We start from the raw sequence: 1,112,821 nt of genomic DNA, 5'->3' as shown, positions 1-1,112,821 counted from the left end.
AGTGACATGCGCTGCCTGATTTCAGTCGGGGTTAAATATAGAAATAAATTTCCATAGTGCTGGAAATGGCATGCGCTGGTGGTGGAATTATTGCTGGGCTGCCCTTCGGTACTTCAGGATTGGTGCACAACCCTTTTGCCGTGCACCAACCCTTTAGTAAAAGAGCTCCTTTGTGATTTTCATTTACTGGGAAAGCACGAGATGTGCACTGAACTGTTTACACTACATTATTTTCACGCTTCACAGTAGTTCTCCATGGAGGGAGCCATTCAACAAACTATTGAACAGTTCATCGTGCCATGGACTGAACAGGCCACGGAGATTACTAACAAGGATGGGTGTGCTGAAAGACTGGGATTTAGCTAATGGAAATGAAATGCTAGGGAAGTAATGACTGTTTCAGAAAAATGCAGTATATAAAAGAGAAATTTCATGTTTGAATGAACATAATATGTCATAGGCTGAGCCATGCCAGAAAACTCTTTATATGGCCTACTGCAGTGCATGGTCAGTGCAAAGTACATGACAATTCATCGCTGGCACAGAAGAAAAGAACCTGACAAGATAAGGTAACTGCATCCTGCCCTCACTCCAACTGTCACAGGACAACATCATTCATTTGAGTCCAAGGGCCCCAGTTATTAAGTGCCTACAATCTAAGGTGCCTTTTCATAAACTACAGTAAGCACTAACATATGCTTACCGCCAGGGGCATAGCTACATGGGGCCACGGGAGCATGGGCCCCCATAGATTTGGCCCTGCCTCCCCACTGCCAACCGCTTCGACCCCCCCTCCCATCGCCAACCCTCCCCCGCCACCATCGGGTACCTTTGCTGGCGGGGGTCCCCAAACCCCGCCAGCCGAAGTCCTCTTCTCCAGCGCGGCCGTGTTGCTGATCTGCAAGGGCAGGCTCCTGTTTCTAGAAGATGTCAGACTCACAGAAACAGAAGCCTGCCCTTGCAGATCCGCAATGCGGCCGCGCCGGAGAAGAGGACTTCAGCTGGAGGGGTTTGGGGACCCCCACCAGCTAGGGTACCCAGCAGCAGGGGAGGGTTGGCGGCGGCGGGAAGAGGGGGTCGAAAGGATTGGTGCTGGGTAGGGTCAAAGGTGGTGGTGGTGGCAGCAGGGAGGTCAAAAATGGCGGGGGGGATCGGTGGCGCTGGGGGAAGGGGCTAAAATATGCCCCCTCACCTCGGGCTCTAGACCCCCCTCCCACTGAAGTCTGGCTACGCTTCTGCTTACCGCAGTTTAAAATGGCATACCACGGGGTGTGCTGAGGCATCCCATGGTACTTTTGACATGTGCACACACTACTAACATGATCTAGGGGCGGATAGTAGCCTACAAAATAGGTGGCGGTAAGAACTCACACGCTAATTTTTATTAATGGCTGTGCGCGATTGGCCATACATTAGACCATTAAATCAGAAAATGGAAAATCGGCCATTTTCCGGCCGCAGCAAAATGCGGCTTTAGTGTGTGGAAAAGATCTGCGTAAAGGCACGCTAAGGTCACTGTTTTGCCACAACTCAGTAAAAGGACCCCTGAGAGATGAAAAAACTGGTTCAAAGTCTCAGTACAAGTGGTGGAAAGAGAAACCACCAAAAGAAACCACCAAACTCCAGATCCTGGAATTACAACATTGCAGGCATCTCTTGTCTTACCTTTGGATGTGATATTCGCTCTTCCCTCCCCTCTCTAGGCCAATGCCTGTGTAACTTAAATGTGGTATTCCTCCCAATCTTCTGGTCAAAACAGTACTAATGATGGCTCCACCCCCAACAGCTCCTTCCAATGGTGTCCACTATACCCTCCTTTCCCTCCAGTCAGGCCTCCATCACCACTAGAATTCCTGCTTAGCTCCTGAAATGTATCCTGGGCAGTCACATAGGTAACTGAATGAGAGCACTGTGGATCACTGCATGCTCACCGTCCCTGCAATGACAGGACCCTGCTCCCTTCTCTTACTTTGAGAGTATGTCCAAGAGGGGAAGGAGGCAACACAGATATTGTGAGCATGACATAGTCCACAGCTTGATCCATGGCTGTCCAGGATGGCCGTGCACATCAGTGAGGCACTAGTGAGTGCCACAGAAGGTAGATCAGGAAAGAGGAGGGTCAGCAGAAGGAGATTTTACCACTTCTTGTTGCCTGCCACCTGGGTTGGGCTAGCCCTCAGAAGAAACTCCAAGGCATAGCCTGGATTGTGAACTTCTATAAGACAAAGGTTGGGTTCGGGGTGGGGGGAAGAAGAAGAGAGACTGCATTATTGTGCACATCACCTCCCCCCCCCCCCAACCAAAATTACAGAACAGAGAAGTAACATCATCACCACTGTCAGGTAGTACATTTAGAATGTTTAAAATCTATATAATTGTAGAACTTTTTAATAATCAGGTATTTATCTTGGAAAAAAATATTACCCTCTCCCCCCACGATTGTACTGTTCTCTCTATCCTCTGTTTTCATCTTCTCCCTGTTTTTCCCTCTATGACTTTCTTCCTTTCTCCAGCTTTCTCTCCCCCTTCCTTGTCACTTCTCCCCATCTCTCATCTCTCTTCTCCGTTTCTTCTGTCTCCCCCAGCGTTTGTCATCACTCATATTTTTGTATCTCATCTCTTTCTTTCCGCACTCCTTAGTCTCATCTTATTCCTCCATCATGCCACACCAGTTTTCCATTTCTGATATCTCACTCCCTATCTAGCTGTCTTTCTCTTAGGCTCCTCTCCCCCACCTAGTTTTCTACTCCCTTTCCTTTATGTCCTCCCAGATTCCCATCTCATGTCCTCTCTCCCCCGCATCCATGTTCATGTCACCTTTGTCATTCCCTCTCTTCTGTTCCTCTCCCCCATTCGTTTCCTCCATGCTGCTTGCCTCTTCCATCCCTCTGCCTTTTTCTTCCCCCTAGTAGACATCTTCTGGCCTTTTCCTCTTTCTTCCTCTCCTCTGCTTCCATTCCTCTGCCCCTCACTTTTCCCATACCTTCCCCGTGTGACTTCCAGCCTTCTCTTGTATCCCTCTGTCTCTCAGCAGCAGCAAGCAATGTTGTTTTACAAAGCTAACAGGAAAGAGCAACACTATTAAATGCACCAAATCTCTTGGGAATGTTGCAAACTAGAGTTTGATATGGTTATTGAAGCAGACAGGACAGGCTTAATAGGAGCAGAGATCAAGTTTACTAAAATACTCTCATCTCCAATGATTGTAGCTGGCAGAGGAAAGGGAGCCCATGGCAGTTATAACTTTTCTTTACAATTTCTTTCCAGGACTACCTTTTCCTGGCTCCCTAAGTCAGGGGTCCTCAAATCCAGTCATCAAGGTCCACAACCCAGCGTGGTTTTCAGGATTTTTGCAATAAATATGTATGAAATCTATTTGCATGCTTTGTGCCTGAATTTTTTGGGGGTTTTTTTTGGGGGGGTGCTTTTATTGCTGGGGAATGTCAGGCAGGAGAAGTTGATTTCTGAGAGGAGATGGATCAAGGACATGGAGGCTAGAATAGGAGAGGAGTAAATAATGAGGAGGAGGGAGGAAGGTTGGAAAGTGTTCTTGGATCTGGATAAAGGGGAGCTGTTCATCCCCACCTTGATCTCTCTACCCTCCCAGCCCCAAGTTTTACCATCTCCCCTCTAGTCAACCAATCCCCAGTCCTCTTTAGGGCCCTTTCTCGTCCCACCCCATCCTTGTTATGTCTCTTCCTGTCCTTACCCCAGGTACCTATTCGCCCACATCTCCTGATCCCCTGGTGCCTCTATTCATATCCCCCATTCTTGCATTTCATTCTCCAGTCCTCTCTATTCACATGGTGGCCCATCCTTCAAACTTTCTATTCACATCCTACTTCCTCCATATTCCAGCAGCACCCCAATGCCTCTGTTCATCCCCCCACCCCCAGCCCTTGGCCCATCGCCAATTTATCAGGAGCACCAATTTGCCTGAATGCTGCTTTGAATCATGGACAAGGTGCTACTGCACTGTTGGGGGCAGGGGTCTGGATCCAGGTGAAGGGGGGGGGGGGGAGACATGGCCTAACCTTCTTCCATTCTATTCCTTCTCCTAATTTTCCTGCATTTGGATCAGCATGGGAGTGGGATCAGCCACAGGACAGCGTCTGTGTCTCTACTTCCCTAACTCAACTCTATTCTGCCCCCCTGCCTCCAATTTCCGGATAAATATAAGATTCATCCATACAGTTGTCATGCAGACATGATAAATATGAGACAAGTTGATTTTAGTTTTGAAGGCCGTACCTTGCTAAGGATGTAAAAAGATCTGAATCAGTCCAGAGGAAGATGACAAAAACAGTATGGGGTTTGCATCAAAAGACGTACGAGAAGAGAATGGACGATCTGAATATGTATACCCTAGAGAAGAAGATAGAGAGGGGAGACATCATGCAGACATTTAAATATTTGAAAGGTATTACTATAGAAACAAATATTTTCCAGAGAAGGGGAAAATGATAAAGGACATGAATTGACATGAATTGCAGGATGGTAGACTTAGGAATAATGTCAGGAAATTCTTTTTCAGAGAGAGGTGGTTGATGCCTGGAATGTCTTCCTGAGGTAGGTGGTGGAGACAAAAATGGTGATGGAATTCAAAAAGGTATGGGATGAACACAGAGTATCTCTAATTAGAAAATGAATGGTATAAAAAACAAAACTTAAATGGCTGCACGTGTGTTTGATGTGTTGAGTGGTGCTTAGATGGTGACTTTGACTGTGAAGAGCTAAAGCCGGTGCTAGGCAGACTTGTACAGTCTGTGTCCCATATATGGATAGGCTATAGAGGGCTTCAACAGAAACTCCAGTAATTAGAAAGTGAGGTCAGTTTGGGCAGACTTTTACGGTCTGTATCCCACAAATGACAAAATGGATTCAGATAGGCTGGAGTAGTCTTCGACGGCAACTCCTGTAGTTGGAACCCAAGGACAGTGCCAGGTGGATTTCTATGGTCTATGTTCCAGAAATACCAAAGAAAAACAATGATCAAGTATTTTATATCACATTTGTTGTTGGTTTAATCACGAGTTGATAATAAGTGTGACTGTTGACCAGACTGGATGGATTGTTCAGGTCTTTATCTGCCATCATTAACTATGTTACTATATTACTATGTTGAGTTTTTATGACTGTAAGGACCATTTAGCTGTGAAATGCAATATTTAGCTGTTCCTCAGATGCTACTGCAGTGAGTTGATGTACAGTATGCATGGTCCTTGGACACTCAACAAGGTTAACTGGTTATACAGGTGTAGCAGGTTGCCAATATGAGATTCCCTACGTAGAGTCTTACTTATTCAACCTTTGCTTATCTGATATTCTGAATTGTCCGACATACCTAGATGACTCACAGCATGGTCAGTTAGATGAGCCCAGTTTTTCTCCCTTTCCTGGCATCACATTCAGTTAAAAGGCAGCAGTGCTAGGTAAGATTTTTTGGCCACAATAACGAGCCCTTTTACCAAACAGCAGTAAAAACTGGCCATAGCATGTTCTTATGTGGGTCATTCTTGTGCGCTAAGGCCATTTAATTTTTCTATTTGGCCACACACTAATTTTTCCATTAGCGCGTAAGCCCCTACCACCGCCCATTAAATAAGCAGTATGAGCTCACGCACTAATCATGGTAATGTACCTGCACTAACTGATTAACGTAGAGCACACCCACTCTCCACCTCAGACCTGTTCCAGTGCTAAAAAAATGTATTTGTTAGCGCGTGAGTAGCATGTACTGATCCCTAAATTACCACGGGAGGCGTTTCCTGCTGCAGTAAACATGCATTAGTGCTTATTGCAGCTTAGAAAAAGGCGCCCTAAGTTTGTAAACTCTTGTTTCTGCTTCTTCTTTTGAACACACACATGTAGTATACCTTTCTTTTATCCCTCATCCACTTTTTCTGTATTAGCCTAGTGGTTAGTGCAGCGGACTTTGATCCCGGAGAACTGGGCTTGATTCCCACTGCAGCTCCTTGTGACTCTGGGCAAGTCACTTAACCCTCCATTGCCCCAGGTACACATAAGTACCTGAGTATAATATGTAAACCACTTTGAACGTAGTTGCAAAAACCATGGAAAGGCGGTATATCAAGTCCCATTCCCACTTTTCAATTATCTGACCACCTGACAGTCCCAATTATGTTGGATAATCAAGATTCTACTGTAGTTGCAGACAGAATATTCTCTGCTCAAGAAGCTAAAGGAGATAGAGAAAAGCACAGAGGCTGTCAGTCTGGTCCACAGTCGACCTCTGGTGTGTATGGAAAGGAGAGAGGCCTGTTCCCGAAAAGACTGAACTAATCAGGGGTTGTCAGTCTGATCCACAGCTGTTTCCTGAAGCACAGAATGTCACGCTTAAAACAAAAGGACCAGTGTCACCCATGCACACTAATAGAAATGCATCAATACACTCTCTTCTGAATTCTCTTCCCCCGTATTTTCTCCACACTTAAAAATCTACCCACAGATAAAATTGTTATACCCTAATGTTCTCTTGCCATTGTTCGATCGCCCTATCATTTCCCCACTGTTACATTCCATAGTTTCTATGCCCCAAATGATGTTTTGACTTGACTTTGTCTTCCCATAACTCTTCACAATGTAACCTATAATCGTACTGTAACAAATTGTATTTCCATCATTCACAATGTATTGTAAGCCACACTGAGCCCGCAAATAGGTGGGAAAATGTGGGATACAAATGCAATAAATAAATCAGGGAGATCTGAGTCTGATCCTCCAAGCTGCTGCCAAAATGTAGTCCTTACAGGAAAAGGATCTTAACTCTGGGAGCAGTGGCGCTGGAGAGTGCTGTTACCTTAAAAACACAGGAGGTAGGCAGGGTCACCGAGGGGGGGGGGCAAGATTCCCTGGGCCTGGCCTCCAAGGGGGGCCTGGCACCAGGGTCTGTCTCTCTCCTGCTCCTGATAAGACTGCAGATGCTATTTGTGAGTTGTTTTTTTTATTATAACGTGCAAGTTTTTTTGTTATTTAGTCTGACTAATTCAGTGTTTGTCTTCTTTTAGTGGAGCTCTACCCTAAAGAAGATTGCGAAATTGGCCATGTTGACAGAGGCTCCATTCCTTTTCTAAGCTAAGTAGCTTTTGAATTTTTGATATAAAAAATTCAAGATAAAATGAAGGACCAATGCAGTGCTACTCAAGAAAGTGATCGTTGATAGCACTTGCATTGTGATACCTGAGGATCCCCTTAGTCATCACAATTCTTTAGTGTGAAGATGAATACACTTGCAAGTTTGATGGTGTTTAAAAATTGATACTTTAAGAATGTTTGCTGGGAAAATTGATTTTGTTACCAATATTTTCCTGGAGAAAATAAGAGAATGGCTCTTAACCTGAGAACTAATATTAGTAAAATACATTCATTAGCCCTTGTCATCCAAATGAGTTTGCAACTTTGTGTAGTAATGCACTTAACTTGTTCTGTCACAGCAGTAGACACTGGGAATGAGGCTCTCATTTGCCTTGGGAGCTCACTCTTGCACTTAAAATATCAATAAATATTTTAAATAAATACAAGCACAAATGTTTCTTTCCTTGAGTAGACATGAATAAGTAATGGACTGAATTAGTGGTTCAATTGCTCGGAGAGTAAATAGACTTACAGTGCTGCCACTGAAATCCTGGCCTAGTGGAATGTGACAATGGGGCTCATTTTCAAAAGAGAAAAACATCAGAAAAAACGGCATAAAGAAGCATTTGGACAATTTTTCTCACAGAAATGTCCAAATCAGTATTTTTGAAACCTGTTTCTCAAATGTTTTTCTGTGCTGTTCGTCTGCTGTGCGTCCAAATCTTAAGGGGGCGTGTCAGGGGTGTGCTAAGGGCGGGATAAGGTCGACTTTACACTTCCCCCAAATATTAGACTCCTAGGCATTCAAATTGATTCCGCCTTTTCCCTGGAGGTACAAGTCAACACCTTAGCCAGAAATTGTGTTTTCCTAATGAGAAAACTATTTACCATCCGGAAGTTCTTTGAAACTAGTCAATACGAATGGTTGGTACATGTGCTAGTATTATCATCCCTGGATTACTGCAACTTGATATACCTGGGCTGCACAAAGACCCTATCAAAAGGATGCAAACAATACAAAACACGACCATCAGATTAATCTTCAGATTATCGAAATTGAGAGTGTCTCCCCTTACTTTATCAGACTTCACTGGCTGCCCATTGAGGCAAGAAGTTTCTTCAAACTAGCATGCCTCTTCTTCAAAACACTTCTAAATCACAATTAAGTGGTAGTGGGGTTCTCTCAATAAATATAATACTTAAATTGCATCTCCACTGTCTAGTAAGAAGAGATATGTAGTTTTCTTTTAATTAATGGAGGAAAAAAGCCTCAAAGTACCAAGGTCTATAGATAACACTTTCGGTACTGAATCAATCCCATTCGCCAATTTCTCGGTCTTTAAGGGGATTTGGTATTTATCATAGGCTAAAAAACCTCCTTGATCATGTGTGTATGCAATGCTTATCAGGTTTGTAGGGCGTCTAATCTTTTATTCTCTTAGATCTCGCTCCTATCTGCTATCATTTGCATATTGTACTGATTTGCCACAATGGACTTAGCTTGTGTTGTGCTCTCAAATGGAGTCCATGGTTGCTCAGACTCCATTTGAGAGCACAACACAAGCTAAGTCCATTGTGGCAAATCAGTACAGTATGCAAATGAGAGCAGGTAGGAGTGAGATCTAAGAGAATAAAAGATTAGATGCCCTACAATCCTGATAAGCATTGCATACACACATGATCAAGGAGATTTTTTAGCCTATGATAAATACCAAATCCCCTTAAAGACCGAGAAATTGGCGAACGGGATTGATTCAGTACCGAAAGTGTTATCTATAGACCTTGGTACTTTGAGGCTTTTTTCCTCCATTAATTAAAAGAAAACTACATATCTCTTCTTACTAGACAGTGGAGATGCAATTTAAGTCTTCTTCAAAACACTACATGGCCTGATCCCTAGCTACATGCTAACTCATTTCTGCTTCACTTCCTCTACCAGAACTAGGAGACAGGAAGCGGTCAATTATTTCACCTTTCTCTCATCTAAGGGTAAGAAAAGACTAGCACTCTTCAACAAATCACTCGTCATTCGAGTAGCCAGATTCTGGAAAGATATTGCCAGAATGTTTTCCCCTTCACAATCATACCTCTTGTTCCAAAAGAAGATAAAAATTCTCTTATTTAAGAAACGCGTGTTATAATTAATCTCTTACTGTTCCACAAGCAATCTATGTAATTCTCAGAGAAATATTCTGATTTCTCTTTAATATGTCTGTAAACCGCTTAGAACTGAAAAGGTAACAGCGGGATATAAGCCCCTAATGTAATGTTACGTTTTTCAGCCATAATGGAACAAAAGACTTGGATATTTTTCAGCCATAATGGAACATAGCATGTGCATCTCAGTCTAAAATATGGAAAGTGCAACAGCTTCCAATTTGAAAATGGACTGGGCTGAATATGACCTTGCAAGTTCTGATTGATACATTGGAAGGAGACGTGAAAACTGGGAGAAAGCTAGTCATTTGAATTATATCCTGTTTTCATCTGATTACCTACTTTGCCATGTGTTGAAAGAGGAGGTGGTATGGAGAACCTAGTGGGTTGATGTAATACACTGAGCTATCTCTTGGCATGTTGCTTACTCTTGGTTTTTCTGTGGAAGCCTTACTCATGATGTAGTCTTTTTTTGGTGTGGAAAAATCAGCAGTAAAAAAAAACCCACTGTGCTAAAAGGTAGCATGGTGGGCATGGAAAAAAAAAAGCAGAATTCTTAACTATTCCCAAAGTGAAAAAGCATGCTAAATTTTGGCATTTTTTTAAATACTTGCCTTGTAATGCAGAATTTTTACTCCAGCAGGGGATCAAAGGGTCTTCAGCGGTGAATGCAGTTCTTTACCTCAGATGATCCTTTGTGGCAGAGATTCATGGGGAGCTTAGTGAGCCTTGAAGGCTCCTTCCTCCATCCTCCCCCCCCCCCCCCACACACACAAAGAGGTTCCTGGTGGCCCAGTGGGCCCCATATGCTCTCCACTTTCTCGAAGCCCTCCCCACTCATCCTGGGTTGGAAGGGAGGACTGATGCCCACTCGCTGCCATATTGAAAAATATCAGTGCCTCACCACTAGTGGTATGTTGAAATGCACTACTAGAGGGGCCAGCTTGTTGAATAAGACTGACCAGTAGTAATATAGCACTCCTTTATGTGGTAGGTTGATGCCTAGAGGTATGACCCAGCAAATCACTAGGGATCTTATCAATTTTCAGTTGGCCACAGGAGGAAAAGGACAGCTCTGGACTTGCCCACAGGACCAGGTGAATTGAACTGTCCATGGGGAGAGGGGTGCCACACCATCGGAGGCTCTCTGCTCAATGGCTTCCCTGTGCCAGGGGTCAAGGGTAACTGGACCAGATAGCCTCAGGGAAAAGCCTTTGATGTTTATTCTCTTCCTGTCAGTACATGAACAAGTCCTGTTCTGTACTGAATACTGAATGGGACTAGCTCACATTGGCAGGAGAGGAGAAAGGAGAAAAAAAATCTGCCAGAAAATGACGGCATGTTATTTGCGGTAGTGTGTGCTGTCTTTTCTGTCAGCACATGATTTTAAATACTGTGGGAATTTGCATGTCATTATGTTTATTGCCTCAGGAGTAAAAGGTTTATTTTTCCCTTTCAGTCCTTGTGTTAGATGACTGTGAGTTGAAGCTTGACGCACTGCTCTAGCAGCTTTATTACATAAAGAGGGTCAGCTCAGTGCCCCTTGAGCTGCTGTGCAGAGAGGGAGAGACAGAGTTACAGGAATGACAAGAGGGCATTGGGACAGAGTGAGAGAAGAATGACTGGGATAGTGAGGTGGTTTAGGAGGGTCTTTGTGAGGAACAATGGTAAGGGGGATAGAAGGGAGTAACTAAAGTTACTGAAAGGACTAATAGGTTAAAAGGAGAGAAAAACTGAAGTAATAAATAAGTCTATACACGATAGGGCTAATCTTATGTGTATTTCCCCAATGTAAAACATGGTCTTCTAAAACTGCAATGGGGTATATGTGCTTTAAAAAAAATTGGTGCCATGAAACATGGAGGGGCATAATCGAACGGGGCCGGCCATCTCTAAGGCCGGCCCCGTACAGCGGCATACCTGACCGTATTATCGAAACAAGATGGCCGGCCATCTTTCGTTTCGATAATACGGTCGGGGCCGGCCAAATCTCAACATTTGGGCCGGCGTTAAAGATGGCTGGCGTTAGAGATCGACGCCATTGGTTTCCCGCCGATAATGGAAACTAATGGCGGCCGTCTCAAACCCGGCCAAATCCAAGCCATTTGGTCTTGGGAGGAGTCAGCATTTATAGTGAAGTGGTCTCCCTCACATCCCAGGACAACAAACAGGCACCCTAGGGGGCACTGCAGTGGACTTCACAAATTGCTCCTAGGTGCATAGCTCCCTTACCTTGGGTGCTGAGCCCCCCCCCCAAAACCCCCCAAACCCACTATCCACAACTGTACAACACTACCATAGCCCTTATGGGTGAAGGGGGGCACCTACATGTGGGTACAGTGGGTTTTGGGTGGGTTTTGGAGGGCTCACATTTATCAACACAAGTGTAACAGGTAGGGGGGGATGGGCCTGCGTCCGCCTGCCTGAAGTCCACTGCAGTACCCACTAAAAACTGCTCCAGGGACCTGCACAGTGCTGTGATGGAGCTGGGTATGACATTTGAGGCTGGCATAGAAGCGGACATAAAAATGTTTAAAAAAATCTTTTTTGGGTGGGAAGGGGTTGGTGACCACTGGGGGAGTAAGGGGAGGTGATCCCCGATTCCCTCCGGTGGTCATCTGGTCAGTTGGGGCACTTTTTTGAGGCTTGGTCCTAAAAATAAATGGACCAAGTGAAGACGGCCAAGTGCTTGTCAGAGCCGGCCATCTTTTTTCCATTAATCGGCCGAAGCCGGCCATCTCGTAATCACGCCCCCATCCCGCCTTCCGTACCCTGCCGAAACGCCCCCTTTAACTTTGGCTGGCCCTGCGACGGAAAGCAGTTGAAGCTGGCCAAAATCGGCTTTCGATTATACCAATTTAGCCGACATTAGGAGAAGGACGGCCATCTCTCGATTTGTGTCAGAAGCTGTACGTGAACTGCACATAGATGTTCTAGGGGAGCATATTTTGTACACAGTTACATTGTATATGCATATTTTGTGCAGTAAATATGTACATGCATAGAGGACAGGCATAAATGTACACCTTATTTGGAGCAAATATACATTTCCCCCAGATTCTGTATAAGTCGCCCCAATTTGGGCACGTAGAGCAGAGGGGTATGCAAATTAATTAGGGGCCCTTTTACAAAGCGGCGATAAGCCCAACGCAGGCTTACTGCACACTATTCTGGAGCTACTGCCAGCCCAACATGGGCACCGGCGGTAGTTCCAGCCCCAGCACGCACCATTTCCCACATCGGGGAAAATACTGCTATTTTTTTAGTGCAGCACTAACCTGGCAGTAATCAGGCATCACCGCACACTATCTGGTGACAGCCTAATTGGGTGACAGTAAGTGCTCCTCCTGACATGGCCATGTGGTAAGAGCAATCTTACGACATGGCCATGGCTAATTTCAGTCTTTTTTACCCTCGGCAGTAAAAAGGGCCACAGCGCATGGCAAAATCGGAAATTCAATGCCAGGCCTTATCTAGCGACCGGCAATGAATTTCCTTTTTTTTGGCCACTATGCACATAGTCGATGAATATTGGCTTAACCAACTAACTGGTAAGTTATAGCGGCCAAAGATAGACCTGCTATTTATGCAAGTCTAGCTGGCTGATAAACTTAGCCAGTCAGCCAATGAATATTGGCGCTAAGCAACTATGTCAGTGGAGGAGTGGTTAGAACACTGGTCTTGCAATCCAGAGGTGGCTGGTTCAAATCCTGCTGCTGCTCCTTGTGATCTTGGGCAAGTCACTTAACCCTCCATTGCCTCAGGTGCAAACTTAGGTTGTGAACCCTCCTGGGACAGAGAAATATCCAGTGTGCATGAATGTTAACTCACCTTGAGCTACTACTGAAAAAGGTGTGAGCAAAATCTAAATAAATAAATGTAGCCGGTGACTGGGCTAGCTTCTAAGCGCCAAGATAGCTGGCTATCTTATGCTGAGTATTAGCGCCTAGCCAGCTTAAGGCTATTTAACTGGCCAGGAGCCATTCCTTGCCAGTTAAATAGTGCTGAATATCAGGTGGAATGTTATAGAATAATGTCACATCCGCACCTCAGTTGGGCACTGGCTTTACACCAAGTTTCAGCAGGTGTAAATCCAGCACCCAACATTAGTTGTGAGATCCACATTGAGCTAGTATTTGTATTCTGCAATGGTCAAGTGTCTTTTGCAGAATGCTATCATCATAGATCTTTTCACTGCATAACTTTGGGTGCCATTTACTGAATCCATAAGTACATAAGTACATAAGTAGTGCCATACTGGGAAAGACCAAAGGTCCATCTAGCCCAGCATCCTGTCACCGACAGTGGCCAATCCAGGTCAAGGGCACCTGGCACGCTCCCCAAACGTAAAAACATTCCAGACAAGTTGTACCTAAAAATGAGGAATTTTTCCAGTCCATTTAATAGCGGTCTATGGACTTGTCCTTTAGGAATCTATCTAACCCCTTTTTAAACTCCGTCAAGCTAACCGCCCGTACCACGTTCTCCGGCAATGAATTCCAGAGTCTAATTACACGTTGGGTGAAGAAAAATTTTCTCCGATTCGTTTTAAATTTACCACACTGTAGCTTCAACTCATGCCCTCTAGTCCTAGTATTTTTGGATAGCGTGAACAGTCGCTTCACATCCACCCGATCCATTCCACTCATTATTTTATACACTTCTATCATATCTCCCCTCAGCCGTCTCTTCTCCAAGCTGAAAAGCCCTAGCCTTCTCAGCCTCTCTTCATAGGAAAGTCGTCCCATCCCCACTATCATTTTCGTCGCCCTTCGCTGTACCTTTTCCAATTCTACTATATCTTTTTTGAGATACGGAGACCAGTACTGAACACAATACTCCAGGTGCGGTCGCACCATGGAGCGATACAACGGCATTATAACATCCGCACACCTGGACTCCATACCCTTCTTAATAACACCCAACATTCTATTCGCTTTCCTAGCCGCAGCAGCACACTGAGCAGAAGGTTTCAGCGTATCATCGACGACGACACCCAGATCCCTTTCTTGATCCGTAACTCCTAACGCGGAACCTTGCAAGACGTAGCTATAATTCGGGTTCCTCTTACCCACATGCATCACTTTGCACTTGTCAACATTGAACTTCATCTGCCACTTGCACGCCCATTCTCCCAGTCTCGCAAGGTCCTCCTGTAATCGTTCACATTCCTCCTGCGACTTGACGACCCTGAATAATTTTGTGTCATCGGCGAATTTAATTACCTCACTAGTTATTCCCATCTCTAGGTCATTTATAAATACATTAAAAAGCAACGGACCCAGCACAGACCCCTGCGGGACCCCACTAACTACCCTCCTCCACTGAGAATACTGGCCACGCAATCCTACTCTCTGCTTCCTATCTTTCAACCAGTTCTTAATCCATAATAATACCCTACCTCCGATTCCATGACTCTGCAATTTCTTCAGGAGTCTTTCGTGCGGCACTTTGTCAAACGCCTTCTGAAAATCCAGATATACAATATCAACCGGCTCCCCATTGTCCACATGTTTGCTTACCCCCTCAAAAAAATGCATTAGATTGGTGAGGCAAGACTTCCCTTCACTAAATCCGTGCTGACTTTGTCTCATCAGTCCATGTTTTTGTATATGCTCTGCAATTTTATTCTTAATAATAGCCTCCACCATCTTGCCCGGCACCGACGTCAGACTCACCGGTCTATAATTTCCCGGATCTCCTCTGGAACCCTTCTTAAAAATCGGAGTAACATTGGCTACCCTCCAGTCTTCCGGTATTACACTCGATTTTAGGGACAGATTGCATATTTCTAACAGTAGCTCCGCAAGTTCATTTTTTAGTTCTATTAATACTCTGGGATGAATACCATCAGGTCCCGGTGATTTACTACTCTTCAGCTTGCTGAACTGACCCATTACATCCTCCAAGGTTACAGAGAATTTGTTTAGTTTCTCCGATTCCCCCGCTTCAAATATTCTTTCCGGCACCGGTGTCCCCCCCAAATCCTCCTCGGTGAAGACCGAAGCAAAGAATTCGTTTAATTTCTCCGCTACGGCTTTGTCCTCCTTGATCGCCCCTTTAACACCATTTTCGTCCAGCGGCCCAACCGACTCTTTGGCCGGTTTCCTGCTTTTAATGTATCTAAAAAAGTTTTTACTATGTATTTTTGCTTCCAACGCTAATTTCTTCTCAAAGTCCTTTTTTGCCCTCCTTATCTCCGCTTTGCATTTGGCTTGGCATTCCTTATGATCTATCCTGTTACTTTCAGTTGGTTCTCTTCTCCACTTTCTGAAGGATTGTTTTTTGGCTCTAATGATTTCCTTTATCTTACTGTTTAGCCACGCCGGCTGACGTTTAGTCTTTTTTCCCTTTTTTCTAATACGTGGAATATATTTGTCCTGAACCTCCAGGATGGCGTTTTTAAACAGCATCCACGCCTGATGCAAGTTTTTTACTCTTTGTACACGAGAATTTGAGTGCTATTGGGACTGGATCAGAGAGTTTATTAAAGGCACTTATTTGCCTTTATAAAACAGGCTTCTTTTCCCAATTAGGCCCCCTGTTGTACAATTACTCCCAAAATGTGTGTGCCTATGTGTGACATGGGAAAATGATTTGTGCATTATAAGCTCTGAGGGGCTGGGCAAGTTAATGTTCTCCTGCATGCCTGCGAATTCACCATTACAGTGGCTTCACCTTTACACAAGACTTGGGAATCAGGTTCTTCCTTTATTTAATTCTTTCCCTTCTTGGCTATACAGACTGCAGATTAACCATACGCCCATCACTCCTGATTGTGTACTGCTATATAAGATCTGAGTTCAAGTCCTGAGCCCTGTTTTTGTATCCCAGGCTGACTTGGGATGCTGTGTTTGCAAATAGCTGCTAAAGGGTGTCTCTCATATTGGGTGACTGCATGCGGTCTTTGAAAAGTTCACATGACTAGGGTGCAAACTGCCTTATTAAGTTATGTAAGAAATTGGTAGGATGAACATCAAATCATTTCTCACCGATTAGGCTACTGTGTTGAAATGCTTCACAGCACTGAAGACTCTAATTATCTGTTCAAGACATGAACATCCTAAAAGAAAACCTGAAATTCTACAAAGAGTACATTCATCATGCAAATTGTGTCCAATGTCAAGTTACTTTGATGTTTTGATGGGAGGAAGAAAGAGGAGAGAGAAAATCTCCCTGTTCTACGTCTATCATTTAGATGTTTATTAGAAACATTCCTCAGAAACAGCTGTTGATTTCTTTTCATTCTTTCAAACTTTTTTTTTTTTTTTTAAATAATTGATGAGATTTTATTATTCAATTAAGTGTGCAAGAGCTGGCCGCACAACTCATCATTTGAGAGTGGCAAAGATATACTCCTCTGTTATAACCATTCATCAATGATATATATGGGTGGTGTTCTGAGTTGTGATACCTTTTTTTAGAAGATCAACAGAAAACATTGTAGTACGTGTGTTTTTGAGAGCACATAGGTCCCCTCTTCAGAGATCCATATTTCCAAATATCGTATACTTAACAGTGTCTTCTATTGGTCCTTTTATTTTTTTTTCTCCTATAAAGAAGCAAGGGAAAATACATCAGTGGTGCAGAAAAAGATATCCAGAAAAGCAAACGCATATGGTGTGGAGGGGTAGCCTAATGATTAGTGCAATGGACTGAGAGTATGGGGAACCAGGTTTGATTTCCACTGCAGCTCCTTGTGACCCTAGGCAAGTAACTTAACCCTACGTTGCCCCAGGTGCAAAACGTAAGATTCTGAGCTCACTAGGGACAGAAAAAGTACATACATATATATGGAAACTGCTTTGGTTGTACCACAGAAAGGTGGTATGTCAAATCTATGACCCTTTAGATGATAATCATAGGATGGAAAAGAATGCCATAAAAGCAACTGGTCCATCAACTAGGGAAGGAGGAGAGGCGGAAGGGGAACCTGGTATAAACTAAACAGATTTTTAAAGACTAAGAGCAAATTAAGCCATGCTCTAACTGAGACTACTGGTGGTTTCCCATCAAGCATGAGTTTCTAGCAACTCTCATTGACTACATTTTGAGGCAGAGTCCAATGAAACACCCATGCTTTATTTATATATGACATGGAGGGGCATAATTGAATGAAAACGTCTATCTCCATGGGCGTTTATCTCCGAGAACGGGTCCGTGAAGGGGCGGACCGAACCGTATTTTCGAAAAAAAAATAGACGTCCATGTTTTATTCGACAATTTGTGAGCTGGGCGTTTTTGTTTTTCAGTGATAATGGAAAATGAAAGCGCCCAGCTCAAAAACGAATAAATGCAAGGCATTTGTTCGTGGGAGGGGCCAGGAGTCGTAGTGCACTGGTCCCCCTCACATACCAGGACACCAACCAGGCACCCTAGGGGGCACTTTTACAAAAACAAAAAAAAGGTAAAAGAGCTCCCAGGTGCATTGCACCCTTCCCTTGTGTGTTGAGCCCCTCAAATCCCCCTCAAAACCCACTGCCCACAAGTCTACACCATTACTATAGCCCTAAGGGGTGAAGAGGGGCACCTACATGTGGGTACAGTGGGTTTGGGGGGGTTGGACGACTAAGCATTAAGCAGCACAATTGTAACAGGTAGGGGGGGATGGGCCTGGGTCCACCTGCCTGAAGTCCACTGCACCCCCTAACAACTGCTCCAGGGACCTGCATACTGCTGCCAGGGAGGTGGGTATGACATTTGAGGGTGAAAATAAAAAGTTGTGAAACATCATTTTTTGTGGTGGGAGGGGGTTAGTGACCACTGGGGGAGTCAGGGGAGGTCATCCCCAATTCCCTCTGGGGGTAATCTGGTCATTTAGGACACTTTTTGGGTCCTTATTCGTGAAAAAACAGGGTCCAGGAAAAGTGCCCTAAATTCTAGCTACAAACGCATACTTTTTTTCCATTATCGGCGAAAGGCACCCATCTCTGTTCGGGTGATAACCACGCCCCAGTCCCGCCTTCACCACGCCTCCGACATGCCCCCGTCAACTTTGTACGCTTCCGCGATGGAGTGCAGTAGAAAACGTCCAAGTTCGGCTTTCGATTATACCGCGTTATTCGTTTTTGGGAGATAAACGTCTATCTCCCGATTTGGGTCGCAATATAGGCGTTTTTGTCTTTCAATTATAAGCTGGATAGTATCCCACATTATCCCAAACAGGACCGGATTCAATGTGGCTTACATACAAGAAAAATTACAAGTTGAAATACAATCAGGATAATTTTAACATTTCAAAAAAGCTTAGTTCAAACAGGTATTAATATGAGGCAACTTTAGTTTATTGCCTATTGATGAGATGAGTACTAAATGAGCTTTGACTTCAGACTAGCATTTGAAAGTGACCTCATTAAAAGCCAAACCTAGAAGACTCTGAGGGAACAAAGAATTGCAAACCCTACATTTGTCCAGTTTTCAAATAATCAGTTCAGTCTCATATTATGGCCCCTAAGCAGTTGCTAACTAGAATCATCCAATTGGCACATTCAGACTAAAGACAGCAGGATTTGGATGCATAACACTCAACCCAAGGGCCCTGATTGGAACTCCAAATGTTGGAGGCGTAAGTGGCAACAATAGCGGTCTAGTACAGGGGTTCTCAACTCAGTCTTCAGGATACACCTGAATACAATGGAAGTAGTGTATGCAAATTTCTCTTATGCATATTCATTGTGGATATCCCTAAAACCTGACTGGCTAAGTACAGGGCCAGTGCTAGGGTCTCTGGCGCCCCCCTGAAAACTATCGGTGCCCCCCCCCCAGTCCAGCATCTCCTTTCTCTTTTCTCCCTCTCCCCTTCTCCCACCTCACCCTCTTTTTTAGCCGTGTCTTAAAAGGTGAAGAACAAAAGGGTTTTTTTTTAACTCAACAGCTTTTTAATTTAATTGAAAGCTTCCCATATGTATTTATTTTATTATTTATTTATTTATTTAGATTTTGCTCACACCTTTTGTCCCTGGAGATCTCATAATCTAAGTTTGTACCTGAGGCAATGGAGGGTTAAGTGACTTGACATAATCTGCCATGTTTGAAAAATGGCTGCTGAGACTGCCACTGGAAGCCTTGCAGCCATTTTTAAACACAGTGGTGCCACCCGTGGTGCAAAAGAGCGAAGCAGAGACAGAGTAGTGGCAGCAGGTAAGAAAGAGTGGGATTCTTTCCTGCCTCCATAGCCAGAGAGGCCATTACTCCACTAGGGCAGGTTCTGGCCTTCAAGGTAGGCCTTGGGAGGGCTGTAGTGTGCAGCGGAAGTGGCCAGTGGAGTGCAGCACAACAGGTATGCATGGTAGTTTCTGGTGCCCCTTGAATGTTGTACATACCCTGCTTACCGCATTTCTTCGGCCCTGGCTAAGTGTGTCCTGAGGACTGGGTTGAGAACCACTGATCTAAGGTAAAATAACAAAGGTCTTCTGAACAGAAATAAGTGAAACCACTGGGTCATAATTCCATTTATCGCCAGTTCTTTGAAACAGAAGACTGGAGAACTTGCTGCAATTGGTATCCATGCCATCTCCTCACTGGTCTAACATCAAAGAACAGTGTTTTGTCTTACCAGTTCTTCTAAAGATTTTTAATTTTTTTTCAGCCAAGTCCTACCTGATATTGGAGTCTTTAAATGAGTGGTTCTAGAGACAACTGAGGTGACAGCATCCATGAATATAGACTCATAGAAGTGATTTCCCCCTGCCCCAATTTCCATATGACCCTAGAGGAAAAGGAAGGAAGCAGAGACTCTTTTAGCCAAACTGTGCCCTGGATCCCACGAAAAGAAGGTATAAAGGTGATACAGTGAACTTACACACGGACCAGTTTAATCATAGGTTCCAGTGTGTCATGTATCAAAATGACTTTCTTAAGATATATTTTCAATTGCAGCAAAGAAAACTAAAAGTGTGCGTTTCATACAAGGGTAAGCATACATTCAGTTTTAGTCCTATACTTAAAAGTATGGTACAATGGCACAACCACAACAGCAGAAAATAGAAATGTATAGTTATTCAGAAGAACAAAAGGTTCACGGGAGGTTGCCTAGTTTTCTGACAGCTGAGAAAAATGCTCATGAGAAAAGTGCTCTCTTTGAAATCTTGAAACTTTGAAAAATTAAAATTTATATGGTATAAGGGCTGAAAAGAAAAAGAAAGAGAAAGAGAGAAAAAAGAAGAAAATATATGGATCTGTGTAGAAGTATGTTGACAGCTTGAGGGTACAGATTTTCATGTAAACACACCTTCTGAAGATCTGGTTGGCACGCGCAAAATGCCAAAGATGCCCTTAGGAACATATGCACAGCAGTAATAAGTCCAGCTCCAAGGAATATTTTTCATCAGTAAACACTTTACATATAAAGTTATTATTGGATCTGTCAAATATACATGCTTCCATCCATCAAGCTAATTCAAATGAGCCTAGCATAAAAAAAAGATGAGCATATAATCACCATCAATCCATGGCATATTTTCCATTTTCTTAATTTTTAATTTTTTTTATAATTATAATATATAACAAGTACTTAGTTCAATTTCTTCTTATTCCTCCATCAGAAGATGCATGTAAAATCATAACAGATTATGGCTGAGCTGGAGAACACCTTCCACATCTTGAAAACAACCCTGTGCTCCAAGCCATTCTTCATAAGTCCCAACTTTAAACAGCCATTCTTTGCCCGGACTGATGCCTAAGAGGTGAGCCTAGATGCAGTGTTGGCCTAAGAAGTAGGTGGGGTGGACCCCCCAGTTGCCTTCATCAGTCAAAATTGCTTTCCTGAAAGAATTATGCAGTGATTGAAAAGGAGGAACTACCTATGAAGTGGGCTTTGGAGACATTCCAGTATTACCCACTGGGACCACAGTTCACCCTGGTCACAAACCATAAGCCTCTCACGTGGCTAGCCAGAATCAAGAAAACTAATCACTGAATTATGCAGTAGCTACTAAGCCTATAGCCTTTCTGATTTGATGTGTGGTACCAGGCTGGAAAGGAGCATCAGAATTGAGGAGGACAGTTGAATTGAGGAGGCGGGTATATGTGTATATGTATGGGAAGATAAAGGTGAGCCGGTGGTTGTGGTGTATCTAGATTTTCAGAAAACTGTTGACCAAGTTCCTATGAGAAACTCCTGAGAAAATTAGAGTCATGGGATAAGAGGCAATGGAATAGGAATTGGTTATTGGACAGAAAACAAAGGGTAGGGTTAAATGGCAATTTCTCTCAGTGGAGGAGGGTGAATAGTGGAATACCACAGGGATCTGTACTGGGACTGGTGCTATTTAACATAGTTATAAATGATCTGGAAATTGGAAGGACAAGTGAGGTGATTAAATTTGCAGATGACGTAAACTATTCAAGGTTGTTAAAACACATGCAGACTGTGAAAAATTGCAGGAAGACCTAAGGAAACTGGGCATCCAAATGGCAGATGAAATTTAATGTGGACAAATGCAAAGTGATGCACATTAGGAAGAATAATCCAAATCATAGTTACCTGACGCTGGGATCCACCTTGGGGGTCAGCACCCAAGAAAAAGATCTAGGTGGTGTTGTAGACATTTTGTTCAGTGTGCAGCAGCAGCCAAAAAAGGGGGAAAGGGAAATGATATACCGCCTTTCTGACGTTTTTGCAACTACATTCAAAGCGGTTTACATATATTCAGGTACTTATTTTGTATCAGGGTTAAGTGACTTGCCCAGAGTCACAAGGAGCTACAGTGGGAATTGCACTCAGTTCCCCAGGATTGAAGTCCACTGCACTAACCATTAGGCTACTCCTCCAAAGCAAGCAGGATGGTAGAAATTATTAGGAAAGGGATGGTAAATAACACCAACCAGCTTATAATCGAACGAGAAAAACGCCCAAGTTCCGACCTAAATCGGGAGATGGGCGTTTATCTCACAAAAACGAATAAAGCGGTATAATCGAAAGCCGATTTTGGACGTTTTCAACTGCACTCCGTCGCGGATGCGGACAAAGTTGATGGGGGCGTGTCAGAGGTGTGGCGAAGGCGGAACTGGGGCATGGTTATCTGCCGAACAGAGATGGGCGCATTTCACAGATAATGGGACAAAAGTATGCGTTTTTAGCTAGAATTTAGGGCACTTTTCCTGGACCCTGTTTTTTCACGAATAAGGCCCCAAAAAGTGCCCTAAATGACCAGATGACCACTGGAGGGAATCGGGGATGACCTCCCCTGACTCCCCCAGTGGTCATAAACCCCCTCCCACCTCAAAAAATGATGTTTCACAACTTTTTATTTTGACCCTCAAATGTCATACCCACCTCCCTGGCAGCAGTATGCAGGTCCCTGGAGCAGTTGTTAGGGGGTGCAGTGGACTTCAGGCAGGTGGACTCAGGCCCATCCCCCCCCTACCTGTTACAATTGTGCTGCTTAATGCTTAGTCGTCCAACCCCCCCCCCCGAACCCACTGTACCCACATGTAGGTGCCCCCCTTCACTCCTTAGGGCTATAGTAATGGTGTAGACTTGTGGGCAGTGGGTTTTGAGGGGGATTTGGGGGGCTCTACACACAAGGGAAGGGTGCTATGCACCTGGGAGCTCTTTTACCTTTTGTTCTGTTTTTGTAAAAGTGCCCCCTAGGGTGCCTGGTTGGTGTCCTGGCATGTTAGGGGGACCAGTGCACTACGACTCCTGGCCCTCCCACGAACAAATGCCTTGGATTTATTCGTTTTTGAGCTGGGCGATTTCATTGTCCATTATCGCTGAAAAGCAAAAACGCCCAGCTCACAACTTGGCGAATAAAACATGGACGTCTAATTTTTTCGAAAATACGCTTGGGTCCGCCCCTTCATGGACCCGTTCTCGGAGATAAACGCCCATGGAGATAGGCGTTTCTGTTCGATTATGCCCCTCCAAGAATACTATAATGCCTCTATATTGCTCCATGGTGCAACCTCACCTTGAGTATTGCATTCAGTTCTGGTTGCTGTATCTCAAAACAAAAAGACATAGAAGACAGGCCCGTGCCAAGGGTCTGTGCCGCCCCCCCCCCCCCCGCAGATGAACAGTTGGCGCGTGCGCGCCCCCCTCCCCCCCCCCCCCCCCGTGAAGATGATCACAGCACGCCCTGGGGGCCTTTACATCTTTTACTTGCAGTCGCAGCAGCGTCTGTGAAAGCGGAGCGCTGCCGACGTCTCCCTTCCCTTCGCGCTGTTGGTTCCCTCAGTGTCCCGCCTTCTTCTGACGTCAGAAGAAGGCGGGACACTGAGGGAACCAACAGCGCGAAGGGAAGGGAAACGTCGGCAGTGCTCCGCTTTCACAGACGCTGCTGCGACTGCAAGTAAAAGATTTAAAGGCTTCGGCGGCGCGGGGCGAGGGTAAGCACCGCGGCGGCGCCCTCCAGAGGTGGGCGCCCTCCTGCGGTGCTTACCCCGCTTACCGCATCGGCACGGCCCTGATAGAAGAATAAGAAAAGGTTCAAAGAAGTGCAACCAAAATGATAAAGTAGATGGAACTCCTCTCATATGAGGAAAGGCTAAAGAGATTAGGGCTCTTCAGCTTGGAAAGGAGATGGCTCAGGGGATGTCTACAAAATCCTGAGTGGTGTAAAATGGGTAGAGATGAATCAATTTTTTACGCTTTCAAAAAGTACAAAGACTAGGGGGACACTCAATGAAGTTACATGGGAATACTTTTAAAACAAATAGGAAGAAATATTTTTTCACTCAAAAAATAGTTAAGCTCTAGAACTCATTGCCAAAGGATGTGGTAACAGCGGTTAGCATATCTGGGTTTAAAAAAAGGTTTGGACAAATTCCTGGAGAAAAAGTCTATAGTCTGCTATTGAGACAGACATGGGGAAGCCATTGCTTGCCTTGGGATTGGTAGTATGGAATGATGCTATTATTTTGGTTTCTGCCAGGTTCTTGTGACCTGAATTGGCCACTGTTGGAAACAGGATACTGGGATAGATGGACCATTAGTCTGACCCAGTATGGCTATTCTTATGTTCTTATACCAGCCTCCCTTAAGCATACTCCCTCCCAGGGCCACCTTAAGAGACCTAGGCTTAGGAACCTCAGTCAGAAGGGCATGTTTGAGCAAGAGGAAATAACAGCTTATGGCTTGGTAAAGTCAGCGATGTCCAGAGCAGAAAGAAGCAGACCTCCAGTGTACACCCACAAGATATATATATACGTGGTGGGAAAAGTTTTTACCTTGCAAACTCCGTGCACACTGTGACTCTTCCATAGTCTAGTAGGAACCAGACCTCTTTTTGCTTGCTATTGAAATCCACAGTGCTTTATGTATAATCCTCAGTTAACAACCTGTGATAGGAACAGGTTTCTGCGTGTTTTTCCTTTTTTAAAAACCACTTAATTAAAAGAGTTTTGTTCACTTTTAAACCATAGTCTAGCTGTGCTTGTAAAGGCTCCTTGCCCTTTGCCTCCTCACTCTGTCACAAACTTCTCCTATTAAACGCAAGATGTTACAGATAATTTGAGGACATTTTGTCTGTTTGTCCCCAGGAGAATTGCATTATGTAGATGAGGTTCCTCAACAAAAGGCAATTAAAATTAACCATTGCTTTCTGCTCCAGATACAGAATGCAAATGACAATGTTTTCAGAAGACTATGACTTTACTGGCTGTGACCAGCTTTTATAAAAATGGAGCTTCATAAACACCCTTACAGATTACGAGAGCCCAGGGGCGGACTGACCATATGGGCAATCAGGCAGTGCCCAAGGGCCCAGAGGCTCTCTCTCCCCTTCCCCCGACAAACTACAGCCCCCCCCCCCCGGTCCCCTCCTTAAAAGGTCCTGGTGGTCTAGTGGCCCCTTCGGGGGCAGGAAAGATCCTCACTCTTTCCTGCCCACTGCCAGTACTCTGCCCTGCACCGCTGCATTTTCAAAATGGCTGCTGAGACTTCCCTAAGACCCACAAGACTACCACAGGCAAAACAGCTGCAGTGGACAGGAAAGAGTGTAGATCTTTCCTGACCCCAAGAGACCACTAGACCACCAAGATCCTTCAAAGTAGGAACAAGGAGGGCACACTAGTGTGGAGGGTGCAGCGGTGTGTGGATGGGGGGTGCAGGCAGTACCCAGGGGGCTCAATGACCCTTACTGCCTGGGGAGCCAGAGCACTGTCAGTCCACCCCTGTGAGAGCCCCGGTGGCTCACCTGATTGTGCTATCATTAAACTGAAAATCTACACCAAATCTATGAATATGCTCCTTAGAAAATAGGATGTGCAGCATTCTCTACTTTAACAGTATTGGGGAAGCATAAGTGAGAAGTTAAAATCCACCCAGAGGTCAGTGTTTTAGTGCTGGTTGTAGGTCTGATTACTACTACTAAACATTTCTATAGCGCTACTAGATTTACGCAGCGCTGTACAAATGAGCATGAAGAGACAGTCCCTGCTCAACAGAGCTTACAATCTAAATTGGACAGACGAACAGACAGCTAGGGGTGGGGAAATTGCAGTGCGCTGAAAAATGATTCTGTGCGTGCCCAAAACATGCGTCTACACTACCGTAAGCCATTTCATTTGTGCCCAGAGGAAGGAAGGGCAACTCCTTGGGGCAAGGAAATGATTGGAGCAGTTCTGACTGGCACCTTGAGATCAATAACACTCACAGCTTTGAGAAGGAGTGACTCTGATGCAGCTGTGTAGGAGATGGGTCCTGAGGGTGAAAGGAAGGCTGCAATTGAGGAGTCTGGAATGTTTGCCAGGGTGGAGTAGTTAAACCTGTCCCCTTTCCTGAAATGACTGCTTGAGGCATTATCATATGCCCCACTACCACCTCAGGAAATTATACATCTTCACTTATGGAGCATTATGGCAAAAATGGAAGATACTCTGTCAGGCTGCCTCTCTGTTATGTGGTTTGTTTGTTTTTTCCAGGAGAGGTGGCTTTAAAATTGCAGGAGCTTGATGGTGGGACTCAGGTGACTGCATTGGTGCTCTTGGAAATTCAAGAGAAGTTAGATGTAGTGGAATCCACTAATGTTCCCTAATTAAAGATGATAAGATGCTTCACAGCAAGGTGAAAACAGCAAAAGCTTTGTGCTAGAATAATTTGCTATATATATATATATTTCTTTTGCATTTACTTTATAAGAATGTGCAATTTTTAAACTTTCCAAAGAGCAAACTTATTTCTCTAAATAAGAGAACCTATAACCTCACTAATCCACTTCACCAACCCACCCAGCTATGAAAGTTCACCTTCTATACTTAACCCTATCACTTCCTTCTTTCTTCCCTTACTTAATCTCTGCACATCACTAATTGTATCTGATACCCTGTAATGACAATGTCATAGCAAAACTATGTAAGCCACATTGAGCCTGCAAATAGGTGGGGAAATGTGGGATACAAATGCAATAAATAAATAAATAAATAAAATGCTAGGGAAATATCTGCTTGAAGTGTTTCATCATGGATTTCAGCCTGTGCCTTTGGCTTTCTTTTTTTCTCAGTTGTAGCTGAAGGTACTTCCATGTCCTGGGAGGACTTACAGGCTAAGGGGTCCTTTTATTAAGCTGTGGTAAAAAGTGTCTTTAGTGTACCCTTATGCAGGTTTTTCCCTCGTGCTACTGACATTTTTACTGTAGCTGTAAAATGGCCAATTTTCTATTTTTTTGTATTAATGGCCATGCGCTCATGTTTCTATTAGTGTGTGGTCATTAAAAATTAATTTCCATGTGAGCACTTACTGACACCCATTTTGTAGGTGGTAAGGTCTCACGTGCTATCCGTGCACCAACCAGTTATTGCATGCTAATGTACATGCGCCGTTTAGTGCGGGAATACCCACTCTCTACCCCTGACATGCCCCTGCAAAAAAATATTTTTTTGCATGCAGATAGCATATGCACATTTGGCAGTTACCTCAGGATACCTGAGTGCATCACATATCATACACCATTTTAAGCTGCATTAGGTGTGCATTAGTGCCTAACGCAGTTTAGTAAAAGGGCCCCTAAGCTTCTAACTGAAACAATGAAGGGTTAAAGGACTTGTTCAAAATCACAAGGAGACACAGTGGGATTTGAAGAGGCCTTCACTGGTTCTCAGCCTACTACTTATCCATTAGGCTACTCCTCTATTCTATTTTCTGTGCTGGGCACTAGTTACAAATGGGATTAACTAGATGGGGTCTTGGATCCTATGGGGCCGATATTCAGACTGCGGAAGGTAGCCGGGCTGCCTCCCATGGTTGGTGCTGATCCCGAATATTCAATTCTGGGCCATTTCCAGTGACTGGCATTGAATATCTGGTTTAAATTTGGCCAGTTTCAACGTAACTAGCCAAGCTGATGTTCAGCACTGGCCAGTTAAGTTGGAACTAGACAAAGTTATTCCACTTATTGAAGCATCCAAAGATGACTATAAAACTTAGCTGGCTTCACGCTGAAAATCAGGGATAGCCAGTTATATCGCGCGATATAACTGGCTATCTGCTAGGCGCTAACCCATGATATTCAGCCGGGGATAGCTGGCTATCCCCGGCTGAGTATCACCAGATAGCCGGCTAAGTGCCATTTAGGTGGCTAAATTGTTCTGAATATCTGGCGCATAAGTTCTCCAAACAGTTTAAATTTAACAGTGATTTTAGAAACAATTAAAAAGGAAACAGTGAAGAGTGACCCTGGTAGCCTCCTTTGATCAAGACTTTGAAAGATTTGGTACTGAGATTGTTTTTATTATAATAGGTTTTTACTGTTGTGGCCAATCCAGTTTACGAGTACCTGGCAAGATCCCACTGTCTCAGTATCAGGGCCACTGTTTCTTCTTTTCCTTTTTGTAGAATTGGTTTATTGCAAGTTTGGGTGAGACTTTTCTGTCTCTTTTTCAATTTTTTAAAATTTATATTGCCTTATGAGCTCTGTAATAAGATTTCTTTTGTACTTTGTTTTGAATAATATTCTGAAAATAAAAAATTCTAAAAACAACCCCCCCCCCCCCCCCCCCCCCCCCCCCCCCCCCCCCCCCCCCCCACAAAGAGATGTGTCTGGAAAACTGTTTGGAGGTAATCCTATGGTGTGATCAAATAGATTGGCTCAAATTTTGTTTAGAACTTACAATCAAAGAAACCTGTAATACTGTCCACTAATCAATGCAGTTCTGAATAAAAGAGGTTATAAGCTATGCTCCACTTAAAGAGTACCTCTGTTGCCTAAGATCATTAACCATTAATGAGATAAGCTGCAAAGATTTGATCTGCTATCTCCTGCAGTGCCCAGCCATATCACAAGAACTGCATTTACTCAGATAATTGAGAACTGGCTTTTCTTGTTAAAATAATTATACAAATTTTATTTTATCTTGGAAGCAAAAAGGAGTTCTGACCTACTGCTTCCTCATTCGATTTTCCATACAGAAGATATATATTTTTTTTAAGTATCTCCTGCTAAAATGAGCTTTCAGTTATACTTTAACTTGGTAACACAAGGGTATTGTGCCTCACATTCCTGGGATGACGCATAAGACTAGATTCTATATATGTCGCCGAAAAAAATCGATGTGGAGAAAAACGCATTTAGCGCTATTCTATAAACTGTGCCATCATCTACTTGATCAAATACACTGAGGGGCCCTTTCACTAAGTTGTGATAAAAAAGGGGGGGGGCCTGTGCTAGCACCAGCATGTCTTTCTGATGTGCTCTGAGGCCCCCTTATACTGTGGCAGCTAAAAGGCTGTCTTTTGTTTTTTAAAGAAATAGCCATGTGGTAAGTGAAACACTTACTGCACAGCCATTTCGAGGGATCCCTTACCACCACCCATTGAGATGGCGGTAAGGGCACCCATGCTAAACCAGCGGTAACCGAGCAGCACATGTTACGTTCCAGAGCTAAAAAAATAAATCATATTTTTGTAGTGCCAAAATTGGCACATGCTAGGGGTGAGAAATACTGCCGAGCTCCTGTGGTAGTTCCGGATTGGCACACAGTAAGCCCACAGTGGGCTTACCACTGTTTAGTAAAAGGGCCCCTGAGTTAGATCCTTTACAAAGAAGCACAGTGCATGAAACACCAACATGTACTGCTCTAGCAAAGCACTATGGGGTCCTTTTACAAAACTGCGGCAAAAAGGGGCCTGCGTTGGCATCAGCGCATGCTTTTGATGCGCATCGAGGCCACCCATTTACCGCAGTGGGTAAAAGGCAGGGTTTTTAAAAAAATTTATGGAGTATTTATTGAAAAAATGAGAATGCAATGAACAAAGGATATTGCATAATATGATAACAAGACACAATTATACAAGAAAATACAGTCCCAATGTCTCCAACATCACTCACATGAAGATACCTTTTTAAAGAAATGGACATGCGGCAAGTGAAGCCCATTGAGGTGGTGGTAAGGGCTGCTGCGATACCCTGGCGGTAACCGGGCAGTGCGTGGCACTGCCCGATTACCACCGGGTACACCGGCACTACAAAAGTGTAAATATTTTTGTAGCACCGGAAATGGCGCGCACTGGGGGGTGGGAACTACTGCTGGGTTACCGCCACTTTGTAAAAGGGCCCCCATATAAGCATGCAGACACGGCAATAATATTCACCACTTTACAAAATATGATTAGAAAGTTGCATGCGTAAATTCTTCTTTTTATATATACATTTTTTTTTGAGTTTTTCAAAAATACAGCAAACAAAAGAAAAAAAACAAAAACTTATACTATACAAGACAATGTTATACATTAAGCTGAGATCAAACATTAGGCAATACAGTTAGACAGCTGATAAAAGAAAGAGGTCGAAAGTTTTCCATTTCTGAGAACCATAATTAGACCCAGGGATATAAGACCCAATTCCACCAAAGAATTAGTGCCAATAATTGTTCGTTAATAACCAACTATCGGTGCTGATTTGTCTATATTCTTTAAAAATCTATGCTTGTATAGCTGATGTATGAGTTTTTTAAAGCATTTTTCTCACCATTCTTTTTGTTACTGTACACTGTATGAAACATTTGCACGTACTGTTGAGTCAAGCTTTGAACATGGAAGTGTCATTACACAAGCATGTGAATATTTAACATTTTATGTTTACGCTAATGCATATTGATTTATTAAGTTCCTATGTACGATTTATTATTTTTATTTATTATTTATTATGTTATGATTTGCTTTTATTTTATTTATTATCCCCCGATATTCAAAACCATTTAATCAGCCAGAAACGGCACCTGTCCGGTTACATGGCACTTAACCAGCTATTCGACGATATTCAGCGGGGCTGAGCTGGTTACTCCCCACTAAATATTTCCGGTTAGTGCCTAGGAAATAACAGGCTTTATCAGGCAATATAGCCAACTATCTCCAAACAATCAATCTGTAACTGACTATTGTAAGCGGCTACATTGGGTCACTTAAATAGTTGGTATATCTTTAGCTGGTTTAACATTAACTGGCTATCTTTGGATATGAACTTAGCTGGTTACTTTTAAACCGCCTATAAATAAGCCGGATATTCAATGCCCGTCAGCGGAAATGGCCCGGCATTGAATATCCGGGCTGACTACCTACTGCGGGAGTTAGCTGGGTTCCCTCCCTTGGTCAGAATATCGGCCCCTATGTATGCATGTATTGATGTTTATCTTTATGTTTAACAGCTGCCCTTGACAGCTGTATAGGTGAAAAACATGGCCATGTTGGGCTCTAGTTACATTTGTGCACTAAAGATTTGGAATTTACCTGCACTACATCTAGGTCGTCTAATTGTTGATCTATGCATCTCTAATAACTCTATAGATCCCTGCCTTCCATTGGTCCCTGTAGATAGATATGGTGCATAGAGAGAGGAATGGCTAGTAGGAAAAAGGAAGTGATGATGCCTCCTGCATAAGACTCTAGTGAGACTTCATTTAGAATATTGTGTACAGTTCTGGAGACTGCACATTTAAAAAGATATAAACAGGGTGGAGTCGCTCCAGAGTGAGGCTACTAAATGGCTAGTGGTTTTCATCATAAAGTGCATGGGGACAGACTTAAAAAACTTAATATGTATGCTTTGGAAGAAAGACAGGAGGGGGAGATATGATAGAGATGTTTAAATACCTCCATGGCATAAATGCACAGGAAGCAAGTCTCTTTCAATTGACAGGTAGCTCTGGAATGAGGAGGCATAGGAAGAAGGTGAAAGGGGATAGACTCAGAAGTAACCTGAGGAAATACTTGTTCGTGGAAAGGGTGGTGAATTTGTGAAATGGCCTTCTGGTGGAGGTAGTGGAGAAGAAAACCATATCTGAATTCAGGAAAGCCTGGGTCAAGTACATAGGATCTGTAAGGGAGTGGAAGGGATAGTAGATGGCATGGATGGAAAGACTGGATAGGTCACATGGGGGTCGATATTCAGACCATGGTGACTGGCATTGAATATCCAGTTTATATTCGAGCAGTTAGAAGATAACCAGTTATGTTGATATCTGGCCTTAGCCAGTTATCTTCTAACTGGCCAAAGATATCCCACATAATTATGTAACCAAATATAGCTGCTAAAGTGAGGCTGAAAATGTGCTGATAGCCAGTTATGTTGGCCAACATACCCACCTATCTGCTAGCCGCTATCCAACGATATTGAGTGGGAGATAGCCGGCTTCCCCTCACCCCCCCCCCCCCCCCCACTTAAATATCACTGGATAGCTGGTTATGGGGCACTTAACCAGCCAGGTGCCAATCCTAGCCAGTTAATAAATGCTTTGAATATCGGTGGGATGGTCTTTGCCTTCATTTTTCTCTGTTTCTATATAAAAATGGTTACGCTGCCAAGTGGATTTTGAGATAAGTAAAAATTTGTTTTAAAGTAAAAAAAAATAGACTGATATGTGCAACACTACTTAAATCAAAATATGGGGAAGGTTTTGTGGTGATGATAGATTTTGATCTGTTCTTGACATATGTTGTTTGAGCTTGCTAAGGCTTTTTCCTCCCATATTTTGAAATAGCAGTGTTTGCTTTGATGTATGACAAAATTATATCTACAACTATTTTTGAAAGTGGAGTTTCAGATATTTGTTAAATCAGGTACATATCCACCTTCATTCAATGCCTGTTTTTAGTCTACTTTTCACAGGGGAAAAAAGCTTTGAGATTGCTCTATGTGAGTGCATATGCACGTCTGTGTATGTGTGCAATAATTTTGTTATTTGATGACCTATCCACATCAGATTTCTGGATGGGGGGGGAGCGGGTCAGAGGGGAACATGAAGGTTCTAGTAAGGTTCCCCCTCCCCCTCATATCTACTTTGTGGAAGATGGATGAGCAGGTGTGTGTATCATGAATTTTGTGTTGGGTGAAACTTGTTCATTCCCAAGGAGATAAAGAAATGTTAAAATGGTTCATTTGCCTAAAGGAATGCCCAGAATGTCACTGTAGCAGTAACTCAAAGAATCCTGCAAAAGCATGCTGGCACCCTAAAAACAGTCTATGGTCCTGAGACAACACTTATCATTTCTAAAGCAAATGCATAATAGATTATACTGAGGTTCTCAGTCAGGGCATCAAATGCTAGCTGTGGTTACTTTTCACACAGAGAAAACAGGAGTTTCCTTTATTTGTGCAGACTTGTCTGTTTGGATTTAGCTGCCCAGAGTTCATTATTGCACCGTCCGGTGACATTTGGCACTTTGACCTTGCCATGCCTCTAATCATTCCCATTTTGTCCACACAGCAGTTTTGTGTGGAAAAAGGCAAGCTGATTATAAACAGGAAAATTTATACAGCTAAAAACTAATTTTAGCCACATAAATTTAATAAGGGCCCTTTTACAAAGCATGCCCTTACATAACATAACATAGTAACAAAGTAGATGATGGCAGAAAAAGACCTGCACGGTCCATCCAGTCTGCCCAACAAGACAAACTCATATGTGCTACTTTTTGTGTATATCTTACCTTGATTTGTAGCTGTTATTTTCAGGGCACAGACCGTACAAGTCTGCCCAGCACTATCCCCCTGCCTCCCACCACCTTACTTACACAGGTCTTTCCTGTATGGTAAGGCAATTTTTAGCAAAGCAGTAAAATGGCCTATTTTTGAATTTTTTTATTTTGCGTCATGCACTGTTTGCCATTGAAAAGGGATTAGCACGCAAGCCCTTTCTGTCACCCATTTTGTAAGCAGTAAGGGATCATGAGCAGTAATGTAACTCACCTAAATGATTACTGCAGGCATCCACTCTCTGCCCCCCAGACACAACCCCTCAATGGTAAAAATAAAATTTTTTACTGCATGGTGTTCACATGCTACCCTGAAACATACCATAGGACACTTGAGCACACCCTTCTATAAGCCCTTTTAAGTTGTGGTAAGGATATCCATGAAAATGGTATCATGATATTATGAAATTACCTCCTGGGTGTCCTTCTGGATGTACATTTTGAAGTGGATGTCCTTCTTGGAAAAGTCCAACCCATTCAGAGATAGAGTGTTGTCCCTTCTGATAAAGTGTTGTCATACCCATTGGAAATGGCTTTTAAAATGTGAATGCTGTGTTCAGAAGTAATCTTAAGCAGAAGGGTTTTGTTTTGTTTTTTGCTTTTAGTTTAATTTCTTTTATTGATTTTCAATACAAATACAATCAAGAGCTCACAACATAACAACAAGTAACATTTTACAAAGTAAGGCAATACCTGAGCTCCCTGTAGGGGAGTTAACCAATGCAATCCTCTGACTAGTTTTCCTGCCCTTTAGATAGGTTGCAAGTAATTTACCAGCTTTATTTGCTTCAGAATAATATACAGCACTCTGTTTAAAGGTAGAAACCTAGAAAGCTAAGTACGGTCTCCAATATTGCTTGGGTGCCTAGACTGAAACAGAAAAGCTGAACCAATAAGCTAGAACGCTAAGTACTCTTTATAGAATAGGTTTTTACTTTTGAAAAAAACTTACTGATAAATCTACGTGCGGGGATTTACGTTTTCTTTGGTATAAATGGAGGCTTGTAGTTTTAGGCACTAGGATATCAATTAAGTGTATTCTATATACCACACCTAAATATAGGCAACCCTTATAGAATACGCTTAGGTGGAAATGTTTTCTGCGTGGATTTTCTAGGCACCATATATAGAATTTCCCCCAATTTGATAACATACAAGGGCATACCCTGATCTCTTTAACAAGCATGTGAATAGAAGTGCCTGTTGAAAGCCGTATGCATCAGGAGATTGGAAATACAGTGCACTCCATTTAAGTGCACTTAGGATAAGCGCATGCTCTGTTTAACTGCATGCCATACTTCGGTCCTGTTTTTGGCGCCATCAATTTCTATGGGGACAAACTTCGGTTTAGCGCACCACTGAAAAGTGCAAGATTCGCTTATATGCATGGTTTAAGACCACTCCGCTGCAGGAAAGACTCCGCATAAGTGCACGCACAGAATATGGAAGCCGATTGGCACGTGACAAAGGAGCGATAAATTTGAAATCTCATTGGTTAACTGCCACAGGTAGAATAAGCGAAAGATGTTAGAGTATACACTGGAGTCGTTGTCATTGTCGTCATCACGCAACTGTAAGACTTTAACACTGGCTTAACGAATAGAAGTTCTTAAAAAATTAGAAAACAAAATCAAGCATCTACTGCTAAAGAATATGGTGTCAATCCCAGTCAAATTTCACGTATCTTGAAGCAGAAAGATCAGCTTACATAAGTACATAAGTACATAAGTAGTGCCATACTGGGAAAGACCAAAGGTCCATCTAGCCCAGCATCCTGTCACCGACAGTGGCCAATCCAGGTCAAGGGCACCTGGCACGCTCCCCAAACGTAAAAACATTCCAGACAAGTTATACCTAAAAATGCGGAATTTTTCCAAGTCCATTTAATAGCGGTCTATGGACTTGTCCTTTAGGAATCTATCTAACCCCTTTTTAAACTCCGTCAAGCTAACCGCCCGTACCACGTTCTCCGGCAACGAATTCCAGAGTCTAATTACACGTTGGGTGAAGAAAAATTTTCTCTGATTCGTTTTAAATTTACCACACTGTAGCTTCAACTCATGCCCTCTAGTCCTAGTATTTTTGGATAGCGTGAACAGTCGCTTCACATCCACCCGATCCATTCCACTCATTATTTTATACACTTCTATCATATCTCCCCTCAGCCGTCTCTTCTCCAAGACTGGCAAAACAATACAAATCCACACAGGAAACGTAAACGGGCAAGCAAAGCTGAGGATGTAGAAGATGCTCTTCTTCGGTGGTTTTCTCAAGTCAGGAGCAGACAGTTTCCTGTCAGTGGTCCATTGCTTATGGAAGCAGTGGCTAAAGAAGTTAGACACTAGAGTAGTGGCACAAAAGCGTCAGATTTTGTTGCTTTGTGATAATTGCGCTGCACACAGTGATGATGTCAGGCTGTCTAACGTCAAGGTGGTCTTTCTGCCACCAAACACTACCTCTCTGATCCAACCTATGGAGCCAATTTCAAACAACATTATCAGGCTCTTGTGCTACATCGTCTGATGAGCATTATGGATGACCAGACTGGCAAGGATAAACATGCTGTTGAACTGGCTTGTAATTTATCACTGTTGGATTCCCTACATATGCAGAAAGAAGCCTGGAATCATGTTACACAGGCAACCATTGTGAACTGCTACAAGCGGGCAAGCTTTGTTAGGGATGTGGAGACGGACGAAACAGGTGCAGCTGTTGCAAACGCGTGAGATGAACAGGCTATTGACATCCCAGCTGGTGTTACTGAAGAAGAGTTTCATCACTACATAGCTGTTGATTATGATCTACAAACAGCTGACGACAGCACTGATGTCGAGATATGTGCCTACACGCAGGCAACGGTTGATGATGAAACAGATGATGAAATGAGCAGCGAGGCACATGCTGACGAAATTCAACAACCTCCTGTCACTTTTGCAAGAGCGTTGGAGAGTCAACACCGTGCAGGCCACTGGATGTCAGTGCTATGACAGTTTTTACCGTCTGGCAGATGTAGTCTGTGGAACTCACAGACACAATGGTGTACAGAGGACTATAACTGATTACTTCAAGTAAGCCTAATGTCAGTTAATGGAGACTGTATAACATCAGTTAAAGGAGACTGTATACTGTATGTATAATAAACAGTACTGTACATGTTTATCAGATGCCAAGCTTCTTTGGGTCACAACGGTTAAGTGCACGCTCCGGTTAACTGCATGTATTTCTTTGGTCCCAGACCCTTGCACTTAAGCGGATTGCGCTGTATTTGGAACAATCTGTGTAAAAAGGAAGCAGAGCACGGGCAGTAAGAGCTACGTTTGAATGGGAAGGGTTATTCATTTTGTTAAATAATTAAATATTGGGTCATTCACCATCCTTCGAGCAGCAGTCTCTCTAATTCAAGATGAACGCAAATGTCAGCTCAATGTAATTTACTGGGATTTTGTTTTATCTCTGAAAATGCAGGTGCATGCTAGGTTAACACTGGATATTCAGAACAAATTATAAACTAGCTGATATCCAGAATTTACCAGCCTTCAAAAGGTCAGGACACTTGTACAATCACCTATAACTGGTCTGGAACCTCCAGGTTTTTTCAGAACGATGGATTTTCTCCAATGTGGCTATTGACCCTTGCAGTTCTCTTTGAAAACAGCCTAATTCCCCCAGTTATTATATCAGTTAGTTAGCTTTTGTTGTCACCCTAAGGCACGGGTAGGAATGTACAGTAAAAGCATTGAATTTGACATCTGAGGATTCTCCCCTCCCCCTTCCCAACCCCTCCAGTTTATTAAATTGCAGATCTTGCATGCCTCAGGCAAACACTTGAGACCTGGCCAGGAATGAAAAATAAAAAGGGAATAGAAAATCTACCCTGATGGGCTGTGAATAGGAAATCATATAAACCTTTCTGCAAATTAGCACAAGCAGATATCAATACTTAATGCAATGAGGAGATTTAGCTGTGCATCATATAAAGACCTGTTCTCACTGGGACAATTATAGCACCGCAATCCTGTCACAGCTTGTCCCATCAAGTGTGCCACTGCTAGAAATGATTTGACTGTTTGAATACAGAATTATTGTTTGAAGGGATCTGGAATCCTAGGTCAGTGACCCAGAGTAATGGAGTGGGGGGGGGGGGGGGAGACCTTCCAATAGCCATTTGAAGGTTGCTGATGTGACTTTTCGACTACAGGGTTTAGAAAAATCATAAAATGAATTGGAATTAACTTATACATGTTACAGTAATGTGGCCTTTGAGACTTGGCCTGTTGTATTGGAGGCTCTTGAGGTGATACATATGGTAATGTATTAAAGTAGCCTTTAATACTTGGCCTGTTATATTAGGGGCTCTTGAAGTGATAGGCATGAATTATTACTCATGTCATTTAAGTTTGGGTTCTATGACTTATAGTAGTGTCTCAAGCTGGAGTCGCACTCTGTGCAACACGCTCCTTTGTGCCTCTGCCCCACCCAGTGTACCGAGGCTACTGCAAGGAGACAATGGGGATTAATGTGTCCCTATCACTCTTGAACCCTATGCACAGACCTGCCAAGTATCTAACATTCAGCGGTTGGGTCATCTCCTGTAATCCCACTGGGGAACCAAGATCTCCCTCTGAGCAATCGGGGCCTCCATCGTAGACAAGAGAGGTGTTAGGACATCATCTCCTGCTGCCACAGGACCAGTTTCGCGATAAGACCTGAAAAATCTCCCAGCCTTTATTGCGAGACTGGTTCCGCAGTAGCAGGTCTTTCCCATGACCAAAAGCCATTTTTACAGCAGCTGTAAAAATGTCTTTTTTTTTCTATTTTCTGCATTAATGGCCATGTGCTAATGTTTCCATTTAGCATGCAGCCATTTTTTTTAAATTACCACATGAGAACTTACCACCTCCCATTTTGTAGGTGGTAAAGACTCACATAGTATCTGTGGGCTAACCAATTTGCACACAGTATTGTAGATGTGCTAACTAGGAAGGGGTCTTCCAAACTAGTAGGTCATGCAAGAAAGAAAATCAGATAAAGATAAAAGTATTACCATACATCTAGGAAATATGTCAAGAACAACAACAGAGATAACTGGTGAGGAAAGGAACCCTTGTTTCATTTATTTTTGTTTCATTATTATTCATTGAGTTTAGTTGAAAAATGCAAAACAAAATGAAAATAAATTTAAGTGCGCACTCTTAGCTCTAATATATCCCCCTTCTAAGCAGAGCGCTCTGCTCATCTCCAGCCCTCAGCAAGAGGACCGGTCCTGGAGGAGATTACTTTGCCAGTATCTTGAACCACGATCTGCGAGTTGGCCATACCTGGGAAATGGCATGTCTGATGAACCCTTCACCAGAAGTAGCACACTGCTGGAGCTAACTACATGAGCTGGACATCACTGGAATAATTTTTGGCCCAAACAAAATATATCTGCTGTATCCTGGAACCCAATATCCAAACCTCAACTAAATCCAATGGATGGACTGTTACTTGTGGCTTGGGGAGGAGGAAAGGAGAAAACTCCTGTTCAACACTACCAGACATACAGACTGCAAACAAACTGGCTTCCTAAATCTGCTGTGTGCATCTATCTTGGGGGACTAAGCCATAAGTCCTTAGTGTGTGGAGGAGTAGTCTAGTAGTAAGTGCAGTGGAATTTGATGCTGGGGAACTGGGTTCAAGTCCCACTGCAGTTCCTTGTGACTCTGGGCAAATCACTTAACCCTCCATTGCCCCAGGTACAAATAATATAAACTGCTTTGAATGTAGTTGCAAAAAAAAAAAAAAAAAGAAACCCACAGAAAGGTGGTACATGAAGTCCCATTTCCAAATATGAATGAGGAGTCTCATCTGTGTTACAAGAGGTAAAAAGAAGATCAGCCCAAATTCCATGATCTTGTATATAAGGTCTAGACTAAAAGAGTGGAGGAGTGGCCGACTGATAACCAGGGAAGCCTGGTTCAAACCCTGCTGTTGCTGCTCCTTGTGATGTTGGGTGAGTCACTTAACCCTCCATTGCTTCAGAATGTAACTCATCTTGAGTTACTATTGAAAAAGGTGTGAGCTAAATCCAAATAAATGTGACAATCTCTGGGAAAACAAGGCTAAAGTTGCAGATACATTCGGAACTTTAGCACTCAATTTCTCAAACATTACTAGGCAGTCACGTTTGAACTTCTGTACCTTGTTAATTTTTTCATATAAAGGAATGGAAAGTGGACTGTTATATTACATTGTTTGCTCTAACAGAATTTATTAAAACCTCATTATTTCTGGTAAATTAATTATGTTTTTCCAGAAATGGTCACAAATAAATGCAGTCCATTTCTGCAATAAATTATATGAAGTGAAGCAAGACTCCTTGTGAATCTGTAAGTAGAAAATGCACCTCAGTTAATCATTATATGAAAACAAAACAAAGAAAACATTTCAGTAGTGTCACATTCTAAATCAGATGGGGTTTTTATTCCCCAGCATTAGCCATGCTAAGAAAAGGCTGGGGTGGGTGGGGGGTTGAGTAGAGATGAACCAGTCCCCTTCTAAAATGTGGTAAGCATGCAACTAGCACTTACTGTAGCTTAATAAAAGGATCCCTAAAGGAATTTATTTATTTATTTTTTGCTCACATGTTTTTCAGTAGTAGCTCAAGATGAGTTATATTCAGGCACACTGAGGGGTCCTTTTATAAAGGCGTGCTGAAAATGGCTTGTGGTAGTGTAGGCGCGGGTTTTGGGCACGTGCCGATCCATTTTTTTAGCATGCCTGTAAAAAAGGCCTTTTTTTGTTGTTGAAAATGGACGTGTGGCAAAATGACCTAGCGGTAAAGACTCATGCGGTAACCGGGGGGGGGGGGGGGGGGGGTAATGACTACTACTATTTAACATTTCTATAGCGCTACAAGGCGTACGCAGCGCTGCACAAACATAGAAGAAAGACAGTCCCTGCTCAAAGAGCTTACAATCTAATAGACAAAAAAAATGACCTATGCGCGCCAAATGCTGCTTGGCACGCGTCCGTTACACACGCCCCCCCCCAAAAATGACCTACGCGCGCCAAATGCTGCTTGGCACGTGTCCGTTACACACACCCAAAAATAAAAAATATTTTCCAGATGCACGTCAAAAATGAAATTACCGCAAGAGCCATGTGGTAGTTGGGCGGTAACTCTATTTTGGCACGCATTGGGTGTGTGTAGATACTTACACAACTTAGTGAAAGGGCCCCTGACTATTTCCCTGTGGGGCTCACAATCTAAGTTTGTACCTGAGGCAATTGAGAGTTAAGTAGCTTGCCCAAGATCACAAGGAGCAGCAGTGGGATTTGAACCAGCCACCTCTGGATATTAAGACCAGTGCCCTAACCACTAGGTCACCTCTCCATTCTATGTGATTCTCTGGTAATTTTTTTAAGGCTGTATATTGCATAACTTCTCTACGAGAGCATTTATCATCAGCAAGCTCCAAGGAGGACAGTTTTGGATCACTACTCTCACACTCCTTGGGACTGCTTGGTTAAATAGAGTGAGATTTGGCTACTAGCCAGATGGGGGGAATTAAGGAATATCAGCCAGCCAGGGAAACCAGTGATCCATAAAGCCAAGCCTCAGAGTCAGATGGCTGAATTCCAAATACTATTCATACAGCAGCTTATTTTAGTGTGTGTGTGTTATGATGGTATTGGATTATGTGGGGGGACATGGGGGAAAGATTTGTAGTATAATTTGTGATATTTTTATTTCCTCCTTATTTACTGGATTGCCCTTACTGTTTAAGAGGCACATATTGAGATTTTTTTTATGTATATATTATTTTGTGTGTGAATTTTTATGCACTTGTGAATAGCTTTTAGCCATTGTTGGAAAAAGGATTAGTAGAGATGAAGTAAAAATAAATACACTCTCTTATTTTACATCAATGAATGATAATGAAAGCCACATATTAAATCCAACTCATGCATATGCAGCTTTGGCTGTACCAAAACTATAACATAAAGAAAACACACCAAATGCCGAGCCCATCCAGCACAAGGATGCCAACAAACTGGTAGCAAGCATTGAGCAAGGTATGAAAAACTGTTTCTAGGAGCAGCAGTCAACATGTTACGAGTGTCCAGAGAAAGACATATTGCCTTGGGATAAACAGAACTAGAAAGCACAACATTTTAATGAGAACACAACAGATGCTCATTTATTAAGTGCCAGTAGGAAAAAAAAAAAACAACAACAAAAATACCACACACACACAAAACGAAACCCAGAGCACCAGTCAAGTTCAACTAGGCATTTTGCTTCCTCAAATCCAAAAAAAAAAAAAGTGATTGAAAACAAGGCAAATTACATTAACAAGCAAGCATGGTGAAATTTATCTACCACCTCAAAACAGAGCAGTATACATTAAGATTATCTGGAGACACATCAATGAGTTTATGGAAGAGAGTTGAATTCAGACCATAGTATGAGTTGGCTTAGAAGTTGTAAGGTTTTTGTTGAATATTTAATTTTGTGAGATAATTATGTTTCCTTTTATACTGAATTGCCACAGTTTCTAGGCATGTTTCACTACAGTGAGAGCCCTTATCGTTAAGGGTGTATTCATCTGCCTATCCATCTGTATGAATGAAGTTTCAGCTTCAGGAACGTAGATGCTTTGATACTGAAACACATACGTGTAGTTTTCCTGCTTACTTTCAGGAGTGCAAAAGGTAAGAAAGTCATATTGGCAGTGGGAGGATGGGGACAAATTCAGCTTTAACACCAGCACTACTGGGGGGGCACCACCCCCTATGCCCACCCCAAACCACATCTATGCTTAATTATCATTTCTACTGAAGGTCTATCTTCAATATGAAATGAGAGCTAGCTGGATGAGCATGTGCTACCGCTCTTATTGGTGTCCTCCATTTCTGACAACCTCCTGAGGGTCTCTATGAACAGTACAGAGGGGGGGCAGTGGTTTCAGAATTTTTTTAAATTAATTTTTAACCAATATATCCCAAAAAAGAATGAGATAAAACAGAAATTGAAAATTAATATAGAAAATAAAAGGAGATACACTTTTGTTCACTATATGCTTTGTAGGATCCAAGAATTTAAGAAAAAATAAGAATAAAAATATAAAAAGTATATTACTCGATTATCGCATACCCATAAAGCACTCCTCAGCCTGTCACTACAGTGTGCACATGAGACTATACATTGACATTTATTCCTTCTTTAGCTACAAGAAAATCCTCTAGTTGCCTGGGTTCAAAAAATTGAAACTGTTTACCCTGAAACATAACACAAAATATAAGCAAGGAAATTTCAACACCATTTCATGGTGGAGCCTTTATCGCCTCCTATTTAGGAGGCGGTAAGGGTTCCCGTGCTAACCTGGCAGTAACCGGGCAGCACATGGCGCTGCTTGATTACCACTGAGTAAGTCGTGTTGCTAAAATTTTTTTTAATCTGAACACAGGAAATGCACGTGGCATGCACCAGAACTACCGCCAGGCTCCAGTGGTAACCCAGAAGTACGGCTGATTTGCCGTACACCATTGCTGCGGTAGCCCTACTGTGGCCTTGTAAAGGGCCCCTCAGTGCACTGCCTGGATTACTATTTAGGCAAGTAGGACCACATACATTGCAGCCAAAATTGCCCAGATATCTATATGGGTACCAGCTCAGAATATCAGCGATACCCAGATAACTTCCAGTGACTGGTCAAGACCTACTTATTTAGAACCAGTAGCTGGTTAGAGATGGACACTAAGGGCCAGATTTTATAAATGGGGTTCAAATTTGGGCACTGCAAAAAAATGAGCGTTAAGCACTATGCTATAAACGTTTATAGAATGGTGCGTAGGGCAGGATCTGTTCCCAACTTTTGGTGCAAACATTTACACCAACTGAAATCTGGTGTAAATCCTCATGTTTAAATTAGACGCAGATCCCCCAAATTCTATAATACTGCACACAAATTCTAGAAATGCCTCAGGCCCATCCATGCTCCTCTCATGGCCATGTCCCCCTTTCCAGGTGCGCACTAAGAGGCTGTTGTAAAAGTGGCGGTAAGCCCAATACAGGTTTACTGCACTCTAATCTGGAGCTTTGCTGGTGGTAGTTCCGGCCCCAGCGAGCACAATTACCCTCATTGGAAAATAGGGATGTAATTTTTAGCTTGGTACTAACCCAGTGGGAGCCATTACTGTCACCTTAATGAGCGGCAATAAGTGCTCTCCCTCGCGTGGTCATGTGGTAAGAGCAATCTTACCGCATGGCCATGGCTAGTTTCAGCCCTTTTTTAACCACTGGGGTAAAAAGGGCCGCCGCATGTGGCAAAAATGGACCCTGCTGCTAGCACAGAGCCCTTTTTATTGCAGCTTGGCAAAAGGACCCCTAAGAGATTTAGGTGCACATCTTCATAGAATAGTGCTTAGCAAGATAAACGCGTAAATCCAAATTGCTGCCAATTAACGCCAATAATTGATTTTTAGCACCTAAGTATAGATGCTAATTGGCTCGTTACTCAATTAAAAATTGTATGTGCAAATTGAGCGCACACCCAAATTTGCATGCACAATTTTGAGTGTCATATATAGAATCCTGGGGTGAATATCTAGCTTTAAATCAGCTTACAGAAACCAGTATTTAAAAAAAAAAAAAAAAAGACTCACAGGCTGAATATTGACCCCTTATATTATGCAACTTCCTCTTACCATCCTCCACCAGTCCTTCCCTGCCCTTCCAGCACTGGGTGTTCTCCTCCTCCATCCAGGCCATCACGTATAGAAGGGCATCATTAGCTAAGCCATGTGTTTATAGTAGAATGATTATAGAGTTTCCAGTTCATTACACTGCGTGTTATCAAATAAAAACAGGAGATTATGCTGACTTAAGTTGGATTTCCTGTTTACGAGTTCTAATGATCATCCCCTTGAATGATTTTGTATGATTATGGGCAAGTTTTAATTGTAATAGCTAGCTCTGCCCCATCAATGCTCAGGTCCCAGGGAACAAGAGGGAAAGACCATCGCTCTGTTCATAAATGCAAATACATTGTTTTAACTATGCAGAAAGAAGGCATCTGTAAGCAGGTCTCACTACTTCTAACAGGAAAAGGTTAATTGGAATCTATAATTCCAGAAAAAATAAAAAACAGAAATCCCCTCAGTTTGTTGATGTCAGTACAATGATAAAAATGTCAGAAGGTTACAACATATATCAAAGGTTCTCAACTCAGCCAGGCAAGCTTTCAGGATATCCATACTGAATACGAATGAAACAAATTTGCATGCACTACCTCCATTCTATGCAAATCTATCTTATGCATATTCATTGTAGGCATCCTGAAAACCTGACTGGCTGTGTCCTGAGGACTGGGTTGAGAACTAATGTAGAACCGGTCTTAGCAAGTGCGGGGCCCTATGTAGACCAATTTGATGGGGCCCCACCCTAGCTCCAGGGCCGGCCGCGGCTCCCTCCGAGCCGCTCCCTCCCAGCTCCAAGGCCCCCTCCCCCCTAGGGCCCCCAGCTCCAGGACTTCCCCCCCCCCCAGGGCCCCCAGCTCCAAGGCCCCCCAGCTCCAAAGCCCCCCTCCGTGCTCCAAGGCCTCCCTCTCCCTCCCTCTCTCCCAGCTCCAAAGGCCCCCCTCCCAGCTCCAAAGGCCCCCCTCCTCCCCTCCCAGTTCCCAGCTCCAAAGGCCCCCCTCCATCCCACCCACCCAACTCCCTCCCTCCTCCCTCTTAATTTTAAAAGTTACCTCGTCAACGTCGGGACTGGTTACAGCGCCGGCAGGTAGCAGCAGCAGCAGCAGTCAGTGGAAAGCGTGCGAGCTGCTCGGTGCTTCCTTTCCCTCACTCAGCTCTGGTCCCGCCCTCATGGAAACAGGAAATGAGGGCGGGACCAGAGCTGAGCGAGGGAAAGGAAGCGCCGAGCAGCTCACACGCTTTTCACTGACTGCTGCTGCTGCTGCTACCTGCCGGCGCTGTAGCCCGTCCCGACGTCAACGCGAGGTAACTTTTAAAATCCAAAGGGAGGGAGGACTGGAGCTCGGGTGGTCAGGGCGGGGCGACTTCAGGCGCGCCGCGCGAGGCCCCCTTGAGCGCGAGGCCCTATGCGGTTGCCTCGGTCGCCTCGCCCTAAGACCGGCCCTTTCATCATTTCAAAGTCCAGAGCAGTGTTGCCAGGTGGGCGGTTTTACCGCCCAATTGGGCGGTTTTCCGCGACCCGCCGCGGGAAATTTTTGCCCGCGCCGGGTTGCGGTTTTTTGGGCTGTTTTTGGCCTTCAGGGCGGTTTTTTCGGCCGCGGGGGGGCGGGGTTAGTGACGTTTTTGGGTGGGGGTTAATGACGTTTTGGGCGGGGTTAGTGACGTAGGAGGCGGGGCCGATGACGTGGGAGGCGGGGCCGATGACGGGGAGGCGGGGCCGATGACGTGGGAGGCGGGGCCGATGACGGGGAGGCGGGGCCGGTGACGTGGGAGGCGGGGCCTGTGACGGCGGGGGCGGGGTTGATGACGGCGGGGGCGGGGGTGATGACGCGGGGGTGGGGGTGTCAGGGGCGGGGTTTGTGTTTGGGCGGGTTTTGGGCTGTTTTTTGGGCTCGATTGGGCTGGGAAAAAGTTTTCCACCTGGCAACCCTGGTCCAGAGGTATGTACCTCTGATTCTTCCTTCTCGATCCCAGAGTTTTCCAACTGGTACTACATTCATATCATTTTTCTGTTTTCTACCGCCACCATTCAGCTCTGTGTATGTCTAAGTTGCACATTGCCCAAACTCCTTCACTATTCTCAAAAGACTGACAGTAGGGTAGGAGATTGGGTGTGGAGGCACTCAAACTTGCTGAGAGTCATGTAGTGCCAGAAGAAAACAGCCAACAAGCCTGTGGAGCAAATATAGAGAGATTTTTAAAAAACTGGGGGGGGGGGGGGGGATGGAGCTAGCTTGAAGGGATTGGAAGTGGAGACAGGATAGTGATGGCTGACTGGGAAGAATGGATGAAGATGGGGATTGGGACTAGCTGGAACAGAGTTTGAGGAGAATGTGATGGGGAGAGGAGCTGGGGGACGTGGAAAGAGAAAACATGTGGGGGAAGATGAACTTTAAAAAATGTGTTGGGGGAAGACTTTATTTTAGATAACATAAAGTACTCAGAAGGTGCCTGAGCAGCCAGGCTGACCATATCAGAAAAGGAACTCTTCAGGACAACTGTGTCAGTGGAGGCGGACTGCCCCCCCCCCCCCCCCCCCCAGTAAGAAAATTTTCACTAAAGATATACCAGAGAAAGCCAAAAGCTACATCGCCGCATGCTAACCAATTAGCACATGGTTAGTGTATGAGCCCTTACCGCCTACAAAATAGGTGGCGGTAAGGGCTCACACGCTAATGGCCATGTGTTAATGGGGAAATTAGCATTTGACTATTAATAGAAAACATGGAAAATGTGACCATTTTACTGCCGCACTAAGGGGCCCTTTTATAGAGCGGTGGTAAGCCCAACGCGGGCTTACCACTCGCTCTTCCAGGACTACCGCCGGCCCAACATGGCCACCGGCAGTTGTCCCACCCCCAAGTGCATGCCATTTCCGGGGGATAAAGGAAAACCCTGGAAATGGCTTGCGCGGCGATAAGCAGTAATCAGGCGTGCTGCACACTGCCCGGTTACTGCCGGGTTAGCACAGGAGTTCTAATTGCCACCTCAATGGGTGGCAGTAAGGGCTCCCCACTGCATGGCAATGCAGCAAGAGTTTTCTTACTGCATGGTCGTGTGTGACTGGGGGCTTTTTTACCGGCTGCGCTAAAAAGGGCCCTGATGCTTGAGAAAAGCAGCCTCTGCTGCTAGTGCATGGCCCTTTTTCCCACAGCTTGGTAAAAGGACCCCTAAAAAGTGGCTTCAGCACACTGTGGATAGCCCTGGCCACATTTTAGCACTGGTTATTAAAAGCGACCCTAAGAAAAGTGAGTCTTCCGTTGGACATTGGGTTTTATCTAGCTGTTTAGTAATGCACGGATATGTGTGTTGTACTTAAAAGCTTTTTATGTATATTCTTTTGCTATTAAATTAAATGCAAATTTTAAAAAATATATTTGCTGGAATGTGCATTTAAACTGTCTCATCTTTGTTAAAACAGAAGTTATCTAAAGGAACAGGAATGAAAGCCACTAGTAGAGACATGATTAACAAAATTGTTTTTGTTTTAATCTTGGTGCTTTTTTAAGCACACTGTGTGATATTATGCATCACAGCTTAAAGCCCAGCATGATGAAGAACACAACAGGAACCTACAACTACATCATTGCTTCCCAAACGTTTCGTGGAGAGCCCATGGCCACTTAACCCTCCATTGCCCCAGGTACAAAAACCTAGATTGTGATCCCATTAGGGAAAGAGTAAGTACCCGCACATAATATAAGCAAACCGTATTGGTTGTACCACAGAACTACAGAAAGGTGGTATATTAAATCCATGACCTATTTATATATACAATACAGTCTCGATTATCTGACTTGAACGGGACTGACTCATTGTTGAAAAACTGAAAAGTCCGATAATACAGAAAACACTGCATAAACCCCTCAAACAATGCATAAACAAAAGCATAGAGTTCATGATTTTCAAAAATTGTTTTAAAACAAAGATTTTTAATAGAAACAAAAAGTGATGACATCACTGGGAAGGGGGGGGGTCTGTCGGATATGCCGGATGGTCGGATTACTGAAGGTCGGATAATCAAGACTGTACTGTACAATGGTTATATTGAATGTAAATGGTTATTTTATGTGTTAATTATGGGACCCTTTTACTAAGCTGCATTAGGCACTAAAGCACTTGATCACACTTCATGCAGTAAAAATGGCTTAACACAGGATGTGCTAAAGCTTTCTGCATTAATTTTGCCATCTGCACGCACTGACCACATAGCAATAATTTTGTAACATTTTTTGGGGGGGAAGGGGCATATCAGGGATAGAGAATAGATGTAAATGAGATATTCAGCTAGGGGCCCTTTTGCTAAGTGGCGGTAAGCCCACCATAGGCTTACTGCATGCCAACCTGGAGCTACCGCCGGCCTAACGCGATTCCATCCCTAGCACACAGCATTTCCAGCGCTAGCGCAAATATTTTTTAAACATTCCGCAGAGGGTTACCTGGCAATAATCGGGCAGCAGCAAGCACTACCCTTACTACTACCTCAGTGGGTGGTGGAACGTGCTCCCCCCACATGGCCACGCAACAAGAGCAATCTTACTACATGGCCATGTCTTTTTTTGACGTTTTTACCTGCTGCAGTTAAAATGGCCTCAGTGCATGGCAAAAACAGCCTCTGTTGCTACCGCAGGGCCCTTTTTACTGCAGCTTAGTGAAAGGGCCCCCTAGAGCTTTAACATTAACACGCACTAACTGAATATCAGTGACCTAAACTGGGAGCACTTTCTACCTCCTATTTAGGAGGCAGTAAGGGCTCCCATTTTAGGTTAATTTTTTAAAATGGCCGTGCATTTATATATACAAATCAGTGGCGTACCAAGGGGGAGTGGGGGTGGTCTGCCCTGGGTGCACACTGTAAGGGGGTGCAGGGAGCAGCTGAGTGGCTGTCGGCTCCGCCAGTTCCCTGCTCTCTCTGACATTAGTTCCTGTTCCGGGGCAGAGAACCGGTGGAACTGACAACCACGTGGCTGCTTCCTGCACCCACCCAGGAGGTGATGCGCCAGAGGGGTGGAGGTGATATGCCAGGGGTGCGCAGCTGCGATCTGCTCCAGGTGATAGCCGACATAGGAACGCCACTGATGCAAATGCAGAAAAACAACAATGTTTTCCTTTGATGGAATAGTTGAAGTTTCCTCATCTTCTTGGGTATTTCTCATAAAAAGAACTACAAGGTGAATGTTGAGTCTCTTGTCTGAACTGGGAATCCCATTGGCAACCTCTTCTTTCAGCATCTCTACATAAATCAAGGTCAGGTATACATATAAAGTAGCACATATGAGTTTATCTTGTTGGGCAGACTGGATGGACCGTACAGGTCTTTTTCTGCCGTCACCTACTATGTTATGTATGCTACTTCATACCAGAAATCCCCAATTTCCTTTCTTCACATGTGCATTGCTACACCAAAGCTGAAAGTTTTGGACTAGACCATATATAATAACTAGGCACAGTTTACTATCAACACAGTGTTCTAGCTTAATGCAACCATGAAGTGTATTCTATAAGCTGTGTTTAAAGTTAGGCATGGTTTTAGAATGGTGCTTAAGTCCCGGGGGTCATGCGTAAATTTAGGCGTGTCCATTTGCACCAATGAAACCATGGGGCAAATGCCCCTGCCTAAATTTACACTTGGAATCCCCTTATTCTATAATTACACATGTAGGCAAAAACACACCCACGATCACCCCGAACCATCCACAACCTTCCCATTTCCGCACCAACTAATTGCCTCATTATTCAATCAAATTGCACGTGCAAATTAGGCCCACACCCACATTTGCACACACAGTGTTTGGCAACTTTTAAAGAATTAGGGAGTCAGTGCATAAATGTTAACTCCAACTCTACAGGATTACCCCCAATGTGACCTCACTTCCCTACAAGTACAGATCTGGACTTAAATGTGGCTTTTGCTTCTACCTAGGAGTGGACAAACAGCCTAATGGTTACAGCAGCAGGGTGAGTTCCAAGGAATTATAAGGAAATTACCCACTGTTCCATCTCATTTCTGCTGGTATATGCTCCCCTACTTAATCCTTTCTAAGTTCATCCCTCTTCCAACCCCCCACTTTACATTCTTCCTTAATTAACAACATGTGATCCTACACACACCCTCCTCCCACTCCTCAACCTCTACCATCCTCCTCCCTTACCCATCTTACTTACCCACATCTAATTGACCACCTCTTTATTCACTATATTACAGTTGTATCCATTCTATATTACTTTGTAAACCTGTTAAACTATGTAAGCCGCATTGAACCTGATAATGAGTTGGAAAGTGCGGGGTATAAGTGTTACAAATAAATAAATTAATAAAATAATTAGCTCTAAGTTTCTGCAAAACATTTTTTGAACAAATGTTAAATTTCAAAGAACAATGCTGGATTTATTTTTTAAATTCTGTGCATCCACATGGTTTAAATCCAGAACTGGAGTGGTGGTCATTGATTTAATATTCTCTGATGATATTCAAGCGCTAGCCAATCATGGTGATCCTATGCTGGTCATATGGTTTATGAACACTGTCACTGTATTGGCTACTTGTAAGAAGAATTGCTATGTTATATCTTTGAGTAATGAAGATTGCTTGATAGATTAGTCGCTTATTTTGCTTTCTATTGATTTTTGAATTACCGTTTTTGCTTTAGTGGACTCCTACCCTGATAAGAAACCAAAATCTGGCCTCGTTGGCAGCAGGTCCAATTTCAGTGTTTACTGGTTCAGCAGCAGCTTGAAAAAAGCAGTTTCAAGATAAGTAATTGGAAAAGTGTGTTTTGGCAAAAGTTATTTATAAGCAGTTGTTTTTGTATAAAAATCCGGACCAGTGAAGAAGGGCTACTGTAGCACTAAGAGAAATAGTTTGTGCTTTGAGTATGCCAGTTATTCTGAGGATCCCTTAAAAATACACATTTTAAGAATATGTAGTTGAATGATTAAGCAACATAGGGATCCTCTTACTAAGCCATGTAAGGCTCTACGCACACCCAACGCATGCCAAAATGGAGTTACTGCCCGGTTACCAAGTGGTTCTTGCAGTAATTTCATTTTTTGCGCATGTCTGATACATGGGGCAAAAAAGTATTTTTATTTTCAGACGCGCGTATCGGATGCGCCAAGTGGCACTTGGCACGCATAGGTCATTGTCACCTAGTTACCACATGAGATTTTACCGCTAGGTCAATGGCTGGCGGTAAGGTCGCAGACCCAAAATGGAGCCGCGGCAATTTTGATTTTTGCCACACGTCCATTTTCGGCAAACGGTAAGGTCGCAGACCCAAAATGGAGCCACGGCAATTTTGATTTTTGCTGCACGTCCATTTTCGGCAAAAAATGTTTTAAAGGGCCTTTTATACAGACGCGCTGAAAATTGGATCGGCGAGCACCCAAAAACCCACGCCTACACTACCACATGCCATTTTTCAGCGCACCTTAGTACAAGGACCCCATAGTTTATCATATGCTATTGCTCTAGGACTGCTGGGTTATATTTCTAGTTAAAACTTAATGTTCAACATTTTCATTTTGTGGGGGTGGGGAAGGCGTTAATGAGTCATTTGAATTGTTGCAGTCTTTTACAGGGCCTCAAGCTGAACAGTTGGACAATCATACGCTAGAAGTAAGACAATGAACGGCATCTGTTCTATTGTATTTGATAGTGAAATTTTAACAATAAAAGGCCTCCTACAGAGGGGCTGATTCAAAAACTGTGCTCCGTACACTGAGTGGTGATTCATAGTTTTACTAAAATTCTTGTGTGCCTCATTCAACAAAATCATTGAGCACTGTGACTGGTCCAATGTCTAGAGAAATTACTCCAGGGGATAATTATTTGTACACCTCTGAATTTTACTATATGAAGTCTTTGAAAAATTTATTTAAAGTGGAAAAAGTGGAGGCCACACCAGGGTTCAAAATCCTACCACATCTTGCCTTTTTTTCCAGTAGCATTTTGGTTCCTCAGGACATGCAAACCAGTCTATTCTATTTTAATTTAGCTTAGTTCAGTTAGGGCCACTTTTACTAAACCACATTACTAATCTGGGCTTACTGCCAGGGGTGTAGCCAGCCCTCTGATTATGGGGGGCCCAAAGGTGGACTGAGGGGGGCAATATATTTCCTCCCCTCATTAAGCCCGTTCTACTGCATCCATAAAATAGAGCCTTTTCGATTTTCTTATTTGCACATGCTGCATCCTATTTACGAGGTGCTAAGGGCTCCTGCATTATTCAGTTAGCCCATTCTCTGCCCCTGATATGCCCCCTCCAAAATAAAAAAAAAATTACTACACGGTTAGACGCGGGTTAGAGCGTGCAAAAGGGAAAATTACAGCAAATGCTTTAAAGTGAATTGCGGTAAGTAGTGGTGTAGCCAGGGGGGGAGGCCTTGGCGGCCTGGGCTCCCCCTCCCACTTTGGGCTCAGGTCCCCTCCAAACCTGCACTGCCAAAGCCCCGCCAGCCAAAGAAATTTTGCTGCTATGCCTCTTCCCTCCTCCTCACGCTGCTGCAGTAACCTGGAAGTTGGCGAGGTGCCTCCGGTCGCCGACACTGGGACCCCTCGCACATACTCATTTCGTTCACTAGAAATGGCCTTAATGAGGGGAAAGTCCCTCATTAGGATGCACTAAGCCCATTTTGTAGCGCATCTTAGTAAAAAGGACCCCTTAGTTTATTAAAATCTGATATTTATTTATGACATTCATGTCCCACATTAGCCCAAACAAGATCAAATTCAATGTGTCTCACTAGTAACAATTATTGATACAATGAAACAATCTAATAATTTACACAATATGAAATTATTTAGTACAGGCAGAATTCTAATGGTGCATAGAAACAAAAACATAAGTGTAGCCATACTGGGTTAGACCAATGGTCCATCTAGCCCAGTATCCTGTTTTCCAAACAGTGGCCGAGCCAGGTCACAAGTACCTGGCAGAAACCCAATTCATGGCAACACTCCATAGTACGAATCCCAGGGAAAGCAGTTGCTTCCCATGTCTGTCTCAATAGCAGACTATGGACTTTTCCTCCAGAAATTTGTCCAAACCTTTTAAAACCCAGATACGCTAACAGCTGTTACCACATCCTCCGGCAAAGGATTCCAGAGCTTAACTATTCATTGAGTGAAAAAATATTTTCTCCTATTTGTTTTAAAAGTATTTCCATGTAACTTCCTCGAGTGTCCCCTAGTCTTTGTAATTTTGGAACAAGTTAAAAAAATCAATTTACTTCTACTCGTTCTACACCACTCAGGATTTTGTATACCTCAATCATATCCCCCCCCCCCCCCCACCTCATCCATCTCTTTCCCAAGCTGACAAAATTGGAGAATAACTCCTCTTTATCACAACCCTACTGTCCAGCCCGGTGGACAACTCCTTACTTACTTACTCCTTTCAGCAAGCCCTGCACTTCCCTGGCCAGCAGGTTTCAATTCTTGAACTTTGGCCCTTTAATAGTTAATACCCTCGGTGCTTAAGGGTCAGGGGCCACGTTTTGCTGCATCAGGGCTATCTTTACATCCTGAGAGCTATAAGGAATCCTAGTCATGAACTTCATAGAAATTGCAAAATTGTCCTAAAAAAAAAAACTACAAAACTATTTTTGTTCTCTGTAAATTCTCCCCTCTCCCAACAAACTAACCTGGTTCTTCTTCCCAAATATACGCAAATATATTTATTTATTTGCTACATTTGTACCCCACATTTTCCCACCTATTTGCAGGCTCAATGTGGCTTACATTATATTGCAAAAGATATAGTTATGAACAGAGTATGAGGTTTGTTCTAAATTAACATATTACTATGTAAGAATTAAGGAAGATATGTCTGTGGAATAATTTACATAACACATAATGCAAAAGAAAAAGAAAATGATAATATGGCTAATATAATCAGTTTAGAGGGATGACAGTCACGATATACTGCTTTCATAGCCATACCACGGCAGTTTACACAGCTAAAGGTTCTTTCAGTAGAAGAGCTCAGACTTTTAACCATTCAAGAAAGAACACTGACTAGCAAAACCCGAGCTATCCCCATAATTGGCACTCGATCACCGGCCTGAACTCCTGCGCTACCCTCAGTTGCCTGCTCTTCACCTACCGCTCCCACGGTGCTCGGGAATTTGGAAGACGTTGCCTGCTTGCGCCCTGGTCACCTCGCGGTGCGCTCCGACTGCTGTCTCGCGTGCTGAGCGCCGTTTACTTCGCCCCATGCGCTTTGTCACGCTGCCGCCTACAGCCTGCCGGACGATGCGGTAAGGTAAGACAACAGCGTTGCTTACACCTGGCAGTCTGGGTTTCCGAGGGCGGTTTCCCTTTCTTCCTCTCCTTTTATTCTCCTTCCTCCCGCCCCTCCCCCCTGCCTTAACCCTTTGTCCGCCTGGTTCCCCCCCCCCTTCCCTGTGCCCTCCTCTCCTCTCCCCTTCCCCCCGACCCTCCCTAACGTCGCAGGCCATCGGCCCGGTTGTGCCCAGCCTCCCTTTAGGAGGTGGCTGGGTTCTTTCCTATAAAAACTTTCCACATGAGCTTACAATTAAGCATATAGATAACAGTGTTTAAACACAATGAGCTACAGGACCACTGGGGTCTGAAATAAGGATCTGAGGAAGGATGGAGTAATACAGATGTATTTTGATTTCTCTTTACATATTTCTTGGAGGAACTGAGGCTTATAGACAGATTTCTATGATCTGTGTCCCGCAAATAGCAAAAGACAGGTGAAGCTTTAGCAGCTACACTGCTGTAGATCACTTTTTTGTCACTTGCTGTGAGTGAGGATGCTGTGTAGCTCAGAGGGAGGAGAAGAAGACATCTTGACTGGTAAGTCGAATACTGTTAGCAATACCTGGAGTCTTGGTTATAATCACATACCATTCCTATCATGTTTGCCTGCCTATATGGATGGCATGGTGGAGACTTGACATTCAGCATTTAAGCATGAGAGACTGAGGCCTACGCAGAGTAGCTCTGGTCACCTTGTTGGGCAGACTGGATGGACCATGTGGGTCTTTATCTGCCGTCATTTTCTGTGTTACTATGCTAAATATCGTTTTGATTTATTTCAGTATATGCTTAGTGCATGATTGATAAAGTGATCTTTAAAAAAAACTGGAGGAAAACTCCTGTATGAGCTTCTTCGGATAATAACAGGGCACAGAAATTTCGGGAAATATGCTCCAGGTGCATAAAGATCTAACTATACCACTCTGAGGGGTTGAAGCTGTCCCGCTCGCAGATACATTGCACACACCATTAATTCATATAGACAGTACTGACCATCCTCATCTCTTCAACAACAACCCAGTTCCTAGATTTCTCTCAATATAGTTGAATAATGTCATACACTCCTAGTCCAACTAAGTTTTCCACCTAGAAGGAAGCCTCAGGGCAGCCAGCAATTGGCACTTGCAGATCTCTGGCACTGCCCTGAGTGAACATTCAATCTACCAGCTTTGTGGAAAGCACAGTGATAGCACATGAGTGGTGCACAGAGACATGCAGTATTAAAAAGATATATACATGCATAGACACACATTGGTCTCTTTTATGTTTCTAGAATAATGGATAAACTCCAGTGTATATCATATTATTGTTTAAAATAAAGCATCCAAGAGTCCAATAAGTACTGTGAAGAAGTTTGCAGAGTATAGGCCTGAGGCAGAACGCAATTGTTTTTGTGAGGAATTCCAGATTTCCTCAAATTAGCAGCACAAGCCCTAAGATAGAAACATAGAATGTGATGGCAGATAAGAACAATTCTAAAGCAATGCTATAAACTGGATGGTGACATTTACATGCCCATTGCGTGCATAAATGTTTAGAATGCTAGCAAGGAGTCTAAATGCTATTCTGCAAATACCCGCTTACTACTACTCAGGGGCGTATCTGAACTACGGCAGTAGGGGGGGCCAGGGCCAGAGTGAGGGGGCACATTAAACCTCCCCCCCCCACCGCCGCTGCCGCCATTGCTGATCCCCCTCCCCCAGCCGCTGCCATTGCCAACCTCCCCCTGCCGTTGCTGTCGCCTACCTTTGCCTACCCCGCCAGCCAAGGTCGGGGTCCCCCGCCAGCAAAGGTAGGCGACAGCAACGGTGGGGGAGGGTTGGCGGCGGTAGGGGGGTCCAGGGCGAAATCTGCGGGGGCCTAGGCCCCTGTGGCCCCAAGCAGATACGCCCCTGCTACTACTACTACTACTACTACTACTACTAGCTTAACTTCCAAAGTGGGTATTTGCAAGGGGGACATGCAGGTGAGTGGAGCAGGGGCAGGTTTCCAATTACATGCATAACTTAACAGAATACAGGAAGTTATGCATGTCTCTGCTGCATTCAGCGTCCTGCAGTTACACAAGCTCTATGGCTGGTAGAAATGCAGGTATCTAAATGCTAGGTATGCCGATACCAGGAAACACTTGTATTCTATATTGGAATCTAACCCCCAAATTCTATTTATGGTGCCTATAAGTTGTGTGAGCTCATTTGGCCGCATGGCCAAATTGCATACAAAACTTAATTGATTAACAAGCCAATCAATGCTGATACTTGTACTTAACAACCAATTAGCGGCATTAATTGGCTTTAATTAGAATTTATGCACACAAATTTTCTAGGTATATTTTGCAATGTGGTGCTCGTAAATTCTAATGCGCTCATTTGAAAAGGGGGCATGGCAATGGGCGTGGAATGGATGGGTTGTGGACGCTTCAAAAAAATTATGCGCCCTATTATAGAATACACCCAATCTGTGCCTTAGGTGCAGGTGTTTAGGCTTAGTTCTAGGTGGCCAAAATGGGTGCATCTAAATTTTAGTCACAAGAATGGTACATGTGGATATTCTATAAACTAAAGCTGAATATTGGGGGGGGGGGGTAGTACCCAGGTTCCTTTATAGAACAGGTACCTTCCACATAGCCTTGGGGAGCTTTAAATGGAGGCACCCAATTATAGAATTAGCCCCTTAAGGTTTAATTCAGGAGTAGCCTAGTGGTTAGTGCAGTGAGCTTTGATCCTGGGGAACTGGGTTCAATTCCCACTGCAGCTCCTTGTATCTCTGGGCAAGTCACTTAACCCTCCATTGCCCCTGGTACAAAATAAGTACCTGAATATAGGTAAACCGCTTTGAATGTAGTTGCAATAACCTCAGAAAGGTGGTATATCAAGTCCCATTTCCCTCCCCGCCTTCCCTTTTATGAAGGGCCCGGTGGTACTTGCTAAAAAGGAAGTACCACCAGGCTACTGCAGCAGCCTGGTGGTAGTTCTCTCCCCCAGCATGTGCCATTTCTGGCGCTGCAAAAATATTTCAATTTTCGTAGTTCTGATGTGTACCCAACAGTAATCAGACAGTGTCACGGACTGTCCGGTTACCACTGAGTTAGTGCAGGAGCCCTTACCACTACCTCAATGGGTGGTGGTAAGTGCTCCTCCCCGAAATGGCCACACGGCAAGAGGTTCACTTGCTGCACGACCATTTTTTTAAGAAAAAAGAAACCTGCCTTTTACCCACTGCGGTAAAAGGGGGCCTCGGCTCATGTCACAAACACGCATTGATGCCAGCACAGGCCCCCTTTTTGCTGCAGCTTTGTAAAAGGATCCCTTTATATTTTTTGAAATGTATACAGTATCAAAAGCAACCACTTGCTACAGAAAAGAAGTTCGAAGTAAGAATAAAATAAACAAAGTAATTATCTAGAAAACAACAACAACAATTGTCCAAAACTTCACCAGTCCACAATTATGAGGGAGAACCAATAGAAAAAAAAAGAGAAGAAAAAGATAATAAAGCAATTGATATGAGATTTAAAAAGCAGCAGAAAAAAATTCAAACATGGTTTGAATCGACGAACATCCAGGGTCCCAGCTACTATATCTTCAAAGGTAGCTGAAACTCCTTGAGACTGGAGGGACTTAAGAGCAACAAAAGCTGACAACTATTGAGGAACAAAAAAATATATATCATGCACCCTGGTATTTATATATATCACCAATTGTATCTGTACTCTGAAATGGCATAAGTCATGGCGGAAAATTTTAAGCCACATTGAGGTGGGAAAATTTGGGATACAAATGCAACAAATAAATAAATAAACTAAACATTTACACAGATAGCGCAAAAAGAATAATGCCCCCAATTTCAACACAGCAGGTTTTAACAATAAAAATTGTTGTCTTCTTGAGTATCCTTGGATACATCTGGAAATAACTGAACTTTAGCATTCATAAAAGTTGTATCCTTTGTGTGAAAAGAACATCCTGAGAAGCCAGGGTCATGGGCGTTTCTAAAACCTATGCGTGTTGTTATAGAATACACCTGCTCCATGCATAATTTAGGTGTTGGGATTTACACCAAGTTTTACTTGGTGTAATTGGCCGTGACTAAACCTAGTCGTGTGGACCGGCACGCGGCGTATTCAATAAACCGTGTGGAAATTTAGGCATATTCTATAAAGTACGCTAAATTAAATCCCTTATGTATAAAGATGCTCATTGAACAAATTAATGTATTATTTATTTATTAGGACTTATTTATTGCCTTTTTGAAAGAATTCACTCAAGGCAGTGTACAGTAAGAATAAATCAAACATAAGTGATAGACAATTATAGCAGCAAAAATATTCAAATAATACAAAGTATGGCATGGTACACTACTTACAATGTCAACACAGTATGTAATAGAATATTTTAATAAATGTTTTTTTTTTAATTTATCCATGACAATAGATAATGGCTTTAAGATTCATCCAGTTGTCAGATATGATGGCTCTTAGGCAAGACATGAGTTGTTTAATGTTACAGGAAAATCAGCCTTTAAAAATTGTGCTTCCTTCTGAGTCTGAAAACCTCTGTCTGTGCCTATATCAACAATATCTGCAATTCGTTTTGTACAATATGAGTGGGATCTCTTGTCAATTTTTTATAAAAACAAGTATTATCATCCAATTCTCTCAGAATTTCTCTTTTGCAATTATTCCTATCAAATAGAACAATAGCTCTGCCTTTGGCTGGAGGTTTGATCACTCTGTTGTCATCCTCCTGTAACCTTCGAATAGCAGCATTTTCTTCCTTTGTAAAATTATATTTTGTTTTGGGGGGGGGGGGTCTGTCTTTATTTTCAAGCTCACTGATTTCCTTCAGGGTGGTTTTCTTATAAGAAGCAATTAATAGATTGGATGGTCCTGTTGTAATCCATCTTTAATCCCTCTTGTCTACAGACACCCTAAGGGCCCCTTTTACTAAGCCGCGTAAGCGTCTATGCATGCCCAACGTGTGCCAAAATGAACTTACCGCCTGACTACGGTGTGGCTCTTGTGGTAATTTCATTTCTGGCGTGCGTCCGCTACGCGCATCTGAAAAATCTTTTTTGTTTTCTGGCGCGCATAGCAGACACGCGCCAAGTGGCATCTGATGCGTGTAGGTCATTACTGCACAAATTCTTTACCGCTAGGTCTATGGCTGGCAGTAAGGCCAGAGACCCAAAATGGACGTGCGGCAATTTTGATTTTGCCGCACATCCATTTTCAGGGGAAAAAAGAGGGCTTTTTAACAGGCGTGCTGAAAAATAATTCTGCACGCACCCAAAACCCGTGCCTACACTACCGCAGGCCACTTTTTACTGCGGCTTACTAAAAGGACCCTTAAATGTGGTTGCCTAAATGCAGCAAAGATGTGCATAACTTACATTATTTTGTAAATTATATGTGTTAACTGGGAGCCCTGGCTATGTCCTGCCCATATTCTACCCCTGTTTATACCTCTCTTGCAAATGCATGCTATATAAATTAAGATGGCATTTGCAGAATAACGTTTGGGTGCCATGCTAGTCCTTACACAAGTACTTGTGCACATACACACTTAAATGCTAGGATTCTAAACATTTACACATATAGGAGGAAATTCTATATATGGCACCTAAAAAAATTGGCCCTGAAATCAGTGCCGACTAAGCATATTCTATAATCGGCATCTAGATTTAGGAGCCAATTATAGAATACGCTTAGTTGATATCTCAGCACCTAAATCTACGTGCATCCATTTACACCAATGAAAATGTGGCGTAAATCCCAGCATGTAGATTTACGCGCACTGGGCCATATTCTATACACACGTCAATTTTGGAACTCCCACAAAATGCCCATTTCCCTGCCCATAACCATGCCCCTTTTTGCCTGTGCGTGTTAGAAGTTCAGTGCCAATTAGTGCTCATTATTGCTTGGTAAGTGTTGCTATCAACACTCATTAGCAGTGGCGTACCAAGGGGGGGCAGTGGGAGCGGTCCGCCCCGGGTGCACGCCGCTGGGGTGGTGCCACGCCGGTCAGTGTCGTTGGTTTCCATGCTCCCTCTGCCCCGGAACAGGTTACTTCCTGTTCCGGGGCAGAGGGAGCATGGAAACCAACGACGCTGACCAGCACGCGGCACCCCCCCCCAGCGGCGTGCACCCGGGGGGTTCTTTCGCCGGGGTGGCGGGTGTACCTTCGCCGGGGGGGGGTCGCGCTGCACGGAGGGGGGCACTGCACCCGGGGGGGGCGGGGCGCATCGGCGATACGCCCCGGGTGTCAGTGCCCCTCGGAACGCCACTGCTCATTAGCTTGTTTAGTTAAGCCTATTAAGCTGAACGTATTGTTATGGAATCCATGCCGATTTTGACACAGATCTCTAAGTATACTATATTGAATCTGGGAGATGGGGGGATTCTATATATGGTGCCTAAAAAGTCCATGTGTATTCTATAATTTATGCCTAAATTTAGGTGTGGTATATGACGAGTGGCCTAGTGGTTAGGGTGGTGGCCTCTGGTCCTGGGGAACTGAGGAACTGAGTTCAATTCCCACTTCAGGCACAGGCAGCTCCTTGTGACTCTGGGCAAGTCACTTAACCCTCCATTGCCCCAGGTACAAATAAGTACCTGTATATAATATGTAATCTGCATTGAGCCTGCCATGAGTGGGAAAGCGCAGGGTACAAATGTAATAAAAATAATAAAAAATAAATATGCTTAGCCGGCAATTATAACACCTAAATCTAAGTACTTCTATTTACACCCATGAAAACATGGCGTACATTTTGGTGTGTAGATTTAGGCACAGAGGGACATATTCTATAACCGCACGCATAAATTTCATAATGCCTATGAAATGCCCATATCCCCACCTATAACCACGCCCCTTTCTGTCTGCACACGTTAGAAGTTAGGTGCAGTGCATTACAGAATATGCTTAGCGAGTTGTTCATGCAAATTCTAATTATTGCCAATTAGTGCTCATTATTGCTTGTTAAGTGCTGTTGGCACTCTTCTGAGATGCGTGCAGAAATTAATAGGCCATAGCCCTGTTTCAAGGCACTCCCCTTTCACCATGCTCCACACTGGTTAAGAGATTCCCCTGCATTGAAACAGCATTATGACAACACATGTGTCAGCACCTGTCGACTGCTCAGATAATTGACTTTATAATTTTATACAAAAAGAAAATCAACTACATAAAAATTGTGTTACATGAATAAATTGAATGAAGAAATATGTGATTGATGGGACTGATGAAGATTGTGATGCAAAATTCAATTTGAATTCCCTTGAATAGTTTAGAAGCAGCTTTGCTGAGGAACCATACCTAACATTTAAATGTTATGTTTATGATCTTTTTTTGGTTTGTGTGGGAAGTACTTTTAAAACAAATAGGAGGAAACATTTTTTCACTCAACAAATAGTTAAGCTCTGGAATTCTTTGCCGGAAGATATGGTAACAGCTTATTTGGGATTTTAAAAAGTTTGGACAAGTTTCTGGAGGAAAGGTCCAGACATGGGGAAGATATTGGGAAGTCACTGCTTGCCCTGGGATTTGTAGCATGGAATGTTGCCATGATTTGGGTTTCTGCCATGTAATTGTGATCTGGATTAGCCACAGTTGGAAACAGGATACTGGGCTAGATGGATCATTGGTCTGACCCAGTATGGCTATTCTTATGGTTTTCTACAATTCATGCACTAATGTTGCCATTAGCATGTGGCCATTAAAAAAGATTAGCACATGAGCAATTACCCCCACTTATTTTGTACGCGGTAAGGGCTCATGCGCTAATCGTATACTAATCAGAACATGGCAATGTAACTGGACAGAAAACCGCAGACACACCCTCTCCACAGTAAAAATTACATTAATTTTTTTACTGCATGGTGTGTGCGTGCTACCCCAAAACTTACCACAGGACACCTGCACGTGCCCCACAGTAAGGGGCCCTTTTACCAAGCCACCTAGGCACTACATGCGCCTACATGCACCTAACATGCACCAATTCAGAACTACCACCCAGCTACCATGTGGCCCATTAATTGGCATTGTATGCGCATTGATGATTACCGCCTGGTTAATGCATGAGACCTTACCGCTAAGTCAATGGGTGGCGGTAAGGTCTTGGGTCCAAAATGGACTCGCGCCAATTTTCATTTTGCCACACATCCATTTTCAGCAAAAAAAAAGGCCTTTTTTATAGACATGCTGAAAAATGGATCTGCACACGTCCAAAACTCGCAACTACACTAGCACAGGCCATTTTTCAGCACTAGTGCTTACCGCAGCTTGGTAAAAAGATCCCCAAGTGTTTTTAAACTGAGTATTATATATCTTTTATTAAGCTGTATTTATATATTTTATTAAGTTGTATTTATAAGGGTTTCTATTTATTTTATATCTGTGCTATCAGTGTTGTTTTTTTAATATATTTACCTGGTTGTGTGTTTCCCTTTTTATGAATTATATTTTAATATTTATGAGTTTTTGTAATCTGTGCTATCAATGTTGTTTTTGAATATGTTTATCTGGCCCTGTGCTTTCCTTTTTATGAATTATGTTTTAATATTTATGTTCTACAAATAAATGTTGTACTAATCGCTGAAGCAGCCTGTTGGCGAAACATGTCAGGCCGTATATTACACAATAAAGACTTTTTAAGACAGAAACACAGAGCTCTATCTGTCTGTTTTTGTTGTGTGCATTATTTTTACTTTTTAAATTACTTTTCTCAAGCTTAAAATTCCCAGAGCTGAAGTCACTGCCCAGAAGTTCTATTTACGTGATGGAGCAGCTTCCACATAGCTGAGTGCCCAAGCAAAGAACCCTGCTCTTATGGGTGTACTAGAGAATGAAAGAAGGGACTCAGCAACTTGCCGTTCAGCTAGACTTTAAAACGTACTGCAAATTCATAAAAGAAAATTACTGCTGCATGAAAAAGCTTTTTATGGGTAATAGGGCTGTTTATCCTCCCAGTCTGACAGCTCAAATATGAGAATGTGCACCGACTTTCCAGCATTATCTGCCTTAGCTTGGTCCAAACCAACTATGAATTCTCTCAGCCATCATGAAAGAGTAACATTAGAGGACAAAATGCTATCACACAGCATTAAAATATATTTGTCAATTATTGCAAAATAATCTTACAAACTTCTCTGTCTCTATTATATATGTCTCCTTCATAACTTCTAAGCCTCTAACACCTTAATCTTTCTTAATCTTATTTGAATATACACATCCACATATATAGATATTTCAGTTTGTCTCTAACTCCTTAATCTCTCCTAATCTTATTTGAATATACACAACCACATAGTTAAATATATATATAGAGAGAGTGAGATTTCAGTTTGTCTCTCTATATCCTTCATTATCAGTAGTATTGTACATCGAAGCAATGAAGCATTTCAATATATAGGATGTGTGTATGAATATATACAGTGCAGTAGGCAGCACATCAGTCTCATAATCTGAAGGTCCTGAGTTCAATCCTCAGAGAAAGGCATCTGCTGCCCCTCAGGGTAGGTGTTTATTTTGGGTAGCTTGCCAGGTGCCCTTGACCTGGACTGGTCGCTGACAGGGACAGGATGTTAGGCTCGATGGACCTTTGGTCTTTTCCCAGTATGGCATTACTTATGTACTTATGAAAATTATCTCCCCTGATATTTAGCCGGCAGCAGGCAGCACAGTCAGCTGCTGCCGCCGGCACTGAATCCAGATATTCAATGCTGGGCCATATCTGGTGACTGGCATTGAATATCGGGGGGGGGGGGGGTCGGCTGGCTATAACTTAATCGGCTATGCCAATATTCAACGCTGGCCAGTTAAGTTAATAGCGGGCAAAGATAGGACTGCTATATATGCAGTCTGATTTGCCAACTAAATTTAGCCAGCCAGCACTTGAATATTCACGGATAATTGGCTGTATTGCATAATATAGCTGGTTAGCCACGATCCCCCTAATTCTGTAAAAGTCGCCAAAAATATGTACACGCAAATTTGGCTGTCTTCCAGGAAAGAGTTTAGGGCTCATTTAGGAGCTGCTGTGAGGGGACAGCTGAGAAAGAATTAAAATATTCTTGCTGTTATTAAAAATGATATAACTGGCCAGAAACGGCTGCTGACCAGTTAAATCACTTGTTTGGAGCTATCTGCTAATTTTCAGTAGCATCTAACCAGTTTATCACCACTGAAAATTAGCGGTTAGTGCCTAAGTGAAAGCTGGCTGTTTTGAGAGTGTTCTGGGAGTGGAGTCAGCACTTGGCCGGTTAAGTGCCGATAGTCGGTACTTAACCGGCCAAGGTAACCACATAAATGGGATTGCATAAAGCAAAGTCCTATCTTTATGCAACAACCCTTGGCTGCTTAAGTTCTGAATATTGGCTTAAGCCACCTTGTGTTAGCCAGCGCTGCAAAAAACAGATATTCAAGGCCAAAGAGCAGATATGGCCCTGACATTGAATATCTAAGAATAACGCCAGTGGGAGTCAGCAAACACTCACCATCAGCAGCTGATGATTTACCCCACTGATTCCAAATATCGAAAGAATTCCCTATATTTGCTGCTTCTAGAGGAGCAGTCACACCTTAGGGGAGGGGGGATGGACCTTATTGGGGTTGTTTTCCCTTTAAATACTAATCTGCACCAGCTATTAGTATTTCAGATGAATTACAGATTCTATCAACAAGCATAAGGACAAATATATATATATATATATATATATATATATATATATATATATATATATATACTAGCCGTTAAGCCCGTTAAAAAGGGCAAGTATTGGTATGGGGGTTTTCCAAGGCCCCCTCCCCCTCCGCTGCAAGGCCCCCTGCCCCCACCTCATCGCTGCAAGGCCCCCTGCCCTCCCTCCTTCCCTGCCAGTTCCAAGGCCCCCCTCCATCCCTCCCTCCCAGCTCCAAGGCCCCCTGCCCTCCCTCCCAGTTCCAAAGCCCCATTCCCTCCCAGCTCCAAGGCTCCCTGCCTGCCCTCTCAGTTGCAAGGCCCCATTCCCTCCCAGCTCCAAGGGCCCCCCTCCGTCCCTCCCTCCCAGCCAGCTCAAAAGCCCCCTTCTGTCCCTCCCTCCCAGCTGCAAGGCCCCCTCCTACTGACCTCCCATGTCCAGCATCGTCCCTCCTTCCCTGCCAGCTGCAAGGCCCTCTATCCCTCCCTCCCAGCTCCAAGGTCCCTCTGTCCCTCCCCCTCCCAGCTCCAAGGGCTCCCTCCGTTCCTCCATTCCAGCTCCAAGGCCCCCCTCCTTCTGATACTTCCCATGTCCAGCATTTCTCCTGCCTTCCCCCCCCAAGGTCACCGCCGCCCCTCCCCCCGGAGTCGCCGCAGCTGCCACCCCTGTTCACCACTGAACTTACAGTGCTGAAACCACTGCAGGCAGATCAGCTGAGCTCCCGTTGGCCTTCCTTCTCTGCCTGTGTCCCGCCCTCGTGTGACATAACGTCAGCGAGGGTGAGTCACAGGCAGGGAAGGAAGGCCGACGGGAGCTCAGCTGATCTGCCTGCTGTGTTTTCGGCGCTGTAAGTTCAATAACGAAGATAGGGGCCGGGCCGGGTGGAGGGGGGGCGGCGGCGAGTCCGGGTGGGGGAGCGGTAGCGACCTCGGCGGTTCCCTCCCTCCCCTTCGCGCAGTTTCCCTCTCTGTTCCACCCCCCGTCATCACGTATTGACACGGGGGCGAGACAGAGAGGGAAGTCTCTACTGTGCATGTGCGGGTGAGTACGGTCACTTGCAATTTATATGTTTGATATATATATATATATATATATATATATATATATATATATATATATATATATATACAGAGCTATGTGGCTTCATGTTATACTGCAACTGCAAAATGATGGATGTTCTATGGCCAGGAATATTTTAATTTTGCCATTATGAGCGCAGGTTCCGATATTCAGCCAGCAGTGATCAGGCATTATCCCCAGAAATTCAATGCCTGACCATGTCCGGGCTCCAGAACTGAATTTCCGGGTATGTGGAGCCAGCAAAAATATAGCTTATTTATTTGGCTATGGTGAACCGCATAAAGGTAAGATAAATAGCAGAAGAGAAATAGAGGAAAGAGGATGAATCGAATCAGCCTAGCTATGATAGACAGGGCAGTAGAAGATGTTCCAACTTAAGAAATAACAGATAATAAAAAAAAAAGTTCCAAAAAGCCTCCAGTGACACAGGGCAGGGGAAACTGAGGATATCATATCATCATTAGTCATGGCTCAGGCAACCTCAGTGTTCGGAGAGAAAACAGCAAAGCACTCTCCATTGTAAACCTGCTCTTCTTATTCACAAATCATTTTGGATTTCTGAGAACATTTCTATCCTAATTAGAAACTTAACATGCTATAAGATGACTTTTGAAGCAAGGTGAAGAAGTTTCTAGAAATGAAAAAGAAACAATTCTCCCTTGACTCACAGCTTTCTCTTCTTACATGAGGTAGGAATACCTTTTTGCAATTATGGTTACGCACATGAAATATATCCCAGTCTAACTACTGCCCTTATGAGTCATTAAATCGCCTGGAAAGGAAAAGAGGATGCTATCCTAAATTTCTCTTCTTGGTAAATTCTTACACTAAGTGGCGATCTGGGTAGCAGGTAGGCCATGTTGTTGTTGTCGATTGAAGGGTTACTGCAGACTTCCAAACTCTATCCTCATGATACTATATGATGCCAGGGCTGTGCATGTTTAGATAGGAAGCAATGACATGATCCGTGGCTTTTCATAGCAATCTACCTCTCAATTACATGAAGTGGCAGAGGCCTACAGAACGTGACCATTTTATACAGAAAAACATTAGCTTAGTAAAGCCATTGTGTTTTCTTTTTATATAGCATTACTGCTTCAGTCAATGTGATGCCTATAAATTTTATTCAGGAAATCAATTTCCATCATCACTGTAGTACTTTAACTACTGGATACACTACACATTCCTGCCTACTTTGAGCAATAGTGCAGGCATGTGTTTGGGGTGGTGGCAGGGGTTCTGGATACATAAAATGCACTTTTATTTTTAATAAGGTGTTATTATGAATTTCAAGAATGTCCATGGCCCCTGGAATGTTGAAGACTGTTGCAATAGAATCTTGGGATATATTAAAATATGATAAGATTTAAACCCATGAGGTAACCACGATGGTGCAAACATGCTAATTGGAGAAGAAAGAAGGAGGGTAGGTAAAGGGGAGAGACCGTCTAAGCCCACTGGCCTGTAGTTTGGACATAAGGACAGTGACAGTGGACTTCTATGGACTGTGTCCCAAAAATGGCAAAGTTCAGGATCAAGTATATGTACTTTATACCACATTCATTGTTGATTTAATAATAAATTTATTTTTATTAGCGTATAACCTGAAAACCCAACCAGTACAAAAAACTATGGTGAAGTGGTACTCTAAAAATAACTAGTTACAGAACAGAACAATTTGAAACAAACATGCATCATATTCAAAATATTGTCCCCCCTCCTTCCCTTTCCCAAACTGCTCACATTATATCCCATCCCTCCCTGTTCCCAAAATCCCTATCCCACAGTAAACCCTCCATGCACCAGGAACAACTGTATCTCCAGAATTAGCATAAACTGAGCAAGTGACTTCTCGCTTGCGGGGGTAATCAGCACGCACATTCCTAAATCTTCACTTCCCCAGCTGTAAAGGACTAAAATACAGCGTCCAGCTTTTCCTACTCGAGCACGCAGCTATGGAATGCATTGCCACTTGATTTGAAAACAATTTACGACCTAATCAACTTTCATAAATCGCTGAAGACTTATCTCTTCAACAAGGCATACCACAACGATCCATAATAGGAACTGTAACGCACCACCACTTACCTAATATTTTGAATGTTTTCTCGCTGTACCTGATTGCTTAATTCTATTATGTTATCCATGTTTTTATGTAATACCAATTGTATCTTTTACTTTAATGATGAATGTCATGACGAAACCTTGTAAGCCACATTGAGCCTGCAAATAGGTGGGAAAATGCGGGATACAAATGCAACAAATAAATAAATAATAATGAATTTATAATTGATGATGATGTTGGGCAGGCTGGATGGAAATGCAGGTCTTCATCTGTCAACAGGTACTATGAAACAGAGAAATGATACAGCAAGATAGGAACAAAGGGTTCCTTTTTCTCAACATGCCCATCTTTCTTATTCTTGCCTCTTATAATGGTCCTGATAGAACTGGCATTTAAAACGGCCTCTGTGACTTTTGGTACAACATATTAGAAGCAGGTTTCAGATCTGCCCAGGAAATCAATAAAGATTGCATAGGTCTTTGTTCTTGTATCTTTGACACATCTTGGAACCAGTGGGGGTGGGGGGGGGGGGGGTGGAGAGATAGATTCTCAAAGATACTGAGAATATGGAGTACAGCAATGAGCACTCCATGCTGCTTGTAGTACAGATGAGCTTATCTGCAGTTTAAGCATATGCCACAGCGATTTAAAGTCCCCCAGGGAAGAAGAAAAAGATGCAATCCTGCAACCTCTGAGGCTTTGCAGGCACAAGCAGTGTTACCTTTGATCATGTTTTGAAGTTTGGAAAATTTTACATAGGAACATAAGAATAGCCATACTGAGTCAGAGCAATGGTCCATCTAGCCCACTATCCTGTTTCCAAAAGTGGTCAAGCCAGTTTTCAGTAACAGATATGAGTAGGAAATTGATTCATCTATCCCAAAGCAGGAAAGGAGGGCCAGGTGAACAGATTTTTAGGAAGGCTGGTAAATTTATTTGGATTTGTTTACCGCCTTTTTGAAGGAATTCACTTAAGGCGGTGTACAGGAAGGCTGGTAAATACAAATAACTGCTATTATAACTGGAGAAGATTACATAAGAGGTCAAACAAGCCCAAAAAAGAGGGTAAATTGAGTGAAACATTTAGAACATGTCCAGCTCAAAGCCACAGAATGATTGCTTGTTCTTTTTCCCTATGTTTGAGTAGCCATTGAGTAACAATATTATCATACCCAGCCTCCTGCTCATTCACCAACCAATCAACACAAATATAACTGAGACCCACCAATAAGATCTTAACTCTCTGGAGTATCAATTATTATTATTATTATTATTTATTGCATTTGTATCCCACATTTTCCAACCTCTTTGCAGGCTCAATGTGGCTTACAATTCATCATGAGTAGTGAAAAGTATATAAGAAGATTGACATATGATCAAACCTACCCTCTTACCCATTCACTGACTGAATACCACAAGATATGTAGTAACTGAGATCTACCAGAATTAGAAAAGGTACAGAGAAGGGCAATGAAAATGGTAAAGAGGATGGGACGACTTCCCTATGAGGAAAGGCTAAACTGTCTAGGGCTCTTCAGCTTGGAGAAAAGATGACTGAGGGGAGATATGATAGAAGTCTATAAAATACTGAGTGGAGTGGAACAGGTAGACATGAATCACTTGTTTACTCTTTCCAAAAATACCATGCAATGAAGCTACACAATAGCAAATTTAAAACAAACTGGAGAAAATATTTCTTCACTCAATGTATAATTAAACTCTGGAATCCATTGCAAGAGAATGTGGTAAATGCAGTTAGCTTATCAAAGTTTAAAAAAGGTTTGGATAATTTCCTAAAAGAAAAGTCCATAAGCCTTTATTAAGATGGACTTGAGAAAATGCACTTCTTATTTCTAGGATAAGCAGCATAAGATCTGTTTTACTGTTTTGGAATTTTGCCAGGTACTTTTGACCTGGATTGACCACTGTTGGAAACAGAATACTGGGCTTGATGGACCTTTAGTCTGTCTCAGTATGGCAATGCTCATGTTCTTATGAATAGCAATATTATCAAATCCAGCCTCCTGCTCATTCACCAACCACACACCATGAGATATGTAGTAACTGAGATCCACCAGTAACATCTAAACTATCTGGAGTAGTAATATTATCAAACCCGGTTCACTAACCGAACTCCATGAGATATGTAGTAGCCGAGGTAAAGCGTTAGTAATATTCAGAACCTTCTTGAAGTACCTAACCCTTAAGATATCAGCAGACAGGAAAATTTGAAAAGCAAAGATTCTTAACACTAGAAACACTAGATTGGTATTGTTCACATTGTCCTTCTGTTCTAGAATAATTTCCCATATGTCTAACTAGGAAATATCTTAAGAAGGAGAAGAAAAACATTCTTCAGAAAAACTGTCCCCTAATGGAGACACTGGCTCAGGAATAGTGATATTTAGAGATAGTGGAGTTTACAGCAACAACTGAGACTAAACATCATCAAATCACTATGATAAAGTTAAAGTATCAGGTTCAGGAGGAGGGGTTTGGCGATGGGGTCTTAAAGACATCCCAGTCTCGGAGAACAGCATACAGTGGGGGAAATAAGTATTTGATCCCTTGCTGATTTTGTAAGTTTGCCCACTGACAAAGACATGAGCAGCCCATAATTGAAGGGTAGGTTATTGGTAACAGTGAGAGATAGCACATCACAAATTAAATCCGGAAAATCACATTGTGGAAAGTATATGAATTTATTTGCATTCTGTAGAGGGAAATAAGTATTTGATCCCTCTGGCAAACAAGACCTAATACTTGGTGGCAAAACCCTTGTTGGCAAGCACAGCGGTCAGACGTCTTCTCTAGTTGATGATGAGGTTTGCACACATGTCAGGAGGAATTTTGGTCCACTCCTCTTTGCAGATCATCTCTAAATCATTAAGAGTTCTGGGCTGTCGCTTGGCAACTCGCAGCTTCAGCTCCCTCCATAAGTTTTCAATGGGATTAAGGTCTGGTGACTGGCTAGGCCACTCCATGACCCTAATGTGCTTCTTCCTGAGCCACTCCTTTGTTGCCTTGGCTGTATGTTTTGGGTCATTGTCGTGCTGGAAGACCCAGCCACGACCCATTTTTAAGGCCCTGGCGGAGGGAAGGAGGTTGTCACTCAGAATTGTACGGTACATGGCCCCATCCATTCTCCCATTGATGCGGTGAAGTAGTCCTGTGCCCTTAGCAGAGAAACACCCCCAAAACATAACATTTCCACCTCCATGCTTGACAGTGGGGACGGTGTTCTTTGGGTCATAGGCAGCATTTCTCTTCCTCCAAACACGGCGAGTTGAGTTCATGCCAAAGAGCTCAATTTTTGTCTCATCTGACCACAGCACCTTCTCCCAATCACTCTCGGCATCATCCAGGTGTTCACTGGCAAACTTCAGACGGGCCGTCACATGTGCCTTCCGGAGCAGGGGGACCTTGCGGGCACTGCAGGATTGCAATCCGTTATGTCGTAATGTGTTACCAATGGTTTTCGTGGTGACAGTGGTCCCAGCTGCCTTGAGATCATTGACAAGTTCCCCCCTTGTAGTTGTAGGCTGATTTCTAACCTTCCTCATGATCAAGGATACCCCACGAGGTGAGATTTTGCGTGGAGCCCCAGATCTTTCTCGATTGACAGTCATTTTGTACTTCTTCCATTTTCTTACTATGGCACCAACAGTTGTCTCCTTCTCGCCCAGCGTCTTACTGATGGTTTTGTAGCCCATTCCAGCCTTGTGCAGGTGTATGATCTTGTCCCTGACATCCTTAGACAGCTCCTTGCTCTTGGCCATTTTGTAGAGGTTAGAGTCTGACTGATTCACTGAGTCTGTGGACAGGTGGCTTTCATACAGGTGACCATTGCCGACAGCTGTCTGTCATGCAGGTAACGAGTTGATTTGGAGCATCTACCTGGTCTGTAGGGGCCAGATCTCTTACTGGTTGGTGGGGGATCAAATACTTATTTCCCTCTGCAGAATGCAAATAAATTCATATACTTTCCACAATGTGATTTTCCGGATTTAATTTGTGATGTGCTATCTCTCACTGTTACCAATAACCTACCCTTCAATTATGGGCTGCTCATGTCTTTGTCAGTGGGCAAACTTACAAAATCAGCAAGGGATCAAATACTTATTTCCCCCACTGTATATTCCCACTCACCTGCCAGAGTAGGTCACATGATGATCAATAGATCCACTCATCTGGGCAGCTACTGTTTTATTCCTCCTCGTCCCTATAATAAGCAAAGATAAATTACTGTACTGCCACTACTCAAAGGCGTTCTCCAAAGGGGCACAGCAGCATTTGCAGTTTAAAGGGGGCTCCCTCATGTCATGTGATTTAACAGTGCTAAGCAGCCCCAAACAGCAGGAAGTAGGCAGAGTTCAACCCCTTAAGCACAGATGAATTGCTTTCCATCAGTGTGACATAGAAACAGAGAAAAATGAAGACAGATAAAGACCATATGGCCTATCTAGTCTGCTCATCCATGCCATTCACTATCCCTTCCTCTGCCTTAGAGATCCAATAGACTTGTCCCAAGCTTGCTTGAATTCAGATACAGTTTTTGTCTCCTCCGTTCCAGATACAGTTTTTGTCTCCTCCGTTCCATGAATTCACCACCCTTTCCATAAAAAAGTATTTCCTGAGTCTATCCCCTTTCACCTTCATTCCCTGCCCCCTCATTCCAGAATTTCCTCACCTCCTGTGCGTTTATGCCATGTAGGTATTTAAATGTCTCTATCATATTTTCCCCTCCTTCCTTTCCTCCAAAGTACACATATTGAGATCTTGAAGTCTGTCCTCGTATGTTTTCCCCTAGATTCTATATAGTGCTCCTAGAGATCCGCACTGAAATCCAGGCGTTTTCTATAACAATGTGTTTAACTTAATTGGCTTAACAAGCCAATCAGCATTGACAACAGCACTTAGCAAGCAATAATGAGCACTAATTGGCAATAATTAGAATTTACAAGCACAACTCACAAAGCATATTCTGTAATGCAGTGCACCTAACTTCTAACTTGGGCATTTCGTGGGCATTCCAAAATTTGCACACATAGTTATAGAATATGGTCCTCTGCACCTAAATCTATGCGCCGGGACTTACGCCACATTTTTGTTGGTGTAAATGGAGGCATGTAGTTTTAGGGCTGGGATATCAATTAAGCGTATTCTATATACCATGCCTGAATCTAGGTGCTGCTTATAGAATACACTTAGGCAGAAATGTTTTCCACACAGATTTTTTAAGCACCATATATAGAATCTGGCCCTTTATAATGAAGACCACTGACCATTTTAGTAGCCATCCTCTGGGCTGACTCCATCCTCTTTATATCTTTTGAAGGTGAAATGTCCAGAATTGTACACAATATTCTAAATGAGGTCTCACCAGAGTCTTATACAGGGACATCATTACCTCCTTATTAGCCATTCTTCCTATACACCCATACACCCTTTGAATTTTCATCTTCGCTGTTCTACCTATTTAGCCACCTTAAGATTATCACATACAATCACACCAAAGTCACACTCCTCTTTTGTACACAATCGTTCTTCACCCTCTAAACTGTAATGTCAGAAACGTTTCCCTTGTGCCTTCTAACATAAGGTAATAAAGAGCCAAAAACTTTTTCCCAGGAAAAAAAAGAAGAAAGTAATTTCCAAAAAACCTGTTCCATAACCAAAAAGTCTTTGTTTCAGTCCCATAGTCAAGCTAGAGAGTCCTTTTTTCCATTAGTGTGAGCGGTTCTCTAAACAACGCTTTGGTCCTCTTTTCTGGTCAGTGATAAAGGGGCTCTTACTTTTCTAGTTTGCATCCTTTCTTTCTCCCTATGAGAAGCAAAGGAAAAACAGCCCTGCCCTTCATTAAAGAGTGGGGAAAAATCATATGCAAATTAGTTCAGGTTCCTGCATTCACTTCTCTCCTCCCCCACCAAGGTCAGTCTAACTTTCCTCACCTGTTTCTTGGCAGGATTTTTTTTTTAACAGTCATTCAACAGTTTTGTTTGAAACAAAAAGAAAACTCTTCTTGTGTTTTCCCCAATGTATTTACTACAGTTCAGTCTTTCACACACAAAAATTTTTTTTTTTAATTAGGTAGCAAGCCTTCTCATCCTTTTCTTAATTTTAACAAACAAAATTATTCACAAGAAAATGAGTTTGAACCCTCTATCTTAGTAAGCCTAGGGCTCAAACTCTGGCAGACCCAAAACCCTCTTTGAAACAAAAACTTGAAAAAACAAAGGTGTAACATTTCTTCATAGGTTATTCACTCAGTTCCTTTCTTTGAAGCACTGCTTAAAACTTCTAATGCTACCTTTATAGGAAATTAAATATATTGAACTTCCATCGCCAGTTTTGGGCATCTGGTACACCTTCCTCATAGCTCTGAACCTTCTCTGTTTTAGGATACTCCTGGACCTCCATGGGCTCACTCATCCCCCTCTCTTCTGCTTCATCGTGAGTCTTTATATGCTTCTGCTTTTCACTAGGAAGCCTCTTCCCCAATGGACAGTACCACCAGGTTTTTTCTGGATTATTCCACCCCCTTCTGTCATCCCTCCCTCCTCCTGGCAAAAGTGAGTCCCATTGCCCTCTGCTGGGGGAACCCTTCATTTCACTGAATTTTCTTGCTGACCTTTTTCCCTTGAAATAAGAAGGAATGTGTGTGGGCCTAGGGAGGTTTCTCCTTTTGCTCCAGTTTCCCTCTTACAGTATATTATTAATGTATAGACCACTAGATAGTTGGATTAATATACAATCTCAATTGTTTGAACTGATATTACAAACAATACAATTCCCACAACTATTGTTTTTAGGTGATGATAATTTACATCTACAGAAACATAGAGATACCAATGTATTAGATTTTTTTGGATAATTTGCAATTATCTATATAAGATGGGAAGGGGATGGAGTTTGATATGCTGCCTGTGGTTACAATCAAAGTGGTTTACATATTACATACAGGTACTTATTTTATAACTGGGGCAATGTAGGGTTAAGGACTTCCTTTACAAAACCATGCTGGCAATTCCTGCGTGACAAATGAGAGGAAGCCCATAGGAATTGAATGGGTGTCCTCTCATTTACCACACAGGAATCAACAGTGTGGCTTTGTAAAAGAAACACTAAGGGTTACTTTCCCAGAGTCACAGGGAGCTGTAGTGAGAATCAAGCCCAGTTCTGCAGGCTGTCAAGCCACTGTATTAACCATTAAGCAACTCCTCCACTCCAGTTCCTACACATGAGAAGGGACATACTTTGGATTTGATAGTCTCTTGTCCAACGAAATTAGTAACATTTTGTAATTGGGTTCCAATCCCATGGTCTGATCATTTCTTGCCAATTTTACTTTAAATCACATTTTAGGGGAAACTTTACCCCACTTACAGAAAAAAATATTTCCTCTTTAGAGGGAGAACTTGCAAAAATTCATTTTGGAAATTGGTGGCTTCTGAATTGAAAAATGAAATTATGGAGCCTAGCTTGCTATTATCTGACTGTTAGAAAAGTTTTTAACTCAATAGTCCGCTTAACTACTAAGGACTAAGGGAGGAGGTTCATCAAGGTGCAGTAAAACTTCACTTTTTACTGCACCTTGATTTCCCATTGGATTCAGTAACTTGCGAGATCTCAGTACTGCAGATTGATGAATCCTGCCTTAGAGGAATAATGCTGCTTGTGAGCCCCTCGCATGCAGGGTTATTCCAGCGGTCTGGCAGCATTGGGACGCAAAACAGCAGCCTGATGCTCCCGGACCACTAACTGAGGGTCCCCCCACTCAAGCAACCCCCCCAGAGTTGATATCCCTACTCCCCCTCCCCCACCTGAAAGGTTGATGGTCCAGGATGGAGGGCTTCCAGGGCCCAAAGGCTATTTGAGCAGGAGCGATGCCCAGTCATTCCTGCCCTGTCCAGCGTGGCCTTCAAAATGGTGCCACTAGCAGTAGTCTCATGGTATTACTGCTAGGGGTCATATTCCATAGAAGAATCGCTCCTGCACAAAGACCCCCCCATATCCTGGAAGACCCCAACCCTGGACCACCAAACATTCAGGTGGGGGTGGGGGAGGGGGAGTGGGGGGCTTCAACTCTGGAGGATGTTCTTGAGTGGGGGGCTGGAAGTCTGGGGGAACCCTCAGCTAGTGACCTGGGGCATTGTGTCGCTGTTTGGCAGCCCGATGCTCTCAGATGGTAAAATAACCCCAGGAAAAAGCTAAGGCATGTTCTGGTAGATAAAACAGCAAAATACACTGATTAAAAAAATTTTGTTCATGAAGGGTCACTGCAAAATAATCTTGTTAGTTACTAAATACCATCAGTATTCAAGGCAAAACAGCCATAGCATGGCAAGGACTCTTTCCAAAAGAGCTTACATTTGCACACTTTGGAGGGAAGTAAGATTGCCTCAAGGACGGAGGGCTTCAGCTCAAAATAGTGGTGAAATAACTTTGCACTGAATAAGGCAATGGGGGGGGGGGGGGGGTAACCTGCATGAAGCAGCAGTAACAGCCATAACCATCTTACTGGACAGACTGGATGAGCCTATTTATTATTTATTTATTTATTCATTTTATTTAAAATATTTGTAGCCCACTCCACTGTACTAGTGGAGAATAGGAATAAAATATATTCAATAAAACAATAATAAAGCATAAAACAGATAAACTACTATGTATTGATGAGCATGAAGTCAACTGTACCACAACTCAAGAGGTCCAGAAGAACTGTACTAGAACTCAAGAGGCATCAGAAGGAATACAATGTTACCAGAAAAGTCATTAGTTATCACAGGGAACAAAACTTGATGATGAGCATCATCTTTCATCTTGCAAATATTTTTCAGACATTGACTTGCTTCCCTCTGTGTCTATTTTCCCTAATCATATTTCATACCTCCTTCATGCCATGCAGCTTCTTGCAGAATGCTTGACTGATCTGCAGTTGTGACACCGGGTATTGCTTTCCAATCACCCATGATGTATTGGATCATAACTCATAATGAGGCCTTTTACTAAAGTGTGTTAGGCAACTAATGCATGCTATTACTGCACGAGCACAGTAAATGTTAACTATGATGGCACGACAGTGTGCATTGATGCATGTCATAGTTGTGAAATGTGGGTTAGCAGCATTCAACAACTGGAGACCTACAGATGTGCATAGCATTTAAGAGCACCCTACGTCACCATAAAATCTGCTGTAAATTATTTAAAAAATATAAAGCAGAGTAGAAAAGCAGCGGGAGGGTCATAAATTTATGCAGTCACACAATCCAGATTGCTCCAATTTGGACATTTTATAATGCCAAGTCACCTTTTCATGACTATTTTCTAGGAATATAAACTAAAATGGGGATATTTTACATAAAAAGATGATTCAATGCACTGAATAAAATATTTCTAACCTTCAGAATATTAGTGTGGATGCCTTTAGTTTGAAGAACTCACACAAGCAAAAAAAAAAACCTGAGAAAGAAAATAAAATGTATTTATTTTGATTTTGCTCACACCTTTTTCAGTAGTAGCTCAAGGTGAGTTACATTCAGGTCCCAGGAGGGCTCACAATCTAAGTCTGTACCTGAGGCAATGGAGGGTTAAGTGACTTGCCCAAGATCACAAGGAGCAGCAGTGGGATTTGAACCGATTGCAAGACCGGTGCTCTAACCACTAGGCCACTCCTCCACTCCATAATGGCAGATACTCCAATTATTTTTTATTTTTTATTTTCGAAAGCAATTGTGAATCATATAGCTGTTTTTTGTCTGTATGTAACTTCTAGCTCTGCCCTGATTCTGCCCTGAACTAGCTCAGAATTGCCCAGATATTGCCACAGAAGTCACAGCTGATACTTGGCAGCACCTGGCCCAATCAGCTCTAATTGACCAGGTAAGAATCTCTCCTACCACCCAGTCAAATAGCACTGAATATTAACCCGTAAGATTTTAAAGATTAAATACTCTGAAGCGCTGATTATGTTCTCCATTCCCCCTCCCTTTCATTTGTTATATGACTAATAATTTAAAGTGCTAGCGATTCCCCAGGAAATGAGCTCGCCCTTCAGCTTTCTGAGAAAACAGTAGGCTAATCTCTCAAAATTTAATTGAAGATACATTATCCCTTTTGACAGCCTTAATTTTAAAACTCAATATATTAAAAATAATGTTTGCATTATATACTGGATAGACAGTGTCTCTTCCTCCAAGTTTATGAATTCAAATCATGATGAACTTATCAAGGCTTTATATATTTGTCTCTGCAAAAAGATGATTTTAAAAAATGGAAATCTGAAACCAAAGTAATTATTTGATAATGTCCAAATGTTAAGTCACTGTTCCGAGCTTTCTCAAGATAAGATATCTGTATCTGGTGGGTATCTGGAGAAGGGACAGCTTAGATGCATTTCCAAAAAGTAACACCAGTTTCTTTGGCTGCTGCCAATCAGGTAAGCAAAATAAAAATGAAGGGGCCAATATTCCGAACAGAATTCAAAAATGCATGGGATAAACACAAAGGAATCCTGTTTAGAAAGAATGGATCCACAGAAGCTTAGAAGAGATTAGGTGGCAATACCAGTAATTGGGAAGCAAAACCAGTACTGCGCAGACCTCTACAGTCTGTGCCCTGATCATGGCTGAATAGATTTGAGTGGGCTGGAGTGTAGCTTTCAGAGGCTTCGATGTTAACTTCAGAAATTTTAGAACAAGGACAGTGTTGGGCAGACTTATAGTCTATGCCCTGAAAATGGCAAGGACAAACCAAGATCAGGTATACATATGAAATGTCACATACCAAATGTAATGTATTTATCTTGTTGGGCAGACTGGATGGACCGTACAGGTCTTTATCTGCCGTCATCTACTATGTTACTATATGTTATGTTACTATGTTCAGCAGACAGTGCTCAGTGTTTTGCCGACCATCACCAGCATTAAGATTGAAAATTCAATGCCATGCCATGTCTGGGCACTGGCATTGAATTTCTGGGTATAGAGAGCTAGCAAAAAACATACCCAGGTAAGTGTTATGTTTGGCACTTAACTGGCTATAAAGAACCTTATAAAGGACTGCCTTTCATATGGCCCTATTTATATGGCCAGCACTTAACCAGCTATTGGGCTCATTTTTGAAAGAGAAGGGCGCCCATCTTTTGACACAAATCGGGAGATGGGCGTCCTTCTCCCAGGGTCGCCCCAAATTGGCATAATCGAAAGCCAATTTTGGGCGCCCTCAACTGCTTTCTGTCGCGGGGATGACCAAAGTTCCCGGGGGCGTGTCGGAAGCATAGCGAAGGCGGAACTGGGGCGTGCTTAACACATGGGCGTCCTCGACCCATAATGAGGGCGTCCTCGACCCATCCCTGATGAGCACTTGGCTGACTTTACTTGGTCTATTTTTTCTTGCGACCAAGCCTCAAAAAGGTGCCCGAACTGACCAGATGACCACCAGAGGGAATCAGGGATGACCTCCCATTACTCCCCCAGTGGTCACTAACACCCTCCCACCCAAAAATAACTTTAAAAATATTTTTTCCCAGCCTCAAATGTCATACTCAGCTCCATGACAGCAGTATGTAGGTCTCTGGAGTAGTTTTAGTGGGTGCAGTGCACTTCAGGCAGGCGGACCCAGGCCCACCCCCCACCCCCACCTGTTACACTTGTGGTGGTAAATGTGAGCCCTTCAAAACCCACCAGAAACCCACTGTACCCACATCTAGGTGCCCCCCTTCACCCGTAAGGGCTATGGTAGTTTTGTACAGTTGTGGGGAGTGGGTTTTGGGGGGCTCAGCAAACAAGGTAAGGGAGCTATGCACCTGGGAGCAATTCCTGAAGTCCACTGCAGTGCCCCCTAGGGTGCCCGGTTGGTGTCCTTGCATGTAAGGGGAGACCAGTGCACTACGAATGCTGGCTCCTCCCATGACCAAATGGCTTGGATTTGGTCGTTTCTGAGATGGGCGTCCTCGGTTTCCATTATCGCCGAAAACCGGGGACGACCATCTCTAAGGTCAACCTAAATGTTGAGATTTGGGCGTCCCTGACTGTATTATCGAAATGAAAGATGGTCGCCCATCTTGTTTCGATAATACGGGTTTCCCCGCCCCTTTGCCGGGACGTCCTGCGAGGACATCCTCAGGAAAACGTGGGTGTCCTGTTCGATTATGCCCCTCCACGTGTTAATTCCACCCCTGGAATGCCCCCAAAATAACTGGCTTCAGCATGGGCACTAACTGGGCATTTTTAGCAGCACTATCCAGTTAAGTGCCACTCAAAATCCCGGTTAGCCTCGGACAGGTGATTTAAACGACCAAGAGCCAAAATTGGCTGTTAGTGCCAATTAGCAACTTAATTATCAAATTAAGTTATGTGCACAACTGACACTCTTCTATAACTTGCATGTGCAACTTTGCACACAAATGGCCTAATCCTATAAAAAGCACGAAAAATTGTGCACGCAGATTTGGATTTAATTAAATAACAAGCTAATTAGCACAGACAATTGGCTTTTTAACAAGCAATTATTGGCACTAATTTGAATTAATTAAAATATATGTGTATAAATTCCATACAGTTGCATTTCATTAATGAACAAATAAGAGCACAAAAAAACATGACATTTTGTGTATTTTTCATTTGCTGATAATTTTAAAAGAGTGTGCACTATTTGCCAAAAGGGCACACTGTTTCGGAACAAACATTAGAGAAAGAACAAACTTTAAAGTCCACATAATGATTTACAGGATATTACACGGAGAAGCCCCCACCTACATGAATCACCTTATTGACCTCCCAACCAGGAACAGTTTGATGTCTTCCCATACTTACCTCAATCTACACCTCCCCAACTGCAAAGGTATTAAGTACAAATCCTTCCACGCATCTAATTTTTCCTTTTTAGGTAGCCAGCATTGGAACGCTCTACCAAGATCTATCCATACCATTAACGGCCTTCTGCCCTTCAGAAAAGCACTGAAGACCCATCTCTTCAAGATAGCCTACCCTAACGATCCAACCTAACCAAAACTTGCCCATATGATTCTTATTGACAATAGTTATATTCTGACCATGTTCCCCATTATCCTTTCTGCTACCCCATATACTTTCCTTTCCATCTTTCTAAGCCTACCTCCCAACGCTCATTTCCTTCTGAACCCAATTCCTCCTATGTTTAACTTACTTTCTGTTAACCCCATTAGTCTTGCGTTTACCACAAACTGTATATTCTTCCTACGACTTTGTAATTATTTTATATTGTTACTATGTAAGCCGCATTGAGCCTGCCATGTGTGGGAAAGCGCGGGGTACAAATGTAATAAATAAATAAACAAGTGTCCACTCTTTTCTTAATAGTGCACCCATTCAAACCATTGTATATGAATGAACCATCATGAATGCGCACACTATAGGGAGAAGGGTGTACTGTCCTTCCAAAAGAATGCGCCTATTTGGCAAACAGTGCAAAAAACAAACAAAAATAAACAAAATGAACATTCTGGGAAACAACACGGGAAATGAGATGAAACTTAACATTTTCTAGCTACCCATCTCTACTAATAAACAATCAGCAGATGATGTAAATGGTGAGAGTAAAAAATTGAAAAATTGTATAGCTCTGAAATAGTCTTCTAAGCTACGCTAGTCTCCTTCTGTCCCTACTCTGGAAGAAAATTAGGATTTGTGAAGTTTTATGATATATGGAAGTGTCATATATAAATTACTGCATAATGTGAAATCATTTTTGGAAGGAAAATGGGATCCCAATAGATCTACATTAGCAAAATTATAAAAGCAGAGAACAATGCAAAGTGGACGATTATTCATGAGAAGGACATAATAATATCATTAGTGTATTTCCTGCCAATGATGAATTTTAAAGTCTGCAGAATATGCCTGCCTTTGCATAGCCTTTTACATCATCTGTATGGTTAAGGCAAGACAAATGTACTTAACATTTCACATTCCATTCTTAGAACATTAGACAAGACTGCTATTTTTTTCTAATTGTTTAAAAATAGACTGTACATGTTATGCAGGAATTCATGATTAATTAAGAATATTATAGCAATATTAAAAAAAAAAAGAACTTTAGCTCATAAAAAGCAAATAAGGATATCATTCTATGGTGAATGCTCCCCCCTCCCTCTCCCCCTCCCTCCTTGTCCCTCTCCCCCTTTCCTGTCCCTCCTCCCTCATCCCCTCTCCACCTCCCTCCGAGTTCCAGGCCCCCCTCCCTCCCTCCCAGTCCCTCCCAGTTCCAGGGTCCCCCCTCCTTCCCTCCCTCCCATCTCCAGGGTCCTCCCTCCCTCCCAGTTCCAGGGTCCCCCCTCCCAGCTTCAGGGTCCTCCCTCCCCCCTCCTTCCTTCCCTCCCTGTTCCAGGGTTCCCCCTCCAACCCAGTTCCAGGGTACCCCTCCCAGTTCCAGGGTCCCCCCTCCCTCCTTCCCTCCCTCCCCCCTTCGCATTCAAGGCCCCCTCCCTCCAAATTTTAAAAGTCATCTATCTTGCTCGACTCGGTGCTTAGTTCAGTTTTCCCTTCGCTCTCTCTCAGCTCTGTTCCCTGCAGTAGATAGGGATTGGCTGCTTTATCTATATTTTAGTCATCGTACTGCTTCCTTTCTGAATTTTATAATAAGAATTGATATTTCTTGAGATACTCAAAAAAGGAGGAAGCAGTTTCTTTTGTTTCCTCCAGCACTTTTGCAAATGGGTGTGTTGCTCTATTTGGAGTTTCCCTATAATTGTATAATTAAGTTTTAAAGTTTTAAAGATAAGAAATATATTTTCTTTGATCCTTCCCATCTATCTACTTTTGTAATTGCTAACAGGCCAATTGGGACCCTGTAGAAAGCTCCCCTAATGTTTCATCTTGACTGCTATTTGGATATCCATATTAGGTAATGCTGATATTGTCTTTTGTAACTGAAAAATAATTTTTGTTCTTTTCACCCTTGGATTTCCTCACATTTTGTGGACTGGAATGTGAGCTTTGCTCTTTATTTCTGTACAAGTTTTTGCTTGACTAACCCTCCTGTTTACAAAGCCACATGGGAATGCCAACACAGCCCATTCAAAGTGAATGGGCTGTGTCAGCATTATCGCACTGGCAGCCACTAGTGTGGCATTGTAAACGGGGGGGGGGGGGGGGGGGGTTTGTAAATGTTTTTTTTTTTTTAAAAAGGTATCTCCAAAGTGACAATTATGATGCTAATAATGTCCCATCCTTGTCTGCAAATGATACCAATTCAATCATGTTTGAATTTGTGATAACAGAAAGGGGACCCACCCTTCTTTTTCCATTGTGTTATAATATTAATTATCTTGGTACTACCAATTAAAACCATTCAATTTATTAAGGGGGTCTTTTACTAAGCGGCGGTAAGCTGAACGTGGGCTTACCGCTCGCTAATCTATTATTATTATTAGCATTTGTATAGTGCTACCAGACGCACGCAGCGCTGAACACCTGATACAAAGAGACAGTCCCTGCTCAAAAGAGCTTACAATCCAAGTAATACAGACAACCAAGACAGTTACAGGTGAGGGATGTAATGGGTGAGAAGGGAGGAAGGGACAAGGGGAGGGCAATTGTGGCTAGGAGCTAAAAGCAGCAGATCTACTGCTGGCCCAACGCGGCCAACAGTGGTAGTTCCAGCTGGAGTGTGCACCATTTCCAGTGCTCTGGGAATTTTTTTCCCTAGTGCGGTGCTAATCCAGCAGTAATTGGGCATCACCATGTGCTGCCCGGTTACTGTGGGAGCCCTTACTGCCACCTCAATGGGTGGTGGTAAGTGCTCTCCACCGCAAGGCCATGCGGTATGGGTTATCTTACCACATGGCCATTTTTGGGGGCTTTTAAACTGCTGTGGTAAACATGGCCTGGTGCATGGGGAAAATGGCCCCTGCCGCTACTGCAGGGCTCTTTTTCCTGCAGCTTAGTAAAAGTACCCCTTAATAAATACTACCTGAATGCTGGAGCCATTCTTACCTTATATTTGTCATTTTCTCTTGACTTGAGTAGGCCAACACGTGAAATGACCCAGGAATAATACACAGGGTGCACTTTAATTAGAAATATACTCCCCAGAAGCTAGTGTTCAAAAAACACTGTTCATATTAATTCAGTTTAATGTTTATTTAATTACTAAAAAGGCCCGTTTCTGACACAAATGAAACGGGCGCTAGCAAGGTTTTCCTCGGAGTGTGTATGTTTGAGAGAGTGCATGTGAGAGTGACTGTGTGTGTGAGAGAGAGTGAGTGTGTGTGTGTGTGAGAGAGAGAGAGAGAGTCTGGGTGCGAGTGTGTCTGTGAGAGAGAGAGTGTGTGTGCAAGAATGAGAGTGTGTGCAAGTGCATATGTGAGACACAGTGTGAAAGAGAGAGTGTGTTTCACACAGATACAGTGTGTGCGAGAGAGAGAGAGTGTGTGTGAGACACAGACTCTCTGTGAGACTGAGTGTATGAGACCAAGAGAGTGTGTGAGTGACTGTGTGACACATAGAGAGTGAATGTGATACAGTGTGAGACATAGAGTGTTGGAGAGACAGTGTGTGAGAGTGAGAGTGAGAGAGAGAGAAAGAGAAAGACATTGACTGTGAGAGAGAGTGTGTGAGAGAGAGAGAGTGTGTGTGACAGAGATACATCCCCCCCTCTCTGGTGTCAGGCCCCCCCTCCCTCCCTCCCTCTCTCTGGTGTCAGGCCTCCCCTCTCTCTCTGCCTGGTGTCTGAGCGTTACTGTGCAGGATGCTGAGCTCTGGCTGTGCTTCAAGGAACTGACCAATCCTATTTAATAGAATGCACCTCCAACATTCTGAAGCCGAGAAACCTCGTGTGGTTGGTCACTTCTGCTTGTGACGAACCCGGAAGTACATGATGTCAATTCAGGAGATGGATACAGAGAGCAGGAATGCCTCAGCCATGCAGTCAGCTTCAGAATGTTGGAGGTGCGTTTTATTATATAGGATGCCTTTTTGATTTCAGTGGAAATCACTCTATCTGAAAATCCAAGCTTGTAGAGAAGAAAGTTGTGCCGTAGGACTGTAGTGATGTAATAGTCAATGCTACCAGCGACAGCTGTGCAAGACATGAGCACAAGAGTTCATGTGCTTATGTAAAACAATGCTTTGGAATTTTCCACAAAGTTGAGTTTTTATTTATTTATTTATTTTATTTATTTATTTATTGTGAACATTTATATCCCACATAATCCCACCAAGGCAGGCTCTATGTGGCTTACAACGTTAGAGTAAGAGTACAATACAATAAGTCATATGCAAGATGAAGTAGAGAGTAGAGGAGGGGAGGTGGGGACAACAGGGGGGGGGGAACGAGGCAATGCAGGGGATCAAGCAGGAGTGGAGTAGGAACGACTACACAGGTAAGTCTTCAGAGATTTCTTGAATAGGCTGTGGTCGGCTGTCTCTCTTAACGTTGATGGCAGAGCGTTCCAAAAACGGGGGCAAGTGTAGCTGAACGACGAGGCGAAGAGCAGCTTATATCTCAAGTTCCTGCAGTTAGGAAAGTGGAGAGTCAAGTAGGTACGGGAGGACTGTACGGAATTCCTGGGCGGGAGGTCGATGAGGCTAAACATATAGGTTGGGGCCTCCCCGTAGACAATCTTGTGAGCGAGAACACAAACTTTGAATTCAATCCTGACTTTGATCGGAAGCCAGTGGAGCTTTTCACGGAGGGGCTTCGCTGCCTCAAACCGCGATTTGCCAAATAGCAGTTGCGCCGCTGTGTTCTGTGCAGACTGTAGTTTCTTAAGGACGTGCTCCTTGCAATACATGTGTTCAAGACAATAGGGTTACATAGAAATCAAATCTTATTTATTTATTTATTCTATTATTTAGCCCGTCTTCTCAATAACATCCAGAAGGGTTACAAAGAGGGCATAATCGAACAGCGCTGGCCATCTATATGGCCGGCGCCAACCGTATTATCAAAAAAGATGGCCGGCCATCTTTTCTTTCGATAATATGGTTGGCGCCAGCCAAATCTCAACATTTAGGTCAAATGTTGAGATTGCCGGGTTTAGGGATCACCGGATTTATAGATGGCCGGCTTTGGTTTTCGGCCATAATGGAAACCGGGCCCGGCCATCTCAAACCCGGCGAAATGCAAGCCTTTTTGTCATAGGAGGAGCCAACATTTGTAGTGCACTGTCCCCCCTGACATGCCAGGACACCAACCGGGCACCCTAGGGAGCACTGCAGTGGACTTCAAAAATTACTCCCAGGTGCATAGCTCCCTTACCTTGTGTGCTGAGCCCCCCACCCAAATCCCCCCAAAACCCACTCCCCTCAACTCTATACCACTACCATAGCCCTAAGGGATGAAGGGGGGCACCTACATGTGGGTACAGTGGGTTTTGGGGGTTTTTGTAAGGCTCAACATTTACCACCACAAGTGTAACAGGTAGGGGGGGATGGACCTGGGTCCACCTGCCTGAAGTGCACTGCAACCACTAAATACTGCTCCAGGGACCTGCATACTGCTGTCAGGGAGCTGGGTATGACATTGCAGGCTGGCATAGAGGCTGGCAAAAAAAGGTTTTAGGGGGTGGGAGGGGGTTGGTGACCACTGGGAGAGTAAGGGGAGGTGATCCCCGATTCCCTCCAGTGGCCATCTGGTCAATTGGGGCACTTTTTTGAGACTTGGTCCTAAAAATAAATGGACCAAGTGAAGCCGGCGAAATGCTTGTCAGGGCCGGCTTTCTTTTTTTCCATTATCGGGCAAAGTCAGCCATCTCGTAACCACGCCCCTGTCCTGCCCCCATCCCGCCTTCGCTACCCTACTGAAACACCCCCTTGAAGTTTGGCCGGCTCCGTGACGGAAAGCAGATTGCGCCGGCCAAAATCGGCTTTTGATTATACCGATTTGGCCGGGTTCAGGAGATCGCCGGCCATCTTCCGACACAAATTGGGAGATGGCCGGAGATCTCCTTCAAAAATAAGCTGGAAAGTGTATTTAGAGACTCCAACTAATCTGACCTCCTATAAGTAAAATATACCCAAGTCTATATAAGTGTAAACAGTGTCCACCACTGGTACAAAATAAACTGTATTTATAAATTACTGAAAGAAGGAGAGTCAGAAGGCTGTTAATATGAGAAGAAGCATTTTATTATAACTTACCAATTAACTTACAGGCATATGATAATTCCAGTTTAGGCCATACATCAGATCAGATATAATCAAGACAGTTCTCAAAGCTTTCCTCATAGAGAGTGGTAAACTGGACGCGAAGTGCGATTCCACAATATTACTTCTCTAAATTTCATAGATGACAGCTGGCAATTATATACCCTAAAAATCACATGCACTTTACGTCATTCATATTTCTGTTAATTAATTATTTCACTTAGCTATCAGCATTATAAAAATACTTTCTCAGCATTTGTGATTTTCCCTATTATCAGCACTTATTTACTGTAAGCTTACTTACTTTTACATTTACAATAATTCTTGCTTAACATCTACCATAATTAAGGTCATTCTCATTTGCAACATTATATGCCAGTAATCATAGTTCTGTTTTTTTCTTTCCAACTGTTTAGTGACCCCTTACATCAGCAAAAGCTATAAATCAGTTTTCAGTAAATCATATCTCTGTTTCTCAGCATTCTGCAGTTAGTTTCTCTTCCCACTTGCTGTGCAAGCACTTATGGGAACCATAGGCGCCGACTCCGTGGGTGCTGTGGGTGCTCGAGCACCCCCAATATTGCACCCACCGGAAGTTTGTTCCCTCCCTCCCTCCTCCCTTTGAGTTCCAGGTCCCCTCCCTCCAAATTTTAAAAGTCATCTATTTTACTTTGTCGGGGTTAGGGCAGCAGCAGCGGTAAAAAGCATTCAGGCTCGGCTCGGTGCTTAGTTCAGTTTTCCCTTCGCTCTGTCTCAGCTCTGGTCCAGCGCTCAAGCCCTTTGGTCCTGGGAGGAGCCAGTATTCATAGTGCACTGGTCCCCATCACATGCCAGGACACCAACCGAGCACCCTAGGGGGCACTGCAGTGGACTTCATAAATTGCTCCCAGGTGCATAGCTCCCTTACCTTGTGTGCTCAGCCACCCCACCCCCCCAAAACCCACTCCCCACAACTGTACACCACTACCATAGACCTTACGGGTGAAGGGGGGCACCTAGATGTGGGTACAGTGGGTTTCTGGTGGGTTTTGAAGGGCTCACATTTACCACCACAAGTGTAACAGGTAGGGGGGGATGGGTCTGGGTCTGCCTGCCTGAAGTGCACTACACCCACTAAAACTGTTCCAGGGACCTGCATACTGCTGTCATGGAGCTGGGTATGATATTTGAGGCTGGCATAGAGGCTGGAAAAATATTTTTTTTAATTTTTTTGAGGGTGGGAGGGGGTTAGTGACCACTGGGGGAGTAAGGGGAGGTCATCCCCGATTCCCTCCGGTGGTCATCTGGACATTTAGGGCACATTTTTGAGGCTTGGTCGTAAGAAAAAAAGGACCAGGTAAAGTTGTCCAAGTGTTCGTCAGGGACGCCCTATTTTTTTCCATTATCAGTCGAGGACGCCCATGTGTTAAGCACACCCCAGTCCCGCCTTTGCTACCCCTCCGACACGGCCCCGGGAACTTTGGTCGTCCCCGTGATGGAAAGCAGTTGGGGATGCCCAAAATCAGCTTTCCATTATACCGATTTGGGCGACCCTGTGAGAAGGACGCCCATCTTCCGATTTGTGTCAAAAGATGGGCGTCCTTCTCTTTCGAAAATAAGCCTGATAGTAACATAGTAAATCACGGCAGATAAAGACCTGTATGGTCCATCCAGTCTGTTGAGCATCTATGTGTAGTATGATGTCTTATACAATTTTTTCTTTTCATAAATTGTGTATCAAAATATTTTTACATGTTAAAACAAATTTTGATAATGTTTTATGTCAAAATGTGCTTATTTATATTTTAGATATGACAGCATGCTCCTGATACAGGTGTATGTTGAAACGTGGCCACATTGGACAGCACATGAATAGGGAAAGGGACATGGGACTTGATATACTGTCTGAGGTTTTTACAACTACATTCAAAGCAGTTTACATATATTCAGGTACTTATTTTGTATCAGGGGCAATGGAGGGTTAGGTGACTTGCCCAGAGTCACAAGGAGCTGCAGTGGGAATTGAACTCAGTTCCCCAGGATCAAAGTCCACTGCACTAACCATTAGGCTACTCCTCCACTAGCCATACTAGAACTACATGTTTCTGGTGTCCAATTCCCAGTGTTGTTGCTCAGTAATTTGGACCTTGATATGTCTCCATTTTCAGATATTGCAAGATAAATACCTTTACACGGTACATAAATCTCCATTTTTTTCTATTACAGTCTTCTTTTCAAGATATTGGCTAGTAGCCTGATTTCTCTCTTTTAATAGCCAATTGTGGGCAGAGATTAGATAGTTGTTTTCTAATTCATTGGTAGCAGCCAGTACAAATTCATGCAAGCAGTTTGTCTCCTCACCTTTCTCTTTGTCTACTATCCACACACAACTGGGGGGAAATGACAGGATGGGGAGGATTGAAATCACATTGCTAGGTAACAGATTGCTACAGATGTGCTGGAAGAGTGGTGAGTGGCGAGAATTTTAGATTTTTTAAAGAAAGCATATGTCAGGTGTTTTTTGATAGAGGCAAGGAAATAGCTACCAGACACTACAGAGAGAAAAGCAGCAGTGGCGTACCAAGGGGGGGCGGTGGGGGCGGTCCGCACGCTGCTGGGGGGTGCCGCGGCGCACGCCTGCTCTGAGTTCGCTGACTGCGCGTTCGCTGCAGCTCCCTCTGCTCTGCCTTGGAACAGGTTACTTCCTGTTCCGGGTCAGAGGGAGCTGCAGCGAACGCGCGAAGTCAGGGAACTCTGAGCAGGCGCGCGCTGTGGCACCGCCCCCAGCGGTGTGCACCCGTGGGGGGTCCGTGCTGCATCGGGGGGGGGGTGCTGCACCCGGGGGGGGGGATCCGCGCTGCATTGGGGGGGGTGCTGCACCCGGGGGGGCGGGGCGCCGCCCGGGTGTCCGCCCCCCCTAGGAACGCCACTGAAAAGCAGACCAAGATGTCTAACTAAAAACAAAAAGTAAGGAGGAGCTCAGAGAGAAAGAGAGAGACAGAGAGCGACAGAGAGTATTACAGTAAGGATCACAAGATAAAGATCATTTCGCCCACCCACGCTGCCTGTTTCTAATCTAATCTAATCCTGTATTTATAGACTGCTTTCTCCCCCAAAGGGTCCAGAGTAGTTTACAATAAAATGCTGAAATAAAATTACATTAAGAAAAATATAAAAATTTACCCTAATTCAAAAACTGTTGGAAAAAGATAAGTTTTAAGACTTCTGCAAAAAGCATAATAAGAGGTCTATTTCTTCACTGGTGATGGAAACTTGTACCAGATTGAGACTGCTATATATGAAAAGGATGATGCCAATATCCTTTTATGCTGAACTCTCTTACAAGATAAAAAATATTAACGGGTAAGAATCCTTTGACCCAGAAACTTTTCTGACTGAAGAAAATACCACTAAGGGAGTCAAACTTTCTGGAGCCAAACCATGTAAAATTTGAAACACAAAGCAAGCTAATTTAAACAAGATTCATGCTTTAATAGGAAGCCAGTGAACAGAAACCAACAATGGAGAAACATAATCAAGCCTTTTCTTTTAAAAAAAATCAATCTAACAGCTATATTCTGCAAACGTTGTAATCTTTTTCATGAGAATATCTGAAAATCCAGAATATAAAAATAGGCCAATTGAGATGTTCTCCCTCTGATTGATTTTGTTGATGGTCAGTAGCTAGCCCAGCACCATGGTCTCACTCCTCATTTCTTCTGCCTAGTATTTCTCTCAACCTACACATACCACCGTATTACGTCATGCAAGGTTCCACGTTAGGAGTTATGGACCAAGAAAGGGATCTGGGTGTCGTTATCGATAATACACTGAAACCTTCTGCTCAGTGTGCTGCTGCGGCTAGGAAAGCGAATAGAATGTTGGATATTATTAGAAAAGGTATGGAAAACAGGTGTGAAGATGCTATAATGCCGTTGTATCGCTCCATGGTGCGACCGCACCTTAAGTATTGTGTTCAATTCTGGTCGCCGCATCTCAAGAAAGATATAGTAGAATTGGAAAAGGTGCAGCGAAGGGCGACTAAAATGATAGCGGGGATCGGACGAGTTATCTATGAAGAAAGACTAAGGAGGCTAGGGCTTTTCAGCTTGGAGAAGAGACAGCTGAGGGGAGACATGATAGAGGTATATAAAATAATGAGCGGAGTGGAACAGGTGGATGTGAAGCATCTGTTCACGCTTTCCAAAAATACTAGGACTAGGGGGCATGCGATGAAACTACAGAGTAGTAAACTTAAAACAAATGAGAGAAAATGTTTCTTCACCCAATGCATAATTAAACTCTGGAATTCGTTGCCGGAGAACGTGGTGAAGGCGATTAGCTTGGCAGAGTTTAAAAAGGGGTTAGATGGTTTCCTAAAGGACAAGTCCATAAACCACTACTAAATGGACTTGGGAAAAATCCACAATTCCAGGAATAACATGTATAGAATGTTTGTACGTTTGGGAAGCTTACCAGGTGCCCTTGGCCTGGATTGGCCGCTGTTGTGGACAGGATGCTGGGCTCGATGGACCTTTGGTCTTTTCCTATTGTGGCATTACTTATGTACTTATTTTGTACTAGTCCAAAGGAATGAGAATAAGAGGAATATCAAAAGAGCTTTAAAGAGGAAAAGTATAAACCACCCCTGAGCCTCCCATGCTCTGCCCATGTGAACGCTCTTTTGCATTCACACACTATCCCCCAGATTCTATATAGCGTGCCTAGAGAGCCACGTTGAAATCCAAGTGGATTCTATAACAGCACATGTAACTTAATTGGCTTAAGATAATTAGCATTTGTAACAGCTCTTAACAAGCAATAATAAGCACTAATTGACAGTAATTAGAATTTACAAGCATTACTTGCTAAGCGCATTCTGTAATGCAGTGTGCATAACTACTAATGTGCGCAGACAAAAAGGGGCACGGTTATGGGTGGGGAAATGGGTGTTTCGTGATTGTTCCAAAATTTACGTGCGTAGTTATAGAATATGGCCCAGTTCACCTAAATCTACACGCCAGGATTTACGCCACATTTTTGTTGGTATAAATGGAGGAGTGTAGTTGTAGGCACTGAGATATCAACTAAGCGCATTCTCTATACCGCACCTAAATCTAGGCACCGCTTATAGAATATGCTTAGTTAGCATTGATTTCCATGCCAATTTTTTAGGCGTCATATATAGAATCTCCCCCTTTGGGCCTTATTCTATAAAGGTTATGCTCCTAAATTTATGCTCCTAAATTACGAGCATATGCTGTGCTCCAAAATAGATTATGCTTGTAATTTAGGAGCATAAATTATGCTCCTAAATTAGGAGCATAAGGACCTATGATGCTTATATGCACCTTTACATAATAGCCCTCAGTCACTTTCTTGCCACTTCTATGCATAAAAGTACACTTACCTGCAAAGATGCTGGTATTCTGTACATTTACTTGGGAAAGTAGCACATTAAAGGGTCCTTTTACTAATCTGTGGTAAACGCTAGCAGTCCACCATTCCCTCTAAGCTGAGCAGGAGTCCTCCATCTACAGTCCTGCCAGTAGGGGGTGATGTTTCACTATTACATTTTCAATAGTGAGGGACATGCAAACTCTGCAGGACTTCAGGGAACCTCTGTGCCTAGCGACAGAAAGCCCAGTATTGAAGTACCAACCCCCCTCCTCCACTGGCAGCAATGAGTTTGGAGGACTCCCTCTCAGCTTAGAGGGAACAATGGCTAGCACATGCTTACCACAATTTGAAAGGGTCCAACTTACCATGGGATGCATTGAGGTGTCTCATGGTAATTTTGCACTCTGCATAAGCACACCACATGCTAAAAACATATTTTTTATTTTTTTTCGTAGAGGGGTGTGTGTCTGATGGTGGAGACTGGGCTTTTCTATGCTAATCAGTTAGGGGCCCTTTTACTAAGCTGCAATAAAAAGATCCCTGTGCTAGCGCTAGGGGCAATTTTGCCACATGCTGAGGCCCTTTTTACCGCAGCAAGTAAAAAAGGCCAAAAAAAGACATGGCAATATGGTAAGATTGCTCTTACTTAGGGGGAGCACTTACTGCCACTCACTGAAGTAGTGGTAAGGAATGCAGTGCTGCCCAATTACTGCCAAGTAACCACCTGTGTAAACATTTTTTTTATATTTCCGCTAGCGCCAAAAGTGCCTCATGCAGGGGGGTGAAACTACTGCCAGCACCCACGTTGGTCCGGCAGTAGCGCCAGATTGGCATGTGATAAGCCTGTGGTGGGCTTACCACTGCTTAGTAAAAGGGCCCCTTAGTGTATCGTCAATGTTGATGCACTGACTGATTAACACGTGATTAGCGTGTGAGCTCTTATCGCCTACAAAACAGATGGCAGTAAGGGTTCGCATGTTAATTTTTTTAATGACCATTCTTTATTGGCAAACATTAGCGAGTAGCTATTAATGCCAGAAATTAGAGATCAGCCATTTTCTGGCTATGGGAAGAAATGGTCTTAGCGTGCAGGGAAGACATGTAAGGGCACTCTAAGGTCACTTTTTCCCACACCTTTGTAAAAGTATCCCTAAGGCAGGCACCCAGTTATAGAATTGTTTTTTTTAGTGGCAGGGCAAGGATCAAGTCAAGAATCACTGAAAGCCTAAGATATATTTCCATAGCCAATCTGACTGATGTAATACACCAGTTAAAAAAATTGGTGCAAACTAAAAGCAAAAATTGTTAATAGAAAATTATTGTCTTTAATTGAGGTGCCATCTTGGCTTGGGAAATGTTTTTAATTGGACAATACCCTAGTACAAGAACTGCCAGGATAGTATGGGGAGGGAGTGAGATTTCAGAGCTACCAAGTTGTCCAGATCCTAGAGGGAGATTTTGGGCTAGCCCTGCAGTTGACAACCCTAACCTGATGTATTATTATGAGACCTGCCACACTGATTTCAATGGGTAAAATCTGGGACTACAAATCTCACACTGCTTTCAGGATGTAAATTCAAAACCAGGACTGGGCAAAAAGTGTCCCTCTTGAAACTGAGTAACTTGGCTCCTCCGAGATTAAAAACTCTGATTTGGAATGATTTGGTTCTCTGGTGCATTCCACAGCTGTGACATTCTGGAGTGGATCCCATACAGAAACAAAAAAAGGTTAAGAGCCAGTATTCCAGGAAACTAATTAATATTAATTACTTACTAGGAGGGATTAGTAAGGACCACTGGCATCTTGACCCATAGCTTCTAGTAACACAATATAAATTTTCCATATTTCCCTTAGGCAGGTAAGATTTCTAACGACTTCATATGCTACAGTGCTGTCGGCATGCTCTTCTGCTCATATAAAGGGTTGGTAGAATGTCACCAGTTTTTTTAAATGATGAATAGAACAAACTGAGTTAATGAGGCATGCACAGTATGCACTGAAGCTCATAACAGACAGACCACCATGTATTTTATCATCAGTCTCGTATGAAAAAAATCATCATTAGTTACAAACTTTAAAAATCCCCTCTGCAATGACAAGCAGATAAAGTCATAACTGATACTGGTTTATTGGGCAAAAATATTTCATCTTTGGTATAAAGGATATGCCATCTTACTTAATTTTCATGAATAGTGTATGTTCCAGAAACCATATCTTTCATGCAGCTGTGATAACACCAAGGATAAGTGCAAAAGAGGCTTTGTTCAAGAAATACAAAAGAACGCAACGAGAGGATCACGGAAAAAATTATCGACCTTTATCAGATATATTAGAGAAAGGAGAAAAGATAGGGATGGAATTGCAAGACTGAAAGATAATGAGAATGGCTATGTGGCAAGAGATGAAGATAAAGCGAACATGCTAAACAATTACTTCTCTTCAGTGTTCACGGAGGAAAATCCTGGAGGACTGCGGACAGCTGCTGAGGGAACATCTGGGAACGGAGTGGATACTGCACCGTTTATAGAAGAAAGAGTTTATAAACAGCTGGCGAATCTGAAGGTGGGCAAAGCTATGGGGCCGGATGGAATACATCCCAGGATAGATACTGAGGGAGCTCAGATAGGTCCTGGCGGGACCTCTTAAAGATTTATTTAATAGATCTTTAGAGATGGGAGAGGTTCTGCGGGATTGGAGACAAGCAGATGTGGTCCCTCTTCACAAAAGTGGTGACAGGGAAGAAGTGGGAAACTACAGACCGGTAAGTCTCACATCAGTGGGAGGAAAAATAATGGAAGAAAGGATAGTAAACTTTCTAGAAGCCAGCGGGTTACAGGACCCAGGGCAACATGGCTTTACCAAAGGAAAATCCTGCCAAATGAATCTTATTGACTTCTTTGACTGGGTGACCAAAGAACTGGATGAAGGACATGTACTAGATGTAACCTACTTGGATTTCAGCAAAGCCTTTGATACAGTCCCCCACAGAAGACTCGTGAATAAGCTGAAAGGGCTGAACTTAGGACTGAAAGTGGTGTACTGGATAGGAAACTGGTTGACCGACAGGTGGCAGAGGGTAGTGGTAAATGGAATCTGCTCGGAGGAAAGGAAGGTGAGCAGTGGAGTTTCTCAGGTGTCACTGCTGGGGCCTATTCTGTTTAATATATTTGTGGGAGATATTGCTGAAGGGTTGGAAGGAAAGGGTTGCCTTTTTGCGGATGACATGAAAATAGCCAATAAAGTTGATACCCTGGGGGGAGTACAAATGATGAGAAGGGATCTCCAAACATTAGAAGAATGGTCGAGGGTCTGGCAGTTAAAATTTAATGTTAACAATGAATATAAATCTGGAAGAATATCAATTAAATACTGCTAAGTCAATTACTTACATATTATATTTCACCTTAGCTTGCAATCATTACAGATATATTTTTTTACAATATTTAATGTGCTCAGTTCTATCCCTTCTTACCATGATCTCCCATGAGGGATAAGTGGTAGAATCAATGGAACCATCATCGCACATTAGGTGTTCCTTAAATGTCCACAAAGCATGTATATACTTATCCAGTGTATGAAGCTTCTATAATGAGATCTCGTATGCGCTGATAGTCACACACGTATCAAACATAACAGTAATCATACATGATATTGGGACATCTAAGCATTGCATAAATAAGTACTCTTATTCTACTTCTTCTAAGAGATCTTCTATTCTAAGTCAAGCAATCATCCTGTGCCTGTTCATTACATATGTAGGTTCACTGATTCACACTTCCCTTATTGGAGTCCCCCATACTACAGTGATTAAACATAAAAGTGATAACATAAACTGTAAGTATAAATTTAAACCACTTTATACTTTATACCACTGTGTATTAATCACTTTCCCACTTTTCATTCTCCCCTTGAGAACATTTAAGGAATGCCTAATGTGCGATGATGGTTCCATTGATTCTACCATTTATCCCTCATGGGAGATCATGGTAAGAAGGGGTAGAACTGAGTACATTACATATTGTAAAAAAATATATTTGTAATGATTGCAAGCTAAAGTGATATATAATACATAGTTAAAATTTAATGCCAAGAAGTGTAGAGTGATGCATATGGGGTGCAGAAACCCAAAAGAGAGATACCGGATAGGAGGAAAGAATTTAGTAAGCTCAACTCAAGAAAGAGACCTTAGGGTGTTGGTGTCCGAGGATCTGAAGGTGAAAAAACAATGTGACAAGGATGCTAGGCTGCATAGAGAGGGGTATAACCAGCAGAAGAAAGGAGGTGTTGATGCCCCTCTACAAGTCATTGGTGAGGCCCCACTTGGAGTATTGTGTTCAGTTTTGGACGCCGTATCTTGCTAAAGATGTAAAAAGATTGGAAGCGGTGCAAAGAAAACCTACAAAAAATGATATGGGATTTACATTGCAAACCGTAGAAGGAAAGACTTGCCAACCTGAACCTGTATACCTTGGAGAAAAGGAGAAACAGGGGTGACATGATACAGACATTCAAATATTTGAAAGGTATTAATCCGCAAATGAAACTTTTTCAGAGGCAGGAAGGCGGTAGAACTAGAGGACATGAATTGAGGTTGAAGGGGGGCAGACTCAGGAGTAATGTCAGGAAGTATTTTTTCTCAAAGAGGGTGGTGGATACGTGGAATGCCTCCTGGAGGAGGTGGTGAAGATGAAAACAGTAATGGAATTCACTCATGAGTGGGATAAACACCAAAGAATACTTTCAGAAGGAATGGATCCATGGAATCTTAGTGAAGATCAGGTGGCAACACCGGTAATTGGGAAGTAAAACCAGTGCTTGGCAGGCTTCTATAGTCTGTGCCCTGAGAATGGCAAGGACAAATCAAACTCGGGTATATATATAAAGTATCGCATACCATGTAAAATGAGTTTATCTTGTTGGGCAGACTGGATGGACCGTACAGGTCTTTATCTGCCATCATTTACTATGTTACTACACACTAGCAATAATCAACACTCATATCCTCAGGAAAAGTAACATTTTACCCACAGATGGTGGGGACTTGATTATTGTGACATATCTTTACCTGCTGAGTGTAGACAGGGCCAGCCTTAAACAGGGGTGATAGGGGTGGCCGCACAACTCCCTGTGCTCCTAGGGGCCCCCATGTGCATGGGAACGGAGGGAGGGAGGGGGCATTTTTCCCTTCTTGGATTTCTTGTTCACTGCTGCTATTCTCCTCCACCCTGAAGCATCTCTCCTCCTGCTCCCCACCCCCACTCACATAGTTTGGCATCTTCCCCACCCCCACCCCAACTCTCACTCCCCTCAATCCTTCAGAATGGGGAGATAGCAGATTGCAGGGTAAGGTTACTGAAGGGGAGGTGAGAAGCTGGCCAACTGGGAGAAGGTTAGAGGGGAAGAGGAGATGTTGGCCACCTGCAGGGATGGGTGGGGAAGGGGACATGTGTAACTATGAAGAAGGAACAACACAGCTGAAGGTTCATCTAGGGTGTCTGATACCCTTGGGCTGGCCCTGGATGGATGGATGGAGGGAATGTAGTGGTGGGATAGGGTTGGGAATTGGGTGGAAGACATAAAGGAAGCCGACATAAAGGGGACTGTGCATACCTGAGAAAACAGAGAGAAAGAATCTTGACTAGAATGACCAGAAGAGGCAATTGAAGAGGCAAATTTGAAAACCTGGTAAGTACATTTAAAAAAAAGAAATGAGTTCATACTGGAAACAGACTGCCTTCAATGAAGTCCATAAGATGTATATCTTTACACTAAAAGGCATTTATGCATAAGGTATATAATATTCAGTGAAAAAAAATAGAATTCTTAAAAATAAAAACTTGCATTTCTCCAGTGAGCAGCTTTTCATAATTAACAGGTTTTGGAACTCACCTCTTCATTTGGTCTTTATCTGTGACATATTCTGTGTTACTACATTAAGCTCCTTCTTAAAGAGGATATGCTGTAACTCCACACCCATTCTCTAGGCAATGGACTGAAACTTCCAAATGATTTCAAATAACTTCTTGCCACAGGCAGACCATGAATAGGTTTCAACCTTGATTCAAGCATCATCTCATCCTTGTGCCAACCCACTATTCCTCAGATTGTATATAGGTCACCCAAATTTTGGGCACCCAGAGCAGATGTGCACACAAAGTAATTAGTTAATGAGGTGTCAACAATCAATAATTCACTTTAATTGTCAAAAATTTGTACACGTGTCTCTGCTCTAGGTGTTATTTATAACATCCATGCCTAGGTTTAATAGTGCACAACTCCAAGGGGTTGCGGCTATGAAAGGAACATGGGCAGATCAGGGGGCATTTCCGGAAGTTAGGCATGATGTTATAGAATACTAAAAAATGTGCATCCAACTGTCGTAAATTGGGCACCTGCATGTCAGGGGCATAGCCAGACACCCAATTTTGGGTGGGCCTGGGCCTAAGATGGGTGGGCAGAAGAACTCTGCCTTGTCCCACAAGTGATTTGGTCTCTCCCTCTCTTGCCTGCATGTCATATGGTCTCTCTAACATCCTCCCCTCCCCTGCATACCTTTTAAATAGCAGATTTTCATCGACAGCGAGCAGTAACTAATACACACTGCTCATGTTGGCCCCACAGCTTCCCTTCTGATGAAACTTCCTGTTTTCGCAAAGGTGGGAATACATCAGAGGGAAGGCTGTGGGGCCGGTGCGAGCTGTATGTATCAGTCGCTGCTCACTGCAGGCGAAGATCTGCTATTTACAAGGTATGCAGGCAGTTGTTGGGAGTTTTCAGCTGCTGGGGTTTGGGAATCCCTGCCATCCACATCATAGGTGTGCTGCTACTGGGTGGGCCAGAGCCCAAAGTGGGTGAGCCTGGGCCCACCCAGGCCCACCCTTGGCTGCGACACTGCCTGCATTTATATCAGGTTTTGGCAAGCATAAATGCTAGTACCCAAAGGGGTCCTTTTACCAAGCTGCAGTAAAAGTGGGCCTGCGCTGGCATCAGCACGTACTTTTGATGCACATTGAGGCACCCTTGTGCCCCAAAGGGTAAAAGGCTGTCTTTTTTTTTTAAAGAAAACAAATAGGCAGGCGATTCTCAAGATCCAGCACAGAACAGAAAAAAAGATGTGAATCGCCAATGGCAATGTTGAGAAAAATAATTTAATCACCATATTATTTAAAATAAGCCCTGCAAACATAAGTACATAAGTATTGCCATACTGGGAAAGACCAAAGGTCCATCGAGCCCAGCATCCTGTTTCCAACAGTGGCCAATCCAAGCCACAAATACCCGGCAAGATCCCAAAAATGTACAAAACATTTTATACTGCTTATCCCAGAAATAATGGATTTTCCCCAAGTCCATTTAATAACGGTCTATGGACTTTTCCTTTAGGAAGCCGTCCAAACCTTTTTTAAACTCAGCTAAGCTAACCGCCTTTACCACATTCTCTGGCAACAAATTCCAGAGTTTAATTACACATTGAGTGAAGAAAATGGTCTTAGAAATTTATCTGTGAATATCGATAGCATTTGAGACACTAGTGTTACAAGACAGTGATAAACTGGAAGTAAATAAAAAGTTTTTCAGCAATATAAGTAGGGAAGAAAAGGTAGCCATTGAAACCTTAAAATCAGATAGTAAAATCATAATAAAGCCTGCAGATAAGGGTGGCACTGTGGTAGTAATGGACACAGTTAATTACATATCTGAAATCAAGAGACAGCTTTCTGACCCAACACCTATGATAAAAAGCAAAATCAGTTCCCTTCTAAATATAGTTAAGGAAGGACACTTCCTGACAAACGCAATCACATTCCTAGACATCATGCATCCTGTAACCCCAACTATTTATATTTTACCTGAAAATACATAAATCTCTTACAACACCGCCTGGAAGACTCATACTTTCAGCAATTGGTTCTCTACTTGAACCACTATCGGTATTCACAGATACATTTCTAAGACCATTTGTTTGCAGGGCCTATTTTAAATAATGTGGTGAATAAATTATTTTTCTCAACATTGCTATTGACGATTGGCATCTTTTTTCTATTCCGTGCTGTCTTTTTTTAAAGAAATGGCCATGCGGCAAGTGAACCACTTGCTGCACAGCCATTTCGGGGGGGGGGAGCACTTACTGCCACTCATTGAGGTGGTGGTAAGAGCTCTCGCGTTAACCAGGCTGCAGCCACATTACTGCCCGATAAACACCGGTGCTACAACAATAAAAATATTTTTGTTGCGCCAGAAGTGGCGCTCGCTAGGGGTGGGAACTACCGCTGGGCTGCTGCAGTAGCCTGGCAGTAGTTATGGATTAACGAGTGGTAAACCCACATTGGGCTTACTGACGCTTCTTAAAAGACCCCCAAAGTTAGGTGTTAAACTAGTATTCTATGATGGCTGCTCTGTGCAGAGCATCCTTTATAGAATACCTACTTAGCGTGGATCTACCCGACACCAAACTGTGGGCGCCGTTTAATTCTACCCTATGCCATCTATCCTGCAAAGCATGTACTCCTACTGCGCTAACACCATCTTGGCAACAGAGCAAAACTTGTTTCAATAATTTATAAACTGCGAGCTTAAAATGCTCCCACAGGTATATGTATGCAGCTCAAGGATTCCTCAGATGTGACAGGCTGAGAAATGCAATGGGGTTATCATTGGCATATCAAGTAAACACTTCACTTATCAATATGATGCATGGAGACAATCAATAGGAGCTTGGAGACAGTAGACAAAGTATTTAGCAACATAAGGAATCTGCCTAAGCATTTATTATGTTCATTTTGAAGCTCTTTGTAGGAATAAATATGCTGTGAGTGGCCTGCTGGAAGGCCATTGATTGTATTTCCAAGAAAAGTGGGCAGTGGAGGTAATTTTCTCTTGAAAGCTCCTGAAAGATTGCACCTGTAAGCTTACAGTAAAGCACAGAGAAAAAAAATATCATGTCTCAAGTGTGTTTTTTAAGTATAAATTATTTTTATCCACCATTTAATTACAATCTTTGATTGAATGCATAATCAGGTTTTCTTTTCAGCAATAATAAGGCAGCTGACAGGAAATAGTGTATATTATTTAACTTAGTGTGCTCTGCACATTGTAAATTGTCTTTACTTATTAATTTTCCAATATTTGATATACCCGCCTCATCAAGTAGCTCAAGGACAGTTACAATGAGAAAAGAAAAACACATCTTCTGTAGGCTGAGTTGTGTGAAATGCAGAAGAGCAACTATCAGAAAGAGAGGCATTCAAGAGATGCTGGATTAAAACAGAACCAAACATTTGTCATGACCAGAAAAGTAATATTTGGAACACTCAGAAGAAAAACCTCCACAGATGCTTCATAAATGCTCTCCTCTGTGTACCACATGCTCACACCTTCTCATCCCCTCTGACTTTTATTCACTGCCAGCAGCCTTCACGCCCAAATATATTTTCCCCTGCTCAAGGAACCATAGGAAAACCAACTAGAAGAAACACTGAGTTAATCGGGTAAGAGAGGCTCTACTCCAGGTAATTCATGCTGTCCGGGATGCATGGGAATTGAGCAGTAATTATCCGGATAGTGCTGTTGAATATCCCCTCTAACCGCTACAGCTAAAACCAACTATTGTATGAGAGGTCCAGGGGTGGCGTCAGGGCTGAGTCTGCACTTAACTGGATAAATGTCAATGTTCAGCCCTTAATCAGATAAGTTATCTGGGCCATAACAGTCCAATTTGACTTATCTGGCTAAGGGCTGAATATTACAATTTATCCTTTTAAGGGGCCATTTTACTAAGGTGCTCTAAAAAATGGACTGTGCCAGTGTAGACATGTGCATTGAATGCGTGCAGGTCCATTTTTCAATGTGCCTGCAGAAAAGGCCTTTTTTTTTTTGCCGAAAATGCAAAATAAAAATCAGTGCGTATCCATTTTGGGCCTTAAACCTTAACGCCACCCATTGACTTAGAAGTAAGGTCTCACATGTTAACTGGACGGTAATCATCAGCACATGTACACTGCCGATTACTGCCCGGTTAGCGCCATGCAGTAGAAAATAGAAATTATTTTCTGCCGCACGTTTTGGACAAACGTAGAAGTTAGAATTATCGCCCGGGGCACGCAGTAGCCAGGCAGTAGTTCTAATTTGACATGCATTGTACTCCTGTAGGCGCCTATGTGTCTTAGTAAAAGGACCCCTAAGTGCTGACCAACCACACCTACCTGGATATTTAATACCAGTCCCCGGACATGACCCGGCATTGAAAATCTGGGCATAATTTTGGTGGTGGTGGTCAGCATTTTAAAAAATGCTGAGTGCCCTCAGCTGAACATTACCCCCACTTTTCTGTATCAATTAACAACGGCAGAAAGCATCTTAATATTTACAAATGTCTCCTTTAAAAAAAAAAAAACTAAGGGGTCATTTTACTAAGCTGCAGTAAGCACTAACATGTGCTTACCACAGCTTAAAATGCCTTATTGCGGGGTGCACTCAGGCGTCCCATGGTAATTTGCGGCATCTGTGCATGCATCCCATGTGCTAAAATATGTATTTTATTTTTTAGCACTGGGGTGGGACGGAGCAGAGCTACATTAGTCAGTTAGCGCAGCTACATCATTCTGTGCTAACCAATTAGCATGTGGTTAGCGTGTGAGCACTTACCGCCTAAAAATAAGTGGCAGTAGGGACTCACGCACTAATGGTCATGTGCTAATGGGGAAATTAGCACATGGCCATTATCAGAAAAAAGAAAAAGCTGCCTTTCACTGCCGGCACTAAAAGTACATAAGTACATAAGTACATAAGTAGTGCCATACTGGGAAAGACCAAAGGTCCATCTAGCCCAGCATCCTGTCACCGACAGTGGCCAATCCAGGTCAAGGGCACCTGGCACGCTCCCCAAACGTAAAAACATTCCAGACAAGTTATACCTAAAAATGCGGAATTTTTCCAAGTCCATTTAATAGCGGTCTATGGACTTGTCCTTTAGGAATCTATCTAACCCCTTTTTAAACTCCGTCAAGCTAACCGCCCGTACCACGTTCTCCGGCAACGAATTCCAGAGTCTAATTACACGTTGGGTGAAGAAAAATTTTCTCCGATTCGTTTTAAATTTACCACACTGTAGCTTCAACTCATGCCCTCTAGTCCTAGTATTTTTGGATAGCGTGAACAGTCGCTTCACATCCACCCGATCCATTCCACTCATTATTTTATACACTTCTATCATATCTCCCCTCAGCCGTCTCTTCTCCAAGCTGAAAAGCCCTAGCCTTCTCAGCCTCTCTTCATAGGAAAGTCGTCCCATCCCCACTATCATTTTCGTCGCCCTTCGCTGTACCTTTTCCAATTCTACTGTATCTTTTTTGAGATAAGGAGACCAGTACTGAACACAATACTCCAGGTGCGGTCGCACCATGGAGCGATACAACGGCATTATAACATCCGCACACCTGGACTCCATACCCTTCCTAATAACACCCAACATTCTATTCGCTTTCCTAGCCGCAGCAGCACACTGAGCAGAAGGTTTCAGCGTATCATCGACGACGACACCCAGATCCCTTTCTTGATCCGTAACTCCTAACGCGGAACCTTGCAAGACGTAGCTATAATTCGGGTTCCTCTTACCCACATGCATCACTTTGCACTTGTCAACATTGAACTTCATCTGCCACTTGCACGCCCATTCTCCCAGTCTCGCAAGGTCCTCCTGTAATCGTTCACATTCCTCCTGCGACTTGACGACCCTGAATAATTTTGTGTCATCGGCGAATTTAATTACCTCACTAGTTATTCCCATCTCTAGGTCATTTATAAATACATTAAAAAGCAACGGACCCAGCACAGACCCCTGCGGGACCCCACTAACTACCCTCCTCCACTGAGAATACTGGCCACGCAATCCTACTCTCTGCTTCCTATCTTTCAACCAGTTCTTAATCCATAATAATACCCTACCTCCGATTCCATGACTCTGCAATTTCTTCAGGAGTCTTTCGTGCGGCACTTTGTCAAACGCCTTCTGAAAATCCAGATATACAATATCAACCGGCTCCCCATTGTCCACATGTTTGCTTACCCCCTCAAAAAAATGCATTAGATTGGTGAGGCAAGACTTCCCTTCACTAAATCCGTGCTGACTTTGTCTCATCAGTCCATGTTTTTGTATATGCTCTGCAATGGCCTCAGCACATGGGAAAGACCCGCATTGGGGCCACTGCAGGCCACTTTCTAGAGCTGCTTGGTAAAAAGGTCCCTAAGTTTCCTATCTAAAAGTCATTTTTAAAGGTCAGGTTTGCCACCTGTAATTATGACACCTACCTTTTAAAACCAGTTATAGCCCATCCTCAAGCCTATATTAATAGGACCATGTACTAAAGACTTTTTCCCACTTTATATTTATGCTTGGTGGCAGTTTTCAAAAGGATTCTCCAGAGGCAAATGGGCCTTTAGTCTCCACAGGGGGAATGAAAATTGTCCTCTGATAATTTGGAGCCCTATTGTATTCTTTCCTGAATAGGCTTTTCTCCTCTGTCCTTCTTACCTCCTTTCCTTTCTCACTCATTCTGTCACACTTTACTCATCTGAGTATTCCTCACACATATGCGAGCTAGAAAGGTGAAACATCAGCTTTGGATAATTCCTGCATTAATTAACCCAATAAAAAAATATAGCAGTCTACAACAAATCCAGTTCTCTCTAGAATTGATGTAAAGACCAGAACCCTATATTAACTCTACAAATGGGCAACATGTAAAACATTACTTAATTACACTCTCTAAACAATGATGGAATAACAAATAACCAGTCTCAATAAATCTACTCTTTCTATTCTATTTTATAAAAGAATTGTATATCACTTGCATCCCAAGCAAGGGTTCACTGCGGTTAACATCTTAAGAACCTCCGCAATACAGGAATGTACAAAGCTCAAGTCTCTGGCATAATCATACATACATTTATACTTAAACATTACAATCCAACTTAAGCAGGTATGTTTTTTTAGCGCTTTCCTAAAACAAAAATAAGAGGATAAATACTTAGGACCCCGTTTACTAAGCCACACTGTAGGTGCACTAACTTTTTATATTCCTATGGGTGTCTCTAGCGTTAGCATGTGCTAAAAAGTTAGTTCGCCTACAGCGCGGCTTAGTAAACAGGGCCCTCAGTCTCCCATGGCAGCCCATTCCAAACTCTTGCACCCTGAAAGGAAAAGGAGCAATCATAAACAGATTTGAAGCGAATATTCCTAAAAGAGGGAAACCAATTTGTAATATCCGAGAAAAAGAAATAGTACGTCATAATGTAGGGATCTGAAGCAACTCTGTAAGTCTTTCTAAGTTCTGACCAAAAAAAGACTTATAGACCAAGCAAGCTAATTTGAAGCTAATACACTTCTGATTTAGTAGCCAATGGAGAATCCTCATATACAGGGTAACACTGTAGCACTATTGTTGCATCCCTACCTTATTCTTCTGGCAGCGGCCATATTGGCAGGATCATCTGAGCAGCAACCATTTTGGGAAGATCATCTGAGGCAGTGGCGTAGCCAGAAGGCAATTTTTGGGTGGGCCAACAGGTTGGATGGGTGGGCACTAGAGTTGTCAACTTTTTTGAAAGAGAAAAAACAGCAACCTGATGCACCCATGCTCTGTCCCTACCCCACTCCCCATAACTTCAATGAGGGTTGCAGTGCAGGCTTCAGTGGCTGCAGGCCAATTGAGAGCTAAGGGAAGAACAATAGACTGCACTATTCAGCCCCATTGAGCCACACATTCTGCATCCAGAGAACCTCCTGGCTCTCCACCAACAATGGATACAGAGCACAGCAAGGACAATTCTCCATAAAACTCATCATACAAAGAAATTTTGTTTTCTAGTATAATCTCAATTACAGACATATTATAAATTAACTTTAAAAAAATCTATAAAACAAAAGTCACTCAGAACCTAGAGCAAATCTACCATGCCAACACTAACTTCCAAAAACAAAGATCCTAACTATGAAAAAGAAGTGCCTTAAATATTATAGTAGGGCCCTAAAATACAAATACATTTATCAGGAAAGCTGAACAAGCTAAATTACTACAGAATGCTACATGGAAACTTCATGCTAACAGAATACCTTGGTCACACACACAAGACACAAATGCCAAATACAGACACAAATGCCACAAACTCTAGAAATATAAATTAAACGGAAACCCCACGAAACTAGACCTTGCATGTAGTACAACACCAGAGAAACAAGAAAGAAAGGCATTTGCTCCTGTGCAAAATATAAAGATGGCACATGCCAGGGATGGTGTTAGGGGATGGAACTAGGGCAATTGTGCTTGGTTCCTTGGCCAGAGAAAGCCTGCATGCTGGAAGCTGAAGGCGCAGCCTGGTAATGGACTTTGGGGTCCTTTCCTAGATTTCTGTCCTGGACCCCAGCCATGTTTAACATCAACTTTGGCAAGATGTACATTTCAAATCCAACATGTTATATTCACAACATTGAAAATAAAATATTTTTTATACCTTTTTGTTGTCTGGTCATTTTTTCTCAAATCATATTGATCCCAGGCTCTGGTTTCTGCTTCCCTCTGTCTTCTCTTAACTCACTTGCCAGTGTCTCCTATTTGACATTTCTTCTTTCTTCATGTCCATCATCCATCTCCCATCTCTGTTTTCCTATATTTCCTTGTCCAGTATCTCCCCTGTGTTCATATCCCCTCATCCATCATCATTCCTCTGTGCACCTATGCACCCCATGCCCAGCATATCCCTTCTGCGTTCCTATTCTCTCCCTTGTCTGGTATCTCTCCCCCCCGTGTCCATATACCCCCCTCTCCAGTGTCCAGCATTTTATCTCTATTCCATATCCCCGTTCCCCCCCCCCTTGGTCAGGCATTACCCCTCTGTGCCCATGTGCCATCCCCATATAGCATCTCACATTTGTGTCCCTGTCCCCATGCTCCCACCTAATGCCCATCATCTCCCTTCTGTATCTGTATACTTCCCTATGTCCCCTTTCTCCCTCCTCCACACCAATGTGTCCCTCTCCTCTCTGATCCCACCCCCCAACCAGCTTCTATTCCTCTCTTTCCTTCCCCTTATGCATCTGGCTCTTTCTCCCTGCACCTCTCTCCCTTCCCTCTAACCCCTCCCATAGGTCCAGCACCTTTCTCCCTTCGCTCCAGCCCTCCTTGCAGGTCCACATCTGTCTGCTTTCCTTTCAGCCATCATCTGCATATCCAGCACCTCTCCTTCAGCCCCCCCACCACATGTCCAGCATAGCTCTCCCTTTCATCCAGCCCCCCCTATGTGTTCAGCACCTCTTTCCCTTTCATCCAGCCCCCCTACATGTCCAGCACCTCTCCCCTTCACTTCAACCTTCTGCGTATCCAGCACAACTCCCCTTTCCCTCCACCCCCCCCCCTGCATATCCAGCACCTCTCCCCTTCCCTCCAACCTCCCCTCTGCAAATCCCAAACCTCTGCCCTTCCCTCCAACCTCCCCTCTGCAAATCCCAAACCTCTCCCATTCCTTCCAACCTCCCCTCTGCAAATCTCAACCCTCTCCCCTTCCCTCCAACCTCCCCTCTGCAAATCCCAACCCTCTCCCATTCCTTCCAACCTCCCCTCTGCAAATCCCAAACCTCTCCCCTTCCTTCCAACCTCCCCTCTGCAAATACCAAACCTCTATCCCTTCCCTCCAACCCTCTGCCCCTGGCAAGTCCAGCACCCTTCACCCTTCTGTTCCCTCCCCTCCCCTTCCTGGGCCAGCACCCTGACTTCCTCACCCTCTCCCACCCCCGCTGTCGGCTGCTGTGCACAGTCTCCCACCCCCGCGGTGGCGCTTACACTTCCCTATGGCACTGCCTGCCTGCCTGCCTGCCTGCCAGCAACTCTACAGATGCGTCACCGACGTCCTGCTCCGGGACTTTCCCTCTGCCGTGCTGATGTAATTTCCTGTTTACGGAGGCTGGACGTGGAAGGCCCCAGAGCAGGATGTCAGACGTCGGTGACGCATCTGTAGAGTTGCTGGCAGGCAGCGCCATAGCGAAATGTAAGCGCCGACAGCATTAAAAGAAGCGCCTCAGCAGGGGTGGGAGAGGGTAAGGATCTTCTTTTGAGCGGGCCTGAGGCAAAACTGGGTGGGCCTGGGCCCACCCAGGCCCACCCGTAGCTGCGCCCCTGATCTGAGGGGCAGCCATCTTGGAAGGATCATTTGAGGAGCAGCCATCTTAGGTAGCTCATCAAGGAGGCAGCCATCTTGAATGTCTTTTGGGCATGCCCTATGAGATCTCTTGCCTCTCAGCTGAGACCAGGATCCTCCGATTGGAGGCCTATTTAAGAGCTGGCCTGGGACACCATCTTTGCTTTGGCTTCTATCTTGTTAGAGGTTTGGTGCTTGTATCGTGTGCTTCACTACTACTCATCTGCTTTACCTGCTTTGACCTTTGGACCGTTCCTGACTACCCACTGTTTTGCTGCCTGCCTTGACCTTTGGACCGAACCTGACTACCCGCTGTATCGCTGCCTGCCTTGACCTTTGGACCGGACCTGATTACCCGCTGTGTTGCTGCCTGCCTCGACCTTTGGACCATACCTGATCACCCACTGTAGTGCTGCCTGCCTTGATCTCTGGATTGTACCTGCCTACCCGCCAAGTTACGCCCACTCTTACCACTAGCCAGGTCAGTGGCTGCCCAACCCCATCCGGTTCCTGAAGTCCTGGTGGCCACCTGCACCTGGGGGGCTCAACTCCTGGGGAACGGTGGTCGCTTCCCAGGTGAAGCTAGGGGTTGTCCGGCTGCCTGACCGAGTGCTGCGCTCCTGTTCATCCACCATGCTCAGTCGTGGCACAATGGCTCACTACCCAGTCCTAACAACTATCTAATCTCCCCTTACAAAGATCAGTCTAACATGTTCTGTAGTAACTGTAACTTTCTTGGCAGCTTAGATGAAAATTTTGATACAGCGCATTACAATAGTTCAATTGCCGTAAAAGAATTGCCTGCACTAACATTTTTAAATTTTGTGGCTGCAATGAGAAACTAATTGCACGAAGCTGCTTCAATCTAAAGAGAAACTTTCTATTCAGTGAATTAATTCGGTGAACAAAATTCAACCTAGAGTCTAATATAATTCCAAGAACCTTTGAACGGTCTTCAGTTAAAAGGTGTTCTCCTGATGCTAATGGAAACTTCTTACAGGGGATATTATCAAAGTCTCCAAACAACAACACGCTTATCTTCTGTTTATTAAGCTTCAAAAAATGTTTAGTTGCCAACTGATCTATAAGTGAAATATGATGTTTTCTTCAAAAGTTTGACAAAGCAGGGCAAAGTAAAAAGATGTTGTCCGCATAAGAAAAAACTATAATCCCTAAGTTCCCCCCCCCCCCCAAAAGGAACCCATTGAACTAAGGTACACATTGAACAGAGAGGAGACAGCAGTGAACCTTTTCTTGATTAGCTATTGCTGTCTAATGTGTTTTGTTGTTGTTGTTGTTGTTGTTGTTGTTGTTGTTGCAGTTATTTTTACATGACAGGAAACAAAATTCTGATAAATAAAAAACAGTCAAGATCAATAAAACAGAAATTCAAAAATCTCAGAAGATAGTATCTTTACATTCCAATGTTTTTTCTCTTGACACCTGTTTCCAAAAATACTAGGACTAGAGGGCATGCGATGAAACTACAGTGTAGTAAATTTAAAACAAATCAGAGAAACTTTTTCTTCACCCAACGCATAATTAAACTCTGGAATTCGTTGTCAGAGAGTGTGGCAGGGGCGTATCTGGAATCCGGCGGTAGGGGGGGCCAGAGCCAGAGAGGGGGGGCACATTTTTGCCTCCCTCCCCCCCCCCCCCGCCGCCGCCGCCGCCGCCGCCTCTCTCCACCCCCTCCCCGCCGTCAACCCTCCCCCGCTGCTTACTTTTGCTGGCGCCGAGGTCCCGACCCGCAGTCTCCGTTTTTCGTCTTCCTCCGTGGCCATGCTTCCAGGAAGTAACGCTGCAGTGCTGATTCGTTGACCCCAGTTCGACGTCTGACGTCAGACGCCGAACTGGATTCAACGAATCAGCACTGCAGCGTTACTTCCTGGAAGCATGGCCACGGAGGAAGACGAAAAACGGAGATTGCGGGTCGGACCTCGGCGCCAGCAAAAGTAAGCAGCGGGGGAGGGTTGACGGCGGGGAGGGGGGCCAGGGCGAAATCTGCGGGGGCCCAGGCCCCTGTGGCCCCACGCAGATACGCCCCTGGAGTGTGGTGAAGGCAGTTAGCTTGACAGAGTTTAAAAAGGGGTTAGACGGTTTACTAAAGGACAAGTCCATAAACCACTACTAAATGGACTTGGGAAATATCCACAATTCCAGGAATAACATGTATAAAATGTTTGTACGTTTGGGAAGCTTGCCAGGTGCCCTTGGCCTGGATTGGCCGCTGTCATGGACAGGATGCTGGGCTCGATAGACCCTTGGTCTTTTCCCAGTGTGGCATTACTTATGTACTTATGTAATCTGCCAATAAAAATTTGGAAGCTGATGGTCAACACAGAGAAAAATTAAAATGGGAAGACACAGAAACTAAAGAGAAAAGGGATTGTATCAGTTGGATGGGCCAATCCTATTGCCTTCTCTGCTGCACAATGGTCAGTAATTTCTGAACTCGTATAATTACCAACCCTGTCATTGTTCTGGTAAACTACTGGGCCATAAGAATGATGTAGTGGTAATGATGGCTGGTCATAGTGCCTTTATGTGTAGTGAGTATTACACAGACTGTGGAGTAACCATAGTAGCATAAGAAATACCAGTTTCTTGCTGCTTTGTTTCATGAAAAGGCTCTTTTCAGCTTCCAGGTCCTTACAGTAGCAGATGAGTGTATTCAAATTAATCATTATCAACCTATTCAACGATAATGGACACACACTTAGTTATATAGACAGTATTTCTTCATTTTAGCCTTCATCACTAAGTGTAGATCCTTCCTTCGCTCTTCAGCACACCTGTAATTGGTTGCTAAGCAACCAGTTGTCTTCTTTAAGTGCCTGGGCAGGAAGCACCAACAAATTCAGTTTTATGTTTTGGTTCTGGTTAAGAATGATAAAAAAATTAAATTTTAAACCTGTTTTATGCCTTTTCTTTCTTGAAGGTTCTTTCTTGAAGGTCCATACATGCATAAAAGACAGTATGAATTTACATTTCATGGCATTCATTGAACTCTGTTACCTAGAGACAACTGTCAAGTAAAGTGTCATGTAAAAGTGTTTTAAACTGGTATTGGCTGTTCAAGTGTCATGAAGTGTCTCCAAAATGTAGCTAGTGAAAATTCTGACCAGACATGATTTGAATGTAGCTACCTCTAGTGACTTATTGAAAAATGGACCTACATTGAAGCTGTTGGACTTTTGGAAGAACACATTTAAGTTGAAAATTTGATGTGAACTGCCAATAAAATAAGTATTGAGCGTTATACCCAATACACATTTGATGTAGGGGCAATAATGGACATATTTTATGTGATGATAGATAACAGTGGCCACATTCTTATATTTTCATATATAGACACAATTTGTTTTCTTGGCACATTATACAATTTAATAAACTTTATTATTTTCAGTGATATTTGTATTGTTTTATATAGATTTTTCAAAAGAAATTATTTTCACATGGGAAAGTGAGTGATGTAGACATAGGTTGACCACATGGTCTCTAGCTAACAATATAAACACAAAGGTTTTCTTCACAAGCCTTAAGACCTTTGGGGTACACAAGGAGACTTCCTTGCCAGCAATCATCACCTAGTTCACTCTCAGTTGATGTAGTGTTGTGGTTGTAGGCATAACAGTTTTCAAGCCCCACAAGGAACTTGAAGTCAGTGCATACTTTGTATATCAAAGCCTCACTTGTATGGTACCACTGAATTATGCTTGGGAGTCAGTGGTGGCAGTTGGCTCAACTTCATAACTCTAACAATGAGGAGTTTTTTAATGCATTTATGATGGGGACAAGACTGGATTTATGTGGCAAATCCTCCCAAATGACATAGAGGGGCATAATCAAATGGGGGCACCCATCTATAAGGGCGGCCATCTCTAATGACGGCCCCGTTAAGCGGCATATCCGACTGTATTATCAAAACAAGATGGCCGGCCATCTTTCGTTTCGATAATATGGTCGGGGCCAGCCAAATCTCAACATTTGGCCTGCCCTTAGAGATCACCAGCGTTAGAGATGGCCACCATTGGTTTTCGCCGATAATGGAAACTAATGGCGGCCATCTCAATCCCGGCCAAATCCAAGCCATTTGGTCGTGGGAGGAGCCAGCATTTGTAGTGCACTGGTCCCCCTCACATGCCAGGACACCAACCGGACACCCTAGGGGGCACTACAGTGGACTTCACAAAATGATCCCAGGTGCATAGCTCCCTTACCTTGGGTGCTGAGCCCCCAAAACCCACTACCCACAACTGTACAACACTACCATAGCCCTTAAAGGATAATGGGGGGCACCTACATGTGGGTACAGTGGGGTTCGGGTGAGTTTTGGAGGGCTCCCATTTACCACCACAAGTGTAACAGGTAGGGGGAGATGGGCCTGGGTCCGCCTGCCTGAAGTGCACTGCAGTATCCACTAAAAACTGCTCCAGGGACCTGCATACTGTTGTCAAGGAGTGGGGTATGACATTTGAGGCTGGCATAGAGGCTGGCAAAAAAATGTTAAAAAAAAAACTTTTTGGGGTGGGAGGGGGTTGGTGACCACTGGTGGAGTAAGGGGAGGTGATCCTCGATTCCCTCCGGTGCTCACAGGGGAGTATCTGGGGTTCAGTGGTAGGGGGGGCCAGACCCAGAGTGGGGGGCACATTATAGTCCGCCTGCCGCCTTTGCCACCCCCCTGCCGCCATTGCCACCCCCCCCCCCCGCCGCCGCCATCACCACCACCCCCTACGTGCAGGACGACGTACAACGTGCTGCGACATCAGACAGACTCCGAAACTAGATTCCACAGAGTTTGAACAGCAGCACGGAGGAGTGGGAGTGAGGACAAACAACTTAAAAGACCTCAGCTCAAGGAATATTTTTAGAGGAAGCGGACCTCGGCTGGCGGGAATTGGGGTCCCCCGCCAGCAAAGGTAGGTGTTGGCGGCGGTAGGGGGGTCCAGGGTGAAATCTGCGGGGGCCCAGGCCCCTGTGGCCCCATGCAGATACGCCCCTGGGTGGTCATCTTGTCAGTTCGGGCACCTTTTCAAGGCTTTGTCATGAACAAAAAGGGACCAAGTAAAGTCGGCCAAGTGCTCGTCAGGGCCGGCTTTCTTTTTTTCCATTATCGGCCAAGGCCAGCCATCTCTTAACCACGCCCTCGTCCCACCTTTGGTACACTGCTGACACGCCCCCTTGAACTTTGACCGGCCCTGCAACAGAAAGCAGTTGAACCTGGCCAAAATTGGCTTTCGATTATATCGATTTGGCCGGCCTTAGGAGAAGGCCAGCCATCTCCCGATTTGTGTCGGAAGATGGCCGCCCTTCTTCTTTGAAAATAAGCAGGATAGTGGCCATGGAAGTACCACAGTGAAAGAGATAACTTTTCTCCTCCATGGGGTTGACCTGTCTTTCAGGTGCCACTTAATCAGGCAGTGCTGCAAGCTGCCCAGTTACCGCCAGGTTAGCATGAGAACCCCCCTTACTGCCAAAATGTGCAAGTGCCAAAATGTCCTGGTGCCAAAATATCCTGTGGTGAAGTGTCCTGGAGCCAAAATTTCCCATGCCAAAATGTCACCAAGCTGAAATGTACCAGAGCCAAAATATCCTGGTGCCCAAGTGTCCCGTGCTGAAATGTCTCGATGCCAAAATGTCAAGGAGTCAAAATGTCCCAGTGCCACAATGTCCCCGTGCTGAAATGTGCTGGTGCCGGAATGCACTGGTGCAAAAATGTCCCATAGTGAAGTGTCCTGGTTTCAAAATGTCCATGCTGAAAAGTTCTGGTGTCAAAATATCCTGCATTGAATTATCCCAGAGCCAAAATATCCCATGCCAAAATGTTCCAGTCGCAAATTGTCTTGGTGCTGAAATGGTCCAGAGCCAAAATGTCCCGGTGCCAAAATGCCCTTTGGTGAAGTATCTCATTGGCAAAATGTCCCATTGCCAAAGTGTCCAAAAGTCAAATGTCCTGTGGTGAATTGTCCAAAATGTCCCGGTGTCGAAATGTACCAGCGCGACAATGTCCCATGGAGAAGTGTCCTAGTGCCAAAATGTCCCAGAGCCAAAATGTCCCAGTACCAAAATGTCCCTTGCTGAAGTGTCTCAGCACAAAAATGTCCTTTGCTAAAGTGTCCCATTGATGAAATGTTCTGGTGTCAAAATGTTCCACTGCCAAAATGTAACTTCCTTAAGTGTCCCAGTTCTGAAATGTCCTGTAGATGATATCTCCTGGTGCTGAAATGTCCCGGATCCAAAATGTACCATGGTGAATTGTCGCAATGTCGAAATGTCCCATGAGGAAGTGTCCTGTGCCAAAATGTCCCAGTGCCAAAATGTCCTGGTGTCAAAATGTCCCATTGCCAATATGTACCATGTTGAAATGACCCAGAGTGAAGTGTCTAGGTGCCAAAATGACCCAGAGTTGAAATGTCCTAGATCCAAAATGTCCTGGATCCAAAATATCCCATGGTGAAGTGTCCCATGCTGAAATGTCCCAGTGCTAAAATGTCCAATGGTGAAATGTCCTGATGCTAAAATGTCCCGGTGCTAAATGTCCCATGGTGAAGTGTCCCAGTGCCAAAATGTCTCATGGTGAATTTTCCCAGTACCAGAATCTCCTGCAGTGAAGTGTCCCAGAGCCAAAATGTCTTGTGCCAAAATGTTCTAGTGCAAAAATGTCCTGGTGCCAAAATGTCCCATGGTGAAGTGCCTGATGCCAAAATGCCACATGTTGAAGTGTCCCACTGCCAAAATGTCCCAGAGCTGAAATGTTCCGGTGCCAAAATGTCTCTTGGTGAAGTGTCCCAGTGCCAAAATGTCCTGTGGTAAAGTGTTCTGATGCCAATATGTCTCATGGTGAAATGTCTTGTGGTGAATTGTTCCATTGCCAAAATGTTCCGGTGCCAAAATATCCTATGGTGAAGAGTCCTGGTGCCAAAATGTCCTGTGGTGAAATGTTACATCTGATGTCTGGGGTCATTTATCAATAAAATACTCCTGTTGTCTCAGTCTTGAAGGCCCAGTGTTGCTTTTATTTGTCTGTGGTGAAATGTCCCAGTGCCTAAATGTCCCGGTGCCAAAATGTACCAAAATGTCCTATGTTGAAGTGTCCCGATGCCAAAATGTCCCAGTGTCAAAATGTTCTGCTGCCAAAATATCTTGTGTTAATGTGTCCTGGTGCCAGAGTGTCCCAGAGCTAAAATGTCATGGTGCCAAAATGTCCCATGGCGAAGTGTCCGAGCGCCAAAATGTCCCGGTGCCAAAATGTCCCATGATGAAATGTCCCAATGCCGGAATGTTCCATGGTGAAACTGATTCACTTTTACCCATTCTACACCATTCTTGATTTTGTAGACCTCAGTCATAACCCCCCCCCCCTCCCCCCGACATTTCTTTTCTATGCTGAATAGCCCTAACATCTTTAGCTTTTCCTCATATGAGAGGGGTTCCATCCCCTTTAACCTTTTTAGTCGTTTTTCTTTGAACCTTTTCTAATTACACTATATATCTTTTTTGAGATACAGCAACCATAATTGAAAGATGAGGTCGCACCATGGAGTGATACAGAGGCAATATAATATTATTGGTCTTATTTACCTTCCATTTCCTAATAATTCCTAGTATCCTGTTTGCTTTTTTGGCTGCTGCTGCACACTGAGCACAACATTTCAGCGTATTCTCTAGAATGACTTCCCTTGGCTGATCACATGCTGACTCTGTCCCATTAAACCATGTTTGTCTATGTGTTCCATAATTTTATACTTTATAATACTGAGTTACTGTTGCAATGCTTATGAACAAAATGTTTCCTAGTACCTATCATTTGTAAACAGTCATGTTATTCAACAACATTATGTACAATTTATGTAACAGTATAGCTTTTAAGTGTGACATCTTCAGTGTACTGTAATTTTAGCAACATGTTAGCAGTTAGCACTGTCAGCAGATTACAGTTAGTGGCATATGTCAGTAGGAAGGGAGTATGAGGGTCTCATTGATCAGTTAAATGGGTGCAGGAGCCAAAAGCAGGTTAAGAACCCATGCATTAAGCAATGCTAAACACAGGAAGACAGTTCTCCTATGACCATGACAGGAAAAAAAAAACAAAGCTCCTCCAAGTGGAGCAGTGGGAAATATCCAGGAGCAGCCAACCAAGCTGATTGGCTGCCTGTTATAGTATACACCTGCTTCCTGCAGCCGCCTTATTTTCTAATAGCTAAGCAAGCCTTGTAAGAACTAGCATCCCATGGTCAGTTGCACAGCCCCAGCCCAGCGCTGAGCCTCCACTATCAACAGAAAGTGAAAATACATTTTCCCATGAATGAATTAAAGAAATGAAAACATGACCCCTAGTGGTAGTAGCATAAGATTACTGCTAGGGGCACCATTTTGAAGATGGCACCGTCAGGGCAGGAGTGACTAGGGATTGCTCTTGCCCTTGGACCACTGGACCACCAAGTACAAAGCCCTTAAGGGATCCTTTGGGGGATGGCGGTCTTGATCAGTAGGTGGGGCTTCTGTTCCAGTGGAGGGGTAATTGTTGGGTGGGAGGTCATTCTCAGGTGGGGGTGATCAGAGGTGGGGGGGTCATGATTGGGGGGGGGCTCTGATCAGCTTCATGGCCCCTTTAAGGTCAGGTCCAGGAGCATCAGGCTACGGCTTTCAGGCTTGGTATTCCTGGCATGGTTAAATAACCACAGCTTTGGATGAGGTCATTCTACCCATCCCCATTCCTCCTAAGCGCATCCCGTCTTCGTCGCCTTCGTCGCCCTACCTCCCCCACCCTCCTCCGCACTCTCTTGCTCCTCCTCCTGCTATCCGCAGGAGACATCAATCCCAATCCAGGTCCCCCACACCTGTCCTCGTCCTATCCATGCAAACGTTTCCGGGATGTCTCCAATCTCATATCTATTCCCCTCCTCCCCCCCCTCTTCCCTCCCCTTCTCATGTGCACTGTGGAATGCCCACTCGGTCTGCAACAAACTTCCCTTCACCCACGATCTCTTCATCTCTCATTCCCTTCACCTGCTTGCCCTAACTGAAACCTGGCTCTCCCCTGACGACTCTGCCTCAGTTGCGGCTCTATGCCATGGAGGCTATCTCTTCTCCCATACTCCCCGCCTAGTTGGCCGTGGAGGAGGCGTCGGGTTACTACTCTCGCCCTCCTGTAGCTTCCAACCCCTCCTCCTACCACAGTCTCACTGCTTCTCATCCTTTGAAGTCCACTCCATCCGTCTATTCTACCCGTTGCCACTCAGAGTGGCAGTCATTTACCGCCCCCCTGATAAATCCCTCCCTTCCTTCCTCACCGACTTTGATGCCTGGCTTTCTGTTTTTCTTGAACCCTCATCTCCATCCCTCATTCTCGGAGACTTCAACATACACGTTGATGACCTGTCCAACTCTCACGCTTCTCAGTTCCTCACTCTAACATCCTCCTTCAACCTCCAGCTATGTTCCACCACCCCTACTCACCGTGATGGCCATTGCCTTGACCTCGTCCTCTCCTCTTCCAGCTCACCCTCCAATTTCCACACCTCAGCTCTTCCTGTCTCTGATCATCACCTGATCACCTTCACACTTCTTCACCCTCCCCCTCAGCCCCGCCCAACATTAACCACTACTTCCAGGAATCTCCAGATTATTGACCCTCCCACCTTATCATCTAGTATTTCTAATCTCCTCCCCTCCATCATGTCCTCCGAGTCTGTTGACGAGGCTGTCTCCGCTTACAATGCCACTCTCTCCTCTGCTCTGGACACCCTTGCACCATCCACCTCCCGTCCCACAAGGCGTACTAATCCCCAGCCCTGGCTGACCCCTTGCATCCGTTACCTTCGCTCCTGCGCCCGATCTGCTGAACGCCTCTGGAGGAAATCTCGCACCCATTCAGATTTCCTTCACTACAAATTCATGCTATCCTCCTTCCAGTCCTCACTATTCCTTGCCAAACAGGACTATTACACCCAATTGACTAATTCTCTCAGCTCTAACCCTCGTCGTCTCTTCGCCACCCTTAACTCCCTCCTCAAAGTGCCCTCCGCTCCCACCCCCCCGTCACTCTCTCCTCAATCACTGGCTGACTACTTCCGCGACAAGGTGCAAAAGATCAACCTTGAGTTCACTACCAAGCCACCTCCTCCTCTTCACCCTTCAACCCTCTCCCTCAACCAACCAACCCAGACCTCCTTCTCCTCCTTTACTGATATCTCCGAGGAGGAAACCGCCCGCCTTCTTTCCTCCTCAAAATGCACCACTTGTTCCTCTGATCCCATCCCCACCAACTTACTTAACACCATCTCTCCTACTATCACCCCCTCCATCTGTCATATCCTCAACCTCTCTCTCTCCACTGCAACTGTCCCCGACACCTTCAAGCATGCTGTAGTCACGCCACTCCTCAAAAAACCATCACTAGACCCTACCTGTCCCTCCAACTACCGCCCCATCTCCCTCCTACCCTTCCTCTCCAAGACACTTGAGCGCGCAGTCCACAGCCGCTGCCTTGATTTTCTCTCCTCTCATGCCATCCTTGATCCGCTTCAATCCGGTTTTCGCCCTCTTCACTCGACAGAAACAGCACTTTCTAAAGTCTGTAATGACCTGTTCCTTGCCAAATCCAGAGGCCACTACTCCATCCTCATCCTCCTGGATCTATCCGCCGCTTTTGACACTGTCAATCATGACTTACTTCTTGCCACACTGTCCTCATTTGGGTTCCAGGGCTCTGTCCTCTCCTGGTTCTCCTCCTATCTCTCCCACCGCACCTTCAAAGTTCACTCTCATGAATCTTCCTCCACCCCCATCCCCTTATCTGTTGGTGTTCCCCAGGGATCGGTCCTTGGACCCCTTCTCTTCTCAATCTACACCTCTTCCCTGGGCTCCCTGATCTCATCTCATGGTTTCCAGTATCATCTCTATGCTGATGACACCCAACTGTATCTCTCCACACCAGACATCACCGCGGAGACCCAGGCAAAGGTATCGGCCTGCTTATCCGACATTGCTGCCTGGATGTCCAACCGCCACCTGAAACTGAACATGTCCAAGACCGAGCTTATCGTCTTTCCACCAAAACCCGCTTCTCCTCTTCCTCCACTTTCTATCTCAGTTGATAACACCCTCATCCTCCTCGTCTCATCTGCCCGCAACCTCGGAGTCATCTTTGACTCCTCTCTCTCCTTCTCTGCGCATATCCAGCAGATAGCCAAGACCTGTCGCTTCTTCCTCTTTAACATCAGCAAAATTCGCCCTTTCCTCTCTGAACACACCACCCGAACTCTCGTCCACGCTCTCATTACCTCTCGCCTGGACTACTGCAACTTACTCCTCACCGGCCTCCCACTTAGCCATCTATCCCCCCTTCAGTCTGTTCAGAACTCTGCTGCACGTCTCATATTCCACCAGAACCGATATACTCATATCACCCCTCTCCTCAGGTCACTTCACTGGCTTCCGATCAGATACCGCATTCAATTCAAGCTTCTCCTTCTTACCTACAAATGCACTCAGTCTGCTGCCCCTCACTACCTCTCTACCCTCATCTCCCCTTACGTTCCCGCCCGTAACCTCCGTTCACAGGATAAATCCCTCCTCTCAGTACCCTTCTCCACCACCGCCAACTCCAGGCTCCGCTCATTCTGCCTCGCCTCACCCTATGCTTGGAACAACCTTCCTGAACCCTTACGCCAAGCCCCCTCCCTGCCCGTCTTCAAGTCTTTGCTTAAAGCCCACCTCTTCAATGCTGCGTTCGGCACCTAACCCTTACCGTTCAGTGAATCCAGACTGCCCCAATTTGACTGCCCCTATCGGACCGACCGTTCACTTGTCTATTAGATTGTAAGCTCTTTGAGCAGGGACTGTCTCTCTTTGTTAAATTGTACAGCGCTGCGTAACCCTAGTAGCGCTCTAGAAATGTTAAGTAGTAGTAGTAGTAGTAGTATTATATGGCCATAATGCAACTTGCAGAGTGCATATTGCAAGTCACATTATGGTTTTTACATAGTAATGAGCCGCCCTACATGCATTTGCCTGTTTTGCATCTAATATATGTTACCTGCAGCTACCTATATATCACTGCATTTGGACATGACAAGCTGCATTACTACTACTACTATAAATCATTTCTATAGCGCTACCAGTCGAGCCTTTTAAGTTGTGTTATAGGTAAAAGATCATGGATTTGATATACCACCTTTCTGTGGTAGAACCAGAGCAGTTTACATATATTATACACAGGTTAAGGGACAATTTGTTTTTAAACTTTACCTCTTTTATTTTATTTTAGGTGACTGTATGCTTACTATATTTAAAGGAGTTCTTTTCCTGTTTTATCTGACATTTTATTCTACATCGCTTTGATTTGGCTAGTCCAAAATTTATGGCAATTTGTCAAATATTTTAAATAAGCATAAACATACACTTAAGGCCCTAATGCAGCTTGATAACTACCCCCCTAAGTTTCCAAAACGACAGACATACATGTCTAAGTGGCCCTTTTACTAAGCTGCAGTAAGAACTATCACGTGATTACCGCAGGTTAAAAACCACTATCACGGGGCAGGCTCAGGCATTCTGCAGTAGTTTGGGCGTCTGCATGCGCATCCCATGCACTAAAAAAAATACTTTATATTTTTTAGCACTGGGGGTGTGTTTGGGGCAGACAGTAGGCATGCCAAGCACTAATCGGTTATTACAGCTATATCACCACGTGCTAACCAATTAGCGCATGAGTCCATACGCTATGGATATGTTTTAAGGGCTCACATGATGATGGGAAAACTTTTTTAATTTTTATTAAATTTTACAATTTAAATTAAGATAATCTTGAAAAGAAAACAGCCTATGCCAATATTCTTTAAAGCACTCTTACAAAAAAAAAAGGCCAAATCTATATAAATAATTCTCACCTTCAATTCTGAAGCTCACTGTGTGGCAGGGAAACACTGAAGCCCTGCACTGTTGTAGCCTCTCAGCACCACTCAATCTCACTCTCACTCATACACCCGCCCTCAGCCATGCCCCATCCGGACATAATTCGCAACCCCAATGTTCTAATGAAGCCCCAAGCACCACCCACTTCCATGAAGGGTTCGTTACTTCTTGGTGGTGAAGCCTCTCCACTGACCATGTCTCTCTGTCACATCCTCGTGTCGAACGTGATGACGTCGAGGGCTGAACAATTTCGGTGAATGAAAGGAACGCAACGGAAAGGGAGGAGTAGGGAAACACGCAGAGCGTGTTTCCCTACTCCTCCCCCTGCCTCACAATCAGCTGCCAGTGCGCCGACGAAACCAAAATGGCACCGAAAACAAGCGTACAAAAACGGGACAAAACCATTTCGGGGGGGAGGCAGGCAGCCAGAGACACTCAATGTCGGAGGGTGCGAGGGAGGGACTTACACTCATGCCGTCCCCCCAACACCTCAACGACAACGTGGATGCAGCACCTCACAGGTTTGCTTTCTTTTGAGTGTATGGCGATGTCGGCTGCACGGGGCAGAGGAAACAGAGATTAACCAAATTGCCTTCCTTGCTTATACTGCACTACATAGCCTTATGTCCACTCCTGTCTACAAACAGAGGGGAGGGAGGACCGCATGCAACTCGGAGGGGACACAGGGAGAGACCGGGGGAGGGGGGAACCTTGCTAGCGCCCGTTTCATTTCATACAGAAACGGACTTTTTTTTACTAGTATATACTGTATATAAGAAAGCAATTAAATATTTAGGTTAAACTAGACCATGCCAACAAGGGGATCCAATTCAAATTACCAAGGGACTTGGTTTTAACAAAAAAAAAAAAAGAAACTAGCAGATTACATTAAATGACCTAAGAGGAAAAAGGGACAGACAAAGAAATCCCTCTACCTTCTAAGAAAAATCGCAATTGAGCAGGTTCATAAAACACATAAGTATGTTGATCAAGAAAAATTATACATTTACAAGGATATCTTAATTAGAACCTGGCTCTTAAAGAAATAACTTAGGATTTAAGTACTAGAAACTTCTTTCTATGTTGTTGTGTCCATTTAGAAATACCAGGAAAAATAGATACTTTCCCTCCATGAAAAGTATAGTCTGAGAGCCTAAAGAAAAGATATAGAAAGGCCTCCCTATCTTGCTGAAATACAAATGCCACCAATAAAGTTGATCTTGCAACCACTTCTTCAATAGAACACTCCAAAATGTGTGTAATATTCAAGCTTTCAGAGGAAACATCCACAACCGAGGCAGCATCTGGAGAACTTTAACATTGCCTAGGCATAGGCAAATAATAAATCTTGTGCACAAATGGAAAACCAGTCTCAGAGGCATAGTTAAAAGTTTAGGAAAGTTCAATATACATAAATTTAAATGTCTAGTGTAATTATCAAGGTTTTCCAATCAATGATGGACCAAAAACTTATCTTAAACCAAACTAGAATGTAAGACTTGGGATTGCTGAACCTTATTTTCCAATTCATTAATCTTCTCAGCATGTTCATTCAAGACCACATTTGCCAACTCTTTGAATGTGTTGATTTAATAAAGCTTGCCAGGTACCCTTGGCCTGGATTGGCCGCTGTCGTGGACAGGAAGCTGGGCTCGATGGACCCTTGGTCTTTTCCCAGTATGGCATTACTTATGTACTTATGTACAGTACAGACCCTATAGAGAAAGTCCAAGCTGTTCAAATGCTCTCAAGGATCACTTCTGCTGGCCTTTCTAAGGGAGGAACAGATGGAACTTGAAAGGATATACCTCCAAAATCACTCCGTTGCTGCTCCACAACACCAGGTCTCTGATCCAGCTTACTATCCACTGGGTCCTGCCAGAAAGATTCTGGTGGCTGCTGCATGCCCTTGGATCCTCTGACTGATGCCACTTCCATCAGTGGTTGTGATCTTGCTTGAGCCTAATCTTGCAATGGTTGTGGAGGCACTGGCCCTCATGGACTGAGTTAAACATCACTCCTAGGACACAAGCTGTCCCTAATGCTATGACCTGTCGGTTCACCTTAAGAGGTCGATATGAAGCCGGTGATGGCAGCTTGCCACATATCCTAGGAGTCAAAAACTGTCGGGCAGCTGCAGTGATTTTCCCCTTTTGTTTAGGCATCATCAAGGTAAGAAAAAGGTGAAAAACTTGCCTTTAAGAGAATAAATGTGGAGCTGGAATCACAGGTTTCTACTGCTATGCCATCTTGGATCCCAGCTAATGAGAAATTTAGCGCATGGCCATTATTGCAAAGATGGAAAATGTGACCATTGGACAGTCACACTAAAAGTGACCTCAGTGCATAGGAAACCCACACGCTAGTTAACCTCACCCACACACACAAGTGATACTGGCTGCACATTCTGCAGCAGGACATGTTTATCCACTCCTACCCTAGCTGAGATAATATGTAACCATCTCTCTGACCTCATGTGCACCTTTCTTTAAATTAGTCACCTTATTTTCTAACTCCTATTACCTATCTATATGTTTCATCTTTGCCTATGCCCTACGCTGTCTATTAAAATGTTCTATTACGTATTGTGTTGACATTGTAAGTAGTATATTATCCAGCTTATTTTCGAAAGAGATCGCAGGCCATCTTCCAACACAAATCGGGAGATGGCCGGCGATCTCCTGAAGCCAGCTAAATTGGTATAATTGAAAGCCGATTTTGGCCGGCTTCAACTGCTTTCCGTCACGGAGGCGGCCAAACTTCAAGGGGGCGTGTTGGTAACATAGCGAAGGCGGGCCAGGGGCAGAATGAGGGCGTGCTTTGAGATGACCAGCTTCGCCTGATAATGAAAAAAAGAAGGGCATCCCTGGTGAGAATTTGGTCCGCTTTATTTGGTCCCTTTTTTTCAGGTCCAAGTCCCAAAAAAGTGCCCGAACTGCCCAGATGACCACCGGAGGGAATCAGGGATCACCTCCCCTGACTCCCCCTGTGGTCACTAACCCCCTCCCACCCTCAAAAAACAACTTTAAAAACTTTTTTTGCCAGCCTCAATGCCAGCCTCAAATGTCATACTCAGGTCCATCGCAGCAGTATACAGGTCCTTGGAGCAGTTTTAGTGGTAGACTTCAGGCACGCGGACCCAGGCCCATCCCCCCCTACCTGTTACACTTGTGGTGATAAATGGGAGCCCTCCAACCCCCCCCCCCAAACCCACTGTACCCACATGTAGGTGCCCCCCTTCACGCATAAGGGCTATGGTAATGGTGTAGAGTTGTGGGGAGTGGATTTGGGGGGGGGGATTTGGGGGGCTCAGCACCCAAGGTAAGGGAGCTATGCACCTGGGAGCTATTTTTATTTTTTAATTTTTAGAAGTGCCCCTAGAGTGCCTGGTTGGTTTCCTGACATGTCAGGGAGCCAGTGCACTACAAATGCTGGCCCCTCCCATGACCAAACGCCTTGGATTTGGCCGGGTTTGAGATGGCCGGCCTCGGTTTCCATTATGGGTAAAAACCCAAGTCAGCCATCTCAAACCCGGCCATCTCTGACATTTGGGCGGCCCCAACCATATTATCGAAAAAAAAGATGGCCGCCCATCCTTTTAGAAAATACGGTTGGCCCCGGCCCTTTGCGGCGCTGTTCTCGGAGATGGCCGCCCTTAGAGATGGGCATCCCCATTCGAAAATGCCCCCCCACGCCATACTTTGCATTATTTGAATATTTTTACTGCTGTAATTGTCTATTGCTCTTGTTTGATTTATTCTTACTGTTCACTGCCTTGAGTGAATTCCTTCTAAAAGGCGGTAAATAAATCTTAATCAATAAATAAATAGCACAGGCCACTTTTTAGTGCAGCTTAATAAAAGGGCCCCTAAGTGTGGCACTTATACATGAATGTTACACATGTGACTGCCAACACTTTGACATGCATGTTGCCTTGTTGCCTCCGCTACACACACATAGCCAGCACACACACAACCATTCCTGCATGTATTTTGAAAAAGGCTCTATGTTGACAGACCCTTTACTAAAATATTATCAGAATTTGACACATCCCAAACTGGACGTCTCAATTCCAATTTGTATGTTCTATCTCAAATCTGCCTGCACAATTGCTTCAGTGATATTATCCTAAATGCATTTTCCACTGAGTAATCTGACAGCTGGTGTGTGCATAACTATCCAATTATAGCAAACACCATGGCATAGCTCCCATTACTTCCCTCACCCATAACTGTCGTGTCTGTCTGTATTATTTAGATTGTAAGCTCTTTTGAGCAGGGACTGTCTCTTTGTATCAGGTGTTCAGCGCTGCGTGCGTCTGGTAGTGCTATACAAATGCTAATAATAATAATAATAACACTCAGTTGGTTTTAAAGGCAAATTCTTACTAAGTCTCGAGATACATAAAAACTTGTCATGTAGAGCATACCTCATGACCACTGTGATTTTCAACAAATTGGGGGAAGAAGAACACGCATACAGACTCCTTGATACCTTGAGTCTCAACTGTGATGCGACTAATTAACTCATTGTGGGCTCCTTTTACTAAGCAACGGTAAGCCCAATGCAGGCTTACCACTCGCTATAACGGAAGTACAGCCAGGTTCCGCAGCAGCCTGGCGGTACTTCCCACCCCTACCGCGCCGTCATTTCCGGTGCTACAAAAATGTATTTATTTTTGTAGCACCGGACTGTACCCGGCGGTAATCGGGCAGTGTCGCACACTGCCTGGTTGCTGCTGGGTTAGCCCAAGAGCCCTTACCACTACCTCAACGGGTGGCAGAAAGGGCTCCCCGGAAATGGCCACGTGGCAAGTGCTTTACTTGCTGCCTGGCCATATCCTGTAGGAAAGCAAGACCTTCTTCGGCACGCATGTAAAACATGTGCCGATGGCAGCGCCGGCCCCCTTTTGCCGTAGCTTTTTAAAAGGGGCCCTAAGAAACTACATATTAGATTCTTTTCCCCACTATCCCCCAGATTCTATATAGCTCACCTAGAAATCTGCGCCGAAATCCAAGTGGATTCTATAACAATGCACATAACTTAACAAGCTAATGAGTGCTGATAACAGCACTTAACAAGCAATAATAAGCATTATTTGGCACTAATTAGAATTTGCGTGCATAACTCGCTAAACTTATTCTGTAATGAAGTGCATCAAACTTCTAATGCATGCTGGCAAAAAAGGGGCGTGGTTATGTGTGGGCAAATGGGTGATTCATGGGTATTCTGAAATTTATACATATAGTTATAGAATATGGCCCTCTGTGCCTTATTCCATGCACTGAGATTTACACCACATTTTCGTTGGTGTAAATGGATGTATGTAGTTTTAGGCACTGAGATATCAACTAAGCGTATTCTATATACCGTGCCTAAATAACTGGCTATCTGCTATCCCCTAACTGGTGATATTCAGTGGGAGATAGACATCTATCCCCCGCTGAATATCGCTGGATAGCCAGTTATGGGGCATTTAACCGGCTAGCTGCCACTCCTGGCCGGTTAAATGCTTTTGAATATGGGGGGGGGGGGGGTAAATTTATAAAAGGGCAAGTATATATGAGAGAAATGTGACCAAAATCCACACAGATTACAGCTTTTTTATGAAGGCAATGTTTATGTCTATGTGTCTTTACCAAATGTGCTCCTTGAATAATCCTAAATAGCACCCAGAAGTTCACACACAAAGTTACACCTGCTCAGAGGCAGCAGTAACCATTGCATGTAATTATGTGCAGGTACATTGCATACACTGTAAGGTGCACAGGTATCCTGTAACACTCCCCAGCACCACCCCCAGAAATGCCTACACACAATTTGTGTGAAAGCATGAGCGGTGTTATCACCGCCTGTACATTTACCTGCATATTCCCCTGTACAATTTATGAGTCATTTTAAACATGGAAAATGGTTTAGAAACAGCAAAATCCAAGAATAATAGAGTGTGAGCAAATACTTCATGCTAATCAAATTTAAACAAAAGTCATCTGCGTTATTTAAGTCCATCAATTAGAGTACCTCACCCCCCCCCTCCAAAAACACCACCCCCAGCCCAAGGAGATGTTTGGGCTCATTTTCGAAAGAGAAGGACGCCCATCTTTCGACATAAATTGGAAGATGGACGTCCTTCTCCCAGGGTCATCCAAATCGGTATAATCGAAAGCCGATTTTGGACGTCCTCAACTGCTTTCCATCGCAGGGACGGCCAAAGTTCCTGGGGGCGTGTCAGAGGTGTAACCTGGGCGTGCCTAACACTTGGACGTCCTCGACCCATAATCGAAAGAAACAAGGACGTCCCTGACAAACACTTGGACGACTTTATCTGGTCCTGTTTTTCTTATGACCAAGGCACAAAAAGGTGCCCGAAATGACCAGATGACCACCGGAGAGAATCAGAGATGACCTCCTCTTACTCTTCCAGTGGTCACTAACCCCCTCCCACCCTCAAAAGATATCTTTCAAAATATTTTGTGCCAGCCTCTGATGTCATACTCAGCTCCATCACAGCAGTATGGAGGTCCCTGGAGCAGTTTTAGTGGGTGCAGTGCATTTCAGGCAGGCGGACCCAGGCCCATCCCCCCTACCTGTAACATTTGAGGAGTAAACAGCGAGCCCTCCAAAACCCACCACAAACCCACTTTACCCACATCTAGGTGACCCCGTTCACCCGTAAGGGCTATGGTAGTGGTGTACAGTTGTGGGTAGTGGGTTTTATGGGGCTCAGCACACAAGGTAAGGGAGCTATGTACCTGGGAGCAATTTATGAAGTCCACTGCAGTGCCCCCTAGGGTGCCCGGTTGGTGTCCTGGCATGTCAGGGGGACCAGTGCACTACAAATGCTGGCTCCTCCCACGACCAAATGGCTTGCATTTGGTTGTTTCTGAGATGGATGTCCTTGGTTTCCATTATCGCAGAAAATCAGAAATGATCAAGTCTAGGGATGACCAAATTTCAGGATTTGGACGTCCCTGACCGTATTATCAAAACGAAAGATGGATGTGTTGGATTATTATGGTAAATACTTATCAGAGTATTTTGCAGATTTACACACACACAGCTTCAGCGTTAGCAAAATAAGAATAAGTTCCCTTCTATGGTAACAGCAATTAATATTAACTTCTTATCTTCATCTCTCTCTCTCTTACACACCCCAGAATAACCACAGCTCAGTCTCTTTTAAAGATGAAGTAAAAACATCTCTTTACTCACAGTTTGTGGTTAGAAAGAGAAAATACATCTTGCATGTATATGCAGGCAGGCTTAGATGAACATATAACAGTATATTTAGTTTATCAACTTTTTACATGTGCTCAGATGACAATGGATTCTATCAAGCATGTCCTCTCAGGTTATGAAAAAGAAAAAAACAAGGGAGAGCTCATGTGTGGCTAAACAGCATTATACAATCCTTAACCACACCCACAGGAAATACATGGTTGTGACTTCACCAGGCAAGTGACATTAGAGGTTACAGGGTAATCATAGAGAAATTGCTGGACAGATAATGCATGAAAAATACAAAACATATTCTAACAGGATGTCCATCTTGTTTCGAAAATACAGGTTTCCCCACCCCTGGATCTGGAAGTTTTGCGAGGACGTCCTCATCAAAACTTGAACGTCCCTTTCAAAAATGCCCCTAATCCCCTCAATTACAGCTGCAACTCCTTTTCACAGCTCTGCCATAGTAAAGCGGCAAAAATTGTGCAGGTTGATAAGGTAAACAGACTGCAGAGGTGTTTTAATTCGCTCTTAAAATGCCTTGGTGGAGGAAGGAAACCTTTGAGAAGGGATCAACCTGATAAATGACCTAGTTTCTCATTTCTACAAGCAAGAGGTAATCTACCACCTGAAGAGAAAAACTACACCACACTGCACCATTCCATAGAGCTAAGGACTGAAACTCGGAACCTCAACTTCCAGAGGAATGTAGGCCTTATTCTTTCTTTCAACAGATTCACTACAATTCTCTGCCATCCAAGATCTTAGTACTCTCACAAATTAGATGTATTTATCAGCACAGTGCCGGGCTTGTCAGAATCACTGCAAGCATCACCCATCCAGCAATGATTGTTTTAAAATTCCTCAGTGAAATATCATAACCTGCACAACAGCAGTCAATAACTCAAACTACTCGTTAGAACCGCAGTGAATGAAGGTGCTGCATTACAAATTATGCCCAGATCAGTTCTGATACTTGATGCTTTGTTTAAAAGTTCTGGGGAATTATTGCAAGGGTAGCTTGAGGTGAAGAAAGGCCAAACCGGTGATCTTGGTTTTTATACAGTTTCAAAACTAGCCAAGCAATATGGGTTTGATAGTAATAAAGATGGCAACGGAGATTTATTTTTCCAGATTTATGCTGGGAAATGTATTCATAGTACATCTTAAATGGCACAGTGATAGGTCATTGTAATATGTCTCTTGGAACAGAAGTCGCGTTGAAGAATGAAGACTTTTGAGTTCAATAGTTTTTGTGACTTCCGTCATCGATCCAATGATTATAATAAGACAGTCTGTAATAAATAGGTATAAAAAATAACTAGCACCCTATATTAAACCAATGATGTAGTTCAGGCATTTCAAGTGGTTGCATCCTGCTCAAACCAAAGGGTTTTCTGTGCTGGAATCTAGTCAATCGCTTTTCTGCTAAACTGTTCAGTGTAGCATCTCTTACAAGGTAACAGAAAAATATATACAGTATGTGTGTATTAGACACAGAGTAACAGAAACTAAATGGAGATAAGTTAACACAAATGTGAAATTTCTGAGCAACAACACCAGGTATCTAGATTTCAGCTGTACTGTAAGTAAATGTGAGAGAAGTCCCCGACTGAGAAAACAATTCTGAAATCAATTAAAAAAAAAAAAGAGGACTTCACTTCAAAAAATTTAAAAAATTAAAAAAAAAGTTGAATACTTAGGAGACCCAGGTTGTATGAAATGTGTTCCCAACACAAGAGATATCTCCTCCAGCTCCCACGAACTTAAAGCACTTGTAAAACTGAAGACTTTAAAAAAATTACTGGGCCCTTTGTCTAAGCCGCGTAGGCATCTACGTGCGCCCAATGTACGCCAATTTGGAGTTACTGCCCAGCCACTGTGTGGCCCTTGCGGTAATTTCATTTTTGATGCACGTACACTCCATGCATCCAAAAAAATAATTTTTCTGATGCACGTAGCGGATGCGTGTCAAGTGGCATTCTATGTGCGTAGGACATTACTGCCCAGTTAACGCGTGACACCTTACCGCTAAGTCAATGGGTGGCAGTAAGGTCTCAGATCCAAAATGGATGCGCACCAATTTTTATTTTGATGCACGTCCATTTTCGTCAAAACTTTTAAAAAGGTATTTTTTACAGGCACGCTGAAAAATGGATCTGCACACGCCAAAGTCCTTGCCTACACTACCGAAGACCATTTTTCAGCGCACCTTAGTAAAAGGACCCCTACATTTCCAGTACAATTAAATTAAGGAGTTGATATTCAAAGTGATTTAACCGGGCAGGAGAGGCTACTGTCTGATTAAATCGCCTTGAGTATTGCGTTCAGTTCTAGACACTGTATCTCTAGAATTAGAAAAGGTCCAAAGAAGAGCAACCAAAATGATAAAAGGGATTTAACTCCTCCAATATGAGGAAAGGCTAAAGAGGTTAGGGTTCTTCAACTTGGAAAAGAGACGGATGGGGGGTGGGGGATATGATTGAGGTCTACAAAGTCCTGAGTGGTGTGGAGCAAGTGGAGGTGAATAGATTTTTCACCCATTCAAAAAGCACAAAGACCAGGGGCACGTAATGAAATTACATAGAAATACTTTTAAATCAAATATGTGGAAATATTTTTTCACTCAAAGAATAGTTAAGCTCTGAAACTCATTGCTGAAGGATGTGGTAATAACAGTGTATCTGGATTTAAAAAAGGTTTGGACATGTTCCTGGAGGAAAAGTCCATAGTCTGCTATTGAAATAGACATGGGGGAAGCCACTGCTTGCCCTGGGATTGGTAATATGGAATTTTGCTTCTATATGGGTTTCTGCCATGTACTTGTGACCTGGATTGGCCACTATTGGAAGCAGCATACTGGGCTAGATGGACCATTGGTCTGACCTAGTATGGCTGGTCTGACCTAGTATGGCTATTCTGATGTTCTTATGAATATTTACCTCCAATTAATTAAGGATCCCCTATTTTCACCTCTCTCTCTCTCTCTCTCTCTCTCTCTCTCTCTCTCTCTCTCTCTCAATATAGATATAATTTCATTCATGAGGAGGTAACAGTGTTTCAGATATGGAGGCACTATTTTTATTTGTGTTTGTATTTTGGTTGTCTTTATTCTGGTTTCCAAAGGAATAATTATTCATCTTATATACCTTACACTGTTTATTTTGTATTCTCTACCAAATGCATTTTTCTGATTTGCCCTAACAAGCCTCTCAGTGTATCAGCGTATTCCTGCTTGATTTAAGGTCATATCATATGTGCTTGACTTGATTATGTATTCTAATATGTTGGTAACACGCCTTGAGCTCTCTTGATTGAAAAGCACAGAATAAATAAAAGATGGTGATGACAATAAATAATCATCACCTTTTTCTTTCTGCTGGTAATACCTCTCCCTATGCACCTTAGCATTGTTCTTTGTCTCACCACTGACTCCGTTAGTTTCGCAACCTTGAAATCATCAGAGATAATCACCCTAAAGCTCTCTCGCATTTTGTGAGCATCCTTAGCTCATCATTGCCCCTTGCAGCTCTCACTGATTGCTGTGACCCTTAAGACACTTTGCCTCAATCGCTTTAATTTTCCCAACTGTTGACCATGTCTCAAGCTTTCTCAGTCCACACCTTATTTTTTTCAGCTCCATGGGCATTCTCTTTTAGGAGACCCTTAAGCGGAATCTCCCATTAAAAAGCCAAACATCATATTGATTTGTCCATGTGAATTGCTGAAAATATGAAGAAAGGTTAATGTGCATGAGCTTAAGGGGCTCATTTTCAAAACAAAAATTTAAAAAGTCCAAAAGAATCATAACGTGGTGGAAGGACAATTTTCTCTCAAAATTGTCCAAGTTGTGAATTTCAACACCCCAAGTTCAGACATCTTGCTCCACAGTTCATCCAACTTTCAAGGGGGCATGTTGGAGGCATGTTTTGGGCAGGACATGAGTGGCACCAAAATATAGACTTTTTCTGCAATAATGGAACAAAATGAAAATGTCTAGAGGTAAAATTAATTCTTTTTGGCTAGACCAGTTTCAGTCACAACTAAGTGACCAAACGTTGCCCCAAATACTACTGGAGGAATTAAGACATAACACCCATTATTTCCCCAGTGGTCACTGATCACCCCCCCCCCCCCCAAAGATTTAGAAGACACCAGGCAGATGTTATGGCCATTCCTATTAAAGCAGCAAGCACATCATTGGAGTAGCCTAATGGTCAGTGCAGTGGACTGTAGAGGAGGCCCAGGCCCATATCCCACTCTAACTGGTACACTTGTAGTGAAAAGTGTGAGCCCTCCAAAACCCACCAAACACCTACTGTGCCTACATATAGGCAGCACTTGCAGGCATAAGAGCTATTTAGTGGTGTATAATTGGGTACAGTAGGTGTTTGGTGAGTTTTGGAGTGCTGCCCATACAATATAAGGGAGTAACGATGAGATGTGTAACTGGGAGTTTTTATGTGGTGTACTGCAATGCCACCTAGGGTACCCTACTGCTCTGCTGGGATGTCTGGCCAGTCTACTAAGAATACTGGCTCCTCCTACATCTTAATGGTTTGTTTGTGTGCATTTTCCCATTGGACCTTTTTTTTCCCCAAAAAATGGTCCTAAAAGATAAGACACACTGAGCATGAAAACATCTAGCAAATAACTATTTTCAAATCAAAAAATTGGACATTTTTCTGGTTTGAAAATGGCCTTGTTGGCTACTGGATTTTTGGACATTTTGCAAAAAAAAATGTCCAAAATCAGATTTAGATGTCACATTGAAAATGCCTCTCCATATGTACTAGAGTGCCATTAAACATGATACCATGATGCCTAATGGTTAGTGCAGTGGCCTGTGAACCAGGGGAACTGGGTTCAATTCCCGCTACTGCTCCTTGTGACTCTGGGCAGGTCACTTAACCCTCCATTGCCCCAGGTACAAAATAAGTACTTGTAGATAATATGTAAACCACTCTTTGACTGTAACCACAGAAAGGCAGAATATCAAATCCCATCCCATGGGGTAATTTCTTGACTGTGTTATTTAATATATAAGTGAATCCTCAAAGCCCCCATTATAATATATATCTCATTAAGCCTAGAAATTAGATTTTGCCCAACGGAGTTGGAAGAAATAGTTTAAGTATTTTCACTCTGCACCACTGATGATAGAAAGTTCAATTAAAAAGAGCAAAAAATGTAAATAGAAATATGCCAAACTCTCAGAGTAAAGCTGGGCTGTATTTCACCCAACAGCTCACAGCTTCATTTTCAAATTCTACATAGAAATATGTAAAATGAAGATTTGGAAGTGAGGGATTAGAGGAAGTGAATGACTGGATGTGGCATCCTGAATGATAAAAGGATTTACACTGGGGAATGAAATAATCTTATCATCATCTGCACAAGAACTGGGCATGAGCAGTATAACTTTCTGCCATTGTACATATATCACAAAATAGTTTATTTCCCAGGAGATGTATAAGTTTTCAAAAATGGAAAATATCACATAGGAATTCTATCTCCAATTTCCAAGTCCTTCAGACTAAATGGGCCAAAGTACCTATGTTTGTGTTTATTGACATTTGATGAGCTAGCTCTTAATTACAAAGCAAATCAGAGTGATTTACAATAAAAAAAACTTAATCGGAAAAGAACTCCATAAAATAAAGGATTGGTACCAACCATTCCAGACAAACATTCAAATAATAAGCCAACATTGGCTGTGGCATTCTTAAGAGCAGAACTCCCTGTCATTGCTTCTCCTGCCTCAGTAAGTCCCCATAATTAAGGGTAAAAAACACAGTTTTATTTCAGCCTTAAATTTACTAGAGGACAACTCAGAAAGAAGGGCCAAAGGAAGTGCATTCCATAAAAATAGAGCTAAAAAGTAAAAAGTGCTGCCCCTGGTTTAATTTCCTAATATGCCCTCGACGAGCTAGTGAGGACCAAATGGTGGTCATTCAAAGATCTTAATAACCAAGTTGGAACATAAGGGATTGTCATGGAAGCTAGGTAATCTGGGATTCTAGTAGTAAGTACGTTGTGAGTAAACATAAGAACCTCAAATTAAATTGTATTCGGTATTCAACAGGTAACCATTGTAACTTCATAAGCAATCTAATCATTGATGCCTCTAAGGTCCTCTCAATGAACATTCCCAACTGTACCCTCGTCAAAGAAAATTACACAACAACCACCAGCAAGCCTTCTCAGGAGTGGTCCCCTCTTCCAGAGCAGTTACACTTAACCCAAGACTGCCTGTACTTCAGGAAGCAGGCAAAAGCCTGATTCTTCTCCCAAGTCTTTAATGGCAATTATAAGTGATTATTGAGTTGATGTCAGGTAGTGCCAATAGCAAATTGCAAGGTCTGCCACGGGGGTGGGAGATAGAGACTGTGAGGTGCAGGAGGAGACAGCGCCGATAGCATTGAATACGAGCGCTGCAGTGGGGGGTGGGAGAGGGTGAGGAAGACAGTGGTCTCTGCTGGCCCTGCAAGGGGAGGGGGCTGAAGGGAAGGGAGAGGTTCTGGACATGTGTGGGAGGGGGGGGTGAGGAAGACAATGGGGTGCTGGGCCTGCAAGGGGAGTGGGTTGAAGGGAAGGGTGCTGGACTTGTGGGAGGGGTGAGGAAGACAATGGGGTGCTGACTCTGCAAGGGGAGTGGGCTGAAGGGAAGGGAGAGGTGCTAGACTTGTGAGGGGCAGGGGGTTGGAGAGAACGGAAGGGAGAGAGGTACTGGACTTGCAGGGGGAAGGTTGGAGGGAAGGGGAGAGGTGCTGGATTTGCAGGGGGAAGGTTGCAGGGGAGGGGAGAGGAGCTGGATATGGGGGGGTTGGAGGGAAAGGGGAGATGTGCTGGATATGCAGAGGGTTGAAATGAAGGGGAGAGGTGCTGGACATGTAGGGGGGCTGGATGAAAGCAAGAGAGGTGCTGAACATGTAGTGGGGGGCTGGATGAAAGCAAGAGAGGTGCTGAACATGTAGTGGGGGGCTGGATGAAAGGAAGAGAGGTGCTGGATATGTAGGGAGGGGGCTGGAGGAGAGGTGCTGGATATGCAGGGGATGGCTGAAGGGAGAGAGATGTGGACCTGCAAGGAGGGCTGGAGCAAAGAGAGAAAGGTGCTAGACCTATGGGAGGGGTTAGAGGGAAGGGAGAGAGATGCTGGACAAGGGGATAAAGGAAGAGGAAGTCAAATGCTGAACCCACAGTAGGAGAAAGAGCCAGATGTATCACGGGAAGGAAAGAGAGAGGAAGAGAAGCTGGTTGGGGTGAGATCAGAGAGGAGAGGGACACATTGGTGTGGAGGAGGGAAAAAGGGGACATAGGAGGTGTACAGATACAGAAGGAATATGCTGGGCATAGGGTGCATAGGTGCACAGAGGAATGATGATGGATGAGGGGATATGAACACAGGGGAGATACTGGACAAGGAAATATAGGAAAACAGAGATGGGAGATTTTTAATGTTGTGAATATAATATGTTGGATTTGGAATGAACATCTTTCAAGAGTTAATTTTAAACATAGCTGGGGTCCAGGACAGAAATCTAGGAAAGGACCCCAAAGTCCATTACCAGGCTGTGCCTTCAGCTTCCAGCAGGCGGGCTTTCTCTGGCCAGGGAACCAGGCACAATTGCCCTAGTTGCAACCCCTAACATCATCCCTGGCATGTGCTGTCTTTATATTTTGCACAGGAGGAAATGCCTTTCTTTCATGTTTCTCTGGTGTTGTACTACATGCAAGGTCTGGTTTCTTGAGGTTTCTGTTTAATTTATATTTCTAGAGTTTGTGGTCACTTATTCTGTATTTTACATTTGTGTTCTCTGTGTGTGAGTGAGGTATTCTGTTAGCATGAAGTTTCTATGTAGCATTCTGTAGTAATTTGGCTTGTTCAGCTTTCCTGACAAATGTATTTGTATTTTAGGGCCCCACTATAATATTTAAGGCACTTCCTTTTCATAGGTAGGATCCTTGTTTTTGGAAGTTAATGTTGGCATTGTAGATTTGCTGTGGGTTCTGAGTGACTTTTGATTTATAGATTTTTTTTTAATTAATTTATATGTCTGTTATTGAGATTACACTAGAAACCAAAATTTCTTTGTATGATGAGTTTTATGGGGAAACGTCCTTGCTGTGCTCTGTATCCATTGTTGGTGGAGGGCCAGAAGGTTCTCTGGATACAGAATGTGTTTGGCTTCAATACCATATGTGTGTTGGAGGACCATGGCTCAATGGTGCTGACGTGCAGTCTATTGTACTGCCCTTAACTCTCAATTGGCCTGCAGCCACTGAAGCCTTCACTGCTACCCTCATTGAAGTTATGGGGAGCATGGTAGGGACAGAGCATGGGTGCATCAGGTTGCTGTTTTTTCTCTTTCAAAAAAGTTGTAGTGCCCACCCATCCAACCTGTTGGCCCACCCAAAAATTGCCTTCTGGCTACACCACTGCAATCACCCACAATGTATCTGGACTAGCTTACTGCATACCTTCTAGCTGAGACTGGTTCCACATACCGTATTCAACTGTACATATAATTTTTTTGCAACTCATTGTCCTACTATATGCTGTATCTTTCAGAGGTAATCTTGCGGCTTTGTGATAAAATGAAAGAAGTGGAGTTTTCTTCTGACTGATGATTAAAAGGAACCCTCTATATTTATGAACGTTTACTTTTCAAACAGAGGTGCTTCTGATATATACTGAGGTCTTATTTCTCCACTATATTTTCATTGAAGAACACGAGGTATACCTGTGGATATGGACACTAAACTGGTAGAAGTCCTTTTTGTGTTGGTGATTTCAATTACCCCAATATTGACTGGATAAATGTTACATCAGGGAGTGCCAGGGAGGTAAAATTCTTAGATGGAATAAATGGCAGCTTCTTGAAGCAACTGGTCCAAGAACCGACAAGAGGGGAAGTTATTTTAGAAGTAGTCCTAGGTGGAATGCAGGGCATGGTACGAGAGATAACAGTGTTGGATACTCTGGGAAACAGTGATCATAACATGATCAAATTTTACCTGGTATCTGGAGTGAAGTCACTAAGGAAATCTACTGTAGCAGCTTTAATTTTCAAAAGGGCAACTATGACAAAATGAGGAAAATGGTTAAAAAGCTAATAATGTCAGCTGCAAAGGTTAGGACATTTAATCAGGCATGGACATTGTTCAAAAATACCATTGTGGAAGACCAGACCAAATGTATTCCACGTATTAACAAAGGTGGAAAGAAGAGCAAACAACAGCCAGCATGGTTAAAAGGTGAAGTAAAAGAGGCTATCAGAACCAAAAGAGCATCTTTCAAAGAGTGGAAAAGGAATCCAAATGAAGAAAATAAGAAGCAACATAAGCACCGTCAAGCTAGATGTAAAGCATTGATAAAGCAGGCTAAAAGAGAATATGAAGAAATGACATGGAAATGCTTTTAAAACAAATAGGAGAAATTAGTTTTTCACTCAAAGAATAGTTAAGCTCTGGAACTCGCTGCCAGAGGATTTGGTAACAGCAGTTAGTGTATCTAGGTTGAAAATGGACGCTCGCTGGTTTCAATTTTTAGTGCATGTTCATTTTCCGGTCCCTTAAAAAAAGGTCCTTTTTTCTAGACGTAATAAAAAATGTCCCAGCACATGCTGAAAAGACACACTCGCACTACCGCAGCTTAGTAAAAGGACCCCTTAATAATTAAGAACATTTTCTTTACTGTAATATTATATATGCAGGATGTTCCAAAAGGCTATTGAAAAGATTACAAACCCTAGAAAATACTGCAGCATGTCTTGTTTGTAGGGTGGACAAATATGACGGAGTGACTCCACCCTTGTCTAAATTGCATTGGCTGCCAATTGAATCTTGATTATTGTTTAAACTGTGCACATTTGTGTTTTGGGATATTAACGGATCAGCTCCAGTTTACTTGTTTTCACTTTTTTCATTTCTGCCCAGAAATAAGTACTTTTGTCAACACAGTTATTTGACCCCCTTGACTTCCATCATTTCTATACATGTTAAATCACATGCTCAGGTGTCCTGCAGTAAGTTTGAAATCAGCATGCGCTAATCGTGCATAAAAAATATTTTAAAAAATTTGCACTGAGGGGGCATGTCTGGGTGAAAAGAGGGGGCATTTCTGTGTACATTACTCTGTGAGCCGTTATCCCATACAAAATATGTGTTGGCAAGTGCTAATGCAGTAATGTTTTTTAATGGCCATATGCTAATAAATACATACAACTAAAATGTTTTTTCTTTTTTTTAATGCTTATTATAGATCAACACAAACCTCTGGATTCTATATATGGCACCCATGTTTGGGCACCAAAATTTGCACATGCAAATTAATTCGCTAGAAAGCCATCAATCAATTAACGCAGTTAATTGGCATTATTTAGATTTTGCATGTGCATCTTCCTGTGCACTATTCTATAACCCCGTGGGCCTAAATCACCTAGCGCAAACTGAAGGGGATATGGCCAGGGGCGTGGAAGGGATGTTCCAAAAATTTGCATGCAGAGTAATAGAATATTGCCATTCCTGTTCCCAAATGCCAGGGCCTAAATCACCTAGCGTAAACTGAAAGGGGGATATGGCCAGGGGCGTGGAAGGGATGTTCCAAAAATTTGCATGCAGAGTAATAGAATATTGCCATTCCTGTTCCCAAATGCCATGAGTTGGGCCCCAGAATTTCAGCTGGCGTAAATACCAGCGCCCAAATTTGGAAGTGGGAATGGACTCTAAGAGCTAGTCTATTAAGAGCACTCAACTTAGAATGTTCTTTATAAGGGCTACAGTCATGAAGCCCTGGTTTGATTTCTCTTGGAAACTGGAAGAGTGAGACTTACCTTGTATAGTTCTACATGCACTGATTTTACCACACAGACCTAGATTCCCACCCCTTCAAAATTGTCACAGTAATACCTTAATCCTTTCCCAGAGAGCTTTTGACATGGCTTCCTCATACCAAAATGATCCACATACCTGAACCCCTGGGTTCTCCACATTTAACATTCAAGTTTTTATTGATATTTACTATCCCGCCATACAGACAAGCCATCTAGGCAGCTTACAATCTATATAAAGGAGAGTAAAAAAAAAAAAACAAGATTCTACCTAAGACAGATAGTAAAAGGGGAAGGGGGGCTGAACTCCATTAGTGATAGGAAAGAGGGGATGAACAGAAGTTGAGCTCAATTGTCTTGCATTGGGGGCCAGTGTGGAACCCATTAGCACATAAAAGGGGGATTAGCAAAAAGCATACTTAAAAAAGAAGGTTTTAAGGTCTACCTTAAATTGGGTGAGAGATGTTTGTAGACAGAGGTTTAAGGGCAGTGAATGCCAAAGATGAGGCCCTTGCATCGAAAATATGGATGCTCAAGTGTGTTCATGGATGATATCTTTATAACTGGGTACGGACAACCGATTCTGAGTGAGAGATCAGAGGGTGCGAGAGGGGAATACTGGATTAGGTGACGTAAAAGATAAGCAGGTTCATCTGATAAACGAGAAGACAATGGGCTGATTTTAGCTGGAGGGTAAAGTGATCGAGTTTGCTGGTTCGAGTGACAATACATATTGCTGTATTCTGAACTGAGAAAATGATTTAGGTCCTCAGCAAAATTTGAATGGTGAAAAGGAATCAAGTATTTTTCAGTTTGTAAATGTGGAGTCTCTTACATGCACTCTCAGTAAAAATAAATAAATAATACATGAAAAATTTGAATTTTAAAGCAGAATCTCATTTTCACCTTCATTCCATCTGTAGTCTGAACTGAAACTCTTCTATCTCAGATGTGAGAGCTTCTTGTTCTGCAGTGTGAAAGTAGCTCAGATACCAGTTACTAACGAGAGAGAGCTGAGTAAACAAGATCGGTCAACCAAAATTCCATAGAACATGCAGGACAGTACTGTAAAGATTCCTTCAGAATTCCCCCTCCCTCCATTCGCCCCCACCCCCATCTCATTTCCTTCACTCTAGCCAGTCTTGGCAACCGCAGTTCTGAATGATTTATTTCACCGTTCATGCAGGGACGACAGAGACAAAGCATATGCCTCAGGAAGGATTTGTTCAATAGAGAAACAATGTGATATTTCAGTTCCAGCAGGAAATATTCTTTCAAACAAGGTATCATCAAAGTGCATCTGAAGGAGCTATCCAGAAAACTCCTGTAAGATGAATATCCTCTGTGGTATTGCACACATGAGGCAGTTAATTAATTTAAGACTCCAGGTTTTCATTCATCATGGCAGCCAATGAATTCACACCAGGAAATAATTTCACAGACTAGCATGCAGCAGCAAGCTGCTAAAGGGATGGATAAAGGGCCAACGGACAAAGTACTTGCAAATCTTGTAGCAAATTTTCTTCCGGGGTAATTTCTTTTCGGATATGTGCTACAAGTTCTGCATAAATTACACACTAGAAAATAGATGCTTAATAGGGAAATGGGACTTGATATACTGCCTTTCTGAGGTTTTTTGCAACTACATTCAAAGCGGTTTACATATATTCAGGTACTTATTTTGTACCAGGGGCAATGGAGGGTTAAGTGGCTTGCCCAGAGTCACAAGGAGCTGCAGTGGAAATCGAACTCAGTGCCCCAGGATCAAAGTCCACTGCACTAACCACTAGGCTACTCCTCCACTAGCAATATTCCATGTAGAAGCCTGCCCTTCCAGATCAGCAATGCGGCCGCGCAGGCTTCTGTTTCTGTGAGTCTGACGTCCTGCACATACGTGCTGATCTGCAAGGGCAGGCTTCTACATAGAATGTTGCTAGTGGAATAGCAACATTCCATGTAGAATCTCAGATAGTAGCAACAGAATCTCAATAGTAGCAACATTCCATCTAGAATCTCCAATAGTTGCAACATTCCATCTAGAATCTCAGATAGGGAAAGGGAAATGGGACTTGATATACTGCCTTTCTGAGGTTCTTGCAACTACATTCAAAGCAGTTTACATATATTCAGGTACTTATTTTGTACCAGGGGCAATGGAGGGTTAAGTGACTTGCCCAGAGTCACAAGGAGCTGCAGTGGGAATCAAACTCAGTTCCCCAGGATCAAAGTCCACTGCACTAACCACTAGGCTACTCCTCCAATCCAGGGATGAGTATTTACCTCTCCAGTTTTGAGGAATTTTGTTGTAACTACTTGCAGATAAGAGCAGAATTCTTGCTGTTTACACGTTTATGTGTTCAGATACACATACAAATGACTAGAATACTGGCATTTATGTGCAAACATGCTGCCAAAGTCTACATAGCTCCTTAAAGAATGACCTCCTATGTACATATATTTACCTACATATAGGGTGGGTAATTTTATAGAAGTCCATTTCTGCAGGTAAAGCACTGTTTCACCCATGGGAATGGCTTTTTAGGAGCTTCTGCTTTTAGGTCTAGACCTGCCTAGATTTATCAGCCTAATTTAAGTGCCCATTGCTAAAAATCAGTGCAGAGATCTTAACCTTTTCCCTGCCCGTAATATGCCCCTGTTGTCACCTACTTTTTAAACTCCTAAATTTAGGCTTTTAGTGAAATTTTGAGCTCCCAGCCCTAGTAAATTTTCAAAGAGGCCAATTAAGGAGCCTGGCTGTCAAAATTAGGAGCATATATCCTCCCAATGTCAGCCTCTAACCCCCCCCCCCCCCCCCCCGGATTCTATATATAGTGCTTTGAGTTGCGCATGCAAATTTGGATGTTCCTAAAATGTATGTGCGTTGTTAGAGAATTAGGGGGATCCACGCCTAACTTATGCATGGGAATTTACACCAGGTTTTCATTGGTGTAAATGGTCGTGCCTAAATGTAGTCACAGTAGTTTCTGGTACTAAGCACTATTCTATAAACCGCACCTGTGGGGCCCTGTTACAGAGTGGCAGTAAGCCCAATGCAGGCCTACCGTTTGCTCTTCCGGGCCTACCGCCGGAAGCAGTCCCACCTCAAGCGCATTCCATTTAAGAAAACCCCACAAATGGCTTGCGCAGCCATAATCCGGCAGTAATCGGGCATTGCCGCCCACTGCCCGGTTAGCGCCGGGTTAGAGCGGGAGCTCTTATTGCCACCTCAGTGAGTGGCAGTAAGGGCTCCCCACTGCATGGCCATGTGGTAAGAGTTGTCTTACCTCATGGCCATGTGTGTCTGGAGGCTTTTTTTACCCACTGTGTTAAAAAGGGCCCTGGCACACGGAAAACCCACTGCGTTAAAAAGGGCCCTTTTCCCCCGCAGCTTGGTAAAAGGACCCCTTTATAGAATAGTTCTAAGCACTATGGGGCCAATATTCAGACTGCGGGAATTAGACCGGCTAACTTCCATGGTCGGCGTTGAGTCCGGATATTCAATGCCAGGCCACTTCCGGTGACCAACACTGAATATCCGGATTATTTTTAGCCAGTTTAAAGATAACTGGCTAAGTCAATATTCAGACTTAGCCAGTTATCTTTAAACCAGCCAAATATGGTCGCTAAACCTGCTTTAAAAATCGGCGGATAGCCAATTATATCGGGTGATCTATCCAGCTATCTGCTAGCCACTAACCAGGGATATTTTATTTATTTATTTATTTATTTATTTGTAGCATTTGTATCCCACATTTTCCCACCAATTTGCAGGCTCAATGTGGCTTACATTTGCCGTAGTGGCAGTTGCCATTTCCGGTTAACAGAATTACAAATGGTATTACATTAAGGTGCATACATACATGGTAAAGAATAATACATTATGGTATTGCATATAGGTTCCTGAGTGATAGATTAGATTGTAACACATGTTAGGTCATCAAGTATAGAGGGATCGTTTGTTGATTGTCAATCTCTCTCTTATTTGGGTAGTTTTTGTATTTTGTGTTCTGTTAATTTTATATACTAGTACAGTGGTTCCCAAACCTGGTCCTGGAGGCACCCCAGCCAATCAGGTTTTCAAGATATCTACACTGAATATTCACGAGAGAGATCTGAATGCACTGCCTCCACTGCATACAAATCTCTCTCATGAATATTCATTGTGGATATCCTAAAAACCTGACTGGCTGGGGTGCCTCCAGGAACAGGTTTGGGAACCACTGTACTATTGTAAACCACCTTGATATCTTAGGATCATTCTGGGGCATAATAAATGCTCAAAATAATAAGTCAATTAAGTACCTAATTTGGCCACTTTATAAACTGGTGAGGGCTGAGAGCCTACATGTAAATGACTAAGATTAAATACTAAGGGGGCAAAGTTAAGGCAGGGGGGAAAAACACCAACTTTTCCTAACTAGGAAAAGGAATTACAGGCCAAAATTTATTGTTCTAGTTTTTTTGGTGGATAATTTTATGAGATTTTTCAGCTGAAAGACTCTTTTCTTAGGATACACTCCTCCTACATTTACATTCCTGAAATATAAAGACCAAATTAGGCCCTGAGCATTATTTGAAATTTGACCCTCATTTAAATCCAAATTATTTTTTCACCAAATCAACATTTTATGAAAATTGTAAATAAATATTAGATAAAAACAAATAGTGGAAAATAAGGGGATATGATTTTATTGCACTAACTTAACACATGCTTCGACTAACTTTCAGAAGCCAAAGCCTCCTTCCTCAGGGCAGGAAGTTGTGTCACTACCATATTCTGGTAATAACAGGTCACTGCTATGGTGAAAGTATGGACTGTGTCTGGTTTATGAAATTCAGAATTGTTAATTAGGACTCTGCTTTTCTGATACTAAAGATGGGCACAGGCAAAAAACGTTGGCTCCTTTTTAGAAAATTTGGCTTTTTTTCCCCTGATTTTCTTTGATTAGTTTCTTGCAGACATTCGTAATAAATATTTTACTCCCACATTCTATATATGGTGCCTAAAATGTGCATACAAATTATGGGGCCCTTATACTAAGCTGTGGCAAAAAGAGGCCTGTGGTAGTGTGGGCACGTGTATTAGGCACGCACCGGCCAGCTTTTACCACGTCTGGAAAGAAGAGATTATTTGTAATGTGACGGGAAAAGGGCATGCAGTAAAACTGAATCTAGTGCATGCCTAAAACTGGCCTGAGCCCTTAATGCCACCCATTGGTCTAGTGGTAAGGGCTCACGCGCTACGTGTGGTGACTGGTCAGCATGCGCCAACTGCCGATTACAACTGGAAACGCTGTGCGTGGGAGAAAATAAATAAATAAATAATCCAGGCATTATGGGCACATGGCAAACCTGAAATTACCACCAGAGGGCGCAATAGCCTGGCAGTAGTGTCATTTTGGCACACGCTGCACGCACATAGAGCCTAATGCGCCTTTGTAAAAATGAGCCCTAATTGACTAATGATCCATTAACAAGCAATAACTGGACACTAACAACCTGTTATTGCCATTAATTGACACCGATTAAGATTTGCACAGCATCTGACTGCATGCTATTCTATAATGCTGGGTGCCCAGATCACATAGCACAGAACTCAAAGGGGGTGTGGCCATGGGAGGAGCATAGGCATGTCAGAGGCATTTCGAAAAGTTGCGTGTGTTGTTACAGAATTATGGGTCTCCATGCCCAACCTTGGGACCAGTGTTTACACCAGATTTCAGTAGGCCCAAGTCTGGCACCTGATCTTTTCCGGTGCCCATTTTTCAGTGCCATTTACAGAATCCGGCCCTTAATATGCACAAAATGATTGTATGCACATTAAATCAATGTTGCCTGCACTAAACGTTTTAAGGCACAGTAAAGGACGCGAATGCATGCTGATAAATGTACTTCTCTATCTGGAGCTGTTATCAGCACAGACACATAGGATACGGTCACCAATGAACAGCACAAAGTTTATCTATGCGGACTATTCATTGAGGTGCATGTTCCCCGCCTTTCTGAATTCTGTTATCATTTTTCCCCCATCATCTCCATTGGGAGACCAACTTTGCTTCTAGTATGGGTATTAGGGGAAGGTTATTTTAATATTTTAAAGGTTCTGTACACAAAGTCCCTATTAACATTAAATACCAAGGACCTTAAACAATTTTGAAAAATGTTCATATGAACGTATGTTCAGGTTTTCATGTGACGAAATGCCAAAAAGCATATATATCCCTGCTGGCAAATTGCTAAAATTTCATTTATATGACACCCACTCAAGGTTAGCATATAAGTTCATATCCACTTTTACAAGTCACATTTATTACATGTGCCTAGACCTGCTCCTGGTGTCCGTGTTGATATGAAGTAGTCACTACAAGGCATCTCAATGCAGAAAAGAAGTTTTGTAATTTTGTATGCTGGACTTCATACTGTGTGGCACTAGCCGGGTCCATGACAATCCAGAAAACATAAATATGGAGCTTTTATACCCTCCTTGATTAGATACTTAAAATGGGCCATAGATGCATAGTGCTAAGATGGCTTCATAAGGAACCATGGCCTGGTGTTTGAACCTCTCCTTCCTCCTCTGTACTACTGAATGACAAATCATTGCCTTCTAACAAGCTGACAATACTATCCTTTTGATTTCTAATTGCTAACTGAAGGGGAGTGCAGCCACACGTGTCCTCGATATCCAGTCTGGCATGAGCCCGAAGAAGTGTCTTTATAACAGATGAATTATTGTTCAGAACTGCTAGGTGCAAGGGTGTCCATCCAGACTTGTTTCTGGCATTGACATCTGCTTTGTGCTCAATCAGATTAATGATGCTACAGAAGGAGCTTTGCTGAACGGCAAGATGCAGTGGGGTCCACCCTGATGCTTCCGCAACATTGGGGTCTGCCTCAGCACTCAAGAGCTCAGACACCACCATCTCGTCAGTATATCGGACTGACACATGAAGAGGTGTCCAATCCATATCACCTTTAGCATTCAGATTTGCATAGCTGTCCTTTAGCAACTTAATGATTTCCATGTGTCCTTTGTACACAGCAAGGTGAAGAGGTGTCCAGCCTTGGGAAGTCTTTAGGTTGACATTGGCCTGATGTTTAATCAGGTGCTTGCAAATTAAGCTGTTGCCTTTGAGAGCTGCCATATGCAATGGGCTATAATAATTCTGATCACAGCAGGTGACAGTAGCTCCCATTTTTACCAGCTGATGGATGACCCTGAAATAACCTCGGCTGGCTGCAATGTGTAATGGGGTCCTACCATTTTTCTGCCTGCTATCTAGGTGTGCTCCTTGACTGATCAGAAGTTTCACAAGATTGTAATGATTAAAGTAAGATGCCACATGAAGTGGTGTTTTTCCATCATTCTCCTGGGAGTTTGGATCACTGTGGCGGGTGAGCAGAACACGAACCACATTTTCAAAGCCGTTTTGGGAAGCAAGGTGAAGGGGCGTCCATCCATCGTGTTCTCGGGCATCAACATCAGCTTGGTGATCCAGGAGAAGTCTCACAATTCGATCATCTCCAATCTGAGCTGCAAAATGGAGAGGAGACCAGTTGTCCTCATCCGGAAGGTTCACAGAAGCACCATGCTTAATTAGAATTGAACAGATTTCTGGAAACTTGTTTTGTACAGCCAAAGTGAGAGCTGTGTGCCCACTGACAGTCTGACTGTTGACATTCACTCCCTGCTTCAAAACAAACTTCACTTTCTCTATGTTGCCCTGAGCCACGGTGAAATGCAGCAAAGTTAAATTATTCTCATATACTTCGGAGACTTTTTGTGGTGTCATAACGCTTTCAAAGCTGTCCAGGTTACTGCCTTGTGATTGCAAAAACTCCTTCAGCATATCTTTAATGTCTAGAAAATACAAGGCACACAATAGATTACTCTTAAAACAATCGCATTAGGGTATGCCTACTAAAGCGCATTTCTAGTGCACCCAGGAAATATGCGCATTTCCATTATTTCTCTTTCAGGTCTTATACTAAAGTTTGCATTAGCACATGTAACCTGAAAAAACTGGCAGGAAAGTTCTTGCCACTTCCTGTTTAACAGGTGCCAAGAGTTCCTGTATTATGGATGCGCTAACTAGGTAGCACACGGTATTTGGAATGCACTAGCAGGATAGCGTATCCATGCCCATTCTCAGCCCCCTGAAACATCCCCTCCAGAAAGGTAACACAGAAGAATGAATACTGCACACTTAGGGCTAGATTCTAGATATGGCGCCTAAAAAATCAGCACCGAAAAAAGCGCTATTCTATAAACCATGCTTAAAGTTAGATGCAGTTTATAGAATAGCTCTTATGCCTGGTCATTTGCACCAACTAAAATGTGGTACAAATCCTCACACCTAAATTAGGCACAGATCCCCCTTATTCTATAATTACACACCTAAATTCAAGGAATGCCCTCAATCCACCCATTTCTGCACCCCCTTTTTAGACTCGCACGTAAAGTTTAGGTGCAGATCCGGTGCCTACATTTATGCGTGTACATTTTCATTAAATCTAATTAGTGCCAATAATTGTTTGTTAACACGGTAATTATTGGTGCTAATTAGCTTGTTATTCAATTAAATTGCATGGGCAAATTGGGTGCACACCCACATTTGTGCATGCAATGTTTAGTGATTTTTATAGAATTTGGGGGTTAGCGCACACAAATAGCTTACTTACTTCAAAAGAACACTTTAACGTATTTAGCAGTAAGCATCTTTGCACACACTAATCATACATTAAGCCTTAACGCCCTTTAGTAGACATTATCCTTTGTGTCAATTCAGTCATGTTCCTTTTATGGCGTGCACACACCATAACCCTGACCACCCAGCCCCATACCGTTCTGATGCCATTACTCACAGTGACCAAACAGAAGGCAAGGTGAAAGTCTGTCCATCAACTGCCAATGGTTCTACACTGTCTGTGCTGGAATCAAGAGCATCTTCAAAACTCATTAGCTGGTCCTTTTTGGCAACTGATCATCTGCCTTTTACCATCAGCTTCCAAAAAGCGTCAGCCTGTAAGTTTGATGGTGCTGGGACAGACTGTGAACGGTAGTAAACAGTGGTGGGACATACTTCCTCTGCTCAGTGAAATTAGCTGAGAAAGGCAGGAGGCAGATACAGGTGAGATGCAGAAGAAAGGAAGGGAAATGTTAATGCAAAAGGACTAAGTGGGGGAAGAGGCAGATGCTGAGGAAGGGAAGGAACAGGAAAGGAACAGAAGAAGCTGGGGAAGGGTGTGGGAGGGGGAGATGCAAGGCAAGATGGTGGGGAGAGATAAAGAAGAGAAAAAGGGACACTGGCCCCTGGTAGTGGCCCTAAGGTGGAAAGAGTGCACAGGGATAAGAGAGATAGAAACAGTCAACAATGATGTCCTCTCCCCAACACACAAACATACTTAGATGAGAAAAAAGGATAGGGGGAAATTCAATAAATGGAGTCCAAAGTAATGCGCCAGGATCATCCGTGCTAAGCAAGTATTCTGTAAAGTACGCTCTGCATGGAATGACCTTTATAGAATACTAGCTTTAGTGCACATTTCATGCCTAACTTTAGGGTATAACATTGTGCCTAATTTCTGGGAATACCCCTGACCTGACCTGCCCATACCCTTCCTATGGCCATGCCCTCATTGGAGTTATGCGCTATGAAATTTAGGCACATATGTTATAGAATAGATAGGACAAAGGGCAGATCCATACATAACTCCTAATTACTGCCAATTAAGTGCTTGTTAATGTCAACAATTGATTGTTATCACCTAATTAGCTCATTACTTTTGTGCACAGATCTGTGATATTCACCTAAAATTGTGTACCCGACTTTGAGTGGCCTATACAGAATTCAGGAGATAATGTCCTAACAACAATGCAATTTCCATCAGAGTCTGTGTCGAGGAAACACCAAAGAATCAGCTTTCAATAGGACATCAAGAGGGTAACTCCACAAGTACTTATGCCAGCTATAGTGCTATTGTAAATGCTCATGAACAGTTTGGAAAAAGTATGTGCATAAATTCTAGTAGTCTATAATTTATGTGTATAAGTGTGCTGTCCACCATGCTCCACCCAAACTCTTCCCATGAGAACATCCTCTAGTGGTGTAGCTAGACCAAGTATTTTGGATGGGCCCAGAGTTAACTTGGATTGGCCCTTCCATGCTGCCCCATCCCCCATCTTCCCGGAGAAGTTTTTTTTTTCACCTACCTTGCATCCAACATCTCTCCCCTCTCTCCTCCGCTGCATCCCACCATCTGCCCTCATCTCTGGACCCTGTCCATCCCTGATATACCTTACAGGCATCCACAGCACCTGACGCAATTCATTTTTACTGCCTCTACCGGCCCCACAGGATTCCATCTGCTGAGTCCTGCCAGATAGGAAACAGGCAATGACATCAGCAAGGGTGGGACATGACAGATGAAAGCCTGTGGGACTGGAACAGGCAGCAAAATGAAACACTACAGGCGCTGGAGATGCCTGCAAGGTACTCTGGGGAGGGACGGGGTTCAGAGACAGGAAGGCAGATGCTGGGATGCTGTAGAGGACAGAGCAGTGTGGTGCCGCTGCTGGGTGGGTCTGTGCCCACCCAGGCCCACCTGTAGCTACGCCACTGACACCCACTTGCAAATCACATGCCATGAAAGACTGGTGCATACTTACAAAATAGAACATAGACTATTGTCATTTATGTGTGTAAGTGTTCACATGTGCACACAAATAACTAGAACACTGGCATTTAGCTATGTATTTGCTACCTAAGGACCTCTTTTATCAAGCTGCACTAGCAGTTTCCACACAGCAATGCCGACGGAGCCCATTCAGAGTGAATGGTCTTTGTTGGCATTACCGCACCAGGAGCAACTAGCATGGCTTGGTAAAAGAAGTCCTAAATCTAAGTGACGCCTTATAGAATTACCCCCCAAGTGCCCAAATTTTAACTAGCTAACTTAAGTTGGTTTCTGCTGAACCTGTAAAGCATCTTAAACCCAGTCAACTAAAAACACTTAACCAGCTACACATAGGCCTCTAACTATAACCAGCCTGCAAATAAAATCAGATCTAGCCAGCTAAGACTTCCGAAGGAGCAGTTCCCCACCCATTCCCCCAAACCAGCCATCTTTCTTCTCTCTGGCCTGGTATCATCAAAAGAAATATACCGCAAAACCCCAAGCTCCCTTCAATGGTCCCAGCAGCTTTGGAACAGAGAAGAGGTTACATACCTCCACCTATCTCAAAGGGACTATTTCCCTGATGGATCCATCTTAAGTAGAGAGGTTTGGTAGCCGTGTTAGTCCACTCTTAAAGGTTATCAATAGAAATCAAACAAAATAAAACATGCAAAAGAAAATAAGATGATACCTTTTTTATTGGACATAACTTAATACATTTCTTGATTAGCTTTCGAAGGTTGCCCTTCTTCGTCAGATCTGACGAAGAAGGGCAACCTTCGAAAGCTAATCAAGAAATGTATTAAGTTATGTACAATAAAAAAGGTATCATCTTATTTTCTTTTCCATGTTTTATTTTGTTTGATTTCTATTGATAACCTGATGGATCCAAATGCCAGGAGGAAGGGAAGGAGATCAGTTCTTTTAGAAGCATTTCTTTTGATAGGTAGGAAAGATGAAGATTGCAACCTTGGAGGGCATTTTTTTTTAAGGTGCCAGGTGGAAGGGAGGAAAGATTGAGGTTTCAAGGGGAAGGTTCTTCATTGTTCCTGATGCTGGATCATTAGGACCATACAGATCTGGACATGGCTGACTAACTCTTGTCAGTTTTCCACCTAGAGACAGTCACTGGAAAGTTGCATCATGGACGTGATTACCCTACCCCATACTCAAGCCAAATATTGTAGCCTTTCCTCATGGGAATCATTTTCCTTCGGAGCCAGTTACTATTATGCTGCATCCTGGGAGTCATTTTGAGTAAAGCTGCTAAGTCCTGTTCCTCCCTCCCACCCCAACCCATTTTTTGACCAGTAAAATTTAGCCACTCTGCCCTGACAAATTTTCAAAGCATTGAACTATTTGACTAAGTCCTTACTTGGCCAGCTGCTAACCTTCAAAAACTGACCCTTCAGAAACAAATGTAACTAGCGAGAGAATTTGGGGGGGTTTATCAATTTTTCAGGCACTCACCGTTGGTTGTTTCACAGAAGTTTAATGGATTTTCTACACTCTTTAGAACAAAATACACCACAAAGAAAGAGAGAGAGAGAAAGGAACATTACATTACAGCACAATTACAGAAATAAAGCTATTGCAAAGAAGCCTGCATCTCTGTACATTGTACACTTCTACCATTTGGCTGTGGCAATGAATTTCTCCAGTAGACACTATGTAGTCACTAGCATTGTGAAACATTATTAGGAGGGCACTGATGTCTGCATATACATTTTATACTGTCATACAGATCTCCCGGATAATAACATTAATTCCTCATGACTGCTTAAGGGTCCTTTTACTAAGCTGTAGCAAAGAGTGGCCTTAGCAAACCCTTTCATGGGTGTTTCCCATGCGCTAAGGGCATTTTTACCACAACTTTATCAATAGAAATCAAACAAAATAAAACATGGAAAAGAAAATAAGATGATACCTTTTTTATTGGATTTAACTTAATACATTTCTTGATTAGCTTTCGAAGGTTGCCCTTCTTCGTCAGATCGGAAATAAGCAAATGTGCTAGCTGACAGTGTATATAAGTGAAAACATTCAAGCATTACTATGACAGTCTGACAGGGTGGGAGGATGGGGGTGGGTCGGAGGTATGCATGGGGACATCAAAGCATATCATTGATATTCTAACAGGATGGGTGTGGATAGGTGAGGGGTGGGGTGATCAACAGAGACATACAGCTTTATGGTTTATAATGGGCTAGGAACCCCAGATCCTTGTTAAGTCCTTTCTGTTGGGTGTTAAAATATTCAATCATTCTGACTTCAAAGGTCTTACGTTCTTGTATGGTTTTAAAGTTACCTTTCAGGATTCTCACTGTGAAGTCACTGGTACAGTGTCCTAGTCCTGTAAAATGCTGACCAACAGGGGTGGGAACCCTACTGGCACCAGTATTGTTCATGTGATGTCTATGTAAATTGAATCTTGTCTTAAGCATCTGGCCTGTTTCTCCAATATCGCATCCTTCGTTACATTTTTTACACTGAATGATATATACCACATTGGAAGATGAGCAAGTGAAAGATCCTTTTATGTTGAATATCTTTCCTTTGTGGATGACTTTGGGGTCCTGTGAAATATTTTGGCATAGTTTGCAACTGGATAAATTACAGGGAAGTGTGCCCTTCTGTTCCTTTTCAGTCTGTGATGGAAGTTTACTTCTGATTAGCTTGTGTTTTAAGTTGGGTGGCTGTCGGAAGGCCAGTACTGGTGGGGATGGGAATATCTCTTTCAGTAATTCATCCTCCTGGAGTATAGGTTGTAGATCTCTTATGATTTTTCTCAGTTTTTCCAGCTCTGGATTGTATGTCACTACAAGGGGGATTCTGTCTGTGGATTTTTTCTCCTTGTACTGTAGCAGATTATCCCTGGGTGTTTTGAGGGAGGAGGCAATATTCTTGGAGATTATTTTGGGGTTGTAGCCTTTCTGTTTGAAGGATGCAGTCAGGCTTTTAATTGAATATTTTAACACCCAACAGAAAGGACTTAACAAGAATCTGGGGTTCCTAGCCCATTATAAACCATAAAGCTGTATGTCTCTGTTGATCACCCCACCCCTCACCTATCCACACCCATCCTGTTAGAATATCAATGATATGCTTTGATGTCCCCATGCATACCTACGACCCACCCCCACCCTGTCAGACTGTTATAGTAATGCTTGAATGTTTTCACTTATATACACTATCAGCTAGCACATTTGCTTATTTCCGATCTGACGAAGAAGGGCAACCTTCGAAAGCTAATCAAGAAATGTATTAAGTTATGTCCAATAAAAAAGGTATCATCTTATTTTCTTTTCCATGTTTTATTTTGTTTGATTTCTATTGATAACCTTAAGAGTGGACTAACACGGCTACCACACTCCTCTACCACAACTTTAAAAATGGTCTTTTTTTTACATTTTTTGCATTAATGGTCATGCACTAATGTTAAATACCAAATCATATATTTAGGAAAACTCCATATGTAGTAAGCAAACCCAATATAGGAGGAGGAAAGATTTCTACTAAAGGAGAAAAAAGCCTCAAGAAGCTCCTTTCCATACACAACTGTGTTAAGGGAGCTGGGACTGCTTCATCATAGGCAAAAAAAAAAAAAAAAAAACCTCCTGTTTCGTGATATACAGGCCTACAAAAAGCTAGTATCAAAAGTTCAAGTGAAACAAATTTCAAAAGTTTTAAATAATCACTTAGCTTAGGCTGTTGAATCTTGCCGTTCTTCTTTCTCTTCTTTCTGATTATCTCAAACTATTCAATGACCGTGCCATTAGCGCACGGCCTTTAAAGCTTTTTACCATGTCAGCACTTACCACCACCCGTTTTGTAGGCGGTAAGGGCTTAGGCAGTATTCCTGCACTAACCAGATAGTACACGGTAATGTAGCTGAGCTCATTCATGCAGGAACACCCACTCTCTGCCCCCTGACATGCCCCCTCAAAACAAAATGTAAAATATTTTTTAGCATGCAGTTAGGGCATGCTGACTTAGCAGTTACCGCAGGATGCCTGAGCGTGTCCTGTGGTACGCCATTTTAAGATGCATTAGGAATGTGTTAGGCCAGGGCATTAGTAAAAGGGCCCTGCACTGGTGAACTCTCAGGTGGAGGCTGTTTCTGATGGATTCACATTTACTCTGACTAGCAGTCATGTCCACAAGAGAAACCTGGACTTTTAATGAATACAGGAGAAAGAAGAATTTACATTTTTTTTTTAAAGAATTAACCTTGTGTTTTTAACATGCAGGGGAAGAAGATTATTTTCCAGGGCTCCTTTAGCGAGGAGTTGAAGAAAGGGCCAGTGGCGTAGCCATGGATGGGCCTGGGTGGGCTGGGGCCCACCCACAATTGTAGCACCCTTGTTGTGGCTGGTGGGGATCCCTAATCCCCACCAGTTGAAGAAAGAAAGGGCCAGTGGCGTAGCCATGGGTGGGCCTGGGTGGGCTGGGGCTCACCCAAAATTGTAGCACTCTTGTTGTGGCTGGTGGGGATCCCTAAACCCCACCAGCTGAAGATTTCTTCCTCCTCGGGCAGCCAACGCTCTTCCAAACAGCAGCTGCACATGCTCAATTTTTACTCATGCACAAGCAGTGAGCATGTACAGCCTGCCGGCATCAGCATCGTCAGCTCGAGGCAAGTGCTGTCAGCTGCTGTATGGAAGAGCGCTGGTTGCCTGAGAAGGAGGAAATCTTCAGCAGGCGGGGTTTGGGGATCCCTGCCAGCTCAGGTATTTAATATTTTTGGTTAGTAAGTGGGAAGGGGCAGAAGTGGAGCTGGGGGGGGGGGGGGGACAAAATCCATGCCCACCCACTTTGTCCTCAGGCCCAACCAAAATTGGCCATCTGGCTCACCCCATCATTTCTTTGGCATTTTGATCATTTATGATGCTCAGACATCCTAGGGTTTTACCTTAAACTCTCTTTTCACATGCTGCAAAGAGAATATAAGGTGAGAATGCTGATGTAATAAAATTAAATCTTTTTGTTTCACTTGCCAGCACTGTTTGTCTCACGTGGGGCGACTGTCACTTTATTTTAATGCAGATATCCATGCCGTAGGCAAATTTCTCTCACTGTACAAGAGGTGATATCTACATAATGGCTAGGTGAAATGTCCGTAATGTGCTGCAGAGCAAACCTATCCTGCAGATTTGCTTTGAGCGCTGAGTCTTAGTTACTTTTTTGAAATACAGATGATTACTTTTCACACTGAGCCTGGAATTTTCTGTGCTGCCTCTGTGCGTTAAAGTACAATTTTACAGTACTCAGCCAGTCCAGTGATTTAATTGAACACCCCAGAGTGCTTTACGATTTAGAAGAGTTGATTGCTCAAAAATTAATGACTAATGCTGTTTGTATTTTGGCAGAAATGCCTTGATTACAAACCAAAATGTATTCATAAAAGCTAAACATTCCCCTTTGCTGTCCCAAAGCATAGAAATTGGAATACTTGCCTGATACACTTACACAGCACAAGACAAGCACAGAAAGGAGATTAGTGCTGTCCTGGAACCTGTCAGGACTCCTTACCTGTGTACTGCCGGCAGCTGAGATTCTGCTGGACTCTTTCCTGTTTAAGGGCTCGGGTTCATTTTCCCTGGCTCCCAAAGCCTCTGACATGGGACTTGTTAATAAATACAGCAACATGTCGGTTTCAATGGGTATGTCTGTCACGTGAAGAAATGACAAAGACAGGATCAGGCAGGGAACTCTTTATCTGTCCAGAAGGGTCTCCTTAGACTGAGGAAGATAAGACTCCCAGACAGATTGAATCAGAAACAATGGTGCTGGGATCAGCTTCCCCAGGAGGTGTTGGAGACAAAAATGATAACAGCAGTCAGGACAAACACAGAGGATTTTTGATTAAGAGAAAGATCAACTGAGGTCTATGATAATGCAAGACTGAGGAACCAGCATGTTCAATGCCATCACATTCCGTCTTTCTTTGACCTGTTCTGGCCAAGTGATATCTATTGCTGTGGGAAATAACATTTTTGAACTTACATCACAGGGGTGCCATCCAAATATGTGAAGTTTCCTCAGAAGCTTGCTATTGTTTGATGTTTCTGGAGGAAAAGGCAAAAGCTTTGACCTCCAGACTCCCACGGGAATAATTCAGTTTGTCTACCCTCTACTCTGCAGAAAATCCCATTGTCACAGATGTTGCGAGTGTTTCATCCTTTAGGGGTCCTTTTACTAAGAACTCTGCAGTATGACTAGTGCATGGGTTTCCCACTTTTAACGTGGCAGTAAATGGCCAAGTGCTAAATTCTCAATTAGAGAGTGGCAATTGATGGGGGAGCCCTTACTGCCACCTATTTTATTTATTTATTTGGATTTTGCTCACACCTTTTTCAGTTGTAGCTCAAGGTGAGTTACATTCAGGTACACTGGATATTTCTCTGTCCCAGGATGGCTCACAATCTAAGTTTGTACCTGAGGCAATGGAGGGTTAAGTGACTTGCCCAAGATCACAAGGAGCAGCGGTGGGGTTTGAACTGGCCAGCTCTGGATTTCAAGACTGGTGCTCTAACCACTAGGCCACTCCTCTTACTCAGCGGTAAGGGCTCATGCACTAATCAGTTAGTGCACAGTGATGCAGCTGTGTTAACCGATTAGCGCTGAGCAAACCTACTTCTCTGCCCCTGAACACGCCCCAGTGCTAAAACATATTTTCTATTTTTTAGTGCCTGGGTAGCGCACATGTCGAATGAGCAAGATCCACGGTAGTGGATGTTAACCTGCCACAAGAATGCATTAGTGCTTACCAGAGTGAGGAGGGTGAGCTCACTACTTCTCAGTTCCAGAAGTCCAGAGCCAGGTGATTTTACAAGGAAAATATTTTTAACTTTTTTTTTAATCGTTTTGAAGTAATTAACTGGACATGGGATCTGTAAAGTGTACAGTATGGACTAGATTCTGTATTTCGGCGCCAAAAAAAAAATGCACACTGAACGCTATTCTAAATATTTTTTTAATGTGTATCTATAAAAGTACTTAGTTTATTTCAAGAAGTTGGCTTTCAAATTAAATCAAAGCAGACTTTGCTGCACAGATTGGGTTTTTATTCTAGCATAAATCACTGAAAATTTATTTATTTATTTATTCATTTACTTATTTCAAAAAGACTGATGAAAAGGATACCAAAACTTCAGTGAGTTCCCTAGCTTCCTGTAGTTTAGTGTGCAACAATGATGATGAGGCAGAGCCCAGATATTACCTTGACAACTTTCTGATTAGTGGACCTGAGCTTAATTGATTGGCTGCCAAAGAATTCAAGCTGCAGATTTATGATATAAGACATAAGCATCTCCATGCTGGGACAGACCAAGGGTCCATCGAGCCCAGCACCCTGTCTCCAACAGCAGCCAAAAGAACAAGCATTTCATCCCGCCTATCCCAGAAATAGTGGATTACTCCTACGTCCGTTCAATAACATTCTATGTCCTTTTCCTCCAGAAAGCCATCTAACCTTTTTTTAAACTCCGCTACGCCAACCGCCCCAACTACCTTATCCGGCAACGAATTCCAGAGTCTAACCACGCGTTGAGTGAAGAAAAACTTCCTCCAATTCGTTTTAAATTTACTACACTGCAGCTTCATCACATGCCCCCTTGTCCTAGTATTTTTGGAAAGCATAAGCAGACGCTCCACATCAACCCATTCCATTCCACTCATTATCTTATAGACCTCTATCGTATCTCCCCTCAGCCGCCTTTTCTCCAAGCTGAAGAGCCCCAGCCTCTTCAGCCTTTCCTCATAGGCAAGTCGTCCCATTCCCTGAATCATCTTTGTTGCCCTTCTCTGCACAAGTTGTAATATAATATGTTCCTGTTTTTTCTTGCATTGTAAACTGCTTTGTATTAAGCAGTATATCAGATCAATAAATCAAATCCAGGTACTGGCACTAAATACTGGCCATAGCCGCATAAGTTCCAGCTCCACCCCTGGACTGGTCTTTACTTTCGGTTTTGGAGCAATAGCACCAGCAAAGCTGGATCATGACTACATTGTGCTTTGATTAACTACAAGATATCCTACAGTACTTGACATAGGAAGCTTTGCATTGTAAGAGACTGATATATGACCCCTGATGCAGGCAATCCACTGAAACACGGGCCAAAACATGGGCTGAAACACAAATAAATATCACTTCCTACCTTAAGAATGCAAAATATTTTTGTCTTCTTTGTTCCACTATTAGCCAACTACACTTGCCTTTGTGAATCTTTGATTTGTTGCTGATTCCCTTTGTTCTTTCAGCAACATTAGCTACCAGCATCGCTTTGAATATCGGACTGACCATTGTCTACCCAGATCTCTCCCACAAGGACCTTCAGAGTTTATCAAACTAACCACATTCCTCTTCTGACCTTTCTTTCTCTTTTGGTTTTTAAATCAGCTCCTTTGCCTGGGCATTTTGACTTGATTCTCTGCATGCTACAACAATCATAGGACTCCATGACTAGCTGTAAACCAGTTAAGGATCCTACCTTGAAATCGTGGCCTCTTCTTCGGGTCTTGGCTCCAACATCTCTGCATCAAGTCAATCATCTGCTGGCATTCTGAGGGGCGCTCTTCAGTAATGTCTTCCAACAAGGGCCGATTGCCTGCTGCTACTTTTATTATGATGGTCATCATGCTGGCACCTGGGCATAGGTCATTGGGGGTGATTAGCGTGGTCTCTGCTAACATACATTGTACATAAAAAAATAACACATTTTTGGATTCTTAGCCTACCTTTCCAAATGATGGTGAAGGTGGCTTGTAGTATTTTAGAATTCTGCATCGGCATCCCTCCCCCACATTGATACATCTTTGCCCTAAAGAGCTTACTATATAAATGGAGGAGGCAACAAGAATTAAAGTGGCTTGCTCTAGATCACAAAGGAGTGCAAGTGGAGGAAGTGGGAGCTGAACTATGGGTTCCCTGGTTCTCATTCCATTGCTCCAATCATAAGACCATCACTTCTCCAGGGCTGGCTTAATCTATGGACCAGGTGTATCACTGCTGCTGCCAGCAACCTCTAGGAGTAGACAAGTTTGAAAGTAAATGGGGGGGGGGGGCTCGAGAGAGAGAGGGGAGATACTGGCTCATTGGCAGGAAAGAGTGGAGGGAGAGATACCATACTTCAGGCAAGGGGCTGCCGATGTGGGGAGGAGAAACCAACTGGGGGGGGGGGGGGGAATGCAAATGTTGGCTCAAGGCACCAGTCCCTTGAACCAGCCCTGCCTTTCTCCTTCCAAATAGGGATGTTGGGAATGTTGGGCAAACAAAACAGCTTTGAGGTTGCAGGGAGTATCCTAGACGGGGAGAAAAGGACACAGAGCCCAGTAAGCCTACTAAGTGGTAGACTGTGCCATTTCAGTCCCCAAGTATTGATTCATTTTTTGAACTTAAGATGTCATGGTTCAGTGCAAGTTTGTACAGCAAGGGAGTTCCATAAGTGAGGGCCTAGATAAGAGAAGGCCGAATCCCTCAAAGTGTCCAAATACATAAGTGCAGGTATTGGAAGGAAAAGCAATCCTGCTTGAGAGCAGCAACGAGAATGACTGGGTGTGTAAGGAAGGAGGAAATTAGTTAAATAACTTGGGATGAGTACGATAAACTCTGTGCACCAAAACAAGAATTTTATCCTTAACATGTATGAAAATGGGGGGGCACTGTTCTTCCTTGAAAACGAGGGAAACATGATCACAGAAGCGAGTGTTGTGTAGTAGCTTTACTGCCAGTTTGTCAAGCATCTCCAATGTCCATGGCTGCACAGAACATGGCTAACCTCTGTCCCATCATAGCAGCCTGGCTTTACAGCTGAGCAAGCAGCTATAAATAAGCTGATGCTTCCAGATTTCAGTATACTTTGGTGTGCAAAATAATCCCCAGAGATGTGCCCAGCTCTCAGGCAAACAGACAAATGAAAATTCATGGAAGTGTTGCAGGTTATTGTGCTCTTTTTCAAAGCATATAGATGTCTCAAGATGGCCAAAAAACATCCATGTGCCAAAAATATCTAAATTGTGATTTTTTTTTGACATGCAAAATTAGGACGTGTTTCACTGCAGTTCATCCAAACAGTAAGGGGGCATGGGCAGGACTAGGGCAGGAACAAAATTGGGCTGTATTTCAGCAATAAAGGAAGAGTAAGAAACATTCAAGGTAAAAAAAAGAAGGTCATGTTTATCTAGACCTATTTCAATCTTATCTAAATTACAAAAAGATGCTCTGACTGACCAGCTGACCACTGGAGGGATTAAGGCTTGACCCCTTATTAATCCCCCAGTGGATGCTGTCCCTCTAGTACTCCATAAGAAGTGAAACTGAAAGGAGATACTAAGCTGTATGACAGCTACAGGTATTATGGGCATACCCAACAGAGCAGCAAGCAGGTCCCAAGAGCCAAGAGTAGCCTAGTGGTCAGTGCCGTGGACTGTGATCAAGTGGACTACTCCACCTAGTACAATTGTGGTTGAAATTGTAAGCCCTCCTGAACTACCAAATTACCTACTGCACATAAATATAGGAGTCACCTGCAGGATGGAGGGCTATTGTAATGGTGTACAGTTAGGTAAGTAGATTTTATGCTGCTCCTGGAGGGCTCACAAGACAAAATAAAGGAGTTATGGTAGGAATTGTACCTGGGTGTCATTGCTTAACGTCCACTGCACTGACCACTAGGCTGCCCCTCAGATCTGCAAGGATGTTTGTGTGATCATTTCTTTCAAAATGATGCCCGACTCTGGGGCCCCTGGTTGGCTGGCAGGGGTCCGCAACCCTGGCCAGGTGAAGCATTTGTGTCACGCTGGTCTCATCACATTGCCTACCCTGCTCTTCTCAGTCGCACCACGCACGCTCGTTTTAGTGAAACTGAGCATGCATCATGAATGCTCAGTTTCATTAAAACGAGCATGCACGGTGCAACTGAGAACAGAGCAGGGTAGACAATGCGAGACCAGCACAGTACAAACTCTTCAGCTGGCGGGGGTTGGGGACCCCCGCCAGCCAAGGTACTGTCATGCATTGGCGGCAGCAGGGCGGCATTTGTCAACGGGGAGGCAGGCCAAAATGTGCCCCCCCCCCCTCATCGAGGTCTGGCTACGCCCCTGCTTGTGCTCGTTTTTTGGCATTTATTAGTTTGGAAAATGGTTCTTTTTAGATGCCTTCTGTGCGGAAACATCCATCTTTGAGCTATTTTGGAAAGGGAAACCCAGATGCTTTTCCTGTTCAAAAACGGCTCTAGGATGGACCTTTTTTGTTTTATTTTGTTCGTAATGAGCTAAATTCCCAACTCAGACTTGGACCTTTTTTTTTTTTTAAATGCTCCTCTATATGTGATAAAAGAACCGGATGTCCATCTCTAATCAGTACTGGTAATATTACAACTTCCTGTCACTCAGGGACTATAAGCCACACATTGTACCCCATCTCCAGTGGTGTGCTGGAGCAGGCTCTCGAGAGCCGTTTGTTAAGTTTTTAAGAATTTTGGGAGCCGGTTCTCCATGGCTACTTTAACAAATGGATCCCAAAACGTGGGTTTGGGCCTCTCCTGAATTCTCTTTTACTTTGCTGGCGAGAGAGAGCCCCCTGTTAACAATTTACCAGCACACCCCTGCATCATCTCCCCTTTTTCTCAACTTCATCTCACACCAACAGGCTCTTGTGTAGTCAGGCTAATATCACTTGTATCTACCAAGGATGCTTCATGCCTTGTGCCTACCACCTGTTCTGCAAAAATTTAATAGGACGTTGAAGCTGGACTGCCCTCTCAAACTAGAATGAGACACATCGGAAGGCCAAATGGAGGAATTTTGTGTTAATGTTTTTGCCCATTATTTGTCATGCCAGGAGGTGACATTATACTTTGCCAATTCGTACCTGCTAGCTGAAGAAGGGTGCTCTTTTTCTCTTAAGCATGTGTACCTGGGCAAGCAGCAGGTACAGGCCTTAGTTCCTAATATAGCTGTGTTAAATATACCTTCCATCTCACCCTCATTCACTCTGCACCAAGCTGCTCTTTATGGAGAAATGGATAACTGTAATCTCCAACACAACTGATTGGCACTTCTAAAGACCCTGAACAATTCATGAAATATATTTAAAAAGAAAATACAGAGCTTGCCTAAGGTCTGAGGTGGTAAGTGCTGTGCATTGCATTGCAGAGGGTCTTCTCTCAGCTGGAATTGAGGATCCCATTCCCACAGAAGCAGCTTTCACTGTTCCCTCACAAAAGAGTCATAGTCATTGCTAAAGGGTGACACCTAGTGGCCAGATTTAGAGCCCACACTTGCAGAGTTTCAGAAAGAGCTCTGGTGTGACCCTTGACCAAGAACTGTCACCTTTCTGTGGTTCAAAGCAGTTCTGTACAGGTACTTATTTTGTACCTGGAGCAATGGAGGGTTAAATGACTTGCCCAGAGTCACAAGGAGCTGCAGTGGGAATCAGACCCTGTTCCCCTGGCTCTTAAGCCACTGCGCAAACTGTTAGCCTGCTTCTCTACTTGTAACTCCTAATCCAGTAGGAAACCAGTGCTATTAATCCCACCTGAACCTCAAATACTCACCTGAATATGGCTTCTTCTGAGTTAAAATCTCCCAGATAACAATCCCAAAGCTGCCAAAAAAAAAAAAAGAAAAGAAAAAAAATGCACAGCATTGTTTATTAATTCCACTTAAAGATAATTTGGGAATCTTTTCAAGTAAAAGTACTATTTTCTCATCTGTTAGAGCAGGATTGTACTCAGGAAATCTCTGTATACAGAACCTAATTCTATGAAATAAGACAAGAGGAAAGAATTTTAAAAATCACTTTTTTTTTTTTTTAAATCCCTGCACCTGACTGTTCAGCAAGCAATAGTGATAGTCACCCAGAAAGCAGATGTTAGACAGGTGATGTGTTAACAGCTTATCATTAGTCCAGTTTTTTTCTGCCTTGGCAGATCTATAAAACCCAATTTTGCATCGGACATATAGGTGGGAAATGGGATGTCCAAATCAGGATAGGCACCCTTCCTATGTATTTTACCAAAGGCTCTGCTACATGTATATTGACATGCATGAATATACATGCAAATATTGGCCTATGCAGTTGGAATAGCCATTTCAGTAGGAAATGCGTTCAAAAATGAGCAATATCACTGAGGATTTTGAACGTATAAATGCCAGCATATGTAGGTACCAATTTTGCACCTATGCACATATCAAGACTTAGTCATCTACCCCCAATATTCAGCTGGCGGCAGGCAGCGTTTTTTTAATCGCTGATCATCGACGGCTAAAGTATCTCCCGATACTCAATGCTGGGCCATGTCCGGGCATCGGCACTGAATATCGGGGGATAATTTTGGGCAGGCTGGGCACCCAGCACTTATGCGACCCCGGCTGAATATCGGGCCAGATGGCCAACATAATTGTTTTTCTTTATTTAAAGCCCCTGAGCCACCTCAAGCACACCACCTCCTGGAGCCAATGTCTCCTCTTTCCCTCCTCATCCCAGCCTGTGTCAAGACACCTTCCCAGAAGACTCCCCCCAGCCATGTAAGCAGGCCCTCCCCCTGGGCCTACCTGTATCCTTGGTGGTCCAGCGGGGGTCATTGGGGGAAGGAGCACAGCCCCCTTGTTCCTGCAATGCCAGTCTGAAATAGCTACTGTGGCCTCTTGCGGCAGCTTGCGGTACTTCATGTAGTACCACAAGCTGCCACGAGATGTCATGGCAGCCATTTTAGAGAAGCACCGCAAGGAGCAGCAAGGGTAGTAGACAGATTGAGGGTGCAGGGGGAGTGGAGAACGGACTGCCAACAGTGCTGGTGCGTATTTTAAATGCAACAGATTGCATGAAAAATAGGTGCCAGCACCATCAGAAGTCAATTTGGGACAGCGGCCGCTCCCCTGGCAACCCATCTAGCTATACCTCTGAGCAAGGGAGCTGTGCTCCTGCACCCCAATGACCCCGTTGGACCACCAGGGATACAAGTAGGCCTACACAGCTGGGGGGGGGGGGTTCTGGAGCGGTGTCTTGACACAGGCTGGGAAGGGGAATATTGCTAGCACCCACATAACCTGGGGCTCCTCCCCAGTATCACCCCCAGCACCGCCCACTTTTTGTTTGGGCGGTCTGAGGGGATATCCAGCGGCACTCTCTGGTTAAGTGCTGCTGAATATCCCGTTAGGAGCCTCTCCTGCCCACGTAAATCACTTTGAATATAGGCCTGCTAAGAACTAGATTTTACCAAACTGGATACCCAGGAATAGCTAATTAAGGAATCAAGCAAATTGTCAGGTCTATAAAATAATGAGTGGAGTGGAACGGGTAGACGTGAATCGCTTGTTTACTCTTTCCAAAAACACTAGGATTAGGGGGCACGCAATGAAACTACAAAACAGTAAATTTAAAAACGAATTGAAGAAAATATTTCTTCACTCAATGTGTAATAAAATTCTGGAATTCTTTGCCAGAGAATGAGGTAAAAGTAGTTACCTTATAGCGGAGTATATACAGCAGTCCTAAGTTGTCCGGATAGATATATAGTACTGGATACTGGCACTGCATATTGGCAGTACATGGATTGCTTTCCAGATACTTATATCCGGATACCCAGATATGTGCCAGCACTGAATATCAGATCTGAAATCTGCCTGCAGTGGTCTTTCAAAAAACGCTGACCACCATGAGCTGAACATCAACCAGAATAATTTTTAAAGTAAACATATTTTACTTGATAACATTGGATATACATGTAAACCTTTCAGGCCTCTTGTAAACTCCATGCTGTGCTTTTTATGTGGTAAACAGTGCCTTTCTAAAATCACTATTTTCACGTGTAAAGCATTTGCATGTTGTGTAAATGCTGCTGGTTACATGTGTAAAAGCTGCACAAGTTTTCTAAAACAGCCTCTATAATCTATTCTGGACTAGCTTGTTACACACTCTGTACCTCAGACCAGTTGCCTTGAATTTAGTCATCCATCTTTTATCCCAACTGACTCTGCACCATCCATCTTGTCCCCAGCTATATAACTGCATTTGGCCCCTCAGCTACATAATAAGCTGTACTGTAGAAAGTATTAGTATCATATCTATTTTATTTGAATATTCTAACACATGCTTATTAGATGTTTCATTGGCATTAAGTTGAAAATATCACCAAAATTACAAGAGTAAAGAACAAAATTTAACACTAAGAAAATCCAAAAAGTATTTTGTTCTGAACATTGAAGGAAACGACTGCTGTCTGAGTATCAGTTTTAAACAAATTGTAAACCCCCCACTATGATGTCATAAGTGCGCTCACTTGAAGGGACAGGCTCTGGAAAATGTCACAGTGCTTCCCCACAGAAATAATAGTCAGAGCATTTGCCAAATCAAGGAAACTGTTACAAATCAAAATTTATTTAAAAAACTAACATAAATTATTCTAACATTCTAATTTTCAAGTACAGCTTTTCACTTTAGTATTGCTCTGCCCTGGCCCAATGTCCATGTAAAAATGCCACCAATACTGACATTTGCATTTAAAAATGAAACTGAGTGTGCACACACAAAATATATATATATATATATATATATTAAAAACAACTTCACCAGCTCCGTCGCTTTCTTGCGGTGGGTACCTTAGGTTCTCAGCACCCTCCTTGGATCTTTAGTGTGTCTTCAGAACCTACTAACCTTCTCAAAGAAATCAAAGAAGGAAAACCCTGACTCCCTGTGTGTGCAGCTGAATCAGTGTCTTCTTTGGCAGAAAAGCTGTGTATACTAACTAATTCTGAAAACAAAATACAATTATTTGTCCCTGTGCTAATATCCCAAAAAAACCCATAAAATTTTTTAATGCATGCTAAACAGTTCACTTTCAACAATGCTCCACACAACAATGCAGCACACAAACCTTTTTCACTTAAGAAACCATAAATTCTACTAAATAGCATGGTTCAGGTTTTGTCAGTCTCTAAGCAGCTTCCAAGCTGCCTCTTTAGTTTCAATGCAGCACTGAAGGTTCTATGCTGCTTCCAGGACTGCAGACCCCCAACATTCTAAAGCTGCCTCAAGCTTTAGGTCACTTCAGCTTTAGTGCAGCACTGGGCATTCTAAACTGTTTTTCAGCTCTGCTTTTCCCTTTCTCCCAAGAAACTCAGGAAAGTTATCAGAAAATCACTTTTTTTTTAAACACAGTTTTCCCTAAAGTAACTCTTCCTTGAATCAGGTCTTTAAAAGGCTCTCTTTTCTCTAAAACCAACCTCTCAAAACACCAGCTTCTTTTAAAAATGAAATCATGAAATTAATGACTTTCTTTAATAATCCCCTGTCATATCCTTCAAGAGAATGTTGTTTCTCTGAAATCCCAAGCTCTTCAAACTCTTTTCAGAGCTCTGACATCAACTGAAATAAATTTCTAGTTCACAACGTTTTTCTCACTCCTACAAACACTTTCTCACTGGAACAATACCCTTGGAGGGGCATAATCGAACGCGAATGCCTATTTCCATGGGCGTCTATGTCCGAAAACGAGTACATGAAGAGGTGGGACAGACCGTATTTTCGAAAAAATGGACGTTTTTCAGATGGGCGTTTGTTTTTTTTTAGCAATAATGGAAACTAAAAACGCCCAGCTCAAAAATGTCCTAATCCGAGCCATTTGGTCGTGAGAGGGGCCACGATTCGTAGTGCACTCACCCCCCTGACATGCCAGGACACCAACTGGGCACCCTAGAGGGCAGTGCGGTGGACTTCAGACAACGCTCCCACATGCATAGCTCCCTTACCACGGGTGCTGAGCAACCAACCCCCCTCAACCAAAACCCACTACCCACAAATGTACAACACTACCATAGCTCTTAGGGGTGAAGGGGGCAGTGGCGTTCCTGGGGGGGCTGGCACCCGGGGCGGATCGCCGACGTGCCCCCCCCCGGGTGCAGCGCCCCCTCCTGATGCAGCGAAGGACCCCCCCCCCCCCCCCCCCCGCCGGGTGCACGCCGCTGGGGGGGTGCCGCGCGTGCCTGTCCTCCGTTGTTCCATGCTTCTTCTCTGCCCCGGAACAGGAAGTAACCTGTTCCGGGGCAGAGAAGAAGCATGGAACAATGGAGGACAGGCGCGTGCAGCACCCCCCCAGCGGCATGCACCCGGGGCGGACCGCACCCACCGCCCCCCCCTAGGAATGCCACTGGAAGGGGGCACCTACATGTGGGTACAGTGGGTTTTGGAGGCCTCCCATTTACCAGCACAAGTGTTACAGGTAGGGGGGGGATGGGCCTGGGTCCACCTGACTGAAGTGCACGGCGGTACCCACTAAAAGTGCTCCAGGGACCTGCATACACGCAGGCCTCTAGGACTTGTTGCTGCTATATAACATTGGCACACCAGTTGACACCTGAAGACTAATCTCTCCGAAAACGTCCTTTATTGGAATAAGCACGCTTACTCACAGTTAACTGCAGATCAGAGGTTGTGCCCCACTGGCAACGAGTCTCCCTGGTACTGAGATGAGCAGTAAGTCAGAGCTGGCAGAATGGTGTACAATGCCCTCTTTCAGCCACATTCAATGTAAGAACTAAGTTCTGTAACGTGGGTAACACATGAAAGGGATCTAAAACTGGCTTACAAAAATGGCCACTACCTCATGGACTACCGGAAACAAAACAGGGCACACTCTGACCCAGTAAGCAGGGGGAAAAGCACCATGGGAGTAGAGCCTACCAACTACCAACATCGTGAGCATTTGCCACAAGCTAGTGGAATCACGGAGCCCAATACCCTACACCCACCACAATGCATTGCTGATGTGACTTTGCAGTGTGCATAACAGAAAAGGTGTCACACTCACCCGAGAGCCACATCAGAACCAGGGAAAGGCTGTCACAGGATAGAACACATCCTGCTGTCATAGAGGTGGGTACGGCATTTGAGGCTGGCATACAGGCTGGCAAAAAAGGTTTTTAGTTTTATTGTTTTAGTGTGGGAGGGGGTTGGTGACCACTGGGGGAGTCCGGGGAGGTCATCCCCGATTCCCTCCAGTGGTCATCTGGTCAGTTGGGGCACTTTTTTGGGACTTGTTCGTGAAAAAAAAAAGGGTCCAAAAAAAGTGACCCAAAATCGCGGTAAAAACGCCTTTTTTTCCGATTATCAGCTATAGACGCCCATCTCTCCTTGGCTGATAACCACGCCCCAGTTCCGTCTTCACCACGCCTCCAACACGACCCCATCAACTTTACCCGTTTCCGCGACGGATTGCAGTTGGAAACGCCCAAAATCGGCTTTCGATTATACCGATTTGGGCGCCCACGGGAGAAAGACGCCCATCTCCCGATTTGGGTCGCAATATAGGCGTTTTTCTCTTTCGATTATAAGCTGCTTAGTCTCCCAGACTACTAAAAATCCTGAAATTAGAAATCCTGAAATTAGAGACCTATAACCTTTTTTCCTCTTAATTTAACCTAAAACTCAGACTGCAGCCACACTTGCCTCTGTCTCTCTTCAGGTTTTCAACTGACTCATACAACTGAACTTTTCTGATGACATCACTCATTCTACCAGGCTCATGCATGTGATAGTTCTAAACCCTGCACATGCCACAACTTCAAACATTGCAGAAATAAACTCTATCTCCTCTTAAAGACACAGTTTCCTAGTCCTTTCTCCAAACCACAGCAGTCACTCTGCATAGCAGTATTTATTTATTTATTTATTCTATTTTTCCTCATTTACAAAATGAAACCTCAACTGCCATAGAAGGTCTATATAGATGACCATTCACAATGGCTCTAATCACTGATTTCCAATTAAAGCACCAAAAAAGCAACAGAGGAAACAACTCCCCAATCTGACAAAAAAACACTGTAGCTAAAAAAGATGCTGCTATACTCTCAAAATACTGCAGTCATTTCATTATCATTGTTCATTTTAGCTGAGAAATATAAATATACTAGGAAAAAAGGCTTGTTTCTGACACAAATGAAACGGGCACTAGCAAGGGTTTCCTCGGAGTGTGTATGTTTGAGAGAGTGTGTGTGAGAGTGACTGTGTGTGAGAGAGAGAGAGAGAGAGAGAGTGAATGTGCGAGTGTGTGTGTGTGTGACAGAGAGACAGTGAGACTGGGTGTGAGTGTATCTGTGAGAGAGATAGTGTGTGTGTGTCAGGGCCCCCCTCCCTCCCAGTTCCAGGGTCGCCCCTCCTCCCTCCCTCCCAGTTCCAGGGTTTTTCTCCCCCTCCCTCCCTCCCTCCCAGGGTCCTCCTCCCCTCCCTCCCTCCCTCCCTCCCAGGGCCGTCGTCCCCCTCCCTCCCTCGTACTCCTTTCAACTTGTAGCAAGCACGAACTATTTTATCATCTTGTAGTTCGTATCCATCCTGCCGCTAGTCGATTCCCCCTCCTTCCATTGCTTCCCAAAGAATCGCATGGAAGGATGCGGGTGAGCGCGTGGCGAGGTGGAGCTTGGGCGGAGAAGCGTGTGTGGAAGAAGGAGAAAGGAGTAGGTGGAGAAGAGGGGGAAGTAATGCGGCTGCAGCAGCGATTGATGTTCGGAGGCTGTTACTTTTTGGTGTTTTGGACGGACGGCGCCACGCTCTCCAGCAGTAGCAGCTTCAGCTGTGGCTGCTAGAAAAGGCGGGGCACAAGGGAGGGGGCAGGGCATGGTCAAGCTCCTGTAGCGGAGCGGAAAGCAGCAGGAAAAGAAATCATATTTTGTCTTTGTTCTAGTTCTGTTTCAGAGAAATTGATTTCACAGCATATAGCACTCGAGGGTGGGGCGATTACGAACCCTCGTGTGGTTGGTCACTGCTGCTGGTGACGAACCCAGAAGTACATGATGTCAATTCAGGAGATGGCTACAGAGAGCACAAATGCTTCAAGGCTTCACTTTCTCAGCTTCAGAACGTTGGAGGTGCGTTTTATTATATAGGATAGAACCTCACTGTGCACATCAAAAAAACCCAAATCAGTTAGCTTAAAATGAAGTGCTTCGCATAAACATTCTAAAATTTCAGCTCAATTAGTCCCGTTCTATTCAATAACAAAATGCTGTAGCACAGGGTCCAATATCCTTGACAAAGGTCCCCCTTGTTTCATTTTCTTCTTCAGAAGGAATAGCACACAAATAATCAGCCTTGCTTCAAGATGGCGATTACCGGCTTAAGAATGCTCTCATAAAGCGGACTTCCTCCTTTCTAACGTCAACATTACAGGCAACATTGATTCCTTAAAGAGACATCCTTTAAAAGAAAGTTACCCACGCTAAAGGTCCATTAAGGCCTAGGGGTGCTACAGTTTGCAAATGAAAAATTCACTTTTGTTCTCTTTGATGCAATTTACGTGACATGTCCCCTCTCCTACCATTATCCCTAATCTGATCAATTGTAAAACAACGTAATTGCTCAATGGTGTAATTCTTGACAATATTTCACTAAAGGTACTTCCAATGTACCTGCTCTGATATTATGTTTGTGTTCAAGCAACCTGGTTTTAAGCATCCTTTTTGGTTTGACCGATATATTGCAATCCATGGGGGCAAATGATCATATAGATCACTGCTTTAGAAGAGCAAGATGTAGAGCATTAAGGGGCATGTTTACTGAGGTGCGTTAGCGTTTCTAACGCACCCTTAAATTTAAGGCACAATAAACACTAATGCGCCTATACATTTCTATGGGCGCATTAGCATTTAACGCCCGCAAACCATTTACGTGTGTTGAAAACGCTAACGCACCGTTAGCGTGCCTTAGTAAACATTTTCATTCTATCCATCCCACAACATTGATGACTCCTAGGTAACATCACAGATTGTACATTTACCACATTTAACATGTCCAAAATTAGTGTTCTGTTTCACGGTCCATACATCCGAATGACATAAAAGATCTGATAAATTGGTGCCCCTGAAATACGATATTAAACATTCTGTCTGTGAGAACACCTCATGAACTGATAAATATAGGTTCTATATATTTAAAATTTTCAGCTATAATGAACAATGATAGTGAAATGACTGCAGTATTTTGAGAGCTTCTCTGTTTGCAACAGTGTTGTTTCTCCGATTGCAGAGTTGTTTTCACTGTTGCTTTTTTGATGCTTTAATTGGAAACCAGTGATTAGAGTCATTGTGAATGGTCATCTATGTAGACCTTCTATGGCAGTTGAGATTTCGTTTGTTTAAAATTGATACTCAGATGGCAGTCGTTCCTTCAATGTTGAGAACAAAATACTTTTTGGATTTTCTTATTGGCATTATGTTGACATTGTATTATATTTATGTTATTTGAATGTTCTTCCATGCTGTCTCTTATAGTATTGTATTGACATCTTATCATATTTCTGTTATATGATTGTTCTGCAGTGCTGTTAAATGTTTCTGTCTCTGATACTGTTTCATGTTTTTTTTTGTTACATTTGTACCCTGTGCTTTCCCACTCATGGCAGGCTCAATGCAGCTTACATGGGGCAATAGAGGGTTAAGTGACTTGCCCAAGTCACAAGGAGCTAGTTGCTTGTGCCTGAAGTGGGAATCAAACTCAGTTCCTCAGGACCAAAGTCCACCACCCTAACCACTAGGCCAATCCTCTTGTCAGTTCCAAGTTTACCTCATTAGGGGTCCTTTGACACTAATGATTAGCATGCACTAAATGATAAGACACCCATTATAATCCTATGGGTGTCTTATTTATTTATTTATTTATTTGTTTGTTTGTTTGTTTGTTTATTTATTGGGATTTATTAACCGCCTTTATGAAGAGATTCAACAGATTCACCCAAGGCAGTGCATAGCAGTTACTTATCATTTAGCGAGAACTAATCATCAGTGCATGCTAAATTTGTTAGCATACCTAATTAAAAGTACCCGTTGTATTTATATTTATATTTGGTCATTTTATTATTGCTATTCTGTTAACAAAACTGAATGTTTTATGTTAAACTATGCCTGCTGTACACCGCCTTGGATGAATCTCTTTATAAAGGCGGTTAATAAATCCTAATAAATAAATAAAACAAACATTCCATATAGATAGATAGCTGTCCACATAGGATTTGATCATGCTTTGCAATTATAAAATTAAATTACTCAAAAAGTATGCATGCAGACACACCCTGAAATAGAAAGTCTTCCAGTGCTAATTCCTGATCTACAATCGCTATATAGAAGTTTCCAGGAATGAAGGAACAATCATTTTTATAATTAAGTATCCAATTATATTTAGGCACAATGACACACAGGGTGATATTGAATCAACTAGAATCACATCAAGAGTGAGTGGCAGAGCCAGGATTAGAACCAGGGCACAGGGAGATGGTTGTTCAGCTAAAAGCCAGAAATAATACTATCCACAGTCATATGCAATATTACCAGAGATCATTCTAACTACTATAAATTGTTCTTCCATGATTTTTCTTGTGCCCTTCCAGTCTTTGCCTCCTGATTTTAGTTTTAACTAATAAACACTGATAAAACACCCCCAAAACAAAATAAATTGAAATAGGTGCTTATTGGGTAAACACTGGAAAATCCCCATTGCCCCTAGTATTCTCAAACCCCTCCCTCAGCTTGTCGTGTATCCGCCACTCAGGTTTTGAGCCTTTTCTGCTCTGACAACTCCTAAGTGACACGAATATACATATTTGATTCCACTAGAAAGATACCCAGCAGTACTTGTGGTATGAAAACAATGATAAAATTGTTTTGGTTTTTTTGGTACCATCAAAGAACCCCTGATTAGCTAGAAAGTAAACACCTAAATTTACAACTTAAAAACACCTAAGAACTCAAAGCCAAGCCCTAATCATAATATATCCTTTACCTATACACATCATGTTTTGTACTGGGAACCCTGGTGTTTTGCAGGAACATTTCAGGGGGAATGTAGCTCAAGGTGCCCCTTATGGCCGATCGTTCAATATATTCCATTCGGGTGGAATGCTCCATCCATTTGGACAGTCCAAAGTCAGAAATCTGAAACAGGGTCAAAAGAGAGCACAGATTAAGTTACCGTACTTCTTAAAATAATTCCGTTTTTGCAAAGCCGGCCACTTTGCCACATCATTGTACTGGCTGCAATGAGGAAAAGAAGCAAGTTCAAAAAAACTTAAAAATTAAAAGTTCCCTGGCACATGAAACATCTACTTGACCAAACCCATTTCTGCATTATAGTACAGGCTATGGTTCTTATAGGACTTGACTACTGCAATACAGTTTATTTAGGACTACCAAACAAATCACTGAAACGTCTGCAAATAGTTGAAAATGCAGCAGCTAAATTGATAGGAGGAGGTCGCTGGTCTGATCATGCTACACCATTTCTCATCAAGCAACACTGGCTACCTATTAAAGCAAGAATAGTATTCAAGCTACCAACAATGATCTTTAAAGTTATGGCCTCACACCATCCTACATTCGGCATCTTGTCCAACTACATCAACCCAAAAGAACCCTAAGGTCTATAAAGGAAATCAAACTGTTTTACCAGCTGCAAAGGACTTAAATATACAGCTGTGTTCTTTCTATGATACTTTGTAACCCGTACTATGTAAGACGCACTGAACCTGCTATCGAGAGGTAAAGAGCGGGGTATAAATGTAACAAATAAATAAATAAGTACATAAGCACCGCCATACTGGGAAAGACCAAGGGTCCATCAAGCCCAGCATCCTGTCTCCGACAGCGGCCAACCTATGCATCCAGCTTCTCCTTTATAAGCACGCAACTATGGAACGCACTACCAAACGCCTTGAAAACAACTCACAACCTATCAAACTTTTGGAAATCACTAAAAACTAATTTATTCAAAAAGGCATACCCTAATGACCCAACTTAAATGCCTCGATCCTGCAACACAACAAAACTAATACCCGTTCAGGTCACACCTCAACCCTTCCTCCATATTCCCTGATGTGTCTATCATACACAAACTTTCTACAATGTCACTCTGTATCTGTTATACCGTAACTGGCGATTGCCATCACGGTTACTATGTAAGCCACATTGAGCCTGCAAATAGGTGGGAAAATGTGGGATACAAATGCAATAAATAAATAAAATAAATAAATAAACTTCACAAGAATGCTGAAGAAAGAAAACTCACAACATGACAATTACAGGCAAAGGAACGGAACTGTGGAACTTACTGCTGCGAGACGTAAGATTAATAACTACCTATCAGCATTTCAGACGCTCAGTTAAAACTTGGCTATTCCAGAAACACTTTGGCTCAACCTCAGGAAAACTAGCCCTACATCTACACAAGGTATGGAAGATGAAAAATGAAGCCACCTGCTACACCTAGCAGAACACTCATACAGAACCTAAATTTGTCCCGATAAAAATGGTGAAGGGTCTACACTATAGACCACGAATTCCAAAGACTATCAAGTTTCATATTAAATATGATCTTACATAAACAATTATGCTCAACCGTGTTTAGCTAGTTAATGTACTATTGTTTACTGTAAATTAAACAGTTCCATTGTAAGTTAGTACTAATTAATGTTAGCTAATCTTTTGATAAAATACTGTTAAATGCAAACTGCTTAGAACTTGTTGGTAAAGCGGTTTATAAATGCCAAATTAAATTAAATAAAAAAAGGTTTGGTGACCTGGCATTTATGGGCACAGTAGTCAATATAATTCAATGCTGCTGCTTCATTTTCTTTCTACTCTGCTTCTCTTCCTCTGCAAGCCCTTATGCCTAAGCCTCTTCTGGGACATCCGCTGTGCTTTGCCAAAAAAAACATTTTACAGCCATGTACCCCAGCACTGTAGCTAAGAATTTTAGCATTTCAGTCTGGCAATCATTTGATAATTTAGAATCGTATTCTTCTTCTGTCTTTTTTTTTTCCAGAATGGGTTTTGTATTGCTTTTGATCCTAGAAAGCTCAGGCAGGTGAAACAACACTAACAACATCACATGAACTGGGGCTCATCCCACAACAGACACCATTTTGGATTAAAAAAAAAAAAAAAAGATTTTCAACATCAAATCCACAGCACAGTAGGAGAAGAGAAAAAGAAATTCAGGAGCAGCACCTTCTTCCACTGCCACAGTCAGCCCAGTCTCATAGGTATCATTTTTCCCTCAGAGAAGGTCACTATAACACTGTACTAGGGCGTCATAATTCATTTCCCCACAGAGCCAGACACCGGAACACTGCATCCAGGGAGCCATTTTGCCAAGAGTCATTCCGTGTAAGGCAACTAGTCACCAGAACGGCACCCAAGTATACGCACCATTTTTTATGTTATGCTATATCATCCAGCTTATAATCGAACGAGAATAACGCCCAAGTTCCGACCTAAATCGGGAGATGGGCGTTCTTCTCACAAAAACAAATAAAGCGGTATAATCGAAAGCCGAACTTTGGACGCTTTCAACTGCACTCCGTCGCGGATGCGGACAAAGTTGACGGGGGCGTATCGAAGGCGTGTCGAAGGCGGAACTGGGGCGTGGTTATCGGGCGAACAGAGATGGGCGCCCTTCGCCGATAATGGAACAGTTTTGAGCTAGAATTTAGGACACTTTTCCTGGACCCTGTTTTTTGACGAATAAGGCCCCCAAAAGTGCCCTAAATGACCAGATGACCCCCAGAGGGAGTCGGGGATGACCTCCCCTGACTCCCCCAGTGGTCACTAACCCCCTCCCACCACAACAAATGATGTTTCACAACTTTTTACTTTCACCCTCAAATGTCATACCCTCCTCCCAAGCAGCAGTATGCAGGTCCCTGGAGCAGTTGTTAGGGGGTGCAGTGGACGTCAGGCAGGTGGACCCAGGCCCATCCCCCCCCCTACCTGTTACAATTGTGCTGCTTAATGCTACTAGTCGTCCAACCCCCCCAAACCCACTGTACCCACATGTAGGTGCCCCCCTTCACCTCTTAGGGCTATAGTAATGATGTAGACTTGTGGGCAGTGGGTTTTGAGGGGGATTTGGGGGGCTCAACACCCAAGGGAAGGGTGCTATGCACCTGGGAGCTCTTTTACCTTTTATTTGGTTTTTGTAAAAGTGCCCCCTAGGGTGCCCGGTTGGTGTCCTGGCATGTGAGGGGGACCAGTGCACTACGAATCCTGGCCCCTCCCACGAACAAATGCCTTGGATTTATTCGTTTTTGAGCTGGGCGATTTCATATTCCATTATCGCTGAAAAGCAAAAACGCCCAGCTCACACCTTGACGAATAAAACATGGGCGTCTTTTTCTTTTAAAAAATACGATCCGCCCCGCCCCTTCACGGACCCGTTCTCGGAGATAAACGCCCATGGAGATAGGCGTTTCTGTTCCATTATGCCCCTCTATGTCTTCTATTCTGTCACTACCCTGAGTTCAGGGTGGATTACATCATCAAGAAGCTGAACCATTACGACCAGTAATTACATCACATAATTACACAATAGAACAGCTACACTAAGGTACAATAAGATAGAAAATACATAGTAATCAAATTAATTAAGATTCAATTTCGAGAGACCAAATTTGTGAAAAAACAAAGCCTTCAGATTTTTCCTGAAACCAGTGGCATATCTTGCTTGTTCGCTACCCGGGGTGGGTAGCCACTCTGTCCCCCCCCCCCCCCGATGCATCACCCCCTCAAGGCATGTCACCCCCCACCCCGAAGTGCATCACCCCACCACCTTTCTTCCTAGCAAGAGGGTGCGCAGAGCAGGTGCACAGCTGTTGGCTCTGCTGGTCCCCTACCCCCAGAACTGGAAATAACATCAGAGGGGTCAGGGGACCGACAGAGCCAACAGTCATGAGTCTTCTCCACGCACCCCCTTGCTGCCTGCACCTGGGGTGGACCAGGCCTATCACCCCGCCCTTGGTATGCTACTGCCTGAAACTTAATGTGTGCATGCCCTGAGAAATAGAGGTAATGAAAACGGTAACGGAATTCAAACATGCGTGGGATAAACATAAAGGAATCCTGTGCAGAAGAAAGGGATCCTCAGGAGCTTAGCCTAGAATGGGTGGCAGAGCTGGTGGTTGGGAGGTGGAGCTAGTGTGGGCAGACATATACGGTCTGTGCTGGAGCTGGTGGTTGGGAGGGGGGACTAGTGCTGGGCAGACTTATACGGTCTGTGCCGGGGCTGGTGGTTGGGCGGCGGGGATAGTGCTGGGCAGACTTATACGGTCTGTGCCAGAGCTGGTGGTTGGGAGGCGGGGATAGTGCTGGGCAGACTTATATGGTCTGTGCCAGAGCCGGTGGTGGGTGGCAGGGATAGTGCTGGGCAGACTTATACGGTCTGTGCCAGAGCTGGTGGTTGGGAGGCAGGGTTGGTGGTTGGGAGGCGGGGATAGGGCTGGCCAGACTTATACGGTCTGTGCACTGAAGAGGACAGTACAAATAAAAAAAGTAGCACATATGAATTTATCTTCTTGGGCAGACTGGATGGACCGTGCAGGTCTTTTTCTGCCGTCATCTACTATGTTACTATGTAATTCCAAATTTCTGCCATTTAGTATTGTAATCATGCCGACTGAGGGCACCTAAATGTATGGTGTGCTGATCAGGACCCCCGAGAGGGGGGCGGAGAGGGCAAAATTCCCCGGGCCCAGCCTCCAAGGGGGGCACTTCTGCTTCCGGGTCTGTTCTCCCCTGCTCCTGCATGCCACCCAGGATCCAGATGATTGCATTAGTGCGATATCGCATTAATGCAATCATCCAGGTCCTGACTCCCAGCACGGACAGGAGCAGGAGAGAACAGACTGTTGGGGGAAACGGGAAAGGCACGCGGGAAGCGGTTTGCTGGCGTGGGCTCCCCCCCCCCCCCCCCCCCAGAGGCAAAGACAAAAAGTGTGGGAGTGGTGGTGTGAGTGGGGGCAGGCGATGGTGCGAGTTGGGGGGGGTGGCCTGCAGCAGTTCAGTTTTGCCCCAGGCCCGGCCATGTCTCTTGGCGGCCCTGGTGCTGATATAAGGTTACACTACTATTATATAATGGATTCTGAGTACCCAGAAAGAAGGTAGAGCTCACTTATGGGATTACCCCCACCTCCACCCCGACCCAGCTGGCTCCTTTTGCTGCAGGGTGCAAGTCCAGGATTATTCAGGTGTCTCTACTCCCCTAATGCCTCACCTTTACATGCAAGTGATCATCGAGCAGAATATTCCCAGGTTTTAAGTCCAAGTGGAGTAAAGGAGGCTTCATACAGTGCAGGAAATTCATACCCAAGGAAATCTCGTGGATAATCCGAAATTTCAGCTGCCAGCTAATACTGTGAGTATGCAACAACTTCTCCAAAGATCCGTTTTCCATGTATTCCATGACAATGCCCAAGTGGTTATCACAAATGCCGTAGATGGGAACAATGTACCGGAACTTAATTTTCTCCATTTTGGCAGCTTCATCAATAAGACTTTTGGCACTCGAGCTAAAAGAAACAAGAAATAATGAAAACACATCAAAGCCCTGACCAATTAGGCCCTGTCCAATTAGGTGCCGTCCAATTAGATTTTTTTTTTTTAGACCCTTTAGTTTCTTCCCGGTCCTTTGAGCCTCAGATTTATTTGGAAGCTTAAGCCTTATTTTTACAACTTCCTCAGGTTTATTTCCCCTCTTTTCTATCCACTCCCTCTAGGCCAAGGGTGCTCAATGCCATTCCTCGAGAGCCACAACCCAGTCAGGCTTTCAAGATTTCCACAATGAATATGCATAAGATCTATTTGCATACAATGGAGGAAGTGCATGCAAATAGATCTCATGCATATTCATTAGTGAAATCCGGAAAACCATACTGGGTTGCAACCCTCGAGGACCAACATTGAGCACCCTTGCTCTAGGCACACTATCCTGCTTATAATCGAAAGAGAAAAACGTCTATATTGCGACCCAAATCGGAAGATGGGCGTCTTTCTCCCGTGAGCGCCCAAATCGGTATAATCTAAAGCCGATTTTGGGCGTTTCCAACTGCAATCCGTCGTGGAAACGGGTAAAGTTGACGGGGGCATGTCGGAGGCATGGTGAAGATGGAACTGGGGCGTGGTTATCGGCCGAGGAGAGATGGGCGTCTTTAGCTGATAATCGAAAAAAAGGCGTTTTTACCGCGATTTTGTGTCACTTTTTTTTGGACCCTTTTTTTTCACGAACAAGTCCCCAAAAAGTGCCCCAACTGCCCAGATGACCACCGGAGGGAATCGGGGATGACCTCCCCGGACTCCCCCAATGGTCACTAACCCCCTTCCACCAAAAAAAAACCCCACTTTAATAACATTTTTTCCAGACTCTATGCCAGCCTCAAATGCTGTACCCATTTCTATGACAGCAGAATGTGTTCTATCCTGTGACAGCCTTTCCCTGGTTCTGATGTGGCTCTCGGGTGAGTGTGACACCTTTTCTGTTAAGCGCACTGCAGAGTCACATCAGCAATGCATTGTGGTGGGTGTAGGGTATTGGGCTCCGTGATTCCACTAACTTGTGGTAAATGCTCACAATGTTGGTAGTTGGTAGGCTCTACTCCCATGGTGCTTTTCCCCCTGCTTACTGGGTCAGAGTGTGCCCTGTTTTGTTTCCGGTAGTCTATGAGGTAGTGGCCATTTTTGTAAGCCAGTTTTAGATTCCTTTCACGTGTTAGCCACATTACAGAACTTAGTTCTTACCTTGAATGTGGCTGAAAGAGGGCATATACAGCATTCTGCCAGCTCTGACCTACTGCTAATCTCAGTACCAGGGAGACTCGTTGCCAGTGGGGCACAACCTCTGATCTGCAGTTAACTGTGAGTAAGCGTGCTTATTCCAATAAAGGACGTTTTCGGAGAGATTAGTCTTCAGGTGTCAACTGGTGTGCCAATGTTATATAGCAGCAACAAGTCCTAGAGGCCTGCATGTATGCAGGTCCCTGGAGCACTTTTAGTGGGTACGGAGTGCACTTCAGCCAGGTGGACCCAGGCCCATCCCCCCTACCTGTAACACTTGTGCTGGTAAATGGGAGGTCTCCAAAACCCACTGTACCCACATGTAGGTGCCCCCTTCACCCCTAAGAGCTATGGTAGTGTTGTACATTTGTGGGTAGTGGGTTTTAGGTGAGGGGGGTTGGGTGCTCAGCATCCGTGGTAAGGGGGCTATGCATGTGGGAGTGTTGTCTGAAGTCCACCGCACTGCCCTCTAGGGTGCCCAGTTGGTGTCCTGGCATGTCAGGGGGGCGAGTGTACTATGAATCGTGGCCCTTCCCACGGCCAAATGGCTCAGATTAGGACGTTTTTGAGCTAGGCGCTTTTAGTTTCCATTATCGCTAAAAAAAAAAACAAATGCCCAGCTGAAAAAATGTCTATTTTTTTTAAATACGATCTGTCCCGCCTCTTCACGTACCCGTTTTCGGACATAGACGCCCATGGAGATAGGCATTCACGTTCGATTATGCCCCTCCATGTCTTCTCATCAATGATCCTAGGCAGTGCTTTTTTTGTGCCGGTACGCGATGGTGGGGGGGGTAATTTTCAAATGGCCCATCTAGGTGCTACATTCACAGTAAGCAGTACATAAGCAGAGGTGCTGTGTGAGCTGAGGTGGCCATGGGGACAGATGATGGCATGGTGGCCTTTCTGTGGAGCATGTACACAATTACTGGGAGGTAGTGGTGTTTCTTGGTTGACTGCCACCCGGGGTGTATCGCTGCTGCGCACCCCCCCCCCCCCCCCAGGTGCAGTACAACACCCCCCGGGTGCAGCATCCTGTGGACCAGAAGCTCTGTCTTTGGCACACTAAAGTTAGACTCCCTGACAAGAAATATGATTGGCCACACTGAGGAATGTTCCTCCACATGCAGGAGGTATATATGCATGTTTTGCACATAGAGAGAACATGCTGCTGATGCGGTGAATGTTTTCTCAATGCGTGGACCAGTACCGCCGTTGCACGTATTTCTGATAGGCAGAGATGTTTATCTCAAAGTGTCTATGCTGTTTGCAGTGGAGGAGTGGCCTAGTGGATAGAGCACTGGTCTTGAAATCCAGAGGTGGCTGGTTCAAATCCTGCTGCTGCTCCTTGTGATCTTGGTCAAGTCACTTAACCCTCTATTACCTCAGGTACAAACTTAGATTGTGAGCCCTCCTGGGACAGAGAAATATCCAGTGTACCTGAATGTAACTCACCTTGAGCTACAACTGAAAAAGGTGTGAGCAAAATCCAAATAAATAAATCCTCTTTCTGGACTTTGGGCCCTGTTTACTAAGGCACATTAGTGTCTTTAATGCACATTAACCATGTACACACCTACAGTATCCCTATAGACACCTACACAGTTAGTGTACACATGCGTTAAAAATGCTAACGTGCCTTAGTAAACAGGGCCCTTTGTGTATATTTTTGAATATCAAAACATGTTTATAGACTTGCATTTTTTAACATTTTCTGGTAAAAGGGGTTTTTTTTGTCCCTCATTGTGTGTTAATTTTGCCAGTTAATGTGTAGTAACTGCAAAACTTTAACACACTTTAGTAAATAGGGGCCATAGACTGAAAATCTAATCTACGTGTTTTCACAGTCCACTCAAAATGCCGTCCCTAGAGAATTTCTCCCTTCAGTCTATCTAAACTTTGTAGGGCTTTAGAAAGTCATGTGCACATTTAGCCAGACTGAATGGCACCAGATTTCAAACAGCTAATTTGATATTCTATAGTCCCAATTCACAAATTTGGTTTCTTAAAAGGTTTATATTCCCAAGCTACACATGTTGTATCTGCCATTCAAAGAAAGTGGTCTTATTTCTCCAAAGAGAAACACGATTCCAGTTGCTACAACACACTGTTGCTCTCCACTTACCTAAGAAACAGTTTTGAAATATATGTGTGTTTCAGTTTCTGGAAGAATTTGCATATCAGCCGCCCCACAACCTTATCTCTCATTCATTCAGGGCATAGCTGGACTTGCTAGACTTGTTTCGGATTTGCCTAGCAGGTTCAGCAGAGATAGGATCATTTTCGGGAAATTCTGGCAAAGGGGCGTGGAGAGCATGAGTCAAGGCCTGGTAAGTGTAAGATGTGCTAAACGACATCCAACAAGTATCTGAAGCAAAAGTCAGAAGGAAGCAGAAGCCCGGGAAAACAACAGAAACTCCTTTAATGCCACTAGCAAAGCTTGGAAAATAAAAACAACAAGTGAAGGGAGGACCAATGAAATTATCATTTTGTATCATCTTTTTGTATCTGTGTTTTTATGTTTTATATTGTAGGATTATTTTTGACTCCCGAGGCAGGCGCCTTCTGCACCAAAATGCAGGACTGCGTTGACTCTACTTGATGTACTGTTAGAGTCCTTGTGTTAGACACTTGTGTAGGAATTTAATTGCCCCCACCCCCACCCCCCATGCATTTGTTTTTATTTTCCTTGTTGGTGTACTTGAGGTTATCTTCTTCTTTCTTTTTATAATGGCAAAGTCTGATCATCTGCTTTGCTTTTGATGAAGGTTTTAAAAAGTGGCATAAAAACAGAGAGGACACCTAAATGCCCTGCTGTATTTGATCTTAAAAGGGCATCATGATTTCCGGTTTTGTTATGTCAATTATTATTATTAATGGGTCAGATTAAGGGGCCCTTTTACTAAACAGCAGTAAAAATGGCCGTAGCATGTGGGAAAGACCCATGCAAGGGTGCTCTAAGGCCCTTTTTTACTGCTGGGATAATATGGCTAAATTTCCTATTTTCTGTATTAATGACCGTCCTACAGTGACTCCAGGACTGGTGCCATTGGCTGGTGCCGGATGCCTGGAGAAGTGCTTTCTCCCTGATGCTTCTGGAAGTAGCTCAGTGTCCACGCAAGCACGTCTCTAGCATGTCCCAGCCATACTCATGTCAGACACTGAAACTGACATTGTCTTGATGGGGCATTTAATCTCGCTGGACTGAGGCTTTGGCGCTTTTGCATCTTTGGCTGCCTATAGTCATTGCTTTGCTTTCTGTAGGCAAGTGTCTCAGGAACCCAGTCACACAGGCTGGAAGCTAAAAATTTCATCTCCCGGGTTTTCTGGTGGCCATATTTAGGAAAAACATCTGTTTGCATTACCCATGGCTATTACATCTGATCGAGAAGTGCAGTTTGTCTCCCAATTGTGGCAGGTCCTTAATCGAGCCTTAGGGGTAAAGTTATTTTTTCTTCGGGGTACCATCCTCAGATGAATAGACAGACTGAACGGACTAACTAAAGCTTGAAATGGTTCCTGACAATGTATGTTTCCACCCGCCAGGACGATTGGGCAGAACTATTACCATGGGCTGAGTTTTCTCGTAACAACGGACTTTGCAGTGCTAAAGAAGCATCCCCTTTCTGGATCGTTTATGGGCAACATCCCTGAATTCCCGTACCAGTACCAACAAAACTAGATGTTCCTGCTGTTAATAAGGCTCTTGCTTCCTTTACACAGATCTGGACTGCTCAGAACATCCTGCAGTAGACGGATCTTCATACTTCATGCTCGGGGAGCGGCAGCTGACGTCCTTGCTCCTGAGGCAATACAAGGGGAAGGGGGCCGCTTTGGCAGTGGATTTCTTCAACTGGTGGGGCTCAGGGCTGCCGAGAGACTGGGCCAGGCCTGGGACAAGGCCGCCCCCGGGCCACCCCATCCGAGGTCACCGGGCCCCCCTCCACCCGCCACCGGGCCCTCTCTCCACCCCCGGGCCCTCTGCACTGACCTTAAGCGCCTCACCTTCGAAAGCACAGCAACAAGCAGCGGCAGACCACTCCTTCCTTCCGTATCCCACCCTCGTGGAAGTTACATCAGGCGAGGGCGGGACATGGAAGGAAGGAGTGGTCTGCCGCTACTTGCTGCGCTTTCGAAGGTGAGGCGCTTAAGTTCAATGCCAAGGAGCGATGGAGGGCGGGCGAGCCGGTCCCCCCCCCGTAGGCCTGGGCCCGGGGAATTTTGTCCCCCCTGTCCCCCCCTCTCGGCGGCCCTGGTGGGGTAATTGTTCAATTAAAAGTTTTAATTCCGAGATTAATCGCGATTAAAAACTTTAATCAAGCTGCAGCCCTAGATAAAACAGCTACTGAAAGCAAATGCAACCTGTGTAAAGAAGCCAAAGAAAATGTGGACCATCTAATCACTGACTGCAAAAAGATTGCCCAGACAAACTACAAAGAAAGACACAACAAAGTAGCGGCAATGATACTCTGGAATATCTGCCTAAAGTATCATTTGCCTGGAACCACAAATTGGTGGAACCACAAAATTGAAACAGGGGTAGAAAATGAACAAGCAAAAATTCTCTGGGCCTTTCAGGATACATATTTATAAACAGTTATATAATCTCAATATGTTGTGGTTGAAAAGAAGCAGATAAGGATCATAGATGTGTCAATACCAGGAGGCAGCTGTGCTAAAGACAAACAGAGAAGATTACGAAATATCAAGATTTTTGAAGATTGAAACTCAGCGACACTGGTGAAAACATGCAGTTGTGGCTCCTGTAATAACTGGTGCTCTTGGAACAATATCAAAACATCCTAGAACAGCATCTGAACATACTGGGCACTGACAAAATTATCATCTGTCAATTACAGAAGTCTGTACTGCTTGGCACTGCCTACATCCTGTTCTGATACCCTGAATATCCTAGGTTCTTGGGAAGGATTGATAGCCACATTGGGCCAAGTCTCATAAAATTAAATGCAATATGAGTAGCAGAATCTAGAAACCTTTGCTCTGACTGGTGCTATTTCTGTATATGATATTACGAACCCCACAGCGGCAAAAACCGGAGGGTATGTATAGTACAAAATGGCTTAGTACTATAGAAATCTATATATTTATGTCTTTTGACATATATAGATAAATCTAGATATATGATATAGATATGCACTTTTATTTACCTGTTTGTTAGGATATATATATATATATATATATATATATATATATATATATATATATATATATATATATATATATATGTAAAACAAACACCTGAATACACTTTTCTTTAGAATAAGAAGCAAACTTTAGAACTTAGGTGTAGAGTTAATGGAAGCAAATTTCCAACTCTAGTTCAAAATATTTCTCTGTTTCCTATTGTTAGGGTTCAATGTAAGAGGTACCACACAGAATTAATGGGCCATACTTTCCAGAATGCACATCTAGGCATATGCACAGAACAAAACAAACAAACATAACCTGTTAGGATGCACTGGGACCCACTGACAGGTCCCAAAAACTTGGGATGGCTGATTCGCCAAACACAAAAGTTATTAGGGGAGAGGTTGGCAGGCACTCAGAAGCACACATACAGACATGGAAATAATAATGCCAAGAACAGCTTAAGAATATGGGAGGACTGGACTAATTTTGTGGCCGTATTTTCTATAATGAATCTACTAATAACAAGCTGTTTTTGACCACCATTATTACTTATCTTTTCAATAGGATTGTGAGAGGGGTTTATAGAACACTGCCCCTCGCCCTTAAAAATAGTCCCTCAGACAGCCTGAACCACCTTAAGAACACTAGCCCCATCAAAGGAGGAAGTGAGCCGGGAAGGGTGGCGTCAGAACCAAGAAGTATAAAAGACAGGGCCAGAGTGAGGTTAAGGAGGATCAGGGAAGGAAGAAATGAAGCCCCAGCATACACCACTACAACAGATGTTTAATGATTGTGACCTGGCTGAGGTAAGCCACTTTTGTTTCCTGTTTGAAACTTGTGTGAGCCTTGCTCTGAGGTCCAGCTGGAATCAGACCCTAGAACTCGGAGAAGAACCGAGAAGAACTTACAGTCTGTGATTGGGGCGTGGCAGCCCCACCAGCCAGCTTAACACTGTGCTTATTGAACTACAGAAGCATTTTTCCTTGTGTTCCTGGCCCTGTGATGTAACAGGCCACAGGATTCAATTAAATAAACACTTGTTTTTCATTTATATCCCTTTGTCCGGCTGTATTATTTCACAGGCCCACCCTCAAACCTTGCTTGGGGTGTCACAAGGACTATATAACACTAGTAAAAGAGGCCCGTTTCTGAGCAAACGAAACGGGCGCTAGCAAGGTTTTCGTCGCCAACACCCCCCCCCCCTTCCCTCCCTCCCTCCCTGGCCAACCCCTTCGTTGTTCTGCCATTGCTCCGCCCCCAATGTCATGACGTTTGACGCGAGGGCGGGGCCCGGAGCGATTTCCCACCCCCCCCCCCCCGTCTCCCTGCCAACCCCTTCGTTGTTCTGCCATAGCTCCGCCCTCGAGGGCGGGGCCCGGAGCAATTTTGGTGGCTTCACCACCACGAACCTTCAAACCTTTTTGAAGGAAGTCAGGGCTTGGCTTCACTGACGTCAGTGTCCTCAGAACGTTGAGGGTGAGTTTTATTATAGTAGATATGTAGTGCTAACTACTACAACAATTAATATTAATGGTCCCACTCATACTGTTAAAAGTAATTTTATCTTAGCAGGGACATTTTAATAGAATTGTCAGGCAATTTCCCATTAAAAAGATTGAAATTGCCATGCAAATTAACGTTCCCCACTCTTTCCAGATCCTTACTGACATCACATTGTAAAATTAAAATATCTCAATGCTCCCCTCTCTATCCCAGGTTTTACAATTTAGTATTGAAATGACTGGGCATTGTATACTGTAATAGATCATGTCTGGAAACATCTAGTTTCAGAAGTTTCTAGGTCACTGACAAGTAACTTCTCTGAATTAAGATCCCATGTTAACGGTATGCTAGGAGTATGGCATAACGATGATCTATGAAGATTTATTTTTATAGCACCATTGAACGTCTGCAGCATTGTATAAAGACGATAAGTATTCAAGTACAGTTCATCGCTTCCACAAACTGCTTATAATCAAAGCAAGAACCTGAGGCAAATGGAGGATACTTGCTTATGGTCACAAGGCACATCAGGGAGGAAAGCAACATTTCAGCCCTGGTTTCTATTGTGCTTAGCCCAGCGGTTTCCAAACTGTGCGCTGCAGCACCCTGGAGCGCCGCAGTGAATTCTCAGGGGTGCCGCAGGGGTGCTCCCTACTTTCTCCTCCCATAGGTCCAGCATCTGCCGCTTCCTGCTTCTTCCCACACTGCCACTGCAGTGCTTGCAGCTTACATTTTCGGGCCATCCGTGATTCACACAGGCACTGCGTGGACTTCCCTCTCCATGTCCAGCCCTCACAAAGGGAAGTTGCATCATAGAGGGCCAGACGCGGCAGACTGGGAAGGCCCTGGAGTGCCTGTGTGAATCACGGACACGGACGACCCGAAAATGTAAGCTGCAAGCACTGCAGCGGCGGCGGGGGAAAGAGAAGGAAGCGACAGCGATCCTAGACCTGCAGGATGGAAGGTAGCGAGCGATGCTGGATTTGAGGAAGACAGAGGGCTGCAGGGAAAGAGAAACCTATGTGGTCGGAAGGGGGAGGGGGGAAGTGTGGAGACCCATGTGGCCGGAGCGGTGTAGAGACCCATGTGGCTGGTGGGTGCTACGGAGACCCATGTGACCGGAGGGGTGAGGCGAACCGAAAAAGTTTGTGAACCCCTAGCTTAGCCCATTGTTCTAGCCACTATTCCATGCTTCTTAACTGTAGTAAAACATTATAGTATATCACGCCCTATGAATTAGCAGAGGGCCACAAGGGAATGCCATCTTATCTATAGAGTGGAGGAGTAGCCTAGTGGTTAGTGCAGTGGATTTTGATCCTGGGGAACTGGGTACGATTCCCACTGCAGCTCCTTGTGACTCTGGACAAGTCACTTAACCCTCCATTGCCCCAGGTACAAATAAGTACCTGTATATACCATGTAAACCACTTTGAAGGTAGTTGCAAAAACCACATGGACCAGAAAATCTGGCAACCAGCCCATGAGCTTCACTTCGGCTGCCTGCTCCGTGGCCCACTTGATTACAGCAGCCCTTGGGATTCTGTTTGTTTGATTCATTTCCAAATATTGATAGCCCGCCCATCCAGCACAAAAACCACTACTCTCAGCAGATTACAAAATATCAAAATGACAATTACCAAACACACATACTCCATCAAATAAAATTTTAAGCTTCTTCCTCAAGAGGAGGAAAATTGTCTCCTCTCTTAGACTATGTGGTAAACTGTTTTATAGTATGGGTCCAGCAACTCCAGCCACTGAAAAAGGCCATGTCCCTCATTACAACCAGTCTGGCTTCTGCTCTTGCAGGAAGTCTCCATAACTGTTTAATAGCTGACCAAAAAGCACAAGTTGATCTAATTCACTCAACTAGAAAGGCGCTTCCCCCTGAACAGCCCCAAACTTTATCATCAATACTTTAAACCAGGGGTACTCGCCCCCAGTCCTTAAGACACACCAAGTCAGTCTGGTTTTGAAGATACCTACACAATGAATATTGAATGCACTACCCATCTCCTGCGCTCTCCTCACTCTCACCACAAAGGATCCTCTGGCTTCATCCAAGGCTTTCTGAAATTCTGGTAGTGGTTTTGCTTCTACCACTTTCACTGGAAGGGAAATACCAAAGGCCAGATTCTGTAAAGGCGTCTAAAATCTAGAAGCGTCTGAAAAAAGCGCTTACGCTATTCTACAAGCCATGCCATTGATAGAATAGCACGTAGGGCTGGGGAATGCACCTACATTTAGGTGTGGCCATTTACGCCACTGAAAACCTGGTTTAAATACCCGCACTTAAATGTAGGCCCATTCTCTTTTCAGCTATGTGCATTAGAATTTACGTGTGTCTATTTTTAGAATACACCTAAAAAGAAAAGCGCATAAATTCCAATTAGTGCTGATAATTAGTTAACGGCCAACTATCATCACTAATTGGCTCATTACGCATTTAAGGTGTGCCCATAAATTGGATGCACACTCAATTTAATGTGCACAACTCACTACACCTTATGTAGGATTCGGGGACAAATGTGTAATACTCACAAGGCACTTTGATAGCAGCAGCTTTTCTTCCATACTTAGGAACTTCTAACTCATAAGAACTTTTTCCACAGTGGATCGGACCATAGGTCCATCTAGCCCAATATCCTGCTTCCAACAGTGGCTAGTCCAGGTCACACGTACCTGGCAGAATCCCAAAGGGTTGCAAGATTCCATTCTACCAACCCCGAGGGAGCAGTGGCTTTCTCCAGATCTATCTTAATAACAGTTTATCCAGGAAGTTTACATTTTTAAACTCGGCTCTGTAGTGTCATTATAAGGGTTACAACGGCTGGAGATAAAAGGCTTAGGGCCCCGTTTACTAAGCCATGCTAGAGGTGCGTTAATGCTTTTAGCGCGCGTTAATTGTGTAGGTGCCCACAATATTCCTATGGGCGCCTACACAGTTAGCGTGCGCTAATTTAGTGCAAGTGCTAAAAACGCTAGCGCACCTTAGTAAACAGAGACCTTACACAACAATGGGACGTAATTACATGGACAAGTTAAACAAGAGGAAATGAATGAATTATTCACCAAAATCATAGCCATATTCGTTTGAAAGTGATGATCTAACGTTGATATTGCGTGTCATTAATTTGCAACAAAGATTCTTTAAAGAATGTTCTGCCCTTTCTAGGAGACCGTGGCCCTTTCTTTACTCTCCAGCTGCTTATGATGTAATATCATTGAAGGGAAGTGATACTTAAAACTGGAACCTTAGCAGAAATAAAAGTTAAACCAAACCAAACTATTCTAAGGTGATACCTGTTTGTGAGGCTAACTTAGACTCCGATGCTCAAAACTCCAGAACTGTTCTGAATACCGGTGTAAAAATACCGCTGGAACAGCTCAGAACAACACTCTAATGCTCAACGCTAATGAGATGCAAATATAGGCGCACTCATAGCGTTCAGCATTAGGGAGTTCGGCAGGAGGAAGTGCTTTGGCGCAAAAGTGACTTACCCAAAAGTCACACACAGCATCAATACTATTGAACCCCACGCGTAAAGTCACACACAGCATCAATACTATTGAACCCACGCATAAAGTCACACACAGCATCAATACTATTGAACCCCACGCGTAAAGTCACACACAGCATCAATACTATTGAACCCATGCTTCCCAGGGATTCAGCCTCCCTCTCTCACCACAAGGCTACACTAAAATGGCTTTATAATCACCTTGGAGCTGTTTTACAGAGCGGCGGTAAGCCCAACATGGGCTTACTGCTCGCTCTTCCAGGACTACAGCTGGCCCAACATGACTGCCGGCTGTAGTCCCGCCCCAAGTGTGTACCATTTTTTGGGGGAAAAAGAACCCCCCCACCACGGAAATGGCTTGCATGGCAATAACCTGGCAGTAATCAGGCATCACCGCGTGCTGCCCAGTTACCACAGGGTTAGTGTGGGAGCCCTTATGTCACCTCAGTGGGTGGTGGTAAGGGCTCCCCACCATATGGCCATGCAATAAGAGTTCTCCTACCGTAAGGCCATGTGTGTCTGGGGTCATTTTACCCACTGCGGTAAAAAGAGCCCTGGCGCACCGGAAAAATGGCCCCTGTCACTAGCTCAGGGCCCTTTTTCCCCTGCAGCTTGGTAAAACGACCCATTCAAATATGTCAACACTGCAGAGGCATCAAAACAGTTTACAGAACATTAATGCCCGAAAAGGAAATCAGTGTGTGGTCTCCCAGCTCACATCTTTGGTTAATTCTTGGGATAGTGTAATTAAAATAATGAGTTGCAAAGAATCCCAGATTTCCTGCAGGAGTAATGAGGTTGCAAATGCCATAGGCTGCCTGGACCCAAAAGTTCTTTCAGCTAGAACTGTATTCCTGTGCATAATACCAGAAAATGAAATAGGTAATTAAAAAATTATAAAACAAAAGGGAAAAAGAGCTTAAGCGACAATGGTCGTGATCGGTACCGACTTTGGCATGAGTTTGCTGTCCCTTTGCCCATCATCCCAGCTCTGTAATTCGCAAACTTCTTAGAAAACGTTTCATCTAGAGATAGGGGCCAGCTTTTCCTGCTCAAAGGTGTTTCTTATGTGACAAGCTCAATTAAAGACAGAAGGGGGGGGGGGGGGGCTTCTGCTAAGCTACTGCTCGTTTCCACACCTTCTATGGCAGCTCTTGGAAATATCCGTATACGAACAGATAGGTTTGTAGCTCAGTCGCCCAGCGAATTATTTAAAAAGACATGATCCATTATAAATACGGCCATAGGAGCCGACTCTGTGGGTGTTTGAGCACCCCCAGTACTGAAAAGATTCATTGTATATGTCCAAGAAAGGATTGTTTCCACAGGGTTTAGCACCCCCCAATAATTTTGAAAAGTTGGCTTTTATAAATACGGCTAGCGCCCTTCCTGAAAAAGTATCGTTTCTCTCCCAGGCACCTGTCAACCCAATATGTAACACTATTCCAAACAGAAGTTTTGTAAGACGCTGCCAGTTTCAGTTTTCATAAAAAAAAGTTATTGGATTTTGGAAAGATCAGCATGCATACGTTGTACGACTAGCCAGGGTATCAGCAAACGCCTGAAAAGCTAAAATGACAACAAAACAAATCTCGCAGGATACACATTTATCACACAATAACATCCCACGCAGATGTGCAAATCTACTGCCAAACAGACGAATCCAAAAGCTGGGCTCCAGCTTTGGCTGCTGACAGAAGTTTTGTACCAGTTGCTTCTCCCGAAGAGGAGCAAAAGGATTCCAAGACACCCCGGTAAAGGAACGGCTCGGTCACAGCGATAGCGCTCGCCCGCCGGGGCTACCTGTGCAGGCTGGAGTCCATCAGTATGGACGGGCAGCACTTCACGGCGTACACCGTCCTCCACAGCTTGTGTTTCACCTTGAAAATGTGCCCAAAGCCCCCACTGCCGACCTTCTCCCAGTTGTCTTCGAAATCGTCCTTGCTGAAGACGATCAGGTTATCCAAATGTGGGTCCTGCTCGGAAGCCATGGCAGGAGGAGAGTAGCCAGGCCGCCCGGGCAGCTCATGCAAGGATTTTAAAGCCCTAAACTTCCTGGAGTGTTACTCGCCCGAGCAGAGAGGGTGGAGGAAATCTTTGAGCTTTCTGTCTGGCAGGTAACATGTATAAGGCTAGCAATTCTTGCACAATGCCGTTCCAAAAAAAAACAAAACAAAACAGCAGGCTGAAAAGGCAGCTGATGGTGTAAGAGAGACAAGAAAGTGTATGGGGGCCCCTGCTCTGCATCCACTGATGTGCAGACATCTGATAAAACTGCGATTTTAGAATAGCTCAGTTTTATTTGTTCAGTGTTTGCTAATCTAGTTTCAATAAAAATAATTTGGAAAATATATATTCTGAAGTTGGTTGGTAATGTAACAAAATTAGGATTCCATTACTACTGCTACTATCTCTTCACTTCCCTAGTACAGAGTTTCTAAACTCAGTCCTTGAGGCATACCTACCTAGTCCTATCAGATGTTCAGGATATCCACAATGAATATGCATGAGATAGATCTGCATGCACCGCCTCCTTGGTATGTAAATCTATCTCATATATATACATTGTGGATATCCTGAAAACCTGAATGGCAGAGTGTGCCCCCAGGACTGGATTGAGAACCAATGCCCTTTTCAGTAAGGGCACTGCAATGATTTTGCTGCATACTTTGCCAACAAAATTAAAAGTCTCCACCAGGATTTACAGGCAATCCCACCCAGTGCCTAACCAGTCAACCACGGGCGCACAAACTCGCCGCCTCCTAACAGAGACAGATGGAACACTTTTAACCTAATGACAGAGGAGAGCCTTGACAAACCCCTAAGAGACCTTCTACCAACTACCTGCTCCCTCGATCCCTGCCCATCAAAGATAGTGTAGCAGACAAGTATGGGCCTTATAGAAGGCGCCACAAAAATTGTGAACACCTCTCTTTCTAATGGGCAACTACCAACAGCAATAAAAAGGGCAGTGGTTCGCCCTCTGCTGAAGAAAAACAACCTTGGCCAGGACAAACTTGAAAGTTACAGGCCAGTATCCAACATCCCGTTTCTAGGGAAACTCATAGAACAAACAGTCTGTGTTCAGCTTAATGAATAGCTAGAAAAGAGTAACTGGCTAGATCCATGTCAATCTGGATTCAGACCCGGTTATGGAAAAGAAACGGTCCTCGTGTCCCTGTTAGATGATCTTTACAGAAACCGAGACAAGGGATTTGCCTCAATGTTAGTACTGCTAGATTTCTCAGCAGCTTTTGACACTGTGGATCACGATATCTTGCTAGCACGACTGACAGAAACAAGTATCAATGGAACAGTACTTGCCTGGTTCAGATCCTATCAGACAGGCAACAATCCATAATGATTGGCAGCAACTCATCACCACCAAGGACGCTGACCTGCAGGGTACCACAAGGATCAATACTGTCACCTATTCTGTTCAATATCTACCTCAAGCCACTAGCTGAGCTGATTCGGTCAATGGACACTCAGTTCTATATCTATGCGGATGATGTGCAGTTACTCATACCCATTGAACCTGACTTACCTACAGCCGTGAATAAACTGATTACTTGTCTAACATCAATTCAAGAATGGGCTAAACACAACAAACTTTGCCTGAACCCAAGTAAAACCAAGCTTCTCTGGGCCCCTAACACAAGTGGATACATACCTGACATCAAAATCCCTTTTGGGAAGTATGAACTCCCCCCTCAAAGCACAAGTCAAGAACCTTGGAATACAGTTAGATTCAACACTTACTCTGATTCCCCAAATCCAAGCAACCTTCAAGAGCTGCTTCTATTATTTGCAACAGCTACGCTGCCTCTCTCCTTACATCGAGAAGGTAAATCTTATCCCAGTTGTGCATGCCATGGTAACATCAAGACTGGATTACTTCAATGCACTATACAATGGTCTGACTACAAAGGGCCTGCACCAGCTCCAGTTGATTCAGAATACAGCAGCAAGACTCATAGACGGTTGCAAGCGACGTGACCACATCACACCATTTTTGCAAAAACTTCATTGGCTACCAGTACAATATAGGGCTAAATTTAAAACTCCATGTCTGATCTTCAAGGTCCTGAAAGGAAATGGCCCCGAGTATCTGAAGAATAGGATGGTCCTCCACACACCGCCAAGGACACTAAGGTCCTCCCAAGGACTTTCACTAACTACACCCTCTCCAAAAGACATTACACGATGTGATACCCACGAGCCTTCTCCGAAGTAGCCCCCACACTCTGGAATGCGTGGCCTGAAAGGCTCCACTTAACACAAGACTACCTCTACTTCAGGAAGCAGGTGAAAGCTTGGCTCTTCAACCAAGCCTTTAATGGAAGAAGTAACTAACTTGTTAGTCTCACTCACACACACAGGGATTGACTTGGGCTGCACATACTGCAGCGGGACATGCTTATCCACTCCTACCCTAGCTGAGATAATATTTAACCATCTCTCTGACCTCACGTGCAACTTTCTTCAAATCAATCACCTTACTTTCTAATTCTTCCTACTTTCTTACTCATCTATATGTTACTTTGCCCTACTCTTCACTACCAATTATAATGTTCTAGTCAGTTCGTTTTTGCTAGCAAAAAAGGTGCCGGTACTCAAATGCAAGGCCATCCTTCAGGGGTGGGGTGATCACTGAAGGATCCACTCCACAATAGCCAGGCACCCTGCAACCAGTCACAGAATCTATGACAAGGCAGAATTGGTGTGTAGAGCCTGAGTTTCTTTCATTAAAACTTGGGGTCCATGGGTCAATTTTAGCAAACAATTGGAAAAGGTGCCAGTACTCAGTACCCCCAAGTACCCCCTCAAAAAAAGCCCTGGTTCTAGTACATGTGGAGGGGGATAATCGAATGGGGACGACCATCAATAAGGGTGCCCTTCTCTGAAGACGTCCCCGCAAAGGGGCGGGGCATCCCGTATTATCAAAACAAGATGGGCGTCCATCGTTCGTTTCGATAATACAGTCGAGGACGCCCAAATCTCAACATTTAGGTCGACCTAAGAGATGGTTAACCTAAATGTTGAGATGGTCAACCTTAGACCTCGGTTTCCATTATCGGTGAAAACCGAGGTCGCCCACCTCAAAAACGACCAAATCCAAGCCATTTGGGTCATGGGAGGAGCCAGCATTCGTAGTGCACTGGTCCCCCTCACATGCTAGGACACCAACCGGGCACCCTAGGGGGCACTGCAGTGGACTTCAGAAATTGCTCCCAGGAGTGGAGGAGTAGCCTAGTGGTTAGTGCAGCGGACTTTGATCCTGGGGAACTGGGTTCGATTCCCACTGCAGCTCCTTGTGACTGTGGGCAAGTCACTTAACCCTCCATTGCCCCAAGTACAAAATAAGCACCTGTATATATGTAAACCGCTTTGAATGTAGTTGCAAAATACCACAGAAAGGCGGTATATCAAGTCCCTTTCCTTACCTTGGGTTCTGAGCCCCCCCAAAACCCACAACTGAACACTACCAGGTTTTGGAGGGCTCACATTTATCACACGTGTAGGGGGGGCAGGCCTGGGTCTGCCTGAAGTGCACTGCACCCACTAAAAACTGCTCCAGGGACCTGCATACTGCTGTCATGGAGCTGGGTATGACATTTGAGGCTGGCATAGAGGCTGTAAAAAAATGTTTTAAAATTTTTTTTGGGGGGTGGGAGGGGATTGGTGACCACTGGGGGAGTAAGGGGAGGTCATCCCCGATTCCCTCCAGTAGTCATCTGGTCAGTTCGGGCACCTTTTCGAGACTTGGTCGTGAAAAAAAAAAGGGACCAAGTCGGCCAAATGCTCGTCGGGGACGCTCTTCTTTTTTCCATTATCGGCCGAGGACGCCCATCTCTTAAGCATGCCCCCGTCCCGCCTTCGGTGCACTGCCAAACGCCCCCCAGGAACTTTGGTCGTCCCTGCAACGGAAAGCAGTTGAGGACGCCCAAAATCAGCTTTCGATTATGCCGATTTGGGAGACCCTGAGAGGACACCTATCTCCTGATTTGTGTGAAAAGATGAGCGCCCTTCTCTTTCGAAAATGCCCGATTGTGTTGTCATTGCAAGTAGTATACCATGCCATACTTTGTATCGTCCGAATATTTTTATTGCTCTAATTGCCTGTTGCTCATGTTTGATCTATTCTTACTGTACACCGCCTTGAGTAAATTCCTGCAAAAAGGCGGTAAATAAATCCTAATAAATAAATAAATGCACTACTCCTGCCTGAATTTGCAAAATTTTGTGCACAGAATTTAGATCTTTTTGGTGCAGAATTCAGGCAGGTGTAGTGAAGTATTGTTTTATATTTTTAAGTTCCATTTTTGTTGAGCCTTCTTCTGTTTTCTGGGATTTTTGTGTTCAGCCACCACGTGGTTCCTATTTCTGTTAGTGCATGAGCCCATCATAGGAACGGGAACATTAAAAAAAAAAAAAGCCACCAGCAAAATTCCTGGTAGTATAGGAGACATCCCCAACCCAACCTTCCCTGACTGTGGCTTTCTGTATTGGCTCCCCGACATGAGTCCTCAAAAGTCCTGGTAGTCTAGTTGCCCCTCCCCCACCTGACCTGACCCCACAGCCTTCCCGGACTTAAAAAAAATAATTCGCTGATGTCTACTGGCCCCCCTCCCTCCTCCTAATCCAGTACCCCTTCCCCCAACTTAAAAGATTCAAATTCCTATTGGTAACTCACTCCCCAGCTGTAGACATAAAACACCTGCATCAGTACTTTGTGTGTTGTTTATGCATATGTGGATGATACTGAGGCTTATAATAGTTCCTGCTATATTATCTTCTGGGTATTTCACAGGCCTTTTTGCCTACACGATTAATTTCTGCTCAGCTGCAGTGACGCAGTAGGTAGGCCAAATGTTCTACCCTGGAAGGAGCTTCTCAAGAGCTCCTATCTTTGCTTTGTTACTACAACTTCTGTTATGATAAATTTTAGGAAAATGTGTAGACTTTCTTACTACGTGATTTGGCTTAAGCAAGACAAAACACAGCATAAGGAGAGACCATTCCAGTGATTCTAAAAATGTGATCCTTTAATCCAAAGCATAATTATAAGATTTTTTTTTAGCAGCTCTCTACCCAGCAGTGATTTTGCAACCTCATGTTCTTAAAACATATTTTTAAAGTCCAAGTATGCACAGGGCATTTAGGCAGAAAAAGAGGCATCCAGTTAGAAAGGCATTTTACAGCAGGCTTGCTGAATGCGGAGTTTTTTGCTCCATAATGATAAGGCAGTGGGAATGACAAGTGTTTTTAGTGGGAAAAGCTATTTTATTAAGAAACACATTCAAGAACAAAGTGGTATCACTCAGGTTCTGCACATGTAAATGAACTGGGGGGGGGGGGGGGGGGGTGAATTCTTTACAAACTACAGCGGTAATATACACCCCGTAACAGTAAGGGCCCTGTTTACTAAGGTGTGCTAGCATTTTTAGCGCATGCTAAAAATTAGCCCACGCTAAACACTAGAGATGCCCATATATTCCTATTGACGTCTCTAGCATTTAGAACGCACTAAAAGTGCTACCACGCCTCTAGCGCACCTTAGTAAACAGGGCCCCAAGTGTCTTATAAGCCACTTCCAGCCATTGGCTGGCTTAACCCTGGATATTCAATGCCAGTGCATGCACGGCTCCAGCACTGATGATCTGGGTATGTCTTTTGACTTGGATGTTAATTTTGGGCTTAAAGTTAGGACAGTTGTTTTGCTGTCCTATCTTTATGTGTTTACTTAGCTGATTAGTGGACTGAATATCATTGCTAACTGCTAAGTTGCCGCTTCACCCTAATGCTGCTCCTGGCCTGCCCCTAGTGTAGCCTGTTAGGGGTTGGCTGGTTAGTGGTGATATTCAGCAGCACTGCCTGGTTAAGTGCTACTGAATATCAGTGGCTGGCCAGCTCAGCAGGGTTTAAACAGTGTGATAGATATAGGATATGCCTTGATAGGACCTAGCCACCAGAGGAAGCTCTTAGGGTGGAAGACTGCTGTAATGACCTGAAGAGAGCCACTAAAGGGAGCTCAAGAGTAGAAGAAGCCTGCTTAGATGGGTGGTGACCACTAGATGGCATTCTAATGGGTAGAGGCCCTTGTGTTACTTTGTAGAGGCCACTAAGAGGAGCCCTTTCTCAATGCTAGCCCTGACACAGATAGCTGGAGAGGGGGAGGGGCAGAGGTTACCCTTGTTCTAAATTGACAGGGGAGGGCCCGTGGCAGAAGGTAGGAATAGTTCCCTTCAGAAGGCAAGCCCATTAGATAAGGTTCTGTACCTTTTCTAGAATACTGGAGGAGCCCAGGAAGGGTGGGGTTGGTAGGAAACAGCCCTTTAAAAACACTTTTTCCCGAGAGCAGAAGGAGCACTCCAAGAAGAATGAAGGATACCAAGCAACTGATGACTGAACATTAAAGGAAAGGATTCCTAAAGAAAGACAAGGTACTTACCTGAAGTACAGAATAATGGGGAGAATAAGGAACATTGATTTGGCCACAGCATGGAGGCTAACACTGTGGGCCTTGAAATAAGACTCTAATAGCAACAGCCGGGGATGGAGGACAGGATTGTAAAGTTGAGGTGAAGTAAAGTCCTGTCCAAGGGGTGATGGCTGTTTTAATCTGAGACTCTCATCTCCCAGTGGAGGGCTGTATTGCTCTGGTATTGCAGCCTGCTCACTTTAATCACCACAGACTGCTTAGAAAATAAAATACTACAGATTTTTTTAGATTTGTATTGGGTAAATAAAACTTTTTATTTGCACTTTAAATGGAGAGTGTATAAGTCATTATTGTTCCAACTACACAATGATTAAGAAATACACACACTAATTGAGTACATTACTAAAGGAAGGCTATAGGAAAGTAAAATAAGAAAGATTATATATTACTCACAACATCACTGGTAAGAAATTATATCATTCAGGCCCTTATCTCATCAGCTGGGAGGCCCGTTGCAGCGAAAGCCCAAAGTCTCCATATGACCAGGAACAAGTCTTTTCTGCACAATGCGTCCATCCACAGATGAGCCTCAAAGCTCTGCTGCAACAAGCCCCCTTTTTATTAAGCTAAAACTTATCCAGGAATGTACATGAGGATTCAGTCACACGCTCTCAGTTCAGGTAAACAAACCACTGACCAGGTGGCTTATCTCCCGAACCTCAAGTATACCCCACCTCCCTCCTGCACAAGCTGGTTTCAGAGACATTCCAACCTGTTCTTGAGATGTGCCTTAGCTCATACATTGTTCTTGAGATGTGCTTTACATTCCAGCCTGTTCTTTGAGATGTACAAGGAAAGTTACTTTTGGTCAAAGACAGAAGATTTTAAAAATGTATTATCTGTCAAAGCAAGACTGAAAAGCAATCCTTAATATTTTCCATCACATTCGGTTCTATGCTTTTCTATTTTGCTTATATGATAATGGTATAATAGAACTATGAGATATTTTTCGCATATAATGAGTAAGATAACAATTCCATATAGTCAAAATAATGATTATGCAAAGTATGATTAAGATAGGATGAAATAGCAAATTTAATGCTTTGGTAGCTGAAGGTGAATGTCCAGAGAAAATGTCCCACCAATTATGGGTGGTAGCTTTTTGCAAGCGTGAAGAAATGTCCACAAGTGTATCTCCAGTGAGAGTTGTATCAGTCTGGTGTTGAAGCAGAGTTTTATTGCGCTTCTGCAAATATTGTTGTAAAAGTTCAGTTTTTTGTATAGCATCTCTCAAAGGCTGTAAACTTAATGAAATGTCGGCTATATTCAGTACTTGTGGATACCAATATAGGGTCAATTGTTGTTCCATATCCAGTACAAAGGTATATAATTGTCCATGCCACCATAAATGAGTGACGTTGGTAAAACAACCACAAAAAGGATAAGATAAATTATATAAATAGGTTACATTGATATCATAAGAGGCTAAACAAATGTATTGAGCACTAATTTCAATGAACATACTAAAATTAGCAGGGAGTATAGTCAAAGGGCAAACATTAATGGAATGCTGTAATAAACACGGTTCATATAAAGGAGAATGTTGTCCACAAACAGCCCCATTAATGGTATCTGTTCTAATATAATTTCCAGAAAAATGTGGTAACCAAAATTCATTAACAAAAACAATGGGCAAAATTATAAATGTACACAAGACACATTGTTCAGTTACATTAAAATGTACAATTTGCCCAGAACAAAAGAGGTCAGTAGTACATACTACAGTATTTGGAGTTATTAAAACCCAATTTGCGGAAGGAATCCACCGGTGAAAGATTCGCCTCCACAAATATTCAGAATTAGTCATTAAATCATCCTGAGCCTTATTCCTTTGTATAAGGGCAAATAAATGCTGCAACGTGCATGTAGTCCAATTCATAAAATATGTTATATTGACATCTACTTGTAATTTGGCTATTTCAGCATAATTGACAAGGTTTAGAAAACTTTTATCATATTGTAAAGTCATCTGTTGTGGTTCAAACACCGTTGGCAACCACTGAGCTTGCAAAGTAATACGCTGATTAATATCAGTTCCAATACGCTTAGCTTTATAAGCTAAAGTCTCAGAATCAATAGCATTTATTACTCCTGCACTTGCACCAAAAGCTCCCAATAATGTGTCATACCAAGCTCGTTTAACTCTACATTTGGGCAGTTGAGGAAAAGTAATATTGAAATGAAAAACATTCTTCTGATGATTTATAGCAGTATTTATACAGGTAGAAGATACACGGACTAGGTTGTTAGTGTGTACCCCTGGATTTGAGTCAAGTATAGTAACATAATCAACCCACCAAGTACGGTTCTTGGTAGGTGTAGCATTTACACAAAAAAGTGTATAGACATTTCCTAATGATACATTAGTAGTATAAATGTCCACAGTGCTTGCAATTTTAGGACAGCATTGTTGTATTGTCTGTCTCTGGTTTGAGCGAAACTTAGCAGTGCAAGTCATATTAAATCAACAACACCGGATCTGGGTGTTATTAGTAACCCGAGCAGAAAGTAATTGTTTATCTTGTGGTTGAACATAAGCTCATTCATATGGCTGAACTCATTTTCATAATCATATCTTTGTTCCTGTGAAAACCATAGTTACCACAGAGCATGCTCAATAAGCTGTGCATGTGTAATTGTCTTGTTTTCGGATTTCACTCTGATTCTTCCATTGCCAAATCAGCTTGCCTTGTCTTTCGGTGGTAAGATGTACTCGTCCACCCGGGGTAATGGCAATATCCAAAGGTACCATAAGGAGGATTATACTGACTCTTACAAGAACCTATGAATGAAACATGTCAACAGATTAGTTACTCTCTAAGATAACATTTATTTGCTGAAACATAAGTCCATTTTTCTCGCCCAGATCGAAGGATCAGGACAGTATTATCTGCCCCTTGGGCAATAATTTCAGCAGGCTGTGGGGGCCCATTTTCTTGGGTAACCCACACCTTTGCACCTGCAGACAAATTAGGGGATCCAAATCCTTTATCCCCTCGTATGGAAAAAGTGGTGGGCGGATCCAGCTTCACAATACCTGATTGTAACACAGGTAAGATAAATAATTGAGCAATTCTATCATTAGCCTGAAGTAACATATCATGTGGACCTTGGTTATTAAGTATAACCTTTATTTCTCCTTGATAGTCTGTATCAGTCACCCCTCCTAAAACCTGTATTCCTTTCACTGCCAGGCTTGAGTGGGGGACTATTAACCCAAAATATACGGTTGGGATAGCCTTTTTATTACAAGGAAGAACAAATTCCAAAATCTTCTGTTTAGCTTTTGGCAAAATTTCCTTCAGACCATTAAGCCACTGAATGCCTAGAAATGTCACTGTTTGGGATGGCCCTTGTATCTTATCAGGATTTATTTCCCATCCCTTGTCCTTTAAATGTACAATTAGTGACTCCAAATGAGTTTGAACATCTTCCTGGGTTATCCCTTGAATCATAATATCATCAATATAATGTACAATTTGCATATGATCTGCTAGAGAAAATTCATCTAAATGATCTGCCACCGTCCGGTGACAAATATATTGCCTGCCCTGCCAATTGAAAACGAATTGATCCCAATATTTTTCATTGATTGGAATGGTGAAAAAGGCATTAGCCAAATCTATCACAGCATACCATCTGCCAGAATGTGTCTGTATTTTCTCTATCAAAGTAATGGTATCTGGGACTACTACTACTACAAATCATTTCTATAGCGCTATCAGTCGTAAGCAGCGCATCACAATTGACTGCAGCAGTTAAGGCGGGTGTAACTTTGTTTACTTCCCAATAATCTACTGTCATACGCCAGGAGCGTCACTTTTCCTGACTGGCCTGACCAGATTATTCCAATCTGTGGTAGTGGTTTTAATAACCCCCTTCTCCATTAATTCTTTTATGGTTTTACTGATTTCAAGATGTCCCCCTGGTATCCTATATTGTTTCAAATGAATAACTCTTGTGGCTGGAGGAATCTCTATCGGAGTCATTCTCACTTTTCCCACAGTAATGGGACAAGATTGGATATACGGTTTAACTCCAAATTGATACCTTCCATCTTCTAATGTTAATGACAATCCCTTTAATATATCTATGCCCAGTATATACTCAGGCACAATCATGACTTTGTATTCCCTTTTAGGTAAATTTCCAATTTTTAATTCCACCCCGGTCTGTACAGCTTCAATTTGTTTTCCCCCAACCCGGTAATGACAGCTCTCTGACCCTTATCCCATATAATAAAGTGACCTCAGCTCCAGTATCCACTAGAGCAAGCACTTTTTGACAGGACCTATTTTTCCAACAAATTTCTATATTTACATGGGGCCACAAATCTAAACGCGCTAAATGGGTGGAAGCCTGGCCATTCTGTCAATCATATTTTCCTGCTTTTTTAAGATGCTGCACTTCTTTCCAGGGATACAAATCCTCATACCCCTGCCATTCCTCTCCCTATTGTGAGGGCGCGTTAGCACTAACTCTAGCACTAGGGGTTCTGGCCTCAGGGGGAGGAGGAACTGATCTGTCAATATTTACCTGAGCTCGCTGACTGCGTACTACCTTGCCCCCATTTAATCCCTGCTTTTAATACATCTGCCACATTTCGGATGTGGGGATACCATCCAATTTTTCTTGAGCTACCCCATCCTTCAACAAGGCAATAAACATTTCTTTTCTGGAGGCTCAATTAATCCCGTCACCTTCCTTCCCCCCTTTCTGTCCCCGATCAGATATTTTTGGGCCCAACTCCCCAAGGTCTCCTAACTGCTGCACTTTTTCCATCACGTCCCAAATGGGGTGCCCTGTTTCATTAATTAACAAGGTCATGATTACTGCTTATATGCAGGAGGAGCAGTCTTAATCAATTTATTTCAGACACTGACAGACAATGCTATCTGAGAAAAAGTATCTGCCTGCTCTAAAAAGATTGCTGTTTTCATCCCTTCCTCTTTTATTCTTTGCACACAATCCCGTAAAGTATACCAGGGACGCTCATTCCCAGGCCAATCTGCTTCTGTAGGATACTTGCGATTACACCCTTCTACTACTAATTCTAACATAGTGGTATTATTATTATAGGGTCTCCCATCTACTGGGGGACGTCCCTGAAAATCCCGAAAAGCTGCCTGCACATAGGGTTCCTTACTCAATGTAATAAATTTCTTACAATCCATTATATCCAACTTAATATCAGCTGCCCCCAACTCATAAATACGCACAACCCAGGCAAGCAAAGTTTCCCCCGATCTCTGTTGAAATCTATCAAATCAGCAACTTCATTTTCGGTGTAATCTTCCACTAGATCCTTTCTTTGATACACTCCCTGGGCATCTTGTATCATGCGCCTCTGTTCTATTGGGTGCGCTTTTTTTCTCCTATAACTTTTGGAGGGGATGTGAAATCTTCAGGATCCTCACTTGACTCTGAGGTTGAGGTATCCCAAATGTCTCCATCCCAATAATCAGGGTCAAAGGACAGTCCTGCTTTAGCAATAACATAAATATACTTTCTTTTTGTTAACTTTCCCTTTCCACTTTTTGTATTTATATTGTGCCACTTGTACTGCGGCACGCTCTGCAATGGTCTGATATGTATCCAGCTTGTCAGCTAACAATTTATTTTGACAGTTAAGCATTACATTTTGACTACTCAAGTCACATACTTGTCGCGCTAATTCTGCAATTCTCCTATGCTGTTCATCACGGTTCTGATGGCTTTTCCGATAGGCGGTTAACAGAATCCATCCATGCCGCCCAACAGAGTATTGTTCTTTTCCCCGTTCTATCTTAATTTTTTGCATACATCTAACTACATCTAAGGGCTCTGAGCCCTTTAAACAGGAGTCCCACTCCTCACACAAGCCTGCACATTTTGACCACTCAGTGGCTATTATATCATATGGTACTGCATCTCATCCTGGAATTTCAACAACACTCTCCTCTTTATTCTTTCCTTTTTTTTTTTTGCTTAAAAAGTTCCATTCCCCTCTACAAACCCTGCTCGCAGCGCCACCTTGTGTATTGCTCTGGTATTGCAGCCTGCTCACTTTAATCACCACAGACTGCTTAGAAAATAAAATACTACAGATTCTTTTAGGTTTGTATTGGGTAAATAAAACTCTTTGCACTTTAATTGGAGAGTGTATAAGTCATTATTGTTCCAACTACACAATGATTAAGAAATACACACACTAATCGAATACATTACTAAAGGAAGGCTATAGGAAAGTAAAATTATGTATACTGTATATATATATATATATATATATATATATATATATATATATATATATATATATATATATAAAAACTCACAACATCACAGGTCAGGAATTATTTTATTTATTTTTATTTATTTGTAGCATTTGTATCCCACATTTTCCCACCGATTTGCAGGCTCAATGTGGCTTACATTTGCCATAATGGCGGTTGCCATTTCCGGGTAGCAGAATACAAAAGGCATTGCATTAAGGTGCATACATACATGGTAAAGAAGAATACATTATGGTAGTGCATATTGGTTCCTGAGTAATAGATTGGATTGTAACATACATTAGGTCATCGACTATAGAGAGACCATATTCGACATAAGGATTAAAGTGGTTGATCATTAATAGCAAAGAGGTTAGTCAGTCAAGTGATAGGAATTTGATTTTTCTAGCTCATGTGCAGTCTTATTATTTAGTATTGAAGATGGATGTTATTGGTATGCCTTCTTGAACAGATCAGTTTTCAGTAGCCTTCGGATGATAGTTAAGTCTTGTGTTGTTTTTATGGCCTTCGGTAGTGCGTTCCATAGTTGCGTGCAAATGTAGGAGAAACTGGTTGCGTATGTGGATTTATATTTTAGCCCTTTACAGTTGGGGTAGTGGAGATTGAGGAATGAGTGTGCTAATCTTTTTGCGTTCCTCTTAGGCAAGTCTATAAGATCTGACATATAGGCCGGTGCTTCCCCGTGAACGATTTTGTGGACCAGGGTGCAAACTTTGAACGCAATTCGTTCTTTTAATGGGAGCCAGTGCAGTTTTTCTCTTAGGGGTTTGGCGCTTTCGTATTTCACTTTCCCAAATATGAGTCTGGCTGCTGTGTTTTGAGGGGTTTGAAGCTTCTTAATGATTTGTTCTTTACATCCGGCATAAATGGCATTACAGTAATCTAGATGGCTTAGTACCATTGATTGTACTAGGCTGCGGAATACTTCCCTTGGGAAGAAAGGTTTGATCCTTTTAAGTTTCCACATTGAGTAGAACATTTTCTTTGCTGTATTTTTCGCATGGTCTTCAAGTGTAAGATTTCGGTCAATTGTGACTCCCAGAATTTTCAGGCTGTCTGAGACCGGAAGGGTGTAGTCTGGGGTGTTTATGGTATTGGGTTTGTTTGTGTTATATTGTGAGGATAAGATGAGACATTGTGTCTTTTCTGCGTTTATATCATTCAGGCCCTTATCTCATCAGCTGGGAGGCCCGTTGCAGCGAAAGCCCGAAGTCTCCATATGACCAGGAACAAGTCTTTTCTGCATGATGCGTCCATCCACAGATGAGCCTCAAAGCTCTGCTGCAACAAGCCCCCTTTTTATTAAGCTAAAACTTATCCAGGAATGTACATGAGGATTCAGTCACATGCTCTCAGTTCAGGTAAACAAACCACTGGCCAGGTGGCTTATCTCCCGAACATCAAGCATACCCCGCCTCCCTCCTGCATAAGCTGGCTTCAGAGACATTCCAACCTGTTCTTGAGATGTGCCTTATCTCATACATTGTTCTTGAGATGTGCTTTACATTCCAGCCTGTTCTTTGAGATATACAAGGAAAGTCACTTTTGGTCAAAGACAGAAGATTTTAAAAATGTATTATCGGTCAAAGTAAGACTTAAAAGCAATCCTTAATATTTTCCATCACAAGGGCTCAGTTGAAGAGAGTGTAGTGAATTATTTGTTGAAAGAGGAGTAACCCCTACAGAGTAGTTAGCAGAAGCTAATTGGAGTGGATTTGCATTTAGAATGGTTAATTTGTATATCCTGGGAAGCCGAATGAGTATTGTATAACTGACCCACATATTCCCCAGTGGAGGGCTCAGTTCAAGATTGCTTGCTAAAGCATTTGTTGGAAGAAGCATACCCCTTCAGAATAATTACAGTATAGCCTGTGAGAGAAGATTTGCCTTCTGAATGGTTAATTTGCATATCCCATGAAGCCTGTTTATAAAGTGGTATTCCCCAAATGGATCACTAGGTGGTGTAAAGAGGGTAACAGAGCTGTGACATGTTACCAAGGAAGACTTCAGATGGGAGGATGTTGGACGAAATAACCGATGTCTATATTCACCCTGAGTAAAAGAGAAGCCTTGCAGATTGACTTTGAAAGGGAAATGAAACACTTGAAAAAAAAAAACTCTAGTTCACATTTCCTAGTGCTCCCTGTTGAAAAGAAGGGAATGCTACATGGTTAACTCCTTTTTCAAAGAGAAGAGTAGCCTACGGGAGTTTCTATCACACATCCCTGAATGAGGAGAAGTGTTGGTGGGAGAAAATATGTCACTTCTTATTGAAAGCAGTGAGGCAGGTGCTTCCCTTGCCCAGTTAAACTCTTTTGAATATCAGTCCCCTACCTGTGTAAGCACTGATATTTGACATTGAAGAGCCAAGTGAAAAAGGTCTTTTATGAAATTCTTAGGAGTTTAACACCACCAGAAAGGTAAACACACTTGCCCCCTCAGTCCATTAGTGCAAGCCATAGGTACAACTGAGCTATTAGTTGACATTCACACCTTTCAGTAGATATAAATGCCATGGTTCAGACTTTACTTAAAGTATATATGCATTGCCTTGGTGAAATTGGAAATCATGCATAATTTGCTGTGACCCCAGCATACCCCCTTCTAAACTGTGTGCTGTGGATCTAAGAGTGTAAATAACAGCTTTCTAAAATGGCTATTTACATGTGCAAATAATTAAATGCCACGCAAACCTTCTAAAATGAAATCCAAAGGGTAGTTGGGTGGAGAATTCCTGCATTACTTGTAATAGTATTAGAATTTTCTAGTACAAAAATCTCTTATTCCCCCTTGCTGACTAGCTTTGGCAATATTATAACACACACACACACTCAAGGAATACATTTTCAGCAATATTCAGTCAGTGGTGGTTTAGTGGTTTTGAAGCTGCAAAAGCCGTAGGCTGAATTAGACCTGGATATTCATTGCCAGGCTCTGTCCAAACATCAGCATTGAATATCTGGGTCTTCAATTGACCTGGAAGTTTTGCAGACATATTCAGCGTTGGTTCCTGCATACCTAACAAAGCAAAGATAGGACTGGTTTTCGTGTAGTCCTATTAGCCTGGGCCCCACCACTGAATATGCCAGGCATGGAAATTTGACCATATATGACCATTAATGTATCAGTATCACTGGCTTCCCACCTGTTACATTTTCAGTTTAAAATTCTTATCCTCACACATAGTGCTGTTCATCAAGGTATCACACTTTACCTTTCATCTCTATTGACCCCTTATAGACCACTTCATCACCTCTAGAACTTGTTGTCTGTTATCGCCTGCACTATCCTAAGCCCATTTGGATACTTCTTAGCACTGTGTGCTTTTCTTCTTAGCACCTACAATGTTCCTACAATGTGGAATTCCTTGCCCCAGGATTTAGAACAGCCATATTGGGTCAGACCAATGGTCCATCTAGCCCAGTATCCTGTTTCCAACAGTGACCAATGCAGGTCACAGGAACCTGGCAGAAACCCAGACAGTAGCAACATTCCATGCTACCAATCTCAGGGCAAGCAGTGGCTTCCCAATGTCTGTCTCAATAGTAGACTATGGACTTTTCCTCCAGAAACTTGTCCAATCTTTTTTTAAACCTAGATATGCTAACTGCTGTTACTACATCTTCCAGCAAAGAGTTCCACAACTTAACTATTCACCGAGTGAAAAATATTCCATCCTCTTTGTTTTAAAAGTATTTCCATGTAACTTCATTGAGTGTCTCCTAGTCTTTGTACTTTTGGAAAGAGTAAAAAATTGATTCACTTCTACTCATTCTACACCAATCAGGATTATGTATACCTCAATCATATCCCCCCTCAGCCTTCTCTTTTCCAAGCAGAAGAGCCCTAACCTCTTTAGCCTTTCCTCATATTAAAGGAGTTCATCCCCCTTTAACACTTTGGTCGCACTTCTTTGAATCTTTTCTAATTCTGCTATTTCTTTTTTAAAATACAGCGACCAGAACTGAACGCAATACTCAAGGTGAGAGCGATACAGAGATATTATAATATTCTCAGTCTTATTTATCATCTCTTTCATAATACTTTCTAGTATCTTGTTTGCTTTTTTTGGCCACCACCAAACACTGGGCAGAAGATTTCAGCATATTATCTACAACGACACCTAGATATTTTTTCTTGAGTGCTGACTCCCAAGGTGGATCCTAGTATCAGGTAACTATGATTTGGGTTGTTCATCCCAATGTGCATCACTTTGCATTTGTCCACATTAAATTTCATCTGCCATTTGGTGCAAATTCCTAAGGTCTTCCTGCAATTTTTCACAGTACATATTTGTTTTAACAGCCTGCAAACTTAATCGCCTCACTTGTAGTTCCAATTTCCAGATCATTTATAAATATGTTAAATAGCACTGATCCCCATGGCACAACACTATTCATCGTCCGGGACTAAATTCAAAGCTGCATTACAGACCTATCTGTTTAGTCTCTCCTTTCCACCAGATCTAGGAGTAGTATGGTAATTCCAGCAGCATAGAGCAGGTGCCTACCTTAATTTTAATCTTTATTTTGCCACACACTTCTTCATTATGGGGCACCCTATTCTTATCTAGCTTCTATCCTATTCCGTTTGACCATGACATTCCTTTTCTTTTTCATGATTATGATTTAGACTGTAAACTGTTTTATGTATTTTATAAAAGGATGAATGGTAAATACCTAATAAACAGTAAACAGTAGGAGCACGCAGTTGTGGAATGCATTACCTACAGCCCTGAGAACCATTGACGAAATAACTAACTTTCACAAATCTTTGAAGACACATCTCTTCAATAAGGCCTACAAAGAGAACCCATAGCCTTACAAAACTACCTCACCAACCCACCCAGTTATTAAAATCCATCTATACTATCCTGCCCAACACCTTCCTTCTCTCTTCCCTTTCTTAATCTCTGTATATTACTAATTGTACCTGATATCCTGGAATGACTATGTCATAACAAAACTCTGTAAGCCACATTGAGCCTGCAAATAGGTGGGAAATGTGGGATACAAATGCAATAAATAAACAATGTAGCTGGAGCCCACATATCTTCTAAATCTGCTCTGACTCCAACAACTATTGCCCCAGAACTAACCAGACAGTGCTGTGGTGGTCAGAGGGGATATTAGCAGTACTGCCCGGTTAACTGCCACTAAATATGCACTCCCGAACCATTGATTGGGGTTTAAGTACATAAGTATTGCCATACTGGGAAGACCAAAGGTCCATCGAGCCTAGCATCCTGTTTCCAACAGTGGCCAATCCAAGTCACAAATACCCAGCAAGATCCCAAAAATGTACAAAACATTTTATACTGCTTATCCCAGAAATAGTGGGTTTTCCCCAGTCCATTTAATAACGTCTATGGACTTTTCCTTTAGGAAGCTGTCCAAACTTTTTTTAAACTTCGCTAAGCTAACCGCCTTTACCACATTCTCTGGCAACGAATTCCAGAGTTTAATTACACGTTGAGTGAAGAAAAATTTTCTCCGATTCATTTTAAATTTACTACATTGTAGCTTCATCGCATGCCCCTTAGTCCTAGTATTTTTGGAAAGCGTGAACAGACGCTTCACATCTACCAGTTCAACTCCACTCATTATTTTATAGACCTGTATCATATCTTTCCTCAGCCACCTTTTCTCCAAGCTGAAGAGCCCTAGCCGCTTTAGCCTTTCCTCATAGGGAAGTCGTCCCATCCCCTTTATTATTTTTGTCGCCCTTCTCTGCACCTTTTCTAATTCCACTATATCTTTTTTGAGATGCGGCGACCAGAATTGAACACAATATTCTGGAGCGATACAAAGGCATTATAACATCCTCATTTTTGTTTTCCATTCCTTTCCTAATAATACCTAACATTCTATTTGCTTTCTTAACCGCAGCAGCACATTGAGCAGAAGGTTTCAACTATCAACAACGATGACACCTAGATCCCTTTCTTGGTCCGTGATTCCTAACGTGGAACCTTGCATGACATAGCTATAATTCGGGTTCCTCTTTCCCACATACATCACTTTGCACTTGCTCACATTAAACGTCATCTGCCATTTAGACGCCCAGTCTCGTAAGGTCCTCTTGTAATTTTTCACAATCCTCCCGCGATTTAACGACTTTGAATACCTTTGTGTCATCAGCAAATTTAATTACCTCACTAGTTACTCCCATCTCTAGGTCATTTATAAATATGTTAAAAAGCAGTGGTCTCAGCACAGACCCCTGGGGAACCCCACTAACTACCAATCCCCATTGAGAATACTGACCATTTAACCCTACTCTCTGTTTTCTATCTTTTAACCAGTTTTTAATCCACAATAGAACACTACCTCCTATCCCATGACTCTCCAATTTCCTCTGGAGTCTTTAATGAGGTATTTTGTCAAACGCCTTCTGAAAATCCAGATACACAACAACCGGCTCACCTTTATCCACATGTTTGTTCACCCCTTCAAAGAAATGTAATAGATTGGTGAGGCAAGATTTCCCTTCACTAAATCCATGTTGGCTTTGTCTCATTAATCCATGCTTTTGAATGTGCTCTGTAGTTTTGTTCTTAATAGACTCTACCATTTTGCCCGGCACCGACGTCAGACTCACCGGCAGGAATCCCTCCTGTCTGCTTAAACCCTTTTGAATTTTATTAAAAAATGTCTAATCCACACCATCTACAATTCTGGGCAGAGAACAAAAAAAAACATCCATAAGCAAATACTATAAACTAACTAAAATTTTAAAAAATTATGTCAATCACAAAAATAACACAAACACATAATCCATATTAATAGAAATAAACAATATATGATGTAAGAACAATAGTTAATATCAGAAACTCTTTCACTGAGGAAGTATTAAATACTCACAGAGACTATAAACCACCTATGAGCAACAGTTAATATCAGAGACTCTTAGTCTAAGAAAAATTGAATGCTCACTTAAACAATATAGGGCCTCTTTTATCAAGCCATACTAGTGGTTCCTGCACAGCAATGCTGAGGGAGCCCATTCAAAGTGAACGGGCTTTATCAGCATTACTGCACCGGGAGCCGCTAGCGGAGCTTAATAAGAGACCCATAGCCTTAAAAACCTTTTTTAAATTATTCAGATTTCCACAGTTCTCATTTCAAGGAATTCCACTGGTTAGGCCCTACAATCTAGACGATTGAGTTTCTATATTCATCAAGAAAACCCTCTTAAATGATGGATCATCTAATAAGTTGAGAGAAGCAGATTTCAATGTTACTATACCATACTACACGATTCTTATATTTCTAAGCACATTGCAAACAAGAGTTATTATTATTAATAGTATTTGTATAGCGCTACCAGACACACGCAGTGCTGAACACCTGATACGAAGAGACAGTCCCTGCTCAAAAGAGCTTACAATCTAAGTAATACAGACAAACAAGACAGTTACGGGTGAGGGAAGTAATGGGTGAGAAGGGAAGAAGGGACAAGGGGAGGGCAATTGTGGCTAGGAGCTAAAAGCAGCAGTGAAAAGGTGGGTTTTCAGCATAGATTTGAAAACAGGAGAATTACAATAGAAACATCTAAAAACTTAAATCTAAAATACAGCCCTCATTATCATCTTGACGGTTGATGCATATGCAAACTGGAAATAATCACAGGAGAAATTTTGTTTGTCTAAACTTAAACCAATAACAGGATTTTGTGCTGTATTCTGTATTCAAGTGGAAGCCAGTGTAAATGGATAAGCACAGGAGTAATATGGTCAAAATACTTCAACCCCAAAAGAACTTGGGCAGTAGCATTCTGCACAATTTGCAACAACCTAAGGGCATATTTGGTAATCCTAATAACAATCATTTGAAGTGTAGTTATACTTTGAATATCTACCCCACTGTATTTTACACTTTATAAGCGCCAAACCAAAAACTCACTCACACTGCAAAAGCACTGGAGAAAGCGCTGCTCTCTCGTTCCAGCAAGGAATCAAAACCCCCGTTCGGTCCGCTGAAAATAAAGAAATAAATGCCCTTAAAGGCACAGTACTCCAACTCTGGCAGCTGGAAATTGTAAGGCACTCAAGGCTACAATACTGAGAAAGCAGCCGAGGCACAAAGCTGCCAAGCAAAACGAAATAGAATAACTGACCTTAAAGGCACAGTACTCTAATTCTGGCATCTGGAAATTGTAAGGCACTCAAGGCTACAATACTGAGAAAGCAGCCGAGGCACAAAGCTGGCAAGCAAAATGACATAGAATAACTGACCTTAAAGGCATCGTACTCTAACTCTGGCATCTGGAAATTGTAAGGCACTCAAGGCTACAATACTGAGAAAGCAGCCGAGGCACAAAGCTGCCAAGCCAACAGAAATAGAGAGCAGCACAGGGGGAGGGACCCAAACATAGGTGTAACACCCCAGGGGGAAAAACTGGGCCCCACCAGACCCAGGGCCCCAAAGCACTTTTTTTTTTTTTTTTTTTTTTTTTTACACACACGTACAGGGTACTGCAACAGAATAAAGTTTGGAAGGAAAAAATCCTACGACCCAATGACAAACTACCTCACCAGATTATTGGAGACTGCACAGGCTGTCAACTGCTACCTCTGCTGAGACTGAGAAAATACTGGCTAGTGGAGGTTCTGCACAGGTTATATATACAGGCTTCAAAAGCTTAGTGTTTTCTCAGTCTCCCTCTGCTGGTAGGAGGACATAACCCACGCGTCTTGACCGGTCTGGAGGGTCGCTGAGGAAGTGTGTTTTATTTTTCCACTAGTAAAAAAGGCCCGTTTCTGACACAAATGAAATGGGTGCTAGCAAGGTTTCCCTCAGAGTGTGTGTGTGTGAGAGAGAGTGTGAATATGCGAGTGTGTGTGTGTGACAGAGAGAGTGAGACTGGGTGCAAGTGTGTCTGTGAGAGAGCGAGTGTGTGTGATTCTCCCCTCTCCCCTGCCCCCCCTCCAGCCACCCAGCGATTCTCCTGTCTCCCCTGCTCCCCCCTCCAGCCACCCGATTCTCCTCTCTCCCCTGCCCCCCTCCAGCCACCCAGCGATTCTCCTCTCTCCCCTGCCCCCTCCCCAGCCACAGTGAGAGAGAGACAGAGAGTGAATGAGACTACGACACATTGTTTGTGTGTGTGAAAGAGAGACACAATCTGTGTGTGTGTTTGAGACAGTGTCTGTGTAAGAGACAGAGTGTGTGTGTGTGTGGGTGAGACAGAAAAAGAGAGTGTTTGTGTGTCAGAGAGAGAGAGAGAGAGTAATGATAAAATACGTCTTTAAACAAATCTCATCCTCTCATGGCTCGTGCACCACACAGTCGTTAAACCAGTAAACCTTGCTCCTCCCTCCTCTAGGGGCAGAGTTCGCTGAGGCACGGCGTGATTGACAGGTGATAGCGGCCATTGATTGCTTTGGCCGGGGAGCAAGTGCGCGGCCATCTTGGCCTTCGGCCCTCCCTCTCTCTTCCTCCGCCTTGTGTGTCGGCGCGGAAGTGGAAATTTGGCAGGCCAGGAGAGCTCCAAGGCTGCAGTTCCGCCTTTGAATGGTTAGATAACGCTGTCACTCGGAAAGGGGGGAACGCCTTCTGCAGTCTCACTGTGTGCGTTTGTCGTGTTCTGATGGCAGGACACGGCTACAATGGCGGGTAGGCTGCTGGCTTGTGTGGTGGACTGTGGCACGGGGTAAGGCAGCTGCTGAAAGCAAAATGCCTGGGAGGAGGAAGCAGGAGTCAACTTGCTGATTTGTACCTGAAAGCTCTGGCTGGCTTCCGTAACGTTCCGTTCGTAACATCTCCTCACGTCAGCCAGCCTCCAGCGTTCCCTTCCCTCTCACTGCCCCACCCTCTGACATCATTGCGTTTTGACGGGGCAGTGAGGGGGAATGGAATGCTGGTTGGCTGACGTCAGGAGATGGATAAGATCCCAATGAGACATATTGGAACGTTGGAGGAGCAAATTATTATATTAGATAGTATTCAGAAGGATCTCTTTATCAACTTCTGTATTAAAAGAAACAAAACAGCATGTGTGCTGGGGCTGCAGAAGGAGTCGGGGGGGCCATCTGACAGGCCAGGTGCTTTTCTGTCCAGGATTGCTGGTGAAGGGGAGGAGGGAGCCAGATGATGGATCACCATTACTCCACTACTGCCAGCAGTCTCCCATGCAGTCACTGTCAGCACCCAAGTCATGCAACTTTAGAACTGTGCCCTTCCCCTCTCCCTACTGTGTTATCAGATAGACCACTCTTGACCATCTATTTTGCTGAGTGATGATCCTGAGGGAAGGTAAGGACCTCAAAAACATTTCAGATGCAGGCTGCAAAAAAAACCTTTACCTCTTTTCAAGATCTTTAAAACTCTTCTGGTCAACAAGCAAAAGCACTAGCTACTAACCCCATAAGGGCTTTAAAAAAAAAATGTTGCAACCTGCAAATAGATACATTTTGTCTGAATAAATTGATATATGGCCAAAGTTTATACTACTTCAATGAGCAGGGCTCAGAGGCAATTTGGGGAAGGGCCAAAAGTTATAAAGGGGCCCTTTTACGGAGCGGCGGTAAGCCCAACGCGGGAAGTACTGCTGGGCTACCACGGCAGCCCAGCAGTAGTTCCTTCCCCCAGCACACGCTACTTCTGGCACTGCAAAAATATTTCAAATTTTTGTAGCACCAGTGTGTACCTGGAGGTAATCGGGCAGTGCCACGTTGCATGGTTACTGCCGGGTTAGCACGGGAGCCTTTACCGCTATCTCAATGGATGGTGGCAAGTGCTACCCCACAAAATGGCCATGTGGCCAAGTGCTTCACAGCAGCAGTCAGATCTTTAAGGCTTCTGTTGATTTTAAGCCTGACAAATGCAACCTTGCTAAAACCACATGCAGCCATGCACATTAAGAACAATTAGGGGCCTGTTTAAGTAAAGGGCACTAAGAGTCTGCATGTTAACTAGTCCACACATTGGGTGCAATTCAGTAAATGGTGCCAAATTTAGGCAACAGGATGAACCCTGCTAAGCTAGAAGACAATAAAGAGAGCATTCTTTGTAGAATACTAGCTTAGCATGGCATTTCACCTCTAACTTCGGGCGCCAGCATTTACATCTGCAAAAAGCTGGTGTAAATTCTAGTGCCCAATTTATGGCAGTTAGGCGTGCAAATGACACTATTCTATAACATCACACCTAACTGCTGGGAGTGCCCCTGAAGATGAGCGACCAAATTGATAAAGGGGATGGAACTCCTCTCATATGAGGAAAGGCTAAAGAGGTTAGGGCTCTTCAGCTTGGAAAAGCAACGGTTGACTATCCCAGGGTCAGATATGTTGTAGTTACAGAAAAATCAAATTACATATCTATTATGTGAGTTTATTTAAAAAGTATTTACATATTTTAAAATAACATAGTAATGTAGACTGTATTTGGCCATTACCAATCTGTGGGTACCAACTTGGCTGGTTTGACAGGAGTTAGTACCAACCTAGCTACCTTATAATCTGTACAACTATTAAACTGGTTATCAAAGAAGTCTTCTTCCTCCTCAGCCCGGTCGATGGTGGTATTATCAGGGCCATTGTCTGGGTGGGGAAGATGGGACAGTTGCACAAAGCCTGGGAGGGGTGGAGGTGCCATTGCTAGGCCCATACCCAGAAATGTAGGTTGATTCCACGTCTGCATGTACTGCTGCCTGCAGATGAAGCATTCGAACAGGCAGGGTGTGCGGCAAATACACACCCTTCCCTGCAAGCCTGTGAAGACAATCCATGGCTCTTCATAGAAGAGCAGGCAGGCAGGCTGAGGTACTGTGCCAGCAGAATCCACCCTTGCCCCATTCCCAAGGAGAATGGGCTGATCGGCTAAATGTAAAGGAGTGATTATTGACTCTTTGGCCCCTGCCCCATGGAGCTGATCTGGCTCTTCTACTCAAGGAGAGCAGGCAACAGATAGTGCCAGGATCGAAACACAGGTTAGAAGACAGAGGCAGGCCAATATACTGCAGAGTTGCAGTGGGCTTCAGTGAGGAAACATATCTTTTCCAGTGACCTGGTGGAAAAGCTGCTTTTGCTTACAGATTTCAATGGGGGAAGTTTCTTGGTCCGAGTAACTGTTACAAGCATATTATATACAGCTGAAATCATACTGAAATCATTGAACAAGAACATTATGCAACAGTTAGTATTCATTATCCCAGGGTTAGATATGTTAAATGCTCTGTATAAGACAGCACTACTAAATAGGAGGAAAAACAATCTACCTTAAGGGGAGTAAGAAATATATCGCCACCATCAAAAAAAACTTCACACACAATGATATTTATAGCAAATTTAAAAGGTTTTTTTGAAAAGTGCTCATAGGTTGTCAAGAAGACTATCACAGACCCACTAGTCTTACACTTCATCCAAAGGCATATAACCATCGCACATTTCCATGTTTTTATGCCATCGGTGACAACGTGCCCATTAAAAAGTAATACATTTACTACTGAGCTTATTTCATAAGATTTTTGTTATAAAATAAGCTAAGTACCAAATTAAGCACTCTAGGTGAATCTACAATCCACAGTCTTACACCCCCTCTTCATTAACTTTCATGTCTATAGTTCCTCCCTCCTCCCCCAGCAGTGATTTAACTAATTCAACTTGCCAACTATGATTACCACAGTTTCACACCTCCTAGAACCATCCTGTTTAAAAAAAACCTGCATTGGACCCACTGAGGAAAAGGTACCTAAAGTGGGGTTACATATAACAGAGATAAAGGCTATAAAAGTTGAGGAGTAAATTTGGGAGTTTCATTTTTGAAATTTGATCACTGTCTACACAACACGGTCAAAATTTTATCTGTAAATTCCTATGGCTTATAGAGATACAGATGTTCTAAGTTTGCTATTTTCAAATGCATTTTTCTGAAAAATGTACTTTTTAAAATTGATAATTTCTCATTTTTTAAAAGATGCAATGAATCCATACTTGAGGCTGAAATTGTGCAGGCTTATGCAGTTGATATCCTTCTATCTTGTGGTATAAATAAGTCAGACACCCCACTTTTGCTACCTTTTTGCTCAGTAGGTCACATACACATAACTAGGGCAATTTCCAAAAACTATTCATCAGGATAAAAGAAACACAGAGGATCTCAGAGAGTGGAGGGATTGTAAAGCTGAGCAGTTGGTTGGATGGACAGACTGCCTCAGATTCAGACCTTATTCTAACTCTGCCATGTGGGACCCCTCTAAATGGGGAGGGGGGGAAGCAAAAGTCCATGAAGGACTCTGTTAGAATTTCAACCCAGTAATCATTTGCACAAGGCAGCAAAACAGGAAACACAAACAAAAATGATAAAGGGGATGGGACGACTTCCCTATGAGGAAAGGCTAAAGCGGCTGGGCCTCTTCAGCTTGGAGAAAAGATGACTGAGGGGAGATATGATAGAGGTCTATAAAATACTAGGACTAGAGGGCATGCGATGAAGCTACAAAGTAGTAAATTTAAAATGAATCGGAGAAACTTCTTCTGCACTCGTGTAATTAAACTCTGGAATTCGTTGCCAGAGAATGTGGTAAAGGCGGTTAGCGTAGCAGAGTTTTAAAAAGGTCTGGACGGTTTCCTAAAGGAAAAGTCCATAGACCGTTATTAAATGGACTGGGAAAAATCCACTATTTCTGAGATAAACAGCATAAAATGTTTTGTACTTTTTGGGGATTTTGCCAGGTATTTGTGACCTGGATTGGCCACTGTTGGAAACAGGATGATGGGCTTGATGGACCTTTGGTCTGTCCCAGTATGGCAGTACTTATGTACCTAAGAGTGCTCCAAAGCAGGAGGCCAATGTACATCAAGCTCCTACTTCAAGTAGATACTAGAAGCAATGGAAGATCAAGTCACTTTGACCAGGGCCACAGCAGGCGCCTATGGAAGAAGGAAGACAAAGTCTGGCCTCTTGTATCACTGCACTCTGTTAAAGTGTGCCAATTACTCTTTGAGTGCATGCAACTGTCAGGACTTTTTGTTTTGCTTTAGCTGCTCATCGCCACCCTCTAGAAGCTGCTGCCCTAGGTGACTACACAGTCTGCTTAATGGTTAAGCTGGCCCTGTTGCAGGCAACGGGGTAAAAAGCAAGACTGGATCAACATGTTCCAGGCAATAGAAACCAGTCAGAAACCCCAGGCCTAGGCCAAACAGAAAAGAGGAAACATCCTGGTAGAGTGTGTGTGTTTCATTTCATAAGTGCAATGTGGCCAGGAACTGATACCAAATCATAGGACAACAGTAAGAGGTGGCCAGAAAACCCAGAACTGGTAGTGTCAACAATGCAACTCGGAAACAAAAGTGGATGTTACTAGCATTTTGCAACAATTGCTCCAACCACACCTATGCAAGTAATAATTTCCCACTGTCATAACTGCAGTTATGAAGTCTGGAATGACTCCAGAATTATCAATGCATGAATAATACAGGCAAATGCCTCAGTTTATTTTGGTTACAGAATAAATTTCATGTAACAGTCTCTCTCCTTTGATGGGTTTGGTGAGGTAGATTTACCATCATTTTCATCATATAGATGGAAAGCTGGTTAGAGTAATGTGCAGTGATACAGGAGGCCAGACTTTCAGTTTTCCATTTCTTACTGCCCCCTGCCGTGACCCTGCTCAAAGTCACTTGATCTTCCATTGCTTCTAGTACCTACATGAAGCAGAAGTTTGTTGTATGGTGTCTTTCTGTTTTGGAGCACTCTCAGGGTTCATGTTTCCTCTTTTTCTGCATTGTGCAAATGATGATTACTGGATTGAAATTCTAACAGAGTCCTTCATGGACTTTTGCTTCCCCCCCCCCCACCCCCCCATTTAGAGAGGTCCACATGGCAGAGTTAGAATAAGGTCACCAGATTTCTGGTGAGTGAATCTGAGACACTTGTTTGTAATCATCCATGGCCTATATAGTCTGTCCATTCAACCAACTGCTCAGCTTTACAATCCCTCAACTCTCACTCAGAGATCCTCTGTGTTTCTTCCATGCCTTTTTATTTATTTACTTACTGCATTTGTATCCCACATTTTCCCACCTCTTTGCAGGCTCAATGTGGCTTACATTATGCCGTGATGGCGATCGCCATTTCCGGAAGGAGAAATACAGAATATTATTGCATTTAAAGTACAGAAAATATAAAATAAATTAGAAGTAAATAGATATACAAATCATTTCAGGTATAAAAGAACAAAGGTAATGTGTAACATTCAATAATGACATTGTGATTATAGTAAACAAATAGAAAGAAATCAATGATAACTTGTTCTGGTAAAAGTTTTGGTGTCAGTTTATTTATGAAGGATCTTTATGATAAGTCTCTTTAAACAGGTTAGTCTTTAGTAATTTCCGGAAGGTTGCCAAATCGTGCGTTGTTTTTATGGCATTTGGTAATGCATTCCATATTTGTGTGCAGGTGTAGGAGAAGCTAGAGGCATACATTGATTTGTATTTGAGTCCTTTGCAATTGGGGTAACGGAGGTTCAAGAAAGTGCGTGATGATCTCTTTGTATTCCTTGCTGGTAGGTCTATGAGGTCTAACATATATATCGGGGCCTCGCCATGAATAATTTATGAACCAGGGTGCAGATTTTGAAAGTAATTCGATCTTTTAGTGGGAGCCAGTGTAGTTTTTCTCTGAAGGGTTTGGCGCTTTCGTATTTTGCTTTTCCAAATGAGTCTGGCTGCAGTATTTTGGGCTGTCTGGACTTTCTTAATAATTTGTGTTTTGCAACCGGCATAGATGGAATTGCAATAGTCCAGATGGCTTAACACCAGTCATTGCACCAGATTGCAGAATACCTCCCTTGGGAAGGATGGTTTTATTCTTTTGAGTTTCCAGATTGCATGGAACATTTTCTTTGTTACATTTTTTGCGTGACTTTCTAATGTGAGATTTTGATCAATTGTGACTCCCAGAAATTTCAAGGTGTCCGAAGCAGGAAGCGTGAAGTTTGGGGTATTTATATTAGTATGATTAATCTTGTTATATTGTGATGAAAGAAGAAGGCATTGTGTCTTTTCTGCGTTAAGTTTTAGTTGGAATGCATTCGCCCATGAGTTCATTATTTGGAAGCTGTAATTGATTTTATTTGTGATTTCTGTTAGATCATTTTTAAACGGGATGTAGATCGTGACATCATCTGCATAAATGTATGGATTGAGGCATTGGGTGGATAGTGACTTGGCCAGTGAAGCCATCATTAAGTTGAAGAGAGTTGGTGAAAGCGGCGATCCCTGAAGCACTCCACATACAGGTTTCCATGATGATGATGATTTTTGAATTCAGATACTGTCTTTGTTTCCACCACTTCTGCTGGGAGGTTATTCCATGCATCCACTACCCTTTTGATGAAGAAAGATTTCCTTAGATTACTCCTGAATCTACCCATTTCACTTGCATCTTATGACCCCTCATTCCTGAACCTCCTTTCCATTGAATGAGGTCTTCTTACTGTGTATGTGTATCATCTGTGTATGTGTATCATCTTTCCCCTACCCTTGCTCTCCTCAAGTCTGTCCTCATATACTTTATGGAATGGTACCAGTGTAGAGGAACTCAGGTGCAACAACCAGGTGGAGCCAAAATGTCGAGAAAGCAAAGACCCAACCCAGCCTGTGTTTCAGCAAACATCTGTGACAAGGGTAAACACAGGAATACCAAAGTGAAGTTGTAACATGTCGTGTCATTCTGTAGGGGTCTGCAGACACAACACAAACCACAGCAAGTGGAAGGAACACTAGTATCCCATGGAGAAATTCGAGAGGAGCAAGGAGTAGGAACGGAGTCAGGTGCTTCGAAACAAACCAGAGACACTTAAACATCAATCAATAATCTTTAATGGAAGATGACTCAACAAAGTACCCTGTTTCGGAACACACGGTTCCTTCTTTACATAGATAAAAATATAAAACAATGTAAAACAATGTGAATGAACAATAAAAAATAAAAAGTAAATGATAAACAATATGTATGCATGGTAAAAGCAGTACAATATATATATATGTATGATGATACAACTCACATTAAAAACATACAATGAAAATATACAAAAAATGTAAATAATACAGTGAAAATATATTTATGAAACATGTAAAATCATATTGAAATGAGATAGAAAAACATACAGAAGAACAAATGTAAAAATGTAATGGTACAAGTGAGCGATTACTTTGGGAAAACCTATTTGAAAATTGAATTAATTTGTGAGGGTGTATAAAATAATGGATAAAATAATAGAGATATCTAGATCCAATGAGGTGTCTCCAAGAAGTACTGCATAAAAATACTACCAAACGTAAGATGTGAATGAACAAAGGATACAGATTATATAAACTGGCAAAAGTGGACATATGAATGACCGTGAGACTCCTGAAGAAAGAACCATGTGTTCTGAAACAGGGTACCTTGTTGAGTCATCCTCCATTAAAGATTATTGATTTGACATTTAAGTGTCTCTGGTCTGTTTCAAAGCCGTTCCCACTCATAGTAACATAGTAGATGATGGCAGAAAAAGACCTGCACGGTCCATCCAGTCTGCCCAACAAGATAACTCATATGTGCTACTTTTTGTGTATACCCTACTTTGATTTGTACCTGTGCTCTTCAGGGCACAGACCGTATAAGTCTGCCCAGCACTATCCCCGCCTCCCAACCACCAGCCCCGCCTCCCAACCACCGGCTCTGGCACAGACCGTATAAGTCTGCCCAGCACTATCCCCGCCTCCCAACCACCAGTCCCGCCTCTCAACCACCGGCTCTGGCACAGACTGTACAAGTCTGCCCAGCACTATCCCCGCCTCCCAACCACCAGTCCCGCTTCCCACCACCGGCTCTGGAACAGACCATATAAGTCTGCCCAGCACTATCCTCACCTCCCAACCACCAGCCCCACCTCCCAACCACCGGCTCTGGCACAGACTGTACAAGTCTGCCCAGCACTATCCTCGCCTCCCAACCACTAGTCCAGCTTCCAACCACCGGCTCTGGCACAGACCATATAAGTCTGCCCAGCACTAGCCCCGCCTCCCAACCACCAGCCCCACCTTCCGATCTTGACTAAGCTCCTGAGGATCCATTCCTTCGGCACAGGATTCCTTTGTGCTTATCCCATGCATGTTTGAATTCCGTTACCGTTTTCATTTCCACCACCTCCCGCGGGAGGGCATTCCAAGCATCCACTACTCTCTCCGTGAAAAAAACTTCCTGATATTTTTCTTGAATCTGCCTCCCTTCAATCTCATTTCATGTCCTCTCGTTCTACCATCTTCCCATCTCCAGAAAAGGTTCATTTGCGGATTAATACCTTTCAAATATTTGAACGTCTGTATCATATCACCCCTGTTTCTCCTTTCCTCCAGAGTATACATGTTTAGTTCAGCAAGTCTCTCCTCATACGTCTTGTATCCCTATCCTTCAAGGGTCTACAGTAACCTCTGTGACTAGACATAAGAGGACTCTATTTAATTCATTATCAGCCTTGTTAAGGGTATTTCTGTAAACGGATCTAGTTTAGGTTTGCTGTGACAAAAGATGTGAAGACTTTTGCAGTCAATATTCTTTGGTTTCTTGCTCTTAATTCTTAATTACTTTTCTATAATTGTTCTTTCACATTGGAAATGTAGAGACATTGGATATGTAGAGTATGTTGTGTAGATCACTGAAACCAACTCTTTATTTTAATACTTATTGAATTGGATTTCTTAGCAGATTGTGAAATAATGTACAAGACTGTGAATTGTTACAAGCCACTGGATGTGGTCTTCAGCCATTTACAGATATGACACAGAGGCTCTCTTCCTGTATTTATGGACTGTGTTCTTTTAAATATGAATCAATATTAGCATTTGTATATATTTCTCTAAAGGTTCACATGGTCGATTGAGCCTAGAAAAGATCAGGCACATTAGTGCACATATATCTTTTTAGCTTCTGCTTGTAAAGATTACCAAGTCTAACTAAACTGTGCCCAGCTCATGGATACTTCATTTAGTTTAATATGATTTGAAAACATATATATAGGGAACTACTTTGAGACAATGTAATATGCTGCCAGACCAAACAGGCTCCTGCTTGGCTAATTCTTCTCTCTGAAGCCCTCACTATCATTTTGTGTACCTCATCACTCAACCCTTTCTCTTTCTGAAGAATAGGTTTTGATTCTTGAAGCACATTTCGTTTATGTGATAGCAGCTATTGGGGAGGGTGCCTCCATCTGTATGCATCTGTTTGCTCATTTGCAAACAGATGTGTAGAGCTTCATTCCAGAAAGCTGAGGAAAAGGTGGCAGCAGCAGAATAATAAAAGAGAAGCAGATGGCGGAGAAGCCAGGAGCCGGCACACGAAGAAGGAAAGAACAGCAGGGGAAAAAACATGGAGCCATGGTGGCCTAACCCCAAGCGGGTGGCTAGGCATTTCATGACCGCTATTCTTATGCCCACCTCTGTGTTAGACTGACTTCTAGGGACAAGAAAAGCCTACTGTACCTGAATGTGAAGAGCCTTGAACTACCAATAAAAAACAGTACGAGCTAAATATAAATAAAAATAATTTTAAAATGGCAATGGGTTTTGGTCTTATCTCCTGTCGTTCCCTTGGTTATTATAAAAGTGACAGAACTCCGTACTCTTGTTCACTGGCTCGTCCTTTCTAACTTGGACTACTGCAGTGGGATATACGCTGGCTGCCATGACTACTTACTAAAAAAGCTCCAGACAGCCCAGAACATGGCTGCCAGACTAATTCTAGGCAAATCGCCCATTGCCCATGCACAGCCATTGCGTCTCGCTCTGCACTGGCTCCCTGTCAAAGATCGCATCAAGTTCAAGATCTGTTCTTTAACGCATAAGATCATATTTGGCGAGGCCCCGGAGTACATGTTCAACCTGGTTGATCTACCCCCTAGGAATGCCCTGTTGTCATCGCGCAACTTCCTCTGTCTTCACTATCCCAGCAGTAGGAAAGTTAGATACAAGCGTATGTTTGCTTCGTCTTTCCCGTTTACCAGTGCAAAATCTTGGAACGACCTGCCGAAGCAATTAAAGGGGATACCCGACCATCATCTCTTCAAAAAGTTCCTAAAGGCGTTCCTATTTTCAAAAGCCTACTCCCTGCCGAGCCCGGCCATTTGACTCTCCTGCTGATGGTTGGCTGGAGGCTCTGATCCACTGGCCCCTGCCGAACATTTTTACCCCCCCCCCCCCCATGTTTTGTCTATTCTGTCATCTTATGTTTTATCTTTCTTATTGTTTTATTTCATGCACTATTGTAAGCCACATTGTGCCTGCGCTTGTGGGAAAATGTGGGATATAAATGCGCTAAAATAAACAAACAAACTAGGCAGATGGGGAAATTTGCACTGTTGTTTACTATACTGTATTTTCTTCTGCGTAAGCAAGCCAATATGTACCACTGCCTTTCAAAACAGTTACAAGAAATATCAAAAGTACAGAAGCAACCTACTTCAGCCAAAATGTTTAGATCAGAGTCTGTAATAAGGCAAGCCATTTCAATAATCTGGTCTCTCTCAATATCCAAGCCAGTCATCTGTAATGAAGCAAAATGATAAAACAAAATGTAATTGAGAGTTCATCTAATATACCAAATCTTAAAAGAGCTTTTAAATGCTGACATATAAGCATATAAGTACATAAGTATTGCCATACTGGGGCAGAACGAAGGTCCATCAAGAACAGGATCCTGTTTCCAACAGTGGCCAATCCAGGTTACAAGTACCTGGCAAGATACCAAAACAGTACATTTTATGCTGCTCATCCTAAAATAAGCAATGGATTTTCAACAAGTCCATTTTAATAATGGCTTATAGACTAACAGCTTTTACCACATTCTCTGGCAACAAATTCCAGAGTTTAATTATACATTGAGTGAAGAAATATTTTCTCTGATTCATTTTAAATTTACTATTTTGTAGCTTCATTGCATGCCCCCTAGTCCTAAAAAGGTAAAATTACCTGCTTGCCGCTCCGAGCTGTAACGAACTGGTGTCCCAGTGAGTAGCTGCAATGAACGTTTAAAGAAACGTCGAATTAAACGCCTTTAACGACGTTTAAAAATTTTTTTTTTTTTTTTTTAAACGGAGCCAGCGGGAGGGGGGAGAAAAGGAGGGACCTGGCACCACCAGGTTTGCACTTGCTCAAAAGAGCCCTCAACCCCAGGCCTCAACAAAACCTAAGGATTAGGCTTGGAGACCTAGCCAGAGCTGCTGCTGTGTGTGACCACCACCTGCTGAGATAGAGAACATACTGAGGAGTTTCCGGCAGCACATGACCACATATAGGGAGGCAAAAGTTTGCTCTCTATCTCCACCTGCTGGTAGATGGACACAACCCACCAGTCTACCAGTCTATGGATTGATCAGCTTGATGATATGGAAACAAGCAATTCATGTCTATCCATTGCACTGTACTCATTATTTTATAGACCTCGATCATATCTCCCCTCAGCCGTCTATTCTCCAAGCTGAAGAGCCCTCACCGCTTTAGCCTTTCCTCATAGGGAAAGTCATCCTATCCCCTTTATCATTTTTGTCGCCCTTACCTTTTCTACTTCCACTATATCTTTTTGAGATGCTGTGACCAGAATTGCACACAATATTCGAGATGTGGTTGCACCATGAAGAGATACAAAGGCATTATAACGTCCTCATTTTTGTTTTCCATTCCTTTCCTAATACTTAACATTCTATTTGCTTTCTTTGTCGCCGCCAAACACTGAGCACAGCAACGATAACGCTTAGATTCCTTTCCTGGTCAGCGACTCCTAACATGGAACATTGCATTAAATAGCTATAATTTGGGTTCCTCTTTCCCCACATGCATCACTTTGCACTTGCTCACATTAAACGTCATCTGCAATTTAGATGCCCAGTCTCTCAGTCAAGTAAGGTCCTCAATTTTTCACAATCCTCTTGCGACTTAACTTTCAATAACTTTGTGTCATCAGCAAATTTAATACCTCACTAGATACCTCCCATCTCTAGATCATTTATAAATATGCTAAAACGCAGCAGTCCCAGCACAGACCCCTAAGAAACCCTACTATCCACCGTTCTCCATTGAGAATACTGACCATTTAACCCTACTCTCTGTTTTCTATCTTTTAACCAGTTTTTAATTCACAATAGAACACTACCTCCTATCCCATGACTCTCCAATTTTCTTTGTAGTCTTTCATGAGGTACTTTGTCAAATACCTTTTGAAAATCCAGATACACAATATCGACTGGCTCACTTTTATTCAAATGTTTGTTCACCCCTTGAAAGAAATGGTGGTGAGATATCCCTGAACACTAAATCCATGTTGGCCTTGTCTTATTAATCCATGCTTTTGAATATGCTCTGTAATTTTGTTCTTTATAATACTGGCCACCCTACAATCTTATGATACCACGCTTGATTTTAAAGATAAATTGTATTATTACTAACACTAGTCCAATTCCAAGTTTATTTGATATACCACTTACATAAAGCAAAAGTCTAAGTGATTTACATAGGATCATCTTTCAAGAGCATTTTTTTTGAAGCACTGTTCCACCATCCTTAACAAATGAATTTAAATGGCAATTTTTACCTTACTACCCTTCCCCACTGCCTAAAATATACCATTGTTAAGGACATTAGGATAACTTTTGAACTACCTGAGTGAGAGAGAGAGAAAGCAAACTTAGGGGCCCTTTTACAAAGCTGCGGTAGGGCTACCATGCACGTTGCACATGCTAAACCAACAGTACTGCCTGATTTGTGCTCATACCCAATCATAATTTCAAAGTTGGCGTATCCTGTTTCCCGTGGTACAAAATATTTTTCTCTTTTCTACCACGGGGGGGGGGGGGGGGGGGGGGGGGGGTCCCAGCAGTAATCAGCAGTGCGGCCACATTGGCATGCTCTGCATGAGTACTGTGCGTGTAGCACGTGAGCCATTACCATTAGGTCAATGGGTGGCGGTAAGAGCTCAGGCAGTAAATTGCTGCAGGCCACTTTTAATTTTAGTGCATGGCCAGCTGCAGTAAAACAAAATTCCCAGCAAGCTACAAAAACAAGTGCCCACACTACCGCAAGCCACTTTTTACCACAGCTTAGTAAAAGCCCCACCCCAACCCAATGCAGCATGTTATTAAACATCAATTCATAAAACAGTAGCTAATTGGGAATGTAAACTTCTTTCTACAGCTCCAGAGCCTATCCTTCTTAGTGACCAGCTAAGAAAAATTTACAGAAAAAGGGTGCAAGGGAATCCATTAGCCTAAAACAGGACTTGAAGTGACTCTCTTTCAAATGATTGAAGAAACAACTTTCCCATCACCGCGTTAAAAAGGTACTTTCCTTCTAGTGATTATAAAGGCCTAGTTCCGACCCCCGGAAATATTTCACTTCTTGCGAAAAACTACCAAGTAAACGCCCACTAAAATCAATTATTCTCCTTGGAAGCGATATATGAAAGAGCGTAGAGACATAAAGCTGCTTAAAAGTCGTTATATAGGGGCTCCTTGTTGGGTCCCTTCCTCACCTCCAGATCCACCCACACCATGCGCTGCCCCATGACAGCCGAGGCCATGTCGGTACTAAACCCAGGAATGGCTGCTCGGCGGCAGGGTGCAGCACACACTCCGAAACCCGGCAGCAGAGCAAAACTTCCGGCCACCCGCCACTGCCGCCAGTAGCGGAGCATAGCATTCCATCGCCGTAAAGCGCCATCTGCAACAAGCGCACACCACTGCCACGTCGCCGTCAAACATTACGCACGGGCCAAAGCAGCAACGTCAACGCGCTGCCGTAAAATCCTGCCGCAAGAGGCAGGCGCAGCGTCTGTCGTCTCCTAGGATACGAGAGGCGACAGGGAGGCTTAAGCGTTAGGTGAGGTCTTGTCCCACTTTTACTAAAGAGGTGCCCTTTGTTTTAGCTTAGAAGAGGGTGGCAGGCTACCTCCCTCCTCCAACGCAAGGTAGGGAGGGGGGCGGGTTGACACTGGACCACCAGGGATGCAGTGTTTAACGGGGTGCTCGGGCTTCGAGGGCATCCATTCCCGTGTGACTTGTTATCTTTGTTTATTTATCAGGATAGCTAGATATAGGCAATAGACTGTTACAGCATAAAAATATTCCAAAAACAACAGAAATTATGGCGTGCTACTTAGATCCATAAGTCTATGAAATATTGTGACCCTGACAGCTTGGAGCTCCCTGGTCAGGGCTGGCCCTGCCACTGGGCAGACTAGACATCTGTCTAGGGTGGCAGTAAGGCAGAGGAGTAGCATCTTCTCTCTCATTCCCAAGGCAGTTGCCCTGGGTCCCTACACTATAGGGAGCCCCAAGTCTGCTTCAAGTTGAAGAAGGCATAGGCTGAAGGCCAGCCTTTGGGTCCCCTTTCCGATTTCTGCTCTGGGCCCCTGAATGTCTAACACCAACCCTGCTCTTTCCCTAGCCAGCACTCCCCCTTTCTTTCCTGATCTTGCTGCTACTGCACTGCCTTTCCTGGACCTAGACAAAAGTTGCAAGCACATTCCATGCTGCCGGTGAAGGGAAGGGGAGATGCCGGACTGTAGATGGGTAGGACCTTGAGCCACCCCCAATATTGAGCAAACTCCTTAACTAATGTCCAGGAACGGATAATTTGTAGGGCTGCATTTTGATTAAAATTTGTAATCATGATTAATCCTGTGATTAAAAAAATGTAATTGCAATTAATTGCACAATTAAAGATATTTAATGAATTAATTTATTACTGTAGCTCCTTGTGACTCTGGGCAAATCACTTAACCCTCCATTGCCCAGGTACAAAATAAGTACCTGTACATAATATGTAATCCACTTTGATTGTAACCACAGAAAAGCAGTATATCAAATCCCACCCCCCTTCCTTCCATAAAGGACTTATAGTCACCCTCCATCCCATCTCTCTCCCTTCCTTCCCTCCCTCTCCTCTTGCCCCATGTCTATTATTTCTCTTTCTTTCCTGGGGTCCATCATAGTTTATAGTCTATTCACACTTGCTATACCACCTTTGCTAACTTGCAGATCAATGTGGTTTACAATTTTTTCTCTCTTTCACTCTTCCCTTCCACCCCTGTGAGCAGCAACACAAACTTGGTTGTGAGCATCACTAAAGGTCTTGTAGCTGCTGGAGCTCACTGCCTCAGCAATAGCTTTCATTGGTGGCCCTTCCAGTTCTGCTTGCGGGTCTTCAACTTGCTCCTCTCCACCCACCTGGGGTTCAGGATCTGCCCCCCCCCCTTAGCCCCCCTGCTGGCCTACCTTTAAGGTGGTCTTCTGTTGGTCCCTGTAAGTGGCAGCGTTGCACTTTTGCTGCCAGCAGCCTGCTCCAAAGCTTTCCCTCTGGCCCGTCCTGCCTCCTCTGACATCAATTCCTGATTCTGCGTGGGAGGGATGGGTCAGAGAGAGAGCTTCAGACCAGACCGCATATGTGCAATACTGCCACTTATGGGGGCCAACAGAAGACCACCTTTAAGGTAAACTGGAGAGGGGGTGATATTGAATTGGGGGTGGGCAGATATCAGATTACACCGAGGACAAGGGTTGGGAATGGAAGAGAGCAGAAGAGATGTTTGGAGGCGAAAGGAGATGCTGCGATGTGATTAATGTTTTTAAATGTGATTATTGATTACTGCATTAATCGCAGAGCTAATGGCAATTAAAATTCAACCTAATACTTTACATTGGGTTTAGCACCCCCACTCATTTTGAAAAGTTGGCTCCCATGCTGGGTGAGTTGGGGGGGAGGGCAGAGCACAACTGAAGGTTCACTTGGGGTGTCAGTTACCCTTGGGCTGATTAGTTGCCTTATTTCATGCACATTAATATTGAAAGTGGGAGGGAAAAGGGGACGAGGGGTCTTATTAATCACTCCCAGTGTTTAATTTGGGAAGAGTAAACAAAAGAGTCTCCTTTCCCATGTCACATTTGTGATAAGGGTTGTCAGCTGGCTTCAGGATTTCACAAGTTGATCCAATCCTGGGTGTACAGTATCCCACTTCATAAAATTACTTTTATGCAGAACAACAAGTGTTGTACACAGTGGGGGTAAACACAGTACTGGATCAACCTGTCAGACAAATCTGGAGCCAGTTGGCATATTTAATAAGGATATGTGGAAAACAGATTCTCATTCTGTAAATATCTTCATGAAGAGTCACTATCTTTTCATGTAACTCTGCGTCATGAAAGAATTAACAGTGAAAGTGGATGCAAAAGGCAGAACACAAATCCAAACTAGTTGATCCCTCCTTCTTTCCAAACCATGAATTGTGGGTTCTAAAAAAAATTCTGTGAGAATGAATTCAATTATTTTCCATCTATAATTTGCTTTCAGTGGTGGTGTGTGCCCGTGGGGGATTGTTCCACCAATGGCTGTGAATAAGGAGGAGAAAGACTTTGAAAAATTCCTGCAGGATGTAGATGAAATCTGTAAGTAAAACCCTAATGCAATTATGGGCCACCACAACAAGGGTGAGTTTGGAACAATCACCCAGCTGAGCATTCTCACATCCCTTGTTCAGTGCTTCATTTTTGGTTACTGTACTGTCATGAGATTTCTTGGGGGGAGGGTTGTTGGATTCTGATTGTCTTCCTAAAGTTGTATAACTCTTCACTTCTTTTAGTCTGTGACTTCAGGGGCAATAGTTTCAATTGGATTAGTTTTGCATATACCTTGACAGCAGAGGTTCTCAACTCAGTCCGTCATTTCTATAGCGCTACTAGACGTACGCAGCACTGTACATTTGAAGATGAAGAGACAGTCCCTGCTCGGCAGAGCTTAAAATCTTCAATGAATATGCATGAGATAGATTTGCATGCACTATTTCCATTGTATTCATATCTATCTCATGTATATTCATTGGGTCATCTTGAAACTTTGATTGGTTAGGTGTGTCCCAAGGACTGGGTTGAGAACCACTGCTTGACAATAATGAACCTCACTCCTAAGCCAGGTCATTTGGAATATGATCTGTCTTTCAAATTTTCTGCTAACGCTCACCTTAGTACTTGCATTGTGCCAAAGAGAGCTTCCTTGAGTTCATTGGATGTAATTTGCTCAGGCAACTTATCAAGATATGCTTGGAAATAGCTTTTAATCAAGCCTGTAACACCCAATACAATGAGAAATATTTCTGTATCTTTATGTATCTTTATGCAACATTTCTTGTTGTTGTTGTTGGTACATGAGAATCTTCTCCTTCTCTATATGTGACCCATTATATGAACCTCGCTTTGATCTAAAAAAAAATCCACCTTCAGGGTAATTCTATAAGCTGGTGCCTAGAGGTACATACCACATAGACATAAAAGGTGCCATAATTGGTAGTTAGGTGCCTGTCTGCACTAGATGCTATTCTATAAGGTAGCGCCTAAGTGGTATAGCTGGGGCATACACATGGGTGGGCCATGGACATGTCTTACATAGTAAATGACAGCAGATAAATACCTGAACAGTCCATCCAGTCTGCCCAACAAGATAAACTCATTTTACATGGTATGTAATACTTTATATGTATATCTGAGTTTGATTTGTCCCTGCCTTTCTCAGGGCACAGACCGTAGAAGTCCGCCCTGCACCGGTTTTATTCTCCAAATACTGGCGTCGCAACCCAGTGTCCGCTAAGATTCCATAGATCCATTCCTTCTAAACAGGATTCCTTAGTGTTTATCCCACGCATGTTTGAATTCCATTACTGTTTTCATCTCCACCACCTCCCACGGGAGGGCATTCCACATATCCCTCACCCTCTCCGTGAAAAAATACTTCCTGACATTACTCCTGAGTCTACCCCCCTGCAACCTCAATTCATGTCCTCTAGTTCTACCACCTTCCCGTCTCCGGAAAAGGTTCGTATGCGAATTAATACCTTTCAAATATTTGAACATCTGTATCATGTCACCCCTGTTTCTCCTTTCCTCCAAGGTATACATGTTCAGGTCAGCAAGTCTCTCCTCGTACGGTTTGCAACGCAAATCTCATACCATTTTCGTAGCTTTTCTTTGCGCCGCTTCCAGTCTTTTTACATCTTTAGCCAGATATGGCCTCCAAAACTGAACACTATACTCCAAGTGGGGCCTCACCAACGACTTGTAGAGGGCATCAACACCTCCTTTCTTCTGCTGGTTATACCCCTCTCTATGCAGCCTAGCATCCTTCTAGCCACTTCCGTCGCCTTGTGACATTGTTTCTTCACCATCATATCCTCCGACACTAACACCCCAAGGTCTCTCTCCTGAGTTGAGCTTGCTAATCTCTCCCCTCTTATTCGGTGTCTCTCTTTTGGGTTTCTACACCCCAAATACATCACTCAGCACTTCTTGGCATTGAATTTTAACTACGTATCAAAACTAGAAGAAACCGTCTACTTCGTGTTTTCTTTTTTTGTCTTTTTTTTTTTATTATGCGCTTAAGGTGAACTTCTCTCTACTATGAGTTCTAATCTATTATTAATATATTCATAATGTAATAGTGCTCAGTAATACCATATTACTCCAGCATAAGATGCTCTTAGCAATATGTTGTAATGAACATCACTGCACTCTAGCCCTGCCTGCCTCCTTATACTTTCACGATTATGTGTCTTCCTTATTTCCATTATTGCAACTAATTGTCAAAATCACTCTTCTTATGTAACAACTTATTCAATCATGCACTTATCTTAGGGCTGGTCGTGCTTTGTACTAGTGGAAATGAAGATATAGTTATGTCTCCGGAGTAACTGTTAAATGTGCAATCGTGCTCGTGATGGCGTGAATAAAATCTTTCATTCAATCCTCCTCCATTCACTTAATTTTTGTCCCGTTCTCAATTGAATTTTAACTGCCAGACCCCTCGACCATTCTTCTAACTTTCGGAGAACCCTTCTCATCGTTTCTACTCCCTCCAGGGTATCCACTCTATTGGCTATCTTCGTGTCATCTGCAAAAAAAGGCAAACCTTTCCTTCCAACCCTTCAGCAATATCTCTCACAAATATATTAAACAAAATGGGCCCCAGCACTGACTCCTGAGGAACCCCACTGCTCACCATCCTTTCCTCCGAGCAGATTCCATTTACCACCACCATCTGCTACCTGTTGGTCAACCAGTTTTCTGTCCAGTTCACCACTTTTGGTCCTAAGTTCAGCCGTTTCAGCTTATTCACGAGTCTTCTGTGGAGGACCATATCAAAGGCTTCGCTGAAATCCAAGTAGATTACATCTAGCGCACGGCCTTCATACATTTCTTTTGTCACCCAGTCAAATAAGTCAATGAGATTCGTTTGGCAGGATTTTCCTTTGGTAAAGCCATGTTGCCTCAGGTCCTGTAACCCATTGTCTTCTAGAAAGTTAACTATCCTTTCGTTCAGCAGCGACTCCATTGCTTTTCCTACCACCAACGTGAGACTTACTGGTCTGTAGTTTCCCACTTCTTCCATGTCTCCACTTCTGTGAAGAGAGACCACATCCGCTCGTCTCCAATCTCACAGAACCTCTTTAAGAGGTCCCGCCAGGACCTCCCTGAGCTCCCTCAGTATCCTGGGATGTATCCCATCCGGCCCCATAGCTTTGTCCACCTTCAGATTCCCCAGTTGTTTATAAACGCTTTCTTCCGTAAACGGCACAGTATCCACTCCATTCCCAAATATTCTTTCAGCAGCCAACTGCAGTCCTTCACCAGGATTTTCCTATGTGAATACCGAAGAGAAGTAATTGTTTAGCACATTCGCTTTATCCTCCTCACTTTCCACATAACCATTCTCATTATCTTTCAGTCTCGCAATTCCATTCTTCTCCTTTCTCCAATGTATCTGAAAAAGGTCTTGTCACCTCTCTTTACATCTTTAGCCATTTTTTCTTCTGCTCGCACTTTCGCTAGCCGTATTTCCCTCTTCGCTTCTTTGAGTTTGATCCGATAATCTTTTCCATGATCCTCTCGTTGCGTTCTTTTGTATTTCTTGAATAAAGCCTCTTTTGCTCTTATTTTTTCAGCTACATGGTTGGAAAACCATATAGGCTTCCTGTTTCTCTTGGTTTTGTTTACTTTCCTCGCATAAAGATCAGTCGCCGTATTTATAGCAGCCTTCAGCTTTGACCACTGATGTTCCACTTCTCCTACGCCTTCCCACTTCAACAGCTCCTTTTTCAGGTATTCCCCCATTTTATCAAAATCAGTACGTCTGAAATCCAGTACTTTTAGTTTTGTGCGTCCACACTGTGCCTTCGCCCTTATATCAAACCATACGGTGTGATGATCACTATTACATAGGTGGACACCCACCCGGATATTAGAAACACTTCCTCCGTTCGTGAGCACTAGATCCAGCATCGACCCTTCCCTTGTGGGTTCCGTCACCATTTGTCTGAGCAAGGCACTTTGACAGGCATCTACAGTCTCCCTACTTCTTTCCGATTCCGCAGACGGGATGTTCCAGTCCACATCAGACAAGTTGAAATCTCCCAACAGTAGCACCTCCCCTTTCATACCAATCTTTTGAATATCCTCTATCAGATCCTTGTCTAGCTTCTCTATTTGTGCCGGAGGTCTGGAGGTCTTCCAGTTCCACATGTAGTTTATAGAATACTGTAAATTCTGCATGTCACTTGGCACACCTAGGTTTGCCAGCTTACACCTGCCATTGACATGGTGTAAGAGGGCATGCCTAAACATGGGTGTGCCAATGCTGAAATATGCTAGTGTTCTATAGTGGAATCTTGGTGCTAAAGTGCCGTTATAGAATTGGCGCTAAGCAAATGGCATCAGGGTACCTAAACTGAGGAGCCAGTTTATAGAATTGTCCCCCTTGAGTTTTATTAAATACCTGGAGGTGCCATCATTGTAAGCCAATGGTTCTCAATTCTGTCCTTGGAACACCACTAGCCAGTCATGTTTTCAGGATATCTACAATGAATATGCACGAGTTCGATCTGCACATGATGGAAGTAGTGCATGCAAATGTTTTGCAAAATCCACAGGAGAAACAGGAAATATCCTCTATGAATATTTGCCAGCTTTTGTGAAAGATCATGAGCTTGTTATTAGTTTATGAGGTATTTTCTATATACCACCTTTCAAACTTCAAAGTGGTGTACAATCAAACCAAAATAGAACAGAAAGGAACGACATCGAACATAGGACAGAGGAAAAGGAGGGAGAAGAATTCTGTATTCCAGAGCTGAGCCTCACTGCCGGGCCACTCATTGTCCCTCAACAACATCTTATAATGTTATTACCATCTTCTGCTTCCATTCCTTGATTAGATTCCCCCATCCCCTTTTTCATTCTGTGTGTGCCATGTGCTTTTCTTTTCATGCTGTTAAGCTGAACTGATCCAAGGGCTGAGCTCCGAAGACCCAGATGTACGTCAGAAAGCAGTTTCTGAAACTGATAAGAGAATATTGGCCGTTGACAAAGAAGGGATCCAAGAAGTTGAAGGATGCCGGACCAGTCTGAACAGAATTGTGATTAACTCTTTGCCCAGTGACCAGCCTCTTCATCTTGCTCCTGTAAGACTTTTTGTCCTTTCTGGCAATTACATTCTCTTGGTTTCTGAAACTCTGATATCCAGTTTCTCTGGTTCCAGCACTGACCATGGCTGAAGCACCATAACATTTTTTTTTAAATAGGCGTAATAATGTAAAACAATTGTGCTGTTTCAAAAATGTTGATTTAGTTTTGCACAAACTTGTAGTTTGTTGGATATGAATTCAACCTCTCAGATTTACAGCTAGTATTTTTCTTAATATTTGAATTGTGGCGTTCATTGCATTTAATATGTACAAGCAATGTATCTAGGTGTGCCTAGAAGTTCTTTTTAATCAGGTTGATGGTGCCTAATGCAGGGGCGTAGTCAGACACCCAATTTTGGGTGGGCCTTGGTCTAAGATGGGTGGGCAGAAGAACTCTGCCTTGTCCCACAAGTGATTTGGTCTCTTCCTCTCTCGCCTGCATGCCATCAAACATCTCCCCCTCTCCTGCATACCTTTTAAATAGCAGATTTTCACCAGCAGCGAGCAGCAACTAATACACATTGCTCATCTTGACCCCAAAGCCTTCCCTCTGATGCATCTTCCTGTTTCTGCATAGGCGGGAATACATCAGAGGGAAGGCTGTGGGGCCAGAGTAAGCAATATGTATCAGTTGCGTCTCACTGCAGGCGAAGATCTGCTATTTACAAGGTATGCAGGAGGGACAGTTGGGAGTTTTCAGCTGGTGGGGCTTGGGGATCCCTGCCAGTGACATCATAGGTGTGCTGCTACTGGGTGGGCCACCCAAGCCCACTCTTGGCTATGCCACTGGCCTAATGCAGTTAAGACTATTTCTCTATATTACAGCTGTGTTTATTTTCTTAGTCTCAAATAGGATCTTTTGGTACTGTTCTTCTTATAGGATGTGTTTCCTTTTTTTGAATCCATGTTGAAATTATTCAAAGATGCTGGACTGCTTGAATTTTAAGATTGCTTTGCTTTACTTGGGCCACAACCAAAAAAAGTGACTTACATGACTTCAAAAGTTAAAAAAAAAAATCAAAATTTCTCTGGGACTAATAGACTTTCTGGAACACTTCATGTAACAGGAATCATGACCTATATCTTTGAGAACATGGAATACATGTGCTTGATCATAGGCAAAAGAATGGGATGGGCTACTGGGATCATGCCTTCACCAATATTTTGCCTAACACAGTATCAGTAATTAGAAAGCCTGAGGGCAGAGCCAGAGCTGGAACCTAAACGTTGTTCTACTGTTTGATACTGATTAGCCACAAAATCTAAGGGGTTTTTGAAGCCAACTTGTGACTATGCAGAGTGAATTGAAAATATCGGAAAATATTCATCCTTTGCTGGGCAAGTTGCAGAAAACCACTTCCCCTGTAAACCTGTTTGCTCCTTCACTTGATGTGTCCTGTTGGTGACTTTTGGTTCGTGACTCAGATTCTTTTTAAGAGCATTTTGTGATCCCAGGGAAATTTTTAGAAGTGCTAAAAGTCTGTTCCTCAGCGACCCTCCAGACCGGTCAAGACGCGTGGGTTATGTCCTCCTACCAGCAGAGGGAGACTGAGAAAACACTAAGCTTTTGAAGCCTGTATATATAACCTGTGCAGAACCTCCACTAGCCAGTATTTTCTCAGTCTCAGCAGAGGTAGCAGTTGACAGCCTGTGCAGTCTCCAATAATCTGGTGAGGTAGTTTGTCATTGGGTCGTAGGATTTTTTCCTTCCAAACTTTATTCTGTTGCAGTACCCTGTACGTGTGTGTAAAAAAAAAAAAAAAAAAAAAAAAGTGCTTTGGGGCCCTGGGTCTGGTGGGGCCCAGTTTTTTCCCCCTGGGGTGTTACACCTATGTTTGGGTCCCTCCCCCTGTGCTGCTCTCTATTTCTGTTTGCTTGGCAGCTTTGTGCCTCGGCTGCTTTCTCAGTATTGTAGCCTTGAGTGCCTTACAATTTCCAGATGCCAGAGTTAGAGTACTGTGCCTTTAAGGTCAGTTATTGTATTTCATTTTGCTTGCCAGCTTTGTGCCTCGGCTGCTTTCTCAGTATTGTAGCCTTGAGTGCCTTACAATTTCCAGATGCCAGAATTAGAGTACTGTGCCTTTAAGGTCAGTTATTCTATTTCGTTTTGCTTGGCAGCTTTGTGCCTCGGCTGCTTTCTCAGTATTGTAGCCTTGAGTGCCTTACAATTTCCAGATGCCAGAATTAGAGTACTGTGCCTTTAAGGTCAGTTATTCTATTTCGTTTTGCTTGGCAGCTTTGTGCCTCGGCTGCTTTCTCAGTATTGTAGCCTTGAGTGCCTTACAATTTCCAGCTGCCAGAGTGGAAGTACTCTGCCTTTAAGGGCATTTATTTCTTTATTTTCAGCGGGGTTTAGATTCCTTGCTGGAACGAGGGAGCAGCGCTTTCTTCAGTGCTTTTGCAGTGTGAGTGAGATTTTGGTTTGGCGCGTTTGCTGAACAGCTTTTCCCGTCCCTCATGGTTTATGGCGGCCCAGCTCCTCCGATGTCGCGCGTGCTTGTGGCGAGGGGTAGAGGCACCGGGCGCTCAGTGTAGCTTTGCGGTGCACCTATAAAAGTGGCTGTGGCTCCCCCCGACTTGACCGCGGAGGGATCGATGGTGTCGGGAGTCTCCGGGTCAGCGAGAGCGTAGGCAGGGCCGCTGTCAGCGGGAACAGTTTCGGCGGGAACAGCCGCCATCTTGAGTCCGACACGGCCCGTGGAGCCAGCTGTTTTTGGGCCTGCGGCCTCCGTTTTTGGCACAAAAGGGCCTAATGACGGTCCAGGAATGGTGGGCTTTCCTCCAGATTTTGTCTGGACGCGGTATCAGGCCTGGAGATCGGGACCCCCTCCCCCCCCCCCCAATTGGAAGAGGGGGCTGTTTTCTGCTTGGCTGAGAGACCACGGTTAGAGTGGTCAGAGGACAGGCAATGTTTTTCTCCTGTAGCTGCAGAAGCTGCGCTTAGTGATCTGGGGGAGTCAGATGGAATTGACGGCTCTCAGGAGCAGGATTGTTGGATTCCTGGAGAGGATCCTTCAGTAGTGCGGATTTTCCATAAAGATGAGCTGTCAGAACTCATAGATCAGGTGTCGTCCACCCTTCAGTTTGGTCCTGAGGAGGCTTTGGGGGAAACTGTCCAGGATCCGTTGGTGAAGGGCATTCAGCGTCAGGCGTGATCCTTCCCTATGAACAAGGATCTCCGGGAGATGATTTGTCAGGAATGGGATTTGCCGTGTAAGGTGGCAAAGGCAATGGTGAGGCTTTATCCCCTCCCTCAGGACGATAGGGATTCCTTTAAGGCTCCCATGGTAGATGCAGTAGTGACGGCAGTAATTATAGCTACGGCTATCCTGGTTGATGGAGGAACGGCCCTCCGTGATCCTCAGGATAGAAGGTTGGGATCTTTTCTCAAGCGTAGTTTTGTTTTGTCGGCTCTAGCCCTGCAGGCCTTGGTTTGTGGGGGTCTGGTAGCTCGGGCATGTTTTCGTTGGGCCGAGAAGCTCCTGGATGATTCGGTAGATGTTGCTTCATCCTTTTTGTCTGAGGCTTTTATGATTTGTTGCGTACTTCAGACAAAAAATATGGCTATGGTTGTGGGTCTCTGCCACTTAAGGGAGCTATGCTCTTTGGAGAAGATTTGGACAAGTTAGTGTGAGGTCTTAGTGATACCAAGGTTCTATGGCTTCCAGATTTTCGGTTCAAGGCAGGGGCCAGAACTAGTTCCTCTCGGGGACGGTTTAGGGAGGCTCAGCGGTATAGGCCGGGCAGATCGAGTGGGACCTACCCCTAGCTGTCTGTTCGTCTGTCCAATTTAGATTGTAAGCTCTGTTGAGCAGGGACTGTCTTTTCATGTTAATTTGTACAGCGCTGCGTAAGTCTAGTAGCGCTATAGAAATGTTTAATAGTAGTAGTAGTAGGACCTCTAGGGGTCGGTTTTTCCAGCGCACACAGTTCTTTCGTGAGAGTCGTCGCGGAGGGCGTGGCTTTTCCGCGGGAGGTTAGTATTCAGGCCGCAATTCCCAATGAAGGTGTGGCGGCTTAGGCTCTGTTGCATGTTGGGGCTCGGCTGAGTCTGTTTTACCAGAGCTGGGCCCAAATCAGGTCAGATCAGTGCGTTCTCAAGGTGTTTCGAGGCGGATATGCGCTGTAATTCGAAAGCTGTTCTCCCGAAGTGTTTCTGGAATCCCTCTGTCGGTCTTGGAGCAAGAGGGCAGCAGTGAGGGACACTCTGCGGTGGCTGCTCGCGTTGGGAGCCGTGGTTCCTGTTCCTTCAGATCAGCACCGCTCAGGGTGCTATTTGATCTATTTTGTGGCCCACAAGAAAGAGGACACTTTTCGTCCCATTTTAGATCTCAAAAGGGTCAGTGCGGCACTCAAGGTGCCCTCTTTCCGAATGGAGACGTTGCGGTCGGTCACTGGTGCGGTCTGGAAAGGAGAGTTTCTCACTTCCCTGGATTTGACGGAAGCTTATCTTCACTTTCCTTCGTGCGGCCTTTTGGTTCCAAGTTACAGGGTCCGATTCGTCGGTTCCTTGCAGAGAAGGCGCCGACGGCCCATACTTATCGTCAGGTCCCGGGCCTGATGGCGGCGACCATAGAGGTAGTTCCGTGGGCCAGGGCGCACATGCGTCAGGTACAGTCAGCTCGGCTCAGTCGTTGGTCCCCTCTGTCGCAGGACTTGGAGAGGTGTTGTCCGCTGTCGGTGGCCCCTCGTCTCAGTCTCCGATGGTGGCTCAACCCGCGCAATTTGGGAGTCCCCACAGGGGCTGGTAATGGTCACGGATGCCAGTCTGCAAGGTTGGGGGGCCACATTGTCTCAGTCAGGTAGCTCAAGGCCGGTGGTCTCGGGCAGAAGCAGAGTGGTCCATCAAACCGGCTGGAACTCGGGCCATTCGGGTGGCGCTCCAGGCCTTGCCGTCGGTGGTTCGCCACAAGGCAGTCCGAGTGCTCTGCGACAACGCCATGGCAGTAGCGTATGTCAACCGTCAAGGGGGGACGAAGAGCCTTGGCGGCGCAGTTGAACTCATCCTCAGGCTCTCTTGGCAGCGCATGTGGCCGGGGTAGGTCACATAGATGCAGATTATCTCAGCAGGCACACTCTAGATCCCAGAGAGTGGTCTTTTCTTCGGTCAGTGTTCCAGCGAGTTGTGTCGGTCTGGGGACTTTCGGTGATAGATCTTAGGGCAACGGCTCGCTATGCGCAAGTTCAGAGATTTTTTTTTTTTTCAGTCGCTGAAGAGACCCTCGAGCGGAGGGAATCGACGCTCTTCTGTTGCCTTGGCCTCGGGAGTGGCTGTATGTGTTTCCTCCGTGGCTGTTAGTCGGTCAAGTAATATAGCGCATCGAACATCACTCCGGTCGGGTGATTCTGGTGGCTCCGGATTGGCAGCGTCGACCATGGTACGGAGACCTGGTGCGGTTGGCAGGGGCGGCGGCCCTGCCTTTGTTGGGATCAGTTCTGTGTCAAGGCCCGATAATCAAGCCGGATCCGGCTCGGTTTTCGCTTACGGCTTGGCTCTTGAGCGGCACAAGTTGAAGAAGAAGGGGCTTTCGTCCAGTGGCTTTGCTACGATGTTGAGTTGCCGTAGACGATCCACTTCCTTGGCGTAGGTCCGGGTTTGGAGAATCTTTGAGCACTTGTGTGAAGACCATCGAGTTCGGCCGTTTCGCTCTTCGGTGGTGGAAGTTTTGGAATTTTTGCATGATGGTGTTGATAGGGGTCTGGCCTTGTCTACACTGAAGGTTCAGGTGGCAGCTTTGTCATGTTTTCGTGGGAAGCTTCAGTGAAAGTCCTTCGCTTCTGTGCCTCAGGTAGTGCGTTTTTTGAAGGGTGTTAAGTTGCTGCGTCCGCCTCAGTGACGGATGGTGCCTCCGTGGGATTTGAAGCTAGTTTTGAATGCTTTGATCAGGCCTCCGTTTGGGCCTCTGGTATCGGCATCTTGTAAGGATTTATCTTTAAAGATGGTCTTGTTGGTGGCGATTACTTCAGCACGGAGGGTTTCAGAGCTTCAGGCTTTGTCTTGTAGGGAACCATTTTTGTCCTTTCTGAGGGAAGGTTTCGTTGCGGACGGTGCTTTCCTTTTTTGCCCAAGGTGGTTTCCGAGTTCCATGTTAATCAGGTCATCTCTCTGCCAGTGTTCAGTGATATGGCTGGAGATTCGGAGCAACGTGGTATTGCCAAGCTGGATGTCAGGAGAGTTTTGAGTTGTTATCTCTCTGGAACTCAGGACTTCAGAGCCTCTGACCGTTTGTTCGTTCTTCATGGTGGCCCAAAGAAGGGTGCAGCGGCTCCTAAGGTGACCATAGCACGGTGGTTGAAGGAGGCGGTTGCATCTGCTTACTTGGTGAAGGGTCCTGTGGTGCCTAGTGCTGGTCTGCTCATTCCACTAGGGGAATGGCAGCCTCGTGGGCGGAGAATAGTATGATTTCTCTATTAGATATTTGTCGGGCTGCGGTTGGTTTTCGTTGCATTCCTTTGTGAAGCATTATAGGATTCCTGTGCATGCGAAGGACGAGGTGCGCTTTGGGGCAGCAGTTTTGACCTCTGGCCTTAGTAGGTCCCTCCCGTAAGTTAGTTACTGCTCTGGTACGTCCCACGCGTCTTGACCGGTCTGGAGGGTCGCTGAGGAAGGTGAAATTAGATCTTACCTGCTAATTTTCTTTCCTCTAGACCCTCCAGACCGGTCAAGAGCCCGCCCTGTCTGTATTGGAGGCCAGGAGGTGTGTTTGTTGGATAATTCTTGGCTGCTGTAGATTGTTGTTTCTCTAATTGCAGACTCTGTTTATTTCTGTTTTGTGATAGGAGTCTGGGACAGGTGAGGCTCTTCTTTGATAGTCCACCTGTAGAAGCCCAACTGTTTTATCAAAGGCAAAGGAACATGTTTCCGTAAGAGCAAGCTTCTTGTTTTTGCAGTTTACTGTGACCACGTACAGGGTTGCTAGTTATTGTTAGTGTTTTTTGTTTCTCTGCTTTGTCAGGGTTATACTGGCTAGTGGAGGTTCTGCACAGGTTATATATACAGGCTTCAAAAGCTTAGTGTTTTCTCAGTCTCCCTCTGCTGGTAGGAGGACATAACCCACGCGTCTTGACCGGTCTGGAGGGTCTAGAGGAAAGAAAATTAGCAGGTAAGATCTAATTTCACCTTTAAAACCATTGCAGGCAGTGCAGGAATATTTTATAGAGTGGGTTAGAAAAATGCCTCAAACTTGAGTCATGGTACTCTTATTGTGTTGAAATTTCCTCCATTTTGTTGCAGGTACACATATTAATCTTTTTATTCTTTTGGTTCATTATCTGATTTGTTTTCTATTAGGAACCACAGAAAATGGATATGAATAAAGGTAAATCCTCTGTTTATTTCCCATCTGTGCTACCCAATGACATATTTCTGAGAATTCATTATACAGTGGTTGACTTAGTGGCAACTCATATACTATTAGAAAAAAAGGAGAACTAGGGGCTAGCTCAGGGGTCCTTTTACTAAGGTGCGCTGAAAATGGCCTGCGGTAGTGTAGACGCGTGTTTTGGGCACCCGCAGAATTATTTTTTAGCGCATCTACAAAAAATGCCTTTCTTTCTTTTGCCGAAAATGGACGTTTGTCAGTAATGGACTACACGTGTCAAATGCCACTTGACGTGCATAGCTGCCGTGTGCCAGAAAGTAAAAAATATTTTTCAGATGCACGTAGCGGACGCGCACCAAAATTGAAATTACTGCAAGGGCCACGTGGTAACTGGGCGGTAACTCCAATTTGGCGTGCGTTGGGCACGCATAGGCGCCTAAGTGGCTTAGTAAAAGGACGCCTCAGTGTCTTAGCAGCAGGTTCTGTGCATTTACATGCAAAAGACACAGGTTCAGTTTCTGTGTCAGTGGTGAGATATACTCTCTGGCACTAGTGTTCATACTTACTGGTCTCCAGACTGTTGCTGTCACTGTAAAGGCTAGCTAAGACAAGTTATCAAAAAGGAGGAAAACTCTAGGCAGTTATATGGAAAGAGGTTTGCACCATCAGGGCAGACTAAGCAGCCACCTAGAGCAGCAGCTTCTGAGGAGGACATCAAGGAGCAACTGCCCTCCAGGTAAAGCAACTTGTCGTGATACCCACAACTCTCAAAATCATCAGCATATTATTTTTACTCACATGGATAGTGGGCAGTTGTTATATAGCTCATTTGTCTGGATAAATGGCTTTTATAAAATGCCCTCATTTAGGGGATTTTTTACTAAAACTTAGCTCGAGTTATCTGCAGCAGGGCCCGTAGGAATAAAATGGGCCCTGCTGCAGATAACTCAAGCTAAGCTTTAGTAAAAGACCCCCTTAGTGTTTTTATGTGTGTATCTTGACTCATCTGCTTGCAATCCTTGGAGTCTGAAAAAAGCATTGCTGCAGTTTGAGACCTTGTAGTCTCATGTTCGTTGTTCCTTTGCACTTCCTTTTTCTGTCTTGGGCTAACCTTGCGAAAAAGGAGTGGGGCACACATGATCTGTATGTATGAGGTACCCTTGACCTTATGCTCTGTGAAAGAACATAAGAATAGCCATACTGGGACAGACCGATGGTCCATCTGGCCCAGTATCCTGCTTCCAACAGTGGTGAATCCAGGTCACAAGTACGTGGCAGAATCCCAAATAGTAGCATCATTCTGTGATACTAATACCAGGGATATTAGTGGCTTTTCCCATTTCTATCTCAATAGTGGACTATGGCCTTTTCCTCCAGGAACCTGTCCAAACCTTTATTTATTTATTTATTTATTTATTTTATTTTATTTTAGTTACATTTGTACCCCGTGCTTTCCCACTCATGGCAGACTCAATGCGGCTTACATATACAGGTACTTATTCGTACCTGGGGCAATGGAGGGTTAAGTGACTTGCCCAGAGTCACAAGGAGCTGTGCCTGAAGTGGGAATTGAACTCAGTTCCTCAGTTCCCCAGGACCAGAGTCCACTACCCTAACCACTAGACCACTCCTTTTAAACCAGATATGCTAACTGCTGTTACTACATCCTCTGGTAACAAGTTCCACAGCTTAACTATTCATTGAGTGAAACAATATTTCCTCCTATTCATTAAAAAAATATTATCATGTAACGTCATTAAGCGTTTCCTAGTCTTATTACCTTTCTAAGAATAAACAGTCGATTCACCTTTACCCATTCTACACCACTCAGGATTTTGTAGACCTCTATCATATTCCCCCTCATCTCTCTCTTTTCCAAGCTGAAGAGCTCTAACCTCTTAACCCTTTCCTCATTTGAGAGGAGTTCCATCCTCTTAATCATTTTGGTCACTCTTCTTTAAACCTTTTATAATTCCGCCATAACTTTTTTTTAGAATGTCTGTTACTCCAGATGAGCACCCTTTCCAAACATTAAAAACCTATGAACACAAGAAGAGAAAAGAGTACACTCATAATTTTGATGTTTACCTCTATATGCCAGTCTAGATTATCTTGTTCAGGGGCATATGAATTTACATCTTCTGCAAGCTTTTGGTGAGTAACTGTTGTTCATTGCTTTCCCTAAAATGCCATCTGCTCTCTTTCATTAGACAGCTTCCTGGCATTTGTGGAGAAAGATGCAAAAGAAAGAGCAGAAAGAAGAAAACAGAATACTATGTTAGCAAATGGTAATTGTATAATTTTAATATACAAAACCTCCCTGCACTTGCTCTAGGCTTACTACTTTCCCTCTTGCTGTCTGTGGGGAGCCATTATGTAGATCTCTCCCCAATACTTTCCTCTTCCTCTTTGATTCTGGTGTGGCCATTTAATCAACCATAATTAATAAAGTAGATGGCATTCCTAAGGAACAGGTAGGTATTGTACAAGTTTTATTAGGCAGGGAGTGAGAATACTATAAAGTCTAGCTATTATGTCTGGTTTCACTTTCCCATAATTTCTTTTATGGCTTTAACATCATAAAAACTGGCAAGTATCTATAGGCACACTTGCTACAAGATAGTAAGCGGTTATCTTTTTCCATTGTCCGGAATCATATAAAAGGCCTGACTTGGAGTGCACATTCATATGTGAGAGCATACTGAGGAGGTTTACATTAGCATGTATGTGGTTCAAATCTTGTTTTAAATTAAAAAAAAAAGTATTTTGCAGCTTTTTCTTTGGAAGAGTAGAAACACCTCCTTGCTTTACCGCAGTGGTGCAATCCATAACACCCCATTCCTTATTCAGTGTAATGGCACAAGCCATCACACCTCCACCTTTGTGATACAGTAAAATGGTGTGACCCACCTTCCATTTGTGCACAGTTGAGCAGTCAGGTACCCCCCCTATATGGGCCTAGTGGAGCAATGCTACTGTTCTCCTGCAGACCAGTAGACTATACCCATGTACAAAGAGGCACAGATTGTGCAGCCAATGCAGTGACATGGTTGGCCAGACTATCTGCCAGATTGCAAGTTAATGTGTGTTTCTTGTTTCAGCACTGAAGGAAATGGGAAATGAAGCATTTTCTAGAGGGGATTATGAGACTGCTGTCCAGAGGTACTCAGAAGGACTGGACAAATTGCGAGATATTGAGGTCCTGTATACAAACCGAGCCCAGGTCAGTGGTCAAAAGACCTGCTTTAAAGAAAATTAAAAACTCCATTGACTTCAATATCAAAGTAATGCTTAATAACTCATCATCTGTATAGTGCTGCTGGAGGTATGCAGCACTGTACAATGGTGATATGTATTCAGATACTCTGAGGCTCATTTTCAAAGCACTTATCCTCCCAAAGTTCCATAGAAACCTATGGAACTTAGCCTCCCAAAGTGCTTTGAAAATATGCCTCAAAGTGTCTCTTCCCCATGAGCGATAGAGGGGTCCTTTTACTAAGCTGCGGTTGTGGTAGCTGCGGGGGCCATTTTTACCACGCGCCAGGGCCCTTTTTTCCGCAGCTGGTAAAAGTCCAGTCCCCCCCCCCCCCAAAAAAAAGTGGCCACGCGGTAAGAGAACTCTTACCGTGTGGCCATGTGGTGAGGAGCCTTTACTGCCACCCATTGAGGTGGCGATAAGGGCTCCTGCGTTAACCCTGAGGTAACCGGGCAGCGTTCGTCGATGCCTGATTACTGCCATGTTATCGCTGCACAAGCCGTTTCCAAGGGTTTCTTTTCCTGGAAATGTCGCACGCTCGGGGCAAGACTACCACCGGCAGCCGCGTTGGGCTTACCACGGCTCTGTAAAAGGGCCCCAAGGTGACTTGCCCAGGCCACAAAGCATCAGGGGGGAAAGCAGGAATTGAACCCTGGCTTCCCTGGATCTTAACCCATTGCTACTTCCTCTTGCTGAATCACATTCAGACTAGTGACAAGAAAAGGGGATATTGGCTAAAGTGATAGGTATCACTGGCCATTTCAGAACTTGTGAACTGATGTGTCAAGTTAGAAGAAGGGGAGCTTGGAGAAGAGTCAAAGAGCAGTGTTGTCATCATAGGTCATAGGCTATGAACCATGAGCTTGGAAATGTGATTTAGTTATCCCCTTTTTTTTCTGTGCTGTCTACTGGAGGATGTATGGGAACATCTTAAATCATAAAAAATGAGCAATCAGACCCAGTTTTACCCTATTTTCTTAGAATGGAACTAGAAATAAGCTTGCAAACTTTAAAAAAAATAAAACAAAACAAAAAAGCTTCGCATCATTTCTGCCTCTGTCATCTCAACCTCCCCCCACCCACTTAAATCTTTTTATTTTCAGGAAGGTTCAGTATAAGTATTTTAAGCACCCAGGGGCCAAATGTATTTTTTATTCCCTTTACCATCCTTTTTTTTTTTTTTTTTTTATTTTAAGATTTTACACTTTATAATCAAGTACATACTTGTTTGAAAAGCAATACATTGCAAAACTGATATAAGGAAAATAAAAATAAATTGCAGGAAAAACATTTAACTTCATGCTCAAGTCCACAATTGGAAACAAGGTATTGGAAATGGAATATATTTGAAGTATTTTTATCAGGATGGAGCTAGTAAAGATAACAGGTCAGTGTTTGAGAGCGTTTAAACATAATCAATGGGTAGATGTTTAAATGCCCCTATTCTGCCTTGAAGTAAGAAATGTTGTTAGTTGAGCCGGATCAAAAAAAGTAAATTTATTTGACTGGTATCTTACCACACACTTACATGGGTACCGCAAGAAAAATGTGGCTCCCAGCTGAATTACTGCTGGTTTCATTAATAGGAATGATTTCCTGCGCTTTTGTGTCTCTCTAGAAACATCAGGAAACATTTGAACTTTCTGACCTAGAAATGTTTTGTCCTTATTCTTGAAGAACATAGACATCAACCATTGCTTGTCTGGTGCAAGCGCCACAGTCACTATTAACGTAGTTGGAATTATATCTTCAATGTCTGTAGTTTCTAGTAACGCTGTAACATTCATTAATTGGTCTTGTTCTTTTTTATCAGAATCTTCTTTAATTGGAAGATAGTAAACATATGTAAAAGGAGGAATCAACTCTTCTTTTATCCCAAATATCTCCATCAAATATTTCTTCCACATTTCTCTAGGGGGTTTGGTTATATGTTTAGGGAAATTTAACAAGCGTAAATTATTACCTCTAGCAGTATTTTCAAGAAGTTCAGTTTTTCTCCTTAATGAAGATAAATCCTTCATCATTGCCTCCTGATGTGTTTGAAGTATTTTTATATCTATATCATTTTTCTCCCTTATCTTTTCCAATTCCCCTACTTTTATGTCCAACTTCTTTATTTTTTCCTCATGATTTTTCATTTCCTGCCCTTTACCATCCTTGATCCTCTTTTTGTTCTCTCTTCTCTATTCCCAACTTGGATGGTAGGAGTCTGCACTACTTTTCATCTGATGTTCCCCATGTTTGCATTGCAATAATTTTTCCATCCTCAAGAGGCTTTGCACACTGGGGTGTTGCTGCCTCTCACACTTACCCCTAATTATGTCTCAGCTGAATATTTATACATCTGTGTGTGATGCATTTCTAATGCATCTCAAATAACAATCTCTCGGTTTCTATCCAGGCTTACATCAAGTTGGAGAAATATGAGGATGCAATAACAGACTGTGAGTGGGCGCTGAGGGTAAGTTCTCTCTAAATAATCTCTTCCTATTTACTAAGTCTGGTTGGAGTCTAGGATTAGGACTTCTGTATTCCAGCTCCTTTCACTGGAGAAGTCACTTTACATCTGTCTGCCAATCTAATTGTGATTTTGTAATATTAGCAACACACATAGCTTTTCCTTAAAATGCAAAGCCCGTAAATAATAGTAAAATTTTCACAAAGAAGTACATAAGTACATAAGTAGTGCCATACTGGGAAAGACCAAAGGTCCATCTAGCCCAGCATCCTGTCACCGACAGTGGCCAATCCAGGTCAAGGGCACCTGGCACGCTCCCCAAACGTAAAAACATTCCAGACAAGTTATACCTAAAAATGCGGAATTTTTCCAAGTCCATTTAATAGCGGTCTATGGACTTGTCCTTTAGGAATCTATCTAACCCCTTTTTAAACTCCGTCAAGCTAACCGCCCGTACCACGTTCTCCGGCAACGAATTCCAGAGTCTAATTACACGTTGGGTGAAGGAAAATTTTCTCCGATTCGTTTTAAATTTACCACACTGTAGCTTCAACTCATGCCCTCTAGTCCTAGTATTTTTGGATAGCGTGAACAGTCGCTTCACATCCACCCGATCCATTCCACTCATTATTTCTACCGAGTCAACCAAGATGTCTACCATATCTATAAGGGTGAAGCACTATTAATGTAGTGCTATACCCTTTGGAGGAAGATGTCATTCATTTTTACCTTGTTGAAATTTTGTGAATTCTGCAACTTGTTTGACAAGGAAGATAAAAGCAGTAAATTTGAAAAGTTCAATCCAGTACTTAAGAATGGATATTAATGGGGTATTGACTTGCTGAGACTGCTTAGGTGGCAGGAGTCTGCATCAGGTGCTGTCTTATCATGGTGCTCTTACACAGGTCTTTTGGCGTGCATCAAGGCCATTTTTACCATAACCCCCCACCCACCCACCCACACACACACACACACACACACACACACCCTAAGGTTTACCATAAAAACGCAGATTTTGTATTTTTCCCATTAATAGCCATGTGATAATGTTTCCATTAGTGTGTAGCCATTTTTACTGTGATAGCACTCACCACCTCCTATTTTGTAGGCAATAAGGGCTACTGTGTTATCTGCCTTAGAGCAATTGTAAATGTGTGCACCTGCTTTCCCTGAGGACATAGGTGCATATGTATTCTTTATAAAATGCAGCACATATTTATTTATTTATTTTATTTTATTTTATTGCATTTGTATCCCACATTCCCCCACCTATTTGCAGGCTCAATGTGGCTTACATAGATTTGTTGACATTAACATAACAAGATATCAGATACAATTAGTAATGTGTAACGATCAAGGAAGGGAAGAGGGAAGAAGGAAGGGAGTGATTAGGATAGTTGTATAAGGTGAGCTTTCATAATTGAGTGGGTTGGTGAGGTGACTTAGTGAGATTATAGGTGTTCATTGTAGGCCTTGTTGAAGAAGAATGTTTTCAGAGATTTTCGAAAGATAATTGTTTCGTTGATTGCTTTCAGGTCTGCGGGTAATGCATTCTATAACTGCGTGCTCTTGTACGAGAAGGTAGTGGCATGCATCATATGCAACCTTCTCTGGGAAAAGGTGACTAAATAAAAAGTGAGGTTTTAATGAATTCTGTTAGAGCAAACAATTTGTAATACAGCAGTCCAACTCCCAGCCTTTTTTGTGAAAAATAAAAAAAAGATAGAGAAGTTCAAACATGTAACTGACTTTTGCAGATTGCTTATGGATCCATGACATGAAAAACTGCCATTCTCAACATTGTGGATCTGACAGTCAACTTTTCCTGCCTAGCTAATTCTGTTATAGGGTGGTGATTTTATAAAACACTTTCCCCCAGATTCAATTTACATAGTGCCCAAACTTGGGCTCCTTTTGGGCACCGATCCATAATGTGTGCCCAACTAAATTGGCTAACAATCCAATTAATGCCAATAATTGAGTGCTCATTTTCACCAATTTGGATTTGCACGCACATCTTGCTACATGCCATTTTATAACAATGTGCACCCAAATCCCATAGCACACTACCCAAAAGGGGGTGTGGCCATGGGAGATGCATGGACGGGTCAGGGCATTCCTAAAATTTGCATGCAATGTTATAGAATACAGGGGATGTGCGCTGGGAATTACACCTGGTTTCAGAAGGGTGAAATCGGCACTGAATCCTATTCTCTAATGGGTTCTCAACTTTGAATGCGCTTTATAGAACAGCATTGAGTGCCGATTATTTTCAGCGCCGATTTCTGAGCACCTTTTACTGAATCTAGCCCTTTCTGCATGTAAAGCATGTTTTTCAAATGGAAAAGGGCTCTTATAACATTATTCTTGACTATATGCACATAAATAATTAGATGTGATGAGAGATAGTGTCTTCTTTTATGTGGACCAGGTATAGGCATTCACAAGGCATAGTTTGGGTGGACGGGGCCAGAATTGCAATGCATTCACATATTTTATAAATAAGTATATAGTTATTCAATCAAAACATTAATGACCCAATTTAAACATTTTGATTGCAGTTAATTGCATTTGTAATCTCTGCCTGGATAGTGGTGTTTTATATCCCCTCTGACCTCTGTGGCACTATCCAGGCAGTTAACTGGATAGTGGTGATAGTTGGTCCACAACCAAGTTAGGTAACCAGGTAGTGAATTGAATATTGAAGGGGTTAATTTTGTTGATGCCCCTCCCCAAGTGTATCCAACCCCTCCTGTAGAGACAGCCTCTGGAAGAAAACCCCCTTCCCAAAGACCCCCCTCCTTAAGTGCATTGACAGCCAACTCCCCCTTAGAACGCTCCCAAGCCTACCTTAAGAATGCCTGGTGGTCTAGGATAGGGCAGTTAGGAGTGATCCCCAGTCACTGCCCATTCAAACTCCGGGTTCAAAATGGTAGCTGCGACCTAGTCTCATGGTAATACCACTAGGGGTCAGAAACATCACTAAAACTACACTCCCAGAAATGCCTGCATTTAGTGCACATAGAAAAAGTATGCACCATCTTTTCAGCACATAAATGGCCACACCGTTTTATAAAAGGCCTTTTCTGTATAGAAATATGAGAAAACTTTCATAAAATTACTCCCTCATAAATTTGTCTAGATAGGAAGACCAAGTGGCTGCCTATTTCGGCCCTGTTCTATGAAGACACACAAAAGGCAATTCTATAACTGGGCTCCTCCAACTGGAGGGCTGAAGGGGGTGGTGTGGGAGCCTACTCTAGACCAGAAAGTGGGTGCCTCATTTCCATTATAGCTATAGTAGTGCAACCGGTATTAACTCACCTAACATTTAGGTGCTTATACTTAATGCCAGCTGTAGAGCTGGTGTTAGTAAGTGTGTGTGCCTAAGTGTAGCATAGATGTGTGTAACATATACCCTCACCCATGTCCCACCCATGCTGCACCCCTGTGTACAGTCCCCCCTCCCTGCAGATACATGCTCTATAAGTTCAATGGGGAATTGCAGAATAGCATTTAGTGCCATGCTAGCATTTGTGTGCATAGGTTTGCATATGCACGCATAAATATGAGTGCCTAAAGAGCGAATATAAATTTCAGTTCATGTCGGGGAGTTTGGTAATCATACCCCCTGAACATGCCCACACTAGAACCGCATACAAATATTGGGGGAGGAGTATATTTATGCACAGAAAAGCCTATCTAAAATTTTCTCCATAGTCCACACACACATTTAGACCTTCAGAGCAGGTGTAAATTTGTGAGGATTTGCACTACTGGGCCTGATTCTGGGAGCCTATTTATAAAGGCACATTGGTTCTAAATTAGGCACTTCTTCCTGCATTGACATAAGATTAAGCCCTTTAAAGGGTGATTAATTATTTACAGGCTTCCAAAACATTTGTAATTTTATCAGGATTAAAACAAAATGTTAAGAGTGTGTTTGGGGTAAGTTGAGTCACTGGTTCATTATCTCAACCGATTGTTAAACCGATTCTTTTTAGCCTCCCTATCTCCTCAGTATCCTCTTTTAAATATTTAGGTGTCTGGTTTAACTCTGAAGTATTATTCAAAAAACATATCTGAAGTGGTCAAATCCAGTTTTTGCAACCTTACTCACTCAGTTATTTACCTGACTTTCTAGACCAGAGTTCTTCAATGGAAGGCCCAGGGACCGATGGCAGCCCATAGAGACTTTTAAGGTGGCCCAATCATCTTTATGGGATTTTTTTTTCTGCCACTAACTGTCTCTCTTTAACCAAGCTCACAACAGAAAGGGGGAAGCGGATGAAGGAAGAACTGCATGCTCTGCCATAAAAATTAGTGACGACCACTGTTCTACTCTCCTTCATTTCATACAGTTTAGTTAGATTATTGTAATCCTGTCTATGCTGATCTGCCTACTTCCCACATCAAACATCTCCAAACCCTTCAGAACATGGCTGCCAGGTTACTTTGTAGGGCCAAGAAATTTGATCACATCTCTCTGCTTCTTTCCTGGCTGCACTGGCACTCTGTCTACTATTGGATTCTATTTAAAATCCTCCTCCTGACACACAAAGCCTATGACCTGGGAATGCATTCTTACCTGTCCTCTCTGACCATTCCCTATAGCTCATGGAGTTACCTCCATTCACTTGACTCAAATCATTTAGTTCTCCCCAGTCCCAAAATAGCACACTATCCTGCTTATAATCGAACAAGAAAAACGCCCAAGTTCCGACCTAAATCGGGAGATGGACGTTTATCTCACAAAACCGAATAAAGCGGTATAATCGAAAGCCGATTTTTGGACGTTTTCAACTGCACTCCGTCGTGGATGCGGACAAAGTTTATGGGGGCGTGTCAGAGGTGTGGCGAAGGCGGAACTGGGGCGTGGTTATCTGCCGAACAAAAATGGGCGCATTTCACTGATAATGGGAAAAAAGTATGCGTTTTTAGCTAGAATTTAGGACACTTTTCCTGGACCCTGTTTTTTCACGAATAAGGCCCCAAAAAGTGCCCTAAATGACCAGATGACCACTGGAGGGAATCGGGGATGACCTCCCCTGACTCCCCCAGTGGTCACTAACCCCCTCCCACCACAAAAAAATGATGTTTCACAAATTTTTATTTTCACCCTCAAATGTCATACCCAGCTCCCTGGCAGCAGTATGCAGGTCACTGGAGGAGTTGTTAGGGGGTGCAGTGGACTTCAGGCAGGTGGACCCAGGCCCATCCCCCCTACCTGTTACAATTGTGCTGCTTAATGCTTATTAGTCGTCCAACCCCCCCAAACCCACTGTACCCACATGTAGGTGCCCCCCTTCACCCCTTAGGGCTATAGTAATGGTGTAGACTTGTGGGCAGTGGGTTTGGAGGGGGATTTGGGGGGCTCAACACACAAGGGAAGGGTGCTATGCACCTGGGAGCTCTTTTACCTGTTTTGTTGGTTTTGTAAAAGTGCCCCCTAGGGTGCCCGGTTGATGTCCTGGCATGTGATGGGGACCAGTACACTACGAATCCTGGCCCCTCCCACGAATAAATGTCTTGGATTTATTCGTTTTTGAGCTGGGCGCTTTCATTTTCCATTATCGCTGAAAAACAAAAACGCCCAGCTCACACATTGTTGAATAAAACATGGGCGTCTATTTTTTTCGAAAATATGGTTCGGTCCGCCCCTTCACGGACCCGTTCTCGGAGATAAACGCCCATGGAGATAGGCGTTTTCGTTCAATTATGCCCCTCCATGAATCCACTTAGCTTTTTTTCTTTTTCTTAAATTCTGAAATGATCCCCCCCTCCCTCTCCCCACATCTGCAATGAGTTGTCATTACCTAGATTCAAAACATCTCTCAAAACTCACTCTTTTACACTTGCCTTCAGTCCCATTTCATAACTCCTCTGGGAATTTTAACTACAATTAGCTTCTGAGTTGATTGGCATAGGTGACTGGCTGTGCTATACAATGCAGATTATGTAGTTGTAAATTGTTTTGTATGTTCTTGTCTGTTTGTGGTCGACTTTCCTGTCTGGATTATGGAGTTCCTTTCATTGATTTTATGTAGAATTTGTACTGCTTAGATCTGTCTGCCAGTATTCACTGTATAAAAAGTTTTCATAAACATAAACAACACATGGGCATTTAGATTTTCAAATGTAGAGACATTGCTAACCCCTGATGATTTGTTTTCAGAAAAAAAAACAGGTGTAGGTATAGGTAGGTACTTCTGCACATGACAGTTTGCCTTTGATAATCAGTTACAAGATATGTGCAGTAAAAGTGGGTATGTACTTTGTAGACTATTGAAAATTGCCCCTTTAAAGTTCTGTACAGAGAGAGGTACTCTCAGGGAAGCTTGAGTTTTCCACTCCTTTGTTCGTGCTAATTTTACTGGTTGTTCTTTGGTTGAGTTACTTTGCTTCCACTCTTGTTTTAGAAATGTAGGAGCCTGGACATGATTTGCATGCTTACAACATCTGGAGTTGCTTTTGTTTCACAGTAAATTTTTGTTTTACACAGTGCAATGACAAATCCATCAAAGCTCGTGTTCATATGGGAAAAGCTTACTTGGCGCTAAAGGACTACTTCAAGGTGAAGTTTTTTTTTTTTGTATGGCCTCTGCATTAAATAGCAGGCTTATTGAAATTGTATTTATTTATTAGGATTTATTTACCACCTTTTTAAAGGAATTCACTCAAGGCACTGCTACAGTAAGAATAAATCAAACATAAGCAATAGACAATTACAGCAGTAAAAATATTCAAATAATACAAAGTATGCATTGTGTACTACTTACAATGTCAACACAATATGTAATTAAACTCAGCAATGATCATCACACAAAAGTTCTATAAAAATGCAGGTTAAAATAGGTGCTGATGCTTCTTTGAGTTTGTGGCTTCAGGATCTTTTGTTCTGCTGTGGCTGCAGCTGCTCTTTGCTGCCCCCTCCCTGCAGGTAGAAGTACCTGCTGATGCTTCTTCGAGTTTGTGGCTGTCATCCGTTCCAGGCTAAATATATGTGAAAAATAAAAATCTATCATACAAGTGATAAGGCTGTGAGCTGTCTATCATGGGAATCTGTGTGAACCTGGGACATGAAAGACACTCACACAAAATAACTTTTGGGTTAGGTATTCAAAAAGACTCATTTGGTAACTTTGGGAGTTAATCACATTTAAAAATTCTCAGCTTCTCAGTGGATAACTTTTGGACAGTTATGTCGGTCTGGACAGTTGTGGTTGACTATCTGTCTCTTTGAGCTTAGCTAAGGAGTTACCATGTAACTGTTATCCCAGTGTATTGTCACTGACTTCTTTGCATTGTAATCCGCTTTGAACCTTTCAAGGGTTGAACGGAATATAAGTTCCTGATAAAGTAAAGTTAGAGTAGTTCTGTGAGACCTGAGGGGCTATAGCTACCCGGGTCAAGGCAGAATGTTGCATACCCCTCTTGTTTTTTTCTCTCCTTAAAGTTTCTTCACTAAAGTGCATATTAAGTGTAGAACCTCTACAGTAACATTTGGGGAGTGGTTGGCCTATGGAGGAAGTCAACTCTGATATTAACATGTGGGACAGATTGCTAACACACTTTAATGCCATAGACAATAACCCAGATGCAATCGACTACACCTCTGAAAGTGCAGTTAACTGTTCTGCGTTATCTGGCAGTTTTGGCATTAATGTGCATTATGGTAATATGTGTTAATTATCGTAGGCAACTCCCTGCCTGTTCCCCACTCCCTTCCCTGTTTTATCATAAAATTCCATGTTTAAGGCAGTATTTAAAGTCCATCAGTAGTTTGCCCTACATGGTAGCCGTTTTAAAATGTGTATTAATACTTGCATTTAAACACTAAATGCAGTTTAGCAAATAGGTCCCTTAAGATTTTCTTTTAACCTGGCAGCATCCTCCTACTCCTTTGGCCTTGCAGCTCAATCAAACTCAGTTCTATGATCTGGCACCATGAATTTTCATTGACAACTAGCTAGGGATTTTACATAAGTACATAAGTAATGCCACACTGGGAAAAGACCAAAGGTCCATCGAGCCCAGCATCCTGTCCACGGCAGTGGCCAATCCAGGCCAAGGGCACCTGGCGAGCTTTCTCTAATTCCTCCCACTGTACTTTAGATCAGTCTTAGCAGCAGCAGCCCTCAATCTGGCACTTTGCAATAGGACTCCTAGAATCTTCCAGTCAATTTGTGGCAGTGTTGTTTAGTGACCATAGCACCTAGGGGAGAGAGTCATAAGCACTGCCTTCATAGTATCAGCCTCAGCTGATCTGGGGAGCAGAAGGCCTGAGCTTGGAATCGAACCCTGGTCCACGTGCTTGCAATGCACAACAGAATCTTACCAGGTCTTCTTCATTTAGGGACTGGTTTACAAAAGGGATGTTTTAGTAAAGCAGGGTAAGGTTTTGCACTTCTTATTAACAGAACAAATTAATGCATGGTAAATGCAAAGGCTGTGTGGTAACTGTTGGGGTGTGTGCCCAGCATGCTCCTTGCACTTGCTACAGAGAAGTTCTTTTCCACTCATGGTTAATTGGAGTAAGTGCGGATGTGTCTGTGTTAACTGCACAAGTGACAGTGCGCAGTAAGTACCATGTGCAGTTCATGCTCATTAGCCATCCATAACCCACCCAGTTCCCACCCCCTAACACGGCACATAGTTAAGGTGGGAATTAGTGCGTGCTGTCATACCAATACATTAACACTTATCAAGCTCATGTGCTAACAGTTAACTTGCACTAATTTATGCATAACTGCTTATTGCACTTAAATAAAAAAAAACATTCTCTATGTAATGAAAACTAAATCAAGTCCTTGGTTGTTAACCTCTTCAGGCTGGTGTCCTTTTAACCCTTGTAAAGGGAAGCATGGGTCTGCAAAAGGAAGAAAACTGTACAAAAACTGGATGAGCCATACAGTCTTTATTTGCTCTTATATTAAGTGGAATAATCTGACCTGTTTCTCAGCACCAACTTCACTACAAAACCTATGCTCTTTCCAAAAAAAAAAAAAAGAACCCCAGATTCTTGTAGGAAGCTTATATAGTACTCCATAATATGAGTATTACCAGAGCCTACAGAAAGAGTTTTTTGAGGCCCTGGAGATTTGGGATGTCCCTGGGTGGGAGGAAGCCCAGACCAAGGGAGTGGTGTTGAAATAAGTTGCAGAGAGAAAGTGTTTCCCTGTAGAGAGTGACTGCAGGGGTGGAGTTTGAGTTTAATAAAAGGAGTTATAAGGAGGTACACAAGATCTTTGGTTGCCTGTACCCCTGCCAGGACTCTTGAGAGTATTGAGGATTCCTGGAGTGCAAGAAATGAATACAGGCTGAATAGCTGTTGCTGCCTCAATAAGCGGCAACGGAGAAGGAAGTTGAGCCTCAGGTGGACAAGGGGAGTCCAGGCCTGGAAGCGGGATCGGGACAGGGGAAGCCTGTCCAAGGCCAGAGTGTAGCCCTGAGAGATGCACTACTGGAAGGAGAACAGCCTAAAGGGTCTCTGTCTGCAAGGAATTGGAGTAGAATTCAGGAGTATTGGAAACCGCCTTGGATTTATTCCTGTCACGAAAAGATGGATAAAGGACAGGAAGGATGTAAATATGTACAGCTGTAAATTATCTTGAGAAGGAGGAAGTGAGGTCAACATTGCCATAACTGATCTTGAATAAAACTGTATATAGAGAGTTGGAGTATTGACTGTTGGTTGCAGAAGTTCCAGTAAAGTTGGAGTTAGTTTTGATAAAACTACCAGTGTGAAGTGTGCTCATTTGGTGAGAGAGGAGAGCAGGTGTTCCCAGACTGAGAGAAGCAGTACCCCAAAGTTCCCTTTGGTACTCCCAAATCCCCGGATCTCTATTCCGGAACGTTGACCCACTCCCAAGCTAGAATGGTGGAGCTTGTCACTGAATGAATGGAGAAAAGAATAGAGCATTTGAGAGAGAAGTTTTCCCTGTGACCCGAGTCCGGGTTGTTGCAGACCAGAGCTAGTAAGGGGCAAGACCCGGGTTACACTTACAATCCAGGCTTTTTCATGGAGGGCCTAATGGAGTTGCATGACAAATGGTGATAGGCATAGGATTGGAACCGGGTTTTCTCCTAGTTTCACAGGTCTGGGCTTTAATCATTTGATTATACTGACAATGCATCATTTCCAGTGTAGGCAACATAGTAATATGATCTATGACTAATCATCTTGATTCTTTACCTGTCTCCCCCTCCTGATCGCTGCTTGTTTATTCTGAAGGCTCGTCAGTGCTATCAGAAAATTCTAGAGATGGACCCTAAACGGGAAAAGATGATTAAAGGTATGAAATGTAGTTCCTGCTTTGTACAAACCTTCATTTTATTTGAACAATATTTTATTTATCAATTGCGGGCCCAATGTTCAAAGCGATGTAAGTGGGCAGGAATATTGACGGGACCCACATAGGTTCAGGTGGCCAGCAACAGTCTGGTCAGACCCAGATATTCAGTGCTGGTGCCTGGACATGGCCGGGTCTAACTTAGTTGGCCATAATTGGCATTTTAAAAAATGCTCACTGTCACCAGCTGAATATTGACGAGAGATTTCAATAGCAAGGTCTATCCTTTTCCCAGAGAGTTTACAATCAGCTGAGCTCTAGGTTTAAATTATGGGTAGGTTGGAAATCAGACTGGAATGTGGGTCTTCATGTTTTACCATCTGTGCTGCAGTCTCTAGCCTTGCCTATCACATTTACCCAGTTTCACTATAATCACACCTAATTATATCTCTTCTTTCCTGCTTCCTTAATAACAGGTGCTACACAAGACCATTCCCGTAGTTCTGTGGCTGATTCATTGAAGAACTTTTGATATGAGATTCACCACAAGGAGATTAAGGCCCTTATTTTAGAACCATCTCCACATGTAAATAGCAGCTTTACGTGTGTAGAGTAGCTACATGTGCAAGTAGTAGTTTTATAAAGCTTCTATTTCCATATAGAGATCCACACCTTACACAGATTTTAAGGGGGCATGGTTTGGTAGGTCTGAACAGGTACATGTATATTTCCCATGTTACAAGCGTAATAAATGTGAAGACCAAAAAATTTCCATATCCGTATGTCCTAGGATGTAAGAGGCTGATATGCACAGACATGGAGAGGGCCCTTTCAGATGATAGTGGCAGTCAAATTGTTGGAAAGCATGGTAACCAAGCAAGTTACCAACTACTTAAACAAATTCTCAATACTACATGAATCTCAATCAGGATTTTGCTCCAACCACAGCACCGAAACAGTAATAATCACTCTCCTAAGCAAGTTCAAACAAGAAATTGTAAAAGTGTACTCCTACTACAATTTGATATGTCAAGTGCGTTTGATATGGTAAACCATAAAATACTACTAAACATCCTAGAATATTTTGGGATTGGTGGAAAGGTACTCAGCTGGATTAAGGGCTTCCTAACCACAAGAACCTACCAAGTGATATCCAACTTGAATATCTCACCACCATGGAAATCAGAATGCGGAGTGGCTCACCACTATCACCGTCCCTCTTTAATCTAATGATGACCCCACTAGCCAAATCCCTATCCAACAAAGGCCTCAACCCATACATCTACGCAGACGATGTCACGATATACATCCTGTTTAAACACGATCTAACAGAAATCACAAACAGAATCGAACTCATGGGCGGATGCATTTCAACTAAAACTTAACGCAGAAAAAAACACACTGTCTCATCCTCTCATCACAATACAATACGAACAAACCAACCAGTATAAACACCCCAGATTACAATCTACCTGTCTCAGACAGCCTGAAAATACTCAGTCACCATCGACCAAAACCTTACGCTAGAAAGCCAGGCGGAAAATACAGCAAAGAACATGTTCCACTCAATGTGGAAAATTAAACGAGTAAAACCTTTCTTCCCGAGGGAAATATTCCGCAGATTGGTACAATCAATGGTGCTAAGTCACCTAGACTACTGCAACGCAATCTATGCCGGATGCAAAGAACAAATTATGAGGAAACTTCAAACTGCCAAAAACACCGCAGCCAGACTCCTATTTGGAAAAACGAGATACGAAATCGCTAAACCCCTATGTGAAAAACTACATTGACTCCCAACGAAGAACGAATTGCATTTAAAATCTGCACCCTGGTTCACAAAATTATTCACAGCGAGGCTCCGATCTACATGGCAGACCTAATAGATCTACCAACCAGAAACACAAAAAGGTTCAGCACACACATACCTAAATCTCCACTACCCAAGCTGCAAAGGACTAAAATATAAATCAACATATGCATCCAGCTTCTTCTACATAAGCACACAACTATGGAATGCATTACCAAACGTCTTGAAAACATTGCATGACATAACAATCTTTCGGAAATCATTAAAGACCAATTTGTTCAAGAAGGCATACCACAACGATCCAACCTAAACACCCGAATCATGCAACACAACGAAACTTGTTACCAGATCAGGACACTTAATTTCTCCTCTTAACCACCTAATTCACTCTGTAACTCATGTACTTTAACGCAATTACCACTCTGTATTTCTCATACTGGAAATGGCGTTCACCATCACGGTACTATGTAAGCCACATTGAGCCTGCAAATAGGTGGGAAAATGTGGGATACAAATGCAACAAATAATAATAATAATAATAGTGTCAGGATCTGAAGGTGATAAAACAGTGTGACAAGGCGGTGGCCATTGCCAGAAGGATGCTAGGCTGCATAGGGAGAGGCGTATCAGCAGAAGAAAGGAGGTGTTGATGCCCCTTTACAAGTCGTTGTTGAGGCCCCACCTGGAGCATCTTGTTCAGTTTTTGAGGCCACATCTCACTAAAGATGTAAAAAGAGTAGAAGTGGTCCAGAGGAAGGTGACAAAAATAGTATGGGTCTCTTCTCATACCAAAATATGTATGAGAAGAGACTGGAAGGCTTGAATCTGTATACCCTAGAGGAGAGGAGGGACAGGGGAGATATCATACAAACATTTAAATACTTAAGAAGTATTAAAAAGTATCTCTCTATATAAAACGCACCTCCAACGTTCTAATGAAGCCTCACTTACCCAACATTCTAAAAGTGAAGGGGGGGAGATCGCTTTGTGTCTGCCCCGCCCACGCGTCAAACGTGATGACGTCGAGGGCGGAGCAATGACACTCAACCAATCACATCGCTCGGCAGCGAAACGTCAGGGAAGGAGGCGGCGCTCCCGACGTCTAGCCTTCCCTTCGCTGTGTTCCGCCTTCTTCTGACGTCAAGGATGACGTCAAAAGAAGGCGGAACACAGCGAAGGGAAACCTAGACGTCGGGAACACCGCCTCCTTCCCTGACGCTTCGCTGCCGGAAGCGCCACGGAGGTAAATTTAAAAAGAAGAAAAAAAACAAACACGGATGTTGGGGGGAGAGAAGAGGGTGGCCAGTAAAGTAGAACAATGGGAGCGGGAGGCCAGGGGAGAAACGACAGCATGGATGCGAAGGGGGGGGGGGGAGAAGAGGGCGGGCCAGGCTGGGACATGGGAGAGAGAGGAGCATGGATGCGAGGGGGGGGTCATGGAAGGGAGAGAGGGGACTTGCTGGAAAAGGATGAATGGAGGCGGCAGGGGACAGAGGAGCATGGATGGCCATGGATTGGGAGGGCAGGGCTCAGGGAGAGAGGGGAATTGCTGGAAAGGGATGAATGGAGGGGGCAGGGGACAGAGGAGCATGGATGGGCATGGATTGGGAGGGCAGGACTCAGGGAGAGAGAGGAATTGCTGGATAGGGATGAATGGAAGGGACAGATCGGCATGGATGGATATGGATTGCAGGGCAGGCCTCAGGGAGAGAGGGGAATTGCTGGATAGGGATGAATGGAGGGGCCAGGTGACAGAGGAGCATGGATGGGCATGGATTGGAAGGGCAGGACTCAGGGAGAGGGGAATTGCTGGATAGGGATGAATGGAGGGGACAGATGGCCATGGATGCATATGGATTGCAGGGCAGGCCTCAGGGAGAGAGGGGAATTGCTGGATAGGGATGAATGGAGGGGCCAGGTGACAGAGGAGCATGGATGGGCATGGATTGGAAGGGCAGGACTCAGGGAGAGAGGGAAATTGCTGGAAAGGGATGAATGGAGGGGGCAGGGGACAGAGGAGCATGGATGGGCATGGATTGGGAGGGCAGGGCTCAGGGAGAGAGGGGAATTGCTGGATAGGGATGAATGGAGGGGACACATGGGCATGGATGGATATGGATTGCAGGGCAGGCCTCAGGGAGAGAGGGGAATTCCTGGATAGGGATGAATGGAGGGGACAGGTGACAGAGGAGCATAGATGGGCATGGATTGGGAGGGCAGGGCTCAGGGAGAGAGGGGAATTGCTGGAAAAGGATGAATGGAGGGGGCAGGGGACAGATGGGCATGGATTGGGAGGGCAGGGCTCACACTCTCTCTCTCATATACAATGTCTTTCTGACTCTCACTCTCACACACTCTATCTCACACTGTATCACATTCACTCTCTATGTGCCACACAGTCACTCACACACTCGCTTGGTCTCATACACTCACTGTCACAGAGAATCTGTGTCTCACACACACTCTCTCTCTCTCCCACACACACACACTCTCTCTCACACTGAGTCTCACATACACACTTGCACACACTCTCATTCTCACACACTCACTCTCTCACAAACACACTCACACCCAGACTCACTCTCTCACACACTCACACTTTCACTCTGACTCTCAAACAGTCACTCTCACATACACTCTCCCAAACATACACACTCCGAGGAAAACCTTGCTAGCGCCCGTTTCATTTGTGTCAGAAACGGGCCTTTTTTACTAGTTAATATAGAAACAATTCTTTTCCAGAGATGGGAAAATGGTAAAACTAGAGGATATAAGTATTAATATAAAAACAAATCTTTTCCAGAGAAGGGGAAATGGTAAAACTAGAGGATATAAACTGAAGTTGCGGGATGGTAGTCTTAAGAGTAATGTCAGGAAATTCTTTTTCACGGGGAGAATTGTGGATGCCTGGCCTTCCCGAGGGAGGTGGTGAAGATTAAAAAATGGTGACTGAATTCTAATTAGAATCTCTAATTAGAAAATGGATGGTATTAAACCAAAAAAAAAAAACTTTAATTGGCTGCATGTGTGTTGATGTGTTGAGTGGAGCTTAGATGGCAACTCTGGCTATGAAGAACTAAGGCCTATGCCGGTAGGCTTGTACGGTTTGTCGGTTTGTGTCCCATATGTGGCATTCTGGTTTAGGATAGGTTGGGAAGTACTTCAACAGCAACTTTGATAGCCGGAATGTGAAGACAGTGCTGGGCAGACTTTAACACTCTGTGTCCCGCAAATGGCAAGACAGATTCGAATAGCCTGGTTGGGCGTTGACGCCAACTCCTGTAGTTGGAACATAAGGACAGTACCGGACAGACTTCTATGGTCTATGTTCCAGAAATGCCAAAGAAAGACCATGATCAAGTATTTTATATCACATTTGTTGTTGGTTTATTCATAAATTGATAATGAGTGTGACTGTTGGGCAGACTGGATGGACCATTAAGGTCTTTATCTGCTGTCATTTACTATGTTACTATATGACCGGTGAGTCTGACGTCGGTGCCGGGCAAAATGGTAGAGGCTATTATTAAGAACAAAATTACAGAGCATATTCAAAGCATGGATTAATGAGACAAAGTCAACATGGATTTAGTGAAGGGAAATCTTGCCTCACCAATCTACTACATTTCTTTGAAGGGGTGAACAAACGTGGATAAAGGGGAGCCAGTTGATATGGAGGCTCATTTTCAAAGCACTTAGCCTCCCAAAGTTCCATAGAAACCTATGGAACTTAGCCTCCCAAAGTGCTTTGAAAATATGCCTCATTGTGTATCTGGATTTTCAGAAGGCGTTTGACAAAGTACCTCTTGAAAGACTCCAGAGGAAATTGGAGAGTCATGGGATAGGAGGTAGTATTCTATTGTGGATTAAAAACTGTTTAAAAGATAGAAAACAGAGAATAGGGTTAAATGGTCAGTATTCTGAATGGAGAAGGGTAGTTAGTGGGGTTCCCCGGGGCTCTGTGCTGGGACCGCTGCTTGTCTTGTGGTACTGCTGCTAGAGTTCGTGCTGCCAATAAAGGCATTTTGATCGTGTTGGGGAGGGGGTTTGGGATTTGATTCTGATTTCTGTGGGATTCAGGGAGGGAATTTATACTCATGTTGGGGGCATTTGGAGAGTAGTGATAATCATGTCAGGAGGGGTGTCTGAATTTGTTGGAGGGTGGGTTGGGGGGAGTATTGGTTCTATAAAGATCAACAATTTTAAAATGCTGCATTTATGGAGATTTGGGGAGAGCAGGGTGCTCTTTCTCCAGGTGCAGCTTTTTAAAAGTGCTGCTCTTCTGGACATGTCAGCAGATATGTGCATTCCTGTACACCATTATAGTATTTTATGAAAGGCTCTGATTTGACAGATCCTTTTCTAAAATACCACTGGAACTGAGCACATCCTGACCTGGATAGCTCAATTCCCATCGGATTCACCTTTTAGAATATGCTCCCTCTGCTACACAGTACAGCTGGTCTATTTATTGATTTTGTAAGCTCACTGAGGCAGGGATTCTCAAAACTCCTGGCTGTGGTATGTAATGTTTGGTTTGCTTTCCTTCTTCTCTGGTGCACATTGATTTGTAAATCGCGGTATGAAAATTCATCAACCGTAACTCTGCATGTACTTTGTTAACTTTTTTTTTATTGAAAGTTTTTAAACCGCATCAATAAGCGAAAACGGCAAGAAATCAGATTGAAAACAATTACAATGATATCGGTTACACTATAACCCATCATCTCCCTCCTCCCCCCCCCACCCCCTCCCTCATTCCCAAAACATTTCTCCTCTAGATGGTCAGCCCTCTGTAGTTAGAAAATCGTCCAATGTCTTAATATTCCTCCGCATGTACTTTGAAGGAAGAGTGAAATAGCCACACCTGGTTAGCATTCTGGGATAGCTGTGCATGGGGGACATACTGGGATAGGCGTCTGCTTTCATAATGCTATCAGACATCAGTCACACTTGATGACTGAGTCAGGTTAGTAGTGCACAGATTTTTTTTTTTCAGATTATATCAATCAAGTGGACAGTCAAGAAAGGAAAGCCGCACAGCAGCAGAAGGCAGAGGAGGAGTTTAATTCTGGCAAGGAGACAGCGGTGTCAGTGAAGAAATTGCTGGAGAAACTGAGTAGACCTCACCAGGCACCACTGTACTACACAGGCGGGATCAGGCTGTTGTCCTACACTATGACCGACTGTAAGTATTCACAACTGAGGCAAATGTCATCCTGTCACACATGGCCATCGGCACCCCGACATAATAGTCCTGACAAAACAGCCTTGTAACAAAATAGCCCTTGACAAATTTATTTATTTGTTTGTAACATTTGTATCCCGCATTTTCCCACATATTAGCAGGCTCAATGTGGCTTACAAAATACAGTAATGGTGAACGCCAAGTACGGTAGGTATTAAACAAATACAATGAATCATCCCTTTCCTGTGTTACCCACGTTAGAGAACGTAGTTCTTACCTTGAATGGTGCTGAAAGAGGGCATTGTACACCATTGTGCCAGCTCTGACCTACTGCTAATCTTAGTACCAGGGGACTCTTTGCCAGTGGGGCACAACCTCTGATCTGCAGTTAACTGTGAGTAAACGTGGTTATTTCAAGAAAGGACTTTTTCAGAGAGATTAGTCTTCAGGTGTGAACTGGTGTGCCAAAGTTATACAGGCTGTATGCAGGTCCCTGGAGCAATTTTAGTGGGTGCAGTACATTTGTGGGTAGTGGGTTTGGGGGGCTCAGCTCCCAAAGTAAGGGAGCTATGCACTTGGTGGGAGCTTTTCTGAAGTCCACCGCAGTGACCCCTAGGGTGGCTGATTGGTGTCCTGGCATGTCAGGGGGGCCAGTGCACTAAAAATGCTGGCTCCTCCCTCGGCCAAATGCTTTGAATTTGGCTGGAGTTTGAGATGGCTGACATAACTTTCCATTATCGCTGAAAAACAAACCCGGCCATCTCAAACCCGGTGAACTCCACGGCATTTGGCCGGGCTAAACCGTATTATCGAAAAAAAAGATGGCTGGCCATCTTTTTCGATAATACGGTTCCGGCCAGCTGTAGCGCTGCCGCCAACATAGATCGCTGGCGATCTGTTTGGCCGGCGACGTTCGATTATGCCCCTCCACGTTATGTTTAATGAGTGCTTTACAAGAGCAGATTAAGATGTTTAATGCTATTTTATAATATATTATGAATACTGTGAGATGTTATTTGTTAAGATGATACCACCTTCATAAAAGATTTATAACAGAGCTCTTTACAATATGGGTTCATTCTGGGGAACAAAATAAAACAAAACAATAAACACTGAACAGTTAATATGGTATAAACAGAAATTATAGGGAGTGGGTGAGTAATCGCTCAACAATTAGTGGAGAAGTTATTAATGTGGGCTACCGTTAAGGCAGTTATTTTATTTTGTTTTGTAATGTTTTTTTAGCATGTGAGGACTTGTGTGAGTGTGCTTTCCTTTCAATTAACTGTAGTTCTTTTCTTTTACAAAATTATGGGCCTTTCTTAACTAAATTACGCTAGTGATTCCCGTGCGTTAAATGTGACACAGCCCATTCAAATTGAATGGCTGCATTGCATTTGCCGCACCAGAAATCACCAGCGAGATTTAGTAAAAGGGGCCCTATGTTTTTATTGTATTGTAAACCGCTGTGATCTTGTTTATAGCTAAGCAGAATAGAAAATTTGACTAAACTATAAACTACAGATAACCTTGGTTATTAGTAACTAGGTCTCTCTGCATAAAATGGAACCTGTGCTAAAATAGCATGAGTTAGTAGTAAAATAACCCAGCTTAACGGTAAGCTATGTTGATAACGTCCCCCCTTAGAATCCTACTAGCAAAACTTTCAATATTGCAGACAAAGACAGGAGAGGATAGGGTAGTAAGTCAAAAACTTGGGAAGGATTGTGCAAACAACAAATTTTCAGTTTAGGGAATGAACATTCATCCTACAAGTAGGAGGGTAAGGAACTCCACAGAGGCCAACTGAATTTTGGTTTTGGATTTGGCACCAAACCAAAAATGTGGCCCTGCTGCGGCCACAAACCTGCCCCCCCCCAAGAGAAAATATGCCCTCCCTGGCTGCCTACACACTTCCCCCGCCCTCTCCCTCCACAGGCTTACCATCTAAAGTGGAGGAGTGGCCTAGTGGTTAGGGTGGTGGACTTTGGTCTTGGGGAACTGAGGAACTGAGTTCAATTCCCACTTCAGGCACAGGCAGCTCCTTGTGGCTCTGGGCAAGTCACTTAACCCTCCATTGCCCCATGTAAGCCGCATTGAGCCTGCCTTGAGTGGGAAAGTGCGGGGTACAAATGTAACAAAAAAAAAAAATAAAATAAATAAAGACCGTGGTGAGGGAATTGCTCCTGCCCCCAGTGGCTCCGTGATCTAAATGGCGGCTGCGACTTCCCACGGCAGCCTCTTTAGACAGCCACGGGAGTTTGCAGCTGCCGTTTTGGAATTGGGATTAGCATAAACAGGAACAAGTTTCCCGCTCATACCATTCCCAAAATTGTGGCTGTGACCTCCCATGGCAGTCTCAGCCACCATTTAGAACACTGAACCATTGGGGGCTAGAGCAACACCTGATGCTCTTGCCTCAAAGAAGCCACTAGACCACCAGGGCCTTTTAGAAGATAGGCCCGAGGAGGGGGAGGGTGGCTGGGAGGCTGGCTCATGAAAGGGGGGACACATTTTCGGTTTTGGTTCAGTCTGAAACCGAGCTGCAGATTTTACCTGCGGATTCAGTTTTGGTTGAAACCAAAACCACCACTTTCGGTCAGCTTCTAGAGCTCCATAGGAGGAGCCAGATAAGAAAAGAAAGAATGACGCTTAAAATCAAAACCTGCTAGCAACCCTCAGGGATGGAATCGATAAGAGATTTTCTTGGGAAGATTTCAAAGTTGTATATGAAGTTAGGAGACCAGTCAGAGAGGTGTGCCAGAAGAGAGTGTACGATGTGTCAGCAATAATATCTTAAAATTTATCCTATTGGAAACTGGCTGACAGTGCTGTTCAGCTAACAGAGTGGTAGCACAGTCTGAGTGTTTGCCGTTATACAGAAGTTTTACTATTGTATTTTTCAAGAGTTGAAGGTGACATAAATGAAGAATTACATTAATCCAATCTATTAAAAACAAGGGTGTGAAACTGTGAATTAAGTTTTACTGGGCTGTAGAATCTAGGGAAACCGTAAGGAAAACTTGGTTAGTTATGGAATTTTTTTTTCTGACTGTGAAATAAGATCTGAAATCCTTTTAAGGAGTGCAGTTTCCAGGCCTACTGGTCCCACCATACCATTTGGTTTCAGGATGCTAATGAATGGCTCCTGCCATGGTCCATAAGTAAAGTGGCACAATGGCCTGACCAGTGAATCTCATGTGCTTCTTTCAGGCACTAACAAAACATTGTTCCGGACTGGCAACGGCTTCAGTATTATCAGCGATAACAAGACCATTCACCGGTGAGGGATACAGAGGATATCTGTGCGCCAAGAATCAAACAAATGTATCTTTTTTCCTACCAAAAGTGGTTAAACTCTCTTATGAAATTCAGATGAACAGCTCCAAAGATAATTGTGACAGCCAGATTAAGTGCCTCAGATAAAACTTTTCTGAATTTCTCCTTGTAGTAATATGGTGGGTGGGTGTGTGTGTGTGTGTGGGGGGGGGGGGGGGGGGGGGTTGAAGCAGTGGGTTGTACCTCACTATTCTACTATAATAAAATGCACCTCCAACGTTCTGAAGCTGACTCCGTGGCTTCAGTGAAGGGTTCATAACATTGTAACATTCAGTGAAGGGTTCGTAACATCGTAACATTCGTAAGTCTGTCACATCTCTCTATGCTCCGCCCTCGCATCAAAACGTGATGATGTCGAGGGCGGAACAGTGAGAGTGAAGGCAATGGTGCACAGTTACAACGTTGAGGGACGTATCACATGGAACTGTATGGGAAGAAGGGAGGAGCGTCAGGAGAAGGGGTCATTTTCAGTGAGTGAAGGCAACGGTACGCGACGTTGACGGACCTATCAGAGGGAACTATGGGAAGAAGGGAGGAGCCTCACGCAACGGTACGCAACGTACAGGGACCAATCAGAGGGTCATGTATTGGCACCATATATCCTTTCTGTGGGAATAATAATCCATTATTCTATGGCAGCAAGCCCCTGGTTATTTGCTGGGGCGTGGCAAATTCAGAAATGACTGTAGAAGTGATAAAGATCAGCTCTTATTTAGGGCTGCATATATTTGATGGTATACATGGTTTTATTTTTTTTTCCAGATCTATCAATCATGCAGTGGGGGACACAGGAGCCATGGACCTCTGCCTGTCTGTTCTCATGCTTTGGCAAACAGTTTGCCAGGGGAATGGTAACTCTGCTCTGGACTCCGATTTCTTTTTTTTTGTTTAATAGTCAGTGGCGTAAGCTTATACAGTGGTGGTTGGTTTCTGAAGTTAAGATGTGGATGTGCCTGTTGCCTCCTCTGGATTATTGTTTAGGGAGGTGGGAATCAGACAACAAGCCTGGTGTCCTAGAGGCAGTGAGCTTATACATAACCCTTGTTCAGAAATGAAGAATGAGGGGTGGATGTATGTGGAATTTTGCAGCATTCTGAAATCCTGGGGTGTGAACAGTGTCAGGACACATTACTTTGCTATGTCTGTTTTACTGTAGTGGCAAGATATACTTTGATACATTCAGTGTACCATTTATGTGTGTCTCTGCAGAGGAAAATCAGCGTGTCTTGTTGGCACTCCCTAATACAAGCAAGCAGCTTCTCTGTTTGCTAATGTCCCAGGAGCCGGAAATCCACCACCACACTCTGGCATTGCTCGCTATCTACACTCAAACTGAGATGGGAAGAGATCTGATCAGCAAGCACCTGGACCTCACTGAGTATGAGATTCAGTTCCAATGTTGTCTTCTGTCACTGGACTGGAAGTGCAAAGTACAAAAGTTAGATGTGCCTTTCTGTCGAGCTGACTGGAGGCACTAGCTTGTTGGTAACCTGCTCTCAGTGTTCATGCATGAGAGTTCACCATCCATATTTTTACCATCAGTAGTGCAGGAGTTTTGTTGTTCAGTTGCACAGGGCAGGCAGGTCCCCTGGAAATCCCACAGAACCTGCATGCTCCATGTGATTGAAACCTCAAGATTGCTGTACCATCCTCAATGCGCCAGACGCCAACCGCCTCTTTAATTTTATTCTACCATTCTTTTCCGTATTCTGATTTTACTCTGTTAGTTACCTTTGGTATGGATGTTATACTTTACTATTTTAATTGAATTCCTTTCCTATTCTTTCTTCTAGCCTGTACATCCTCTGCTCTGCTAGTCAGAGTGGTATAGAAAGTTTTGGAAATAAATAAATGGTAAAGATGCGGGCAGTGGACTCCCAAATTATGTACATAGTGTACCTGTGGACTTTGCACCTGGGTGGGTTTTTTGAATTCCAAAATCTGAAATAGGGTAGACATCTCTGATGGTGTGGATAACATGAGGAAGGACTTAGTGAAGCTAGAGAAATGGTCTGGAATTTGGCAGCTAAATGCAGGGTCATGCATTTGGGCCGCAAAAACATGAGGAATGATACAGTTTAGCAGGAAAGAGAAGCAGGACTTGGTTGTGATTGTATGTGATCTTAAGGTAGCCAAACAGGTAGAAAAGGCAGTGGCACAGGGAGAGGAATGGCCAGTAGGAAAAAGGAGGTGGTGATGCCCCTGTTTAAGACTCATTTAGAATATTGTGTGCAATTCTGGAGTCCGCACCTTCAAAAGATATAAGCAGGATGGAGTCAGTCCAGAGGGTGGCTACTAAAGTGGTCAGTGGTCTTCGTCATAAATCAATATGGGGACAGACTTAAAAATCTCAATATGAATACTTTGGAAGATTGGGAGATATGATAGAGACATTTAAATACCTACATGGCATAAATGCACAGGAGGCGAGTCTCTTTCAATTGAAAGGAAGATCTAGAATGAGGGGGCATAGGATAAAGGTGAAAGGGGATAGGTTCAGAAGTAACTGAGGAAATACTTCATCACCAAAACGGTGGTGAATTCGAGGGATGGCCTCCTGATGGAAGTGGTAAAGATAAAAACAGTACCTGAATTCAAGAGAGCTTGGGATAAGCACAAAGGATCTCTAAGGGAGTGATAGGGAGAGTAGATGGCATGGATGGGCAGACTGGATAGACCTATGCCCCCCGATATTCAAAACCATTTAACCATCCAGGAGTGGCACCTGGCCAGTTAAATGGTACATAGCTGGCTATCCAGCAATATTCTGCAGGGGATAACGGGCTATTTCCTGCTGAATATTGCTGGTTAGCAGATAGTTATATCACCCAATATAACCAGCTATCCGCTGATTTTTGGCTGCATGAAAACATGGGATATCTTTGGCTGGTTTAAAGATAACCAGCTAGTGCTGAATATCAGCTTAGCTGGTTATCTTTAAACTGGCCATAAATAAACCAGATATTCAATGCTGGTCACTGGAAATGGCCCGGCATCGAATATCCAGGCTTACTGCCAGTCGCAGGAGTTAGCCAGTCTAACTCCTGTGGTCTGAATGTCGGCCCCATGGTCTTTATCTGCCTATGTTTGAAATTATATTTTATTTAGATCCACATGACATGAATGTTTTGGCTTTGAACAGGGTGGTGCAGACATTACTGGGCTTCATGGATTTCTTTGACGAGAGAGCCAGTACTGCCATCAGACTGCTAACTGAGTTGTCTCCAGAGGAAAGGTGATATGTGCTCTTTAGACTGTCCTCTGTTCTGTATTGCTGCCAATATATGCTTGCTGTCTGACTGTACATGTCAATACATACATTTATTTACTGGGATTTATTAACAACCTTTATGAAGAGATTCACCCAAGGTGATATACAGCAGGTAAAGCTTGCCCAAGGTTACAGGAAGAGTTAGTAAGAGAAACCTTTGTTATTTTTCCAGCATGGTGTCCTTAGGGTACACAGCACTGCATTAGAGGACTAACATAGCTGTCATTTCCTTTGGAGTTGGCAGGCTTTATTAGCATAGAGACAGTTATGTGCTTTGCTGAAGATCTAGCAGTGACAGAAAGGTGGAATGGACCTGGTATCCAAATGTAAAACCTCAACGCATCCTAAACTATCCACTGTTCATGCCTGGTAAAGATAAAGGGTCATGGATTTGATATACCGCCTTTTTGTGGCGCAACCAAAGCAGTTTACAACCCAGCAGAGATTGGAGAGGAGGAGTAGTGGTTAGAGCAGCAGAGGAGAAGCCATAGTTCACATCCTACTTCTTCCACTGTCTTTGCTGTTTTTCACTGAAGGACAATAACTGAATGTCAAGGGCACCAATATATTTATATAATAATATAAAAATAATGGGTACTTAACGAAAGTTTTTCGTGATACACTGGCGAACAGAAAAGGAAAGTCCAGCTCTGTTGCATTGGGATTACCAAAATGATGTTTCCATAGTATCCACACCAGAGCAGTTTAGAACCTGTGGGTTATGCCTGTCAACCAGATAAAGACAAAGAACAAGTGCTCTGAGCTCTGCCCTATAAGAGCACTGTGCAGCCTTAGCTCTTCAGTATTTCTCTGTCTCCAACAGATGGTGGCAGGTGGACCGAGCAACTTCTAGACTGGCTGGATAGCTCCTGGGGCCAGTTGGAGGACTAATTGAACCAGAGTTGAGCAGTGGATGATTACTTTAAGGGCCTAAGCTATAAAAAAAAAGCCAGTACCTACCGTATTTTTCGGACTATAAGACGCACTTTTTTCCCCCAAAATTTGGGAGGAAAATGGGGGGTGCGTCTTATAGTCCGAAGGTAGCGAGTTCGGGATCGCCCTCCCCTACTTACGTGACGCGATGTTCCCTGGTGGTCTAGTGACGTCGGGGCAGGAAAGAGCCCCCTCTTTCCTGCCCAGCGCGCTGCTCTCCGTCCTCCTGACTGGTTCCTGACGGTCTCGGCGAGATTCAAAATGGCGGCCGAGATTCCGTCAGGAGGACGGAGAGCAGCGCGCTGGGCAGGAAAGAGGGGGCTCTTTCCTGCCCCGACGTCACTAGACCACCAGGGAACATCGCGTCACGTAAGTAGGGGAGGGCGATCCCGAACTCGGACAAGACGCACCGGAGCACCTAGGTTTTAGAGGAGGGAAAAAGGAAAATGTTTTTTTTCCTATTTCCCTCCTCTAAAACCTAGGTGCATCTTATGGTCTGGTGCGTCTTATGGTCCGAAAAATACGGTATATTTTTTGGAGTGCACAAATAATAATAATAATAAAGATAAGTTTACATGTGAAAGCAGAAGACCTTGTTGCTTTTTCATGGTTTCTTCCTGAGTTAACTTCATGGAGACATGTGGATGCTTGCAGCATACTGATTTTGGAGGATTTTCCCCCTTCTAATTTGCCTTCTCAAGGGAACTTGGGTTGCAGGCAGTATTCTTATTGTGGCAAAGAATCTTTGATTTGATTTAATTGCTTAATGTACTGCTTAATACACAATAAGTTTTAAAGCTGTTTACCATAATACAAAGGTCAGTACAATAAATATTCAAAGCAAACAAATCCAACAATACAATTTATTGCCAACAATACAATTATTGCATCAAAATCGTCTCTCTGCAGCAGGCTTGAGTGCTAGCACTGGCAGAATGCTCTAAGCATTGCTCTCCCTGATGTGGCTTTTCTGGCCACTGTGTCTTTTGTTGACCTGCCCTTCTCAAAGTGGGAAGCATAGGAGCAGCCTGGCAACAAGCAGTCGCTTAGTTTGGGACAAGAAAATGATCTTTTATCTGCATCCTTACAGTCCTGAGGTTTCCGTGGTAAAAGAAATGCAAGAGAGGGAATCCAAACCACACCCATCAGGACAAGAAGTCAAAAAAGCACAAGGAGCCTCAAGAATAGGGGATGTCAAATCAGTACTTTATTGAACAGACCCAACATGGTACATGTTTCGGCAAAACTGCCTGTGTCAGGCAAAGGAAAAACATATCGATCATTGTTTTGTTGTTCGAAATATGGAAAAGCTAAGGCTGCGTGGCAGAGCTCACAGCGCTTGTTCTATTGCTCCATCTGCTAGTTGGCAAGCATAACTCACAGGTTCTGAACTGGTCCAGTTGGATTAAAGGAAAAAAATTAGCAGGTAAGACCTAATTTCTCAAATTTTCCTTTGTTTTATATAAAGACGATACCTCTTTATTTTCCAACAGATTCAGAGTCCAGTTGCGGAGCAACTTTTCCACAGCAGTTTTGCCTTCTTTCACACATTTTCTGGTAAGAGAGATTATAGAAAATATTAGAATTGTGTGACAATAGTATTAAGATGTTGCCAGTTCCTGTTGTGAGGTCTTCAGAGCGACACTGATGGAAAATACTGCTACAGGACTCAGAGTGAAACACCAGCAAAACGTACAAAAGCATCAATAAACTTAGCAGGTCCTAACAACAAATGATGATACATGGATCCACTTTTTTTCTTTTGAATATTTTTATAGTACTTATCATATGACAAGAAGCCATTATCATGTATGAACTTTGTATAAGAAAATAAGCAACATTCCTTACTAGTCCAGAACAGATGGGTTATGCCCCTCTATCAGCAGATGGAGACAGAGACTAAAAGCTTGTAAGCTCTGCCCTATATAGGGCACTGTGCCATCCCATGCGTCTTAATATTTCTCTGTTTCTAGCAGATGGTAGACAGGCATACAGTGCTGTGGTGGGCAACTACCTATTTCGGAACTTCTGGACCCAGTTGGAGAACTTGTCTTCCAGTTGAGACCAATCAGGGGACAGATGTTGGAGCTAGCTGCAGGTCTCTGGGGAATACCTTGAGTAGCCAAGGTTCCTTCATCTTCTTTTTAACTGTCCCCTCTCCTTCAGTCTCTGTAGTTTCCTTTTTCTCTCCTCCCATCTTTATCTTTCACCCTTCTCTTGTACCTATTGGAAATTCTTAGAAACAGCAGTGTCTAAGGGTCTTTATGGGGGAGGAGACGAACCATTGAGAGGCCAGGAATCTAGTAGTCATGCTTAATTTCAAAGGAAGGATTGTAGGGAGGATTTTCCGTCTCGTCACATGTTAGATATGGTTAGGGCCCTACTCTGGTACTTGGAGGTAACTAATGTTTTCCAGAAGCTGAACTGTCTGCTCTCTTTGGGGGTCCAAAGAAGGGGGAGGCCACTATGAAAGCAACCATGTCTCAGTAGCTCAAAGAAGTGATTTCTTCATTCTGTCTTTTGAAGAGGTGGGTGATTCAGAACCTCTTGGGCAGAAGCACATGCAGTCTGCCCGGAAGAAGTTTGCAGAGCAGCGATATGTTTAGTTTAGCCCTATCTAAATGTATAGTGCCTGCATAGTCATCGCTTAGTACATACAGTGGGGGAAATAAGTATTTGATCCCTTGCTGATTTTGTAAGTGTGCCCACTGACAAAGACATGAGCAGCCCATAATTGAAGGGTAGGTTATTGGTAACAGTGAGAGATAGCACATCACAAATTAAATCCGGAAAATCACATTGTGGAAAGTATATGAATTTATTTGCATTCTGCAGAGGGAAATAAGTATTTGATCCCTCTGGCAAACAAGACCTAATACTTGGTGGCAAAACCCTTGTTGGCAAGCACAGCGGTCAGACGTCTTCTGTAGTTGATGATGAGGTTTGCACACATGTCAGGAGGAATTTTGGTCCACTCCTCTTTGCAGATTATCTCTAAATCATTAAGAGTTCTGGGCTGTCGCTTGGCAACTCGCAGCTTCAGCTCCCTCCATAAGTTTTCAATGGGATTAAGGTCTGGTGACTGGCTAGGCCACTCCATGACCCTAATGTGCTTCTTCCTGAGCCACTCCTTTGTTGCCTTGGCTGTATGTTTTGGGTCATTGTCGTGCTGGAAGACCCAGCCACGACCCATTTTTAAGGCCCTGGCGGAGGGAAGGAGGTTGTCACTCAGAATTGTACGGTACATGGCCCCATCCATTCTCCCATTGATGCGGTGAAGTAGTCCTGTACCCTTAGCAGAGAAACACCCCCAAAACATAACATTTCCACCTCCATGCTTGACAGTGGGGACGGTGTTCTTTGGGTCATAGGCAGCATTTCTCTTCCTCCAAACACGGCGAGTTGAGTTCATGCCAAAGAGCTCAATTTTTGTCTCATCTGACCACAGCACCTTCTCCCAATCACTCTCGGCATCATCCAGGTGTTCACTGGCAAACTTCAGACGGGCCGTCACATGTGCCTTCCGGAGCAGGGGGACCTTGCGGGCACTGCAGGATTGCAATCCGTTATGTCGTAATGTGTTACCAATGGTTTTCGTGGTGACAGTGGTCCCAGCTGCCTTGAGATCATTGACAAGTTCCCCCCTTGTAGTTGTAGGCTGATTTCTAACCTTCCTCATGATCAAGGATACCCCACGAGGTGAGATTTTGCGTGGAGCCCCAGATCTTTGTCGATTGACAGTCATTTTGTACTTCTTCCATTTTCTTACTATGGCACCAACAGTTGTCTCCTTCTCGCCCAGCGTCTTACTGATGGTTTTGTAGCCCATTCCAGCCTTGTGCAGGTGTATGATCTTGTCCCTGACATCCTTAGACAGCTCCTTGCTCTTGGCCATTTTGTAGAGGTTAGAGTCTGACTGATTCACTGAGTCTGTGGACAGGTGTCTTTCATACAGGTGACCATTGCCGACAGCTGTCTGTCATGCAGGTAACGAGTTGATTTGGAGCATCTACCTGGTCTGTAGGGGCCAGATCTCTTACTGGTTGGTGGGGGATCAAATACTTATTTCCCTCTGCAGAATGCAAATAAATTCATATACTTTCCACAATGTGATTTTCCGGATTTAATTTGTGATGTGCTATCTCTCACTGTTACCAATAACCTACCCTTCAATTATGGGCTGCTCATGTCTTTGTCAGTGGGCACACTTACAAAATCAGCAAGGGATCAAATACTTATTTCCCCCACTGTATGTTCTACTCCGTTGTTTATATATAAAGTGTCGGTACTGGCACTTAATAGTTTTACTGTGCCTGCCTGCTGAGTATCAGCCCTGCCATTTAGTTAAGAATTTGTATGTATATTTTATACCACTTTGAACACGTCATCAACTTGCATTAGTGGTACATAAGAATTTAAGTTAATTTTTTTGTGGTCTGTATGTTTTTTTTTTGTTTTAAAGGAACACATTGAGTTGATTAATGCAGCTGTACTCCCACAGTCTGCCACTCTCCTGGGAAGCCTGAGCTTGGATACTGAAATGCGTAGACAGATGGCAGCCTGCAAGGCATTCTGGGAAGCTTGTCTGACAGTTGTGGTAAGTACAGTGTGATAATGGGTGTGACCTCCCTCATGATTCATGAGACCTGGCAGTGTATAGTGAATGCAGTACTTCAGAATAAAAAGCATTTGCAAAAAATCTCAGAGTGTAGGATACAAAAATACACTAAAGGCTGTATTCGGTAACTTGGTGCTGAAAATTCAGGAAAAATTTGTGCTCGGTGCTGTTCTATAAAGGGTGTTCTGAACTGAGTGCGCTTTATAGATTAGTGCTTAGCACGGAATCCCACGTCCAACTTTAGGTGTGAGAACTTACGCCAACTGAATCCTGATGTAAATCCTGACATGCAGGTTAAGCACGCATCCCCTGTACTCTATGATTCTATGCTCAAATATTCAGTGCACCCCTGATCTGCCTATGCCCTCCCACGGTCACACCCCTTTATGGGCACCCACTGTTATAGAATAGTGAGCAGGCAGATGCACACACAAATTCTAATTGGTGCCAACTAATGTCAGTAATTGACTGTTAATGCCCAATTATTGATTGCTAAGGGGCTTGTTTATCAATTAAGTTGTGAATGCATCCCTGGATTGTGCCGAAATTTGGGCAACCTTTATAGAATCCAGGAGTATTGCGAGCATGAAAATATTTCATTATGCCTTCATCTGCACTTTTCCTCTCACTTTCTTTTTCTACCTGACATCCACTACTTGCTGATGATAACCACAGCTGCTGTAAGGGGGCATCTGCTGAAGTTTGAAAAGAAATGTGGTTTTATTATTATTATTTATTATTTTTTTTGTCTTTTGTTTGCTCAGAACAAGTGCCAGTCACTTAACCTTGGAAGTGATTCCAGAGATGTGTTATTTGTGATATTGGGTTTATTGGTAAATCTCTCGCTGGAGCAAAACGCAGCAGTCCAGGTAACATGCTTCATGTGAAGTCCACGATCAGACCTACCCTCAGTATTCAAGGCAAATAAAGTTGTCATGACTGAAAGAGACAAAAAGAATGTTCTTTTCATCTCAGATAAATGTACGTGCATTGTCAAACAGCATGTGATCTTTTTCCACTGTAGGGTCATTTCTGAACAGGATGGCTAGAAAATGTTCAAACAAAGCATCTATTTTGTAAAGGCAACATAGATGCCTGTGTGACTTTGGTGGACAGGTTCATTCAGTGACCTCCAGCAGTGCAAAATTTTACATGAGCTCCAAAGAAGGTGTACATGTGTGCATATACTCTGTGCATGTCCCCACATGTTTATAAAATATACTCATACGTTGCCGTTGTACTATTACTACTACTTATCATTTCTATAGCTTACTCCACCCAAACTACATCCACAAGAATGCCTGTGTGCAAGTTGTGTAAAAGTAGGTGCTATGTTTTGATGGGCCTTGTCATGAAACACCTACCAGCTCATTTTCGAAAGAGATCCCCGGCCATCTTCCGACACAAATCAGGAGATGGCCGGCAATCTCCTGAAACCGGCCAAATCGGTATAATCGAAAGCCAATTTTGGCTGGGTTCAACTGCTTTCCGTTGCGGAGCTGGCAAAACTTCAAGGGGGCGTGTCGGTAGGGTAGTGAAGGCAGGATGGGGGCGGGACAGGGGCGTGCTCACGAGATGGCCGGCTTCGCCCGATAATGGAAATAAAAGCCAGGCTTGACGAGCATTTCGCCGGCTTTACTTGGTCCCTTTTTTTTTTTACGACCAAGCTTTACAAAGGAGCCCCAACTGACCAAATGACCACCGGAGGGAATCAGGGATCACCTCTCCTTACTCCCCCAGTGGTCACCAACCCCCTCCCAACCAAAAAAAAAAAAAAAAAACTTTTTTGCCAGCAGTATGCAAGTCCCTGGAGCAGTTTTTAGTGGGTGCTCTGCACTTCAGGCAGGTGGACCCAGGCCCATCCCCCACTACCTGTTACACTTGTGATGGTAACTGGGAGCCCTCCACCCCCCCCCCAAACCCACTGTACCCACATCTAGGTGCCCCCCTTCATCCCTAAGGGCTATGGTAGTGGTGTACAGTTGTGGGTTTTGGGAGGGATTTGGGGGCTCAGCACACAAGGTAAGGGAGCTATGTACCTGAGAGCTATTTTTATTTTTTAAATTTTTAGAAGTGTCCCCTAGGGTGCCCGGTTGGTGTCCTGGCATATGAGGGGGGCCCGTGCACTACAAATGCTGGCTTCTCCCACGACCAAATGCCTTGCATTTCGCCGGGTTTGAGATAGCTGGCCCCAGTTTCTACTACTACTATTTAGCATTTCTATACTACTACTATTTAGCATTTCTATAGCGCTACAAGGCGTACGCAGTGGTTTCCATTATGGCTGAAAAACGAAGCTGGCCATCTCCTCTAAACCCGTTGATCGATTTAGCCGGCCCCAACCGTATTTCGAAAATACGGTTGGCTCTGCCCCCTTGTGGCGCCAGCCCCGAATTTGGCCGGTGCCGTTCGATTATGCTTCTCCTAGTCACCCGCCTGGGGCTAACCCTGCAGCCACCTGGAGGGTCTAACACCCCAGCACAGGTCAGGTCTGCCTGCACCTGCCACTTGTGCTCTACACTAGCACCATCCTCCCACTGACTGGGTCCCAACCACCTCTGGGCGAGTCTCCCGCTCTCAAATTATCCCCAGTGATTTGTAGGTTACTGGAGGCCACACTCCCAGGGGTCCCACAGTTCCCAGAAAGCACCCACAGACCCAAACCACAAACCAGGATTCTTCGTAGGTCCAGATAAGCAGAGCGAACAAATAATTACATTTATTCTCATAAAATATTGAACAGTGACCTGTAAAACAGATGGGAAAAACAGCACACAATAACAGGTAATTGAACTAGGATTAATTAAAAAACTATCTAAACATTTTATCACTACCTGAATAGTGCCTGGAAAGTACAGGTGTCAGGTTCTCAGGTTCAGAGCCCGCGGGGCCGGGCTCTGGAGCAAACGTGAGCCCTTGGGCTGCTGCCGAGGAGCGACAGCAGCAGGCAAAACCCACCAACCAACACTGGGTAAGCACACCGGCAGGGACTGCAGGCACTGCCCAGCGAACCGGATCACATGGACTGGAATCCCCCGGACTGGAGGACACAGGACTGGAACACACACCGGACCGGAACACACTGGACTGGAGCACACCAGACTGGAACACACTGGACTGGTCCGCACAGCTTCACCTGCGCTTAGCTACTAAGCCCCCCAGGAGTTGAGCTCCTGGGTTCGAGTAGCCGACAGGACTTGCTGGATACCGGATGACATAGGGACCAGGACTGGAAACAGAAGTGCTCCTAAACCTAAACTGATCTATGTGCTCCCAAGCCCTAAACCAGCAGGAGTGTTCCTAACAGTAAACTGACAAAAGGACTTCCTAAGCCCTATACTAAACAGGAGCTCCTAAGCCCTGCTCAAGAAAGGGACTTCCTAAGCCCTAAACTAACAGAGCAGGGAACTAAACACAAAGCTAACACAGGTGCTACTAAGCACCAAGCTACAAGCAGAGCTCTACACTAATAAGCTAAACACAAAACTAACAAGCTACCTAAGCACTGCTCTAGCAAGCTAGATACAACTAACAAGGTGCTTCCCAAGCACTACTCTGGCAAGCAACCAGAAGAGCTCCTAGCACTAAAAGGCAAGACAGGGGAGCCACAAGGAAAAAGAAGGGAAGCTAACACATAAGCCAAAAGTGATTCTAAATCACCAAACACCAACAGCAAAGACTGCAATGCTCCCAATAGCACAAACACCAGAAGTACTTCTAACAGCAAACTCTGCAGTGTTCCTAACAACACCAAACCCTGAAGTACTTCTATCAGCAACAGAGCTTCCAAAGCCCTACACATAGCAATGCTTCCAAAACCAAGAGGGAAAAGCAGGGGAACCATAAGGGAAAAGCAGGAAAGCTAAACACACAGTCACCAGTGCACACTGCACTAACACTAACCTGGCCCTTAGCAAAAGCAAGCAGGGAAACTAGACACAAAGTCAGAAGTGCACACTGCACCACCCTACCTAAAGCAAACACCACTGTTGCAAAGGCTCTGAAGGAAACAACACCACTTCCTTATCAAGGCCCTCCCTGATGATGTCACACTCCCTAGACCTAGGTAAAAGCACACTGACCCAGAGAGGCCCAACCTACACCAATGCAAAACCGTGAAGCACTTGAAGCCAGTACACCCAAAGAGAGGTAGAGCAACTCAGGCAACACACACACAGGTGCAGTATAGTGAAACAATTAGAGCCATGCTGCTGGAAGCTGCCAGCACAGAGAGACAGAGCCAGCTCAGAAAGGACAGAGAAAAGAAACAGAAGCCAGCTAAGAAGCTGACCCCCCAGGAAAGAGATAAGTTTGAGAGGGGTTCAGACCCCAATCATAACAACAGGAAATATAGCTGCTCACCAGTTACAAAATATAACTGATCACAGGGTCTCAGCAGAGAGGTCTTTCTCCCTCTTCTTCCAAACTGAGACTGAATACCTTACACGGACAGAAAAAAGAAAAAAACTCACAGGCAGGAAAAAGAGAAAGCAAACTCACTTCTAGTACAGCTTTAAAGAAAACAATCACCATCTGCTGGACATGTAGGAGAAATGCATGTCATCAGTAAAATAACCAGGAGAAACACATGTCATCAGTACTCCATAGGCTCAGAAACCCACTGTTTCGCCACAGGCCTCAAACACTTATTTTCTGCATGTAAAGTATTTTATACTTGTGGAAAAGGGCTTTTATAAAATGACCCTCAGGATGTGTGGATAACCTTCAGACCAAAACTTATGCAGGTAAAATGCTTTGAAAATCACCCTCATGGATTAATTTTGCTCATACTATGGTAGGAGTGAACCTCACCCCTGTGACAGAGTACGTTGGAGACGCACTTAGTGTTTCCTATTCAGTACTAATGCTGATCTCAACACTTCCATTGTTTCATGGAGAGCTCTGTTGACAAATTGGCCATTGGTGTTGGGATTAAGGTTCACATGTTGCCATTATAGGCAGGTTCCTATGCAGCTGTGAGAACTCCCCCCCCCCCTCAGGTGTTTTCCCTGGACTGGCCCAGTGCCTGATAGTTGTGGGTATTCCTGCCCCAGTTGTACAAGAATTTTGGGGCTGGAATGGGATGATTCATATGAGCTGGCTTTCTCTTACCTCTCTTTCCCCATGTTAATTCTTTCAGGAACTTGCAGTGCCTGTGACTCGCATGTGCATGGCCTTGATAAGTAGCAAGGATGGAGGAATTCTAACAGTAAGTAAAACTTATGGTTTATAACACCAAAATTATGGAGCTGTGCCAGCAGTTTTCCCTAAATCACTGCCAGGGTCTCCATTCATAGACTAGTTTTAAGCCTTTGCTATTCCAGAACAAGAGCACTTCGCTTAGCAGTAATGATGCAGAGTTCAGTTGTATATAGATCCTGTTTATGAAGAAGTATCTTGAAGCCTGGAGAGCAGTGTATATTCTGAAGAGCTACGCTGTGGTTAGGTATTTTCTCTTCTGTCTGGAAGAACAGAAAGATACAGTTTCCTCTTAATGTCCCCCTCTGTGAACAGGGGCGTAGCCAGACTTCGGCAGGAGGGGGTCCAGAGCCCGAGGTGAGGGGGCACATTTTAGCCCCTCCGGCGCCGCTGAGCCCCTCCCCCCCTCCATTGCCGACCACCGCCGCCCACCACCACCAACTTTGACCCCTCCCCCCTGCCGACGACCCCCTCGACCTCCCCCTGCCTCCAACCCTCCGCTGCTTTCGCCTACCTTTGCTGGCGGGGGACCCAACCCCCGCCAGCCGAAGTCCTCTTCTTCAGGTGCAAGGCTTTGTTCTGTTTCTGTGAGTCTGATGTCCTGCATGTTGTACTAACATCACCAAATGCATTAAAAAGGTAAAATTCTGTAAACTGTCACTGTCAGTCTTCAAGGTCTTGATGATGGAGTCTGCACAATATTTTTATTTACCAAAACAGAATGAGGTCCCCCGCCAGCAAAGGTAGGTGACGGCGGGGGAAGGGTTGGCGGCAGGAGGGTCATCGGCAGGGGGGTCCAGGGCCAAATCTATGGGGGCCCAGGCCCCTGTGGCCCCACGTAGCTACGCCACTGCTGTGAACATAAAAAGCCCAATATTCAAAACGATTTAAATGGCCGTTTAAGTCACCTGTCCGGGGCTAACTGAGCATTTTCAGTGGCACTTAACCAGATAGTGCTACTGATAATACCTAGTTAGCGCTCAAGCCGAAACTAGCTATTTGAGGGTGTTCCAGAGGTGGAGTCAGCACTTAGCCAGTTAAGTGCTGATACTCGGCATTTAACCAATTAAGATAACCGCATAAATAGGACTGCATAAAATGGAGTTCTTCACAGTTAGTTAAGTGCCAAATATCACCGGCTGTGTTTTAACCGGAGCCTGGACATGGTTTAATGCCAGTGGCAGTCAGCAAAACATTGATTGCTGCCAGCTGAATATTGGGCTTGAAGATTCTTATGAGACTTCTGCAGCCTTCAAGGTTAGAGGTCATCTTCATTACAGGTTTCTGTGGCTGTCTGCTTTATCATTTGCTGCTGTTTGTATATCCTTTGGACCATAACCTTAACCTGGCCCACTTGTTCATTTTGTATCTCCTTGCAGAGGACAGTGGGTATCCTAAGCCACGTGCTCCCACTGTGTCCTGGGGCAGTAGAAGACGCAGTGATGGGAGGCATTGTGAAGAAAATGCTACAATTTTTGAAGGTACCACATGTTTAACACGTAATGTGGAAAAACTGATTAAACATGACATTCCAGTATGCCCCCAATGCCACTTCTTTTTATCCTAGTAGATTCTGTGCACTCTGTGACTTGCCTATGCAAAATTTAGCACATCAGTATAGGGAGAAAATTTTACTGTGAGGATATATCCAGCTATCTCTTAGAGTTCGTGGGACAAACCTTTTGAATATCAAGCTTAAGATTCCTAAATCGGGATTCTAAAAAGTGGGTGAGGTCAGGGAAGGGGTCAGTCTGAAGGAATGAAATTAGATGCTCAGTGCTGGTTTCCAGTGCTAGGTGGCTAATCTAGGAGCCCTGAATTTAGTAAAGTTACTAGCAGACTTACATTTGGGTGCCTCAGTTGGAGGGGCCAAAAGTTAGGAACTAATGTTTTAGTGAATTTAGCAGCTCAGCCTTCTTTAAATATTAGTTTTTTAAGTGACTGTGAGGCATATTTTCAAAGCACTTAGCCTTCCAAAGTTCCATAGAAACCTATGGAACTTTGGAAGGCTAAGTGCTTTGAAAATATGCCTCCTTATCTCTCCCATAATGTAAGAACTCTTAAACTTGAATCTATAGAAATGCCATATCATTAATTGTAACCCTAACATTGTCCCTGCTGGTGATATAGAATAGTGATACCTTCCTCATGCTAGAGCTTCATATGACAGGTCTGATTTATAGGACACTAACAATGAATGTTTGTAAATCAGTATTTTCCATCCTTTTCAAGCTCAAGGCACATCTACATTAACAAGAATGTTGTGTGGTATAGTGTTTTCCACAAAGCAGGTAGTGTTGATACAGAGAGGACTCATTATGATCAAAAGCAGAGCAAGGAAAGCAGTAAAAAAAAAAACCCCACTGGAGGTTGGAAGGACTCAAAGGAGAGATTAGGAGGGGAAAGAGGAAGAAATACTTTGAGATCCTTTTACAGAGGCGTGCTAGCTGTTTTAGGGCACGCTAATCAGCACACGCTAAATGCTAGCAACCCCCATAGAAATATATGGGGGACTCTTAACATTTAGTGTGTGCTTATTTTTGTAAAAGGACCCCTGTATTTGTGCTGCACAGAGCAAGGCCCAGTTATCTGTGCCTTGCATGCTGCCTACTAATACTCATACTGCCTGTAAGAAGGAAAGCCATACAGGACTATGTATGTGCTCAGAATAGAGTCCCTGCATGTTTTAAGAGCCACTGCTGGTGTCTGTTGTTCTGAAATGCTGAGCATCCGGGTGCTAGTCTGAACCTCAGTGTCAGGCAGTCAGTCGTGACTTTTCTGAAATCCACTGAGCTAGACATATAGGCACCCTACATACATAATATTCAAAGCAATCCATGCATATGCCAGCAGTTAATAAAGGTATAATTTACTTATACATAGAATTTTAAAATTAAAAGAACAATATGTGTATTTAAACTGCTGAACAGACTAATATTGTTTATATCATTATGGGCTGTGTTAGGGGTGGAATACGAGCCCTAAAAATTATGCAGATAGTGGCAATATTCAGCTGCTATCTGAATAAATTATCCGCTAAGGTTTAGGCTTGCTACTGCAGAACAGGAGCAAGCTAACACTAAAGTGGATAGTGCAGGCATGGTGACTGTACTATGCATGTATTTAGCACCTTTGCCTAAACAGATAACGGCACTAAATGTAAATGTTAAATAGTTGCGTATCAGAAAATTCAGTTGTATGGATAAATGCTAAACTGTCTGTTCGTTTTTGTCATCCGTCTAACTAACCTATAGGCTAGTGGTCAGACAACGACCTTGTACTTGGTAAAGATCCTGGCTGTATGTACCAAAGGCAGTGCACAGGCTCGAGAGGATTTGATAAAGCTGGATAAGAGTAAGTAAGTGTGGGGGATGCAGTTGATAGTAGCCTGAGGAGCTGTCTGGGGTGGGTCTGCCAGGAAGTGGTAGGGGAGTTAGAATTGATAGTCTGAGAAGGTGTATGGATATGTCTTTCAGGAAGTGGGGGGGGGGGAGGTTGCAGTTAATGGGAGCATGAGTAAGTGTGCGAAATGGATCTGTTGGGAAGAGTGAGGGATGTAATGGAAAGAGCCTGAGGAGGTAGGTGTCTGAGGCTGTTCTGCAGGGAGGGCGGGGTTTCTGTGGAGGGGAACTTAGAGAGGTCTCTGAGATGGGTATGCTGGGAAGGATGGGGGTGCAGTGGAAGGAGCCTGTGGAAGTATCTGGAGTGGTCTGCAGGGAATGATGGAGATACAGTGGAAGGAGCCTGTTGAGGTGTCTGTAGTGGGTCTGCGGGGAAATGTGGGGGATGCAGTGGATAGATCTTTGGGTGGTGTCCAGGATGGGTCTGCAGAGAGGATGGTGGGATAAAAGTTTAGGGAACACTCCCTGCCTCTTTCCCCACCCCACCTTCCCTCAGAGTATATAAAAGTGCAGGAAGGAGATGAGTGTGGCGAGCACAGTGCTTTTCCATCTAGCAGTACTACTGTGCCACCTCCCGATTCTGGTCTTCACCACACACCTTCATGCCTCCATGTAGCGGCGTCCAGTAAAGTGCTTAAGTGCTTCATATCACGCCAGGGGTTTGAAGTGTTATGGTTTGAATCATGGCTTTTATTGTGAGACTTATCCAGTAAGAGCCTGAGATGAAACGTTTAAGCGCTTTACCAGGAAGGGGGGAGAGGTACACAGTGAGTACTGGGCTGGTGCTGTGTGTGCTGCGGTTTTCTCCCGGAACCACCACCTCTTCCTCAGAATTTTTTGCACCAAAATATACTTTTGTACAGGTCCAGCAGCATGCATCCCTTGGCCCTTTGGGTGGGTTCGCTCAGTGGGTATTTACATCCCTGTTCAGTAGCATCCCCAGCTCTGGCCGCCCCAAAGGGTAGATCACGAGCTCGGGAACAAATACAGGTTCTCCTGCATGACAGTTTGTAGCACTATCACTGAACCACCAAAGCAGTCCTAGATTTGGCTTTATTTTAATGACCATCTGTCTGTCAAAAAGAATAAACTTAAATTGAAAGACTTGCAGGCAGTGGCGTTCCTAGGGGGGCGGACACCCAGGGCAGCGCCCCGCCCCCAGGGTGCAGCGCCCCCCCCCCCCCGATGCAGCACGGACCCCCCCTCCGGCGAAAGAGCCCCCCCGGGTGCATGCCGCTGGGGGGGGGGGGGGGGGGGTGCCGCAGCACGCGCCTGCTGCGAGTTTACTAACTTTGCTCGTTCGCTGCAGTTCCCTCTGCCCCGGAACAGGAAGTAACCTGTTCCGGGGCAGAGGGAGCTGCAGTGAATGAGAGAAGTTAGCGAACTCTCGCAGCAGGCTCGCGCTGCAGCACCCCCCCAGCGGCGTGCACCCGGGGCGTACCGCCCCCACCCCCTCCCCTTGGTACGCCACTGCTTGCAGGCCTTCACATCCTTTCTTACCTTTCCAACATTCCTCATCTTCCCTCATCCTTCCTGATTTCTCTTCCTCCTCATACCTTTCCACTTCTGATCTCCAAACTTTGTCTGTCAGCAGAGCCAGCCACCATGTGCATTGGTCACTCTGCCTGTCCTAATATTGCTGCAGTCTCTCCCCCCACCCCCCAGGATTACGGATCTTGATGAAGCTCCTGGACTCAGAGAATGAACAGATTGTGGGCAATGCTGCCCTCTGCCTTGGTAACTGCCTGGAAGTGCCTGGGGCTGCTGCTTCCTTGCTGAAATCTGACATCCTGAAGGTTTTGCTGAAGCATGCAGGTGGGGATGCTAAGAAGACAGCAGTGCAGAAGAATGCAGCAATTGCATTAGGAAAGCTCTGTACTTCAGAACCCAGGTAACCTCACTGTTCCCTATTATGCTGCCTCATCTTTTAAATGAATTTAATAACAGCAGGTATTTATTGATAATAAAATTCTGCCACATGCAATGTTTGTACAACTTCTTTTACATGGTGACGATATACTTAGCCAAGATTCCATAATTTCCACTTGAGCTCAGAGAGGTGTGGAGGCTCATTTTCAAAGCACATATTGTCCAGCTTATTTTCGAAAGAGAAAGACGCCCATATTTCGACCCAAATCGGGAGATGGGCGTCTTTCTCCCGTGGGTGAACAAATTGGTATAATCGAAAGCCGATTTTGGTCGTCTTCAACTGCACTCAGTCGCAGAAACGAACAAAGTGGACAGGGGCGTGTTGGAGGCGTGGTAAAGGCGGGACTGGGGCGTTTTTATCGGCCGAGGAGAGATGGGCATATTTAGCTGATAATCGAAACAAGAAGGGCGTTTTTGATGAGAATTTGGACCCTTTTTTTTCAGGTCCAAGTTCCCAAAAAGTGCCCCAACTGTCCAGATGACCACCGGAGGGAATCGGGGTTGACCTCCCCTGACTCCCCCAGTGGTCACTAACCCCCTCCCACCAAAAAAAAACCCACTTTACAAACTTTTTTTGCCAGCCTGTATGCCAGCCTCAAATGCCGTACCCACCTCCATGACAGCAGAATGTGTTCTATCCTGTGACAGCCTATCCCTGGTTCTGATGTGGCTCTCAGGTGAGTGTGACACCTTTTCTGTTATGCGCACTGCAGAGTCACATCAGCAATGCATTGTGGTGGGTGTAAGGTATTGGGCTCCGTGATTCCACTAGCTTGTGTTACATGCTCACGATGTTGGTAGTTGGTAGGCTCTACTCCCATGGTGCTTTTCCCTCTGCTTACTGGGTCAGAGTGTGCCCTGTTTTGTTTCCGGTAGTCCATGAGGTAGTGACCATTTTTGTAAGCCAGTTTTAGCTCCCTTTCATGTGTTACCCACGTTACTGAAAGTGGGCATTGTACAGCATTCTGCCAGCTCTGACCTACTGCTAATCTCAGTACCAGGGAGACTGTTTGCCAGTGGGGCACAACCTCTGATCTGCAGTTAACTGTGAGTAAACGTGCTTATTCGAATAAAGGACATTTTCGGAGAGATTAGTCTTCAGGTGTCAACTGGTATGCCAAGGTTCTACAGCAGCAACAAGTCCTAGAGGCCTGGAGCACTTTTAGTGGGTACCGCAGTACACTTCAGGCAGGCGGACCCAGGCCCATCCCTCCTACCTGTAACACTTGTGCTGGTAAGTGGGAGACCTCCAAAACCCACTGTACCCACATGTAGGTGCCCCCTTCACCCCTAAGAGCTATGGTAGTGTTATACATTTGTGGGTAGTGGGTTTTGGGGGAGGGGGTTGGGGGCTCAGCACCCGTGGTAGGGAGCTATGCATGTGGCAGCTGTTTCTGAAGTCCACTGCATTATCGAAAAAAAAGATGGACGTCCATTTTTTCCGAAAATACGGTCTGTCCCTCCTCTTCACGTACCCATTTTCGGACATAGATTATGCCCCTCCACGTAAAGTAAGTCTGTGCTTTGAAAATGGGCACCTAAATGTGTTACTCGAGGTCATGCAGTGAGTAGCAGATATGAGAATCAAGCCATGGTGGATTGCCAGGTTTGACTGCTGTACTGCCGTGCACTAATTCTATTACTGGGTACCTGCATTTAGGCACCACAAGACTGTGATAGGTTTCTATTCTATAATGGAACCTAACCGGCCGATATTCAGACGGTGGTGGTGAGCATTTTACCGACTGCCGCCAATGTTATTCCTGGATATTCAGTGCCAGGCCCTGTCTGGGCTTCGGCATGGAATATCGGGGTGGGGGGGTGGGGGGGTGTTGAGCCAGCTAACACGTAACTGGTTACGTCAATATTCAACCCCTCACAGCATAAGCCAGACTACTTAAAGATAGGACTGCTAGTTATGTGGCCTGATTTAAGCGGTTTACTTATGCGATGGATTGAATATCGCCCCTGCAATGCCCACAAGTTAGCCGCTTTTGAATTTGGTGCTAACCAGTCATTTTCAGTGAAGATAACCGGTTATGTGCTGCTAAAAATAACTGGATAGCTACGAACAAGCGATTTAACCAGTCATCGGCTGTTTGCAGCTGGTTAAATTGATTTTGTAGATCGTCTGGTAAGTGCTTAGGTTTCATTATAGAATACAAGTGTAACTCAGTATCAGCATGCCTACACATAAGCATCCGAAGTTACCCCAGCCCTAGAGCTAGTGAAAGTGAGGGCGCCTAACTGCGGCAGGGATGTGTGTAACCTGTTTATGTTTTGTTTATTTGATTAATAGGCTTTCTGAGCAGTTCACAACAGTATATAGTATCAAAGAATCAAGAGAGAATACAATAAATGATAGGCAAGCAAAATGAAACAATACTAAACAAAGTAACAGCAAAACAATAACAAACCAGCAACAACTCTTCCCAGTTATCCAGGAACACACCGAAACGGGATCTAAAAGGGAAGTCTCTCAGGATTATTTAAATGTGTCCTTACATCATAATGTTTTTAAGTTCTTTTTAAATAACACCAGTGATTGTTCTAGTTTTAGAGGTATCAAAAGGGTATCAAAGAGAAGGCTGAGAGCCACTAAAAACATTCTTTCTAATAGTATCTAAGCAATAATGTGGAAAGATGGAACTATCAGAAGGCTTGTTAGAGGGAACACAGGGGATCAGAAGATAAAGAAGGAGAAGAACTTTAAATGTTATCCTATGGTGAACTGGTAACCAGTGTTCTTGGTGAAGTAGTGGGGTCACATGATCAAATTTTTTGGCTACACTTATCAGTATGACAGCCATATTTTGATTACATAAATAGTGTTCAGTGTTAAAAATGTTCAATGATTAAAAAAAAAAATTAAAAGACAAGCGAAGGCAACAACTGCAAAGAGGATAAATTTACTTTTGGGCTACTCTAGATCAATTTTGCAAACTCTTCAGTCATTCATAATTATTTAAACTACTGGGACTGTTGTAACTCGGTGCCAATAGAACTGCAACCCAAAGTTTTAATATTGTTTCTTTATTGAGTTGTACTCATAATGCTTTTTAATAAAGACATTAAATTTATACGACAGAATACAGTCACATAAATCAGGCAATAAAGAACATTAAAAACCCACTGTGTTCACCCACCACACACTTCCTGACACTGGGCCCCTCCAACCCCCCTCCCAGCTTGTCCTACACCTACATTCTACCAAGAAATTAAAGGCTTTTAGATAGTTATGAAATGTAAAAAGATTCTCCGTCACCTGCCATTCACTAAGGGCCCGATGCTCAGAGGTAAATGCGGGTGCTAAAGGCCATTAGCACTGAACTAGCACCCGCATTTACCTGTGCTTAATGTTCAGAGGCCCGGAGTGCAGGAATGAACAAGTGCACAGCCAATGAACGCAAGTAGTATGCTAATGCTTGCTAATATAGAGAGAGGTGTGACCAGCAGAAGAAAAGAGGTGTTGATGCCCCTGTACAAGTCGTTGATGAGGCCCCACCTGGAGTATTGTGTTCAGTTTTGGAGGCCGTATCTTGCTAAGGATGTAAAAAGAATTGAAGCGGTGCAAAGAAAAGCTACGAGGATGGTATGGGATTTGTGTTACAAGACATATGAGGAGAGACTTGCGGACCTGAACATGTATACCCTGGAGGAAAGGAGGAACAGGGGTGATATGATACAGATGTTCAAATATTTGAAAGGTATTAATCCGCAAACGAACCTTTTCCGGAGATGGGAAGGAGGTAGAACGAGAGGGCATGAAATGAGATTGAAGGGGGGCAGACTCAAGAAGAATGTCAGGAAGTATTTTTTCACAGAGAGGGTGGTGGATGCTTGGAATGCCCTCCTGCGGGAGGTGGTGGAGATGAAAACGGTAACGGAATTCAAACATGCATGGGATAAACATAAAGGAATCCTGTGCAAAAGGAAGGGATCCTCAGGAGCTTAGCCTAGAATGGGTGGCAGAGCTGGTGGTTGGGAGGTGGGGCTAGTGCTGGGTAGACATATACAGTCTGTGCTGGGGCTGGTGGTTGGGAGGCGGGACTAGTGCTGGGCAGACTTATACGGTCTGTGCACTGAAGAGGACAGTACAAATAAAAAAGTAGCACATATGAATTTATCTTCTTGGGCAGACTGGATGGACCATGCAGGTCTTTTTCTGCTGTCATCTACTATGTTACTATATGCTCTTTTCCCAAAGCCGCCCCATGCTCAGAAAAACAGTGTGCTGAACAACGGTCCCCTACTACCATAAACCCTACACCAGCTCGAAGCTGGCATTCAGGCAGGAGGAAAGCAAACTAGACTGGTTGAACAAGTTCCCTGCTACCAAGTCCCGGTTGTATCGAAGCATGAGAGGGAGTCTTGAGAACCTGCTTTCCGAAATTCTTTTTGCCGTGAAGCGAATGCTACATACCTGTAGAAGGTATTCTCCGAGGACAGCAGGCTGATTGTTCTCACTGATGGGTGACGTCCACGGCAGCCCCTCCAATCGGAATCTTCACTAGCAAAAGCCTTTGCTAGCCCTCGCGCGCCGATGCGCACCGCGCATGCGCGGCCGTCTTCCCGCCCGAAACCGGCTTGTGCCGGCCAGTCTCATATGTAGCAAGACAAAGAGAAGGGAAGACACAACTCCAAAGGGGAGGCGGGCGGGTTTGTGAGAACAATCAGCCTGCTGTCCTCGGAGAATACCTTCTACAGGTATGTAGCATTCGCTTTCTCCGAGGACAAGCAGGCTGCTTGTTCTCACTGATGGGGTATCCCTAGCCCCCAGGCTCACTCAAAACAACAACCATGGTCAATTGGGCCTCGCAACAGCGAGGACATAACTGAGATTGACCTAAAAAATTTACCAACTAACTGAGAGTGCAGCCTGGAACAGAACAAACAGGGCTCTCGGGGGGTGGAGTTGGATCCTAAAGCCCAAACAGGTTCTGAAGAACTGACTGCCCGAACCGACTGTCGCGTCGGGTATCCTGCTGCAGGCAGTAATGAGATGTGAATGTGTGGACCGATGACCACGTCGCAGCTTTGCAAATTTCTTCAATAGAGGCTGACTTCAAGTGGGCTACCGACGCTGCCATGGCTCTAACATTATGAGCCGTGACATGACCCTCAAGAGCCAGCCCCGCCTGGGCGTAAGTGAAGGAAATGCAATCTGCTAGCCAATTGGATATGGTGCGTTTCCCCACAGCCACTCCCCTCCTATTGGGATCAAAAGAAACAAACAATTGGGCGGACTGTCTGTTGGGCTGTGTCCGCTCCAGGTAGAAGGCCAATGCTCTCTTGCAGTCCAATGTGTGCAGCTGACGTTCAGCAGGGCAGGAATGAGGACGGGGAAAGAATGTTGGCAAGACAATTGACTGGTTCAGATGGAACTCCGACACAACCTTCGGCAAGAACTTAGGGTGAGTGCGGAGGACTACTCTGTTATGATGAAATTTGGTGTAAGGGGCCTGGGCTACCAGGGCCTGAAGCTCACTGACTCTACGAGCTGAAGTAACTGCCACCAAGAAAATGACCTTCCAGGTCAAGTACTTCAGATGGTAGGAGTTCAGTGGCTCAAAAGGAGGTTTCATCAGCTGGGTGAGAACGACATTGAGATCCCATGACACTGTAGGAGGCTTGACAGGGGGCTTTGACAAAAGCAAACCTCTCATGAAGCGAACAACTAAAGGCTGTCCCGAGATCGGCTTACCTTCCACACGGTAATGGTATGCACTAATTGCACTAAGATGAACCCTTACAGAGTTGGTCTTGAGACCAGACTCAGACAAGTGCAGAAGGTATTCAAGCAGGGTCTGTGTAGGACAAGAGCGAGGATCTAGGGCCTTGCTGTCACACCAGACGGCAAACCTCCTCCACAGAAAGTAGTAACTCCTCTTGGTGGAATCTTTCCTGGAAGCAAGCAAGATATGGGAGACACCCTCTGACAGACCCAAAGAGGCAAAGTCTACGCTCTCAACATCCAGGCCGTGAGAGCCAGGGACCGGAGGTTGGGATGCAGAAGCGCCCCTTCGTCCTGCGTGATGAGGGTCGGAAAACAGTCCAATCTCCACGGTTCTTCGGAGGACAACTCCAGAAGAAGAGGGAACCAGATCTGACGCGGCCAAAAAGGAGCAATCAGAATCATGGTGCCTCGGTCTTGCTTGAGTTTCAACAAAGTCTTCCCCACCAGAGGTATGGGAGGATAAGCATACAGCAGACCCTCCCCCCAGTCCAGGAGGAAGGCATCCGATGCCAGTCTGCCGTGGGCCTGAAGCCTGGAACAGAACTGAGGGACTTTGTGGTTGGCTCGAGATGCGAAGAGATCTACCAAGGGGGTGCCCCACACCTGGAAAATCTGTCGCACTACACGGGAATTGAGCGACCACTCGTGAGGTTGCATAATCCTGCTCAACCTGTCGGCCAGACTGTTGTTTACGCCTGCCAGATATGTGGCTTGGAGCACCATGCCGTGACGGCGAGCCCAGAGCCACATGCTGACGGCTTCCTGACACAGGGGGCGAGATCCGGTGCCCCCCTGCTTGTTGACTTAGTACATGGCAACCTGGTTGTCTGTCTGAATTTGGATAATTTGGTGGGACAGCCGATCTCTGAAAGCCTTCAGAGCGTTCCAGATCGCTCGTAACTCCAAAAGATTGATCTGCAGATCGCGTTCCTGGAGGGACCAGCTTCCTTGGGTGTGAAGCCCCTCGACATGAGCTCCCCACCCCAGGAGAGACGCATCCGTGGTCAGCACTTTTTGTGGCTGAGGAATTTGGAAAGGACGTCCCAGAGTCAAATTGGACCAAATCGTCCACCAATACAGGGATTTGAGAAAACTCGTGGACAGGTGGATCACGTCTTCTAGATCCCCAGCAGCCTGAAACCACTGGGAAGCTAGGGTCCATTGAGCAGATCTCATGTGAAGGCGGGCCATGGGAGTCACATGAACTGTGGAGGCAATGTGGCCTAGCAATCTCAACATCTGCCAAGCTGTGATCTGCTGGGACGCTCGCACCCGCGAGACGAGGGTCAACAAGTTGTTGGCTCTCGTCTCTGGGAGATAGGCGCGAGCCGTCCGAGAATCCAGCAGAGCTCCTATGAATTCGAGTCTCTGCACTGGGAGAAGATGGGACTTTGGATAATTTATCACAAACCCCAGTAGTTCCAGGAGGCGAATAGTCATCTGCATGGACTGCAGGGCTCCTGCCTCGGATGTGTTCTTCACCAGCCAATTGTCGAGATATGGGAACACGTGTACCCCCAGCCTGCGAAGTGCCGCTGCTACTACAGCCAAGCACTTCGTGAACACCCTGGGCGCAGAGGCGAGCCCAAAGGGTAGCACACAGTACTGGAAGTGACGTGTGCCCAGCTGAAATCGCAGATACTGTCTGTGAGCTGGCAGTATCGGGATGTGCATGTAGGCATCTTTCAAGTCCAGAGAGCATAGCCAATCGTTTTCCTGAATCATGGGAAGGAGGGTGCCCAGGGAAAGCATCCTGAACTTTTCTTTTACGAGATATTTGTTCAGGGCCCTTAGGTCTAGGATGGGACGCATCCCCCCTGTTTTCTTTTCCACAAGGAAGTACCTGGAATAGAATCCCAGCCCTTCTTGCCCGGGTGGCACGGGCTCGACCGCATTGGCGTTGAGAAGGGCGGAGAGTTCCTCTGCAAGTACCTGCTTGTGCTGGAAGCTGTAAGACTGAGCTCCCGGTGGGCAATTTGGAGGTTTTGAGGCCAAATTGAGGGTGTATCCTTGCCGGACTATTTGGAGAACCCACTGATCGGAGGTTATGAGAGGCCACCTTTGGTGAAAAGCTTTCAACCTCCCTCCGACTGGCAGGTCGCCCGGCACTGACACTTGGATGTCGGCTATGCTCTGCTGGAGCCAGTCAAAAGCTCGTCCCTTGCTTTTGCTGGGGAGCCGAGGGGCCTTGCTGAGGCGCACGCTGCTGATGAGAGCGAGCGCGCTGGGGCTTAGCCTGGGCCGCAGGCTGTCGAGAAGGAGGATTGTACCTACGCTTGCCAGAAGAGTAGGGAACAGTCTTCCTTCCCCCAAAAAATCTTCTACCTGTAGAGGTAGAGGCTGAAGGCTGCCGGCGGGAGAACTTGTCGAATGCGGTGTCCCGCTGGTGGAGCTGCTCTACCACCTGTTCGACTTTCTCTCCAAAAATATTATCCGCACGGCAAGGCGAGTCCGCAATCCGCTGCTGGATTCTATTCTCCAGGTCGGAGGCACGCAGCCATGAGAGCCTGCGCATCACCACACCTTGAGCAGCGGCCCTGGACGCAACATCAAAGGTGTCATACACCCCTCTGGCCAGGAATTTTCTGCACGCCTTCAGCTGCCTGACCACCTCCTGAAATGGCTTGGCTTGCTCAGGGGGGAGCGCATCCACCAAGCCCGCCAACTGCCGCACATTGTTCCGCATGTGTATGCTCGTGTAGAGCTGGTAAGACTGAATTTTGGCCACGAGCATAGAAGAATGGTAGGCCTTCCTCCCAAAGGAGTCCAAGGTTCTAGAGTCCTTGCCCGGGGGCGCCGAAGCATGTTCCCTAGAACTCTTGGCCTTCTTTAGGGCCAAATCCACAACTCCAGAGTCGTGAGGCAACTGAGTGCGCATCAGCTCTGGGTCCCCATGGATCCGGTACTGGGACTCGATCTTCTTGGGAATGTGGGGGTTAGTTAAAGGCTTGGTCCAGTTCGCCAGCAATGTCTTTTTTAGGACATGGTGCATGGGTACAGTGGACGCTTCCTTAGGTGGAGAAGGATAGTCCAGGAGCTCAAACATTTCAGCCCTGGGCTCGTCCTCCACAACCACCGGGAAGGGGATGGCCGTAGACATCTCCCGGACAAAGGAAGCAAAAGACAGACTCTCGGGAGGAGAAAGCTGTCTCTCAGGAGAGGGAGTGGGATCGGAAGGAAGACCTTCAGACTCCTCGTCAGAGAAATATATGGGGTCTTCTTCCTCTTCCCACGAGGCCTCACCCTCGGTGTCAGACACAAGTTCACGGACCTGTGTCTGCAACCTCGCCCGACTCGACTCTGTGGAACCACGTCCACAATGGGGGCGTCGAGAGGTAGACTCCCTCGCCCGCATCGGCGAAGCTCCCTCCGCCGACGTAGTCGGGGAGCCCTCCTGGGAGGCGGCGGCAGCCGGTACCGCACGCGGCACCGACGCCGGAGACCTCACCTCGTGCGATGGGCCAGCCGGCGCCACGCTCGACGGTACCGGTGGCGCAAGCACCGCCGGTACCGGAGGGTTAGGGCGCAACAGCTCTCCCAGAATCTCTGGGAGAACAGCCCGGAGGCTCTCGTTCAGAGCGGCTGCAGAGAAAGGCATGGAGGTCGATGCAGGCGTCGACGTCAGAACCTGTTTCGGGCGTGGAGGCTGTTCCGGGCTGTCCAGAGTGGAGCGCATCGACACCTCCTGAACAGAGGGTGAGCGGTCCTCTCGGTGCCGATGCCTGCTGGGTGCCGACTCCCTCGGCGACCCAGAGCTCTCGGTGCCGACACGGGAAGGGGACCGATGACGATGCTTCTTCGACTTCTTGGAACGAAGCATGTCACCGGAGCTTCCCGGCACCGACAAGGAGGACGTAGAATCCATCCGTCGCTTCCTCGGGGCCGAGACCGAAGAAGGTCGGTCTCGGGGGGGCTGTACCCTCAGGGTAGGGGGAGACCCACCCGAAGGCTCACCGCCACCAGCAGGGGAATGGACAGCCCTCACCTGCACTCCAGACGAAGCACCACCGTCCGACGACATCAGCAGACGAGGTCCCGGTACCACCGACATCAATACAGTCATCCGATGTCTCAGCGCCGATGCAGAGGGCCGATGCCTCGATGCACTCGATGCACTGGCAGCCGAGGATGAAGGTCTGGACGCTGAAGACGTCGATGCACTCGATACCCCCAGTGCCGATGCCGACGAAGAGCCCGAGAACAAAATGTTCCACTGGGCTAACCTCGCTACCTGAGTCCGCTTTTGTAAAAGGGAACACAGACTACAGGCCTGAGGGCGGTGCCCAGCCCCCAGACACTGAAGACACGACGTGTGCCTGTCAGTGAGCGAGATTACCCGGGCGCACTGGGTGCACTTCTTGAAGCCGCTGGAAGGCTTCGATGTCATGGGCGGAAAAATCACGCCGGCGAGATCAAAAGTCAAAATGGCGAAATTTGGCACCAGAAAATAGTGAGAAGGAAATTTCGACCGGGGCCTAATTTAGGCCTACCCCGACGACGAAAGAAAACTTACCGGGGCGAAAAAAACTCGAAGTACAGGAAGGGAAAGACCAAAAGAGGTCTGTCCGAAACAATTTTCAAAGTTTCTCACGGAAACGAGTCGAAAACGACGCGCCAGGTCGACTTTTCGGGGCACGAACGGCAAAACACAACCGTACCGAGCGCGGAGAAAAGAAGACTGGCCGGCACAAGCCGGTTTCGGGCGGGAAGACGGCCGCGCATCGGCGTGCGAGGGCTAGCAAAGGCTTTTGCTAGTGAAGATTCCGATTGGAGGGGCTGCCGTGGACGTCACCCATCAGTGAGAACAAGCAGCCTGCTTGTCCTCGGAGAAAAAATTTTACAGAATTCACCGGATGCTTTCTGGCACTTTAAAACAAAATGCAAGTATTACTTTAAACCTGCATTTATCTCATGACATTTGTGTCCTGTGCTGGTCAACTGGCACCACTTCCTCCTTCCTTCCCACCTCTGGCACTCTGGGCATGTGCTGAGGAGTTGTGCTTAATGAACAACTCTTCAGTGCAGGCACCAGGCACCATCCTTCCCCTAACTTCAAAATGGCTCCCTAATGTTCATTGACTGCATGCCTAACTTTCCATGTCATTAGCGCTGAGCATTAGGGTACTGTGTTGCAGTGCTGTTGCAGTATTTTTCCAGTGCTGTACTGAACAGCGTCGAAGTTTAGAGCATCTGGGTCTAAGGGCTTCTTTTACCAAGCTGTGGTAAGCACTAGCTTACTGCTGGGTGAACTCAGTTGTCCTGCACTAAGTTCCGGGTTCGCGCACACATACCACACGGTAAAAAATTAATTTTATTTTTACTGTGGAGGGGGCGTGTCTAGGGGCAGAGAGTGGGCTTTTCTGTAGTAATCAGCACCTACAAAATAGGTGGCAGTAAGGGCTCATGTGCTAATCTGTTTTATCGACCACGTGCTAGTGGCAACACTAATGCATAGCCATTAATACAAAAATCTGAAAATTGGCCATTTTATGGCTGCTGTAAAAATGGTCTTAGTGCACAGGAAAGACCTGTGTAAAAGCGTTCTAAGGCCGCTTTTTAGCACTGCTAAGTAACACATTCCACCCTTCCTGAGCAGCCACCTTAAATGGTCTTCCCCTTTTACCTGTAATGAACGCATGAAAAATGCCTTATATTGGCTTGAACCCCGTTATGAATGCATTTTACAAAAGCTCATTGGGAACAGTGCAGTACTTGTCAGCTTCTTGTTAGAAGAATACCTTGTATGCCCATCCTTAAATAGATGTCATGTAAATCCATAATATCTGGTTTCTTTCTTTCTTACTGCAGGTTCATGGCTGAGCTCCGTCAGTTTCATGGCATTGAAATTCTTATCTCTTGCATGAAGTACATCGATTGACTTAAGATGTTGCCAGACCATTGTTTTTAAATTAATTGCGCTGCCATAGCTATGTTGATTATGTGGTTTTATGATCCAGGAGCAAGCAAAAAGTATTTGACTGCTGTTACATGAGCCAGTGAGTGTTAATTAAAGGAATGGATATTGCACAGTTGCCAATGTGAAGGGTGATGGCATTACTAAAAGCTTTAATCTAGGAGACCCAGTAGCTGTCATATATAAGGGGCAAGTTTTAAAAGGATTCTGTATTAGTAAATACATTTTCAAGAATTCTAACCATCTACCTTATGGAGTGATTTTATAACAAGGTGCCTTGTAAAAGGTGTATTTTATGTGTATTTCACAAAGGCATGTGGATATTTTTACATTTTTCTTAAGGTACAGCAGGTGTATTTTGGGGTGGTGGGGATGATGACTATTGTATTATATTTTATTTTATTGGTGTGTATTATGTTGTAAATTTCCTTGAATTATTTTAGTAGGGTATTTCATATATCAGATCAAATCGAATGAATGAATGTAACATGGACACCTGTGTGCCTTTATAAAATAGGCTCTCAGAACTATCCCTAATAGTGTACAAATTGGCACAAATATAGCCCTGATCCATAGAAGATTTTTTATTTTTCAACTTGGTTACTCATTTCTACAATAGTGTTCAAAGTGGGGCACAGCAAAAAATTATAATAAAAAACCCTTTAAGTCTTTAAGTGGAGAAGTAGCTTAATGGTTAGTGCAGTGGCCTGGGAAGCTGGGTTTGATTCCCACTGCAGCTCCTTGTGATCCTGGGCAAGTCACCTAACCCTCCATTGCCCCAGGTACAAAATAAGTACCTATATCTAATATGTAAACCACTTTGATTGTAAGCACAAAAAGGTAGAATATCAAATCCCATCTCCACTTTAACTTCCCCCATCCCATCACCTCACACAGCTTCGAAGAAGTGTCAGAAAGGTGTAAATGTGTGCATGCCCAGCTCTGCCTCTTGGAATATCTGCAGACAGATCACATAAAAGTTGATGTGTGCCAGTCTTTACTCATATATACTCCAGTGCTGTTTTATAATAGCAACTTTCCATGTATTAAGCATGCTTTACACATAGAAAATAGCTTATAACATTACCCCCCACCGAGGAGTTTATTTTTAACTGTTTCCGTGCACTTCTTCGTGGTGAGTTTGCATCTGCAAACTCTTTGAGCATATATATATATACCTGTGAACAGGGGATATAGCTGCAGGTGTTTAGCACTGCAGGGAGGCTAAAATTGGCCTTATAGGAAGTAATTTTATAAAGCATTTTTCACGTGTTAAGCATGCTTCACACACTCAAAATGGTTGGTAAAAAATTGTGCAGGGGGTATATACAGACTGGATGCTATTCAGCCTATGGTGGTTAGCATTTTTTAAATGCCGACAGCCACAGGCTGTCAGTTCCTGTGGGCTTCCTCATTTTCCGTGCAGGCATCAGTAGCGCGGCTTTATAAAAGAAGGCCATAGTTTTCCATATTAAACCTTAATAAGAATGTGTATCCATATCCAGTACCTAGATAGCACTGCAATTTATGCTCTGTCCACTAGATGGTGCACAGCCCCTTTTACTCACCTGGAGATTTACTTATTAGGATGTATTTACTGCCTTTTTGAAGGAATTCACTCACTGGGGGATGATCAGAAGCAAACGCTGGTGCTAGAGGCTATTAGCGCCATACTAGCGCTGACGTTTGCTACCGACCCATGATCAGAGCCCTCGAGCGCGTGAAACGGCGTGCTCGAAGGCTCTGAACACAAGTAGCATGCGAATGCATGCTAAACAGGGCATTAGGTATTCCTCCCCAATGATCAGCGGCCAGTGCGCCAAAGATTGGGTCGCTGGCCGCAGCAAACCCTACGCCAGCTCCGAGCTGGCATTAGGGTTTGCAGATCATTGGGGAGGAATGGTGAGCCCTGTCCAGCATGCATTTGCATGCTGGCAGTCCTCCATTCCCCCCAACAAGCAAACCTGCCAGTTGGTCCCCTCCCCGACGATTCCCCCCCCCCCCCAGGTTCAGGGAGGGTTGGAGATCCCTTATATGGTGTGTAGCCCCGCCCAGCGCATCCCAGGATGACTGGGCAGGGCTGGGCGCTGCCATTTTGTGGTGTCGAAGGAAGAGGAGGGAGGCAGACTACCTCCCTCCTCCAACCCAAGGTAGGGGGGTAGGGAGGGGGGCGGATCGGCACTGGACCACCAGGGGCCCTAGCCAATGCTGGGTGGGGGGGATTGGGGGGGACTGGAGACCCACCGGATCTCCAGCCCTCCCTGAACCTAGGGGGTGGGATCGTAGCGGGGGACCGGCAGTCCAGCGGACCTCCAGCCCCCCTGTCGCTGGGGGGGGGGGGGTTCGGTCGGCGCCCACTGGACCATCAGGGACCATTTGCTGGGGGATTGGGGGGTATGGAGACCCACCGTATCTCCAGCCCTCCCTGAACCTGGGGGGGATCATCGGGGGGACCGGAGGTCTGCCGGACCTCCAGCCCCCGTTGCTTGGGGCAGGGGTAGTCGGGGCCTGGTGGGCCCATGGACCTCCAGCCCCTGTGTTTGACAGGTTTGGGCTTTTGACAGCCCAGACCTGTCAAACAAGTGCGGGAGGATTGTGCTGAGCGCATGCTGAGGCACAATTCACCCGCACTTCTACCCCATGATCAGCGATAATTGCGTGCTTAAATTTGCATGCAATTATCCCTGATCATTGGTGCGGTAAAGTGCCGTTCTGTTCCAGCGCTATTTTAGAGCGCTGTTTGGAACAGCGCGGGGCTTTTGAATATCTGTCTGTCAGTAACCAGGGACTCCCCTCCGACGGTCTGGCATCTCTCTTCTCTCCTCTTCTCTTCAGTCCAGCATCTTTCCTTCCACTCCCCCCTCCCTACCCAGGTCCAGCATCTCTCCCTCATTGTCAAGCTCCAATCCTACCTTCAAGTTTTGTCTTTAAGACAACCAGCAGCAGCACCACAAGTCCATACAGGTTGCCTAGTACCGACACGATGCTTTCCTTCTCCAGTGTCCCGCCTCCCACTGACGCCAATTCAATTTCTGATTCGCGAGAAGGGACTCTTAATCCAAGTTCCAACAAAGGAGGAGGTTTTATGACAGAAGGCGGCATGACATCAAAAAATTGAAGCCTGTTCTCCCAACTCCCAGCAGTTGGCACTATCATGGTTTGTCCAAAACATGCTGGTTTATATACTTATATGGATGTGTACACAGAAGAATCATTAGTACGACTAGGCTCGCATGCCGAGCCTCAGCCACTGCATCTCTGTCCTCCTGCACAGACTGAGAGGGACTCGCTCTTTTCATCAACGCCCACGCTGCTTGGCCCGTTTCGCCCAGGGAAGTGACCATGAAAGCCGCTTCTAGACTGTGAGTTTTTCTTTACCGCACCAAGTCGTCGAGAAGGTGGCTTTTCATTCCCTCACGCCTCGGCGCTGCTCCAGGCCTTGAGGCCTTCTCTAAATCCAACTGCGCATTTGCAAATTGTAAGCAGGTGAGAACAAAGAAGCAAGATGCGACCTTGAAACGCTTCAGCAGCCATGACTGGGTTATCTAGCACGTTGCTGCTGTTCTGCCTGTAGCTGTGGCAATTAGCATTGGCACCTTCGAGCCCCGGGGGGCGCTCACACAGTGAGAGCGGTCCATGGAGATGTTGACATTGCCGCACAAAGCAAGCTGTAGAACACCCGACAAAAAAAATCCATTTTGATTATAACCTTTTAAATTTAGGTCTTCTTACCACCACCCCAATTATTTCTTGAGAGGTTACTTTGTTCTTTTCTCTCATCATCTATTTTTCTTGTGTTGTACAGCCCAAAAAAAACCCTTCTATTCTATTTATTACCTCATGTTCTTTTTCCATGGGCAGGACACATACCATTCTGATTACACCTTCACCTTTAACAAGGTCCCTTGACCCATAACCGTGTTGTTATTTCTTTAAACCCTACCTCCTTCACAGACCCCCTCCCCTTCCCCCTCATAACAGAGAAAATGTAAAACCAAGGAGGTTAATAAAACCTCACAAGCTTGCAATTGTTTTAAATAATTGTTTTGGACAAACCAATATGGCGGCAAGTTCTGCCCACTGGCTGCAGCCCACATAATGGCAAGATAGGCTCATTCTGTCATGAAACTTTGAATCCTACCGCCAGTGGGCGGAGTTTGTCATATTGTGTGACCCCGCCCCCAAACATATTTTGAAGACGCTATTGAAACCGATAGCAAACTTGTCAGGTTTATGACTACCTATGTGTGTTTTAGTTTTTTTTAAATATGACCGTTTTTTAAAGTTATTTGAAAGCTTCCCATATGTAACCTGAGGCTTTCTTTTTATTTTACCTTCTGGTTGGGGAGGGGAGTCCTGGGGGGGTGAGTGCGGTCTCACCACAGGTGCGAGTGCCCCGGAGTGGCAGACTTGCTTTTAGACCAAGGAGTCTTAAATCTCCTTGGGTGCGACAGAGGAGGCGGGATGACGGTTTAAGGAAAGTGTGGGGTCTGGTGCCGGCGACCTTGAAGAATTGTGAAGTTGGGGCACGGGTTGAGAAACAGAGAGCTGCCAGACTAGGGGCTGGGTTTGAGCACGATACCAGAACCAGACTGGCGATGACAGGTTGATGGTTGAGTGTCTGCTTGGATGCATTGGACCGGTTTCAACCTCGTTGATGTCCCCATGTGTAGTTGTCCTGGGACTGCCTGGAGTAAAGGCGCAGGACAGTGTTAGAAGATTCCTAAGGAGACCTCCTCTCCTGTCCAGAACCACAGTTAGGAAAAGGCCTTGTGCGTGTCCAGCAAAGAGCACCACGAGCCTGCAAAGCGTCTCCTATACTCGTTCACAAATGCATGCTTGATGAACAAGAAAACATGCACTGCGTTTTTCCAGACTTAGTGCCTTTGAATCTGTAAATGCGAGACCAAGGCTGGGCCCTGTAGCTTTATTTTCCTGATGCGATTTTGAAAAAGAGGTTTCCCTTTAACCACTTGGATATGTTCTGATATGCGTTCATTTACTTGTTTCTGAATTTCTGATCTGAAGAAGGGCAACCTTTCAAAGCTCATCAAAAAATGTATTAAGTTAGTCCAATAAAAAATGTCATCTTTATTTTTGTTTTATGTTTATTATCTTTAAATATAACTTCATAAAGCATTTTCTGTGTGTGAGTCATGATCTACATGTGGAAATGTCTGTATGTCTGTTAAAAAATTGTGTGGATGTTTATGCATGTGTCAGGGGCGTACATACACCTGTGCGAGAGACTATGCAAGGCTGGTGTGAGACACACACATACACACTGGCATGCTCTACAAGGCTGGTGTACTGCTCTTAATGTAACCCCAGTTTATGCATGTGTTGGGGGGCACACACACACATCTGTGAGAGAGAATACAAGGCTGGTGTGAAACACACACACCCCCTGGCATGCACTATAAGACTGGTGTACTACTCTTAATGTAACCACCCCCCCTCCAAGACACTGGCATTCGCTGAAGAAGGCACTTAGCTCCTGTAAAATTCCAGCAGTAACAGGGAAAATTGATTTCACTTCTAAATTTCCCGATTCGTGAGAATGTAGTAATGTCTCCCTCTGTTGGCAAAACATGGCTGCCTGAGGCTGAATGTTCAGAAGCTGTGCATCTGAAATAATGGTTCTCAACACTTTCCTCTGGATTTTAGAATATCTGAATAAATATGTGGCAATAAATGTGCATAGAAAGGAGGCAGAACATGCAAATCTATCTAATGCATATAGAAACAGAGAAAATTAAGCCAGATAAAGACCATATGTCCTATCTTGTCTGCCCATCCATACCATCTATTATCCTTTCCTGTCCCAAGCTTTCTTGAGTTTAGAGTTTTCACCTGCACCAGGAGGCCATTCCATGAATTCACCATATTTTCCATGAAGAAGTATACCCTTAGGTTACCCCTGAGTCTGTTCTCTTTCAATTTCATCTTATGCCCCCTCATTCTAGAGCTTCCTTTCAGTTCACCTCCTGTGCATTTATGCCATGGAGGTATTTAAATATATCTATCATATCTCCCCTCACCTGCATTTCTTCCAAAGTATACAGAATGAGATTTTTAAGTCTGTCCCCATATAGACCATTTCAGTAGCTTCCCTCTGGACAGACTCCATCCTGTTTATATTATTTTGACGGTGTCTCAGAATTGGCTTCATCTTTAACTATAACTTTATTTTGCAGTAGTAGGTCTTGTTTGTTGATAAAGGGGATGAGATGATGTCCCTACTACTACTACTACTATTTGAAAGACTAAAGCAGCTAGGGCTCTTCATCTTGGAAACAAGGTGGCTGAGGGGGAAATATGATAGAAGTCTATAAAATACTAGTGGAGTGGAAAGGCTAGACATGAATCACTTGTTTAATCATTCCCAAAATACTAGAACTAGGGGGCACGCAATGAAGCTACTAAGTAGTAAATTACTAACCGGAGAAAATATATCTTCACTCAACATGTAATTAAACTCAGGAATTCGTTGCCAGAGAATGTGGTAAAAAGTTTGGATAATTTGCCTAAAAGAAAAGTCTATAAGCCATGATTAAGATGGACTTGGGAAAATCTACTGCTTATTTCTTGAATAAGCAGCATAAGCGTTTTACTGTTGTGGGATCTTGCCAAGTACTTGTGGCCTGGATTGACCACTTTTGGAAACAGGATACTGGGCTTAATGGACCTTTGGTCTATCCCAGTATGGCAATGCTTATGTTCTAAAATAGATTTAATTATGACAGTGTTATTACTTAATTGTATTTCTTGGTAATTTCTAGCCTCTTAAGATTGTATTCTGCTGAGAGCTGATCAGTGTAGTGGAATATAAGTTTGTATATTATCACCGTTTTTCCTGCTGGCCATTCCTCTCCCTGTGCACCCAGGCATCCTTCTGACTTTTATCTAATATTTTCTACCTATTTGGCCACCTTAAGGTCATCACATACTAACACACCCTAGTCCTACTCTTCTTTCATGCACAAAAGTACTTCACCTCCTAAAGTGTATCCACTCCCTCAGGTTTTTGCAGTCCAAACATGACACTGTATTTTTTTAGCATTAAATCTTAGCTGCCAAATTCTGGACCATTCTTCAAGTTTGCTAGGTCCTTCCTCATGTTATCTATCTTATCGCAGATTTTGGTATAATCTATAAAGAGGCAAACCATACTAGACAGCCCTTCTGCAATATTGCTTGCAAAAACGTTAAAAAGACCTGATCTAAGTGGCACACCACTTGTAACATCCCTTTCCTCAGAATGAGTTCCGTTTACTACTACCCTTTGTAGCTTGCCACTCAACCAGTTCCTAAAGTACTACTACTACTACTTAGCATTTCTATAGCGCTGCCAGGGTTACGCAGCGCTGTACAAGTTTAGACAAGGGGAAGGACAGTCCCTGCTCAAGAGAGCTTACAATCTAAAGGTAATAAGCTATGTAGTCAGTGTAGGTATCAGGAATGAGGAAGGTGGTTAGGCGCCAAAAGCAAGGGAGAAGAGATGGGCCTTGAGTAAGGACTTGAAAATGGGCAGGGAGGGTGCACGGCGTATGGGCTCAGGAAGTCTGTTCCAGGCATAAGGTGAAGCGAGGCAGAAGGGGTGGAGTCTGGAGTTAGCGGTGGTGGAGAAGGGTACAGATAGGAGTGATTTGTCCTGAGAGCAGAGGTTACGGGTGGGAACATACGGGGAGAGGAGGGTAGAGAGGTAATGGGGGGCTGCAGATTGAGTGCACTTGAAGGTCAATAGGAGAAGCTTGAATTGTATATGGTAGCGGATCGGGGAGCCAGTGAAGCGACTTGAGGAGAGGGGTGATATGAGAGTATCGGTTCACGCGGTAGATAAGACGTGCGGCGGAGTTTTGGACAGATTGAAGGGGGGATAGGTGGCTAAGCGGGAGGCCAGCGAGGAGAAGGTTGCAATAGTCAAGATGAGAGGTAACCAGCGAGTGGACGAGGGTTTGGGTGGTCTGTTCAGAAAGGAATGGGCGAATTTTGCTAATATTATAGAGGAAGAAGCGACAGGTCTTAGCTGTCTGCTGGATATGGGCAGAGAAGGAGAGGGAGGAGTCGAAAATGACTCTGAGATTGCGGGCTGAAGAGACGGGGAGGATGAGGGCGTTGTCAACAGAGACGGAAAGTGGGGGGTGAAACCAGTCACTTTAGGGCCCATACCGAGGGCACTCAGTTTATTTACAACTCATCTATGCAGAACTGTGTCAAAGGCTTTGCTAAAAGCTAAGCACACCACATCTAGTGTTCATCCTCAATTCAACTTCTTGGTCACTCAGTCAAAGAAATTAAACAGATTTGTCTGACAAGATCTACCTCTAGTAAAACCATGCTGCCTTAAGTCCTACAATCTATTGGATTCCAGAAACCTCACTATTCTCTGTTTTAGAAGCATTTCCATTAATTTACTTTTCACAGAGGTCAAACTAACCAGCCTGTTGTTCCCAACCTCCTCCTTACTTCGACTTTTGTGAAGAGGGACCCCATCTGCCCTTTTCCAGTCCTGCAGATATTCTTTGGGGATAACCTCGGAACCCAACAGGCTGGATGTATCCTGATGATTAGCTTGAGAACTACTTATCTAAATGAGTTAAGAAACAGATAATGCATAGACCCCATAAAGAAGTAGGATACAGGCACCATTTAATATGGTACCCCACAAGGAAGATATTGACGGATAAACTTGTTTGAGTTCTTTAAGTAGGTGACAAAAGTGGTGAATCGGGGAAATATAGTAGATCTCAGTAAAGCTTTTGATAGTATTCTTTATAGAAGAATGGTAAGTAAGGTCAGTGGTACAGACGTGCTAAAAGGTTGCAGATTGGCTGAAAAATTGGTTGAGAGGCAAGTTATAAAAAATTATAGTGACTCGAGTGATCAGTGGGGTTCTCCAGGGCTCAGTATTGGAACTGCTTCTTTTCAAAATCCTTATTAACAACATTACAGAAGAACTTGAGGGAGAATCAACTTGGTTGGGGGGGGGGGGGGGGGAAGAAACCGAATGGGAAATGAACAGTCAATGATTTGGAAAATTAACTTTATTGCAAAAAACTTTATACATTTTTATTGGGGGGGGGGGGTAGATCTGGTTCCATGAGGCTTCATTTAAGCTATTTGATATCCCCTGCTTGCCTTCATCTAATCGTTGCCCTGCCAATCCTCAGCCAGGATCCTTTCCCAAACCCTGCAATCACTGATCCAGAATCTGGCCACTAGGTATCATCTTGAGCAATGACTTCCCTCTCTCGGAGCTGTGAACACTGGGGTCAGTATTTAAAGGGACTTATCCAGTTGGCAGGTACTGCTAACCAGATAAGTGCCATCCAGTGGAATATTCAACAGCACTAGCTGAATATCCAGATAGGGCTGGGGCAGTCCGAGGGCAGGGCTTGGGTGGAGCCAGAGTTAGTAGGGATATTCAGTCCACTAACTGGATAACTATCTGGATAAAGTTAGGACAACAAAAAGGCTGAAAATATTCTGGAACAGGCATAAATTGGTAATTTCTAGAACCATTTCTGACTGAAAAGTAGAAATAGATACCAGCTGCGCTCCTTGTCTTCTTACCCAGTATGAATTTTACATCTGATTCTGTTTGTGAACTCATCAGCTGTTCCTTCTGTTGTTTAAGAGTTTAATCATACTAACACGGGATACAGTATGATTCATTTACTGTGTGCACAAATTATATTCATTAATCTACTAATACATATTAATGGACAATTAGATGACAAAAGTATTTTTACAAAAATCCATATACCATACAACAGGGTGAGATAAAGACCAGATGGTCAGATTCTGGACGTAAATGAGAGTACAGCTATTAGAAGATATTATACAATTGGCCTGTAGAGGACCTCAGAAGGCCATTTAGTCTGAATCCATCTGCATGAGTTCAAGCAGGATGAACTGTACTTAAATTGCCCCAGCTAGATGTGACCAAACTTAATCTGAGACGTGATGCAATATCTGTACAGTATTCTATATCTTTCAACTTTGTGTAGTATCTAACATCCTTAAGCGTCTAATTTTTATATTATTGAATGCTTTTTAGCTCTATGAAGCTTGAATTATGTGTTTAGTATTCCTGAGTTAGGTGGGTTTTAACAATTTGGCTCTTTTGCTTCATTTTGCTTCCCAAAGTACAAACATTCTATACATGTTATTCCTGGATTTGTGGATTTTTCCCAAGTCCATTTAGTAGTAGTGATTTATGGACTTGTCCTTTAGGAAACCGTCTAACCCCTTTTAAAACTCTGCCAAGCTAACCGCCTTCACCATGTTCTCCAGCAACGAATTCCAGAGTTTAATTATGCGTTGGTTGAAGAAAGCTTTTCTCCGATTTGTTTAAAATTTACTACACTGTAGTTTCATCGCATGCCCCCTAGTCCTAGTATTTTTGGAAGGTGTAAACAGACGCTTCACATCCACCTGATCCACTCCACTCATTATTTTATATACCTCTATCATGTCTCCCCTCATATATGATGGCATTGTTGTAGAATGTCCCTAAGAATGTAAAAACATCCTAAAACAATGTCTACAAAGGACAAATATATAGATAAAGCTGTGCTGGAAAGGCTATTGAAAAAAGCCAACTCTCTGTAGTTAATTCAAGTGCCAACAATGCAAAACGCTACTATCTCCCCTTTTTTTATTTCTCTCTTTTTCTTCGCGATGCTACCGATAACATCTACTCTAACTTGATAGAAAATTGAAAGAAAATTAAAACAGGAAAAAAAGGAAAACTTACTTGACCATGCAGAAACGCAGAGACCCGTTCTTAACTGGCCCAGAATCTTTGGGGTTTTTTGGCTGTTCACTAGTTCTTAATGGTATTAGATTACGGAAGTAGGGGAAACAGCCCATACTGTTTCTTTGCATTTATTTTATGCAATAAGGAAGCCCTTTTTGTGCAAACATGTCCCATTCCTCTTTTACAGCCAGTATGCAACTTCAATTACTTGCATTAACACTGCACAAGAAAAACATATGGAAATAAGGTATCAATTTGATTTGACAAAAGGACACTGCCATCCAAGCTAGTGCTTTATCTACATACGGAGCAGAATAGATTTTTAAAAATGTAAATAAATTGGATTTCTTTCTAATAACTACTAAGATTTCTCATCTTATGTTGCAATTTAATCTCATCACAAGCATGCTAAACCTACATAAGCCTCAAAAAACATAAATGGTTCTGTCTCAACTTTACTTCCCAAACATGGCTATTCATTTCACGAAACTGGCTGTAATCTGTCCAGCACTGCAAACTACCAGCTATTGCTTTTAGAAAGTTTTAAGCCCTCACTTAGTTTCTCAGAAGGAAAAAAAAAAGTCACACATGCAGAGGCACAGACTGGATAGGAGCCTTATTGTTCTGTGCTTATGTGGTGGTGGAACCCAGCCAAGGCAGAAGAGCAAAGTCAAAGAAACAACATAGGAAAAGCCACAGACCTCAGCCGTCTCTTCTCCAAGCTGAAAAGCCCTAGTCTTTCTTCATAGGGAAGTCGTCCCATCCCTGCTATCATTTTAGTCGCCCTTCGCTGCACCTTTTCCAATTCTAATATATGTTTCTTGAGATGCGGCGACCAGAATTGAACACAATACTCAAGGTGCGGTCATACCATGGAGCGATACAATGGCATTATAACATCCTCACACCTGTTTTCCATAATCTTCAATCATCTTTGGAAGCCCTCATTAGTCTAATATCTAGATTTTCAAAGATTTCAGGTTATAAAATAAATTGGGATAAAACAGAATTGATGGCTCTGAATGATGTCTGCACTCCTTTTTCCATTCATGGATTGCCTCTCAAATGGGTGTCCTCTTCTCTTAAATACCTTGGTGTTCTCTTTGACAGGGATCTTGTTACCATTATTAAACTTAACTCTGACAAAATACTTGCGCAAGTTGATTCCTCTCTAGCTACATGGACTCCATTAAACCTCACTTGGTGGGGAAGGCTGGATACCATCAAGATGATGATAGTCCCTAAAATTACATATATTATGAGCATGATTCCCCTCCTTTTCCCTTTTACAGACGTCTGGAAAAACTGTTCTCAAATCTTTTGCGGAACCATAAGGTACCCAGAATTTTCCTAAGTAAGCTAAAACTACCAAAAAGACGTGATGGAGTTAAATTTCCTGACCTTCTACTATATCATAAAGCTTTCATTATGCGCCAAGGTGTGGAAGGGTGGCTCCGTTAAATGCTGATCCCCAGCCCAGATGGATAATCTTCGAACAATCCATTCTTGATCCGCTTGTGCATCCATACCTAATTGGCATGCGCCTTCCTAAAAACATTATCTCTAACCCGATCATCAACACTACCCATAAATTATTGTTGCTCTTGGACAAATCTTTGAGCATTCCTTGGTCTGTTACTTCCGATATGCCCATATGGAATAATCCCAACTTTAGAATTGATAAAAGACAAATCTCTTGGTCTCAGTGGCAACGCATTGGAATCTGGGCCCTGAGAGATCTGATTCATCTGAACAACCAGTCGTGGAAGTCTTTCTCATATCTGAAATCGGAATTTTCGCTGCTGGATGCTCAGTTTTATCAGTGGCTACAGATTAGTTCCGTGCTACTAAAAAATAAGTTGCAAATTCAGCTATTATCTCAAACCCCTGAGCTTATTAATTTCAATTTGAGACTCCAGCATTCAGGTCATGCTGCTTCTTACATATATAAACATCTCTTAAGTACGTCCCCTACTAAGTGTACAGGTCTACGAAAATGTTGGGAGGAAGACATACAACAGCTTATTACAGATAAGCTATGGGAACTCTAACTCTTCCTCAACGATCCAGTCTCTATATTTCTTCATGCACAGAACCTTGTGGACACCGCATCGGCTACATGCTGTTTCTGCCTCTAATTCTAATATATGCTGGTCTTGTCAATCTCATATAGGCAATATTAAACACCTTATATTTGACTATGTGTGTATCCAAAATTATTGGAAAGAAATTTGGGCACAGCTGGCAGACATTTTCCATCTCCCTGGCTCAATAACTTTTCAGTTTGTAATACTTAAAGATCATTACCTTAAGAGCTTATTGACTCCCAGTGAATGTATCCTTGTTAACACCATGATATCCTTAGCTCTGAAAATAATCTTTGCGCACTGGAAGTTTTTACATCAAGTCACTTATCAAGAATGGTGGAACTTGTTGCTTCAAACTTGCAAATATGAAACATACCTTGCAAAGAAATTTTCTCGCTTTGCCCCGTATGGAAAAAATGGCTTCCTCTTGTGCCTTACTTTAATGATGTAAAATGATGATTATCAAAATTGGTGTATAATGAGGCATATTTTCAAAGCACTTAGCCTTCCAAAGTTCCATAGAAACCTATGGAACTTTGGAAGGCTAAGTGCTTTGAAAATATGCCTCAATGTGACCTATGCATGCTTCACGTTGTTGTAAATATTTTTTTCTCTTTTCTCTTGCTTCTCTCCCTCTCCTCCTTTTTTAATTCTCTCATGATTATGAGCTCCTAGTTTGCCTTGCATTGTAATTTGTTACTTGTTAGCAAGACATGAGCTCTTATTTTAATGTTTTATTGAAAAGCAATAAAACAAATTAAACTATACAAATATTTCTTGTTGATGACAAAAAAATAATCTCTGAATCCAGTCCTGATCCGGTTGAAGAACAAAGTCCACTATCAACATAGCAGTCTGCATACCCACATTATTGTCTGAGTCAAATTCAAAGTATCAAACAATACCTCTGCCCCCTCCGCTATAGGTTGCTCAGAAGATGTCTTAACATAAGGTAACAAAAAGTATATTCTAGATATACGGGGTAAGCTTGCTCTGGTACTTTCAAAATCTCAGCCAAATATCTTTTAAAAGTAAAGTAATAAGGGGGAGCAATAGCTGGAAATTTTGGAAAGTTGATACAACGTAAAGTATTCAGTCTCTGCTGATTTTTCAAATTCTCAACTTTCCTTTGTTAGGATGAAATTCTCTTTAATTAAAGCAGATTGCCCTTCTTTAAGCTTCATAACCTCAGAATTATTTAAAAGTTCAGAAGACTCCAGAGTTTGTACTTTATGTTCTACATCAGAGTGAAGGACTGAGTCTGAGTCAAAAGGGTTGAGATTTCCTTAGAAAAAGAAGCTCCTAATCCTACAAACGCATCCCAAATTGAATTCAAGGTAAATTACTGCGAGCTTAGCAGGCAGCAGGGACTTACTCAGCTGGGTCAAGGATTCATCCAGGATTCTCTCACTGCTTTGCTCCTGCAACTCCAACCCATCACTGGACACACCAATGGCACCTCGAGCAGCACCTTCCTGTGGTGCCGAACTCAGCTATTGATTGCTCTGGTCTGGCCCTGCAACCAGAAAAACTCTCTTTGGAGTGTGCTGAACCAGGAAGCTCCATGAGCATAGCTGTTGGCATCATCAGGGGACTCCGCATTTCAGGACTGAAAGAGATGTCCACCAAGTGGGGGGAGCATTTCACCTCCCGCAGAGAAGCTACCAGACCCAGCACTAAGCTTGGGACCACAAATTGATCCATAGGTCCCACTAAAAAAAAAAAACAGGAGCCAGGCTAAGCCTGTTGTTTCCCCCTTCTCTTAGGCATAGGTTTTGCAAAACAATTGAAGAAAACATAAATGAGGTTAAGATGGGGGAGGAGCAACTGACGATGCTTACTTCCCAATGCCATCTTGCCTCTCTCCTCTGTCTTATTTGTGTGTGTGGGTTTGTTTTTATTATGTAGTCTGGATATAGATTAAAAAATCATCATAAAAAATCTGTAGTTGACTTAATTTTGTAGACATTTAATCAATTTTTTCAAGTAGAAAATGTGTTGGAAAACAGGTGTCACACAATCAAGACTGGCCTCCAGTTGACTTTCAGGAACTGGGTTTACATAACTCTTCAACTGATTCTGTGAGACCTCTTTGCCATTAGTCATGGGGAAGCACAGTGTCTTTCTCAGACTGCACTGGCTGATAGGCATCTGGGCATCACAATGCCATGCCTTCTCTTGCATTACCCATGAATGGTGCTGGATTTGAGACTGTGGTGCCCACAGACACTATCAGAAGAAGGTTAAGTGTGATGTACGCACATCATGGGTGAATCTCTTCATAAAGGAGAAAGAAAAAATGAATTCAGTGTATCCAGGTCCACTCAGTCTGCTCTTGCATCTGTTCGCCTCTCACGTCACCCTTCTCTGCCTAGCTTATGTTAGCAATGGTTAACATGGGACCAGGAAACAAGTGTGTGTAAGGATCCTTACAGGACCCTCACTAGTCACGTATGCTCCTGCAATAAGAGGCAATGTAAATTCAACTGTGGAATAAAGTGAAGTTGCTCACCTGTAGCAGATGTTCTCCAAGGACAGCAGGATGAGTATTCTGACCGATGAATGATGTCATCTGACAGAGCCCAGCACCGGACCTTTCCAGAAACTTTTGAGAGCAGCTCACCATGCATGCACATACCTTCCCGCCCAACATCATAGCACAGGACCAGATCACTATAATGCTATAGCTGATAGAATACAACTCCAAAGGGAGAAGGGCAGGGTAGTCAGAATATGCATCCCACTGTCCTCAGAGAGCACCTTCTACAGGTAACTTCACTTTTTCTGAGGACAAGCAAGATGCAGATATTCTGGCTGATGGGAATCCCTAGCTATCAGGCTATCTGAAAAAAAAAAAAAAGGCATGCAACAGGCAAGGCCTGGAACTGTACTGAGTAAAGAATAGATATGCATGTTTGTTTGGGTTTTTTTTTTTTTTTGCACAGCCTGGAAAATAATGGGCCTAAGAGGATAGAGTTGGATTCTAGACCCCAAATAAATTCTGAAGGCCTGTCTGAGAAAACTGGATATCACGTCAGAAGTCTTATTCCAGACGGTTGAGATGTGAATGCGTGGACCGAGATCCACTTTGCAGCTCTGCAAATCTCTTCCATGGAGGCTGATCTCAGATGAGCTACTGACGCAGTCATGGCTCTGACATTGTGAGTCATGATATGACCCTCCAGAGTCATCTTAGCCTAGGCATAAGAAAGCCAATTTGAAAGAGTGTGTCTACCACTGGCAGTCCTCATTCTGTTGGGGGTCAAAAGAAACAAAACGTTAGATGGACTTCCTGTGAGCTTAGTGCAATGCACTTTTACCTTGATGGACACTTGGTCCTGGGAAAAATGTTAACAATAAGAATAGCCATACTGGGTCAGACCAAAGATCCATCTAACCCAGTATCCTGATTCCAACAGTGGCCCATCCAGGTCACAAGTACTTGGCAGAAACCCAAATAGTAGCCACATTCCATACTACCAATCCCAGGGCAAGCAGTGGCTTCCCCCATGTCCATCTCAATAGCAGACTATGGACTTTAATCCACTGCACTAGCCACCAGGCTACTCCTCAGACTTGCTTCCTGTTTTAAGAATGCCCATAATACCTGAAGCTGTCATAGAGCCTAGTATCCCCTTTCAGCTTCATTTTTAGGGGAGAGGGAAGGGGATAGCACCACTGATGGATTAAGGAGATGTCATCACCTTAATCCTTCCAGTGGTCAGCTGCTCAATCAGAGCACCTTTTTATACTGTAGACTCAATTGAATTAGGTCTAATTTAGAATGTCCTTTTTAGACTTGGACCTTTCTTCACATTCTGTAATCATTGTCCTGATTTTGTGCCCTCCCTAAAACATGCCCCCTTTGCTATTTGGACATAGTGCTATATTAGATGTCTCTTTTCTGCCTTTTCAAAATCAGGATTTGGATGTTTCAAGCACACAGATGTCCATTTGGCATTTTGAGACATCCATATGCTTTAAAAATAAGCTCCCTAGCCAATCAGGTTTTCAGGATTCTCACAATAAATATGCATGAGATAAATTTGCACAGAGGTAGTGCAAGCAAATTTATCTCATACATATTCCTTGGCTAAGTGTGTCCCAAGGATTAAGTTGAGAACTCCTGGTCTAGATGCAACAATGAACACTGAGTTCTCAAGTATGAGAATCAAACAACCTCTTCAATGTTTTTAACAAAAGGCATTAGCCTATTGCTAAATCCAGACCTGTCAAACACTAAATAAAGCAAAGATACTTAGATGTAATAGGTGCAGTCAGAAGACAGAAGTTTATCACTAATGTGAGTAGGAGGTATTCCTGTTTGTCTTTAAAGAAATGCAAATCACTACCTGGCTCAAAAAGTTGGTAAAACAAAGCCATTCCAAAGAACAGTCTTCCCTCCCCTTGTCATATGCAAGAGACTTGTATGTTAGGTAGAGGAAACCATAAAATTATCCAAAAGTAAAAGCCTGCCAGCGCTGGTGGTTTATCTTGCTGTAGTGAAATGTCTCAGATGTAGATGCAATTCAAGCACAGGACACACATAAGACTCCCCTGAAATTGTTTTCCATCAGTTTTCCAATTGTATGGTAGATCTATGCTGTCTTCCCAAACTAATTTATATGTAGGATCTTTCAGAATGGATTAACAAGGGAAGCTTGCATTGACCTTGACATTGACCTTCAGTCCACTGGCTTCAAAGAAAAGAACCAGGCAGTGTGACCTTAACTGTGGCAATTCCAAGTTTATTGAGAAGAAAAGAAATAATACACTGGGTGAACTTCCTATGGTCTTCTTTGTAGATGAGATCTGGGAAAAATATTGGAAAGACAAGTGAGGTGAATAGCCAACACCACCTTATGTAGGAACTTAGTATGAGTGTATATAATCATCCACCACTGACATTTTAAGTGGAGAAGTTACTAAGACCTGGAGCTCACTGATTGTGCCAAATTGACAGAGACTACAATTAAGACTTTGCAAGTCAGGAATCTAGTGGCTCAAAGGGAGCTTTCATTACCTGGGTTAGTACTATGTTGAGGTCCCAAGATACAGCAAAATGTCTGCTGTAGAGAGACTCGGTTATCTCCTACACAGTAATGGTATGCACAAATTGCACTAAATTGAACCTAAGGTTGGGGTTTAAATCTGGCTCTGACAGTTTAGCCAGGGCTGTCAGAATCCAATCTACGAGGTCCATAAAACACTCAGGTTTTCAGGATAGCCCTATTGAATATGCATGAGACATACTAACACACAATGGAGGCACTATATGCAAATAGATCTCCTGCATATTCATTAGGGTTTTCCTGAAAACCTGTTTTGTAGCCCTCCAGGAATGGAGTTTGGTACCCCGTATATAGACGGCATTCAAGCATTTTTTTTGTGAGATTGTACACCCTTTCCTTCACAAGAGGGAAAGCGTCTTTTATTTAAACTCAGGACCTTCAATTGGAGTCAATCCCAGAAGCCTTCACAACAGATGGAAAACTTCTTTCATTTAAACTTAGGAACTTCAACTGGAGTCAATCCCAGAAGCCAGAAAATAACAGGGAACTATGGTACTCAATTCTTCATTGGCTGAGATAGATAGTATCTGCAGGAGAGGGAACCAAATCTATCAGGCAATCAATCCGGTTAGGGAATTCTTTTGCTTTGACTACACAGGATTAGGGCATTCTGCTGCTTCATCCCAACATCAGGTCCCTTGCCCTCACAGTCTAGAGTAACGTTCATTGTGTACTCAAAGCCAGAGAATTCCCTAACCGGACTGTCTGATAGAACTTCTGCAGGAGAGGCAACTAAATCTATCTCCGCCAATAAAGAATCGAGTACCATAGTTCCCCGTTATTTTCGAGTTATATTTCCAGGGAGAAAGCATCTGAAGCTAGTTGACCATGGGGCTCATTTTCAAAGCACTTAAACTTACAAAGTTCCATCTTAGAGCTAAGAAGTTAGAGATGTATTTTCAAAGCACTTAGACTTACAAAGTTTATATAGTAACCTCTACTTTGCAAGTCTAAGTGCTTTGAAAATATGCCTCCATGTGTCCCTATCCTTCAACAGTACTGATGAACCTTCCTGTCCAGTTTTTTTTCCTTCCCCTCTGTCCAGGGACCATTCATGTGGTTGCAGGACTTGACTCGCCTTGTCCACTAGGATGTCTTTTGCTATGAGATACTTGGCTCTTAAGGTCATCTCATGTGAGGTAGCTTAGCTCCGTATTCTGAGAGTCTTCCAATATATGATGTACCATCTTGTTTTAAACTGAATGATTTTGTTGAACTAATCTCTGAAAGCCTATGGCACAATCCGTTGGACCTTTAGCTGAGATGATTAGCTGATGCATCATTCCTGAGCAACCAGAAGGTCTTGGTGCACAGCTCTTCTATTTGAGCTCCCCAGCCTAGCTTGGATGCATCTGTAGTCATGACAATTTGAGTTGAGAAATCTGGAAGGAGATTGTTTTGGCTAATTTGATTGGTTCAGACACCAAAATGTAGACTCCTTGAGATGCTGGACTGATTAGGATAATGTTTCCTAAGTCCTACAATGGTCTGAATTCATTGGCAGTGCCTAGGGGTCATGGGGGTTGTCTTATACTAAGACATTCCAAGGAAATTACAAATACTTTTGAAGTCAGAAGTTCCAACAACCTTAACATGTTCCAGGCTTGCATCTACTTTTTAAAAAAGTTTATTCCATCATGCATAATAAGCTATTTTTCCCTCCATACTGGGTGCAGAAAGCTTTTGTTCAAGTCCTGTTTAGCTGAATTCCTATTAATTCCATTTGAGATGGTTGGCTCAAATGGGATTTTGGGTAATTTAATTCAAACCTTAGTGAACTCCCCCCACCTGGATGGCTTTGTTCATTGACTCTCCTGCTTATAATCGAAATAGAGAAACGCCTATATTGTGACCCAAATCTGGAGATAGACGTTTATCTCACAAAAACGAATAAAGCGGTATAATTGAAAGCCGAATTTGGACGTTTTCAACTGCACTCCGTCGCGGATGCGGACAAAGTTGATGGGGGCGTGTCAAAGGCGGAACTGGGGCGTGGTTATCGGCCGATCAGAGATAGGCGCCTTTCGCCGATAATGGAAAAAAAATATGCGTTTTTAGCGAGAATTTAGGGCACTTTTCCTGGACCCTGTTTTTCCACGAATAGGGCCCCAAAAAGTGCCCTAAATGACCAGATGACCACTGGAGGGAGTCGGGGATGACCTCCCACCACAAAAATATGCCGTTTCAGGAGGGGTAATTTATATTGTGTTTGGCATCCCCATCCAGGTGTTGGGAGTCCCCTGCCCTCCAAATGTAGTTCTACTCAGATAATATGCTAGATCTCAGATCTTGGGTTAAGGACCCTGCCCCCCTCCCAAAAACATGACCAAATTCTCTGTTTACTAAACATGAAAGGTAAAGTTTATTTCATTTTTCTTTGTTTATATTTGTATATATATATATTTGTGTTTAGAAACAGAAATGTTGGTAGATAAGGATCATTTGGCCCACAAAATCTATTCATTGGTACCCTCCGCTATGCAAACAAGCATACAAAAAGTGGGGTGACTCGCAGGTATAAACCACACTGTTACTATGTCTGATGCATGTTGTTTTGCTTTTGCTATTCTGATATCTAACATTTCTGATATGAAATTTTTGCTTCTTTACTAACCAAAAAAAATGTTAAAAATAAAGCAAACTAAGGTAAAGGACCTAAATTGGATTGCACAGGGACTTTTGGTTTTGTATTGTTTTTGTAACTTTTATTGAACACAAGTATTCTGACAGAATGCAAAGTCAAAATTCTCAGTTAGTCCTCAGTATTTACATCAGTGAGAATGCAAAGGGTGACAGGATCAATGCTTTTTTTTTTTATTCAGTAAAAATTCTGTAGCAAGAGAGAGAAGGCCTTCCCCTCCCCCCTCCACAAAAGCAGAGACTGCTGGGGAGACAGATCTCATTGGACACCTGTAACACTCTCCTCCTCATTCCATCTATAGTCTTTGAACAGCTCCACATCAACAGTGTAAACCAAAGCCACCTCTCTCACAGCAGAACACTTCCATGCACAACTCACAGTACAGGGACAGAAACAAAATGGAACAATCCCTTATTGCAAGATGACTGAACTGATTATTTTGTGTGTGTGTTTTAAGCATCCAACCATGAAGACAGTTAAACCTTATTACAGTGTGGCTCTACAGACTGCATTGAAAGTAGCCTTTGTATCTATCCAAATACACATTTTAAGACACGTCTATACCACCTTTTCGGATCCTCTGCCCAGAAGACTGATCCCTCAGCAAATTCAGTGCAGACTATGAAGAACAAAAAGCAAGCAAAGATGGGAGACTAACCCATCTTTGACGTACAATGGAAAACATTACTGCTACAGCCAACCATAAGTGAACATGAATGTCAGCTGAGAATGAAACCCCTTTCCACTATTACCCCCCATGGAGACTGGATAAGCTAGGGATGCGATCGAGAGAACTGACCCCCCTTTTTATAGATCAGTGCAATGAAGAGTTAACCACTTTTCTGCTAGGTAGAAATAAAGATAGACAAACAAGCTGCAGCTGATAACCTAATGCACCAGTTAAAGTCCCTTCAGCAAATCAGTGCACTCAACTGCCACTAATATACTTAGCCCAATGAAAAGGTCCCACTTAAAAGTTGTTTGCTGACCATAAGTTCCTCCCTCTAAATGGACTAAAACAGTAACCACACTACTTCATTCAGTTTTGGAAGAACCTAAAGCATCTGTTCTCCAGACCACAACTGCTTTGAAAACAGTTTAACCTGTGATCACTGCCCACTGGAAATTACCAGGAGCATTAATCTGCATGGGGATAACTGAATGCCTCTTATGCAACAAAATCTGGCCTGTTAGTAGACCCATGGTTCTGGGGGGGGGGGGGGGGGGGGGAAACCCTGTTATCTGCTGATATATGCCACATTCAGTATGTTTGAGGGACCATTTTTGGCAGATGTACAGTGAGTCTGTGTTTCTGTAATGGCTGGAACACATCTGTTCATCCAGTGCGTTCTAGTGGTACCTGCTATCATAGAGCTCCTTAGTTCTTCTGAAGCACTCATCATGCCAAAGCAGCAAGATTTCCTGCTTCAGGCTACGTTTCATTTTACTGCCAACAGAAAGACAACTCTTCCTATGGTAAAGGAAGGCAACTCTGGATGCTTGTACTCAAAAGTCCCTTTTTTAAAATAAGCACCACTCTCACACAAAAATAGCTACCAGGCCTCAGGTCTCCATCCTCTTCTGTGCCTCATGTCCCTGACTGTTAACTGTGTTCCACTTAGGGTGCTGCTATAACATTAAGAAAATTGGAAACCAGACCCTTTAATATTAGGCATCTCAGATCAATGATTTCACAGGTTTGTACCAGGATGGGGAGTTCTGCTTCTCCTGGACTGTAGCTCTTAAAGACTATGTGCCAGTGTTGTGGCTGAAATCAATCGTTTTACCATGGTGTGATTAATTTCCATCTTCTCTCTCTAGTCACACCCTCTCTCTTCCAGCCTAAGTCTATTAAGGCAACACAGGCTGCCATTGTGAGCAGTGGTCAGTAACCAAAGTGGATACCGTGAATGCATTTACCCTCCACTGGCAATTCTATGGAGCAACCACAACGTTCTGAAAAAATGAAGCCATGACTTTTTAAGTATAATAACTCCACTGCTTTTTGTCTTAAAGCATTCCTGTGCTGTGTACATATGAGTGTGTGTACACCTGTGTCTCAGGGCGTGGGGGGTCATATAATCTTTCTGGGGTCTATGCTCTAATACATACTGTTACTCCAAGCTGGACCAAACCTTGTCAAAAGAAAGCTGTACGACAAGCAACACAGCAGCAGAATTTAAATCTTATTTTAGGGGCTCCATGCAGGTGAGCATATCCTGTTTTAAGACAAGGATGATCCACACCCCTCAGATGCCTGCCATTTATTTTACATGGTGTATATATTCTCCACTTCCATCCCTAGGAACTGAGAAAACAAAAGTAAAAATCCTTAACAATCGGTCAATGTAAAATCATTATTCTTATTTTTTCTCCACACAGCCTGCGTTTTATCTAGTAACCTCACTGCTAGGACTGTGTTAAATGTATTTACAGAAATTCTATGAACAGGAGATTCCATGTAATAGGTCTGTAGCTTTCCTTGCTCATCTCCTGTTTCTTTCAGTACCTCAGGAAAGGAATGCATGTGCAAAAAAAAAAAAAAAAAGATTTTATTAACAGGCTTCCATTCCTTGTAATGGGTAATTTTATTTTTCATCTCTCCCCCCCCCCCCCCTCCTTTTTAAAAATGTATTTCCTGAAGCATTTCCCCCCCACACCCCCCACAAACTATCCACTATACTTTTCAAAACCAGAAACTGTTTCTGAAGGTTTATTTTCATACTATGACAAAGAAACACATTTCACGCTAGAATATTCACACGCACCCCACAGTGCACAAGCTTGCATATCTAAGGTGGAATGAGGAAAAAATAATTAAAATAAAGAGAAAGCAAGAAAGAATAATTTAATTCAAAGAGCTGATCCGTTCTCTCCTCCCGCTCTATGAACTTTTTACATTCAATTTTTCCCTTGTTTCCAAATTAGAGATTGTTTCTCTATAAATAATAATGATTAAAAAAAAAAAACAACACATTATTCCATAAAGTGGAAAAACATTGTCCTCTGGTTGCAAACTTCCTTAAAACTGATGAAGAATAGCCTTTGTTAGAAATCTAGGTGACTACAAAATTAATTCCACTTTCAAAAGGATGGCTTAATAAACAAAAGCTTCCACACTGGCTCTCTCACTGACTGTAGTCCTTTTTCAAGTGCCAAATGTTGGAATGAAAAAAAGCGACAAACTACCATTTAAAGAACAGGTGAGCCAGTAGTATCCATGTTGGCCTGGTGAAATACCTTTCACTGGACAGCTGCAAGAATACTCAATAAGTAAGCTTTCAAAACCACATGTGACAAAGGATCCATGTGTATTGTGATAGCTCGTATACAACGTCCTTGTCTTGGGTACGTTCTGCACTTGTTCAGTAAAGGGTTATCAGAGCAGGCAAAGAGCCTGTGAACAGGTACAACGACCTCTTATTGGTGGCTGAATGGATAGCCAGAATAAAAAAAAATCTGAGATTAATGTGTTTCTATGAATGTGTATACACACAAGACCCAATGGCAAAATAAAAATAAAATATAGCTGTTAAAGGGTAAACGTTAAGACATAAACAAGTATTTCTTTGTTTTCTCATATTCTCCCATTGTGAAGCAAACATGCTAAAATAATAATTAAAAAAAACCTCATATATATATATATATATATATATATATTATACACACACACACACACACATACACACAAATATATATACTGTGTCTATAAGGGCAGTTTACTTTAACACATAAGGATAACCTAAACACAACAAAAAATAAAACTTGCTTTCAACACTGAAAATTAAAGTTGAATCTGAATACTGCAAAATCAAATGCATCAAGAAGCTGAAATTTGGCAAAATGTTCTAACAAAATTAAAGCAGGCTAGAACGTGGAAACCCAGAAGGATACAGATGTTTTGCAACTGTAAAACCACATAGTTACCCAAGATTATTAGTTAGCAATGAGGCCAGAATTAAAAAAAAATAGTAATAAATAAACAGTAATGTAATGGGTTTTTAGAAAAACCTGAATGTTAACGGGAAAGATCAATCCACTAAGCAGACTTTTAAAACCTGCCACTCTTTTATCCTTATGTTCTAGGGGTGGATGTGTGTGTGGGGGGGAGGGGCATTTGCTCTCAGTAAGCAATATAGGGTCAATTTGGGTTTTTTAAACATTTATTCTACAGTGGCCAGAATATGCGTATTGGCTCTAGGTTTTAAAATTTCAAACATTTTTTGTTCTTGAAAAGCAAGTGCACAAGACATTAAAGTCCTTTCTAGAAACCTAAATAATAATTAAAAAAATAATACAAATAAAATAATTAAAAAAACAGCGTGAAAGACACCGTAGGAATGAGATGTGCATGTGTTTTCGGCTGTTGTAAATGCTGGTTGGGCGAGGATGTTCTTTCACGGTTTTGCTCGTTTGCTCGTCTGTCCATCACATGGCTCATGCTTTGCTCTCGTTCACGTTTGTTTGTGTGGCCTCATTGGGCACTGTCTTGATCTCTGCTGGAGCTGTCTCAGCTTTCGTCTCCTCTGACTTGGACTTGTCTTCTACAGGCGTCTTCCTGTGGACGGGGAAACAAGTAGCAATAATTCAGGTTAGTGCCTCATGAAGATCTGTAATTTTTTTAAGCGTTCAGTCCAATCTAACTTCAAAAAGTAGAATAGGAAAGGAGGAGAAAAAGGGGAAGATCAGGGTGATACTTAATTTAAGGCACAATGTCACATATACTGAGCAAACTTCTAGTCATCATGGTGGAGCTTCTACCTATGGCACCTAGATTTGTGTACTGAAATCCAGGTGCACTCTAAAACTACATGTGTAAGGCTCAACAAAGCCAATCAATGCTTTTAACAGCACTTAAAAAGCAATAATGAGCACTAATTGACAATAATTGCAAGTTACACGCACAACTCGGTAAGCGCATTCTATAATGAATTGTGCCCTAAATGGTGACGTTCAAAATAAATGCGCTTGGTTCAAAAGGGCGTGCTTATGGGCATTCCAAAATGTACATATGCAGTTATAGAATACGGTGTCTTCTGCCTAAGTCTACGCGCTGGGATTTATGCCAGGTTTTCATTGTTGTAAATCGGCGTGCGCAGATTTGGGTGTGATATCGACTACGCGTATTCTATATACTACGCGTAAATCTTATAGAATGCACTTAGGTGAAACTGAGTTTCACGTGGATTTTTTAGGCACCATATATGGAATCTGGCCCCATGTATGCTCGGAGTCAAGCCTCTGCCCTGTTTACAATGGCCCTCCATTAAGGTCTTGAGATGGCACACAGAGAGCTAGATGGTCTCTTACAATTGTTTTTCACCTTCCTAATGTCCTCTGTACACTGAGGGGGTGATTTTCAATCTGTATTGATTGAGAAAAGTTCACAGGTACTGTTAACCTATGGACTTTGCACATAATTTAAAGTGTTCTGCAGTTCCTTTTTCAGTGATGAATAATGCATGTAAAATTGAAAATACAACCTAAGCACACCCCTGGCTGCATTCGGGGGGGGGGGGGGGGGGGTTATTCTCAGAGCTGATAATATGGGTAAAAGGTGGTGGTGGGGGGGTCTTCATGAACAGCTGGATGAAACAGTCATGCCAGTGGATGATGTCATCCGGCAGCATCAATACAGACCCCCCCCCCCCCCGCTTCCTCAGAGCTCAGAAAAGCAAGTCTTTCCAAGCATGAGAGGGAGTTCCCCTGCAGCAGCTGCTCTTCAATTGCCTGTGCCCATAACAAAGCTCTAGACGCAACTCTCCTTTGAGGCAAATGGATGTGTCTGATTTATCCTGTTACAGGTAAGCAACTCCACTTTCTCCATTGATAAGTTGGATGATATCAATTCCAAAACGTGGACTACCCTTTTCCGTCCTGTGTTCTAGCGGCAACACAGTGAAAGAAACAAAAGGGGAAATTTAGTTAATAGTTTAAGAATCCTTGTAACACTACCTAGCAAAAGGAACTCTTTTTACCAGAGAAACCTTCCAGGTAGTAGTGTAAGGTGAAGTATGAATTGAGAATCAGACTACTGTTTTCAGATTTCCTCAATCAATACCAAGCGATGGTGGACAATTCAAAATGCTATAGTTCTAATATGATGTGCTTTCACTAGAGTCTTTGAGATGTATTTAGGGTTACCATTTTTTGTCCTCATAAAAATAGGGCACTTGCCCCGCCCCTTTCACATCCCCTGCCCCGCCCCTTTCATGCATATTCCCCTCCCCCGGTCACCCCCTCCTCCCCCATCACCTTCCTTCCCCCCCTCTTACTCTACTATCCCTGGTGGTCTAGAGGTACCTCTTCGGGGCAGGAAAGAGCCCCCTCTTTCCTGACCGGAACGCTGCTGCCAGCTGCCCTGCATCCTGTGAGTCCGGCTCTCGGCGTTTCAAAATGGCCACCAAGAGTTGAAGTCTCGCGAGGCTGCTTCAACTCTCGGCGGCCATTTTGAAACGCCAAGAGCCGGACTCACAGTATGCAGGGCAGCTAGCAGCAGCGCTCCGGGCAGGAAAGAGGGGGCTCTTTCCTGCCCCGAAGACGAAGAGGTACCTCTAGACCACCAGGGATAGCAGAGTAGGGGAGAGGAGTCCCGCGCCTGCCAGCCAGCCCATCTGTCCAGAAATCTGGACAAATGGGCAGGCTGGCCAAATCCGTCCGGACATGTCCTCAAAAAGAGGACATGTTTGGGTAAATCCGGACGTATGGTAGCCCTAGATGTATTCCTGTTAGTGAGTAGCAAAGTGAAATGCAGTCTGCCAGCTAATTATATAAGGTATGTTTGGACACCACTATTCTGATTTTCCTTGGGTCAAAATATAGTTTATAGATTATTGGCACTTGCTAAACAGTTCTAACTGACCAAGCAGAGCAGAGCGGTATACAATCTACTACATAAATTTCAGAGAGAAAGGAACTCCATTTAAAATAGTAAAGTACTACAGTCGCACAAGGAGAAAGAAAGAAAGGGAAACAACACAAATCAGGAGTAAGAAACTCTACCCGGCAACCACTGTTAATCTGCATCTCCAAAGGCCTATCTAAAAAGCCAGGTCTTTAGTTCAGCTTTAAAGCTCTTAAAAACTAACCCCCCACCCCCCCGATATTCAAAACCATTTAACCAGCCAGGAATCCGTAGTAAACAAGACAACAATAATAACAGACTGGATCACGTCAGAGAAACGATCTACTTTTCGTCACTGAAACCTGGATCCATGATCAGAAGGACCCTATCATCTTAAACCTCTGTCCCCCAGGATATAAAATCACCCACTGGACTAGAAAAAAGAGGGGGGCATAGCGCCTATATACAGATCTCATCTCACGATTGAAACCACAGCGGAATCTATAACAACCCACATCGAAATAGCCTCAATCAGAATTCGCCATAAAATCCTGATTGACCACATAAATTGCGTCCTATTCTACAGACCACCATGTAACTGGAACGAAAGTCAGACGGACTTCATGGACCATCTCAAATATATGTATATCCAACTCCAATACACTAGTACTAGGGCACATTAACCTTCACCTTGATGACCCAAACTCTACCAACGCATGAGAATGCAAGGACTTCCTTTATCTATGTGATCTTACATGGCCACACATGCAAACAACCCACGCGAAGGGTCATACACTAGACCTCATCTCAGACTGTCCACTGATCAGAACCTAACCATAACACAAACTAGATGGACAGAAACACCATGGACCGACCATTACAAACTAAACCTATCCCTAATATGGCGGAAAAGGGGCTCTCTCCACACATGAGAACTCACAACTCACACCACGAGAGGCCAAATAGACCCGGTTACCTTCTGACAACAGATATACAACAACGATTGGACAGTACCAACGGAAACCATATATTACCTCTCAGAATGGGACAAAAGATGCAGGCAAATACTAGACGAAATAGTACCCTTACAAACAAGAACTTCACGTAGACAAAACTCAATACCATGGTTCAATGAAGAACTGAAAAAACTAAAAACACAATCTAAGAAACTGGAACGCGCATGGAAAAAAAAAGACAAATACACACTCAAGGCATGGAAACAACTACAAAGGAAATACAAATACACAATAACACCAAAAGGTCATACTACAAAACTAAAATTGGGCCGGACTACAAAAATACGAAGAAACTATACAACCTCGTGAACAAACTACTAGACATAACGCCAGTCACCTCACCCAACACCGACATCCCATCTGCTGACAACCTTGCTAAATATTTGAATGAAAAAAATCGTAAACCTACGCAAAACACTACCCCAGAACAACACGGTCATAGAAAACTTCATAAATGGTCTAGGCCCAACCCCTGGTGAATACCCTGCTAACTGAATATGGTCAAACTTTGCTCTCCTCAGCACCGACACAGTCACTCCAACAGCCACTGTCAACTGGACACCTGCCCCAGTTACCTAATACAATCTGCCCCTCGCCGCTTCATAACAGATCTCACATCCCATTTAAACTTCATGCTTCAACAGGGTAGCTACCCTAAAGAGAAAGGCAACATCCTGCTCACCCCAATTCCAAAAGACACCAAGAAAAAAACAAACGACATTACCAACTACCGCCCTGTAGCATCTATCCTATTAGTAGTCAAACTAATGGAAGGACTGGTGACCAAACAACTCAATGACTACATAAACAAATTCGGTATACTACATGAGTCACAATCAGGATTTTGTCCCCTACACAGCACCAAAAGAGTACTACTCACTCTCCTAACCAAATTCAAGCAGGAAATAGTATTAGGCAAGAGCATTCCCCTCCTCCAATTTGACATGTCAAGTGCGTTCGACATGGTTAACCATAACATACTGCTAAGAATCCTAGATTACTTCGGAATTAGTGGTGACACTCTCAACTGGATCAAGGGTTTTCTAACCACAAGAACATAGAAAGTGAAATAAAAAACAAGCATATCGTCACCGTGGAAACCAGGCTGCGGAGTGCCGCAAGCAGGGGCGTATCTGGACTCTGGCGGTAGGGGGGCCAGAGCCAGAGGGAGGGGGCACATTTTAGCCCCCCCCCCGGCGCCACCGATCCCCCCCCCGCCATTTCCAGACCCCCCCCTCGCCACCAATGACACTCTCCACCCCTCCCGCCGCCGCCAACCCTCTTCCGCTGCTGTCACTTACCTTTGCTGGCGGGGGACCCCAACCCCCCGCCAGCCGAGGTCCTCTCTTCCATGTAGGCTGCAAGTTGCAATGCTTCCTGTTCTTCTGAGTCTGACGTCCTGCACGTACAACGCGCAGGACGTCAGACTGAGTTCCAAATTCTGAGTCTGACGTCCTGCACGTACAACGTTGCAACTTGCATCCTGCACGGAAGAGAGGACTTCGGCTGGCGGGGGCTTGGTGTCCCCCGCCAGCAAAGATCGGCGACGGGTTGGTGGCGGGCGGGAGGGGGAGGTGGAGAGGGTCGGTGGTAGGGGGGTCCAGGGCAAAATCTGCGGGGGCCCAGGCCACTGTGGCTCCACGCAGATACACCCCTGGCCGCAAGGTTCACCATTATCACCGATCCTTTTCAATCTCATGATGAGCCAAGACCTTATCCACCCAAGGACTTAACCCACTTATCTACACTGATGACGTTACATTATACATCCCCTACAAAAATGATCTGGCAGAAATCAACAAAATCAAGCTCAGCTTAAACAACATGAACTCATGGGCAAATGCATTCCAACTTAAACTCAATACAGAAAAAACACACTGTCTCATCATATCATCCCAATACAATACATACAAACCCATAAACATCAACACCCCAGGATACACCCTCCCTACCTCAGACAGCCTGAAAATTTTCAGACTAACAATCAACCGTAACCTATCACTAGAGACCCAAGCGAAATCCACTATAAAGAAAATGTTTTTCTCAATGTGGAAACTCAAACATGTGAAACCATTCTTTCCGAGGGAAATATTCCGCAACCTGATACAGTCAATGGTTCTAAGCCACGCAGACTACTGTAATGGAATCTATGCGGGAAGCAAAGATCAAATCATAAAGAAACTTCAGACCGCCCAAAACACAGCAGCCAGGCTAATATTTGGGAAAACGCCCTTTGACAGTGCCAAACCACTCCAAGAAAAACTGCATTGCCTACCAATCAAAGAACGTATCACTTTCAAAATCTGCACGACTGTTCATAAAATAATTTACGGCGAAGCACCGGCATACATGACAGACCTCATCGACCTGCCAACCAGAAACACCACAAAATCTACACGATCATACCTAAACCTCCAATACCCAAACAATAAAGGTCTCAAATACAAATCCACCTATGCATCCAACTTCTCCTACTTAAGTGCACAACTATGTAACGCACTGCGAAAAGCAGTAAAAACTACGCTCGACTATCTAAACTTCCGGAAAGCACTAAAGACTGTTCAGAAGAACATACCCACCGATCCAACATAATATACCTGGACACTTGCGACACAATTGGCCTTATTTTCGAAAGTGATGGGCGCCCATATTTCGACCCAAATCGGGAGATGGGTGCCCATCTTGCAAAGGCGCCCAAATCAGTATAATCGAAAGCCGATTTTGGGCGTCTTCAACTGCACTCCATCGCGGGAATGAACAAAGTTGACGGGGGCGTGTCGGAGGCGGGACTGGGGCGTGTTTTCGGCCGTGGAGAGATGGGCGCCCTCGACCGATAATAAAAAAAAGAAAGGCGTTTTTACCGCGAATTTGGGTCACTTTTTTTGGACCCTTTTTTTTCACGAACAAGTCCCAAAAAAGTGCCCTAAATGACCAGATGACCACCGGAGGGAATCGGGGATCACCACCCCTGACTTCTCCAGTGGTCACTAACCCCCTCCCACCAAAAAAAAAAAAACAACTTTAACAACTTTTTTTTCTAGCCTGTATGCCAGCCTCAAATGCCATACCCAGCTCCATCAGAGCAGTATGCAGGTCCCTGGAGCAGTTGTTAGTGGGTGCAGTAGACTTCACCCAGGTGGACCCAGGCCCATCCCCCCCTACCTGTTACACTTGTGGTGGTAAATGGGAGCGCTCCAAACCACCCCCAAAACCCACTGTACCCACATCTAGGTGCCCCCCTTCAGCCATAAGTGCTATGGTAATGGCGTAGAATTGTGGGCAGTGGGTTTTGGGGGGGGGGGATTTGGGGGGCTCAGCACCCAAGGGAAGGGAGCTATGGACTTGGGAGGTATTTAACTTTTTTTTTTTTTACTTGTTACAAGCGCCCCATAGGGTGCCCGGTTGGTGTCTTGGCATGTGAGGGGGACCTGTGCACTACGAATCCTGGCCCCTCCCACGACCAAATGCCTCGTTTTTGAGCTGGGCGCCTTCGGTTTCCATTATCGCTGAAAAACAAAACCGCCCAGCTCAAATCCACACAAATCCGATGCATTTGCCCTGCACAAACTGTATTATCGAAAAAAAAGATGTACGCCCATTTTTTTCGAAAATACGGTCTGTCCCGCCCCTTCACATACCCATTCTCGGAGATAGACGCCCATGGAGATGGGCGTTCGCGTTCGATTATGCCCCTCCACGTAACCAAAGATCATTATGAACATTACCTGACCCTTCCTCCCCGCCTCCTCTCTAAGATCCCCTCAATTCTACCTACCATGCATGTACTTCATTCCACCACAATATCACTGTATCCATTCATTCATGCCATGTATTTGTTCAGACCAGAATCGGCTAACGCCGTTAACGGTAATATGTAAGCCACATTGAGCCTGCAAAGAGGTGGGAAAATGTAGGATACCAATGTAACAAATAATAAATAATAATAATAAAGGAATGGCACATGGTCAGTTAAATGGCACTTAACCGGCTATATTCAGCGGGAAATTGCTGAATATCCACCACTGAATATTCCCGGTTATGGCTATATCATGCGATATAGCTGTTATCTCCGGATATTCACCATATAGCCGGCTATTGTAAGCGGCCAAATCTGCTGGAATATCTTTGGCCGGTTTAAACTTAACCAGTTATCTTCAAGTATTAATTTAGCCAGTTAAGTTCAAACCGGCCAGAAATAAACGGAATATTCAATGCTGGGCCGTTTCCGGTGACCAACACTGAATATCCGGCCTGACTGCCGACCACGGGAGTTAGCCGGGCTCCCTCCTATGGTCTGAATATTGGTCCCTAGATTACTATGAAGAGGAAGGGGAAGCTTTTTTAGATAAGGGGTGAGAAGAAATAGAAAGTGCTATGACTAGTAGACACAAGGTACGAAAGCTTAGGGCCCGGAAGGGTGAGAGAGTGATCCTAAGAATCAAAGGACCCTAGTAGGCGAATAAGGGATTGTACATTTAGACAGATAGCTTGGAATACTTGTCCTGAAAGCCTTGAAGGTTAATATTGCTATTTTGTAGAATAATCTGTTGTTCTATGGGTAACCAATGATGCTGCTTCAACAGAGAAGTTATTTGATCGGTATGCAGGCATGACACAGTAATCTAATGACTGTGTTCTGATAGGACTTGCTATGTGATTGTGTTCTTTCAAGTAAATCCAGTTTGTAGTGCTTGTTCTCTCTTGTGAGCATGTGGTTTTGAGAACATAGCCAGCACAAAGGAATGGTTAATACGAAAAGCAGGAATTTTGAGTACATCTGGAGTGCTATCCTATTGGGAAAGAACTACAAGTAAGGAAGGTGTAACATTAGAGACTAAAGTTCACTCGTTCATTACCCTGATGTGACTACCAATAAGAGCATCATTATTCAGGTCCCCAAGGTAAGAGGGTGCAGTCAGACTAGCTTTCCTTCTGCTGGGATGGTAAGCTGCTACATTGTTTAGATGCACCTTTACTAATAAGGTGTTAAAGCAAAAAGAAGTACTTCATTTTAGCGGCTCCATAGGACTTCCTTGTGGAGGCTCTCCTTGAAGCTAATGATGTCTTTCATATATTCAGGGTAGAGGGAGATGATATTAACCAGTGTTCGTTAACTATGCTATCACTGGGTAAAGCAGGATTTCCACACCAAGGCCCTGTATCTAGGTTGCTGGTTGGGTTAGATCTTGAAGCACAGACCTTGAGAGGAGGCCTTGCTACAAGAGGCAGAGTGACTCCTCCTTCTGCATGGTGCTCTGATACACTCAAGTCTAAACGATCCCCCTCACAAAGCCATTCTCCATACTCCTGTGTGCTGTGGGAGAAGAGTATCTCTGCTGACTGCAATCTCAGGGCCTCCATTTATAGGCCCTGGGCATCATCCTACTGCAGTGTGTGCAGCTAGAAAAGTCTTGATGTGCACCTAGGCAGCAACAGAAGGCCACATGGCCATTTTTTGAAGCCTCAGGTCTAATCCACTGCATACGGTGAAGACAGCAGCTGCAAGACTGAACTCAGTAGTGGAAGACCGGAGACAAACAAAGGAGAGAGAATTTTTTTTTCAATTAGAGTGCGAGAAAGAAAAGAAATTGACCAGAGCTCCCTAAAATAGGCATTAATACATAGCTGTCCACTTAGAAATGAAGGCAGAGAACATGATCTGTGTCCATTCACTAGCACAGACAAAATAAGACTGAAGGAGACCAAGGAGCAGCTGCTGCATAGAAAGTCTTGTAGATGCTGGGAAAGACTTTTGACTTTCTGAGCACTCTGACAGAGCCAGGTCTGTCTCAGTGCCACTGAATGATGTTACCCACTGGAGTAGCTAATCTCATTTGCTTGACGACAGAGATAACCCTTTCCCCCCACCCCCGTGACCTGCTTTTAAAATTGTCATAAGAAAAAAAAAACATGATGAGTCAGACAGGCCCATTGAGCTCAGCATCCTGTCTCAGAAGGGCAGTCTGGGTCACAAGTACCTGGCAGATCCTGAAAAATAGATATTCTTCCCATAAATATGGAAAGAAATTAAGATTGTAGCCACATAACTGGGCAGACAGACAGGAGCAGAAAGTCATCAAGCAGTCACACTAAAATGATTTCCACAAAGTGACTTAAGTCCACAGGGAAGAGCTAACTGTAAGCTCCCACATCTGCATATTTCGAGATCTGAATCCTGCTATTGACAATAAAAATATGTTCCACAATGCTTAGAGATGTGATTTTAAAACACCTGAACCAGCTCTGTATATGCACTCTTAGTCTAGGCACCTTTGTGGAAGTGGCAGCACTTACACATGTGTTGATATGTCAGAACACAGACATGTATTTGCTGAAACATCTATGTTATATCTGCAAATTTAGAAACCTACACGTCTACATTCTCCCAATTAGGTCCAGAGCCTGCAGTCATTCAGCACAATTAAGGGGGTGACCCGCCCTAATTCCTCCAGTATAGCGCTAACTAAAACAAGCACGTTTTCAAAACACTAATGTGCCCGGGGGCAGCTGTAAATCCAAAGTTGATCTCGGGGAGCATGGACTTACATTCCTCTTCTGAAATGGGGAATACATACATATTTTTTTGGCCCCTTCTTTAACACACCCAGCGCACGCCCCCTCGCCATATGCACATATTTGTGATTTCAACATGTAAATTTTGGCTTTCTAAAATTGTGTTTTCTACATGTTATTTTGAGATGTGCATGTAAATGCCAGTATGTGCACGTCCAAATCATGAACAGAATGTCTGCAATAACTGCCATTGTTTACTGAAGGCCAAATTCTATAAGTAGCGTCTAAAATGAAACGCGCTTAGCACTAAGCTGCACCGAACTGTAGGCGGCTACAATTTGGGCTGCTGTAAGCAGGCTTAAATACTGGCACGTGATTCTGTATCAATGCGCATAAAATCTGGGAACGCCCCTAAACGCCATCAAATTGTTATGCGTGATAGGATTTAGCCGCATTCCGTTACAGAATCGGATATGCACGTAAATTCTAATTATTGCCAATTATTTATGATAATTGGTTTTAAATTGCCAATTATCTGCGCTGACTGGTTTGTTGCTCAAATACGTTGTGCACACAATTTGGCCATGCAGACAAATTAGTGTGCACAACTTTAGGCGCCATTAACAGAATATGGCTGTGAGCACATTAGCAGCAATTCCTAATGAATGCTAGTAAATCAGGCCCTTACATTTTAAGTCCTTTGGGGACAGGAAAATACCTATTATAACTGAATGTAACTCACCTTGAGCTACTAATGAAAAAGCATGGGATAAATGCAAACAAATAAAAATGAAATGTTATGTAGTCATCCAAGGGTTTCCTTCCTGCTCTGTATCTCAGCTATAATGTATTACTCCATCAGATTTCTGCACCCTAAATGCACAGCTCTGCATTTTATAATAATGAAACTTAGCTGCCAAAAAATTCACCTCTCATCAGGATTTCTTAGATTACTTGTTTCACTGTCTTAAGTACTCAGACATGTCTAGCTGGTGTCATCTGCAATGAGACAAAACTTTACTTTCAAACCCTGTCTGCAGTTATCCTCACTTTGGTGTTGTCAATACCAAATGCCCATGCTAAAGTCAGCATACAGTTCAGAAACATAGCAGAGAACCTGGTCTTAGTAGATGACAGCAGAAAAAGACTTGTACAGTCTATCCAGTCTGCCCAAGAAGATAAACTCATTATCTTGAAGTGTGTTTTATTTTCCCCTTGGGCTCCCTGTGCATGGTATCTTCCTAGCTGTCTCACAAAGAGGGGCTATGTGATTGGTCCCTATGCCAACTGGCTTCAGATTTGCTTGACAGGACTAAACCAGTCCTGGGTTTACCCCTGTGTGTTCAATCACTTGCTTTTCTTAAGGACTGCAATTGGGAAATCAGAATTACAAGATCCCTTTATACAGTGGTATAAACCCAGGGCTGTTTCAGACCCACTCAGTACATTTAGAGCCAACTGTTAACCCTATCGGTGATACAGCACTGCAAGACCCCTTAGAGCACTTCACAATAAAGCAATTCCTAAGCTTAAACAGTCTCATCTCCACCTTTTTCCTCTGTGCAACCTTCACAAGGTCATGGAAGCTTTTTCTGATCAACCTTTCTTGGTATTCTCTACATTTTCTTCAGTCGTTTCATTATTTTGCATTGGGCTGGGGGAAAGGGGACAAGAAAGATGAACTAAAAGCTCATTTTTAACTTCCCAATTATTCTGCAGTTTCTGATGTAAAAGACAAGATGCCAACAACAGATGAGAGTAGGTGGTCTCTCCAGATGATTTAGCAGAGAGTTTTGTGTGTCTCATGGTTAACACAGATAGGGCTTGATTTATCATCCTTTCTATCCAGTTGCAGCAAATATTAGCAGAAAGTTTCATGGCTTTGAAAACATTTCAAGGCAAATCAAGTCACCCTCATTTAACCTATTCACAATGCATTGAGGATCTGATTTTCCAATTCGTTTTGCAGTTTAAAACCAGTTTCCAAATCCACTGGGTGTGAAATTTAAATGATGACACTGCAAATTAGATACACTGTCACAAACTAAGTGCTGGGTAGGTGATAACATTTCTCTCCTTACTTTTCAGGCAACTCCACTATTGTCTTGTGAGTAAATTATGTAGCTCAAAAACAAACAAAAAACTTTAGCTGAATTAAAAAGGCAGGACTGATAGCATTAATTACTCAACTGCACAGAGTTAGTTATTCTACAGCTACATATGTGAGGTCAAGCACATGAGTATGGGGGGAATACTGGAAGGTGTGTGTGTCTCTGGCCAGAGCTGGATGAGAAAGTATGTGGAGAAGTCATGCTTGATGGTTCTGTAGGAGCAAAAGCCTTACATAAATTAGGGGGCATGCGATGAAGTTACAATGTAGTAAATTTAAAACAAATCAAGAAACTTTTTCTTCACTCAACGTGTAGTTGGGCTCTGGAATTCGTTGTCAGAGAATGTGGTAGCGGCGGTTAGCTTAGCGCAGTTTTAAAAAGGTTTGGACGGCTTCCTAAAGGAAAAGTCCATAGACCATTATTAAATGGACTTGGGGAAAATCCACTATTTCTGGGATAAGCAGTATAAAATGTTTTGTACATTTTTGGGATCTTGCCGTGTATTTGTGACCTGGATTGGCCACTGTTGGAAACAGGATGCTGGGCTTGATGGACCTTTGGTCTTTCCCAGGATGGCAATACTTATGTACTTATGTGGCTCTACAAAGCACTATCCAGCATTACCAACTTGACATTAAAATACAGACTGGCTAACTTCATCTTTCACTGCTAAGGCCTGTTGCTTCATAGGCCTTGGACTTGCAAGCAGTCAGCAAGAACACTGCAGAACATTACCAAGGTTGCCGGTGGACGAGAAGAACAACAACTACATTACATCACCACAATGGGAATCAACAAATTTGTTATTCCAGACATTGAGGCTCATTTTCACCCAAGAAATGCACATTGTTTACTGGAAGCATGACCTCATGGTCCAGGTATTGTTTAGCATGCCGCAAAGTGGGACAATAATGGAATTCCCCGAGTCCAGATGTCTGGGACAGACAAAAATGAGAGGATAAACATCCAGGACATCAACAAGGTCAAAACTTAGGTCACTACACTAGCTGAAGCCTATGTTTTTTCCATAAAGAGGGCTGAAAACTAAGAGAAAGTAAATAAGTGCTTTCTATCTGATCTGAAGTGCAGCTCCTGCTCTGCCTTCCTGATCCATCTGGGGAGCCTCCATCCACTTGCTGGACATCTGCACCATCTACATTCAGGTTGTATGGTTGTATTGCATTTCTGAGAAGTGCTATTTGGGTCTGGATAAGTTGCTAAACTAAGAAGCCGTTTAGGGTTAATATGCATTTGTTCTGAGTTATTTCCATGATAAGACCAGGTTTGTCATTACTCTTGCCTTTCCACTTTGTTCTTGCTGCTATGTAAATAAATATAGTTCTTTACTTTTATAATACCCTTGGGTGTAGAGTAAGTTCTATTATTATTTGGGCATTATGAATTTGGGTCTATAGATAAAGAGAAAGCAATTACTTTCCAAACACAATACTGTCCAATACTAAAGCGTGTCTGTGTCACGTTTTACTGTAATCTATACTAAGTGCCATGTTCCCAATTACACCCAAAGAGAGTGTAATCTGTGAATTCCCCATAGTTAGATGCTACTTGAACAGAGTAAAATGAAGGGACTAAGCACAATGATGAGATTCAACAAAAGTAGGTCACGAAGAACTAAGGAAAAAGGCATGCATGGTACTGTAAATGCAAGGGATATACCAATGGGAGCAATTAAAGAGAGAAGCTGCATAACAGCTGCTTTATCAAAAAGCCAACTTATCTCCTCCATACTGGCCATACAGAGCTTGGATATAACTGCTAACACTTCCAAACTAATTCTTGGCCCCTCAAAATCCTGGTTCACATCACAAAAATCCTGATTTACTACCCGATTTTGGGGGTATCAGGTATGCTTTCTGATACTGAAACACTTTTGACTTCAACAAAACAATACACAGTCCATTATTTTCAAGTACTGAGGAAGCTGCATTATGAACAGACTTGATTCCCATTTTTGTACACGGGCTAATCAAGACAGAATGCTGACCCTTGTGATTAGGGCCTCTGTTGATATGTGTTTATAACATGTAAAAACAAGTGTCTATTTTCCAACTATTTAGGGGCTCTCTAAGGTACAAAAAAAAGTGGTATTTTTGCAATGCAGATACTAATTACTGGCTATCTTTTCTAATTGAAACAAATACCAATATTAGTACAGCTGAGGAATTATCAACACTGAAAAGGCACGAAAATAGAGAAGAAATTCCAAAGCAGGCAGGAGGAAGGGTGCAAGACTACTAGGGACATTTTTCTGGTGTTTACACAATAAATACCTACAAGACAATACTCTGCCCATGGCAGACAATCCTCCCAATATTCAAAAGTATTTAACCAGCCAAGATCAGCACCTGGCCAGTTAAGTGCCACATAACCCACTATCCGTGAATTTTCAGTGGGAGATGGCCAGCCATGACCTGCTGAAAATTTGCAGTGCGGCTAGTCGGTTATATTGCGTGATATAACTGGCTGCCGTATGAATACCAGGGCTATCTTTGGCCAATTAAGACTTAACCAGCCAAAGCTGAATATCAGCTTGGTGGTTAAGTTTGAACTGGCCAAAAATAAACTGGATATTCAATCCCGGTCACCGGAACAGCCCAGCACTGAATATTTGGGCTCAGCGCTGACCGCTGGAGGCAGCTGGCTCCCTCCCACAGTCAGAAAATGACTTGGGATATTCAATGCCAGGCCAAATCCAAGCACCATCATTGAATGTCTGGGACTTGCAGAACTGCCAGAAGTTATTCAGGTACCAGTTGATACTCAGACCAGTGTCTGGATCACTGTTCCTTCTAAGCTGTTTAACAGTCCTTCACCTACAGTCCTGTCAGTGGGGGGTACTGTTTCTCTATCACATTTTCAATAGTGAGGGACAGGCAAGCTACTCCACGGAACCTGCCTGATCCATGTGACGGAAAACAACATGTTGAAGCAGCACCCCCTACTGGCAGCAATGCAGTTGGAGGACTCCCACTCAGCTTAGAGGGAACAGTAGTCTGGATAGCGAAGCTGATAAAAGGGCCATTTTACTAAAGTGCAGTAAAATCTGTGTGTAGTGCGTTCTAATGTAGGACTTCCCCATGCGCTAAGCCCTGATTTACCACGGCATATTTTCAAGGCTTTTTCTTTTTTTTTTTTTTTGCAGGTTGGGCACTAGTGTTTGCATTAGTTTGCGGTACCTGAAAAAAATTAATGCGGATGACAAAGGAGTAGATTGGACAATAAAAGATCAAACAGTCCAGTTTATTCACCACATAAAACAATAAATATATAAACAATTAAAAGTCTGACATGTCCATATTTCGCCCTCTCAAGGGCTATGTCAAATTCACCATACACTGCTGCTGCATAGCATAGGTGACATTTTGAGAGAACACCTTTGGGTATCGTAACAAGCCTCTGACGCAGCCCTTGACAGGGTGAAACATGGCCATGTGGGGCTTTTAATTATTTATATATTTATTGTATTGTGTGGTGAATAAACTGGACTGTTTGATCTTTTATTCTGTGATCTACTCCTTTCCTGTCCATGCTGGATCTGATGGATCGTTTGCATGTTTGTTTTTTGGACCAAAAATTAATATGGGGCACTTATCGCCTCCTATTTAGAAAGGCCTAACCTAGCCTTATCCAGTTAGCGTGCAGTAATCCTAATGCACTAACTAGATAATGCTTCCATGTTCACTCTGCCCATGACACATCCCCTTCCCCCCCCCCCAATTTTTTTTTAAACAGCTAATATGCGGGTTACTGTGTACTAACAAGCAAAATGTGTTTTGCGGTAGCCTGTTGGAGCGTGCTAACTGTGCACCAAGGGCTTAATGCTCTTTAGTAAAAGGGCCCCAGAGTCAGAACAACCTTTTTACTGTCCTAACTTCAGCCACTTTCTTATCCAGTTATATAATTTCTAACTGATTCTGCCCATGGATTGCCTCAGCAGTAGGATGATAGTGTTGAGGAAGTCTCCCCAGATTTTCAGATGTGCCACTGAAAATTCAGGGATCACCCAGATAGCGGGCAATAACCAGTTAGGAGCCCTGCTATAATTTTGTGATCTGGTGGTGTTTATTGTCTCTTCTATGTTTCTATACAGTGCTGCATATATCTAGTAGCATTATAGAAATTATAAGAAGTAACCATGCCTTACAGAGACCCTTACAGACAGCTGGTACGTTGCATGAAATATGCTTGATACATGCATGGGTATCTGTAAGGGTTAATTCTATTTTCTGCTTATATTTTGCTGACTCAGTACAACGGGGTATATTTTCCTGGTAACACTTTAGAAGAAAATGAGAGGTTAGTGAAGACACCACCACAATAAAAACAAAACACAGCACAGCACCAATGCACATGAACACACAGCACAACCAACGGAACATTAAGAGAGGCCATACTCGGTCTTCGCTGGAACAGGCGATACAGAGGTTTCTGCAGTGGAAGAAGCAAGTGCAGGAGTTTGCCCGCTACCCACAGTGGCAGGAGCAGCAGTGCCAAGAGCTGCAAAAACATCCTTTGCAAGGTCAATGTCTGGGGTCTTGAAGGTCCCTCCATCCATTTGAAAGTCCTCATTCTGGGAGGGGTTTGTAGAGTTGGCTGAAGCAGACTCATTCTTCAGGCTGGTTGAGTTCTTGGCTGCCTCTGTTGGGCTCTTTACTATGCTGGGCTGTGCGACTTCCTTTTCAGGGCTTTTGACACTTGATGCTTCCTGTTTGACCTGTTTCAGCTCTGAAGAAGCAGGAGGACTTGTGGAATGTGCAGGGGCTCCAGCAGACTTATTGACAGGGGCCTTAGCCATATCAGCTTGGTTGGTAGCAGAACTGGGACTAAGGACACCCCCTTGGCTAGCCATGACACTTGAAGATGGATTATTAGTGACAGGAGCAGTAGTTGGGGTGTCACTGAGGTCAACAAGGGGTGCAACCTTGGGACTTGATGTAGGTGGTGGTGAAGAAACAGAACCTGCCCCTGCCTTGGCTGGAGTGGCCTGACTGGGCTGCACAGAGTTTGACTCAGGGATGGTAGACGCAGGAGGGGCTATGCTGGAGGTGAGCGTGGTAGTCTCACTGGTGGGGCTGCTCTGAGCAGTGGCAAAGGTTTCAGTGATAGTGTCAGAATTTGTAGTGACCGTTGTCACAGAAGGCAGCATGTCCTCAACAGAAGCCGTGGTGTCGGCTGGATGCCTGTTAGAATGAGATAAGGGGCAGAAAAGAGAGCAGACAATGAAGCTTATACAGGACGGAAACAAGCAAAGGCCAAGTCCACGCACACATACCGTGTGCACACTGAGCAAGCACAACATGCTGTTATAAGAACACAGAACAACATGGAAGCAAAGGGAGAAAATTGTTGTAGGTAAGATGCGCAGTAAAACATAAGCATCTGAGTAACTTGTACAATAAGGTGCATGGAGCAAAAGGAAGAACAGAGCAGAGTAGAAGTTTTAATCATTTGTTAGTCCCTTTTCCTTGCACAGGCCCCACTGTCTTTCTTACCTTGATAACGTATTCCACATGCATATTCTAACCTCTCTGGAAAAGTCTTTTAACTGATTTTCCTGGTAAGTAGCGTCAGTGCTACTCAGACAAAACTTGGTTACAACACAATAATCAAGTTTATGAGAAAGCACTTGCAAAGGCACTAGTCAAACACCCAAAGGAAGAAATCAGATGGAACTGTGAGGATCTCTGGCTTCCGAAGAACTGTAACTTTCTACAACAAGCCTAAAGACTCCAAGTGTCTGGCCTTAGAATTAATGGGCATCCATTCTTATTTAACTGGAAGCCAAAACTACAAGCTAGTTTCTTCTCTGGTTATTGCAAGTGATGCTTTTTATGGCATTAGAGGCTTTGTGCCACTGGAAAAGACACGATAAAACAGCCGGACAGTTCTGCCTGGAAAGGGTGCTGGCTCTTGTTTCATTAAGAGCATCACATGGTACCTGTTAGAAAGGCTCGTGATTAAATCTCAGAAAGGCCAATTTTTCACTCAGTTGATGCTGCTCCTCCCTTACAGCTGGATGTTTTTCCAGCCCTCTCCGCTAGAAATTATTCCAAAGCCACCTGTGCCTTTCCACCAGAAAAAATGGCCATAATAAGGCTGATAACTACATCCTTTCAATTTTATGCTCATTTTACAGAAAAAAAAAAGATTACATGGTGTTCTGTCCACTTGTCATTGCTAATTGCATGGCATCTGCAGGCATAGTTTGGCGTAAGAAAAACATGTAATGTACATGAGTTGGTAGTACAGACCAGCCAGCAGATTCTGCATTATAATTCTCGGACCACAGGGCACACGTAAACCTTTCTGGGTTTGCATGTATTCTCTACAGAGCCAAGACCCAATGGGTCTATCTGACTAGCTGCTTATGCCTTCTCCGGCATGATTAGCTTTCCAATAAAAATGGAAAGGAATAAGCCTTGTTGACTGGACTAACCAGGATTACTCCCCACAAATTAACAAGGTGTTGTGAGAGATGCATACTAGGGTAGATATTCAAAGCGATTTAAACAGCCAGAAGAGGCTCCTGACCGACATCCAGGGCTACCTAGGGATATTCTGTGGCACGTAACCGGTTAGTGCTGTTGAATATCCCCGCTAACTGGCCAACTTCTACCCGGACAATTTAGGAGCAAGTGTGGGCAGAGCATCTACTTAGCCTGTAAGAGGCGATATTCAGTCCGCTAATCAGCTAAGTAACCGCATAAAGGGGCCCTTTTACTAAACCGCATAAGTGTCTACGTGTGCCCAACGTGCGCCAAAATGGAGTTACCACCCAGCTACAGCGTGGCTCTTGTGGTAATTTCATTTTTGGCGTGCGCGTCAACAGAATTTATTTTCGGATGTGCATTTCGCTAGGACAATGGCTGGCGGTCAAGTCTCAGACCCAAAATGGACGTGCGCCAATTTTGATTTTGCCACATGCCCATTTTCGGCAAAAATTAAAAAAGGTATTTTTTGCAGGCGTGCTGAAAAATGGATCTGTGAGCGCCCAAAACATGCGCCTACACTACCGCAGACCATTTTTCAGCACACCTTAGTAAAAGGACTCCAAAGCTGGACAACAAAAAGGCTGTCCTTACTTTATGCACTGAAGTTAACTAGGCACCAGTCTGAATATCGGCCGGTGCCTGGTTAACGTCTAGGTTGGCAGACATACCCAGATATTCAATGGCAAGAGCTGTGCATGCCCCAGCACTGAGTATCTGGGGTTAGTTTTTATTCTTGTATCCCACTATTTTCCAAAGACATTTTTCTTCAAAGTGACTTACAATTTACAGTGAGGTTGAAATTACAGTAAAGGTTCAGCCCACTTGACAGCCACTTACTGCTACGGCTGAATATCAGCCCCACTGTCATCTAGAAAAGTCATGCAACCAAATCTGGATGGTGACTAGTGTTTTTTATACAGTAAAAGATAATTATCTTTCTCAATATCTACCACAAAATAAATGTATGATAAATGTAAAAGCCATGTAAGAAAAATGAGGAACACTGCAGCATCCCCAAAGCTCGTAACTCACATACTGGAATAGGGTGAACACTGTCCATGTCATCAATGACATCTCCAGAAAGGGTGCTGAAATGTTAAGAAATGCTGGTGGTCTCCTGAAAGAAATTCATGGACAACAAAAGAGGTCTGGAACATACTCAGGCTCTGTTAGAGGAGTGGTCTCATTAGGCTCCGTCTGATTCCCTCCATCGTGGTTAGGGGTCCTCTCTTCCTCTGTCCGCACCTCCACGATTGGTTCTTTAGATTCATCTTTCCTACAGGCGCAAGCCAACAACATGAGTCTCGTTTGCAGCTCCCATCCAGACCCTACTTATGGGCTGATGCTCAGAAATCCGGTGCTATATGAAACAGCGTCCGACCAATACCATTGGAGCAGTGCAGAAAATGCTCAACCGTAAAAAGATGCAAATGATATGTGCGCTGTTTGACCAAAAGCAAGGAGGAGGAACATGCCCGGTGCATGTGCATAATAGTTTTGTGGTCGGCCAGCTCTTGTATGCATGTGCCAGGAAAACCTAGAAAAAAAGTACACATTGGCCCTGTTCTTCTGCGCCTTTAAATATAAGCTTTTCAATTTTTTTTTTCACCTGAAAAGCTTCTATTTAAGTACAGAAAACAGGTGCCAATGTATACACATATTCGTCTCTTACTACCAGCACTTAGGGACTTGTACAGGCTTCCTTCTGCTTCCAAATTAAGAGGTCCTTTTACCAAGCTGCAGGGAAAAAAAGGACCCTGTGCTGGCAGCAGTGGCTGTTTTTCCCGCATGCCAGGGCCCTTTTTACCGCAGCAGGTAAAAATGCCCCTGGCACACATGGCCATGCGGTAAGAGAAATCTTACCGCATGGCCATGCGACGGGGAGCCCTTACTGCCACCCACTGACGTGGCGATAAGGGCTCCTGCGCTAACCCAGCAGTAACTGGGCTGCACGCGGCGATGCCCAATTACTGTTGGGTTACCACTGCGCAAGGCATTTCCGGGGATTTTCTTTTTTTCCCCGGAAATGGCACACGCTCAGGGCGGGCTACTGCTGGCAGCAACTTTGGGCCGGCAGTAGTCCTGGAAGAGCGAGCGGTAAACCCGAACTGGGTTTACCGCCGTTCTGTAAAAGGGCCCTTAAATAAAAACTGGCAGATTTTAAAGAAAACAAAATCATTGGAAATCGTTTCTTCAATACCCCAACGCCAGCTCCGATCTGGCGTTAGGTTTTTCAGTGGTAAGGGTGGCTTTGCTTTGTGCACTGCTCTCTTGAGCATTGGGAGAAAAAAAGGAAAAGACCTCATTAACATGTGTTTGACTACATTTAAATACTATTTGCACTAACCTTTGGCATGCGCATTGTTTCCCATGCTACAGCCCTCTGAATATTCTATGCAGATTAATGCCGGCACTAGTCCAGAACTAATCGCCTCTAAGGCTGGTATTAGGTTCTGAGCATCATCCCATCAATGTTCTTGAAAGGCAAATTTCATTAGTTTTAGGCTCTATACATAAGACAGATACTTAAGAAGTAAGGGCCATATTTCAAGGCTCACGTTAACATGTGTGCATGGATAGTTCTGAGAAGCAAAGTTTATTGTTAGAATATTAGCTATAGCACAGGGGGTTCTCAACCCAGTCCTCAAACACACCAGCCAGTCAGGTTTTCATAATATCCACAATGAATATGCATGAGATTGATCTGCTTATAATAGGGGCAGTACGTTCAAATGTATCTCATACATAATCATTGTAACTGTTCGCTGTATTAGCTTTGCAAAATTCACTTTATTAATCAATTCTCTAAACATATAAAACTTCTTCTCACACTCTAATCATGCACCTAAAATCAAACATTTTTTGAAAGATAATACAATCCCTCTCTCCCCAGAGTTTTTACACTCTATCTTGATGACATAAAATCATAGGAGCTTAGACAACTCCCTAAACTTTTTTTCACATTAATTTGTCCATATAGAAGATTGTTATCCATGATTTCTTCTCCTTTTTAATGTTCTTTACCAACAATTCCCATGATATATTTTCACATGGCTTCTCATCACAAACTCCAGCTGCTGAGAGTGTATTATCTCACTGTTATAATGTCATCCATGGGCTCCTTAAAGCTCCTTCACTTATGTTGAGACATTCATCATAATTTCACTTAACCGCAACAATGTCAATATTCTTGTTTATCAGTTTTTCTTCTCTCCATGGGTTTCATGTCATCAAGATAGGGTGTAAGAACTCCAGGGAGAAAGGGATGGTATTCTCTTTCAAAAAAATTTTGATTTTAGGTGCCTGATGAGAATGTGAGAAGTTTTATATATCTAGAGAATTGATTAATAAAGTGAATTTTGCAAAGATAATGCAGCGAAGAGTTACTATTTAGTGATATAAAACATGTAACTAGGAGGAAGGATTTACTCAGTTGATGTTAATACATAATTATTGTGAAAACCACACTGGCTTGATGTGTCCCGAGGACTGGGTTGAAAACCCCTGCTATAGCAATAAACACAACTGAAGCAGCTTGCTCGATGTATCAAGTTATGGCTTTCTTTTTACTGCTCCCAGTATAAATGCCATGTGTACCCACAATAATAGGAACTTGCCCTGCAGGGTATAATTTCCATGACCAGAATAAAGACTTACTCAACTCCAACCTTTTCCTCCAAGATGAATCACCAGTACATCCCACTGCACCCTAGCAGCAAATTTGCATGGGGCGGATACTCGAGAAGCTAGCTGAAAAGTAAGCTTAGAATGCAAAACCACCTGCCTCTCTATATACATCTGTCTTGTGATTTCAACAAATTCAACTTACGAGAAAGCAGCTTTTCCCTCTTCAATGTCCTTGCCCTTTGCCCCTGGACCAGCCTTCCCACACAGGTTCACCGCAATACACATCAGCAGGCCACACTTGTTCAAGAAGTAACAGGTGATGTCCACAGCCACCAGCAGCAAGACAAAGATGACAATCAGAATCCCGACGATGGCCCCCGTGCCCAGGCCAGTACTGGCGCTGGGGCTGGCTGCAGAGATAGCACAGGAAAGAGACTCATCAGTTTGGGAGTGGTAGAGAATCTCCAGATATCAAACCTAACAGAGCATCAGGGTTGTCTCATCCAGGTCAAAACAAACTGCTTAATCCAGTCCTAGTTTTCCCACAACAGAAAGAAGTTTTAAATTGGATTTTGCTTAAAGATAAACAGGAACTACAAAGCATGAATACCCTGAGGTAAAACCAGGACTGGATCCGCTCATTTGAGGATTAAGTGGCTGAAGTGGTATATCTAGGCAGCAGTGCTACAGAGCTGCCAGGTTACCCATTCAAGAAGGGCGACTTTTTGGCCAGTCCTGGATTTCTGCCAACCTCATCCTGGCGCATTATGGGACCTGCAGCACGGATTTCAATGGATAGAATCATGGACCAACAAATACTACACTGCTTAGGGATGCAAAATGTAAAACTAGAACCAGTCACGTGGTCTCCCTCCTGGAATGAACAACTTGGCAGCTCCGGTGCTATACCCATACTTTTAACAGGGGTTCTCAACCCATGCCTCGGGATACACCAAGCCAGTCTGGTTTTCATGATATCCACAATGATTATGTATGGAGAAATATTTGCAGATACTGCCTCCACTGTATGCAAATCTATCTCATCCATATTCATTGTGGATATCATGAAAACCTGACTGGCTGGGTGAGTTCTGACGACTAGGTTGAAAACCCCTGGTCTATAAGAACGTTACAAGAAAAAGAAGGGAAAGCAAAACACTCACAAGGTGCTATTTAGCACATGTGAATTCATGTTTTTTTATTTATTTAATGAAATTTGTCATATCGCCTTATAATCAAACATTTATCAAGGTGGTTTACAGTAAAAATAATAATGGAAGACAAACAACCAAACAAAAATATAATTATACAAGAAACAAAAGGAGGGGCCATGTTAATTACACAACAATTCACATCCATAAAACAACAGGATGGCTTAGACTAATTGACTAATTAGTTTATGTGTGGATCTAGGATCCACGTCCAATTTGGGCAACCTATACAGAATATTCAAAAACACTTATCCGGATGACAGCACCTGCCATCCGGAAAAATGCTGGTCACTCAGATAGAAACACTATCCAGGTAGTGTCTCTGAATACCCTTACAAACTAGAGAGTGACATGGGAACAAATTTTGCCCCCATCCCCACCCCGTCCCCGCAACAATAAAAAATCTCATTTGTACTCAAAGTGAGTGATTGTGTTTTACAGAAAATGAAGAAACTCGTGTGGTGGAGTTTCAGTTTGCAGGGATAGGGTGGGGATAGGGACATACTCTGTCACCCTGTCATTTTCTATTACAAACCACCTCTGTGCTATGCGGATAGAGTTGGAGTGGCGCAGTGGCAGAGCCAGACCGACATTTTGGGTGGGCCCAGAGCTAGGTATTAATAGTGTATCTTGGGATACTACAAAATAATGCCTTAGAATGCACTTGATACTGGGTTTCTAAGTAGCCTGCCCAACAGCTGCCCTGAATCAGCATAAACCACATACATACTTAATGGAAAAACTGGTATTTTTAAATATAATACATTATCCCATATCATACAGTTGACCAGACATAAGTCTACTATAATGGCAAACATCTCAACATCTCTCACTATAGTAAACTTGGGTTCAGAATAATTTATCTTTATATATATATATATATGTATGCACTTTAAAAAAATGCTAAAGTGTTTTAAATTGTTTTAAATGTGCTCAGACCATACCGTTTACACCCATTATATCCCCAAGAGGAATATGTGGTGGTGTCACAATGGAACCATCATTGCACATATGATGTTCCACCTCCTAATATTTGTGTATGTACATACAGCTGCGCCCAAGTAGATCTTACTCACCAATGTATGCGTATATCTATAATACATATGTATAAGTCATGGACTATTCACATTAAATATTGTTAGACTTGAGCTCAAACCTCCGCCCATAAATTATGGTACATTCCATATTACCTTCTGATACATGGATAATAAAACATACAGTTCACCGTTTGTTTAAACCTAAAGGAGGAATATGTTAATTCATGACACCAACATCTCAACATGACAGGATCCTGCAATATAATTACATCAATGGCATATATCCTTCAAACTTTGCTTTATCACAAATGTAAATACCTGATTAAGCAAAACAGGTAAATACCTTTCAGAATTTTTCCCTTCCTTTGGCTCTTACAGCTTTCCATAGGAAAACTTTATTCAAATTCTAGCAGCATCTCAATATGAACACAAGATCCCTTCACTGCTTGGCTGTTTGTGAAGTAACTCTAAATCCTGCAAAAAGGCTTCTTAGTGCCTATGCTGCTAACCTTAACACCAACTGGAAAAACAGTACCTTTAAAAAGGCAGCAGTGAATATACACAACAGCAATATGTATTCCATTGGAAAAGCTACTCATAGATCCCCACACAAACCACGTGCCAGCAGAATCTTTCACCTACTCAGTCACATGCAGAACACAAACCAAGACTAATTAATTACAGAATAAAGGACCAAAGATTAGAAATTGTCCTCTAGTCCAGAATCAGCTCTTTCCATCCCTACCCCTCCCCAATCCATCCCTTTAGCTCGGCACCAGTCTTTCCCTTCCCTATCCCCCCCCAACCATCCCCGTAATCCAGCATCAGCTCTTCCCTTCCCCAATATATCCATCTCTGTAGCCTGGCATCAGCCTTTCCCTTCCCTACCTCCCATTCATCCCTGTTGCCCGGCAGCAGCCTTTCCCTTCCCTACCCCCACACCATCCATCCCAGTAGCCCAGAATCAGCCTTTCCCTTCCCTACCCCTCCATCCATCCCAGTAGCCCAGAATCAGCCCTTCACTTCCTCACTATCCATCACATAGGTAGGCATCAGTCCTACCATACCCCCCCCCACCCCTCCCTGTAGCCTAGCATCAGCCCCTACCCTGAAGCACACCAGCATTAAATATAAGACCTTTTGTTTTTTTAATGTCCTGGGTGCGGCAGAGCCCACCTCCACCCAAAAACCTGTCTACATTAAGTTTGAAACTTTTTTTTTTTTTTTACTTAGGCACTGCAGAGACTATACCCACCGAAAAACTCACAACATGAAAAATATATACAACTTTTTAAAATGTTAACCTAGGCTCTATTAAAAAGTATTGTTGGTTGGATTCTGGGTGGGGGAGGGCTCTTCACTGCCTGGGTGGAAAAAGATATATTTATTTAATCATTAATTAAACATACCTTTTCCCCCCTAGTCACTGAAGAACCTACCCCCCACCCAGAAGCCCACCACCAGCAAGCATTACACTGTAGTAGTACACATTAAAAAATATTTATTTTACCTGGGCTTAGATGGTGGAGAGTTAGCCCTGTGCTCCGTGTGTGTTGGCTTCTATGCCTCTCGTGGGCCAGCGGGGGAGTGCTGAGGCCTGGGGAGGGGGATCAACAAAAGGCTGATCCTGATCCAAAGAGGGCACTGTAGAGGAGTTACGACACTGGCAGCAGCCGGCAGGCTTTCCCGTGCACCGCTGTGGCACCTTTGTGTGCATGGGGGGGGGGGGGGGGGGGGAGGCAAGACAAGGAAGTGAAACTGGACAGTTGGACTTGGAGGGAGGGCAATAGTTGTGTGGGGCAGGCATGTTTGTGGCACCACGCTATCAGGACCCATATTTCGATGAACTAAAAAAAAGGCTGGTACTCTAGGAGGACAGCTTCCGGCTGCAGTGCAGGCTGCCTAATAGTATGTGGTTGAGCCGCGGCAGAAAGGCTATGTACTCCCACTGATAACCTGTACCTATCAGGATAAACTGGGTGAACCTGAGTCGAGACTGGGTGGTCCTGGGCCCACCTGTAGCTACGCCCCTGAGGTGGAGCCAGGAGTGATCTGCCTAGTGTCAGTATTCAGGCAGAATGCTGTCCTAAGTTATCTGGATACATTGATCCAAAAAGATTTTCAGCCAGTGATACTGACAGTGAATACCCAGATATTTTTTGACTACCACATCTGGCATTAAAAAAAATGCTGACTGCAGCCAGGGCAGGATTAAAGCATAGACAAACATAGGCCTAGGGCCCAAATATTTAAGAGGGGCCCTCTCAGATTTGTAAGTCAAGGCAGATTTTTGCTCTGGTATGTTACCTGCTGCCAGAGAGAAGAGAATTGGGTGGGGGCAGAGAAGGGTCCAGAGCCATTGTTAGCTACATAGGTCTGTCTATTCTCCCTCACCCCGTGTACTGCCTTCCAGTCAGGAGGAGCCATCTGCTGTTTCCTCCTCTGCAAGTTTTCCTCTGCAGTCAGAACCACGCAAGGCAGCATTTGTGAGAGCTTTAAAATATATTTATATTACGATGAGGGGGCCCAACAAAAAGTTAGTCTTGCCTTGACTGCAGTTGCTGAATAATTATGTTAATTTCTTTTTTCTCCCCACTCAAGGTTGCAATTAATATGAGCTCCTACTAACACAAACCTGTCACCCTCTGTCCAGCTTTCAGAAGTTAAGATTTAGAGAAGGCTTCAACCTTGGGTTGATACTTTTCAGGTCAATATTTAAAGTGACTTTTTTTAGCAGTGTACACTAAACATATAAGGGCCGATATTCAGACCATGTTCAATGCCGGGCCATTTGCGGTGATCAGCACTGAATATCTGGTTTATTTTTAGCCAGTTTGAACACAACCGGCTAAGTCGACATTCAGACTTAGATGGTTATGTCCAAACTGGCTAAAGATATTCCCTGTATTCAAGCGACCAAATATAGAAATGGATGTTCGATAATCACTTAAAATTGAATGTCGTCAAAGCACAATTTTTTTTAGCCAACTAGTTTTCCAAAGGAGTTTGTTTTTGAGGGTGAATCTATCCCCATTGTTAACAAAAGGTACAATTTGGGGGGTGATAATGGATATCACTTTGTCAATGAAACATTATGTACTACATGTGATTAAAAATGTATTTTGTAAACTGAAGACAGTGTGACATTTGAGAGGTCTACTGAGTCCGGACAATTTTCATACAGTTCTTCCTAGCTTAGATTATTGCATTAGATTATTAATGCTGTGGCAAGGGTGTTAGTGTGGTATAGTCACCGCACATTACACCTGTGTTCAAGCAACATTGGCTGCCTATGAAATACAGAATTTGATTCAAGATCCTGTACCTGATTTTCAAAGGGTTACATGATAGGATTTCTACTATTTTACTGCCAAAGAGATTGTTATGTTCCATGAATTCTGCTGTTCTAGATGTACCCAATTATCGGGGCCATTAAGTTGGAGGAATTTCGGCACTCGCAGGGCCGCTACTTTGGAATCAGCTTCCTTTGTGTATCAGAGAATTGCAGGAGATGAGCGGGATCAGGAAATCGTTAAAAACATTTGTTTCATCAGGCATATAATGCAGACTGATGTTTACTGGGGGGGGGGGTGTCTTTGTGGTGGGGACTTAGCTGTATGTAATTTATATTTTAATTATGAACTATTTCTGGTGTTGACCCTGGCCAGTTAAATGCATTGAATATCAGCAGGCTAAACCCCTTACCCGCGAATTTTCAGTGACACTAGGAAGACACCTCTATAGCTGTGCGTCTCCATTTATTTGAAAAACTTGTAATTCCATATGACTTACAGAATAACATACACAATAAAACAATACATGTATAACATTAAACTAAAAAAAATAACAAAATATAAATGCTTTAAAAAAATGGTAGTGCCTATTCTATACCGGAACTTGGGTGCCCAAGTTCCATTACAGAATGCCAGCATAACCCGGTATCAGCACGCCTAACATTTAGGTACCTGCAGTTACACCAGCCATGGATCTGGTGTTAGTGTGGGCACCTACATGTTGCAGGGACATGCATAATGCACAGTATTCTGTAAGTTATTCATGTTAGTGGGAGCCTCGCCCATGAGTAAGACCCCCTTGCAAATATGTGCTATGTAAGCAAAGTGTCCACAATTTCCCAGCTAATTAATGTAACTCAATCCATTTTATAACGCACAAACATTATCTTCTTTTTTTCTTCATGATTTATTTAGTCAAAAATATTCATAGAAATACTAAAAGATCAGTCTCATTCCTTTTTGTACAGAGAAAACTCATCCATGAGAAGACAAGCATAACTTTGACTTTTGGCTTCACTTTTGCCTTCACTCTTCAATTAATTTTTGGCAGTTATCTTATCAGTACGCAACTAGACACGGACTCCATCACCTACATGCAGCATGTTTCGCAAATGCTGCTTCAGGGCGTGGTCGGACAAAACTTAATTTTCTTATACTGCACGTATTGCGTCAATGTCAATTTAAAGAGTGAAGACAAAAGTCAAAACTTCTGCTCAGTGTGCTGCTGTGGCTAAGAAGCAAATAGAATGTTAGGTATTATTAGGAAAGGAATGGAAAACAAAAATGAGGATGTGATAATGCCTTTGTATCGCTTCATGGTGCGACCGCACCTCAAATATTGTGTTCAATTCTGGTCGCCACATCTCAAAAAAGATATTGTGGAATTAGAAAAGGTGCAGAGAAGGGCGACGAAAATGACAAAGGGGATGGGACGACTTCCCTATGAGGAAAGGCTAAAGCAGCTAGGACCCTTCAGCTTGGAGAAAAGGCGGCTGAAGGGAGATATGATAGAGGTCTATAAAATAATGAGTGGAGTGGAATGGGTAGATGTGAAGCATCTGTTTACGCTAGGCAAACAACTCCGTAAACGTCGGTATATACTTTGATGCGATTTCTCAGTTAGCGGAAAGTTAACTGTGTGTTATTCATTCTGCAAGATTATTTTCTTTATTGGAAACTTGTAGACCCCTGACGCAGGCCTTTATGGCCGAAACACGACTCGTGTCGGGTCAGTTTTATTAATTTAAATAAAGACCTTGTTCAGGAAACACCATCTGTGAGAGGACTCTTTTTTGGATCCACTGTTTGTGTGCGATGACTGGTGCTCTAACCACTAGGCTACTCACCTTCTAATCATTCATTCATCTCTCTCTGTTTCTCACCCCCTTACCTATCTCTTTCACACTGATAATGGAATGCTTTTATGTTTCTCTTATATATTCTGAAAAAGTCATCTTTTGCTCATATTGTCCTGACTTGAGGAAGAAGGTTCTGGTCTTCAAAAGCTATCAGTTTTGCTGTAGCAATCTGAATCATTTAGAGCTGGTGCAGACCCTTTGTAGTCAGGCCAGTGTACAGCGAATTACAGTAATCCAGTCGATGTTATCATAGCATGAACCGCTGTGTCAAGACTTGCCTTCTCAATGTATGCAGGCAATGTATTTTTCTTATTTATTAGTATTTATTTACCACCTTTTTAAAGGAATTCACTCAAGGCGGTGTACACCAAGAATAAGTCAAACATAAACAATTAGAGTATGCTATATTACAATGTTCAACACAATACGTAATAAAACATTTTCATAGAAAACCTTGGGTATAAGCAAAGATGGAACATATAGATAGATAAAATACAGCAACAGGATTAAGAAAATAAGGGGATTAATTTAAAGAAAGTTGCAAACGAGATCAGAAAGGTGCTTTAACATTATCTAAGCTAGGGTAGGAGTGGGTAAACATGTTTTGCTATAGTATGTGAAGCCAGTGTCATTTACTTCTTCCATTAAAGGCCTGGTTGAAGAGCCAAGCTTTCTCCTGCTTCCTGAAATATACATAGTCTCGTGTTAAGCAAAGCCTTTCTGGGAGTGCATTCCAGAGTTGTCGCTGATGATACAAGCAACTCCTGAAAGTTGCTTGGATTTGGGGAAACAACTTGAACCTAGCTGTACCCCAAGGTTCCTGACTTGTGATTTAATGGGGAGTTTTATCTCCCCAAATAATTTTTTTTTCAGGTATGTGTCCACTTATGTTAGAGATCCACTTTTAGGCGTTATACAAGCCATAGAGCTACTGTAATAGTGACAAATTTGATATACTGCCTTTCTAGGGTACAACCAAAGCAGTTCACATATTTTATAAAGGTACCTTCTTTGTCCCTAGTGGGCTCACTATCTAAGTTATTGTACCTGGGGCAACGGAGGGTTAAGTGCCTTGCCAGCAGGGCCGTGCCAACACAGTAAGCTGGGTAAGCACCGCAGGGGGGCGCCGCCGCGGTGCTTACCCTCGCCGCTTACCTCAGCTCCGCGCCACCCTGGGGGCTTTAAATCTTTTACCTCCGACGGTCGCAGCAGCTGAGCAGTGTCAGTGAAAGCGCTGCTGACGTCTCCAGCCTTCCCTTCACGCTCATTGGTTCCCTCAGTGTCCCGCCCTCGCAAGGAAATGACATCAGAAGAAGGCGGGACACTGAGGGAACAAACGAGCGTGAAGGGAAGGCTGGAGACGTCAGCAGCGCTTTCACTGACACTGCTCAGCTGCTGCGACCGTCGGAGGTAAAAGATTTAAAGCTTGCCAGGGTCACAAGAAGCTGTAGTGGGAATCAAACCTAGTGCTCCAGGTTCTTGGCCCACTGTGGTAACCATTAGGCTACTCCTTCACATAACTTACAGTATTCTGTAAATAACACATGTAAGTTGGAGCCCCTGTTCACATATACAATCTGTTGCAAGTATGTGCTATGTAAATTAAATGGATATTTACAGAATAACACTTAGGTGGAGTTATGGCAGTTACGTTAAGACAAATGTGTGGAAATGCCATTATTCTAACCATTTATATGTTGTATAGAAACAAAGAAACAGAGAAAAATGCAGACAGATAAAGACCATATGGCCTATCCAGTCTGTGCCATTTACTCTCCCTATCACTCCCTTAGAGATCCTACGTACCGTATTTTTCGGACTATAAGACACACTTTTTTCCCCAAAAATTTGGGAGGAAAATGGGGGGGTGCGTCTTATAGTCCAAAGGTAGCGAGTTCCCTCCCTCCTGCCCTCCCCCCGAGTTCGGGATCACCCTCCCCCCGGCCCTGTCACCACTTCTCCCCTACTCACATCACGAGATGTTCCCTGGTGGTCTAGTGACGTCAGGGCAGGAAAGAGCCCCCTCTTTCCTGCCCAGCGCGCTGCTCTCCGTCCTCCTGTATGCTGCCTGACAGTCTCGGCGAGATTCAAAATGGCCGCCGAGACTTCAATTCTCGGCGGCCATTTTGAATCTCGCCGAGACCGTCAGGCAGCATACAGGAGGACGGAGAGCAGCGCGCTGGGCAGGAAAGAGGGGGCTCTTTCCTGCCCCGACGTCACTAGACCACCAGGGAACATCGCCCTGCCCCGACATCACTAGACCACCAGGGAACATCGCGTGACGTGAGTAGGGGAGAAGTGGTGACAGGGCCGGGGGGAGGGCGATCCCGAACTCGGACAAGACGCACCGGAGCACCTAGGTTTTAGAGGAGGGAAAAAGGAAAAATTTTTTTTTCCTATTTCCCTCCTCTAAAACCTAGGTGCGTCTTATGGTCCGGTGCGTCTTATAGTCCGAAAAATACGGTACTCGTCCAAAGCTTTTTTGAATTCAGATATTGTTTTTGTCTCTATCTCTTCCACAGGCAGGAAGTTCCATGAATTGACCACCCTTTCCATGAACAAGTATTTCCTCAGGTTACTTCTGAGTGTATCCCCTTTTACCTTCATCCTGTGCCCCCTCGTTCCAGAGCTTCTTTTCAACTGAAAGAGACTCGGCTCCTGTACATTTATGCAACGTAAATATTTAAATGTCTCTATCTTGTCTCTCCTCTCCCACCTTTCTTCCAAAGTATTCATATTAAGATCCTTAAGTCTATCCTCATACGCTTTATGACAAAGGCTACTGACCATTTAAATTGCCACTTCATCCTGTTTATATCTTTTTGAAGGTGCGGTCTCCAGAATTGTACACAATATTCTAAATGAGATGTCACCAGGGCCTTATACAGGGGCATCATAACTTCCTTTTTCCAACTGGCCATTCCTCTCCCTATGCAACCAAGCATCCTTCTACCTTTCACCACAGCCTTTTCTATCTGTTTGGCCATCTTAAGATCATCACGTAAGATCACATCCAAGTCCTGCTCCTCTGTTGTGCACAAATCTAAGCTGCCAAATTCCAGATCATTACTCTAGCTGAGACGTTCTGAGAGAAGAGGATATATCTCTGGTAAGTGAACACTATTTTGCTTTGTGCTTTTGGGAACTTAAAAGATTGGGGTTTAAAGGAGGAAGTATAGGTTAGTGATAGGCAAAATAAAAATATAAAAAAGCAAATTTTATCAACTAATCGCCATAGTCTTTTCCCCTTAGTTTTAAAAACTTGTACCAAAGCATTAACAGATAGACTACTCAGCATGATTAAAACAGGAGCAACAAACATAGTTTGAAATGTCTATATGCGAATGCCAGGAGCCTAAGAAATAAGATGGGAGAGTTAGAATATGTTGCACTAAATGAAAAATTAGATATAATAGGCATCTCTGAGACCTGATGGAAGGAGGCTAACCAGTGGGACACTGTCATACCGTGGTACAAATTATATCGTAGTGATAGGGTGGATCGAATTGGTGGAGGGGTAGCATTGTATATTAACGAGAGCCTTGAATCAAATAGATTGAAAATTCTGCAGGAAACACAACACTTCTTGGAATCACTGTGGATTGAAATTCCATGTGTAAAGGGGAAAAGGATAGTGATAGGAGTGTACTACCGTCCGCCTGGCCAGGATGAACAGACGGATGCAGAAATGTTAAAGGAAATTAGGGACGCAAACAACTGGGCAACACAATAATAATGGGTGATTTCAATGACCCCGATATTGACTGGGTAAATGTAACATCGAGGCACGCTAGAGAGGTAAAATTCCTTGATGAAATCAAGGACTGCTTTATGGAGCAGCTGGTAAAGGAGCCGACGAGAGAAGGAAAAATTCTAGGCCTGGTACTTAGTGGAGCGCATGATCTGGTGCAGGAGGTAATGGTGCTTGGGCCGCTCGATGTCAGTGATCATAATATGATCGGATTTTGTATTAGCTTTGAAGTATACCTAGGAAATCAAATACATTAGCGTTTAACTTTAAAAAAGGAGACTATGATAAAATGAGAAGAATGGTGAAAAAAAAATCTTAGAGGAGCGGCTGCGAGGGTCAAAAATTTACATCAGGCGTGGATGATGTTCAAAAACACCATCCTGGAAGCCCAGGCAAAATATATTCTGAGTATTAAAAAAGGAGGACGGAAGACCAAACGACAGCCGGCATGGTTAAAACGTGAGGTGAAGGAAGCTATTAGAGCTAAAAGAAAAAATCCTTCAGCACATGAAAGAAGGAACCAACTGAAAATAATAAGAAACAGCGTAAGGAATGTCAAGTCAAATGCAAAGCGCTGATAAGGAAGCCTAAGAGGGACTTCGAAAAAAGATTGCGTTGAAGGCCAAAATACACAGTAAAATTTTTTTTTAGGTATATTAAAAGCAGGAAGCCAGCAAAAGAATTGGTTGGACTGCCAGATGACCGAGTAAAAGGGGCGATCAGGGAAGACAAAGCCATAGCAGAAAGGTTAAATGAACTCTTTGCTTCGGTCTTCACTGAGGAAGATTTGGGTGGGATACCGGTGCCAGAAATGGTATTCGAAGCTGACGAGTTGGAGAAACTTAATGAAGTCTCTGTAAACCTGGAGGAAGTAATGGGGCAGTTCTACAAACTGAAGCGTAGCAAATCTCCTGGACCAGATGGTATTCATTCCAGAGTACTAATAGAACTGAAAAATGAACTTGCAGAGTTATTGTTAGTAATATGTAATTTATCCTTAAAATCGAGTGTGGTATCGGTAGATTGGAGGGTGGCCAATGTAACGCCAATTTTTAAAAAAGGTTCCAAGGGAGATCCAGGAAATTATAGACCTGTGAGTCTGACGTCGGTGCCAGGCAAAATGGTAGAGACTATTATAAAGAACAAAATTACAGAGCATATGCAAATGCATGGATTAATAAGACAAAGTCAACATGGATATATTGAAGGGAAATCTTGCCTCACCAATCTACTACATTTCTTTGAAGGGGTGAACAAACATGTGGATAAAGGGGAGCCCGTTGATATTGTGTATCTGGATTTTCAGAAGGCGTTTGCCAAAGTACCTCATGAAAGACTCCAGAGGAAATTGGAGAGTCATGGGATAGGAGGTAGTGTTCTATTGTGGATTAAAAACTGGTTAAAAGATAGAAAATAGAGAGTAGGGTTAAATGGTCAGTATTCTCAATGGAGAAGGGTAGTTAGTGGGGTTCCCCAGGGGTCTGTTCTGGGAATTAAATTTGCTGATGACACAAAGTTATTCAAAGTCGTTAAGTCACGGGAGGATTGTGAAAAATTACAAGAGGACCTTATGAGACTGGGAGACTGGGTGTCTAAATGGCAGATGACATTTAATGTGAACAAGTGCAAAGTGATGCATGTGGGAAAGAGGAACCCGAATTATAGCTACGTCATGCAAGGTTCCAACTTAAGAGTCACAGACCAAGAAAGGGATCTAGGTGCCGTCACTGATGATACGTTGAAACCTTCTGCACAGTTTGCTGCTGCAGCTAAGAAAGCATATAGAATGTTAGGTATTATTAGGAAAGGAATGGAAAACAAAAATGAGGATGTTATAATGCCTTTGTATCGCACCATGGTGTGACTGCACCTCGAATATTGTGTTCAATTTTGGTCGCCGTATCTCAAAAAAGATATAGTGGAATTAGAAAAGGTGCAGAGAAGGGCGATGAAAATGACAAAGAGGATGGGACGACTTCCCTATGAGGAAAGGCTAAAGCGGCTAGGGCTCTTCAGCTTAGAGAAAAGGCGGCTGAGGGGAGATATGATAGAGGTCTATAAAATAATGAGTGGAGTGGAATGGGTAGATGTGAAGCATCTGTTTACGCTTTCCAAAAATACTAGGTCTAGGGGGCATGCAATGAAGCTACAATGTAGTAAATTTAAAATGAATCGGATAAACTCTTTCTTTACTCAACGTGTATCAGAGAATGTGGTAAAGGTGGTTAGCTTAGTGGAGTTTAAAAAAGGTTTGGATGGCTCCTAAAGAAAAAGTCCATAGACCATTATTAAATGGGGAAAATCCACTATTACTGGGATAAGCAGTATAGAATGTTTTGTACTTTTTTGGGATCTTGCCAGGTATTTGTGACCTGGATTGGCCACTGTTGGAAACAGGATGCTGGGCTTGATGGACCTTTGGTCTTTCCCAGTATGGCAATACTTATGTAAGTCCTTTCTCACGTTATCCACACCATCAGGGATGTCTACCCAATTGCACGTTTTGGTATCATCCATAAAGAAGCAAACCTTACCAGTCAGCCCTTCAGCAATATCACTTACAAAAATGTTAAAAAGAATTGGTCCAAGAACCAAACCTTGTGGCACACCACTAACATGCTTTTTCTCAGAATGAGCTCCATTTACCAGTACCCTATTGCCTTCCACTCAACCAGTTCCTAATCCACTCAGTCACTTTAGGGCCCATACCAAGGGCACTCAATTTATTAGTCTATGCGGAACCATATCAAAGGCTTTGCTAAAATCTAACTACACATCTAGCGCTCTCCCTCGATCCAACTCTCTGGTCACCCAGTCAAAGAAATTAATCAGACTTGTCTGACAAGACCTGCCTCTAGTGAAACCATGTTGCCTCAGGTCTTGTAATCCATTGAATTCCCAAAACTTTACTATTCTCTGTTTTAAAAGTGCATTTACAGACAGCATGGTCACCCTATGTGCCATTGCATTTACTGTGTGCTAAGTATCTGCTCTGTGAGGTAACTGCAAAGCAAAGACTGGAATGCTCCCAAAAGTTACTGTAAAGACTTTGCACTCAGGGCTGGCCCAACCATTAAAGAAAACCAGGAGATTACCTAAAACAGCAGTTTTTAGGGTGGGGCAGCAAATATCAGTGGCAGAGAAAGCAAAACAGTAAAGTCCTCACAGCTGCACAAAGTCAAAGAGCCATCAGGGTCTATCTTTAGCTGCAAAACAAAATTTCATATTTAAAAGCATGAAGTCCAATTATGTGTTTTTATAGAATTGCTGAAGGGGGATTATGATTGTCGAGCTTAATAATCAAAATCTTGGAGAAGGGAGTTGATGGACTAGGGACCTGAAAAAGAATTGAGAGGAGGGTGAAGTTCACCTAGGGTGGCCAATATTCTTGTATTGGACCTGTCTGCACTTACCATGTTTGCACATTTTGCCCACCAAGGGTAATTCTTTAACCTAGGTGTCCACTCGTGGCATAGCCAAAGGTGGGCCTGGGCCTATCCAGTTTGGGCTCAGGCCCACCCAAAATTCTGGCACTTTTGTCCTCCAGCCAGAACAGCTCAACCTCCTACTTGCTGGAGCCGGTAGCACTATCCACGCATTGCTGCCATGCTGCCCCCTCCCCCCATGCATGCCTGATTTTTGTGCATGCGTGAAAAATGAGCATGTGGAGGAGAGGAGAGGCTGGCTGCAGCAAGTAAGAGAATGAACTGTTCTGGCCACAGGAGGACCTCTTCCAGTTGGCAGGCTTGGGTCAGCTCAGGTATTTATTTGTTGGGGATCACTGCTACAGGAGTAGGGTGTGGACAGAAAGCACAGTGAAAGGAGACTGTGTGCCCCTCAGGTTCACATTTATATATGAACATAAAATTGTTTGGAATACTAGAATTTATGTGTATGTGTGCACACAGCTTGCAAGTGTTAGCAGGGTGCCTGGGCATGATTGTATAAATACCCACTTTACTTACGTAGTTCGTTTTTGCAAGTGGGGGATGTACACATGGGTGGAATGTAGGCAGAATATAGACATGTCAGCCACTTACAGAATTCCATAAATTATGTGTGTCCCTATCACATTTCGACACCCACACTTACGCCAGCTCTATGGCTGGTTAACTGAAGACGCATAAATATTTGGTGTGTTGATACTGCGTTATGCTAGAATTCTATAACAGAACATCGGTGCTAACGTTCTGTAATAAACCTGCCCTTAGGCACCTAAATGAAGGCATCCAGTCAAAGAATTGTGAAGTAAGTGCAAAAACGTACCACATTTTTAGTAAACACAGTCCTTAGTGGACGAGTTGCCTAATGGTTAGTGCAGTAGGCCGAGAACCTGGAGAACTGGGTTTGATTCCCACTACAGCTTCCTGTGACCCTGGGCAAGTCACTTAAACCTCTATTGTCCCAGGATCAAAACTTAGATTGTGAGTCCTCTAGGGACAGCAAAAGTACCTGCATATAATATATGGAAACCACTTTGGTTGTACCCATGGAAAAGCAAAATATTAAATCCATGACTCTTTAGTGAAATTAATTCCCAATCTCTGAAATTGTATCCTTTTGTTTTGCTTTTCTCCTTTTTCCATTAAATGTAATGTATGTGACACACAGATGAACTGTTGATCTGTTAACACCACCCAATAAATTATATTTTAACCCTTTCACTGGGGTGATTGGTCCACTGAAAGTAGACTGCCTGGTGAACACTGGGAAAACACAACAAAAACGAGAAGTCATCTCTAGAGATAGAGCCTTGAGCATTACTTCTCCCCCCATCCCTCAGGAATCATAACTGAATGTTAACTCCACTCCTCTTCTGTAGCCCACAAGCCTGCCCAAAATCCAGGCTTCCCAAGGGGCCAGTTACATATTACAACGTCAATTTGAAAACGCTTTTTACTTTCACAGGTACTAATTTATATGGGGAAAAGTTCTGAAAAGTGCCTATCTGAATGCATGTGTGGGGTTCTATAATGTGCATTTTGTTAGCTGAATTAGAAGGTGGTAATTCCAGAAGGTATGTCTCCGTTTGTTGTCATCAATAAAAATGATTGAACATAAATACAAGGAGGAAAATAATACACATAAGCACAAAAGAAAGTGTTGCCATACTGGGACAGACCGAAGGTCCATCAAGTCCAGTATCCTGTTTCCAACAGAGGCCAATTCAGGTCACAAGTACCTGGCAAGATCCCAAAACAGTAAAACAGATCTTATGCTGCTTATCCTAGAAATAAGCAGTGGATTTTCCCAAGTCCATCTTAATAATGGCTTATGGACTTTTCTTTTAGGAAATTATCCAAACCTTTTAAAAACTCTGCTAACCTAACTGCTTTTACCACATTCTCTGGCAATGAATTTGAGTTTAGTTACACGTTGAGTGAAGAAATATTTTCTCTGGTTTGTTTTAAACTTACTACTTAGTAGCTTCATTGTGTGTCCCCTAGTCCTAATATTTTTGGAAAGAGTAAACAAGTGATTCACGTCCATCTATTCCATTTCACTAAGTATTTTATACACTTCTATCATATCTCCCCTCAGCTGTCTCTTTTCCAAGCTGAAGAGCCCTAGCCGCTTCAGCTTTTCCTCATAGGGAAGTTACCCCATCCCCTTTGTCGTTTTCATTGTCCTTCTCTGTACCTTTTCTAATTCTGCTATATCTTTTTTGAGATGCAGTGACCAGAATTGCACACAGTACTCGAGGTGTGGTCGCAGCACGGAGCGATACAAAGGCATTATAACATTCTCATTTTTGTTTTCCATTTCTTTCCTAATAATTCCGAACATTCTTTCTTAGTCGCCGCTGCACACTGAGCAGAGGGTTTCAACGTATCATGAACGATGACACCTAGATCCTTTTCCTGGGCAGTGTGACTCCTAACAGTGGAACCTTGCATCATGCAGCTATAGTTTGGGTTGCACTTGTTACATTAAAACTGATTTGATTTTCAAATCTTCATGCATTATTTTCGAGGCAAGAACTATTTGCAGAAAAAGCAGATGAAAACATGAGCATTTTGTACCTGAGACAATTTTCAAAATGAAAGTATCTCTGTGCACTCATTCTTAAAATTAGTGCAAAGACCATGGCTAAAATGTATATGTGAACTTTGCAGCAGGCTTTTAATTTTGGGAGTTAGCCATTGTATCAGGCTCATAATTTGGGGGGTTAGCCATGTGGCTTGTTACGGGCTCTGTCTTTTCCCCAGATCAGCTTGATAACTAGCAGCCAACAGAGCTCTGAAGAGTTATCAATTATTCTCGTCATATGGAGCAAGGCCTAGTTTTCTTCACTATGTGGAGATGCCAAGTTACCCAGTTCCAGACTGGAGACTTTTTGGCCAGTCCTGGTTTTCTGTTTATATCCCAAAGCAGTGTGGGATTTGTAGTGCCTGATCCCGCCTATTGAAATCAGTGCTGCAAGTCTCATAATGCACTAGGATCGGGGTGGTCAGAAATCCAGGACTTCCCAAAATCTCCAGCCTGGAACTGGGTAACTTACCATTTCTGCAGATGTACAGATGCTGAAGTTACTTACCTGTAATGGGTATTCTTTGTTGCCGGCAGGATAAATATATGACTCTGTGAAGTCTTCTAATAGTGCTGATGTACAGAATAACCTAGAAAGTTTTTCTGAGCGTGCATCAGAGTTCCCATACAGCCAAGTTACCCAGTTCCAGCTGGAGATTTTGCGACACTTCTGGTGCTGAAATTACATCCCAAAGCAGTGTAGGATTTGTAGTGCCTGATCCTGTCCATTGAAATCAGTGCTGCAAGTCTCATAATGCACCAGGATGGGGTGGCCAGAATTCCAGGACTGTCCTAAAATCTCCAGCCTGGAACTGGGTAACTTGGCATCTCTGATACAATAGCTACCTCATGAGTTTTTTATGAGTGATGAAGTAGCCTAATGGGTAGTGCAGTGGTTTGAGAACCTGGCAAACCAGATTTGATTCTCACTGCTGATCATTGTGAGCCTGGGCAAGTCACCTAAACATCCATTACCCCAGGTACCTGTTAGCCCACTAAGGATAGCAAAAAGTATTTGCATATATGTACACCACTTTGCTTGTACCATAGAAAGGCAATATATATCAAATTAAACTTCACTGGCCAAGCACTGAATAATCGGCTCTGTCGCACTGATATTAGCGCTTAACCAGTTTAGCGCTATTTAACCGGCCAGGAGCCATTCCTGGATGCTTAAATAGCGCTGAATATCAACTGGTATGTATCTAAATAGAAGACACACCTCTAGCCAATCAATGTTCCATTCACATGTATGCCCCCTTGCAGTTAGGCACTATGGCACTTAAGTGCTACCTCACGGAATAACACCAAGTGCACATAGGCGTCTATCAATTTAACAGCACCTTTGATGTACATGGGTGGCGCCTACGTCTAGGCATCACTTTATAGAATTGCCCCCTTAACCCTCTATTGGCTCAGGTATAAGCTTAGGGCTCTGTTTACTAAAGTACACTAGCATTTTTAGCACATGCTAAAAACGTTAGCACACCTACAGCACGGCTTAGTAAACAAGGCCCTTAGATTGTAAGTTCTCCACAGACAGGAAAATACCTAGTGACGACTGATATTCAGACTGTGGGAAGTACCCGGGCTGCCTCCTGCGGTCAGCACTGAGCCCGGAAATTCAATGCAAGGCCATTTCCGGGGACCAGCATTGAATATCCGTTTTAATTTTGACTACTTTGAACTTCACCATACAAGCTGATATTCAGCACTGGCCGGTTAAGTTGGAACTGACCAAAGATACAACAGTTATTACGTCAAACTTAGCCAGCTTCATGCTGAAAATTGGCAGATAGCCGGCTAAGTGCAATTTAGCTGGCCAAATTGTTTTGAATATCAGGGGGCTACAGTTCCTGAACATAAATGTGCCCTAAGCTACACCTGAAAAGGGCATGAGCTAAATCAGAAACTCCTTCCTTAAATCCAAATCCCCACTGTGTATGGATAGCACTTAATGTGGAATTTGAGCTGACACGGTATTCTGTGCCAAGGAACTTGGAGAGTTTTTTTTTCTGCCAGCAGCTTTGGCACCACTCTGCACAGAGAACTTCAGCAACCTAGGATCTAGTCTCCTTTTCTAGGAGGTGTTTTTTCTCTGATTCTGTTTTCTAGTGTGTGACAACTTCTCTGCTGGAGATTCACTCCTAGAAAGGCACAAGGTTGGAGCCCACTGTAACCACATCTCTCCTCTCTTGACCTATGCTTCTCAATGGCTGAAGATACGTTTGATGAAAAAGAACACAGGGTTTTCATCTTGTAGGCCCTGAAGAATCAAGCTCTAAGTGACATGGGAAAAATGTGAATATCATGGTCATGTCCTAGGAATTTGTGTGTCTGTGATGAATGTTTTCCAGCTGTAAGTCCACTTTTTGAAGATAGAAACTATGGCGCTCATTTTCAAAAAAGAAAAATGTCTCAAAAGTGGAACTAAGCGCCAGATGGACATTTTTCTCACGAAAACATCCAAGTTGCGATTTTCAAAACAAAGATTTTAGTCAGATTTCTCTGCAGTTCATCTAAATCACAAGGGGGCATGTTAGGGAGGGGGCAAGATTTGGGCGGACCCAAAATTTGGACTTTTCCAGGGATAATGGGACAAGATAAAAACGTCTAGGGCAAAAATTGGGATGTTTTTATCTGAACCTGTTTCAATCTAAGTAACAAAAAGGTGCCCTAACTGACCATCTGACCACTGGAGGAATTAAGGCATGACCCCCCCTTAATCCCCCAGTGGTCACTGACCCTCTCCCATCCTCCAAAGTTGTGACAGTGACGGTACATACGAGGCTCTGTGACAGCTTCAGATATTATAGCCATTTCTATTACAGTAGCAAGCTGGTACCAGGAGTAGGATAGTGGTCAGTGCAGTGGACTGTAGAGAAAAGAACCTAAGTCCATATCCCACTCTAACTACTACACTTGTGAGCCTTCCAAAACCCACCAAAAACCTATTGTACCTACATGTGACAACTGCAGGCATAAGGGCTATTGTAGTGGTGTACAGTTGGGTACAGTAGGTTTTGGAGGGCTCACCAGACAGTATAAGGGGTAATGGTGAGATGTGTACCTGGGACTTTTTATGTGAAGTCCACTGCAGTGCTCCCTAGGGTGCCCTACTGCTCTGTTGGGACATCTGTTGACCAGTCTACAAATGTTTCCCCCCCCCCCCCCCCCTTACAATCCCAATGGCTTTTGTGCATTTTTCCTTTAGACTTTTTTTTCTTTCAAAAATGATCCTAAATGACAGATACACTGAGCACAAAAATGTCTAGAAAATAGCCAGTTTTGAAACAAAAAGTTGGACTTTTTCTGGTTTAAAAATGGCCATGTTCATTACTGGTGAAAGTTTTTTGCAAAACGTCCAAAATCGGAGTTAGGCATCATATAAAAAATACTCCTCCATATTTCTCCCGATTATTCCTCAGTGTATATGGCTCAGGTATTATGAACACTTAAGGTCCGTGGTAAGCAAAATGGTACACAGCACCATGTGCTAGTCCCAGCTAGGCACCACCATCAAACACAGTGCAGCCACATAGGGCTGGCCTAACCATTACAAAGAACAGATAGGTGCTTAGGACAGCAGATTATGGAGACAGCAAAGAGCAACTATACTCAAAGCAAATTAATAGTGCTGGACGGTAAGAGTGTGCAGGTCAAAAAAAGTTTCATTTTGTTATGTTTCCCCATGTCATTTGCAAACTTTTTTCGTTTATTCTGTTCTTATTCCTCTCTCTGTCTAATATCTATCTATATTTTGTTTTGCAATAATAAATATGAGCTATTTATACTCTGACAATAGAAGAGTATAAGTAGCTCATATTTATTGCTGTGAATACACAGTTTATTCTTGTGAGAGATATTTAATGGATGTTTGATATATCATTATTTGATAACATTGAATAATGTTTGTAAAGTTTGCTGTTTAAAGTTTGTAATGCAAAGTGTGATAGTCATCATAGTAATTGAGAGTATATTTTGTTTTGGGGGCAATGCTGTCATTGCTCAAGCAGCATGTCTTATTGCTCAGTAGTGTGCATTACTACCCCCCCCTCCCTCCCAATTAAAAGTGAGTTTTTGTGGCTGGCTGATTGAGTTGTGTTTCAGTATGCATAATTATCAATAATTGTGGCCTGGGGGGTCTGAAAATTAACAGGAGGTGCAAGGCTGAAGGTTCGCCTTGGGTGTCTAAAACTTAGGGTTACCATATGTCTGGGTTTACCCAGACATTTCCTCTTTTTGAGGACACCGCAGGGCGTCTGGGCAGGTTTTGTCAGCCCCCGTTTGTCCAGGTTTGCGGGCAGGCCTCAGGATGTCCAGTCCTCCCCTCCCGTACCTTATTGTGCCTGGTGGTCTAGTGGCTGCCAAGACTTTAAGCAGTGGCCTCATGACACTTCCGCAGAAGTCTTGCGAGGTCACCGCTGGAACTCTCAACAGCCATTTTGAAGTAGTGCCGGCAGCAAGCAGTCTGTGGCAGCTTCAGGCAGGAAAGAAGGGGCTCTTTCCTGCTCCGAAGAAGCCACTTAACCACCATGCACGATAAGGTACGGGAGGGGATGTGGATGGAGTTATGTATGTGGGTGGGTGGAGGGAAGGAGGGAGTGAGCTGCAAAAAAAAGTAGTGAAGGGAGATTGGAAAAAAGATTGGGGAGGGAACATACATGGGGGGAAGAGGGAGGGAAAAGACAAATACATAGAAGGGGATGGAGAGCAGAAGAGAGGGGGATATGCTGCTCATGAATGGGAGGGAAAAGAAAGGGAGACATGCTCATGAAATGTGCATTTGTAAGCATTTCATGAGCATGTCATATACATCTTTTCATTTTTTATTTAGCACAGAAGAAAATGCATTTCTGTTACTTTACCAGTATTTTCACTGCTTATAGAATTTGGCTTTCTTGGGGGAGGGGGTCAAGATGACACTGTGGCGCAGGGGTGTGGTGAGGAATGGTGTGTGACAGGGCCGAATTTTATTTTGTGTCCTCTGTTTGGTCATGGCAAATATGGCAACCCTACTAATACCTTAGCACTGGCCTTGCAGCCACAGTGGTAATCTGCTCTTGGCTAAGAAAAACCAGAGCAAGGAATGTTCAGAATGAGAAGGCCAAATGAGATTACTGTTGCTTAGTTTTTGTATTTATAATTTATTTTAAGAAAGATACTTTTTGAGATGGAAATCTAAATTAGAACATGAGGGTTTTGCATCATAATAGCCTAATCTGAGCTCTTTAGGTAGGAGGGATATAATCACCACCCTATTGTAAACCATAGAAAGCTCTTTTGGGTTCATATGTCTACGTTCAAACTAGAGCGTTGCACAGGAATGGGGACTGCAGGAATCCTGCGGAAGGAAGAAGTTGCCATGGGATTGCCATGGGAATGGAAGAATTTACCATGGGAGTCCCACAGGGATTGAAGAAGTTGCCATGGAATTCTAGCAGGAGCGGTCAAAATCTATTGTGAATCCAGTCTTGGAAAGCATTAAAAGAGGCAACTGGAGCGCCAGAATGAGGCTTAGAACACTCACTGGCTGAATAGTGAATACCATCCAAAACGCTTAAATGGCTTAGTAAAAGGGCCCCTTAAAGCGAATGCTACATACCTGTAGAAGGTATTCTCCGAGGACAGCAGGCTGATTGTTCTCACTGATGGGTGACGTCCACGGCAGCCCCTCCAATCGGAAACTTCACTAGCAAAGTCCTTTGCTAGCCCTCGCGCGCCCGCGCGCACCGCGCATGCGCGGCCGTCTTCCCGCCCGAAACCGGCTCGAGCCGGCCAGTCCAGTATGTAGCAAGACAATACACTTCAAGGGAAGACACAACTCCAAAGGGGAGGCGGGCGGGTTTGTGAGAACAATCAGCCTGCTGTCCTCGGAGAATACCTTCTACAGGTATGTAGCATTCGCTTTCTCCGAGGACAAGCAGGCTGCTTGTTCTCACTGATGGGGTATCCCTAGCCCCCAGGCTCACTCAAAACAACAACCAAGGTCAATTGGACCTCGCAACGGCGAGGACATAACTGAGATTGACCTAAAAAATTTACCAACTAACTGAGAGTGCAGCCTGGAACAGAACAAACAGGGCCCTCGGGGGGTGGAGTTGGATCCTAAAGCCCAAACAGGTTCTGAAGAACTGACTGCCCGAACCGACTGTCGCGTCGGGTATCCTGCTGCAGGCAGTAATGAGATGTGAATGTGTGGACAGATGACCACGTCGCAGCTTTGCAAATTTCTTCAATGGAGGCTGACTTCAAGTGGGCTACCGACGCAGCCATGGCTCTGACATTATGAGCCGTGACATGACCCTCAAGAGCCAGCCCCGCCTGGGCGTAAGTGAAGGAAATGCAATCTGCTAGCCAATTGGATATGGTGCGTTTCCCTACAGCCACTCCCCTCCTATTGGGGTCAAAAGAAACAAACAATTGGGCGGACTGTCTGGTGGGCTGTGTCCGCTCCAGGTAGAAGGCCAATGCTCTCTTGCAGTCCAATGTGTGCAGCTGACGTTCAGCAGGGCAGGAATGAGGACGGGGAAAGAATGTTGGCAAGACAATTGACTGGTTCAGATGGAACTCCGACACGACCTTTGGCAGAAACTTAGGGTGAGTGCGGAGGACTACTCTGTTGTGATGAAATTTGGTGTAAGGGGCCTGGGCTACCAGGGCCTGAAGCTCGCTGACTCTACGAGCCGAAGTAACTGCCACCAAGAAAATGACCTTCCAGGTCAAGTACTTCGGATGGCAGGAATTCAGTGGCTCAAAAGGAGGTTTCATCAGCTGGGTGAGAACGACATTGAGATCCCATGACACTGTAGGAGGCTTGACAGGGGGCTTTGACAAAAGCAAACCTCTCATGAAGCGAACAACTAAAGGCTGTCCTGAGATCGGCTTACCTTCCACTTGGTAATGGTATGCACTGATTGCACTAAGGTGAACCCTTACGGAGTTGGTCTTGAGACCAGACTCAGACAAGTGCAGAAGGTATTCAAGCAGGGTCTGTGTAGGACAAGAGCGAGGATCTAGGGCCTTGCTGTCACACCAGACGGCAAACCTCCTCCAATGAAAGAAGTAACTTCTCTTAGTGGAGTCTTTCCTGGAAGCAAGCAAGATGCGGGAGACACCCTCTGGCAGACCCAAAGAGGCAAAGTCTACGCCCTCAACATCCAGGCCGTGAGAGCCAGGGACTGGAGGTTGGGATGCAGAAGAGCCCCGTCGTCCTGCGTGATGAGGGTCGGAAAACACTCCAATCTCCACGGTTCTTCGGAGGATAACTCCAGAAGAAGAGGGAACCAGATCTGACGCGGCCAAAAGGGAGCAATCAGAATCATGGTGCCTCGGTCTTGCTTGAGTTTCAACAAAGTCTTCCCCACCAGAGGTATGGGAGGATAAGCATACAGCAGACCTTCCCCCCAATCCAGGAGGAAGGCATCCGACGCCAGTCTGCCGTGGGCCTGAAGCCTGGAACAGAACTGAGGGACCTTGTGGTTCACTTGAGATGCGAAGAGATCCACCAGGGGGGTGCCCCACGCCTGGAAGATCTGTCGCACCACACGGGAATTGAGCGACCACTCGTGAGGTTGCATAATCCTGCTCAACCTGTCGGCCAGACTGTTGTTTACGCCTGCCAGATATGTGGCTTGGAGCACCATGCCCTGACGGCGAGCCCAGAGCCACATGCTGACGGCTTCCTGACACAGGGGGCGAGATCCGGTGCCCCCCTGCTTGTTGACATAGTACATGGCAACCTGATTGTCTGTCTGAATTTGGATAATTTGGTGGGACAGCCGATCTCTGAAAGCCTTCAGAGCGTTCCAGATCGCTCGCAACTCCAGAAGATTGATCTGTAGATCGCGTTCTTGGAGGGACCAACTTCCTTGGGTGTGAAGCCCATCGACATGAGCTCCCCATCCCAGGAGAGACGCATCCGTGGTCAGCACTTTTTGTGGCTGAGGAATTTGGAAGGGACGTCCCAGAGTCAAATTGGAGCAAATCGTCCACCAAAACAGGGATTCGAGAAAACTCGTGGACAGGTGGATCACGTCCTCTAGACCCCCAGCGGCCTGATACCACTGGGAGGCTAGGGTCCATTGAGCAGATCTCATGTGAAGGCGGGCCATGGGAGTCACATGAACTGTGGAGGCCATGTGGCCCAGCAATCTCAACATCTGCCGAGCTGTGATCTGCTGGGACGCTCGCACCCGCGAGACGAGGGACAACAAGTTGTTGGCTCTCGTCTCTGGGAGATAGGCGCGAGCCGTCCGAGAATCCAGCAGGGCTCCGATGAATTCGAGTTTCTGCACTGGGAGAAGATGGGACTTTGGGTAATTTATCACAAACCCCAGTAGCTCCAGGAGGCGAATAGTCATCTGCATGGACTGCAGGGCTCCTGCCTCGGATGTGTTCTTCACCAGCCAATCGTCGAGATATGGGAACACGTGCACCCCCAGCCTGCGAAGCGCCGCTGCTACCACAGCTAGGCACTTTGTGAACACCCTGGGCGCGGAGGCGAGCCCAAAGGGTAGCACACAGTACTGGAAGTGGCGTGTGCCCAGCTGAAATCGCAGATACTGTCTGTGAGCTGGCAGTATCGGGATGTGTGTGTAGGCATCCTTCAAGTCCAGAGAGCATAGCCAATCGTTTTGCTGAATCATGGGGAGAAGGGTGCCCAGGGAAAGCATCCTGAACTTTTCTTTTACGAGATATTTGTTCAGGGCCCTTAGGTCTAGGATGGGACGCATCCCCCCTGTTTTCTTTTCCACAAGGAAGTACCTGGAATAGAATCCCAGCCCTTCTTGCCCGGATGGCACGGGCTCGACCGCATTGGCGCTGAGAAGGGCGGAGAGTTCCTCTGCAAGTACCTGCTTGTGCTGGAAGCTGTAGGACTGAGCTCCCGGAGGACAATTTGGAGGTTTTGAGGCCAAATTGAGGGTGTATCCTTGCCGGACTATTTGGAGAACCCACTGATCGGAGGTTATGAGAGGCCACCTTTGGTGAAAAGCTTTCAACCTCCCTCCGACAGGCAGGTCGCCCGGCACTGACACTTGGATGTCGGCTATGCTCTGCTGGAGCCAGTCAAAAGCTCGCCCCTTGCTTTTGCTGGGGAGCCGCGGGGCCTTGCTGAGTCGCACGCTGCTGACGAGAGCGAGCGCGCTGGGGCTTAGCCTGGGCCGCAGGCTGTCGGGAAGGAGGATTGTACCTACGCTTGCCAGAAGTATAGGGAACAGTCTTCCTTCCCCCGAAAAATCGTCTACCTGTAGAGGTAGAAGCTGAAGGCTGCCGGCGGGCGAACTTGTCGAATGCGGTGTCCCGCTGGTGGAGAGACTCTACCACCTGTTCGACTTTTTCGCCAAAAATGTTATCCGCACAGCAAGGCGAGTCCGCAATCCGCTGCTGGATTCTATTCTCCAGGTCAGCGGCACGCAGCCATGAGAGCCTGCGCATCACCACACCTTGAGCAGCGGCCCTGGACGCAACATCAAAAGTGTCATAAACTCCTCTGGCCAGGAATTTTCTGCACGCCTTCAGCTGCCTGACCACCTCCTGAAAAGGCTTGGCTTGCTCAGGGGGAAGAGCATCAACCAAGCCCGCCAACTGCCGCACATTGTTCCGCATGTGTATGCTCGTGTAGAGCTGGTAGGACTGGATCTTGGACACGAGCATAGAGGAATGGTAGGCCTTCCTCCCAAAGGAGTCTAAGGTTCTAGCGTCCTTGCCCGGGGGCGCCGAAGCATGTTCCCTAGAACTCTTAGCCTTCTTTAGGGCCAAATCCACAACTCCAGAGTCATGAGGCAACTGAGTGCGCATCAGCTCTGGGTCCCCATGGATCCGGTACTGGGACTCGATCTTCTTGGGAATGTGGGGATTAGTTAATGGCTTGGTCCAGTTCGCAAGCAATGTCTTCTTCAGGACATGGTGCAAGGGAACAGTGGACGCTTCCTTAGGTGGAGAAGGATAGTCCAGGAGCTCAAACATTTCAGCCCTGGGCTCGTCCTCCACAACCACCGGGAAGGGGATGGCCGTAGACATCTCCCGGACAAAGGAAGCGAAAGACAGACTCTCGGGAGGAGAAAGCTGTCTCTCAGGAGAGGGAGTGGGATCAGACGGAAGACCCTCAGACTCCTCGTCAGAGAAATATCTGGGATCTTCCTCTTCCTCCCACGAGGCCTCACCCTCGGTGTCAGACACGAGTTCCCGGACCTGTGTCTGCAACCTCGCCCTGCTCGACTCCGTGGAACCCCGTCCACGATGGGGGCGTCGAGAGGTAGACTCCCTTGCCCGCATCGGCGAAGCTCCCTCCGCCGACGTGGTCGGGGAGCCTTCCTGGGAGGTGGCCGCGGTCGGCACCGCACGCGGTACCGACGTCGGGGACCTCAACCTGGGCGATGGGCCAGCCGGCGCCACGCTCGACGGTACCGGAGGCGCAAGCACCGCCGGTACCGGAGGGGTAGTGCGCAACAGCTCTCCCAGAATCTCTGGGAGAACGGCCCGGAGGCTCTCGTTTAGAGTGGCTGCAGAGAAAGGCTGAGAGGTCGATGCAGGCGTCGACGTCAGTACCTGTTCCGGGCGTGGAGGCTGTTCCGGGCTGTCCAGAGCGGAGCGCATCGACACCTCTTGAACAGAGGGTGAGCGGTCCTCTCGGTGCCGATGCCTGCTGGGTGCCGAATCCCTCGGCGACCCAGAGCTCTCGGTGCCGACACGGGGAGGAGACCGGTGTCGATGCTTCTTCGATTTCTTCCGAAGCATGTCACCGGAGCTCCCCGGCACCGACGAGGAGGACGTCGAATCCATCCGTCGCTTCCTCGGGGCCGAGACTGAAGAAGGTCGATCTCGGGGGGGCTGTACCGCAGGAGCCCTCAGGGTAGGCGGAGACCCACCCGAGGGCTCACCGCCACCAGCAGGGGAATGGACAGCCCTCACCTGCACTCCACCCGATGCACCACCGTCCGACGACATCAGCAGACGAGGTCCTGGTACCACCGACGTCGATGCAGCTATCCGATGTCTCGGCGCCGATGCAGAGGCCCGATGCCTCGATGCACTCGATGCAGGGGCGGCCGAGGAAGATGGTCTGGACGCTGACGACGTCGATGCACTCGAAGATCCCGGTGCCGATGCCGACGAAGAGCCCGAGAACAACACGTTCCACTGGGCTAGTCTCGCTACCTGAGTCCGCCTTTGAAGCAGGGAACACAGACTGCAGTTCTGAGGGCGGTGCTCGGCCCCCAGACACTGAAGATACGACGAGTGTCGATCAGTGAGCGAGATAACCCGGGCGCACTGGGTGCACTTCTTGAAGCCGCTGGAAGGCTTCGATGTCATGGGCGGAAAAATCACGCCGGCGAAATCAAAAGCCGAAATGGCGAAATTTGAAGCACCAAAATTTAGAGGGAGAAAAATCTCGACCGAGGCCAAAAAGAGGCCTACCCCGACGACGAAAGAAAACTTACCGGGGCAAAAAGCTGGAAGTACGGGGAGGATTTACACGAAACCCGGCGGGGGGTTTCCGGAGCACTTCCCGACTAAGAGAAAACTTTCCCGAAGGAAAAAAACACGCTCAAAATAAATTGGACGCGCGAGGTCGACTTTCCGGGGCTCGACACGGCGAAAACACGACCGTACCGAGTGCGGACAAAAGAAGACTGGCCGGCTCGAGCCGGTTTCGGGCGGGAAGACGGCCGCGCATGCGCGGTGCGTGCGGGCGCGCGAGGGCTAGCAAAGGACTTTGCTAGTGAAGTTTCCGATTGGAGGGGCTGCCGTGGACGTCACCCATCAGTGAGAACAAGCAGCCTGCTTGTCCTCGGAGAAAGTAGGTTATCTACAGATTAATTTTCCCTAATTGTTTTTTGAAAATGTAACTGCACAATGGTCTCATGGCTATTATACACATACATATTAGAGACTGGTGGGGCAATCATTAATTATAGGTCACTGACTTTAGCATTTCCTAGAAAATAATTCAGAAGTGACTGATCGTGGATTACTTTTATTATCTCAAAATTAAAAAGGCCCAATGAATCTACATCATTTTACAAAAGTCTCATATCCAAACTGGATACTGAGCAGATATAGAATGAGAAACCCTGAAGCATTTAGACCTCTGGGAAGTTTTCACTATAGCTGGCAGAATTGGGGAAAGTCACTGGGCTGAATTTTAACCCCTTCTTACCCCTCTCAAAAGACTCCAAAATTAAGTAAATAAAAATAATCCTTTATTGGAAAGCACTCGGCATCTGGTTAACTATTAATAACATTAAAAAGCACAACAGGTTACACTTTAAAAAAAAACACAGTTCTGGTACAGTCAAAAATAAGAAGATGATATATGAATAAATAATTGTATTCAGTCCAATATATGCTACAGCCCCAATTTTGCAAAATGTGGAGGTTTGCAAGAAATTATGTAGAGTATTACATCCCAGCTGGAGAGAGGCTTAAAATCTCTTGGTGACTATTAGGTTAGTTGTTTTATAGCATAAGAACAATTTAAATGAAACAGCCACAAGCTGGATTTTTCTAGATTTTTGACCACTTATGAAGTTTGGAAACTGGCTTAATTTGTATGAATATTATTAATGACAATTTTGTACAAGTATGTTGGCTCCCATCACTGTCTGGCTTTAATACCACTGGATACCATGACCTCACCTGCAGAACCAGTGAAGTCAGAAGGATACATCTCAAATTCCCTCCTTAAAGAAATTTTATTTTAGTAAATAGTATTTGAAACATAATTAGCATGAAATTAAATGTGTCAATATGCAATACTTAAGATATTAAGAGTTTTTTCCCCAAGCTATGGTAAAAGTTGGCCATAGCGTGCCCTTAAGCAGGTTTTTACTGCAGCTGGAAAATGGCCGATTTTCAATTTGTTCCATTAATTGCTATGCACTAATGTTGCTATTAGCAATCAGCAATTAAACACTATTAGCGTGTGCACACTTACCGACACCTATTTTGTAGGTGGTAAGGGCTCACACGCTATTCCTGCGCTTATCAGTTACTGCACAGTAACATGGACACACTAACTGATTAGTACAGAAATGCCCACTTTTTGCTCCGAAGGAGAAAAGTGAGGGTTCAAAGTACACCAATCGAACAAAGCAGAACAAAAAGCACAAATGGACCTTTAGGAACAGGACAATGGGAAATTCTTTATTGAAAAGATCCAACACGGGCTGTGTTTTGGCAACAATGCACCTGCATCAGGGGTCACCACAATTTGCAGTATTTGCTTTGGTGGTTTTTCTCCAAGAGCATCTCTCGCGTTTACAGGACTTAGGGATTTACTTTAATTACACGCCCTTTAGAGTGTCTATTTTACAATTAGAAGCAGGATTTCATTTCTGTGCCCTGGTAGATATGCCAATTCAATAACAAAGAACACTGCAAATTTTGACGACCCCTGATGCAGGTGCAACTGTTGCCAAAACACAACCTGTGTCGGGTCTTTTCAATAAAAAATTTCTCATTGTCCTCTTCCTGTCCTTTTTGTTCCACTTTTTGCTCCCAGATATGCCTCATCCAAGAAAAAATATTTTTTTAGCATGCTCCGATTGGGAACTTACTGCAGCCTGCCTGAGCGTGTCCTGCGATAAGTGTGCACTAGCGCTTACCGCAGCTTAATAAAAGGACCTCTAAGTCAAAGGTGCCTAACTTGAGGAGTCTGGCAGCTAGATGTGCAGAAGTGAAAATCTCTACCTGTATAGCGCCTAAAATTCAGGCACCTAAAAACTGGACAGGCAAGCATGCACAGTTAGGTTGGAAGAAAAAATTTAGGTGCCGAGGTAACTTTTATAAGGGACTCGAATGTACAAAAATGCATCTTCCCCTATATATAGCGCTCAAAATTGCATGCGCAAAATTTGAGCGCGTGCAGATTAATTGCTTAACGAACCTATTAGCACCAATAACTGGGTATTAACAATCAATTATCGGTGCTAATGGGCAGTAATTAGAATTTACACGTGCATCTTTATAGTTGCTATTCTATAAATTTTTCCATGTGGGTCCAAAAAGGGGGCATGGCCATGGGCAGGTCAGGGGCGTTTCTAGGTTTTGTGCACAGTGTTACAGAATTCAGGGGATCCGCACCTAATATAGGTGCAGGGATTTACACCAGGGATGTTGGTGTAAATCCTCACACCCAAAATTGGGCATGGATCCTGGCACTAAGCACTATTCTAACAGTGCCCGACTTTGTGTATCATTTATATAATAGCACTTAGCGCACCTTTTTTTGGGCGCATTTACAGAATTGAGTCCTATTGGCACACACTCACATAGTACCTACTTTTAAGCAATATCTCCCAAATTGTATAAAAGACACGCAAGTATAGAATAGGGCCAGTTATGTGCATAACATAATTAATTAATTGGAACTAAATTACGCCCCTATTATGTAAAAAGCCCACATAACTTCTCTCGCATGCAAATGCAAAGGAATGTTAATGTGGGAGCGGTATGGATGTGTCGGGGGAGCATTCCAACCTTTCCTGTATTCACTTTATAGAATAGTTGCATTTATGCACCCAACTGTTGCATTTAGGTGCCACCATTTACGACAGCCATAAACATAGCGTAAGTGTCTGTGCCTGAAATTTGACATGTAACTACGGACTTATGCTAGTTTTCAATAACAGATTTAGCGCACAATTCTGCCGTTATACAATATTAGCTTAGCATCCAGTTTCTTGACCCCTAACTTTTAGCAACCTATCTAGAATTTACCCCTGTATACATAGAAGTTCCCAGGGTTGGACAATAAGCGGATTTGCAGTTATGCATGTATTTTATAACATATGTGTAAATGGACCAATTAATACTGTTAAATACTTGTACACAACTCTACTTCCCTTGCAGCAGCTGAAATGTCTGCTTACTTTCCCTGGGCTAATTTTATAAAGGCGTCCAAGCACCCTCCTTGTTAAGACATAGGGATAGTTGGTAATCCAGATGCTTTCATTGTGTCCTAACAGAGTATTCACTTCACCCCCCCCCCCCCTCCGCCCATGGGTAGTTACCTAGCTTTTTTTCATCCTGCCAACATTCTGATCCCATCCCCATGGTAGCCCCCTACCAGCTGTAAAATTCATCTTGCCTGCCACCTGTTACCATGAAGAGTTTTGGGCAGTGTGACAAAACAGTGGATTTTAAGCCTGTAAAATGGTATTATTTCTTGAAGTGTATTTCTCTAGCTTGGCCAGCAGGTGGTGCATGTTTATGATGCTGTTACAGAGAAATGACTGTTCCTTTTTTAGTTGATACAGACAAGAGGTAACCTGTATTGATGAGGCCAGATACTTTTTAAAACTGGTTGTTCTGGGCTCTGATTGGCCCAGGAGCTCAACATTCAGCAAGGGTATACTGGCTTTTTCTTCAGTCTTGGCCAGAGAGAAAAAAGAGAAGGATCTCTTTGCTGAGGCCCTGTGAACAGTTACATTTGATAACATGTGAGCAGTCATATGTCCTCATCTCTCCAGGTACTATTTAGATAGTAAACAAATGTTTAGTTAGTTTTATAATTGATCCATATTTCAGTTACCTGTTATTTTTTTGCTAATTGCACCTTTTCTGTTCATTGTTCTAATTTTTCATGACGATAAACATTTTTTGTTTATTGCCTCCGCTTGTCTGGACTAAGAATCTTGGTGGTTTTGTGTTGGGTTTGTGAGTGCTTTCTGGGAACTGTGAGACCACTGGGAATGTGCCCCCCCCCCCCAGTAACCTAGAAATCACTGGGGATAATTTGAGAGCGGGAGACTCATCCAGAGGCGGTTGGGACCCAGTCGGTGGGAGGAGGGTGCTAGTGTAGCACATAAGCAGCGCAGGCTGATTTGAGCTGTGCTGGGGATAGAACCTCTAAGTGACTGTGGGGGTAGCCTAGGCGGGTGGCTAGGCGTTTCGTGACAGGCAGCCTACCCCAACCTCTCCCACCATCCAAGACAATCTAAGGCCCACCACTTCTCTGGAGTCTCACTTACTATTCCAGATGGTCTTGCATCTTTGTGGGCAGGAGGAATGACTTCTGCTGCATCTGTCAGCAGTGCCAGCAGGAGGGAGTCTGTGTCCCTTCTGCCTGCGAAGAATGAAGACCCCCTGAAATCATGAGAAAGAAAACAACCAGAAAAAAAATAAAGGGGGGAGCTTCAGGCTAAACTCCTGAATTTTCAGGAAAGTCTCATTAGGAGGGGAAAGGAGCTTCACTCTAGGCTACTCCAAGTAAAAATAGGTCTGGCAAAGCACCAGTGCACTACCAGCAGGTCCAAGGGTCTAAAGAATGATCACAGATTTATACCTCCATGAATGCCTCCTCACCAGGAGAGGTCTGCAAGGGTGATAGATGTAGCACAGATGGGCTTGTATCACTGTACCTAAGCTAAGCGGGAGTCTTCTACCTACAGTCCTGCCAGTGGGGGGGTGGGGGCTGTTTCAGTATCACATTTTTAATAATGAAGGACAGGTGTTCTGCAGGATTCCAGGGAACCTGCCTGGGAGGTTTGTTAACAGTAGATGGCAGGAGTGTATCTGGACCATTATATGGCCCGAAGCCAGTGGGCAGAGCTTGTCGCCATATCAATTACATTGTTTTGGGTATACCAAGATGGCGAGAATGGAGAGAATGAAAACATTCTTGGGAGGAGCAGCTTCAGCCTTGTGATGTCACTGTCTTCTGCTAATCATGATATCATGGACTGATCATTTTCTAATCAAATTTTCTATTAAAGACCACATAAAACAGAAGGCCTAATCAAAGTTTGGAAGGAAGTCTGAGACACAAGAAATCTGACTGCTGATAACTTCCTGGAGGCCTTGTTCTACCCCCATGTGTATTGAAGGTGATGACAGTGTCAGAACAGGTTGATATCTGGAATACATGCTTAGCAATGGCATTAGAAAAAAAATGGCCCCTCTAAAGAAGGTCCTATGCTCTACAAACAAACATTCCCATGGTTCTCCCCAGAACTATGGGTCCTTAAGCATCAAGGGTATCAACTTGAAAGAAAATGGCAAAAAATCTAACTTAGATGAAGATAGGCTCAACTGTAAGAAACACATGGTAATGTACCACCACACTTTAACAACAGCCAAAAAACAATATTTCTCTCAACTTATAGAAAAACCTGCAAATTCACCCAAGAAACTATTTAAAAAAGTAATCAGCCTACTGGAAACCCCAAAACAGAACCAGCCTTGTCAGTCACAACTAACTAGCAATTAATCTGCCACATACTTTGCCAACAAAATTAAAGGTCTCCATCAAGACCTATATATAGTCCCATCAAAGCTCCCACCAGCTAATGAAGAGAACACTACCTCTTCCTCACGATACACATCCATCTGGGACTCATTCAACCAGTTCATAGAGGAAGTTCTTGAAAAAATCCTGAAAGGCCTAAGGCCTACAAACTGCCCTCTTGATCCCTGCCTAGGAAAGATAGTACAACGAGCAAGCATAGGCCTCACTGAAGGGGCTATAAAAATTGTTAACACCTCTCTTGTGGAAGGGCATCTGCCCACAACACTAAAAAAAGCTGTGGTGCGCCCCCTACTGAAAAAGAGCTTACTTGACCAGGACAAGCTTGGAAACTACCAACCAGTCTCTAATATTCCTTTCCTAGCAAAACTTACAGAAAAGACAGTCTGCGTTCAACTCAACAACTGCCTAATTGAAAGTAATTGGCTAGACCCATGTTAATCTGGCTTCAGACCTGGGTACAGAACAGAGACAGTTCTTGTATGCCTTCTTGATGATCTGTACAGAAATTGTGACAGTGGATCTGACTCAATACTAGTGTTACTGGATTTCTCAGCCGCCTTCGACGCTGTGGATCATAATGTCATGCTTACAAGACTGGTAGAAACAGGTATCAGTGGCACAGTACTTGCATGGTTCAAATCCAATTTGTCAGACAGACAACAATCTTTCTGTTCCCCATCATTACATTGGGAACTAAACTGTGGCGTGCCACAGGGATCCATACTGTCTCCCATTTTATTTAATATCTACCTCAAGCCTCTGGCTGAGCTGCTTCAGTTGATGAACACAAAATTCTACATCTATGCTGATGATGTGCAACTACTTATGCCCATTGAACCAGATCTATCCACAGCTCTGACCACAACACAGGAATGGGCAAACAACAACAAACTCTGCCTGAACCCAAGCAAAACAGAGATTCATTGGGTACCTAACACAAGTGGACAAATACTTGACTTCAAAATACCTTTCGGAAAGTATGAACTCCCCTAAAATCACAGGTCAGGAATCTCAGGATACTGCTAAACTCATCACTCACTCTGATCCCGCAAATTCAAGCAACCTTTAAAAATTGTCTCTATCACCTATGACAGCTACAAAATCTCTCTCCATATATTGAAAAGACGAGTCTGACCACAGTGGTCCATACCATAATAACATCACAACTAGACTATTATAACGTCCTATACACTGGTCAAACCAAAAAGAGTTTGTATCAGCTCCAACTAATTCAGAATGCTGCAGCACAACTGATAGAAAGCTGCAAACGGTGTGACCACATCACACCCTTCCTGCAAAAACTAACACTGGCTACCAGTACCTTACAGGGCTAAATTTAAAATGCTAGGTTTGATTTTCAAGGCCCTCAGACAAAATGGGCCAGAGTACTTAAAGAATGTTAGCCCTTTACACACCTTTGAGACCTCTCAGATCCTCTCAAGGATCATCACTATATGTCCCCTCATCAAAAGAAATTGTACGATGTGATACTAACCAGTCCTATTATTAGATTTCAATTTGCTGTTTTCAAGATTTCCTCTTTCATTGTATTTACGTTTATACTTGTTCATTTTACTATTGTTATGCTGTTAACAAAATTGTAAGTTTGATGTTAAACTGTACCTACTGTACACCGCCTTGGGTGAATCTCTTCATAAAGGCAGTTAATAAATCCCAATAAATCAATCAACCTCCTTGGAACCTGCCTGTCCCTAGTTATTGAAAATGTGATAGTGAAACATCACTCCCCACTAGCAGGACTGTAGGTGGAAGACTCTCGCTCAGCTTAGAGAGAACAGCAGCTCACATGCCAACACCATGTTGGCATATGAGCCACTGTTCTATGGCTGATGACATCACAGTCTACTTCCTGGTAGCAGCAGCTTTGTGATTTCTCAGCTGAAAGGATGAGGTACATCAGCCATGAGACAGCTCTGTTGCTCAGACTAGAAGGGCTGGCACTGCACTTTTGTTAACTTTATACAACATTAAATCAAACGGGATTGATGACTACAGATAAGCTCACTGAAAAGTATAAGCCAGCTTTTAACTTTCCAATAATTGTACAATTATTTAGCAAATATTATAAGGAACTCTTTTACTGAAATGTTTCATTTCTATCTGAAAGATCATGGTCAGGCACATGTCTGTTTTTCATTTATTGTTTTCAAACCTAAAAACTTTCTATCACACTCTTTCCCCTTTTCTGGGTTACCAATTTATGATAAATTCTGAAGCATGAGTGAGGGTATGTCTTATGGTTTAAGACAGGAGTGCTCAATGTCGGTCCTTGAGGCCTGCAACCTAGTCGGGTTTTCAGGATTTCTCCACTGAATATGCAAATAGATCTCATGCATATTCAATTCATGCAAATAGATCTCATACATATTCAATGTGGGTTTAAGAGGAACAGATCAATCTGCCAACCCGTGCCAGAACTATTAATATCTATTCTGCATGGGAAACACCCTTCTGAGAATATAAAAGGTAACCCAGCCAGCCATGCTTAATACTATCTAAGGTGTGAAAGTTAATCTTTAATCAGCTTATTCTAGAGAGCAGTTTCACCTTTCTCTCTCTGACAGGCAGATGATCAAAAGCAAACGCCGGCGCTAGAGGCTGTTAGCGCCATACTAGTGCCGGTGTTTGCTACCGCCCCATGATCAGAGCCCTCAAGCGCGTGAAACAACATGCTCGAGGGCTCTTAGCGCAAGTAGCATGCAAATGCATGCTAAACAGGGCTCTTAGCGCAAGTAGCTTGCAAATGCATGCTAATCAGCGCTTAATACATTCATCCTCAGTGATCAGCGTTCAGCACGCCAAAGATTGGGTCGCTGGCTGCGACAAACCCTACGCCAGCTCCGAGCTGGCGTTAGCAGATCATTGGGGAGGAATGGTGAGCCCTGTCTAGCATGCATTTGCATGCTGGCAGGCCCCCATTCCCCCCTACAGCAAACTTGCCAGTGAGGGCAGTTGAGGACGTCCAAAGTTTGGACGTTTCTGTGACGGGGCAGTTGAGGACGTCCAAATTTTGGACGTTTCTGCAATGGGCAGTTAAGGACATCCAAAATTGGATGTTTCTATGAGAAAGACATCTTTCTCATAGAAACATCCAATTTTGGACATTCTTAACTGCCCATTGCAGAAACATCCACATTTTGGACGCTCTCAACTGCCCCTTCACTATACCTCCGAAATCCCCTTGAAATTTGGCCGTCCATGCAACAGGGCAGTTGAGGACGTCCATCTTCCAATTTAAAGATGGACGTCCTTATCTTTTCATTGGTCTCCAGCCCAGACCTGTCAAACAAGTGCGGGAGAATTGTGCTCAGGCACAATTCTCCCGCACTTCTACCCCATAATCAGAGATAATTGCGCTGCTTAAATTTGCATGCATTATCTCTGATCATAGGTCTAATAGCGCCCCGTGCTGTTCCAGCACTATTTTAGAGCGCTGTTTGGAATAGCGCGGGGCTTTTCACCATCTGCCTGTCAAAGACTAACCTCTTTCAATCCTTCTAGTGATGGGGGTGTGTGAGACATTTACAGAGAGTATCTCTGCTTTAATGGAAGATAGTAACATATCCTTCACAATTATATATAATATTACTAGGTTTTATATTTTTGTTCACACAAAATAAAAAGCAAAACCTTTAGTATTTTTCCTCTCATCTTTATTTTTGTTCTGCATTTCAGAGCTGCCCTTTATGCTTTGAAATATGTTTGAAATGTGTCTTAAATCATCCATTAGCAGTTTCAACTCTAAGTACGAACTGCTAAGGGCAGTGGTCAGTAAAAAGTTTTTAGCACATGGGTCGTGCCTTAGGGCTCTGTATGAGACAAATTCTTGATTCAAGATAAGAAATAAAAGTTCATTTTCTCCACATCATTAAAAAAATCTGACAAAATATTTAGAAGTGAAGCAGGATCATTAAAACATTCAAAGATAAAACTAAGCCTGGTTTCAGACATTCAGTAGAAAACGTCTTTCAAGGAAATTAGATTTCTTCATGGTGCTGGTAAGGATGCCTTTACATTCTCCAAGTAGATGCACCTTAACTTTCATACTTGCCATGTTGTGGACAGGATTCAGACTCACAGCATACGAGATTTGTTAAAAATGGGACCTGTCAGATTTTGAGGACACTGGGTATAAGCTGCTCAGACTTTCCCTTCTAGCCTGCAGGGTTCTCATGGGTCAGCAGCAGAACATGAAGCCCAGGATGTGCCGTCTCCCCTCCTGAGCTTGTGCCATCAACTAGTAGAGCCGTCCTGGTACTAGACCACCCTACAGACCAAGGGCACCAGCTCAGGAAATACATCCACATATACTAATATAGATATACTGAGTATCACAGTCCAATTTAACTGTGCAATAAAGTTAAAAAGTTCTTTTTTAATCAATAAAACTTGCTAGGTGCAGGAGTGTTGTGATTATGATGTGAAGTCTGTGCTTGAAACAAATAGGCTCAGATTCTATATATGACACTTTTAATTGTGAATGTCCAATTTCATTGGTTACTATGCCAAACAGTGCTAATAATTGGTGTTAATTGGCAAAAATTAGGATTTACACACGCATCTTGCTAAGCACTAATGTATAACTATGTGCACGTAAACCCTCTAGTTTGTGACAGAAAAGGGGGTGTGCCCATGGGAGGAGCATATGTGGATTGGGGGTGTTTACCAGAGATGTGTGCAGTATTATGGAATTTGGGGGATCTGCGCCTAAGTTACGTGCAAGCATATCTTCACGCCAAAAGTTGTGCGTGGATCCTGGTGCTAAGTGCTATTCTGTAAACAGTGCCCAACTTGGAGCAGAGTTTATAGAATTGCACTTAGCGCAGGTTTTTTTGGCACCCAAATTTGAGTCCCATATATAGAATCCAGGCCTTGTAGCTAGGCTGTACAAGAATGAGGACCTTGCTACATTTTAGTGTTTGGTCACAGCCAGCTGGCTGTGGCAGACGTACTGACTGAGCTTGAAGTGGCTGAGCAGCCCTAGAAAGAAGGCAACCCCATCAAATGTCTCTCGTTTGTTTGTCTTTTTTAATTTTCACACAGATGGTGGATGGTAGTGGTTGGGGTGGGGGATGGTCTCGTAATGACGCTTGAGGTGTCTGTGCGAAGTTTAGCCGAGCAGGAGAACAACTGCTGCAGAGACAAGCAACGAAGCTAAGGTGTACGAGACAGACGAACTTCCCAAGGTTGCTGCAGGAGCCCAAGATTGATGCCAGGAAAAAAAACAATGTTTGTTTAAAAAAATAATAATAAAAATAGCGAATCAAAAAAAAAAAAAACACAAATTTGGCACAGGTAGATGTTTCAATGAAGTCCAAGGTGACATATACCAGAATGAATACAAAGAGAAGGGCAAGGGGGAAAAGGAGGGAGGGAGAGAGACAGAGAGAGAAATAAATAACAAGAAAAAAATAGTCATAAATATAGAAAACATAAGAATTGAAGGTTAATTTAACTTAGTTAAATTAAAAATGACAAAAAGGTTAGAAGAGAGTTAGGGTAGTAACAGCAAACAAAATAAAAAAGCCAATAGGCAGGCTCAGCAGCTTTCAGCGAACGTCACAAGCAGTGGAGCAAGTTACATGTGTGTTGTGGGGTGGGGGTGGGGGTGGGGGTGGGGTAGTCAGCGAGCAGATGATGTTACAAGTCAAGGGTGATGGTGGACAGGATGTGAAGATGTGAAGATGTGCAGCTGTGATTTTAAAGGACAACACAACTTTTTCCTTGGTAAGAAAAGATCTTGTCCCCCAGGGTGGTGGACAGACTTCATTGCCTGGACCATGCCTTTGGGATATAGTTTCATGAGCAGTTAGACATGCACTTCTCTGCTGCACCATATGAACATAACTGGGCAAGGCCTTTTTTTTTTTAAAGCAAGAGATGGATGGCTTTGCAATATTAAAAAAAAAGAAAAGAACGCAGTTTATAAACATGTGCATGGCTAAGTGTGTTAGTATCACTCTTGTGAATGGGAGGTGCAAAGGCATTTAACTTTCCCAATTTTGCAGCTAATTCGGGTTGCTAACAATTTCCCACTCATATAGCATAGTCCTTATTTAACTTTTTACCCAATGAGTCTAGGTCAACCCAACCGCCACCACCCACACATATTTTAATGTATATAAATGTATAGAAGATCATCAACCACCACGGAGCACATTTCAAAAGCTAATGTAAAATGTATCACAAAAGTTAACTAAGGACTGCACCGTGTTAATGTAAGATAAGATATGCTATACTGAGTCAGACTAAAGGTCCATTGAGCTCAAAATCCCATGTCAGACAGTGGCCAATCTAGGTGACAAGAACCCAGCAGGCTCCCAAGGAATAGATGCTTTCCTTATTGCTCATGGACTTATCCCCCAGGAACTTTTTGAAACTAGCTGCTTGGACCACATCTTTGGGCAACAAGTTTCACCGGTGAGCCAAGTGTCCTGGCAGTATGTGGCTTTTAAGATACTCTCACAATAATGAGACATGCACTATTCTACAAGTGCTACTACAAATGTATATTGCTGCAGCGAGAGCATGCAAGGAGTTGTCAGGAACAGCTGGCTTCTAATCACAGCCATGCACTAGCTCTGTACCCAGCTGCAGTTCCATACACTGCCAGGTAGCTGAAGGCTGTATGACCCTGATTATAGCTGCTAAACAGCTCCAGGTAATCAGGGATAGGCCAAGCCAGGCCTGTCTTTTATGTCAATCGTGCATATGGACTTACAATTTCAGCTATCCTAAGACAAAGGAAACCATAAATTCCTATCCACAGATACACAGTAGAAATAAAGCTAGGACTGTCTCAGGCTGTGTCTGGTGACCTGAAGCCTTAATTGCAAGCTGCTAGGTGAAACTGTGGAGTTTTCTCTGCAGTGCTGACATAAATCTACAGGATTTCAATCACAATAAAGACAATATTATCCTTCCATGTTTTACAGTCCTGCATGATGAAAGATATGAGAGTTCTAATCTGATTTTTCCATTCTTGTTCAAGCTCCTTGAGTGCAAAAGAACAATACAGGAGTTCTCCATCCTATATTTGATGCATTTATGGTTAATACTACTTGGTGTTGCCTTCCACCACTTAAGGAAGTAAAAATCCCAACAGTTTATTCTTAGTGGGAAAAACAACGGCTAGGTCTACTGCTCCCACTGCAGCCTTTGTGATCACTGAATTTGAATTTGACACATGTGGAAGAGTGCATAAAGGGTCACAAGAAATATGGCTTCAGGTTGGAAATGAAATGGCTGAGGGAAGATATGATAGAGGTCTACAAAATCCTGATTTGTGTAGAGTAGGTAAAAGTGAATCAATTTTTCACTCTTCAAAAAGTCCAGGGAACACTCAATGAAATTACATGGAAATACTTTTAAAACAAATAGGAGGAAATATTTTTTCACTCAAAGAGTAGTTAAGATCTGGAACTCGTCAGAGGATGTGGTAACAGCAGTTAGCGTATGTGGGATTAAAAAAGGTCTGGACAAGTTCCTGGAGAAAAAGTCCATACTCTGTTATTGAGATGGACAGGAGGGAAGCCACTGATGGCCCTGGGATTGGTAGCATGGAGTGTTGCTACCAGTGCATTTTGTCTAGCAAAAAAGGAGCCAGTACTCAAATGCCAGGCCACCCTTCAGGGGTGAAGTGATCATTGAGGGACTCACCCCACAATAGCCAGGACCCCTGCAACCAGTCATAGAATCTATGACAAAGCAGAATTTGTATGTAGAACCTGAGCTCTTTCATGAAAATACAAGAACCATGGGTCATGTTTAGCAGACAGTGGAAAAGGTGCCAGTACTCAGTACCCCCAAGTGCCCCCTCAAAAAAAGCCCTGGTTGCTACTAACTGGGTTTCTGCCAGGTATTTGTGACCTCAACTGGCCACTGCTGGAAGCAGGATACTGGGCAAGATGGACCATTGGTCTGACCCAGTATGGCTATTCTTATGTTCTTATGGCTGCCATGTGGCATGATGAAGTGAGCTGAGGAACTTGCACTTCACTGAGATTCTTGGTGATCCTCATCAGAGTGGTTGAATCTACCTATCAATTAGGGCTCCAATATGCTGGCACAGTTGCGATGGTTGTAAGTTTGATTTTGGATCATAATGAAACCCATGTTATTGTAATAACAGTTTATAATAAAACCCAGTTATTGTAATAACTGTATCATCAGGGGATGTTTTGCCTCTTAAGAAGACAAGCTCTTTACCAGTCATCTAAGGAAAGACAAAGATTTCCATCCTTCAGAGTTGAGCTACACGAGTTCCTAAACGTTCGTTGAAAATTCTCTGGGTTGCTTAGACTCCAAAAGGAAGGGCCCAATATTGAACTCTCTGCACTATGATGTGGAGAACATTTCTCTGCAGAGTGCGAATCAGTGTGTGGATACATGAATCTTGATCCAGGGAGCATAACTAGCTTCCAAATTAAAGAGGGAAAGGATTGAGTTCAGTGACTTCATGTTGACATTGAAAAAGAAATCTGTTAATTCTCTCATGTTCAACTGACTTCTCTGGAATTAAGAAATACTTGGAATTTAAGCCCCTGTTGGTTTCAAGCTCTGGGACCTGCTCCATTATTTTTTCTCTTAGGAGATTCTATCTCCCTTTGAAGGAGGGCCTTGTGTAATTGTTTGAAAAATGAGGCAGCTATAGGATGAACAGATGAGACCTGAGAAAAATGCAGGCAATATACTATATTTGATTTATTATCTTCAAAACCTATTTGCCTTTGTTAATGGCCAGGAAATGCTGAAAAACTAGCTTTTTCCCAGTGAAGGAGATGGAATAATATCATTGGAAAGACTAGTTAAAGTGAATGCCCTCAAAACTGTGAGATGTTAGATTGCATGGACTGGGCCTTGGGTTATCTCCTGTCACTCTGATGAGACTTCTTCTCTAGTGACAGAGCTGCCTCTTAAATTAGAAACACTGCATCCTCATTAATGTGGACAGCTCCAATGAATTTAGATGGTGGCGAAGTAATCTTTTATTAAATCAAACATTTCTTTAACTTTATTCCCGACAGGATTCTCTCTTATGCATAGAATGCCCATCATTCTGCTATGTGTTGGTTTCACGTAGCCCTGACATCCTAAGTCACACAAACCTTCTTGACCCAGAGGCCCCTGAGAAGGCACCTTATCAGATGTTTCTCCTACACACTGGCTAGGTGATCCATGATTTTCTCTCTCAGTTTTGATCTCCTGTCTATACATTCTGAGCCCACCACCACCACCAAAGACAAACTACAAAAAAGACAAAGGGGATAATACATCAATTTAAAAAAAAAATTGATGACTATAAAAAACTAATTGGAACGCAATATAAAACACACATCAGATCTAACTCCATCAATGTACTAAAACAACCAAACATTATCAGAATCACCTCCAAAATCTCCAAGTCAACATCAGATATAAAATTGGTAAATTCAATTCTCAGCCATCGGGCTAACAGTCTGGATCTTAGCTGGATGATTCAGAGGCAGTTGTGTTGGATTTTTTTCTGGTGGAACGTCAGAAGGTTTCACTTTTTTAGGTGGATTCCATCACCACAGAATGATTTGGTAACTGCATCATGTCATAACCTGGGCTTGCCTGAACTTTGTATTTGAGGTCCTCTTTCCTTACCACTGATGCACAAGGCACTGGATTTTGTCATATTATCATTTTAATTTCAGTAGCCTGTGAATACAAACTACTGCCATGTCCTTTGATTTATCAATATTACAAGTGACTAAACATTTCTGTTCCAGGCTTTTCCAAGTTTATTTAATATATGATATACTGCCCTTCGGTAAGTAAGGTGTACAATTAAATTTATAAGATAGAAAAGAAGTACAATATTCCAATAGAAAAGAAGGCATTCATTCTGCACATGTGAGAGACTTCTACTGCGCCAGTCAGCATTAAATGCTGAAGATAACATGATAGCATTTTAGAAAGAAGTGAGACTTAATAGAAGGTTATTCTATAATGATGCAGCAACAACTAAGAAAATGGAAGAACATGTATTCTCAAAACAGGTTTGATGAAATGACGGTACTACTAACAGCTCCTGCTGTAAAGATCGTAAAGATCTCGAGAGGATATAGGGCACAAGATCTTGGAAAAAGAAATGAGTGGAGGAGTTTTTTCACTGTATTCTGGGTCAAAAGATATCCTCTTTGATTGTTCCTTAGCCATTTTCAGAATAAATCTTGGATTTGGTAAGATCCTCTAGTAGTGAGGTACTTCTGAATGAAGTTGGGGAAGGATCTGATGGAAGACGGTTGACTCCACCCTATCTAATCACTCTAGGCAATGTCCCCATGAATTTTCTGAACTGTGAGCCTGAAAACAATTAACAGTCGTGGTCCATACCCATAGAAAAATGTCCTAGTAGGTGGTGCAGAATAGGAATGTCATTCTGCACTAATATAGTGAGATCTCTGATGCCAATAAGGACTTATGCTTTGTGTTCATTTGTCGCACAGCATTCATCTGTACCAAATTTGCTTTTTGCTGTGTGCACGGCTGCTGCCTACAATTTCTCTGTACCAATCTGCTACCTTATGCACAGTCTTTTAGCACTTAATTCCTGTACTGTAGGCAACCGTGTTTTCCATGCTGGAAGTTTATGCTATGTAACACAAGGTTTCCCACAATGAAAATACATAAAATACATTTGGATGTATTGAGTCTCCAAGGAATGCAAATTTATCTCATGCATATTCACTGTGGATATTCAGAAACCTGAACTCGCTGTAGATTTCCAGGAAAGGTTTGGGAAACCCTGCTTTAATGGTCGCCTTCAGTGCAGCATTTCAGGATCTATTTATTATAGTCTCCTCTTCTTTAAGGTATGTTTATTTCATCCTTTGAGGGTGTCTCTATTTCTGGTCTCCTTCCATTTTTGGAATTTGCAAATAAATAAACTGCTTCCCTCATCTTTCTTAACTAACTCAGGGATCAATGCAATAAAGCACAGCAGGCTCATTTTTTCTGCACTGAATGGCTGCTTATGCAACCAAGTTTAGCACACAAGAAAACCGAGTGCAAAGAAATGCATGCTGTCTATTTAAATCCAACAGTAATGGAGGCATTAGCTATTAAACCTAGATGCAAAGAAGTTCACATGAGACCCAAAGGCTTCATGTGTCATTTTTAAATACTGAGGGTTCAGTTCGTGGTCTGAAGAGAAGTAAAAAATTATCCTGTTTTTCTGTGGCTAGTTTTAGTGAAGGTTTTGTGCCAGTTCTTTTTTTCCCTTGTGCCAGCATGAACTCTCTGCTGGCTGAGGATTATTAAGAAGAGTTAAAGAGAAGGAGAAAGGGGAATCAACAGAGACCGGAGCGATGAGAGAGAAGAATGCAGACAGGAGAAGTGAGCAGCCATGGATCCAGCCATCATCAGGAGGTCCGGGGAATAGCACATATTTTGACCAAGGACAGCACTGCTACAACTATGAGAGACAAATGTGGTGCGCAGGTACTATTTGTGCTCAAGGGCAATTTTGTTCATATATGAAGATATTTGAAGCTATATTGGGAATAATAATCAAATTTGATCTAATAACTAGAGTACAATACGCAGTCTATTGTGTTAGCATTTAACTTTCTGAATGGAAACTACAGTAAAATTAGGGAAATGATTAAAAAAAAAACACCAACTTAGAGGAGCAGCTGCAAAGTTTGAAAGTTACATCAAGTGTCGTATTCTGTTCAAATGGATTTAGTTTATTTGTTAAGAGCCGCCTTTCTCTTTTCCATACTTAGTCACTGTCCAGTGAAAATGGGCTATAAAAACTCAAAAAGTGATTTTAAAAAAGGAGGCAGGACAGTACATGTTCTGTATAGTGACTAACACTATGACTGAATCCAATTCGTAAACAAAGCAAAAGACCGCCAGGAAATCAGAATCAGGCATGCAAAGACAATCCAAGGATCTCATTTTCACCCAAGAAACCTCTGGCTAAGAAATCCCCCTCCACCGTTTCACATGTGTTTCCTTAGAACTTTTTTTCTTTTTTGTGGTCACTTGCTGCATTTTGGCGATGACTGCTTACTGTGGGTCAAGTAATGCAGAGAGGTGTCAGCCTGCTTTACCTGTTCATTTCCCTTATCCACCCCTCATTCACTCTGTGACATGAAGCAAAATCCATATTTATTTATTTGGCTTTCAAAAACCCACCGGACAGGTAAGATAGCCAAGTAAATATATCCAGTTACCTTTATAGGTACTTAGCAGGCTAATCCCCAACTAAATATACTCACTAAAAATCTGAGTGGGTAAATATAATCCACTATTTGTACAGCTAGGGTTACCTTGCTAAATTTAACCAGTTATCTATGCAGCTTTTTTTCAAAAGCCCACTCTGCGAACAGATCCATTTTAGTCAGTTTTACTTGCTTCAGTTTTTGCAGATTTTAACTACACAAATTTATTCAGTTTAGAGAGGCTATAGGTTCAATTGGGGAGATATCAACCCCTTAACCTTATGCACAAAAGTGCCTAAGAGGCAAATTCTAAAACAGGGCACCTACTAGAGGTGCTGGTTTTGCTGCCTATTTTAAGCCTATTCTATAAAGAAAAGTAAATGCCTACTTTACAGAGTACTAGTGCAAGTGGCAGAGAAAGCGTGTACATCATGACCACTTACACTAGTCCTACAGCTGCTGCAAATGCCTGTGTCTAGATGTATGCACGAACACACATTATTGTGGGCTCCTTTTACTTAGCGGCAGTAAGCCCAATGCAGGCTTACCGCTCGATACACAGGAAGTACCGCCGGGCTACTGCAGAAGCCTGGCGGTATTTTCCACCTCTAGCGCGCTGTCATTTCCAGCACTACAAAAATTTATTTTTGTAGTGCCGGAGTGTACCCAGTGGTTTATTTTTATAGTGCCAGAGTGTACCTGGTATTAATCACTGCCCGGTTACCGCCAGGTTAAAGCGGAAGCCATTACCACCATCTCAATGAGTGGCAGTAAGGGCTCCCCCCCCCCCGAAATGGCCGCATGGCCATTTCTTGCAGGAAGGCGAGACTTCCCTTTTACCAGCTGTGGTAAAAGGGGCCTCGGTGTGTGTGAAAAACACGCAACGACACCAGCGCTGGCCCCCTTTTGACGCAGCTTGGTAAAAGGGGCCATGTGTTCTATAATTTACATGCATACATGTGCACTCCATCAAAGCAAGGCATCTAATTTCCACTAGTCAGTATTCTATAAGGCCATTTATGTGTGTTTCTGCCGCTTAAAACCAGGCGACTCCTTACAGAATTACCCATGGGGATCATGTGCACTGTCTTGTGTAGTGCTCTCTATACTGTTGGCATAAATCAATACAAACCTCCTCAGTAAATCTGTCCCAAAAATTCTACATCGATTCATTTCATGCATAGCCCTCCGTACAGCATCTGCCGGTCTGTACAGCCATCAGCAACACATGCTACTGAATGGAAAATATCAGAGCGAGGGTTTGCTGTAACCCCACGAACCATGCAGCTATAATGATAGGAGAGGCCAGTCAGCCAATAATGTGTTACCCTCCCACCACACACCTTTTGTTTTCTTAACACACTGTGACAACAAACCGAGCTTTGGATGGGCAGCCGCTCATGATAAAATGGCTTCAAGCAAGCGAGCTGTCAAGGGCAGGATTCTCAGTTGTATTAAAGGATATGCAGCATTTGTAGCAGAGAGTTAAAGCAGAGGAAGAAGTGGGGTGGGGTGGGGAGGGCACTTAGTACCTGGGATAGCTGTAGGCTGAGCAGATGTCCAGAAGAAATAGCGTGCTGGTTTTGACCTCCCTTGTTGGTTCTCAGCTTCAACAGACACCTCGTATTCAGCATTCCACTCTAGGGACCTGAGCATCACGTGATCACTGCCAGAAGGAACGCGGATCTCAGGTTTCCAGTCTGAGGCATGTTTCTGAGGTGAAGGAATTGGGGGCGAAGAGACAAAAAATACAACATGAGGAAATTCAAAGGCCTGTGGAATTAGTTATTTTTGCCGCTGATATTGTTTTTACAGAAGCTGGATTACAGGCCACATAATATGAGTAAAACTATGACCAGCTGAGCTTTCTAATCATCCCATTACAAGGTAACATTTGATGCAAAATATGTACATATCTGTTTATCACCAATAAAAAATGTTTTCAAGAATAAGGTAACATTTAAATCCTGAAATTTGTTCACATGAAATAGAATGCTCAAGGTCAATATTCAGGCAGATGACCACTGTATAAACGTTAAGCACCCATTTCAGTGTCCTCCCCCCCACCACGTAAACAGTGCTGTTGGCTGTGCATATAATGTTGAACACTGAAACGGGTGCTTAACTTTTTATACACAGCCAACAGCACTATTTGTTTACTTGGTGGTTATGTACGGGGCAATCCCTCTCCTCCCGGCATAATATATTCAGTGGATCAGGACGTCCAAAATGTTTGAAAGAAGGACATCCAAGCCTTCGCTATGCCTCCGCTAACACACACACACCTCCCCCCCCCCCAGGGACCTGCATACTGCTGCGATGGACCTGAGTATGATATTTGAGGCTGGCAAAAAAAGTTTTTAAAGTTGTTTTTTTCAGGGTGGGAGGGGGTTAGTCACCACTGGGGGAATCAGGGGAGGCCATCCCCAATTCCCTCCGGTGGTCATCTGGTCAGTTCGGGCACCTTTTTGAGGCTTGGTCGTAACAAAAATTGGACCAAGTAAAGTCGGCCAAGTGCTAGTCAGGGACGCCCTTCTTTTTTCCATTATCGCTCGAGGACGCCCATCTGTTAGGCAAGCCCCAGTCCCGCCTTCGCTATGCCTCTGACACGCCCCTGGGAACTTTGGTCATCCCCGCGACGGGAAGCAGTTGGGGACGCCCAAAATCAGCTTTCAATTATGTCGATATGGGCGACCCTGAGAGAAGGACGCCCTTCTCCTGATTTGTGTCAAAAGATGGGCGCCTTTGTCTTTCGAAAATAAGCCTGTATGTCATAGAAGATCAAATTTTACATCAGAAGTGTTTAGATCGATTGAGTAAGCAACTGTGCTGTCGCATATTGAATAGTGTAACATTATATATGGTAAGTCTGATACGATTATCGCATAGAAATATTACGCCTGGATCTAGATGTTTTCTTTTACAATATCCAGATCCAAAACAGGTGGAATGAATTATTTATTGATCTAAGAAGGCAATCTGTTTAAGAAATGTTTTTTCAATTATAAGAAATATTTATTGAAATTTAAGAGAATACAGAAAACAAGAGTGCAATGAAATATAAATGCAAAAACAAAAACAGCAAAGGTGTTAACATTGAACTACCATAAAGTAACTTATTTTTTCTAAATTTTACAATAAACAGCACCCAAATCAAACCCTTAAAAAAATAAAATAAAATAAAAAAATAAAAACCCCAACACAAACTCCCCATCCTCAACACAACCAAAACCCCCAACTTAAAAAGAACAATGTTTTAAAGAAATTTTTAATGTTACTGTGCTATTTTTCTTGACGGTTAGTTGATCATCACGTGTAATATTCTTGGAGTTTGTCCAGTTTACTCTTTTGTGAGCCACACTGAACTTCTGTGGTAAATGTGGGATACAAGTGTCATGTACTATTATTATTATATATGGAAGCCCTCACAGTTAAGCTGTGAGGGTGTTAACATTGGCTGAAGCCAGGCAGCCAGAAGAAGAAAGGAAAGGGGGGGGGGGGAGTTGCAGGAGGGAGTTAGTTTGGAAGTAGTTAGTGTTTAGGTTAGCAACAGGAAAGGGAGAAAGGGGATTGGGTAGGAATTAAGGGATAGGATTGGCTGGAAGGGAAGTGCTAGGATAGGGAAGATTTGGGCACTCAGAATTAGTTTTTAGTTAGGTAGGAGAGGGTTAGGGTGAATAGGAGGGAGTGAAAGAGAAGTTGGGGGGGGGTTTAAAAGTGAAAAAACGAAAAGAATTCTTATGTCTAATCAGTGGAGCACTGGCTAGAGCACTGAGCTTGTAATCAGAAGGTTGCTGGTTCGATTCCCCTTTAAAGATTACCTGAGGTGGGGGAGGCTGGTGCTTGGCAGTGACGTCGTAGAAGTTTTGCGGAGGTGAGGAGGACGGAGTACAGAGGGTGATTTGGGTTGGTTTTTGGTTGCTGGGCGGAAAAACGGGGTTTTTGAAGTGTGTGTTACGTTGGGAGGGGGTGGGTGAGTTAAAGTGTGTTGGGAAGGCACTTCCGGTTTGCGAGGTGTTGGGGGTGTTTATTTGAAGCGGAGCAAGGAAGTAATTTGGGAGTTGGCGGTTTTATTTGGTGTGTGGGGCTGTGCAAGTGGGGGGTGACGTATGTGTGTGGAAAGGGGGGTGGGGTGGGGTGAGCGTTTCGTGGGTAATTTTGGGAGTTTGAAGGGGAGGGATTGGATGGATATGTTTGGATTGTGGTGATTTTACAGTGGGGAAAGAAAGTGTGAACAGTGAGTTGGGTAGGGGAGGAGGAGGGGTAGAGTTTTTATTGGGGGCCACCCACATGGTGAAGGTGTATGTCACATGGCAAAAGCAGGAAGCTAAGCAGGTGCAACCCTGGTCAGGAACTGGATGGGCAAATTAGGGGACCTAAATCAGCAGTGTAACCTTTTAAAAGGAGAGATTAAGGGACTCAAAATTGAAGGGGTGTTTGCTTGGGAGCGGGGAGAGTGAGTGATTGTGGGTAATTGATTATATTAAATAAATAAATATATATATATATATATATATATATATATATAATAGTAAATAATAAATAAATCAAATACTGTTTAATGGGGCCAAAGAAGATTGTGAAAAGTGGGGGTAAAGTGAGTGGAAAAAAGAAACATGGGATGAATGTGTCTGGAGGGGGGAGTGCAAAAGGGGGTATGGGGAATATAGGGAGAGATGCTGATGTTGCAGAAGGGGTGAGTGGTGGACAAGGTGTGGAAATGGGGTGTCAGTTGGGATTGAATATTGAGCAGGAGAGGGGTAGCAGGATGGAATGTGGGACGGCAACCAGTGCGATGGCAGGTGGTATGCGGACCCGTGGTGATGTTCCTTTGCAGGATGCTGCGGCGGAGGATCCGTTGGAGGGGCCTTCTTCTGGGAGAGCAATGGGTGAGTTGGAGGAATTGTGTGTATCTGGATATAGAAGGGGGCGGGGGGGAGGGGAAGTACGGGAGGGGGTTAGAGATCGGGGTAGTTGGGAAAAAGGGGTGACGGGAAAAGATTTGAGAAAGAAGCTGCGGAATAAAAATTTTTTGCGGAATTTGTGTCATGTGGTAAGACGGTTGGATAGTGAAAAAAGGCAGAGGAGGGGTGGAACAGGTGATCCTATGCAGGTATGGGAATCCTCAGACTCCTGGGATTCATCAGGGTCTTCTTCATCTTCTTCGGATGAAGTAGAGGTGGAAAGGGGGAATGTTGTAAGTGGGATGCGGGAGAATCAAATGGCAGGTATATTTATGGGTTCGAGGATGGGTCATACATTATGTAATATTGCCCCTCTGGATTGTTATATAACGTTAAAATGGAAGCAGAGAATTTTAAAAGGAAAATATATAGATTTATTTGCCTTGTTAGTGCGTTATAGGGATGTTAATGGGGGGAAGGATGGGGGTAAGGAAGAAGGAAAGAAGAAAAGAGGGAGGGTACCAAAGACAATCATGAATTGGTTGTTAAGTTTTCATGTTTTTGCGAGTGTGTGGGGAAGTCAGAAACCTGCTCTTTATCCGGGTTTATGGAATTACTGTGATTTAATTTTGAGAGCTTATAAAATGTATGGAGGTTGGGCTTGGGTAAATTATGATGAGCAGTTTAGGCGGAGTTTGGCGAAGGACAAATCTGAGAATTGGGGTGTGAGAGATGTGGATTTGTGGATTGCTAATTTTACTCCTTCGGTTAATCCTCCCTTTCGTTCGGGAGCCTCTGCTGGATTTCCCGGGTATGGTAGTGGCTCAGTTGGAAATACCGGGGGAATGGGCGTTGGTCGAACAGGGAGTTTTGGAATGGCAGGAGGAGGAAGTGTGGGGACAAGCGGATTGGGGGGAAAAGGGAGTAGCCCCGGTAATGCTTGTTTCCAATTTAATGCGGGACGATGTAATAGGCCTGCCTGCAGATTCAGACACTGTTGCAGTGTCTGTCAGGGATTCCACCCTGTGTTTAAATGTCCAAGAGGGGGATTGGGAGGTCGGGGAAGGTCGGGGAGGGGAGGAGCTATGGGCGGCCCAGGTGTGGGCTGGCAAGGCCCCTTCTCCTATTAATGTAGCGGCGTTACAAAATTGGTTGGGTCTGTATCCGTGTGGTGGTGATGCATATTTGCTGTGGGTAGGTTTTTCAGAAGGTTTCCCGATCCCGTTTGAGGGACCAGTGTTGGATCATAAGTGCAAGAATTCAGTATCTGTGATTCAGCATGCGGAGGTGGTTCGGAAAAAGTTGATGAAGGAGTTGAGTCTTGGGCGGATAGCAGGACCGTTTGCTGACCCGCCGCTTAAAAATTTGGTAGTGTCTCCATTGGGTGTGATACCGAAAAAAGAGCCGGGTACATACAGGTTGATTCATAATTTGTCCTATCCTGAAGGTTCTGGTGTAAATAGTTTTATTGATCCGGATTTGTGTACAGTGCAATATGCTAGTTTTGAACAAGCGGTGGATTTGTTGAGGAATTTGGGAAAAGGTGCATTGATGGGAAAAGCGGACATTGAAGCAGCTTTCCGTTTATTGCCAGTGCACCCTACAGCTTTTAGGTTGCTTGGATTTAAGTTTGAAGGTAAATTTTATTTTGATAAATGTATGCCTATGGGTTGTTCTATTTCTTGTAATTATTTTGAAGCATTTGCTACATTTTTACATTGGGTAGTGGAACAGGTTAGTGGTTGGGATTCTATTGTTCATTATTTGGATGATTTTTTGTTTGGGGGTCCAGAAAATTCATTGCAGTGTGCTTCCTTGATGTCAGCATTTAGAACGGTGGCAAAGGAGTTGGGTGTGCCTTTGGCTAAAGAAAAAAGTGAGGGCCCAATTACCAAATTGGTGTTTTTGGGGATAGAGTTGGATTCAGTGAGAATGGAGTCTCGTCTGCCTAAAGAAAAGATTGTGGTTTTGCGTCAGGAGATTGATAGGGTATGCATCAAGAAAAAGGTGACGTTGAAGGAGATTCAGTCGTTGTTGGGGCATTTTAATTTTGCAACGAGAGTGATTCCTATGGGACGAGTTTTTTCGAGACGTTTAGCATTGTTAACAGTTGGTTTGCGGAAGGCGCATTTTAGAGTGCGTGTGACACAGGCAGTGCGAGCGGATTTGCAAATCTGGAGAGAATTTTTGTCGGTGTTTAATGGAACTTGTTTGGCAAGATGTATTGGTTTCAAGTGTGGATTTACAATTATTCACGGATGCGTCGGGAGAAATTGGATTTGGGATTTATTTTGGAGGGGCATGGTGTGCGGAACAGTGGCCTCAATGGTGGAGAGAGATGGGTTTGTGCAAGAATATAGCTTTGTTGGAATTATTTCCAATTTGGGTGGCTTTGTGGCTATGGGAACGGAGGTTGTGTAACAGGAGGATTGCCTTGTATTCTGATAACATGTCAGTAGTATGGGCAATCAATAAGCAGTATTCGTGTTGTCCGCTGTTAGTGGAGCTGTTGAGATTGATTGTGTTAAAATGTTTGCAATTAAATTTATGGCTAACAGCGAGACATGTGCCTGGTGTTTGTAATGAGATTGCTGATGCGTTATCTCGTTTACAGTTACATCGTTTCAGAGCTTTGGCTCCGTCAGCAGATAGGGAGCCTACACGGATGTCCGAAGATTTGTGGCACAATTTTCAGGAGGTTGTGAGGCGCTGTTGATGAGAGCATTAGCTCCTAATACTTGGAAGGCTTATGGAGTTGGATGGAGGCGATTCCTATCATTTCTGGCTGACAGAGGTTGGGATTTGGTCTTCCCAATTTGTGAAGAGAGAGTGGTCCGACTTATTGCTTTTGCAGTGGATAATAAATGGTCGTTTGGGATGGTATCTCAGACGATGGCTGCAATAGCATTTGTGTCTAAATTGCTGGGTTGGGGAGATCCAGCGGGGAAATATTTGATTCGTAAATTATTGTGTGGTTTTTCCAGAGAACATGGGAAATCACGAATGGAGAGGGTGAGGAGGCCGCTATTTTATGCACAGGTAGTGCAATTGTGCAAGGTATTAACCAATATTTGTTTTTCAAAATATGAAATATTGTTATTTCAGGTGGCTTTTGTGGTAGCCTTCTTTTCAGCTTGCAGGGTTGGGGAGTTGGTAGCTTCATCAATGCGAGCTATGGATGATGAAGGTTTGAGAAGAAGGGATGTGGTGGTGGAAAAGGGGGTGTTGCGTATATATTTAAGGAAGTCTAAAACGGACCAAGATGGAAAAGGCATTTGGATTAGTCTGCGAGCGGCTAAGACTTTGGAATTTTGTCCAGTGCAATGTGCAGTGGAGTTCAATGGTGTAAGACCGGTGGGGGGTGAGGTTTGGTTGGTGCATAGCAATGGTATGCCGTTAACGAGGTATCAATTTGCAGCAGTGCTTAAGAAAGGTTTGAGATATATGGGTTTAGAGCCAAAGGAGTATGGGACACATTCCTTTCGAATTGGTGCTGCTTCCAATGTAGCCCAAGAAGGGGGTTCAGTGGCTTTAATTCAGCGGGTGGGAAGATGGAGGTCTAATAGATATAAAGGGTATGTTCGGGATGAGAAGTGATTAGGTTTATGGTAATTGTTCTAGTTTCTTTTACAGATGTATTGCCTCTGGACATATGTGTATGGATCTGCGGACATTCATATGTCTTTTGGGCCCACAAGCATGCTCTGGAATCAAAGTGGGGATCCAACCTGGGATTGGTGGAATTTGGTATTCGAATCCGCTGGTTGGCCATACGAGGAATGACTTGGAAGCAGTTGTTGCCAGCATTACTGCAAGCTCGGCGATTTTCTTCTCCAGTTCTAATTTGTATTCATTTGGGGGGAAATGATTTATGTGCTGTAAAAGGAGTTCAGTTAATTCGTTTAATGAAAGCAGAATTATTGGAGGTGATGAGTTATTTTCCAGGAGCAGTGATTGTATGGTCACAGATTATTCCCAGAAGAGTGTGGAGGGGGGCAGTTAATCCAAAAGGTATTGAGCGGTTGAGGCGCAGGGTGAATTGGGAAGTGTCAAAATTTATGGGGAGAATGGGGGGTTTGGTGTTAGCACATGATTTGATCTCGTCAGATTGTGCAGGTTTGTATAGGCAGGATGGAGTTCATCTGTCCGATATTGGAATTGATACCTTTTTGAGTGCACTCCAAGATTTGTTGGAGGATTGCTTAAAGAAGGATTTGGCGGCAGCTTTGGTTATGGGGGAGCGGTGACAAGATGGAGTCTGTCACCGCTTGTGGCCTGGATGAGGGGTTTAAGAGGCACCAGAAGCGGTTAAAGGAATTGTATGAAATATATGAAATGGAAATGAACTCGTGGGCGGAACCGCCATGAGTAAGAGGTGGCTTGACGGTACCGTAAGTCACCTGGGGGGAGGGGGGTAAGGGGGGAAGAAAGTGAGCCAGTTCGTTACCGAATGGCTTAACATTATTATTAATCACACTGTGAAGTGGGGAGAAAGTGAGCCAGTTCGTTACCGAAGGGCTTAACATTATTAACCGCATTCTGAAGTTAACCTGGTGGAAAATTATATGTTACTAAGTTGATGTTAAGTAAATGAATTAATATTTGAAAATAAAGCTGCAGCCAAATTTTATTCCAAAAAAGAAATTGTTGTTTGAATTATTTAAAAATTTTAAGTATGTGTTAAGGGCTGCCTGAAGTGTGAATGTCAATGTTAGGAAGCCCTCACAGTTAAGCTGTGAGGGTGTTAACATTGGCTGAAGCCAGGCAGCCAGAAGAAGAAAGGAAAGGGGGGGGGGGGAGTTGCAGGAGGGAGTTAGTTTGGAAGTAGTTAGTGTTTAGGTTAGCAACAGGAAAGGGAGAAAGGGGATTGGGTAGGAATTAAGGGATAGGATTGGCTGGAAGGGAAGTGCTAGGATAGGGAAGATTTGGGCGCTCAGAATTAGTTTTTAGTTAGGTAGGAGAGGGTTAGGGTGAATAGGAGGGAGTGAAAGACTCATCCCAGCCCGTCCTTGGTGGGGGGGTGTGTGGTGGGGACAAAATTTTGAGATGGTTAGGGAAAGTGGAGGATTTGGGGGTAAATGGTAGCAGCTTTTAAATGGAAAGGGGTGCCTGGATGAGGGGTTTAAGAGGCACCAGAAGCGGTTAAAGGAATTGTATGAAATATATGAAATGGAAATGAACTCGTGGGCGGAACCGCCATGAGTAAGAGGTGGCTTGACGGTACCGTAAGTCACCTGGGGGGAGGGGGGTAAGGGGGGAAGAAAGTGAGCCAGTTCGTTACCGAATGGCTTAACATTATTATTAATCACACTGTGAAGTGGGGAGAAAGTGAGCCAGTTCGTTACCGAAGGGCTTAACATTATTAACCGCATTCTGAAGTTAACCTGGTGGAAAATTATATGTTACTAAGTTGATGTTAAGTAAATGAATTAATATTTGAAAATAAAGCTGCAGCCAAATTTTATTCCAAAAAAGAAATTGTTGTTTGAATTATTTAAAAATTTTAAGTATGTGTTAAGGGCTGCCTGAAGTGTGAATGTCAATGTTAATAGAATCTGGGGAGTAATTTACAAAATACCCATGTACATGCAAACTTCACATGTTAAGTGGAGTGGAGGAGTTTGAATCCCACTGCAGCAACTTGTGACTCTGGGCAAGTCACTTAATCCTCCATTGCCCCTGGTATAAAAAAAATTAAGTACCTGAATACATGTAAACCGCTTTGAATGTAGTTGCAAAAACCTCAGAAAGGCAGTATATCAAGTCCCATTTCCCTTCCCCTTAACATTTACATCTGCTCCTCAGCAAGTATAGATGTCCATAGCTTCAGTCTAGCCACAATTTCTACTAGCTTTTACCTGGTATTTATAAAGACACAAAAGGTGCCTATGTCTTTAAAAAACAGGCTAAAAACAGGTGCTAAGTTTCCTTCACATATTGGCAACTTGTGTTAAAACGACCCCCAAAATGAGTTCAATGGTCTATTATCCAAAAAAGGTTTGAAAATACACAGGCAAGCGAGTTATGTATTTTCCATGGCTAGCAAATGTATGATTCCCTGTGAATACTGGACCTTCCTTTTCAGGTGTGTTTTGCCCAAGCAATAACACCTATTGGGGAGGTTCCATTGGTCTGCCCATCCATCAATATGCATTATGTCCCACTACAAGTGTGCAGTTTTCAGCTGATTACTTACTTATTTTTATCTTTCAGGTTTGCAAACTCATGGATAAAAAATGGTGCAAAAAAGGAGAGGTGAAAATCTTTGAAAATTGATTCCTGCAAAAAAGAGTAAGAATCAGAGGAATTCATCCCAGTAACACTTACGGCTTTGTAAGTCACCAGATACTGTTTGATTGGGGATCCACCATCATCTTGCTTGATCAGCTTAACCTTGATTGAATTTCCATCTTCTCCCACCTTCCCTTCTAGCTTTGGAGTACTGGGTTCTCCTGTAATGATCATTGCATGGAAATTCAGTCAACTATCAATGTTTTAATTTTATATATATATATATATATATATAGAGAGAGAGAGAGAGAGAGAGAAAGGTTCTTACTGTGACACAGTATTCTCTGGTTATCAAAGTCTACATTTTGAAATAAAGCAGTAAAAATCAATAAAAGCAAGAATTAAAGATATTCGAAGCTGATGACGCTCTACAAGACCCACAGCAACAGACTAAACATTCTCAAAGTTCTCATCTCTTACTCAAGCTCTGGGTTGTGTCTTACTGCTTCAACGCTTCATAGCAGCAGTCAAACATTCTTGTGCATGGAACAGATAGCATCATTATAGGCTGACACTATCTTGGATGCCACTATTTTGAAGATGTTTTAATTTACAGATGTGACATTTACATTTGATGCTGCTGCCACAAAAAAATGACTGGGAAAGATGATACAGTAAGAACTGTAATAAACATAACCATTGTTGTCTCCACAAACCTGCCAGCCAAGTGCTTTCAGACTGGACAAGATACTATAAGGGGATGCCTGGGTAGCTAGACCCACAGCACATGTAGCTGCAGTAAAACTCAGGGTTAACACAACTGTATGGGACTGCCAAAACAACAACAACAAAAAAAGATTCACCGTTTGGAAAATGGCTTTGTCTCTAATTTATTCAAGGTCTTTAAAAGAAGGTATATTCAGCCATCATCAGCAGTCCTGGTTTTAATGAATTTTATGATATCAAAGTACAGATGCCAACTGGCTACATTTTTGCAAGACTGGTTAATCCAGTCTTTATTTTATCCCACTGGATGCATGGATTTGTAACTCTGATTTACCTACAAATTGCACAGGGTCCACAGGTGTAGGTAGGCAATGGAGTAAAATGAGGTCTGACCAAGCCGGCCCTGAAAACAGAGCCAGCAGCACCCCTAATAACAAAATATGTCTTACCAGTGAAGCAGAGCTGGCCAGAGACCCTCCTACTCACTACCCCCACTCTTACCCCCCCCCCCCCCCACAATAAAAAACTGGCAACAACAGCCCTTTGATAAGCAATGTGCAGCACCATTTACCATATATATTCGTGAATAAGTCAGAGAAATATCAAATTCAAAATGCTTTTAAAAAAAGCAGTGTCATCTTATTCCCCTTATCAGCAAATAAAATTAATTCCTTCCCTCCCCCCACCCCCACCACCCTGGTCAGCAGCATGATCCAGAATCTCTCCCTCCTCTTCCCTCCCTCTGCCAGCCTGTGGTTTAGCATCTCAATCCTCCCTTCCTGCCACTGTGTACCTTCAATCTTGGCTTCTATAGAGCAGTAGCAATGAAGTGATACACCTAGGCTCCTGCAGCCTGCTCCAGAGCACTTCCTCTGACCTGTCTCACCCATGCAGAAACAGGAAGTTGAGTCAGAGGAGGCACTCCGCAAGTAGCTTAAATGTATAACTGCACTGCTGCTGCTCTACAGAAGCCAAGACTGAAGACACAGCAGGGGGTGGGGGGATTAAGATGCTGAACAGCTGGTGGCAGAGGGAGGGAGATGCTAGACCCCACACTGGAGGGGAGGAGTACAGAGAGATTAATGCTAGAAAATGGGAGGGAAGGATGGAGGAGAAGCAATGTTAGACCCAGAGGTGGAGGGAAGGGAGAGAGGAGTGCTGGACTAGATGAGTGGAGGGCTGGAGGGAAGCTTCACCTTATACATGGGTCCCAGCATTTTTGGGCATTTTGAGTCCCAAAACTGTCCTCAACATATACACAAGATCAACTTATACATGAGTATATAGGGTCTACTGAAGGGAGGTTTAATGTGTAATTTATCAATGACGTCATTAGTAAGCATAGTGGTTCCCTCTCTCTCCTTAGCTGGATCATGTAATAACCTGTCACCTATCATCATTAAAAGTGAATCAATTGTACCTGGACTGCAGAGCACTGTCTCTCTAGCATGTTATGCGTTTCATGATTACAGCCTGACAACCATGGAAGTTCTTTTGAAAACTGACTACCATGGGCCGGGCCCAGATATAGTAGCTAGGTGGCAGTGCTAAGAAGGTCTCCAGTGGAATACTGGCCAAGAATGTGCTTACATTTATGGCTTCAGCTCTTACAGCAGCCTACAGCTGTAATTGCCTGCAACTAACTGTGTGTTAGAAATGAACATGCATTAAAGAGTAAAGTGTAAAAGGTCATGGATTTGATATACTGCCTTTCTGTGGTACAACCAAAGCAGTATAATATTCTAGTTTATGAGTTCCACCTAAACTCTACCTGTGCCTACCCACTGGCAAAGTACACATCATCATATCATGGTGCATACTCATCTGCTAGTCGGTATTCTATTAAGAACACATTTGTTTAAGTGGGCATTTACACACCTTCTTGCCAACTACAACCAGGCTGCTCCTTATAGAATTATCCCCATGGAAGGTAATTTAATAAAGAGACATATAAATTTAGGTGGCAAGTACAGACGTAAATCACTAATCCCTATAAGCTGAGCGGGAGTCCTCCAACTGCATTGCTATCAGTAGGGGGTAGTGTTTCAATATTGTGTGTTCAGTTGCTGGGGACAACCAGTTCCCTGGAGTTCTTGCCTCTCCCTCACTATTGAAAATGTAATAGTGAAAACAGCACCTCCCACTGGCCACTCAGCTTAGAGGGGTCAGTGGTGTAAATGCCAATATTCTAGCCACTTATGTGCATATGTGAACTCATACACACAGTGCTGTAGCGAGGGCAGTTGACACCCGGGGCGGGTCGCCGCTGCGCACCCCCCCCCCCCCCCCGGGTGCAGCACGGCGCACCCTCCCCCCTCTGGAGCGCACCCCCCCCGGAAGTGTGTACTTACAAGGGAAAGCGGCGAGGGACAAGCAGGAGGGCCTACCGCCCCGAGTGCATGTCGCTGGGAGCTGCGTCGGCTCCGCTGGTTCCCTGCTCTCTCTGTCCCGGAACAGGAAGTAACCTTTTCCGGGGCAGAGGGAGCAGTGAACCAGCGGAGCCGACACCCCCCCAGCGACGTGCACCCGGGGCAGACCGCCCCACCCTTCCTACGCCACTGCATACACACAAATAATAATCTGGCTACACGTTATTCTGTAAGTATGCGCATATCATTGATAGTGTGTACTGTGCAGGTTGGCATTCACATGGGCGGCGTCTGGGGACGAGGAAAGGAAAAGCAGGCTCCAATTAGGTACCTTCTAGGCACATCTTTATAGAAGTGTCTTCATGGTGTCTAGATTTAGAGTCCAAAATGCAGAGTTTCAGTGTCTTTACTTTACTTTATCTAGGACTTGTATTCTGTTCACACCCAGGAAAAAAATTCTAAGCGGATTACAATAAGAAAAACCAGTAACAATAACTGGGACATAGTACAATATAAGGCTACACTAGCAAAAATATTCTAATATAACAGTACATAGTTCTCACATAGTCAATTTTATATAGCGAATGCTACATACCTGTAGAAGGTATTCTCCGAGGACAGCAGGCTGATTGTTCTCACTGATGGGTGACGTCCACGGCAGCCCCTCCAATCGGAAACTTCACTAGCAAAGTCCTTTGCTAGCCCTCGCGCGCCCGCGCGCACCGCGCATGCGCGGCCGTCTTCCCGCCCGAAACCGGCTCGAGCCGGCCAGTCCAGTATGTAGCAAGACAATACACTTCAAGGGAAGACACAACTCCAAAGGGGAGGCGGGCGGGTTTGTGAGAACAATCAGCCTGCTGTCCTCGGAGAATACCTTCTACAGGTATGTAGCATTCGCTTTCTCCGAGGACAAGCAGGCTGCTTGTTCTCACTGATGGGGTATCCCTAGCCCCCAGGCTCACTCAAAACAACAACATTGGTCAATTGGGCCTCGCAACGGCGAGGACATAACTGAGATTGACCTAAAAAATTACCAACTAACTGAGAGTGTAGCCTGGAACAGAACAAACAGGGCCCTCGGGGGGTGGAGTTGGATCCTAAAGCCCAAACAGGTTCTGAAGAACTGACTGCCCGAACCGACTGTCACGTCGGGTATCCTGCTGCAGGCAGTAATGAGATGTGAATGTGTGGACAGATGACCACGTCGCAGCTTTGCAAATTTCCTCCATGGTGGCTGACTTCAAGTGGGCTACCGACGCTGCCATGGCTCTAACATTATGAGCCGTGACATGACCCTCAAGAGCCAGCCCAGCCTGGGCGTAAGTGAAGGAAATGCAATCTGCTAGCCAATTGGATATGGTGCGTTTCCCTACAGCCACTCCCCTCTTGTTGGGATCAAAAGAAACAAACAATTGGGCGGACTGTCTGTGGGGCTGTGTCCCCTCCAGATAGAAGGCCAATGCTCTCTTGCAGTCCAATGTGTGCAGCTGACGTTCAGCAGGGCAGGAATGAGGACGGGGAAAGAATGTTGGCAAGACAATTGACTGGTTCAGATGGAACTCCGACACAACCTTTGGCAGAAACTTAGGGTGAGTGCGGAGGACTACTCTGTTGTGATGAAATTTGGTGTAAGGGGCCTGGGCTACCAGGGCCTGAAGCTCACTGACTCTACGAGCCGAGGTAACTGCCACCAAGAAAATGACCTTCCAGGTCAAGTACTTCGGATGGCAGGAATTCAGTGGCTCGAAAGGAGGTTTCATCAGCTGGGTGAGAACGACATTGAGATCCCATGACACTGTAGGAGGCTTGACAGGGGGCTTTGACAAAAGCAAACCTCTCATGAAGCGAACAACTAAAGGCTGTCCTGAGATCGGCTTACCTTCCACTTGGTAATGGTATGCACTGATTGCACTAAGGTGAACCCTTACGGAGTTGGTCTTCAGACCAGACTCAGACAAGTGGAGAAGGTATTCAAGCAGGGTCTGTGTAGGACAAGAGCGAGGATCTAGGGCCTTGCTGTCACACCAGACGGCAAACCTCCTCCAATGAAAGAAGAAACTTCTCTTAGTGGAGTCTTTCCTGGAAGCAAGCAAGATGCGGGAGACACCCTCTGGCAGACCCAAAGAGGCAAAGTCTACGCCCTCAACATCCAGGCCGTGAGAGCCAGGGACTGGAGGTTGGGATGCAGAAGAGCCCCTTCGTCCTGCGTGATGAGGGTCGGAAAACACTCCAATCTCCACGGTTCTTCGGAGGATAACTCCAGAAGAAGAGGGAACCAGATCTGACGCGGCCAAAAGGGAGCAATCAGAATCATGGTGCCTCGGTCTTGCTTGAGTTTCAACAAAGTCTTCCCCACCAGAGGAATGGGAGGATAAGCATACAGCAGACCTTCCCCCCAATCCAGGAGGAAGGCATCCGACGCCAGTCTGCCGTGGGCCTGAAGCCTGGAACAGAACTGAGGGACCTTGTGGTTCACTTGAGATGCGAAGAGATCCACCAGGGGGGTGCCCCACGCCTGGAAGATCTGTCGCACCACACGGGAATTGAGCGACCACTCGTGAGGTTGCATAATCCTGCTCAATCTGTCGGCCAGACTGTTGTTTACGCCTGCCAGATATGTGGCTTGGAGCACCATGCCTTGACGGCGAGCCCAGAGCCACATGCTGACGGCTTCCTGACACAGGGGGCGAGATCCGGTGCCCCCCTGCTTGTTGACATAGTACATGGCAACCTGATTGTCTGTCTGAATTTGGATAATTTGGTGGGACAGCCGATCTCTGAAAGCCTTCAGAGCGTTCCAGATCGCTCGCAACTCCAGAAGATTGATCTGTAGATCGCTTTCTTGGAGGGACCACCTTCCTTGGGTGTGAAGCCCATCGACATGAGCTCCCCATCCCAGGAGAGACGCATCCGTGGTCAGCACTTTTTGAGGCTGAGGAATTTGGAAGGGACGTCCCAGAGTCAAATTGGAGCAAATCGTCCACCAATACAGGGATTCGAGAAAACTCGTGGACAGGTGGATCACGTCCTCTAGACCCCCGGCGGCCTGATACCACTGGGAGGCTAGGGTCCATTGAGCAGATCTCATGTGAAGGCGGGCCATGGGAGTCACATGAACTGTGGAAGCCATGTGGCCCAGCAATCTCAACATCTGCCGAGCTGTGATCTGCTGGGACGCTCGCACCCGCGAGACGAGGGACAACAAGTTGTTGGCCCTCGCCTCTGGGAGATAGGCGCGAGCCGTCCGAGAATCCAGCAGGGCTCCGATGAATTCGAGTTTCTGCACTGGGAGAAGATGGGACTTTGGGTAATTTATCACAAACCCCAGTAGCTCCAGGAGGCGAATAGTCATCTGCATGGACTGCAGGGCTCCTGCCTCGGATGTGTTCTTCACCAGCCAATCGTCGAGATATGGGAACACGTGCACCCCCAGCCTGCGAAGCGCCGCTGCTACCACAGCTAGGCACTTTGTGAACACCCTGGGCGCAGAGGCGAGCCCAAAGGGTAGCACACAGTACTGGAAGTGGCGTGCGCCCAGCTGAAATCGCAGATACTGTCTGTGAGCTGGCAGTATCGGGATGTGTGTGTAGGCATCCTTCAAGTCCAGAGAGCATAGCCAATCGTTTTGCTGAATCATGGGGAGAAGGGTGCCCAGGGAAAGCATCCTGAACTTTTCTTTTACGAGATATTTGTTCAGGGCCCTTAGGTCTAGGATGGGACGCATCCCCCCTGTTTTCTTTTCCACAAGGAAGTACCTGGAATAGAACCCCAGCCCTTCTTGCCCGGATGGCACGGGCTCGACCGCATTGGCGCTGAGAAGGGCGGAGAGTTCCTCTGCAAGTACCTGCTTGTGCTGGAAGCTGTAGGACTGAGCTCCCGGTGGACAATTTGGAGGTTGTGAGGCCAAATTGAGGGTGTATCCTTGCCGGACTATTTGGAGAACCCACTGATCGGAGGTTATGAGAGGCCACCTTTGGTGAAAAGCTTTCAACCTCCCTCCGACAGGCAGGTCGCCCGGCACTGACACTTGGATGTCGGCTATGCTCTGCTGGAGCCAGTCAAAAGCTCGCCCCTTGCTTTTGCTGGGGAGCCGCGGGGCCTTGCTGATTCGCACGCTGCTGACGAGAGCGAGCGCGCTGGGGCTTAGCCTGGGCCGCAGGCTGTCGGGAAGGAGGATTGTACCTACGCTTGCCAGAAGTATAGGGAACAGTCTTCCTTCCCCCGAAAAATCGTCTACCTGTAGAGGTAGAAGCTGAAGGCTGCCGGCGGGCGAACTTGTCGAATGCGGTGTCCCGCTGGTGGAGAGACTCTACCACCTGCTCGACTTTTTCGCCAAAAATGTTATCCGCACGGCAAGGCGAGTCCGCAATCCGCTGCTGGATTCTATTCTCCAGGTCGGCGGCACGCAGCCATGAGAGCCTGCGCATCACCACACCTTGAGCAGCGGCCCTGGACGCAACATCAAAAGTGTCATAAACTCCTCTGGCCAGGAATTTTCTGCACGCCTTCAGCTGCCTGACCACCTCCTGAAAAGGCTTGGCTTGCTCAGGGGGAAGAGCATCAACCAAGCCCGCCAACTGCCGCACATTATTCCGCATGTGTATGCTCGTGTAGAGCTGGTAAGACTGGATCTTGGACACGAGCATAGAGGAATGGTAGGCCTTCCTCCCAAAGGAGTCTAAGGTTCTAGCGTCCTTGCCCGGGGGCGCCGAAGCATGTTCCCTAGAACTCTTAGCCTTCTTTAGGGCCAAATCCACAACTCCAGAGTCATGAGGCAACTGAGTGCGCATCAGCTCTGGGTCCCCATGGATCCGGTACTGGGACTCGATCTTCTTGGGAATGTGGGGATTAGTTAATGGCTTGGTCCAGTTCGCAAGCAATGTCTTCTTCAGGACATGGTGCAAGGGAACAGTGGACGCTTCCTTAGGTGGAGAAGGATAGTCCAGGAGCTCAAACATTTCAGCCCTGGGCTCGTCCTCCACAACCACCGGGAAGGGGATGGCCGTAGACATCTCCCGGACAAAGGAGGCAAAAGACAGACTCTCGGGAGGAGAAAGCTGTCTCTCAGGAGAGGGAGTGGGATCAGACGGAAGACCCTCAGACTCCTCGTCAGAGAAATATCTGGGATCTTCCTCTTCCTCCCACGAGGCCTCACCCTCGGTGTCAGACACAAGTTCACGGACCTGTGTCTGCAACCTCGCCCTGCTCGACTCCGTGGAACTCCGTCCACGATGGGGGCGTCGAGAGGTAGACTCCCTCGCCCGCATCGGCGAAGCTCCCTCCGCCGACGTAGTCGGGGAGCCTTCCTGGGAGGTGGCCGCGGTCGGTACCGCACGCGGTACCGACGTCGGGGACCTCAACCTGGGCGATGGGCCAGCCGGCGCCACGCTCGACGGTACCGGTGGCGCAAGCACCGCCGGTACCGGAGGGGTAGGGCGCAACAGCTCTCCCAGAATCTCTGGGAGAACGGCCCGGAGGCTCTCGTTTAGAGCGGCTGCAGAGAAAGGCTGAGAGGTCGATGCAGGCGTCGACGTCAGTACCTGTTCCGGGCGTGGAGGCTGTTCCGGGCTGTCCAGAGCGGAGCGCATCGACACCTCCTGAACAGAGGGTGAGCGGTCCTCTCGGTGCCGATGCCTGCTGGGTGCCGAATCCCTCGGCGACCCAGAGCTCTCGGTGCCGACACGGGGAGGAGACCGGTGTCGATGCTTCTTCGATTTCTTCCGAAGCATGTCACCGGAGCTCCCCGGCACCGACGAGGAGGACGTCGAATCCATCCGTCGCTTCCTCGGGGCCGAGACTGAAGAAGGTCGATCTCGGGGGGGCTGTACCGCAGGAGCCCTCAGGGTAGGCGGAGACCCACCCGAGGGCTCACCGCCACCAGCAGGGGAATGGACAGCCCTCACCTGCACTCCACCCGATGCACCACCGTCCGACGACATCAGCAGACGAGGTCCTGGTACCACCGACGTCGATGCAGCTATCCGATGTCTCGGCGCCGATGCAGAGGCCCGATGCCTCGATGCACTCGATGCAGGGGCGGCCGAGGAAGAAGGTCTGGACGCTGACGACGTCGATGCACTCGAAGATCCCGGTGCCGATGCCGACGAAGAGCCCGAGAACAACACGTTCCACTGGGCTAGTCTCGCTACCTGAGTCCGCCTTTGAAGCAGGGAACACAGACTGCAGTTCTGAGGGCGGTGCTCGGCCCCCAGACACTGAAGACACGACGAGTGTCGATCAGTGAGCGAGATAACCCGGGCGCACTGGGTGCACTTCTTGAAGCCGCTGGAAGGCTTCGATGTCATGGGCGGAAAAATCACGCCGGCGAAATCAAAAGCCGAAATGGCGAAATTTGAAGCACCAAATTTAGAGGGAGAAAAAATCTCGACCGAGGCCGAAAAGAGGCCTACCCCGACGACGAAAGAAAACTTACCGGGGCAAAAAAGCTGGAAGTACGGGGAGGATTTACACGAAACCCGGCGGGGGGTTTCCGGAGCACTTCCCGACTAGGACAAAGCTTTCCCGAAGGAAAAAAAAAACACGTTCAAAACAAATTGGACGCGCGAGGTCGACTTTCCGGGGCTCGACACGGCGAAAACACGACCGTACCGAGTGCGGACAAAAGAAGACTGGCCGGCTCGAGCCGGTTTCGGGCGGGAAGACGGCCGCGCATGCGCGGTGCGCGCGGGCGCGCGAGGGCTAGCAAAGGACTTTGCTAGTGAAGTTTCCGATTGGAGGGGCTGCCGTGGACGTCACCCATCAGTGAGAACAAGCAGCCTGCTTGTCCTCGGAGAAATATATATATACAGGGCAGAACAAGAGCAGTAAATATAATAGCTTAATGTGATAGTACATATTAGCTTTTATAGCTTTATAAAACAGAGAACAAGAAGAAATGCAAATCATAGACACTGGCAAAATATTCCAGGCCTTGGCAAGAGAATAAGCTGGAAAAAAATTCTCTTTGAACGAAATCCCTTATAAGATGGAAATGATAACTTGAGGGAATTTCTAGTACCATGGCCTGAATATAAAGCCGAAATCAGAGGAAACATGTATACTGGAGCAAATCCCTGACTAATTTTAAAGATAAAACAACAGAGCTTAAAAAGTATTCTTGCTTCGCAGCTTTGGAATGGTATCAGGCACTTCTCCACAAGTTGTGGGTTCACCTGGAACAGGCATTTGTTGGTTCTCGACCTCTGGGATCCTTAATGTGGCTTCCTCTTAAATATCCTTGTCCTTCTATTTCCACTACATTTTATTACTGGGGTAGTATGTTTTCTTCTCAGGATCGGGTTTTGTCTGGTCTCACACCTATAGCTTTTAATCCTTTGTTCCCTCCAGGGCTAAATTTTATCTTCCTTTTCATCCTGCTGGATCAGTCCAGAGCAATGGGATGAACCAGAGCAGGAGGAAGACAATAATCCCTCCCAAACTGCCCTGCCGAAGGCACTATCACCCTTGACCCAAACATCAATCTTAAAATGTTTCACAAAAGAATGGAGTAATGACCAAATTACTACTCTGCAGATATTTTCCAGAGATATATGTCAGGTCTCTGCCCAAGAGATCACCTGAACTTTTGTTGAATGAGCACATAAGCCGCCTCTATAGCAGCTTTAATCCAGTGCAGTAAGGAGAACCTGGAGGCTGCCTCCCCTTTACAAGGCCTGTGAAATAGTACAAAAAGATGATGAGACTTCCAGATACCTCATCAAAACACTATGCACATGGAGTCTGGGCTCAAGGTCTTTGAAAGCTTTGGCATCAGAACTACCTGAACACACGAGAGATACCAACTTCGATAAGCACAGCACAAATGATGACCAAATCATTTTTGATTAAGTAGGGGTCTCTACAAGATAGGACCTGATGTAGATATTCTAAGGAGGTATGCTTTAAGTACTCAAAATGAGGTACTGACAAAGCTCTCGGGGTCAAATTCAGGTCCCGCTTTGGTAGGACCTGTCATAAGGGGGTTGCCGATGTATAACTCCCTACAAAAAAAAAAAAAGACTACATCCAGTTGTACCACTAAGGACATTCCATCTTCTTGTCCCCAAAAACATGCCAAGGCTATCATCTGAATCTTCAAACAGTTGAGGGCCAATCCCTCATGAAACTCTCCTTGGAGAAATAGCAAAATACAGGCCAAGTCTGTCCACCAGGGGGAGAGATCACTCTGAAAACACCAAGCCTCAAGTCGAAGATTAGTGTACCTTTAACAAAGTTGCCATATTGCCACTGGATAACCCATGCACCTCACTGCCTCTCAAGGGCCAAGGCTGTAAGCCAAAAAGGATCCAGGCCCTGTTGCAGCAGACTCCCCCAGATCCAATGACCTACAGCTGAGATAGTCTGCCTGAACACTGTCCACTTCCAAAATGTGCACTGCCGAGAGTGCAGTGAAGTTCTTCACAACTGCAAAGCTAAGAGGTCTCCTGGACCACAGCCTTAGTTCTTGTTCCTTCTTGCTTCTTTACATAAGCCAGTATGGTCACATTGTCAGACATCACTTGCACCACCTTCGTTTGGGGGAACAGGAAGAAGCTCTGCAACACCAGAAGGCCAGCCATCACTTCCAACCAGTTGATGGCCATGATGTCTCAACCGCTGATGACTTCCCCTGAATGGATGGCAGAGATGTTCCAGAGGCTGGAGAGCAAGGTGCAGATGTGGCCTGCTTCCCCGCCACATGGCCTTGCCTCCGTTGATAGCTCTGCTAGCAATGAAATGAAACAATAGTTCCATGAGCTGCAATGTGAATTTAAAGAAATGAGTGAAAATATTTCAGCAAAGTTTAATACACTTCATAAGGCCCCGTGAGGCCTGGAGTTCCAGGTGGAAGACCTAGAGACCCATTTGGAGGAGCAGAGTGAATCTGAGTCCCATGCAGATACCTGATTTAAGTGTGCTACCCTTGCAAGGCTGTACAAATTGGATGATATCAAAAACCAGGGCTGACATGGGTCCAGGGCATTCCGGAGTGTAACGATCATGAGAATGTCCCATTAATACTGCAGATTCTATGATGACAGCTGCTGGGTAAAGAAGGTGGACAGGGCCCATAGGGCTTTGGAAAGGCAATCTAATAACCAAATTTACTAAATATGCTGACAAAGAATGAGTGCTGCATAAGGCGAGATTTGGTATATCTGGTAGGGCTGTCTGAATATTCATATTCAATTCGGCCCCGAATACATTATTCATATTCAACTGAATAATGATTTAAATTCGAATATGAATTCAGGGTTCTACTGTGCTAAATCCTACTGAAATAAACATTTGACCTCTGATTTCACATTGCTTCTTTTATTATTTGCTATCATTCGTATTCAGCCAAATAGTAAAATATGTTATTTGGTACAGCTCTAATATCAAGATCTTTCTTCATTTACGCTAAGAGATTTCACACCCATTCTGGAAGTGCTCATCAGGGAGCAGATCAAGTATCAGTAGGCGTTTCCTTCTGATTCTTGTTGGCAGGAAAGGCTTTTAGAGACAAGTCCCTGGACCTGTCTTAAAATAGCTGATGTATCTGCCTTATCTGGCGAGAATGTTCCATGGATCAAGTCTTTGTGCTGGCAGAGAATGAGATCGCAAGGCAGTCAGTTTACCTGGTGTTCGAATGAGGAACAGGTCTGAACTGGACAGTGTCATGGGATTTTTACAGTGGGATTATTTTAATATTTGGTACTTTCCCTGTTGTGCAATTGAAGTGCTAGAGTTATTGTGGGGTATGCACTACTTTTATTTTCTACAGTAACAAAACTTAGGATAAATGCTCCAGGATACTCATTTGTGCTGTGTGGCAGAGAAGACATGAGTGATGTGTGAGTAGAGCTGGTATTATAATCATATTGAGATATAATTTGGTAGGGCAGCAGTGTATTTGTGGGAGTATGAGATATGTGAGGGATGTATGGAAAAATTATGTCTTACCTAATAATTTTCTTTTCTTTAGTCGTACCAGATGAATCCAGAAATTGGTAGGCTGTATCTGCCTACCAGCAGGTGGAGATAGAAAACACTGAAATGAAGGCAGTGACCCTGAACGTCCAGCTCCTCAGCCCTTCAGTATATGTCACATCACAAAGCAGAATGAGAAAGCACATATCAAGAAAAACCTTCCTCACAACGACACCTCATTTGAACCAAAGTAAACAGAACTCTTTGCCAATCTTCTGTCCTTCTTAGCAAAATTCGCCCTTTCCTCTCTGAGCACACCACCCGAACTCTCATCCACTCTCTCATTACCTCTCGCCTCGACTACTGCAACCTACTCCTTACTGGCCTCCCACTTTGCCACCTATCCCCCCCTTCAGTCCGTTCAGAACTCTGCTGCATGTCTTATCTTCCGCCTGGACCGATATACTCACATCTCCCCTCTCCTCAAATCACTTCACTGGCTTCCAATCAGGTACCGCATACAGTTCAAGCTTCTCCTCCTAACCTACAAATGCACTCGATCTGCAGCCCCTCCCTACCTCTCTACCCTCATCTCCCCTTACGTTCCTACCCGTAACCTCCGCTCTCAAGGCAAATCCCTCCTTTCAGTACCCTTCTCCAACACCGCCAACTCCAGGCTCCGCCCTTTCTGCCTCGCCTCACCCCATGCTTGGAATAATCTCCCTGAGCCCATACGCCAGGCCCCTTCCCTGCCCATCTTCAAATCCCTGCTAAAAGCCCATCTCTTCAATGTCGCCTTCGGCACCTAACCACTATTCAAGAAATCTAGACTACCCCAACTTGTCATTTCGTCCTTTAGATTGTAAGCTCCTTTGAGCAGGGACTGCCCCCCCTTTTTTGTTAAATTGTACAGCGCTGCGTAACCCTAGTAGCGCTATAGAAATGTCAAGTAGTAGTAGTAGTAGTACTTCTTCTTTTTTTTAAACTACTGCATCTGAACACCGGAAATGTACTCGAGAATGAAAACAATGTGGCAGGCATAATGGGAGGGATTCTGGATTCATCTGCTGTGACTAAAGAAAACTATCAGGTAAAGCATCATTTTTCCTTCCTTAGCCTCTGCAGCAGATGAATCTAGAAACCAGGGGGGCCGCCGCCGCTCCCCGAGAGAGAACCACCGTTCCAAATCGCTCATTGTCCCATGTAGCCACATCAATTCTATAATGCCTAATGAACAAAAGCTGTGACACCCACAGAGCAGCACAGCAAATTTGCCCTAAGGAAAGAACACTCGTCTCTGCCTAAAAAGTGGCTTGCGTTCGTGTCGAATGTGCTCGTAACGCCTCCGGCAGGGAACAACCTTCAGCAATGTATGTCGACACTATCACCTCCTTCAGCCAGCGAGCTATAGTGGCCTTAGAGGCTGCATATCCCTTCGTGGGACCCAACATCAGCACAAAGAGATGATCTGAACAACGGAAATCATTCGAAATCAGCAGACACCACAAAAGGGTTCACCAAACATTCAACAGTCGCAGCTGCGCAAAAGTGCCCAGAAAGTCTTCTTTCCTAAATGAAGGAAGAAAAATAAGCTGATTGAGATGAAAAGCCGATACGACTTTCGGCAAAAAGGGAAGGGAAAGGGGACTTGATATATTGCCTTTCTGAGGTTTTTGCAATTACATTCAAAGCGGTTTACATATATTCAAGTACTTATTTTGTATCAGAGGCAATGAAGGGTTAAGTGACTTGCCCAGAGTCACAAGGAGCTGCAGTGGGAATCGAACTCAGTTCCACAGGATCAAAGGAGGGTCACTATTCTTAGGGTAATACCCAACTCTGAAAATTGCAGAAAGGGATTCCGACACAACAATGTTTGGATCTCAGAGACCCGACGTGCCGATGCCATAGCCACCAGGAAAATGGTCTTCAGGGTTAGATCTTTATCGGAAGCCAAACGCAACGGCTTGAAGGGTGCTTTCTATAGTGCCCCCAACACCAAACCTAAATTCCAAGATGGACAAGGATAATGAAGCGGCGGGCAAAGATGAAATGCACCTCGCAGAAAACACGCCACATCAGGATGAGCCGCAAGGGAAGTACCGGACACTAGCCCCCTGAAACAAAAGAGATCCGAAATCTGAACTCTGAGTGAGTTGTATGCCAAACCCTTCTGCAGCCCCTCCTGCAAAAAGGCTAACATCTGAGTCACCGATGCTTGCATGGGTGACCAAGTGTGACCTGCACATCATGCTTCAAATGTTCGCCACATGTGGGCGTACACCATTGTCATGGAGCACTTCTAAGCCTGCAGCAACATGGCTATTACCGCATCTAAATAGCCCTTTTTCCTCAAAGTTGACCTCTCAATATCCAAGCCGTAAGACCAAAGTGGGAGAGATCCTCCAGAAGAACCAGACCCTGATGTAGCAGATTCGACAACACCAAAAGCCGAAAAGGTGCCTCCAAGAGGAACCGCATCAAGTCCGCATACCAACGGCAATGCAAACAATCTGGAGCCACCAGAATGATCAGCCCCAGTGATGAGCAATCCAATGAAGGACCCATCCAATCAAGGGCCAGGGAGGAAAGACTTATAGAGCGACACCTCTGGCCATGGTTGTGACAGGATATCCAGGTCACCCAGTCGAAGAAGTCAATCAGATTCATTTGGCTGGATTTTCCTTTGGTAAAGCCATGTTGCCTCGGATCTTGTAACCAGTTGGCTTCTAGAAAGTCAACTATCCTTTCCTTCAGCAGCGATTCCATTATTTTTCCTATCACCGACATGAGGTTTACCAGCCTGTAGTTTCCCACTTCTTCCCTGTCTCCACTTTTGTGAAGAGGGACGACATCAGTTCGTTTCCAATCCCTCCGAACCTCTCCCATCTGTAAAGAATTATTAAATAAATCCTTAAGATGTCCTGCCATGACTTCTCTGAGCTTTCTGTAGCTTTGTCTACTTTCAGATTTTCAAGCTGTTTTTAATTTCAAAGTTTTTATTAATGACAATACAAAGTAAGCACATCCACATTATGAATACTCAAAGATTCAAACAGGAAAAAGTACTCATTAAGGTCAAAATGATACATACCATCATCAAACTTTTAACTTTTTATCCCCACCCCCCCTCTTCTATTGTATGTTCAACTTTTTATTTTCATTCATTTTATTAACCAAACAGTAGGAGACAACAACAAATATTGATAACATTTTACAATTAAATCTCCCCCCCTTCCCTCGGTTATGTTTGAATTTGATGATTGACTATCCAAACCTCCAAACCAAGCAAACCATGATACAATGCCAGAAACAAGTTAACAGAGTATAGCAGGACAGGTCCTTGTTTCTTATGGCCCTACCCTAAAGTTCAACACTTCTGCCATGTTCATAGTGAATGAGGGCTATAAAGTGCTAATACTATGGCTGCAATTTTTGTCGAGTTTGCTAATACTCTACGTATCAACTGGACCAAATGAACTGCTATTGCTCATCTGGCCTCCTTGATCCAGTACCACTAGCTTCCCAGGTATTTACTCCCCTTCTTTTGTCACCCTTAATTATATCCAATTTTACTAACAACTATTTTATTGTCGATTCCACCTCCCTCCCAGCCTACAGGCTATATGTACTACATAGTACCCACATTTACCTTCAATCCTACAACAGGATAGTATTCCTGTCAGCCATTACCCTAAGGTGGTTCAATGTATCAACTCTCCCCCTATCCAAAATACCCTCCCACTCTAACTACAATTTATGTATGGATTATTGTAATGTAAACAACAACAGAGAAACACCTTTAATCCCAGGGCACAAGGTTGAACGCCTAACCTGCACCACCCTAAGAGTAATACATCCTGGCGCCCAGCTACAACTTATACCCCCCCTCACCATCTCCCCCTATGCAAAGAACCCCCCCCCCCAGCTAATTTCAGGGAAAGTAGCTAATTCTCACCCTTAAAGAAGAGACCCTGTTAATTAATCCCCAATTTGCTAAGGATCAAACTCCTACCCCGTGGGGACAAAGAAGCCAGGTAGACCCCCCAAATTTTTTTAAAACGGCCTTGTTCGTTTTAAAGACCCCCTTGCTTCCTCCGCCTCCCATGTTAACAGTAAGTGTATCATATTACAGCAATGCCAGAATTCTGGTGATCGTGACGAAGTCCACTCCTGCAAAATGCATTTCCTCGCCAGCAAGCACAACTTATGAAACAGCATCGTCTCTTCCGCCATGGATCCCCTAAAAGATCCAGGGCAGGCAAGCACCAGTTGAACCGGTGTACCCACTATTGTGCGCGAAAAGAGGAAGGAAAGATATTCAACGACTTTATGCCAAAAACGGCGTATCACTGCGCACTCCCAAAAAGCGTGAAAAAACGTATTATTGGTTACCTTACATTTAAGGCAACAAGGTGACTGTAGTCCCCCCCCCCCCCCCCCCCCGACTTAAACAACTGTACTTGGGTGAAATAAGCTCTGTATGGTACCCGAAATGCACATTCTCTAAAGCTATTTTCAAGCTGTTTATAAATGCTTTCTTCCATGAACGGTGCAATATCCATTCCATTCTCAGATATTTCCTCGGCAACCAACCGACGTCCTTCTCTAGGACTTTCTTCTGTGAACACAAAGAGAAGTATTTGTTTAGCACATTCGCTTTATCCTCATCACTCTCTACATAGCTATTCTCAGTATCTTTTAGTCTTGCAATTCCATTCCTATTCTTTCGCCTTTCCCCAGTATACCTAAAAAAGGTCTTGTCATCTCTCTTTACATACTTAGCCATTTTTTCTTCCACCCTTGCTTTCACTAGCTGTATTTCCCTCTTCACTTCTTTGAGCTTTATCCGGTGATCTTTACATGATCTTCTCATTGCATTATTCTATATTTCTTGAAAACAGCCTCTTTTGCCCTTATTTTTTCAGCCACTTGTTTGGAGAACCATATAGGCTTCCTGTTTCTCTTGTTTTTCTTTACTTTCCTTGCGTAAAGATCAGTTGCCATATTTATAGCAGTTTTCAGTTTGGACCACTGCACTTCTCCAATTCCTACCCCTGCCATCAGCTCCAAAATCAGTATGTTTGAAATCCATTACTCATGAGTTTTGTGCGTCTGCACTCCACTTTTATTCTTACATCAAGCCATATTGTGTGATGATCACTATTAAATACGTGGGCAACCACATGGACACTGGAAACACTTCCTCCATTTGAGAGCACTAAATCCAACATCGACCCTTCCCTCGTGGGTTCCGTCACCAGTTCTCTGAGCAAGGCAATTTGACAGGTATCCATGATTTCTCTACTTCTTTCTGATGCTGCTGACGGGAAGTTCTAATCAACAGTAGGCAAGTTGAAATTTTCCAACAATAGCACCTCCTCTTTCATACCAAGCTTATGACTATCTTCTATCAGGATGGACTGAAAAAGCCTGTCACATGACTAGGGATTTATTCTCCCTGCAAGTAAACTGAGAGAGAAGGGAGGATTCTAACTGCCAATGTGCCTTGACAGAAACACTGTCAGAGGAGTGTGTCCATTTCAGCTTAAGGGAAAACGGGAAGAAAACATATAAAATGCTCACTGAGAGAAAAGAGAGACAGACTGAATGAACCACATTTACACACTATAAAACTGATCCATTATCCCTGCTCAGCTGCTGGCGCTGCAGACTGCGCAGCTTGTGCCGGCCAGAAACCTACCATGAGGCCAACACACAAGGGCTTGCCTGACTGCCTTGGTCTACCTCAGTCCGGGGCTCCGGCATATTTCCCCCAGCTGTCTGGGTGCACTTAGAGGGAAATTCCCTACTTAGTTCTTTACAATAGCATTAGTCCCTGACAAAGGGCATAAAGCTAGATAGGCCAACTGATTTTTGTGTGTTTGTGTGTGTATATATGTGCTGCTGTTGCGAGAACTTTTGGAAAGTGTGGGAGCTGCAGGGAGAGCACAACCAAACAGGTTGAACTGCAAGAGGGGTGGGGGGATGGGGACCCACACTACTGAGCAGCGACTGGGTCTGCAGAGTCAAGCTCCAAGCTCAACCAGGTACAATCCTGACGCTGTGACCTGGGAGTGACTGTTAGGCTCGACTACGCTGTGTGGCCGCAGCCAGCAGAGCTAGGCCAAGGACAGGCGCACTATCAGCATGACCTACCACCTGCTGATAGTAGAGAAAAGTACTGGATTATTCCAGGAAGCATCTATGTTATGCTGGTGATGTCACTGGCAGAATTCAGTTTCTCTACCTCCACCTGCTGGTAGGAAGGGATAACACCCCATTTGTGAAGAAACGGTGGAGCTGACACTAAGAAATAACAACTTTATCTTGGTCTATGTGAGTCTATGAATATGTATATAAAGTGAGTAAAGCAGTTTTAGTGCTGTGTGATTTACAAACGCCTGATTGATTGGGATGTAATCTTTTTAACACAGTCACCTAACTGTTCTGCCACTAAATATTCAGCTATTTTGGATAAAAAAGGAAGATTTGCTACTGGATGATGATTAGAAACAATTGCCTAGTGTTAAATTTTTTAATTGGGGGCGGATAAGTATCTTTCCACACTGAGGGTACTATGCCATTTTAAAGACTAGTGAATACCAGTTTAAAAATAAGAAGACATTGGTAAACACTCAAACATTTTTTATAAATCTGGAAGGTATTGTATCGTGTGTAGCTGTTGTGAGCCAAATTGATTGTATTATGCTTGAAATTGAAGTATGAGACAATAATGTAAACATAGCAAAAGTGCTAGTCAGTGACTTCCTGCAAGTCATCTAGAGATTTCAGTGTCAGGTCAAAGGCATTAGAAAAGATTGTTGTAACTTATGACCTTACTTGAGAAAAACTGTGTCAGTGTATCTGCTGATATAAGAAGTGTAATGTGCCTAAGTAGAGGGTTTGGTAAGCTGTTTTGGAAGATTGACTTCCCAGAATGTGGCATTTTTTCAATCTGAGTCAAAAAAATTGCCTTTTAGCTTCCTGTAGTGCCAGAGTGTGAGTGGTTGTCAAACAATTTCTGGTGATAACTGCTATGTGTCTTCCGCCATTTGTGCGAATAGAGCAGACGACTTTTGTAATTCTTTTGTGGAGATTTTTTTCATGTCGCCCTCACACTACCGACAGCTCCAGACCTGCCAGCAAATTTTATACATAGAAGGTAGGTGCTCCTTTCTGTGCATCACATGGGATGCTCACTATAATACTAATGAGCTCACTGTACAACATTTGCATGGGTTTCTCAGTAGCTGATATGGCACGCAGTTAAAGCCATTCAAAACCTCTTTGTGTAATAGGCGCTACATAATGTTTGCTTTAGACTGGCTCCAACTGGTCTAAAACAAGCGCTGCAATCATAGTAAGCTTTATGCATTGGCCCCTGAGTAATAATTTCTCCATGGAAAGGCTAATGAGAGAAAATCATTCAATATGGTAGAAGAACATACAGATGAGAAAACTATATCCAAGGTGTGTTCGGCCTTATGGGTTGGGCTTATCACATGTTGGACAAGAGCAAGGTCTTGAGTAAATGAAAGAAAACCTAATGCAGTAATACAGCTGTGCCGAATAGCATATTTTACTATTTGGCCAAATACAAACAATGAAAAATATTATTCGGCTGAATACAAATACCGAAAGCACATAATGAACACTGAGTTTTAACATAACTAATAATAAAAGAAGCAACGTGAAATCAGAGATCGGGGGCTGATGTTCAGCTGGCGGGAGGCAGCCTGCATAAGTGCCATGGTCAGCACTGACCCTGCATATTCAATGCCAGGCCAGTAACCCACATTGAATATCTGGGGAGGTTTTGGTCGCCGCTAAATTAACTGACTAAGCGAATATTTAGTGTTGGTCGGTTACGTGGTATCATTTGCCCACTAAACTTAACCGGTGAGCTCTAAATAATGCTGGTTATCTTGCAATATAGCCAGTTAAAATTTTGGCACGGATCACGAAAGTTCAGCAGAGATAATCGATTATCTTGCACTGAATACTCGCGGTCAGGAGCAGAAATGTTATTTAACCGGTCAGCAGCCGTTTCTGGCTGGTTAAATAGCTTTGAATATCGGAGGGCAAGTGTTTATTTCAGTAGGATTTAGCACAGTAGAGCCCCAGATTATTCGTATTTGATTTTAAATCACTATTCAGCCAAATATGAATTTGGGGCCAAATCGAATTGAATATGAATATCTGGTACAGCCCTAGTCAATAATGCAGCATTATGCTCTACATGTATAGTGAGATCACCCAGAACAGGTTTTTCCAAGTTCAGTCCTCAAGGGCTGCAAACAAGCCAGGTTTTCAGGATATCATTAATGAATATGCATGAGAAAGATTTGTATGCCCACCACATCCATTGTATGCAGTCTTTCTCATCATAGGCGCCCCGTATAAGAGGCTTGGAGCCCAGCTGTGAACTTCCCCGCCTGCCTCCTCCTCCAAATGTAGCCCCAACTTGAGTCCCGCTGAAATCTGCTGCCGCCGCCGCTTCTGTTGAGCGGCGGCAGGAACAAGCACCGCACTGAACCGCTGCCGCTATTTCTCTCCACAGCCAGCATAAGAACAAAAAGAAGTGCGGGGCCGCAGCAGCCTTTAGGCATGCGCTGTCGGCTCTGCCGTACTCTGACCCCGCTGACGTCAATTTCCCGTTCCGGAGGCAGAGGACCAGCAGAGCCAACAGCGCATGCCTGAAGGCTGCTGCGGCCCCGCGCTTCTTTTTGTTCTTCTGTCAGCGCTGCTGCAGAGAGGCCTGGAGGGAAAGAACATGGCTGGAAACGGTAAGGAAGTGAGGACGCTGGAGGAGAGAGAGAGAGTGGAAAAGCGCAGGGGAGAGCCAGAGAGAGACGGGGAGAGAAAGAGGGGTCATGGAAAAGAGCAGGGGAGAGTCAGAGAGATGGGGAGAGAAAGAGGGGGCATGGAAAAGAGCAGGGGAGAGCCAGGGATGTGGAAAAGAGCAGAGGAGAGTCAGAGAGAGAAAGAGGGGACATGGAAAAGAGCAGGTGAGAGCCAGAGAGAAGATGCTGGATGGAAGAGGGGTACAGAGACAGATGAATGGAAAGATGGGGAGAGAAAGAGGGGACATGGGCAGGAGAGAGAAGCTGCTGGGGAGAAACTGGGGGAGACCCTAGCTGTCAGATGGAGAAAAGCTGAATGGAAGGAGGGAGAAAGAGGGAAAATGCTGTAAGGAGGGGTCAGAAAGAGGGAAGACGCTGGATGGAAGGGTAAAGAGCGAAAGAGGAAAAACACTGGAAGGATGAGGAGAGAGAGGACATGCTGAATGGAAAAGGGTCAAGAGAAAGAGAACTGTCTAGAAGGAAAGGGAGATAGAGGGAGACAATGGACGGAAGGAGAGACAGACAATGGACGGAAGGATTGGGAGAGGGTAATGGGTGGAAGGATAGAGAGAGAAAGAGGGATGGCACTGGATGGAAGGGTAGGAGAGAAAGAGGGAAGGTGCTGGACATGGATGGATGGAGGGGAGAGAAGACAGGAAGGAGATGCACATGGATGGAGGGGATGGAAGAGAGGAGAAATCTGGACATGGAGGGAGTGGAGGGCAGGAAAGAGAGGAGAAATGTCGGACCGGGATGGAGGGAAGGAAAGACAAAGGAAGGAGATGCACACGGATGGAGGAAAAGAGAGAGAGAGAGAGGAAAAATTCTGAACATGGATGGAGGGGAGGGAAGTAGATGCACATGGATGGAGGGGAGTGAGGAGAAATGCTGGACATGGATGGAGGGAAAACTGCTGAATTTAAGAGCTTTATCGGAACACCGAAGAATAGGGACAGGGCTACAGGTGGTAGACAGGACGCATAAGGACACAGGAGGATGGTGGACATGGTGAGAGAAAAAAATATCAAATAGAAAGAAGACACTGCATAAAACAGAAGACACTGGGATCAAAGTGAATAGAAAAACTAAATGCTCAGACAACAAAGGTAGAAAAAAGTATTTTATTCAGAATATGCCAGCTTTTGGAAATGTGCATCTGTGATATTTTGCATTTAAGTTTTAATTTTTCTAGTACTGCTGCATGCTGAGTCTGACTTCTTGAGGTAACTTTCCAGTTCAGTATTTTGCTGAGATCCACAACGGGTCAAGAAAGACTGATAGCTTTATGTTTACTGAACATTGAAAGTGATCTTGTTGGAGATATTAACCCTGAGCAGATCATTGACACCTATGATGTGAAGTCTAGTCGCCGGATGTTATTTCACTAATGTCACTATTTCACTAATGTCCCATTTCATTTTGGGATTTTCCATGGATGGAAATAGCAGTGTTTAATAATTGATATCATTTTTGAATAGTATACATTGGTTAATATATGCTTTGAGCAACTGCTTTTTTTCTTTGACATATTATACATATCTAAATTTAATATCAGGTATTAATTGTGACTATTTTACTTTATACTTATTTTTTTCTGTGTGTTGTCAGACAATTATGGGTCGCTTTACTCATACTACCCCTCTCCTCAAGACCCTTCACTGATTCCCTATCCGTTTTCGCATCCTGTCCAAACTTCTTCTACTAACCTATAAATGTACTCACTCTGCTGCTCCCCAGTATCTCTCCAAACTCGTCCTTCCCTACACCCCTTCCCGTGCACTCCGCTCCATGGATAAATCCTTCTTATCTGTTCCCTTCTCCACTACTGCCAACTCCAGACTTCGTGCCTTCTGTCTCGCTGCACCCTACGCCTGGAATAAACTTCCTGAGCCCCTACGTCTTGCCCCATCCTTGGCCACCTTTAAATCTAGACTGAAAGCCCACCTCTTTAACATTGCTTTTGACTCGTAACCACTCGCCTCCACCTACCCTCCTCTCTTCCTTCTCGTTCACATTAATTGATTTGATTTGCTTACTTTATTATTATTTTTTTTTTGTCTATTAGATTGTAAGCTCTTTGAGCAGGGACTGTCTTTCTTCTATGTTTGTGCAGAGCTGCGTACACCTTGTAGCGCTATAGAAATGCTAAATAGTAGTAGTAGTAATAATGTAAGCCCCACCCTGGCACCACCCATAACCCCGCCCCCTTGGGCCACCGACCGCCTATGTTTCTCATGCATATTCATTAGGGATATTATGAAAATCTAGTCTGCTTGCAGCCCTCAAGGACTGAACTGGGACAAACCTGATCCAGAATAATTGGGGGTTAAAGACTCTTAATGTATGAAACACAGTAATGTTCTGTAATTCACCCACAGTGCTTGGAGTCGCCCGAGGTGGGTGGTAAAAGTACTAAGAATCCCAAAACTGACGGAAAGGTTGTTTAAAAAATTTTATTGTCTCCCGATTAAGAAGATCTAAATTCTCTACATAAGTAACTGCTAAATCATGTCTTCTCTTCCCAAAGCGGTTGTTAAGCCTGGGGGAGTGATCTGGATTAAATATGAGATACTGGCTTCAGTGAGACAGATTTCTGTTAAACATCATGGGGTAAATATTCAGATGGCAGCGGTTAGCGATTTTTTTTGCCACTGCCGACTGTTTTATGTCCAGATATTCAATGCTGGGTCATGTGCACTGGCAGGAATATCCCGACATGTACAGACGCATGGCAATTAACCCATTAAGTGCCAATACTCAGTCTTAACTGGTTAAACCAGTGAAAGATAAGACTGCTATTTACGCGGTCCTATTTGGCTGGCTAACGTAACCAATTAAATGTCACCCCAGCATCGTTTTCGGCTTAGGCAGATAGGGCTGTTATTCAGCAGCACTATCCAGTTAAATAGCACCACACTGGTCATTTAACCAGGCAAGAGCCTTTCCTGCATGGTTAAATCGTTTGTCTGTGGCTAACCGCCAATATTCAGCGACACTTTACTGGTTACCACCACTGACTATTCACTGTTACTGCCTGCGCCAAAACTGGCTAACTTGTGGGCATTCCGGGGAAGAATTGGTACTTATGTGGTTAAGTGTCGATATTCAGCCCTTGACCACATAAGATAACTGCTTAAACTGGGCCATATAAATAGCAGTCCTATCTTTTAAGTGTTTCAGCTTATACGATCAAGGGCTGAATATTGCACTTAGAAGCCAACCTAAAAAGACATGGCCCAATATTTAATATTTGGGAATACAGCCAGCGGCGGACATAAAAACGCTGACTGCCGTCAGCTCAGTATCGGCCAGAGGGTGTCTAATCTTGGTTCAATTATTAAATCTTGTCATAAAGTGTGTATATTGAGAAGACCAATACAGTAATTACACAAAGTGTGTGTGCGTGTGTGTGTGTAGGGGTGGGGGGGATTCTATAAATGGCGCTCAAAAATTGACACCAGAAAAGATTGGCAGTAAACTCTACTCTATAAAGGGTGCACGTCCTGTATAGAATGCCGGCTGCTGAAATCTGGTGTAAATCTCAGTGCCCAAGCTGGGCGTGGAGACTCATTATTTCATCACAGTGTGCCCAACTTTTCGGGACGCCCCTAACCCGCCCATGCCCCTCCCATGGCCACTTATCCATAATGGGATTTAGATGCCCAACGTTATAGAATAGCACACAGCCAGATGCTCATGGAAATCCTAATTAGTGCCAATTAACGTCAATAAAGTGAATGATACATACCTGTAGCAGGTGTTCTCCGAGGACAGCAGGCTGATTGTTCTCACGACTGGGTGACGTCCGCGGCAGCCCCCACCAACCGGAAAAAGCTTCGCGGGACGGTCGGCACGCAGGGCACGCCCACCGTGCATGCGCGGCCGTCTTCCCGCCCGTGCGCGACCGCTCCCGCCAGTTGAATGACAAGCAATAAAATATGAAACACAACTCCAAAGGGGAGGAGGGAGGGTAGGTGAGAACAATCAGCCTGCTGTCCTCGGAGAACACCTGCTACAGGTATGTATCATTCACTTTCTCCGAGGACAAGCAGGCTGCTTGTTCTCACGACTGGGGTATCCCTAGCTCTCAGGCTCACTCAAAACAAGAACCCAGGTCAATTGAACCTCGCAACGGCGAGGGTACAACAGAAATTGACCTACGAAGAACAACTAACTGAGAGTGCAGCCTGACCAGAATAAATTCGGGTCCTGGAGGGTGGAGTTGGATTTACACCCCAAACAGATTCTGCAGCACCGACTGCCCGAACCGACTGTCGCGTCGGGTATCCTGCTGGAGGCAGTAATGTGATGTGAATGTGTGGACAGATGACCACGTCGCAGCCTTGCAAATCTCTTCAATAGTGGCTGACTTCAAGTGGGCCACTGACGCTGCCATGGCTCTAACACTATGAGCCGTGACATGACCCTCAAGAGCCAGCCCAGCCTGGGCGTAAGTGAAGGAAATGCAATCTGCTAGCCAATTGGAGATGGTGCGTTTCCCGACAGCGACCCCTAGCCTGTTAGGGTCGAAAGAAATAAACAATTGGGCGGACTGTCTGTGGGGCTGTGTCCGCTCCAAGTAGAAGGCCAATGCTCTCTTGCAGTCCAATGTGTGCAACTGACGTTCAGCAGGGCGGGTATGCGGCCTGGGGAAGAATGTTGGCAAGACAATTGACTGGTTAAGATGGAACTCCGACACCACCTTCGGCAGGAACTTTGGGTGGGTGCGGAGCACTACTCTGTTGTGATGAAATTTTGTATATGGAGCATGAGCTACTAGGGCTTGAAGCTCACTGACCCTACGAGCTGAAGTAACTGCCACCAAGGTCAAATACTTCAGATGGCAGGAATTCAGTGGCTCAAAAGGAGGTTTCATCAGCTGGGTGAGGACGACGTTGAGATCCCATGACACTGTAGGAGGCTTGATAGGGGGCTTTGACAAAAGCAAGCCTCTCATGAATCGAACGACTAAAGGCTCTCCAGAGATGGCTTTACCTTCCACACGATAATGGTAAGCACTAATCGCACTAAGGTGATTCCTTACTGAGTTGGTCTTGAGGCCAGACTCTGATAAGTGCAGAAGGTATTCAAGCAGGATCTGTGCAGGGCAAGAACGAGGTTCTAGGGCCTTGCTCTCACACCACACGACAAACCTCCTCCACTTGAAAAAGTAACTCTTTTTAGTGGAATCCTTCCTAGAGGCAAGCAAGACACGGGAGACACCCTCAGACAGACCCAACGCAGCGAAGTCTACGCCCTCAACATCCAGGCCGTGAGAGCCAGGGATTGAAGGTTGGGGTGCAGCAACGCTCCGTCGTTCTGCGAGATGAGAGTCGGAAAACACTCCAATCTCCACGGTTCCTCGGAGGACAACTCCAGAAGAAGAGGGAACCAGATCTGACGGGGCCAAAAGGGCGCTATCAGAATCATGGTGCCGCGGTCTTGCTTGAGCTTCAGTAAGGTCTTCCCCACCAAAGGTATGGGAGGATAAGCATACAGGAGGCCGGTCCCCCAATGGAGGAGAAAGGCATCCGACGCTAGCCTGCCGTGTGCCTGAAGTCTGGAACAGAACAGAGGCAGCTTGTGGTTGGTCTGAGAGGCGAAAAGGTCCACCGAGGGGGTGCCCCACTCTCGTAAAATCTTGCGTACCACTCTGGCATGGAGCGACCACTCGTGCGGTTGCATGACTCTGCTCAGTCTGTCGGCCAGACTGTTGTTTACGCCTGCCAGGTACGTGGCTTGGAGGAGCATGCCGAACCGGCACGCCCAACGCCACATCCCGACGGCTTCCTGACACAGGGGGCGAGATCCGGTGCCCCCCTGCTTGTTGACGTAATACATTGCAACCTGATTGTCTGTCCGAATTTGGATAATTTGGCAGGACAGCCGATCTCTGAAAGCCTTCAGTGCGTTCCAGATCGCTCGGAGCTCCAGGAGGTTGATCTGCAGATCCTTTTCCTGGAGGGACCACAGACCCTGGGTGTGGAGCCCATCGACATGAGCTCCCCACCCCAGGCGAGATGCATCCGTCGTCAGCACTTTCGTGGGCTGTGGAATTTGGAATGGACGTCCCAGGGTCAAACTGGTCCGGATGGTCCACCAGAGCAGTGAAGTGCGGCAACTGGTGGAGAGGCGGATGACATCTTCTAGATTCCCGGTGGCTTGGAACCACTGGGAAGCTAGGGTCCATTGAGCAGATCTCATGTGAAGACGAGCCATGGGAGTCACATGAACTGTGGAGGCCATATGACCCAGAAGTCTCAACATCTGCCGAGCTGTGACCTGCTGAGACGCTCTGGTCTGTGAAGCCAGGGCCAGGAGATTGGTGGCCCTCGCTTCGGGAAGGTAGGCCTGAGCCGTCTGGGTATTCAGCAGAGCTCCTATGAATTCCAGAGACTGCGTTGGCTGGAGATGGGACTTTGGGTAATTTATCACAAACCCCAGCAGCTCCAGAAGTCGAGTAGTGCACTGCATAGACCGGAGGGCTCCCGCCTCCGAGGTGTTCTTGACCAGCCAATCGTCGAGATATGGGAACACGTGCACTCCCAGCTTGCGTAGGTAGGCCGCTACCACCACGAGGCACTTGGTGAACACTCGTGGGGCAGAGGCGAGCCCAAAGGGCAGCACACAATACTGAAAGTGCCGTGCGCCCAGGCGGAATCTGAGATACTGTCTGTGAGCTGGCAGTATCGGTATGTGAGTATATGCGTCCTTTAAATCCAGGGAACATAGCCAATCGTTTTTCTGAATCATTGGCAGAAGGGTGCCCAAGGAAAGCATCCTGAACTTTTCTTTTACCAGGAATTTGTTCAGGCCTCTCAGGTCTAGGATGGGGCGCATCCCCCCTGTTTTCTTTTCCACAAGGAAGTACCTGGAATAGAATCCCTGCCCTTCCTGCCCGGGTGGTACGGGCTCGACCGCATTGGCGCTGAGAAGGGCGGAGAGTTCCTCTGCAAGTACCTGCTTGTGATGGGAGCTGAAAGACTGAGCTCCCGGAGGACAATTTGGAGGCAGGGAGGCCAAATTCAGGGCGTATCCGCACCGCACTATTTGGAGAACCCACTGGTTGGAGGTTATGAGAGGCCACCTTTGGTGAAAAAATTTTAACCTCCCCCCGACCGGCAGATCGTCCGGTACGGACACTTTTAGGGCGGCTATGTTCCCGTGGATCCAGTCAAAAGCCCGTCCCCGGCTTTTGCTGTGGAGGCGCAGGGGGCTGCTTAGGCGCACGCTGTTGACGAGAACGAGCGCGCTGGGGCTGTCCCTGTGCCTGACGAGGCCTTCGGGCCGGCTGGTTGTACCTACGCTTTGCAAAAGAATAGGGTGCAGCCTGCCGGGCCCGGGAAAAACGTCCACCTGTGGAGGTGGATGCTGAAGGCGCCCGGTGGGAGAGCTTGTCGAGAGCGGTTTCCCGCTGATGCAGTTGGTCCACCATCTGCTCGACCTTCTCACCAAAAATGTTATCCCCCCGGCAAGGGTCGTCGGCCAGTCTCTGCTGGGTGCGGTTGTCCAGGTCAGAGGCACGCAGCCATGAAAGCCTGCGCATCACTATACCTTGGGCCGCAGCACGAGATGCCACGTCACAGGTGTCATAGATACCCCTGGACAGGAACTTTCTGCACGCCTTCAGCTGCCTGACCACCTCCTGATAAGGCCTGGACTGCTCCGGCGGGAGCTTCTCGACCAGGTCCGCCAGTTGTTGCACATAGGTCCGCATGTGAATGCTCATATAGAGCAGGTATGACTGGATGCGGGTCACGAGCATGGAGGATTGGTAGGCCTTCCTCCCAAACGAGTCCAGAGTGCGAGACTCCCGCCCCGGGGGCGCCGAGGCGGTATCCCTCGAACTCCGTGCCCTCTTGAGAGCAGAATCCACGACCGCTGAGTCATGGGGCAATTGTGGCCGCATTAACTCTGGGTCGGAGTGGATCCTGTACTGGGACTCTGCTTTCTTGGGAATGGTGGGGTTAGTTAATGGTCGCACCCAGTTCCGAAGCAGTGTCTCCTTGAGGACATTGTGCAGCGGCACCGTGGAGGACTCTCTAGGTGGTGATGGATAGTCGAGGACCTCGAGCATCTCGGCCCTCGGCTCTTCCACAGAGACCACGGGGAAGGGAATGCTAATAGACATATCCCGCACAAAGGAGGCAAAGGAGAGACTCTCGGGAGGTGAGAGTTTCCTCTCCGGTGAAGGCGTGGGGTCCGAGGGAAGGCCCGTAGACTCCTCTGAGGAGAAATATCTAGGGTCCTCCTCTTCCCCCCACGAGTCCTCATCCTCGGTATCGGACATAAGCTCATGTAGCTGAGTCCTGAACCGGGCCCGGCTCGACGTCGAGGCACCGAGGTCTCGGTGTCGTCGAGCGGTGGACTCCCGCACCGGCGGAGCTCCCTCCATCGACGTCGACTCCACCTGCGTGGCGGTCGAGACCGGCGCCGCAAGCGGCGGCGGTGTCGACGGCCCCGGCGCCGGGCTAGAGCTCGCCGGCGCCACAGTCATCGGCGCCGAGGGCGCAAGCACCCCCGGCGCCGGCACAGCCTGGCGCATCAGCCCTTCCAGGATCCCCGGAAGGATGGCTCTGAGGCACTCGTCCAGGCCCGCTGCCGGGAAAGGCGGTGGGGCCGGTAGGGGCGTCGGCGGCAGAAGCTGATGGGGGCCAGGAGATGGCACCGAGGTGCCGGAACCCCGACGCGTCGGTACCTCCACCACCGACGGAGACCTCTCCTCTCGACGATGACGCTTCGGCGTCGCCTCCTCTCCGATATCCGGAGGCACCGAGGGCGACCGGTGACGACGCTTCTTATCCTTCTTGCGATGCCCGTCACCGGCGCCGGAAGGCATGGAGGAGGAGGAGGTCGATCCCCCTCGGTCTCGAGGTACCGGGTCAGACAGGGTTCGGTCCCGCGGCCCACGAGCTGAGGGAGTGACCGGGGCCGATTGCCCACGCGGCCTCTCACCTCCACTCTCACCGGAGGACCGGCGGGCCGACGGGACCTGTTCTCCTGGGGTCGCTGCCATCGGTGCCGATGTCTCGGGCATCGATACCGGTACCGAAGGGCCGGGCGTCGATACTGATGCCTTCGAGGTCGACGTCGAGGGGCCGGCGCAAGTTCCAAAAAGACGGTCCCGCAGAACTTGCCTCGCAACCTGAGTCCGTTTCCGGAGACCGAGACACAGAGAACACGACTTGATATTGTGCTCCGGCCCGAGGCACTGGAGGCACCAAGCGTGGGTGTCGGTCTGCGAGATCGGCCGGCCGCAGCGACCACACTTTTTAAATCCACTCGGGACCTTCGAGGACATCGACGGAAAAATCGCGTCGGCGAAGTCAAAGTCGTCAATGGTGGCTGGAATCACACCTCGAAAAAGAAACGACCGAGCGACCACTAGGCCGCAACGTGGCGTCCCCGCTAGAAGCGAGGGAAAAAGGGGAGCACGTGCTCCACACGCTCAGGTTTTTTTTTTTTTTTTTTGAAAAAGGAAACTGGCGGTAACCAAAAAACAAGAAGTTTTAGAAAGAAAAGCGACGATCCGCGTAAACGCGATCGAAATCCGGCGGCTGAAAACAGAGAGAGCGGCAAAGCACAACTCTCTCCAGTCGCGGAAAAAAAAAGGAACTGGCGGGAGCAGTCGCGCACGGGCGGGAAGACGGCCGCGCATGCGCGGTGGGCGTGCCCTGCGTGCCGACCGTCCCGCGAAGCTTTTTCCGATTGGTGGGGGCTGCCGCGGACGTCACCCAGTCGTGAGAACAAGCAGCCTGCTTGTCCTCGGAGAATCAGTTGTTATCATCCAGTTATTGATGGTTAACAGCTCGTTAGCCAATTAAGTTGCATCAAATCTGGATGTCATATGTAGAATCCTGGGGATGTGTATAGCATAAATGTTGAGTGGAATAGGGATAAGGATCTCACCTGAGGGCAGCTCCTGAGGCATGTCGAGTGGACCTTTGCCCATAGATCAGTTCAGTGAATATCATAGGTTTATTAGGCAATAAAATAATAGTTGCCAATACGGAAAAGAAATACATATTTAGCAACATGATTTAAAATGAAGTGTGCTCAGGACATGCACGAAGGTGCATGTCCTGCTCCTTTGTCTGTGCTCCTTTGCTGCATGCCCAATGTCAATGCACCCCAGCCTCCACCCGCTGTTCAGCATCACAAGCCCTTGGTATTGGTACTGGTGAAGTCAAGGATGAATCCTTCCTCTTCTTTGCATGGGACTCACTGGTCCCAATGGCCTCTATCAAGGTGATCAACACATTCTCACTGCTGATATATCCTCAGAATCCAACACAGCTTTGGGACCCATGGAGACCGATGCTCAAGATGCCAATGGACTGGACTTACTGAGGACAAAAATGTGTTTGCACTGCTTTTCACAACTTTGAAGACCTCTTCAGGACATCTGTAAACACAATCCATGGTGGAGGTGGTCTGTTTCACTGGGTGCACTTCTTAAAGTTTCTGGGGGCTTTCTTTTGGGACCCATCATCCAGAAAAATAGCTAAAGTGAAAACAAATAACTTGATTTTGAAAAGTCCCTGGCCAGCAGCCCAGGGTTTTCCATTCAGGCCTTCAGTAGGGTGAGCATGAAAAATAAAGGAAACTTAAAAACAAAACACCTACGGGGCTACTGGAAATCAGCACTGAATGACAGCAACAAGGCAGAATTTCTTTTAAGGAAAAACGCATCTTCATATGAGCTTCTGTGACACATGACCAACTGGCTTGATGGAAAGACAAAGCCTGAGGAGGTCCTGTGAGATAGCAGCAGTCGGAAAATGGCTTGCAAATGTGAAGACATTGTTCAAAAAACTTTTAGGGGTCCTTTTACTAAGGTGCGCCGAAAAATGGCCTGCACTGTTGTAGGTGTGTGTTTTGGACATACGCAGATCCAGTATTCAGCGAACCTGTAAAAAATGTCTTTTTTAAACTTTGCCTGAAAATGGAGGTATGGCAAAATGAAAATTTGGCGCGTGTCCATTTTCAGTCTGAGACCTTACCACCACCCATTGACTTAGCGGTAAGGTCTCACGCGTTAACTGGGCGGTAATGGTCTACACGCGCAGAATACCTTTTACTGCCTGGTTAGCGCCGCATGCTGGAAAATAAAAATTATTTTCTAGCGTGCGTAGTGGACGCGAATAAAAAATAAAATTACCGCCCGGGCCACGCAGCAGCCGAGCGGTAATTCCAAATTGACGTGTGTTGGGCATGCATAGGCGCCTACGCAGCTTAGTAAAAGGGTCCCTTAAGGTTGTTAAGCTGCAGTAGCTTCCTGTGCAGGCTCAGTTGGTCATGTTACTCGTGCTGTGAAGACTTGCAATCCTGCTTTTCCTCTGAGAAAAAAATATGTACATCTAAAGTACAATATTTCAGAAATATTCACAGTGGACTGCTATAACTAAAATCCATACAAATGGCTACATTTTCTGGGCAAAAGCTTTGGGGTACAGAGCAGATCATGGCCTTAGGGAAATAAATCCCAATCCTCTTATCCACCACTGCCCGAGAGCTGAGTTCAGTTTTAATTTTGTTTGGCAATTAAGAACAGAAATGCCAGCGTTATCCAAAACTTCTATTTATTTTCATGCCTTTGAAAATCAAAATAATGATAACACCCCAACATCTAAAGAGAAAGAGAACAATGTTTAGAAATCACATACTACCATCTTATTGAGATTTGAAGGTAATAATGCTCCGAACCTACATTAACAGTAAGTAGATTGTTAGCTAATAAATCATGTTAATATTGGTAAATTAAAGGTGCACCATTCCTGGTAAAGGGGGAGGGGGGATTCAAACTTTCATTTTGGCTTGCAATCCAAAATAAATGACTGTAAAAAAAAATAATCAGCATAATAAAGTGTTAGTGATGTTTCACTCTAAGAAGGAAGATGTTAAAAATGCAAGTTTAGTCCATCAGTCATCAGTTCTAATATTCTTAGTAGCTGAAAAAAGAAGTGATAGAGTAGGTTAGAGTGTTGGAATGATCTTGCATGATCTTACATGCATGACATTACATGCATGTCCCTCAGCTGGAAGGATAGTAAGCATGACAACTTGACAAACACACAATACTAAAGGGCCCCATTTATACAGTGGGCATAACACGGCTTTCATTTACTGATATGCATATGTACTCTAGATTTCCTTTTCCATCCTGCTTTTTCTGTCTGCTTTATCCTTATTTCCCAGACAGTGCTTTATCTGTGCTTCTATTAACAGTCATCTTTTTAATGTGTTTCTTTATGGAGCTAGTAGAAGACGCTTTGTCTGACTAACAGGGTGTCATTTGCAAGACTCTTACTTTGTCAAGATATGGAATATCTTTAGCTTCTAGAATGACATGTTTTGCTTACTAAAGGCAAGAACTCTGCTCTTGAGAGAACAAAGGGGAATGACTAAATTAACCAGTCTAACGTGGTTTTCAAGAGACACAGTTTCTACAATTGATTTACACCTGCCTTCAGAGGCTGTTGTCCTTTAACATGACATATGCCAACCTATATAAAGGGCAATTTTTTCATGCAGCAAATTCTGTTGTTTTTTGTGGCAGCAATAAACAATTCAATCCACTTCACTATGTCATAAAGCTACTATATAAATGGGACCAAATCATGCCATTTACAGCCATGTTTATACACATGCACCTACAGCTTAACAAATGCAGAACATACCATGAAAAAGGAGCAGGAAGAGGTGTAGGATAAGAACACAAAGAGACAAGAACAAATGAACATGAAAAGTGTACATGCAAATGCAAGACAGCCAACTGCTGGTTTCTTCGGGATGTCGCCCAGTCAGCTTCCAGAGGAGAGGAAAAGAAAGAGAGAGGACCGCCTGCATGCATGTGGCAGTGTTTAAAGGTTACCGGGTGTTAGTGTTAGGGTCCAATCTGAACCAGAGGCTTTCCATTCATTTACTGTAAGGGGCATTATTCCCTGGGTATTACCAACCATTCGCACCCTGCCTTCATCATCCTGCATATGAAATCTCCTTATTTTTCTGAGAGGGTATCATGAGCAAGTTCCTTGCATCACAACAAATTAAGGAGGCAAAAGCAACCCAAAAATCAGCCATATTCTGTAGCGGATTATGCTTTCCCTCCCAGGGATCCAGACTGCATTAATGATCCCTGGTCTTTACCCAAAACTTCTCATGGCCAAAGAAACATAAGGTCAGACTTAAAACGATGAGTTTGCCAGAACTGCATTAACATACAGTTCAATATACGCTCCCCCCTCAAGAAAGGGTGTTGTATCTTTTTCCTTTTTAAAGATGAACACCTATAGATGTGAATCTGCCGTCATGTTTCTAACTCAGAGGTGCTGTATACTAAGTCAACAGCTGCCGTAAGTGATGCCCTTTGTGGTTCAACAGCAATGATACCAAACAGCATAAATCAAACACGATTGCTTAAAGTACCAGTTCGCCCATTAAAAATTATGCCTCATGGCATCTCTTATGGGGCAAGAGAAATTAGCACTAACACCTGTTCATATTAGTAAATGCTAACATAGGTAGTTATTAATTAACCATATGTTAACATCATTTTAGATCACATAGGTTAGAATGGGAAGTGGCCAAGGGATTCCATTTGTACACTCTATGCCAATATTAAAAGATATCAGAGGAAATAACATTGCTAGATTGTATCATGGTACCACCTCATTATTTTGTCACTGCAAGAAGTTTGTTCTTTCTTGTCGTTAGAGTGCTGCTTACAAGAGTCAATCATTTGCCGTATTACTAATCCTCATCTTTAATCATTAAGTGGATATACAGGAAATAAAGTAACTGGGCAGATTAGATGGACCAACCGGCTTTCATTTGTGTTATCTACTATGTTACAATGACTAAAGAGTATAATGCAAGGAAATTAAGTGTGTGTTCCATGCTTAGAACATACTGGGTCCTCCTGTGAGAAAATACCCAGAAGACATAATGGAAATACTTCAAGTCCCTGTCCCCAAAGCCTAGAAAATATTTGATATAATGCAATAGCTGGTGTACTTTTTTTTTTCAGTACTCTGAAATGCTGTCATAGCTATGATGTGCAGATTTACTCCTGTGTGTAACTTTTTTACATCCCCCTTACAACAAATATCACAGAATAGAGGCTGTTTTTAGACTAGAACAAATGATTGACCCATCAGTTTTCTCAACAATATGCCTGTTCCAGTGAGGACTGTGGAATTCACTCCAATGCATACAGAAGCAGGAGCTGAATTAGCACTCTAATACATGCAACTGCAGGTCACAAGTCTGTCATCCCAGTGACTCATGAAAAGGAAAATTTCAAATGCAAATGCCAGGAATTATTTTCAGAAGGCTCTCTGGTTTAATCGGGGATTTTTGCTCTCAAATCTAATTGACCAATCAGAACAAAGAATTTTACCTTCTGTTCACCAGCGTGGACGACATCATCAGCACCATGCAAGCCACATGACAAAAGTCATATAATACGCACGCACATGATTGGTTGAAAGGAAAGTGGAGGTCACATGAAAAATACAAAAAATTAAAAAACTGATGTAAACAATGGTTAGGATAATCAACGACCAGAGTTACAGATTAAATAAAATGCAAACAAAATTCAGTATCTCTACATATAAGACATATTCTGGAAGGAGGGAGAACCTGGAAACCTATGTATACATTAAAAAAAAAAAACAACAGAAATTAATCTTACAGAAAAAGCATTTGGTTATGAAACACCAACAAATGTTAATCAAAGCTGTGAATTAATTGCAATTAAAAGGGTACCAGAAAAAAACATGTATTTTAGTGGCAAATTGTTTCACTGAAGTTTGTTGCCCAAGGAGGCTGCTGCAGAAAGATAACGTAGGAAGGTATTTGTTATTACTGGTAGTTTCCAGTTCAGGGTCCATTAAACACATATTTCAACTCAACATCAATACAGAACAGGTTTCTTATGGGAGAGGGATGGGGAGGCAGAACAACACAATAAAAATTTTTACATCAGTTAAAAGAGAAAGCTGGGAAGCAAAAGGATGACATGCTGATTGTTGCTGACTGTTCCGTCACCGCTGGTGCAAAATGGATAATCCTAGAAGCAGGAGGTGCTTCACGTTTGAGATAAGATCACTGGAGAGCCAGTTGAATCAGACTTAATACCCAGTCAAATACCTGGCTGGACAACAAATATTGCTTAAATTTATCACAATAGTTCTGAAAGGTTAAGCTCTGCCCTAGTTATGAAGATACATAATAGTTCTCATTCAAAGAGCTGGGAAACCGGTGCTGGGTTTTACTGCTTCATTTTCAAAGGATGGTCATAAATATGAAATCCATTTTTTTTCACATTTTCTAACAGGCGTTCCAGTGACAGCATTTGTACAATTACACCCCTAAGGAGAAGCCCACCTTGGAAATGTAGCAAAAAAAACAAAAACAGAATTATCATGTGTATCAAAGGCTCATAATGTGTCCAGAATCAAAAGACCAGCTGCAAGTAAGGGGAAATCCACTATCACAGTATTAATCAGAAGACAGAAAATATTTGACAACAACTATAATTAAAGCACCATTTATGTTTCCCAGTGAACATTAATCCTGCTGTAGATTAAAGTTCCCTGTAAACAATAAAGGGTCCCTTTTACTATGCTGTGGCCTTAGCGTTCCCTTATGCAGGCTTTTCCTGCGTGCTAAGGCCATTTTTACCACAGCCTATTTTCTATTTTTTCTAATTTAAAACAATTACTGCGTGAACACTTACCGACACCTATTTTGTAGGTGGTAAGGGCTCATGTGGTAATCTCCTGTGCTAACCAATTAGTGCAAAGTAATGTAGCTGCATTAACTAATTAGCGCAGGATCAACCACTCTCTGCCCTCCTGAGTAGAAAAAAAAATATTAGTGCACCAATTAGCACACTCAGACTTGGAACTTACCAGAACACACTTGAGCGCACAGCCATTTTAAGTTGTGGTAAGTGTGTGCTAGTGCTTACCACAGCTTAATAGATACACTTAGGTAAATAATCTACCCTTTTGCCTGCTGGAACTGAGTTCCTGATAGAGGAATCTCAACTGTGTTACCTAAAAACATTAAATTTGAGTATGCTGAAATCCAATAGCTGTTAAAATTCTATACACACTCAAAATGGAGAAAATAAATGCAATCCAACTTTTCCCTGTATTTTCTGGATGGCCTCTAAACCCCAATTTCTAACTTGTCTTGTCATTGGATTTGAAAGGCAAATACAGCCGAATTACTCACCTGTGAGTGCACTAGGGAGTGACATTATTCAACAATGCTGACATGGACCCTGCTCTCTCACAGCTTAAGAAGACTTTCAGGTATGCATACATTCACATACAGAAACTGCATTCCTCTTCATCTCAGTCTGATACTAGAGCTTAGGGGTTGACTCCCCAGGATGAAGAGTGTGCTTGCACACATGATTTATCCTGCCTGATACAAGTAAGCGTCTTCACTATCTCCACTGACAAGCAGAAGGAAATCAGCTATACTAGTGGGGAATCCCAAAGCTGAGGGATGAGTCTAACAAGTCCAGTTTAATTTTTATATAGGTAACCAGTGAGGAGGTATTGCCCTTCAATTAAAAAGAACTGCCTGACCAAAAGCACCGTCTCTCCAAGACTGGCTGTGATGTGAACATGTGAATAGAAGCCCATGCAGTACCTGTTTAGGATTTCTTCCAATGGAATAGGACAAACGCAAGTGAAAGATGAAACCAGTGTCTTTATCTTATCCTGGAGGGTAAACTGAACGATGTAGTCTGCTAGTCCTTTTTAGCACCACTTTTCCCAGATTGTTAGAACCAAAAGGAAACAAATTAATGTACTGATTAGCGCTAGGACTACATACTTTTAGGTAAAAAGCCAGGACTTACTTACCCTCTCACTGTAAGCATACTGTTTTGGAAAGAAGATGTTAAGGACTATGGGCCACTCTATCTGAAAGGATGACCACCTTGGGTAGAAACATAAATTAAGCTAAGCTGAGTCAGACCAAAGTCTATTGAGCACAGCGTCATGTCTCTGACAGTGGCAAAGTGCCCAGAAGATCCTAAAAAGTAGATAAGAACATAAATTTTGGTTATGTCCTTACAACCAATCTATGGTGATAAAACTGGAGATATGGAAAATATGACACCTACACCTATAGTTCACTGACTCTGTGCACCAATGTGACAGGCCTTTCCAAGTGAGACATTTAAGAGGTGCTGACTCAATAGATTTAAATAGAAAATTCTTAAGTTGAGTCAGCAACACATTTAGGTCGCAAGAAACCAAAACTTTGGCATGCTAGAGCACTCTCATGAACTTGGCAATCAGTAAAATTGAGGGGTCCTTTTACCAAGCCGCACGTTTTTGACATGCCCTGAGGCCCTCTTTTACTGCAGTGGGTAAAAGGCTGTCTTTTTTTTTTTGTTTTTTTTAAAGAAATGGCCATGCAGCAAGTGAAGCACTTGCATTGCAGCCATTCTGGAGGAACTAACCCGGTGGTAGCTGGGCAGTGATTACCGCCGGGTAAACATCGGTGCTACAAAAATTAAAATAGTTTTGTAGCGCCAGACGTGGCACGGGCTGGGAGTGGGAACTACTACTACTACTATTTAGCATTTCTATAGCGCTACAAGGCGTACGCAGCGCTGCACAAAAATAGAACTACCGCCGGACTGCTGTGGTAGCCCGGCGGTAGTTCCAGATTAGCGAGCGGTAAGCCCGTTTTGGGCTTACCTCCACTTCATAAAAGACCCCCTGAATGACATATCTGCAGATGATAGGCAGTTACAGCACTGAAGGAGGTGCTTGAGCCAGATGTAAAAGTGGTTAAGGTAATGCGACAGTTTTGCGGAACTACACATAAAGAGGTTTAAGCCTTCGAGGAAAGGCTAAAGTGGCTAGGGTTCTTCAGCTTGGAGAAAAGACAGCTGAGGGGAGATATGATAGACATCAATAAAATAATGAGTGAACTGGAACAGGTAGATGTGAATCGCTTGTTTACTCTTTCCAAAAATACTAGGACTAGGGGGCAAGCAATGAAGCTACAAAGTAGTAAATTTAAAACAAAAACATTTCTTCACTCAACATGTAATTAAACTCTGGAATTCGTTGCCAGAGAATGTAGTAAAAGCAGTTAGCTTAGCAAGGTTTAAAACAGGTTTGGCTGGCTTCCTAAAGGAAAAGTCCATAGACCATTATTAAAATGGACTTGGGGAAAATCCACTGCTTATTTCTAGAATAAGCAGCATAAAATGTATTGTACTTTTTGGGGATCTTGCCAGGTACTTGTGACCTGGATTGCCCACTGTTGGAAACAGGATGCTGGGCTTGATAGACCTTTGGTCTCTCCAAGTATGGCAATACTTATGAACTTTGGTGCAACATAACATGAATCTTGTCTACTTGGAACTATAAATGCTCCTCCCTGGGAGATCAAAGGGATGAAAATGGTGAAGGAATTCAAAAAGGTGTGGGATATACACAGAAGTTCCCTATATGGGAGGAGGATGGAATAAATATATCTCCATTCAAAGTAAAGCATAAAAGATTCACATGAATAAAAGAAAAAAAACCCAGAGAGCATAGAGGAGGTAACCTGTAAAGAGCTGCAGGTGCAACCTTGGCCACCTTTCTGGGCAGACTGGATCAACAATGTTGGTCTTTATCTGCCATCTGCCGATCTGAGATTTTCCTCTGTTTCTCATGAAAGGTAGGCCACACTAGAGGGCTTCAGGGTCAGTATCTTAAAGACTCCAAACTTACAAGCCCAAAGGAAAATCCATACATAATGGATACAGTTGGACACATCATGATTAGCCCTGAGGCAGCGGTAGCATACCAACTGGCCATCTGTGACAGACCTCTGCACCCCACAAAAGCACTTCTTGAAGTCTGGAATGGAGTCCACCATGGGAAAATGGACGGTAGTGAGGTTAAACTCAATCCTGGAACAGAAGGAAGGAGAGGGCTATTTATGTATGGAACAGAAGAAAGAATGCAAAGACAAAAAAATGGAGAGGGTCAGAGGGTTTCTAACTCATAGGGTAAAAAAGCAGTGGACAAAAAAACCTGTCCGGTAACACAGTGCCAAAGGAGAGAACAGGATCCAAGTCCATGCAAACCACAGATAAAAATCAAGCTGAGAGAAGTAGGGAGGCAGCATCTGTACAGGAAATGATGCATTGATGGGACATACGCAGAAAGACCCTCTGATATTTTTAAACTCTAAGATAGCAAGGTCTGTGCCAACATCGCCAGCTGATGTCACCTACTAGTGTGGCTGACTAAAACCTACTGGTTGACAAAGAATTAAATCCAAATCCATGAAGGTTTACCAGATCCTCAAAAGGCATGAGGCACCACCAGAGCAGAGAACAATCACCAATCACAGAACAATTTTAAAATTCTTAATTAAAAAGCTATTTCCCGTATCTAAACCTACACAGTGCACTACAGCATTATCCAGACTTGGGGGTATTTAAACTTTGCCAGCTTCTTTAAGTAGGCCAAGATCCAGAAATGGCCAGTGAAGGACAATTATTCTGAAGATCAAACAACAGTAGATGTTGGTTTTAAATCCCTAACCCAGGCCATGTTTGACCTGATCACAACTGATTTCATACATCAAACTTCTGTCTGGATTTTGTAGCAGAACACTGTGTATGTATCTGTCTGGAGGAGCTATCCAACCACATCATCATCACTAGAAATAATAGGTCAACCTAAAGTTTTGCTTTGATCAGATGAAGGAAGTGTAGTTCTCAAAAGCTATCTCTAAATGTATTAATCAAATTAAAAAAAAAGATTCACCTAAGCCTGTTTTCTTTCTTTTAAGCAACCAATTATAATAATTCAGTAACTACAATATTTTATCATCATTAGAAAGTGAATAAATATCATATCCATTTTCAGTTTCATAATTTTTCTCTTTTTTTTGAAAACAATCTCCACGCCACCAATTTATTACAGTATTGATCTCCAGATACTGAGCAACAAATATAAAACCAACAGATTTCAAAACTGTGAAAATACATGTAATGTTTAATATAAACAAAGCAAAAGTAAATACATAATTATGAAAAGGAAAAGTACTAAAAAGAAAATCTACTGTATTTTCTTTCTTTTTTTTTTTTTGTTTGCAGCTAAATGAATATCCTGCCTGTCTATCATCATCGCTGTAGCCAATCAGAATGGGAACCCTAAAACAATGTTCTATTAGATTTATGATACCTATTACTGATTTATCTGTAGAGTTTGCAAGGACATGCCATGCAACAATACAATCCCTGCACCACATTAATCCAAGCCTCATTTATGAAACTCTTTCAGCCTGAGGTTAGGCCTTCTGAAATAGTCATTTAGGTTTCTTAGCATATCTGTCTGGCACGCGTGCTAAAAAAGATGTCAGTGCCTTATCAGATAGGAATATTTCTTATTTTGCACTGCACGCAATCAAGGGTTATTTGAAAAAAGACAACAAAGCACATTTCTTCAATCTGTAGCTATGATCAGCTGTACAAAGTAGACGGAGCATACTTACCATACATAGAATTAAATACCCTTAACCCACCTAACAGACTCTGCATCTGTAACGTTGTGGGATTGTTTGTTAAAAATCTGCTAGCATTATGTAGCACAGAATCATTTACTATCTTAGCAACACACTGACTCAGAGCTTCTGGTGCTATAGTGCAATGAGAGAGATAGAGCTGGTCAATTATGTTACTCTCAAATGGCACCAAATTAGCGTCCCCCCAACTTAGGGCTGATAGTTTTTGGCACTGTTAGAGTAAAAGAGAAACCAACCCGCCACATGGCTGATGTTTTTCAACATCAACCACTGCTTTGGGATTCTTTTAAGCATTCACTACATCCCTACTAAGCTGAAAAGGAGGAGCATGCTCCAATTATATCATCCAGGTGATCGTCATTTCCATTATGACAGCAATAAGGCTCAACTTCAACAATCAAACCAACACACTCTTTATGAGCCATTTTCTATAAGTGGAGTAGCACCAATTTCCACACCCAAATCTGGGTGCCAGCTGAAACTCATGCCAGTGCCCAAGTCATCTCAATTACCTCAGCTCTTCCACTTCAAGCCCAAAATAATGAAGCAACGCAATAAACAAAACAAATCTGGGGATATTATGACCATCTGTCTTCCCACTCCTTCCAATGTGAATGTCACCAATGGTGTTCACAGACTATAAAAGGAGGACCCACAAACTAAATTGGTGATTCGGGCAAGATCTAATACTATCTGTATGAGTGCAAATGTAGTTTATATCCTTATGTGACCATGCAATTTAGTTAACGTAGGCCGTAGTGGGCATCCAATTAAGATTAGGCTAAAGGAGTACCAAATTGCGCATAGTGACAAATACTATGCAAGCTCCAACAGTACAATATTGGATAGAATACGATCATTCAACTGCTGACATAAAATGGAGGACAATAGATCAGGTAAAAGTTGGGGAGGGAGAGTGGTAACTGAAACATTTTTAAATCATAAAGAGGAATGATGGATTTACACTATTAAACCCCTGTTTACAAAGCTGTGCTAGCAGATGCCACATGGCAATGCTGACACAGCTCACTTAAAATGAATGGGCTGTATCGGCATTGCGATGTGGCTTTGTAAACAGGGGGGTTAGTCCGGGAGGTTTGAATACAAAAATAGAACAGGCATCATTGATTTGGAATGGGAGGATTGTGATAGGTGGGGACATAACAGCTGATCTGTAGAGTATTATAAAAAGAGAAACTTTGAATGCCACCACCATCTTTGGTTTAGAGATGAGCTGAGGTTAATGTTGGCTGCAGCGTAATAAGGTAAAATCTGTAGGGATTAAGAATTTTAGAAAAGTTGATATATGAACGTTTAAGTAATTAGGCAAATTAATAATAAATTGAGTTGTGCATTTTTAGGGGAAGGTCCTTAAGTTATCAGGCGAAACAGCCTATATTGGACATGAGTTTCCCCAGGCTGTGCTACTAAGCTAAGTGAAAGCTTTATTTAAAGACAGTTAAATGTTTTCAATGTGAGAAATGTATAAACTTAAAGAGTATGATAATTAAAGACCAAAGACAATGATGGCATGTAAAGTTTAGGGCAATGAGATTCTTGAGCCCGGACTAATGCTGCTGAGGTCTGTGGAAGGAGTGGGAAGACAGGTGCCCAACTCATGGCATTTGGGTGCATAAGCTATGTTATTCTATAACACTGTACTCAACTTTTTAGCATACCACTGACCTTCCCATGGTCACAGCCGCTTCTGAGTTGCGTGCTATGGGACTTAAGCACCCGGTGTTATAGAATACCACACAAGTACTGCGTATGCAAATCCAAATTACTGCCAATTAAATTCATTGATTGTTAGTGTCAATGAATTGACAGTTAACAGCTAGTTAAACAGTTTGTGCATGCATCTTGGATCCATGCCCAAATTTGGGTATCATATATAAAATCTGGGGGTATATGTGTATATATGCGCATATTCTAAATAGTACTTATTCCCCTTCATTCTATAAACTAGCATGCACATTTTCATACTAAGCATGCAAAATTGTGCACGCAGGATACAGAATATAGTAACATAGTAAATGATGGCAGAAAAAGACCTGCATGGTCCATCCAGTCTGCCCAACAAGACAAACTCATATGTGCTACTTTTTGTGTATACCCTACTTTGATTTGTACCTGTCCTCTTCAGGGCACAGACCGTATAAGTCTGTCCAGCACTATCCCCGCCTCCCAACCACCAGCCCCGCCTCCCACCACTGGCTCTGGCACAGACCGTATAAGTCTGCCCAGCACTATCCTCGCCTCCCACCACCGGCTGGCTCTGCCACCCAATCTCGGCTAAGCTCCTTAGGATCCATTCCTTCTGAATAGGATTCCTTTATGTTTATCCCACGTATGTTTGAATTCTGTTACCGTTTTCATTTCCACCACCTCCCGCGGGAGGGCATTCCAAGCATCCACTACTCTCTCCGTGAAAAAATACTTCCTGACATTTTTCTTGAGTCTGCCCCCCTTCAATCTCATTGCCAATTACACACGTTAGGTGATTGGCATGTTAGCCACTCATTGGTACTAACAACCAATAAATGCCAATAATCAGAGTTAACTAGCACTGATTGACACTAATTTGTAGTTACACACATAAGAGAACTTAAGCCACAGGTCTGAAACAGCGTGGAAAATCTATAGTGCATAACTGCAAGGAGGGCAATTTCCAAATTAGCATGCTGCCATTACCACCTGAGCCCTTACCGCATCCTATTTAGAAGGCAGTAGGGCTCACGTGCTACTGGTGATTGGGTAGTGTGAGACAATGTGCCCGTGCTCCCTGATTACCGCCAGGAATGCCTATTCCCCACCCCCATGTTAGAAAATAAAAATTATTTTCTAGCACAAGAAACAGCGCACAGCAAACCCAGAACTACCTCAGGGGGCCTGGGCGCATCCAGCAATAATGCTGTTTTGCCATGCACTACCTGCATAGTAGCCCTACTACACCTTCGTAAAAAGAAACTCATGCAATTATTCTTTTCACCTTAAAAAGTCAGACAAATAATATGAATCTTTCCTTTCTATTTCCCCCCCCCCTTTAATATTTCAGATGGGGTGTGGGTGTGTGTGTGTACGTCTCTCTCTCTCTCTTTTCAACAGTAAGTATTTTCTTAGTGGAATTACATTACTATTAAATTTAACTTGTCATGCCATCGAAAACACAATTAGTTGCAGGGCAACCCCAAATGCTTTGTTAGGCTAATTACCAATTAGCAGCAGAAGTTTAGTAATAAGAGATTAGATTTTTAAACTAAGTTTATGAATGATGCAATTGGGCTAGCATTCCATCATCTCCAAGCGCTCTTATTCATTTAGCTCATCTGGCGTTCAATGCAGGAATTGGGCATAGAGAATGCAAATTATTTTATTTTTAACAAAATTGGGGATAACAGGCAAAGTATTCTGCACCAAAGGCCTCTGGGAAGACAGGCTGTGTGTACTCACGAGGCAGCTTGATGATTTCAGATGTAGTGAGATGAGTTGCTATGGAAACATGAAGGATAGAGACAGGACACAGAAAGGAAGTAAAGCATGAAGATAAATCATCAAATTAGAAGATAATGAGTAAGAAAAGATGGTGAGGGCTGTAGAAAGTGCTAGACAAGTTTCATAGTTTATTAACTTGTGTGTGTATGTATAAATAAATGTGTGTATATATTTACACCCCCCCCCCCCCCCCCCCACACACACACACACACACATACACCCAAGCAGCCTGCACAGTTAAATCATACTGGTCAGGTGATTTCCCAGATTTTCCAGCAGCATATAACCAGACAATGCTGCTGAAAGATCTGGGGAAACTGTTGCAGCACTCCCTGTTTAGTGCTGGGGCAGTCTAAGGGCAGATCACGAGTGGAGCTGGGATGTACCTGATTAACGGCAATTTTCAGACCGCTAACTTGTAAGTGCTTGTATAAAGTTAGGGCAGGAAAAAAGCTGTCTTAATTTCATCTGTCAGTTATCCAGACACCAGTCTAAATATCAGCCAGCACATGGATAACTTTCAGTGCCCAGCCAAGACCCAGATATTCAATGGCCATGTTGGTCAACACCAATGGCACAGACTGAGGAAATACAGCTTTTGAATACAACTCTAAGAACACAGACATAGTGATTCCATATCTTGACAGAGTTCCTATGAATTTATGTAACAAACTAGAAAGGAAAACAATTGTTCATATGGGAATCGCTTGCTTCTGCTAACATTAAGGTAATGGGAACTGTCAGAAAGTACTAAGAATGCATGATATTAACCCTGCAAACTCACAATGTCACTATTGGGTATCTAAGGTCCTATTTTCTGGCTTATTACCAGAGGCAAACAGCAGCAGCACTCAAAATAGAGAAAATAAATACAGGGTTCCTGGTGCTAGGGCCAAGCAATAATGCACTACTTCAACAAAGCTAGAGGACTGTCTAAGAAGGCAGTTCAAGTGCCATGCCACCCCTGACCAAGTCACAGCTGCAATGAAACAGCTTCTTGAATTATACTCCAGCTATAGAATTCATTGCCTTGAGGTTATCTGGACCCAGCTTCGATAACAAAGTTGTAAACATTTCCCAGTGGGAAGTATGAGAGGCACCTACAACTCCCTGACATCTCTCACATCCTCCCCATCAACCACCCTGAAAGAACTGGCTTCTGTTCCAGAACCTAGTCCGCTGGTTGCCACTCACTGTACCTGGAGGGTTCCCTCTAGCGTCCCTGAAGTGGCCTCCTGCCGAAGATGTCTGAGAACAAGTATGAGACCTATCCTCCAGATGTCCGGGAGTCTTGGACTCCCCTAAATCCTTAACCAGCTTTTCCAAATCCTCACAACAACCATTCTTTGAATCGTAACTAAAGTATACCTTAGAAGCTATGTCTGCTGACCAACTTCTGAGCCATAGAAAACATCTCTCAGCAACTGCCAAGTGCTAAGGACTTTGCAGACACCCTGTCCAGATCATACACTGCATATGCCAGAAATGCTGTACCTACAGATTCTACACAAGGTTGATCTGGCAATCATTCTGCCCACTGAAAACAGGCCCTAGCCACATAACCACCACAAGTGGCCACCTTCAAGATCAACTCAGATACCTCAAAATAACTTTTCAGAACAGCTTCTATCCTGCAGTCCTGCAACGCTGCAACTCCTTCCACAGGAATCGTAGTCTTCTTAGTCACTGCCATGACCTGCACATCTACCTTGGGGACGTGAAGATTCTCCTGCTCTTCAAAGGCAACTGGTACAATCTTGCCATAGCTCTGCTGATTCAGAGACCAGCGTCCAGGGACTGCCAGTCAGCATCAACCATCTCTGCCAGATCTTCGTGCACTGGAAAGGTTGTATATAGCTTCCCCCTCCCCCACTAGAAGCAGATTTCCTTTCCTAGTTAATGGAGCCTCCTCCTCTGACAACCTGAGAAATTTCAGCACCTGATAAAATAGTACAGGTCTTCTGAAAATGTAGATCTTCCCCCAGAGAGATAGCCTTCTCTGCCTCCTGAAGATTCTCTCCCCATTGATCTTCCCTGTCAAGAATGTCTTCCCTAGGGAACATTGAGCCATAGATCACACTAAATCCAAGTTCGCCAGGTCTAGTGTGCTAGCCAAGCATTGCATTTTGGTGCTCGAGGGTCCCTCAACCTCCTAGGCCACGTATACATCCACCTGTGTTGGTAATGACAAACCTATCTTCAAACAAATGGCTTGATGAAAAAGCAGGACAAATTCAAGAGAAAATGGAGACTCCAACAACCTTGATTCCTGCAACATAAGTAAAGGAAGCTTCTCAACAAATACTGTGCCATTATTGAATCTGAAGTGGTGAAGGTTCCCTCCAAAAGGGCTTCTCCATGCTCCTCGGGTCCGACTCTCCTAGTGTTATACTGCTCTGGTGGCACCCAAATTGACTTGGATCTGCTGTCAGAAGACCCCAGGGATCCTAATTCCCCTCGCTCCTACTCAGCACAAACATGGTAAAGGCCACTGGACAGAGTCATATCTCAGCGAGCTCCACAGATCACACACCAGTGATCTTGCTCTGTCAGAGCAGTAACGTCTCCCAGCAGGGCTTCTGCATATGCTTGGCTATTCAGTGCACCCCACTGCACACACCAACCTCTGCACCTGAAGATCAGACTATTTTGGGCAGTTTTACTTCTTTTGTTATTGTTGGGGATTTTTTTTTAAATGCTGTTAGCAGCTGTTTAGTTCTTCCTCCAGAGACGCCAAAGGAACCCCTCCCAGGGTGAACTGGGAAGGAAGCCAAGGCACAGCTACAGACATAGTGTGGGTGGGGAGGACCCAAAGTATCGTAGTGTACACTCTTGGACTAAGGGAGAAGCCAAACAGAGCCTATACATTCCAAGGACCTCAGTTCAGAACAGCAAATGCTTGCTTGAAACTGGAACTATTTTTCTTTTTTTTTTGTTTGTGGGACAAACCCAGTGCACTCTAACAAGACCTCACCTACCATCTGCTGGAGAGTGAGAAATATTGGGCTGCACAGAACCTTTAAAAGGTGATAATCATAGATCCAGTAGTTCTCAAGTCTCCGTAAGAAAGCATATACCCTCCCTTCAGGAATGGAGAGATAAAGAAATGAAATTCATTCTTTTAAATTCCTTGCTGTTTGAATTAATAAATACATTCTTTCAATCAGCACTTCCCTTGTGATAGCATAAGACCTATAGAAATAATCATCTAAATTTGAGTCTGTCTTACAAGTAGCTGCTTCTTTGTCTCTCTCCAGCCTCCCTCCATGGGGAGGTTTCTGACATTATACAGGTATGGAGATAGAACAGTGAGGCCACCTCTTTATCTATGAACAGAAGAAAAGAGGCCAAAGCAATCAATGAGGCAACACCAGCTGCAATGCAGTTATACTCACTATCTGCAGAAGTGGAATGGGAGGTAGGGGTAGCAGGATGCGCTACAGGAAAAAAAAAACAATATGAAAAGGGATTATGATCATGAGGGCATGCTTACTGAAAAACGGGAAGGCAAATCAGCCTAACTATACAAGATGCACATTATGGAGCAACTTAGCAAGAAGTAGTGAGGATGCATGCCATGGGGACGTGTGTGTATGAATGAAGAACAAGAATTTTGCAAAAAGTAATGTATATAATAAAATGCATTCTGATTCACTACAAAAATGGAAACAAACAAAATTAGCAATTATTAAAAAAAATGGGTACAAGCTAACACATATTAATGTTTGGCTAGAGGAGGGCAGTTAAAATGTACTACCATACTGACTGTTATTGCAAGTATTTAGGGGATAAGCAGTATAGAATGTTTTGTACTTTTTTGGGATCTTGCCAGGTATTTGTGACCTGGATTGGCCACTGTTGGAAACAGGATGCTGGGCTTGATGGACCTTTGGTCTTTCCCAGTATGGCAAAACTTATGTACTTACCTGTTTGGTTTAGATGACTTATAGTGGGACATTATTAAATTGTGCATAAAGAGGGGGGCACGGGGTCCCAACACATATAGAGTGGTCCCTGGAGCCCACTCACCTGGGTGTGTGGATGGGCTTCTGTTGGTTGCTGTTGTTTGTTTGGATGGGGAGGAGGGGGGCGGAAGAAGTATGGGGAAGGGGGGAAAGGTGTACGGGGGAGGGTTTTGTGGGGTGGATAATGGTACAGAATTTGTGTGCTGTATCATTTATTGACAAAATGGTTAATTTGCAATTTTTTCCAACTGATATGAGTGTGCTCCAGTTGGCAGATTTGACTTCTAATGCTGTTGCGGCAAATATGATTTTTCTCACTTCGGTGGAGGCTGGGACATTGGGGTGTATAGAGAAGTGTGGACATGTTGTATCTTATTTATATGCACTAGATGTTATGAATGATGGTAACTTAAATATACTTGCTTGGAATGTATCTGGCATAACATCTCCAATCTAAGATTCTGACGTGATGGCAACATCACCATGCGGACGTAGCATGTTTGCAGGAAACTAGGTTATCAGAACACCTTAAATTGAAGCGAGTATGGGTTGGAGAACTTTATTATTCTTAAACCTCCCATTAAAAAAAGGTTGGGATAGTAATTCTGATACGGAAGAACCTGCCTTGTATAGTAAAAGAGATTTGTAAAGATATATTTGGCAGATATATATTATTGCAAATTACCATCCATGGTGTTACCTTTTTTCTGCTGGGTTATTAACATTCCTTTTTCCTGGAGTTGGCTAGGGTAGGGGGCAAGGCCTTTGGGCATCCCTTATTGCTGGCAGGCGATTTAAACAGAGTTACTGCGGAATTCATTGCCAGAGAATGTGGTAAAGGCGGTTAGCTTAGCGGAGTTTAAAAAAGGTTTGGACGGCTTCCTACAGGAAAAGTCCATAGACTAGGACTAGGGGGCATTCAATGAAGCTACAATGTAGTAAATTTAAAATGAAACGGAGAAACTTTTTCTTCACTCAACATGTAATTAAACTCTTCATTGCCAGAGAATGTGGTAAAGGTGGTTAGCTTAGCGGAGTTTAAAAAAAGTTTGGCCGGCTTCCTAAAGGAAAAGTCCATAGGCCATTATTAAATGGACTTGGGGAAAATCCACTATTTCTGGGATAAGCAATATAAAATGTTTTGTATTTTTTTGGAATCTTGCCAGGTATTTGTGATCTGGATTGGCCACTGTTGGAAACAGGATGCTGGGCTTGATGGACCTTTGGTCTTTCCCAGTATGGCAATACTTATGTACTTATGTACATTACACCCTAGATCAGTGATGGTGAATCTTTCAGAGACCGAGTGCCCAAACAGCAACCCCAAATCTAATTATTTATCGCAAAGTGCCATTCCCCCTCCCCTCTCACCCCCTCCCTCACCCCCTCCCTCTCCCCCTCATCCCCCCTTCCACCTCCCCCCCCCCCGAGTTCCAGGGTACCCCTCCCTCCCAGTTCAACAGGATCCCCCCTCCCTCTGAGTTCCACAGGATCCCCTCTCCCTCCCAGTTCCAGGGCCAGGATCCCCCCTCCTCTCTCCCTCCCAGTTCCAGGGCCAGGGTCCCCCCTCCCCTCTCCCTCCCTCCCAGTTCCAGGGTTGTTGTGGGAGGAACCAGAATGCTGCTCATTCAATGACTCTCTCCTATCAGCATTTTCCTACTACTGTGGTAGCCAATCTTTGTGCCCCACAAACGATCCTGCAGTGCTGTCATAGTGAAAACACACCAGCAACCCTACATGGCGGCTGGTCTGACAAGGAAAACCAATGGCGTCAAAGACAAAAGCTTTTCCAGAGCAGCCCGCCCTCCCTCTGTCCGAGTACCAGGGCCCCCCTCCGAAATTTAAAAGTCATACCTGGTCGGGGTTAAGGCGGTGGCGGCGGCAGCACCAGTGAAAAGCGTGCTGACTCGGCACGCCTTCAGCCTTCCCTTCTGTCTCTCAAGCTCTGTGGTCCCGCTCTTGCGGAAACAGGAAAGAGGGGAAATGACTTTTATTCGGAGGTGGGCCCTGGTGCTCGGAGGGCGGGGCTGGAACTGGCTGAGGCGACGGTCACGGCGCGCGTGCCGACAGAGAGGGCTCTGCATGCCCTCTCTGGCACGTGTGCCATAGGTTCGCCATCCCTGCCCTAGATCGTTCTAGTGGGCAACCTGCCTCAGAGGAAGTTAATGCTTAGAAAGGAGTACAATTTTTATGTGGGGATTTAGACTTAGTTGGCCCCTGTAGGCTTTTGCATCCCAGCAAAAGAGATTACACACACTTACCCCATGCTCCTAACACCTGTTCTCGCATAGACTGTATCTTAATGTTCAGATCTTTTTTTCACTCTGTGCGTAGAGTGGACTTAGGCCACCAGGACGTGTCTGATCATTCCTATGTTCAGATTACACTGGAGATTGAGGAGGTCAAATCCTCTTTGAGCAACTGGAGATGCCCGTCTTATCTTTTTGAGGATATATCATTTCAGACCTATCTCCTGGAGAACTGGAAAGCCTGAGACTTACTACTACTACTACTTAACATTTCTAGAGCGCTACTATAAAGATAACCCACAGCTTTTCTGGAATGCAGCTAAAGCTGTTATTAAGGGTGATATGATAGATTAAGTGGTCACCCGTAAGGTGAAATTAGGCCTTACCTGATAATTTTCTTTCCTCTAGATCCTCCAGACCGTTCAAGACACTTGGGTTATACACGCCTACCAGCAAAGGGAGACTGAGAACACTAAAACTTCTTATACAAGTAGCCTGTGCAGACCTTCTATTAACCAGTAAAACAGTAAAAAAGCAGAGGAACAAAACACCTTCACCTAAACAAAACCACTGAATCTACACTCTGATCTCCTCCCCTTAAGACGGGGGAATTCAACTGCAGATGGGCACAAACGGTACCACAAACTGCCCTTAGTAAAACTCCAGGACCCAAATCACAGGAGCTACTAGAAATATCAGTAACTGAAGTCTAAAGAAATTATCATACTGAACTATCCGATACACTGGGTGGGCTCTTGAACGGTCTGGAGGATCTAGAGGAAAGAAAATTAGCAGGTAAGGCCTAATTTCACCTTCCTCAGCAATCCTCCAGACCGTCCAAGACGCTTGAGACATACCAAAGTAGTAAACACATCTACGGGTGGGACCTGCGAAGCCCAGAGGACAGGACTGCAGCTCCAAAACTGGCAACCTCCCTTGCCTGTACATCCACTCTGTAATGTTTGACAAAAGAATGCAGGGAGGACCACTCCGCCACTCTACAAATGTCCACCGGTGGAACAAAACTACTCTCTGCCCGAGAAGCCGCCATCCTCTTAATGGAATGTGCCTTGAGCCCCACCGGCACCGTACGGCCATACAATATGTAAGCCGAAGAGATGGCATCCTTCAACCACCGAGCTATAGATGCCTTAGAAGCAGCCGCTCCCTTCTTGGGCCCCCCATGAAGGACAAATAACCTGGTCCGAAGACCTGAATTCCTCTGACCTGCGCAAGTAAACCTTCAACGCTCTGCGCTCATCCAATTTTGCCAAACGACGCTGAGAAGCATCCCCCGTCCGGTCCCCCAAGACCGGCAATGAAATCATCTGATTAACATGAAAGGAGGATACCACCTTAGGCAAAAACGAAGGCACTGGACGCAGCGAAACCTTTTCCTTAGAAAACCAAAGAAACGGAGGCCTACATGAAAGAGCCTGAAGTTCCGAAATCCGGCGAGCCGACAATATAGCTACCAAAAAGACCACCTTCATAGTAAGGTCTTTTATCGAACAAGACTCCAAGGGCTCAAAATGAGAACCCGCCAAAGAGTCAAGAACGATATTAAGATCACAATGAGGAACTACCGGCCGCTGAGGAAGACGAAGCAACTTCACCCCCCTCAAAAAACGGACCACATCCTGGGAAGACGCAACCAACCTGCCCTGCACTTTACCCTGAAAACACGCCAAAGCAGCCAGCTGCACCTTCAAAGATGACAATGAAAGGCCCTTCTCAAAACCATCCTGCAAGAAATCTAAAATGCATGACACAGAAGCTGGCGAAGGGACACACGCCCGGTCCCCACACTAATCTTCAAATATGCGCCACACACGCATATAGGCCAAAGACGGCGAACATGTGCGAGACTGCAGCATCGTCTGAATCACCTGAGGGGAAAACCCTTTCCTTCTCAACCGTTCCCTCTCAAGGGCCACACTGTAAGAGAGAACCGAACCGCGGCCGACGCGGCCAATTCGGAGCCACCAACAACACCGGGCCCGCATGACATTCTACTCTCTGTAGGACTCGACCTATCAAGGGCCACAGGGGAAACACATACAGCAATACCCGCTGAGGCCACGGAAGGACCAACGCATCGATCCCTTCCACTCGCGGATCCCAACGCCGACTGAAATACCGAGGAACCTGAGCATTCTGTGCCGACGCCATGAGAACCAGTACTGGCATTCCCCACTTTAGAACTATCTGGTCGAACACCGACCAGTGCAGAGACCATTCTCCGGGGTCCAACATGTGTCTGCTTAGAAAATCCACGTTCATGTTGTCCACCCTGGCCACGTGCGCCGCCGAAATCTGCACTAGATGCCTTTCCGCCCAACTCATGAGCAGAGCCGTCTCGATTGCCAACCGCGGACTCTTTGTACCGCCCTGCCGGTTGACATACGCTACCGCTGTCGCGTTGTCGGACATGACTCTTACCGCCTTTCCGACCACACTTGAGCGAAACGCCAACAGAGCTAGCCGAATCGCCCTCGTCTACAACCGGTTGGTAGACCACTGAGCTTCCTTCGTCGACCACCGCCCCAGCGCGGACCGATCGAGACACTGAGCTCCCCAGCCCAGCAGACTGGCATCCGTTACCAGAATCACCCACTGGGGAGGTTCCAATGGCATGCCCTTTTTCAGATGAGCCGAGCACAGCCACCACTGGAGACTGCGCCGAGGAGCCCCCCTCAATGGCAACTGCAACTCCAAACTGTGTACCTGAGGAGACCACCTGGACAACAGAGCCGCCTGAAGCTGACACATATGCACCCTGGCCCATGGTACTACCTCTATTGTCGCTGCCATGAGGCCCAGAACCCGAAGGTACATTCGAACCATCAGACTCTGAACGGACATTAACAGCCGGACCTGCTGCTGAAGAGAGGCGATCCGAGAATCCAGCAGAAAAATATGACCCACTGTGTTGAACCGCATTCCCAAGTACTCCAGACTGCGATGGGATCAACTGACTTTTGACTACATTCACTACCCATCCGAGCGATTCCAGAAACGCGACCACCTGAGCCGTCTCTGCCACACTGTGAGCCCGAGACTTCGCCCGGATCAACCAGTCGTCCAGATACGGATGCACCAGAATTCCCTGCCTCCGCAAAGCCGCTGCTACCACTACCATTATCTTGGAGAAGGTGTGTGGAGCCATTGCCAGACCAAAAGGCAGAGCACAGAACTGAAAGTGCCTCCCTAAAACAGCAAAACGAAGGAAACGCTGATGGGCCTCTCGAATCGTAACGTGCAGATATGCTTCCATGAGATCCAGTGACGTGAGAAATTCTCCCTGACGAACAGCCACTATGACCGAGCGCAGAGTCTCCATGCGGAAGGATGGCACCTTGAGCGCCCCATTGACCCTCTTGAGATCTAAAATGGGTCGAAACTGGTCCTCTTTCTTCGGCACCACAAAGTAAATGGAATAACAACCCATTCCCAGCTCGTGCCGAGGAACGGGTACCACAGCTCTCAACTGGATTAAGCGACCCAGAGTCTCTGAATAGCCTTTAACTTGGCTCGAGAGTGACAAGGAGAGGGAAGAAACAGATCCGGCAGCGGGTGCTCGAACACGAGTGCATAACCATTGCGAACGACCTCCAGCACCCACTGATCTGAAGTAATTTGGGTCCACCCCTGATAAAACAAACGAAGTCGTGCCCCGACCTTCACCAGAGGCTGGACCCGCACACCTTCATAAGAAGGACTTATTACCATTTCCGGCACCTCTGGAGGAGTCCCAACCTCCTCGACGACCCCCGCGAAAGGACTGCGTCCGCTGGAAAACCCGGATTTTAGAAGGAGACACAAATCTGCCCGGCCTGTACCGCCTTGCATCCTTAAACCGACCTCTAGCCGAACCACCTCGACTAGCCGCCTTAGGCCGTAACTCCGGCAAACGTGAGACCTTGGTATCCCCAAGACCACTCATCAGTTTATCCACGTCCTTTCCAAACAACATAGAACCTTTGAAAGGTAGAGAACACAACTTTGCTTTAGAGGCCGCATCTGCCACCCAGCCCCTAAGCCAAAGAGCCCTCCGAGCCGTCACCGCCAGAGCCATATTCTTAGCCGAAGCCCTTAGCAAATCATAAAGAGTGTCTGCCAAAAACGAAGACTCCATCTCCAATTTGGCCAGGTCCTGAACCAAACCAGTCCTATCTAACGCAGGCTCATCCAAGAGCTTCTCCGCCCAATGGAAACAAGCTCTGGCTACCAAGCCCCCACACACAGAGGCTTGCAAGGCCAAAGCTGACAAATCAAAGCTGCACTTCAGAAAGGGCTCTAGCTTCCTATCCTGAGGATCCCGTAAGGCTGTACTGCCATCCACCGGAATGGCCATAGCCTTAGTAATCGCCGTAACCACTGCATCCACAGTAGGTGGTTTCAGCAAGGCCAAATCTTCCGGAGGCAAGGGATACAGCCGCACCATAGCCCTAGACACCTTACAAGCAGCCTCCGGCACAGACCATTCCTGAAAAACCATGTCCCTAATGTCTGAATTCATGGGAAAGGAACGGGAGGCTCTCCGAATCCCCTTAACCAAGGGATCTACCTGGGGTCCCTCCGCAGAGGGAGTGGCCGCCGGAGCAAACTTCAAAGTAGAGATCACCTGATCAATGAGCTCTAACAACTCCTCCTTATGAAAAATGCGAACCACTGAAGAATCTTCCCCAGGCCTTAGCCCATCCTGATCCTCAGACACATCTAAGAGATCCTCCTCTCCTGGGTCACTCCAAACGTCCGACCCAGGAAGAGAAAGTATCTCCATAGGCTCCGAAATATCCACCCGTGGGCGCTTAACTCCCACTGAGCTAGCAGCCTCCAGGGAACAAACAGCCTGAGAGGGGCCAGCTCTCCAGGCATTATACAGAGACCAAACAAACTCAGAGGGGAAGCCAGACCCCCCCCCCCCCCCCGACGCCGCTGAAGCCCCAACACTTCCCGCAGTCTCCGCGATGGACCCCCCTTGCTCTCGAGGCGGCAGGTCCATCGCATGATCCGCGGCTAAACTAGGCGCGCTTCCGGGTACACACGGGTACCCCGGCGCCGGTACGGAATGCGCGGCCAAAAGGGCCGCACTTCCCGCCAAAACCGGCTCCATCGAGGCTGACCTGGAACGTGCAGCCAAAATGGCCATGTTTCCCGCCAAAACCGGCCCCGCCGTTGCCGGCCCGGAATGTGCGGTCAAATCGCCGCCCAACACCTCCGCCGACTCAGGGGAAAGCACGGGGGGCAAGAGCGCTAACAACGTAGGCTCCCCACAAAATCTACATTGGCCACCTTTCACTTCAACGCCGCGCTTCGCACAAAACCGACACCTCGCTGGCTTAGACATAATGGCCGTGAACACAATAAAAACAAACAGTTGCTTTGTGCTCTGACAGACTAATAGGCAAAAACGCCTAAGGCAAGAACGCCCTTGAAGACGTTTTATCTCTGAACTGCCACAAGAACGGCCAAAATAGCCGCCTTTTAAAAACTCGTTGCTGATGCCTAAACGCCTCAAGGGTACAGAACGAGGTCTGTAGCCGAGGTCAAGCAGTCCTCCAGAGGAAGAGCACAGGGGGAGGGACCCGGCCACCCGGGTGTGACACCCCACAGGGAATAAGAAGCCCCTTAGGACTTACACCCTGTAATAGAGATCCAAGTGTGGGTTCTGTAACCTTTACAACCCAACCTAGAAACCCCAAACGGGCCTACCAGACTGAGTACACTGCACAGGCTGCACACATCTACCCTCTGCTGAGACTGAGAAAATACTGGTTAGTAGAAGGTCTGCACAGGCAACTTGTATAAGAAGTTTTAGTGTTCTCAGACTCCCTCTGCTGGTAGGAGTCTTGAACGGTCTGGAGGATTGCTGAGGAAATCCTTGTTATTTTGTGACACAGAGCAGTGCACATGCTGACAGGACTGAGTTACTTCCTTTCCCAGTGGTGACTCAACATCCTGCAAGACTATTAGAGAGAATAAGAGCACGAGGCTTCAACATATCAGATTGCAGCGAACTCCAGCTCCAACCTATCAGAAATCTGAAAGCTCTTCTTTCAGCCTATCAGACAGCTGTAAGATCCGGCAACAGCCCTCTAATAAAGTCGATGGCAGGTCAGAGGGCAGACTGATTCAAAACGACAGAGAAAATAACTATGAAAATACCTCTATCGGATGTAGATGTGCAGTTTATGTTTAAAGCTATGCTACAAAGAAAAGCTGAATCACCTTAGATAATTTCTGAGTTGCTCACTTTTATATCATTTTATTTTCAAAGTTTCCTCCATCTCTGGACAAAAATCAAATTCTCTGTGAGAACACTACTAATTCTCTGGTTTTTGCTATCATGTAAGAAACACAACAAAAAATCAAACAAACAAAAATCCTGTGGCATTACATGCTGAATGCACAAACTCTCCGCAAGCAACAGAAACTTGGACAGCACTTACGTGAATGAGGAAAATCTGTAGTTTCTGGTGAATGGAACACAGATGAAGAGAAACAGAACAAGACACAGACAGACCAAAATAAAAAAAAGAAGGCAGCATGAGATGAGCAGAAGAGAGTTTTAAAAAACAGAAAACAAAAGAATTTAAATATTGTTTAAAGTCAGAGAAAGAGAAATAAAGATAGTGGAGAACTTCATATGACTATCAACTGGCTCCCAGAGATAATGGAAACACGGCCTTAGCATAATTTATAAGAATTCTTTACAACTGCATGGTAATGAGAAACATGCCTAACTGAATATTTTGGAAACACCTGCTCAGCTTTTAATCACTCATACCTTATACCTAGAGAATGACATGGGGACGGGGACCCGCAGTAACTGCGGGGATGGGGACGGGGACAGAGCCCATGGGGACGGGGCGGGGACAGAGCCCGTCAGGACGGGGACAAACTTTGTTCCCACGTCACTTTCTACTTTGAAGTCTGTTAATCAACTGGACTGTTATTTATGTTTGATTGATGCAGACGACAATATTCTTTCTATTTGTAATTTAAACACAACAGTTACACAGCATATTGTTCCTTTTTATACTTTAATAAAGAGATTTAAATATAAAATCATAAGTGTTCAAGGCTTCTGCAGATGAGAACAGAGCCCACGGGGATGGGGACAGGGCGGGGACAGAGATAGGGCCTGCGGGGATGAAGGTGGGGGTCTGCGGGGACGGGGTGGGGACGGAGACAGAACCCACGGAGATGGGAACAAATTTTATCCCTGTGTCATTCTCTACTTACAGTATAACTACTGCCTAGATCAATTGCAGAATGCCTGCTTTTGCCACAGGGACATTAATTTAACAGTGATCCTCATGCTATTACATATGTGTTCTTAGAGTTACCCAACTACAATACCTGATGCCATGCCCTCACATCTAAATCCTGCTCCTCAGATTTCATGTTGGAGGACTATGTCATACAAATGCTGGAACCTAGGTGCCAACATCTGGTGCAGGCTGGACCTCCCAATCCCCCTTACCACCCCACACACTGGTCTAAGGCCCATGGTGGCATGATGCCTTTCCTCCACCACCACCACCTCCTAACCACACCTGCCCCCTCACCCCCAAAATAAGTACAAGAGTTGGAGTGTGGTGAAAAATTCATCACTAATGAGTGTCAAAAGCAGATGCATGAATGTTTTGCCCTCCTATGTCATTGCGTCTTCAAGACTACACAATATGGCTGCTCCAGTTCTCTTCTAAAAATGAAATTATGCCATCTAACAAGAGATGCCCCTGCCCAGCCCAACTGAAATACCATGTGCTGGAACAAACCAACTACTAGAAATTACTTACGAAACTAACCAACAAAGTTACAAGCATTAATATACTGAGGGCCCCAAACTGCCCTTACTTGATCCAGTTGGCCTTGGTGCAAGGTCCCAGACCCGCTGAGGTCAGATATGACTGACCCTGGATAAAGGTCTGATCATTCACAGGGCCATATTCACTTACGGACTGGCTGAGTCTTGAACTCGGACACCGAACTGAACTCTCCAAGCCCCTTGCCATTGATAGCAGACAGTCTCACCATATAAGATGTCTCCGGCTTCAGGCCTGTGATAGTGATGGTGCTGATGCTGGTGCTCTCGAAGCTCACTATTACAGACAGTAAAACAATAAGTGCGGCAGGTCAGTTACAGATCAACCCAATGCTACAGGAAATCACAAACAACTTTGCCAAAATAAAACACTTAAGACTTTCAAAGTCTCTAGATTAGCCACCATGCAGCAAAAAAAACACTAAAACACTATTAAACTAACAAGTTCAGTGACCCCTCCCCCCACCCTCATTTCCTAAGGGTTTAGTGGGGTAAGTTTCCTTGTTATAATTGTTTGAAGTAGAGGGAAACTTTTTTTTTTAATTAGACTCTCTGGAGTAGATATTTGGAATAATTTAAATGGGCAGGCATGGTTGCTGCCTGGTTAAATCATGGTTAGTTGGGAATCTCCAGATTTTCCATGATATATAACTGGTTAATGCAGGGGCATAGCCAGACTTCAGTGGAAGGGGGATCCAGAGCCCGAGGTGAGGGGGCACATTTTAGCCCCCCCCCCACCCCAGTGCCGCCGACCCCCACGCCACTATTGACCTCCCCCCCCCCCGGCGCCAGCGCCCCTCCCCCATCCCTTTTGACCCCCCCCCCTTCACCGCTGCCAACCCTCCCCCGCCACATACCTTTGCTGGCGGGGGTCCCCAATCCCCGCCAGCCGAAGTCCCCTTCAGTGCTGGTCTCCGAGTCTGGCACATTCGCTGATCTGGATTCTGTTTCTGTGTCCTGACGACCTGCATGATGTCAGGACTCACAGAAACAGAATCCAGATCAGCAATGCAACAGAGACCGGCGCTGAAGAGGACTTCGGCTAGTGGGGGTTGGGGACCCCCGCCAGCAAAGGTATTTGGCGGCAGTGGCGGTAAGGTTTGTGGAGGGGGGGGTGAAAGCAGGGGGACCAGGGCTAAATCTGCAGGGGCCCATGCCCCCGTGGCCCCACCTAGCTACACCCCTGGGTTAATGCCACTGAAAATGAAGTAAGACTGTTGTGGTACTGTCTGGTTAGTGCCAGAAGAGTCTGGGGCCAGAGCCAGCACTTATCCAATTAGCAGCGAAACCAGGTAAAATGCCCAGATAAAGTTAGGACAGCAAATAGGTTTTCTTAACTTCAGGGTCCTTTTACCAAGCTCCAGTAAAATGTGGCCTGCGGTACTGTGGGTGCGTGGAATTTCCATGCGCCAGGCCACTTTTTACCATGGTGAGAAAAAAGCTATTTATTAAATAGTGGTTGTTAATGGCTGTGTGCTAATATAAAAATTGGCACATGGCCATTTACTGCCTGAGCCCTTACCACCTCTTGATTTAGTAGGCAGTAAGGGCTCATGCATTAACCTGGCACACTGCCTGATTACCATCGGGCATGCCTACTTCCCACCCCCCGTGTTAGAAATGAGCCGATAGTCAAAGTGATTTAAGCGGGCAGCTCGCGTTACTTTGTGTAGTACTGCCAGCTGCCATGAGAAGTCATGGCAGCCATTTTCCTGAGGCACCGCAAGGGGCAGCAGCGAAGTAAGGGTAAGCCTTACCTTCACCGCTGGGAGGAGGTGGGGATGGAGGGTCTTGTGGGGGTAGGGTTTTAATGCACGGGGTGGGGGGGAGGAGGAAGGAAAGAGGGGACATTGGGATGGGAGGGGACTCGTGGGCTTTTATTTTTTGGAAAAAAACAAAAGTATTGCGGGCTGGAGCGGCCTGATATTCATCTGGGGCTGCATAACTCTTATGCAGCCCTGGCTGAATATTGGCCAGGCCCTTATAACCTCCAGCAGCCTGCCCTCCCCAAATTATTCCCCAATATTCAGTGCCAGTGCCCGGACATGGCCCAGCATTGAATATCAGGGGGTAATTTAGCCGGCTGAATATTGGGGGGGGGGGGGGGGGGGGGGAAATTATTTTCTGGCATGGGAAATGGTGCGTGGCAAACACAAAAAAAAACTGCTGGGAACCTGGGCGCACTCAGCGGTACTGCCGTTTTGCCCCATGCTACCTTACCACCGCTTGATAAAAAAGCCCCTTCATCTGGCAAAACGTCTAAAGTCAGCCTTAGACGTCATACTGAAAATGCCCCCCCACGTATGAAAGATAAATTGTTACTATTTCATATTGTGCTGATGTGCTATTTTATGACAGCAACATAGGCATTTATGTGTCTTTAAAACACAGGTACCCAGAACCAGACCCAATACTGCACAAATTCACTCACACACCTGCCTCAGATGGTATAAATTTGTACATGTATTTTTAAGTGGGTATTCACATATTTGCATATTTAAAAAAAATACGTACATACACTGTAACTCTGCCCAAACTACACCCCTAGAAATATTTTGCACAGATCGCATAAAAATAAGCACACACTTTCAATGCACTTACTCTTTACCTATATACCCCTTGTGCAACTATATAACAGCCCTTTTTTTTGACAAAGCTTTAATCACTCATGTAAACACCATACGTGGAAGCATATGTCATATGTTGTTTCTTCCAAACCCAATCCTATTGTACCTTCTCGGGCATCATGGTCCTTAAAATTCCACTGTACTTCTCCAGTGGTTTTCCACTCAGCACGGTACTTGAGAATCGGTACACCGCCTGTGGCATCTGGCTCATCAAACTCTACTTTGGCACTGCTGGAGTATGGCTCCACATTGTGAATAGACGGGGATGACGGTATATCTGAGGAAAGATAGGTACAGGATGAGATTAGTGTTAGTAAAAAAAACAGCAGTTAGAGTGAAGGAGCTCAAACAGGCTCACTTTTTTTCGAACTGCCCTTGATGGCCAGTCCTTGGGCTGACTGGAACTCCCTCTCATTGTCCGGAGATTTCTTTGTGTATGATGAATGGATGCTTATTTCTTTCCTACTGAATAACGGAGTTCTTTTTCCTTTTTTGATGTTAATCTTATTGTACACCTATGTGATCCTTCTGGCAAAGCGGTATATCAAATCTCAAATACATTAAACTAAACTAGACTGATCAAAGCTTGGCCATGTAACCATTTTACCATAAAGGGGATTCTCCGAGGACAAGCAGGCTGCTTGTTCTCACTGATGGGTGACGTCCACGGCAGCCCCTCCAATCGGAAACTTCACTAGCAAAGTCCTTTGCTAGCCCTCGCGCGCCCGCGCGCACCGCGCATGCGCGGCCGTCTTCCCGCCCGAAACCGGCTCGAGCCGGCCAGTCTTCTTTTGTCCGCACTCGGTACGGTCGTGTTTTCGCCGTGTCGAGCCCCGGAAAGTCGACCTCGCGCGTCCAATTTGTTTTGAACGTGTTTTTTTCCTTCGGGAAAGCTTTGTCCTAGTCGGGAAGTGCTCCGGAAACCCCTCGCCGGGTTTCGTGTAAATCCTCCCCGTACTTCTAGCTTTTTTGCCCCGGTAAGTTTTCTTTCGTCGTCGGGGTAGGCCTCTTTTCGGCCTCGGTCGAGATTTTTTTCTCCCTCTAAATTTTGGTGCTCCAAATTTCGCCATTTCGGCTTTTGATTTCGCCGGCGTGATTTTTCCGCCCATGACATCGAAGCCTTCCAGCGGCTTCAAGAAGTGCACCCAGTGCGCCCGGGTTATCTCGCTCACTGATCGACACTCGTCGTGTCTTCAGTGTCTGGGGGCCGAGCACCGCCCTCAGAACTGTAGTCTGTGTTCCCTGCTTCAAAGGCGGACTCAGGTAGCGAGACTAGCCCAGTGGAACGTGTTGTTCTCGGGCTCTTCGTCGGCATCGGCACCGGGATCTGCGAGTGCATCGACGTCGTCAGCGTCCAGACCATCTTCCTCGGCCGCCCCTGCATCGAGTGCATCGAGGCATCGGGCCTCTGCATCGGCGCCGAGACATCGGATAGCTGCATCGACGTCGGTGGTACCAGGACCTCGTCTGCTGATGTCGTCGGACGGTGGTGCATCGGGTGGAGTGCAGGTGAGGGCTGTCCATTCCCCTGCTGGTGGCGGTGAGCCCTCGGGTGGGTCTCCTCCTACCCTGAGGGCTCCTGCGGTACAGCCCCCCCGAGATCGACCTTCTTCAGTCTCGGCCCCGAGGAAGCGACGGATGGATTCGACGTCCTCCTCGTCGGTGCCGGGGAGCTCCGGTGACATGCTTCGGAAGAAATCGAAGAAGCATCGACACCGGTCTCCTCCCCGTGTCGGCACCGAGAGCTCTGGGTCGCCGAGGGATTCGGCACCCAGCAGGCATCGGCACCGAGAGGACCGCTCACCCTCTGTTCAGGAGGTGTCGATGCGCTCCGCTCTGGACAGCCCGGAACAGCCTCCACGCCCGGAACAGGTTCTGACGTCGACGCCTGCATCGACCTCTCAGCCTTTCTCCGCAGCCACTCTAAACGAGAGCCTCCGGGCCGTTCTCCCAGAGATTCTGGGAGAGCTGTTGCGCCCTACCCCTCCGGTACCGGCGGTGCTTGCGCCTCCGGTACCGTCGAGCGTGGCGCCGGCTGGCCCATCGCCCAGGTTGAGGTCCCCGACGTCGGTACCGCGTGCGGTGCCGACCGCGGCCACCTCCCAGGAAGGCTCCCCGACTACGTCGGCGGAGGGAGCTTCGCCGATGCGGGCCAGGGAGTCTACCTCTCGACGCCCCCATCGTGGACGTGGCTCCACAGAGTCGAGCAGGGCGAGGTTGCAGACACAGGTCCGTGAACTTGTGTCTGACACCGAGGGTGAGGCCTCGTGGGAGGAAGAGGAAGATCCCAGATATTTCTCTGACGAGGAGTCTGAGGGCCTTCCGTCTGATCCCACTCCCTCTCCTGAGAGACAGCTTTCTCCTCCCGAGAGTCTGTCCTTTGCCTCCTTTGTCCGGGAGATGTCTACGGCCATCCCCTTCCCGGTGGTTGTGGAGGACGAGCCCAGGGCTGAAATGTTTGAGCTCCTGGACTATCCTTCTCCACCTAAGGAAGCGTCCACTGTTCCCTTGCACCATGTCCTGAAAAAGACATTGCTTGCGAACTGGACCAAGCCATTAAGTAATCCCCACATCCCCAAGAAGATCGAGTCCCAGTACCGGATCCATGGGGACCCAGAGCTGATGCGCACGCAGTTGCCTCATGATTCTGGAGTTGTGGATCTGGCCCTAAAGAAGGCTAAGAGTTCTAGGGAACATGCTTCGGCGCCCCCGGGCAAAGAAGCTAGAACCTTAGACTCCTTTGGGAGGAAGGCCTACCATTCCTCTATGCTCGTGTCCAAGATCCAGTCTTACCAGCTCTACACGAGCATCCACATGCGGAACAATGTGCGGCAGTTGGCGGGCTTGGTTGATGCTCTTCCCCCCGAGCAAGCCAAGCCTTTTCAGGAGGTGGTCAGGCAGCTGAAGGCATGCAGAAAATTCCTGGCCAGAGGAGTTTATGACACTTTTGATGTTGCGTCCAGGGCCGCTGCTCAAGGTGTGGTGATGCGCAGGCTCTCATGGCTGCGTGCCGCCGACATGGAGAATAGACTCCAGCAGCGGATTGCGGACTCGCCTTGCCGTGCGGACAACATTTTTGGCGAAAAAGTCGAACAGGTGGTAGAGTCTCTCCACCAGCGGGACACCGCATTCGACAAGTTCGCCCGCCGGCAGCCTTCAGCTTCTACCTCTACAGGTAGACGATTTTTCGGGGGAAGGAAGACTGTTCCCTATACTTCTGGCAAGCGTAGGTACAATCCTCCTTCCCGACAGCCTGTGGCCCAGGCTAAGCCCCAGCGCGCTCGCTCTCGTCAGCAGCGTGCGCCTCAGCAAGGCCCCGCGGCTCCCCAGCAAAAGCAAGGGGCGAGCTTTTGACTGGCTCCAGCAGAGCATAGCCGACATCCAAGTGTCCGTGCCGGGCGACCTGCCAGTCGGGGGGAGGTTGAAAGCTTTTCACCAAAGGTGGCCTCTCATAACCTCCGACCAGTGGGTTCTGCAAATAGTCCGGCAGGGATACACCCTCAATTTGGCCTTAAAACCTCCAAATTGTCCACCGGGAGCTCAGTCTTACAGCTTCCAGCACAAGAAGGTACTTGCAGAGGAACTCTCCGCCCTTCTCAGCGCCAATGCGGTCGAGCCCGTGCCATCCGGGCAAGAAGGGCTGGGATTCTATTCCAGGTACTTCCTTGTGGAAAAGAAAACAGGGGGGATGCGTCCCATCCTAGACCTAAGGGCCCTGAACAAATATCTCGTAAAAGAAAAGTTCAGGATGCTTTCCCTGGGCACCCTTCTCCCCATGATTCAGCAAAACGATTGGCTATGCTCTCTGGACTTGAAGGATGCCTACACACACATCCCGATACTGCCAGCTCACAGACAGTATCTGCGATTTCAGCTGGGCACACGCCACTTCCAGTACTGTGTGCTACCCTTTGGGCTCGCCTCTGCGCCCAGGGTGTTCACAAAGTGCCTAGCTGTGGTAGCAGCGGCGCTTCGCAGGCTGGGGGTGCACGTGTTCCCATATCTCGACGATTGGCTGGTGAAGAACACATCCGAGGCAGGAGCCCTGCAGTCCATGCAGATGACTATTCGCCTCCTGGAGCTACTGGGGTTTGTGATAAATTACCCAAAGTCCCATCTTCTCCCAGTGCAGAAACTCGAATTCATCGGAGCCCTGCTGGATTCTCGGACGGCTCGCGCCTATCTCCCAGAGGCGAGAGCCAACAACTTGTTGTCCCTCGTCTCGCGGGTGCGAGCGTCCCAGCAGATCACAGCTCGGCAGATGTTGAGATTGCTGGGCCACATGGCCTCCACAGTTCATGTGACTCCCATGGCCCGCCTTCACATGAGATCTGCTCAATGGACCCTAGCCTCCCAGTGGTATCAGGCCGCTGGGGGTCTAGAGGACGTGATCCACCTGTCCACGAGTTTTCTCGAATCCCTGTATTGGTGGACGATTTGCTCCAATTTGACTCTGGGACGTCCCTTCCAAATTCCTCAGCCACAAAAAGTGCTGACCACGGATGCGTCTCTCCTGGGATGGGGAGCTCATGTCGATGGGCTTCACACCCAAGGAAGGTGGTCCCTCCAAGAAAGCGATCTACAGATCAATCTTCTGGAGTTGCGAGCGATCTGGAATGCTCTGAAGGCTTTCAGAGATCGGCTGTCCCACCAAATTATCCAAATTCAGACAGACAATCAGGTTGCCATGTACTATGTCAACAAGCAGGGGGGCACCGGATCTCGCCCCCTGTGTCAGGAAGCCGTCAGCATGTGGCTCTGGGCTCGCCGTCAAGGCATGGTGCTCCAAGCCACATATCTGGCAGGCGTAAACAACAGTCTGGCCGACAGGTTGAGCAGGATTATGCAACCTCACGAGTGGTCGCTCAATTCCCGTGTAGTGCGACAGATCTTCCAGGCGTGGGGCCCCCCCCTGGTGGATCTCTTCGCATCTCAAGTGAACCACAAGGTCCCTCAGTTCTGTTCCAGGCTTCAGGCCCACGGCAGACTGGCGTCGGATGCCTTCCTCCTGGATTGGGGGGAGGGCCTCCTGTATGCTTATCCTCCCATCCCTCTGGTGGGGAAGACTTTGTTGAAACTCAAGCAAGACCGAGGCACCATGATTCTGATTGCTCCTTTTTGGCCGCGTCAGATCTGGTTCCCCCTTCTTCTGGAGTTATCCTCCGAAGAACCGTGGAGATTGGAGTGTTTTCCGACCCTCATCACGCAGGACGAGGGGGCTCTTCTGCATCCCAACCTCCAGTCCCTGGCTCTCACGGCCTGGATGTTGAGGGCGTAGACTTTGCCTCTTTGGGTCTGCCAGAGGGTGTCTCCCGCATCTTGCTTGCTTCCAGGAAAGACTCCACCAAGAGAAGTTACTTCTTTCATTGGAGGAGGTTTGCCGTCTGGTGTGACAGCAAGGCCCTAGATCCTCGCTCTTGTCCTACACAGACCCTGCTTGAATACCTTCTGCACTTGTCTGAGTCTGGTCTGAAGACCAACTCCGTAAGAGTTCACCTTAGTGCAATCAGTGCATACCATTACCAAGTGGAAGGTAAGCCGATCTCAGGACAGCCTTTAGTTGTTCGCTTCATGAGAGGTTTGCTTTTGTCAAAGCCCCCTGTCAAGCCTCCTACAGTGTCATGGGATCTCAATGTCGTTCTCACCCAGCTGATGAAACCTCCTTTTGAGCCACTGGATTCATGCCATCCGAAGTACTTGACCTGGAAGGTCATTTTCTTGGTGGCAGTTACTTCGGCTCGTAGAGTCAGTGAGCTGCAGGCCCTGGTAGCCCAGGCCCCTTACACTAAATTTCATCACAACAGAGTAGTCCTCCGCACTCACCCTAAGTTCCTGCCAAAGGTCGTGTCGGAGTTCCATCTGAACCAGTCAATTGTCTTGCCAACATTCTTTCCCCGTCCTCATTCCTGCCCTGCTGAACGTCAGCTGCACACATTGGACTGCAAGAGAGCATTGGCCTTCTACCTGGAGCGGACACAGCCCCACAGACAGTCCGCCCAATTGTTTGTTTCTTTTGATCCCAATAGGAGGGGAGTGGCTGTAGGGAAACGCACCATATCCAATTGGCTAGCAGATTGCATTTCCTTCACTTACGCCCAGGCGGGGCTGGCTCTTGAGGGTCATGTCACGGCTCATAATGTTAGAGCCATGGCTGCGTCGGTAGCCCACTTGAAGTCAGCCTCCATTGAAGAAATTTGCAAAGCTGCGACGTGGGCTTCTGTCCACACATTCACATCCCATTACTGCCTGCAGCAGGATACCCGACGCGACAGTCGGTTCGGGCAGTCAGTTCTTCAGAACCTGTTTGGGCTTTAGGATCCAACTCCACCCCCCGAGGGCCCTGTTTGTTCTGTTCCAGGCTACACTCCCAGTTAGTTGGTAAATTTTTTAGGTCAATCTCTGTTATGTCCTCGCCGTTGCGAGGCCCAATTGACCATGGTTGTTGTTTTGAGTGAGCCTGGGGGCTAGGGATACCCCATCAGTGAGAACAAGCAGCCTGCTTGTCCTCGGAGAAAGCGAATGCTACATACCTGTAGAAGGTATTCTCCGAGGACAGCAGGCTGATTGTTCTCACCAACCCGCCCGCCTCCCCTTTGGAGTTGTGTCTTCCCTTGAAGTGTATTGTCTTGCTACATACTGACTGGCCGGCTCGAGCCGGTTTCGGGCGGGAAGACGGCCGCGCATGCGCGGTGCGCGCGGGCGCGCGAGGGCTAGCAAAGGACTTTGCTAGTGAAGTTTCCGATTGGAGGGGCTGCCGTGGACGTCACCCATCAGTGAGAACAATCAGCCTGCTGTCCTCGGAGAATACCTTCTACAGGTATGTAGCATTCGCTTTCTCACTACTATCACCTATGGTGCAAAGCAGGTATGTCAAACTCATGATGACTAATAAAGGGCCACTAAGACAGCCGTGCATTCATCGATGGGCTGCACTAAGGGGACCTTTTTACTAAGCTGCGGTAAAAAGTGGCCTGCGCTAGTGTGGGCACGTGAAATTGGCACACGCTGGGCCATTTTTGTTTTTACCACAATGGGTAAAAAGGCCTTTTTTAAAATGGGAGCAGTAAATGGCCGTGTGTTAATATTTAAAGTAATGTGCGGCTATTTACTGCCTGAGCCTTTACTGCCACCTATTTACTTGGCGGTAAGGGCTCACGTGCTACTTGTGCAGTAATCAGGCAGTGTGTGGCAATGTGGCTGTGCTGCCAATTACCACCGGGAATACCCCCTGCGGAAGAAACAGTACACACCAACTTCGGAATTACCGCCAAGCATACTCGCTACTCCGACAGTATTGCTGATTTTGCGCACGCTACCGCAGCTTAGTAAAAGGGCCCCTAAAATATCCATCCTACTAATTCTCCACGTTACAATTACTTAGGAGCCAAATTTACATTATGTAATTAACCAGATGTTAAATCTAGAATGCACATTAGATACTACAATGCAGGCTGCACAGAACTTCCCAGTGGGCCACAAGTTTGACATGCCTGGTGTAAATATTCATGAAGCCTAGTATGATTTTGTCTTGAAAATTAACATACTTGGGGACCCTTTTACTAAGCTGTGGTAAGCATTAATGCGTGCTTACTGCAGCAAAAAAGGGCTTACCGCAGGGTGCTCTGAGGCATCCCACAGAAATTTTTGGATGTGAGCGCACTGTTTTTTAGCGCTGGGGTGGTTCTGGAGGCAGAGAGTGGGCGTGTTCTGCGCTATCGGTTAGCACAGCTACATTGCCACGTGCTAGCCGATTAGCACATGCTTATCACATGAGCTCTTACTGCCTACATCATGGGTGACGGTAGGGGGTCATGAACTAATGGGAAAATTAGCACATGGCCATTAATGCTGGAAATGGAAAAATCAACCATTTTAATCCACAGTAAAAATGGCCTTATCACACAGGAATGACCTTCAAAAGGATGCGCTAAGGCCACTTTTTACTGCAGTTTGGCAGAAGGGCTTCTTAGTCTGCCTGAGTCTGCAAAGACTGTGGTAGGCGATTCTGAAGTAGATATAACCTTATTTTCATACACCAGAATCAAAGCTGAAGAAAGACATAAACCTGAATAAGTAGGCAATAAAGTACCTGGCGAGTTTCAACACAAATAAATGCAAAGTGATGCGGGTGGAAAAAAATCACATGCGGGTCAATCAGTATTCAGCTGCCACAGTAAGCATTTTTTATTATCTGTGCAAGAGCTCCTAGACCTAATTACTCAAGTAACCCTGAATTACCCTAGTTGGTGATCATGGGAGCCTTCAATCTACACATCAAAACCCCAGATACCATCACAGCTGCCTTTCTGGACACGATGACAGCACTAGGATTTACACAGGTGATCAATTCTCCAACCCACGAAAAGGGTCACATACTAGACCTGGTATTCTACAAAGGGGTGGATATCCCAGAATTCTGGGATAACAGTATTGAAATAACACCCCTATCACGGTCAGTCCATTTTCTAATTAAATTCTCCCTAAGTGACCACCTGAAACAAACGGCATCTCCCAGCGTTTGGAAGGAGATCAGAGACAAAAAAAAAAAAGCTAACCGTTGAGAATTTCCTAGAGGCCTTGGATTATCCACATGTAGATGAAAAGACAACAGTGTCAGAACAAGTTGACATCTGGAATACATACTTAGCCAAGACCTTAGAGAAAACAGCACCACTAAAAAAGGTCTTATGCCCCACTCACAAACGCTCACCTTGGTTTTCTCCAGAACTTCGGATACTTAAAACGCGAAGGACGAAAACTGGAAAGGAGATGGTGCAAATCTCACCTGGATGAAGACAGGCTAAACTGTAGGAAGCACATGGCAAAGTACCGCCAAGCCTTAATAGCAACCAAAAAACAGTATTTCTCTCAATGCATTGCACAGGCTACCAATTCAACCAAGCAGCTGTTCAGTATAGTAAACAGCCTACTGCAACCCCCACAACAAAACCAGCCTCCCCAGTCTAAACTGAACTGCAATGATTTTGCTGCATACTTTGCAAACAAAATTAAAAGTCTCCACCAGGATTTACAGGCAATCCCACCCAGTGCCCAACCAGTCAACCAGGGGTGCACAAACTCGCCCCCTCCTAACAGAGACAGATGGAACACTTTTAACCTAATGACAGAGGAGAGCCTTGATAAAATCCTATGAGACCTTCGACCAACTACCTGCTCCCTCGATCCCTGCCCATCAAAGATAGTGTAGCAGGCAAGTATGGGCCTTATAGAAGGCGCCACAAAAATTGTGAACACCTCTCTTTCTAATGGGCAACTACCAACAGCATTAAAAAGGGCAGTGGTTTGCCCTCTGCTGAAGAAAAACAACCTTGACCAGGACAAACTTGAAAGTTACAGGCCAGTATCCAACATCCCGTTTCTAGGGAAACTCATAGAACAAGCAGTCTGTGTTCAACTTAATGAATGGCTAGAAAAGAGTAACTGGCTAGATCCATGTAATCTGGATTCAGACCCGGTCCTCGTATCCCTGCTAGATAATCTTCACAGAAACCGAGACTAGGGATTTGCCTCGATGTTAGTACTGCTAGATTTCTCAGCAGCTTTTGACACTGTGGATCATGATATCTTGCTAGCACGACTGACAGAAACAGGTATCAATGGTACAGTACTTGCCTGGTTCAGATCCTATCTATCAGACAGGCAACAATCCATAATGTTTGGCAGCAATTCACCACCACCATGGTGTACCACAAGGATTAATACTGTCACCTATTCTGTTCAATATCTACCTCAAGCCACTAGCTGAGCTGATTCGGTCAATGGAATCTATGCAGATGATGTGCAGCTACTCATACCAATAGAACCTGACTTACCTACAGCCTTGAATAAACTGATCACTTGTCTAATATCAATTCAAGAATGGGCTAAACACAACAAACTTTGCCTGAACCCAAGTAAAACCGAGCTTCTCTGGGTCCTTAAAACAAGTGGATACATACCGGACATCAAAATCCCTTTTGGGAAGTATGAACTCCTCCTCAAGTCAGGAACCTTGGAATACAGTTAGATTCAACACTTACTCTGATTCCCCAAATCCAAGCAACCTTCAAGAGCTGCTTCTACTATTTGTGACAGCTACGCTGCCTCTCTCCTTACCTTGAGAAGGTAAATCTTATCCCAGTTGTGAATGCCATGGTAACATCAAGACTGGATTACTGCAATGCACTATACAATGGTCTGACTACAAAGGGCCTGCACCAGCTCCAGTTGATTCAGAATGCAGCAGCAAGACTCATAGAAGTTTGCAAGCGACGTGACCACATCACATCATTTTTGCAAAAACTTCACTGGTTACCAGTACAATACAGGGCTCAATTTAAAACTCTATGTCTGATCTTCAAGGCCCTGAAAGGAAATGGCCCCCAGTATCTGAAGAATAGGATGATCCTCCACACACCGCCAAGGACACTAAGGTCCTCCCAAGGACTTTCACTAACTACACCCTCTCTAAAAGACATTACACGATGTTATACCCGCAGGCGAGCCTTCTCCGGAGTAGCCCCCACATCCTGGAATGCATTTCCTGAAAGGCTCCGCTTAACACAAGACTATCTATTTCAGGAAGCAGGTGAAAGCTTGGCTCTTCAACCAAGCCTTTAATGGAAGAAGTAACTAACTTGTTAGTCTCACTCACACACACAAGGACTGACTCGGGCTGCACATACTGCAGCAGGACATGTTTATCCACTCCTAGCCTAACTGAGATAATATTTAACCATCTCTCTGACCTCCTGCGCAACTTTCTTCAAATTAGTGACCTTACTTTCTAATTCTTCCTACTTTCTTACTCATCTATATGCTACAACTTTGCCTTACCCTTCACTACCAATTATACTGTTCTATTACGTATTGTGTTGTCATTGCAAGTAGTATACATGCCATATTTTGTATTGTTACTTGAATATTTTTACTGCTGTAAATGCCTATTGTTCATGTTTGATCTATTCTTACTGTACACTGCCTTGAGTGAGTTCCTTCAAAAAGGCGGTAAATAAATCCTAATAAATAAATAGTGCAGAAAATCAAAGCTTGCAAAGCTCTTAACTTCTTTTCCCTGCCCTAAATCCCCCATGACCACCCACTTTTTATGTTCCTAAATGTAAGAGTTTGGTGAAATTTGGAGTATTAATTTATGCATTCAGGCCTAGTTTCAAAGAGGCCAATTTATGAGCATAACTCTCAATATTAGGAGCATAAATCCTTTGTATATCAAGTCCTAAGTGCCTAATATTAAGGGGCCCTTTTACTAAGTTGCGGTAAAACGTAGACCTAGTGCATGTCATTCCTGTGCACTGAGGCTATTTTTATCGTGTGGGTAAAATGGATGATTTTTCTATTTCCAGCATTAATAGAAATAGTTTCCCATTAGTGTGTGGTCATTAGCATGTGAGCACTGACCGACACCTATTTTGTAGACAGTAAGGGCTCACACACTAACCATGCCCTAATTGGTTAGCGCGCAACAATGTACCTACGCTAACCGATTAGAGCAGAACACACCTAATCTCCGCCCCACGACCTGGCCCACCCCAGTACTAAAAATACATTTTATTTTTTTAGCACGGGAATGCTGACATGCAAAAATTACAGCATCACACCCCACAATAAGCCCTTTTTTGCTGTGGTAAGCACGCGTTAGTGCTTACTGCAGCTTAGTAAAAAGGACCCTAAGGTAGGCATCTAAATCTTCTGAATATTGGCCTGAGACTTTCTTATAGTTACTAGTTTGACATGAGAACACTTCTGTGGAAAAATGATGCTGAGGTGAGCCCTGCCTATGATGCATTTATCATCTTCAGCATCTTGTGGTGAATTCACTTCCCTGTATAGGGATAGGGGATGGGACCTGATACACTACCTTTCTGTGGTTACGATAAAAATGGTTTACATATTATATACAGGTACTTATTTTGTACCTGGGACAATGGTACCTACCCTACCTGAGATAATATTTAACCATCTCTCGGACCTCATGTGCAACTTTCTTTAAATTAGTCACCTTACTTTCTAACTCTCTTACCTATCTATATGTTCCATCTTTGCTTATACCCTTCCAGTGCACATTTTGTAGCAAAAAAGGTGCCGGTACTCAAATGCCAGGCACCATTCAGGGGTTGGGTGATTACTGAGGGACCCGATCCACAATAGCCAGGCCCCCTGCAACCAGTCACAGAATCTATGACAAGGCAGAATTGGTGTGTAGAGCCTGAGCTTTTTCATTAAAACTTGGGGACCATGAGTCAACTTTAGCAGACAGTGGAAAAGGTGCCAGTACTCAGTAACCCCTAAAATAAAGCCTTGCACCCTTCACTGTTAATTAAAATGTTCTATTACGTATTGTGGTGAAATTAGGCCTTACCTGCTAATTTTCTTTCCTCTAGACCCTCCAGACCGGTCAAGACGCTTGGGTTATGCTCGCCTACCAGCAGAGGGAGACTGAGAACACTAACTTCAAACTATGTACATATAACCTGTGCCTAGCCACCTGACGTCAGTATCCGCTTAGCAAAGCAGAAAACCAAAAACCTGAAAACGAGAAACAAAACCCCTGTACCTGGAAAACCAATAGTCAAACACCAACAGTGTGCTTCCACAGACGGAACGTCCAAACGTCCCGCTCTGTACTGTTTTAGAGTCAAAGAAATTCTCTCCGACCACACTAAACTTGAAAGAATAGTCATAGCAGAACACGGCTCAAAATCACTTCTGATAATACACACTTCTGATAATACACAGGGCGGGCTCTTGACCGGTCTGGAGGGTCTAGAGGAAAGAAAATTAGCAGGTAAGGCCTAATTTCACCTTCCTCTGCAACCCTCCAGACCGGTCAAGACGCTTGGGAAGTACCAAAGCAGTAGAAACTTAAGGGTGGGACCCTCGAAAAGCAGAAGACAACACAGCCGCTCCAAACCGAGCATCCTCTTTTGCCTGAACATCAAGTCTGTAATGCTTCACAAAGGAATGGATGGAAGACCACGCCGCTGCCTTACAAATATCCTGCGGAGGAATAAAACTACTTTCCGCCCAAGAAGCAGCTACCCCCCGAGTAGAATGAGCCTTAAGCACCGAGGGCACGGCACGGCGTTTCAACAAGTACGCCGACGCAATGGTCTCCTTCAACCACCTAGCCAGAGTAGCCTTGGAAGCTGCTGCCCCTTTTTTGGGACCTCCAAACAACACAAACAACCTATCCGATGCTCGAAAATCCTGCGTTCTGCGCAAATACGACCGTAAAACGCGCCGTACATCCAACTTAGCCAGCCAACGTTGCGTAAGGTCCCCAGCGCGATCCCCCAACACAGGCAAGGAAATCACCTGGTTGACATGAAAAGCCGACACCACCTTAGGCACAAAGGAAGGAACCGTCCGTAAAGTCACTTTCTCCTTAGCAAATGACAGAAAAGGCTCCCTGCAAGACAGAGCCTGAAGCTCTGAAATCCTACGCGCCGAAGAAATGGCCACCAGAAAAACCGCCTTCAAAGTAAGATCCTTACATGTAATGGATGCCACGGGTTCAAACGGAGGTGCCACTAACGCCTCCAGAACCAAATTTAAATCCCAAGGCGGAACCAACGGACGACGAGGCGGCCGAATCAACTTCACTGCCTTCAGGAACCGCCCCACATCAGGAGAAGCCGCCAAGGAAACTCCCCGAATCTTACCTCTAAAACAAGACAAGGCAGCAACCTGCACTTTCAGGGAAGAGAGCGACAGTCCCCTCTCCAAGCCATCCTGCAGAAAATCCAAAACTTCCACCACCGAAGCACGCAAAGGGACATAAGCCCGCTCTTGACACCAGTTCTCGAAGGTGCGCCACACTCTCACATACGCCAAAGAAGTAGACCTCTTGCGAGACCGCAACATCGTATCAACCACTCTGGGTGAAAACCCTTTCTTTCTCAACCGGTGCCTCTCAAGAGCCAAGCCGTAAGCAAGAACGGAGAGGGATCTGCCATCTCTATCGGCCCCTGAACCAGTCGCACCCGAGGCCCCAAAGGAATCGGATCCTGCACCAGTAACCGCATCAGATCTCCGTACCACGGACGCCGGGGCCAATTGGGCGCTATCAGAACCACTAATCCCGAGTGACGACCGATCCGCTGTACCACGCGGCCCACCAGCGGCCACGGCGGGAACACGTAGAGCAGCTGCTGAGGTGGCCACGGAAGCACCAACGCGTCGATGCCCTCGGCTCGAGCATCCCTTCGACGACTGAAGAACCGAGGGACCTGCGCATTGTCGGCCGACGCCATAAGATCCAACACTGGCCGACCCCACTGCAACACTATCTGCTCGAACACGGAGGGAAGGAGAGCCCACTCTCCGGGATCCAACGTATGCCTGCTCAGATAATCTGCACTCACGTTGTCCACCCCTGCCACGTGTCCCGCTGACAGACTCTGCAGATGAACTTCTGCCCATGACAGCAACTCCGTCGCCTCTACCGCTAACCCGGGACTCTTTGTTCCCCCCTGTCGATTTACATAAGCGACGGCCGTGGCATTGTCTGAAAGAACCCTGACTGCCTTGCCGTCCAGAAGACTCTGAAAAGCCCGAAGAGCCAACCGAATAGCTCGCGTCTCCAGGCGATTGATGGACCAACTCGCCTCCTCCAACGTCCAACGCCCTTGGGCCACCTGACCCAGACAATGCGCCCCCCATCCTGACAGACTCGCATCCGTGGTCAGCACCACCCAGTCTGGCGTGTCCAACGGCATGCCCTTCGCTAGATTCGGAGAGAGGAGCCACCAGCGAAGACTGCCCCGAGCCACCTCCGGCAGGGAGAGCCTCTCCTCCAAACTCTGAAACTGAGGAGACCAGCGAGACAACAACGCTACCTGTAACGGTCTCATGTGGGCCCTGGCCCAAGGTACCACCTCTATTGATGCCGCCATCAGACCCAGCACCCGAAGATACTCCCGCGCCGACGGCGCCCTCTGAGCTCGGAGCTGCCGGATCTGAGACTGTAGCTTGGAGATGCGAGACGCTGTCAAAAACACACGGCCTCTCTTCGTGTCGAATCGGACTCCCAAATATTCTAGGGACTGCGACGGAACGAGGTGACTCTTGGCCAGATTGACAACCCAACCGAGCGACTGCAGAAAGGACACCACCCGACCGGTGACCTCCTCGCTCTCTGCTTTTGATTTGGCTCGAATCAACCAGTCGTCTAGGTACGGATGGACCAAAATGCCCTGCAAACGCAGCGCTGCCGCCACCACTACCATGACCTTGGAAAAGGTGCGAGGCGCTGTCGCCAGGCCGAACGGCAGAGCACAAAATTGAAAATGTCTCCCCAACACCACAAAGCGAAGAAAACGCTGGTGTGCCTCTAGGATGGGGATGTGCAAGTAAGCCTCCGTCAGATCTAAAGACGTCAGAAACTCTCCTTCCTGAACCGCTACAATGACCGAGCGCAGCGTCTCCATTCGAAAGGAAGGAACCTTCAGAGCCGCATTGACCTTTTTGAGGTCCAAAATGGGACGAAAAGCATCCTCCTTTTTGGGAACTACGAAGTAGATGGAATAACAACCCGTACCTCGCTCTCCTGGAGGAACCGGAACTACTGCTCCTAACTCGACCAGACGCGCCAAGGTCTCTCGCACTGCTCTCGCCTTGCGCCTGGAATGACAAGGGGACACGAGAAAGAAATCGGGCAGAGGACCGTCGAACTCTAACGCGTAGCCGTCTCGCACAATCTGCAGTACCCACTGATCTGAGGTGATCTGGACCCACCTCTGGTAAAACAAGCGCAAACGAGCCCCCACGCGAACCAGAGGTTGGGCCCCCACACCATCATTGCGAAGGACGGGACGCTCCGGGCGTTCCCGACGAGGAACCTCGCCCTCCACGGCGGCCACCTCGAAAGGACTGAGTTCTTTGGAAAAAACGACCCCTAGTCCCCCCGGAGGACCTGCCAGGCCGATATCGTCGAGCTTCCTGAAACCGTCCGCGCACCGCGGACCCCCTAGCAGCCTTAGGACGAAGCTCCGGAAGACGAGGAACCTTAGTATCACCAAGACCCCTCACCAACTTATCCAACTCTTCCCCAAAAAGCAAAGAACCTTTAAACGGCAGCGAACACAGCTTTGCCTTAGAAGCAGCATCAGCCATCCAGCCCCGCAACCACAGGGCCCGACGAGCAGCCACCGCCAGGGTCATGTTCTTAGCCGAAGCCCGTAACAAATCATACAGTGCATCAGCCATGAAGGACGACCCCATCTCCAACCTTGCCAAATCTTGAACCATTGAGGCCCTATCAGCCGGCGGGCTATCCAGCAGCCGCTCCGCCCAGCGGAAACAAGCCCGGGCCACCAGGCCTCCACAAACCGACGCCTGCAGCGCCAACGCAGACAAATCAAAACTCCGCTTGAGAAACGTCTCCAATTTCCTGTCCTGCGGGTCCCGCAACGCGGCCCCCCCATCCACCGGAATGGCCGTAGCCTTAGTCACAGCCGTCACCACGGCATCTACGGTTGGAGGCCGGAGGGAATCTCTATCCTCCTGCGGAAGCGGGTACAACTTAGCCATGGCCCGAGCCACCTTACACTGATCTTCTGGAGAACGCCACTCTTGGGTAATCATTTCTCTCAGATCCGCGTTCATAGGGAAAGTGCGAGATACCTGCCGAATCCCCTTCACCAAAGGATCCTGCGACCCGGCTGTCACTGGAGCTGACGCCTCAAACTTGAGAGTCGATGACACCTGCTCAATAAGTTCTGCCAACTCATCGCGGTGAAAAATGCGGACCACCGAAGGGTCCTCCCCAGGCACAGCAAGCTCCTTCTCATAACCAGCCAACGGCCCCTCATCCTCCTCCAGGGGACTAAAATCGCCCTCTGACTCCGGAGGGGAAAAACTTTCCATGTCCTCCGACCACTCCAAACGTGGTCTGTTAACACTGGCACCCCCCGTCCCAAGACTAGGGGGCTCTGCTCGCGTCGGCCCCGCCTGCCAGGCCTGGAACAAAGACCAAATAAAATCCGGCGGGAAACCCATCCGACCAGGACCGTCCCCCCCAGAAAAACCGGACAACTGACAGCCCAAAGGTCCTCCGACCAACTCCGGGCCTTGCGGTGCCGATTCCAAAATGGCGGCGGTTCCCGCCAAAATCGGGACCGCCGCCACGCTACCAGCCTGAGACACTGCCGGCTCTGGAGGGCCCGACGCGGGAACCTCCGCCGCTAACACCGGCGGAGCGGAGGAAGAAGACTTCGGTTCGCCACAGAAACGGCAAGAACCGCCAACAACTTCAACCCCCCGGCGCGCACAAAATCTACATCGTAGCGGCTTTCCCGCCATCGCGCCTAAACAAACAGCTGACAGCCCACTCACCAGAAGCCTGCAAAACAGCGCCCCAAAGCAGCTGAACACCCCTGGAACCCCAGATTGCAGCTCGCTCAGCTCTCCACACCGCTTGGGCCTTCGATCTGTGAGAGATCTCTTTCTTTTTTTTTTTTTTTTTTTTTTTTTCCAACAAACTTTATTGCAGCCTGAAATTGAGCCCTGCTGCTGCTAAAACTAAACGGCACTCAAGGCTGCAGCACAGAACTGCAGCCGAGGCACAAAGCTGCCCAAACGGGAGAGCCAGTTAGGGGGAGGGACCCGGCCACCCGGGTGTGACACCCCAAAGGGGACAATGGCAGGCCCCACCGGACCCACCAACCCCCAGCACACTAAAGTCTTCCAGGCACAGAGGATAAAACTGAAAAACAGACCAAAGAAGCTCTAAATAATCTCTGAATCCTACCAGACCGGACAAGCTGCACAGGTTGCTTGTCTACCCTCTGCTGAGACTGAGAAGATACTGACGTCAGGTGGCTAGGCACAGGTTATATGTACATAGTTTGAAGTTAGTGTTCTCAGTCTCCCTCTGCTGGTAGGCGAGCATAACCCAAGCGTCTTGACCGGTCTGGAGGGTTGCAGAGGAAGTTGACATTGTAAGTAGTATACTATGCTATACTTTGTATTGTTATTTGAATATTTTTACTGCTGTAATTGCCTATTGCTCATGTTTGATTTATTCTTACTGTACATCGCCTTAAGTGAATTCCTTCAAAAAGGCGGTAAATAAATCCTAATAAATAAATAAATGGAGGGTTAAGTGACTTGCCCAGAGTCACAAGGAGCTGCAGTGCGAATTAAACCCAGTTCACCAGGATCAAAACCCACCGCACTAACCACTAGGCTACTCTTCCACTCAACACACTAATCCAGGAATCCATGCTCACCTGCTTGAACAAGCACAAACTCAAAAGAATCCTGGCCAATCCTGTTTACAGCTGTACAATTATAATTCCCAAAATCATTCCCAGAGTCCGGGGTCACCTGCAGGAAGAGAGAGTGCCACAGTTAGACTGTACAAGATAAAGGATAATTCAGCCTCTACAAGAGATTAAAGCATTTGTGTTCCCTCAGTGGAAACCAGGACATTGGCATTATAAAGTAACCAGACACCTTTGCACAAAAGTGGTAGTTAAAGTGCACAGTAGGTGAACGAGGCTGAGCAAATATGAACTAAGCATTGTATTTGTGCAGCCAAAAAGCCTCATGTTTATACTGTGACTTTCAGAAGTAGGGTTCCTTATGGGACAGCAAATAAAGCAGTGGCTGGACTAACTGTGACGCTGGCCGCTCTCACCTCCAGATAGCTGGCTGATGGGGTGTTGTAGATCTTAATATTACTGTAGTTGGAACTGGGGAGCATCTGGCCATCTCGAAACCATGAGATGGCAGCACTGGGATAAGCAGACACTTCACAGGTGATATTCACAGCATTCCCTTCCCAGGTATACACAGTGACAATTCCCTGCAGTTTGGGGGCATCTGGGGGTCAGGGAGATGGAAGGAAAAGCATATATAATTAGTACTGGTTTAGCAGACAGGGTCTTCTTTCTCCTAAAGGTCAGATGAGTGCTGCTGCATGACACAGATGCTTAGGCTTATTCCAAACCCCTAGGCACAGCATGGATGTTCTAGACCCTGAAACCTGTGCCAATCAGATGACTACGGGAATTATAAAATTATGCTGCAGCCAATCACATGCTTTTTAACTTACACTCACATGAAGAAGACTGATATGATGTTATGGGGAGGGCCTTCTTAAGTTTGTAAACTTGCTTTTATTTCATACCACATCCACAGTCCAGTTCTTGTTTAACTTTATTGACTTCATAATTTTTTTGTTATTTGTGAGAAGTCTTCATTAATCTTTCAAACTTTACAACAGAGCTCTTAAACAAACAATCTTCACATTATTGCATGGAAACCTCAAGCAATTTATATACCCAATGTTACATTTCGCTTTCACCCCATTGTTTCAGCACTGTACCTTCCTAGACTTCAGCAACTTTATTACATTTTGTTTGTTATTTTTCCCCCCTCGCAGAAAAAAAAAACAACCCCCCCCCCAAAAAAAACCCCTCCCTCCCCCCTCGATCCCGGTTCCCTCCTTTTAGCTAAACCTTTCTCTAGTCCTCCACACTCAATGACTGCATTCACACTCTTAACTTAGTTAACTGCATTTACAAAGAACTGCCATATAGAATGCCATTGTCCTGTCCGATGTTTTCATTGACTTCATAATTTTAAAACCATTTAAAAAGTCAACTCACAACCGAAAAATGAACCATCTTCAAATATGTTAAAAATCCTTTTAGAATTGGTTTCAGGTGTATTTGAGGAGATAGAAAGATTGCATTACAGCTTATGTAGTTCTGATTCTGGAAGGATAGCTAAGGCCTCTTATAAGCATAAGATGATCTGTTGCTTTGTAAGGGAGAGGGGATGGAACTTGATATACTGCCTTTCTATGGATAGAATCAAAGCGGTTTACATATTATATACAGGTATTTATTTTGGGGCAATGGAGGATTCAGGGACCCTTTTACCAAGCCGTGGGAAAAAGAGCCCTGTGCTGGCGGCAGGGGCTGTTTTTCCCGCGCAACAGGGCCCTTTTTGCTGCAGCAGGTAAAAAAGCCCCCAGCACACATGGCCATGCGGTAAGAGAACTCTTACCGCATGGCCATGCGACGGGGAGCCCTTACTTCCACCCACTGGTGGCGATAAGGGCTGCTGCGCTAATCCAGCGGTAACTGGGCTGCACGCGGCGATACCCAATTACTGCTGGGTTACCACTGCGCAAGACATTTCCGGGGGTTTTCTTTTTCCCACGGAAATGGCGAGTGCTCGGGGCGGCAGTCCCAAAAGAGCAGTAAGCCCGTGCTGGGCATACCACTGCTCTGTAAAAGGGCCCCTCAGTGACTTACCCAGAGTCACAAGCAGCTGTAGTGGGACTTGAACCCGGTTTACCAGGATCAGACCCCGCTGTACTAACCACTAGGCTACTCCTCCACTCTAGTGTAGTAGTGTTGTGATCTCAGGATAATACAATCAGCAGACAGTCACAATGCATAACTGAGCTCTGTTTTTCCTATAATATCTCTCAACTATAGGAAAAACAAACTTCTACTTTTATTTCAGTTTCTTTCTGAAACAGTTTCCAAAATGACCAGAAGTGATGAAGAATCCTTACATTGCACTTCAAGGTACATAGTTTGGGAGTCCTGTCCGATGGCATTGCTGGCAGTACAGATATATTCTCCGGCATCTGTGTACTGGATGTTCCTCAGTGTTAGCGAAGATACCCGGGCATGACTACGTACCACAATGCGGCCATCCAGTGTCTACAGGAGAGAAAAGAACACCACAGGTCAGCAGCTTGTGTATTGCCCCATAACAACATCAGCCTAATAGATAAGCTTGGATAAACCATAGTTGGTATTTATGAGTCTCAGCGTAAGTTACACTCTTCTCAAGAGTTTGATCCAGCTGCCCTCCTTGAGTTCCATTAGATTAAAGAACACCAAAAATAGGGAACTTTCCTATGCTAGTGCACTCTTATGTAACTCTAGCTATTTGTCATTCCAGAAAGCTCTGAAGACTTGGGGTCCTGTTTACTAAAGTGCCCTAGCGTTTTTAGCTCATGCACAAAATTAGCGCGTGCTGTGTAGGTGCCCACTGGAATATTGTGGACGCCTACACAGTTAGCATGTGCTAATGGTCAGCGCACGCTATAAACGACAACACGCCTCTAGCACAAATTAGTAAACAGGACCCTTGGTTGTTTGAGAAGACTTACAGACTGGATTTACATTAAATGCATTTTTGCATGCTTTTATTGACATTAATATCTGCATATTTTATTTATTTATTTATTTATTTATTTACAGCATTTATATCCCGTAGTTTCCCACCCAGGGGTAGGCTCAATGTGGCTTAGAACAATCTACATAAAACACACAACAAGGCAGAGTTCAAACAATCAATGTCTTAGAAGTAAAATGGTAAGGGTAAAAGCGAGGTAGAGAAAAAGAAAAAGAGCAGTGGTGATTAATATGACACCGGGATAAAGAGAGTTCAGAAGTTAGAGGCGCCAGGCGGGAGCGGCGCATAAGCTTTGACAAATAGAAAGGTCTTGAGGCGCTGTTTGAAGGTGGGGTGATCAGGAGTAAGTTTCACCAGTTTAGGCACATCATTCCACAGACGAGCGCTAGTGTAGGAGAAAGCTGATGCATAGATGTTTTTGTATTTAAGTCCAATATATACTGGATAATGAAGGTTTAAGTACGATCGCACGGATCTGTGAGAGTTCCTTGGTGGCAAGTTGATGAGGGTGTCCATATATGCTGGGGCTTCGCAAATTTCTGAAGACATATTTCTTCAACAAGGCCTACAATGAGAACCTACAGTCCCACTAACCCACTTCACCAACCCATTCAGTTATGAAAGCCCACCTTCTATAAATACCCTAATAAATCCCTTCCTTCTTCTTCCTTCCCTTAACTAATCTCTACACAATACTAACTATACTTGATACACTGGAATAACTATTTTATCAATACTAAGTAAGCCACTTTGAGCCTGCAAATAGGTGGGATAAGGTGGGATACAAATGCAATAAATAATAATAATAATAATAGATGATTTTATGCACCAGAGTACAGAGTTTAAAAGTGATATGGTCCTTCACAGGAAGTCAGTGCAGTTTCTCTCGGAGCGGTCTTGCACTTTCAAATCTAGATGCACCATAAATTAGCCTGGCTGCCATGTTCTGAGCTGCCTGTAGTTTTTTCTAGAGCACAGCCCGGCACCCTGAGTAGATGCCATTGCAATAATCAAGACAGCTAAGAACCAGTGATTGCACTAAAGTGCGAAAGACGTTTCTAGGAAAATATGGTTTTATGCGCTTAAGTTTCCAGAGAAGAACATGCTTCTGATGGTAGAGGCCGTATGTTGCTCTAGCGTTAAGCATCGGTCGACTATCACTCCTAGGATTTTCAGGGATTCAGAGATTGGGAGGGCAAGCTCAGGAGTAATTAATGCTGGAGGTGCGTATTTGTTATAGGGGGAGGAGAGAATAAGGCAATGGGTTTTCTCAGTGTTGAGCTTGAATTGAAAGGAGTTGGCCCAATCGAGCATGGTGTGTAATCCGAACCTTATTTCCTTATGGATCTCACTGAGGTCTGTTTGAAAAGGAATGGAGATAGTGATGTCGTCAACATAAATAAATGGATTGAGACCAAGTTTGGATAGGGCGGTGGCCAAAGGAATCAACATGATGTTGAAGAGTCAGCGAAAGTGGGGAGCCCTGTGGCACACCGCTGGCGGAGCCTTCCAGAGAGGAGATAAACTTGATATCTTAGAATTATTTATGTTTTGTTTTCAGTGTTTTTTAATCAATTTTTTATGATTGCTTTTTTAATTGTATACTAGTAAAAAAAGGCCCGTTTCTGGAGCCAATGAAACGGGCGCTAGCAAGGCTTTCCAGTGGCCCCCTCCCCACCCTTCGTTGATGTGGGTGAATTGCTCCGCCTCCGCCCTCAACGTCATAACGTTTGACGCAAGGGCAGTGAATTACTCCGCCTCCGCCCTCAACGTCATAACGTTTGACGCGAGGGCGGGGCCCAGAGACTGTGATTTTCGAGGCTTCAGAGCTTCGAACATATGAACCTTGGCTTCAGTGACGTCAGCAGCCAATAGAACGTTGAGGGTGAGTTTTATATATATAGATTATATTTTAATTTGATGTTCAATTTTTACTCATTTAAACCGCTTTAGAACAAATTTGTCATAAGCAGTATATCAAATCAATAAATCAGATTAAATTAAATCCAGTTTTAGATCTCCCATGATTAAGAAGAAGCTATACCACAAAAGAATAATAATAAAAATTTGCTGCCCAACTGCACAGTAGGATTCACCTGAGCTGATCTGGCTTCCATTCTTTGTCTCTTTTTTGTTTCTTCATTTTTTTTTATTTTTATTAGGCAACTGCCTACCACCTGACTAACTAAAGAGTGCAGGGAGTAGGGAGGTGAGAGGCCAGTCCAGAAACAGGACCAGGAAGTCCAAAAACTGAAACTCCTTACAAGCAGAAACTCTACAGAAATGACTCTAATGCAATACCCCACCCCCACCCCCAAGCAGAGGCCCAAACCAAAACCTGGAAACAAAAAAAGAAAAACCCACCTCTAACCAGACTGCTCTACCAACATTCCTGGGAGTTGGCAGAAGGTTCCTCTCTATGAGGGAGGGTGGCTCTCAGATTGTTGCCCTGGGAGGATGGATCCATTCCTCCACCAGGGAAAACAACCTGGCCCTGGGAGCTTAACCCAGGATCTGGCTCAATCAGAGAAAACAGCCCTGAAAGCCACCCAATCTTCCTGCTGCACTACTTCAGATGTCCACCATCTACAAGAGACAGCAAATACACTGGCAAGTTCCTACACTGCATGTATCCATATACTACTGATGCCCAACAAAGTATTAAAGTGTGTTCTGTTTCTATTTGCTGGCATGGTTAAAACCATATGCCTAGTAGTTGAAAACGAAGCAGAATTTTCTCAACGAATCTGCATCCTTAGCACTGTGGGAATCTGAAAACTGTTCCAATCTGCCATGTTCATATCTCAAAAAAGATATAGCAGAATTAGAAAAGGTTCAAAGAAGAGCGGCTAAAATGATAAAGGGGATGGAACTCCTCTCATATGAAGAAAGGCTAAAGAGGTTATGGTCGGCTTGGAAAAGAGATGGCTGAGGGGGGATATGATTGAGGTCTACAAAATCTTGAGTGAAGAACAGGTAAAAGTGAATCAATTTTTTACTCTTTCAAAAATATAAAGACTAGGAAACACTCAACGAAGTTACATGGAAAAACTTTAAACAAACAGGAGTTAATATTGTATCACTCAGCAAATAGTTAAGCTCTGGAACTTGTTGCCAGAGGATGTGGCAACAGCGATTAGCATATCTGGGCTTTAAAAAGGTTTGGACAAGTTCCAGAAGGAAAAGTCTATAGTCTGCTATTGAAATGGACATGGGGGAAGCTACTGCTCTCCCTGGGATTGGTAGCATGGAATGTTGCTACTCTTTGGGGTTCTGGAATGTTGCTACTATTTGGGTTTCTGCCAAGTACTTGTGATCTGGATTGGCCACTGTTGGAAGCAGGATACTGGGCTAGATAGACCATTGGTCTGATCCAGTATGGCTATTCCTATGTTCTTATGTAATGAATCATTAAACCTTACTCATATAAAGAGTAGAATCAAGTTTATAATATATAGTTAAAGTCAATGAAACATGACTTTGTTAAGACATTAAAAAACCAGTTCTACAAGAAGTCCTTACATTTATCTGCCAACTATGCGCTTAAATGTACAGAACCCTGACATTTTGTTTGGGTACCTAAGCGTATCCCACAAATTGGCACTCAAATGGCATTGCACATATTTGTAAGGGGGACATTTATATGGTTAAAGCATGGGTGGACCACATGTGAGGCAGATATTTAGGTTGGCAACTTACAGAATTCTGTAAGATGTCTACATGCCTGCTACACTGAGATGCCTCCATTTACACCAGGTCTATGGCAGATGTAATGGAGGCGGCCAAATGTACACTGGTATCCTACATGGACACTGGGGTGCCCAAGTATCCACACAGAATAGGCTCTCACACCGTATTACTGAGGCAAGTGGAAGCACTCTGAGGTACAATTGCCCCAAACTGTAGAACATAAAACAGAAGTCACCCTGCTCATGGTGTACACTGTTAAAAACTCATTATTTGCTGCTATTGAGCCCTCTTGTCATTGACTTAAAAACATATTTCAATTTTAAATTAGCATTGAAATTCTGCCATTCTAGATGACTGATGTTATATTCAAGCAGCATTCTCATGCTAAAGAGAATAACTTGTGGGCATATCACGTGTCATGCTGAACAAGATTGAGGTCAAGGGATGAAGGACACAAGTACATATGAACTGTCGTATTCAGTGTAAAGCACAACTAGTTAGTCTCAAAGCTAAATTACGGAGGAATCATTTTGAAGGATTTTCTGGATTTACACCCACTCCGACACAAACACAGTATCACAAAGTACATTCATCAGTCAACTACATTCAAGTGAAGTCAAGACAAAACCATAATAGAAGGCAAGTTTGCGCCTGATAGCATGCTACATTTACACAGCTGGTTACTCACTGTCTTCCTCAAAAAAAGATTGGTTGGTTTATCATATCGCTGGAGCAAGAGCCAGGCATCTGCTTCCCTGGATTCTTTGAAATATAGGACCTCACCAGCAAATACATATTAGAGTCAGAATGGAGGGAAGCAATCTTTGCTTTGTACCTTCACTATTTAGACACTTATCATGGTAAGACCACACTCCCACACCCTCTTATCTCTGCAGAAAATGACTGCGAAGATGAAACTAATTTTCCCATTACAGGGCAAGTTTCCATTAATCTGAGGTCCAATTATACTTCATGAGCAGAGCCTTAGATAAAAAGCCTTCTTACATCATGACTTGGGCTTTAATACAGCAGCTGTCCGCTTCCCAGGTAACAAAGCTTTTAGCACCTGTCGATGAGAATAATGCATCTTTTATGTTAATAACCCTACTGATAATGGAAGACTTTCTCTCCTTGTATACTATCTGGCCCGAAAGCAAAGTCAAGATTATAGTCACTGGCGTAAACTGACATAATTGTTCAACTATTATTTTAGCAAGAGTGTCACTTATGACTAATTATTCTTCCACTAGCTTATCAGACTATATAGTTATCACAAACTTCTCAGAAGGCATATAGGTGAGACCCCAATTATGTACAAAGCAAATTCCTATATCCCATTCACACAGGTGGGAACAGGGAAGCCGCATCTCCCTACTTGGTCTCCCTCTTCCTACTGCCAATATGACTTCCTTAGTGTCTGTTGCCCCCCCCCAAAAAGTAAGGGGACAAACGACACCTATTTCCTCTCAACACAGTTATATCAACACATCTTTATTATTATTATTATATTACAACTTGTTAGATTACATATACCAAACAAATGGATCTAAGCATGTGTACAATACACTAAAATAGATTATAAAACATAAAATAAAACAGGGAAAAGGAACGCCATAAGAAAATAGGATAGTACACTTTCACACAAGAACAGAACATTCAGCTAAAATCAATCAAAGGTTACTCCCTGTAAGCAGAGCAGTTCCACCGCTAGGTTCCCTTCATCACTTAGAACAGCCAACTGAAAAGAATGAGTTTTCAATAATAATTTAAATTTAATGAAAGATTGTTCATTCCAGATCTGGCTAGGAAAGTCATTCCATAACCTTGGGGAAAAGAAATAGAATATGCTGTGCCCTGTCATTTCATAGTGGGTAATCTTAGGATGGGGGAGTACCAAACGATTAGAGTCTAAAGAGCGAAGGGTATGAGTGGGTGTATACAGAATCATTTTTGAAGCCAAGTAAGAAGGAAAACCCAAATAATAAGCCTTATGAGTAAGAAGAAGGTAAACTTGCATCAACCGAATTACAGTACTCAAACTGGGGAATCAAAAGAGCATGTAGTGTGGTATGCAGAGGGGAAATCAAGAAAATCATGGACACAATGGAGAGTGCAAAACCTGATTTTAAAATCATTGAGATTTGTTTAAAAAAAGGTAAGTTTAGAGCCAACCAAATATCTAAACAGTGGAAATTATCAACTGTTGAAATGGGAAATCCAAATGGCCCTGTGCTCAATATTCAGCTACATCTGAGCAGAAAGATTTTGATAAAGTGGATACCATAAAGGACAATTCTATAATCAAGGTGCCTGCATTTATGCAACCCTTGTACGTGTAAATATATAAAATACTTGCATTTACATGCATTAAGGTAGGAATTCTATAAATGGCGCTGAAAGAAACAGGAACTAAGCGCTATTCTATAAAGGGCACAGAGAGTCAAGCCATGGCGGGGAAGCAGGAATCCTTCTGTAAGTACCACAAGAATTGCAAAGCTTCAGAGGGCCAGGAAAAAGCAATTGATGGGCTGGGTTCTGGCCCCCAGGCTGTAGGTTAGACAAGCTTGCCTTACAGAATGCTGCGCAGCCAGATGCATGCATAAATTTTAATGAGTGCCAATTAACATCAATAATTGGTTGTTGACACCCAATAATTGATGGTTAAGAGCTCATTAACCAATTAATTTGTGTGCGCGCTGCCCGGTTACCGCCGGGATAGAGAAGGAGCCCTTACCGCCACCCCAGTACTAGACATATAAATTAGACTGTTAAATCAAAGTAATGGCAAGCCTAAATTAAGAAGCATAACCCATTGAATTCCTAAATTTATATGAATTTTCAGCTGAAAAATCAAGCTCCTAAGTTTGCGATTGTTTTTCAAGAATCCCCGCTCGGTCTGCAACAAACTTTCCTTCACCCATGATCTCTTAATCTCCCGTTCCCTTCAACTGCTCGCCCTAACTGAAACCTGGCTCACCCCCGATGACTCTGCCTCAGTCGCGGCCCTATGCCATGGAGGTTATCTTTTCTCCCACTCTTCCCGCCCAGTTGGCCGCGGAGGAGGCGTCGGGTTACTACTTTCGCCCTCTTGTAGTTTTCAACCCCTTCTCCTACCGCAGTCTCACTGCTTCTCATCCTTTGACGTTCACTCCATCCGTCTATTCTACCCACTGCCACTCAGAATTGCAGTCATCTACCGCGCCCCTGATAAGTCCCTCTCTTCCTTCCTTACCGACTTCGATGCCTGGCTCTCCGTTTTTCTTGAACCCTCATCCCCGTCCCTCATTCTTGGAGACTTTAACATACACGCTGATGACCCATCCGACTCTTACGCTTCTCAGTTCCTCACTCTGACCTCTTCCTTCAACCTCCAACTGAGCTCCACCACCTCTACTCACCAAACTGGCCATTGTCTTGACCTCGTCCTCTCCTCTACCTGCTCATCCTCCAATTTCTATGCCTTAGCTCTTCCTCTCTATATAGTTATCACCTTCACACTTCATCACCCTCCCCCTCAGTCCCGCCCTACACTAACCACTACTTCCAGGAATCTCCAGGCTGTCGACCCCCCCACCCTACCCTCTAGTATCTCTAATCTCCTCCCTTCCATCATGTCCTCCGAGTCTGTCGACGAAGCCGTCTCCGCTTACAATGCCACTCTCTCCTCCGCTCTGGACACCCTTGCACCATCCATCTCCCGTCCCACAAGGCTTACTAATCCCCAGCCCTGGCTGACCCCTTGCTTCCGATACCTTCACTCCTGCGCCCGATCGGCTGAACGCCTCTGGAGGAAATCTCGCACCCATACCGATTTCATTCATTATAAATTCATGCAATCCTCCTTCCAGTCCTCCCTATTCCTTGCCAAACAGGACTATTACACCCAATTGACTAATTCTCTCAGTTCTAACCCTCGTCGTCTCTTCGCCACCCTTAACTCTCTCCTCAAAGTCCCCTCCGCTCCCACCCCCCCCCCTCACTCTCTCCTCAATCGCTGGCTGACTACTTCCGCGACAAGGTGCAGAAGATCAACCTCGAATTCACCACCAAGCCATCTCCTCCTCTCCACCCTTTAACCCACTCCCTCAACCAACCAACCCAGGCCTCCTTCTCCTCTTTTCCTGATATCACCGAAGAGGAAACCACCCACCTTCTTTCCTCCTCGAAATACACCACCTGTTTCTCTGATCCCATCCCCACCAACTTACTTAACACCATCTCTCCTACTGTCACCCCCCCCCCATCTGTCATATCCTCAACCTCTCTCTCTCCACTGCAACTGTCCCTGACACCTTCAAGCATGCTGTAGTCACACCACTCCTCAAAAAACCATCACTAGACCCTACTTGTCCCTCCAACTACCGCCCCATTTCCCTCCTACCCTTCCTCTTCAAGATACTTGAACGCGCCGTTCACAGCCGTTGCCTTGACTTTCTCTCCTCTCATGCCGTCCTCGATTCGCTTCAATCCGGCTTTCGCCCTCTACACTCAACAGAAACGGCACTATCTAAAGTCTGTAATGACCTGTTCCTTGCCAAATCCAAAGGTCACTACTCCATCCTCATCCTCCTCGACCTATCCGCCGCTTTTGACACTGTCAATCACAATTTACTTTTTGCCACACTGTCCTCATTTGGGTTCCAGGGCTCTGTCCTCTCCTGGTTCTCCTCTTATCTCTCTCACCGTACCTTCAGAGTACATTCCCATGGATCTTCCTCCACCCCCATCCCGCTCTCTGTTGGAGTTCCTCAGGGATCTGCCCTTGGACCCCTCCTTTTTTCAATCTACACCTCTTCCCTGGGCTTGCTGATCTCATCTCATGGCTTCCAATATCATCTTTATGCTGAAGACACCCAGCTTTATCTCTCCACGCCAGACATCACTGCGGAAACCCAGGCCAAAGTATTGGCCTGCTTATCCGAAATTGCTGCCTGGATGTCCAACCGCCACCTGAAACTGAACATGGCCAAGACAGAGCTTATTGTCTTTCCACCCAAACCCACTTCTCTCCCGCCACTCTCTATCTCAGTTGATAACTCCCTCATCCTCCCCGTCTCATCTGCCCGCAACCTCTGAGTCATCTTCGACTCCTCCCTCTCCTTCTCTGCGCATATCCAGCAGATAGCCAAGACCTGTCGCTTCTTTCTCTGTAACATCAGCAAAATTTGCCCTTTCCTCTCTGAGCACACCACCTGAACTCTCGTCCACTCTCTCATTACCTCTCGCCTTGACTACTGCAACCTACTCCTCACTGGCCTCCCACTTAGCCATCTATCCCCCCTTCAATCCGTTCAGAACTCTGCTGCGCGTCTTATCTTCCGTCTGGACCGATATGCTCATATCACCCCTCTCCTCAAGTCAGTTCACTGACTTCCGATTAGGTACCGCATACAGTTCAAGCTTCTCCTACTAACCTACAAATGCACTCGATCTGCAGCCCCTCATTACCTCTCTACCCTCATCTCCCCTTACGTTCCTACCCGAAACCTCCGCTCACAGGTCAAATCCCTCCTCTCGGCACCCTTCTCCACCACCGCCAACTCCAGGCTTCGCCCTTTCTGCCTCGTTTCACCCTATGCTTGGAATAAACTCCCTGAGCCAATACGCCAAGCCCCCTCCCTGCCCATCTTCAAATCCTTGCTCAAAGCCCACTTCTTCAATGTCGCCTTCGGCACCTAACCTTTTACCTCTACTCAGGAAATCTAGACTTCCCAGCTTGACACTTCGTCCTTTAGATTGTAAGCTCCTTTGAGCAGGGACTGTCCTTCTTTGTTAAACTGTACAGCGCTGCGTAACCCTAGTAGCGCTTTAGAAATGTTAAGTAGTAGTAGTAGTAATTCTAATAAAATGTTTATGGGTCAAAAAATGTGATCTTCGCCCATGTGTTACTAAAATTAATGGTGAGCCTTACGCTTTACTGCTAAATGTTTGCTTAAAATACAGAATTTAAGGTATGTTTTATGACCCTAATCAACTTTAATTTTTTCTTGATAAGATTTCTTTAGGATAGAATCCTTTATGTGACTATTAAATGTATGACTGTTTTTGTGTATTTGTTAGTGGAAGCACTAAGGCTTTTTTCCTTGACTTTATTTCCTGCAAACGTATCTTTCAGTAATTTTTCTGTATGACCTCCTAATTAGGAGACTATCAGGCTTATTTTCGAAAGAGAAGGATGCCCATCTTTTGACACAAATCGCAAGATGGGCGTCCTTCTCACAGGGTCGCCCAAATCGGCATAATCAAAAGCCGATTTTGGGCATCCTCAACTGCTTTCCGTCGCGGGGATGACCAAAGTTCACGGGGGCGTGTCAGAGGCATAGCGAAGGCGGGACTTGGGCATGCCTAACACATGGACATCCTCGACCCATAATGGAAAAAAAAGGGCGTCCCTGACAAGCACTTGGACGACTTTACCTGGTCCTGTTTTTTTTTATGACCAAGCCACAAAAAGATGCCCAAACTGACCACCAGAGGGAATTGGGGATGACCTCCCATTACTTCCCCAATGGTCACTAAGCTCCTCCCACCCTAAAAAAACATCTTTCAAAATCTTTTGTGCCAGCCTCAAATGTCATACTCAGGTCCATCGCAGAAGTATGCAGGTCCCTGGAGCAGTTTTAGTGGGTGCACTGCACTTCAGGCAGGCGGACCCAGGCCGATCCTCCCCCCTGCCTGTTATACTTGTGGTGGTAAATGTGATCCCTCCAAAACCCACCAGAAACCCACTCTACCCATATCTAGGTGCCCCCCTTCACCCGTAAGGGCTATGGTAGTGGTGTGCAGGTGTGGGTAGTGGGTTTGGGGGGGCTCAGCACACAAGGTAAGGGAGCTATGTTTCTGGGAGCAATTTATGTCCAATGCAGTGCCCCCTAGGTTGCCCAGTTGGTGTCCTGGCATGTCAGGGGGACCAGGGGAATGCTGGCTCCTCCCATGACCAAAGAGCTTGCATTTGGTCATTTCTGAGATGGGGGTCCTTGGTTTCCATTGTCGTCGAAAATGAGAAACTACCAAGTCTAGGGATGACCATCTCTAAGGACGACCTAAATTTCAGGATTTTGGCGTCCCCAACCGTATTATCGAAACAAAAGTTGGACGTCCATCTTGTTTCGATAATATAGTTTTCCACGCCCCTTCACCGGGATGTTTTGCGAGGACATTCTCAGCAAAACTTGGGCGTCCCTTTTGATTATGCCCCTCTATGGGGCCCTTTTACCTAGCTGCGGTTAAAAACAACTACCTAAGGTCACACTCAGGTGTCCCGAGTAGTTTCAGGATCGGCGCAGACTTCCCATGCGCAACAAAATAGATTTTATTTTTTAGCACTGGGGGGGGGGGGTGTCTAGGGGCAGAGAGGGGGTGTGCTAATCAGTTAGCATAGCTACACTGCCGTGCACTAACTGATTAATGCGTGCGCCCTTACCACCTAGAAATTAGGAGACAGTAAGGGCTCATATGCTAATGGGGAAAATAGCCCGTGGACATTAATAGTGAAAACTGAAATTGGGCCATTTTACTGCCATGCTAAAAGTGGCCTCAGCAAGTGGAAAAGCACCACATTGAGGACAGTGCTGGACATTTTTTAGCAGAGCTTAGTGAAAGGGCCCCTATGAGAGGATATTTGCTTTCTGGGTAATTTACTTGGATATTTTTTCTTCTATATTTTGTATTTTTTTCAGTTTATCCTAGTGTAAATTGCTTGCTGATAAATTTTCTAGGGTGATTTTCAAAGCAAAAGCATGCAAGTACTTCTGTTTTGAAAATTCAATAAAGACTGCATAATGAAAAGTAAGGGTCAGATATAGATAGATAGATAGATAGATAGATAGATAGATAGATAGATAGATAGATAGATAGATAGATAGATAGTTTGTTCTGACCCTTACTTTTCATTGTGTACTCTTTATTGAATTTTCAAAACGGAAGTACGTGCATGCTTTTGCTTTGAAAATCACATTTTATGGTGAACTTAAGTCCTTCGTGAAAAATTACACACATATGTTTGAATTTTCAAAAGTATGCAAACCAAGAGCAAATCCCTTCTGAATCCCACCTTTGGGAACACTTTTCCTCACTGTGTGCTCTTACCTGTATACCAGACAAGCAATTTTCCTAGTCTATTTCTATAGGTAAAGCGCTACTTTAATTATAGACAGGGCTTTAAATATTAACATCTTCATCTAATTTGGAATGATGGAAATCCAAGTCAGGCCTGCTAGGATAAGAACTTTTAATTAGAAAGGGACATTAAATTAGAGATCAGTCTAACTGCTCAATGGAACCTATAGGCATAAAAGACAGACACATACTTCATCCGAGACAATCAGGCTTCTGCACCCATCACAGGCTCAGAGCTGGACTGAAGAGACCCGAGTTTAACACCCCCAGAGACTGTAAAGAAAGGAAACAAGAAAGGAAAAGAAATCCCTGCCTGACCAGCGTCTAACAGAGAATTCCTAGGCACAGAAGAGGTAGCACAGTTGTTCTTATTATTAACCTCTAAAAGAGAAAGAAAGAGACTAAAGGGCTCGCTTCCTACCTGCTGGGAGACTGAGAAAATACTGAGGCTAAGGTCACATGGCCAGGGCTCCTATTGGCTCTAGAGTCAGAGTTTTTTTCTCAGTCTCCACCTGCTAGTAGGCGAGCACAACCCATCAGTCCAATCCTGGTCCGGTCCGGAGGGACGCTAAGGAAGTGCCCATTATAGAATAACATTGAGCAGGCACTGATTTTTCAGCACCATTTACTGAACCTAGTCCATAATGTGTATAGCGCTGTGTACATCTGGTAGCACTATAGAAATGATAAGTAGTAGTACTGGTAATATCACATCTGACCAGTCCTGGTTTAAACTGGACTGTCCTTCGACTGTTTTTTCTCACAGGCAATTTCTTTAGATGGGTTAGTTTTGCACATACCATGTCAGAAATGAACTTCACTCCTAAGCCAGGGCATGTGAAGTATGAACTCAGTCTCTCAAATTTATTGCTCCCATGTGAAGGATTAAAACTTTCAAGTCTTCGGTAACTCAACTAACTCAATTCCTTGATTTTCCATTTCGGGTACCTACAAGGCTATATTTTGGCTCCTGTTCTTTTAAATATTTTCCTTGGTCCTCTAGCCCTGCTTATTCAGTCTTTGGGGCCCTTTTACTAAAGGGTTGGCTTGCGGCAATGGGCTTACCGTGCACCAAATTGGAACTACCACAGGCCTAACGCAGGCACTGGCAGTAGTTCTGTCCCCAGCGCACACCATTTCCGGCATTACAAGAAATCAGGGGTCTGATTTTCTAGCATAGGGATTACCAATGGGTGGCGGTAAGTGCTCCCTCCCAAAATTGTCACATGGCAAGTGCAAACTTAACGCATGGCCATTTCTTTTTTTTTTTTTGGCCTTTTCACCCACTGCAGTAAAATGGGCCTTAGTGTGTGGCAAAAGGACCCTTTTTACTGCAGCTTAGTAAAAGGGCCCCTTTGGGAATTAGTGCTTACCTGTTTGGAAGAAGCTGGATGCTGTTGCAATTTGGGTCTGGCAAAATAAACTCAGACTTAAACCTAACAAAGCAGGCTACTGTTAAGACGGGTTATTTTATCACAGGGCTTCATTGCATAAAATGAGATCCTGTGCTAATATAGCATGACTTGTAGTAAAGTAACTCATCTTGTTGGTAGCTCGCATTGCTAACTTCCCCCCTAAATATGAAGCCATCTAGTTTATTAGTAGCACTTCTCTTTCAGATATTCAAGGTAACCCTGTCACCTCAAAAAAGTCCTTGTAAGTCTTATGTATCTATCTTGACACACACCTAACTTTAAAGACCCTAACTGTAGCAATCATAAAATCCTACTTTCAATCACTATAAAAGGCCATCCTATCAGGGGATGCTCGATATCAAAGACTTTGAAACAGTAACCTATGCATTCCTGACAAGTTGTATTGATTACTGCAATTCAGTTTATTCTGGCTGTATAACAAACTCTATCAAGTTATTGCAATTAACCCAAAGCACAACGGTCGAGGTTCTTTTTAGGGCCCGTAGCAGACTGCTTTATTCCCTTACTGGGCAGCCATCAACAGTTTTCTATTTAAGCCAAGGGTTCTCAACCCAGTCCTCGGGACACCTGGCCAATCAGGTTTTCAGGATACCCACAATGCATATACATGAGATAAATTTGCACAGCAAGCAGGTAGGGCATGCAAATCTATCTCATGCATATTTGTTGTGGGTATCCTGAAAACCCGACTGGCCTTGTGTGTCCCGAGGACTGGGTTGAGATGGATCCTTTGTTTTAAGCTCTTGATGCTGGTATGCCATTCGATCTTAGTAATCTACTCATTCCATACACTCCTTCTAGAACCCTCCAAACCTCTCTGTATAGTCTTCTATATATTCCTCTGCCTCCAGAATCCATCTTGGGGGGGTACTCAGTGCACAGTCTTTGCCTACATAACATTGGTATTATGAAATTCATTACCTCTTGGCCTTAGGCTGAAGTCTTCCTATACAAAGTTCTAGAGAGATTAAAATATGGATTTCTAAGCAAGCTATTAAAAGGTAGTCCTAGCATGAGCCTGTCCTCATCTAATGGGCCTGGACACTCTTCCTCTTTCTCTCTCTAGTCCCACATTCTAATTTCCCTTTCTCACATGTTCCTTCTCTTATTTAACTTCATTATAATAAGTAAACTGCTTTGTTGTTATTGTTGAAAAGCAGTATAACAAATGTGTAACCTAACCTAACAAGAAATGCAAGTTCATCATCCATCTCCAACCTCTCACATAACCTTATCACTGGAATACTAGCTGAGCCATGGATTTAATTATAAAGAAAATAGAAACACAAAGATATCAGCAAACAAGGATTAATTGGTCTACCCAGTCTGCACATTTGTATAAATCAACTGTGCTGTAATGGTCTTACTCAATCTGTGATTTACTGCCTTGTCTCATTCCCTGACTCTAAAAGTTCTTTTGTGGCTGCCAAATGTTCTAACTTTTCCAAATCAGCTCATGCTCAAGTCAGCCTGATGATGTAATGGATAGTCCCAAAGACCAGTGAGTAAGAAATCAAGCCTCCTATCAACAGAGCTGGGGAGCAGGTAGAGAGAGAGAGGGGCACTTTCGATATGACATCTAAGTCCAACTTTGGATGTTTTGCAAAAAGCGTCCAAAATCCAAATAGGAAAGAGGGTCATTTTCAAAACAGAACATTGCTAGCATATCACGCCATACTTTGTATTGTTTTCGAATATTTTCACTGCTGTAATTGCCTATTGCTCATGTTTGATCTATTCTTACTGTACACCGTCTTGAGTGAACTCCTTCAAAAAGACGGTAAATAAATCCTAATAAATAAATAAATAAATCTATGCTTTGTTTTCGAAAATACTGTTCCGAACATTTTGTGATTTGGACGTTTTGTTTTCTGGCCCATTAAAAAAAAAAAAAACGTCCAAGTGCAAAACGCACAAAATCAAGCCAAAGAGATGTAGGAGGAGTCTGCATTTTTAGTACACTTGTCCCCCTGACACCCTAGGAAAGCAATAGGGCATCCTAGGGGGCACTGCAGTGGACTTCATAAAATACTCCCAAGTACACATCTTACCACTGCTCCCTTACCTTGTGTGCTGAGCCCCCCAAAACCCACTACCCCCAACTGTACACCACTACCATAGCCCATACAGGTGAAGGGGGGCACCTATATGTGGATACAGTGGGTTTCCGGTCAGTTTTGGGGGGCTCACAGTTTCCTCCACAAGTGTAACAGGTAGGGGGAGTTAGGAGCCTGGGTCCACCTGTCTGCAGTGCACTGCACCCAATACTAGACTACTCCGGGGACCTGCATGCTGTTCTAATGGACCCGGGTATAACATCTGACGCTGGCATAGAGGTTGGTAAGTAATGTTTTTCATCTCATTTTGGGGGGGTGGGAGGGGATTAGTGACCACTGGGGGAATAAGGGGAGGTCATTCCTGATTCCCTCCAGTGGTCATCTGGTTATTTAGGGCACCTTTTTATGCTTTATTCGTAATAAAAACAGGTCTAGCTCAAAACGTCTTAGTCCTGGATGGTTTTGTTTTGTTCTATTATGGCTGAAAAATCTGTGTTAGGAACGCCCAAGTTCCGCCCTCAACACACCCCTGGCACTCCCCCTTGAGATTTGGAAGCAATTCTGGCGGACTTCAGAGAAAAACATGTAAAAATAGGTTTCGAAAATACTGATTTAGATGTTTTTGTGAGAAAAATGTCCAAATGAAGACTTGTGCCACTTTTTGGATGTTTTTCTCTTTTGAAAATGAGCCCGAGAGTCAACTATGAACCACATGACACCTTGCCACCAGAAATCAACACTGGGAACCATCTTTCAAGAAGCTGCATCCTGTCCTCTAGGGCACAGGAAACCAAAACTGTAATCTGCACTTGTGAGATGGAATGTAGGACGTGGGAGAAAACAGAGAAAAACAGGAGACAGAACATGATGTGAGCACACAGAAAAAGAATTGAGTCCTTTTAGTAAAGTACAGCAAATTACTGCACTTAGCATGCGGAAGAAGGGCAATTCTGTAACAGTGCAATCATCATGGTAGATCTATTATTAGGTTTCAGTTTAATGTTTTCAAGTTTACCTCATATATTGTATTTATGTTTATACTTGGTTATTTTACTATTGTTATGAGGTTAACAAAATTGTAAGTTTTATGTTAAACTGTACCTGCTGTATACTGCCTTGGGTGAATCCCTTCATAAAGGTGGTTAACAAATCCCAATAAATAAATATTTATGCACCTAGAAGGCACTAAAGAATACTAGCATAACAGGTTAGTCATGCATAGTCTTGCCCTTTCCCTTTTACTTCCTACCCTGTTCCTCTTACCCTATCTAATGTGATTGTAATTGATTCCTGTACATTGTAAGCCACTTTGAGTCTGCTTAATGTGGAAAAAAGTGGGGTATAAATGTTCATAAATAAATAAATACAGATATATAATTTAGGCTGATATTGTAATCATTTATGCTTGTATCTGGTGACTACTTTATAGAATTATCTTATTAGGGGGTACTTTTATAAAGAAGGTGCTAATATTTCCATAATCCAAGGAAGAAAACAGGAACAAGAACACCTACATATAGTCTAAGAAACACAAGAAAGTAGGTGTGGACCAAAGACTTCTGGAGCCAGTTGTGGGCATATAAATATTTATTAACCAAAGCACCTCACAGAGTAGGACCAGGCCTAGGCCCGTGTTTCAGTAGGGCACTGTGAAACCCAAAAAGGTGTGTAGGTGTACGTAGCAATCTAATGTGGTATCAAGTCTTACCTGGTGGATGAAAGTGAGAGAAAGTTCTGATCCCATTCACTGGTGGAGTAGTGATTTTATTTGGTGAAGACTTCATACCATATTAGATTACTACATACACAGCACCTTGTCCCTACACACCTCATTGGATTTCACAGTGCATATGAGCCCTGAACCAGGCGGTTATCCTGCCGAAACACAATCCTGTGTCGGGTCCTACTCTGCGAGGTGCTTTGGTTAATACAGTAAAACACCGTTTGTACGTGACCCATTATTGCACGGGTCCGGATAATGCATGAGGCAACATGCCTCCCAGTTTTGTAAGTGAGACTCATTTATACGTGCTCTCTCCTTTAAATTCTCTCTTTGACCAGGTCTTCAGCAGCAACAGCGATTCACATGGGCTGTCTGCCCGAGCTCGGAGTCTGCTCTCTGCTGTGCCCTGCCCTTCTGAAAGCAGGAAGTTAGGTCAGAAGGGGGCAGGGCAAAGCAGACAGCATCTCCGAGCTTGGGCAGACCCCCATGTGAATCACTGCCAAAAACCTGGGCAGAGAAAGGGTTTAAGGTAGGGAGCGCCGGACCTGGGGCCAGAGGAGGGAAGGAGTCAGTCTGCCCCTGTCGCAGTGGTAGTTAAAAAAAAATGGCACCCTCGGGCTAGGCCATTTGAGTAGGCTGATGATAATACGCGGTTCAAAGCCCTTGCCTCCCAAACAACGAGTACTATCGGTGTTCCACTCTAAATATTTATATACCCACAACTGGCTCCTAGAAGTCTTTAGTCCACCTCTACTTTCTTCTGTATGCTAACATTTACATTCCAAATATGCCCATAGATGTGTGCATATACACATGCAATGCCAAAATTCTTCCAGAACACTATTCTATTAACAGGTGGATAGTTGGAAGGTAGACCTACGTGTGGGTAGTGTTCAGATGGAGCATGGGTGGGGTGCAGTTATGCACAGAAATCAAAGCGTATGCTATAACAATGCGTGTACGTTTATTATTTAACTAGCTAATCAGTGCGGTTAATTGGATATTAACAAAAAATTATCAGCACTAATTGGTATTAAGATTTACGCACACAACTCGCCAAGTGTATTATTTAACGAAGTGCATGTAAATTGTAAGTCAAATAGTTGAAAGGTAACAACGCTGTGGGTGGGGCATGGGTGTTTCTACAATCTATGCATGTGATTACAGAATACACCCGCTCTCCCCCAGAATCTATATAGTGTGCTTAGATTTAGGCGCCGAAATTGGCACGGATTCTATAACACCGCACGTAACTTAATTGGCTTAACAAGCTAATGAGCACTGATAACAGCACTTAACAAGCAATAATGAGAATTAATTTGCACTGATTAGAATTTAGGTGCACAGCTTGCTAAGCATATTCTGTAATGATGTGCGCTGAACTTCTAACATATGGAGGCAAAAAGGGGCTTGGTTATGGGCGGGGACATGGGCATTTTACGAGCATTCCAAAATTTAGGCACCTAGTTATACAATATGACCAGTGTGCCTAAATCTACGCTCTGAGATTTACACCAGGTTTTCTTTGGCATAAATGGATGCACGCAGATATCGGCACTGAAATATTAACTAAGCATAGCATATAATCAGCGTCTAAATCTAGGTGCCAATTATAGAATATGTTTAGTCGGCACTGATTTCAGCACCTAATTTAGGCATCAGGATTTATGCCGAGTAAAACATGGCGTAAATGGCTGCAACTAAATTTGGTCACACGGAGAGGCGTGCGGTATAATTCTATATACCCCATGGAAATATTACAGAATACGCCTAGGTGTAATTTTTTTCAGCACAGATTTTTCAAGCACCATATATAGAATCTAGCCCTAAGCGCTATTCTATAAAAGGCACTCCCAGTATGGCACGGTTTATAGAATGCACTTAGCTCCAGGATCCACACCTAAAGTTTAGGCTCGAGGATTTACACCAACTGAAACCTGGTGTAAATCCTCGCTTCTAAATTAAGTGCGAATCAGGCGTACTCTGTAACAGTGTGCGTAAATTCTTGAAACATCCATGACCTGCTTGTGCCCTTCCCATGGCCATGCCCCCAGTCAGATCCAAGAGTAGGAACTTATGCATTCATCTTTATAGACTAGCTTCTAGCAACATGTACACACAAATTCTAATTGTTGATAATTAGCACCAATAATTGATCACTAGAACCCAATTACTGATGCTAATTTCATTATTCAATTAATTGAACACAGAAATTTATTTTATTTCATTTGTATCCCACATTTTCCCACCTCTTTGCAGGCTCAATGTGGCTTATAATACATCATGAATGGTGGAGATATATAAGAAGTAAACATTTCGTATTACAGAAGGATCTTGGGTAACATGATAATGCTAAAGCATGATATTAGTATAACGAGCAAATATTATAGGACAATTCTGGATATATGTGTAAGGGTTCATGTTTGTTGGTCTTAGTATTATGCCTTGTTAAAGAGATGTGTAAGGGTTCAGATTTGTTGGTCTTTGTGGTATGCCTTGTTAAAGAGATGGGTCTTCAGTAGTTTGCGGAAGTTAGTTAATTCATAGATCGTTTTTAAGTTGTGTGGTAGCGCGTTCCAGAATTGTGTGCTCAAGTAGGAAAAGGTTGACGCATGCGTTAGTTTGTATTTTATACCTTTGCAGTTGGGGAAATGAAGATTAAGGAATGTGCGGGATGATTTTTTAGCATTCCTGGGTGGTAAGTTTATCAGGTCTGACATGTAGGCTGGGGCATCTCCGTGGATGATTTTGTGAACTAGGGTACATATTTTGAATGTGATGCGCTCTTTAAAAGGGAGCCAGTGTAGCTTTTCTCGTAGGGGTTTAGCACTTTCATATTTTGTTTTGCCGAATATGAGTCTAGCTGCCGTGTTCTGGGCTGTCTGAAGTTTCTTGATTATTTGCTCTTTGCAGCCAGCATATAGTGTGTTGCAGTAGTCTAAATGACTGAGTACCATTGATTGTACCAGGTTATGGAAGACGGTCCTTGGGAAGAAAGATCTTACTCTTTTTAATTTCCACATTGAGTGGAACATCTTCTTGGTTGTGTTTTTCGCGTGACTCTCAAGTGTGAGGTGTCGATCAATGGTGACTCCAAGAATCTTTAGGGTGTCCGAAATTGGAAGATTCAGTTTTAGTGTGTTAATGGTGGTGAATGTGTTCGTGTTATGTTGAGAGGTGAGTATTAGGCATTGGGTTTTTTCTGCATTGAGTTTCAGCTGAAATGCATCCGCCCATGAATGCATGATATTTAGACTTTGGTTGATGTCCTTGGAAATTTCCTTTAAGTCTTGTTTAAATGGGATGTAGATCATTATGTCGTCTGCATATATGTATGGGTTAAGGTTTTGGTTTGATAGTAGTTTGGCCAAGGGTATCATCATTAAGTTGAATAAGGTCGGTGAGAGGGGGGATCCCTATGGAACTCCGCATTCAGGTATCCATGTGGCTGATGTAGTCAAATTAGATATCACTTGGTATGATTGTGTGGTTAGGAATCCTTTGAACCAATTGAGAACGTTGCCTCCAATTCCGAAGTACTCGAGGGTATGTAGTAGTATTCCATGATCAACCATGTCGAAGGCGCTAGACATGTCAAATTGTAAAAGTAATATGTTTTTTTCCAGTTGCAATCATTTGTTTGAATTTAGTCATGAGAGTAACTAGTACTGTGTCAGTGCTGTGGTTAGTCCGAAATCCTGACTGGGAGTCGTGTAGTATTGAGAATTTGTCTAGGTAGTTTGTGAGTTGTTTGGCCACCATTCCTTCCGTTAGATTGGTTATTAAGGGAATGGATGCTACTGGTCTGTAACTGGTTAGTTCGTTAGCACTTTTCTTTGCGTCTTTGGGTATGGGGGTGAGTAGAATGTTTCCTTTCTCCTTCGGGAAGAATCCATTTTGTAACATATCGTTCATGTGGTTCGTTAGGTCTGTTATAAATTGTTCAGGTGTAGATTTCATAAGGTTGTTTGGGCATATGTCTAATTTGCAATGAGATTTGGTGAATCTTTTGAGCGTTTGGGAGATGAGATCCTCCGATAATATCTCGAAGTTGGTCCAGATTCTGTCTGCTGGGTATATACCAGGTTCTGGGTCTATGGTGCTGATTGGTATTTTAAGTCATAGTTGTACGATTTTCTCTTTGAAGTATCTTGCGAGATTGTCTGTTCCTGGTGTGTCTTTGTTGTTGGTTGTGACTGGTGTGATATCTAATAGTTTATTCACAAGTTGAAAGAGTTTATGTGAGTCCTTGTAGTTTGGTCCAATTTCAGTTTTGTAATATAATCTTTTAGTTTGTCTTATGGTATATTTATATTTTATTTGAAGTTGTTTCCAGGCGTTAAGTGTGGGGTCGTCTTTCTTTTATTCCACGCTCGTTCTAACCTTCTAACTTGTGTTTTAAGTTTTTTCAGTTCTTCATTGAACCATGGTGTTGGGTTCTTTCTGCGTGAGATTCTGGTTTGAGTTGGGGCAATATTGTCTAGTACTGATCTGCATCTTTCGTCCTATTCTAGGAGGAATTGGTTTGTGTCTGCCTTTGTTGTCCATCCGTTGTGGTAAACCTGTTGCCAGAATATTATCGGGTCTATTTTTCCTCTCGTGGAGTAGGTTTTTTGTTCTTGTTTGTGGTGTGAGTCTTTCGTTCGCCATTGGAGGGAGATGTAATTTTGAGTGACATACATAGAATCTGGGGGATATATTATAGAATGGTATAATCTATGTGCATGTTTCAGTAATTTAGTCACAAGCACTTACACCAGCTCAATGGCTGACATAAGTGCTTCTACCTACATTATACATATGTATCTCACATGCTATGCTAGTTCTATATAATAATTCTCACCTCCAACGTTCTATGCTTGGGACCGTGGCTCCCTGGCTGCAAGTGGTCTGCGAGGCAGACATGCACGGACGCCACTGACGTCAACACAGCTGATTCCAAGGCAAGGGGAGGAGTAGGGAAACACGCACAGCGTGTTTCCCTACTCCTCCTACTGCCTCGGAATCAGCTGTCACCCCCCCCCCCCGCTATGGCCCCCTCGAAACCCACCTCCTCCCGCGAACCTGTCGATCACCCCCCCCTCCCGCCGCTGTTGTGCACTACCTTCGGGTGGGTTCCTCAATCATCTTCTTAGAAAGTTTAACTCCGTGCGTCTGACGTCAGACGCACGCATAGGAACTTCCAGACAAGATGATTGAAGAACCTACGGGAAGGGAAGGTAGCACAACAACGGCGGCGGCGGTAGTTTTCGCTGGCACGGGTGGGGGGAACGACAGGTTCGCGGAAGGGGGGGTTCGAGGGGGCCGTAGCACGGGGGGAGGGGGGGGGGGAATTGCCTGCCTAAGGCCCGTTTCCTTGCCTACAGAAACGGGCCTTTTTTTTACTAGTATTCAATAAAATAGGCCCCTACGTTCAGTTATACAATTGGTGCCCTCTAGGGGCATCAATGTAGCTGCGCTGTTATCTCTCTCATTCTTGGGTCATCTAAATTTAGGTACCTTTTGTGTTTTGGATTACTACCATCAACATCATCACTTATGCGCATAAATAGCAGTAGCGTACCGAACGCCTATTCTGCAATTACATGTTAAAACAACATGTGATTGTTAGAGAAAAATTCATAGGGGAGGAGTATGTGCAGGGAATAGGTGGGGCCAGTTTATATGGGCTACTTATGCAATAATGTCATATTTATGTGCTAACATTTACACAAAACCACAGACCTGTTGTAAATGTTCGTGCCTAAATTTTGGCAGGTTAATGCAGCTTATAAAATACTGAGTGGAGTGGAACAGGGAGATGTCAACCGTTTGTTTACTCTTTCCAAAAATACTAGGACTAGGGGGCACACAATGAAGCCACTAAGTAGTAAATTTAAAACAAACTGGAGAAACTATTTTGTCACTCAGCGTGTAATTAAACTCTGGAATTCATTGCCAGAGAACATGGTAAAAGCAGTTAGCTTAGCAGGGTTTAAAAAAGGTTTGATAATTTCCTCAAAGAAAAGTCCATAAGCCATTATTATGATGAACTTGGGAAAATCCACTGCTTATTTCTAGGGTAAGCAGCATGAAATCTCTTGCCAGGTTTTCGTGATCTGGATTGGCCACTGTTGGAAACAGCATATTGGGCTTATCGTCTTATGGCTTTACCCTAGTATTCTATGATGACACTTACATGTGTTAAGTGTTCTTACAGAATACGCTAACTACTTTGGTAATACTCCCCCTAACTTTAAAAAGTTGCATGCACAAATTGCCAACTAGTACGCAAAGTTGATTGTGCAACTTAAAGAATAAGGTCAGTGTTGCCTATAACTTAATAGATTAATTAAATGCTAATTGGCCTTAACAACTAATTATTAGCTATAATCAGTGTTAATTGGCAGAGACGTAACTCTCCTTAGTCAGTATTCCATACACTGCGTGCCCAAATTCCAAGGGAGGTGTAGACCTGGGAGAGGCATGGGTGGGTTAGGAGCATGTCAGGCAGTTACACGTGCAGGTTACAGAACACTATCATGTATTTATTTGTTACATTTCTATCCCACATTTTCCCACCTATTTGTAGACTCAATGTGGCTTACATAGTTCCAGAGAAGCGCTTGCAGACTCCGGTGTAAACAAATACAAAGTGATGCTGTGGTTAAATAAAGCTAACGTGGCGCAACCACATTAGGGGATCATGCAACAGAAGATTTGTGTCCTGCCCATATTGTGCTTTAGTAATGTTGTGTTGTTGGGATCGGGCTTTATGTTGGATCAATGGGATATGCCTTTTTAAACAAGTGAGTTTTTTAGGTTTTTCCGGAAGTTTAGGTGGTCATTTGTGTTTTTCAAGGTTTTTGGTAGCGCATTCCACAGTTGTGTGCAGATGTAAGAAAAACTGGACGCATATGTTGATTTGTACTTGAGTTCTTTACATCTTGGGAAGTGAAGATTTAGGTAGATAGATGTTTAGAAAGATAGATGTTTAGAAAGCTGATACCTAACCAGTTATACTTTCTAGGGAAACTCATAGAACAAGCAGTCTGTGTTCAACTTAATGAATGGCTAGAAAAGAGTAACTGGCTAGATCCATGTCAATCTGGATTCAGACCCAGTTATGGAACAGAAATGGTCCTCGTATCCCTGCTAGCCAACCTTCACAGAAACCGAGACAAGGGATTCGCCTCGATGTTAGTACTGCTAGATTTCTCAGCAGCTTTTAACACTGTGGATCATGATATCTTGCTAGCACGACTGACAGAAACAGGTATCAATGGTACAGTACTTGCCTGATTCAGATTCTATCTATCAGACAGGCAACAATCCATAATATTTAGCAGCAACTCATCATCACCATGGACACTGCCCTGCGGGGTACCACAAGGATCGATACTGTCACCTATTCTGTTCAATATCTACCTCAAGCCACTAGCTGAGCTGATTCGGTCAATGGAAGCTATGCAGATGATGTGCAGCTACTCATACCAATAGAACCTGACTTACCTACAGCCTTGAATAAACTGATCACTTGTCTAACATCAATTCAAGAATGGGCTAAACACAACAAACTTTGCCTGAACCCAAGTAAAACCGAGCTTCTCTGGATCCATAACACAAGTGGATACATACCTGACATCAAAATCCCTTTTGGGAAGTATGAACTCCTCCTCAAATCACAAGTCAGGAACCTTGGAATACAGTTAGATTCAACACTTACTCTGATTCCCCAAATCCAAGCAGCCTTCAAGAGTTGCTTCTACTATTTGCGATAGCTACGCTGCCTCTCTCCTTACATCGAGAAGGTAAATCTTAACCCAGTTGTGCATGCCATGGTAACATCAAAACTGGATTACTGCAATGCACTATACAATGGTCTGACTACAAAGGGCCTGCATCAGCTTCAGTTGATTCAGAATGCAGCAGCAAGACTCATAGAAGGTTGCAAGCGACGTGATCACATCACACCATTTTTGCAAAAACTTCATTGGCTACCAGTACAATACAGCGCTAAATTTAAAACTCTACGTCTGATCTTCAAGGCCCTGAAAGGAAATGGCCCCCAGTATCTGAAGAATAGGATGATCCTCCACACACCGCCAAGGACACTAAGGTCCACCCAAGGACTTTCACTAACTACACCCTCTCCAAAAGACATTACACGATGTGATACCTGCAAGTGAGCCTTCTTCGGAGTAGCCCCCACACTCTGGAATGCATTGCCTGAAAGGCTCCGCTTAACACAAGACTATCTCTACTTCAGGAAGCAGGTGAAAGCTTGGCTCCTCAACCAAGCCTTTAATGGAAGAAGTAACTAACTTGTTAGTCTCACTCACACACACAAGGACTGACTCGGGCTGCACATACTGCAGCAGGACATGTTTATCCACTCCTAGCCTAACTGAGATAATATTTAACCATCTCTCTGACCTCATGTGGAACTTTCTTCAAATCAGTCACCTTACTTTCAAATTCTTCCTACTTTCTTACTAATCTATATGTTACAACTTTGCCTTACCCTTCACTACCAATTATAATGTTCTATTACATATTGTGTTGTCATTGCAAGTAGTATACATGCCATATTTTGTATTGTTACTTGAATATTTTTACTGCTCTAATTGTCTATTGCTCATGTTTGATCTGTTCTTACTGTACACCACCTTGAGTGAATTCCTTCAAAAAGGTGGTAAACAAATCCTAATAAATAAATAAATAATGTTTCTATGATCACAAAGGTAACTGTCTATGTTCCAGCACATGATCACATGTAACTGGTGATCTTTGCGATCTTAGAAACATAACTGGTTATGTTCAAGAAGCCGTCACAGTGACCTGTTAACCTTGCCAGTTTGGCATTTGGGAGCTCAAAAAACACTGACAGATTAAGGGGGGGGGGGGCAACCCCTCCCCGTTAATTCCTCCAGTAGAGTGCTGTTCTGCAGATTTATCTGACTGAAATAAAAAGAAATTGGATGATGTTGAATAACTTGCAATTGAATGTGTCCAAAACCAAATTCTTATGGATTCAGAGGTAATTGTCAGTTTTCTCGTCCATGTTTATCATAGGAAGGGTCTAATGTGCCTAACTGCCTACAGCTAGGTGTGAACATTTGCACTAGACATTTGGCTGACATAAATGATCATACAACTGCCCTTATAGAATCCATACTTTGGGGCCCTTTTACTAAGCTGTGGCAAAAAGTGGCCTGCAGCAGTGTGAGCACGTCTTCTGGGCATGCGCCAGGTCAGTTTTTACAACGTCATGGAAAAAGGACTTTTTTTTTTTTTTTAAGGGGCTGGGAAATGGATGTGCAGCAAAATGAAAACCAGTGTGTTTCCATTTTCGGCCTGAGACCTTACCGCCCGCCCACTGACATAGCGTTAAGGTCTCATGTGCTGCCCAGGCAGTAGGCATGCAGTGAGTGCCCAGTGCCGTTTACCGCCGGGTAAGCACCACGCAGTAGAAAACAGAAAATATTTTCTACCGCGTGTTTTCAGCGGGCGCCAAATTCAGAATTACTGCCCAGGGCACGCGGTAGCTGGGTGGTAATGCCAAATTGGCGTGCACTGCAAACACGTAGGCCCTTACACACCTTTGTAAAAGGGCCCGTTAGTAGGCAATCTATTGAGATTTATCGTCATGGTGCTTAAATAGGGGCACCCTGTGTATATACAATTACCTTCCATGTGCCCAAATTACCATGTGTTATGTGCAAAAGCCTGAGCGATAACTGTCGGGAGCATTCCCTGCATCTTCCTAAACTTCAACAAATAAACCTTCACTGTGCAGTAAATAGCACGGGTGCACCTACCACTTCCTATCTAGGAGTCAGTAAGTATGTCTGCACTATCTGCATTAGTGTCAATGCACAGCAGGACCACTGAGAGACCAAGCCAGGCCTGGGGCACAGCTTGAGGGCACCCTCCCCCCCCCCCCCCCCCCCAACCTCATTCAGTCTGTCTCCTGCTTGTGTGCAAGGTTATCGCATTAACTCTGCTTTGCCGGCCTTCTTCCTGCCGCATAACCTCCTGCCTATGCGGAAATAGGATGTATTTCACATAGGAAGAGGGACGTGTCCAGCAGAGTTAACGCGATAACATGACACTCAGCAGCAGGAGACCAATCCAGCCTTCTCCCTGTGTCTGCCACCAGAAGTCTGAAGAAAGCAGCTTTTCCATTGCCGACACCAGGCCCCCCTTGGAGGCCAGGTCCAGGGAATCTGGCCCCTGCCCCCCCTCCCTCAGTGGACCTGATCCATGGTGAGTTATTTATTTATTTATTCATTCATATTTACATACCATTTTCCTGATCAAAATAGATCATTCAAAATGCAAGGCATGGTCCACACCCATTCTCAGCGTACAACCCACCCTTTGCAGGATATGTAGTTAGTGCATTTAGGACCTCTTTTACCGAATCACACTAGCGATTCCCGATGCGGCAATACTGACAAAGCCCATTCACTTATGGGCTTCACTGGCATTGCTGAGTTGGAGTCACTAGCGCTGTTTGGTAAAAGAGGCACTTAATTAACATGTGCTGTCATATTGGTGCAGTAATGCTTACCATGGCCTTGTGCTAACAGTTCACATGTGAATTCATACAATAACTTCTTACTGTATAGTACATGGGCCCTTAAGTCTCACTCACAGATATTGCACTAAGCAAAGCAAGTACAAGAGGTTATTTGACTATCCTATACACAACCACAGTATTAATAATGCTTTAGGTTCATTTCTGTGCTTTTGCTAGGCTTGGTTAGTTCTTTAAATGCTGATCAGAGTTTTAGTGCTAACAGTTTGGCTAGTGGTCATGCTGGATATACCTCTTGCTTCTCAGGCCGAGTCCACGAAGCCTAGAAAAAACAGATATAAAACAGAACAACAAAAGAAAAGAGTAATAAAGCCTTTATAAACAGTGAGTCTTTCAGTTTATAACATGTATGTGTATTTATATATAATAATAAAAAAATATATATATATATACACGCATCACACTGCAATCCGTGCACATGCAGGATTAGATTCAGCTGTAATTTAAGGTAGTACTGCAAGTGGTACTACATAAAGATGTACACATAAATTTGGACATTTGAATGACTTACATGTAGGGTTTTGGTTTTTAATGCTCTGAATAATAAACTGAATATTTAACAATTCATGGCTATAACTGGGTTTTAAAGGTGACCTCTTGAGCCATCCCAAGTAAAACAATCTCTCATGTAGCTGCTTATTTATTTGGATTTAGTTGTTCACACCTTTTCAGTGAGAAGACAACAGGCGCTTTTTAAATTATGATTTAAAATACACACAATAGTTTCCTTTTCGTAAATATGTACATACTCCAAACATCGTATTTCATGATACATTAACATCCTTAATGTAATGCCTCCTACAGCCCCTACTTCATTTCTTCTCAGTCACGGTCTTGCTGCTGCTGTTGGTTTTTTTTTTTTTTAAATCATCAATGCTCTGTTATTTTTTATTGTATTTTTTGTCGTTGTTTTTGTGTGTCATGGCTGTCAGTCTAGCTAACACTCTAAGGGCCCTGTTTACCAAGCTGTGCTATAGGCACGTTGGTGTTTTCAGCGTGCTAAACACTAGAGACACCCATAGGAATATATGGGAGTCTCTAGCGTTTATTAGTGCACACTAAAAACGCTACCTTAGTAAACAGGGTCCTAAATTCCAAAAAGCAGGGTCTCTCTCTGCACAATATTACATATATCTGGTATACATTATACAAATCACGATAATAATAAGAAAGTTTATTCTATTTACTGTTTTTTTTAGGGAGGGCAATAATGTTAAGGAAAAGAAAGAAGGTAATTGAAGCTTTGGAGGTGTCATTTTAATTTTTTATTCAGTCACAGCTGCATGTCTGCAGCAGGCTGAGGGTGAAACCTGTAGCAATGGGGCTTGTAGAATTCTGTTGGAAAAATGTTAAATTTCTATAGGAGTGTACAAAACGTGTTCACAGTATACCCACCTACTGTCATTTCCATGATAGTCAAATACAGGAAGACATAGGAGCTAGCTGGCTAAATAGTGCTGAATTTATATTTGTTACATTTGTACCCTGTGCTTTCCCACTCATGGCAGGCTCAATGTGGCTTACATGGGGCAATGGAGGGTTAAGTGATTTGCCCAGAGTCACAAGGAGCTGCCTGTGCCTGAAGTGGGAATTGAACTCAGTTCCTCAGGACGAAAGTTCACCACCCTAACCACTAGGCCACTCCTCCACTCCATCAGGGAGACAAAGATTTAATTTCTATTTAAAGCCACGTTAAGTAAAATTAAATTGCTCTTATAATGGATATTCTCAAAAAGACTCAGAACTGTATGCAGTACCAATAAGTGCTCTTATCTTGTTCAATCAGCTTTAAAAAACCTTCCAGAACAAAACCAATTTATGTTAAAAGATTATTTTATTTAAAAACTTTTCTTGTGCCAAATATTCTTTTTATATAAGATTTTTTATATTATATTTTTAACATTTTCAATATCCAAGTAGTTGAGAAGACTTATCTTTTATACAGTAGCTCAACTGGTGACATCTTAATTGCATTTTAGCATGACTTCAGTAGAACACATTTCATTGTTGGACATTTATATTACAAGAGAAGGAATGTGTCTAAAATACTACGATCTATAGGAAGAACACAGATTTAAACGCTTTTTTTGCATTTTCAAGTTGTCATGCAGAAGCTTTAAAGAAAAACCTTCTTGTTTCTCAATTTTTGCGATAACGGAGAATTTGTTCTACATGAGAAAATTTCAAAATATAGTCCAAGTCATTAAGTAAAAGATTATGTGAGAGGTGGTATTCACGAAAGGTAATTAAACAAGCTTATAAGTGTGCCTTATATAATGGTAGAGATCTGTTGTGTATGGATAAAGCATCTCATTCCATTGAGGATGACTCAGCTACATGTGTATTACAATATGGCAGTGGAGCTAAATTTCTGGTGAAGATTTTCAGAAGACGCTGGAACACACTATCGATGCTCCCTGTTTTTTCCCACTAAGCATCTACACATTGCCTACCACTGTGGGAAAAATCTTAAAAGAACAATTAAGTTCAGCAGTATTGAAAGATAAAGACCGGATAGATGTAAGGCAAGTATCCGGCCATTCTTGCTGTAACAACTATCAAACTTGTTGCATTACATTATCAGCTTTTGTCAATCCATATGATCATAATATTTTTGCAACATCAGACAACATGTAATATTGATTTATTGTTGTACACTGCATTTTATGTCTATATGATAAAATGAACATTAGACAAACCTATAGGAAATTTAAAGTGAGAATGACAGAACACCATAGTGCACTACTAAAGGGGAAGAGGGAGGCACCGATAGTAGTGCTCTATCAAAAGTACAGTGTGTTTTCAGTGATTTAAGATGCTTTGTGTTAAATCGCATATTGCTGAACTCAAGGGGACAGGAGCTGCAGCCTTCATGGCCTGAATATGGCCATTGATTGGTTTTATTTCTTTTGAACAACCCGTTTCCTCCAAACAGGTAAAAGGAATCTGAGTCCGATTAGTGGTACCATGGCCCAGTAAGGAGCACATGTGAATAAGTCAAAGAATTTTTGCAATTCAGAGATTTCTGTTACAACATGAGTAATTATTGAATATGTGTTTTGGTTTGCAGAGCAATGTATGAGAGTTGTTGTTGGCGCTCCGGTCCAGCTAAAATCCCTGAAGCAGTGGTTTGATCCGTTTCATTGTCAGTCAGACGAAGTTCCCTCCAGAACGACAATGCTGCGCAACAGCCCGTGTCCTTCATGTGTTCTCCTGGAGAGGACTATCCTGGTTTGAGGGATTCCTGAGCAGCAGATCCTACAAAGTGAAGATGCCAGGATCCCTATCTGCGGAATGGCTCCCAGAATGTGGAGTGCTTCAACGTTCCCCTATCTCTCCATTACTATTTAACATTCTGATAGTTCCGTCGGGCCACAAACTAGAAGTGAACAGCTTTAAAATATACACCTACGTTGATGATGTAACCATATGCATCCCTCTTCTTATGCACCCAAGCATCTTTCTGGCTTTGGCCGTCGCCTTTTCAACCTGTTTAGTTAGGTAGAAAAGGCAGAGGTCAAAGCCAGAAAGATGCTTGGGTGCATAAGCAGAGGGATGACCAGCAGGAAAAAGAGAGACGATAGTGCCCTTGTATAAGTCTCTGGTGAGGCCCCATTTAGAGTACTGCGTGAAATTCTGGAGACCGCATCTACAGAAAGATATAACCAGTACGGAGTCAGTCCAGAGGGTGGCTACAAAATTAGTAAGTGGTCTCTGTTGTAAAACATATAGGGACAGGCTTAGGAACCTCAACATGTATACACTGGAAGAGAGACGAGAGAGAGGGGATATGATACAGACATTTAAATACTTCAGTGGCGTCAATATACAGGCGGCGAGCCTTTTTCAAATGAAGGAAAACTCTGGAATGAGAGGGCATACAATGAAATTAAGAAGAAACAGACTTAGGAGGAACCTAAGAAAATATTCTTTCACCAAAAGGGTGGTGGATGTGTAAAATGGCCTCCCAGTGGAGGTTGTGGAGATGAGGACTGTGTCAGAGTTTAAGAAAGCATGGGACAGACATGTGAGATCCTTTAGGAAAGGAAGAGTTAGTGATTACTGAGGATGGGCAGACTAGATGGGCCATTTGGCCCTTATCTGTTGTCATGTTTCTATGCTTCTTTGCTGATGACATCATGGCTGCAGGAAGAGAAACCAAACGTGCACTTGACCTGATGGAAACCTGGGTCATGACTTTCAAGCTGAAACTCAAAAGAGAAAGAAAACGAAGTTCATGGCGATAACCAACCCTTCCAAACCAATAAGCAACAAAATTCACATAGATCAAACGGAATACACACTAGATACAAATATCAAAGTACTAGGAATACTGATTGACCAACACCTGACACTAGAACCAAAAGTGTCCTTTATAACATCAAAAGTATTCAGATCCTTCTGGAAACTACGAAGAATAAGAGCATATTTTCCATAAACTGCCTTCCAAATTCTAATCCAACACCTTGTTTTGTTCCAGATTGACTACTGCAATACGGTCTACGTGGGATGCAGAGAACACATACTCAAAATACTACAAACAGCACAAGATACCTCAGCATGCCTGATCTGCGGCGCATCCAAATACGACCATGCAATGCCACTGCTGCAATATCTACACTGCCTACCAATAAGAGCAAGCGTGATCTTCAAAATTTGTGCTTTCGTGTGGCACCACACCAAGTTACATGATGTCACTAGTTGAACTATCACAACCTACCCTCAAGGAAAAACTGAGAGACTACCTCATCATACAACATCCCAGCTGTAAAGGGCTGGCCTACAAAGCAGCCCACACCACAAACATCCCATTTAATGAGGCCAGAGAATCTCCAAATTACATGACTAACTTGATTGACCTTCCAGCCAGAAATGGGTCCAAATCTTCTCGAACATTTCTCAATCTACACCTTCCCAATTGCAAAGGTCTCAAATATAAAACCTACTACGCGTCCAACTTCTCTGTCAAAGGCAGCCAACTCTGGAACGCCATACCAAGACACATCCGAACAACCAACGAACACCTACCTTTCTGACAGCTGCTGAAAACTTACCTCTTCAAACAAGCATATCCAAAGGACCCAACTTAAATCACGAACTTAATCCACACCACTGACACTACCAATACCTTGACACATCCCTCCCTCATGTCCTACCCCACACAACTATGCTATTTCTGTGATACTTTGTACAAAACATTGTAACCATGCTATTTCTGTGACACTTTGTACCTAACATTGCAAGCCGCACTGAACCTGCCATTGAGCAGGAAAGAGCGGGTATAAATGCTACAAATAAAATGCATTGCCAAAGGACACATGACAAGATATCACCAATGAAAGTTTTTGCAAAAAATTAAAAACATTTTTGTACAAAAAATTCCTGATGATTTTGTTTGATTTCTGATGATCAATGCAACCTAGCATCAAGCAACAGATAGCATAACAAATATACTCAGATCATGATACCACACTACCTCCCAAGATATGTTATTTCATCCATATATCTCTATTCTCCCTCTTCATTAACTCCCTGACCTGTTATTGGTATATCTGATTTGTATATCTGACCTCTATTTGTATATCTGAGTTAACTTAATGTAAGCTACACAGAACTGAGTCCCCAACTCGGACGTATGTGGGGTATAAATCCAATAAAGTAAAGTACTGGAAAACACTGCCCACCGTCGGGTGAGCAGATCTGATCACTCTTCAGGACTCTGGAGAAATTGACTTTGGAAAGATAAGTCGTATCAACTATTTGGACATTGAAAATGTTAAAAATATACATATAAAAAATCATATATTTGGCACAAGTTAAAATTTTTGATAATTTTGGGAGCCTCCTCAATAAGATACGTGGAGGGGCATTTTCGAACGGGAATGACCATTTCTAAAGGCGTCCAACCCTAAGGACAGGGCTGCGAAGGGGCGGAGCAACCCGTATTATCGAAACAAGATGGACGTCCATCTTTCGTTTCATTAATACGGTCTGGGACGCCCAAATCTTGACATTTAGGTCGACCTTAGAGATGATCGTCCTTGGTTTTCGGCGATAATGGAAACCAAAGACGTCTATCTCAAAAACGTCCAAATCCAAGCCCTTTGGTCGTGGGAGGAGCCAGCATTTGTAGTGCACTGGTCCCCCTCACATGCCAGGACACCAACCGGGCACCCTAGAGGCCAATGCAGTGGACTTCACAAATTGCTCCCAGGTGCATAGCTCCCTTACCTTGGGTGCTGAGCCCCCCAACCCCCCCCCCCCCAGGTCCACCTGCCTGAAGTACACTGCACCCACTATAACTGCTCCAGGGACCTGTATACTGCTGCGATGGACCTGAGTATGGCACTTGAGGCTGGCAAAAAAGTATTTTAAATTTGTTTTTTATGGTGGGAGGGGGTTAGTGACCACTGGGGGAGTAAGGGGAGGTCATCCCCGATTCCCTCCGGTGGTAATCTGGTCAGTTGGGGCACCTTTTTGAGGCTTGGTCGTGAAAAAAAATGGACCAAGTAAAGTCGGCCAAGTGCTCGTCAGGGACACCCTTCTTTTTTCTATTATTGGCCAAGGACGGCTATCTCCTAATCATGCTCCAGTCCCGCCTTCGCTACCCTCCCGACACGCCCCTGTGAACTTTGGTCGTCCCTGCGATGGAAAGCAGTTGAGGGTGTCAAAAATAATCGGCTTTCGATTATGCCAATTTTGACGACCTTGCGAGAAGGACGCCCATCTCCTGATTTGTGTTGAAAGATGGGCGTCCTCTTTCGAAAATAAGCGTGATAGTATCCATTTCCTTTCCAACAGGAAGCACTATGAGGACACTGAGGTAACAAAAGAAGCAAAAATGAGATGACCCAGTCTCTTCTTCTATGCCAAATTATGAGAACTTAGGTTCCAGAGCATGATATTTTAGATCCTTTTCAAATAGGGTTTTGTCCTGGTCATGGGATGAAAACTATATTAGTTACGTTGACAGGTACTATGTGTAGACAGGGCCGGTCTTAGGCAGAGGCGACCAAGGCGGCCGCATAGGGCCCCGCGCTTAAGGGGGCCCCGCATGGCGCGCCTCAACTCTGCCTCTCTGAGCCCTGCTCGCTCGGACTGCATCATCATGATCCCACGCTCGCTCCGGACTGCATCATCGTGATCGCTCCGCTTCCGCCTCCCGCCACCGGTGCACCCTCCCGCGCTGAGCCCGCTGTCAGCTCCCGCCTCCCAGTCCCAGGACAATGACTGTTGCAGCGACGGCACGGCCCCGACAGACAGTTGCAGGCACGACGGCTCACCCCAGCTTTTCTCTTCCGCCTTCCCGCTCAATGTCCCGTCTCCTTCTGATGAGGTATTTCCTGTTTCCGCAAGGGCGGGCGGGAGTCATTGAGCGGGAAGGGAAAAGGAGCTGCAGCGTGGTTGGAGGTGAGCCATCGCCTGGTGCCAGTGCGAGTTAAAAAATAAAGAAACTTATGATTTATGCTTGTGACGGCAACTTCATCACTCAGGTAGAACAAACGATTAACCTTTCTGTAACAGAACTATGCTGCCGTGCTTTTCCCAGTAAGCCATTTTAATTTTCAGCTTAATATAATCAGTTGTAAGGAATCTATTACAGAAGATCAAAGCTTGTGCATGATGGTTTTTTTAGCTTAATGTGACAAGTGCTCCATTTCTTGGAGTCTAGAAAGGGTTATATGCAATTTTATCTGTGTTTTGATGCTTCACAGTCTTCTGTTTGATGGCATACAGTTTGCTTTTATATGTTACTGTAAATTACTTCTTGAAGCACTTAGTAGAGGTAGAGCATTAGAGAGCAAATAGAAGGTTGCAAAGAAATTGACTATTACACAGCAGGTGGTCTCACAAACAACCAAGTTACCCAATATAAATAATTTACTAGGGATTCCCCTGTCACTTCATCAGTCACATTTAAAATTTTCTAAAAATGGAATAATCTTTTCAATGGGGTGGAGCTAGGTTGGGGTGGAGCTAGGGTGGGGTGGGGGCGGGACGGGACTAGGATAGGGCCCCACCAAATTGGTCTGCACAGGGCCACGCACTTGCTAAGACCAGCCCTGTGTGTAGAAGGACGGATCAGAGTGCTGATTTGTTGTTGATACATTTCTTTGACACTATCAACCGTGAGATTCAGTTGAGGCATCTTGGGGACTATAATGTCATTGGTTTAGCATATGCTTGGCTGCATTCCTTTTTGTCATTACAATCTGAGTACATACTACTTGGTTCTGCTGTTTCCGTGGCTTATAATGTTGGTTGTGGAATACCACAGGGTTCTTCTTTTCCTCCTTTGTTATCTGAACTTTACATGCAGCCTTTAGGGCAGATGATTTGCCAGTTCAGGTTTGACTGTTTTAGATTTGCTAATTTGTTATTGTACCGATTTTTGCTACTATGTATGTTGCATTATTACCCACCTTAGGTATAAAGCGGGATATAAATAAACATAAACATCTAAATTCTTGCTGAGCTGGGGGATGGCTGGATGCCTCATCTGAGTGTTTGGGGGACTGAATGTAATCAGTGCTGTGTTGGATGAGGATGAAAAGATTAAAACTGAATTGTAATAAAACTGAAGTTCTTTGGTTATGACACAGAGATTGGAACCTCTTTGCATCATTGGTGGTTTTGGGAGAGGAGGAAGTTAATATTCCTATTCGGCTGGAAGGAAGGGTTCTTGGAGTAATCCTGCATGCTGTCATGAAGTCCATCATCAGAAGACCCCACATCTTCACAACAGTGTTGAAGGCTTCCTGCCCCGAACTCCACTCGGCGAGGTCTAGAATGTGTCTGCTCAAAATAACTGCCTGTTCATTGTCAACTCCCACTACATGCACCACGGATAGATCTCAAAGATACCATCCCATCCAGGCTAGCAGAGATGATACCTCTGCCATCACCTGCGCACTCCAGGTACCCTCCTGATGGTTCATGTAGGCTACCGCCGTGGCATTGTCCGAGAGCACCCAGACTCACTGACCCTCCAGAAGGCCCTGAAAAGAGAGAAGAGTGAGGCAGATTGCTCTGGTCTCCAGCCTGTTTATGGACCACTGGCTCTCTTCCCAAAACCAGCAACTCTGCGCCACTCAATCTTGACAATAGGCTCCTCAGCCCGACAGGCTGGCATCCGTAGTGACCACCATCCAATCCAGAACCTCCAGACTCATGCCCTAACTCAATTTGCCAAATCCAGCCACCACTGGAGATTGCGCATCGTCGTCCCCCTCAGAGGAAGCTGCATGTCCAACTTGTCCAGTTGTGGTGATTAGTGGGACAGAAGAGCCAGCTGCAGGGAACACATGAGCCCTGGCCCACTGCACCACCTCCCATGAAACTGCCCATGGACCATAGCACCTGCAGATAATTGCAGGCCTGAGGCACCCTGAGGGACAGAAGATACTGAATCTGCCCCTGCAATTTCAGGAACAAGGAAAAAACACTCTCCCATTTGAGATGGGCAAAGGTGACTCTTGGCAGGGTTGACTATCCACCCTACATGTTCCAACAAGCCCATTCACTCTCCTGAAAGTTTTGGCTCGAATCAACCAGTCACCCAGGTACAGTGAACCAAGATCCCTTCCTGGAGAAGCGCCACCCCCACTACCATCATCACCTTGGAGAAGGATTGTGGAGCCATTGTCAAACCAAAAGGGAGAGTGCAGAATTGATAATGCTGCCTTAAAACTGCAAAACGTAGGAAATGCTGGTGTTCCAGGTGAATGAAAATATGAAGGTACACCTCTGTGATTGTCTGTCTGAATTTGAATAATTTGATTGGACAGCCAATCTCTGAAAGCCTTTAGAGCGTTCCAGACCACTCGCAACTCCAGAAGATTGATCTGAAGACCTGATTCCTGGAGGGACCAAGGCCCATCTACATGCGCTCCCCACCCCAGAAGGGATGCATCTGTTGTCAGCACTTTTTGAGGATGAGGAATTTAAAAGGGATGTCACAAGGTTAAATTGGATCAAATTGTCCACCACTGAAGGGAATTGCGAAATTCGGTGGACAGCTGGATCGCATCCTCTAGATTCCCTGCAGCTTGATACCACTGGGAAGCTAGGGTCCATTGAGCAGATCTCTTGTGAAGACGGGCCATGGGTGTCATATGAACTGTGGAGGCCATATGGCCCAGAAGTCTCAACATCTGCCGAGCTGTGATCCGCTGAGACACTCTGGCCATGGAAACTAGAGACAGAAGATTGTCTGCTCTCATTTCGGGAAGATAGGCGCGAGTCGTCTGTGAATCCAGCAGAGCTCCAATAAATTCCAGTCTTTGAACAGGAAGAAGATGGGACTTGGGGTAATTTATAACAAACCCCAGTAGCTCCAGCAGTTGAATAGTCATCTGCATGGACTGTAGAGCTGCTGCCTCCGAGGTGTTCTTCACCAGCCAATTGTTGAGATAAGAGAACACATGCACTCCCAGTCTGTGTAGCGACACTGCAACTACTGCCAGACATTTAGTAAATACCTTGGGCGCAGACGCGAGACCAAAGGGCAGCACACAATACTGAAAGTGCTGCGCTCCCAAACGGAATCGAAGATACCTCCTGTGAACTGGAAGTATCAGGATGTGTGTATAAGCATCCTTTAAGTCCAGAGAGCATTGCCAATCGTTTTCCTGAATCATGGGAAGAAGGGTGCCCAGGGAAAACATCCTGAACTGACTGTATCTGATATAGACTAGGGAAGGGAAGGGAAATGGGACTTGATATACCGCCTTTCTGAGGTATTTGCAACTACATTCAAAGTGGCTTACATATATTCAGGTACTTATTTTGTACCAGGGGCAATGGCGGGTTAAGTGACTTGCCCATAGTCACAAGGAGCTGCAGTGGGAATTGAACTCAGTTCCCCAGGATCAAAGTCCACTGCACTAACCACTAGGCTACTCCTCCACTCCACTCCTCCACAGAGGGTTTGGCGGTCATATTTGGCCGCGTCAAACCCTGGTATATCTTTGGCCAGTTTACAATAACTGGCTATGGCTGAATATCAACATAGCCGGTTATCTTCAAACCGGCCGAAAAAATCCCCCAGATATTCTATGCCAATCATTGGAAACAGCCGGGCATTGAATGTCTGGGTTCAGCACGGACCATGGGAGACAGCCCAGCTATCTCCCACGGTCTGAATACTGGGGCTGGAGAGTCTGCGTGCTTGATTCATTGGAATGTCATGGAAGGCTGCCGACTGAGAGTGGAAGACACCTGAGAGATGTTCCGCCAACTTGTCCCTGTGGAAAATACTGGCTACTGAGGAATCCTCACCCCAGAGAACAATGACCTTCCTCCAGAAGATCCCCCTTCAGATCCAGAACCTCCTGCTCTGAGAGCTGAGAAACCAAATCCTCCAGCTCATCAACTCTGTCACCCAACCTGGCTCGTTTAGGGGGCTCCGGGGCCGTAACCGAAACAAGGGCAGGGCCTGGCCCATTGTTAAGAAGGGCCGTGGAGGAGCCCCTGCTCTCTATGTCTAATACAGTGCCCAGATAAAACTCTGGGGGAAACCTCGAGGTCCGCAACGGCTGCTTACCTCCCGCAGCCACCACTGACTCAGGAGGAGAGGTTTCCAGACTCAACTGTGGCGGCTGGTCATAAAGGCACGCCATGGCATCTCTTCCCGCCAAAAGCGAAACTGCCATGGGACCCACACCTGACTCACCTGCCAGAACAGTAGAAGTGCCGGCCACAATGCTCTGCACCAAGCTGTCCTCCGCTTGAGACTCTAACGACTTTGGCTCCCCCACACAGTTTACACTTGGCGCCTTGAGCCACTAAGCTTCAGTGCCCACATGCTCGACAGCGGTGTAACCGAACCGCCATGCCACCCACGCAGCCACAGTGAATCATCACCCCCCCCTCTACAGCTGACACTGAGAAAAGGAAGACTAACCACACAGCTCTACTACCATGCCAGTATACTAGGCCGAACTCAACATGCACTGTGCACAGAGGCTCCCAGAGCAAAAGTAAACTTTTTTTTTAAGTTGAATTGCTGTGCAGTGCGAGAAAGCTCTCCAAGCAACCATACAGAAACAGGGTTAAGGCACAACATCCTCCCAACAGATGGGGGGGGGGGGGGGGGAGACACCCGGCCACACGGGTATGAACCCCAGGGGTTACAGTGGCCCTTGCGGACCAACCACCCCAGACAACAAACTCCTTCCACAGAGAACAGCCAATCATCATCTCTAGTTTGTTTGGGGTTTTTTTTTTCACTTTTCCTGAAAACTTAAAAGAAAAAAAAAGAGAGAACCAGAAGGAACCCAAAGAGAAAAGGACTACCCCAAGGCAAAACCCTAAAGGCCTACCAGACTGGCTGCAGACTGCATAGGCTACTCGATTATCATCTACTGGAGACTGAGAACATACTGGCTGGCTGAGTGTGGGCACAGTACTATTATACAGAGGTCTGAAATTGTGATTTGTCTCCATCTGCTGGTAAGCAAGGAATAATGTAATTCAGTTGTCTTTTTTTCAGCTGTTGGAGGGTGCATAATTTGCAGCTGTATTTATCTAGGAAGAATTTGATTACCGAGAGCCATGATTTTGTGGCAAGTTGTATTGATTACTGTAGAGTAGGGAGGATGGGCTCTTCCAAAAGACACAAGAGAGATGCAATAGTTTTATGTGCAAGAATTTATTGAAAATACATCAAAAGACTCGACACAGCAGTCGTGTTTCGGCAGAATCTGAAATCACGGTGTACATTACTGTATATTGTGCATCCAATGTTACACAGAGGAAAACAGAAAGTATTACTGAGTAACAATTTACTTCAGTAAAACACTCTCAATGTCCCAATCTGAAAAAGCATACAATTCTGGAGAAAATAGCATAGAGTGACCGTAGGAGTATGCGACCACCAAAGTCTCTGAGAAGTTGGAAAGATGGACATACTTGCTGAGAAGTGGGAAGTGAGTCATACATCCTCAGCCGGTATAAGTGATGTTGCATGCTACAATACTTGTACAACTATGGATAAGGAGCAAGATGCCAACAGATTGTAATTTGGACATCCCTTCTTCACAGGCTATCCCTGGTCTGGTAGTAACAGAGTGCTCAGTATTATCTAAATGCAGATCCAAGAAGAGTGGCTCATCTTGATCTACCCACATTTATGTGCAATTCTATGCGTGCCTCCAGTTATAAAAATGCAATTCCGTAACTGCATATGTGCACCAAATGTCATTAACGTATAATAGCATAAACCCAAATTGGAATACCAACATTTAGGTGTAACCATTTACATCAGGTGAATGGCAAGCATAAATGGGTGTACCATGCAAAGCACATAACTTATATTATTCAGTAAGTTATGCAGTTAAATTGGAGACATACCCTCCCATGTTTACGCCTCCTTGTAATTAAGTGCTCTTACACGCAATCCAGTTGGATTTTCAGGACTTCCCCAATGAAAATGTATGAGATCTATTTGCATGCACTGCTCCTCCTTTAGCATGGTTTACAAAAGGTTTGGATAACTTCCTAAAAGAAAAGTCCATAAGCCATTATTAAGATGGACTTGGGGAAAATCCACTACTTAGTTCTAGGATAAGCAGGTACTTGTAATCTGGATTGGCCACTGTTGAAAACAGGATACTGGGCTTGATGGACCTTCGGTCTGTCCCAGTGTGGCAACACTTATGTTCTCACGTTCATATTCATTTAAGAAATCCTGAAAACCTGACCTGGCAAGGGCCGAGGTTGGACACCCCTGGAATAGTGCATAGTGCACTTACACACATAAATGCCCATTTTCTTGGCACTTAAGACACCCAGTTATAGAACTTCCCTATGGATAGATAGATAGATAGATAGATAGATAGATAGATAGATAGATAGATAGATAGATAGATAAAATCAGTGTTCAGGCTGAACATACATGTTTAACAATGTCCAAGTAGGGGAATTTTTTTCTTAATTTGTTCTTTTTTTCATTTAAGAAATTCTGCATTAAACTGCTGCCCCACACAGCTGTGAAAAACAAGGGACGTTGATTTTAATTGTTTTTAACTATTAAAGAGAGATTAGGGAGCGAGAAAAAGAGGTCCCCTTTAAAACATAGCCTTTATGCTCTTTCAAATACATGCTGCTGGCTTCATAATAAAACTGTTTTTGACTGCTTTCTGACATGTGCCTAGCCAGGATAGGAAACAAAGGGTTAGCAAAGTCAGAAACAGACGCACACAAAAGTAGCTTATGAACATTTCATTTATATTTTGAGAACATATTACCCCTTGTTTGGATTTATACATAATTCTTCCTTTTCTGGTTTTAATTTAGTCATGCACATTTTGTAAGATTTGTTGCATGCACCTACCAGAGACAAAAATCTTGTCTGTTTGAGTGCTGCAGTCCCATACACAGTCAAGCAGAAAATTCAGATATGCAGGAAGTATAGGAGGCTTAACTGCCTATCTAAAATCAGGGCACTTATTTTATTTTAGGACAGTACAGTTGGCAGAAAACTAGCCACAAATTAATGCTCCTCCCTTCTCTTGTTTTTCAAGGAGATGGGTTTCCCATCACCAAACATAAATGGACCTGGACCAAGTCTTGTAGTAAGGCTTCTTTCTGCTTCAGCATTCAATCTGAGATGCAGCAGGCTCCAGGGTGACCAACTGGCCCCAAGCCATAACAGTCAACAGTTTTTAACTCTTCCCTCCAAATTTTCATACTGAGAAACACAGAATATGAGCTGGAATAAAAAAGCTACTTCATTCCTGATGACCTATAGGCCCTATAATCACTTTAAAAAGCTCAAATAAAGCCATTTTTATTTTTTGTTTTGTTGTTGTTGTAGTTGTTGCTGTTTTTTTTTTTTTTTTTTTTTTTTACTGGTCTGAGGGAATTATCTATCGATCAATTCTTTTTTTTTTTCTTAACTTTGGAATGAAAAGAAAGTATCATCATTGTATCTTTTACCGACAGTAAACTCCATCTCAGATTGTGCTACAATGCTTTTATTTCCATGGGTCATGTCTGTCTTCTTTTACATTATTACCTGATCAGCCACTTATCAGGTGCTCCTAGAGCAGGCAGACTGCATATTGTGCACTGACAAATTGAAAAAGTGGCAGGAACAGAGACTCTGAGATAAAGGTATGCTGTTACAGTAATTTAACTTACATTATTAAATAGGTGCAATTTTGCTTGCGACTAGTAAAATTCCATTTAGCATCTGACTTACAAGAGGTTTCCTCCCATTTCATGCATATGCATGAAGCCAAGGAGAGAAAACATTTATAAATCAGGCCCACAGAATAAATCTGCTATGAATCTGAATTTTTTACATGAAGTGTGTAGAATTGCTGCTAGTATATGGGGAGATGAATGTGTGTGCCAGTGATGAAAATCACCTTTTTCAATCACACAGCCATGGTAAAGAGTATTTTGAAAACTCCAACAACTCCTTATTGGCATTTTGCCTGCCACCCTGACATTATTTCCCAATTTTACACTCTATGTCCTCTATAATGAATGATATCAAGTTATGAAAGTTTTATTTTCCATTATTAAGCACGATCAAGGCAAGGCAGGCCATAACAATTTCCTCCTGTTAATCTAGGTCGCCTTTAAGGCTCACCTGCAAGAACCATCTTACTCCAGACACCTTGTTATTCAAATTATCTCGACATATACAAATGAACACCCCAGTTCAAACAATGATGACCAGAGCAGGAAATATGCATCCACCTTTCCTTGAACTTACTGTTTGCATTTGGGAACTGAAAAAAAAAGAAGTATTCAAGTGGCAGTCACTCAACCAATAAGGCAAAAATGCTTAACACCACAATGCAGAGTACATCGTTCCATGACCTGAATACTGGAGGTGTTCTAATGGTTAACGCAGACAAGTACAGAATGAACAGAAGATGGGAGAAACATAGCGGGCCATATGCGGTATGTTATGAATGCACATGTAAAACAGCAGTATTTCACGTACAGAATTAGCTTAATACCCTTCACCCAAGGAGACTGAAGTACTGTCTTGCACATTTAAAGTGAGCTATTTCACCAGGCCCCACTGGCAATGAGAGACACCTACCTTGAACATTCTATTGCAAAGTGAATTAAGAAAAAAGCTATTACTGTTTGAGAGTCATAGGGCACACAATCACCAGCCCCCAACTAGGTCATATACTAGGTTCATTTAACACGCATGTTGATTACGTTACAGTGGCTCTTTAGGGAAGCTGCAGGTTCAATTTGAAAACTGTGCCTGTTTTTTTTTTTTTTTTAAAGCACTGCATGACGACAGTCCTAAAAATGTAAGTATTATTAATGCCATATGTTCCAAGAATGCTATGATCCTTACAACATGTTACCCCTGCACTCATTCATTTACACCGGCTTTCGGTTGATTATAGAATACAGAATAAAAAATTTTAAAGTTTTGACAAACAAAATTTCTCCTGTGATTGCTTCTACCTTACATTTGCATCAACCATCAAGGCCATTGAGATCTGCTTCTCTTCACCTATTAGATGTACCATCATTGAAAACAGTATATCTTGATGAGTACAGAAACTCAATTTTCTATATTGCAGGACCTAGTTTGTAGAACTCTTTACCTCAAGAACTGAGAGCTATGAGGAACTTGAATGATTTTAAAAAGGTCTTAAATACCATAATATTTCAGTGAGCATTTAATACTTCCTTAGGATAAGAGTCTCTGATATTAACTGTTGCCCTCAGGTTGTATTTTGTTCTATTTGTAAAGAGGTGTGGTAGCCGTGTTAGTCCACTCTTGAAGGTTATCAATAGAAATCAAACAAAATAAAACATGGAAAAGAAAATAAGATGATACCTTTTTTATTGGCCATAACTTAATACATTTCTTGATTAGCTTTCGAAGGTTGTCCTTCTTCCTCAGATCGGAAATAAGCAAATGAGGTAGCAGATAGTATATATGAGAGAAACATCAAAGCATTACTTTGACTGTCTGACAGAGTGGGAGGGTTCTATTTGTATTAATCTGGGTTGTTTTGTGTTAATTTAGTTGAGTTATGTAAGTTAAATATTAATTAATTTTATGGTATTTGATTATGGATGTTTTTTTAACTCTGCCCAGAATTGTAGATGATGTGGATTAGAAATCTTTTAAAAATAAGTTGCTAACTGTACCAGATCGAATATGATGTCAATGCACCAGGTAACAAGCATGTATGTCTTGTGAACCGGTTTTGTGGAATTTGCTGCATTTAGGTTTGAGAAAAGAAATCATCTAATGTTCAAGAAAAAGACAAAAATGTGGTTATTTAGGCTGGTGTGATAATAAATAGAATGGGACAGAGGAGGGGAACTGAGAGATGTGAACTTTCTGTGTGGGAGTGGTGCAGTAATTTCTAATGTGTAACTTGTTTATAATTTGATTTGAATACTGCACTGATACGGGTAATAAAGGGGAAAAATCTATAAGATTGCACCTAAAGTTAGATGCTAATTCTGCACCCAAATTTTGGCGTGGAATCATGTTCCAATGGATGGAAGGGGCCAAAATGGGGCGGAAATTGCAGATTGGCATGGAAATATACTTACATGCTCAGTAATAGGATAGCACCTAAATATATCCGTGCGCAGTTGCAAACTGGGCATTCCCATGATTACACACTGTATTATAGAATACCGCGGATGGAGGCCCAACGTGTGCACCAGGATTTATACCTGGTTTCAATTGGTGTAAGTCCTCGCACCCAAAGTTAGATGCAGAATTTGATGACCGATGGTATTCTATAAAGAACTCTCATCCCGGAGCACCCTTTATAGAATAGTGATGAGTGCCATTTACTGAATCTGACCTAAAATTACTAAATAAACACATAAAATATACAGAGCCCTGAGAGGAATGTATACAGACACATTTCTCAGAGCTTTCTTCTGTAAGGTACGTGTACAGCCTAAACAGAACTGCCTGCTCACAAGCAAGGAAAATGTGGCACACCGCTACTGCTACTGATCTCTGGTATGACTTCTGCTGTACCTATTTGGTGGTAATCCCATAAGGTGCCACATAATTTTAGGTAGTGGGAACGCATGTAACTGGCAGTATTCTAGCCACTTAGGGCTAGATTCTACATTGACACCAAAAATTTAGTGCCAAAAAAGTGCTATTCTATAAGCCACGGTTAAAGTTAGGTGCAGTTTATAGAATAGCACTTACGCCCAGGAATCGTGCCATTTGCACCAGGGGCATAGTCAGACCTCGACAGGGAGGAGGACCAGTGCCCAAAGTGTGTGTGGGGGGGGCATATTTGCCCCCCCCCCACCATCATCACATGATGGTACCTTGGCTGGCGGGGGTCCCCAACCCCCGCCAGCTCAACCATTTGTCCCATGCTGGTCTATTGCCTGCCCTGCTCTGTTCTCAGTTGCGCTGTGCACACTCATTTTAATGAAACTGAGCATGTGCAAAGTGTCGCACATGCTCAGTTTCACTGAAACGAGAATGCATGGTGCGACTGAGAAGAGCAGGGTAGGCAATGCGGCGCCACAGATTTGCACCAACTGAAATGTGGTGTAAATGTATGTGCCTAAATTAGATGTGTATCCCCGCTTTTCTATAACAATGCATGTAAATGTTAGGAACTCTTCCATTACGCCCAACCTGCCCATTCCCATGGCCCCTTTTTCAGATTGTGCCTAAAGTTATGCACATAAATGGTAATTAAATCTAATTCATACCAATAATTGCTTGTTAAAATGCCAATTATTGGTGCTAATTAGCTTGATATTCAATTAAACTGTGCTCACAAATTGTGAACACACCCAAATTTAAGCACACAATTTTTGGCGACTTTTATTGAATTAGGTGCTTAATGCACAGAACGCCAACTACCGAAGTACGCACCATGCTTTGATGGCTTGTACTCTCCTGGTGGGCATGTGCATGGGTGGATTTTGGGTAGATTATCCACGTACACATGCAAATTATAGAATATTATAATTTTTGCTCATTCATGCATACATCTAAGTATGACTCACCAAAATATTCACAAAAATCCAAACGTGTCAAAACACAGTAGCTCTGTTAATATAGATAGGCCTCAGCATTGTCACGCTACGTTATCAAAACTTATCACACTGATTTACACACCAATGTCATCATTGGTCCAAACCTCCCTCTTTCCTAATTCTTCAAGTTTTTTAACATAAGCTTATTTCTTTCTTAATAGAAAGTAATTAGTACGCAATACTCATCTTATAAATTGGTTCTCAAATAGAATGTCGGCACAGGGGAACATTCTATTTGAGAGCCGACGTTCAGAGATCAATAACAAATTTTCAGTAAAGATTTGCTTGTTGCTCTGTGCTTTCTAGTCTGAAAACAGCATTGTTTATTTTAGTTTATTTACTATCTTATTTCTCAAAACCAAAGATGATTTATAATTTAACACACGATAGTGCCCCACCCCCATATACAGACTACCATTTTTAACCTACTAATAAGGTAACCTTATCTAGGCTAATCATTAGGAATGTGCACGGGTCAAATATTTTCGGTTTATTCTCTGTTTGTTAAGGTTCTCCCCTCCCCCAATTTTTGGACCTTTTCCTGATTGTTTTACCCATCTGCTTTAATAAAAATTATTTAACATGTCTTAGAATTCTGTCATAGTCCCTTGAATTAGTCCAAATCACTTAAACTGTTGGAAATGTCAGAAACAACAACCTCTAAACTCACAGCACCTCTACAAAATGTTTAGATCTTTAACTATTTCAAACTTAGCACTGCTGTGTAATAAGAAAGCTTATTTATGAGCACGATTTGCACAACAGTAGTTGCTCCTTGAGTAAAAACCTAAGTGCAAGAAGTTAACCCCTCTGTTTACAAAGTTGCGCTACCAGTTGCCACGTACCGCACCACCAGCCACTAGCACGGCTTTGTAAATAGGGGCCTAAGTTTGTAATGGTACTTCCGTATGTTACTGTGACTTCTTCAGTTATTGCTATTATCTTGAAACATTGACATGTTTTGACATTACATATTTGACTTACTGAACAAACGATTTTTTCCACTTTGCGGAGGGAGTCATGCCATGGATACGGAATGTAGCGGGTACTATCACACTGACCTAAGAAGTGACTCTTTTCACACTGAGACACAGCTCAGTGACTCACTGTAATGGTCATTAGTCCATACAACCTTTAATAAATGTCTTAGAAACTTTTTATAATTTTTTTAGAGATTTTATTTTTTAAAACATTGCTACTTAGCTTAATCAGCAGCTTTAGTTAAATAACTAGTAAAAAAGGCCCGTTTCTGGAACGAATGAAACGGGCGCTAGCAAGGTTTTCCTGGGAGTGTGTATGTTTGAGAGAGAGAGAGCCAGAGTGAATGTGCAGGTGTGTGACAGAGTTAGACTGTCTGTGTGACAGTGTGTGTGTGAGAATGAGAGTGTGTGACAGGGCCCCCTCCCCTGTTCCTAATGCCCCTCACCCCGTTTCCTCCCCTCCTTTTCCTCCTCCTTCCGACACTTTGGGTTCCTTAAGGCTTTCAAAAGTCTATGTACCCCCCGTGGCCCTAACGCCCAGTATCCGGATACCCCACCGCTTTCCTCCTCACCCCTCCCCCAAGATGTAATACTTTCACGTCCTTCATTTTTTAAAAAAAGTGTCCTATCTACCCTGTGTACAAATGCCCGGCATTCAGATTGTGTTCCTCTTGTAAATTTTCATTTCTTTCATTCATTCAGAACTTGCCCCCCCCCCCCCCCCCCTACCCCCCCCAAACACTTTTGGTTCCTTCAGTCTTTTAAAACTCTCCTATGTACCCTGTGTGCTAATGGCCAGCATTGAGATTGTTTTCCTGTCCCAAATTTGCATGTCTTTCAGTCATTCACAACTCCCCCCCCCCCCCCTTCTCCAGTACACTTTTGTTTCCTTCAGTCTTTTAAAACTCTCCTATCTACCCTGTGTCCTAATGGCCAGCATTCAGATTGTTTTCCTTTCCCAAATGTTCATGTCTTTCAGTTGTTCAGAACTCCCCCCCTCCCCCCATTTAACACTTTCGGTTCCTTCAGTCTTTTAAAACTCTCCTATCAACCCTGTGTCCTAATGGCCAGCACTCAGATCGTTTTGCTTTGCCAAATTGTCTGTCACTGAAGTCAGTGCCTGCCTGCCTGCCTAGCAGACCACTTCCGGCAGGCACGGTCCCAAGCACATCCTGTTGGAGGTGAGAATTATTATATAGGATAGCGGACTCACACTGACATGGTCCATGTTTCAGAAACCTGCTTCAGGTCTGGTCCTCAATCGACTTAGCTCTTACATATACTTCATCAAATCAGAAGAAATCAAATCTCTAAAATTAAAACTAGCGCACGCCTACTTATGGCCTGAGTCTTTATTGCCACCCATTGATCCAGCGGTAAGGGCTCATGCGCTACACGCGCGGTAATCATTTGGCACGCGCCAACTGCCGATTACCACCAGAAACGCCGCACACAGTAGAAAATTTAAAAAATATTTCTACCACCAGAATAAGCGCGCACCAAATCCAAAATTACCGCCAGTGAGGGCAAGCTAGCCTGGCGGTAGTCTCATTTACTGTATCTTAGTAAAAGGGCTCCCAAGTTGGCGTGGCACTATAGATTGCACCACCTCAGACTTCCTGCCTCATTTTTTTAAAGCTCAAATTGATAATGAAGAACACCGCAACAATACCTGTGTGTATAGCTAATTAGGTTTAAGCCACATGGTGCAGGAACTCCAATGTAAGTCGAAGAACTTGCACTCAAATTCCTGCATCACTCAGCTTAATCCTAATGAGAGTAATACATGCAGATATAGAACAGCTCTTTCTCCAGTAGCAGCTATGGGAGAAAAACAGCTTCCCATTGTTGCCGTCAAAAACAAATGAGTACACCATGCCTGCTGGCTGATCAAAGAGTTGCTTGGGAGACGGAAGGCAGGAGGTAGCGGGCTAACTGAAGAGCTACCTAGGAGGTGGAAAGGGGAGTAAGGGATTGCTGTCTTGTCCGGGGATAGTACCGGTGGGAACAAAAGGAGGTTGGAGAAAGAACACTGGATGAGAGCAATATACAAGGGAATATGATAGAGACTAAGACTGATGGGGACCTGGACTGTGGCGATACATAAAGCAAATAGGCAGTCACAACAGATGCAGCTATCAGCAGTTCCCCAGCATGCTTACGGCACTATGCAGTGTTGCATTAAGGGCCTCATTTATTATACCTTTTCCCACAGACACAAAATTGAAAATATTAATTCAGGCCCTAAAGGAAATGCACTAGACCTTGTTGGCTAACTAGATCTACTGGGATCCCTTCTTCCAGTCCTACTATCCGTGGCTCTCCTATAAAGTTGGCTGATTCTTTGAGATATTTAGGGGTCATTATTGACTCTCATTTGTCTTTCACCTCTCAAAATTCAGCTGTCGCACGTTCCTGTTTTTGCTCTTTATGATCCATCTGTTGCCTTCATCCATTTTTAGACGATGGTACTTGTGCCGTCTTACTTCGTGCTCTTGTAATCTCTAAACTTGACTACTGCAATATTGTTTTACGCTGGTTTACCTTCCATACTCATTAAAAAATTGCAGACAATCCAAAACACAGCCGTATGTATTCTCTCTGGTGTGCGACATTTTCATCACATTACTCCACTATTTGAGCAGTACCACGGGCTACCTATTTCTTTCTGGATACAGTATAATATCTTAATGTTAACACACAAAGCTCTATTCAGATGGCCCCGCTTATCATACATCACTAATAATTCCTTACAGACCCGCCCATACGCTTTGTTCTGCAACAGCTCATCAGCTTTCTTGTCCTACTCTTTCTCATACTAGACTATAATCTACTTCACACATTGCCTTCTTTGCCTCGAGTCCTTCCTTGTGGAATTCCCTGCCTTTTGCCCTCCAGGCAGAACAACTTTATTCTCAAAAAATATATTGCAGAACTAGAAAAGATTGAAAGAAGAGCAACAAAAACGATAAATGGGATGGAACTCCTCCGGTATAAGGAAAGGCTAAAGAGGTTATAGAGCTCTTCAACATGGAAAAGAGATGGATGAAGGGCGATATGATTGAGGTCTACAAAATCCTTAGTGGTGTAGAGCGGGTGGAGGTGAATTGATTTTTCACTCATTCCAAAAGTACAAAGACAAGGGGACACTCGATGAAATTACACAGAAATAGGAGGAAACATTTTTTCACTCAAAGAAAAGTTAAGCTCTGGAACTCGCTGTTGGAGGATGTGGTAAGAGCAGTTAGCATATCTAGGTTTAAAAAGAGGTTTGGACAAGTTCCTGGAGGAAAAGTCCATAGTCTGTTATTGAAATGGACATGAGGGAAGCCATTGCTTGCCCCGGGATTGATGGCATGGAATGTTCCTACTAATTGCTTGTCTCGCGCTCAGAAGTCCAGGCTTCTTCTATGTGGGAATTTGCCATGCGAGAAGGAATTGAGACCCAAAACCACAAAGGCAGACAAAAAACCTCCGCCAATCAAGAGAACTGGTGCCTTCCGCACCACAATGGCCCAAAAGCTGTGAAGACAGAAAAGGAGAAAGAGCCATCCATTATTGCAGCCTGCCGCCGGAAGAGAGGTACTGTAAAAAAGCATGCCAGAATCGCACCTGCGCTGGTCAAAGGTACTGTCCCGAAAACAAAGGCAAACCCCCACACAGGCTATTCAAAAAGAAATAGTGTACCGCCACAGGTGCACTAACCCAAACAGCACAAACTCGACAGAGAGGGAGAATGAAAAGTTCATACTCACAATTTCGCCAGCCTTATCAGTACCCACAGGCCTTTGATCGGGTGGCTGAATCTAGACAGCTCCAAGATTGCAGAGAGTACTACTACTATAGCACTACTAGACGTACGTAACACTGTACACTGAACATGTAAGAGACAGTCCCTGCTCGACAGAGATTACAATCTCATTAGGACAAACAGGACAAATAAGAGATAAGAACAAAGAATAGCAAGATTCTGGAATCCCAAAGGGTAGCAAGATTCCATGCAGAACCTCAAAAAAAAGCAAGATTCCAGAATCCCAAAAACTACTACAACTTATCATTTCTACAGCGCTACTAGATGTATGCAGTGCTGTACACTGAACATATAAGAGACAGTCCCTGCTCGACAGAGCTTACAATCTAATTAAGACAGACAAACAGGACAAATAAGGGATACGGGATTTACTTAAGGTGGGAATGATAAAATAGACATGGGTCCTGAACAAGTGAATAGGAGTTAACAGCAGCCTCAGAAAGGGGTGGACTTTTAGCCTGGATTTGAAGACAGCTGGAGCTTCACATACTGATTCAGGAAGTCTATTCCAGGTTTACGGTGCAGAAAGATAAAACGGAGTCTGGAGTTGGCAGTGGAGGAGAAGGATACAGATAAGAGAGATTTACCCGATAAACGGAGTTCCCAGGGAGGAGTGTAGGGAGAGCTAAGAGTGGAGAGGTACTGAGGAGCTGGTATGTCAATAAGAGGAGTTTAAACTGTATGTGGAAATGGACAGGAAGCAAATTAAGTGACTTGAGGAGAAGGCTAATATGAGACACCCCCTCTCATCCAGGATGCCACATAAGCAGAAATCTGCTCTCCTCCAGCATTTTTTTTTTTCAAAGTTCTGTGAGGATGAGAAGGAAGAAAGTGGCTGGAGAGGGGGTAAGGGAGAGTAGGGACCTGGCACCTCCAGGTGTACCCCAAGTCAGGCACCTCTACTGGCCTAGACACCCACTAGCTCAATTGAACCAGGGAACCTGGAACAGGAGGCACAGAAGCAGGAGAAACCAGGAGCTTGTGAGAGACCGTCCACTGCCTGCTAGAGATAGAGAATAGTGACTGACCAAGGAGCATACCGTCCTATGTGGCAGAGTTCAGTTTGGTACTCTCTATCTCTACCTGCTGGTAAACGGTCATAACCCACAATTCTCTTGATCCGTCTGCTGCTGATGACGAGGAAACTGCAGATGGCCTGTTGTTACACCTGGGGCACAGACAGCAAATGAACCCAGATCCCTCTGTCTTCAAAAACAGCTGTGATAGTAGCCATATTTCCAGTTCTGTTGCAACTGTGTATGTGTGTGTGGGGGGAGAGAGTTGATTTTTGCCTTTTTTTAAAAACTCAGCAAATGGAGGCGTATAGAGAAACCTGAATGTTGCATCACACAGATGGCTGGATAGTACTATATGATCAAAGATAAACACAGTTTGTAAAACGTGTTCTACTCTGAAATGAAATTACAGAACACTACAGACTAATTCAGACCTTTTGGTTAGCAAAGATCAAACTATGACAGGGAGCATGGATTTTTATGCATCCTAACAGATCTAATCTGAGGCTTTTTTAATGAACTAAGACGCCTCTACAGGGGATAACTCTTGATCCTCCTATCTAAGTGTAAAGCAGGTTTTCTTACTATCTGAATATAAAAGAACTGTTGAAGTGCACATCCTCCACTGACATCAGGCTGACAAGATCAAAACAAAGCATATGAAAGTCTCAAAAATAAAGAGCAGTTTTGTATCTTCAAAATCTGTCTAGACTGGAACTTACCTTATATGCAGGAAAAAAAAATCCTTTAAAATGCATTAAAAGGTATTTTTTAAAATTCCTTTTCCCCATTAAAAGGTGTGCTGTGTTCTATCATGATGCTATAATGCTATGCACTAATAAGTTCCCATTAAACTCATATTTATTTATTTTATATAGGTTTAACATTTCAGCAGAGCAGGATTAACTTTTTGGTGGTCTTTAGGCAAACAAGTGCATTGGGCACCTCATTATAATATAAATAACATTCTAAAACACCAGCAGATGGGACCCAAATGGCTCTGACTGTAGAGAAAACTGGCAGAGGAAAAGGAAGCAGAAGGTAAGAAGCACTGCTCATCTACTCTTCCTGCTGACTGGAGCACAACACATGGGAGATGGAGAGAATAGACAGACCTCTGTTTGCAGTGGTGACTCCTGTTCTTCCCTCACATACTTTTTTTTTTCTGCCAACAGATGACTTACCAGGGCAAAAATCTGCCTCAGGAGCCACTGAATTAGCATATCTGAAAGGGCTCCTCCTAAAACATTTGAACCTTAGGCATGTGCCAGGTTTACCTATGCCTTAATCTTGCTCTGCATTTCAGTTCAACTGAATTCCAGTCCAATAAGCAAAAGAATGCTTTTGAACTAGTCCTGGAAATATGCTTGGAACAGATATACAGTTATGTCCACAGATTTAGGCTCCCTTGGTCCAACAGTGTGTTTCAACAAATCCTAAATGAACAGAAGGTGACACAACCTGTACATGGTACATAGATAAACACAACCCACCCGATATTCAGCTCTATACAGCCGGCCAGAATGATTGGTGACTAGTTAAATAGCGCTTAACTGGCTATCCGCCGATATTCAGCGGGGGATAATCAGCTATTCCTGCTGAATATCTCCAGTTAGCAGCTAGCCGTTTATATTGCTCAATATAACCGGCTATCCACCTATTTTTAAAGCCAGTTTAGCAGCCATATTTGGCCATATGAGAAAGTGGGATATCTTTGACTGGTTTAAAGACAACCAGCTAAGTCTGAATATAGACTTAGCAGGTTATCTTTAAACCAGACAAAAATAAACTGGATATTCAAAGCTGGTCACCAGAAACAGTCCAGCATTGAATATCCGGGCTCGGCACCAACTGAGGGAGTTAGTCGTTCTAACTCCCGCTGTCTGAATATCGGCCCCAATATCTTTGAGAAGGTGGCACAACCTGTACATGGTACATAGATAAACACAACAACCTTTAGCAAATTCTAATGCATAAGTACTATTTATTTGCAGAAAACAATAAATATAAAGGTGCAGAAGTTTGGACACACTTTCAGTTAGCACTTCCAATAGCTAGCTAAGGCGCTTATTTTTTAAGCATATGGGTGCAAGGCCACTGAAAGACAAAGCGGGCCCGGGACAATCTTCAGGGCCCGCCGCCACTACCCCCTCAGCAGCAAACAAGAGAGAGTGCTCTGCTGGCTACAAGTCCTTCTTCCTGTCGTGTCCTGCCTCCTGTGAAGCAACTTCCTGTTTCCGCATAGGCAGGCATGGCAGAAAGAAGGAACTGTGGCCATCAGTCTCTTGATCGCTGGTGCCGGGCCCTCCTTGAAGGCTGGGCCCTGGGTACCTTGCCCCTCCTGCCCCCTCCCTTTGCAGCCCTGTATGGAGTCTCAAAAGACCGAAATGGACATCCATGTGTTTTAACATCCAAGTACCAATTTTGCAAAGGCAGAAAAGGGACATCCAACACTGTAATACGTCCAAACAGCAAAGGGGCTTGTTGTTGGCATGTTTTGGGTGGAATTAGGGAGGACCTGAAATCTGGACATCCAACAGCGATTACTGAACGCGAAGAAACAATCATGTCTAAAACAAAGGATATATTTATTTAGACCTGTTTGAGGGTACAAAAAGGTGCCCTGATTGAGCTGCTGTCCACTGGAGGGATTAAGGCTTGACACCTCCTTAATCCCCCATTGGCTGCTTTCCCCCTCTCTCTCCCCTGAAAGTGAAACCAAAAGGTTCAGGTAATATGGGCATTCTTAACAAAGCAGGAAGCAAGTCTGAGGAGTAGCCTAGTTGTTATTGCAGGGGACTGTAAACCAAGGGACCTAGGTTCAAATCTCACTTTAGTTCTGTTTATTTTTATTTTAAATATAATAAGCCACCTACCATATGGCTCCAAAAAAAAGAGGGCAGATTAAGCCAATCCAGATTTTACTTCCACAATGGAAGTAAATCCCGGACTGGCTCAATCTGTCCTCCTTTTTCTGGAGCCATATGATAACCCACCTGCAAGCCTAAAGACTACAGAAGTGGAGTACATCCAGGTACAGTAGGTATGTTGTTGTTCCTGGAGGGTTCACAATTACAAAATAAAAAGCGTTAAAGTGGGATTTGAACCTTAGTCCCTTGGCTCACAGTCCACTGAACTAACCACTAGATTGCCCCTCTGCTCTGCATCTGTGTGGCCAATTTCAAAGAATGCTGCCATACAGGCCTACATGTCCCTAGACCCCCAACCCCACCCCCGTTCATAATTCATAATTTGGATGTTCTAGTTTTTAAAATGGATGTTTATGCTGGACATTTCCAGCATATGGACATCCATTTCATGTATTTTTGATCAGACATATTTCCTGTTCAAAAATATATGTAAGATGGACATCTGTTTGAGACGTTCTGACTTGGGTGTCATTTTAAAAATGTACCTCCATGTGTCTTTCTATACTTGCTTTGGAGAATTTTTCCATTTCTCCATGCAGAACTCTCTTAGCTCAGAAATGTTCTGAATCTCCTTGCATGCACTGCATGTTTGAAATCTTCCCACAAATGTTCAATAATATTTCAGTTTGGGGACTGTGCATGTCTTTCCATATTCTCTTCAAATTTCTCCACATATTGTAGATGCAAGTTTCTGGGTTATGTTGATATTTAATTGAAAATATTCTTCCTTCCACCTGCACAATATTTCTTGTGCTATTGGCTACCACACAACCTTAAAGACAGTGGCATACCAACCCAGGGGGAGGGAGATATTGGAAAGGTACTAGGCTCCTGGATGCCAGCCTGAGAGGAGTGTTGGAGGAGGAGGAGCTTGTGGGGGTATATGAAAGAGAAAGAGACTGAGTGAGGGCAAGGTGTTGGGGATATGAAAGAGGAGGAGAAAAAAAAGAAGGGTAGAAGGGAAAAGGAAGAAGATATTGGACAAGGCAGAAGAGGTGCTGGACATGCAGGGTGCAGGAATAAGGAAGGGAAAGAGAGCTACTAGACACTGATGTGGAGTGGTGATACTGGACTGTGGAAGGTAGGGAAGGGAAAGAGTGAAGCTAGACTATGAAGGGGGTAGGAAAGGGGAGATGCTGGACAACAGACAAGTAGGGAAGGGGAGATGCTAGACTACAGTGGGGAGTGAGGAATGGAGAAGGGAAAGGGTGATGTTGGACTACGGTGGGGAGTAGGGAAGGGGTGATGTTGGATTATAGTGATGAGTAGGAAAGCAGAAGGGATGATGTTGGACTATAGTGAGGAGTAGTGAAGAGGAACGGATGATGCTGGACTATGGTGGGGAGTAGGGAAGGGGAAGGGAAGATGTTGGAGTATGGTGGGGAATAGGGAAAGGGAAGGGACGATGTTGGACTACGGTGGGGAGTAGGGAAGGGGAAGGGACTTTTCCTCCAAAGCACTCCTTATCATTTCTAGAAAACTCTTCCCCTGGCTTTCCTTGTAGCAAACTAGATAGAAAAAAACCTTAAAGGATACAGTTTCAAACAGGAAATGTTTAGAAGAGATTATGGCTGTTGAAAGTAGACAGAACAACAATCACAAGCTGAGAGAAGTCTTCACTTGACTAACTGAAGCTCTAATGAGCCACTCAGCGTTTTGGGCCTTATTACTTAAAAAAAGTAGTAAAGAATTAATTGAAAGGATGTCCAACTTTTTGATCCTGCTATATTCACTTTATTATTATTTTCTATTACTAAAAAGCTGCAATTAAATAATTATGCATTAAAATTTGCAGAAAGATGGCATGTTAACAATACAGCAGTTCTTCCAGCTTTTATTCAATTAAGAATTCAATAAAACATACAATTTGACCAGGAGCACCTAAACGTTTTCACACAACTGTAAAGGACAGGAGTAGGAGCAGGGTTGAGAGGATGGGTAAAAGACATAGGTGAAGGGTGCTGGTTTAGATACGGTAGTGGCAGAGACTCAGAGAAGAAGACAATTGGTTAGACTGAATAAGCCAATTGGTCCTTCCCCACTGTCACTTACTACTATGTAAGACTGTTTGAAGCTACAAAGAGTAAGCTACTTTTCTCCTTCAATTGGCAAACTTAAAGCTACAAATACTGTTTCAAAACTGCTGCTTATTTTTGCCTTCAGAACAATGACATGTGATTTGTTAACAAGACAACCAAACATAAAGGCAATCCTGCCTTAGTACATAACCATGGTCAACAGTTAACTGGTGATCAGACACCCACCCTTGCATTCTCCTCCCTTGATGATATCACTTGGTCACTCCCCCCCACCATCCGCAAGGACCAGGTGGCAGAAAAAGAATCAAACCTTCCAAACAACTTGGAAAAGATTAGGACCCAGAGAACATGGGTGGTGACAGCAGGTTCAAATCCTAGCTCTGCCACTGACTGCAAGAGTGATCTCAAGCAAGTCACTCATATTTCTGAACCTCTCTAACTAATATTATTCTATATATTAAAAATCTCTACAGTTCAAGTGTGTAAGACACTTGGCCCAGGTGGCTCGATTAGAAGCTCTGTTTCTCCACCCCATCCATGGTCCTACTGAGATGTACTATTGCCATAATTAGCACTATTTGGTCTGGATCAGAAAATATGATTTATGAGAGAGGAATGAGGGGACCGTTTTATGCCGTGGAAATTTGGCCCAAAAGTTTAAATGCCTGTTCATTCTTCCACTGAACCTGACCTCAGGGACTGGGGGAGAGATCACAGACAGGTGGTATACATTCTAGTGACATCATCATGCTGTATGCTACCCCCACCCCCAACTGTCATCTCCTGGAATGCCTCATGCTTTATACCTTCTGTTCATTGCTGATATTCCTGGTTCCAGTCCTCCAATTAATGGCTGGAATGGGGTCTCCGGATGCCTCACAAGTCAGCGTGATTTGCTCCTCCAGTTCCATGGCTGTTTTGTTCTCTACATAAGTGATTTTGGGTTTTGCTGTAAAACAGAATTAGTTTCCTTTAAACCGGTTTGATGTATGAAGACAACACACCCACGCCAAATCTCATTCAGTGAGTTTAAACAAACTCCTTCAGCTAGAGAACGAAAGTTTAAGAAAAAAAGAGAGGTAAGAAGAATGTGGAGCTCTACCTAGGAGATATAGTTAAACCTTTTGTTAAAAAATAAGCACCCCCTTCCTAAATAAGGGAAGTGATGACAAGCTTTAACAATAAGAATATTCGGTCTATCTCACTGTGCATGCAACCCTGAGTGGTGCTTGAGTAAGTTTAAAAGTCATGCTCCATAAGCACCACATCTACGTACGTAAAGATCAGCCTCTAGAAGCAGAATTTATACTTCCTCATTGCAGCACTAGCCTCTACACCTGTACCCAAAAAATTAATAGAAAGCCTGACCACAGACTGGACTCTAAAGAAGATTGTGCATGAAACCCTGGGTCAAGTTACAGTGCCTTATGAAAGTCTTCACACCTTTGCACATTTTTCATTATTTACCATCTTAAAAATACAGTTCAAAATGCATTAAAGTAGGAATTAATCTTCACACCTTTAGTCACATCAAACCCAAATTAAATCTGCTTACAAACAAATGGCCCATAATAAGTCAAAGAGAGTCCACCTAGGTTCAATCACAACAGCTCAGCTGATTGAATACTCCAGGATGGAGCATCAAACTGTTTCTGTTGTATGAAGTGAATTGAAACATAGGTCTAAACATGCTGAACATGAAGCTGGCAAAAAAAAAAAAAAAACCCACCCCAATAAAGAAATTCAAAAAATACAGATTGTGGGAAAGCTATAAGAAAAATCTCAATGTGTTTGAACATCCCTTGGAGCACAGTCAGGTTCATCATTCTAAAGTGGAAACAATTTGGCACCACCAACACACTGCTTCAACTAGACTACCCCTCCAAAGTCAGAAGCTGTGAACTTAAAGAACTTAACCGAAGAAGTCCTAAAGACAGTCTCTGGGTAATACTGGGAAAAGAATTGTTCAGCAATTTCAAGATTACTCCACAAACACGGCCTGTCTGAGACAATGGCAAGAAAGAAGCTACTGCTGAGCACATGGAGGATGATTCAATAAACTAGGTGCTAACATTTACACACCCGCATGGCACATAAATGTTTAGAATACTAGCACTTTTACATGTATGACCACATATACCTGTGTAAGTGCTAACAGGACACCTAAGTACTGTTCTGCCAATACCCACTAAACATACACAACATGTATTTACAGGGGGAGTGTACACAAAGAATGGGAATGTATGCTTTTAAAGAACACTACACTCACGTGGAAGAAGATGATGTCTTAAGAGACCAACCAGCTTATTTTCGAAAGAGAAAGACGCCCATATTTCGACCCAAATCGGGAGATGGGCGCCTTTCTCTCATGGGCGCCCAAATCGGTATAATCGAAAGCCGATTTTGGGCGCCTCCAACTGCAGTCTGTCGCGGGAACGAACAAAGTTGACGGGGGCAAGTCGGAGGCGTGGTGAAGGCGGGACTGGGGCGTGTTTATCAGCCGAGGAGAGATGGGTGCGCTCGGCTGATAATGGAAAAAAGGGAGGCAGAAGCGAGAATTTGGGCCGCTTTTTTTGGATCCTTTTTTTTCACGAACAAGTCCCCAAAAAGTGCCCCAACTGCCCAGATGACCACCGGAAGGAATCGGGGATGACCTCCCCCAGTGGTCACTAACCCCCTCCCACCAAAAAAAAAAAAGAATTTTAAAAACCTTTTTTTGCCAGCCTGTATGCCAGCCTCAAATGTCATACCCAGCTCCATCACAGCAGTATGCAGGTCCCTGGAGCAGTTGTTAGTGGGTGTAGTGGACTTCAGGCAGGTGGACCCAGGCCCATCCCCTCCCCCACCTGTTACACTTGTGCTGGTACATGGGAGCCCTCCAAACCGCCCCCAAAACTCACTGTACCCACATCTAGGTGCCCCCCTTCACCCATAAGTGCTATGGTAATGGTGTAGAGTTGTGGGAGTGGGTTTTGGGGGGCTCAGCACCCAAGGTAAGGGAGCTATGGACTTGGGAGGTATTTTAATTTTTTTTTAAACTTTTTACAAGTGCCCCCTAGGGTGCCCGGTTGGTGTCCTGGCATGTGAGGGGGGACCAGTGCCAGGGGGGAATCCTGGCCCCTCCGTCGACTAAATGCCTTGGAGTTGTTCCATTATCGCTGAAAACCAATACCGCCCAGCTCAAATCTGCCCAAATCCGATGCATTTGTCCGGCACCAATCGTATTATTGAAACAAAAAGTGGACACCCATCTTTTTCGAAAATACGGTCTGTCCCGCCCCTTCGCGGACCCGTCCTCGGAGATAGTCGCCCATGGAGATGGACGTTCGCGTTCGATTATGCCCCTCCAAGTGGAGCTTTCTGTTTTCAATGCTAAGCAATACATGTGGTGCAAAACTAGAGGCTGACCAAAACTGGGGTCCTCAATTTTGAATGAAACCAACTCAGCAGCTGAAATCTGCCATTTAGTTTTGGCCAAAACTAGCCCCCACCTTCCCAGGCAGAGAGCAGGTCCTCCCACTCCCCCCACCACCACAGCCCCTCTGCCCTCCCATCACTCGCTGGTCACTTTCAAATAGAATAGGAGTATATGGTGAACATCCAAGAAGCGGGAAAAGAAAAAGGTGGAATGGGATGGAAGGCAGAAACCACCGTATGCAAAAAAGACAGGACTGTGTGCCCGTCACCAGTAGAAATCCAGAGGATCTCAAACGAATGAAGTTGGGAGTTCTGAGAACCTGCCTGGACTGGATTGCTAAAGAAAACCAGGCTGCCTAGGACGATAGCCCTGGTGTCGTAAAGATAAGGGCGAGCCTGACCCGACCGAAAATAAGTTGTAGACAGGAAGACGCTGAGTCTGTAAGTCACCCAGGTCTTCCACCAACTTCATGGAGTCCTCAAACAATAGTTGCCCTGAAAAGTGGACTGAACCAGCCATCGTTAGAAGCTGCATTCACCACCCAGCAGCACAACCACATCAAATGACAGGCTGTCACCGCCAAAAACGTCTGTTTGACACCCGAAACAAATCATAGAAGAAAACTGGCAATTAAACTGGCCTCGACTCTACAACTGGCAAGTGAGGAGGCGGTCGACTGCCTGCCTTCTGGAAGGTGTCCAAAATCTGTTGCCGCCAGCTACGGCACACCCTAGCAGCCTACAAGCTGCAGATAGCCACCTCCAGGGAGAGAGAACTGAAATATCAGCAGAAAGCTGTGTTAAAATCATCCATTGAGACTAAGTAGGCTTGAAGGGAACCATAGAGGTGGGGACCAAAGCAGAGAAGGAACCCCTGAAGTGGTCTGATATGGACTCAGGCCCATGGGGGAATGTCCAAGAAAGAGAACCTTGTGACCATAACTTGAACCTATTCCCATATCCTGGGCCTGCCAGGGAAAGTAAAACCTGACTTGGGTTGGCATCTGTTCCTGAGGAGCAAAAGAAAGAAAGAAAGGACTTCCCAAGCCAAGATTTGTGAGGGAAATCTCTAAGATCCCTCTGCTGCAAGGAGCACTGGGAATATTAAAGTAAGTTTCCTTGAGGTTCAGGGAGGCTAGAAACTCTCCTCACCAGACAGAACTATTACACACTGCAAGGTTCCCATTGTGAAAAGTTGAACTGTAAACACCCTAGACTCTTATGATGTCCAAACTCAGCTGGAAGGAAGCTCCCTACTTGGAACTAGAACAACTAGAACAACTTCCCATTCCCCAATTGCAACTGGGGACAGACTCGACTGTACCTAAAGGAATAAACATTGGCAAGGTAGCAAGCACTGCCTGACAGTGTTTGAGTTTGCATGTAGACTCAAGGAAAAATCTGTAGTGAAGTCCAGGTTGTAACTGTGCGATAGAAAAAACTAAGACGCATCTGAGCTGAGGTAATCTTGGTCCACTCCTCCTGAAACCAGTACAGGAGTCCTGCCTGAGGAGTGAACTTATACTCCATCGTTGGAAGATACAGTAGGAATAGGTTGACCTGGAGCTGAAACAGAGCTCATTCTACCAGCAGCCAGGTGGCTTGTCGTAGTGGAAGTGGAAACCCTGAAAGTGGTTTTCCTGGCCCCACAAAACCTATGACAAAACCAAGCGGATTAAAAATCATCCTTAAACTCGTCCCCTGGCAATCTCCAAGAGTTGGACATCCCTCAGGTCCTTACCCAACTGCCCTAGATCTTCTCCAGTCCCAAGATTACTTCCAAAAGGCAGGTTGCCAAATGTGACTTGGAAGCCACGTCAGTGGTCTGATGCCTAAGCCAGCGCTAACTTCTTGCAGATAGGGACAAGAATTGGCTGGTGTGACTGTGCACTATAACTGCTGTGCATTGGAGCTAACAAGTGTGGCTGAGAACCAGAAACAGATGGTGTGGCAGAATATGGCTGTTGCACCATTGTGCACTACAGAGCTGATTGCAACAACTATTAAGCTACCTCTACACTGAAGTAGTTCCTGGACCTCTCCTCATGAAATTTAGGTACCCCCTACCATGAAATGATGCCAAAAATGCCATAGAAGCAATTAGAGGTACCTGGTACGCTGCAGATAACGGGGTATCTGAGGCTAGAATGCAAAGGTGTGGAGAGTATCAGTGTGCAAAGAGAGAGAGAGAAGGGCAATCTTTAGTACAGTAGAGTTATGATAACTGTTCCAGACATGCAAGAACTGCTTGGCCAGGCAAGCAATAAGAGAGAACGAAATAAAATATGCCCCACTGGAAACCTAGCTGAGCCCACAGTTTCAAACAGGATGGATAAAACCAGCCATGAACTTGTAACCTTCAGGCTGAAAGGCCAGCCACCCTCCTGAATAAAACTAGCTTGATGTAAACAGTAAACACAGAGCAAATGCCACCAAGGCAGCACAGAGGGTGCAGGATTATCATGGAAACCGAAACCTGAGAGGCCTGCACTAGTGACTACTATTACTACTACTTATAATTTCTATAGCGCTACTAGACGTACGCAGCGCTGTACACTTGAACATGAAGAGACAGTCCCTGCTCGACAGAGCTTACAATCTAATTAGGACAGACACACAGGACAAGTGAGAGATAAGGGAATTACTAAGGTGGGGATGATAAAATAAGGGTACTGAACAAGCGAGTATAGATGGAGCTTGACATACTGGCTCAGGAAGTCTATTCCAGGCATAGGGTGCAGCAAGATAAAAGGAACGGAGTCTGGAGTTAGCGCTGGAGAAGAAGGGTGCAGATAAGAGAGCTTTACCCAGTGAGCGGATTTCCCCCCATCAGTCCAATCCTGGGCCGGTCCGGAGGGATGCTAAGGAAGAGAGATTTACCCAGTTAGTGGAGTTCCCGGGGAGGAATGTAGGGAGAGATGAGAGTGGAGAGGTACTGAGGAGCTGCAGAGTGAATGCACTTATAGGTCAATAAGAGGAGTTTGAACTGTATGCAGAAACAGATAAGGAGCCAGTGAAGTGACTTGAGGAGAGGAGAGGACTAATATGAGCGTAACGACACTGGCGGAATATAAGTCGTGCAGCAGAATTTTGAACAGATTGAAAAGGAGAGAGATGGCTAAGTGGAAGACCTGTGAGAAGCAAGTCGCAATAGTCTAAGCGAGAGTGATAAAAGTGTGGATAAGGGTTCTGGTAGTGTGCTCAGAAAGGAATGTAACATTTCTCACAGAAACATGGAGTCAACAGCCTTCGACTAACTAAACAAACTGTATTCTGCCATGCTCTGAGAAAGGGGAAGAGGGAAAGAGTGAAAAACCTAGAGTAGGATCCCTAATCCTGATCCCTTTCTCCCCTCCATTAATGGTGTACACACACCCTGAACCTCCTCAAGGAGGGTCCAGAAATATTCTTAGTGTAAATCACCTAGTGAAGGAAAGGCATCTCTACCAGAAGACTTTCAGATAGTCAGTACTTTCCAAGCTGCAGCTTAAGGCTCTCGCTGCCGCAGGACAGCTGCAGGGGACTAATAGGTTTCCGTCCTCGCCCCTGGAAAGTTGCGGGAGACTCAAAGCTGTGGGACACCCGAGGACTCCCACAGGAATCTGCAAACCACCCCAGGCCTCCTTTCTTAGAAGCCCTTAAATATCAAATATGAAGAAACTAGGAGTGATCCACCTCAGTTTCCCAGTCACATTTCTGAAAAGTCTACATAAAAAACTGCCTGAATCGCAAGCAAATCAGGCCCCAGGGGAGCGCTGGAGCTTCAGCATTGCCATGTGGAGTGGCAAGAAAGATGGCGCCCTCAATTTTCACTGCCCTGCGCCCACCAAAATGAGCCGGGCTGTACAGTGGATCTCCAGCACGGGAAACTGCAGCAGCCCAGTGGCTCCCACACTGGGAGTCACTTTTGCTGTGCCCCACCAGCGCAGATAGGATAATGACTACTCACCCCCTTGGAAATCACTGTCGCATGCCAAGTCGATCCTCACACCATTCAGCCGGTACTGCAAACTGGCATGAGCTTGCCATGCTGGACAAATCAGACTGAGATTTTTTTTTTTTTAAGGCAGGAGAGGACGCCAGAGCAAAAGAAACCTCAGACTCCTTTTAAAGTCAGGAGAGTGAGAACCACAAACCCCAGTCAGGCAGATAGGAGGGGTTGATGGGGGAGGAAGGGAGGGACCTGGCACCACCAGGTGTGCACCCAAGTCCCAAGACCAGGACACTTCAGACCCCAGCAGCTCGACTAGACCCAGGGGACCAGGCCAGGAGCCAATCAATCCAGAGATGCACAGATACGATCAACAACCTGCTAGATAGAGAGAATACTGAAGTTAAGGTGACTGCACATGACCACATATAGTAAACCTCTGAAGTTCTCTCTATCTCCACCTGCTGGTAGAGGGACATAACCCACAAGTCTCTGGATTGATCTGTGGGATGCTATGGAATGGGCAAAAACTGCACCATCCCACTGTCTTAAGGTTCATAGACATTAATGCTAAATTATTCATGGATTTTATTGTTGCCAAGGGGGCATCTGCCAAGTGCAGAATCAAGGAGTGTAAGACTTAAGCAATAAGCAATCAAGACATTTTGGTTTCTTATTTCTAATTAAGTTTTGAATATTTCTGTAATTGTTCATTCACATCAAAAACATAGGTTCTGCTGTGTGGCTCGATGAAACCAACTCTCGCTTTAATGCATTTTGAAAGAATAATTTTTAGACAGCAGAACATTAAAAACATACATGGGTGTTAAGACTTTTCAAGGCACTGTAAATCTCTACACAATTTTCATTTCACACCTAAAAGGTTTGGCATTTCCGTCTTGTCACAGGAAGCTTTAGCGTCTCTTTTATATCCTTCTGCTGAACACCCAGCTGCCTGTCAAAATAAATACTGAGAACTAGTGGAATAGAAACACTGAATTTCATTTTGCTTATTATTCTAAAAATATGATTTCAGTCCACTCTCTTCTGTGCATCAATGTGGGCGATGTAAACACTTGCAGAAATCATAGGTATGCGTGTTGAGGCAGAGGTAAAGCTAGCTGAGCTTCATTACCATAGACTTTCAGCAGGATGGATGCCTCCTGCTCCCCGGCCTTATTTTCGGCAATGCACGCATAATCGGCCTCGTCACTCTTCTCGACCCTGTGGATGGTCATTCTGGAGCCATCCTCACTGAAACTGTATTTTTCATCCTCTCCTTCAATGGTTTCACCATCTCTGCACAGATCAAAAGTGCATAAATATGTTTAAAAGGGGCGCCGTGAAAATAGGCACCTCACATTCCCCTGCTCAGTTCCCATCACTCTAAATTACGCCTGTCAACACATTAGCTTAACCTTGCCCCTATGTCTCTGGTTTCCTTAACCATTCTTTATTCTGTGGCTGTGTAGTCACATTTCATGAGTGAAAAGTTCCATATTCCTTAGTCTGGGGCTAGCTGGTGCTGAACTACTGGTTCTAACTGAACACCGGCCCACTAGTCAAGTAAACATTCCTGCACTGTTAAAGTACAAGGCAAATCATGACACAAAGCTGGGTAAAGGGGATGCAAAGTTCTTTTGACAGCTATAGATCCTACACAAATTCAGCTTTCTATAATTCTGTGATATTAATAAAAGGGACTAGCTATTTTCATTGGCTACAGAGCTCTCCAACAGTGGCCTTTAGAGAGAGATTGGGAATCTGCAAACTGTAAGACTATGCACATGGGGAAGGAGTATGTCAGCGGGTGCAGGGAAACTCATGATGCAGTGGAATGCTAAGATACTGCCCACAAACAGCTGCTGGATGGCCCCTACTTCTGCAGGAGCTCTTCTGATGCATAATAACTGCAGATCACACTGCTTCCCAGAAGAGGAGAGCACACATCATAAAAAAGATACTGCTAAATTGGGCCATACCCATGTCCTACAACTTAGTCGTGTCCTAGACAGTGTCAAGCAACAGGTGCTCAGAGGAGGCATGTAAGACACAGGCCAAGTCCATTCCCTGTCATACTCATCCAGGTTCCACCATTTATGATTAGGGAATTTCACTGACCTCAAATTATTTCAACTCTTTTATGCCAATAGCCAGAACCATACCAAAAAATCTAGCCAAAGTCTCCATTATCCCCAATTTTTTTCTCTGATTCTCATTTCATAACACCCCACCCCCAAACTATAATGGAAGATGGACAATTTACTTTGGTTAACAAAAACAGGCAATATGCTCCCCTCTCCCCACATAACGGATGAAGGAACAACAGAGAGGAAGAGAGGAAGTGTACTCTCATTATTTCAGGGTTGTGCGTTTACACTATGTGCATAGAAAAGGAACCCTGTGAGTGTGGCTCACTTTGTCCAGCTGATCTCCGGCTCAGGGTAGCCATCAGCATCACACGAGAGTACCACAGACTCCCCAAGGCCAGCTGTGCTGTTCACTATGCTCTGCCTGGCCAGAATAGTTGGAGGAACTGAAACGAGAGAGGAAAAAATGAATTAAATATTCAAACAAGAATGAAGTACAGTACCTAAAATTCACAAAAAATGTGAGGTGTCTCCCACATTGCACTGGATACTTAAAGATGAAACAGTCCATTGGTAAAAATGCATGATAAATCAATGTTTTGTTTTGCAAGCGTTCCAAAAATTTCAGAGGAATGCAAACCAAATGAATTTAAATACAGAGGCACTCAAATACTTGTATGAAGGCTGGTGGTAACAGCAACCCAGTAATAGAGACCCCTGTTCCCCCTGCCCCAGTTTATGTACTTCTTATCTAATCGTGTGAGGATGCCTGCAAATGATGAAGGTGGAGGTTCTCAACTCAGTCCTTGGGACACACCCAGGCAGTCAGATTTTCAGGATATCCACAATGAATATGGATGACATAAATTTGCATGCACTATCTCCAATGTATGGAAATCTGCCTCATGCATATTCTTTACGTGTATCCTGAAAACCTTTCTGATTAGGGGTGCCCAAAGACTGGATTGAAAACTACTGGATTAAGGCAATTCAAGGAAAGTTGATTGCTGTTTTGCCTTCAACACCCATGCGCCAATGCGTTTGATCTGGGGCTGCATCTACTCTGATGTACTCACCATTAACTAACACCTCAATGTTCCTGAAATCAACCTCTCCGCGTGCTAAGATGCGGCCCTCACACCGGTAAATGCCCTCATCTGTTTTCTTGATCCCCTGGATCTGCAGGTAATTATTAGCTAGGACAACAAATCGATCTGTAAGGAAAATAAAAAAGGGCAGATCACACACAGGTAAAAGGCAGGTGGTCAGCTATATGTATCACTTGAACTCATTTCTGTTATATGTTCTATAGTACTTAATGTTTTGTTATGTTTTGTGTTTATAGATTTCTTTTCAAAAACTTCAATACAAAGTGTAAGACTAAAACATAATAATAAAAAAATCATTTTAAAACAAGAACTGGTGTTACTATCTCACTCTTATAAAACCTCTCAGCTCATAAGGGTGCAATAGAAAGGTTTCAACACACTCCTTCTCTTCCCATCAGAGTACTGCTTCTGTGGACACTATGCAGTATTGTAGCAGGTCAAGAAAACTGGCAGAAGGGGAAGAGTTTGAAAGTTGCATCTGCTATCAATCTGTACATTTCTTAGTTTAAGAAAACTTTTGACAGTGCTTCATTCCAATGTTATGTCCTGGGAAAAGAGAAGTTAATTTCCCATCCTCCCATCCCCATAAACCTTCAAGTAGTGACAGTCTCCTTGCTTTTTACAGAAACTTACAAGCTTGTCCTGCTACTTCATCACAAAACAATAAAAAGAAAGCAAAAAAAAAAAAAAAAAAAAAAGAATCAAGAAAGTGCAGGCAGCTGACAATTCTAACTATATGGACTGGGAAAATATGATCTGTATTCCATGCAATGGTGTATCTTTCTCCTCTTTTATTTAGTTGGATTTTTGTATGAAAATCAAAGCGCATTCTATAACAATGTGCGTAATTTAATTGTTTAGCTAATCAGGTCTGTTAATTGGATGTTAACAAGCAATTATCAGCACTAATTGGCATTAAGATTTACACACACAACTCGCTAAGTGTAGTCTGTAACATGGTGCGTGTAAATTCTAAGTTGCACAGTTGAAAAGGGGCTGTGGCCATGAGCGGGAGCATTTCTAAAATCTATGTGTGTTGTTATAGAATACACCCGCTCTGTGCCTAATTTAGGAGTCGGGATTTATGCCGAATAAAACATGGCGTAAGTGGCTGCAACTAAATTTGGTAGCATGGAGATGTGCTTGGAGTAAGCCTATTCTATAAAATGTAGGTGTACTATAGAGAATAGGCCTAGGTGTATTTTTTTCAGCACAGAATTTTCAGGCACCATATACAGAAGCTAGCCCTATATGGATAAGTGCTTTTGAATATCAGAATGACTGTGGTTAGCAAATTTTGAGTTTTTCATCTTAACCTGGATTTTCAATATGATATTGTTATTCTGACATAAGGGACTAGATTCTATATATCATGCCTAAAAATTATCAGCACCAAAACAAAATACGCCTAGGCGTATTCTATAAAGTATGCCTAAATTTAGGCTTACTTTATAGAATAAGCCTAAATTTCTGTGCGGTTTATAGAATATGCCAAGCGCCCGTCCATGCAACTAAATTTAGTCATGGGCAGTTATGCCAAGTAAAACTTGATGTAAATGTCGATGCCTAAATTACACAGGGACTAAGTGTATTCTATAACCATGTGCATAGATTTTATAAACGCCCACAACCCGCCCATTCCACGCCCATGGCCACACCCCCTTTTCAACTATGCAACTTAGAACTTATATGCATCACATTATAGAATACACTTTGTTCAGCTTGTAAATTCTAATTAATGCCAATTAATGTCAATAATTGTTAAGTGGCAATTATCAGCTTTGCTGGCTTGTTAATTAATTAAGTTGCATGTGTAAATCCAGAACACGACTAGATTTTCACGTGCAATTTAAGATGTGCTATATAAATCCTGGGGAAAATGAATAACAAGAAAAAAATTGGTGAAAGTGATCTTTCTCACCTAAGATAGGTAAATTACTAGAAAATAAATTCTCCTCTTTTCTCTGGAATTGTATGGAGGGTTCTCTATCGTCTACAAGCACAGCTGGGGGGGTGTTGAAGACTAAGTGCTTCCTTGTCATTTGAAAGTTGCCCAGAGGAGGGTTCTCAACCCAGTCCTCGGGACACACCCAACCAGTCAGGTTTTCAGGATACCCGTAATAAATATAGATTAGATAAATTTGCATGCACTGCCTCCACTGTATTCAAATCTACTTCATGCATATTCATTGTGGATATCTTTAAAACCAGACTGGCTTGTGTGTCCTGAGGACTGGGTTGAGAACCCTTGGCCTAGAGTGATAGGTAGGGGAGACCCATTCGGAGGCCCCTTTTCTCTTACCATCTTTTTTCAGGATGTCTTTTCCCTTGTGGTACCACATGACAGAGGGGGTATGTGTGCTCACCACGTCGCACACTATCACAGCATCTTCTCCTTCTCTGAATTCCTGAGGAGTGGGGGCTTTCTTAAAAGTCAACTTCTCTAAAACAAAATATACAGATATATAAACAAGAAATTCCACACAATGCTACTGATGCTACTTTTCAAAGCGTGCCATAAAGGTGTATCAGAAATAAGAGTGTGATCCTTTTGAAAGGCTCTCACATTCACTGATATTTGATGTGAACAGGCTACTGAATATGAAAGTTATTATAGGAAATACAGATACATGTGGCAATCTTTACTCCTGAGGAAATTCTGTGCAAATGTGCAGCACAGAATTTGCACTGGAACCGGCATCAGCAGCTCTCATCAATCCCTCTCACCCCCCTCCCCTTAGAGATCACATAGCAAGAAGAGGAGGAGGTGCACATCAGGCCACATTCTCTTTCTCTGCCGATCTAGATAGACTCAACTATTCATTTGAACCACTGGGCTGTACAGATGGTGACATGGTTTAAATGAACAGTTGGGTCTAGACTGGGAGAGGATGTGGACGTAGCTTGATTTGCAGCTGTGCATCTTATTCTCTTCTTGCTGCACTACTGGGGCAGGGACAGAAGAAGCAGGGGCAAACCAAGCTCAAAAGGGGTGAGTAACACAGAGAGGTGAGGGTCATTGGAGCAGACTGGATAGTGGATGCTACAGGAGGAGGTGTCGATTGTGTGCACCATATGGAATGAGGGGTGGGGGGAGAACATGCTCAACATGACCTGCCCCTTCTCATCTTCATGTATGCCATGAGGATGAGAAGGGGCAGAGCAAGGTTGAATGTGTGCTATTGGTGTGGGTGTGTGGAAATACAAAGTTGTATAGTGATCGTATGATGTATAAGTGGAGGGTCGAAATGGATAAATTCAAATCAATTCAAAGCTATAATTTTAATTCATAATAGAAGAGTAACATAGAGGGGCATAATCGAACACGAACACCCATCTCCATGGGCGTCTATCTCCGAGAACAGGTACGTGAAGGGGCGGGACAGACCGTATTTTTGAAAAAAAAAATGGGCATCCATCTTTTTTTCGATAATACGGTTTGTGCCGGGCAAATGCATCGGATTTGTGCGGATTTGAGCTGGGCGGTTTCGTTTTCAGCGATAATGGAAACCGAAGGCGCCCAGCTCAAAAACAAACAAATCCAAGGCATTTGGTCGTGGGAGGGGCCAGGATTCGTAGTGCACTGGTCCCCCCTCACATGCCAGGACACCAACCGGGCACCCTAGGGGGCACTTGTAACAATTAAAAAAACATTAAAATACCGCCCAAGTCCATAGCTCGCTTCCCTTGTGTGCTGAGCCCCCCAAATCCCCCCCAAATCCCACTCCCCACAACTCTACACCATAGCTACCATAGCACTTATGGCTGAAGGGAGGCACCTAGATGTGGGTACAGTGGGTTTTGGGGACGGTTTGGAGCGCTCCTATTTACCACCACAAGTGTAACAGGTGGGGGGGGGGGGGATGGGCCTGGGTCCACCTGCCTGAAGTCCACTGCACCCACTAACAACTGCTCCAGGGACCTGCATACTGCTGTGATGGAGCTGGATATGGCATTTGAGGCTGGCATAAAGGCTGGAAAAAAAAGTTTTTAAAGTTATTTTTTTTTGGTGGGAGGGGGGTTAGTGTCCACTGGGGGAGTCAGGGGTGGTCATTTAGGGCACTTTTTTGGGACTTGTTCGTGAAAAAAAAGGGTCCAAAAAAAGTGACCAAAATTTGCGGTAAAAACGCCTTTCTTTTTTCGATTATCGGCCGAGGGCGCCCATCTCTCCTCGTCCGATAAACATGCCCCAGTCCCGCCTTCACCATGCCTCCGACATTCCCCCGTCAACTCTGCCCATTTCCGCAACAGATTGCAGTTGAAGACGCCCAAAATCGACTTTTGATTATACCAATTTGGGCGCCTTTGCAAGATGGGTGCCCATCTCCCGATTTGGGTCAAAATATGGGCGCCCATCACTTTCGAAAATAAGGCCGATAGTAAGTGACAGCAGAAAAAGAACTGTATGGTCCATCCAGTATGCACAACAAGATAAACTCTCATTTGTGCTACTTTATAAGTATACCTTACCTTGATTTGTATCTGCAATTTTCAGGGCACAGACCGTAGAAGTCTGCCCAGCACTAACCTCCCCTCCCAACCACTAGCCCTGCCTCCTAACCACCAGTGCTGCCACCCAATCTCTGCTAAGCTTCTGAGGATCTATTTCTTCTGAACAGGATTCCTTTATGTTTATCCCACGCTTTTTTGAATTCCATTACCGTTTTCATCTCCACTACCTCCCGCGGGACGGCATTCCAAGTATCCACCACTCTGTCCGTGAAAAAATACTTCCTGACATTTTTCTCGAGTCTGCCCCCCTTCAACCTCATTTTGTGTCCTCTAGTTCTACCGCCTTCCCGTCTCCAGAAAAGGTTCATTTGCAGATTAATACCTTTCAAATATTTGAATGTCTGTATCATATCACCCCTGTTTCTCCTTTCTTCCAGGGTATACATGTTCAGGTCAGCAAGTCTCTCCTCATACATCTTGTAACGCAAATCCCATACCATTCTCGTAGCTTTTCTTTGCACCGCTTCAATTCTTTTTACATCCTTAGCAACAAACGACCTCCAAAACTGAACACAAGAGTAATTCCTTCTTTACACACCTCCCTTATTCTTAAAAAGTTAACATGTCACCTGATAAGATGCCCTTTACCCTTTAGATTCTTCACCAATGTAGACAGCATATATGTTCCCCCTATGAGCATCCCTTTCTAAATATGTAATAACAGAATGTTTCTGTGAAGCAATTAAAATACCCCTAATGAATATAGAGCTCAAAACAAGAACTGGTGAATAAAGCAGCTGCAGACTAGGAGGCACCAGTTTATAAACTCTCTTCAAGCAAGTGGAGGGGGCAGGGGGGGAATGCAAAATGTAGCTTCCCATCTCAACAGCATTTCCTAGTATCCTAAAGTTAAAGAAAGGAGAAATAGGAGTTTTCCAACAGACAAAAGATTACACTTGCTCCATTCAAGGGAAAAAAAAAGATCCTATCTTTAAAAAAATAAAGTTCCCACTGGGTGATCCAGGAAGTACCTTAGACCTACAAGGCTGTCTACTGTGATCTTAAGAAGCAAAGAGAACTGTGTTTCAGGTCACAAACTGAGCAGGCACTAAATGGGGTCGAACATTTCACATTGGGGTTATAACCGCTAAAAGATTGGTGAGCACTGGTATGTTATCATATACTGATCTATTTAAATACTAGGGATATATTTTAGAAATTTTTACTTTGGATTTTATTGCTTTATTGTATGATTACTTCAACTTGCTTTAAATATTGTTGTGAACTTCTTTGGGTCAAACATAACCTAACGTAACTGAAGAATGGGTGTAAATCACAGGGAAAGGCCATGTCTCAAGTACAACCTTAAAATCTGCAAGGTACATTCCATAGTTAGGAGGCCACACCCTTGCTAGGGTCAGAAGGAAACAGCTTTTTCACTTGAAAACCAAGTGAACATAAGCACAAAAGGAAAAAATGGCAACTCCACAATTTCACTCACAGGTTTCACCTGCATTAACTGAGGACTTATTTGAGGGTTAAGGGTTGGTGTTACCTCGGCTCACATTGAACAAAAGCACACGAACTTAGTCAAAGACAGCTGATGAAAACTCATTTGAAATCACAGACCAGAGATTCCATCATATTTAAATGCAGCAGAATTCTTTATTGTGTGTGTAAGTCAGGCCTTTAATTAAAAGAGGATCAATTTGTTCTTGCCTGCTAAATTCATTTCCTTAAACCCTGCTAGACCAATCCAGACATACAGAGCGAATGCTACATACCTGTAGAAGGTATTCTCCGAGGACAGCAGGCTGATTGTTCTCACTGATGGGTTGACGTCCTCGGCAGCCCCCTCCATCGGAAAGTTTACTAGCAAAGGCCTTTGCTAGTCCTCGCGCGCCCATGCGCACCGCGCATGCGCGGCCGTCTTCCCGCCCGAAACCGGCTCGAGCCGGCCAGTCCAGTATGTAGCAAGACAATACACTTCAAGGGAAGACTCAACTCCAAAGGGGAGGCGGGCGGGTTTGTGAGAACAATCAGCCTGCTGTCCTCGGAGAATACCTTCTACAGGTATGTAGCATTCGCTTTCTCCGAGGACAAGCAGGCTGCTTGTTCTCACTGATGGGGTATCCCTAGCCCCCAGGCTCACTCAAAACAACAACCATGGTCAATTGGGCCTCGCAACGGCGAGGACATTAATGAGATTGACCTAAAAAATTTACCAACTAACTGAGAGTGCAGCCTGGAACAGAACAAACAGGGCCCTCGGGGGGTGGAGTTGGATCCTAAAGCCCAAACAGGTTCTGAAGAACTGACTGCCCGAACCGACTGTCGCGTCGGGTGTCCTGCTGCAGGCAGTAATGAGATGTGAATGTGTGGACAGATGACCACGTCGCAGCTTTGCAAATTTCTTCAATGGAGGCTGACTTCAAGTGGGCTACCGACGCAGCCATGGCTCTAACATTATGAGCCGTGACATGACCCTCAAGAGCCAGCCCCGCCTGGGCGTAAGTGAAGGAAATGCAATCTGCTAGCCAATTGGATATGGTGCGTTTCCCTACAGCCACTCCCCTCCTATTGGGGTCAAAAGAAACAAACAATTGGGCGGACTGTCTGGTGGGCTGTGTCCGCTCCAGGTAGAAGGCCAATGCTCTCTTGCAGTCCAATGTGTGCAGCTGACGTTCAGCAGGGCAGGAATGAGGACGGGGAAAAAATGTTGGCAAGACAATTGACTGGTTCAGATGGAACTCCGACACAACCTTTGGCAGGAACTTAGGGTGAGTGCGGAGGACTACTCTGTTATGATGAAATTTGGTGTACGGGGCCTGGGCTACCAGGGCCTGAAGCTCACTGACTCTACGAGCTGAAGTAACTGCCACCAAGAAAATGACCTTCCAGGTCAAGTACTTCAGATGGCAGGAATTCAGTGGCTCAAAAGGAGGTTTCATCAGCTGGGTGAGAACGACATTGAGATCCCATGACACTGTAGGAGGCTTGACAGGGGGCTTTGACAAAAGCAAACCTCTCATGAAGCGAACAACTAAAGGCTGTCCTGAGATCGGCTTACCTTCCACACGGTAATGGTATGCACTGATTGCACTAAGGTGAACCCTTACAGAGTTGGTCTTGAGACCAGACTCAGACAAGTGCAGAAGGTATTCAAGCAGGGTCTGTGTAGGACAAGAGCGAGGATCTAGGGCCTTGCTGTCACACCAGACGGCAAACCTCCTCCAATGGAAGAAGTAACTTCTCTTAGTGGAGTCTTTCCTGGAAGCAAGCAAGATGCGGGAGACACCCTCTGACAGACCCAAAGAGGCAAAGTCTACGTCCTCAACATCCAGGCCGTGAGAGCCAGGGACCGGAGGCTGGGATGCAGAAGAGCCCCTTCGTCCTGCGTGATGAGGGTCGGAAAACACTCCAATTTCCACGGTTCTTCGGAGGATAACTCCAGAAGAAGAGGGAACCAGATCTGACGCGGCCAAAAAGGAGCAATCAGAATCATGGTGCCTTGGTCTTGCTTGAGTTTCAACAAAGTCTTCCCCACCAGAGGAATGGGAGGATAAGCATACAGCAGGCCCTCCCCCCAATCCAGGAGGAAGGCATCCGATGCCAGTCTGCCGGGGGCCTGAAGCCTGGAACAGAACTGAGGGACTTTGTGGTTCGCTCGAGATGCGAAGAGATCCACCAAGGGGGTGCCCCACGCTTGGAAGATCTGGCGCACCACTCGGGAGTTGAGCGACCATTCGTGAGGTTGCATAATCCTGCTCAGTCTGTCGGCCAGACTGTTGTTTACGCCTGCCAGATATGTGGCTTGGAGTACCATGCCTTGACGGCGAGCCCAGAGCCACATGCTGACGGCTTCCTGACACAGGGGGCGAGATCCGGTGCCCCCCTGCTTGTTGACATAGTACATGGCAACCTGGTTGTCTGTCTGAATTTGGATAATTTGGTGGGACAGCCGATCTCTGAAAGCCTTCAGAGCGTTCCAGATCGCTCGCAACTCCAGAAGATTGATCTGTAGATCGCGTTCTTGGAGGGACCAAGTTCCTTGGGTGTGAAGCCCATCGACATGAGCTCCCCATCCCAGGAGAGACGCATCCGTGGTCAGCACTTTTTGTGGCTGAGGAATTTGGAAGGGACGTCCCAGAGTCAAATTGGAGAAAATCGTCCACCAATACAGGGATTTGAGAAAACTCGTGGACAGGTGGATCACGTCCTCTAGACCCCCAGCGGCCTGATACCACTGGGAGGCTAGGGTCCATTGAGCAGATCTCATGTGAAGGCGGGCCATGGGAGTCACATGAACTGTGGAGGCCATGTGGCCCAGCAATCTCAACATCTGCCGAGCTGTGATCTGCTGGGACGCACGCGCCCGCGAGACGAGGGACAACAAGTTGTTGAATTCGAGTTTCTGCACTGGGAGAAGATGGGACTTTGGGTAATTTATCACAAACCCCAGTAGCTCCAGGAGGCGAATAGTCATCTGCATGGACTGCAGGGCTCCTGCCTCGGATGTGTTCTTCACCAGCCAATCGTCGAGATATGGGAACACGTGCACCCCCAGCCTGCGAAGTGCCGCTGCTACCACAGCTAGGCACTTTGTGAACACCCTGGGCGCAGAGGCGAGCCCAAAGGGTAGCACACAGTACTGGAAGTGGCGTGTGCCCAACTGAAATCGCAGATACTGTCTGTGAGCTGGCAGTATCGGGATGTGTGTGTAGGCATCCTTCAAGTCCAGAGAGCATAGCCAATCGTTTTGCTGAATCATGGGGAGAAGGGTGCCCAGGGAAAGCATCCTGAACTTTTCTTTTACGAGATATTTGTTCAGGGCCCTTAGGTCTAGGATGGGACGCATCCCCCCTGTTTTCTTTTCCACAAGGAAGTACCTGGAATAGAATCCCAGCCCTTCTTGCCCGGATGGCACGGGCTCGACCGCATTGGCGCTGAGAAGGGCGGAGAGTTCCTCTACAAGTACCTGCTTGTGTTGGAAGCTGTAAGACTGAGCCCCCGGTGGACAATTTGGAGGTTTTGATGCCAAATTGAGGGTGTATCCTTGCCGGACTATTTGCAGAACCCACTGATCGGAGGTTATGAGAGGCCACCTTTGGTGAAAAGCTTTCAACCTCCCCCCGACCGGCAGGTCGCCCGGCACTGACACTTGGATGTCGGCTATGCTCTGCTGGAGCCAGTCAAAAGCTCGCCCCTTGCTTTTGCTGGGGAGCCGAGGGGCCTTGCTGAGGCGCACGCTGCTGACGAGAGCGAGCGCGCTGGGGCTTAGCCTGGGCCGCAGGCTGTCGGAAGGAGGATTGTACCTACGCTTACCAGAAGCATAGGGACCAGTCTTCCTTCCCCCGAAAAATCGTCTACCTGTAGAGGTAGAGGCTGAAGGCTGCCGGCGGGAGAACTTGTCGAATGCGGTGTCCCGCTGGTGGAGAGACTCTACCACCTGCTCGACTTTTTCTCCAAAAATGTTGTCCGCACGGCAAGGCGAGTCCGCAATCCGCTGCTGGAGTCTATTCTCCAGGTCGGAGGCACGCAGCCATGAGAGCCTGCGCATCACCACACCTTGAGCAGCGGCCCTGGACGCAACATCAAAAGTGTCATAAACTCCTCTGGCCAGGAATTTTCTGCACGCCTTCAGCTGCCTGACCACCTCCTGAAAAGGCTTGGCTTGCTCAGGGGGAAGAGCATCAACCAAGCCCGCCAACTGCCGCACATTGTTCCGCATGTGTATGCTCGTGTAGAGCTGGTAAGACTGGATCTTGGCCACGAGCATAGAAGAATGGTAGGCCTTCCTCCCAAAGGAGTCTAAGGTTCTAGGGTCTTTGCCCGGGGGCGCCGAAGCATGCTCCCTAGAACTCTTAGCCTTCTTTAGGGCCAGATCCACAACTCCAGAGTCATGAGGCAACTGAGTGCGCATCAGCTCTGGGTCCCCATGGATCCGGTACTGGGACTCAATCTTCTTGGGAATGTGGGGATTACTTAGTGGCTTGGTCCAGTTCGCAAGCAATGTCTTTTTCAGGACATGGTGCAAGGGAACAGTGGACGCTTCCTTAGGTGGAGAAGGATAGTCCAGGAGCTCAAACATTTCAGCCCTGGGCTCGTCCTCCACAACCACCGGGAAGGGGATGGCCGTAGACATCTCCCGGACAAAGGAAGCAAAAGACAGACTCTCGGGAGGAGAAAGCTGTCTCTCAGGAGAGGGAGTGGGATCAGAAGGAAGACCCTCAGACTCCTCGTCAGAGAAATATCTGGGGTCCTCCTCTTCCTCCCACGAGGCCTCACCCTCGGTGTCAGACACAAGTTCACGAACCTGTGTCTGCAACCTCGCCCTGCTCGACTCGGTGGAACCCCGTCCACGGTGGGGGCGTCGAGAGGTAGACTCCCTCGCCCGCATCGGCGAAGCTCCCTCCGCCGACGTAGTCGGGGAGCCTTCCTGGGAGGTGGCCGCGGTCGGCACCGCACGCGGTACCGACGTCGGGGACCTCAACCTGGGCAATGGGCCAGCCGGCGCCACGCTCGACGGTACCGGAGGCGCAAGCACCGCCGGTACCGGAGGGGTAGGGCGCAACAGCTCTCCCAGAATCTCTGGGAGAACGGCCCGGAGGCTCTCGTTTAGAGCGGCTGCAGAGAAAGGCTGAGAGGCCGATGCAGGCGTCGACGCCAGAACCTGTTCCGGGCGAGGAGGCTGTTCCGGGCTGTCCAGAGTGGAGCGCATCGACACCTCCTGAACAGAGGGTGAGCGGTCCTCTCGGTGCCGATGCCTGCTGGGTGCCGAATCCCTCGGCGACCCAGAGCTCTCGGTGCCGACATGGGGAGGAGACCGGTGTCGATGCTTCTTCGACTTCTTCCGAAGCATGTCACCGGAGCTCCCCGGCACCGACGAGGAGGACGTAGAATCCATCCGTCGCTTCCTCGGGGCCAAGACCGAAGAGGGTCGATCCCGGGGGGGCTGTACCGCAGGAGCCCTCAGGGTAGGAGGAGACCCACCCGAAGGCTCACCGCCACCAGCAGGGGAATGGACAGCTCTCACCTGCACTCCTGACGATGCACCTCCGTCCGACGACATCAGCAGACGAAGTCTCGGTACCACCGACGTCGATACAGTCGCCCGATGCCTCGGCGCCGATGCAGAGGTCCGATGCCTCGATGCAGTCGATGGAGCGGCAGCCAAGGAAGATGGTCCGGACGCTGACGACGTCGATGCACTCGATGCCTCCGGTGCCGATGCCGACGAAGAGCCCGAGAACAAAACGTTCCACTGGGCTAATCTCGCTACCTGAGTCCGCCTTTGTAACAGGGAACACAGACTGCAGTTCTGAGGGCGGTGCTGGGCCCCTAGACACTGAAGACACGCAGAGTGCCTATCAGTGAGCGAGATTACCCGGGCGCACTGGGTGCACTTCTTGAAGCCGCTGGAAGGCTTCGATGTCATGGGCGGAAAAATCACGCCGGCGAAATCAAAAGCCGAAATGGCGAAAATTGAAGCACCAAAATTTAGAGGGAGAAAAATCTCGACCGAGGCCAAAAGAGGCCTACCCCGACAACGAAAGAAAACTTACGGGGCAAAAACTGAGAAATACGGGAAGGGCAGAAAACCCGAAAGGGTCTTCCGGAACACTACCGGAGCGCTTCCCGAACTTTTTCAAGGAAAAAACAGCAAAAAACACGTCGAAAAGGACGCGCGAGGTCGACTCTCTGGGGCACGAACGGCGTAACACGACCGTACCGAGTGCGGACGAAAGAAGACTGGCCGGCTCGAGCCGGTTTCGGGCGGGAAGACGGCCGCGCATGCGCGGTGCGCATGGGCGCGCGAGGACTAGCAAAGGCCTTTGCTAGTAAACTTTCCGATGGAGGGGGCTGCCGAGGACGTCAACCCATCAGTGAGAACAAGCAGCCTGCTTGTCCTCGGAGAATTTACGCTAACCTGCCAGCAGATGGAGATAGAAAACAATTCTTTCCAATGACATCAGCAGCAGTATAAGGAGAGATGTAGCACAGCCACTTGCCAGTATACAAACTTCAACATACTGAATAGCCCTCTTTGATACTATGAGTGAGGCTTGGGCCTGCACAATAACACAGACGGCTAAAGGTGTAAAACTGACAATAAGTGCTTTATTGAAGGAAAACCTGAGGCTGTTGCATCACAACGCCAGGAATAAAAGGTGAAAAGTCTCTTTGGGTTAATGAATACAGTCTTAACCAGGGCCTGTGGCTGATAGGGCCCAACACATTCTGAGGCTATTGGCTGACATGCCCAAAACACAGCCTGTAAGCTCTGCTCTTTCTCTCTCTCTCTCTGAATTCCAGGTCTGGCTCTAGCCAGACCTCAGGGTAAGGCTTAAAAGTCTCAATCTAAAGTGGTTTACCTCAGCCAAGTCTTAGTCACTAGACATAAGTTGTAGAGGCATACAGTGGGACTTCAACTGTTCCTCCTGTATATAATGAACCTAACTAGGCCCTTCCAAAAACAGGTTCAGAGGCTGAAGCTGTCAGCCTGACCTAATAACTCTGTCCTCTGTGTAACCCAGAGGCTCACAAGCTCTTGTGACAGGCTTGCTGACAGGCTTACAAAAAAAGATAACATGAAGCAATTTTCCATGCAAGGTGTTTACTAAAAAATGTGGTTAGGGGCTTTTTCAGAGATAATGACTGGAACATAGATAAATGGCTGCTGGCAAAATGGAACATGCTAATCAGTATGATGTTGCTTTAGCCTTTACCAATAATCTTGATCAGTGTGGTCTGTACTAATAATTATCTACCTTGTGGTCAGAATTTATGCTAACGATCTGTTAGAGCTGTCTAATGGTAGAAGAGTATAAAATGTTATAGATGACAAGACAAAATTGGAGAAGTACTCAGAGATAGCACTTCTGTGCAGCTTTGTTGTAACTCTCACATGAGAAAAGAATCATAGTCTGTTTTCTTGCTTGGTAAGTAATAAAGGGAATATTTTCTCATCTCTGCGTGGCCTTCACTTCTTCTCTTCCTAACTGTATGAGTGTGTGGCACATTGGGTTGGGGAGGGCAGAAGATTAGAAACTCTCCTAGGCCACTTTAATCTCACTTTTATACTTCCTCTTTCCTATACCTTCGACTCTACCTCTTCTGTCTCACTTCCTCCCTGGGCGGGACTAATGGGTTTAAGATGGTTCAGGCTATCTATCCTTAAGGGTGAAGGGCAGTATTCTGTATATCCTCTCACACCCTCTAAGTAGAAAAATAAAACTTCAGAAACTCTTAAATGGGAAACCCTCTTAGGGACACTCAATAATACAGTGATAAAGACTCTTCTTCCCTCTACATTCTCATTTCCAAGATAGAAGCCCCATAAATACACACAATGAAGTAAACTCTGTAAACTGCAGAAAGTGAATGATACATACCTGTAGCAGGTGTTCTCCGAGGACAGCAGGCTGATTGTTCTCACGACTGGGTGACGTCCGCGTCAGCCCCCCACCAACCGGAAGAAGCTTCGCGGGCGGTCCGTACGCAGGGCACGCCCACCGTGCATGCGCGGCCGTCTTCCCGCCCGTGCGCGACCGCTCCCGCCAGTTGAATGACAAGCAAAATCATGAACCGCAACTCCAAAGGGGAGGAGGGAGGGTAGGTGAGAACAATCAGCCTGCTGTCCTCGGAGAACACCTGCTACAGGTATGTATCATTCACTTTCTCCGAGGACAAGCAGGCTGCTTGTTCTCACGACTGGGGTATCCCTAGCTCTCAGGCTCACTCAAAACAAGAACCCAGGTCAATGGAACCTCGCAACGGCGAGGATATAACAGAAATTGACCTACGAAGAACAACTAACTGAGAGTGCAGCCTGACCAGAATAAATTCGGGTCCTGGAGGGTGGAGTTGGATTTACACCCCAAACAGATTCTGCAGCACCGACTGCCCGAACCGACTGTCGCGTCGGGTATCCTGCTGGAGGCAGTAATGTGATGTGAATGTGTGGACAGATGACCACGTCGCAGCCTTGCAAATCTCTTCAATAGTGGCTGACTTCAAGTGGGCCACTGACGCTGCCATGGCTCTAACACTATGAGCCGTGACATGACCCTCAAGAGCCAGCCCAGCCTGGGCGTAAGTGAAGGAAATGCAATCTGCTAGCCAATTGGAGATGGTGCGTTTCCCGACAGCGACCCCTAGCCTGTTAGGGTCGAAAGAAACAAACAATTGAGCGGACTGTCTCTGGGGCTGTGTCCGCTCCAAGTAGAAGGCCAATGCTCTCTTGCAGTCCAATGTGTGCAACTGACGTTCAGCAGGGCGGGTATGCGGCCTGGGGAAGAATGTTGGCAAGACAATTGACTGGTTAAGATGGAACTCCGACACCACCTTCGGCAGGAACTTTGGGTGGGTGCGGAGCACTACTCTGTTGTGATGAAATTTGGTATATGGAGCATGAGCTACCAGGGCTTGAAGCTCACTAACCCTACGAGCTGAAGTAACTGCCACCAAGAAAATGACCTTCCAGGTCAAGTACTTCAGATGGCAGGTATTCAGTGGCTCAAAAGGAGGTTTCATCAGCTGGGTGAGGACGACGTTGAGATCCCATGACACTGTAGGAGGCTTGATAGGGGGCTTTGACAACAGCAAGCCTCTCATGAATCGAACGACTAAAGGCTCTCCAGAGATGGCTTTACCTTCCACACGATAATGGTAAGCACTAATCGCACTAAGGTGATTCCTTACTGAGTTGGTCTTGAGGCCAGACTCTGATAAGTGCAAAAGGTATTCAAGCAGGTTCTGTGCAGGGCAAGAACGAGGTTCTAGGGCCTTGCTCTCACACCAAACGACAAACCTCCTCCACTTGAAAAAGTAACTCTTTTTAGTGGAATCCTTCCTAGAGGCAAGCAAGACACGGGAGACACCCTCAGACAGACCCAACGCAGTGAAGTCTACGCCCTCAACATCCAGGCCGTGAGAGCCAGGGACTGAAGGTTGGGGTGCAGCAACGCTCCGTCGTTCTGCGAAATGAGAGTCGGAAAACACTCCAATCTCCACGGTTCTTCTGAGGACAACTCCAGAAGAAGAGGGAACCAGATCTGACGGGGCCAAAAGGGCGCTATCAGAATCATGGTGCCGTGGTCTTGCTTGAGCTTCAGTAAGGTCTTCCCCACCAAAGGTATGGGAGGATAAGCATACAGGAGGCCGGTTCCCCAATGGAGGAGAAAGGCATCCGACGCTAGCCTGCCGTGTGCCTGTAGTCTGGAACAGAACAGAGGCAGCTTGTGGTTGGTCTGAGAGGCGAAAAGGTCCACCGAGGGGGTGCCCCACTCTTGGAAGATCTTGCGTACCACTCTGGAATGAAGTGACCACTCATGCGGTTGCATGACTCTGCTCAGTCTGTCGGCCAGACTGTTGTTTACGCCTGCCAGGTATGTGGCTTGGAGAAGCATGCCAAACCGGCCGGCCCAACGCCACATCCCGACGGCTTCCTGACACAGGGGGCGAGATCCGGTGCCCCCCTGCTTGTTGGTGTAATACATTGCAACCTGATTGTCTGTCCGAATTTGGATAATTTGGCAGGACAGCCGATCTCTGAAAGCCTTCAGTGCGTTCCAGATCGCTCGGAGCTCCAGGAGGTTGATCTGCAGATCCTTTTCCTGGAGGGACCACAGACCCTGGGTGTGTAGCCCATCGACATGAGCTCCCCACCCCAGGCGAGATGCATCCGTCGTTAGCACTTTCGTGGGCTGCGGAATTTGGAATGGACGTCCCAGAGTCAAATTGGTCCGAATGGTCCACCAGAGCAGTGAAGTGCGGCAACTGGTGGAGAGGCGGATGACATCTTCTAGATTCCCGGTGGCTTGGAACCACTGGGAAGCTAGGGTCCATTGAGCAGATCTCATGTGAAGACGAGCCATGGGAGTCACATGAACTGTGGAGGCCATATGACCCAGAAGTCTCAACATCTGCCGGGCTGTGACCTGCTGAGACGCTCTGGTCCGCGAAGCCAGGGACAGGAGGTTGTTGGCCCTCGCTTCGGGAAGGAAGGCCTGAGCCGTCTGGGTATTCAGCAGAGCTCCTATGAATTCCAGAGACTGGGTTGGCTGGAGATGGGACTTTGGGTAATTTATCACAAACCCCAGCAGCTCCAGAAGTTGAATAGTGCACTGCATGGACCGGAGGGCTCCTGCCTCCGAGGTGTTCTTGACCAGCCAATCGTCGAGATATGGGAGCACGTGCACTCCCAGCTTGCGTAGTTACGCCGCCACCACCACGAGACACTTTGTAAACACTCGTGGGGCAGAGGCGAGTCCAAAGGGCAGCACACAATACTGAAAGTGCCGTGTGCCCAGGCGGAATCTGAGATACTGTCTTTGAGCTGGCAGTATCGGGATGTGAGTATATGCGTCCTTTAAATCCAGGGAACATAGCCAATCGTTTTTCTGAATCATTGGCAGAAGGGTGCCCAAGGAAAGCATCCTGAACTTTTCTTTGACCAGGAATTTGTTCAGGCCTCTCAGGTCTAGGATGGGACGCATCCCCCCTGTTTTCTTTTCCACAAGGAAGTACCTGGAATAGAATCCCTGCCCGGGTGGTACGGGCTCGACCGCATTGGCGCTGAGAAGGGCGGAGAGTTCCTCTGCAAGTACCTGCTTGTGATGGGAGCTGAAGGATTGAGCTCCCGGAGGACAATTTGGTGGCAGGGAGGCCAAATTCAGGGCGTATCCGCACCGCACTATTTGGAGAACCCACTGGTCGGAGGTTATGAGAGGCCACCTTTGGTGAAAAAATTTTAACCTCCCCCCGACCGGCAGATCGTCCGGTACGGACACTTTGAGGGCGGCTATGTTCCCGTGGATCCAGTCAAAAGCCCGTCCCCAGCTTCTGCTGTGGAGGCGCAGGGGGCTGCTTAGGCGCACGCTGTTGACGAGAACGAGCGCGCTGGGGCTGTCCCTGTGCCTGACGAGGCCTTCGGGCCGGCTGGGTGTACCTACGCTTTGCAAAAGAATAGGGTGCAGCCTGCCGGGCCCGGGAAAAACGTCCACCTGCTGAGGTGGATGCTGAAGGCGCCCGGTGGGAGAGCTTGTCGAGGGCGGTTTCCCGCTGATGCAGTTGGTCCACCAGCTGCTCGACCTTCTCACCAAAAATGTTATCTCCCCGGCAAGGGACGTCGGCCAGTCTCTGCTGGGTGCGGTTGTCCAGGTCAGAGGCACGCAGCCATGAGAGCCTGCGCATCACTATACCTTGGGCCGCAGCACGAGATGCCACATCACAGGTGTCATAGATACCCCTGGACAGGAACTTTCTGCACGCCTTCAGCTGCCTGACCACCTCCTGATAAGGCCTGGACTGCTCCGGCGGGAGCTTATCGACCAGGTCCGCCAGTTGCTTCACATTGTTCCGCATGTGGATGCTCGTATAGAGCTGGTATGACTGGATGCGGGTCACGAGCATGGAGGATTGGTAGGCCTTCCTCCCAAACGAGTCCAGAGTGCGAGACTCCCACCCCGGGGGCGCCGAGGCGGTATCCCTCGAACTCCGTGCCCTCTTGAGAGCAGAATCCACGACCGCCGAGTCATGGGGCAATTGGGGCCGCATTAACTCTGGGTCCGAGTGGATTCTGTACTGGGACTCTGCTTTCTTGGGAATGGTGGGATTAGATAGCGGTCTCATCCAGTTCCGAAGCAGTGTCTCTTTGAGGACATTGTGCAACGGCACCGTGGAGGACTCTCTAGGTGGTGATGGATAGTCGAGGACCTCGAGCATCTCAGCCCTCGGCTCATCCACAGAGACCACGGGGAAGGGAATGCAGATAGACATATCCCTGACAAAAGAGGCAAAAGAGAGGCTTTCCGGGGGTGAGAGTTTCCTCTCCGGTGAAGGCGTGGGGTCAGAGGGGAGGCCCGCAGACTCCTCTGAGGAGAAATATCTGGGGTCCTCCTCTTCCCCCCATGAGGCCTCTTCCTCGGTATCGGACATGAGCTCATGTAGCTGAGTCCTTAACCGTGCCCGGCTCGACGTTGAGGCACCGAGGCCTCGGTGTCGTCGAGCGGTGGACTCCCGCGCCGGCGGGGACGAAGCTCCCTCCATCGACGTCGACGGGGACTCCACCTGCGTGGCGGTGGAGACCGGCGCCACAAGCGGCGGCGGTGTCGACGGCCTCGGCACCGGGCTAGAGCTCGCCGGCGCCACAGTCAACGGTGCCGAGGGCGCAAGCACCCCCGGCACCGGCACAGCCTGGCGCATCAGCCCTTCCAGGATCCCCGGAAGGATGGCTCAGAGGCACTCGTCCAGGACCGCTGCCGGGAAAGACGGTGGGGCCGGTAGAGGTGTCGGTGCCAGAAGCTGCTCGGGTCCAGGAGACGGCACCGAAGTGCTGGGACCCTGACGCGGCGGTACCTCCACAACCAAAGGGGATCTCTCCTCTCGACGAGGACGCTTCGGCGTCGACTCCTTGCCGGCACCGGAACCCTGGTGCATCGAGGGCGACCGATGACGGTGCTTGTGTGACTTTTTGCGATGCCCGTCATCGGCGCCAGGTGGAGCAGAGGAGGAGGAGGTCGATCCCCCTCGGTCACGAGGAACCGGGTCCGACAGGGTTCGGTCCCGAGGGCCATGGGCCGAGGGAGTGACCGGGGCCAATTGCCCACGCGGCCTCTCACCCCTACCCTCGCCGGCGGAACGGCGGGCCGAAGGGACCTGTGCTCCTGGGGTCGATGCCATCGGTGCCGATTTCTCGGGCATCGATACCGGTACCGAAGAACCGGCCGTCGATACCGATGCCGTCGAGGTCGACGTCGAGGGGCCGGCGCAAGTTCCAAAAAGACGGTCCCGAAGAACTTGCCTCGCAACCTGAGTCTGTTTCCGGAGACCGAGACACAGGGAACACGACTTGATATTGTGCTCCGGCCCGAGGCACTGGAGGCACCAAGCGTGGGTGTCGGTCTGCGAGATCGGCCGGCCGCACCGACCACACTTTTTAAATCCACTCGGGACCTTCGAGGACATCGACGGAAAAATCGCGTCGGTGAAGTTAAAGTCGTCGATGGTGGCGGTAATCACACCTCGAAAAAAGAAATCGACCGTGCGGCCACTAGGCCGCAACGCGACGCCCCCGCTAGAAACGAGGGAAATGGGAGCGCGTGCTCCTTTTTTTTTTTTTTTTTTTAGGAAAAAAGAAAGTGGAGAGCGCGGCAACCAATAAAGTAAAAATAAAGTAAAAATAAGAGACTCGCGTAAACGCGACGGTTTTTCCGGGGCTGAAGATAGAGAGAGCGGCGAAAGCACGACTCTCTCCAGTCGCGGAAAAAAAGGAACTGGCGGGAGCGGTCACGCACGGGCGGGAAGACGGCCGCGCATGTGCGGTGGGCGTGCCCTGCGTGCGGACCACCCGCGAAGCTTCTTCCGGTTGGTGGGGGGCTGACGCGGACGTCACCCAGTCGTGAGAACAAGCAGCCTGCTTGTCCTCGGAGAAAGCCCAGAGTTGCTGTGAACTTCCAAGACAGGTATAAGAAAATCCTGGAAGTACTCAAGGAAAGGAAATTAGCAGATCTTTCGAGCTGTGCTATGAAACAGGGATCCCAGAATCTACAGCAACTTGGAGGAAGGCAGCTTACTTTTTGCATTAATCGCCACCAAGACCAAACTCTTGAGTACCTAAATCACCCTTCTTGACTGTCCTGAACCAATTTAGACCCAATTTGTCCAGATAAATGTGAACTAAGATAACTTCCCTGTGAAGGAAGGCTGAATCCCCCACCATCACTTAGTAAAAAAAAGCTCCCTGAAGCCATATTAAGGCCAAAGGGATTGGCTCTGAACTAGAAATGTCTCCCTAAAAATACAAAACAGAAAAACTCTGAGTGATCCGCCCAGACTGGAATATCAAAGTAAGCTTCCAAAAGATCCAAAGAAGAGAGGAACTCTCCATTTCTGATCACCATGACAGACTTAAATGTCTTCATGGGAAAGCACAGCACCTGAAGAATCTGTTTACTCCTTTTAAATGAAGGATGGAATGAGAGGTGCCACCCTTCTTCAGAGCCACAAGGTAGACTGAATATTGATCTTGTCTCCACTCTTCAACTGGACCCTAACGCTGGAGAAACCTCACTGACATTGTCTTGAACTTTTTGCTGCTGGAAACTGAACCACAAAAGGCTGACATAAATGTGTTGGAAATGATGGACACAAATTCTAGGACAGAGCCATTTTGCACAACATTCAGGACCCACTAGTCCAAGGTCATGCGGGTCCGCTCCTGGTAAAAATGGTGAAGGCAACCCACCGGACTCATTTCAGAGGAACCCGTCATGCTTCACTGTGAAAAACAAGAATCACTAGAGGCTAAGGCAGCAGCATCCCTAGGTTTTCTGGCCTCTCCCAAGCTCTGCTAACCAAGTAAGCGCTGGCGAGAGGGCTATTCAGTGGCATTAACCGGACAGTGCTAATGAACATGTCGTCCTCTGACTGCCTTGGCACTATTCTTTGGAGCAGTACTATGTACCAGAGTAGTCTATGAGTGCAGCTTGGGCATAGCCACAGGTTATCCTGTTAGCAGCCATATTCGGGCCACTAACTGATAACAAACCAGATAAAGGTAGAAGAGCAGAATGGCTGTCCTACCTTTATCTGAATGTTGCTGCTAACCAGGTAGTACTTCTGGGTCACTGCTGAAACTGAATATTCAGTGCCAGCTGGTATCTGGGTATTCGTGCCGAATATATAATTTCACTTTAACCACAGTAACAGTCATTTTTCTTAACCGCTGACCGCTGCAGTTATAGATCAGGCCCTGAATCTTTCCAGGGCGCTTACTGGGCTGAAAGAATGGCTATAACACTTGGATTTCCAGAGCTGAGAAGAGGCCAAAGCTTAAGCTATCTTTAAGTACCACCCAGATCACATCCTCTGAGGCTTTAAATCATTTTTTTCAGGTCCTTCCTAAATAGTAGCTTTCTCTTAAACAGTGCTTGGCTAAGACAGGCCTTAGAGGCCATGTTCACAGTGAATGAAAATCTTAAGGGAACTTCTCTTATGTAGCTCAACCTTCTGATACTGTAGAAGGCACAAAGTTTTAGACACTTTGTGAAGGCTGTGCTATGTTGATCTGGTATATTTAAGAACATCTGAAATAACAATAATAAATGGGTTTAAATCAACCGTTTGAATTAGGAAAAGCAAAGAGGAATTTCCCCTTTAATTTATTGGCTGGTGTGACCTACATATAGAGAACACCAAAACTATTAAGTAATGTTTTCTTTACCAAAATGATACACAGACAATGCATTTAAGCCCCACGGATTTCTCCTGTTCCTTTGGGCTTCCAGCTAAAATGTAATCTACTCTACCTACAACAATATCACCATGAACCTTCATTTGCAGTTACTTAGGGTTTTTACATGAATTTTTAATTCCTATCCCGTTCCTCCCATTGTGTCCTACTATTACATTGGAAGTCCTTTGGTTGTGAGTTTAGAATGAAAATAACTCCAGAGCCTAACCCAAATGCACTCTTCAGTCGGTCCATGGGTGTTCCCGTGGAGCATTAACTGTTTATCCCTTTCCAAGGCCCTTCTTCCTCACCCCCCCCCCCCCATCTCACCCCCTGCTATGCCATGCAGCAGAGGTCAAAATCCATCCTGTGTCTCCTATGCTGCTGGGTTGGGCTCATAGGGTATTTGTTTGCTTGTTTGTTTTTTTTTTAACTTAAATTTACTGTTATTTGTTTTTGGCTAAGGGACAGATTTTAGACTGTGCCCAGAACTACAGGCTGCATCTCGCATGCGGTTCTACCAAAGTAAAACAAAGCCCAAAACACTGCTATAAGTACATGGGGAAAATAACTTTAACAGAAAATGAATATCCCAGATAGCTCTACCACTCCTGTGTCCATCACCCACCATTACACAAATCAGTAAAAATGCTTTGGCTGATAATGGGCCACAGCAGAAGCCCTCCATTTAAAGACAATTTAGATCGATGGGACAGATTCCTCAGCTAGAACAGACGCACAATAAATTGTGTTGCAGCACCACATGCTGAGCTGCAATAATGATAAACCCAGGATGCCTGTTTATTGTCAGAAGTACCTACAGAAACACACATACAGTAAAACTCATTTGGCAGAATCTAGATCAAAAAATATAAGATGTCTGGTTTCCAATCTCAGGCTAGTTGCATAGGGCTCTTATTGGCTTAAGGCATCCAGAATTCTCAGTCTCCACCTGCTGGAAGGAAGGAGTACATAACACACGAGTCAGTTCCTGGACCGGTCCGGAGGGATGATAAGGAATATAGGATGTCTGGTTTCCAATTTATTTTGGAAGGGAAAGGGAAATGGGACTTAATATACCGCCTTTCTGAGGTTTTTGCAACTACATTCAAAGTGGTTTACATATATTCAGGTACTTATTTTGTACCAGGGGCAATGGAGGTTTAAGTGACTTGCCCAGAGTCACAAGGAGCTGCAGTGGGAATTGAACTCAGTTCCCCAGGATCAAAATCCACTGCACTAACCAGTAGGCTACTCCTCCACTTAGGATGTCCCGGTCACATCAGTTCTAAGTTCTAAATTAAAAAAAATATTTAGATTCTTCCCACCTCCCCATCCCAGGTATTCTTACTGAGCAGGTCCAGGCTGAGCAGGTCATTCCACTCTGTTGTCTTACAGTTCATGACCTCAAAGGGTATTGATAATCTGTTGTGTCACAGTCAGTTAATACAGCACAAGAACTGTGTATACAGCGTGTGGGATACAGGGAAAGGAGCAGGGCAGAGTCCTTGGTAAGTCATCATTTTAAGCTACAGACATGAATCACCACCTCCAGAACCTCAGGCTCAGCTCTTTTGCCCATTTTTTAAAATGTTCCTATATCTGTTGGGAAATATCATTCAAGCCATTGGTTTTTGACCATACTTGTATGGAAATTTCATCCAGCTCGTGGCATCCATGCATATAATATTGAGGAGGGGTATGGAATTTAAATGTTTGCCTGGCAGAGGTTGCGAATTGACTGTAGAACAGCTGTTGGTAAATAAATAGAAAACTGAAATCTTGGGTGTGGGTATGACAGATTGAGATAAAATAAGTGTACTCCCAGAAGTTAATAGCTACAGTATTCCATCATCTGAAGCAACCAGTTTAAAGGTTTGCTTGGAATCTAGATACTTAAAAGAAATTACAGATATCTCAAGTGCAGAAAAATGCCTATGTAAAACTGAGGTTACTCCATCAGTGCAATTTTTTTTATTTTGGACTCATCAGCCCTGTACATTGTTATGTAGGTACTGGTGCACTACAGATTACTGTAATTGATCTATTTATTTAGGATTTATTTTCCACCCTTTTTTCTTAAGAAATTCATTCAAGGCAGCATACAACAAGAATAAGCTACACACAGGCAATAGACAACTACAGAAGTAAAATTATTCACTGCTCTTTATGTAGGTGTTCCTCGGAAATTTGTAAGGAAGCTGCAGAGATTTCAAAACATTTTAAACCTGGATTATAACAAAGAATTTAATAAATGAAATAAAAATGAAATTCAAACAGAGAACGTACTAGACCTTTATTCTCTGTGCTACATTAGCTATCAATTCAAGAAAGGGCAAAGTTTGCTAGCTCTAACCTTTCATGTTATTAGATTCTTGGTTTGCTGATTTGAAAAATTCCCTTATATGTTACTGCCAGGTAATCATGTAGACAACCCCACTCAAATCAGGAATTCTGGCTCGTAGTGCCTACAAGTCATGCAGGTCAATTAGATCAATAAAGGATGCAAACTTTCCTAGAGGTGGTTGGCAATGAAATATTCTTCCTTTAGAACCCTGTCTAGAGACCAATGAAGGCTTTACTGTTTACGGATGCTGAAAGATAGTGGCTAGATGAAGACATGGGCTGATATGTTGAGGTAGTACTAGGTGATGAAATGTTGCAGTACCTGGCTGGGTTAGTTTTCCTGGAAGACCTAGGGAATATTTGATGTTTGGTGTGTATTAATTTTATTGCATGCTTTATCTGTGAATCACCTATAGTGTTCTAGGTGGGTGGCACAGAAATATGGAAGTCAATTTTCAAACAGCACTTAGACATTCAGCTATGTGCTGGATGTTAAAGGTGGTGCTCGAGTGGAGGAGTAGCCTAGTGGTTAGTGCAGTGGACTTTGATCCTGGGGAACTGAGTTCAATTCCCACTACAGCTCCTTGTGACTATGGGCAAGTCACTTAACCCTCCACTGCCCCACGTACAAAATAAGTACCTGTATATATGTAAACCACTTTGAATGTAGTTGCAAAATACCACAGAAAGGCAGTATATTAAGTCCCATTTCCCTTTCCCTTAATTTTCAATGGAGGAGCACAAATAAAGATGCTCACCCCCAAGGTATGCCTAGTTTTACACAGGCAGAAAAATAGGGATGGAACATGGGGTGGGGCCCACTGCACGCCCACTCTAGACATATAAGCACAGATACTGAGCGCATAAATGTCTAATGTGTATCTTTGGGCTGCTTATGCCAAATCCAGGTATAACCTGGTTTGTATGCTCCTGACCTGCCCATGCCCCTCCAACAGCCACGCTCCCTTTTGAGTTGCATGCTAGTCGATTATGCACGGATCTTTATAGTGCTTAGCAAGATGTGCGTGCAAATCCAAATCGTTGCCAATGCGAATAATTGATTGGCGCAAATTGGCTCATTAGCAAATTTAGCTGCACATGCTTATCTTCTGCTTATTTACAGCCCAAACTTTTACTGAATTCTGCTCAGCCTGTGTTGAGGTACCAGTCCTCAATTTTACTCGGAACTTCTTCCATTTATTTTTGGCTGGAGAAAGGAAAAATTTTTTCTCGCCTAAATAACTCTCCTCATGCTCTGAGATTGGAGCTGGATCCTTATCTACATCTATCCTTCCTCTGGAACAATAAAGAAAAAGCCTACAGCAACCTGCATCAATTGGACCATCCAAGGATAACAGAACCAGAAACTCTAAAGTTCATAGCTGCAATCTATAACTCTGAATCCTTTAGGTTCCTTAAAACTAAAGGAAACCTATGAACTGTCTCCAAGAATTTCACATAGAAGTGCTAAGTGCAGCCATTTGTTTCTCTATTTGATGGAAGACTTTGATCTCACAGGCCTGGTCTGAATTTACAACTTTAAAAGGTCTGTTCTTTCAGCTATTAAAGCCTTAACCCTGCATTGCCAACTAGATTGCAGCGTCACCCAGTGAAATTTTGCCTAACTAGCTTCTGACACAAAAATGTGTCATGAAATCATCCCAGTGGTGTGTGGGAGAGGAAACCATAACCCCCACAAACCAAAGAGAAGGCAAAAGTGCAAGAGGTCAAACACCTACATAACAGTACTTAAAAGATCACCTCATTGACACACCAAAGCTACCCACAGCACCCCCAGACCACCCTTGGGAACTATAGGATTGGTGAATGCCAGATCAGCTGCAAAGAAATCCTCGGAGATCCATGACGCCATAAATTAACAGCATCTTGACATCCTAGGAATAAGTGAAACCTGGCTAGATGAAAGTGGGGGTTTACGACTGGCTGAACTATGCCCAACAGGTTTCAACATCCAACATCAACCAAGACCAGAAAGACAGGGTGGAGGGGTAGCAGTATTGATTCAGGACACAATCAAACTGCGCAGAATATCCATACCCCAGCTACATGGATCAGAACCTCTTTTAATCCAACTTGAAGAGCAGAAGCCAATCTGGCTGCTCATGATTTACAGAGCACCTCATAACAACACATTATCTGTTCAAGAACTCCTAGACCTGATTACTCAAGTGACCCTGAATTGCCCTAGACTGGTGATCATGGGAGACTTCGATCTACACATCAAAAACCCAGATACCACCACAGCTGCCTTTCTGGACACGATGACAGCACTAGGATTTACATAGGTGATCAATTCTCCAACCCACGAAAACGGTCACATACTAGACCTGGTATTCTACAAACGGGTGGATATCATGGTCAGACCATTTTCTAATTAAATTCTCCCTAAGTGACCACCTGAAACAAATAGCACCTCCCAGAGTTTGCAAGGAGATCAGAGACAAAAAAAAGCTGATCGCTGAAAATTTCCTAGAGGCCTTGGACTATCCACATGTAGTGAAAAGACAACAGTGTCAGAACAAGTTGACCTCTGGAATACACACTCAGCCAAGAGCTTAGCCACATTGAGCCTACAAATAGGTGGGAAAATGTGGGATATAAATGTAACAAACAAACAAACAAATAAATAAAATAAAACAGCACCACTAAAAAAAGTCTTATGCCCCACTCACAAACACCCACCTTGGTTTTCTCCAGAACTTCGGATCCTTAAACGCGAAGGACGAAAACTGGAAAGGAGATGGCACAAATCTCACCTGGATGAAGACAGGCTAAACTGCAGGAAGCCCATGGCAAAGTACTGCCAAGCCTTAATAGCAACCAAAAAACAGTATTTCTCTCAATGCATTGCACAGGCTACCAATTCAACCAAGCAGCTGTTCAGTATAGTAAACAGCCTACTGCAACCCCCACAACAAAACCAGCCTCCCCAGTCTAAACTGAACTGCAATGATTTTGCTGCATACTTTGCCAACAAAATAAAAAGTATCCACCAGGATTTACAGGCAATCCCACCCAGTGCCCAACCAGTCAACCAGGGGTGCACAAACTCGCCCCCTCCTAACAGAGACAGATGGAACACTTTTAACCTAATGACAGAGGAGAGCCTTGACAAAATCCTAAGAGACCTTCGACCAACTACCTGCTCCCTCAATCCCTGCCCATCAAAGATAGTGTAGCAGGCAAGTATGGGCCTTATAGAAGGCGCCACAAAAATTGTGAACACCTCTCTTTCTAATGGGCAACTACCAACAGCATTAAAAAGGGCAGTGGTTCGCCCTCTACTGAAGAAAAACAACCTTGGCCAGAACAAACTTGAAAGTTACAGGCCAGTGTCCAACATCCCATTTCTAGGGAAACTCATAGAACAAACAGTCTGTGTTCAACTTAATGAATGTCTAGAAAAGAGAAACTGACTAGATCCATGTCAATCTGGATTCAGACCCAGTTATGGAACAGAAACGGTCCTTGTGTCCCTGCTAGATGATCTTCACAGAAACCGAGACAAGCGATTTGCCTCGATGTTAGTACTGCTAGATTTCTCTGCAACTTTTGACACTGTGGATCATGGTATCTTGCTAGCACGACTGACAGAAACAGGTATCAATGGAACAGTACTTGCCTGGTTCAAATCCTATCTATCAGACAGGCAACAATCCATAATGATTGGCAGTAACTCATCACCACCATGGACACTGACCTGTGGGGTACCACAAGGATCAATACTGTCACCTATTCTGTTCAATATCTACCTCAAGCCACTAGCTGAGCTGATTCGGTCAATGGACACTCAGTTCTACATCTATGCAGATGATGTGCAGCTACTTATACCCATTGACCCTGACTTACCTAGAGCCTTGAATAAACTGATCACTTGTCTAACATCAATTCAAGAATGGGCTAAACACAACAAACTTTGGCTGAACCCAAGTAAAACCGAGCTTCTCTGGATCCCTAACACAAGTGGATACATACCTGACATCAAAATCCCTTTTGGGAAGTATGAATTCCCCCTCAAATCACAAGTCAGGAACCTTGCAATACAGTTAGATTCAACACTTACTCTGATTCCCCAAATCCAAGCAACCTTCAAGAGCTGCTTCTACTATTTGCGACAGCTACGCTGCCTCTCTCCTTACATCGAGAAGGTAAATCTTATCCCAGTTGTGCATGCCATGGTAACATCAAGACTGGATTACTGCAATGCACTATGGTCCGACTACAAAAGGCCTGCACCAGCTCCAGTTGATTCAGAATGCAGCAGCAAGGCTCATAGAAGGTTGCAAGTGACGTGATCACATCACACCATTTTTGCAAAAACTTCATTGGTTACCAGTACAATACAGGGCTAAATTTAATATGTCTGATCTTCAAGGCCCTGAAAGGAAATGGCCCTGAGTATTTGAAGAATAGGATGACCCTCCACACACCGCCAAGGACACTAAGGTCCTCCCAAGGACTTTCACTAACTACACCCTCTCCAAAAGACATTACACAATGTGATACCCGCAAGTGAGCCTTCTCCAGAGTAGCCCCCACACTCTGGAATGCATTGCCAGAAAGGCTCCACTTAACACAAGACTATCTCTACTTCAGGAAGCAGTTGAAAGCTTGGCTTTTCAACCAAGCCTTTAATGGAAGAAGTAACTAACTTGTTAGTCTCACTCACACACACAAGGATTGACTCGGGCTGCACATACTGCAGAGGAACATGTTTATCCACTCCTACCCTAGCTGAGATAATATTTAACCATCTCTCTGACCTCACGTGCAACTTTCTTCAAATCCATCACCTTACTTGCTAATTCTTCCTACTTTCTTACTCATCTATATGTTACAACTTTGCCTTACCCTTCAATACCAATTATAATGTTCTAGTACATATTGTGTTGTCATTGCAAGTAGTATACCATGCCATACTTTGTATTGTTGTCCGAATATTTTTACTGCTCTAATTGCCTATTGCTCATGTTGGATCTATTCTTATTGTACACTGCCTTGATTGAATTCCTTCAAAAAGGCGGTAAATAAATCCTAATAAATAAATAAATAAATAAATGGATCTCAGGATAGTGCGCAATTTTGCGTACCATTTATAGAATCCAGGGATATGTGTGCAGTGCCAATGAAAATGTGTGCAAACTTTGTGGAGAACAGTGGGTGTCCTATTTAAACCTTAACCTCATTGTTGATAAATAAATACAGATGTGTATGACACCTAACTACATATTTCCCTTTAAAAATTACTCCCTGTTCATTAAGTAAGTACACAAGTACATAAGTATTGCCATACTGGGACAGACCAAAGGTCCATCAAGCCCAGCATCCTGTTTCCAACAGTGGCCAATCCAGATCACAAATACCTGGCAAGATCCCAAAAAAGTACAAAACATTTTATGCTGCTTATCCCAGAAATATAAGTCCATTTTAATAATGGTCTATGGGCTTTTCCTTTAGGAAGCCGTCCAAACATCTTTTAAACCCCGCTAAGCTAACCACCTTTACCACACTGTTTGGCAACTAATTGCACATTGAGTGAATAAAAATTTTCTCCAATTCATTTTAAATCTAGTATTTTGCAGTTTCATTGCATGCCCCCCCCCCCCCCCCACCCCACACACACACACAGATACACTTACACACACAGCGGCTGCATTCTGGGCATTTTTATAAAAGGCGATTTCTGCACACAAAACACCATTTCACACACAAAAATGTCATATAAAAAAATCAGTCCCACAATGGCTCTTTACAATGGAGCAGGCAACAAGGATATGTCCTTACGGAAAATCTTCAGGTTGACTGTGGCTTCAGCTGTGTCACCCGCTGCATTGGTGGCTATGCATTTGTAATTGCCTGCATCATCAATCTTGGAATTGTAGATGGTCAGAGTGGAGGAGGCGGCATCAGTCTGAGCCACTGAGATTTGCTGGTTCGTAGACAGCTGCTCTCCGCTGGGATCATACCATCGAATGTCTTTTGCATCCCCAGTAACTGAGGAATTAAACAGAAATGGAAATAGGCATGAGAGGCCAACAACAGGCATATAAACACAAGAAATGGGGCTAAAGTCAGATTTGGGAGGAGATGAAAAGGTCTCCTGCCAGCTCTAGCTAAGGCTCACTAATTAGATAGGTGAATCCACAAGGAGGGTAATTCTGTTGACAGGTTGCCTCATCTGTACAGCCAGTATGTCTATAAATTATACTAGTCTTCAAAGGAAAAGTACAGATATATTTTCCCTCTGAAAATTAATCCCACCACAAAAATGTTCTTACAAATTCACATGCATTATTTTGAAAATCCAAAAGTATAAACTGAAGCTCAAACTCTACCCCCAGCAGTGGCACCCCTACCATTAGGCCAACTGAGGCAGGAGCCTCAGGCAGAAATCTTCATGGAGTAGCATCCCCCACACCAGCTGTGGTCTGGCATCTCCACCCACCCTTCCTCAACCCCCTTCCCCAAGTCTACCTTCTTTTCTTGTTTTCCAAAAGACGGCAGTGGCAGCAATTCCCACAGGCTGCCCTGCCACCAGCACTGGTCTCTCTATTGCAGCCCGCCTCTCTGATGTAACTTCCTGTTTCTTCAGAGGTGGACTGCAGTAGAGAGATGAGGCCAGTGCCAGCGGTAGGGCAGCCTATGGGAATCGCTGCCGCCACTGACTTTTGGAAAACAAGAAGGTAGATTTGGGGAAGGGGATTGAGGAAGGAAGGGGGGAGATGCCAGACCATGGCCAGGGAGGTGCGAGGGAGGGGGTTGGGAAGGAAGAGGGAGTGGGAGAGATGTTGGGGGGGGCATCGGGGGGCAGAGCGGCATCTCATCCCTCGCCTCAGGCAGCAGATTGGCATGGGCTGCCCCTGACCCCCAGTACACCTCTGTTTGCTGCCAATGATATTATGGATATAATTATACCCAGGTGAAAGGCAATTTTATAACAAGGTTCCCACATTTATGTGCTACTTGAGCACACAAGTGTACAGAATACTGTTACTTTCACCTAAGAAGTATTTTGTAAGTGACGTGGAGGGGCATTTAAAAAAAAAAAACATCCAAGTCAGAATTGTGACGTCCCGCTTATTACATCCAAAGAAAAGGTCCATCTCACAACCATTTTCAAACAGTAAAAACATCGGGATTTCCTGTTCAAATATACGCAAGGACATTCATGCGCTGAAAACGTCCAACATGAACAGCCATTTTCTAAACTGAAATGTCTAAAATATGAACGCCAAAGAAGAAGACATGAAAAGGTCTGTCTGACATCATTTGTACCAAAATGGACACCCCTGCAGAGCAGAGAGGCAGCTTAGTAGTCAGTGCAGTGGACATTTACAAAGGGCACCTAGGTACAAATCCCACCTTAATTTCTTTATTATGCATTGTGAGTCCTCCAGGCACAGAAAAAAAAACCTACTGTACCTAACCGTATAACACTACAATAGCCTTCAAGCTTGCAGGTGTATCCTATATGTAGGTGCAGTAGGTATGCTGTTGTATTTGGAGGGCTCACAATTTCCACCACAAAAGAAATATTTAGAATGGGATTTGGACCTGGGTCCCCTTATGTACAGTCCATTGCACTTATCACTAGGCTACTCCTGAGAGCTGCTTGCAGCTCTGTTGGTTATGGCCCATAATACCTGATACGGTCAAAGCGCCTAGTATCCCCTTTCAGTTTCAACTCTTAGGGGGGTGGGAGGGGGACAGCATCCACTCAGGGATTAAGGAGGGGTCAAGCCTTAATCCCTCCAGTGGTCCGCTGGTCATTCAGAACAACTTTTTGCAACTTGGATGTGACTGAAACAAGTCTAGATAAAAGATTACTTCTTTTTAGACTTGGACGTTTCTTCCCATTCCATTATCACTGAACGATGTCCTAATTTTGGGCCTAGCTTAGTATCACCCAAAACACGCCTATCGCTGAAAGATGTCCTAATTTTGGGTCCAGCCTAGTCCCGCCCAAAACATACCTCCAAAAACACCCCCTTACTATTTGGACAAACTCAATGGAAAACATCCAAATTCTGCCTTTTGAAAATCACAATTTGGATGGTTTTGGCAGAAGGACATATTTTTGGTCCTTTGGAGACATCTATGTGCTTTAAAAATGAGCACGTAAATGCAAGGGGAGTGTTCTCAAGACTGAGCATGGGTGGGGCTGTCACTTGTCTTTATCCGGTTTCCTGAATATCACATTTAACCAGATAAGAGATAGCTGGCCACATAAACCCGGATATTCAATGCTGGTACCTGGACATGACCCAGAGCTGAATATCCAAGCTTAATACCACCACCGGCCAAAAAAACACTGCCTGCTACCGGCTGAATATTTATCCCTTTATAGCAAACTATTTCAATGCATAAACCACCATTTTGTGTGCAAAAAAACCTTTGAAAATAATCACAAAGATATGCAGATTCTCCCACTATCTACCATTTGAATTAAAGCCACCAGCTGCGTATGCCATGAATAACTGCAACAGTGTCCAGGAACAGGGAGCAAACTGCTGCAGTCACCTGCCTTCAGAACAGCCAAGAACACTGGAATGCAAAGTTTACTTAGGTGAAGAGGTGAAAATCAACAAGTCTTGTTTGGCAAGTGAAAGAACAAACTGGAAGGAGGTCAGCAAGAATTTGAACTGTATGAAGACAGCATGGGCATGGGATTTTAGCCAAAGGCATTCAGCAAATCGGGCACAGGAACAAGCAGTGATCAATCCACAACTAACACCTGAGGTCATCACATGCAAAACTCAAACCCAAGGAAAGCCTAAGACTTCTGCATGTTAGCACTTAGATGTCAAAAAGATGTCCTTACTCTGTGCTCTTATCTGACTGACAGCTTCCAAAACTGTACACTTCTGCATCATTGCCACATGCATTACACCAATGGTCTCTAATTCTTCTCATACCTCACACTAACATTATCAGCTTTTGTCTCACCTAGAATGTAAACTGCACTGAACCCTGGAAAGGGGATATTAGCAGTATAGAAGAATTAAATTGATTTGATTAAATGATCAAACACTTGATGATGTTTGCCAGGGGCAGCACTTGCATTCGTAGGCATGTACCCAACAAATGAAGAAAAAACGTACGGGCACCTCACTCACCTTCACATAAGAAAAATTTGGATTCCCCAGCACTGATTTCTCCATGGTCTGGAACAATATTCACTGTTAGAGAGGCTGCAAAGAGAAAAAAAAACATAATACCACTTAAACATAGAAAAAAATACATTCTGGCAGAACACAGAGATAAAACAGTTCATCCACCCACCAACAAAGGCCATGCTGATAGCTTGGTAGATTTTCTAGAAACAAGTATGCTTAGAGGAATTGGATGCCCGAGTGGTCAACGCCTGTAACAAAGTCATCAGCCCTCAGATTTTATATATGTCACCAAAATTTGTGCACAGATCCCACAAATGCACATAAGCTAATTAGTTAACGAGCCATCAACAATCAATAACTGGTGTTAATTTCCACTCATTTGGGTTTACGCGCGGATCTGCCCTGCACCCTATTCTATAAAAACTACATCTAAATTTTATAGCTTGCAACTCAAAAGGGGGTGTGGTCATAGGAGGGGCATGGGTGGGTCAAGGGCATTCCTAGAAATTAGGATTAATGTTATAAAATACTGTCATTTATGTGCACAACTGCCATTAGTTGCACCGTCAGCACTTACACCAGGTTTCAGCAGGTATAAAAGTGCCACGACAAAAACTGTTTTGTGATCCATGCTAAACTACTATTTTATAAAGGGAGCACAGCACACCCTTTGCAAAATAATAGTTTAGCACAGATCTTCTGGTACCTAACCTTGGGTCCACAGAACAAAACAAAGAGAAAACAGAAGGAACCCAGAAACTGCAAATAGCAACAACAAAAAAAGGGTGGGAACCACCAGGTAACATGAATCAAGAGTCCACAAAGAAGCTCTTTATTGTTCTGAACTGACAAAGCTATGCTCAGAAAAGAAGTTCCAATAAGATGTAAAAAGCAAACTTGCACCAGAGCTGTTACACTCCCTCACATATTGCTGGAGCCAGCCCTGGTGCAAGTTTGCTTCTTTTCTGAGCATAGCTTCAAAACTTCAGAATAGGATCTAAGAATAGGAATTGCATGTTATAGACTCCTGAAGAAGGCTACTGTGCCAAAACATGGTCTGTGTCGAGTCCTACGTCTCAACTGATCCTATGTGAACTATCAACAAAGAGCTTCTTTGTGGACTCTTTTGCCTAATTTTGGATGCCATTTATAGAATTTCCCCCTAGAATGCCAGCAAACTATTTAACACACCTGTGGACTCTGTAAGAAGCAGCGGGTATATTTCTGCACTGCCAGTTTCCACAAATAACCAACAGTGCCTGAACCTGGCAAAAATCTGCCAATAAAGCCTTTAGGACACTGTCCATTATATTACTGTAGCCCCACTGCTGAGATGCCAAACACTTGGCCTGTTTTTCACCCATAAGGCCACAAAGAACCAAAATAGACTGTTTCGATCTCACTTTCTTTGACAGGGCGAAGCAAAGAGGAGGGCCAGAGGCAAGGCATAAACGAAATATACAGCAATGTTCCTGTAAAATGTGGGAGCTGGTGATGCATAATATCACTTGACTAACATGTTAAAAGTTCTACAGAGTAATAAAGACAAGAACTAGTGGTTAATAGTTACGGTTCAGAAATAAATTTTGGATATGGCATGATGACAGCTACGATGAGTCCCACTGTAGTTGTCATCTATTGAAGTGTGCAGGAGATTAACAGAAGTACAGGTAAACATGCTCCAAAGATATATTAACACAGGGGTCGATATTCAGCCAGCGGTGCTCACCATTTTACTGATTGCCGCCGGTGTTATGCCTGGAAATTCAATGCCAGGCCATGTCAGGCTTTGGAATTGAATTTCCGAGTTTACAGAGCTGGCTACACCAAAGCCAGTTAAGAGCAATATTCAGCATTTAACCGGCTATGGGGCACCATATAAAGATAGGACTGACTTTTATGTGGTCCTAGTTATGTGGTTACCTTGGCCAGTTAAGTGCTGAATATCTGCACTGGAACACCCCCCCCCCCCCCCCCCCCAAAAAAAAAAGACGGTTTTGTGTCAGGTGCTAGCCAGTCATTTAACCGGTTAAGTGCTGCTGAAAATTACAAGTTATCCCCAAAAAGAGATTTAACCAGCTAGGAGCTGTTTCTGGCAGGTTCAATTGCTTTGAATATCAACCCCAGAGAACACTGGCAAGGAAAGCATCATACTATATACTTACGGCTTTATAGCACATGGCAAAAAATTAAAATCGACAAAGCCATTAGCACAAACTCCTCCCAGTAGACATATAATACTGCATTTGTTAGCAATGTTACACAGCAGAATACAGCATAGTATTTCATTGGCTTTTTATTTTCAGTTGCTTGGATTTGTGTTTCTGTCTGCAGTTAGCATTTCTCATCAAGCCTATCCCCAAAGCTGTGTCTGTAAAATCCAAATCAACAAATTAACAGTTCTATTTCCTACCTACTGTCCTTTAGCAATGACTGTAGAAAAGGGAAAGGGTGGGTTGGGAGTGAGGAGGAAGTAGATGGATGATTTAGGGGGAAGTTATCAACATAGGCCATTGTTAAGATGTGTTAATTTACTATTAATCCAGGTTATTAGTAACTAGGTCTCATTGCATAAAATGGGACCTGTACTAAAATAGCATGAGTGAGTGGTAAAATAGTGGTAACAGTAGCCCATGTTGATAAATTTCCTGCTAAGTTTTCTAAAAAGGACAAGAGATACAAACTGCCTTCTCCATTTGTCCTGTTGGAGCTAAATCATCCCGCTGGCTCAGAATTTTAGGGTTTGAACAGTCAATTTCAATATTTGAAGCAGCTCTTTTCTTTTTTTAATTATTCCTTACTTTCATCTCTCCAAAGTACAAAATGTGAAAGCTTTGTCTTTCTCCAGTTTCCTCCTTCATTTCCCCTGACCTTGGAGAAAGATATATGTGCTGGCTGCCAAGCTTCTCTATTACTTGAGGATTTTAGGGGGAGAGGCCTTCTCTAGAAGACAGCCAGAGTCCAGCACTTCAACAATATCAACAAATTTTCAAATGAAAAGAAATACAGGGTCAACGATCAGGAGACAGGTATATATACTCATTACACATGTAAGGAACAGAATAAGAAAGCAGATCACTGGAAAATCTGACTATGGCCTCCTCAGGGTAAAAGTCATTTCTTTTAAATGAAAAACTGTAATATGTAAGTTGCCATGGTTACAGGCATCCAAGTTAAAGCTATGCCAGGCCTCTAGCTTGATTTTCTCTTTTTACTGGGCTTGATTCTGAATCAGCTGAATAAAATCATTAAGACCATTCTTCAGAGTCTTGATTCACCAAACATTTTTGCCTAGGCGCAGAGTAAAAGAAAATCTACTTTACCAAACAGAGTTGTAAGAGACAGGCAAGGAGAGGAGGTGAGAGAGAAAAAAACAACAAATGAGCCAAGCTCTAACCGAAAGGTATAAAGGAGAAAAAGTTTTGGAAATTTAGCAAAACATGAAAGTAATCAAATGGGCTTAACATCTGGGGAAAGAAGTTAAAAAGGATGACTAGGCATAACCATACTGTACGCCTGATGAGGATTCGACATCTGCCAAACATGTCAGCATCTGGAATCTATTAAGGAGATAATATTCAAAAGGATTTACACATTTGGCAGCAGCTGCTAAATAGGATAAGCCCCCTATCCATATTTCTGCAAGACTACATAAATAATGCTGCTAGAAAATTTTCTCTGACTGCTCCAGCTCTATCCATATAGGGCCAGGGTAAAGCAAGAGGGTTTCCCCGACTATAACAACAGAAGCGATATCTAGCTGCTGTCTGTATAATTGCTGAAGAAGGACCAGAAAAAATACGCTTAACTTTTTTTTTTAATCGAAATTTCCATTTCTGTACATTTATGATGGTTATTGTGAATGTACATAAGTACATAAGTAATGCCACACTGGGAAAAGACCAAGGGTCCATCGAGCCCAGCATCCTGTCCACGACAGCGGCCAATCCAGGCCAAGGGCACCTGGCAAGCTTCCCAAACGTACAAACATTCCACACATGTTATTGCTGGAATCTTGGATCTTTCCAAGTCCGTTTAGTAGCGGTTTATGGACCTGTCCTTTAGGAAACCGTCCAACCCCTTTTTAAACTCTGCTAAGCTAACCGCCTTCACCACTTTCTCCGGCAACGAATTCCAGAGTTTAATTACACGTTGGGTGAAGAAAAATTTTCTCCGATTTGTTTTAAATTTACTACACTGTAGTTTCATCGCATGCCCCCTAGTCCTAGTATTTTTGGAAAGCATGAACAGAAGCTTCACATCCACCTGTTCCACTCCACTCATTATTTTATATACCTCTATCATGTCTCCCCTCAGCCGTCTCTTCTCCAAGCTGTATAGCCCTAGCCTCCTTAGTCTTTCTTCATAGGGAAGTCGTCCCATCCCCGCTATCATTTTAGTCGCCCTTCGCTGCACCTTTTCCAATTCTACTATATCTTTCTTGAGATGCGGCGACCAGAATTGAACACAATACTCAAGGTGCGGTCGCACCATGGAGCGATACAACGGCATTATAACATCCTCACACCTGTTTTCCATACCTTTCCTAATAATACCCAACATTCTATTCGCTTTCTTAGCCGCAGCAGCACACTGAGCAGAAGGTTTCAGTGTGTTATCGACGACGACACCCAGATCCCTTTCTTGGTCCGTAACTCCTAACGTGGAACCTTGCATGATGTAGCTATAATTCGGGTTCTCTTTTCCCACATGCATCACCTTGCACTTGCTCACATTAAACATCATCTGCCATTTAGCCGCCCAGTCTCCCAGTCTCGTAAGGTCCTCTTGTAATTTTTCACAATCCTGTCGTGATTTAACGACTTTGAATAACTTTGTGTCATCAGCAAATTTAATTACCTCGCTAGTTACTCCCATCTCTAAATCATTTATAAATATATTAAAAAGCAGCGGTCCTAGCACGGACCCCTGAGGAACCCCACTAACTACCCTTCTCCATTGTGAATACTGCCCATTTAACCCCACTCTCTGTTTCCTATCCTTCAACCAGTTTTTAATCCACAATAGGACATTTCCTCCTATCCCATGACCCTCCAATTTCCTCTGTAGCCTTTCATGAGGTACCTTGTCAAACGCCTTTTGAAAATCCAGATACACAATATCAACCGACTCCCCTTTGTCCACATGTTTGTTCACTCCTTCAAAGAATTGAAGTAAATTGGTCAGGCAAGATTTCCCCACACAAAAGCCATGCTGACTCGGTCTCAGTAATCCATGTCCTTGGATGTGCTCTGTAATTTTGTTTTTAATAATAGCCTCTACCATTTTCCCAGGCACCGACGTCAGACTCACCGGTCTATAATTTCCCGGATCTCCCCTGGAGCCTTTTTTAAAAATGGGCGTTACATTGGCCACCCTCCAATCTTCCGGTACCACGCTCGATTTTAAGGATAAGTTGCATATCACTAGCAGTAGCTCCGCAAGCTCGTTTTTCAGTTCTATCAGTACTCTAGGATGAATACCATCCGGTCCAGGAGATTTGCTACTCTTCAGTTTGCCGAACTGCCCCATTACGTCCTCCAGGTTTACCGTGAAGTCAGTAAGTTTCTCCGACTCGTCCGCTTGAAATACCATTTCCGACACCGGTAACCCACCCAAATCTTCCTCGGTGAAGACCGAAGCAAAGAATTCATTCAGTCTCTCCGCTACGTCTTTGTCTTCCTTGATCGCCCCTTTTACCCCTCGGTCATCCAGCGGCCCAACCGATTCTTTTGCCGGCTTCCTGCTTTTAATATACCGAAAAAAAATTTTACTATGTTTTTTTGCCTCTAATGCTATCTTTTTTTCATACTCCCTCTTGGCCTTCTTAATCTGCGCCTTGCATTTGCTTTGACACTCCTTATGCTGTTTCTTGTTATTTTCAGACGGTTCCTTCTTCCATTTTCTGAAGGCGTTTCTTTTATCCCTAATAGCTTCCTTCACCTCACTAAATTAAAAGATAAATAAAATAAAAAAAATATGCTTAACTTGAACCATATAGCTATACATGAAGGGGCTGAACATCAACGCTGTAGTTATAGCTGCTGACCTTCTTGGGCACAACAAAATTAACTGGATACTAACCTCGACCCTGCTCTTGACAGTGAACCTGCTCCACTGCCACAAAGCAGAGCAACCATTGCAGGGTGACTTTCACTACCTCTCTGAGAGGGGACCTGCAGGGGAACACCATGAATGGGGTCTGGAACAGGTTCTGTAAACTCTAGGGGGTACCCCTGATGGAACACCTCCAAGACCCACCGATCAAAGGTTATGAAGGCGCACTCATGGTAAAAGTGACAGAGCCTATTACCCACATGAACTCTACTGAGCGCAATTTAATTAATTCCCACCTTAGCATGCAACCTGCAGAGCAGGCAACAGCACAAGGGGTGTACATATGGGGAGAGCATAGACAGGTCCCACTCATAGAATACTACAAGTTTTGCACTAAAGTGTACTAACATTTACGCCTGCCTTTTACATGGCATAAGTGATAGCGCCTAAATGTTGGTACACAAATGCCAACTTACACTCTATTCCAGTGTTTCCCAAGTCCAGTCCTGGAGTACCCTTGCTGATATCCACAATGAATATGCATGAACTTGATTTGCATACACTGCCTCCATTATATACAAATCTCTTTCACACATATTCATTATAGATATCCTGAAAACATGATTGACAAAGGGTACGGCAGGATCGGACTTGGGAAACACTGTTCTATTCTATAATAGAAGGCAGAATAACCTGTCCAGGTCCTCATAAAGTAACAGGTAGACCTTGCCCAATTGGTGTGTGAATTAGCAGGCACTTTCATGCAAGCACAGTAATGGTTACCACCGCCATGTGCTAAAAATTGTGCATGCAAATTCACACTCTAATTGCTTAGCTAGTCTTAGTAAAAGAGCCCCTAAGTCTCCACGCAAGTAACAGAACGAAATCAGGACTGACTCAGTCTGCAGTCCAAAATGACATGGAACTTTTTCATCTAAAGACAACTCTTCAGTCCCCGTTCCCTCCTGCTTCTTCCCCACCTCCACTCTATATGTGTTCATTATCCACTGTCGAGGTACCCAAGGCGAACAGGATAAATTTTGGACATTTATGCCTAGCTCTCTACACTGTGAGCGGAGGCATGCATCTCTCTAGGAGATCTATCCTTACAATTTAAGCATGCTATTAGACATTAATAACAATTCTACTGCTGGCTACAGACTCGGAGATTGTTATCTGAGGCTTTACCACCATGTACTGTCATTTACATTTTGTACTCCCTACTGAAACAGAATAGTAGCACCATATGCAGATTACATCCCGTAGATTACCTTAAGGCATGCACATCAAACCATACACAGCAATGTACAATCCTCATAATATAATGCAAGATAGGCAAATATATCCACATTCCATATAAATTACATAAAAACAATAACCACTTTTCAGAAAACATTAAAAAAAACTTTTCTAAATAAGAAATATAATAACCTCCTCTGTAACTGTACACCTCTGGGGTTCCTTCTGAATCAATTCTGAGCTCTATGTAAGGTTAAAGGTGCCAGATTCTTCCAGAACATGATGGATTTTCAGAGCCCTAGCATGATGCTGATTGACTGGTAGGACACGCTACATCAAACACAGCACCACTGCCCCTAAAGCAGTGCATTGTGTGATGGCAGGGAGAGAGAAGCATACACAGTCTATCTGTCCTTAGAAAACCGCAGCAGAAAGGCAGCACCACTGGTCCAAGCCAAAAACAATGACTCAGACAGCTGCCAAGCACAAAAGAAAGAAAATCTTTAATTAAAAAAAACGTTACACAGACAAAATTGCATGTCCTATCTTTCATGTTTCACGATTCTTTAAAGCAACATAATTATACAGCACATACATGAGTCAGGTTTCTTACATACCTACAACTCCCTCCTCATAGTCGTCACCTTTGTGGTTTTCACCCAATCCTAACAGAACAGGGGTTCTCAACCCATGGACACACTTGCCAGTCAGGTTTTTAGGATGTAACAATGAATAGGCATGACACAGATTTGTATATAATGGAGGTAATGTATACCGATGTGTCTCGTGCATATTCATTGTGGATATCCTGACAACCTGACTGGGAGTGTCCCATGGTCTGGGCTAACAACCACTGTAGTAGAGTGAAAAGGGTGAAGAAGGTGTTACCCTTGCAGAGCCATTTGGAAATTACTGTCTGACAGACTGCAGTAAAGTCTGGTCCCAGTGTGCACTCACAGCGCTCAGAAAATGGCATCTTTAATTGAACTTTCATTTTTTAATCCAGCAGCTTCTTCCAGCTCAACTGGAACAGGTGTTGGAATGCCACACTATGAGCCTTCATTTGCAACAACTCAGGGCTTTATTCCTCTATTTTATCTTCTATCAACTCATTTTACTTCAGTCACTCCAGCAACAGCCTTGGCCAGGGGCAAAGAACCAGGGATCTTTCAGAGCCCTGCAATTGTGGTTCTAAATCTGGCTGTTACGTGAGACTGCTCCATGACATTTCTGACTCTTTTCTTCTCCACTCCTCCTTACCCTCCCTTCTTCCTTTTTCTGGGGCTGCGAATGGAAATATTGTGTTATAGAAGCGTGTGAATGACATTGCTGGCAAAGGTGAAGCTTCGACTGCAGAGAATTCTAAAGGTAGGATCGAAGGCCATTTTATTAACTGTTGAGAAATGTTTTAAGGTTAGGATTACTTAGTTTAGGGGAGGAGGTGTGAGACTGAGGGGTCGATGCAATGAGCATGCAAATTACTGATGTGTTCAAATCGTGGCAGTAATCCGCAGCTCACTGCTAAAGTCACCCTTTTCCTTACATGGCACACTGGCCCCACCCAGCGCATCCCCACCATGTACTGTGAGAAGCAGGGTACCACCATTTTTCAAGATAGTAGTGCTGAAGGCAGAAGCGAGTGGGTATTGCTCCTGCCTCCCATAAAGATATGGAGGGTGGGCCTGGAGAGGGGTCAGGGGTGGGAGGGTGGCACTAGACACTAAGGATTCCATTTTTTTTTTTAACTTGGAGAAATGGGAGATTGGATCGGGAGTCAGGAAAGGTGAGCCACTATACTACCAGGGAAAATGTATGAACTGGAGGTGGGGGAGGGTCGACCACCAGACTACCTGGGAAATGCTTTCAACTGCGGGGGACAGGTGTCAGGGAGGGGGACACTGGCTCTATCACCATACTTTTCAATGATTAACAAAGCTACTGTGCAAAACTAACCCACTTGAAGAAATTTCCCCCAAGAGAATCCACTTATCTTTAGCACTGAGAGCCTCTCTGCAGGGCCACGAGTCTGATGCACAGTGTGGAAAGCATGTGGAACATGCCTCATGAGATTATTGACAACTCCTTCTGCATTGTGTCTCTGAGGCCGATATTCAGACCGCGGGAGTTAAACTGGTTAACTCCCGCGGTCGACACAGAGCCCGGAAATTCAATGTCGGGCCATTTCTGGGACCAGTACTGAATATCCGGTTTATTTTTGGCCAGTTTAAAGATAATCTGCTAAATCGATATTCAGACTTACCTGGTTATCTTTAAACAGGCCAAAGATATCCCACATTTTCATGCAGCCAAATATGACCGCTGAACTGGCTTTAAAAATGGATGGATAGCTGATTATATTGGCTTATATAACTGGCTATCTGCTAGCCGCTAACCAGGAATATTCAGCGGGGAATAGCTGGTTATCCCCACTGAATATCGACAGATAGCCAGTTAAGTGCTATTTAACCAGTAAGCAGCCATTCTGGCCAGTTAAGGAAAAATTGTCTTACCTGATAATGGGGCCCTTTTACAGAGCAGTGGTAAGCCCAATGTGGGTTTACCACTCACTCTTTTGGGACTACTGCCAGCCCAACGCGGCCGCCGGTGGTAGTCCTGCCCTGAATGCACACCATTTCCGTGGGAAAAAGACCCCCCCCCCCCCCCCCCCGTAAATGGCTAGCGCAGCAGTAACCCAGCAGTAATCGGGCATCGCCGCGTGCTGCCCGGTTAGTGCTGGAGCCCTTATTGTCACCTCAATGGGTAGCAGTAAGGGTTCCCAGCCGCATGGCCAAGCAGTGAGAATGATCTCACCATGTGGCCATGTTTTTCGGTGGGTTTTACTGGCTGTGGAAAATATGGCCCCTGCCACCAGCACAGGGCCCTTTTTCCCACAGCTTAGTAAAAGGACCCCAATTTTCTTTCCTTTAGTCACAGCAGATGAATCCAGGAATTAGTGGGTTGTATCTGCCTACCAGCAGGTGGAGATAGAGAACACTGAAATGAAGCAGTGACCCTGGACATCCAGCTCCTTATCCCTTCACTATAGGCCACATCCCAAAGCAGAGGAAATGGGGATAAATAGTAACAACACAAAAAAAACCTCCTCACAACAACACGGCAACAGCCAAACACCCTAACATGGGTTTGCAAAGGAAAACTAATTTCAAGACCCCTTGAATCTTCTCTTGAGTGTGTCTTTACACTTTCTGTGTCATTTTTTTTAAATGTCTTGTAAAGGCTGCATCCAAAACCTAAGAATCAGGCGTGTAGCAGAAGTAAAAAAGGGGAAGGGATCCTAGATTCATCTGCTGCGACTAAAGGAAAGAAAATTATCAGGTAAGACATTTTTCCTCCTTAGTCTCAGCAGCAGATGAATCCAGGAACTGGTGGGATGTACCAAAACAATCCCCCAAAACTGGGTGAGAAGCTGCCGCTCCCGAGAGAACAGCCACCCAAAAACATGCATCTCCCCGTACTGCTACATAAAATCTGAAATGCTTAATGAAAGAATGCCGTGAAGTCCAAGTAGCTGCTCAACAAATATTGTCCAACAAAAGGATGCCAGTTTCCATTCAAGAAGCTGCTTGCGCTCGAGTTGAGTGCGCCCACAACATCTCTGGAGGAGCCCGATCTTTCATGAGATATGCCGAGACAATGGCCTCCTTGAGCCACTGGGCAATCATTGCCTTGGATGCTGCATAGCCTCACCTGGGCCCCGACAACAGCATGAAAAGATGATTCGAACAACGGAAATCGTTAGACACCTGCAGATATCAGAGAAGGGTACAACAAACATCCAAAAGCCAAAGTGCTCCAGAAAATCTGCCCTCCAGAAGGAGGGAAGAAAACGTGGCTGATTCAAATGAGAGGCAGACACGTCTTTCGGCAAAAAGGACAGTACACGCTTCTGTTGCAGAACGCCAGGACCTGCAGCGGGAACACCTCTTCATAGCTTCTGCACCATAGTGCAGTCTGGCCCGCCCAGAGCCCAACACCAGACAAGAAACTGAGAGACATTCACCGGGGCAGCAAAGGAATCTCCAAAGACGACAGCGGCTCTCAGAGGGAGCCCAAACGTCACTCCCGCTCCCCATAGCCTGGCAGCACCAAACAACTTGAACCTGTCTTTTTTTTTAAGATGGCTGAAAGCTGCAGAGTTGTAAGGGGTTTGTTTTTTTTTAAATGTGAGGAAGGTAAAGCAGCTCAGGGACAGAACCCCAGGGAGCACTCAGCGGGTAGGGTAGGACAGGGACCTGGAGACCAAGTATGTTCTCAAAGGTGGCACCATCAGCCATAAACCCCCTCGCGTAACTGGCTCAAAAGCCCAGAAGCCCCAATGCAGAATCCAGGAGCTGGTGGGAATCTGTCCACCACCTGCTGGAGATAGAGATATACTGATGGGATAAGGAGCTGGACACCTAGGATCACTGCTTCATTTCAGTGTTCTCTACCTCCACCTGCTGGTAGGCGGATACAACCCACCAGTTCCTGGATTCATCTGCTGCTGAGGCTGAGGAAATAGCACTGAGTATCGGATGGTCTGTGTTTATGTGTGTTTATATGTACAGATATAGTGTCTGCATGTCTGACTGGGAAAAGAGCAGAGGAGATGGGAGGGGAAGGGCAGTTTGACAGAAGCAATTTCCTAATGGCTATATTTCAGTATATCAGTGTTTCTACGATTGAGCTGCAAGAACTGCCTTGCTGACAGAATGCATTAAGCTATTTTATTTCTCTGGAAATTTCCCTCCCCCCAGTCTGATCTGGTCTATTTTTAATTCTCATGTGTCTTCTCCCTACTTTTGCCCCCCATACCAAATTTAGTCCTGTTCTGTTAATATTTCTGAAAGTTATTTGCCCTCGGCTAGAAGAGAGACACTTTGGGCCCAATATTCAGCCGATGGTGGGCAGTATGTTTGCTGTCCGCCACCAGCGTTAAACCCGGATATTCAATGCCGGGCTGTATCCAGCGACTGACTTTGAATATCCAGGTTTATTTTGGCCGCTACAAAATTAATTGGCTATGCCGATATTCAGTGCTAACCAGTTAACATTTTAGTAGTCAAAGATAGGCCTGCTATTCAAACAGCCTATTCTGACCACTCAACATAGCCAGTGGCGCAAAATGTATGCACCTGACTATCCAGCTTATTTTCGAAAGCGAAAGACGCCCATATTTTGACCCAAATCGGGAGATGGGCGCCTTTCTCCCGTGGGCGCCCAAATTGGTATAATCGAAAGCCGATTTTGGGCACCTCCAACTGCAGTCTGTCGCAGGAACGAACAAAGTTGACAGGGGCAGGTCGGAGGCTTGGTGAAGGCGGGACTGGGGCGTGTTTATCGGCTGAGGAGAGATGGGCGCGCTCGGCCGATAATGGAAAAAGAAGGGCGGCAGAAGCGAGAATTTGGGCCGCTTTTTTTGGACCCTTTTTTTTCACGAAAGTCCCCAAAAAGTGCCCCAACTACCCAGATGACCACCGGAGGGAATCAGGGATGACCTCCCCTGACTCCCCCAGTGGTCACTAACCCCCTCTCACAAAAAAAAAAGAACTTTAAAACCTTTTTTTTTCAAGCCTGTATGCCAGCCTCAAATGTCATACCCAGGTCCATCACAGCAGTATGCAGGTCCCTGGAGCAGTTGTTAGTGGGTTCAATGGACTTCAGGCAGGTGGACCCAGGCCCATCCTTCCCCACCTGTTACACTTGTGCTGGTAAATGGGAGCCCTCCAAGCCGTCCCCAAAACCCACTGTACCCACATCTAAGTGCCCTCCTTCACCCATAAGTGCTATGGTACTGGTGTAGAGTTGTGGGGAGTGGGTTTTGGGGGGCTCAGCACCCAAGGTAAGGGAGCTATGGACTTGGGAGGTATTTTAATTTTTTTGGTTACTTTTTACAAGTGCCCCCTAAGGTGCCCGGCTGGGGTCCTGGCATGTGAGGGGGACCAGTGCATTACGAATCCTGTCCCCTCCCACGACCAAATGCCTTGGAGTTGTTCGTTTTTGAGCTGGGCGCCTTCAGTTTCCATTATCGCTGAAAACCGATACCGCCCAGCTCAAATCTGCACAAATCCGATGCATTTGAATGATCTGATCAAGTTTCTTTGCGATCAGACCATTTTGCAAGCAACGCCGGCGCAGACGAGAAGAGGACTTTGGCTGACGGGGGTTAGGGTCCCCCGTCAGCACAGGTACGCGACGGCGGCGGGTCTTGAAAAGGGGGGGTCGAGAGGGTCGCGGCAGGGGGGTCCAGGGGTCAGTAACGCGGGGGGGTTGAAATTGGAGGGAGGGGGAGTCTGTAACTCGGTGGGAGGGGCGTGAGGGGGCCTTGAACTGGAAGGGAGGGAGGGGGTGTGGAACTCGGAAGGAAGGAAGGGAGGGAGGGAGGTGTGAGTCTCGGAGGGGACAGAGCAAGACAGTGAGGGAGGGTGGGGGATTACCTTGCTAGCGCCTGTTTCATTGCCTACCGAAATGGGCCCTTTTTTACTAGTTATAAATAAAATAATATGAAAATTTGGGTTTCTGCACACATTAGTCCTTGTTTATGTTGGTTGTTGCCATCAACCTCCTATTCTTACCAAAAGTGACTTACATAGTTTTAGCACAATGCAATATTAAAATACCTATGGAAGCCTTCCCCTAAAGGTAATACTGGAACATTACATCACTCCCAGTCCACTAGATCCCAGGTTAGCCCAGGGTGTGGGTTGAGGAGTGGGGAATTTGGGCCTTGGCAGGAAGTTGTGCACACATGGAAGGGGTTGTGGTGCTAATGGGGAGGTTATGAATATGGAGGGATGAGCTAGCACTAGAGTGAAAGGGGTTGTACCCATGGGGAGAGAGAGGAATGGATGCTTTGGGGCACCTTTCAGACAGAGCACTGATTTTAGAAAGTTACACCCATATCTACATGGTGGTGTGTGGGAGGGGAGGGGGATTTCTATGTTTGTTTTCCCCACATTCAGCTTCCTAAGAACACTGTTTTCCCTCTTGTGAGGAAGTGGATGTTATAACGATGAGAACTTCCTCACTGAGGGTGCAGTTTAGCTGCCTGAAAGCAGGTGGCGCTAAACTGCCAAAACAGGTCCTGAGTCAGAGGGAAGGAAGATTAAATGACCTGAGAATGTAGAACTGGTGAGGCCCCCAAGTAGAGACTTCCAGGAGAGAGGTCCCGAAGCAAGAGGCCTCTGGAAGGGAAGGCCCTGAGAGCAAGGATTCTTCCAGCATATCCCATTGGCTACAGTACCTGGGGAAGGTCTGGGGAAGTGGCGTGGCTTCAGTGGATGCTGTTACTCTAAGTTTGTGTGACGAAGAGGCTCCAGTAAGGCAGGAGAAATTACGTGGAACCTCTGAGACTCTGAGAAGTGACTGTTTAACCTGTGAGAGCTATGTCTGGAACAAGTTACAGGGGCCCTGATTCATGAGGGAAAACAATATATAGAAGTGTGGAACAGGCTAGAAGGATTATATTTGAGAGACTTTATTGAGGGTGCAGAACCTGTGAAGAAACAAGCCTGTTTATTTTTCCCTTTGTACACAAATAAAGTTTTCCTTTTGACCTTTTCACTACTCACTACCTGTATTTTATGAGGAATCCAAGCCTTCCTATTGCTCACGTGACCACACCTCTTTACATGGAAGGTCTTTGACGCGTGGCCTTGCATCTATTTTGCAAGAGACTTGACATTTAGCAGCCCCGTGTAAACTAATATGGGAGTTCTCCACACCTTGACTTAGACATGTGAATTTTAAACTATGATGAATGTAGTATATATCATGGGTATCAAGAAACTGCCAAAGTTGTTAGGCTACAATAGCTTCTACCAATTTTGCCAACTAGGTGACTAGAAATTGGTCTATAACAAGAGGGGAATTGCTAAATCCAAATTTACACCCTTAGGGACTTATGTTAGCATTTACTTCTCCAGTCAATGCTGGAAAACACCTGCTTCCAACATACTTGTTAGCAGCAAAATCACCCTAAGTACAACCATAAATGGAGCAATGATCTAACTGGCAACTACTCTTTGCAAATTTCGGGGCCCTTTTACTAAGCAGTGCTTTTTTTTTTTTAAACACAGAAATTAAAGAAAAGAAGCGTGAACGCGCACGATAAAAGAAGAGAAAATTCGGTTTCCGGGGCTGACCAAGAGAGAGACGGTAACACGTCTCTCTCCAGCGCGGAATCGAAAAAAACTGAGCGGGAACGATCGCGCATGGGCGGGAAGACGGCCACGCATGCGCGGTGGGCGTGCCCTGCGTGCGGGACCACCCGCAAAGTTTTTGTTCCGGTTGGTGTGGGCTGCCGTGGACGTCAACCCAGTCGTGAGAACAAGCAACCTGCTTGTCCTCGGAGAACACTTTTAAGATGGCGGTAAAATGACTCTATTTTCCCTATCAATGGCCATGCACTAATTTCCCCATTAGCGCATGAGCCTTTACCACCACCTATTTTGTAGGTGGCAAGGGCTCATGCGCTAATCAGTTAGAATGCGGCGATGTAGCCGTGCTGATAAGCACAGAACATGCCTACTCTCTGCCCTCAGGCAAGCTCCAGCGCAAAAAAGATAAATTCTATTTTGTAGCGCACAGGTAGCGTGCTGATCCCAAAACTACCACAGGACGGCCGAGTGCTCCCCGCAGTAGTGGTTTTTACCCTGCAGTAAGCATGAATTAGTGCTTACCGCACCTTAGTAAAAGTACCCCCTTTTAAACAATTTTTGAACTTCTTAGTAGTGTGGAATCCAAAAGAATGATTACCTGTAATTGTTCTCAATCGGCAACATTTCCATTGATGGAGGTTGTGTCACCCCTATATCAAAGTGCATAAAGGAAAAAATCCTCTGGAGGTAGGTTTTATTCCCCAAATTTTCATATTGCAGTGGGGGAAAAAAAAAAAGAAACAAGCAAAATCCAAAGCATCTCAAAAAGAGAAACAAGGACCTGGGGTTCCTAGCCCATTATAAACCATAAAACTGTATGTCTCTGTTGATCACCCTCCCCTCACCTACCCACACCCATCCTGTTAGAATATCAATGATATGCTTTGATGTCCCCATGCATACCTCTGACCCACCCCCATCCTCCCACCCTGTCAGACTGTCATAGTAATGCTTGAATGTTTTCACTTATATACACTGTCAGCTGGCACATTTGCTTATTTCCGATCTGACGAAGAAGGGCAACCTTCGAAAGCTAATCAAGAAATGTATTAAGTTATGTCCAATAAAAAAGGTATCATCTTATTTTCTTTTCCATGTTTTATTTTGTTTGATTTCTATAGATTCTACATGGAATGTTGCTATTCCACTAGCAACATTCCAGGTAGAAGTCGGCCCTTGCGGATCACCAATGTGGCCGCGCAGGCTTCTGCTTCTGTGAGTCTGACGTGCAGGACGTCAGACTCACAGAAACAGAAGCCTGCGCAGCCTTCTACATGGAATGTTGCTAGTGGAATAGCAACATTCCATGTAGAATCTCCAATAGTAGCAACATTCCATGTAGAATCTCCAATGGTATCTATTTTCCTGTCATAGTAATGCTTGAATGTTTTCACTTATATACACTGTCAGCTAGCACATTTGCTTATTTCCGATCTGAGGAAGAAGGGCAACCTTCGAAAGCTAATCAAGAAATGTATTAAGTTATGTCCAATAAAAAAGGTATCATCTTATTTTCTTTTCCATGTTTTATTTTGTTTGATTTCTATTGATAACCTTAAGAGTGGACTAACACGGCTACCACACTCCTCTACAAAAAGAGAAAGAAACTCATTCATGAATGTCATATTTTTCTAGCCTACATAATTGGGAAGGAGAAAAGCCAAAATAGAAAAAAAGATAGGTGATTATTTTAGTTTGGTTTTCCAACGGCAGTACAGCTGCTACAGATCCATGCAAGGAACCCGTTCATCCTTGTCTTCATAAGGCAGGTTCTTCCAAATTCTAGGCAAGCAACATTATAGCTTGCACCCTAATGACTCCTCAGCTTCCATTCTGATGGATTTTGAATGCCTTTTCTGTAATGTTGTCTCTGACATCACAACTAGGAGTGATCTATTTGCTCCATTTTTTTCTACACAGGCTGATCCACTCCTGGTGTCCCCATTGGGTTCTCCAAAACAGTAGTTTTATCAACAGTATATATGAAATAGTTTTGCAAACAATGCCTCTATTTTATGCCAATGACTTGGTTCAGAATCGCTGCCCTCAGTGGAGGACTACAGCTCTATGAATGTGACAGAGTAAAACAAACCACAGAACCATATGGTCACTCTATTCTTTAGGGGAATCAAAGGTACAAGTCCATGCATGCACTAGGATAAATCCAGGACTAGCTCAGCCAGTTAGAGGAAAACACTAGAGTTGGCTAATTTCCCTAGTAATTGTCAGCAAAGACAAACATTATCTGTGGTAACCTTAATCAAAACACTGTGTACTGCCAGTACAATACACCCTGACAAAGCTTACAGATGCCACCCACAAATGCTCAAACTACCTCTTGCTTTATCCTGGCAGCTTTATATCTCAGCCCAGGTACAGAGTGCATTCCTCTGTAAGCCACAGGCTTCAGAAATCTATCCAAATCCACCCAGCTGCACAGTGCGATTTCTAAGCCAGTATTTGTGTGTGTCAAAGCAGTTTACATATTACATACAGGTACTTATTGTGTACCTGAGCCAATGGAGGGTTAAGTGACTAGCTCAGAGTCACAGGGAAATAAGGGAGGGACTATGGATGGAAGGGGGAGGCAAGCAAATTTGTCCAGAGAAAATGTGGGAAGAAGTATTATCAGTGGGATTTAACAGAACAGAACACATGCCCTCCACCCCAATTTTCTATTACACTCTAAGACCAACAATTGGAATTTGCAACTGCTATTTACTATATTGGCCACTAGGTTGGTGTATTGAGCCAGGGATAAATTAGATCATCCCCTCCTCCACAACTGTTTTATATTCTGAAACATGCTTCACATACAGACATATACACTAAGATAAACCACTCACGGTACTGAATGTACTGGATATTTGAAAACACAGCGAGACTAGCTCTATGACCCCACTGTGGGCACAACATGCCTCCAAACGGCAGCAAAGGCACAGATTATTTTCCAGACTTCACCAAGAGCTTCAGCTATGTTGCAGGCATCCCAATTTGGTTCATTAGAAGACAACACAATTTGCAACTAATCCAGCTTCCTCCAGGACCATTACAGCTGTGCTCCATTCTGTTACACAATGAAACCACAAATTGCCTATTTCTTTTTAAAGGTTAACATCACATCCCTGCAAACTTCTAAACAAAACAAATATACAATCTATCATTAACTGTCATTAAGAATCTGGAAATGAATTAAGTGATTACAGTGCTGCCCTGGGATTTATGCATGTTCACAATGAGAAGACCCTGGCTTTGTGAATTCCTAAGTCTTCAAAGATGCATATGCTTCCAACACATTCAGTGCTTCCTGGCAGGCAACCATTTATCCTGAACTGCTGCACTTAACAACAGTACTGAGCCCAGACTCGTCTAAATTTATTTCATGCACTGACAGCTTCTGTGTTCCCCAAGTCTCAGAGCTACTGCATTAAATTTAAGCCAAGAGACCAAGAACTACACGCAAGCAACTGCGATCTCAGACTCCTTTCCACAAAGGGACAGTCAGGCGGCTGTGTTTAGTAGCCTTTTAATTCATTTCTCTTTCTTATCTGCTCATACAATCTGTGCATGGACAGGCCCCTGCCCCCTTGAAAACCAATGGATCCACCCATGTGGGCAGTATCCACAGCCAAACAGAGAGACTATAAATTTACCTTCCCCTTCTCATAGATTCTCCACTCCCCCACCCCCCATTCTATTTAAAATCACACAGAAAAACTCCAATTTCTGTCTACTAAATAAGCACACACATGCATCAACCTAGATGACATGGAAAGAATATGCTATATTCAGTGTACATTGCTTAAAATCCCTAGCTCTTTTATTTGACAGGAGAGAACTACAAAAACATATATGATATGTTAACTATATTTTTTACTGAATCCATGAGAAATTTTTATACACAACAATTTTAAGATTACTAACTTGCCTGGGAGGATACTGGCACCATATTGTATGGCATAGTGTTATGCCACAACATTCTTGTATGAGCAAGCAACATATGCCAAACCTTTCAGGTTTCTGCAACTGAATCCTTCAGTCTAAAACTATGATCATTTAAAAAAAAAATTTACCAAGAAAAACTGTAACAGGAATCCAACATTCAACCCTACTCCCTGCATTTCGCACACACAAAAAAAAGCTTACTTCATCCCTAAAAGTAGCCATGTGGCACATATTAGAAGCAGTCTGTAAGAAACCCAATCCATTTCTCTTTCTCTCCCATTTATTCACTACCCATTCACACCACCTCACTTATTCCAGATACGATTCTGCATGTTTCTTATCCTCACATGCAAACATCCATCTTTTAATTTAATCCCATTTGCTTATTTTAACTAGCTTCCCATAAACACAAACCAATTCCCAAAGCCAGATCTTGAATCAGTTTAACACCATTCTCAATAAATCAATGCATACACAACTACTGCAATACATCATACTGAAACTGAAGCACATCTTTCAAAGCCCAGTGCTTTTGGCATGTCTCAATAACTAATTTACTAGATTGCTCTTTTGCCCAATATCATTATGGATATTTTGTTTATATAGCATTAAGAATCTTCTAGATCAGGGGTTCACAAGGAAAAAGTCAGGTTTCCAGAATATCCCTACTGAATCCAATTTCTTAACTAATTACACTAAATAATGTATTATTTTCAGTAACTGTTCCACAAGTTTTTTCTCTGTATCAAAACACCTTTATTTTACTCCACTTTATTATTTAGTTGTACCAATTTTAAATTTAAATCTAAACCCCTCCTTAATACCTCAATCAGCTCTCCATTGAGATGGCGGTAAGGGCTCCTGCACTAACCCGATTATCGCCAGTAAGTTCCAGCACTACAAAGATAGGACATACTTTTGTAGCACCAGAAATGGGGCGCGCTAGGGGTGGGAAGCCTGGCGTTAATTCCGGATTGGTGCATGGCAAGCTCTTGGTGGGCTTACTGCTGCTTTGTAAAAGGGTCCAACAATGTCCTTATCTCCAACAATTTCTGCAGCATTTGTACTAGTTATTTTATAGAAAAACAGAGGTACTTCTGTCTTTATGTGGAAATATTTTTTATTATAGTTGAAAAGGATGACTGATATTCAATTATACAATGCAATCAAACTTGAGAAACCGGCCTGTCATCATAACAAGTAAAGTCTGTAGGCCTACTATTGACCTCTTAGCAGACAATCTACACATCATGCAAAGGATAGCGGGCCAACACTGCCAATGTTAATCAAAATTACATGATACACTGCCCCCCTCCCCCCCCCCAACCCCTTACATCAACTATCACTGGGTTACAATCAGTAAAGCATGGAGGGTCTAGGCTCACTGGTTCAGGATGCGGCTTGGAGCCGCAGGCAGTAAAGTAGCCCAAAACCGCTCCCATATCTGTTGAAAACGAACACCTCCTAAAGAGGTAATATCTTTAATATATAGTCGTTCCATTGTCAATAAAGAAATCATCTGTGCACGCCATAGTGCCAAGTATAACTCTACTGAATCCAGCCAGCAGATAAGAATTGCTTTCTTTCCCATCAAAACTGAACGCTTCAAAAAGCCAACTAGGCCCGGAGCCCATGGCTTTACTTCTGTCTTTATAAAGCAGGCAAAAATCAGGCAGTTTCCCTTCCTATTAACCTAGGTACCCTGTTACCAAATTACCTTCTTAAAGTCAAGGAATGCGCTTAATAATTGCACATTATGGGCCCGATATTCAGCTGGCAGCAATCAGCATTTTGTTGACCACCACTGGCATTAAGCCCAGAAATTAAATGCTGAACCACGTCTGGGCACTGGCATTGAATTTCTGGATTTCCAGAGCCTGCTAACACATAGCCGGTTAAGTATGATATTCAGCACTTAACCAGCTATTGGCTACTGCATAAAGACAGTACCATGTGGTCCTATTTACGTGGTTAACCTGGCCCATTAAGTGCTGAATATTAGCACTTAATCAGCTAAGTGCCAACTCTGCCCCCCCCCCCCCCCCCCCGAAAATCCTCCAAAATAACAGGTTTGAAGTTCGGCACTAACTGGTTATTTTCAGCAGCATTAGCCTTTTAAGTGCCGCTGAAAATTAGCGGTTAGCCTCAAACAGTTGATTTAATCAGCCAGGAACCATTTCTGTCTGGTTACATCACTTTGAATATTGACCTCCAACATTGCCAGTCAATACAAGTACATAAGTATTGCCATACTGTGACAGACCAAAGGTCCATCAAGCCCAGCATCCTGTTTCCAACAGTGGCCAATCCAGGTCACAAGTACCTGGCAAGATCTCGAAACAGAACAAAACACTTTATGCTGCTTATTCTAGAAATAAGCAGTGGATTTTCCCAAGTCCATTTTAATAACGGTCTATGGACTTTTCCTTCAGGAAGCCATCCAAACCTTTTTTAAACCCCACTAAGCTAACTGCTTTTATTACATTCTCTGGCAACAAATTCCAGAGTTTAATTACACGTTGAGTGAAGAAACATTTTCTCTGATTCGATTTAAATTTACACAGGGAAGTCATCCCATCCCCTTTATCATTTTCGTCGCCCTTCTCTGTACATTTTCAAATTCCACTATCAGGCTCATTTTCGAAAGAGAAGGGCGCCCATCTTTCGATACAATTGCAAGATGGGCGTCCTTCTCACAGGGTCGCCCAAATCGGCATAATCGAAAGCCGATTTTGGGCGTCCTCAACTGCCTTCCGTTGCAGGGACGACCAAAGTTCACAGGGGAGTGTTTGAGGCATAGCAAAGGCGGGACTGGGGCGTGCCTAACACATGGGCATCCTCGACCGATAATGGAAAAAAGAAGGGGGTCCCTGACGAACACTTGGACGACTTTACCTGGTCCTTTTTTTCTTACGACCAAGCCACAAAAATGTGCCCTAAATGACCAGATGACCACCAGAGGGAATCGGGGATTACCTCCCCTTACTCCCCCAGTGGTCACTAACCCTCTCCCACCCTCAAAAAAATTTTTTTTAAATATTTTTCCAGCCTCTATGCCAGCCTCATATGTCATACCCAGCTCCATGACAGCAGTATGCTTTTAGTGGGTGCATTGTACTTCAGGCAGGCAGACCCAGGCCCATGCCCCCCTACCTGTTACACTTGTGATGGTAAATGTGAGCCCTCCAAAACCCACCACAAACCCACTGTACCCACATGTAGTTGCCTCCCTTCATCCATAAGGGCTACGGTAGTGGTGTACAGTTGTGGGGAGTGGGTTTTGGGGGGCTCAGCACACAAGGTAAGGGAGCTATGCACCTGGGAGCAATTTATGAAGTCCACTGCAGTGCCCCCTAGGGTGCCCGATTGGTATCCTGACATGTCAGGGGGACCAGTGCACTACGAATGCTACTCCTCCCACCACCAAAGGGCTTGGATTTGGTCGTTTCTGAGCTGGGCGTCCTCGGTTTCCATTATCGGTGAAAATAGGGGACGAGCATCTCTAAGGATGACCATCTCTAGGGATGACTTAAATGTCAAGATTTGGGCGTCCCCGACTGTATTATCGAAACGAAATTTGGACGCCCATCTTGTTTCGATAATACGGGTTTCCCCACCCCTTCGCCGGGACGACCTGCAAGGACGTCCTCAGGAAAACTTGGGCACCCCTTTCGATTATGCCCCTCTTTTTTTTTTTTTGAGATGAGGTGACCAGAACTGAGCACAATATTTGAGGTGCGGTCGCACCATGGAGCGATACAAAGGCATTATAATGTCCTCATTTTTGTTTTCCTTTCCTTTCCTAATAATACCTAACATTCTATTTGCTTTCTTAGCCGCTGCCGCACACTGAGCAGAGGGTTTCAACGTATCATCAATGATGATGCTAGTTTCCTTTCCTGGTCACTGCCTCCTAAAGTGGAACCTTGCATTACTGAACCTTTTCCATTTTTTAATCTGTTAAATGCACGAAGATGGCAGTTCTTCTCAGCTCCCAAAAGAGATTCCGCAAACACACAAATCATGTCATTTTCATATACCTATGATCCACAGCACTTAATCTGACTTCCTCCACATTACATAGGATTCACTGTTATTTTCTGGAATCCTCTGCCTGCCTCCTTTTCCTGTGCATGTAAACACTCAGCCTCCATGATTAGGCTGAGTGCCATTAGAGAGTCACTTTTAGGTTAAGGAACATTGTTATGCCACTTATAATGCAAAAGCATACTCCCACAGATAATCTCCTTTACGTATTGTGTTCTCAAATCTTCATTTCCATATTTTATATTAAAACTATTAGTAACATTTGCTAGATCACATTTAACGTTAAGTCACATAGCAACACATAAATCTATGATATGTTTCCTGTACCTGTTCCACAGGTGATTTCTGAAGATTTGGCCTATTGCACCAAGGCACCAAAGATCTCCATTTTGTTTTTGCAAGTGTAAACTATTACACAAAAGGTAGACTTTACAGTTGCCAATAAAAAATATTCCTAGACAAAAAAAAAACTCTCAAGTTACACAATGGACTTGTTGTAAATTATTTCTAAATCTCTCAGCTACTCATAAATTTTCTGAAGTTAATTCATTTGTAATCAAAAATCCTATTTTAACCTATACCCATATATAAAATCTTTAATTGCCATGATTGTATTGCATATTTTTTAAAAAATACCACAGTCTGCCCAATACGCAAAACACGTTAGCAAGGCTGATTAGATTGCTTCTGGCCACCTAACCGATTATATTCAGCGGCACTGAACCCAGATATTGCACAAACAGCCCCTGTGCTGTCCAGTTAGTGCTGGGACGGTCCATGATCGGAGCCTGGGAGGAGCCAATACTTAACTGGTTGGCGGCGATAGTTCATACTGCTAACCAGTTAAGCAAGTGGTAAAAGTTAGGACAGCAAAAAGGTTAACCTAACTTTAGCCACGGAGGAAACCAGTCTGAATATTGGCTAGAGTCTGATTATTTCCCAGAGGTAGCCAAATGGTTTCCTGGTGCTCTCTTGCACCTATCAATTGTGATGCCCCTCCCAGAAACAAGTAGATAGTGACCAGGCCTTCCCCCTCAACATTGCCTTCCCTTTTTTAAAGTTCTGGTTGTCTAGCAGCATCCATTAGGGCAGGATCAATGCCCACTCGCTGTTGCCCTTCGTTACTTCTGTTTCAAATATGGCTACCGCAACACCTAGCAGCAGCCTGGGGGGGGAGGGAGTCAAAGGTGGGCAGCGAACCTATGTTAATTTATGCGGATCATTTAAGAGGATGTTCTCAGCAGCTTGTCTTGTCTTAACAGATTTAGATCATGCCTTTTAACTTGATGGCTGCTTTGTTGTTCTGCCATCCTCCGTGAATGCCAGGATGCAGAAGTAATGGATACTTGGAACTATATATGAAGTAAAAACTGTAAATGATTAGTTACCTGGATTGGATGACCTTAAAACTAGACCATCTACTACTACTACTTAACATTTCTAGAGCGCTACTAGGGTTACGCAGCGCTGTACAATTTAACAAAGAGAGACAGTCCCTGCTCAAAGAGCTTACAATCTAATAGACAAGTGAACGGTCGGTCCGATAGGGGCAGTCAAATTGGGGCAGTCTGGATTCACTGAACGGTAAGGGTTAGGTGCCCGCGTTCCAGAGGAGCTGGTACTTCAATTATTAAAACCCTGTGGTGAAGTAAGCCAGCACATCTGTGCCTGTACTTGAATAATGTCAAGCTTGAGAACCTGAAAGGACCAGGATTTTAAGACAGACTAAGAACCTCACAAAGTCCTTTACAAACACTTTCCAGTAACTTTTGCAGAAATACTTCTATACATTTCATGGATTCTCATCTTTTGGAATCCCCAAAATTCAAAAAATTGTTCTTCCAATTCCTATTATCTTCGAAGTTCCTTTCCAGTTCAACAATGATTTTTACCGTAGCAGAGATGCAAAGGCTTGACTATCCCAGCAATGAGATTTACAGACTCCAAGAGCTAGAGTGAAGCTGAAGAGTGAGATTTTTCAATGTGTCTGGAGTACAAATTTAGAAACATTTGCATGCTGTATTGCTTTGCAAGTGCAAGAATAACACAGGTGTTTAATTTTCTTTGGTGCCTCTGAAAGGATATAGACAGCGTAGGGACACCTATGAGAACAACCTTTCAGAAGATCTGCTCTGATAGCTACATTCTCCAGGATGCAAACTGTGTATAGGTTTTATAAAATGAGCACTTGTAGGTGCAGAGGAAGACAAGTATGTAGAAAGGGGTGCTCAGACTTCTTCCTATCAGTGTGGGGTCACCTGGCTCTTCTCCCCTTAGGCTTGTCTTTCATGAAAACAGTGATCAGGATCAGTGTATTGGTACGGAGGCTCTAATGAGTGAGAGAAGGGGCTCAAAGAATGTGACAGTGAGAGAGCCTTCAATGAACAGGACACACACTCCTAATGAATAAAGTACTAAGGCTGCCATGTCCACTTTAAGGATAATAAATAGAAATAAAACAAAAGGAAAATAAGGTTATACTCCAATAAAAAATTAACAATACATTTTTGACAAGAATTCAAAGGTGCAGCCTTCTTCTTCAGGTCGGTATTAAGTTAGTTCAATAAAAAAGAGATCATCTAATTTTTCTTCCTCTTGTTTTATTTCCAATTATTATACTCTTAATGAGCATGACTTGGCATCTCTGTTGTAATAGTTCCACAAGATCTAGTAACACACAGAAGTCCTTTTCTCCACCTTCATCCACTCTTCTGAAATGAAGAGAAATGCAACATAAGAAAAGACACCTCCATTTTAACTTATTTAGCTGCACCTGCAGCAGCAACATCATGAACATTGTAAAAGATGTTTCCTTTCTGTGTTTCATTGCCAGTTTCCATTTCTGTGATGGAGGAGGATCCTGTCAGGTGCTTTTCACGTCATGTGACATTGCAAAAGCTGATTCAATTTTACCTAGTTTGCTCATGGCCACAGCAGTAATCACTAGAAGTAGGAGACAGCAGTTTTATCCACAAGGCTTATTGATTTTTGGCTGTCCCTCAGAGAGCAGGTCTTTTACACATGTAGCTTGGTAGAAAAATAAGGTAGTCTATCGTTTTATTTTTTAAAGAAATTTCAGAGGTATTTTATAAACTTGGGTAAGGATTAGACTTTGAAAGAAGAATGGGAAATATCTAGTAAAGAAGAGAAATAATTAATGTTGTGTTCTTCAGATTCCAGGCAAGGCACCTAGAATATTTCTCAACAATTCTAATTCCTTCTTTTGGGGACATTTTTCCATCTACAGCCATCTGGTTTTCTCTGTTCATGCAATGCCTATTTACTCCACATTACCCCAGCTATTCCCATGCATATTCCTCCTCTGTGTGGTTTCTTCACTCCCCACTACAGCTGATTAGCATGAGGTCAGCTAATTCTACAGGGAGAAGAGATGCCCATTTAATTTGCAGAACAGGGAAGACCTGAACATGAAAACAACCTCAGCAGCGGCTGAAGTTAGAGCAGTGGACCTCAACCATTGTAACAGGTGTATGTTACCAAACTTTGGCACAGATGGCAAGCCTGTGCTTTACTTAACAACTTTCTATGCCTGCAAGATGGAGAGAGCAGAGATCCAGAAAGTCAGGTACTTGAAGTCCCTATTTCTGCTTTCCCACTATTCCCAATACTGCCACCAGCCCCAACTGTGGAGCTATCCATAGGTTCGCTACATAGTTTCTCAGTATCTATCTATCTAATATATATATATATATATATATATATATATATATATATATATTCACAACTTTTGTAACATATACCTTCGGATCCCTTTTTACAAATTATCCCCCCTTACGCCCTCAGACCGACTGAGCAGCATATTTTCAGGGTTTTGTGTTACTTCATAGTATCTGGCAGTGGAGGGATTTTATATTGATAAGAACATCTGAACAGCCATACTGGGTCAGACCAATGGTCCACCTAGCCCAGCATCTTGCTTCCAACAATGGCCAATCCAGGTCACAAGTATCTGGCAGAAACCCAATTAGTAGCAACATTCCATGCTACCAATCCTGGGGCAAGCAATGGCTTCCTTCATGTCTGTCTCAATAGCAGACTATAGACATTTCCTCCAGGAACTTGTCCAAACCTTTTTTAAACCAGATACCCTAACTGCTGTTACTACATCCTCCAGATTTTAACTATTCTTTGAGTGAAAAAATATTTCCTCCTATTTGTTACTGAGGTGACACCAGTCAGAATACACGTTTATTTTGTATGACAAACTATAAAAGGGAAACATCCTAACTCTATATTCTGTATAAACTCTAGAATAGGTAAACATTTTTTGATGTTGACAACCTGCTTGATACAGTGTAGGTCCCCCAACGTTAGATGCGCAAATATGGGCGCAGATTACAGATCTATGCATAAAGTAGTTAGCTAATTAGTTAATAACAACCAATTACTGGTGTTAACAAACATTTAATTGCAAGTAATGGGTTATTCAAAATCAGTAAATCTCAAATTAACATAAAGCATGCAAAGGCATAACATGTGAAAGGGGGAAAGCAGCAGCTGCCGAAAAAGATGGGCAAGAGGAAAGTGCACAGAATCATTCAAGAACATTCTTCTCTGGCGCCCATCCCATACGTAATTTAGGACTCGCAAAAGGAAGGTTACAAACACAGAACTTCCAACCCATTCCAAGCTGTGAGGGATGGCTGAATTCATCTCTGGTCCTGCTACTGCTTTCTTTGCATTCTGAGATCCTGAACTAACAATCCCGGGGGTTTACAAATGGGAATTTTAAATACCATGGTTAAATTAAAATATCTCTGCTGGGTCACCCTTGTGGTTCAGTGATGCGGAGGATCTGGGTGTGATTCCAAGGCGATGCTTCTGCTACACATACCAGTGAGTGTTGGAAGTGCTGCAGAAGCAGTGCTCATATTCCATGGGAAGAGAGTTTCAGCCGTTCGAGTCAGGTTCAGCTTCAGTTTATTTGATATACCACCTATATACCGAAGAACTAAGCAACATCACCTAGGGTCCCCATTAACCAGGTTTCAAAGGGCACCACCATCTGTGGCTCATGACCATGGGACTATCACTGAGATAGCAAGGCTGAGTAGGAGGGAAAGACATTGAATAAGGGGGAAAACTGGTGAAGGATCATGGCACTAATAACCCAATGAAGGCCAATTCCAAATGAGCTAGAAGTTCAAACAAGCAAACAGAAACTTTTATATCTACCCTGAGGAAGGTATGGTCATCTCCTGCTCCACTTGTTCATCAGATACAGACTCTTTTACACAGTACTGAAAGTCCTGTGTGCTTTCACTAAAGCTCTAGTCGGAAATCCATTATCTGTTCCTCTTCCCCTCCAGGTCCGGTACAATGCCGTAAAGCTTCCTAGAGATGTCAATAATTTTATAAGGAATACAGTTTTATTTCTCTTCTGCTGATCTCCCCGATAAGAGCTCCTTAATGTCGTCAGGTGGGATCATAAAACTAATGGCCCTGCTGTCTGCCACAGCAAATATTTTCATTCACCTGCGGCAGAGTAAGCCAAGGCAATTTATAGCGCCATTAAATCAGGCCGGGGACAAATTTAATTAAAAACCAAAAGAAGCTCCATTTTCTTTATTTTTTTTTCCGCCAAGAAAGGCCTTCAAAGCAGGGCAGAATCAACCTGGATAAGAAACCTGTCTTGTTCTGCTTTGTGTCCAGTCCTTATCTAAGGACCGGTTTTCAGCTTATTCCAAGGCAACAGAAGATAACTCCTGTTTCAGTTCTGAACCAGTTTGAAACCACAGAAAATATTTCATCACTCAATGCATAATTAACCTCTGGAATTCAGTATCAAAGGATGTGGTAAATCAATATAGCTGATTTATAAAATGTTTGGATAAGTCCCTGGAAGAAAAGTCTGTAAATTGTTTTTAAGGTAGACTTGGACAAATCCGCAGCTTATTCCTAGGAGTAAGCAACATGGAATCCAGATACTTACTGTGATCATGCCAGATACTTGTAACTTGGATTGGCCACTTGTTGGAAACAGGATACTGGGCTTGATAAACCTTTGGTCTGCTGTTCTTATGTTGGTTTAGTGAATGAAGCAAGTTACAATGAAAGTCATTAAGTGCTGTATCTTAACTAATGTTCTTATAGCTTCTGCCAGAGTACGAACATAAGCTACATATTTGCAAAAATATTAAGAAAGGAAAAAGAACTGAAGGAACGAAGAGACAATAATAATACTTCTAATCATTTGATGTGCAAATGAAATTAATGATGTTCCTTGCTGCAACAAAGGAACATGTTGAGCATTAATAAAACTTCACATATGGGTGTGTGTGATTAGGTTCCATGCTTCCATTCTTCTTTGCCTAATGCAGTTTCATTAAGAGTGAAATCCAGGAAGAAGCCATGTTAAATATTCCAGTTCAACAGTATATTATAATCTGCTCTGGTTAACTTAAGCATGATTAATCAGTTGTGTACTTACTTTAGATCATTTCCCTGACACCTAAATTCACATTTAATACCAATCCATTATTTTTTGTTATCTAAACCATGCCAGAACTCCTCCACATTTCTGACAGCTAATAATATTTTATTTTTACATTTGCTAGTTAAATCAGCTCTGAGACCTCAAGCGTACACATCTGAGCAGAATGCCCAGCATCAGGACCGTATCTGACAGCTTATAAAGGAGAAAGGCAAGAAGGAGTATTACTCTACAGGCAAAATGAGGCACACAGAGATACAGGGATTCACCCTGCAGTCGCAGAATCAGTGGCAGAGACAGGGATTATAAATCAAATAGAAGAAAATTTGGCATGCTTTAACCAAAATCACAGAGCCAGCGGCAAAGGCTGGGTTAGAAATGAGAGACTACACAGAGGCAGGGGCAGAATTCAGGAATCGTGGTTTGCATGCCCCCATCCAGGTGACAGCACAGCTAGTTTCAGGTGCTCAAAAATTCAAAATTGACCAAAAGTCACCCAGACATGAGAATCCTGTCTCGGACCTCTCCTCTCTCCTCAATCTTTCCACACACACCCCAACCTTACCTTGACACTGTAGTCTGTGCTGCTCCAGCTACTTTCTTTATAAACCCCATCCTCAAATGATGTAAACAAATTTCTGTAGCAGTATGTCTTTTCAAAATCTGCCCTCTTAAGGCACAGGAGTTCATGAGTTGGCAGTTATTCCTATGTTGCTGACATGCAAACCGTTTTTTTTTTTTTTTTTTGGGGGGGGGGGGTTATATCAATAAATAAGAGACTTAGGGGAAGAGACAAATGCCTGATCCCCCAAAATCACTCCACCTTTGAATTGTTCAAGGGCCAACCAAATTTTACCAGTGACTAAGGTTTTGGCTTATAGCAGCCAGTTATCTCCAGCAACATCAGAGGTTTGATTTAGACCCTACGGGTTTCACACTCCTTTCTCTACCTATGTAATACTGAACAGTACGACTATTTCCATGTGCCATGGGAAGCTGTGATCATTGTAAAAATCTAGAAGCACAAATACACTATAACATCTAGACTTTATAAAAACAAATAAAACTAAAGATCAGATACATTCTAATCCTTAAACTGCAGAAGTAGCTCAAGTAACCTTTTCATGTTGCCAGATTTCATTATGCTGATATTTAAAAAACATTTATAACTTGGTTTTCTGCTTTTCTTCTATTCATCTGCTTATTTTACAAAGGCCTTGGCACAATGCTCAGTGTGTTTTCTGCTGCAAACTCTAACGGGAATCAGCAACTGGGGCATTTCTATCACTGGAACAGGAAAGTCAATGACAGTCTAGGCCAGTGATATGGTGCAACACAGTGAGTGAACAAAAAGAGCTATATACTACTCAAACTGTTCTGGCACAGAATGGGAGGAAATCTTTAGCGAACACAGAGCTTTACACATCAACGTAGAGAGCAGAAAGAGAAAAAATACAGGGTGTATTGTGAATCACACAGGAAGTTACTTCTTGTATGCATAATCCTGGGAACTTGTGTGACTCAGGTCACAAACCCCCAAATTCTGTATAGGTTGTCCACAGTTAGATGTGCAATTTTGGGCATGGATCACAGAAACATGCGTAAAGTAATTGGGGAGATGGGCAGTAGCGTAGGAAGGGGGGGCGGTCCGCCCCGGGTGCACGCCACTGGGGAGTGTCGGCGCCTCGCTGGTTCCTTGCTCTCTCTGCCCCGGAACAGGTTACTTCCTGTTCCGGGGCAGAGAGAGCAAGGAACCAGCAAGGCGCCGACACCCCCCAGTGGCGTGCACTTGGCGGATTGGCCCTCCCGCCCGCCCCTCACCACCTTCCAGGTATGTTCTCGCGGGGGGGGGGGGTGCACTACGGAGGGGCGAGGGTGCGTTGCGCTGCACCCGTGGGGGGGTGCGCAGCGGCGACCCGCCCCGGGTGTCAGCTGCCTTCGCGACGCCACTGGAGATGGGGACTTGATATACTGAATTTTTGTGTGTGTGTGTTGTTTTGGGTTTTTTTGCAGCTACAGTCCAAGCGGTTTACATAGTACATCTAGGTATTTATTGTACCTGGGGCAATGGAGGGTTAAGTGACTTGCCAAAAGTCACCAGGAGCTGTAGTGGGAATTTAACCCAGTTCCCCAGGATCAAAGTCTGCTGCACTAACCACTAGGCTAAATTGATGATATTGATAATTGGCCTTAACTAGCGGTAACTGCCACTAATTACTGATTAGGTGAGTATCTGCTCTGCGCCCTGTTCTACAACCTGTATGCCTAATTCATCTCACACTCAACTCCAAAGGGGTGTGGCCAAGGGAGGGGCATGGGCATTCAAGAGTTATACGATACTTTCATTGCAGTGCCTGACAGTAGGTAGGCGTGAGCATTCATACCAGCCTTTGACAGATGTAAATACTCATACCTACAGTTAGGAATGAAAATGACTTAAGCTAGTATTCTACAAAGACAGTTCTACGTGAAACTGCCTTTATAGAATTCACACTTAGCGTGCATCATCCTGGTGCCTAACTTTGGATGCCATTTACTAAATGTACCCCAAAGCGTCCCAGTAAAGCACATTGTAGGCCTCAGTATATGCCCAATGATGTTGGCCTATTGTGTGAGATTGTTTAAAGTGGGAGCACCACCATAGGAAGCAGAATGGAGAGGGTTAGAGAGGCCACAGTTCCACCAATTTTTGGCCCAACATAGTTCTGCCAACCAGATAGTTTGGAGGCAGAGCTGAAGATTAATTTGCTTGGCCCCCTCCAACGAAAAATATGATCTACCATCCCTGGATAACACTTGCCTTTGCATCTGTGTGTCATGTAATAAAATGGGGAATGATTTTTCTAGTTGTCTCTCTCGACAAGGAATGCCAAGAGAGGAACTGGTAAGCTCATAGATTTTATAAACTGAAGCGTTTTGGACAGAAGCTTGTCCCTGTCTCCTTTCTGCTATTACCAACAATAGGGAGTACAGTGCTCCTGAGTCCATGGGGTCTTGGGTGATGACAAGGCCTTGAACCAAAAGAAAACTGAATGGGGTATCTGCTTTTGCCTCCTTTTGCCTAAAGGCATTGGACCAATAGGCTATACTGACGGAGGGGACATACTGCCTGGAGAGTCTGGATTGCAATCTATGAACAGTGTAGAGTTACACTGCAGAGAGAATGTGTGTCCTATGAGTGGTAAACTGGAATTCTATGACCAGTGGTGGTCGCCGATCCCTTCAGCAGAGTGGGTGTCCTCCAACTGTATTGCTACCAGTACAAGGTAGTGCTTCAATACTGCATTTTCAATCTCTAGGGTCACAGGCAGGTTCCCTGGAGTCCTGCAGAACTTGCTCGTCCCTCACTATTGAAAATGTGATAGTGAAACAGCACCACCCACTGGCAGAACTGTAGATGGAGGACTCCCGCTCATCTTAGAAAGAACAGTGGTGGTGGTACAGGTGAGAGAACATCCAGAATGGTGTCCCATGCCAGCAGAATTACCAATAACCTAGAGAAATGCATTTGTTGGGAGATTACCAGAGCAGAATCCCCGGGGTTCAGGGAACCCACTGACGAGACTAGAGAGTAGTGCTAAGGAATGTCTTTGCAGGATTCTGGAGAAGCTTCCTGTTAAAAAGTTGGAGAAACAAAGGAAGGGGATACTGTAAAAGGTTCCCAGACAATTTGACGACATGTGAAAGAAGAACCCCAGAAGAGAGGAAAATAAAGAAGTAATCTACTATCATTTTTTTTTGTATTTTTTTTCTCTATCTGTAACATTCAACAAATACAATTTATTGACTTTTCTTAATTTACCCAGAAATTTGACTATTTTGTGATGAGTGGAAACCATGAGAGTGAAGCTTGTGACCCTGGGAGCCCACATAAAACACATACAGAGGTTGAGCCCTGAGGCCAGTCTTCCACTTGCTTCTCAGGACCTACCAAACAAAGGTAAGGCGAGGTCCAGTGTTGCCAGATGGGTGGGTTTCCCACCCAATTGGGCTGGTTTTTAAGCCAGGATGCTGGAAATTTTCGAAGGCTGCGGGAAATTGGGCTTCTCTTTTGTTGCAGCTGTGCGGGGTTTGCGCTTTTTTCGGGGGCTTCTATTGGTCCAATTTGGTCCAATAGAAGCTTTTCCGGGGCTTCTATTGGTCCAATTTGGTCCAATAGAAGCTTTTCCGGGGTAGGGTTGTCATCAGGGGCGGGGTTAATGACATCAGAGGTGACATCAGGGGCGGGGCTAACGAAGTCAGAGGTGCCGTCACGGGCGGGGTCGGTGATGTTGGGGCCGGATCGGTGATGTTGGAGGCGGGGTCTGTGACGTTGGAGGCGGGGTTTGACTTTGGGTGGGTTTTGGGCTGGTTTAGGGCCGATTTGGGGTGGGGAAAATTTTTCCCATCTGCCCACGCTGGCGAGGTCTCCACCTTCATTTCTGCAGCCTTTGTGATTGTCAGAACACACAGACTACTGAGGAACCCTTTGCACTTGCAAACACAAGCAGTCCAAATGACACAGACCAGGCCCTGTTGACACATGTATGTTGTAATTTGGTTGATAGAAAATATTTATATTTATTTCAGTCTGTCCTAATCCGAGCAGACCTAAAGAAGAAATGCAAAGTTTATAGAATCCTGTGCAATGAAGGGGTTAATACCTGCAAACAGACCCCAATGGAGAAGTGATGATTTAGTACCCATTGTCCACTGAGAATTAAACCTCCTGCTAAAAGTAAATAAATCAGTATGATGTTATAGATCTTTTGTTCAGCAACCAAGATGATAGGAAATAAGATTGAGTGATACAGGAAAAAAGTAAAACCTTAAAGATTTGTAGAAATAAATCGGAAATCAAAAGAGGTGTGATCAAGAACAGTGATTTTCAAACCTATCCTGGGGGAAGGGGGGAGCCACCTATTACTTTCACTGTATGCAAATGGCAAATCTTTCTTGTACATATTCATTAGAGATGTTTTGAAAACCTGCCTGGCTGGTGGTCCCCAAGGAGACATTTGAGAAGCTGATGTACCATATTTTCACATATATAAGGTGTGCATTACCGTATTTTTCGGACTATAAGACGCACTTTTCCCCCCCCCCCCCAAATTTGGGAGGAAAATGGGGGGTGCGTCTTATAGTCCGAAGGTAGAGATTTCCCTCCCTCCGAGTTCGGGATCGCCCGCCCGCCCTCCCTCCCTCCAAGTTCGGGATCGCCCTCCCCCGGCCCTGTCACCACTTCTCCCTACTCACGTCACGCGATCTTCTCTGGTGGTCTAGTGACGTCGGGGCAGGAAAGAGCCCCCTCTTTCCTGCCCAGCGCGCTGCTCTCCGTCCTCCTGTATGCAGCCTGAGGGTCTCGGCGAGATTCAAAATGGCCACCGAGACTTCAATTCTCGGCGGCCATTTTGAATCTCGCCGAGACCATCAGGCAGCATACAGGAGGACGGAGAGCAGCGCGCTGGGCAGGAAAGAGGGGGCTCTTTCCTGCCCCGACGTCACTAGACCACCAGGGAAGATCGCGTGACGTGAGTAGGGAGAAGTGGTGACAGGGCCGGGGGGGAGGGCGATCCCGAACTCGGAGGGAGGGATTCGGACAAGACGCACCGGAGCACCTAGGTTTTAGAGGAGGGAAAAAGGAAAAAAAAAATTTTTCCTATTTCCCTCCTCTAAAACCTAGGTGCGTCTTATGGTCCGGTGCGTCTTATAGTCCGAAAAATACGGTATATGCATTTTTACAAACTAGGCTCACCCCCTGCATGCTATATGTGTGGGAGCACTATACCACTGTACTTTTATTAAGATGTATCAATTGCAAAATTAGCATATTTGTCTTTAAGGCTGTTTCTTTTTTTTTTTTTAAGTTGTTTTGCAGGTTTTGTGCAGTAATAATGCCTGCAAGAAAAGACCTTAAAAACAAATGTGTTAGAGGCCCTTTTACCAAGCGGTGGTATAAGGGGCCCTGCGGTAGTGTTGGCATGTGGATCTGCCGCATGCCGAGACCCCTATTACTGCAGCAGATAAAAACCCCCAAAAAGGAAATGGCTGTGCAGTAAGCAAACACTTGCCGCACGGTCATTTCTGGTGGCACCCTTACCGCCACCCACTGAGGAGTGCTAACCCGATGGTAAGAAAAAGAAAAAATATCCAGTCTCGCTGGATATGGAGCACGCTGGAGGCAGCACTACTGATGGCCTCAATGTTAGGTAATTAGCAAGCCTTAGAAAACTAAACTAATATAGTGCAATAGTGCATAGGTATAGTATACCAGTTTATTTTTACATAGACTCACAATCTGCGTGCATTATATGCATGTGTGTGTTATAGGCATGGATTCTATATAAGGTGCAGTGCTAAGTTGGGCGCATGCCGAATTTATACGTGCACCTTGAGTAATGAGCCAATCAGTGATAACAACCAATTATCAGCACTAATTGGCAATAATTGGAATTTGCACGTATATATTTTTAGGCATAATCTAAAAAGAGGCACACGTAAATTCTAACGCGCGTCACTGAAAAGAGGCGCAGTTATGAGAGGAGTGTGGTCGTGTCAGCGATGTTCCTCAAATTTACGCACGTGGTTATAGAACTCAGGGAACGTGCTTACATTAGGCGTGGGTACTTACACCAGGTTTTCAGTGGTGTAAATGGCCGTGTCTAAATGTAGGCATGTTCCCCAGCTCTATGTGTTATTCTATGAACCACACCTAACTTCAGGCGCAGTTAGAATTGCGCTAAGTGCTATTTTTGGACGTGTCTATTTTTTTAGACACCATTTACACAGTCTTGCCCAATATGTGTAAAAAAAAAAAAAGCTGTAATCCCTGTTATGAATCCTGGCTCTGCTATAGACCCCTAGCATAATCCTACCTAAGTTAGTTGCTTTAATTCATTTTGCCTCAGTTCTAATAACTTTAGCTCAGGGATACTCAACACAGCCCTTCTAACCAGTCAGGATTTCAGGATATCCACAATGAAAATGCAGGAGATAGATTTGCAAACAATGGAGGCAGTGTTCCAAGAACCTCTGCATTAGCTCCTTCCACCTTCATTTCTTCCAGTCCTGACTCTCCCACTGCTCCTTGGATGTCCATGTTCATGAATCATGGTTTACCTAAATAGAACAGAATAATAACACTAACTATTCCTTCCCCAGCCTTTCTCCCTCCCCCCACCCCCACCTCCCCAACCCATTAAAAGTAGTTGTACAGTGTTCTTGGGGTGTAGAAGGTGATCCTAAGTTAATTTTAAAACTTGCATTAATACTCATGCAGGCTACAGGAGCAGTGGTGTAACAAGGGTGGGGCAGTCGGTGTACTCCACCCCAGGTAGAGGCAGTAAGGGAGTGAATGCATCGAGCGGTCATGGGTCCTCAGTCTCCTTATGCATGGCTGTCAGCTGTGCTAGTCCCCTGTCGCCTCTGATGTCAACTTCTTGATCTGGGGCTGGGGACTGGTAGATCTAGCCAAGGAGGTTGGAGAAAGAATAGAAGACGGCAGGAGCATGCTTCGTCCATTACCTGGGCTGAACCAGAAGGCACAGCTAGTTGCCCTATCAATCACATTATTTTGGGTGTACCAAGATGGTGGTGGCTGCATTGAGAAGAATGAAAATCTCCTTGGGTGGACCGGCTTGAGCTTTGTGATATTATGCAGTCTCCTGCTCTTTTTCCAACCTCCTTGGGCAGAGCCAACTTGCATGCAAGGATGAGGAGGGGGTGATCTGGTCAGTACCAAATGCAGGCAATCCAGCAGACATCTAGTTTTCTAGGCATTACTGTGTCAGTACCACATTCAGGCAATCCAGCAGTCATCTAGCTTTCCAGTTTTCAGACTGTACATATAGAACGTTAGGTCCCCCACTTTTGTCACTGCTAATAAAGTCCCTGAATTTTTTTTTGCATATACCTGAACACCTGAATAGTGTCAAATAAAGATAATTGCAAAGGATATGATCCTTCCTGCTGCACTATTCATCAGCAGTCACCAAGGAGATGTTATGGGTCCCCATGCTAGTCTTCACTGTGATGCTGTTTTCCTGGTGTAACATTTGCCTTGGAAACTAATGAGATGTATTTGCGTCTAGGGGCAGCAAGGGACTCTTTTTTTCCCCTTTGCTACACACAATGGGTATAATTTTTTTGAATTCTCTTTCTATATTTTATTTTATGCTTTCCCCTTTGCAGAAAGACGAATAAGCAATCTCAAAACAGACCCAGTCACTGTATATTTTTAAAGCACTTTGTTTCCCAACAACCTTCTTTATCTGAAGCGTATTTTGCACCAAGGGAACATTTTTCAAAAATGCTTGGTTACTTTCCTGTGATACCTTATAATGTTATAGTAAACAAAGCACAGCAACTACTTCTGCATAAACAATGCTCCAAGAAAAGCTGTGTGTGCCACTATGCAACCTCTCTAGGCAGACACAAATCCTTACATGCAACATTTTCTCCCCTTAACTATCAAAACTAAATATTCTGCTGAATTTATTGATAGTTAAGGTATTGAAGTGAAGTCCTCTTGAGAGTTCACAGATACAGTGGACAGTTCAATGTTGCTCAACACACTACTACTACTACTACTACTTAACATTTCTAGAGTGCTACTAGGGTTACACAGCGCTGTACAATTTAACAAAGAGAGACAGTCCCTGCTCAAAGAGCTTACAATCTAATAGACAAGTGAACGGTCGGTCCGATAGGGGCAGTCAAATTGGGGCAGTCTGGATTCACTGAACGGTAAGGGTTAGGTGCCGAACGCAGCATTGAAGAGGTGGGCTTTAAGCAAAGACTTGAAGACGGGCAGGGAGGGGGCTTGGCGTAAGGGCTCAGGAAGGTTGTTCCAAGCATAGGGTGAGGCGAGGCAGAATGAGCGGAGCCTGGAGTTGGCAGTGGTGGAGAAGGGTACTGAGAGGAGGGATTTATCCTGTGAACACACTGCCCTAGCCCATATGTGGGTGTGGCCACACTGCTGGGAACAGACTTCTCCACTGGAAAGTAGTACCTAAATCCATGGCCATCTTGGGGGGGGGGGGGGGGGGGCACTGTCATCAATTCTGGTGGTCATCCTTGTGATATGGATGCCTGACTTGGGCACATCTCATTTCATACAGAATATACCACTTTCTGCAGACCCAAGTTAGATTTGAACGATGGTTCTATCCTTTCTTTCAAGCTTGTGAATTTATTTTATGTATGTATTTATTTATTTATTGGGGTTTATTAACCACGTTTATGAAGTGATTCACCCAAGGTGGTATACATAGGTACAGTTTAACACAAAACAATTTTGTTAAAAGCATAACAACAGTAAAATAGCCAATAATAAACATAAATACAAAAAATGAGGTAAATTTGAAAACAGTACATTGAAACCTAATAATAGAACTACCATGAAATAGTATCAAAAATATACACGTTTAACAGCACTGGAATTCAAATACCAGAGAAATAATACAATGTTAGCATAATACTAATGATACGAGCATTCAGCTAACATAGATATGATGCTAAAGATTTTCTACAATACAGCTTATCATTAGCTGAGGGACCAAGAGCAGATATATGATGGGAACAAGATGCGTAGTACAGTCAGCTGGGACAATTTGATGATTAGCTAAAATCAAGACAAGTTCTTTGTATAGTTAAACAATAGGTAAGGAACTGATCTAAGTTGAGTGCATAAGCTTGATTTCCTATCTGCTGATTTCTAGGGCTGGAGTGCACCATGGAACAGTAACAAACATGGTGGCCAAAAGAGATAGACATGGTGGCCAAAAGAGATAGGGGTCAACAATTATACCTAACATGGGCAACTCTTCAAAAAAGCCTTCTAACAGGAGTTAATATGTGGTACAATCTCTCATGCAAAGGTATATGAACTGTAATTATCGAACCTGCTATGTTCAGCCAAATTGGATCATGAATAAGAAACTACTGCGGAACAGAACCAATCTGACTCAGTGCACATATGGGAAATTTCTAGAAAAAAAAGTGATCCATGTATATTTATGAAATTCAATTGAATGAAAAAGAAGCAAAGTATAGAGCACTTGGAAGTATTCAGTTGATTTAATGCCTGGCTTAGTCAATATGCTCTCTATACCATTTTCACAGTGCAGTACTGTAATGAATAATCTAATATTCGCTGTGTGTGTGTGTGGGGGGGGGGGGGGGGGGGGGGGACACTTTCCTAGCCAGATGCCCTCCAAAATTTGGGTTCTCGATGTGCCTTTAATTAATGTGTTCTGAACCATGTAGAGCAGTATAGCAGCCGAGACACAATTAGGCCAATATTCAAAGCAATTAAAGCGGGCAAGAGAGGCTCCTGTCCACTTAAATTGCCACCCAACTGCCGATATTCAGCGGCACTTAACCAGGCAGTGCCACTGAATTTTGACTCTAACCAGCTGTAACAAAAGTGAGCAGATCAGGGGCAGGCAGTGCTTGGGATGAGCCAGCAGTTATGTGGATGCCGGCAATATTCATTACTGACACCTGTGGGAGAATTTATTCATCCACTTAGTTATGCAGGTGTCGGTACTGAATATCAACCAGTACCTGCATAACTATTTAAAAACGTTTTGGTGCCTTCTTTGAGTCCCTGAAACAGCCCCCTCCTTCCCTCCCTTTGCCCAGAACATCCCCTTAAGTTCCCCTCCCGCAGTCTGAACAGGCTCCCCAGACCTATCTTAGAGCCCTGGTGGTCCAGAGGGGGCAAAGGGGCAGAAGTGAATCCCATTCACTTCTGCCTCTAGAAACAGCATCCTCAAAATGGCTGCACAACCTCTTCAGAACCCCGCCCCATCTGACATCAATCCCTCTACTCTCCACTATCACGATTAATCATATGATTACATTTTCTAATCCCACGATTAATTTCAATTAAAATAATTTATGGTTTGGCTCCAGACTACATGTTGGATTTGATTGACCTCCCAGCCAGTAATGTGTCTAAAAGATCAAGAGAATTTCTCATTCTACATTTTCCTAGCTATAAATATATCAAATTCAAATCTATTCTATATAGAGACTTTTCATACCTTTATTTATTTATTGGTATTTATTAACTACCTTTATGAAGACATTCACCCAAGGCGGTGTACACTAGGTACAGTTTTTCATTTATTTACTTACTATACCGTTACTTATTGCACTTTGTAAAGCAGAACGGTTTACATTGTAAAATACAATTAAAACACAAATATACAAAGAAATCCATTTGTCAATAGAAAAGCACAGCAAACAATCATCCATTCTAAGAATTAAATAACATTCATACAAACAAGCATGTAATTCTGCATATTAAAAACAAAAGATTCAGCTTAGTTTATACCTTTATCCTACAGGTCAACCAGGTCACCTCCACCTCTCCTTCCCTTAGTCCATTCTCTCAACCCTCCAACCCCTGCCTCTTTTTCTTCCTTTTCTGAAATTACTGAAGAGGAAACTACACATCTTCTTTCCTCCTCGAAACTAACTACCTGTTCCTCTGGTCCTATTCCCACCCATCTACTTAACACTATCTCTCCTACTTTCACCCCTTTTATCTGTCATATCCTCAATCTTTCACTTTCCACTGCAACTGTTCCTGATGCCTTCAAACATGCCGTAGTCACACCACTCCTTAAAAAACCTTCATTGGACCCTACCTGTCCTTCCAGCTATCGCCCCAGCTTCCTCCTCCCTTTCCTTTCCAAGATACTTGAACGTGCTGTTCACCGCCGTTGCCTTGACATTCTTTCATCTCAAGCTATTCTTGATCCACTTCAATCTGGCTTTCGCCCCCTTCATTCAACCGAAACAGTGTCTCCAATGACCTGTTCCTGGCCAGATCCAAAGGGCTCTATTCTATCCTCATCCTTCTCGATCTATCTGCTGCTTTTGACACTGTTGATCACAGTGTCCTTGATACGCTGTCCTCACTTGGATTTCAAGGCTCTGTTCTTTCCTGGTTTCCTTCTTATCTCTCCCAGCGTACTTTTAGAGTATACTCTGGTGGATCTTCCTCTACTTCTATCCCACTGTCAGTTGGTGTACCTCAGGGATCTGTCCTGGGACCTCTTCTTTTCTCCATCTATACTTCTTCCCTTGGTACTCTGATCTCACCCCATGGTTTTCAGTATCAACTTTACGCTGACGACTCCCAGATCTACCTCTCCACACCAGAAATCTCAGCAGGAATCCAGGCCAAAGTATCAGCCTGCTTGTCTGACATTGCTGCCTAGATGTCTCACCGCCATCTGAAACTAAACATGACCAAGACTGAGCTTCTTATCTTTCCACCTAAACCAACCTCTCCTCTTCCCCATTCTCTATTTCTGTGGCTAACACTCTCATCCTTTCTGTCTCATCAGCTCATAACCTTGGGGTCATCTTCGACTCCTCCCTTCTCCTTCTCTGCACATATTCAGCAGACTGCTAAAACCTGTCGTTTCTTTCTCTATAATATCAGCAAAATTTGTCCTTTCCTTTCTGAGCACACTGGAAAAAGAAGCCAGCAGATCAATATAACATCAGAAAGATTTTATTGAAGATACCGCATGTAAACAAATTGCCCGACACAGGCCGTGTTTCGCCCACCAAGGGCTGCGTCAGGGGCTACAATAAACAAACAGATTGAATTATAATAAAACATCAAATTTAAAATATAAAAACAACATACTCCTTTCTATGTACACCACATACTTATTTATTCATGTCTAGATTTTACATACATGTATGTATAACATTTTATTATCATTTTATAGCTTATACATTATCTTATTTGTTCGTGAATATATGAGAAACTATGGTGGTATGTTGTTTTTATATGTTACGTATGTTGTTTTTATATTTTAAATTTGATGTTTTATTTATTATAATTCAATCTGTTTGTTTATTGTAGCCCCTGACGCAGCCCTTGGTGGGCGAAACACGGCCTGTGTCGGGCAATTTGTTTACATGCGGCATCTTCAATAAAATCTTTCTGATGTTATATTGATCTGCTGGCTTCTTTTTCCATATTGGATTTTGCAGATCGCTTGCCTTGTTGTTTTTTGGGACCCTTTCTGAGCACACTACCAGAACCCTCATCCACACTCTTATCACCTCTCGTTTAGACTATTGCAACTTGCTTCTCACAGGTCTCCCACTCTTCAATCTGTTCAAAATTCTGCTGCACGACTAATATTCCGCCAATGTCGCTATGCTCATATTAACCCTCTCCTCAAGTTATTTCACTGGCTCCCTATCCGTTTCCGCATACAGTTCAAACTCCTCTTATTGACTTACAAGTGCATTCACTCTGCAGCTCCTCAGTACCTCACTACTCTCATCTCTCCCTACACTCCACCCCGGGAACTCCGTTCACTGGGTAAATCTCTCTTATCTGCACCCTTCTCCTCCACCGCTAACTCCAGACTCTGTTCCTTTTATCTTGCTGCACCATATGCCTGGAATAGACTTCCTGAGCCGGTACGTCAAGCTCCATCTCTGGCCGTCTTCAAATCTAAGCTAAACGCCCACCTTTTTGATGCTGCTTTGAACTCCTAACCCTTATTCACTTGTTCAGAACCCGTATTTTATCATCCTCACTTTAATATTCCCTTATCTCTTATTTGTCCTGTTTGTCTGTCCTAATTAGATTGTAAGCTCTATCGAGCAGGGACTGTCTCTTCATGTTCAAGTGTTCAGCACTGCGTACGTCTAGTAGCACTATAGAAATGATAAGTAGTAGTAGTATAGTAGCGACAAACTGCAGAAAAATCAGCATGGGACCATGGAGCAAGTGCGCAGTCATAAACTACCCACTGCACAGGTTTCCATGGTAAAAGGATACTTGTACAAATGGGAGGAGTGTTGCACAACCTGTGACTGCACACCAGCGCCAAGGCCCTCTACTGACCGTTCACCAGTTTGTTACTATTACAGCTACTGTTCTTGTAGCTAGTGGGTGTAGAAGACAGCTGCACAGGCAGCAAGCCCTGAGGGGAAAGGGAAGGTGGGGGAAAAAGGAATCCTGGACAGAAGCATTGGGGTTCGTGGCCTGTCCCTCCCCGCCCCCACACACACATTCCCACTTGTCAAGTATTTCCAGGGAAACAGTACCCTCCTTACATACACACCCATCCCCTTCTATATTTTGGGGTGACCTGTACCTCTGCTCCCCCCCCCCCCCCCCATAAGTGATCAGATTTTTAAATTTAATCTAGGACTCATCCTTCCCTCAAGCTTACATCCCCTCTCTCTTCCCAGCCAGACAGACCCCCCCCCCCCCCCCACTTTTTTTAAACAAAAAATGTCTCTCAGCTAGATGATCAGAACCAGCAAGAAGAGAAAGAGAATGGGGTACACTGGGTCACCTTCTGGTCCTTTGCAGCTAGCAGTGGAAATGATCAATTGTATATGTTGGGGAGGGGGACGGGGATACCAAAAAGCAAACCCACGGATTGCCAAAGTGTGAAGAGCAGGTCTGGGCTGGTGTCACTGGTGATCATAGAGTGGGACTTATTGAAGAGCAGGGCTAAGTAAAGTCAGTTGTGGCCAGTGAGTGTTTAGGCCTGCAGAATTTATGTTCCTTGCTGGCACCAGCAATGGTAGTGATTGCTGAGGTGGTGAATTGGGGAGGGGGGGAATCCTTTCTCCTCCAAGCCTGCCTTATGAGGCCTATCCTAACTCCACCTCTAGCATCACCCCTTTTCCACACATGGGGGCTGGGAGGGGGAATTTTCCTAAGAGATTTTTCCACAGGTAAACACCTATTTGCACATGGAAATCCCTATGTAAATTTCTCCTCTTAATTCATATGTGTGCTTTTATGCAGGGAGTTTAGAATTAATTCAAGAGCCTTCTCTCCAAGGTTTAGTCCTAAAGTGAAAACACATGGAGCTATAGTAATCTGTCCAAGGCCCAAGCAGAATGTGGACAGCCTGAAAACTAGACTGGCTAGGTGGTTCCCCAAGGGTCAGATTGAGAACCACTGCTCTGGGAGATAAACCAAAATGGTGACAGACTCCAGGGAATTTTGTTGCCAATGGCACACCTCCCTTCCAGCAAGTCCCTGGAGCTATCTGTGAAAATTATTTTTTACAATGAAGAACGTATATAAATTCTAAGAAATAAAATAAATTTAGGCTCATTTTCAAAACAAAAAAACGTCTAAAAAAAGTGGAATAAAGCGGCATTCAGAAGTTTTTCTCACAAAAACGTCCAAATCAGTATTTTCAAAATCTATTTTTAGACGTTTTTCTATGAAATCTGTCAGAATTCCGTCCAAATTTCAAGGGGGCTTGTTCAAGGCGGGACTTGGGCGTAAGACTTAAGATGTTTTTCAGCCATAATGGAACAAGATAAAACCATCCAGGACTAAAATTAAGATGTTTTGAGGTAGCCCTGTTTTTATAAGGAATAAGGCACAAAAAGGTGCCCTAAATAACCAATGACCACTGGAGGGAATCAGGGATGACCTCCCCTTATTCCACGAGTGGTCACTAACCCCTTCCACCCCAAAAAATGTGATTAAAAACATTACTTGCCAGCCTCTGAGCCAACCTCAGATATTATACTCAGGTCCATTAGAATAGCATGCAGGTCCCTGGAGTAGTCTAGCAGTGGTGCAGTGCACTACAGACAGGTGAACCCAGGCTTCTACCCCCCCCCCCCCCCCCACCTATTATACTTGTGGAGGAAACTGTGAGCCCTCCAAAACTCACCAGAAACCCACATATTGGTGCCCCTTCACCTGTAAGGGCTATGGTAGTGGTGTAAATTTGGGGTAGTGGGTTTTGGGTGGGTTTGGGGGAGCTCAGCAGACAAGGTAAGGCAGCAATGGTGAAATGTGTACCTGGCAACATTTTATGAAGTCCACTGCAGTGCTCCCTAGGGTGCCCTATTTCTTTCCTGGGATGCCAGGGGGCTCAGTGTAGTAAAAATGCTGCCTCCTCCTACATCCTAATGGCTTGATTTTGTGCGTTTTGCACTTGGACATTTTGTTTTCCCGAAAATGGACCAAAAATCAAATATCCAAATTACAAAACCTTGCTCTAAACAGTATTTTTTTGGGGAAAAAAAAGATAGACATTTTTCTTTTTTTGAAAATGAACTTCTTTGCTATTCAGATTTTGGACGTTTTTTGCAAAACGTCCAAAGTCGGACTTAGACGTCATATCGAAAATGCCCCTCATTGTATTACAAGAGATCAGTCAAACTGGTCTTTTATTCAAGCTGCATATGGTATCTTGATAACTAGAAGGGAAGACTTGGAGAGAAACATCTCTGCTTTCAAGTATCTCTGAAGTTCGGCAGTCCAAGTGCTCAAATTTATACCCTCAACTACAGATGAAGGTCATTGATCCATCTACACAAAAATCCATAGCATCAGCAAAACATATTTTAGGAATGCTGAATTTAATCTAAGCAAATATGATAAAAGTGTAAAGTATAAGGGCATAGTGCAATGGAAAAAAGCCTATTACATAGTATTTCTCAACTACATTTAATAATAGACTAACACTTATAACCTGTTTTCTTAAGGTAAACAAAGCATATATGATTTACTTTTCCAAAAGAAGACAGCTATCATAAATTCTGGTCAGTTTCAGATCTTCTTTACTATTCTTTGTCAATATATATAAAGAAGGCTGTAGTAAACAAAGACTTCTACTTGTACCCATTGGCCTTCTTTTACCAATATAAAGTGGAATCTGCTAAGCTAGCGTTTGTCAATAACTTACTCAAGACAATTTCTGACATTTTTCAGGTAAAATGTTAACTTTTCCAGATCTACACCAGTAACCTGTATTTGAGGAAAGCCAAATTCCAGCTTTTCCACTAATATCCATATACTCAGCTAGCATCAAAGTACTCAGCTCCCTTTTCTGCTCTGTAGTATTTTATTAACCCACAGCTCCTAAAATATACTAGAAACTAACACAGAGAGGAATGTACATGGAGTCATAACAAGTTCAATATTTTATCTACTCTCTATGCTTAGCCAGTAGTTACAATGGCATCTACTTACTAACTCCAAAACTTGTGAACTGTATTGCACAGCTGTCGCAGTGTTCAGGGTCTACACAAAACATATGCTGCTGTTTCCAAAAGTGTAGAAATCAGAGACAAGGTTGTGCCGCTGACCAAGTAGATACAGCAACCTTCTGTTTCCTCAGACAGATGCAGCTGCTGCTATTTACTACATAATGATGAAAGCTATTCAAAGCACAGCAGCAGTTGTTTTTTTTTTTGGGGGGGGGGTGGATTTTAAGGATTTAGTAACATACATGCTGCAAATGGAAACCTGGTATCAATAGTATCAATGGTACAGCATTTCCTCATGTACTACTTAGTTACTTATGTTCTCTCTCTGTAGTAATGAATGGGATTGGCTGAATGGCATTCTGATAGTGTCAATTATACCACACTTAGAATTCAAACACCTTGGAATTCTTCTAGATCAGTGGTTCTCAACCCAGTCCTCAAGACACATTTAGCCAATCAGTTTTTCTATACGTGAAATAGATTTGCATACAATAGAGAAGGCATATGCAAATTTATCTCATGTGTAATCATTACTGATATCTTGAAAACTATATTGACTTGGTGTGTCCTGAGGACAGGGTTGAAAAACCTGGTCCTAGGTCAAGGTCAATGCATTAGTGAGAAAAGGCTTTTATACTTTCCAACAACCCCTCCCTCCTTCTTCAAAGGCCCATTTACAAGGGTTCTTGGATGAACTATCACAATTTTACTATTCTGTAATTCCACACTGAAAATCACAGCCACCAATGTACTAGCTCACTGTGTGAAGAACATGAAATTTCATCAAGATAAAAACGTTGGTGTCACCCCTGCCTCATCAGCTACAGAAGCTAGTATGAGAGAAACCTGTGATGACAGCAGCAATAATTATCTCACCACAAAGATGTGACCAGCCCAGACATAAATCATCAGCCTTAAGATTTGGATGCCTTTGCTTTGCCAGATGGGGAACCCATATATTGACAAGCTCAGAACAGCAAGAAGAGGAAAAAAGATATTTTGTGCGGACATTCTTTGTTTTTGCTTGTGAGCTCAGGGCTGAGCTATGATCTTCTAGCACATCATAACTTGGGATTTACCCTATGCACCAGGGATTGTGACTCTGCATTGTGCCAAACAAGAAACCTGAATTTGACCTTTCACTTAAGTTATTTGCTCTTCAGGGTTGCAGTCCATCAGGAACAGCTGAACCAGCCACTGCAGTGAGAGGGTAATTACCATAGGACAATAATTATTTTCCTGGCAGGAGAAGGGTGACAGATTGACCTCAAACACTACAAGGTACTTAAAACTCCTATGGGTAGAATTTCAAAATCAGGATAGGAGTGTGGTAGCCGTGTTAGTCGTCTTATTTTCTTTTCCATGTTTTCCATGCTTTATTTTGTTTGATTTCTATCAAAATCAGGATGAATCCCTAAAACCCTGAAATGAGGTATCCTTAAAAGGAGAAAGCATGTTGTACTTGATTATGAATGCACTAATATGAAGAGAGGGGTTAATCACAAATTTGTACACATCACTGCATGTTTATCTACACAAAGGTGAAATTTAGTCACACCTATTAATTTCCTTTCCTTTAGTCCAGCTATGCCAATCTGTACAACTGGGTTGTGTCCCTTTCCCACCAGCAGATGGAGGTAGAGAGCTGAGATTGCTAGTTACATCACCAGATACAGGCTGTGCTCTGCTGGAACTTTCCAATATCCCACTGCCAAGGTCCTGTGAGCCACCCCAAAAGCCCCTCCTACTACTGCAGCATCATCATCAAATTAAGAAATTTACTAAAACTGAACCCTATACACATTGAGTGAATGGCAGAGAAAGCAGAGAGCCTAGAGCAGCATTTTTCAACCGGTGTGATGTGGCACATTCTCAAGTGTGCCGTGATCAACAGCTGAGTCAGATTCAGAGCTCAGGCTTGTTTTTCTCTTTGTTTGAAGCAGCGGTGGCCCAAAGATCTCGTGCTCGGATGCTTCAAGAAGAAGAGGAAGCTGCAGCAGCACTGCCCGAGAACCCCAGGGAGACAAGACCCAGCTGCCACAAACATTGTGGATGCCGATGGCTGGAAGTGAAACTCAATGCTTGCGGTAAATGCAGGGGGGTGGGGGGGTTACCATTGAAACAAAGCTTTTTACCATTCCTGCGGTAAAAAAAAAAAAAAACAATAAAAAAAACCTGAACTTCCACACAGCCTCCTTCTGTTTTCAGGACCCTGATTGGTCGATTCTGTTGGCTACATTTCCTGCCACTGCCCTACAAAGTTAAATAGCTTGTGGCTAGGGTGGGCCATTTTGTGGGGTTTAATGTTTGGTGTCAAGTGGCAATATGGTAAAATTATGTATCATACCTGATAATTTTCTTTCCATTAATCATAGCTGATCAATCCGTAGACTGGTGGGTTGTGTCCATCTACCAGCAGGTGGAGATAGAGAGCAAACTTTTGCCTCCCTATATGTGGTCATGTGCTGCCGGAAACTCCTCAGTATGTCGATATCAAAGCTCCATCCGCAGGACTCAGCACTTAGAGAATTACACCCACGAAGGGACACTCTGCCCAGCTCACCACCGCCGAAACGGGGGAGGGGAATTAACCCAGCTCATCCCCACACAAGTGGGGGAGGGGAATCCGTCCAGCTCATCCCCGCGGAGCGGGGGAGGGACACCACACCCGCCGATGCGGGGGGATCTGGCTTATCCTGCAACCGCAACCGCGGGAGGAGCTGACTGACCCTAACACCGCCGAAGCGGGAGGGGTACAAAGCTGCCCTACAGCCGCACGAAGCGGGAGGGAGTGCCGGCAAAATTTAAATCTCAATCCAGCCCCGTAAAACGGAGGGGAGAGGAATGCAGCAGCTCACTGTAACACAAACTCGTCTCAACTCTTGAAGAATCCAAGTGAAAAAACTTGAACACGAAGTCTTTCTGAAGTAACTGAAGACTAAACTTGAACCTGAAATGCAACCAGAATAAAAACAGTACAGATATCTGGGAGGGGCTATGGATTGATCAGCTATGATTAATGGAAAGAAAATTATCAGGTATGATACATAATTTTACCTTCCATATCATCAAGCTGATCAATCCATAGACTGGTGGGATGTACCGAAGCAGTACTCACCCAGGGCGGGACATTGAAATCCCTGACCTCAACACTGAAGCTCCAAACCGGGCCTCCGCCCGTGCAGCCACAGTCAAGCGGTAATGCTTGGAGAATGTATGAGCCGAAGCCCAAGTTGCCGCCTTGCATATCTCTTCCAAGGAGACGGACCCGGCCTCTGCCATCGAGGCCGCCTGAGCTCTAGTGGAGTGAGCCTTCAGCTGGATAGGCGGCACCTTCCCCGCGGCCACATAAGCCGCTGCAATGGCTTCCTTGACCCATCTTGCCACTGTAGGCTTAGCAGCCTGCAGACCCTTACGAGGACCTGCAAACAGGACAAACAGATGATCCGATTTCCGGAACTCATTGGTCACTTCCAAGTATCTGATGATGACTCGTCTCACATCCAGATATTTAAGAGCAGAGTACTCCTCTGGGTAGTCCTCCCTACGAAAGGAAGGGAGACAGAGCTGCTGATTCACATGGAAGCGAGAAACAATCTTGGGCAGGAAGGAAGGCACTGTGCGAATAGTCACTCCTGCCTCAGTGAACTGCAGAAAGGGCTCTCGACATGAGAGCGCCTGGAGCTCGGAAACTCTTCTGGCTGAAGTGATAGCCACCAAAAAGACTGCTTTCAACGTCAGGTCTTTTAGAGATGCCCTCGACAAGGGTTCAAAAGGCGGCTTCTGCAATGCTCTTAGCACCAGGTTGAGATTCCACGCAGGCACCACTGAGTGCAGAGGAGGGCGCAGGTGATTAACTCCCTTGAGAAAGCGCACCATATCTGGCTGCGAAGCCAGGGAAGCACCCTTCAGGCGGCCCCTGAAACAAGCCAGAGCCGCTACCTGGACTTTAAGGGAACTGAGCGACAGGCCTTTCTCCAGACCTTCTTGCAGGAACGCCAACACTGAAGAAATTGGAGCAGTGAAGGGAGAAAGTGAGCCTGCTTCACACCACGCTGCAAATAGACGCCAAACCCTGGCGTAAGCAGTAGAAGTAGAGCGCTTCCTCGCTCTCAGCATAGTGGCGATGACCTTGTCTGAGAAGCCCTTCTTTCTCAGACGCTGCCGCTCAATAGCCAGGCCGTAAGACCAAAGGGGGAGGGATCCTCCATCACCACGGGACCCTGATGTAACAGGCCCTGCTCCACTGGCAGCCGCAGAGGATCGTCGACTGAGAGCCTGATCAAGTCCGCATACCAGGGACGTCTGGGCCAATCCGGACCCACCAGGATTACCCTGCCGGGATGCTTTGCCACCCGGTCTAGCACCCTGCCCAACATGGGCCAGGGCGGGAACACATAGAGAAGCTCTTGAGTCGGCCACTGTTGGAGAAGAGCATCTACTCCCAGGGATCGAGGGTCCCGTCCTCTGCTGAAAAAGCGCGGCACTTGGCAATTGGCCGATGACGCCATCAGATCTAGGCTCGGCTGGCCCCAGCGCTTCGTGATGTCCAAGAACGCCTGAGCAGATAGCTGCCACTCTCCGGGCTCCAAGGTATGGCGACTGAGAAAGTCCGCCTTGACATTCATGACTCCGGCAATGTGGGCCGCTGACAGCTGCTCCAGGTTCGCTTCTGCCCACTGGCATAGATTCATAGCCTCCTTGGCTAGAGGGGCGCTCTTGGTACCTCCCTGGCGGTTGACATAGGCCACAGCCGTGGCATTGTCCGACAGGACCCGTACCGGCTTCAACACCAGTACCGGGATGAACTCCAAAAGCGCCAACCGAATGGCTCTGAGTTCCAGGAGGTTGATAGACCACTTTGCCTCTGCAGGAGACCAGAGCCCCTGCGCTGTCCTTCCCAAACAGTGGGCTCCCCAGCCCGACAAAGAGGCGTCCGTCGTGACGACAATCCACTCCGGGGTCACCAGAGGCATTCCCGCAGACAACTTGTCTGTCTGCATCCACCAGCTCAGCGCCTTGCGCACTGCTGGGTCCAAGGGAAGGCGCACAGCATAATCCTCCGACATCGGAGTCCAGCGCTGCAGCAGAGATTGTTGTAGTGGTCTCATATGAGCCCTAGCCCAGGGCACTACTTCCATCGTGGCCGTCATAGAGCCCAACAGCTGCACATAGTCCCAAGCCCGAAGAGGAGAGGCTACTAGGAACTGGTCCACCTGAGCCTGAAGCTTGACAATCCGATTGTCTGGCAGAAACACTCTGCCCACTTGGGTGTCGAATCGAACTCCCAGATACTCCAGGGACTGAGTCGGGCGCAGCTGGCTTTTCTCCCAGTTGATGATCCATCCCAGGGAGCTCAAAAGAGCAACTACCCGGTCCACAGCTTTGCCGCACTCTGCATAAGAGGGGGCTCGGATCAACCAGTCGTCCAGATAAGGATGGACTTGTACTCCTTCCTTTCGCAGGAAGGCCGCGATGACCACCATTACTTTGGAAAAGGTCCGCGGAGCAGTAGCCAACCCGAACGGGAGGGCTCTGAACTGGAAGTGTCGGCCCAGGACTGCAAAATGCAGAAAGCGTTGATGAGGAGGCCAGATGGGAATATGCAAGTACGCTTCCTTGATGTCCAAGGATGCCAGGTACTCCCCTGCCTTCACTGCCGCTATAACAGAGCGGAGAGTCTCCATGCGAAAGTGCCGCACTTTCAAGGCCCGATTGACCCCTTTGAGGTCGAGGATAGGCCGGACAGAACCTCCTTTCTTTGGTACCACAAAGTAAATGGAATAACGCCCCTTGCCAAGCTGACTTTCTGGCACCGGAACGACCGCACCCAGGAAGATCAGATTGTCCAAAGTCTGCTGCACTGCCACAGCTTTGACCGGAGACTTGCAGGGAGAGAGTACAAACCCGTCTCTTAAGGGTCGGCAGAACTCTAGCTTGTAGCCGTCTCTGATGACTTCCAGCACCCAAGCGTCTGAAGTTATTGTGGTCCACTCGCCCAGAAACGAGGACAGCCGTCCTCCAATCTGCACTGGGGCGTGGACCAAGGCCCCATCATTGGGTACGAGACCCTGGGGGAGGACCGGAGGGAGCACCTCCGGGACGGCGGTCTCTGCGAAAGGAATGCTGCTTGGGGGAGAAATTCCTCTTAAAGGAAGAGGGGGCAGAGGAACCCGACCTGCCCGGGCGGTACCGACGGGCTTCCTGAAACCATCCTCTGGAGGTACCGGGACGAGTACTAGCCTGAGCCCTGACCTCTGGTAACTTCTTGCCCTTAGACGTGCCGAGATCGGTCACGATTTTGTCCAGCTCGACCCCAAACAGCAGCTTGCCTTTAAAAGGCAATCTAGCCAGGCGGGATTTAGAGGCGTGGTCAGCAGACCAATGTTTCAGCCAAAGCCACCACCGCGCAGAGATTGTCTGAGCCATGCCTTTAGCTGAGGCCCTCAAGACATCATACAGCAAGTCTGCCAAATAGGCTAAGCCTGATTCCAGGGCCGGCCAATCAGCCCTCAAGGAATGATCCGAGGGGGAAGCCCGCTGCACCATAGTCAGGCACGCCCTGGCCACATAGGAGCCGCAAACTGAGGCCTGCAAACTTAAAGCAGCCGCCTCAAAGGACGACCTTAAGGCCGCCTCCAATCTTCTGTCTTGGGCGTCCTTTAGGGCCGTGCCACCTTCCACCGGCAACGCCGTTTTCTTAGTCACCGCAGTGATTAAAGAATCCACGGTAGGCCACAGATAGGCCTCACATTCACTTTCAGTCAAAGGATAGAGGCGGGACATAGCCCTAGCCACTTTAAGGCTCGCTTCAGGGACATCCCATTGAGCCGAAATTAAGGTGTGCATGGCATCATGCACGTGGAAGGTTCTAGGCAGGCGCTTCGTCCCCAGCATAATGGCAGAGCCAACAGGGGCTGAGGGAGAGACGTCCTCCGGAGAGGAAATCTTCAAAGTGTCCATGGCCTGTATCAACAGGTTGGGCAAATCCTCTGAGCTAAAAAGCCGCGCTGCAGAGGGGTCATCCGCTCCATCCGAGCGGGGATCCGTCTCCTCCAAGGAATCCGCAAAGGACCGTTGGGAGAACTCAGATACGCTGCCCTCATCTACATCGGAGGAGACAAAGTCCTCCAAGGCCTGGGAATCAACCCGTGGGCGTTTACCTCTGGGAACCTCAACCTCTTTACCAGATGAGGGAGCAGGGGCAGCGTTTTGCATAAGGAAGGCCTGATGCAGCAGCAAAACAAACTCGGGGGAGAAACCCCCCAGACTGTGCACTTCCGCAGCCTGGGCTACAGCCCTAGATGCACCCTCAACCGGCGCTCGCAAGAGCGGGGGAGAGACATGCTGCGCATCCAAAATGGCGTCCGGCGCGACACTCCACGAAGGAGCCGCGCGGGAAGAACGGCGCTTAACTTTAGCCGCTTTTGTGCCGTCGCCCAAATTAAGGGCGTTCATGGCATTAATGTCTCCAACCTCAAGGGCGGCCCAAGATGAAGCCGTCCGAGCCGCGTGGCCGGCCAAGATGGCGGAGGCGAGGAGCGGGGGATGGGCGTTTATGGCGGGAAAAACCGCCACGCCGGAGGAAGGACCGGGACATTCATCGGTCACGAAACTGTCACCCAACAAGGGCGAATCAGGCTTTAAGATCCCCGCATCCCCTCTAGAAGCGCTCAAGCGATCCGGGGAGCGACTCTTTGCGCCCTCGCCCTCCGACGCCATATGCCACAAGGAGAAGAATCGGGGAACCCCCTGCCCGCTATAAAAAGGTAAAAATTACCTGCTTGCCGCTCCGAGCTGTAACGACCTGGTGTCCCAGTGAGTAGCTGCAATAAACGTTTAAATAAATGTCGAAATAAACGCCTTTAAGGACGTTCAAAATTTTTTTTTTTTTTTTTTTTTTTTTAACGGAGCCAGCGGGAGGGGGGAGAAAAGGAGGGACCTGGCACCACCAGGTTTGCACTTGCTCAAAAGAGCCCTCAACCCCAGGCACTCAACAAAACCTAAGAATTAGGCTTGGAGGCCTAGCCAGAGCTGCTGCTGTGTGTGACCACCACCTGCTGAGATAGAGAACATACTGAGGAGTTTCCGGCAGCACATGACCACATATAGGGAGGCAAACGTTTGCTCTCTATCTCCACCTGCTGGTAGATGGACACAACCCACCAGTCTATGGATTGATCAGCTTGATGATATGGAAAGTTAGTATTAGTGAGTGACTAGTCTAGACAAGCTGTGTATGAACAGACAGGGGCATAATTTAAAGAAGACAGAGCTGGGAGGATCATGGTTGGAGACCAACAGTAAGGCTGGTCCAATCCTACACAGTGAGTACCCTACTCTTCTGTACTCTGTAAAATGGCTCTGTCATAGACACCCCCCAACCCTGCCCCCAGATGTGATCTTCCACCCAGATCATGATTTAAATTATTGGGCTTTATCTTAGATAGGCATTTCATTTGTTTGAGGCTTGTGATGTCATATTGGAGGGGAGCTCATAGGCACCCCCCAGCCCTGTCCCCAACTATGATCTTCCTCCTCCCGAGGATCATGGTTTTTAAATATTTTGGGCTTTGATTCCCACTGCTGCTCCTTCTGACCCTGGGTGTCATTCTCTAGTCTAGTTATAACAGCTCAGGCCCTTTCTGGCACCTTTTGAAGTGGAGCAGGGAAGGAGTATAGGAGAGGGGATGTTTGTGAAGGGGGAGGTGGGAAGACAGGGGAGTTAATTATTGAACTGTAAACACAGTCTAAACACTGATGGTGTGCCGTGACAATTTCTGCAATTCATAAGTGTGCTACAAAATGAAAAAGGTGGAAAATCACTGACCTAGAAAGTGGCCTAGAGGGTTCCCTAGGTCAGTGTTTCCCCAAGTCCAGTCCTAGAGTACACCTTGCCAGTCAGGTTTTCAGGATACTGCAGACCACTTTTTAGTGCATCTTAGTAAAAGGGCCTCTCAGTGTGTATAACCTTACCAGTTTGGCTTTCCCTAATCCTAGAGGTATCACTTCTGTGAAAATTTTCTCTTCATTATTCCCTTATCAAGCAGCTAAGGCATGGAGGTTACTGTCACCCAAGATAAGATCCTTGATTGGCTATCGTGTTTTTAAGAAAGCTATAAAGACTACTTTGTTCTTGTTCTGTGAATATGTTTTTATCTCAGAAATTGTTAATCTGTTATTTATTTTCAGATAAATTGTAATTACTAGATAACTGTTCTAGCTCTTGATCTATAATCCGCTTTGAACTTTACAGTATATAAATGTATGTTGTTGCCTTCATGCTTTGCATAAGTGGGGGGAGCAGAAGGGGGATTAATGAAAGAAGTGAGGGCAATGGAATTCTACTATTTAAATTTCATTACCATCTGAGGGTCATGTAAAGTTTTACATATTCAAATGGGTCATATTGGATTAAAGCTGGAGAGGCACTCTTCTGGGCACCAGCATTGAATTTCCGGGTTCACGGAGCCAGCTAATTGTGATATTCAGTATTTAACCGGCTATGGGTTTTTGCATAAAGACAGGATTGACTCTTATGCAGTCCTATTTATGCAGTTAACCTGGCCAGTTAAGTCCTGAATATTAGCACTTAACTGGCCAAGTGCTGACGTCACCCCCCCCCCCCCCCCGAACACCTCCAAAATAGCCAGTTTAGAGTTTGGCGCTAACTGGTTATTTTCAGCGTTTGAAAATTTCTCCCTTAGGGACTAATTCTGAACGTCATTAATGCACATAAAACAGAGGATTATGTGCAAGAATGGCTTTTTAAAATGGCCCAGATTATGGGAGTCTTTTACAAAAGGATTAGTGCATGCTACCTGCCAGAGGACCCATTTTATTCCTATGGGCCCTGCTGCACATAAAGCGAAAGCTACATACCTGTAGAAGGTATTCTCCGAGGACAGCAGGCTGATTGTTCTCACTGATGGGTGACGTCCGATTGGAGGGGCTGCCGCGGACGTCACCCATCAGTGAGAACAAGCAGCCTGCTTGTCCTCAGAGAACATGCGCTAATCTTTAGTAAAAGAACCCCTAAAAAAAAATTGTGTGCATAAAACCTGTATGCATACATTTACCCAAACCTAGCGGAGGTGTTCCCAAGACCAGATCCCAAGGAGAGGTAAAATATAAACGTATGTGCCTAAAATAAGTCAGAAAATTTCAGCATACCAAAGACCAGGGATTAAATGTGTATGTCTATTTCCTGTGAGGTAATTTACAAAAAGGGAATGCATGCACATGCTGTCCTTTTGAAAATTGTTATTATTTATGCATTTGTGCACATATTTACACACCTTAGATGTTCCATTATTATAAAATTACCCTCAAAATCAGTGCTTATCAAACTTTCTGTGATTGTGCCCCCTCTAAAAGAAAAACCTATGACCCCCCCCCCCCCTCATCCCCAAGGCCTACCTTTCACTCCATGTGGCCGCTCCTGGCCCTCTACAGAATTGCAGCCAATTCCACCACTATCTCCCACTTTATTTGAAGCTCTTAGGAGGAATAAGTTGATGATGACCTTTTTGGGGTGGGGGAGGAGTTGTTGATGTGGGTTTTTTTTTGTTTTTTGCCCACCCAGGTTGCAACTCAATTTGGGGTCATGATCCACAGTTTGCAAGGCACCGCTCTAAATGAATTATGTAGACTGCTCTGATAACAGGACAAACACAGATAGGAGTATGGGATATTCAAGGGAAGAAAAGTGACTTTCAAAGGCCCCCAAGAAACTTTATTTCTCAGTTGTGTCTGCCATCAGCCAGAAAGAAGCAAAGAGAACTGAGGTTTCTTTTCTGAAAAGATTTGGCTAGTGTCAGAAAACCAGGAGAAGATCAGGATTTTCCAGTCAGAACATGAGAGGACAACTGAAATAGCACATTTATTGGTTGGTTGCTATGCTGAATAGGCAGTTTGTTAATCAATTACAACAAACAAACCTGGCAGGAAGGGAGGGGGAATCCCCAAGAAATTTTATTTATACCATAGCAGGTTCTTTCAATATTCACCTTCTCTGGGAACCGCTTTTGTTCCTGCACCATTACCATCTGAAGAAGGTTCCTGCATCTGACAGATGTGGCCTGTGAAGTGCAGAGTCCCTCCTCCTCCTCCCAGCCCTCCCCACCACACAATAAAACCCCCTCTGTGCCTTCAGGGATAACTCCTACAAATCAGTACGTTGGGATTTCATCCCCCTCCTCTGTGAACTAGACCATTGTTTTTCTCCCAGGCTGTTCTCTCCCAGTGCAGTCTCAGGTTGTCATGGCAACATAGCCAGTTCCTCCTCTTTCTCCTTCTCCTCTTGCCCCCTAAAAGCTAGTTCTGAATGATCCATAGAATGGCTATCCTGGGCTACTAACCTCCAGATAGTAAAACTGTCAAGAGGCATAGATGTAGGTATCTTGACTGATGTGGCATTCTCAATGATGACAGAATTAAAACTGGAGTCAGTTATTAAGGCCTGGTGAGAACATCAGATTTTGGCTCCGGAGACTAGCAAAATTCAGCTCCTTCTAAAATACAAGCGATAACTGCAAGATCATTCCCTATACAATTTTGCAGTGGCAGGGTCTTTTATTGTTAGGGGTAGGGTAGAGAGGAGGAAACAGAGGGAAGATGGGGATTTGCCATTTCAAAAATCAGATCTCTATCATGAGACAGGCTAGTGGAGGTGAAAGTGCATTGATAAAGGACTAGGGGACTAATTTTGTGTAACATGCCTACAATCAAAGTACGTAGCATGCACTTTAACAAATGCGGAACGTTGTAGCTAATCTTGAAAACAAAACTACAATTTGAAAACTATAGAAAATAGCAGCATACTTTGTTTGTACCTACTTCTGAACAATTGTGCACACATTCGAATGTCCAAATGTACAAGTACTATTTATCCCCTAACCAAAAGACAAACTCCTTGCACCAACTATCCCCCCAGAACACCTCTTCTGCAATCCAAAGAGTATGCGTGCTATGAAAGCCCAAGAGGAATTTAGACCACTGTGCAAGAAATTATTTCCAAGCATAGATATATATCCGAGTTTATATTCACTTGGAAATATCCTGTTGTAAAACATCCTCCTTTTCCCTGGGTTAGTGGTATGCACAGCAACCTGCCACAGAAAACTGAAGTATTTTTAACAGCCCCCACTTTTCAAAGGCAATTTGTATGAAACTGCTGGACATTTCTATCCTTCCAGCCCAGGCACCTTACCAAATATAATTCTTTCCCAACAGAGAGCTGTCATTCTGATGGTTTCCCTTATGCAACTGGAGTGGTGTAAAACCTTAAGTGTTTTTACACTGCTAGGTAACTTTATCCAGTCATCAAAGTGATTTCCTATCACCATGTTGCAAGAAGTAAGATTTAAACTTAATAACCTTAGGTGTCATACCCCTAGACCTCAGAGGTGAGTTTCCTCCTCACCCTTGCAACTGGCCCAGTCAAAGACCAATGCTGGAAGTAGTTCTGACCACAGCTGCATCCTTTCCACCTGGCCACTCCTAGCACCTCCATCTACCTACTATACAAGTCTGCACGCATTCACCACTGGATTCTGTACATGTCGCCCAAACTTGGGCACGTAAAGATCCCAGATCCATGCCTAAACTAATTAGCCAATTAGTCACTAACAATCAATTATTGTGGTTAACAAGCACTTGATTGGCATAACCACGAGTTACGCACGGATCTGCCCTATGCCCAATTCTAAACACACATGCCTAAATTTCATACCGGCCAATATTCAGCACTATTTAACCGGTCAAAAACAGCTCCTGGCCAGTTAAATAGCATTAGCTGGCTAACTGCTAATATTCAGCAGGAGATAGCTGGTTATCTCTGATAAATATTCATGGTTAGTGTATAGGTGGAGATTCTATATGTGGCGCATAAAAAATTGGTGCTGAAATTAGTGCCAACTAAGCATATTCTATAAATGGCACCTAGGTGCCAATTATAGACTATGCTTAGTTGATATTTCAGCGCCGATATCTGCCCACATCAATTTACGCCAATGAAAACCGGGTGTAAATCTCAGTGCATAGATTTAGGCGCAATGGGCCATATTCTATAACTAGGTGCCTAAATTTTGGAACACCCATTAAACGCCCATTTCCACGCCTATAACCACGCCTTTTTGCCTTTGTGCGTTAGAAGTTTAGCGCACATGGTTACAGAATATGCATAGTGACTTGTGTGCCTAAATTCTAATCAGTGCCAATTAGTTCTCATTATTGCTTAAGTGCTGTTATCAGCGCTCATTAGCTTGCTAAGCCAATTAAGTTACACACAATGTTATAGAATCTATGCCAATTTCGGCAGCTAAATCTAACCGCACTATATAGAATCCGGGGAATGGCAGCTAATCGACTATATCTCACTATATAAACAACGGCTGGGTAAGTTTAGCAGCCAAATCGGACCACATAAATAGCACTCCTATCTTTGGCTGCTATAACAGGCCAGCACTGAATATTCACTTAGCTAGTTAACTTTGAGCCAGCCCCCCCCCCCCCCCCAAAAAAAACAGATATTCAATGGTGGTCACCAGAAACAGCCCGGCATTGAATATCTGGGGTCAGAGCCAATCGCGGCACTTATGCGGGCTGCATCCCACGGTCTGAATATCAGGCCCATAGTGCACAACTCGAAAGCGGGTGTGATCATGGGAGGGGCAAGTGCAGGGCAGGGGTATTCCCAGAAATTAGGCATGATTTTATAGAATACCTGCATTTGCAAGCCTAACCGACATTAGTTGAGCATGAGTATTTCCACCAGCCTTTGGCACGAGTAAATAGTCACACCCAAAGTTAGGCACGAAATGTGCGTTAAGCTAGTATTCTTTAAAGATTTTTCTGTGCAGAGCGTCCTTTGCAGAACAGTATCTTAGCCCAGGTCATCCCTGTACCTAACCTTTGGTGCCACTAACTAAATCACACCCCCCCACCCCCAACTAGAATCCATGCATGCTGGCCCTGCACAGTATCATAAACAGAATCAAAATAACCCTTTTCCGAACTACCCCAAAACACAAAAGGAATCAGTAAAATATGGCTGGCTTATAAATCTTGCTAACTGATAGTAACAAAATTCTATTCTATATAGAAACTTCACTGGAGTATAGTATTGGAAGACTACTTGCCAAACCCACTGACATTTAGCTAACAGGATATTTAATATAACTGAGCTGGTCTAGCAGAGGGGGGAAAAAACAGGAACTAAATGCCAGCCTGAAATGAGTCCCCAGTGATGAATTCATTCCAGTTTATGTGATATTAAATACTACTTTCTCCACCAAGGTTAATACCTGTGTTAGTCTTAATAAAGGAAATCCCTTAACTTATAAAGAAAAGGAAATTGTGAAGGACTCACACTCAACCAACCCTATTAATCTAAGGCTTGGCAGGTGAATGGAGCTAATATTCACAACCTCAAGGGACATTTTTGGGACATGTGAAAAGAAACAAGGAGATGCCTCAAGGTCCTAGGTCAATTTACAACCAAAGACAACCAATGAGAAAGACATTTAACATAAGGGCATCTCAGCCATGTTTCTCTACTCAGAAGACTCACAGGTTTTACCTTCATGTAGACTTCAACACTTTCTATCACTGAATACTTAAAACTAAGGTTTCCTTCTTCATCCCAGCCTCAAATTGTTAACCTTCACAACATGTAAACCGAGCAGCACTTAGTTTCCACTGTAGGTTTTACTTAATGAAAACCATCTATTATTTATTTATTTATTTATTTATTTATTGTACTTTATTTCTTTATTAGGATTTATTTACCACCTTTTTTGAAGGAATTCACTCAAGGCTGTGTACAATAAGAATAAATCAAACATGAGTAATAGGCAATTACAGCAGTAAAAATATTCAAACAACAATGCAAAGTGTAGCATATTAGACATAATATATATAGGAATTCAATATACCTACACTTTTAAGGGGGGGAAGTTATCAATGTAGGCTACTGTTAAGATGGATTATTTTACCACTGACTCATGGTATTTTAAGCACAGGTCCCATTTTATGCAGTGAGACCTAGTTACTAATAATCCAGGTTAACAGTAAAATAACCCAATTTAACAGTAGTCCACCAGGTTGATAGCATCCCTCCTTAATGAAAGAGGTTTTCTATTTGGTGTTTCATATGCAGCCACCAATTTTCTCTGTCACTTTCATTTAGTGTAACTGCAAACGTCCTCCATCTTAGTATTACTCTGCTCTCTCTCAGCCTGTCATGCCCCTACCACTTAATAGCTGAACACTATCCTATCTTCTCCAGATTCATGAAGGGCTTCTGCACTTAGGACCCACTAAACCACCAGAGCTATCAGGGGATGGTGCAGAGCCCCCTTTCTATAACTGCACGCATAACCAAACACCACTCCCATAATCCGCCACGAGACCATTTTTTGGAATGCGTGTAAAATGTAGGCTCAAATTATGCCTAAATTTATGCACATACACCTTAATTGATTCCAATTAGCACCAATAACAACTTGTTAAAAAGCCAATTAGCGCTAATTGGCTAATTATTCAATTAAAATGCACATGCATCTCAAAGCGTTCTTTTGTGGAGGCAGAGATTGGGGATCAGGACTTGGAGGGGGGTAGAGGCACCATAAATTCCTCAGGCCCCCTACATAGAAGTGATCTGGGCACTGGCTGTATTCAGTGCCGATGCCCGGATAGCTAAGTGGGAAAAGATAAGGCTGCTTCTTTTGCGGTCCTATCTGTTAGCTACGCAGGCACCAGTGCTAAATACAGCTGGCACCCGCATACCTGCCAGCTCCTCAACAACTCCATCCCCAAAACGCCCCTCTCTTGCTCAGGTTCAGTTTAACTATGATTTACGCAGGCAACAGCCTCTCTTGTCTGCTTAAATCACTTTGAATGTCAACCCCACTGTATCAAAGGGTACTCCAACTCTGTACCCACATGCCTGTCCCAAGAAAGTCCCTTTAGAATACAGAAGCATATTGGGTCATCATGGATATAGCAAGCTGAGTTTAGCAGCTTTCCGGAAGAAGTCGAATTTTGAAGCTTGGGAGTCTTTATTCTGTTAGCCAATGGTGTTTACTATTTCAGATGCTTTGAACTTCTGCCCAGGGCTTTATTTTGGATTTTAAGTAATTTAAATGTATTGACTGGATAGAAAATGAGCCTGAAAAGCCCAAGAGGCCCCTCAAGCTGTCAGATATTATTGCATTTCAAAGATCTAAAGATAGGTCGATGTCTGCATCTTCCACTAGGACGTATCTTTAATCTGATTCCCTTTGGCTTTAGCAAAGAATCTCCCAGTACAATGCAAACATGCTATGAATAAGTAATAGTATAAAAAAGAAAAAATGGCAATTAACCTTTTTTCCTCATAAAACGGCAGAAGGAATATCAGAATCTTGTTACACACAAGCCTTGTCCTTGGTGCATTTCAGCTATAACAGAAATGTGTAATTAAAAGTAGGGCCACTAAGACAATATTTGAATTACTAAGGATTTTTTTTTTTGGTGAGGAAGCATTGACATATAAGGCTAGATTCTATAAATGGTGCCAAAAAAATTGGCACAAAGAAAATGCTGAATGCTATTGTAACACGGTTTATAAAATAACGCTAAGTCCTGGGGGTCACACTTAAATTTAGACGCGTCCATTTGCACCAATGAAAAAATGGTGCAAAAGCCTGCATCTAAATTTAGGCGCAGAGCCCCCTTATTCTATAATTGCACGCATAACCAAACACCACAATCCGCCCTGAACCAGTGGCGTAGCAAGGAGGGCTGCCACCCGGGGCGGTTCACCATTGCACCCCCCCCCCCCCGGGGGAAGCACGATGACACCCCCCTCAGCGCATCAACAACCCCCCCCCCCCCGACCCAGTGCCTACCTTCTTCAGCTCCCGCACCCTACCTTTAAAGAAATTTCGGAAGCCGTGGAGAGGCGAGGCGCAGCGCGCCTGAATGTAAAAAAAGCGTGAATCGTCATCGGGCCTTCCCTCACGCTGTCTGTCCCGCCCTTGCGGAAACAGGAAGTTGCGTCAGCGGAGGGCGGGACAGACAGCATGAGGGAAGGCCCGATGAGGATCCAGCTTCTTTTACATGCAGGCGCGAGGCGCTGCGCCTCTCCACGGCTTCCGAAATTTCTTTAAAGGTAGGGTGCGGGAGCTGGTTGGAGCCGGAGGGAGCTGAGGAGGGTAGGCACTGGTCGGGGGGGGGTAAGGTGTTGATGCACCGAGGGGGGGGGGGGGGCTGGCAGGGAGCAACCCCCCCCCCCCGAGCTGACACCCGGGGCGGACCTCCCCTCCCGCCCGCCCCCCTTGCTACGCCACTGCCCTGAACCACCCATTACGCTCCCATTTCTGCATCCCCTTTTTTGGGATGTGCGTAAAACGTTGGCTAAGATTACATGCCTACATTTATGAACATACATCTTAATTGATTCCAATTAGCACCAATAACTTGTTAAAAAGACAATTATTGGCATTTATTGGCTAATTATTCAATTAAGATGCACATGCATCTCAAAGCGCTCTTTATAGAATTAGGGGGATAATGTAGTGGCATGGAGTTACAAGGTGCTTAGTAATTATGATAGGTAGTCTATAAAAGTAATAAATACAAATCTAGCATGACAGAAATATCAACTGAGCAGTCTTTGGGACTGATAAAAAATTTGTAATATATGCAGAATAAAGGCGCCCTGGGCAGGAAAGGTATATATGTGCCTTTGTAAAACTACCCCGGAGAAAGTAGGTGCACACATTTACATAAGCTCCATCAGCTCCAAGACAGGTGCAATTGTGTACGTATGTGCAGATAAGGCCGCTCTGTCTATTCTCTGTCTCTGGTAATGCCTCTTGGTATATCCCATAAAAGCAAGCTTCGGGCCTAATATTTTAAACGATTTAAATGGCCAGGAGCTGCTTCTGGCTGTTTAAATCACCTGGGAATTTTCAACAGCACTTAACTGGATAGAGTTGATGAGAATGCCTGTTAGTGCCCAAGCCAAACACGGCTATTTTGTCAGCGTTCCAGTGCAAAGTCATCACTCGGCTGGTTAAGTGCCAATTTTCAGCTCTTAATCAGCTAAGATAACTGCATAAAACACAGTCCTATCTTTATGAGGTTCACCATAGCCAGTTAAGGGGTCCTTTTACCAAGCTGAGGGAAAAGGGCCATGTGCTAGCGGTGGGGGCCATTTTTCCTGCGCGCCAGGGCCCTTTTTACCGCAACAGGTAAAGAAGCCCCCAGACACATATAGCCATGCAGTAAGAGAACTCTTACCGCGTGGCCATGTGGCACGGAGCACTTACCACCACCCACTGAGATGGCGATAAAGGCTCCTGTGCTAACCCAGCGGTTGGGCTCACCGCCGCTCTGTAAACGGGGCCCCTAAGTGCTGAATATCACACTTAACCGGCTATGTTTTCACCACCTCAATATACCTGGAAATTCAATGCCAGAGCCCGGACACAGCCCAGCACTGAATTTCCAGGGATAATGCTGGCAGCAGTCAGCAAAACACTGATCGGTGCTAGCTGAATATCATGCCCTTTGTGCCTACATTTTGCACTCTTTTCCCCAGTGGACCAGGTTCTACCTCGTTGGCCTCTAAGCAGGAAGAGAGCTCCTTGGTAAGCATTTCCTGATGCTGAAAGTGTAAACCTCTTGGTGGCCAATCTGGAGGAACCGTGAATAGTATTAGATCTTTACCTGCCCACTGTACACTCCTCAGTGGTTTGCAACTAATATACACAGTAAATAAGGATTAGAATCATAATACTAAACACACACATTTAGACAATATTAAATATACACCTTTGCCAATTTTCGACTGAGGGTGTCTAGACACCAATGTCCTCCTGTCAACTGGTGAAGCTTCATGCCCTAACACACTGGAAATTGACAGTAGTGCAGTAAACATTGATCTGAGGCCCTTTCAGACCTTAGTATTGATGAAGCTCCTTCAGGCATCACATGAATCTCAAGGATCAGCCAGAAGAATTTCTTCATCAACATCAACAACAACAAAGCCAAGGCATCAGGCTGAGAAAGAAGATACATCAGCCTCTGCTTGATCTTCTTGCTGAGCTCCCCTCAAAGGCTGTTGATGACAAGGGTACAGGTGTTCAGTAGAAGAGGCGTTGTCCTCTTAAATAACTTGGGCAATATCAGCACCCTGGTCTCAGGTTCTTGGAAGCAGAGGTGACTTGACTCAGCCAACACTGAAGAGTGTGAACAGTCATCTGTGCCAAGTTGTTTTGAGGGTACTGGAGTATCCAATACCTTGACACTATTCCCTGACAGGATATGATATCAATGCTTCCTGGTCTCTGCCTGATGCTTGACATGAGCTCGTGGCAAGAAAGACAAATCTTTCCTCTTCACACAAGATTCAATCAATGTCAGGGGCATAGCTACCACTGAGTAAGCCCTGCAAAATGCCCAGGGCTGCACAATGGTAGGGGCTACCTGAAGGTACACCTTCCTTCCCAAATAAAAGAGGCCCACTATAGTGTAATGGGAGTTGTCCATTAACTCCATAAAAAAACAGAAGTTCCATGCAATAGCGCCAAGCAATAAAGTGTGTGCACACCCACTGCGGCTTTAAAAAAACTTCTGGACTCAAGAGGCTTCTCTGAGCAGGCTGTAGAATAACATCACTCATCCACACAATTCCCTCTAAGCTCAGTGGATTCCTCCAACTGCCTTGTTGCCAGTGGGGGTGGTGCTTCAATATTGTTTTTAATCTCAAGGGACAGGCAGGTTTGCTGGTGTCTAGCAGAGCTTGCCTGTCCCTCACTATTGAAAATGTGATAGTGAAACAGCACCCCCCCCCCCCCCCCCCCCCACTTACTGGCAGGACTGTAGATCGCTCATCTAAGATAGGGAACAGTGCCCATCAATGAGGACTTGCTTTTCTCTTTGTTTTTGGAGAATAAATATATTACTAAACTTTATTCAGTTAAAAATCCTAGAACATATAAAGCTAAGAACCTAAAATAGTAACTCTAGTGAATATTTCTTCACAGTAAGGGCCTTGGTCTTTCAGTGAAGGTATAAACAGTAAAAGAAAAACATGGGATAAGCAAAGAGGATCCTTAGCTGTCAAGGGAGACCAGAGATTAAATAGGGCTCTCTGGTACTGTACCACTAAGTAAACTGAGAAGAGAATAGAGTCCATGCAGGTCCTACCAGCTTTCATAGTCTATATAGAACTTGTCAACAAAAAGTAACTGCAGCAACCAAAGTAGGAGTCCTACATATTAATTACTGAGAGACTGCAGGATAACAATTTAATATAACTTTTAATTAATTTAAACTGTGGCACTTATATTCTACTGTACCCGCACAAGAGGCTCAAGATAGATTATAATCAAGCTGATGAAACCTCCCTTTTTATGGGCCCAGTTCCTTCTACATATAAAAAAAAACCGAAAAACTACATTTGTAGGTGATTTCTGATAAAGTAACAGGTGCTGGTACCAGCATCTTTAACTAATTAAAATCATGACTACTGATATAAATGTATTTGGCACATCTTTAACATGCTTGAATGCAATATTTAAAATGTTTTATTTCTTAGACCTGAATGTACATAAATACAGTATGATTAAGAATCCAATGACACAGTAGCCCTCCATACAGAACTGATCAAATTCTAAAACTGTAAAAGAAATAAAGAAAACTCCTTTGGCTGCATGATTTGCCTTTTAAAAAATAGTCTTCTCAAAGTAATGAGACAGTCTTCCTGTGGTGCCCAGCTCCTGCCACACAGATTTTCCCTATGCAATTAATCTTACTGCTGTTGCAAGCATCATGTTATAAATTTGGCAACACAGACAAAACATGTCAGGCTTTGTACTCTGCTGCCTCCCTCCTGTGACTTAAGCAAGTACAAGACTACAAAACACTTCATTGGCAGGCTCCCTCCCCCTCCCCTTTTTAATTCTTTCCAACCCAACAGAAGTTGGAAAGAATTAAACAAAAGGGGTTGACAATGTCTGTCTGTCTGTCTATGGGTAAAATAACTTTTCAAAAATTGTACAGAATTTACTGCTTTTTGCTTGCTACCATGAATAATCCTAGCTAGCATCCTTTCTATTGTACCACTACGCTTATAGTACCTTTACCTAAAGAATGTAACATTTTTATTTCTTCAGTTTGAAGAATTTTCAGCTTTTCCCTAACCATTGCAAGCCTCATAGATTTCCAAGGAGCAGGTGCATTTATGTTCTTTTCCTAGGCTATCAACAAGTGCTTCTAACTAAGCCTTTGAGTTTTCTTAATCCTATGGGTTAGGGAAATAAGATTATCTCGCATTACTGCTTTACAAGTTTTCCATAATAATTTAGGGGAGTAATCCTGTGCTGAATAATGCAATTGAAAGCAGACATGGTGCTAGACACCACATCCTGCAGCTCAGAAGTACCCAAAAGGAACAAACCTGGCCTCCAGATGCTTCTGTATGGTCCTGACATAGGAAAGGAAACAAGACTAAGGCTGGATGATGGTCCGAAAATGTGCTATTCAGAATGTCACACCTCCTAAACTGAAGCACTAACGACACAGAGCAAAAGAAATAACCCATCCTGCTATAGGAGTCAAACCTACTAGAGTTAACAACTATAATCTTGAACCCTTGGGTAATTAAAGAGCTAAATGTCCTGCAACTGGTACACAGCCTGTAAACCCATCATCCTTGAATTCATATCAGATGACAAGGGGGAGTAAGAGGACCAGTCCATCACTAGGTCTAAGCATGTATTCCAATCTCCCCCATTATCAAGGGGCTGACACCTATGCTCATTATATGATTTCTCAGATCCATATAAAACTCAGTGTGACCAGAATTCAAGGTAAGTGTTGTACAGTATGACATGAGCAGAAAAATATTCACAAACTATGAAAAGCCATCCATACACTACACATCCTTCATCACCTGCTGAACATTTAACAGAAGCACTTTGCAGATTAAGATGTACACTCTCCTACTCCACACACTATAGGTTATGTGAAGGGGCATTTTCGACATGACATCTAAGACTGACTTTGAACGTTTTGCTCAAAATGTCCAGAATCTGAATAGCAAGTATAGCCATTTTCGAAACAACAAAACGTCTTTTTTTTTTCCGAAAACGGTCACTAGCTAGATGTTTTTATGCTCTGTGCATTTATCTTTTTATTCCATTGTCAGGAAAAAAATGTTCAAGTGAAAAATGCACAAAATCAAGACATTGGGATGTAGGAGGAGCCAGAATTCTTAGCAGAATGGTCACACAGACATCCCAGGAGAGCAGTGAAGCACCCTAGGGGGCACTGCAGTGGACTTCATCTAGAAGCTCCCAGGTACACATCTCACCATTGCTCCCTTATATTGTATGAGGAGCCCTCCAAAACCCACCCAAACCTACTGTACCCCACAACAATAGCCGTTATGGCAGAAGAGGTCAAGTGCATGTGGGTACAGTAGGTTTTGGGTGGGTTTTGGAGGGCTCACACTTTCCACCACAAGAGTAACAGTTAAAAGTGGGATATGGACCTGGGTCCCCTTCTCTACAATGCACTGCACCGACCACTGGGCTACTCCAGAGACCTGCTTGTTGCTCTAATAGGAATGGCTATAACCTTAGAGGCTGTCATAGAAGCTGGTATGTACCGTTTCTTTTACATTTCTGAGGGGGTGGGAGGGCATCAGTGACCACTGGGGGAGTAAGGGGAATCATTCCTTTACTACTCTAGTGGTCATTTAGTCATTTAGAGCACTTTTTCATGGCTTACAGGCTCATTTTGGAAAGAGATGCACGTCCATCTTCCAACATAAATCGGTACTTGGACATCCATCTCCCAGAGACATCGAAATCGGTATAATCGAAACCCAATTTTGGAACTCTCTAGCGAATGTCCATCACAAGGATGTCCAAATCTCAAGGGAACGTGTCGGACGCGTGGTGAAGGCGGGACTTGGGCGTTCCTAAGACTTGGACGTCTTTGAGCTATAATGGAAAAAAGAAGAGACATCCATGACTAACACTTGGACGTTTTCACCCGGACGTGTTTTATTACAAATAAGGCACAAAAAGGTGCGACTGTCGGGGGGGAAGGCCAACAGTCGCACAAAAGCGTATGGTTTGGAATAAGGTATCTTGCAAAGATATCGCCCAAACAGGGAAGACAGGGTTTCTTGATAGTGAGGTTGCAAAAGATACTGTATTAGATTCAATGTGCTTAAATAAAAATAATAAAAACAAGACAAAGGATAGTAAAATAGTACTGTCAAGTAATCAACATGATGTGATAAGGAATAACAAGTCTATCTTGAAGTGTCTATATGCAAATGCTAGGAGCCTAAGACACAAGATGGGAGAATTGGAATATATTGCACTGAATGAAGAAATAGACATAATAGGCATCTCTGAGACCTGGTGGAAAGAGGATAACCAGTGGGACACTGTCATACCGGGGTACAAATTATATCGTAGAGATAGAGTAGACCGGATTGGGGGAGGAGTAGCATTGTACGTTAATCAGAGGCTTGAATCAAATAGACTGAAAATTCTGTAGGAAAAAAAAGACCTCTTGGAATCATTGTGGATCGAAATTCCATGTGTAAAGGGGAAAAGGATGGTGATAGGGGTGTACTACCATCCGCCTGACCAGGATGAGCAGACGGATGCAGTCATGTTAAAGGAAATTAGTGAGGCAAATAAATTAGGCAATGCAATAATAATGGGTGATTTTAATTACCGTGCAAAGTTGGAATATGTAGAATACAATAACCACAATATTCAAAAAAATTCTACAATAGTAAACCACGGGTATTCAAGGGTGAATGTGGACTTTGTTGAAAGATAGTGGAGAAAAAAAGACCTCAGTAGAAACCAGTCCTTCCTCTTTTTAAAGGACACACCTTTTAAGTAGAGAGGAGACCTTTTAATCATTAGTCTTCAAAAAAAACTCCACTTGACTTACTTTCAATCTTAAGTGTGCCAACACACCCTTTCAAGGGCAGACACTGTTGCTAAATGCAAAACTCCACTACTTATCTTGGACGGTGGACAGACGTGGCCTTCTTCCACGAATCAGTGCGACTTCTTAATTTTCATTCTGCACCTTCCTTCTTTTCCCGTTAACTCCCGACAGGGAAGCCCCGTTTCGCCACAATATGGCTGCGTCAGGGGAAAATATTCAAGATAAACACCTCCAAGAATTTAACCCTCCTGCATAGTGTCATCTGGCATCTGCATCAAAATGGCGGCCGGCGTCTTCTTCGAATCACAAAGTTTAAATACTCAGCGTATAATGTCACTCCGTCAAAATGACGTAGACTCACAAAAAGGCTTTCCGTTCAATGGAGACATTTAAACCCTTCGGTATTACAGATTGCAACGTAAAGATCCATCTTTGCTCTTTTTTCCTTAGTATACTCCTGATGTCTCCTCTTCTTTCCGTGACATGAACTTGCTCTATCAAAATACATTTAGCAACAGTGTCTGCCCCTATGAGTGTTTGAAAGAGTGTGTTGGTACACTTAAGATTGAAAGTAAGTCAAGTGGAGTTCCTCGACCTGCACTTCCCCAGTTGTAAAGGACTAAAGTACAAGCAGATGCACGATACTACATTCTCGTACTTGGGCACGAAATTGTGGAATGCACTGCCTACAGACCTGAGAACAATCAACGAAACAACTATTTTTCGCAGATCTCTAAAGACATATCTCTTCAACAAGGCATACAATGAGAAATAACGGCCACACAAATCAGCCTGACAACCCACTCAGCCAAGATAACTCACCTACTATAATTACCACTCAGCCAAGATAACTCACCACTATAACTACCTAATCACTATAACTACCTAATCACCCCTTTCGTCTTCCTTCTAACCTTACCTAACCTCGACACAATATTAAATGTATCTGTCACCCTGCAATGACTTGCTAACAAAATATGTAAGCCACATTGAACCCTCAATGACTATGTTAACAAAACTATGTAAGCCTGCAAATAGGTGGGATAATGTGGGATACAAATGTAATAAATAATAATAATAAATAATAATGTTATGTTAAGTTATGTTATGTAGAGTCAAAATACCCCTAATATTCAAAGATGCAATTTTTAAGTTTGCAATGGCCATTTAAAAATCACCTTACCAAATGGCTAAAAACGACAGAACTAAAAAAAAAAGAGAGAGAGATGGAAACCCAGCATAATAGTAAAAAGAAAGAAAAAGGAAAAAAAGTGTCTATGGCAGAGGACCACCCACCCCAAATCATCCACCAACCATCACGAATGAGAGGTGTCTGAACGCCATGCTCACAAAAGTTTTCATTATAACCACTGTGCATGTAAATAACCAAACTGAATATATAACTCAAATTGAGGCCCAAACAGGCCAACCCAAACCCAGGGTGCCATTCTGCAAGGGGGCAGAAGAGGACCAGCGAATGCTACATACCTGTAGAAGGTATTCTCCGAGGACAGCAGGCTGATTGTTCTCACTGATGGGTTGACGTCCTCGGCAGCCCCCTCCATCGGAAAGTTTACTAGCAAAGGCCTTTGCTAGTCCTCGCGCGCCCATGCGCACCGCGCATGCGCGGCCGTCTTCCCGCCCGAAACCGTCTCGAGCCGGCCAGTCCAGTATGTAGCAAGACAATACACTTCAAGGGAAGACACAACTCCAAAGGGGAGGCGGGCGGGTTTGTGAGAACAATCAGCCTGCTGTCCTCGGAGAATACCTTCTACAGGTATGTAGCATTCGCTTTCTCCGAGGACAAGCAGGCTGCTTGTTCTCACTGATGGGGTATCCCTAGCCCCCAGGCTCACTCAAAACAACAACCATGGTCAATTGGGCCTCGCAACGGCGAGGACAAACTGAGATTGACCTAAAAAATTTACCAACTAACTGAGAGTGCAGCCTGGAACAGAACAAACAGGGCCCTCGGGGGGTGGAGTTGGATCCTAAAGCCCAAACAGGTTCTGAAGAACTGACTGCCCGAACCGACTGTCGCGTCGGGTATCCTGCTGCAGGCAGTAATGAGATGTGAATGTGTGGACAGATGACCACGTCGCAGCTTTGCAAATTTCTTCAATGGAGGCTGACTTCAAGTGGGCTACCGACGCAGCCATGGCTCTAACATTATGAGCCGTGACATGACCCTCAAGAGCCAGCCCCGCCTGGGCGTAAGTGAAGGAAATGCAATCTGCTAGCCAATTGGATATGGTGCGTTTCCCTACAGCCACTCCCCTCCTATTGGGATCAAAAGAAACAAACAATTGGGCGGACTGTCTGTGGGGCTGTGTCCGCTCCAGGTAGAAGGCCAATGCTCTCTTGCAGTCCAATGTGTGCAGCTGACGCTCAGCAGGGCAGGAATGAGGACGGGGAAAGAATGTTGGCAAGACAATTGACTGGTTCAGATGGAACTCCGACACGACCTTTGGCAGGAACTTAGGGTGAGTGCGGAGGACTACTCTGTTATGATGAAATTTGGTGTAAGGAGCCTGGGCTACCAGGGCCTGAAGCTCACTGACTCTACGAGCTGAAGTAACTGCCACCAAGAAAATGACCTTCCAAGTCAAGTACTTCAGATGGCAGGAATTCAGTGGCTCGAAAGGAGGTTTCATCAGCTGGGTGAGAACGACATTGAGATCCCATGACACTGTAGGAGGCTTGACAGGGGGCTTTGACAAAAGCAAGCCTCTCATGAAGCGAACAACTAAAGGCTGTCCTGAGATCGGCTTACCTTCCACATGATAATGGTATGCACTGATCGCACTAAGGTGAACCCTTACCGAGTTGGTCTTGAGACCAGACTCAGACAAGTGCAGAAGGTATTCAAGCAGGGTCTGTGTAGGACAAGAGCGAGGATCTAGGGCCTTGCTGTCACACCAGACGGCAAACCTCCTCCAATGAAAGAAGTAACTTCTCTTAGTGGAATCTTTCCTGGAAGCAAGCAAGATGCGGGAGACACCCTCTGACAGACCCAAAGAGGCAAAGTCTACGCCCTCAACATCCAGGCCGTAAGAGCCAGCGACTGGAGGCCGGGATGCAGAAGTGCCCCTTCGTCCTGTGTGATGAGGGTCGGAAAACACTCCAATCTCCACGGTTCTTCGGAGGACAACTCCAGAAGAAGAGGGAACCAGATCTGACGCGGCCAAAAAGGAGCAATCAGAATCATGGTGCCTTGGTCTTGCTTGAGTTTCAACAAAGTCTTCCCCACCAGAGGTATGGGAGGATAAGCATACAGTAGACCCTCCCCCCAGTCCAGGAGGAAGGCATCCGATGCCAGTCTGCCGTGGGCCTGAAGCCTGGAACAGAACTGAGGGACTTTGTGGTTCACTCGAGATGCGAAGAGATCTACCAAGGGGGTGCCCCACACCTGGAAGATCTGTCGTACCACACGGGAATTGAGTGACCACTCGTGAGGTTGCATAATCCTGCTCAACCTGTCGGCCAGACTGTTGTTTACGCCTGCCAGATATGTGGCTTGGAGCACCATGTCGTGACGGCGAGCCCAGAGCCACATGCTGACGGCTTCTTGACACAGGGGGCGAGATCCGGTGCCCCGCTGCTTGTTGACATAGTACATGGCAACCTGGTTGTCTGTCTGAATTTGGATAATTTGGTGGGACAGCCGATCTCTGAAAGCCTTCAGAGCGTTCCAGATCGCTCGTAACTCCAGAAGATTGATCTGCAGATCGCGTTCCTGGAGGGACCAGCTTCCTTGGGTGTGAAGCCCATCGACATGAGCTCCCCATCCCAGGAGGGACGCATCCGTGGTCAGCACCTTTTGTGGCTGAGGAATTTGGAAGGGACGTCCCAGAGTCAAATTGGAGCAAATCGTCCACCAATATAGGGATTTGAGAAAGCTCGTGGACAGGTGGATCACGTCCTCTAGACCCCCAGCGGCCTGATACCACTGGGAGGCTAGGGTCCATTGAGCAGATCTCATGTGAAGGCGGGCCATGGGAGTCACATGAACTGTGGAGGCCATGTGGCCCAGCAATCTCAACATCTGCCGAGCTGTGATCTGCTGGGACGCTCGCACCCGCGAGACGAGGGACAACAAGTTGTTGGCCCTCGTCTCTGGGAGATAGGCGCAAGCCGTCCGAGAATCCAGCAGAGCTCCTATGAATTCGAGTCTCTGCCTTGGGAGAAGATGGGACTTTGGATAATTTATCACAAACCCCAGTAGCTCCAGTAGGCGAATAGTCATCTGCATGGACTGCAGGGCTCCTGCCTCGGATGTGTTCTTCACCAGCCAATCGTCGAGATATGGGAACACATGCACCCCCAGCCTGCGAAGTGCCGCTGCTACCACAGCTAGGCACTTTGTGAACACCCTGGGCGCAGAGGCGAGCCCAAAGGGTAGCACACAGTACTGGAAGTGGCGTGTGCCCAGCTGAAATCGCAGATACTGTCTGTGAGCTGGCAGTATCGGGATGTGAGTGTAGGCATCCTTCAAGTCCAGAGAGCATAGCCAATTGTTTTGCTGAATCATGGGGAGGAGGGTGCCCAGGGAAAGCATCCTGAACTTTTCTTTTACGAGATATTTGTTCAGGGCCCTTAGGTCTAGGATGGGACGCATCCCCCCTGTTTTCTTTTCCACAAGGAAGTACCTGGAATAGAATCCCAGCCCTTCCTGCCCGGATGGCACGGGCTCGACCGCATTGGCGCTGAGAAGGGCGGAGAGTTCCTCTGCAAGTACCTGCTTGTGCTGGAAGCTGTAAGACTGAGCTCCCGGTGGACAATTTGGAGGTTTTGAGGCCAAATTGAGGGTGTATCCTTGCCGGACTATTTGCAGAACCCACTGATCGGAGGTTATGAGAGGCCACCTTTGGTGAAAAGCTATCAACCTCCCCCCGACCGGCAGGTCGCCCGGCACTGACACTGGGATGTCGGCTATGCTCTGCTGGAGCCAGTCAAAAGCTCGCCCCTTGCTTCTGCTGGGGAGCCGCGGGGCCTTGCTGAGGCGCACGCTGCTGACGAGAGCGAGCGCGCTGGGGCTTAGCCTGGGCCGCAGGCTGTCGGGAAGGAGGATTGTACCTACGCTTACCAGAAGCATAGGGACCAGTCTTCCTTCCCCCGAAAAATCTTCTAACTGTAGAGGTAGATGCTGAAGGCTGCCGGCGGGAGAACTTGTCGAATGCGGTGTCCCGCTGGTGGAGAGACTCTACCACCTGCTCGACTTTTTCCCCAAAAATGTTGTCCGCACGGCAAGGCGAGTCCGCAATCTGCTGCTGGAGTCTATTCTCCAGGTCGGCGGCACGCAGCCATGAGAGCCTGCGCATCACCACACCTTGAGCAGCGGCCCTGGACGCAACATCAAAAGTGTCATAAACTCCTCTGGCCAGGAATTTTCTGCACGCCTTCAGCTGCCTGACCACCTCCTGAAAAGGCTTGGCTTGCTCAGGGGGAAGAGCATCAACCAAGCCCGCCAACTGCCGCACATTGTTCCGCATGTGTATGCTCGTGTAGAGCTGGTAAGACTGGATCTTGGCCACGAGCATAGAAGAATGGTAGGCCTTCCTCCCAAAGGAGTCTAAGGTTCTAGGGTCTTTGCCCGGGGGCGCCAAAGCATGCTCCCTAGAACTCTTAGCTTTCTTTAGGGCCAAATCCACAACTCCAGAGTCATGAGGCAACTGAGTGCGCATCAGCTCTGGGTCCCCATGGATCCGGTACTGGGACTCGATCTTCTTGGGAATGTGGGGATTACTTAATGGCTTGGTCCAGTTCGCAAGCAATGTCTTTTTCAGGACATGGTGCAAGGGAACAGTGGACGCTTCCTTAGGTGGAGAAGGATAGTCCAGGAGCTCAAACATTTCAGCCCTGGGCTCGTCCTCCACAACCACCGGGAAGGGGATGGCCGTAGACATCTCCCGGACAAAGGAAGCGAAAGACAGACTCTCAGGAGGAGAAAGCTGCCTTTCAGGAGAGGGAGTGGGATCAGAAGGAAGACCCTCAGACTCCTCGTCAGAGAAATATCTGGGGTCTTCTTCGTATTCCCACGAGGCCTCACCCTCGGTGTCAGACACAAGTTCACGGACCTGTGTCTGCAACCTCGCCCGGCTCGACTCCGTGGAGCCACGTCCACGATGGGGGCGTCGAGAGGTAGACTCCCTCGCCCGCATCGGCGAAGCTCCCTCCGCCGACGTAGTCGGGGAGCCTTCCTGGGAGGTGGCCGCGGTCGGCACCGCACGCTGTACCGACGTCGGGGACCTCAACCTGGGCGATGGACCAGCCGGCGCCACGCTCGACGGTACCGGAGGCGCAAGCACCGCCGGTACCGGAGGGGTAGGGCGCAACAGCTCTCCCAGAATCTCTGGGAGAACGGCCCGGAGGCTCTCGTTCAGAGTGGCTGCAGAAAAAGGCTGAGAGGTCGATGCAGGCGTCGACGTCAGAACCTGTTCCGGGCGAGGAGGCTGTTCCGGGCTGTCCAGAGTGGAGCGCATCGCATCGACACCTCCTGAACAGAGGGTGAGCGGTCCTCTCGGTGCCGATGCCTGCTGGGTGCCGAATCCCTCGGCGACCCAGAGCTCTCGGTGCCGACACGGGGAGGAGACCGGTGTCGATGCTTCTTCGACTTCTTCCGAAGCATGTCACCGGAACTCCCCGGCACCGACGAGGAGGACGTAGAATCCATCCGTCGCTTCCTCGGGGCCGAGACCGAAGAGGGTCGATCCCGGGGGGGCTGTACCGCAGGAGCCCTCAGGGTAGGAGGAGACCCACCCGAAGGCTCACCGCCACCAGCAGGGGAATGGACAGCCCTCACCTGCACTCCTGACGATGCACCTCCGTCCGACGACATCAGCAGACGAAGTCTCGGTACCACCGACGTCGATGCAGTCGCCCGATGCCTCAGCGCCGATGCAGAGGTCCGATGCCTCGATGCAGTCGATGGAGCGGCAGCCAAGGAAGATGGTCCGGACGCTGACGACGTCGATGCACTCGATGCCTCCGGTGCCGATGTCGACGAAGAGCCCGAGAACAAAACGTTCCACTGGGCTAATCTCGCTACCTGAGTCCGCCTTTGTAACAGGGAACACAGACTGCAGTTCTGAGGGCGGTGCTGGGCCCCTAGACACTGAAGACACGCAGAGTGCCTATCAGTGAGCGAGATTACCCGGGCGCACTGGGTGCACTTCTTGAAGCCGCTGGAAGGCTTCGATGTCATGGGCGAAAAAATCACGCCGGCGAAATCAAAGGCCGAAATGGCGAAAATTGAAGCACCAAAATTTAAAGGGAGAAAAATCTCGACCGAGGCCAAACTAGGCCTACCCCGACAACGAAAGAAAACTTACGGGGCAAAAGTTGAGAAAATTTACGGGAAGGGCAGAAAACCCGAAAGGGTCTTCCGGAACACTTCCGGAGCGCTTCCCGAACTTTTTTAGAGAAAAACAAGGAAAAAACACGTCGAAAAGGACGCGCGAGGTCGACTCTCTGGGGCACGAACGGCGTAACACGACCGTACCGAGCGCGGACGAAAGAAGACTGGCCGGCTCGAGCCGGTTTCGGCCGGGAAGACGGCCGCGCATGCGCGGTGCGCATGGGCGCGCGAGGACTAGCAAAGGCCTTTGCTAGTAAACTTTCCGATGGAGGGGGCTGCCGAGGACGTCAACCCATCAGTGAGAACAAGCAGCCTGCTTGTCCTCGGAGAATAATAGATACATCAGCAAGAAACTTTCTAATACTGGGAACACAGATAGTTTAGGTTTATTCAAGTTTCATTTACCTTTTTCGATGAACATGCTATACAGTCCATCTTCCCTTCCCTCCCGTGTTCATACCTTGCCCATTAACCCAAAATTCCAATGCAGCAAATCTGGGGTAGGAAGAAGCTCGGATCCTCATACTTACACCAAAAACCAAAATGGAAACAAACCATTTCTCAGCCCATCCCCCTGCCACCTCACTCCCCCTCCCCCAACCTCCCAGTACACTTATCCTCACATACTAAGAAGGGGAAGAAACTAAAGGGAAGTATAAAATGAAAAAAGAATGATAAAATAAAAAGAGAAATACAAAAAATGCTCACATCCCTACAGCAGGAGATCTCCCAAGTCCAGAAGGCCTGTCTGGCTTCTCACAGACCTTTAGGCCCACATGGCAGGCAGAATTAAAACAAAAGAGGTAGATGTCATTATTCTAATGAGTTATAGGCTTAATCAGCATGTAACTGTTAGCATGTACTTTATAGATTTGCCCTGCAAGTAGCCACAAGCTATGGGAGTGCTTGACTCCAGTGAATTCCATGCCAATGACTGGGAGGAGTCTGCTCTCTTTGATTTGAGGTCCCCGTACCTGTCCCAGTCACTGATGTAGGGCTCAATCCTGGAGCTCATGTGGCTACAGTGTCCCTCACCAGCTAGTAGAGTTCCACTAGAGACCTTTATGACATACAACGCTGGGAGGAAAGAGCATCACTTGGCCCTTGGCACCGCACTAGCAACATTCCAGGTCATAATCAGGGCTGAGGCATCTGTAGCACATGTATCATGGTCATGACACATCTGCATGGTTTGAACCTGCTCACAACATTCATCATGCAAATAGTCATCAAGCCAAGCCAAACTCAGTTTTAGTGAGTGCCTCCTTTCCTCTAAAAGGTCAAAGGCATCTTCACATAAGATACCACATAAAGGGAAGGCCAAGGGCTGGGCACTACACACACACCCAGCTTACATGGAGAAAACTTGCTCCACACTGCCCATAACCTTCCCCCACTCATTAGGGGTCTACAGGGACAGGAGTATCATTGCAGCCATCCCTGGAAGGGGGATGCTGTAATTAAATGGTATACACCTCTGATTTGGTATGGTCCTAGGAGCAGGAGCACAGAAGGCTAATGAGGGTCCTGCAAAGATCCTTTCATAAATAATGAGAACTTTTCCAAAACTACCTTTACATTTCTCTATAGGGATTTTCATTCCAGGGAAGCTAAAAAGCTCTGAACTACAGTAAACAAACACTGCTCGCAGGACTTCTACACATTTATGCTGTTTCTTGTTTCAGACAAGGATAAAGAAGGAAACTGCTTTCATGATTACAATCTATTTGAGATTTATCTTTTGGTTCATGAAACAAACCTGAGTTCACTGTATAAAGCTCTCCCTATACATCAAATTCACAACTATTCTTTGAGGAAGTGCCAACTTCTAAATTAGCTTCTTAAATCTCTCTGCTCATTCACTGGAAATAATTGTATACCTGTTATTTCAAAGATATACACATTGTTTTCCCCTAAACCTGCTTTAATCATTCTGGAGACCTATTAAAGCACAAACTCTGCCTCTGCAAACATCGCCCACACACACTCCAACAGACCTAGCACCCATCAAAGTATAATTTGTTTGCAAGAGACTTGCAGGTATGTTCTTTTAAAAATTCACAAGATCCACTGTAATCCATACAACATTACTGAGCACAAGCTACAAATAGCTTTTGCTGAAATTCTTAGCTGTATTGTCAAGAGAAATCACTAGATTCAATTCATTTGCCAGTAAGGTCCAAGGAGGTGGTCCAGCTACAGTTAGGGAGTTATTTCAAGTTTGTATTCCAGCAAATCCCTGAGGAACCTCATGGTCTAATAGATGTTTCAAGAGGTTAGCAGCAGAGAAACTTTAAACATTCCCTCCAACCCCATCAAGCACAAGACAATTCAGGGAAGGTTGACAGAGAACAGGAGACGTTAAATGAAAGGTGTGTTTAAAGACAAAAAGAGCAGAAGTTTAGTAAAAAAAAAAAAAATAAATAAACTTTCTCCATTGTGTTTATCTTATATTAAAATTAAAAATCATCATTTTGTACTAATGTTAATACCCTTTATTTGCATTTTCCAATGATTAGCTTTCATTCTAAAATGGCAAGAAAACATCAACACATTCCAAATGAGGTTTAATGCTTCAGGATTCTATCGTTTATAATAATGGGCTTGAAAGACAGCAGTGCCTCATGCACACAAACATGCAGGACACTGGTGATAACTTTAGAAACCCTATTCCTGTTTTGGATGTCTGAAAACTGGCATTTAGACATCCATATTGCATGGATGTCCAAATCCTGATTTTATAAAGACAGAATATGGACGTCTAACACTGCAGTAAATCCATATGGCAAGAGGTCATGGTCTGGGAATATTTTGGAGGGGACACTAGAGAGACCAAAATATGATCATCCAACTCCAATTGCAGAAAGCGGTGGGACATCTATGCCCAAAATGATAGCTGTCCATATTTAAACTTGGTAACTGGTATGGGTTACATAAAGGTGCTCTGAGTAGCTGTCCATTGGAAGGATTAAGGCTCATCACTTGCCTAATCCCCCAGTGGTCCTTGTCCCCCCCCCCCCCCTTCCTCCCCCGAATGTGAATCTTGCAAGGGATTTTTCATACAGATCTGAGGAATAGCCTAGTTGTTAGTGCAGTAAACCAAGAACCAAAAAACCCACGTTCAAATCCCACTTCAGCTATTTTTGTCATTTTTTTTTATTGTGATCCTTCTCTCTATGAGACAGAGAGGCAAATTTTAGAAAGGACAACCAACTCAGAATATGGATTTCCAAGTCTGTACGGCAAATATGGACATCCATTTCTCATGTATTCCAGAACAGGATCTAAATACATCTGAGATGGACTTCCATGTGCTGGAGACATCCAGTATGAAGATCCATTTTACAAACTAAAACATCCAAATTATGATTGTGAAAAACAAGAGACATGGACGTCTTTGTGGCAGCATAGGAATGTTCATGTTATAAAATGGCCATACAGATATTCATGCACATCACAGAAGTAGCTTAATGGTTAGAGTAGTGAGCTGAAAACCAGAGAACCCAGGTTCAGATCCCCCTTCAGCTATTTGTGTTTTCTTTTAAACTGTGATACCTCTACGGACAGAAAAATATCTACTGTACCTGAATGTATAAGAACCTTACAAGCCTGAAGGCTACTGAAACAGTGTGCATTCAGGTACAGCAGATATTTTTCTGTCCCTAGAGGTCTCACAGTTTAAAAAGAAAACACAAATCACCTGGACCAGATGGTATACACCTCAGGGTACATGAAATTGTTGATCTGCTGATAGTGATCTGTAATCTGTCAAAATTGTCCATAGTACCTGAAGATTGGAGGGTGGCCAATGTAACGCCAATTTTTTAAATGGGTTCCAGGTGTGATCCAAGAAATTACAGACCAGTAAGCCTGACTTCAGTACCGGGCAAAATAGTGGAAACTATTATAAAGAATAAAATTATGGAACACGTTGACAAGCATGGTTTAATGGTTACAGAGTCAGCATAGGTTCAGCCACGGGAAGTCGTGCCTCATTAATTTGGTTTATTTCTTTGAAGGTGTGAATAAACATGTGGATAAAGGTGAGCCGGTTGATGAAGTGTATCTAGCTTTTCAGAAAGTTTTTGACAAAGTACCTCATGAGATACTCGGTGATTAAATTTGAGGATGACACAAAACTATTCAAAGTTGTCAAAACACATGCAGATTGTGAAAAATTGCAGGAAGACCTTAGGAAACTAGAAGACTGGGCATCCAAATTGCAGATGAAATTTAATGGTGACAAATGTAAAGTGATACACATTGGGAAGAATAATCCCGAATCACAGTTACCTGATCCTAGGGTCTACCTTGGGAGTCAGCACTCAAGAAAAAGATCTGTCATTGTAGACAATACACTGAAATTTTCTGTCCAATGTGCGGCAATGGCCAAAAAAGCAAACAGGATGCTAGGAAGTATTAGGAAAGGGATGCAAAATAAGACCAAAAATATTATAATGCCTCTGCAACACTCCATGGTGTGACCTCACCTCGAGTATTGCGTTCAATTCTGGTTGCCTTATCTCAAAAAATATATAGAACTAGAAAAGATTAAAAGACGAGCAATCAAAATGATAAAGGGGATGGAACACCTCTCATATGAGGAAAGGATAAAGCCCGAAGCACATCGTACAATAAATCTGCCAGATACGCCAGCCCTGACTCCAACGGCAGCAAGTATTCAATCAGCTCCTCTGCAGAGGAAGCCTTCTGGACCCAAGAAAGGCACGCCCTTGCAGCGTATGAACCGCAAACCGAAGCCTGAAGGCATAAGGACGCCACCTCAAACACTGACTTAAGGGAAAGCTCCAGCTTCCGGTTCTGAGGGTCCCTAAGGGCTGTGCTGCCTTCCACAGGCAACATGGTCTTCTTTGTGACCACCGTAATCAGGGAGTCCACCGCAGGCATCTTTAAAGAAGCCACATCTTCCGGCCGCATGGGGTACAACCTAAACATTGCCCGCGCCACCCGGAGGCCGGTGTCAGGCGGGTCCCACTGTGCCGCAATCAGCACCTTCATCACTTCATGAATATGGAAAGCTCTAGAGGGCCCCTTGGTCCCAGTCATAATGGAGGGGGTGGCACTAGTCGAAATATTTAACACCTCCAGGGCCTGCACAATAAAGGAGGAGAGTTCGTCCCCACGGAACAGCCGTACTGCCGTGGGATCATCACCGTCCCCCGAGGGCAACTCCCCCTCCTCCAGGCTCTCCAACGGTGCCTGCAGGGAGTCCCCCGAACCTGGACCGTCCTCAGTGTCTGACGGCCCCGAGAACTCGTCCCAAGCACCCATGTGCTCCAAATGCAGCCTCTTTGGGGGATTAGAGGCAGTACCATGCAGAGAACTCTGCAACCATGGCAACGGGTCCGTCGCTGCGGGCCCCTCCGCGCTCTTCATCTCAAACGCTTTGTGCAACAACAGCACAAACTCTGGGGAGAAGGGCAGCGCCGCCGTATCCACTCTTAAGGAAGACGGCCCGGGCAAAGCCCCCCCCCCCCCCCCCGCAAGCCCGCCTGCAACGCTCTCTATGCTCCGTTCATCTCGGCCCTCACCACGTGGCCCAACAAAAACATGGCGCCGGCGGAGGTGTGCGCTGAAGTCTGCAATGGCATTCCCGTCAAAGGAACAACCCATCCCTGCCTTCCCCCCTCACGAGACAGGTCAAGGGATCCGAAGGCTGGCCGCCCTGCGCACCGGGAACTCCCCTTCTGACTGCCTGCTCCTTCAGGCACACTTCACATGCTCCCGACGTTGCCCTGCGGTTCCCACACCGCAAGCAGCGCTTTGCAGATTCCGACGGTGCTGACATCTCCCCTGCAGCAACCGCCCAACAGCCCTCCCAAGCGCTGACAGCTGGCCTCGGCCCAGCGCCCTGGTTTGGTTTGAGGGAAGCAGAACTACATAGCCCCAAGCACTTTTTTTTGTTTGTTTGTTTTTTTGTACCTGAGAGGCAGGAGACAATAGGAGCCGGTCCCTGAAAACCAGAAGTAACTTGGGAGGCTGGTAGGGGAGGCGGGTAGGGACCTGGCACCACCAGGTATACACCAAGCTAGAAATCAGCTCCTCAACCCTACTACAGGCTCAACAGTACCCAAGGGAACGAGAAAGGAGCCAGATCACTACAGAACTGCACTGGTATGACCCTCCACCTGCTAGATAAAGAGAAAACTGAGGTTTGGATCAGGGTTGCCAGGTGGAAAATTTTTTTCCAGCCCAAAGGAGCCCAAAATCCAGCCCAAAACCCGCCCAAACTCAAACCCCGCCCCTGACACCCCCGCCCCCGCCGTCATCAACCCCGCCCCCGCCGTCATCGGCCCCGCCTCCCCCGTCACTAACCCCGCCTCCCCCGTCACTAACCCCGCCCCGTCACTAACCCCGCCTCCCACGTCACTAACCCCGCCTCCCACGTCACTAACCCCGCCCAGAAACGTCATTAACCCCGCCCACCGCGGCCGAAAAAGCCTGCGAAAAAACCGCCCCGAAGCCAAAAAGGAGCCCAAAAAACCGCAACCCGCCGCGGGCAAAAATTTCCCGCGGCGGGTCGCGGAAAACCGCCCAATTGGGCGGTAAAACCGCCCACCTGGCAACTCTGGTTTGGATGGCTGCCAGGGTTGCCAGGTGGAAATTTTTTTTCCAGCCCAATCCAGGCCAAAAAACAGCCCAAAACCCGCCCAAACACAAACCCCGCCCCTGACACCCCCCACCCCGCGTCATCACCCCCGCCCCCGCCGTCATCAACCCCGCCCCCGCCGTCACCAGCCCCGCCTCCCACATCATCGGCCCCGCCTCCTACGTCATCGGCCCCGCCTCCCACGTCACTAACCCCGCCCAAAACGTCACTAACACCGCCCAAAAAACGTCTACTAACCCCGCCCCCCCCGCGGCCGAAAAAACCACCCTGAAGCCCAAAAACAGCCCAAAAAAACCGCAACCCGCCGCGGGCAAAAATTTCCTGCGGCGGGTCGCGGAAAACCGCCCAATTGGGCGGTAAAACCGCCCACCTGGCAACACTGATGGCTGCACATGACCATATAGAGCAAACTTCGGAGTTCTCTCTATCTCCATCTGCTGGTTGAGGGACATAACCCACAAGCCTCTGGATTGATCTGTGGGACGCAATGGAAACAGCATTTTGCTCCAGCAGCGAAATAACAAGCATGTAGCTGTCTTACTGAATTGCAGAATAGCCAGGAAGAAACTGTATGGTTCAGACAACTGCCCAGACAATGTAGAATCAACAAAAGAGGGGACCCTTTTACTAAGCTGTGGTAAGCACTAATGCGTGCTTACGCTGCAGGAAAATGTACTACCATGGGGCACGCTCAGGCATCCCATGGTAGTTTTGGGATCTGTGTGTGCTTCCCATACGCTAAGAAATACTGGGGATGTGTTTGGGACCAGAGAGTAGGCATGCCCAGAGCTAATCAGTTAGCACAGCTACATTTCTGCAAGCCGATTAGCACATGGTTAACACAGGAGCTCTTAACACCTACTAAATAGGTGTTGGTAAGGGCTCCTGCTCTAATGGTCAGGTACTAATTGGAAAATAAGCAAGTGGCCATTAATTGACGAAATGAAATATGCGGCCATTTTACAGCCACGCTAAAAGTGGTCCCAGCGCATCAGCACGAGCTAGTCACAATGCAGGCCACTTGTTAGCCCACCTTAGTAAAAGGGCCCCAAGGTCTTGGGCTGGAAAATAAGCAGAGAGAAAAACATGTTCCTATGGTTTGCCACGTTAAAATTGTTCCTTTTCCTCCATTTTTCTGCCACGTAAAAAATATGACTTGCAAGAAGAAAGGGATTAACATAGGATATAGATACACAAATTCACATATTTTATTTATTTGGATATTGCTCACACCTTTTTCAGTAGTAGCTCAAGGTGAGTTACATTCAGGTGCACTGGATATTTCTCTGTCCCAGGTGGGCTCACAATCTAAGCTTGTACCTGAGGCAATGGAGGGTTAAGTGACTTGCCCAAGATCACAGGGAGCAGCAGTGGGATTTAAACTGGCTACCTCTGGATTTCAAGACCGGTGCTCTAACCACTAGGCCACTCCTCCACTCCATGTTATAGGCACAGGGTGGCATTCACATACAACAGGCAGATGATATCATAAGATTGTATCAGAGTTTGATGCTTTGTCCTTGGGACACAACTAGCCAGTCAGGGTTTCAGGATACCCACATGAATATGAATGAAATGAATTTGCAGGCCCTACCTCCATGGTATGCAAATCTATCTCATACATACTCATTGTGGGCATCCTGAAAACCTGATTGGCTAAGTGTGTCCCAAGGACTGGGCTAAGAACCCCTGGACTGGAGGTACTTTAGGTTCTGAGTATTTGGACAGGTGACATTTGGTATGGCTATTGATAAGTTTGTTGGATTTTTAAAAAATTATACATAAAATGTCATTCAAATTTTGTTCTTTTGATATAATCTCTGTGCTTATTTGTTACATGAGAATATGTACGGTGGTGGGGAGAGCAGGGACTGCTATCATGAACTTCTTGTTGGCCCCCATCCTTGTGAAATCAACATGCCACTTTAGAACAATGATAAAGGAGTGGGCTCCAAGTGGAAGGAACAGACAGTAAAATCAGCTCAAGCAGTATCATGAAAGCTACCAATAATCAATAAACTTCATGTTATTCGGCAGTGGTTCTCATTCCAATCCTTAGGATCCACCTGGCCAGATTTTCAGAATACCTACAAATCTGAGTGAAGGAAAAATGTGTTCTTATCTGGTAATTTCCTTTCCTTGAGTCCTAGACCAGTCCAGACAAATGGGTTATATCCCCCAACCAAAAGATGCAGGCAGAGAACACTGTCAAATCAGTGACATCTCCTGAATTAGGAATGGTGCAGCCATGGAACTTGTGTGCATACTACTGACAAAGCAGATGTGCAACACTTGAACAACATTATTAAACAAGCTTACAAATTAATATTATACAATATCAAAGTGTCCCCTTATAAAGCAGCACTGAGGAGTAGCATTGTATTCTAGAGGAAACTTAAGAGTGAGCAACAGAGTAACATTAGAAAGCAGTATTAAAGGGCAACATCAAATAAGTCTCAGCCCTATCAGAACTGGGAAACTCTCTCCCAGAAACCATCAACAGTAAGGTCTGAATTTCTCTTAGTTGCTAGAGAACAGAACTACTCATTGTCTTCCTAAGTGGGCACAGGACTGGTCTAGAAAGGCTCAGGGAAAGGAAATCAGCAGATCAGAATAAATTTCAGCTTCCTTGTCATTCTGACAGACCAGTCCAGACAAGTGGGACATACCAAAGCTCCAAGGAACTTGGGTAGGAGGAACACCTGGGCCTAAAACACCATCAGGCGATTAGCGTTATATATATAAAAAAAAATAAACAAAATAAAGAAATCCCTTCAAGGAGATAACCTTATAATGCGGAGTATCCTCTGCTCTGACCAGCCTAAAAAAATGTGGGGCACTGCTGGGGTGGAGCTGGTAGTTATGCAGGTGCTAGCAGTGTCGGGACCTGCAGAGCTAAGCAGCTGAATTTAGGACAGATAAAAAGCTATCCTAATTTCAGCCATTTAGCTATGCAAACCCCAATAGTGAATACTGACCAGCACCTGCATAACTATATAAAAGATATGTGAGAACTGAGGGTCCCCTCACAGCCCCTCCTTTCCTTCCCTTCCCCCCAGTTCACACCTTTAGGTACTCCCCTCACCCCCCAGAATGAACATTTCCCCCCCCCCCCCTCCTGAGTTCCCTTGTGGACCAGTGGGGACGATGGAGGCAGAAGCAAAGCCCACTTGTTCCTGCCCCTTGCAGCTGTCTTAAGAAAATGGCTGCCATGACTTCTTGCAGCAGCCTCATACCGTTTATAACCCCACGAGAGACACTGCTTTTGGATATTTAGCACTACAAATACAGAATTCTCCACCCCACCCCCTTATCTCTGTACTGAGCCCTCCAATCAAATTTTTTAAAAACCTCTTAAAGTATAACTATTTCAGTTGGCTTTCAGTTGATACATACTCTACCTTTCAGAGCCACAGCAATTTTCCATTTGTTTCCCTCCTCTTCATTTACCCATTCCATTTATCCCTTCTTGATCTGTCTGTTTATATTTCCTGATTTGTCTTTCACCCAACATTTTGTAGTGATGATTGTATTTCTTTGTTTCCTTTTCTCTCTTTTACTTATTCTTTTTATTTAAAAAAAAATTGTAAACCACAAAGTTGCACTCCAGTGTAATTGGCAGTATATCAAGCTTTTATAAATAAATATTGACCAATATGAATTGCTTTATTATTATTTTTTTTAAGCAAGAATGAAATACAGAAACAATTTATTTTTGTTTGTTTGTGCACCTAAACTTCTGAAAAAAAGCGTAAGTTTTATTTTTTTAAATTCATTTTAACAGTCTTTCAAGCTCCTGAAAGCAGCAACCACTACCATAGAAGTACATTTTTATCCTCCAATTTTAGGACCAGAGAACTCAGAACTCATTAAATTACACTGTGCAGCAGAGCTGCATAAAAATCAGACATGAATTATGATTGATCATAAAGTAAGCAGCTAATTACCAACAATAAAACAAAATTTCTGTCATAGTTTCCAAATTATTCTTATTAAAGATCCTTTATTGTCGTCTTATTGTAAGCCTAGATACAACACTGGGATAGAGCACCGGTAATGTATCAACTTAAAAAACATACAACAAATGAATTAAAATCTATATCACCTCTAGATAAAGTGTCTACTGCAAGTGACAGCTACTGAGTCTTCAACCAAGTCATTTAATCACATCTTACAGTAAGTTCATGGTCTGCAAAAGGTGATAATTGTTTTGAATTACATGCTACTGATGGCCAGGGCTATAGTCAGACATGAACCCTAAGCTACCTTTGCTACTGCCACTTTCCAGTGTCACCGTGGCCAGCTACAGGAAAACTGAAAGCCATTCAAATTGAACTGGGCCTGCAGCTCCTAAATACTACTCTCTCATAAGTACATAAGTAATGCCATACTGGGAAAAGACCAAGGGTCCATCGAGCCCAGCATCTTGTCCACGACAGCGGCCAATCCAGGCCAAGAGCACCTGGCAAGCTTCCCAAACGTACAAACATTCTATACATGTTATTCCTGGGATTTTGGATTTTTCCAAGTCCGTTTAGTAGCGGTTTATGGACTTGTCCTTTAGGAAACCGTCCAACCCCTTTTTAAATTCTGCTAAGCTAACCGCCTTCACCACATTTTCCGGCAATGAATTCCAGAGTTTAATTACACGTTGAGTGAAGAAACATTTTCTACGATTTGTTTTAAATTTACTACACTGTAGTTTAATCGCATGCCCCCCAGTCCTAGTATTTTTGGAAAGAGTGAACAGACGCTTCACATCCACCTGTTCCACTCCACTCATTATTTTATATACCTCTATCATGTCTCCCCTCAGCCGTCTCTTCTCCAAGCTGAATAGCCCTAGCCTCCTTAGTCTTTCTTCATAGGGAAGTCGTCCCATCCCCGCTATCATTTTAGTCACTCCTTCACAGCACTGCCTAACCGCTAAAATTGGCTCATGTTTTTTTTCCTTTAAAGAGGAACTCCCCAAGCAGCCCTGGCCAGCCATTAAACCCCAGCTCCAATGAACCTGGAACCTGAGGACAGGAGACAGGCCCCCAAACTCCAGAAGTCAGTAGACACATCTACCACCTACTGGAGATAGAGGTATACTGGGAAATGGCACCAAGCAACAGGGCTTAAGGCACAGTGCACCTGCTGGTAGACGGGAATAACCCACATGTCCTGGATTGATCTGTTGCCATGCTAAGAAAAAGGAAAGTTTTGAATTTAATATGGATGACTCAGAGGGACATAATCGAACGGGGCACCCAAGTTTTCCTGAGGGCATCCTCGCAGGACATCCTCGGGAAGGGGCGGGGAAACCCGTATTATCGAAACAAGATGGGTGTCCATCTTTCATTTCGATAATACGGTCGGGGACGCCCAAATTTTAACATTCTGGTCGTCCTTAGAGATGGCATGGGTGGAGCTTCACCTGACCGCCATCTTGGCTACCCATGTGGCAGGAGTCGAAAACGTTTTTCAGCGATAATGGAAACCGAGGACGCCCATCTCAGAAACGACTAAATCCAAGCCCTTTGGTCATGGGAGGAGCCAGCATTCGTAGTGCACTGGTCCCCCTCACATGCCAGGACACCAACCGGGCACCCTAGGGGGCACTGTAGTGGACTTCATAAATTGCTCCCAGGTGCATAGCTCCCTTACCATGTGTGCTGAGCCCCCCAAAACCCACTCCCCTCAACTGTACACCACTACCATAGCCCTTATGGGTGAAGGGGGGCACCTACATGTGGGTACAGTGGGTTTGTGGTGGGTTTTGGAGGGCTCACATTTACCACCACAAGTGTAACAGGTAGGGGGAGGATGGGCCTGGGTCTGCCTGCTTGAAGTGCACTGCACCCACTAAAACTGTTCCAGGGACCTGCATACTGCTGTCAGGGAGCTGGGTATGACATTTGAGGGTGGCAAAAAATATTTTTAAAATTTTTTTTTAGGGTGGGAGGGGGTTAGTGACAACTGGGGGAGTAAGGGGAGGTCATCCCGGATTCCCTCCGGTGGTCATCTGGTCAGTTCGAGCACTCTTTCGAGGCTTGGTCGCAAGAAAAAATTGACCAAGTAAAGTCGGCCAAGTGCTCATCAGGGACGCCCTTCTTTTTTCCATTATTGTCCAAGGACGCCCATGTGTTAAGCACGCCCCAGTCCCGCCTTCGCTACGCTTCCGACACACACCCGTGAACTTTGGTCATCCCCCGCAACGGAAAGCAGTTGAGGACGCCCAAAATCGGCCTTCGATTATGCCGATTTGGGTGACCCTGGGAGAAGGACACCCATCTCCCGATTTGTGTCGAAAGATAGGCGCCCTTCTCTTTCGAAAATAAGCCTGCCAGTGAACCAAATGTCTGATGCTTCTCCTAACAAATGTTTTTCCAGGAAAAATGGAGCTTGGTGAATGCTGGATAAAATGGGTACAAATTTTATACACTGAATTTCTGACTTATGTAAAGATAAATGGGGCCTATATGGCTCTGTTCATATTTGAGCATAAGACTCAGAAGAGGTGTCCATTATCATCTTGGCTTTTTGCCAAGACAAAGTATGGTAATTCAGTGATTTGAGGTCCAGGGGAGGCGTATAAATTATCCGTGTTTGCAGATGACATGCTCTTTTTGGTTACAGAGACTAGGATCTTCCTCCTGGAGTCGGTAAGAGAGCTGGAGACATATGAGTATCTGCCAGACTTTCAAATATCAGCAAAACTGAAATTTAAATGTCATAGTCCCAGATCCTGAGGCTCACAAACTAAAAGACATTTTTTCCAATTGGCAGTTTCCCACATCAGATACTCGGGAGTAAATATGGTAGCAGATAGGGAAAAGCTGCTTAATTTGCATTATAATCCAAGAGATTACAAAGAACCTAGATAGATAGCTAAAATTGGCAACCTTTTGGTTTGTACTAGGGTAGAAGGAATTAAGATGATGGTGTTGCTGCTGTTGCCTAAGGAAATGTACTTATTCTCAAACTTGCAATTCCCATCTCAGACATATTCTTTAGGAGGTTAAATCATATTTTTTGAGGAAAAAGCCACCCCCAGGTAAGGCAGGTCATCATGGGTAAGAGCAGAATGGAGGCTGGGATGTGGGTCCTGCACTTTGCTAAAAACATTCTTAAGAGTGGAGTCAAGCAATAGTGAAGCAGTGGATTAGGCCAGAGCAGGAGGCAGTGTACCCAACTACAATCCACTACTTACCGGGATTATATGATAAAGTAACCCTAGTAAAACGGGGAGGGAATCCCTTTGTACATCAGATGTGGAGGAGCATTTTCGAAAGAAACGTCCAAGTTGCGATTTTGACGTCTTTGCAAAACGTCCAAATCCGGGGCGGGGAAAACCGTATTTTCGAAAAAAGATGGACGTCCATCTTTTGTTTCAAAAATACCAACAGAGATGTCCAAATCCTTAAAGTTGGACGTCCCTAGACATGGACGTTTCTGACTTTCGGTGATTTTCAAAACCAAAGATGTCCATGTCAAAAATGTCCTAATGCAAGCCATTTGGACGTGGGAGGAGCCAGCATTTGTAGTGCACTGGTCCCCCTGACATGCCAGGACACCAATCGGGCACCCTAGGGGGCACTGCAGTGGACTTCATAAAATGTTACCAGGAACATAGCTCCCTTACCTTATGTGCTGAGCCCCCCCAAATCCCACAACTGTACACCACTACCACAGCCCTTAGGAGTGAAGGGGGGCACCTATATATGGGTACAGTGGGTTTGTGGTGGGTTTTGGAGAGCTCGCTGTTTCCTCCACAAATGTAACAGGTAGGGGGGTATGGGCTTGGGTCCGCCTGCCTGAAGTGCCCACTAAAACTGCTTCTGGGACCTGCATGTGCTGTCATGGACCTGAGTATGACATCCGAGGCTGGCATACAGGTTGGCACGAAATATTTTTAAAGATGTTTTTTTTTAGGGTGGGAGGGGGTTAGTGACCACTGGGGGAGTAACGGGAGGTCATCCCCTATTCTCTCCGGTGGTCATGTGGTCATTTTGGGCACCTTTTTGTGCCTTATTCATAAAAAAAACACATCCGAGTGAAAACGTCCTTGGTTTTTTTGATTATGGGTCAAAGACGTCCAAGTGTTAGGCACTCCCTTGAAATTTGGACGTCCTTGCGACGGACTGCAGTTGGAGACGTTTAAAATTGGGTTTTGATTATACCGATTTGGACGTCTCTGGGAGAAGGCCGTCCATGTTCCGATTTATGTTGAAAGATGGATGTTCTTCTATGATCATTCACCTAAATCAAGAGGCAGCTCTGATCAGCCAATTATTCATAGAACCAAATTAACCCCATCGTTTGCATAAAAATGGCATAAGGACACCAAGATATTTGGGGGGTCCTTTTACTAATCTGTGATAGGCAGTAATGCACACCTAATCCAGGAAAAATGGCCTAACGCAAGACATGCTAAAGCATTCCGTATTAGTTTTGTCACTTATATGCACTAAGCATGTGGTGCTTTTTTTTGGGGGGGGGGGGGGTAGGGGCAGAGAATGGGCATAGATACAGTAATCAGCTACCACAATGCCAATACCATCACGCTAACTGGTTAGTGCATTCTTAATGTGGGAGCCCTTAGGCTTTCCTAAATAGGAGGCGGTAAGTGTTTCTGCAGTAATTTGTTTTTTAAATAGCCACATACTAGTGTTAATATAAGTGCCCAGCTATATACTCTGGAAATAGAAAAAGCCAAAAATTACGGATGCACTAGAAACAGACTTAAGAGTGCAGCTTAGTAAAAAGGCCCCTTTGTGAGTAACCTAGGAGTCCTTGTTTGGCCAAAAGACAGTATGCTGAAAGTATTGCTTTTTAAATGTGACTAGGATGCATCTTCTATATGCATACACTTCCTTCAAAATCAAACATGTTAAGACCCTTTGTTCAGAGTTATCACCTTGAACTTTTTAATGTACAATAGTTGAGGCCTTTTGGTCTAGGCTGGTATAGTATTCACCAGTCTTTTAGGTACTGGGAATAACAAATTCTGTGCAAGGAAAAGGTTTTTTCAAATCTAGGATAACTGACATAGGAAGCAATTGTTTCAAATGCTAAAAAAATCGGTAATTACTATAGTTTAGACATCTCTACCAAAGTGCTTACAATATTTTACTAAATCTCTTTCATGATGTACAAAAAGCAGATGCAAACCACAAAAGACACTGGGCAGAGCACACAGCCAGCAAAAAAAGCTGTGACAGGCAGAAATTAAAATCACAGCTGTCTGCTGCTCAAATGGCTTATGAAGCAGTCCTTACCAGTCACAGGACCTGTCCACTACAACCCCCAGGGTTCAGAGACATCTGCTGGGAGGTATGCTTTTTGCAAAGTTCACTGGAACACATTTCCATGGCTACCAGTTCTCTCACAGTGTTCTGTCTCTGCACACAAGGGTAAATGCAGAAAACTACACCTAAACCCATGTTTGGCAAGCTCAATAAACTGATTTAGAAAAAAGAAAAAAAAATACGACAAGGTTTCTTCCATTAATATCCGCAAAGAAGAGGATCAGATTTCATGAGACAGCTTGCTTCAAATTAAATGAATTCTGCCTTCTGTTTCAACTTAATTAGATGAAGATAGCAGTTTTCCATTCTTCTTCAGGAGGATAGATAGATAGATAGATAGATAGATAGATAGATAGATAGATAGATAGATGCCACCTTTATGAAGAAATGTACCCAAGGCGGTGTACAAAAGAACAATCTGGACATAGGCAATAAACAATTTCAGCAGAAAATAATATTCAAATAACAGTCCACAATTATGGGCCAGTATGCTATGCTACTTACAACGTCATCACAATATACAATAAAAACATCTTAATATCTTAATAATATAAGGTGTAAGCAGAGATGGAATATACAGACAGTTAATATAGTGTACATAAGAACATAAGATAGCTATATTGGGTCAGACCAATGGTCCATCTAGCCCAGTATCCTGCTTCCAACAGTGGCCAATCCAGGTCACAAGTACCAGGAAGAAACTCAAAAAGTAGCAAGATTTAATGCTACTAATCCCAGGTCAAGCAATGGCTTCCCCATGTAAAGCAGAGAGATAGAAAATAAGGTGACTAACACAAGGAAAATTGCACATGAACTCAGAAAGGTGCATGAAAATGATCTTAGCTAGGGTAGGTGTGGATAACTCAGCTTGAGCTCAGATTTGAAAAGGTGATTAATCAAATAACATAAAATTTAAATCCTTTTTAAAAGAAGTACTCTTTTGATTCAAAATTATTTCTGAGCAATAGACCTATTTCCCGGCACAGATTATACAAACAATTGCAAAAAGGGGTCCCATTTTTCCAGACCCCGTGAAGTAGCTTCATTTCAAGTTTTAGCCAGCTTTGTAATAAAAGTATCCAAAATTATCTACGGTGAAGCCCCTGGATACATGACAGACTTGATCGACTTACCAACTAGAAGCACATCAGAATCAACACGATCATATCTAAATCTGCACTACCCAAGCTGCAAAGGACTTAAATACAAATCAACTTACGCATCCAGCTTTTCCTACATAAGCACACAATTATGGAACGCACTACCAAAAGCCTTGAAAACGACATACGACCACCTAAACTTCCAGAAACCACTAAAAACTAACCTGTTCAAAAAGGCATACCCCACCGATCCAACGTAAATGCCTGATCCCTGCAACACAACAAAACTAAAGTACGTAATGGACTATACTCAACTTTTCCAATGTATGTTTCCCCAATGTGGCCATGTCACATGAACTTTATCTTACCATAACATCACTTTGTATTTGTTCTCATCGGAGTCTGCAAACGCCTCTCCGGTACTATGTAAGCCACATTGAGCCTACAAATAGGTGGGAAAATGTGGGATACAAATGTAATAAATAAATAAATAATCCTACAACCTGAATGCTCTGTTTTATACTTACCAAAAAAAAAAAAAAAACCAAAAAAAGAAATACAACCATTCTTGTTTAAATATGTAAATCAATGTTAATTTTTGCATAGCAGCTTTTTAAGTACATTTTTTTGTAATTTTATATGTATGATTAAACATATGTATGGTTAAACTACAGGCACTCCTGGAAGGGAAATGACTCATAATTGAAAGCTTCCTGCTGCTGGAAATATTTTCACATGTTAACTAAGGTTGGATAAAATATATTTTTTCTTCTACCTTATTCAAAATCATTAGATCAGGCGTTTGAGGGGAGAATAAGAACAAAAACTTACCGTTTATACTCAACTATAAACCAAGATTTCTGGGCCCCAAGAAAAGCTCAAAAATTGGGATATGAGCTTATAGTCGAGTCAGCAAATATTTCTATTCTTCCCGTGCAGTGACCAGTACGTCATTCTCTTCCCAACCTCCCACCCCTTCCTGTGGTGACCAGCATTTCTCCTTAATAGTAACGCCTGCACGCTGCCTCTGATGCTACCGCTGACACCAAAGTACAGTAACTGCACACTGGGCCAGTGCAAGGCCTTGAGCATCTGTGCATGCTCAAGGCCTGCTGGCTCCTGGCGGGATTGGACAAGCCTTGAGCATGTGCAGATGCTCAAGGACCTAAGTAGCCCAGTATGCTATTACAGTACTTAAGTGTCAGCAGTAGCATCAGAGGTAGCATCCAGGGAGTACCAGCAAGGTAAAATTATCCCCTTCCTGATAATTTTCTTTCCATTAGTCCCAAAAGATCAATCCAGAGACTTGTAGGTTATGTCCCTCTACCAGCAGGTGGAGATAGAGAAAACTTCAGAGGTTTACTATATGTGGTCATGTGCAGCCACCTTAACCTCAGTATTGTTGATATCAAAGAAGTGGAAGGAGGAAGAGGAAATCCAACAACAGTAAATCCTCTCTTGCCTGCATAAAGCCCATGTAAGCTCCTCATCTGCTCCTGCGGGAAGGTAGATTTCCTGTTTGTTTTGTTTTTTGTTGTAGCCAAAATCAAACAAAGGAATCTGATGAAACTGAAGAAACTACAAGAAAGCACTCAACCCAGAACAAAGGGTGGGCCTCTGGACTGATCTGTTGAGACTAATGGAAAACAATTATCAGGTCTGGACTAATTTTACCTTCCATAGCGTCTCACAGACCAATCCAGAGATTTGTGGGACGTACCAAAGCAGTCCTTAAGTGGGGCAGGTACTACAACTTCAGCAGACTGGAGCGATGCTTCACAGGTCACAGCCACTCGCACTGCTATGTCAAGTCTGGAATGCCTTAAGCTTCCAAGTCAAGCCTGCAATGCCTAGCAAGGGAAGGACAGCAGACCAAGTGCGCGATCTGCAAAAGCCATCCACAGCAGAACTGAGGACCAAGTGGCAGAACTGCAAAAGACAGCCACAGAAGTTAGACGAGACTCAGACAAGGAAGTCAACTGTGCTCTGGAAGACAGAGCTGCCACCCACAATGGGAAAGACTGTCCCACATAGAGGCCAGCCAAAGAAATTGCACTGGCTGATAATGCCTTGCCTCCCGAAAATGGGAACAGGAGAGCCCCAAACCGAAGCTAGACTTCGGCTTATCCTTGGGCAAATGCTGCCCTTTGAAGTCCCCCAAGTCCTTTACAATTTTCTCCAGATCGTCTCTGAAAAGAAATTTACCTCTGAAAAGTAAACATGCCAGCCAAGATTTGGAAGCCATATCAGCCGCCCAATGCCACAGCCACAGCCAGTGGCAAGCCATCACCGCTAGAGAGATCTCCTTAGCCACGGCTTAGAAGGCTCAGAGAAGGTTGTAGAGGAGATCCACAAAATACGCGAGGCCTGCCTCCAGGGATGGAAAAGAGCTAACCAGATCCTCCGCTGAAGTTGCCTTCTGCACCCAAGAGAGGCATGCTCTGCTGCATACGATCTGCAGACAGACACCTGCAAGCATAATGCCGCCACTTCAAAGAACATTTTAAGGGAAGCTTCTAACCTCGTGTCTTGGGGATCCTTCAGGGCCCTGCCACCCTCCACCAGCAAAGTGGTCTTTTTTTGGCTGCCGTAATCAACGAATCCACCATGGGGAGGCATAAAGGCTCCAGCTCCTCCACCGGGAGCAGATAAAGGCGCGACATAGCCCTTGCAACCTGTAGCCCGGCCTCCAGCGTGTCCCACTGCACTGCAATGAGTATTTTCATCGCTTCATGAATATGAAACGTTCTGGGGGGGGGGGGGGGGGGAGAGCCTCTTGGCCCCGGACACAATAGACAGAGCTGCTGAAGCCGTAACCGAAACATCTGAAGGGGAGATATCCAAAACTTCAAGGGCCCTAACAAAGAAGGTCAGGAGCTCCTCTCTCCAAAAGAACCAAGCTGCTATCGGGTCATCACCCCCGTCTGGCGGTAATTCCCCGTCCTCCAGTGAGGCCAACCTGGTCATCTACCTCAGAGGAAACAGAAACCTCTTCCAGATACAGCTGGACCTCCATACGCAGCCTTTTGGAAAACAATGGCAGTGAAAGGGCTAGGACCCCCTGAGGATCCGTGGGAATAGCCTGAGACCCCCCCCCCCCCCCCTTGAGGAGAAATGTTTTATGCATCAAAAGCACAAATTCAGGGGAAAAGGGAGTATTTTCTATGTCCAAGCCCCTGTCAGCAACCTCCTGCAAAGAGGAATCGGGCATGCTCGCACCAGGAGCTGTCTCCAATTGAAGATCCACTAGTTGGTCAGCCGCCAAGGCAGTCACATGCAGGGGGGCCAAAATGGCACCCGCCGTCGGGCACGAGTCAGGAAGGCTGGCGGCTCCCACCAAAATCAGCTGTGAGGAAGACCCTGCTGTTGGTGCATCCCCACCAACCTCTCCCACACGTGGGAGAGCTAAAAATATGGCGCCTGCTGAAGGGCAAGATGAAGACAGGATAGAGGCACCCACCGACACCAGCTCCAACGCTACACATGGGGGTGGGGGGGTCTGCAAAAATGGCATCTACAGAAGGGCGCAAAGAAGCAATGCCGGAGGACCCGGCAATACTGGCTCTGACTCCTCTGCTCATTCCCCCGATTCTGGGCGTCCTCTGCCATCCGACGTCTGCATGGCCTTAATGGAACCACATGTGCATGAAGAACAGGAATCTGCTGCTGCTCTCTGGCTCCCACACTGGGAGCAGCGCTTCACCGATTCCGAAGATGTCACCATCAGCCCTATCGACCCCCTCCCGTGTGCTGACTTCCAGCCATGCATGCCCCTCCCCCCGACTCTGGAGCCAAAGCACCAAAAAAAGCTGCAACCTTACTGGCTCTACTTACTGTGAGCTTCGCTGTTCCTGGCACTAAACTTATTTTTTTTTGTTTTAATTGGAGACAGGAGAGAATCGCAGTCACAACACCAGGCAACACTTGGAAGAGGTTTGGGGGGGGGGGGGTCTGGTGGGAGGAGAAAAGGGAGGGACCTGACACCACCAGGTGTACCCTACTCATCACAGATGGGAGCCCAACCCCAACAAAAAGCTCAACTCGACCCAGGGGAACGGGTCAGGAGCTGCAGAGTTATGACCCTCCACTTGCTAGATAGAGAGAATACTGAGGTTTAGGTGGCTGAACATGACCACATATAGTGAACCGTGAACCTCAGAAGTTCTCTCTATCTCCACCTGCTGGCAGAGGGACATAACCACAAGTCTCTGGATTCATCTGCAGGATGCTATGGAACTGATATTATAGCCATTTGCACACTTATTTGGCACGTAAATGTTAGCGCTGTAAATGTTACTTTATAAATGCACAGATTAATCCCTTTTGGTTATGGAGCGGGAGGGGAGGAGAGAGACAGAAGAGAAATGCAGCAGACTGTATTGCTAGCAAGCTTGCAATTTAGATCTAAACAATTTGGCTCAGATCCTAGAAATGAACAAAAAAAATAAAAACTGACCCCTCTATATATAACACATACACAGCAATGAACTTCTCTATAATAAAACTTAAGGTACAATTTTTCATTATAATCACTTGAATTTCTCCCATGTGAATTCCATCAAGTCAGAATCACTCAGTCTTACAAAGTACAAAAGTAAGTTGATGGGAAACATAAGGTATTTGCCACATAGTTTTGCTTGATTGTTTTTGGCTTCATTTTTTCCCCATGGACTTCTTGTGCCAATAACCACAAGCTCTATGGCAATCCATTTACTAATAATTACAGTACAGATCCAGTACCACCTCGTTGGTGTAGGCCTGTGATTAGCTTGCAGAAGACTGGAAACTGCCCTCTGCCCCCTTAACATCCCAAGCGCAAATCCAATCTCTGCCACTCTGAATGTGATCAAGCCATTCAAGCCTTTTCTTTATCTTTGCTTTACTTAATCTTGTGCATTCCTTGGCGAAATGGGCTCTTTCCAACTTTCATTTGCTGCATGGTTGTGCAACATCATGTAAACTCAACAGGACTTGCATTATGGCCTGCAATGATGGCGTTAATATTCAGCAAAATACTATATAAATTCTTTAGTGAATGTTAATGTCATCACTGCATTATATATAAAAAAGCGAGGCCAAGTGCCCCCCAGTGCACGGAGCCGACATTAACATGGCGCCGTGCACCGATGGGCCCTCATGCCCGAAGCAGCGGGGAGCAAGCAAGGGGGAGAGGTCAGGACCCTGCCTCGCAGGTGCTCCCCACTGTGAGGGGCTGGAACAAAGGGGGGGGGTTTAAAACCCCTGGGCTGAGCTCGGACAGCCTCTTCGGCGTCCAAGCACCAAGGGTACAAGCTGTCTGTCCACGTTGGGTGGTGTTACACCCATGCACAATGCACACAACTCGCTGGAAGCTGGCTATTGGATAATGTGGAAGCTGTGGTCTCTACTGGCAGTAGGTAGTATGAACAAGTAAATATTGCCCCAAGAATTGGGATGGTGTGGACATTAATTTCTGTGTCAGTGGTAAGTGGTACTCAGATGAACACACTGCCCTGGGTATCAACTTAAGGAATCGAGGCAGGTTCCCGAACTGGGACATGCTGTGCAACAGCAGCCACAAAGAAGACTGAATTGCATTCACAAAAGGAAGATCTTTGTTCTGCCACCTGCGCTGAAGTAGGAATAGAGAAAGCCAGCCTCTGTCAGCACTGGCCTGGCTCAAAGTCACAATAACTGCTGGGGTCTGAGGGGTTAGAGCTGTGAGAGTGATTGCTGGGGACAGGGAGGAGAGGTTGGGAGAGAATGAGAGTGATGGCTGGGGATGGGCTGGAAGGTATAGAGCAGGGGTTCTCAATCCAGTCCTCTGGACACACCTAGCCAGTCAAGATTTTAAGATATCCAAAATAAATATGCATACAAAAATATATTTCTCTGGGTATCACTCTATTTCAATATAGTTACTCTATATATCAATTGCTTCACATACATTTTTTAAAATGATATAATTACACTGTCAATAATGGTGTAATTATATCATTTTAAAAATTCTTGTATAGTTATTGTATGTGAAACAATAAATATGCATGAGATAGTTTTGTTTACATATTAGTAACATAGTAGATGACGGCAGAGAAATACCCATACTGTCTATCCAGTCTGCCCAACAAGATAAACTCATATGTGCTACTTTATGTGTAAACCTGACCTTGATTTGTATCTGTCATTTTCAGGGCACAGACTGTAGAAGTCTGCTCAGCCCTAGCCCCGCCTCCCACCACCGGCTCTGCCACCCAATCTCCTCTAAGCTTCTGAGGATCCCTTCCTTCTGAACAGGATTCCTTTATATTAATCCCACACATTTTTGAATTCCATTACAGTTTTCATCTCCTCCACCTCCTGCGGGGGGGGGGGGGGGGGGGGGGGGGGGGGGGGCCGCATTCCAAGTATCCACCACTCTCTCCGTGAAAAAAATACTTCCTGACGTTTTTCTTGAGTCTGCCCCACTTCAATCTCATTTCATGTCCTCCAGTTCTACCGCTTTCCCATCTACAGAAAAGGTTCATTTGTGGATTAATACCTTTCAAATATTTGAACGTCTGTATCATATCACCCCTGTTTCTCCTTTCCTCCAGGGTATACATGTTCAGGTCAGCAAGCCTCTCCTCATACGTCTTGTAACGCAAATCCCATAACATTCTTGTAGCTTTTCTTTGCACCGCTTCAATTCTTTTTACATCCTTAGCAAGATACGGCCTCCAAAACTGAACACAATACTCCAGGTGGGGCCTCACCAACGACTTATACAGGGGCATCAACACCTCCTTTCTTTTGCTGGTCACACCTCTCTCTATACAGCCTAGCAACCTTCTAGCTATGGTCACCGCCTTGTCACACTGTTTCGTCGTCTTCAGATCCTCAGATACTATCACCCCAAGATCCCTCTCCCCGTCTGTACATATCAGACTCTCACCGCCTAACACATACGTCTCCTGTGGATTTCTACTCTCTAAGTGCATCACTTTGCATTTCTTCGAATTGAATTTTAATTGCCAAACCTTAGACCATTCTTCTAGCTTCTGTAGATCCTTTTTCATGTTTTCCACTCCCTCCCGGGTGTCCACTCTGTTACAAATCTTAGTATCATCCGCAAAAAGGCAAACTTTACTTTCTAACTCTTCGGCAATGTCACTCACAAATATATTGAACAGAATCGGCCCCAGCACCGATCCCTGAGGCACTCCACTACTCACCGATCCCTCATCCGAGCAAATTCCATTAACCACCACCCTCTGGCATCTGTCCGTCAACCAGTTCCTAATCCAGTTCACCACGTCGGGTCCTATCTTCAGCCTGTCAAGTTTATTCAAGAGCCTCCTGTGGGGAACCGTGTCAAAAGCTTTGCTGAAATCGAAGTAGATTACGTCTATAGCACGTCCGTGATTCAATTCTCCGGTCACCCAGTCAAAGAATTCAATGAGATTCGTTTGGCACGATTTACCTTTGGTAAAACCATGTTGTCTCGGATCTTGCAACTTATTGGCTTCCAGGAAATTCACTATCCTTTCCTTCAGCATCGCTTCCATTACTTTTCCAATAACCGAAGTGAGGTTTACCGGCCTGTAGTTTCCAGCTTCTTCCCTATCACCACTTTTGTGAAGAGGGACCACGTCCGCTGTTCTCCAATCCCACGGAACCTCTCCTGGTCCCATGGCTTTGTCCACCTTTAGATTTTCAAGTTGTTCATACACACTCTCTTCCGTGAATGGTGCTATATCCACTCCATTCTCATATGTACTTTTGCCAATCAATCATGGTCGTTCTCCAGGATTTTCTTCAGTGAAGACAGAACAAAAGTATCTATTTAGCAAGTTTGCTTTTTCTTCATCATTATCTACATAGTGGTTCGCAGCATCTTTCAGTCTCACAATTCCCTTTTTAGTCTTCCTCCTTTCACTAATATACCTGAAGGAAGTTTTGTCACCCCTCCTTACATTTCTAGCCATTTGTTCTTCCACTTGCGCTTTCACCAGATGTATCTCTTACTTGGCTTCTTTCAGTTTCATCCGGTATTCCTAGCCGTGTTCCTCTTCTTGAGTTTTTCTGTATTTCAGGAACGCCAACTCTTTAGCCTTTATTTTCTCAGCCACTTGCTTGGAGAACCATATCGGTTTCCTTTTTCTCTTGCTTTTATTTACTCTCCATACATAAAGGTTTGTGGCCATATTTATAGCTTCTTTCAGCCTGGACCACTGTCCTTCCACTTCTCGTACGTCCTCCCAGCCCATCAGCTCCTTCCGCAGGTATTCCCCCATTTTACTAAAGTCAGCATGCTTGAAATCCAGGACTTTGAGCTTTGAGTGGCCGCCCTCCACTTCAGCTGTCATATCAAACCAGACTGTTTGATGGTCACTGCTGCCCAGATGGGCACCCACTCGGACATTTGACATACTATCCCCATTTGTGAGCACCAGATACAGTGTATGCAAATTTATGTCATGCCTATTCATGGAAGTCAGACTGGCCCGGTGTGTCCCAAAGACTGGGCTGAGAACCCCTGGTTTAAAATGATGTGATGGATTGGGACAGAAAAGGTAGGAGGGGATTGAGAGGGATGGCAGATGAGAATGGAATGAGAGAGACTGAGATAAACACTGCTGGATTCAGGTTGGAACAGGAGAGAGTAAACATTCAGGATAGACGTAATGGGGCCAGATTGAGGACAGGTGACTGACAAGGTGTGTCAACAGGTTCCTTCGATTAAGAAAATACCACCCCAATAAAACAATTTCTGAAATTCAGGTTTACAAGGCAGTAATTGGGAATTATGTCAACTTAAAAACAGTGGGAAAGAATACAGAGCATGTTTCATGGAATTCTTTCTTAGCATCAGCTTACTGTGTTCTGAACCAGCGGGTGCTATGTCTTCCCACCAGCAGATGGAGGTAAAAAAAAAAAGAAGCAAATTCAATCAATGACATCACCAGCTATAATCTGTGGTGCTCTCTGGAACAATCCAGTATTTTTCTCTACCTTCCACAGGTGGTAGGTTGTGCTGTGCTGCTCTGTTCCTGGACTAGCTCCCTGCTCTGCTGGCAGCAGCCGCACAGCATGGTCGAGCCCAACAGCCTTGCCTAGGTCACAGTCTCAGGACCGTACCTGATTGAGCTCGGAGCTTGGATCCACAGCCCCCAGTCACATTCCTTAGGGTGAGGTTTTGGTTTAGTACCAAAGGAATCTTGCCTGAGGAGTGGGGGTTCCAAACCTTTTTTAAACCCAGATATGCTAATCACTGTTACCACATTCTCTGGCAGCGAGTTCCAGAGCTCAACTATTCTTTCAGTGCTATATATAGAATTCTCCTCTATATGCCTAGTTTTCCAATGCCTTAATATGGCCCCTGCCCATGGCAACAAATATTAATTGGCAGTACATATAGCAACCAATAAGAAAAATGTATGCTTCAGTCAGTACTCTTCACAGTAGAATTAAGAACAAACAAAATGAATTTTTGATCAGAGTGATTCAAATACACCCCATCAGGACCAGGGAAATGGAAGGAGGGTAAGTGGGGATGATGAGGCAGTTGCATGGGATTAGTTTTAGGGAGGTGTGAGCACTTTGGACAAGTTGAGGTAGGGGTGTAACCACAGGGAGGCCTTGGGGCCTCTGGCTGGCAGGGGTTCCAATGCATCATCAGTGGAAGTGCTCCTCTACTCACGACCACCGCTGCTGCCGCTCCTGGCCTCCCCCTCCCAGCACACATGCTCACAGAAACCGAGCATGCGATGGGGGGATAGGGAAGGTTCAGCATGGAGGTAGCAGCGGTCATAGGAAGCACTTCTGCTGGTGGGGCCGAGGACCCTCACCAGCTCAGGTATGTGGGGCAGTTTGCAAAATAGTGTGGAAGTTGCAGGGGGTGAAGAGGAGAGAACGGAGAAAATTCGAAAGAAAGAATTTCTTAACTGCTATTTTTCACTCTACTCTACATAAGTTAACCCATTCTCCCATAGACATGCACAGCACCATTTTTGGAGCAGGAGGGGCTTATTTCTCTGGAACTCCTGATCCAATGAAACCCATTTTATTTAAAAAAATGTTATCCCACTCTATCTCACATTTTTAAGTAAGTTACAACTGCAACATACACAACAGCATTATCCACAAGACATATACGAGATTTAAGAAAGGCAAAATATTTTAGACAAAAATAAATAGCATATTAATTCAATCGTTCAAAAAAAATCTCATTAGTCTTCAGAAGCTTTAATGCCTTCAGTTGTTTTCTAAATTGCCCAGCAGCACTAATTTGCCTACATTTTACTAGGAAGGTGTTCCAAAGTTTCACTCTGCCTACACAGGAAATAAGGTAGCAACAGGTGTTTAGTCTAATGATTTAAAAAGTTGGCCCATCCAGTAGAAGTAAACTTGATGTGTATACCATTTTTTCCACATGGCAAGTTTCACCCTATTCCATTAAAATTTTGGAAAGTGATTTTGCCTCAGACAGAAACATTTTTGACCCTCTTTTGCATCATTCTTTCCAACTTCCATTGAGTTGGAAACAAGATTGATGGGTTCCACTAATGATTTGCATGCACTCAAGAGGATAATTTTCCAAACAATTTATTTAGGTAAACTAGACTTTCTGGAAATGTCCCTCAACCTAGCTACATTGCAATACAGGCTTCTCAAAATCATCCCTTCTCTGTTTAAACTCCTCCCTTCTTTGGACTTCTTCAGTCTGAAGAAACCCTTGATCATACCATAATTAATAAAAATGAAAAAAAGAAAGAAAGAAAGGAAAGAACCCACCAACAACAAAAAGTATCACTTCCAGCAAGAGGGGAAGGAAAGGAATTTGGTGTTAGCTTATGCCTTTTCAATAGCAGTTCAAGTGAGTTACATTCAGGTAATTACTATTTATTAATTCAAACATGATACTCCAAAGATATTATGTATAAGCTTTCCAGACTACAAAGGTCCTTTCTTCAGGTGTAAGGATGGAAATCTTGGAAATATTTGAGGTGACCCACTATGAGGATACAACAGTCTGCAAAGGTCTAATGCACCAAACCAATTAGGTATATAAATAAGCCATTACAGCATGAGCTACTTGAGTGGCCTACTCAGCACTTAAATTGCTTGATTGCATGCCCTGTTTGCCAACTCACAATATACAGATTAAGAAAGTTCCAAACCATTAATCACAAAACAACTTAGGAAAGTTTACTTTTCAGCAGCGCTACCTTAGGTAGAATGCTTCATTTGACCACATCTCCTGTTTAATTTACTATAGCCCTCTAAACTGAACAAGACTTTGGAGTCTGCTGGACTGCAGACAAATAAAGACCAATAGACAACAAATCTCTCTCTTTTTTTTTTATTTATTAACTGCGCTATCTACAACCCTAGGTTCTTTACAATAAAACCTTACATTCAATAAAATACTCTGAAGAAGAAGGGTTACCTTTGAAAGCTAATCAAAATTGCATTGTTAGTCCAATAAAAAAGGTATTATCTTATTTTCCTTTCTATGTTTTTTTTGTTGTTGTTACATTTGTACCTCATGCTTTCCCACTCATGGCAGGCTCAATGCAGCTCACATGGGACAATGGAAGGTAAAGTGACTTGCTCAGAGTCACAAGGAGCTGCCTGTGCCTGAAGTGGGAATTGAACTCAGTTCCTCAGGACCAAAGTCCACCACCCTAACCACTAGGCCACTCCTCCACTGTTTGTGCTATTTGAGATTCTACATGGAATGTTGCTATTCCACTAGCAACATTCAATGTAGAAGTCAGCCCTTGCAGATCACCAGTGTGGCCGCACAGGCTTCTACATGGAATGTTGCTAGTGGAATAGCAACATTCCATGTGGAATCTCCAATAGTAGCAACATTCCATGTAGAATCTCCAATAGTATCTATTTTATTTTTGTTACATTTGTACCCTGCGCTTTCCCACTCATGGCAGGCTCAATGCAGCTTACATGGGGCAATGGAGGGTTAAGTGACTTGCCCAGAGTCACAAGGAGCTGCCTGTGCCTGAAGTGGGAATTGAACTCAGTTCCTCAGGACCAAAGTCCACCACCCTAACCACTAGGCCACTCCTCTATTTATTACCAATAAAATACAAAAACTAAACAAGACAATAAAATAATCACTTATGCAAAAAACATCTTATATAGACACATAATACAACATAAAGCTCCTGAATAAAGACAACTAACAAACGTTTAAATTCAAATATTATCCAAAGCTCATTTACAGAACAACAGAGATAAAATTCATAAAACAACATTTTATCTTTAAACAAAGGTCTATTTAAACAAATGGGCTTTCCAATGTTTTCAAAAACTCTCCAGCTGAGAGAGCTGAACATAGAGAAGTGAGTAACACATTCCATAAAACTGGGCCAGAAAACCAAGAGATTATGGTGCGCGACTCATCCAATCTAATTTGTCAGAAAGAGGGAACGTCAAGTAAGCACTGATAAATTCTCAGTATGGTGGCAATAAGCAAAGGAACATTATTATTTAAAGCACGAGGAATCCGTGTTAAATTGTGCTCACCAAATAACAGAAAACCAATGTAATGATTTCAAAACTGAGGAAATATGTTCAAATCATGGGCTGTTTGGTTACTAATCGAGCAGCTGCATTTTAAGCTACTGTAAGGGCCCTGTTTATTAAGCCGCACTGTAGTCGACCTAGCATTTTTAGCACACGCTAACGCTAGAGACACCCATATATTCCTATAGGTGTTTCTAGCATTAGTGCACCTTAGTAAACAGGGCCCTAAGGAGTCCTGCTACTAAGGTGCGCCGAAAAAAGGCCTGTGCTGGTGTAGCCGTGTGGATTGGACATGCGCAGATCCATTTTTCAGCGCACCTGCAAAAAAGGGCTTATTTTGGCAAAAAATGGATGTGCGGCAAAATGAAAATTGGCACGCATCCATTTTGGGCCTGAATCCTTACAGCCAACCATTGACTTAGCGGTAAGGTCTCACGTGTTAACCAGGCGGTAATCGTCAGTGTGCGTACAATGCTGATTATCACCCGGTTAACGCCGCATGCCAGAAAGGTTTCCAACACGTGTAGTGGATGCGCGTATAAAATGAAATTACTGTGCGGGTCACGCAGTAGCCGGTAGTTCAAAATTGACACATGTTATGACACACGTACGCAGCTTAGTAAAAGGGCCCCTAGGTGCCTAAGGGCATTAATACACAGTCGTAGGTATAAGGTATTACAATGATGAGACTGAGGTGTTATAGTACTTTGAACAACATTCCTAAAATTCTTGCCAGTTAAGTAAATATGAACACAACGAATTAATAACCTATGTTAATAGAAAACGATCTTTACCAAATGTCTCAACTGCACTTTTAACGTTAAGGCTGAGTCAAGGTAAACCACTAATATTTAGGGGTTGATACTGAAAACGATTTAACCGTACAGAAATGTCTCCTGGCTGATTGAATTGCTTGTGCATGCTATCCACTGATACTCAACAGCACTTAACCAGTTACTGCCACTAAATCCTACTGAAATAAACACTTGATCTCTGATTTCAAGTTGCTTCTTTTATTGTTATGTTAAAGCTCAATGCCCATTATTCATATTTGGTAACCGTATCTGGCCAAATAGTATTTTTCATTATTCATATTTGGATGAATAATAAGATAAGCTATTCGGTACAGCTATAGTAAAAATGTACCGACTCTGATTCCAGTTTCAAAATAAAAACTTACAATAGAATATTATGGCAAATGTTATTATATATATATATATTTTTTTTGGGAGTCCTATATTAATATCCAGAACAAAAAATGTAGGGCTCTGTTTACTAAGGTGTGCTAGCGTCTTTAGCGCGTGCTAACACTAGAGATACCCATAGGAATACATGGGTGTCTCTAGCATTAGTGCGCACTAATTTTCAGCGCACACAAAACCGCTTCTGAACCTACAGCACAGCTTAGTAACAGGGCCCCCAAAATCCTAATATCAATAAGAATTGGAGTCGGGGTCAGACAGTAGAAAAATGGAGTCGGAGTTGAAGGTTTGGTATACCAACTCCACAGTCCTGATTATCCAGGTGCAAGCCAATATTCAGAACTATGCACACATAAACTTAGGGGCCCTTTTATTAAACTGTGGTAAAAGGGGGTCCTGCGCTAGCAGTGGCAGACATTTTTGCCATGCGCCAAGCCCTCTTTTACCGTAGTGGGTAAAGAAAAAAGAAATGGCCGTGCGGTAAGTTCACACTTACCATGCAGGGCATTTTTGGAGGGAACTCTTACCGCCACCCACTGAGGTAGCAGTAAAGTTTCCATGATGCTTCCCGATTGCCACCAGTTAACCCCCTGCAGAAATATTTCTGTTAGTGCCAGAAATGGTGCATGCTGGAGGGGTGGAGCTACCACCAGCATCCTTGTTAGGTCTGCAGTAGTTCCGGGTTGCTACCTGGCAACCCTTTAGTAAAAGGGACCCTTAGGACAGACTTGTTGCTGTTTAAACTTTCTCCGGGTACTTACCAGGTTAGCTGACTGAAAATCACCGCTAACTAAGTCCTGGCTCTACCCTGACTTCATCCCGGACCAGCACGGCACTAACCAGACAGTGCTGCAGCCATCTGTGTGAATATTCAGCAGTAGTATCTGGTTGAGTGATGCTGGATATCAGTAGCAGAGATGGCCAACAGAATTTAACTAGGTAGGAGCCTCCCTGATCATATAAATCCTTTTAAATATCTACCTATAAATTTATCTCTTTTTTTTTTAAGATCGAGGCTTTAATTATAGTGAATACATTGCATTCGCAATCTTATATACCGCTGGTTCCTTAAACTAAGAATTCTAAGCAGTTTAGAAAGAACAAACCCCAAGAATAGGAGGAAATTACAGAACAGATAAAAATTATCTAAAAACTAAAGAAATTTTAATTAGAAAACAAATTAAGGGCCCTGTTTACTAAGCCGCATTATAGGCGTGTTAGCATTTTTAACTCGTGTTAACCATGTACGCGCCTATAATAGCCCTATAAGTGCCTACAAGGTTAGTGTGCATGCTAATTGTAGGCACATTAAAAATGCTAACGTGCCTTAGTAAACAGGGCTCTAAGTTTTAAGTGTTCTTTGAAAAAGTCGATAAGATGGTAGTTCTCTTATCTGCCAAGGAAGTCATTCCATATCCTAGCCTCCTGAAAAGGAAAGGAAAACTCAACCTCTCTTTAATTGAACTCCTTTTAGGGAGGGAAAACCAATTTACTGACTCATTATTAATTATTCCTTTTAAAATCCAGCAGTGTTGCACTCATGCACCAAAACAAATGAAGATACATACCTGTAGCAGGTATTCTCCGAGGACAGCAGGCTGAATATTCTCACTGATGGGTTGTCGTCCGCGACAGCCCAGGAAACTGGAACAAAAAATTCTAAAGCAAAAAGGAAGTCTCTAGAACGCTCCGTTGCGCAGGCCAAACACACCACGCATGCGCAAACGGCTTCCCGCCCCCGCAACGCGAGCATGCCCTCACTCAGTTTAACAAAAAGCAAAATATAGAACTGGAACAACTCCAACGGGGAGGAGGGAGGGTTTGTGAGAATATTCAGTCTGCTGTCCTTGGGAGAATACCTGCTACAGGTATGTATCTTCATTTTCTCCAAGGACAAGTAGGCTGAATATTCTCACTGATGGGTATCCCTAGCCACCAGGCTGTTATGATGAAACTTGATATAAGGTGCATGCACTACCAGGGCTTGGAGCTCACTGACTCTATGAGCTGAAGTAACAGCCACCAAGAAAATGACCTTCCAGGTGAAGTACTTCAGATGGCAAGAATTCAGTGGCTCAAAAGCAGCTTTCATCAGCTGGGTGAGTACGACGTTGAGATCCCATGACACTGGTGGAGGTTTAACAGGGAGCTTTGACAAAAGTAAACCTCTCATGAAGCGAACTACTACAGGCTGTCCAAAGATAGGCTGACCTTCTACACATTGATGATAAGCACTAATTGCACTAAGGTGAACCCTTACGGAGTTGGTCTTGAGACCAGACTCTGATAAGTGTAGAAGGTATTCAAGCAGGGACCATGTAGGACAAGAAAAGGAATCTAGGGCCCTGCTGTCACACCAGACGGCAAACCTCCTCCATTCAAAAGAGTAACACTTTTTCGTGGAATCTTTTCTGGAAGCAAGCAAGACTCGGGAGACACCCTCAGAAAGACCCAAGGAGGCAACTTCTAGACTCTCAACATCCAGGCCGTGAAAGCCAGAGACTGAAGGTTGGGATGCAGAAGCGACTCCTCGTTCTGAGTGATGAGGGTCAGAAAACACTCCAATCTCCACGGTTCTTCAGAGGACAACTCCAGAAGAAGAAGAAACCAGATCTGACGAGGCCAGAAGGGTGCAATCAGGATCATTGTTCCCTGGTCTTGCTTGAGTTTCAGCAAAATCTTCCCTACTAGAAGTATGGGAGGTTATGCATACAGAAGGCCTGTCCCCCAATGAAGGAGAAAGGCATCCGATGCTAGTCTGTCGTGGGCCTGAAGTCTGGAACAGAATAGAGGGACTTTGTGATTGATCTGAGTGGCAAAAAGATCCACCGAGGGGGTGCCCCACTCTCGGAAGATCTGGAGGAGAACATTCATGTTCAGAGACCACTCGAGAGGTTGCATGATCCTGCTCAACCTGTCGGCCAGACTGTTTTTTACACCTGCCAGATACGTGGCCTGGAGAAGCATGCCGTGGTGTGCCCAAAGCCACATCTTGACAGCTTCCTGACACAGAAGGTGAGATCCAGTGCCCCCTACTTGTTGGTGTAATACATTGCAACCTGATTGTCTGTCTGAATTAAAATGATTTGATTGGACAGCCGATCTTTGAAAGCCTTGAGAACAGGGACAAGGTGGGACTTGGGATAATTGATTACAAACCCCAGTAGTTCTAGCAGTTGAATAGTCATGCTCATGGACTGTAGAGCCCCTGCCTCCGAGGTGCTCTTCACCAGCCAATCGTCAAGATAAGGGAACACATGCACTCCCAGTCTGCGTAGCGATGCTGTGACAACTGCCAAGCACTTTGTGAAGACCCTGGGCGCAGATGAGAGGCCAAAGGGTAGCACACAGTACTGAAAGTGCAGAGTTCCCAATCGAAATTGAAGATACTTCCTGTGAGCTGGGAGTATCAAGATGTGGGTATAAGCATCCTTTAAGTCCAGAGAGCATAGCCAATCGTTTTCCTGAATCATGGGAAGAAGGGTGCCTAGGGAAACCATCCTGAACTTTTCTCGGACTAGGAATTTGTTCAGGGCCCTTAGGTCTAGGATGGGACACATCCCCCCTGTTTTCTTTTGCACAAGGAAGTACCTGGAATAGAATCCCAGCCCTTCTTCCCCTGGTGGAAGGGGTTTGACTACATTGGCCTTTCCTCTGCAAGTACCTGCTTGTGCTGGGAGCTGAAGGACTGAACTCCCAGAGGGCAATTTGGGGGCTTGGATACCAGATTGAGAGTGTATCCTAACTGGACTATTTGAAGAACCCACCTGTCGGAAGTTATAAGAGGCCACCTTTGGTGAAAAAATATCAACCTACCCCCGACCGGCAAGAAGTCTGGCACGGACACTTTTTCTGAGGCTATGCTGCAGTGGAGCCAGTCAAAAGCCCGTCCCTTGCTTTTGCTGGGGAGCCCTAGGGGCCTTAGGAGCACGGCGTTGACGGGAATGCGTGTGCTGGGGCTGAGCCTGAACCGGCTGCCGAGAAGCAGGAGTGTACCTATGCCTATTATAGGAATAGGGAGCACTCCTCCTCCCTCCAAAAAACCTCCTGGATGAGGAGGTGGTAGCAGAAGACGCCCGGCGGGAGAGAGAATCCATAGCATCATGGTGCTTTTTGATCTGATCGACCATGTCCTCTACCTTCTCTCCAAAAAGATTATCCCCCCGGCAAGAAACATCCGCCATTCACTGCTGGGTCTTATGATCCAGGTCAGAGACACGCAGCCATGAGAGTCTGTGCATCACTATACACTGAGCAGCTACTCGGGATGCTACATTAAAAGTGTCATAAGTCCCCCTGGCCAGGAATTTGCGACATGCCTTCTGCTGCCTGACCACCTGGTGAAAAGGTTCGGCGAGCTCCGGAGGGAGTGCTTCAATCAAACTAGACAGTTGCCTCACCGAGTTCCGCAACTGAATGCTCGTGTAGAGCTGGTAAGTTTGGATCTTGGTGGCAAGCATAGCAGCTTACGTTCGCCTCCCAAAAGAATCCAAGGTCCTAGACTCTCTGCCTGGGGGTGCCGAAGCATAGTCTCTAGTACTCTTGGCTCTTCTGAGAGCACAGTCCACCAACATGGAATCGTGAGGAAGTTGCGCCTTCACCATCACAGGCTCTCCATGGACTCTGTACTGGGACTCGGATGTTTTGGGGACCACAGGATTAGAAAGAGGGAACAACCAATTTCACATAAGCACTTCCCTCAGTGTATTATGCAAGGGGGCTGTTGCAACCTCAGCAGGTGGAGAAGGATAATCCAAGACCTCGAGCATCTCGACCCTGGGCTCATCCACAACCTCCACAGGGAATGGAATGTCCTTAGATATTTCCCAAACAAAAGATGAGAAAGAAAGACTCTCAGGTGGAGACATCCTACTCTCAATTGGCGGAGTGGGATCAGAGGGCACACTACATGACTCTTCGTTCAAAAAGTACCTGGGATCTTCCTCCTCTTCCCACAAGCGCTTATCCTCGGTATCGGACAAAAGCTCCCTAAGAGCAACCCGAGCCTGTCTCGATGTCGAGGAACGACGACCTCATGGGGGATGTCGAGAAGTCGACCCCTGCCTGGACTCCGGCGAAGCTTCCTCCACCAACGTCGAGGGGGAATCGACCCGGGTAGCGGCCGACGTCGGTACCACAAGCAGCACCGAGGATGGAGACCTCACCACAGGCGATGGCCCAGATGCCGCCTCCGCAGTCAGTACAAAAGGCGCAAGCACCCCCGACACCAAGGCAGACTGGCGCAGCAACCCTTCCAGGAGTTCTGGAAGAAGGGCCCTGATGTGCTCGTCAAGAGCTTCCATTGGAAAAGGCTGGGGGGGGGGGGGGCGGGGGCGGTGCAGGAGTCGGTGCCAGAATCTGAGGGGGCTCGAGAGCCGGTACCAGGCTGCCAGATGACCGACGCATCAGCACTTCTTGTATGGAGGGTGAGCGGTCCTCCCGGCGCCGATGCTTCTCGGGTGCCGACTCCTTCGGCTCCCCGCTCTTGGTACCGTGCATGGAAGGAGATCGATGACGGTGCTTCTTAGCCTTCGCGTGACGCCCGTCATCGAGACTCCTCAGTACCGAAGAGGAGGACGTAGCATCCTCACGCCTCCTCGGGGCCGGGGGCCTGCATAGCAGGAGGCCTTGAGATAGGTGGAGACGCACTCGATGCCTCACTGCTCCCATCACGATGCGGTCATTCGGCAGCCATTACCTGCTCTCTCGATGTCGCTGCTTCCCTCGATGCCGACGACCTCGGTACCAATGTAGATGCCGACGTCGAAGGATCGGACCGGTCAAAAAAAAGTTTCTCACGCTGGGCCTCCCGAGCCACTTGGGTCCGTTTTTTCATCAAAAGACAAAGCTTACAGGCAGCCGGCAGATGGTCGGGACCAAAGCACTGAAGACACCACACGTGGAGGTCAGTACTCAAGATGGTCCGGTTGCAGCGAGCACAACGCTTGAAGCCGCTGGGAGTCCTCGATGACATGGACGGAAAAACAGCGGCTGCAAAATTAAAAGGCTCGATGGTGCCAAATAAAAAGGCACAAAAAAAGGGGAAAAAATACCCGGCCGAGCAGCCTAAAAGCGGCCACAACGAAAAGAAAAGGAAACTTGAAAAAAATGACAAAAAAACTAATAATATCAAGGAGAAACTACTTTTTTAAAAATTTTATTTTAAGACTAAAACTAGAAAAGGTAAAAGAAAAAGAAACAAGAGGGTAGCGATAAACGCTGTACTGAGTCTCCTGGACCAAAACCTGAGCAGCGGCGAAAAATCATGACTGCCAAGGCACGGACAAAAAGAAACTGAGTGAGAGCACGCTCGCATCACGGGCAGGAAGCCGTTCGCGCAGGCGTGGTGTGTTCAGCCCAAACGATGGAGCGTTCTAGAGACTTCCTTTTTGCTTTAGAATTTTTTGTTCCGGTCTCCTGGGCCGTCGCGGACAATGACCCATCAGTGAGAATATTCAGCCTGCTTGTCCTCGGAGAATAATAGAGTCGATACATTGTACTTTGACTCCCATACACTCTTTTACATTCCAAAATATTCTGCTTAGTGTCTTTCACACTGAGACAACAGGATTAAAACTCACAGAACATCTTGTAAAGAGTACTCAAAGAAAGAGGCCAAGACCAAAAAAATATACCCCCTGTCACTTCAGTTTATGTCCAAGGACACAGTGGAATTAATCAGTATTGTTGCCTATGGATGGAATTGGAAGCTCTGAGCACTGGGACTGCAAGACACAGCATTCTAGATAGTACATATATTTAATACTGCTTCTTTTAATGCAGACACCTTGAGCGAACATGTAGCATTAGGAAACCAAGTGACAAAACTGCACTGGACTTATTGTAAAGAAAACAATATACATATTATTTATGGCTTCACTAGTAACCAACATGGATGTCTCTATATCAGTTGGATCATATACTGAAGTACTGAGTCCATCTTTTTCTGCTACACGTCACTTGTGAATCATTCTTCTCAGCCAGGACACAGTGCACTAATGTAACTTAATATAGGGGCCCTGAATGGGCATGTTCTTCGCTAATAAATTAGCATGGCTACATTGCCATGCGCTAATTGATTAGTTTAGCTATATTGCCGAATGCAAACCAATTAGTGCGTGATTTGCGTGCTTAGCGCATAAGCCCTTACCACCTACATAACAGATGGTAGTAAGGGCTCACACAGTAATCTGTTTTAATGGCCAAGTGCTAATGGCAAAGGTAGCACGTGACTACTACTACTACTACTACTACTACTACTACTACTACTTAACATTTCTAGAGCGCCACTAGGGTTACGCAGCGCTGTACAATTTAACAAAGAGAGACAGTCCCTGCTCAAAGAGCTTACAATCTAATAGACAAGTGAACGGTCGGTCCGATAGGGGCAGTCAAATTGGGGCAGTCTGGATTCACTGAACGGTAAGGGTTAGGTGCCGAACGCAGCATTGAAGAGGTGGGCTTTAAGCAAAGACTTGAAGACGGACAGGGAGGGGGCTTGGCGTAAGGGCTCAGGAAGGTTGTTCCAAGCATAGGGTGAGGCAAGGCAGAATGGGCGGAGCCTGTAGTTGGCAGTGGTGGAGAAGGGTACTGAGAGGAGGGATTTATCCTGTGAACGGAGGTTACAAGCGGGAACGTAAGGGGAGATGAGGGTAGAAAGATAGTGAGAGGCAGCAGACTGAGTGCATTTGTAGGTAAGAAGGAGAAGCTTGAATTGAATGCGGTATCTGATCGGAAGCCAGTGAAGTGACCTGAGGAGAGGGGTGATATGAGTATATCGGTTCTGGCGGAATATGAGATGTGCAGCAGAGTTCTGAACAGATTGAAGTGGGGATAGATGGCTAAGTGACTAAACTTAGAATCCACTATATCAATATAAAGAGTGAAGGGCGTGAACCAACCAACCCAGGCCTCCTTCTCCTCTTTTCCTGATATCACCGAGGAGGAAACAGCCCACCTTCTTTCCTCCTCGAAATGCACCACCTGTTCCTCTGATCCAATCCCCACCAACTTACTAAACACCATCTCTCCTACTGTCACCACCCCCCCCCCCCCCCATCTGTCATATCCTCAACCTCTCTCTCTCCACTGCAACTGTCCCTGACACCTTCAAGCATGCTGTAGTCACACCACTTCTCAAAAAACCATCACTAGACCCTACCTGTCCTTCCAAATACCGCCCCATCTCCCTCCTACCCTTCCTCTCCAAGATACGTGAACGCGCCGTTCACAGCCGCTGCCTTGATTTTCTCTCCTCTCATGCCATCCTCGATCCGCTTCAATCCGGTTTTCGCCCTCTACACGCAACAGAAACGGCAACTCACTAAAGTCTGTAATGACCTGTTCTTTGCCAAATCCAAAGGTCACTATTCCATCCTCATCCTCCTTGACCTAGCCGCCGCTTTTGACACTGTCAATCATAATTTACTTCTTGCTGCACTATCCTCATTTGGGTTCCAGGGCTCTGTCCTCTCCTGGTTCTCCTCTTATCTCTCCCACTGTACCTTCAGAGTACAATCTCATGGATCTTCCTCCACCCCCATCCCACTCTCTGTTGGAGTCCCTCAGGGATCTGTCCTTGGACCCCTTCTTTTTTCAATCTACATCTCTTCCCTGGGCTCGCTGATCTCATCTCATGGTTTCCAATACCATCTTTATGCTGACAACACCCAGCTTTATCTCTCCACACCAGAAATCACTGCGGAAACCCAGGCCAAAGTATTGGCCTGCTTATCCGACATTGCTGCATGGATGTCCAACTGCATGGATGAACATGGCCAAGACCGAGCACATTGTCTTTCCACCCAAACCCACTTCTCCTCTCCCTCCACTCTCTATTTCAATCAATAACACCCTCATTCTCCCCGTCTCATCTGCCCGCAACCTCGGAGTCATCTTCGACTCCTCCCTCTCCTTCTCTGCCCTTATCCAGCAGACAGCCAAGTTCTACTCCTGTGGTTATCCTGTTTAGATGCCATCTTCATCTTTCACTTTGTCATGCCAGGTCCCATAACAACCATAAGGAGAGGAGCCATGTTTGAAGTATTGTGACAGCCGTTTACAAGCAGCAAGAGTGCGCTATTAAGAAGTATGAACTGATTTTTGATACTCTGTTGTAAAGATAGTTTATGGAGCCTGAATTTTTGTTTTGTTTTCAGTTCCAGATGGCAACACCCTGAAGCAGCATAACGAAACGCTTGCCAGATTGTCGTTATGGGACCTGGCATGACAAAGTGAAAGATGAAGATGGCTCTAAACAGGATAACCACAGGAGTAGAACTTTAAAAAGATAAGTGTGATTTATAGTGAGCTTTGAAAAAAATGAATTTATTTGGACTGATTGATGAATATTAAAGATGGTTGTCAAGAAAGGTTTTTTATGCCTATGATGAAACGTTCATCTCCGAACGGACTGTATGACCTGGAGCTTATTTGAGGCTTTTTCCTTCCATTTTTATGCATCTGTATATAATATTGAATTGTTACTTCTTGTGAATTTCGAGGGAATTGAGTATGTTGTGATTTTGTTTGAAAGATAGCACGTGGCCATTAATAAAAAAAAAAATAGGAAATTCAGCCATTTTACCGCAGTGGTAAAAATGGCTTTAGCACGCAGGAAAGACCCACATAAGGGCGCGCTAAAACCACTTTTTACCACTGTTTGGTAAAAGGGCCCCATAGTGTATATTTATTTATTTTTGTTACATTTGTACCCCGTGCTTTCCCACTCATGGCAGGCTCAATGCGGCAGGCCATGGAGGGTTAAGTGACTTGCCCAGAGTCACAAGGAGCTGCCTGTTCCGGGAATCAAACTCAGTTCCTCAGGACCAAAGTCCACCACCCTAACCACTAGGCCACTCCTCATCCCAAACACATTCTGGAGGTGATTTTTTAAACTTCTTTTGCACATATAGGGCCAGATTCAGTAAATGGTGCTCAATGCTATTCTATAATGACCACTGAAAGATGAGCGCCCATTATAGAACAGCATTGAGTGCCGATTTTGGTATCCAAATGTGGGTGCAGGACTTATGCCTTCTGAACCCAGGTGTAATTCCCGGGCATATCCCTGTTATTCTATAACACTGTGTGCAAATTTTAGGAATGCCCCTGACCCAATTATGCACCTCCCATGGCCACGCTATGGGATTTGGATGCACATTGTTATAGAATAAAGGTGTTTATGCAAATTCAAATTATTGCCAATTAGCACCCAATTATTGGCAATAATTGATTCGTTACTCAATTTAGGGCCCTGTTAGCATCTTTAACGCACGTTAACCATGTATCCGTGTTAACTGTGTATACGCCTACAATATCCCTATAGGCACCTATACAGTTAACTCGTGGGCTAATTGTAGGCGCGTTAAAAATGCTAATGCGCCTAAGTAAACAGGGCCCTTGGTTTGTGCATCATATACAGAATCCAGGGCATAAAGGACTTTTAGAAATTACACTGAATGTTATAGGCATGAAAGAATGCACAGTGACAAGCAAACGTGTACACTCATACTTTTATACAGACATACTCTGGGATGGAGTTTGGGAGGAGAACAGAAAGAGTAACAAGTTACACCCATACATGTATATTTTATGCAATAATATTTATACCTGCTCAGGAGCAGACCTAAATGTCCATGGCTTCAATTTAGGTTTACCCCTCGTATAAAGACCCATAAGCACGTGTCTTTATAAAATAGGCTAAAAATAGGTGGCCTTTTAACCTCCAAACCTAGATGCCCTGTAATAAAATTACCCTTTCTGAGTCCAAGACTGCTTCAGAATGCATGCAGCTATCTCTGGTATGCATGACCATATTTCTTCTTCCACTAGTCACACAATATATGGCAGACTCTCCAAAGCAGCATGACCTATAGCTGACCCACTGTTAAATGTCACTAAGATGACTGAGAAATAAGGCCACTCCTCACCCGCTTTTCCCATGAACACAATCACAGTTACTAAGATCTGGAACTGTTGATGAAAACAAAATCCTTAACTTAAAGCCAGCAACACACTTAACTAAAGTAAAATTACATCCTATATAAATATAATCATAAATTACATCAGCATAAGTAATACTGCAAAATAAACCCCCAAAATATCAGAAAGTGTTCAAAATTTTCAGACTCTCATTCAAATTCTATTCTATAAAGCCACAATGCCATCCTTATGCTCTTCTCACTTTCACTAGGGAGGGAAAAGGATGCATAAATATAATTCCATATTCTAAAACTCCTACCTAGACTTAAAATCAATCTTAGCTCCAATTCCTATTATACACCTTATCCAAAAAGGAGAAATTATGTCTTACCTGATAATTTTCTTTTCTTTAGTCAGCAACACTGTTCTGAACCAATGGATGTTATCCCTTCCTACCAGCAGGTGGAGGTAGAGAAAACTGAATTCTGCCATTGACATCACCAGTATAAGCTAAGGTGCTTCCTCCCTGGAACAATCCAGTATTCACCTGTCCAAGCAGCAGAAGGTCCCTTTGTAACGCACCCATGCCCCATCAACCACTGCAGCTGCAATGATAATCAAGTGAGCAAAATACCATAGCATGGCACTTGTTACCCTGCATATACTAGATATAGCCATATCATGGGAACCCATATGGCTGCCAAACACAAAATGAATTTCTCTCTTTTTTTTTTAAGCACTTAAAAGGAAGCAAAGAGCACACCCAGAACCCCAGGCCAAGTTCTTCCAAGGGTGGGACTTCAGAACACTACCACTAACTAAAGAAAATAACATTTATCAGGTAAGATATTCTTCTTACGACTTTGTAATTCTTTATATTGTTACTATGTAAGCTGCATTGAGCCTGCCATGTGTGGGAAAGCGCAGGGTACAAATTAAATAAATAAATAAATAAGACAATTTCTCTTTTCTTAGCGTCAGCTCCCAGAGATGCCAAAGCCTAGGGCTGGGTACATCTAGAGGGAAATTCCCATAGCACTAGCCCCTGACCAAGGGCATAAAGCTAGCCAGGCCAATTCAATTTTTTATTTTTAGGTAAATGTGCTTTCGAAGCAAGTACTTTGGGAAACCCTGAAAGCTGCAGGGGGAGCCCATTGGGAGGAGGGGGCGTACACCCAAACATGGTGATCAGGCAAGAGGGGTAGGGGGATGGGGACTCGCACCCCTCGGGAATGCCCCGCAGGACCAAGTCAAAGTCTCACACAGTGGTACTAAGAAGTGCAACTGGGGGCTTCGGAGTCAAGCTCAACCAGGTACGGTCCTGAAACTGTGATCTGGGAGCAGCCGTTAGGTTTGACCATGCTGTGAAGCCGCGGCCAGCAGAGCAGGGAGCTAGGCCAGGGAGAGGAGCACTGTCAGCACAACCTACCATCTGCTGAAGGTAGAGAAAAACACTGGATTGTTCCAGGAAGCACCTTAGCATATGATAGTGATGTCATTGGCAGAATTCAGTTTTCTCTACCACCACCTGCTGGTAGGAAGGGATAACACTCATTGGTTCAGAACAGTGGAGCCGATGATAAGAAAATCCCCATTAGAGAAACAAAAGAATAAGCCAAAAATTGCTCCCAGTCAGCATCCACAGTGAAACCTGGAGACAGATTTTTATCCCATTACCACCACACACAGCAATACCTTTGCTCAAATCACTTTGCCCACCTGCAATCAACTGTAGACTGGTGGGGATATTTACCTTGTTACTTATTTGCTATGCCATGCTTAGCACTGGATACACTTCAAAAAGAAACATAACTAAGCAGAACATTTTGAACACCTTGGCATATGCCCATTCCTCCCCCTCCACTCCAAACACATCTAAGACTTCAAAACTAAGACCGCGCAAGACTGGAAATTGCCTATCACCAAAAAAGATGAGCATTTGTCTGAAATTCCTAGATCAAAAGTGCCCAAATGCAATTCCTTGAATGTCCACAATGTTGTTGAGATTTCAGGATTTTCACAGTGACTACACATCAGCACAAAATGGAGACAGTGCATACAAATATATCTTGTGCATAAGTCATTGTAGGAATCCTGAAAATTAGTCTGGCTTACAGCCCTCAAGAACAGATTTAGGGACCCCTGTCCTTGATGGGCACTGCAAGCTGTGAGCACAATCTTTGTTCCCATTTCTCTTCTTCACTTTGCAGCACAGAATGTGGCTCTAAAAATACTGAATTATTTGCAGGCCATGGCATTTTCTTCTTAAATCACTTTAAGAACTATCCAGAAATGCAACTGCAGATGGGTTCCAGTATCTTCTTTAAAACATGTAAAGCATGCAGTATTCTGCCTTTCTTCTACCAGTGTTTCTGTTGCTCCAATGCCTTCTCAGAAAACCAAGACTTCAGAATTAATTATGCACAATTTGAAAATTAGGCCATAACTGAAATGCACAGAACACATGAACAAAACAGCTCCATTCTGAGGCAGTCAAAAATCATAAAAAAACTAACATACTCAATCACAGAATTGCATATGTAAAGAGAAATCTTAAAAGAAAGTCCCATTTGCTAAAACAAAAAATGACAGACATCTCTTTAAAAATTATATGCTTTTTTCACAGGAAAAAAGCCTTCCTGTGTAATATTTCTTACAAAAGGAACTAGTAAAAGCATAGCAGCAGGAACCTGGGCTACAGAGAATATACTGTACAGAATGAAAACATGAAAAGGTTGCGGCGTATTAGAAGCACTTCTCCTTGACAGCCAAATAAGGCACTGTGTTAATGAAAGCCAGGCTTGGCTTATCAAAATGTCACCACATGGTTTTCTCTGCTTCTGGGCAGAGATTTGGACGTGTTAAAGATCCTTTTCATATGATCTTGTCAGGAAACTCTGTCATCTTCCTTCCAGAATTATTTTCCCTGAATAAGTGCTAGACAAGAGAGGAAGGCAATTTATGCAAATATGTTCTAACCTGCAGATGCTTCTAATGTTCGACTGCAGGAGAGACACATATCTCAAAAGGAGGAAAAATGGAAGAATTCTGTTCTAGAACCTGGGCAACTGATCATATGGGCATATCAGATCCCTTTCACACACAAGCAAAATTTGTCAAGAATGTTACTAGCCTGTACCAAACTAGATCTACCAAGGCATCGTAACAAAAGCTTGCAGTGGTGTGATGAGGAGAAGAAAAGTTCTTTCATTGTAGATAAGTTATCTAGAAAAGACAGCTGAATCACTTGGTAGACTGGAAGTTAGCTTAACTCCAAAACACTAGTACAATTCTTGCCCATTTCTGCAGTGTGCAACCATCCTCTTGGCACTGTCACTTTCGACAGCAGACACTGCTTTCAACAAGAGGTCAACCAAAACCAGGCTTTCGGTTTCAGCCAAACCAAATCTGCAGCCAAAATTCACTGCTTGGTTCTGGCTGAAACTCACTACTCTGTCTCGTCCAAAACTGAAGTCAAAACCACTCCTGCCTATGCCGGCTCCAATCTCAAAATGCTGCTGCAATCTTCCTTGGCTATCTCATGAGACTGCCGCTGAAGGTCTCAGCATTTTGATAGCAGATACATCATGGCCAGAAGCAACTGGGGATTGCTCCTGCCCCGGTAGACCTGGTAAGAGTTTCGGGGTAGAGGGAGGGTGTCAGTAGTGTGTGTGTGTGTGGGGGGGGGGGGGGGGGGAGGCAGACTGTATGCAGTGGTTTTGGATGGGGGGAGGGGGTCAGTATTAGCCAAAAATTCACCAGCATTTTCAGCCAAACCTGAAACATGGCTGAATTACAATTTCAGTCCAGTTTTGGCATCGAAACAGTAATTCAGTCGGCCTCTACTTTCCAAACTTATATGGCATCACATCAATGTCATTTGCATGGATACAAGTTTCTTGCTAGCTTTAGCAGGCATGGTCTCTCATTAGTTCCTATTGTTTTATGCCCATTTTCAAAAGAAATTATTTATTCTTTATTGTTATTTGCTATATCGCCTAAACTGACGCATATAGCTACGCGGTTTACATTAAAAATATTAATTATCAAAGGACGAGAAAAGAACTCCAATAAAAGTTAGGATAGAGGGGAAAAGTAGGCAACACTCAAACATCATTCAAAAACGAAACAGGGGAAAAAACCCCTAGTCCTAGTATTTTTGGAAAGCGTAAACAGACGCTTCACATCTACCCATTCAACTCCACTCATTATTTTATAGACTTCTACCATATCTCCCCTCAGCCGCCTTTTCTCCAAGCTAAAGAGCCCTAGCCACTTTAGCCTTTCCTCATAGGAAAGTCGTCCCATCCCCTTTATCATTTTCGTCGCCCTTCTCTGCACCTTTTCTAATTCCACTATATCTTTTTTGAGATACAGTGACCAGAATTGAACACATTATTCGAGGTGTGGTCGCACCATGGTGCGATACAAAGGCATTATAACATCCTCATTTTTGTTTTCCATTCCTTTCCTAATAATACCTAACATTCTATTTCTTAGCCGCAGCACCACACTGAGAAGAAGGTTTCAACGTATCATCAATGACGACACCTAGATCTCTTTCTTGGTCTGTGACGCCTAACGTGGAACCTTGCACTACATAGCTATAATTTGGGTTCCTCTTTCCCACATGCATCACTTTGCACTTGCTCACATTAAACGTCATCTGCCATTTAGACGCCCAGTCTCGTAAGGTCCTCTTATAATTTTTCACAATCCTCCCGCGATTTAACGACTTTGAATAACTTTGTGTCATCAGCAAATTTAATTACCTCACTAATTACTCCCATTTCTAGGTCATTTATAAATATGTTAAAAAGCAGCGGCCCCAGCACAGACCCCTGGGGAAGCCCACTAACTAACCTCCATTGAGAATACTGACCATTTAACCCTACTCTCTGCTTTCTATCTTTTAACCAGTTTTTAATCCACAATAGAACACTACCTCCTATCCCATGACTCTCCAATTTCCTCTGGAGTCTTTCATGAGGTACTTTGTCAAACGCCTTCTGAAAATCCAGATACACAATCCAGCTTATTTTCGAAAGAGAAAGATGCCCATATTTCGACCCAAATCGGGAGATGGGCGTCATTCTCCCGTGTGCGACCAAATCAGTATAATCGAAAGCCGATTTTGGTCGTCTTCAACTGCACTCCGTCGCAGGAACGAACAAAGTTGACGGGGGCGTGTCGGAGGCGTGGCGAAGGCGGGACTGGGGCACGGTTATTGGCTGAGGAGAGATGGACGTCTTTAGCTGATAATCGAAACAAGAAGGGCATCTTGGACAAGAATTTGGTCCGCTTTATTTGGATCCTTTTTTTTCAAGTCCAAGTCCCAAAAAAGTGCCCCAACTGACCAGATGACCACCGGAGGGAATCGGGGATCACCTCCCCTGACTCCCCCACTGGTCACTAACCCCCTCCCACAAAACAAAACACTTTAAAAACTTTTTTTTCCAGCCTCTATGCCAGCCTCAAATGCCATACCCACCTTCATGACAGCAGAATGTGTTCTATCCTGTGACAGCCTTTCCCTGGTTCTGATGTGGCTCTCAGGTGAGTGTGACACCTTTTCTGTTATGCGCACTGCAGAGTCACATCAGCAATGCATTGTGGTGGGTGTAGGGTATTGGGCTCCGTGATTCCAGTAGCTTGTGTTAAATGCTCACGATGTTGGTAGTTGGTAGGCTCTACTCCCATGGTGCTTTTCCCCCTGCTTACTGGGTCAGAGTGTGCCCTGTTTTGCTTCCAGTAGTCCATGAGGTAGTGGCCATTTTTGTAACACAGTTTTAGATCCGTTTCATGTGTTAGCCACGATACAGAACTTAGTTCTTCCCTTGAATGTTGCTGAAAGAGGACATTGTACAGCATTCTGCCAGCTCTGACCTACTGCTAATCTCAGTACCAGGAAGACTCTTTGCATGTGGGGCACAACCTCTGATCTGCAGTTAACTGTAAGTAAACATGCTTATTCAAATAAAGGACTTTTTCAAAGAGATCAGTCTTCAGGTGTCAGCTGGTGTGCCAAGGTTATACAGCAGCAACAAGCCCTAGAGGCCTGTGTGTATGAGAGGTCCCTAGAGCACTTTTAGTGGGTACCACAGTGCACTTCAGGCAGGCGGACCCAGGCCCATCCCCCCTACCTGTAACACTTGTGCTGTAAATGGGAGGCCTCCAAAACCCAGTGTACCCACATGTAGGTGCTCCATTCACCCCTAAGAGCTATGGTAGTGTTGTACATTTGTGGGTAGTGGGTTTGGGGGGGGGGGGGGTTGGGGGCTCAGCACCCTTGGTAAGGGAGCTATGCATGTGGGAGCGTTTTCTGAAGTCCACCGCACTGACCTCTAGGGTGTCCAGTTGGTGTCCTGGCATGTCAGGGGGGCGAGTGTACTATGAATCCTGGTCCCTCCCACGACCAAATGGCTTGGATTAGGACGTTTCTGAGCTGGGCGTTTTTAGTTTCCATTATCGCAAAAAAAAAAAATAAACGCCCAGCTCACAAACGACTAAATTCATGGCATTTTGGTCCGTACAAACCGTATTTTCGAAACGAAAGATGGACGCCCATTTTTTTCGAAAATACGGTCTGTCCCACCCCTTCACGTACCCGTTCTCGGACATAGACGCCCATGGAGATGGGCGTTCGCGTTCGAATATGCCCCTCCATATCAACCAGCTCACCTTTATCCACGTCTGTTCACCCCTTCAAAGAAATGTAATAGATTGGTGAGGCAAGATTTCCCTTCACTAAATCCATGTTGACTTTAAGTCTCATTAATCCATGCTTTTGAATATGTTCTGTAATTTTGTTCTTTATAATAGTCTCTACCATTTTGCCCGGCACCGACGTCAGACTCACAGGTCTATAATTTCCCGGATCTCCTTCTGGAACCTTTTTTAAAAATCGGTGTTACATTGGCCACCCTCCAATCTTCCAGTACCATGCTCGATTTTAAGGATAAATTACATATTACTAACAATAACTCCGCACGTTCATTTTTCAGTTCTATCAGTACTTTGGGATGAATACCATCCAGTCCAGGAGATTTGCTACTCTTCAGTTTGTAGAACTGCCCCATTACATCCTCCAGGTTTACAGAGAATTAATTAAGTTTCTCCGACTCATCAGCTTCGAATACCATTTCTGGCACCGGTATCCCACCCAAATCTTCCTCGGTGAAGACCAAAGCAAAGAATTCATCTAATTTCTCCGCTTTTGTCTTCCCTGTTCGCCCCTTTTACTCCTCGGTTATCTAGTCATCCAACCGATTCTTTTGCCAGCTTCCTGCTTTTAATATACCTAAAAACAATTTTACTATGTGTTTTGGCCTCCAACACAATCTTTTTTTTCTCTTAGCCTTCCTTATCAGCCCGGACAAGAGGCACACAACCGGCGTTTAAGATAGACAACCCCTTTCAAAAAGAGAACCACATCTGAGTGTGCAGCCAACAAGAAGTGAAGAAGACCCCCCCCCCCCCCCCCGAAAAAAGACAAAGCCAGCACCTGCACCCACAAGGTGTTGTACGCCAAGCTCTTCTTAAGGCCCTCCTGAAGGACCACCAAAATCTGAGGCAGGAGTGACTGGAAGGGTGAAACAGCCCTTTCCACACACCAAGCTTCAAAGACCCTCCATATGCATAGGCCAAAAAAATGTACCTCTTGCGTGCCTGAAACAGGGTAGAGATGACGAATTCCAAATAGTCCTTTTGCGTCAGCCATGCTCTTTCATGATCGCTCAAGATTCAGGCCATAAGACCAAAGTGGGACGAATCCTCTATGTATCAGTAATCCTGGAACCAAAAGCAGGCAAAAGGGCCGATCCACCTGAAGACGAATCAGATCCACATACCAAGGCCTCCTGCACATAGAACTTGTACCTGTCACGGACAATATCCAAGACCCATTGGTGTGATGTGATTTTGGCCCACTCTTTGAAAAAAACAGCTAGGCGCCCACCAATCACCTTCATCGAAGAGTGGACAGGCACCCCAAAATTGAGAAGGATGGGGGGCCAGGGAGGATCAGAATGCTTTAGCTGAGCTTCAATTCTCGGCCCAAAAGTGCTGTCTCTGCTGTCTGGGTCTCTGAAAAGACTGAGTCTGCCCAGGCCTGTACCTTCGAACATTCTTAAGGCACAAGCGTGACTGGTCAGACCTAGTCGAAGAGTGGGGCTTATCCTTCAGCAACCGCTGAGACTTGCAGCCTCCCAAAACATGGACTAACTTTTCCAAATCCTCACCAAAGAGAAGTTTGCCCCGAAAAGGAAGTTTGGTCAGGCACTGCTCGGAAGTTACATCCGCTGCCCAATGCCACAGCCACAGCAGGAATCGGGATGTCACCACCAAGGCCACCTGCTTGGATGAGGCGCGGAGTAAATCATAGATTCAGCCAAGTACACCAGCCCCATCTCCAAGGAAGGTGCCTGCAAAGGTAACAGCAGAATCAGAATCCACCCGGGCTTCTGATGCTTGCTGAACCCAGCTCAAGCATGCCCAAGACACATATAAACTATACACAGAAGCCTGCAGTGACAAAGCCACCACCTCAAAGGATAGCTTGAGGGAGGACTCCAACTTCCTATCCTGCCTGTCCTTGAGGGCAATGCCACCTTCCACCAGCAGTGTTTTTTTCTTCATGACCCCCACTACCAGAGCATCCACCTTAGGTAGCTGAAGCTTATCCAGCGCCTCCTGAGAAATGGGATACAATCGAGCCATGGTTCAAGCCACCTTTAATCCTGCATCCAGCGTGTACCACTGGGCAGCAATGAGCTCCTGCATTGTCTCATGGACAGGAAAGGACTTTGAAGGCCTTTTAGTACTGGCCATCATAGGGTTAGTGGCAGCATTGGCCAAGGCAGCCGGAGCAGAAATATTCAAGACCTTCAATGCCTTAATAATAAAAGAAGTTAGCTCCTTTTATTATTCTTTGTGGAACATCTATACCACAGTGGGATCATAAGCCTCGGCAAAAGGAAGCTTCCCTTCCTCCAACTCCTCAGGAGTAAGTGTCTGGACCGAGACCACAGACCATGTACCTTCCGAACGTGGTGGAGAAGCTGAAGCCCCCCATCTGCTCCCACCTCAAGCGAGGTCTCTTGGAGGATTCCCTCCCAAGGCTTGGCTGAGAGAGGGGCAGTGATCCCTCTGCAGGCAGTAACCTCTTTAATAAATAAGCCAGGTGCAGCAGAAAAACAAATTCCAGGGAAAATGGCAACTGCCCAGGCATAGCAGCAGCATAAGACCCTGAGAGGTTCACTTGTGAAGGGCCAGAAACCTGGGAACCAGAACACAATTTAGCCATGTGCACCTCCAAAATGGTTGCCAATTCCGTGGCAGCAGCCTGAAGCTGAGTGGCAGAAGAGGAAGTCTTCCCAGTGCGGAAATCTAATGGTGCTAATGACCCCCCCAAATGCCCACCATCCCGGAGAGTGGGAGACATGCTGGGCAGAGTCCCAAAGCCAAACGGCGTGCAGAGCAGCACAAACAGCACTTTATTGTCTCCATCGCCATAAACCACTAACCACGCACAGCAGAGAACCCAATGGTAATAAAAAAAATTAAAGCCATATTCACCGACTTCCCGATTTTACTGCCCCCGTGTATGTAGGGTGCCCTGACAGGCTAGTTCTCCATAAGGCAGAGCCAAGGAGAATAAAAGACTCCCCTCTCAGCAGTCCCAACTGCAGTCAGAAGTGCCCATAAAAGCACACCCTCCCACTGCTTTGCTTTACTTTTTTTTGTTTTATTTGTAAGGAAGGAGAATGCACACAAGCAATGGAGAAGAGAAGGAAGAAGGGGGGAAAAGGACCTGACACCATCAGCTGTAACCCCAAACTGGCAATCCAGCCTGCCAAGCACCCCCAAGCTAAACCAGACTAGTAGACCCAGGAAGAGTGCAAACCATCAGCTGAGCCCAGAAGAGCTGGGAGATTGTCTAGCCACCTGCTAGAGATAGAGGAAAACTGGCTGACTGAGGAAAGGGCTGTCCTATATAGGAGCAGACCAGCTTTGTTTCCTCTATCTCCACCTGCTGGTAGATGGACATAACCCACTCTTCAGGGACTCATCTGTTGTTAGATATAATGGAAATGACAATTTTACATGTGGTGCCAATACAATACATATAGGGGGGAAATTATGAAGCTGCATTAGGACTTTAAGATGTGTTATTTGTCCTTTAACACTGCTTAAAAGGCTCTAACACAGCTTAACTTGTCTTATCACAGCAATATTTAGTTGCCATGGGTTACATAGTAATGAGATTCAAAACATCCAAATGCATGTAAAGCAGCTCATGATATGCAAGTCACATTATGGGCAGAAAACCACAGTAAAATAACCCCAGCCAAAACATGGGGTTATTTTTTATCATGCCAGGAGCATCAGGCCTTAATGCTCCCAGCCAAAGTTTAAAGGGGCTGCAGTGCCAATTCCGGACCTTCCCCCAATCAAGCCCCTACCCTCTGATCAAGACCCCCAATCCCCTCCCCTCAAGAGAGCATACCATTATTTTTTACTGCTGGGCCAGTGGTCATCAGGCAGGAATAATCCCCTGTTGCTCCTGCCTTGGTTGGCGTAGTCTTCAAAATGGCGCCCCTATCACCAGTAGAGTGAGACAATTGCTAGAGGCACTATTTTGAATACAGCATCGACCAGGGCAGGAGCAACTGGGAATTGGTCCTGCCCGATGACCATTGGACCACTAACAGAAATTATGGTAAGCCCTTTCAGAGGGTGGGGATCTTTGATTGGTAGGGGGACAGGGGTTATGATCAGTTGGGGGGGGGGGGTAGCGGCAACTCTGTCAGTCCCTACTCCCCCCCCCCCCCCCCAAAGATGCGGTCTGAGAGAATCAGCCCAAAGCTTTGAGGCACAATACTTCCAGGCTGCTGGAATAACGCTGTTTCCGACATGGCTTGCAAGCAGCGTTATTCATTTACCATAGTAGTCATCAATCTGCAGGACCGTTAAACCGCAAGTTGCTGACTCCTGTGGTAAATAAAGGTGCTGTCACACCTTAGCAGTTAAGGTAAAACTAGAGTGAGAGAGATAATTTACAAAGTAACAAAAGGAAAATAAAATTACCATATACAGAGAGGTCATGTGTTGTTCATTACTGGCAGCACAGAGTAATGTATTCAACTGGAGTTTCGCTTCTGATGCCTCTTTTGAAATTCCCTATTAAATTCACATGTGATAGATACAAGTAAGATATGTACATAAACAAAAAGCATCTTACCTTTGGTGGCAAATTAGAAAATTGCCCAAAACACAGCATAAGTCCAGATCATTCCAAGCAAAGATACGGGTTGCCAAGAAAATCATGCAAAAAAAGAAAAGACAAAGATATTTAGTAATATTTCTAATAACTGGTTTATATCAAACTGTGAAAGTTACTGTTTCTGCATTTTTTTCAGCCTCATTAATTAATTATACCGGAGCATGTCAAAGGTTACAGGGGTATATGAATGGAGATTCAAAAACTATTACTGTGTTACAATCCTATAGCATCAAGACCCACAAGAAATGAACACACTTCTTCAGTTTCCCTACTGGTGCCCTACTCAAAACACTCCAAGAACTTTTAGGGGTCCTTTTACTAAGATGTGCTAATGGATTAGTGCATGTTAAAATATAAGATGTAGTAGTAGTATATTCTTATGGGTGTCCTATCATTTACCGCATGCTAAATCTATCATTTAGTGCACGCTAACTCTTTTAGTGCACCTTAGTAAAAGGACTCCCTACTGATTAATTTATTTTTCCCATTTATATTCTGCCTATAACTAAACAGACCACAATAAAAACATTCATGAAAAATAACATAAAAACATCAGATTCCATCTCACCAATCTATCATATCCTATGAAAAAAATGCTGAATTACACTGAAAAAATTTTGCCCACCACAAATTCTGACCGCCTTACCCATCAGGGAAACAAAAAAAGAAAGAAAGAAGTTTTTTAATGTTTGTTAAATTGTGCCAAATTTGCACATAAACGCAATGAACAGCACAGCTAAACAAAAACAGGAAGCCATAATGGGGACACTAAACTAGACCCGTGCTTCTCAAGCAGTATGCCACCCTGGGAATGCCCTTTCTGTGCTATAGTGGCAACCTCACATGATTCCCACCACCTCTAACTTCAACACAGACCATGCCCCAACTCTACAGGACAATGCCCCAAATCTCTTGTTTCCTGCTCCAGATCTCCTCTCTTGACCTTGCAACAACCAGGCAGAAGACGACACAATAAATGCTCAAAAAAAGGAGCATATGTAGAAAGGTGGAAAAAAAGCTGGCCCTCCTCAAGTCCCTCCCTGCTGCCCACCCATCACCCCTATCTGCCTCCTGGAAAACAGGGCTCTTCGCTGATGTGTTGTGCCTGCCCCAACTAAGAGAGAAGGAGGGAGTAAGTAACCCTGAGCTTCAATCAGGCAAGACTGATTTGTGAAACGGAAAAGAGGGAGTAAGGGTTTTTGGACCAATGAATGAGACGCAACTACAATTGATGCTGATGAATGAGCAATTTGCAAAACATTAACAGTGATGGTTTCTGAGGTCCTTTCCCTATATAAAAAAAAAAATAATGTGTTTACTGTTGTTTAGTAAGACCTTTTTGTTTTTTCATTATTGGATTTTGGTCTTTTGTAATTCAGTTGATTGGTAGGCCAGAGGGTAGTTATTAATTGGAATTTACTCAAGAAAGTTAAGTAATAGAGTACCTCAGAGATCAGTTTTGTGCTCAGGATCTTTGTGAGTGATACTATTGAATGGATAGAAGGGAAAGTTTATCTTTTTACAAATGACATGGAGATTAGTTCTCCATTGTTAGCAACTGCTCCCCCGTTTATTCTTTGACAACTTTACACTGTTTTCTAAATTGTAAATTTTTCTAATTTTTCTGTAAGCCACATTGTGCCTGCATGTGTGGGAAAGTGTGGGATACAAATGAACCACAAATAAATAAATAAAATAAATCTGCAACCGAGTGGAAAACCCAAGGAAGTGAATATCACAACACAAAAACTGGAAGACAGGTCAAATGCTTGGCAGTTCAGCTTTAAGGTTAAGTCTAATAAGTGAAAAGTTAGATAATACGGAAAACAATGGTAACCCCTTAAAAAATTAATGGAAAACATACTTTATGCATAAAGAACAGGCATAGGGTATCTGTATTTAAAATACAGTATTGTTTATTAACACTAACCAGCAGTGTGTGAAGCCAGAAAACAGGAATAGAGCCTGCACACTTCTTAACAGCAACACAATGATGTCACGAGTGGGGGGGGGGGGGGGGGGGTCTGTTGGATATGCCTGATGGTCAGATTAGCAAATGTCAGATAATCAAGACTGTACTATAGTTACTGTAGTTAATTACTTATTCACTATCCCAGTAACTGTAATAAATTACTTTTGAAGAGTAACTAGTCCAACATGACAAAGAGGAGGTGGTTGGCATGAGTTGTTCAAATGTCCTTGGAATAAGCCTCAAGAGATGAAGTTACGCAATATTCACATTGGGGTTGTGTATAAGATGGATATTTTACCTTTTCACATACCATAAGGCTTTTACCGTAAGTATTCTTCGATGTGGTATCGGTAAAGGAAAAGCAATTAGCTACTCTAAGCAGGTAACTGTAATCAGCAAACAATTACTTTCCTAAATGAGTAATATAATTAATATAACTAATTACTTTAAGCTGAGAAGTAACTAGTAACTGTAATTAATTACTCTTGAAGACTAACCAGCACAAGGAGACTTTAAACTGTGAGACTACATGAACTTCCTGTACCGTGCAGCTAAGTTTATACAGAACCAAATCATGGTGCAGATCCAGGAGACACAGTTTGTGAGGCAGCTCGGTAAAAGGAGGAGGAAAAAAACATTTGGGGTATGAAATCCTGAGCACCAGAGTGCAATTTCTAGGTGCCATGAAAACCTGGCGCCTGTGAGTTGTCAAGCTCTAGAGTAAGAGATCACGTGGAGGGGCATAAACGAACGGGGCGCCCAAGTTTTCCTGAGGGTGTCCCCGCAGGTCGGCCCCGTGAAGGGGCTGGGAAAATACTATTATCGAAACAAGATGGGCGTCCATCTTTCATTTCGATAATATGGTTGGGGATGCCCAAATCTTAACATTTAGGTCGACCTTAGAGCACCCTAGGGGGCACTGCAGTGGACTTCACAAATTGCTGCCAGGTGCATAGCTCCCTTACCTTCGGTGCTGAGCCCCCCAAACCCCCCTCCAAAACCCACTCCCCACAATTGTACACCACTACCATAGCCCTAAGGGGTGAAGGGGGCACCTACATGTGGGTACAGTGGGTTTCGGGTGGGTTTTGAAGGGCTCACATTTACCAGCACAAGTGTAACAGGTGGGGGGGGGGGGGGGGCTGGGTCCGCCTGCCTGAACTGCACTGCACCCACTAAAACTGCTCCAGGGACCTGCATACTGCTGTCATGGAGCTGAGTATGACATTTGAGGCTGGCATAGAGGCTGGCAAAAAATATATATATATTTTTTTTTTAGTGTGGGAGGGAGTTGGTGACCACTGGGGGAGTAAGGGGCGATCATCCCCGATTACCTCCGGTGGTCATCTGGTCAGTTTGGGCACCTTTTTGAGGCTTGGTCGTGAAAAAAAATGGACCAAGTAAAGTCGACCAAATGCTCGTCAGGGATGCCCTTCTTTTTTCCATTATCGGCCGAGGACGCCCATCTCTTAAGCATGCCCCAGTCCCGCCTTTGCTACGCCTCTGACACGCCCCCGTGAACTTTGGTCATCCCTGCGATGGACTGCAGTTGAGGGCGCCCAAAATCGGCTTTCGATTATGCCGAATTGGGCGACCCTGAGAGGACGCCCATCTCCCGATTTGTGTCGGAAGATGGGATCCCTTCTCTTTCAAAAATGCCCCTGATAGTGATCCCATCACACGTCAATTCATAACAATGAAATATATATATTTTTTTAATGACAGTGGGAGGAGGGAAGAACAGGCATACAGAACGGCAACTATAGCCCTAACTAAATTATGAGCAGACTAGACGGATTTGCCATCAATTACCACATTACTTATAATATGACCCCGCAATTCCCTGGTGCACTGATTCCAAAACTGGACAGGGAACCCAGACCAACAGGAATCGCTTTTTATACTTAGGAATACCTCTTACCCCTCGAGATTCCAATACACAAAGATCATGCAGCCCATTCCTCCACTCTCAGTATGAAGGTGACTCAGTGTGCAACCAATGTCGAAGAACACATTTCAATGCTATCACCTGGGATTTCTGAATTAATAATTTGGTGCCCCTTCCTTGTATAGCTAATGCCCTATCCCACCCAAACACCAGCCCCCATGGGTGATACGCAATCACCTGATCTGTTATAGAGGACAAATAACGAACAATGGTAGCCCAATAGGATTTAATTAAAGGACAATGCCATAGAATATGGCCTAAATCCTCCCTGAGAATGTCCACATTTAATGCGTTGGGAAAGAGAAGGATTCCCTAGTTTAGACAATTAGTAGGAGAAAAAATATGCTATATGAAGAATCCTATACCCACATTCTCTGTATTTGGAATTAAAAAAAAGGTCTGGAGAATTCATTTGATGATTACAGAGAAAATCAACTTTATCCCCAGACCAGTACAATTATGCCTCCCATTGCCTTTGAAGATGATCATAACTTTTAGGGGGGTCCCCACATCGGAAGAGTCTTGTGCAAAATAGATTATAGAGAGTCCCCAATCTGAGTAGTAATAAGAGTTCTCAATTTAGCCATAAAAGCAGTTGATAACAACGAAGAGTTGAGTGAAGCTAAATAATGGCTCAATTGGGAATATGCATAGTGATCTCCTGTATAGTCTCCCAGCCTTTGCTTCAACTGCTCCAAGGAACAAAGTTGTCCCATGTCCTGAACACAATGCTCTAGCAGGTGCAGTCCCACATGATTCCACCTCAGAAATATGATGTTGTCCTGGCCAGGACTAAAATGCAAATTCCCAGGCAGGGGTAAAAAAAATGGAACTATGAGGATCTTGGCCCAGGAGTGATGTGAGAGCCAACCAAAGTCTCCAGAGAGGAGCTAATAAGACACTACACTTAACCCAAGGAGGTAAATTAGCTCAAGGCGCATGGAGCAAAAAGTTCAGATGTAAAGGAGCAAAATATTCCTTTTCCATCTGATAGGTGGTAAACTCTTCCAGTTTATATAGTCGACTGGTGTTCACAGACAAGAGAACCCCTAGGTAAACAAATGAATCCTCTGCCCAATGTAATGAGAAGGGACCAAAACCATAGCCAACATTCCAGCTTGAGGGAAGGAAGAGCCTCTGACTTCTCCAGATTTAGTTTGAACCTGGTGAAGTCTCCATATTCTTTAAAACATTCCATTTATGCCTGTAAAGAGTTTTCTGGGTTTAAGAGACGGACCAAGAGACTATCTGCAAAAGCTGCCACCTTGAAAGTATTGGTACCTATTGGAATGCCTTCTATCTCAGGGTTATTTAAAACAGCTTGAATAAGAGGATCTAAGGCTAAAACAAACAACGGGGGGGCGGGGGGGAAGGGGCAACCCTGATGGGTCCCCTGAGCTACGCTAATTGAATCTGAAAACACTCCGTTCACCCAGATTTGAGTTTCAGGGGAATCATACAAGGTCTCAACAACACCCACAAAGTAATCTCCTACGCCATATTTCCGCAAGGTGGCTAGCCTTCCCAGGAGACCCTATCAAAAGCCTTTTCTGCATCAAAACTCACTAAAAGGGAATGCAGCTTATGATGATGAGCCACTTCCAAAGAGGCCAGAATTTTGTGTAGATTTTTAGACACCTTTCACAACCCTAACATAGCCCACTTGTAGGTCAGCAATCAGCTGAGGCAGCACACAGGCCAAATGGTTAGTCATCACCTTTACTAGAAATTTTACTTCAAAGTTAAAGAGGGAAATCGGGTGATAGGACTCAGGCAAAGAGTGATACAAGTTACCACATTTAGGCAGAACCACAATTCGCGCCATGAAAAAAGAATCCGGCATGCTCTTCTCTACTAACATTGAATGAAACATCTCTCTCAAAGGGGAGGCAACATAGTCTTGGAGTATTTTATAAAATTCTGCCCAAAATCCATCCGGCCCCGAGGCTTTATGTTTGGGGCTATGACAATTTGACTTCATCCACTGAAAGGGGTCTCTGAAGGATCTGTACAAATTCTACATCTAAAGAAGGAAGATCCATACTATTCAACCCATCCAAATCCAGTTCCAAGCCCAAATGATAAAGAGAAGTATAATATCTATGAAAGATAGCAGCAATATCTCTATCATCTGACACCAAAGAACCCGAGGAATTTCTCAAAGACTGGACCCTTTTTACTTTCCTTCCCCCAGTTTCGCCAATCTTGCTAAGAGAGCCCCTGTTTTATTACCATGGCAGTACAATTTATATTTGTAATATAGCTGGGATTTCACTGTCATCTAGTGAAGTAAAATGTTCAAAACTGAATGGGATGCCAAGAGTTGTGCCCTATGATCCTGGGAAGCCGCCCTCCCATACAGCCTACCCTGGAACTAGAGCAATTGCTCCAACCATAAGATTTCTCTGTCTCAAGCTCTCCACTTTTGAACAACATAAACAAGTATCTCCCCCCTCAAAACCGCCTTTGCCACATGGGCATTAAAGGCCTCATAGTCCTTCTTAGCTATCAACAAATCATTGAAAGTGGTATCGTAATAGAAATCTGGGGGCAACTGCCACGGCGGAGGGTCCCTTCTGTTTCCTACGGATGCCAAAGCAACTATACCAAAGCATGATCTCAGATTTGGTAAGCATTAATGTCTGCAGAGCTAATATAAGAGAACAAAGACAGGGAGACCAATAAGTAATCTATGTAGAATTGAGTACCATGGGCTTTGGGAAGATGAGTATAATCCCGAGTCATAGAGTGTAATGTCCTCCGGATATCTAACAAGTTCAGGGCCCCATTAAGCAGTTTTATTCCTTTAGTCCAATCAATCTGATCAGACCTTCCAGGATTGGATTTATCCAAAGAAGAATCTGATAGGATATTGAAATCTCCCCCCAGTATCAAAGGACAATCACCCAGAGAAGTTAATTCCTTAATAAGTGTAGCAAAGAAACGTTGGTCATAAACACTTGGGGCAAAGGCATTACACAGAGTTACTTGTTGTCAAGTCTACTGTCATGTGAACTACCATGTAACAGCCATTCAAACCAACAATCTGCTTGTGAATTTGGATATCCAGTGATTTATGGAATAGAATAATGAAACCTGCCTTTTTCTTAGTAGCAGGAGAAACAATATAAGTATCCACCCACCATTTTTTAAACTTAGCATGTTCTACATCATCCAAATGTGTTTCTTGCAGCATTGCTATTGATATGTGTTTTCTATACAAAGCTTGTAGCATTGTGCTGCGCTTAATTGGGGAGAACACCCCTCCTACATTCCATGATGCAATTTTAATATTCATGTAATCCCCAATTTACCTTGGGACCAGTCTAGATGAACAAATATGACATACTGAGGGAGGTGTCCATCCCATCACTCCCTCGAACCACAGCAAGGAAACACCATGTGGAAGGGAAACAAAGGCACTGTCTGAGATTTGGAACATATAAAACAAACCTATTCAGGGTTGTAAAAAAAAAAAAAACATACCCCACAACCAAGCCAAGGATGCCATCCCACCAATACCACCCCAACCCACCCCCACCCCCAGACTCCACCTTGGACAGTCTCCCCACACCCACCCCTTCCCTCTATTAAAACTCCTCCCTAAGCCCAACTAGGGAAGATGCTCCAATGAAGGTCAGCCTCCCAATCCCACTCCCCATCCCCACTCTCAGGTAGCCAATACCAGTGGCCATAAAGAAGGGGGGGGGGGGGAAACATTGCAAGAAAGGGCATTTCATTAGCGATCTAGCAACAGGAAGCTTCCAAAGCCCATCCCCCTTGGGCTGCCAAAATATACCTCATATGCCCCCCAGCAAAAGACAGCAACATTAAGACTGTCCAGAAGGTGACGAATGACAATCTATAAAGGCCTTAGCTTCCTGCACCGAAATAAAGAACCTGGCCTGACTCTGATCCATCATTCAAAGTTTAGCTGGACAACGAAGCACGAATGGCACTTTTTGTTGAAACAATCTAGAGCAGAGTAGAGCAAATTCCCATGTCTGGAATTTATCGCCCCATCTCTTATCCATAAACGAGGTCACTTCCTGTGATATTTCCACTGCCCAGAGAGAGTTCAGCAAACTGCAGCTAACTTGGCCAAGAGCTCCATCAAAAGTCACTTAGCAAGGTTTAAAAAAGGTTTGGATAATTTCCTAAAAGAAAAATCCATAAGCCATTATTAAAATGGAATTGGGAAAATCCACCTCTTATTTCTAGGATATGCAGCATAAAAATGTTTTAGTGTTCTAGGATCTTGCCAGGCACTCGTGATCTGGATTGGCCACCGTTGGAAACAGGATACTGGGCTTGATGGACCTTCGGCCTGTCCCAGTGTGACAACGCTTATGTTCTTAAGGAGAAGGGCAGGGTGGAGGGACCTGGCATCACCAGCTGTACCCTTAGAGAAGGAACTCCAGAAACCTAATCACCCCTGCTCAACTGAACCAGCCTAGCTAGAACAGGAGCAATGGCCCAGGATAAGACCAAGAGCTTGTGAGAGACCGTCCACTGCCTTCTGGAGATAAGAGATATACTGAAGAACTAAGAAAAACAACATCCTATATGCCAGAGTTCAGTGTTTTCTATCTCCACCTGCTGGTAGATAAGCATAACCCACAAATTACTGGATTCATCTGCTGCTGATGACAAGGAATGAACCTTTATGTTCAATCATTATCACATCTTATAGACCTAATGGGAAACAGAGATTTCACAATTGCCAAGAAACATGAAACTCAAATTTTCTAAAATTTAGATAGAACAGAAATCTAAGCATGCTTGCCAGAACACTTGGAATAGCAGATGCACCATCCATCACTTGAGCAATTTTCTTAAGCATACGTCTGTTTCAATTTATTTTTGTTTTAAATGGGTTCTGTCTTCAAAGAACAAAATCCTAACTCATCAGCACAACTGTCCTTAATGTATACATTAGTACACTACTGAACCTCTTTTAATCTTTAATTCAGTGGAGGAATAAAATCTAAGCCAATTGGAAATATTTCATTTCTGTGCTACTAGTCTGAGAACACACCCGCACCATCCCCCAAGGCCTCTTGAACGTAAGGATAGCAATCTCGGCTGGCAAAAGGCATGGCGCAAGAGGAAGATATACTATATTTGTGGCATCACTAAGTGTCTCATGGTCCTTAAAGATTTAAAAGTTAGAAAGAGGTATTTAAGCTTTACAGATTGAGAAATCCCCATCAAGATGTGAAGCATTAAAATAAAGGAGCTGACATTCAGTCCATGGTGGTCAGCATTTGTGAAAGCACCAGCTAAAAATATACCAGACATTCAGTGCTGGTGTCCACGTTGCGAACTCTGAGAAATGATAGTTTAAAAATCTCTAAAGGACTTTGGAACTTATAAATGTTTGAAGAAGGGGCAGACTGAGGGTGGTCTGGGACCCCAGGCACTGAAGGTGGTCTGGGCCCCCCTCCCAGCCGCTGCCCGACATCCCCCTGGTGCTGCAGCCAACGCCCCCGCTGCCCCAGTCCTACCTGAGGCCCTGAAGGTGGTCTGTGCCTCCCTCCCAGCCGCTGCCCGACATCCCCCTGGTGCTGCAGCCAATGCCCCCCGCTGCCCCAGTCCTACCTGAGGGAGTCCTTGTGGTCTGGTGGCCTCTGCAAGGTGCATGTTCTTTCCTGCATGCTGCCAATATTCCTCTGCCTGCCGGTGCTGCTATGTTTTCAAAATGGTAGCTGAGACTTCCCGCGGTAGTCTCGCGGGTCTCAACAGTCTCGCGAGACTTCCGCAGGGAGTCTTGGCTGCCATTTTTTTAAATACAGTGGTGCTGGATAGGGGGAATAGCGGCAGCAGAGGCCACTAGATCACCAGTGGCGTGCCTTTCAAGGTAGGACCAGGCATCCGGGCAGAGCCTCTAGGCCCTCGGGCACTGTCCAGTTGCCCGAATGGTCAGTCTGTCCCTGGTTTGAAGGAATGCTACATCACACATACTTTGACTCTGAAGACATACTTCTTCAACAAGGCCTACAACGAGAACCAATAACTTCACTGATCCACTTTCCAAACCCAACCAGCTATGAAAATCCACTTCTACAATCACCTGCCTAATCACTTCCTCTTTCTTCCCTACTTAATCTCTGTACATTACTAACTGTATCTGATATTCTGGAATGACAATGTCATAACAAAACTATGTAAGCCACATTGAGCCTGCAAATAGGTGGGATAATGTGGGATATAAATGCAATAAATAAATAAATAAGACAAGTTTTAATGCTCAGGACTCCACATCTGGAAATTCTAATCTGATTTCTCCCCATCCACCACTAATTACTGAACATGCCACTACCTTGGGAAAATGAGTGGTCTGGTGAAGAGAGAAAATTGCTAAAAACCAGCAAAAAAATGAGGACTTGAATCCAACTTCTGTCACTCACACTGGGCAAGCAGCTATCTTTCTCTGCCTCAGCTTTCCCCTAAAAATGTAAACACTTTGGGTCAATCATTTATTGTACTCAAATACTAATAATGCCATAAGTTACTCTGAGCATTATTCGGAAAAGATAAGTCACGGTAAGTAATATGTTCTAACCTCACTGTGTAAGCCATAAGGGAAATGGATTGAGAACGCAAGTGATTTTATTTTATCGTATGCTGATTCTGCTATTATTTAAATAAAAATGCCAGTGTGTTCCATAATTCTTTGTTTCAGTAATAACATCTTAGCTGACAGAATGGCCCTTTTGTTCAATCTGAGCATCATGAAGTAGATTCCAGCCAAGTCCCCTTTCAGAGCAGGAGATGCTACAAGGGAGGGTAAAGCTATTGTGAAACAAGGTCTCTCTTTGTGCTCCAATACCCCCTCAGCAGTCATGCTTGCAGTGGGTTCAATGACTGCTAATTTAAAGCCCCAAATAAAATAAGCATAAAAAAAGTGCCTCCATCATGAAAAGACAGGGAAACATCTAATTAAAATGTATAAATTTAAAGGGGGTCAAATGATGATGGCATACTGATCAATCGTGGCGTTTTCACAAAAATATAATTGTGAAAATAGCAGCTGGACCATTTACCAGCATGCACTGGAGAGCTGCAGGAACATGCCCAGACAGGCAGACAACCCCTACAGCGGCAAACAGCAAGGAATGCCAATAAAGACTTAGCAGAGACCAGGGCAGGAGAAAGACTAAGAGACAAACAGGAAGGCTGTATTTTATGCCACCTAGAAGCCTGAAAGCTATTGAAGCAGTGTACATTCAGGTACAGTAGGTACTTTCCCATTCCTGGAAGCCTTACAACCTAACCCCCCTGTTTAAAAAGTTGTGCGGCAATGCCGACACAGCCCATTCAAAGTAAATGGGCTGTGTCAACATTAGTGCAGCTTTCTAAACAGGGGGGTAAGTTTGTACCTGAAGCAGTGGAGCTGCAGCAGGATTTGAATCAGGCTTCCCTGGTTCTCAGCAGCTGCTCTAACCATTAGGCTACTCCTCCACTTCTAGCTGAGGTGGCACCTCTGAAGTTTATGCTGTAGGAGGAGACTGTGAAAAAACTTACCTGCAATGTATTGGCTATCCTAAATGATAAGTTATCTAAGTTGCAAGTGGCTGTTAATGATTAAAGAGAGCTTGGAAGAGAATGCAACAAGGCTGCTGCAGGCAGAACGATCAGACAGCATTGAAGCACTCCTGCGCAGTGTGGAGGAGAGCTGCTAGAAAACGGTGGAACAGCTGGATGACCAGGAAAATAGGGGCCACTGCAACAATTGGAAAATTATAGGCCTCCCTGAGATCATTAAAGACAGAGAACTGTGAACTCTAGTGCAATCATGGCTCCCAGAGGCCCTGGACCTGAACTCAGCAGGCACATCTAGAATTTGAGACCACATACATAAGAGTGGAATATTAGCAACCGCCCAGATAAGTCTCGGCAAGGATCTTAAATTACACGAACAAGGATAAGATCATGGGATTGTACAGATGAAAAAGATACTTGGGAGTACCAAGTTACACACATTTTATTTGCGATGACTTTTCAGCAAAGGTGATGGAAAGCTGTAGGGCCTTGGTTCTCTACTGCACAGCAGTCTATAAGCCTGGGATCTGATTCACAGTGCATTAGCTAGTGGAACTGCAGGCCACTTATAAAACCAGACCACTGAGTATTATAATGTGGAGGATTTCAGAGCCTTTGTAGGAGCAGCTCCTGCAACAAGAAATGAGATAAGCGAAGATACTCACCTGTGGCAGGTATTCTTCGAGGAAAGCAGGCCATTCATTCTCACATGCAGGTGATGTCATCCACGTTGCCCAGTGCAGAGCATAAAAAAGCTAGTATCACTTTAACAGCATGAGTGGCATCCCCACCACGCATGTGCGAGTGCCTTCCCATCCATCATGAGAGCGTGGGACCATCAGTACCATACTATAACATGGAATCAACTCCAAGGGGAGGTGGGAGGATAAGTATCTTCGCTTTCTCCAAGGACAAAAAATCATATTCTCACATGTGGGAATCCTTAGCTACCAGGTTCACCAAAAACAACAACCATTGGTCAAATGGATCTCCCAATGGTGAGGGCAAATAGTAATCAACCTGAAAAACTATATACAACTGTGTGGGAGATGGACCTGGTGGGGGGGGGGGGGGGGGGTAGAGTTGGATTCTTGACACCAAACAGGTTCTGCAGCACTGTCTGTCCAGACCGACTATCTCATCGAGTATCCAGCAGATGGGAAATTCAGCGGCCCTGCCCAGTTAAGTGCCACTGAATATCCCCCCCCCCCCCCCCCAGCCTGCTGATCAGGGTTTAAGCAGAAGGAGCCTTTTCTGCCTGCTTAAACCCCTTTGAATATCTACCCCAATGTGTAGAATTAAGAGACTACAAATACCACACTTGCTTTAAGATGCTAGTTCAAAATCTGGACCAGCCTAAAAGGCTCCTTCCTGGAACAAAAAGCAAAAAGCCCCACATGTCGATTTGCGTTTCAAATTAGTGCATCTTTTTACTCAAGCACTTCCACTGGATTTGCATTTCTTGCCACTTCTGGAATGGAGAAAACTAGACAAGATAACTGCAAGAGCAATTCCTACAAGTTAAGGGAAAATTATGTTGATTTCCAGCTTGTATATACATATATTTATCTTGAAAATGTGGCTGATGTAGCCTGAATGGTTTTGGAAACAATGGGGCTGATATTCAAAGCGATTTAGCCAACTGCTGACCAGTTAAACTGCTTGGTTGCAGTGGCGTAGGAAGGGCGGGATGGTCCGCTCCGGGTGCACGTTGCTGGACAGTGCAGAGAGCAGCCGCATGCCTGTAGGCTCCGCTGTTTCCCTGCTCCTTCTGCCCCGGAACAGGTTACTTCCTGTTCCAGGGCAGAGGGAGCAGGGAGCCAGTGGAGCCGACAGGCGCGCGCGGCTGCTCTCTGCACCCTCCAGCAGCCAAGAATGCACCCCGGGGGGGGGGGGGGGGGGGGGGCTTGATGTGCCAGGGAGGGGGGTGTCATTGCGCGGGGGAACTTGATGCGCCGGGGGGGTGTCGTGCTGCACCCTAGGGGGACGGATGCCACTGCTTGGTTGGGACTAGCCGCTAATTTTCAGCAGCACTTAACTGGCTAAGTGCTACTGAAATTTACAGTTAGCGCCTAACTCAAAACTGGCTATGTTGGGTGCAGAATCAGCACTTGGCTGCTTAAGTGCTGATATTCAGCCCTAAGTGGCCAGGCTTACTGCATAAATGGGCCCACATAAAAGTCTGTCCTATTTTTATGCACTAGCCCAGGGCTGCTTAAGTGCTGAATATGCTATGTGTTAGTCAGCCAAAGTCCCCACAGATCCCAGCTTTGAATATCCAGGAATAATGCCATTGGCAGTAAGCAAAATGTTCAACGCTGTGGACTGAATATCAGACCCAACATGTATAGACGGGAGTAATTCTATAACAGTGTGCTTATACACACGTAGACACTCAGTGGACACCTGATGAGCACATATTCTATGATGGAAAGTAAGCATCTACTTTCCTTTATAGAATACTAGTGTAATTGGATATATACACAGGTTATCCCCTGGATTCTATATAGCGCACCTAGAGATCGGTGCAGATTCTATAACAATGCTCGTAATTGAACAAGTTTAACAAGCCAATAAGTGCTGATAACAACACTTAACTTGCAATAATGAACACTAATTAGAATTTAGGCGCACAACTTGCTAAGAGTATTCTGTAATGATGTGCGCCGAACTTCTAACACTCACAGGCAAAAACGGCCATGGTTATGGATGGGGGAAATGGGCATTATTTCATGGGCATTCTGAAATTTACATGCCCATAGAATATGGCCTAGTGCGCCTAAATCCACTCACTGGGATTTACACCATGTTTTCGTTGGTGTAAATGGATGCGTGTAGATTTAGGTGCTGAAATATCAACTAAACATATTCTATAATCGGAACCTAAATCTAGGCACTGATTATAGTATATGCCTTGTCGGCACTGATTTCGGCACCTTAGGCACCATATATAGACTCTCCCCCTATGTGCTTAGGAATAAGCACTTATATCAGCCACAGAACTGGCAAGTGTGCATTCACTTGCCAGTAATACGTGCATAACTTATGGTATTCTGTAAGTTACACAAGCACATGTGCACGTCTAGCTTTAAAATATATTGCTAGTGCAGATATGTGTATATTTACAAAACAGCACATAGGTATGTATGCAGCATGTTGTGTGGCAGAGGAGCAGCAAAGTTGTCAGCAACAGACTGATAATTAGGGACACCCGGTTCACATCCTGCAGCTCCTTGTAATCTTGGACAAGTCACTTAACTCTCCATTGCCTCAGGTACAAAGTGAAATTTAGTCATACCTGTTCATTTCCTTTCCTTTAGTCAGGATGATGCAGCTTGGATGCTAAGGAAACACAGGGGCCTTTTTACCAAGTTGTGGGAAAAGGAGCCCTGTGCTGGTGTCGGGGCCCATTTTTCCCAAGCACAAGGGCCCTTTTTACTGCAGCAGGTAAAAAAGCCCCCAGCACACATGGCCATACGGTAAGAGAACTCTTACCGCATGGCCATGCGACGGGGAGACCTTACCGCCACCCGAGGTGGTGATAAGGGATCCCACGCTAACCCAGTGGTAACCAGGCAGCGCGTGGCGATGCCTAATTACTGCCGGGTTACCACAGCTCAAGCCATTTCCGGGGGTTTTCTTTTTCTCCTGGAAATGGAACACGCTCGGGGCGGAACTACCGCCAGTGGCTGCGTTGAGCCGGCGGCAGTCCCAAAAGAGCGAGCAGTAGCCCACATTGGGCTTACCATTGCTCTGTATAAGAGCTCCTAAGATTGTTAGCCTCTGGGGACAAGGAAATACCTAGAATACCCGAATACAATTCACCTTCAGTCACTACCGAAAAAATGAACTAAATTGAAATAATAAATAACATAGAATGTATATGCTAGTATTCTGAACATTTACTTGCATAAATGTTAGTTCTTACTTTACAGAATTCCCACAATACAAAGTGAATATATAAGCCATTATTTAAAAGGGATAAAAACACTAAAGGGTTTAGCATACCTTTCTCCAATTTTTACTGCAGCTACATACCATGGAGCTTTTTGAGTATGTGTTTTTTTTTTTTTAATTTTACTTGCACAATATTTCTATCCCTTCCCTTCTCACATACTTAATCATCATCTTGCATCTGTTAATCCTCCTCCTCCTATTCTTACCCTTTTTGATTTGTCAGCTGATTTTGGCACATCTCATCAGAAGTCTTTTTTGTCTTCTGCTATTTCTGGTTCTCTCCACACTTGCTTTTCTTCTGTTTTTTGTTACTCCACTTGAATATGCACAAAAAAGGGCAAGCAAACAAGCTGTAGATGATAGTCTTTGCCACCAAACTCAATCGTGTATTTGTGACTATCTTTAAAAAGTTAGTCCAAAAAAAAAAGGTATAACTTACAACTTGTTTGTCATCTCTTTATTTCTACATATATGACGAGCTGAGTGAAAAGGCACCAAAAGTGGGGTGACTTATTTACAGTATATCACAATATAGAAGGATATCAACTGCATAACCCTGCAAATTTCAGCCTCAGGTATTGACTAATTATGTCTTTAAAAAATGAGAAACATCTATATAAATAATTCTCACCTCCAATTCTGAAGCTCACTGTGTGGCAGGGAAACACTGAAGCCCTGTACTGTTGTAGGCTGTCAGAACCACTCACTCTCACTCTCACTCATACACCCGCTCTCAGCCACGCCCCATCCGGACATAATTCGCAACCCCAACGTTCTAATGAAGCCCCCAAGCTCCACCCACTTCCGTGAAGGGTTCGTAACTTCATGGTGGTGAAGCCTCTCTACTGCCCATGTCTCTCTGTCACGCCCTCGCGTCGAACGTGATGACATCGAGGGCGGAACAATTTCGGGGAACGAAAGGAACGCCAGAATAGAAGTTTGCCTCCGTCAGCAGAGGTACGCACAGGCTTCGGGGGAGGTTTTCCAGACGAAAGGTGGTGTCCAGAGGGTCGCGCCACGGGGGGGGGGGGGGGGGGGGGGGCCAGACAGTAACGCCAAGGGGGGGTTTCAACTCGGTGGGAGGGGAGTGAACGGGGCCTTGAACTGGGAGGGAGGAGGTATGCAACTCGCCACGGACGGAGAAACGGAGGAACAGAGGGGGGTATGGAACTCGGCAAGGAGGGAGGATGGGTGGGGATTTCCCTTGCTAGCGCCCATTTCATTGCGTTTCGAAACGGGCCTTTCTTACTAGTTTATTAATAAAAAAGAAATTAAAATTACATACCCCAATTTAAGAACCTGCAGTTTTTAGGCCGTAAAGCATGAAAAAACATCAAAGTTGTGAAAAAATTGAATAGTCCCATTCTACTGATTCTATAGCCATAACCCAGTAACAACGTGCCTAACATTTGGGAACTCACATATACACTAGCCATTAATAAGAAAATGCCAAGACATTTCACTATGAGTTTTCTTGTCAATGTCAGTATATAAAAGACGTTTTATTAACCATGTATAAGTCTCTGGCAAGGCCCCATTTAGAATACTGCGTGCAATTCTGGAGACTGCACCTACAGAAAGATATAAACAGAATGGAGTCGGTCCAGAGGACGGCTACAAAACTGGTAAGTGGGCTCCGTCATAAAACATGTAAGGACAGGCATGTGAACTTTAATATACGCTGGAAGAGGTGGGAGAGAGGAGATATGATTGAGACGTTTAAATACCTCAGTGGCATTAACGTACAGGAGGAGAGCCTTTTTCAAATGAAAGAAAACACTGGAATGAGAGGGCATAGGATGGAGTTAAGAGGAAATAGGCTTAGGAGGAATCTAAGAAAACACTCTTTCACGGAAAGGTTGGTAGACGCATGGAATGACCTCCCAACAGAAGTAGTAGAGACAAAGACTGTGTCAGAATTTTAAAAAGCATGGGACATGCACGTGGGATTCCTTAGGAAAAGGAGGAGTTAGTGGTTTCTGAGGATGGAAAAACTGGATGGCCTTATCTGCCATCATGTTTCTTTGTTTCTTATATATCCAATCAAGTTGTTTTAAATTCATGCTACCAATAAATAGGCCTCTTAAAAAAATTTTTTAAAGGACTCTAACATGAAACAAATATATCCATTTCTGTCACATAGAAGAGAAATTTGTGCAAGTGTGTTGGGTATCTTTGAGAGAAGCCTTTGGAGAATCTTGGCATAAAGGTAGTTAATAAATCCCAGTTAATCAATCAATAATTATATTCATATGTTAAATACTTTCTATTCCTAGAGGCACCAAAAAAAAGTATTACCCACACTACTGCATTTTAGTACTTCTGTGATCAAATTTTCTTGAGTTGTCAGCCTCAACCCACAGCTGATCAAAAATTGTTAACAACATCTGTGCCATCTAGCCCATCCCACCTTGTCAACAAAGTAAGAGCATAAGAACATAAAAACTAAGAATAGCCATACTAGGTCAAATCAATGGTCCATCCAGCCCAGTATCCTGTTTCCAACAGTGCCCAATTCAGGTCACAAGTACGTGGCAGAAATCCAAATAGTACCAACATTCCATATTACCAAACCCAGGGCAAGCAGTGGCTTTCCCCATGTCTATCTCAATACCAGACTATGCACTTTTCCTCCAGGAACTTGTCCAAATCTTTTTTAAACCCAGATACACTAACCGCTGTTACCACATTTTCCAGCACAGATACACTAACCACTGTTACCACATTCTCTGGCAAAGAGTTGCGTGAAAAAATATTTCCTGCTATTTGTTTTAAAAGTACCTCCATGTAACTGCATTGAGTATCCTCTAGTCTTTGTACTTTTTGAAAGAGTAAAAAAAGAATCGATTCACTTCTACTCATTCTACACCACTCAGGATTTTGTAGACCTCAATCATATCTCCCCTCAGGTGTTTCTAAAGCTGTCATGATTGGTGAAGATCTTGCATTGCGGAAAAACCCTGAATAGTTTCTTGTTCTAAGATTGTTTTCAACTGAAGACAGTCACTTAAATGAAAAAACCTGGCATATTCAGCCAAGAAAATTCTTGGCTCAAGTCGCCTTTGGGAAGTGTTTTGTGGATAGATGGCTGAATGGACTGCTACAGAAGTAGAAGTGCTGGCATTTTAATTACTTCCGTTTTTCTTTTCCTTCTTGTGTTCACTGATTGTGTGTTATAGTTTTGCTTGCAATTGAAAAATGTCAGCTTATTAAAAAAGGATATTGTACTAGGTTGCAGGCTACAATGCCTTCATTTTCACATTTTATACCATCTGTATGCTTTGTGGTTGGTCATAAAAGTGGGAAGTATGGAGGTGGGGGGGGAGGGGGACTAGCTATTTTCAGCCAAAGCAAAGTGAAAACAGTCACCACATTCACATTTCAACATCATCTTGAGTGTACTCTGGTCTTTAAAGTAGTTTGGTTCTCTTTTTTACACCTAGATATTGAAATGACAGAGTAGATTCAACTAGTGGTGAGTGTCATGCCATGTTAATTTATATTTCTAGACTGTGTTACAACAAAAGTAGTTTACAAAATAAGAAAACAATAATAAGGATAAATTAGGCCTTACCTGCTAATTTGCTTTCCTTTACTCCCTCCGGACCGGCCCAGAATGTGACTGATGGGTTGTGCACGCCTTCCAGCAGGTGGAGACTGAGAAAAAACTGTGACTCTAGAGAGCCAATAAGAGCCCTTGCCAGACAGAGAAAGATCCAGTAATAGAGTACCAAAGCAGAAGAAAGAAAAACACCTACTCTGTGCATCCAAAAACCTGAGCAGCCACCGGCACCTTGCCAACCAAGGGTGTGTGCCTGAAACAAACAGCCAGAAATTTGGACAGTATTGTTTCTATATCTTTATGTGCCTTCTTTTAACCAAGAAGTTACTTATTTATTTGCTTATATATTCCTACATTAGAGAAATAAACCAGCAACACAGCTCCAAACAACCAAACCACGAACATCTGAACAAAACACACCAGAATATCTGAAGGGAGGGATCTGGGCCGGTCCGGAGGGAGTAAAGGAAAGCAAATTAGCAGGTAAGGCCTAATTTATCCTTCCTTAGCCTCCCTCCGGACCGGCCCAGAATGTGACTGATGGGAAGTAACAAAGCAGTACCATTATGGGAGGGACCCTAGCAGCCCCACCGATAACACACTCTCTCCAAAAGCCACCCGTCGCCGACTGAGAACGTCTAAACGGTAGTGCTTAGAAAAGGAATGCAAGGACGACCAGGTCGCCGCCCTACAAATGTCCTCTGGAGGCACCAGACAACGCTCTGCCCAAGAAGCTGCCTGACCTCTCGTCGAATGAGCCTTAACATGCTCTGGAACAGATTTCCCGGAAAGCAAGTAGGCTGAAGCAATCATTTCCTTGAGCCACCGAGAAATAGTAGGCTTAGAAGCCATAAGGCCCTTACGCGCCCCTCCAATCAAGAGGAACAACCGATCTGACCGCCGAAAAGTATCTGTCGACTTAATATACTGCTTCAGGACCCGTTTGACATCCAGACACTTCAATTTCTGCTGCTCCTCCGAACCGGAGAACGAACCTAACACAGGCAAAACAACCGGCTGAGAGACATGAAACCGAGATACCACTTTGGGCAGAAAGGACGGAACTGGCCGCAACACTACGCGATCGGGACAGAACTCCAAAAACGGAGACCTACAAGACAACGCCTGCAGCTCCGAAACTCGCCGCGCTGAAGCAACGGCCACCAAAAACACGGTCTTTAGAGTCAAATCCTTTAACGTACAGGACCCTAAAGGCTCAAAAGGAGGCTTGGTAAGAACCGAAAGCACTACATTCAGATCCCATGTAGGAAACGAGCATTGAGAGGGAGGCCGAAGAAGATTCACCCCCCTGAGGAAGCGAACGACATCCGGATGACTAGCCAACGACTTCCCTTTGATACGACCACGAAAACACGTCAACGCCGCAATCTGCACCTTAAGGGATGACAAGGCCAACCCCTTGTCAAACCCCCGCTGCAAAAAATCCAAAATCTGCGGAACCGAAGCCCGAAAAGGAGACAAACTACACTCCACACACCAACTCTCAAAAATCCTCCAAGTGCGCACATAACTCAGAGAAGTGGAACGCCGCCGAGAACGCAGCATTGTAGCAACGACCGGAGCAGAGAGACCTCTTTTGATCAACCTAGCCCTCTCAAGAGCCATGCCGTAAGACAAAATCGACCCGGATCCGGATGAACGACCGGACCCTGCGACAAGAGATCTTGTGTGACCGGAATCCTGAAGGGAAGATCGTCCAGAAGACGTCGAAGGTCGGCATACCACGGCCTGCGAGGCCAATCCGGCGCCACCAGAATCAGACGACCCTTGTGACTCTCTACCTTCTGAAGCAGCCGCCCGATCAAAGGCCATGGAGGAAAAGCATACATTAGACCGTCCGGCCAAGATTGAAGAAGAGCGTCCACTGCAAGCGCTTTGGGATCTCTGCGACGACTGTAGAACAGAGGAAGCTTCGCATTGGCCGCGGACGCCAACAGATCCATCTTGGGAACTCCCCAGCGATCTACCAACAGACGAAACGCCACATCGCTGAGCGCCCACTCCCCGGGATCGAGCATGTGACGACTGAGAAAGTCTGCCTGAACGTTTAGAACCCCTGCTACATGAGCCGCAGAGAGTGCCACCAGATTGACTTCTGCCCAATGTAGGAGCAGTGACGCCTCTCGCTCCAACGGGAGACTCCGCGTCCCTCCTTGCCGGTTGATGTATGACACCGCTGTGGCATTGTCCGACATGACTCTCACTGCCCGACCGGCGAGCAGTGGAAGAAAACTCCGAAGCGCTAGCCGAATAGCCCTGGTCTCCAACAAGTTGATTGAACACTTGGACTCCGGAAGGGACCAAAGACCCTGTGACACTTGCCCCTGACAATGAGCTCCCCAGCCTCGAAGACTGGCATCCGTCGTGACCACTACCCAGTCGGGCTGATCCAGAGGCATGCCTTTGGTCAAGTTGGCCTCCCGAAGCCACCAACGTAGACTGGCCCTCACCGACAACGACAGTGACAACTTGTGAAGAAGCGACCCGGTCTGGGAAGACCACCTGGATAGAAGAGACCTCTGCAGAGGCCTCATGTGAGCCCTGGCCCAGGGCACCGTCTCTATCGTCGCTGCCATCAGACCCAGAACCTGAAGGTAATCCCTCGCCACCGGGCTGGACCTCTGCAAGAAAATCCGAATCTGGGACTGCAGTTTCAGCACTCGGGCCGGAGGAAGAAACACACGACCCCGCTGTGTATCGAAGAGGACTCCCAGATACTCTAAGGACTGAGAAGGCTGAAGACGACTCTTTTGCATATTGACTACCCAACCTAGATACTGCAACAATTCGATTACACGGGCCGTCGCCCGAACACTCTCCTGGAACGACTTTGCCCGAATCAACCAGTCGTCTAAATAAGGATGGACCAAGATACCTTCTGCTCTGAGCGCTGCCGCCACGACAACCATGACCTTGGTAAATGTGCGGGGAGCGGTCGCCAGTCCGAAGGGAAGAGCTCGAAATTGAAAATGATGCCCCAGAATAGCAAACCGTAGAAACCGCTGATGAGCCGGGCGAATGGGAATATGAAAGTAGGCTTCTGTAAGATCGAGGGAAGTCAGAAACTCCCCGTCCCGCACTGCAACAATGATGGACCGAAGAGTCTCCATCCGAAACGAGGGCACTCTGAGAGCTCGATTGACCGCCTTGAGATCTAAAATCGGACGAAAAGACTCGTCCTTTTTGGGCACCAGGAAATAAATGGAATACCGGCCCTGGCCCCTCTCTGCCGCTGGCACCACAGAAATCGCTCGAAGATCCAGCAGCCTGCGAAGAGTAAGCCGGACCGCGGCGGCCTTGACGCGAGATCGGCAAGGGGACTGCAGGAAAGCCTCTGACAAGGGACGAGCAAACTCTAACGCGTACCCGTCGCGAATAACTTCTAAGACCCACTGGTCTGAAGTAACTTGGGCCCACCTCTCTTGAAATTGCGCTAACCGAGCGCCGACCTGGAGAAGAGGCTGGGCCCGCACACCTTCATTGTTGGGACTTGGAGGCGGAGGAAAAGGAACCCCCAGACTCTCGACCTCCCCGACGACCTCCCCGAAAGGATTGAGTCCTTTGGTAGAATCGAGACCGCGGGCCCTGAAACCCTCGTGCAGAACGAAAACGACGAAAATCCCGACCTCTGCCACGAGCCGAAAACTGTCCACGCCCAGAACCTCTAGGCCTATCCTCCGGCAACCGTGGGACTTTAGCTTCTCCTAGGCTACTTACCAACTTATCCAACTCAGGACCAAACAAAAAGGAACCCTTAAAAGGAAACCTACTAAGTTTAGATTTTGAAGCCGCATCTGCTGACCAACCCCGCAGCCACAGAGTACGGCGAGCAGCCACTGAGAAAGCCATAGACTTTGAAGAGGCCCGCAACAAATCATACATAGCATCTGCCAGAAAAGCTGAAGCCATCTCCAGCTTAGCCACGTCATTATCAATAGCAGCAAGGTCATCAGAAGAACGGTCTAAAATCCTTTCCGACCACCGAAAACTCGCCCGTGCCACCAGCGAACCACAGATAGCGGCCTGCACAGCCAGAGCCGAAACATCAAAGGCATTCTTCAGAAGGGCCTCAATCCGACGCTCCTGGGGGTCCCGCAAAGCCGTGCCGCCATCCACCGGGACGGTATTGCGCTTAGTCACCGCGGAAACCACTGCATCAACCACAGGAGGACTTAAAAGCTCTTTATCAGAATCCGGGACCGGGTATAGCCTGTTCATGGTTCTAGCAAGCCGAAAACCAGAGTCCGGGCGCTCCCATTGAGCCTGGACAACATCCCTAATGTCCTGATGCATGGGGAAAGACTTACCGGACTTGCGAACTCCTTTAATCAACAAATCCACCCTCCTAGGTTCCACCACATTACTATCCTCATCCTCAAAACGGAGAATAGAAGAAACCTGGGAAATAAGCTCCTGTAGGTCATCCCTATGAAAAATTCTGACCACCGAAGGATCCTCCCCCACTGGAAGGGATTCCTCACCGTCACCCATATGAGAACAATCCTCAAACAAGTCTGCCTCAGGACCCCAAGAATCCTCTGCCAGAGCAGGGAACTCCTGCTCAGGCTCCAAGAAATCATCCTGCTCTGCTTGCTCAGACGGTCTGAACCGTTTCACAGGCACAGAAGAAACCTCCACAGCATTCTTTACCGGAGGTTCAGCAGGGGCAGACTGCTGCAGCAAAAAGGCCTGATACATTTGCATTACAAAGGCAGGGGGAAAACCGACCGCTCCCTGAGCTAGGACTGCAGCCGGAGCAGCGGGCAGCGAGACCTGAGGAGCCCGCGAAACACTAGGACCGGCCGCATCCAAAATGGCGGATGTTCCCGCCAAAACCGGCAGCGAAGGAGCGGGAGACGCGACCGCCTGAGCGCCACCCGAATCGGACCCCCCCGAGAGCGGGCCCGCCGGCGCCGACGAAACAGAGAGACTTGCACCCTGTACCTGAGAAGTGTCAACCGCCGTACAGAATTTACACACCCCGCTCGAAGCGAGGCCCCGACGCTGGCAAACAGAACACCGCCGCAACTTCTCCGACATCGCGAACAGCTGATCAGGTAAACAAAGAGGCGCGAAAACGAAAGTAAAACCGCCAACTCGCTAAAACAGATCTGGAGCTGCCCTGCTTGCCCAATCTCAGGCAGAAACCACAGCAACGCTGTAAGCAATCACAGACCCAAAGTCTGGATTGCTTAGAATTTAATCTTTCAAGCTGTAACTTTTAAGCTTTTAAAATTTAAAGGTAGCTGCCTCTCCCTGCCTCAACAGTTCTTAACAGTTATCAACAGTAAGAGCTGGAGGGAAACACACTTAGTCAGACTGCTCCTGACAACAGTCTGCTTTACCAAACAGCAGAAGTGACCACAGAATGCTGCTACTTCAGGGAGGCATAGGGGGGAGGGACTCGCCCACGAGTGTGACACCCCCGGGGCAAACAGAGACCCCCACGGACCTCAGCCCCTAACAAGCAGGTTTTTTGGCTTTTTTTTTTTTTTTTTTTTTAATGCACAGATATAACCTGAACCTTTCAGCAGAACATAGAAATTACCAAGAAAGAGAAAAGGAATGAGACTGAAGGACTCACCACCTTCCACCTGCTGGAGACTGAGATTACTGGATCTTTCTCTGTCTGGCAAGGGCTCTTATTGGCTCTCTAGAGTCACAGTTTTTTCTCAGTCTCCACCTGCTGGAAGGCGTGCACAACCCATCAGTCACATTCTGGGCCGGTCCGGAGGGAGGCTAAGGAATGCATCAGTTCATCACAGTTCTAAACATCAAAGCCAAGTCGGCCAAAACAGCCAGTCATCCAGGCAGAGATGAAGCTAAATATCCTGATGCCAGAGGTGTGCAGCCACCACTCCATTACCTTAGAAAACCTGCAGGGTACCTTAGTCCAGTCAAAAGGAAAGGCCCAAAACTAAAAGTGCAGCCCCAACACACAGAAGCGCAGATATCTCTTGGGATGATCCGCAACAGGGAAATGGAGGTAGGCCTCCAGGAGGTCCAAGGAAGTCAAGAACTCCCTCAGCCAAGGATGAGGTGAAAGGAACTGCCCCTCTTCAGGACTGTGAAATAGATGGATTTCCTGTCCATGCCATGTTCTGCCAGTAGAACTGGTACTACCACTCCTATATCATGGAGCTGCTGAAGCATAACAACAGACTGGCACTTTAGAGCCAAGCTGCAGGGAGAAGTCATGAAGGTTTCTGGAACAGGACAGGCAAACCCCAAGGAGTAATCCCTCTCAACCACCTCCAGAATCCCCTGATCTGAGATAATGCGGACCCACTCACTGCAGAAGAAAGACAGCCTGAACTGGAAACAATGAGGGGCACCCTCATTGGGCAGGCCGAGCAGTCCTGCATGAGGAATCTGAGGGCCTGGCTTGCTTCTGGCCGCGAAAGGACCCCTGCTAGAAAGACCTACTCTGCCCCTCACCTGGGCTGAAGCCAAGCAGACCTGAAGAGGCCCGCCCTCTTGAGGCCAAGGATCACTGCATACCCTTTCGCAGCTCAGGGAGACAGAGAGTCATTCCTCCTCCATATCCTTCACCAACTTCTCCAAGTTGGAGCAAGTGCCCCCTACGGGCAACTGACTCAAAAGGTTCACCTACACCCAGTGGAGAAGCCACAACCAACGGTAACTCCCAATGCCACCGCTAAGTGGGAAACTAGACTGACCATATAAAGCATTCACCCAAAAAGGTTGTCCCAGACTCCAGGTGAGAAATCTCCAGGGACTCTGGCAACTGCTGGAACCAACACAGCATGGAGCTACGTAACTGCCACAAATAGAAGCCTGAATTCTTGATCCCCCACTGAAAAGGCCAGGTGGCGCTGCTGTTCCACATTTTTTTTATGGAGCTCCCTGAGGGCCAAGTCCCCTTGGACAGGTACAGCAGTCACCTGCATAATATAGACCAGCAAGAAACAGGAACGAAAGCCAGTCTAACTTCATGGACTTCATCTCAAACACTTGTGTAACTAACTCCAACATACTAATAATAGGTGACATAAACCTCCACCTAGAAGACCCAAACTCTACGAGCGCACGAGAATGCAAGGAATTCCTCCACTCATGGGATCTCAAATGGTCACACATGCAAACTACCCACATTAAAGGGCATATACTGGACCTCTTCTCACACAAACTGTCCACAGACCAAAACATACTAATAACAGATATCAAATGATCAGATACACCTTGGACCGATCACTACAAATTAAACCTATCCCTAAACTGGCGGAAGAAGGGATCATACCATACACAAGAACATACAACCTACAGCACAAGAGGCCAAATAGACCCAAAAGTATTCTGGCAACAGATATATGCCAATGAATGGAAAGCACGACCGGACTTCATACACCACCTCTCTGACTGGGACGAAAAATGCAGAAGCGTACTAGACGAAATAGCACCCTTAAGAACAAGAATTACAAGAAGACAAAACTCGATCCCATGGTTCAATGACAAATTTAAAAAACTCAAAACACAAACCAGGAAACTCGAACGAGCATGGAAAAAAATAAAAGATGAACACACACTCAATGCATGGAAACAAATACAAAGAAAATACAAATATGCAATAAGACAGACCAAAAGGTCTTATTGCAAAACTAAAATAGGACCTGATTACAAAGACCTGAAGAAACTATTTCAACTCGTAAACAAACTACTAGACACCACTCCAATCACCACAACCAACACAGACATCCCATCTGCAGAAAAACTTGCTAAATACTTCAATGAAAAAATAATAAAATTATGCAACACGCTTCCTCAGCACAACACTGACATCAGTGGTGTGCTGGAGCCAGCTCGCACCGGCTCGCAAGAGCCGGTTGTTGACTTGCGAGCCGGTTGCTCCTGAGGGCAAGCCGGCTCTCCTTCCTTCCTTCCTCCCTCCCTCCTACAGGGTCCGGTCCCTCATCTCCCTTGTCCTGCGAATTCTTCAGGGCAGGCAGTCTTGCCTGCCCACTGCCAGCGCTGACCCTCCCCCGCTGCCGGATCGCTCTTTAAAAATGGCCTCTGAGACTTCCAGCGGTGGCCTCGCGATCTGGCAGTGGAGGAGAGTCAGTGCCGGCAGCGGGCAGGAAAGACTGGGGATCTTTCCTGCCTGCCCCGAAGCATCCGTTGGACAACCTCGGTGGCTGGAGGGGGTGGCAGGGGAGAGAAGGGAGTCGCTGGGCATGGGTGGCTGGGGGGCAGGGGAGAGAGGAGAGTCGCTGGGCATGGGTGGCTGAAGGGGGGCAGGGGAGAGAGAAGAGTTGCTGGGCATGGGTGGCTGGAGGGGGGCAGGGGAGAGAAGGGAGTCGCTGGGCATGGGTGGCTGGAGGGGGAAGGGGAGAGTCGCTGGGCATGGGTGGCTGGAGGGGGGAAGGGGAGAGAGGAGAGTCGCTGGGCATGGGTGGCTGGAGGGGGGCAGGGGAGAGAGGAGAGTCACTGGCATGGGTGGCTGGAGGGGGGCAGGGGAGAGAGGAGGGTTGCTGGACATGGGTGGGTGGATGGAGGGGAGGGCAGGGGAAGAGAAGGGTCGCTGGGTATGGGTGGATGGAGGGCAGGGCAGGGGGAGAGCAGGGGAAGAGAAGGGTCACCGGGTATGGGTGGATGGAGGGCAGGGCAGGGGGAGAGGAGGGTCACTGGACATGGGTGGATTGAGGGGAGGGAAGGGAAGAGGAGGGTCGCTGGACATGGGTGGATGGAGGGGAGGGCAGGGGAGAGAGAGAGAAGAAATGCTGGGCATGGATGGAGGGGAGGGAAGAGTGAGGAAGGAGATGAGATGAGGGAAAAGGAAGAGAGGAGAAAAACTGCACATGGATGAAGAAAATAGGCAGAAGCTGGATCCACTGGGCAGTCAAGTCTGCAGAGGACCAGAAATGAAGAAGAAAGGAGGAAAGGAAAGAAATAAATGGAAAGGAAGCCCTGGAAATGGAGTCAAGAGGACAGATAGCAGCAGAATCGGATACTGGGCCAGCATGATCAGAAAAACAAAGTCACCAGACAACAAAGGTAGAAAAAATCACTTTATTTTCATTATAGTGTTTGGAATATGTTCACTTTGAGAATCAGGTGCTCAACATTAAAAGTTTATATTTATTTACTTATTTATGGCATTTTATCGCACATTAAACATGAATTAGATTGGAACCTGGGATCATTTAATTTTTTTTCCCTGGAGTAATGCATTGCCCCCCCCCCCCCCCAGGCTCTCTCCCTGGCTATAGCCATCTCTGCAATTTTTTTTTGGGGGGGGGGGCGCAGAGGGGGACCAGGGAGAGAGCCTGTTGTTAAACATTTACCAGCACACCACTGGCTGACATCGAAAATTTCATCACTGGACTGGACTCAACCTCGGGAGAATGCCCAGCAGACCGTAATCTGGTCAAAATTTGCTCTCCTCACCGCTGAATCAGTTACCCAAGCGACTCATAGATTCTCCAATACCCACTGCAAACTGGACACCTGCCCCAGCCATCTACTCAAATCTGCCCCCGATCGCTTCATAGAAGACCTCACATCCTACCTAAACTACATGCTCCAACAAGGTCTCTTCCCGGAGGAACATGGCAACATCCTTCTCACCCCAATTTCAAAAGACACAAAGAAAAAAACGAACGATCTCACCAACTACCGCCCAGTTGCATCTATCCCACTAATAGTCAAATTGATGGACAGCATGGTGACCAAACAGCTTACTGACTACATGGACAAGTTCTCAATTCTACATGAATCACAATCAGGATTCCGTCCCCTCCATAGTACTGAAACTGTACTAGTCACTCTCCTGGCCAAATTCAAGCATTAAATAGCCACAGGTAACAGCATACTTCTCCTCCAATTCGATATGTCAAGCGCATTCGACATTGTAGACCACAGTATACTACTACGACTCCTAGACCACTTCGAGATTGGTAGAAATATACTTAGCTGAATCAAGGGTTTTCTAACCGCCAGAACATACCAAGTAAAATCAAATACAAACATATCACCACCATGGAAAGCAGACTGCGGAGTACCTCAAGGATCACCATTATCACCAATACTCTTCAACATAATGATGATCCCTCTTTGCCCAAGTCCTTATCCAATCAAGGCTTCAACCCATTCATCTATGCAGACGATATCACAATTTACATCCCCTTCAGACACTATCTGACAGAAATCATCAATGAAATCAAGCTCGGCCTGAACACCATGGACTCATGGGCAAATTCATTTCAACTGAAAAAAACACACTGCCTCATCCTCTCATCCCAACACAATAATTACAAACCCACCACCTTAAACACCCCAGGCCACACCCTCCCTATTTCAGATAGCCTAAAAATACTCGGCGTTACAATTGACCGCTATCTTACACTTGAGAGCCAAGTAAACTCCAGTACAAAGAAAATGATCCACTCAATGTGGAATCTTAAACATGTGAAACCTTTCTTCCCGAGGGAAATATTCCATAACCTAATACAATCAATGGTACTAAGCCATGCAGACTACTGCAATGGAATCTATGCAGGATGTAAAGAACAACTCACAAAGAAACTCCAGACCGCCCAAAACACAGCAGCCAGGCTGATATTCGGTAAATCACGATTCAAAAGTGCCAAACCCCTCCGAGAAAAAGTGCACTGGCTACCAATCAAAGAACGTATCACCTTCAAAATCTGCATCCTGGTCCACAAGATTGTCTACGGCGAAGTCCCAGGATACATGACAGACCTTATAGATCTATCAACCAGGAACAGGACCGAATCATCACGAACATACCTAAACCTCCACTACCTAAACTGCAAAGGACTCAAATACAAAGCAACCTATGCATCCAACTTTTCCTATATAAGCACACAATTATGGAACGCACTGCCAAAAACTGTGAAAACAATCTACAACCATCTAAACTTCAGGAAATCACTAAAAACCAACCTGTTCAAAAAGGCGTACCTTACCGACCCAACATAAAGGCCTGAACTTTGCAACACAGCAAAATCAAAGATCGTATTGGACACTACATAACCTTCCCTATCCTCAAGCTTAATGCGCCTGAAATATGCCTACCTTATTCGACCACAACATCACCCTGTATTTGTTCCTCTACCGGACTTGGCGAACGCCTTTACGGTACTATGTAAGCCACATTGAGCCTGCAAATGGGTGGGAAAATGTGGGATACAAATGTAACAAATAAATAAATAAATAACTGCCATAACCAGGGCATCCACTCTCAGGAAGACCCAACACTGTTCAACCTCCTGAGCGAAGGCAAAGAGATGAACAAGCGCCCCGGTGAACCCGAGGGGACTATCTAGGAACTCCAACTCCGTCCTCATCAAGCGGATGAGGGCCTTATGGAGCGTAAAACACTTCAGGGCCCCAAGGGGCCCGCTGTAGAAGGCTTAATCATAGCCAAAGCTCCCATGACCTCATTTAAGAAACAAGACAGCTCCTCAACTCAAAGGAGCTAGAACCCATGGGACTGCTCGTTCCCAGTCTCCCAACAGGGAGGATCCTTGGAACTGGAGTCCATGGGGGTCTGGGAGCCCAAGAGGACTCCCTCCAAAGAACCCACCCTTCTGTAATGACCAGATCCATTTCAAAGCGCTGAGACTCCAAAATGGGGTACCTGCCGATCCCGTTGGGAACCTCCACCAGGAGGATAAAGTTTAGGGCTAGGATTAAGGTTTGGGGGGAAGGGAACAGCACATGTAAAATGCTCACTGAAAGGCTGACGGACTGAATAAGCCATATTTACACACTCTAAAAATAATCCATTACCCTTGGTCAGCTGTTGCCTCTGAAGCCCGCACAGCGTGTGCCGTCAGCATGCCCTACCCCACGGCAGACGTGTATTGGCCTGCCTAACTGCTGTGCTTTCCTTGGCTTTCTGGGTGCACCTAGAGGGAAATTCCCTACTAAGTACTTCACAATACCATTAGCCCCTGACAAAGGGCATTAAGCTAGCCAGGACAATTGGGAGTTTTTTTCTTTTCTTTTTTTGGTATATATGCTGCCGAAGTGGGCATTTTTGGAAAGCATGCGAGTTGCAGAAGGAGCCTGTGGGGAATACACCCAAAAAGGGTGAACAGGCAAGAGGGGTGAGGGGGATTGGGACTCACACCTCTCAGGCAAGGCCCTGCAGGACCAAGCCAAAGCCTCACACATTGACACTAAGAAGTGCAACTGAGGCCTGTGGAGCCAAGCTCTACCAGGTACAGTCATGAGACTGTGACCTTGAGCAGCCGTTAGGCTCGACCATGCTGTGCAGCTGCGGCCAGCAAAGCAGGGAGCTAGGCCAGGGACAGGAGCATCGTGAGCACAACCTACCACCTGCTCAAGGTAGAGAAAAACACTGCTGGTATGGCTACTCTTATGTTCTTGTTCAGTTCTTTATCTGCCGTCACTTGCTATGTTACTATGGGGCCCTTTTACTAAGCCACATAGGCCCCTATGTGCACCCAACACACGCCAATTCGGAACTACCACCCAGCTACCACGTGGCCTGGGTGGTAATTTCATTTTTTAAGCTAATTTTATTTTCCGGTGCGTGGTGCTAACCAGGCGGTAATCAGCATTCTATGCGCAAAGACGATTAAGCTCAGTTAATGCTTGAGACCTTACCACTAAGTCAATGGGCAGTGGTAAGTTCTCAGGCCCAAAATGGACACACGCCAATTTTTATTTTGCCGCACATCCATTTTGGCAAAAAAAAAGGCCTTTTTTGCAGGCACACTGAAAAATTGCACGCATCCAATACACACGTCTACAACAGCATAGGCAATTTTTGGCGCACCTTAGTAAAAGCACCCCTGTGTTATGTAACACTAAGAAAGACATAATTTCTAGGGCTGCACATTAATCTCGATTAACGTATTAATCATGATTTACAAATGAAATCGCAATTGATAATTAACTGCCCTCCCTCCCCTCACACACGCATGCTCGGTCCGGCATCTCTCCCTCCCCTCCCAAACCGCTGGCGGCTGTCTCTCCCCTCCCCTTACTGTTTACCTTTTTTTCAGGAAATCTTCACCCTACAGCCTGCACCGGACCATTCCCTCTGACCCATCCCGCCCCCTCTGACACAGCTTCCTGTTTTCAGAAGGGGGCGAGGTTGGTCAGAAGAAAGGACTGATACCGCTGCCACTGCACAGCAAAGATTTAATGAGATTTTTAAAAATGTAAAAGGGGATGAAAGGGGACAGAAAGCTGCCAGCAGTCCAGGAGAGGAGGAAGAGATGCCGGACTGACCATGCATACATGCTTGCATGCAGGCAGGGGAGGGAGGGCAATTAATCATCAACTGAGATTACATTTGTAAATTGTGATTAACGCGTTAATTGAGATTAACGTGCAGCCCTAGAAATTATGTATTTCTTAAGTGATCTGAACCAATGGGTGTTATCCCTTCCTACCAGCAGGTGGAGGTAATCAAAAATGACTTTTGCCAGTGACATTAACAGCATAAGCAGAGATGCTCCCTGGAACAATCTCTACCTTCAGCAGGTGGTAGGTTGTGCTGATGGTGCTCCGGTACCTGGCCTAGCCCCCATTCTACTGGCTACGGCTGCACAGCATGGTTGAGCCTAACGGCTGCTCCCAAGTCACAGTCTCAGGACCACACCTGGTTGAGCTCAGAGCTTGGCTCCGCAGCCCCCAGTTGCACTTTGGCGGGTGGGAGAGTGCATTGAGAGAGAACCGTGGGAGGGGATGGGAGGCAAGGCACATTAGAGAGACAGAGAAAGAGAATGGGTGAAGGAATAGGGGGCACATGAAACAGAATGGGTGAAGGCATAAGAGCAACATGAGACAGAGAATGGGTGAAGGCACAGGGGGCACATGAGACAGAGAGAATGGGTGACGGCATAGGGGGTACATGACACAGAATGGGTGAAGGCACAAGAGCAACATAAGACAGAGAATGGGTGAAGGCACAGGGGGCACATGAGAGAAAGAGAGAAAATGGGTGAAGGCAAAGGCAGCACATGATACAGAGAATGGGTGAAGGCACATGAGAAAGAGAAAATGGGTGAAGGCACAAGAGCAACAAAGACAGAGACTGGGTGAAGGAACAGGGGGGCACATGAGAGAGAGAGAGAATGGGTGAAGGCACAGGGGGCACATGACAGAGAGAGAAAGAGAATGGGTGAAGGTATAGGGGGCACAAGAGACAGAGAGAATGGGTGAAGGCAAAGGCAGCACATGATACAGAGAATGGGTGAAGGCACATGAGAAAGAGAAAATGGGTGAAGGCAGAGGAGGCAATAAGAGAGAGAAAGAGAGAGCAAGAGAAAGAAAGAATGGGTGAAGGCACAGGGGGAACATGAGAGAGAGAGAACGGGTGAAGGCACGGGGGACACATATGAGAGAGGGAGAGACTGGCTCAGGCCCCCTCCAGAGATACAGTACCTGTTCAATAGCTGGTGGGGTAGCTGAAACCCCATCAGCCGAAGAAATCCATTGCTTACATCACCCCCTTCCTCCTCGTACTGCCTCAGAAGCGAGGAAGTCAGAGGGGCGCCTCCAGCCACCAATACTTGCACTTCCCGACTATGCTTCCTTTGAGCATGTCTTTCCTTGCTCAAAGGAAGCTCCAGAGACCACCCAGAGAACCAAATTCAAGTCCCAAGAAGGAAAGGAAAAACACATAGGAGGGTACAAATGTGCAACCCCTTTGAAAAACTGAACCACCACTGAACCACCTCCTAATGCTCATGATCTAGTGCAGGGGGTAACGATACGAAGGCCGCTTGATAACAGTGATCATAATATGATCGGTTTTGATATTGGCATTGAAGGAAGTGAAACTAGGAAATCAAGTACGCTAGCGTTTAACTATAGAAAAGGTGATTACGACAAAATGAGAAAAATGGTGAAAAAAAGACTGAAAGGAGCAGCTCGCAGAGTAAAAAACTTGCATCAGGCGTGGATGCTGTTTAAAAACACCATCCTGGAGGTTCAGGACAAATATATTCCACGTATTAGAAAAAAGGGAAAAAAGACTAAACGTCAGCCGGCGTGGCTAAACAGTAAGATAAAGGAAATCATTAGAGCCAAAAAACAATCCTTCAGAAAGTGGAGAAGAGAACCAACTGAAAGTAACAGGATAGATCATAAGGAATGCCAAGCCAAATGCAAAGCGGAGATAAGGAGGGCAAAAAAGGACTTTGAGAAGAAATTAGCGTTGGAAGCAAAAATACATAGTAAAAATTTTTTTAGATACATTAAAAGCAGGAAACTGGCCAAAGAGTCGGTTGGGCCGCTGGACGAAAATGGTGTTAAAGGGGCGATCAAGGAGGACAAAGCCGTAGCGGAGAAATTAAATGAATTCTTTGCTTCGGTCTTCACCGAGGAGGATTTGGGGGGGACACCGGTGCCGGAAAGAATATTTGAAGCGGGGGAGTCGGAGAAACTAAACAAATTCTCTGTAACCTTGGAGGATGTAATGGGTCAGTTCAGCAAGCTGAAGAGTAGTAAATCACCGGGACCTGATGGTATTCATCCCAGAGTATTAATAGAACTAAAAAATGAACTTGCGGAGCTACTGTTAGAAATATGCAATCTGTCCCTAAAATCGAGTGTAGTACCGGAAGACTGGAGGGTAGCCAATGTTACTCCGATTTTTAAGAAGGGTTCCAGAGGAGATCCGGGAAATTATAGACCGGTGAGTCTGACGTCGGTGCCGGGCAAGATGGTGGAGGCTATTATTAAGAATAAAATTGCAGAGCATATACAAAAACATGGACTGATGAGACAAAGTCAGCACGGATTTAGTGAAGGGAAGTCTTGCCTCACCAATCTAATGCATTTTTTTGAGGGGGTAAGCAAACATGTGGACAATGGGGAGCCGGTTGATATTGTATATCTGGATTTTCAGAAGGCGTTTGACAAAGTGCCGCACGAAAGACTCCTGAAGAAATTGCAGAGTCATGGAATCGGAGGTAGGGTATTATTATGGATTAAGAACTGGTTGAAAGATAGGAAGCAGAGAGTAGGATTGCGTGGCCAGTATTCTCAGTGGAGGAGGGTAGTTAGTGGGGTCCCGCAGGGGTCTGTGCTGGGTCCGTTGCTTTTTAATGTATTTATAAATGACCTAGAGATGGGAATAACTAGTGAGGTAATTAAATTCGCCGATGACACAAAATTATTCAGGGTCGTCAAGTCGCAGGAGGAATGTGAACAATTACAGGAGGACCTTGCGAGACTGGGAGAATGGGCGTGCAAGTGGCAGATGAAGTTCAATGTTGACAAGTGCAAAGTGATGCATGTGGGTAAGAGGAACCCGAATTATAGCTACGTCTTGCAAGGTTCCGCGTTAGGAGTTACGGATCAAGAAAGGGATCTGGGTGTCGTCGTCGATGATACGCTGAAACCTTCTGCTCAGTGTGCTGCTGCGGCTAGGAAAGCGAATAGAATGTTGGGTGTTATTAGGAAGGGTATGGAGTCCAGGTGTGCGGATGTTATAATGCCGTTGTATCGCTCCATGGTGCGACCGCACCTGGAGTATTGTGTTCAGTACTGGTCTCCGTATCTCAAAAAAGATATAGTAGAATTGGAAAAGGTACAGCGAAGGGCGACGAAAATGATAGTGGGGATGGGACGACTTTCCTATGAAGAGAGGCTGAGAAGGCTAGGGCTTTTCAGCTTGGAGAAGAGACGGCTGAGGGGAGATATGATAGAAGTGTATAAAATAATGAGTGGAATGGATCGGGTGGATGTGAAGCGACTGTTCACGCTATCCAAAAATACTAGGACTAGAGGGCATGAGTTGAAGCTACAGTGTGGTAAATTTAAAACGAATCGGAGAAAATTTTTCTTCACCCAACGTGTAATTAGACTCTGGAATTCGTTGCCGGAGAACGTGGTACGGGCGGTTAGCTTGACGGAGTTTAAAAAGGGGTTAGATAGATTCCTAAAGGACAAGTCCATAGACCGCTATTAAATGGACTTGGAAAAATTCCGCATTTTTAGGTATAACTTGTCTGGAATGTTTTTACGTTTGGGGAGCGTGCCAGGTGCCCTTGACCTGGATTGGCCACTGTCGGTGACAGGATGCTGGGCTAGATGGACCTTTGGTCTTTCCCAGTATGGCACTACTTATGTACTTATGTACTTATGTAATGCATGGAGGGTTTCTATCTTGCTCAAAAAGCTAAGGGCCACCACCTGGACCTTCAAGAAGTCTAATGCCAGGCCCTGATCTAGGCCCTGCTGAAAGATACTCAGGCTAATGGGAATATGAACCCTCCAAGGGAACAGCAACCACCTAGCACCACACTGAACAACCTATTATCTGCTAGAGGTAGAGAAAATACTTGAAGTTTTCCACCAAACATCAGCAGGTTATACCAGTGAGTTCACTGGAAAAGATCGGTTTCTCTACCTCCATATACTGGTAGGAAGTGGGGACAGCCCACTAGTTCATAAGGGTATGGCCCAATCAACTAGAAAATCTATATACAATGAATGTCTTTCCATGCTGCCTATTATGGTATCACTCGTATTCTGGCGACATTTATCTTATTTCTGTTATATGATTGTTTTTCGATGCTGTTAAATGTTTAGACTTGGTACTTTATCATGTTATTCCTATTATTATAATTCAGTTTGCCATCTCCAAGTTTACATCATTGATAGTAAAATGACCAAATATAAGCATAAATAAAATTATTGGGCTGTTAACAAAATTGTAACTTTTATATCAAGTTATACCTGCCGCACACCGCCTTGGGTGAAATGTCCTCATAAAGGCAGTTAATAAATCCCAATAAAAAAATGTTACAGTTTGCATAGCATAATGGGATTCTCTTCCACAGTTAAACCAAGCAGCTATTCTGTCTGGTGTTAATCATGCTGCTCTTATTGCAGACGGCTTGGCATTTGACTTACATATTTCATATGCAATTATAATGCCACAGCTAGCATGCACAAAATACTGGTCCCCCAGAGAGCAAGTCTGCAGACTGGCTGTCTTTGCCTTTATACTGAGGTGATGAGTATAAACACGTCCCCTCAATCCCTTGTGGGACAAGTCAGAGCCAGCCCCACCTGCTCTGAGTAGGATTTTATTCTCACCTGACTGCAGTTAATAAGCCACCACCCTCTTCCACTCCTCAAGTGCTTTCTGCACTCAAGCACCACACAAATAAACAATTTTCTTTCTTACAGAATATACAGATAATCTGAAATGTAGTTTTATACTTGGCATTTCAATGGCATGTAGAAGAACTAGAAAAATACTTCACAAGACACATCTGATATCAAATTGAGATTGCGGAACTTTTAATAATGGGTCAAGTTTTCAAAAAATGCTCAGTGTTTCACTTAAACACCTACATTTTTTTTTTAGCCAAATTTCAGCTCTTAAATTTCTGAGAATCTGCCTAGATTTAAGGGCCTAATCCTATATAATAATTCTCACCCCCAACGTTCAAAACCTGGCTGCCTGGTGTCCGTAATAACTTGGGTCTCCGAAGCCCTCTGATGTCACGACGCATTACGCGGAAAACCAATCAAGTTGGACTCTGTTTGTGTGCGTGCGAGCACAAACTGAGTCCAACTTCACTGCGTTTTCCTCCATCGCGCGCCGCCGAGAAGGGGAGACTTCGGCCGGCTGGCGGGGGGTTGGGGTCCCCCGACAGCACAGTTACGCCAGAGCAGCTGGGGCGGTTTGGCGGAGGGAACGGGGTCTCCCGATGCTCGCGACAGGGGGTTCACGGGTCAGGAACTGCGAGGGAGGGGGGGTCTAAAAATCGGAGAGAGGAAGCCATGGAGATGGGGTCTCGAACTTGGACAGCGGGAGGGAGGGGTCTGGAACATGGAGGGGGTCTGTAATTCGGATTGAAGGAGGGAGGGGGGTCTGCAACTGGGGTGGGAGTGATGGGGGGGTCTGATGGGGGGCTGCAACTGGAGGGGCAAGTGATGGGGGGTCTGCAACTGGGGGGGAGTGATAGAGGGGTCTGGAACTGTGGGGGAACTGATGGGGGGTCTGGAACTGGCGGGGGAGTGATGGAGGTCTGGAAATGGGTGGGGGGGTCTGGAATTGCAGGGGGGACTGATGGGGGGGTCTGCAACTGGGGGAGTGATGGAGGGGTCTGGAACTGGCGGGGGGAGTGATGGGGGGTCTGAAAATGGGTGGAGGGTCTGGAACTGGAGGGGGACTGATGGGGGGTCTGCAACTGGGGTAGGTGATGGAGAGGTCTGCAAATGGGGGGGGGGGAGTGATTTAGGGGTCTGGAACTGGGGGGGGGGGGGGGGAAGGAAAACCTTGCTAGCGCCCGTTTCCTTTGCCTGAAACAGGCCTTTTTTACTAGTGTATAATTAAAGCAAAGAAAACCAGGTCAACACTACAGCACTGATATCCCTCTTCTTAAGCATGCCCCAACTCAAGGGATGCCTTCCTTATATGTAGATATTTTTAACATTTTCTCACACTAGTAATTTTTTGTCTTCATAGCTGAAAGTTATCAGCACCCAAGCTAACACGTTTTAAACATCAGCTCTATAATTTGAGAAAACAGACAGAGGGGAAAGAGTCTGCCAGGATTACAATCATATGCTTTCTAGAACTCGGATCACTAACAAAATAACCTCTTAAGGAAACTGATTTATATCAAGAAACAGCATATAAGGGGACTTTGTTTAATACTAGATATAGCCTCTGGGAAAATTTTGTACCAGAACAGAACTGAGGTAAAGTTCTGTAAAATTCACTAAAAAAGAAGAAATCCTAAGAGTTACATCACTGATAATACCACAGATACATAGTAAAGGATATTCACAAAATGAAGGGCTTATTTCCAAAACAGTTACATGCAGACTTAGAGGGTTTTGGAAATAAGCCCTTCAATTGTAGTTTATAACATATACATATGTACACTAACCCCATTAAGAGGCCCTTTTACTAAGCTGCGCCAAAAAGTGGCCAGTGCTATCCCCAATGCAGGACTTTCCAGCACACTGAGGCCACTTTTAGCACGGCAGTAAAAAGGCCCCATTTTCCATTATCTCCATTAAAGCCCATGCGCTAATTTCCCCATTAGCGCATGAGTACTTACCGACACTTATCTTCTAGGCAGTAAGGGCTCATGTTCTAATCCTGCACTAATTGGTTAGCGCATGGCGATGTAGCTACACTGATTGGCACAGAACATGTCTACTCTCTGCCCCCAGAAACACCCCCAGCGCTAAAAAATAAATTCTACTTTTTAGCACATGGGACGCACACGCAAATCCCAAAACTACCGTGTGATCTAAGCATCCTCTGAAGTACACTGATAAAAAGAATATCCATACGATGCAAGATGTACCATTGAAAAACAATAACCTTAAAAAGGGTCTAAAGACACGGATATTAACCTTGTTAAAACTGAGGTCTATAGCAATCTACCTTGGAAAGCTGAAGAGTTGAATTAAACAAGTCAGAGCTCAGGTACCCAGTTATTGACACTGGCTTGATCTATCATTTACTGCATCAACTTACAGTTTCATAGTAAATGACAGCAGGTAAATATGAAAGTGATCCATATAATCAGCCCAGAAAGGTGGTTAAAACTGTAATGGCCACTGTTGCTCTGTGGATGTTATCCTTTCCCCTACCCCCCAATCTTCACTACTGTTTTCCGCAGAAGCCCTCAATACTTGGTTTCCACTCCTTGCTATTTAGGGGGAAAGGGAAATGGGACTTGATATATCGCCTTTCTGAGGTTTTTGCAACTACATTCAAAGCGGTTTACATATATTCAGGTACTTATTTTGTACCAGGGGCAATCGAGGGTTAAGTGACTTGCCCAGAGTCACAAGGAGCTGCAGTGGGAATCGAACTCAGTTCCCCAGGATCATAGTCCACTGCACTAACCACTAGGCTACTCCTCCACTCTTCTGTGTATATTTCATTCCCTTTTGAATTTCATCACCATTTATGTCTCCACAACCTCCTCTGGGAGAGGCATGAAAATATATTTCCTGAATTTGTTCCTGAGTCTAACACGTCTTGACAACCCGAAACCTGAAACTTGCCCTCAACATTGCACAGACCTCCAGTTAAAAAAAAAAATTGTTTTGCACGGAATTCACAAGATAACAATTAAGCTCCGAGGTATTTTCCAGCTTTCTCTACACTTGCCTCTGAAGAAGGACAAAGTCGCCACCTGGACCGTAAGCAAAATAAGCACCGAACACTTCCCCATTCTCACTTGGAAGGAGGAGAGGTGTGTGTGTGGGGGGAGGGGGGATATTTACCGACAATTAGTATATATAAACCACTTTGGTTTTTCCGTCAAAAATACAGTATATCAATTCCATGACCCCCACCCCCTATCCCCTTTACTATCTACATGGCCTGGGCCTACAAAAAAATATTACTTTTACCTTTGGAATACTTACCATTGTATTTCATTGAGACCAGAAATCATTTGGATGGCTCTGTGAGTTTTCTTTGTTCTGAATTATTTAATGTGCTATACAAAATCATGTATGCAATTTAAAAAAAAAAGATGTTATCTTTTTCAGTACGGCGACAAAGACAGTGTAAGCACAAAGTTAAGGATTAAAGTACTTACAGGTTCGTCTCATTTTTGTTTATTTAGGAAAAAATATTTTAGTACATCTAGGGCTGTGAAGTTGGGGTCAGAGTTAGAAGCTATTTTGTGTGGAGTTGGAAAAAATGTACCAACTACGACTCCAGCTATAGTCCAGCTATAATATACAGTAAGTTTATCATTTTATGTTACTCCACAGACCTGAGTGTATCTGGCCATAAATCTGGTCATTCTCAGAGCTATCAAGTACGGGATACGTATAATAGCGTCTAAACAAAAGATGTCCAACAAATCAGAGACAGCATCTATACACTCAATCAAGTTACATATGTGCAGGACACAGATGTCTGGGACAGAGCTGCTCTCATGAGAACAAGGAGTCCCCACTGGCTGCATATGATTAGCTGTAAATGACATCATGATTTACAACACAATTTCCAATTTCTAAAGACATAATCTATAATGAATTCAACATAGCCCATGCAATACTTGGCTCTGAATGGAGGGAGTGACTGCATTCTGCATACAAAAGGGAAAAAATGCTTAATATCCAACCATTAATGAGGACACCACAAAATCAAAAATTACACACATATATCTCAAAATAAAATGTTATAATATTGTTTTATCACTCTAGTAAGAAAATATCCTCTAATTCATTTTGTGTATTTCTCTCTTTTCCTTCATAAAGCCCATCTCACTGCTTACTGGAAATTATTTAACACTAAAGTTCCCACAATACAGCAAAATAAGACATTATTTAAGAATTATTTTAGGAAAGATATTCGCACAAGGCAGCTTACAACAGCCTGATATTAAAAACATCTAGACTAGATCACTCTATAAAAATTGGTTACAGTCAACTACCACAACTTATGCACTGTCTATCACAGACATTCTGGTCTGATTTCTGAACTTCTCTTGTTACTGAACACCCACAAGATTCAAAAATGCAAAATAAAAGCATGCAACGTTCAATAGCTTATACTGGCTGTGTTCCTAGAACAATGGTGAGTTTGGTCTTACCTGATAATTTCCTTTTCTTGATTCCTGTTACACTAGTCTAGCTCCATGGGTTATGTAGCCCTAGCAGTAGATGGAGGCACTCAACATCACCAGGAAGAGGATTTGGGTCCGCTCCTACCTCTCTAGGATTGGTTGATGAGGCCCAATTCTGACTGGGCTCAGGATGTGATGAACAGAGTAGTCTCTTTTTTTGCAAGACCTAGGTTGGATTGTAAATTTCACCAAGGGCATCTAGTACCTTTGCAGATCCTTGAATACCTGAAGGTCTGGTTTGACGCTCAAGTAAAAGCAGTCAATCTTACACAAAACTGAGCGAATAAGCTTCTAGCCCTGCTCGGCAACTTCTGTGTTGCATGAGCTAGGAGGGCTTGAGTCTGTCTTCAACATTTTGACTCAATGGCAATGAACCTGGAGATAGTTCCAAGGGAGAGAGCTCAAACTCAAACTCATATGAGACTTTTTCAGCAGGCTTTATCTCAGTTCCGAGTTCTGAGGTTGGAATTGGACAGACAGCCTCCAACAAGAGAAGTCTGTCTAGGGTATCCCTAACTGCTCCCGCCTTGAGATGAGAGCGACAAGGAAACTCCATAAAGGCATCTGACAGAGGTCGTGCAAATTCCAAGACATACCGTCACAAATAACCTCTGGAACCCACTAATCGGAGGTAACCTAGGTCTAGGGTTACCATATGGCTCCAGAAAAAGGAGGACGGATTGAGCCAGCCGGGTTTTACTTCCATTGCTTTCAATGGAAAGCAGTTGCTTTCAATGGAAGTAATTGAGTCAGCTGGGTTTTACTTCCATTGCTTTCAATGGAAAGCAATGGAAGTAAAACCTGGCTGGCTCAATCCGTCCTCCTTTTTCTGGAGCCATATGGTAACCCTACCTAGGTCCACCTCCAATGAAATTGAGCTGGGCCTGGAGAAATTCACTGGGAAGGACTGACAGGGGACTGAAAGGAAGATCCTGCCTTTCTACCTCCATGCCGAGAACCACAAAAGAACTGAGACCTCTGAAATAATTGAGGCCTCTGAAGAAAGCCCCTCTGACAGTACAAAAATTATGAAAATCTCGCCTGCAGCCTCAACCAAACAGAAGACCTCAACCTGCTGATCAAGGGCGATCAAGGGCAAATAAGAAACCTTTAGTATCACCAAGACTCTTAACCAACTTATCCAAGTCCTCATCAAACAAAAAGGAACCTTGAAAGAAAAACTTACTAAGCTTAGATTTTAAAGCCGCATAAGCTGAACAACCTCAAAGACAGGGAGAGCAATTTACAGCCACACCAAAAGCCAATGACTTAGAGGAAGCTCTCAGCAAATCATATAAAGCATCTGCCAGGAAAGCAGACCCCATCTCAATCTTTGCGACCTCCGCATCAATTAAGGTGAAGTCATCCAATGCTCTATCCAACACACTCTCAGACCAGCGAAAATAAGCCCTGGCCACTAAGGAACCACAGATGGCTGCTTGAACTGCCAGAACTGAGACATCAAAACTTGTGTTCAAAAAAGACTCCATACGCTGGTCCTGTACATCCTTCAGAGCCGTGCCTCCATCTACGGGCACTGTACTCCACTTTGTAACCACGGAGACTACCGCAACAACCACCGGAGGCTTGAGAAGAGATCTGTCCTGATCTGGAACAGGATAAAGACAAACCACGGATCTAGAAAGACAAAATGGCGCATCAGGTACATCCCACTGTGCTTGGATGATATCTCTGATGTCATGATGCACAAGAAAGATCTTGCCAGCCTCTCTAATACCTTTGACAAGAAGATTCACTTTACATTCTTGTACAGTCATGGATTCCTCCTCAAATTTTAAAGCAGAAGATACCAAGGATATGAGCTCCTGCAAATCTTCTTTATGGAAAATCCTCAACACTGAGGGATCTTCTCCAGGAAGGAGCTCTTCTGTGAATGGATCCAGAGATGTTAGATCCTCTGAAAATTCTACATCCCCCTGGAACTATTCCCTTCCAGGAAAGGCATGTCAGGATCTGAATTTGAAGCCAGGTCATCCTCTAAATTCCAGGTTCTAACAACTACTACTACTACTTATCATTTCTATAGTGCTACTAGACGTACACAGTGCTGTACACTTGAACATGAAGAGACAGTCCCTGCTCGACAGAGCTTACAATCTAATTAGGACAGACAAACAGGACAAACAAGAGATAAGGGAATATTAAAGTGAGGATGATAAAATAAGGGTTCTGAACAAGTGAATAAGGGTTAGGAGTTAAAAGCAGCATCAAAAAGGTGGGCTTTTAGCTTAGATTTGAAGATAGCCAGAGATGGAGCTTGACTTACCGGCTCAGGAAGTCTATTCCAGGCAAATGGTGCAGCAAGATAAAAGGAATGGAGTCTGGAGTTAGCGATGGAGGAGAAGGGTGCACATAAGAGAGATTTATCCAGTGAACGGAGTTCCCGGGGAGGAATGTAGGGAGAGATGAGAGTAGAGAGGTACTGAGGAGCTGCAGAGTGAATGCACTTATAAGTCAATAAGAGGAGTTTGAACTGTATGTGGAAACGGATAGGAAGCCAGTGAAGTGACTTGAGGAGAGGGATAATATGAGCATAACGACACTGGCGGAATATTAGTCGTGCAGCAGAATTTTGAACAGATTGAAGAGGAGAGAGATGGCTAAGTGGGAGACCTGTGAGAAGCAAGTTGCAATAGTCTAAGCGAGAGGTGATAAGAGTGTGGATGAGGGTTCTGGTAGTGTGCTCAGAAAGGAAAGGGCGAATTTTGGTGATATTATAGAGAAAGAAACGACAGGTTTTAGCAGTCTGCTGAATATGTGCAGAGAAGGAGAGGGAGGAGTCGAAGATGACCCCAAGGTTACAAGCTGATGAGACAGGAAGGATGAGAGTGTTATCCACAGAAATAGAGAATGGGGGAGGAGGAGAGGTTGGTTTAGAGGGAAAGATAAGAAGCTCAGTCTTGGTCATGTTTAGTTTCAGATGGCACTGAGGCATCCAGGCAGCAATGTCAGACAGGCAGGCTGATACTTTGGCCTGGATTTTGGCTGAGATTTCTAGTGTGGAGAGGTAGATCTGGGAGTTATCAGCGTAAAGATGATACTGAAAACCATGGGATGAGATCAGAGTACCAAGGGAAGAAGTATAGATGGAGAAAAGAAGAGGTCCCAGGACAGATACCTGAGGTACACCAACTGACAGTGGGATAGAAGTAGAGGAGGATCCACTAGAGTATACACTAAAGATACGCTGGAAGAGATAAGAAGAAACCCAGGAAAAAACAGAGCCCTGAAATCCAAGTGAGGACAGCGTATCAAGGAGTAGGTTGTGATCAACAGTTTCAAAAGCAGCAGATAGATCGAGAAGGATGAGGATAGAATAGAGACCTTTGGATCTGGCCAGGAACAGATCATTGAAGACTTTAGCAAGCGATGTTTCAGTTGAATGAAGGGGGCGAAAGCCAGATTGAAGTGGATCAAGATTAGCTTGAGATTAAAAAAAAGTCAAGGCAACGGTGGTGAACAGCACGTTCAAGTATCTTGGATAGGAAAGGGAGGAGGGAGATGGGGTGATAGTTGGAAGGAAAGGTAGGGTCCAATGAAGGTTTTTTAAGGAGTGGTGTGACTACGGCATGTTTGAAGGCATCAGGAACAGTTGCAGTGGAAAGTGAAAGATTGAGGATATGACAGATAAAAGGGATGACAGTAGGAGAGATAGTGTTAAGTAGATGGGTGGGAATAGGATCAGAGGAAAGAAGATGTGTAGTTTCCTCTTCAGTGATTTCAGAAAAGGAAGAAAAGGAGGCAGGGGTTGGAGGGTTGAGAGAATGGGCTAAGGGAAGGAGAGGTGGAGGTGACCTGGTTGAGAATTCAAGTTTAATCTTGTGAACCTTATCATGAAAGTACTCAGCCAGAGTCTGGGAGGAAAGTGAAGGGGGAGTTGGAGGTGAAGGCACTTTGAGGAGAGAAAGTTCAGTGTTGCAAAGAGACATCGAGGATTTGAGCAAAGAGAATTTGAGGCATATTTTCAAAGCACTTAGCCTTCCAAAGTTCCATAGGTTTCTATGGAACTTTGGAAGGCTAAGTGCTTTGAAAATATGCCTCTTTGTCAACTGGATGTAATAAGTCCTGTTTGGCAAGTAAAAGAGCAGACTGGAAGGAGGTCAGCAAGAATTTGAAATGTATGAAGTCAGAATGGGCACAGGATTTCAGCCAAAGGCGTTTGGCAGAGCGGGCACAAGAACGTAGGTAGCGGATTCTAGAGGTCAGCCAAGGCTGGGGTTTGATAACGTTTTATAGAACAGGGAATGGGAGGTGCAAGAGTATCCAGAGCAGAGGAGAGAATAGTATTATAGGAAGAGACAGCCTCATTGACAGACTTGGATAACATAGTGGTAGAGAAGAGATTTGAAACACTGGAGGACAGAGTAGAAGGGTCAATAGCCTGAAGATTCCTAAATGTATTGGTTAAGATTGGACAAGACTGAGGAGGAGGGTGTTTAAGTGTGAAAGTTATCAAATGATGATCAGAGAGGGGAAGAGTTGAGGCACAGAAACTGGAGAGTGAGCAGCTTGAGAAGAGGATAAGATCAAGACAGTGGCCATTCTGGTGAGTGGGGGCAGTGCAGCACAGTTGAAGATTGAAAGAGGATGTTAAAGCAAGAAACTGAGAAGCATAAGAGTCAGAGGGATCATTAGCACAAATGTTAAAATCCCCAAGAATGAGGGAAGGAGATGAAGGTTCAAGAAAGAAGGAAAGCCAGGCATCAAAGTCAGTGAGAAAGGAAGAAAGGGACTTATCAGGGGGTCGATAAATGACTGCTACTCGGAGAGGCAGAGGAGCAAATAGACAGATGGAGTGGACTTCGAAGGAAGAAAAACAGTGAGACTGAATTGGAAGAAGAGGCTGAAATCTACAAGAGGGTACCACCTCCGCGGCCAACCGGACAAGAAGTATGGGAGAAAAGATAACCTCCATGGCATAGGGCCGCGACTGAAGCAGAGTCTTCAGGGTAAAGCCAAGTTTCAGTTAGGTCAAGCAGATGGAGAGTACAAGAGATAAAGAGGTCATGGATGTAAGAAAGTTTGTTACAGACAGAGCGCAAGAGAAAGGCAGGGAAGAAGGAGAGGAACAGAAATTAGATTTGAGATATTACGGTGTGACCTGCACAAATAGGATGAAAGCTGATGTGGAGGACCAGGATTGGGGTTAATGTCCCCAGGGGAGAGCAGGAGAAGGAGCAAGAGAGTACGGAGAAGAGTAGGAGAGATATGACAACAACGACAAAGGCGAGATGTACTCAGATAGAAAGGAGATGGATGAATGGAAGGAAGGAAATGTTGAAATTTGAGAGTTGAGAAAAAGGAAGAGAAAAAAAGAGATGGTGAGATGATTATACAGAGGGTGGACAATGTGTTCCTGCAGTATATAGTGGTTTCAGATGGAGAAACAGATTAGGAAGGAACAGTACCAAGAAGAAAAAGTGTACTGGAGCCATAAGTAGTAACTGGGAGAAAAATAAATGTAAAGAGAAAATGCACCGCGCGCCAGATGTCGCGCGGCACCTAGAGCAGAGGCCCTGAGTGGATCAGAATGAACCTGGGAGTCACCCCGGAGAAGGCTGTAAGGATATGCAGATGAGCTGCAAGTCCTCCACAGCACCTGAAAGGCAGCTGGTGGTAGAGCTGGGCACCTCTCAGCCAAGGAAAGGCTTACCAGGGGTTAGGCCAAAGCCAGCATTCCTCCCCCTGAGGGTTGCCTGATCCAACTAAAGAGGTGCAGGAACGGGCCGCTCTACAGAAGCCAGCTGCTGCAAGATGGCACAGGTTCCCGCCAAAACTGAAGAATGAGAAGAATGTGCACCTGTGTCAACTCTAGAAGTGGCTGTTATATCCAAAGCCAATGCTCCCTCCAAATCCAAAAACAGCTCCTTAGCTGTACAGAACTTACAGACTCCTGCTACTGTAAGCCCTCTGCGCTGACACCAAGCAGTGATGGAACTTTATCGTCATGGCACGTTTTTTAATTTTTATCACAAAAAACTCTCCCAAAGTTTGAAGAAAGACATCCCCAGAGTGCCTTGCTGAAGCAAATAGAGCTGCTCTGCCGCTTTTGTTTTGGGGTTTTTTTTTTTTTGTTGTTGGGTTGCTGTTTTTTTTTTTTTTTTAAATCGTGGCTGTCTCTCCTCAGCCTGCGTGTACCCTTCCCACGAAGGGGTCGATGTTTTGCAGTGCACCCAGTGCAGTCTACACATTGAAAGCACAAATTGGGAGGAGGTCTTGGGGGTAGGTACCCCCGAGGCTATTTGAGAACCTCCGCGGGCCTCAGCCTCTGAAATTAAAAGTAACACCGGTGCACAGTAACAGAGAAAATACTAACTAGCAAGGAAAATTTTAATTTACTCAAGAAGAAAATAGTAAGAGACTGAAGGGAATTCTAACAAAGCACAGCTGCCCTGATATGCTTAATGTCCTTGGGGATAGAACTGTAATATTACGTGGTAATAAAATATGATTACTTCAAAATTATCTGTCTCTACTATACAGTTTTAATTTTTCAAAACTAAAAGAATAAAAACATTTTTTTAAAATTACATTTGCAGAAAACCACCCATGCCACATTGTAAACAAAGCAAGGCACTGAACGGGCATGGAGGTTCATCCTATGCTACACTATAAGGTTGCCTTATGATCCAGAGCAGGCCTTGAAAGGCTTTCCTTGGATCTAGGAGCCAGCCCAAGACTTAAGTTAAAGGTTGGAATTGGTCGTATTACATTACATTAAATCAAAAGAATAACCTGTTCAGTTCCATGCAGATAACATCGTTGAATGAGAACCAGAACATTTGGGAATTTACAAAGGCTGAAAACAATGCCCCAAATATGATCATTTCACATATTTTTTAAAAATAAAACAGTCGTCAGTTGTTGATGGAAAGACCAGAAATGATATAGAGAACGGACAGAAGAAGGAAGAGAATTCCATATTGTTACAGTTTGATATGGAATTGAAGCCAAAAGTTGTTTAAGGTATTTAACCAACCTAACTGTGGGAAATAAAGATATTTGCCCCCTCAAAAGCTGTCTTTTCAATATAGAAAAAAATCCCACCCAATAAATAGGAATATTTTCTTGTAGTTTAATGAACCGGTGTACACAAACTTAAAATGACATCTTGCTATAACCGGGAGCCAATGTAACTCATAGTAGTAAAAGGAGTAAGGGAATGATACATACCTGTAGCAGGTGTTCTCCAAGGACAGCAGGCTGATTGTTCTCACGACTGGGTTGACGTCCACGGCAGCCCCCACCAACCGAAAGAAAACTTCGCGGGCGGTCCCGCACGCAGGGCACGCCCACCGCGCATGCGCGGCCGTCTTCCCGCCTGTGCGCGACCGTTCCCGCTCAGTTGAATGACAAGCAAAGGAATGAGTAAAACGCAACTCCAAAGGGGAGGAGGGAGGGTAGGTGAGAACAATCAGCCTGCTGTCCTCGGAGAACACCTGCTACAGGTATGTATCATTCGCTTTCTCCGAGGACAAGCAGGCTGCTTGTTCTCACGACTGGGGTATCCCTAGCTTTCAGGCTCACTCAAAACAAGAACCCAGGTCAATGAACCTCGCAACGGCGAGGGCATAACAGAAATTGACCTAAGAAGAACAACTAACTGAGAGTGCAGCCTGAACAGAATAAAATCGGGTCCTGGAGGGTGGAGTTGGATTCAAACCCCAAACAGATTCTGCAGCACCGACTGCCCGAACCGACTGTCGCGTCGGGTATCCTGCTGGAGGCAGTAATGTGATGTGAATGTGTGGACCGAAGACCACGTCGCAGCCTTGCAAATCTCTTCAATAGTGGCTGACTTCAAGTGGGCCACTGACGCTGCCATGGCTCTAACACTATGAGCCATGACATAACCCTCAAGAGTCAGCCTAGCCTGGGCGTAAGTGAAGGAAATGCAATCTGCTAGCCAATTGGAGATGGTGCGTTTCCCGACAGCAACCCCCTTCCTATTGGGGTCGAAAGAAATAAACAATTGGGCGGACTGTCTGTGGGGCTGTGTCCGCTCCAGATAGAAGGCCAACGCTCGCTTGCAGTCCAATGTGTGCAACTGACGTTCAGCAGGGCGGGTATGCGGTCTGGGAAAGAATGTTGGCAAGACGATTGACTGGTTAAGATGGAACTCCGACACCACCTTTGGCAGGAACTTAGGGTGAGTGCGGAGTACTACTCTGTTATGATGAAATTTGGTATAAGGAGCATGAGCTACCAGGGTCTGCAGCTCACTGACTCTACGAGCTGAAGTAACTGCCACCAAGAAAATGACCTTCCAGGTCAAGTACTTCAGATGGCAAGAATTCAGTGGCTCAAAAGGAGGCATAATCAGCTGGGTGAGGACGACGTTGAGATCCAATGACACTGCAGGAGGCTTAATTGGGGGCCTTGACACAAGCAAGCCTCTCATGAAGCGAACGACTAAAGGCTCTCCAGAGATGGCTTTACCCTCTACACGATAATGATAAGCACTAATCACACTAAGGTGATTCCTTACTGAGTTGGTCTTGAGACCAGACTCTGATAAGTGCAGAAGGTATTCAAGCAGGTTCTGTGCAGGACAAGAACGAGGTTCTAGGGCCTTGCTCTCACACCAGACGACAAACCTCCTCCACTTGAAAAAGTAACTCTTCTTAGTGGAATCTTTCCTGGAGGCAAGCAAGACGCAGGAGACACCCTCAGACAGACCCAATGAAGCAAAATCTACGCCCTCAACATCCAGGCCGTGAGAGCCAGAGACTGAAGGTTGGGGTGCAGAAGCGCTCCGTCGTTCTGCGATATGAGAGTCGGAAAACACTCCAATCTCCACGGTTCTTCGGAGGACAACTCCAGAAGTAGAGGGAACCAGATCTGACGGGGCCAAAAAGGCGCTATCAGAATCATGGTGCCGTGGTCTTGCTTGAGCTTCAGCAAGGTCTTCCCCACCAAAGGTATGGGAGGATAAGCATACAGGAGGCCGTTCCCCCAATGGTCTGGAACAGAACAGAGGCAGCTTGTGGTTGGTCTGAGAGGCGAAAAGGTCCACAGAGGGGTTGCCCCACTCTCGGAAGATCTTGCGTACCACTCTGGAATGGAGCGACCACTCGTGCGGTTGCATAACTCTGCTCAGCCTGTCGGCCAGACTGTTGTTTACACCTGCCAGGTATGTGGCTTGGAGAAGCATGCCAAACTGGCAAGCCCAACGCCACATCCTGACGGCTTCCTGACACAGGGGGCGAGATCCGGTGCCCCCCTGCTTGTTGATGTAATACATTGCAACCTGATTGTCTGTCCGAACTTGGATGATTTGGTACGACAGCCGATCCCTGAAGGCCTTCAGTGCGTTCCAGACCGCTCGGAGCTCCAGGAGGTTGATCTAAAGATCTTGTTCCTGGAGGGACCACACCCTCCATCGACGTTGACGGGGACTCCACCTGAGTGGCGGTCGACACCGGTGCCGCAAGCGGCGTCGGAGGCCTCAACATCAGGCCAGAGCCCGCCAGCGCCTCTATCAACGGCGCCAGGGGCGCAAGCACCCCCGGTGCCGGCAGAGCCTGGCGCATCAGCCCTTCCAGGATCCCGGGAAGGATGGCTCGGAGGCACTCGTCAAGGCCCGCTGTCGGGAAAAGCAGGGGGCCGGTATGGGTGCCGGTGCCGGAAGCTGTTCGGGTCCAGGAGACGGTACCGAGATACCCGCGGACCCACGCAGCAAAACCGACTGAGGGGGAATGCTCCTCCCGGCACTGCTGCTTCCTGGGCGTCGAGTCGTCCCTCGATGTCCCGGAGCTGGCAGTCCCATGCGCCGTGGGCGACCGATGACGGTGCTTCTTGGCTTTCTTGCGATGCCCGTCATCGGCGCTCCGCGGAAGAGACGAGGAGGAGGTGGAGCCCCCCCGGCCTCGAGGTATCGGATCCGACAGGGTTCGGTCCCGATGGCCCTGAGCAGCGGGAGTGGCCGGGGCAGACTGCCCGCGCGGCCGCTCACCACCGCCGTCACCGGCAGGCCGGCGGGCCAAAGGTACCTGTGCTCCTGGGGTCGATGCCATAGTCGGCGCCGACGTCGTCGACATCTGTACCGGTACCGAAGACCCGGCCGTCGACACCGATGCCGTCAAGGTCGACATCGAAGGGCTGGCGCAAGTTCCAAAAAGACGGTCCCGCAGAACTTGCCTCGCCACCTGTGTCCGCTTTCTTAAGCCGAGACACAAGGTGCACGTCTTGGAATTATGCTCCGGGCCGAGGCACTGGAGGCACCAAGCGTGAGTATCGGTCTGCAAGATCTGCCGGCCGCACCAACTACACTTCTTGAATCCGCTTGGGACCTTCGAGGACATCGACCAAAAAATCGCGTCGGCGAAGTCAAAATCGTCGATGGTGGCGGTGAAAAGCACACCTGAAAAAGAAGAATCGATCGCGTGGACGCGCCCTCGCGGCTAAGAACAACGAGGAAAACTCTTTTTGGTTTGTTTTTTTTTTAGAAAGAAAAGTAAACGCGAACGCGTACCGAATAAAGAAAAAAACGCGGCTAGGCCACAAACCGGTTTCCGGGGCTAAGAGAGAGACGGGAACACGTCTCTCTCCAGCGCGGAACGGAAAAAAACTGAGCGGGAACGGTCGCGCACAGGCGGGAAGACGGCTGCGCATGTGCGGTGGGCTTACCCTGCGTGTGGGACCGCCCGCGAAGTTTTCTTCCGGTTGGTGGGGGCTGCCATGGATGTCAACCCAGTCGTGAGAACAAGCAGCCTGCTTGTGCTCGGAGAATAGATATATCCAATCTTAAAGAAAAAAAAAATCACTCATTGTTAAATTCTGCATTGTTTGCAACCTTCTCAATAAAGTATTGGTGCATCCCATGTATACCACATTACAATAATCTAATTTCCATAGTAATAGAGATTGTACTATAAGTCTAAAAGATTGTTCAAAGTTTTTACAACTCAATTTTAATTTTCTTAATAAAAAAGAATGCTTTACTACCTTATTAATTTGATTGATCATCATCAATTTACCATCCACTTCAATTCCTAAAATGCTAGAAAAAAATTAAAACTGCATCTTATTGATAGAAAAATTTTCTGTACCCTCAATCTCTTTTTCAGAGCACATCCAAAGGAATTTTAATTTTCAATAATATTGAGGCATTTTTGAATTTCACTCAAAATATCCATATATGCTTTAGGAGCTGATAAAAGTAAGGTGATATCATCAGCATATATGTAAAAGCAAAATAATTTCAACTGCTCCAAATGTCTCCCTAATGGCTGTAGAAGGACACTAAATAAGATGGGGTAAACAGGCGAGCACTGCGGTACCCCATAAACAGGTATCCAACCGGCTGATAAAACACCCTGCATTTTACCTCTACAATTCCTACATTGAAAAGTAAAAAAAAAAAAAGAAACAGTTAAGTTCTTTGCTCATCCTGGTAGGTTAAGAGAAGACTGTCCTCCCGATACCTCTGAGGAAAGGAAGAACAGCTTCCTCTTGCCTGGGGAGGCATGAGCCTACAGTGCTAATACCATGTTGAATTGTGGTCCAAGCCTAGGCAACTTAAGCAAACCAAGTGGCGATTGAAACGCTGGATGTTTTCACTGTACTCTAGGCAAGGCTGAGCTCCCAATACCAACTGGGACTTCACAGAAAAATATAATTTAAAATTGAAATAAAATAAAATAAAGAGACACATCATTTGAAGATGCAGAAATTAAAAAAAAAAACACAAAAATATCAGGAGAGCTTTGTTTTCACATCCATTTGGCACAGCAGAAAAACAGAAATATGGAGCTAAGGAGACTGTTGTGCGCACAATGGCTGTGCATACTAAGGGGTCCTTTTACTAAGCAGTGGTAAGCACTAACACATGCCAAAATGTACCACCACGGGGCACGCTCAGGCGCCTGGCAGTAGTTCAGGCATCTGCTCACATATCCTCGGCACTAAAAAACACTTTGCATTTTTTAGCCCCAGGGACGTGTTTGGGGGTAGAGGGTAGGTATGCCCAACACTGCTGCATGCCAAACAATTAGCGCATGGTTAGCACGTGTGCCCTTTCCGCCTGCTAAACAGGTGTCAGTAAGGGTTTACACGCTAATGGCCATGTGCTAATTTGGAAATTAGCGCCTGGCCGTTAATAGAAAACATGGAAATGCTGCCATTTTCTAGCTGCTCTAAAAGTGGTCTCAGCGCACAGGGAAACCCATGCGCTAATCTTAGCACATAGCCCCATTTAGCGCAGCTTAGTAAAGGGGCCTCTAAAGTTTTACACTACGTTCTGAGATCTAGTAGAGCTGATCAGATGATTTTATGTTTTCCAGCGGTTACCAAAATTCGATCTAGGAAACTGCATTTGTCTTTTTCATTTGAAGCAGCAATGGTGTGGAACACATTGCCAACTTCAGTTAGAATGTTAAGAAATTACTGTATTTTTAGGAAGGCAGTAAAAACTTATTTGTTTCAGAAGTATGTGTCAGCAAATGGGCAACTACAGTAATCATTAAACAAATGGATAAAATTTCAGGACGTTCATTGTAATATATTATTCTGGAATTGTTAATTAGACCAGGAGTCTTATGGAAGGTAAAATTAGTTCTTTCCTGATAATTTTCTTTCCATTAGTCCCAACAGATCAATCCATAGACTAGTGGGTTATGTCCCTCTACCAGCAGGTGGAGATAGAGAGAACCTCAGAGGTTTACTATATGTGGTCATGTGCAGTCACCTTAACTTCAGTATTGTTGATACCAAAGCAGTGGAAGACGAAAGAGGAAGTCCTCTCCTGCCTGCATAAAGCCCATGTAGGCTCCTCAATCGCTCCTGCGGGAGGGTAACAGAAGGTTTCCTTTATGTTTTGATTTGATTTATTTTGCCTTTTTTTTTTTTATAGCCAAAAACCAAATGAAGGAATCTGAAGAAACTGAGGCAACTAGAAGAAAACACTCAACCCAGATCAATAAAGGGCTGGCCTCTGGATTGATCTGTTGGGACTAATGGAAAGAAAATTATAAGGTAAGCCGGTGCTATTGCCTGTCTTCGGTTCTCTTTCTGGATTGGAAGAGCAGTAGGTTTTGAAGTATTTGGATGTCAAACGGGTGTTGTAGCACGATATTAGGTCTACTGATGACATCCAGTGATCTGATTGTTTCTTTGTTCTGGTTGGAGGTGCAGCCTCTAACCTCTCTATTTCTCGATGGCTCTAAGTAATGATTGCATCGGCTTATTCTTTTTCTGGGATGTCTGTTCCAGAGCATATTCAGGCTCGCTCTACAAGATTTCAGACAGCCTCGTGGGCAGAGAGTTATCTGGTGCCTTCAGAAGATTTTTGTAAGGCGGTGTCCTGGTTGTCTCTGCATTCCTTTTTGTAAGCATTAATGTTTAGACATTCTCAGTCATCGTCAAGTTGTTTTATAGTGTGCGTTTCTGTCGCCGGGGCTACTAGGGTCCCTCCCATATTTTCACTGCTTTGTTACTTCCCATCAGTCACATTCTGGGCCGGTCCGGAGGGATGCTAAGGAAGGTAAATTAGACCTTACCTGCTAATTTGCTTTCCCTTAGTCCCTCCGGACCGGCCCAGATCCTTCCCTTCAGATATCGGTGTTTGTTTGGAGCTGTGTTGTTAATTTCTTGATCTATATAGTAAAAAAAAAAAAATCTTACTGTAATGTATGTCCTGTATGAAGGACCATGACATGTTTGAAGGCACTTACCCGTTGTTGGCAATGTGCCGGTGGCTGCTCAGGTTTTTGGATGCACAGGTTCTGTATTTCTCCTATGACTTTCCTTCTGCTTTGGTACTTTATTACTGGATCTTTCTCTAGCTGGCAGGGGCTCTTATTGACTGGCTAGAGTCACAACTTTTTTTCTCAGTCTCCACCTGCTGGAAGACGTACACAACCCATCAGTCACATTCTGGGCCGGTCCGGAGGGACGCTAAGGAAGAACTAATTTTACCTTCCATAGTGTCCCACAGATCAATACACAGGCCGAGGTTACAGGCGCTGCCACATCAAATCTGGAATGCCTAGCGTTGCCATGTCAAGCCTGCAAAGCCTGGCAAGGGAAGGACAGCAGATTAAGTGGGCGATCTGCAAAAGCCATCCACGGCAGGAGAGAGGACCAAGTGGCCGAACTACAAAGGGCAGCCACGGAAGCCAGACGGGACAAGGAAAAGGAAATCAACTGCGCTCTGGAAGAAAGTGCTGCCACCCGCAACGGGAGAGACTGTCCCACACAGAGGCCAGCTGAAGAAATTGCCTCTCTCAGCCAACGGCCACTGCAGCTCTTGAAGCCAGATCCCCTTTCTTGTGACCAGCCAGAGGACAACATGAGGGTATGCCGGGAGGCATTTCTGCTCAGCAGGTCAGGAATCTGATGATCCTACCGCAGTGTGGGTGTTTCGTAAGGAGTTGCCACCTTCCTATAGACCTAAGGCTCTCCAGGTTCTGAATCTGTCTGCTTCTGATCCTGCCACCGCTACATCTGCTAATCTGCTATAGTCTTTAGCAGTGCATAAGGCGATGTAGGAAGTCACTTCTGCTCAGTGGGTCATCCCAGGCACTGCCCCACTATGCAGAGACGTAGCAAGGTGGGGTGCAAGGGGAGCAGCTGCTCTCCTAAAAGGATTTTGAATAAAATGGCACTTATGCGGAACAGCTCTTCAGCTTCACACCGACGCCTATTCTACAAAATGTCTTGCTCCTCCTGACATTAAAACCGTTATGCCCACATCTGCCAATCTAAACATGGCAAGCCTTCTTATGGTACCGTCCTATGGTCCCAAGCAAAGCAAGAAGAAAATGTTGACCAACGGAACTTGCTGGTCACTTTCAAATAGTATAGGAGTATATGGTGAACATCCAAGAACCGGGAAGAGAAAAAGGTGGAATGGGATGGAAGGCAGAAACCACCGTATGCAGAAAAGACAGGACTGTGTGCCCGTCACCAGTAGAAATCCAGAGGATCTCAAACGAATGAAGTTGGGAGTTCTGAGAACCTGCCTGGACTGGATTGCTAAAGAAAACTAGGCTGCCCAGGACAATAGCCCTGGTGTCGTAAAGATAAGGGCGAGCCTGACCCAACCGAAAAGAACTTGTAGACATGTCCTCAGGAAGACGCTGAGTCTATAAGTCACCCAGGTCTTCCACCAACTTCACAGAGTCCTCAAACAATAGCTGCCCTGAAAAGTGAGCTGAACCAGCCATCATTAGAAGCTGCATTCACCTCCCAGCAGTGCAACTACATCAAATGACAGGCTGTGACCACCAAAAACGTCTGTTTGACGCCCGAAACAAATCATAGACGAAAACTGGCAATTAAGCCGGCCTCGACTCTATATCTGGCAAGTGAGGAGGCGGTCGACTGTCTGCCTTCTGGAAAGGATCCGAAATCTGTTGCCACCAGCTACGGAACACCCTAGCAGCCTACAAGCTGCAGATAGCCACCTCCAGGGAGAGAGAATTGATATATCAGCAGAAAGCTGTGTTGAAATCACCCACTGAGACCAAGTTGGCTTGAAGGGAACCATAGAGATTGGGACCAAAGCAGAGAAGGAACCCCTGAAGTGGTCTGATACGGACTGGTCTGATACAGACTCAGGCCCATGGAATGTCCAAGAAAGAGAACTTTGTACCCATAACTTGAACCTATTCCCATATCCTGGACCTGGTAGGGAAAGTAAAACCTGACTTGGATTGGCATCTGTTGCTGAGGAGCAAAAGAAAGAAAGGAGTTCCCAAGCCTATATGGAACAGAACTCCCTGATAAGCCAAGATTTGTGAGGGAAACAGCTGACTCTTGGTGACACTGATTACCAATCCTAAGGACTGAAGACGAGTAGGTATCTTGGATGACGTTTGCAGAGTCTCTTGATAGAGAGAGCCACAAATCAGTCAGTCACGAGGTATGGATGAACCTGCAATCCATCCACACGAAGGAAAGCTGCCACTACCACCATGACCTTGCAAAAATGTCCTCGGCAACGTGGAAAGGCTGAATAACATGGTCATAAATTGCTAAGACCCTCTGCAGCAAGGAGCACTGGGAATATTAAAGTAAGTTTCCTTGAGATCCAGGGAGGCTAGAAACTCTCCTCACCAGACAGAACTATTACACACTGCAAGGTTTCCATTGTGAAAAGTTGAACCGTAAACACCTTAGACTCTTATGATGTCCAAACTCAGTTGGAAGGAAGCTACCTGGTTGGAACTACAAAACAAAGGGAACAACTTCCCATTCCCCAATTGCAACTGGAGACAGACTTGACTGTGCCTAAAGGAAGAAACGTTGACAAGGTGGCAAGAACTGCCTGACAGCATTTGAGCTTGCATGTAGACTCCAAGAAAAATCTATAGTGAAGTTCAGGTTGTAACTGTGCGATAAAAAACTAAGACACATCTGAGCTGAGGTATTCTTGTTCCACTCCTCCTGCCTGAGGAGTGAACTGAGACTCCATCATTGGATGATGTAGCAGGCATAGGTTGACCTGGAGCTGAAACAGAGCTCATTCTACCAGCATCCAGGTGGCTTGTCATAGTGGAAGTGGAAACCCTGAAAGTGGTTTTCCTGGCCCCACAAAACCTATGACAAAACCAAGCAGATTAAAAATCATCCTTAAACTCGTCCCCTGGCAATCTCCGAGACTTGGAAGTCCCTCAGGTCTTTTACCCAACTGCCCTAGATCTTCTCCAGTCCCAAGATTACTTCCAAAAGACAGGTTACCAAATGTGACTTGGAAGCCACATCAGTGGTCTGATGCCTAAGCCAGAGCTAACTTTTTGCAGATAGGGACAAGAATTGGCTGGTGTGACTGTGCACTATAACTGCTGCGCATTGGAGCTAACAAGTGTGGCTGAGAACCAGAGACAGATGGTGTAGCAGAATATGGCTGTTGCACCATTACGCACTACAGATAGCAAGCTGAAGTGGGTCGTGAAGCAGCACCCCTAGAGCTCTGTGCTTACTCTCAGCTCCATGGATAAATCCTTCTTATCTGTTCCCTTCTCCACTACTGCCAACTCCAGACTTTGCGCCTTCTGTCTCGCTGCACCCTACGCCTAGAATAAACTTCCTGAGCCCCTACGTCTTGCCCCATCCTTGGCCACCTTTAAATCTTGACTGAAAGCCCACCTCTTTAACATTGCTTTTGACTCATAACCACTTGTAACCACTCGCCTCCACCTACCCTCCTCTCTTCCTTCCTGTTCACATTAATTGATTTGATTTGCTTACTTTATTTATTTTTTGTCTATTAGATTGTAAGCTCTTTGAGCAGGGACTGTCTTTCTTCTATGTTTGTGCAGCGCTGCGTACGCCTTGTAGCTCTATAGAAATGCTAAATAGTAGTAGTAGTAGTAGCTGATTGCAACAACTATTAAGCTACCTCTACACTGAAGTAGTTCCTGGACCTCTTCTCATGAAATTTAGGTACCCCATACCATGAAAAGATGCCAAAAATGCCATAGAAGCAATTAGAGGTACCTGGTATGCTGCAGACACAGGGGGTAGCTGAGGCTAGTATGCAAAGGTGTGGCCAGTATCAGTGTGCAAAGAGAAAGACAGAAGGGCAATCTTTAGTACAGTAGAGTTCTGATAACTGTTCCAGTCATGCAAGAACTGCTTGGCCAGGCAAGCAATAAGAGAGAATGAAATAAAATATGCCCCACTGGAAACCTAGCTGAGCCCACAGTTTCTAATAGGATTTCTAGCCCATTATAAACCATGAAATTTCACTGCTTTGTCTCCCTCTGATCACCATGAATATCTCCCTGTCCCCCATCCTCTCAGCCCTCTCTGTTTCTCACCTAGCCCACCCCTTCCTCATCCTTTGATGTTTCACTTTTATATGCTGTTACTTATCAAAATTTGCGTATTTCTGATCTGACGAAGAAGGGCTACCTTCGAAAGCTAATCAGAAAATGTATTAAGGTAGTCCAATAAAGCAAAGATACATACCTGTAGCAGGTATTCTCCAAGGACAGCAGGCTGATTGTTCTCACATGTGGGTCGGCGTCCACGACAGCCCAGGAAACTGCAAATTTTTCTACAGCAAAATTTTAAAAGCTTTGCCAGAGCCTTCTAGCGAGCAAATCGCGCATGCACAGACGACTTCCCGCCCGTCGCGTGACTGTTCCCGCTCAGTTTAATCAAAAAGCAAATAATAAACAAACAACTCAAAAGGGGAGGTGGGTGGGTTTGTGAGAACAATCAGCCTGCTGTCCTCGAAGAATACCTGCTACAGGTGTGTATCTTCCCTTTCTCCGAGGACAAGCAGGCTGCTTGTTCTCGCATGTGGGGTATCCCTAGCCCCCAGGCTCACTCAAAACAACAAAGAAAGGTCAATTGGGCCTCGCAACAGTGAGGACATAACTGAGATTGACCTACGAAGAAACAGCTAACTGAGAGTGCAACCTGGAACAGAACAAAAATGAGCCTAGGGGGGTGGAGCTGGATTCTAGACTCCAAACAGATTCTGCAACACCGACTGCCCGAACCGACTGTCACGTCGGGAATCCTGCTGAAGCCAGTAATGAGATGTGAATGTGTGGACTGATAACCACGTCGCAGCCTTGCAAATCTCTTCAACAGTGGCTGACTTCAAGTGGGCCACTGACGCTGCCATGGCTCCAACACTATGAGCCGTGACATGACCCTCAAGAGTCAGCCCAGCTTGGGCATAAGTGTAGGAAATGCAATCTGCTACCCAACTGGAGATTGTGCAGTTCCCAACAGCAACTCCCCTTCTGTTGGGATCGAAAGAAACAAACAATTGGGCGGACTGTCTGAAGGGGCTTGTCCGCTCCACATAGAAGGCCAATACTCTCTTGCAGTCCAATGTATGCAACTGATGTTCAGCAGGGCGGGTATGAGGACGGGGAAAAAATGTTGGCAAGACAATTGACTGGTTCAGATGGAACTCCGACACCACCTTCGGCAAGAACTTAGGGTGCGTACGGAGGACGACTCTATTATGATGAAATTTAGTATAAGGAGCATGGGCTACCAAGGCTTGGAGCTCACTGACTCTACAAGCTGAAGTAACCGCCACCAAGAAAATGACCTTCTAATCAAGTACTTCAGATGGCAGGAATTCAGTGGCTCAAAAGGAGCTTTCATCAGCTGGGTGAGAACGATGTTGAGATCCCATGAAACTGGTGGAGGTTTGACAGGAGGCTCATGAAGCGAACTAAAGGCTGTCCAGAGATAGGCTTACCCTCTACACGGCGATGATAAGCACTGGGTGAGATGGGACTTGAGATAATTTATGACAAACCCCAGCAGCTCTAGCACCCGAATAGTCATTTGCATGGACTCCAGAGCACCTTCCTTTGAGGTGCTCTTCACCAGCCAATCGTCAAGATAAGGAAACACTTGCACTCCCAGTCTGCGTAGCAACGCTGCAACTAGAGCTAGGCATTTGGTAAACATTCTGGGCGCAGACGCCAGGCTAAAGGAAGTACAAGCTACTGAAAGTGCTGTGTTCCCAGCCGAAATCGAAGATACTTCCTGTGAGCTGGAAGTATCGAGATATGTGTGTAGGAATCCTTTAAGTCCAGAGAGCATAGCCAATCGTTTTCCTGAATCATGGGAAGAAGGGTGCCTAGGGAAACAATTCTGAACTTTTCTCGGATAAGAGATTTGTTCAGGGCCCTTAGGTCTAGGATGGGACGCATCTCCCCTGTTTTATTTTGTACAAGGAAATACCTGGAATAGAATCCCAGCCCTTCCTCCCCTGGTGGAATGGGTTCGACCGCTTGGGCCTTCAGAAGGGCAGAGAGTTCCTCTGCAAGTACCTGTTTGTGCTGAGAACTGTAAGAACGAGCCCTAAGCCTGACTAACTAAACAAACTGTATACTGCCATGCTCTGAAAAAGGGGAAGAGGGAAAGAGTGAAAAACCTAGTGTAGGATCCCTAATCCTGATCCCTTTCTCCCCTCCATTAATGATGTACACACACCCTGAACCTCCTCAAGGAGGGTCCAGAAATATTCTTAGTGTAAATCACCTAGTGAAGGAAAGGCATCTCTGCCAGAAGACTTTCAGATAGTCAGTACTTTCCAAGCTGCAGCTTAAGGCTCTCACTGCCGCAGAACAGCTGCAGAGGACTAACAGGTCTCCGACCTCGCCCCTGGAAAGTTGCGGGAGACTCAAAGTTGTGGGAGACCTGAGGACTCCCACAGGAGTTTGCAAACCACTCCAGGCCTCCTTTCTTAGAAGCCCTTAAATATCAAATATGAAGAAACTGGGAGTGATCCACCCCAGTTCCCCAGTCACATTTCTGAAAAGCCTACATATAAAACTGCCTGAATTGCAAGCAAATCAGGCCCCAGGGGAGCGCTAGGGCTTTAGCATTGCCATGTGGAGTGGCAAGAAAGACGGCACCCTCAGTCCTCACTGTCCTGCGCCCACCAAAATGAGCCGGAAGGGAAGGAGCACACCACTCCACGGAGTTGGGCTGTACAATGGATCTCCAGCATGGGAAACTGCAGCAGCCCAGTGGCTCCCACACTGGGAGTCGCTTTTGCTGTGTCCCACTAGCGCAGATAGGATAATGACTACTTACCCCCATGGGAATCGCTGTCGCATGCCAAGACAGTCCTCACACCATTCAGCTGGTACTGCAAACCGGTATGAGCTTGCCGTGTTGGACAAATCAGACTGAGGAGATTTTTTTTTTTAACAGTGCTCAAACAGCATTTTTTTTTAAGGCAGGAGAGGACGCCAGAGCAAAAGAAACCTCAGACTCTTTTTAAAGTCAGGAGAGTCAGAACCACAAACCTCAGTCAGGCAGAGAGGAGGGGTTGATGGGGGAGGAAGGGAGGGACCTGGCACCACCAGGTGTGCACCCAAGTCCCAAGACCAGGACACCTCAGACCCCATAAGCTCAACTAGACCCAGGGGACAAGGCCAGGAGCCAATCAATTCAGAGCTGCACAGATATGACCATCCACCTGCTAGATAGAATACTGGAGTTAAGGTGACTGCACATGACCACATATAGTAAACCTCTGAAGTTCTCTCTATCTTCACCTGCTAGCAGAGGGACACAACCCACAAGTCTATGGATTGATCTGTGGTACGCTATGGAATATTATTTTCTTATTACTATATTTCCTTGGTATTGTCCAAGCCTTCTTTCCTGTTATCCGCACAGAACCTGAATAAAGTGGTTGCGGATTATAAGAATTAAAAAGCAATGTTCCTTCCTGGCAATGTGAAATGACATCACCCACTTGTGTGCCTCATTTCATTCTACTTAGCACAGTGAATAAAGTGTAATATACCAGCTACCCCTCTACACAGCTGTTAGAACAGATCACAGCAGGGCCAATGTTAAGAGGGTGCTGGCAAGCTTTGGGGAGGAGGTCCCAGCATTTCTAATATCGGCCCTGGACTGGAGTAAGTGCAGTACAGAAACAGGAATGCAGCCAGGAATACAAAGGAAATGATCAGATAAGGAAATGCACATCTCCAAAGCACATTCAAGGAACCATATTCTGTTTCATGTAAATCTGTAGCAGGACACATATCTTTTACAATGGTTCATAACTCATCTTGGAGATATATCTATCTGGTCATGTTTTCAGGATATTAGTCATAAATATGCATGATACAATGGAGATCGATATTTATGTCAATCTACTTCATGCATGTTTATTACAGCTATTTAGTTGGGTCACTGTTTCCCAACCCAGTCCTAGGGGATACACCGAACATATTATATGCATTTTTAATCAAAGACCAATTTTTAGCACAAAAGTGCACTTTGTGCACTTAATTTAAGTTTCAATAGTAGTACTTCAGTTTTGACATGGATCATGTATATATAATTCAAACTGTGACCTCTCTCATGTTACATTGAGCCTCTATGTGAGAGACAATGTATGCTGTTACTACTCTTTGCAAATGAACAGAGCAAATACTAATTGAGGTTTTCAGATTTGGCAGCCGTGCATTACTTACCTACAATATCTAATAACCCCCCTCCAGTGACATTCATTTAAAATACTTTTGTAGTCAAATACTTCATGAAGGAAGCAGCAGAAACCACACCAGCTGCCAAGTTGTTCATAAGGTCAAAAAATGTTATATTCATTCTTTTCCATTTGGTAAACAAAAAGGTTTTGACCCAGACATGTATATAATGCAAGGTGTACAAGGGTCCTAAATTTGGTCTATCATATTCACAAACCACCACTAATACCTGTAAATTCTGTCTTTGAACTGATCCCAAAGAAATCCAACTGAATAGCATTTACATGATAAAGGTTTCTAAAGAACATGAAAAGGACAGCAGGAAGCGAAAAATAGCCACTTCCAAATGTTCCACTTGTCAAAAATGCAGGTTCAGCATGCGTACTTGAGCCTTGTACTTGGTGGTACTGGTTAAGTAGAAGACCAATGGACCTCTCATCCTAGTGTCTGGAATCAGACAAAAAGCTTTTAAATTTCTATTCTAGTCCAACCAAAGGTCATCTGCTGAGCCCAATCCATCCAGCTGTTCAAATACAGGGTATGATACATACCTGTAGCAGTTGTTCTCCGAGGACAGCAGGCTGATTGTTCTCACGACTGGGTGACGTCCGCGGCAGCCCCCACCAACCGGAAATAAGCTTCGCGGGGCGGTCAGCACGCAGGGCACGCCCACCGCGCATGCGCGGCCGTCTTCCCGCCCGTGCGCGACCGCTCCCGCCAGTTGAATGACTAGCAAAAAATATGAAACACACAACTCCAAAGGGGAGGAGGGAGGGAAGGTGAGAACAATCAGCCTGCTGTCCTCGGAGAACAACTGCTACAGGTATGTATCATACCCTTTCTCCGAGGACAAGCAGGCTGCTTGTTCTCACGACTGGGGTATCCCTAGCTCTCAGGCTCACTCAAAACAAGAACCCAGGTCAATTGAACCTCGCAACGGCGAGGGTATAACAGAAATTGACCTACGAAGAACAACTAACTGAGAGTGCAGCCTGACCAGAATAAATTCGGGTCCTGGAGGGTGGAGTTGGATTTACACCCCAAACAGATTCTGCAGCACCGACTGCCCGAACCGACTGTCGCGTCGGGTATCCTGCTGGAGGCAGTAATGAGATGTGAATGTGTGGACAGATGACCACGTCGCAGCCTTGCAGATCTCTTCAATAGTGGCTGACTTCAAGTGGGCCACTGACGCTGCCATGGCTCTGACACTATGAGCCGTGACATGACCCTCAAGAGTCAGCCCAGCCTGGGCGTAAGTGAAGGAAATGCAATCTGCTAGCCAATTAGAGATGGTGCGTTTCCCGACAGCGACCCCTAGCCTGTTAGGGTCGAAAGAAACAAACAATTGGGCGGACTGTCTGTTGGGCTGTGTCCGCTCCAAGTAGAAGGCCAATGCTCTCTTGCAGTCCAATGTGTGCAACTGACGTTCAGCAGGGCGGGTATGCGGCCTGGGGAAGAATGTTGGCAAGACAATTGACTGGTTAAGATGGAACTCCGACACCACCTTCGGCAGGAACTTTGGGTGGGTGCGGAGCACTACTCTGTTGTGATGAAATTTGGTATATGGAGCATGAGCTACTAGGGCTTGAAGCTCACTGACCCTACGAGCTGAAGTAACTGCCACCAAGAAAATGACCTTCCAGGTCAAGTACTTCAGATGGCAGGTATTCAGTGGCTCAAAAGGAGGTTTCATCAGCTGGGTGAGGACGACGTTGAGATCCCATGACACAACAGGAGGCTTGATAGGGGGCTTTGACAAAAGCAAGCCTCTCATGAATCGAACGACTAAAGGCTCTCCAGAGATGGCTTTTCCTTCCACACGATAATGGTAAGCACTAATCGCACTAAGGTGATTCCTTACTGAGTTGGTCTTGAGGCCAGACTCTGATAAGTGCAGAAGGTATTCAAGCAGGTTCTGTGCAGGGCAAGAACGAGGTTCTAGGGCCATGCTCTCACACCACACGACAAACCTCCTCCACTTGAAAAAGTAACTCTTTTTAGTGGAATCCTTCCTAGAGGCAAGCAAGACCCGGGAGACACCCTCAGACAGACCCAACGCAGTGAAGTCTACGCCCTCAACATCCAGGCCGTGAGAGCCAGAGACTGAAGGTTGGGGTGCAGCAACGCTCCGTCGTTCTGCGAAATGAGAGTCGGAAAACACTCCAATCTCCACGGTTCTTCGGAGGACAACTCCAGAAGAAGAGGGAACCAGATCTGACGGGGCCAAAAGGGCGCGATCAGAATCATGGTGCCGCGGTCTTGCTTGAGCTTCAGTAAGGTCTTCCCCACCAAAGGTATGGGAGGATAAGCATACAGGAGGCCGGTCCCCCAATGGAGGAGAAAGGCATCCGACGCTAGCCTGCCGTGTGCCTGAAGTCTGGAACAGAACAGAGGCAGCTTGTGGTTGGTCTGAGAGGCGAAAAGGTCCACCGAGGGGGTGCCCCACGCTCGGAAGATCTTGCGTACCACTCTGGCATGGAGCGACCACTCGTGCGGTTGCATGACTCTGCTCAGTCTGTCGGCCAGACTGTTGTTTACGCCTGCCAGGTACGTGGCTTGGAGGAGCATGCCGAACCGACACGCCCAACGCCACATCCCGACGGCCTCCTGGCACAGGGGGCGAGATCCGGTGCCCCCCTGCTTGTTGACGTAATACATTGCAACCTGATTGTCTGTCCGAATTTGGATAATTTGACAGGACAGCCGATCTCTGAAAGCCTTCAGTGCGTTCCAGATCGCTCGGAGCTCCAGGAGGTTGATCTGCAGATCCTTTTCCTGGAGGGACCACAGACCCTGAGTGTGGAGCCCATCGACATGGGCTCCCCACCCCAGGCGAGATGCATCCGTCGTCAGCACTTTCGTGGGCTGCGGAATTTGGAATGGGCGTCCCAGGATCAAATTGGTCCGGATGGTCCACCAGAGCAGTGAAGTGCGGCAACTGGTGGAGAGGCGGATGACATCTTCTAGATTCCCGGTGGCCTGGAACCACTGGGAAGCTAGGGTCCATTGAGCAGATCTCATGTGAAGACGAGCCATGGGAGTCACATGAACTGTGGAGGCCATATGACCCAGAAGTCTCAACATCTGCCGAGCTGTGATCTGCTGAGACGCTCTGGTCTGCGACGCCAGGGTCAAGAGATTGGTGGCCCTCGCTTCGGGAAGGTAGGCCTGAGCTGTCTGGGAATTCAGCAGCGCTCCTATGAATTCCAGAGACTGAGTTGGCTGGAGATGGGACTTTGGGTAATTTATCACAAACCCCAGCAGCTCCAGAAGTTGGATAGTGCACTGCATGGACCGGAGGGCTCCTGCCTCCGAGGTGTTCTTGACCAGCCAATCGTCGAGATATGGGAACACGTGCACTCCCAGCTTGCGTAGATAGGCCGCTACCACCACGAGGCACTTGGTAAACACTCGTGGGGCAGAGGCGAGCCCAAAGGGCAGCACACAATACTGAAAGTGCCGTGCGCCCAGTCGGAATCTGAGATACTGCCTGTGAGCTGGCAGTATCGGGATGTGAGTGTATGCGTCCTTTAAATCCAGGGAACATAGCCAATCGTTTTTCTGAATCATTGGCAGAAGGGTGCCCAAGGAAAGCATCCTGAACTTTTCTTTGACCAGGAATTTGTTCAGGCCTCTCAGGTCTAGGATGGGACGCATCCCCCCTGTTTTCTTTTCCACAAGGAAGTACCTGGAATAGAATCCCTGCCCTTCCTGCCCGGGTGGTACGGGCTCGACCGCATTGGCGCTGAGAAGGGCGGAGAGTTCCTCTGCAAGTACCTGCTTGTGATGGGAGCTGAAAGACTGAGCTCCCGGAGGACAATTTGGAGGCAGGGATGCCAAATTCAGGGCGTATCCGCACCGCACTATTTGGAGAACCCACTGGTCGGAGGTTATGAGAGGCCACCTTTGGTGAAAAATTTTTAACCTCCCTCCGACCGGCAGATCGTCCGGTACGGACACTTGTAGGGCGGCTATGTTCCCGTGGATCCAGTCAAAAGCCCGTCCCCGGCTTTTGCTGTGGAGGCGCAGGGGGCTGCTTAGGCGCACGCTGTTGACGAGAACGAGCGCGCTGGGGCTGTCCCTGTGCCTGACGAGGCCTTCGGGCCGGCTGGTTGTACCTACGCTTTGCAAAAGAATAGGGTGCAGCCTGCCGTGCCCGGGAAAAACGCCCACCCGTGGGGGCGGGTGCTGAAGGCGCCCGGTGGGAGAGCTTGTCGAGAGCGGTTTCCCGCTGATGCAGTTGGTCCACCATCTGCTCGACCTTCTCACCGAAAATGTTATCCCCCCGGCAAGGGACGTCAGCCAGTCTCTGCTGGGTGCGGTTGTCCAGGTCAGAGGCACGCAGCCATGAGAGCCTGCGCATCACTATACCTTGGGCCGCAGCACGAGATGCCACGTCACAGGTGTCAAAAATCCCCCTGGACAGGAACTTTCTGCGCGCCTTCAGCTGCCTGACCACCTCCTGATAAGGCCTGGACTGCTCCGGCGGGAGCTTATCGACCAGGTCCGCCAGCTGTTGCACATTGGTCCGCATGTGGATGCTCATATAGAGCAGGTAAGATTGGATGCGGGTCACGAGCATGGAGGATTGGTAGGCCTTCCTCCCAAATGAGTCCAGAGTGCGAGACTCCCGCCCCGGGGGCGCCGAGGCGGTATCCCTCGAACTCCGTGCCCTCTTGAGAGCAGAATCCACGACCGCTGAGTCATGGGGCAACTGGGGCCGCATGAGCTCTGGGTCAGAGTGGATCCTGTACTGGGACTCTGCTTTCTTGGGAATGGTGGGATTAGTTAGTGGTCGCACCCAGTTCCGGAGCAGCGTCTCCTTCAGGACATTGTGCAGCGGTACCGTGGAGGACTCTCTAGGTGGTGATGGATAGTCGAGGACCTCGAGCATCTCGGCCCTCGGCTCTTCCACAGAGACCACGGGAAAGGGAATGCTTATAGACATATCCCGCACAAAGGAGGCAAAGGAGAGACTCTCAGGAGGTGAGAGCTTCCTCTCCGGTGACGGCGTGGGGTCCGAGGGAAGGCCTGTAGACTCCTCGGAGGAGAAATATCTCGGGTCCTCCTCTTCCCCCCACGAGTCCTCGTCCTCGGTATCGGACATTAGCTCATGTAGCTGAGTCCGGTACCGGGCCCGGCTCGACGTCGAGGCACCGAGGTCTCGGTGTCGTCGAGCGGTGGACTCCCGCGCCGGCGGGGACGGAGCTCCCTCCATCGACGTCGACGGGGACTCCACCTGCGTGGCTGTCGAGACCGGCACCGCAAGCGGCGGCGGTGTCGACTGCCCCGGCGCCGGGCTAGAGCTCGCCGGCGCCACAGTCATCGGCGCCGAGGGCGCAAGCACCCCCGGCGCCGGCACAGCCTGGCGCATCAGCCCTTCCAGGATCCCCGGAAGGATGGCTCTGAGGCACTCGTCCAGGCCCGCTGCCGGGAAAGGCGGTGGGGCCGGTAAGGGTGTCGGTGCCGGAAGCTGCTGGGGGCCAGGAGACGGCACCGAGGTGCCGGAACCCCGACGCGTCGGTACCTCCACCACCGACGGAGATCTCTCCTCTCTGCGATGACGCTTCGGCGTCGACTCCTCTTCAGGGTGCACCGAGGGCTCCCGGTGACGGCGCTTCTTGTCTTTTTTCCGGTGCACGTCACCGGTGCCGGAGGGCATGGAGGAGGAGGAGGTCGATCCCCCTCGGTCTCGGGGTACCGGGTCCGACAGGGTTCGGTCCCGTGGCTCACGAGTTGAGGGAGTGACCGGGGCCGACTGCCCACGCGGTCTCTCTACCCCACTCTCGCCGGCGGACCGGCGGGCCGACGGGACCTGTTCTCCTGGGGTCGCTGCCATCGGTGCCGATGTCTCGGGCATCGATACCGGTACCGAAGAACCGGTTTTCGATACCGATGCCGTCGAGGTCGACGTCGAGGGGCCGGCGCAAGTTCCAAAAAGACGGTCCCGCAGAACTTGCCTCGCAACCTGAGTCCGTTTCCGGAGACCGAGACACAAAACGCACGACTTGAGATTGTGCTCCGGCCCGAGGCACTGGAGGCACCAAGCGTGGGTGTCGGTCTGCGAGATCGGCCGGCCGCAGCGACCACACTTTTTAAATCCACTCGGGACCTTCGAGGACATCGACGGAAAAATCGCGTCGGCGAAGTCAAAGTCGGCAATGGTGGCTAAAATCACACCACGAAAATTGTAACCGACCGAGCGGCCACTAGGCCGCAACGAGGCGTCCCCGCTAGAAAGCGAGGGAAAAGAAGGAGCGCGTGCTCCACACGCGCAAAATTCTTTTTTTTTAAAAGAAAAAGAAGAAGAAGAAGAGGCCGAACAGGCCAAAAGCGATGATCCGCGTAAACGCGGTCGAAAAAATCCGGCGGCTGAAACGAGAGAGAGGGGAAAACACAACTCTCTCAGTCGCGGAAAAAAAAGTAACTGGCGGGAGCGGTCGCGCACGGGCGGGAAGACGGCCGCGCATGCGCGGTGGGCGTGCCCTGCGTGCTGACCGCCCCGCGAAGCTTATTTCCGGTTGGTGGGGGCTGCCGCGGACGTCACCCAGTCGTGAGAACAAGCAGCCTGCTTGTCCTCGGAGAAAAGCACAGTACAACATAGCTTAAAAAATACTGTAGGTGCGCTTTTAATTCAACTGAAAGAGCCAACCTTATGAGCTTGTTTGGTGATTTAAGCAAATACTGCTGACAAAGGATACGTCTCATCAATTAAACCTTTTTGCACCAACAGATGGCAAAAGTTGTTGACAAGGGTAAGGATATCCTTGACTCTAGGATACAGATTTTATATAATTTTCTCAGGTGGGTTCACCTTAAATATCAGACTCTAAACAGCAACCATACCTACTTGCAATACTCTTTTGATACCCAACATGCTAAGGAGTCCTTCTACAAAGCTCCAGTTGAAAGTGGTCTTAGAGCACCCTTACGCAAATCTTTCCTGCACACTAAGCCATTTCTACCACAGCTGGAAAATGGATGATTTTCTGAATTAATTGCAATTCACTAATGTTGCCATTAGCATGTGGCCATTAACAAAAATTAGCATGTGAGTTCTTACTGCCACTGACTTTGTAGGCAGTAAGGCTCACACGTTAATCCTGCACCAGTTAGTGTGCAGCAATGCCAACACGCTGATTAGTGCAAAAACACCCACTCTCCGCCTCCAGACAAAACATAAAAAATATTTTTTAGCATGTGGGCAGTGTGCACATTTGAAAGTTACAGGACACCTTACTGCACCCCACAGTAAGGAAAAATTAGTTTTTACCTGATAATTTTCTTTCCTTTAGTCACGGATTAGTCCATACTTATGGGTTGTATCCATATACCAGTAGGTGGAAATAGAGAGCAAATTAGAATGTTGCAATATAAGGCTGCCATTCAGAATTTGGATAGCCAAGCAGTAAGAAGTTAATGGAAAGAAGTAGAACGCCTTCATCTTTAACAAATTTTTTAAAACTTTGAAGAACAAGCAACACTAACCTTGTGCCTAAGAAACATGAAAAACAACAAATAACCCAACAAACAGAAGAAGAAGAGAAAGGTGGGCTCGGGACTAATCCTTTGAAACTAAAGGAAGGAAAATTATCAGGTAAGAACTAATTTTTTTTCTTTAGTGTCTCTAAAGGACTAGACCATACCTGTGGGATCTATAAAAGCAGTCCTCAAGCTGGGAGGGAACATATAGCCCTTCTTCCACAAGAACAGAAGCTCCAAAGAAAGTTTCTGCCCTAGCTGCTACATCTAGAAGATAACGCTTAAAAAATGTATGAAACGTTGACTATCTGGCAGCCATCCACATTTCATCTATAGGAACAATATGGACTTCCACAAAGGAAGCTGATAGCCTCCTTGTAGAATGAGCTTTAAGATGGAAGTGAATTCTTTTTCCCTCTAACAAATAGGTTGAAGAGAGCGTATACTTTTACCAAAGATCTATAGTTGCTTTACAAGCATATAAACCCTTTTTTGGTCCCAAGAGAAGAATGAAATGATGAAGCAAGTGTCTAAAATCATTAGTGACCTCTAAATAGCATAAAATAACTTTTTTTTAACATTAAGGAGATGAAGGGAGGAAAATTCTTATCCACAATCCTTTTCAAAAAAGGAGTGTAAATACAGAGTTTCATTAATATAAAAAGCAGAAACCTCCATAGATAAAAAGGAAGGGATCATATGGATATACACCCCAACTTCACTAAGACACAAAAAGAGGTCTCTACAAGATAAGGCTTAAAGCTCTGAGATCCTTCTAGCTGAAGACATAGCTAGTAAGAAAACCATTTTCAAAGTAAGATCCTTAAGAGTAGGTTTACGTAGGTGCTCAAAAGCTTTTTTCTTTTCTTTGTTTTGTTTTCTTTAAGGTCCTTGAGAAGGAGATTAAGTTCCATCAGAACAGACCTGTCTAGACAGAGGCCTATGGTGATTGACACCCCTCAAATAACGTACATCTGAATGTGTTGCCAAAGACGACTGTTGAATACAACCACAAAAACAAGCCAGAGCCGCAACCTGAACTATGAAGGAATTGAGGGGAAGATCTTTCTTAAGCTGTTCTTGAAGAAAGGCTAGAATTTGTGGCAGTGGCATTTTAGATGAGATAAGGTTTCTTTCTGAACACCAAGATTCAAAGGTTCTCCATACTCGAGCATATGTAGTAGAAGTAGATCTTTTTCAGGCTTGCAGAAGAGTAACAATGACTTCTTCTAAGTAACCTTTCTTCCTTAGGTGTGACCTTTCAAAAACCATGCTGTAAGATCAAACAGGGAGGATAGAATTTGACCTATGTCTTTATAGTTGATAGATTTTTCTATAAGGACATATTGGGGCCCTTTTACCAAGTGGTGATAAAAGGTAGCCTGTGGTGTAATCGGTGCATGAGATTTGCCGTGTGCCAAGGCCACATTTTACCACAGCAGGTAAAACGGCATTTTCCAAATAGAAGCATGTAAATGGTTGTGCCAGAGCCCTTACCGCCTTCTGCTTAGGAGGTGATGAGGGCTCCAGTGGTAACCCGATGGTAATCAGTAATCCCGCTGGGCATGCCTACTCCCTGCCTACAGGCACTAGAAAATAAAAACTATTTTCTAGCACCAGAAACAGTGCAGCAGAAATGGAACTACCGATGGGGTACTGGGCAAGCCCAGCGGTAGGGCCAATTTGCCTTGCCCTACCCCAGCGATAGCCCTACTGCCAGTTGATAAAAGGATCCCTTAAAGTACTCCTAGAATTTTAGGTATGCTAAATATCAAACAGCATCCTCACACGTTAAAATAACCTTGACTAGACAAATCTGATGCATGCTTTAAGGTAAAATTAGTCCCAACAGATCAATCCAGAGACTTATGGGTTATGTCCCTCTGCCAGCAGGTGGATATAGAGAGAACTTCAGAGGTTTACTATATGTGGTCATGTGCAGCCATCTTAACCTCAGTATTGTCGATACCAAAACAGTGGAAGAAGAAAGAGGAAATCCAACGGTAAGCCCTCTCCTGGCTGCATAAAGCCCATGTAAGCTCCTCAACCGCTTCTACGGGAGGGTAACAACAGAAGGTTTCCTTTTTGTTTTGATTTTTTTTTTTTGGTTGTAGCCAAAATCAAACGAAGGAACCTGGTGAAATTGAAGCAATTAGCAGAAAACACTCAACCAAGAACAACAAAGGGCAGGCCTCTGGATTGATCTGTTGGGACTAATGGAAAGAAAATAATCATGAAAGGACTAATTTTTACCTTCCATAGCAATCCAGAGACTTGTGGGACGTACCAGAGCAGTCCTCAAGTGGGGTGGGTCACTACAACCTCAGAATGGAGCGATGCTCCACAGGCCACAGCTACACACACTGCCATGTCAAGCCTGGAATGCCTAGCACTGCCACATCAAGCCTGCAATGCCTAGCAAGGGAAAGACAGAAGACCAAGGGAGCGATCTGCAAAAGATATCCAAGGCAGGACAGAAGACCAAGTGGCTGATCTGCAAAAGGCAGGCATGGAAGCTAGACGGGACTCTGAGAAGGAAGTCATCTGTGCTCTGGAAGAAAGAGGTGCCACCTGCAATAGCGGAGAACTGTCCAACAGAGAGGCTAGCCAAAGAAATTGCCTCCCTCAGCCAACGGCCACCGCAGCTCTCGAAACCAGATCCCCCTTCCTTGCGACCAGCAAGAGGACAGCATGAGGCTATGCCGGGAGTCATTTCTGCTCAGCACGTCAGGAATTTGATGATCCTTCCACAGTGTGGATGTTTCGTAAGGAGGAGTCGCCTTCCTGTATACCTAAGGTTCTCCAGGTTCTGAATATGTCTTCTGATCCCTACCACAGCTACATCTGCAAATCTTAAAATGGTGAGCTCTAGAAAACCACTTCAGTCTTTTCCAGTGCATAAGGCTATGCAGGAAGTCATTTCTACTCAGAGGGTCACACCAGACACTGCCCCACTACACCTGCTAATCTAAAAATGGCGAGCCAGCATGGCTTTGAAAGCTGCATTACCTTCCTGAGGTCCCAAGCAAAGCACGAAGCAAAGATTTGACCAATGGAATTCGCTGGTCACTTCCAAACAGTATAGGAGTACATGGTGAACATCAAAGAAGCGGGAAGAGACCTTAATTGGGATGAAAGGCAGGGAGGGATCATCAATGGAATTGGACCCTGAATCAGAAGGCCTCTGTAATTGGGTAAAGACAGTAGAGTATCAATGTTCAACCACATCAGATCTGCAAATCAAGGACATCATGGCCAATCCAGAGCTACAAGGATCATTTTCCCTAGAAGACAAGCAATGCACAGACGTTTTCTGCTTAACATTGGTCATGGAGGAAAAACATATAGGTGATCTGTTTGTCACTGCTGTAGAAGAGCATCCAGATCCTCCACACTGGAGTCCTTCCAATGGCTAAAGAATCTGCGGACTTGAGCATTCCTCCTGGATGCCATCAGATCTATCCTTGAGACTCCCCAACATGATGTAATCAAATGGAATGCTTTTGTCAATAACTGCCACTTCCCCAGATCCAGAGAACGTTTGTTGAGAAAATCTGCTTGAGTATTCGGAGTTCCTGCAATAGGAGCTACTGCAATTAGAGGAGTGTGGACCTCGGCCCAGCAGAAAAGAATCCCTACTTCTGTGGCTAGATGAACACTCATGGCTCCCCCTGTCTGATGACATAGGAAACCACTACCATGTTGTCTGAGAGAATCTTCACAGGTTTCCCTCAAAGATGATGAGCAAAAGAAAGCAAAGCTTTTCGAATGGCTCTGAGCTCTAGAAAGCTGATGTATGAAGAGGCTTCAATTGGAAACCATTGGCCATGGACTAACTGACCCTAAGCCTGAGCCGCCTCAGCCCCTAAAGCTCAACCGGACCTGGAGGACCAGGCCAGGAGCTAAGCAAGCCACAGCTGCATGGTTAGAGCTGCATCCACCTGTTAAAGAGAATACTGAGGTTAAGGTGGCTGCACATGACCGCATATAGGGGCCCTTTAACTGTCATGGTAAAGATACGTGTATTAGGTGCACACCAGGACAATTTTTACCACGTCTACAAAAAAAGGGTTTTTTTCTTTAATGTGACAGGAAAAGGGAATGCGGTAAAACTGAAACCAGCGCGCGTCTAAAATCGGCCTGAGCCCTTAACGCCACTCATTGATCTAGCAGTAAGGGTTCACACGCTACATGAATAGTGATTGGACGGCACGCGCCAACTGCCAATTACCTCTGGAAACTGTGCGCCTGTGAGGAAATAAGTAATTCATCCAGGCGTTATGGGCGTGCGCCCAATCGGAAATTACTGCCGAGGGGCAAACTGGCCTGGTGGTAGTCTCATTCTATCTCCACCTGCTGGCAGAGGGACATAACCCATAAGTCTCTGGATTGATCTTTGAGACACTATGAAATCACAATTCTATGTGACAGTATTTATCTTTAACTCAAAACATTATTTTAAATATAAGAAAACCAAAACCAGAGCAATGTCATAAAAGAAGGTGATCTAAGTAGCTAAGCAACTGAACTATAAAGCGGTTAATCAAAAAGCACAAAGAAAATTAAAACTGGGGATATATGGAGGTCATGGTTCCTAATTTGAATTGCAAACAAAATGTTTCGCCTGCAGTTTTAGAATGCTTCTTGCTCTGCTGCAAAATCAAATTGAGTTATTTTTAGTTTTAATCACTTAAAGTGCTAAATTCCAAGGGAGTCAGTAGTGGAGCTTCAGTCAACACTTAACCAGAACCTTATGGACCCTGAATTCAACTATAGTATTGAGGAACAAGGTGAATATGATTTTTAAGAATAAAATGTTCAGTTAAGAGAACATTATTCTTCCACAGTTCTTTGCCTGCTACTGCTGACTTATGCCACAATTATACGATAAAATAAATCACAGATTTATTTCCAGCCAGAGGGCACTGCTCAAAGAAGCAGATACACTGCAGCACAACAGTAACTACTGTGCAGTATTTCACATTCACTAGGTCCATACCAAAGGAAGGATTGTTTATTCTCTTTTGTATAGCTTTCTGGATGAACAGTGAATGCAATTCCAGAATATCACCCTCAAATTCATATCTGAGTCAAGTTGTTATTTATCATGTTTACATACAACCTTCTGAGTTAGAATTGGCAACCCAAGGTGGTGCTTATTTCCGATCTGACGAAGAAGGGCAACCTTCGAAAGCTAATCAAGAAATGTATTAAGTTATATCCAATAAAAAAGGTATCATCTTATTTTCTTTTCCATGTTTTATTTTGTTTGATTTCTATTAATAACCAGAATTAAAACAAAATACATACACACTGTACATAATAAATAATATATCAGCTATGAATCCCAAATTATACCTACTGTAAGAAAACAAATATATGCCTGCCTATTCCTCAACCAAATTGTTTTTTATTTTTTTTCAACCCAACAGAAGTTGGAAAGAATTATATAGTACAAAAGAGGTCAAGAAGGTATCTGACCAAGGGCAAAATAACTGTGAAAATTAAATGGAAACATATAAGACTTGGCATATGGGGAAAACCAGCAAAAAAAGAAAAAGACACACTGAGTTTGAAAATGGGCCTAATTGAACTGAAGGTTCCAGAGGTTTAAGCACCCCCCCCCCCCCCCCAAAAAAAAAAAATATGGACCAATGCATTTCAAACAGTTTTACCTTCTGTAACATAAAAACTTACTAACACAGCAGTTATAGCAGTTAAACAATTCCTGCTTTCATCTATGGACATTTTCCAGCCTTTTAAAACTCTATAAGCAGATCTCCAATCTTCTCTCCTGTGTCAATGAGCTTTGCCTGAATGTTTCCAGGGAAACTAGCAGCAGAAACTATGAGTAGGATGCAGCCTATAGGAAGTTTGTGGGGACAGGGCATTGGAAGGAAGCTATAGCCACAGAAAGGGAGGTGTTCAGCCCTGAGCTTTAGATGGTGAAATTTAGGCATACCTATTAATTTCCTTTCCTTTAGTCAGACTGAACCTTCCTGAACAAGCAGGTGTTATCCCCTCCTATCAGCAGATGAAGGCAGAGAAACCAATCTTTTTCCCAGTGATATCACCGGTATAAGTGTGGTGCTCATTGGAAAACTCCAGTATCTCTCTGCCAAAGCAGTGGATCTTCCACCTCTGCCCCATTAACCACTGTAGCAATACCTAGTATACCAGAGTCCGCCAGAAGCTGGCCCTCACAGCTCCGCCGGAGCTCGCACTACACAGAGTACCAAAGAGCTGTGCTAAGCAGTAACAGGAGAGCTGAGAAGACACCATGCAGGGTCTGAATGGAGAACATAGAACAGAGGCACATAGAAAGCCGTAATTCAGCAAAAGGACCCACCTAGGTGGGAACAAACCTCTGTGCCAGCCAAGAACTGGACCCAGCACAAAGTGGGAGAGACACCCAGTGGGCGCGTACCGCAGAGAACCAGCACCCCCACTAGCATAGCACTGTGGCAGCTGGCCATTCCATGCCAAAAACCTATGATCGTCTCAGCACCCACGAGGCTAAAGGAAAACACCTTGGCCAGTGGAATAACCTAGGCCCCAGGATGTAAGCTACCAAAATAGCACTGTAAGAAGGTAGGGAAGACCCTCAAAATAAACTAGCCTCAGATCCCGCTCAAGAGAAAAAGTAGCCAAGAAGACGGAAACGCTAGGGAGTCCATCCCAAAATAGCTGTAGGGCCACATGGCACTTTTTTTTTTAACAAGCTACAGCTCAGAGCCATCACATCTACAAGGAAAGGAAAACGGCGACCGCCAGACGCGCGGGAAAAAACCTGCATCCACCGTGCCAAGTAATACCACGACCTTGCAAATATCACCCACAAGCAGGAGGGGGGGCAACATGGAGCCCAGAGGTCTGGGCGGGAAGTGCCCGAAAGCAAGAGACCAGGAACCGCGAACTGAATAAACAGAATCAAAGCATGGGAACAAAATGTCGGGTACCGGCGACCAAATAACCACGGCGCCCGCCAAAAATGCATAGCTCCCCACCCCCCCCCAGAGCGGAATGGCCGAGCCTCCCGGACAACTCACGTCCGACGAACAAGTAGACCCAGACCCACTAGTGGTGCTCAGGGAACCGCCCCTGAAGTTTGAAAACTGCTACAATGCAGGCGGAAACTGAGAAAGACAAAACTGACAGAGCGCTACTGAAAGTCACAGCCAAAACCCACACAGGAGAGGAAAATAAAACAAAGAAGCAAACACTCATGCTTTCCCTGTGAATTTCCAAGTACTGCACGGTTGAACAGCAAAAGGAACTGTATTTTTTATCCTGCAGGCTCTTTTTTTTTTTTAGAGAGGCAGGAGAGCTGTGCTAAAAAGCAGGTATGCAGGCAGGGGGCGGGGAGGGACCTGGCACCACCAGGTGTACACCACAACATTGCTGAGCCTAGCCAATACCCCACGCTCAACTAAACCTGAGGGAACAGGCTAGGAGCAAGGCCCATCCAGAGAGCTGCACAGGATGCCCACCACCTGCTGAGATAGAGAGAATACTGAGGTTAAGATGGATGCAAAGGTCCACATATGGTAAACCTCTGAGGTTCTCTCTATCTCCACCTGCTGGTAGAGAGACATAACCCACTTGTCTCTGGATTGATCTGTGGGACGCTATGGAATCACTTTGTTTACTCTTTCCAAAAATACTAGAACTAGGGGGTACACCATGAAGCTACAAAGTAGTAAATTTAAAACAAATCTGAGAAAATATTTCTTCACTCAATGTGTAATTAAACTCTAGAATTCATTGCCAGAGAATGTAGTAAAAGCGGTTAGCTTAGTGGGGTTTAAAAAAAGGTTTGGATAGCTTCCTAAAAGAAAAGTCCATAAGCCATTATTAAAATGGACTTGGGAAAATCCACTGCTTATTTTTAGGCTAAGCAGCATAAAATGTATTGTACTGTTTTTGGCCACGGTTGGAAACAGGATGCTGGACTTCATGGACCTTCGGTCTGTCCCAATATGGCAATACTTATGTATTTATGTACTTACATAAACGTAAGCTAATCTGTTAGCGCACGGCAATGCCAACACACTAACCAATTTGCATAGACATGTCAACTCTCCACCCCATCGTTCAACCAGGCACACTTAATCTTCAGTAGGACCAGGTAAAAAATAGCCCAAATAACTAGTCTCCACAACCAGTCCTAATTGTGTGATTATATTATATTCAAAGCCCCGTATTTCAGTTCTCTACTGCAGTTCCATAAGCTTTACTATAACTTTCCCATAAACCTCAGTGATGTGTGATTATCAGCTATTAATAACGCTGACAATATTCACACGTATCCACCTCTTCATCGGTTTAGATAAGTAGTTTTACAAATTTCTTTCAAATTTTCGAAAATTTGAAAGAAATTTGTAAAACTACTTATCTAAACCGATGAAGAGGTGAATACGTGTGAATATTGTCAGCGTTATTAATAGCTGATAATCACACATCACTGAGGTTTATGGGAAAGTTATAGTAAAGCTTATGGAACTGCAGTAGAGAACTGAAATACGGGGCTTTGAATATAATATAATCACACAATTAGGACTGGTTGTGGAGACTAGTTATTTGAACTCTCCACCCCAGACACAGCCCCTGCACCAAAAAATACATTTTATTTTTTAACACATGGGTAGCGCACATACATGGCAAAAAACTACCATGGGACATTTCAGCGTGCCTTGTGGTACACCATTTTTTGCTGCAGTAAGCACATACTTACCGCAGCTTTGTAAAAGGGCCCCGAAGTGACTTGAGAGTGTTTGCAGTGTTTGTAGCAGCCAAACAATAACTATTTTGTATTTCTATATTAAGCCCCCTGTTTAGTGAGCCTCGCTAGCAGCTGCCATGTACTACTGCCGACACAGCCTACTCACTCAGGGGATAAGTTTCAAGTTTAAAATTTCTTATACGCCTCTTAGCACAGCTCCAACGGTTTACAAAATAGTAAACAAAACTATATATATAAAACAAACATTAATTAGAAAAAAAGATTGTGCTGATGGTGGCAAAAGCAAACTTACATAAATAACATTACCTTAAAACATAAGAACTTGAACTAAAATATTGAAACATAATACTTCCTTGAATCCTTGAATGTGTAAGAATCTACTGCTTCCTGCTTTTCAGAGAGTACTTCCATCTGTATAAGTAATTGAGAGAATCTTCAGCGCTGGAGATTACATCATACAATGATGAGTCACTCCCCTCTTAACCCAATCCCTAATGCTCAGCCTTTTTACAAGCCAGGCCTGATCCACATGAAATGCAGTAGCCAAATAGGACTGCTCTTCCACAAAACACTGCACTAATTCTCCTGCATTCAGCTTTTACACTTGAATGGAATAAAAACTCTTTTCAGAACAACAATTACAATTCACCCATTTTTATTCTCAGGCACACTATAGGACTCCTCAGTGCATGCACAATGCAAATAAGTCAACCATCCTTTCATACTGTGATTAATATGCAGACAACCAGCTTTCCCCCCCCCCCCCCCCCCCCCTTTTCCTTTTTTTAAGTGCAATGCAAAGAAACACCAACAAGTCTTTCTAAACTCAGGTTTTTGTTTATTTTCATTATTTTTAAACAATAGTAAGATAATGTAATAATACCACATGCTGCTTTGTAAAGCCTTCTTTGTCAATATTTTGTAACCAATTGCAGCACTGAATTATAAAACCCTTTTGTATTTATGGGTACATGTTTATCAACAGGACACCTTTTCTCTTCTACCAGTCAAAGAGCTGCACTTCAAAAATGTATCAAGAATGCCTATTTCAAGGGAACAATATCCAGGAAAATTTGCATTACATTTTCCCTTTACACCTGAAAATTGCAGCCATTCATCACAAAAGTACTGAGATTTTTCACATCAAAGAGTTCACATGGGTTAGGGAAAAATGGTATCTAATTTAATGGTGCTCAACATTACAGAAATGTAAATGAAAATGCTAAACACAGAGGACAAAGACATAAAAAGAATTTTACTAGGATATGTTCTATTTATATAAACTTGCATTAGGTTCAAACAGAGCACATAATTACTACAAATATAGGTTTTCAACATGTATTTATGGTTTGGAATACAGACTAAGAAACATGAAATCTCTTCCAAAACCATGAAAAGACACTTTTCTATTTTTGCAAATAATAGTTTCAGCCCTCTCTCTATTCTGGACCCCTTGTCTTCTCATCAGCATCCCTTCACTTATAGCACTAGGCTGGGATCCTCCTGTGGCATGAACTTTCCACTTCAAAAGCCAATAAAACCATGCTCTGCCCAAAATGACCTCACACTGTGGCCTGCATACTTTAGCTCACTCACTCCCCTTTCACTGCACTTACATATTTATCTCCCTTTTTCATTCTAAGATTTTTTTTCCCTTCATTATTAATAGGAGACTGGAAATTTAAAGAAAATAAGTAATGTCTTCAGAATGTCTTCAGAAAGAACATGCTCCTCAGTTATCTTCCCTACACATTTCCAAGGTCATCTATGGCGTCATTTGGTATTAAAGAAACAATTTGTTGTACAATACTTAGACATGGTCTGATAAATTACGTTTTAAATACTTCACCTTCATTTCAAACCCCCCCCCCCCCTCAAAAAAATGATATCAGTCAGTCCAAACCATACTTGAGGATTTAAAATAGAACTGTTTACTCTCCTGCCAAATTTGTACAGATTTTTTAAATCACTTAAAAGAAAGTACTGAATTGCAAAACTTTTAGGGGCCCTTTTACAAAGTGGTGATAAGCACTAACGCATGCTTACCGTACTCTAATAAGGCAATACCGCGGGACACACTCAGACATCCCGCTGAAGTTCTAGGATCGGAACGCACCAATCCCACGCTAAAAAATGTAAAATATTTTTTTAGCACAGGGGGCATGTTTTATCCAGTGTGACCCTATTTTAACACTTAAAAAATTAATGTGACCCAAAGGATGCTGAAAAAATATAAGAACATAAGAGTGGCCATACTGGGTCAGACCAATAGTCCATCTAGCCCAGTATCATTTTCCAAACAGTGGCCAAACCAGGTCACAAGTACCTGGCAGAAACCCAAATTGTTGCAACATTCCATACTACAGATCTTAGGGCAAGCAGTTGCTTCCCATGTCTGTCTCAATAGCAGACTATGGATTTTTCCTACAGGAATTTGTCCAAACCTTTTTTAAACTCAGATACGCTAACCGCTGTTACCACTTCCTCTGGCAGAGAGTTCCAGAGCTTAACTATTCGTTGAGTGAAAAAATATTTCCTTCTATTTGCTTTAAAAGTATTTCCATGTAACTTCCTGTTGTTGGGAGATTTCAATCTGCCGGATGTAGATTGGAAGGTTCCGTCTGCGGAATCGGAAAGAAGTAGAGAGATCGTGGATGCTTTTCAAAGTGCTTTGCTCAGACAAATGGTGACGGAACCCACGAGGGAGGGAGCGACACTAGATCTGGTACTCACAAATGGGGATAATGTGTCAAATGTCCGAGTGGGTGCCCACCTGGGCAGCAGTGACCATCAAACGGTTTGGTTTGATATGACGGCTGAAGAGGAGGGTGGCCACTCAAAACTCAAAGTCCTGGATTTCAAGCATGCTGACTTTAGTAAAATTGGGGAATACCTGAGGAAGGAGCTGATGGGATGGGAGGAAATACAAGAAGTGGAAGGACAGTGGTCCAGGCTGAAAGAAGCTATAAATAGGGCCACAAACCTTTATGTAAGGAAAGTAAATAAAAGCAAGAGAAAAAGGAAACCGATATGGTTCTCCAAGCAAGTGGCTGAGAAAATAAAGGCTAAAGAGATGGTGTTCCAGAAATACAAAAAAACTCAAGAAAAGGAACACGAGGAGGAATACCGGATGAAACTGAAAGAAGCCAAGGGAGAGATACGTCTGGCGAAAGTGCAAACGGAAGAACAAATGGCTAGAAATGTAAGGAGGGGTGGAAAAATTTTCTTCAGGTATATTAGTGAAAGGAGAATGACTAAAAAGGGAATTGTGAGACTAAAAGATACTGCGAACCGCTATGTGGATAATGATGAAGAAAAAACAAATTTGCTAAATAGATACTTCTGTTTTCACAGAAGAAAATCCTGGAGAAGGACCGCGATGGACTGGAAAAAGTACAAATGAGATTGAAGTGGATAGAGCACTGTTCACGGAAGAGAGTGTGTATGAACAACTTGAAAAGCTAAAGGTGGACAAAGCCATGGGACCGGATGGGATCCACCCTAGGATATTGAGGGAGCTCAGAGAGGTTCTGGCGAATCCTCTTAAAGATTTGTTTAATATATCCTTGCAGATGGGAGAGGTTCCGAGGGATTGGAGAACGGCGGAGGTGGTCCCTCTTCACAAAAGTGGTAATAGGGAAGAAGCTGGAAACTACAGGCCCCTCACTTCAATTATTGGAAAAGTAATGGAAGCGATGCTGAAGGAAAGGATAGTGAATTTCCTGGAAGCCAATAAGTTGCAAGATCCGAGACAACATGGTTTTACCAAAGGGAAATCGTGCCAAATGAATCTCATTGAATTCTTTGATTGGGTGACAGGAGTATTGAATCAGGGACGAGCTATGGACGTAATCTACTTAGACTTCAGCAAAGCTTTTGACACGGTTCCCCACAGGAGGCTCTTAAATAAACTGGATGGGCTGAAGATAGGACCCGACGTGGTGAGCTGGATTAGGAACTGGTTGACGGACAGACGCCAGAGGGTGGTGGTGAATGGAATTCGCTCGGAGGAGCGAAAGGTGAGTAGTGGAGTGCCTCAAGGATCGGTGCTGGGGCCGATTCTGTTCAATATATTTGTGAGTGACATTGCTGAAGAGTTAGAAGGTAAAGTTTGCCTATTTGCGGATGATACTAAGATCTGTAACAGAGTGGACACCCCGGAGGGAGTGGAAAACATGAAAAAGGACCTACGGAAGCTAGAAGAATGGTCTAAGGTTTGGCAATTAAAATTCAATGCGAAGAAATGCAAAGTGATGCACTTAGGGAGTAGAAATCCACGGGAGACGTGTTAGGCGGGGAGAGTCTGATAGGTACGGATGGGGAGAGGGATCTTGGGGTGATAGTATCTGAGGATTTGAAGGCGACGAAACAGTGTGACAAGGCGGTGGCCCTAGCTAGAAGGTTGTTAGGCTGTATAGAGAGAGGTGTGACCAGCAGAAGAAAGGGGGTGTTGATGCCCCTGTATAAGTCGTTGGTGAGGCCCCACCTGGAGTATTGTGTTCAGTTCTGGAGGCCGTATCTTGTTAAGGATGTAAAAAGAATTGAAGCGGTGCAAAGAAAAGCTACGAGAATGGTATGGGATTTGCGTTACAAGACGTATGTGGAGAGACTTGCGGACCTGAACATGTATACTCTAGAGGAAAGGAGAAACAGGGGTGATATGATACAGATGTTCAAATATTTGAAAGGTATTAATCTGCAAACTAACTTTTTCCGGAGATGCGAAGGCAGTAGAACGAGGACATGAAATGAGATTGAAGGGGGGCAGACTCAAGAAAAATGTCAGGAAGTATTTTTTCACGGAGAAAGTAGTGGATGCTTGGAATGCCCTCCCGCGGGAGGTGGTGGAAACGAAAACGGTAACGGAATTCAAACATGCGTGGGATAAACATAAAGGAATCCTGCTCAGAAGGAATGGATCCTAAAGAGCTTAGACGAGATTGGGTGGCAAAGCCGGTGGCGGGAGACGGAGATGGTGCTGGGCAGACTTGTATGGTCTGTGCCAGAGCCGGTGGTGGGAGGCGGGACTGGTGGTTTGGAGGCGGGGATAGTGCTGGGCAGACTTATACGGTCTGTGCCCTGAAAAGGACAGGTACAAATCAAGGTAAGGTATACACAAAAAGTAGCACATGTGAGTTTATCTTGTTGGGCAGACTGGATGGACCGTGCAGGTCTTTTTCTGCCGTCATCTACTATGTTACTATGTTACTATGTTACTATGTTACTATGTTCCTCGAGTGCCCCCTAGTCTTTGTACTTTTGGAACGAGTAAAAATCAATTTACTTCTACTACACCACTCAGGATTTTGTAGATCTCAATTGTATCTCCCCTCATCCGTGTCTTTTCCAGCTGAAGAGCACTAACCTCTTTAGCCTTTCCTCATACGAGAAGTGTTCCATCCCTTTTACCATTTTAGTCGCTCTTCTTTGAATCTTTTCTAATTCCACTATATCTTTTTTGAGATACCAGAACTGAACGCAATACTCAAGGTGTGGACGCACCATGAGATGATACAAAAAGGCATAGTATTTTCAGTCTTGTTCACCATCCCTTTCCCAATAATTCCTAGCATCCTGTTTGCTTTTTTGGCACCGCCGCACACTGAGCAGACAACTTCAGTGTACAATCTACAACAACCAGATCTTTTTCTTGAGCGCTGACCCCCAAGGTGGACCCTAGCATCAAGTAGCCATGATTCAGATTATTCTTTCCAATGTGCATCACCTTGCATTTGTCCATATTAAATTTCAACTGCCATTTGCATGCCCAGGCTTCCCATTTCCTAAGGTCTTCCTGCAATATTTCATAGCTAGCACATGTTTTAATAAATAGAAGGACTCCATTCCTTTCTCCTGTCATGCCCATATCCAAAGCATGAAGCAGCACTGGTAGTAACAGTAGCAGCAGTCAGTACAGGGCCCTAGTTGTGCTAACAGACCCCACTACTCTGCATGGGTTTCTTCTTTTTTTTTAACAGGAAGCTCCCACAGAAGGGGAGACAAGGCCTGTGCTGACTACCACTACTGGGCATAAGTCATAGAGGAGATACAGAGGGATGGGGGCAGCTATGTTTCTATGACCCCATCCAATGAAGATGTGATCCCATTTGGGGTCCTGACCCCAAGTTTGGGAACAACTGATCTAGTGTTAACAACTTACCTGGGCTTCAACTCACACAACCAGATTTGTTCATACTGTTGTCCCCAATCCATCCACATCATACTATTTATATCAGGTATGGACAACCTGCAGCCTGCCATCGAATGTTATGTGGCCCACGAGACCATGGAAAGTATACACAGAAAATGTCATTTTGCAAATATTTTTAGAATAGTCACTCTAGCAGTTTGTTTCCATCATTTTTAGTTGTTTTCAATTATTTCTTTATTTATCACAGAAGGTCTATGGAGCTCTGTGCAGTTCCAGTTCTGACATTACATAATGTTGCAGACTGCCAGGGATAGTACTGACAATGTATACAAAGGTTGCCTACCCCTGATTTATGTGGAGGGGCATTTTCAATATGATGTCTAAGTCCAACTTTGGACGTTTTGGAAAAAACGTCCAAAATCTGAATAGGAAGGAAGGTCATTTTGAAAAAAGAAAAATGTCTATCTTTTGTTTTCGAAAATAAAAGATTTTGTGATTTGAACGTTTTGTTTTTTGGTCCACTTTCAAACAAAAAACGTCCAAGTGCAAAATGCACAAAATCAAGCCATTGGGATGTAAGAGGAGCCAGCATTTTTAGTAGACTGGTCCTCCTGACAGCCCAGGAAAGCAATAGGGCACCCTAGGGGGCACTGCAGTGGACTTAATAATTGCACCCAGCTACACAAGGAGAAATTAGACCTTACCTGCTAATTTGCTTTCCTTTAGTCCCTCCAGTCACCTAACCCTCCATTGCCTCAGGTACAAACTTAGATTGTGAGCCCTCCTGGGACAAAGAAATATCCAGAGTACCTGAATGTAACTCACCTTGAGCTACTACTGAAAATGGTGCGAGCAAAATCTAAATAAATAAATTAGAAAACACGCTAAATCAGACTGAGGGTTCCAGCAAATAAGACTCCCCAAAAACTATCCAATGTATTTCCATAGGAGAAAAAGAAACATAACAATTAAATAATTCATTCTTTCAACCTGCCTCTCCCCATTCTACACTCTCCCAACTTCCCAGACAACTCCCCAGACTACCTCTACCCCAAAAATACCCCCCTTGCAAAACTGTCCCACTTTTTGAAAGTACCCTGCACAACTTCCTCACCACCCTGCAAACTGCCCCACCCCCAATCTATGCCAACCACCCCACCACTGCACAAACTGCTGACACCCCCCAAAACTACCATTACCTACCCTACCCCCTAAATTACCTCTCACAACTGCCCTGACCCTTGCAAATTGTCCCACCCTAAGAATTGCCTCTCCCAACTGCCCTGCACCATAAAAACTGTTACACCTTACCACTCAACTGCCCCATCTAAAACAAATGACCCCAAAACGTTCCCCAAATCCTGCAATCTGCTCCTGCCCTGTTAGGACCCTTTTTTATGGAGTGTCAGCTCGAGGCCCAGGCTCCTCTCCTGGTTCAGGTGTTTTATTGTAATTTCCTTGTCCCTTGGGCTCGAGGGCAGTCGTTCTCTCTTAGCTTGGAGCAGGGAGCACTGACCATTGTTCTGTTTTGCCAATACTGATATGGTGGCAGCTCCTTGGATGCTTCTCCTGGAAGTTCTTCTGGAATTTCTTCTGTGCTGTGGAATTTGCCAGGGGTTCCACATGCAGTTTCCATGAGATCATGGACAACACAGCAGAGTGTCAGCCTTGCTGTGGGCGAGATTGCAGTGTTGGGTCTGTGGTTTTTCTCAGGGGTCTGTTAGATCTGCCTATCTTCACTGTGGAGTCTCAGAGGGGCATAATCGAACGAGGCGCCCAAACAAGATGGGAGAGTCTGAGTGGTGAATACAGAGAAATTCTGGGGCAAGCTTGTACTATTTTCTAATTCCACTTGGAAGTAAAGATGAGTCTGTAGTTATACAGATTCCAGAAACTTTATAAAGTATAACAACATATATTATGTGCTGCCAAAATTACATATTAAGTAGTAACAACAACAAAAAAAGAATTTCCAAATACAATTCCAGGGTTCTAGCAATGTTCAGTAGTGTCTCTGGTCATATCTGATCCATTACAATAATAATAATAATAATAATAAACAATCCATCAAATCAGCTGATTCTCCTCAATCAATTCACACTAAGTGTTTTCTAACCTCTAGTCTATACAGTATCCAATTTGAAACTGTCAGCAATAGAATAACCCTTAATGAAATGGGTAGCAGAAAAAAAGGTTTTGTTGTCTTCTAGACCAATAAAAGAGATGAATCTCAAGGGAGACAAGTTGGCAGCTCACAGCATTATAAAGTAATGCAAGCACATTCGCATCAACAGAAAATTAAGTTCACTTTCATGAATAGGTACTTGTCTACTTACTTTATCTTTCCTATAAAAGCTACCCATTATTAGAATCTTAGACACTACTGAACAAAATTAATCTCCATCATGTTTAAATTCCCAAGGAATTAAAAAAATAAAAATGTTGATGCACACTGTTTCAATTTAATAAATAGTTTTAAATCTAAATATAAGATAGACAGCAAAAAGAGTTAACAGTACCTGAAGATTGGAGGGTGGCCAATGTAATGCCTATTTTTAAAAAGGGATCCAGAGGTGATCTGCGAAATTACAGACCAGGAAACCTGACATCAGTGCTGTGCAAAATAGTGGAAACTATAATAAAGAATAAAATCATAGACAAACATGGTTTAATGGGACAGAGTCAACATGGATTCAGTCAAGAGAAGTCTTGCTCACCAATTTGCTTCATTTCTTTGAATGTGTGAATAAGCACATAGATAAAGGTGAGTCAGTTGATGTAGTGTATCTAGATTTTCAGAAAGCGTTTGACAAAGTCCCTCATGAGAGAGACTCCTGAGAAAATTTAAAACACATTGGATAGGAGACAGTGTTCTGTTGTGGATTAGGAATTTGTTGATGAATAGAAAACAGAAGGTAGGGTTAAATGGCCAATTCTTTCAGGCCCTCATGATCAAACCTCGATGCTATTTTAGATAGCGCTCTAGAAATAGCGCTGTTCCAACGCCATAGTAACAGGGTGCAACATTATGGCATGATTAGAACTTAATACATGCAAAAATATGCAGCGGTGTAGCGGTGCAAATCTCTGTTGACGGCGTAGTCAAATGAGGGTAAGTTGCCGTGACACATGCGCACTAATGTAACGCGCTAATCAGACACGCTAGTCAACGAACAGCACGCATGCACATTGGGGTGGTTGTTGTTTTGTAGTAAAGTGTGTTAAACCGTAAAGTGTGTTAAACTGTAAAACGTTTTTCGCGGAGGGTATGTATTTTTAAAGGGGCTGCATTTTATGTATTTTGTATGTACATTTATTTTGCATGTAATTTACAATCGTGCATAGGATCCAAAGTGTTCAAAATTAAAGGGGGGTGCTAAGGCCAGTGGAAACAAGCCCTTCCTGTACACATACAAGGAATATCTCAAAAAAGAAAATATAACAAAAGCAGTACAAACAATTTCCCCACCAACACATAACAATACGTGCTCTGACGTTTACACCTTGCATTTCCGGCCCACATGGAGAAAGGAAGAGGAAATGACCTTTTTCGGGGGAGCGGGGGTTCTGATGGGGCCTGCCTCACAAGAACGCCAGCTAGGACCTGGTGTTATTCTGCGGCGCTGTTTCACAGCATAGTGCCGTTCGACAACTCTGTTCATGAGGCGCTAGTCTTTGATCATCAGAGAGGAATAGAAAAGGACCTCATTACCATGAGATTGATTACATTAAAATGTCATTTGTGCTAGTGCCTGGCGCGCTTGCAGTTTACGGCAGTAATCACGTTGATCATCACACGCTGTTAAAAGCGTGCACAAAAACGGCAATAATGGGCTGCGCATAAGCATTGACTTTTGATCATGAAGTGTTGACTTTTGATCATGACGGCCTCAGTGGAAGAGGATGAATAGTGGAGTGCCCCAGGGATCTGTATTTGCAGATGACCCAAAACTATTCAAAGTTGTTAAAACGAATGTGGATTTGTGAAAAATTGCAGGAAGACCTTAGGAATTTGGAAGACTGGGCATCCAAATACTAGATGAGATTTAATGTGGATAAGTGCAAAGTGATGCACATTGGAAAAAAATAATCCATAGTTATTTGATGCTAGGTTCCACCCTAGGAGTCAGCACCCAAGAAAAAGATCTAGGTACCAGTGGCCAAAAAAGCAAACAGAATGCTAAGAATTATTAGGAAAGGGATAGACAATAAGACAAAGAATATTATGCCGCCTCTGTATCGTTCCATGGTGTGACCACACCTTGCGTATTGTGTGCAATTCTGGTCACCATATCTTAAAAAAGATACAGCAGAATTGGAAAAGGTTCAAAGAAGGCCAATCAGAATCATTAAGGGGATGGAACTCCTCTCATATGAGGAAAGGCATAAGAGGTTAGGTCTCTTCAGCATAGAAAAGAGAAAGCTGAGTGGGGGGGGGGGGGATATGATAGAGGTCTACAAAATACTAGAACAGGTAAACATAAATCCATTTTTTACTCTTTCAAAAAGTACAAACACTAGGGGACACTCAAGGAAGTTACACGGAACTACTTTTAAAATAAATAGGAGGAAATATGTTTCACTCAACAAATAGTTACGCTCTGGAACTTGCTTGCAGAGTATGTGGTATCAGAGGTTAGTGTATCTGGGTTTTAAAAAGGTTTGGACAAGTTCCTGGAGAAAAAGTTCATAGTCTGCTACTGAGAGAGACATGGGGAAAGCCACTGCTTGTTCCTGGTATCAGTAGCATGAATCTTGCTACAACTTGGGATTCTGTCAAGTACTTGTGACTCAATTGGCCACTGTTGGAAGCAGGATACTGGGCTAGTATGGCTAGTCTTGTGTTCTTAAAATAGAGTATTTTGTCAACTTTAGATGTTAATTCAGAGCCCAATTCACTGGGCCATAAATGCAGGCTGGAGAAAACTTTACTGTGGTATACTACCCTAAACTGATCTTTGCACCAGTGTACTCTTCAGATGCACAGTATTATAATAGTTTACATTACTTCCAGAAACATACTGTGCAAAAGTTGGCATCAGGGCTGGTACTATGACACACTGGGATCCAGAGCAGAAAGAAAAGAGTGAGCTTATCCAGTGCCAAGTGCCCAGACATTTTGCCTCACTGACATCATTCAGCTTTGCCAAGGGGGACCCTTGAGTTGCTGGTGCAACAGGTGATTGGCCTACCTTCTCCCCAACCATTCAAGATATACTGCTGCTACTGTGAGTGTATAATGTAAGTGGATTAATATCAGTGATGGAAAAAAAAGCCTCAGTCAAAACTTTCAATAAGACTTCCTGGAACACCATCTCCAGGCTTACTAATTATAATCATTGGCCAAAAGAATGCCACCATATTAAACTTGAAAACATATTCAAATTATCTTCAACAAACACTTTTTACAAAATTAAAATCATGAACAGCAATTTAACAGTATGGCTCTTAACACTCCTGGAGCCTGGCAACCTGCCAGCATGTATGCAAAGGCCACTGCATCCTTAATCCAGCATGCCAGGGTCAGTCTTTTTGGTGGCCATTGTATCCGCGAGACGGGTGTCTGAGCTCCAGGCGCTGTCCTGTAGAGACCTATTTCTGCAATTCTCAGAGTCCAGAGTTATGGTACATACTGTGCCGTCCTTCATGCCTAAGGTGGTTTCAGCGTTTCACCTAAACCAGCCTATTTTCCTGCCCTCCTTTTCTAAAAAGTAGTTTCCAGAATCCTTTGGGCAATTGCACCTCCTAGATGTGCTAAGGGCTCTGTTGCAGTATCTGCGCATGTCAAATGCCTTTCGGACCTCTGATCATCTTTTTGTTCTGTTATCAGGTCCGCGCAGAGGGTCTCCAGCGTCTAAAGCCACTATAGACCGTTGGCTCAGGGAAGCTATTTTTTCAGCATATCTGCTGTCTGGCCGGCCTCCGCCTGAAGCCTTTAAGGCACATTCCACAAGAGCGATTTCCTCTTCCTGGGCTGAAACTGGAGCACTCTCTCTTCAAGATATATGCAGTGCAGCGACATGGGCTTCTAAGCTCTCATTTGCCCGACATTACAGGCTGGATGTGGCTGCCAAGAGGGACGCGCATTTTGGAGCACAAGTGCTGGCGCGTGGTGTGGCTTGTTCCCACCCTATCTAGGGATTGCTTTGTTACATCCCACTCGTAATGGATTCATCTGCTTGATGACAAGGAAGGAAAAATTAGGTTCTTACCTTGGTAATTTTCTTTCCTTTAGTCATAGCAGATGAATCCATGAGCCCTCCCTCAGTGGTTCATTATGTGATTGATCTTGGCTTTATGTTCAGTTTTTCCTGTAGATATGTTCCCTCATTGGGAGAAGTTGGAAAACAGTCTTCAGGATTTCTGTTCAGTTACAGGAGGTTGAGTTCGTCCCTCCTTTGAATTGTTGCTCCTGTTCTGGGGCGTTCATCCGCTGTGAGGAAAGTTCATGTTATTATATCTGGCGGTGTCACACTGCTTTGGAAGCTTCAAATACTGAAGAGGCAGATGGAGCTAGCTGGCCATGAGGCACTATGGTTTTTCAGTGCTCTCCCTGCTGGTTGATGGATACAACCCACTCGTAATGGATTCACCTGCTTGATGACAAGGAATTTAGGGTTAGCCGCAGCTGGCGTTGGTGACTCATCCACAGAAATATTAAGTGCATGCAGTGCACTGACAATCAAGGAAGGCAACTCCTCCTTGTGGAAAACTCGGACGGCCGTGGGGTCATCCAGCAACAAGGTCAAAGGCTTTCCGTCCTCCAACTCCTCCCCCAAAGAAGCCTGCCCCGAGAAGCTGGACAGTGCCGGCTCTGACAAAGTGGGAAACAAAGGATTCAGTGACCCCACAGCAGAAGCTGCAGCTAAATGTCTCCACTTATCCGGAGCCGAACCTGCAACCTGAGCAGATGCTGCCGTCTCTTGAAGTCCAGCACTGTCCTGCTGCTGTGCTCTCATCAGATAAGCATGATGAAGCAACAGGCCAACGTAGGGGGAAAAGGCTACCCTACCTCTGAAGACCATGAGGCCCCAGACCCCACATCGACGGACACCAAAGAGCTGGGCCCCGCCAGGTCAAAAAGGTCCCCCTGGGCTCTGGCGAGAGAACTGCTCCAACTGCTCAGCACTCAAAATGGCTGCAGGTGCCGATGCATCAGCTGACTGGGAGGGAGAGTGCGTGCAAGAAGATGCCATGCTAACAGAAGGAACCGAGGTTTCCACCGTGGTAGAATTGCCACAGCCCCCCCTCCCCCCCACACACAAACACACACACACTGACCGGACGCTACCTGCCGCTTTCCGCAGTGGGAACAGTGCTTAACGGTCTCTGCCGCCATAGATACTCCTCTGTAAAAAGTACCAGTGCACCATGAAGACAGCAAAACGAGTGCTGAAAAAACCACTAGACTTACCCCATCGGTGCTCTGTCCCTGCAGCTCCAAAGCACTGACTCAAGTGAGTCCTGCAGCCAAACACTGACCTCAGTTCCCTTGCACCTCTCAACTCTGCCGCCCTTACTGAAAAACTTTTTTTTAAATAGGTGTTTTCTCGTTCCACATGTTAAAAAAAAAGGCAAAGAAAGCCCTAATAGTTTGTGTTTTTTAACTCAGAGAAATCTGCTAAGGCAAAAGTGGAACCCAGGCAGAGACGTAAGCAAAGAGGACAAGGGAAGGGTGTAAGCCCTGGACCGAGGGGAGGGACCCAGGATGACCAGGTTTGCACCTAAAGCTGGAGCCGTATAGCCAGAACACCCCCACACTCCACTAATCAGGAGACCTGGATCATGAGCACCCCTAACAGAGAAATCCAGGAGCTAGTGGAAGACCGTTCATCCGCCTGCTGCAGATAGAGATATACTGACTTGCTGAGGAGCTATCCATCCTATATCACTGGTTTGAAGTCAGTGATCTCTATCTCCACCTGCTGGTAGATGGACACAACCCACTGGTTTCTTGATTCAGCTGATGCAAAGGAATGGAGGAATGCTGGAATTGGTGGATTTAAAGGCTGGCGTCCCTATAACCGACTATCGGCCATCTTGCTTTTCAGGTTGAAGGAGTTGACATGAGTTTCACTGCAAAACAGGGATCCCTATTGGGATATATGAAGATGTGATATTTGAGGACATATGGAGGAGAATGTCTGTTTGAGAAAATCCAGACAAGTGACCAGTTTCTGACATTGTTGAAAATTTGGGCAGCTCTATGGGAAAAAGCGATTGCACTGATGTTGGAACCTATATTAGTTAAATGGCTACTTGTGTTGTAGATAATGTGAATATGTTTGTTTGATGTGGAGGGTTTTTTTAGCCAATTATAATTAGTAAGCTTGGAGATGGTGTTCCATGAGAGCTTACTGAAAGTTTAGACTGAGGCCTTTTTGACTCCATCACTGAGATTGGCAGTTGTATTATAAACTCCTGGTAGTAGCAGTATATCTTGAGTGGTTGAGTTTTTTGCTGCTGTTCTTCATCTTCTATATCGTCGAGTGACTTACCTTTTCCCCAACCGCAAAAAAAAAAATCCAGAAATGGCATGCATGGTAGCATCCATGGGGTCAATATTCTAAAGGGTTTACTTAGGCAGGAATCCTCCTAAGCTAGCCAATCCTGGATATTCAATGGCACTTTACTGGTTATTGCTGCTGAATACTCCCATTAACTGTCCATCCTCTATTTTGTGAGGTTAGGTGTGGGCCAGGAGTGCAGCATAAGTGGAGCATCAATTTAGCCGGTTAGCAGTGATATTCAGTAAGTTAACTGGCTAAGTAACCACATAAAGTTAGGACAGCAAAACAGCTGTCCTAACTTTATGCAACAAGTTAACCAAGCACTGGTCTGAATATCAGATGGTGCCCGGTTAACTTCATCAGATATACCTGGATATTCAATGCTGGGAGCCACACATGTCCAGCTTTGAATATCTAGGGTTAGTTCAGCTCATGGCTGGAAGCAGCTTGCAAGTCGCTTATTTGCCACAGGCTGACTATTACCCCCCTTGAGTCTAATACAGCTGACTCTTAAGCCTCTTGCACAGTACATGGTGCAGTATATAATACATAAAAGTTTCCAAAGCATACTCTAGCTTCACCTTTGAAAAATTAAGAGTGTAAATGTCTAAGAGACAATGCTCCATCTGAGAGGCTACAAAAAAAGTAAAAGAGGATAAAACCTTGCCTTTCAAGCTTAAGTAACCAATCAATAGAAGGGAAAGGAATGAGAGTGGTCTACAAACTATATAAAACAATAAATAATAATATATGAAAATAAACATCAATATAAAACATGCAGGAAAAATGACATCTAAACATAGGTAACAAGGTCACAGGACCTCTTATAGCACACAGCTATTTCAAGTCCAGGGCCTAAATTAGATGTTCAAATCATTCGTCATTTTTCCAAACAATTCATTGTATATGTAAAAAGGTTTATGTGAATGTGCTAACTACCAAAAGTCACGTACCATATAAATACAATGCTACACAACCAATGTAAAATCCCAGCAATCCAAAAGGGAGAAAAAAAGTGATCACTTATCTAGTTCCACAGTTCAGCGGTGACATCTGGAACTAGGTAAGTGATTGTTTTTTTTCTTCTCCCTAGCTGTGCGCTAAAAGAGGTCATATGACCTTGTTACCTATGTTATGATGTAATTTTTCTTGAATGTTTTATACTGATATTTATTTTCATATATTATGATTTACTGTTACATGCAGTTTGTAGACCACTTGTATTCCTTTCCCTTCTAACAAGCTAACCATATACTTTCTTAGTTCATTAATATCCATAAACAAAAAGGGCATGATAAAAGTAATTCTGACATCTTAGTTACACCTTTGAATTCCACGGGGCCATGAATGCTGCCTTTGCATTACCTCCAGCTAACCAAAAAAGCTCGTCCTGACTTAGAAACTGAAACAGGATCCTTAGGGTAGTGCACAGTACTTACCAGCCAAACCAGTGAGTCATCCCAAAATGGGGTAATAGTTAAAAGTTTTCTCAATTGGTAATAGAACAGAAAGCCTCAAAGAGAACAGTGAGAACAAAAATGTATGCAGTGTTCAAATCCCCCAAATGAAATCAGTCCCATGTGAAGAGTTACTCTAAAAAGAAATGCTTCTTTTCCTGCTCTCGCCTACTAGACCATCTCAGTCATACTCCACCCTTGGGAAATCACTAGCTTTATCAGTAGCCTAATACAGCTTTCACTAATGGCATCCTCAATTTAAAAAAATACCCTCTCTTCCAAAACTGAAATGAATGGTACCAAGAGCTAATTTGATATCGTTAAGCTTTCTCAATCATTTGTTTTGTTTTATGTTGCTTACTATTAAAATTAATGCTGAACACTACCCAGGTTTGGTGCAACAGAATTTTTTTTTCAAATACCAATCTGAACCTAAGCGGACCATTTATGAAACAAGGGTTGTTTGCCTCCTTAAAATATAATCCAAGAATTTAAAATAAGCAGAGCAGAATAGAAAGCTGCTAAAATATACATAGGACTAACTGTCTTCTTTGGCACAATCACTGGATGGTTCAGTAGTTTCTCAAAAGAAGTTCCAACCTCCAACTTGGAGGTTTTCAATCTTCTTTCATTTTTTGCTTCAAGGTGTCATAATACATCTTATTTTGTGCAAATCCCCATCTCATGCCATCTCCTTCCCTCCTACTCTATTTATACAACTGCAGGGATCATTTTAGCAATGCTTGTAGAACCCATAGGTTTGTTTTTTTGTTACATTTGTACCCCACACTTTCCCACTCATGGCAGGCTCAATGCGTCTTATATATTATATACAGGTACTTATTTGTACCTGGGGCAATGGAGGGTTAAGTGACTTGCCCAGAGTCACAAGGAGCTGCCTATGCCTGAAGTAGGAATCGAACTCAGATCCTCAGTTCCCCAGGACCAGAGTCCACCATCCTAACCACTAGGCCACTCCTCCATTTCCACAGATCCCTGCTGATAAATACTGATCAAACCCTACCTAGCCAGGCACTTCTGCTTAAAAAATGTTTCAGAAAATGTCTCCACAAATTTGTTTTCCCGGTTACCAAGATAGCTGCTCATACATGAGTGAAAGATGAAGTACTATTTTTTTTTAAAATATCTTTATTAAAGTCAAGGGCAACACCTTACAGCAGCATAAGCCTACCCTCTAGATGCCACCTGCCCTTAATAAGCTCTCAGTGGCACCATCTAATTAGGGAGAGCCCTTTATTTGGGGGCCCTGGCTAGAGTCTGGGAATCTGATATGTTTCTGCTAACCAACTTCAACATGCCTTTCAGGGAATTCAGGGCACCACTACCAATGCTGCTCTGCAGAACATTCAGTTTAAGATTCTGCATCAGGTTTACAGTACCAGGAAGCGTGGGGTGGGCATAATAATAATTAAATTTTATTTATAACCCACATATCTAGAACATTCTATGTGGGGGGAAAAGAATATACAAAGTAAAATGGAGTTATGGGCAGATCTCCATTGTCTGCGCTGCATGGTGCTTGTGGGAACTTTCCTGTATTCTTCCTTGGAATGCCCAGAGTTACACTCCTTGTGGTTGAAGGCCTTGAAGACAGTGGCACAAGTGTTGCAGATGAATATGGAGTGGTCCTATACCACTTTGTTGATGGGATATGATGTAGGTTTAAGGGGGCTGGATTTGTCTGAGGCTCAATGTAAATGTGTGCAGTTAGCTGTTTTATTTGTTAAAAAGTGTTCTTTACAATCATGGATTGACCCCATAGCACCTTCTCATGCCGCTTGGCTCAACTTGATGAGAGAGATGTCTTCTTTGCAACACTGGGCCTTCAGGATTAAGATAATCAATGTCCTTTTTATTGTAAGAATGACCTGACACAGGCCGTGTTTCAGCATGCAAACGCCTGCTTTAGGGGTCTTACATAAAATAACATGTAAATATATTAGTTACATAAATCATAAAATCAAAACATGCACATATAAATAACTTTTAGATTTAAAAAATACTTCAACATAAATTTTTATAAAACATGTACAAAATAATGAACAGAAAATACACATTTACATGTAAAAACATACATATGCAATTCTATATCGCAAATATAAAAAATGTATGTATATGTTTATTGTTTAGAGAGACCAGGAGGGGCATAATCGAACGGGGCGCCCAGGTTTTCCTGAGGGCGTCCTCGCAGGACATCCCCGCGAAGGGGCGGGGAAACCCGCATTATCGAAACAAAATGGGCGTCCATCTTTCGTTTCGATAATACGGTCGGGAACGCCCAAATCTCAACATTTAGGTTGACCTTAGAGATGGTCAACATAAATGTTGAGATGATCAAACTTAGAGATGGTCATCCCCGGTTTTTGGCGATAATGGAAACCGAGGATGCCCATCTCAAAAACGACCAAATCCAACTCATTTGGTCGTGGGAGGAGCCAGCATTCGTAGTGCACTAGTCTCCCTGACATGCCAGGACACCAACCGGGCACCCTAGGGGGAACTGCAGTGGACTGATACACTAACTGAATGGAAAACGCCCTTCCCTTACCGATCCCTTAGCGATTCGGAAAGGAATGGACATGCATGAAGGAAATAGCTTGCAAATGAGCTGCTCACTGTTAGTTCATTTGCACATGATTTCCTTCCTAAGGAGGGGAAGCCAGTGCAGAACAGCCAAGCATTATGCGTGGCTGCTCTGCGCATGCCAAAGACGGCTTCATACATGCAGACAAGCTGCATATATAATAGCCGTCTACAAAGCGAAGATACTTACCTGTAGCAGGTATTCTCTGAGGACAGCAGGCTGATTGTTCTCACATGTGGGTCGGCGTCCATGGCGGCACCAAGAACGGAGATTTTTCTAGTAAAATCCAAAGAGCTTTGCGACAGCCAGCAAAGCGCGGAACAGACGCACTGTGCATGCGCGGCCATCTTCCCGCCTACATCCGTTCCCGCCTCAGTTATATCAAAAGCAAATAAAGAATAAAAACAACTCCAAATGGGAGGTGGGCGGGTTGGTTTGAACAATCAGCCTGCTGTCCTCGAAGAATACCTGCTACAGATAAGTATCCTCGCTTTCTCCAAGGACAAGCAAGCTGCTTGTTCTCACATGTGGGGTATCCCTAGCCCCCAGGCTCACTCAAAACAACAAAGAAAGGTCAATTGGGCCTCGCAACGGCGAGGACATAACTGAGATTGACCTACGAAGAAACAGCTAACTGAGAGTGCAACCTGGAACAGAACAAAAATGGGCCTAGGGGGGGTGGAGCTGGATTCTAGACTCCAAACAGATTCTGCAACACCGACTGCCCGAACCGACTGTCGAGTCGGGAATCCTGCTGAAGGCAGTAATGAGATGTGAATGTGTGGACTGATGACCACGTCGCAGCCTTGCAAATCTCTTCAATAGTGGCTGACTTCAAGTGGGCCACTGATGCTGCCATGGCTCCAACACTATGAGCCGTGACATGACCCTCAAGAGTCAGCCCAGCTTGGGCATAAGTGTAGGAAATGCAATCTGCTACCCAACTGGAGATTGTGCAGTTCCCAACAGCAACTCCCCTTCTGTTGGGATCGAAAGAAACAAACATTTGGGCGGACTGTCTGAAGGGGCTTGTCCGCTCCACATAGAAGGCCAATACTCTCTTGCAGTCCAATGTATGCAACTGACGTTCAGCAGGGCGGGTATGAGGACGGGGAAAAAATGTTGGCAAGACAATTGACTGGTTCAGATGGAACTCCGACACCACCTTCGGCAAGAACTTAGGGTGCGTGCGGAGGACTACTCTATTATGATGAAATTTAGTATAAGGAGCATGGGCTACCAAGGCTTGGAGCTCACTGACTCTACAAGCTGAAGTAACCGCCACCAAGAAAATGACCTTCCAGGTCAAGTACTTCAGATGGCAGGAATCCAGTTGCTCAAAAGGAGGTTTCATCAGCTGGGTGAGAACGATGTTGAGATCCCATGACACAGGTGGAGGTTTGACAGGGGGCTTTGACAAAAGCAAACCTCTCATGAAGCGAACAACTAAAGGCTGTCCAGAGATAGGCTTACCTTCTACGTGATAATGAAAAGCACTAACTGCACTAAGATGAACTCTTACGGACTTGGTCTTTAGACCACACTCTGACAAGTGTAGAAGGTATTCAAGCAGGGTCTGTGCAGGACAAGAGCGAGGATCTAGGGCCTTGCTGTCACACCAATCGGCAAACCTCCTCCATTTAAAAGAGTAAGATCTCTTCGTGGAATCCTTCCTGGAAGCAAGCAAGACTCGGGAGACAGCCTTAGAAAGGCCCAAGAAGGCGAAGTCTACGCTCACAACATCCAGGCCGTGAGAGCCAGAAACTGGAGGTTGGGATGCAGAAGTGCTCCTTCGTTCTGAGTGATGAGGGTTGGAAAACACTCCAATCTCCATGGTTCTTCGGAGGACAACTCCAGAAGAAGAGGGAACCAGATCTGGTGCGGCCAAAAGGCCGCAATCAGAATCATGGTTCCGCGGTCTTGCTGCAGTTTCAGCAAAGTCTTCCCCACCAGAGGTATGGGAGGATATGTATACAGAAGGCCCTTCCCCCAATGAAGGAGAAAGGCACCCGACGCTAGTCTGTCGTGGGCCTGAAGTCTGGAACAGAACTGAGGGACCTTGTGATTGAGCTGAGTGACAAAAAGATCCACCGAGGGGGTGCCCCACTCCCAGAAGATCTTGCGCACCACGCCCGAGTTGAGCAACTGCTCAATCTGTTGGCCAGACTGTTGTTTACGCCTGCCAGATACGTGGTTTGGAGAAACATGCCGTGACGGCGAGCTCAGAGCCACAACTGGACGGTTTCCCGACACAGGGGGTGAGATCCGGTGCCCCCTGCTTGTTGACGTAGTACATGGCAACCTGATTGTCTGAATTTGAATAATTTGATTGGACAGCCGATCTCTGAAAGCCTTCAGAGCGTTCCAGATCGCTCGCAACTCCAGGAGATTGATCTGAAGACCTGATTCCTGGAGGGACCAAGCTCCCTGAGTGTGGAGCCCATCTACATGTGCTCCCCACCCCAGGAGAGATGCATCCATAGTCAGCACTTTTTGAGGCTGAGGAATTTGGAAGAGACGTCCCAAGGTCAAATTGGATCGAATTGTCCACCACTGAAGGGAATTGTGAAAAACGGCGGACAGCTGGATCACATCCTCTACATTCCCCGCAGCTTGATACCACTGGGAAGCTAGGGTCCATTGAGCAGATCTCATGTGAAGGCGTGCCATGGGCATCACATGAACTGTGGAGGCCATATGGCCTACCAGTCTCAACATCTGCCGAGCTGTAATCTGCTGAGACGCTCCGACCATGGAAACGAGACAGAAGATTGTCTGTCCTCATCTCGGGAAGATAGGCCCGAGCTGTCTGAGTATCCAGCAGAGCTCCAATGAATTCTAGTTTTTGAACTGGAAGAAGGTGGGACTTTGGGTAACTGATGACAAACCCCAGTAGCTCCAAAAGTTGAATAGCCACCTGAATGGACTGTAGAGCCCCTGCCTCTGAGGTGTTCTTCAGCAGCCAATCGTCGACATAAGGAAACACATGCACTCCCAGTCTGCGTAGCGACGCTGCAACTACTGCCAGGCATTTTGTAAAAACCCTGGGCACAGACACGAGACCAAAGGGCAGCACACAATACTGGAAGTGCTGTGTTCCCAGACAGAATTGAAGATACTTCCTGTGAGCTGGAAGTATCAGAATGTGAGTGTAAGCATCCTTTAAGTCCAGAGAGCATAGCCAATCGTTTTTCTGAATCATGGGAAGAAGGGTGCCCGGGGAAACCATCCTAAACTTTTCTCGGACCAGATATTTGTTCAGAGCCCTCAGGTCTAGGATGGGACTTATCCCCCCTGCTTTCTTTTGCACAAGGAAGTACCTGGAATAGAATCCCAGCCCTTCTTGCCCTGGTGGTACGGGCTCAAACACATTGGCGCTGAGAAGGGCGGAGAGTTCCTCTGCAAGTACCTGCCTGTCCTGGAAGCTGAAGGACTGAGCTTCCGGTGGACAATTTGGAGGTCTGGAAATCAAATTGAGGGAGTACCCTAACTGGACTATTTGAAGAACCCACCGGTCGGAGGTTATGAGAGGCCACCTTTGGTGAAATAATTTTAACCTCCCTCCGACCAGCAGATCATCCGGTACAGGTACGTTTATGGTGGCTAAGCTCAACTGGAGCCAGTCAAAAGCCCGTCCCTTGCTTTTGCTGGGGAGCTGCAGGGGCCTGTCTGGGCGCACGCTGTTGACGGGAACGAGCGTGCTGGGGTTGAGCCTGAGAAGGCTGTTGGGAAGGTGGACTGTACCTGTGCTTATTGTAAGCATAGGGAGCATTCCTCCTTCCCCTGAAAAAACGTCTACCTGTTGAGGTAGATGTTGAAGGCGCCCGGTGGGAGAGTTTGTCAAGGCCAGTTTCCCACTGGTGGAGCTGCTCTACCACCTGCTCGACCTTCTCACCAAAAATATTATCCCCCCCCCCCCCCCCCGCAAGGGACATATGCAAGCCGCTGCTGGGTCCGATTGTCCAGGTCAGAGGCACGCAGCCATGAGAGTCTGCTCATCACTATACCTTGAGCAGCGGATCTGGATGCAACATCAAAAGTGTCATAAGTACCCCTGGACAGGAATTTATGACACGCCTTCAGCTACCTGACCACCTCCTGAAAAGGCCTAGCGTGCTCCGGAAGGAGCTTATCTACCAAGGCCATCCGCCAGTTGCATAACACTATTCCGCATGTGAATGCTCGTGTAGAGCTCGTAGGACTGAATTTTGGACACAAGCGTAGAGGACTGGTAGGCCTTCCTCCCAAAAGAGTCTAAAGTCCTAGCAACTTGCCCCGGGGGCGCAGAGGCGAAATATCTAGTACTTCTGGCTCTCTTGAGAGCGGAATCCACAACCGCAGAGTCGTGAGGTAACTGCAACCTCATCAACTCAGGTTCTCCATGGATCCGATATTGGGACTCCGCTTTCTTGGGGATGGTAGGATTAGATAGTGGTTTCATCCAATTCCTCAGCAATGTCTCCTTCAGGACATTATGCAGAGGGGCAGTGGATGACTCCTTAGGTGGCAAAGGATAGTCCAGAACCTCGAGCATCTCAGTCCTGGGCTCATCCTCATTTACCACAGGGAAGGGAATGCCCACAGACATTTCCAGGACAAAGGAGGAGGACAGACTCTCCAGCGGAGAAAGCTTCCTCTCAGGTGAAGGAGTGGGATGAGAAGGAAGACCACAAGACTCCTTGGAAGAGAAATATCTGAGGTCTTCCCCTTCATCCCAGGAGGCATCCTCCTCGGTATCGGAAAAGAGTTCATGAACTACAGTCCGAAACCGGGCCCGTCTCAACACTGAGGAACCATGTCCTTGATGGCGATGTCGAGAGGTTGACTCCCATGCCGGCGGTGATGAAGCTCCCTCCATCGTCGTCGACGGGGAGTCGACCTTGGTGTCAGCCGAGGCCGATGCCGCAAGCGGTACCAGCGTCGGAGACCTCACCACAGGAACAGAGCCAGCCGCCGCTTCCATCGACGGTACCAAGGGCGCAGGCACCCCCGGTACCGTAATAGCCTGGTGCAGCAGCCCTTCCAGAAGACCCAGAAGAATGGCTCGAATGCTCTCCTCCAGAGTTGCTGTCGAGGAAGTCTGAGGGGCCGGTACCGGAGTCGAAGTCAGAATCTGCAAAGTCCTGGAAGGCGGTACCGGGCTGTCCGAAGATCGACACCTCTTGTATGGAGGATGAGCGCTCCTCCCGGCGTCGGCGCTTTCCGGGTGCCGAATCCCTCGACACCCCAGAGCTCCCGGTACCGTGCCTCGAGGGAGACCGATGCCGATGCTTCTTCGCCTTCGCTCAAAGCACGTCACCGGTACTCCTCGGTACCGATAAGGACGTGGAATCCACACACCTCCTTGGGGTCAGGTCCAACATCGGTCGGTCCCGGTGGGCCTGCACAGCAGGAGCCTTCGAGACAGGTGGAGGCCCGCTCAACGGCTCAATACTCCCAGCTACAGGTGAAGTTCGGACAGCCATTACCTGCGCTTCCGATGTAGATGTCATCGCCGGTGCCGATGTCGACGCCGAGGAATCAGTCGGAGCTCCGAAAAGACGGTCCCGAAGAGCTCTTCTCGACGCCTGTGTCCGCTTTTTCAAGCTAAGACACAACTTACAAGTGTCTGGGCGATGGTCGGGCCCAAAGCACTGGATGCACCAGGAGTACAGGTCAGTGCCCAAGATCGACCGCTGGCACCGAGCACACTTCTTGAAGTCGCTGGAAGGCTTCGATGACATCAGCGGAAAAATCGCGGAGGCGAAGTCAAACGGCTTGATTTGCCAACTGAGGGCACAAAAAAGGGAGTACCGCGGACCTGCGGCCCAAAAAGGCCGCAACGGAAATGAAAGGAAACTTACCAAGGACAAAAACTAAGGAAAAAGAGGGTTCCTTTTTTTTTTAGACTAGAAAAGAAAAACAAAAAAGGCGACGTAAAACAAGAAAAAAGCGGCAAATAGCACGCAAAAAGCACCTAAGTTTTTCCTGGGACAAGCAGCCTCTCTCCACCGCGGAAAAGAAAAAACTGAGGCAGGAACGGACGCGCGCGGGCGGGAAGTTGGCCGTGCATGCGCAGTGCGTCCGTCCCCCGCTTTGCTGGCTGTCGCAAAGCTCTATGGATTTTACTAGAAAAATCTCCATTCCTGGGGCCGCCGTGGACGCCAACCCACATGTGACAACAAGCAGCCTGCTTGTCCTCAGAGAACCTTAAATAAGTTGTGATCTACAACCTTAGAAAAATACAAGCCCAGGTGCTCGCCAGGGACGTCTTTTTTTATTTATTTTTTTTTTAGAGTATGGGTGAAGGACGTCCTTCGCTATGCCCTTGTCCCTGCAACAGCAGTTAAGGACGTCCAAAATGTGGATGTTTCTGTGAGAAGGACGTCCATGCCTGCTATGCCTCTGACACACCCTTTATTTATTTGGATTTTGGATCACAATTAGCAGCAGTGGAATTTAAACCGCCCACCTCTGGATTGCAAGACCAGTGCTCTAACCACTAGGCCACTCCTCCACTCCACTTTAAATTTGGCTGTCCCTGTAGGGGGGCAGTTCAGGACGTCCAAAATGTTTGAAAGAAGGAAGTCCACGCCTTCGCTATGCCTCCACTGACACACACATACCTACCCTTCCAGGGACCTGCATACTGCTGCGATGGACCTAAGTATGACATTTCAGGCTGGCAAAAAAAGTTTTTAAAGTTTTATTTTTCAGGATGGGAGGGGGTTAGTCACCACTGGGGGGGGGGGGGGGTTCAGGGGAGGTCATCCCCGATTCCCTCCGGTGGTCATCTGGTCAGTTTGCGCACCTTTTTGAGGCTTGGTAGTAAGAAAAATTGGACAAAGTCGGCCAAGTGCTCGTCAGGGACGCCCTTCTTTTTTCCATTATCACTCGAGGACGCCCATCTGTTAGGCACGCCCCAGTCCCGCCTTCGCTAGGCCTCCGACACGCCCCCAGGAACTTTGGTTGTCCCCACGATGGGAAGCAGTAGGAGACGCCCAAAACTGGCTTTCGATTATGCCGATTTGGGCGCCCCTGAAAGAAGGACGCCCATCTCCCAATTTGTGTCGAAAGATGGGCGCCCTTCTCTTTCGAAAATAAGCCTGCAGGTCTCTCTAAACAATAAACATATACATACATTTTTTTATATTTGCGATCTTCAATAAATAGAATTGCACATATACGTTTTTACATGTAAATGTGTATTTTCAGTTCATTATTTTTATATGTGCATGTTTTATAAAAATTTATGTTGAAGTATTTTTTAAATCTGAAAGTTCTTTATATGTGCATGTTTTGATTTTATGATTTGTGTAACTAATATATTTACATGTTATTTTATGTTAGACCCCTGAAGCAGGCGTTTGCATGCCAAAATACGGCCCGTGTCGGGTCAATCTTACAATAAAAAGGACATTGATTATCTCAATCCTGAAGGCTCAGTGTTGCTTCTTTTTGTTCCTCTTTAGTGCCCACCCATACAGGTGACATCTGAAGGAGGTAAAGCAATTTGGGAAGAAGGCCCATTTTAGTCAGGGCCCCTCTACCCAAGAAATTCAGCAGGAGGTCTTTCCACTTTATACCTCTCTGAGTAAAACTGCATTGGCTCCCAATCAAGGAGTGGGTTGTGTCCACCTACCAGCAGGGGGAGATAGAGAGCACTCAACTTTTCACAGTGCCTCATGGCCAGCTAGCTCCACTGCCTCTTCAGTATTTGAAGCTTCCAAAGCAGTATGGCAAACCGCAATAGGAATAACATGAACTTTCCTCACAGCGAACGATGGCCCCTTAACAAGGGCATAAACTCAAAAAAGTAGGGAATGAACTCATCCTCCCGGAGGGAAAAAACTTGTCCTCCACTTTTTATAAACGGAGGGAATACTTGCATCCTCCTGGAGAGAATAAACTCATCCTCCCAAAATATGAACCGGAGGGAATGAACTCATCCTTCTATAACTGTAACAAGAATCCTGAAGACTGCTTTCCGACTCCCCAAGGAAGCAATATAACTTCAGGAAACAAGAACAGCACCTAAAATCAGAATCACTGCAATACAGACAGTCATACAGGGAGGGCTCATGGCTTCATCTGCTATGACTAAAGGAAAGAAAATTATCATGGTAAGAACCTAATTTTCCCTTCCTTGTCATCAAGCAGATGAAGCCATTACGTATGGGATGTAACAAAGCAATCCCTAAATAGGGTGGGAACAAGCCACACCACGCGCTAGCACCTGTGCTCCAAAACGCACATCCCTCCTGGCAGCCACATCCAGCCTATAATGTCGGGCGAAAGAGAGCTTAGAAGCCCATGTTGCAGCACTGCAAATCTCATGAAGAGATAGTGCTCCAGTTTCCGCCCAGGAAGAGGAATTCGCTCTTGTGGAATGTGCCTTAAAGGCTTCAGGCGGAGCCCGGCCAGACAGCAGATATGCTGAAAAGATAGCTTCTTTGAGCCAACGGGCAATAGTGACTTTAGACGCTGAAGACCCTCTGCGAGGACTTGCAAACAGCACAAAAAGATGATCAGAGGTCCTGAAAGAATTTGTAATTCGCAGATACTGCAACAGAGTCCTGCGTACATCCAAAAGGTGCAACTGCCCAAATGAATCTGGAAACTCCTCCTCAACAAAGGAGGGAAGAAAAACAGGCTGGTTTAGGTGAAACGCTGAAACCACCTTAGGCATGAAGGAAGGCACGGTGCGAACCGTGACCCCTGACTCTGAGAATTGCAGAAAAGGGTCTCTACAGGACAGCGCCTGGAGCTCTGACACCCGTCTCGCCGAGGTAATGGCCACTAAAAAGACGGCCTTCAGTGTCAAATCTTTCTCCGAAGCACGCTGAAGCGGTTCAAAGGGAGCCCCCTGAAGGGCCTTCAATACTAACCCCAGGTTCCAAGCTGGACAAGGTGCCCGCACAGGAGGACGGAGCCGAAGCACCCCTCTAAGAAACCGTGCCACATCTGGATGAGCAGCTAAGGACACGCCTTCAACCTTGCCACGCAGGGAGGCCAATGCTGCCACTTGCACCCGCAGGGAATTATAGGCCAAGCCTTTGTGTACACCATCCTGCAAAAAGTCCAGAATCAGCGAGACAGGAGCCCGCAGCGGAGAAAGCGCATAAGCCAGGGAAGTGGAGTGCTTACGGGCCTGCAGGAGAGTGGAAATTACCTTATTTGAGTAGCCTTTATCTCTCAATTGCGCCCTCTCAATCGCCATGCCATAAGACCAAAGCGGCAGGCATCCTCCATGGTCACCGGATCCTGTGACAACAGGTGCGGAACCAGAGGTAACGGAAAGGGAGCCTCCAACAGCATCTGTCGGAGGTCCGCATACCAAGGCCTCCTGGGCAAATCCGGGGCGATGAGCACCACTTCTCCTGGATGCAGCCGAATCCGCAGGAGCACTCGCCCTATCAAGGGCCATGGAGGGAAGACATACAGAAAGCCCAGGGGCCAGGGTTGAGCCAAGGCATCCAACCCGGCACAGCGAGGATCCCTCCGTCTGCTGAAGAAGCACGGGACTTTGGCATTGGAACTGGTAGCCATAAGATCCATCACTGGCTTGCCCCATTTGGCACATATCTGCAGGAATACATCGTCTGCTAGTTCCCACTCCGCTGGATCGAACTGATGCCTGCTTAGATAGTCAGCTTGCACGTTGCTCTGACCTGCAATGTGAGCTGCTGACAGGGACTGTAGATGCAGCTCGGCCCAGTGGCAAATTTGTTCGGCCTGCGCGGCTAGAGCTCTGCACTGAGTGCCGCCTTGTCGATTTATGTAGGCCACTGCTGTCGTGTTGTCCGACATCACTCAGACAGCCAATCCTTCAAGGGTCACTTGAAAGGCCAGAAGAGCCAGAAACACCGCTTTTAACTCCAGGCGGTTGATAGACCACTCCAACTCGTCGGGTGTCCACAGACCCTGGGCATGCTTCCCCTGGCAATGTGCGCCCCAGCCCTTCAGGCTGGCATCTGTCACCACTAGGCACCAATCGGGGAGTGCCAGCGGCATTCCCCGCCGCAACATACTGTCCGAGAGCCACCACTCCATACTGAGGTGGGCCGCAGGGAGCCAAGAAAGTCTGCACTGATAATCCTGAGATACTGGAGACCATCGTTGAAGTAGAGAATACTGTAGAGGTCTCAGGTGCGCTCTCGCCCATGGCACCACTTCCAAGGTGGCCGTCATCGATCCGAACAGCTGGACAATGTCCCAAGCTCACGGGCGGGGCATCCTCAGAAGCAGACGGACCTGATTCTGAAGCTTGCACCGCCTTTGCTTGGGAAGAAACACATAGCCCGAGGCTGTGTCGAACCTGGCCCCCAAATATTCTAGAGATTGCGATGGGGTCAGGTGACTTTTGGCCATATTGACAACCCAGCCCAGAGATTGAAGGACTGAAACCACTCTGGCTGTAGCTAGATGACTCTCTTTTTCTGAGTCTGCTCTGATGAGCCAGTCGTCTAGGTACGGGTGAATCCGGATACCCTCTTGCCTGAGAAAGGCAGCTACTGCCACCATTACCTTGGAGAAGGTTCGGGGAGCTGTGGCGAGGCCAAAAGGCAAGGCCCGAAACTGGAAATGTTTTCCCAACACCGCAAACCGCAGAAACTTCTGGTGCGGGGGCCAAATTGGTATGTGCAAGTAAGCTTCTTTCAGGTCCAGAGACGTGAGAAACTCTCCTGGCTGTACCGCCGCAATGACGGAGCGCAGGGTTTCCATGTGAAAATGCCGCACTCTTAAGGACTTGTTTAGCTCTTTTAAGTCCAGGATTGGGCGAAAAGACCCGCCTTTTTCGTGGCACCACAAAGTAAATGGAGTAGCAGCCTAGACCTTGTTCGGCGGGAGGCACCGGGGTCACAGCCCCTATCTGGCACAGACTGTGCAAAGTCTCCTCTACCGCCGCCCGTTTGACGGCAGAACCGCATCGGGACTCCACAAACACGTCTCTCACTGGGGCATCGAATTCTAATCGGTATCTGTCTCTGATCAGGTCCAAGACCCACTGATCTGCGGAGATTTTGGTCCACTCCTCGAAAAAGAGGGAAAGTCTTCCTCCGATGACAGGAAACGAGGAGGGGGCCGGCGCACCATCACTGAGAGGGTCGCCCCTGAACTCCAGGCCTTGAACCGGCAGCTGTGGAACGTTTGTCCGAGCGAAAGGAGTTTCTCTGCTGAAAGCGGGCACGCAAAGTAAACCCAGCAGCATGCCCCGGGCGGTACCTTCTAGCTTCACGGAAGCGAGGTCTGTAAGAGGAGCGGACCGCCTGACCCGTAGAGGAAGGGTTCGGCCTATCTTCGGGCAAGCGCTGAGGTTTGGAATCCCCCAGGCCTTTAACAATGTTTTCCAGCTCCTCACCAGACAGGAGAAGGCCTTGAAAGGGCAACTTCACCAACCTTTGCTTAGAGGCCATGTCCGCCACCCAATGTCGTAGCCAAAGAGTGTGGCGAGCCGCCACTGCTACAGCCATTTGTTTAGCCGAAGCTCTGACCATATCATAAAGGGCGTCAGCCAAAAAGGACAAGGCCGACTCCATCCGCGGAGCCACTTCAGATAAGGTCTCCGCTCCATCACCGGGCTGTTCCACTGCCTGCTGTAACCAAGCCAAGCAGGCTCTAGCAGCATAACAACTGCATGCAGACGCCCGAACAGTGAGACCTGCCAAATCAAAGGACCGCTTCAGAGCTGAATCAAGCCTGCGGTCTTGAATATCCTTCAGGGCAACACCTCCTTCGACAGGGAGGGTAGTTCTCTTTGTCACAGCCGTGACCAGGGCATCCACTTTAGGCACTGCAAAGCAAGCCAAATGTTCCTCACTCAGAGGGTATAATTGCCCCATAGCCCTGGCAACCTTCAAAGGTCCCTCGGGGTCAGCCCATTGAGCCGAAATAAGCTCTTGGATGGAGTCATGCAAAGGAAAGGCTCTAGCAGGCTTTCTGGTACTAGCCATCCTTGGATTAACAGAGGAGGCTGGGCCACTCCCAGGATCTTCAATTGAGAGGGCTTTTAGGGCATCTGAAATAAGCGCTGGCAGCTCATCGCGGTGGAAAATCCTCACCACAGACGGATCATCAAGCTCCTGTGGCAATTCTGCACCCGACTGGCTCCTCAGCCCAAGAAGTTCTGCCAGATCCCTCAGAATCCTCATAGCCCGACCATGGGGGGAAAAGGGGGGGGGGGGGCGCCACACTCAGAAGGGGAATTAGCCCTTCTGCATTTATCAGGAGGATAAGAAACAGGCAAAGCCAACTCCAAAAAGCCAGGATCCACCGGGGGGGGGGGGGGGGGGGGGGGGCAGGCAGAGGGTCCGAAGATCCCTGTGGAAGAGCTCTTTTAAGCATGTACGCCCTATGCAGCATTAAAACAAAATTAGGGGAGAAAACCGCTCCCTGACCGCCCGGATCCTGCCCAGGGCTATCAGCTCTATTATTAGCCTCACTCAGAGGACCACCCTCTCCGTCGCAACGGAGGCCACGCCATGTGAAAAATCCAAAATGGCGTCCGCTGCCAGCTCAGAGCGCAACAGATCGCCGCTCGCCATGGTCAGGCCGGCTCTTCCGTCTGTACAGCACGAATTACAGAGCCCCGCTGCTGATTTGCACTTGCCACATTTAGAACAGTGCTTTACAGTCTCCGCAGCCATCGCCAAAAACAGCGGTAAAATTCAAAAATGGCAGTTCGTGCCAAAAACGTCCCGCTCGCGTGCCCACCCCAGAGGAGTCAGAAAACACTCTTACCTCACTAGACCAAGTATCACAGCTCCGGTCCTGCAGAAGAATCTCAAGAAAAACCTCTTTTCCAAGATCGCTGCGCTAAAGCGCGACGCGTCTTTAATTTTTTTTTTTTTTTTTAACGCTGAGAGGAAAGCAGAGGCAAAAGAGGTAAATAAAAACACTCCGGAGGCTCAGTTAAGTGGGAAAGGCAGGGAAAGGCGAACCAATGTGCCTGCATCCACTGAGTGGGAAAGGACAGGGAAAAGCAAGCTAATATGTCCACATCCACGGGGGCATGGGTAAGGCAGGGAAAGGGCTGACATAGTGCCTTCAAAGTGAAGCTGCTATAGCCTCTAACACCCCGGCTAACAACTGGCAAGCCAGGAGCCACTCCCAGGCAGATTTTTGATGGAGCTCGAAGAAGCTGCAACCACCCTGCTTGGGGAGATAGAGAATACTGAAGAGGCAGTGGAGCTAGCTGGCCATGAGGCACTGTGAAAAGTTGAGTGCTCTCTATCTCCCCCTGCTGGTTGATGGACACAACCCATACGTAATGGCTTCATCTGCTTGATGACAAGGAATATGTATTCTTTTTACAATAAAAATCTGTTACAAAAAAAAAACCTGCGCAGTTGGGATCCTATACAAGACGGGCACACACTCCAAAAAGTGCTCCCCTATCCCAAATCTCTCCAGAACCCAACAAAGGTTCTCCCAAATGACCTTATCGAAAGCTTTTTCTGTGTTCAGGCTGACCGGGACTGCTTCCCCTCTTGAAGCATATGCATGACCTTCAGAATGTTAGCTGAAGCAAACCTGCCAGGCGCGAAGCCCTCCTGCTCTGAGTTGATCTGTTGAACTAGGAATCTGTTCAGCCAGGATGCTAGAATAGAAGCCAAGATTTTATATCCTGGTTCAAGAGAGAAATAGGTCGGTAAGAGTCAACTAGCTCTGCATCCTTGCCCAGTTTGGGGAGTATGGTAATAAAAACATAATTCAAGGAAGGGCCCATATCCTGAACCTCCCTAATATGGTTGCACATTGATATAAAAGCAGGAGCTACTAAATCCTGCAGTATTTTATAAAATTCAATACCCAGGCTGTCAGGTCCTGGGGCCTTAGCAAGTTTTTATAATACCCTGCACCTCCTTCCCGGTGATGGGCGTTAAGCAGCTTCAGCTGGGCCTCTCCCAAGCTAGGCAGCTGGAGGGAATGAAAAAAAGGTCTCGCAACCGGCAGGATCAAAAACACCACTGTCATAATGGGACTCAAAAAAACGAACAAACTTGTTCTGGATGGCAGTCTGTTGTGTGTGCAAAAAGCCCTGGAGTCCCCTTATCTTACTAATATAACTCTTTGCAGAGTGCTCCCACACCAGTGAAGCCAGCAATTTACCGGTTTTATTCCCCCAACGATGGAGTCTATATTTTTAGTGTTTGATGCTATGGGAAATTGATCCAGCAAACTCTGAACCTGCTGCTTAAAAGAAAAATAGCATTGATGGAAGCTGTCAGAGGGCTGAGCCATAAAGCGGTGCCTCACCTCCCCCAAGGTCTTTGTCAGAGTAAGACAGTTCCTGTCCCGAATCTTAGCAGTTCTAGCCTTAAAGGCTATGATTTTACCTCGCAGCACCACCTTGGCAGCCTCCCACTTCTGCCACATCGTTATCCAGCTCATATCAACCCAGGCCTACATAAGTATGTAAGTACATAAGTGTTGCCATACTGGGACAGTCGAAGGACCATCAAGCCCAGCATCCTGTTTCCAATCGTGGCCAATCCAGGTTACAAGTACCTGGCAAGATCCCAAAACAGGACAATATATTTTATGCTGCTTATCCTAGAAATAAGCAGTGGATTTTCACAAGTCAAGCTCAATAATGGCTTATGGACTTTTCTTTTAAAAAGCTATCCAAACCTTTTTTAAACCCCGCTAACTGCTTCTACCACATTCTCTGGCAATGAATTCCAGAGTTTAATTACATGTTAAGTGAAGAAATATTTTCACCGATCTGTTTTAAAATTACTACTTTGTAGCTTCATTGTGTGCCCCCTAGTTCTAGTATTTTTGGAAAGTGTACACAAGCGATTCACATCTACTCATTCCACTCCACTCATTATTTTATAGACCTCCAAACTAAACAGCCCTAGCCGCTTTAGCCTTTCCTCATAGGGAAGTCATCCCATCCCCTTTATCATTTTCATTTCCCTTCACTGTACTTTTTCTAATTCCACTATCAGGCTCATTTTCGAAAGAGAAGGACGCCCATATTCCGACACAAATCAGAAGAAGAGCGCCCTTCTCACAGGGTAGCCCAAATCAGCATAATCAAAAGCCGATTTTAGGCGTCCCCAACTGCTTTCCGTCGCAGGGACGACCAAAGTTCACGGGGGCGTGTCGGAGGCGTAGCGAAGGCGGGACTTGGGCGTCCTCTACCCATAATGGAAAAAAAGGGCGTCCCTGACGAGCACTTGGACGACTTTTTTTTTTTAATTCTTTATTTGTATTTTCAATATACAATTAACAAGAATAACCTTGCAACAGAAACACAGGCAAATAATAAGTAATATTAATATTCTCATCCTACATCTATCAACTCATTAAATTAAAAGAAATATCTTACATAAGTACATAAGTACATAAGTAGTGCCATACTGGGAAAGACCAAAGGTCCATCTAGCCCAGCATCCTGTCACCGACAGTGGCCAATCCAGGTCAAGGGCACCTGGCACGCTCCCCAAACGTAAAAACATTCCAGACAAGTTATACCTAAAAATGCAGAATTTTTCCAAGTCCATTTAATAGCGGTCTATGGACTTGTCCTTTAGGAATCTATCTAACCCCTTTTTAAACTCCGTCAAGCTAACCGCCCGTACCACGTTCTCCGGCAACGAATTCCAGAGTCTAATTACACGTTGGGTGAAGAAAAATTTTCTCCGATTCGTTTTAAATTTACCACACTGTAGCTTCAACTCATGCCCTCTAGTCCTAGTATTTTTGGATAGCGTGAACAGTCGCTTCACATCCACCCGATCCATTCCACTCATTATTTTATACACTTCTATCATATCTCCCCTCAGCCGTCTCTTCTCCAAGCTGAAAAGCCCTAGCCTTCTCAGCCTCTCTTCATAGGAAAGTCGTCCCATCCCCACTATCATTTTCGTCGCCCTTCGCTGTACCTTTTCCAATTCTACTATATCTTTTTGAGATACGGAGACCAGTACTGAACACAATACTCCAGGTGCGGTCGCACCATGGAGCGATACAACGGCATTATAACATCCGCACACCTGGACTCCATACCCTTCCTAATAACACCCAACATTCTATTCGCTTTCCTAGCCGCAGCAGCACACTGAGCAGAAGGTTTCAGTGTATCATCGACGACGACACCCAGATCCCTTTCTTGATCCGTAACTCCTAACGCGGAACCTTGCAAGACGTAGCTATAATTCGGGTTCCTCTTACCCACATGCATCACTTTGCACTTGTCAACATTGAACTTCATCTGCCACTTGCACGCCCATTCTCCCAGTCTCGCAAGGTCCTCCTGTAATCGTTCACATTCCTCCTGCGACTTGACGACCCTGAATAATTTTGTGTCATCGGCGAATTTAATTACCTCACTAGTTATTCCCATCTCTAGGTCATTTATAAATACATTAAAAAGCAACGGACCCAGCACAGACCCCTGCGGGACCCCACTAACTACCCTCCTCCACTGAGAATACTGGCCACGCAATCCTACTCTCTGCTTCCTATCTTTCAACCAGTTCTTAATCCATAATAATACCCTACCTCCGATTCCATGACTCTGCAATTTCTTCAGGAGTCTTTCGTGCGGCACTTTGTCAAACGCCTTCTGAAAATCCAGATATACAATATCAACCGGCTCCCCATTGTCCACATGTTTGCTTACCCCCTCAAAAAAATGCATTAGATTGGTGAGGCAAGACTTCCCTTCACTAAATCCGTGCTGACTTTGTCTCATCAGTCCATGTTTTTGTATATGCTCTGCAATTTTATTCTTAATAATAGCCTCCACCATCTTGCCCGGCACCGACGTCAGACTCACCGGTCTATAATTTCCCGGATCTCCTCTGGAACCCTTCTTAAAAATCGGAGTAACATTGGCTACCCTCCAGTCTTCCGGTACTACACTCGATTTTAGGGACAGATTGCATATTTCTAACAGTAGCTCCGCAAGTTCATTTTTTAGTTCTATTAATACTCTGGGATGAATACCATCAGGTCCCGGTGATTTACTACTCTTCAGCTTGCTGAACTGACCCATTACATCCTCCAAGGTTACAGAGAATTTGTTTAGTTTCTTCGACTCCCCCGCTTCAAATATTCTTTCCGGCACCGGTGTCCCCCCCAAATCCTCCTCGGTGAAGACCGAAGCAAAGAATTCATTTAATTTCTCCGCTACGGCTTTGTCCTCCTTGATCGCCCCTTTAACACCATTTTCGTCCAGCGGCCCAACCGACTCTTTGGCCGGTTTCCTGCTTTTAATGTATCTAAAAAAATTTTTACTATGTATTTTTGCTTCCAACGCTAATTTCTTCTCAAAGTCCTTTTTTGCCCTCCTTATCTCCGCTTTGCATTTGGCTTGGCATTCCTTATGATCTATCCTGTTACTTTCAGTTGGTTCTCTTCTCCACTTTCTGAAGGATTGTTTTTTGGCTCTAATGATTTCCTTTATCTTACTGTTTAGCCACGCCGGCTGACGTTTAGTCTTTTTTCCCTTTTTTCTAATACGTGGAATATATTTGTCCTGAACCTCCAGGATGGTGTTTTTAAACAACATCCACGCCTGATGCAAGTTTTTTACTCTGCGAGCTGCTCCTTTCAGTCTTTTTTTCACCATTTTTCTCATTTTGTCGTAATCACCTTTTCTATAGTTAAACGCTAGCGTACTTGATTTCCTAGTTTCACTTCCTTCAATGCCAATATCAAAACCGATCATATTATGATCACTGTTATCAAGCGGCCCTCGTATCGTTACCCCCTGCACTAGATCATGAGCACCACTAAGGACTAAGTCTAGTATTTTTCCTTCTCTTGTCGGCTCCTGAACTAGCTGTTCCATGAAGCTGTCCTTGATTTCATCAAGAAATCCTATGTCCCTTGCGTGTACAGATGTTACATTAACCCAGTCTATATGCGGGTAATTGAAATCCCCCATTATTATTGTGTTGCCCAGTTTGTTTGCGTCCCTGATTTCCTTTAACATTTCCGCATCCGTCTGTCCGTCCTGGCCAGGCGGACGGTAGTACACTCCTATCACTATCCTTTTCCCCTTTGCACATGGAATTTCAATCCACAGTGATTCCAAGGAGTGTTTTGTTTCCTGCAGAATTTTCAATCTATTTGATTCAAGGCTCTCGTTAATATACAATGCTACCCCTCCACCAATCCGATTCACCCTATCACTACGATATAATTTGTACCCCGGTATGACAGTGTCCCACTGGTTATCCTCCTTCCACCAGGTCTCAGAGATGCCTATTATATCTAATTTTTCATTTAGTGCAATATATTCCAACTCCCCCATCTTATTTCTTAGGCTCCTGGCATTCGCATATAGACATTTCAAACTATGTTTGTTGTTCCTAAGTACATCATGCTTAGTACTTGACAGTATTAATTGGCAATCTTTTGTCTGATTTTTATTGTTATTTAAGGATACCCGATCTACTACAATCTCTTTTGCAACCTCACTATCAGGATACTCTATCTTCCCTGTTATGGTGATATCTTTGAAAGATACCTTATCCCGAACCATGCTCTTTTGAGCGACTGTCGGCCTTCCCCCCATTTCTAGTTTAAAAGCTGCTCTATCTCCTTCTTAAACGCCGATGCCAGCAGCCTGGTCCCACTCTGGTTAAGATGGAGCCCATCCTTTCGGAATAGGCTCCCCCTTCCCCAGAATGTTGCCCAGTTCCTAACAAATCTAAAGCCCTCCTCCCTGCACCATCGTCTCATCCACGCATTGAGACTCTGGAGCTCTGCCTGTCTCTTGGGCCCTGCGCGTGGCACAGGTAGCATTTCAGAAAATGCTACCCTGGAGGATCTGGATTTCAGCTTTCTACCTAAGAGCCTAAATTTTGCTTCCAGAACCTCTCTCCCACATTTTCCTATGTCATTAGTACCCACATGTACCAAGACAGCCGTCTCCTCCCCAGCACTATATAAAATCCTATCTAGGTGACGCGTGAGGTCCGCCACCTTCGCACCAGGACAAGAAAGTTAGAATTAATCTATAAATTAAGGAAATACATTAGCCTTTCTTAGACCTCAAAAACGAAAGGGGGGAGTGATAGAATTAGAGAAGTATTCAAAATAAGTAATATATACTAAAAGTAAAAGCTGCCTTTTCTCCAAATTATTTCTACATTTACTTCAGCTGTTTCATTTCTAGAAACGATTTCAGTTGTTCCGGTGAAAAGAAATTATATTTAGTTTGACCTAATTTTACTACACATTTAGACGGATATGCCAAAAAAAAGACCCCCCAATATCAATTGTCTTTTGTTTCAAAGCAAGAAACGCCTTTCTTTTCTGTTGTTTGTTTAGTCACGTCTGGATACATCCAGACTTTAGAGCCACAGAATTGAGCCTTTGAGTTCCGAAAATAAAGTCTTTAAGATGTTATTATAGTCTTGCTCAAAAACCAGGGAGATTATTAATGTGGCTCTATCCAATATTATTTCTGTTGATTGTTCTAGTATTTCAGAGATATTTTGTAAATCAGGTATATTCTGTTCAATTCCTCGTAATTCCCCCTTTGGTTAAGGAATAAAATAAATCTTGTTTACTGGAGGGATAGCTCCTGGGGGAATTTTTAATATCTCAGTCAAGTATCTGCGGAATGTATCTGTCGGGGTTACCCCCGATAACTTAGGAAAATTTAAAAGACGGAGGTTAAGTCGTCTATTATAATTTTCTAGCTGCTCAATTTTCCTTCTCATTTCCATGTTATCTTTAAGAGCCACATCTTTAAAATCCTTAAGCGAATCTACTTCTTTTCTCAGAGTTGTCACTTGCTTTGTTAAATCTTCTTTAACAGAATCAACAGTTATTTTTAGATCCAACATCACCTGAGGTTTTCTGGAGTGTAGTATTCATCCGGTCCAACATCACCCAAAGCGTTGCCAGTGTCACCTCCGAGCTTTTTACTGAGGGAAGCCGAGTTCCCTCAGCCTTCAGGGTCGTTTGTTGCGGGCCTGGGTCCTCGCTGGTTGCCCCTCCTGATACACTTCCAGGATCGGCGGGGTTTCCCTCCAGGGCCGCCGTCAACGCTGGGCAAGGAGGGATCGTCAAAATGGATGGTGGTGAAAGGGAGGTTTCCTCTCACAGCGGGGAACCCGCTTCTCTGGGAACGCCCGTTATGGGATCTTCTTCCCTCTGAGATCTGGAGAAACCGGGGAAGTATCGTTCCAAAGACGCTTGGGCTGGGGAAGACGTCAAGATAGGCTAAGGAACTGTCCTTAGCGTTCCCTTTCTTTTAGAATTTACACACTAGTAACTGTTTAACATTTTAAAATATATTTCTTTATTAATAAATCAATACAATTTTCCTAAAATAAAATCCATTCCCTTAACCCATAGTTATTAACCAATCCATACACCAATACATTTAAAACCAAACAATTCTCCACAATACTCTTTCAATGCACATTCAAATAGCATATATCGGGCAATCTTTTGCATTAATGTGTGATCATAGCTCTTTAGTCATGTGTAAATCCACTGCTCCAGAGTCTCCCACAAGATTCAGCCTTGCTTCAAATCAGACTCATTGAATCATCAACTTGTAAAATAGTTCTGTCCTTTTTTCCAACAAACCGTTGTAACGTTAGTGATAAATCTTGAACAACCATTGATGATGTCCATCAGCAACATCCAAAACTGTCCATTTTCACTATTGGCAGTATCATATGTTCCAGATATATATATTTTTTGAAAATGTTGTTACACTTGTATTAGAGTTTCAATCTCTCCTGTTCTTATAGTATTCCAGTGGGATTTGAACCGGCCACCTCTGGATTATTAGGTCTCTCTCAGCCACTCACAGACAGCTAAATGCGCTGTGATTGGCTGAGAGAGACCCCTGTCTGCGATTGGCTGAGAGAGACCTGAAGGGGCATAATCAAAAGGGATCAAAAGGGAGGGCCATCCAAGTAAGTGGAGCTGTGGCCAAGTGGTTAGAGTACTGGTCTTATAATCCAGAGGTGGCCGGTTCAAATCCCACTGGTAGTACTAAAAAAGCCAAGCAAAAATAGTTTTGATTTAGGACAAGCACTTGGATTTTTTTTTTGGGTGGGAGGGGATTGGTGACCACTGGGGGAGTAAGGGGAGGTCAACCCCGATTCCCTCGGATGGTCATTTGGTCAGTTGGGGCTCCTTTTTGAAGTTTGGCTGTGAAAAAAAAAGGGACCAAGTAAAGCCGGCGAAATGCTGGTCAAGCCTGGCTTTTTTTATTCCATTATTGGGCGAAGCCGGCCATCTCGTTAGCACGCCCCCCTCCCGCCTTCACTACCCTACCGACACACCCCCTTGAAATTTCGCAGGCTCCGCAACGGAAAGCAGTTGAAGCCGACCAAAATCAGCTTTCGATTATACTGATTTGGCTGGTTTCAGGAGATCGCCGTTCATCTTCCGATTTGTGTCAGAAGATGGCCGGCGATCATTTTCGAAAACGAGCTGGACAGTCTCCCAGTCTTGCAATTCTTCACTAAATCCATGTTGGCTTTGTCTCATTAATCCTTGCTTTTGAATATGAATTTTGCTCTTATAACAGTCTCTATCATTTTGCCCGGCACCAATGTCAGGTTCACCAGTCTATAATTACCTGGATCACCTCTGGAACCTTTTTAAAAAATTGGCATTACATGGGCCACCCTCCAATCTTCCAGTATCATGCAGGTATGTGCGAAAATCATCCTGGGAATAAAGAGTGGGGTTCAAAAACCACTTAGGGGCTTTTTAAGGCTGGCATCCCCAGTGTGACTCCCACCAGGGAGTGGTCTGAATTTATGGCTGCTTCCAAGACCGTGTGGCCCACCCTGCCAAGAAGCTTTTGAGAGAGGAGGATATAATTCAACCAAAAATAAACACAATGCAGGTGGAAATAAAAGATGTAATCCTGCTCATCACCATGGAGCACACGCCATACATCAAGCACCCCCAGGTTATGGGACAATAAGTTAACTCCTCATCCCTCCTGGTCCTGAGCAGGCTTCTTAGCAGGCATACAGTCTATAGTCGGATCACTAGTGGAGTTAAAATCCCCCCCACCAGCTGGTATTCGTCAACGACAGATAAACGAGCAGAGAGTTGAGCAAAAAAATGATGGGCGTACACATTTGGGGTATACACACTACGAAGCACTAACTTAACCACCAGGAGGTCCCCAGCTACCAAAACAAATCTCCCATCTGGGTCCTGATACAAACTATGTAGGGTGGAAGCCAGCCGCATCTGGAACAGGATAGCAATCGCCATCTGGTGATTATTAAAGGAGGCAAAAATTACTCTCTCACCCAATCCCATTTCAATTTGGGGTGCTCAGCCTTACTTAAATGAGTTTCTTGAATAAGGGTGATATCCACATGGTCCCATTTAAGAGCCTGTAGTATTCTAGACCTTTTCACAGGGGAGTGAATACCATCCACATTGAGAGGCTATTTTTAAGTCAGCCCCTGGCATCCTAAGGTAATAGAGTGGGCATGTGGAACCAAGCAAAAACATCCATCAAAGGGATCAAGCAGGTCTCCTAGCTGAGCCCAACCCAGGTCCACACAACCAAAAGAGCACTGCCTCAGAAACTGACAAGGCACAACACACCAGGAGAAATCCCCCCCCCCCCCCAAACACAACACTCCCTCCCACCCCCACCACCCACAGATTCACTCTCACACATCCCCAGTTGCATTCAACACCATAGATCCCCACACCCCATCCACCTTCCATGCTCCAACTTCACACAAACTCAACCAGCATCTCCCCTTCCCACCCCACCCCCAAACCCTCCAAACAACAGTAAAGAATGAAAAACAATGGGTGCTGTACACAAGTCCAGTCCAAACAAGCACCTTAAAATTAAAAAGGGAAGCTGGGACCCACATAGGGCCGAAGAGAAGTCAGTAAGGGCCTGAATCAGAGACAGAACAAGTAAATGATCTATTTCCGAACTCAGCAAAGGGGAATGAGATGGTGAACATTCAAAAACACCAGGGCAGATGCTGCATGGCCAGGCTCAGGAAGGAAAGACACAAGTTTCAAATCAAGCCAGCAGATTTATTGTCTTGGGTAATGCACACCCATGCCTGGTATTGGAGAACAAACTTAATACCCCTTTGAAACAACTGAGTGCAGAAAGAAGTATCCGCTGCTCTGACACCTTGCAGAAAACACTTGGAACAGCAGCAGTTTAGATCCCTTATACTCCGACCTTTTAATTCTGTACGGGGTCAATAATGGGGGGGGGGGGGGGGTTCTGCATAATTAAAAATTCAGGTGATCACCGGCCAAGGCCTACCTCGATCCTCCTTAAAACCCCGATCCGATGGACCCTCTTGGCCTTTGTAAGCTGACCATCCAAAGCCAAGCCAACTTCTTTTGGGAGCCAGAGCTCTATCAAGTCCCAAAGTACTTTATCCTTAACGGACTCTAGGACTCCATTAAGTCGCAAGTTATTGCAGCAGCCTTGATTTTCTTGGTCCTTGACCTGCTCGCCCAGGGCCTCGTCCCAGTGCTGCCAGCTTGCCATCAGTTTCTAGCACATGGTCCTCCACCTCCTGGATGCAGCCCGCCTAGAAGTCCAGGTGCTCCTTTATGTCTTCAATGGCAGCATGCAGCTTGGAGAGGCGATCGTCTAAGATAGCAGACATATGAGCAGACATATGAGCAGTAATTATTCAGGGTCGTCAAGTCGCAGGAGGAATGTGAACGATTACAGGAGGACCTTGCGAGACTGGGAGATTGGGCGTGCAAGTGGCAGATGAAGTTCAATGTTGACAAGTGCAAAGTGATGCATGTGGGTAAGAGGAACCCGAATTATAGCTACGTCTTGCAAGGTTCCGCGTTAGGAGTTACGGATCAAGAAAGGGATCTGGGTGTCGTCGTCGATGATACACTGAAACCTTCTGCTCAGTGTGCTACTGCGGCTAGGAAAGCGAATAGAATGTTGGGTGTTATTAGGAAGGGTATGGAGTCCAGGTGTGCGGATGTTATAATGCCGTTGTATCGCTCCATGGTGCGACCGCACCTGGAGTATTGTGTTCAGTACTGGTCTCCGTATCTCAAAAAAGATATAGTAGAATTGGAAAAGGTACAGCGAAGGGCGACAAAAATGATAGTGGGGATGGGACGACTTTCCTATGAAGAGATGCTGAGAAGGCTAGGGCTTTTTAGCTTGGAGAAGAGACGGCTGAGGGGAGATATGATAGAAGTGTATAAAATAATGAGTGGAATGGATCGGGTGGATGTGAAGCGACTGTTCACGCTATCCAAAAATACTAGGACTAGAGGGCATGAGTTGAAGCTACAGTGTGGTAAATTTAAAACGAATCGGAGAAAATTTTTCTTCACCCAACGTGTAATTAGACTCTGGAATTCGTTGCCGGAGAACGTGGTACGGGCGGTTAGCTTGACGGAGTTTAAAAAGGGGTTAGATAGATTCCTAAAGGACAAGTCCATAGACCGCTATTAAATGGACTTGGAAAAATTCCGCATTTTTAGGTATAACTTGTCTGGAATGTTTTTACGTTTGGGGAGCGTGCCAGGTGCCCTTGACCTGGATTGGCCACTGTCGGTGACAGGATGCTGGGCTAGATGGACCTTTGGTCTTTCCCAGTATGGCACTACTTATGTACTTATGTACTTATGTACTTATGCCTGAATCGCAGCCTCCTGCAGCTCAACCACTGGTGCAGCAGAAGTGTGTGGAGATGACGTCGGGTCAGCCACCATTTTACCAGCAGGAACCTTGCCACGTTCCTTCTGAAGTCGTGGGGTTTTCAGAGGCATATCCACATGCCACTGGTTCAACAAGCTAGAACCCCAACAGGCTACTGCGGACTATTCAGGCAATTAACGTTACAATAATAATGCAGCAAGCGTGGGGAAAAAAAAGGAGTTTAGAGGGGTCGGGAGAGGAGAGGAGAGTGTTCAATTAGGAGGATACCCTCACATGTCCCCCAGTACTATGATTATGATGGTCTACTGCCCAAAACCACGAATAAGACAGGATTTCTGAAGATAACAAAAAGAATTTCACTTGAGGCAATGTCTCCAAATGGGTTAGTTTTGTGCACAGCATGACAGTACTGAACCTCACTCCTAAGCCAGAGGGTGCATGAAGTATGATTTCAGTCTCTCAAATTTAGTTGCAGTAGTCCTTCATCATGACAAAGAGAGCTTCCTTCTGGAGTTCATGTGATGAAACAAGTATAGATAAGCAATGCATCAAGGTGGGTTTTTTACAATTCCTTTTAATCAAGCCTGTGACACCCAAAATGATGGGAAATATTTTGTATCTTTGTATCACATTTTTTGGCTCCTGTCTGCATTTCTTGGTGGTTGAAGATCTTCTCTCTCTTCACACAATTTACAGAGTAATTGCTTGGGACTGACACCTCTATGATCAATGTTGTTCTGGCGTTACTCTCTATTACCACTAGGTCTGGCTTCCAATGCATCCAGATTTTTATCAGCCGGAATGGAAATGTCCCAGATGATCATAATATCTTCATTCTCCATAATTCTCTTAGGGTTGTAATCTCAATGATTTTCCAATGTTTACAAAGTTTCTGAAAGATGAAATGTACCACTTTATTGTGCCATTCTGTATAGAGATTTTCTGGCATCAGTACTTCGCAGCCAGCTATGAGTAACCAGTTCCCACTCTTTCTTACAGGATCTACGGAAGTCTGTTGTATCAGTTTTCTCTAAGCTTGATATGAACCATCTCATCCTTAATCTACTGTTCTGGGCTGCAACTATCAAATCACTCATCCTTAAGTTTAAATTCACCTCTTTTCAACCATGCATGTGTCACTCTATCAAATGTGTTCAGTAGGTATTCAGAAATGCCATGATAGCTGATGTGGAGTGTAACAGTGACTTAATGGCTAGAGAAGTGGGTTGCAAACCAGAAAAACTAGGGTTCAAATCCTGGTTCCCTCACAGACATTCTTTGCTAACCTTGGGTGAGTTACTTCACCCTCCATTGTATCAGGTACAACTTGGACTGTTAGCCTGTTTGGGGCAGTGAAATAATTCATATATATAACTAATCTTGCACACGGATTTACAACAGGAGAATAATAATTCTAAAATCCACGAAAACAGTGTAGCACTTCCAATGTGACAATCTTTTTAAAAAGGACACATCTACAAAGACCTATTTATTTATGGAAGGTAATATTCCTCACCACCGGGCTACCGCAGGAGAAAGGTGTCAGCAATCATTGTCTAGGGTTGGTCCTGAGGTCCAGTTCACAGAGGCAGTGGGTTCCCAAAGAATACACAATTCACACGGGTTTATTATATTTGCATATATGTATAGGCTCACAGCACTTAGTACAGGTAACTGGTACAGGGCTGTATCTGTGTGTGTTTAGGGAGAGAAAAAAAGGATAGGGTGTTTGTTCAGAGGAAGAGAGAAGCCTTGGGGTTGTGCTGCAAGAGGTATATATGTGTGTAGAGAGAAAGGAAGAGAGAGAAGCTGCCAGCGCCCAGAGCCCTGTGCTCTGGGGCTCAAGATGTTGGTGGGCAGAGGGAAAGAAAGAGAGAGAAGTGCAAGCAGAGTTCTATGCTCTGCTGCACAGAAAAAGACAGAGAGAGACGTAGTGCCCCGGACAGAGAGCAGTGCCCTGGACAGAGAGAGGTGCCCCGAGCACCATGTGCTCTCCTTTATACCTCCAGAACAGAAAGAGATAAAAAAAAACTTATCTTCCTTCCCAGCCAAACTCCAGTGTACCTTCTCTGAAGTCAGGAAAGGTGACCAATTTCACAGGTTCTCCTGTTTGAAGTCCCTAGTGATGGAGCCTCTATGTCTGGAACAAAAGGTATGTTAATCAGGAGTAAGTGAGAAACAAAAGGGCTAATCAGGCCTCTGAGCACCATTTGGTCCATTTTGCCATCCTCTGATTCCTGAGGGAGGGGGGAGTTCTCAGAGGTCAGAAGCTGGTCTAACATTAATCTAGGAAGCAAAGGAAACAGTGGATCCAAAAAAGTCCTCTCACAAGTGGTGTCTCCTTAAACAAGTTCTTTATTTCAAATCAATAAAACAACGACCCGACACAACTCGTGTTTCGGCCGTAAAGGGCTGCGTCAGGGGTCTATTCACTTCCAATATAGAAAATAATCATGTGGATAAAATTAACAACCAGTTAACTTTCTGCAAACTGAAATAATCATTGGGGGCTGGGCCCAGGTGGGTTCTACTTCTCTCTGGGAGTACGCAGCAGTGACAAGGCACCGAAAGGAAAGGGGCGAAGACCTGAATTTATGTGCAGTGGGTAGAGGGAACGCAGGTTTATATTCAAACCTTTCGGTGCCTTGTCACTGCTGCGTACTCCCAGAGAGAAGTAGAACCCACCTGGGCCCAGCCCCCAATGATTATTTCAGTTTGCAGAAAGTTAGCTGGTTGTTAATTTTATCCACATGATTATTTTCTATATTGGAAGTGAATAGACCCCTGACGCAGGCCTTTACGGCCGAAACACGATTCGTGTCGGGTCGTTGTTTTATTGATTTGAAATAAAGAACTTGTTTAAGGAGACACCACTTGTGAGAGGACTTTTTTGGATCCACTGTTTCCTTTGCTTCGTTGTTTTTCTGTGGAGAGAACACCTTCTGTGTGTGTTGGCTCTAACATTAATCTAAGTATGTCAAGCTGGTTTCATATTAATATAAGTATGTCCAGAAATCCTGACCTCCATCAATCCTGACAAAAGGCAGTAGTCTCGGCCTCTGCCATGAACTAACTCCAGCACTAGAAAATTCATTTTATTTATTTGCAGCATTTGTATCCTCCATTTTCCCACACATTAGCAGGCTCAATGTGGTTTACAAGTCACCGTATTTGGGAGCTCCAATACAGTCAATGGTAAACAAATACAAATAGCATCAGGGTAAGGGAAAGTAAGGGTAAATGGGAACAATAAATAGCAAAGATAGAAGAAATAACATTGTCTTTTAAATCAGTGCAGTGCTGAGGTTGCTAATCAGAAACAGCAGGGTAGGCCTTACAAAACAGATAAGTCTTCAAAGTTCGCCTGAATTGTAGATGGTCATGTATCGTTTTCACTGCTTTTGGTAATGCATTCTCCACATTTGCGTACTTAAATCGGTGAGATTGGACGCGTAGGTTGTCTTACATTTAAGGCCAATGCAATTAGGATAGTGAAGATTCATATAGGTACGAGATGAGCTGATACTATTCCTGGCTGGTAGATCAATGAGGCCAATCATATAACCAGGGGCATCACCGTAGAGTATCTTGTGAACTAGAGTACAAAGTTTGAAGGTAATGCAGGACATCATAGGGCGCCAATGCAGTTTCAGGCGAAGAGGTGTAGCACTAACATATTTTGTTTGGTTGTATATCAATCTGGCCACTGTGTTCTGGGCAGGCTGCAGTTTTTTTCAGAAGCTGGACCTTCCAACCCGCATATAATCCATTACAATAGTCCAAGTGGCTTAGTGCCAGTGACGTCAAGCGGCGGAATATTTCCCTCGGGAAGTAGGGTCTTATACACTTAAGTTTCCACAGGGAATAAAACATCTTCTTTACAACTATTGTTACTTGATTTTCTAGGGTAAAATGGCTATCGATAATAACACCTAAGATTTTAAGGCTAGTTGAGATAGGGAGAGAATTTTTATTACATTTGTACCCCGTGCTTTCCCACTCATGGCAGGCTCAATGCGGCTTACATGGGGCAATGGAGGGTTAAGTGACTTGCCCAAAGTCATAAGGAGCTGCCTGTGCCTGAAGTGGGAATTGAACTCAGTTCCACAGGACCAAAGTCTACCACCCTAACCACTAGGCCACTAGGGTTGCAGGCTTATAAGCAGTAAATGGAGATGAGATGACAAGACAATGAGTTTTTTTGGTGTTCAATTTCAGCTGAAATGTGTTGGCCCAGGAGTCCATGATGTTCAAGCAACGTTCAATATCAAATGAGATATTAGAGAGGTCATGACTGAAGGGGATATAGATCGTAATATCATCAGCATAAATGAATGAATGGAAGCCCTCCCTGGCTAAGAAGTTTGCCAGAGGGGACATCATTATATTGAAAAGAATCGGTGATAATGGGGAACCCTGTGCCACTCCACACTTTGCTCTCCACGGTGAAGAATGACTTGTTTCTGATTTAACTTGGTACGTTCTCGTAGTTAAGAAACCCTTGATCCAACGAAGAATATCACCTCCAATCCCAAGATGATCAAGTAAACAGAGTATGCTATGATTTATCATATCAAAAGCGCTTGACATGTCAAATTGGAGGAGGAAAACATTTTTACCTACTGCCACCTCCTGCTTGAATCTAGATATGAGTGACTAGGACAGTTTCCATACTGTGTAAGGTACGGAATCCAGACTGTGACTCATGTAATAATGCAAATTTGTCCATGTAATCCATTAGTTGTCTGGACACCATACTCTCCATCAACTTCACTGCTAACGGGATGGAAGCCACAGGACGATAATTAGTAAGGTCGTTTGCTTGTTTCTTTATGTCCTTAGGTACTGGGGTGAGTAGAATGTTGCCATGATCCTCTGGGAAGAGACCTTTTTGAAGCATGTAATTTGTATAAGAGGTAAGGTCTTTAGCGAAGCATGCAGGTGCAGACTTAAGTAGAAAACTGGGACAGGCGTCCAACTTGCAGTGTTTAGTGGAGAATTTCCGAACTGTTTCAACAGAGATCGGTGCGAATTTGGACCAGTAGCGATCAGCTGGAACTACTTCACTGTAAGAATACAGACCCATCAAGGAATTTCTCCAAATCAGTGTTACATAAAGGAAGCGCATTACACAATTTAATTATTTTCATTTCCTAGCTCCGGGGGCTTACCCAGCAGTAACATGAGAGTCCTTACCGCCTCCTAAATGGGTGGCGGTAAGGGCTCCCCCAGGAAATATCTACGCAGCAAGTGGTTCACTTACCACAGGGCCATTTCCTTTAAAAAAAAAAAAAAGCAACTTTTACCCACTGTGGTAAAAGGGGGCTTCCAAGTGCCCCCATTACAAAAAAAAAAACAGTACATAGGAATCTAAGCTTGCCATCTGGCTCTCACACTGACATCAAAAGACAATGCTACTAATAAGCATCTGCAGAAAAGGCAGTATTTCAACACAACAAATGAAAGGAGAACTGCCATGTACCATACTACTTTATATTTCATAGGAACATTTTTCCATTATAGTTTATTAAAAGTTGCCACACCACCCAACTGACTTGCAGATCAGGGCAGTTTACAGTCTAAAATAAGCACAGTTTAAAATTTTAAAAATGGGCACACAAACAAAATGACTTCTGACCTCTGAAATCTATGATTCTGCTTTTGCTCTCCAAAAACAAAACATATAAGCAATAAGTAGATAAAACGGTCGCCTGTTGGTTTTCCAGTTCCCTCTTCTCCCCTTCTGCCCCATTACCCTTTTTAGAACTCAAGTTACTCCAGTCTAGAGACCTGCACGGGAATGGGGTTTGTGGGAATCCCGCTGGGTTCCCGCGGGGATGGAAACAGTTTTGCAGGGTTCCCGCGGGGATGGAAGCAGTTCTGCAGGGGTTTCTGCGGGGACGGAAGCAGTTCCTGCGGGATTCCCGTGGGGATAGAAACAATTCATGCAGGGTTCCCGGGGAAATGTAAGCTGTATCTACGCCAGCCTCTCATCTACCGCATATCAAGTTCTTTGAGTGTTGTCTCCTCCTCCTCGATTTAACAGCATAAATGCGGAAAGTCTTCCATTAAAGAGGTGGTAGTGACACAAATGATGGCGGAATTCAAAAAAGCGTGGGATGAACACAGAGAATCTCTAATTAAAAAATAGAAATTATGAAAAACCTAACCTTAAATGGCTGCATGTGTGTGGACGTGTCGAGTGACGCTTAGATAGCGACTCTGGGCAGACTTGTATGGTCTGTGTCTCATATATGGCAATTTGGTTTAGGATAGGCTGGTAAAGGCTTAAACAGCAACTTCAGTGGCTGGAACATGAGGACCATGCTGGACACACTTTTACACTCTGTCCTGCTTATAATCAAACGAGAAAACCGCCCAAGTTCCGACCTAAATCGGGAGATGGACGTTTATCTCAAAAAAAATGAATAACGCGGTATAATCGAAAGCTGAACTTGGACGTTTTCAACTGCACTCCATCGCGGAAACATACAAAGTTGATGGGGGCGTGTTGGAGGTGTGGTGAAGGCGGGACTGGGGCATGGTTATCACCCGAACAGAGATGGGCGCCTTTCGCCGATAATGGAAAAAAATTATGCGTTTGTAGCTAGAATTTAGGGCACTTTTACTGGACCCTGTTTTTTCACGAATAAGGCCCCAAAAAGTGCCCTAAATGACCAGATTACCACCAGAGGGAATCGGGGATGACCTCCCCTGACTCCCCCAGTGGTCACTAACCCCCTCCCACCACAAAAATGATGTTTTACAACTTTTTATTTTCACCCTCATATGTCATACCCACCTCCCTGGCAGCAGTACGCAGGTCCCTGGAGCAGTTGTTAGGGTGTGCAGTGGACTTCAGGCAGGTGGACCCAGGCCCACCCCCCCTACCTGTTACAATTGTGCTGCTTAATGCTGTCATCCAACCCCCCCAAACCCACTGTACCCACATGTAGGTGCCCCCCTTCACCCCTTAGGGCTACAGTAATGGTGTAGACTTGTGGGCAGTGGGTTTTGAGGGGGATTTGGGGGGCTCAACACACAAGGGAAGGATGCTATGCACCTGGGAGCTCTTTTACCTTTTTTTTTTGTTTTTGTAAAAGTGCCCCCCTAGGGTGCCCGGTTGGTGTCCTGGCATGTGAGAGGGACCAGTGCACTACGAATCCTGGCCCCTCCCACGAACAAATGCCTTGGATTTATTCGTTTTTGAGCTGGGCGCTTTCATTTTCCATTATCACTGAAAAACAAAAACGCCAAGCTCACAACTTGTCGAATAAAACATGGACGTCTATTTTTTTCCAAAATACGGTTTGGTCCGCCCCTTCACAGACCTGTTCTCGGAGATAAACGCCCATGGAGATAGACGTTTTTGTTCGATTATGCCCCTCCACGTCTCACAAATGAGAAGATGAATAGACTGGAGCGGGCTTCGACAGCAACTCCAGCATTTGGAACATAAGAATAGGGCCAGATAGACTTCTATGGTCTATGTCCCAGAAACACCAAAGAAAGACCATAATCAAGTATATATTATCACGCTCGATTTAATCATTAATTTATAATGAGTGTGACTATTGGGCAGACTGGATGGACCGTTCAAGTGTTTATTTGCCGTTACTTGCTATGTTACTTTTAATCCTCTTTGCTCCCGGGCTGATGTGCAGACATCAGCTCTGACACAGGCACGAGCATCAGATGTCACCTGACCTACCTTCACGTGCATGAGGCGACATCTCATAACACAGTGCCAGTGAATCAGAGACAATCTTACATGTGCGCACCAGAGTGTTCCAACTTCCATTCCTTCCTTACATCCCACCTCAACTACTGTAACACTGTCTATGCAGGTTTACCCCAGTCTTTGAAAAAGTTGCAAACCCTTCAAAATACTGCCATTAAACTGTTCTGCCTTTCCCCCTGCTCAGATCATACTACTCCTTTACTAAAGCGTCATCATTGGTTGCCCATTGAAAAACACTTAACTTACAAGGTAGCACTATTAACATTCAAGGCTCTCAGAGTAGGCCTTCCCAATTATCTTGCTTGCCTCGCCATCCCTTACTCTCCCGCAAGGGTCCTTCATTTACTTAACTATCACCACCTCATCCTTCCCAGTCCCAAGTTTGCCCACTATGAATCTACCAGACACAGTAATGTTTTCTTTCTCTCACCACGTATCTGGAATAATCTCCCGCTTGCTCTCTGCGGTGAACTTTCCCTGAAGAACTTAAAGCCAACCTTAAGGCTTGGCTTTTTAGGTAGACATACAAAGTCTCAGACTGACAAGGCTTCTCCAGCTAGAGATCATGCTCTTCTGCTCTCCACTTGCCCTTTCCTGCCCTTTACTTTTCTGTATTTGTTTATTTTTATTATCAAAAATTAGTGTTCCTTTCTTGTTCTGAACTGATTGTAGTTTGTACACCACTCTGCTCTGCCTTGGCAGCTAAAGCAATCTAGCTAGCAAGTCTAAATAAACAATAAACTATCTGCTGTCCTTCCACCCTTCACAAGTCTACTACAGACATGTGCATACAACCCCATTTCAGAGAAGACACACACCAGGGAGTTGCAGTCTGCATCACCATCCAACCCCTCCCCATGTTATCCACTACAAATCCATCAGTTTTTCTTAGTAGTTAATAGAAATAGAATAAAATAAAACATAGAAAAGAAAATCAAAAAGGTATCATCTTATTTTCTTTTCTATGTTTTATTTTATTCTATTTCTATTGACTGCTTTTAGAAGTGGACTAACCAGGCCACATCATCTCTCTACTCTTAGTAGTTATGAACTATATTCCTCTGACAACACAAAAACTTACTAAAAATAATCCTACACTTCATTATCTTTCATAGTATAACAGCACAACCAACATGAAACCACTATGGGGTCCTTTTACAAAGCTGTGGTACAAAGTGGGCTTAGTGCGCCCTTACGCGGGTCTTTCCTGCTCACTAAGATGATCTCTGTACCAATACCATACAAATGGCTTTCTTCCATTTCTTTGTATTAATGGCCATGAGCAAATGATACCATTAGTGTTCAGCCATTCTTTAAAAATTATAGTGAGGCTTAATACTATCCATTTTGTAGGCATTAAGGACTCACGCAGTATCTCTGCACTAATCAGTTAGTATGCGGTAATGTATATGCACAAAGTGGTTAGCACAGGAATATCTACTCTCCACACAACACACTCACTTAAAAATATAAGAGTTTTAGCACGCAGTTAGCAAGCACACATTTTGGAGTTACCACTGGATACCGGAGCGCATCACGCAGTACTCCATTTTTAGCTATATTAGGCACACATTAGTAAAAGGGCCTTGAAGTTGTCATCAATGTAAAATTTTAACAAAATGAGGGGTCCTTTTACTAAAAAGCGGTTAGCATGCTTACCGTGCGGGAAAATGCACTACCACAGGATGCACTGGGATGATTGGGGACGAAGAATAGGCATGCCCAGCGCTAACTGGTTAGCACAGCTACATTGCCGTAGGCCTACTGATTAGCGCATGGTTAGTGCGTGAACCCCTTCTGCCTACTAAAATAGGTGTCACATGGCCATTAATTGAGGAAATTAAAAACTGGCCATTTTACAGATGCACTAAAAGTGGCCTCGGCACGCAGAAACCCGCATGCTAGTCATGGCACAGGCCACCTTCTGACACAGCTTAGTAAAAGGGCTCCTGGCATGTACTAGACCATTTATATATAGTTCGTATTACACTAAACATTTAAGGGCCCTTTTACTAGGCTGTGGAAAGCACTAATATGTACTTACTGTAGGTTAAAATGAACTACAGCCAGAGAACACGCAGACATCCTGTGGTAGTTTTTGCATGTTCTATCAACACACTAAAAAATACAATTTACTTTTTAACACTGCATGTTTGGGGACAGAGTGGGCGTGGCTTTGCTAATCAGAGCGTAGGCACTGCTGCACACTGATTTGCACAGAATTAGCATGTGAGCCTTACCGCCTACAAAATAGGTATCAAAAGTTCTCATGTGGTAATAGCCACACACTAATGGTAAAATTAGCAAACGATCATTACTGCAGAAATAGGAAAATCAGCCATTTACTGCCAACACTAAATGTGGCCTTAGCACACAGGAAACACCTGCACTGGGGAATAGCGCAGGCCCCTTAAGTCCTCTTTATATTACAAAGGAACATCAATGACAAAACGTCCCATCATATATCAAAATCCTGTCTAGAGTTTCAAATTCCATGCTGATGTATTATTATTATTACATTATTAGTCTAGGCATTAGCAGATTTAACAATTCTAAATTTCAAATAAGAACAATTATATAAGAAATGGCCATTACAAATTTAACCCTACCGTAATACTAAATCCTTCCCCGTGCTTCAAGCTTACCCACCCCATCATAATCTTTAGAAATACTTTAAAATAGTCCCTAAAAATGCAACCAATAAAAATGGGACCCTTCTCCCCCAGTTTTAAATTTCAGTCAGCAATTCAAATTTATAGGTCAATTTCCCATAACAAGTAGACCAATGTGGCACTGTCACACAGCACCTAGAGCAACATGAAAAGCATTTGTATATATAAGGTCAACTGTTTTTTATTTCCTTACTAGCAAAGGCAAATGTAACATGGGAACAAACCTATGGTTGGGAGAAAGAAAAAAAATGAAAATGTGCATGATAAAATATGACAATATTCTTTCATTCTTTACTAGGGGGAACACTTTGCTTTGTCTGTTGATTTCTTGCTGAACTCTGCAGACTGATGGTAGCAGGTGCAATGCATCCTTTCCTCTCCCCCCCCCCCCCCCAACCCCCTCATCCCCAATCAATTGGTTCTGCTTTCTTATCCCCCAGCAAAGCCATATCCCCCCAGTATAAAAGTTCATGGCTTCTCCTACAATGAGAAGCCAATTTTCTCTTTCTGCATTGATGGCAGTAAAAGTCTATGGGTGTGTAAAATATATTTCTGGAATCGTGCCAGATATACAAGCAGTTGTCTGGACAGCAGTCTTTTTCGTACGTCTCCAAGTCTTAGAACACTGAGGTTTACTACATGGGAAGGACATCTTACACAGTATTATACACACACACACACACATATATATATATATATTATATATATATATTTTTTTTCAATCCATTAAAAACGAATATTTTGAAGCCCTTGTAACATTGTACAAATACCCCCCCCCCCCCCCCCCAAACACACACACACACTCCCACCCCACCATTCAGTTAATACAAACAGGATGAGTTGGAAATAAAGAAGTCCATCTGTCAGGAGTCAATAAATGAAACCAAGTTCTCAAAGGTTTCAATCTGGAGGAAAATATCAAAATACATTTGGCCATAATTGGCTGATATATGCGTACATATATGTGTGCGTGTATATATTGTTGATTCGTCTATTGTTATGTGGGGGGGGGGGGAGGTTTCTACTTGGCTGGAATCCATTTTGAGGCTTTTTAAATATTACAAAAAAATAATATTTTATACACGCACAAACACGCGAAGAATGGAAGACAGCTGTACGGGCAACACAAACAGAATTGCGCCCGAAATCCATCATGACGCACCTGACCTGCGCTTTTCTCTTGTTTATTTCAGCGTTTTCATACATATTTCAAGTTGACACCGCCCCCTCCCCTCCCCCCCACCCCACTTCGTCGGGGTTGGTGCGGATTTAATTCCTGCTCATTTTTCCTTTTAGTGGTATCACGCCATATCCGACATAATTTCAATTTCTCTAGTATCTGACTACAAAAATAAATGAAAGAAAGCATGCGGTAAACCAGTAGAATGCTTCCTTCTCATGAAGTACGGCCAAAGGCAGCTGAAGCTTTAACGATACAATTTTATCCAATAAAATCATTACCCCCCCCCCCCCCCCGAACTATATAAAGGAATAAAGATGCGTAGCCGCAGCGGTTCATGAGAGTCAGATAAGTGAGAAATGGGAAACCGTTATCTCCTGTACGGGGACGCGCGAGCTCGGCAGTTTTCAACACTGCACGCAGACAGAACCTTCCCATTGATGGTGGCCAGCCCAGGAATAAAAATGAGGGGGAGGGCCGGGGGGGGACCATCCAACTCACTAGGCTTCCCGCCCAGGGGGGAGCTAATTCCTGATTGGTAGAGACAAGGAGGCGAGGGGAGAGGCGAAGAGACAGAGAGCTCGCGCTTCAGAGGGGCCCCTGAACGTGTGCGCGCCCTTCTCTCGTCAACGGAGACGGTGGAAAAAACAATCTGGCCTCCTCCTCTGCCCGCTCCCTCGCTTCGTCCCCCCACCCATCCACATAAAAGCAGGAAGTCGGTCCCGCCCTCTTTTTATGTTATATATTTTGGCTTGCATATTTACTGCTGCTGTGCTCCGAGTCCTCACACACCTCGTATATAAAAGCGCCTTCTCGGCTACAGCTTTCCAACATGTTGTTCCTCGTCTCACCCATTGAACTAACCTGAGGTGGGGGGGGGGGGGGGCAAGGAGAGGGAGAGACCCTCCCACCCACTCCCTCCCTACAACCACCACATCTTTCAGTAGTACCGCACGAGAACATCTCCTATTATCATTCCCTCCCAGCTTCTGCACCATTTATTTGCATGCGTCTCATCCAATTGAACGAGCGCACCATTAGAGATCTAAAACTAGCACAATGCCATGCAAGTATCATTTCATCAGCGTAAGATCATGGACTACTGTACTTAAAGCAATTCAACACACTGCACATACTGTAGCATCCTCCAACCCATACACTTCGCTATGCAGAACTCGGTGTAAATAAATAAACAAAATTCGCCCTCTTCATCATTATGTTAATATAAAATTCGTTTCATTGCTTGTCGCCCAGCCAGCAGCAGTGCTCTACTGTGTACCGGCTCACGCATTCTCCACCTCTCTCCCTGCACTTTATCCTGTCAAATGTTTTCGGCTGCTTAGCACTTTACAAAACAGTTGCAAATAAATATTTCCAGTTTCATCAGTTCTCTAACTATTCAGCGACCAATACCCCATCAACAAACCAATATCCCATCACCTTATGGTCTTAATTTCCTTCATATCTTATCTCCATTTAGCAAAACATAAAAAGGCAATTTTGCGAGTACCAAAGCAAAGGATTAGGCAAAGATCCTCCATGCTTTTATTTGCTACCGTGCCAAAAACAACCCCCATAAAAGAAAAACAGGGTGCCCCCGTCATTTGAAAGCATGCGGGGATTTTAGTTGTTGGTATTAAAGACAGCAACGTTTTTAATCGTCTAAACTTCTTTTGTTAATCCTTTCTCGAGACACAGCTTTCCTCTCTCCCCACATCCACTATGTTTCACACCAATTTTTTTTTTTTATTTGAAGGAGAGAAATGTAGTGTAATGCTCTACGTGAACAGCAGTAGAGCAGTTCTTTCTCCTGCATGTATTTCCCTCTGGATATGTATTCCGGGGGAGGCGGATGATAAGTCTTATTCCAATATAGGTGTACATATGCGAGTTTGTTTAATTTGTAAAACAGAAAAAGCACCATCCTTCAATATTTATGCAAATAATGCATTCATTCAAAGCATCCGCGCCCCCGCCCCCAATAAATAAAAATAACGGCTTTCCCTTTCCCCGGCTCAATTTTGCATTCCAGCTTCTCCAACCATAGTATTCAACACAGCCACGAAGCTTTACCAACAAAACAAAAAAAAAATTGTACCTGCAGTTCCCAGGAAAAACAAAGTCCAGATGAGATCCTTAGTTTGCAGCATTGTAAATCTGCAGATGATAAGGTAAGGGTAAGAATATCTTCCTTTTCCTTCTTGCAAAGAAAATTATTTTCCTGCTCAAACACCCTGGAAAATGTATGCAGAAATATATTATGATGTTTGATTTTTGTTATTATTATCTGTATTCTTTTTTTTTTTTCGCAAAATAAGGTTGTGCCAGCCGCTCCGAAGCTGCGTTCTCGCGCTGATCAGAAAATGAGTGACAGTCCCAGCCTCAGTACAAGCCAGGCATGGAGGGGAGGGGGGGAGGGGGATGGGGATCAATGCGCGCTCCCAGTACAGATTTCACTATGGTAGACGCTGTTTGCTGTATTCTTCCACGCTCTTTCCACAAATAGTACTGAGCTTCAGAGAGGCAGGGAGCGTGCCTTAACAAGAGGAACAGATGCAGCGGGCTGCAAAATACGACATGGATCTTTTTTTGTTTTGTTTTGTTTTGTTCTGATCTGTTCATTTATTAATTTATTTTGTAATAGTTTTTATCTCATCCTAATAAGCACTTTGGTAGGGGGAGGAGGAGTTTGCTTTTAATGACAAAACATCTTTTTTTTCTTTGCCATTCTAATTTAGACATAGTTGGGGCTAAGTTAAAAGATGGCTTCATAGCATCTGGTACAGTGTAAGCCAGTGCTGGTTTTACCCCGCTGTATCTCTGAGATTGTAGTCTTGCTTCTCTTGGAAAAATGGATTTTACAGTTCCATGGCACACAGTGAATATACAGTCATGAGCAACCTCATAACCCATAATCATTTGGGTAAGACAAAAATTTGGATTAGCCATATATAAAAACTTACGTGGAAAGTAGCCTTTCAGGTCTACATTATGCAGCTACATATAAGGATACTGTTAATTATGGGGGGGGTTTGCCATAACCAGAAAGCATTCTGTGGGCAAGTCAAGCCTGTTTTTTTTCAGAATCTCTTTCTGTACTAAAAATATAGAGGGTAATTTTTAAAGGCAATTCTATGGGTAAAACAGTGCTTTACCTACAGAAATGGATGTTTTAAAAACTGACCACCTTCTATGCAGGTAAAAGTGCACACATGGTATCATTCCGGTAGTAGGGGAGGTGTTCCTGCAAGCAGGGTTGGGTGTGATATGGAACCACATGCATAGATTTGCATTTTCAAAAGTACAATGGAGAGAGGGGGTTCTGTCAGAAAAAAGTACTTACTTGTGTGGCTACTTTATCCATAGGAACTTTTCAAAAAATTACCTGTGATCCTTGCAGATATACAGGAAGTTTGAAATTCCTTCACATTCTCACTGTCATATATGACATATGGTAGAATCTGGTCTCGCCTTATGCATGAGCATTCAAATACAACAATACACTTTGGCAGGTATAGCTGATTAAGTGGCTTTTCATCTCAAAAATTCATGCCTAGCCTTTAAGGTGCCACCTACCTCCTTGTTTTTGCTGTTGCACAATTTTCAGTTCTCTGTATATGGTACTAATTTATAGGTTACCATGTTCCAATAGTGTGTGCATATTTCAGAACAGCATAATATAGAAAATCATTTTCTTATTGTTTATTTTTCTTCTCTGGAACTCAATGTCTCTGTAGGAGTTGCTGCATAACTATATAGCACAATCCACTGAAAACTTTTACCAGTCTCTGACTAGGCTAATAAATTCCCATGTAATCATTAAGAAGATATCAATGTCATTGGTAAATCTGTTCTTCAGATAAACTCTGTTGGATCTTACACTTTTCCTCTTTCAGATTTCTTACTCCAAATCTTGCAATTACTTTAATTTTTTTAAGCTGAAAGGTACCCCAGCCTTACAGATGCACAAAAATCCATTGACACTGTAAATCTGTGGTGCAGAGAATGTTTGAACCTTTCCCCAAGCTGGCCTGTGAGCACAATACAAAAAAATGAAATGTATTTCTATATTGCTAAAATGCCTTTCCAGAGAAGTTCAAGACAGAGAATGCCTAAAGCGTAAAAATACAGTTGTAGAATTAAACAAACATATTTTTAAGAACCAGAATATTTTATGCATATTAAGGGGCCTTTTTAGAAAAGGGTGTTTAGCCCTTAATGTGGCTTTAGCACTGGAAAACAGGTTATTTTGCCTATTTCCGTGTGCTATGTGTTAACTATTTTTTTTAATACTATTTTTTTAGAGGGGGTGTATCATGGGCAGAAAGTGAGTGCTTTCATGTTATTCAGCTAGTGCATTAGGATTACTGAATGCTACCTGGATCATGCTGGGTTGACACAGAAGCACTTACCATATCCCAAATAGGATGCAGTAAGTGCTTCCGCATTATGTTTTTGCAGGTCCCATGCACTAATGGGAAGATTAGTGTACAACCTGCAAAAGAATAACATAGAAAATGTCTGACTTTAATGCCAGTGTAAACTGGGCTTAGTGTTTGGAAAAGTCCTGTGTTAGAACGCACTAAGCCTAGATTTCACCACACCTTAGTGAAAGGGCCCTTAAGTCAGAGAGAGCTTGATGGGCCAAATGGGGGCCTATGGACTGTCCAAACACTACAGCTCTTTGATAATTTATAGCTAGAATTACTAATGTGCACTACTGCCTTTAATATACGTTATTTTACCACAGGTCCAATTTTATGCAATGGAACTTAGGGGTCCTTTTATTAAAGCTTAGCATCCACTAATGGACATTAGCATGCACTAAGAAGGGGTCCTTTTACCAAGCTGCGATAGAAAGGGCCCTGCAGAAGCATGGGGGCCATTTTTGTGGTAAGGATAAAAAAAAACCCTAAAAAAGACATGGCCACGCGGTAAGATTAATCTTACCGCGTGGCCATGCGGGTAGGAGCCCTTACTGCCACCATTGAGGTGGCGGTAAGGGCTCCTGCAGTAACCGGCAGGTTAGCACCACGCTAGAAATTATGGAATTATTTTTCATAGCGCCAGAAATGGCAAGCACTGAAGGCAGAACTACCGCCAGTAGCCACATTGAGCCGGTGGTAGTTCTGGGTTGCCGCGCAGCAACCCTTTAGTAAAAGGGCTCCTAAGTGCCATGTGACCCATATGTATAAAATAGGACATGCAGCATTTAGCATGCTCTAATTCCATTAGCGCATGCGAAGCTTTAATAAAAGAGCCCCTTAGTTTCCTACCCAATCTGTAAAAGACCCCAGAGTAGTTTGAGGATGAAGATTTTGGTTGTACCATAGAAAGGCGATATACAGAATGCATGACATATAGTTTGACATGTTTTTCAATATTCTGAAATTTCCTTCAAGCACATGACGTCAGTGAAATGGGCTGAACAATATGATTGGTCTTTAATTGCTTGTGGGCAGAGGGGCTACATTTTCCAGGGTTCAGCAGAATAGAAGAACCTGGTTCAGTTGTCTTGGTGACCCAAAGACATTAATTAATCCTGATGGCACATTTCACCATTTACCTGAGTTGCCAACTCATATTTATTTATTGTGATTTGCTAACCATTTTTATGAAAATATTTACCCAAGGTGATGTACAGCAGGTACTGCTTGACATAAAACTTAGAATTTTGTTAATAGTGGAAACAGTAAAGTGAACAAAAATAAACATGAATACAATCCTTGGAGATAGCAAACTGAATCCGAGTAACAGAACTAACATAAAAACCAATATGATAACTGTAATCAGAATACGAATAATACCATAACAGGCAGCATAAAAGAACATGCATATGACATGCATATGATACAATGTCAGTACAATACAAATAAAATATCTTAATAGGCCCACATTAGAATATTAAAAAAAAACATAGACATAATAGGTAGAAAAGGAGACAAGTCGCTCCTCTTCTCTTTAATTTACACTGGCTGCACATCTTATATCATATTCAGTTTAAAATGCTATGCCTTGCATATAAAACCCTTCATGTAGGACTCCCACGCTATTTATCCACCTTAACTATCCCGTACACTCCTCGTTCTCTTCTTTCTTCGATGCCATCACCTTGTCTTGCCTCTCCCCGCATGAGCCCATCTAGAATCCACCAGGCATTCTGATTTTTGTCTTTGTTGCTCCTAAGCTTTGGAATTACTTTCTGGCTCCTATACATTCTGAGCAATCCTTTTAAAAAATGTAAAACTCTTCTTAAAACTAACTTTTTTGGTTTGGTATTTGTCTCTCCTGCCCTATGCTATTGGTGTGCAATTGTGCTACCTGCTGATCACCCCTACAGTTGTCTCACTTCCCTCCCCTAACTTTCTCACTGTTAATGGATGAATGAGTTCTGTCTTGTTTAATTAATTTTTTTACTTTATTGGATAACCACCACCACTTGATCAAGGATGATATGCTCCTTGTAACGCTAGACATCACTGCTTTGTATACGTCCATTCCCCAGTCTGAAGCATTGGACACAATTTTTGAAACCTTGGAAACAAGAACTAGATCACATAGAATTCCGTCAGACTTTCTATGGAAATTGGCAAAACTCGCATTGACTAAAAATTATTTTCTTTTCAATGGAGAACTTTATTTATAAATATCGGGCATTGCCATGGGGGCAACATTTGCCCCCTCTATTACTAACTTATTCATGGCTAGATACGAGAAGAGTTGGTTGGATAATTCTCCATTTAAACATCATATTGCCATGTGGAGACACTACATAGATGACGTCTTTATGATTTGGTATGGCGATCTGTCTTCCTTAAAGAGTTTGTGAGTTGGCTCAATCCTGTCATTCTAACATCAACTTCACTTATGAATCCTCTGCACGTAATGTACATTTTTTAGACATTGATGTCACCATCAGCAATTGTAAATTCAATACTAAGATTTACAAAAAAAACATGGACAGGAATACTTTTCTCCAGTACCAAAGCTACCACCCTATTAAACTGAAAAACAGCTTGCCTTTTTCGCAATTTCTAAGATTTAAGAGGGTCTGCGATAACAAGGAAGATTTCAAAAGTTGTGCCAGGACTTTCCATAAGGATTTGACTGTGCGTGGCTACCCATATCGGGTAGTCAAAATTGCATACAAAGGGCTAAACATAACAATCGGGATCTTCTGTTGCAAGGCTCTACAAGATCACAGACTGATTCCAATGATATCAACACCTTTGTAATACAATTTCCTAGAGGTGGTGACGCTATGAGGAATATCATCAAACGTAACTGGACAGTCATGCAATCACACCCTATTCTCCACAATCAAATGGTGAGAATAGCGTTTTCCAGAGCACGTAACCTGAAAGAAATCATTAGCCCAGCTAATTTACCTTCTTTACTTCAACACCCATACATGGGTGGACATAAAAAATGCCACCATTGTAAGACATGCACCATTACTTTAGAAATAGAAGATTTCAGGAATCCCATTGATGGTATAACGTATAGATTACATCATCAAACTGACTGTCAAACAACATACGTTGTTTATATCCTGACTTGCCCCTGTCAAAAATTTTATGTAGGCAAAACCACTCGCAAACTACATCACCGTATCACTGAACATCGTTCTTGCATAAAATTAGCTAAAACGGGTGCCCCGTTAGTGGCACATTGTTTAGATAAGGGCCATGTCTTTGATTCCCTAAGATGTTTCGCCATTGATCATGTCCCTCACAATATCCAGAGGGGGGACAGAAATAAGATTTTGATTAGGAAAAAACAAAAATGGATTTACACATTGCAATCTCTGGAACCACGTGGTTTAAATTCCTTAATTGAATGGTCTGTATTTTTCTAAACTTCACACCACACATACACACTTACTATTAAATGCAGGTGTGGCTAATTAACTCTGTGCTTTGAATTTCTGAGCAGTGGTTCCAGATGGTGCTTTCATTTCCGGTATCATGGAAGCAATGGACGCCAATGCATAAGGCTAGTGTCGGTAGTCTTTTTACTTTACTATATAATTATATTCCTTGCTTATACTATCAAGTCAAAGTAAATTGTGGGTTTCATTGTGGTTTTCAGGCATCGTGACTTGCCAATAGTTACTTGGCCCCCTGAGGAAGCTAATCGCAAAGTGAAACGGTGAGCCCCGTTGGGCAAAATTGTATAAGCTAAGTAACATCATTAATTCAAGCAACTGCCTAACATCAAGCTTAAATGGTACTCTAATGGGCTTTATTTAACCCCATATAGAGCCTTTACTTTCACACAAGTGGAGTTTTCAGACCGGTGATAATAACGGAGTCAATTGAATGCTGGCATTGAGTGCAACCATCACACCGCTGCCATGCTGTGACTACTGAGGTTTTTTCTCCACTTTAAATAAGAAAAAAATTATAGTTTTTCATTGGATACCACACATTCTGAAGAAGACTGTGTTAATTAAGCATATTTTAGCTCATTGTTAGTAGTTGTTTAATTAATTAAATTCTTTTCTGTCTGTATATTATTGTAAACAACCTAGACCTGTGCACCAGATCAGGTGGTATAGCAAATCCCAATAAACATAAACATGTTCAGTTGAATAAGATGAAGACCTAGTCTACTGTAAGTTACAGGGTGTGCAGTAAGCCAGCCCAGGGGTGTAGTAAGTGAATAATCAGTCACCACATGTATTAAAGGCTTGGGAGAAGAGCCAGGATTTAGGAGATAGAGGTAGTATTGATTTCAGTGTAGCTCCACTGGGAGTGAGTTCCAGAGTGTGGGGGCCGTTCCTGAGAAGGCTTGCTGACAAGGTATCATATTCATGCAATTTGTTTTGACAAGATACAGATCGTGATGCTCCCTTGAGAGAACCTAGAGGTCTCAAAGGTGTATAGAGGGCTATCTTATTCTTTAGGTACTCTGGCGCATTTGTCTGAGGATCCTGAAAATCAAGATAGAGCTTTAAATTTTGCCCTGTAAAGTATTAGTAATGTAGCTTCCTCGTCCCAGTGTAATTTTTGCAGGAAGGGTGTGATGTGGTCTCGCCGCTTGCCGGCCTTTATCAGTCGTGCTGCAGCATTCTGAATTAGCTGGAGCTGGTGCAAACTCTTTTTGGTTTGACCAATGTACAAGGCATTACAGGAGTCCAACGATGACATTATCACAGCATGGACCGCTGTGGTCAAACTTTTGAATATATGGAGAGCCATTTGAAATGGAGAGCCTCTTCCTTTGCCAATGAAAATTGCCTTTTTAAAATGTTGTTTCAGCAAATTAAATTATGTCTCAAAAACAAGCTGAAGAACAAAATGGGAGTCCTTTTACTAAACTGCATTAAGCATTAATGTGCGCTTACCACAGGTAAAAAGGCCGACCGCAATAATTTTCCTGTAGTTTGCATCTTAACACACGCTCGTCACACGTTATTTATTTTTTACAAATACTTTTTGAGAGGGGCATGTCATGGACAGGGGAATGGACGTAGAAGCAGTAACCAGCTAACTGGTTAATAGGAGGTGCTAAGTGCTTCTGTGTTATTTTTTTTGCAGGTACTGCATTTATTACAGACATTAGCCATGACCTGCCAAAATAAATATAGAAAAGCTTTACAGATTCATCAGGCTATCAGTTTGTTGAAGGCTGGCCAAGGCTTCTGGGCTGGACGGCCTTGGACCGGAATTTTATACATGTGAGAAGTCACAACCTGTACTAGGATGGAGTACACTTTTGTAATCATTCATGGTACAAAGTGGTTCCTATTGGGGGTGTGAGGGGATTGGGTAAGGGGGTACGGGAATTTGTTTGCCTGGTTGATGTACAGTAAGCAAATAATAATATTAAATATCCATCAAATACCATCCTGGCTTATACCCTTTGAGCTTACATACCAAAAATATAAAAGCATTTGCAAAAGCATTAATAGCAACCTGACATTAAAAAAAACCCGCAACATACATAATACATAGTAGATGACGGCAGAAAAAAGACCTGCACGGTCCATCCAGTCTGCCCAACAAGATAAACCTCATATGTGCTACTTTTTGTGTATACCCTACTTTGATTTGTACTTGTCCTCTTTCAGGGCACAGACCGTATAAGTCTGCCCAGCACTATCCCTGCCTCCCAACCACCAGTCCCGCCTCCCACTACCGGCTCTGGCACAGACCGTTTAAGTCTGCTCAGCACTATCCCCGCCTCCCAACCACCAGCCCCGCCTCCCACCACCGGCTCTGGCACAGACCGTATAAGTCTGGCCCCAGCACTATCCCCACCCTCCAAACCACCAGTCCCGCCTCCCACCACCAGCTCTGGCACAGACCGTATAGTCTGCCTGGCACTATCATAGTGCCCAGCACTATGAGGGGCATAATTGAAAGGGGCTCCCAAGTTTTCCTGAGGTCGTCCTCACAGGACGTCTCGGCGAAGGGGCGGGGAAACCTGTATTATCTAAAGAAGAAGGGCCATCCATCTTTCATTTCGATAATATGGTCGGGGACACAAAATCGCAAAATTTAGGTCGACCTTAGAGATGGTTGTCCTTAAAGATGGTCATCTGTTTTATTGAACAGCTGTGCATTGGACTTATACTAAAATAGTGATTCATAGAATTAGAGTCCGTTTAGGAAGTAGTCACATTTGAAACAATATTAATAGGGGAGCTCAGAGATGTTTTGGCGGGTCATCTTAAAGATTTGTTTAATATATCCTTGCAGACGGAAAGTTTCCGAGGGATTTGGAGAACGGCGGAGGTGGTCCTCTTCACAAAAGTGGTGATAGGGAAGAAGCTGGAAACTACAGGCCGGTAAGCCTCACTTCGGTTATTGGAAAGTAATGGAAGCGATGCTGAAGGAAAGGATAGTGAATTCCTGGAAGCAATAAGTTGCAAGATCCGAGACAACATGGTTTTACGAAAAGAGAAATCGTGCCAAACGAATCTCATGAGTTCTTGATTGGGTGACAGGAGAATTGAGATCAGGGACGAGCTTTGGAGTAATCTACTTAGATTTCAGCAAGCTTTTTGACACGGTCCCCACAGGAGGCTCTTAAATAAACTGAGGGGCTGAAGATAGGACCCGAAGTGGTGAAACTGGATTAGGAACTGGTTGACGGACAGACGCCAGAGGGTGGTGGTGAATGGAATTCGCTCGCAGGAAGGAAAGGTGAGTAGTGGAGTGCCTCAGGGATCGGTGCTGGGCCGAATCTGTTCACTATATTTGTGAGTGAACATTGCCGAAGGGTTAGAAGGTAAAGTTTGCCTATTTGCGGATGATACTAAGATCTGTAACAGAGTGGACACCCGGGAGGGATGGAAAACATGAAAAAAGGATCTGAGGAAGCTAGAAGAATGGTCTAAGGTTTGGCAATTAAAATTCAATGCCAAGAAATACAAAGTGATGCACTAGGGATTAGAAATCCACGGGAGACGTATGTGTTAGGCGGGGGAGAGTCTGATAGGTACGGGCGGGAGAGAGGGATCTTGGGGTGATAGTATCTGAGGATTTGAAGGCGACAAAACAGTGTGACAAGGCGGGTGGCCATAGCTAGAAGGTTGTTAGGCTGTTATAGAGAGAGGTGTGACCAGCAGAAGAAAGGGGGTGTTGATGCCCCTGTATAAGTAGTTGGTGAGGCCCCACCTGGAGTATTGTGTTCAGTTTTGGAGGCCGTATCTTGTTAAGGATGTAAAAAGAATTGAAGCTGTGCAAAGTAAAGCTACGAGAATGGTATGGGATTTGCGTTACAAGACGTATGAGGAGAGAGTTGCTGAACTAAACATGTATACTCTGGAGGAAAGGAGAAACAGGGGTGATATGATACAGACGTTCAAATATTTGAAAGGTATTAATCCGCAAATGAACCTTTTCCGGAGATGGGAAGGTGGTAGAACGAGAGGACATGAAATGAGATTGAAGGGGGGCAGATTCAAGAAAAATGTCAGGAAGTATTTTTTCACGGAGAGAGTAGTGGATGCTTGGAATGCCCTCCCACGGGAGGTGGTGGAAATGAAAACGGTAATGGAATTCAAACATGCGTGGGATAAGCATAAAGGAATCCTGTGCCGAAGGAATGGATCCTCAGGAGCTTAGTCAAGATCGGGAGGCGGGGCTGGTGGTTGGGAGCGGGGATAGTGCTGGGCAGACTTATACGGTCTGTGCCAGAGCCGGTGGTGGGCAGCGGGACTGGTTGTTGGGAGGCAGGGATAGTGCCTGGACAGACTTGTACGGACTGTGCCAGAGCCGGTGGTTGGGAGGCAGGGCTGGTGGTTGGGAGGTGAGGATAGTGCTGGGCAGACTTATACGGTCTGTGCCAGAGCCGGTGGTTGGGAGGAGGGGCTGGTGGTTGGGAGGCGGGGATAGTGCTGGGCAGACTTATACGGTCTGTGCCCTGAAGAGCACAGGTACAAATCAAAGTAGGGTATACACAAAAAGCAGCAAATATGAGTTATCTTGTTGGGCAGACTGGATGGACTGTGCAGGTCTTTTTCTGCCGTCATCTACTATGTTACTATGTTACTATGTTAAAGATGGTCATCCCCGATTTTCGGCGATAATGGAAACCGAGGACGCCCATCTCAGAAACAGCCAAATCCAAGCCCTTTGGTCATGGGAGGATCCAGCATTCATAGTGCACTGGTCCCCCCTGACATGCCAAGACACCAACCAGGCACCCTAGGAGGCACTGCAGTGGACTTCAGAAATTGCTCCCAGATGCATAGCTCCCTTACCTTGTGTGCTGAGCCCCCCAAAACCCACTCCCCACAACTGTACACTACTATCATAGCCCTTACGAGTGAAGGGGGCACCTAGATGGGGTACAGTGGGTTTCTGGTGCGTTTTGAAGGGCTCACATTACCACCACAAGGGTAACAGGTAGGGGGGATGGGCCTGGTCTGCCTGCCTGAAGTGCACTGCACCCACTAAAACTGTTCCAGGGACCTGCATACTGCTGTCATAGAGCTGGGTATGACATTTGAGGCTGGCAAAAAATATTTAAAAATTTTTTTAGGGTGACCACTGGGGGAGTAAGGGGAGGTCATCCCCGATTCCCTCCGGTGGTCATCTGGTCATTTAGGGCACATTTTTGTGGCTTGGTTGTAAGAAAAAAAGGACCAGGCAAAGTCGTCCAAGTGTTTGTCAGGGATGCCCTTCTTTTTTCCGTTATGAGTCGAAGATGCCCATGTGTTAGGCACGCCCCAGTCCCTCCTTTGCTACGCCTCCGACACCCCCCCCCCCCCCCTGTGAACTTTGGTTGTCCCCGCGACGGAAAGCAGTTGAGGATGCCCAAAATCGGCTTTTGTTTATGCCGATTTGGGCGACCCTGTGAGAAGGACGCCCATCTTGCGATTTGTGTCAAGAGATGGGCGCCCTTCTCTTTCGAAAATAAGCCTGAATGTAAAATATATGTATATTTACAGTAAGCAATAATAATAAAAGCTCTTTGAGCAGGGACTGTCTTTCTTCTATGTTTGTGCAGCGCTGCGTACGCTTTGTAGCGCTATAGAAATGCTAAATAATAGTAGTAGTGGCAATCTGTCAAATACCATCATGGCTTGATACCTTTAGCCCACTGATCTTACATGCCAAAAAGCATACACATGTAGAAATAAGACACACACCTATATGGTGTACAGAAAGTTATTCTCCACCGAAAAAAAAAAATAAAGCAAAAGAAACATTAAATAAACTTATGTGAAAACTTAAATATTAAATAAACTTATGACACAACAACAACTAATGAATCAACATAGTACTCATAGGGGCCCTTTTACAGGGCAGCGGTAAGACCCAACACGGGCTTACTGCTCACTCTTTTGGGACTACCGCCAGCCCAATGCGGCCACCGGTGGTAGTCCCTCCCAAGCGCACACCATTTATGGGAGAAAAAGAAAACCCCGGAAATGGCTTGCACAGTGGTAACCCAGCGGTAATTGGGTATTGCTGTGTGCTGCCCAATTACCGCCAAGTTAGCACAGGAGCCCTTATCGCCACCTCAGTGGGTGGTGGTAAGGGCTCCCCGTCGCATGGCCATGTGGTAAGAGTTCTCTTACTACATTGCCATGGGTGCTTGGGGTCTTTTTACCCACTGTGGTAAAAAGGGCCCTGGTGCACAGGAAAAATGGCCCCCGCCGCCAGCGCAGGGCCCTTTTTCCCGCAGCTTGGTAAAAGGCCCCCTTAATACCCTTTTGAATAGGACACCATAGCATATAAAAATCCAGCACACTCATTACACAGTTGTGAAACTGAAAAAACAAAAAGACAAAGAAAACAGTCAAACTCTCCAAAAAGAGACTGCTCTACCTGCTTGGCTGGTTAAGTTCCGAATATTGGGACTTAGCAAGTCATGACCCCGGAATGCCCCAAACAATGCCAGCTTTATTTTAGTTAAATGCTGCTGAAAATGTCAAGTTATCCGCCGAGATGCAAGCTAACCGGTCGGCGGCCATTCCCAGTCAGTTAACTCGCACTGAATATTGGCCAGATTCTCTATAAACGTGTAAACATGTGTATGTATTTTATGTACTGTATGTATCAAAATGTTTTATAAATTATTCCCCGGATTCTATACATCATGCTTAGAGACCTGCACTGAAATCAAAGCGTATTCTATAACAACACACGTAACTTAATTACTGCTACTACTACTTATCATTTCTATAGCGCTACTAGACGTATGCAGCGCTGTACACTTGAACATGAAAAGACAGTCCCTGCTTGACAGAGCTTACAATCTAATTAGGACAGACAGGACAAATAAGAGATAAGGGAATATTAAAAGTGAGGATGATAAAATAAGGGTTCTGAACAAGTGAATAAGGGTTAGGAGTTAAAAGCAGCATCAAAAAGGTGGGCTTTTAGCTTAGATTTGAAGACGGCCAGAAATGGAGCTTGACGTACCGGCTCAGGAAGTCTATTCCAGGCACATGGTGCAGCAAGATAAAAGGAATGGAGTCTGGAGTTAGCGGTGGAGGAGAAAGGTGCAGATAAGAGAGATTTACCCAGTGAGCGGAGTTCCCGGGGAGGAATGTAGGGAGAGATGAGAGTGGAGAGATACTGAGGAGCTGCAGAATGAATGCACTTATAGGTCAACAAGAGGAGTTTGAACTGTATGCGGAAACGGATAGGAAGCCAGTGAAGTGACTTGAGGAGAGGGCTAATATGAGCATAATGACACTGGTGGAATATTAGTCGTGCAGAATTTTTAACAGATTGAAGAGGAGAGAGATGGCTAAGTGGGAGACCTGTGAGAAGCAAGTTGCAATAGTTTAAGCAAGAGGTGATAAGAGTGTGGATGAGGGTTCTGGTAGTGTGCTCAGAAAGGAAAGGGCGAATTTTGCTGATATTATAGAGAAAGAAACGACAGGTTTTAGCACTCAGCTGAATATGTGCAGAGAAGGAGAGGGAGGAGTCGAAGATGACCCCAAGGTTACGAGCTGATGAGACAGGAAGGATGAGAGTGTTATCCACAGAAATAGAGAATGGGGGAAGAGGAGAGGTTGGTTTAGAGGGAAAGATAAGAAGCTCAGTCTTGGTCATGTTTAGTTTCAGATGGCGCTGAGACATCCAGGCAGCAATGTCAGACAGGCAGGCTGATACTTTGGCCTGGATTTTGGCTGAGATTTCTGGTGTGGAGAGGTAGATCTGGGAATCATCAGCGTAAAGATGATACTGAAAACCATGGGATGAGATCAGAGTACCAAGGGAAGAAGTATAGATGGAGAAAAGAAGAGGTCCCAGGACAGATCCCTGAGATACACCAACTGACAGTGGGATAGAAGTAGAGGAGGATCCACCAGAGTATACACTAAAAGTACACTGGGAGAGGTAAGAAGAAAACCAGGAAAGACCAGAGCCCTGAAATCTAAGTGAGGACAGCATATCAAGGAGTAGGCTGTGATCAACACTGTCAAAAGCAGCAGATAGATCGAGAAGGATGAGGATAGAATAGAGCCCTTTGGATCTGGCCCAGGAACAGGTCATTGGAGACTTTAGCAAGTGCTGTTTCAGATGAATGAAGGGGGCGAAAGCCAGATTGAAGTGGATCAAGAACAGCTTGAGATAAAAGAAAGTCAAGGCAACGGCGGTGAACAGCACATTCAAGTATCTTGGTTAGGAAAGGGAGGAGGGAGATGGGGCGATAGCTGGAAGGACAGGTAGGGTCCAATGAAGGTTTTTTAAGGAGTGGTGTGATTACTTAATTGGCTTAACAAGCTAATCAACAATGATAACAGCTCTTAACAAGCAATAATGAGCACTAATTGGCAATAATTAGAATTTAAGTGCACAACTCAATAAGCGTATTCTGTAATCAGTGTGCCTAAGTTCTAATGCATACAGGCAAAAAGGGGCGTGGTTATGGGTGGGGAAATGAGCATTTCGTGGGTGTTGTGAAATTTACGGCGTAGTTAGAGAATATGGCCCAGTGCGTCCAAATCTACACGCCAGGGCTTATGACCCGTTTTTGTTGGTGTAAATGGAGGCACATAGTTTTAGGCACTGATATATCAAGTAAGCGTATTCTACAAACCGTGCCTAAATCTATGTGCTACTTATAGAATACGCTTAGTCGGCATTGATTTCTGTGCCAATTTTTTAGGTGCCATATGTAGAATGTCCCCCTATATATCTATATCACAACATTGCCTCTGTTCCACCCAAACTATTCCCCTGGGAATGCCTACATACAGATTCTTTCCGTGTACCTATTTTCATCTATTGTTTATTTATTCCCCTTCTATGTGTGCGTATGTACACCCACACACAGTTATACATGATTTTTACAGCATTGTTATGGGAGTGGTAGTGGTGGAATAATCATGACTATTCAGTTTAATTATTAAAATCACAAGGGAGTCCTAGAGTCTTGAAAGTTAATTGAGAGCATGCAAGGCAAAAGGTTCACTACGGTATCTTACACCTTTGCACCTGCCCTGAAAAAGTTAAAACAAAGAACAAAATAACTCTCTAAAATATTTTTGTTCCACATTTAAATCAGCCCACTGTTACAGTGGAGATACAGTAGGGAATAAGGAGCTTTAAAAAAAAAGGGAAAATAAAATTTATAAGCCCAAGCCTAGAGGGAAAGGGTAGCTAACCAACATTACACAAATACAGCAGCTTTCTGAATATCTGGGCCTTGATATTTAAAGAAATATGGATATAAGTGCTGCCATTATCTGGATATTCCTCTTAACTGACTCTGTCCCACGGATTCTACATAGGGTGCCCAAATATATCACAATCAAACTCATGTATATTACTATCAAAATTTTCAATACTTCCATTATATGTTTCTACGTCCCCCAGAGATTGTTAAAAGCACACACATTTATAAATGATTTCTCAATACTTTCTTTTCTCAATTTCAAATACCATAAGAAATAGAAAAGCGACACTTATCTCAAGGCTATTGAGTGAGCTTACCCCACCCAGCAGCCATTGCACTTTAACGCTTCATAAGTCCACCGGAAATTCGCTAAACGCCAAAGACTTTCACTGGCAGTGTCCCTCTTGACGCTCGACACCGCGGGATTTCGGTTGCCTCTGCTTCAGAGACTTGGGTTCATGCTACCGCTACCTGTAACAAACAATAAGTGCACCAACTTCTCTTCCAAATGTGCCTAACTGCTAACTCTTCCTCCACCCCCATCCCCTTATCTGTTGGTGTTCCCCAGGGATCGGTCCTTGGACCCCTTCTCTTCTCAATCTACACCTCTTCCCTGGGCTCCCTGATCTCATCTCATGGTTTCCAGTATCATCTCTATGCTGATGACACCCAACTGTATCTCTCCACACCAGACATCACCGCGGAGACCCAGGCAAAGGTATCGGCCTGCTTATCCGACATTGCTGCCTGGATGTCCAACCGCCACCTGAAACTGAACATGTCCAAGACCGAGCTTATCGTCTTTCCACCAAAACCCGCTTCTCCTCTTCCTCCACTTTCTATCTCAGTTGATAACACCCTCATCCTCCCCGTCTCATCTGCCCGCAACCTCGGAGTCATCTTTGACTCCTCTCTCTCCTTCTCTGCGCATATCCAGCAGATAGCCAAGACCTGTCGCTTCTTCCTCTTTAACATCAGCAAAATTCGCCCTTTCCTCTCTGAACACACCACCCGAACTCTCGTCCACGCTCTCATTACCTCTCGCCTGGACTACTGCAACTTACTCCTCACCGGCCTCCCACTTAGCCATCTATCCCCCCTTCAGTCTGTTCAGAACTCTGCTGCACGTCTCATATTCCGCCAGAACCGATATACTCATATCACCACTCTCCTCAGGTCACTTCACTGGCTTCCGATCAGATACCACATTCAATTCAAGCTTCTCCTTCTTACCTACAAATGCACTCAGTCTGCTGCCCCTCACTACCTCTCTACCCTCATCTCCCTTACGTTCCCGCCCGTAACCTCCGTTCACAGGATAAATCCCTCCTCTCAGTACCCTTCTCCACCACCGCCAACTCCAGGCTCCGCTCATTCTGCCTCGCCTCACCCTATGCTTGGAACAACCTTCCTGAACCCTTACGCCAAGCCCCCTCCCTGCCCGTCTTCAAGTCTTTGCTTAAAGCCCACCTCTTCAATGCTGCGTTCGGCACCTAACCCTTACCGTTCAGTGAATCCAGACTGCCCCAATTTGACTGCCCCTATCGGACCGACCGTTCACTTGTCTATTAGATTGTAAGCTCTTTGAGCAGGGACTGTCTCTCTTTGTTAAATTGTACAGCGCTGCGTAACCCTAGTAGCGCTCTAGAAATGTTAAGTAGTAGTAGTAGTATAACGCTCCCAAGGCAAGAAATGATATAACCGACGCATACATGCATCAGTTGTATCATTTCCTGCCTTGGGAGTGTTAGGAGAAGTTGGTGCACTTATTGTCTGTTACAGGTAGTGGCAGCATGAACTCAAGTCCCTGAAGCAGAGGCAATCGAACCCCGCAGTGTCGGGCGTCAGGAGGGACACTGCCAGTGAAAGTCTTCGGCGTTTAGCGAGGTTTCCGGTGGACTTATGAAGCGTTAAACTGCAATGGCTGCTGGGTGGGGTATGCTCACACAACAGCCTTGAGATAATGTCGCTTTTTCTATTTCTTATGGTGTTTGAAATTGAGAAAAGAAAGTATTGAGAAATCATATATAAATGTGTGTGCTTTTAACAATCTGTGGGGGATGTGGAAACATTAAACATATAATTGAAGTACTGAAGTATTGAAAATGTTGGTAGTAACATACATATATTTGGAGCAGAATGATTATTGGGGCACTAAGGGTGCTTGCAAACAAAAAAATGAAAAAAATGGAGAAATTCAGTGATTACGAAACTTATCCGCCCTCTAGGTATTATCTTACTGATAGTGGGTATTCCTGCTTGGGTGAGTTATAACTCTGAGAATTTCTCCTACACATTTCTAAAAGTTATAAGAAACTTAGGGGCCCCTTTACTAAGCCGCATAAGGCTCTACATACGCCTAACACACGCCAAAATGGAGTTACTGCCCAGCTACTGCATGGCTCCTGTGGTAATTTAATTTTTGGCGCGCGTCCAATATGCGCAGCCAAAAAATAATTTTTCTTTTCGGATGCGCATATAGGATGTGCACCAAGAGGCATTTGGTGCACATAGGTCATTACTGCCCGGTTACCATGTGAGACTTTATTGCTAGGTCAATGGCTGGCAGTAAGGTCGCAGACCCAAAATGGACACACGGCAATTTTAAAAAAGAGCTTTTTTATAGGCGCGCTGAAAAATGGATTGGCGTGCGCCCAAAACCCACACCTACACTACCGTAAGCCATTTTTCAGTGCATCTTAGTAAAAGGACCCCTTAATGATATTAGTAAAGGTTTTTGAGCTCCACATGTATAGGAAGTTCTTTCTTATGTATTTGAGTTACTGATATTTCATTGCAACAATTTTAATATCTATAAGCACATGGCCTTCAAAGAATTTTTGAAATAAGTACCCTGATCTACAAGTAATGGCTTCATCTGCTATGACTAAAGGAAAGAAAATGATCATGGTAAGAACCTAATTTTCCCATATTATCCTTCCAATCTGGCTTCCAATCTTAATTGCCCTAACCTCATTTTACCAGTTGTGATGGATCTTAATTTAGGGAATAGTTATAGTTTTAATAATCTTTCAAAATATTTTATAATTTAGAGGTCCCTTTTACTAAGGTGCACTAATGGATTTAGCATGCACTAAATGCTGCACAGCCCATTGTATACCTATGGGCTTCTTAGCATTTAACACATACTAATCTGTTAGCACACCTTAGTAAAAGGATTCCTCAGTTCCTTAGGCACACTGTTCCACTAAGTAGAGCCTTCAGAAATGAATATGTATTAAAATTAAAATGTGGAGGAGTGGCCTAGTGGTTAGGGTGGTGGACTTTGGTCCTGGGGAACTGAGGAACTGAGTTCAATTTCCACTTCAGGCACAGGCAGCTCCTTGTGACTCTGGGCAAGTCACTTAACCCTCCATTGCCCCATGTAAGCCACATTGAGCCTGCCATGAGTGGGAAAGCGCGGGGTACAAATGTAACAAAAATAAAAAAATAAAATAATAAACACAAATAAGCAAAACTAAAGCCTATAGCTACATACCACAAAAAAAAATCCCTAAAACCAGAGCAGCATAACATAGAATAGGACAATAAAAGTAATAAAAATCCAAAGGCAGGTGGAAGAAAATCTTAGGGGTTCTTTAACTAAAGTGTACTAGAATCTGGATTTAACTCATAACTTGGCACTTTCCTGTGCACTAAGGCCAGATTTTATGCAGCTCTGTAAGGTTTTTTTCTTATCTCTCCCCCCCCCCCCCCCCCCAGGTCATGTGCTAATGTTCCCATTAGTGTAAAATGTGGGAGCACTTTGCCTCCTACTAGGAGACGCTAAGTGTGTCTGTGTTAATCATAATATGCTAGCTGGTTAATGCTTCCACACCCATTCTCTGCCCATGCCATGCCCCTTCAAAGGAAAATTCTTAACAATTAAATAACACTCCGTTTAGCACATGATAACAGGGAAAATTCTGCAAAACTGTTGTAGTCTGTTCCAGTGGCTTAGCCAGACCTGACATTTTGGGTGAGCCAGAGCTAATATGGGTGGGCACTATGTATGAGTAGTGTTTCTTGGGATATTACAAAATAATGCCTTAGAATGTACTTGATGATGGATTTCTAAGTAGTCTGCCCAACAGCTGCCCTTCATCAACATAAACCACATACATACTTAATGGAGGGGGAAAAAAACAATATTTTTAAATAGTTACATTATGCCATAATCCATCAGAGCCATATTCGCCACTGCTGCTGTGAGTGACTCACGGTCGGCTCCGCTCCATGCTTACGAGTCTCTGTTTCATTTACGCTGAGGATAGCCGGTCAAAGTATTCTTTCCACACACAAAAAGGCAAGTAGTTCAGCGCTTAACGGAAAAGTGTATTTCAGTCAGGGCTATGCAACAGCGAATGTACTGAGCAAAGCGTTTTGGCGCATCGCTTTTATTTATAGTAACGTTCAATTTGTCTTTCAAGCCAGGTCTTTGATTATTTTTTCTTTTACTTTTGCAGCAACATAAAATGATGTGGGAAAACGAAGGCACCACTAATTGCTCATGCAAATCACACAATACATAAGAAAACAAAAAGATAAATCAACCCACAACCCTTCTTCTGCTACAAGGCTCACGAAAGGGAACTAATTGTCCCCCATACAAACAGTCTCAAACAAACAAACCCCCTAAGCTCTGCCCCCCCTCCTCCACATCATACACAAACTAATCCACGCTACACACCCACTCAGCACCCCAACAACATCTCTCTCTCTCTCTCTCTCACTCACACAGACTCCCCCCCCCCCCCCCCCCCATATCCCTGAATACACACAGTGTTACAACAACAATCCTTGTGACTCTGGGCAAGTCACTTAACCCTCCATTGCCCCATGTAAGCCGCATTGAGCCTGCCATGAGTGGGAAAGCGCAGGGTACAAATGTAACAAAAATAAAATAGATACTATTGGAGGTTCTACATGGAGTGTTGCTACTATTGGAGGTTCTACATGGAATGTTGCTACTATTGGAGATTCTACATGGAATGTTGCTATTCCACTAGCAACATTCCATGTAGAAGGCTGCGCAGGCTTCTGTTTCTGTGAGTCTGACGTCCTGCACGTACGTGCAGGACGTCAGACTCACAGAAGCAGAAGCCTGCGCGGCCACATTGGTGATCTGCAAGGGCCAGGCACAGGCAGTTCCTTGTGACTCTGGGCAAGTCACTTAACCCTCCATTGCCCCATGTAAGCCGCATTGAGCCTGCCATGAGTGGGAAAGCGCAGGGTACAAATGTAAAAAAAAAAAAAAATAGTGCCAGCACTTACTACACTACATAGATATTTAGCACTGGCTATAAGTCGGATACTGGCACTGAATATCCATATTTTATTCAATTGCTGCAGCCTATGTTTAAAAACAAAATTGACCACAGCAGCTCAATATTGACCTGTTGGTTGTTACACTATGATATACTCAGAGGTGTAGTTACTAATGTGCATTGTGAAAATAACACCATTTTTGCCAAGTAATGCACATTAACTGGCAAAACTGAGCATTATTTGTCCTTAACACATGTTTTTGTTGCACAACATGAGTAAATGAGATGTAAAGCATACAAATGAATGCAAAGCATATCATTATTATGCAAAATGAATAAGGCAGCTTACATTTAACCTCAGGGATAAAGCAGATAAGTCAGGCTCTATGCCTCTGTTGACTTCACCAGCCTGTGCTGCTGTGCCAGGCTGCCTCCCCCTCAGATCCGGGTCTGGAGGATTGCAGGCAGAGAAGCTCAGGGGGAGCCATGGAGGAGGTCTGGTGAGACCTTTTGTGGAAGGGTAATAAAAAGAGAGATTAGGGGTCAAGAATATGGGAGAGAAAACTGTGAGGAGAGCCTCAAAGGATGAGAAGGAGTGCAGGAGGACAGTAGGGGGAGTGAAGCTATTGAGAGTGGACAGAATGCCTGGAGATTGAAGAGAAGAAAAGGACAAGTAAAAGAGGAAACAGAGGATAAAGAGGAGACAGAAAGAGGACCCAGGACCACAGCAAAGAGTTACAGAGAAAGGAGGGGTGGAGTCGAGAGAGAGAGAGAGAGAGAGAGAGAGAGAGAGAGAGAGAGCAAAACAGGAAAAGAGACAAGACCAGAGAATGAGATTTAAAAAAAAGAAAAGACATTGAGCCAGAGATACCATTTTATAATCTGAGAGAGAATATTATATAAAATATACTAGGAACCAGATCAAAGTCTCTTAACTGGTACATCTTCTACACAAAATTTTCATGTTTATAGTATCTGGTTTCTGTTGCCTGATTAGAATTTTTTCTGGAGCATAATTAATTAATTCACTTGTGTGTAGGACATACCTGGCAGCCTTGAAGCCTTTGGACTGAGTTTCAAATATTTGTTGATGACAAAATGTAAAGAAAGTGGTTTTAGGTATAATTATTTTGAGTGTAGATTGATACAATTTTCTATGAAGACAATCCACTGGAAAAGCTTACCCTAAAAAAAACTGCTTACCCATGACTGGCACTGTGGGCAACAAATGTCCCACATTCATCCACCAAAAATCTGGAAGTCTTCCTCTAACACCACCACATGTGTGAACAGTGTTAAGATAGATTCAGTTATTGCATATTGAGGGCTCAATTGAAATCCGGTGGCAGGCAATACAGTAATCATTTGCATAGGCCAATATAATAGGTAGTGCAGAAGCTGCAAAGCCATCTTACATATTTGGACATAGAATGTACGAAGCACGAACCAAGGAAAGCTGGGCATGGTCAAGAATGAAATGAACATACACATATAACTTGATCCACTGGGTGTCAGTGAACTGAAATGGGCTGGCATCAGGCACTTTGAATATGATGATCATATAGAGGGACATTTTTGATATGATATCTAAATCTGATTTTGGATGTTTTGCAGAAAATATCCAAAAATCCAGTAGTGAGCATGGCCATTTTCAAACCAGAAAAACGTCCAACTTTTTGTTTCAAAAATAGCCATTTCCTAGATGTTTTTATGCTTAGTGCATCTATCTTTTTGTACCATTTTTGAAAAAAAAAAAAAGTCCACGGAAAAAACACACACAAAAAAGTCATTTGGATGTACGTTCTACCTTTATTCTGTTATGGCTGAAAAACACCCAACTTTTGGGAACACTCAAATCCTACCCCCAACATGCCTCCTGGTGATTTGGATTCACTGTATACAAACTGCATAGAAAACCGTCTTAAACATGGGTTTTGAAAATAGTGATTTGGACGTTTTGTCAAAAATAGTCCATCTCCTGCTTTATGTCACTTTCTGGTAATTTTTCTGTTCTGAAAATGAGCCCCATGGTATACTTTACTGGACACAAAAGACAAAAAATAAATGGTGTTTGCATTTATAATTAAGAAGAAGCTTGCGAGAACTGTAATGAATAGGATGCAATCAGTGAAAACTTAATTTTTATTTGTCTACATGGAACACTCATCAATATAATAATTATTCAGGTATATATATTCCAACAATAGATCTATGAACAAGTACAAGCTGAAATCGACAGCATGTGCAAATAAGATAAACTGATAGCCACTGTCGACTGGAACACAAAAGATGAGAACAAAGAAGAAGATCAAGAAAGTTATACTAGAAGAAAGTGAAAAGTCCCTGCAAAGATGATAAAACAAAAATGACCAAATTGGATGACTATAGAAACTCCTTAAAATTGCTCAACGTAGAGAAGCTAAACTCAGGGAAGAAAGAGAGGTAGTTGTGGAATTAGCTGGAGTTTCCACCATGCAGCAAGACAAGACAACAAGAAGTACTACAACAATGCGTGCAGGGATATAGAATCAGAAAATAAAGTAGAAAGAAAAGATCAGCTTTCCTAGAGCAATCAGAGTGAAAGATAAAATTCCAGCCTTAAACTGAAATGCCAGAAGATGCTCAAGGATCCATGTTATATTACATATTTGGCAAAAGTGAATGTATATCCATGCTAGTTATGATATTTTAGAGAAGTGTTGGGGAGATTGAGGGAAGCTATTTTCTGCTGTGTTTGTACCCAGGAATTGCACATAATTTCCCTGCAGCTAAAGTACCTGTTAGCAATTACGTTCTCAATGCTCCATGACACCAGTCAGGATTTTGGTCTAACCACAGTACTGAAACAGTACTAGTTATTTTTTTTTTTTTGTTACATTTGTACCCCGCGCTTTCCCACTCATGGCAGGCTCAATGCAGCAGGCAATGGAGGGTTAAGTGACTTGACCAGAGTCACAAGGAGCTGCCTGTGCCAGGAATTGAACTCAGTTCCTCAGGACCAAAGTCCACCACCCTAACCACTAGGCCACTCCTCCACTTTGAATATGACTAAATTCAAACAAATGATTGCAACTGGAAAAAAACATACTACTCCTACAATTTGACATGTCAAGCGCTTTTGACATGGTTGATCGTGGAATACTACTACATATCCTTAAGTACTTTGGAATTGGAGGTAACGTTCTCAATTGGTTCAAGGGATTCCTAACCACACGATCATACCAAGTGGCATCTAACTCGACTACTTCAGCCATATGGATACCTGAATGCGGAGTGCCACAGGGATCCCCCCTCTCGCTGACACTATTCAACTTAATGATGATACCTTTGGCCAAACTATTATCAAACCAAAACCTCAACCCATACATATACGCAGATGACGTAACGATCTACATCCCATTTAAACAAGATTTAAAGGAAATTTCCAAGGACATCAACCAAAGTCTCCATATCATGCATTCATGGGTGGATGCATTTCAGCTGAAACTTAATGCAGAAAAAACCCAGTGCCTAATACTTACCTCTCAACATAACACGAACAAATTCACCACCATTAACACACCAAATCTGAACCTTCCAATTTCGGATATCCTAAAAATTCTTAGAGTCACCATTGATCGACACCTAACACTTGAGAGCCATGCGAAAAACACAACCAAGAAGATGTTCCACTCAATATGGAAATTAAAAAGAGTAAGACCTTTCTTCCCAAGGACTGTTTTCTGTAACCTGGTACAATCAATGGTGCTCAGTCATCTAGACTACTGCAATGCACTCTATGCCGGCTGTAAAGTGCAAATAATCAAGAAACTTCAGACAGCCCAGAACACTGCAGCTAGACTCATATTCGGTAAAAGAAAATATGAAAATGCTAAACCTCTACTTAAAGAGCGCATCACGTTCAAAATATGCTCCCTAGTTCACAAAATCATTCACGGAGAGGCAACAGCCTACATGTCAGACCTGATAGACCTACCACCCAGAAGTGCTAAAAGATCATCCCGCACATTCCTTAATCTGCACTTCCCCAACTGCAAAGGTCTAAAATACAAACTAATGCATGCGTCAAACTTTACCTACTTGAGCACACAGTTATGGAACGCATTGCCGCGCAACTTAAAAACGATATACGAACTAACCAACTTCCGCAAACTACTGAAGACCCATCTCTTTAATAAGGCATACCACACAGATCAACAAATGTGAACATACTCCTCCACATATATTCAGAATTGTTTTATAATATCTGCTTGTTATATTACTATCATGCTTTTTCATTATCATGTTACCCAAGATTCTTCTGTTACACTAAATGTCTATTTTCTAACATATTTCCACCATTCATGATGTATTGTAAGCCACATTGAGCCTGCAAATAGGTGGGAAAATGTGGGATACAAATGCAACAAACAAATAAATAAATAAATATATAAAGCACCCTTGCATATATTGAACACATGGTTACTCAGGAGTCCTTTTACCAAGCTGTGGAAAAAAGGGCCCTGCGCTAGCAGCGGGGGCTGTTTTTCCCAGGCACAAGGGCTCTTTTTCCGCAGTGGTTAATTTTATAAGAGGTCACCTATGTGAAAAATTCAAACTGGTGACTGTATGTGACTTTATAAAAGTAGGCTCTTGCAATTACCTCTAGCAGCACACAGTGCAAATTTATATCTGCTCCAAAGAAGCTGCAAACGTCTGTGTGCACTCATATGTTATAAAAAGTGTGTTTATCAGAATTCCACCCCTGCTCAGCCCAAACTATACCCTTGAAAAAAACCTGTGCAGAGATTACATAAAAGTTGGTGCTGTTTCTCAAACTACTGTTTTACAGCAAGCTGGGACATCAAGGATTAAAGATAGTTTATTGTTGCATTGACAGATGGAAATGTTGGAGAATCAATTTAGATCCCCTAATTTTGAGAATTTTGAATTTTCCTGTGTGTTCTTTATTGCCTGCTGAGATTCTATTGAGAAAATATTTCAAGGAAATTCTTGCATTGGCAAATGCAGATACTATTATTATTTCTAAATGTTATTATTTGCCTAAGATGGTTCTAAAAGTAAGTCAGACAGAGGGGGAGCCAGAGAAGGTGACTGTTAAAGGGAATGAAATATTAGATTTAACTGCTTTCTTTGGAAACTACTCAAGACAACTTCACTGAGCGCTCTACTTCAGACCTGGAAAAAGTTTTGGTCTTGAAAACTTACTTTAAGAAGAAAGATTATTTATTTTCTGGTGTGAAGCTTCAAATATTTCTTGATGTGGCTATGGCTACTCAGTTTCGGCACAGACAGTGTCTGCAATTAAATTGTTGAGTGTTGGCTCTAGGTGCTACTTTTTTTTCTAACATTTCCTTCAAATGGATTATTATTTTTCCTGATGCCAACTATATTTTCTTTGAATCAGATTCACTAGAAAGGCTAGTGATAGATAAAGAAGTTAAGTAATTGATCTATAGATGGATTTTTGTTTAGATTGCCTTAAATAATTATAATCCAGGTGAAATTATTGTTTAATTATATTTCCTTTGCATGATATTTCCTGTATCTTCTCTGTTTGCTGAGATGTGGGCTAAATGATTTCTTGTAAGTACTGTTTTGTGCTGTCTTGAAAATTTTTAATTAAAAAAAAAGTAGGTGCTGTCTTCTGGTGGGCCTACTTTTTATGTATGTATTGTATAAGAATGTGTTTCCACAGGTAAAACATGCTTTACATGGGAAAGCTTTATAAAATTGCTGCGTATGTCTAGTAGCGCTATAGAAATGATAAGTAGTAGTAGTACTCATCACTTGGATACTGCTGTTCATTCATCATAAGCTCATGCCTGTGTAGGATACACCACCCGGGCCTTCCAAGTGTTTACTGACAAGACGGTTGGATGGGCAGACAAATGTTAGAGCTGTGGTTAAATTTGTCTTTGATTTTCTTAATTATATTTTATATTCTGCCTATAACAAACTAATTGCATCAAGGCAGATTATAATCTTATATACAATAAACAACAAAGGAGAGGAAGTAACATCAGCTGACAGAAATTGCTGTTTTTTAATGGAGCTCCAAGTGAGCCTCATGAGATTGTTCCAAAAATTATACAGGGCCTTTTACAAAGGTGCGGGAGGGCCTACGCACATACAGCGTGTGCCAAATCGGCACTACCACCCAGTTGACGTGTGGGCCAGGCGATAATTCCCAATTGGCACATGCCGAATCCCGAGGTAGATTTTCTACCACAGGCCACTTACCCAGCGGTAAACAGCAGTTGGCACGCACTCCATGCTTACCACACGGGTAGCATGTGAGACCTTTCCACTAGGTCAATGGGTGGCGGTAAGGTCTCAGGCTGAAAATGGACATTCACTGGTTTCAATTTTAGCGCAGGTCCATTTTCTGTCCCTTAAAAAAAAGGCCCTTTTTCCTAGGACGCGATAAAAAATAGCCCAGCAAGCACCCAAAAGATGAGCTTGCACTACCGCAGGCCACTTTTTACCGTGGCTTAGTAACAGGACCACATACTCTTTTTACCTCGTCACTAAGACAGTGAATCACCAAGCATTGTGAATGAGTATGTTGGTGCAGAAGAAATTAGAGTGATTCTGTTCCTTGCCTGATATAAAAGATCAAGGAGGCAGAAAGAGCACAGGTGGCTTGATAATGGCGAGTTAGGAAGAGGCCTTGAATCAAGACTCTAATAGTGAAGGGAAGCATAGACAAGTTTGAGAGACAAGCCCATTACAAACAATGACTGAGATTGTGAGCCCAATAGGGACAGAGAAAATGCCTGCATATATATAATAAATGTAAACCACTTTGGTTGTACCACCGATGCAAAGTTATAATAGATTTTCAATGATATTGCTTCAGTGAGAGCAGATATCATAGAAGTGGTAGCTGACTTGTGTAGGCAAATAGCTGAATTTTGCACATGGCTGTAGAAAGTGGAGTGCAGAGGTGACTAGCAGGAAGACCTATTGAAAGTGCTGCAGCAACAGACTGTCTGTCTGTGAACCTTCAGAATAAGGGGAGTACCCAAGGAAGAGGCATATCAGGATTGTATAGCCACAGTACAGCAGATTTATAAGGCAAAGAGGAAAATGAGAGGCCTTGGTAAAAGTGAACAGAGCATATAGGAGCCTGGACCCCAAACAGACTAAGTCTCAAAGGATATATGGCCTAATTTATAAACGATGCTCAAAATTACATGCGCAAATATGGGTGCATACCCAATTTGTGTGCACAATTTAATTGATTAGTGAGCCAATTAGTGCTGATAATTAGGCACTAATCAATTTTGGGCCCTAATCGGCATTAATTGAAATTTGCATGTGCATCTTTAGGCGCTAGGATCCACGTGTAAATTTTACACATGGATCAAAAAAGAGGGTGCGGCCATGGGAAGGGCATGGGTGGATTGGGGGCATTCCTGGAATTTATTCAGTTTTATAGAATAAGGGAGATCCATGCTTAATTTAGGCACAAGAATTTGCACCAGGTTTTAGTTGGTGTAAATCCTGGCATCCAAAATTGGGCATGGATCCTATAAATGGCGCACAACTCTAAGCGCTGTTTATAGAATAGTGCTTAGCACAAAATGTTATTGGTGCCATTGCACCATACATAGAATTTTGACCATAGTGGCTTGTACTCATTACTTCTCTGAGAAAGAGACAGTTATGAAGAAAGCAAATAGCTGGGTGTGGTGCAATGAAAAGGAAATAAAAAATTAAATATATAATGATATATACCCCAACCTTGCAAAAAACATAGAGGAAGGATGTCACTGATATTTTCTATTTATTTATTTCAAAATATTTATATCCCACCATCTTTCATACTTCACAGAGACTATCAAACTATACAAACATAATACGAGACTGTGACAAAACAGTGGGGGGTCCTTTTACTAAGGTGTGCTGAAAAATGGCCTGCGGTAGTGTAGGCACGGGTTTTGGGCATGCGTAGAATCATTTTTCAGAGCACATGTAAAAAATGCCTTTTTAAAATTTTTGCTGAAAATGGAAGTGCAGCAAAATGAAAATTACTGCGCGTCCATTTTGGGTCTGAGACCTTACCACCAGCCATTGACCTAGCGGTCAAGTCTCATGCAATAACCAGGCAGTAATGACTTTCGCGTGCCAAATGCCACTTGGCAGAAAATAAAAATTATTTTTCGACCGCGCATATCGAACGCGTGGCAAAAGTTAAATTACTGCAAGAGCTACGCGGAAGCCATGCAGTAACTCCATTATGTTTATGTTAAAGCTGTTACAGAGAAATGACTGTTCCTGCTTAGCACACAGATAAGAGGTGACCTGCAGTGATGTGGCCAGCTACTTTTAAAACTTGTTGTTCTGGGCTCTGATTTGCCCAGGAGCTCAATTTCAACTAGGATGTACTGGCTTTTTCTCCAGTCTTAGCCAGGGAGAAGAGAAAGAAAGATCTCTTTGCTGAGGCCCTATGAACAGTTATATTTATTATTATTTATTGCATTTGTATCCCACATTTTCCCACCTCTTTGCAGGCTCAATGTGGCTTACAATACATCATGAATAGTGGAAATACATAAGAAAATATACATTTAGTATTACAGAAGGATCTTGGGTAACATGATAATGATAAAACATGGTAGTAGTTTAACAAGCAAATATTGTAAGAGAGTTCTGGATATATGTATAGGAGTTCACATTTGTTGATCTTTGTGGTATGCCTTGTTAAAGAGATGGGTCTTTAGTAGTTTGCGGAAGTTAGCTAGTTCAAAGATCGTTTTTAAGTTGAGCGGCAGTGCGTTCCAGAATTGTGTGCTCATGTAGGAAAAGGTTGACGCATTCGTTAGTTTGTATTTTAGACCTTTACAGTTGGGGAAGTGAAGATTAAGGAATGTGCGGGATGATTTTTAAGCATTCCTGGGTGGTAAGTCTATCAGGTCTGACATGTAGGCTGGGGCATCTCCTTGAATGATTTTGTGAACTAGGGTGCATATTTTGAACGTGATGCGTTCTCTAAGTGGGAGCCAGTGTAGCTTTTCTCATAAGGATTTAGCACTTTCATATTTTGTTTTACCGAATATGAGTCTAGCTGCAGTGTTCTGAGCTGTCTGAAGCTTCTTGATTATTTGCTCTTTGCAACCAGCGTAGAGTGCGTTGCAGTAGTCTAGGTGACTGAGTACCATTGATTGTACCAGGTTGTGGAAGACGGTCCTTGGGAAGAAAGGTCTTACTCTTTTTAATTTCCACATTGAGTGGAACATCTTCTTGGTTGTGTTTTTCGCGTGGCTCTCAAGTGTTAGGTGTCGATCAATGGTAACTCCAAGAATTTTTAGGGTGTCCGAAATTGGAAGATTCAGTTTTGGTGTGTTAATGGTGGTGAATTTGTTCGTGTTATGTTACGAGGTGAGTATTAGGCATTGGGTTTTTTCTGCATTGAGTTTCAGCTGAAATGCATCCGCCCATGTATGCATGATATGTAGGCTTTGGTTGATGTCATTGGAAATTTCCTTTAAATCTTGTTTAAATGGGATGTAGATCATTACGTTGTCTGCGTATATGTATGGGTTGAGGTTATGGTTTGATAGTAGTTTGGCCAAGGGTATCATCATTAAGTTGAATAAGGTCGGTGAGAGGGGGGATCCCTGTGGAACTCCGCATTCAGGTATCCATGTAGCTGATGTAGTCAAATTAGATGACACTTGGTATGATTGTGTGGTTAGGAACCCCTTGAACCAATTGAGAACGTTGCCTCCAATTCCAAAGTACTCGAGGATATGTAGTAGTATTCCATGATCAACCATATCGAAGGCGCTAGACATATCAAATTGTAGAAGTAGTATGTTCTTGCCAGTTGGTAACCTGTGAGCAACTATATGTCCTGATCTCCCCAGGTACTATTTAGATAGTATACAAATGTTTAGATAGTGTTATAATTGATCCATATTTCAGTTACCTGTTACTGTTTGTTCATTGTTCTACTTTTTCATGAAAATAAATATGTTTAGTTTATTGCCTCTACTTGTCTAGACTGACTAAGAATCCTGGTGGTTTGTGTGTTGGGTCTGTGAGTACTTTCCAAGAACTGTGGGACCACTGGGAGTGTGGCCTAGTAATCTAGAAATCACTGGGGATAATTTGAGAACAGGAGGTGCGCCCAGAGGCAGCTGGGACCCAGTCGGTGGGAGGAGGGTGCTAATGTAGAGCACAAGTGGCAGGTGCAGGTGAACCTGAGCTGTGCTGGAGATAGACTCTCTACATGGCTGCAGGGTAGCCTCAGGCGGGTGGCTAGGCATTTTGTGACAGAGACTATACAATAAAAAGCATTATTCCTGCTATCCACTGGGGTATAAACTGTAGGGCAGGGTTTATTCACACTGCTGAACACACTCTTCAAATTTAACCACAAAATCATACTGAGGATCCGATCCATTTTAGCTCTATCCAGCATCTCCAATCTGGAAAATACCTGGAACACACCTAAGGAATTCTCCTGCAAACCAAGGGAAACTGGCTGCTATGTAAGAATCCAAAACCAAAACCATTCTAGCAGTCATGTTAGAATGATCAACTTTTTGGAACTCACCCTGTTTGACGTCAGCAAGCAAATTGTTCTTTGTGAGCTAGGACTTCCACAACCGGAGGCTTCAGGTGCAGAGGAGTAAGGGTTTAAAATCTTGCTTCAGCCCTAAATGGTTCAAACTCTCTACTTCCCGCTGCTCTGAAGAGGGAGAATGCACCTCTGCAGTCACAAAGGACCAAAGAGACACCCATAGGAATATATGGGTGTCTCTAGCATTAGTGCATTCTAATGTTTAGCATGCACTCGCCTAATACACTGCTTAGTAAACAGGGCCCTATATAAATACTACCAAAAAATCAGTGTAAAAAAATAACATGCTAAGAGCTATTCCATAAAGAGCACTGAAACTTAGGTGCTGTTTATTGAATATGTTTACCTCCAGATTCTATACGTGATGCCTGAAAATCCACACGGAAACCAAAGCATATTCTATAACAATGTGCATAACTTAATTGTTTAACTAGCTAATCAACGCTGTTAATTGTATGTTATAAAGCAATTATCAGCACTAATTGGCATTGAGATTTATGTGCATAACTCGCTAAGAGGCATATTTTCAAAGCACTTTGGGAGGCTAAGTTCCATAGGTTTCTATAGAACTTTGGGAGGCTAAGTGCTTTGAAAATGAGCCTCTAAGTGTATTCTATAAAGTGGTGCACCTAAATTTTAAGTCACATAGTTGAAAAGGGGGCGTGGACATGGGCAGGGCATGGGTGTTTCTAAAATCTATGCACATTATTATAGAATACATCCGATCTATGCCTAATTGAAGCATCGAGATTTACACCAAATCAAATATGGCCTAAATGGCTGTGACCAAATTTAGTCGCATGGCGAGCTGCTCAGCGTATTCTATATACTGTGCAGAAATGTAAGTCTATTCTATAAAATTTAGAGAATATGCTTAGATATAATTTTTTTCTATACAGATTTTTCAGGCAACATATATAGAGTCTGGCCCTTAGCGCCTAACTTTAGACGTGAGGATTTAAACCAAGTAATTCATGGTGTAAATCCTCTTATCAAAATAAGGTGTGGATCCCCCTTATTCTAGAACAGCACACATAAATTCTAGGAATGCCCCTGATCTGCCTGTGACCTTCCCATGGCTGCGCCCTCTTTTCGGAGCCAAATGTAAGATTTATACACAGATCCACGTGATTAAAAATGCACGTGTCAATTACAATTAAAGCCAATTAGTGCTAATTGATTATTAGTACCCAATTATTGGTGCTAATTGGCTTGCTATTCAATTAAATTGCATGCGCAAATTGGGTACACACCTAAATTTGCACATGCAATTTTAAGCACCATTTATAGAATTTCAGGAAAAACGCCTTATTTTAGAAGATGAGGAAATGCAGAAATTCAATTGACAACTTTCCAAATCATCCTACCACCTCATTTCCTGTTCTCGTAGTGCAACAATCATACTTAACAATGGCATCAGTGTGGCTGCCAAGGTACACTGCTTGCCCACACTCACTGTAGATCCCTTGAATACCACTAATAGTTCCTCATCAGATTCTGATAGAAATGGTTTATGATTTATTTGACTTGATATACTGCCTTTCATTTAGGGGTCCTTTTACTAAGCTGTGGTACAAAGTGGCCTGTGGTAATGTGAGTGAGCCTTTTGGACATGCTCTGGGCCACTTTTTACCACTTCTAGGAAAAAGGGCCTTTTTTTAATGGGCCGGAAAATGGATGTGCACTAAAATTGTAATCAGTGCGCATCCATTTTTGGCCTGAGACCTTACTGCCACCCATTGACCTAGTGGTAAGGTCTCACACGCTACTCATGTGGTAAGCATGCAGCATGCAACATGCACCAACTTCTATTTACTGCTGAGTAAGTGGGCCGCAGTAGAAAATAGAAAATTATTTTATACCATGGGATTCGGTGTGCGACAAATTCAGAATTACCACCCAGCTCACTGGCTAGCCAGGCAGTAGTACCAATTTGGCATGCGCTATAAGTGGATAGGCCCTCCTGCACCTTTGTAAAAGGGCCCCTCAATGAAACAACAAAGTGGTTCACAAGAATACGATTTTTAATAGAAAATGGAATGCAAATAAGGAGGGTAAGATGGAGTAGGGATAGGAATAGATAGACCATTGGAATGAATTTCTACTGGTGAGTCCTCATCTGCCACAGGTATTTGTTTAGTTTCCCCTGAATTTTGTTTTGAAAGTTGGATGGTTGAATGATGTCTGGGCTAGGGGTCAGATTATCCACCAAGTTTTTGAAGATGCTGAAGCACTAACACTTCTAGAGGCACTGATTCCGTTTTGATTAAAAAAAGGAAGAATTAAGGTCTGATGAGTCTGATGGGCCTCAGTAGTTGGACAGGGAAACTCATCTTTCCTGTTAGCCTCAGATGAAACTTAAAAAAAACAAAAGCAGAAACAAAAACAGTGCCCCAAGTATGGAGAGAATGATGGAAGTACCATCCAACAGCAGCCATCTTGGATTACCCCCTCCTTCAGGATGCAGTTTTCTTTACTTGGGCTACTTAATCAAGATTTTTCCCCCTAGGAGAGAAATAAGGGCCCCTATATTTGATATACAACCAGAAGATTACTTGCAAGAGATGCAAGTACAGCACTGTTTAAGAAATAGTGGACTGACTGCCCAAGCAAAGCAAAATCCTTAGCCCGTGGAAAAACTATGGAAATAACTGTAGAGGTCTAAGGGAGTGATCACAAGATTTTATAGATATTTGAATGGTTATGATATAGTAAACTTTAAATTCATGCATAGTTGGAAATGAGATTTAGGTGTCAAGCTCAGTGAAGCCTAGTGGGAATGTATCTTCACTGAAGCAGGCAAGGGTAGAGTTTCAACACTAACAGAATACAATAAAATAAATTACTACAAACCAATTTATAGGTGGTACCTTACCCTTAGTACCTTTAAGAACATATATTGGGGTTTAGCTGGAGAGGCTGTGAAGATGAGAATACATTTACACACATTTGGTGGAAGTGTCTGAAGCTTGGTCCGTATTGGAAGAACATACAATATTCAATAAACGAGCTGTGTGATATTAACCTTGATGGATGGAAAGATATTTTTACTGTATACACTGCCTGAGCTGAGAAACAGAGAAAATGTCCAACAGATAGCTATATGCATTGTTGCAGTGTGTTGTGATCTAGCAGACCACTGTAAACAGCAAAATTTGCTGATCTGCAATAGAGTAAGATAAGACTGCATCAGATTGCTTTCGTAGAAAAACTTAAGAGTAAACAGAAATGAATATTTCAATAAATATATTAAGATTTAGGAGTTGATTGAAAGTTGTACAAGGTGAATTAAGAAATTCTAAATAGTAGTAGTAGTAGTAATTAAGGTGCAAATATACTGGATTATTAAGAATGTACACTAGTGTTTTAGTCATGAGAATTCATGCTTTACCAGAAGATAGTGAGCAGAAAGGGGAAAAGTTTATATATATATATATATATATATATATATATATATATATATATATATATATATATATATATATATATATATAAACATTTAAAAAATTGACTGGATGAATATGTTACTGGACTTCAACAAGATGGTTCTTATGCATTTTGAATGTATATGAATGGTTTATCTTGTTCAAAGGTCAGTAGAGTTTATTACGGATAAAAAATAAACAACAAAATAATGAATAAACTAAGAAATAAAGTAGTTAAAAAAACCATTGGGGTAATGTTCAGCTTATATCGGCAACCCAGTGTATGCAAATTATCTCATGCATATTCATTGTGAATATTCTGAAAACACAACTGGCTGTAGGGTCACCAGCACAAGCTTGGGCCTTGGATTATAAAATGTCTCTGGGGACTGGCAACAGACAAAATAGGCAACATTAGAGGGTCTTTTACAAAGGCAAGCTAGCGGTTTTAGTGCGCGATAAACGCTAGAGACGCCCATAGAAATATATGGACGTCTCTAACATTTAGCACATGCTTATTTCTATCACGCGCTAAAAACACTAGCGTGCCTTTGTAAAAGGACTCCTAAGTCTCCAATAGAACAAACCAAAAAATTCCTTGGTAGAGGGTAGGAAGGCAGGGAAGAATGAGAGAAATTTGTTAAACATTTTTCATAGTGGAGGAGGGTATCACTCAGATGTCAAGAGGCAATGGGGCAATCAGATCCCTGAAGAGTAGTTTACTGAGGGGTTCTTTTACTAAGCTGCGGTAAAAGCGGGCCTGTGCTAGCAAATTTCTAAAGCACCTTAAAGAACTGAGGTGCTTTATAAAATTTGCATGCCACATGGAACATGTTCTTACTTGCAGTATTCAATCAGAGCTGCACAATTCAAATCCAATTGAGCCAGATTTTAAAAACAAATGAACAGTGTTGTATATTAATTTTTCAAATATGCAACTGATAAATATTTATGCAAATATATTCAATGACTTTCACCATGTGCAAAATTATATTGTTTAAAGTCCCAATAATTAGCAAAATTCTTAATCATTTGTCATTAAATTGGCACATTGTCATCTGGTCGTTGATTAGCATTTTTAAATTTAATCTACCGATTGGCTAGTCTTTGTATCTGACAGCTGATTGTTTGGGGGGCTTTTTCATGATGGCATTATTTTTTTTAGCTTGCTGCCATTTTGAGAAAAGGTTGCTAGTAGTAATTGCCAAACTAGCTTGGTACTGGTACGGTCACCAGGGATTGTAGTTTTTATGTTTACACAGCTTGGTCTATCCTGTGCTATTTTTAATTTGTATTTTGTTTTACACAGTCCCAGAGTATACAAATTGGGCCAACTGACATGAGCAGCAACCTTCATTTCTCCCCTGATGAAGCCATTGGTGAAATGGAGATCCTCATTGGGACTGAAGAGCCAAGATAAATCTCAGCAGCCATTTTGAAAACCCGGTGGTGCTGCCCACAATACAGAAGAGCAAACCAGAGACAGAGGAGTGGCAGAGAGCAGGAAAGAGTGTAATTCTTTCCTGCCCCTGCAACCGCAGAAGCCACTACACCACCAGGGTAGCCATCAAGGTAGGTCTTCTTGGGAGGGTTGTAGTGTGTGGGAGAGGGGGATTGTAGTATGCAGGAGGGGATGATGGCATTACTGTGGCGGTGGCAGGGCAGGTTTTGGCACAGTATAAGTCATCACAAGGACAAAATATAAGAAAACCAATGGACTGCATTAGGGGCTTATACATTTGGTTATGTTTAAGCAAATGAGAGATCTGCATGAAAGAAAACAGGGGTGTAGCCAGACTTCAAGGTGAGGCCAGAGCCCAAAGTGGGAGGGCACATTTTGGTCTGCTGCTGCTGCACATATCTTGGCTGGTGGGGGTCCCTAACCTCCATCAGCTGAAGCCTTTATCCAATGTTGGTCTCTAGCGCTGCCACATTGCCTGCCCTGCTCGCATGCTCAATTTCATTAAAACGAGCATGCTAGATGTGAGAAGAGAGAGCAGGCAATGCGGAGGTGCCGGAGACGAGCGTGGGACAAAGGCTTCAGCTGGTCAGGTTGGGGACCCCACCAGCCAAACCAGGGGCTCAGAGCCAATTTGGGGGGCCCAGGCCCCCGTGGCCCCCATAGCTACACCACTGAAAGAAAATATTTATTAGTTTGACTTCTGAAAACCACTTGTCCCTGAAACATACTCAAAACAGAATAATCTAATTGTACAAAAGAGATGAGGTGAAGATGCAATTCCATGTGCTCCAATGAAAGGAGAATTTAATTTTACTTCCAATCTTTATAACACCAGGCTTCCCAAGGCAAATTACAACAACAGTTAAGATGAATCCAACAACCCATCAGTAAACAGGATATCCTCACTGAAATTTGGCCATATATATCACTGTATGTGAGCAAGTGCAAGGTGATGCATGTGGGAAAAAAGAACCCGAATTATAGCTACGTCATGCAAGGTTCCACGTTAGGAGTTACGGACCAAGAAAGGGATCTGGGTGTCGTCGTCGTCGATAACACACTGAAACCTTCTGCTCAGTGTGCTGCTGCGGCTAAGAAAGCGAATAGAATGTTGGGTATTATTAGGAAAGGTATGGAAAACAGGTGTGAGGATGTTATAATGCCGTTGTATCGCTCCATGGTGCGACCGCACCTTGAGTATTGTGTTCAATTCTGGTCGCCGCATCTCAAGAAAGATATAGTAGAATTGGAAAAGGTGCAGCGAAGGGCGACTAAAATGATAGCGGGGATGGGACGACTTCCCTATGAAGAAAGACTAAGGAGGCTAGGGCTATACAGCTTGGAGAAGAGACGGCTGAGGGGAGACATGATAGAGGTATATAAAATAATGAGTGGAGTGGAACAGGTGGATGTGAAGCTTCTGTTCACGCTTTCCAAAAATACTAGGACTAGGGGGCATGCGATGAAACTACAGTGTAGTAAATTTAAAACAAATCGGAGAAAATGTTTCTTCACCCAACATGTAATTAAACTCTGGAATTCGTTGCCGGAGAAAGTGGTGAAGGCGGTTAGCTTAGCAGAGTTTAAAAAGGGGTTGGACGGTTTCCTAAAGGACAAGTCCATAAACCGCTACTAAACGGACTTGGAAAAATCCAAAATTCCAGGAATAACATGTATAGAATGTTTGTACGTTTGGGAAGCTTGCCAGGTGCCCTTGGCCTGGATTGGCCGCTGTCGTGGACAGGATGCTGGGCTCGATGGACCCTTGGTCTTTTCCCAGTATGGCATTACTTATGTACTTATGTATTGTACAGAACAGTGTAGAAAAAGGGAGCACAAAATACATCTGTTGTTTCCACCAGCTACAATAAGTTTTAAGCAGTTTTAGTGATATTCAGTTTTATTTAATATTTATATTTACATATGGGAAGCTTTCAAATAAATTAAAAATCTGTTGTCAGGTCTCTTGGGGAAATGTGAGCCCTTGGGCCGCTGTCACGGAGGTGGCAGCAGCAGGCAAAACCACCCAACAGGAGACAGGCAACCCTAAGACGGACTGGAGTAGACAGGACTGGAGTGGCTGGGCTGGAGCTGAAGAGGCAAGCAACAAGGAATCCAGGAACAACGTCCTACAGCAGGGTTCAGGCTTGAGAAGCAGGATACAGGAACTATATACAAGCTAAGCTCAAGGGAATGGGAATGACAGATACGCTTGCCAGAGGAAGGGTTAGACTGGAGCTACAGTAGCTAACAGATAGAAAGGAGAGAAATGGCTGCGGCAACAGCCGCTAACTAACCTCAGACAGGGAGCAGAGCCACTGCACAGGGATAACAGAAAGGCTAGAAGCCCACAGAGAACAATACACACAGAAAGACTGAAAGCCTACAGGTCAGAGAGATACACCCAGAAAGGCTAGATGCCCACAGAAAGGCTGGAAACCCCCAGGCCACAGTAATACAGCCAGAAGGCCTGGAAGCCCACAGATAAAAGGGATATACATAGATAGACTGGAGGCCCTCAGAGCAATGGGCACAGAAGGGCTGAAAGACCACAGAGCAATAGACACAGAAGGGCTGAAAGCCCACAGAGCAATAATACCCAGAGCAGGAAAGCAAGAAACACACAGGTAAGTAATAGACTAGGCAGAAAGCCTACGAGCAATAATACCCTGAGCCAGAAGGCAAGGCCCACAGGTAATAGTAACTAGCAAAGCAGAAGGGCTGGAAGCCCACAAGAAAAGACAAGGAAAGCTAACTGTGCAAACAGCACACTAACCTTGGGACCTAAGGCACTGCGTAGGCATTGGCAATGCAAAGGCACTGAAGACCAGAACACCAGTTCCTTAAGAAGGCCCTGACAGATGAGATCACCCCTTCAGGCCACAGGCAAGGAGCATACAGAAGCCCAGAGAGACCTAACCCACACAGGTGTAGTCTATTGAGGTAATTAGTGTCAGGCTGGAAGCAGCCAGCTCACTCAGCCTGAGACAGAGCTACCTCAGGAGCAGCCCACTGAAGTACAGAGAGGCCCAATATACACAAGTGTAGAGTAGTGAAGCCATTAGAGCAGCCTGCCCACAGAGACAGAGATAGAGCTAACTCAGGAACAGTATACTGAAGCACAGAGAGGTTAAACCCACACAGGTGCAGTATACTGAGGCAATCAGCGCCATGCTGGAAGTGGCCAGCACCCAGAGACAGAAACAGAGCCAACTCAGAAGTAGACAGAAACCAGCACAGACACTGATTCCCAGAAATAGGGTAAGTCTGAGGATGGTCACGACATGACATCTGTTGAATAAAAAAAAACACAACTTCACCTTTGAAGGCACTGGGCTGAAAAAGGGGGCAGGGTGGGAGAAGGGGGAGGGAGGAGAGAGAAAGAGATGCTGGACCGGGGGGGGGGGGGGGTTGGCACCAACTGATAGTTTGCAGGGGGGCACCAGAGACCCTAGCACTGGCCCTGCCTGACCCACTCCACCTGCATAGTGGTGCTTTTGCCTCTTGGCTTTACCTATTACTGTGACCTGGGTTACACCAGTCTGCCTCTCTCTTGTTCATCTAACCCCCAACTGTCTCTCTGTTGTTCATCACCAACTCTATCCTCTCTCACTCATCTACCCTTCCAAGCTACCAGTGTAACCCTGTTCCCTCAAGTAAACCAGCCAGTGGACTTGATGTTGCCATCCATTCCTATTCTTCTCCTTGCTGTCTTATAATGCTGCTGCTACTACAAAAACAAGGCCTCTCTCTACCATATTCACAGTGTGACTAGCTTCTAGCAATTAGAGCCATGCAGAGCAAAACTGGCTTCTGATCTTCTGCTTTAAAATATCAGACCATTGTCCTGATGCAAATGTTCCTCTTGATGGATGTCTCATAAATGCTAGCTATGAATGTGATTTAGTGAATAGTCACCACTAGGGTGCCCTAGTGGGCTTGTCCCGGTCCTAACGCTTCCACCAGAGCCATGGACTACTTGAGTGGAGTCTACTTTTCTGTAGTGGAAAGGACTGGCCCTGAGGGACTCCCTTTCTATTATGGCTGAGCTACCCTGCCCACTACTTCAACCTCTAGGGTAGTATCCACCCCCCTCACCTGGCCAAATGCCTAGCAAATAACCAATCCTTCACAAGCTTTGGAATAAATAACATACTATTTATTCTGGGTATCACAACTTTCATTCACTTGAATAATGCCGCTTTCTTCACCTTCTAGAGAGTAATATAATGCAACCAAAGTATTTCTTGGCTTCCCAGCACAGTTATATAATAGAAAGGTCAACTAGACCTTTTCTCCTTGTTACAAGCTTGTCGGAAATACCTTATACAACATACAAGGTTCCCTCTAAACACATCTTCCTCTATTTCTCCTGTCTCAAACTTACTACTCTCAAGCTTCTAGCTGGGTTACCTCAGGCTGCTCTTTACACCCAAGAGCAGTTCCCCAAACAACACTCCTCTTTCCCCAACCACAGGCAGTTCTCAAACTCCTTTTACAATCCAGGGCAATTTGAAACTCCTTTTACATACCCAGGGGATTCCAAACCTCTTCTAAGCTACCAAGTACAATCTTCCTAGGCTTCTTTTCTTACAAACGTTTCCCTACTCTGCTGAGCTTGGCTTTTACCTGCCTCTGGCCTTTTATTCCTTTTAGGACTATCAGTAACTAAGAGATTTAAAAACCCATCCTCTCTCCTCTTCTTGGCAGTACCTTCTTATAGTGGCTGATAGCTCTGCTAGAGGTTTCCAGCAACACCTCTTTCTTGGAACTACTATGATGATTAGCTTAGTGCCTTTCCCACCTGGGAAGAAACGGTCTTCTGTACTTCATCTCCCAGTAGATGCAGCTTCTTTCCCAGGCAGTCTGCTGAGCCTCTCTCTCACCTCTGGTTCCCAGCTACCCCCTCTCCCAAGGCTCTTGTGTTTGGTTAAAGGGATTTTTGCTGGAAGCAGATGGCACATCTCTCAGGTGAGGAAAGGACTTATTTGAACCTTTGTCTCTGCTTTTCTTTTGGATCTTTGAGTTTTACTGGGTATAGCAACTGGTTACTTCTTAACCTCTATGACCCCTGGGGTCCTGATACAGCTGCTGTGTTACAATATGCTTAAAGTTTGTTCTCTTCTGCAGCAATTATTTTAAATTGCTGATCTTATTTTTTTTTCTTATATAAACAAGTACTTATCAGTGTACTCTTTCATATAACCAAGTTTTCAGCTTATGTCAGAATCCATAGTAATATTGGATCCCCTCAATTCAATAGGTAAATCATTAGGCACTGTTCCTGAAAAGGAACATGTCATAGATTGTTTCAGTTTATAACTTGACCAAGGGTAGAGCCAGTTTCTGTGTCTCATTTGAGTCTAGGGGTCTACAGAGAACATATATAGAAACCCAGTAACTGAAATATTTGGGTGACTCTTTATAATTTGACCAACTAACCTAATAAAGCAATTTAAATCAAATATGATCATCAAATGGAATTAAACCCAACAAAGGGGTAACCCTATTAGCATAAGTTATGCAAGCTATACGCTATTCTCCTCAAAGCAAAAAAAAAAAAAAAGAGGAAAAGATGTTAGCTACAATCCTGAATGGTTGTCAGTACTGAAAAATACTGGAAGAAATTCTTTATCCACTGGGGACACAAGATGATTGGAAAGATGCTTTAATGATATCTTTTAATATAATACCAAATATTATGTGGTCTCCTCACTTGACTTTATGGACGTAACAGCAGTGATACACCATGATAAGCTACAATGTGCTCTAAGCAACTTCCAAATTACCTTTTATCCTTATTCTAGTTCTCAGCCATCTCCAGATTGAGAATTGGATGACAGAGAAAGGAGGTGAGCACTTGTGCACTCTGCGTATGTTGACGTAATTGTGAGGTTCATCTACTGTTCACCACTGAATCATGCAACAAGAAGCTGCTAGGCAAAGTGTTTGTTCTCCTAAGGATGGATAATTAGAAAAATAAATAAGAGGGGGCATGTTGCTTAAGAAATTCTAGTATCTTTGGTGGCTATCTACTTATCTGTTTTGATAGGCCCATCAAGGAGAGAATTTTTTTTTACTTCCAGGCTGAGGAATACTCCATATAGTTTTCCCTTTGAAAAAATGTGAGGATGGTGGGCTATTGCTGTTGGTACTTCTGAACCTGTGGACCTTGCACCTGTTTTGATGTTGTAAAGTACACATGACTTTACCTTCAAATACATCTCTTTGAATCATGCATGAAGGGGCAGCAAAGGAGGATGGTAGTTTTCATCTGATCATTTTACACATGCAGTACTGTTTGAAAATTATTTCCCCCGGGACATACAAGGAGCAGAACGTGAAAGGCATGAATTTAAATGCCTCACAAATAAATACTCTTGGGTTTTATATGATTACAAAAGACATGTTGTGCTGTAATATTAGGGTATCTTTGATATTACCACTGTGGATAAGAAATAGAAAAGTTATAGTTCATGAAATAGTAAAGCATCTGCTCCATGGAGGTGTGCAAAATAGCATACAAATGAATAGATCTCTACACAAAATAGCGGAACATACTTCACCCACTCTCTAAACCAGAGGTGGTCAACCATAGTCCTTCAGGGCCAGGACCCAGTTGGGTTTTCAAGATTTCCACAATGAATATGCATGATATTGATTTGCATGCACTGCTTCCATTGTATGCAAATAGATCTCTACTACTTAAGTGCTGAAGCTCATATTGCTTCCTAGACTACTGTCCAGAATTCTTGTTCCAAACTACCCCAACAGAGGTGGTTCAATGGCTAGTAAACTGCCTTAATGGAGTACTAAATTCTAGCTCTCTTTCATCAGACATTAGCAAAATCATCCTCACGCCAAAATTAAAAGACTCAGGGTTAGACACAGCCTCTGCAGCAAACTGTTGCCTAGTGGCGAGCATACCACTCTTTACAAAAATGCTTGAATCTTATGTTAGCAAACAACTCTCCAAATAACTGAATACGTTCTCCACATTACACCAGTCCCAATTCGGATTCAGAGCCGCACATAGAACTGCAAAACACTGCTCTTAGTACTAACAACGTATATCAAACACTGCCTATGCAAAGGGGATCTGGTTCTACTACTCCAGTTTGATATCTCAGTGGCATTCAACGCAGTGGATCGCGTAATGCTACTGGAACATCTGAATCAGATTGGTATAACTGGACCAGTCCTCAATTGGTTCAACGAATTCCTCTCAAACCGGAGCTACTCAGTGAAACAAAACAAAAATCTTTCCAAATACTGGGTTCCAACATGTGGGGTTCCTCAAGGGTCCCCGCTCTCCCCATCCTGTTTAACTTCTTCTTATCCTCCCTTAGTTCCATACACCTGGATTCAGGAGAACTATTATTATCATACGCAGATGACATCATACTCCTACCTCTGATATCCTCACACCACTTTCCAACCCGATCGGTAACAATTGGGGTGCACACCATTCAGTCATGGGCCCTGGCAAACAAACTGAAACTGAATACCCAAAAGACGAAGATTCTCTGGTTCTGGAATCAAGGAGCTGAGGTCCCAACTTCAATAACACTACCCAACAATACCACCTTCCCAATTGAATCAGAAGCCAGAGTGCTGAAAGTCATCCTTGGCTTCTTATTATTATTCACACCCCATATCAACCAACTATAGAGAAAAACAGTGTTTAAAATGAGACAACTTTGTCTAATCAGGTCATTCTTTGATCAAAAAGTCTTTGCGTTACTGGTACAAATGCTGATCCTACTGAGCATGGACTTCTGAAATGCCCTTTTTCTTGGCATTAAGAGCAAACATCTAAAAAACACTACAGATCATACAGAACACAGCGGCAAGATTAATTTTCAAACTAAATAGATACACCAGCGTTTCACCTTAACTAACACCATTACACTAGCTACCAATAGCTGCAAGAACTAAATTCAAAGCTGCCTGCCTATTCTTCCAGATCCTTCAAGGTGCTACCTCAGCATTCCTGATCAACATCTGATCAATTTGTCTTGTACACTCCAACAGACTAAAAGAACAATTGTTCCTAGCCCCACCATTTCATAAAGGAGTCCGGTCTCAGAAGACCTTTAACTCTCTCTTCTCAGTGGTAGGGATCCCATTATGGAACTCACTGTCTCTAAATATCAGAGCAGAGAACAACTACTCCAGCTTCTGGAAGAAGCTAAAACCTACTTCTTCCCAAAGACTGGCACATAATACTCACTGATCAATGATCCCCTACGAACCTTAGAAATATCTAATTTAACACAAACTGTTATCATACTGTCTACCGCTTTTTAGCACTATATCTAATTAATAAGAATGTATTCACCCATGTCTGTCTTATAAATCTGTAACTGCTGTCCTACTAATATTGTAAACTGCACTGAACAGTGGATATTAACAGTATATAAGACCTATATTGAATTGAATCTCATGCATATTCATTGTGGAAATCTTGAAAATCTGACTGGGTTGTGGCCCTTGAGGACCATGGTGGCCCATCCCTGCTCTAAACTGTCTTTGCCCTTCCCTAAAAAATATGAGGTCAACATTCAAAATGATAGATATTTAGCAGCACTGGGCAGTTTGCTGGTTTTCGAGAGGGGGTGGAGAACAAGGGGTCGGACCTCAGATTAGTGACGGGGGATGGAACTTTGTCCCCCTCCTCTCCAATTGGCATTGATTAGCTTTCACCCTACCTCCAACACAGATGTTTTTTTTCTACACACACACGCTCTATCATACTATTGGGCTCTCCAGCCCCTCCTCCCAGACTTGCTGCCACCAGCCTCCACCTTCCTACCTGTTCAGTTGTAGCTGCAGCAGGGCGACATAATAAAATATTTTCAAACCTTTGTATTTCTTTGTATTTTCTTTTTTAGATTTTTATTTAGATTAATTTTATTTTTTCTTTATTATTTTCCCTATTTCCATGTTTCCTCTCCCCTCCCATTTTTAAGTTTTCTTCTGTTGCCATTTTATTCTCTTAGCATTTCCTCTAGATGTTTCCATATGAATATAAGAATAGTCATACTGGGTCAGACCAATATCCATATAGCCCAGTATCCTGCTTCCTGCAGTGGCCAATCCAGGTTACAAGTACCTGGCAGAAATCCAAATAGTAGCAACATTCCATGCTACCAATCCCAAGGCAAGCAGTTGCCTACCTGAAGTCCATCTCAATAACAGACCATCCACCTTATAATCGAAAGAGAAAAACGCCTAGATTTCGACCCAAATCGGGAGATAGACGTTTATCTCACAAAAACGAATAAATCGGTATAATTGAAAGCCGATTTTGGACGTTTTCAACTGCACTCCGTCGCAGATGCGGACAAAGTTGATGGGGGCGTGTCAGAGGTGTGGCGAAGGTGGAACTGGGGCGTGGTTATCGGCCGAGGAGAGATGTACGCGTTAGGGCGATAATCGAAAAAATAAAGGTGTTTTTAGCGAAAATTTAGGACACTTTTGTTGGACCCTTTTTTCACACGAACAGGTCCCAAAAAAGTGTTCTAAATAACCAGATGACCATCGGAGGGAATCGGGGATGACCTCCCCTGACTCCCCCAGTGGTCACTAACCCCCTCCCACCACAAAAAAATGATGTTTCACAACTTTTTATTTTCACCCTCAAATGTCAAACCCACCTCCCTGGCAGCAGTATGCAGGTCCCTGGAGCAGTTGTTAGAGGGTTGCATGGACTTCAGGCAGGTGGACCCAAGCCCATCCCCCCTACCTGTTACAATTGTGCTGCTTAATGCTTATTAGTCGTCCAACCCCTCCAAACCCACTGTACCCACATGTAGGTGCCCCCCTTCACCCCTTAGGGCTATAATAATGGTGTAGACTTGTGGGCAGTGGGTTTGAGGGGGATTTGGGGGGCTCAACACACAAGGGAAGGGTGCTATGCACCTGGGAGCTCTTTTACCTTTTTTGTTGTTTTTGTAAAAGTGCCCCCTAGGGTGCCCAGTTGGTGTCCTGGCATGTGAGGGGGACCAGTGCACTACGAATCCTGGCCCTTCCCACGAACAAATGCCTTGGATTTATTCGTTTTTGAGCCGGGCGCTTTCATTTTCCATTATCGCTGAAAAACAAAAACGCCCAGCTCACAAATTGTCGAATAAAACATGGACGTCTATTTTTTGCGAAAATACGGTTCGGTCCGCCCCTTCACGGACCCGTTCTTGGAGATAAACGCCCATGGAGATAGACGTTTTCGTTCGATTATGCCCCTCCACGTCATCTTGTTTTTGCTTTTGTTATACGTCCCATTTCTTTTGTTTTTTCCTTATGTTTCCCTTTATCCAACCTAACTCTTCCATTTTGCTCTCCCCATCCTGCTCTCCCATCCCTCATTCCTCATCTTCTTCATACATTCTTTCTTCCCCACCCCTTTTTAATTCCCTCATCCTTCAACTCTTTCCCTCATCTCTTCTTCCGCCCCTTTATCCTTGCTTCTGTCCTCTGTACCACCCTCTCCTTCCTTCATTCTCTCCACTTCTTCCCCTTCCCACTCATATCTCCTTCCCACTTCTTTCTCCCCTCTCATCTTTCTCTTCCCCATTTCTCCCTCTCCCTCTCCTCTTGCATTTTTTCCCTTCTCATCATCCATCCACCTTCTATCCCCCTCTCTATTTCTTTCCTTCCCATTCTCCACACTGTCTCCTTATCTCTCTCCCATTTTTCACCTTTGCTCTATCCTACATACACTTGCTCTCTCTCCCCTTTCCCTTCCTCCTTCTGGCACACACACTCTTTCTCACCCTCCAATCCCTCCTGGCATATCCTCTTTCTTATCTTCCCCCATCCTAGCATGGAGGAGTAGCCTAATGGTTACTGCAGAGGACAAAGAACCTGTGAAACTGGTTCAATTCCCATTGCAGTTCCTTGTGACCCTGGGCAAGTCACTTAATCCTCCACTGCCTCAGGTACAAAACTTAGCTGATGAGCCCACTAGGGAAAGAGAAAGTACCTGTATATAATATAGTAAACCACTTCTGTAGCACATCAAGTCTTTTCTAATCTCGATAAAGGCAGAAGTGCTCTTGCCATCTTATTAGTTCTCTCTGTAGCCTTTCACCTTATTGATCATGACCTGCTACTGTCCCTTCTCTCCTCACTGGGTCTTTCGCGTACCATATTTCACTGGTGCTCCTCTTTTCTTTCAGATCACTCTTTTCATGTTTTGCCCAACCCATCTACTCAGTCGACATCTTCCTCAATTCCTTTCACATGCTGAGTGTCACAGGGATCTATACTCTCCCCCTTGCTGATTAATCTGTTCCTTGTTAGATTTTTCCAAGAGCATGCCATCTCAGTTTATATTTGTGCCAATGACATCCTCCTTATCTATTACATGGATCCTGATGCCCAATCCTTAGGTCCTCTTCAAACTTGCTAAAATTCCGTTGCCGGTTGGCTGTTTTCCCATTGCCTGGTTCTCAACACTGACAAGACTGTAGCTAATCATTCTCTCATAACTCTTCAACCACTCTCCCTGCTAGATTCGTCCATCCAGAATGTTGACTCTTTCCGTTACCTTGGTGTCATACTCTATACCCCATCTTTCATTTAAATAGCACATGTCCTCCAATGTTAGACTTTCATTTTTTGTCCTTAGACAACTTTGTGCTATTTGGCCCTATTTTAGTCACGGCACCTTCCAGAGCCTCATCTTGCCCTTAGTCATCTTAAAAGTTAACTATTGCAATGTTATTTTTGCTGGAATACCTCAAATTTCTCTTAAGAAGCTTCAATTGGTACAAAATCTGGCAATCTGTTTGCTTTGTCATATCCAGAAATTCGATAGAGTATCACCTCTTCTAATGTCTCATCACTAGCTTCCAGTGTCATTTTTCAAATTCAGAATAAAATTCTGCTTCTCACTTCCTTCATATCTACGGCCCTGACCATCCTCTATGCCCCCTTGCGCCTTCTACGTTCTCGTAATGACCACCGACCAGGCAAGACCAGTGATGCCTAGTCTGGCTTAACAAGAACAGACTAGGCATTACATGTTTTACTTTCTAGCATCATCCACTTGGAACAGTACCCCATTATGTATACGAAGCGAACTGTCTCTGCCTAAGTTTAAATCTCTTGGCTTTCTCAGGCTTTTGGCATTCCCTCTGATGTGACTTGACATTGGTATCTCTGTTTTTATTAAAGTTCATCTTTTCTGGTGAATGATTTCTCTATCCTATCAATCAAATCTTTTTCCTTTGCTGTTTGTACACTGCCTTATTCAGCCTGTCGTTATTGTGTGGTATAGCAAATATCAATAACCCATAAAACATGATCCTTTACCATTTCCTTCCCTCTCATACTGTCTTTCTCCATTGCCACACATAATGTGAAGTAACAGAAAACCCTGCAAATGGATTCTCAGAAACTTACCATACCATGAGAAAAATGTCTAAAATTGGCATAAGGCAACATTTGGACGTTTTTCTCACAAAAACATCCAACTTGGTATTTTCGAAACCTATTTTTTTAGATGTTTTTCTGTGTTGTTTGTCTGCAGTGCGTCTAAATCTCAAGGGGCACATAAGGGGAGTGTTAAGGGCAGGATTTGGGCATTCCTAAGATTTAGACATTTTTGAGCCATAATGGAACAAAACAAAACTGTCCAGGGCTATAAGTTGAATGTGTTGGTCTAGATGTGTTTTATTAATGAATACGCCACATAAAAAAGGCCTAAATGACCAGATGATCACTGGAGAGAATCATGGATGACCTCCCCTTGATCCTCCAGTGGTCACTAACCCCCTTCCACTCCCCAAAAATGTGATTAAAAGCATTGCTTACCAGCCTCTATGCCAGCCTCAGATGTTATACTTAGGTCCCTGTAGTAGCCTAGTGGTAGATGTAGTGCACTGCAGATAGGTGGACCCAGGTCTATACCTCCCCCTACCTGTTACACTTGTGGTAGAAACTGTGAGCCCTCCAAAACTCACCAGAAACCTACTGTACCTACATATAGTTGCCCCATTCACCCATAAGGGTTATTGTAGTGGGGTACAGTTGGGGGGTAGTGGGTTTTGAGGGGCTTAGCAGACAAGATAAGGGATCAACTGTGAGATGTGTACCTGGGAGCATTTATTTCAAGTTCACTGCAGTGCCCCCTAGGGTGCCCCATTGCTCTCCTGGGATGTCTGTGTGGCCAGTCTAGTAAGAATGCTGGCTCCTCCTACATCCCAATGGCTTAATTTTGTGTGTTTTTCACTTGGACATTTTTTTTCAAAATGGACCAAAAAGATAAATGCACAGAGCACAAAATAATCAAGAAAGACGTTTTTCTAGTTTGAAAATGGCTATGTTCCCCACTTGAATTTTGGATGTTTTTAGGAAAATGTCCAAAGTTGGACTTAGATGTCATATCGAAGATGCCCCTCCATACTAGCACCGACTGAAGCTCAAACTGCACCAGCCCTATCTATGAAAAGTCAGCCTGAGTTTTAAAAAAGATTTGGAATAATTCATAAACTATCATTTCATAAAAACTGGGGGAAGCCACTGCTGGGGGTAAGTAGCATTAAATCTTGCTATTTTGGGGGGATCCTGTCAGGTAGTTGTGATCTGGCTTGGCCACTATTGGAAACAGGATGCTAGGCTAAATATAGCTTTGATCTGATCCAGTATAACAATTGTTATGTTTTTAAATATTCTATACCATTAATATCCCTCTAGTTGAGAAAAAGAGAACAAGTTCTTGTGCTAGAGAACCCCTTATTTCTATTGCACAGGCAAAATACAGGCAGACCTAATAAAAATAGGAGACTAGAAGTATGCAGACAAAACGTGAAATGGAAAACCCAAGAAATCAGAGTTGGTAAAGCCATTGAATATTGAAGAAAGAAACAGAAATGTACTATATTTTCTTCTATGTTCAACAAAATATAGAAGTAATGCATATTTTCGAAACTGCCGTATTTCATTCTCTAAAAATTGAAAATAATATTGTGTATCTTTGATCATTTTATTTTTCCATTTGGGTAGGTCCTAGTCTCTCTCTACTACTTTGCATTGTTTTCATGTCAGTCTTTTTCTGGGATTTTATTTCTATTTTCTATTTCCTTTTTCTATTCTCTTTCTCCCTTACATCTTTCTCCGGCATCTCTTCTCTGTCTCTTTATCTACCTTTAGTTAGATTTTATTTCTCTTTCCTGCTCTCCTGCCCTGTCTCCCTTCACTTCCTCTGTTTATCATCCTAGTCCTCACATTGCCATCCATGTCTCTCATTCCTTTCTCATTCCTATTACTGTCTTTCAGCTTTCCTCTGCCTCTCATCCCATTACCAACCCTAGTTCCTTCTCTGTTACTCATCACTTCTCCGCCTACAGTCTTTTTCTTATGTCTTACCTCCTTATATAGATTCCATTCACATATTGCAAGAGTAAACAACAACTTCTACAGAGTACATCCAAAATTTGATTTTTATTTCCTCATTTCCATCTTCCAAAATTCCAGACAGATGTACAGATCAGCAGAACCCAGAGCAGTCCAGAACAAGTAATGTTAAAAAAAAACAACAACAACAAACAAAACCCCAAACCAACAACAATACAGTTTATACCTAATTGTTCAACCACCCTTTGGATTCAGCTTTGGGTTTAAAATGCAAAACTGTGCATGTAAGGACTGGATAAACAAATTAAAACAATGTTTACAGTAAAAGGTCTTAATTTGTAATACTTGGTATCAATAATGAAACAGTGAAGGAATAATCACATAGCAAGCAGCCTGAGCCAACAGATTTATTTTCCATTGAACATAATTAGCTTTGTATGAACTTGGTGGCTAATAGTGTGCTGAACTGGATAATGTTGGCACATTTAGACTGCCTCTGGACAGAACTTCTGCATGAAGGAAGCCCCTAGCTCATTATTCAGTACATATCTGTGAAACAGTAGTAATAATAATAATAATAAAAAAGCAAGTGCATTTTGATAATATACCACTGCATTCCACAAAACAAAAAGGAGCAGGCTCCCACATGCCATCTTTTTTTATGTAGACACAGGAAAAAAAGATGTTAAATGCTCCCAGTTTCAACCTAATTAATGTTTTTTTTTAAATTGCACTCAAAAATATTTGTTTATTATTTATTTATTAGGATTTATTTACTGCCTTTTTGAAGGAATTCGCTCAAGGTGGTATACAATAAGAATAAATCAAACATGAGTAATAGACAATTACAGCAGTAAAAATATTCAAACAATACAAAGTTTGGCATATTATACTGCTTACAATGTCAACACAATAGTAAGTCTGATTGTTAAGTACTTGATTCTCATAAAATGATGTCTGTTTTGGTGGCCCTTTACTAGGTGAAAACATCTCTGCATGAATACAGGGAGTTCCTATAGCCGGCCCCTCCAAATGACACAATGATTTAAAATGTAGAACAAATTAGTACTCTAACCAATGAAACCAATACTTCCTCTGTGTACATCAGTATGCTGCACAAGCCAGCATGTTTGAAAATATAAGTGAGATTAAATTAAAACCCTACCAACAATAAACAACGACAATGAGGATGCAGCAGCTCATAGTTTTGCTTGCTTTGTTTTGAGTGCACTAGATGACGGCTGCACAGGGAAGGGGAAACATAGATTAACTTAATTGTCTTCAACTTTTTGACATCATTCCGTCGCCTGTTTTTTTTTTTTTTCAACCTCCTTGGTGTGAGAGAGTCCAGTCTTCCTAGCATGCCTTTGTGATCAGTAGCTGTTCTAGCGGCTGATCCCTCCTTAATCTACTGTAATTCCATCAAGATTTTTCACCATCTTCCCAAGACATCTCCCAAAGTCATTTTACCCCAAGTCATTCACCATTTATTATTCTCTGAATTCTTCCCCTTATTTTCCTTGAGTGTTACCGCTTTTCCTCTCAGCTGGGCTGAGGTTCTAGCCATCTTCTTGCCTCAGGGGTGGCTAGATACAGACTCTCTGGGCAGAAAGCCACAATTCTTTTACAAGCAACTGAACTGTAAGTTGGATTTGCTTTGTTTATTCTGAGTACTACAATAAAGAAGATTTGCATAAGAACTGAGAGTCTGCTGATAAAGTTTCTACTTGGGGACAGTTTATGCTGGCTATTTAAACTACAGTATACTTTGCCTAGAACAGTACGGAGTATCTTCCTGCATTTTCTTCATCATGGTCTACTTCTTGTTTTTTGTTCCACACGGATATTGTGGACCAATATTGCCTTCTTGTTTTCTTACCCCTGCCCTTCTTCCTCTTTCACTCTTTCCCACCATCTGCACACCAGGGGCGTAGCTACGGGTGGGCCTGGGTGGGCCCAGGCCTGCCCAATTTCGGCCCAGGCCCGCCCACCCAAGCGCACACACACTGCAGCAGCAGCAGCGCGTACCACGGCAGAGACGGCACGACACCGGGCACCCACTCGCGCTCTGGCTCTGCTCTCCTCTCTCCAGGTTCCTTGCAGCCCGATTTCTCAGGCCCGCCCACCACCACCACCACCCAAGCGCACACACTCACTGACTGCAGCAGCCTAACGTACTACACGTCGCGCCGTCGCGGGCATCCGCTAACTGCCGCTCAGCTGATCTACCATCTCTCCAGTTGCAGCCTGCAGGTCGCATCATCAGCGCGTCATTGTTTTTCATCCTACGCGGACGGACGTGGCTATGCGCGGCGGCGGCCATGCTCACCCTTGCTCTCACTCCGCTCGGTCTCAGCTCCGTTTGCTCGCTCGTGGTAACTCAACTGGCGTCTGACAGGCGGGCATAGCTGCACGGCACGCAGGGTTAGTGCCCTGGCCCTGGCCTGAAATGTGGGAATTTGGGAAAATCGAAATTCGAATTGAGAATTCGAGATCCTCAGGGTTTTGCGTTAGTTGGGGGAGGGGCAATGATGAAATGTTTGGCCCACCCACTTTGTTCTCAGGCCCGCCCTAAATTGCCTGTCTGGCTACGCCACTGCTGCACACTAACTCATTTTCCTTTCCTCCTCCTTGCCTTTAGCAGTGGAATAGCCACAGGGGGAGGGTGGTGGAGGAGGAGGCCTATGGGTCTTGCCCTCTCACTTTATGCTCAGCCCCCCCCCCCCCAAACATGTGGCACTATTCCCCAAGCCCCACCAGTGGAAGAGGTTTTCCTTTAGCAGCAGAAACTCTCCAACACTCGCAGTTGGCGGCACTTTCCATCAGCTGCTTTCATGCCACCCCCCCATGCATGCGTAAAGACTGAGCATGCATGGGGAAGAGGGGAGTTGGCATGTAAAGTGCTGCCAAATGCCAGTAGTGGGAATTTTCTGACTGCCAGAGGTGGACCTCTTTAACTTGTGGGGCTTGGAAATTTCTGCCAGTTCAGGTATTTAAAGGTTGAGTTGGGGGTCATGGTGGAGGGAGATAGTGCAGGGCGGAGAGCGGGGGTGGAGCAAACGTTTGTGCCTCCCTCCACTTTGTCTTCAGGCTCCCCCAAAATTGAGGGGTGACGGCAAGGGCTCATGCACTGATGACCACATGCTAATGTAAAAATTAGTGCATGGCCACTATTGAAAAATTCAGAAAAGCGGCCATTTTACTCCAGTGGTAAAAATGGCCTTAGAGCGCAGAAATGATGGGTGTAAGGGCATGCTAATGCTATACTATGTAGTTCTTATAGTCTGCTAAATTCCAATTCAGAATCTAAGCGGGATACAATAAGAATAACCCTATAGCCTAGTCTAGGGGAATTACACCGAATTTAAACATACATATTTTCAAAGCATTTAGACTTAGAAAAGTTCCATAGGTTACTTTGAAAATGAGCCCCTATAGCAACCTAAAAGATAAATTGGTACACATGTATCAGTACCCATCTGTAAACAGATGAGTTTTTACAAGTATTTGAAACAAATACATATGACTGGGTTGACCTAATATGCAATAGTAAGCTATACCAGATTTTTACACCTTGATATAAGAAAAAAAGATTCCAAATATGATTTTCTATGCATTTTCCTAACAGATGGATAATTAAGTTTTAAATATCGTTCTTGCCTAGCTGTTGTGAGAAGGAAGAGGCTGTCCTACCCTGGTTAGGCCCCTAGAGGGCGCTGTTCCCCTAAAATGTCCAGGGAGAAGGGCTGGGTGAGTCAGGGAGCCAGTAAGGGGTGTATAGCAGGAGGTCGCTAGGACCGAGGGGAGTCCTGGGGATAGAAACAGGTGCAGCAGGTTATGGGCTGGGTCCTGTTTGGCCATTAACCACTTAATACCCCACCTGAGTGGTGAGGGAAAGGAGAGCTAGCAGCTGCAGAGGAGAGCTGGCAGCTGAAGAAGAGAGCTGGTAGCTGAAGCAGGAGGATCCCCATGAGAAGTACTGGCTGTGCCCTTAAGACTGTGTGTCTAGAACTGTGTGAGAGGGCTCAGGGGGAAGAAATGTGCTACAAGGAGGGACTGTGTGTCCAGGACTGAGTTAGTACTGAGCCCAAATGCCTGTGTGAGAGGGCTCAGGGGGAAGAAATCTGTTGGGTTTGAATTGTGCAAGAAGAAGTGTTTTAAGCTAAAAGAAGTGTGCCCCAGAGGCGGGAATAAAGATTTGTATGAGAAAAATCCTGTTGATAAGACCTGACTATGTTTGCCTTTTTGAGAACCAGGTCACCCCGAGTAGAAAGGGGTAGGATACTAATTTGCATAAAATCTGCATACTGAGAACCAGCTCACCCTGAGTGAAAGAGGGACCTGGGATCCTGAGGTGGGAGCTTCATCATCACAATAGCTTCATTTTCACACTGTATAGAAAGAGGTGGAAGATAATTAACCAATCGTTTTGAGCTATCTCTGTAAAGTGACATATATTAAAGAAGGCCACTTTTTAGGGATATTAAGAAGAAGGCTGTTTCGTAAAAGGGCCCCTTTGTGTGCCTCATTGGCCCCACCCTAACCAAACTCCAGTGCCTCAACAACATTTGTCAGTGGGGGAGAAGTTGTATGGGGCAGACAGAATGCACATTTCACAATGAGATTTTTTTCCATGGGTAAACACCTCTTTACATGCAGAAACAGGGCTGCCAAGAGGAGAGGGGCAAGATTTTCTGGGCCCAGCCTCCAAGGGGGGCTTGGTGCTCCTGCCGCATCGGCAAGGCTTCCAGTGGCAGGCTCAGACTGCATTGGTCTCCTGCTCATTGTGTGTGCTGGCTGGGACTCAGGTTATTGCATTAATGTGTTAACTCTTTTCTGCCGCTGTAGGTCCTTCTTCCTGCCTTGTCCTGCCTTCTCCTATGTGACATACTTCCTGTTTCTGCTGCGGGAGAGGACGCAGCAGGAAGGATCTGTGATGGCAGAGAAGAGTTAACACATTAACGTGATAACCTGGGTCCTGGCCAGCACACATGAGTACAGGAAAGAAGACAGACGATCAAGGGAGCACTGCAGACACTGAGGATTAAGGAGAAATTCAGGTGTGAGGGTCGGGCTGAGTCCATACAGCTAAGGAGCCAACTCCAAAGCTCACAGCATGTTTCCCTTGGGCAACAACAGAGCAGAGGCAGCTGCCATCGTCGAATTTGCCCCCCCCCCCCCCCCCCCCCCCCCCCCCAGAGCTGTAGCAAGGACTGTGTGCCCTTAACATATTCAAGACAAGAGTACAACAAGTTAACTCTATTCATTCCATGCTGGCTAGAAATAAATTATAAATATCAAAATTTTTACTTTTGACTGATGGTGCAGGGTGTGTATGTGTGGTGGGGGAATGGAGAGTACAGAGGGGTGCAGGTTAGGGATGGGGGTGCAGGGGGGCAAGCCCCTTATGATTGCCCTAGGCCCGGCTTTATTTATTTATTTTTATTTATTGCATTTGTATCCCACATTTTCCCACCTCTTTGCAGGCTCAGTGTGGCTTACAATACATCATGAATGGTGGAAATATATAAGAAAATATACATTTAGTATAACAGAAGGATCTTGGGTAACATGATAATGATAAAACATGATAGTAGTCTCTCGGTGGCCCTGTGCAGAAATCATATGGTAAGTTGTCCTGTTAATGGTATGCTACTGTTTTAAAATAGGTTTACATAACTCATACTGCCAGTGCCCCCCCCCCTGCCAGTTTCTTACTTTATCAGCTGCATTTAGTTTGAAGTGTTCTTTCTAGCTCATAAAAGCAATAACCAGATACAGTACAACAGCCCATGAGGATGCTTGCAGGGAAAGCTGTTCCCTCCTCGGAGTGCAAGATTAGAAAATAAAATATACTTTCTTTCTTCCGCTTGGACTCGGTGACTTTCCACAGAGATCAGGCGATTAACAGCAAGACTGATTCTCAGCAAGAGAAAATCATACTTGTATCTTATTTTATGAACTTGCCATGGAGCTGTGGTAATAACCTCCAAAACCATTGTATGATTTTCACTGCCTGGATATCCACAGGGTGAATATCCATAATTATATATATATATTTTTTGCGCATGTAACACCAAGGATGAAAGATTTTTATGACAGCTGATGACACTGGGAACCACATTAAGAAATGAAAGGTCTGCCTTTACTGAAACACCGTGACAAAAATGAGAGACAGGAATGTTTATAAACAAAGTTCAGGGCAAATAATATTTCAGAGAATCTGAGGGAAAAAAAAACAATAAAAGGAGGGGGACTGGAAATTGCAGGTGCTACACTTGTAGTTTGGAGTTACAGAGCAGGAATAAAGTTTTACAATAATTGTTGCAACTGCAGGAAAGAAAAATATATCCCCATAGAACAAATTAAAAAAAATTGTGCAGGGAAAACCTTTAGACTGTGGGACTTTTTCCCAAGGCGTAAATTTAGGAATCAGGTTAAAATTCTCAGGTGAGAAGTTATCAACGTGGACTACTATTAAGAAAGGTTATTTTAGCACAGATCCCATTTTATGCAATGAGACCTAGTTACTGGGGGTTAACAGTAAAATAACCCATCTTAATGGTAGCCCAGGTTGATAGCTTCCCCCCTCAGACTGAAGCTCACTAAAGATTTTGGGGCAATTCTATAAAAGGTGCCTCCATTTAGGTACCCCAGTGCTAAGGTGCCTCCATTTAGGTACCCCAGTGCTGCACAGGGAGTGCCTATCCTACAATAGTATGGCATGCCTAAATTTAGGCGCAACCATTTACCCCAGATCTATGGCTGGCATAAATTGCCATGCAACGCACACATCTTATAGTATTCTGTAAGCTACATGCATTAAGTTGGAGATGCAGCCATGCCCCTCCCATTCTCCTTTCACATATAAGCTCTCATACAGTTATACACTGTCCCCTTGATTCTTCTATAAAGGTCACCAAACATTGTGCATGTAAATTTAGTGGTTTTCCTGATTTGTGTGCGCAATCTAATTGAATAACAAGCCAATTAGTACCAATAATTGGGTTTTTAACAAGCAGTTATTAGATTTAATTAGGACCAACAAGTGTAAAGTTAGACATGGGATCTCTGCATAAAATGTATTTATTTATTAGGATTTATTTACCACCTTTTTGAAGGAATTCACTCAAGGCGGTGTTCAGTAAGAATAGATGAAACATGAGCAATAGGCAATTACAACAGTAAAAATATTCAAATAACAATACAAAGTATGGCATATGATAGTATACTTCCTTTTGGGAAGTATGAACTCCCACTCAAATCACAAGTCAGGAACCTTGGAATACAGTTATATTCAACTCTTATTCTGATTCCCCAAATCCAAGCAACCTTCAAGAGCTGCTTCTACTATTTGTGACAGCTACGCTGCCTCTCTCCTTACATTGAGAAGGTAAATCTTATCCCAGTTGTGAATGCCATGGTAACATCAAGGCTGGATTACTGCAATGCACTATACAATGGTCTGACCACAAAGGGCCTGCACCAGCTCCAGTTGATTCAGAATGCAGCTGCAAGACTCAAAGAAGGTTGCAAGTGACGTGACCACGTCACACCGTTTTTGCAAAAACTTCATTGGCTACCAGTACAATACAATGCTAAATTTAAAACTCTATGTCTGATTTTCAAGGCCCTGAGAGGGAATGGCTCTCAGTACCTGAAGAATAAGATCATCCTCCACATACTGCCAAGGACACCAAGGTCCTCCCAAGGACTATCACTAACACCGCATCCTCTCCAACAGACATTACACGATGTAATACCCGCAAGTGAGCCCCTACACTCTGGAATGCACTGCCTGAAAGGCTCCGCTTAACACACGACTATCTCTACTTCAGGAAGCAGGTGAAAGCTTGGCTCTTCAACCAGGCCTTTAATGGAAGAAATAACTAGCTTCTTAGTCTCACTCACACACATAAGGAGTGACACAGACTGCACATACTGCAGCAGGACATGTTTATCCACTCTTACCCTAGCTGAGATAATATTTAACCATCTCTCTGACCTCATGTGCAACTTTCTTTAAATTAGTCTCCTTACCTTCTAACTCTTCTTACTCTCTTACCTATGTATATGTTACATCTTTGCTTTACCCTTCTCTATCAATTGAAACGTTCTATTATGTATTGTGTTGACATTGTAAGTAGTATACCGTGCCATACTTTGTATTATTTGAATATTTTTACTGCTCTAATTGCTTATTGCTCATGTTTGATCTATTCTTACTGTACACCGCCTTGAGTGAATTCCTTGAAAAAGGTGGTAAATAAATCCTAATAGATAAATAAATACTACTTACAATGTCAACACAATACGTAATAGAACATTTTAATTGATAGTGAAGGGTATAAACAAAGATGGAACATACATAGATAAGAGAGTAAGAAGAATTAGAAGGTAAGGAGACTAATTTAAAGAAAGTTGCACAAGAGGTCAGAGAGATGGTTCTTAGCTGTTAAGCAGGTAAACGAATACGTGCGTGCTATGGCCATTGCTTACCGTAAAGTAAAAGGAAAGGGAAAGCAATTTCCACAAATTCAAAAGTTTTAATGGAGGTACATTTTTTTTTATTAATATGGATGTGAGAAATGAACCAAAAAGAATGAAAATTGTGTGTGTGTGGAAAGGGGGGGGGGGGGGGTAAGACGTTCAATTTTCCCCAAAATGAACCTATTTTTGCCTATGCACATCCCTAATGCTGCCTATGGTTTTGCTGGTTATGGTGGCTTTATGTTTTGTTGATTTTCTCTCATTTGTTTCACTATTTGTGTGAGGCTTCCCTAGAAAGGTTTGGCAAGCTTTGACATTTATCTTCTATTTGTTTTGTGGATACTGGATATGTATTTATCCAAGCTTTGATATTTATCTTTTAATTGTTTTGTGTGTACTGGTTATGTATTTATTCAATCACCTCGTCATTTCAGTACTTCAAATGGCCTATAATAATTAAAAATTCACAAAGAGGGTCATTCTGAAACAGGGGACCCACCTCTCCTTATACAGATTGTATCACAACTAGAGAGATGAATGAAAATGGGTCGGTTTCGATCAAAATCAAATCTGTGGCCAAAGTTTGCCGCTTAGTTTCATCCAAAACTGAAACTAAAACTTTTGCTCCCTTCCCCAGCAGAGAGTGAGTCCCCTGGCTCCCCCCCCCCCCCCCCCCCCCCCCGCTGTCAACTTACCCACCAGCCAGTGAGCAAGTCCCCCCAGGGCCCTGCACATCAGAAAGTAAGCCTCCCCCAAGGTGTGCTGACCGCCCTCTGACCACCCTCTTCGGGCCTACATTTAGATGCCCTGGTGGTCTAGTGGCTCTTCGGGGCAGGAGTGATCTTGAGTCAATCCTGCCCCATCCTGGCTACACAGTAAAATAGCTGCCGTCACTTCCCCCGGCAGCCTTGCAAGACTGCTGTGGGAGGTCACAGCAGCCAATTTAAGATTAGAACTGGCATGGGCAGGAGTGACTGAGGACTGCGACCACCACACTAACCTTCCCTTATTACTGCCACCAAAAAATGGTTGTGGTGTGTTGGTTATGGTTCCAGCAGCTCCAGGTCAAATGAATGTTGGGCCTCCTTTATTCTTGGACCCCCCCCCCCCCCCACACACACACACACACACACACATGCTGCAGAGGCTCTTCAGGCTGAACTTACATTAGTAGGTTTGGGGCGGGAAGAAAGAGTTATTCTCCCATATTTAATCTACTTTCATCATTTCTTTTCCTGTGTAATTCTGCAGTCTTTTACACATATTTTTAAGCAGACAGAGAATAGAAGATTTATGATATCAAGAGAGAGTAAGGTAGTGAAGAATGTTTACCTTGGAGCGGAAAAGAGTGAGATATGATATGAGTACCATATGCAAATATTTGCAAGGTTATTGTATATATCAGTTAAACAATGGGTTATCTTCTCAAAAGCATTTGAAACAAATGCTCCAGTAACTGGCCAAGTTCCACACTTATCTCAGCCACTTTTATATTTAGGTCTGCTAAACATACAATTATATTAGCACGTGCACCATAAACTTGATTACATGCATGACTTCACTCCATTCTTGATTTTTTGTTAAGTTGGGCATTCCTTAACCATCTTTCCTTAGCACTCCAAGGAAAGTTGGGATAATGACCTAACAAACACAGTGGCAAAGCAAAAATATTAATGCATTTTACCTTTTACTAAGCCACGTTAGATTATGGGCTTAGCACATTTTAATGCAAGACTTTCCTGCGTGCTAAACTCATTTCTAATGCAGCAGTATTTAAGGCATTTTAAAATTATTTTCTTTTGGCCATGCGCTAATGTTTGCATTAGGGCACATTACCTGAAAAAGTCAATGCAGGAACACTTAGCACTTCCTTTCGCGTGTGCTAATGCGAATGTGCTGACTAGAATGTTTCCACTCCCATTCTCCACTTATGACATGCCCTCTCGTGAAAAAATTACAAAAAAATAATGCATGATTAGTTCATGCTTGCAGGCAAATTACCTCAAAACCCTTTAACATGTTTTGCAATAAGCCTTTTTTTTCCACATTAAGGGCTAGATTCTATATATGGTGCCAAAACAATTGGCACCAAAAGAAGCACTATTCTACAAGCTGTGCTTAAAGTTAGGCGTGCTTTATAGAATAGCGCTTACACCGGGGAATTGCACCTAACTTTAGGCATGGCCATTTGTACCAACTGAAACATGGTGCAAACGTACATGTCACAAACAAAAAAAGCAACACTGGGCCTTCAAGACTGAGACAACAGGAGTATTTTATTGATAAAACACTCCTGTTGTCTCAGTCTTGAAGGCCCAGTGTTGCTTTTTTTTGTTTGTGTACTTTCTATGTATGCTGTTTACCCTCTCTGTTTGGTTTGCAAATGTACATGTCTACATTAGGCGTGTACCCCCATTATTCTATAACAACGCATGTTAATTTTAGGAACACCCCGTTACCCTCCCATTTCCTGCTCCCTTTTTCAAATCAGTTGTAAATATTAGGTGGGGATCCTGCACCTAAATTTACTCATGTAAATGCCAATTCAATCTAATTAATGCCAACAATTGCTCGATTAAAAGCCAGTACACCACCTTGTGTGAATTCTTTAAAAAAGGCGGTAAATAATTAATAAATAAATATATATATATATTATTGGTTATTAAATTAAATTGCACATGCAATTTTTGGTGACTTTTATAGAATTAGAGGGTAAGCGCACTTTAGTGCTTAATTTTTATTTATATTGAAACATTTTAACATAAATAAACAATTATATCGAGCAAATGTTTATCCAGAAAATGAGGTCTAGTACAGTAATTCAACATTCTTCAAAGAAAATATTACAATAGCAGGAAATAAAAAATATCCCCTTGTAGTCCCCAATAAAGTTGGTTTTAAGGAAAATACAGGAAGATCAAACATATCAAGTAAAAAAGAACATTGCCTAAGTGTAAAACCTATTATTACTCTCTCCTCCTACACATCTTTCCGTAAACTTCTTAAGGCAGTCTTCTGTAGGAAATATGTACTCTCAGACTAATGATGGTTAGTTATGTTATGATTTACTAAGTACCTTTTGTAAGCTCCCAGTTATTGTACTGGTTTCTAATAGTTTTGTAATCTGCTCTGAGCTATTTTTTTGGTGCGAGCAGAATAGAAAACTCTGGTAATCTAATGTAATGTAATGCTATTTCTATGCCCCCTCCAAACTCGTGAAGATACCTTCTATTCTAAATGGCAAGACTTTTAACCTAAGGAAAACTTATCATCTAAAAAATATTTCAATTGACTAGGGTCACAGAAAACATAACAAGAATTTTGAAATTTAATCAAGCACTTTGAAGGAAAATGTAAAAGAATTCACCATTCAGCTGTAACATGCGAGCACGAAGGTCCAGGAAAGCCTTACATCTCTCCTGGGTTTCTTTGCACAAGTCTGCAAAACACCATATCCTATGACCCATAAATAAGGCTTTGGAATGCTTTAAATACAATTTGTAAGTTAGCGCTTAATGCAAGTTAGGAAAAGGGTCCCTAAATATCCAAACATCTGAAAAAGCTCCAATAGTACTTTGATGTTTGTAGAATTCCCAATAATGGAGTGTCTTTGCTACTTTATGCTATAGCTATAACAGCCATAAGGCTTCTACCAAGAGAGCAACAGCAGCACACATACAAGTACTTGAGCACTTAAAGGTATTGAAAATGCATAGTAAGGGCCCTTTTATCAAGCAGCGGTAAAAGGGGGCTTGCAGTGGCATCGAGGCCTTCTTGTAGCATAGCGAATAAAAGGTTGTTTTCGGCCAAAAAAACTAAATGGCCTTGCGCTAATCACAGGGATTGGCATATGGCCATTTCTGGGGGAAAGCCTTACCGCCACCTATTTAGGTGACATTAAGGGCTCCCGCACTAACCTGGCAGTAACCGGGCAGCACTCGGTACTGCCTGATTAGTACTGGGTAAGTCCTGGCACTACAAAAATAAAAAATATTTTTGTCACACTGGAAATGGCACGTACTGGGGTTGGGAACTATGGCCAGGGTCCATCAGTAGCCTGGGAGTAGTCCCGATTTGGCACGCAACAATGCCGCGGTAGCTCTACTGCAGTGTTGTAAAAGGGCCCCTAAATGCAGTCAATCATAATTGCATTCCTGACAAAATTTGTTTCTTGCCTCCTACACTGTTACATACTTCAGCTTTTGCTCTGCGAAACATGCATCAGTAAAACACGGCAGTCACTTCCCTGTTATTAACATGTGATGGTTGATTAAAAAAAACATGCTTGACTCATTTCTGTGGTGCCATGTGTGAAAGAAGATGACATACAGAGGCTTTCTGACATAAGTCAAACAGCTGCACAATTGCTAATGTCTATCCAGAAGAGAGAGAAGATGCCCATATGGGAGCTGCTGGTGTTTGTTGACAGAGGGGCACTTGAGCTCTGAAAGAGAACCAAAGTGAATGAATTTGAACATTTATGAAAATGAGTAAATGCATCCAGGCAATGGGAAATTGTAACGGCCAGGAAACAACACCTTGACAATATGTGAATCCATTTTTCTTTTCATGTATCTATGTGAAGAGGACAGGAAATTGTTTGCATGCTTTCACTCTGAAATTTGCTTTGTGTGTTTGCACTTCCTTTTTAGGAAGGATTTTTTTTTGAGGGGGAGGGGTTGCAGTGCAAATATACATGTAGAAGACAGGCAACAGTATCTAGAAAAGCTAAGAGAAGCTGGTAGAGTAGCCAGGAAAGCAAAGGTGCAAATTGAAAAAAATATAGCCAGTACAGTAAAATGGTGGGTGGGGGGTGGGGGGGGGGGGTGGGTAAGACTTTTTTTTAGATATGTTCATGATAGGAGGAAGTGCAAAAGTGGCATTGTGAGACTCAATATGTAGAAGCCAGTGGCATAGCCACAGGTGGGCTTGGGTGGGCCAGGGCCCACCCATTTATGGCTCAGGCCCACCCAACAGTAGCACATATTTAGTGGAAACTGGTGGGAATCCCAAGCTCTGCCAGCTGACGATTTTCCCCTGATGGTAACGAAAACGCTACTCTCCATGACACCGGCACCTGCGCATGCTCAGTTTTCAGTGCTTGCCTGCTGCCATGGTGGAAAGAAGCATTGTCCCACCAGCTGAAATAAATTATTTTTTTTTGGGGGGGGGGGGGGGGAGAACACTTGGTGCCCACCCAATTCTTGCCTAGGCCCACCCAAAATCTGTTGTCTGGCTACGCCCCTGGTAGAAGCTGATAAAGATAAGGCAGAATTGCTTAACAAATATTTCTGTTCTCTGTTCATAGCTGAAGAACCGGGAGCAGGACCACAGAAGACAAATACAAATAAGAATAGAGGTGTGGTAGTCTCTGAATGATTTTCAGAGGACTGTGTTTGTGAGGAGCTGGCTAAACTAAACGTGTACAAAGTGATGGGTTCAGATGACATATATCCAAGGGTATTGAAGGAACTTAGGAAAGTTCTAGCGGCTCTGCCGGCTGATCTTTTCAATGCTTCTCTAGAGTTGTGAGTGATCACGGAGGACTGAAGAAGAGCAGATGTGCTCCTTCTACACAAAAGTGGAAGTAAGGAGGAAGTTGGGAATTACAGGCCAGTAAGTCTGACTTCTGTGCATTAGATGTGGTGTATTTAAATTTTAGGAAAGCCTTTGACACAATTCCGCATAGACAACTAAATAAACTGAGTGCTCTTGGTATGGACCCTAATGTGACTAACTGGGTTAGGAACTGGTTGAGTGGAAGGTGACAGAGGGTAGTGGTAAATGGAGCTCATTCTGAGGAAAAGGATGTTACCAGTGCTGCAAGGTTCAGTTCTTGGGCCGGTTCTTTTTAACATTTTTGTAAGCAATATTGCTGAAGAACTGTCTGTTAAGGGTTGCCTCTTTGCAGATGATACCAAAATCTGCAATAGGGTAGACACCTCTGATGTTGTGGATAACGTAAGAAAGAGCAAAGCTAGAGGAATGGTGTGGAATTTGGCGGCTAAAATTTAATGCTAAAAAATGCAGGGTCATGCATATGGGCAGCAAAAACCTGAGAGAATGGTACCATTTAGGGAATGAAGAACTTTGTGCACAGGACCTGGATGTTTTTTTTCTGTCCTAATTAGATTGTAAGCTCTGTCGAGCAGGGACTGTCTCTTCATGTTCAAGTGTACAGCGCTGCGTACGTCTAGTAGCGCTATAGAAATGATAAGTAGTAGTAGTAGTAGTAGTTTTGTATGTGATGATCCTAAGGTGGCCAACAGAAAAGGCAATGGCGAAATTAGAAGGATGGTAGACCCAGGTGCATAGGGAGAGGAATGGCCAGTAGGAAAAAGGAAGTGAAGATGCCCCTCTATAAGACTCTGATAAGACCTCATTTAGGGCCCTGTTTACTAAGCCGCGCTAGAGGCGCATTAGTGCTTTTAGCGCTCTCTAACCATTAGCGCGTGCTAACTGTGTAGGCACCCACAATATTCCTATGGGCGCCTATACAGTTAGTGTGCCCTAATTTTGTGCAATCGCTAAAATTGCTAGCACACCTTAGTAAACAGAGCTCCTAGAATATTATGCACAATTTTGGAGACACACTTTCAAAAAGATATAAACAGGATGGAGTCGGTCCAGAGAATGGAGTCGGTCCAGAGAATGTCTACTAAAATGGTCAGTGGTCATCATCTTAAAGTATATGGGGGACAGATTTAAAGATCTCAATATGCATACTTTGGAAGAAAGGTGGGAGAGGGAAGATTACCTTCAAAATCTGTTCTTTGACTCACAAGATTATATATGGGGAAGCCCCTGCCTATATGCTAGATTTGATTTATCTACCATCCAGAAATGCATCAGTGTCTGCTCAATCCTTCCTCAATTTACACTATCCAAGTTGCAAGAATGTTAAATATAAATTACTCTTTGCATCAACCTTCTCCTACGTTAGCACGAAATCTTGGAATGTTCTACCAAGGCAGCTAAAAGAGACTGATGACCACCATCTCTTCAAGAATTCCTTAAAGACATTTTTATTCCAGAAAGCATAACGCACTGCCAATACCAAGTCCTAACCTTCCTCACATCGACTGTACCCTCCTGACCACTGACTGTATCTACCTTGTCTTGTACCCTTGTACCAGCCTCATGATGCACCCTAGTCTTATCCTCATGTTCTTACCACTCCCTTTGATTCCTTGAATCTGCACCCTTCCAGAATTGTATCCTTTTGTAATTTTGTAAGCCACATTGAGCCCACTCTTGTGGGATAATGTGGGTATAAATGTACCAAAATAAATAAATAAAGATACAATAGAGACATTTAAATACCTATGTGGCATAAATTCACAGGAGGTGAGTCTCTTTCAACTGAAAGGATGCTCTGGAACAAGGGGACATAGGATGAAGGTGAAAGGGGATAGACTCAGAAGTAACCTGAGGAAATACTTCTTCACAGAAAGGGTGGTGAATTCATGGAATGGCCTCCCAGTGGAAGTGGTGGAGATGAAAACAGTATCTGAATTAAAGAGAGCTTGCGACAAGTACATAGGATCTCTAAGGGAGTGATAGAGAGGGTGATAGGGAGATGGCAAGGATGGGCAGACTGGATAGGCCGTGTGGTCTTTATCTGCCTACATTTTTCTATGTTTCAAGAATTGAAAATGCCATCTGCATGCATTATTTACTTACATCAACCTACACACACCTCCAGGAAAGCTGCTAGACATGGATGAAAGGGAGGGAGAGAGGAGAAATGCTGGGCATGGATGTAGGGGAGAATAGAGAGAGGAAGAAGGTGCACATAGATGGAGAGGAGAGAAAAAGAGGAGAAAAACTGCACTTGGATGGAGAAAATAGGCAAAAACTAGATCTACTCTCTGCCTCATCCAATCAAATCTGCAGAGGCTTTTACTTGTGGACATAGGGCAGGAAGTGACGAAGAAAGGAGGAGATAAAGAAATAAATGGACAGGAGGTCCTGGAAATAAAGAACAGACAGAGAGCAGCAGAACCAGAAAGTGGGACCAACATGATCAGAAAAATAAAGTCACCAGACAACAAAGATAGAATTTTTTTTTTCATTTTAGTGTTTGGAATATGTTCAATTTGAGAATTTACATCTGCTGTCTTATTTAGCACTGTACAGGAGGAAATGTGTTTCTTTCTGTTTTCCTGGTGTTGTGCTGTATGCAGAGTCTGGGTTCTTGGGATTTCAGGTTAACTTTTGGCTGATTTGAAGAGTGGCTGTCTCTCTTCTGCATGTGTGACTGCAAGGCCAAATGTCTGAATAGGAATCTGTTTGTTAGCTTCTGAGATTTTGATAACATATTGTGTTTCAGATTTGGCAAGACTGTTCTAATTCCTGGTCTGTGTGCTAATTAGCACCCCTGTTTACAAAGCTGTACTAGCGGCTCCATTCAAACTGAATGGGCTGTGTCAGCAGTACCGCACCGCCAGCCGCTAGTGTGGCTTTGTAAACAGGGGCCCAGGTTTATGCCATATACTGGAGCTGTAACAGCGTACAAAAATTATTTATAATGAAAGAAAAATCACAAGTTATTTTTCTTTTCCTATACTGGTGTAATATTTTCAAAGATGCCTTTTTACCATGGCTGGTAAAATGGGTGTGGCTAAGGGCTGCCCTTGATGAGTACTGGTACCTTTTTTCCTACAAAAAAAAGCAAAGACTACAAGAAAATAAATATGACATTAATACATTTAATAATCATATACAATATTTCAGTTACAGGGGTGGTTACTTAAAATTAATTGGCCCAATAAATAAAATAAAATAAAAATATTCAAAGCGATTTAACTGGGCAGAAGAGGCTCCTGCCCGGTTAAATCGTTTCTCATCGCCTAAATGGTGGTATTCAGTGGTACTTAACCGAACAGTGCCACTGAATATCACTACAGACCGCCCCTGCACTATCCAGCTGTTGAGGCGGTCTGTGGGCAGAGTATGGGAGGAACCAGGACCCTAACCGCTTGGGGTCAAATTCTGTAAATGGCATCTAAAACCTAGACGCATCCAATTTATGCACCTAACGCTATTGTATATAACACACTTAAAGTTAGGCTTTGTGTATATCGCATAGAACTGGGAAACGTGCCTATATTTAGGCACAGCCATTTACGCCACTGAAAAGCTGGTGTAAATACCCACAACTAAATGTAGGCAAGTTCCCTCAAATTATATTTATTTATTTATTACATTTGTACCCTGCAGCAGGTTCCCACACACAGCAGGTTCAATGTGGCTTACATAATAATAAATAGAATTACAAAGTCTTGTAAGGAGAATATTACAAACTGTAATAAACATAGTAATAGTAAAAATAGAATATATCAATTGAACATAGGAAGGTAAGCAAGATAGGATGAGCAAAAGAGATTGAGGGGTATTGTGTAGGGAAGATGAAGAGAAAAGACTGGGGGATGAGTGTAAGGGATTGGGAGATAAGGTCTAAGGTATAATCAAGGTCAGAGCAGTAGTTGTGTGGGTGGACTTATAAGATTAAGTTGGGTCGTTAGGGTAAGTTTGCTTGAAGAGATGTGTTTTCAACATTTTTCTGAAGGGTAGATAGTCGTTTATTGTTCTGATGGATCTTGGTAGAGCGTTCCAAAGCTGGCTACCCAAAAAGAAGAAACTGGATGCATAGGAGGTTTTGTATTTAATTCCTTTACAGTTGGGAAGGTGTAAATTGAGGTAAGTATGTGAGGACATTGATCTGTTTCTGATTGGGAGATCGATCAAGTCATTCATGTAGCTAGGGGATAGTCCGTATATGATCTTATGAATCATTGTATGGACTTTAAAATTTATTCTTTCTTTGATGGGGAGCCAATGAAGCTTCTCTTGGAGAGGTGATGCACTTTCAAATCTTGATTTGCCAAAGATAAGTCTAGATGCCGTGTTCTGGGCAGTCTGAAGTTTTTTCAGGATTTGAGTCTTACATCCTAAGAAAACACTGTTGCAATAGTCTGCGTGGGTAATGACTGTGGATTGTACTAGGTTCCAGAAAGTTTCCAAGGGAAGATATGACTTCACTCATTTCAATATCCACATCATATTAAACATTTATCATATTAAACATTATATAACAACACATGTGAATTCCAGCAACATCGTGGCACACCCACACTCCTCCCATGGTCGCTCCCCTTTTTCAGCTACTTGTGTTGGAATTTATGCACATCTTATTTTAGAATATGCCAATTATTGCCAATTAGTGAGGATAATTGGTTGTTATCAGCCAATTATCACTGGCTCGTTACTCGATTGAGTAGCGTGCGTAAGTTGGCCGCACACATAATTTAACGTGCACTACTCACCGTTCCTTATATAGAATCTTGCCCTTAGTGACTAAAGTTAGGACAGCAGAAATGCTGGGAAAAGTATCCGAAGGAAACATTTCGATGTACACTGCTTCCAGCAGTTTTCAAACATGTCTTTGTACCTCTACAAGTGCAGTCTTAGATGCTGCTTAGCGCTGTCTTACTCTCCAAAATATACTATGGAAGTTCCTAGTTTATAATTGATACAGGTTCAGATGATCTCCTGCATGACCTTGGTCTTGTTACTTTATACTTTTGTTTTTTTTGCCATTACTGTGTGCAGTTGAGCTTGTCACCTTTTCTCCTTCTGCTTTACTCTGCTTGGCTGTAATCGGGTGATAACAATAGCCCAAAACTCTGTCTTCTACCACTAGTACTGCTGCTCTTCCTGTTGGAAGATTTAATTCAGTCAGGGCACCAGCAGTGGCTGCGGATGGCTGAGAAGGGACTGATGTGGGCTTGAAAGCTGAGTGGAGTGGAGGAGTGGCCTAGTGGTTAGGGTGCTGGACTTTGGTCCTGGGGAACTGAGAAACTGAGTTCAATACCCACTTCAGGCACAGGCAGCTCCTTGTGACTCTGGGCAAGTCACTTAACCCTCCATTGCCCCATGTAAGCCGCATTGAGCCTGCCATGAGTGGGAAAGCACAGGGTACAAATGTAACAAAAATAAAATATCTATCATTGTCTTTGGATAATTTTTACATTAGTCCAAAAAAAAAAAAAAAGATGTCACAGCTTGCAACAGATCCAGTTTTCATGAGGTCCACTATGGTGCTGCACATAGTACAGGAAAAACTCTTTCCAAAACCAGGATTGTCATGTTTTAAATATAACTGTGGTGAGAATCCTCTTTGTGCTATTATCTTCCTCCCCCACCTAGATTAGACTTAGTACTGTGAAGAGCCAAAATATACGTATGTTTTTTATGGCCTTTCACTTTCAGCACGTGAAGTCTCAGGATAACTAAGACAGGGCTCTGCTTCCATTACTCACACGTCCTGCTTTTTACACATATGTTTTGTGTTTCACTGATGATACAACAAAAGAAATGATCGACCATTCTGTTACTCTATATTAATTCAAGATGTCAGAATAAATGTATGAAGGAAGGGGGGAAATGTCTTTTCTTAACGTCTTCAGGAAAATCATCTCAAATTGCTATGGTTTTCTGATGAGTGCCAGAACACACAGCTCAGCTCTGGCGAACAGTGATTTAAAGCAGCACCTTAAATTAAGACCAAATGTTGTATAGACACAGAAAGGCTGTTTGCATCCAATTACATTTCAGTTCAATCTAGGTCCTTGGAGAGGCTCAATTTTTCAGCATCAGCAGTAGTGACCGTGTTAAGTTAAACATTTAAATTAATACATATATTCAGCGCACCTATATGCATACCCCTTACTTCTAGAAACTTGCATGCACAATTAGTCATTTACCACTGGATTCTATATGTGGCGCATGCAACTTAATTGGCTAATGAACTTTTAACAAGCAATAATTGGATGCAAGCAACCAATTACTGACATTAATTGGCACCAATTAGGATTTGCGTGCGCATCTGACTGCACGCTATTCTATAATGCTGGGTGCCTAAATCCCATAGTGCACAACCCAAAAGAGGATGTGGCCATGGGAGGGTCAGGGGCATTCCAAAAAGTTGCGTACAGTGTTATGGAATAATGGTTCACCGTGCCCAGCTTGGACACCAGGTTTCAGCAGGCTCTTTCAAGAATAGCGCTTAGTGCCAATCTTTTTCTGTGCTCATTTATGGAATTCCCCTTTTAGTGCTAGCACAGGAACTGCCACCGCATTGCATGCCTGAGCATGTATCATGGATCTTTGCACTATCAATTCAGGTGTGCAGTGGGTGGCTGTGCGTTAACTAATGGCAGCTACTTAAGGCAGCGCTGACAGTTCCCAGTCCCCCCCTGACAGAGACCCAACTCCTGATTACACATTCCAACCTCCTCTTTACAGAACCCAACAACCCCAGAACCCCACCCACATGACAGTCCGACACCCCTTTTAGAAACTAGGCCCCAGCACAACTTAGGAGCCTAAGACCTTATTTTAGAAGCTCTGTTTGTGTTATAGATGTCCAAAACCCAGCATTTAGACATCTTTGAGCCAGGATACGGATATCTAAAATAGCAGTATGCCCTTATGGCAAGGGGGCGTGGTGTAGACATGTTTTGGGCGGGACTAGGGTGGAAGCAAAATATTTGACATCCATCTTGATTTCAAAAGGGGAAGGGAAGTTTTATTTCCAAAAAGATGGACATTGGTATTTAGAACTTGTGATCAGAACTTCAATGTTACAGAAAAGTGTTCTGATTGAGCAGCTCTCCACTGGAGGGATTAAGGGAGGTCACTCCCATAATTCTCCAGTGGTTGCTGTCTTCCCAGAACGTGAAACTGGCAAAGGATACAGGCTCTAAGTGTGTGAACATTCATGGTACTAACACTTTTTGTTTTAATGAATTTCTTATATACTGCCTGCAGGCCATCAAAGCAATGTACATTCAGGTATTGTAGTTATTTTTCTGTCCCTAGAGGTGAGGCTTGTTATTCATGCTTTCAGCTTCAACTCATAAGTGATATGGAAAGCAGCTGGATTTCCCTGCTTTCCATATTAATTGATCTTCAGCTCATAGACCACCCCAGAGAAAACATTTAACTTTTGACTATATAACGTTTATATGGCCAAAATTTAAGTAGTTGGCAGACCAAAATTTTAAGATCAAATACTAACTTGCAGAGTCTGTGCATATATCTTATCTACACAATGGTTCTGGTTCTTGGCTTGACCAGCATACTGTGAAATAAACTATGTATACTGCAAACTGAGCAGAGTGACTTTTAGTAACCATTACCACATAGAACTGGCAGGCTGTCTCATATACACAACATGGCCCTTCATATAACCATTATACCTCCATTCAGGATATCTAGACTGCCCCAACTTGACATTTCGTCCTTTGAGCAGGGACTATCCTTCTTTGTTAAACTTTACAGCGCTGCGTAACCCTAGTAGCGCTTTAGAAATGTTAAGTAGTAGTATATCTCCAAGAGGTAAGAGAGGAAGTGCAGAGAGCCAAAGCGAGGAAATAACATACACCATGATACCCTTGCATCACTTTTCATGAGAGGCATGGTCTCCTCAGGCTGCTTTGTGCTGGATCCCTCTTGCCATCCTCCCTCCCCCTGAGGAAGAAAAGGATCACATAGGGGGTGGGGGTGTTGAGCCAACTTGATGTAACAGGCTATCCATATCTATTATGGATTCCCTGTTACTATGATCATCAGTTCTTTATAATTTTTAAACCCCATTTGGGGTCACAAACCACAGTTTGAGAACTGCTAGTCTAGTCCTGGTGTAACCCCTAGCTAATCAGATTGCACGCAATGGAGCATCAAAACCAATCTTTTGCAAATTCCTTTCAATATCCTGAAAATAAAACTGGCTAAGGGGTACTATCAGGACCAGTTTAAGCAATACTGATAGAGAGGACCACTGGTGAAAGCCAGAAGCTGTGCAAGAGCCTTCTGTAACCAGGATCATGAGCACTAGCTTCAGCCACCAGGTGCTGTCCTTAATGGTGACCATGGCTTTCCCCTCGAGGGGAATGGAAGTAGTGCTTCCACAGCATCTTTAGCCTCAGCTGATCCAAGTTACAAAAGATCTGTACTGTGTGGACAAGCAGGGGAAAGCGTCATACACATGGGTGATATTATTCAGATGGCTTCCATTGAACAGTAGCTCCTGGATGTGCCTGGTATTTCCTGAACTCTTCCCGCCTCAGTTAATAACATAGGTGAAGAGATGGTAGAGGATGAATGAAGGCTATGTTTCCATGCGATCCACTGAAAACTCTCATTACAGGTAAGCTGTGTTACTGACTGAGACAGTAGGCATGCAGGTGGGTGCATGGGAATACCTGCAAATGCCCAGGAGGTGTTGTAGGGCTGTCCTAATACTAATATATCATTGTATAGCTCTGCAATAAGCCTGAGCAGGTCTACGTAGATTACAATTCTCAAAAGGCCAGAACATTTCTGGGGAATACATAAAAGTTTCTAGCGGCAGCCATTTTACGGACCTGGCCACCACAGGCAGGAGCAAGTGTTATTGCTCTTGCCCCTACGACCCCATTGGACCACGAGGACAAATCCAGGTAGGCCCAGGGGAGCCTATGGGGTTTGAGAGGTGGGAGGTGAACTCGGTCAGGCTTTGTGAGTGGGGGGGGGGGGGAGGGAGGGAGGTCAGAAGGGGGCTTCTTTTAATGGGGATGGGAGGGAGGGGGATCGGAAGTGGGGGCTTCTGAGGGAATTGGGAGGGAAGGATCGGAAGGTGGCTTATTGAAGGCTTCTGGGGTGTGGGAGGGGGACGGGAACACATTGGCTAGGACCCTGGGCACCAGCCGATATTCAGAGTAGTGCCCAGTTGTCTTTGCTGCATAAAATTAGGACAGCCTCTGTTCTGTCCTAAATTTATGCAGTAGGTTAGCTGATTAGCAGACTGAAAATCTCCTAACCAGCTAGGTTTCTGCAATGCCCTAACTTTGCCTCGGACCACCCACAAACTAGCTGGTTTCGGCATGAGCGTTGTCTGGTTAAGTGCTACTGAATATCCCAGGATATCCCTGCACATTTGATTTAAATGGTCAGGAGCCTCTCCTGGCCATTAAAATAGCTTCGGACCCCAAGTGCTTCTGTGTTAACTGGGAGCAGGTTTCGCACAATAAGCTGAATGTTAATGCACAACCTGCAATAAAGAATAGTGGGAACGTCACAAGTGGATGCTGCTTTAAATTGGCAACTACCATGTAGAAAAATCACATGTTAAGCTACAAAAACTGCAAATTTTACTGCAGATTAGGAAAAGGGCCCTATTGTTTCCTTGCATTTCCTGAAAAATATGTAACAGCTTAGAAGAAAATATTTAACCAATAAGGATTATTAGTACTTGTTGCTTTTGAAACATTCCAGCAAGAACACACAATTTTCTTTTAAACCTATTATTTTATATTAATTTTGATATCTTTGAAAATGATTAAAATTAAAAACACCAAGAACCCAAAAAAATGTACAATTTTTTTTTTCTGGAACAAATGTGCACATCTGCCAGTTTGACATTACTGAGTGTTTTTTGATAGATTCCAAACAACTAGAAAACCAGGATGTAAAATCATTAAAAAAAAAAGACGAAAGAAATGGAACTAATGAAATGAGATGTAGAACAACTAACTGCATGGAAATTTTCTTTACTTAAATGCTTTTATTAGCTGCTGCTGTTTTCCATCATGGTATATCACAGGTAAACTCTTGAAAGTATAACCCTGGGCTTCAGGAACGATGGGTGCATGCAGTGATGGCTATGGATGACTGCTATTACAACAAAAGAACAGATGAATCCTTGCAGTCACACAAATGTTCCAAACACAGTGAAGATTACAAAAAAATGAAAGCTAGACGATGTCCAAAATACAAAGTTTATTGAAACATCAAATGACTCGACATGAGCCGTGTTTCGGCCACTGGGGCCTGCCTCAAGTGTCTTCTCGTCTTGACTATTGCAACCTTCTCCTCGCTGGCCTCCCGCTTAGCCACCTATCCCCCCTTCAATCTGTCCAAAATTCCGCCGCACGTCTTATCTACCGTGTGAACCGATACTCTCATATCACCCCTCTCCTCAAGTCGCTTCACTGGCTCCCGATCCGCTACCGTATACAGTTCAAGCTTCTCCTATTGACCTTCAAGTGCACTCAATCTGCAGCCCCCCATTACCTCTCTACCCTCCTCTCCCCATATGTTCCCACCCGTAACCTCCGCTCTCAGGACAAATCACTCCTTTCTGTACCCTTCTCCACCACCGCTAACTCCAGACTCCGCCCCTTCTGCCTCGCATCACCTTATGCCTGAAACAGACTTCCTGAGCCCATACGCCATGCGCCCTCCCTGCCCATTTTCAAGTCCTTACTCAAGGCCCATCTCTTCTCCCTTGCTTTTGGTGCCTAACCACCTTCCCATTCCTGATACCTACACTGACTACATAGTTTTTACCTTTAGATTGTAAGCTCTCTTGAGCAGGGACTGTCCTTCCCCATGTTTAAACTTGTACAGCGCTACGTAACCCTGGCAGCGCTATAGAAATGTTAAGTAGTAGTAGTAGTAGTAGTTCTTTGGATGTGTCTGAATGTATTAGCTTTCAATTTTAACAGTGAGTAATCACACACCTTTGTAATGAAAAATCTCTCACCTAGTTCAACAGTGGCCAATCCAGGTCACAAGTACCTGGCAGGAGCCCAAAGAGTAGCGAGATTCCAGAATTGCAAATATTAACAACATTCCATATGAGTGAAAGACAATAGGAGTCCATCAAGCTTAACTCGGATCAAAGTAACTCCTTCCTAGGTAACTATCCCCCAAATTCTATAAAGTTGGGCACCCAAATTTATGCTTAGCACACAAGTTATAGAATAAAGACAGTTGCATGTGTAAATTATTTTAGTAATGATCTAATTTGTGTTAATGAGCAATAATGAGCCATAAATGGCCTTAATGCACACTGGCACCAATTAGCAATTATTATTATTTATTGCATTTGTACCCCACATTTTCCCACCTATTTGCAGGTTCAATGTGGCTTACATAGTACCGTGTTATGATTGTGGTCATAACCCCTCTCAAACTTACCTTTTTCCTGGTGGTCAGCTTAGCTGGCTTCTGTTTCTTTTGTCTGTCCTTCCTGAGCTGGCTCTCTCTCTCTCTGTGCTGGCAGCTTCCAGCAACATGGGGCTAATTGTCTCACTTTACTGCAGCTGTGGGTGTTGCCTGAGTTGCTCTACCTCTCTTTGGGTGTACTGGCTTCAAGTGCTTCACGGTGCGGCATTGGTGTGGGTTGGGTCTCTATGGGTTTCAGTGTGCTCTCTGTGTTTCAGTGTGCTGCCTGGGTCTAGGGAGTGTGACATCATCAGGGAGGGCCTTGATAAGGAAGTGGTGTTCTTTACTTCAGAGCCTTTGCAGTGGTTGTGTTTGCTTTAGGTAGGGTGGTGCAGTGTGCACTTCTGACTTTGTGTCTAGTTTCCCTGCTTGCTTTTGCTAAAGGTCCAGGTTAGTGTGAGTGCAGTGTGCACTTGTGACTGTGTGTTTGCTTTCCTGCTTTTCCCTTGTGGTTCCCCTGCTTTTCCCTCTTGGTGGTTTTGGAAGCAGTGCTGTGTGTAGGGCTTTGGAAGCTCTGTTGCTGTTAGAAGTACTTCTGGGTTTGGTGTTGTTAGGAACACTGCAGTTTGCTGTTAGAAGTACTTCTGGTTTTGGTGCTGTAGGAAGCACTGCTAGTTTGCTGTTAGAAGTTCTTCTGGTTTTAGGTGCTGTAGGAAGCACTTCAGTTTGCTGTTAGAAGTACTTCTGGTTTTGGTGCTGTTGAAAGCACTTCAGTTTGCTGTTAGAAGTACTTCTGGGTTTGGTGCTGTTAGAGGCACTTCAGTTCGCTGTGAGAAGTACTTCTGGAGCTTGGTGCTTAGTGGCACCTGGGTTAGGTTAGTGCGGTGGTGCACTGCTGTAGTGTGGGGGCTTAGGAAGCTCCCTTGCTAGCTTGTGTATTTAGCTTTCCTGCTTTTCCTTTGTGGCTTCCCTGCTTTCCCTTGTAGTGTGTGGTAGCACTTCTGCTGTGTGTTTAGTGTTTAGTAGCACGGCTGTTGGTTCACTGTTAGGAACCTCTTGTTAGTTTAGTACTTGGAGCACTTCTGTTGCAAGCTTGTTCAAGGATCCTGGTCCCTGTGTTATCCGGTATCTGGTAAGTCCTGCCGGCCACTTGAACCCAAGGGCTCAACCCTTGGGGGGTAGTGGCCAGGCGCAGGTGAAGCTGTACGGACCAGTCCAGTGTGCTCCAGTCCAGTGTGTTCTGGTCCGGTGTGTGTTCCAGTCCTGTGTCCTCCAGTCCAGGGGATTGCAGTCCAGTGTTCCAGTCCTGTGTCCTCCAGTCCGGGGGATTCCAGTCCGTGTGTTCCGGCTCGCTGGGTGGTGCCTGCAGTCCCTGCTGGTGCCGGTGTGCTTGCCCAGTGTTGGTTGGTGGGTTTTGCCTGCTGCTGTCGCTCCTCGTCAGCGGCCCAAGGGCTCACATTTGCTCCAGAGCCCGGCCCCGCGGGCTCTGAACCTGAGAACCTGACATACCGTCAAAGGCGTTTGCTCAGTCGGTGGATAACAAATACCTTATACCTCGTATGAGTTATAAGTGGAGGGTCAAAATGGATGAAGATTGCGTGTTGTCCTGTGCGATCATAGTCATGCTGTGTTGGAAGGTGAAGAGGGTTACGTGGGGTCATTGGGGTAGGCCTTTTTGAAAAGGTTGGTTTTTAGTGATTTCCTGAAGTTCAAGTGGTCATGGATTGTTTTCACAGCTTTTGGGAGCTAATTCCATAGTTGTGCGCTTATGTAAGAGAAGTCGGCTGCATAAGTCGTGTGCAACTTACCCTTAGTGGGTATTTTAGAAGTTGCGTGTGTACAGTCTATTGCGTGTAACTTCTAGGTGTGTGGGGAGCATGGGTGGGTCAGGAGCGCACCCAGGATAGAATACTGTCCCGTGTGTAACTGACATCAGTTAGGCTCACGCACTTATGGCAGCCACTGAGTTGGCGTAAATGCTCATTGCTTAAGAAAGGATCATAAATGGCCACTTATGCTACCATTCTATACGCTAATATTCTGTGTGTAATTGCCATTATATAATTTGCACTTAGCACATTTTATTAGGGTGCATACTTTTAGGCGCCCTTTCTTGAATTTACCCCTATGTGTTCATGTTGATCCTGAAGAAGGCCACATGGACTGCAGACCTTTTGCCCTGCCCTTTTGGTACATTATAGGCTGAATTTGCAGCTGGTAGAAATGTAATTTCTTGCCTGTTTGGCCAAAGGTATATATGAAGGTCCTATGTGATATCTCAGTTACTGAACATACTCTGATCAATATTAATTCAGTGGCAGTTAGTGTGTTTTTAAATGCTTACTGTGGCTGACTGAGTTAGACCCAGATATTAAATGTTGGGCTATGTGCGGGCACCAGCCTGACCAGACTGAATGTAGCTGCTGGTACTTAAGCAGGTCCCAGCCATTATTCAGGAGGGTACTCGTATGAGAAAATTATGTAGGTCCCAGCTGAACATAAATGGTTCTGGTCAGGTTCCTCTGCCCCCCCCCCTAAATCCAATCCTCCTCTCCCCTAGGAGATAATTGATTTGATTTGCTTACTTTATTTATTTTTTGTCTATTAGATTGTAAGCTCTTTGAGCAGGGACTGTCTTTCTTCTATGTTTGTGCAGCGCTGCGTATGCCTTGTAGCGCTATAGAAATGCTAAATAGTAGTAGTAGTAGTAGGCCAGATGCCAACCCCCTGATCCAATCTTCCTCCCCTGCCCCAGAGCTGTTTAGCCCTCAACAGTCCCCCCCCCCCCAGGGCTTACCTTTCAAATCAACCTTTAGACCACAATGGATTTGAAAGGTAGGCAGGGTGTGGGAGAGGGGCCTGTTGGGGTCTAAAGGCTCTGGGGGTAGGGGCAGGGGAGGGACATGGATTGGATCAGGATGGGCCTTTGGTCTTGGAGAGGGTTGGAGGGAGGGAAAGAGAGCAGAATGGGATGGTTGTATAATATGTGGGAGAATTCTGTTGTTTGGGGGGGGGGGGTCCAGGAGGAGGGCTGGATCACATTGGAAGGGGACAGGAGGGAGTGAAGACCTATATATGCTATTGGCCGCTACCCAGAAGCTATGCAGAGGGTGACAGACATTTAGCCCTGCACTCGCACATTGAGTGACCAAAGTTATGGCAGCCTTTTATGCAATCCTATTTGGTCACTTACTATGTAGGCACTGGCACTTGCATAACTCCTGGCTGCTCTTTGACTCTGTCCACATAATGCCTGTCTCCTGCCCAGATTTGACATGGCAGCACTGCCAGGTTAAGTGCTGCTGAATATTGGCAGCTGGCCCATTGAGTGCAATTTAAGCAGGCTGACTGCTGAAATGGCTTTGAATATTGGGCCCACTGTTTCCATGATGCCAACACAGTAGGGTGACTCACCAGCTGCTTACTAAACAAAAAAATTCTGAATAGAGAAGATATAGGTTCTCATGTTCAAAGCACATAGACTTACAAAGTTATATAATGTGTTTTGAAAATGAGCCTCATATTGTACAAACTAAATCTTGCTGGTCCTACAAAGATTTTTGCTATTCTACCTACACTGGAGAAGCTTATGTTCAGTAAATGGATCATTTTTAGCTTAAGGAAAATAGTATTTTAGAGAAATCACTGCCTACCTAGAAGTGAAGGCTGAGTCTCCAAAGCAATTACCACCTAGTCTGAGATACAGACCAAGTTTTCCAAAGCAATCTACCAATACTCCAGCCAAAGCCTCTCACCATCTACAAGATAGAGATCAGTCTTCTTTTCCCTTGCCTCCCTGGCCATTAGGTCCTGATCAGGGCTCCCTTCCAGATTCAGGGTGAGTCCCAGAATCTTCCCTACTCTGAGTTCAACCCAGCCTGGGGAATTCCCACTTTACTACCCTGGGCTCCGGCCTTTAATAGGGTCCAAAGGATAGGTCAACACCTATGTAGATCAGACTTTCAGTTCCATTTCTCAACATTCTTTAGCCTGCCACCAGCCATGTAGCCATTCCTGTTTGGCTACTACCACCCAAGCAGGTCCCTGATGTTCACCCAAACTATTTTAAAGGGGACTATACCCAAGTTGTCTGCTGATAAGTAAATTATATTATATTTTTTCAACAGCTTGATTGTTTGTTTCTTTGCCTTATTGTTAAAAATATTGTTATCACCACACATTTTCCTTTTATACTACATTTTCTACTGGGTGCAGTATTCAAAAGTGCTAAGGTGACAGAGCTACAAGTTAAAGTTCTCAGTTTAGACCATAGTATAGGAACAGCAGTGCAAGCTTCATACCACCAGTGAACAGGTACAGCATGGTCAGCAACATTGCAGGGTTTCCCCATACTGAGCTGCTATTAAGCTTCACTTCATCACTAGTGATCACTCCTCCAGGTGGAATAGGAGTTCAGTCTCTATGTTGAGAATGACAACAAGGAAGCAGTGGCTTTTAAAAGAGGAGAGCATCTTTCCATTGGCAAGTGGAACTTAGACTTCCAAATTATATGATCTAAACAAAGCTCAGTGAAAAGACATCACTTGGCTGAATCCATTTCCTCAGAGGCTGTGAGTTCTACTTCTACAGTCTTAAGAACACAACATTTGCCATACCAAGTCACAGAAAAGATCCATCAAACCCAGCATCCTATTTCCAGCAGTGGTCAATCCTGGTCATTAGTACCTGTTGTTCCAAAAGGTAGATTTATTCCATATTGCTTACTGCGGGGATAAGCAGTGGATTTCCCTAAGTCCACCTTGATAATGGTGGTAGGCTTTTCCTCCAGAGACTTATGCAAACCTTTTTTCAAACCCAGCTTCACTACCAGCTTTTACCACATCTTCTGGCAATGAATTCCAGAGCTTGATTATACATTGAGTGAAAAAATATTTTCTTCAATTTGTTTTAAATGTTCTGCTTTGTAAGGTCATTATTGGGCTCATTTTCAAAAGAGAAAAACATCCAAGAAGTGGCATAAATCTGCACTTGGACGTTTTTCTCACAAAAATGTCCAAATTGGCATTTTCAAAACCAATTTTTAGATGTTTTTCTATGAAGTCCATCAGAAGTGCGTTCAAATCACAAGGGGGCATGTCAAGGGCATGTTAAGAGTGGGATTTGGGTGTTCCTAACACTTACATGTTTTTCAGCCATAATGGAACAAAACTGTCCAAGAATAACATTAAGACATTTTGAACTAGACCTGGGGGACAAGTCTACTAAAAATTCTGGCTCCTCCTACATTCCAATGGCTTGATTTTGTGCGTTTTGCACTTGGACGTTTTTTGTTTGAAAATGGACTAAAAAACAAAACGTTCACAAAACCTTGTTCAAAACAGTATTTTTGAAAACAAAAGATAGACATTTTTCTTTTTTGAAAATTACCTTCTTTCCTATTCAGATTTTGGACGTTTTTTGCAAAACGTCCAAAGTCGGACTTAAGTCATATCAAAAATGCCCCTCCACGTGCCCCTCTAGATGTTCTACTTTTCGAATCAGTAAACTCAATTTGTGTTTACCCATTCCACTCCGCTCATTATTTTATATACCTCTATCATATCTTTTCTCATCCTTCCTTTCTCCAAAATGAAGAGCTCTAATCTCGTTAGCCTTTTCTCTTAGGGGGAATCATTCCATCCCTGTAATCATTTTGGTTGCCCTTCTCTGTATCTTTTCTAATTCTGCTATCTTTGTAAGATGTCATTACTGCACACAATACTCAAGGTGCAGTTGCACCACAGAATAATATAGGAGCATTATGATATTCTCTGTTTTATTCTTTATTCCTTTCCTATGGTCATGGCCTTCAGGGAGCAGGATATGTGAAAAAGAGTCAATTCTGCTCTCTTTCTCTCCCACCTGTAGCTATTCTGCTTGGAAATGCCAAGTTGGCCGAATTTACCCATTCTTATGATATGTATACCACAACTATGCACAAATCATCTTTGATAATGCTTGTCCAATCTAATCAGGGGGATGAGAAGTAAAAATGATGATATCCATCCAAATGCAGGTATAGAGGATGTTGAACGTGCCAAAGAGATCAATAAGGTATTGAAGCACCATTGAAACAGCATCGAAATGGAACAAGGCCCAGACTACCTTCTGCTTTGTGCGGCTTATTCTCCATCAATGAAAAAGACTGGAACACAAAGGCTAGATGCATCCTCTAATAGCCATTGTTGTCCTCTTCTGGAGCTTTTTGTTGCCACCTGACTCTGGGGTTGGAATAGAGACGATTCCTCTGATGGCACAGGGAAGCAGCACAATTATGGACACATTCCAAATTTGACCTTAGATTGCCTCAGTTACAATGAAGTGTTTTCTTGTAATTCTCCTATCTCCCCAATCCTTTCTAATTAACCAAAGTGTTTTAATAAGTAACAGGAATCCTTCCAGCAATTTAGCACTTCATTAGCAATTTATTCCATTATAGTATGTATCATTTCAAATCAAGTCTAAATTCAAAACAAAACAATTTGCTTTCTTTGCAAACATAATGGCTTGTAATTTCTATTACTTCCAAGTGTCAGAAGGCCTATAACCGTTTCTCACATTTCATTAAGTCACATCTTGACTAGATTGGATTTTGGCAAAAAAGTAAGTAAAATGTAGAGGAAGAAAATAATTTGGTGGTGGGAGAGATGGAAAGAACAAAATATGTAAGGGAGAAGAGAGAGGGAGACAAAGACACAGAGGGAAACAACTAACAGAGGTTCAGTGATCTGCCAAAGATTTCACAGAAGGCTCCATTTTGACAAGCAAAACTCCAGAATGGCTTAGTCTTTGAAAGGAGACTTTCAAAGGAATGGAGGTCAGTCTTGGCCTTTGGAGATTTTTTTTTTGGGGGGGGGGGCATACCTGGTTTTGAGACATACCTTCCCAGAAGCAGGCTCAGTTTAGAATCAAAAGCAACAACCTAGTTAAATATGAGCAGCAAAATTACTAATACAGCAGTGCATTTTGGAAGGTAAAAACCAGGAATGGCCACAAATTCCCCACTGGACACAGGGAGGGGCATAATTGAACGAAAACGTCTATCTCCATGGGCGTTTATCTCCGAGAACGGGTCCGTGAAGGGGCGGACCGAACCGTATTTTCGAAAAAAAATAGACGTCCATGTTTTATTCGACAGTTTGTGAGCTGGGCGTTTTTGTTTTTCAGTGATAATGGAAAATGAAAGCGCCCAGCTCAAAAACGAATAAATCCAAGGCATTTGTTCGTGGAAGGGGCCAGGATTCGTAGTGCACTGGTCCCCCTCACATGCCAGGACACCAACCGGGCACCCTAGGGGGCACTTTTACAAAAACAAAAAAAAAGGTAAAAGAGCTCCCAGGTGCATAGCACCCTTCCCTTGTGTGTTGAGCCCCCCAATTCCCCCTCAAAACCCACTGCCCACAAGTCTACACCATTACTATAGCCCTAAGGGGTGAAGGGGGGCACCTAGATGTGGGTACAGTGGGTTTGGGGGGGGGGGGTGGATGACTAAGCATTAAGCAGCACAATTGTAACAGGTAGGGGGGGATGGGCCTGGGTCCACCTGCCTGAAGTCCACTGCACCCCCTAACAACTGCTCCAGGGACCTGCATAGTGCTGCCAGGGAGGTGGGTATGACATTTGAGGGTGAAAATAAAAAGTTGTGAAACATCATGTTTTGTTATTGGGAGGGGGTTAGTGACCACTGGGGGAGTCAGGGGAGGTCATCCCCGATTCCCTCTGGTGGTCATCTGGTCATTTAGGGCACTTTTTGGGGCCTTATTCGTGAAAAAACAGGGTCCAGGAAAAGTGCCCTAAATTCTAGCTACAAACGCATACTTTTTTTTCCATTATCGGCGAAAGGCGCCCATCTCTCCTTGGCCAATAACCATGCCCCAGTTCCACCTTCGCCACGCCTCCGACACGCCCCCGTCAACTTTGTACGCTTCCGCGATGGAGTGCAGTTGAAAACGTCCAAAATCGGCTTTCCATTATACCGATTTATTCGTTTTTGTGAGATAAACGTCTATCTCCCGATTTGGGTCGAAATCTAGGCATTTTTCTCTTTCAATTATAAGGTGGAGGGTCACCCAAGTATTGATGCAAAAACCAAATATGCCTTTGTGGCAGAGTTTTGCTGTTAATTCTGCAGCACAACCTTTTCAGCAAAATGAACACAGCTTGTAGTTTCCAAATGGCCATAAAGGCATATAATAACAATAAAACAAAAAGGGTCCATTTTCTAGGGCACAACGTAGTCAAGTTTTTATTCATCCCGCTGCTGCTCCTTGTGATTTTGGGCAAGTCGCTTAACCCTCCATTGCCTCAGGTACAAACTTAGATTGTGAGCCCTCCTGGGACAGAGAAATATCCAGTGTACCTGAATGTAACTCACCTAGAGCTACTACTGAAAAAAGGTGTGAGCAAAATCTAAATAAATAAATGGTAGAAATCCTGAATGGGTGCGCTCCTCAAGACCACATTTGTGGACCTCTAGAATAGAAGGATGTTTCTATGGGATTTCCATTTCACTATGATTTCCATTGGTTACCTGTACACTAATTTTAAACAACAAATTTAAAAAAATTTGTTTGAACGTGTGCATTAGCATAAAATAAACAGTTTGTATGGCTTTTTGGTTTCCACAACAAGGAAAAAATTGCACATGGAGTCATAAAAGGTATATGTGTTGTAAGCAAGTCCTACTACGATAACTGCAACTGATGTTAGTCTTTGGGTGTGTGACTGTGTAGTTCAGGGGTACTCAAACCTTTTGTCAAGCGGTCTACTTGTTCAACTGCCGAGTTGTTTGCAGTCCACAATACTAATTGGCCTATCTACACGGACACCAAATACCAAACTACAACAATCAGTAGTCTGCTTAGTTTTATAGATTTGTATTTTTGTGGCAATTTTAAACATAGTATACTTTATTATGTTCTTAAACAATTTTAAAAAAGGATCCTGCTGGGTTTATTGTTTATAATGTCAGTGAGAGAAATATATTGTGTTGACATTGTAAGTAGTATTATTATTTTCGAAAGAGAAGGACGCCCATCTTTCGACACAAATTGGGAGATGGGCGTCCTTCTCCCAGGGTCGCCTAAATCGGCATAATCGAAAGCTGATTTTGGGCGTCCTCAACTGCTTTCCGTTGTGGGGATGACCAAAGTTCACGGGGGCATGTCGAAAGCGTAGCAAAGGCGGGACTGGGGTGTGCCTAACACATGGGCGTCCTCGACTGATAATGGAAAAAAGAAGGGCGACCCTGATGTGCACTTGGGCGACTTTACTTGGTCCATTTTTTGTTACAACCAAGCCTCAAAAAGGTGCCTGAACTGACCAGATGACCTCCCCTTACTCCCCCAGTGGTCACCAACCCCCTCCCACCCTAAAAAAATACTATTTAAATATTTTTTGCCAGCCTCAAATGTCATACCCAGCTCCATGAGAGCAGTATGCAGGTCCCTGGAGCAGTTTTAGTGGGTGCAGTGCACTTCAGGCAGGAGGATCCAGGCCCATCCCCTCACCTATTACACTTGTGGTGGTAAATGTGCGCCCTTCAAAACCCACTGTACCCACATGTAGGTGCCCCCCTTCACCCCTTAGAGCTATGGTAGTGGTGTACAGTTGTGGGGAGTGGGTTTTGGGGGGCTCAACACACAAGGTAAGGGTGCTATGCACCTTTGAGCAATTTCTGAAGTCCACTGCAGTGCCCCCTAGGGTGCCCGGTTGGTATCCTGGCATGTCAGGGGGACCAGTGCACTACGAATGCTGGCTCCTCCTATGACCAAATGGCTTGGATTTGGTCGTTTCTGAGATGGGCGTCCTTGGTTTCCATTATCGCCAAAAATCGGGGATGACCATCTCTAAGGGCGACCTAAATTTTGCGATTTGGGTGTCCCTGACCGTACTATCGAAATGAAAGATGGACACCCATTTTGTTTCGATAATACGGGTTTCCCTGCCCCTTCGCCGGGACATCCTACGAGGACGTCCTCAGGAAAACTTGGGCGCCCCTTTCGATTATGCCCCTCCATGTCATACTTTGTATTTTTGAATATTTTTACTGCTGTAATTGTCTATTGCTGATGTTTGACTTATTCTTACTGTACACCGCCTTGAGTGAATTCCATAAAAAAGGTGGTAAATAAATACTAATAAATAAATAAATAAACAAACGGAACTGCTGCCTGGGGAGCAGAATGTCACTGTAGTTTGGATTCTATGGTTTTAAGGCAGTGTGCATGGTGTTCTGCAAATGTTGATTGGTTATTACAGTCTATGCTTGGTTTTGATAGCATTAATTGTCGAGAATGTGAATTCACAAGCATATGTTGAACCAAACATCATTAGAACAGTTACAGTTACTTTCTTGATTGTAGGGTACTGAGTTTCTAGTTTACCAGTTGACCAAAATTCAATAAGTGATAGTTCTTTCTGCTTTCATTTCAAGATTTCACTTCCTTGCAGATTCACAGTTTCTAGCTGAAGTGTTGACTGATGGATATTACATAAAAATGAGGCACTTTCTGTCCATTCACTATTGGCAACTACTAAGAAAGAATCAACTACAAACAGAAACATGGTTTTTACCCCTCTGAAATCTTGGAACCAATCACTAAATTCGTGCCTGAGCTTCTCAAGAAACCCAGTCATCACATGTAAGCTAGCATCAACTGTGGCTGTTAACATCGTTTTTGTAGTTGGGAAGTGCAGCAGTTTCCCATTCTTAATATCTGAAAGAAAAATGTCTACCTTTCTCTCAAAAGAAAAGCACTTCTCTTGCAGGTTAATGACTGTCTTCCCTTTGCCTTGTAATGTTAAATTAAGTCATTTAGATGGCCAGTAAGGTCTTCCAAAAATGCAACTAGTGTCATCTTGCCAGCATCACCTAGAAAACTTCAACATCTGCCCTTTTTACTTTAAGTGTACCAAGGAACTGAACAACTTTTTCATGAAGGCTCTAAAAGTGATCTATTACCTTTTCTTTGCTGAGCCATCTAACATCATTGCAAAGCAACAAATCTCTATATTCAGTCGAAACTTCTTCAAGAAATTTACGAAATAGGCAATGTTGGAGTGATGAATGATTCGTGTGAAGCTGACTAGCTTCATGATGGTTGACATAACTTCTGCTAATTCATCACTTAGCTCTGAACATAAAACAGATTTGTGGATAATGCAGTGGTAGGCGTGGGACTGATTTCCTTAAGGTGATCAACGAGTTCACTACTTCTACCTATCACAGCCAGTGCAAATCAGTCATTATAGAAATTATCTTCTATACATCCAATCCAACTCACTCCAGAAACTGTGATAATGCTGAAAACACATCCTCACCTTGAGTTTGCTTCTCAAGGGGTAGTAATGTTAGCATGTCATCAACATAGTGACAACCATTGTGAAATCTAACGGTAACACACAGCTGTGACATATTAGTTTTGTTAGTTGATTCATCACATGCAATTGCAAATGAATCTGCTTTCCGGAGATCAAACACATTTTCTGCCAGTTCATCTGCCAGATGAATTGCAGTGTTATCAGATAAAAGCATTTGTTTCACAAAATCAATATATTTCTTGTCGTTATACAGAACTGATGTTGAGAAAAAAAGGAGATGATGGAACAGGAAGTTCTTCTCAGCATCCAGAAGGCTACCTAAGGAAGATGAGCTTTCCCCTTTTATGGTGAAACTCTGCTCTTTACCTCAAGTTCTAGTTGTAGATTAGGTTCCTGTTCTAGCTCCAGTCACTACCAAGCTCTGATTCCACTTCATGCTCCATCCATTTCCAGCTCTTGGTTCCAGCCTTGCTTGCTTACCGTTTGCCAACTTCCTGCTGTACCTTCCAGTCTGCAGAGATGCCAAGTTACTCAGTTCCAGGCAGGAGATTTTGGGACAGTCCTGAATGTCTTACCATCCTATCCTGTTACATTATGGAACTTGCAGCACTGATTTCAATGAGCAATCAGGCACTACAAATCCCACACTGATTTGGGATACACGTTTACAAACAGGACTGGCTAAATAATCTCAGTCCTGGAATTGGGTAACTTGGCATCTCTAAGTCTGTGCTCCAAGCTTCTATACTTCCCATGCCAAGCTCCAGTTTCTGTATTAAGTTCCATCTCCAACTCTCTGCTCCAGTTCCTGTTTCGAGCTCTGGTTCCAACTCTACTTCAGCTCCAAGCTCCCAGTTCCTGTTTTAGCTCCAGTCTGCTGGGTCTCTATTCCCTATCTGAACTTCAAAGTTCCAACTTGTGAATACTGGCAAGCTACCAGGAAAATTCCCTGGACTGAAAATTGCCTTCCACTCAGCAACTAATGCAACTGCTAGATTTTGCTATGTGGAAAAAAGGCAGGGCCAGGGGCGGGATGAGGGAAAGTTAGTATGGGAATTTCATTTTGAAATCCCTACACATACTTTACACTTTTGTGACCTTTGCCAATCCAAATTTGAAAGGTAAATTCTGTGGGGAGTTTTCCCCTTTTGAAAATTAGTGTGCACATCCCACAAACTACTCAGGCTACTTAAAAATCCTCCCTACAAAGAGGGAAAACATCAAGAGATAGGCATTGATATTTCATTCTGAGTTTGATGTTTCTTCCCCCCAAAACTTCTTCCACTTAGCCACTTTTGCTTTTATGAAATCTGACATAATGTGATGCTGATCTGTAAATTGTCAGCACCCCTGTCTGAAACAGAGAAAAAGAGAAAGCGATAGCCGAAAAAGACCACAGGACCCATCTATTGAATTGAAGAGCTATTGTACTTCATCTTTGCAGCAAACAGGCCGGCTGCCATTGATCAATTTTTTTCTTGCAAAGGGCAGGGAGGGGAGTAGCATAATTTCTATTTCAGATATTTTGCAATTGCTCTTCTCAGGCACAAGGCTTCATTATGTTATAATGGGGTTTGCCATAAAATGGGACTGCTGCATATATACATATAAATAAATATACAAATCAAATAATTATTATAATTACTGCCATTGTACAATTTCCATGTTCAATATTTTCCTTGAAGCCTGCTTAGCTTTGTATCATTATAATCTTTTTTTAAAAGATGAGGAGAAAAGTGTTGCTTGACATTGACAGCAGGCAATTTCTTCACAAAAGTGAATTCTGGTGGAATGTCGTGCACGAGGAGGTGGATAAATCTTCAATAATGTAGAGCCACCAAAGTAATTATTATCAAAACAGAAGCATGTATAAAATATACGTTGCTTGGTTCTCACATAAAGCTTTTGAAAAGTGATCTAAATCAGGTGAATAATTAAGCACACAAAAAGCAAGCAACATAACAATCATTTAAAAACAGCAAAAATAGAAAAAAAAAAACCCACTATCAAATACAAAGAACAGCTCACACATACTACCCCATCCTTTCTCACTCAAATGATGCAAATTCTCATAGCTACCTCAACCTCTCTTTCTTGGTATCTTATAACCTTTTTTTTATATACTGCTTACAAGTTAATAAAAACAATGAAAGCAGTATACAAACAACAAAAAACAAAACCACCTCCCCTCCCACACCCAATATAACATAAGCAGTTATACCCCCCCCCCAATTAAAAATCTTAAAAATCAATATAAATTCTTCAGCTCCTCACTTCACCCCACCTCCAACAGCATAATCTAACTCCTCCACCACCTCCACCTCCCTCTCCAGGGAACAGCCAGGTTTTTAAGGCTTTCTGAAATCCCTCATAATGATCAATTATACAACATTCAGATGGCAATTTATTCTACCTCAAGAGCCTGAAATATGTTGTACTGATGGGACTACCAGTAACATCCTTAGGCTGGTATGAAGTGGATGCATTTAGATATGACAAACCAACTTTCAGACAAATATAAAGGACCTTTATTATATAAGACCTAAAACACAATACACAGTACTGTAAATTGTATTCATGCTGCCACCAGAAGCAGGGTGATTTCTCCAACAGGAGTCATGCCAAAGACTATCAAGGTACTTGAAAAATCAAACATTGCCATTTACTTTGCATTGCCCCACCCAACATAGCCTCAAGGGTCAAGGAAGTGGAGTGCCAGATCTTGCCTGCCAGGACTACCTTAGGTTCTATCCAAATGGCGCCCCAGGGTTACATATAATACTCAGACTAAAAAAAACTGTTATAAAAATATAACATGAATGAATAGACTTGGTTTGCATTCATCGTCATCAAAGGAGAAAGTAAAGTGGATAAAATAAAAATAATTCCACTGTTACAAAAAAGAAAACAGCTTGAGTATTTATTTCTAAGGAAAACTACATTCTTGTGCTTAAATTGACACGAGTTAGATATTTCAATAGTACTTTATATCATGGTGCTTTAAAAAAAAAAAACTACAACAAAAAAACATTTAACTGGTACAGTTACTATAATACACACAGTTCTTTTCCTGTCAGCTGAACAATAGAATAACATACAACGCAGAGACTGCAGTGAGCGATGAATAGGAATACCACTTGCAAACACTGTAGGCAGTTTAATGAGCTGCCTACACAAGGTTACACCTACTGCCTAATTACAGACTATAGGAAATATTTTTTTTAATTAATTTATCAAAGATGGGGGTAGTGTTTCCCTGCTTATGCAAACAAATTGTTTGATATCAATCAGTGCTGTTCGTATTAAAACAGATGCAGACTCAGAGGACTTTCTGTAATTTAGTATATATCATTTAAAGCAGCACTTGCATAAATCGTTCTACATCGAGATGTTCATTGACAGGTGCAGACTGCTGTTATGCTGCATGTTGCACCTGATGGCTGCAATTAAAAATACAAATATCTTTTCTTTTGTTAATTTTTTCAAATATTTATTTTTGACTATGTGCTACCTGGTATTATTACGGGTGGTCCTCTTGCCTTCTTACCCCTCAAGCCATGTTGAACACCATCAGAAAGTAGTTCACAAACCAAGGACACTTAGGGCTCAATATTCAGCAGGTCCCCAGAATAGCTGGTTTCAAGTTGGGCGCTAACTGGACATATTCAGCGTCACTATCCTCTTCTTGAACAAGTGATTTAACAGGTCAGGAGCCATTTCTGGCTGGTTAAATTGCTTTGAATGTCAACCTCTTAAATGGCCATTCTATAACTTGACGTCTGCATTGAGGAAATCCTTAGGGTAACATAGCTGTTGTAATGGCGTGCGTAGGTCCTTGATATGAATATTCTGAATAAACTGCTCTTTGATATTATCTCCCTATTGGTTTGTACATTTGTCAGCCTCTACTTTTTGTGCGGCAAGTAAAGCATGGCTATTTCCACGCAGCCATTTCAGGAGGAGCCCTTGGCACCACCCATTGAGGTGGCGATAAGAGCTCCCGCACTAACCTGGCGGTAATTGGACACTGCGTGGCACTGTCCAATTACCGCCGGGTACGCATGCAGGGGGTGAGAAGTACTGCCAGGCTCCTTTGCTAGCCCAGCGGTACTTTTTATTAATGAGTGGTAAGCCTGCTTTGGGCTTACCACCACTTTGTAAAAGGGGCCCATAGTGCATAAATGCAAGGGGGTGAACACATGGGCGAAGTATGGCTGCGACATAGGCATTTCTTCTACTTATGCATGTAGGGCTAGATTCAGAAAATGGCGTCCAAATTTGGGGGCTGGGAAAATTCAGCGCTCAGTGCTATTCCATAAAGCACACTCTGGTTTAAGCACCCTTTATAGAATAGAACTGGCATTTATTCATGCGACTAAAATAAGACATCAGGACCAGAGGTGTAGCTAAGGAGGGTGCAAAGGGAGTGGCTTCGCCCCCAAAGGAATTTTGAACGAAAGGGTGCATATGCAGATTATCCTTTCAGCCTCACACTGGTGCCTATTTTACAAAAAGGTCTGCTCCCCCTGATGTCAAAACCCAGCTACGCTTGTAACTTGTGCCTGCTGAAGCCAGGTAAAAAAACTGGTGTGCAAGCCGGGCATGCATTCCCCCAATTCTATAACACTGTGTATAACTTTTGGGAACACCCATGACCCATCCATGCCCTTCCCATAGCCACACCACCTTCGGGGTCATGTGTGAGAGAATTAAGGTGCAGTTCTTTATAGATTCACACTTAGGGGCAGCTGCGCACACAACTTCAAATTAGAGCCAATGAACATGAATAATTGATTGTTAGTAGCCAATTATTGAGTGTTAATGGCTCATTAAGGGGTCCTCTTGCAAAGGTGCACTAGTGTTCAGCACACGCTAAATGCTAGAGATGCCTATAGGAATATATGGGCGTCTCTAGTGTTTAGTGTGTGCTCATTTTTAGCTCATTCTAAAACCGCTAGCGCACATTTGTAAAAAGACCCCTAACTAATTTAGGGGCCCTTTTACTAAGCCACGTAGGCGCCTACGCACATCAATTTTGAACTACTGCCAGGCTACCACGTGGCCTGGGTGGTAATTTCATTTTTTACATGCGTCCACTAAGCGCGCTGAAAATTTTCCAGCGCACGGTGCTAACTGGGTGGTAATCGGCATTGTTCATGTGTAGACCATTACCGCCTGGTTAACACGTGCGTCCTTACTGCTAGGTCAATGGGTGCCAGTAAGGTCTCAGGCCCAAAATGGATGCGCACCAATTTTTATTTTGACGCACATCCATTTTTAGCCAAAAAAAGAGGCTTTTGTAGGTGCGCTGAAAAATAGACCTGTGTGCGTCCAATACACGCGTCTACACCAGCGCAGGCCACGTTTCGGTGCACCTTAGTAAAAGGACCTCTTAGTTGCATGCAAAACTCAGGATTGTGCCCAAATTTGGACAACCTTTATAGAATCCAGGGGGTAATGTGCATCCCTACTGCATTTATGTAACTGTAGTTATGCTAGGTCATCAGAACATAAGAATAGCCATACTGGGTCAGACCAATGGTCCATCTAGCCCAGTATGCTGCTTCCATCAGTGGCCAATCCAGGTCACAAGTACCTGGCAGAAACCCAAGTAGTAGCAACATTCCAGAACCCCGAAATGAAGCAAGATTCTAGAATCCCAAAGAGTACCAACATTCCAGAACTCCAAAGAGTAGCAACATTCCATGCTACCAAGCTCAAGGCAAGCAATGGCTTCCCCCATGTGAAACTGTGGGTGCGTAAATGTCAGGTGCAGTGATACTGGGCTATACCAGTGTTCTCTAATGGAATTTGGGTAACCATGGGCTGTTATAGACCAGGCTCTCACTGCAGGGCACTGGGGCACCTAAAAGGAAGTGCTCATTTCTAGAATTGTCTCCTAAAAGACTTTAGCCAATGATTTTTTTTTTTGCAATTTAGGGCTCAAAAAATCCCAGGCATCAGGTCACCATGGTGACTAGAAATGTTCTTCTTGCACTTGGGAATTTCGTGCCTTTTACGTTAATTTTAAAAAAGGTATTCTCTTCTAGCCAGTGCTACAATCATCACTGGAGTAGGAACATCTTTGTCCCTTCACTGTGCGACTCTGTGCAAGTCTGAGCTGCACAGATTAGGAACTTCTTTGTTAGTCTTGTGAGACTTGACCACCCAAGACCAATGAACAAGTTCGTGTACTGAGTGTCTCAGAGTCACATAATGCAGGGAATTAGAAGCTCCAGTTCCAGTGGTGATTACAGCAATAACCGCAAGAAAATAATACTTTTTTTTTTTGTAAACAGTGAAGAAGACCATACTCTAGTAGTGTCCACAGACACCCAGGTGGACAGAAGGAAGGCTGACTGGAATGAGGGGGAGGGGTTAAGGTCTGAGGTCTGACAGGCTTCTGGCTTGCAGGGGTGAGGAGAGCATCTGAGGAACTGACCTGCTATGGGGAGGGCATTGACTGGTTTGCAGAGATGGGGAGAGGCTGGGGTCTGACTAACGTGCTGGGTGATAAGTGGTGGCTGACTTTTGGTGGTGAAGGCTAGCAGAGGGGAGGTGGCTTACTGGCTTGCTGAGGGTGAGGTCTCGCTGGGGTAGGGTCTGGAGATGGCCAATTTTAAAGGAGGAGGGAAACTAGGTGACAACAGAGTGGGATAGGGGCTGATGAAGAAAACTTGTGTTAGAGCCAGTAAATTAATAGCATGCAAATTATTGCTGCATTGAAAAGTGTGCACTGTCAGAAAAAAATACCACTCACTGCAGTGGTAGTGTCCAGCTATTTGCAGCTTGAAGAGCACGGTATCTCCCTTCCTGTCACCACACAAAACACAGTGAAGATGACTTAAACAAAAATGAAATGATTATGTAGCAGTAATCCACAGCTTTATTTATTAACATCTGAGACTTGACACGAGTTGTGTTTCTGCTAACTTGGCCTGCATCAGGAGTCTGCAAACGATGTTTTGATAAAACTAGTAACTGCCAACACTGCACAACACGGAAGTTGTCAAACACATGTAGTCTCTATATTGCTATAACGGCATTAAAAAAGTAGGCGTGCCCTGCGCTAATTGGGTAGCATGGGTAAATTGCTACACGCTGCCCGATTAATGCAAGGTTAGCAAGTGAGCCTTCACCGCCTAGTAAATAGGTGGCTGTAAGGGTTCATGAGCTAATGGCTATGTGTTGAGAAATTAGAACGTGGCCATCAATGGGGATATAGAGATGCTAGATACCACACCAGTTACAAATAACGGTGAAAATATACCAGACGTCGACAACCTTGCGAAGTACTTCAAGGAGAAAATCATACTATTACGACACAAAATACCCGCCAGTCCCATAGAATACACCACTCTTCTAGACTGTCTGGACCCAGAAGAAGGAGCACACCCAGCAGACAGAACCTGGACCGAGTTCGAACCACTACCAGAAGACCTCATCTCTAAAACTCTCAAAAAATATGCCAAATCCAACTGCAAACTAGACGCATGCCCAAACAGCCTCATGAAATCAGCCCCTCAACAATTCACAACTGACCTAACGAATCATGTAAATTACATGCTACAAAATGACTCTTCCCAAAAGAAAAAGGAAAAATCTTACTCACCCCAATTCCAAAAGATACAAAGAAAAACTTGAGCGAAATTACCAACTACAGACCAGTAGCATCCATACCACTAATAACCAAATTAACCGAAGGGATGGTAACCAAACAACTCACAAACTATCTAAACAAACACTCAATACTGCATGATGCCCAATCCGGATTCCGGTCGAACCATAGCACAGAAACAGTACTAGTCACCCTTATGACCAAATTTAAGCAAATAATAGCAACCAGGAACAATATACTCCTCCTACAATTTGACATGTCAAGCGCCTTTGACATGGTCGACCACGAAATCCTACTACACATACTTGAATACTTCGGCATTGGAGGAAATGTCCTAAGCTGGTTCAAGGGGTTCCTAACCCTGCGCTCGTATCAAGTTACATCACACTCAACCACGTCCAAGGCATGGATACCTGAATGTGGAGTTCCACAAGGATCACCCCTCTCACCAACTATTTTCAACCTAATGATGATCCCCCTAGCAAAACTCCTATCAAACCATAACCTCAATCCACATATATACGCTGATGATGTGACAATATATATCCCCTTCAAACATGACATCAAAGAAATCTCCAACGAAATCAATCAAAGCCTACACATCATGAACACATGGGCAGACACATTCCGTCTGAAATTAAATGCAGAAAAAATTCAATGCCTGGTACTCACCTCCCTACACAACACCAACGAATTCAACGCGATAAACACACCAAACCTAAACCTTCCAATCTCAGAAACGCTAAAAATCCTTGGAGTCACTATCGACCGCCACATAACACTGGAAACCCACGCAAACAACACAACTAAGAAGATGTTCTACTGCATGTGGAAACTGAAAAGGATAAGACCACTCTTCCCAAGATTCGTCTTTCGTAACCTAGTGCAATCCCTCGTCCTCAGCCATCTGGATTACTGCAACTCATTATACGCAGGCGGCAAAGAGCAAACACTGAGGAAACTTCAAACAGCCCAGAACACAGCAGCCAGACTCATCTTCGGAAAACCAAAATATGAAAGGGCAACACCACTACGAGAGAAACTACACTGGCTTCCACTGAAGGAACGCATCACCTTCAAGGTATGCACACTAGTCCACAAGATCATCTACGGCGAAGCCCCAGCCTACATGTCCGAGTTGATTGACCTACCACCCAGAAATGCTAGGAGATCTTCCCGAACATACCTCAACCTCCATTTCCCTACTTTCAAGGGCGTGAAATACAAGACGCTACACGCGTCAACCTTTTCTCACACGAGCACGCAGCTTTGGAACTCACTGCCATGCAACTTAAGAGCGATCCACGAACAAGCATCCTTCCGCAGATTACTGAAGACCCACTTGTTTGAGACAATCTACGGAAAAAACCTAAACACATAGAGTCTACACTCACTTACATCAATGCATCACACATCCACTCAAGATCTCTCATTCCCCCCAATTCCACATAACTCATACATATACTTACAGGAATAGGTAAACCATGTGCCTATATGTCTTAACACTGCCCTTAAACTTCCTATTATCTCCTCCCAAAGTCTCCCTGTTGATGTCCCATTGTGATATTCCTAATGATAATGTGATTATCTCGCATAACTTGTACAATGTAACCCATAACCAATTTGTATCAACTGTATTCTCTTTATTCATATCTTATTGTAAGCCACACTGAGCCCGCAAAGAGGTGGGAAAATGTGGGATACAAATGCAAACAATAAATAAATAAATACAATTTTACACCCAGGCTAAAAGTGGCCTCAGCATATTTGAAAGCCCCATACTGTTAATACTGCAGTCCATTTTTTGGTGTAGTATAGTAAAATGGCTCTATAATATGCACGTAAAATAAACCGTGAAATTGTGCATAGCAAATGGAAGATGAAAATGTGTGTGCGTGCTATCCATACAATCATTTTCAAAGGGAAAGGATAACCGTGCTTTCTCTTAGGCCCAAATTCTATATATGGTGCCTGAAAAATCTGCATCGAAAAACCACATGTTTAGCGCTATTCTATAAACTACGCCTAAAGTTTGGCGTACTTTATAGAATATGTGCATCTGCCCTTTTAGGCGCACCCATTTAGGCCACCTAAAACCAGGCCAAATACCTGTGCCTAACTTAGGTGCAGATCGGGTGCATTACATAACAGTGTGCATAATTTTTTTGGAACGCCCACAACCCGCCCATTCCATGCCCATGGCCACATCCCCTTTTTAGCTGTGTGCATTAGAATTTATGCTCACCGCATTATAGAATACACCTATAAAGTTGTGTGTGTAAATTCTAATTAAAGCCAATTAGTACCACTAATTGGTTGTGAAATACCAATTATCAGAGTTGATTAGCTTGTTAATTAAGTTGTGCACAACTTAAGGTGCCATATATAGAATTTGTGTGTGTGTGTGTGTGTGGGGGGGGGGGGGTTAAAAAATTGGTATAACTTACACACATACCTGCTGCACAAGCTATTACAAAACTATCATGTAAGCAGCTTGCATTTTCAGGTGGAAGTGCTCTCATGTAATAATAAGAATAACAATAAACATGATTTCAGAGTCCTTCTTCCAAACCAGCTTCCAAAGTGCGATTAGAATTATAGCATTCTGGAAAGCACAAAGAAAGCATTTTTATTCAGACTTTTCAAACATATTTAATCTCAAAGAACACATCAAATACCTTTTATAATAGTACTGAATGTGTAATTGTCCCACACTGACACTTCTCAGGTGGCCTGCTTGCTTCACAATAGCATTGAAGAGTAGCTATACAAACGTTTCTACCTTGCTCATATGTACTTCATGTAACTAGGAGTTTTCTGTGCGTAATGAGGAATTTGCGAAAACAGAAGACATGAATGCCTACTTTTTGAGTGATGCAATCTGTTGTATTAAGGCGGACGCGGTGACTGTGTGGACTGCCCAGGTGAAACTAATATATATAACATTAGTGTAATGAAAGGTTTCAAGAGCTGAGAGAGACTGCAACCAAGTCAGCTAAGGAAAGAAACCTTTGTGTGTTTGGAACAGTAAAGAGCAAAGGACCATTCTGTGAAATCTTGTGTTGACTGAGCTGGCAATTGTTAAGGCAGAACTGAGAGCAGGTCTGAGAGCTGCAATTGGTACTGCTCCTGGGGTTTGTTGCTAAGCACATCACATATGATGAAAACAAAACAAACACTAGGGAGAAAGCGGTGACTAAAAATGTTTCAGTACCCGAAAAAAAGCTCCTCCAGGAATGGTTTCAATATTGGCATTAATTTATTTGTAGAAAAATAACACTGGCCCTCTCTGGAAATCTTGTAGTCACTGTTGCCTGTTATCAGGTAACATTAGGGACAAAACACATCCTGAATTTACTGTTATACCTCCGTGCAATAAGAAACAGTCTGTAACGTATAAGAAAAACAGAAGTCATTTTAACTGGTACGTAGCTATGATCAGCTTTATACTCAGGGTACCATAGCTTAAATTGTTTAGGCAGAAACTGAGCAGCAAGCAGCCTTTTGACTAAGGCTGCAAACTGGATCCAGATTCACAGGACAGGGTTGATCCAATCTTTGGTTTACCCCAATGCAGGTTGGGACTTGCAGTCTTGTTTTTCTTAGGGCATGCAATGGGGAAATCAGAACTACAAGTCCCTGCATGCAACAGGGTAAACCTAGGACTGGATCAACCCTGTCCTGCAAATTCGAATCCAGTTGGCTGCCTTACCTTTGACCTTCATAGTCCTCCCTAGCTGTGCACAAGTGGAGGACCCCAGACCTGCTCTGAAACCAGTGCTTACACTTATTCAAGAGATCAAGGAGAACAGAAACAGGTGAGAGGCGAATGAAATATGAAATGGGAAAATATGATTTCAAATGAAGAAAGAAACAAGACAAAATTGGTCTAGTTGCTAGGAGAAAGTATCTTCCATGCCTCATTTTCCAGTCACAGGCCTGTACACACAGAGAAAAAAAAAGTACTTGTTAAGAATCATTTTTTTTGCAGCTCTGGTTTGAAAGATTGTGCTCAGGCTGAGAACACTTGCTGGGAAATATTTCCATTTATTTATTTATTTATAAAATTGACTTAACTGCCCTGCCAATCAGGGACCATCAAGGCAGTGTACACAAATAAGAATATGCAATAATGCCATAAAAATAACACATAAAACATAATAATGTTATACAGCCTGACAATCTACTTACAACAAATAAAATACAAATAAATTAAATCTAAAAGCCTGCAAATTGCTAGCTCATCTATCTTCTTCATCTTGAGTGTTTTGCCTGCTTCCTAGGTAACAATTTTTGATTTAATGTTCGGTAGTTATTGAATTTGGTATACAGAAAGAATAGATTAACTCAGTGGTTCCCAAACCTGGTTCTGGAGGCACCCCAGCCAGTCAGATTTTCAAGGTATCCACAATGAATATTCATGAAGAGAGATTTGCATGCAGTGGAGGCAGTGCATGCAAATCTCTCTCATGAGTATTCATTGTGGATATCCTGAAAACCTGACTGGCTGGGGTGCCTCTAGGATTAGGTGGTTCCCAAACTGTGGCCTGGGATCCTAAATGGAGTCACCTCATCAGTGGATGGGGTTACAGAATGAGAGCTACTCCCCCCCCCCTTCCTCTGACCTATGCCCAGTAGTGGGTCAGTGAGTCAGAAAGTGTTCACAGACCCCGCCTCCATTTATGTGTGGGATTCCTGTTACACTGGTCTTGGGCAGAGGCATAGCTAGGAGGGGCGTAAGGGGAGCAGCTGCTCCCCCAAATGTATTTTGAATGAAATAGCACCATGCAGATTGGCCCTTCAACCTCGCACTGTCACCAATTTACAAAATGTTTGCTCCCCCTGACATCGTTACCTGGCTACACTTCTGGTCTTGGGGTCATGTACACTGATGTGCTGGCCGCTGCTTCTGCCTTCAGTGCTTTAGATAAGTGGGCAGAGTGGAATGGAGTGGGGGTCTGCTAGTTTGTTTTCATCATCGTCTGGGGCCACACAAATTTTTGAATATTACAGTGGGGTCATATTGGATAGAAGTTTGGGAAGCACTGTGCTAAATTAATTGCCAGGCCCTATATCATGCAAGAGTGAAGAGATTAAAGCCATGAATCCCTAGAAGCATGGTCCCAGTCTTTTTCTAGTTTAAATTCCCCTCACAATAAATACTGGGAGTTACAGTCCTTCTTAACTTATGATGCCAACAGATTCCCTAATGATTTGTAGTAGAAGGTGAATAAATACAATGTTGGTCCATTTTTAAGATGTATAAATAGAGGTCAGCAAGCAGGTTGTACTTTCCTACTGGAATAATCTAGCTGTCACTTGCAGACACTGTGCCTCCAGCCAATGATGGATGAGGAGCAGCTTTTGGGCTCAGTGAAGTGCAAGCATGAAAAGCAGCATAGCAATGTGACATCAAGAGCATAAGATACATACCTCCCGATATTCAGCTGGCATCGGGCTGTGCAATGACTGCCCAATACCAGTGGTCAGACCGGATATTGAATGCCAGGCTGTATCCTGCGACTGGCATTGAATATCCAGTTTAATTTTTGACCAGGGCAACTCAACCGGTTAAGCAGATATTCAGCGCTAACTGGTTAAGTGCTTAGCTGTTAGATAGGCCTGCTATTTCTGCGGCCTATTTTAACAGCTAAACATAGGTGGTTTGGAGCTGAATATTCACTCCTAACTGGCTACATTGCACGATATAGCCGCTAACTGCGGATATTCAGTGGGAGTTAACTGGTTATCTCTTGCTGAATAAACGTGGTCAGGCGCTAAAATGCTATTTAACTGGTCAGGAGCCATTCCTGACAGGTTAAATAGTTTTGAATATCGGCCAGATAGGAGCCAATTTTTCAAAATGATTGGGGGTGCTCAACTCAGCACAAAATACCAAGTCCAGATGAAGGAAATTAAAGCATGGTGGGTTGTGAACACAATTGACTAGGCTGTCTTTAAATATAGAGCACACCAGGTGGTGCACACAAGGGAGGACTTGTGGGTAAAAGAAATGCTAGAGGAAGCACTGCAAGTCCCACCAGTCTCTCTTCCTCCCCAACCTCAACTCATCGCCTATTTACCACCCTACTCTCAACCCATCTTACCACACTTATGCTGTGCCCTCCAGTCCTCCATGGCCCATCTAGACAACCCTCCCATCGAGTCCTCAATAGACCCTTTTCCCTACTTAACCCATGCACAACTTCTTTCTCAGTCCCTCCCTGCCTTAATGTCTTCTTCTTCCTCTCATCTTCTTATTCTCTTTTTTTCCCCTACTTCTTTCTCCTAATGTACAGTTTGACTTTTGTTTTGGGGTAGGGTGCTTAATTTACCCACCCCCATACCTATTCTACTCCACCATTTTATACTTCTCTGCTCCCTACTTCCTCCTGACCTGACCTGCCTTGCCCCCTACTAATTGCTCCCCAGATTAAGTTCACTCTTACTCCACCTTGGTCAGTGACGCTCCCCTGCAGGCTAGGCTCACCTATCCTTCATACCTCCTAAGCAGATTCATCTCACATTTCAAAATTTTTGCCTCCATTCTTCCTGTCAAGGATCATACTCCTACCCTCCTTTCCCAGAGCCCCAGACACCATTCATATCTGGAACTCACAGACAAATATAATACCAGTTCCATATCTAGAAAGGCCCTATGAGATGCTCCACCACCTGCATGCACAATCCTTCGAAGCTCAGCAGTCAGTTACTCCACAGCCCCCAGGACCACTTTTGCATGTGGTGCTTCTTGCCCTTAGACTGAAAAGCCCAAAAATCACATGCTGAGCAGGAAATCAGATAACCCAAAGGCAGGCATTCATATCAGCCCACTGTGTGCCAGCCCATCTCACTTGCTAAAGCTCTAACATTCACAGATTAAGTGGTTGTCTTGGAGAGCTGAGCTAGCACTGACATTAGTGCCTTCTGCAAACATGGAAATTGGCACCTCATTTGGTGGTAGCAGCTTTGGTACAATGCCCTTCGTTTATTAGTGGTGACTCCAGCACAACATCCCTCTTTCTCCTTTTACCAAACATCCCCTTCTTCCCAGCACCATTATCTTCCATCTTTCCCTGGCCCACATAGTGTGGAAGGATATGGCGTTGGCACACCAAAATAGCAGAGCTGTGCTGAGAGTGAGAATGGAAAGCCAGGGTTTAGTAGCTGAGCCAAGAGGGAAACAAAACCAAGGAACACATATATAGTTGGAGGGCACTGAACCCTGTACTCCCTTCCAAACTCCACCCATATCTCCTGTAACTTCTTCTATTTCTTTGGGCCAATACAGGATAATGAGCCCACTTAATCCAATACCAGTCTCCCATAAGATGTAATGAGGGAACGACTGGTGTTACTCTCTATTCACCTTTCAATATGAGACTCAATCATAAGTCTCTTACCTCACTTTCACTGAGTCTTACTCCCTCCTCCACTTCTCACCCTTTTCTCACCTTCATGTCTCTTCTCTCCACCATGACCCCCTTTCCCACACTCACTCTTTTCCCAATCCCACACTTCTACTCTCCATCTCTTTAATCTCCTCTTCTGTCTGCAGCTTGTGTCCCCTTTGCCTGCTCGTCTTCCTCTCTTCCAAATCATGCCTCCTGCTAGCAACTTTCCCCCACATAGCTCATGTCCCCTCTGAGTTTCTCTGACCCTCATAGCCTGTTTCTACTCCTCTTCCACAGCTCCACTATCGGGCTCTGTCCCCATCACTCAGTCTCTGTCATAGGCGTAGTTTGACTGTTTCATTTGGGGGGGCAAAGAATGGGCGGAGCATATTAGCATATCATTTGCATATATACATATGCAAATGAATAAGCTAATATGGAGGAAGGAAATGAAATTTACAGGCAAAATATCACAGATGCACAAAAAGCTGACACATTTCAATTAATAAATTATGAATAAAATAAACTTTTATTTACCTTTGTTGTCTGATCATTTAGTTTTTCTATTCGCTTTGATCCCAGTGTCTTCTGTTTTATGCAGTGTCTTCTTTCCAGTAGGCTTCCCTCTGCTCCCCACCCTCCCAGTCCCATCCATCTCTTGCTCCTTCCCTCTGCTCCCCACCCCTCCCAGTCCCAACCATCTCTTGCTCCTTCCCGCTGCTCCCCACCCCTCCCAGTCCCATCCATCTTCTGTTCCTTCCCTCTGCTCACCATCCCTCCGTCCCATCCATCTCTTGCTCCTTCCCTCTGCTGTGCCTGACCTCTCCAAATCCCATCCATCTCCTGGTCCATCCCTCTGCTCCCCACCCTTCGCAGTCCCATCCATCTTCTGTTCCTTCCCTCTGCTCACCATCCCTCTGTCCCATCCATCTCTTGCTCCTTCCCTCTGCTGTGCCTGACCTCTCCAAATCCCATCCATCTCCTGGTCCATCCCTCTGCTCCCCACCCCTCGCAGTCCCATCCATCTTCTGTTCCTTCCCTCTGCTCACCATCCCTCCGTCCCATCCATCTCTTGCTCCTTCCCTCTGCTGTGCCTGACCTCTCCAAATCCCATCCATCTCCTGGTCCATCCCTCTGCTCCCCACCCCTCGCAGTCCCATCCATCTCTTGCTCCTTCCCTCTGCTCACCTCCTTTCCCAGTCCAATCCAATTCCTGGTCCTTCCCTCTGCTCCCCACCCACCCCTCCCAGTCCCATCCATCTCTTGCTCCTTCCCTCTGCTTCCCACCCCTCCCAGTCCCATCCAATTCCTGGTCCTTCCCTTTGCTCCCCACCCACCCCTCCCAGTCCCATCCATCTCTTGCTCCTTCCCTCTGCTTCCCACCCCTCCCAGTCCCATCCATCTCCTGCTCCTTCCCACTGCTTCCCACCCTCCCAGTCCCATCCATCTCTTGCTCCTTCCCTCTGCTTCCCACCCTCCCAGTCCCATCCATCTCCTGCTCCTTCACTCTGCTTCCCACCCTCCCAGTCCCATCCAATTCCTGGTCCTTCCCTCTGCTCCCCACCCTCCCCTCCCAGTCCCATCCATCTCTTGCTCCTTCCCTCTGCTTCCCACCCCTCCCAGTCCCATCCATCTCCTGCTCCTTCACTCTGCTTCCCACCCTCCCAGTCCCATCCAATTCCTGGTCCTTCCCTCTGCTCCCCACCCACCCCTCCCAGTCCCATCCATCTCTTGCTCCTTCCCTCTGCTTCCCACCCTCCCAGTCCCATCCATCTCCTGCTCCTTCACTCTGCTTCCCACCCTCCCAGTCCCATCCATCTCTTACTCCTTCCCTCTGCTCTCCACCCTCCCAGTCCCATTCATCTTCCCTCTGCTGCCCCCTCCCCCCCCCGCGAGGTCCAGGATCGTGACTCCGTTTACCCCCTCTCTTCCTCCCTCCCTCCGGTGCAGGCAGCAGTCTTCTTCAGCCTTTCTGTGTTCCTGGCAGCGGTAGCGACGTACACGCTGCCTTCGGTCTGCCCCGGAAGCCTTCTCTTCAAGTTCCTGTTCCCACCTATGCGGGAACAGGAACTTGAAGAGAAGGCTTCGGGGCAGAGCTGAAGGCAGCGTGTACGTCGCTACCGCTGCCAGGAACAAGAAAGACTTAGAGAAGATTGGTGCTGCCTGCGCCGGAGGGTAGGAAGAGAGGGGGTAGATTATAGACACGCTCGTCTCCGTCTGCTTCGCTGCTTCCCTGCCCTCTCTGTCTGACTGCGTCCCGCCTTCCTCTGATGTCATTTCCTTTCGGGCGGGACGCAGACAGAGAGGGCAGGGAAGCAGCGAAGCGGACGGAGACGAGCGCGTGCCTGCTTGTTTTTGTTTTTTTTTTCATTCTAGTGCCAGTCCACGTCATCGTCGTTTGGGGGGGCATTGCCCCCCCTCGCCCCCCCCCCAGTCTACGCCTATGGTCTCTGTTCCTTTTACAGCTACTTTCTGCCTCTTCCAGCACTTCAGAGGAACATTGTCTCTCCTTACTAGTAAACCCTTTCAATCCTTTCACCCCTTCCTAGCCCCCTTTATTCCTCTTCCAGTATGTATCTGTCTTTTTTTTTACCTTAACTGCTAAAGGTATTACTTTGGCAGCATAGGTAAAGTTGGCATGCCAATAAAGTTACTGCACTTCCCCATTGGCAGCTCAGCTGCTAGGCTACAGCAACTCCCTCTTCCATTGCAATCTATTGGATAGGTCAAGTGGGTTTGATAACAGGAGATGGCATGATGTCACAAGGCTGAAGCTGGTCTCACCCACTCCACCCAAGGAAGTTTTAATTCTCCCCAATGCAGCCACCACCACCTTGGTATACCTAATACAATGTAATTGATAGAGCAATAAGCTCTGCCTACTAGCTTCAGCCCACACAATGGGCCAGATTGACTTAGGTCATCCCCTGTTATCAAACCTCCTTGGGACAGGCTGCAGGGGGAGGTGGGACTGGAGCCATCCAACAGGCTACAGGGGAAGGCAAGAGCAGTAACTAGGATACAGAAGCACTTCCTTTCTATGTTTTTCTGTAGCTCTGCAGCATCTTGCTGCCCCAGATGAACAGACTTACAGGGAAAAATATTGGCAGAGCTGGTGCCTATGATAAGATATGTCATACTGGGTCAGACTAAACGTTGATCGAGCCCAGCATCTTGTTTCCAATAGTGGCCAATCTATGTTTAGATGTACCTGACACCTGGAGATAAGTAGTGGCTTTCCCCAGATTATATGGAGGTTTGGGAACTGTTGGTTTATGGACTTGCCCTCCAGAAACTTGTCTAACTCTTTTTAAACCCATATATCTTAACTGTCATGATACATTTTCCATTTGTGCCACTTGTGGCAAACATCAGAGCAGACAGCTTCAAACCAAAAGACTCCAAGTTTTTTTCCTTTATCAACCACATACCATGTGACAACATTGATCAAGTCATGTAATGTTCCTCTGCTCACATCTGGACTATCCAAACTTTTAGAAGATGAGGACACAGGGACCAGAGAGGCTGAAGATTATTTTGCAGAATGCATTGCACGTTAACAACAAATATCGTTATGACCATTGGCTGAGCTGAAAATGAAATCTAAAATTCTGCAACGTGGAAAATGGCTGTCATTTGTTTTTGGCTACATAATTATCTAACACTAGGCACATAATTATAGGTAGCGTGAAAAGCAATTCTCTTAACAATACAGCCTTGTTCAATGTGGCAGGAGATTCTCCAATGGAAGCATGATGGTATGTCTTAGTAGTAACAATAAAAAAAAGCCCAAACCAAACCAAACCAAAAAAAAAAAAAACACCTTAGACCAGACAATAGGACTTATTTGTCTCTCCTGTTCCTAGTAAGGCATGCCTTTAATGCTGATGGTTTTGCAGTTGAAATGCCTCATATTATAGAGAATTGTAAGGGGCGTGTCACCAAAGAATCCTTTACAAGTTATATCAGTATTCTTTATGGTTTATTAGTATTGCTTACTGACACCAAGTAGATGAGGTCAGAGAGAAGGAATCTCAGTCACTTCCTAATGGGAGCAAGGCTGGACCAAGGGTTTCCCATACCCTAGCCAAACTCTCAGACATGTGCCCCCAACCACCCCAGGGGAGCTCAAGGCCTTATAACCTCCTCCCCCATAGTCCAGCATCTTCCATCTCCCTTTCCCTGCCCCCAACTGTCCAGCATCTCCCTTTTTCCTCACTATCCCCTTAACAGTCCAGTATCTTCCCTTTTCCTAGTCTTCCCCCTGTATCCAGCATTTTCTCATTTTCCCTTCCTTTTTGCTGGCCTACCACTGTAGCCACCTCCCTCTTCTTCTGGAGCAGGATTTCCTCTCGAGGGAGAGGGTAGGGGTGGAGAGCAGGACATAACAGTGCATGTCTGCGGGCCTGTAATTTAAGGCCCCATGACAGCACTGAATTCACTTTCCTTGTCACCTCCAGAAGGGGGATGATGGCAATAGTGGCAGAAGAAAAAGAAAAGAGGAGAGATAAGATGCAGCACTTCTGTCCTGGCACCCCAACTGCTACCCTAGGCTGATGCGTAGTCTACTCATGAGAAGAGTTTGGTTTCAGTTCTTTTTTGAGCATGCTTAATGGAAAATTGCTTTGGCACTTGGGAGAGAAGCAGGTGTTGGGGTTTAGAAGGATGAAGATCCCTAAAGGAAGATTAGAATCTTAGAACTAGAGGTGACGAGGGAAATGAAAGAGGAGGAGTTAGATTTTTTTGCTCATTTTATTTAATAAAGAATTACCTATAGAGTCTGAAAAAATTGAGTTTCTTTTTGGAGTCAGTGAGAGAATGGTAAGGCAGGTAGAAATTCTAAAAAGCTGCTGTCTAAAAAGGATTCATTGGATGCTCATCTGTTCTGGTTTCAAGAGGAGTATTGCAATTTTTTTTTTTACTGAAGACAAAGTCCACATCAAGCTGTTTTTGGTACAAGTATGGGAAATACCAAGCATGGGTTTCTCTTCAGAGTGCCTTTGCTAAGGAGTGGTTGGTGAAGAAGGTGAGGAAACCTCCTTCCATCTGTGCAGATTGCATTGACTGCAATTTTGTTTTTGACTATTTTGACTTTTTGATTTTTGTATGGATTGCAACCACATCTTTACCAAGTTATTCATCTGCATCAAAGATCCCTGTAAGCTCATTTTTCTTATGGATAATCCCAATTGATATGGGGTGTGAGTTTTGGTTCTGCTGGAACTTGGCAAGAGGACCCAAAAGCCTAACAGACAGATGATCAAAAGCCCCGCACTGTTCCAAACAGTGCTCTAAAATAGCGCTGGAACAGCGCAGGGCTTTACCGCACTGATGATCAGAGATAATTGCATGCAAATTTAAGCACACAATTATCTCTGATCATGGGGTAGAAGTGCGGGAGAATTGTGCCTGAGCATGCACTCAGCACAATCCTCCCACACTTGTTTGACAAGTCTCCCCCCCGACGATTCTCCCCCCTAGGTTCAGGGAGGGCTGGAGATCCGGTGGGTCTCCAGCCCCCCAACCCCCCAGCAAAGGGTCCCTGGTGGTCCAGTGATCAATCCGCCCCCCTCTCCCTGCCTACCCACCCCCTACCTCCCTACCTTGTGGGTCGGAAGAGGGACGTAGCCTGCCTCCCTCCTCTTCCTTCGACGCCGCCAAATGGCAGTGCCCAGCCCTTCCCAGTGTATCCTGGGATGCGCTGGGTAGGGCTACAAACCATATAAGGGATCTCCAGCCCTCCCTGAACCTAGTGGGGGTCGCCGGGGGGGACCGGTGGTCCAGCGGACCTCCAGCCCCCTTGTCGCTCGGGGGGGGGGTGGTTGGTCGCCCACTGGGCCACCAGGGACTGGTTGCACATGTTGAGGGGAGTTAGGGGGGGCTAGAGACCCACCGGATCTCCAGCCCTCCCTGAACCTGGGGGGGATTGTCGGGGGGATCGGAGGTCCGCCGGACCTCCAGCCCCCTGTCGCTGGCAGGTTTGCCTTGTTGGGGGGAATGGGGGCCTGCCAGCATGCAAATGCATGCTGTACAGGGCTCACCATTCCTCCCCAATGATCTGCAAACCCTAACACCAGTTCAGAGCTGGCGTAGGGTTTGCTGCGGCCAGCAGCCCAATCTTTGGCGCGCTGGTTGCTGATAATTGGGGATGAATATGTTTAGCCCTGTTTAGCATGCATTTGCTAGTTGTGTTCAGAGCCCTAGAGTGGGTTGTTTCACACACTCGAGAGCTCTGATCATGGGGTGGTAGCAAACGCCGGCGCTAACAGCCTCTAGCGCCGGTGTTTATTTCTGATCATCCCCTTGTAAGGACTTACAAATTACCTGAGTGTTTAATAGCCCCTAAAGATCCCTTGCATCTGACTAAAGGATAGAACAGGTGGTGACAGAATAATAGTAGAACATTATACACCAATTGTCTTCCCCTTCCAAAGGAGCATTGGCCAAAAGAGGAACTGCACTATTGTGTCTGAAACCTGTGAGCAGATTCTGGAATCTCTTAGGGAGTCGGCCTCAATTCCTTCTCCTTCTATTTCAGCAGATCTGGTTGGTGGTTGGTGAGAAATTGTTTACATTTGAATGTGAACAAAACAGAAATTTCACAGGTTGGTAAAGATGATCTTCTACTTGATTTTGTTTCATTGCAGGAAGTACAAGTGGTATTAGAGGTTAAAACGTTTGGTGTGTTACTTACTTCCTCTCTTAACTTAGAATCTCAGGTTGAAGTTCAAGGTGGTTTGGCAGTTGTGTTCTTATTTGCACCCTCTAGATTTTAATGATTGGATTATTGCAACACGACTTATGTGGGACTTCTTCAGCAGTATGTTTTACAGAGTCTACAATGAGTTCAGAATGTGGCTGTTTGCATGGTGACGTACAAAAAGCTTTGGGGTAGGGTTACTCCATTTCTTTACGTGTTGCATTGGTTGTAGAGATTCAGATTTAATTTAGAGTATGCTGCTTGGTATTAAGACTCTTAGGGGAACTGGGCCACAGTATTTTGGGGGAGGGGCGGGAATCTTCTGCAGCGTTATCAACCTGGTCATCAAACGAGTTCAAAGGGTTTTGTTTAGTTCGGACATGTGCTTCTTTATTTTCCAACTGTGGCCCTGGACTTGTGGAACAAACTGCCAAGGGAGTTGAAGGCAGTCCAGGATTATGTGAGTTTTAGGAAGCAGTTAAAAACTTGGGGGGCTCTTTAACAAAGCTGTGGTAAAAAGTGGCCTTAGTTGCACCATCACATGGGTCTTTCCTGTGCACGAAAGCCACTTTTTGTTATTTTCTGATTATGGCCATTAACAAAAATTAGAGCATGAGCCCTTATTGCCACCTATTTTGAAGGGATCACACACTAATCCTGCGCGTGTTAATGTATCTGTACTAAATGATTAGCACAGAAACACTCACTCCTTGCCCCAGACATGCCCCCTCAGCTAAAAAATAAAAATATTTATGCAGGATGCCGCAGCATGCCCTGTGGTACGTCATTTTAAACTGCAATAAGCACGCATTAGTGCTAACTGCTACTTGGTAAAAAGTCCCCTTGGTTTTTTTGTTTGATATTTTCTGTGTTAACAGGGGAGAGAAAATAAGATAGATGGAAGGAAGGATTGGTTGTGGGGACAGATGAGTGGGGGTGGGATTTATATATTTTTTTAATGTTTTTACCCCACACAGTATGACTTTTGTTGAAAGTTGTGGGTTTTAAGATTATGTATTAACATATATTAATTCACACATAAAGAACCACGTAATGTGGCAGTTGCAAAACTAACTCCAAAACTGGTTATCTGCAAAGCACAATGTATTTTGCTCTTTTCAATAATGACATTTTTACAAATAAATGTTTATGGTGAATAACTCAAATTATGTATAGCGAAGAATAGTGTCAGAAAGTGAAAAATTAATTTATTAGTCAAATTTAAACATGCCCAAGCCAATATCTGATTAAAATAAACTTCCCATGGAATGCAATGAAAATGAAATCCCCCCCCCCCCCCACCAACAAACAAAAATGCAGGTAAAAGTAATATAAAATACAAGCAATTGTAAAAATGACATGAAAATAAGCCCAAGATAAACACACATCCTTGGGGGAGGGGGCTGTGAGATGTTAAGGTTTTTTAGGGAGCGACCTTGCTTCAAACAGAGAGGGGGTGATTTTTTTTCTTCTGTTAAAGTGTAAACTCGATACCCATAAGTACATAAGTACATAAGTAGTGCCATACTGGGAAAGACCAAAGGTCCATCTAGCCCAGCATCCTGTCACCGACAGTGGCCAATCCAGGTCAAGGGCACCTGGCACGCTCCCCAAACGTAAAAACATTCCAGACAAGTTATACCTAAAAATGAGGAATTTTTCCAGTCCATTTAATAGCGGTCTATGGACTTGTCCTTTAGGAATCTATCTAACCCCTTTTTAAACTCCGTCAAGCTAACCGCCCGTACCACGTTCTCCGGCAATGAATTCCAGAGTCTAATTACACGTTGGGTGAAGAAAAATTTTCTCCGATTCGTTTTAAATTTACCACACTGTAGCTTCAACTCATGCCCTCTAGTCCTAGTATTTTTGGATAGCGTGAACAGTCGCTTCACATCCACCCGATCCATTCCACTCATTATTTTATACACTTCTATCATATCTCCCCTCAGCCGTCTCTTCTCCAAGCTGAAAAGCCCTAGCCTTCTCAGCCTCTCTTCATAGGAAAGTCGTCCCATCCCCACTATCATTTTCGTCGCCCTTCGCTGTACCTTTTCCAATTCTACTATATCTTTTTTGAGATACGGAGACCAGTACTGAACACAATACTCCAGGTGCGGTCGCACCATGGAGCGATACAACGGCATTATAACATCCGCACACCTGGACTCCATACCCTTCCTAATAACACCCAACATTCTATTCGCTTTCCTAGCCGCAGCAGCACACTGAGCAGAAGGTTTCAGCGTATCATCGACGACGACACCCAGATCCCTTTCTTGATCCGTAACTCCTAACGCGGAACCTTGCAAGACGTAGCTATAATTCGGGTTCCTCTTACCCACATGCATCACTTTGCACTTGTCAACATTGAACTTCATCTGCCACTTGCACGCCCATTCTCCCAGTCTCGCAAGGTCCTCCTGTAATCGTTCACATTCCTCCTGCGACTTGACGACCCTGAATAATTTTGTGTCATCGGCGAATTTAATTACCTCACTAGTTATTCCCATCTCTAGGTCATTTATAAATACATTAAAAAGCAACGGACCCAGCACAGACCCCTGCGGGACCCCACTAACTACCCTCCTCCACTGAGAATACTGGCCACGCAATCCTACTCTCTGCTTCCTATCTTTCAACCAGTTCTTAATCCATAATAATACCCTACCTCCGATTCCATGACTCTGCAATTTCTTCAGGAGTCTTTCGTGCGGCACTTTGTCAAACGCCTTCTGAAAATCCAGATATACAATATCAACCGGCTCCCCGTTGTCCACATGTTTGCTTACCCCCTCAAAAAAATGCATTAGATTGGTGAGGCAAGACTTCCCTTCACTAAATCCGTGCTGACTTTGTCTCATCAGTCCATGTTTTTGTATATGCTCTGCAATTTTATTCTTAATAATAGCCTCCACCATCTTGCCCGGCACCGACGTCAGACTCACCGGTCTATAATTTCCCGGATCTCCTCTGGAACCTTTCTTAAAAATCGGAGTAACATTGGCTACCCTCCAGTCTTCCGGTATTACACTCGATTTTAGGGACAGATTGCATATTTCTAACAGTAGCTCCGCAAGTTCATTTTTTAGTTCTATTAATACTCTGGGATGAATACCATCAGGTCCCGGTGATTTACTACTCTTCAGCTTGCTGAACTGACCCATTACATCCTCCAAGGTTACAGAGAATTTGTTTAGTTTCTCCGACTCCCCCGCTTCAAATATTCTTTCCGGCACCGGTGTCCCCCCCAAATCCTCCTCGGTGAAGACCGAAGCAAAGAATTCATTTAATTTCTCCGCTACGGCTTTGTCCTCCTTGATCGCCCCTTTAACACCATTTTCGTCCAGCGGCCCAACCGACTCTTTGGCCGGTTTCCTGCTTTTAATGTATCTAAAAAAGTTTTTACTATGTATTTTTGCTTCCAACGCTAATTTCTTCTCAAAGTCCTTTTTTGCCCTCCTTATCTCCGCTTTGCATTTGGCTTGGCATTCCTTATGATCTATCCTGTTACTTTCAGTTGGTTCTCTTCTCCACTTTCTGAAGGATTGTTTTTTGGCTCTAATGATTTCCTTTATCTTACTGTTTAGCCACGCCGGCTGACGTTTAGTCTTTTTTCCCTTTTTTCTAATACGTGGAATATATTTGTCCTGAACCTCCAGGATGGTGTTTTTAAACAGCATCCACGCCTGATGCAAGTTTTTTACTCTGCGAGCTGCTCCTTTCAGTCTTTTTTTCACCATTTTTCTCATTTTGTCGTAATCACCTTTTCTATAGTTAAACGCTAGCGTACTTGATTTCCTAGTTTCACTTCCTTCAATGCCAATATCAAAACCGATCATATTATGATCACTGTTATCAAGCGGCCCTCGTATCGTTACCCCCCTGCACTAGATCATGAGCACCACTAAGGACTAAGTCTAGTATTTTTCCTTCTCTTGTCGGCTCCTGAACTAGCTGTTCCATGAAGCTGTCCTTGATTTCATCAAGAAATCTTATGTCCCTTGCGTGTACAGATGTTACATTAACCCAGTCTATATGCGGGTAATTGAAATCCCCCATTATTATTGTGTTGCCCAGTTTGTTTGCGTCCCTGATTTCCTTTAACATTTCCGCATCCGTCTGTTCGTCCTGGCCAGGCGGACGGTAGTACACTCCTATCACTATCCTTTTCCCCTTTGCACATGGAATTTCAATCCACAGTGATTCCAAGGAGTGTTTTGCTTCCTGCAGAATTTTCAATCTATTTGATTCAAGGCTCTCGTTAATATACAATGCTACCCCTCCACCAATCCGATTCACCCTATCACTACGATATAATTTGTACCCCGGTATGACAGTGTCCCACTGGTTATCCTCCTTCCACCAAGTCTCAGAGATGCCTATTATATCTAATTTTTCATTTAGTGCAATATATTCTAACTCCCCCATCTTATTTCTTAGGCTCCTGGCATTCGCATATAGACATTTCAAACTATGTTTGTTGTTCCTAAGTACATCATGCTTAGTACTTGACAGTATTAATTGGCAATCTTTTGTCTGATTTTTATTGTTATTTAAAGATACCCGATCTACTACAATCTCTTTTGCAACCTCACTATCAGGATACTCTATCTTCCCTGTTATGGTGATATCTTTGAATGATACCTTATCCCGAACCATGCTCTTTTGAGCGACTGTCGGCCTTCCCCCCATTTCTAGTTTAAAAGCTGCTCTATCTCCTTCTTAAACGCCGATGCCAGCAGCCTGGTCCCACTCTGGTTAAGATGGAGCCCATCCTTTCGGAATAGGCTCCCCCTTCCCCAGAATGTTGCCCAGTTCCTAACAAATCTAAAGCCCTCCTCCCTGCACCATCGTCTCATCCACGCATTGAGACTCTGGAGCTCTGCCTGTCTCTTGGGCCCTGCGCGTGGCACAGGTAGCATTTCAGAAAATGCTACCCTGGAGGATCTGGATTTCAGCTTTCTACCTAAGAGCCTAAATTTTGCTTCCAGAACCTCTCTCCCACATTTTCCTATGTCATTGGTACCCACATGTACCAAGACAGCGGACTCCTCCCCAGCACTATCTAGAATCCTATCTAGGTGACACGTGAGGTCCGCCACCTTCGCACCAGGCAGGCAAGTCACCAGGCGATCCTCACGTCCACCAGCCACCCAGCTATCTATATGCCTAATGATCGAATCACCAAGTACAACAGCTGTCCTAACCTTTCCCTCCCGGGCAACATTTGGAGATATATCCTCGGTGCGAAAGGATAATACATCCCCTGGTGGGCAGGTCCTGGCTACAGGAGTACTTCCTACTTCACCAGGGTGATGCTCTCCTTCTAGGAGACCTCCCTCCTCCAAGGTAGCACAGGGGCTACCTGACTGGAGGTGGAACTTCTCTACAACATCCCTGTAGGTCTCCTCTATGTACCTCTCTGTCTCCCTCAGCTCCATCAAGTCTGCTACTCTAGCCTCAAGGGAACGGACACGTTCTCTGAGAGCTAGGAGCTCTTTGCATCGGGCACACACATATGACACCTCACCAATTGGGAGATAATCATACATGTGACACTCAATGCAAAAGACTGGATAGCACCCCTCTCGCTGCTGGACTGCTGACTCCATCTTAGTGTTTTTTTGAGTTTTTTCGTAATTTAATACTTGCTAAAGTATTAAGGATATCAGCCTATCACTAACTTACAGTTCCTCCTTTAAACCCCAATCTTCAAGTTCCGAAAGCACAAGCAAAATTTGTTCACTTACCAGAGAAATATCCTCTTCTCCCAGAACTTATTAGAAGGAAAGCTTTCGCGTGCCGTACGGCGCGCGGCACCTTGAGCAGAGGCCCCGAGTGGATCGGAACGGACCTGGGAGTCACTCTGGCGAAGGCTCCGAGGATATGCAGATGAGCTGCAAGTCCTCCACGGCACCTGAGAAGGCAACCGGTGGGAGAGCTGGGCACCTCTCAACCAAGAAAAGGCTTACCAGGGGTTAGGCCGAAGCCAGCATTCCTCCCCCTGAGGGTCACCTGATCCTGGCTAAGAAGTACCTGGTAGCTCTGGGTAGGTGGAGCGAAAGCCCTGGGTAACTGTGGCGAAGGCCCTGGGAAGGTCAGGGTGGATTTAGGAGTCACCCCGGATGCAGCTGTGAGGATATGCAGAACGCTGCAAGTCCTCCACAGCACCTGGTAGGAGCACTGTGCACCTTGAGCAGAGGCCCCGAGTGGATCGGAACGGACCTGGGAGTCACTCTGGCGAAGGCTCCGAGGATATGCAGATGAGCTGCAAGTCTTCCACGGCACCTGAGAAGGCAACCGGTGGGAGAGCTGGGCACCTCTCAACCAAGAAAAGGCTTACCAGGGGTTAGGCCGAAGCCAGCATTCCTCCCCCTGAGGGTCACCTGATCCTGGCTAAGAAGTACCTGGTAGCTCTGGGTAGGTGGAGCGAAAGCCCTGGGTAACTGTGGCGAAGGCCCTGGGAAGGTCAGGGTGGATTTAGGAGTCACCCCGGATGCAGCTGTGAGGATATGCAGAACGCTGCAAGTCCTCCACAGCACCTGGTAGGAGCACTGTGCACCTTGAGCAGAGGCCCCGAGTGGATCGGAACGGACCTGGGAGTCACTCTGGCGAAGGCTCCGAGGATATGCAGATGAGCTGCAAGTCCTCCACGGCACCTGAGAAGGCAACCGGTGGGAGAGCTGGGCACCTCTCAACCAAGAAAAGGCTTACCAGGGGTTAGGCCGAAGCCAGCATTCCTCCCCCTGAGGGTCACCTGATCCTGGCTAAGAAGTACCTGGTAGCTCTGGGTAGGTGGAGCGAAAGCCCTGGGTAACTGTGGCGAAGGCCCTGGGAAGGTCAGGGTGGATTTAGGAGTCACCCCGGATGCAGCTGTGAGGATATGCAGAACGCTGCAAGTCCTCCACAGCACCTGGTAGGAGCACTGTGCACCTTGAGCAGAGGCCCCGAGTGGATCGGAACGGACCTGGGAGTCACTCTGGCGAAGGCTCCGAGGATATGCAGATGAGCTGCAAGTCCTCCACGGCACCTGAGAAGGCAACCGGTGGGAGAGCTGGGCACCTCTCAACCAAGAAAAGGCTTACCAGGGGTTAGGCCGAAGCCACAACGAAAAAAATGTTCTACTCAATGTGGAAACTCAAAAGAATAAAACCTTTTTTCCCTAGATACGTCTTCCGCACCCTGGTACAATCACTAGTGATAAGTCACCTGGACTACTGCAATGCTCTGTACGTAGGATGTAAAGAACAGACCATTAAAAAACTCCAAACAGCCCAGAACACAGCAGCCCGTCTTATTTTTGGAAAACCCAAATACGAAAGCGCAAAACACCTAAGAGAGAAACTACACTGGCTCCCGCTCAAGGAACGAATTGAGTTTAAGATCTGCACGACCGTATACAAAATCATTCACGCAGAGGCCCCAATCTACATGCTGAACCTAATAGACTTACCACCCAGAAATGCCAGAAGATCAGCCCGTAAGTTCCTCAACTTGAACTTCCCCAGCTGTAAAGGATCCAAATACAAACAGGCATACGCTACTACCTTTGCATTCAAAAGCACACAACTATGGAACGCACTACCCAAGACCCTGAAAACCACGGACAACTTAACCAACTTTCGCAAATCTTTGAAGACATTTCTCTTCAACAAAGCCTACAAAAATAATCCTCGATGAATCAAACCACAAAGCTTTGAAGACATTTCTCTTCAACATTGCATACAAAACAATCCTTGATGAATCATACTACTCAGTACATCACCCATACGCTCTAAAACACTTTGACACGACCTTACCCATTACCTTTTAATTAATTCCTCTCTTATTTCCAATTTATTACCGACTGTATATAATACTATGTAATGATCATACCAAATTAACACCCTGTAAGCCACATTGAGCCTGCAAAAAGGTGGGATAATGTGGGGTACAAATGCAATAAAATAAATAAAAAATAAACATGAAAAGAAGGTCATGTCATATGTAACTACAAATGGCTCAAGGCAGAATAATGCTGGAGGTGTACTACCATTCCTAATTGTTTACAATGATTCTGTTATTCATTTCCACCGTATGCTTCTTGGCATTATTTTTCAGTAAAAGATCTTTTCAAACAAAAAAAAAATCAAAGTCATAAGACTCAAAGGGAAGGGAATATGGAGTAGGTGACATAATAGAAACCGTGAGAAAGTTAGACAGGCAGATGCTGCAGCCAGATATCAGCCCAACACGGCAAAAAGTAAAGGAATTTAGGAGGTCTTTTACTAAGGTGTGTTAACGTTTTTAGCTTGTACTAAAAATCAGCTGGTGCTAAACGCTGAGACACCCTTAGGAATAAAACCTTAGTAAAAGACCCCCTAAATGAGGGTGAGCAGGTAGTCTGCGAGAAAGGTCAGGGAGAAATAATATGCCTTCAGTACTAAGGAGCCTTTTTACTAAGGTGCGCTGAAAAATGGGCTGCGCTAGTGTAGGCGCATATTTTGGGCATGCGCAGATCCATTTTTCAGCGTGCCTATAAAAAAGGCCTTTTAAAACTTTTTGTCAAAAATGGACGTGCAGCTAAATAAAAATTGGCGCGTCCATTTTGGGTTTCAGACCTTACTGCCAGCCATTGACTTAGCAGTAAGGTCTCATGTGGTAATTGTGTGGTCATCATCTACACACATAGAATGATGATTACCACCATGTTTTTGCCGCACGCCAGAAAATAAAACTTATTTTCCAGCGTGTGTAGCGGACGCACGTCAAAAATGAAATTACCGCAGGGGCTATGCGGTAGCTGGGCGGTAACTCAAAACTGACACATGTTGGACTCACATAGGTGCTTATGATATGTGGCTTAGTAAAAGGGACCCTAAATTTGGCATGGGAGGTCTCAGTATGAATATAGAATGTTAGACCATTCCAAAGAGTAGAGGCTATGACACTAAAACAGGCTTGGTGAGTCTCATCTATGTGATCTCCACCACCGCCAACTCCAGGCTCCGCCCTTTCTGCCTCGCCTCACCCCACGCGTGGAACAAACTCCCCGAGCCCATACGCCAGGCCCCTTCCCTCCCCATCTTCAAATCTCTGCTTAAAGCCCACCTCTTCAATGTCGCCTTCGGCACCTAACCTCTACACCTCTACCCAGGAAATCTAGACTGCCCAACTTGACATTTCGTTCTTTAGATTGTAAGCTCATTTGAGCAGGGACCGTCCTTCTTTGTTTATTTTGTACAGCACTGCGTAACCCTAGTAGCACTCTAGAAATGTTAAGTAGTAGTAGTAGTAGTAGTGATCTTGAAACTGAGGTGGAACAATTAAAATATGTTGTGAAGAGTGAAGGACTCAGGAGGCTAAGTACGTGTCAGAGCTCTGCCATGTTCCCGGCCCTAATCCCGCCACACTTACCCTTGGAGCAGCCCAATTATTGTAGGGCTAGCAGCAGAATGACGGAGGGGTACGGCAGAGTGACATCATGGGCCTGGGTGCTCTAAGGCAAGCCCAGCCCCAGCTTAAGTGCCTTCACATCTGGTTCTGCTTGCCTCCTGGTTCTTGCTGCCAAGTCGCTTGTCTTCTGGTTCCTGCTGCCAAGTCTGCTGGTCTCCTGGTTCCTGCTGCCAAATCTGCTTGTCTTCTGGCTCCTGCTGCCAAATTTGCTTGTCTCCTGATCCCTGCCTTGCCTAGCTTCAGCCTTGTCTCCTAACTCCCTGCTGGGCCAAGCTTGTGTTTTGCCTCTTCAACTCCAGAAGTGACCTGAGTGATGTGGTCGGGAATCTAGCTACGGTCCTAGGGCTCACCACCCAGAATCACAACAGCATGCAAAGGCCATGAGCTTGACAGAGTCACTCGCTCTGCAACAGCTTGCTCTCCAGCTGCAACAACTATCTGAGGTCGTGCAAATGTGGACTCACCGGATGGACAACATCCAAGGGCCGGACGTAGCTTTAGCGGCAGCCTCACCTCCTGTTGCAGAACCTGGACCGGCTATTGTCCCTAGTGATGTGGGGATCATCGTCGATCCACCTCCTCGCTTTGATGGGAATCCAAAGACTTGTTGGGGGATCTTGAACCACAGAGTTAAACTCGGTCCAGGTCATATCCACTTCTCACTGTTGGACCAGAGAGAAAAGGCGCTTGCAATTGCTGCAAAATGTTTCCGGTTTTGATTTAGTCTCTCCAAATGAAGCATAATTCCATCAAGCTACAGGCTGAATCTTTTTTTTTTTTTTTTTTTACAGATTATTGACCTATTGGCCATGGACCATTTCCAGATTCCCCCCCTCCCCCAGACCTTTGGTGCTGGTCAGCTGTCCTCCCTCTTTCTCCTCCCCCCCCCCCCAGGCATTCTGGCACATGCACAGGAGAGCTGTGCTTAAAGCACAACTCTTCAGTGCATGTGCCAGACTTTCCTCCTGCTGGACTCCCTCATGCTCAACGCTAGAAGAGCACCTAAATTTGCATCTCATTAGTGTTGAGCATGAGGGAATTGTTTTTCTGCGCTGATCCAGCGGTAAAACTCCGGCACTCTTTGCAACAGCGCCAGAGTTTTCAGCATCAGGCTTGGTAAACTATAATGAGAAACTTAAGGGAGATACGGTAAGTGATGGGAAGCCAGTGTTCAGTGATCAGGAGTTACAGCAGTCCAGCTGACTAGTGATCACAAAATGAATCCCTGTGGTCAGATTCTCTCCTCTCCAGAATTAACTATGCCTGCTAGATTTGTATTACTGAATGTTGTAGCTTGACTCTAACATTGATAAGCAAACCACATCCTACTAAGGGAAAGTTATTTCTGGTCCTGTTAAATCACATTTTCCTGTTGTAGCTCATTATTCAATACACTATAGCAAGATTGCAGGTCACTTTCTGTTGTTATTTTCCTTGTTTATTTTGTAGAAGATTGTAATTTGTTTCTTAAAGGTAGAATCTTTCACTCATGTTTACTCAGAGAGAAGTTGGCTTCCTCTTTACCCAGCTTATCCACTTGAATGTTTCAATTTGGTTATAATTCATCATTACCTCTAGAATACTGGTTTATGGTTCATTTACAGTGTTGTATCAGTTTCTGAAATGTGTTACTTGTATTCATTCCCCTTCCTAAATGTACCATATGCATTTGTACCTCACTCTATGCTTCTTAGCCTTGCTTTTGAAGCTTTGGGGTATAATGTTGCATAAAGTCGCTTTGAGCTGTAAAACCCAAGATAAAAAAAATCTCAGCCCTGCTCACTTTTCATACAGTTTCCTGACCCTCCTGCTGATTGATGACTATACCAGAAGACTTATTTCCATCCAACCCGTTATAGGTAATGGGATCCTACTCTGTAGCCTTCGACAAGGGGGTTGTCAGTGGAGTCAGCATGGCTTCTCAGTGAACCTGTCATTGGTGGTCTCAGAAAGCAAGACAAAGGATGGGCAAGCCCTCTGATGCTCCGAGATGGCCCAAAGGCAAAGCAAGGTCAGACAGATTTGTGAGAATCTCTCAATACCTTTCGCCGTAAACTGAAAATTTTAGAAATCACTACTTTTGATCTGGAAGGTTTCATATGTGATGTGTAGCAGGCTGTGAAAACAGTGTGTCATTACAGCTGCAGACAGAACATTCTGGCCCCTGCCCCAGAAATCAGATTTCAATCAAAAGATAACAGTAGGTGGTACATTCAGGGATTACGATCCAGTAGGATTCTAATAGAAGTTTTCGAGGGAAGTCTAAAATCCAGTTACAAGGGAGGAGTCCAGCTAAGAAGGAAGTAGAGCAGTGAGGCTTGATGATCAAAACTCTGGTGCTGTTCCACATAGCGCCGTACAAATACCGCTGGAATGGCACAGAAAAACAATGCACTAATGCTCAACGCTAATGAGATGGAACTATAGGTGCGTTCATAGCATTGAGCATTAGGGAGTTCGGCTGGAGGATTGTGCTGGCGCATGCGCGGAAGAGTACCATGGTAAGCTTGGCTCCTGTGTGCATTCACCAACCCGAACATGAAGCACACATTGGTGTCTGTTTTCTGTGGCATAAGTGTTTTTTTTGGTTTTTTTTTTTAGCATGGATGCTTTAAATCTAGACGCAGGAGACAGATGTCCATGTGTGCTTTTGCTTGGGCCTGCTGTTTCTAGGGACCAGCGTTAAGGGCTTGCACAGGCTTCCTTCTGCTTCCAAAAGCAATCAAAACCATCAGATTTTGCAGAAAGAATCATGAGAGAAGCATGAAAATCATGAAGAATCTTCTCTTCCAACACCATAATGCCTGCTTTGACCTGGCATTATTTTTTGCAGCCGTAAGGCAGTTTTATTTCGGGTGCTCTGTTCTGAGCATTGAGGTGGAATACAAAATGACCTCATTTACATGAGCTTGACTACATTTGCATGCTATCTGCGCTAGTGCCTGGCTCTTGTTATTTCCCATGCTAGATCCCTCTGAACATTCTGTACAGGTAAATGAATACACTACTACTACTATACTACTACTACTATTTAACATTTCTAAAGCGCTACTAGGGTTACGCAGCGACTGAGTGCATTTGTAGGTGAGAAGGAGAAGCTTGAACTGTATGTGGTATCTGATCGGAAGCCAGTGAAGTGACCTGAGGAGAGGGGTGATATGAGTATATTGGTTCAGGCGGAATATAAAATGTGCAGCAGAGTTCTGAACGGATTGAAGGGGGGATAGATGGTTAAGTGGGAGGCCAGTGAGGAGTAGGTTGCAGTAGTCAAGGCGAGAGGTAATGAGAGCGTGGATGAGAGTTCGGGTGGTGTGCTCAGAGAGGAGAGGGTGAATTTTGCTGATGTTAAAGAGGAAGAAGCGACAGGTCTTTGCTGTCTGCTGGATATGCGCAGAGAAGGAGAGGGAGGAGTCAAAGATGACTCTGAGGTTGCGGGTGGATGAGACGGGAAGGTTGAGGGTGTTATCAACTGAGATCGAGAGCGGAGGAAGAGGGTTTTGGTGGAAAGACGATAAGCTCGGTCTTGGCCATGTTCAGTTTCAGGTGGCGGTTGGACATCCATGCAGCAATGTCGGATAAGCAGGCCGATACCTTGGCCTGGGTCTCCGCGGTGATGTCTGGTGTGGAGAGATACAGTGAATATCAAGTGAAACATAAAAGCCAATGATGGTCTCATGGGGAAAGGTGGGAGTGGTGGTGGGGGAAGAGAAACAGAGATGAATTGGTGATCAGAAGGTGACATTTTATGCAGGTCACTATTCAAAGTGATTTAACTGGGACTGGTTAAATCATTTGTGCCTGCCTATTGTCTGATATTCTGTGGCACTTAACCACCCTCAGAACCACCCCCAGACATGCCCCCATGCCAAGAAAAAAAAAATTAGCACATGGGTAGTCTCAGTGTGTTCCATGGTACCTCATTTTTTTGCTGTGGTAAGCACGTGCTAGTGATTATTGCAGCTCTGTAAAAGGGCCCCATAGACTATTTCAGTTTTTATTCCATTCATCAAGCTCTTTAGCTCACCAAATACTAGTTGCCCAGAATATTTGCCCTGTTTCTTGGAAATCTTCAAAGTTCTGTAAATACTTCTGAAATTTTAAAGCAGAGCTATATGGAACAGCATGCTTCTCTGCTTACCAGCCTTTCAACCAGGGCGGAAACAGGCATAGTGCCAAGGGCCCACGAAAATGTTTTAATTAAAAACAAACCAAAACAGAAAGAGTAAAAATGAAAAACTGTCTTCTATGATTTAAGGTTTGTAACTTTTAATATTGTTATTAATTCCATATTTAATTGTTACTCCTAAATTCTAATGCTCATCTTAAAGATGTGTGACCGATGATGAGGTTGATGCGTAAATCTTACTGGCCTGAAGTTCTAATTCAGTAAGGGGCACTGCTGAGGTCTGCAGTAAAAATTCATTTTTTTCTACAGGTTTATATGCTTAAAGACATGATGTGCCAGGACTGCGGAAGAATAGTGTAATGGTTAGAGCACTGCTTCTCTACCTTCTCCTGGAGGAACACATACTGTAGCTAGTCAGGTTTGCAGAATTACCACGATGAATATTCATGAGAAATTTGCATTCAATGATCTCCAAAATTTGCAAATGTATCTTCTGCATATTTGTTGTGGTTATGTGTGCCTCCAGGAGAGGGTTGAGAAGCACTGAGCTGACAACCATGGAAGCCAGGATTTTAATCCTGCTGACACTGTACATAACCTTGGACAAGTCTTTTCACCCTCCTTTGTCTGTGGTAGAAATTTAGGACGGGGGGGGGGAGGGGGGAGATGCTCAAAAGTCACTGTTAATATCCACGTACGTAAATAGCCACCATGGAACTTACTGTGGAACAGCGATCGATGCTCAAAGAAAATCGCATTCAAATGGGATATGTGGAAAGTCTATATGCAGCCCGGTAGAGACAGCGCCTAGCACATGGGTAGAACGATCTCAAACTAAGTGTCGATATTCTGCACACGCCAAAGAAAAAAAGCAGAATGGTAATAACTGCATCATAGATTTGTAAAGAATGTGCCTCTATTTCAGCAAAGCTTTTATAATGAGAGAAAATGATCCTGACAGCCTTTGCAGTAGTCTCTTGCCATAAAGCAAACCTTTTTGCATTCACCATAGACAAATGTCAAATGCGTTTGTCAGGATTGATTCATTGTTTATTTATTGTTCCACGACACTGCTATGTGTGGAACACATGCATATGATACATTTCCCTACAAACAATACACGGACAGAATACAATTCCCTCACATGTGCAGATACTATTAAAAAAATGCAAGCACACAGCTTTACGCTGGGTGGAATGCACACATATAAATAAACGCAGGTAGTATATTTCCCACTCAAGCACGAAGGGTTTGGTTAGAGCCAAGACCCAACCGGCACTAACATCGACACCGAACCAGCAAACCCTGGAAACCTACCTCGTGCGCTCCTCACTTTTAGCGGTAGGAGATCCCGCTGAGTTACAGGACCAGGAAGAGTCTGAACTCCTGGGACAGGACATTTCATTGTCCCCTCCACCGCATTATCCTCCGCCGCAGCCAGCAGAACCCAACAGCGGGGGTGCTTCTAATTCTCGCGAGAGCGAAGGGAGAAACACACGAGTGGGGCCTGCAGTTGGGATTCCTGCTGAGGTCCATTTTCCATCTGGGACTTCTCATTTAACAATGCAGAACCCAAGTAAGGGTTCCACTGCGTCGGCTACCCTTGAGGCGATTTGGGAGATGTTACAGACTGTTCAGGCATCGACCGGCAAGATTGAAGGACTGGTGAGCAATGTTCAAGATTTAACCGTTTCATTTGCATCAATGAAAGGTGAATTAACTGATAAAATTAACCATCTAACAGCAGAAAATGCAAAATTGAAAGAAATTTCTACTAAGTTGATAAAGGATACAAATGCCATAAATAACAAATTGGAATACTTCGAGAATTACAACAGGAGGTTAAACCTTCGGTTACTAAACTTTCCCTGTACACCAGTGTACTCTCCAATGGAGATATTTAAGAAATATTTGGTGGACAATTTGAATTTCTCTTCTGATAATATACCTCCTGTGAATAAAATGTATTATTTACCTACAAAAAAGAATAGTGACATTCAACCACAAGGAGATTTGAACGTTACTGATTTACTAGAATCTTCTATTACATCTACAACAGAGAGAAAAACTTTATTGGTATCTTTTATATTTCAACAAGATTTGGATTCAGTAAGAAAGATGGCCTTAAGAAACTTACAAACCCCTTTTTATGGAGGGAAAATCTGGGTATTCCCAGACGTAACAAAACAAACTCAGGCCAGAAGAAAGGATTTTCTTGCATTGCGAACTGAAGTTTTGGCATTGGGTGCTGTTTTTAATTTAAATTACCCATGCAAATGTAATATAAAATATCAGGGTGTAAAATATGTTTTTCTTTTTCCAGAACATTTAAAACAATTTATAGATCAAAAAAAGATATTGTAATGCCGGTCTGTGTCATACAGTCTGAACACTTCCGAGTGGGTAATTTATAGAATAGGCAAGTATGGAGCAATTAGCTAAGTCTTTCTTTAAAAATTTATGTAAAACTCTTATCTTCCAAGTTAATAACGGCTCATGCCCCCCTAAGTTGGTGGTCTAATTTAAGTCATTTTATTTTACTTTAAATGTTACCTTAAGAATTTCTGACTATTTTTTTTCCTATTCAAGTAGTAATTGCTTGTAAATTTTTGAAAATGGATAAATAAAAATTAAAAAAAAAAAAAAAAAAAAAAAAATGCAAGCACACAGCTTTACGCTGGGTGGAATGCACACATATAAATAAACGCAGGTAGTACATTTCCCACTCATGGCACATTTCCCACACACGTGTACGCAGATATGTATATGAGCTCGTTTTCATAGATTTGCATAACGTTTTCGTTCACTGCTTTCTGCGAATGGTAAAAGCAAATCTGAGACCCTTTGTGCATTAGACATACAATAATGTGCAGGATAAACTGGCTAAAACCAGTCTAAATAAAATGTTACAAGCCTGCTTTACTTTAAGCATCTCCCCCTCGGTATGTTAATGTGGATTAACATGTTAAAGTGTGTTAATGCACTTCAACGAGAAATAATTTGAGCTATGTGCTTATTTATTTATTTATATCATTTATACCCCACCATTTCCCACCGCTGGCAGGCTCAGTGTGGCTTACAACATTTAGTTAACAAACAGGAAGGTACAATAAATTGAAAGTGATACGGGTGGTGGGAAGGTACAGGGTTAAGGGAAAGTAGTTAAGTCCACAAGATCTTTATATGAGTTGGAGTCCAGGAATCACAGAGGCAGGACAGGATCTTTAGGGTAAGCTTGCCCAAATAAGTAGATCTTGAGAGACTTCCTGAAAGTCAGATGATCTTGAACCATTTTTACAGATTTAGGCAATGTATTCCACAAATGAGTGCCGATATAGGAAAAGGTGGAAGCGTATGTGGTTTTATACTTGAGTCCAGAACACGCAGGGTAATGGAGGTTTAAGTACGAATGAGAAGATCTAAGTGAATTCCTTGGTGACAAGTTGACAAGGGCATCCATATATGCTGGAGGTGCTCCGTAGAGGATCTTATGGACTAGGGTGCAAATTTTAAAAGTTATGTGCTCCTGTACAGGAAGCCAGTGTAAGTTCTCACGAAGTGGTCTGGAACTTCTAAACTTTGATGCACTGAAGATTAGTCTAGCTGCTGTGTTTTGGGCAGTTTGTAGCTTTTTGAGAAGTAGGTCTGCACCCTGCGTATATGCCATTGCAGTAATCGATTCGGCATAAGACTAGTGATTGGACTAAATTACAAAATATTCCTCTTGGGAAATAAGGCTTTAATCATTTTAGTTTCCAGAGAGAGAAGAATATTTTCTTGGTGGTTGAGTTGGTAAGATCCAACAGTGTTAAGTTCCGGTCAACAATGACTCCTAGTATTCGTAGACTCTCAGAGATGGGTAGGGTAAGGCCAGGTGCATTTAAGGTAGCAGGTCTGAATCTGTTAAAGTGTTAACACTTACTAACTGATTTCATTAGTTATTTTGGTGAAATTTGTTCGAAAAGGGATGTAGATAGTGACGTCATCTGCATAGATAAATGGATGAAGACCAAGCTTTGAAAGGGCTGTGGCCATTGACAATAACGGGGCTTGTGTTAAATAACTTGCATTACATCACATTAACATGTTAGGAAATTTAGGGGGTCTTTTACAAAGGAGCGGTAGCGTTTTTGGTGTGCACTAATGATTAGGGACACACACTAGACATCATCACACACAAATTTGACTCAGACTCAACTCTTCTACTCACAGACACAAGATGGACACCCACACTATGGACAGACCACCATAAAGCATATGTCTCTCTCCAGTGGAGAAAAATGCAAAAAAAACGCAATAAACAAACATGAACGGACAACATACACCATGAGAGGAAAAATAGACCCCGCAACATTCTGGCAACAGGTCTACCAAAATGAATGGTCAACAAATACAGAAACCATCCAATTCCTCCAAGAATGGGATGACATATGCAAAACAACATTAGATATAATTGCCCCAATCCAAACCAGAACATCACGCAGGAAAAAACCAAATCCATGGTTCACAGAAGAGCTGAAAAAAATCAAAACACAAGTCAGAAAGCTAGAACGCGCATGGAACAAAAAGAAAGATGAAACCACACTGAATGCTTGGAAATCACTTCGGAGGAAATACAAATATACCATAAAACAGACTAAAAGACTACACTACAAAACAATGATTGGACCAAACTACAAAGACACCCACAAACTCTTGTAAATAACTTGCTAGACACTACACCAGTCATAAACAATAGCAAAGATACACCAGGGGTCGACGACCTCGCAAAATACTTCAAAGAAAAAATTATACAATTACGACTTAAAATATCTTCCAGCCCTATTGAATACGACACACTCCTGAACTGCCTAGACCCAGAAGACGGAATATACCCAGGAGACAGGATCTGGACAGAATTCGAAATAATATCAGAAGACCTCATCTCTACAACACTCAAAAGATTCGCAAAATCCCATTGCAAACTAGATATCTGCCCAAACAACCTCATGAAATCAGCTCCTCAACAATTCATAATAGACCTAACGAACCACGTGAACTTCATGCTACAAAACAGACTTTTCCCAAAGGAAAAAGGAAAAATTCTACTCACCCCAATAACCAAAGACACAAAGAAAAACACAAGTGAAATAACTAATTACAGACCAGTAGCATCTATTCCACTAATAACCAAAATAACTGAAGGGATGGTAACCAAGCAACTCACTAATTATCTTGATAAGTTCTCAATACTGCATGATGCCCAATCAGGATTCTGATCAAATCAGCACAGAAACAGTACTAATTACCCTAATAACCAAATTCAAACAAATGATTGCTACCGGCACCAACATACTCCTCCTACAATTCGACATGTCAAGTGCCTTCGATATGGTTGACCACGGAATCCTATTACACATACTTGAATATTTTGGAATCGGAGGAAACGTCCTAAACTGGTTCAAGGGGTTCCTAACCTTGCGCTCATATCAAGTCACATCAAAATCAAATACGTCTGCCGCATGGATACCTGAATGTGGAGTACCGCAAGGATCCCCCCTCTCACCAACTATTTTCAACCTAATGATGACCCCCTTGGCAAAACTTCTATCAAATCACAACCTTCACCCTCACATATATGCAGATGATGTAACGGTTTACATTCCATTCAAACAAGATATTAGCGAAATCTCCAACGAAATCAACCAAAGTCTACACATCATGAATACCTGGGCAGACGCATTCCAATTGAAACTGAATGCAGAAAAAACTCAATGCCTCATACTTACTTCCCAATACAACACAAATAAATTTACCGCTATTAACACACCTAAACTACAACTGCCAATCTCCGAAACTTTAAGAATCCTTGGAGTCACTATCGACCGCCACCTAACACTTGAGACTCACGCAAACAACACAATAAAAAAGATGTTCTACTCCATGTGGAAACTGAAAAGAATAAAACCATTCTTTCCGAGATCCGTCTTCCGCAGCCTAGTACAATCCCTCGTACTCAGTCACTTGGACTACTGTAATTCACTATATGCAGGCTGCAAAGAACAAATACTGAAGAAACTTCAAACAACCCAGAATACAGCAGCCAGACTCATCTTCGGAAAACCAAAATACGAAAGTGCAAAACCCTTACGTGAGAAACTGCACTGGCTCCCACTCAAGGAACGCATCACCTTTAAAGTTTGCACCTTAGTCCACAAAATCATTCATGGTGTAGCCCCTGCATACATGCCTGATTTAATAGACCTGCCACCCAGAAACGCAAAAAGATCATCCCGAACTTTCCTGAATCTCCACTTCCCTAACTGCAAAGGCGTAAAATACAAAGCACTGCATGCATCAACTTTCTCCTATAAGAGCACGCAACTCTGGAATACAATACCACGCAACCTGAAAACGATCTACGAATTAACCGACTTCCGCAAATGACTGAAGACCTATCTCTTTGAGAAAATGTACGGCAAGGATCAAAACACATGAAGCCTATACACACCAACAGAATTGCATCAATACACTTTCTTGTACCCTCCTACTCGTACTCACACCACTATTAACACTCCCATATATAAAATAGTTATACCTAAGGCTCCTTGCCATTATTCTATCGCCCTATTTTTTCCCCCATTGTACCATTCCAATGTTTCTACGCCAAACGATGTCTTGGCTCGATTCTGTTTTCACATAACTCCTCACAATGTTAACCCATAATCGAACTGTACATATTGTATGTCCATAATTCACAATATATTGTAAGCCACACTGAGCCCGCAAATAGGTGGGAAAATGTGGGATACAAATGCAATAAAATAAATAAATAAAATACAATTAGTGCATGCTAAATGCTAGAGACACCCATAAGAATATATGGGCGACTCAAAGATTTAGCACATGCTTATTTTTAGCATGTGCTAAAAACACTAGCACCTTTGTAAAAGGCCCACTTAGCCCTTAGATCAGAGAGCTTCACTATTTTTCAAGCGGGGACCAGTTTGCTAATAAAAAAAAAAATTCAATGAGAGAGTTAAGGCCATCACCAGAAAAGGCAAAAATCTGTACCTTCCTGTCTTCACCCTCATCCCCTTTAAGTTGTCTCTCACCCCCTCCAGTTTTTAATCTCCCCCCCATCTTAATTTATTTAATACATTTATAACCCGCCTATCCAGCCATCTAGGTGGGGTACAACATAACACTCATTAAAAAAAACAGATAAAAACATGTCAAAAAAACATACAGTCAGTGCCCCAGAAACACCTGACAATAATCTGTTCTCTGGAGGCTTGTTTGTTATGTCATCTTTGGAACAACTATTCTGTTTTCTTCTAGCATCACATAGGTCACAGTAAGTTTGAATTACATGGTGCTCTCGAGGTCTTGTGAGATTAGAGTAGGATTTTGAGCATCACATAGCTCAAACTCACTGAGAGCTGAGTGAGACAAATATTAAACAGATTAACTTTTGGCAGTATGCCAGCAGCAAGTCTGAGGAAGAAGTGGGGGGAGATTGTGCACAAAGAGCCAGAGGGTCACACTCAGGGTTGGTGGTGGTCGCTACTGGCCCCCAGGCCTTGCAATGAAGAACACTGCCTTAGACTGTAAGCCAGGGCTTCCTAAACCTGTCCTGGAGATTCCACTGCCAGTTTGGTTTTCAGAATATTTACAATGACTATGTATGGGATAAATTTGCATATGCGGAGTCTCCAATGCATGCAGATTTATTTCATACATATGCCTTGTGGACATCCTGAAAATATGACTGGCAGGTGGGTCTTCAAGACAGGTTTGGAAAGCTCTGTGGTAAGCCCTCTGGGGAAACACAATACCTATCATACCTGATTGTAACTTGCCTTAAGCTCAGATATAGAAATGCAAATAATAAATCATTAAATTGCTGTCTGCATCTTGGGAAGGTGAAACCAGCTATTTTTGTATCTGAAACAATTGTAAAACAAATTCTCAATAATGCAAGAGGGCCATGTTTAACAACATTATGCCACTAATTCATGATATTTGTAATGTGTCTTTTTCTTTCACTAATCTCTTCTCTTCTGAATGCTACAGAAGCTACATCCTATGTTGATTCTGCCTCCAGCATGAATGGGTAACAGCACAATTCTCTCCAGGATTCTGGCTAATACAACTAATGAATTGCTCATACAGCCTTACAGTCTGCAGCATGGCATGATTATTCATTGTTTCTTTCGCGGCTATCTGTGTGGCCTCGGGGGAACCATGACCAGATCCCTTTTGAAAATCAGTGCCCATCCACTGCATTTTTACTCTTAATTTAGGGCAAAATATGCACAGTGATACAATGAGATCAGATTGGTTATGCTACAGGTACGTCTATGAAAAATATGTGTATGTGTTATGGAGCCATTTGGGTAGAGTCCAGAGTAGTTGTGTGGGAAGAGACTGGCACACACATCCCTGACCCTTGGGGTTGTGTTGGATTGGGAGGAAGACAAGATTTTGAGGCCTTGCCTCTCTGGAAACTCTTCTCACTTGTTTTCTCTCTTGTTTCCTCAATATCACTCAGCATGCACACAATTAAACTCAAAAAGGTTTTGTCCAACCTGACAAGGGATTTTAAAAAACCTGGACATTCTCATTAAAGCAGGTACACAGCTACATAAATCCTTCACAAGATATCTCAAACAAATTGTATATGCATTATTATTACATTACTGTACTGTGACTTGTATGTTTTTATTTCACTTTTGTATGTTTTTTTGTTCCCTGCATAGAATGTTTTAGATATGCAGGTTATAATTAAAGTTTTTATTATTATTATTACTATTATTATTACATAGGAAAAACAAAAGCTTGCTCTCAAACTCTGTATTGTAGCCTCCTTGTCTTTTCATACTTTGGTAGCTTCTTCCAAGCCTGTGGATAGACTCCCATACCTCTCCTCTTTAGATTTCAGACACCCTTGAGAAAAAAACCCACACCTTCCTTTGTGTGGTCTCTGCTTTCTGCTATGGCTAGAGCCAGACCCTGGGAATCACCCTAATCCTCTTATCCGTTCACTGAGCACCTTCTTCATTTTTAGCACTCTCTCTTGGTCAACACTTTTATTCCCTTCTCAGTCCTTAAGCCTTCTTCAGGAAAATGTTGTGGATACAGACCCAAGACACAGTGGACATTTCCTTTCTGACTCCAAGATCATCATATTGGCTCTCAGGACCATCTCCTAGGAGCAGTGGCATAAGTTCAAATCAGGGTTGGCCTTAAAAGTGACAGGAGTGGCCGCACTGAGGCTCCTAGAGGTCCTGCCATGGCATGTCCCCATGTCTCCGAACCCCCCCCCACCTTTAAACAACATTTCTCTGTAGAGGGCTCAGGGCAGTGGCAGCGATCCACATAGGTTGTCTGCCACTGACCCCTAGAGTCTGCCCTCTGCTGCATCGCACCCCATTCTGATATAATTTCTTACTTCTGCAAAGGTGGGACACGGCAGACAATAGGCTCTGGGGTTGACGGTATCGCTGCAGTGGCCCTGAACCCTCTATGCAGCCCTCTACAGAGAAACACATGTTTTAAAGTGGTGGGGGGTAAAAAGACAAGGGGACATACTGGACCACTGAAGGAAGGGGCATTCCCCCTACACTGGTCCACACAGGGCCCTGAAGTTGGTAAGGATGGCCCTGGCTCAAATGTAAGGCTCCCAAGCAAAACTTTGAGAGGGACACCCATAGCGTAGGATAAGCTAATTAGTGCCAATAATTGGCTTTTAAACAAGTGATTATTGGTACTAATTAGATTTAATTGGGACCAACGCATGTAAAGTTAGATGCAGGCTCTGCGCCTAAAATGTACGTGCATTCTAAAAAAAAAGGGGGGGGGGGGTATGAAAATGGGAGGGTTCTGAGAATTTTGGGGCAATGAGGGTATAGCTTTGAGTTATGTGCGTAATTACAGAATAATGATGTTTCATGCATAAATTTAGGTGCAGGCATTTGCACCATGTTTTCATTGATGTCTAGTAGTTTGTTCATGAGTTGGTATAATTTCTTCGTGTCTTTGTAATCTGGCCCTATTTTAGTTTTATAGTATGACCTTTTGGTCTGTCCTATTGCGTATTTGTATTTTCTTTGTATTTGTTTCCATGCATTGTGTGTGTGTTCGTCTTTTATTTTTTTCCAAGCTCGTTCGAGTTTCCTGGATTGTGTTTTAATTTTTTTCAGTTCTTCGTTGAACCACGGTATTGAGTTAGGCCTATGTGAGGTTCTTGTTCGTAAGGGTGCTATTTCGTCCAGTATGCTTCTGCATCTTTTATCCCTTTCTGAGAGGTAGTATATAGAGTCCGTTTGTGCTGTCCATTTCTTTTTGTATATCTGTTGCCAGAATGTTTCCGAGTCTATTTGGCCTCTTGTGCGATAGGTTGTGTGTTCTTGTGTACGGTGTGAACCCTTTTTCTGCCATTTTAGGGATAGGTTTAGTTTGTAGTGGTTGGTCCATGGTGTTTCTGTCCATTTAATTTCTGTTATTATTAGGTTCTGGTCTGTGGACAGATTGTGTGAGATGAGGTCGAGTGTGTGCCCTTTGACATGAATTGCTTGCATGTGTGGCCATTTAAGATCCCATGAATGGAGGAATTCCTTGCATTCTCATGCGTTGGTAGAGTTTGGGTCTTCTAGGTGGAGGTTAATGTCTCCTAATACTAGTATATTGGAGTTGGTTACACAAGTGTTTGAAATGAAGTCCATGAAGTTGGTCTGGCCTTCGTTCCAATTACTTGGAGGTCTGTAAAACAAGACACAATTCACATGATCGCGTAGGGTTTTGTTGTGGATTCTGATTGAGGCAATTTCAAGTTGAGGTGTTATGGACTTGGCAGTGGTTTCGGTGGTAAAGTGGGACCAATAGATTAGTGCTATGCCTCCGCATCTCTTTTCTTTTCTGGTCCAGTGTGTGATTTTGTATCCTGGAGGGCACAGGTCTAGGATTATAGGGTCCTTTTGGTCATGGATCCAAGTTTCAGTGAGGAAGAGTAGGTCAAGGTTTTCTGACATGATCCAGTCTGTTAGTATTGCTGTTTTATTTACAGCGGATCTGGCGTTGACGTAGCCCACTTGGATTGTTTGGAATGGGTCATTTGTATTTGGTGTTAAGTGGACTTTTGTTAGTTGTCGTTTCTTTGTTGAGGTGAGTTTGTTTGGGCCCTTCTTTCCCTTCTGTTGTGGTTGTTCTCATGTAAGTGTTCTTCCTTTGTTTAGGTTGTTAACAGTTTGGTGAGGTGTGGTGTATTTGATCAATCTATGATGATTGTGTAGTATGGGTATGATGTTATTTTCTGCAATTGGGGTGGTTAGTGTTAAGTGGATCAGTGTTAGGGAGTAGATTATTAGGAGTAGTTTGAGGGTAATCATTATGGTATATATTTCCTGTGGTTTCTATTAAGACTGTGTTGCCCCAATCTGCTCTGCTCACAAGCCTGCCTTCTCCGGTTGATCAAATGCAGTGCAAAGGGCTCCTTCTCAGGCACGCCCGTCCTGCTGAAGGTGTCCAGTTCACTAGCAATTATTCAGTTTTTACTGTCAGGCCTTTCAAGCCTTGTCAGTTGTAAAGTCTCAATATCTTGAAATATAATAGGCACTTTACGCACGGACTGGTGATTGGATGCGTTGCCCAGGCCAAAGAGACTCCGCAACCCCGGGAGCTGTGTCTATGTTGGAGGTAGACACCAGAGGGGGGCAGCAGCCTCAGGCTGTTGCTACTGCTTTGCTCTGAGCCCCTCGGAGTTAACATAAATGCTCGTCCCAATGGGTTTACGAGTGAAGCAGAAGGAAGCGTCTTGTAGATTATAATTGTGGTTTCCCTTCCTTCATCTGCACACATCTCAGACATGTAGCAGTTACCAAAAAATGCCCCAGGCACTCTTTCTGAAAATGAGCAAAAGTATTTGGATACTTTGCACCTCTCTTGTTCGACAGAGGTGAGGAGCAATTTTTCTTCCTAATGGTGCTGTTACAGTAGCATTTTGTTAAAACTATGCATTTAAAAAAAGTTAAGAAAGAAAGAAAAATGTATGCAAAGGGTCAAATTTAAGTATGTAACTTATTCAGGGACTGGAGCACATATTTTGCTCATTCAGGAATTCAGAGCTTCCAACACCGAAGCCCCAACTTGGTTCAATACTTAAAATATTCACAATTCCATTCTTTTATTAATGTGTAGTCTGAGCATTCATCAAATGGATCCTGCCCACTTCCATAAAGTGTTCTTTTCTTCTGTCTCTTTGAGTAAGAACCTATACTTATAATTATTATTTAGATTGCAAATGCCACTTAACCATAAGCAGAAGACAACTGCTGTTTTGGAGGGCTTGGTATCTAAATATTATATAATTAACCTATTAGTTTTAATTGCATGGCACAGAGCAGCATATTTTCTATTTGCAAAATACATATATATATGTATATTCCAATCACGTTTTATAGTGAAAAACGTGCAAGTGAAATGTTAGAATATGTGGAACAAAAACATGACATCTGGTAGTGAAAACATGCTAGGACGATGGTGGAAAAGCGACAAAGCCTGATAGGCAGACAGTTACACAGAAAAGTCCTAAACGGATTGTTTGCATTCATTGCAGGCAAACAGCAGGCCTGCCCGTGCAGCTGTTGGGAATCCTAAGCATTTGATTATGTGAGGTCTGGTCGACATTCCTTTGCCTTATTTTTCATGTTGGGGCTGATGATCAGTTGGCAGTAGACTGTTTATGGAGAATTATATTACAATGTGTACTTCATGGAAGTGTGCAGATGATGAAGACTCATGTACTGCATTAGTATGTTTCCAGTCTGATGGACAATCATCAGACAACTGGTTGACAATGAGTTATGTAGCAACATAGTCAATAAATGCAGATAGAGACCACTTAGTTCACCTGGTCAGCCCATTTATGCATGCCTATGCTGCCACACATCTTACTCGAGTTTTGGTCTTCTTATTTCTTCTGCCATTAAAGTTCATTATCCTGCTTTTGACTCCTAATCACTACTCACTTGCCCTGTACCCTTTTATCCCCACCTCTTTAATTCCCTTACCTCTTAGTTGTTCTGTTTGACTGTCCTATTTAGATTGTGAGCTCTTTGAGCAGGGACTGTTTTTTCATGTGTGGTGTACAGTGCTGCATATGCCTTGTAGCGCTATAGAAGTGATAAGTAGTAGTAGTAGTACTTTTGCTTCAGTTTGTAATTGTTTAAGCTCCTGCTTGTTGTTGGTCACTTCAGCGTGCGTCAGTTAACCGTGCATCACTTGAGCAACTGCGACATTTCAGCACGGGGTCACTTTAGCAACTATGAGGCGTATTTTCAAAGCATTTAGATGCACAAGTTATGAAGGGGTCCTTTTACAAAGCTGCGGCAAAAGGGAGCCTATGCTGGTGCTGGCATGTGTTTTTGACATGCGCCAAGGCCCCCTTTTACCACAGAAGGTAAAAGGCAGGTTTCCCTTTTCTTAAAGAAACAGCCATGTGGCAAGTGAACCACTTGCCATGCAGCCATTTCAGGGGGAGCACTTACCACCACCCATTGAGGTGGTGTAGGGGGTCCCATGCTAACCCAGCGGTAACCGGGCAGAACATGGCACTGACTGATTACCACCGGGTACACACTGGTGCTCTAAAAAGTATTTTTGCGAGCTTAGAGGAAGCAAGATGGCCGCCGAGTAGGCTGGAAGAGAAGGACGCTCCCATTGTATTTTGCCTTAGTACTGATTCCTGCTAAAATGCCGAAAAGGAAAGGCAAGTCGAAGGGACCTCCCCTCCCGAAACCTACTCCTTCCTTACCTGGGCAAACGTCCATCTCTTCCTTTTTGATTTCTACCCCGATACGGGACGAATCCGCTGCTGGGGCAGGGAAGAGCCCCAGCTTGGAGAGCGAGTTATCGCTTAGCCCCCTGGGACCTCAAACTCCTCCACCACCGCAACCAGATGGGAAGGCAGTTCCGGGGCCTGTGGAAACAATAGCCTCGAAGGGACGGCGCACCCCGTCGTTGGAAGCGGGTATTGGGAACAGCATGCAGAGAGAGGAGACAGAGCTGCGTAGTTCAGGCATAACATTGCACGAAACAGCGGCTGAACTGAATTTAAATGTGGATTTGAGAGAAGAAGTTTCCTTGTGCACTCTGGCAATTCAGCCACTGGAGAGGCCAGCTGAAATTTCGCTAAGCTCAATCTGGACTGCTCTCGAATCTCTGCATAAGGTGTGTACATCCTTTATAACTGTTTCTTTAAATAATGCATCTCGGATTAAGACTTTGAAAGAGAAAATTGAAGGAATTTCATCTAAACAAACAGCAATTGAAATAGAAGTGGCAAAAATTTCCAAACAACAAGCTTATATTGCTGGTGATCGGTTGGTTCTACATCGAAAGATCGAGAACTTAGAAAATGCATCCAAGAATTTAAACCTTTGATTACTAAATTTTCCTCAGTCTCAATATATGACACCTAGAGATATGTTTGTGAAATTCTTAATTGAAATATATAATTATTCAGAACAAGTCTTGCCTCCATTACAGAGCATATATTATTTGAGACAGAAAATGAAGCAACTACAAAGAAATGTGAAACAACAAGGTGAAGGAGAAGATATAATGAATGTTACAGATTTATTGGAAAAATCATTGGAAAATATTGAGACTCGATCAACTCTGGTGGTATCATTTGTGATTTTGCAGGACAAAGAAACTTTGTTGAAATTATACTTTAAAAAAATACAGCCAGAGTTTAAAGGTGGAAAAATATCTATATTTCCGGACATATCTAAATGGTCGCAAATTAGAAGGAAAAAATTCTTGGAAATGAAGAAAGAATCCATGGAGAAAAAAAACAACTTTTCAGTTGAGATTTCCGTGCAAATGTTTGCTTTTCTTTAAAGAAAAGAAATATATTTTATATGAACCTGAACAGTTGCGAGAATTTCTTAATGTGCAGAGTATTGAAGAGCAGTCATAGGATAAGAGGTTCATTTTGTAAAATAGGGGTTAATCCCTACTCAATTATTCTTATTTGATTTTTCTCATATATAAGCCATCTTCCAATGGCATTTATAATTTTTGCTTCCTTCCGCCATATTGTGGACTATAATCCAATATAAAGATATTATCTTTAGTGGACAATGCTTATTTTGTCTATTTGAAATATATTTGTGGAATATTGGTATGGATATGTTGGTATATCTGTTCAAAGTTTACTCTTTGTAAAAATTAAAATTCAATAAAGAAAAAAAAAATAAAAAGTATTTTTGCAGCACCAGAAATGGTGCATGCTGGGAGAGGGAACTGCTGCTGGGCTTCTGCAGTAGCCCAGCGGTACTTCCCTTTTAGCGTTTCGTAAAATGGCCCCATAATAACCTATGGAACAAAATGAGCCCCCATGTCATTTAAGCTTGCATTAGTTAAGTGTGCGTCATTTCAACATGTCATCTGCATGAATTTAAGCATTACATGTTTTTATGTATTAGTGTGAAATTTTTAAAATTTTCATGTGGAAGACTGTGTTGCCAAGTTATCGGTGAGATTAGCACAATAATATTGGCCAGAAGTACATTTTAATAGCTGGGGAAATGCCTTTTATCTGTGGGTTATGGCAGAACATTAGAGGACTACTTCTCTATAAAGGGACATTGTAAATGAACACTTTTAAATATTTGATTCGCAGGACAGTTGTTCTTGGTGAGACTACAAGGATAATATTGGGGTAAGATAAGAAGTAGGGGTTAAATAATTTTATAAACAAACCAGTGATGCTTAAATATCCATGTCATAACTGTTAAATGCTACTGTAATTCTCACCTAAAATGTAAATTTTAAGCCACTTTGAACTGAAACTTGTTTTTGGATAACAGTGGGATACAAGAATGGATAAATAAAATAAATAAATGAAAAATAAATAAATAATTATCAGATGCTGAAGATGCACACTTAACTGATGAACACTAGTACTTGCATGATAACAATTGAATGCAAGGAATTCATAAATCCCATTGACCAACGGAAGTACTATATTAAGTCTAATACAGGTTGCACGTCTAGTTTTGTTGTATACATTTTGCAGTGTCCCTGCAACAAGATTTTTGTGGGAAAAACCACCATAAATCTACACACGAGATTGTTGGAACATAAATCATGTATAAAAACATCTAAAATAGGGTCTCCATTAGTAGCACATTGCAATTCAACTAAACATGAATTTATACACTTCCGGTGTTTTGTCATCGATCAAGTAAACAAACACATAAGAGGAGGGAACCGAGCAAGACTTCTTCTTCAACTCGAGCAGTGCTAAATCTTTAAGTTACAATCTTTGCAGCCAAAAGGCTTAAATATGGTGATTCAATGGGCAGCATTCTTTTAAATTTTAAAGGGACAAATGACGTCCTTCAGAAAGTGGAGAAGAGAACCAACTGAAAGTAACAGGATAGATCATAAGGAATGCCAAGCCAAATGCAAAGCGGAGATAAGGAGGGCAAAAAAGGACTTTGAGAAGAAATTAGCATTGGAAGCAAAAATACATAGTAAAAATTTTTTTTAGATACATTAAAAGCAGGAAACCGGCCAAAGAGTCGGTTGGGCCGCTGGACGAAAATGGTGTTAAAGGGGCGATCAAGGAGGACAAAGCCGTAGCGGAGAAATTAAATGAATTCTTTGCTTCGGTCTTCACCGAGGAGGATTTGGGGGGGACACCGGTGCCGGAAAGAATATTTGAAGCGGGGGAGTCGGAGAAACTAAACAAATTCTCTGTAACCTTGGAGGATGTAATGGGTCAGTTCAGCAAGCTGAAGAGTAGTAAATCACCGGGACCTGATGGTATTCATCCCAGAGTATTAATAGAACTAAAAAATGAACTTGCGGAGCTACTGTTAGAAATATGCAATCTGTCCCTAAAATCGAGTGTAGTACCGGAAGACTGGAGGGTAGCCAATGTTACTCCGATTTTTAAGAAGGGTTCCAGAGGAGATCCGGGAAATTATAGACCGGTGAGTCTGACGTCGGTGCCGGGCAAGATGGTGGAGGCTATTATAAGAATAAAATTGCAGAGCATATACAAAAACATGGACTGATGAGACAAAGTCAGCATGGATTTAGTGAAGGGAAGTCTTGCCTCACCAATCTAATGCATTTTTTTGAGGGGGTAAGCAAACATGTGGACAATGGGGAGCCGGTTGATATTGTATATCTGGATTTTCAGAAGGCGTTTGACAAAGTGCCGCACGAAAGACTCCTGAAGAAATTGCAGAGTCATGGAATCGGAGGTAGGGTATTATTATGGATTAAGAACTGGTTGAAAGATAGGAAGCAGAGAGTAGGATTGCGTGGCCAGTATTCTCAGTGGAGGAGGGTAGTTAGTGGGGTCCCGCAGGGGTCTGTGCTGGGTCCGTTGCTTTTTAATGTATTTATAAATGACCTAGAGATGGGAATAACTAGTGAGGTAATTAAATTCGCCGATGACACAAAATTATTCAGGGTCGTCAAGTCGCAGGAGGAATGTGAACGATTACAGGAGGACCTTGCGAGACTGGGAGAATGGGCGTGCAAGTGGCAGATGAAGTTCAATGTTGACAAGTGCAAAGTGATGCATGTGGGTAAGAGGAACCCGAATTATAGCTACGTCTTGCAAGGTTCCGCGTTAGGAGTTACGGATCAAGAAAGGGATCTGGGTGTCGTCGTCGATGATACGCTGAAACCTTCTGCTCAGTGTGCTGCTGCGGCTAGGAAAGCAAATAGAATGTTGGGTGTTATTAGGAAGGGTATGGAGTCCAGGTGTGCGGATGTTATAATGCCGTTGTATCGCTCCATGGTGCGACCGCACCTGGAGTATTGTGTTCAGTACTGGTCTCCGTATCTCAAAAAAGATATAGTAGAATTGGAAAAGGTACAGCGAAGGGCGACGAAAATGATAGTGGGGATGGGACGACTTTCCTATGAAGAGAGGCTGAGAAGGCTAGGGCTTTTCAGCTTGGAGAAGAGACGGCTGAGGGGAGATATGATAGAAGTGTATAAAATAATGAGTGGAATGGATCGGGTGGATGTGAAGCGACTGTTCACGCTATCCAAAAATACTAGGACTAGAGGGCATGAGTTGAAGCTACAGTGTGGTAAATTTAAAACGAATCGGAGAAAATTTTTCTTCACCCAACGTGTAATTAGACTCTGGAATTCGTTGCCGGAGAACGTGGTACGGGCGGTTAGCTTGACGGAGTTTAAAAAGGGGTTAGATAGATTCCTAAAGGACAAGTCCATAGACCGCTATTAAATGGACTTGGAAAAATTCCGCATTTTTAGGTATAACTTGTCTGGAATGTTTTTACGTTTGGGGAGCTTGCCAGGTGCCCTTGACCTGGATTGGCCACTGTCGGTGACAGGATGCTGGGCTAGATGGACCTTTGGTCTTTCCCAGTATGGCACTACTTATGTACTTATGTACTTATGTACTATGAGCGTCTGCTTTAAAAGACAGGCGCCATTTTGGCTGGTTGAGACAGCAGATTGAGAAAGAAGAATCTATAACACAAGTAAGCATATCTAATGGGTTAAGCTCTACAGCAAAATATTAGATTGCATCAACATTGAATTGGTGTCATATTACTGTGTATGGAGTGATGTTGTGGAATTGATAAGAATTTCTGGTTTTATAGATAACATTGGAAGTAAAGCTTGGATAATACCCAAGTGGATGACTGAGAGTGACAAGAGAGCATTAACAAAGAAAGATTTCTCTGACGAAGCCTGATTAAATTGAAGGGCGAAATGGGACCCGTTGGTTGAAACCGTTGAGGGACAAAGATTTCAAGATAAGTGGATTGCTTATGCTTGGGTTGAAACCATTGGTTGAAACTGTTGAGAGACAAAGATTTCAAGATAAGTGGATAGCTTATGCTTGGGTTGAAACCGTTGAGAAATTCTGAAATAAGTGTATTGTTATGCTTTGATTAGAAGCCCATAGAATTCATTGTTTCATACTCACTGCAAAAAAAGTGTAAAGAAAAAGAAATATAAAGAGATACAAGAAAATAGAAGGTTTTTTGCCAATGAAGAGTGGCTGTTCAGCGAATCTGTTAATACAAAAAGTTTTGGACTGCTGACTTACAGAGGCATTTTCCCTCTTTCAAATCTCATCTCTTAACAACATAAACAAAATCCATTTTTTTGAATGACATAAAGATAATAATAATTTTAACAAAATTAAAAATTAAAAAATTAAATAAACAAAAAAGAATTGAATTGTTGGAGTCTCACAGTATCATTAAGTAACCACTGTAGATTGGGATTAATGTTCATTTTTTGAGTGGTTAAGTTCTAACATTTTGGAAGGATTTGTAAACCATTCCAGACCTAGGCAACCAAGGACAATTTCCCGCTCTAATTCTCCCTATTTATATCTTATCAAGCTCCTTCCCATTCTGTACTCTGGAAATCAGGACACTCATTTACTGCAATGATTTCATAACCCTACCAGGGCCTTTTTTTAATAATTCCCAATCTAACCAAGGGTTACAATAGCAAAATCATGCATGCAGATGAACAGATGACAATATGTCGGGGTAAGAAACCCCTTAGGTTGCCCTAGTGAGTGGTATGATCTGTCCAACTAAATCTCTACATTGGGATGGTGCTACTCTCTTTTATTTAGAAGGCCTTTATATATCACTATGACCACTGTTTTAGAGTCCATGTACTTGGGACTGTCAAGCGCTCCCCGTATGCACAGATTGTTGCACCTTATGCGGTTCTTCAAGTCCTCCAATGTAGAGGCCATTTTCTGTCTTGTTTCTTCTGATGTTGTTACTTGCCACTGCATTCCCAAACCTCTTCACTGATTTCCTCAAGCTGAGGGTCACACTTCTCTACCTGCTGCTGAGTTCCACTTCCTTAGTTTGCAGCTCCACCATCAGTGCTCCAATCTCCCCCTTCACGGCTGCAAACTCTTGCTTCAGCTCATTAAACCAACCCTTAAGTTCATCCCAGAAAATCAGGAGGTCAGCTGCACTCACTGCTAACACATCCTTTTGGACATCTCTCACTGCTGGGGATGCATGTGTCTCACCTTTCAACATGTTACTTTTATCTCAGGCCTCTGCTTTACTGTTGCATACATGAAGTCCTTTAGGCCTTTGGCTTTCTACCTGCTATGTTGCTATACATTTAGCCTCTACCTCTTCCACCTTCCACTCTGGGAGCAATATGGGAAAAGCCCCAATGACACTTGGATTATTTCACCGTTGGATGAGCAGGCACTCAGCTCAAATGCCCATTTGGATAGATGGCATCACTTCCTCAATGAGTATAATTTTTCAAAGCGTTTGTCCAGGTTAACATGCATTTATCCAAATAAAATAGATTTTGAAGGGCTCCTCCCTTGTGAATGTAGCTAGAATTATGCACGTGCTAAGACAATGTGTATTTTAACTGAAATGCAAAGGACTGGGGCTGGTTGGATGGAGACAATAAGATACACATCTTCAGACCTACAAGCTATTCCAGGACTTTAAGAACTTCCTCTATAATAGCAGTAATGCCCTAGGACGGGTTATTTACCAGGGCTGGCATTAGGGGTGGGCAACCATGTCACAGGAGGCCACAAGCCTGCTTGAAATTGAAGGAGACTTTGGGGCAGAGACAGAGCACAGCTGGAAGTTATCCAGACACCACCGATTGGAAAAGGGGACGGGATGGAATTTGATATACTGCCTATCTGTAGATACAATCAAAGCGGTTTACATATTATATACAGGTACTTATTTTGTACCTGGGGCAATGCAGGGTGAAATGATTACCCAGAGTCACAAGGAGCTGCAGTGGGAATCAAACCCATTTCCCCAAGCCACTGCATTAACCACTAAGCTACTCCTCCAGCACCAGAACCTGGATAGCAACCCAATTAACTTAGGACAGCATAAGCCAATGCTGAATATCAGTGATACCTGGGTAACTACTGGTGGCTACCCCAGATCAGATATTCAGTGCCGGTACCCAGATAGGAGCTAGTCTGAATATCCAAGTCAAATTCAGCTGTGCCCAACTGAATATTGCCCCCTTAGAGTTTTTTTTAATTTAATGTTTCAAAATAGGCAATAAAGACCTATAAATTGGATATTTTCTGTTAATGCCCTGGGCCAGAAATAAACTCTTCTGATGAGGTATTTACTAGCCCTTTCCATTTCAGTAGCATTAAATTATTAAAAACTGTCCTTTTTTGGATAGTCATTATTCGGAATCAAAGCCTCAAGGCATTCATTTGCATTTCAGTTGGTTTCCAAACAAGGCCAGTGAAAGCAATGAAGCACTGAAAATGCCTCTTGGCAGGATGAATCACAATAATTTTGGGTACCTTTGAGGATAGGCACCCTGCAATGTTCAACATACAAATACAGCACAGGCAGCTCAAGAGAGAACTGAAGGCGTTGATACTTAGGGGCATTTTCACAAGCAGAAAATACTGACATTGTAGAAAACCTTTTCTGCCAAACTAGTGCATAAGGAATAAAATATTCCTTGGTTTGCATTTTAGCATGCTCAAAGGTAAGACTAATGAGAGGGGGAGAAATAAAAATCAAAAATATTCAATGACAATAAAAAAGCAGACTCCAAAATAAAGCTAGTGGAAGGTAGGGTGGAGCTAAACCCCAGGAAAGCCGATGTTCCAAGACACATGCAATAAAGTGAACACAAAGATATTACAGCTTCATAGCCTGTACAGTGACTATAGGGTCGGAAGACTGCCCGACACCTTTCCAGGCGGATCACTGGATTTCATTTTCCTCCAAGCTGTAGCCCCAGTTTTTCAAATTACTTTAATCTGTTTCTTGTCACTATGGAGACCAGTAGGAAGTACATTCAGATACACGATCAAATATGAGTCTAAAAATGAAAGACAATATTTTCTCATTAACACCTAATTCTGTTTCCTGTTGTCCTTACTTGGAACTGTTGACTTTTGATGCATGTGCATAAGGTGTATATGTGACATGACTGCAAAATAGGGCTGTTAAAAGGACTGCAAAGCTTCTGAAGGCAATTTTCAAGAGCCAGTGTCATTTGCAGTGTACGCCACAGACTCTTTTGGCTCATGTACATTAGCAACTGCAAAGTATGCATGCTGAAAGAGCCTGCCTACTTGGTACCTATTCTTTGGCTGAGGGTGGATGGGTGGCAGCGTTCATACTTTTGTGGATATCAAGAATGCTTGCTGATTTCTCCACCAACTTAAACACACTTCTTTTTAACCTAGCTAAAAGTATGCACAGTGTGAAAGGCCCTAAGTACTTCTAGCTGGGAAGAGGAGAGTGAACACAATTTTGCATGTATTTTTGGAGATGTTTGCATGGGTAGGGTTAGGTTGGGGAGACAATTACATGGGTCATTTTGATTGAAAAAAGTGCCCGTAGATAAATTGAACACACATTTCTGTGGGTCATTTTTCCTGAGGCAATTATCAAATCATAACTACCCATGGTTTTGCTTTATTGGGGCAAGTCTTATGAATGGAACTAATGCAGGCAGTTTGATTATTGCCCCAAATTTAACCAACAGAATTGTGCATTAACATTGGCTGGTATTAGTTGTTACAGGCCACATTTTTGCCACAGCTGTCCTCGGCTGTTTCCATGGAAGGCAGTTTGAGCGATGGGAATGTTTTCCTCAGTGTCTGCAACAATTGGTGGCTCCAGAGATCCATGGTGAAATCCTGATAGGTTTATATTTTGCATCAGCCTGCTAGTACAGTGAGGACTTTTGTTAGTTACAGGTACAAAAGAAAAACTTGAGAACCAATAGACCTGTTTTTTTTTTTATAGATATCCAGAATAAAGGTTCATGAGACATATTTGCAAACATCTGCTCTAATAACTAACCTTGGGGTTCTTTTACTAAGGAGCGCTGAAAAATGGCCTGCGGTAGTGTAGACGTGTGTTTTGGCCGCACGCAGAATTATTTTTTAGCGCATCTACAATACATGCCTTCTTTTGCCTAAAATGGACGTGCGGCAAAATTAAAATTGCTGCACCTCTATTTTGGGTCTGAGACCTTACCGCAAGCCATTGACCTAGTGGTAAGGTCTCATGTGGTAACTGGGCGGTAATGGTCTACATGCGTCAAACTCCTCTTGATGTGCGTAGCTGGCACACATCAGAAAATAAAAAATATTTTTCGGATGTGCGCCAAAACTGAAATTACCACAAAGGCCATGTGGTAACTGGGCGGTAACTCCAATTTGGCACGCGTTGGGTGCGTGTAGGCGTCTACGTGGCTTAGTAAAAGGGCCCCTGAATTTTCAGATTTTCCCTTCCAGGAGCAACGTACATTCATTGCAAGCCTTATAATAACTGGTAGGAAGAGTATCATTTTTCTCAATGCTGTTATGAAAATGATTGGTCTTGCTATTATGTGATTTGATGGAATATAGAATCAGTAGCTGGCCCAAAATATTATGAAAAAACGTGTGCCTTCTAGTTACTCAAAAAGGCAAAACAGTTATCTCAACTGGTACTTGATCTGGCTACTTCTGACTCATTTGAAGCTAAAATACCTTGCTTTGTCTTCATCTGAGCTGCAGAAGAATATGTAAGCAGGAGTAAAACTGCCCAGTTAAATCATTTGTGCAGGACTATCTGCTGGTGTGTGTAGACTGCATTTTCAAATCTCTGGGGTACATTTACTAAGGTGCGTTAGCGTTTTTAACGCGCCTGTAAATTTAAGGCACGTTACACGCTAACGCGCCTATACATTTCTATGGGCACTGCTTAGTAAACTTAGGCGTCTGTGTGGTATTTTCCATGAAAAAAAGTATCCACACCAAAGGCACAAACTTTTGCTTTGAAAATGGTTGTGAATTCCAATGGTATAAAGTACCTGCAGATTTTGCCTCTGCCTGATCGCTTTGAAAAATATCCCCAATGTTACCTAGACAAATAGTAAGCTACAACATAACATGAGGGTGTGTACTAGGGATGGTGGAAAGACGGAGGGTCAACAGGACACTCTAGTCTTTCTACTCTAGTATATTTACGTGAACACCATTTTTTTGTCTTTTGCAGTATAGAATCTCTCTATTCTTGTAGATTATGTGAACATCATCTACTTGTCTTTTGATTTATATAAATATTTGTATATTACTTTCTATAATTATTATTTTTATTGCTGTTATTTTGTTGTATTTTTTGATTTTAAGATGCCATAAATATGTCTTTTTTCAGACTCCTGATGCAGGCACATTAGCCGAAACACGGTGCTGTGCCGAGTCCATTTATACAATAAACTTGTATTGACATATTATTATCATTCATGTGTCTTCTTCTGGAATTGTCCTGTTGATCAAAAAAAATAAAAAATTATTATTAAAAATAAAAATCATTATTAAAAGTTATTAGAAGCACTTAGTTCTTGCTAAACCATGGCTGGGGTAAAATCAATGGGCCCAATATTCGGTTAGTGGCGAACAGTGCGTTTATCTGGATATTCAATGCCGGGCCATATCTGGCAACTGGCATTGAATATCTGGGTTTATTCTGACTTCCTCTCATTTGCCGCACAGGGAATCAGTAGCACGGCTTTGTAAAAGAGTCCCTAATGGACTGTGGTTAATGAAAAAAAAAAAAACCGCTTAAAACAACTTTGGGACACTCTCCTAGTGGTCACAATGCTGTAAAATGGCAATTATTTTTAAAACCTCAAATATTAAAACCGATGGAAGATTCTGAAAAAGCATACTTGATTTAATAAAATCGCACTATTTCCATAATTTTTATGCCCTAAAATCATTCAAAACCCTAAAAATGCCATAGAACTTATATGTTCCAGTACATGCATTCCAATGATGTCATCAAGCATCAGTGATGTCATTGGATGCTAAAACATTGGGGGATCATTAGAACCAGCTCAGATTACCATAAAACACATGAAACTGCAAAATATCTTATAAAAAGGCATACATATAGATAAAAATATACTTATTTCACTTCCAGAGATAGTAATTCAGGCAAATCAAACTACTGTTCAAATATGATGGAAATTGAAATACCTCTCCCCCCCCCCCCCCCCCGGCGGAGAGAGATTCAAGATGGCTGCCGCGCAGGTTGATTGTTGAAACGCTCTCGTGCCTATGAGCGAACAATCTTTGTTTTCAAAATAGAAAATGCCCCATTCTAAAAGAAAAGGAATTGTGAGATCGGAACCTCCACCCACCGCAACTTCTTCACCAGCTCAGACGTCCCTTGAGTGTTTCTTTCCCGGCGCTACCAGACTACAACGGGGAGTGGATCCCATAGCGGGGAAAACCGGAGGAGCGGAATCCCCGCTGGGAGAGGAAGTCTCCCTATCACCACCGTCCACCTCGCTTATTCCTCCTAGCCCGGCGTCGAGAGCGTCCCTGGCGGGAAACCCCATCGGCTCCGATGATGCGTCGATAGGGGCGACAGTGGAGGACCCAGGCATGCAAACGGTGTTCCAGGGCTCTGTAGGTAGTTTGACTACCACGGAGCAGACCTCGGAGGTAACTCTACAGACCTTGAAGGTGATGTTGGACCAGATTTCTACCACGCTACAGAAAACGTCAGGTGATGCGGTCAATCTAAATACTAAATTTGAAGAATTACAAAGTACTGTAGACTCTGTTAAGAATGATTTAACGACACAAGTTCAAGCCATAAAGAAAGAAGTTGAAGCTTTAACCTCTTTTAAAAATGTGATAATAAAGGACTCTTCGGACATTAGAAATAAAATTGAACAACTTGAAAACTTTAACAGGCGCCTAAACCTCCGATTACTTAATTTCCCAATAATAGCGGGGGAAACTCTAATTAACATTTTTCGGAAATATTTGATGGAAGTTCTGAATATTCCTTTAGAGGCTATACCTCCGCTAAACAAGATTTACTATATTCCTGTTAGAAATGAGGGTCAAGGTCCTGCTAAAGACAATCTTGATTTGCAAAATATTTCTGATATCTTAGAACAATCCTCGGAAATAATAGTAAACAGGGCTACAGTCATTGTATCTTTTGTTTTTGAACAAGACTATAACACTATCTTAAGACTTTATTTTAAAAACCTTAAGTCCCAATTTTATGGTGCTAAGGTTTGGGTATACCCTGACGTTACTAACCTGCTTATAATCGAACGAGAATAACGCCCAAGTTCCGACCTAAATCGGGAGATGGGCGTTTATCTCACAAAAACGAATAACGCGGTATAATCAAAAGCCGAATTTGGGTCGCTTTCAACTGCACTCCGTCGCGGATGCGGACAAAGTGGACGGGGGCGTGTCGAAGGCGTGTCGAAGGAGGAACTGGGGCGTGGTTATCGGGCGAACAGAGATGGGCGCCCTTCGCCGATAATGGAACAGTTTTGAGCTAGAATTTAGGACACTTTTCCTGGACCCTGTTTTTTTACGAATAAGGCCCCCAAAAGTGCCCTAAATTACCAGATGACCCCCAGAGGGAGTCGGGGATGACCTCCCCTGACTCCCCCAGTGGTCACTAACCCCCTCCCACCACAACAAATGATGTTTCACAACTTTTTACTTTCACCCTCAAATGTCATACCCTCCTCCCAAGCAGCAGTATGCAGGTCCCTGGAGCAGTTGTTAGGGGGTGCAGTGGACGTCAGGCAGGTGGACCCAGGCCCATCCCCCCCCCTACCTGTTACAATTGTGCTGCTTAATGCTATTAGTCGTCCAACCCCCCCCAAACCCACTGTACCCACATGTAGGTGCCCCCCTTCACCTCTTAGGGCTATAGTAATGATGTAGACTTGTGGGCAGTGGGTTTTGAGGGGGATTTGGGGGGCTCAACACCCAAGGGAAGGGTGCTATGCACCTGGGAGCTCTTTTACCTTTTATTTGTTTTTTGTAAAAGTGCCCCCTAGGGTGCCCGGTTGGTGTCCTGCCATGTGAGGGGGACCAGTGCACTATGAATCCTGGCCCCTCCCACGAACAAATGCCTTGGATTTATTCGTTTTTGAGCTGGGCGATTTCATTTTCCATTATCGCTGAAAAGCAAAATCGCCCAGCTCACACCTTGACGAATAAAACATGGGCGTCTTTTTCTTTTAAAAAATACGATCCGCCCCGCCCCTTCACGGACCCGTTCTCGGAGATTAACGCCCATGGAGATAGGCGTTTCTGTTCCATTATGCCCCTCCATGTCAACTCAGCAAAAAAGGAAGCAATTTCTTTCTTTAAAACTATCTTAAGTAGAGGAGTGTGGTAGCCGTGTTAGTCCACTCTTAAGGTTATCAATAGAAATCAAACAAAATAAAACATGGAAAAGAAAATAAGATGATACCTTTTTTATTGGACATAACTTAATACATTTCTTGATTAGCTTTTGAAGGTTGCCCTTCTTCGTCAGATCACATTTTTCGATCTGACGAAGAAGGGCAACCTTCGAAAGCTAATCAAGAAATGTATTAAGTTATGTCCAATAAAAAAGGTATCATCTTATTTTCTTTTCCATGTTTTATTTTGTTTGATTTCTATTGATTTCTTTAAAACAAAATACAATTGACATTGGTGCCTCCTTTTTTTTTCTTGCATATCCGTGCAAATGCGTGGTCAAGCTGGCTCAAACAAAATATACATTCTTTTCACCGGAACAGCTGAAAGTGTTTATAGAGATGAAGAAAGTGAAGTGAAAAGTAATGAAGTACTGGTTAATATCAGCCTATACCTATGAGATTATTCTCTTTTCTTTTTGATCTTCTCTAACTCTTTTCTCTCTCACATCATTATTGAGGTCTAAGAAAGGCTGTAAAATATTATTTTGTATAAATGTACCAATAGATTTTTTTCTTTAAAATATCAATACCTTGCTACTATGAATGGAACATTATTCTTTTATATTAATTTTTGCCTGTATTTCTCTCACAAGGTTTATCCTTGTTAAAAATGTATTAAAATTATAAATAAATAATAAATAAAAAAAAAGAAATACCTCTCCCCCCCCCCCCCCACCGATATTCAGCGCTATTTAACAGGCCAGAACAGCTGCTGACCAGTTAAATAGTGCTTAACTGGTTATCTGCCAATATTCAACAGTGGATAACCGGCTGTCCTCCACTGAATATCTCCAGTTAGCAGCTAGCAGCTAGCTGGTTATATCGACTTACCCCAGTTATCTTTAAACCAGTCCCAAATCTGGATTTTCCATACCGGTCACCAGAAACGGCCCAACATTGAATATCTAGGCTCAGCACCAACTGCGGGAGTTAGCCGGTCTAACTCCTGCAGTCTGAATATTGGCCCCCTCAAATATAAAAATTAGATTACTACATGATCAAATAAAAAGCTAATAAATAAACACAATAAATAACTGTAAAAATAAATTAAAGGAATACTGACAGGTCTTTCTCCATATTCAAACCACGAGGGGTCACAGTCTGTTCTGTCTTTAATAGAAGTTTATCCACATCTCCCCCGGGCCATGATGTCTGTGGGGCGGTCACATCAAAGAATCTGTAGTCCTCAAACATGAGTCCAGCTTGGATGGTGTGTTCCACAAGCAGTTTCTCCTTAATCTGTCTTTTGATTGCACTCTTATGTTCAATAATCCTCAGGTTGAATCTCTTTTTCGTTTTGCCAATATAGATCAGATTTCAAGGACATATTGCAGCATAAACCACTCTGATGGCCTTACAATTGAAAAGTGTCTGAGTTTAGTTTCTTCATCATTGGTTGGAAGGATGAATGTTGTAATTTACATGTTAACTGTACAAACTGTGCAAGAGTCACACTTTGCTTACACCCTACGCTGTATATTAAAATGTTTTATTGCGCATTTGGTTGACGTGGAGGGGCATTTTCGAAAGGGACGTCCAAGTTTTGATGAAGACCTCACAAAACATCCCGATCCAGGGGCGGGGAAACCCGTATTTTCGAAACAAGATGGGCGTCCATCTTTTGTTTTGATAATACGGTCAGGGATGTCCAAATCCTGAAATTTGGTCATCCCTAGATTTGGTCGCCTCTAGACTTGGTCGTTTCTGATTTTTGACGATAATGGAAACCAAGGACGTCCATCTCTGAAATGACCAAATGCAACCATTTGGTCATGGGAGGAGCCAGCATTTGTAGTGCACTGGTCCCCATGACATGCCAGGACACCAACCGGGCACCCTAGGGGACACTGCAGTGGACTTCATAAATTGCTCCCAGGTACATAGCTCCCTTATCTTGTGTGCTGAGCCTCCCAACCCCCCCCCAAACCCACTACCCACAACTGTACACCACTACCATAGCCCTTACGGGTGAAGGGGGGGCACCTAGATGTGGGTACAGTGGATTTGTGGTGCATTTTGGAGGGCTCACTGTTTCCTCCACAAACGTAACAGGTAGAGGGGGATGGGCCTGGGTCCGCCTGCCTGAAGTGCATTGCACCCACTAAAACTGCTCCAGGGACCTGCATACTGCTCTGATTGAGCATAGTATGACATCTGAGGCTGACAATCAATATTTTTAAAGATTTTTTTGAGGGTGGGAGGGGGTTACTGACTACTGGGGGAATAAGGGGAGGTCACCCCCAATTCTCTCTGTGGTCATCTGGTCATTTCGGGCACCTTTTTGTGCCTTGGTCGTAAGAAAAACACGGCCAGGAAAAGTCGTCCATGTGTTCGTCAGGGACGTCTTTGTTTCTTTTGATTATAGGTCAAGGACATCTAAGCACACCCAAGTCCCGCCTTTGCTACACCTCCGATACGCCCCTTGAACTTTGGCCGTCCCTGTGACAGAAAGCAGTTAGGGATGTCCAAAATCAGGTTTCGATTATTCCGATTTGGACGACCCTGGGAGAAGGACGTCCATCTTCCGATTTATGTCGAAAGATAGGCGTCCTTCTCTTTTGAAAATGAGCCCAATAGTAATGTAGCATACTATGAGGAGCATAATCGAAAGGGACGCCCAAGTTTTGCTGAGGACGTTCTCGTAAAACGTCCTGGTGGAGGGGCGGGGAAATCCGTATTATCGAAACAAGATGGATGTCCATCTTTCGTTTTGATAATCCGGTCGGGGAGGCCCAAATCTTGAAATTTAGGTCGTACTTAGAGATGGCCGTCCCTAGACTTGGTCGTTTCTCATTATCGGCGATAATGGAAACCAAGGACGCCCATCTCAGAAACGACCAAATGCAAGCCATTTGGTCATGGGAGGAGCCAGCATTCGTAGTGCACTGGTCCCCCTGACATGCCAGGAAACCAACTGGGCACCCTAGGGGGCACTGCAGTGGACTTCATAAATTGCTCCCAGGTACATAGCTCCCTTACCTTGTGTGCTGAGCCCCCCAAACCCCATTACCCATAACTGTACACAACTATGATAGCCCTTACGGGTGAAGGGGGGCACCTAGATGTGGGTACAGTGGGTTTGTGGTGCATTTTGGAGGGCTCACTGTTTCCTCCACAAATGTAACAGGTAGAGGGGGATGGGCCTGGGTCCGCCTGCCTGAAGTGCACTGCACCCACTAAAAACTGCTCTGGGGACCTGCATACTGCTCTGATGGAGCACAGTATGACATCTGAGGCTGGCAATCAGTATTTTTAAAGATATTTTTTGAGGGTGGGAGGGGGTTAGTGACCACTAGGGGAGTAAGGGGAGGTCATCCCTGATTCTCTCTGGTGGTCATGTGGCCAGTTCGAGCACCTTTTTGTGACTTGGTCGTAAGAAAAACAGGAGCAGGTAAAGTTGTCCAAGTGCTCGTCAGGGACGCCCTTTTTTTCCATTATGGGTCGAGGACATTATGGGTGTTAGGCATGCCCAAGTCCTGCCTTCGCTATGACTCCGACACGCTCCCGTGAACTTTGGTCATCCCTGCGACGGAAAGAAGTTGGGGATGCCCAAAATTGGCTTTCGATTATACCGATTTGGGCAACCCTGTGAGAAGGACACCCATCTTCCGATTTGTGTCAAAAGATGGGTGTCCTTCTCTTTCGAAAATGAGCCTGTATGTCATACTTTGAATTGTTATTTGAATATTTTTACTGCTGTAATTATCTATTGCTTATATTTGACTTATTCTTGCTGTACACCGCCTTGAGAGAATTTTCTTAATAAATCCTAATAATAAATAAATAAATTTTAAATGACCAAAAGGCAGTTTCTGCTTTACATTAGCAGACTGGAGTGCAGATAGCACAAGCATCTCTCAGATGTATTTCCCTTTTAAAAGCAATCATCAGGCCTTTATCTGAAAAGTGGTCTATATTTTGAATAATATGCCAATGCTTTTTCGAGATCTTTACTAAATCATTAGACACATATTTGAATGGCAATGAATGTACAATTCTGTCAACTTTCAGGCTTTCTTTGTCCTTAAGCAGAACCTCTCTGTCTATATTGGCTGCTCACTGACAGCAGGTATCAATGTACTTACTAGGATATCCCTTTTCTCTGAACCTGTTTCTCATGACATGAAAAGTTGATTTGTTTTAAATCTGTTTTGTCCTTTGCAGGGAGATTATTTGCAGCTATGTGCTTATATGTGTGCTTATATATGTTTTTAAATTATTATTTCTATGTATGGTTTTATCTTTTGTGACTTAATTTTTATGTATTGTAGGATTTTAATTTATACTTTCACGTTATATATTTATAGACCCTTAATGAAGGCCATCACTGAAACTTTGCCGTCAGGTCCCTTGGACACCTTAGCTGTTCCTTGTGGTGGTCAGACTATCTAGGTCACAACCATATGAAGGAATGGAAGAGAAAGCACAGGGGAAATAAATGCAATATCCAGTGTTACAACCAGACCTTTGGAGCCTAAGCATTTTCTGAGCATTCCACAGATTGCTCTGTTATCAGACATGCATGTATGGTCTGTCAGACAGTCAGCATGAGGTTTAGTCATAAGACCAGATGCACAGTGCTGCTAATGGGGGTGTCTGGAGAGTCCCACTCCCGCCAAGATCAATGAGTCACATCTTCCAACCTCCTCCTCTTCTCAGACCTCTCAATCTGCTTCACCCAGACATGGAATGAAGAGTGTCACTCGCTGCCTTGATTGACCAATGCTATAGACCTTCCCTGCAGAAGTCAGGGGATATGCTGTTCCTCACCCCCCCCCCCCCCCGTTCTCAGAAGAATGTGTACTGGACTGCAGTGGTGTAGGAAGGGCGGGGCGGTGGGGGAGGTCCGCCCACGGGGGGCACGCTGCTGGAGGGTGCAGAGAGCAGCTGCGCGCCTGTTGGCTCCGCTGGTTCCCTGCTCCCTCTGCACTGGAACAGTTTACTTCCTGTTCCGGGGCAGAGGGAGCAGGGAGCCAGTGGAGCCGACAGGCGCGCGGCTACTCTCTGCACCCTCCAGCAGCCAAGAATGCACCCGGGGGGGGGGGCTTGATGCATCGGGGAGGGGGGTATCTGCACCGGGGGGGGGGGGGGGGGGGGTTGATGCGCCAGGGAGGGGTGTCATTGCGCTGGGGGGGGGGGGTGTCGTGCTGCACCCTGGGGGGGTAGGGGTATTAAGGATCATTTTCAAGTCAGATAATGTTTTTGTAGGAATTTTTGATAATTTAGATCCTACCCAATCTTCTTCATTCTCCAGCACGGGTGAATTCCCTCTCCGTATGTTCTGCCCCTCGTCTGGAGGCAGAGCAACAGGTTCCACTTCCGTGCTCCCTCCTGGCTGTGGGGGAGCCGCACGTACAACGGGGATTAAAGCAGAGAAATAATTTAAAAAACATTTTTGGTAGGAGGTTTCCAAACAGATATTGTGGTAAGTTATTCCAAAGCATAGGGCCAAAGTTTTGTTGTCAGAATTCCAGAGGGTATGGGATAAGCGCAGAGGAAACTAAGGGCCAGCTCTCTGGGTGCTCTGAGTGTGAGCTCCACCAGTATTGAGCGAATGCCTTCACTTTGTCCAATGAGGGGTATTTTGAGCACCCCCGATCATTGCCAGAGAATGTGGTAAAAGCAGTTAGCTTAGCAAGGTTTAAAAAAGTTTTGGACATTTCCCTAAAAGAAAAGTTCATAAACCATTATTAAGGTGGACTGGGGAAAATCCATTACTTATTTCTGGGATAAGCGGCATAAAATCTGCTTTATTCTTTTGGAATCTTGCCAGGTACTTGGACCTGGATTGGCTATTGTTGGAAACAGGACACTGGACTTGATGAACCTTTGGTCAGTTCCTGTATGGCAATACTTATGTTCTTATTCTGAAAACTTGGCTGCTTTGCAGAAGAGCCTTAGCTGGGAGGAAGGGATGGGAAATCCAGCAATCAAGCTGGCACTGCAGAGCTATGTAAGTTGGGCAGAAACTAGAAGGACCTGATAGGCTTATTTACAATCTGATTCTCTGCTCCTGTGATTCAAAAGGAAATACATCTCTTTGTAATCTGCCTTGATTAGGCTGGTGAAATGCCAGTTTGAAATTAAATAAGAACTGAATGAAATATATGCAGTCAATTCCTATTACTGTTGCTCGGCATTCTCTACATCCCACGGAAAGCTCTGGTCCTTTTCATACTTCTCTCCTTAAAGTTAAGAAACATGTGAAATCTTTCTTTTTAATATAAATCAGATTTGTGTCAAGGATAAAAATCAATATCAATTATCTTCCCATTTACCACCCCTCCAAAAAAAAATGAAGAAAGGATGAGAAGCAGCAAAAAGAAATTATTGATTATTTCTATATCCGGCAGGTTTTAAGCACAATTTAATATTATTTCCTCCCTCTGTTAAATAGCATTTTCTGGAGTGCCATTTTTTTACCATGATTGCTGCTTGTCAGAAAGGTTTTGTTACATTACTTGCTGGTGTACTATTTGTTGTTCATGGCATTTTTTAACACATTGCATGGTTATAACATGTGTTGTGGAACTGGGATAACAGGATTAGCAGGTGAAGGGCAAGCCACTGGCCACAAGTCATGAAACACAATTTTCAGTATACTATGTGGCCAACACAGTGGTTCCCAAACCTGTCCTGGGGACTCCCCAGCCAGTCAGGTTTTCAGGATATCCACAATAAGTATTTGTGAGAAAGATTTGCATGCAGTGGAGGCAGTGCAATCTGTCTCATGAATATTCATTGTGGATATCCTGAAAACCTGACAAGCTGGCGAGCCCCTAGGACAGATTTGGGAACTGGTGGGCCGACTTACTTGGGAGTTGTGGATTGTTGATTCTATGTTCTAGTAGGTCCCAAATATGTGATATTGACCCCCTGGCCAGTCAGGTTTTCAAGATATGCAGGATGAATACAAATAAGATAGATTGGCATATACATAATGTATGCAAATATCTCCTGAAAACTCAACTAGCTGTGAGATTTCAAGAACAGGCTTGCTATTGTTAAGTTGCTGGTCTGCATTAAAAAAAAAGTGAAAACAAGTTCAATTTATCTCTAGGAGAAAAACAAATAGAAATTTAATAAGCATCATTTATTAGGAAAGCACTGTTTTGTTTTTAAATAGACTGTACATTAGGACTATCAATCGGTAATTTGTGTGTGTAGCAAAGGAATCACATCAATCTGGTTGGTGCAAACTTCAAAGTTTTTGATCACTACTAATGGGTGTGACAAGTTTGCAGTTTTTCATCTACTTATTGTACTTTTACCCCTGATGCAGACTGGTTGGTGAAACGTGGTCATGTTGGGCATTGTTTTTTAATTGGTTAAAGTGTTGTAGGAGCATTAATAAGCATTTGATTTATTTCTCATCTGGTCTGCTATCTCATCTTCCATTTGGATTATCATCCGTCATTTTCCAGAAGAAGTGATTCAAGGGTCACAACAAGTCACATAGATTTGGGGAAGAGGGACACAGTATACCCAGAGGTCTTGAAATTGGCCCATAGCAGTATATTGAGATTTGAAGAAAAGCAGGAACTTGGCAGTATCAGAACACAGATGTACATGCTATAGCAGTCAAGAAGCAAGCTCTGACAAAGGAGGTAAATGAGGTCTAAGTTTATAAACAGGAGTGGCCTAGTGGTTAGGGTGGTGGACTTTGGTCCTGAGGAACTGAGTTCGATTCCTGGCACAGGCAGCTCCTTGTGACTCTGAGCAAGTCATTTAACCCTCCATTGCCTGCTGCATTGAGCCTGCCATGAGTGGGAAAGCGCAGAGTACAAATGTAACAAAAAAAAAAAAAACATACATCAAGACAGGAAATGTTCTAAACCAAGATGGCCACCGAAAGGAAGCAGAAACCATTGCACAGGTAGGAATGTTCATACCAGCCAGGAGAACCGCGTTCACAAGATTCTCACTCCATTAAGGAGCGCTCATAAAAACTGAGCCATCCACAGGCTGCTGGTGGAACCTCACTCTGATGTTGTATCTAGGATAGAGAGAAGCATGTATGACTGTACATGTGCTCAGAAAGGAGTGCATGTATATTTATGAGTCATCAATAGTATGTCTTGTTATAGCAAAGTGCTGAGAGTAGAGCCCATGTACTAGTTTGAACCTGTGCAGTGGCAATGTTTTTTTCATAGCACACCTAATCAAGTCTGAAGACACTGTGGTTGAGAAATACTGCTACGTCTAAATGTTGTTACGGCTGCAATCAGACCTTAACCAGCGTCTACTTTAGTAAGAACAGGTTCATGGGGCATGGGAGATTGGATAATGCGAGATTGCTATGGAAGTAGGGCTTGGCTAGAGAGCTGTTTGTTTGTTTGTTTTTTGTTTAGAGAGTTAGCAGCTCTAGGCCCAAGGTATCAACTAAGGAGTGAATACAGTCATTGCTTAGAGTTCTGAAGCTCTGTTTCAGTGACACCATTCTGCTTTACCAAGGAGACCCCTTGTGTTCGTTACTTCCTCCACCCTCAAATTGGGCCTGGTTCCTGGCCATGTATGAACTGTAACAAAGCAGTACTTATATTTCCTCACTTCTTGTTACCCCTTCAGGTACCACCATCTAGATTTGGGACCACAATCACAGCACAGCTTAAACTCCCCACCACAGAGGTGGCTGTACAATTGTTCTGTTGGTACTGAAATATAGAGGAGGTTGGGAACCTCTTTGGATAACAATATGGAAGTATAAGTCCAAATTAGCATTAGGGTAAATATTAAAATGCAATAGAATGGAAATAGACCATTGGAACCTCTCCCTTTATGCTATCCCATGGGTGGTGTCACCATGTATAGGGCAGTAAAGGGTCAGGAATTTGATATTTTGCCTTACTGTGGTACAACCAATGTGGTTCACATGCTATAACTATTACTGTGGCAAAGTCTTCCTTAACTCTTAAAAAAAAAAAGAATACAAACATGACTATACAGCATTTAGAGGCCCTTTTATCAAGCTGCGTAAGCATCTACATTCACCCAACGCGTGCCAAAATGGAGCTACAGCCTGGCTACCGTGTAGCTCTTGTGGTAATTTCATTTTTGGCGCGAGCCCAATACGTGCGGCCAAAAAATAATTTTTATTTTCAGATGCACGTATCGGACGTGCACCAAATGGCATTTTACGCGCGAAGGTCATTACCACCTGGTTACCGCTTGAGACTTTACCGCTAGGTCAATGGCTGGCGGTAAGGTCGCAGACCTAAAACGAAGTGCAACAATTTTGATTTTGCCGCACATCTATTTTCGTCAAAAATTTTAAAAAAAACTTTTTATAGGCGCTATGAAAAATGGACCGGCGTGTGCCCAAAACCCATGCCTACACTACTGCAAGCCCTTTTTCAGTGCACCTTAGTAAAAGGACCCCATACATTCCCCATGCTCTCTCTTGTAGCTAACTGGTACCATTTTGCACCGGTGAAGTTTTACCCAATCAACACAAGATTGTTTCTGGAACTGAGTGGGCCACCATGGCCCAACGTTTTGCCCCACATAACAGCAGCTAGGGAGCTTTGGGGGTATGGACAGAGATGGGTTGGTTGGTTTGTTTGCCTCTCCCAAACAAAAAAAAAAGATTTTTCTGTTTCCTTTACTTAGACTATATGTCATGGCTTATAACACCCAATAGTTAAGAAATATAGCAAATCTTTGGGCTATTTACTCAGCATTGGGGGCAAACAGAATTAATTTGACATACACTACAGACTCTAGTTATAAGCCTATCAAAAAATGTTTATTCAGGGACAAGCTCTTTTGTTTGCATGTTAGCTGGTGATTTGATTACGAGTTTGACATCCATTTTAAGGCAGCTTGCTAGGAGATTATGAGCCCTGGGAACAGGAAAAAGCTGGAGAACAGAGATAGGAGAAGGAGGGGAGGAGGAGGTGGCAAAAATTCAGTGCCACATTTCGGTATCGTGGACTGTGAGTGCAACAAAACACCATTCTGTAAAAGGTGCCATTATGACACATGAGGAGGGCAGTAAGGATTCCAGGCATTCTTCTGGAGCATTCTTCCTTGTCTCAAAGTCACCTTTCTATTCCTAGAAAATATTGGAATTCCATTCCATCATAAAAAAATGCAACACTCGAGGGAGTTCTGCATTTTTTTTTCTACTCATCTTTTTGAAAAGTTTGTACAGGTAGGGTAAGGGAAATGATCTGCACATTGTAAAGGCCCAGTGCATGCTGGGATGTTTAGCTCTGCGTAAACTAGTGGGAAGAGTTTGCAAGGTAGTCAGCCTTGAGATGTTGGACAGGAAAGAGCAGAGCCAGGACTAAGGAGGGCAGCAAATGGAGTGGCTGCTCCAGGCATCATGCTGCAAAGGGGAGTCAGGCCGCTGTCCTTCCTGAAGCACTGCCTGTTGTTTCAATTCCTCTCCTCAGTGTGCAGTCGCTCCTGCCCTCTCTGGCACTGGGTTCACAACAGCACCAACTGTCTTCTAGTGGTAGCCTAATGCACTACTGCTAGGGGTCAATCTGCCAAACAAGGGCTTTGGCTTATCTACTTCCATTGCTTGACCTCCCCAGTGCCATCCCAAATGCTTCTACTACTACTACAAATCATTTCTATAGCGCTACGGTAGAGATACCATTGACCTGTTGGCATCCCTGTCCCTCTCCTTGACAGACAAATAATCTGGCCTTGACAGGCCCTGAGCAGAACCAAATGACTCCTGTGTGGAACCTGGTCAGTTTCTGCTCATTAAAACACCTGTGAAATGTCTCTTCATCAGGGACATTAACTGTAGTATTTAATGCAATGAACTTCAACCACCAGCTTGCTCACCACCCTGACAAAACAGAAGGTCTGGGCAGGGACAGATCACAAATTTGTGGGCCCCTGAGCCAACTAGCACATAGGCCCCCTTTCTCCTTCCCGACCGCAACTGCAAGTATATAGCTTTTTTTTATCCATCATACAAGGAACACAATGCACATGCAACTGTGCAAGTGTTTTAAATGTGTACAATTATGCATATAACATCAAGTTACTGTTAGTGTTATAGGGTATTGACATGAGCATTAATAAATGGTAGATGTCAGGGTTTCAGCAGAGTTTATAAATAGATTTATCATGTTCTTGAAAAACACAACCACCGGACTGTACAAGTAGGCTGCTATGTAAAGCCCTCCTTGATAATGTGGGCCTAGTCGGTCCGTGTGGGGATCCGTCCCTGGGTCTGAGGAATTAGAATCAGTGTATGAAATCAAAAGAATGTCATCAGCATAAAAACAGGCACTGATGCCAAGCTCCTGCACAATTGCGGCTAATGAGCTAAGAAGAATAAGATGGTGCGGACACAGAGCCTTGCGAGACTCCATAGTGAACAGGAAGAGAAGGAGACAAGGAGGAACTAGAGCAAACTGAGATGTGACTATGTAAGAAGGAAGAACTGATCCAGTCCAGTGGTGTTCCTAGGTTGGCTGCCACCTGGGGCGGATCGCCGCTGTGCCTCACCCCCAGCTCATCACCCTCCCCCATCGAATCACCCCCCCCTCCCGGGTGAATCATGAAACCACCCTGGCGTATCACCTCCCCCCCAAGCGCATCACTCTTACCTCCTAGAGATTCAGGGAGAAGTCACGCGGGTTTCGGCTCCACCGGTTCCCTGCCCCAGAACAGGAAGTAATATCAGAGGGAGCAGGGGAATGGCGGAGCCAACAGCCACATGGCTGCTCCCTGCACCCCTTTGCAGCATGCACCCACCCCCACTGCCCCGCCTTTGGTACGCCACTGGTCCAGTCAACCCAATCTCTATGAACTGGGAAAGCAAGAGACAGTGATCCACTACAGCAGAAAGTTCTAGAGAGACTGCCAAGCCAGTTCTATCGCTATCCCAGAAGCCATACATTTCACTTTTAAGTGAGGTTAGTATAGCCTCAGTCTTATGTCCAGTTCTGAAACCATGTTGCTAAAGAAGTAAAATGCTCATTTTCTCAATGTAATTTGAAGTTGTTCAAATTACATTGAGAAGTTGTTAAAACACGGTTTTCTTGGTCAGCGTAGAAAAATATGCTAGATTAGATACTGGGCGTAGTTCATGGTAATTCAGTGGTCCTTGGAATAGTCTAGTGGGCAGTGCAGTGCACTGTGGAGAAGGGAACCTAGGCCCATAATCCATCCTTTATTACACTTGTGGTGGAAAGTGTGAATCCTCCAAAACCCTTCAAAATCGTTGATATGTTGAAACCCTCTGCTTTAATAGAATGTTAGGTATTATTGGGAAAGGAATGGGAAACAAAAATGAGGACATTATAATGTCTTTGTATCGCTCCATGGTGCCACCACACCTTTAATACTGTGTGCAATTCTGGTCATCGCATCTCAAAAAAGATATAGTGAAATTAGAAAAGGTACAGAGAAGGGCAACGAAAATGATAAAGTGGATGGAACGACTTCCCTATAAGGAAAGGCTGAAGCGGCTAGGGCTCTTCAGCTTGAAGAAAAGATGGCTGAGGGGACATATGATACAGGTCTATAAAATAATGAGTGGAGTGGAATGGATAGACGTAAATCACTTGTTTACTCTTTCCAAAAATACTAGGACTAGGGGGCATGCAATGAAACTACAAAACAGAAAATTTAAAGCAAATCAGAGAAAATATTTCTTCACTCAATGTGTAATCAAACCCTGGAATTTGTTGCCAGAGAATGAGGTAAAAGCAGTTAGCTTAGCAGGGTATAAAAAAGGTTTGGATATCTTCCTAACAGAAAAGTCAATAAGCCATTATTATGATGGACTTGAGGAAACTTCAATGCTTATTTCTAGGATAAGCAGCATAAAATGTATTGTCCTGTTTTGGGATCTTGCCAGGTACTTATAACCCACCTCTCTTTCCCCCTCCTGTGTTTTCATCTCTGAACTCCCTCCACCCCACCTGGAGTGAGAAAAGTGCTTTCAATCCAAGTGGTAAGAAAAAGGGAAAGAAGAAGCAGAGTCTGCACTTACTATCCTGAGGCTAGAACTTCTCTTTGCTGCAGCCCGCCCCTTTCTGGAGTAACTTCCTTCTACCACAAGGGTGTGCCATGACAGAGGGAAGTTCCAGTGTGAGCAGACCAGGCTCCAGCTGCGTTAAGTAATAATTTGTAAATGGATGGCAGTGAACATGTTTCCTCTTTTCTTCTGTGTTGTGAGGTTGCAGATTTCTCTGTGTAATAATTGGCCTACCTGTCCTATTTTTAAAAACTTTTCCCAATGGAACTGAGGTGGTGGTGGGGACGAATCATTACGAGCAGCAGAACTCTGCACCGTGAAATTGTGACGGGGAGGGGGAAGAAAAAAAGCAGAGATAGTATTGATCTCCTAAAGGGAGGAGGAAGGGGTGCACTGGAATCAGATGTAGGGCACTGGTTATTAACCGGTGCTTGGATATGAGATGGTAGAAAGGGGCTGAAAGAGCACCAGTGATCTGAGTGGGATGGATGGGGGGCAATGATACTTATTGCCTGGGGGCCCAGAACACTGTGAGTCCATCTCTGATGTGTGTTCCCATTAAAGAGCTAAAAAGAAGAGGAAGAACTGTGCTGTTATCTATCTTTATATGTCCTAACCAAGAGCGAGACATTAGTACTTCACAATGGCTGAACCCTTAAGTTCAGCCTGCTCTATAATTAAGATGCTTCAGCTTGTTTGTGTTCAGCCCTAATGGCTGTTTCAACAAGAAACCTCTTGTGCGTTTTGCTCTTTTTAGGGTACTTAAGAGCAAATTCCATAATCCAGAAGGAAAAAAAAGGAAAAAACAAAAAAGAAAAAACAAAACAAAGAACCCAAACTACTAACAGGTGGGGGGGGGGGGGGGGGGGGGGAGGTGGAGGAGGGAGCAAAGAGTTCAATATCCATCAGATGGGCATCCTTTGCTGCTGCTGCTGCTACTACTGCTATAGGGAAAAAAACAGTAGCCACAGAGAGATGGAGACATTCCATTTGGAATACTTAGGAAGAATGGGGGAGATTCTATACATGGTGCCTAAACAATCGACGCTGAAATCAGTGCCGGCTAAGCGTATTCTATAATCGGCGCCTAGAGTTAGGTGCAGTATATAGAATACACCTAGTTGATATCTCAGTGCCTAAAACTATGCGCATCCATTTACAGCAATGAAAATGTGGCGTAAATCCTGGCACGTAGATTTACGTGCACCGGGCCGTATTCTATAACTACACACGTAAATTTCAGAATGCCCACAAAATGCCCATTTCCCTGCCCATAGCTATGTTCCTTTTTGCCTGCACGCATTAGAAGTTTGGCACACTATGTTACAGAATATGCTTAACGAGTTGTGTGTATAAATTCTAATTAGTGCCAATTAGTGCTCATTATTTCTTATCAAGTGTTGTTAGCGCTCATTAGCTTGTTAAGCTTAAGTTACATATGCATTGTTATAGTATCAGCTTGGATTTTGGTGTGGATGTCTAGGTGCGCTATATAGAATCTGGGGAATATGCCTGCCCTCTTATTTAAACACTGATACCATGACACAGAACTCCCACTGTGCTTGTAAAAAGGGGGGGGGGGGGGGGGGACCGGTTAGCAGATGCTGTATCAGTAGTACCCTGGGGGGGGGGAAGCCTCAAAGTGCCTGGGTAAAAAACGCTCCCACTGGCAACATGCTGATCCTTTTGACCAATCACTCGTTCATTAAAGGGATCCACTCCTCATCACGGGCAAAAACCTCCCCAAAGTGGGAGGAGTGGAGTGGAGGAGTGGTTCGTGGTGGACTCTGGTCCTGGGGAACTGAGTTTGATTCCCACTTCAGGCACAGACAGCTCCTTGTGACTCTGGGCAAGTCACTTAACTCTCCATTGCCCCAGGTACAAATAAGTACCTGTATATAATATGTAAGCCACATTGAGCCTGCCATGAGTGGGAAAGCACAGGGTACAAATGTAATAAATAAATAATCAACAGCACAGGAGATAGTGTCATTGGGAAAATTCCTCATTGATTCTATTATTCCTAAAGATTTGCTGCTTAAATGTCAGACAACTTCTTCATCTGCATAATTCTAACAAAAGTTGAAACTTAGCTTCTATTAGACGATCTGCCGATATCCACGGTTGCCATAGCTTCGTTTCCCCCTCTTATTTAGCCAGGGGAATGAACTTCTTTTCCCATTTTCTCCTTGATGCGGTTTTCTGATTCTGTTGCATTTTTTCTTCCATTTATACACTTCAACATCAAACACTGAGGAACTGAATTTAAAAAAAAGGAAAAACAGAAATAATAAATCCCAGTGAAAACTGGGGGGGGGGGGGGGGGGGGGGGGAAGGGGGAAAGAATGGGAGAAAGATTAAGGATAGTCAGAAAAAATACATAAGCAAACGGCTAATAGCACAAACCCTGTGACTAAGTTAACTCTCAACCATTTGCCACATTGACAACACTGGAAACTTTCTTAGTGTCCAGAAATATTCTCAATTGTTCAGGAAGGAAAAAAATGCATATTTGTTTTCAAAGTACTGAATACAACATTTACTGTACAAGGATATCTCAACAGAAATTTGACCCCCAAATTTCTTGTCTCCTGTTGCATTGCCAGAAAATCTTTTATGTCTCTCCTGAGTAGCTTTAGCTACATCTGGAAAGACATAAATTGTGGCAAAGTGAATGGGCTGTGTCGGCATTGTCGCACCGGCAGCCGCTAGTGCAGCTTGGTAAAAAGGGGCCTAAGAATATTAGGGTTGAAATGGAAGGATGGAAACAAGGTTTAGGTAGGATTATCGCTTAGACAGTTGTTTTATTTGCAGTATATTAAATAAAATTGAACTGTGAACTGTGAAAGCCTGGCGTGAGGAATGTCCAGAAAAGAAGCTTTGCACCTGTACAAATTCCTATTTTGTTGTGATTTTTTTTTCCATTTTGCCAACAATGCCACTGACTGAATTTAATCTCCAAGAATATCTGACCAACTTGAGCCCTCTTTCCTCTTCTTAGATGCATGGAACTTCTGAATCATAAATGCAGATGTACATTTTTTTCTTTTTCTTAAGTTTCACAAGCGTATCTATCTATCTATCTATCTATCTATCTATCTATCTATCTATCTATCTATCTATCTATCTATCTATCTATCTATCTATCTATCTATCTATCATCTATCACAGTAAGAAAAATGCATAAGTGGCAAATCCTACCCCTGATCTTCCTGTTTTCCACCCCCAGAAATGCCTAGGTATATACACTAAAATTACGTAGGTGCAATGCTCTATGGGGTCCATGCAGAAAACTTCCTGTGCAGTTAACACAGACGTAACATGGTTTTACCATGAGATAGCAACAGAGTAACGTTTTAGCATAGGTGTTAACTCGCACAGAAATCCTTATCACAGACCGCTTTAATGCAAACGTTTAAGAGAGTTTGGGCTGCACCAGATGTTTTTTGTCAACTTAAGAGCTTGAATATCTTCAAGAAGTCCTTAAAAACCTTCTTGTTTCAGCAAGCATTCAAAGATCTGATTGACTGATGTCTTGTATGAGATCTGTTTGTCTTATTTATTAGTTTTTAATACATTGTGTATGTATTATATGTTCCCTGCCAAAAATTACAGATTCTAAAGTTTATAAAATTTTAAATAAGTATAGATAATAAATAATTTGTTAATGTTTAATTTCAGTGGAATCTCAGCGACTTGAGGTTTATGTCCTGTGGATTGGGGACAATTCTTGTTTGAAATTTAAAAATTGAATTGAAAATGCATTTTAATGTGGTCTTTAACTATCCCTTGGCCATACAGATAGAAAAAGTCATTCTCACACATTATACACAGGAAACATTGTGCCAGGTCTGGGGCAGCGTAGAAGAGTTGGTTGAGAAGAGTGGGTGTCTAATGGCACCCCTTTTTTAAACTCTAAACCAACTACCCTGCACCGAGTCTAGCAACCTCCCTCCCTCCCTCTCTCCCTAACCCAACCGAATAGATCCCCCACCCCTGGTCCCCCAATAGTATAAAATAAAACATCTGGAGGTCTAGTGGGCCAACCCTCCCTTTTGATCTGATCTGATATTTTTTTCTTTAAAAATTTGGGGACAGGAAATCTGGTTGGGAGGAGAAGGGCGGGAGGGAAGGAGAGAGAGAGAGAGAGAGAGAGAGAGAGAGAGAGAGAGAGAGTAGGAGGACCATTAGACTACCAGGAATTTTTGTAGAGGTTGGGGACAGGGACGGGAGGGGGGGAGTCAGGTTGGATGGGTAAAGACACCGCAACCAGATATTTAGTTTTTACTGTTGGAGGACAGGAAGGGGAATCACTTTTGGTCAGGTTGTGTTGGAGAGAGAGAGGGACATAGGGAGGACGCTAGATTTGGGGCAGGGTAGTTGGGTTGGAATGCGAGAAGGGATGTTACTAGACACCCACTCCTCTCAACCAACCCTTCTATGCTGCCCCAGACCTGGTGGAAAAATCTTTTTTTTCTGCATGGCTGCGGGATATTTAATAACCACATTATATTGCATTTTAATGCATTTCATTATGGTCTGTGGTAGGGTTTCCATGCAAGTTAAAACCCGCACTGAAACATCTTCTGTATTGCTATCTCATAGTAAAACTATGTTAAGCATGCGAGAAGTTTTCTTCATGGGCCCCTGAGTGATATGTATAATTTCTTTATAAAATTACCAACATTGTGTGCATACTCCCTACACAATGGACTTTGTGGTATTTTTTCTGTATGAAAACTTGGAGTATGGCTGGTTCAAACAAGGATTTTTTTCTATTTACAATGCCTATGTCTGGCTGCATAAAACAAAAGGAAATATATGTATTGGTCTCATAGCAAATTCAATTTTGTTACCTGGACAGAAACAGCGCTAAGTAGAAACATCTGTCTTTCTTCAAAGCTGTACCTCAAAGACAAATAATTAATCCTAATTCTGAACAACTACAGATTCCAACCCTGCAACCATGAGGAGTGATTTTATAGCACATTACAAGTATAACTTCCTGGCAGAACGGCATTAAAGCAAAGGTTAGAATCTATCATTTGGAATGTCAGTAAAGCCACTGCCAACAGCTATAGAGAATCAGATGTCATCCAGTTTGGAGGAATTTACAGCTGAGGTTTAGAGAAAAGTCACTGCAGATGAAAAAAGATACCCCTGGCAATCTGGTGAGGGCTGAGATACAAATGGAACTGGCTGTATAAATCAAATCAGAATATACTGTGCACCAGCAAAGAGCAGATGTGGGGGAGGGGTAATGTTCCAGTGCCAACTCAACTATGCAGGCGCCAGTTAAAACTGTACCACAAGCAACTAAAAGCGTCCTAGGGAAAGATGCAAGGAATGCTGGGAAGGCTTGTGGTTCTGGTCACTGGATGCCAGTGTAACTCCTGCTTTCATATGTGGCGCTCCTGGGAACACTGCAGTGACCATCACTGGAGTGTGGTTTATCTGTCAGATACCTTTGTAATTATTTCCATCAAAAACAAACATCTTATAGACTTCATGGATCTAAGCAATGAGTCTCTCTCTCTCTCTCTCTCTCTCTCATTCAAACTGCCCCTATGGCCTTGTAAGAGATTCTCTGTATCCCTTTAACTAGCTTATTAACCATCTGCTGTTCTTGCTGCTATGCCAAAAAACCTACAGTATTACTAGTGCTCCTCTTGAACAAGCTGGTGGTTGAAGTTCATTGCATTAAATACTGCAGTTAATGTCCCTGATGAAGAGACATTTCACAGGTGTTTTAATGAGCAGAAACTGACCAGGTTCCACACAGGAGTCATTAGAGCAGGAGTTCAGACCTGTGCAGGAGCTTAGTTGGTTTGGTCTCTGCCTGTGTTTTTGCACTTCTCCTGCCATCTGTTTGGGTGAAATTCTTTTGTTGCACAGAATGCTGAAAGATGTTTTTAAGTGCTGTGTGATTATAAAAAAAAACAACAAACAAAAACCTGGCAGAACGCTAAGAACAGAAGGAAAAAGAAGAAACGGATCTCCACAGTGATTGTGTTGAAGGAGTAAGCCATAGGACAGCATTCAGCGAGGGAGACCTGTTCTTTACAGAACAATGTCGTATGGTGGCTAATGGTTAGATCTATAACGTCATGGGCTATGACACTGAGGTTGCCTGCTGACTTCATCTCCACATGACTTGTTTCTTCTTCTTATTATTAATGTTATTATTATTGTAATCCCAGATATACACATAGCTATAGACTTATATACGGTCTGTGCCAGAGCCGGTGGTAGGAGGCGGGGCTGGTGGTTGGGAGGCGGGGATAGTGCTGGACAGACTTATACGGGTCTGTGCCAGAGCCAGTGTTGGGAGGCGGGGCTGGTGGTTGGGAGGTGGGGATAGTGCTGGGCAGACTTATATACAGTCTGTGCCAGAGCCGGTGGTTGGGAGGCTGGGCTGGTGGTTGGGAGGTGGGGATAGTGTTGGCAGACTTATATATGGTCTGTGCCAGAGCCGGTGGTGGGAGGCGGGGCTGGTGGTTGGGAGGCGGGGATAGTGCTGGGCAGACTTATATACGGTCTGTGCCAGAGCTGGTGGTTGGGAGGCGGGGCTGGTGGTTGGGGGGTGGGGATAGTACTGGGCAGACTTATACGGGTCTGTGCCAGAGCCGGTGGTGGGAGGCGGGGCTGGTGGTTGGGAGGTGAGGATAGTGCTGGGCAGACTTATACGGTCTGTGCCAGAGCCGGTGGTTGGGAGGCGGGGATAGTGCTGGGCAGACTTATACAGTCTGTGCCCTGAAGAACACAGGTACAAATCAAAGTAGGGTATACACAAAATTAGCACATATGAGTTATCTTGTTGGGCAGACTGGATGGACCGTGCAGGTCTTTTTCTGCCATCAACTACTATGTTACTATACAGAGACACATAGGAGATAATTTATAACAGGGCACCTATTTTATAAAGCCAATATAGGCACCTATGAATCTTATAAACTAGGCACCCAGGTGGCAGTCTCAGATGATTTCATTGCTGACTTTGGAACGTTTGTGGAGGAGTGGTCTAGTGGTTAGGGTGGTGATTTTGGTACTGAGGAACTGAGTTCGATTCCCGGCACAGGCAGCTCCTTGTGACTCTGGGCAAGTCACTTAACCCTCCATTGCCTGCTGCATAGAGCCTGCCATGAGTGGGAAAGCGCGGGGTACAAATGTAATAAAAAAAAAAAATGCTCTAGATTTGAATAAGGGGATGCCATTTCAATAGATATGGGAACCATTTTGGAGTGCGTTAACACCTGTGGCATGCAGCAGGATATTAAACTCTGTTGTATTCTGTAAATTGTATCCGCCTGTTGGAGTTTTGGGGTGCGTGGGGGGAGGGAAGGGGAGAGGGTGGGGAATGGTTCAGGAAAATAGACCACTGAGGGGCTATTCTTCTAGCTGTCTTGTAGCAGGTGTTAAGGTCATGCAGATATTGTATTGTTATTTTATTGTTTCTGCCCTTTTTGGGGGCTATGTTATTGTCTTCTTTGTTATTGGGCAATGGTTTGTGTAAGTTATGCTTTGCCCCTGCTAATAAAAATGATTTAAACATAAAATAGGCACCCAGAACCAGGCCCAGTATAAATTATATCTGCTCTGAGGTGAGTGTAAATGCACATCACAACTCCATCCCTGCTCCATCCAAACTATGAACCCAGGAAGGTCTACATGTAATACATATATAAGTATGCATGAGCTTGTCTGCAAATATCCATGAACTTATATCTGTATATTTGGTGGTGCAGTTTTATAAGTACCAGAAAAAGCAGAAGTAGGGGTGACACAAGAATCTTCCAAAAAATGAGAATGCCCCAAAAGGCCCAGATGTAAAAATTTTAAAACAAGTTTATTTTAAAAGTCACCAGTGCCAGGCTTTAAGGTCAGAAGGACAAGCAGGGTATAACCAGAAAATCTGTAATTCAGCACTATCAAAATACAATGGACTCACTCAACACAGAACTGGTTTTCAATGTACACCACCTGCTTCAGGAGTCACATAGAGGGGCATAATCAAACGGCACCGGCCAAATTGATGGCCGGCCATCTTCGGGGCTGGCTCTGCAAGGGGGCGGAGCCAACTGTATTTTCAAAATACGGTTGGGGCCGGCTAAATCGATCGCAGGGTTTAGAGGATATGGCCGGCTTCATTTTTCAGCCATAATGGAAACCGGGCCCAGTCATCTCAAACCCGGCGAAATGATTTTCGATAATAAAGGAAACCAAGGATGTCCATCTCTGAAATGACCAAATGCAACCATTTGGTCGTGGGAGGAGCCAACATTTGTAGTGCACTGGCCCCCTCGCATGCCAGGACACCAACCGGGCACTCTAGGGGGCACTTCTAGAAATAAAAAAAAAAAAGCTCCCAGGTGCATAGCTCCCTTACCTTGGGTACTGAGCCCCCCAAATCCCCGCCAAACCTCACTCCCCACAACTCTACACCATTACCATAGCCCTAAGGTGTGAAGGGGGGCACCTACAAGTGGGTACAGTGGGTTTTGGTTTTTTTTGGAGGGCTCAACATTAACCACCACAAGTGGAACGGGTAGGGGGGATGGGCCTGGGTCCACCTGCCTGAAGTGCACTGCACCCACTAAATACTGCTCCAGGGACCTGCATACTGCTGTCAGGGAGCTGGGTATGACATTTCAGGCTGGCATACAGGCTGGCATAAAACTTTTTTTTTTGGGGGTAGGAGGGGGTTGGTGACCACTGGGGGAGTAAGGGGAGGTCATTCCTGTTTCCCTCTGGTGGTCATCTGGTCAATTGGGGCACTCTTTTGTGACTTGGACCTAAAAATAAATGGACCAAGTGCAGCCGGTGAAATGCTCGTCAGATCCGGCCATCTTTTTTCCATTATGAGGTGAAGCCGGCTATCTCGTAACCATGCCCCCGTCCCGCCTTCTGTACCCTCCCTTGAAGGTTGGCCGGCTCCGTGACCAAAAGCAATTGAGGCTGGCTAAAATCAGCTTTCGATTATACCGATTTGGCCTGGATCAGGAGATTGCCGGCCATCTCCCGATTTGTGTCGGAAGATGGCCGGCGATCTCTTTCAAAAATAAGCTCAACAGTCTAAATGCAATAGTGGCCAGGTGATGCATAAAACCTCCACAGAAAAACTATGCACTAGACTGAAGGATGAAGGAACCAACCAAATGCCATGAGAAAGCTCCTTTTTCTGCAGTTTTATAAGAATCAGAGGTGTAGCGTGGGAGGGGGGGCAGGTGCAAAGGGAGCAATTGTTCCCCCAAATGGATTTTGAATGAAATGGTGCCGAAACAGATTGGGTCTGCGGTCTGGCACCTGTGCCTATTTTACAAAAGGTCTGCTCCCCCTGACATCAAAACCTGGCTACTTTTCTGATATGAACTATTTTGCTTTACATGTGAAGATGCCTTATAAGATTACCCTTGTAATGAACAGTCTCTACTCCTTGGACTTTATAATCTACATAGAAGGCCATGACTGAGAAGATTTATGCTAGGTGGAATGACACTGAGGATGGTCAACTTTTACATTGGGTATCAACAGCTATATGGTATGTTTGGGATCTGGAAATGTTTTAAAGAGAACTCTGGTTATCGAAGTTATTGCTAATGGGGAAATACCTTTTTACAGAAAGGGAGGTAGATGCCTTGAACTCTTTCCTGGTGCAGGTGTTGGGAACCAAAACAGTGACAGAATTCAAAAAGTTCCTGCTTTGGTTCCAGCCTTGCCTCAGCAGCTCCTGCCTTGGTTCCAGCCTTACCTCAGTTCCTGCCTTGAATCACCTTGCTCTGGTTCCTGTCTTCTACCAGCCTGGGGGTTGTCTGTCACGGTTGGGGTCTGGCTGTGGTCCAAGGGCTCACCTCCCTGTGATCTTCACACACTGGCTAAAATAGAAACAGATATTCAATGCTGGGCCATGTGTGGACACCAGTATTGGATATCCATGTCTGCAGCAGCACATGGAAGTTATGTGGGTAGCCAATATTCAGTGCCATACCCATATACCTAACCAGGCAAAGTTAGGATTACCTTTTCTGTGGTCAAGCTTGCCCGTATAGATGCTAGTACCAAATATTGCTGGTACCCACATACCTTCTGGCTCCACCCCCAGATCGTTTCAACACTGCTCAAATAGTGCCATGGTGGTCAGACTTGATAGTCGGGTGCACTGCCTGATTAAGGGCCACTGAATATTGGCAACTGGCCAGCTTAGTCTGGTTTAAGCAGGCAAGAGCCTCTCCTGCTTGCTTAAACCACACTAAATATTGACCCCCCCCCCCCATGTTACTGTATTAGTCTCTCTTTAGCTTTAATGAATGGAATATAAGCCCCAGATCTACCAAACTGAGCAATGCACTCCTCATTGCGTTGCATGAGCAGGAGGAATTGGAGTTCGTGTATTAATCTAGTAAGCATGCTGTAAAGCAAAAATCAATGTGGTGCCTACTGGTTTGCTTTCTTTGGTGATAATGAAGGCTGGTGTTAAAATTTGTGAGAAGCCCTAAGACCTGCCAGCGGGCTATATCTATTTCAGCTCCAGTCAGCCATGGAGTCTCCAGAGCAGTCCAGTTCCTAGTGATGATTCTATATTGCTGTGGATTAAGTTATGCACATGCAGAACATGTGCACAGCAGTTTACCACTGTTCCCTCTAAGCTGACTGGGAGTCCTCCACATACAGTCCTGCCAGTGGGGGTGCTGTTTCACTATCAGATTCTCAATAGTGAAGGAGAAGCAAGCTCTGTAGGACTCCAGGGAGCCTGCTTGTACCTAGCAAATGAAAACGCAATACTGAAGCACTATCCCCTAGTGGCAGCAAAGCAGTTGGAGGCAGTGGCGTAGGAAGGGGTGGGGCGGTCCGCCCCGGGTGCACGCGCTGGGGGGGGTGTCGGCGCCGCTGGTTACCTGCTCTCTTTGCCCCGGAACAGGTTACTTCCTGTTCCGGGGCAGAGAAAGCAGGGAACCAACGGAGCCGACGCAGCTCCCAGAGACGACGTGCACTCGGCGGGGCGGAGCGCCAGCGGTAAAGATGCACTCTGGGGGGGGGGGGGGGGGTGCACCGTGCTGCACCCGGGGGGGTGCACAGCGGCGACCTGCCCTGGGTGTCAGCCGGCCTCGCTACGCCACTGGTTGGAGGACTCCTGTTTAACTTAGAGGGAACAGTGCAGTTTACCCATTTATTAGTTGGACAGTTTTGTAAAAGACCATTTCCACAGGTAAAGAACTGTTTTACCTGCAGAAATAGTTTGACAATTACCCTCCCTCTGAGGACTTTGGTGACAAATATTAGCGTAAACCTGCATCGATGTGCCAAAAGTTAGGTGCCTGCTTATGACAGGACAATGGCTGGCATAAGTGGATGCACTTAGGTGCACCATGCAATGAACACAACTGATAGCATTCTATAAGTTGTGCACATCGTTTGATGACACACCCATGCTCCGCCCACATGCACACCGCCTGACAGTTGCACGCTGAGTGATTTAGGCACACTGTTTTTCAAATAACGCTTAGCACTTACGCACATAACTGTCAATTTTTGGCATCAATCACGCAAGTAAGCGCTACTATTTTATAAACTAGGCACATTATCGGTGCCTAGCTTTAAGCGCCAGCTGATAGATTTGCCTTTTCACGTGTCTTGAGTGGCCTCTTTTCTGGCACAGCCCTGGACTTTCTGTGCACGTGGCAGTCTGGTCACAAGAAGCAGCTTTTTCTTCTGGCACTTGTGTTGTCAGGATATCCTCCTGTCCTTCCATTTCTTCCCAGCTACTTTAACAAAGCTGCAACAAAATAAGAAAATTTAGATCATCTTGACTCTGCCCCCAAACAAACAGTGTGTCTGAGTGACTTACAAGTCTTCATTAGCAACTGTCTCAAGACCAGTGTGAACTATTCTATTTGCTTTTCAAACATCTGTGTAAACACCATGAAATGGAAATGCTGATCCCAAGGAACTCAGGCTTCCAATGAAATAGTCATCCCTTGATAAATGATTAGATTTGCATATGGATTCCTATTATGAATTCCATACCAACAGTCTGTATCAATATTTGTATATTTCCCTTCCATTTTTTGCCTGCCTCCATGGAACCTCCTGTGGGTGGCTCGTTTGGTGTCAGAGAAGTCATACATCATGCTGTCACGCTCACCTTGAATGTGGTGTTCTCAGGCAGGATATAGAACGGAGACAGACTACATGTTGCAAGGACATTTTTTTCAGTTCCTCTGTGCCAATTGCATTCTTCATCTCATTTATTTCTTATCAACCACCTTTAGAGTGATCTAAATAGTTCATATCACTGAGGGATGTGCAGTTGTTTTGAAATGACATTGAGATTACCAATGATGTTCGCTGTTTCCTTTTGGATCGTTTACACTTTGGGAAACAACATTGAAAATAACATATTTTTAAGTTGTTTCTGCTTTTTAACTCATGCTAAAATTCAGAAATGAAACCAAAAAGAAAAAAAAATTAAAAGCTGTGCTGTGTTTTGAGAAACAAAGGTGCTAGTACTCAGATGCAAGACCATTCTTGGAGAGGGAGGAATTTGCATGGCCATCCAGAGTTTTGCACTTTGGGGAGACCTGTACTCCAGCACTACCCTTGCATCTGCAACCAGCCATAAAGCTTATTCACAGCTTGATCCTTCTTCTTTGCATTCTTCTTTCGGCCAACAGGGGGTGCAAGAGCAAGGTTATGACTTTCAAAGTACTAGTGAGGGATGGGAAAGAGAGAGAGAAAAGCAAAAGTTGGGGGTGGGGACGGGAAGAGTACCAATCTGGGATATGGAAGTGGAGAAGGGAAGTTGACAGTGACAGGTACCACTGGTGCTTTTCTCTCTTTTGTTACTCAACACAATGTGCTTTCTTTCACCCTCTGCCCTTCCACATCTGGTGCATCTTCCAGTCTTTCGGCAAGCCACCTCCCCACTTCTTCTCCTGCTTGTCTCCCTCTGCTGCCAGTTGAGTCTTGAGTGCAAGGAGCACACACACACACCCCTTCCTGTTTCCAGGCCTAAGGTAACTAGTGGGGGAAGAGGGCAGCAGTGTACTGAGCCAGAATTGCACCCTGTACAACATGCCCTGTTATGGTTATTTTGGTGGTGGTTTTGGGCCTATATGCTATAGGGAAGTTAGGTTAAATTAGGCTTTGCTTCCTAGCTGTCCAGACCAGGCCTAAACTGTATTTTTAGGAGAATTAAGCTGTCAGCATTATTGATCCAGGCTGGTGTACCAAAGAGCATTGCAATGTGGAGCTGGACTGTTTATTCTAAGTGAGACCATGAGACAGAAGAACCATGGTGCAAGGTTAGTAGGTCACAATGATCTCAGACAATTATGCCCACCATTAAGGTGGTCAGAGGGTAGGTATGCTTAAGCTGACTTGGCCTTTGCATTATAGGACCAACCTCCATGACATAATCCTCATTAAACTGGACCAATCATGAATTGCCAAGCTCCATTACTTCCATGTTAGCCTGTCAAAAGCCAATGGCAGGACATACTATTAATGGCTATGGTGACAAATCCTATATAACATGGGATTTCCTGGATGTGAGTGAGAGAGGGAGAGTGAGTTGGAGTATATGAAAAATGGTGGACTCCAGCCCAGCAGAGGGGCTAGAAAGATGTGCCATGGAGAAAGATGTCTTGTCAAGGGGGGGGGGGGGGGGGGGGTGGGGGGAGAGAAATGATCTCTCCCTAGAAAAAGGTGAGAAATTCCTATTCAGATTGAGCTAACATCAGAAATGCTGCTACAGTGAAATTCTGTTTTTAAAACAGACTCATTTTTGAACAGTACTGGCCTGACAGCAACTAGCAAAGTCTAAGTCCATTGACCAAATGGGGGGTAAGCTAGAGTAAATATGTGGTATTGACTCTGTGTGGAAACATTAAACATAACATCTTATTGAAACACAGAAATTGTAAGTTTCCACATATTTCTTTAATCAGACCTTAATTACATTTGTTCATTAATTTGTATACCTATTAATTTGAGTTAAATAAAAGCCATATATCAATTCTCAAGTAAAGTTGTATTCACTGAGCACCTCTCGCTTATATAAGGCATAGCATTAGGAGAGTATTCAGGTAATGCCTAATAAGATATAAACAGATCTTCTAACAGCCCCATGGTGCCTTTGCCCTACTTACTGTGCTGCGAATAAGAAGAGGAGACAATGGAAGGGAAGCAGTTTCAGTGCCACTGTCTCCCTTGCACCCTGCGAGGCAGCATTGGTTGCACAGCCCTTGGAATAGCCCTAGGAAAGGGGAAACGATAGGCGTGGAGGGCAGTGGGGTAGCCAGACAGCAAGTTTTGGGTGGCTGTGGGCAAAATGGATACCCACCAGCTAATGTTGAGTTGAGGGGGTGCTGGGAGATAGGGAGGGAGAGGGGGAAGAGAGTGAGGAGGCAAGGGGAAGAGAGGAAATTGCATCCCCACTCTTCCCCCTCTCCCTCCCCCATCTCCCAGCACCCCTTCAACTCAACATTAGCTGGTGGGTATCCAAAACCCCACCATCTGAAAACCTCCTTTAATGGCACCCAAAATTCTTTTCTGCCAAACCCAAAGCCTTGCCAGCTGAAGACATCCTCCAAAATGCCCAGAAATTCCTTCTGCCAAAATCAGTTGATGTCAACATTGGCACCTCGTGCATACTCAGTTCTTGTGCATGAATTGAGCACACATGAAAGCAGAGCATGAGTGGGGTGCTGGCGTCAGAGGCATAAGAACATTGTTGCTGACTGCCCATGGTAGAAAGGAGTTCTGGGTGAAGGAGGCTTCAGTTGGTGGAGCTTGTGAATCACAGCATTGTTGCTGGGTAGGGCTGGAGCCCAAAGTGGATGCCCAGGCCCCAGGGCCGCCGAGAGGGGGGGGGCAGGGGAGACAAAAGTCCCCGGGCCCGGGCCTCCGGGGGGGGGGGGGCCCGGCGCCGCTGCCTTCCGTCGCTCCCAGAGCTAACCTTAAGTCTCCTTTCACTTCGCAGCAAGCAGCAGCAGGGCAGTCCACTCCTTCCTTCCGTGTCCCGCCCTCGCCTGACGTTATGTCCGTGAGGGCGGGGCACGGAAGGAAGGAGGAGAGGTCTGCCCTGCCACTGCTTGCTGCGAAGGTGAAAGGCGGCTTAAGGTTAGTTCCAAGGGCCCGGCCTGGTAGCGGGTGGAGGGGGGCCCGGCGACCTCAGGTGGGTGGGTGGCGGGGGGGGGGGGGGGCGGCGATCTAGGGTGGGCGGCGACCTCGGGTGGGGGGCCCGGGGGGGCCTTGTCCTGGGCCCGGCTCCAGCTCTCGGCGGCCCTGCCAGGCCCCCCTGTGGCTATGCCACTGGAGGGGCTGGATTAGGGAGAAAAAGGTTCTTTGCTTAAGGCTAAAGGATTTGATCAATAGAATTAGGGTAGCAGCACTGTGCATCCTTGCTGTGATCCTGCTCCAACTGCCCTTTCAGGCAGTATGCAAAGAACAGAAGGGCAGGGGTAAGGATGCCCAGAAAAACCAGATTGCTTTCCAAATCCCCTCCCCTTCCTGTCATTTTCTCTTCCCTGTTCCTTGCAGGGAAGGTGAGTAAGGATTAAGGAACAGGCCAAAGCAGACAGATCAAAGCAGAGAAAAGCTACTGTGTTCTGTAATCCATTTCCCTCTCCTCCTGTCATTTTGTCAAGGGCTGATGAGGGAAGATAAGGTGCTTGTACCTAGTAAGCAGCAAAGAGAAAAAAAGCCCTGGATAAAAGACACAGTGAAAGTTTTTCCCATGAGAATACCTATCATTCCCACCTCTTGTTTTGACATAAAGTCTGATTACAATGTGATTCTTCAGCAGTACCAAGAGATAATTAAAAAATATAGTTAGAGACAAATACTTCATCTCATGGTTGACTCACGTCATGCATTTTGTTATAAAGTGGTCACTACTTTTTTTGCTCTTAAAGGTCATGGTACAGCTGAAACAGCAGATTAGTACAATACAATACTATATAGTTTTGTAGTCCACATATACTGCAAGGTTCAATGTGGATAACAGTATAAAAAGCCGAATATCGTTGGGAATTACAAAGCGCACTTATAACAAACTAAAATAATGCAAAATTAGATATCTTAATGTAAGTATTTCCTGAAAAGACAAGTCTTTAAGCATTTTCTAAACACTAGATAAGAACTTATTTTCCTTACGGCAATTGGTACAGAATTCCAAATATGAACAACTTGATAATGAAGAGCATAAAAAGCTCTTTTGAACAACAGGGTTAAGGATTAGGAAAGAAACCAGTGAAAGAATTTCTGGTGGATTTACGGATTTCCTTCTCCGAAGAGCCCTGATTTATCAACAATTACTACCTCCACATCTCCTCTAGCAATTCAAAGAGGCAGGAATGGTTGAGTTTGGAAGGGAAGGAATTTGGGATTTAGCTCATTCCTTTTTCAGTTGGACTTGAAGGTGATTACATGCCGGTACAGCAGGTACTTTTCTGTCTCTTGAGGCTTACAGACTATAGGGGGCAAGTCTATAACTTGGCACCTCCAGTTAGGTACATCTGTGCTGCTCAATGAACAAACACCCACAGAAGGTGATCTCTCCACAGGAGAACCAAAGACAAACGTACAAACAGTGGATCAAAAAAAAAAGTCCTCTCACAATTGGTGTCTACCTAAATAAGGTCTTTATTCAAATCAATAAAATGAATAAAGACCCTGCTCAATGAACACCAATTCTCTTACAGACAGTGGCGTTCCTAGGGTGGCTGACACCCGGGGCGGATCGCTGATGCGCCCCCCTGGGTGCAGCGCCCCCCCCCCCCCGGCGAAAGGACACCACCCCCCGGCGAAAGGACACCCCCCGGGTGCATTTTTACCTGCTGGGGGGTGCCGCACGCCTGTCGGCTTCGCTCGTTCCACGCTCCCTCTGCCCGGAACAGGAAGTAACCTGTTCCGGGGCAGAGGGAGCACAGAACGAGCGGAGCCGACAGGTGCGTGGAACCCCCCCAGTGGCGTGCTCCCGGGGTGGACCGCACCCTCCGCTCCCCCCCTAGGAACGCCACTGCTTACAGCATCTGTGCACCAAGATGCCCTTGTAGAATATTAGCATAAGGGTCATGGGATTTGATTTATCACCTTCCTGTGGCACAATCAAAGTGATTTACATTTATTATATGAGGGCACTTTCTTTGTCCCTAGTGGGCTCACGATCTAAGGGGCCCTTTTACCAAGCGGCAGTAAGCCCAATGAGGGCTTACCACACGCCAATTTGGAGCTTCCGCTGGCCCAACATGGGCGCCGGTGGTAGTACCAGTCCCATGCTGGGGAAAATAGGTCTCAAGTTTTTTTGTGTGATGTTTACCTGACAGTAGTTGGGCAGCACCATGTGATACCCGATTACCACCAGGTTAGTGCGGGATCCCTTACCACCACTTCAATGGGTGGTGGTAAGTGCTCCCCCTCACATGGCCAAGTGGTAAGAGCAATCTTACCGCATGGCCGTGGCTATTTTCAGCCTTTTTTACCCACTACAGTAAAAAAGGCTACAGCGCATGGCAAGAACAGCCCTGCCACTAACAAAGGGCCCTTTTTACTGCAGCTTAGAAAAAGGACCCCTAAGTATTGTAGTTGGAACAATGGAGGGTTAAGTGACTTACCCAGAGTTACAAGAAGCCACAATGGGAATCAAAACCAGTTCCTCAGGTTCTCAGCCCACTGTACTAACCACTGAGCCTACTCCTCCACTCAACACAAAATACCTACATTCAGGGGCGGACTGAGAGTACTCTGGGCCCCCAGGCACCGAGAGTACTCTGGGACCCTCCCACTGCCACCGCCACCCTGCTGACCCCCACCGCTGCTGCTCCTGCCCTCACATGCTACTGCCACCCTCCACATGCTACCGCCGTCCCCGCAGCTCTTACATTCCTCCATGTTTAGCAGCATGTCCTCCGATCTCCCCTTTCCCACCTTCTTCCACCCCTGCTGCCCACAGCAGCTCCACAGTTTAAAATGGCATCTGCGACCTCTTATGGTAGTCTTGCAAGAGTTCATGGCCACCATTTTAAACCGCTGAGCCGGTAGAGGACATAGGCAGCGGCAGTGGTGAGCAAGGGCAACTGGGCAGAGCCTCTGGGCCCTAAGGCACTGCCTGGTTGCCCGAATGGTCAGTCAGCCCCTCCCTACATTTAGTTGCAGCCATTTACGCCTGATCGCAGGGCCGGCCAAAGTTCAAGGGGGCGTATCGGAAGTGTACCAAAGGCGGGACGGGGGCGTAGTTAAGAGATGGCCATCTTCGGCCGATAATGGGAAAAAGATGGCTGACCCTGACGAACATTTGGCCGACTTTACTTGGACCCTTTTTGTTCACGACCAAGCCTTGAAAAGGTGCCCAAACTGACCAGATGACCACCGGAGGGAATCAGGGATCACCTCCCCTTACTCCCCCAGTGGTCACCAACCTCTTCCCACCCCCCAAAAAAATTTAAAAACATATTTTTGCCAGCCTCTATGCCAGCCTCAAATGTCATACCCAGCTCCATCACAGCACTATGCAGGTCCCTGGAGCAGTTTTTAGTAGGTACTGCAGTGCACTTCAGGCAGGCAGACCCAGGCCCATCCCCCCCCCCACCTTGTGGTGGTAAATGGGAGCCCTCCAAAACCCACCCTAAACCCACTGTACCCACATCTAGGTGCCCCCCGTTACCCTTTAAGGGCTATGGTAGTGGTGTACAATTGTGGGGAGTGGGTTTTGGGGGCCTCAGCACACAAGGTAAGGGAGTTATGCACCTGGGAGCAATTTGTGAAGTCCACTGCAGTGCCCCCTAGGGTGCCCGGTTGGTGTCCTGGCATGCGAGGGGGATTGGATTTGGCCGGGTTTGAGATGGCCGCCATTAGTTTCCATTATCGGCGAAAACCAATGTCGGCCATCTCTAAGGGTGGCCCAAATGTTGAGATTTGACTGTATTATCGAAACGAAAGATGGCCGCCCATCTTGTTTCGATAATACGGTCGGGTACGCTGCTTTACGGGGCCGTCATTAGAGATGGCCGCCCTTATAGATGGGCGGCCCCATTCAATTATGCCCCTCCACGTTACTATGTTACTATGGGTAAGCGCCATACAGTAGAAAATAGAAAATACACATGTTGTGGACATTGAATTACCACCAGGGGCACGTGGTAGCCGGGCAGTAGTTCCAATTTGATGCTCGTTGGACGCACATAGGAGCCTACGCGCCTTAGTAAACGGGCCCCTTTAAGTGGCTGAGGGTTGAATATTGCACTTAACTGCATAAGTTTTAGCAACCAACATACAACCAGATGTTCAATGCTGATATGCAGACATGGCCCGGCATTGAATATCCGGGAATACAGCTGGTGGCAGACATAAAAACGCTGACCGCCTCCAGCTGAATATTTCCTCCTAATTTATAGTATTCTATAAGTTGCGTGTGTATATTGGAGACACACCCACACCCCTCCCATACTCTGCTGACGTGTACGACCACATGCAATTATACCCTATCTTATAGAATAGTGTGCAGTGCACTTACACATGTATGCCGTGCTTTTCTTTGCACTTATGTGCACAAGGTGTGTGTAACTGTATGTTCCCAGTTACAGAATTGCCTTTTAAGTTTGTACCTGAGGCAATGGAGGGCTAAGTGACTTGCCCAAGATCACAAAGATCCGCATTGGGATTTAAACTGGGTTTCCCTGGTTCAGAAGATGGCTGGTTCAGAGTAAAGTTTACTTGTGTGCTAACTAGCTCGCAGGTTTCTCCCTCGCAGTCCCTTTTGTGGCAGCACGGTCTATAAAACTCACATTTTATAGACAGACCTATTCACAAAACATGTAACTATGAATTTGAGATATACGTGTCCAAATTTTGTAATTTACAAAAGGAAACTATGATCCAGCAGATGGATGCTTAGTTTTGTTTCGTGTTCTCAATCAGGATGAAAATATCAAAGAAAAATATACTCAGGGCTTTTTTTGAGGGGGTACTTGGAAGTACTGAGTACCGGCACCTTTTCCATTGTCTGCTAAAATTAACCCATGGTCCCCAAGTTTTAATGAAAGAGCTCAGGCTCTACACACCAATTCTGCCTTGTCATAGATTCTGTGACTGGTTGCAGGGGGCCTGGTTATTGTGGGGTGGGTCCCTCAGTGATCACCCCACCCCTGAAGGATGGCCTGGCATTTGAGTACTGGCACCGTTTTCACTAGAAGAAATGCACTGAATATACTTGTGTAAGGTACTCAGCTTGTGTTCAGTGGCCTCTGATTTTCTAGTGCAGGGGTTACCCGGTAGTAATTGGGCAGTGCCATGTGCAGCGCAGTTACTGCTGGGTTAGCGTGAGACAGTGGTGTAGCTATGTGGGGCCACGGGGGCCTGGGCCCCCATAGATTTGGCCCTGGACCCCCCTGCCGATGACCCTCTCGACCCCCCTCACACCACCAACCCTCCCCCACCGTGGGCTACCTTTGCTGATGGGGGACCCCAATCTCCACCAGCCGAGGTCCTCTTCTTCCCGCAAAGGCTTTGTTCTGTTTCTGACATCCTGGCAGTAAGTGCTCCCCCTCGAAATGGCTGCACAGCAAGTGCGAACTTACCGCGCTGCAATTTCTTTTTTCTACTTTTTCGCCCCCTGCAGTGGCAAAAACGTACACCGCTGCTTGCGCAGGGCCCCTTTACTGCAGCTTAGTAAAAGAGTCCCTATGCTGGGTTAACTGTTTAGACACAGCATTGAATATTAGCCATGCTCAGATAACCTCCTGGCACTGCCAAACCCCAAGTGTCAGTGCTGGTACCTGGATAGAGGCCGGAACTGAATATCCGGGTCTAATTTAGCCAGCTGGAGTAGCTTTCCAAGTACTGGACTTGCAGTAATTGAACTTGAATATTATTTTAGATCTTTATTTTAGATCTTATACCACTGCATTCACTGTCTTTCTTATCAGTAAATTCATTTTGCAATACTATTTTGGCTTCCTGCTGTGATTTTTGCTGAATACAATATTTTATATGCTAAGTTTTTATAAAATCCAAATACTGTCCTTTTACACTTTAAAAAAATCAAGGGCTTTGGCTAATGTTCCATTTTCTGGAAAATGTATATTTGAAAATATTCAGTTACTTAGACAATTCCATTCCATTATCCAGAAAAATACCTATTATCCAATGTGTGTTTCTTTTTTTTTTTTTTTTTTTGACATATGGAATAACTTCCATTATCTAGAACAACTGAGGTCCTGACACTTTTGAGATACAAGTGATGCTGATTTTCTGCCTTTTCACACTGGCTCAGTGACCTGGAACATTTTTGAACTGTGGACAATTTGCTTTTTACTGTTACAAGTTGTGACTGTAAAAAGAGAATTTGCTGCAGGACCCAGCTCCAGAGATATTACAAACAAAAAAAAAAACACCCACACACTAAACAAACTCTGGGTACTGCCCATTCCTAAGGCACATGAAAATTTTCAAAACTCATGGACTAGCCACTTTTTGGCTGCTGATCTTGTGCATCATTTAAAAATCCTTACAGTACCAATACTCATCCCATCAAACACCAAATGCAAGCAGGGCTGCCGAGAGACTAGGCAGGGCCTGGGGCAAGGCCGCCAGCTTCCACCCCCCATCGCTCCCCTTGCCGCTGCCACCCCCGTTGCTCCCCCTGCAGTCCGTGGTCTCGGCTGCCTGCCTCCACAGCTCCGGGCCCCCTTCATTCAAAGCGGCAGTCGCAGATCGCATCTCTTCTGGCCTTCCCTCCCTGTGTCCCGCCCTCATCTGATGTAACTTTCAGTTTCCGTGAGTGCGGGACACAGGGAGGGAAGGCCGGAAGAGAGGCGATCTGCGACTGCCGCCTTGAATGCAGGGGGCCCGGAGTCGAGGAGGCAGGCAGGTGAGACCGGGGAATGCAGTGCCGGCGGCCTGACCTCGGTGCCGGGCCCCCCTTGGAGGCCCAGGCCCAGGGAATTTTGCCCCCCCCCCTCTGCGGCCCTGAATGCAAGGCCAGTGGCAGCCAGCTGCCAAAAGAGGAAGGAATTCCCAAATAACTGTTGGAGGCCATTCAATCAGTTGCCAAAGACAGGAGGTAGTCTGGGGTGGGTGGTGGATCCTGTTCTACCAGCTGCCAAAGGGAGAAGTCTGGCTAAGGAGCTGGGGTGTCCCGTCCAACCACTGAAGAGAGGAAGGAGGCTTGGGTCACCTAGGAGACCCCATCCCACCAGCTTTCAAAGAAAGGATGAAGGTCTGCATGATATTGTAGCCATAGGCACCAGTATTTCAAAATGACTGGAGGGGTCAAACAAAATACAAATTGTCCCTCCCTAGGGGCAATATAATGAAGGAGCTTGCTCAGTAGTGCTATGGAGAAGGAAGGCTTTTAGGATTAGAGTAATTGAGGCATGGATTAGTCTGCGGATATGATTCAAAAAGAGTTATCCCTCCTACAATTTAGAAAGGATTTGAGAAGTTGTCTCTTCCCTATTGTAGACGTGCAATTTCTTAGTATCTGTACATATGTTTCATTCCATTCCATCGTATGTTATGCTGCATCATATGTTGATTAGTCTTTGATGAAGGAGAGGGTATCTAAAGTTTCATAAATAAATAAAATGATATGCAAATCAAACTCTTTGATCAAGCAGGATTCAGATTCCTGTTTTAAACTGTGCCCATCTCTATTGTCCATTGACAACAGAAGAGTGTGGCATTGCTAGTAAATACAATCTGCCGCCTTGTTACTCTGTAACAGTCCATTGTTCTCCAGAGCACAAAACCCTGACACAGATTCCTGCAGGTGGTTTGAGAATCGGTGCCAAAAGTTAGTTGTTTGAACTGGTTATTTTATCAAAAAGAAATGTGTTGGGTGTTCTGCTTCTGATTTAGTGTGTTCAGGCCTTTAAAAAGAAATCTGAGAAACAGCCGTTGTTCCTGAGCTGAGAAATGGAAAAGTGGGGGGGGGGGGGGGGGGGGGGGGGGGTCACAATCCCTGTCAGAGTGCCAAGAGGCCAAGAGGCAGCCTGGTTCTCTAGTGCAATGACTTGCTGACCCTGGAGGTTTTCACAGAGGGCTGGCCAAATATGGGAAGGAAAGGGAAGGGAAATGGGACTTGATATTCCATCTTTCTGTGGTATTTTGCAACTACATTCAAAGCGGTTTACATATATATACAGGTACTTATTTTGTACCTGAGGCATTGGAGGGTTAATATGCACAAACGTAAGTGAATTTCTAAGGTCTGCTTTTACTAAGCTGCACAAGACTTTACAAGAGTCTTTCCCGCATGCTAAGGCCATCTGTAGTGTAGCTGGAAAATGGCCAATTTTCCATTTTTTGAATTAATGGTCGTGTGCAGATGTTGCCATTAGCTTGTGGCCATTAACAAAAATTAATACGAAAGCCCTTATGGACACCTATTTTGTAGGCAGAAAGGTTCTCATCTGCTAATCCTACGCTAATCAGTTAGTGCACTTTAATGCAGATGCGCTAATTTATTAGCACAGAAACGCCCACTCTCGGCCCTCAGACATGCCCCTTCTGCAGAAAAATAACATTTATTTTTTAGCATGTGATTTGTGTACATACATTGCAAAATGAGGGGTCCTATTACTAAGCTGTGGGAAAAAAGGGACGTGTTACATCTTTGCTTATACCCTTCACTATCAAAATGTTCTATTACATATTGTGTTGACATTGTAAGTAGTATACTATGCCATACTTTGTATTGTTATTTGAATATTTTTACTGCTGAAATTGCCTATTGCTCATGTTTGATTTATTCTTATTGTACATCGCCTTAAGTGAATTCCTTCAAAAAGGCAGTAAATAAATCCTAATAAATAAATTAATGACATCTCCAAGTGGTGATAGAGGGAGTCAACAGAATGCAGGAAAGGTGAGGCAGCAGGTTGATGTGGCTCTCCTTCCTGGAGAAAGAAGTTTGGTTTCTTCTTTGGAAAAAGGGTTGATCATTTTTTTGGTGGTGTTTAGTAATGTGCCAGGTTCGAGGAAGCATTCTTCTGCAGTTATTCCAGACTGAGGAGATGGGGAGACAGATTGAAGGTGCTGTAATACAAACCAGGTATCTTGTGATTAACTAGAGTAGAAAAGGAGAATTTATTTAGGTTAGATTTAGATTTGTTCCTTGTTGGTCTGTTGAAGGAAGTGACATCCCTGTATTTCTGCAACTTTACTGTAGTCTCACTAGGGGTTGTGGTAGTCATTTTTCTGTCCCCATAAAGTTGCCAATCTTCAAGATCCAGCTTTATGTTGCATGGACTTTGTGGTGTTTATAAGTTGAGAATTAGATAGTGGTATCTATCGATATCAGGCGGGGAGTGTCTGTCCCTATATTCATGGAGGCAGGTTGTTTGTTTTTTATATGTTGGACATTGATATATCAGATTGCATTGCTTGTAACAGTTTACATTGCTTGTGCCTTTAAGAAAGGTAGGAAGTGCCTTTGCACTACAAATGTTGGTCTTCCTGCAGTGCTCTGTAATAGGCTTTTCCTGAGCACATGCCCTAGCTCCCTGTGCCTTGTGGGACTTTTTTTTATTGGCTGGCCTCTCTCCTTTTGGTGTTTGAGAATGTGACTACAGCATGGTTTTCTAAAGATTGTAAGCTGACTTTGCTATCCTTGTTGCATACTCCCCCTCTTTCAAGCTACTGTAAATGACAAGGTTTTTACCATTTAAAAGTACTGACAACATCTACTCATCAGCCAGTGCTGAGAATTCCCGGCTTCCCTGGTTACAGGGTGAGCTAGTAGAGGACAGACTCCCAGTTCTGCAAGGCCAAGACTCTTGTGCATCACTACAAACTGTAAGTCATATTTCCTTTGATTGATTGCATTAAAGAAGTTTTGGTTCAAGAGTTCTGAGTCTTCACAGTGATGTTCTTTACTCTGGTTAACTGCATGCTAATCTCCTGATTAGACAGAGCCTATCAGGAGACAGAGCAGAACAGCTATTTTGAGGCTGGACCTGCAACTGGCAGGAGCAAGTGGGTATCGGTCCTGCCTACATAAACCCCCCAAGACCACCAGTGAGATTTCAGTGGGGGGGCCTATGGGGTTGGGGGGGAAGGTTTGAGAACTCACTCAGAGCTTGAAGTTTTCTTTGTGTAGGGGAGTAAGTGGAGATCAGGAATGGGGGTGGGAGGTTGGGGACTTGCATAGAGCTTGTAGTTATTTTTTGGGGCGGGGAGGGGATCAGAACCAGGGGAACCAGGGAAAAGTGGAATACCTGCTAGTACTTATGCAGGTCCCTGTCAGTATTCAGCTGGGCCCCACATAAATGTGTTATGTGGCTCTCAACTGAATATCGGCTGGGACCTGCATAAGCTCTGTTGGCCAGCAGATGTTGAAATTGTCCCTGGATATTCAGTTCCGCTGCCCAGACATGGTCTGGTAATGAATATGTGTGGTTAATTCTGCCCATTGCGGTTTGCGTTTAAAAAAATACTGACCGCCGTGGACTGAATATTGACCAGTGTATTTTTACTACTTTTTTTTTTTTTTTGCTGAAACTGAAGAATTGCTTTCTTGGTTTTTTTTTACTGCTAGACCCTGTAATGTTCTTTGACTTCAGTAAAGTCTAATTTTTGCGTTGGAACAACTGTTGTGTGGTCTTTTTTTTTTTTTCCCCCTAAAGACTCTGTACAAGAATCTCAGTTTCAGAGTTGCAGCATTTTCCCCATCCTATTCTGCAGGCTCTCAAGGTGGCCCCTTGTCTGTTACAGGACCCTGTGAAAGATGTTTATATAAATATAGACCATAGATACACATTCCTAACATACTACTATGAATCTCTTGTGGATGGTAGTCTGCGCTACACCATTTTCAAAACACAGGTGTGTGACCACTGGTAGTCAAGGGTTATTAGTTGCCAAAAATAAAAGGGTCTTTTTATTGGGGTCAGGTCAGGTAGCATCAGTGTTATTCCTTTACAAGCCAGCTCTGAAAGGAACTTGCAAGAAAAAAAAACAAATCTAGAGATGGGCCTAGTTTCTAACCAAAACCTCTCTCAGCCCCTTCTTGAGCTATGAGCTTCCAAAGAATAAAATAATTGTAAATTGCAAGTCCATCCTCATGAAGTTTAGGGATCACAAACTCTGTAATTACAATTTTATTCTGTATATCATCATTTCATTGTAACATTATTAACTTCTAGGAAGCCGCATAATTCTTAAGTACAACATATTTAATTTTGGTTCCCCTTTAAGGCCCTTTTACTAAAGGACATTAGAATTTGGGCTTAGAGCATCTCAGTGCAGGACTTTCCAATATGCTGAGCCCAGATTAAATGCGGCACTTTTAAGAAACATTGTCTTTTTTTTGTCTTGCAGGCCATGAGCTAATGTTGCCGTTAGTGCATGACACCTGCAAAAACTTAATGCGAAAGCACTTACCGCCGTCTATTTTGGAAGCATTAAGTCTGCGTTATCTAGTTAGCATTAACCAATCAGAACACACTAGCTGAATAATGCTTCTGTGCCCCCTCCAAAATAATATTTAAAAGTAGTTAAATAATGCGCACTTAGTGCGTGGAAAAGGGGAAATTACCACAAATCACATTTTTTAAGGTATGTGTTTTTTGAATGCATGCATAAGAGCTTAACACCCTTTAGTAAAAGGCACTTAAATTATGTACAGTCTGCTTCTCAATATGTTGTCTATGTGATTACAAATGCTATCAAAATACAGTTCTTCTAATTATAAATAGCAGCAAATCTTTTAAAATGTTGTTCATAAAACTTCAGCTGTTAACCAGTGGTGTAGCCATGGGAGGGCCTCAGGGGCCTGGGCCTTCTCTACTTTGGGCTCAAACCCCCCTTCAAACTTGCAGCATCAGATGCATGGCTAGCAAGGATGCTCAAGCCCTGCCAGTCAAAGAGATTTGCCGCTGGAGCTCCCGGCCTTGCTGCCTGAGCAGCAGGAAGCCGGCAAGGTGCTCCAGCCACTGAAGTTGGCACTTCTGTGCATGCTCAGTTCATGCATTAAACTGAGCATGTGCAGAAGTATCAGCATCAAAGGCTAGAGCACCCGCTGGCTTTCTCACTGTTCAGCAGTGTTGCCAGGTGGGCGGTTTTACCGCCCAATTGGGCGGTTTTCCGCAACCCGCCGCGGGAAATTTTTGCCCGCGGCGGGTTGCGGTTTTTTGGGCTTCTTTTTTTTTGGGGGGGGGGGGTTTTCAGGCATTTTTTCGGCCGCGGGGGTCGGGGTTAGTGATGTTTTGGGCGGGGTTAGTGACGTTCTGGGCGGGGCCGATGACGGGGAGGCGGGGCCGATGATGAGAGAGGCGGGGCTGGTGACGGGGGGAGGCGGGGCCGATGACGGCGGGGGCGGGGTTGATGACGGCGAGGGTGATGACGCGGGGGTGGGGGTGTCAGGGGCGGGGTTTGAGTTTGGGCGGGTTTTGGGCTGGATTTAGGCTGGTTTGGGTGGGAAAAAAATTTTCCACCTGGCAACCCTGCTGTTCAGGCAGCATGGGTGGGGGTTCTAGTGACAAATCTGTTCAGCTAGTGGTGCTTGATCATCCCCACCAGCATAGGTATGATGTGGATGTGGCAGTAGCAGCAGAAACAGCTGGGTGGAACAGAGAAAGTGCTTGTCCCCCCCAAGTCACTCCCTGGCTCCCTCCAAAATTAATTTCTGGCTATGCCCCTGTTGTTAACTCTATTATGGGGAAAACTTTTCAAAAATTTCCCTCTTTGCAAAAATGACTCCAGTTTTGCTCCCAACTGCCCCCAAACCCTGCGTTTCAGCCCCTAACCCCCATGAACAATTTTTTGAACTGATAATAAACCTACTTCTCTTACTGATCTCATTAAAGCTAAGCATAGTATATCCTGTTCTTTTCAGGCAATGTTTTAAAATGAATTCCATATTCATTTACTAACAGCAAAGTGAAAGAAAAGTTATTTTAGAAGATTAGAAAAATATTTTTTGTACAGAACTAAAATGGAAAGAAAGGAGAGCTTAGACAGACCCACAAAAAGAAGGACACAACTAAGGAAAGGGAAGTTATTGTTTCAAATAAACTGGGCACATAGGACTCCATTTTTCATCTTAAACAGAATACTCTTCACCATAAATCAGTGGTCTTTACTAATTTTTAAGTTGGGGCCACTTTGGATCCAAATGAGCTAAAGGAAAGCCGCCAAATATCTCCCCATGCAGAACCATGACACTGCTGACTAGTCAATGTCATCCAGCCCTACCAAGCCACCTTCAAACTTTTCACTAGAGTGTCCTCAAGGAGGTGGACATTTCAAAATTCATTCTCTTCTACTGAATAATGCCTTGTCCTTCAAGCATGCAGCTCTTCCCCCCATTCACTTCCTACTTTCTTCATGAGCTTGAAAAGAGGTCGTGAGTAGTGGTATCCTCTCAGTACCCTTCTCCACCACCGACAACTCCAGGCTCCGCCCTTTCTGCCTCACCTCTCCCTATGCTTGGAATAAACTTCCTACTACTACTACTACTTAACATTTCTAAAGCGCTACTAGGGTTACGCAGCGCTGTACAATTTAACATGGAAGGACAGTCCCTGCTCAAGGAGCTTACAATCTAAAAGTAAACTTCCTGAGCCCATACGCCAAGCCCCCTCCCTGCCCATCTTCAAATCCTTACTCAAAGCCCACCTCTTCAATGTCGCCTTTGGCACCTAACCATTATACCCCTATTCAGGAAATCTAGACTGCCCCAATTTGATTGACTGCACATTTTGTCCTTTAGATTGTAAGCTCCTTTGAGCAGGGACTGTCCTTCTTTGTTAAACTGTACAGCGCTGCATAACCCTAGTAACGCTTTAGAAGTGTTAAGTAGTAGTAGTAGGGGGGTCACCAGGGGAGCAACCGCTCCCCCAAACGGACTTCCAAAGGCTCTGGTGCCTATTTTTCACACGATCTGTCGAATTTAAAATACGTACCGGTGCCATCGGCAGTCCGCTCTCTGCTTCAACGTGCCCTTGACCTGGCTACGCTTCTGAGTGAAGGTAAAACAGAATGATGATGAAGACCACCCCAGAAGTCTCCATGGGCCTTCCATTGAAGAATACCACCTTAGATGTAGGACCTAACAAAAGCAATTCTATAAATTGGCGCCCATATGTGCCCTACACATATGTGCACCATAGGCATCAATAATTGGTAGTTCCATGCGAATGTGCAGTAGGCACAATTTGATAAGATAGTGCCTCACTGCTATAGCGTTTAACTGCATGGGGGGCATACACATGGGTAGAACATAGGTGAGCTACGGGCATGTCTTCAAGTGACCAAACAAAATGAAAAACAGTGGAACCATATAGACGCAATAGATGCATCAGTTTGATTCTAAAAAGGGAGCAAAAGTCCTCAGAAGCTCGTGGTTGTGCAGCTTTTAATCCAATTGTGCTCCAGATTTTACCATTGCTGCCAACGTGCTAAAACTCAACCATTGACCAAAAACCTCCCAATTTAAATTTGTGCAAAGCTTCTTGATGCTTAAACTTAATCCGCCCAATATTCAGTGCTATTTATGTGGGTCTATCTGGCTGCTAAACTTTGCTGGTCAGCCAATGAATGTTGGCGCCAACTGGCTATATCACATGACATAGCCAGTGACCAGGCTAGCTGCTAATATTCAGCCAAGATAGTTGGCTATCTCACACTAAATATTAGTGTTTAGCTGGCTTAAGGCTATTTAACTGGCCAGGAGCCATTCCAGGCCATTTAAATAGAGCTGAATATCAGGCGGATTGAGTTTAAACATCATAAAGTTTTGCATGAATTTAAATTTAATTGGTTATGCTTCTAGCAGCCAAATCCAATGCCAGTTGATATTGGCCCCAATATTTTAAAATATTTGTAAACATTTTTATAAACTTTCATATAAAAATTTTTTGTAAGAAATATTTAAGCGGGAAAGAATCTTACTATAGGTTCCCAACGTGGACCCGTTTCACTCTTGGCTTCTTCAGGGGATTGATGAGTGCTTCAACAGTGGCAAATGCTCTTCATCTCATTCTATCAGTCCCACATGTAATTTATAGAATATTATTAGTTAAGCACGTAACTTGCCACATATAGGCACACCCATTTACACATGCCATTGATATGGCATAAATACTTGTGCCTATCTTAGGCACACATATACCAACTTATGCTAGAATTCTATAACAGCATCTTGGTGCACAGATGCCATTATAGAATTGGCACTCAGCATCGGCGTGCCTAAATGTAGACACCAGTTTATAGAACTATCTCCATTGTTGTAGCATTGGTGTTACTATGGGGCTCATTTTCAAAAGAAAAAAATGTCCAAAAAGTGGTATCAATCTGCATTTGGACGTTTTTCTCATAAAAACGTCCAAATTGGTATTTTCAAAACCAATTTTTAGATTTTTTTCTATGAAGTCCGTCAGGATACTGTGGGGAGACGGCAGCCTCTGAACCAGGCGAACTAATGTCCCTATTGCGGTGTTGTTGCCGGGCCCGTTGGCATCCTGGGCCCCGCCTTCATTGAGTGCAGTCAGCTGTGCGGCCGAGTATTGACAATCTCCAGCTGTTGCCGTTTGCCTCTGCTTCCCTCTTCTACTCTCCAGGTTGCTTACTACTGCTACTGCATTTTGGTTGCAACAATAGGCACTCAGCCTGCCGCCCGTTCGCTCCAGACCCGTTCATCAACCGTTGATCGTTGCGGCTGGGCTGTTGGGCCTTTTAAAACTGTGACACCTGGTTGCTGCAGCCATCATCTGGGAAGCTGGTGTGGACAGTTGAAGAGCAGCTTTCAACTCCTTCTGCAGCCTGCTATTTCGACTGGGCCTGTCTGGCTGCTCTCATCTCATCCTCCCTCACACGGTTCTGCTCGTGGCATGCTTCTTTTTCCTGGTCTGGATTGGGTATCGTATTTGCCCCTCTTTTGGATTGCCTTGCTGGAAGCTGTTCTAGCCACTCAGCACTGATAGCAGCACTTCTTATCTTGGGTTTGGAGTGGATGGTTGCCACTATTCAATCACAATGAGTCAAAACCTTCTCAACCGTCGGAGTTTAGCACAGGCAGCCAAAAGAGGTTCAGCCTACTCCTAGGCTTCAACATATCACCTAAGTCCTTCCTACCAACATATTTACGGACCATTTTTAGACTCTTTTCACATTTTCTTATTATCTATTTTCTCTGTTTCTTTGATTCTATCTAATTTAATTCTAATTTAATTGTAACTGTATCTCCTCTGATCTGGCAATAGCCTATCAGTGCATTGTAAGCCACTTTGAGCCTGCAAAACTGTGGGAAAAACGTGGGGTATAAATGTACAAAAATAAATAATAAATAAATAAGTGCATTCAGATCATAAGGGGGCATGTCAGAGGCATATTAAGGGTGGGATCTGGGCATTCCTAACAAGTTTTTCTGCCATAATGGAACAAAACAAAAACATCCAGGGCTATAAGTTGGACGTTTTGATCTAGACCTGTTTTATTTACAAATAAGCCACAAAAAAGTGCCCTAAATGATCAGATGACCACTGGAGGGAATCAGGGATGACCTCCCCTTACTCTCTCAGTGGTCACAAGCCTCCTTCTACCCTCCCAAAATGTGTTTAAAACATTACTTACCAGCCTGTATACTCAGGTCCATTAGAGCAGCATGCAGGTCCCTGGAGTAGTCTAGTCGTGGGTGTAGTGTGCTGTAGACAGGTGGACTCAAGCCCATACTTCCCACTACCTGTTACACTTGTGGTGGAAACTGTGAGCCCTCCAAAACTCACCAGAAACCAACTGTACCCTCATATAGGTGCCCCCTTCAGCCATAAGGGCTATTATAGTGGTGTACAGTTGGGGTAGTGGGTTTTGGGTGGGTTTTGAGGGGCTCAGCAGACAAGATAAGGGAGCAACAGTGAGATGTGTACTTCACAGCATTTATTTGAAATCCACTGAGGTGTCCTATAGGGTGCCCCGTTGCTCTCCTTGGATGTCTGTGTGGCCAGTCTACTAAGAATGCAGGCTCCTCCTACATCACAATGGCTTGATTTTGTGCGTTTTTCACGTAGATGATTTTTTTTCAAAAATGGACCAAAAAGATAAACACACAGAGCAAAAAGACATCTAGCAAATAGCCATTTTCGAAAAAAAAAAAAAAAAATTCCTGTTTTGAAAATGGCTATGTTCCCCACTTGAATTTTGGATGTTTTTAGCAAAACGTTCAAAGTTGGACATAGACGTCATGATAAAAATGCCCCTCCCTATGATGTAATAATGTGAACCTGGTACAGATTTACAATGTCCTCGTATTCCCCTCCTCAAACTTCTAGCTTAACAAACCAAGAGAAGTTTAATAGAAAACTCAAGATAAAATTGAAGTACTAATCACAGGAGGAAGTTGAGAAAGCAAAGCTAATCAACCAAGCTGTAACTTAAGTAATCATGTGGAGCGCCTTTTTACATTTCCTTAACTTGTTTTGCTATTCTGAAGTCCCCAAAGGATAATTTCACAGAAAGTAAATGCTGTTGTTTAAGGAGATGATTGTCACTCAGTCTTATACTGAAAGAGGAAAAATAAATCACTTAAAAAAAGTTCTGGTGCTTTAATAGAAGTATTGTGCCAGTATTGTGGGATGAGATTTTGCGAAGAGGTATATACACAGTGGATTCTGAGCCATGACACAGGAGTGCTGTTGAAAAATGTTGTTTTAATTTTAATTTTGTTTTCTGTTTTTTTTTTTTTTTTGATTGGTTCCAGAAACTAATGTACGGGCGAAACGGGACCCTGTCAGGACATAAAGATAAGTATGCTTTTTTTGCATTGAATATAGAGCAAAGAATACTGTTGATTGAGCCTTTCCTACAGAAGAATTGTGTAATGTAAAGCAATAATAATACAAAAATTGGGATTTGGAGGGTTTTTTTTTAAGCCTATGATCAATTAACCTCTGGATACCATATTAAAAAAAAAACCTCTAGTACCAGAGAAATTTTTGAGGCTTTTTCCTCCAATCTTTATTATTGAAATATACTTAGCACTTAATGTGATTCTCCCCAGTAATAGACTTTGGAATTGACTTAATTTCTTGTGTTCTTAATTAGTATAAAAATATATTCCACTACAAGCCATTAGGTTCAGTGTGGAGCCCCATAAGCATCCTACACAGAGCAGGTAAAGGTCTGCTAGCCATAACTAATAAACGCCATGCAATCAAATTAATATTATTCTAAAAAATTCTTAAATATCAAAGATGTCAACAACCTACTGAATCTCAGGTAATACAGAGAATGTACAGTGTATCAGGAAAAAAAACATACAGGAAATTAAACTCCTCCTTAGACCACTAAATAGAGGAGGAGGGGACTGAAACTTACAGGAGAAATCACAGCATATTAATGAAAAGAAAATGCCCTAAACTGAAATAGATAGCCTGTGTTATATATTAATACTGTTCAGGGGCAGACTGAGATTACTCTGGCGCCCCCTGCCATGTTTCTGTTGGCCCCCCGCCATGCTGCTACTGCCGCCACCAGTGCTCCACCCCTGCCGTGCTACCTCCTTCTCACCATGTTGCAGTTGTTCCCCCCAATACCTTGAAGGACCCTGGTGGTCTAGTGGCTGTGGCTTCTTTGAGAGCAAGAAATAAATCCCCTCTTTCCTGCCCACCCGCTGCCTCTATTCTGCCCGACGCAGTGCCGTGTTTACAAAATGGCTGCCGAGACTTCGCCTCTCACGAGACTACCACAGGAGTCTCGGCAGCCATTTTGTAAACACAGTGTTGCAACCAGGGAGAATAGCGGCAGTGGTCACTAGACCACCAGGACCCCATGGGGGCTGTAGTGTGCGGTGGCTGCCAACTGGGCAGAGCCTCTTGGCCCCCTAAAGCCTCTGGGCCCTCGGGCATTGCCTGGTTACCTGAATGGTCAGTCCGCCCCTGATATTGTTCTATGCTGTTATTATCCCACTTAAGACCTCCTTTATATCTATGAAAGCTCTCAATTGTTGTGGATAAAAAAAACATACTTCATCCCTAAATATCGGACCAAACACTTACATGGATATGCTAATAAAAAGGATGCACACAAGTTTCAGCCCTCATAGCCAAAAATGACTTTCTCTCCTGTGTACTTTTAGTCATATCTGGGTAAATCCTGACTTTTTGTCAACAAAACAAACTCTTGGAATTATGAATAAACACAGTCTTATTAAGATCTTGATCAAATACAAAGGACACAAGACGTGATGCTCTTTTATGGACATCAGGCAACGAATCTTCCAGTATAGCAGAGAGATCCTGACATTCATTATTACCCCATTGGTAGTGGTGTACAGTTGTGGGTAGTGGTTTTTTTTTTTTCGGGGGGGGGGGGGGGTCTCAGTACACAAGGTAAGGGAGCTATGTACCTGGGAGCAATTTCTGAAGTCCACTGCAGTGCCCCCTAGGGTACCCGGTTGGTGTCCTGGCATGTCAGGGGGACCAGTGCACTACGAATGCTGGCTCCTCCCATGACCAAAGGGCTTGGATTTGGTCGTTTCTGAGATGGGTGTCCTTGGTTTCCATTATCGCCAAAAATCAGAAACGACCAAGTCTAGGGACGACCATCTCTAAGGACGACCTAAATGTCAAGATTTGGGCGTCCCCGACTGTATTATCAAAACGAAAGATGGACGCCCATCTTGTTTCGATAATACAGGTTTCCCCGCCCCTTCACTGGGAAATTTTGCGAGGACGTCCTCAGCAAAACTTGGGCGTCCCTTTCGATTATGCCCCTCTATATGTTCAATCCTTTGAGAAATCCTGGTGTTGTCTTTAATAATGGCAACAACTGTACCTTTCAGCTCTTAATCTCTGCATTAGTTTGTTCCAGATTCTTCAGGTAGGCTTGTCTATTTGGTTCCAAAGCTGTAAAAAGCAAATCCATCTTACTTACAATTAAAGAGGTCTACTGGGATGAAGCATCTTAGGAGAAGCAAACTCTTGTAAAGCCTCTAATCCATCTAACTATGCAGATGCACTTTTGGTTTTAGAACCACCTCGGGGACCCCCCTCTCCACATTTGTAGGGGACCTACACTCAACCTTGGACTCTGCCAGACAAGGTGGAGAAACAAGTATTGGAGGTGACAAAGAGACGTTAGGCCCCAAGGAAACAGACGCTTGCTCACCTGTTCACAGTGACGTCTTTTGGTGCCAAGGCGGCCTTTTCTTGACAACATTATTGAATCTGCATGCTCTGATTGTGCGTTTATCTCATCGAGATAATTTCAGTATTAGCACCATTTACTACACTGTTTCAGTAGCAGTGCAATCTTTGACCCCTGAGGCAGGCGGGTCCTTCCCGCTGAAACACGGCCCCGTGTTGGTTCTTTGTTTGGTGCTAATAAAGGTGTTTTATTCAATACTCCCTGTGGTGAAGCTCCTGTTGCGTTTATCTCATCGAGATAATTTCAGTATTAGCAACATTTACTACACTGTTTCAGTAGCAGTGCAATCTTTGACCCCTGAGGCAGGCGGGTCCTTCCCGCTGAAACACGGCCCCGTGTTGGTTCTTTGTTTGGTGCTAATAAAGGTGGTGAAGCTCCTGTTGCATTCTCTACTCTTTTCATTTGCTTTGGACTTTGCGTAGACATGTTGTTCCTGTTCTTCATGGTCCCTACCGTGGGATCGATCACCTCTGGTTCCAACTTGCGGGTGCCTCACGGTAAATCACTTCAGAATTTGCTGTGCTGGAGAGGAGGTTTGGTTCGGTACCTTTACCACCCCTTTACAATTCATATGGGGCATAGCTGGAATGAAGAAACAACTTAAAAAAAAAGAAACACTTTTCCAGTACAAAACCTGCAAGCGGTGAACTCCATGGCACTTCAGTCCGCCATCTTTCCATGCCCCTGAGCTTTCAAGTCAGCTGTATGGGTCTTGGATCTAATGTTCAATGGAAGAACATTCAAGCACTTTGCTGGAAATATAGAAGTATAGTATAGATCCTCCTTATTCTCAGTGTCTTTGCAGATGGAAAATGTAAAATCAAACAGTGCTTTGTATGCAAAGTCTGGTTCAAATAGGGTGATGAGATAAAACAGTTCAGATAATCCTGAAGTAAATCATAAAGAATCTTAAATACCTTCGTGCACAGCTTGAAATGACATCGAGCAGAAATGGGGAGCCAATGTAATCTTATCAATAAAGACAGGGCCATACCAAATTTACCTGTATCTGGGGAGAAAATGGGGTTGATTGGTTCACCAAAGCAGATGATGAAGTATGATACAGCACTGGAGACAGGGCCGTGCCTAGGGTCTCTGGTGCCCCCCTGCAGACTATCAGTTGGCGCCCCCCCCCCCCCCATGTGGCACAAGATGCAAAGGAAATAGGAGCTGAAAGATGGAGTGCATCTTTGTGGGATTGCTGAACAAATAGAGGGTTTACAACCACTTAGCTTTTCGTGCTTTCATGTTCACAAAATTAGTAATTAAATCTTTGATATCTAACTGGGCACATATATCATTCTCAATAGCAATCATGGCAAGGCTTACAAGCCTTTCTTGCAAAATACTTGATCACAAATAATCCTATATAATAGTTCTCACCTCCAACAGGATGTGCCTGGGACCGTGCCTCCCTCGGAGGTGGTCTGCTAGGCAGGCACGCACTGACGTCACGTCAGTGACAGCTGATACCAAAGCAAGGGGAGGAGTAGGGAAACACACGGAGCGTGTTTCCCTACTCCTCCCCCTGTGTTACAGCCCACTGCACCCCCCTCCTCCGTGACCCAGTCGACCCCCCTTCTCGGCGAAAACCGTCCCCCGCTGCCGTCCAGTACCTGTGCTGAAGGGGGACCCCAACCCCCATCAGCCGAAGTCCTGTGCTGACCTTCGTGCCGTTGCTTCTTCAATGATCTTTGGTTCAAGTTCCTCTGCGTGCGTCTGACATCAGACACATACAGAGCAACTTGGACACAAAATCATTGAAGAAGCAACGCCTCGAAGGCCAGCACAGGACTTCTGCTGACGGGGGTTGGGGTCCCCTGTCAGCACAGGTACTGGACAGTGGCGGGAAGCGGTTTTCACCGAGAAGGGGGGTTGACTGGGTCGCGGAAAGGGGGGGTGAAAATGGAGGGACGGCAGAGTCTGGAACAACGAGGGAGGGAGGGTGGGGGATGGCCTTGCTAGCGCCCGTTTCCTTCCCTTTTGGCCATTTTTTACTAGTTTTTTATGATTTTTAACCATGAAAATGATCGCTCACCACTTGCCACACTGACAGGAATTGTCAGCAATATTCTTAGAAACAAATTGCTATACATTGCAAAATAAGATAGCAGATGTAAATTCTCAAAGTGAACATATTCCAAACACTAAAATGAAAATAAAATGATTTTTCTCTATCTTTGTTGTCTGGTGACTTTCTTTTTCTGATCATTGATAAGTCTCTGACTCTAAAGTTTAGCAATTTCATTAAAGCAAAATATATTTTCATATATCTCAGACTCTTCCTATCTAAGGAGAATCTTTTATATAAAAACAGACACCAAAAAAAAAACAATAATCAGATTTTCACTTACCAGCTCTTCTACACTATACGTCAGCTAAACTTCCTCTTTTGAAACTACTGTTGGAACCACCAGCCAATGAAATGGCTTTTAGCTGTAGCTATCCGGTTACCTGATAATTATGCACACATCATTGCAGTCATGCCCTCCTCTGGGTGTACAAGCTCAGAAATAAAAAACCAAAATGTTTGAACCACTTACAGATTTTAACAATTACACTATTTAGTTTTTATTTCTCCCCAGGCTCACTTTCACACCTCCCTCCAAACCTGGTGTTCTGTTTAATTTGAATGTTGTTCAAGCTCACCCTGAATGAGGAGTTCTTCCCACACCAAAGACATATATAGCACTGGTTGTATTCTTTCAAACAACTTCATCAGAGCCTGCCTGCTTCAGTGAGCACTGTGGTCGAAGAGGGGAGGGCAGGGGAGAGAGGAGAATCAAAGCTTCAGGTAAAACATTTTGCAAGTGAGTTGACCTCAGGAAAAGGTGCCGGTAGGCGCCCTCCAGAGGTCGGTGCCCCCCTGCGGTGCTTACCCCGCTTACTGTGTTGGCACAGCCCTGACTGGAGAGGAAATGTAGGAGGAACAGGACCTTCAGCATGGACCACCAATACTGGCATAAACACAAGGGGGCCCTTTTACTAAGCTGTCTAAAAGGTGGCCTGCCCTATGATTAGCTCATGGGGGAAACTAAGGCCACATTTAGTGTGGCTGTAAAATGGCCACATTTCCATATTTCCCATTAATGGCCAGGCTCTCAGGGCTTTTTTTGAGGGGGTACTTGGGTGTACTGAGTACCGGCACCTTTTCCATTGTCTGCTAAAATTGACCCATGGAACCCAAGTTTTACTGATAAGAGTTCAGGCTCTACACACCAATTCTGTCTTGTCATAGATTCTATGACTAGTTGCAGGGGGCCTGGCTATTATGGGGTGGGTCCCTCAGTGATAACCCTACTCCTGAAGCATGGCCTAGCCTTTGAGTACCGGCACCATTTTTGCTAGAAAAATCACACTGCAGGCTCTAATTTCCAAATTACCGTGTGGACATTAGTAAGTGAGCCCTTACTGACACCTATTAAGCATGTGGAAAGGGCTAATGTGCTAACCATACACTAATCAGTTGGTGTGCAGCAATGTAGCTGCACTAACTGCTGGGTATGTCTACTCTCCACCCCCAAAAACATCCCTGGCACTAAAAAATACAAAATATTTGTTAGTGCCGGGGAAGCGTGTGCAGATACCTGAGCGCGCCCTGTGGTGGTGCATTTTGGCATGTGGGAAGCACGCCTTAGTGCCTGTTGCCGCTTAGTAAAAGGACCCCAAGATTTGTTCATTTAGGTCTTTTCCTCAGGGACTAGGCCCAATGCTTGCAGGAGTGCTACATGTTGCTTTGTGAAAAATCTGGGTTTTCTTCCTGTGGTTGGCTGCTTCTTTTCAGGCCAGATGGAGTCGAAGATGTGGGTGAGGAAGCATTCGCAGCAGTCTGTCTCCTTTTTTAGTGGAGGGGGAAGGAGTGAGGAAAGGGAAAACAGGAAGAGGTGAACAAAAGTGGTTAAGGGAATCTTAGCTATCACATACTAGGGATATTTAGTGGCTAGTCTCATGGTGCACTCATCCTAGGATTGTGATGGAGCTTTGAGTCTATGACCCCTGGCCAAGAACCCTTGCCTTGATGACTGGGCTAGTTAATGAGATGGCGAAGAATAGAGGGATAAACCCTAGGATATTGGGCATCAAGGTTCACAGTGCTAGTCCCAGTAGTGGTTGATTTCAATCGAACTGGAAGTCCAAGAGCAGAAGGAGAAAAGTGGCTGTGTCACAAAACCTCCAAAAGGTTGAGATTGTCAAGTTCTCTTAGATCATCATGATGGATTTGTTCTTCAACCAACTGAAAAGACAATCAGTGAAGCCACTCTCCAAAGACATCTGTTTACCAGACCAGTCAAATGATGACTGATTCAGCTAAATACAAAATAAGAGGGTCTATGATTGATATTAATGAATTACTATCCCCAATCAGTGAGGTAAGACAGCACGGAGAGATAATAGGGCGATACTCAAAAAGTTCTTTGCTTGCGTAACATGTCTTGTGTTTAATTCCTTAGATAGTCTATGAAAACTGCTTTCCTTCTGCAGGTAGAAGTGCTACCCATGTGAAAAAAGGGGTGGGGTTAGGTCAGGACAGTGAAAGTACATGCAGTGATTTCATATTTACATTTCTAACAACACTGAAAGTGCTTCAAATTCCCTGTTTGCAGCAAATGTTCAAAGGGAAACTCTACTGGAAGTTTCCTTTTGAAAATGAACTTGCAGAAAAATTTAAAATTGTCTTCAAAGGGAGTAATTTTATTGCAGGGTGAATCTGTTCATAAAAGCAGTTAATAAATCCCAATAAATAAATACAAATTTCCAAAAAATGTGTCTATTTTATTAAGGTGAACCTATTGGCATATCATGCAACTTTACCCTTGTTTTTCAGATTTCCCTATAATTGCATATACTAGGGCTAAGACTCTGGGAGAGTAGTTTAACTGTCAAAAGTTTCAACTTAGTCAATGAGGATACCAAGGGAAGGGTATCATAATGTTTGCGGGCGCTGCCAATGGTGTTCCCAAACGATCAAGGGTGCTCTATGAATAGATCCTCAGATGAACTATAAAGTGACAGTGAGATCTATTACAAATTGTAATATTGCTAATGTAGTGTATATCATTTTATGTCCTTGTGACTTGGTTTATGTAGGGCACAGCTGTCATCGGTTAAATTGCACCTGAATGAACCCAAGTCACACATTTCTACATGCTACTTTGGTACAAAATTGGATAGTGGACATACTACTGCAGACATTAGGTGGAGGATTATTGATCAAATTGATGCTGTAGGGTGGGAGGGTGGTAACTTGGAGAGAGAGCTTAAAATATGGAAAGAACAGTGGTGAATTTATATTTTAAACACTGTCAGCCCTCATGGGCTGAAAGCCAAGTGTGTCATTAGTCAAGAAAGCTAGTGATAGGTGGGAAAATGTCAGCTGAGTTATTTATTCAGGTTTCAGACATGTTGCCGCCATCTTGATCCAAGAGAGAACTGGGGTCTTGAGGCAGTTTGGCGTTATTGTAGGTAAGGAATTCATGAGAGTTTTGAATTATTTACTGAGAATTAAAGTTTGCTATATTATGGCACTATTATAACGGGTACAGTCTGTTTGCAGGGGGGGGGGGTCCTTGATAAAGCTTATTGGTGAAACATGTGACCTGTTGGAGTAACTTCCCCTGGCTGATCTGGATATTTTAAAGATACGTTTATGGGTTAGAATACTAATAAAGAATGCAACCATTATGTTATTTGAAGGACCAATGACGAAGTGAGCATTGTGACAAGAAGGTGCACACTTTTGCATGACCCACTTGTAGTTGTATCAATTGATTGCCCCCACTGTTAAATTTAACAGTGGGGGCTATCAATCATATGGTAAAAAAGCCTTGTACTAGCATATCAAATACATTCAAAAATGATAAAGTTGTGGAAATTAGCCCACTGACCTCAGCAGTAACTCATTTCACACAGGGTCAGTCACTGCCCTGTGACTTATTACAGCCATCATTGATCTTCCAACATTAATAATTTTTAGAAACTTTTTGTTATTTTTAAATTTTTAAGCAATAAAAGCTACTTAACTTTGTTAGCAAATTTATATCAACATAAATGGACCCTCACCAACATGTTCCATGTTTCGGGAACCTGCCACATGGTTTGGTCCTCAAAGTGCCTCAGCTCATAGCAACAGACATTCAAAATATATCAAGATATCTGTTGCTATGAGCTGTGCAATTCTGGCTACCACATCTAAAAAAAAAAAGATATAGTGGAATTAGGAAGGGTGACCAAAATGATAAAGGGGATAGAACAATTTCTCCATGAGGAAAGGCTAAAGAGGTTAGGGGTCATCAGCTTGGAGAAAAGACAGCTGAGGAGAGGTATGGATAGAGGTCCATAAAATCATGGGTGGAGTGGAACAAGGAAAAGCTAATCAGTTGTTTACTCTTTAAAAAAGTATGTACAAAGATTACAGGACATGCATTGAAGTTATCAGGTAATACATTTAAAACAAACTGAAGAAAATACAAAATTAAGTTCTGGAGAAAGTTTGGATAAGTTCCTGGAGGAAAAGGCCATAAACCATTATTAACGTGGGTTTGGGGAAATGCATTGCTTATCCCTTAGGTAAGCAGCATGGAATCTACCCACCTGTTAGGATTACGCTAGGTGCTTGTGACCTCAATTGGCCATTGTTGAAAATAAGATACTTGATGGACCATTGGCCTAACCCAGTATGGCCATCATGTGTTCTTACATTCTTAAGTGCCCTGGCCAAAAGTTACTGAGAGGTAACAAAGTAATTTAGTAACACCGAGGCAATTTTATAAATTTTTGCCTCTATCTAGGCACACTGATGCCATTTGCTGGGTACCAGTTCTATAATGGCTTTGCTGTTGTCTCTTTAAATTTAACACATCTTGTTTCTCTTTTATTATTTTGTTTTCTCTCTTTTTATTTGTCACCTAATTTCTTCTGTCCTCAAATCTGTGCACATCACCCAGTTCAGTTTAACAGTACCAGAGACCATAATCATGGGAATGCCATCAATATTCTAAATCATGATCCTGTTTATTCGGTGCTTTTTTCATGCCCGTGCCCAGCTGCAATATATGAGAAATTCCAAAATGGACTTATTAAATGCTGAGAAGTTTTACTCCTGTCCAGAGACTAGGAGACATGACAGGGCACTTTATCACTGAAACAATAACAGTAGGCTAAAAATTACTGATTTCCATGGACACTGGCTGGCACTACCATAACAACCATTACAGCCTCATATTTATCTTGGGGAACAAGATAACACTATGTCATATAACACAGGTTGGAGCAGTCCTGGCTTTGACCAATTGCATTTGTGACTTTGTAGTCCTGTTTGTCTTAGAGAAACTTCCATCTTCAGTAGAGAGATGTGGTAGCCGTTTTAGTCCACTTTTAAAGGTCATCAATAGGTAAAACATAGAAAGGAAAATAAGATGATACCTTTTTTTATTGGACTAACTCAATACATTTTTGATTAGCTTTCGAAGGTAATCCTTCTTCATCAGATCAGAAATAAGCAAATGTTGTTAAATAACAGTATATATAAGTGAAACATCAAAGCATTCCAGTGACCGTCTCAAAGGATGAGGGTGGGGTGGGGTGGGTGAGGTGAGAGACAGGAAGAGCCCATGTGGATGAGGGACAGGGAGATATGCATGGTGAAAAGAGGGTGACAAAGCAGTAGAATTTAATGGTTTATAATGGGCTAGAAAACCCAGATCTTTGTTAAGTCCTGTCTGGTGGGTGTCAAAATATTTAATCATTCTGACTTCAAAGGTCTTATGTTCCTGGTTTGTCTTAAAGTTTCTTAAAGTGAGAATACTAAAAGCACCAGAAATGGTGCTTGGCACATACTGGCACTATTGTTGGGCTCCTGTGGTAGGGCCGATTTGCCATACGCCATTGGTGCGGTAGCCCTACCGTGGCTTTGTAAAAGGGCTCCTAAATTAATCAAAGCAGGTTGCAAGGCATTATTTATATTTTTGTTTGATAGTGGCATTTATGGTCTGCCAGTCTGAATCAAACTTGTTCTTGCTGGATTTCAATATATATAATTAACGATTCTTGTTGGTTTTATCTCTCACTCATGTTGAAATGTGTGTGACCTAGAGAAGGAACATATAAACCCTTCTAGGAATAAAAAAAATAAACAGTGGGCTTCTCCTATTTTCTAACCAGCCATATCTGTTTAGGTTTTATTTGCTTCGTAAAATGAGGTCTATGACAATATTTTATAGTGCATGTTCTGAATTCTGAACCCATCAGAGCAAATGAAATGTAGCGATAGTTCTGGACAAAAGAGGGAGAAGAGCCCAGAACAAGATCAAAAGCAGGTGAAACAGAGCCCAGTAGTCAGTCAGTTAATATGTAACGTGGTGACATATTGGTTAGGCTGAATGAGGTCATTTATTCATCCTGTTCAACCTTCTGCTTGATGCCCCGGAAACTTATTGTTGGCTCTGCTGCCCAAACATCTGTGTACTCATTAATTTTGACAAAAAAAGATCTATGGTTTAAAGTGGCTGTTCTAATACTAAGAGTCATCATGTAAAAATGAGACTTCTATGTTTGTTCCTATGAGACTGCCCTCTGACTTTTAGCTCATGCCTACTCAACTTGCTGATTAAAAAGCCATTTACCAGAAACCCAGAGTTACTGCACAGTAGCAATGGAGTGCAAAGCATAGGGTGTGTTCTTTCTGTGGTGGATCATGTTGGACAAAAGGATAGTCATTACCAAATAGTCTCAGTTTTAGAATGTTTTACAGGCTGGTGTGCACAATCTTCCAAAATTAAAAATTAAGGACAAGTCACAATGTGATTGTGGCCAGGAACCTCAAACTATAGACCACTGAGAGGGGCATAATCGAACGCGAACGCCCATCTCCATGGGCATCTATGTCCGAGAATGGGTCCGTGAAAGGGTGGGACAGACTGTACTTTCGAAAAAAATAGGCACCCATCTTTTTTTTTGATAATACGGTTTGTGCTGGGCAAATACATCGGATGTGTTCGGATTTGAGCTAGGCGTTTTCGTTTTTCAGCGATAATGGAAACCGAAGGTGCCCAGCTCACAAACAAACAAATCCAAGGCATTTGGTCGTGGGAGGGGCCAGGATTCGTAGTGTCCTCACATGCCAGGACACCAACCAGGCACCCTAGGGGGCACTTGTAACAATTAAAAAAAAAAAAGTAAAATACCTCCCAAGTCCATAGCTCCCTTCCTTTGGGTGCTGAGCCCCTCAAATCTCCCCCAAATCCAACTGACCACAACTCTACACCATTACCATAACCCTTATGGCTGAAGGGGGGCACCTAGATGTGGGTACAGTGGGTTTTGGGGGCGGTTTGGAGGGCTCCCATTTACCACCACAAGTGTAACAGGTAGGGGGGGATGGGCCTGGGTCCACCTAGCTGACGTCCACTGCACCCACTAACAAGTGCTCCAGGGACCTGCATACTGCTGTGATGGAGCTGGGTATGGCATTTGAGGCTGGCATACAGGCTGGAAAAAAAAGTTGTTAAAGTTGTTTTTTTTTAATGGGAGGGGGTTAGTGACCACTGGGGGAGTCAGGGGTGGTCATCCCCGGTTCCCTCCGGTGGTCAACTGGCCATTTAGGGCACGTTTTTGGGACTTGTTTGTGAAAAAAGGGTAAAAAAAAAGTGACCTAAATTCGCGCTAAAAACGCCTTTCTTTTTTTGATTATCGGCTGAGGGCGCCCATCTCTCCTTGGCCGAAAACACGCCCCAGTCCCGCCTTCACCATGCCTCCAACACGCCCCCGTCAATTTTGTTCATTCCCATGACGGAGTGCAGTTGAAGACGCCCAAAATCGGCTTTCAATTATACCAATTTGGGCACCTTTGCGAGATGGGCGCCTTTTCGAGATGGGCGCCCATCTCCTGATTTGGGGCGAAATATGGGCGCCCATCACTTTTGAAAATAAGGCTGTGAGTGACCTATTTTAATCTGTGTTCCTTCAATTTATTTATTTGTTCTTTATTAAATATTTATAAATCACCTTTGTGGGCCAAAAGACCACTCAAGGCAGTGAACACACAGTGCTCAACAAATTGAACAACAACAAAAAAAATGAACATGCATTGACCACATCAATTCTAAAAGAGGCCCGAAAGACCACGGACCATAACTTTTTAATCATAAAATCAAAGGAGGAATAATAAAATCCACGAACTTTCTCTTCTCTTTTTCTGGTTGCCTGACCTTGACAATAATATTTTAATCACTGCTAATTACAGATAGGGTATACTTCCGTTCGGTTTCTTAAGCTTTTATTGGTTTATCTTCAATCATAGAAACCTACTATTGTACAATATAAATCAGGCAGAATATGTGAGAGAGTAACATCTATATTTTTTCTAGTTTTGTTCTCCTGAAGACGCTTGGAGGGGTGAAACATGGACACTATGTTGGGAACATTTGGGAAAATCAACATTTGAAGAACCAGAGATTATTGGAATAATATCCCACTTAGAGGTGGGGCAAACACGGTTTTAATATCACGAGCACGGGGAAGATCGGAGGAATGGGACCCTCATTAACTACACAACATCTTACAGCGAAGAAAGACACTGAGAATACAGCCTGCAGTTAAGTACATTGGTTTAAGATTCAAAACAATATGTAATATATAGCTAGATGGTGTGGAGGGGCATAATTGAACGGGGCGCCCAAGTTTTCCTGAGGACGTCCTCGCAGGACGTCCTGGTGAAGGGGCGGGGAAACCCGCATTATCGAAACAAGATGGGCGTCCATCTTTTGTTTCGATAATACGGTCGGGAGCACCCAAATCTTGAAATTTAGGTCGTCCCTAGAGATGGTTGTCCTTAGACTTGGTCATTTCTGATTTTCGGCGATAATGGAAACTAAGGACACCCATCTCAGAAACAACCAAATGCAAGCCTTTTGGTCATGGAGCTGGGTATGACATTTGAGGCTGGCCTAGAGGCTGGCAATAAATGTTTTTAAAATTATTTTGGGGGGGTGGGTGGGAGGGTGTTGGTGATCACTGGAGGAGTAAGGGGAGGTCATCCCCGATTCCCTCCAGTGGTCATCTGGTCAGTTCGGGCACCTTTTCAAGGCTTGGTTGTGAAAAAAAATGGACCAAGTAAAGTCGACCAAATGCTTGTCAGGGACGCCCTTCTTTTTTCCATTATTGGCCGTGGATGCCCATCTCTAAATCACACCCCAGTCCCGCCTTCACTACACCTCCGACATGCCCCCGTGAACTTTGGTCATCCCCGTGACAGAAAGCAGTTGGGGACGCACAAAATTGGCTTTCCATTATGCCAATTTGGGTGACCCTGTGATAAGGATGCCCATCTTGCGATTTCTGTCGAAAGATGGGCATTCTTCTCTGTCGAAAATAAGCCTGATAATGAGCTATTGAACTTTAACAGCTACAGTATAATATAAAGGAGGATTTAGGCAGGACCCAGTGTAATGATGGTGGCACAGTGCACTACACCATCGCCGCTTTCCCATCGCCGCGCCGGTGAAAGTTCAAGGGGCGTGTTGGTGGTGTAGCGAAGGCGGGACATGTGCTGGCATGGGCGTGGCTACCAGATGGCTGGCTTTCACAGATAATGGAAAAAAAAGCGGCGTTCATCAGTATTTCACCAGGTTTACTTGGTCCTTTTATTTTCACGACCAAGCCTCAAAAAGGTGCCCCAACTGACCAGATAACCACCGGAGGGAATGGGGGATGACCTCCCCATAGTCCATCAGTGGTCACCAACCCCCTCCCACACTAAAAAAATACAACTAAAAACCTTTTTTTACCAGCCTGTATGCCAGCCTCAAATGTCATACCCAGCTCCCTGACAGCAGTATGCAAGTCCCTGGAGCAGTTTTTAATGGGTGCAGTGCACTTCAGGTAGGTAGACCCAGGTCCACCCCCCCCCCCACCTGTTACACGTGGTGCTAAGTGTTGAGCCCTCCAACTCCCCGTCCCCCCAAAACCCACTGTACCCACATGTAGGTGCCCCGCTTCACCCATAAGGGCTATGGTAATGGTACAGTTGTGGGGAGTGGGTTTGGGGGGGATTTGGGGGGTTCAGCACCCAAGGGAAGGGAGCTATGCACCTGGGAGCTATTTGTGTATTTTTGAACATTTTTAGAAGTGCCCCCTAGGGTGCCCGGTTGGTGTCCTGGCATGTTAGGGGGACCAGTGCACTACAAATGCTGGCTCCTTCCATGACCAAATGCCTTGGATTTCGCCGGGTTTGAGATGGCCAGCAGTTTTTTCCATTATCGCCGAAAAACAAAACCGGTGAACTCTGGCATTTGGCCGGGCTAAACCGTATTATCGAAAAAAAAGATGGCTGGCCATCTTTTTCGAAAATACGGTTCCGACCAGCTGTTGCGCCGCCGCCAAAATAGATCGCCGGCGACGTTCGATTATGCCCCTCTATGCGGTTTAGTAAAAGGGCCCCTGACAGTTTTAAAAACATGGATTCTAAACCAGTCCAGAGACAACAAACTGGAAAGACCTGAACTGGATTTCATGGACTAATTGTTCAGGTATCTGAAGGTTTCAATTTTGCAAGCAACTCTAAAACACTGAACATTTTAAGCTTGTCATGCGTCAGTGTCTATTGTTAGCTGGGCCTTTCCCTCAAAAGCCAAGTCATATTTGAGTCGGCAGCACCTGCTGATTCCCGCAAATGCTTTGATATCTTCTAAAGGACAGACATTTATTGCAACAGCAAAGAAAACACATTAATCTCATTAGCCTAGAAACACTGCATACAGGTCTTTTATTAATTCATCAGATAAAGTCTTATTGGTGAAATAGGAGGGGGGGAGGGGTCTTGCTGGGTAGCCTCTGATGCCCATTGATTTTCTGCCTTGAAAAGGATCGAGCTTATTTTAATTGGCAGAAAAGTCCAAGAGCACAGACAGACTAGGTTACAAGAGCCCCTCCACCACCACTCTGAAGTATATGTAAATTTAAATCAGTCAAACTTTGCCTCTTAAAATAAGTCAAAGAACAGTAATGGGTCCGAATGGGTACAATTTGGCAACATTCTTAAAGCCACCTCCTTGTGTAAACTTGGAATGGAATTATCCTAGAGAAGGAGCAAAATATGCACAGAGATTCTAAGTTACCCAGTTCCAGGCTGGAGATTTTGAGATAGTCCTGGATTTCAGAGCACTCCATCCTGGTGCATTATCAGCCAATGCTCAAAAGTAAACGCGGGCCAGTAGCGCCGGTCTAGCGCTTGTGTTTACTGGTGCAAGATGTTCAGAGGCCCAGAGCGTGGGAACAGACAGGCATGGGAAGGAATAACGTAGTGAGCATACAAATGCACCAGTGGCGTAGCTACGTGGGGCCACGGGGGCCTGGGCCCCCGTAGATTTGGCCCTGGACCCCCCTGCCAACGACCCTCTCGACCCCCCCTGCACAGGACGTCAGACTCACAAACAGAATGAAGCCTTGCACCGGAAGAAGAGGACTTTGGCTGGTGGGGGTTGGGGTCCCCCGCCAGCAAAGGTAGGTGACGGCGACGGCGGGTTAAGGTGGGAGGGGGGTCAAGAGGGTCGTCGGCGGGGGGGGGGGGGGTCAAAGTTGTTGTTGTTGGTGGTGGTGGTGGCGGCGGCGGGAGGGAAGTCGGCGGCGCCGAGGGGGGGCTAAAATGTGTCCCCTTCCCTGAGGCTCTGGACTCCTCTCCCGCCGAAGTCTGGCTACGCCCCTGAAATGCACGCTGATGAGCTCATTCGCTATTCCTCCCCGATGCACAGCAGGCAGTATGCCAAAGAAGGGTGCTTCTCCCTCTGCAAACCCTATGCCAGCTTGGAGCTGGCGTTAAGGTTGTTTCAGCCACATGGGAAGACGCGACCGCTGGCTGATCTGCAAGGCTTCATTCTGTTTCTGTGAGTCTGACGTCCCAGACTCACAGAAACAGAACGAAGCCTTGCGCCGGAAGAAGAGGACCTCGGCTGGTGGGGGTTGGGGTCCCCCGTCAGCAAAGGTAGGCGACAGTGGCGGGGGAGGATTGGCGGCTGGGGGGGTTGAGAGGGTCGTTGGCAGGGGGGTCCAGGCCCCAGTGGCCCCACATACCTACGCCACTGGTAAAAGGGATCCCCAACCTCATGTTAGGGCTTAATATCCTTTAGCAAAAGGGCCTTGTAATTTGTTAATTATACATAATAGGACCATCATATTCAGAGGTATACTGAAACTGACTTTCCTGCTTATAATCGAAATAGAAAAACACCTATATTGTGACCCAAATCGGGAGATAGACGTTTATCTCACAAAAGCGAATAAAGCTGTATAATCGAAAGCTGAATTTGGACGTTTTCAACTGCACTCCGTCGCGGATGCGGACAAAGTTGATGGGGGCGTGTCGAAGGCGTGGTGAAGGCGGAACTGGGGCGTGGTTATCGGCCGATCAGAGATGGGCGCCTTTCACCGATAATGGAAAAAAAAATATGCGTTTTTAGCGAGAATTTAGGGCACTTTTCCTGGACCCTGTTTTTCCACGAATAAGGCCCCAAAAAGTGTCCTAAATGACCAGATGACCACTGGCGGGAATCGGGGATGACGTCCCCTGACTACCCCAGTGGTCACAAACCCCCTCCCACCACAAAATATGCCGTTTCACAACTGTTTATTTTCACCCTCAAATATCATACCCACCTCCCTGGCAGCAGTATGCAGGTCACTGGAGCAGTTATTAGGGGGTGCAGTGGACTTCAGGCAGGTGGACCCAGGCCCATCCCTCCCCTACCTGTTACAATTGTGCTGCTTAATGCTTATTAGTCGTCCAACCCCCCAAACCCACTGTACCCACATGTAGGTGCCCCCCTTCACCCCTTAGGGCTATAGTAATGGTGTAGACTTGTGGGCAGTGGGTTTTGAGGGGGATTTGGGGGGCTCAACACACAAGGGAAGGTTGCTATGCACCTGGGAGCTCTTTTACCTTTTTTTTGTTTTTGTAAAAGTGTCCCCTAGGGTGCCCGGTTGGTGTCCTGGCATGTGAGGGGGACCAGTGCACTACGAATCCTGGCCCCTCCCATGAACAAATGCCTTGGATTTATTCGTTTTTGAGCTGGGCGCTTTCATTTTCCATTATCACTGAAAAACAAAAACGCCCAACTCACAAATTGTCGAATAAAACATGGACGTCTATTTTTTTCGAAAATACGGTTTGGTCTGCCCCTTCACGGACCCGTTCTCGGAGATAAACGCCCATGGAGATAGACATTTTCATTCAATTATGCCCCTCTTTATGTCCATCACAGCATCTCTTATAATCAGCAGTCCATTATTTTGACTAAAGTAATATATCAGTCCAAAAAGGTAATACATGTGTCAATTTCCACTTCCTCAGTTAAACAAAAGAGGAAATACTTAGCTCCATACTACAATAGATCCTTCAATCTTGAAAGGGCTGGCTTGGCTCAAAAAAATAATTGGATATAATTATCTTCACCACCATCAACACATGGCATTTCAAGGTCTTCAGCATTAGGGTAAAAGATTCTGTGGGTTTTAATTTCCAATTTCGCCTACTAATTCAAGTCTTTTGTGGAGTGTTTTTTGGACGTGTTATGTGAGCCTTTATAACATAAGCACATATGCACCTATGTACCTTGATAGCCTAGGGACTCTCTTTTAAAATTACTCTGCACAAGCTTGGACAGAAGCAGGAGTCAATTTACCTCAGGGCACACCCTGTCAGTCAGGCTTTCAGGATAACCACACTGAATGTGCATAAGATAGATTTGTACACAATGTAGATAATAACTGGAACTTCTATACTGCCTCTACCTAAAGTTCAGGGCCGTTTACAATATGAGTAGATAGTTACAACAAAGAGCAAACCAACATTATAAGAATTCTATGCTTTAAGAAGAAAAAGAAGATTCAAATTCAGAAGCCCACTTGCTCCTGGTCCTAGCGGCTAGCTCTCCAATATGGCTACCGTGGCCCGTGACTTCTAGCAGCAGCCTCACGTTACCTTGATAGTACTGCAAGGCTGTTGTGAGAGGTTGTGGCAGCCATTTTAAAGAGCCAAAAGCTAGGGGCAAGAGCGAGTGGGCTTCACTCTTGCCTCTGTCACCCCACTGGACCACCAAGAGTTTCAGGTTGGCCCGGGAGGGGGGGGCTATCCTGAATGGTGGGAATTTGGGAGGGGGATCTAGTGTTGTGGAGAGGGGTGTGTAGGGAGGGCTACCCTTGCAGGGAGTGGGTGGGGTTGTGCATGGGGGAGGGGGATCAGGAGGAGCACAGCACACCTTTTGTTTTGCGGGTCCTGGCTGATATTGAGCCCACATAGCTAAGCTGTCCTGAATTTGCCTGGTTAGCTTTGCAGGTGCTGTCACTGCATATTGCTGGCTCCTCCCCAAATCTATCCCCTGTACTGCATCTGACCTGCCCAGTTTCCACATAACCGGTCAGAGCGGATACTCAGTGGCACTGCCCGGTGAAGTGCCACTGAACATTGGCAATTGGGTGGCCTTGAGCAATTTCAGCAGGCAGGAGCCTCTTCTGCTTGCTTAAATTTCTTTGAATATTGGGTGGATGGTTATTTGTTAAACATTTTACTGAATCTTCTTGACTTGTTTGGTTTTTTTTAAACATTCAATTGATCTTTGTTGTAACTATCTACTCTTATTGTAAACTACCCTGAGCTTAAGGTAGAGATGGTATATAAGTTCCAATTATTGTTTGTTATTTTAAGTAAAGCTTATTCTTCAGAATGACCATTCCATGTGCTAAGTGCCATTTACATTTTGTTATACTAGTAAAAAAGGCCCGTTTCTGCCTCTGATGAAACGGGCGCTAGCGGGCACGGGAGTCCCTTCCCCTCCCCTTACGCTAGTTTCCCTGGTGGTCTAGAGGTGCCTGTTCGGTCGTGGCAGGAAAGAAAGAGCCCCCTCTTTCCTGACCGTAGCGGTGCTGCTAGCTGCCTTGCTGCATCGTGTGGGAGTCCGGCTCTCGGCGTTTCAAAATGGCCGCCGAGAGTTGAAGTCTCGCGAGGCAGCTTCAACTCTCAGCGGCCATTTTGAATCACCGAGAGCCGGACTCAGATATGATGCAGCCGGGCAGCTAGCAGCAGCGCTCCGGGCAGGAAAGCAGGGGTTCCTTCGTTCATGCCCGAGCGAACAGGTACCGCTAGACCACCAGGGATAGTGGCATAAGGGGAGGGGAGGTGACGGGGGGAAGGGAAGGTGATGAGGGGAAGAGTGTGCTACCGGGGGCAGGACGGTACCTTGAAAGGGGCGGGGCGATGGGGTGAAAGGGGCCAGGGTGATGGGCACGTCAGCGGCGGCTGGGATTTCTTGGAAGGGGAGGAGTAGCTCCCCGTGCGTTCATTTGCCTTGTTTTCTTGTTCCGCCCTCGACGTCATCACGTGTGACGAGAGGGCGGGGCATGAAGACATGGTGAGTGTTGTGGCTTCACCACCATGAACTTACGAACCGGTGTGTGAGTGCCTGCAGTGACGTCAGTGTCCTCAGAACGTTGTGGGTGCATTTTATTATAGTAGATTACAGTTAAGGTTTGTAGGCCACGCATACCATACAATAGTTCAGCGTGGCTAACAAAAAAAATAAATAAATAAGGGAGGACAAACTTCCAAACTCACATAAAATACAAAATAACAACTTAAAAATCAATATTTTTCAAATTTTAAAAACAGCCTAGTTTTTAGCGGTTTATGAAAGGTTGTATAATTGAATTCATGCCGAATAAAAGCTGGAAGTAAGTTCCACTATTTTACAGCCAGATATGTAAACGTTTTGTAACGAACCCCAAACACCGAAGAAAATTTGAAGTGACAAGAAATGTCTTGCAGTATATTAATAATTCTTCACTAACTGCATAATCAGAGGTAGCATATATAAAGAGGCGCAACCATGTAAAATTAAAAAGACAAAAGGACACAATTTGAAAACAGCTTGAGCTTCCATTGGCAGCCAATGCAATTTGTGGAGTAATGGTCTGGTTCTCTCATATTTAGAGGTTCTACATATCAGCCTGGCAGCTGTATTTTGCAATGTCTGAAGAAGACACCGAATGGCACTACTGCGACCCGCTTAAGTAATGTTGCAGTAGTCCAAGTGAATACTGGTTTCTGATATGCCCCTGATTGGAAAGAGCTACTACTACTACACTTATCATTTCTATAATGCTACTAGACAAATGCAGCACTATATAAAAATACGTAAGAGACAGTCACTGCTTATCAGCATTTACAATCCATTTAAAACCGACAAACAAGACAAATAAGGGTGATTGTTGCAGCTGTTCACGTCTTGTTGTGTTTGAGTAAGTGGATCCAATCTTTCAGCCATCTTGCTGTGTCTTTTTCTTCAGGGTCTGACAAGCCACAGCAAGCATGACACTAGTCATGGAAGCCTAAGAGAACATAGGACAAATAAGGGATTAGAGAGTTACATTTATTATAGGAATGATTAAAACAGCATGAACACAAGTGAATAAGATTTTAAGAGTTAAAAGCAGCCTCAAAAATGGGGGCTTTTAGCCTAGATTTGAATAGAGCCAGAGTCAGAGCATGATGTACCGATTCAGGAAGATTGTTCCAGACTCCTTTCTATTCATCACCTTCCAGAACAGAGGAAGAGGTGGGTAAGAATGCTGCACAAGCATTACAGAAGCAGGTAGAATATGATTATTTCTGCTGATTTAACGAGAATGCACAATTTGGTTTCCCATAAGCAGACCCAGATTTAGCATAGGCAAAAGAGACAATTGCCTAGGACACCCAGACAAAAGAGGAGTCAGCTCTGGCTTACTTTAGGGTTACATGCTGCTTTGAAGAGGTGTGGCTGTGACACTATGGCCTTCCTCAGCTCCTCTAATGGTTCTTCAGTCTTTTGGGGATCTCTGACACCACCCTCCTCTCCTGCTCTCCAAGATCTGCTGTGTGGTCTTGCTATGGGTGCCAATATCTTAAATCTGGCCCTGCCCAATAGGCTGGTCAAGTCACTGTAGACATCTTGAAAAAGCCCTTGATCAGTGCATAAAGATACTTGCTTTTGATTTGCACAGATGGATTCAAAATGACCTGCCTTCCTGTGATCTTTGCAATGATTCCATAATTACATTCACTGGAAGCTAGTCAGAAACATAGGGGCTGAGGTCAATGTGATGGTTGGGGGCTTCTCAGCACACAGCAAATACATTAGTTTTTGTTTGACACTGGGTGCGTGCAATTTATTGGCAGGTCTTTAATCTCTACTTATGTACGTAGTACAGAATGAATGCCTGCCCATAAATTACATGTACCCACTGTCAAACACCTAGGCTATCAAGACACACAGGCACTGTGCACATATTTGTCTTCAAGAAAATGGAAAACACATCTCACAAGGACTCAAGGGTTACTGGAGAGCTCTAGGTCATGCAGAGCTCAAGTGTTATTCTTGATCCACTGCATATATGGATTTATTGCCCTAGTATTTTTTGGGAAGTAATTTTCATGCAATGGAATGGGTGCATGAAACCAAGACTAGATGACATAAACATATGCAATGTTTTGATGATGTGAGACTTATGTATGTTTGACAGTTTGCCACCTAGGTTTTCAGAAAGGTGGGATATAAAAATGTCTTTGATAAATAAATAAATAAATAAATCAAACACATGAATAACATAGCTGCTTTTTCTATATGATTGGATTGGGGTGCAAAACAGCAGACATTACCCCTCCCTGGACAATATCAGGGGTACTCAAACCCCCACAGAGCTGGCATCTATGAATTTGGTGGTACATAAAGATTATAAGGCCCATGTAGTCTGTCCAGTTTTATCCCTTAGCATCAATTACGTAAGTTGGCAGGGCGTGAACGAATTATACAGTTTTGGCCAAGAGAGATCGCCATCAGTTCAGATTTTACTTTTAAACTTTGGCAAAGAGTAATCTTCAAAAAAATCCATTTTGAATCTCATTAAGCTGTGAGCCCATTTGGGCTTGATCAAAGAACAAACCCAAAGGGAAGTTTTTCTCATTTTCATTTAAGCCTGCCAATAAAAATCTGAGGAATATACCCCACAAGGATAGGGGAAGTAGAAAAACTCAATTCAAATTGAGATCAGGCTGAAATGAGCCCAGTTAGCTAAATTGTTTGAATGTAGCTAAATTTAGAGACTGAAGGAGACAGTAGACATTATTAAAACAGACAACAATCTGCTGGTTTTCTGCCAATAAAATTATTATTATTATTATTATTAGCATTTGTATAGCACTACCAGACGCACGCAGCACTGAACACCTGATACAAAGAGACAGTCCCTGCTCAGAAGAGCTTACAATCTAAATAATACAGACAGACAAGACAGTTAATTGCCCGAGAGTCATAAGCCACAAAATATTTTCTACCAGAATACCATCCATAGGTGCAATATGATTGTTTAATTTGGTGGTGGTGGGTGGGGGTGGGGAGTGGGGACAGGCCAGAAGTAGCTCTGATATGTAGGAAAGAAGGGGGAGGGGCACCAGCATGGTGACAGTGATGTGGCAAGTGAAGGGTAAGGGTGATTCCGAAGGTGCTGTTGGTTGTCCTGGTTGCTCCTTACTCATACCTGGGAAGTTTTGTCTTTTTGCTCACTCTGTAGTTAACACAGATGAGTGAAGGAGGATTGAGGGGGGGGGGGTATATTGGGGGGGCTATGTAGATCTTTCCCTTCTGCCACAGATATTCATTTTTTTATTCTCTCCATGTATTCTTTCTTCTTTTCTTTTCTCTCTGTAGACTTTCTACACAGTTCTATATTCCCAATCGTCTCTTCTCATCTACTTCTCACCCATTTCTCCTCTCCTTTGTTGGATGATCTGCAATAATTGTGGTGTCTCCCTACTTATTTCTCCTTGTCGCAGAGCTAACTGGTGCTTTGTTTGGTGAGTGTGTGTATGGTGAGGGGAATCCCTTTCCTAATGACACAAAAAAGAGGAGAGTCCTTGCAGTGCCCAAGGAGGTTTAATGACAGGTGACGGCATGAGCCTATCTGGGCTGAAACCAGTGGGCAGAGCTTGTCGCCATATCAATTATGGATGTACCATGATGACGGTGGCTGCATTGGGGAGAATGAAAACTTCCTTGGGTGGAGTGGGTGGAGACCAGCTTCAGCTTTTTGATGTCTTGCTATCGCCTGTCATTAAACCTCCTTAGCAGTGCCAAAGCTGGATTGAAGCAGCAGTGAAGTTCGTAAATTTGGTAGTTATTGTAGTGACAGCAGAAGTGATAACAGTAACAGCAGCATGGTGCTTTCAGACCTGGTGGCCCAGGAGGATGCCTGCCTCTTCAACTAGCCCTGAGTCCTGATATTAACTGCTCTTTCTCCAACTGTCTTGATCCAACTCTATTCCCTCTTGATTATCATGTGCTGCTGCCCCCTCTCGCCTACAAATCTTGATTCAGCTCTGCCATAATTAAAGTTGACTCCTGTCTTCTCCTCCTTCTGGTGATATACTAATCCTCTTTCCTTTACAGAACTACAATTAGAACAAAGTGATTGTGATGAAACAAAGTCCTCCATGGCTTCAGGCCTGCTCCTGCCATGCTGCTCCTTTTTGACGGACCCCTTGGCCATTCCTAGTGACTCCCAAACATGAGGGTGCTTTAGACCGTGCAATGCTGCTGCTGTTTCTGTGCCCAACATGTGAAAGGAGAGAGCATAGCAGTGCTGCATTTCTTGTGTCAGCACCCCTGAACCTGAAGTTCACAACATGCCTAGGGCCTCTTGAGTCCTGACTGGCAAAGAGAGCTCCAACTGCAGAAGACTAGGGGCCCTGTTTACTAAGGTGCCCTAGCGTTTTTAGCGCGTGCACAAAATTAGCGTATGCTAATTGTGTAGGCGCCCATAGGAATATTGTGGGTGTCTACACAGTGCATGCTAATGGTGAGCGCACACTAAAAGCACTAACGCGCCTCTAGTGTGGCTAAGTGGAGGATTGGCCTAGTGGTTAGAGCACCAGTCTTGCAATCCAGAGGTGGCCAGTTCATTTTTTTTTCAATTCTCTTTATTGTCATCAGTACAATACATGCTCATAGACCACACAATCTGAGACAGTCCATCAACGCTTTAAACAGCATGACATTCAGCACAAGAGTATACTCATACACCATCCAGCAAGCATAATTGCACTAACATTTTCTTCTGTGCCCCCCCGCCCCTAAGAGTCCCCTCCCAACCTCCCTCCCCCCTCAAACTACTCCAGTCAAAGAGAAAAAGGAATACTCAGTCAACCATCCCCCCTCCCATCGGGCCCCCCCCACCCCCACCCCCCCTGTATGAAATCCCACTGTTGATCTTGGGCAAGTCACTTAACCCTCCATTGCCTCAGGTACAAACTTAGATTGTAAACCCTCCTGGGACAGAGAAATATCTAGTGTACCTGAATGTAACTCACCTTGAGCTACTACTGAAAAGGTGTGAGCAAAATCTAAATAAATAAATAAATAAATAAATAAAGATTCTAGAATTCTAAAGAGTAACAAGATTCCATGCAGAATTTCAAAGTGTAGCAACATTCCATGTAGAACCCCAAAGAGTAACAAAATCCTTTGGGGTGGAGGAGTGGCCTAGTGGTTAGAGCACCAGTCTTGCAATCCAGAGGAGGCCAGTTCAAATCCCACTGCTGCTCCTTGTGATCTTGGGCAAGTCACTTAACCCTCCATTGCCTCACATAGATGGTGAGCCCTCCAGGACAGAGAAATATCCAGAGTACCTGAATGTAACTCACGTTGAGCTACTACTGAAAAAGGTGTGAGCAAAATCCAAATAAGTAAACAGGGCCCTAGGTCAGTTATGTTTGGGACTGAAGTGCCTTCCATGCTTCCCCTGAAAACCCTCCCCATCATAGATCTGAACCTTGTGGATTCCTTTTTTTAGAACCATTTATATTACAATTACAGTTGCTAGCAGAAATTCAACACCATCTACAGTATGCGTTTGATCCCGCTGCTGCTTGTGAGCTAGAATTAAAGAATTAACAAAACCTAGGGATTTATTTCTTTCTCATACTCTGTGCAGTACTTAATCCATGTGTCATATTAGAGAATGATAAAGGAACTATTTGATTCAGTGTCTTAGGAAGACCAGACACAAGGCATTGAAAAATGCAAATGCCTTTATGCCAATTATCGGCAAAGACTAGGAGAATGTCTGAGAACGTCCTGATCGTGCTAATGAAATTAAGACATCAATGGAAAAAATTCATTGTCTCTTCCTATTTGTCTGTAGAGCATTACAGCCTGACTGCAGCTGAATTATAATTATATGCCACACACTCTGATTTTGTTTATTAAATGAATGTTATGTATCTCATTGCTGTTGGCTCATTTTTGCTATTTTTGAATTAAAAATGCAAAATGTATGTGGTGGGAAGAGATTTATCAAGTTTCCAGTTTTATTCCAAGTTTATTAAGTGGTTATTATGTATTTCCCATCAGAACATATATCTGAGCGCCTTACAATAGAAATGAATAAAGGGGGTCTTTCACTAAAGCTTAGCTTAAGTTATCTGCAGCAGGGCTCATAGGAATAATATGGGCCCTGCTGCAGATAACTTAAGCTAAGCTTTAGTAAAGACCCCCCCCCCCCAAAAAAAAAAATTTGGTAAATAAGAAAGAAAGTTGCATCATCATACAAGAAATGAAAAGACAGTAAATATCTCTTTCATTGTATCACAAGTTATAGTATGAGAATGAATTCCTGTACACCTTTCAGAAATGAAAGCATATCCTATCTAAAATGCAAAAATAGAGGCATGGATTTCAAATAGTCATACCGCTGGTGTGAGAATTACTGAAAGGAGTGAGCCACTCATGACTACAGTTTAGGGTTGTGTAGGCCAAAAAAAATTCATTTAGTTTAGTTTTTCTTGTCGTTTATGGCATTTTTTTTGTTTCATTCAGGGTTTTAAAACATGTTTTATTTTACAGCTTGACAACTTCACTAGTGCGCCACCTACAGCCCTGTCAGTAGGGGGTGCTGTTTCACTATCATCTTTTCGATAGTGAGGGACAGGCAAGCTCTGCTGTACTCCAGCCGGCCGATATTCAGTGCTATTTAACCAATCAGGAACGGCTCCTGGCCGGTTAAATAGATGTAGCTGGCTAAGTTTAAACTGGCCAAAAAACCCGGATATTCAATGGCCCAACATTGAATATCTGGGCTTAGGCCAATCGCGAGACTTAGCCAGCCTGCTTCCTGCAGGCTGAATATTGGCTGGATAGTAACCTACCTGTCTCTAGCAATTGAAAACAATATTGAAGTACCACTCCCACTGGTAGCAATGCAGTGGACACAGTTCAGAGGGAACTGTGGTGCGCATTATTATTTAAATAGAGGGCACTATTGCTCAGTAGTGCACCTATTCGAAATGGTGTTCATAATTGATCAACAGTGCATACTATTGGCCAATTGTTGTACTATCGGTAACACAGGAAAAAACACAAATTTCCCCCATCTTATTTTAAATGAAGGCACATGCTTGCTTCCTTTAAGGAAGGGAGGAAAGAACTGCAGCTTGGGAGCAAAAACCAGAGTTTCTCCTGGTAAATCAGTAGAAGACTTTCCTTTCAAATTGTTCAATAGATTTAGAAATCCATTGAGTCTAAATCCAGATTGGGACACTTTTCTCTGTATCGTTGACTCTTCAAGTGACCCAGAACCAATCATGCATTCTTCCTGTGCCTAAATGCCCTAAACTATAGTGGGATTATATAATGATATTATGATAAAAGAGGTGAACAAGAAGGTCTTGGGGTAAAACAAAAAAGAAAAATCAAACCAGCAAACAAAAATCAAACAAATCAGTGGCATAGCCAGACCTATCATTTTGGGTAGGCCCACAGTTAAAATGGGTGGGCCTTCCAAAACTCCTTCTCCCTTGTCCTGCATCTCTCTTCCTCTCCTCTGACCCTGGATCCAGCATTAGCCCCCTACCCGTAGCCCAGCAGCCCCCGGCCTACTTCAGCATCTTCATCGGCACAGCAATGATGCACCTTCATTGCCTGTGCCGGCCTTGCAGGATTCCCTCAACCATGTCCAGAAAACAGGACGTGATGTCAGCAAGGGCAGGATACTACAGAGGGAAGCCTGCGGGGCCGACGCTGGCAGCGGAGATGCATCACTACTGCGCCAGTGAAGATGCTGAGGTAGACTGCAGAGGGAGAGGAATGCTGGATTTGGGGGCAGGAGAGAGCAGAGTGAGGTCGCTGCCACTGAACTTTTTGATGGGTCATTCAGGGTGGGTCTGAGGCAAGAATGGGTGGGCCTTTCCCCTCCCAGTCCCACCCGTAGCTTTGCTACTGAAACAAATAAACAAAATCAGCATTAGAACATAAAAAAAAATTGAAATGAACATGGAGAACCCTCTAGCAATGAGAAAGCAAAGATAGCAGTTCAATAGGGTCTACAGTACTGCAGTGAATAGGGAAAATGTACCCACTAGATGGTTCTTTAGATCTGCAAGTCCGTGGCTGTCCTGCTTTTCACTTTTTTTTTTGGCTGGGGCATCCTCATGTTACCCTCTTGCAAGTTTTCTGCAATTCCAGGTGCACTTGTCCCAGTAGATAAAAGGAGCCATGGTCTCTGGCCCTCTACCAAGGACTGTCATTGTGATGACTTGGTTATAGGAAAAGAGGGCGAGAGAGAATAAAACCAGGGAGAAAACCACCAGGTAGCCAAGAATGAAGGATCGCGACACCATAGCCTGCAAATGGTGTGTGCGTATATGTTTATGTATATATCTTGAATATTTAGCTACCTGTATGTATACATACACCCCTCCCAGATAATTTTTTTTTTTTTTTAATGTGACAAAGTTTAATAGCTGCCCTGATCTCAGGAAGGAGTTCTTGGCTCTCAAATGGTAGTCAAAAAATGTATTGGTATTTTTTTTGTCTTTTTCTTTCATTAACCTTTATTTCTGTGTAAAGATTGATAGCAAAACTATTCTTCTTGACAGAGATGGCAACGATCCAACAAACCAATGATGCTTTCTTGTGCTGCTTTATACGGACCACATGGGGAGTCTTAGCCAATCGGAGAACATGTGGATTAAAGCACTGTTAATACTCCACAGCTTAGTTCTTGCCTACTGTAAAGTTATGGGGATTAGAAACACGTTTTTGGATTATGAGTTTTCTTTGAAGAAGGCAGTGCCACGCTGGAGGCCTCCTGTTCTTTTAAAAGCATTGTCTTCTACTGAGGTATTTGTCTTTCATTCCAAGCAGAGGAAGAAACATCACAGTGTGTGCAAGGGTAGCAGCTTTGATTTTTGGAGGGAAGATGGGCAGAGGGCAGCTGCTGTCAAAGCAAAACAGATCCTGACAACCACGTACAATAAAAGAAACCACAGGATGTACTTTTACCTGAAGGGATAGTGATCAGTTTTCAGACTGTCCAGTTACAAAGATTATTTTGGAAGGAGTGGAACTGGAGTGATCATGATGGGGGGGGGGGGGGGGGGGTGCAAGGCTGAAGGCTTGTCTAGGGCACCGAATACCCTTGCACTGGCTCTCTTAAGAGCCAACTTTTCAAAATGATTGGGGTGCTAAACCCAATGGAAATTACCAATCCTTGGACACACTCAAGGAATTTGTTCAATATTGGAGGTGATCAATCGCTCATAGCACCCTACATGCTGGCCTTGTGCAGTGATCTAAGCTGGTTGGCCCATTAAAGGTACTTACAGATGCAAAGCATGGGCCCTAACCTCGTGAAGCCAAGCATGACAGTCAAATCAAGCTATCAGAGAAACCGTCTGTTCCAAATATGCCAGTGTCAACAAGCCTCAAAGTGACTCCTCTACGTCTTTAGCTCTGTGGCTTTGAAATTAAGCACATTCAAATGCTATTGATGGACTGTAGAGAGTTTGTGTTTTCCAGTGCTGTAAAAACTAGTGAGTTCTTAATAGAGAGCTGCACAGGAACAGGGTTTATGGGAATCCCATAGGGATCCCCTTGAGGACCACAGGAATCCCTTGGGGATGGACACAGGTCCTGCAGGGTTTCCGCGGTAGTGTAGCACCATACCAGCCTACCTCCCTATCCTCAGCACTGCTTCAGACTCCTCCTCTTTGGTGATCAGGCTCTGCAGAGATGTGAGTCATGCAGTACAGGAAGTTGAGGAAGTCTCGTGGGACTTCAAACCGTGAGACTTCTGCAACTTCCTGCACTGCGCGGCTCAAGTCTCTGCAGAGCCCAATTGCCATGCAGGGGAAGAGGAGGAGTTTGAAGCAGCACTGTGAATAATGGCTGGAGGGGGGCCATGAGAGAGATTCTGGGAAGGATGGAGGGGGGCCACAGAGAGACTGGGGAAGGCTGGGGAGGGGCATGAGAAAGGCTGGGGACAGGGTTGAGAGAAACTGGGTGAAGTCTGGGGAGGGGACATGAGAGAGGCTGGGTGAAAACTAAAGAGGGGGCATGAGGGGCTGGAGGGAGATGGGCTGAACCCTGGGGAGGGGAAGGGGGCTGGAGGGAGATGGGCTGGATTGGGGAGGGGGGCTGGAAGGAGATGGGCTGGGCCCATGGGGAATAGACAGGAACAGGGACTCAGAAGGGAGGTGCTGGACAGGACAGATAAGGGGAGAATGGATAGCAGGCATGGAGAAAGAAGAAATGCCAAATAGACAGAAGACCTTTTCCTCCCTTGGAAAGGGAGGAAAAAAAACAGAGAAAATCAGAAGACCACTGGAGGAATAAAGGAGTGTCTCCCCTACTCCCCCAGTAGTCACTGACCCCCTCCCACTGCCCAAAGATGTGAAAGAAAAGGTACATATACCAGCCTCTATGACAGCCTCAGATGTTATGGCCAGTCCTATTAGAGCAGCAAGTAGGTCCCTGGAGTAGCCTAGGTTACACTTGTGGTGGAAAGTGTTAGCTTCTCCCTAAAACCCAACAAAAACCTACTGTACCCACATATAGGTGACACCTGCAGACATAAGAACTATTATAGTGGTGTATAGTTGGTGTACAGTAAGTTTTTGGTGGATTTTAGAGGGCTCATCATACAATATAAGGGGGGTAATAGTGAGATGTGTACCTAGGACCTTTTATGTGAAGTCCAATGCAGTGCCCCCTAAGATGCCCCACTACTCTGCTGGGATGTCTGTATGGCCAGTCTACTAAGAATGCTGGCTCCTTCTACATCCCAATGGCTTGATTTTGTGCATTTTTCACTTGGATTTGTTTTTCTTTTCGTAAATGATCCAAAAGGATAGATGCACTGAGTACAGGAACATCTAACACCCAGCAAATGGCCATTTTTGAAATAAAAAGATAAACATTTTGCTGTTTCAAAAATAGCTACATTCACCACTTGAATTTTGAATGTTGTAAGCAAAATGTCCAAAATCAGATTTAGACGTCATATCGAAAATGCCCCTTCACATCTTTTTTTAGATGTGGTGAGCCAGACTTTCACACAGTATTCAAGGTGAATAGAAAAATACAAAAGCATTATGATATTCTTTGTTTTATTTTCATGTTGAACACAGTGTTAAACATGAATGCTATTCTCTGGTTTATTTTCCTTCAATGTTATTGTTTGCATAAACTCATATAACCCTCCTGTGCAAATTCTGAATTGTTTACACATGTGTTTGCAAAAACAAACTGACAATAGAAACCCCAATAAGAAAAGCAAATATTTATTATTGCAGACCAGGTGTTGCAGATGTGACATGAGGACATTGTGTTCCTAAGCAGTCACACTTATGCTCTCAAAGTGCTTTCTTATAAAAACATTGGGATTATCTTTAGAAGAAAGCAATTATGGACATGTTAAATTTTCTTCTGGATAACCCATTGCCTTCTTTTCTCCTTAGTTGATATCATTCTTACTAGCCATGTGGTCCAAGCAGCAGGCTGAGACCCAGGGAAGCCAAGTTCAAATCCCACTGATGGTTCTTGTAACTGGAAAAGTAACTTAGGGGTCCTTTTAATATGCTGCATTAAGCCCCACTGTGCTTTCCACTGCTTAAAATAGCGTCCTGTGGGATATGCTCGGGTGATAATGTCCAAATCTGCATGCGCTAACCATGTGCTAAAAAATATGTTTTCAATTTTGGGGGGAGGGGGTGTGTTTGGGGGGGGGGGGAGCGGAGAGTGGGCATTTCTGCACTAATCAGTTAGCACAGGGGTTCTCAACTCAGTCCTTGGGACACACCAGGCTAGTCTGGTTTTCATGATATCCACAATGAATATGCATGAGACAAATTTGTATGCACTGCTGTCCATTTTATTTATTTATTTGCTGCATTTCGAATATGAATCTGGCAGCGGTGTTTTGGGCAGTCTGGAGTTTCTTAATGGTTTGCAAATTTAGCTCATGCATATTCATTGTGGATATCATGAAAACCAAACTGGCCTGATGTGGCCCAACGACTGGGTTGAGAACCCCTGAGTTAGCACGTCTACATTATTGCGCACTTAGGTGCCCTTTTACTAAGCTGCGGTAGGACTAATGCGCAGGTAACGTGCCAAATTAGCACTACTGCCAGCAGTGATTCCAAAGTTGGCGCATGCTGTTTCCCATGGTAGAAAATAATTTTCTATTTTCTACCGTGGGGGGGGGGGGGGGGGGGGCATTCTTGGCAGTAATCGACAGCACGGCCACATGAATACCGCACGTGTAGTGCGTGAGCCCCCTACTGTTAAGTCAATAAGTGGCAGAAAGGACTCCAGCAGTAAATAGCTGTACTCTACTTTTAATTTTAGCGCACAGTCATTTACTGCCCCATTAAAAAAGCTGCTGACCCCCCTGCTATTTTGACCTCCCCGCTGCCACCACCACCTTTGACCCCCCAGCGCTAACCCTTTCGACCCCCTCTTCCCGCTGCCGCCAACCCTCTCCCGCCGCCAGGTACCTTAGACTCACAGAAACAGAAGCCTGTGCGGCCGCGTTGCTGATCTGCAAGGGCAGGCTTCTCTTTCTGTGAGTCAGACTCACAGAAACAGAGGCCTTCCCTTTTCAGATCAGCAATGCGGCTGCGCCAGAGGACTTCGGCTGGCGGGGGTTGGGGACCCCCGCCAGCAAAGGTACCCAACGGCAGCGGCAGCAGGAGGGGGTTCGAAGGGGTTGGTGGCGGGGGGGGGGGGGGGGCCAGGGCCAAATCTACAGGGGCCCATGCCCCCATGGCCCCACATAGCTACGCCCCTGCAGCACACACGAATTTCATGTGTCCACACTATCGCAGCTCATTTTTTACCACAAGTAAAAGGGCCCTTAACTAATTGGCACAGGATTACCACATGAGCCTTTACCATCTACAAAATAGGTAAAGCTCAGGCAGTAATCTTTTTAATGACAACATTAGCGAATGAACACCAATGCATGGGGGATTCTCTTATGGATAGTAAGCAATCTAGAGGGGTTTAATTATAGAAGGAGGAAAAAGCCTTAAGAAGCTCCCAGCTGTACGTTATACACTGCAGGAGCAGGACTTCTTCATCACTGGCAAAATTCCCCTTTCTTTTAAACAAAGCAGCCGGCTCAATAAGACTAGTTAAATATTAATCAAACATCAAAACGGAGAAATAAAAAAAACTTAGCTCTGGCTGCACAGTCTCTTCTTCCGAATGAGCAAACTACTACCGACTGTGATCGTTTCGCAAGGCTGCGTCAGAATCACAGGCCAGGAAAATTTCAAATCCGTTCAAAAAAACGCCGACGGTGGCTGCAGAGCTAGTGCATGGCCATTAATTAAAAAAATGGATGATTGGCCATTTTACTGCTACAGGAATAACCTACACAAGGCCGAGCAAAGGCCACTTTTTACCACATCTTAATAAAAGAGGCTCTTATCCCTCTGCCTCAGGTATAAACAGATTGTACACCTTCAGGGAAAAGGGAAACGCTAGCATAGGAGCCAACTTTGTGGGTGCTGTGGGTGCCTGAGCACCCCCACTATTGAGAAAATTCCTTGTAAGTGTCCAATAATTTTGAAAAGTTGGCTCCTATGAACACTAGTGTACCTGAATGTAACTTACTGTGAGCTACTACTGAAAAGATGTGAGCAAAATCCAAATAAATAATTTACAGCTATTTTCCTTGCTAAAGCCTTATTTTGGTGCATTTTGTGGTGCCAATCAGGCTTATTTTCGAAAGAGAAGGGTGCCCATCTTTTGACAAAATTCGCAAGGTAGGCGTCCTTCTCCCAGGGTCGCCCAAATCGGCATAATTGAAAGTCGATTTTGGGTGTCCTCAACTGCTTTCTGTCGCGGGGACGACCAAAGTTCACAGGGGCGTGTCGGAGGCGTAGCGAAGGCGAGATTGGGGCATGCCTAACACATGGGCATCCTCGACCGTTAATGGAAAAAAGAAAGGCGTCCCTGACAAACCAATTGGACGACTTTACCTGGTCCTTTTTTTCTTACAACCAAGCCACAAAAATGTGCCCTAAATGACCAGGTGACCACCGGAGGAAATCGGGGATTACCTCCCCTTACTCCCCCAGTGGTCACTAACCCCCTCCCACCCTAAAACTTTAAAAATATTTTTGCCAGCCTCAAATGTCATACCCAGTTGCCTGACAGCAGTATACAGGTCCCTGGAGCAGTTTTAGTGGGTGCAGTGCACTTCAGGCAGGCGGATCCAGGCCCACCCCCCCCCCCCTAACTGTTACACTTGTGAGCCCTTCAAAACCCACCAGAAACCCACTGTACCCACATGCAGGTACCCCCCTTCACCCCTTAGGATGACCATCTTTAGGGACGATCTAAATTTCCAGATTTGGGCATCCCCGACTGTAGTATCGAAATGAAAGAGGGCCGCCCATCTTGTTTCGATAATACGTGTTTCCCCGCCCCTTCGCTGGACATCCTAAACGTGGGTGCCTCATTTGATTATGCCCTTCCACATGATTTATTGATGAAGATATCTATGGGGGTACCCTGCAATGATTAGAGACAACTTGTAAGAATGTAAACAAACATTTTTCAAATAAAAATTGCCTTGGGAATAAAATAGAAAAGAGTGATACATGTGCGCTGAAACTCTCAGTGTATGAATAATTTCCTTTGTATTCATGTGACCATGAAATGAAATTATTCTAACTAATATACACTGCTTTCCCGTGGGTGGACAGCACTATTGAGTAACAGGTAAACCAGTGTTGCCATGTTAGCAGAATTATTTATACTGAAAAATAGCTGCACACAGTTCACAGCAGCAAGACTCATATTCGGAAAAAAACTATTCGAAAGCGCTAGACCTCTTCTCCAAAAATTACACTGGCAACCTATCAAAGCATGCATAGCCTTCAAGATCTGCCTAATAGACAGTGGCGTTCCTAGGGGCGCTGACACCCGGGGCGGTCGCCGATGCGCCCCGCCCCCTGGGTGCAGCGCCACGCCCCCCCGGTGCAGCGCGAACCCCCTCGTCACCCCCCACCCCGGCGAAAGAACCCCCCTCTGGGTGCACGCCGCTGGGGGGGTGCCGCGCGCCAGTCAGCTTCGTTGTTTCCATGCTCCCTCTGCCCCGGAACAGGAAGTAACCTGTTCCGGGGCAGAGGGAGCATGGAAACAACGAAGCTAACCGGCACGCAGCACCCCCCCAGCGGCGTGCACCTGGGGCGGGCTGCACCCACCGCCCCCCCCTTAGTACGCCACTGCTAATAGACCTACCAATCCACATAATAACCAGGGGCAAGAGATCCTACCTAACTCTCCACGTGTGACCTGGCTTGGCCACTGTTGGAAAACAGGATACTGGGCTAGATGGACCATTGGTCTGACCTAGTATGGCTACTCTTATGTTCTTATGTCAAGGCTTAAAATACAAATCTACATAGTTATCAGCTTCTCATACGTCTGCACCAAACTCTGGAACACACTGCCAAAAGACTTAAAGTTCATGAATAAATTACCTACTATTTTGAAAACACCTGAAAGCCCACTTATACAGAAAATTCCTTTCCGAAGACCCCACATAACAAAGCAGACCGAAAGAAACACCCCACACTCACGAAAATGGACAGAACTATACATAATTAGACTGATAAAAGTTCAATGTAAATCATACTATAACCTGATAACTATAAGAGAATGGTAACATGTTAACTATAAGAGAACAATATACCTCACTGAACCTTCATAACTGTTGCCTACCTACTTTTAGACTACTGTAAGACACATTGAACTGACCATTAGGTTGGAAAATGTGGGGTGTAAATGCAGAAAATAAAATAAAATAAATGTTTTGGTCTTTGGAGACTTGATTAGAATATTATTGTTAGGTATTGCTTCAAGCCATCTACATTATTTAGCTATAGACTGTTAATTGAAAAGACAGCGTTCACATAAAGCCAGGACTGGAAGGGACCTACTACTACTACTTGACATTTCTAAAGCGCTACTAGGGTTACACAGCGCTGTACAATTTAACATAGAAGGACAGTCCCTGCTCAAAGGAGCTTACAATCTAAAGGACAAATGTACAGTCAGTCAGACCTCACAGATTCATCCAGGCCACTCCCCACTCTCTGGACAGAACCTCCTAAAGGTTGCGAGGGATGGGCTGTCATTTGAAACAACACAGGAAATGACAATGAGTCTCATTTACAAATGAGAAAAACTTCCAAAACGTGGCATGAATCTGCATTTAGATGTTTTTCTCACAAAAAACATCCACATTGTTTTTTTTCAAAACCAATTTTTAGGCGTTTTTCTATGAAGCGCATTAGAAGAGCATTCAAATTACAAGGGGGCGTACCAGGGGTGTGTTAAGGGTGGGATCTGGGCGTTCCTAACACTTATGTTTTTCTGCCATAATGGAACAAAATAAAAACATCCAGGGCTGTAAGTTGGATGTTTTGGTGTGGATCTGTTTTATTAATGAATAAGCCACAAAAAAGTGCCCTAAGTGACCAGATGATCACTTCAGGAATACAGGAATGACACCCCTTACTTTTTCAGTGGTCACTGACCCCCTCCCACCCTGCAAAGAAGTAAATGAAACAATACATACCATCCTCTATGACAGCTTCAGATGTTATGGCCAGTCCTATTAGAGCAGCAAGCAGGTTCCTGGAATAGGCTAGTGGTTGGTGCAGTGCACCGTACAGAAGGTGACCTAGGCCCATAATCCACTCTAACTGTTACACTTCTGGTGGAAAGTGTCAGCCTCCCCAACCCCTCGCCCCCCAAAAAACCTACTGTAGCCACATATAGGTGACACCTGCAGCCATAAGGGCTATTTTAGAGGTGTATAGTTGGGTACAGTAAGTTTTTCATGGGGTTTGAAGAGCTCACCATACAATCAAACATATAAACAGCGAGTGACCGACTCACTCACAAATGCACAGTAGAGACTTCCCTCTCTGTCCCGCCCCCGCGTCAATATGTGATGACGGGGGCGGGACAGAGAGGGAAACTGCGCAAAGCCGCCGAGGTCACTACCGCTCCCCCCCACCCGAGGTTGCCGCTACCGCTCCCCCCACCCGGTGTCACCACCGCCAGCCCTGCACCCAGCCCAGGCCCTCTCTCCGCTACTGAACTTACATTCATTCGCCGGAACGCAGCACGCACATCAGCTGAGCTGCCGTCCGCCTTCCTTCCCTGCCTGTGCCCCGCCCTCGCTGACGTTACGTCACACGAGGGCGGGACACAGGCAGAGAAGGAAGGCCGATGGCAGCTCAGCTAATCTGCCCTGCTGCGTTCCGGCGAATGGATGTAAGTTCAGTAGAGGAGAGAGGGCCTGGGCCGGGTGGAGGGCTGGCGGCGGTGGCGGCGACTCTGGGGGTGGGGGTGGGGGGGAACAGTAGCGGCGACCTCGCGGGGGGGGGGGAGTGGTGGCGACCACGCGGGGGGGGGGGGGGGGGCAGCGTCGACCTCCGAAAACCCCAATACCAGCCCGTTTTAACGGGCTCAACGGCTAGTACAATATAAGGGGGCAATGGTGAGATGTGTACCTAGGACTTTTATGTGAAGTCCACTGCAGTGCCCCCTAGGGTGCCCCACTGCTCTGCTTGGATACCTGTATGGCCAGTCTACTAGGAAAGCCGGTTCCTCCTACATCCCAATAGCTTGATTTTCTGCGTTTTTCACTTGGACGGTTTTTTTTAATGATCCAAAAAGATAGACGTACTAAGCACAACAACACCTAGGATATGGTCATTTTCAAAGAAAAATATAGACGTTTTTCTGGTTTGAAAATGGTCATTTTCACTACTTGATTTTTGGACGTTTTTAGCAAAATGTCCAAAGTTGAATTTAGACATCATATTTAAAGTGCCCCTCCACATGACATATCCCATGGCATTGCATGTCGGTAACAAATGAAAAAGAGCAGAAAGCACATGACATTTTGGGCCCCTTTTACCATGCTGCAGTAAAAGGGGGCCTGTGCTGGTATTGGCTCGCAGGTTTGCTGTGTGCCATGGCACCCTTTTTTCCACAATGGGTAAAAGGCTACATTTCCAGCAAAAAAAGGAAGTGACCATATGGCAAGTTAAACACCTATTTAGGAGGCGGTAAGGGCAACACTGCCGATTACCACAGGGTAAGCCCCTGGTGCTAGCTACTTAAAAAATATATATTGGTATGCTGAAAATGGCATGCACTGGGGGCAGGCGCTTCTGCCAGGCTCCTGCGGTAGCCCGGAGGTAGTGCCAGATTGGCATGTAACAATGCCACGGTAGCTCTACCGCAGCATTGTAAAAGGGCCCTTTTGTGTTTTTTTCATTTGACGATAACATAGTAACATAGTAAATGACGGCAGATAAAGACCTGTACAGTCCATCCAGTCTGCCCAACAAGATAAACTCATTTTATATGGTATGTAATACTTTATATGTATACCCGAGTTTGATTTGTCCCCGCCTTTCTCAGGGCACAGACCATAGAAGTCTGCCCAGTTCTTGTACTAAGTTCTGAAGCTAACGTCGAAGCACCTTAAAATTTACACTCCAGCCCATCCCTATATATTCAGTCACAATCAGGGCATAGACCGTAGAAGTCTGCCCAGCTCCCATTTTGTTTCCCAATTACCAGCGTCACCACCCAATATCCGCGAAGATTCCATGGAACCATTCCTTCTAAACAGGACTCCTTTGTGTTTATCCCACGCATGTTTGAATTCCATTACCGTTTTCATCTCCACCATCTCCCACGGGAGGGCATTCCACATATCCACCACCCTCTGTATCATGTCACCCCTGTTCTCCTTTCCTCTAAGGTATACATGTTCAGGTCAGCAAGTCTCTCCTCGTACGGTTTGCAATGCAAATCCCATACCTTTTTTGTAGCTTTTCTTTGCACCACTTCCAGTCTTTTTACATCTTTAGCAAGATACGACCTCCAAAACTGAACACAATACTCCAAGTGGGGCCTCACCAATGACTTGTAGAGGGGCATCAACACCTCCTTTCTTCTGCTGGCTATGCCCCTTACGCAGCCTAGCATCCTTCTGGTCACGGCCGTCGCACTTGTCACATTGTTTCTTCACTTTTAGCCCTTGCGGAAACAGGAAATGAGGGCAGGACCAGAGCAGAGAGAAGGGAAGGCTGAAGCGCCGAACCTGCTCACCTTTCACTGCTGCCGCTGGGACCCCGAGGTAAGATAACTTTTAAATTCTGGGTGGCACGCAGGAAGGCGAGGGCGGAGGACTGTTGGGGGAGATGAGGTTGTGCTGGGGTCAGACTGGCACTCGGAAGGAGAGGGGGCCTGGAACTCGGAGGAGAGGGAGGGGGGCCTGGAACTTGGAGGAGAAGGAAGGGGAGACGGAGGGGGAGGAGGGGGAGAGGTAGGGGGAGGGGGAGGGGAATGCACCACCTGTAAAAAAAAAATATATATATATATATATATTTCTGCACCCTCAATCATTTTGAAAAGGCTCCTATGCTGGTGGAGATGAAAACGGTAATGGAATTCAAAGATGCATGGGATAAACACAAAGGAATCCTGTTTAGAAGGAATAGATCCATGGAATCTTAGTGGAGATTAGGTGGCAACGCCGGTAATTATGAAGCAAAACCGGTACTGGGCAGACTTCTATGGTCTATGCCTTGTTCGTGACTGAATAGATATGGGATGGGGTTTCGATGTTAGCTTCAGAACTTAGTACAAGAACAGTGTTGGGCAGACTTCTATGGTCTGTGCCCTGAGAAAGGCAAGGACAAATTAAACTCGGGTATAAAGTATCACATACCATGTAAAATGAGTTTATCTTGTTGGGCAGACTGGATGGACTGTACAGGTCTTTATCTGCCGTCATTTACTATGTTACTATTTGCAAAGAGGGAGCACTCTTAACCTTGTTCCCATAACGACCAAATGGCCAAGAAAACCCAGCTGAAATGAAAATTCCTATAAATGACACAGGAAACAATACAAAACAAAAATTTTCCAGCTGCTCATCCCTTATGGTTGCTTAGTATTGGTCTTGGTGTCATCATCTTATTTTCAGACCTGAGAGAATGGGGACAGACCTAACAATGTAAGGTAGTGCTTAGGGTATTCTTTGCTTAGTGGTGCAGGTGGCAGAGAAAATATAATGCTTTGTGTTAACCCGCATTATGGAAACGACAACATAGGAGCCAGTTCTGTGGGTGCTGAGCACCACCAATATTCATCAAACTCCATTGTGTCCAGGGAGGGCTTATTTGCACTGAGTTTGGTACCCCCAATCATTTTGAAATTTGAAATGTTTGCACTTATAGGTTACAACACTTTGCTGGCATGAACAAACCCTTGGAATATTCCCTGTCTACATTTGGCACCCTCCAAACACTTATTGGGGTCACTGGTTGTTTTTTTTTTTATGTCAACTGTTGGGACTTAAAGAATCTGGATATTCAGCACTGGTAACTAGATAGTGGCCAACATGAACATCTGGATAGGGCTATCTGGATATCTAACCAGCCTTTTTGCTGTTCTAACTTTATCTAGATGGCTATCTGGTTAGTGCACTGAGGGGTCCTTTTACTAAGCCACATAGGTGCCCATGCGTGCCCAACACGCGTCAATTTGGGGTTACTGCCCAGCTACCGCAAGGCCCAGGCGGTAGTTTTGTTTTTTACGCGTGTCTACTACGCGTGCCAGAAAAGAATTTTTATTTTCTGGTGCGCGGCGCAAACCAGACGGTAATCATCATTCTATGCATGTAGATAATTACTGCATGGTTACCACGTGAGACCTTACTGCTAGGTCAATGGGTGATGGCAAGGTCTCAGACCCAAAATGGACGCGTGCCAATTTTTATTTTGCCACATGTCTATTTTTGGCAAAAATATAAAAAAGGCCTTTTTTTACTGGCACGCTGAAAAATGGACCTGTGCATGCCCAAAACACACACCTACACTAGCGCAGTCCAGTTTTCAGTGCACCTTAGTAAAAGGACCCACGAATATTGTGGCTAAACATATAACTCCACAGACCACCCTTGATATGCCCACATCACCCTGGAACTATTTGGATTGTGCCACCGAGTATCAGGATGGCTGTCTTCTATGGTGGATATACTTGCAAAGTCAATGGAGATTTGAGAGTCAATGTGCTTTACAACTCAGTAGTTTCCCGGGGGGGGGGGGGGGGGGGGGGGGAGTAAAATCTTTGCAGCAGTACCTTTTATATGATTCAGATCTGATCCAGCAAAATAAACTGATACCCTGCTACATATTTCAATAATTCTGACAGTTCAACTCATATCATGCGACAATAGGATAATGGTGAAATGCAGAGACTGCATTGTTTAAATATATTTATGTTTAAGTAATACCCAGAAGACTTCCACCAGTGGCAAATATTAGAACTTTTAATATATCTGTCCTTCTGTTGCCTAGATTTAGGCGAGGTGTATAGAATATGCTTAGTTGATACATCAGCACCTAAAACTATGCGTGCCTCCATTTATATCAATGAAAACATGGCGTAAATCCCAGCCAGTGGCGTAGCCACAGGTGGGCTTGGGTGGGCCAGGGCCCACTCATTTATAGCTCAGGCCCACCCAACAGTAGCACATGTTTAGTGGTAACTGGTGGGAATCCCAGGCTCTGCCAGCTGAAGATTTTCCCCTGATGGTAATGAAAATGCTACTCTCCATGACACTGGCACCTGCGCATGCTCAGTTTTCAGTGCATGCCTGCTGCCAAGGTGGAAAGAAGCGTTTTCCCACCAACTGAGATTTTTTTTTTTTGGGGGGGGGGGGAACACTTTGTGTCCACCCAATTTTTGCCTAGGCCCACCCAAAATCTGTTGTCTGGCTACGCCCCTGATCTGAGCGCATAGATTTAGGTGCACTGGGCCATGCTCACGCCCCTCTTCATCTGGTACATCTCGAGCTCTTGGAAACACCATCAGCCCCATTTTTACATTTCCCCACAACAAACCTTTGATTGTTTCTTCCTCCATTCAGAGTACAGCTGAGCATCTGCTCTGAAAATTACTTCCTATCACACTCATATTATGCATGGTGAGAATACATATATTCATCCCCTTTCTAGGCCACAAAATAGTGAAAGATTTTCCAAATGTCATTAACTAACCCTAGCAAAGGCACTGGGAGGAAAAGCCAGCTTCACATTCTTATTAAAGTATCAAAGGCCTGATATACCGTGCTTTTTTTTTGTACCGTTGTAAGTGCCATTGGATGGTCTTTTGGTGAGTATATGTAGGATTGGATTAGATTAGATTTGTTTTCTCATTCACACAGGAGAAGAGCTTAGTAAATCAGATTCTAAGTTTGTTCAATTTACTAACATAACACTGAAGTGTGGATAGTTCTATCACACAATGTTATGCAAAGTAATAGGCAATAACCTTTGAGATATACAACAGCCATAAATTAAAGCTTATAATATTAAATAGAATGCAATTTATTGTAAGGCTATTAGGCGGCACTCTTAAAAGTATTGTATGTTAGTTACTTTCTGTTCAGTTACTGTACTTACTGATCCTTCATAGAGGCGATGTTACATCCTATTTCAAACTGTAGCAAGATGAAAAGCCCTATATACCATGTAAATCTTGTTTAGAATTCCCATTACATTTTTATCTTTTCTATTTTCTACCGTGGGCTGCTTACCCAGTAGTAAACGGCAGTTGGTGCACTCTGCATGCTTACCGTGTGGGTAGTGCGTGGACCTTACTGCTAGGTCAATGGGTGACGGTAAGGTCTCAGGCCAAAAATGGACGCGCACTGGATTCAATTTTAGTGCACATCCATTTTCTGGCCCCTTAAAAAAAGGCCCTTTTTCCTAGATGCGGTAAAGAAATGGCCCAGCACGCACCCAAAAGACGCGCTTGGACTACCGCAGGCCACTTTTTACCATGGTTTAGAAAAAGGACCCCTCAATTCCCATGGGCTTCTTTGAATTCAGCACACGCTAATCAGTAGCGCCACTTTGTAAAAGGAGCCCTTTCTTATGAATAATTTTTGGGGCATAAGAAAATGTAAGAGAAGAAGTGATGATAGCAATAACAGCCTCGAATACATGGATTTGCACATTGGAAGCATTTTAAAGTGAGCCCCTTTTCAACATCTTTTAAGTTTTAATTTTACATATGATTTTAGATTAAATTAACAAGAAAACTTGGGTATGGATATCCATTCAAAATAGTTACGTTTTAACGTTTTCATATAATAATAATAAATGATTTTTATTTTAAACAATCTTTACAATTTATTGGATGGCATGAAAAGAATGCACCAGATCTAAGAGGTTGTGACAAGAGGTGTCAAGAAAAATCTGATACGCAGGGACATTGGCAAGAGGGTAGATCTGAGCATTACCCCAACCCCAGGGAAACAGGAAAGGAGACCCCCAAGCTTCAACCTACCACCATGAGCCTAATTTTTCTATAGTTTTAGCCTACATATAGACCATAATGAAGCAGGTTTTAAGAACGGTTACGTCCCTTAGCATCTGCGAGGTTAATATCAAAACCCTGCTGAGAGCTAGAAGGGTGGGGACTGGGGCAGAAGTGGAATGGAACACTAAGGAGAGACATTAAAAAGGCAGGAGAGCACAACGGCTTCATTACTCACTTCTGAGATTTGCATGTAACCACTGTCTTTTCAGTTTTTCATAGAAGCTGATAAATGAAAAGGTCATTTGAACCAAAAAGATCTCTACAGAGTCTGAAACAGGGCTTCAACAAGTACCACAAACCTTCCTTCCCATCGTTTCTATGGTGACGTTGTGTCTGGCACAGGCAGCCTTGTACTGAAAGCCCACGGCAATTCTCTGCACATGTCAACATTTCTCTATGCAAACGAACAGTGTAAGGCATACACAGACATATACTCTTAGACGCAGAGAGAGAGAGAGAGATGATGATCATCTGAAGGGGTCCATGCAGGTTTTATAGCAGGTTCTCACCCTCCAGTCCCTAAGGGCTGCAAACCAGTACAGGCAATCCCTAATGAATATATACGATATAGTCCTGCAAGCCCAGTGCTTCTCTTGTATGCTAATCTCTCTTGTAAATTCATTAAGAATATCCTGAGACCTGTGTTTTGTAGCAAATATTTAATCTGGTTGATAGCGATGAGCTTAAACGCCTTCAAGAGTCACAAGCTGGTTTAATACTCAGCAGAAATGGCAAGGTCAAATCAAGATGAAGTATGTATACCTTATGCTATGAGTTTATCTTGTTGGGCAAACAGGATGGACCATACAGGTCTGCTGTTATCTACTATGTTAGAATTTTCTAGGCTCTTGACGGATAGGTGTGTATCAGGAAAAAAATAACAAAAAAGGGATTGTTTAGCAAAAGGCAGTTATGCAATGTAAGCATGTGTTATTGAGTACATTAAAATATTCCTGGATTGGCAATATCACCTTCGTCGAAATTTTATATCATCACAAACCTCAGTTTACACGTGTGTACAGTCTTTTTGTAATTTGCGCTAATGGAATGACAACTTGTGCCCAAGCTCTTGGAGCATGTCACCAAATAAGTCCATTAAGGAATGTTGGATTCTGGAAAAGGAAACGTGCTTTGTGTGTGTAGCAGCATAGGTTAGCGTTTGTATGTGAATGGAAGCAGCTGGCGAAGGGTAATAGGAGACAGCTGCGCCATTTCTATTGTGTTTGATTTTCTAAATTAGCTGTACTTGTTCAGTTGCTCGCTTGATGCTGCTGCTTCTTCTCTCTTTTTCCTGAGCAGCCAGGCAGGTGACCTAGATTGTAGGGAAATACTTTAAGGCAGCAGTTTATACTGCTGGGCCTCGGTACACCCCTCCCCTACCTAAACAGGTTAATCATTTGAGGGTAGCCAAAATATGCCAAGGCAATCTGGTTCTTTCAATTCAGGCATGCTTGGAACAGAGGCAAGTGGTAAGGGCAAGGGATATTGATGACTGGAGACCAGGTAGAGTCTGCAGTGATACGGTAGATAGGCATAGTGGGGCAGAATTGGTAGGCCAAGAATCCTTAGTTAATGATTCCTACGGTTGCAGATCAATTATGGTGCTATACTCCTATGCACACTCATTGGGGGTAATTTTAGAGAGTAATTTTAACATTAGCACTGCGTGCGTCTGGTAGCGCTATACAAATGCTAATAATAATTGATCCCAATAACATAGTAACATAGTAACATAGTAGATGACGGCAGAAAAAACCTGCACGGTCCATCCAGTCTGCCCAACAAGACAACTCATGTGTGCTACTTTTGTGTATATAAGTCTGCCCAGCACTATCCCCGCCTCCCACCACCAGCTCTGGGACTGACCGTATAAGTCTGCCCAGCGCTATCCCTGCCTCCCAACCTCCAGTCCCGCCTCCCACCACTGGCTCTGGCACAGACCGTATAAGTCTGCCCCGCACTATCCCCGCCTCCCAACCTCCAGCCCCGCCTCCCACTACCGGCTCTGCTATCCAATCTCGGTTAAGCTCCTGAGGATCCTTTTCTTCTGAACAGGATTCTTTTATGTTTATCCCACACATGTTTGAATTCCGTTATCGTTTTCCTCTCCACCACCTCCCGCGGGAGGGCATTCCAAGCATCCACCACTCTCTCCGTGAAGAAATACTTCCTGACATTTTTCTTGAGTCTGCCCCCCTTCAATCTCATTTCATGTCCTCTCGTTCTACCGCCTTCGTATCTTCGGAAAAGTAAATAAGTAAATAAGTAAGTAAATAAATAAATAAATATATGTGGCCACATATAAATAGCCTGATTGGCATACTGTAGAAGTGCATGCAATCATAGAAGCCAACTTTTCAAAATGATTGAGGGTGCTAAACCCAATGGAATTAATTTCTCCCTAGACAAAAATCAAGGAGTCTGCTCAAGCACCCACAGAGCTGGCTCCTATGCATGCAATGTAATGATATTGCACACTTTGCCAGCATGAAGGAGTTTAGGTGCAACACTGGTAGACTTCTCAAGTACACAAAGAGATTATAAAATAGGCTACTTTTATGCGTGTACTTGTAAACGCTATGCACAAACACGTTTCCTCATTTCTTAAGAACTTGCACTGGCTATCTGTTGCCCAGCAGATACAGTTTAAGGTCCTGATATGTGCCCCTTTATTATTTTATTATTTGACCTCTTGTTATGCTTATGTGTGTATATATATATATATATTTTTTTAAATATTTTTATATTTTGGTTGCATCAGTGTCCTTGCTTTGCTGATATTATATATATATATATATATATATATATATATATATATATATATATATATATATATATATATATTCTGTTTTAGTCTATCAGTGGTACTAGAGACGTGATGATTCATTTGTACATTATATTAATATATTTTATATTTTTCTGTGTTATGTTTGTTGTGCTTATTATTATATTTATTAATATTTCACAAGAAATTGTATTGTTGATAATCTATGCCTATGTTTTAAAAGCAATAGCAATATCTTATGTTTTTACATTTTGTATATTATATAGTTTTTATGAGTTTGATATTTTATAATTTGATTTGTTTGTTGTAGTCCCTGACGCAGCCCTCTGTGGCCGAAACACGGCCTGTGTCGGGCAACTTTCTTATATACGATATCTCTAATAAAATTCTTTGGATGCCACTTTGATCTGTTTGTTTATTCTCCACGTTGGATCTTGCAGATCGCTTGCCTTGTTGTTTTTTAGGTCCTGATACTTATCCATCGAACCTTGTATGCGTTTGCTCCTGCCTATTTTCGAGAAGTTTTGAAGGTATATCATCCTACGAGATCCTTGAGATTGGATAACAAAACGCAATTGTCATTGGATCCACTTATGCAATTGCGCTATGCAGAGACAAGGAATTCATCATTTGCAGTGGCTGGTACACAGCTATGGAATGCGCTTAAAGGTAACTTACATTAATGCAGTGATGGGTCTCAATTTAAGAAGCAACTTAAAACAGAACTTTCGTTTCAGCATTCCTTTGAATAGCGATTATTATACCGTTCATTTGGTTAATTTAGTGGGGTTTTAAGGTGGTATCAAAATTTTAAAATAAATAAACATTTTTACCTGCTCTCGAGAAAGTTTAAATGTCCATGCCTGCATTTAATGCATGACTTCAGCTTCTTAAGCTAGTATTCTATAATGACGCGTGAGGCACCTGTGTGTCTTTATAAAATAGTTGCCTAAGTAGATGTCTGCTTGTCCTATTAAACCAGGTATTTGTAATAAAATTATCCTTGGGAGAGTGGCCAAGATGGCAGGGTGAATGTTTGCTGGCACTAGAGGCTGCATGTATCTGCTGTGGGCTTTTGCTGTTTCTTCTGTGTTTATGATGCCCCATACCAAAAGGAAAGGGGTGGTCAAAGCTGCATCCTCGACGACTAAGATTTCATCCCCACTTCAGCAGTCTATCGCACGCTGTGCCTCCAAGATCATAATTCTTTTTGTAGAAGGAAGGTTTGGATATATCCTGATGTGACCAGACAGTCACAGGATTGACGGAAAGTCTTCCTAGCTATAAGACAGGAAGTTTTGTATTTGGGGGTGTCTTTCTTTGCTTCTAGGTATAAAATACATATATGTTCAACCTGAACAACTAAGGGCCTTTTTTGGACTTAAAGAAGATAACAGCTGTGGGAGTCTAATTAGTTTTGTGTTGCGACTTGAAGATTGATGTGGTGATATTTCACACAGAGGACCTTTTCTGACCAATTTTTTTTCTTTTTATATTGGATCTCCTTGTCCTTAGGGCTTCCCCTTTTCATAGTGGTCTAAGAAGGGAGCTGATTTACTTTGCATCTATGTTTCCTAAGGTACTATTTTGCCCATATTACTTAAGCGTTTTTTTTATTACTTGTGATGTTATTCTTTAAATTGGAGGTAAATAATAAATAAAATTATCCTCAAAGGGGGCAATTCAGTATAGTGCGCCAAAATATGAGTGCCAAAATAATTGCAAAATGCTGGGCACTATATGGTATTTTATAACGGCATCTGGTTGCCCAGATACTGCAATAGAATACAATGTAACATGGCATATATGTATTTAGGTGCAAAAACTTATACCTGGTCTACAGCTTATAACATTGTATAAACTTCATAAAGCCATGCCCTGTCACATGCACATCTCCTTGCAGTTACGCGCCATCCCCCAAATTCTATAACCGGCTTGCAAATTTGTGTGCAAAATTGTGCTCTATCATGAGATATGTGTGCAAATTAATTAGCTAATTAGCACCAATAATTGGGTGATAATTATTGATGTTACGTGACAAGATTTTGGATTTGCGTGCCCATTATACTATGTGCTATTCTATAAAGATCCTCATGCATATCTTATAGCATGCAACTCAAAAGGGGGTGTGGCCATGGGAGGGGCATGGGCGGGTCAGTGATGTTCACTAAAGATGTGTGCAGTATTACGGAATACCGAGGATCTGTGCCTAATTTACGTGCCAGGATTAACAGCAGGTTTCAGTTAGTGTAAATCCTCATGATCAAAATTTGCCGTGGAAATCATCTCTAAGAGAAATTCTATAAACCGCACGTAACTCAGAGCATCATGTATAGAACAGCACTCTGCGCAGATTTTATTCAGTGCCATATATAGAATCTAGCCCTATATCCCTGTGGGTGTCTTATCATTCAGTGCATGCGAAATCCGTTAGCACACCTTAGTAAAAGGAACCCTTAGGCATTACCTTATAGAATAACGCCTAAGTGCAGTTATACGCACAACTCCCAATTTCATCACCGTGCAGCGTGTAACTGCATCTGTCACACCTATTTGGGTTGCACAACACATTACAAAATGAGGGAGAAGTGGCTACCCTGAAGAACACGTCTGCTCGGGGCCCACAAGAATCATAGTTAAGAACACAAAGCTCTATCATATCCCTCCTTAGTCATCTCTTCTCCAGGCTGAAGAATCCTAACCTCTTTAGTCGTTTCTCATATAAGACTGTTGCCAGGTGGGCGGTTTTCCCGCCCAATTGGGCGGCTTTCCGCAACCGGCTGTGGGGAATTTTCGACGGCTGCAGGCTGTGGGAAATTGGGCGGCTTTTTTGCGGCCGCTGTGCGGGTTTGGGCGCTTTTCCCGGGGCTTCTATTGGTCCAATTTGGTCCAATAGAAGCCCTGCGGAGGCAGGGTTAATGATGTCGGAGGCGACATCAGAGGCGGGGTTAATGATGTCGGAGGCGACATCAGAGGCGAGGTTAATGATGCCGGAGGCGGGGTTAAAGGCTCAGAGGCGGGGTTTGACTTTGTGCGGGTTTGGGCTGGGAAAATGTTTTCAATCTGGCAACGAGTTGTTTCATCCTCTTAATCAGTATATAGTCACCCTTTTCTTTGTACCTTTTCAATTTCCACATCATTTTTTCGGGGAGATACGGTGACCACAATTGCATACAATAATCAAGATGAGGTCTCATCATGGAGCAATACTTTCTGTTTTATTTTCTATTCCTTTCCTAATAGTTCCTAATATTATGTTTCCTATTTTGGCCACCACCAAACAATGAGCAGATTTCAATGTATTCTCCACATGACCCCTAAATCTTTTTCCTCGGTATGACTCCCATTGTGCACTATAACATCTTATAGCTATAATTTGGGTTTTACTTTCCATAGTGCATCCCTGTGCACGTGTCCACATTAGATTTCATCTGCTATCAGCCTCTCAAGTCTTCCTCCTGCAATTTCACCCCAGTTTGAATAGTTTTCTGTCACCTGCAAATCTGACCACCTCACTTGTCATTCCAATTTCTATATCATTTATAAATAAAAAGCATCGGTCCCAGTACAGATTCTTGTGGCACTTCAATATTCATCTTCCTTTATTGAGAAAATTGGTGATTTAACCCTACTTTCTGTTTTCTATCTTTTAAGTAGTTCCCACACCACAACAGAAACTTTGGATCCTATCTCATATCTTTTTAATTTTCTTAGGTGTTTCTCATGAGGGACTTGGTCAAAAGCTTTCTGAAAATCTAGATACACTACATCAACTGGCTCACCTTTATCCATGTTTATTCATGCCTTCAAAAAAATGTAGCAGATTGGTGATGCAAGGTTTCCCTTGGCTGACTCAGTGTTGGCTCTGTTCTATTAAACCATGTTTGTCTGGGTGTTCAGAATTACATAAGTGTTGCCATACTGGGACAGACTGAAGGTCCATCAAACCCAGTATCCTGTGTCCAACAGTGGCCAATCCAGGTTACAAGCACATGGCAAGATCCCAAAACGGTACAATACATTTTAAGCTGCTTATCCTAGAAATAGTATATGTATCAAAATGGTAGATGAAACAATGTGGGGTCTAATTTGTTGAGATCTAATTTTGTAATTCCTGCTTTTGTAAGGGGAAGTCTCATATGTGGTCACTGGGCATAGTTTTGGCTGTAATAGCCTCTTTCACCTCACCTTTTTACCATGTTGCTGTCATTTCACCTTCTACCACATTTTTTGATACATGGAATACAACTGGTCCGGGCTTCCAAAATGGCATTTTTAAACAATTGAAACTCTTAAACTTTGCAGCTGCTCCTTTTATTATAGTGTTGCAAAATTTGCTAGCTCCCCTAATTCCTGCTAACATTTAGTCATTTGTCTGTTAATTCTGGTCTGACAGATGGTAGCACAGCCCTACCAGTATTCTCTTTCCCTTCACACAAGGAGTTTCTATCCAAAAGAATTCCATGTTACTGTTTCCTGCTGAATTTTCATTCTGTTAGTCTCAGTTCCCTCTTTAACATATAGTACCATTCCCCCCTACAGTTTCATTGCAATATAATTTGTACCCTGATAACACAGGGGATCTTTTACAAAGGCGTGGTAGATAAATGCTAGAGATGCCCATAACTTGCCTTTGTAAAAGGCCCACACAGTGACCCATTGGTTATCCTCCTTCTGCTACATCTCTGAGAAGTCTATTATATCTACCTGTTTAGTGCTATATACCCTAATTCTCCCAACTCACGTTTTTCAGTTTCTAGCATTTGCATAGAGACATTTCAAAGTGTGTTATTTATTTGTATTTACAAGCTGCTTAGCAGTTGACAGGGATAATTTGCAATCTTTACTGTGCTCTCCCCTTAAAGACTCCTGACTTACTTTTGCCTTTGTTACAATCTGTCTATTGGGATGCCCTAGTGTCCCTATTTTGCTAGCATCTTTCAAAAGATACCTCACTCTGAATCATGTGGTTCTGAGTGACTGTCAGCTTTTCCCCAAATTCTAGTTTAAAAGCTGCTCTATCTCCTTTTTAAATGTTAGAACTAGCAGCCTGGTTCCATCCGAGTTAAGGTGGAACCCATCTTTTCAGAATAGATTCTCTTTTCCCCAGAATGTTGCCCTATTACTGACAAATCTAAATCCCCCATCGATGCACCATCGTCTCATCCATGCATTAAGACTCCAGAGTTCTGCCTGCCTCTTGGGTTCTGCACATGGAACAGGAAGCATTTCTGAATATACTACCCTGGAGATCCTGGATTTCCACTTTCTACCTAATAGCCTAAATTTGCCTTCCAGAACCTCCTTACTACATTTTCCAATGTCATTTGTACTCACATGGTCCCAAGAAGCAACAAGGCAAACGATCCGCAAACTCCAATGTGAACAAAAACACAGCAGATCAATGATCAGTCCAAACCACTCTTCATTGCAGAATCAAATAAGTGTTTTTGTTCACATTTGGACCCACATGTACTGACATCCGGCTCCTCCCCAGCACTGTCTAAAATGTCTAGGTGACATGTGAGGTCATTCACCCTTGCATGAGGTAGGCAAGTGACCAAGCGATCTTGATGTCCACCAGCTACCCAGCTATCTACATGCCTAATAATTGAATCTCCAACTGAAACAATCATCCTAACACTTCTCTTCCGGGCAGAGACACATCCTCAGTGTGATAAATTATTTCATCCCCAGAGGGCTGCAAGATCCCTTCTTGACTCTCGAAGGTGATGCTTTCCTTTCTAGGTAGCCTTTCTTCTCCATAGCGTCACAGAGGCTTCCTTTAACTGCTAGCTATGCCTTAATCTTATGGTAAACTCTAAAACTCAATTATACTCTATAACAGCTTCTGTATGAAACTCTAACAGAGACTTTAAATACTGAACTATTCTCTAAACTGCCTTTGCTAAATAACAGAGTAAGTTCAAATAAAGATACTGGAATTACCTGGTAACCTCAAGTCTACCTTTTCTCAAGTGTGAATGAATACAATTTCCCAGCAGATAATATATTCAACAGTATTGTTTTCTTCCCCTCAGCAGGTCCTCTCTCAGAATCTCTTCAGCAAAATCCCTTGAGAGATTAACCCTGGTTCTTGCCTTCATGTAATGTTGAATAACAACCGAGACACCCTGCCCTAAGAGATAATGTAGATGCACTAATTGGTTAGTATGAAAACGTTCACTCTCTGCCCCTGACACACCCCTAAAAATGTTTTTTTCAGTGTGCCCTTAGAACATGTCCTATGGTATTCCATTTTTTGCTGCACCTAACGCAGCTTGATAAAAGGACCCCTTATTTAGGTCACTGTTTTCATCAATAGAAATTAAAATGTTTTACTTTTCTTTTCTCATTTCATTCTATAGATTTGGGCCATGTATATGGTACGAAATCTATTCAAATAAGATAGTGTGATGACTGAACTATATAGAGAAGAGTGTTCTCTATAGTTCAGTCATCCTAAGAGTGTTAAGATTCTTTTCCTTTGCTTCTAGCTGGCAACACATTAGACATACGCTAAGCGAATTTCCTCTGCTCGATTCCAGATGGTGATGTCAGGAGAGTAAAATTGTGGAGGCTAGTCATTAATGTGTATTAATGGATAAGGGATTTGGATTGATTTCATGCTTTTCTTAGTAGTTCAGGGCATGTTACATGGGGGGAAGAGTTTGAGACAAAGGGCGATTGCTGGACTTTGGCCGAAGGGGAGGTAAGAGAGAAGGAGATGCCAGACCAGGATTTTGGCATCCTTTATCACTGATGCCCTGAGACAGTGCCTCACCTGGTCCATAGGTTGAGCCAGCCCCGTGCAGACTTTCCTTCATAGAATCCCAGCGCAACCAGGTATACACACTTGTACGCTCTTAGGTATGCACACTTATGGCAGCCATAGAGCTTCTGGAAGGTGACTGTCTTCCAACCTGAATGTCACAGGTTCAAAGCTGGGTTGTACATAATAGAAGCTGTGGAACTCAGTTCTGTTTCAAAAAGGGCACATGTGCACCTTGTTACCTGACATATATGTGCCTGGACTTCACCCATGTAAAACTATTTACAGATTTTTGGCATTTTTGCGCTGTGAGGGAGTGAGTGGCACAGTGGCAGGTGCTCCTAGTAACACTCCCTCACTGGTGTTGAAGTGAAACCAACTTATGGCAGGTGGCACTATTATGCAGACAGAGGGGCAGGGCTCAGGCAAGGAGGTGGTTAAATGCTCTGGGGCAGAACAGTTCAGAGAGGCTTCAAGGAAGGAGATCTCCAGGGGGAGAGGTCCAAAGTGAAGGTGTCTCCAGGAGAGAAGCTCCAAGGGAGGGATTCTGCCCAGGGGCGTAGCTATGGGGGGGGGGGGGGGGGGGCCACGGGGGCTTGGGCCTCTGCAAATTTTGTCCGGGCCCCTGGTTTGGCTGGCGGGGTTCCCCACCCCCTGCCAGCCGAAGCCGTCTTCAGCGCCAGTCTCCGGCGCAGCCGCGTTCGCAGCCTGCCCCCTGCTCTTCTTTCTTCTTGCTGCTCCTGTGCACGCTGACGCTGAGCATCAGCGTGCACAGGAGGAGCAAGAAGAAGAACACAATACTCCAAGTGGGGCCTCACCAACGACTTGTAGAGGGGCATGAATACCTCCTTTCTTCTGCAGGTTATACCCCTCGCTATGCAACCTAGCATTCTATATATATATATGTATCTTGTAAGCTGGGGAGGTTTCAATAAATAAAACCTGAAAATTTTCTGCTGCAACACAAAGAACAAGGAATACAGATGCCATTGTATCCCCTTGCCCCCCTGCCACCGTCAGCCATTGGACAATAAATATACATTAAATCTCCAGTATATAGTTTATTTCTTTCTTATATAGTCATCACAGATATATCCTGACATCTCACCAGTACAAAGTTTAGGAAGCCGCAAGTTAAGCCCTTTTGAAAATGTAACCCTGTGAGCATGCACTTTTCTGGGAAATGGGCTGTATGGGTGAAAGAGAAAGAAAATGAAACATTTTGCTTTATTGCTAGAACTTGTCTTTTCTGAAAACAAACTGCAGGGGCTAGCACAGGAAAGACATTGAGAAGCCTCATTAGGAGATAATCTAATTAGATAAGAGCAGCTATCAGAGCTAATAAGCCAATACAAAGAAAGAGCTTTCCTCAGCCTTGAACAAAGCCTGACTAGAATGCCTTTTCAATCCTACTAATTAGTTTAAGCGAATGTGTCTGCAGCAGCCAATCACAAACCAGGTGTCATTCTGCCACTACTCAAAGGGCAGGGCTGTGTACAGCTTCTATGAGATCATCAGTGTGACTGGCAGAACCACATCTGCCAGACTAATTCTGCATTTTCAAAGGGCAAACAGCAAATCTTCTGTCCCTTATATACCCTGCTCCTTTCCTCATTAATACAGTCTTTAATGCTCACAACTCCAGCGCTGCACTAAACGGCGCTGGAAAAATACCGCTACAACAGCGCAGGGAAGGAACTCCCTAATGCTCAAAGCTAATGACATGCAAATTTAGGCAGGTTGTTAGCCTTCAGCATTAGAGATTTCTGCAGAAGGATTGTGCCTGCTACTGCTAGTGATATGCAATTTATTCTTGAAATCGGGCGTGGTACCGGAAGATTGGAAAGTGGCCAATCTAACGCCAATTTTTAAAAAAGGTTCCAGGGGAGATCCGGGAAATTATAGACCTGTGAGTCTGACGTCGGTGCCGGGGAAAATGGTAGAGGCTATTATTAAAAACAAAATTACAGAGCACATCCAAGGACATGGATTACTGAGACCGAGTCATCATGGCTTTTGTGTGGGGAAATCTTGCCTGATCAATTTACTTCAATTCTTTGAAGGAGTAAACAAACATGTGGACAAAGGGGAGCCAGTTGATATTGTGTATCTGGATTTTCAAAAGGCGTTTGACAAGGTATCTCATGAAAGGCTACAGAGGAAATTGGAGGGTCATGGGATAGGAGGAAAAGTCCTATTGTGGATTAAAAACTGGTTGAATGATAGGAAACAGAGAGTGGGGTTAAATGGGCAGTATTCACAATGGAGAAGGGTAGCTAGTGGGGTTCCTCAGGGGTCTGTGCTAGGACCGCTGCTTTTTAATATATTTATAAATGATTTAGATTTGGGAGTAACTAGCGAGGTAATTAAATTTGCTGATGACACAAAGTTATTCAAAGACGTTAACTCGCGACAGGATTGTGAAAAATTACAGAAGGACCTTACGAGACTGGGAGACTGGGCAGCTAAATGGCAGATGACATTTAATGTGAGCAAGTGCAAGGTGATGCATGTGGGAAAAAAGAACCCGAATTATAGCTACGTCATGCAAGGTTCTACGTTAGGAGTTACGGACCAAGAAAGGGATCTGGGTGTCGTCGTCGATAATACACTGAAACCTTCTGCTCAGTGTGCTGCTGCGGCTTGAAAAGCGAATAGAATGTTGGGTATTATTAGGAAAGGTATGGAAAACAAGAGTGAGGATGTTATAATGCCATTATATCGCTCCATGGTGCGACCGCGCCTTGAGTATTGTATTCAATTCTGGTCGCCGCACCTCAAGAAAGATATAGTGGAATTGGAAAAGGTGCAGCGAAGGGCAACTAAAATGATAGCGGGGATGGGACGACTTTCCTATGAAGAAAGACTAAGGAGGCTAGGGCTTTTCAACTTGGAGAAGAGACGACTGAGGGGAGACATGATAGAGGTATATAAAATAATGAGTAGAGTGGAACAGGTGGATGTGAAGCGTCTGTTCACGCTTTAAAAAAATACTAGGACTAGGAGGCATGCGATGAAACTACAGTGTAGTAAATTTAAAACACAGAGAAAATTTTTCTTCACTCAACGCGTAATTAAACTCTGGAATTCGTTGCCGGAGAACGTGGTGAAGGTGGTTAGCTTGGCAGAGTTTAAAAAGGGGTTAGACGGTTTCCTAAAGGACAAGTCCATAAACCACCACTAAATGGACTTGGAAAAAATCCACAATTCCAGGAATAACATGTATAGAATGTTTGTACATTTGGGAAGCTTGCCAGGTGCCCTTGGCCTGGATTGGCCGCTGTCGTGGACAGGATGCTGGGCTCGATGGACCCTTGGTCTTTTCCCAGTGTGGCATTACTTATGTACTTATGTACTCAAGAGTTGTGGGTTAAGCACAGCTCTTGAGCGCATGCCCAGAAGTCAGAGGGGGAGGAGGGAAGGAGGAGGAAGAGCTGCTGGCTGCCCTTAAGTGCAGCTGAACAAGTGAACCTCTGCATTTGGGTGAGCTGTGATTTGGAAAAGAAACTTACCTTTTGTTGGAGCACACTTAACAACTTTTTTGGGTGGGGGTGGGGGTGGAGGGGTTCATTAGCAGTGTATAGTCACAGGCAAACTCTACTTAGTTCTTGAAGGTCTCCCTCATAAAAGGGTCCCAAAATGCAAAAAACCACTGTATCCAACGGGCTTGAACGGTCACCCTCCTTCATGCTGCTGAGGCTTCCCTAATGAGGGGAAATAGAGAATGGACTCATTTAAAAGTAATTTGAATGCTGTCCCTCGGCACCTTCATTATTCCCTGTGGTGGGGGCCTTTGAGAACGGTGCTCTGGCAAACGCGGGTGCTAGAGCGGTGCTAATGGCCTCTAGAACCCCCGTTTGCTTCTGAGCATCGGGGCCTACATGTAGAGAAAATCTTATTTTTTTAAAGCAAGTAAGAGATTGCATGACATGCAGGTATAGTTGCCAGAGGGCTTACAGTCCAATGGACCGATGCAGAAAGCTATCATGGGCCTAACTGCATTGTTAGTGAGGGTTGTATGTGCCGAGCAACGCAGTGAGGGATTGAAAACGAGTTTCAACCTGTATGGAATGCATGGCCGCACATTGCATTTTAAAATGAATGCAAAAGAGGCCATTGAGTATTCCACAGCAATACAGAGAGGTAAAGAAGGTCTTTTGATGCGCAATTACTGTGATAATTTTTTTTTGCCAAGTCCAGGGCTGTATACAAGGGTTTGTGAAGAGGATTTCATTCTGATTTTTGAGATTTAACTGCCAGTTTTGTCTCCTTTTGCAACCTGAAGGAAGCAAGCCCCTACAAGGATCAGTGGCAGACAGGAGGTTACAGACATGTGCGTGTGTCTGAACAAAATTGAAAGTGAAAGCACACATCGGCATCTGTTCTTCTAAGCCTAACTATGAGCCTCGCAAAAACTACTTGCACATAGATGCAGACCGGAGCTGATGTGTGTTGGCACTTCCGTTTTCTTTTGGACATGTGCACAAAAATTCATGTTTACTGTGAAACCTTTCTGCGCATGTGTCCGGCATACTCCACCTCCCAGTAGCTGCAAATGTTTCTTACATAAAATTAGAATACATTTAACTTCATGGCACGGCATTATGATGCGGTAGAAACCAGGTGCTCACACATACACACGCGGCTCTACCACGAGCCTTTCTGCATTGGCCTCTAAGTTTATACCTCAGGCAACGAGGGATAAACCACTGGATTCTATATAGGTTGCCCAAATTTGGGCACAAATCCCAGATCCACACACAAACTAGTCAAGGAGCAGTTAACAATCAATTATTGTAATTGATATTCATTTGGTTTACATGCAGATCTGCCCTATTTTATAAATACATGCCTAAATTTTACAGCGTGCAACTCAAAAGGGGGTGTGGCCATGGGAGGGGCATGGGTGGGTCAGACGCATTCCCAGAATTTAGGCGCAATGTTTATATTTATTTTAGCTTTGATACACTGCCCAATGAGTAGGGTTTCGGAGTGGTTAACAATACAATATAAAAACAATAAAAGAAATACAATGACAGAAAAAGGGATAAAAAATGTTATAGAATAGCACCATTTATGCATCCAGCCGACGTTAGTTGCACGCCAACGTTTATACTGGGTTTCAGCAGGTGTAAGTGCTCACATCCAAAGTTGGTTGCCAGATCTGACCTAAGTTAATATTCTCCGTGAAGAGAACTCCTTAGCGCGGATCTTCCCAGTGCCTATCATTTCTAGAATTCTTCCCAAAGTGACTCGCTCAAGGTTGCAAAGAGCTGCAGTGGGATCTGAATCTGGCGGTTGTTTGTTGCATCACAGAGTTGTTCTTCACTTGGAAAGATACAACGTTCCATACAGCCAAGGATTTTGACAACTCTTTTGAGTCAAGTTGCCTTTTTTAAACTTCAGTCCAACAGGTTTGTTTGATCTCTGAGGCAGATCTTTGTGCCAAAACATGACTGTGTTGGGTCGTTTCTATGACTTTTACAATAAAGTTTCTTACATATTTTGATATCCTCTTTCACTTTTTTGTTTTGTTTCCATGATTTTCAGCCTGCTGATCTAACCATTAGACTACTCTTCCACTCACTAGTATAATTACCATGAGTTTGGAAATAAGGCCTTTTACCAAATTAAATTAATTCAGCTGTATTAAGTTAGTTCAATAAAAAGGTCACACATACATCTTCTTTGCTGACCTTTATTCCTAAGGATCTTAAGCCTTAAATTGCTTTGTTAATACGCTTTACCAGACCATGAAAATCTGAGTTCGTAAAAATTGTTCAGGCCTTGCTATTGCTGGGGTTTTTTTAAAATTTTTTACTTTCCCTGTTGGAGGAGGCAGTACAATAGGGATAACCAGATTCTTTACTGCTAATCTCTACCCCCCTCCCGCAGTGGGAGCCATCAGTTCAGGGTGCCAAAATTCTATGGATCTTTTTGGCTAGGACCTGTAGGATGTGTGGGAAGTTCAGGCAGTGGCAGGTGGCAGCATTTTGTACATTAATTATTGAATCTAAAAAGCCAGTGCTGTCTATTC

General features: G+C 44.4%; 4 protein-coding genes and 1 long non-coding RNA gene across 11 annotated transcripts; 2 read left to right on the top strand and 3 right to left on the bottom strand.

Annotated features, from left to right (window-relative positions):
- Positions 1–145,004: 145,004 nt before the first annotated feature.
- Positions 145,005–192,111, bottom strand: ANKK1 (ankyrin repeat and kinase domain containing 1). Its single transcript, XM_030221912.1, has 8 exons — positions 191,874–192,111; positions 178,340–178,634; positions 173,078–173,229; positions 162,867–162,916; positions 158,802–158,957; positions 155,839–155,975; positions 151,777–151,816; positions 145,005–147,490 (listed from the first exon to the last, which is right to left on the bottom strand). The coding sequence occupies exons 1-8, from the start codon at positions 192,059–192,061 to the stop codon at positions 146,163–146,165; spliced, it is 2,346 nt and encodes a 781-aa protein (XP_030077772.1). The 5' UTR covers positions 192,062–192,111; the 3' UTR covers positions 145,005–146,162.
- A 7,281-nt stretch (positions 192,112–199,392) lies between these two features.
- Positions 199,393–228,379, bottom strand: LOC115481745. The gene is made up of 3 exons (XM_030221116.1): positions 228,359–228,379; positions 225,296–225,379; positions 199,393–201,358 (listed from the first exon to the last, which is right to left on the bottom strand). Exon 3 carries the CDS (start codon positions 201,032–201,034, stop codon positions 199,469–199,471), a length of 1,566 nt encoding a protein of 521 aa, XP_030076976.1. The 5' UTR covers positions 201,035–201,358; positions 225,296–225,379; positions 228,359–228,379; the 3' UTR covers positions 199,393–199,468.
- A 251-nt stretch (positions 228,380–228,630) lies between these two features.
- On the top strand, positions 228,631–301,711 carry TTC12 (tetratricopeptide repeat domain 12). 2 transcript variants are annotated; one of them, XM_030221050.1, is made up of 22 exons: positions 228,631–228,705; positions 231,178–231,272; positions 236,145–236,329; positions 243,624–243,651; positions 245,865–245,942; positions 246,756–246,877; positions 249,312–249,371; positions 255,871–255,942; positions 259,603–259,663; positions 266,470–266,658; positions 269,872–269,941; positions 270,760–270,848; positions 271,207–271,375; positions 273,140–273,232; positions 275,695–275,758; positions 278,664–278,798; positions 279,584–279,688; positions 283,960–284,028; positions 285,398–285,499; positions 287,273–287,372; positions 289,085–289,310; positions 300,894–301,711. In XM_030221050.1, the coding sequence occupies exons 2-22, from the start codon at positions 231,212–231,214 to the stop codon at positions 300,961–300,963; spliced, it is 2,148 nt and encodes a 715-aa protein (XP_030076910.1). In that variant the 5' UTR covers positions 228,631–228,705; positions 231,178–231,211; the 3' UTR covers positions 300,964–301,711. The 2 variants fall into 2 exon arrangements, with proteins under 2 accessions (XP_030076910.1, XP_030076911.1); XM_030221051.1 differs by having other exon boundaries at positions 228,679–228,793.
- Positions 301,712–325,244: 23,533 nt separating this feature from the next.
- Positions 325,245–859,148, bottom strand: NCAM1 (neural cell adhesion molecule 1). Of its 6 annotated transcripts, XM_030220520.1 has the most exons (24): positions 858,877–859,148; positions 590,885–590,959; positions 587,553–587,762; positions 560,016–560,156; positions 557,681–557,818; positions 556,933–557,050; positions 555,650–555,813; positions 547,973–548,115; positions 517,594–517,623; positions 489,124–489,274; positions 487,231–487,415; positions 486,821–486,917; positions 468,676–468,846; positions 466,076–466,219; positions 464,561–464,584; positions 455,287–455,328; positions 451,850–451,888; positions 442,230–442,232; positions 406,072–406,196; positions 396,373–396,553; positions 348,390–348,597; positions 345,720–345,836; positions 342,464–343,249; positions 325,245–326,122 (listed from the first exon to the last, which is right to left on the bottom strand). In XM_030220520.1, the coding sequence occupies exons 1-24, from the start codon at positions 858,926–858,928 to the stop codon at positions 326,002–326,004; spliced, it is 3,465 nt and encodes a 1,154-aa protein (XP_030076380.1). In that variant the 5' UTR covers positions 858,929–859,148; the 3' UTR covers positions 325,245–326,001. The 6 variants fall into 6 exon arrangements, with proteins under 6 accessions (XP_030076380.1, XP_030076381.1, XP_030076385.1 ...); XM_030220521.1 differs by lacking the exon at positions 342,464–343,249 and having other exon boundaries at positions 858,877–859,146; XM_030220523.1 differs by lacking the exons at positions 325,245–326,122; positions 342,464–343,249; positions 345,720–345,836; positions 348,390–348,597 and adding an exon at positions 386,280–387,833 and having other exon boundaries at positions 858,877–859,146.
- Positions 859,149–935,719: 76,571 nt separating this feature from the next.
- LOC115481314 lies at positions 935,720–957,089 on the top strand. The gene is made up of 3 exons (XR_003943947.1): positions 935,720–935,731; positions 936,060–936,066; positions 956,984–957,089. It is a non-coding gene; the product is annotated as an uncharacterized LOC115481314 (long non-coding RNA).
- The last annotated feature ends 155,732 nt before the right edge of the window (positions 957,090–1,112,821 follow it).

Source organism: Microcaecilia unicolor, chromosome 12, assembly GCF_901765095.1.
Source record: "Microcaecilia unicolor chromosome 12, aMicUni1.1, whole genome shotgun sequence".
Taxonomy (NCBI): domain Eukaryota; kingdom Metazoa; phylum Chordata; class Amphibia; order Gymnophiona; family Siphonopidae; genus Microcaecilia; species Microcaecilia unicolor.
Note: the sequence above shows the minus strand (reverse complement) of the source record. Positions and strands in the feature narration are given on the sequence as shown.

What these genes read in the sequence shown, in the direction of transcription:
- TTC12 (XM_030221050.1), top strand. Translation starts at nt 231,212, where the DNA reads ATGGCTGTGAATAAGGAGGAGAAAGACTTTGAAAAATTCCTGCAGGAT. An exon ending in ACGGGAAAAGATGATTAAAG is followed by an intron (nt 259,664 to 266,469) that starts GTATGAAATGTA and finishes TTTTTTTTTCAG; the next exon opens with ATTATATCAATCAAGTGGAC. An exon ending in AACAGTTTGCCAGGGGAATG is followed by an intron (nt 270,849 to 271,206) that starts GTAACTCTGCTC and finishes GTGTCTCTGCAG; the next exon opens with AGGAAAATCAGCGTGTCTTG.
- ANKK1 (XM_030221912.1), bottom strand. Translation starts at nt 192,061, where the DNA reads ATGGCTTCCGAGCAGGACCCACATTTGGATAACCTGATCGTCTTCAGC. An exon ending in GAAGAGGCCACGATTTCAAG is followed by an intron (nt 155,976 to 158,801) that starts GTAGGATCCTTA and finishes TTCACGTGACAG; the next exon opens with ACATACCCATTGAAACCGAC. An exon ending in CAGCTGCCGGCAGTACACAG is followed by an intron (nt 151,817 to 155,838) that starts GTAAGGAGTCCT and finishes TTTGTTCTAAAG; the next exon opens with AGTGTAGAAAATCCATTAAA.
- NCAM1 (XM_030220520.1), bottom strand. Translation starts at nt 858,928, where the DNA reads ATGCTGCAAACTAAGGATCTCATCTGGACTTTGTTTTTCCTGGGAACT. An exon ending in GTTTGTGCTTGTTCAAGCAG is followed by an intron (nt 468,847 to 486,820) that starts GTGAGCATGGAT and finishes ATCTTTCCTCAG; the next exon opens with ATATACCGTCATCCCCGTCT. An exon ending in GGACCATGATGCCCGAGAAG is followed by an intron (nt 466,220 to 468,675) that starts GTACAATAGGAT and finishes TGTCTGTAATAG; the next exon opens with TGAGCTTCGAGAGCACCAGC.
- LOC115481745 (XM_030221116.1), bottom strand. Translation starts at nt 201,034, where the DNA reads ATGACTTGCACTGCTAAGTTTCGCTCAAACCAGAGACAGACAATACAA.